Consider the following 1,153,433-nt stretch of genomic DNA (forward strand, 5'->3'; position numbering starts at 1 on the left):
CCGGAAGAAGTGAAGAAAGCCTTGGGAGATATGCAAAAGGGGAAGTCAGCTGGGGAGGATCAGATAACAGCAGATTTACTGAAGGATGGTGGGCAGATTGTCCTAGAGAAACTGGCCACGCTGTATACGCAATGCCTCATAACGTCGAGCGTACCGGAATCTTGGAAAAACGCTAACATAATCCTAATCCATAAGAAAGGGGACGCCAAAGACTTGAAAAATTATAGACCGATCAGCTTACTGTCCGTTGCCTACAAAATATTTACTAAGGTAATCGCAAACAGAATCAGGAACACCTTAGACTTCTGTCAAGCAAAGGACCAGGCAGGATTCCGTAAAGGCTACTCAACAATAGATCATATTCACACTATCAATCAGGTGATAGAGAAATGTGCGGAATACAACCAACCCTTATATATAGCCTTCATGATTACGAGAAAGCATTTGATTCTGTCGAAACCTCAGCAGTCATGGAGGCATTACGGAATCAGGGTGTAGACGAGCCATATGTAAAAATACTGAAAAATATCTATAGCGGTTCCACAGCCACCGTAGTCCTCCATAAAGAAAGCAACAAAATCCCTATAAAGAAAGGCGTCAGGCAGGGAGATACGATCTCTCCAATGCTATTCACAGCGTGTTTACAGGAGGTATTCAGAGACCTGGATTGGGAAGAAATGGGGATAAAAGTTAATGGAGAATACCTTAGTAACTTGCGATTCGCTGATGATATTGCCTTGCTTAGTAACTCAGGGGACCAACTGCAATGCATGCTCACTGACCTGGAGAGGCAAAGCAGAAGAGTGGGTCTAAAAATTAATCTGCAGAAAACTAAAGTAATGTTTAACAGTCTCGGAAGAGAACAGCAGTTTACAATAGGCAGCGAGGCACTGGAAGTCGTAAGGGAATACATCTACTTAGGGCAGGTAGTGACTGCGGATCCGGATCATGAGACAGAAATAACCAGAAGAATAAGAATGGGCTGGGGTGCGTTTGGCAGGCATTCTCAGATCATGAACAGCAGGAGTGGTATTCTGTAAGAGTCTACCTAGTGGACTGTCCATTTCGGCCGCTGCTGATTGGCTAGGGCCGCTCGTCTCCTCCTCTCTCGTACAGCTGCATCCAATCAGCAGCGGCCGAAATGGACAGTCCACTAGGTGGACCCTTACAGAATACCGCTCCAGGTTGCCATTATCCCTCAAAAGAAAAGTGTATAATAGCTGTGTCTTACCAGTACTCACCTACGTGGCAGAAACCTGGAGGCTTACGAAAAGGGTTTTACTCAAATTGAGGACGACGCAACGAGCTATGGAAAGAAGAATGATAGGTGTAACGTTAAGGGATAAGAAAAGAGCAGATTGGGTGAGGGAACAGACGCGAGTTAATGACATCTTAGTTGAAATCAAGAAAAAGAAATGGGCATGGGCAGGACATGTAATGAGGAAGGAAGATAACCGATGGTCATTAAGGGTTACGGACTGGATTCCAAGGGAAGGGAAGCGTAGCAGGGGACGGCAGAAAGTTAGGTGGGCGGATGAGATTAAGAAATTTGCAGGGACGGTATGGCCACAATTAGTACATGACCGGGGCTGTTGGAGAAATATGGGAGAGGCCTTTGCCCTGCAGTGGGCGTAACCAGGCTGATAATGATGATGATGACCTCAGCTTCTTCGACATTTTTTCAGAGCAGCTATCTCTGAAGAATGTGTTTTCATTGTAGCCAGCTCTGGATCGTACACATCCGAGAAATGCTGCACAGTTTGGTCTAATTTGCCTACTGTGTGCTTCAGCAGCATGAGTTCTTCAACTTTATTCATAATGGCCGGTAGTTGCATCAACTGCTTGTTAATTTCAGACAACATCCGTTCAACTCCTGAAGCTTGCTCGTGTTTCTCTTTTCGCACGTCAGCGGTGATTCGGGCTGCTAATACAACACACGTCTGACATTTCCAATTATTCTTCGTCACGTCATCTTGTGCCTTAAACGCGGACTTAGTCACGCCTGAGCATGCGCCGAGGTGGTAACCAAAGCCGCATTATGTGCACATAGGGTACGAGCCTCATTCTGGAAGGTTGTCATTGCAGAATAGACAAAGTACAGACAGAGCCATTTCTAATCAATAAAAGTGCATCAGAGTAACATTAGAAGCAGCAGTGGTGGTGGCAGGAACAAGCAAGACTTCTACTAAAAGGTACAGTTTGCACCAGCACCAACCTGCAAGTATCGAAGAACATGGTTACGCTTTCTGCGATGCCGCACGCCACCACCACAGCAGAGCAAATGCAACGATGCCAGGGGAGCCTTGTTCTTTTAAGTAGCTCGATGACGTCACTGCTGGATGTTCTCGTGGAAGGATTCCTCTGTCAGCGTCGGTGCCACATGGGCGATGTTTCCACGGAAAGATAGCCGCAACTGCAAGTATCGAAGAACTTGGTTACGCTCTCTGCGATGCCGTTCGCCACCACCACCACAGAGGAAATGCCTTCTGCCCTGCCACCATCAATGCGTTAGCTCATCAAGATCAGTCTGGAGAGAAATGGTGTCAACAATCATGCCGTCGTTTCTATGCAAAGAGGTTAGGTATTTCAACTTCTGGAGTGACAGTCCAATCCGCCACCTACGGGAGCGCGTGAAGCCGCCGGCGGCCATATTGTTAGAGGAAAAGGAGGACGGCTACAGTACGTGGCTGCGGTATACGCACGACGCAACTGTGCTTGCGGTTCTGCGATGAAAAATAAAATGAGACCCCTTTAGGAAGTATATCACTCCGGCATTGTGTGTCGGTGCTGTAAAAAAAAAGGAAAAATGTCATGGTGGTGGGTGCCTTGTGTTCCGTGTACAATATGTTGCGAGAACTGAAAAACAGTCGTTTCCTGTTTTCTTCATTCAGTAACCTGCCGCGTGCGTCCGCACTGTGATGCCCTTTCGTCGATACGTAGTGCCGGGCCGTATTGACAAAACATGACCTTGAAATATAGTATCCTTATGACATTTCTTAAAGAAATCACTATTTGTGTAAATGAGCGTTTTTGCTTTAAACCTAGAAAACAAGAAAAATATTCAACGGTAGGTCTCATTTTTGTCCGGCGTTTCAGTTCTAGCTGAAAAGAGTTGGTGAAAGCAACTCTACAATAAACTCAAGCAACTCTGGTACAATAAAGCTAAGGCGACCCACCATCTGCACGAAGCCGCAAGCCTACATGCGCTCCAATTAGGGTAACCTGCCGAAGTTAAGGTAATGCGTCACTGGCGGCTCTAGCAATCTTTACTTTTTTTTTCGTTTCTGCATCCGTTATTCCTGCGTCTGCGGCAAAAACGAGAAGTGGGAAGGCAGATAAAAGGAAATTGGTGGAGGCAGGTGGTAGCGTAATTGTTAGAGGGCCCATCTCCCAAATGCAAGATGCTGCATTTGCTGCGACAATGGTCGCCGTCAACGTAACAGAATAAGCGGGCATGCAAGGTCCCACTTAAAGCCGAAAGTACATTCAGAGGAAATACGCGATGCTCTTGTCGACAAAAAAAAAAGTGATGAGTAACGAGCGGCGTTGTTGAGCGAAGCTGTAGATCGATAATGTATCCATAGAGAGGACCACGCTCCAATCCCGGTGCTCAGAGGAAATATACGTCGACAGCATGTCAACTAGCGTGTTACTGATACTTTATGAAGGTCGTTGCGTGTTTGCGTTGTGTCTAGCAGGAGCGAGTAGTACAGGAGATAACATTGGAGAGAAGGCGGTGAGCGAAGTCCGCGAAAAGTAATTGAGGATAGCCATATTGAACGTCGACGCCGTGTTGAAGAAAGACTGCGACTTCAGTTACTCAGCCGACAGAAAGGCTTGAGTGGTAGCATACCGCTGGGCGTATTTGGTAACCACAGCGATAGACACACACTTTGCGGAAGTAAACAGAGGAAAGGGACGTAGTGAGTTGGCCGCCCTAGTCAAGCTCTGGTATAGCTTGAAAAATGAATGTGGCGAAGTATGACGCTCCAAATAGCATATGTCAACCCAAATGAATCAGCGTGGTCATACTTGCGCGACATGCCATGGTGGCCTACCACCAGGACATGATGAAGCTGTCGCGATGACAGTTTTCATTGGGCACATGAGAATGAAAACGAGCACATCAGAGGCGTCCGAGGGATGTTCTACGGTATAAGAGCACATCGCCCCCCCCCCCTCGCCCAAATAACTAAATCACGAATATAAGCTTACGAATAGGGGCTCATCAGATTGAGCACTAGGGCGCTTGTTGATCTTGTTCAGGATGACGTCAGTGTTTCATTCAGCGTTTATTTCTGAGAAAATGAGTTGGAGTTACGTTTATTTGCATCACAAAGGCGGGCGTACTCAGGCAAACATTGACAGCATTTAATTAGAGGGCGCCTGAATACTCTGTGGAGATTACGTTTAACAATGACAACAAACACAGAAAGCTTTGCTTACATCGATTCGCACATACGTGGGACCCGCATAAGTTTGTGACTATCAAGTTAGATGCTTCAGAATGGCGCTCATTGACGCAACATTTCCATCCATAGTGAGCAAAAGCGGCTGTCGTATCTGTATCATATCTGATGAGAGCGCATGTGCTATCTACATGCACGATTGCCACGTGCATATACCCGCCCCTCACTTTACTAACCCTTTCCACCTTCGTCTATAAATAACGATGCAGAATAAAGGCGTTGGTGATTTCGCTTCTTGACAACCCAGCTGTCCAGTCTTTTCGCAGCACACGAGAACGAAACATGGTGTCAGAAGTGGGGTGCAAGGCTACCAGCTCAAGCGAATGGTACCTGGGATAGGCGAACGTGAGAAGCAACGACATGGAGCACCTGAGGCAACCTGAACCGCTACGCTTGACAGCGGATGGCGGAAGGAACTGGAAGCGGTTTCGTCAGCAGTTCGAGTTTTTTCTACAAGCGACGGTATGCAAAGCCAATCCAAGGTCCGAAGCGGCGAAGACGGCCCTGCTCCTCAGCGTGGCGGGGGAGGAAGCCTTGGACGTTTTCAACAATTTTGTGTTTAGCGGAGAAGAGAACAAGGAAGACTACAATACCGTGATTGCCAAGTTCGAAGAATACTGCACGGAGCAACAGAATGAAATCCACGAGCGATACGTTTTCCGCTCTCGTAGTCAAGGTGAGGCGGAGCCTTTTGAGCAGTTTCTACGCGAGTTGAAAAAACAAGCGCAGTACTGCAACTTTGGGACTATGGCAGACGATATGGTACGAGACCAAATTGTCTTTGGAACAAACTCGCCAAGGCTTCGAGAAAAGATGCTCAGGGACAAAAACCTGACCTTGGAAAAGGTTGTCATCCTATGCAAGGCGGCTGAAACATCAACACGCCAAAACGAATTCTGGCAGAAAACAAAGGAAGAACTCGATATGAACGCTGTCACTGCCAGCAAGAGCACTCCTACAGGGTCCAGGCACGACCTAAAATGCAGCCGCTGCAACCGAAGGAATGCCGTTAGACGCTGTCCAGCTTACGGCAAAGTCTGTTACTCGTGTAATGGGCGAAATCACTTCGCATGTTGTTGCAGTGAGAAAGAGCGCGTATACGAAGTACAGCATCAAAACGACGACTTCGAAGTACTGAATGTCGCCAGCAGCAGCGCAAGCAGAGAACGAGACTGGCATGTGAACGCATGCATTGACGGCAAGTACGTCTCCTTTAAGGTGGACACAGGATCGCAGGCAAACGTATTGCCACTTTCAGTATTTCGCAAGTTCAAGATGACCAGTCTGATGCCCAGTTGCGCCGTTCTGAGATCCTATGGGGGCAACATGATCAAGCATGTTGGGAAGTTTTCAGCGCCAATCAAGATTGGCGACCGCGAGGCGTGCGCAAGTTTTTTTTGTGGTAAAGAAGGACCACAGCGCTATCTTAGGCTTAGAAACCAGCGAGAAGCTAGGAATCGTACAGCGCGCTGTTGACTGCGTGACGACGAGCAACACCGAAACAATTGTGAAGGAGTTCCCACGTCTTTTCCATGGAACAGGGCGCGCTCCGCGTGAATACAAGATTGCACTGCACAAGGATGCCGTGCCAGTCGTCCAGCCAGCTAGAAGAGTGCCCCTGTCCCTGCGAGAGCCTCTCCGTACTGAACTAGGCAGAATGGAAAAGGAAGGCATCATCCAGAAGGTCAGCAGCCCCACAGATTGGGTAAGCCCCCTTGTCATTGTACTAAAGAAAGACGGCAAATTGCGAGTCTGCATGGACCCAAGACGCATCAACGAAAACATCAAGAGGGAGCACTACCAAATGCCGCGCAGAGAGGATATTGAGGCAGACTTAGCAGGCGCGAAGTTTTTTTCGCGTCTCGACGCAAATGCGGGATTTCATCAAATCGCATTAGACGAACAGTCATCGAAGATATGCACATTCGCGACGCCCTTCGGCCGCTATCGCTTTCTTCGGCTACCGTTCGGTATAGCTTCGGCTAGCGAAGTGTTTCAAAAAGCCCTTAACGAGGTTTTTGATGGCCTGCCAGGTGTACGCGTGTACGTAGACGATGTGCTAATCTGGGGAGCGACCAAGGCTGAACACGATGAGAGGCTGCGCAGAGTATTAGAAGCAGCTGAAAAGGCAGGCCTTACCTTCAATGCATCCAAGTGTCGCTTTGGCCTGCAAGAAGTACTCTTCCTGGGTGACATCATTAGCGACAAGGGCATTAGGCCAAATCCAGATCTCGTTGACGGTCTTTTAAAAATGCCAAAACCTCAGGACAAATTCGCGGTACAAAGACTGCTGGGAGTCGTTAACTACTTCAGCAAGTACCTACCGTCACTCTCGCGGCGCACGTCTACTTTACGATCCCTCGTCAAACAAGGTGTCATCTTTGATTGGACACCAACCCACGAAAAGGAATGGCAGGCTATATGTCGGGACTTAAGCAATGCACCATTGCTTGCTATATTTGATCCGAGTCTGGAGACAAAAGTAACTGCAGATGCCTCTCAGAGTGGTGTTGGTGCGGCGCTTCTGCAACGTCATGGGGACTGCTGGCAGCCGGTCGCCTACGCGTCAAGAGCTTTGACAGAATCGGAGCAAAGATATTCGCAGATTGAAAAAGAGGCGTTGGCTTTAGCTTTCGGTTGCGAAAAGTTCAATCATTTCGTTTATGGCCGGCCCCTCATCCTCGAGAGTGACCACAGTCCACTGATAAACATATCAAAGAAAGGCATAAGTGATATGCCACCCAGAGTGCAACGATTTTTCTTGAGATTGATGAAATATGACTACACGCTAACATATATTCCTGGCAAACAAATGGCCCTTGCTGATATGCTGTCCCGATCACCTGTTCCAGGACTCAAGGCAGCTCCAGACACGAGTGACGTCGAGATCCATGCCGTCACGGTCGTTTCAGCACTCGTAAGTGAAACGACAGCTAGAAAACTTGCACAGGAAACGGCTCTCGATCCACATCTTGGCACTGTGTTAAGAAAGCTTGCGAAAGGACAGCCTGTCGACGGCCCCCTGAAACCAGTGGCCGCAGAGCTGTCAGTAGTAAATGGCATATTATTGAAAGGGACGAAAGTAGTCATACCGACAAGCATGCGCGGCGACATATTGAAACGGATCCACGAAGGCCACCTGGGCCAGGTTAAGTGCAAAGCTAGAGCAAGGCAAATGGTATATTGGCCGAACATAAACTCTGACATTCAGTCCCTGATTGAAAGATGTTCAACATGCAAGACATTTGCTTATAAGCAGCCATCGGAGCCTTTAATCATGCAACCTACGCCTACGCAGCCATGGTACCGTATCGGCGTCGATCTTTTTCACTACTCGGGAAGGGATTATTTGTGTGCATACGACTCGATGTCCAATTTCCCTGAGGTAGCGCTACTGTCCGAGACAACAGCCAGTGCCGTTATCGATAGACTGAGTGAAATATTTTCAAGGTACGGCATCCCAGTCCAGGTTTGTATAGACAACGGCCCACAGTTTAGCAGCCAAGAGTTTATTATTTTTGCAAAGCGTTACGACTTCAAACATGTGACATCAAGCCCGCAGTATCCTCAACCAAACGGGCTCGCTGAGAAGGGTGTACAGGTGGTGAAACGTATTCTAAAGAAAACAAAAGCTGCAGGAGAGTGTTTTTGGCTGGGCTTGTTAAATTACAGGGCGAGTCCTGTTGAAGATGGCCGGTCTCCTGGGGAACTGCTGCAAGGAAGGCGGCTGCGCACACCATTGCCGGACTTCAATCCAATGTCGGCGACTGTCGTCAAGAAACACCAGCAGAGAAGTTATCATAGGCGCACCTTACCAGACCTCAGCAACAATGACGCGGTACGCTTGAGTGGAACATGGTGGGCCAGGAAAGCCAAGGTGGTCGGATCGGCCGGCCCACGATCCTTCTATGTGCGCACAGAGAACAATACTGTGCTGAGACGCAACCGTCGGCATCTTCTGGCGACGAAGGAATCGTATGAGGTTGGCTCATCAGACGACGAAGATATGACCGACAACCAGACCCCATTTCAAGGTGTGGCGTCAACTACTACTGCAGCCTCACCCGTGGTAGCTCAACAGCCGTCGCCTCGGCCATTGCGACGCAGTCAACGACAGACGCGGCAGCCAGAGCGTCTGGGTTATGACCAGCGGTTCCAGCAGACGAGCCAGCGGCATTAATTTCGTCATGTAATTACTGTTTGGAAAGAGGATGTATCATATCTGATGAGAGCGCATGTGCTATCTACATGCACGATTGCCACGTGCATATACCCGCCCCTCACTTTACTAACCCTTTCCACCTTCGTCTATAAATAACGATGCAGAATAAAGGCGTTGGTGATTTCGCTTCTTGACAACCCAGCTGTCCAGTCTTTTCGCAGCACACGAGAACGAAACAGTATCCACAGTAGAATTGATAATGAATAGAATGGCTTTAATCCCATGGACATTACATCGTCGCCAACTTCCGTGGGATTGGAGCCGTCAAAATGGGATACAGGTGACTGGGGAATCAGGAGGCTGATAACAAGGCGGAAGCTTGCACAAGACCTCAGGGATATAAAATATAAAATGACTTTTTGAGCAGCTTGGTCAGGGGGCCGTGCAATGGTTTCCACGTCTATTAAAAAATGTTCCAAAATATATACAGAGGCCGACAAAAATGCGGGCATTTTGGGAAAGGTGAAACCGCTGGAAATTTCAAGACCGCATTAGCCTATATATAGATGACTTAAAATAAGAAACCATAACGTTGACAGGGTGGCCAAATTCTGGCACAAATAAACCGGCTGTTGAAGCAGTTCAGCTGAAACGCTATGGTGCGAAATAAGGCGAGAATGTCGGCAAGTGTTGAACAAAGGTCAAGTAGGTCCTGTGGCCGGCGCCAGTGTGTAGTGACTTTTGAAGAGAATGGAAGAGATAAGTGCAGTGCCGTAACTGTCTCTCAGAGGAGGAGACCTCAACAGCACTTCACAGGGAAAGGGGAGTGGGGAGAAAAAGATCAGGGAGAGAAGGAAAAGAAGGCGCAAAAAAAATAACAAGAAAGGTGAAGAAGCAATGCGGGGCTTACAGCCGGGCTCTCAGCTGCGTGTCACAGCAAAAGTCAAGTAGGGCAGGAAGCACTTTCTTGACCATGGAAAGGTGGGCTGCCGGAAAGAGAAGTGCTCCCTCCGAGTCGCAGGGCAGTCCCACACGACGGTATGATGCAATTAGCGCAGTGCGCTTAACATCGAAGGCCGGGCAGCGGAGCAGAAGGTGCTCAAGCGTCTCCTCCTCGCCGCAATCCAAGCACGCGGGGCTGCCTCTTCCGTTCAGTCTGTGCATTCTGGCGGCCGTGTTGTAGAAGCCGACGCACAGCGGAAGGAGAAACGAGTGATCCCAGCGGGAGAGACCCACGCGGGGGAGGAGGCGAGGGGGCGTACCTGCAGCAACGCGTGGATCCGAGTGCTGCGCGCGGAGGATGCGCAGTAGACAGTTTTAGTTACACGTACGTAGAGGCTTTGCGTACGTAGAGCTTCTACGTGTCAGCAGTGCGCATGCGCACAACGTAGAGGGATCGCGCGCGTCTCACGGACGTACGTGAGATTCAATTCTTTGCGTGCGTTTCTTGCGCCCGTAGAGAGCTTCACGCGGGAGTTTCGCGAGATCGCAAACAAGCGATAGCGGGCCGCGGGCGCGGACGGCTTGCATCGGAACACGGCGACAGGATGGCTGGAGCAGCTCCGCGCCTTCGCTTTTCGAAAAGCGATGATTTAGACCTGCTATGCGACGTGAGGGAATGTAACCCTTTCGAGGAGAACATGAGGCACACAGTGCGGTGGGCAGAGATCGCTGTCCGCTTGACGGAGTCTAAACAAAAAGTGTTCAGCTCCCGCACTGTTCGCGACCTGACGGACCTGCTGTTCGCGCAACATGCTGACCGAGACCGGAGAAACCTCCGCAGGTAAGTCACTTTGTGGTTTCCATTGAGCGCACAACACAAAGCGCAAGATAGTGTGGTCAGTACAAACATTTCTTTGGTGCCTACTCCTAGGTCCGGAACCGAGGAGGAGTACTCCGAACAAGACCAGTTACTCGAAGAAATTTTGACAATCGCGAAAGAGAACGGCTATAAAATAAGAATCTTTAAGAAGGCACCGCTGGGCTCTGGCAGCCGAAACACATCAACCGTCGGTAGAAGTTCAGCGGCCCATGCGAGAGACGCCGCAACGGACGCACACGCAGCGGGCCTCGGCGACACAGCAGAATGTAAGCATCTCGGATCTCGTCTTCCACTTTAAATAGGGAAGCATTATTTAGCGAGTACTCGGAAAACAAAAATTAGTCAAATCCTGCTCTTCACATAACGCGTTACTCACTTGAATGCGTAGGTCTCCATAAATAGGTATGGGAAACCAAAAGCTGTATATCGTGAATAACAATTCCAGCAACCACCACATAATGTGCCGGGACTCAAACTCCCAGCTTTCAGCGCCTTGAAGTGCTGGGCAATTTGATCAATTGGGGGCAATTTGACAGATGGGGCTTAGATTTGAAAAGTGTGGGTCACTTAAAATATTTCAGCGGGGCCAACTGGAAAGTCTGGGAGTGTCCCTTGACGTGGGAAAACAACCAAGAAGTTTGAAAGGTGCACGTACCAAAAATTGGCGGGTTGGTCCTTGAACTTCGCAGGAATGCCTGCGCATTGTCGGACAACGCCTGTGGAGGTTCTCAATTTCTTCCTCTAGTCCTCTATGCGGCCGATACAGCTGGGTCTAGTTTTATGGTATCTTTTGGTACAATTTCAGGCGCTGGCTCAAATACAGCGACGCAGCTCTTGTCACAGGTTGTGAGCGGATGCAATGACGATGAAGGCATCGAGGAATCATACTCTCCACCTGAACTCGACATGGACGATGCACCGACTGTGTTCAGCCCCAGTTGTAGCACAGAGTGCAGTCAAGTGCGTTCACCGGCAAGCATCAGCAGCCCACCAACAAATGCACGTCAGGGTGCCGAAGGAAACGAGGATCAGCCACAGCCTCCTAGGAGTGAGTCCACGCGTGGCCGCGGTAACAATACTTTCTCAATTTAGTTGCATTTATCAGCCGCTGAAAATTTTTGGCTTTTCAATTCCACCTGCGTGCATGTTGACAACAGCGAATGCTAGTAATGACATGAACTGACACAATGTGCCGTTGACAAGAGAACTGCTATCAAATATATTTTGAATTGGCAATCCAAGCAGGCATGTTAAAGTGTTTTGGCCTCAACCTCAATAATTATACCTTTGGCACATATAGGAGCATCTCATATATGTTTCTGCAAGAAACCCTCATGCTGCTGAATAAATTATTACGTTGATGCCTATTATAGCATGCCAATTCGATTCTGCACTCAAGACCACCCGTTATTTCTTTCTTATCATATTCGAGGACGTACAAAGCAGCTTGTGATGTTTGTGTGGGCACCTTAGTCTGTATGAATAAATGTGTCCCAAATTAGTGCAGTGCTCTCATCTGTGGTGCCGTGCCAGTAGGTACGGAAAAGGTACAGTAAAAAAAAATGGTATCTTGTGTGTGTATGACTTACCCCAAAAAATGTGTTTGCACAAAAGCCCTCTTAAAGATGTGTCGTCACACTGGTGTATTTTTACTAAGGGTGCATTTTCCTACACTGCCGTATCTTACAGGAAAAAGAAATCAGGCTGGAGGGCTTGACCAAGCTGACTACGACTTCATGGAAAAAAGGATGAAGCATGATCAGTTTGTGAAGCAGAAAGACTATGTCATCGAATCGAGGCGCATCGCACTGGAGGAACAGTGCCATGCCTGGGAAAAGGAGAAATCTCTTAGGGAAATGGAATTGAAAGAGCAAGAAATGAATCAAAACGCCTTTGACAAGGAGGAGGAAAGACGCATACGATCAGAAGAGCGTGCTGAGGAAAGGCGTCAGAGGGCAGAACGTGCTGAGGAAAGGCGCGAAAGGGCTGAAGAGCGCCGCATGTTTACAGCTCAGCAGCAAAGATTTACGAGCATCATGGAAAGCATTTTGAGCAAAATTGGCACACTGGAAGATGTTGTAATAAACAACAAATAAAACACTGTAGATTTTGGCATTGCAATTGCAATAGGATTGACAAACTCATCTCAGAATTGCTCACAGGTTGTAACTCAACTGCAGCAGCCACACAAAATAGTGTCGTTGACACTGAGACTCCACAGAACAGAAAAAGAAAGCTGGCACCAAAGCAACGTGGAAAGCATTGTGCTTCAGACATGTGTCCAGTTAGGCACTAAACATATAAAAACATGACAGCTATTACGAACAATCACTTCTACAATGGTAAAGGCAATCTGGAAAGCATAATGCCTTATGTTTGAGACAGTACTTCAGTGATGTGGCCTCAGGTACTCATTTAGACTAGGTGGATGTAGCTCAAAGTACTGAGACACCTGGCTGCCGTACAAACACGTGTGACAGTTAGTCAGAATAGTGGCTGCTTTTTACATGTGAGCGACTTCTTGTCGGAGCAATTTCTTACGAACAATCACTTCTACAAGGGTCAAGGCAATCTGGAAAGCACAATGCCTTATATTTCAGACAGTACTTCAGTGATGTGGCCTCAGGTACTCATTTAAACTGGGTGGATGTAGTTCAAAGTACTGAGACACCTGGCTGCCGTAAAAACACGTGTGATAGTTGGTCAGAATAGTCGCTGCTTTGTACATGTGAGCGACTTCTTGTCGCAGCAATTTCTGATTTTTTTTTAAATCCAGAAACGCAAATTCATTGATCACCTTCCCAAATCCCCATTCAACAGCCTGGCGAACATGACTCATGCTAGTGTTCAATGCCAACTGCGTTGTCGTCAGCGAAGAGCCGCCATAGGGCTTCATTAAAAGTGGCTTCAGTGGGTATGCAGGATCGCCGTATATGACGAACTGGTGGGGCCCCACCAACTTTTCCAGTTTCGCATAGAGGCCACTGCTCTGGAGTATCCCTGCAACAACAACAGAAAAGAAATTCAACTGACTAACAAAATGAGACAACATCGGTCATGTTAAAATTAGTACTTTAAGTAAACATTTGCCTCACCAACTAAACCTCAAGGCGTCAAGAAAGCTATGTAATAGCAAGTGTGAACATATGCGGAAAACTATTTCAAACATATTGACACGTGTACTTATCTTTATCGGGCAACCACGTTTCGCCGCTTAACAACTGTAATCGCACAGCGAGGGACGCGCCTGCATGTATCCGACGTTTCTGGAAAGTTATCGACGCTTCTATCCGCGTGTCTGTTGTCGCCGAACCTTGTGTTATCAGATTTCATCGCGTGACACGAATGGTGTAGAACTCTGTGGAAGACACGCGGGTCCCATCAGTTAATCTGGAACATTCGACGACTGATCTATAAAAGCCGACGCGCTTGACCCGCTGATCAGATTTTCGACGATCGCCGACTGTGTTCGCCGCTATCGTTGTGCTTTAAGTGTAGCCTGTTTTGTGGGCACAGGTTCGCCCAATAAAAGCTAGTTTTGTCTTTCACAGAACTGCTACTGTGTTCTCTCTTTACCGTCACTACCACATGACATCTGGTGGAGGTGCTTGTGCGTTCATGTACCGAACGCCCCCGCAAAGCCGCGATCCAAGTCCGAAGCCCGAGGACAAAACCAACGTCGCCCAAGACCAGCGAGCTAGCCGCCGGCTGCAAGGACTGCCCCCAGAGCACGGACTCCTACCTGAGACGAGCAGGAAGATTGCCACCAAGTCCTCCCCAATGGCCGCCCCAGCATCCCCCGTCGTGCTGCAGCAGCCCAGGGAGCCCCCCACGTTCCGCGGTTCAACATTCGAGGACCCGGAAACCTGGCTCGAGATGTACGAGAGGGTCGCTGCATTTAACAGCTGGAACAGCGACGACAAACTGCGACATGTCTTCTTCGCATTGGAAGACGCTGCCAGGACGTGGTTCGAGAACAGAGAAGCCACGTTAACGACCTGGGACCTTTTCCGAAGCGCCTTCCTGAAGACATTCACAAGCGTCGTTCGCCGAGAACGAGCCAAAGCACTACTGGAAACCCGAGTGCAGCTGCCCAACGAGACCACGGCGATTTTTACAGAAGAAATGAGCCGCCTATTCCGCCACGCCGACCCGGAAATGTCCGAGGAAAAGAAAGTCCGGCTACTAATGCGTGGTGTTAAGGAGGAACTTTTCGCCGGTATGGTACGAAACCCGCCGAAGACTGTCGACGAGTTTCTTCGCGAGGCCACTAGCATCGAGAAGACACTCGAGATGCGAAACCGGCAATTCGACCGCCGCACCGGAGTTCAATCACTGGCCTCCTAAGACCTGCGCGAGGCTATCAGGGCAGTCGTACGAGAGGAGCTTCAGAAGATCTTCCCGTCGTCGCAGCCTCAAGTGGCCTCGATCGCTGACATCGTCAAAGATGAGGTTCAGAGGTCGCTTGGAGTTCCCGAGGTGCAACCTCAATTACCGCAACCCCAGCCCGAAGCGATGACCTACGCCGCCGTCGTACGCCGTCAAGGCCCACCTCAGCGACCGTGCCAGGGCCCTGTAACGCCGCAATTCCGTCGAGCACCGCCGCCGCCGCCGACAGCGCGCCCACCCGTCGCCCAGCGGAGCTACCCGAGGAAGACCGACGTTTGGCGCGCTCCTGACCACCGCCCACTCTGCTACCACTGCGGGGAAGCGGGTCACGTCTACCGCCGATGCCCATACCGTGACATGGGACTGAGAGGGTTCGCCGTCAACGCGCCGCGTCCAAAGCTTGGAGAGCGCCCACGTGACATCGCCGACTACCTCGCCGCTACTCAATGGAGCCCTCGACGACCGTCCCGTTCGCCGTCACCAGGCCGCTACCTGTCGCCGCCGCGCCGACCATACACCGCCCCAGCGCGGGGCCGCTCTGCGAGCCCATATCCGGAAAACTAAAAGCAGCAACCGATGGAGGTGCGGTTGCTGTTCGTCGAACTGACGAAGATCCTCCGCCGTCGACGAACATGACGAAGAAATCATCTCGACGACCTAATGACGACACACCGCCGTCCCGAAGAAGTCGCGAAGCCAAGACTACACTGACGAACGACGACTTGAAGACGCGACGTTCCAACTTCAGTTCAACACGACACAGCCGTGATCCGACACCACGACCTAACTGCAACGCCAGACAAAGAACCACCGACCTCGACGTGCTTCTCGACGGCCACGCAGTCACTGCCTTAGTCGACACAGGGGCTGATTACTCCGTCATGAGTGGACACATCGCCGCCCAGTTGAAGAAAGTTAAGACTACGTGGGAAGGCCCTCAAATTCGAACCGCTGGAGGACACCTCATCACGCCGTCTGGAGTCTGCACGGCAAGAATTACCATCCATGACCGGACTTACCCTGCCACCTTCGTTATCCTCCAACAGTGTTCTGGAGACGTCATTCTCGGTATGGACTTCCTGAACCAACACGGCGCAGTCATCGACCTGAAGTCGAAGTCAATAACGCTGTCGGAAGATAAAGCGATACCGCCAGAGAGCCCTTGTAGTCACCACGCCTTGAGTGTGCTCGAAGACCAAGTGAGCATCCCGCCCCGCTCCAGCATTGTTATTTCGGTCGGCACCGAAATACCCGCTGACGTAGAAGGTGTCATCGAAGGTGACCAACGTCTCCTGCTAGACCGTGAAATTTGCGTCGCAAGAGGGATCGCTCGACTGCATGGAGGGAAAACTGAAGTGTTGCTGACAAACTTCAGCCCGGAGTTCAAGCACATCAACAAGGGCACGACGATCGCGTACATCGAGGAAATTCTGGAAACCGGTAATGCGTTTGTCCTCTCGGATTCCGCCGCATCTACCCCGACGACCATGGTTCCCGAACCAGACTACGACATTAATCCAAGTCTCCCACTGATTAAGCAACAGCAGCTCAGAAGTCTGCTTCGACGATACAAAGACTGCTTTTCGACGTCATCGAGGATTCGACAAACCCCAGTCGCAAAGCATCGCATAATAACCGAAGAGTGCGCTCGACCACTCCGCCAGAGCCCTTACCGAGTTTCGACGAGAGAACGCGAAGCTATAAGACACCAAGTCGACGAAATGCTGCGCGACGACATCATCCAGCCGTCGAAAAGCCCGTGGGCGTCTCCAGTTGTTTTAGTGAAGAAAAAGGACGGAACCCTACGTTTCTGCGTCGATTATCGTCGATTGAACAAAATCACGAAGAAAGACGTATACCCCCTCCCACGGATAGACGACGCATTGGATCGGCTCTGCAATGCTAAATACTTCTCATCGATGGACCTCAAGTCTGGCTACTGGCAAATAGAAGTCGACGAAAGGGATCGCGAAAAGACCGCCTTCATCACGCCAGACGGCCTCTACGAGTTCAAGGTTATGCCATTCGGACTGTGTTCGGCGCCTGCAACGTTCCAGCGCGTCATGGACACAGTATTAGCAGGACTGAAGTGGCAGACCTGTCTCGTTTACTTGGATGACGTCGTCGTCTTCGCCGGAAATTTCGACGATCACCTTAGGCGGCTTGCCACAGTACTAGAGGCGATCAAGTCATCAGGGCTCACTCTGAAGCCAGAAAAATGCCGCTTCGCTTACGACGAGCATTTTTTTTTTCTTTATTCAAGAATTACCCCGCATTGCCCGAAGGCGTTATAGCAGGGGGGTTACAGGAGGGAAAAAAACAAATCTTCATTCGTACAGCACACTTGCTCTTCACACAGCCGATTCCACTCCACAATAGTTTTCACAAAAAAGGAATCCGCAAACAAGTGCGTCCTGGCACGGTATTCGCGAATTTTAAGTGAATGGTCATTACGCCTAGAAATATAATGTGGTTCTTTCAAGTAGCTTTTACTGCTAATTCCAGTCTTATTATTAAATATGAGGTATAAAAACTTCAGTCTCAACTTTTTCCGCCGAGAGGAAAGCAGCTCCCAATTCAATTCAAGTTTCATTTCAGTACAACTTTCTCTCCGCCCATACCGCCCCAGGACGAACCTAGCAGCTCGGTTTTGAATTCTTTCCAGCTTATCAATCAAGTTTTTCTGCACGGGGTCCCAGACGGCACAGGCGTATTCCAAAATTGGTCTAACACATGTTAGGTAAGCAGTTTTCTTTAGGTTCGGCTGTGAACATTTCAAGTTCCTCTGAATAAAATTGAGTGCCCTACCAGCTTTTACAATGACGTCATCTACATGAGCAGACCATGAACAGTCGGATGAGAGCGTCACACCTAGATACTTGTATATAGGTTCGTTTTTTATCAGGGTATTATTTATCTGGTAAAGATTTACAATCCGCTTCTTCTTTCTTGTAAAACATACATGAACACACTTTTTTAAATTCAAATTCATCTTCCATGTGGAACACCAAGTATTAATACATTCTAAGTCAGATTGTAACATGGCAGCATCTTGTTCACTCTTAATCTTCCTATAAACAACACAATCGTCGGCAAACAACCGAATACATGAAGAAATACCAACAGAAATATCATTTATATAAAGTAGAAACAAAAGTGGCCCTAAGACTGAGCCCTGTGGGACTCCTGACGTCACATCAGCGTATGCCGAGCTTTTTCCATTCAAAACAACACATTGTCGGCGCTGAGACAGATAATTTTCAATCCAAGCGAGTACGCTTGAGTGAATGTTTAACATTTTAAGTTTAATAAGAAGAAGTGGATGTGACACTGTATCGAATGCCTTGCGAAAGTCTAAAAAGATACAATCTGTTTGTCCTCCCTCGTCAACATCGAATGCCAATTCGTGATAAAATTCAATTAATTGTGTTGTGCAAGATAGACCTTTCCGAAACCCGTGTTGTTCTTTGATTAGTATATTATTATTTGTTATGTGACGCATTATCTCGGAATATATAATATGCTCAATGATTTTGCACGAGATGGATGTTAGTGAGATCGGCCTGTAATTCGCGACATCTCTTTTCGAACCCCCTTTATGAATAGGTACAACTTGAGCGGTTTTCCAGTCATTAGGTAAGAGTCCTGTGGATAGCGATTTCTCATAGATTAAATAAAGGTACATCGAGATAGGTGTAGCACACCGCTTTAGTATACGTGGAGATATACCATCCGGACCGTTTGCTTTGGTTTCATCTATCACCTTTAGGAGTGCCTCGATGCCTCTAACACTTAATTCAACTTGTTCCATTAAAGGAAGTCTGCTTGCATGTGGTGTAGAGCTATGATTGGATTTAGGTAGGAAGACAGATTGAAAATATGTATTCAAACACGTTGCCTTTTCAAAATCGTCTGTAATTATTTGTTGATTACAAACAATTTCATTTATTCCTACAAAATCTGATCCGCATCCTTTTAAAAACCTCCAAAATTGTTTAGGATTAGTTTTCATTCTGTCGTTGAGTGTCTTAAAGTACTCTTCCTTCGTATTTTTTATAGCAAACTTATACTCCTGTGTTACTTCAGATAACTTTTTTATGTGATTCATACTTTTAGTTCTTTTGTATCTAATAAATGCTCTCTTTCTTTTTTTAATTATTCTGAGAATACGCGAATTCACCCAGGGTTTCTTACGTTTTTTGAGTCTGGTGGAGTCTACGCTTGGAACATACTTGTCCGTAAGCTCAAGCAGTTTATCTTTAAATACCCGCCATAAACCATGGATGTCGTAATCCTCAGCAAGACATTCAAAAACCGGCAAGTAATCGAGGAGCTCCTGGGAGATACTAGGATAATCACCTTTTTCGAAGAAAAAAACTCTCCTTGAAGTGCGTGACGTTGATCGGTTAATATCTGTTTTAATGTTTGCAATGACGGCGTGATGGTCACTTATTCCTGGTATTATATAAACCGAGCTAATAAGGGTAGGGGAACTGCAGAACAAAAGGTCCAGAATGTTACTATTCCGAGTTGGAGCACTGACATACTGTAATAGTCCGAAGGTGTTTACAAGATTTTTCATTTCTAAGTTAACACGGCTGTCAACTTTGCATACACATTCACCTTCAAGCCATTCCAAGTCAGGTAAGTTAAAGTCACCCGCAAGCAAAATAGGCTGCCGGGATGCCTCCGAAACGATGTCAAACAAAGATTGCAACAGTTTGAAGTTTGAGTTCGGTGGTCTGTAGAATGATCCAACAGCGTATGAGGAGTTATCAGGTAGGGTGACTGAGCACCAAATTGATTCGACATCGTGGGTATCAAGATCTAGCATAAATGATTTAAGAGAAGAGTGAATTAACAAAAACACCCCTCCACCGAGGCGGGGCCTGTCCTTCCGATAAGCAATGAATTCTTTAGGGAATACTTCGCTATCCGCGATAGATGGGTTCAGCCACGATTCTGTGCCAAAAACGATGTCAGCCTTGACAGACTCTATCAGACCGGCGAATTCATCGACTTTGTTTATTATACTCCTACAGTTTACTACAACAGCAACGAGGTTACGACATACTTGTTTCATTTTCTTTCTATTGCGTCACCGTTCCCTGAATGGAACAACTTCTTTTTTTTCTTTGTCCCACGTGAAGGTCTTTCCGTTAATAATAAGTTTGTCGAAGTTTAGCTTTACCTTGTTATTGCTATCCGCTTTTTTAACTTTTGCGTATTCCCACAGATGCTTCCGTATTTCTCGGGTCTCGGATGAATAATCCTGATCCACACTGTAGGGTGACCCCTTGAACTTATTAGCATTTGACAAGACGTCCTGTTTTTCCTTATATGAAGAAAAATTTACTATGACTGGCCTTTTGAACCTATCACTGTAACGACCTACTCGGTGTGCCCTTTGTATCGAATTCAGTTCGATCCCCAGGTTAGTTTTGCAAATATCTTTAACCAAGTTTTCGGATTGAATCCACGTTTCAGAATGGTTTCCGTCATTTATTCCATAGAAGACAAGATTAAGCCTGCGACTTCTGTTTTCAAGATCAACGTTTTTTTTTCGCATGGCAGATACTTGTTGTTCAAGTGATCGTATTGCATTTCCTTGGTCCGACACTAATTTATTTACCGTTCCAACCCGTTCCTCAGTTACACCAAGCCTACTGTTTACTTCCGCCAGCATAGCCTCGTGTTTGGCTAACTTGGTATCGATGGTATCTAGCTTGCTCATGATTGCTGCCTGACCAGTCTGTAAACTTTTAAGTACCTCCATTGCTGCTTCGGTGAGAGGTCCAGGATTAAGCTCGACATCGCCCGATAGCAACAAAAGAAGAATCAAGTACAACACTCTATTGACAAAGAGGCGGCAATTTCGGCAAGACACTCGCGCGCACATTCGTCTGCGATGGTGCGCAGTAGCAATTATCGTGGGAGCTTCTGTTCCTAGGCCACGTCATCAGTAAATCCGGAGTACGCCCCGACCCGCAGAAAACAGCTGCCATCGCAAAGTTCCCGCAGCCCACCGACAAGAAGGCAGTGCGTAGATTCCTTGGCATGTGTGCCTACTACAGGCGCTTTGTCAAGGACTTTTCACGCATCGCCGAGCCGTTGACACGTCTAACTAAATGTGATGTTGAGTTCAAGTGGGAAACGCCGCAGGCCGACGCATTTGAAGAACTCAAACGACGCATGCAGTCGCCGCCGGTACTTGCGCACTTCGACGAGTACGCCGATACAGAAATCCATACTGACGCCAGTAGCCTAGGCCTCGGTGCGGTTCTAGTACAGAGGAAAAACGGAGTCGAACAGGTGATATCTTACGCTAGCCGGTCGCTGTCAAAAGCGGAAGGCAACTATTCTACGACCGAAAAGGAATGCCTCGCCATCGTTTGGGCTACAGCTAAATTTCGCCCTTATCTTTATGGCAGGCCATTCAAAGTCGTCAGTGACCATCACGCTTTGTGTTGGCTAGCGAGTATAAAGGATCCTTCAGGACGACTGGCGCGGTGGAGCCTCAGACTACAAGAATACGACATCACTGTAACCTACAAGTCCGGACGAAAACACTCCGATGCCGATTGCCTATCGCGCGCCCCCATTGACCCGCCGCCGCAAGATGACGAAGGTGACGATGCCTTCCTTGGCATGATAAGCGCGGAAGACTTCGCTGAACAGCAACGGGCAGACCCGGAGCTAAAAGGCCTGGTGGAATATTTGGAAGGGCACACCGACGTTGTCCCCAGGGCATTTAAGCGCGGACTATCTTCCTTCACGCTTCAAAACAGTCTCCTCGTGAAGAAGAACTTTTCACCAGTCCGCGCCAACTACCTTCTTGTTGTCCCGTCAGGACTTCGTCCAGAAGTATTGCACGCCCTACATGACGATCCGACCGCTGGACACCTCGGTTTTTCCCGGACACTCTCGAGGATACAACAAAAGTATTATTGGCCGCGCCTGACCGCCGACGTCGCCCATTATGTCAGAACATGCCGAGACTGTCAGCGACGTAAGACACCGCCGACAAGGCCAGCCGGATTACTACAGACAATCGAGCCTCCTTGCCGACCATTCCAGCAGATCGGGATGGACTTGCTGGGACCCTTTCCGACGTCAACAACCGGAAATAAGTGGATCGTCGTGGCGACAGACTACCTCACCCGCTTCGCTGAAACTAAAGCACTGCCGAAAGGTAGCGCAGCCGAAGTGGCGAAATTTTTTGTCGAAAACATCCTGCTTCGACATGGCGCCCCAGAAGTCCTCATCACCGACAGAGGAACGGCCTTTACAGCGGAGCTCACCCAAGCCATTCTGAAATACAGTCAGACAAGGCACAGGAGGACCACGGCCTACCACCCGCAGACGAATGGTCTTACGGAACGGCTGAATAAGACCCTCGCCGACATGCTAGCGATGTACGTCGACGTCGAACACAAGACCTGGGATGCCGTCCTGCCGTACGTGACATTTGCTTACAACACGGCGGTGCAAGAAACAACACAGATCACGCCGTTTAAGCTGGTTTACGGCAGGAACCCGATGACGACGCTCGACGCCATGCTGCCCCACGTCACTGACGAAGAGAATGTTGACGTCGCTAGCTACCTCCAGCGCGCCGAAGAAGCCCGACAGCTCGCCCGCCTACGGATCAAGAACCAACAGAGGACCGACAGCCGACACTACAACCTCCGACGACGCTTTGTTGAGTACCAGCCCGGCGACCGTGTTTGGGTTTGGACACCGATACGCCGACGAGGACTCAGTGAGAAACTACTCCGACGCTATTTCGGACCCTACAAGGTCATCCGACGTATTGGCGCTCTGGACTATGAGGTCGTGCCAGACGGCATTTCGCACTCACAGCGGCGCCGCGCACGATCTGAAGTGGTCCACGTGGTGCGCCTTAAACCATTTTACGGACGCTGATGAACTTCCTTAGTTTGTTGTTTTCTTTGCTACGAGCGCTTTTTTCTTTGTTACCTTCGTTTGTTTGCAGCATCGGGTCGATGCTTTTTAAGAGGGGGGTAATGACACGTGTACTTATCTTTATCGGGCAACCACGTTTCGCCGCTTAACAACTGTAATCGCACAGCGAGGGACGCGCCTGCATGTATCCGACGTTTCTGGAAAGTTATCGACGCTTCTATCCGCGTGTCTGTTGTCGCCGAACCTTGTGTTATCAGATTTCATCGCGTGACACGAATGGTGTAGAACTCTGTGGAAGACACGCGGGTCCCATCAGTTAATCTGGAACATTCGACGACTGATCTATAAAAGCCGACGCGCTTGACCCGCTGATCAGATTTTCGACGATCGCCGACTGTGTTCGCCGCTATCGTTGTGCTTTAAGTGTAGCCTGTTTTGTGGGCACAGGTTCGCCCAATAAAAGCTAGTTTTGTCTTTCACAGTACTGCTACTGTGTTCTCTCTTTACCGTCGCTACCACGTGACAATATCAAAGTGAAAAGGGAGGACAACAAGGCTCAGGTTGGCACCAGAGCAATTTTGCCCGTACTTACCTTCCTGAACATATATTTATGAAAGAGACGAGCCATTCCAGGTACCTGACTGTCTCTTAAAAATATCAATGAAAAGTTCTTTCACACAAGAAACAGGGCAACCTACCTGCATCATGCCGCCTTCCAGTATAAGGGCCGTCAAGTTGGCACACAATGCCATTGGGACACATCACCGACTGGTACTTGAGCATGTGCATCCGCTTATGGCCAGAAAAATAATCGCATTGGTTCCTTTTGGGTCGGCATATGGGGCGTGCCGTGTCGTCGATAAATGCCCAGCAGTTTGTCAGCGCTGCACCACGGTTCCGGGTGGCCTGCAAGACAAAATTAAATGTGATCAAAGCTCAGGCTGTAGTTAAGCGTAAAATGGTATCTGTTCTTTTAATAACCTTTCTTACATAGAACCCTCTGTCGTAGAATATAGCGTCCATAATGTATACGTACTTAAGTGAAATCTTGCAGCTTGAAATACACAACCTGCACTGATCACGTGTAACGTAGTCTACATGGCTATATTATGCGAACCTTGCTGAGGTGATGTGCCGTTCGACCTAAACTGAAGACTAAGATTTCTGTGTCAAAATAATTTTTCGAACAATATCTTGATTACGTGTGACAGATATAACTGTTTTATAGATGTCTTATATGCGAATATGAGTAGTTTCAGTGATCGCAATGCTCCCGCTTGTTATGGCTATTGTCTTCTCTATTTTATAGCAGCACATGTCGACGGCTTGTGAATTTCTAACTTTCTTATTCCCATCTACCGCTGCAACTTTAGTCCTCAATAAACACAAAAGCTGAAATAACAGTGAAAACAAGGCACAGTACCATACAGGGACAAAAAAATGACGTTGTGTAAACAGACAGCAAAAACATCTCTTCTTGTTTCTGTTCAGTACCAGCACGAGGCTGGAAGAAAAAATAAGCAGTCAACTTACATTTGCAAACTCTCCAAGGGTGGCAGGACACAGCCAGTCATGGTTGTTGCAGTCTTCAAACAGATGATGAAACTCGCTTACGATGTAGAAAATAACTTCTGACGCCACACTCGACATCACTGATGAATGCCTGCCGAATATAGTTTCAACATCACACCACCTGTTTGGGTAGGCAAGGCGTCGAAGCCTAATACACAACGCCTCCCGACCGGGCACAGTCGCATTTTGAGCACTCTTCACGGTCTCCGGCAGTTTAAGAGCACGAAACAAGTTATTGAAATCTTCTTTCTCAAATCTAAATTGCTGCCTGAACAGTGAGGGCTCTATGCTGTCAATGTCAAGCAGCCCGCGCTGCGACCGATAGCAAAGCAACTCCGACGTTCTATCGTGCCTGAAGTGGTACTCCAAGTCGTCCAACGAACCATTCAGAAGCTCTCGCTGCGTTTTTGTCATCAACAGGTCAGCTATTTCATTCCAGGACAACGTTGACAGCAGGTAACGCTTGCACAACACACTTCCAGACATTGCTGAAACAATTATCGGCACGCATCAATACACAACACCATGAACACACTGGCTTGGCTGAAATACTCATCTTGGATTGAATTGGCTGCCGCAGTGTTCATACTTCCCGATAGATGGAGCTACATGGTCCTTCTTGTCGCGCGTCACGTACGTGTAGCTAAAAGCGTTTCAGAGAGCGTGCACGTAAAGTACGTAGGCTTTTCACGTTTGCGTACGTGAAGTCTCTACATACGTGTAACTAAAACTGTCTAGTATCGCCGTCTTGGCCACGTCGAAACGGCTGACGGAGCTGGCGAGGAGGAAGCGAGTCGAGAGAGCTTGCTTCGGCAGGGCGTCGGCCGCTTCGTTCCCGGGCAGGCCGATATGCGCGGGGACCCACTGCAATGCCAAGTCGCAGCCTTGATTTACGAGATGGCGCAGTTTTGATCCCACGCGCTGCACAAGCGGAAGAGCGGCATAGTCCGGTCTTCCGCTTGTGCAGCGCGTGGGATAAAAGTGCGCCATCTCGTAAATCAGGCGCCAGCGCTCGGCAGCTGTCAAGCGACTGCACGTCTTAGCGAGAAGCCTGGTCGTCAGTAGTTACAGTATGATTCGGGTCTGAAATATTGGACGCGGACTCCATCACATTGAATACAGTGCATTCTACGGTGTCATTCTTGAACAGATGGCACCCATTCTCGCGCAATGAGGATGGGAACAAATTGTCTCACGTGCCGGCTGTCACCTTCCTCCTACTGCCAACATTCCTTTCCCTCCGTAGTTGCTTAGCTTTTAATGGATTCCGCTGCTACTCACGAGGTCTCGGGATCGAATCCCAACCACGACAGCCGTATTTCGATGGGTGTGAAATGCGAAAACCCGCGTACTTAAGGTTAGGGGCACGTTAAAAATCCCAAGTGGTCTAAATTATTCCCGAATCCTCCACTACGGCGTGCCTCATAATGAAATCGTGGTTTTGGAAAGTAAAGCCTCATAATGCTTCCTTAAGGAAGCGTTATGAAGCTTTACATTCTTTAAGGATGTCCTGGGCAGTCGCACAACTCTTGAATACAATTAAGTGTAAGGAGTTGCGCGTGAGGTCTTTGAATGCGTCATCATCGTCATCAGCAGCAGCCTGGTTACGCCCACTGCAGGGCAAAGACCTCTCCCATACTTCTCCAACAACCCCGGTCATCTACTAATTGCGGCCATGTCGTCCCTGCAAACTTCTTAATCTCATCCGCCCACCTAACTTTCTGACGCCCCCTGCTACGCTTCCCTTCCCTTGGAATCCAGTTTGTCTATAATAGCTGTGTCTTACCAGTACTCACCTACGGGGCAGAAACTTGGAGGCTTACGAAAAGGATTCTACTTAAATTGCGGACGAGGCAACGAGCTATTGAAAGAATAATGATGGGTGTAACGTTAAGGGATAAAAAAAGAGCAGATTGGGTGAGGGAACAAACGTGAGGTAATGACATCTTAGATGAAATCAAGAAAAAGAAAGGGGGCATGGGCAGGACATGTAATGAGGAGGGAAGATAACCGATTGTCATTAAGGGTTGAATATGTGGATAGCCTTTATGGCGTTCGATAGCTGCTAGTCTACATTGCGGCTATATAATAAAGGCGGAACGGCAACATGGTAGAGAATGTGGAGAACATACAAATCCCACATATATTACTGCAGAATAATTTTATATAGCGTTCTTGCTTCACGCACGTGGATAACCGCCAGAGGAGACGACTATGGAAACTAACTGCAAGTACTGTATATGTCGTACCCAAGGGTGTACCTGGCCTGGTGGCCAGTAAATGTGACCTAATATTGCGAGCAGCTTCGGCCATAGCATGCTAACGGATGACGACCCAGACTCAAGTGACTAGCGCAAGAGTGGACAGGGGAATTAAGACGGCAAGCTGGGCGAGTTGGTGGTTGAACATATTCCTGTGGGTGGGCAGCGCAACCCGGACGAAGGACGAAAGGAAGAACACAACACGAGCGCAGACTAACAACTGGTTTATTATTTCAAGCAACGGACTATAATATACAGAAAATGTAAACACGTGTAAAATGACGTTTACAAGGGTGTTAGCCTATCTTGCCATTCAAAAAATCAGCTTCTTTATCCTGTAGAGTGATAGAAGGCTGGCTGACGCATGCGCCTGCGTTCACATGCATGAAGTAGGCCTCTACAATGTCGCGGTTAATTTGATGCATATTTTTATAAAGTATTTCTGTTTGTTCAAACATGGGTTTGCATGAGCAAACACTACAATTCGCGGCCAGATTCGAACCTGTTTCATTCCTGATCGCACCTTGGTGCTCCCTAAGGCGGATGTTAAGGCAGCGTCCCGTCTGCCCAAAGTACATTTTGCCGCACGAAAGAGGGATGACATAGACCACTCCCACCGAGCATGCCACAAGCTGCCCCGAGTGTTTGACGCGGCATGTAGCTTCGGACGGCTGTTTAGGTCTATTGACAAGATTGCAAATCTTTTTTAAGGAGTTCTTTGCTGAAAAGATTACTTGAACGCCATATTTCATGGCTGTCTTTTTTAACCCATGCCCCATCTGATGTACATAAGGGATGAGTGCGTACTTTTTAACTTTTCCGATCTGTCTTTGGGGTGCGTCCCCTTTCTTTATTTTCTTCACTAGCCCTTCACATATTGATACAATAATGCATTTTGGAAAACCGGCCTTCTCTAGACGATTGAGTTGTTGCGAAAAGCTCAGATTGGCGAGGTGGTGGCACGACATTCTAAGTGCGGAACCCAAACACGTCATAGCAATTCCTCTTTTCACAAGTTTTGAGTGTGCCGAGGCGTAGTTTAGAATTGGTTTGCTAGTCCTGGGGTTATAATGCCAACAAATGTGTTGCGCTGTTAGTCTTAACTGCAAATCCAAAAATTGAATTTCATTATTACTGGGTAGTTCATGAGTAAATCTGAGACCCATTCCTTCTTTATCAAAAGCGGCGAGAATATCTCCAATAATTTTGGAACTGTTTTGGGAGGGGATAACTACCAGGCAGTCGTCAACGAACCTGAAGCACTTGATCAAAGTTCCTGCCAAGGCGCTCTCGAGTGCCCGGTCAACTGTGCCGAGAAAGATCTCGCTAAGAATGGGTGCGACCTGAGAGCCGATGCAGACCCCCTGCTTCTGAATCATTATTTGATCATCCCAGATAACGAACGTGGAATTTAAATAGAAAACCAAGAGTTCGAGAAACGACTCAACCGGGACGCCACTATCATTTCTAAACTTTAACTCTTCGTTTTCCATAATGCAATCTTTGATTGTCTTGATCAGCTGATTTCTAGGAAGGGAATAGTATAAATCTGTGACGTCGACGCTGAACGCTGTGCATGCTGGGTGCACCTCTTCTCGTAAAAACCTAATGACATCTTCCGAGTTTTTTACTTTGAATGGGTCTTCTACCTGGAGCCCTGTTAAGTTCTTCTGAAGATAACCAGAAACTACGTGTTGCCATGTGTTTCTTTCAGACACAATGGTTCGTAAAGGTTGGTCGGGTTTATGCGTTTATATCGTAAAGAACACCTCAAGGTTCAACCCCTGACTTTTGTTCACGCACCAGATAGACGCTCGAGGTTCAATTCTAGCAACAATTTGTTTGCTTCATCTTTGACTTTCTTCGGTTGAATGTGCACCTTCTTGAAGTTCTTTGTTAAAGCGGCTGAGGCTTTCTCGGAAAACTGCCCCTCCGTTAGGAGGACGAAGTACCCTTCTTTATCAGCGGTCAGTACTTTCACTTCGTTTTCCCTTAAAAATTGCACAAGGGGTTGAATTTTCCGCGCTCTGCCATTCTGGTTTCCTTGATGTCTGACTAACACGTCAACGCACTCAGAAATGCACCTGAATTTTTCATCTTCTGCTACATTTTTAGACACTGATCTAACGGTGGCTATCTTATTCACAGAGTCTAGGCACGGCTCTAGGCAGAACTTTGGGCCTAATTCAAGAATGTTCATGTGCTTATCTGGAACGCCGATATCGGTTAGGTTCAGCACTTTGGTCGTGGGCTTGGGTTTCTTCTCCCTGGGGGGTAGGTTGCGCCGGACGTTGTTCCAGAGGAATTCCAGCGAAGATTGGCTTGACCTGGACCACTCGTAGTAACGACGGCACTCTCGTTGTCTTCGTTTCACAAAACCGCACACGGACTTGAAATAATAAACATGTTGTTAGTCTGCGCTCGTGTTGTGTTCTTCCTTTCGTCCTTCGTCCGGGTTGCGCTGCCCACCCACAGGAATATGGGCAGGGAACACTAAAGGCGCTACAAGGACAAGCGCCCAGTTGGAAGTTTGCGCTTATCCTTGTCGCCTCTGTAGTGTCCCGTGTCCACTCTTGCGCTAGTCAGTTTAGCATGGAATACCAACTAGCCCCCTCTCACACTCTGCGACGACACAGGGACAGTTTGCTCAACTCTTGTTTCGTGACTTTTGTGTCAAGGTGAAAAACCAATATATCCATGTATATGTTTAGTACTTAAGCACATCTAGATTTGCAGCTGCGGCGATAGCCCATGATTGCGCATTGAAAAGTCGCTAGTGAAATAATTGTGTGCACCTTAACGTATTCGATAGGGGAAAATCAAAATCCTTCCACGACGGCGTCTCTAGTAGGCGCTGTGCGATGTTCGGACGTTAACAATGTCTTCCGACTGAAGAAAGGCTGCCACGAAGTGCTTCTGACGGTTAGGCTAGCTTCTTTACTCCGCAGAATGAAAAAAAAAGAGGAAGAAAAGGAAAGGAAAAGAGAAGAAAAAAAAGAACCGCATCAAAACCCCAGAATCAACAATTGCTGGTCGCGAGTAAACGCTGGATGACGAATAATTTCCAGGCGACGAGCGAATACGCTTGATCAAGAACACTGATAACGCCGGGCGGAAAAGCATTGTGGCGATGTTCAATGTGCAGGGATAGCTTTTTTTTATTTTTATTTTGTTTGGTTGACGTCATCACGCGTCACCGCGGGAAGTTTGAAAAGTTTAAGGTTAGCACGCCACGTGGTGGCACTGACGCGAACTAAACCCTTATGTCCAGAAAAGCTGGATACGGTATCGGTGATCGATTCCTCTTTTACAGCAAAGCACTATTGAACGTGGTCAATTTCATCAAAGTACGCCACAGCGGTGCCTTTGCTGATGTGCTGGCGTTCATTGGTAAAATTTGTCAGAAGTACCTCTGTGCGACCACCGATTAGGCTGACGATTGCGCGATCGCAACACCTTGATGGAACAGAAGTGCAGTTAGTTGCTCGGCTACACCGTCCTTGTTAAATTGTTCTCCGCAGCTGACGGAAACAAGACTGCATGATAGTGGTGGTATGCAGACGTCGTCGTCGGCGACACGTAACGATGTACGTTGGCGCTCTTCGTCTTGGCTCGTGTCTGTACTAGTTGACAAGATTATCCCGCCGTCCCGTATGTTAACCACGGCGCCGTACTCCCGCAAGAAGTCCATTCCAAGGATGAGGGATCTGCAGCACTCTTTTAAAATAATAAAACTGGCGACAAAAGCTGTATTTCCTATCTGGAGTCATGTAGTACATTTTCCTATAGGTGTCATTACCTGGCCCCCGGCATTTCGAATATAAGGGCCCGTCCATTGCATTTTGGCTTTGTTAAGCCGATCTGCCAACTGCTCACTCATTATCGAAAAGTCTGCCCCAGTATCTACTAAAGCTGTCACGTCGTGCCCATCAATCGTTAAGAGTAGGTCGGCACTCACAAATTCGCCGTCGTTCCGTTTCTCCTGGATGCTCTGCTCGTTTCTCTGTAATGTTGGAGGCCCTTCGGCAGTTCGACGACTTGCAACCTTCCCCCCGGAGGTCGCCGATTTCAGTTTCCCCGCCGTGGGCTTGGAGAGCGGCCTCTTACCACGTCGGCGAAAGTGCGACGGTTCGGAGATGAATAACGCAACGGAGACGGCGAGCGGGACCGGAGATTAGCGGAGATGCCTTGTTCCCGAGTGACACTGTCGTCGAAGCGTCGATGTGTCTCTGGAAACTGTCGCGGTGTGGCAGGTGACATTTCCTGGGTGCCACCCTGGCGATGAGGGCAAAAGCGATAAATATGCCCTGGTTCGCCACATTGTGCAGTCAAGTGCGTTCACCGGCAAGCATCAGCAGCCCACCAACAAATGCACGTCAGGGTGCCGAAGGAAACGAGGATCAGCCACAGCCTCCTAGGAGTGAGTCCACGCGTGGCCGCGGTAACAATACTTTCTCAATTTAGTTGCATTTATCAGCCGCTGAAAATTTTTGGCTTTTCAATTCCACCTGCGTGCACGTTGACAACAGCGAATGCTAGTAATGACACGAACTGACACAATGTGCCGTTGACAAGAGAACTGCTATCAAATATATTTTGAATTGGCAATCCAAGCAGGCATGGTAAAGTGTTTTGGCCTCAACCTCAATAATTATACATTTGGCACATATAGGAGCATCTCATATATGTTTCCGCAAGAAACCCTCATGCTCCTGAATAAATTATTACGTTGATGCCTCTTATAGCATGCCAATTCGATTCTGCACTCAAGACCACCCGTTATTTGTTTCTTATCATATTCGAGGACGTACAAAGCAGCTTGTGATGTTTGTGTGGGCACCTTAGTCTGTATGAATAAATGTGTCCCAAATTAGTGCAGTGCTCTCATCTGTGGTGCCGTGCCAGTAGGTACGGAAAAGGTACAGTAAAAAAAAATGGTGTCTTGTGTGTGTATGACTTACCCCAAAAAATGTGTTTGCACAAAAGCCCTCTTAAAGATGTGTCGTCACACTGGTGTATTTTTACTAAGGGTGCATTTTCCTACACTGCCGTATCTTACAGGAAAAAGAAATCAGGCTGGAGGGCTTGACCAAGCTGACTACGACTTCATGGAAAAAAGGATGAAGCATGATCAGTTTGTGAAGCAGAAAGACTATGTCATCGAATCGAGGCGCATCGCACTGGAGGAACAGTGTCATGCCTGGGAAAAGGAGAAATCTCTTAGGGAAATGGAATTGAAAGAGCAAGAAATGAATCAAAACGCCTTTGACAAGGAGGAGGAAAGACGCATACGATCAGAAGAGCGTGCTGAGGAAAGGCGTCAGAGGGCAGAACGTGCTGAGGAAAGGCGCGAAAGGGCTGAAGAGCGCCGCATGTTTACAGCTCAGCAGCAAAGCTTTACGAGCATCATGGAAAGCATTTTGAGCAAAATTGGCACACTGGAAGATGTTGTAATAAACAACAAATAAAACACTGTAGATTTTGGCATTGCAATTGCAATAAGATTGACAAACTCATCTCAGAATTGCTCACATGTTGTAACTCAACTGCAGCAGCCACACAAAATAGTGTCGTTGACACTGAGACTCCACAGAACAGAAAAAGAAAGCTGGCACCAAAGCAACGTTGAAAGCATTGTGCTTCAGACATGTGTCCAGTTAGGCACTAAACATATAAAAACATGACAGCTATTACGAACAATCACTTCTACAATGGTAAAGGCAATCTGGAAAGCATAATGCCTTATGTTTGAGACAGTACTTCAGTGATGTGGCCTCAGGTACTCATTTAGACTAGGTGGATGTAGCTCAAAGTACTGAGACACCTGGCTGCCGTACAAACACGTGTGACAGTTAGTCAGAATAGTGGCTGCTTTTTACATGTGAGCGACTTCTTGTCGGAGCAATTTCTTACGAACAATCACTTCTACAAGGGTCAAGGCAATCTGGAAAGCACAATGCCTTATATTTCAGACAGTACTTCAGTGATGTGGCCTCAGGTACTCATTTAAACTGGGTGGATGTAGTTCAAAGTACTGAGACACCTGGCTGCCGTAAAAACACGTGTGATAGTTGGTCAGAATAGTCGCTGCTTTGTACATGTGAGCGACTTCTTGTCGCAGTAATTTCTGATTTTTTTTAAATCCAGAAACGCAAATTCATTGATCACCTTCCCAAATCCCCATTCAACAGCCTGGCGAACATGACTCATGCTAGTGTTCAATGCCAACTGCGTTGTCGTCAGCGAAGAGCCGCCATAGGGCTTCATTAAAAGTGGCTTCAGTGGGTATGCAGGATCGCCATATATGACGAACTGGTGGGGCCCCACCAACTTTTCCAGTTTCGCATAGAGGCCACTGCTCTGGAGTATCCCTGCAACAGCAACAGAAAAGAAATTCAACTGACTAACAAAATGAGACAACATCGGTCATGTTAAAATTAGTACTTTAAGTAAACATTTGCCTCACCAACTATTCCTCAAGGCGTCAAGAAAGCTATGTAATAGCAAGTGTGAACATATGCGGAAAACTATTTCAAACATATTGACACGTGTACTTATCTTTATCGGGCAACCACGTTTCGCCGCTTAACAACTGTAATCGCACAGCGAGGGACGCGCCTGCATGTATCCGACGTTTCTGGAAAGTTATCGACGCTTCTATCCGCGTGTCTGTTGTCGCCGAACCTTGTGTTATCAGATTTCATCGCGTGACACGAATGGTGTAGAACTCTGTGGAAGACACGCGGGTCCCATCAGTTAATCTGGAACATTCGACGACTGATCTATAAAAGCCGACGCGCTTGACCCGCTGATCAGATTTTCGACGATCGCCGACTGCGTTCGCCGCTATCGTTGTGCTTTAAGTGTAGCCTGTTTTGTGGGCACAGGTTCGCCCAATAAAAGCTAGTTTTGTCTTTCACAGTACTGCTACTGTGTTCTCTCTTTACCGTCACTACCACATGACATCTGGTGGAGGTGCTTGTGCGTTCATGTACCGAACGCCCCCGCAAAGCCGCGATCCAAGTCCGAAGCCCGAGGACAAAACCAACGTCGCCCAAGACCAGCGAGCTAGCCGCCGGCTGCAAGGACTGCCCCCAGAGCAGGGACTCCTACCTGAGACGAGCAGGAAGATTGCCACCAAGTCCTCCCCAATGGCCGCCCCAGCATCCCCCGTCGTGCTGCAGCAGCCCAGGGAGCCCCCCACGTTCCGCGGTTCAACATTCGAGGACCCGGAAACCTGGCTCGAGATGTACGAGAGGGTCGCTGCATTTAACAGCTGGAACAGCGACGACTAACTGCGACATGTCTTCTTCGCATTGGAAGACGCTGCCAGGACGTGGTTCGAGAACAGAGAAGCCACGTTAACGACCTGGGACCTTTTCCGAAGCGCCTTCCTGAAGACATTCACAAGCGTCGTTCGCCGAGAACGAGCCAAAGCACTACTGGAAACCCGAGTGCAGCTGCCCAACGAGACCACGGCGATTTTTACAGAAGAAATGAGCCGCCTATTCCGCCACGCCGACCCGGAAATGTCCGAGGAAAAGAAAGTCCGGCTACTAATGCGTGGTGTTAAGGAGGAACTTTTCGCCGGTATGGTACGAAACCCGCCGAAGACTGTCGACGAGTTTCTTCGCGAGGCCACTAGCATCGAGAAGACACTCGAGATGCGAAACCGGCAATTCGACCGCCGCACCGGAGTTCAATCACTGGCCTCCGAAGACCTGCGCGAGGCTATCAGGGCAGTCGTACGAGAGGAGCTTCAGAAGATCTTCCCGTCGTCGCAGCCTCAAGTGGCCTCGATCGCTGACATCGTCAAAGATGAGGTTCAGAGGTCGCTTGGAGTTCCCGAGGTGCAACCTCAATTACCGCGACCCCAACCCGAAGCGATGACCTAGCCGCCGTCGTACGCCGTCAAGGCCCACCTCAGCGACCGCGCCAGGGCCCTGTAACGCCGCAATTCCGTCGAGCACCGCCGCCGCCGCCGACAGCGCGCCCACCCGTCGCCCAGCGGAGCTACCCGAGGAAGACCGACGTTTGGCGCGCTCCTGACCACCGCCCACTCTGCTACCACTGCGGGGAAGCGGGTCACGTCTACCGCCGATGCCCATACCGTGACATGGGACTGAGAGGGTTCGCCGTCAACGCGCCGCGTCCAAAGCTTGGAGAGCGCCCACGTGACATCGCCGACTACCTCGCCGCTACTCAATGGAGCCCTCGACGACCGTCCCGTTCGCCGTCACCAGGCCGCTACCTGTCGCCGCCGCGCCGACCATACACCGGCCCAACGCGGGGCCGCTCTGCGAGCCCATATCCGGAAAACTAAAAGCAGCAACCGATGGAGGTGCGGTTGCTGTTCGTCGAACTGACGAAGATCCTCCGCCGTCGACGAACATGACGAAGAAATCATCTCGACGACCTAATGACGGCACACCGCCGTCCCGAAGAAGTCGCGAAGCCAAGACTACACCGACGAACGACGACTTGACGACGCGACGTTCCAACTTCAGTTCAACACGACACAGCCGTGATCCGACACCACGACCTAACTGCAACGCCAGACAAAGAACCACCGACCTCGACGTGCTTCTCGACGGCCACGCAGTCACTGCCTTAGTCGACACAGGGGCTGATTACTCCGTCATGAGTGGACACATCGCCGCCCAGTTGAAGAAAGTTAAGACTACGTGGGAAGGCCCTCAAATTCGAACCGCTGGAGGACACCTCATCACGCCGTCTGGAGTCTGCACGGCAAGAATTACCATCCATGACCGGACTTACCCTGCCACCTTCGTTATCCTCCAACAGTGTTCTCGAGACGTCATTCTCGGTATGGACTTCCTGAACCAACACGGCGCAGTCATCGACCTGAAGTCGAAGTCAATAACGCTGTCGGAAGATAAAGCGATACCGCCAGAGAGCCCTTGTAGTCACCACGCCTTGAGTGTGCTCGAAGACCAAGTGAGCATCCCGCCCCGCTCCAGCATTGTTATTTCGGTCGGCACCGAAATACCCGCTGATGTAGAAGGTGTCATCGAAGGTGACCAACGTCTCCTGCTAGACCGTGAAATTTGCGTCGCAAGAGGGATCGCTCGACTGCATGGAGGGAAAACTGAAGTGTTGCTGACAAACTTCAGCCCGGAGTTCAAGCACATCAACAAGGGCACGACGATCGCGTACATCGAGGAAATTCTGGAAACCGGTAATGCGTTTGTCCTCTCGGATTCCGCCGCATCTACCCCGACGACCATGGTTCCCGAACCAGACTACGACATTAATCCAAGTCTCCCACTGATTAAGCAACAGCAGCTCAGAAGTCTGCTTCGACGATACAAAGACTGCTTTTCGACGTCATCGAGGATTCGACAAACCCCAGTCGCAAAGCATCGCATAATAACCGAAGAGTGCGCTCGACCACTCCGCCAGAGCCCTTACCGAGTTTCGACGAGAGAACGCGAAGCTATAAGACACCAAGTCGACGAAATGCTGCGCGACGACATCATCCAGCCGTCGAAAAGCCCGTGGGCGTCTCCAGTTGTTTTAGTGAAGAAAAAGGACGGAACCCTACGTTTCTGCGTCGATTATCGTCGATTGAACAAAATCACGAAGAAAGACGTATACCCCCTCCCACGGATAGACGACGCATTGGATCGGCTCTGCAATGCTAAATACTTCTCATCGATGGACCTCAAGTCTGGCTACTGGCAAATAGAAGTCGACGAAAGGGATCGCGAAAAGACCGCCTTCATCACGCCAGACGGCCTCTACGAGTTCAAGGTTATGCCATTCGGACTGTGTTCGGCGCCTGCAACGTTCCAGCGCGTCATGGACACAGTATTAGCAGGACTGAAGTGGCAGACCTGTCTCGTTTACTTGGATGACGTCGTCGTCTTCGCCGGAAATTTCGACGATCACCTTAGGCGGCTTGCCACAGTACTAGAGGCGATCAAGTCATCAGGGCTCACTCTGAAGCCAGAAAAATGCCGCTTCGCTTACGACGAGCTTCTGTTCCTAGGCCACGTCATCAGTAAATCCGGAGTACGCCCCGACCCGCAGAAAACAGCTGCCATCGCAAAGTTCCCGCAGCCCACCGACAAGAAGGCAGTGCGTAGATTCCTTGGCATGTGTGCCTACTACAGGCCCTTTGTCAAGGACTTTTCACGCATCGCCGAGCCGTTGATACGTCTAACTAAATGTGATGTTGAGTTCAAGTGGGAAACGCCGCAGGCCGACGCATTTGAAGAACTCAAACGACGCATGCAGTCGCCGCCGGTACTTGCGCACTTCGACGAGTACGCCGATACAGAAATCCATACTGACGCCAGTAGCCTAGGCCTCGGTGCGGTTCTAGTCCAGAGGAAAAACGGAGTCGAACAGGTGATATCTTACGCTAGCCGGTCGCTGTCAAAAGCGGAAGGCAACTATTCTACGACCGAAAAGGAATGCCTCACCATCGTTTGGGCTACAGCTAAATTTCGCCCTTATCTTTATGGCAGGCCATTCAAAGTCGTCAGTGACCATCACGCTTTGTGTTGGCTAGCGAGTATAAAGGATCCTTCAGGACGACTGGCGCGGTGGAGCCTCAGACTACAAGAATACGACATCACTGTAACCTACAAGTCCGGACGAAAACACTCCGATGCCGATTGCCTATAGCGCGCCCCCATTGACCCGCCGCCGCAAGATGACGAAGGTGACGATGCCTTCCTTGGCATGATAAGCGCGGAAGACTTCGCTGAATAGCAACGGGCAGACCCGGAGCTAAAAGGCCTGGTGGAATATTTGGAAGGGCACACCGACGTTGTCCCCAGGGCATTTAAGCGCGGACTATCTTCCTTCACGCTTCAAAACAGTCTCCTCGTGAAGAAGAACTTTTCACCAGTCCGCGCCAACTACCTTCTTGTTGTCCCGTCAGGACTTCGTCCAGAAGTATTGCACGCCCTACATGACGATCCGACCGCTGGACACCTCGGTTTTTCCCGGACACTCTCGAGGATACAACAAAAGTATTATTGGCCGCGCCTGACCGCCGACGTCGCCCATTATGTCAGAACATGCCGAGACTGTCAGCGACGTAAGACACCGCCGACAAGGCCAGCCGGATTACTACAGACAATCGAGCCTCCTTGCCGACCATTCCAGCAGATCGGGATGGACTTGCTGGGACCCTTTCCGACGTCAACAACCGGAAATAAGTGGATCGTCGTGGCGACAGACTACCTCACCCGCTTCGCTGAAACTAAAGCACTGCCGAAAGGTAGCGCAGCCGAAGTGGCGAAATTTTTTGTCGAAAACATCCTGCTTCGACATGGCGCCCCAGAAGTCCTCATCACCGACAGAGGAACGGCCTTTACAGCTGAGCTCACCCAAGCCATTCTGAAATACAGTCAGACAAGGCACAGGAGGACCACGGCCTACCGCCCGCAGACGAATGGTCTTACGGAACGGCTGAATAAGACCCTCGCCGACATGCTAGCGATGTACGTCGACGTCGAACACAAGACCTGGGATGCCGTCCTGCCGTACGTGACATTTGCTTACAACACGGCGGTGCAAGAAACAACACAGATCACGCCGTTTAAGCTGGTTTACGGCAGGAACCCGATGACGACGCTCGACGCCATGCTGCCCCACGTCACTGACGAAGAGAATGTTGACGTCGCTAGCTACCTCCAGCGCGCCGAAGAAGCCCGACAGCTCGCCCGCCTACGGATCAAGAACCAACAGAGGACCGACAGCCGACACTACAACCTCCGACGACGCTTTGTTGAGTACCAGCCCGGCGACCGTGTTTGGGTTTGGACACCGATACGCCGACGAGGACTCAGTGAGAAACTACTCCGACGCTATTTCGGACCCTACAAGGTCATCCGACGTATTGGCGCTCTGGACTATGAGGTCGTGCCAGACGGCATTTCGCACTCACAGCGGCGCCGCGCACGATCTGAAGTGGTCCACGTGGTGCGCCTTAAACCATTTTACGGACGCTGATGAACTTCCTTAGTTTGTTGTTTTCTTTGCTACGAGCGCTTTTTTCTTTGTTACCTTCGTTTGTTTGCAGCATCGGGTCGATGCTTTTTAAGAGGGGGGTAATGACACGTGTACTTATCTTTATCGGGCAACCACGTTTCGCCGCTTAACAACTGTAATCGCACAGCGAGGGACGCGCCTGCATGTATCCGACGTTTCTGGAAAGTTATCGACGCTTCTATCCGCGTGTCTGTTGTCGCCGAACCTTGTGTTATCAGATTTCATCGCGTGACACGAATGGTGTAGAACTCTGTGGAAGACACGCGGGTCCCATCAGTTAATCTGGAACATTCGACGACTGATCTATAAAAGCCGACGCGCTTGACCCGCTGATCAGATTTTCGACGATCGCCGACTGTGTTCGCCGCTATCGTTGTGCTTTAAGTGTAGCCTGTTTTGTGGGCACAGGTTCGCCCAATAAAAGCTAGTTTTGTCTTTCACAGTACTGCTACTGTGTTCTCTCTTTACCGTCGCTACCACGTGACAATATCAAAGTGAAAAGGGAGGACAACAAGGCTCAGGTTGGCACCAGAGCAATTTTGCCCGTACTTACCTTCCTGAACATATATTTATGAAAGAGACGAGCCATTCCAGGTACCTGACTGTCTCTTAAAAATATCAATGAAAAGTTCTTTCACACAAGAAACAGGGCAACCTACCTGCATCGTGCCGCCTTCCAGTATAAGGGCCGTCAAGTTGGCACACAATGCCATTGGGACACATCACCGACTGGTACTTGAGCATGTGCATCCGCTTATGGCCAGAAAAATAATCGCATTGGTTCCTTTTGGGTCGGCATATGGGGCGTGCCGTGTCGTCGATAAATGCCCAGCAGTTTGTCAGCGCTGCACCACGGTTCCGGGTGGCCTGCAAGACAAAATTAAATGTGATCAAAGCTCAGGCTGTAGTTAAGCGTAAAATGGTATCTGTTCTTTTAATAACCTTTCTTACATAGAACCCTCTGTCGTAGAATATAGCGTCCATAATGTATACGTACTTAAGTGAAATCTTGCAGCTTGAAATACACAACCTGCACTGATCACGTGTAACGTAGTCTACATGGCTATATTATGCGAACCTTGCTGAGGTGATGTGCCGTTCGACCTAAACTGAAGAGTAAGATTTCTGTGTCAAAATAATTTTTCGAACAATATCTTGATTACGTGTGACAGATATAACTGTTTTATAGATGTCTTATATGCGAATATGAGTAGTTTCAGTGATCGCAATGCTCCCGCTTGTTATGGCTATTGTCTTCTCTATTTTATAGCAGCACATGTCGACGGCTTGTGAATTTCTAACTTTCTTATTCCCATCTACCGCTGCAACTTTAGTCCTCAATAAACACAAAAGCTGAAATAACAGTGAAAACAAGGCACAGTACCATACAGGGACAAAAAAATGACGTTGTGTAAACAGACAGCAAAAACATCTCTTCTTGTTTCTGTTCAGTACCAGCACGAGGCTGGAAGAAAAAATAAGCAGTCAACTTACATTTGCAAACTCTCCAAGGGTGGCAGGACACAGCCAGTCATGGTTGTTGCAGTCTTCAAACAGATGATGAAACTCGCTTACGATGTAGAAAATAACTTCTGACGCCACACTCGACATCACTGATGAATGCCTGCCGAATATAGTTTCAACATCACACCACCTGTTTGGGTAGGCAAGGCGTCGAAGCCTAATACACAACGCCTCCCGACCGGGCACAGTCGCATTTTGAGCACTCTTCACGGTCTCCGGCAGTTTAAGAGCACGAAACAAGTTATTGAAATCTTCTTTCTCAAATCTAAATTGCTGCCTGAACAGTGAGGGCTCTATGCTGTCAATGTCAAGCAGCCCGCGCTGCGACCGATAGCAAAGCAACTCCGACGTTCTCTCGTGCCTGAAGTGGTACTCCAAGTCGTCCAACGAACCATTCAGAAGCTCTCGCTGCGTTTTTGTCATCAACAGGTCAGCTATTTCATTCCAGGACAACGTTGACAGCAGGTAACGCTTGCACAACACACTTCCAGACATTGCTGAAACAATTATCGGCACGCATCAATACACAACACCATGACAACACTGGCTTGGCTGAAATACTCATCTTGGATTGAATTGGCTGCCGCAGTGTTCATACTTCCCGATAGATGGAGCTACATGGTCCTTCTTGTCGCGCGTCACGTACGTGTAGCTAAAAGCGTTTCAGAGAGCGTGCACGTAAAGTACGTAGGCTTTTCACGTTTGCGTACGTGAAGTCTCTACGTACGTGTAACTAAAACTGTCTAGTATCGCCGTCTTGGCCACGTCGAAACGGCTGACGGAGCTGGCGAGGAGGAAGCGAGTCGAGAGAGCTTGCTTCGGCAGGGCGTCGGCCGCTTCGTTCCCGGGCAGGCCGATATGCGCGGGGACCCACTGCAATGCCAAGTCGCAGCCTTGATTTACGAGATGGCGCAGTTTTGATCCCACGCGCTGCACAAGCGGAAGACCGGCATAGTCCGGTCTTCCGCTTGTGCAGCGCGTGGGATAAAAGTGCGCCATCTCGTAAATCAGGCGCCAGCGCTCGGCAGCTGCCAAGCGACTGCACGTCTTAGCGAGAAGCCTGGTCGTCAGTAGTTACAGTATGATTCGGGTCTGAAATATTGGACGCGGACTCCATCACATTGAATACAGTGCATTCTACGGTGTCATTCTTGGACAAATGGCACCCATTCTCGCGCAATGAGGATGGGAACAAATTGTCTCACGTGCCGGCTGTCACCTTCCTCCTACTGCCAACATTCCTTTCCCTCCGTAGTTGCTTAGCTTTTAATGGATTCCGCTGCTACTCACGAGGTCTCGGGATCGAATCCCAACCACGACAGCCGTATTTCGATGGGTGTGAAATGCGAAAACCCGCGTACTTAAGGTTAGGGGCACGTTAAAAATCCCAAGTGGTCTAAATTATTCCCGAATCCTCCACTACGGCGTGCCTCATAATGAAATCGTGGTTTTGGAAAGTAAAGCCTCATAATGCTTCCTTAAGGAAGCGTTATGAAGCTTTACATTCTTTAAGGATGTCCTGGGCAGTCGCACAACTCTAGAATACAATTAAGTGTAAGGAGTTGCGCGTGAGGTCTTTGAATGCGTCATCATCATCATCAGCAGCAGCCTGGTTACGCCCACTGCAGGGCAAAGACCTCTCCCATACTTCTCCAACAACCCTGGTCATCTACTAATTGCGGCCATGTCGTCCCTGCAAACTTCTTAATCTCATCCGCCCACCTAACTTTCTGACGCCCCCTGCTACACTTCCCTTCCCTTGGAATCCAGTTTGTCTATAATAGCTGTGTCTTACCAGTACTCACCTACGGGGCAGAAACTTGGAGGCTTACGAAAAGGATTCTACTTAAATTGCGGACGAGGCAACGAGCTATTGAAAGAATAATGATGGGTGTAACGTTAAGGGATAAAAAAAGAGCAGATTGGGTGAGGGAACAAACGTGAGGTAATGACATCTTAGATGAAATCAAGAAAAAGAAAGGGGGCATGGGCAGGACATGTAATGAGGAGGGAAGATAACCGATTGTCATTAAGGGTTGAATATGTGGATAGCCTTTATGGCGTTCGATAGCTGCTAGTCTACATTGCGGCTATATAATAAAGGCGGAACGGCAACATGGTAGAGAATGTGGAGAACATACAAATCCCACATATATTACTGCAGAATAATTTTATATAGCGTTCTTGCTTCACGCACGTGGATAACCGCCAGAGGAGACGACTATGGAAACTAACTGTAAGTACTGTATATGTCGTACCCAAGGGTGTACCTGGCCTGGTGGCCAGTAAATGTGACCTAATATTGCGAGCAGCTTCGGCCATAGCATGCTAACGGATGACGACCCAGACTCAAGTGACTAGCGCAAGAGTGGACAGGGGAATTAAGACGGCAAGCTGGGCGAGTTGGTGGTTGAACATATTCCTGTGGGTGGGCAGCGCAACCCGGACGAAGGACGAAAGGAAGAACACAACACGAGCGCAGACTAACAACTGGTTTATTATTTCAAGCAACGGACTATAATATACAGAAAATGTAAACACGTGTAAAATGACGTTTACAAGGGTGTTAGCCTATCTTGCCATTCAAAAAATCAGCTTCTTTATCCTGTAGAGTGATAGAAGGCTGGCTGGCGCATGCGCCTGCGTTCACATGCATGAAGTAGGCCTCTACAATGTCGCGGTTAATGTGATGCATATTTTTATAAAGTATTTCTGTTTGTTCAAACATGGGTTTGCATGAGCAAACACTACAATTCGCGGCCAGATTCGAACCTGTTTCATTCCTGATCGCACCTTGGTGCTCCCTAAGGCGGATGTTAAGGCAGCGTCCCGTCTGCCCAAAGTACATTTTGCCGCACGAAAGAGGGATGACATAGACCACTCCCACCGAGCATGCCACAAGCTGCCCCGAGTGTTTGACGCGGCATGTAGCTTCGGACGGCTGTTTAGGTCTATTGACAAGATCGCAAATCTTTTTTAAGGAGTTCTTTGCTGAAAAGATTACTTGAACGCCATATTTCATGGCTGTCTTTTTTAACCCATGCCCCATCTGATGTACATAAGGGATGAGTGCGTACTTTTTAACTTTTCCGATCTGTCTTTGGGGTGCGTCCCCTTTCTTTATTTTCTTCACTAGCCCTTCACATATTGATACAATAATGCATTTTGGAAAACCGGCCTTCTCTAGACGATTGAGTTGTTGCGAAAAGCTCAGATTGGCGAGGTGGTGGCACGACATTCTAAGTGCGGAACCCAAACACGTCATAGCAATTCCTCTTTTCACAAGTTTTGAGTGTGCCGAGGCGTAGTTTAGAATTGGTTTGCTAGTCCTGGGGTTATAATGCCAACAAATGTGTTGCGCTGTTAGTCTTGACTGCCAATCCAAAAATTGAATTTCATTATTACTGGGTAGTTCATGAGTAAATCTGAGACCCATTCCTTCTTTATCAAAAGCGGCGAGAATATCTCCAATAATTTTGGAACTGTTTTGGGAGGGGATAACTACCAGGCAGTCGTCAACGAACCTGAAGCACTTGATCAAAGTTCCTGCCAAGGCGCTCTCGAGTGCCCGGTCAACTGTGCCGAGAAAGATCTCGCTAAGAATGGGTGCGACCTGAGAGCCGATGCAGACCCCCTGCTTCTGAATCATTATTTGATCATCCCAGATAACGAACGTGGAATTTAAATAGAAAACCAAGAGTTCGAGAAACGACTCAACCGGGACGCCACTATCATTTCTAAACTTTAACTCTTCGTTTTCCATAATGCAATCTTTGATTGTCTTGATCAGCTGATTTCTAGGAAGGGAATAGTATAAATCTGTGACGTCGACGCTGAACGCTGTGCATGCTGGGTGCACCTCTTCTCGTAAAAACCTAATGACATCTTCCGAGTTTTTTACTTTGAATGGGTCTTCTACCTGGAGCCCTGTTAAGTTCTTCTGAAGATAACCAGAAACTACGTGTTGCCATGTGTTTCTTTCAGACACAATGGTTCGTAAAGGTTGGTCGGGTTTATGCGTTTATATCGTAAAGAACACCTCAAGGTTCAACCCCTGACTTTTGTTCACGCACCAGATAGACGCTCGAGGTTCAATTCTAGCAACAATTTCTTTGCTTCATCTTTGACTTTCTTCGGTTGAATGTGCACCTTCTTGAAGTTCTTTGTTAAAGCGGCTGAGGCTTTCTCGGAAAACTGCCCCTCCGTTAGGAGGACGAAGTACCCTTCTTTATCAGCGGTCAGTACTTTCACTTCGTTTTCCCTTAAAAATTGTACAAGGGGTTGAATTTTCCGCGCTCTGCCATTCTGGTTTCCTTGATGTCTGACTAACACGTCAACGCACTCAGAAATGCACCTGAATTTTTCATCTTCTGCTACATTTTTAGACACTGATCTAACGGTGGCTATCTTATTCACAGAGTCTAGGCACGGCTCTAGGCAGAACTTTGGGCCTAATTCAAGAATGTTCATGTGCTTATCTGGAACGCCGATATCGGTTAGGTTCAGCACTTTGGTCGTGGGCTTGGGTTTCTTCTCCCTGGGGGGTAGGTTGCGCCGGACGTTGTTCCAGAGGAATTCCAGCGAAGATTGGCTTGACCTGGACCACTCGTAGTATCGACGGCACTCTCGTTGTCTTCGTTTCACAAAACCGCACACAGACTTGAAATAATAAACATGTTGTTAGTCTGCGCTCGTGTTGTGTTCTTCCTTTCGTCCTTCGTCCGGGTTGCGCTGCCCACCCACAGGAATATGGGCAGGGAACACTAAAGGCGCTACAAGGACAAGCGCCCAGTTGGAAGTTTGCGCTTATCCTTGTCGCCTCTGTAGTGTCCCGTGTCCACTCTTGCGCTAGTCACTTTAGCATGGAATACCAACTAGCCCCCTCTCACACTCTGCGACGACACAGGGACAGTTTGCTCAACTCTTGTTTCGTGACTTTTGTGTCAAGGTGAAAAACCAATATATCCATGTATATGTTTAGTACTTAAGCACATCTAGATTTGCAGCTGCGGCGATAGCCCATGATTGCGCATTGAAAAGTCGCTAGTGAAATAATTGTGTGCACCTTAACGTATTCGATAGGGGAAAATCAAAATCCTTCCACGACGGCGTCTCTAGTAGGCGCTGTGCGATGTTCGGACGTTAACAATGTCTTCCGACTGAAGAAAGGCTGCCACGAAGTGCTTCTGACGGTTAGGCTAGCTTCTTTACTCCGCAGAATGAAAAGAAAGAGGAAGAAAAGGAAAGGAAAAGAGAAGAAAAAAAAGAACCGCATCAAAACCCCAGAATCAACAATTGCTGGTCGCGAGTAAACGCTGGATGACGAATAATTTCCAGGCGACGAGCGAATACGCTTGATCAAGAACACTGATAACGCCGGGCGGAAAAGCATTGTGGCGATGTTCAATGTGCAGGGATAGCTTTTTTTATTTTTATTTTGTTTGGTTGACGTCATCACGCGTCACCGCGGGAAGTTTGAAAAGTTTAAGGTTAGCACGCCACGTGGTGGCACTGACGCGAACTAAACCCTTATGTCCAGAAAAGCTGGATACGGTATCGGTGATCGATTCCTCTTTTACAGCAAAGCACTATTGAACGTGGTCAATTTCATCAAAGTACGCCACAGCGGTGCCTTTGCTGATGTGCTGGCGTTCATTGGTAAAATTTGTCAGAAGTACCTCTGTGCGACCACCGATTAGGCTGACGATTGCGCGATCGCAACACCTTGATGGAACAGAAGTGCAGTTAGTTGCTCGGCTACACCGTCCTTGTTAAATTGTTCTCCGCAGCTGACGGAAACAAGACTGCATGATAGTGGTGGTATGCAGACGTCGTCGTCGGCGACACGTAACGATGTACGTTGGCGCTCTTCGTCTTGGCTCGTGTCTGTACTTGTTGACAAGATTATCCCGCCGTCCCGTATGTTAACCACGGCGCCGTACTCCCGCAAGAAGTCCATTCCAAGGATGAGGGATCTGCAGCACTCTTTTAAAATAATAAAACTGGCGACAAAAGCTGTATTTCCTATCTGGAGTCATGTAGTACATTTTCCTATAGGTGTCATTATCTGGCCCCCGGCATTTCGAATATAAGGGCCCGTCCATTGCATTTTGGCTTTGTTAAGCCGATCTGCCAACTGCTCACTCATTATCGAAAAGTCTGCCCCAGTATCTACTAAAGCTGTCACGTCGTGCCCATCAATCGTTAAGAGTAGGTCGGCACTCACAAATTCGCCGTCGTTCCGTTTCTCCTGGATGCTCTGCTCGTTTCTCTGTAATGTTGGAGGCCCTTCGGCAGTTCGACGACTTGCAACCTTCCCCCCGGAGGTCGCCGATTTCAGTTTCCCCGCCGTGGGCTTGGAGAGCGGCCTCTTACCACGTCGGCGAAAGTGCGACGGTTCGGAGATGAATAACGCAACGGAGACGGCGAGCGGGACCGGAGATTAGCGGAGATGCCTTGTTCCCGAGTGACACTGTCGTCGAAGCGTCGATGTGTCTCTGGAAACTGTCGCGGTGTGGCAGGTGACATTTCCTGGGTGCCACCCTGGCGATGAGGGCAAAAGCGATAAATATGCCCTGGTTCGCCACATTGTGCAGTCAAGTGCGTTCACCGGCAAGCATCAGCAGCCCACCAACAAATGCACGTCAGGGTGCCGAAGGAAACGAGGATCAGCCACAGCCTCCTAGGAGTGAGTCCACGCGTGGCCGCGGTAACAATACTTTCTCAATTTAGTTGCATTTATCAGCCGCTGAAAATTTTTGGCTTTTCAATTCCACCTGCGTGCATGTTGACAACAGCGAATGCTAGTAATGACACGAACTGACACAATGTGCCGTTGACAAGAGAACTGCTATCAAATATATTTTGAATTGGCAATCCAAGCAGGCATGTTAAAGTGTTTTGGCCTCAACCTCAATAATTATACCTTTGGCACATATAGGAGCATCTCATATATGTTTCTGCAAGAAACCCTCATGCTCCTGAATAAATTATTACGTTGATGCCTATTATAACATGCCAATTCGATTCTGCACTCAAGACCACCCGTTATTTGTTTCTTATCATATTCGAGGACGTACAAAGCAGCTTGTGATGTTTGTGTGGGCACCTTAGTCTGTATGAATAAATGTGTCCCAAATTAGTGCAGTGCTCTCATCTGTGGTGCCGTGCCAGTAGGTACGGAAAAGGTACAGTAAAAAAAATGGTATCTTGTGTGTGTATGACTTACCCCAAAAAATGTGTTTGCACAAAATCCCTCTTAAAGATGTGTCGTCACACTGGTGTATTTTTACTAAGGGTGCATTTTCCTACACTGCCGTATCTTACAGGAAAAAGAAATCAGGCTGGAGGGCTTGACCAAGCTGACTACGACTTCATGGAAAAAAGGATGAAGCATGATCAGTTTGTGAAGCAGAAAGACTATGTCATCGAATCGAGGCGCATCGCACTGGAGGAACAGTGCCATGCCTGGGAAAAGGAGAAATCTCTTAGGGAAATGGAATTGAAAGAGCAAGAAATGAATCAAAACGCCTTTGACAAGGAGGAGGAAAGACGCATACGATCAGAAGAGCGTGCTGAGGAAAGGCGTCAGAGGGCAGAACGTGCTGAGGAAAGGCGCGAAAGGGCTGAAGAGCGCCGCATGTCTACAGCTCAGCAGCAAAGCTTTACGAGCATCATGGAAGGCATTTTGAGCAAAATTGGCACACTGGAAGATGTTGTAATAAACAACAAATAAAACACTGTAGATTTTGGCATTGCAATTGCAATAAGATTGACAAACTCATCTCAGAATTGCTCACATGTTGTAACTCAACTGCAGCAGCCACACAAAATAGTGTCGTTGACACTGAGACTCCACAGAACAGAAAAAGAAAGCTGGCACCAAAGCAACGTTGAAAGCATTGTGCTTCAGACATGTGTCCAGTTAGGCACTAAACATATAAAAACATGACAGCTATTACGAACAATCACTTCTACAATGGTAAAGGCAATCTGGAAAGCATAATGCCTTATGTTTGAGACAGTACTTCAGTGATGTGGCCTCAGGTACTCATTTAGACTAGGTGGATGTAGCTCAAAGTACTGAGACACCTGGCTGCCGTACAAACACGTGTGACAGTTAGTCAGAATAGTGGCTGCTTTTTACATGTGAGCGACTTCTTGTCGGAGCAATTTCTTACGAACAATCACTTCTACAAGGGTCAAGGCAATCTGGAAAGCACAATGCCTTATATTTCAGACAGTACTTCAGTGATGTGGCCTCAGGTACTCATTTAAACTGGGTGGATGTAGTTCAAAGTACTGAGACACCTGGCTGCCGTAAAAACACGTGTGATAGTTGGTCAGAATAGTCGCTGCTTTGTACATGTGAGCGACTTCTTGTCGCAGTAATTTCTGATTTTTTTTAAATCCAGAAACGCAAATTCATTGATCACCTTCCCAAATCCCCATTCAACAGCCTGGCGAACATGACTCATGCTAGTGTTCAATGCCAACTGCGTTGTCGTCAGCGAAGAGCCGCCATAGGGCTTCATTAAAAGTGGCTTCAGTGGGTATGCAGGATCGCCATATATGACGAACTGGTGGGGCCCCACCAACTTTTCCAGTTTCGCATAGAGGCCACTGCTCTGGAGTATCCCTGCAACAGCAACAGAAAAGAAATTCAACTGACTAACAAAATGAGACAACATCGGTCATGTTAAAATTAGTACTGTAAGTAAACATTTGCCTCACCAACTATTCCTCAAGGCGTCAAGAAAGCTATGTAATAGCAAGTGTGAACATATGCGGAAAACTATTTCAAACATATTGACACGTGTACTTATCTTTATCGGGCAACCACGTTTCGCCGCTGAACAACTGTAATCGCACAGCGAGGGACGCGCCTGCATGTATCCGACGTTTCTGGAAAGTTATCGACGCTTCTATCCGCGTGTCTGTTGTCGCCGAACCTTGTGTTATCAGATTTCATCGCGTGACACGAATGGTGTAGAACTCTGTGGAAGACACGCGGGTCCCATCAGTTAATCTGGAACATTCGACGACTGAGCTATAAAAGCCGACGCGCTTGACCCGCTGATCAGATTTTCGACGATCGCCGACTGTGTTCGCCGCTATCGTTGGCTTTAAGTGTAGCCTGTTTTGTGGGCACAGGTTCGCCCAATAAAAGCTAGTTTTGTCTTTCACAGTACTGCTACTGTGTTCTCTCTTTACCGTCACTACCACATGACATCTGGTGGAGGTGCTTGTGCGTTCATGTACCGAACGCCCCCGCAAAGCCGCGATCCAAGTCCGAAGCCCGAGGACAAAACCAACGTCGCCCAAGACCAGCGAGCTAGCCGCCGGCTGCAAGGACTGCCCCCAGAGCAGGGACTCCTACCTGAGACGAGCAGGAAGATTGCCACCAAGTCCTCCCCAATGGCCGCCCCAGCATCCCCCGTCGTGCTGCAGCAGCCCAGGGAGCCCCCCACGTTCCGCGGTTCAACATTCGAGGACCCGGAAACCTGGCTCGAGATGTACGAGAGGGTCGCTGCATTTAACAGCTGGAACAGCGACGACAAACTGCGACATGTCTTCTTCGCATTGGAAGACGCTGCCAGGACGTGGTTAGAGAACAGAGAAGCCACGTTAACGACCTGGGACCTTTTCCGAAGCGCCTTCCTGAAGACATTCACAAGCGTCGTTCGCCGAGAACGAGCCAAAGCACTACTGGAAACCCGAGTGCAGCTGCCCAACGAGACCACGGCGATTTTTACAGAAGAAATGAGCCGCCTATTCCGCCACGCCGACCCGGAAATGTCCGAGGAAAAGAAAGTCCGGCTACTAATGCGTGGTGTTAAGGAGGAACTTTTCGCCGGTATGGTACGAAACCCGCCGAAGACTGTCGACGAGTTTCTTCGCGAGGCCACTAGCATCGAGAAGACACTCGAGATGCGAAACCGGCAATTCGACCGCCGCACCGGAGTTCAATCACTGGCCTCCAAGACCTGCGCGAGGCTATCAGGGCAGTCGTACGAGAGGAGCTTCAGAAGATCTTCCCGTCGTCGCAGCCTCAAGTGGCCTCGATCGCTGACATCGTCAAAGATGAGGTTCAGAGGTCGATTGGAGTTCCCGAGGTGCAACCTCAATTACCGCAACCCCAACCCGAAGCGATGACCTACGCCGCCGTCGTACGCCGTCAAGGCCCACCTCAGCGACCGTGCCAGGGCCCTGTAACGCCGCAATTCCGTCGAGCACCGCCGCCGCCGCCGACAGCGCGCCCACCCGTCGCCCAGCGGAGCTACCCGAGGAAGACCGACGTTTGGCGCGCTCCTGACCACCGCCCACTCTGCTACCACTGCGGGGAAGCGGGTCACGTCTACCGCCGATGCCCATACCGTGACATGGGACTGAGAGGGTTCGCCGTCAACGCGCCGCGTCCAAAGCTTGGAGAGCGCCCACGTGACATCGCCGACTACCTCGCCGCTACTCAATGGAGCCCTCGACGACCGTCCCGTTCGCCGTCACCAGGCCGCTACCTGTCGCCGCCGCGCCGACCATACACCGGCCCATCGCGGGGCCACTCTGCGAGCCCATATCCGGAAAACTAAAAGCAGCAACCGATGGAGGTGCGGTTGCTGTTCGTCGAACTGACGAAGATCCTCCGCCGTCGACGAACATGACGAAGAAATCATCTCGACGACCTAATGACGACACACCGCCGTCCCGAAGAAGTCGCGAAGCCAAGACTACACCGACGAACGACGACTTGACGACGCGACGTTCCAACTTCAGTTCAACACGACACAGCCGTGATCCGACACCACGACCTAACTGCAACGCCAGACAAAGAACCACCGACCTCGACGTGCTTCTCGACGGCCACGCAGTCACTGCCTTAGTCGACACAGGGGCTGATTACTCCGTCATGAGTGGACACATCGCCGCCCAGTTGAAGAAAGTTAAGACTACGTGGGAAGGCCCTCAAATTCGAACCGCTGGAGGACACCTCATCACGCCGTCTGGAGTCTGCACGGCAAGAATTACCATCCATGACCGGACTTACCCTGCCACCTTCGTTATCCTCCAACAGTGTTCTCGAGACGTCATTCTCGGTATGGACTTCCTGAACCAACACGGCGCAGTCATCGACCTGAAGTCGAAGTCAATAACGCTGTCGGAAGATAAAGCGATACCGCCGGAGAGCCCTCGTAGTCACCACGCCTTGAGTGTGCTCGAAGACCAAGTGAGCATCCCGCCCCGCTCCAGCATTGTTATTTCGGTCGGCACCGAAATACCCGCTGACGTAGAAGGTGTCATCGAAGGCGACCAACGCCTCCTGCTAGACCGTGAAATTTGCGTCGCAAGAGGGATCGCTCGACTGCATGGAGGGAAAACTGAAGTGTTGCTGACAAACTTCAGCCCGGAGTTCAAGCACATCAACAAGGGCACGACGATCGCGCACATCGAGGAAATTGTGGAAACCAGTAATGCGTTTGTCCTCTCGGATTCCGCCACATCTACCCCGACGACCACGGTTCCCGAACCAGACTACGACATTAATCCAAGTCTCCCAGTGATTAAGCAACAGCAGCTCAGAAGTCTGCTCCGACGATACAAAGACTGCTTTTCGACGTCATCGAGGATTCGACAAACCCCAGTCGCAAAGCATCGCATAATAACCGAAGAGTGCGCTCGAGCACTCCGCCAGAGCCCTTACCGAGTTTCGACGAGAGAACGCGAAGCTATAAGACACCAAGTCGACGAAATGCTGCGCGACGACATCATCCAGCCGTCGAAAAGCCCGTGGGCGTCTCCACTTGTTTTAGTGAAGAAAAAGGACGGAACCCTACGTTTCTGCGTCGATTATCGTCGATTGAACAAAATCACGAAGAAAGACGTATACCCCCTCCCACGGATAGACGACGCATTGGATCGGCTCTGCAATGCTAAATACTTCTCATCGATGGACCTCAAGTCTGGCTACTGGCAAATAGAAGTCGACGAAAGGGATCGCGAAAAGACCGCCTTCATCACGCCAGACGGCCTCTACGAGTTCAAGGTTATGCCATTCGGACTGTGTTCGGCGCCTGCAACGTTCCAGCGCGTCATGGACACAGTATTAGCAGGACTGAAGTGGCAGACCTGTCTCGTTTACTTGGATGACGTCGTCGTCTTCGCCGGAAATTTCGACGATCACCTTAGGCGGCTTGCCACAGTACTAGAGGCCATCAAGTCATCAGGGCTCACTCTGAAGCCAGAAAAATGCCGCTTCGCTTACGACGAGCTTCTATTCCTAGGCCACGTCATCAGTAAATCCGGAGTACGCCCCGACCCGCAGAAAACAGCTGCCATCGCAAAGTTCCCGCAGCCCACCGACAAGAAGGCAGTGCGTAGATTCCTTGGCATGTGTGCCTACTACAGGCGCTTTGTCAACGACTTTTCACGCATCGCCGAGCCGTTGACACGTCTAACTAAATGTGATGTTGAGTTCAAGTGGGAAACGCCGCAGGCCGACGCATTTGAAGAACTCAAACGACGCATGCAGTCGCCGCCGGTACTTGCGCACTTCGACGAGTACGCCGATACAGAAATCCATACTGACGCCAGTAGCCTAGGCCTCGGTGCGGTTCTAGTCCAGAGGAAAAACGGAGTCGAACAGGTGATATCTTACGCTAGCCGGTCGCTGTCAAAAGCGGAAGGCAACTATTCTACGACCGAAAAGGAATGCCTCACCATCGTTTGGGCTACAGCTAAATTTCGCCCTTATCTTTATGGCAGGCCATTCAAAGTCGTCAGTGACCATCACGCTTTGTGTTGGCTAGCGAGTATAAAGGATCCTTCAGGACGACTGGCGCGGTGGAGCCTCAGACTACCAGAATACGACATCACTGTAACCTACAAGTCCGGACGAAAACACTCCGATGCCGATTGCCTATCGCGCGCCCCCATTGACCCGCCGCCGCAAGATGACGAAGATGACGATGCCTTCCTTGGCATGATAAGCGCGGAAGACTTCGCTGAACAGCAACGGGCAGACCCGGAGCTAAAAGGCCTGGTGGAATATTTGGAAGGGCACACCGACGTTGTCCCCAGGGCATTTAAGCGCGGACTATCTTCCTTCACGCTTCAAAACAGTCTCCTCGTGAAGAAGAACTTTTCACCAGTCCGCGCCAACTACCTTCTTGTTGTCCCGTCAGGACTTCGTCCAGAAGTATTGCACGCCCTACATGACGATCCGACCGCTGGACACCTCGGTTTTTCCCGGACACTCTCGAGGATACAACAAAAGTATTATTGGCCGCGCCTGACCGCCGACGTCGCCCATTATGTCAGAACATGCCGAGACTGTCAGCGACGTAAGACACCGCCGACAAGGCCAGCCGGATTACTACAGACAATCGAGCCTCCTTGCCGACCATTCCAGCAGATCGGGATGGACTTGCTGGGACCCTTTCCGACGTCAACAACCGGAAATAAGTGGATCGTCGTGGCGACAGACTACCTCACCCGCTTCGCTGAAACTAAAGCACTGCCGAAAGGTAGCGCAGCCGAAGTGGCGAAATTTTTTGTCGAAAACATCCTGCTTCGACATGGCGCCCCAGAAGTCCTCATCACCGACAGAGGAACGGCCTTTACAGCTGAGCTCACCCAAGCCATTCTGAAATACAGTCAGACAAGGCACAGGAGGACCACGGCCTACCGCCCGCAGACGAATGGTCTTACGGAACGGCTGAATAAGACCCTCGCCGACATGCTAGCGATGTACGTCGACGTCGAACACAAGACCTGGGATGCCGTCCTGCCGTACGTGACATTTGCTTACAACACGGCGGTGCAAGAAACAACACAGATCACGCCGTTTAAGCTGGTTTACGGCAGGAACCCGATGACGACGCTCGACGCCATGCTGCCCCACGTCACTGACGAAGAGAATGTTGACGTCGCTAGCTACCTCCAGCGCGCCGAAGAAGCCCGACAGCTCGCCCGCCTACGGATCAAGAACCAACAGAGGACCGACAGCCGACACTACAACCTCCGACGACGCTTTGTTGAGTACCAGCCCGGCGACCGTGTTTGGGTTTGGACACCGATACGCCGACGAGGACTCAGTGAGAAACTACTCCGACGCTATTTCGGACCCTACAAGGTCATCCGACGTATTGGCGCTCTGGACTATGAGGTCGTGCCAGACGGCATTTCGCACTCACAGCGGCGCCGCGCACGATCTGAAGTGGTCCACGTGGTGCGCCTTAAACCATTTTACGGACGCTGATGAACTTCCTTAGTTTGTTGTTTTCTTTGCTACGAGCGCTTTTTTCTTTGTTACCTTCGTTTGTTTGCAGCATCGGGTCGATGCTTTTTAAGAGGGGGGTAATGACACGTGTACTTATCTTTATCGGGCAACCACGTTTCGCCGCTTAACAACTGTAATCGCACAGCGAGGGACGCGCCTGCATGTATCCGACGTTTCTGGAAAGTTATCGACGCTTCTATCCGCGTGTCTGTTGTCGCCGAACCTTGTGTTATCAGATTTCATCGCGTGACACGAATGGTGTAGAACTCTGTGGAAGACACGCGGGTCCCATCAGTTAATCTGGAACATTCGACGACTGATCTATAAAAGCCGACGCGCTTGACCCGCTGATCAGATTTTCGACGATCGCCGACTGTGTTCGCCGCTATCGTTGTGCTTTAAGTGTAGCCTGTTTTGTGGGCACAGGTTCGCCCAATAAAAGCTAGTTTTGTCTTTCACAGTACTGCTACTGTGTTCTCTCTTTACCGTCGCTACCACGTGACAATATCAAAGTGAAAAGGGAGGACAACAAGGCTCAGGTTGGCACCAGAGCAATTTTGCCCGTACTTACCTTCCTGAACATATATTTATGAAAGAGACGAGCCATTCCAGGTACCTGACTGTCTCTTAAAAATATCAATGAAAAGTTCTTTCACACAAGAAACAGGGCAACCTACCTGCATCGTGCCGCCTTCCAGTATAAGGGCCGTCAAGTTGGCACACAATGCCATTGGGACACATCACCGACTGGTACTTGAGCATGTGCATCCGCTTATGGCCAGAAAAATAATCGCATTGGTTCCTTTTGGGTCGGCATATGGGGCGTGCCGTGTCGTCGATAAATGCCCAGCAGTTTGTCAGCGCTGCACCACGGTTCCGGGTGGCCTGCAAGACAAAATTAAATGTGATCAAAGCTCAGGCTGTAGTTAAGCGTAAAATGGTATCTGTTCTTTTAATAACCTTTCTTACATAGAACCCTCTGTCGTAGAATATAGCGTCCATAATGTATACGTACTTAAGTGAAATCTTGCAGCTTGAAATACACAACCTGCACTGATCACGTGTAACGTAGTCTACATGGCTATATTATGCGAACCTTGCTGAGGTGATGTGCCGTTCGACCTAAACTGAAGAGTAAGATTTCTGTGTCAAAATAATTTTTCGAACAATATCTTGATTACGTGTGACAGATATAACTGTTTTATAGATGTCTTATATGCGAATATGAGTAGTTTCAGTGATCGCAATGCTCCCGCTTGTTATGGCTATTGTCTTCTCTATTTTATAGCAGCACATGTCGACGGCTTGTGAATTTCTAACTTTCTTATTCCCATCTACCGCTGCAACTTTAGTCCTCAATAAACACAAAAGCTGAAATAACAGTGAAAACAAGGCACAGTACCATACAGGGACAAAAAAATGACGTTGTGTAAACAGACAGCAAAAACATCTCTTCTTGTTTCTGTTCAGTACCAGCACGAGGCTGGAAGAAAAAATAAGCAGTCAACTTACATTTGCAAACTCTCCAAGGGTGGCAGGACACAGCCAGTCATGGTTGTTGCAGTCTTCAAACAGATGATGAAACTCGCTTACGATGTAGAAAATAACTTCTGACGCCACACTCGACATCACTGATGAATGCCTGCCGAATATAGTTTCAACATCACACCACCTGTTTGGGTAGGCAAGGCGTCGAAGCCTAATACACAACGCCTCCCGACCGGGCACAGTCGCATTTTGAGCACTCTTCACGGTCTCCGGCAGTTTAAGAGCACGAAACAAGTTATTGAAATCTTCTTTCTCAAATCTAAATTGCTGCCTGAACAGTGAGGGCTCTATGCTGTCAATGTCAAGCAGCCCGCGCTGCGACCGATAGCAAAGCAACTCCGACGTTCTCTCGTGCCTGAAGTGGTACTCCAAGTCGTCCAACGAACCATTCAGAAGCTCTCGCTGCGTTTTTGTCATCAACAGGTCAGCTATTTCATTCCAGGACAACGTTGACAGCAGGTAACGCTTGCACAACACACTTCCAGACATTGCTGAAACAATTATCGGCACGCATCAATACACAACACCATGACAACACTGGCTTGGCTGAAATACTCATCTTGGATTGAATTGGCTGCCGCAGTGTTCATACTTCCCGATAGATGGAGCTACATGGTCCTTCTTGTCGCGCGTCACGTACGTGTAGCTAAAAGCGTTTCAGAGAGCGTGCACGTAAAGTACGTAGGCTTTTCACGTTTGCGTACGTGAAGTCTCTACGTACGTGTAACTAAAACTGTCTAGTATCGCCGTCTTGGCCACGTCGAAACGGCTGACGGAGCTGGCGAGGAGGAAGCGAGTCGAGAGAGCTTGCTTCGGCAGGGCGTCGGCCGCTTCGTTCCCGGGCAGGCCGATATGCGCGGGGACCCACTGCAATGCCAAGTCGCAGCCTTGATTTACGAGATGGCGCAGTTTTGATCCCACGCGCTGCACAAGCGGAAGACCGGCATAGTCCGGTCTTCCGCTTGTGCAGCGCGTGGGATAAAAGTGCGCCATCTCGTAAATCAGGCGCCAGCGCTCGGCAGCTGCCAAGCGACTGCACGTCTTAGCGAGAAGCCTGGTCGTCAGTAGTTACAGTATGATTCGGGTCTGAAATATTGGACGCGGACTCCATCACATTGAATACAGTGCATTCTACGGTGTCATTCTTGGACAAATGGCACCCATTCTCGCGCAATGAGGATGGGAACAAATTGTCTCACGTGCCGGCTGTCACCTTCCTCCTACTGCCAACATTCCTTTCCCTCCGTAGTTGCTTAGCTTTTAATGGATTCCGCTGCTACTCACGAGGTCTCGGGATCGAATCCCAACCACGACAGCCGTATTTCGATGGGTGTGAAATGCGAAAACCCGCGTACTTAAGGTTAGGGGCACGTTAAAAATCCCAAGTGGTCTAAATTATTCCCGAATCCTCCACTACGGCGTGCCTCATAATGAAATCGTGGTTTTGGAAAGTAAAGCCTCATAATGCTTCCTTAAGGAAGCGTTATGAAGCTTTACATTCTTTAAGGATGTCCTGGGCAGTCGCACAACTCTAGAATACAATTAAGTGTAAGGAGTTGCGCGTGAGGTCTTTGAATGCGTCATCATCATCATCAGCAGCAGCCTGGTTACGCCCACTGCAGGGCAAAGACCTCTCCCATACTTCTCCAACAACCCTGGTCATCTACTAATTGCGGCCATGTCGTCCCTGCAAACTTCTTAATCTCATCCGCCCACCTAACTTTCTGACGCCCCCTGCTACACTTCCCTTCCCTTGGAATCCAGTTTGTCTATAATAGCTGTGTCTTACCAGTACTCACCTACGGGGCAGAAACTTGGAGGCTTACGAAAAGGATTCTACTTAAATTGCGGACGAGGCAACGAGCTATTGAAAGAATAATGATGGGTGTAACGTTAAGGGATAAAAAAAGAGCAGATTGGGTGAGGGAACAAACGTGAGGTAATGACATCTTAGATGAAATCAAGAAAAAGAAAGGGGGCATGGGCAGGACATGTAATGAGGAGGGAAGATAACCGATTGTCATTAAGGGTTGAATATGTGGATAGCCTTTATGGCGTTCGATAGCTGCTAGTCTACATTGCGGCTATATAATAAAGGCGGAACGGCAACATGGTAGAGAATGTGGAGAACATACAAATCCCACATATATTACTGCAGAATAATTTTATATAGCGTTCTTGCTTCACGCACGTGGATAACCGCCAGAGGAGACGACTATGGAAACTAACTGTAAGTACTGTATATGTCGTACCCAAGGGTGTACCTGGCCTGGTGGCCAGTAAATGTGACCTAATATTGCGAGCAGCTTCGGCCATAGCATGCTAACGGATGACGACCCAGACTCAAGTGACTAGCGCAAGAGTGGACAGGGGAATTAAGACGGCAAGCTGGGCGAGTTGGTGGTTGAACATATTCCTGTGGGTGGGCAGCGCAACCCGGACGAAGGACGAAAGGAAGAACACAACACGAGCGCAGACTAACAACTGGTTTATTATTTCAAGCAACGGACTATAATATACAGAAAATGTAAACACGTGTAAAATGACGTTTACAAGGGTGTTAGCCTATCTTGCCATTCAAAAAATCAGCTTCTTTATCCTGTAGAGTGATAGAAGGCTGGCTGGCGCATGCGCCTGCGTTCACATGCATGAAGTAGGCCTCTACAATGTCGCGGTTAATGTGATGCATATTTTTATAAAGTATTTCTGTTTGTTCAAACATGGGTTTGCATGAGCAAACACTACAATTCGCGGCCAGATTCGAACCTGTTTCATTCCTGATCGCACCTTGGTGCTCCCTAAGGCGGATGTTAAGGCAGCGTCCCGTCTGCCCAAAGTACATTTTGCCGCACGAAAGAGGGATGACATAGACCACTCCCACCGAGCATGCCACAAGCTGCCCCGAGTGTTTGACGCGGCATGTAGCTTCGGACGGCTGTTTAGGTCTATTGACAAGATCGCAAATCTTTTTTAAGGAGTTCTTTGCTGAAAAGATTACTTGAACGCCATATTTCATGGCTGTCTTTTTTAACCCATGCCCCATCTGATGTACATAAGGGATGAGTGCGTACTTTTTAACTTTTCCGATCTGTCTTTGGGGTGCGTCCCCTTTCTTTATTTTCTTCACTAGCCCTTCACATATTGATACAATAATGCATTTTGGAAAACCGGCCTTCTCTAGACGATTGAGTTGTTGCGAAAAGCTCAGATTGGCGAGGTGGTGGCACGACATTCTAAGTGCGGAACCCAAACACGTCATAGCAATTCCTCTTTTCACAAGTTTTGAGTGTGCCGAGGCGTAGTTTAGAATTGGTTTGCTAGTCCTGGGGTTATAATGCCAACAAATGTGTTGCGCTGTTAGTCTTGACTGCCAATCCAAAAATTGAATTTCATTATTACTGGGTAGTTCATGAGTAAATCTGAGACCCATTCCTTCTTTATCAAAAGCGGCGAGAATATCTCCAATAATTTTGGAACTGTTTTGGGAGGGGATAACTACCAGGCAGTCGTCAACGAACCTGAAGCACTTGATCAAAGTTCCTGCCAAGGCGCTCTCGAGTGCCCGGTCAACTGTGCCGAGAAAGATCTCGCTAAGAATGGGTGCGACCTGAGAGCCGATGCAGACCCCCTGCTTCTGAATCATTATTTGATCATCCCAGATAACGAACGTGGAATTTAAATAGAAAACCAAGAGTTCGAGAAACGACTCAACCGGGACGCCACTATCATTTCTAAACTTTAACTCTTCGTTTTCCATAATGCAATCTTTGATTGTCTTGATCAGCTGATTTCTAGGAAGGGAATAGTATAAATCTGTGACGTCGACGCTGAACGCTGTGCATGCTGGGTGCACCTCTTCTCGTAAAAACCTAATGACATCTTCCGAGTTTTTTACTTTGAATGGGTCTTCTACCTGGAGCCCTGTTAAGTTCTTCTGAAGATAACCAGAAACTACGTGTTGCCATGTGTTTCTTTCAGACACAATGGTTCGTAAAGGTTGGTCGGGTTTATGCGTTTATATCGTAAAGAACACCTCAAGGTTCAACCCCTGACTTTTGTTCACGCACCAGATAGACGCTCGAGGTTCAATTCTAGCAACAATTTCTTTGCTTCATCTTTGACTTTCTTCGGTTGAATGTGCACCTTCTTGAAGTTCTTTGTTAAAGCGGCTGAGGCTTTCTCGGAAAACTGCCCCTCCGTTAGGAGGACGAAGTACCCTTCTTTATCAGCGGTCAGTACTTTCACTTCGTTTTCCCTTAAAAATTGTACAAGGGGTTGAATTTTCCGCGCTCTGCCATTCTGGTTTCCTTGATGTCTGACTAACACGTCAACGCACTCAGAAATGCACCTGAATTTTTCATCTTCTGCTACATTTTTAGACACTGATCTAACGGTGGCTATCTTATTCACAGAGTCTAGGCACGGCTCTAGGCAGAACTTTGGGCCTAATTCAAGAATGTTCATGTGCTTATCTGGAACGCCGATATCGGTTAGGTTCAGCACTTTGGTCGTGGGCTTGGGTTTCTTCTCCCTGGGGGGTAGGTTGCGCCGGACGTTGTTCCAGAGGAATTCCAGCGAAGATTGGCTTGACCTGGACCACTCGTAGTATCGACGGCACTCTCGTTGTCTTCGTTTCACAAAACCGCACACAGACTTGAAATAATAAACATGTTGTTAGTCTGCGCTCGTGTTGTGTTCTTCCTTTCGTCCTTCGTCCGGGTTGCGCTGCCCACCCACAGGAATATGGGCAGGGAACACTAAAGGCGCTACAAGGACAAGCGCCCAGTTGGAAGTTTGCGCTTATCCTTGTCGCCTCTGTAGTGTCCCGTGTCCACTCTTGCGCTAGTCACTTTAGCATGGAATACCAACTAGCCCCCTCTCACACTCTGCGACGACACAGGGACAGTTTGCTCAACTCTTGTTTCGTGACTTTTGTGTCAAGGTGAAAAACCAATATATCCATGTATATGTTTAGTACTTAAGCACATCTAGATTTGCAGCTGCGGCGATAGCCCATGATTGCGCATTGAAAAGTCGCTAGTGAAATAATTGTGTGCACCTTAACGTATTCGATAGGGGAAAATCAAAATCCTTCCACGACGGCGTCTCTAGTAGGCGCTGTGCGATGTTCGGACGTTAACAATGTCTTCCGACTGAAGAAAGGCTGCCACGAAGTGCTTCTGACGGTTAGGCTAGCTTCTTTACTCCGCAGAATGAAAAGAAAGAGGAAGAAAAGGAAAGGAAAAGAGAAGAAAAAAAAGAACCGCATCAAAACCCCAGAATCAACAATTGCTGGTCGCGAGTAAACGCTGGATGACGAATAATTTCCAGGCGACGAGCGAATACGCTTGATCAAGAACACTGATAACGCCGGGCGGAAAAGCATTGTGGCGATGTTCAATGTGCAGGGATAGCTTTTTTTATTTTTATTTTGTTTGGTTGACGTCATCACGCGTCACCGCGGGAAGTTTGAAAAGTTTAAGGTTAGCACGCCACGTGGTGGCACTGACGCGAACTAAACCCTTATGTCCAGAAAAGCTGGATACGGTATCGGTGATCGATTCCTCTTTTACAGCAAAGCACTATTGAACGTGGTCAATTTCATCAAAGTACGCCACAGCGGTGCCTTTGCTGATGTGCTGGCGTTCATTGGTAAAATTTGTCAGAAGTACCTCTGTGCGACCACCGATTAGGCTGACGATTGCGCGATCGCAACACCTTGATGGAACAGAAGTGCAGTTAGTTGCTCGGCTACACCGTCCTTGTTAAATTGTTCTCCGCAGCTGACGGAAACAAGACTGCATGATAGTGGTGGTATGCAGACGTCGTCGTCGGCGACACGTAACGATGTACGTTGGCGCTCTTCGTCTTGGCTCGTGTCTGTACTTGTTGACAAGATTATCCCGCCGTCCCGTATGTTAACCACGGCGCCGTACTCCCGCAAGAAGTCCATTCCAAGGATGAGGGATCTGCAGCACTCTTTTAAAATAATAAAACTGGCGACAAAAGCTGTATTTCCTATCTGGAGTCATGTAGTACATTTTCCTATAGGTGTCATTATCTGGCCCCCGGCATTTCGAATATAAGGGCCCGTCCATTGCATTTTGGCTTTGTTAAGCCGATCTGCCAACTGCTCACTCATTATCGAAAAGTCTGCCCCAGTATCTACTAAAGCTGTCACGTCGTGCCCATCAATCGTTAAGAGTAGGTCGGCACTCACAAATTCGCCGTCGTTCCGTTTCTCCTGGATGCTCTGCTCGTTTCTCTGTAATGTTGGAGGCCCTTCGGCAGTTCGACGACTTGCAACCTTCCCCCCGGAGGTCGCCGATTTCAGTTTCCCCGCCGTGGGCTTGGAGAGCGGCCTCTTACCACGTCGGCGAAAGTGCGACGGTTCGGAGATGAATAACGCAACGGAGACGGCGAGCGGGACCGGAGATTAGCGGAGATGCCTTGTTCCCGAGTGACACTGTCGTCGAAGCGTCGATGTGTCTCTGGAAACTGTCGCGGTGTGGCAGGTGACATTTCCTGGGTGCCACCCTGGCGATGAGGGCAAAAGCGATAAATATGCCCTGGTTCGCCACATTGTGCAGTCAAGTGCGTTCACCGGCAAGCATCAGCAGCCCACCAACAAATGCACGTCAGGGTGCCGAAGGAAACGAGGATCAGCCACAGCCTCCTAGGAGTGAGTCCACGCGTGGCCGCGGTAACAATACTTTCTCAATTTAGTTGCATTTATCAGCCGCTGAAAATTTTTGGCTTTTCAATTCCACCTGCGTGCATGTTGACAACAGCGAATGCTAGTAATGACACGAACTGACACAATGTGCCGTTGACAAGAGAACTGCTATCAAATATATTTTGAATTGGCAATCCAAGCAGGCATGTTAAAGTGTTTTGGCCTCAACCTCAATAATTATACCTTTGGCACATATAGGAGCATCTCATATATGTTTCTGCAAGAAACCCTCATGCTCCTGAATAAATTATTACGTTGATGCCTATTATAACATGCCAATTCGATTCTGCACTCAAGACCACCCGTTATTTGTTTCTTATCATATTCGAGGACGTACAAAGCAGCTTGTGATGTTTGTGTGGGCACCTTAGTCTGTATGAATAAATGTGTCCCAAATTAGTGCAGTGCTCTCATCTGTGGTGCCGTGCCAGTAGGTACGGAAAAGGTACAGTAAAAAAAATGGTATCTTGTGTGTGTATGACTTACCCCAAAAAATGTGTTTGCACAAAATCCCTCTTAAAGATGTGTCGTCACACTGGTGTATTTTTACTAAGGGTGCATTTTCCTACACTGCCGTATCTTACAGGAAAAAGAAATCAGGCTGGAGGGCTTGACCAAGCTGACTACGACTTCATGGAAAAAAGGATGAAGCATGATCAGTTTGTGAAGCAGAAAGACTATGTCATCGAATCGAGGCGCATCGCACTGGAGGAACAGTGCCATGCCTGGGAAAAGGAGAAATCTCTTAGGGAAATGGAATTGAAAGAGCAAGAAATGAATCAAAACGCCTTTGACAAGGAGGAGGAAAGACGCATACGATCAGAAGAGCGTGCTGAGGAAAGGCGTCAGAGGGCAGAACGTGCTGAGGAAAGGCGCGAAAGGGCTGAAGAGCGCCGCATGTCTACAGCTCAGCAGCAAAGCTTTACGAGCATCATGGAAGGCATTTTGAGCAAAATTGGCACACTGGAAGATGTTGTAATAAACAACAAATAAAACACTGTAGATTTTGGCATTGCAATTGCAATAAGATTGACAAACTCATCTCAGAATTGCTCACATGTTGTAACTCAACTGCAGCAGCCACACAAAATAGTGTCGTTGACACTGAGACTCCACAGAACAGAAAAAGAAAGCTGGCACCAAAGCAACGTTGAAAGCATTGTGCTTCAGACATGTGTCCAGTTAGGCACTAAACATATAAAAACATGACAGCTATTACGAACAATCACTTCTACAATGGTAAAGGCAATCTGGAAAGCATAATGCCTTATGTTTGAGACAGTACTTCAGTGATGTGGCCTCAGGTACTCATTTAGACTAGGTGGATGTAGCTCAAAGTACTGAGACACCTGGCTGCCGTACAAACACGTGTGACAGTTAGTCAGAATAGTGGCTGCTTTTTACATGTGAGCGACTTCTTGTCGGAGCAATTTCTTACGAACAATCACTTCTACAAGGGTCAAGGCAATCTGGAAAGCACAATGCCTTATATTTCAGACAGTACTTCAGTGATGTGGCCTCAGGTACTCATTTAAACTGGGTGGATGTAGTTCAAAGTACTGAGACACCTGGCTGCCGTAAAAACACGTGTGATAGTTGGTCAGAATAGTCGCTGCTTTGTACATGTGAGCGACTTCTTGTCGCAGTAATTTCTGATTTTTTTTAAATCCAGAAACGCAAATTCATTGATCACCTTCCCAAATCCCCATTCAACAGCCTGGCGAACATGACTCATGCTAGTGTTCAATGCCAACTGCGTTGTCGTCAGCGAAGAGCCGCCATAGGGCTTCATTAAAAGTGGCTTCAGTGGGTATGCAGGATCGCCATATATGACGAACTGGTGGGGCCCCACCAACTTTTCCAGTTTCGCATAGAGGCCACTGCTCTGGAGTATCCCTGCAACAGCAACAGAAAAGAAATTCAACTGACTAACAAAATGAGACAACATCGGTCATGTTAAAATTAGTACTGTAAGTAAACATTTGCCTCACCAACTATTCCTCAAGGCGTCAAGAAAGCTATGTAATAGCAAGTGTGAACATATGCGGAAAACTATTTCAAACATATTGACACGTGTACTTATCTTTATCGGGCAACCACGTTTCGCCGCTGAACAACTGTAATCGCACAGCGAGGGACGCGCCTGCATGTATCCGACGTTTCTGGAAAGTTATCGACGCTTCTATCCGCGTGTCTGTTGTCGCCGAACCTTGTGTTATCAGATTTCATCGCGTGACACGAATGGTGTAGAACTCTGTGGAAGACACGCGGGTCCCATCAGTTAATCTGGAACATTCGACGACTGAGCTATAAAAGCCGACGCGCTTGACCCGCTGATCAGATTTTCGACGATCGCCGACTGTGTTCGCCGCTATCGTTGGCTTTAAGTGTAGCCTGTTTTGTGGGCACAGGTTCGCCCAATAAAAGCTAGTTTTGTCTTTCACAGTACTGCTACTGTGTTCTCTCTTTACCGTCACTACCACATGACATCTGGTGGAGGTGCTTGTGCGTTCATGTACCGAACGCCCCCGCAAAGCCGCGATCCAAGTCCGAAGCCCGAGGACAAAACCAACGTCGCCCAAGACCAGCGAGCTAGCCGCCGGCTGCAAGGACTGCCCCCAGAGCAGGGACTCCTACCTGAGACGAGCAGGAAGATTGCCACCAAGTCCTCCCCAATGGCCGCCCCAGCATCCCCCGTCGTGCTGCAGCAGCCCAGGGAGCCCCCCACGTTCCGCGGTTCAACATTCGAGGACCCGGAAACCTGGCTCGAGATGTACGAGAGGGTCGCTGCATTTAACAGCTGGAACAGCGACGACAAACTGCGACATGTCTTCTTCGCATTGGAAGACGCTGCCAGGACGTGGTTAGAGAACAGAGAAGCCACGTTAACGACCTGGGACCTTTTCCGAAGCGCCTTCCTGAAGACATTCACAAGCGTCGTTCGCCGAGAACGAGCCAAAGCACTACTGGAAACCCGAGTGCAGCTGCCCAACGAGACCACGGCGATTTTTACAGAAGAAATGAGCCGCCTATTCCGCCACGCCGACCCGGAAATGTCCGAGGAAAAGAAAGTCCGGCTACTAATGCGTGGTGTTAAGGAGGAACTTTTCGCCGGTATGGTACGAAACCCGCCGAAGACTGTCGACGAGTTTCTTCGCGAGGCCACTAGCATCGAGAAGACACTCGAGATGCGAAACCGGCAATTCGACCGCCGCACCGGAGTTCAATCACTGGCCTCCAAGACCTGCGCGAGGCTATCAGGGCAGTCGTACGAGAGGAGCTTCAGAAGATCTTCCCGTCGTCGCAGCCTCAAGTGGCCTCGATCGCTGACATCGTCAAAGATGAGGTTCAGAGGTCGATTGGAGTTCCCGAGGTGCAACCTCAATTACCGCAACCCCAACCCGAAGCGATGACCTACGCCGCCGTCGTACGCCGTCAAGGCCCACCTCAGCGACCGTGCCAGGGCCCTGTAACGCCGCAATTCCGTCGAGCACCGCCGCCGCCGCCGACAGCGCGCCCACCCGTCGCCCAGCGGAGCTACCCGAGGAAGACCGACGTTTGGCGCGCTCCTGACCACCGCCCACTCTGCTACCACTGCGGGGAAGCGGGTCACGTCTACCGCCGATGCCCATACCGTGACATGGGACTGAGAGGGTTCGCCGTCAACGCGCCGCGTCCAAAGCTTGGAGAGCGCCCACGTGACATCGCCGACTACCTCGCCGCTACTCAATGGAGCCCTCGACGACCGTCCCGTTCGCCGTCACCAGGCCGCTACCTGTCGCCGCCGCGCCGACCATACACCGGCCCATCGCGGGGCCACTCTGCGAGCCCATATCCGGAAAACTAAAAGCAGCAACCGATGGAGGTGCGGTTGCTGTTCGTCGAACTGACGAAGATCCTCCGCCGTCGACGAACATGACGAAGAAATCATCTCGACGACCTAATGACGACACACCGCCGTCCCGAAGAAGTCGCGAAGCCAAGACTACACCGACGAACGACGACTTGACGACGCGACGTTCCAACTTCAGTTCAACACGACACAGCCGTGATCCGACACCACGACCTAACTGCAACGCCAGACAAAGAACCACCGACCTCGACGTGCTTCTCGACGGCCACGCAGTCACTGCCTTAGTCGACACAGGGGCTGATTACTCCGTCATGAGTGGACACATCGCCGCCCAGTTGAAGAAAGTTAAGACTACGTGGGAAGGCCCTCAAATTCGAACCGCTGGAGGACACCTCATCACGCCGTCTGGAGTCTGCACGGCAAGAATTACCATCCATGACCGGACTTACCCTGCCACCTTCGTTATCCTCCAACAGTGTTCTCGAGACGTCATTCTCGGTATGGACTTCCTGAACCAACACGGCGCAGTCATCGACCTGAAGTCGAAGTCAATAACGCTGTCGGAAGATAAAGCGATACCGCCGGAGAGCCCTCGTAGTCACCACGCCTTGAGTGTGCTCGAAGACCAAGTGAGCATCCCGCCCCGCTCCAGCATTGTTATTTCGGTCGGCACCGAAATACCCGCTGACGTAGAAGGTGTCATCGAAGGCGACCAACGCCTCCTGCTAGACCGTGAAATTTGCGTCGCAAGAGGGATCGCTCGACTGCATGGAGGGAAAACTGAAGTGTTGCTGACAAACTTCAGCCCGGAGTTCAAGCACATCAACAAGGGCACGACGATCGCGCACATCGAGGAAATTGTGGAAACCAGTAATGCGTTTGTCCTCTCGGATTCCGCCACATCTACCCCGACGACCACGGTTCCCGAACCAGACTACGACATTAATCCAAGTCTCCCAGTGATTAAGCAACAGCAGCTCAGAAGTCTGCTCCGACGATACAAAGACTGCTTTTCGACGTCATCGAGGATTCGACAAACCCCAGTCGCAAAGCATCGCATAATAACCGAAGAGTGCGCTCGAGCACTCCGCCAGAGCCCTTACCGAGTTTCGACGAGAGAACGCGAAGCTATAAGACACCAAGTCGACGAAATGCTGCGCGACGACATCATCCAGCCGTCGAAAAGCCCGTGGGCGTCTCCACTTGTTTTAGTGAAGAAAAAGGACGGAACCCTACGTTTCTGCGTCGATTATCGTCGATTGAACAAAATCACGAAGAAAGACGTATACCCCCTCCCACGGATAGACGACGCATTGGATCGGCTCTGCAATGCTAAATACTTCTCATCGATGGACCTCAAGTCTGGCTACTGGCAAATAGAAGTCGACGAAAGGGATCGCGAAAAGACCGCCTTCATCACGCCAGACGGCCTCTACGAGTTCAAGGTTATGCCATTCGGACTGTGTTCGGCGCCTGCAACGTTCCAGCGCGTCATGGACACAGTATTAGCAGGACTGAAGTGGCAGACCTGTCTCGTTTACTTGGATGACGTCGTCGTCTTCGCCGGAAATTTCGACGATCACCTTAGGCGGCTTGCCACAGTACTAGAGGCCATCAAGTCATCAGGGCTCACTCTGAAGCCAGAAAAATGCCGCTTCGCTTACGACGAGCTTCTATTCCTAGGCCACGTCATCAGTAAATCCGGAGTACGCCCCGACCCGCAGAAAACAGCTGCCATCGCAAAGTTCCCGCAGCCCACCGACAAGAAGGCAGTGCGTAGATTCCTTGGCATGTGTGCCTACTACAGGCGCTTTGTCAACGACTTTTCACGCATCGCCGAGCCGTTGACACGTCTAACTAAATGTGATGTTGAGTTCAAGTGGGAAACGCCGCAGGCCGACGCATTTGAAGAACTCAAACGACGCATGCAGTCGCCGCCGGTACTTGCGCACTTCGACGAGTACGCCGATACAGAAATCCATACTGACGCCAGTAGCCTAGGCCTCGGTGCGGTTCTAGTCCAGAGGAAAAACGGAGTCGAACAGGTGATATCTTACGCTAGCCGGTCGCTGTCAAAAGCGGAAGGCAACTATTCTACGACCGAAAAGGAATGCCTCACCATCGTTTGGGCTACAGCTAAATTTCGCCCTTATCTTTATGGCAGGCCATTCAAAGTCGTCAGTGACCATCACGCTTTGTGTTGGCTAGCGAGTATAAAGGATCCTTCAGGACGACTGGCGCGGTGGAGCCTCAGACTACCAGAATACGACATCACTGTAACCTACAAGTCCGGACGAAAACACTCCGATGCCGATTGCCTATCGCGCGCCCCCATTGACCCGCCGCCGCAAGATGACGAAGATGACGATGCCTTCCTTGGCATGATAAGCGCGGAAGACTTCGCTGAACAGCAACGGGCAGACCCGGAGCTAAAAGGCCTGGTGGAATATTTGGAAGGGCACACCGACGTTGTCCCCAGGGCATTTAAGCGCGGACTATCTTCCTTCACGCTTCAAAACAGTCTCCTCGTGAAGAAGAACTTTTCACCAGTCCGCGCCAACTACCTTCTTGTTGTCCCGTCAGGACTTCGTCCAGAAGTATTGCACGCCCTACATGACGATCCGACCGCTGGACACCTCGGTTTTTCCCGGACACTCTCGAGGATACAACAAAAGTATTATTGGCCGCGCCTGACCGCCGACGTCGCCCATTATGTCAGAACATGCCGAGACTGTCAGCGACGTAAGACACCGCCGACAAGGCCAGCCGGATTACTACAGACAATCGAGCCTCCTTGCCGACCATTCCAGCAGATCGGGATGGACTTGCTGGGACCCTTTCCGACGTCAACAACCGGAAATAAGTGGATCGTCGTGGCGACAGACTACCTCACCCGCTTCGCTGAAACTAAAGCACTGCCGAAAGGTAGCGCAGCCGAAGTGGCGAAATTTTTTGTCGAAAATATCCTGTTTCGACATGGCGCCCCAGAAGTCCTCATCACCGACAGAGGAACGGCCTTTACAGCGGAGCTCACCCAAGCCATTCTGAAATACAGTCAGACAAGGCACAGGAGGACCACGGCCTACCACCCGCAGACGAATGGTCTTACGGAACGGCTGAATAAGACCCTCGCCGACATGCTAGCGATGTACGTCGACGTCGAACACAAGACCTGGGATGCCGTCCTGCCGTACGTGACATTTGCTTACAACACGGCGGTGCAAGAAACAACACAGATCACGCCGTTTAAGCTGGTTTACGGCAGGAACCCGATGACGACGCTCGACGCCATGCTGCCCCACGTCACTGACGAAGAGAATGTTGACGTCGCTAGCTACCTCCAGCGCGCCGAAGAAGCCCGACAGCTCGCCCGCCTACGGATCAAGAACCAACAGAGGACCGACAGCCGACACTACAACCTCCGACGACGCTTTGTTGAGTACCAGCCCGGCGACCGTGTTTGGGTTTGGACACCGATACGCCGACGAGGACTCAGTGAGAAACTACTCCGACGCTATTTCGGACCCTACAAGGTCATCCGACGTATTGGCGCTCTGGACTATGAGGTCGTGCCAGACGGCATTTCGCACTCACAGCGGCGCCGCGCACGATCTGAAGTGGTCCACGTGGTGCGCCTTAAACCATTTTACGGACGCTGATGAACTTCCTTAGTTTGTTGTTTTCTTTGCTACGAGCGCTTTTTTCTTTGTTACCTTCGTTTGTTTGCAGCATCGGGTCGATGCTTTTTAAGAGGGGGGTAATGACACGTGTACTTATCTTTATCGGGCAACCACGTTTCGCCGCTTAACAACTGTAATCGCACAGCGAGGGACGCGCCTGCATGTATCCGACGTTTCTGGAAAGTTATCGACGCTTCTATCCGCGTGTCTGTTGTCGCCGAACCTTGTGTTATCAGATTTCATCGCGTGACACGAATGGTGTAGAACTCTGTGGAAGACACGCGGGTCCCATCAGTTAATCTGGAACATTCGACGACTGATCTATAAAAGCCGACGCGCTTGACCCGCTGATCAGATTTTCGACGATCGCCGACTGTGTTCGCCGCTATCGTTGTGCTTTAAGTGTAGCCTGTTTTGTGGGCACAGGTTCGCCCAATAAAAGCTAGTTTTGTCTTTCACAGTACTGCTACTGTGTTCTCTCTTTACCGTCGCTACCACGTGACAATATCAAAGTGAAAAGGGAGGACAACAAGGCTCAGGTTGGCACCAGAGCAATTTTGCCCGTACTTACCTTCCTGAACATATATTTATGAAAGAGACGAGCCATTCCAGGTACCTGACTGTCTCTTAAAAATATCAATGAAAAGTTCTTTCACACAAGAAACAGGGCAACCTACCTGCATCATGCCGCCTTCCAGTATAAGGGCCGTCAAGTTGGCACACAATGCCATTGGGACACATCACCGACTGGTACTTGAGCATGTGCATCCGCTTATAGCCAGAAAAATAATCGCATTGGTTCCTTTTGGGTCGGCATATGGGGGTGCCGTGTCGTCGATAAATGCCCAGCAGTTTGTCAGCGCTGCACCACGGTTCCGGGTGGCCTGCAAGACAAAATTAAATGTGATCAAAGCTCAGGCTGTAGTTAAGCGTAAAATGGTATCTGTTCTTTTAATAACCTTTCTTACATAGAACCCTCTGTCGTAGAATATAGCGTCCATAATGTATACGTACTTAAGTGAAATCTTGCAGCTTGAAATACACAACCTGCACTGATCACGTGTAACGTAGTCTACATGGCTATATTATGCGAACCTTGCTGAGGTGATGTGCCGTTCGACCTACACTGAAGAGTAAGATTTCTGTGTCAAAATAATTTTTCGAACAATATCTTGATTACGTGTGACAGATATAACTGTTTTATAGATGTCTTATATGCGAATATGAGTAGTTTCAGTGATCGCAATGCTCCCGCTTGTTATGGCTATTGTCTTCTCTATTTTATAGCTGCACATGTCGACGGCTTGTGAATTTCTAACTTTCTTATTCCCATCTACCGCTGCAACTTTAGTCCTCAATAAACACAAAAGCTGAAATAACAGTGAAAACAAGGCACAGTACCATACAGGGACAAAAAAATGACGTTGTGTAAACAGACAGCAAAAACATCTCTTCTTGTTTCTGTTCAGTACCACCACGAGGCTGGAAGAAAAAATAAGCAGTCAACTTACATTTGCAAACTCTCCAAGGGTGGCAGGACACAGCCAGTCATGGTTGTTGCAGTCTTCAAACAGATGATGAAACTCGCTTACGATGTAGAAAATAACTTCTGACGCCACACTCGACATCACTGATGAATGCCTGCCGAATATAGTTTCAACATCACACCACCTGTTTGGGTAGGCAAGGCGTCGAAGCCTAATACACAACGCCTCCCGACCGGGCACAGTCGCATTTTGAGCACTCTTCACGGTCTCCGGCAGTTTAAGAGCACGAAACAAGTTATTGAAATCTTCTTTCTCAAATCTAAATTGCTGCCTGAACAGTGAGGGCTCTATGCTGTCAATGTCAAGCAGCCCGCGCTGCGACCGATAACAAAGCAACTCCGACGTTCTCTCGTGCCTGAAGTGGTACTCCAAGTCGTCCAACGAACCATTCAGAAGCTCTCGCTGCGTTTTTGTCATCAACAGGTCAGCTATTTCATTCCAGGACAACGTTGACAGCAGGTAACGCTTGCACAACACACTTCCAGACATTGCTGAAACAATTATCGGCACGCATCAATACACAACACCATGACAACACTGGCTTGGCTGAAATACTCATCTTGGATTGAATTGGCTGCCGCAGTGTTCATACTTCCCGATAGATGGAGCTACATGGTCCTTCTTGTCGCGCGTCACGTACGTGTAGCTAAAAGCGTTTCAGAGAGCGTGCACGTAAAGTACGTAGGCTTTTCACGTTTGCGTACGTGAAGTCTCTACGTACGTGTAACTAAAACTGTCTAGTATCGCCGTCTTGGCCACGTCGAAACGGCTGACGGAGCTGGCGAGGAGGAAGCGAGTCGAGAGAGCTTGCTTCGGCAGGGCGTCGGCCGCTTCGTTCCCGGGCAGGCCGATATGCGCGGGGACCCACTGCAATGCCAAGTCGCAGCCTTGATTTACGAGATGGCGCAGTTTTGATCCCACGCGCTGCACAAGCGGAAGACCGGCATAGTCCGGTCTTCCGCTTGTGCAGCGCGTGGGATAAAAGTGCGCCATCTCGTAAATCAGGCGCCAGCGCTCGGCAGCTGTCAAGCGACTGCACGTCTTAGCGAGAAGCCTGGTCGTCAGTAGTTACAGTATGATTCGGGTCTGAAATATTGGACGCGGACTCCATCACATTGAATACAGTGCATTCTACGGTGTCATTCTTGGACAGATGGCACCCATTCTCGCGCAATGAGGATGGGAACAAATTGTCTCACGTGCCGGCTGTCACCTTCCTCCTACTGCCAACATTCCTTTCCCTCCGTAGTTGCTTAGCTTTTAATGGATTCCGCTGCTACTCACGAGGTCTCGGGATCGAATCCCAACCACGACAGCCGTATTTCGATGGGTGTGAAATGCGAAAACCCGCGTACTTAAGGTTAGGGGCACGTTAAAAATCCCAAGTGGTCTAAATTATTCCCGAATCCTCCACTACGGCGTGCCTCATAATGAAATCGTGGTTTTGGAAAGTAAAGCCTCATAATGCTTCCTTAAGGAAGCGTTATGAAGCTTTACATTCTTTAAGGATGTCCTGGGCAGTCGCACAACTCTTGAATACAATTAAGTGTAAGGAGTTGCGCGTGAGGTCTTTGAATGCGTCATCATCATCATCAGCAGCAGCCTGGTTACGCCCACTGCAGGGCAAAGACCTCTCCCATACTTCTCCAACAACCCCGGTCATCTACTAATTGCGGCCATGTCGTCCCTGCAAACTTCTTAATCTCATCCGCCCACCTAACTTTCTGACGCCCCCTGCTACGCTTCCCTTCCCTTGGAATCCAGTTTGTCTATAATAGCTGTGTCTTACCAGTACTCACCTACGGGGCAGAAACTTGGAGGCTTACGAAAAGGATTCTACTTAAATTGCGGACGAGGCAACGAGCTATTGAAAGAATAATGATGGGTGTAACGTTAAGGGATAAAAAAAGAGCAGATTGGGTGAGGGAACAAACGTGAGGTAATGACATCTTAGATGAAATCAAGAAAAAGAAAGGGGGCATGGGCAGGACATGTAATGAGGAGGGAAGATAACCGATTGTCATTAAGGGTTGAATATGTGGATAGCCTTTATGGCGTTCGATAGCTGCTAGTCTACATTGCGGCTATATAATAAAGGCGGAACGGCAACATGGTAGAGAATGTGGAGAACATACAAATCCCACATATATTACTGCAGAATAATTTTATATAGCGTTCTTGCTTCACGCACGTGGATAACCGCCAGAGGAGACGACTATGGAAACTAACTGCAAGTACTGTATATGTCGTACCCAAGGGTGTACCTGGCCTGGTGGCCAGTAAATGTGACCTAATATTGCGAGCAGCTTCGGCCATAGCATGCTAACGGATGACGACCCAGACTCAAGTGACTAGCGCAAGAGTGGACAGGGGAATTAAGACGGCAAGCTGGGCGAGTTGGTGGTTGAACATATTCCTGTGGGTGGGCAGCGCAACCCGGACGAAGGACGAAAGGAAGAACACAACACGAGCGCAGACTAACAACTGGTTTATTATTTCAAGCAACGGACTATAATATACAGAAAATGTAAACACGTGTAAAATGACGTTTACAAGGGTGTTAGCCTATCTTGCCATTCAAAAAATCAGCTTCTTTATCCTGTAGAGTGATAGAAGGCTGGCTGACGCATGCGCCTGCGTTCACATGCATGAAGTAGGCCTCTACGATCTCGCGGTTAATTTGATGCATATTTTTATAAAGTATTTCTGTTTGTTCAAACATGGGTTTGCATGAGCAAACACTACAATTCGCGGCCAGATTCGAACCTGTTTCATTCCTGATCGCACCTTGGTGCTCCCTAAGGCGGATGTTAAGGCAGCGTCCCGTCTGCCCAAAGTACATTTTGCCGCACGAAAGAGGGATGACATAGACCACTCCCACCGAGCATGCCACAAGCTGCCCCGAGTGTTTGACGCGGCATGTAGCTTCGGACGGCTGTTTAGGTCTATTGACAAGATCGCAAATCTTTTTTAAGGAGTTCTTTGCTGAAAAGATTACTTGAACGCCATATTTCATGGCTGTCTTTTTTAACCCATGCCCCATCTGATGTACATAAGGGATGAGTGCGTACTTTTTAACTTTTCCGATCTGTCTTTGGGGTGCGTCCCCTTTCTTTATTTTCTTCACTAGCCCTTCACATATTGATACAATAATGCATTTTGGAAAACCGGCCTTCTCTAGACGATTGAGTTGTTGCGAAAAGCTCAGATTGGCGAGGTGGTGGCACGACATTCTAAGTGCGGAACCCAAACACGTCATAGCAATTCCTCTTTTCACAAGTTTTGAGTGTGCCGAGGCGTAGTTTAGAATTGGTTTGCTAGTCCTGGGGTTATAATGCCAACAAATGTGTTGCGCTGTTAGTCTTAACTGCAAATCCAAAAATTGAATTTCATTATTACTGGGTAGTTCATGAGTAAATCTGAGACCCATTCCTTCTTTATCAAAAGCGGCGAGAATATCTCCAATAATTTTGGAACTGTTTTGGGAGGGGATAACTACCAGGCAGTCGTCAACGAACCTGAAGCACTTGATCAAAGTTCCTGCCAAGGCGCTCTCGAGTGCCCGGTCAACTGTGCCGAGAAAGATCTCGCTAAGAATGGGTGCGACCTGAGAGCCGATGCAGACCCCCTGCTTCTGAATCATTATTTGATCATCCCAGATAACGAACGTGGAATTTAAATAGAAAACCAAGAGTTCGAGAAACGACTCAACCGGGACGCCACTATCATTTCTAAACTTTAACTCTTCGTTTTCCATAATGCAATCTTTGATTGTCTTGATCAGCTGATTTCTAGGAAGGGAATAGTATAAATCTGTGACGTCGACGCTGAACGCTGTGCATGCTGGGTGCACCTCTTCTCGTAAAAACCTAATGACATCTTCCGAGTTTTTTACTTTGAATGGGTCTTCTACCTGGAGCCCTGTTAAGTTCTTCTGAAGATAACCAGAAACTACGTGTTGCCATGTGTTTCTTTCAGACACAATGGTTCGTAAAGGTTGGTCGGGTTTATGCGTTTATATCGTAAAGAACACCTCAAGGTTCAACCCCTGACTTTTGTTCACGCACCAGATAGACGCTCGAGGTTCAATTCTAGCAACAATTTCTTTGCTTCATCTTTGACTTTCTTCGGTTGAATGTGCACCTTCTTGAAGTTCTTTGTTAAAGCGGCTGAGGCTTTCTCGGAAAACTGCCCCTCCGTTAGGAGGACGAAGTACCCTTCTTTATCAGCGGTCAGTACTTTCACTTCGTTTTCCCTTAAAAATTGCACAAGGGGTTGAATTTTCCGCGCTCTGCCATTCTGGTTTCCTTGATGTCTGACTAACACGTCAACGCACTCAGAAATGCACCTGAATTTTTCATCTTCTGCTACATTTTTAGACACTGATCTAACGGTGGCTATCTTATTCACAGAGTCTAGGCACGGCTCTAGGCAGAACTTTGGGCCTAATTCAAGAATGTTCATGTGCTTATCTGGAACGCCGATATCGGTTAGGTTCAGCACTTTGGTCGTGGGCTTGGGTTTCTTCTCCCTGGGGGGTAGGTTGCGCCGGACGTTGTTCCAGAGGAATTCCAGCGAAGATTGGCTTGACCTGGACCACTCGTAGTATCGACGGCACTCTCGTTGTCTTCGTTTCACAAAACCGCACACGGACTTGAAATAATAAACATGTTGTTAGTCTGCGCTCGTGTTGTGTTCTTCCTTTCGTCCTTCGTCCGGGTTGCGCTGCCCACCCACAGGAATATGGGCAGGGAACACTAAAGGCGCTACAAGGACAAGCGCCCAGTTGGAAATTTGCGCTTATCCTTGTCGCCTCTGTAGTGTCCCGTGTCCACTCTTGCGCTAGTCAGTTTAGCATGGAATACCAACTAGCCCCCTCTCACACTCTGCGACGACACAGGGACAGTTTGCTCAACTCTTGTTTCGTGACTTTTGTGTCAAGGTGAAAAACCAATATATCCATGTATATGTTTAGTACTTAAGCACATCTAGATTTGCAGCTGCGGCGATAGCCCATGATTGCGCATTGAAAAGTCGCTAGTGAAATAATTGTGTGCACCTTAACGTATTCGATAGGGGAAAATCAAAATCCTTCCACGACGGCGTCTCTAGTAGGCGCTGTGCGATGTTCGGACGTTAACAATGTCTTCCGACTGAAGAAAGGCTGCCACGAAGTGCTTCTGACGGTTAGGCTAGCTTCTTTACTCCGCAGAATGAAAAGAAAGAGGAAGAAAAGGAAAGGAAAAGAGAAGAAAAAAAAGAACCGCATCAAAACCCCAGAATCAACAATTGCTGGTCGCGAGTAAACGCTGGATGACGAATAATTTCCAGGCGACGAGCGAATACGCTTGATCAAGAACACTGATAACGCCGGGCGGAAAAGCATTGTGGCGATGTTCAATGTGCAGGGATAGCTTTTTTTATTTTTATTTTGTTTGGTTGACGTCATCACGCGTCACCGCGGGAAGTTTGAAAAGTTTAAGGTTAGCACGCCACGTGGTGGCACTGACGCGAACTAAACCCTTATGTCCAGAAAAGCTGGATACGGTATCGGTGATCGATTCCTCTTTTACAGCAAAGCAGTATTGAACGTGGTCAATTTCATCAAAGTACGCCACAGCGGTGCCTTTGCTGATGTGCTGGCGTTCATTGGTAAAATTTGTCAGAAGTACCTCTGTGCGACCACCGATTAGGCTGACGATTGCGCGATCGCAACACCTTGATGGAACAGAAGTGCAGTTAGTTGCTCGGCTACACCGTCCTTGTTAAATTGTTCTCCGCAGCTCACGGAAACAAGACTGCATGATAGTGGTGGTATGCAGGCGTCGTCGTCGGCGACACGTAACGATGTACGTTGGCGCTCTTCGTCTTGGCTCGTGTCTGTACTAGTTGACAAGATTATCCCGCCGTCTCGTATGTTAACCACGGCGCCGTACTCCCGCAAGAAGTCCATTCCAAGGATGAGGGATCTGCAGCACTCTTTTAAAATAATAAAACTGGCGACAAAAGCTGTATTTCCTATCTGGAGTCATGTAGTACATTTTCCTATAGGTGTCATTATCAGGCCCCCGGCATTTCGAATATAAGGGCCCGTCCATTGCATTTTGGCTTTGTTAAGCCGATCTGCCAACTGCTCACTCATTATCGAAAAGTCTGCCCCAGTATCTACTAAAGCTGTCACGTCGTGCCCATCAATCGTTAAGAGTAGGTCGGCACTCACAAATTCGCCGGCGTTCCGTTTCTCCTGGATGCTCTGCTCGTTTCTCTGTAATGTTGGAGGCCCTTCGGCAGTTCGACGACTTGCAACCTTCCCCCCGGAGGTCGCCGATTTCAGTTTCCCCGCCGTGGGCTTGGAGAGCGGCCTCTTACCACGTCGGCGAAAGTGCGACGGTTCGGAGATGAATAACGCAACGGAGACGGCGAGCGGGACCGGAGATTAGCGGAGCTGCCTTGTTCCCGAGTGACACTGTCGTCGAAGCGTCGATGTGTCTCTGGAAACTGTCGCGGTGTGGCAGGTGACATTTCCTGGGTGCCACCCTGGCGATGAGGGCAAAAGCGATAAATATGCCCTGGTTCGCCACATTGAAAACACAATGGTCGGCGATCAGCGGTGCGCCATACGTCGGTCCTTCGAAGCTGAGGTCGCCTGAAATGCTCCCTCTGTACCTAGGCAGCAATGGGTGGCCGCTGCTGGTAATGCTGTACTGGCCCGGTAGAAAGCGGGCGACGAATAGCGTCTGCGTAGCTGTATGCGCGCGGCTCGAAGCGTGGCTCGGGACACGGTTCAGGGAGTGGCTCAGGTGATGCAAATGCTTGCCGGATTTCTTGGCGGACAACTTCAGCGACCGAAGCAACAGTGAACTCCTTCGGTGTTGCAGCTTGCTTCGCAGTCTTCTCGCGCACAATGCCTCTTATTAGTTCACGCAGCGAGGTCTCGTCTGTCACTGTCAGTACTGCGGCTCCTGCAGGCGCATCGTTAGTCAGGCGTTCGTATTGGCGGCAACGCTGCTGCAGCACCCGCTCGATTGCTGTGGCTTCCTTACTGAACTCTTCTACTGTTGGAGGCGGCTTACGCACAAGACCAGCGAATAGCTCTTCTTTGACGCCGCGCATGAGATGGCTCAGCTTCGAATCAGGCATGTTGGGATCCGCGTGGCGAAACAAACGAAACATGTCCTCGGCAAACATCGAAACACTTTCGTTGGGCTTCTGAATGCGCAACTCGAGAAGGCGTTGTGCATTATCGCGGCGATCAGTGCTTCCGAAGGTGTCAAGTAGCCGACGGCAAAATTCGTCCCACGTTGCCAATTGTGCCTCGCGGTTTTGGAACCACGTCCTTGCGCTACCTTCAAGAGCGAAGTACACAATGGAAAGCTTCTGGTCCGGACGCCACTGATTGACCTTAGCTACGCGTTCGTACTGGTCCAGCCAGTCTTCGCGTCTTGATACGTGTCAGCGTGGAAGCTAGTGGGGACTAGATTGTTTTGAATAGTCACCTGTGTTGGACTTGCAAGCGCCATTTCCTGAGTCGGTGAGGTCGCTGAAAAAGTTCCTTGGAAGAGGCCGAATTGCGTGCAGAGACCTTGCAGGCGGCGGCTTGCGCGGAGCACAGGTGTCTCGACACGTGGATGATGTCTTGAAGGGCTGGACGCAGGGCCACTCGCAGGAGTCGTCCCTATCATTAGGTGATGATGCGATAGCCAGCACGTCCACCAGTGTCACGGCTCACTGGAGACAAGAGCGGAGAGCGGTATTTATTCGAGAGAGTTAGGGCAAGCGCTCAGTCCACACTTCTTCTCTAACGCCTCGCTTGGACAGACGAGGTCGTCGACTTTATCGTCAGCGTGGTTGGGCACAGATGGTGTCGCGGCAGAAACAAAGTCTCAGGGAACTGCTTGATGATTTTAAGGACTGCTTCTCTACAACCTCCCGAGTACGTCAAACTCTACTGACGAAACACCGCATCATTACGGAGGAAGCAGCAATACCCATCCGACAGCATCCGTATCGCGTGGCTGAGAAAGAGCGGGAAGCAATACAGCAGCAAGTCAAGAAAATGCTGGAAGATGATGTCATCCAGCCGTCAAAAAGCCCTTGGGCATCGCCCGTGGTACTCGTTAAGAAGAAGGATGGTAGCCTGCGGTTTTGTATCGATTATCGCAAGCTCAATCGGGTTACAAAAAATACCGACGATTACGTTACTTCCTAATGCGAAATTTGAGCGCATCAAATAAGCTGTTTCACCTTTTCGATAGATTGAGGCAAAGAAATCGAGCAACACATGTATGCGCTATCACAGAATTTTTTTTTTATTTTTCACACGTATTCCTTTAACAAAGACTCCATTAACAGTTCTTGACAGTCATGAAGGAAGCTTTGTGGTCGGAGAAATAGACTGATATATGTTCGACTTGGTACACCAATGCTTGATTCTCAAAGACGAGATCTATACAAGTGCCTCGCGAGGTTGTCACAGCCGTGGGACGCGTTACGAGCGAGAGGAACGGGATGTTCTCCCGCATAAGTGTTAGGAAATTGCTGTTTGTCTTTATGTCAACATTAAAGTCCCCCACTACTAACATCGGTGTGGATCGATGGACGGTTAATGCGAGTTGCAGGAAGTGCACGACGTCTTTCGTGAGTGCGGTAGCGGACTCACGAAAGCGGTATCAGTCGGTCGCTGCTAGCGCTGGGGGGATGAAAGGGGGGCGGAGCTGGTTATGAGGCCGACGACAACGCGAAACCCAGGAACGGACGCCAAAGAGCCATTTGTGTAGCCAGCCCTCCTCCACAGTCTCTCCTCCTCCCTTCCATCATCCTCCCTCGCCCGGAGAGCCGACAGCACGCATGCGCGGCGGCGGAGCAGCGGCGCATGCGCGGCGGCGGAGCGCGGCGGCGGAGGCGAGCTGGTTACGAGGCCGACGCCGACGACGACGACGCCGACGACGACGCGAAACCCAGGAACGGACGCCAAAGAGCTGCGCTCTAAAAAAGATGTGTATCCCTTACCAAGCATCGACGATTCCCACGACAGGCTACGGCATGCACTGTACTTCTCATCAATGGACTTAAATAGTGGATACTGGCAAATAGAGGTCGATGAGCGGGATCGCGAAAAGACGGCTTTTGCAACGCCTGATGGGCTCTATGAATTCAAAGTTCTCCCTTTTGGTTTGTGTTCCGCCCCAGCCACGTTCCAAAGACTAATGGATACTGTTCTCTCAGACCTTAAGTGGAAGACTTGCTTACCGCCGTTTTCACAAACCAAACTTATACTTATGCTTATGACTTCAGTCAGTGAACATCCCTTAACGTGTTTCAAGAACCAACCTTGTACTTATCGCAGAACTTTTCTCGTACTTATGGTAGTGATAAGTAAGGCTCGGTTAAGGTAGCCTCTGACCTACCTTAACGTTCCCTTGTATACAAACAAAATGGCGGCGATGGACGACTTCGAGGAATTTGTTGGCTACCTGGATGGCCACGAAGAAATATCCACTGGAGCAGCCTTCGAATACGCATCGCCGCCGCGTCCAGTAGTCAGGGATCGCTTAAATCCCATGGAGCTTTACAACGACGACGAGTTTTTGTGCCCATTCCGCTTCAGCAAAAGTGCCGTGCAGGAGCTGCTCGCAATGCTGCCTCTGCGGGAACACACCGACAACGTGGGTTCCCTGTGCCGCCTCTCCTGCAGCTCCTTATAACACTGCGGTTCTATGGAGCAGGCGCATTTCAAATTGTGACCGGGGACCTCGTGAATGTTTCCCAGCAGACGGTCTCCCGGGTCATTGAGCGCGTATCTACCATGATCGCGAGAAGCCTGTTCACTGCGCTTGTGAAGTTGCCTGCCGCTTCAGAAATGAGCGGTGTGATGAGCGAATTTTATAAGTTAGGCAAGTTTCCCGGTGTCAGCGGGTGCATTGACTACGCCCATGTGCCGATTAAGAGCCCTGGTGGTGACCACGCCTAGGTTTATCGCAACCGGAAAAGGTACTTTTCGATAAATGTTCATGTGAGTGCCCATTTCAAATACCGAAACGCAAACAGAAGCGGTACAGAATGCCGCTGGTAGTACGACTCTGTAAATGTAACAGACGTAACACCAAGTAAACCACCAGAATCATTTACGACGCGGTTTCACACCGCCAGTATACATCCGTGCAACGACAGTAGTCACTGTTTCGAATTTGCTAACCCGAATCTGCACCAACGTTTTGCCCCTAATTAAAATGCAAGTGCCGTGACCAGCACTTTGAACCGGCAACGTTTTCCTCAGCGTCGTAATGTTGTAGTTCCGATGAAATCACAGCGCCGTCAGTATATAACCCTTTATGTTTTCACCCAGTATAATCTCGATTGTGTGTGTATTTTTAGGGACATAAAAAACATATCAGTAGGTTATTAACCACAATGTAACGGAGTGTAATGAGAACAAGCACGTGTGAAAATTCGGCTAGGGTACATATAATTGCTAAAGTCAACTTTGTCAGGATACAGTGCTGTTATTAGGCGAAGATTGCGCATGAAATTTGGGGAAGCATATGCACGCGTTCGTTAATTATTCACGCTCGCACGTACCGCAGATCACACGACGACTCGGCTCTTCGGATCACCCAGCGCGCTACAAGCGGTTCGCAAAATCTGAAATTTAGGACGTTGTTAAGCTAATGTACTTGGGCCGGGATGACTCAAAAATTCGTATCGATCATGATCATGTAATCGAGATTCCACTGCATAACTCTATCACAGAGCTACACTGTTACGAGAACAAGATTATTGGAGCACCCGCTTTTGTTTTACCACTCTGGTTTCAACAAGTGTATTCGCGCATTTTGCGCAATCAATATAACCGTTACTGTGGAGCTTTAAAGTAACGCTCATATTTACTTACGACAAAAAAAGTCAACCAGTCTGTCGGTTATGAATCTGATGCCACCATAAAATGCTTACCTGTACAGAATTTTCTCTATGTGCAAGTACATTTTGGATACCTACCGCCCTTATTAACGAAAGTTGCTGTTCTGCAGGGCAGCATGGGCCCTGACCTACAATTTTATGATGTAGTGGCCAGCTGGCCATGGTCTGCCCATGATAGCAGAATTTTCGGCAGCAGCCGTGCGAGAGTTCTCTACGAGACTGGTGTCGTCCCCGGGATTCTTCTCGGAGATATGGGCTATGCCTGCAGGCCATACCTCATGACTCCACTCAAGGATCCTAACCAAGGCAGCCCAGAGTACAGGCAAGCTAGCTAATTTCTATGAAGCAGTACTGCAGAATATCAGAATTATTTTCAAGAAGAAAGTGTCCTGCAAACATGGTCGAAAAGCTTCTTGCATGCAAAGCAACATATTTGAACATGCAAGAGTAGACAAAAGCCAACACAGAATTGAAACACTTTTTATTTGCTAATTTTCAAAAATGTTCTCGCAATTCATTTCAAGAGCTCGTCGCTGAAAGGCAAAATGCGTCAAAGAAAGAAAGGCAAAGCACTGTTCATATTACAGCAAGAGCAATTGATCGCCTCTCTTTCTGTTAATGTTTTCACGGCAAAGAAAAATATTGCAGCTATTTTTTTCAGGTACAACAAGTCACAAGCAAAAACAAGAAACCGTGTGGAACGTGTGTTTGGCATATGGAAGAGGAGGTTTCTGTGCCTTCAGATGAAGCTGCAAGTTCATACAAACACTACACTTGTAGTTATCACTGCATGTGCGGCGCTTCACAACCTCAGCAGAATTCTGTGTGACCCATGCCCTCCCAATGTACAGCCCCTCACTGCACCCAGTGTTGACCAGTGTTGCATCTGGGGGTGCAAGCCCCAAGGGTAGCGTTGGCCTGGCGGCCTGGGGCAAACCTGGAAGCATCCGAAGGTCCTGGCAAAGCATGAGTCGACTGCTAACAGAACAACTTGTTTACTATAGCATCGCAAAAGAGCGGCCGGTCAGGTCGACCGAAGTGGAGAGACGGGAGAGCACGTTACTCGACCGAAGAAATCGGAGCCTCTCTCTTGGCGTCCGGGGGCAGCTGCTTTTATACTCTCGTAGTCGAGGGCAAGAAGGAACGCCTCGTCAGAGGCGCACGTGACGGCGGGGCACGGACACGCTGAGAGACACGTTGAGACGAGTGTAGTGACGCATCCGCCGGGCCGGCGCCGGTCAGACCTCCTCGCTTCACACTTGGGGAGCGCCTCTCCCCGGCTGCCGCGCTTTGACAAGCGTGGGCACCAACATGCACACACACACACGCGCGCACACGAATACACGTGGCATTGAAACATGCCTGGACGCGCTTGGCGGAGAGGCGTTGCGGCAGCGCTGAACGAGCCAAAATGGGCACCGCTTTCAATGAAGCTTCGGCGTCCGTTGCATCCGCGCCGGCTATACCGCGCGTGGTAGGCGAAACGTAACAGACCGCCCCGCCGGGAGAAGGAGATCCCGATGGTCAGGGGACTGCATCCGCTGTCCGGAGGGATGTCGCTCGATGATGCTCATAACCGAAATCTGTCGTCCTTCGGCGTTTCTTGAGCGCAGCGCACAGAGAAGGCCTCGTTCTCACGTTCAGGTTTACACAGGACACTGCAAAGTGACTTCGGGAGAGTTGCCATTTTTCTTCTCGTTCCCAGCAAGCGTTAGAACTACGCCGAAACTCAACCGCTCAGTCAGCAAGCACGACACAACCCTCACTAAGCCCTGCCAGGCTCTTTCTCCTTTTGTACTACTGCCTAGTTCCTTACAGTCTAGCAGCACTCAGAACGCGTCCACAAATTGGAAAATTGCACTAGAAAGCACATCATGACTTTGAAACACTAAACAAAAGCAATATGTTAAAAATCCTGCCTCAGGAAGAAAAACATCAATAACAAACCATTTTGAGGCTGATTCCTACGTTAGGGGCCTCGACTTAAGGCATCGGCATTACCGTTGAGACTCCCCTTTTTGTAACGCACCTCAAAGGAATATTGTTGCAAAGCGAGGCTCCAGCGCAGGAGGCGGCCATTTGTGGAAGAGATGGTCTGCAGCCATTGGAGAGGCCAGTGATCCGTCTCGAAGCATGCGAAGCGGAGACCGCAGCGAGCGACCGTACACCAGCTCCGCTGGCGAAAACCCCGTAGCCGCATGCGGCGCGGTCATTAATGCAAACATCACCCCCGGCAGACACAGCTCCCCGTCAGTTTGTTGCTCAAAACACAATGCTCCCAACACGAGCTTCATGACGGAGTGCAGCTTCTCAACGGAATTCCGACTGTGGGTGGTACACTGAGCTGTGTAACAGCTTTACCCCGCACATTTCGAGAAAGGCTGTCGTCAAAGCGCTAATAAACACTGTGCCCTGATCTGATTGGATTTCCGCAGGAAAACCAACTCGCGCAAATATGGACAGTAGTGCATTGACTATCTCAACTGAGCTGAGTTCTTTAAGCGGCACTGCTTCAGGGAACTTTGTCGCTGGGCAGATCACAGTTAAAATGTGTCTGTACCCCATGGTTGTTACCGGCAGAGGTCCCACTGTATCAATAACGAGCCGCCTAAAAGGCTCCGTAATGATAGGTACCAACTTCAACGGTGCCCTCGATTTGTCGCCTGGTTTGCCCACCCGCTGACAGGTGTCGCATCTCCTCACAAAGTGGTCTGCGTCACGAAAATACCCTGGCTAATAGTACTCTTGGAAGAGACGGTCCTTAGTCTTCTTAACTCCTAGGTGTCAGGACCACGAACCCACATGCGACAAGTGCAACAGATCCTGACGGTAGCACTGAGGCACGATCAGCTGATCGAACTCCACTCCCCTGCGGTCTAGATACTTTCGGTACAGGATCCCACCTCTTTCCACAAAACGAGCATTTTTCTTGGTGATACCTTCCTTGACACTGCAGCGTATTGTAGGCTGCCATCCTTTTTTTGCTCGGCTATCAAAGCCGACCGGCTGACTTTTAGCAGCCTATTAAGTCCCTCTGACGTAGGCGCGATGAGCAAATCTGCAGATAGCTCTTCTAACTTCCCGTGTCGGGCATTTCCTCTCCAGTATCTGGTGCCTTCAACGCTGCAGGCTTAATTTTATTCAGTTCGGACGTGCTCAGAATATCAGCTTGCTGCGCCTTCGACCCCTTGTCATTGTTCGACAACGTCGGCCCCGCAACTACCGCCTTTGCAGCGAGCTCCCGAACTTTCGATCTGGTTAAGGCCTGAACGCTAGCCTCACCAAACAAAAGCCCCTTCTCGCGCAGGAGGTGATCGGACCTGTTCGAAAATAGGTATGGGTACTGGGGGAGAAGCGTAGATGACACTGCGGCCTCCATCTCAAGTGCTCCGAAAGGTCCTTCAATAAGCACTTTTGCTACGGGCAGACACACGCTATGAGCTTTCACGGCTTGCTTGATCCAGGCGCACTCGCCCGTGAACATATCTGGTTCTACGTAAGAAGGGTGAACTACATCCATTGTAGCTGCGGAATCGCGAAGCACTCGGCACTCTTTCCCGTTCACGAGGAGTCTCGCATGTAAGGCTCGAGAAGCTTCATGTTCTCGTCAGTGCTGCATAATGACAAAAACACGACTTTTGTTTTTGTTTCTGGACACTGCGCCGAAAAGTGACCCGGCTTCTGGCACGTATAACATACGCGCGCTTGCCTCCTCTCGAACCGTTTTCTGCGTTCGGCTTCTGCTGCCGCCGTCTCCTTACGTTCGGTCGGAGTGCTTTCACTAGCATCCGCACTACGTGTGTCCCCCCTTGCTCTCATTGGCGTGAACTTCGGCCTCTCAAACTTGAGCCAAATTCACCCTTTTGTCCATCCTTAGCTCAGCGGCTTTAGCAACCGTACTAACGTCCGGCCTATCCAAGACCCAGTACCGCACGTTCTCAGGTAACCAACTATAAAACTGTTCCAGCCCGAAACACTGCGGAACTTTCTCGTGGTCACCAAGCGCTTTCTCTTCTTTGAGCCACTCCTGCATGTTTGGCATAAGCCTGTAGGCAAACTCTGTATATGACTCACTTCGGCCTTTCTCATTTTCCCGAAACTTCCGATGGAACGCCTCCGCTGAGAGCCTGTACTTTTTTAGCAGACTCGATTTCACTTTGTCGAAATCCTCTGCCTCCTCTCTCTTCAAGCGAGCGACTACGTCGGCCGCCTCGCCGGGTAACAAAGTGAGCAAGCGCTGTGGCCACGTTTCCCGAGAGAACCCCTGCTTCTCGCACGTTCGCTCAAAGTTAACCAGGAACAAACCAATGTCCTCTCCAAGCTTAAACGGCCGCATCAGGTCAGCCATTTTGAACAATACTCGTTCTCCTGCACCGTGTGCCTGACTTCCATTACGAGCGCGTTCCATCTCTACCTCGAGACGCTTCATTTCCAAAGCGTGTTGACGGTCGGCGGTCGCGCTCTTTTTCTTGGTGCTCTCGCTCTTTCTGTTCTTTAAGTTCGCGCTCATCTTTCTCTTTTTGCTCTTTAAGTTCGCGCTCCTGTCTTTTTTGCCCTCACCTCAATGGTCTCAAGGCATTCCGACAGCTCGTCATCCTCAGCTTCTAACTAATCCGCCGGGCCGGCGCCGGTCAGACCTCCTCGCTTCACACTTGGGGAGCTCCTCTCCCCGGCTGCCGCACTTTGACAAGTGTGGGCACCAACATGCACACACACACACACGCACACACGAATACACGTGCCATTGAAACATGCCTGGACGAGCTTGGCGGGGAGGCGTTGCGGCAGCGCTGAACGGGCCAAAATGTCCGCCGCTTTGAATGAAGCTCCGGCCCCCGTTGCATCCGCGCCGGCTATACCGCGCATCGTAGGCGAAACGTAACACCAGCCTGCACCAACATTGCCGAATGGCCAGCCACAGATGGCAGTACAAGATTCCAGTAGATTTAGAACCCGCGCTCGTATTATTGCCGATTATTTCTCGTAAATCCATATAAACTCCGCATTCACTTTAGATTACTCTTTAATTGAAAAGAACAAAAATAGGCAGGTAGGTAGGTTGAACTGGTGGTGCATTCAGCGATTCAGTACGTTCACTTCCGGGCAAACAACTGTAGTGTTATGTTCTTGCATGCCTTCCCGTGGAATGTAAGCGGGGATGCGCTCTTTGTGTGCTGCCCCAAATCTGTCGGCAATCAACGCAGACAGTTTAAACGGGGGAAAAGTTTCCCTGCTCTTGTAGCATGTGTAGTGACCTTCATCAGCGCAGCATATGCACGCTACTCGTAACCGGACGGTCTGTTTCTCTCTGTTCGCGAGAGAAGGGGGAGTGCGTCGTCCTGGCGTGCGCCAGCTTTATAACACATGCATACTTTAAACTTGCACTGAGTTATGGTAGCTGCATGCAGGCTGTTTCACAACACATGTGCGAATAGAAAATTCGTGGTGCTTTGCGACGAAACTGGCATCAAGGGTGGGAGATAAACATGCACCTTCCAGTCAGCGTGCTAACACGAAGGAGCTAGCAGTAAATCAAAATCCAGGTTTGGGCGACTTCATGTATTCATAACGTCTTCCAAGACCAGTTACCATGTGTCTATCTGCACCCATGCCGTCTTTGTGTGTTCGTTGCCCCGACCTTCTCGCGCTGCGTTTAGAAAGCCTGCTAGCAGCAAGTCATCCTCTCACTCATTCTGTCGCCATATACAGTAACTACGTAGACCAAACTGCAGGGCTGGCTGTAGCGCACGTGCTGCACGCCTATAAAATGTATCAAGCTAACCTGCACTTGGTACAGTTGACGACAGGTTTTTAGGACGCTCAAGGTACCGCGAAAATGCCAGAAAAATCAGGCAGTCCGAAAAAACAAATGTGCCACCCCCCCAGAACTCAATTTATTGCTTACTATTGAGTCAGAGGCTGGAAAAAGTAATTAATGATCTTCTGAACCATGCTTCACTTGCATGCAAGCAGGTCCACCTGAATTTTGGCAAGAGCTGTCGTGTCGCCGTAAGCCGACGAAAGAGTTGCGACCGCTTGCATCAGCTCAGCTTGGGTAGACTGCGCTGCTGCATGCGAGTCGTGTTCGCTCTCGGACACTGCAAGCACATGGCGAATTATTTACTCATCCGTGAACCCGGCGCACAGTTCCAACTCGCTGTCCACGTCCGTGAACTCCGAAAACAAAACGGACGAGGGGATTTTGACGCCTGCAGTGCGAAGGTTGTCGATGAGGTGCTCACTGCCAGACAGCTGCTCGACGACACTATCCTGGTCCAAGAAAGCCGAGTCCCCATTCAACACACATCCCGCGTGGTGGAAGCAGTTGCGCAGCGTTGTGGGTGGCCACCGACTTCCACGCATCAGCGAGCATGCTGAGTGCTCCAAGCAAATCAACAGAGTAGGCTTTTCCACTGTCGAGGCACAACGCCACACACGAAAGCAAGCGTGCGCGATACTTCACCTTCAGGTTGCGTATCACGCCTTGGTTCATCGGCTGTAGGATACTTGTCGTGTTTGAGGGTAAGAACTCGACTCACACAGACTTCGAGAGAGATAAAAAAACGATTTTTTTTCTCGATATCTCCCACAGATTTTCGTTCCACTAAAACTACGCAAGCTGTTTATGTGCCCGTGTACAGCGCAGTTATCGACAAACAACAAAACTTTGCGGCCTTCTAGATCAAATTTATGATCTAGTTTTCTCACATAGCTTTAAAAAAACTGCTGTATTATGCATGCCTTCTTGTTCGCCTCGTACAAGACAGACAGGTACTTTACGCCTTTAAAGCACCTCGGAGCTTTCGACTTGCCGATGACGAGCATTGGCAGTTTTTCTGTCCCCGACATATTGCTGCCGACCAAAACAGTAACTCGTTCCTTACTGTGTTTTCCACCATGGAAAGGGTCTTCTCTGGCATAAGCTTTAAAAAAAAGTCCGGTCTCGCCGCAATTAAATATGTCGTCCGGCGAGTACTCCCGTAAGAACGACTGCAGCTTTTCACAGCGGTAGTCCGCAACAACGCTCAGGTCAACAGCTGCACTTTCGCCACACAGTTTCATAAAATTAAGATCAGCACGCTTTTTGAAGTTTTAGCCAGCGATCGCTGACCTTAAATCCCTCAATGCTCATCTGAAGCGCCATCGTCTCGGCTTTCTGTTTGAGGAGGGCACCGGAGACGCATTTGCTGGCCACTGTTGACTTCAGCCAAACAAGGAGGGCCTCCTCGAGCTTTCGATAGGTGCCTTGGCTTACATTTTTCTGCCGACACCCAGCAGACTTTCCCGCTGCCTCCAAAATCTTTTGCTTGTTTTTCATGCAGTCCGAAAGAGTATGTTTGGAAATGTTAAACTCTTTTGCGACATCTGCCTGTGATCGGCGACCTTCGACGAACTTGATGATTGCCACTTTCTTCGCCATCGGCATTTTGGCGTACTTGCCTCCGTTCATCGGAATTCTCGAGGCCGACAACATAGATTTCTTCTCCATTGTGAATTAGCATGCTTGGCTAAGCAGTACACACAGCGCAGTCGTCGGGAAGTTGTCACACCGACTTTGTTGAGTGCTGCCACGTTGCACAAAAAATTAAAAGTTCCGGAAACAGCGTCTTGAAGCACTGAAGCCGATTCAGTCAAATGCGAGCCACAGTAGCTTGCTACTGCTAAGCTTGTCAACGCCCGGCAAACACAAACAGGCAATCGAAGGAACAAATGAAAAAAAAAGCATTGCGTTACGGCAGTGACGCTGTTGCGGAAGCTGCTAGCATGTAGCCTCAACCCAGCGTCCGAGTAGCAGAGGAGCCGCCATGCAAGACCAGCACCCGTTTCGAGACTACAGGATAAAATATAAACAAACAAGATGGCGGCGACACAGCTCAAGATGCGCGGCAGTTGGCCCGGCTGACGCTTGGAAAGTCCGAAAAATCGAACAGCCCTCCCTAGAGTGTCTGAAATTTTAAGCCACACAATACATTGACTTTATCAGGTATGTCCTGCGGCCGGGAAAAAGTCAGAAAAATCAAGCATGTCCAAAAAATTAGGCGCCCGAAAAATCAGTCGTCGACTGTGATTTGTTACTATTTCTTTGCATGTGTTCATGAATGCAAAAGCTTTTTTGGCAGATCAGCGATGCCATTGTAAACACACTTCACTTTTAATAGGTGTTCCTGCCATCACTGTTTTCCAAGCACTGTTGTTCTCGAGCGCTTGAATTTATTTCGCTTCACAGCAGACAACATTGTCGTGGCCACTGGTGTTCGTGCAAGCGTAGGCTGCACAGACCGCCGGCATGATTGGCCCACCACTTCAATTGATGCTGCGCACGTTGACTACCGCTCTACATACGCACAAAGGAATGCAGGGTCGAGCGAAGCAGATTGTGACGCCACGCACGCAGAAACAAGCACGGTCAGGCATGGTCGTGGTGACTGCGAAGGAACGGAACACCAGTGTTGACGTCACTATGCCGCGGTTTCCCGTCTCCGCTGACATCGTCAGCGCGCGGTGATTGAAGGGGGGGGGGGGTGCAACAGTGCAATTTTAGCCGACAATTACGGCACGACTAAGTGAAAAGTCCCCCCCCCCTCCAAATTTTACCTGCATAGTTTATAAGGTTCCCGCATCCGTATATGATCGTCTTATTGAATTCGGCACACTCTTCAGCTTCCCGTTAATATGCAGTTGGCAGTTGTGCACTGATTATCATCAGCAACACAGCTTTGCTAGTTGTCGTATGCCTTTTCAACAATCTCCATCAACAGCACCTAATCGTTGCCAAATTCGAGACTGTTTACAACTTTTAAATATGCTGCTTCCCCACAAAGTGATCCTATGCACTTTGGCTGTTACGAATTCAAGGCCAGGAGCGGGAGCTACCTAACGTTGCTTTGTTTTTTACATGTGCAATGACATTCGAATTCCACTACAGAACATTTCAGCGATAAGTTGTCTTGTCCAATGGATTCAACGCAGTGAGACATGGTTATCGCATACAAAGCCTTTGAAATTGGTGGTACAAAACATCATGCCTGTGTTTCTCAGGAGACTAGCATTAAAAATGTGATTGTTGGCACATGCGTGCACATAGCACAACAGAAATGTTATCAGGATGCTCTGCACAGAATAAAATAAACAGTACTCATTCTTGTTTCACATATTTCTCGACATGGTGGCTTCTGTTGCATTGAGATTCATGTATACGTCAAGCTCTATCTCGCAGAAGATTTTGCCGTGACGTGTGACATGAACTACATCTAGATGCCGCTTTCATCCCTCGGCAGAATGCTTCTTGTTGAAGCCTCTTTCAAAAACATGCAACAAACAATGTGTCAAACAGATATGAATTAGATGAATTGTGTAAGGGCCTGTACTTGCTCAATCTGCCTTTTGCAGGAGGTCAGATAAGGGTGGATGGCCGGCCAAATGCCTTGAAAAATGTGTGGACTTTTTGAGAAGTCTGACAAGGCAAGGCACGTGGAACACTAGTCAAAACATACACACGTGCTTTTCAGGGCGTCTAGCCAGCTGTCTACCCTTGTCTGCCTGCGTACAGAGGATGGCGCGATGAGCAATTACAGGACCTAAAATCCATGAAGTTTACCCGTGATGACCATGAGCTTCACATGAAGTTTACCATTTCTGAATGGCTGTGAAAGGCACCAACGTCTACAACTGCCATTTTTCAATCTATTCATTTGTTGATGCTGCAAATACAGTGTCAGGATCACAAGAGAAAGAGAGAAAGAGTACAAAGCTACAATGTACGAAATCTGAAAACACCCATGTACTTAGGCGCACGTTAAAGAACCCCAGGTGGTCCACATTCGCAGAGTGGCCCACTACGGCGTGCCTCGTAATCAGATCGTGGTTTTGGCACGTAAAGCGCCAGAATTTAATTTAATTTTCAACTAAAGTGTAGGCAAACTGGCACTAATGCAGAGGCTATATGTTGGGCTGCTGAGCTCGAGGTTACGCGTTTGGTCCAAGCTGTGGTAGCTGATCCATTCTGATGGTGGCAGAATTGCACAATGCCCATGTACTTTGATATACACGAAACATATATTACAAGACATACCGTATTTACTCGCATAATGATTGCACTCGCATGATGATCGCACCCCTAAATTGATCGGTTTTTTTCTTTCCCGTGTAATGATCGCACCCTGAACATGTCACAGCGTATGTCGTGTGCCAAGTCTAGCTAATGATGATCGCACTTACCTCCTGTCAAATGCTACGCAAACGATTCTTGAAAACATAACAAGAAGTCTGCATGCACCCAACATTCTTAAGCAGATGCGATCACTTTCTGTACTTCCATGAAAAACAAAAACTACAACCAAGCTTGCCTCGGCTTTATTTGTAGGCATCATAATGGATTTGGTCAACAGCAACAGCATAAAGGGTGCCTTTCGATTCCTCTCGTCTGCACTCGTGGGCACGCAACAAATCGCGGACGGCAACGATAGTGGCCACGTTTACACTGATACGTTAGAAATGTACCCTATTCATACGCCGACGCTTGTAACGCAGCTAAGATATTCGCCCACCCTTAGTGGAAACGTGCCATATTAGGATAACAGTGAAGACATATGTCGCAGTTTCCACAGCATGCCCGCTATGGGTTTCTGTGTCACTGGCACCTAAGCGTGCCCATCTCTGTTTCTGTCCTATCAAAGTGGACATGGCTATGTCGCAAACATGCCGATATTAACATTATTCATTACTGATACGGAAGAAACTGTTTTAATGCGCGTAATGCACTCACGAGAAGAAAAATAATCGCGTTCAGCGCGTTCGGCTTGCTCCGCCGGCCGTCATTTTTGTTTTGGTGTCCCACACGGACAACGGCAGCCGCCTGCTTGTCACCGCGCTGCAAATGCGGGATCAAAAACAAGTTTCCTTTCGTGGGAATATAACCCGTACAATGATCGCACCCCTGGATTTGCATCAACTTTTTTGACAAGAAAGTGTGATTATGCGAGTAAATACGGCATATAATCATATGCGAAAACTTTTTCTTCTGCCTCACTCATTCTGTTTTTGCAGAACCTTCATTTTTAAGTCAATAAGGCCCTTTTTTGCTTTAACGTTTTCCATTATTTGTGCATGTTCTACCTGCCTTTTCTCAAGTCTATCCTAATGATCCTCACGAGCGAGTTCCATGTGAAGTGCATGGTCTTCGCGAGTTAGCTTCATCTTGAGCAAGTGCTCTTTCCTTTTTCTTTGAGCATCTTTTGTGATTGGAGCAAGCCGACCGCCAAGTTCACTCCTCCCAGCATCATTCCTTGTGCAGGATGACCGGCTTGCGTTTATCCGCCGGCGGGCTGTGGGCACAGGCGGCACAGGCGGCACAGCAGCTGGCGGGGCTGGAGCTGGTGGGCATCTAGCTAGGGGTGATGCTGGCTCTGGTACAAGCTGAGCAGGTTCAGCATTTGGTGGCGCTGCACGTTGCAAAGCCCCTGCTTCGTCCTGGTTTTCAATGTCCCACTGCCAGGAGTCATCATAGTTCATGTCGGCATCTGCAACGTTATTGCAATCGGAGTTGACATTAGTGTCGTTTCCACAGTGCTTGTACCTTTTACAATCCACTTTTACGAGTGCGCTGTGAGCTATACAGACATTTTTGCCTTGCTACATAATGCACCGATGTTGAACAAAATACTGCACTGTACTTACTATTAGGACATATTAAAGAACTTGACACAATGTAAGCCCGTGAGCACACAACAATACAGCATGTTCCTGCTGGTGCATCCAGCTGAAGCAGGTTGAATGAAACGGAGACAGTGATAACTATGTGGTTGCATTCAAACTTTTGCATACAAGCCGCTCATCCTCATATTAGGACTCATTCTCTGTTTCATGGGCCATGAAAATAACTAAACCAATGGTGTCTAGGCTGACACTCAATGCTGGCACTTATTTGCATCACAGGTAGGCTTTCTGTGTATATTGCTTGATGACGGTACGTAATAAACAGGAAATTATGGGCACTATTGCATGGGAAAAAGAGGCGCTTTAGAAACGCTGGAGAGATTTGCCCGATAGCAAGTCTACCTGCTATTCCACACGCATGTGGCAACAAATGAAACACACGTATGACCACAAACACACAGCATATGCACCCATGAACATACACAGCTGATCATATATCCAGTACACGACACAACATGGTCAATTTACAGTTATCTCCACAAGGCATAATCCCTCTCGTATGTTCAGTGCAGATAACATTATGACATCTCTTCTGGATGCAGACAGTGCAAGAGCATATGGATCCATGTGTACTGTACATTGCACACATACAAGTTTGGCGATGTAACCACTCCACTGTAAAAAATAAGGGATTTCCGTTTGCAACACTGACATGAAAACAATGAAATAATGCACAAATGCAACTGCAAGAATCAGTTTTGGAAGCCTTTGAGACAGAACCAATGACTGCATCATTCCTCGTTATAGTGTCCATTATACCAAAACAAAAATAAAACCCGTCCTGCTCTGCTCCAACCTCATCACCATGATGCCCAAAAGTAATGTGAGCATTCCGACATTAAAAGTAGCTTAGTTTCTTGCAATACTGCTGTGTCAAATGCGTAATACAGAATGGGTTGTTCATTAGCCACCTGCAATGCCTCATTTGGTGCCTTTCTGTATTAGCAAATCTAGTTTCCTAAATAATTAGTACAGATAAATTATTGCACATTAACTCATACTCACCATCTGCATCAGTGCTTCGTCCCGGCTGTGACGAAGCCAGCAGTGCTGCTACAGCTGGCGTCGGCTCTGTGCCAGGCCCAGTGCAGTACAATGCGTTGGCGGGCTAGTTGGTGCGAATCCATGAATACTTAGTTTAGCGCAAAAACTAAGTATTGCGCTAAACTAAGTATTCATGGATTCGCACCAACTAGCCCGCCAACGCATTGTGCTGAACTATCTTTCTTCTACTGTGGGCCCTGATATTTGTGTGTCTGTGTCATCTCCTGATCCTGCTGTTCTGGTCAGTCACATAGCTTTTGCTGTGTGCCGTGCAAGGATGCTTACGTTCTGCATGAAGAATGGACATGTTCCCCAAGACGTGGCGAGTCTCTTCGGGAACGTCAGGCCTTCCGTCGGTCACGTGCGGCGAATGTGTCGGATTCTTCGTTCTGAAATTTGGCGGCAGGTACGCCTTCTGTACGACTGGTTGAGAGCTGTGTGCCACTCGCGCGATGCACCTATTGTGGCCGAGAAGAAGTTTCGTTTCTACAGACGTCTATCAACTCAGACTACAGAATTCTGGTGGACACAGCTGCTGCTACTCCTCCGGTCCAGACTCCCGCGCAGAAAGGAAACAACGCAACCTGTCACCGCTGGTTTCCAGGTACTCGGTGACGTCAGGCTTCCTGACGAAGTTGCTGCATTGTTAAAGAATGGGCCGAAGTATAGCACGGAACCAAGAATTCCTGCACATGAGCTACTGGCTTTGAACAGGCGCATCGCAAGGAAAGCAGAACTAGAGGACCAGGAGCGGTGCCTCCTCGATGGGGTGGACTGCCTTCGTAGGATCGTCACCGGGAGCGCGCCACCTTCGACAGCTGTTATCAAAAGGACAGTATCTTTCTTTAGAGACAATGAACTTCGGCTGTTACTGAGTGACAAAGAGGGCGGTTTTGTGATAGCTCCGTCTGCGGTCTTCAACAAAAAAGCCATTGAGGCTGTCAACAAGAACTTCATTCTGGCAAATGAGAAAGCTCAGAAGGTAAAACGCAAAGCCATTTCTTTGTTGGAAAATATAGGCCTCACCAAGATTGTGAAAGATGTAAAACAATGTAAGGTGCTTGCTCTAGAGGTTTTTTTCACTGCAAAAACGCACAAACCGGATGTGCCTTTCCGTACAATAGTCAGTGAAAACAACTGTTGGCAGGTTTTGGTTAGCCGCTTTTTGCAAAAACAGTTGAAGCATTTAACTATTGACGATCCTTATGGCATAAAGGATTCTTTCGATGTTGTTTCCTTTCTGGAAGACAACCATTCAGTAGCCGACATTTTTTCTGTTGACGTAGAAGATCTTTACTATTCGATACCACATGATGAGCTATTTCGCAGTGTGATGACGTGCATCGAAGAAAGCGGCGAGGTAGATTTTCGCAATGCGACCGGGTTGTCTTCGGAAAGTTTCATGTCCCTTCTCGAATTTTACTTAAGTGCAACTTTTATCCAGTTCGAAAATAACCTTTTTATCCAGAAAAATGGTGTGTGTATTGGTTCATGTGTGGCGCCTGCTCTTTGTAATATTTTTTTATCGTTTGTAGACCGCGCTCTTAAGAGTGCCTTAAACAATGACTCGGTTCGAATTTTTAGATATGTTGACGATTTTCTTGTTGTGATAAAACAGACTAACAACGAATGCTCCGTGACGGTAGCTGATATTTTAACTCTGTTCAATGACAATGGCAAAGGTTTAACTTTCACACATGAGCTGTCTAGGGACGGTAAACTCCAGTTTTTAGATTTGCAGCTATCCTTACACACAGGCCACGCCTGTTGGATGTACTCGCCACGTGCACGTAAGGAACTTTTACCTTACGCGTCTGCGCACTCAAAGACTGTGAAACGCGCTATTGCTTTGATGTGTTTAGAATCTTCCTTAAAGAAATCTTGTCATCACTCTGCGAACATGAGTTTCAGTGCACAGTTAAATAGGCTGCAGGCTGCTGGTTACCCAAGTGTGGTGGTGACGTCAGTCTCGGAGGTTTTGCTTCAAAAACTGAAAGGGAAGCGGCACAGAAGTAACTGCATCACACAAAAGAAGAGGCCTGAAGTTGTGCCGTATTGCCACAGAGTGGCTCACAATCTAAAGAATGTCGCCAATAGATACCAAATTCCGGTAGTGTTTTCCGCTCCTCAGAAACTGTCAATGTTATGCAGCCGTATTTCTAAAACAAGTAAAAAACCTGATTGTGAAAAGAACCACGTGAAGTTTGTAAATTGCAGCGTCGGTGTGGTTTATAAGATTCCCTTATCATGTGGCAAAGTGTATGTAGGGCAGTCAGGCCGCTGTGTTAACGAGCGCCTTAGAGAACATGAGCGATCCATACCAACAGGCACAGGTTCCAATCTGGCTCTGCATTGTAAAACATGCAAGTGAAAACCCCTGTTTCATGATACCACGATTTTGAAGATGAGCCGTGACACCACCGCCCGAGAGTTATCGGAAGCATTTTTCATTCAGTCATTGGGGTCACAGTGCATTAGTGTGCCTTCCTTAACCTTGTACAGCGCTGAATTTGGTTTTTTGGATTCTGTCGCATGAGTGCGCTCTTGGGATTGGTTGTTGGTGGCTCCACCGCATGGTGCTCATGCTCACTGCGCATGTTCCTCTTGTTTGAGCGATCTATAAAGGAGTGACGCAATAAAATGATGTCAGTTGAGAGTAGCGCCTTGTCCTGTCGTCTTTCTTGTGTCTGTCGTTTTGCGCTAAACTAAGTATTCATGGATGCCCAGTGCAGTCACTGTCAAATGGGTTGACAAGGCGTGTGGCCATGTGAGTTGCCACCGCACCGACCCTGAGCAACTCATCATTCATGTGGCGTCCCGCCGGGGCCCCACCACCTTTGAAAAGCAAATATCAGCATTAGCAAAATTTGACGATCACTAAAAATTCTACCATACCTCTTCAGTTCCACTGCTTCGAAAATACTGGCAGAAACATATGCACACATCATGATGTAGCTGCCTTAAGTCATTTTGGAGGCCTGCTTGCTGAGCACAAAGGAAATACAGACACAGGTCGCCGTGCTCACACGCACATAGCACCAGGCATATACTAATGAACTGCAACTGTGCCCAAGTTTTCCTTGCCCCACGACAAGCATACGACAAGCCTACCCACAAAGCTAGTTGATGGCGTTCGCCCAAGGACTGCATTAGCACGCTTTGCAAACAAATAAGGTAGCGTTTCTTTCACAGCAAGATGTCCTTTGAGGTAGCAAACGACGCCTTCAAGAAACCAAAACATTAGCGAATTTGCCGTTCGTGCAAGCGTGTCGCGGAAAACAAACATGCGTAGGCACATCCTTTGTTTGCCTGCATGTTACGATCAACCAAGTTTACTGCAACGTTATTTTTGGCGATGAATTTATTATGTCCTCGCCACTGTTCCGTATGCACACGCACAAGCTGTTGCAGAGTGCGCTAGAAATCAGCTGTAGTGATGGCTTCCCGTGCTTTCATCAAATATATATAGAAGCAAGATGGAGAAATTTCGGCACATGAAGAATAATGCTCACCTGTTTTGAATATCTCACGCGTGTCTTCGGCTTTGGCACGGCGCCACTTTTCTTTCAGGTTGTCCCAACACTTCTTTAATTGCTTGGACGTTCGTGGCCGCACGTTGTGGCGACTGTTAAATTCTTCGGCCAACTTCTCCCCCGTCTTGTTCTTTGCGTTGATGGACACCGCATCAGTCCTTTTACACTCAAGCACATCGCGGTGCCTCTCCATCAGATCCATCAGGATGATGCGCTCTTCGTCCGTAAAGTTAATTTTGCGCCGCTCCATTCTCAACGCGGTTTACCAAAAAAAGATAATACTACGACTATTTAAACAACTAAACTGATAAAAAATGAGTAAAATAATACACAGCTAATTATAAATAAGCAAGAAAAAGTGAAGGAAGTAATAACAAGGCAAAACAAGACGGACGAAGGAAATACAAACAACATGGACAAAACCAATCTGGAGAAGACGGTACAAAAACGTGTGCTGCGTCGAGTGGTTTAGACCAACGTGGCCAGGCGTAAATGGCGGACTCACCAAAAACGGCGAGCATTTCATAACGTTTCATCAAGCATTTGTACATTATTTATGTACAGATGCTTGTGTGCATGCCATTATTGCTTCCTTATAATAAAAGCAGTTTAAACGTCGTCAAATTATATATTTCGTAGCAAAAAATTCTCTAGCCTCGCTCCCAGGTAAAACACTTAAGGAGTGAAGGGTGCCTTTCATAAGGCACACTTATGGCGCGTTAAGGTGCGTTTTCGCAACGCACCTTGTTCTTTCCTTATACTCATACTTTTCTCGTCCTTTCATAAGTGACCTTATCGCGATAAGTCAAGTTTGGTTTGTGAATACGGGGGTTAGTCTACCTAGACGATGTCATTGTTTATTCTGCCACATTTGATGAACATCTCAGACGGTTACGGTGGGTCCTTCATGCCATACGGTCCGCTGGGCTTACCCTAAAACCTGAAAAGTGCCACTTTGGCTATGAAGAACTACAGTTTTTGGGCCACGTAGTAAGTCAAACAGGAGTCAGACCTGATCCTGAGACAATCGCAGCCGTCGCAAAGTTTTCAAGGCCTAGGGACGAAAAGGCAGTCAGACGCTTCCAGGTCCTATGCGCATATTACCGGCGATTTATTGCGGGTTTCGCACGCATCGCCTCACCGCTCACCTGCTTAACCAGAGAAGATGTCACGTTTGTGTGGGGTGAGGAGCAGGAGGCGGCATTTAACGAGTTGCAGCACCGTCTACAAACTCCGCCTGTTCTTGTCCACTTTGACATGGATGCGCCGACAATGATCCACACGGATGCCGGCAACGTAGGTCTAGGCGCCGTCCTTGTTCAACGGCAAGACGGCGCTGAGCGAGTGATCGCTTACGCGAGTAGAACATCGTCACGTGCCGAGTCGAACTACTCCACCACACAGAAGGAATGCTTGGCTGTAGTATGGGCAGTTACCAAGTTCCGCCCGTACATATACGGCCACCCAATTCAAGTTATAAGTGACCACCATTCTCTCTGTTGGTTGACCAACATGAAAGATCCATCTGCACGTTTGGCACGCTGGAGCCTACAGCTTCATGAGTACAACATGACAGTGGTCTAGAAATCGGGAAGGTAACACTTAGACGCTGACTGCCTTTCCAGGTCGCTGATCGAGTCGTCAGGCGGAGACGATGATGAATCCGCAGGTTTTTTGGGAGTTGTTCATGCGGCCACCATCTCTCAACAACAGCAACAGGACGAGGAGCTCGCGTCACTTATTGATTTCTTAGAAGGCCGCACCACAAATAAGCCCAGATTGTTCTCAAGGCACGTGTCATCATTCTGCCTACGCAACAGTGTTCATTTTAGGAGGAACTTCTCTTCAACAGGGAAGAGATATCTGCTAGTCGTCCCTAAACTTCTCCGCAATCAAATTTTGCAGGCTTGTCATGACGAAGCTACCTCAGGTCACTTAGGCTACACAAGAACATTAGCATGGATCAAAGAGAAGTATTACTGGCCACGGCTCGCAGCACAGGTGAAGCACTACGTTCGAACGTGCCTTGACTGTCAGCGAAGAAAAGTGCCACCTACGAGACCTGCCGGATTATTACATACCGTTCCAGTACCGGAAACACCGTTTGCACAAATTGGGATGGACCTTATGGGCCCTTTCCCAATATCTGCTGCCGGAAATAAATGGATCATAGTTGCGACAGATTACCTCACACGATATGCTGAAACCAAGGCACTTCCTAGCAGCACAGCAGCCGAGGCAGCACAGTTCTTCATCGAAAACGTCGTCCTGAGGCACGGTGCTCCAGCGGTCATCGTAACCGACAGGGGAACCGCGTTCACGGCTGAACTTTTGCGAAATGTACTCACCCTCAGTGGCACGGCACCCCTATGAAAATGGCCATTGCCTTTATGTTTCCTTTATGTTTCCTTCTTGTGTCCTATGTGACCTTTATGTTTCCTTGTCCTTTGTGTGACCTCCAGGATGTGAACTTTGTGTGTACTACGTGTTTACTCATCCTAACGTATACCTCGAGGAAGTTACCTTTATTATGCCTCTAGGATGTGTCCTTTATGTTTACGGCAGGATGTTAACTGGATGTGCACTATGTGTTACCTGAGTGTACACTTGAGTGCACATGTAGGTAACATAGAGTGCACATAACAACTGTCTTTACATATAATATAGGCAGATCTATCTGTACTGTGTGACAGGCATTGATACACTCAGCAGTCATTGTAAGTACTAAATCTTGACTTATGCTTTCATTTGGTCCAAGAAAACAACCCTTATTATAATTCTTGTAGGATGTGTCCTTTGTGTTTACGGCAGGATGTTACCTAGGTGTGCACTTCAGTACACACGTAGGTAACATAGAGCATATAGTGGGCGAGTTGGTTACGATTCATCGTACCTTTAGCAACAGCGAAAAAGCAACGCGGAAACAAGGAACACTCCGAAGAAACAGCGCCGTCTTGTTGTGTTTCTTCCTTTTGTCCGTGTCGCTTTCGCGCTGACCACAAGTACGAGTAACTGCTGTGTCGATATTAGCACGCGTAGAAGCAGGGCAGCGCGGATCCCGTAAATGCTTGCTTGGGCGTACAACTGAACAATTTATAATTGTGAGTTGGCTAAGTATGAAAGTTGTGTGCGGAGTATGGCCGTATTTGATTACGCGAGCATGCAAGCAGTACGCCTGTTTCACTTTGGCCGAAGTTCCGCTGCCGCTGCAAGCCAGCTATCGCCACATTTTGTCGCCTTCATTCCTTACGCTACGAGCAAATATGGTGCCACCTATGCAAGATAAAGCCTGACATTCTCAAAAACACGCCACTGGGCACCATAAGAAGCGTGTATATGTGTTGCAATTCCGATTCTGATCGGTAGGCGTCACAGCTCTCGCGGCTGCCCTAGAGTTACTGTATATGCTACCGTAGGTAGCAGAGTTGCGCGTAGGTCCGCCATCTTGCCTGAGAAGCAACCAAGTCTATGCGGCGAAGCCGCACTCCGTTTTTGCAGGCGACATGCCTAGCGTATCGTCGATCGACCGTGGGCGCTTTTGCATCGCTTGTGCACCGCTTTTCCGCCTAATAGCAAACAAAGCGCATCGAAACAGCTGACTGGATTGGATTGCGAAGAAAAAGGCGCTGCCCTTTTTTAGCGCGCGGCGTAAGATGCAGCACGTATATCAGTTTTTTTTTTTTGGAGTTGCATTCACCTGCGCACTTTCTCCACCCTAATAACGTATCGGCACTCGCGTATCTAGAATAGATTGTGTATTCTATATACGCCGATCAGATGCAGCATTCGTGAACCGCGACGGTAACGATTAGATCGCACCGAATAAGCTTAAGGAATATGGTGATGTTATTTTATAGATTCCGGAAATCCCACAAAATTTTAGTGCGAGAAAGCCACTTCACAAGGTAGTATAAGGTTCGAAATAACATAGCGTATTAAAAACTGGACAAACTTTAGTAATTGAGATAAACAATCAGATACTTTAATAACTTTCCTTCGCTTGAATACTGCTTGGCACTCAGGTTTTGTTTCAACAGAGATAAATAAGCTACTAAGGGCAGTGCAGTGCTCTTTTAGCATGTAAACAGTAACAAAAAGTACCGAGCCGCAACTACCTCTTTTTTTGGCAATAACATCACAATGCGAATTCCAGAGAAAACAAACAAACACTAGTATATGCGCGTGCTAATTTTTTGATATAGCGAGCTTTATCAAGTGGTGCTCTTTTACAAAAAGAACTGTACTAAATATAATGAGGCTCATACTTGCTTATCTGCCATAGCTCTCAACATGTAGCCAGTCTAAAATATTACTGGTGAATCAATGACCAACCATTGCTATTTCGACTCTGGTACCCCATTAGATCTTGTGTAGGAACATATCCATCTACCGCAAGCAATGGATATCAGCTACACCTGCAAGTGTGATTTCATTATGTGCCTTTTCACTGCAGGGATTCCAAAAGTAGCCTTCTGTGGGAGTGTAGCGAAAGTTTTTCTCACAGGATTGACATAGCTACATTATAGGGAATAATTCAAAACACAGTTAGGCCCTTACCGTATGTTAAATGACGACATTCATTCCTCTTGCATCCTGGTTCACATAAGCTGTAGTAGATTAAATATCTTTACTTAGTAGTAACCTCTTTCATTTTCAGAAACAACCCAAGCAGTGCATAATCATGAAAATGTGAGCTGGCTTTTTTACGACACTTCTGTGAAAGCAGTGTGGTGCATCACATGCAGACAACTGGTAATTCCAGCTAAATATTCTATATAACTCTACGTGCTTCCATTATTTAAAGAACAATCCAGACTTGCAGCAGCTTTTAATATTCCAGCTGTGAATTTTTTAGCACAGCCCAAAAAGCACGTAGCTGTTAGTCAATCAATTTCATTTCATACACACTTGACGCAATAGGCAGTTGACTGAAAATTTGTTTGTTCAGGTGTCTTTACCTGAACACCCTTCACTAGTTTTACAAAGGAAGAAAAACAATTACTGCAGTAAGGTGTCACGAGGCAGGCCGCCGAAACAAGCGTGAGATGCGCTGCGCACGTTGCGTTGTTGCTACGCAGCTAGCACGCACGTGGACGGCGAACGGCAAGATCGGCCGGATTGGATTTGAATTTGACTGGCGATAACTTGTGTCAATCCAGTTCGCTGCAGCGGCGGCGTCGGGAAATACAAAAATTGGCCCGAACATCTGCTTCTCCGCAATGCACGGTTGCTTGGCTACCACGTGATGACGTTCCTCCAATAGAGGCGCTAGCGGCGTGATAAAACAGACGCGCAACTCTGCTACCTGCGGTAGCACATACAGTAACTCTAGGCTGCCCGCACACCGTGCGCCATCCCAAGCGACGGAACAGCACATGATGCGCGCTGATTGGCTCGTGTCCGCCGACAAACCACAGGACAAGCGTTCGCGCATAGTTCGTCTAAAATCTCTGCATATACTTTAAAAAAACAAGGCAGCGCACCAAGACACTTTAAAATCAATAATTTGTGTTTAAATACCAGCCTTCCTTCCAGCAACGACGTTTTTAAATCTCGAAGGCCGTGCTTTTCCAAAATGCACGCCCTAAAGAAAAATGTAGATCTCGGAGGCTAAATTCACGTTTTAACCGCAGTGCGGCGCTGCCGCAGTGTAACGCTTGACGGTGAGCTGGGTCACGTTGTTTTGCTGTGAGCGGTGAGAGTGTTCGTTACACAGTAATTTAATCATATTTTCGAAGTGCCTAAACAAACTGTGATCCGTACCGTGTGCATTAACCATCAGGAAACCTCTGGACTCGTGTAACGCCATTAGTTCGCCTTATGTTTCGTGTGATACGCCAGTGTCTTGCGTACTACAGCGCCCGTCCGAGCGGCCTTTGTTCTCGCCTGTCCGCGTTCGCTCGTGGAATACCTGATACTGTGGCTTCGAATTATGGTGCGTGAAAGAATTTGTTGACAGTTGTGCTTTCGTGCGCTGGTGTTCATCGGCGATTCAACAGTGTTCGCGCTGGAAAGAGTGTCGTCGCGTGGTGCCTGCGAGACGAAGAAGCCGTTTGCTGACCACATTGAAGGTAAGCAGATCTGACGCTTGCGCGCATTCTCGCAGCTTTTGGTTCATGTAGTAAGCTTTGTGGAACGACAACAGAACACTTTCTGAGCGTACGTTGACCATGTTGCTGTGCACATTTAGCAAAGCGTTTCACGAGGGGAGTTTCCGTGAAATGTATCATTTCTTACCGCTTACTTGCTTTATGGAGTGATGTGCTACCACCGCCGATTGTTGGGACTTAATGGGCAAATATTTACGTAAACGCTGAAAGTTACTGTTTTCTCGGTAGTTTCGCGGCAAGAAATTCTTCCGTAGATATGAATTTCCGCAAGTTACGTTTGTAATGCATGTCGATGTGTCACGGGCATCGCGAGTTGGCACGCGACTGCGATGTTTGACACTTGAACAGGTATTAGCTTGTGTGAAGATTACTTTATTGATAGTGTTCAGATTGAAGTGCAGCTTCGCGAGAACTTGTCTGCATTGTTTGTGTTCTTCGACGTGCTCGTGTATTTGTCTTCTATATTGTAGGGCAAATGTAGACCGACATTACAACAGCGAAATTTCTTTTTAATCGAGGCATCTCAATCAGACGCTCGTTTTCATTAATATTTTCATCCGAAGAACGGGATGTGAGTTCCTGCGATTGTTAAAGACAGTGGTTTGTAGCACTGCCTAATAAGGGATGCGATTTTCTTGCGATGCTTTGCGCTCGATGTTTGCCACTCTTATAACCCACCTTTCACGGCTGGCTGTTATAGTTAATAACGATAGCGGAATGTCGGTCAGATCAATGAGTAAAGGAGTAGCATCGGAAAAGGGATCGCTACAAAATCGCGGTCTAGGTTTTAGACCCTTCGTAATCGATTGTTCATTTGATTTACTAGATCTTTAAGTTTTGGTGATAATTTCCCATGTAGTCTGATGTTTGCGGCTGGTTTTATTCCCGCCTGAATTTTACCATATAACAGTGTAACCACTTGAGATATAACTACGAGACATCTGTACAAGCAGGCACACAAAGATTTGTTTGCCAGTTGCCTACTCCTATAGGTCATGTACTACTTAGCAGCTGCTGCAGAAATGTTTAAAAAAATTTGTGAGCAATTTAATACCTGAGTGGACTGGCAGCTCAGTCTCTTTCAAACAATTAGTTAAAAGCTTCTGTGTTGCCCTGATGTTTTTATGATCTGTTTTTGACTTCTCCACGTTTCTTCGCTATGTGCATACAGGCCAGGCTGTTCTTGCCTAAATGAATATTTTTGAATAAGTGAAAAAGATTGGCTTTTGTTTTGTTTTTCAGGTGCCTTGTGAGCTCTCACCCAAGCAACACATTCCAGAGGTCTGCTGTGAGCAGACGTGGCAAACTGAAGTAACATTCAGATAGTCCAATAAACTGTTCGTAGTTTCAGACAAACTTTTGCAAAGTATAGTCAAAACTTTCTTTTAAAAGTGCAAGCACTGATCCAACCTGATCTTTCCATCCAAACATTACATATTATATTAGTCACAAAGACATAACTAGAACAGCAGCACTGCAGTGAGGAACGTACAGTGGTTCTCCAAGTGTTATACTGAAATAATCTATGAAGGCTAATTAGTTTGCAATTTTAGAACAAATTGTCATGAATTTCTGTGCCATAGCAGAGTTTCAATCCATGCGCTGCATCATGTAGGGAACAGTAACCTTACAATGAAAACCAATGCAAAACTTTTTAACTCAGGAAAAATTTATCAATATAAAATGTGTACACGGAACTCTTCATCTATGCATGTCTACGTAAAATACAGGATTTAGTCACTGCGGCCACATAAAGGATGCATAAAGGTAGGACACACGAAGGAAACATAAAAGCAGTGGCCAAATTTCAACATGGAGGAAACATAAAGTACGTTAACATAAGGGATACATAAAGGGAGGACACACGAAGGAAACATAAAAGCAGTGGCCAAATTTCAACATGGAGGAAACATAAAGTACGGTAACATAAGGGATACATAAAGGGAGGACACACGAAGGAAACATAAAAGCAGTGGCCAAATTTCAACATGGAGGAAACATAAAGGATATTTCCTCATGTGAACTGCGGGAAACATACAGTAAACATAAAGGACATAACCATTTTCATAAGGGACAGGAGGTTACACGCCTTCTTGAAATGAAACATTCGGAATAACCCTTTTTTGGCGGTTGGACATATGTCGAGGGTATATCTTTATTAAAATTCCTTAACATGAGGTGAAAGCCGACTAATAAGCATTTAAATTTTCTGTGTTATTAAAACATCATCATCAGCCTGGTTACGCCCACTGCAGGGCAAAGGCCTCTCCCATACTTCTTCAACAACCCCGGTCATGTACTAATTGTGGCCATGCCGTGGCCGCAAACTTCTTAATCTCATCCGCCCACCTTACTTTCTGCCGCCCCCTGCTACGCTTCCCTTCCCTTGGGATCCAGTCCGTAACCCTTAATGACCATCGGTTATCTTCCCTCCTCATTATACATGTCCTGCCCATGCCCATTTCTTTTTCTTGATTTCAACTAAGATGTCATTAACTCACGTTTGTTCCCTCACCCAATCTGCTCTTTTCTTATCCCTTAACGTTACACCTATCATTCTTCTTTTCATAGCTCGTTGTGTCGTCCTCAATTTGAGTAGAACCCTTTTCCTAAGCCTCCAGGTTTCTGCCCCGTAGGTTAGTACAGGCAGCAACCTTTTATTAACATGATGTTATTAAAACATCATGTTAATATAAGGTTGCTGCGCTTTACAGCCCCCTAAATTAAAAAATAAGTTATAAAAAATAAATTGGTGCGGTAAATGTGTAAACGTAGACGCAAGAAAAGGCCTAGTCCGTTTCCCAGTATTCACTCAATGAAGATGGAGCACCTCTATACTCTCACGTTGTAGTAATGTCAAGAACAAAACACTTCCAAAAGAGTCACGAATGTTACTCATTATGAGATGAGCTTACGCTGGAAAAGAAAATAACACTCAAACATAACGATGGCTGCGCGCAAAGTGCTTCCTTTGATTCCGATCTACGGATCAAGGCGTCAGTTCGTCAGAATGAAATGCTCGTACATTGCAGCGCAATCTCGGGTCACGAAATGTGATGGAGAATGTACGCCAGTATTCGCTTCACGCGCGAAATCTGATAAGGTAACGCTCTTCCGCTACTGAATCCGTGACAACGTACTGGACATTAGAAATACTTGCAGGCGAATCTTGAGCTAACTGATAACTTCGGAACTGTGGTTAGGCGCTAAAAAAAGCCCCCCCCCCCCCCTCAGAAAACAGAATACAGTTGCTTTCAATATTAGCTGAAACATAGTGCTTGTGGTTTAAAAAGGGCCCGCAACACTGCACAGTGGCGCCGACATACAGGAAATTCAAGAGCGAACCACTTTCCAATTACTGGTATTTATCAAACAAGCATATCGTGATTAAATGTAGCCCTGTAGTCCAGGGGGCAGTTCCACCACAGGTACTGTTTCAGAGCTCATATTTCATGTCAGCAATAATTGTCACAAAATCACAGTATTTTTTCTTTAGGTCTTATGATCAGACAACTAAAATCGATCTTGCGAAACCCTCACCTTAATATTTCAGTACTTTTCGTTCTAACGTACATATCCATGCTGATCCATGTGTTACAAAGTACTGGAAATGTACCCAATGCTTTCCTCCAGGAAGCTGTTTTTATTCCTTATGATGCCAGGAAACCGAGCCTGATGCCACCAACGCTGAGAAACCTAATCGGGAGCGCGCACAATGTTCTCGCACACCTAGTCGGATGTACCGTAGCGCTGAGGTGCTTCTTGTATAATGTATGAGAATCGGTTGTAAGGACAGGCGTGCATGTTTGGGCCATGTGCTTAAGCTCATGAAGTTTATTTGTGCCAAGATAACCTGTCCAAGCTTTCACACTTACTTTATAAGTGTACAGCACCATCAATGTGCCAGCTGCTTTTAACTGCACGAAACAAAACTATTGAAACGATACAAACAATGTTAACATCATTTTATCATTCGAGTGTTCAGATTGGTAACCTCTAGATGCGGAGTAAGTTGAGAAGTTGTTTGAGTAATTAACAAAGCCACGTTAATTAAAGTTTCAGTAATGGTTCTTACGTCGCTAAAGAAAATGAGGAGTTTGGAGCCCGTCCTCGAGATTATGCAGCCAAGCGAACAAATTTCGACTAAGCATGCTTCTGTAAGTGCCATGCGAACAGAAATCTTCAAAGTAAACACTCTTGGAAGACGTAACTGACGCAGAAAAAGCACATCTGTTAAGTCACAGAAAGAACACCACTTCACGACAGGACATAAAGAAGGAACCACACACAAACTGCGCTAACTTTAATTGCTGTTCTTTATATGATAATGAAGCAACTAGCCCGTCAGTCATTCCTTCCAAACCTGTAAAGTAAACCTGACCAGATCTAGCCTTTTGTGATGCTGTAATCAATAGTATGACCCCGTGAACATGTTCCCCACGGCCACATAGTCAGGTTACGTTGTGAACGTTGTGAAGTCAAGTCGTTACGTTGTGAACAAGGGTTGTGGAAAAGCCGTATTTCCACATTACTAAATTTTTTTTTAGATTCATGCGTAATATATCAATTATGTCCGCTTAGATGTGCTCTTAGATGCAATGTACAGCATTGTGATATCAGTTTTCATTGCCGAAAGACAGTCTTAAACTGATGGTATCGTTTCTGAAAATTTGCGATTTTTGCCAATTTTGAATAAACAAATGTTGAAGTTGAAGTTGAGGTTTATTTTCCTTCAAAGATGAGAGAGGGAACTGCGACAAAAGGCGGTAAAGCCTGACGAGGTCACAGTTCCCCAAAACAGTCGATACAGCAGTGAGCAAGACAGAAATAAATATTAACAAAGTTTGATACTGAACAAAACACATTGCATCATAGTATGACAATGAACAAAATACATTTCTTCAAATGACAGTATTGCCGTGAAAAATATTACTTTTGATACGAAGACAGTGCACCATAAATCAAAAGGCAGTGTATAAACATGGCATGAGGTCGCTAAAGAAAACACACACATAAACAACTTGATACGAAGATCAAGAGATGCTTCGCTAAGTAAAAAAACTGAAATTATATTGAGTCAGTGCTGATTAGTAACTTTTTTATGTCTTTTTTAAATTTGTTCTCAGGGAGATCAAACATGACACTTAAAGATGGGTTACTGCGAACAACTGTAATCTGGTAATCGAGCTTTTGTTTGCCGTAATTTCTCCTCGTTTTAGGGACCAAGTTTTTGTGTTGCCGAAGGGGGTATTTAGAAGGAGGGCGGTTTGGAGCAATGGAATACAAACGATTACGATGGATGTACTTTAACAGGCGATATATGTAAACATGGTTTGCTTTAGGTAAATTATGCTTATAATAGAGTGGTAATGTTGGTAGGTTTTCGGGCCTACCATGGTAACCCTCAATAGCCCGCAATGCCCTCTTTTGCAAAAGCAATAACTTCTGAAAATTACTTATTGTTGTAGTGCCCCAGACCAGTGCACAACAGGACAATTTGGAAAAACGTAGTGCATAGTATATGGACAGTTTTAGGGAAACGGGAAAGAGATCGGCGATCCAATAAAGACAACCTACAGTTTTACTAAGGTCCGTAAGAAGTTTTGAAATATGGGTGTTCCATGATAAATGTTCATTAAACCAGACACCGAGAAATTTCTGAGTTGTTACCTGTTGCAGTTTTGTGTTAGCGTATAATAGGTTAAATGTGTAATGAACAGAGGCATTAATGGGTCTGAAAATTATGCACCTGGTTTTTGACAAACTTAAACTAAGCTTATTCGCCTGCATCCAAGCGTATAATTAATGATGACCTAAATAAATGATGGCCTGAATCAAAAATTCTAAACCAACAGTCACTAGATTTTAAGTTCTTCTTTATTGTGCAAGAAGTCTTGTAAAATTTCATGCAGTGGTTGTGGAGAAAAGCGAATTCTCCTTTTACATGCATTTAGATAGGACCACCAGAGCTTAAGGTTCCTCTTAAGGGCTACTTTCCCCACTATCGCGTTCGGGTGTAGAGCAAAATCCCGAAGATAGCGTAATACCGGCCTGACCCGCTGTGGAGGTGAAGCAGGCATTAAGCACTCCCCATACGTGGGCCGATCCCCAAGACAGTGCAATGCGGGGCCGACATACGGCGGAGGTGCAGTTCGCCATTAAGGGGCCCACATACACAGCTTTGCTGATCATCTTTCTTCACAGAGTGGGAGGGCACTGAGATTTTTTACTTATCAAACATCAGGTCATCGACGGCGAAATCAGGAACACCAAAGCCGTCCTCGGGCTCGACCTAGAAAGCGCCTTCGACAAAGTGACGCACTCTGCCATCCTCGTGCAAGTATGCCATATAAACCTAGGCGAGAGGTCGTACGAATGTTTCAAAGACTTCCTCACCGGTAGAACGGCGGAGCTCAGAGCCGGCGACCTGAAGACGGACTAGAAGACATAAGCGTGCCACGACACTCCCCAAGGCTCCGTCTTCTCACCCATGCTATTTAACCTTGTTATGATTCAAGTTGCCAAAAGGCTATGCCAGCTTGAAGGACTGAAGCACACGATATACGCGGACCACATTACGCTGTGGGGTGAAGGGGGCAGTGATGCCCGCATAAAATCCACACTACAGTCGTGCGTTGACACGATCGAAGAAAGCCTGGAAGGTACGGGACTGCGTTGCTCCCCAAGTTAGTCGGAGCTCCTGCTTTACCAAGCGATCAAAACGCACAGAATCGAGAAGCAAAGGAAACACGAAAAGATCAAGATCCACACCAGGAAGGGTAACACAGTACCGACGGTCAGCAAGATCCGAGTCCTAGGCATGATGATCGAAGCGATCGGCAGGAAAGGAGACACCATCACCCGCATCATGGGTAAGGCGGCGAACGCCCCCAGACTGCTCAAGCGCGTTACCACCAAGAAGGGAGTCATGAAGGAGGAAAACTTCGTCAGACTTATGCACTCCTTCGTATTCTGGCACATAGTATACGTGGCAGCCTTCCACAAGTTGGTGAAAAGAGAAAAGAACAAGCTAGACAACCTAATCCGGAGAGCTTACAATACACCCCTCGCTCTACCCGAAACTACCAACACGAAACGTCTCCTCCAGCTGAGCATACACAACACGCTCGACGAGATCGCCGAAGCACAATGAGCCGCTCAGTTGGAAAGACTGTCATCAACAAAGGCCGGCAGAAAGATCCTGTGCAGTATAGGCATCGGTTATCACGAACAGGAGGGACCAAAATGCCCCGTCCCCGACCACGGAGGATGGGACGTGTGGGTCGACCCCTTGCCGAGGAACATGCACCCGGAATTAACGAAGGTGGAATACGCGCTAGAGCCAACGCACTGACGGACCTGCACGCGTAAGACACTGGTGCCAGATACGTGGATGCAGCCGAATATGCCACTAGCAACGGCTTTGCGAACGCGGTGGTCGACTCCGGAGGCAACGTGTGGGCGACCGCCAGCACATCGAGCAAGCAAGCGCAGGAAGCAGAAGAAATAGCCATCGCCCTGGCCATCGTAGACCGAGAATGCCACATGATCCTCAGCGACTCCAAACAGACGGTGAGGAACGCCAAAAGAAGAATTGCCCCAACGGCGGAACGCATCCTGCTCCGACAGGCAGACCGCAACAAGAGGACTCGAATGAAGTGGTTCCCGGGGTGCACGCAGGACAAGCGTCGGAGAAGCATGCCAATCGCAACGAAACGGCACACGCCCGAGCGCGAGGACTAACCGACCGCGCCCAAGGCAACGGCTGCCCGCTATGGTTCAACACCAAATACCGGATGACCAGCTATACGAACTGACCAAGGCTTTCGGCTGTCCCACAGACTTCTCCCGCCACCCTGCAAAAAGCTGAGCAGGTCGCAGGCCCTGCTGTTCAGGCAACTACCTAAGAGAACGCTTCCAAGCCCAGCGCTATTGCATAGGATGTACCCAGAATCGCACCCTCATGACAAATGCAGAGCGTGCTGCAGGGAGGCGGCCACATTCGAGCACATGCTTTGGAATTGCTCCAAACATCCAAGCGAAGCTAACTCAGGACGTTTACCGCCGCAGATTGAGGAAGCAACGCGGAGCGAAGACCAAAAAAAAAACAACTCCAGGCCATCCAGTAGGTCATCGAGGCGCTGGCTAGGCAGGAGCCCAGCGAGCCGGCATTGGCGAGCGGGGATCCTCGCAGAGCCCCCGCCACGATGACGACATAGGCCACGTCCGATGCGCGCCTTCGCGCTTTACTGCAGGTTCAATAAACGTTTTCCCAATCCAATCCAATTAGTTATCCGCGTTTGTCCTGCCTGCGTCTGCGATGAAAACAAGAAGCAGATATGCATAGAAAATCTGAGGTGGCGGCGGCAGGCGGTAGCGCAGAAGTTAGCATGCCCAGCCCCTGCACGTACTTATATCTGCATTGACATGGGTTCGTGGTAGTGATAGCGACCGAAGCTCTACTTATTCTGCGCGCTCTAGCCATTGTGAAACTAAGAATGTAGCTAGCATGCCCAGCCACTGAATGCAAATCGCAGCAGTTCCGACTGGTGGAAACCCTCTGAGGCTGACTGTGATATATATATATATATATATATATATATATATATATATATATATATATATATATATATATATATATATATATATATATATATATATTGAAATGGGGTTTATGTAGCTCGTTCGAGGGATCGCAGGTAGCTCTAGATCACGAGTCCTAGCGCTTCGCATCAACAACCCGCGCTCGTGTCTCGCGCCGCAGCGGTGGCGGTCCGCACAGTGCCACATGCATATTACCCACTACAACTACAGTGCCACATGCATATTACCCGCTACAACTTCCCCCGGGGCGAAGAGGAGCCATCCTGGCGACCTAAGGCGATGATACTATAAGGGGGTCGTGGTACGGCCTCAGGCGGCTGACGTGAACAGGCTCGCGGCCACGGCGGCGTTTGTCCGAAGATGGCGTCACCGGTTCGACCACATAACTCACAGGCGAAGTACACGCGACGATCCGGTACGGACCTTGATATTTCGGGGCAAGCTTTGGGCTAAGGCCTGGAGCTTGGAAGGGCAGCCGAAGCCAGACGTGAGAGTCCACGGCGAAGGACTGTGTGGGCCGATCGTTGTCGTGGCGATCTTTGCGGATTCCTTGGGTATCCGACGAGAACGAGCGAGCCAGTTGGCGGCACTCTTCAGCATGGCGAGCAACTTCGGAAAGAGGGGTGAATTCAGAGGCATCCGGGTGATATGGTAGTACGGTGTCGAGGGTAGTGGATGGTTCACGCCCATAAAGAAGAAAAAATGGTGAGAAGCCTGTGGTAGCCTGAACGGCGGTATTGGATGCGTACGTCACAAAAGGGAGGACATCGTCCCAATTGGAATGATCCGACGCAACATACATGGTGAGCATGTCCCCAAGGGTGCGGTTGAATCGTTCCGTTAGACCGTTAGTTTGTGGGTGATACGCCGTAGTGGTGCGGTGAATAGTGCGGCATGCGGCGAGTAGCTCATTAATAACTTCGGACAAGAAGACACGGCCTCGGTCACTGAGCAGTTCTCGCGGTGCGCCGTGCCGTAAGACGAAATGCCGTAAGATGAATGTGGCGACGTCGCGAGCAGTAGCCGAAGCAAGTGCAGCAGTGTCAGCATATCTTGTCAGGTGGTCTACTGCGACAATTATCCAACGATTTCCGGTAGCACTGCATGGAAGAGGCCCATAAAGGTCGATGCCAACCCGATCAAAGGACGTGCAGGACACGGTAAAGGTTGCAGAGGGCCTGTCGTATGAGAAGATGTCTTGCGTCGCTGACAGGCTGCACATGACCGAATGTATTTGCGGACATAAGAATACATGCCGCGCCAGTAGTACCGCTGGCGGAGCCGCTCGGAGGTTTTCAGGACGCCAGCATGAGCTTGTTGTGGGTCTGCATGGAAATACGTGCATACGTCGGAACGCAAATGGCGAGGGATGACTAGTAGCCATTTGCGACCGTCGGGCTGAAAGTTTCGGCGGTACAAGATGGCGTCCCGTAGCACGAAGTGGGTGGCTTGGCGACGAATGGCTCGAGGGCATGTAGACGTTGAAGAACTGCTAAGAATGTCAATGAGAGACACAATCCACGGATCTTTTCTCTGTTCAGACGGCATGTCAGTAACAGCAAGCGTAGCAACCGGGCACTCTATGGACGAAGGTGGCCTGTCGTCGGATCGCATGGGCGCACGGGAGAGCGCATCTGCATCAGAATGTTGGCGCCCAGAGCGATAAATGACGCGAATGTCAAATTCTTGGATCCGAAGAGCCCAACGTCCAAGACGCCCCGACGGGTCTTTCAGTGACGCAAGCCAGCAGAGCGCGTGGTGGTCTGTCACAACGTCGAACGGACGGCCATACAAGTAAGGACGAAATTTGTTTAAGGCCCAAACTATAGCTAAACATTCGGAAGCCGGAGCTGGGTGGTCGCGCGGTGCCCACGAAGGCCGGCAAGCGCCGGCGGCAGAAGCGCGCTACATGTCCCGGTGTACCGCAGGCATAGCATATTGGGCGGTTGTCAGGAGTACGCCAAGGATTTGTGCCTTGCTGCTGTGCGCTGAAAAAGGGAGCGACCTGCTGGCGAGGCGAGGGCGGATGAGAGAACACCGGCTGGAGAGGCGCTGAAGGCGGAGGAGAGAATCCCGGCAGACGAGGCGCCCGTGCAGCGGCTTCAGCATACGTCAGAGGCGCGGCCACGGGAGCCGGCTGACACGGAGGTGGAAGAGCTTCGGTCACTTGCTCTTGAATTACCTGTCGGATCGCTGGAGCCAAATATTGAGAAGGCTTCTCCGTAGTCGGCGAAATCGAGAGCTGTCGCGCGACCTCCTCGCGCACAAATTCTTCTATTTGCGTCAGCAAAGTTGTGTGGTTGTCGCCAATAACCAATGCTGCTAACGAATCTTCCGTAGGCGGTGGGCGCCGAGCTAAGATGCGTTGTTTCCGTAGCTCGTCAAAACTTTGGCACAAGTTGATAACTTCGGCCACGGTACGCGGATCCTTCGCTAGCAACATTTGAAATGCGTCCTCATCAATGCCTTTCATAATGTGTTTTATCTTGTCCTGTTCCGCCATTGACGGATTCACGCGCTTACACAGGTCAATGACATCTTCGATGTAACTTGTGAACGTTTCTCCGTGATGTTGCGCGCGCCCCCGTAAGCGTTGTTCTGCGCGAAGCTTGCGCACAGCGGGGCGCCCGAACACTTCTGTGAAACTTGTCTTGAATCTGCTCCACGTTGTGAAATCGTGTTCGTGGTTTCGGAACCAGAGGTTCGCGACGCCGGTTAAGTAAAACAGCAAATTGTGCAACTTTGTGACGTCGTCCCACTTGTTGTGGTGGACCCGCCGTGGTTGCTCAGTGGCTATGGTGTTGGACTGCTGAGCACGAGGTCGCGGGATCGAATCCCGGCCACGGTGGCCGCATTTCGATGGGGGCGAAATGCGAAAACACCCGTGTGCTTAGATTTAGGTGCACGTTAAAGAAGCCCAGGTGGTCAAAATTTCCGGAGTCCTCCACTACGGCGTGCCTCATAATCAGAAAGTGGTTTTGGCACGTAAAACCCCAAATATTATTATTATTATTATTATTGTTGTGGTGGCTCACCCTTTCGTAAGATGACAACCAATCCTCCACGTCATGATCATCGGTGCCGCTAAAGATGGCAGGATCACGCTGGCGCAATGCACCGGAAACGATGACCGTCGGAGGCTGTGGTGCATCTTCGTGGGTGGTTTCGTCAGGCATGGTCGCAGCAGTCGGTAGCGTCCGGCTTCGGAGTTCCAGTTTTCGAGGTTACCCCGCACCTCCGCCAAATGAAATGGGGTTTATGTAGCTCGTCCGAGGGATCGCAGGTAGCTCTAGATCACGAGTCCTAGCGCTTCGTATCAACAACCCGCGCTCGTGTCTCGCGCCGCAGCGGTGGCGGTCCGCACTGTGCCACATGCATATTACCCGCTACAATATATATATATATATATATATATATATATATATATATATATATATATATATCAAGACGTTTATTTAAAAGAAAAACAAATGCAGAAAGCAAGTGGGTGGAGCCCGTAGTCCGGGGCCCCACGGGCTTGAGCGGTCTGCCGTGCTTGGTCGACGAGCGCCAGTTGCATCTCCCGATCCTCGCTGGCGAGCCTAGTCTCCCACTGCTCCCTTCCGGAAAGTTTGCCGGCTATTTTTGGTGTATTAATTTTGGGTAATCTGTTCTGGCAGTCCCACGTAATGTGGGCGAGAGTTGGCCTGCCTCCGCACCAAGTACGGCGAACGCTGTACAGCGTTCGGTGAATGGCATTTTTCAAATAAAGGTGTGGAAATGTGTGCGTCTGTATTCGGCAGCAGTCATAAGAGTCGCAAGTAATCGCAAATAGAATCAGGGACACCTTAGACTTCTGTCAAGCAAAGGACCAGCCAGGATTCCGTAAAGGCTACTCAACAACAGATCATATTCACACTATCAATCAGGTGATAGAGAAACGTGCGGAATATAACCAGCCCTGATATATAGCTTTCATTGATTACGAGAAAGCGTTTGATTCTGTCGAAACCTCAGCAGTCATGGAGGCATTACGGAATCAGGGTGTAGACGAGCCATATGTAAAAATACTGAAAGATATCGATAGCGGCTCCACAGCCACTGTAGTCCTCCATAAAGAAAGCAACAAAATCCCAATAAAGAAAGGCGTCAGGCAGGGAGATACAATCTCTCCAATGCTATTCACAGCGTGTTTACTCCTAGGAGGTATTCAGAGACTTGGATTGGGAAGAATTGGGGATAAAAGTTAATGGAGAATACCTTAGTAACTTGCGATTCGCTGATGATATTGCCTTGCTTAGTAACTCAGGGGACCAATTGCAATGCATGCTCACTGACCTGGAGAGGCAAAGCAGAAGAGTGGGTCTAAAAATTAATCTGCAGAAAACTAAAGTAATGTTTAACAGTCTCGGAAGAGAGCAGCAATTTACAATAGGTAGCGAGCCACTGGAAGTGGTAAGAGAATGCATCTACTTAGGGCAGGTAGTGACGGCGGATCCGGATCATGAGATGGAAATAATCAGAAGAATAAGAATGGGCTGGGGTGCGTTTGGCAGGCATTCTCAGATCATGAACAGCAGGTTGCGATTATCCCTCAAGAGAAAAGTCTATAATAGCTGTGTCTTACCAGTACTCACCTACGGGGCAGAAACCTGGAGGCTTACGAAAAGGGTTCTACTCAAATTGAGGACGACGCAACGAGCTATGGAAAGAAGAATGATAGGTGTAACGTTAAGGGATAACAAAAGAGCAGATTGGGTGAGGGAACAAACGCGAGTTAATGACATCTTAGTTGAAATCAAGAAAAAGAAATGGGCATGGGCAGGACATGTAATGAGGAGGGAAGATAACCGATGGTCATTAAGGGTTACGGACTGGATTCCAAGGGAAGGGAAGCGTAGCAGGGGGCGGCAGAAAGTTAGGTGGGCGGATGAAATTAAGAAGTTTGCAGGGACGGCATGGCCAAAATTAGTACATGACCGGGGTTGTTGGAGAAGTATGGGAGAGGCCTTTGCCCTGCAGTGGGCGTAACCAGGCTGATGATGATGATGATGATGATGATGATGATGATGATGATGATAAGAGTCCTGCGTGGATAAGTCAGGGTGTGGTGGACTGTACTTTCTTCGCTCGCGCCGCTAGTGCTCAAGGGTGTCTCGTGGTATAAAGGGGTTTTCATCAGAGTGGTCGGCCACTCGGTTGACAAAAGCACGAGCTGCGCCGTCCGCTCTCTCATTGCCCTCGAGTCCTGCGTAACCCGGGCACCAGATGATCATGTGTTTCTGCGTTAGGTTGAATCCTAATAGGTGAGTAGTGCTGTGTGGCAGCCTCCCGGTGAGGAATAGTCTACATGCGACTTGGGAATCTGTAAGAGTTATCGACGATTGTCATAGAGCATCCTTAGTTTTAATAGCTAGCGCGCTGGCTGAAGCTTCTGCGGTATTCGCAGATGCCACTCTAGCCGTGGCTCAAGTCACAAGCCCTTTATTTGCGGCCGCTCCTACCACTGCGAGGGCTTATTTGTAAGCACCACATCGAGCGACATCTGTGCAGACTGTATCCGGGTTTCCACCGAATTGCTGCATTAACTTTCGAACTCGAGCACTTCAACGTCCCCGGTGGTATTTCGGACTCATGTTCTTAGGGATTGGGGCTACTATGATCCTTTCACGAACGACTCTGGGCAAAGATTCGAGTTCTTCTCCCGCATACTGTGGACGAGTAGGGTAACCCACGCGGCAAAGTAATTTTCTGCCAGAGGAGGCTAAGCTAAGCCGCTCCCGTTGAGATATGAGCGTCGCTGCCCGCACCTCCTCGTAGTTATTGTGAATCCCGATTGTGAAGAAAGCTTCCTTTCTCTGTCCACTCTCGCGATGGTGAAGATAAAATGAGGAGGCCTGACGGACACAACGTTGATGGTCACCATAGCAGAATAGATGGACGACCTGCGGAATTTACGACGTTAGGATGGATAGTTGGGCGTGTTGGTTAAGCAAGATCTGAAGTGAAGGCGCTAAAATGACGGAGGACAAAGAAGAAACACACACACAGGGCGCCACTTCCATTCCAACATTAAACATTGTTGGAAGTGGCGCCCTGTGTGTGTGTGTGTTTCTTCTTTGTCCTCCGTCATTTTAGCGCCTTCACTTCAGACCTGCGGAAAGGACAAAGCACACCAAGTTTTTAGCACTTGTCCTAGAGTAAAGCGCTACAATGGCTAGTATGCCCTCATGGGGATGGTAGACTGAACTGCTTCTCACTTCTAACACTCGACGGATACTAAGAAAATACTCCGTTCGCAGACACCACGCTACACTGAAATTAGCAAAACAAGATCAATTTATAAACTGATAGTGTCAATTATCTTGTGTCCTTCTTGTGTGTGTGGAGGGCATAAAGGTCCTGGCAATGAAATGAAATGCTGCATTTGTACACAAACAAAATTCGTTGAAGTGATCAGACAGTGATCTACCAGCGGAGAAGACCAACCCGCAAATTAAAAATTATTGCTGGTTTCAGATCTTCTAATGTACTTTGCGCTTAGCTACTATCTCTAACATTTTTTTTCTTTTTGTGCTCTTATGAAGATGAAAACTCCACATTACTACAATATCAACAACACTACACGGTACTGGGGCAACAGTAGTAGTACTACCATACTGCCCAGTAGTATTGGGGCAACACGTTGGAGCAAAATGATCAGGTTTTCGTTCAAAGCACTGTGACAGGCGGGAAGAAATCGTTGTCATGCCCGGTCGAGACAATACCACCTGAAAATGTATTTACTTATACATATATTTTTTTGAAAAATCACTATAACCCTTTATACATTTGCTTCTTATGAGTTATATACTAGCTTGCCTCGTCAATCTAAAAAATGTATTCTCTTTGCGGGAGAAGGCGTTCGTGAAAAACGACGCAACATAACACTAAAACATCCAGCAAGGTTCCTATCCAGATGATTGACGAAATCGTGCACTGAGAACGTGTCGACTAGCGTGCGATTAAAAGTTGAATTATGATCGTTGTAAGCTTGTGTTGCGTCTAGCACGAGCAAGTAGTGTTAGCGATGACATTGGTGTGAAAATGGTCAGCTCGGTCTGCGATTTGTTCTTGTGGATTGAACGTCGCAGTCGTCACGATGAGTACACTCCTGTGACATTATTAGCTCAGTGGGCTGAGAAGGCTCGAGTGGTAGCTCACCTTGAGGGGTATTGGGTAACAATTATTAATATACATACTTTACGATGATGAAAAATATGCAGAAGCACCACTGGTCTTGTCTAATTATTCGTAAACAGGCCACTAAATTTCAATTGGCTTACCCCAAACATTAAGTAGGCCCACCGCCAAATTTCAAGTCCGCTCACCCTCAAATTTAAATTCGCCCAACCTCAAATTTAAAGTCGGCCACACCCAATTTTCTGTTCGCCCAGCCTTAAACTTCAAGTTGGCCCAATTCCAAATTTCAATTGGGCCACCCCTAACTTTCAAATTGGTCCACGCACGAATTTCCATAAATGGTCCTCCAAATTTCGAGTCAAAGCATCCCAAAATTTCGGTTGGCCCACCCCCATATCAGCCCCAAACTTAGCCTGGCCCACCCTTCTATTACCTCAAATTTAGGATGGCCCACCGCAAATCACTCCCACTTTAAAGTTAGCCCATCGCCATATCACCCCCGATTCAACTTCGCCCAGCCCCATATCATCCCCATGGTTAGGGTGGCCCACCCCCCATATCCCCCCAAAGGTAGGTTCTCCCACCCCCGTATCATCCCAAAATCCAGGCTGGCCCATCCCCCATAATCCCCCAAACTTAGACTTATCCACCTCTATATCACCTCAAATTTAGGTTGAGCCACCCCCATATCAGCCTAAAATTCAGCTTGGCTCATTACCATTTCACCCCAAATTTAGGATGCGCCACTCCCATATCGCTACCAAATTCAACTTGGCCCATCCCTGTATCACGCCCAAATTTATACTGATGCCAGTTCCAATTTCAAGTTGGCCACTCCAACCCTTTCTATAAAGACCTATGTATTCATGTGGGAAATTCGTTAAGTTTTTTGGCGTTACAGACACCATTTTGCACGACTTTGCTACCAGATTGCTGGGGTACTCGCCACAGGATGCTGCGCATTAAGAGCAACTGCACCGAATGAGCGACGCCATTTGTTGATCCTAAATTCTGACGGCTAGCCAAGCTAGCTTCTCTGTAGAGCGAGCGGGGTAGGCACAGCACGGGACATTTATTCAAATGGTTTTTTTTACGGCCACACCTACGGAGTCACACCACTTGGCTGTAGGGAACGCATCAACAGCAGCTATTAATCCACACGCTGCACGTCTTTTCCTAGTCGGTGCATTTCTTATTTGGATGAATCTTTAGAAATAATTAACGTTTGGGCAGCGACTCAGCTTAGCAGACCCTTTGTTCCACACGAACGTTGCATAGGAATGGCACTGGCCACCGAGTGGCATTGTGGCCCAGGTGGACCTGATTCGCTCGGAGTATGTGCCATTAAGGACAGGCGAAAGTCGAAGAAAACGGACCTTCCAAAAGAACGCAATAAGAATAGGCATTTTGTTCTCCCAGGTTCCACGCTACAAAGCACGAAAGTCCTTTTTTTTTTCATAACACAAAGCTATGCGCAAGCTTCTAGTTATGATGTCCAATGAATAATATCTTCATAAATGCGATGACTTATCAAATGAACATGACACTGCTATGTTTTAGGAAGGAAAAATTGAAAACATATTATTTCAAGAGAACCACTGAAAAACCAGAACCGAAAGCTGGGTTTTGTGTTTCTGCCATCTAGTGAAAGACTGCAAAACTAGGTCCTATGCGGCTTTGAAAAACCAGAACCGAAAGCAAATGTTGGGTTTTGTGTTTCTGACATCTAGTGAAAGTCTACAAAACTAGGTCCTATGCGGCTTAAAAAAGAAGTACGAAGCGGGAATCGAACCACGGCCACCGCGACGCGGGACAAAAGGTGCGCGTGATTCTACCACTCGCCCACGGCTTCCTTTCATTTTTTTCTTTATTGCCTGGCTATGGTACATAGTTTCACAAGAGGCAACGCTCACCAAAATGAATACAGCAGCAGAATATACATTTTCTCTATGCGCACATATTCAACCAGCATTGTGCTGGCTCAGTCTGATCAAAATTCGCGCAATGCTACCAACGGTTCTACTCTTGGCAGCCACTCGGGTGGTTCCCCTGCCGCTTTATGGATAGCGACAAACCAATGCACGTTTTCCCTGAAATACATACGTGCAGGCTGCGCATACTTATCAACATGGTATCCTGCCATTCTCGCGCGCCAAATACAATGGATGCCCAAGAGCATAATTAAATCAGAAGGCACCCCATCCTCATCATCTATGCTTAACTAACGGATGCCATACGGGTCCAGTGGAAATTCCTTCTTTAGTGTCCTCTGCAATACATCCCAGAAGAACACGCCTTCCCAACAGTTAAAAAAAACATGATCTATTGTCTCTGGCTGCTTGCAAATTAAACAGTGCGTTCCCCACGGTAAATATACTCCTTTTCTCTCTAAAAACTTCTTAACTGGTAACGTTGCCGGTGTGTAATTTCAAAAAGAAGGTGTTGGTTCCTGGCGGGACCTGCATTTTCTTTACTCTCATTAAAACATCGCTGCTTGGGCCTCCACCGTACAAGGACCTGTACAATGGCACTGGGAAAAGAACATCGCAAAAAGCACAATACAGTTTCTTTTTGTTCACACCGGACAGGTAATCATTCGAGAAGTGCACTGAAAGAAATCGGACACTCTATGCAGCTTCTTTGTAAAACCCTCGAATCCCTCCCGAAAACTCTTCGGTTGAAACCACATACTCTGGCAGCCACCTACTCGGCCTCATTTGACATACCGTGCGCAAAAAAGGTCAGTTGCGTCCCTAAAGAACAAGAACCGGTTAACCAACTGCCGTACAAAGAGATGGCCCAATCCCAGCCCCCCGTCTTTTACCCGCCGGAACAAGTTGGTCCGGCTGCAGCGCTCCCATTCCGACGCCCAGAGAAAGACGGCGAAAATCCTGTGTAGCTTCTGCACATTCGACCGTGAACAGTGCAATACTTGCATTACGTACCAAAGCTTGCTGATAAAGAAAAGGCCACAAACGGTGGCTCTGGCAACAATACAAAGGTTAGTGCCTTTCCACTTCTCAGCTCTCTCCCGTGGGTCATTGACCTGCCCTTTCCAGTACTGCTCGCTTTCACGATAGGCATCGAGCGGGACGCCCAAGTACTTGCCTGGGGTCGTCACCCAATGCACGTTGGCAAAATGTTCTGGCTTCGTTGGCCACGATCCATGCCAGAGCCCGAGGCACTTTGACCAGTTAACTCCACTACCAGTCACATGGCTAAATTTACGGACACATTTGACAGCCTCAATTATGCTCCCCTGATCCTCCACAAAAACAGCGACATCATCTGCATAAGCCAGCAGCTTCACTTCAACTGCTTGAAGCTTAAATCCCGTAATTCTATCGTTTTCAATCAATCTCATACACAGGGTTTAAATGTAGATACAAAACAGCAGAGGGCTGAGGGGGCAGCCCTGACGCACAGAACGTTGCAGCCTAATGGGAGCCCCCAAACTCTAATTCACGATCAATCTGGTCGTGCAGTTACGGTACGCCAGGGCGACTCCCTCGCAGATTACAGATCCGAGATTGGCATAGTCTAAAACGGCAAACAAGATTTCATGAGCCACGCAATCAAAAGCCTTCTCGAGGCCAATCTGTAAAATGGCAATGCGACTATTACAATCATCACAGCACTCAAGTACACTGCGCGCTTGGTGAATATTAGTAACAATAGTCTGGCCTTTAATCCCACATGTCCTGGTGAGGCCCGACGATGTCCTGTATCACTGACTTCAATCTTCGCGCCAATATCATCATAAAAATTTTTTACTCGATATTGGTGAGTGCTATGGGACGATATATACGCCGTAACATATCTTAATTTCGCTGTATCATCAGTTTTAGGAATGAGTACTGTGTGTGACGAGCCATAAGACGGAGGCAATGTGTTCCATTTGTAAGCTTCGTTAAAGATTACATTCAATACAGGGCTAATTTCGTGCTTAATTTCTTTATAAAAACCGGCGCTAAAGCCGTCTGGTCCAGGCGATTTTCCTGGGTTTAAGTTGTCTATAACCTGTTCAACTTCGGATTCTGTTATCTCTAGTTCCAATCTTTGTTTTCTTTCGTCGTCCAGTCGGGGTATAGCACGCAAAAAACTCGTTCCCAAAGGTGGTAGCGTCTACTTTGTGGTACGAGAATGGCGCCTGGTAATGGTCATGAAAAGCTGCTTTGATGTCGTCTGTGTCTGTTGATAAGGTCCCGCGCTATTCTATTCCGTCGATGTGGTTCCTTTCAGCCTGTGCTTTTTCTAACCCTAGCGCTCGTTTCGAAGGCGCTTCACCTGCAGCTGTGTCTTCAGCCCTTGCCCTCACCAGGGCTCCCCGATAGCGTTGCTGCTCGAGTTGCTCTAACTGTTATTTCACTTTTCTTATGTCTTCTATACATTTGCCCGGTGCCTGAGGTTCCTGCCTGAGCAGTTTATGAAGAAGCGTCTTTAACTCAGTCTCTTTTTGTTTCTCTGCGTAACGAATACAGGTAGCCCTCTCTATTGCCTTTATTTTTAGGGTTTCCTTACTCAGCTCCCACTGTTGCCATACGTGAAGGTTATTACTGGGGTCTATTTTCCTTATTTCTTCTCTTACTGCTCGGTTAAACGGTTCATCCTGAAGAAGCTTGTTATTTAATTTCCATGTTTCCCACTTGAAAGCGTTATCTCGCTTTGGAATTCCTATGCAGCACTGAACTAAACAATGGTCTGAAAACGACACTGGCACTAGTTCATAACTGTTACATTCCGAAGGGATGTCAACAGACGCATAAATGCGGTCGAGCCGTGCGTGACTAGAGCCTTCAAACCGTGCGTACTTCACAGCGCGCGCTTCTTCGAGGCACTCTGCCACATCCTCAACGTCCCAGTTCTCTACAATTCGCGACAACACTTCAGTGCTTTTGTCTCTAAACCCACCCGCGCACTGAGGACACAGTTGAAATCTCCCATTACTATCAGCTGTCTTCCCTTGCATAGGCCCTCTTCAATGTGGTGAAAAAACTGAGCCCTTTCATCCACCTTATTGGGCGCGTACAAGCACACAATACGCCACTCGTTGTTGTTTAACGAAAAATCGACGACAACACACCGGCCCGACACACACGAATAAATTGCATTCACCTCTAGCCCCGGCAACTTCTTAACAAAAAGGACACAGCCAGCGGATGTGCCCACCGCATGACTGACTACGGCAGAAAACCTAGACGTGAAACGCTGCACCATAACGCCGGTCTCTTCTTCACCATCGACTTTCGTCTCCTGCACGGCTAGCACGTCAATGTCGTGCTCCGTTACAAGCCGGTAAAGCTGGCCTTGCTTTCTTTTCCCTGCCAGTCCTCGAACATTTAGAGTAGCGACTTTCAACGGTAACGTTGGAGCCATTTTTAACAATAGAGGAACAGACCGGCACTATGATGCTTACCTACCCGCCGTGGTTGCTCAGTGGCTATGGTGTTAAGCTGCTGAGCACGAGGTCGCGGGATCGAATCCCGGCCACGGCGGCCGCATTTCCATGGGGGCGAAATGCGAAAACACCCGTGTACTCAGATGTAGGTGCACGTTAAAGAACCCCAGGTGGTCGAAATTTTCGGAGACCTCCACTACGGCGTGCCTCATAATCAGAAAGTGGTTTTGGCACGTAAAAACCTATATTGTTGTATGATGCTTACTTCTCGCGTCTTGCACGAGGCTAGACGCCGCCATCACCGCCAGTGCGGTCCGGCGGAAGAACATGAGCGTGTCCTAGGGACTCCGAATTTCCGGCACGCTGGCCTACCGGAACGTTAGGGCGCGGCTGAAACGATAAACGCCGGCCTTGAGGCGCCTTTGCCTCCTCGGCTCCAGGCGTCGCCGTCTGGTCACCGTCGGCGCTGGTTTGGGCGTGGGAACGCTTCGCCGCAGCGGAGACGCTGGTCGGCGTGCGGGCACCACTCTTGTCCGGTTGCAGCTCGTACAGACCCTTGGGCTCGACGACCTTGGGCTTCGGAGTTTTCTCGCCATCCTTTCCGGTTGTCTCGTTCGACCTATGCAAGTCACCTCACTGAACCATCCCCAGTGAGGGCGTCTCCGCCGGTAGGCGCTGACGAGCCGAGTGTCCCCGTCTGCTTGCCCGCCTCGTCCGTTCCCCTCGCTGCATCCTCGTCTTCAACGACGTCCATGAGTTCCGCGATCTCGTCCGTCTTCCCCAGCCCGGTAGCCGACGCGTAGGTACGGACGCAGTTGGCGTCTGCGTGTCCGTAGCGTCTGCACTTCGAGCACCTGGGCACCTTGCAGTCGCGGCGAACATGGCCCGTGCCATGGCAGCGCAGGCACTGCATAGGCCGCCCGGGTACCACCACAAGGGCCAACTCACCGGCGACTCGAACCTGGTGGGGCAGGTCGTTCCCCTTCATTCCCGGCTTGAGCTTGAGCAGCACGGTTCTCGTGGTTGATCCCTTCTCTCTCATGCCTTGGACGCACCAACGCTCCCACGTCACCTCGGTTACGTTCCCGAACGCCGCAAAAGCAGTCCGGATGTCTTCATCTTGCACTCCGTGGAGCATCCAATGCAGCCGCAGTTTAACCTGCTGGTCCTCAGGGTCAATAACAATGCAGCGGCGGCCTTTGACTTACAGCTCCTTGAAAGCAGCCAGTTTCCTTGTGGCTTCCGTGCTGTTGAACGTCACCGCCCACACATGGTTGATCTGGTATGCTCCCAATGCCACGACCTCGGGAAGCACACCAGCGTTGGAGAGAGCGTCTCGGAAATCTTCGACCCTGTAGGGCCTCAACCGCACGTCACCGTGCAAAAACAACGTGTTTAAAACAACACGACCGGTGGGCAGAGTAGGCAGCACGATCTCATAGTCCTTTTCGCCTTCGAAGCTGCTCCTGGTTCCGCGGCCGGCAAGGACCACAAACGCCACTCCAGCGGAGCTCATGATCCTGCGTCCGTTCGCTAGCACGTCAGGAAGTAGGATGAGGCCACGGCTTCCGAGGCTTCGCCCAGTGGTACGCTCATGCTTTTATACCAGGTAAATTTTCACGACAGTGTTACAAAAAACGCTTTTGGGAACAGTGTTACGCCATGTCTGGAGGGTCGGGATGGGCATCAATCGGAAGCTGAGTCTCCGGACTACATACGCTGCACTAGGTATTACGATAGACGCCGTAGTTTAATAACAGGCACAGTTCTCGCCTCAAAAATCTAGTACAAATTTTCGTCGTTTCCATAGGCTTCCATTGCTAAATCTTTAACCGCTGCGGGAAGTTTACGTGCCATAGAGTGATCATTGCATTTGGCTCGTGTGGATTGTCTTCCAGAACACGTCTGTCACCTGCCTTTTTTAATAATCGACCTGCAGCTTTTGTTATTCGCGAAAATCTCGCTCGTTCCACTGAAAACGCGCTAGCTGCGTGCCGCGGCCGCTTGGGGCGCTAGTTGGTACGTGTACACTAAAGCTGGATATGGGTGTAGTTTGTGAACAATGTAGTGAATAAACATTACATGACATTAAGGTTATGAGCTATGCGGTGCATAACCAAACGTTGCAAAAGGTGACATGTTGGATTGCTGAACATAAGACCAATTGTATATATCACAGTTACTTTAACATCATTTATTTGACCCCTTGACAAAAACTTCACTTCGCATAGATTCCAACACGTGCACTGAATCAGTAGCTTTTTTTTGCTTATTAATGTGGTCGCTACTGCATGGCCACATTGTAGATTTCAAAACATAGTTCAAAAAGTTCGTTGGCTGTAATATAAAATTATGGGAAGATCAGTTCAATTGCAACACCAGAACTTCATACAAGCATGCGTACTATAGGATGCAGACAAACGCTCAGGACAAACTCTGGAATGTTTGCATCCTTATACTTATGAAAGTGAACAGTTTCATCTCGCGGCTGTCAATGAGAGGGAGAAAGGAAACCTAATTGTGTTCGTGGAACAAAAGCGCTTAACTTAGAGATATCTCCATTGCTTCACACTTTTGAAATGAATATTTATAGCTTGCTATCGACATTGACGCAGCCTTTCGACAGCAAAAAAAAGGAATCACTTATCCCAGCTCTGAACATTGAATTGCAGGATATGCAAGCAGGCATAAAATTCAGCCAATATAATCTGTTTAGGAATACCAAATTGAAATAAACATTGATACTTTCATTTACACTTTATCTGGTTGAGCAGTCTAGTTTGAAATGACTCCCAGAAGCATGTCGTAACAATGTTGATATAGTACAGATTAAATGCATGACGAGCTTAAGAAATCTGTTTGATAGCTATAAAGTACAGTGAAGATATTATATTATCTAGCAACATTAATATTATAGTGATAATTATCTCCACAAGACAGGCTAACCGTGAGTGGCGTACGAGGCGGAACAGAAAGCTTAAACACCCTACACTCTAAAAACAAAGAGAGTTCCGGGCACTCTCTTTGAGGGAGTAGCTGCTTGTCCCATATTTCACTCTCTTTTCGAGCGTAGATCGACCCTCTTTGAGAGAGAGTAGGTCAAGTGCTCCTGACAGAGTTTTGTTACTCCACCACAAGGGATTGCTAGTACTCTTCCGCAGAATGCTAATACTGTTCCCACAGGCATTGCTAGTACTCTTCCGCGAAATGCTAATACTTTCCCCGCAGGGGTAATAGTACTCCCCCAGACCGAGTACTTCTACTCCCCCAAACAGACTGCTAGTACTCTTCCTAATATCCTCTTAGCCAAGTCCTGGCTAGAATACACGCATGCAGGAAGGAAATCAGATCAAATTACTGCCGCTGATATACCGTTCCCTAGGCGGCTCCCCAAAGACAGCGGCCCAATTCCAAGCGGCTTTCAGAAGAGGCGTGAGCAAAGCAATGCAGGATTTTAAAGTCATTTTTCCTGGCTATTTGCGGTGTGACTGCCCTGAAGGCAGCCTATGCCTATGCGGCCCGAACGCTACTGCAGAGAAAAAAAGCAAATTAACACTTAATCCACTGTTATCTTGACAAATTTCACAATCATGAGTCACATAAGCTAATTAGAACACAATTGTCAAGGGAATGACATACTTACGAAGAATCACAACACTATATGCATCACGTGGATTGGAACCCGCGTACACTCGCATCTATACAATTCAAAGCAGACCTCCTAACCATTACACCACAACGCCACCAAGCCCTGTCGTGCTCTTTTAGAGGTTATATATATAACAAATGTATTTGAGGAATCGGCTGCGGTGGGTAGAGTGTCTCTGCAGTGTGCTGTGCTGTTGAGCACTGGAATACGTTTGCGTTTGCGTCATTTCCATTACTTGCTACGACTAACGAAGGAAGGCAACGTAGACGACAACGTGAGAACTATTCACGGCTTGTCGTCACCACAGGAAAATAACAAATGTGCCGTTCAGCTCACGATCGAGTGCTTTTCCAGTCCATGCATATATGTTCGCCAAAAATACGCGGATACAAAGTATCGCGCCAGCCATCTATGTATGTGAAATTAATTCGCGCGTATGCTGGTGAGCATTTCTGTTTATTTTTCCCGCCAGTTGCATTCGTATATGGTCCACTGCGATGCCAGTACCAGGCATTTCGACGTGCCTCACGCTGTCGTGTAGGCGTTCTTTTCAGGTGCATTAGTTTAGAGTTTGGTTCAGCCCGCTGTAAGCTGTTGTCCTGCATTAGCAGCGGATCGTTAACGCTTTGAAGCGCATCCGTTCCAGCATTTGGAGACTGCTTATGCCGATAGCCGCGCCACATGCACGGCACGCATGTTTAAATTACTAATGTGTCCACTTGTTACGCGTGGACTGCTCGTATCCTGTGGCAGTGCTCATTCTAAAAGCTTCGAAGACCATCTACACTCATGCGTATGTTCAATATATATGCACAGGATGGACTTTCCGGATAGTTGGTTGAGCATTTTAGAAGAAGAAACAGCGCAACACAAAAGAACTTCACTTTGCCCTAGTTGGTATTTAGTGCATATCATATTGACCGTCTTATTTGCGGTCAATATGACATGCAGTAAATACCAACTAGGCCAAAGCGAAGTTCTTCTGAAGCATATATCTCGTACTGATGGCCCCTCTTTCTGTATTCCATCGTCCGTCGTGTCCCCAAACGAAGAATCCCTCATCAGTTACATCGCGGCGACTACCTGCCGAGCAAGATTCATCGACTTCTGTATCAAGCGCGGCCTGATCCCTTTGGAAGTGAGTGCACTGTTCGGGTGTGTCGTTCCGTCGTGGGGTCACATCAAGCGCCTATGCAAAATTCTCCGCGCAGAGTTGTGGCGGCAAGTTAGACTGCTCAACGATTGGCTTCGCATCATATGCTTTACTAAAGCTACAGAATGGCATGCGGAAAAGGATTTGAAGGCTGCTAGACGTGCCTCCCATCAGTTGACGGAGTATTACTGGAACAACATGGTTGGTCGTTTCCTTAGGGCATGGAAGGATACGAGGGCTAGTCAGGGACAAGGAAATAAGCCGCTTGTTCTGGGCGATGCAAGCATCCCAGTAGACGTGACCGCCCTGCTTGCTAAAGGACTGAAGTACAGCGTCGAGCATCAAGTTCCTGCCCATGAACTGGCTGCTCTGAACAGGCGGGTGGCGAAGAAGGCTCCGCAGGATCACCCTGACAGGTGCCTGTTGGAAGGTGTTGCCTGTCTTAGCAGGAGTGTCTCGCAACCGGCTTCTAATCGAACAGTATCCGCCATTCATAGGACTTTGACGTTTTGTAAAGACAACGAGCTTGTTCTTTTGGAAGCAGACAAAGAAGGGGGATTTGTTGTGCTCCCGAAGGGCATGTTTGGTGCTAAAGCCTCTGAGGCACTGAAGAAGAATTTTAAACCTATTAAGAACTCTGAAACTGGAGTAAAAAGCAGGGTTATAAGAATGTGCAAGTCTCTTAATCTCGATAAACTAGCTAGGGCCGTCAGTAGCGCTTCAGGTGCCACGCTAAGTGTTTTCTTTACTGCAAAGACTCATAAACCCGGCATCCCACTCAGGACGATAGTTAGCGAGCGTGGAACGTGGCAGGTTCAAGTTAGCCGCTTCATTTTAAGGAGTTTAAAGACGCTTGTTATATCTGACCCCTTTGTAGCAAAAAGCTCTGACGAGGTTGTTGAATTTCTAAGGGATAACCGGGACATAGGTCCGGCTTTTTCGGTTGATGTAGAAGATCTTTTCTACTCCGTTCCTCATAGAGATTTGTTTGTTGCTGTGAGGATGTGTATTGAAGAAAACGGCACCATTCCCTTCCAGAACGCAGTTGGTATTTCGGTGGAAGATTTTTTAGCCCTTTTAGAAACCTATCTTAATAGCACTTTTATCAGTTATGACGAACAGTTCTATTTGCAGAAACGTGGAATCTGCATCGGCTCGTGCATTGCACCGCTTTTGTGTAACATTTTTTTAGCTACCATTGACAAAGCGCTTGATCAGGCGTTTGGGGGGGGGGGGGCGTTTTTAAACATTTTAAAAGTTTTTAGGTATATGTATGACTTTTTAATTGTTTTTAACGGGCAAGGAAGTTTAACTTCTTGTGACAGCATTTGAGCCGTTTTTAAACAACTTGTCAAAGGGCTTTCTTTTACTCACGAACTTCCACTCGACAATTCCCTGCGCTTTTTAGACCTACGCATTTCCTTTGCTAAAGGCCACGCGTGCTGGCAGTACTTCCCTCGGGCGCACAAGGCCTTGGTGCCATATCATTCCTCCCAGTCAAAGATTGTTAAGCGAGGAGTAGCGATGCTCTACTTAGAATCGGCTCTCGGCAAATTGTGTGTGCGCAAGATGCAGCTTGCCTTTGACAATCAGATTTCCCGTCTTAAGACGGCAGGGTTCCCTGACTCGATGGTAACGCCAGTGGTGGAAACCCTCCTGCAGAAGGTAAAAGGATCTAGGGGCAAAGTAAGGGTGAGGACGACTTCTATGGCCATAAGACCTGAAGTAGTGCCGTATATTCACAGGGTCGCTCACAACCTAAGGAAGGTGGCAGGCAGGTTTGGAGTCCCCCTTGTCTTTTCAGCCCCTTTTAAGCTGGCGCGGCTCTGCCCCCGCACCTCCCGTGATCCTAAAGGAAGGCAAGGTTGTGGTAAGAACCACACCAAGCCGTATGCAAAATTCAATGTAGGAGTTGTGTACGAAATCCCCCTGGCGTGTGGTAAGTCCTACATAGGGCAGACTGCACGGTGCCTAAATGATCGAGCCAGGGAAAATGAACAAAAGTTAACGAAAGATGAAGTGGCGCACTTACCTGCGCACTGCAATGCCTGTCGCTGTGCACCTCTTTTTGAGGAGATAAAGATTCTGGGGAGAAGCCATGACCAGACTGCACGTGAACTGATGGAGCCTTATCACATAAAAAAGAAAGGCCAAGACTGTGTTAGCGATACCTCCATTAGGTTGTATCAATCGGAAATAGATTTTTTTGATAATTGTTTACCACGCTAAGCTGATGTGTATTCTTGTTTGCTGCGATCTGCGCATGTTCTTTTTGCCTATATATGCCCACGGGCTACTGTGAATAAAACAGTTGAAAGTTACCGCCCGTGCTGTTTATGTGTTCTCTCCCTCTGTCCCCGTCTTATTTGGGGTCAATATGATATGCAGCGCAACACAAGGACGACGGAAAAACATGGACCACACCTCGAAGCGCTGGTGTGGTTGATGCTTGTTTTCGTCCTTGTGTTTGCGCTGTTCTTCTTCCACGATACATGCACACCACAGGTACGCGAAAGTTTAGGAGCATGGGGGGTTAACTTTGTTTTCCTCGTTTCCTCTCAGTGTCAATGGCACATTACGTTGCCCCGAATCATATTCGAAAATGCATCGTAACTTGAAGCCCATGCTCGACTTGATCTAAATGACGCAAGTCGTGAACGCACCACCAAAAACGCAGTGAGCGTCTTGGGGGGCGTTGAAGGTTGAAGGTTTGAAGGTTTATTTCCGCAACGGGTGTTGCGAGGACAGCCAGGGAAAAAGCTGTATAGACAGCTTGAGAGGTCCTGGCTTCCTCTTACAGTGCAGCATTGACGGCGGCGGAGTACAACAACAAACAAAACATGAGGAGAAAAACAAATAAAACAAAAAAAACACGTACGTTCGGTACAGAGAATGAGACATGCACGTTCAGTACGCAGTACATTGTACTTGTACAGTACAAAACTACACGAACATTTGGGGCAATTCTTTCAGAGAAATATTGTATAAATCAATATTCTCGTAGCAGTACAAATGGTTCAGAAGGGTCGGTAAGGTATGCTGCAACATTTGTTTGCCATAGTTTGTGCGGCATTTCTTAACATTCCAAGGTTCTGTTGTGCGGGTATCATACACAGTTCTGCTCTGCTCTAACCCAGCAAGTCTAAGCAAGGAGTCATCATTTTTCATCATGGCGAGTTTATATTTATAGCACAGTCTGTAGTTATACGTGGACTTCATCTGTATAATGTTGTGTTGATGGAAAAGGCCTGCAGTGTGGAAGAAATACGGCACTTTACATGCAATGCGTATAATACGTTTTTGTAAGACAGTGAGTTTGTTAATGTTTCCAGCTGTTGTTGTTGCCCACACCATACATCCGTAGTTGGCTATGGAAGAGAACAAAGAGTGGTAAAGTAACAAGTTAACTGATGTCGGAAAATTAAAGCAATTGCGGCGCATGATACCAACTGTTCTGGAAAGTTTCTGAACTACGTAATTAATATGATCATTCCACGACATATCTGCTGCAAAGTAAACGCCCAGAGTTTTCACAGACTGCACAAATTCTATTCTGGTATTGTTTAATTCAATTAAAGGAGGTTCAAAGTGTTTGTGACGTGGGTGAAACATGACTGCTGCAGTTTTGCTAACGTTAATTCTTAAGTGATTATCAGCCGCCCAAGTATTTATTTCTTTTAAGGTTTTATTAGCTCGATTTGCGAGATCAGCAGTTGAAGTACCCGAAAAAAACAAGCTGGTGTCATCTGCGTAAATTATATACTTAGCAGTGCTGTCGATGTGGACAATATCATTGACATAAAGAACAAAAAGAAACGGACCCGAAATGGTGTTCGCACCAGGCGTCGTTTATATTGACACGTGTGCTTATCTTTATCAAGCAACCACGTTTCGCCGCCTAACAAATGTAATCGCACAGCGTGGGATGCGCCTGCATGTATCCGAAGTTTCTGGAAAGCCATCAATCCGCTGTCTGTTGTCGCCGAACCTTATGTCATCTGATTTCATTACCTGACGCGAATGGTGTAGAACTTTGTGGAAGGCACGCGGGTCCGAACAATTAGTCTGGAACATTCGACGACTGCTGTATATAAGATTTTCGACGACCGCCGACCGTGTTCGCCGCTGTCGTTGTGCTATAAGTGTAGCCACTTTTTGTGGGCACAGGTTCGCCCAATAAAAAGTTACTTTTGTCTTTCACAGTATTACTACTGTGTTCTTCAAAGTCACCACCACGTGACATCTGGTGGAGGTGCTTGTGCGTTCATGTACCGAACGCCCCCGCGAAGCCGCGATCCAAGCCCGAAGCCCGAGGACAAAACCAACGTCGCCCAAGACCAGCGTGCTAGCCGCCGACTGCAAGCACTGCCCTCAGAGCACGGACTTCTACCTGAGACGAGCAGGAAGATTGCCACCAAGTCCACCCCAATGGCAGCCCCAGCATCCCCCGTCGTGCCGCAGAAGCCCAGGGCACACCCCACGTTCCGCGGTTCAACATTCGAGGACCCGGAAACCTGGCTCGAGATGTACGAGAGGGTCGCTGCATTTAACAGCTGGAACAGCGACGACAAACTGCGACATGTCTTCTTCGCATTGGAAGACGCTGCCAGGACGTGGTTCGAGAACAGAGAAGCCACCTTAACGACCTGGGACCTTTTCAGAAGAGGCTTCCTGCAGACATTCACAAGCGTCGTACGCCGAGAACGAGCCCAAGCACAACTACAAACCCGAGTGCAGCTGCCTAACGAGACCACCGCGATTTTTACAGAAGAAATGAGCTACCTATTCCGCCACGCGGACCCGGAAATGTCCGAGGAAAAGAAAGTCCGGCTACTAATGCGTGGTGTAAAGGTGGAACTTTTCGCCGGTATGGTACAAAACCCACCGAAGGCCGTCGACGAGTTTCTTCGCGAGGCCACTAGCATCGAGAAGACAGTCGAGATGCAAAACCGGCAATTCGACCGCCGCACCAACCCTACAAACTATGCCGGAGTTCAATCACTGCCCCCCGACGACCTGCGCGAGGCTATCAGGGCAGTCGTACGAGAGGAGCTTCAGAAGATCTTCCCGTCATCGCAGCCTCAAGTGGCCTCGATCGCTGACATCGTCAAAGATGAGGTTCAGCAGTCGCTTGGAGTTCCGGAGGTGCAACCTCAATTACCGCAACCCCAGCACGAAGCGATGACCTACGCAGCCGTCGTACGCCGTCAAGGCCCTCCTCCGCGACCGCGCCAGGGCCCTGTAACGTCGCAATTTCGTCGACTACCGCCGCCGCCGCCGCCAGCACGCCCATCCATCGCCCACCGCAGCTACCCGAGGAAGGCCGACGTTTGGCGCGCTCCTGACCACCACTCGCTCTGCTACCACTGTGGGGAAGCGGGTCACGTCTACCGACGATGTCCATACCGGGAAATGGGACTGCGAGGTTTCGCCGTCAATGCTCCGCACCCGCAGCAAGGTGAACGCCCTCGCGATATCTACCTCGCGGCTACTCAGTGGAGCTCTGGGCGACCGTCGCGTTCGCCATCACCAGGCCGCTACCTGTCGCCGCAGCGCCGACCATACACTGGCCCAGCCCGGGGCCGGTCAGCGAGCCCATATCCGGAAAACTAAAAGCAACAACCGATGGAGGTGCGGTTGCTGTCCGTCGAACTGATGAAGATCCTCCGCCGCCGACGAAGACGCCGAAGAAACTACCTCGACGACATAACGACACACCGCGGTCCCGACGAAGTCTGGAAGGAAAGAATGCGACGACGAAAGACAACCTGATGACGTCACATACCAGCCACAGGTCGACGCGACGCACTCGTGATCCGACGCCAAGACCGAACTGTAATGCAAGACAAAGAACCACCGACCTCGACGTGCTTCTCGATGGCCACGACGGCCACATTGACGTGCTTCTCGACGGCCAAGCACATCAATAAGGGCACGACAATCGCATACTTCGAGGAAATTCTGGAAAACAGCAATGCGTTTGTCTTCTCGGATTCCGCCGCATCTACCCCGACGAGCATGGTTCCCGAACCAGACCACGACATTAATCCAAGTCTCCCCGTGATTAAGCAACAGCAGCTCAAAAGTCTGCTCCGACGATACAAAGGCTGCTTTTCGACGCCATTGAGGATTCGACAAACACCAGTCGCCAAGCATCGCATAATCACCGAGGAGTACGCTCGACCACTCCGCTAGACCCCTTACCGAGTTTCGCCGCGAGAACGCGATGCTATAAGAGAACAAGTCAACGAAATGCTGCGCGACGACATCATCCAGCCGTCGAAAAGCCCGTGGGCATCCCCTGTTGTCCTGCTAAAGAAAAAGGACGGAACCCTACGTTTCTGCGTCGATTATCGTCGTCTGAACAAGATCACGAAGAAGGACGTATACCCCCTCCCACGGATAGACGACGCATTGAATCGGCTCTGCAACGCTAAATACTTCTCGTCAATGGACCTCAAGTCTGGCTATTGGCAAATAGAAGTCGATGAAAGAGATCGCGAAAAGACAGCCTTCATCACCCCAGACGGCCTCTACGAGTTCAATAATAATAATAATAATATTTGGGGTTTTACGTGCCACAACCACTTTCTGATTATGAGGCACGCCGTAGTGGAGGACTCCGGAAATTTTGACCACCTGGGGTTCTTTAACGTGCACCTAAATATAATCTACGAGTTCAAGGTGATGCCATTCGGACTGTGCTCGGTGCCTGCAACGTTCCCGCGCTTGATGCACACGGTTTTAGCAGGATTGAAGTGGCAGACCTGTCTCGTTTTCATTTATGGCGTCGTCGTCTTCGCCGGAAATTTCGACGATCACCTGAGGCGGCTTGCCACGGTACTAGAGGCCATCAAGTCATCAGGGCTCATTCTGAAGTCGGAAAAGTGCCGCTTTGCTTACAATGAGCTTCTGTTCCTTGGCCACGTAATCAGCAAATCTGGTGTCCGCCCAGACCCGCAAAAGACAGCTGCCATCGCACAGTTCCCGCACCCATCGACAAGAAGGCAGTGCGTAGATTCCTTGGCATGTGTGCCTACTACAGGCGCTTTGTCAAGAACTTTTCACGCATCGCTGGGCCGTTGACACGTCTAACTAAAGGTGATGTTGAGTTCAAGTGGGAAACACCGCAGTCCGACGCATTTGAAGAACTCAAACGGCGCATGCAGTCGCCGCCGGTACTTGCGCACTTAGATCAGTACGCCAGTACACAAATCCATACTGACGCCAGTAGCCTAGGCCTCAGTGCCGTTCTAGTCCAGAGGAACAACGGAGTCGAACAGGTGATAGCTTGTGCTAGCCGGTCGCTGTCAAAAGCGGAAGGCAACTATTCTACGACCGACAAGGAATGCCTCGCCATCGTTTGGGCTACAGCTAAATTTCGCCCTTATCTTTATGGCAGGCCATTCAAAGTCGTCAGTGACCATCACGCGTTGTGTTGGCTAGCGAATATAAAGGACCCATCAGGACGCCTGGCGCGGTGGAGCCTCAGACTACAAGAATACGACATCACTGTAACCTACAAGTCCGGACGAAAACACTCCGATGCCGATTGCCTATCACGCGCCCCCATTGACCCGCCGCCGCAAGATGACGAGAATGACGACGCCTTTCTTGGAATGATAAGCGTGGAAGACTTCGCTGAACAGCAACGGGCAGACTCGCAGCTAAAAGGCCTCGTCGAATATTTGGGAGGGCACACCGACGTTGTCCCCAGGGCATTTAAGCGCGGAATATCTTCCTTCACGCTTGAAAACAGTCTACTCGTGAAGAAGAACTTCTCACCAGTCCAGCCGACTACCTTCTTGTTGTTCCGTCGGCGCTGCGTCCAGAAGTACTACGCGCCCTACATGACGATCCGACCGCTGGACACCTCGGATTTTCCCGGACACTATCGAGGATACAAGAAATGTATTATTGGGCGCGCCTGACCACTGACGTCGCCCGTTATGTCAGAACATGCCGAGACTATCAGCGACGCAAGACACCGCCTCCAAGCGCTCGTCCTGTGTTCTGCTTGTCCCTGTGTAATTTTTTGCGCTATGTATCCCAGTCTGAATGCATCCCACCAACACGCCCAAACTTCATCCTTGCTACAGTCGGATTACTACAGCCAATCGAGCCTCCTTGCCGACCATGCCAGCAGATCGGGATGGACTTGCTGGGACCCTTTCCGACGTCAACAACCGGAAATAAGTGGATCGTCGTAGCGACGGAGTACCTCACCCGCTTCGCTGAAACTAAAGCACTGCCGAAAGGTAGCGCAGCCGAAGTGGCGAAATTCTTTGTCGAAAACATCCTGCTGCGACATGGTGCCCCAGAAGTCCTCATCACCGACAGAGGAATGGTTATACAGCAGAGCTTATGCAAGCCATTCTGCAATACAGCCAGACAAGTCAAAGGAGGACAACTGCCTGCCATCCGCAGACGAATGATCTTACGGAGCGCCTGAATAAAACCCTCGCCGACATGCTAGCAATGTACGTCGACGTCGAACACAAGACCTGGGATGCGGTCCTGCCTTACGTAACATTCGCTTACAACACGGCGGTGCAAGAAACAACACAGATCACGCAATTTAAGCTGGTTTACGGCAGGAACCCGACGACGACGCTCGACGCCATGCTGCCGCACGTCTCTGACGAGGAGAATCTTGAAGTCGCTACCTATCTCAAGTGCGCCGAAGAAGCTCGACAGCTCGCCCGCCTGCGAATCAAGAACCAGCAGAGGAACGACAGCCGACACTACAACCTCCGACGACGCTTCGTCGAGTACCAGCCCGGCGACCATGTTTGGGTATGGACACCTATACGCCAACGAGGACTGAGCGAGAAGCTTTTGCGTCGCTATTTCGGACCGTACAAGATCATCCGACGTATTGGCGCGCTGGACTATGAGGTCGTGCCAGACGGCATTTCACTATCACAGCGGCGCCGCTCACGACCTGAAATAGTCCACGTTGTGCGACTCAAGCCGTACTACCAGCGTTAATGAACTCTGGGGCTTCGCGTAACTGACCTTTGGACTTTGTTTATTTTCGTTGTTTTGTTGCTTATGTTAAGTGTCTTTGTGTGTTTCGCTCTCTTATATTTGTAGCATCGGGACGATGCTTTTTTTCAAGAGGGGAGTATTGACACGTGTACTTATCTTTATCGGGCAACCACGTTTCGCCGCCTAACAAATGTAATCGCACAGCGTGGGACGCGCTTGCATGTATCCGAAGTTTCTGGAGAGTTATCGATGCTTCTATCCACTGTCTGTTGTCGCCGAACCTTATGTTATCTGATTTCATCACTTGACGCGCATGGTGTAGAACTTTGTAGAAGGCACGCGGGTCCGAACGATTAGTCTGGAACATTCGACGACTGCTGTATAAAAGCGGATGCGCTTGACCCGCTGATCAGATTTTCGACGATCGCCAACCGTGTTCGCCGCTATCGTTGTTCTATAAGTGTAGCCACTTTTTGTGGGCACAGGTGCGCCCAATAAAAGGTTACTTTTGTCTTTCACAGTATTACTACTGTGTTCTTCAAGGTCACCACCACGTGACAGTATCAAGTCCAGCATGAGCTTTGTATTAGGATGCATTTCTAAATACGGGGGTTACTCATCTGCTTCTAACAGAAAATGTCGAAAAAACGGCCACCAAAACCAGGCACATTAGTAATCTTAACTAGGCAATACGAAGCTTCATAGAAAAAAAAAAGAGTGGTACTAAAGACTTTCAGTATTTTTCTTTACTCCAATATGGTTGCGCTCTCGTGGCTTCAATGTACAGAGATAGTGCAGCGTTAGCTAAAGAGCATGAATTTCCGAACTCCACGCCGAAATAACTTGTAAAACTATTCAGGTGCTAGAATCCAGGGTTTGTAGCGAACCTTCAAAACCCTTTATTTCTAAAATGCCATTTTCAAAGCATTTAAAACCCTTGAATGTTTAGAAGTACTGGAAAGTCCTTAAATTAGTACACTTGGCTAGATTTAGCAGACATTGCCAAGCGTTCGTTTTTTCGTTCTGTGACACTCTCGCATGTCACAGAGAATTGTCTTTGGAGGTAATAGAAGGAAAGCGACATCCTTAAAGTTGAAATTACGAAGGAGCTGCAGGTACCAGTTTTAGGCACATGGAACCGGCGAGAAATGTACTTGGAGGAGCAGAAGCAGAAGCTCAACAGTTGAGGCATTCGAAGGGAAGCCGTGAAGAGTAAATCGAGAGCTACAGACACAATAAAAAGAAATTAGAAATGACTATTGCTCTTTTGATGGGAAAAAGCTGAGGCAACAGATGACATCACATACACTGTCAAACCAAACAGTTTTCGAAATCTGCAAATGTTGCACGTCCAAACACCTAACTGTGCTATTGCAGAAAAACCTTGAGCGCTTTCTTGAAATGCCTCCTTGTGTGTGCGTTTAGTGATGGGCTGTGAAAGGCAAATTAGCAGTCTTTCGAATGTTTGAAATCAGTGAAATGCGATTTGTTTTGTTGCTATATTGGCACGCACTAGTGCACTGTTGCTATATTGGCACGCACTAGAAGAAGTGTGCGTGGTAGCTGCTACAAAAACGAGCTGTAAACGGCCGTTCGCTTAGAAGTGTCTGACTGGCTTTTCCTCTCGTGACAAACTGGTGGAGGTGCTGGGTACGCATCCATCGTATGCCTAGCGGTCCTGAACCAGAAGCTACCGACGCCAGTACCTCGGGGACGGCAAAAATCTATCTAAGCAGCCGTCGCCTCCACGGTCTTCCACCGCAATACAGTCCCCTGGCAAAATCCGTGAGGAAGATGTCAACAACTACCGCAAGCCAAACCGAGGGGATCCCAAATGCTGCGGTGCTATGCATTCTCAACGTGCCTCGCACGCCTAACCCGTTCCATGGCGACGCCTTTGAGGACGTTGAAGACTGGTTGGACCATTTCGACCGGGTCGCCGCCTTTAACGACTGGGACGATCGCCGTAAGTTGAAGAACGTCTACTTTTCCCTTTTAGACGCGGCGAAAGTATGGTACGAGAACCACGAAGCCTCATTTACCAGCTGGCAGGCGTTTTACCGACTGCTTTGCGAAGCCTTCTGCACTCCTGAAAGGAATGAAAGAGCCGAACAGGCACTGTCTTCGAGGTTCCAAATACCAAACGAAACCGTCGCCATGTTCGTCGAAGACATGACGCGATTGTTCCGGTGGGCCGATCCACTAATGCCAGATGACAAGAAGGTGCGTCTGTTAATGCGAGTCGTAAAGAAACAGCTTCTCGTGGGCCTCGTGCGCAATCCTCCTACAACAGTCTCTCAGTTCGTTCGTGAGGCAACAGTCATGGAACGTATGCTTCGGCAGCGGCTCTCGCAGTATGAACGCCAGACCACCATAACTGCTGCATGCTCTCTCGTACCTGCAAATGATGACAGGGAGTCCCTTACCGAGCTAATACGACAAATTGTTCGAGAAGAACTGCAGAAGTCATATGCATCGGCTCCGGCACCTCCCAGTGCCGCGGTTTCTACGGATGTTATTTGGGAAGAAATCGGCAAAGTGGTTCATCCCTCGCCACCAACACGACCCGAACCTCCCACGTTCTCGTACGCGGATTCTCTTCGGGCTTGCGCGCCATCTACGGGCCGTTTTTCGCAGCCTCCTGCTGGGATTTCTCGACGCTTCCCAAGTCCGATCCACCGCACGAATCCGCAAGCACCCTTGCATCCTGGTCCGCGCAAATCTACAGTATGGCACGCCCCTCCACAACAGTTCGTTGTACTATCACTGCGGGGAGGCTGGTCACCTGTATCGCGACTGCCAGTGCCGACGGATTGGTCTGCGGGGATACCATCCGGACGCCCGTTGCCCGCGCTATGGCGAACGCCCGCACGAAATCGAGCAAGACTTAGAAAGTAACCGGCTTCCTGCTGCCCAACAGCGAAGACAGTCACGGTCGCCTTCACCTTGTCGGTATACGTCACCAAACCGTGCTCGACCCGCTTTTGATTCCGCTGGAGTCAACGGTGGAAGCCCGCGCCGGGGAAACTGAAAACGGCCACCTCCGGGGGTGATGCCGCTGTCATGCGAACCGTCAAATATCCTCCGCCGACGCCATCTCCTAGCGACGTACCGCTGACGCCTTCATTCAAAACTGCAAAAAGAACTTCTGCTGCTATTACTGCTTCAATCGACGGTTATCCGGTAACTGCACTTGTAGATACGGGAGCTGACTCGGTTATGAGTGCCTCACTGGTCACTCGGCTACGCAAGGTGCTGACAGGGTGGGACGGCCCACACCTGATTACGGCCGGAAGACACCTCGTGTCACCCATTGGACGATGCACCGCCAGACTTGCAATTTCTACTTCGACTTTCGTAGCGTCTTTCCTTGTGCTGCCCAAGTGTTCTCGGCTAGTTATACTGGGCATGGATTTTCTCCAGGAATATGGGGCGATCATTAACCTTCGTGACTTGTTCGTGACTTTTTCTAACTATGTATCTTCGGATTCGAGTGTGGAGGATGAACATCACCGCGCGGCTTTACGCGTGGTCGATGACTGCGTGACGTTACCGCCTCGAAGTAGCATCTTCGTCCTTGTTGAATGTCCCCAAGAACAACTAGGAATAGGCATCGCCGAAGGTAACCTCGCCATATTGCTGGATCGCGAAGTCGGCGTCGCACGAGGTATCGTAGAGCTCCACCATAGGCAAACCACGATTCTAGTTACCAACTTCAGTGGCGAATACAAACACTTTGCGAGGCATACCACCATGGCCTACTTTGAAACGGTGGCCGAGTCCAACGCCTGTGCTTCGGTAACGACAATGTCGATTCCGGAACCCAGCGACGTGGACTTGACCAGTCACATCAACGTCAACCCACAGCTAGACCAAAACGAAGAGAGGCTCCTCACTCTGCTATCATCATTTAGCGACTGTTTCGCCACCACGTCGAAGGTCAGACTCCTTTAATCAATGGATGGATGGATGGATGGATGGATGGATGGATGGATGGATGGATGGATGGATGGATGGATGGATGGATGGATGGATGGATGGATGGATGGGTGGGTGGGTGGATGGATGGATGGATGGGTGGGTGGGTGGGTGGGTGGGTGGGTGGGTGGGTGGATGGATGGATGGATGGATGGATGGATGGATGGATGGATGGATGGATGGATGGATGGACGGACGGACGGACGGATGGATGGATGGTGCTCAACCCTTTGAATCGGGCGGCGGCGGCGCGCGCCACCTAGCCTTTGATGGTTCTATATGCATGCATACCTATGTATTTACTCCTTTACTTTTGCGTTGATATTATCCACCAATCAGATAGTCTCCGTTTAGTTATTTCTACCTGTTCAAAGTCTATTCTACTTTCACTGTCTTTAAAACCCAAAGCTTTGAATAGTTCCCCGTTAGATTCAACTGCAGGGTGACGTTGTTTACAAGCAAGTATCAGGTGTTCAGCCGTTTCCTCCTCCTCTCCACACGCCTCACACACCAAATCTATCTCCTGGTATCTGGCTCGGTACGTTTTGGTCCGCAGTACACCTGTCCTGGCTTCAAACAACAATGAGCTTCCCTTAGAGTTATCGATTGGCTATTTCTTGCTTAAACGTCCTGTATGTCTCCAATGCCGATTTGGTTTGCATCTCTGTACTCCACATACCCCTCTCTGTCTCCTTAACCTTTTTCTTGACAAATGATTCCTTACTTGTCCCCCCGCTACTGCCCAAGTATTTGCTTGTCAATTTTCTAGTTCGCTTCCTCCACCTCGCGTCAACATTCCTTGTGTATAAGTAACTGAAAACCTTCCTAGCCCACCGAATTTCCCCCATTTCTCTCAATCGCTCCTCAAATGCTATCTTGCTACTAGCCTCTCTGCCCTCGAAAGAAGACCATCCCAGATCCCCCTGCACTCCAAGATTTGGTGTCTTGCCATGTGCTCCCAGAGCGAGCCTACCCACACCACGGTGCCTAATTTCCAACTGTTGCCGGGTCTCTGCTCTATTACATAGAACTGCATTGGCAAAAGTAAGACCTGGAACCATTACCCCCTTCCATATCCCTCGTACTACCTCGTACCTATTGTAGTTCCACAGTGCCTTACTCTTCATAATCGCTGCACTTCTGTTACCTTTAGTCGTTAGATATTTTTCGTACTCTGTCAGATACTCAATGCCATTATTTATCCACACCCCAAGGTACTTGTATTTGTCGACTATATCCAGCGTGGCCTCCTGTATCTTATGCTCGCCGCAAATGTTATCATTAAAAATCATGACTGCTGATTTTTCTTTGCTAAACTTCAAGTCTAGTCTGTCTCGTTCTGTACCACGTATGTCCCTTAATTCCTGCAGATCTTCTGTATTGTCAGCCATTACTACAATATCATCCGCGTACATCAGTCCTGGTAATGACTGTTCAATCAAGTTTCCTTGTTTGAAAAATGATAGGTTGAAGCCGAGTCCGCTTTGCTGTATTTTGGCCTCTAAACCTTGTAGGTACAGCATAAACATCAGAGGTGACAATGGGCACCCCTGCCTAAATCCCCGCCGAATCATTACAGGCTCCGAAACCTGCTTTTCCCATTGTATAATCACCCGGTTACCTTTAAAGATATCTTTTAAGAAATTGGTTACTCCATCTTGCACTCCTAAAGTTTGCAGAATGCCCCACAATCCCTCTTGAAGTACACTGTCATAGGCTCCCTTGATGTGCAAAAAAGCCAGCCATAGGGGTCTGTGTTTCTTTTCAGCTATTTCAATGCACTGTGTTAGCGAGAACAGATTGTCTTCTAGCCTCCTATGCTTCCGGAACCCATTTTGTAGCTCTCCAAGTACCCCCTCGTTCTCTACTCATGCCTGCAGTCTGTCCTTTATAATCTGCATAACCACCCTGTAAACCAACGACGTCACTGTTATAGGCCGGAAGTTATTTATGTCAGCTTTGTCCCCCTTTCCCTTATATATCATTCTCATCCTACTTAGCCTCCATTCGTCAGGTACTTTACCATCCACTAGCATTTTGCTCACCACCTCCCTCAATGCTTTCTTGGATTTCGGGCCCAATTTCTTTATTAACATAATTGGAATACCATCGGGGCCTGCCGATGTGCTACTTGGTACCCTCTTCTCAGCCCTTTCCCACTCTTCTTGTCCAATCGAAAGCAGTGGGTTGACCAGGCTATCCCTCTCCGACGTACTGCATGTACCATTTCTCTGTTTTGTGAATTTTTCCCTCATCATGGTTCCTATATGCTCCATTGCCTCCTCTCCTTTGTGGGGATGCGCGACTCTCGCGCGTCCCCTGATGTTTTTCCCGCATAGCACGTCTCCTGTAATGCGGCTTCGCCGCGTGGCCTGCGTGATGCCCGCGGTGGTCGATGTGGTTGGGGCGCAGTGCGAGAGATGGCGCGAGTGTTGCGCTGCTGACGCCGCCGACAGGCGGGGCTACTTGGGCGCCGGAAGACAAGGCGCACTGTCTCTTTGGGTTTGGGAAGCAAGCGGGACGGACGTGCCGTGCCGCGCGTGCGCCGACCCATGCTTCTGCGAGACCGTCTCGCGTGGCCGCCTTGGACGCCGGGATCCAGCATTGGGCGAACATATTCGCTCGCTATCAGGTCGCGGTAAGTCGGACTTCTAGATTTGTCGCGAGCCCATCGGCATGTTTTGTGGATAGCAACTAGGCTAGCAGGTATTGATCTATGAAAGGGGCAATAAATGCCCTTGTGATTGTTTGCACTACTGTGTTGTCGTTCCTTTGTCCCGAGGGTACGGGAGGAGAAACCCGACATCTGGCTGCCCAACGTGGACCTCTTGGGACATCGGATGATAGATTTAACAGTTTGGCTTCGTTCGAGACCTTTGTTTGAACCGAAGCGTAGGGCTAGCGCGGACTTTGATCGCTAGCGTTGGCGGCGTGCTTTCTTGAGTGAGGCGATGGTGGCTGTAGTGTGTTTGAACATGTCTACGTGCCATGCCTTTTTGCAAGTTTTTTTTATGACATTCGTCGGTACGAGAGCCACGTGGTCTGCATCCTGGGAAAGCGAGAATCAGCGCCGCGGAGTATTGGCAAGCCTGAAGCGAGTGAGTACGGAAGCCTCGGGAGTGGTCCGAATTTCTTATGTAAATAGCTTCTTCTATCTCTTTGACTCGGATGAAGTCACGGCTCTAGGAGCCGGGTGGCCGCGGGCCACGGGTGCCACTACGGGCTGACTGGTATTGCGGCCTGGCACCGGGCGCTCCGACACCGTCTGGGACGGTGGGCGCCGTCAACTCGGATGCTGTGTGCACCGAGCGGAGTAGGACCACCTCACAGAGCTGACGTCTCCTCGCGGCTGCCTGTTTTGCACTCATTTTGGGTGTTGTTTTTTGGATGCCGGTTGTTGTCAGGGTAGCGAAGCTTTAGGCCTAAGGCTTTACGAAGCTGCCTGTCGCACGTGGAGGGACACAACCTGGTGGACCGTGGCGTTGAGGTGTTGCAATTTGCTTCTTTCATTCTATAGCCTCGCACGAACTGAAATTACTCGTTCGACTCAAGGAAGCGAGCTTCGTTCACGTGAACTTAGCATCTGAGTAGCTGCCCGATCTTTTGCTAGCCGAGTTGAACATCGTACCACGTGGGCGATGCGCATGCAGAATTCCTCTCCCTTGCACTACTTTAGTGTTTGCCGAGTGTGTTGAGTGTACGCAGCGTGATTGAAGTCACCCTGGCTTGCTGTCACCTGCACATCGTCTGCGCTGCTGCTCCGGACTACGATCGAGCCACCCCGGGCGATGGTGATGCTGTGACCAGTTCGGCGCAGCGACTTCGGCGGCCTCCTGTATCCAGCTCACAACCTCGGCGGCGGACAAAAGTGCCGGCGGTCACCGACAGCTACGGCGGCTCTTGCCAGCAGGGCGCGTCGGCGCGAGCGACGCTTGCTCGTGCCTACTACTGCGTCGTCGTCTCCGGAGTCCTGACCTGGAATCGTGCCGCCGAGTCTGCAAGGCTGCTGCTGTGACCGGCGGACGCCAGCGGTGTACCCAGGGACAATGTCGCCTCGCATGCTATGGACAGCGTGTGGACATTTCGTCAGCGCGGCCACTGTTGCATGTACTATCTTGTTCGCGAAACACGGGTTAATATTAGACCAAGTGACATGTTTCGCCGGAATATGTAGTGATTTAGGGTTGGGGGATGTGGGGATGCGCGACTCTCGCGCGTTCCCTGATGTTTTTCCCGCATAGCCCGTCTCCTGTAATGCGGCTTCGCCGCGTGGCCTGCGTGATGCCCGCGGCGGTCGATGTGGTTGGGGCACAGTGCGAGAGATGGCGCGAGTGTTGCGCTGCTGACGCCGCCGACAGGCGGGGCTACTTGGGCGCCGGAAGACAATGCGCACTGTCTCTTTGGGTTCAGGAAGCAAGCGGGACGGACGTGCCGTGCCGCGCGTGCGCCGACCCATGCTTCTGCGAGATCGTCTCACGTGGCCGCCTTGGACGCCGTTCGCGTGACAGTACGCGCGAACGACCAGGCGTTGGGATCCAGCATGGGGCGAACATATTCGCTCGCTGTCCGGTCGCGGTAAGTCGGACTTCTAGATTTGTCGCGAGCCCATCGGCATGTTTTGTCGATAGCAACTCGGCTAGCAGGTATTGATCTATGAAAGGTGTAATAAATGCCCTTGTGATTGTTTGCACTACTGTGTTGTCGTTCCTTTGTCCCAAGAGTACGGAGGAGAACCCGACACCTTCTAACCGAGCACCTTGAGCTGTTACTATATACCTCTGCTCTAGGCTTGTCCTATTACCCAAGGAGTTCAGATGTTGCCAGAATTTTCTAGCTGCCTGTTTATCTTTTTTATTGCGTATTTTTGACAGCCATTGGGACCCCTTTGTCTTGATTTTCTCGTTGATCAAATAGGATGCCTCCCTTTGCATTTTATGTAGTTTACCCATTTCCTCTCTACTTCTGCTTCAGGTTCTCCCTTACTTTTGGAATACCTGTGTTCCCTGGAGGCTTCCTGACGTTTCTTTATGGCCTTCTTAACCTCTGCATCCCACCAGCTCTTGAGTTTTCGTATCCCTTGCCTTGTTTTCCTGACTCGCGCCCTACCTAGCTCACGCTCAAATAGTCTCATTAACTTTGGGTAAGTCCAATTAGTTTCAGTACCCTCTGATATTTCCTCTTCAATTTATTTGGCCGCTATTTCCACTTGGTCTTCTGAGTAAAAAAATCACATCTGGCATTTCCTCGCGCGTCGTTCGTGCTTTAGTTTCCCTCTTAAAACTCAACTTGATACGTTTGTGGTCGCTACCTATACTTCTGGAGCCTTGTTCATCTATAATCATGGCTCCTAATCTATCGTACATCCTATGTGACATTAACGCATAATCTATTGTCGAGTGTCGACCCCCTACCTCCCATGTTATGATCCCATCACACTTTTCAGTAGAGTTACAGACAACTAAATTAAGCCTCTCACACATATCCAGCAGCATGTTACCTGTGGAGTCGGTGTACCCATCCATATCTTCAACATGCGCATTCATGTCTCCTAATACAATTACTTCACACCGTTTTCCTAGCTCATTGATGTCCGCTTGTTTTCCTCTTTAGCATTTGATCCTGTCCAAAGGTATACAAAGCCTAGAAGTGTTTTCGCCCCTGCTACTTTTTCTTTTAGCCATAAATTCTCCTTGCATTCCTGTTTGACCCTTTGCCAATTTGTATTTTTATGAATGAGTGCTCCAATTCCCCCACCCTTTCTGATACCCTGCACTCTGTTGCAGTATTCCCATGCATAATCAGGGTTATAGGGCGGTTGTTCCATGTCCCTAAGATGTGTCTCTACAAACCCATAAACCATTAAGTTCTCCTGCCTTATTTGTTCTTCCATTTCCCCCCATTTTAGCCTATTTCTGCCCCCTTGCATGTTAATGAACCCTATGTCTGACTTAATTTGGCTCTTGCGCTTATTCCTGTCACCTCTCCTACAGTACCGATGTTTGCGTGTTTGTGGCTCCTGCCTCGAATCGTCCACGCCTACACTGCTTCTTTCAGGGCTCTGGGTCCCCCTAAAAAAGCTGTTGCCTGGCGACCCATCCTGCCCCCTATCCTTTTGCCAGTGGCACCACTGTAGTGAATGCCTTCCTGCACAAAAGGCCGGAAGGCGGTTCCTACACGTCCCTGTTGACCTCCATCATGCTGTACCCGAGTCGTCCGCTCAGACTCCTAATGACCCGATTGGCCTCAACCACCCTCCTTTCTACCTGGTAAGCCTGGCCCTGGACCTCTGGGATAGTGCATATGGTCACATGCACCCTCCCGGAGGCCTCTCTAAGCTTACTCAGCCCAGTCTCAATGTGCCTCTCAAGGTCCTGGCTTCTCCCCTTAAGCACGTCATTGAACCCAGAATGCATAATGACCAAGCTGTCGCTCTCCGTGCTGACCCCAACTACTTCCCGCGCCTTGGTCATTGCTTCCGCCATGCCCTTGCCCGCTTGCGCCTCCACCTGCACTCGCCCGTCCGCCTTCACTCTCACCATCATGCCCTGTTCGGCCCTCCCCACATTGGAGTCCCCTATCACCAGGACCCTTCTACGTGCAAACCATTCGACTGCAGCCTGTGTCCTCTGCCCCTCCCTTTGCGCCCGCTGGCGCCCCTGTGGCTGCAGCGTCGCCTCACTCGGTGCGCGTTGTGCAGCTTCACTATAACTGCGCCGTTTCACCGGCGGCGAGCTGACGACGGCTTGCTCTGGCTCCCTGCCTCCCACTTCGCCTGTAGGGTCTACCCTACTTTCTGAGCTTTACCAACACTTTGTTGTCCTGACCCGACCTTCTCCGCTGCCCGCTTCTCCAGCGCGTCGAGCCGCCTTTCCAGTTCGGCGCTCCTTTCTTTTTCTTCCTCAAGCTCGGCCACGGTCCTTACTAACTGCGCGGCCTGGGCCGCCTCCACCTTGACGAAATTGTCAACTTTCGCCTGCAGTGCTACCCGCTTCTCCTGTTCCTCCCTCAGGTCTGCCTTAAGCTCGTCGAACTTAGCCGCCCAATTCCCTTCCAGTTTTTGGACGGCTTCCCTGACGCCCTCGCACGACCTGCACGTGAAGCTAGACCCCTCCGCGTCTGCTAAATTCTAGAACTTAGTTTCATCGAGGAAGCACCATCGCAGGCACTTGTCGCACTGCACTTGCTCCCCGTCCCCCGCGGCCTTCACGTTCTTCGATTTCATCGCTAGGCCTACGTCCCTAGGCCCAACGAGGAAGTTCGCCAAATCACTCAAGCAAAGCCGACCTCGACCGCTATCCCAAACTAAAATAAAGAATTATCACTCCCTACCCCATGTAAGAATCCGAGGAGCTAGCTGAAAGAATTAACTAAGCCTATCAATAGGTCCCTCCTACCAACTAGGCCTAACGGGGGAGCCGCCAGACCTAGACAAAGCCGGTACGTTTGCTACTCTTACCAAGAATTCAAAATTTGCGCCCCTACTCCATGGAACAGAAAACACTTCAAAACACTAGCTAATGAAGGTAAAAAAGCACTTAGCTACGAACGAAGTCGCTGAAGCCTCGACCACAGGAGCGTCCGTGAGCCGCCGTAACGCCGGAATGGATGGATGGAAGGTAGGAGCGTCCCCTTTGAAACGGGGCGATGGCAGTTGTCACCATGCTCAGATGTTTATTTTGCCTTTCATTTTTATCTGTGTTGTGTGTTATTGAATTTCTCGATTTTCTTTAAGTACGTCTTCCTACCCTTTTAACCTTATGTCACCTCTCTGCTTTTGAGCCACCAAACCTCCAATCGCCTTCTGCTAATTTCGACCGCATATTTATTTACATGACTATTATTATCTCTGAACCCTAGGGCCTCAGGAAGGGTGACTGTGGCCGCATCGACATCAGGATTGATAACATCACATTTTAGTATGAGGTGTTCCATTGTTTCTACATATTTACCACACACAGTACATGTGTCTTCTTCTTCGTTAAATTTCTTTTTATAGCTCTGCGTTCTAAGACATTCTGATCTAGCTTCAAAGAGTAGGGCACTGCCTCTTGAGTCATCATAAAACGCTTCCTTCCTGATCTGCTGTTTCCAGTATCGATATAGTTCCACACTATGCTTATTTTCCATTGAATTTATCCAATTTTTACCTTCCGCATTTTCAACCTGTCGTTTAATGCTCTGTCTTTCTTCGTCCTCGTGTCTGGCATACTTACTGGTTATCTTCCTAGTTCTTTTCCGCCATTGTGAGTCAACGCTCTTTCCGTATACCTATTTAAACACCTTAGCCGCCCACCTGTTATCGTCCAATTTCCTCAGACGTTTTTCGTATAGGATTTTACTCTGAGCTTCCCGTGCTTCGAACGATGCCCAGCCCATATCTCCCTGTACTGCTTCGTTTGTGGTTTTCCCGTGGGCACCTAGTGCTAACCTTCCCACAGCTCTCTGATTTACTTCTAGTCTCGACTGAACCTCTGCCCTTAAACACAGGACCGCATTCCCGAAAGTAAGCCCCGGCACCATTACTCCCTTCCAAATGCCTCTCAGTACCTCATACCTGTTGTACCCCCACAAAGCCTTATGTTTCATTATCCCGGCATCTCTTCGCCCTTTTGCTATGAGAGACTGTTCGTGCTTTTCCGTGTACATCTGCCCTTTGTTTATCCATAATCCGAGATATTTGTATTCGGCCACTCGGTGTATTTCATGGCCTTGTATTGTAAGCGCCTGATCAGTTGTGTCGTTGAAAAACATCCCACCGTACTTAGCTGCACTAAAACTGAAACCTGAACTGTCTCCTTCGTCCCCACTGTAATTAACCAGAGTTTGCAAATCTTCCTGGCTATCTGCTAACAGTACAATGTCGTCCGCATACATTAAACCCGGTAGTCGTTGCTCAACAACCTTTTCGCCTAATCTGTACGACAGATTATACCCTAGATTGCTTCGTTGTAACCTTCTTTCCATGCTTATCATATAAAGCATGAACAGCAGCGGTGATAGAGGACAACCTTGCCTTAATCCTTTGTGAACCTCGACAGTTGTCGTACTCTTAATTCCTTCCCATGTTATTTCAACATTATTTTCTCGATATAGTTCCTGTAGAAAATCAATTACCTCATGCCGATACCGATATACCGGTACGATACCATACCGATACCAATTACCGATACCTTCAGCTTTTAATATGTTCCACAGGAGTTCCCTGTTCACATTGTCGTATGCACCACTTATGTCCAGGAATGCTAAATACAGAGGTCTATTTTCCGCCTTAGCTATTTCTATGTACTGGGTAAGTACGAACAGGCTATCATCTAAGCGCCTACCACTTCTGAACCCGTTCTGAAGTTCTCCGAGTATTCTTTTACTTTCTACCCATGACTGCATTTTTAATTTCACCGCCTGCATCGCCAGCCTATATATAACTGATGTTATCGTGATTGGTCGAAAGGATTTTATGTTCTTCTTATCACCTTTCCCTTTATAAATCAAATTCATTTTTTTGTGTTTCCAGCTGTGCGGAATTTGCTTATTTGCTATGACTGCCTCCAATGCTTTTATCAGCGTTTCCTTGCTTCTTGGGCCAAGTTCATTTATTAACTTGATTGGAATTTCGTCTATCCCCGCGGACGTGCATTTTGGAACATTTGCTTCCGCCTTTTTCTAGTTAAGATTGGTCAGTTCTAAGCTGTTTTCTATTATGCTGTTCTGTGTTGCTCCCTCACTTGGGGCGATTACCCTATCGTCTTTCCTAAATGGCTCTGCTATAACTGAACCAATGTAGTTGACAGCGTCATCTCCCTCTAAACAATTTCCTTCGGCATCGTGAATCTGTTCCTCTTTTCTGTGTTTAGCTTTACCCAGCCAGCTTATATGGTTCCAGAATTTTCTTCCCCCCCCCTTTAGTTGTATCGCGAACTTCAGCCAGCCAGCGATCAGAGGACTGCTTTATTTTAGCCTGGACGAGGACCTGTACTTTTTGTTTCTTTTGTCGATAATATTCCCATTTTTGGCCCATTTCCTCTTCAGATAACTGCGCCCTCTTTGCTTCTCTGTGTTCCCGAGATGCCCACCGTCGTTGTTCGATGGCCTCTCTAATTTCCTTATTCCACCAACTTCGTGGCTTCCCCTTTCCTCTCCAGCAGTTTACTCCTTTTACTTCTTTTATTTTTTTACTAATGAGTAGTTCTAACTGATTATAATCCCACCTTTCCATGGGAGGTTCCTTTATTGCTTCCTCTATGCCAGCCGCTATCTGCGTTATTTGTGCGTCATTTAATTTTGCGTACTCTTTTTGGCTTCCCTACATTTCTCTTTTGAGTAGGGCTCCACCGATGGATGGGTGGATGTTATGAGCGTCCTTTTTGGAACGGGGCGGTGGGTTGCGCCACCAAGCTCTTGCTACTATACTGCCTAATATTCTACCTAGGTTAAACAATGAAAAAAGACACAAAAAACACTATGGACTACCACGCCCAAATTTTCTGATCCCCTATTGCGAACTGTGCTTTTGTACGTCTCCGTCTTTTGTCGTTTCCCTACTTTTCTTCCACCAATCCTCCAGTCGCCTCTTACTAATATCTATTGCGGACATGTTTGCTTTACCACTGCTCCCTCTGAACCCAAGGGCTTCAAGGAGGCCAGTGGTTCCTAAATCGACCGCTGGGTAGACGTCTTCACATTCTAATAAAACATGCTCCGTAGTTTCCCTAGCTTTACCACAGCAAGCACATGCTTCTTCTTCCTTCTTATATCTCTCTTTATAGGTGCGTGTTCTAAGGCATCCTGATCTCGCTTCGAAAAGTAATGAGCTTCCCTTTGAGTTATCATAAATGGTTTCTTCCCTGATTTCGTTTTTTCCTCTTAAGTAGTTACTCATGGCAGGTTTCTTTTCCATTGCCGCCAACCGTGAGATTAATTCAGCTTCTCTGGCTTTCCGCTTGACCTTTGTTGTTGTGTTGTCCACCCTACAGGCCGCATACTTGCTGGTAAGCTTCCTAGTTCTTTTCCTCCACTGTGAATCAATGTTTTTCCTGTACAGATACCTGAACACTCTCCCAGCCCACCTACTTTCTTCCATATTCCTCAGCCGTTCTTCATACTCAATTTTACTGCGAGCTTCCCTCACTTCAAAACTAGTCCAGCCAATATCACCCTGCACAGCTTCATTTGTAGTCTTCCCGTGAGCGCCCAATGCGAGGCGACCCACTGACCTTTGGTTCCCGTCGAGTCCTGATTGTACCCCTGATTTATAGCAAACAACCGCATTTCCAAAAGTAAGTCCTGGAACCATTACACCTTTCCACATACCTCGGAGGACCTCGTACCTATTGTATCCCCATAGCGCTCTGTGCTTCATTATGGCTGCATTTCTCTTCCCCTTTACTGTTATGATTTTTCCTGTGTTTCCATATATCCATTGCCTTCGTTTATCCATATACCAAGGTATTTATATTCTGTTACCCGAGGTATTTCTTGGCCCTGTATCTCCACTGTCTGTTCACTGTTTTCATTGAATACCATAACCCTGATTTTCTAACACTAAACTTGAAACCTAAATCGTTGCCTTCCTGTCCACAGATATTAGCCAGACGTTGCAAATCACTTTGCTTGTTAGCTAGCAACACAATGGCGTCCGCATGAAATAAACCTGGGAGTTGCTGCTCTGTTACTGTACGCGCCTGTTTGTATGAGAGATTAAACCCGATATTACTTCCTTCTAGCGCCCTCTCCATCCTCACCATGTACATCATAAACAACAGCGGGGATAAAGGGCACCCCTGCCTCAGTTTCTTGTTGATATGAACTTTCTCGTCGCTCCTCATCCCTTCCCATTCAACACAAACGGTATTTTCTAGGTAAATCTCTCTCAAAAGCTGTATACAATCGTTACCTAAGCCTTCCCCTTCCAGGATATCCCACAATATGTTGCGGCCCACGTTGTCGTAGGCTTCTGTAATGTCTAAAAAAGGCCACATACAACGCTCTGCTTTCTGCTTTTGATATTTCAATACACTGAGTAAGAACAAACAAGTTGTCATCCAAACGCCTACCTATTCTGAAGCCATTCTGAAGCTCTCTCAAAATGCCATTATTCTCTGTCCATGCTTGAAGCTTTAATTTGATTGCCTGCATTGCTAGCCTGTATATTACCGACGTAATGGTCAACGGTCTATGCGTGTGAATTCTGTCTTTCTCCCCCTTACCTTTATAAATCAAATTCATTCTACTTTGTTGCCAACTGTCTGGTATTCGTCTATCTTTTAAAGTTCTTTCCTCTGCTTTCACCAGAGCTTCCTTACTTTTTGGTCCTAGTTCATTTGTCAGCCTAATGGGAACCTGGTCTAGCCCTGTGGCTGTACGCTTAGGAATTTTCTCTTCCGCTTTCTTCCAGTTTAAATTTGTTAGCACCAGCTGCTTTCCCCCTTGGGTCTCTTTCATGCTCTTTTTTTCAACATGTATAACCTCGTCATTGCCTTGGAAAGATTCGGCTGTTGCTTTTCGGATGTAATTTATTGCCGCTTCTCCTTCGAGTCTGTTTTCATCTTCGTCTAGGATATGTTGTTGTATTGTTATTGACTTCCTGCCTAATAATTTTATGTGGTTCCAAAATATTCTAGGTGCGGCCTTCTGTTTCTCACGTATTTCTGACAACCAACGTCCTCTTTCACCTTTTAATTTTGCTTGCACCAGTAATTTTTTTTTTCAATCAATCAATATTTATTTTTGACAAAAGAAATACAAGATGGGTATAAGTACACATTCGGAGGTCCCGAAGTAACAACTGTCGGGGGGACCTCCTAACAAAACATAAAAAGGGGATAGTAGGATCGTGGCAAACAGTGAGTCATGTCATATATTATACAGTTTCTACATCGGAAATAAACGATAAGATAGAAAAAAAATCTGTTAACAATATCACAGGTATATTCACAGAGTTAAAAAGAAAAAATAATTGAAGAAATCTTAAAAATAACATGCAACAATTAAAACGAGGATAAATGGCACGTAAAACTAACAACGAGGAGAAGTATCAATTAAGGCAAAATTTAGTAACTCGGTAATTGAAAAGTATATTGCGTAATGGTAAAGTGAACAACATACTAATTAATTCTATGTTTGTTAAATTATGCTACGCGTCAGATAAAGTGTTCATGAAATGCTCCTTCGTTCTACGTTTGAATGATAATAATGTAGATGTCTTCATGTCACATGGTATAGAATTCCAAACAGAAACGCCTGAAAACGCGACGGTAAATTTCCCATAGTTAGTTTTTGCTTTTGGAAGAAGAAGATTGAGTTGAGCTGAAAATCTTGTGTTGTTATAATTGATGAGGCTAGAGCGACTAAAACCTGGAATATTAAACTGGGTATTTATAAGACGAAACATAAGTAGCGACAGCTTATGATTGAATAACATGCGTAAAGGTAAAACATTTAGGGAACGGAATATTGGAGCAGAGGGAGACGTATGCGATTGGAATGCAATTAATCGTAATGCCTGCTTTTGCAAAACTTCTAACTGATGAAGATGTGTGGTATATGTATTACCCCAAGATGACAGGCAGTATGAGAGATGACTGTGTATATACGCGTAATATAAAGACATGAGAATGGTTTGCTGGAAAAAAGAGCGAGTTTTTATTATGATGTAAATACCAAATGAGATTTTTTGAATAAGTGATTGAATATGACACTGGAACTTTAGGTTTTCATCTAGTACTACACCAAGAAATTTAGTAGACGTGGATCTTGCAAATACATTATTATTTAGAGACACTACAATAGAATCAATGTGCAAAGATTTTGAAGAATGGAATACCATAAATGTTGTCTTAGATGGGTTAATGGTTAGCTTGTTTTTTACACACCATGAATGAACATTCGTTAGGTCAGCGTTAAGTTTATCCTGCAATGCAAATAAATTTTTATCAGATGCGAAAATGGTAGTGTCATCAGCGTAAAGAAGGCAGTGCGCATGTGTTAATATGTCTGGCAAGTCATTAATGAATATGAGAAATAAAAGTGGCCCAAGTATTGATCCCTGGGGGACACCTGTATTTACAGTTTTTGAAGAGGACAAGACACCATTAAATTCGACTATATATTGTCGGTTAATTAGGTAGTTCCGAATTATTTGTAAAGGCGGTCCAGAAATGCCATATGATTCAAGTTTACTTAAAAGAATACGATGGTTAATTGTATCAAACGCCTTCGTGAAATCAATAAAGAGAGCACCAACTAAGAGGCCTTGATCGATGGCTAATTTGACCCTCTCAGTAAATGTAATAAGCGCTAATTCAGTTGAAAAATTGTCACGAAAACCAAATTGATCAGGAGTTAAAAGATTAAATTTGGATAAGTATTTAGTTAAGCGATTATGTATAAGTTTTTCGATGACCTTACTAAAGAAAGACAAAATGCAGATAGGACGATAATTACTTGTGCATTTATGGTCACCTTTTTTAAATACTGGGATTATTTTACCTGTCTTGAGGCGGTTAGGAAAGATGCCATCTATAAACAGTCTATTTACTATATGTGCTAACGCAGGTGAGATTTCGTTAACGCAGGTGAGATTTCATTTGAACCATAGACTTTTTCTCCCGGTATATTTCCCATTTACTAGTTACTTCATCCTGTGGCAACTGCGCCTTCTTTGCCTGCCTGTGCTCTCGAGATGCTTTCTGTCCTTCGGCGATCGCTTATCGTATCTCCTTGTTCCACCAGCTTTTCGGTTTCTTTTCTCCTTTCCAACGAACATGTTGTTTCTCTTTCCGAATTTCTGTTGTTATTACACTTATAAGCTCACCATATTCCCACTCTTTACTTGGCCATTTGCCAAGTTCCTCCTCAACTCTAGTGACTGTATTTGCTATTTGTTCAGCGTTCAAATTTGGACTGGCCATTTTGCTCTCCTTGCTCTCTTTCCCAACTACATATCCCATTTTCAATATGATGCGTTTATGGTCACTCCCTATGCTGTTAAACCCTTCCTCATCGATGACCATTTCTCTCAACTTATCATGAATTCCTTCTGTCATCAGGCAGTAATCAATGGTCGATTGCCGGTTTCCCACTTCCCACGTGATCTGCCCTTCACACTTAGGCCCTGTATTCACGATCACGAGGTTATTTTGCTCACAAAGATCCAGCATTGACTTCCCGTTATTGTCGGTATAGCCATCTAAATCCTGTATGTGGGCATTCATGTCACCTAATAGGACAATTTGAGCACCACTCCCGAAACCCTTAATATCAGCGCTTATGCATTCCACTAACTCTTTATTCTTCTCTGTGCAATTGTTTTCGGTCCACAAATACATAACGCCCAGCCAAGTTTCTTTCCCACTCATTGTACCTGATAACCAAAGATGCTCTTGACATTGTGAATTTACTCTTTTCCATTTGGCTCCCTGATGGATGAGCGTTCCGACTCCCCCTCCCTTTCTTTCCTACTTAGTTCTGTTGCACCCTTCCCAAACATATTTGTCAATAACTGGTGGCTCTTCTGAGTCTCTAAGGTGCGTTTCTGTAACCGCATACACCCCTATTTGTTCTCTGTGTAACTGCTCCTCAATCTCTACCCACTTTTCCTTTCTTCTGCCGCCCTGCATGTTTATGTAACCTATTGCATGGCGAGCTCTCTTTCTTGTTTTCCTCCTTTTTCTATTATCGACGGCGATGCTCTTCTGATGTACCCCTAGGGGACCTTCTGCATTACTATATCTACTCTGACCTCCTGAGCGCCCGCGGGCCCCCTAAAAAAGCAACAGCGCGACCACCAAGTCGCCAGCCCACTTCACGTGCTAACCTGTAATTGAAGTGGATCCCGTCTCGTTTAAAACCACCGCAACTTCTCACTTCCCTGTTTACTTCGACAACCTCGAAGCCTTTCGGCTCATTTTCCATATTGCCTCATTAGAAGCCACTACGGCTCTATGTACATGACTGTCACGCACAGGCACCTCCGGCACTGTGCACACCACGATCTGCACCTGAGGGGATAGCTCACGCAAGTCGTCCACCCCCTTCGCCAAGCGCTGGGCTAGTCCTGGCCATTTCCTGTTTAGGACGTCATTTAGCCCACCTGCTACTATGACGAGGTTGCGCACGTTGGCATTTTCCGCGAGCTTTTCTATTGCTCGCTTCTAACAGAACCCAGCGTGCGCCCTGGAAATGTCCCTACCGCCACTCTTTTGTCGCCTTTCACCCTCTCCACAATTGCTTTTGAGCACCCAGCCAGGTTTGAATCGCCTGCAATAATCACCCTTTCACTCTCTCCTACCTCTCCCTGCTTCCCTTTGTCATTTTCCGCGTGATTCGGACTCGACAAGGGGCATTGTCCCCTCGGCTCCTGCTTTTTCCGCGTAACGGCCTCGAGGTAGGTGCTGCTCTTTCCAGCTAACCCATCATCACCCTGCCTGCGTTCCACGTATTTCTCTGACCCTCTGGTGCCTGTCGCGTCGGGGGTCTGCGTTCCATTGTCACGCACATTCTCGGTCACAAGGGCGTCCCTGTTCAGCTTTTCCTCGGCTGCTTCCAGTCTCTTTTCGACTATCTTCCGCACCTCACGCTCCGTGTTTAGCTCATTTTTGAGCTCTTGCACCTGTTTGAGAAGCTCTTCCTGGAAACTCTCAATTTTCTGCAGCCTAGTATCGACAAGGGGCATTGTATCCATTGCAGCCTAGTATAGACAAGGGGCATTGTCCCCTCGGCTCCTGCTTTTTCCGCGTAACGGCCTCAAGGTAGGTGCTGCTCTTTCCAGCTAACCCATCATCACCCTGCCTGCGTTCCACGTATTTCTCTGACCCTCTGGTGCCTGTCGCGTCGGGGGTCTGCGTTCCATTGTCACGCACATTCTCGGTCACAAGGGCGTCCCTGTTCAGCTTTTCCTCGGCTGCTTCCAGTCTCTTTTCAACTATCTTCCGCACCTCACGCTCCGTGTTTAGCTCATTTTTGAGCTCTTGCACCTGTTTGAGAAGCTCTTCCTGGAAACTCTCAATTTTCTGCAGCCTAGTATCGACATCACATTGTGTGCCGGTTGATTCGACGCCCTCTCCATTCTCACCCGTCTCCTCATCTGCCTTGAGGGTCGCCACCCGTACTGCCTGCTTTACCGGCTTTCTCGCCATGTATTGCACGGCTTTTTGCAAATACTATAATACTACATCAATGCAGAGCACGTGCCTTCTAGAAAAACCCGATAAGCACAGGATCCAAATCCTCAAGATGCCGCAAAACAACTCTCACCACTGTTTCAAAAACAATCAATGCCGCGGAAACCAAAGGCATGACGCGCTCAACCACGCGGTCACGCTCTCACTTTTCTACCAAACACGCACAGTAAAACCACTAATAGCTATTTGTCTTGCCACTTCCAAGCTACTACTTAAAGACTACAAACACTCAACGTCCCACTAGGCTGCACATGTTGGAACACGTGGCACGAAAGGACGCTCTAATCATCCTGCAAAACAAACGTACACGAAGCACACCCGCGCACCCGAAATACAAGAGACAAATAAAAAAAGGAAAGAAACGGAAAAACCTCCAATTACTATTTAAATGCAAAAACCAGCAAATAAAAACAGAGCAAGCTCAAAGCATGCACAAAAATTTCGTCGTCGCCATGGAGCCCCGAAAAGCACGTCCATTCGCCACAAAATCCAAATCCGCAGTAGCCGGATGGATGGATGGATGTTATGAGCGTCCCCTTTGGAACGGTGCGGTGGGTTGCGTCACCAAGCGCTTGCTACTATACTGCCTAATATTCTACCTAGGTTAAACAATGAAAAAAGAAAAAAAAAACACTATGAACTACCACGCCCAAATTTTCTAATCCCCTATTGCGAACTGTGCTTTTGTACGTCTCCGTCTTTTGTCGTTTCCCTACTTTTCTTCCACCAATCCTCCAGTCGCCTCTTACTAGCTCTTACTAATGTCTATTGCGGACATGTTTGCTTTACCACTGCTCCCGCTGAACCCAAGGGCTTCAAGGAGGCCAGTGGTGCCTAAATCGACCACTGGGTAGACGTCTTCACATTCTAATAAAACATGCTCCGTAGTTTCCCTAGCTTTACCACAGCAAGCACATGCTTCTTCTTCCTTCTTATATCTCGCTTTATAGGTGCGTGTTCTAAGACATCCTGATCTCGCTTCGAAAAGTAATGAGCTTCTCTTTGAGTTATCATAAATGGTTTCTTTCCCGATTTCGTTTTTCCCTCTAGCTGGATGGAAAGATGGATGGATGTTATGAGCGTCCCCATTGGAACGGGGGTGTGGGTTGCGCTACCAAGCTCTTGCTACTATCACTCTAAGAACAGTTTACACCCTTTGGCTTGCCCCTTCTGCCACACAAAAATAATCGTCATCTGCCTTGATGCGTTTCCTTTCTTTATCGCTGCGAGCCCGGAACGTTCCAGTAACGAACGGCACGCGCGTTATCAGCATAGAACAGTTTACACCCTTTGCAGTGCCTCTTCTGATAACGCGCGTGTCGTTCGTCACTGGAGGAGGAGGAGGAGGAAGTAAACTTTATTACTCTAGAAAGAGTAATTTAGCGGTCGTGCCGGATGTGTTGATCTTCTATTGGTTGATGAAGATCTCCGGCCTGCATGGTTGGCGCCCCTATTCCAGGGCACCACTGAGCGTGGCTGCTCGTCGGGCATGATCCACCAGCTTCCGTTGGATGCTAGGGTCGCCGCTGGAGAGCACGCTCTCCCACTGCTTCGCACTCGGATTTTCTATTTTGTGGAATTCCTTATTTGTATTGCACTCCCATGTGATATGTGATAAAGTGTGGGTATTGCACCACACCACGGGCATGTGTCCCTGTATTGACTTGGGAACATTTTGCATAGTATATGTAAATTTGGGAAAGTTCCTGTCTGCAGCTTTCGCCAGTAAACTGCCTGTTGTTGGGTGAGTGTATTGTGGGGCGGGGGATATAAGTTCCGGGCTTGCAGCGAAAAAGAAAGGAAACGCATCAAGGCAGATGACGATTATTTTTGTGTGGCAGAAGGGGCAAGCCAAAGGGTGTAAACTGTTCTTAGAATGTATGCTGCCTGATATCCTACCTAGGTTAACCAATAAAAAAAAAAACACTATGAACTAACACGTCCAAATTTTCTGATCCCCTATTGCGAGCCGTGCGCTTATTACGGCGCCTTTAGCGGGAAATGTTGAAACTAACGTAAGCCTTCCAAAGTGATTCTACTATGCTGGTTTTGTTAGCAGCGGCGCGCGGTCGATTTTTTCGCCCTCTGTGGCCATTTGTTGAACTTGAGAGTGTGCGGGTCCTGTCACTAAGAGCACCATGGAACACCTTAGCATGCCTTAGCGTCACCACGCGAGACTCTCGAACCGAAGCGTGCTCGCAAAATGGAGGACCCCTCGTCGTCAGCAGCGACGGGGTCTCCACGAGCGCGGCAAGGCGATCATGATGGCGCCGACACTAGCGAAGACGTTGACCGCGGAGTGCTGTGCGACGAAGTCTGCGACGAGGAAGAACTCTGCTCCAAGGCGGCTACGGACTTCCTCTCCCTGCGGTCCACGAGCGGCGATCCGTTCCAAGATGGCGAAGAGCCCTTGGACGATGCTGTATACGACCGGAACGGCGAGTTTTTGCTTTTCAAGAAGCCGGACGAGTGGACGCGCGGCGACGCGCTCGCGAACCTTGTGTTTGAGCTGCGGGCAGACGACGAATTGTTCGGGGGAACCGAGCGGCTGCTCTGCGTCCGCGATCTCTTCGAGTCGGGCAAGGAAGGCGCTGTCAAGGACCAAGAGGCCGCCGATGCAAGGAGCGTGGATGCCGAGCCCTCCGACGAGCCACACGTGACCGCGGTGACGCCGACGTTCATTTCAGGTGAAGCACCGCTTGACATTGGGGTGCCTCGGTAGCAGAGAAACGGCACCATCGCGCTTGACGGGGCCTTGCAGCGGCGCGTCACGGTTGCACGAAATGGCGCGGGGGAAAAAAAAAGCGCGCTAATGTTGGTACGCCGTCATTCGGCCGCATTTTGATGGAAAGTGGCAGTGATGCCGTTATCTCACGAAACTGTATTCGTTTACCTTGGGATGTAATGGGCGGCCTTTGGGAGGGCTTCGGTCCTCGACTATGTTGCTATCCACGGGTATTTGACCGCCGCGCGGTCAAATATCCGTGTGCTGAAGCGGCGATTTGTGGCTGACATTCGCAGGAAGGCCAGCACAGCTTACGGCAGCGCGTGCAGCTGAGATCGCTCTATGCGCACCCGCGCCACCAGTGTAGCTCAAGGTATAGCCATCTGCAGCAGTGCTGATTAATCTGTGCATTCCATAATTCGAAAAGAAGAAACTGACGTAGTACATGAACAAAATCTGGGCAGTAGCTCAATGCTTCCATATCTCATATGAAGCGAATATTGACACTATATATATATATATATATCTTTGTAATAAGTCTTTAATATGTAACAACTTCTGCAGAGGCAACCAGGTATGCAAGACTGGGATGAGACTGATTGTGTACACACAGTGTGTGTGCCGTGTCTGCCTCTGTCTACGCTGTACCCAGTTTATGATCATCAGTGTACAGAGGGGTCCACTGTTAAAGGGAATGCTTGAGCGCAGAGCTTGTCAGGATTTTGCTGTCTCGCAAGGGTACAATTGCCTAGATTTACTAGGCAATTCCAATGCATTCCAATGGCTCCGGACAGGCCGCCATTGGAATATGAACCTGGCAACGTTTAACGCTAGAACGTTATCTAGTGAGGCGAGTCTAGCAGTGCTATTGGAGGAATTAGAGGGCAGTAAATGGGATATAATAGGGCTCAGTGAAGTTAGGAGGCCAAAAGAAGCATATACAGTGCTAAAAAGCGGGCACGTCCTGTGCTACCGGGGCTTAGCGGAGAGAAGAGAACTAGGCGTTGGGTTCCTGATTCATAAGAATATAGCTGGTAACATACAGGAATTCTATAGCATTAACGAGAGGGTGGCAGGTCTTGTTGTGAAACTTAATAAAAGATACAAAATGAAGATTGTACAGGTCTACGCCCCTACATCCAGTCATGATGACCAGGAAGTCGAAAGCTTCTATGAAGACGTGGAATCGGCGATGGGTAGAGTGAAAACTAAATACACTATACTAATGGGCGACTTTAATGCCAAGGTAGGCAAGAAGCAGGCTGGAGACAAGGCAGTAGGGGAATATGGCATAGGCACTAGGAATATCAGAGGAGAATTATTAGTAGAGTTTGCAGAACAGAATAATATGAGGATAATGAATACCTTCTTCTGCAAGCGGGATAGCCGAAAGTGGACGTGGAGCAGCCCGAACGGCGAGACTAGAAATGAAATGGACTTCATACTCTGCGCTAACCCTGGCATCATACAAGATGTGGACGTGCTCGGCAAGGTATGCTGCAGTGACCACAGGATGGTAAGAACTCGAATTAGCCTAGACCTGAGAAGGGAACGGAAGAAACTGGTACATAAGAAGCCGATCAATGAGTTAGCGGTAAGAGAGAAAATAGAGGAATTCCAGATCAAGCTACAGAACAGGTATTCGGCTTTAACTCAGGAAGAGGACCTTAGTGTTGAAGCAATGAACGACAATCTTGTGGGCATCATTAAGGAGTGTGCAATGGAAGTCGGCGGTAACTCCGTTAGGCGAGGACCAGTAAACTATCGCAGGAGACGAAAGATCTGATCAAGAAACGCCAATGCATGAAAGCCTCTAACCCTACAGCTAGAATAGAACTGGCAGAACTTTCGAAGTTAATCAACAAGCGTAAGACAGCTGACATAAGGAAGTATAATATGGATAGAATTGAACATGCTCTTAGGAACGGAGGAAGCCTAAAAACAGTGAAGAAGAAACTAGGAATAGGCAAGAATCAGATGTATGCGTTAAGAGACAAAGCCGGCAATATCATTACTAATATGGATGAGATAGTTCAAGTGGCTGAGGAGTTCTATAGAGATCTATACAGTACCAGTGGCACCCACGACGATAATCTAATAGAAAATAGTCTAGAGGAATTCGAAATCCCACAGGTAACGCCGGAAGAAGTAAAGAAAGCCTTGGGAGATATGCAAAGGGGGAAGGCAGCTGGGGAGGATCAGGTAACAGCAGATTTGTTGAAGGATGGTGGGCAGATTGTTCTAGAGAAACTGGCCACCCTGTAAACGCAATGCCTCATGACGTCGAGCGTACCGGAATCTTGGAAAAACGCTAACATAATCCTAATCCATAAGAAAGGGGACGCCAAAGACTTGAAAAATTATAGACCGATCAGCTTACTGTCCGTTGCCTACAAACTATTTACTAAGGTAATCGCAAATAGAATCAGGAACACCTTAGACTTCTGTCAAGCAAAGGACCAGGCAGGATTCCGTAAAGGTTACTCAACAATAGATCATATTCACACTATCAATCAGGTGATACAGAAATGTGCGGAATATAACCAACCCCTATATATAGCTTTCATTGATTACGAGAAAGCGTTTGATTCTGTCGAAACCTTAGCAGTCATGGAGGCATTACGGAACCAGGGTGTAGATGAGCCGTATGTAAAAGTACTGAAAGATATCTATAGCTGCTCCACAGCCACCATAGTCCTCCATAAGAAAAGCAACAAAATCCCAATAAAGAAAGGCGTCAGGCAGGGAGATACGATCTCTCCAATGCTATTCACAGCGTGTTTACAGGAGGTATTCAGAGACTTGGATTGGGAAGAATTGGGGATAAAAGTTAATGGAGAATACCTTAGTAACTTGCGATTCGCTGATGATATTGCCTTGCTTAGTAACTCAGGGGACCAATTGCAATGCATGCTCACTGACCTGGAGAGGCAAAGCAGAAGAGTGGGTCTAAAAATTAATCTGCAGAAAACTAAAGTAATGTTTAACAGTCTCGGAAGAGAACAGCAATTTACAATAGGTAGCGAGCCACTGGAAGTGGTAAGAGAATGCATCTACTTAGGGCAGGTAGTGACGGTGGATCCGGATCATGAGATGGAAATAATCAGAAGAATAAGAATGGGCTGGGGTGCGTTTGGCAGGCATTCTCAGATCATGAACAGCAGGTTGCGATTATCCCTCAAGAGAAAAGTCTATAATAGCTGTGTCTTACCAGTACTCACCTACGGGGCAGAAACCTGGAGTCTTACGAAAAGGGTTCTACTCAAATTGAGGACGACGCAACGAGCTATGGAAAGAAGAATGATAGGTGTAACGTTAAGGGATAACAAAAGAGCAGATTGGGTGAGGGAACAAACGCGAGTTAATGACATCTTAGTTGAAATCAAGAAAAAGAAATGGGTATGGGCAGGACATGTAATGAGGAGGGAAGATAACCGATGGTCATTAAGGGTTACGGACTGGATTCCAAGGGAAGGGAAGCGTAGCAGGGGGCGGCAGAAAGTTAGGTGGGCGGATGAGATTAAGAAGTTTGCAGGGACAGCATGGCCACAATTAGTACATGACCGGGGTTTTTGGAGAAATATGGGAGAGGCCTTTGCCCTGCAGTGGGCGTAACCAGGCTGATGATGATGACTGGAGATAACGTCGTTGCTAGCTCTGACTCCTTTTGATGCACCTGAGATACACTGTCGTTGCTTCTGCAGCCACTTGCAGGTAGTGCGCCAGCAAAGAGAGTGTTCCCTTTAACAGTGAACCGCACCGCACAGCGTGTCCAAGTTTCCACTTTAGCTCACATGTTGGCACTCTCAATAACAGAAAAAAAAAGCTTTCATCATTGCTAGTTTTCACATGCTTTTCCAATCTCCTGTGAGTTTTCACTAATACCCTGGTCACACGGGCACTTTCGATCGCGATGGAGCCTGGTTGGGGTCAAATTTCTAAAATAACATTAGTTTCCTTTCACAGCTTGTGCAAAGCAGCCAGCCAAGATAGAGAATCTTGGTCCCAATCAAGCTTAGTAGCAATGGAAAGTGCTCATGTGACACCTTAAGGCTGTTTAGGGTAACATCTTAAAGAACTAGGGTGGTTGCTTGGGCTAGTTGGTAATTCATGATCAAAAATAACGTACAGTGCAAAGGACAAGGACAGCGATAGACGACATACACAGCGCTGACTTCCAACAATATTTTATTGCGTTGCCACATCGTGTGTATATATACAAGAAGAGGCATGCGCAGAAAATGTACGACAGTCACATGGGGTGTTCTAACTGCAAGTCATTGAACTAAGAACATGGTCACCTGAAAAAATATAAAAAATTAAGCATTACGATTTCTATCGGTTTAGAAATGCGACTTCACCAGGGGTCAGCGCGATTGAGGGCGCACTAACGTAAATACTGCCAAGTTTTCTGATGAAATCAGCTTCCACAATTTCTCGGGTGAGCTGTGAGCAGTGTCTCGCTAAAACTTGCGTATCTTCAAAGAATGGCACGCAGCCGCAGTCCTGGCAATGGATGCCCAAGTGGCCTTGTACAGTGCTGCAGACGTTGTTGCAATGCTCTCTTAGTCGATCGTTTAAGCACCTGCCCGTCTGTCCTACATATTTACTGCCACAAGACAGGGGGATTTGGTAGACTACATTAGTTGTGCACGTCACAAACCGTTTTCTGTGCCCGGCAGAACAACAACTCTGATGCGATTTAGGCGCGTTTACATGCTTACAGAGCCTTGCCAATTTTTCCGGGGCTGAGAAAACGACTGTGATTCCTGCACGCTACCCAATTTTCTTTAGCCTATGGGATACATCATGCATATATGGCAGCACTGCAAACCTGCGTCTTTCAGCCCGCTGGTTCCCTGATTGAGCGGGATCATCACGTTTTGTGTGCCTCAGAAGCTGTTCCGCTATGGCTTAAATGAAGGCCAAAGGGTAACCAGCCCAAGAAAGGCGATCAGGCAGGGAGATACGATCCATCAGACAACAAACTTCGTTTCTTAGACTTGGAGCTAACATTCTTAAGCAATCATGTATGTTGGGGTTACGCTCCTCGGTACCATAAGAACCTTCTTCCATTTTTGTCCGCGCACTCAAACATAGTCAAGCACGGTATAGCAAGATCCTGCATGAAGGCGGCCCTCATCCGGTCATGTGACCACCAAGTGGATGTAAGCTTCGAAAAGCAAGTAGCCAGACTGAAGCTCGCAGGTTTCTCGGTACCACTTTTGACCAGCATCGCTGAAAGCCTCGCAGCGAACCTTAAAAGAAAGCAGTCGGCAGCTGGTCTATCCGAGAATCGCTCTCGGCAAATGGTTGCGGCTATACCATATGTTCACCAGGTTGCGCACAATCTCAAAAAGGTTGTCAGCGGGGGCAGGCGTCAGGTTACTGTTTACTGCCAAAAATAAGTTAGGTAGCCTGTGCCACCAAGTCAATAGGGTAAGCAAGAACAACAAAAAAAGTTGTAAAAAACAGCACAGACAGAGGTTTGTTGGTGACTGTTGTGACTGTGTGGTGTATAAGATCCCCCTTTCATGCAAGTGTTTTTATATCGGCCAAACGGGGCGTTGCATCAATGACCGCATGCACGAGCACTTCAACGAATTTCAAAAACGGGCAAAAGATAGTCAGTTGTCACTGCATTGCATTGAATGCGGCTGCAAGCCATCTTTCGAAGGTGTAACCTATCTGTCAAAATATTGTGATGAACGTGCACGCCTTATATCCGAGGCATTCCACATTCACGTTAGTGGCGAAGCATGTGTGAGCCTTCCGTCCATTTCTCTCCTTCCGAAGGAGATTGCTTTCCTATCACATTAACTGCAATTCCCCCTGCGCATGCCCAATTTTGTAGATTCTGTGGTTTCAGATAGCGGCAGAGCATATATATGCTGACTGAAGGAATAAAGACACTTTGGTTGTTAGTCAGCGCTGTTGTCTGTGTCCCTTCGGTCGTCCCGTTGTTTAGGGCTGTTTTTATTGCTCGTAATCATGAACCAACCAGCCCAAATGCATACTCTTTTGCATTCAGTTGAAGTCCGGCGTTCGTGTTGTCTTTCTCTCCTTGTCCTTGTTCAATTGTGCGCTGGAACTATGTTTCTTAATGTTAGAAAGCGCTCGTCCTTGTGTTTCTTCTATTCTTTGTCCCTGTTTGTTTGCGCGCACAAGAACTTTTAAGATGAACCCAACAAAGCATTTAATACTCACTTTCAGCTCAACTACTCTACCCGAAACACTTGAAACCGGCTATGTAGAACTTCATGTTCGACCCTACATTCCGAAACCGGGACGTTGCTTCAAATGTCAGAGATTTGGTCACGCATCCCAGAGCTGCCGAGGACAACTTATGTGTGCAAAGTGCGCCACAACCGGTCACTCTGCTGACTGCAATAATGAGGTACATTGTGTGAACTGCGACGGCAGTCACCCTGCATACTCCAGAGCTTGTCCAGCCTGGAAGAAAGAAAAGGAAATAATTACTGTAAAATTTAAGGAGAACATAACATTCCGTGAAGCACGACAAAGGTTTCCTCGTTATTTTCAGTAAAAACAACTTTCGCTGAAGTGGTGCAACGGGGGGCGGCACCACAACAGCCTCTGGCGGCAGCCTGGACCACGCCTAGCGTGCCGAGGCTAGCGCCACCCGCCCCTACGGTGGGAGCAGCCAGCGCTGCCCTGCCATCTCTCAAACTCTCCACACCAGTGGCTTCTTCAAGCTCCGGCAGGAGCCAGGGCATCGCAGAGGCCACAGGGGTCTTGTCGACCTCTGCCCCGGTGGGGACGAAGACTTCATCGCTTGAGATGAAGTCTACGCGACACACACATCGCTCTCTGGAGCGGGTGTCCAGTGCCTCGCAAGAGGCTATGGACACCGGTCCAAGCCCAGCGGCGCAAGTAGCGTCGAAGGAGCGGCGAGGTTCTCTTGACCGCTCCAAAAAAGACAAAACACCAATTACAGGGCCTAACAAAGGCTCTGTAAAGTAATGTCACTTTTGAGACACACAGCACAATTTCTGTTTAAAGATGGATGACGTCATACAGTGGAATGTCAGAGGACTATTAAGAAACCTAGATGATGTCCACGAAATCCTGTGTAAGTTTAAACCTAAAGTGCTGTGTGTTCAAGAAACCCACCTAACTTCCAAGCACACTAACGTCCTCTGGCAATACATGACTTTCAGGAAAGACGGCGAGGATGCTTTCGTATCATTTGGCGGTGTAGCCATCATTGCTGATAGAAGTGTAGCGTGTCAGCATCTGAAGCTCCAAACGGCCCTTGAGGCCGTGGCCGTTCGAGCCGTACTTTTCAATAAACTCATTACCATCTGCTCTTTGTACATACCACCACATTATCAGCTTCACAGATGCGACTTAGAATCATTAATAGATGAGCTCCCAGAGCCCTATATGATTCTCGGTGATTTTAATGCACACAGTAGTTTGTGGGGTGATTCACGCTGTGATGCGCGAGGTCGCGTCATTGAACAGGTGCTTTTTTCCTCTGGAACATCTCTCTTGAACACGAAGGAGCCCACATATTTTAACCTGGCCAACAAGTCGTACTCTGCCGTAGATCTTAGCATTTTATCGCCGACGCTTTTACCCTATTTTAAATGGCATGTGCTTAACAACCCGTATGGGAGTGACCACTTCCCAATAATCCTAACTACGCCGAAACAAGATCAACTTCCCCCGCAGTTCCCTCAGTGGAAAGTTGACTCAGCTGATTGGGAACAGTACCGAACTCTTACACACATGACCTGGTCTGAGATGTCCGGTATAACCATAGATGACGCTGTTGCATATTTTACAGCTTTTATACTTGATGCCGCATGTAAATGGATTACTCAAGTGATTACTCAAGCGAGTGGCATGGGTTCCAAACGGTGTGTTCCCTGGTGGAACGATGCACGTCGGCAAGCACGGAGGGACCAGAACAAAGCGTGGGCGATGCTTCGCGATTCTCCAACAGCAGAAAACCTGGAAAACTTTAAACATGTCAAATCCCAGGCGAGGAGAACGCACCGACAAGCAAAATGAGAGAGTTGGGCGAAGTATATATCAAGCATCAACTCGTACACAGATGAGAGGAAAGTATGGAATAGAGTGAAAAAAGTCAATGGGCAACAAACATATTCCCTGCCTTTATTAAATAGCCTCGGAGAAAGCCTGGAAGATCAAGCCAACTTTCTTGGTACACACTTTGAACACATATCCAGCTCCTCACACTACTCCGAAACATTCCTAAATTACAAACCCGAATAGAGAAGCAAAAGTTGGAAAGAAAATGTGCAAGAAGTGCGGCGCACAACGAACCATCCTGCATAGCAGAACTGCAGGCAGCTCTGAACTGTTGTAATACATCCGTCCCAGGTTCAGACCGCGTAATATATGAGATGTTAAAACAACTACCATCCGAAACACAGAAAATCCTCCTTTCCCTTTACAACGTTATATGGTTTTCCGGCGAGATCCCCTCTGCTTGGAAGGAGGCTATAATAATTCCAATTCTGAAGCACGGAAAGGATCCTTCCTCTGTAACAAGTTACAGACCTATAGCACTAACAAGTTGTCTTTGCAAAGTATTCGAAAAAATGATTAACTGTCGCCTACTACACTTCCTAGAATCAAACAAATTGCTTGACCCATACCAGTGCGGGTTTCGGGAGGGTCGATCCACCACTGACCATCTCATACGTATTGAGGCACGTATCCAGGAAGCTTTTGTCCATAAGCAGTTTTTCTTATCAGTTTTCTTAGATATGGAGAAAACCTATGATAAAACGTGGAGGTTTGGGATATTGAGAGACCTTTCACAGTTAAGTATACACGGAATTATGTTCAATGTTATCGAAAGTTATCTGTCGAATCGGACATTCCGTGTTCGATTGGGCAATGTTCTGTCATGGAAATTTGTACAGGAAACTGGAGTGCCGCAGGGTGGGGTGCTTAGCTGCACGCTCTTTATTGTAAAAATAAATTCTCTTCGTCTACACATACCACATAACATCTATTCAACATATGTTGACGACGTGCAGATAGGATTTCAATCAAGTTCTCTTGCAATCTGTAAGCGACAGGTCCAGCTAGGTCTTAACAAGGTCTCCAAATGGGCTGATGAGAACAGGTTCAGATTGAACCCACAAAAAAGCACTTGTGTGATTTTCTCTAGAAAAAGAGGCCTGCACCCTGATCCTGAAATTGTGTTGCATGGTGAGCGTCTGCCTGGAAACGGAACATAAATTTTAGGCATAATTTTAGATGCAAAATTAATCTTTGTACAGCATTAAAGTATCTTAAAAACAAATGTATGAAAACAATGAATATCTTAAAGGTGCTCTCACGCACAACCTGGGGCAGTGATAGAAAATGTCTCATGAACTTGTATAAAAGCCTAATACGCACACGGCTAGACTATGGAGCCATAGTCTACCAGTCGGCTACTCCAACTGCTCTAAAGATGCTAGACTCTGTCCATCACTTAGGAATTCACCTGTCCACAGGTGCCTTTAGAACAAGCCCAGGGGAAAGTCTGTACGCTGAATCGGATGAATGGTCACTTCAACTGCAGGCAACATATTCATCTTTCATTTATTTTCTTAGAGTGAACGGAAACAGTCAGCACCCCGCGTATTTCACCATAAACGATTTGTCCAGTTGTCAACTTTTTCGCAACCGGCCCACAGTGGCAAAGCCTTTCTCACTGCGTGTTAGAGACATAGCTGAAGAAACAAGGGTTCCCCTGCTTGAATACCACCTTATGTCCCCTGCTATACGGCCCCCACCGTGGCAGTGGCAACCAATAGAGTGTGATACATCCTTCGTAGCTGTTACAAAGCACGCGTCTCTCGCGCATATACGAATGTACTTCCTGGAATTACAGCACAAATACTCCTGTCCTGAATTCTTTATAGACGCATCAAACTGTAATTCTGGCGTATCTTACGCAGCAGTCGGTCCATCCTTTTCGGATACCGGTGTTCTGCACACGAGCACAAGTATCTTTACAGCAGAGGCCTATGCCATATTTATTGGCTGCCGTTAAACACGTTAAAGAATTGAATATCTCAAAGGCATTTATATATACAGACTCTTTGAGTGTCGTAAACGCATTGAAAACTGTGAAGAAATATAAAAATCCTATAATTGTATCTCTCTATTCAGCATTATGCACCACCTATGTGTCCAAGCAGCATATCTTAGTATGCTGGGTGCCAGGGCACCACGATATTGAAGGAAACGTGTTGGCTGACCAGCTAGCCACATCCGTCCATGCGAACGCTGCAGACACTTCCACGACTGTCCCTGTAATGGACCTTAAGCCCTCCCTAAGGAAAACGCTCAAGGCTTACTGGCAGCGGTCGTGGGATAAAGAAACAGAAAATAAACTGCATGTTATCAAGCCATACCTTGGCAACTGGCCGCCGGTATCAAAGAACTGCCGCACGGAAGTAATACTTTGCAGACTTAGAATAGGACACACATACAGTACACAAGCATACCTCTTGTCAGGTGGTGATCCACTCACGTGTGATAAATGTGGTGAGCCACTTACCGTGCTTCACATCCTGATGCAATGCAGGGAATTAGACGCAAATAGGAAAAAGCATTTTCCATTACCTCACCGGCAACAAATTCCACTTCATCCTCAAATGATTATAGGTATGGAACCTCTCTTTAACTCTTTCGTTACCGCGAGAAAATGGCCGTTTTTCATAGGTCTCGGAAGAAATTTTTTTGCCAGTACAAATAATATTCCAGAACACGTTGCAGCATGCCAAATTGCACATAATGAAATGCTCTTTCCAAAAACATAAGTTACAAAGCAAACAATTTATTAGGGAACATACAAAAAATTCGGAAAAGTGCCATTTTTGTGGCGAGTTGATAAAAACAAGAAAGAAAAGGCACAATATCTACATACACATTATTAAGAAAGAAAATTTAGAATATACATTTTGAAGATCAATGACTCAGGAATACTGTCTATAAAAATTAATTCTCTGTACCGCGCCGTTCTTCAGCTACATAAAAAAAAGTAAAGACCGGGAACAGCTTCAGCGCTCGTGCCATGCGGTGAAGCAGATGCGCGTTTTCGTGAGGCACAGGTGCACTTCGCAGTTTTCGCAGAAAACGTTTGTCTTTTGTTCGATTTTGCGTTCCTGATAGCACATCCTTCAGTTTCGCCTTTTCGGCATCTTTTGCGGATGGTGCGGCACTTCTTTTGGGACAGGATGCACTCTGGGAACCTCTTCATCATCAAGCTCGAGCAGCTGTTGGGTGAGCTCCATCCGAAAAGAAAGTTGGTCGAAGTGGGCGCTCCTCTGCAATTCCGGTGTTGAGAGGTGTTGCTGGCGGTGCTCTTGAAAAAGAATGAAGCTATTCACAACAGCCATGTCAATACAATGAAAGAAGAGCGTCTTCCACCACCTCACGCACTTCATCAAAACGTTATAGGATGCAATCAGCTGATCCGACTTATCAACTCCAAGCATCCCGGAATTATAGTCGTCAATCAGCACCGGCTTTTCGATTGGGATGATAGTCCACACGCCGCCTCTTCTCTTCTTTCCTTCTCTTTCCTTTCCTATAAATGAGCAGTCCAATGAACTTCACTAATTCGTCGGGATTCACTTCCTTCCACGACCCATCTCTTTCAGCATAGCTTGGAAGCTCCAAAATATGCATCCAAGCATATTTATTCGTGTTCTTGCAGATAGTATTTATTACTTCTGCGGTGAAGAACAGGAGGAAAAAATCGCGCGCCGTTGTAAAGCGTCTTGCGCTGCTCCGAAGTGCTGGGCCGAGATGTGCTCCGGGCGGCCTTGTTGGCGTGAACTGAAGTTTCTTCACAGCCGGTGGCAGCACATCCTGGCCTAGCGACGTACGGACCCTGCAGATAGCAAGAATAGCTCTAAGCTTGTGCACAAAGGTCGGCAGATAAGCGCGCGCGACGCCGGTGACTGCTCAAGGCCGTAAAGGTAACTCACCGGTGAGCAGCTGCGGATGTCCCGAGCTGACTCGAAACATCGTCGCCGTCAGAGCTTGAAGCAGAAGTACTGTCATCTTCGGACTCGAAGCTCGAATCCTCGTCACTAAAATCAGGTGCGGGTGAAGAATACTTTCGAGCAGAACGCTTTCCGCGCGGCGCAGTTGCGTCCGACGACGACGCCATGGCAGAGACCGGAGCGACTGGCGTTGTTGCGATAGTAACACCGGATGCGGCCCTCTGGCGGATTTAACAAGAGAAGCGAAACCAAAACTGCTGCAAACTGGCTGTAAAGGCTAGGTATACATGTTGGACATGAGGCGGACCTTCAGGAATGCGTTTTCGTGGAATAAAACGACCCGAACTCCAAGTCAAAGCTCACTAGTGAATAGCTGGCGTCATTTTCGGGTAATTATCCCCACTCAACGCCGCCAGATAACAAAGCCGACAATATGATTCAATATTTGACTTGCTGGGAGCCTTTTGATCACAAAAATTTCACGCTAATGCTGAATTACCACGAGTGGCAGTATTTTTTCTCAAGCGCGGCCGCCACGCCCCCTTTTGCAACAACACGCGCACATTAGTTCTCAAAAAGGCGCATCAAAAATCAGAACGTCGCCAGAGCGGGAAAATTTAAACTGGTTCTACAAGTGCACTGCCTAGACTAACCACTGGATGGCACTAGCTGCACGAGAAACGATTCCAACATGTCGAAATCGGCCGTTTAAAGCATCGATCACCGGTGATCGATTTGAATAGGCGTGGTAACGAAAGAGTTAAACATCAATCACTGTTTCGATTTTTAAAAGCTGTACATAGTTTTCATATTATAGCCGCAGGAAATCCGTAGCACAGCCTTTTAACAGAGGTTTCTGCTGCGGTAGCTGCATTAAAAGAAAGCACCTGCCTCCCAGCCTTTGGGCTCAAAGGCTTTAAGGAGACATGTGCTATTTCCATATTCGTGCATTTTAGCCCCATGATCATTTGTCACTCGTGCTATACCCAGAGATCACTCCACGTATCACTGTCATAATTTTATACCTATATATGGTTTTATGCTTCTACGATAGTGATTAATTTTAGGCCACTTTACAGCCATGTTACACCCCATCATCGTAACTCACCAATCAGCGCTTAACACATCATTATCAGTCATGGCGCTCTTTGGCCACACCTGGCCCTTGCGCCACTAAACAACACACATCCATCCTTTCTTTGCTTTGTCCTATAAATATTTTAAGCATTTAGATCAACCTGTTTTGCAGATTGGTACGGATTCACCACACCTTGCGGGTTTCTGCAGAATTTATTGGTCACTTTTGCAGGACCTTGTCCACTGATGCTAAAGCACGATTGTGCTGAAGTTTATTAGTTTGTAGCTTTGCTACATTGCTGGGTTAATTCTAAATAGTTGCTCTAAAGTTTCACATCTTTTTGTTTGTAGTTAAAAAAATCAGCTTTCTTCTCTGTTAAACTGCTCTATATTTGGAATTTGTTGCTCCAAAATGGAGTTTTATGAACCGAAGCTTTCTTTGCCTTTTGCTTCAACTTTTCCACTGCTAAAACTTCATTTGGGCCTAGTTGGCACATAAGTCTGAACTTAAACTTACAGCGCAAACGCCTAAGACGAACCACAAAAGGAAGAGCGCTAGTGTGTGTTGTAACTTCGTTTTGTTGTTCGTCTTAGGTGTTTGTGCTGTAAGTTTAAGTTCAGAATTTTCCACTGCTGCTGTTGCTCCTTCTGCCGCCGCCATTTTCTTGCATGCCGCGTGGGGAAGTGGTTCAGAGCGTGCATGGCAGGAGCGTGGAAGAGAGGAAAGGCAATGCGAGAAATTCATTAGGACTTTCGGCTACGTTGCCACAATACCCTCTTGACGGCTGTAATTATCCGTGACCCCCCCTCAAAAGCATTGCAGTAGCTGCAGCAGTTACTTTTGTACTAACGTGCAACAGTCCAGAGGGAGGTAGATAGAATGGTAGTGATGAGGCAGAGAATGGGTAGAACCGGCGCAGTCGAGGAACGAGGGAATAATAGCCTTGCCACCCTTTGTTCGCAGCTCCCATACATGGGGGGAGGGCAGGAGAGTGAAAGGGCAATAATAAGGCAAGGAAACGCAACAGTGTTTATGGACAAACTAGATAAATCTTAGATCAAGCTACGGTATGTTTCTGCTTTTTCTGAAAAATAAACCGTGCAAATTTCTCAAGCGCACAACTGATGCAGGGTGGGCAGACGCAAAGCTGCCTTAAAGCACTGCAGCGTTATACAACACTAAACAGAAGTGGCCGTCCATCAAGTCAACATGCAGTAGCTTTGTGGCTCTGGCATTGCTCGAGGTCGTGGATTCGATCCCAAATGTGGAAGCCGTACTTTGACAGGGGCGAAATACAAAAACACTTGTGTACTTGGATTTAGGTGCACATTAAGGGGTCAAATTAATCTGGAGGCTGTCACTACGGCAGGCCTCATAATTAGACTGTGGTTTTGTCACTTACAGCCCCTTAATTCATTTAAAGTTTGACACTTCTGCCACCATGCAATGTGCTGTGTGAGGCAACCATAATGCTAACCTGCTCTGAGGTTATGAACAATGGCACACAACACCTCAAGCAAATGTGCCTTGCTGTATGTTCTGTGTACAAAACAGACAAACAGCAGTGGTCCAGGCAGTGTAACTCACCACCCTTGTATAGCACTAAATGCTGAAGAAATTAAGGATTCGCATGATTTTTCCTAGCAATCGGCTCCAAATTTGCATTTTCCTGTTCTAAACTTGGCTACAAATCCTATTTCACTTGTTGCACCACTGCAAATAGGACTTATTTTCAGTTCAGTTTTATTACCTTAAAGGCCCCTTTCTGGGGGGCATTAACATAAGGGGTGGGTTTTTTATTTATATAACGAACAAGCAAGGAAGATTAATTAACATTTAAGATGATCACTAACACAATCTTGAAAAGTAGATGATAGTGATGCTTGGGGGAAGGCCGTTCCAGTCTGTAGCTGCTCAATAAAAGAACGAGGCGGAAAAAGTAGTAGTATGCGATGATGGATGGGCAACCTGAAATGGATGACTGGTGCGGTGAGATATGAGTGTTGCAGCTGTTATATAAGGTGGCTGATTTAGTGAAGAATGAAATATTTTATAATAAAGGGCAAGACTGGCAATGCGGCGACGCAACGAAAGGGGCTGTAATTCGGATTTAGCTCTCAAAGATGAAACGCTAATGTCATACGAGTATGAAGAGTGAATGAACCTAGCAGTGCGATTTAGAATTACTTCTAATACATTTATTAAATACGCTTGGTGCAAGCACCAGACAGCAGATGAATATTCTAATTTTGGTCTGATGAGTGACTTATACGCAAGCAGTTTTACATTTGGAGGGCAAGGCGGAGATGGCACTTTAGAAAACTGAGCATTTTATTTGATGCTGAAATGATGTTACTAATATGAGTATGCCATGATAAATCATAAGACAAGGTTACTCCTAGATATTTATAACATGGTACCAATTCAATTGGGGTGTTAGCGATGGAATACTGGAAGCTATGCGGACTATGGCAATGAGAAAAGTACACAAGCTTGCATTTAGTAGGATTGAGGGACATTAGCCAGTTGTCACACAAATTAGTACGCTGTCGATATTTTCCTGAAGAATAAGTTCATCACAAACATTACTAATAGTGTGGTAAATGACACAGTCGTCGGCGAACATTTGAATACTGCAAGAAACATGCTCGGGTAAATCGTTACTGTATGTTAGGAATAAAAGAGGACTGAGGACAGTTCCTTGCAGCACGCCTGATGAGACAGGAAAGGTGTTAGACAGGTGGCTATTAACAAAGACTGATTGAGAAAGATGTTAGAAATTGTTCAATCTTTTGAAGAATGTTAGGATGTAGGTGGAGCTGTGATGTGATGACACTTCCAGAAGTCCTTGTTTTGGATGTCATGTAGGTTTGTAGTTGTCTGTGGGTGTGTTGGTGTTCTCTTTCTCATGCTAAATAAGCCTAAATAAAGTGAAATCTTGAGGGCTGGCTCTTCGACTGCTTTCTTTTGTCTTGATTTCTCTCGAGGCAGTGAAGGTCTGCTTGTTTTGGAATGAGCATGATTTCTCGTTTGTTCTTAAGTGGCAACTGTCAAAACACTGCTTTAGGCAAGCCCCCTGGACCTCAAAAGGAGCTGTGTGATTCAGTGTTTTGCGTGTTTCATAAGCCTGCATTTATGTCCACTGCAGGACAAAGGCCTTTCCCAGTAATCTCCAACTTAAACCTGCCTTGCATCACCTTACTCTCATCACACCACATTATCATCCTTCTAGCACGTTTTGTTACTCTCACATACACTCTACACATTGCACGACCTGCACAACTCGAGACACTTGGTCCTTTTGCTCTCAACCCCTGGTTACCAGTTTTTGCTCTCTAATTTATACTGCTATCATTGTCGCTTAATTAAGGAAAGATGTGGGCTGAAATCAAATTTTTCTTTAAAAGTTTATTTTTTAGACCTTGATTGCAAAATTATACATAAGAATTATATTTTCATGAGCAAAAAAAAAGTTATCCAATTAGAAGGCTGTGCAGGGTGTCTACCAACCGGGAAAACCGGGAAAACCGGGAATTCTCAGGGAATTTGAACAGTCTGGAAAAACTCAGGGAAAACTCAGGGAATTTGTGCTTCCATCAGGGAAAATTAGCTGTAACTTTATTGAAAGGGAACGAAAGTCGTGTTTATGCTGGCTCCAGTAACAGAGGAATCGCAACGAATCGTCATTGACGCCGTGTCATCGGCACGATGTATTGCCAGAGTAGTTAACGACCGATTTTCTAGACGCCCGATTTTTCGGACATGCCCGATAATTTGCACGGTTTTGCGGCACCACACGTACTCCATATAGTCAATGTATATTGCCCTGACTGCAGGTCTGAAATGGCATTAATCAAAGCCGCCACCGCCGCTATTTTGATTATCTCGCCACCTCGAACCGGCACACTCGCAGGCAGATCCGCTGGCAGCCGTAACCACCACCGCGGCAACGTTAGGCCTAGCTGCTTCTATGTTCGCTATTAAGATTCTTGCCGTGCGGTGCCGTGTTTTTCATTGAAAGAATTCGCCGCTATCACCAATGGCACCGACTCCGCCTTTGTAATCCTCGCGATTGGCTTTGAAACTCGCAGAGCACAGCGCGTTGCGTAATGCCAGTCTCCGAAAGTTAGCTTCGCCTCAGTGCAGTAGTGTTAGGCGGTGAAGCATAAGAAGCGTGGGAAGGGGGGAAGGGGGCAATTGTCACGGGACATAGTATGTATTCCTTAATTACACATGCGTGCACCGCGTCTCCTGTCACAGTACAAGCCCTGATATGCCTAATAAGCGTACTGGCAGGCCTTCAGAGCTTTTTCAGACTTGCCTGTGGTAATTTTAGCCCTTAAACGCAGTTAAAGACATGCATTAATTTTTTTCTGACTGCCCGTTTTTTTTTCGTTTCTTTTTTTTTTTGCGGCCCCTCGGAAATCCGAAAAATCAAATGTTGACTGTACAACTGACCAAGAGGATGCTTCAGATGATCCATGTGGTGAAAGCGTGGTAGAAGGAGGATGAGAACAGAAAGGACCGACGCACTGAGGAATTAACGGGAAAGGAATTGCCGGTGCCTTTTTGAAGGAGCTTGAGCTAAAAAAACAGTGTTGGCTGACGCTGAGACACAGGTGTCCCTCATCCAAACCAAAATAAATTGTTTAAGCAGTGAAATCCAACACTGAGATGTTGTGTACGGGCTGAGAGTATGTCAGGACAGTTGAGGTTGACTTCCCAGCTGCTGAGAGAGAACCTTAGTTGTGACAAAGTTCAGGACCTCATACAGATGAGCTTGCTATCAGTTGATAGAAATAGCTGATATTAAAAAAAATATTTACTTATGTATGCATCTCCTTTTCATTCGTATTTGAAAATGTTCGACTCAATTTGGAATGCGCTTTACCATTTCTTTCGCTGTGCATTTTACTAACACCTTCCTTCTGTTTTCTTTTTAAATAAAATATATATTACTCCTTACTATTCAAACTGGATTAAGTCATTTTTTTGTTTCAGCATGCTTACTAGAGAGTGACAGCATCGGGCAACATGGTGTCAGCCTGTCTTGACATAAAACAAAGATCTGACTCATTCAGGGAATTTCGCAAAGGTGCTCAGGGAAAACCTGGAAAACTCAGGGAATTTGGAAATGTCAACTTGGTAGACACCCTGCTGTGAAAAACTATTCTAATTGCGGCATGATAGCTGTAATGGCTTCATTTTTCGTTAATGCTCTCTTGGTGAGGCCCACAGCCACTAGTGTTGCTCAGATGCTGGGATTGTGTAAGCCAGTTCTCAGGTGAAGGCATACACAACTAGGCTGATGAGCAAAAAGCTGTTGTCTCGCTGTATTCAGGGCACAAGCCTAAATGCTACTCAGTCTCTAAACAAGACTTAAAACTTCACGCCTTCTCATGGAGATGGCCATTTCTAAAGCAATACTGTGGTTCAATAATGGCTTTGAGGACTGTTTACACAAATTTGCCATCCTTCCAACTCTAGTGTTGATGCAATGAGGTACTAGAGAAGAACAAAAAGACAGCTGAAGCTAAATCTCATCACAGCAGTGCAGCAAAGAAAGACTTTCTGGAGGAAGCGCCATAACCCCTGTGAGACATTGAATCAATTGGAAGAATCTTGGAACAGGCCAGTTGGTTCACCATGAACAAAGGTTTTTCAGTGCAGAGAGGAGGACAGAAGGAGTCGCACTCATGACCAGCACTGACTTGCGATGTAGATTATCATGGTTGCAACTAGGGTTTTCTCTGCATATGTGGAGCTGTAATCAAGTGCTTCATCTTTAATTAAAGGAAAATGAGACATCCACGCAATCGTAACAATTGCTACAAAGGAATGTCTACATTGTCTCATCTTCCCTTAATTACTTCTCACCACCTTGCGGGTTTCCGCAAAATTATTACGGCAAACTCTTGCTTCATCTTTGTTCTGAAAACATATGTTCACATCCAGTCAGACTACAAGGCCTCGGGATATCGCGTATGTCTGTGTGCGGTTTTAATGTTGCATGTGCAGAGAAAACTGGTTGTAAACAGAGGTGGCATAATATAAACTTTTCCGAATAAGAATAGTAAGTATTAAATATTCAAACGCAGATACCCATACTTCTAGCAGGAATATGTATTTTGATATAGTTAGGTACAATGCTTGTACTGGCTAGTGAAAAAAACACAGCCAACCATCCCAGAGAATTAGGGTAAGTTTTAAACACAGGATGATTAATTGTCATTAAAAACAATAGTAGTCCTCCGTCATTGTTTCCAACTAGTCCTCCAGCCTAGTTGGAAACAAGCTTTCCAATGCTGCCGTTCGGCCTTGTTGGTGTGACGGTAACTATGTAAAGTGCTGGATGAGACAAGGACAATAGAGAGCACCAGAGAACCAAGAATGAATACTTGTACATAGCGTAAGTACTTTTATGATGACTACAGGTCTTTTTTCCAAGATTTGGGGTGAAAAATTAGGGTTGCAGCCATTACATGGTGACAAAAACATTTTTTTTTTTCCATTAATAGTTTCAGTGGTACTTGCCTTTATTGAACTACAGTACTCGCTTGTACTGACTCTGGCTGTTCTTGGCTATTCCCGTAGCATGTTGCCTGCTGGTTGGAATAGATTGGGACGCCCCACAGACCAGCGACGGCAGCGTCTTGGAGGCAGCCACTAAATCTTTGAGGCTATGCTTTTGCTACCTGGAGGCTCCGAAACTTGGCACGGCTGCCTTGTTCTGCCACTGATTAAAAAAAGAAAAAGAAAAAAAAAAGCTTCGCAGTTCTCATACCACACATATATAACACTGCCAACCTTCGCAAAAATCAAGGGTGCGGCTTTTACACGGGTAATTTTTAAATATATGTTTTGGGAGATCTTTTTACAATGTTTTGGGTGCGGCCATTATACAAGTATGTATGGTATAGCTTGTGTGCATCAAATGTTTTATGTCAAAGAGCAACATTTAAAATAAATAAAGAATGAATGGCTCCTGTATGACATCATCCTCATGAGCCTGGTTACACCCACTGCAGGGCAAAGGCCTCTCCCATACTTCTCAAACTACCCTGGTCATGTACTAATTGTGGCCATGTTGTCCCTGCAAACTTCTTAAACTCATCCACACACCTAACTTTCTGCTGCCCCCTGCTACGCTTCCCTTCCCTTGGAAACCAGTCAGTAACCCTTAATCACCATCGGTTATCTTTCCTCCTCATTACATGTCCTGCCCATGCCCGTTTCTTTTTCTTGATTTCAAATAAGATGTCATTTACTCGCGTTTGTTCCCGCACCCAATCTGCTCTTTTCTTGTCCCTTAACATTACAGCTATCATTCTACTTTGCATAGCTCGTTGCGTCGTCCTCAATTTAAGTAGAACCCTTTTCGTAAGCCTCCAGGTTTCTGCCCCGTATGTGAGTACTGGTAAGACACAGCTGTTATACACTTTTCTCTTGAGGGATAATGGCAACCTGCTGTTCATGATCTGAGAATGTCTGCCAAATGCACCTCAGCCCATTCTTATTCTTCTAATTATTTCAGTCTCATGATCCGGATCCGCTGTCGCTACCTGTCCTAAGTAAATGTATTCCCTTACCGCTTCCAGTGCCTCACTACCGATCGTAAACTGTTGTTCTCTTCCGAGACTGTTAAACATTACTTTAGTCTTCTGTAGATTAATTTTTAGACCCACCCTTCTGCTTTGCCTCTCCAGGTCAGTGAGCATGCATTGCAGTTGGTCCCCTGAGTTACTTTGCAAGGCAATATAATGAGTGAATGGCAAGTTACTAAGGTATTCTCCATTAACTGTTATCCCCAATTCTTCCCAATCCAGGTCTCTGAATACCTCCCGTAAACACGCTGTGAATAGCATTGGAGAGATCGTATCTGCCTGCCTGACGCCTTTCTTTATTGGGATTTTGTTACTTTCTTTATGGAGGACTACGGTGGCTATGGAGCCGCTATAGATATCTTTCAGTATTTTTACATACGGCTCGTCTACACCCTGATTCCGTAATGCCTCCATGACTGCTGAGGTTTCGACAGAATCAAACGCTTTCTCGTAATCAATGAAAGCTATATATAAGGGTTGGTTATATTCCGCACATTTCTCTATTACCTGATTGATAGTGTGAATATGATCTATTGTTGAGTAGCCTTTACGGAATCCTGCCTGGTCCTTTGGTTGATGGAAGTCTAAGGTGTTCCTGATTCTATTTGCAATTACCTTAGTAAATACTTTGTAGGCAATACTTTGTATGACTAGCTTTCCAAAAATTCGGAATAAATGATTGTTGGAAAAAAAAATCGCAAATTTTGGAAGAAAAATCTGCTGTGAGACTAGTGTGCCGTAGAAACATGTAAAAGGGTCCATTGCAAGAAAAACATCACTGTTTGTAGCGTAAAAATAAAATAAATACAGGGCTAGACTGCAAGAAATACTAAATCACAAACAGCAAGCAAGAACCAGGTCATGTATGTAGGCTCTCGCCGCGAAACCAAAAACATAGCTTGTGTTGCTGGTTTTGTTTTTGCATTGCTTCGAATATTTGTCTAATTGTTGTGATAAGTCGTGATGCTTTGTTCAGGAGACGGAGAATAGTAACCCGAATTGACAGTCATCCTTGACATAGGTGGAGGGAAAGGAGGCACAGCGCAGGCCATATGATAAATATTTGGTTTTGATATTTGAAAATGCCAAATAGGCCTTTCTTGAATATGAATAGTTAGTCCATAATATTTGTATGCACGAACACTTCTGTAACTTGAAATTAATTCAAAGCTCTCTATTATAGTGCTTCACATTGGTCTGGTATGTTTCTGTCGGATAATGAATCCAGTCATTTTATCATGCAGTTGTGAGAAAGGCAGTTCACACAGGTGGCTTGCAGGATGTGCAGAACATGCACTATACAGCTGACATTGAACGGTAGTTCACAAGCTTATGTTTATATCAAAAAGGGAATTTCTGTTTTTTTTTTTCTGGACGCAAATAGTGTTTGTGCAGGTGTGTTGGTCACAAGCTTATGTTTATGTGAAGAAGGGAATTTGCATTTTTTTTTTTTCAGGAAAAAGTGTTTGAGCCGGTGTGTCGGCCTAGCATGGAGAATGCACCGAGCACAGAAGGTGGTGCGTGTGAACCAGTGGAAAATTAAACACATGTGGTTCTGCATTACTTTCCAACATTTGCCTGTCTCTCGCCTGAGGAAAATGACGCTTCACAAGTGAGGCAGTACCTTTCAGGTGAACTCAAGTTGCAGGGGACGTGAGATTTCATGAGAACGGGCTGATTCTGCATGCAAGCTTTTCAGCAAAGCCATAGGAAAGGTTGCATCCCTAGAAGGCAAGACTCCCATGGCATTGTGTGGTGCATGCAATGCTGTAATTGGTTTTGTGGATGTTTGGGTGGTGTACTAAACTTTTGTGTGTGACATGCTCTTTGAAGGTGCCCTTGTGTCAACGGTGCCAAGTCTTGAGAACCCGACCCCCAGTGCACCCCGGCGGCGCTTTCCTTGCACCCTCGAAGGGTGCGACCGGGTCTTTGAGCGGGGGCGTCAGCTGCGTGTCCACCTCCTCAGCCACGCTGCCTGCCGGCCCTTCAAGGTGAGACCCTGCCAGGGCTCATTCTTGTTAGCATCTTCCACATTCTCAGCTGATCACTTTCAGGGGTACTTTTATTTTTGTGATTTATCCGTGATATAGCTTCTGGCCTGCCACTAAACCACACACAGGAAATTTGAGCTCTGAAAAATGAGGCACACATTTAAGGGAGGATCATAACTAACTTTTAATGTGTTGGCGCTAAGGACACATCACACTTTTTGGGGGCTGTCTTTCTGTCTGTGTTTGTTCTGCTATATCGATTTAATGCTTAAGGCATTAACGTGGACAGTAATCGAGAGATGGGTTCTGCTACAATTTTTTCTTTCTTGGCACACAATGCTGAAACTTGACACGCACTGCGAATCGCAATAAAGAGACATATCTAAAATTTCATGAAGATACAATAATTAGCTTTAGTTTTATTAGTGTTTACAAGTTCCTTGCTTGTTGGAAGCCTGGCACAGTGATGAAACATACTAGGTGGCTGGAACTACTGTATGTTTGCTCAGATGCCTAATCTACATCAACAGAGTGTTCCAATTTCTTTTTTTTTTACTGCCTTAATAATATTGTGATCAACATTATATGCATAAGACTGTTTCACTGCCTAGTACAATGTAGTAATCGTGAAAATAATAAAAGAATGGCAGTCTAAAGAAAAATTTGAAGACTCAACGTAGAGCACAGTTTGTGGATTAAAGCAATAGAAACAGGATCACACTCAGTCCATCCATTGTTCTGTTATGCTTTCCACAAGTGAGGTGGCCGGAAAAAAAAAAAATGGCTGCAAAGTTATGCAAGTGGTGCACATTTAATAAAACACACCAGGACTGTAGCATTTGGCGTCATTGCCATCGGGCATCTTCTTGGCGTTCTTTGGCCTTTTCTTGAGTCCTTTAGAGTGCAAGAACACTGGGATATACACTAAAGGTGGCACACATTTCTTTGGCTCCCTGAATTGTATTTCAAGGTTGCCTCATTCATTGCTCCCTCTACCACAAAAAGCGAGGCATACTGATCCTATGAAAGTGTCGACCAAATAACAGAGTGCATTTTGGGTCCTTCCACGACTCGACCAAGTGGACGTCTGAAAGGTGTTGATTTTGACTCATACCCCTGTCACGCGGACGCGGCTAAAGTCCTTTCAACTTTCTTCAACCAAGGACATCATTCTCTCGAGGGAGATGTGCGCCGTGTCACACGGCAGTCCTTTAGCAAAGGAAGTTTAAGGAAGTTCCTAGCGAAAGGAGATGGAAGATCTCCCTTGCAGACTGAAAGGAGTACTCTTGTTAATTTTTATTAATTTCACTTTTACCAGCAATTATAACTGTTTTTATTGCATATAATATAATATTTGAGCACTGACAAAGATATTTGAGTTGAGCAGCTATATTCGACTCTCGAACCGGGCGTTCTCGGAATGGCTGCTGCGTTAGCCCTGACTGCGCCATATTTGTTCGTTTTGGTCAACGCGATTTTGTAAGAAAAGACAAGTAACCAAAACTTCTTAGCAATATATAACGTGTTTCTTTCATGACTGTGTACGAAGTGAGCAGCGCCTAATGGGCCCCCAGCGGCAGCTTTAAAAAGTTCGCTTATAGGCCGTGTGACACGGAGCTAACTCCTTTGAGGTGAAACTCCCTTGCGGTCCTTTAAAGGGACACTAAAGTTTGAAGTTTGAAGTTTGAAGTTTATTACAATTTTGACAATACAAGATTGTCATGGCGCCGGAGCAAAAGGCGAGACTATACACGCCTGACTAGGCCCCTGGCGCCACGAGCACAGCAGACAACAGTGCAAAAAAATATATACATATATACACATAATACACACATATACATACTTATATATACGAATGATACAATTATACATACAAGAAATCATTGCAACACAATAAGTATAAATAATGAAAATGAAGAAATAAAGTGTGTACAGAAAGATACAGGAAGGCCAAAAAGCCACATGGGAACAAAAAAGTCTTGCAACGCATGAAATTGCATATCAGTCGAAAAAACAGGAAATAAATTACAAAAAACAGGTGTCATTTGTTGGAAAAATACAGTTTTGATTTCTTTCTGAATATTGAAATGTTTGAGGAATCTTGCATGATATCAAATAAAGCGTGCTCATCATTAAGTAAATTAGGAATCTGCCATTGTAAAAGTTGATTGCCGTAGTTTGTTCGAGTTTTTACTTTAATAAAGTTCCTAGCTCTTAAGGTGTAGTTAGTTGTGTTATTAGTATATATAGAAAAAAAGTTCTCACGATTACTTATGTATTCTAAAAAAGCTTTTTCGGATAACTTTTGTTTATATAGGCTAGCGACACTCAAAATACTGTCCTGGTGAAAGTACTCAGAGGTATGTTCGTACATCGATAGGTTATTAATAATACGAACACACTTCTTCTGCATTCGGAATAGAGTTTCCAAGTTAGCCTTAGAAGTGACGCCCCAGATAAGTAGACAATAGTGGAGTCTAGAATGGATAGCAGAAAAGTATAACTGACGTTTAAGTTTTAAAGGTAACAGCGTGCAATGCTTGTTGAGCATACCAATTAATTGTGCTATGCTACGTTTAATATAACTTACGTGATGCGTCCACCGTAGATTTTCATGGAAGAGTACACCCAAGAACTTGTACTGGGAAACCCTTTCAAGTGGTTGCGATTGAAATATTAAAGAAGATGCGAACTTAACTGGTTTGTTAATAGGAGTAAAAACAATATACTTTGTTTTTTTAACATTTAGGCTCAACTGATTAGCGGATAGCCACACTGAAAGGGAATTTAACCAGTTGTTAATAAGAGGAATTAGAGTAGAGATGTTACCAGAGGAGAAAAAAACGTTTGTATCGTCGGCATATAATACAATGTCGGGTGTTCCTGGTATTGCCACGATATCATTGATATAAAGAAGGAAAATCGTAGGACCTATAATAGAACCCTGCGGGACGCCGTACCTAATGTCTGCTAAATCTGATTTTATGCTGTTGATTTCCACAAATTGGGAGCGGTGCGATAGATAGCTACGCAGTAAGTCTAAAGCAATGCCTCTAATTCCATAAAAGGGTAATTTAGAAAAAAGTATGTCATGTTTAATTGAATCAAATGCTTTATTGAAGTCTAAAAATAAGCCTATTGTGTATTGTTGGTTTTCTATATTGGTAACAATTTTATCACGTATTTCAAGTAACGCAGATTCAGTGGATTTACCCCTTTGAAAGCCATACTGATTCGGGGATATAAGGTTATGCTTTTGCATGTGTCCAGTTATTCTAGAATTTAAGGATTTTTCAATAATTTTTGAAAAAACTGGAAGTATTGATATCGGCCAGTAATTAGTGATGCAATCAGTTGCGCCACCTTTCTGCAAGACGACGATCCTAGCAATTTTCATGTTATCCGGAAATGTGCCTGTAGAAAACACAATATTTGTTATGTCACAAAGAACACTGCATAATAAATCCGCGACTGCTTTAATTGGTGCTATTTTAATACCGTCATAACCACAAGAAGAGCTGTTCTTTAAATTGCTAATAATGTGTGCTATTTCTGTAGGTGTAACAGGACGAAGATACATAGTATTTTGCAAACTGGTGTTAATATAGTCCTTAAAGTTGTTGCTAACTTCTGAGTCAAAGGAGCCAAAGCACAGGAACTGCTGATTGAATACTTCTGCGAGGGATTTACCACTTAGCACTCTATCGCCGTACGTAAGTTCCTGGGGAATGCTATTTTTTGTGTGCCGTAATAGGTCCTTTAGATTTCGCCAAGTTTTCTTAGGATCATAAAGAATGTCCGTAAATTTGTTAGCGTAGTAATCAACGCGTGACTTTTTTATGTCGGCATTTAGCCTGTTCCTGACCTTTTTATATTGCTTAAAAATTTCTGCGTCCTTATATTTCAGGAAGTTGCTGAAGAGCTTATCTCGTGCTTTCATTCTCTTGACTAAGTCGTAGGTAACCCAGGGTTTCCTCGCTTTCTTAAACTTTCTAACAGTTACCAAAGGAAAAGAATGTTCGTAAATGTCAATAATTTTCTCGAGAAAACTGTTGTATAAAAGGTTTGAATCAGATTTATTTTATTTTATCTAAAATTTAATTCCAGTTTACAGATGCAATATTTTGACGGAAGTTATCAATCGCGCGATTGGTTATCATCCGCGTAGTTTTTGTCGAGTTTTCTATGGTAACCTGTGAAAAGGTGCGCTTAGGAATGAAGCAGAACAAAGGTAAATGATCACTGATTGCACTTACAAGCACTCCCGCTTTCACGTCACTTTCATCATGATTAGTCAGACACAAATCGATCAAGGTTTCACTGGATGCAGAGATGCGAGTAGGCAGAGCAATATTGTTTGAAAAGCCATACATTGATAACAGGTCGACAAAATCATTCACTGATGTGTTAGCAGGTTGCAACAAATCAATGTTAACCCTTTCGCTGTCGGACCTTTCTGGCCGTGACGCACCCCCAGTGTCGGCTTGGTTTCAGGGAACGAGCATAACAGGGAATGAACATAGCAATTTATTTTTGATTATGATTGGTATACAAATAACATAGTCAATGAAATATGCACATTTCAGTGTTCTGCAGCTGTTGTTAGTAAACATCATCATCATCATCAGCCTGACCATAAAATCCGTTCAACATCCGAATCTGACGATGCGGAACCCTCTTCCTCGCATGCGACTATGTCTGAGTCCGAATCCGAGCTCGGCTCGTATTCTGAATTGGAATTGAGCCACCGCTCCCATGAGCAGACGAAGGGCCCTCGCGCTGAGCTATCCGAAAGTAACCGCGCGCAGGGAGGATGCGCTTTCAGTCGCCCGCACAACGCAAAGCGATGGGACATAACGTGATCAAGAAGACAGAGGGAGATGGAAAAAGGCTAAACAAAGTTCAAAGGTCTTTACGTTTACTGCTGCAAGCCGGAAGCGAGGGTGCGGCGAGAGAGCGAAAGCAGCAACGAGTCACTCTTTTCGGAGAGGCAACCGCACGTGCGCCTGAACTTGACGCACCGTAGCAGGCACACCAACAAAAGAAAAATAAAAACCTTCAAACCAGCGGAGATGGCAGAACAACCCTTGAACCCATAACCACACGCGCGAGAGGCATGATACAGCGAACACGGAGCCACCGCGCCACTCAGCAAAGAGAAAGTGGGGAGTGGCAGTCGCTCTCAATACATGGAGTTACACAGGTCGGGGCGAATGTACGAACTTGTAGAAAGAGTCAACAGATAGCGTGGCCAATCCAGGAGCGCCAGCTTTGCGCTGTGGCGCGAAATTTTGAACGCACGATAGAGAACGTACCGGTACGTCAGTGACACTGTGGGGGGGAAGCGCGATGACGTACCAGTACGTCCGTGACAGCGAAAGGGTTAAAGTCACCCAAAATTACAACAGGCATTTTCAGTGACGACAGAGAATCAAGCAACGTTTCAAACCAACGGAAAAATTCAACCAGAGACCCAGCGGGAGGCCTATAAACAACCCCAATTATGAAAGTTCTACATCTGACAAAAAGTTCGTAGTTGGACAACATAGCACAGTGTTCAGCCATTACTTCATAATGAATAGCGTTTTTTATTTATAAAGCAACCCCACCCCCTTTTTTACTACACCTGCTCAAGCATTCAGGTTTGTAACCATTGATTTCGATTGCATCTTCAGTGGTATTGTACCAAGTTTCCGTAAAGGCCAAAATATCGAACTAAGCCTAAGGACATTAAGAATGTGTTTAATTGGTCCTCTTTGTTCCGTAAACTCTGCGCGTTTAAATGATAAAAGGAAAAGAACTTCGAATGCTTACTCTCCTCAGAAGCAAAATCGCGAAAAGAAACGAAATCGAGATAAGACTTAGAACATGAAACCGCCATGGGAAAGAATAAAGTTTATCAAACAATGCCGGAAATGTTAACATTAAACCATGTTCGCGAGGTCACTTTCTTGGCAAATTCGAATGACACTGTCACCGCTATTCTTTCATGCAAAAACATGACCATTCTTTTGCCACACGAAGCAGTACTTCATTTCTTTTCCCTTCGTTTGCGCTAGCCACAAAAGCCTTTTGTTCATCGCAGTTAGATTATCAAAAATTCGCAAGTCTGGTGCTTTCTCCCGAAGACGTGAGCGACTTTGCATCCACCGTTCCTTCAACATGACAAATCGGAAGCGAGCTATCACTACAGGTTTTTTACCAGCACGTGGATGCAGCCGATGAAGGGAATCAAGGTCAGAGTCTGATAGCTCGGGAAGCTCGAGCGTACGTGCCAGACAGTTCATCTTATCAAGAAGGTTTTCATTCTCTTCTTTTTGCATACCGTGAATCTCGATGTTTTGTCGGCGACTGTACTGCTCCAATTCATTTAACTGAGCTTTCACTTCGAGGGCATTTGGAGAAGTTTCAGACTCCAAATGTTCAACACGCTTCCTCAAGGCCGCAATTTCAGTACCCTGACTGTCAGTCTTCTTAAGTATTTCGTAATACTTGTCAGAAAGCATTTGGATAGATGCCTCAATGCCACTGATGCCTTTGACAGCCTCGGACAAGGCGTCCACTTTGGCCACAAGTGGAAGAAGTGATAATACATTTGCATTGAGTTGGTTCAGCTTACATTCAAGTCTTTGGCTTTCAGACATATTGGATGAGGCACCGCCCCTTTTTTCATTTGTTTGACATGTTGTGCACTTCCAAGAATTTTTCAAGGAATCGCCTTTACTGCGAAAAGCAGAGCCAGTAATCCCAGAACATTTACCAACATGGTATGAATATTTACAAATTGTACACACAAGGGGTATTTCATCGGGCCTAATGTCTGCATTACATGCCAAACATTCAGTCATAATAACAGTGGAAAATGATTAACTATAGGCACAGCAGCAGCAGGGAACGCCAGGAGGTTAAGAACGAGTTCGAAGCAAAATAACACCAACCTGCAACAGTGGCAAAGCAAATGCGTGAGAAGCGATGCTGCGTGCCGTCCACTGCCACTGCTGTGCCCGAATAGCGAAGAATCGAGGATCCGCCTGTCCTTTTTACGTCCGTCGTCCTCAGGTCCGTCACGTGGTAGCAGCTGAAATCGGGGCGGGGGTCCAAATTATCGCCACGATGACGTAACAGCTGGATTGACGGCCGCACGTTGTATTTCTGCAACAGTGGCAAAGCAAATGCGTGAGAAGCGATGCTGCGTGCCGTCCACTGCCACTGCTGTGCCCGAAAAGTGAAAAGTGAAGTGAAAAATGATTTCTTCTGCATCAGTAAATTACCGTTCTACAACACCAAAAACACCACTCTTACACCAGGTATATACAACAATACGCCATACCACTTGGTATCAACTCGCAAAGTGTCCCCCCCGCAGGGGCGTCTGCGTTAGCAGCTGTTTGGTGTGTTGCGACACCACGTACCCGAGCACACGAGGGTTGGACCCTCCCACGTGTAGCCGTGCGTGGCTTAGCCGTGTCCAGGGAAAGGGGAATCCTGGGGGTTGAGCCGATGCCGGGTGTTCGGACCTTTAAGGCCCCCCGGCGGAGGCAACACACAGGGTGTCTACCAACCGGGAAAACCGGGAAAACCGGGAATTCTCAGGGAATTTGAACAGTCTGGAAAAACTCAGGGAAAACTCAGGGAATTTGTGCTTCTATCAGGGAAAATTAGCTGTAACATTATTGAAAGGGAACGAAAGTCGTGTTAATGCTGGCTCCAGTAACAGAGGAATCGCAACGAATCGTCATTGACGCCGTGTCATCAGCACGATGTATTGCCAGAGTAGTTAACGACCGATTTTCTAGACGCCCGATTTTTCGGACATGCCCGATAATTTGCACGGTTTTGCGGCACCACCACGTACTCTATTTAGTCAATGTATATTGCCCCGACTGCAGGTCTGAAATGGCATTAATCAAAGCCGCCACCGCCGCTATTTTGATTATCTCGCCGCCTCGAACCGGCACTCTCGCAGGCAAATCCGTAACCACCACCGCGGCAACGTCAGGCCTAGCTGCTTCTATGTTCGCTATTAAGCTTCTTGCCGTGCGGTGCCGTGTTTTTTATTGAAAGAATTCGCCGCTATCACCAATGGCACCGACTCCGCCTTTGTAATCCTAGCGATTGGCTTTGAAGCTCGCAGAGCACAGTGCGTTGCGTAATGCCAGTCTGCGAAAGTTAGCTTCGCCTCGGTACACTAGTGTTAGGCGGTGAAGCATAACAAGCGTGGGAAGGGGGCAATTGTCGCGGGACACAGTATACATTACTTAATTACACATGCGTGCACGTCGTCTTCTGTCACAGTACAAGCCCTGATATGCCTAAAAAGCGTACTGGCAGGCCTTCAGAGCTTTTTGAGACGTGCCTGTGGTAATTTTAGCCCTTAAAGGCAGTTAAAGACATGCATTAATTTTTTTCAGACTGCCCGTTTTTTTTTCAATTTTTTTTTGCGGCTCCTCGGAAGTCCAAGAAATCAAATGTTGACTGTACAACTGACCAAGAGGATGCTTCAGATGATCCATGTGGTGAAAGCGTGGTAGAAGGAGGATGAGAACAGAAAGGACCGACGCACTGAGGAATTAACGGGAAAGGAAGGGTGCCGCCACCTTTTTGAAGGAACTTGACCTAAAAAAACTAAGTGATGGCTGATGCTGAGACACAGGTGTCCCTCATCCAAACCAAAATAAATTGTTTACGCAGTGAAACCCAACACTGAGATGTTGTGTACGGGCTGAGAGTATGTCAGAACAGTTGAGGTTGACTTCCCAGCTGCTGAGAGAGAACCTTAGTTGTGACAAAGTTCAGGACCTCATACAGATGAGCTTGCTATCAGTTGATAGAAATAGCTGATATTAAAAAAAATATTTACTTATGTATGCATCTCCTTTTCATTCGTATTTGAAAATGTTCGACTCAATTTGGAATGGGCTTTACCATTTCTTTCGCTGTGCATTTTACTAACACCTTCCTTCTGTTTTCTTTTTAAATAAAATATATATTACTCCTTACTATTCAAACTGGATTAAGTCATTTTTTTGTTTCAGCATGCTTACTAGAGAGTGACAGCATCGGGCAACATGGTGTCAGCCTGTCTTGACATAAAACAAAGATCTGACTCATTCAGGGAATTTCGCAAAGGTGCTCAGGGAAAACCTGGAAAACTCAGGGAATTTGGAAATGTCAACTTGGTAGACACGCTGAACACACCTCTTTGGCCTCTGCTTCACGTAGACGGCACCCCCGGACTGACCCACCCGGGGAAATCGGTAGTTGCCTTTTCCTGTCTCACTCTTCCTCCAACCTTCGTCTTTCTCTCACTTTCCATCTTTCCTGTCTTCTCCTGGCTTCTCTTCCAATTTTTCCAGGCAGCAAGGGTTAACCTTGTGTGAATAACCAACCTAGGTTATTTGATATTTGGTTATAGTGGTAATGTACAGCTGGCGTTTGCAGGCCGTGTTTCACAGGCCCTGCAGTGTCCCCTTGTAGGACTCCACGGTGGGTGGCTGCTGTTACTGCCGAAATATCACATATCTTTATGGAAAGCTCCTTTCCTCCACTCCCTGGTCGCCCTCAGAAAGGAGGGCGCACTGATGAAGTTTTTTAGTTTTTCGGACGCCAAGTCCACAACTTCCCTCGTTTCCATGTAGTTGGCTCAGAGAAACCCGGCAAACCAGTGCGCACTATTTCACTGTTCCTTGTATCAAAGACTTTGACTGATGTTTTTGAAGCTGGTTATAAAGCGACCAGGATGGCAAGCGGTGATCTCCTCCTGGAGCTCCGCGATAAGAAGCATTACGAGAAACTGCCTAAGCTAGCGTCATTTGGGGATAACCAACTAACTGTAACCCCGCACCGTACTATGAACACCACCCGCGGCGTTGTGTCGGACGATGACTTGCTGGAGCTCACAGAGGCTGAACTCTTGGAGGGCTTCAGCGAACAGAATGTAATCAATGTCAAAAGAATTAAGATGAGGCGAGATGGAAAAGAAATCCAAACCAAGCAATTGATAATCACCTTCGGATCAAGTGTCTTGCCCGAGTCAATCGAGGCAGGGTACATCAAGCTCTGTGTTAGGCCATATGTGCCCAATCCGCTCAGATGTTTCAAATGCCAACGTTTCGGCCACAGTTCGCAGAGCTGCCGAGGCCATCAAACCTGTGCGAAGTGCAGTGCCCATGAACATACTTCTGAAGCTTGCGAGAACACTCTCCATTGCGTAAACTGTGACGGGGATCATGCCGTGTACTCGCGGTCGTGCCCCTCCTGGAAGAAGGAAAAAGAAATTGTAACGATCAAAGTAAGGGAAAATATTAGTTTCAAGGAGGCACGCAGGCGGGTATCCTACCTGCCCAAGAACACATTTGCCGTAGTGGCGCGTCAGGGCACTGCGCCACAACGGTCTCCGCCGACTGTCCGACTCACCCAGTGAGGTGGCAGTGACACCATCCACTCCCCTGGCGCCTGCAGCTAGCGCTGCTACGCCATCCCAGCGCAAGGGGCCATCTACCTCCGGGCAGGTGACCTCAATGGCCTCGTCCAACGTGCCGAGGCCTTCACGCTGTTATGTTCTGTTATGTTCATGTTGCTGTCCGAATAAATACTTGACTTCACGGCGTCTCTGGCCAACATGGTGACGAGGATGGGACTGTTCGGGCAGAGGCAATGACCAAGCCCGAAGAAACGGCAACGACGTCACGGCAAGTGAGGACATTAGTGATGACCACCACCCTGGGATCATTGGCCGAGTTCTGCCCAGACTCTGGCAATGTCGAAGTCTACCTGGAAAGGTTTGACCTGTATACAACCGCCAATGGAATAGACTCAAGTAAGAAGTTGCAAGTCTTCTTAACCATCCTGGGTGAAAAGGCTTACGTGACTCTGCGTAGCCTGCTGCTGCCGAAGAAACCAACGGAAGTCAAGTACGAATAAGCTACAGAAGCTCTCCGAAAGCGCTATGCTCCAAAACGGTCAGTGGTTACCGAACGGTATCACTTTTACCAGTGAAAGCAAGAGCCGTACGAAAGCCTAAAACAGTTCATCGTCGAGCTGAAAAGACTGGCTGCAACGTGCTCGTTTGGAAGCTTTTTGGAAGAAGCGCTCTGGGATCGACTGATTGCTGGACTCGGGACGGATTCGATTCGATGCTGTCTTCTTGCCTTGTCAGACGACGAAGTCACCTGGGAGTGAGTATGCAAAATTGCCACCGCCTTGGAAACAGCCCAGAAAGACACCCAAGAAATGCTACCGGAGGGGTCAACCGCCAGTCCTGCCGACGTTTACTGGCATCGGGAGCCCACCACGCAAGGCAGGCGACACGCGACGAAGACCGCTAGCAGCGAGCAGCGTGCCCCCCAAAACAGTCCAAGGAAGCAACGTGGTAAAGGCATTGTTTTCGCGCCTGTCATAGATGCGGCGGACTGCACGCACCAGTGAGTTGTCCTTTCCTCAAAAGTACCTGCTTCAAATGCTGGAAGCCAGGGCATGTAGTGAAAATGTGCAAAACAAAGGTCGTGCATAAAGTTGAGGAGACCTTGCCGTCAACAGACTTGCTGACTGTTAGTACGACTAACCAAGTTCATAGCTCTCCGCCTATTGTGCTTAAAGTAAAAATAAATGGCAAGGAGATTCCGATGGAACTAGACACGGGAGCAGCTGTGACCAAATGTCTGAAAGAGACTTTGATGAAAATTTTCCAAACTACCCATGTTCCAAAGACGACGTGCATCTAGGAGTGTATAATGGCACTGCGCTCAAAGTGAAAGGCGTGGCAAAGGTCAGTGTGTCTTATCAGAACCGAAGCTACGATCTGCCTCTGATAGTTGCAAAGCAAGAAAATGAAGCTCGCATGCCGACGCTTTTAGGTCACGATTGGATGACTACACTAAAAGTTGACCTGCAAAATGCTGTTCAGCAGTTGCAACGTGACGTGGATAACGTTCAGGAGGGCAGGCAGATGGTAGCAGCGGAAGCTGAAAAGAAGTTGAAACAGTTGTACGGTGATGTGTTTGAGCCAGGCTATGGTTCTATCAAAGGATTCACTGGTAGTATACGAATGAAAACCGATGTGCATCCAACTTTTTGTAAGGCGAGACCAGTACCATATGCCTTGCGCGAACAAGTGGAGAATGAATTGCGTGACCTTGAGAAAGCTGGTGTGGTGTACAGAGTCGGGCACAGTGATTGGGCTACACCGCTAGTTATCGTGCCAAAGAAAACAGGAAAAGAAATTAGGATATGTGGGGATTACAGAGTCACGGTCAATCGGGATATTGAACTTGACCACTATCCACTGCCTCTGCCAGAGGACATATTCGCGTCACTGGTTGGAGGGACCGTGTTCACCTTACTAGATCTGTCGAAGGCTTACCTACAGCTTGAGCTGGATGAGCAGGCACAGCAACTGCTCACGGTGAATACGCACATGGGACTTTTCAGGTTCCGGCGATTGCCGTACGGAGTGGCAAGCGCACCCGCAATGTTTCAGGCCGTGATGGACCAGGTTTTACAAAACATACCTGGGACAGCCTGTTATCTGGACGATGTGTTAATAGCAGGTAAAAGCCTGACGGAGTGCTATCACCATTCCCAGCAAGTGCTACAAGCGCTTAGTAAGTACGGCATTTGTGTAAACGCAGGGAAATGCACATTTTTTCAAGAAAATGTTTGTTACTTGGGGCACGAGCTAGACAAGCGTGGCGTACACCCAGCAGCGGAAAAAGTAAAGGCGATTCGAGAAGCGCCAAAACCAAGTAATGTGACTCAGCTAAAGGCATTTTTGGGCCTAGTAAACTACTACGCTAAATTTTTGCCTGACCTAGCAAATGTGCTAGAACCTCTCCACCAACTGTTACGCAAGGGCAGCACATGGAAATGGTCGAGCCAGTGTGACGCATGTTTCAGTCGCTGTAAAAATTTGATCAGTGAAGACACGGTCGTGGAACTGTATGATGTAACGAAGGAAATACGGCTGACATGTGACGCTTCTGCTTACGGCTTAGGCGCAGTGCTGTTGCATGTGGTTGAGGGCGTAGAGCGACCGATCACGTTTGCATCGCGGACGATGACGCCTGTTGAGCGTAACTACGCGCAAGTGGAAAAAGAAGCGCTTGCAGTTGTTTTTGGAGTGAAGAAATTTCATAAATATCTGTACAGGCGTACTTTTAGTGCAATCACTGATCACCAGTCGCTCGCAGTCATATTTGAGGCAAAGCACCACACAAATGCAGTAGCTGCTGCTCGTGTGCACCGCTGGGGAATTTTTCTTGCTGACTACAGCTTTCGTATTTCGCACAGACCATGAACAAAGATAGCCAATGCAGATGGTTTATCACGCCTTCCACTGCTGGAAGCCGGTGACGAGGCAGAAGAAATCTTTTATTTTTCACCTGTCAATAAACTCCCCATAACTGCGAAAGATATCGAGCGTGAAACTGTGAAAGATCCAGTGCTCAGTGCTGTTCGTGAAATGGTATGGCACGGATGGCCGTGGGCTGTGGACGCTCATTATCAGCCTTTCTTTGTGAGACTATTTGAACTTTCAGTGGGTTGCGGTTGTGTGGTGTGGAACAACAGAGTCGGGATACCACATTCGCTTCAAAGTGAAGTTATGTGTTTGTTGCATGAGCAACACATTGGCATTACAAAGATGAAAGCTCTTGCAAGGTCAATGGTTTGGTGGCCAAAGATAGACAACTGCTTGGAACAAACTGTAAAGCAGTGGGAAATTTGTCAAAGCACAAAATCTGTGGTGCCACTAGTGCCGCTTTCATCTTGGAAGTGGTGCACAAACAGTTGGGAGAGGATACATCTAGACTTTGCTGAAAAAGAAAAAAAGATGTTTCTTTCAGCTGTAGATTCCTATTCCAAATGGTTGGAAATAAGAGTCATGACGTCAACGACCGCGCAAAGCATGATCGAAACAGTGCGCTCGTTGTTCGCAAGTCATGGCCTACCTAAAGAGGTAGTCACTGATAACGGGCCGCAGTTTCGTGCAAAAGAGTTTGAGGACTTCCTATTGTCAAACGGGGTTAAGCACACGCTTACTCCACCATATCATCCTCAGTCCAACGGTTCGGCCGAACGTGCGGTTCAAACAGTAACGCAGTCGCTGTTGAAGCAATTGCTGGAAGACCAGAGCAATAAAAGTTCCGGGTCACTGCAGCACAGAATTGATAATTTTCTGTTCGCTTATAGAACAACGCCGCATACATTCACCGGCCAAACACCAGCTGAACTCTTTGTGAGGAGGAAGTTGCGCACAAGGTTGTCGTTATTGAAACCAGATCTGCAGGATGCAATAAATGCCAAATCTGAGAGTAATGTACGTAGTGCAAACAAGAGGAGGAGTTCACCCAGAGTATTTTCTGTTTGGGATAGAGTGTTTGTGCGTTCAGTATGTGGGGAGCAGGTGAAATGGCGTCCAGGCAAAATTGTTGATGTGAAATCGGCAATGACATACCTTGTGGTTGTGGATGGACAGACGCAGTTTGTGCACGCGGATCGTTTGCGACATTCTTGTGTAAAGCCTGGTAGTGTTGTGAAAGAAAATGATGTACCTTTGCCACATGCAAGTGAACTGCTTGAAAGTGAAAGTGTCCTTGCAACCGCCTCAAACCGGCCAGTGTTGCATCGAAGTGATGGTGGCCCACTCTCACGTGGAGCCCAAAGTGCATCAACGTCAGAACAGAACGATGCCGGTTCACCTGTGCTACCCAGGCGCAGCGCTCGTGATAAGTGGAAGCCGGATCACCTGACGTGTGACAGATTCTGATCTTGTTGGAGGGGAAGTGTTGTATCTGTGCAACGTTTATCAAGCGTATTCTCTTGTCACTGTGCGCCGTGTATCTGATGCACGCGGTCATTGTTCACATGTGCTATTGTATCGTTAGCCAATCGCATGCCTCGGCTGCACCCATGCTCACTTTATAAGGTGAAGCCACTGAATTGTTGCTGTCTGTTATGTTCATGTTGCTGTCCGAATACATACTTGACTTCACGGCGTCTCTGGTCAACAGTTAGCGTTCTTCCAAGATTCCGGTACGCTCGAGGCCATGAGGCATTGCGTATACAGGGTGGCCAGTTTTTCTAGAACAATCTGCGCACCATCCTTCAACAAATCTGCTGTTACCCGATCCTCCCCAGCTGCCTTCCCCCTTTGCATAGCTCCCAAGGCTTTCTTTACTTCTTCCGGCGTTACTTGTGGGATTTCAAATTCCTCTAGATTATTCTATCTTCCATTATCGTCGTGGGTGCCACTGGTACTGTATAAATCTCTGTAGAACTCCTTTGCCACTTGAACTACCTTATCCATATTAGTAATGATATTGCCGGCTTTGTCTCTTAACGCATACGTCTGATTCTTGCCAGTTCCTAGTTTCTTCTTCACTGCTTTTAGGCCTCCCCCGTTCCTGAGAGCATGTTCAATTCTATCCATATTATACTTCCTTATGTCAGCTGTCTTACGCTTGTTGATTAACTTCGAAAGTTCTGCCAGTTCTATTCTAGCTGTAGGGTTAGAGGCTTTCATACATTGGCGTTTCTTGATGAGATCTTTTGTCTCCTGCGATAGCTTACTGGTATCCTGTCTAATGGAGTTATCACCGACACTGGCGCCGGCACAGAGAGCGGAACGAGCTACCGAGACGCCGTGTGGCACGGCCGCCTTTCCATGCGCTCCGATCAGCGCAAAGCTTCAAATAGTAGAAGTAGCAGCAAGCAGCGCAGCCGGAGCAACAGCCAGTCTCGCAGCCACTCCAACTCCAAACAACGCAGTGACCAGGTGGTATTGTGGAAGGTTGCCTGGTCAGCCAATTCCGAACCCAACCCCACGCCAGCACGACCTTAACAGGATGCAAACCAGGTGAGGGAGCTTGCTGAAGAGATTAGAGCACTGAGACAACAGCTAGAGTCAGCCAATTCCAGAATCAGGGCCCTAGAAAGTAGGCAGCCAATTGGAGGCGCCTCTATGACGCTGGCTGCACGCGAAATAGTGGCCTGTGTTCAGAAAGCTGAACTTGAATCGATGGAGGCAGAACCATCAAACAAATGCAAAGTGTCAGTGCGGGACACACCCAAGGAGTCCGAAGCCTCAAACCCTATGGACAGAGTAGATAAGTTAGAAGGAGCAATTGCTCACCTAGCTGAGACAGTCTCCAATCACATAAAGTCTACCGCAGAATTTCAGCAGATGGTAGCCCACGAGCTTACCAGGATAGGCGCTGTGTATAGAGCCGAATGTACACTGGGCCTTACACAAAGCCCGGAACACGAACTTGTCACCACAGCCACCAAAGTGCTCAACACTAAGGGCTTCAAAATGACATCTGTATTGCTGGTAAGGGCAGAACCGTACACCAAAAAAGATGGCTAGATCCTTAACCCAGCGCCTATACGCGCAACTCGAACAGTGTTAGCATTAGACATCCGTTTGACAATGTCTCACATCGAGCCATTCTAGAAAACGTATCCAACATGAACGTAGGTAATAGAACATATACCTATATTACCACATTCCTCAAGGGACGTACTGCCACCGTAAACATACGCAATATTGAAAGCAAAACCATAGAGCTCGGCACTAGAGATAAACCACAGAGAGCAATACTTTCTCCTTCCCTCTTTAATACCACCATGAGTGGCTTATCCCGACAGCTCAAAGAGATTCCTCATATCAGGCACGCCATCTACGCCGATGACGTAATGATCTGGATGTGCACTGGGTCGCATGGAGAAATTTCAGAATCACTGCAGGTAGCGGCTGACGCAGTGCAGAAACACGCTTGCAACAATGGCCTCAGCTGTTCGCCAAAAAAATCAGAATTGCTTATAGTCCAGAACAAAAATCCTGCAAATCTGGCTGCCAATATGCCCGCACACATTCAGGTGCAGGTAGCTGGACAACCGGTCCCACCCGTTCCAAAAATCAGAGTGTTAGGATTGTGGATCCAGCAAAACACGCACAACCAAGAAGCCGTAGCATGACTCCAAACTACAGCTGGGCAATTACAGAACCTTCTCAGGAGGGTCTCCAATTGAGAGCACGGAGTTAAGGAGAAAGATGCCTGCAGGCTAATTCAGGCTTTTTTTCTGAGCCGAGTGGCGTGTGTCTGCCCTTACCTGCATCTCAGGAACAGGGATTTGGAACGGATTAACTGTCTAATCCGAACGTGATTCAAACAGGCTCTTGGGCTACCAAATAGACTAATACGAAGGCACTCTTGAGTCTAGGGGTGCATAATAACGTTGAGGAAATCATAGAGGCCCACAAATGGGCTCAAACAGTTCGATTATCTGGCACACACGCGGGACAGCAGATCCTCGACAACTTAGGGTATCGCCCAGCCTTAGACATCCCGCAACGACAGCGGATACTTAACACTATCCGGACCAAGATCGTTATCCCCCCGCTTCCGAAAAACATGAGCATTGAAAACAGCGGCGGCACTCTGGCAATGCTACAAAAACCAACCCGCCATATACGTGGATGCTACTCGCACCAGTGATGGTCGACACACCATAGCTGTCACTAATGGCGACGGACACACCATCAGCTGTGCGACGGTAAACACATCAGTGGGCGATGCAGCACCGAAATGGGCAACATGCTCAGGAACACTTTTTTCTACGTATTCCAGGTTACCGCTCTCCTGGCAAAGTGCGAGCTTTTGTTGGGCTGCCGCTCTGCAACTGCCTCGTGGAATCACGATATAGGACGACTTCGCATCCCGTTATCGGATCCTGGTGACATGTGCCACGACAACAAGATATCGAGCCCTGGCATCACAGCGTGCACACGGGATCAGCCATGGATGACGTCGACTCACGTGACCCTGCAGGAGGACTTAAAAGTGAAGCCCGCACCGTGCTTCTCCAGTGGGCGACGCAGCAGCGAAATGGGCAACATGCTCAGGAACACTTTTTTCTACGTATTCCAGGTTACCGCTCTCCTGGCAAAGTGCGAGCTTTTGTTGGGCTGCCGCTCTGCAACTGCCTCGTGGAATCACGATATAGGACGACTTCGCATCCCGTTATCGGATCCTGGTGACATGTGCCACGACAACAAGATATCGAGCCCTGGCATCACAGCGTGCACACGGGATCAGCCATGGATGACGTCGACTCACGTGACCCTGCAGGAGGACTTAAAAGTGAAGCCCGCACCGTGCTTCTCCAGTGGGCGACGCAGCAGCGAAATGGGCAACATGCTCAGGAACACTTTTTTCTACGTATTCCAGGTTACCGCTCTCCTGGCAAAGTGCGAGCTTTTGTTGGGCTGCCGCTCTGCAACTGCCTCGTGGAATCACGATATAGGACGACTTCGCATCCCGTTATCGGATCCTGGTGACATGTGCCACGACAACAAGATATCGAGCCCTGGCATCACAGCGTGCACACGGGATCAGCCATGGATGACGTAGACTCACGTGACCCTGCAGGAGGACTTAAAAGTGAAGCCCGCACCGTGCTTCTCCAGTGGGCGACGCAGCAGTGAAATGGGCAACATGCTCAGGAACACTTTTTTCTACGTATTCCAGGTCAGTAGATATTTGCCGACGGCCTGCTGTCGTAGCGATAATAGGTTTTTACTGCTGCTGCCTTGCCCACTGTGTCTTGAATGCCTTCTTGCTCGATTTAAAAATATTCCGGTAAATATTTTGCTTTGTGGCGACGTTGAGGCCAACCCTGGCCCTACCGAGAAGGAAATATTGATGGAACTTCTTGCCTGTCAAAATTCATTGAAAACAGCTATACATGATGTACAGGCGTCTCGGAAAGAGATTGGCAAGCAAGTCAGTTCATTAACTGATCGTGTTGATGGTTTAGAGCGCCAACTGAGGAACCTAAGTGTAGTTACTAAGCGGGTCGAGGATATGGAGACAGCGATGTCTACGGTGAGAACAGATCTAGCCTCCATTGTTGAAAAACTAGATGACCTAGAAAATCATAGTCGAAAGAACAACTTAGTCATTTACGGTCTTGACGAACCAAGCAAAGAATCTTCTCAGGATCTTGAAGAGAGAGTAAAAAATTTGTTTCACAGCAAATTGGTACAGTTGAACACGGATATATCGAACCCACATATATCGAATTATTGTCTGTATCGAACTCGTAAATTATCCCCTTGAAAATTCTGTGTAAAAGTATAGAAATTCGTACGTTTATATCGAACGATATTTTTACCCGCCATTGGATATATAGAACGACGCGCGATCTCGGCACTCGCTGCACCCGCGTGCACCGCGCCTCCCCCGAATGGCTCGGAAAATGTGAGAGCGAGAGGGAGGGAGGCTCAGACGGTACTCCCGCTGCGCACGCTCTCCGACTTGCGGCAACACCCTGCTTGCGGAACTGCTTTTATTTTTCTCTCTCCCAATGTCTCTCATCCTTCCCCCGCGTAACCATAGTGATCGGCTCGGAAAAGGTAGCCAGGAACGAAGGCGGCGGTGGCCACCTCCTTTTACCTTTTTTTTTTCTCGTTGCTTTTTCACGAGTTTTGCTCAGCCAACCACAGCTCGTGCCTTTCGTACGTCGCTGTCGCCCTCGGAGGTGGCCATCGTGAGCGCTTTGTTGGCGGTGGCTGCGCACGTGAATTCTCGTGTTTTGTGCGCGTTCTTGTGTTTCATGTTCATTATTGTTTTGCGTGCGTCTCACGACACGTGTGACTGAATCGTGGTGAGCTGATGCGGAAGCAATGGCCGCAGCAAGCACAAGCAGCGTCAAGAAGCGCAAGAACCTGGACTTTGCGATAAAGCTGAAAGCCATTCAGCGTGTTGAGGCGGGCGAGAAAAGTGCGACGGTGGCAGACGACTTTGGGATTCCTCGGAGCACTCTAAGCACCTTGTTAAAAAACAAGGCGGACATAAAGTCGAAAGCGGCAGAGTTACGAACGTTGGGAGCTTGTCGTGTGCGCGCTCCTGCCCAAGAGAAAGTTGAAAAGGCCCTCTATGCGTGGTTTTTAGAGGTGCGGGCTAAGAACATTCCGGTGGATGGCCCAATGCTAATGGCTAAAGCCAAATGGTTTGCCGCTGCACTCGGTGATGACAACTTCGCTGACAACACAGGGTGGCTGCAGAGGTTTAAGAACCGCCATAAGATACGTAGTTGGCAAAACCATTTCTGGGGAAAGCGGAGCCGTCATCAGCCAGGATATCCAGCAGTGGATTTCGAAGGAATGGCCGGAAATTTGCGCGAAGTTTTCATCCGCGGAAATCTTCAACGCCGACGAGACCGGGTTGTTTTGGCAGATGCTGCCCAGCAATACGCTCGACGTCTGGGGCAGCACTTGTCACGGGGGCAAGATGAGCAAAGTCCGCATGAGCGTTCTGCTCGCTGCTAACATGGATGGCTCTCAAAAGCTCCAGCCCTTTGTGATTGGCAAAGCAAGGGCACCGCGCTGCTTCAAAAACTGTAAGCAGCTCCCCGTTCGCTACGCCTTCAATAAGAAGGCGTGGATGACGCGTCAGCTGTTCACAGAATGGCTGCAAGCGTGGGACGCCGAACTGGGCAAATCGGGGCGTCACGCTTGCCTCCTCGTCGATAACTGCTCGGCCCATCACACCACCTGCAAGCTCGAAAACATCGCGCTCAAGTTTCTGCTGGGGAACACGACAGCAAAGTTGCAGCCGCTCGACCAGGGCATCATTAAGTCATTCAAAGTCGGCTACAGGAGGCGACTCATTGATAGGCTTTTGGTGAACCTCCGCATGGGCACCGTGCTTAAGGTTGACCTGCTGGGGGCCATTCAAATGATGACGGGCGCCTGGAGAGACGTGAAGCAGGATACTGTGGCCAACTGCTTACGGAAGGCAGGCCTCGTGACAGCCAAACTTCCTGAAACCTGCGAAGACGGCGACGGTGACAACGAGTGCATGGACGACGCGTTTCGCGAGTTATCGTCCCTTTTCCCAGCTGCCGTTCCAGCCGAAGTGTCTGCTGACGATTATGTGAACGTTGACAGCAATGTTCAGGCTGTTGCGAGCCTCGCCGACGAGGATATTGTAGCTGCAGTCGGAGGGACCCAGGCTGACAGCTCGAGTGGCGACGAAGATCGTCCGGACGAGGGCGCGGCTACACGCTCGTACTCCGCCGCTGAAGTGGCGGCAGCGTTCAGCTTGATTCGCCGTTGTTGCGGCGACATGGAAGGAACCGGGCTTTCGCACCTGAATAGCCTCGATAAGATCGAGGTTGGCGTCTTTAATTTCATTTGCAAGGCGAAGAAGCAGACCAACATAAGCGATTTTTTTTCACGCAAATAAAGCATTACGTTGCGTCGTGTGTGCGGAAATAGTTGTCATTCTTGAATGCGCCGATCGGTAGGTCATCGTCCGCCACAGGTAAAGTCTCTGGGCCTGTATTTTTTATATCGAATTTTTGATATATCAAAATAATTCGCGATCCCCTTCGAGTTCTATATATCCGTGTTCGACTGTATCTCTGGCGAATATAGAAAAATGCCATAGGATTGGAAACAGAAATGCTGGCCATATACGACCGGTCATGCTTAGGTTTCTCGACCATCGGGAAAAAATGTCAATTTTGAAGGCTGCTTACAAATTGAAGGGTACAGCGGTTTCAATATCGCAAGATTTCTCACGTAGAGTTCGAGAAATTAGAAAGAAACTCTGGAACAGTTCTACTCTAGAAAGAAATAATGGCTCGAAAGTCAAACTTGTACACAATAAACTGAGCATAGACGGCGTAATCTTTGGCTGGGACGAAAAGAAAGGTACACGTGTTCAACAAAAGAAAAATCAAAATTGACGTTTTGTACAAAAGCCTCAGGAGCTTAATATACTTAACGTAAACTGCCGGAGTGTGGTTAATAAAGTCACAGAACTTGAGGGAATCTTGGTGGCCCATAACCCTGAAATAATTATCCTCATGGAAACATGGGTAAATGATTCTGTCAAAGATAACGAATTTGTTCCTCGTGGGTACAGTGTGCACAGGAAAGATCGAGGGAGCAAAGGTGGGGGTGTGGCTTTGCTGTTCAAGGAGCGTTTTAATATTTTGAGAATGCCAGATATACCGAACATTGAGGGAATATTCTGTAAAGCCTATCAGGGCGCAATTAGATATGTATTGGGAGCACTTTACCGACCACCTAATTCCTCTCCTGATTTCTTTGCTCATCTGCAAAGTTACCTGATTGCTCATGTGAAGCCTGGTGATCGATTAATTCTGGGCGGAGACTTCAATATGCCAAACGTGGATTGGTCAACCTTCACTCAAAACGTTTCTAATGACAGGCTACGAGAAGGGTTGTTTGATATGATTTTTTATTTTGATCTACGGCAAGTAGTTTCACTAGAATACAAGGTAACTCCCGCTCCATCCTTGATCTGTTTTTCTTAAGTGGATCTATTACGGGGCAAACAAAGTGCGAAGTACTGCCTGGAATTTCCGATCACTCTGCTGTGTTGTTGACCCTTTCGGGCGTCTCTGTGATGAAATCTGTTGATGTCACTTCCGTGCTCAACTTCTCGCGTGCAGATGATATCGCCATATTGGATATGCTTTCGTTTAGTTATGACTCATTTAAAGGCAGCAGCGCAGACATTCATACACTGTGGAATCAATTTAAAGATCTTTTAAATGATTGCATCAAACGCTTTGTCCCTTGCATGCTAAAGAAAAGGAAAGGCATGTCTCCTTGGATTTCACGAGACACATTGCAATTAAGAAGACGATTAAAGCGCCTGAAGACAAAAAGACGTACCGCAAGAGACTTGGACGCTTTGCTTACTAAAATTTCCGAACTCTCCTCCGAGCTAAAAATGAAAGTTTCTTCAGATAAGCAACGCTACTTTGGGGAGAAACTTCCTAAATTTATTTCAACATCTCCTGAAAAGTTCTGGAGGCTAATTTCTCCCAGTAAGCAAATTAATGATGCTTTCGTCGTAAATGGTGTTTTGAGTAATGATAGTGCAGTAATAGCAGATGCATTTAACTTACATTTTAGATCTCTGTTTACGCAAGACAATGGTTCATTGCCATACTTTCATGCATCATACCCTCCTATGTCTGACGTTACTGTTAATGAGAATGGAATACTTAACATGCTCCTTAACCTTGATATTAGGAAATCACCTGGTCCTGATGGTTTGCCAAATGAATTCTTAAAGCGTTATGCGCCATGGGTCTCTAAATATCTGAGTGTGCTCTTTTCTAAATCACTTAATGAAGGCAAGATTCCAATTGACTGGAAAACGGCAGCAGTGAAACCTATCTTCAAAAATGGTAATAAGCAGCACGTCTTGAACTATCGTCCTATTTCTTTGATTTCAACATCATGCAAACTTCTGGAGCATATAATACACAAACATCTTACTGAGTTCCTTTCAAAGAATAAAATATTATCATGCCATCAGCATGGCTTCAGAAAGGGTTTCTCTACATGCACACAATTAGTAACTACTGTACACGATTTCGCTAAGGCAATAAATTCAGGTAAGCAAGTCGATGCACTCTTCATGGACTTTGCGAAAGCCTTTGACAAGGTTTCCCACAAAAAGCTACTCCACAAGCTTGATGTTACTCTGGGTAATGCCAAAATTGCTACTTGGCTTTCTGCATATCTTTCAAACCGATATCAATATGTTTCATTCAAAAACCATGCCTCTCGGAGGCTTCCCGTTGAGTCTGGTGTTCCACAGGGTTCGGTGCTCAGACCACTGTTGTTTCTAGTTTTCATTAATGATATCATTAATGACATTCCCATAAAAATTAGATTATATACGGATGATTGTGTAATGTATTCAGAAATAGATAGCGTCACTGACCAACTACGACTAAATGAAGCCTTTGAAAAAGTTGTAAAATGGTGTAGTGACTGGCAAATGGCTATCAATTTTGACAAAACTGTATTTATGGAAATTTCGCGCAAACTTAGAAATCTGCACTTCCAGTACTCGGCGTGTAATGTCTTACTATCTGAGGTTGAGCACATAAAATATCTTGGTATTTGGATTTCTAAAGATCTTAGAAGGAACAAACATATCAACACTGTATGCAATTCCGCCAATCGGAGGCTTTTCTTTCTCAGGAGGGCCTTGAGACTGACAACACCTGAAGTTTGCCTTCTTGCATTTAACGCAATTGTGCTGCCACTTTTAGATTACGGATCCATCATATGGTATCCTTTCACTAAAAAAGATATTAATAAAGTAGAAGGTATTCAAAAGCGGGCCGTTCGATATGTATATAACAGCTTTGGGCTTTTGTCGATGACAGCCTTGCTAAGCAGAGCCAATTTGTCAACTCTAACCCAAAGGAATCGTGTTCTCAGATTAAAATTTTTGTTTCAGCTCATTAAAGGATACTACAGCATAGATATTTCTGAGATTATTTCCTTTTCAACAGGTTATGCTACTAGGCAACGGCATGCACTTACAATTACCCCCTTCACTAGTCGCAAAAATTGCTTTAAATACTCATTTTTTCCTAGGGTCGTAACTGAATGGAATCAGCTGTCCAACGATGTGGTGTTGCAGCCATCTCTGAATTTGTTTATGTCCCATATTGTGTAATTTTCTTATTTTCGCTCTGTTACATTTGCACTTGCAGTAGATGCATTGATTCAGTTGTACTCGTAGCGTATCTTTTATTTCATGATATCTGTATTGTCTTTTTTCTAGTCCATGTAATTTTTCTTTTGTTTGCCCTGCTAATCATGTCATAATGATGTATCCCCATCCTGCAAAAATCCCATAACGGGATTGCAGTATTTGTAAATAAATAAAAAAAATAAAATCTATTGTGGAGGAGGAAGAGGCCGCCATTGCCATGGGCACTTCCATTCTGGGCACCAAGATTATTATATCCGACTCGAAAGCAGTGATTCGTAACTACACCTCAGGTTTCATTTCCCCTCGAGCATTCAGAATCAACAAAAACCTCAATTAATTGAAGATAGTGTGGGTATCCACTCATGCGGGCAACCCTGGCAATGAGGCCGCCCCCCTAGCCGCCCGAGCAGCTAGTAACCGGCAGGTGGGCTTGCCCGACGGGGTTGACCGACATGAAGGTATCCATACCTTTAACGAAGTGACCGTTTATTACCGCGAACCTAGGCGAATATATCCATCCCCGCACGAGACACTGACAAGAATACAGGCGACTAACCTCAGGAGAGTACAGGCTAGATCTGTACTTAGTCCAAAAAGGCTAGCTGCAATGACCGGTGATGAATATCCACCAAACTGGCGGACCAAGATCTCATCTTGTGGGGATGCCAAAAGAACCCTCCCCCGAGAGAACTCTTTAGGCGAGCTCCCTCACATGACGAGTGGGCGATAAAGACGAAAACTTCCAACCCACAAGACCAGATACGGTTGGCGAAATGGGCTGATAGCGTTGTGGCAAAGCAGACGCCACGCTAGCCCACACCGCTGGGAAAGAAAATTCCACTCAAACTTGACGATAAAAGTTCTCTCTCTCTCCCTCTACCACCGGCTTCTATTGCACCCTCCTTAATGATGCCCGTAAGATTTTCGTTCCTTGTTTCAACACTAAGGTCCTCTTCCTGAGTTAAAGCCGAATACCTGTTCTGTAGCTTGATCCGAAATTCCTCTATTTTCCCTCTTACCGCAAACTCATTGATCGGCTTTTTATGTACCAGTTTCTTCTGTTCCCTCTTCAAGTCTAGGCCAATTCGAGTTGTTACCATCCTATGGTCACTGCAGTGCACCTTGCCGAGCACGTCCACATCTTGTATGATGCCAGGGTTAGCGCAGAGTATAAAATCTATTTCATTTCTAGTCTCGTTATTCGGGCTCCTCCACATCCACTTTCGGCTATCCCGCTTGCGGAAGAAGGTATTCATTATCCGCATATTATTCTGTTCTGCAAAGTCTACTAATAAATAACTCTCCCCTGCTATTCTTAGTGCCTGTGCCATATTCCCCCACTGCCTTGTCTCCAGCCTGCTTCTTGCCTACCTTGGCATTGAAGTCACCCATCAGAATAGTGTATTTTGTTTTGACTTTACTCATCGCCGATTCCATGTCTTCATGGAAGCTTTCAACTTCCTCGTCATTATGACTGGATGTGGGGGCGTAGACCTGTACGACCCTCAATTTGTACCTCTTATTAAGTGTCACAACAAGACCTGCCACCCTCTCGTTAATGCTGTAGAATTCCTGTATGTTACCAGCTATATTCTTTTTAATCAGGAATCCGACTCCTAGTTCTCGTCTCTCTGCTGAGCCCCGGTAGCACAGGACGTGCCTGCTTTTTAGCACTGTATATGCTTAATTTGTCCTCCTAACTTCACTGAGCCCTATTATATCCCATTTGCTACCCTCTAATTCCTCCAATAGCACTGCTAGACTCGCCTCACTAGATAACGTTCTAGTGTTAAACGTTACCAGGTTCAGATTCCAATGGCGGCCTGTCCGGATCCAAACTCGTCCACCGTTGATTTGTCAAGAGCTTCTGGAAATTATGACAGCTTGCGCCAAACTTCGGTAACACTGGTAATGGCTGCGTCACATTCATCAGAATTTACGCTCATCACCGAGCACGCGGAAGCCGGCACGGCTGAAGCAATTTCGGATGAACCGCTCGTACATGGCTGTGCGTACACGTCGGGCGCCGCGGTCACCGGGTCGCAAGTTTGGCCACTTGAGCCCTAATCTCCCCTTTATTCTTCAAGATCGTGCTGAGAGTGCTTTTAGAAATTATTCACCCTGCGGGGTCATCCGACTTCTCACCGCATTCGAACTGATTTATGATTTAGAGCTTCACGACAAAAGGCAAATTCTCCTGCTTCATTACGGCAACACTGTGGGAGAAGGCCCACAAGGCGCACAGACAATGAACCGGAAAAACAGCCAGACAACTCGAACTTTTGCCATATGCACGAGGAGGGCACAAGAGCCTCTGATTGGCTGTCTGAGCAAGCGCTGCGGGCAGGCCAGGGTCATTTTTTGCTGAGGGGTGTCGACGGCTTGTCCGAGGCTGCGCGGTCACGGTAGGGAGAGCGGTTGGATGGAGCCGCCCCGCCAGGTTTCCCCGCCACCGCGAGGGAAAGCAAACTTCTGGGGGCACCTTTCCGCCGCTCGACGTTCGATATATCGGGAATAGCTGCTATTTTTGTTTAATGTAAGGGTAACTTTTGCTATATATACTCATTGTAACTAGACCATGTCCAGAAATTGTTCTATATATAGAATAATTCGATGTAAACGAGTTCTATATAGCAGAGTTCAACTGTATACGTATATAGGGGTTGTCATTAACCCTTTGAGGGTCGAATTATTTGGAAAAAAGCATTCCCAGGTGGTCAAATTACTTTATTGCGGATCTTGAATGTACAAAATGTATAAAGTTGGCAATAAATAATAAGAAAAAAAATTTGCGAACCGTATTTTGGTGTCGGCATCACTCAGAACTGCAAAATGTTCAATAATATTTCAGAATGTGGTACTCCTTGAAACACGGGTCTACACACAGCGCCTCATCGCACTCTGCAAACCTAAAATGCGTGTCTGTTCTCGTCTTGGAGTGACAATTATGTCGGCACACACATGGCATCTTCTCTGCGTGCGGCTGCCTTGGGCAGAGGTCTGAGGCACCCTCGCGTAAGCGCGTTGTGGCAGAGAGCGAGAATACCTCGTGAGTGGCAGTAATAAACAAGCTAAGGGCAGCGCCAATCAAAATAGAAATCAACTTCCGCCGCCCCTGCAAGAGAGTGTTGACAAAGACAAAAATCAAGTTTCGCGAGCGTCAGTTGTGATCACGCGGCGGAACCAAAACCGCGAAAGCGCATTGCTGCTGAGAGTGAGAATATCTCACGAGCGGCGGTGATAAACAAGCTAAGAGCAGCGCCAATCAAGATAGAAATCAACTTCCACAACCCCTGCAAGAGAGTGCTGACAAAGAGAAAGATCACGTTTTGTGCGCCTCCGTTGCAATCATGCGGCGAAACTGAAAACGCAAAAGGGGTGTTGCCGTAGTCTGCGCGATGCGCTGAAGCTAAAAATGAGTTCTGTTTTTCTCAGCAACAAGGTAGCGCAAATTTAAAACGCTTCTTGTAAGTTCTAAGAGGTGGCAGCAGCTCCTAGTGAGCACGCATTGTCATTATGGCGCGAAATTTCAAACGGAGGGTCGAAACCGTACGGCAGAGACCTTGTGGGACAGAAAACTGCTGCCGTACATATACGGGAAAAACCGTCAAAAGGTTAACAGCACACTGTTCTGGTATGCTCGTGTTCATAGGGTATCGACAAAAGCCAGTCGCGTGTCGTAATTTGAGGAAAGCTACACTTCATAAGTTATGTTCAAAGTGATCAATCGCACTCTGTAGGAATGAAGACAGGCAAGTGATGCTAACAACCTAAAAAAGGTTGGGCAACGTTCTGGTGTAAACATTGTGTTTACAGCACCTAACAAACTCTTGAGGTTGAGCGTGTTAAGCTGTCCCATGAGGAAACGAAAGCCTGGTTGACCACTGCGCACAAAGATCCTTTTGTTACATGCACTCGCGTTGTTCTGTATAAGATCCCACTTTCGTGTGGGAAGTACTACGTGGGCCAGACGAGCAGATGTTTAAACGTGCGTCTGGCAGAGCACAGTAACAAAGTGGAGAGCATCGCAATAGATGGGCATCTGGCTGCCCATTGTAGAAAATGTGACGCGAAGGCACCATGCTTCCCGCTCTTAAAACAAACTGTTGTTGTCTATCGCCACAGGGATAAGATTATGATAGAAATTGTGGAAGCAGCTGAGATAGCCAGAGCAGGTGACGAGTGTGTTAGCACGCCGTCTATACTTTTATCAAGGAAAGAGCTTGAATTTTTGGGCACAGTAGTCACATGACTGTTTTTCCTCCTTCCCTTCAGTGTGTCTATTGCAGTGGCGTCCCAGTGACTGTATATATACTCACCAGCTGCAATAAATCAATTGTTGAAAGTTAGCGCTCGTTTTGTGTTCCTGCTTATCCCTGTCATTTATTGCGCGATGTATCCCAGTCTGTATGTATCCCACCAACACGCCCAAACTTCTTCCCTGCACCAGTTAATGTTGGGGAAGTTAGTCTCCAAACAAGAAAAAAAATGGCTGTGGCTTAGCTAAGGTTAAGCCCAGGATGCGAAGCATACTAGCCTTTATTTTAACGCGACAGCGTTAAGGAGCTCGTGTCACAGAAAAGCCGGTGTCGTCGGCGTTGGTGTCGTCGGCGTTGGCCGTGAGTGATAAATCTCAGCAGGCACTTCATGAATAAAAAACAACTTGCAAGATGGGCTGGGTGGGAATCGAACCAGGGTCTCCGGAGTGTGAGACGGAGACGCTACCACTGAGCCACGAGTTCGATGCTTCAAAGCGGTGCAAAAGCGCCTCTAGTGAACGCGCTGTTGCCTTAGAAACGAGCTGTTTCTAAGGCTCAGGCGTGCGTCGCTTGCTCAGGTGCACATTTCCTTGTCGCGCCGAACGCTGTGTTGCTCGACGCTCACCGCGTCCGATGCGGGGCGCGTAGTCACTGCGCCATAGCCCATTGTCTTGCGCCCCTTGGCGGGTCGACGGGAACGCTAACGCATTCCACTCTTGAAGGCGAAGCTTACGCGTCCGCTTTGCAGCTGTTATGACGTCATATGGTAGCTACGCGGCCGCGCGCGGCACAGCAAGGAAGAGCGTGGTTGTGCGGCTAGTATGCTTCGCATAAAAGGAAATGTAGGAAACTGCACTATATAGTGCTGAGAACATCGTGCAGATTTGAAGAAAAAAATTGTTCGACTATGTAGGCGGTCCGTAGCAAGCACCAAAATAAGGTTCTTGGGACCAGCAGTTACACGCACACACGAACATTCACACATGACCATAGAAAAAGTAATTGTGTCACAGACAGCCCCTCTGGCACGATTACAACAGGTACATTGGTAGGCTATGTAACCGTATTCAAGGATTCAGAATGCAAACTTTCATCCTACATCTTCACTAAGCCAGCTTTTAGTTACAATAATAATATCTGCCAAAAAGTGTCAATTGTGGACGTCACGCTTATTGCGCACATTGCGAGTATTAGTATTATAAGATTGAGAATTGATGAGTAAATTACCCTTGTGGTTGTTGTGGAGATGTTCGCGCTGCGCTAGGTGAAATGGGACAGTTAGAGCAAGCATCCATACAGCTATCATGTGCTTCAACTTTTAACACACTATCTGTTATTGAGCAGTACACATAACATTTCCTATTGTTGTGCTGTTTGCTAAGGCGAAGTGAGAAGGGCTGATTAGTGTTTTCCCAAATTCAATAAGCTTTTTTCCTTGAGTGTCACTTTGCTTTGCTGAAGTCCTCGCCTACTGAGATTCTAGAGGCTCTAAACTTGGAACGCTGTGACAGAATTTACAGAATTTTTTCTTTTAGTTTTGAGGAAGAAAATTTAACAAGTATTGGGTGACATTTATGAGGGATGTATGTTCCCAGTCTGTGCACACACGAAATTTCATCGTTCATACCCAAGGTGTATAAAAGATCGCGCACATTTTTCTAAGATTGCACCCAATTTTCAGCTGGAGCATCAGTAACACTAAAAAATGAGGCTCTCATGGCAAGATCTGTCCTCAAGTTTATCTATTCGCAATGTTAATACCGCAGCTTCATTCCGAATACAGTAAAACCTTGTTATAACGAAGTTGAAGGAGGGGGGGGGTTGCAATTATTTCGTTATAGGCATTAGTTCTTTATAGCCACTATCCATTTCTATCCACAATTAGCTAGCAAGAGTACTCACCACCAAATCTCACAGCAGCCCTCCACGAGGGGGGGGGAAAGAGGCCGTCGCATGAAATAAGAAACAAGCGAAAGAAAGGCAGCAAGGAATTGTTACTTTATTCATGCGAAATGGCTCATCACTAATCGATCAACAGCTCACCAGCTGGCGGCTCACTTTGCAGAAAAAAAATCCTTGATAAATTTTTGCCGTGTCTTCTTCAGGTAAATGATGGCTTTTTCATCTGCAGCCACTGTTTCGAGTTTGTCGCCCCATCATCGTGAGCGCCAAAGAAGCGTGCGAAGTGCTTGTGCGGGCGTCGGTACATTGGCTTCGCCAATATTAGGACTCGGGCTGTCGTCGACACATTCGTCACTGTTGTCATTAGGCACCCCCATCACCGTGCGTACAATTCCCGCCTTGGTTAGCTCTTCCGTCGTCACCGCGTCAGCATTGGCACTGACGTATGTGCAGAAGGTGTCGCAGTCGGGCACAATGCCGATGTCAAGGAGAGTGTCCCACCACGCTAGGGCATGGTCGGCCCCGGCACCCTCACTGGTTGCATCACCGAGATCTTCGCTGTAACCGCCACTGCTGACGCCAAATGAGGCATGCCGGAAGCAATTGGCGATTGTGCTTGCTCGTACAGCCATCCAAGCAGCCTGTAGCATCTCGATCGCCATGTACAAAATGATCGTCTACTCCGCTTCATACTCATGATGAGCAGAATCCGGTCGATCACACACTTGCGGTAGCCCGACTTAAAGTACATGATAACTCCTTGGTCAAGGGGTTGCACAACTGCAGTGCAGTTTGGTGGCAAGAAGCATAGCTCTATGTTTTTGAGCAAAGCGGCAGTGTGGTGGGCCGCGCAGTTGTCCAGTACGAGGCATATCTTCTGGTTCAGCTTGCCCAGCCGCTCATCGCACTCCCCCAGCCATTGTGCGAAAATTTCTCTCGTCATCCAAGCATTACGGTTGGACACATAACTCACTTGAAGCTTTCGTTTACCTTTGAAGAATCGTGGTGATGCACCTTTGCTGACCACGAGGGCCGGCACCCTTTCCGACCCATCCATGTTGGCATAAAGCAACACAGTTACGTGGACCTTGCTCTGCTTACCGCCTTGGCAGTGTTCACCTTTGAGGGCCAAGGTTTATTGCGGTAGCATCTGGTAGAACAGGGCTGTCTCATCCGTGTTGGAACAAATCCTTGGCTCTGTATTTTTCTAGCAGCTGTCCAACATTTGTCTCCACCCACGCCACTGCAGCTTCACGATCGACAGACTGCACTTCCCCGCTTACAGCCCTGCCGACGATGTCGTGGCGCTGCTTGAAATGCTGCGGCCAGCCGACACTCACCACAAAATCGTCGTGCCCCATGATGCATGTGAAGTTCCTCGCTTTGCATTGCAACAGTGCCCCACTCACAGCAGGGTCACTTGCTATTGCGTACAAAAACCACTTGAAGACAGCCTTCTCTACAGATTCAAAAGCGGCGGCTTGCAGCTCCTTTCTGTCGCCTTTTACGCCACGAGCGACAGCACTGGTGACAGCTTCTTTGCTGCTCAAAATCGTCGGCAGCATGCTCAACACTATGCTGAAATCTTCGGCTACTTTTTTCTTCTTCACGCCGTACTCGACGGCTTTCAGCATAGCCACTTTTCACTCGATTGATATCGTTTTGTGCTTCCATTTGCCGTCGTCCATTTCCTTTCTGGCAGTGGGAACTCGCTCGAACGAACCTATAGAAACACTGATATCGCTGATGCGCACAGAGGCAATGACAGGCAGTAACAAAACCGCAGTCGGCTCTGCCCCACGCATGCAGCGGGAGAGCAGGCGGGTCCACCAGTTCCACGGGAAAGGGGAGGCCGGGAGACGCGCACAGGAGACGCGAACGTTGCGCGCTATAAGACATTGGCCTGACGGGTACCAAAATGGTCAGTAAATGCTTGTTGTGGAAAAAAAAAATTGTAATGATTATGTTACTTACTAATGCGAAATTTGAGCGCAGCTCTGCAGCTGTTTTGGCTTCTTATATACAGGCAAATAATTCGAGCAAGACATGTATGTACAGTTAAAACTTTTTATTCTTCACTTCTTCAAGAAACATTCCACTCCCAGTTCTTGATTGTCATGAAGGTAGCTTTGGGGTCAGTGAAATAGATGGATATATGCTAGACTTGCTTCACCAATGCCTGGTTCGGCGTAGCGCACCTCTGGATTCTGGCAGCGACGGCGCTGGGCAGCTCCTTTAGCAGCAGCAGGCAGATGAAGGATTTCCACCGGTTGCCTCGCTCATGGTTCAGAAAGAACTGGCTGAGTTCTATAGGCAGAGGGATTTTATTATAATATAATCCATCTGTGAGTCTCGGGCAGTCCGTCTGGTGCAGAACATTTCGCACCCGCTGCCGCAAACAGCGTAGTTTGGCGCAGCTGCTCCGCTTATCGGGATGTTGTGGGAGGCAGCGCGTAGGTGCATAGGAACATTGTGCGGCGAAGAGATGGCGACGACTGACTAACGCTGCTGACGCTGGTAGCGAGTCCAACTGAAGGTGGCTTTGCGTTTTGGCTTGAAAAGCGCGCACCGTGATCCGCTGATATCGAGCGGGCGCTTTGGCAACCAGAGAACACCGCGCGCTCTCGCGTGGTCGCTGCCACGGAGGAGGAGGGGGGGGGGAAGGGGTACGCGCAGTGGCGAACAGCGGCGGCTATGCATTTCGGCGTGGGTAGCTGCACATCATTGAGATCAGCCACCACCGATCTGGCGCTCTTGATTGCCGCTACACATGGGTGGCAGTGGAGGAGCGAAGAGAGCAAGGCTTGCGCTGTGCGCGAGTGATAGTGCCAGGAGCGCGCTGGCCCCGGCGTACGGAGCTGGTTATGGCAAAGCACCACGGTGCCGTTGAAATGCAGGAACGGGCACCAAAGAGCTGCACTCTGAAAAAAAAGTTCATTATACCCATTGTGAGGAAATTTTAGCTTCATTAAAACGGGGTTTTCAATACATGGGTATTTATTGGAATTTCAAGGGGAATCACGATTGCTTTGGTATATTCATTAGTTCGTTATATCCTGTTTCATTATGATGAGGTTTTACTGTAGTCTTTGCAATGACTTGTGGTAGATCGGGCCCCTGAATTGTATCCAAGGAATCAACTGTGGCCTCAACAGTGGCAATCCTTCCAGTCAAACCTGGCAATTCCCACTCCAGAATTTGCTGGCTATCTTTAGCTTTCTGACGTACGCTCAGCAATTCTGCATGATGGGAATTTTTTTTTGCTGTAAGGTCAGCAAATGCCACCAGGACAGTGTCATTTTGAGGGCCGGGATTAAGTTCAGTGTTGCCACATACGATCAACAATTCTACGACATAAAGACACTTGGTTAGGTTAGACACTTAAAAAGACACTTAAACAGTTTAAACAACAATCTGTGGGTAAGGGAAGAGCAGCAGAAAGTACTTACTGGTAAACTTTGCATGCAAATGTGATCTTGAATTGTAGCACGAAGTGACATAGACAGAGACTAGAAGCAGACAGGACAAGTGCTCTCTGTCTAGTCCCTGTCTGTGTCACTTTGCGCTACAATTCAAGATCTTGTTATCGTACCAACTCACCCAACTTTTTATCCTTTTGCATGCAAAGATGGATGGTTACCAACCTGCACAGTGAAACAGAAGGTATATTTAGGTGGCATGATTCCGCTCCTCCCTGCCTACTGATGGGGTGCACTGAAGACCATCCACTTAAATTTTCATGAATGGCTGTCCCTCTTGATGGCACTGTCTACACGGAAAAGAAAATGTCACATGGCCAGCTGAAGGAAAGCCGATTTTGTGGAGGGGCCAAGTAGGCCATTGTTTCGATGAAAGGACCGTCACTGGCGACACACCCGAGAGCATTGAGGCCATGCGCAAAACAATGAGATCTGCATGATGAAACAGAAGTGTAATTCAGGAAAATTCTGCAGTGGGCTAGTTGGTCGGACATACTTAACACTGTTGCGCAGCGCGACGAAGGGGCAGAACTTGAGCGAGAGGACACACATGACACATGAGCGCAAGCTATCAACCGGTTTATTTTTACGCAAACGAAGTGTACATATGGCCTACACACATGCGCAGGGGTGCTTTGCCGGGTCACATTTTTACAATTGCTAGTAGGTACAGCGGGGTGTGGCGTTTCTGACGGCGCTCGACGTTTCTGCGCAGGTGCGAGCAAAAGCGGGTGCGAGAGAGAAAATCTGGGGCCTTGGCTCCTTGAATATGTGACTCTGCCTGGGCACCACGGAGGAGGTTTCTTAGCGCCTGTTGCATGCGTTTGTCCCCTAGACATGGCGTCATTGCGGAATGTGGTCAAGTTTGTTTGCACTACACTGCTGGCTGCCTGCGCGGTGAGGCAGTGGGCACGGACGCCCCATTAGGTGATCGCTGTGTCTGAAGGGGCAAGGTTCTGACTGGTGTTGTATAAGTTGCGGGTCGCTTTTTTTCGAAGCGACGATAGATTGCGTTTTTTGCAAGCACTGCTCCAGGAGGGCACATGTAACTGGCTTCAGGAGAGCACCTGAGGTTATGATAAAGCAGGCGGCGCAGGATCTCCTAGGCACCCAAGGGTTAGCGAGGGGATCAAAGCTGAAAGTAGGGTGGCCTGTGGGTTGGGGCTGTGGTTGCCGAAGTGTGCTTTCTGTGGTCATTCCATTTACTTTTGTGCACAATCCCTTTAGCTTTTGTGGTGCTGTGAGGACCACTCATATGCCATGCCTAGCAGCTACTTTTTTCAGTCGGTATGATGCTGTGTGCATGTAGGGCATGGTCGTCAAAGTTTTGCCTCTCGCATCTCTCTTGGGACCTTGGTCACCAGGTCTTCTTTGAAGCAAAGCATGCATGATGGAAGCTATGAAATGGGGCAGGTATTTACTACTCTTTGAGCACTCAATCTGTATCTGAACACCGACTTTCACAGTGTGTTCACATGGTTTCCTTGTAGCCTCCAGGAGGCACGCAGTGGCAATGCATCTCTTCACTATTTTTTAGTGCCTCGAGTCATATAACAACATTATTTTTCACTTCTTGTCTTGTAAGTCCAGCATACGTGCTGGTTGTGAAAGGTTATATTCAAGTCTAGAAATTGAAGGGAAACCTCACTCGGCAGTTTGAACGTAAACTGCAGCCCACTGTGTTCATTGTGGAACAGCCTGAGCACCTCATCCTTACAGCTCACAGTAAATTTTGCTGCAGGTAGGCAGATAAGGAAGTCATCTACGTACCTGAAGCACCTGGTTAGCCCTAATTTTCTTAGTGGCTCTTGCGCTCAGGTGTTGTGTGTTGTTTTCCTGCTCAAGCCCTCTCCCTTCGTCGCTCTGCGCAGCAGTGTTAAGTAGGAAACAGAAAGGATATTTAGGCAGCATGGTTGCTGCCGCTCCTCCCTGCCCAGTGAAGTGGTGCGCTGACGACTGTCCACTTAAATTCTCATGAACGGCTGTCCCTGTCGATGGCACTGTCCACACGGATATCATGATGTCAGGTGGTCAGCAGAAGGAGCGCCAATCTTGTGGAGGGACCAAGTAGGCTTTTCTTTTGATAAAAGAGCGACACTGGCGACAGATTATTTTTAAATTTTTTTACAGATACTGCGATCTGAAATCAGATCATAGCAGGGTGGGTATACATAGAAATATACAAGCATTCAAACACACACAAAATTCATCACATATGCAAGCATTTTCAGACATTGGTGAAGAATACATAACATACAAGAAAAAAAAAACATACAAGCAGATAACGCACACGAATTCATAACATTTGCAAGTTTTTGTGGGCTTTCTTTGCAACCCTAAGGACTACGTGAGACGTATTATAAAGAAAACAACTCGATCGGTGGTTTCTGAAAGTGCTCTACAAATCTGCATTTCATACTTGGGGGTTCCTCAGCCAATAATTAAAAATTTGGGTAATTCAACCTAATTAATTAGTGAGTTATGGGGAAAACAACAATTGTCTGAGTTACTGTAGGCTATTGCGAATAGCATGCGTTCTGTTCAATTTGCTTCCAATGCGCCTTTCATTTTTAAATTCTTGGCTCAAGTTATGTGTGACACCCAGTATATCGCGATTGCTGCCGCTACAATGGGCAGCTATGCTAGTGTTCACCGTTCTTCTTTATTTTGTGTTACTGCCAATAAATCTTGTAGCACAAGTGTAGATATTCAGGGAAAACGCGGGGAAGATGAGAGGTGGAAATTCAAGGCCATGAGCAAAATGAGAACAAGGTGAAAGCAGGAGCCAACGTTTCGACATGTGGGTTTGTCTTCTTCAAGGCGACATATTCTTTCCTCACCTCAGTACTTATAGGTGGGGTTCTTCTAAAGGGGAGAAGGGCGTAAGGTGGGCGGGTGCAGCAATGAGCGAAGGTGTGTTAGTGGTGAGGGTGTAGAATTGAGAATAAAGGAGTGCTGTGCATAAGGCCAGTGACATGGCTGTCTGTCAATCATGCGTGAACGGCCGTGTCAGCCGGCATGTCAAAGGCGTGCATAGCATCCCTCTGATACCTGTTCCACTGGTGGTGATGGGCTATCGTGACTCTAAAAGAGATAATAGAAGGAGCGGCAGAAGCCGGTGCTTGTGAAATAAAAAAGAAAATACTTGACGTAGTAGTTCTGCGGAAACCCGCAAGGTGGAGAGAAGTAATGAATGAAGGGAAAATCAGACATCCACCCGTTTGTAGCAATTGCTACAAAGGAAACCGATACAGGTTCCTCGAAAGAAAAGCCTCATAGTTGAAGAAAAATTCGTCCTGGTCCGAGACTCTAACCCGGGACCACCGCATTTCCGGGGCAGCCGCTCTACCATCTGAGCTAACCAGGCGGCTAGCAGATGGCAGGGTGAAGTCGAATTTGTCGACAACACGAAGCAAAGGCAAGTGTTTGACGTAGTAGTTCTGCGGAAACCTGCAAGGTGAAGAGAAGTAATGAATAAAGGGAAAATCAAACATCCACCCGTAGTTGTAGCAATTGCTATAAACGGGTGGATGTCTGATTTTCCCTTTATTCAAAAGAAAATACTGAAATGGAATAAATAAATAAAGGAAGAAAGAACACTAAGCAACCAAACTAAGTGTTGTAGCCTATAGCTTGAAGTTTAGCATAGCGAATAGATTCTAAAGCTCTAGAATCTTTAGAAGCTTTAGAATCTATTCGCTATGCTAAACTTCAAGCTATAGGCAACAACACTTAGTTTGGTTGCTTTGTTCTTTTTTTCGCTTATTTATTTATTCCATTTCAGTATTTTCATTTCTTTTCCTTTTTCTTTCTTTTCTTTCACGAGCACTGGTTTCTGCTGCTCCTTCTGTTATCTCTTCTAAAGACACGATAGCACACGACCACCAGCGAAACAGGTAATAAAGGGCTGCTGTGCACGCCATTGACGCAGGATTGACCGACGGCTATGTCACTGGCATTGTGCACGGCACTTCTTAGTTTTCAATTCGACACCCTGGCCGCTAACGCCCTTTGCCACACCCACCCGCCTTACACCATCTCCGCCTTAGAAGAATTTCACCTATATGTACTGTGGCGAGGAAAGCATATGTCCAGGGTTCGTGCGAGTCCTAAAAACCCTGGAAAACCCCTGAATTTGAAAAAAAATTTTGAGGCCCTGGAAGCCCTGGAATTTTCGAAGATCATCGAAAATCCTTCAATTTCTTACATTAAAATTTTTAATAACCCTCCAGTGATTGTACTCGAGAAAATTTCAACCCTCCTGAATTCCCGCTGTGATTTTGTAAAAAATGTGCAAGTTTTGGACAAAGTAAGCACACGCCTAGGGTACGCTTGTGAACATCTGGCCACAATGACATTGACTTGTCCACCATTTCCTGTGCTGCTTTCCAGTTGTGTAGAGAAATGGCGGCTACTTTGTGTGCAGTTTGCATGGTCGAATTATGACATTTTGTGCTTGTTTAGCGCTTGCATGTGCGGTTGTATCGTCACATTTTGTGCACATGTAGCACTCGTGTGGTTGTATCGCGACATTTAGTACACGTGTAGTGTACGGCAGTATCGTGACATATTGTGCATGTGCAGCGTAGTGTGTGCCAGTAATGCCTGGAAAATGCAAATTTCAGTGGTCGTGGCTGAACGACAGCTACCAAGAATGGCTTGCGTTGGACATGCTAAATCTGCACAAGGCAAAATGCAAAGTTTGCTGTAAGTGCTTTGACATCACTGCCATGGGGGAGTCAGCACTAAAAAGCCACCTAAAAAGTGCAAAACATAGAGAGCACATTCAAGCCGCCCAGAGTAGCTGCATGATAAGGAGCTTCCTGACGATCTCGAAATGTCAACCAATGAATCACAGCCAGTGCTGTCGCAGTCATCAGACTTGATGGAAGCATGCAGAAAGCATGAGCTTGAGATAGACGCAGAAATTCTGTGGACATTGAACGTTGTAACATCGCACTATTCATATCATTCGTCGTCACATGTGAATGAATTGTTTAAGAGGATGTTTCCAGACAGAGAAGTGGCACGAGCTTTCCACTGCAGAGAGCAGAAGTGCTCGTATATGGCGTGCCATGGTTTGAGGCCATTTTTTCCGTCCTCTCTGCGGTGAGAAATAGAGAACAGCGACTACAGCATTGTCTTGTTCAACGAGTCTCTGAATGAGACTTGGCAGCAAAGCAAATGGACTTTCATCTAAGGTACTGGGATGAATCACGGTCGTTCACCCTATGCTACTTCACATCTGCGTTTATGGGTCATGCCAGTGCTGAAGACCTGCAAGAAAAACTACTTGATGTCTTAGAACCACTTCTGTTACATAAAATAGTGAAAATATCAATTGATGTGCCTAATGTGAATCTCAAGGCATTCAAAGGCCTGCAGAACCACCTACAGAATAACTGTCCGTTGAGGTGCTTAGACTTGGGCAGCTGTAACTTGCACACTGTGCATAATGCCTACAGGGCAGGTCTTACAGCAAGCAAATGGACGTTGGACATATTGCTCTCAAGTGTGAGCAGGTTGTTGCTTGATGCACCTGCCTGGACAGAAGACATTGTTGCTGTCACTGGACAAACTCATCGGTGCACATCAGTGGATTGAGAACGTCCCGGTGATAGAGTGGGTTCTGCTTCTCTGGCTTGACGTCAAAAAGTATGTGGAAGTGGCAAGAAGCAAGGAAGTGAACCTTCCCAAGGGTGCGTCTTTTCAGGATTTTTGTGACTTTTGCTGTGACCCACTAGTAGTAGGAAAGCTAAAGTTTGCACTTGCTATTGCGATGGCCCTTCAGCCATTTTCGACACACTTTCAGACGGATAAGTCTGATAAGACAGATAAGTCAGACAGATAAGACAGTCAGTTATGTTCTTTTTTGCAAAGGACCTTGAGAATATTGTCAGAAAACTGCTAACAAAGTTTCTCAAGTCTTCTGTTCTCTGTTCATCAGTGGGAGTCACTGGCCTCCTGAAGATTGACTTTGAAGATTTAAATAACCATGTGCCATTCGAGAAGATAAATGTTGGTTACACAGCCGGGCAGCTTCTTGAAAGCCACAAAGTAAGTGTTCAAACTTTATTCGCATTTTGCATGCAGTGCAAACAGTTTCTGCTGAGCGCCACAAAAAGATCCTGGAGAGAGCCCCCTGCGATATCCCGTTGTGAGAGGCCTCTCTTCACTAGACCCCAAGGAGATGTTATCAAAGCTGAATGAGTGTCTGGAAGGCTTAAAGTTCTGGATGCACTCATTGCAGCAGAAAGAATCCAAGAGCATTCAAGGTATATTGTGCTTGCACAGTTGAGCCGGTACAGGAGCGCAAACATGGGTTGCAGCTATTTGAAAGGAGATTGCATACACTTTACAAGTTTTTCTAGGAACTTCTAAAGGTTAGCTCAGCATATGCTGAGCTTTGGAGTGTTATAAAGCTGCTGTCACCAGGTTTCGGTAGAAAACATGAAAGAAGTGTGTCACATTTCACAGTGCATTATCTGTGATGCTGTACAGGTAGCAGGTGGCATTTCCAGTGTGCCCATCCCAAAAGAATTGAGAGCATCTGTGGCTTCTGTGAGGAACCAATACCGGGCCTTTTTGGAAGCGCAGAAAAAGCAGGAGCATGAAGATGCGAAATAAAGGAAGAAACGGTGCATTGATGAAGAGGTTGAAACTTTCGGAAGGAAGAAAAAGCAACTAGAAGCCGCTGTTGCAGAATTGATAGCTCCAGTAGGCTCATGTGCAGAAAAAGCTTAGGCAGCCAGTGACCTAACTTGCATTATTAAGTCAAACAGCCTAAGGAAGACTGTCAAGAGGAAGCAGCAGGAGATCTTGAACATTGACGTAAAAATTCAGGAAAAGCAACATGAGGCCACCTAAGGACTGAGTAAGTGTTTGTTGCTTGGTTGATCTTGTTTAGCGAATAAATCTTTCATCTTTGTCACGCTGAAAGTGGTCATTTCATTTCATTTTCATTTTATTATACTGCCAGCCTCATTTGGACTATAACAGGTGGACAGAAGCCTACATACTTAAAAATAAGCACTCCTTTTACAAACAACTATAAACATATAACAATGCTTGACAAAGGATAGCCAAAGCTCTTTACTCTGAAGCACAGCAAACAATGCTTCAAGGAGGCCAGTGGTGCCTAAATCGACCGCCGGGCAGGTACCTCCACATTCTAATAAAACATGCTCCATCGTTTCCCTAGCTTTACCGCAGCAAGCACATGCTTCTTCCCTCCTATATCTCGCTTTGTAAGTGTTCCAAGGCTTCGTGTTCTCGCTTCAAAAAGTAATGAGGTTCCCTTTGAGTTATCATAAATTGTTTCTTCCTGATTTTGTTTTTTCCTCTTCTGTAGTTGCTCATGGCAGGTTTCTTTTCCATTGCTGCCACCCGTGTGATTATCTCAGGCTCTCTGACTTTCCGCTTGACATTCTTTGTTGCTGTGTTGCCCACCCTACATGCCGCATACTTGCTGGTAAGCTTCCTAGTCCTTTTCCTCCATTGTGAATCAATGTTTTTCCTGTAAAGATACCTGAACGCTCTCCCAGCTCGTTTACTTTCTTTCATATTCCTCAGTTCTTCATAACTAATTTTACTGTGAGCTTCCTTCACTTCAAAACTTGTTCAGCCCCTGTCACCCAACACAGCTTCATTTGTAGTTTTCCTGTGAGTGCCCAATGCGAGGTGCCCCACTGACATTTGGTTGCCATTGGAGTCCTGATTGTACCCCTGATTTAAAGCAAACGACCGCATTTCCAAATGTAAGTCCTGGAACCATTACACCTTTCCATTGGTTGGGAATGACAAGTTCTCTCTATTGACAGTGAGCACGCTTGATGTATGGCTTTAAAAGCAAACGTTTTTTCCAGTAAACGCAGTTGCAAGTTCATTGCCATCCCCATCATTGTCCTGTGTCGTGTTTAATGGGTGCTGCAGCCTTTGTCAGGCAAGAATACTGCCTTTTGCTGCAGCACCTGAGACAGCTGTATGTCTCAAACAACAAATAAATGAAATGAAATAATATGGAAGACCACCAACTCTCCCAATCTGACGTTCTTCTGCCTGAGCTGCTCTACAACACTCAGCAGCACAACACTACACTCAAGGGTTCCTGTTCAGGCCAGAGAAAATTCGAACCTTGGTAAATTGCCGTCTTTTCATGAACGTTATCCTCTTCATATCTGTGGTCACCACAGTCGTCCAGTCTTGCACGAGACCTGTGTTCTGGTATACAGTGACCGACTTTTTTCGGACCTCACGGGGACTGCGGAAATGTCCAAATAAACAGTTGTCCAAAAAAGCAGATTAAGAAAAAAAAAAGAAGACCTTTATTTCCACGCACTTATTCGGGCTCGGCAGTAGGCTTGAAGAAATCGTGAAGCGCCATTGCACGCTGTTTCATTTACGCGCAATCAGATAAGCCTGAATCTCGGAGAGAGTCATACGGTCACTATAGGCGGCTGAAAGCACAGTCACTGCTTGTACTCGGAGTCTTGGAGCTGACTCAGAGTCGTCGTCCGGCGGTGTAGCAGAAACCTGACGAATGATCTCGCCGTCGCCGAGTTCTGCACATGTCAGTACAGCAGTGTCAACACCTGTGAAAATGTCAAATGAGACGGTGTCCGGAATCGCAATGCAACTATTGCACAGGTCTCAGCAGAACATTTTAACCGTCAGTAGGGAGCACATTGGAAGGTGACAAATCCTAGACCTCCTTGCATTCCCCAGCGCAGTCTGCACGGGCACTGTTGGCGCCATTAGACACTTGACACAATGTTTCCGTATGCTGCATTGGATCACCACAACCTCGACACAGCACATAAAGCAAACACCACAACACCGTCACGCGAACACCTGTTGCACAAACAAAAAACGGCCTATTCGCAGTGTCGTGCACGAAAAAACAAATCAGCTGCTGGATTGTCTTAAAGTGGCTTGCTAAGCTGAGAGAGGAATTGCTGTAGTCACTCTATCGAACCAGGCAGAAACGATGATGATGAACAGGGATTTGCAGTAGTAGCGCCACTTCGTGGGGCAGCAAGGAAGCTCTGTTCAAAACAAAAATGGTGTTCAGCAAGTCGAGCTATGCACCGGTCAGAGTCTGTGCATGGTGCTCTTGATCGAGTTGGCTCAAGGAGTGTCCGAAAAATCAGACGAGGGGTTGCAAGGGGTCCGAACTTTCGGCATTTGTTATACATTATGGTCTATGAGGAGAATGGCGGTGCCGCGAAGCTGACCGAATAATCGGGCATGTCCGAATTTTTGGAGTCCAAGAAATCAGTCGGCAACTGTATTCATATGTGATAATGGGCAACCATATTAGTGTGCCTGCGAACCCGTGTTAGTGCTTTGTTCAGACATCTGCATGCTTATCCAGTGAGAGGCCAACATGCATATGACAGTAAGTTTTAGCTAACGGGAATTTATTTTATGCAAAGCTACACGGCAACGTGTGAATTACTGCATCGCAACTGCGTTAAATGCAGTTGAAACATGCTAGTATAGGCATCACTGCAAATGTTTGGCTATGTATTTTTGTTGTTCTTTATTTGCATCCCGTCGCGGCAGCCTCACGTGCATTGCTTGTGCGAGCAAACAGTCGCAGCACTGGTTCAATAAGTAACTCTCCATGAAGCCGAAGCCACTTCCTTCACTCTTTCTCTCGAAAAGTCAGTCCAACGGGTGACCTCTGAGACTTGGAAGTATTGGCCTTTAATGCGAGGCAGTTTCATGTTTCGTAGGTATTTTGTCTTCATTATTATGAGGTTCAACTGTACAGGGCAAAGAGATGCATGTGTTGTTTCTTTATCCTTTCTTGTTCTGTGTGCAACACCCCAACTAGCTTAGAACAGCTATCATTTAAAGAAACATTGTCATCCATCTTACCTTTATGCTACCAATTCTTCATTATTTAACTTTCCCATACTATTAAAAAATCTCATACCTCTAGGAGGATAATCATCTTACCTCTAGATGGATAGTTAATGACAGTGTTCACTGATGTGTTGTCTAGTGGGCAGAGGAGGTGCATAGATGTTCATCTCTGCAGTGTTCCGTAGATGGCTGTGACTGGGCCTTTGCGACAGAGTACAAGCTCAAGCGCCACCTGGACACTCACGAAGGCAAAAAGGATTTCATGGTGAGCTTCATGCATGGTTGGAACTTTTTTAAGCTTTAGAATAGAGGGGAGTTGATACCAAGTAGCAGCTCTTAAACAGAGTATGAAATGTAAAAAAAAAAGTGATAATTTAGTGGTAAATGCAAGAGTTCACGTTGCACCTCTTTGAGGTCCCAGATCCATGGTTTAAACCATCTTCACAACATTACAAAGTGTTCTTCAGATGCTTACTCGACACACCCTGCATCTCTGAGGGGCGAAGTGCTCCGGCAATTGCGCACGCACACACACGCACGCGCGCACACACACACACACACACTCCTCCTTAGTGTGCCATAGATGGCTGCGAATGGGCCTTTGCCACGGAGTACAAGTGCCACCTGGAGACTCACGAAGGCAAAAAGGATTTCATGGTGAGCTTCATGCGCATGTGCATGGTGAGCTTCATGCATGGTTGCAACTTTTTTAAGCTTTAGAATAGAGGGGAGTTGATACAAAGCAGCAGCTCTTAACAGAGTATGAAATGTAAAAAAAAAAAGAGTTCACGTTTTGTGTGCAGGCCAGAGAAAATTCGAACCTTGGTAAATTGCCTTGTTTTCATGAACGTCATCCTCGTTATATGAGAGGTCACCACAGTCCAGTCTTGCACGAGACCTGTGCTATGGTATATTCATATGTGATAATGGATAGCGCAATTAGGGCTGCAGTGCCAGAAAGTTTTGTGCAAGGTAAGCAACAGCCCCAGGACTCTGGAGCCCACTTCTCTCTTGAGGTTGTGACAGTGCTGCTAGCCGCCATTAGAGTTAGTGCTCGCCATGTTAGAATAGCCATTCATAATGGGAACAGCGCGAACAAGACGACGACGGAGTAAAAGGACACAGGACGAGCGCTGACTCACACCTATGCTTACTGAAACACACATCACGTACATAAGTGACACAGGCGATCACATGGTCAATCGAGGAATGCACAACCGGGCCACCTGTATACAGGGCATCTGTTACCGTATCGAGCTATCTAGGTACGTTAATTCCTGCTGAGAAAGTGCTATCGAAGGCTGGCTAATGCACCACGTGCCCTTTTGCTCAATGTGGGCTGCTTCCACGACTAATCTGGTGGATGCATCAGTATGTTTAAACAACATTTTTGTCTCTTTGAGCAGAGGCTTACACTTACATTGCCTGCTATGGGCTGTTCCCATTATGAGTGTATACCCACTCGCCCGACTTTCCACTTTAATATAGAATAGCCTTGTAAAAAAGAAATTACTGAAACTTAGAAGGGTGGGCTACTTTTGGGCTAGCTGGTTTTCCCTGCTGATAAGTGTAAAACAAGATGGACGGATGCATGGAAAAGTGCTTGTCCTCGTCTTTTATTGTCCTTCCATCTTGTTTCGCACTACCTGCCATGGTTGCTCACCGGCTGTGGGGTTTGGCTGCTAAGCACGAGGTTGTGGGATCGAATCCTGGCCAAGGCGGCCGTATTTCGATCGGGGCGAAATGTGATTACACCTGTGTACTTAGATTTAGTTGCACATTAAAGAACCCCTGGTGGTCCAAATTTCCAGAGACCCCCACTACGGCGTGCCTTATAATCTTATCACGATTTTGGCACGTAAAACCCCATAATTTAATTAATTTTGTTTTGCACTGCATCACTTATCAGTACTAAGTAGGGGTGTGCGAATATTCAAAGCTTTCTAGCAATGAATCGACTAGTCTCCTATTCGATTTGGTCTTTGAATGGAATAGTCACTGTAATCTATCTGTAAATGCAAATATTTTTAATAATTTTCGAATATTTCAAAACGTCAACTGCACCCAAATAATCTTAAGTTGGAGCAAGAGCACAGTAAATTTTTTCCCCCACGGATGTAGTATAGACATTAAACAAGAACTGGCGCAGTGGAACAGGCTACATCACTTAAGTAGCCATACTTTAGAGGCTGTACAGTGATCATTCAGACCCTCTGAAGAGCCCTGTGCTTGCAAAAAAACTGCATGTTTGTTTCGAATGCTTCATTTATGCTTCAACATAACAATACTTCATAACATACTAAGTAATGACAGAAACTTGCTAACCTTAACAGTACTGGAACGTGAACATTGTTTTGTGTTAATTGTGATAACGGCTGTTCATTATTCGAAAACTATTTGAAAAGTGTTAAATATGCAATCGATTCTGGCACCTTTCGATTCATATTCCATTCAATCTCACAAACCATTATTCGCACACCCCTAGTACTAGGAGTTCAACTTGGAGGCATGGTAACTGCAGATTAATTTTGACCACGTCGGATCATTGGCATGGGGCATACATTGCACCCACATTGATTGCAGCTGCTACACCTAAGAATTGTACTGAGTAATTTATGGCCAACTTGCATTTATTTTTCTCACCTTGCTTAACATTTTGCTCTGTTCATGCTTTTCACATTTAATCGTCAGAAGAAAATTTTGGTCATGCTGTGGACAAAGCGTGTGAGAAAAAAAATTACTGGAATTTGTGAAAATATTAATTGTAAATACATTAAGCTGTAAGTTGTTTATGGCAGTGTTCTGAAGCAAAAAGTAATGGAGACGGCCAACTTGGATAGTGGGTAGAGCAATACTTTTGGGATGTTTAATTGCATTCATTCTCAATTTCTTAGTGAAAAGATGTTGGTACGCTGCTACATGCACAGCCCCGCTGTACTGCGTCTGCAGCACAGTGCAGTATGGAGCAGCTGCATCGACAGTTAATGCTTGTAAGTGTTGCGAACACTCTGCACTGTGTCACTGTTTTGTGTTGAAGAAGTTCTGCAAAAGAAGCCTTCTTTGTGAGTAGTTTGTGTTCATTGTTGAGCACTGAACATGTGCATGCAAGCTTCAGTGTAATTGTTTGCAGTAGTGCTGAGGTGCCTTGGCCAAGGAGTGAGCGATACAGTCGAACCCACTTATTATAATCCCACATATAACAAATAATTTGTTATGCCGACAATATTTCACTGCATCACAGTTTTCTGACCCTGCCTGTTGAAACTGTGTCCAGATACATTTTCAAAGGCACCATAATGTTACAACCAATGCTTTAAACCCGGTCTAGGTAAAAGGGCGGCAGACGCAATGTCTGTAAGTGCAGAACCGCGACTCAACTGCGCACACAGCAGCGTGGTCTCCCGCTCCAGTCCGACCACACCGATGAGCAAGTGCTGCACACGAATTTCGGAAGCTAAGAGGAAGGTCTCAACCATGCTAGGGTAACCATGCTTTCAAGGCATGCCTCCAGCAGCGTGCTTCGGGGCAAGGCAGTACAGTGGCGGTGGCCTCTGAGGTGGCACTGTCGAGTGCACTGATGTTGCCACGTGGCAGTAGTGCACATTTATCTGTGTGGCACCGCTACGTCTATTTGGACCAGTTTGAACCAACGTTTGCTCGAGCAGTGCTACCGTATCATTGCTTTTGATATTCGTGAGTGGGGTGTGAATGCGGCACAATGTGCCACGGCCATGCAAAGTTGCCAAGAGTTGGCAGTTAACAGTAAAAGCTCGTTAATTCACATTTCATTAATTTGAATTTTTTGGTAATTCATCTTAAATGGCTCAGTCCAGCCAAGCTTCATAAAAATGTTTTTAAAAAGCTTGCTTATTGATATGCAAAGTGGGTCCACCATGGATAATTTGCACAGCGCCACTGTGGCTGGCTCCTGGCTCGCACTAGTGGTCACTTTCCCAGCTAATCAACGGGTGGTGCAACATGCTTATCCCCATTGCCATCGATCAATGCCCTGGCAATAGCCTCGCTCCTATCTGTAAGGCTGTGCTTTTGGGAACTGCATGCGCCGGAGAAGATCGAAGGAGCTGGAAGCATGTGATGGCTGCCATGTTCCTACATTTTTGCAAATGAGTAGTTTCATTGACATCTACAGGCGAGTATGTGGGCGATGCTGCCTGATGTGGCACATTCGGCAACACTCCAGTTGCAAAGGTCGAGCAATTGAGATAAGCTGTGTCGTTTTTTATCCTCTTTGTTAACTGAGTGCCTCATTGTTCGTGACATTTGTGTGGTGGCGACCAGACCTACACTGTGCGCGTGCTGTCGTGTCTTTGTTGTGTGGCAAGTTGCAAAGCTTTTTTCAGTCATTCATAAAATTTTCAGTCCTGTAGGTGTCTTGAATTGTTCTCTTGTGGTGGATATGCAGTGGAACCTCGATGTTCTACTTGCAGCTTAAGACTCAAATCACGAATTTTGATGAGTTCAGGTTTTGAAGTTTGAGCAGTACAAGTAACTTCACTAATTCCCAGAACATTTTTGGTGGATAGTAGCATGTCAGTAAGCACTTATAAACAAATCACAAGTAGGTCGGGCCTTAATAGCAAGGGTATGAGTGCCAGCACATGCTGTACAGATCGCCCCATAAGCACTGCATCGGCGCATGGCATCCGAGAGTTCCGTGTGTTGCATTACGTGGCTCCATAAATTTAGTACGCCATGGCTGACAATGCTTAGTGCCCACAGCTGCCATAAGATGAAGCCGACAAATTAAAAACAAAAGTGTAAAAAGATACTGATACTTGTCCCAAGAAAATAAAATGTTGCGATTTCGGCAGAAAGGAGGATTATTGATGGCGATAGCAAAGAATCAACTGCACAAAGTAAGGGATGTAGTTTTTTCCTGCTAGTAACAGCGCAAATATAGACAAGGGACGAGACAGGAAGACACCACAAGCGCTGACTTTCAACAACGTTTATTCCGAAAGAAACAGGGCTTTTTATAAACATTGCCTCATGTGTCGCAGTCACGTGATTGCACATCATGTGAAACAAGCACTTTTTTCTTTTATGCACTCAAGATAGCGGTTGCACGTGCAAAAGCTCAAGTTCTTTTTTTGTCAGTAACAAGGACGGCGTGCTAACGCATTGATCACGAAGTCTGGTAATCTCGGCTGCCTCAATTATCTCCCGGACCAGCTGGTCATTGTGTTTCTTCAGCACTTTACAGCGTCTAAATTCTGCGGCGCAATCTTTTGAGGGGCAATCCCTGATATGTATGCCTAGATTCCTGTTAGCCTGCTCGACGCTAAGTTTATGTTCCTTCAGTCTCTCATTTGTGCATCTAGAAGTTTGCCCTATATACCTTTTTCCACATTTCAGAGGTATTGAATACACAACGGCTTCTGCGCACTCCACGAAACGATTCTGGTGATTAGTCGTGCACCCTTCCTGCTTTATCGGCTCTTCAGCATTGACGCGTCGGCAGAGGCTTTTTAGTTTTTTTGGGGCAGTAAGCACTACATTGACTCCAGCTTTTCGCCCAATCTTTTTCAGGCGGTGAGATAGGTTGTGTACGTATGGCAGGGCCACGGTCCGTCGTTTTTCTTTTGGCTTCTCGCTACCTGGCTCGCCATGGGCACGCTCGAGTTTTAGGTTCTTGCTCATTTTTTCCGCAACGGACACAAGAAGGTGCGACGGGTAACCAGCCCTAGTAAGCCGGTCAACCTGCCGACGAAAACTTTGTTCCATTGCGTGGATGCACGATTTTTTGAGCGCATTTGTTAGACAAAGGTTTGCAATTGCTCTCTTCACTAGTTTTGAATGCGCTGATTCGAATGGCAGTGGCGCCTTGTCGCCTCTGGGTTCATAGGCCCAGCAGACCTTCCCTTTGGAGAGCTCGAGCCGGAGATCAAGGAATCTCAAAGACCCTTGCGTGGGGACCTCGTGGGTAACAGCAAGCGGCTGAAGCGCATGACTAAAGCATGTTAGTGCCTCCGAAACTGCGTCATCTGAATTCGTGCCAGAGCCATCACATAGAACCAAGTAATCGTCAACATACCGAAAGACTCCCCGGACGTTTGTTCTGGTTAGGGCGTTCTGAAGTAATCTATCTTTCTGGGCAAGAAACAAATCGCTAAGTACTGGCGCAATACATGACCCTATACAGACGCCGCGTTTCTGGAGGTACACATTCCCTTCCCACGTAACATAAGTGGATTTCAAGTATACAGAAAGGAGTTCCAGGAACCCACCGGTTGAAACCCCGGAGGCGTTCTGAAAAGGGACAGCACCGTGTGCATCTATACATTCTTCCACGCACTCCAAAATTTCATGTTGGGGGATCGAATAATATAAATCTTTAACATCTACAGAGCATGCTGCAAAGTCAGTGCTAGAATTGTCTTTTAAAAACCTTATTACAGCGTCTGAGGATTTCACCTGGAAAGGATCGTCAACAGTTAGTAGCTTTAGTTTTTCTTGCAAAAACAGGGCAATCGTTTTCTGCCAAGTGCCCTTCTCAGATACTATGACCCGCAGGGGCCACTCAGGTTTATGCGTTTTAACAGTGAAAAACATGTCAAGGGATGATTTTTTGCTAGTTTCGATGCTACGCACAAGGCGGTCGAGTTTTAGATTTCCGCAAAGCTTCTTTGCAGCTGACTTTGCTTTTCGCAGAACAGACTTTTCATGACTGTTAAAAACAGAACTTATGGCCTCTAACGCCTTATATTGGTAGACGTCTTTCGGCATCACAGCGAAGCCCCCCTCCTTGTCAGAAGTAAGCAACGAGAGGGAATGTTCTTTCAAATACGTCACCACTTGTCGCACAGGTAGGCGGTTCGTGCCCATTTTGCAACGGGCAACCACGTCGACTCCGTCGGACAGGCACCTGGCACTTTCAGACTCTGGCCCTGCGCGCGCAACTCGTCGCACCATTGCCAGTAGTTCCGGTGTAGAAGTCCTCGGCTCGACGGCAAATTTCGGTCCATGACGTAGAACCTCCAGGATCGAGTGAGGCAGAGCCTCGACTCCGCTGGTATGGACACTGCTTCCAGGCGTCCGTGTTTCTGCTGCTCTTCGTTTCAGGGTAGTGTCGGTGCGCAGCTTCGCCAGGATCACGTTCCACAGAGCCTCGGTAGACCTGTCGATGACGCGCAACGTATCCCGCCATTGCCGGGTGCAGCTGGAGAGACGTAGGCGTAAACAGTCCCTGTACAGACGGGCCTGGCGGTACCATTCAGATTTTAGAATCTTCAAGCATCTTCGCCCGTGGCTATCAGAGGGTGCATGTCCTCCAAAGAGGGCAATTACTTCCGGCGGAAGAATCTTCATACGTGCGCAGAACGACATGGTTCTCGCTCGGCAGACAGCGTTGACAATGAGGGCAATGAGTGCTGGGAAGTCGAGAGTGAAACATTGAAAAGGGCCCGAGGTACTAGAAATGTATTTCGCTAGAATAGCAGCTTGGGCTTGTTGGTTTTCCATCCTGCTAGTAACAGCGCAAATATAGACAAGGGACGAGACAGGAAGACACCACAAGCGCTGACTTTCAACAACGTTTATTCCGAAAGAAACAGGGCTTTTTATAAACATTGCCTTATGTGTCGCAGTCACGTGATTGCACATCATGTGAAACCGCTATCTTGAGTGCATAAAAGAAAAAAGTGCTTGTTTCACATGATGTGCAATCACGTGACTGCGACACATGAGGCAATGTTTATAAAAAGCCCTGTTTCTTTCGGAATAAACGTTGTTGAAAGTCAGCGCTTGTGGTGTCTTCCTGTCTCGTCCCTTGTCTATATTTGCGCTGTTACTAGCAGGATGGAAAACCAACAAGCCCAAGCTGCTATTGTAGTTTTTTCGATGTCATGTGCGCTCAAGTAACATGAATAGATCTCACTTGATGAGTACGAACAATCGCTGTCACAACGCGAGCGTACGCTTCACACCGTGTTTTGAATACTTGAGATTGCACGGCCGTCAACGCTGGATGCGGGAACACAATGTGTGTCAAGGCGCCAACCATCTTGGCTCTGTCTTTTCATATGCCGAGGATTACATCCAAGATAGGGTGTGTGCCCCATGTATGGAGGGGAGGGGGCTTCCCTCCCAAAGGGCAGGCCTAATTACATTATCGCACGTTCGCCCCCTTCCACCCCCATTGGTCACACACAACTAAGCGTCTCTCTCTCTCTCTCTTTGTACAGTCATTCTGCCATATTGAGTTGTACCAATTTTGCATTTTGGATGCGTTAACTAAACTAATGGGAGCTAGTGATGTATCCCTACCGTAATTGCCAAATTTCACTGGAAGAAAGAAATGCACAGCTCGCCACTGTCAAATTGTGCACGAAACATGCACTGGCGATTCAAATCTGTGTCAGCCAACAAAGTGCTTCCTGTCTCCACGTGGCAGCAATAACAAATTGCGGCACTAGTTTCTTTCATTTTCATTTGCTTCTTTTGCTTTTATTTCTAAATGGTGAAATACAGCGTCATGGCTATGTGAAGCACAGATCTTTCCTCTTTAAGATTGTTTCAAAATGGCAGCATTCCAACCAGAGCGGTGGGCGGCAGACCGGAATGGTGTGCATAATTGCCAATGCTGCCCACCGTGGGAAGAACCTTGCTTCCAACGCTCCAAGACACGAGTCAACTGCGCTGACCGGGGTAGTTGACCGTCGCACTGTCGGCTCGTGTTTTGGAGTGATGAAAGAGGGATGGGAGAGCCCGCTAGACACCCAGTAGCCAGATTTAATTGTTATAACCAATAACGTGGCATGGAAACATTGTAGTAGTAAGCAGTTTACCATAGAATACACACAGTTGACGGTGCATTGTTACATGTGAGTATTGTTAAAACCGGTAATTTTATTAGTGGGTTTGACTGTAGTTATCCATCATTTGTGCACCCATGAAAAAGCACAAGCTGGCATGTATGTGTACGCAGTGCGATGTGGTAGGCTGCGGGCAACACTTCACGACGGTGTACAACCTGCGAGCGCACATGAAGCTGCATGGCCGGCCAACGTTTGGGTGCCTGTCACCCGGCTGCTCACAAGTGTTTGGCACCCGACGCAAAATGGAGCTGCACCTGCGAGAGCACCAGGAGTTGGATGCACCCTATAGGTGGGTGCATTTGGATCCCTAGTCTACTTGTGATGCACAACAAGATTATGTAAATCAAAACTACCGGTAGGCAGCGCTAAGCACATAGTTTTGCACGAGGCAAAGAATAACAATACAAAAAGTTTCCATATTTTACTGGCCTCATTATTATTATGATTTTTATTATCATGTACGGGGTGCATAAATATTTGAAATACCAAATATTGACACGTGTATTTATATTTATCGGGCGACCAGGTTTCACCGCCTAACAAATCTTATCGCGCAGCGCGGGACGCGCTTGCATGTATCCGAAGTTTCTGGAAAGTTATCGATGCTTCTATCCGCAGTCTGGTGTTGCCGAACCTTGTGATATCTGATTTATTCGCCTGACGCAAATGATGTAGAACTTTATGGAAGGCACGCGGGTCCCAACGATTAGTCTGGAACATTCGACGATTGCGTATAAAAGCCGACGCGCTTGAACCGCTGATCAGATTTTCGACGATCGCCGACTGTGTTCGCCGCTTTCGTTGTGCTATAAGTGTAGCCTGTTTTGTGGGCACAGGTTCGCCCAATAAAAGCTAGTTTTGTATTCCACCGTACTGCTTCTTTCTTCGCCGTCACTACCACGTGACATCTGGTGGAGGTGCTTTACGTCCATGTACCGGACGCCCCCGACAAGCCGTAATACAAGCCCGGACCGCAAAGACAACACCAGCGCCGTCCCGGAGCATCGAGCAAGCCGCCGTCTTCAACAGCTGCCCCCGGAGCACGGACTTCTACCTGAGAAGACCAAGAAGATTGTGGACAAGGCAACCCCAATGGCAGCCCCAGCATCCCCCATCGTGCTGCAGCAGCCCAGGGAACCTCCGACGTTCCGCGGATCAACATTCGAGGACCCGGAAACCTGGCTCGAAACGTATGAGAGGGTCGCCAAGTTTAACAGTTGGGACAGCGACGACAAGCTGCGGCATGTCTATTTCGCATTGGAAGACGCCGCCAGGACGTGGTTCGAGAATCGGGAAGCCACCTTAACGACGTGGGACCTTTTCCGAAGCGGCTTCTTGCACACGTTTACAAGCGTCGTGCGAAAAGAGCGAGCCCAAGCTCTACTAGAAACCAGAGTACAGCTGCCAAACGAGACGATCGCAATCTTCACGGAGGAGATGGCCCGTCTTTTCCGGCACGCCGACCCGGAAATGTCGGAGGAGAAAAAAGTTCGCTTCCTGATGCGCGGCGTCAAGCAAGACCTTTTCGCCGGACTTATTCGTAACCCACCAAAGACTGTGGCTGAGTTTTCTGCAGAGGCATCGACGATCGAGAAAACTCTGGAGATGCGAACCCGGCAATATAACCGCCAGGGGCACACGCCGCAGTATGCCATCCAAGGACTAGGTTCGGACGACCTTCAAGAGACCATCAGGGCCATTGTGCGCGAAGAACTGCGCAAGGTCCTCCCTTCGTCGCAGCCTCAAGCGGCCTCTATCGCCGACATCGTGAAGGAAGAGGTGCACCGATCCCTTGGAGTTCCTGAGGTGCAACCAGAACCACCGCAGCCGGAAGCAATGACCTACGCCGCCGCCGTCGCCCGCCGTCAAGGCCCCCCTGCGCGACCGCGCCAAGGTCCTGCAACACCGCAATTTCGTCGTCCGCCGCCGCCGCCGCCAGCACGACCACCCGTCGCCCAGCGCACCTACGCGAGGAAGACGGACATCTGGCGTGCTCCTGACCACCGCCCGCTCTGCTACCACTGCGGAGAAGCGGGTCACGTCTACAGACGATGTCCGTACCGGGAGATGGGACTGCGAGGTTTCGCCGTCAACGCGCCGCGTCCACAGCTTGGCGAGCGCCCACGTGACATCGCCGATTACCTCGCCGCTACTCAGTGGAGCCCTCGACGGCCGTCCCGTTCGCCGTCACCAGGCCGCTACCTGTCGCCGCAGCGCCGTCCATACACTGGCCCAGCCCGGGGCCGCTCTGCGAGCCCATACCCGGAAAACTAAAAGCAGCAACCGATGGAGGTGCGGTTGCTGTTCGTCGAACTGACGAAGATCCTCCGCCGCCGACGAAGACGACGAAGAGACCATCTCGACGACATAACTACACGCCGCCGTCCCGACGAAGTCTGGAAGCCAAAACTACACCGACGAAAGACGACTTGACGACGCGACGTTCCAACCTCAGTTCAACACGACGCAGCCGTGATCCAACGCCAAGACCTAACTGCAATGTCAGACAAAGAACAACCGACCTCGACGTGCTTCTCGACGGCCACGCAGTCACTGCCTTAGTCGACACAGGGGCCGATTACTCCGTAATGAGTGGACACATCGCCGCCCAGTTGAAGAAAGTTAAGACCGCGTGGGAAGGCCCTCAGATTCGCACCGCTGGAGGACACCTCATTACGCCGACTGGGATCTGCACGGCAAGAATAACCATTCATGACCGGACTTACCCTGCCACCTTCGTTATCCTCCAACAGTGTTCACGAGACGTCATTCTCGGTATGGACTTCCTGGACCAACACGGCGCAATCATCAACCTGAAGTCGAAGTCAGTAACGCTGTCGGAAGATAAAGCAATGCCGCCGGAGAGCCCTCGTAGCCACCACGCCTTGAGTGTGCTCGAAGATCAAGTGAGCGTCCCGCCTCGCTGCAGCATCGTTATTTCGGTCAGCACCGAAACACCCGCTGACGTAGAAGGCGTCATTGAAGGCGACCAACGTCTACTGCTAGACCATGAAATTTGCGTCGCAAGAGGGATCGCTCGACTGCATGGAGGGAAAACTGAAGTGTTGCTGACAAACTTCAGCCAGGAGTTCAAGCACATCAACAAGGGCACGACGATCGCGTACATCGAGGAAATTCTGGAAACAAGTAATGCGTTTGTCCTCTCGGATTCCGCCGCATCTACCCCGACGACCATGGTTCCCGAACCAGACTACGACATTAATCCAAATCTCCCTATGATTAAGCAACAGCAGCTCAGAAGTCTGCTCCGACGATACAAAGGCTGCTTTTTCGACGTCATCGAGGATTCGACAAACACCAGTCGCCAAGCATCGCATAATCACCGAGGAATGCGCTCGCCCACTCCGTCAGAGCCCTTACCGAGTTTCGGCGCGAGAACGTGAAGCTATAAGAGAACAAGTCGACGAAATGCTGCGCGACGACATCATCCAGCCGTCGAAAAGCCCGTGGGCATCCCCTGTTGTTCTGGTAAAGAAAAAGGACGGAACCCTACGTTTCTGCGTCGATTATCGTCGTCTGAACAAGATCACGAAGAAGGACGTATACCCCCTCCCACGGATAGACGACGCATTAGATCGGCTCTGCAACGCTAAATACTTCTCGTCCATGGACCTAAAGTCTGGCTATTGGCAAATAGAGGTCGACGAAAGAGATCGCGAAAAGACCGCCTTCATCACCCCAGACGGCCTCTACGAGTTCAAGGTTATGCCATTCGGACTGTGCTCGGCGCCTGCAACATTCCAGCGCGTGATGGACACGGTTTTAGCAGGATTGAAGTGGCAGACCTGTCTCGTATACTTGGATGACGTCGTCGTCTTCGCCGGAAATTTCGACGTTCACCTTAGGCGGCTGGCAACAGTACTAGAGGCCATCAGGTCATCAGGACTTACTCTGAAGCCGGAAAAGTGCCGCTTCGCTTACGAGGAGCTTCTATTTTTAGGCCACGTCATCAGCAAATCCGGAGTCCGCCCCGACCCACAGAAGACAGCTGCCATAGCAAAGTTCCCACAGCCCATCGACAAGAAGGCAGTGCGTAGATTTCTTGGCATGTGCGCCTACTACAGGCGATTTGTCAAGAACTTTTCACGCATCGCTGAGCCGCTGACGCAGCTAACTAAATGCGACGTCGAGTTCAAGTGGGAAACGCCGCAGGCCGAGGCATTTCAAGAACTCAAACGACGCATGCAGTCGCCGCCCGTACTTGCGCACTTCGACGATCACGCCGATACCGAAATCCACACTGACGCCAGTAGCCTAGGCCTCGGCGCCGTCCTGGTTCAGAGAAAAGATGGACATGAACACGTGATAGCTTACGCTAGCCGGTCGTTGTCAAAAGCGGAAGGCAATTATTCTACAACCGAAAAGGAATGCTTCGCCATCGTTTGGGCTACAGCGAAATTTCGCCCTTACCTATATGGCAGGCCATTCAAAGTCGTCAGCGACCATCACGCCTTGTGTTGGCTAGCGAATTTAAAGGATCCCTCAGGACGGCTGGCACGGTGGAGCCTCAGACTACAAGAATACGACATCACCGTAACATACAAGTCCGGACGAAAACACTCAGACGCCGATTGCCTATCCCGCGCCCCCATTGACCCTCCGCCGCAAGATGACGAGGATGACGACGCCTTCCTTGGAATAATAAGCGCGGAAGACTTCGCCGAACAACAACGAGCGGACCCGGAACTTAAAGGCCTCGTCTATTATTTGGAAGGGCACGCCGACGTTGTCCCCAGGGCATTTAAGCGCGGATTATCTTCCTTCACGCTTCAAGACAGTCTACTCGTGAAGAAGAACTTCTCGTCAGTCCGCGCCAATTACCTTCTTGTTGTCCCGTCAGGACTTCGTCCAGAAGTATTGTATGCCCTACATGACGATCCGACCGCTGGACACCTCGGATTTTCCCGGACACTATCGAGGATACAAGAAAAGTATTATTGGCCGCGCCTGACCGCCGACGTCGCCCGCTATGTCAGAACATGCCGAGACTGTCAGCGACGCAAGACACCGCCGACAAGGCCAGCCGGATTACTACAGCCAATCGAGCCTCCTTGCCGACCATTCCAGCAGATCGGGATGGACTTGCTGGGACCCTTTCCGACGTCAATAACCGGAAATAAGTGGATCGTCGTGGCGACGGACTACCTCACCCGCTTCGCTGAAACAAAAGCACTGCCGAAAGGTAGCGCCGCCGAAGTGGCGAAATTCTTTGTCGAAAACATCCTGCTGCGACATGGCGCCCCAGAAGTCCTCATCACCGACCGAGGAACGGCCTTTACAGCGGAGCTCACCCAAGCCATTCTGAAATACAGTCAGACAAGGCAGAGGAGGACAACGGCTTACCACCCGCAGACGAATGGTCTTACGGAGCGGCTGAATAAGACCCTCGCCGACATGCTAGCGATGTACGTCGACGTCGAACACAAGACCTGGGATGTCGTCCTGCCGTACGTAACATTCGCTTATAACACGGCGGTGCAAGAAACAACACAGATCACGCCGTTCAAGTTGGTTTACGGCAGGAACCCGACGACGACGCTCGACGCCATGCTGCCGCACGTAACGGACGAAGAAAATCTTGACGTCGCTACCTATCTCCAGCACGCCGAAGAAGCCCGACAGCTCGCCCGCCTGCGAATAAAGAACCAGCAGAGGACCGACAGCCGACACTACAATCTCCGACGACGCTTCGTCGAGTACCAGCCCGGCGACCGTGTTTGGGTATGGACCCCTATACGCCGACGAGGACTGAGCGAGAAGCTTTTGCGTCGCTATTTTGGACCGTACAAGGTCATCCGACGTATTGGTGCACTGGACTACGAGGTCGTGCCAGACGGCATTTCGCTGTCACAGCGGCGCCGCTCACGACCAGAAATTGTCCACGTTGTGCGGCTCAAGCCGTACCATCAGCGTTGACGAACTTTGGGACTTCGCGCAACTGACCTTTCGACTTTATTTCTTTTCGTTGTTTCGTTACTTATGTTTAATAAGTGTCCCTTTGTGTTTCGCTCTCTTTGTAGCATCGGGACGATGCTTTTTAAGAGGGGGGTATTGACACGTGTATTTATATTTATCGGGCGACCAGGTTTCACCGCCTAACAAATCTTATCGCGCAGCGCGGAACGCGCTTGCATGTATCCGAAGTTTCTGGAAAGTTATCGATGCTTCTATCCGCAGTCTGGTGTTGCCGAACCTTGTGATATCTGATTTATTCGCCTGACGTGATTGATGTAGAACTTTATGGAAGGCACGCGGGTCCCAACGATTAGTCTGGAACATTCGACGATTGCGTATAAAAGCCGACGCGCTTGAACCGCTGATCAGATTTTCGACGATCGCCGACTGTGTTCGCCGCTTTCGTTGTGCTATAAGTGTAGCCTGTTTTGTGGGCACAGGTTCGCCCAATAAAAGCTAGTTTTGTATTCCACCGTACTGCTTCTTTCTTCGCCGTCACTACCACGTGACAATATGAATAGAATGGCTTCTGCTATATGATTCCTATATGAGTAGAAAATTCATTAATAAAAGTTTTTGACTATTTCAATTTAAATACTGTGAGGGACAACAGCAGCCTACAGGGAGGAAGATTGATGTAAGTGGAGACTTCCCAATAATTATGCTGCCCAAGGAGGGCCCATACAAACCAGTCTCTACGTGAATGTGTCGAGCAAATCCCTCCTGCAGAATAGCTTTTAAATAAACATGCTGTAGCAAGTATGTGACACCCCCTCGGACATAATCTTGGTTCGCCTGCCAAGCTCGGTAGCCTGCTAAAGCTCGGCAGGCAACATTGGGCAGTCATCGTTCAGCACCACCACGCTGCCGAGCGTCCATCTAACGGAGGGTGCCACAAGCCCTCCCTTGTTCACGACCCGGGGTGGATCGTGACACTGGCGACGAGGCTGGCGACGAGTACCTACGGAGTGTCCCACGCTGCCGCGAGCGGCGAAACACCGCCCCCCGTTGCTGCGGCCATGCTGCTGTACAGTCAAGCGCGATTTGAAGCTTATCGTGCGAGCGTCGACCGGGAACATGAACAGCGCCATGGCCCAGAATTCTCTGCCAAGGCGAGGGAGGTATCAGGCCAGCTTCCCTCACTCTTTGCTGTTCCTTCAGCAGCCGTCACGCCCTGCTGGGCTATCAGTTTCTTCTTCTCTTTTTTGTTTTTTGGTTCTGCGAACAGGCAGTGATCGTAGTGCGCATGACGTATTCTTCGGTATTATCTGAAATTGGACGCTACGAAGCTGTATCTAGCCTATCTAACGTCATTGCAGCTGAGCCAGGAAGAATGGGTGACGAAGAACCTTAGCTTAAGCCCGCGATGCGTTCATTATGTGCGGCCTCCCTCCACTTTTTTTTAAATGTTATTTTCGAAGGCTCCAACCAAGGAAAACGACGAAGGACGCGGAAAGTAAAAATGCCAGTTTAGGCAAAATGATCGATATCTCTATTATTTTTCCTAGCTTTCGCGCCACCAATTGTGCTATGACGAAATATTGTAGCCAGGTATGTCTTAAACATTTTAAAAATGATTGTTTTATGTGCGGTCGAGAACTGTCTGATTGTCCCGGCGCATCACGATTTTCTTGTCTTTCTGACTGCAGCACGATCCATCTTATTATCACAGTTGCAAGGAGCGACCTGAGGATGAGAGCTCTCGTTGGTTAAAAACAACAAATGGCAATCATGGGAATGAACCTTGCGGTTGACATTCTCAGTTTCAACTTTTCCTGCAGTCGCTGTAACACATGTCTGCGGAAGTTTGGAATCAGCGACAGCGCAATGATTTTGCTTTTCACGAATGCCTCCTAATACATTAAAGAGTTCTATAAAGTTCTGAAATTCTTCATGTGCGTGCGTGCTTGCGTGCGCGCGCGCGGGTGTGTGTGTGTGTGTGTGTGTGTGTGTGATAGATGTGGAATTGAACTATTTAAGGCCCAAAGGATGACTATGTGAGGGCGTTCACTGTAATTACTGAAGAAGTCTTTCCGTTAGGTTAAAAAACAGTGAAGGACGCAATATAATAATTTGAATAACTGCACTAAATATGGATAGATTTTATGCATAAATAAGAGAAATAGACCCAATTATGATGTTCACTTCAAAGCTATGCAGTTAGGCACGTGCGAAGCAGAGTGAAATCGTCACCGATGAAAGGATCCACATGTGCAAGCTGATCCCCGAGGCCGAGATCAGACAATGTGGTCGGGGTTAGAATGTGTGCTGCCACCAAGCCGGAGCAGGGGGTCACAAATAAGAGACAGACGAGGAATGACACAGTCACAGGCATTTGAATTTCGATAAACGTTAACCGTTTCGATATCTGTTCAGGCTACTATGGTCAGATGGGGCTGCGAATTTCAGTGATGATTGTGTAAAGAATTATTTCATTTTCGACATCAGTGGCATCGTGTACGGAGAGGGCTAAGCAACGAGCTACCCCTGAAAATGGCCGTGTCATTGATGCTTACCCATTAATGTTCATTAGGCGCAAATTCATTTTAATCCTTCTTTATTGGCTTACAAAAGAGGCTAATGCTTCTTATGCATTATTTCATTTCATTTCATTTCATTTATTTACCTTAAAGACCCCACTAGGGGGTATTACATAAAAAATATAACACTCAAATTTGTGACAACAGGTACTCAGTCACATTGGTAGAAAAAGATGATGGACAGGTGAGAACGACGATATTGCGAGGAAGGCAGTTCCAGTCTTTGGCTGCACGAGGAAAAAAAGATGCTGAAAAATTAACAGTTCTTGTACGTGTACGGGAAACTTGCAGTTGGTGACCAGTGCGAGGAGATATGTATGCGGGTGGAGTTATGTAAGGGGCACTGTTAAGTGATGAATGGTAAATCTTATAAAATAGACAAAGTGTTGCTATGCGTTGGCGGAGGGATAAAGCTTCAATCAATCAATCAATCAATCAATCAATCAATCAATCAATCAATCAATCAATCAATCAATTTTATTTACCAGAAACAAAAGGAACTGGAGGGACACCTGGGCAAAAAGCTGTCGCAGCAGCTTGATGGAGGCCCAGGGTCCCTTACATGGCAGTAGCACTCACATGATATATACACTGAAATCTTTATACACAACAAACATTACAGTTTCGTACGTATGCATGAAGATGACATTTTACACTTGCATGCTGATGTACTAAAGTGCCACTATAAAGAAAGAAAGTAGTCACGCAAACCATTTTTATTTACCGTAGCTGTGTGCTTATATTTGTTTAGTACAGTCGGTATATTGTGTGTTAAGGACTGTAGGCTGTAATTGTTTCGGAACCATGGTACCTTCCACACCTCGGGGTTTCGTGTAGTATGTTTCGTGTGAGTGCAGAGTTCTAGCTGAGCAAGGGATGCAAAATAATTCTTAACATATTCGGATGAGAAGTAAATCGTTTCTAGTAATCTGTGTTCGTATAATTTATCGACGCGGTTTAGTCGGTATTTGATAAATATATTATCTGTTGGTGAAAGCCGATTAACGTTATCTATATACCGAACGATTTTCTTTTGAAGTATTACCAGCCTTTGCAAGTTAGATTTAGATGTTGTAGCCCAGACAAGGTAAGAGTAATTTATATACAATAAGAAGAGACCATAGTATATTTGAAGTTTTGCTCTCGTAGGTAGAAATGTGCGACAACGTGCCATAGCACCGGTAACCGCAGAGAGTTTTCCGCAGAGATGTTTAATATGGGCATCCCAACGTAAATTAGAAGAAAAGTATACTCCAAGAATTTTAAATTCTTCAACCAGTTCAATGCGTTGGCTCTGAAAATAAATAGCATGATTAATGTTAAGTGGTTTATTTTTCGCGCGAAATATTAGAACTTTTGTTTTCTTTGAATTTACTTTAAGCTTATTTGTCTGTGTCCAATCGGACAAATTTGCCATAATTTTATTACATTTTTGCACAAGTTCATTCGCATCAGGACCTGAGATACACAGTGTGCAGTCATCCGCGTACATAATGAATTGAACCTCACTGTTTATGGTTACGATATCATTTATAAAAACGTTAAACAAAAGTGGCCCAAGAATACTTCCTTGAGGCACACCACATACAATACTTAAGAGGGACGAGTTATGTTTATTAATGGAAACGTACTGACGTCGATGTTTCAGATATGATTTGAGTAATTCTAGCGGTTTCCCACGAATTCCATACAAACAAAGCTTCCGAATAAGAATCTCGTGATTGAGGCTGTCAAAAGCTTTACTGAAGTCTACAAAAATGCCGGCTGCGTAGTAGTTGTTTTCGAAGCTCTGCAAAACGTATTCTTTCAGCGTAAGAAGAGCCATTTCTGTGGATCTGTTTTTCCGAAATCCATATTGTGAATCAGTAAGCACACTCTGTTTATTGAAAAATTCCGTCATTCTAGCAAAAATAAGCTTTTCCATTCCTTTTGAAAAAATTGGGAGCACCGATATCGGTCGATAGTTAGACGCAGTATTTCGATCACCACCTTTATAAATAACCGAGACTTTCGCGTGTTTCATTGCACCTGGAAAAATTGCAGTCTCTAAAATTAGGTTGTAAATGTGCACAAGCGGAGGTACAATAAATTGCAAAACATGTTTTATAGGTTTAATCTGCAAATTATTTACATCTAAAGCTTTACTGTTTTTCAGCCCCATGTACACACTGTATACTTCATATTCATCAGTAGGTGCAAAGAATGCACTTTTGCGAACAGCATCGCTATGACAAACCACCCCTATGCTATCATTTCCTTCAGCCATATCGCTTTGTGCAGTTACGAAGTGGTGGTTAAAGTAATCGGAAAGCGCTGTGCCTGTTATCTCACGTGAGTTCAGCTTCATCGATGTCAAGTGCGTATCGTCCTTGCGGCGGCCTAGAACAAGATTAATCGTTTGCCACGCAATCTCTGGGCGTTGTCTAGAAACATTTGCAAATAAGTCCTCATAGTACGCCGCCTTTGCTTTTCTTAGTTCAGCATTTAGCCTGTTTCTAAATTTTTTGAATGTTTGTAATGCTAGTTCACACCGCGTGCGCAGGAAGGAATGATAGAGATTTTTTGTTTTGATCATTTTTGCAAGCTCATGAGTAACCCAAGGCTTTCTAACTTTTTTGGAATATTTAGCTGCCCTCATTGGAAAATTGCTGGCGTACATATCGGTAAAAGTTATAATAAATTCATTATATGCCTCATTTGCATCTGTTTTGTTCAAAACATGTAACCAATCCTGATTCATAACGTCATTCCTGAACTGCTCTAAACCTGCTTGTGTTATACGTTGATAAGTGAATTGTTGACAGGCGTCAGTTGCTTTCTTAGAGTCATCGGTGTAGATTAAAAATATAGGGCAGTGGTCGCTTATGTCAGACACCAATGTGCCTGTGTTGCATACAGTAGTAGATATATCAACAATGAATAAGTCAAGTAAAGAAGACGTATGACTTGTAATGCGTGTTGGTATGGTGATTGTGTTTACAAAACCTGCAGACTTGCAGCCCAGATTCCGCTTTGAGGGCGGTAACACTGATTTCGTGAGAATAAGATGAGTGAATGAATCTGGCGGCACGATTTTGTACTGCTTCAAGGTCATCTACGACGCATGCTTGATGTGGGGACCATATGGGTGACGCATACTCTAGTTTTGAACGGATAAGTGACTTATAGGCTAGTAATTTAACGTGTTGGGGAGCGTTGCGAAGGTGACGTTTCAGAAAACCGAGAGTTCTATTTGCCGATGATATGATGTTTGCAGTATCTGCATGCCATGAGAGATCATTGGACAAAGTAACGCCTAAGTATTTGAACGATGTTATTGCTTGTATAGGTTCGTTAGCAATTATGTACGGGAATGTAACGGGGTGCTTTTGGCGAGTAATGGAAAGAAGTTTACATTTAGTCGGATTAATGGTCATTAGCCAGCGGTCGCACCATTCCTGGACAAGGTCTAGATCATGCTGAAGTTTTGCTGCGTCGCAATGATTAGAAATTGATCGGTAAATTACACAGTCGTCAGCGAACGTTCGGATTTGGCAAGACAAGTGTTGAGGCAAGTCGTTAATATATATTAGAAATAGGAGAGGACCGAGAACAGAACCTTGGGGTACACCAGATGTTACAGGAACAGGGTCGGAGGTATGATTATTAACAAGTACGTGTTGGGACCGGTTAGACAAGAATTCTTTGATCCAAATCAGAATGTTGTGGTCCAGGTTTAACTGGTTTAGTTTTAAAAGTAATCGTTGATGCGGCACTTTATCAAATGCTTTTGCGTAATCTAAGAAAATGGCATCAGTTAGTATGTTGGTGTCGAGGTTAACATGCAAGTCATGAATGAAAATGGCCAGTTGGGTATCGCATGAAAAGCCCTTTCGAAAGCCATGCTGATGTGGATGAAAAAAGTTATTTTTATCGAGAAATGCCATGACATTAGAATAAATGACATGCTCCATGATTTTGCACGGGACGCTCGTTAATGATGTGGGGCGGTAATTTAGTGGCGAATCTTTTTTACCAGATTTGTAGACAGGAACAACCTTCCCCACTTTCCAATCATTTGGCAAGTGACCTACAGAGAGTGAATGAGAAAACAAAATGCACAGATACGCAGTAATGGTATGTCTGGTGTTCTTTAACAGCTTGGAATTGATTTCATCGACGCCTGTCGATGAAGAAAGCTTAATGTTATCTAACAAGGATAAAATTCCGTCACGAGTTATTGTGATAGCAGGCATAGCAGACAGAGTTTTAGCTGGTGTCGTAAGCAGAGGTATGCTGGGTTCTTTTGTGAAAACTGTGCTAAAAGCAATGTTGAAGGTGTTAGCGCATTCGAGGTCCCCGACGGTTTCACCCAATTCGTTGGTCAGAGTGATAGCGCGCGATTCGATAGGGTTGATGACCTTCCAAAATTTTCTCGGGTTATCATTTAACAATTTTGTCAAATCGTTGTTGAAAAATTTGAACTTAGCATTTCTCACAGCAATCAGGTAGGCATTCTCGGCAGTATAGTATCGCTGCCACGCATTAGACGATGCTCTTATCTTAGCAGCACGAAAGAAGCGCTTTTTTCTGCCTTCTAATGTTTTGAGTGTCTTGGTGTACCATGGCTTTTGGCGATTTTCACGGAAAGTAATTTTAGGAATGAATTTGTTGGCCAAGTCCTGCATTTTGTATTTGAGTACCTCCCAGCTCTCCTGGATAGGCATGCTGTAAAATTGGGCTTCAAATAAAGGGAAAAAATTTCTAAGCTCGTTGTTAACTGCGTTATAGTTACTTTTTTCATATAGAAGGATTGTTTTCTTACGTTTTTCGTGCTGTTCAAGGCAGAACGAAAACTCGGCGTGGATAACTTTGTGATCACTAATTTCTTACAGGTAAGTTATATGTGATAAGCTCTCTGGATTCGTAGTTAGTATAAGATCCAAGATATTAGCACTGATGCCAGCAACACGCGTTGGTTCCCTTACTGAGTGAGATTGGCATTCAAACATACTTCTATAAAATCCTTTAATTCTCTGTGGTTCGCACCTGAGGGAACTAGTTTCTCCCAGTCGATACCGGGATAATTGAAATCTCCGAACAGCAATATATAGAATTTGGATGTGCAGTACCGAGATCACTCAGAATATTGTTCAGCTCACTTGCAAAGTTAGGTGAAGTATGCGGAGCCCTGTAGCAAACACCAAGCAAAACGGATTGCGCCGATGAGCGAAAAATTAACCATAACATTTCTAGATCAGAGACGATGTCTAATGGTGTGCACAATAAATTAGGGCCCACAGCAATCAAGACATCGCCCCCTTGAGTGCATCTGCGGTCATTTCTGAAAACTTGGAAACCTGACAAGTCGGCAAGTACTTCTGTATCAGTGACATCAGGGGTAAGCCACGTTTCGGTTAGTATAAGTATGCTGCTGTTTGAAGAAATCATGATGTTGGACACGAGTTCACGCTTAGGTAGGAAATTGTGAATATTTGTGAATATGACAGACAATGAAAGGTTATTCCTTGGCATGGTTTGGGGGCGGGTAATCACATTTTTCCGGGCGGACGATTGCTATAGAAGCTCATATTCGAAAATATTTGCTTCTATGTGCATCTCCTGCCCCGACTTGGACGGACAGCGGCTTCTGCGGGTCCCCGATAGGGTCTCCGCTGAAGCTCCTCAGGATCAAATAAAGTTCATTGTCTGTCTGTCGGTCGGTCGGTCGGTCGGTCGGTCGGTCGGTCGGTCGGTCGGTCGGTCGGTCGGTCGGTCGGTCGGTCGGTCGGTCGGTCGGTCGGTCGGTCGGTCGGTCGGTCGGTCGGTCGGTCGGTCGGTCGGTCGGTCGGTCGGTCGGTCGGTCGGTCGGTCGGTCGGTCGGTCGGTCGGTCGGTCGGTCGGTCGGTCGGTCGGTCGGTCGGTCGGTCGGTCGGTCGGTCGGTCGGTCGGTCGGTCGGTCGGTCGGTCGGTCGGTCGGTCGGTCGGTCGGTCGGTCGGTCGGTCGGTCGGTCGGTCGGTCGGTCGGTCGGTCGGTCGGTCGGTCGGTCGGTCGGTCGGTCGGTCGGTCGGTCGGTCGGTCGGTCGGTCGGTCGGTCGGTCGGTCGGTCGGTCGGTCGGTCGGTCGGTCGGTCGGTCGGTCGGTCGGTCGGTCGGTCGGTCGGTCGGTCGGTCGGTCGGTCGGTCGGTCGGTCGGTCGGTCGGTCGGTCGGTCGGTCGGTCGGTCGGTCGGTCGGTCGGTCGGTCGGTCGGTCGGTCGGTCGGTCGGTCGGTCGGTCGGTCGGTCGGTCGGTCGGTCGGTCGGTCGGTCGGTCGGTCGGTCGGTCGGTCGGTCGGTCGGTCGGTCGGTCGGTCGGTCGGTCGGTCGGTCGGTCGGTCGGTCGGTCGGTCGGTCGGTCGGTCGGTCGGTCGGTCGGTCGGTCGGTCGGTCGGTCGGTCGGTCGGTCGGTCGGTCGGTCGGTCGGTCGGTCGGTCGGTCGGTCGGTCGGTCGGTCGGTCGGTCGGTCGGTCGGTCGGTCGGTCGGTCGGTCGGTCGGTCGGTCGGTCGGTCGGTCGGTCGGTCGGTCGGTCGGTCGGTCGGTCGGTCGGTCGGTCGGTCGGTCGGTCGGTCGGTCGGTCGGTCGGTCTTATTCGTATTTGAGAGTGTCCAACTCCATTTGCAATTTTTTTCGAAGACACTTTATTTGCTGTGCACTTAACTAACCGCTGCCTTCTATTCTCTTTTTGAATAACATATTTTGAATAACATAACGGATTTGCGGCGTTTGTGAAAAGCGCTAAACATCGTTCTTCTGCCTTTTATAGTGTTACCGTCGACGTCGCTGCTTGACCTGTTGGGATCTCGGGCCACGAGCTTCGTACTGCGGCTGTGATCAGCGCATCGTAAACCACGGTGCATCGACGCAGCTGTTTACTGTCACCGCTACGGACGGCGCTTGCGTCGACTTCTGGCTCACGTGATACCTGATTCGGTACCTGCTGGCGGCGATCAGCTATAAAAGGACCCTGTGGATTGTGCATCGTTGGGATTTGCGGCGTTTGTGAAAAGCGCTAAACATCGTTCTTCTGCCTTTTATAGTGTTACCGTCGACGTCGCTGCTTGACCTGTTGGGATCTCGGGCCACGAGCTTCGTACTGCGGCTGTGATCAGCGCATCGTAAACCACGGTGCATCGACGCAGCTGTTTACTGTCACCGCTACGGACGGCGCTTGCGTCGACTTCTGGCTCACGTGATACCTGATTCGGTACCTGCTGGCGGCGATCAGCTATAAAAGGACCCTGTGGATTGTGCATCGTTGGGATTTGCGGCGTTTGTGAAAAGCGCTAAACATCGTTCTTCTGCCTTTTATAGGTGAGTGCAGGTTCATAGCGTTGTAAACTGTACCTCAGTGCACGCCGCAAATCCCAAGCCCAGTGCCTATGATTATATGTGTACAGTATGGGTGTTGACATTGTCACATATCGAGCGCGGATAGGTAGCCATAGCCAACGACTACAGTGTAGCCGCAGTGAAGGGCCTCGTTTTCATGCCGCTGCCGGTTTGTTTGCTACATGGTGCCCGAGAGGGCGACTGATCGTTCTTATGTTTTCTGCGGCTCACCTCCTAATCTGCTGCGGTGACATTGAAGTCAATCCCGGCCCTGACAAGATAGACAAGGTTCTTGATGCGCTAAAGGATGCCGAGTCTGCGCGTGAAAAATTTCAAAAGGAAATTAGCAGTAAGATGAAGGACATTCTATCAAGTATAACTGACCTTAAGAAACGCCTTTCGAAAGTGGAAGCTTCGCTAGACGATTCTTTGGGAAATGCCACAGCGTTATCCGAAGTAAAAAAAGGTGTCGATGACATCAAAAGCGATCTTTCATCCTTTTCTGATAGGCGGAATTCTGAACCTAACATAGTTGAAATCGTTGATGACATCAACAATCGGATGCGCAGAAAAAACTTGATATTCAAAGGCTTGCCCGAGGCAGATAAAGAAGGCTACGAGGCTTCTCAAGTTGTCATTGAAAGCTTCTGCAGAGAACACCTTGGCCTCGAGATAACGGATATTGAACGTGCACATCGCATTGGATCTCGTAGGCAAGGGCAGCACCGGTCAATAATAGTGAAGTTTCTGCACTACAAGACAAAATGCAGCATTCTGGCTAATTCGTTCAAGCTAAAAAATTTGAAATTAAACGTTTGGATCGATGAGGACTTTTCACCTCGAATACAGTTCGTGCGCAAACAGCTTCGCGACTTTGCTCGAGCGAATTGTCAACCCGATGAAAGGTTCAAACTATCTTTCGATAAGCTAAAGATAGGCAGGAGATTATATCGGTACCAGCATTCCGAGGGCAGGGTCGTGGAATGTGTCCAGCGAAATGCAAACCCATGACGCAGTCGCTACGTGCAGAAAGACAGTGGGACACCTACATTCTCTATAATTTCCGCCAACTTTCGTAGCATCTTTAACAAACAAGATCAGCTTACTTCCCTGATTCACGCTTGTAATGCAGATGTTATAATCGGAACCGAAACGTGGTTAACTCCTGAAGTTAGCAATTCTGAGTTACAAATTTCAAATTCATTCACTGTTTTTCGTAAAGACCGTGTGGATAGAAAAGGAGGCGGTGTCGTAATAGCCATCAGAAAGCATATAAAGGTAAAACACATACCTACTGACAGCATTCTTGAAACTATTTGGGTTGCATGCTATTTACCAGCTGTAACTTTGGTTATTGGAGCATGCTATAGGCCACCTGACTTTTTACAACATTTTTCTGAGGAACTGCAATCTGTATTAGGCTCCATCCAATCCGAATACAATAACTCTCCCATAATTTTGGCCGGCGATTTTAACTTTCCAAGCATAGAGTGGTCTGCTTTAAAATTCCCTAGCACGCGCCAGACACGCGATTGTGCAGATTTTGTTGACCTTTTAGAATATTTTCAGTTGTCTCAACTTGTCGAAATCCCTACGCGGAACAATGCTATTCTTGATCTGCTTCTAACAACACACCCTGAACGTGCTACCGTGGATGTACTAGAGTATATCAGTGACCATCGTGTCATACATTGTACCTTTAAAACGCAGACCGTGAAGACACCGCGACAAAAAAAGAAGATTTATGACTATTCTAAAGCAGATCCGGAAAGCTTCAACTCTGAGCTTTTTCAATTTTACCTGTCATTCATGCAAACGTATGAAAACTGTTCGCTGCAAGATAACTGGATTCGCTTTCGTGACGATTTGTTAAGACTCCGGGAGAAATACATTCCAAAAAAATGGATCTATGAAGCAGCAGACAAGCCATGGTTTACTCGCGACATTAAGCGATATCTGAATAAAAAGAAACGTTTGTTTCGAAAGGCAAGAAGCGCAAAATCTGCTGAAGCTAGGTCAGAATATTTATCGTTTTCTAAAGAATGTGCATTCCATATTGAGGCTGCCAAATATAAGTTTTTCAACCAGGATATTTCGCAATTTCTAAAAACAGATCCCAAAAAATTTTGGAAAGTCATTTCTCCCGCACCTACAAAGGAGTTACCTGTTTTTGACACTGAGTCTGGTGCTGCGATTGATGTCATGGATGTTGCTGAACGGTTTAATTTATTCTTTTGTAGTGTATTTAGTGACGAAAAGCCCCTAGATACGTCAAGACATTTGTCTGATAGTTCTCCATTTATGGAATGTATAACTGTGACAAGTGACGGTATTGTGAAAGCTATTGAGCGTTTACCTTCGTTTTCTAGTCCAGGTCCTGATGGTATTTGTACTAAGCTACTAAAAATGACAAAACACTATTCTGCTCTAATACTTACACTATTGTTTCAACAGTCTCTCGACACCGCCGAAATTCCAGACGACTGGAAATTGGCACATGTCATACCAATATATAAAACTGGCGACAAAAACAAGCTAACAAACTATAGGCCTATATCCCTTACGTCTGTTGTATGCAAACTATTTGAACACGTATTATCTTCTCAAATCATGCAGTACATGGCTAGCAACCACATTCTTTTTGCAAACCAGCATGGTTTTCAACGAGGCCGATCATGTGAATCCCAGCTTCTTGAACTAACTACAGACATTCACCTTAACCTTCACGAACTTACACAAACTGACGCCATATTTATAGATTTTGCTAAAGCATTTGACCGTGTGGCTCATAACCGCCTCATATATAAAATGAAACTGATTAATGTTGACGAAAAAGTAACAAACTGGGTTCAAGAATATTTAAGTAACAGACGACAAGCTGTCGTAATCAATAATGTCCGTTCTTCATTTCAACCTGTTCAGTCCGGGGTGCCTCAAGGTTCCGTTTTGGGACCCACTCTATTTTTAATTTATATAAATGATATTCATCAGGGTATAGACTCAGAAATCCGGTTATATGCCGACGATTGCGTTCTGTATCGGCCATTAAAATGTAAGGGTGATTGTGATAAGTTACAAAATGACTTGAACAAGATTGAAAGATGGTGCTCAGACTGGCAAATGAGCGTAAATACCTCGAAAACTAAACTTATGAGATTTACTACTTGCAGTGAAATTACGAAACACACATACTTTCTTAATGGTGAGGCTCTAGAAACTACAGAATCATTTAAATATCTAGGTGTTCATCTTTCTCCGACTTTGTCTTGGCATAATCACGTGGGTTGTATTGTTTCCGCTGCATGCAAGTCTCTTGGCTTCATTCGTCGAACGCTTCGTCAGGCTAATAGTGATACTAAACTTCTTGCATATACCACCGTACTTCGTTCAAAGATTGAGTATGCCTCATTTATATGGAACCCGCACCAAACGCATCTTATTAACAAATTAGAATCGTTTCAGAACAAGGCAGCGCGATTTATTACGGGTAACTATTCACAACATTCAAGTATCACCAAAATAAAACATGACCTAGGACTCATCCCATTGCAGACTAGAAGAAAGATATCTCGGCTAACATTCTTCCACCAGCTTTTTCATAACCCAAATATATTCTCTCAGGCACACATCTTACCAGCCAAAAGAAAATTCTCACGAATTGATCACGAATTTAAGGTCGAACAACCATTTGCACGTACTAACCTATTGCAGTTTTCGTGTCTGCACTTAGCCATTTCGGAATGGAATCATCTCCCAAGTAATATAGCTGAAATAACTGACCATATTATATTCAAACAAGCACTTAATAAAACATTCGTGAATTAATAACATTAACATTTCTTCCTGCCTTTCTTCAGATATCATATTATTGTTTGTATAATTTAATAATTATTGGCGTATGATGTTGTCAAATTAGTAGTGACGTAAAGGTTGTATAGCATGTACTACTTCATATAAGGAAGGTCGACTTACAATGTATATTGTATATCATTTATATTTTATATCAATTGTTCTCCCCCCCCTATGTAATGCCCAAGCTGGGCCTTTAGGGTAAATAAATGAAAAAAAAAAAAAAAATAAAAAAATAAACAGTACTCCTTAGTATTCAAATTGGATTAAGTCGCTTTTTTATTTTTTTCATGCGCTTACTAATGAGTGACAGCATCAGGCAATATGGTTTCAGTCCGTCTTGACATAAAACATAGTTCTGCATCACTCAGGGAAATTTGCAAAGGCACTCAGGGAAAACCTGGAAAACTCAGGGAATTTGGAAATATCAACTTGGTAGACACCCTGGTCTGCTTCAGTGTTGGTCAAGGTGGAGCGAGCCAACTGTGCCTTCATTGAAACCCAAACATTTTCGATTATGTTCAGGTCAGGGCTCTTTGGCGGCCAGAGGAGCTGCGCAATTCCAGACTTGTTCAGATTTTCCTGCACTGAGGATGCAGTATGAACAGGGCAGCCGTCGTGTTGAGAATAAAAACACCTGTCAGGAAAAGGTCCATTCACGGCGAAAGGAAGGAGAACAGTGGCGACGATCTCGTTATAGACTTCGGCCATGAGCCTCCCTGGGATGCGGAAGAGCGGACCCAGACCGGCATAGGTGATTGCACCCCAGACATTCACCGAGACACGCCCGCTTGCTGCGACATCGTGGATGTTTTCATCGTCAGAGCTGCAATAAAATTCATGCATCGAATTTAATAATCAAAACACTCACAGGGCAGTTACCAATATATAATTGGAAATTGAGGGAAAGCTGCTAAGGTATTTGTAGCTCGTGATATACTGAGGGGCAGAATTTCAGAGTGACGTGCATATTTTCTACCTAGAGACCACAGATTTTAGGTTTGCACACATACTCGCACTTCGACTAAAACTCCTCTATGGTGTGCCGGTCCTAAAGCCACACTTGGTGCATGCTTGTGCGGTTACTCAACCTCTGTTTGCTTCAATAAACTTCATGTCCCTGTCTTTCACTCTGGTAAATTAAGAAACGACACCGTACCAACTTTCCAAAATCTCCCTTATTCTGCAACAAACGAGTTAAGGACATTTGAGTCGAAATCAAGAAGAAATGGGCATGAGCAATTCAGGTAATTAGAAGGCAAGACAACCAATCGTCATAAAGGGATGGGTAACGGGCTGGATCTTAAGAGAAGGAAAGCGTAGCTTGGGGCAGCAGAAAGTTAGGTGGAAAGTTAGGTGTGAAATGATATGCAAGAAAAGTAAATCTCACCGGCAGCCATCAACTCTCCAAACACGGAGTCGCTGGTTCCAGCAGGTAGTGAAATTCGATTCGTAAGTAAACATGACGTATTGCCAGTTCCCAGCGCTCCATGTTTCGTGCCGATGCGCAAATTCCAGACGCTTCTTGCGATGTTCGCTGGTCAAAAGTGGCTTTCTTGCAGCCACGCGGCTTTTAAGAACTGCAGTGTTAAGTCTCTTTCAAATGGACGAAATTCTTAGGCAAAGGTCAAGTTCTTTTTTGATTTTCTTCGCTGTCATGAATGGATCGATGACGGCGGCAGCTATTATCAGAGTGTCTTCCTCCTCAGTTGTTCCTCTAGGCCTCCTTTGATGCGGGGCATCTTCCAAGCGGTTCTCCCGGTGAAACGCTCGAAGAATGCGGTTTACTGTCTTCTGAGGACGGTTCAGCTGCCGGGATGTCTCTCGCTGGGACATAAACTTTCCCAATGAAACGATTTCTTGGCGCTACTCTGCTGTAAGTCGTCGTGGCATTTTTCTTGCAACAAGTGGTCTGGGATCGCATCGATCATTGCAGCAGTTATATACACTTATGAAAAAATGTTTTGCGGAAATTTATTGGTGAACAAAGGCGATATGACGAGGCGATGCTGCATTGATATATTTTTTCCAACTTCAAAGTCGTTAAAATCAAGAAGTGCCAAGCATTGGCTTTACCAGATCTTTCAGTGGCTTCCAGGACATTGTAACATCAGCGGGAATGACCATGCCGACGAAGCCGCCCGATCTGCACATGAAAGTGGTCAACGAATCTTCATTCCGCTTTCGCGAACAGAGGCTGCGGCTGAGCTGCGATTGATGTCCCGTGAGTGTACCTTGCCCCTGTGGGACTCGAATGTTTTCACTATGTGTCGGTTGCGTTCGTTGTCTCCGGACATACGGATGCACCTCCCGCCTGGATTACAATGACGTGAACAGACCATGCTCTACCGTCTGTGGCTAGGCGTTGCCTTTACAAACTCATATGCTTTCCTCATAGGAATGGCCAACAGTCCCACGTGCGACACATGTAACATCGACGAGACGCTAGCACACATTATCTGTGTCTGCCCGCGGTACAGTGCTGAGAGACAAATGATGTGCAGAGTACTGGACCAGTTGGACAATCGTCCACTTTCAGAACTGAAAGCTTTAGGCCAATGCTCCGAAAGAACGTCCGCGTTGAAGGCCTTACTCTGTGGGGTTCTCCTCCGATACTCTTGGGACAAAGGAACGACAACACAGTAGTGCAAACAATCACAAGGGCATTTATTGCACCTTTCTTAGATCAATGCCTGCTAGCCGAGTTGCTATCCACAAAACATGCCGATGGGCGCGCGACAAATCTAGAAGTCCGACTCACCGTGACTGGAAGCGAGCGAATATGTTCGCCCCATGCTGGATCCCAACGCCTGGTCGTTCGCGTGTATAGTCACGCGAATCGTGGCGCGTTCGAAGGCGGCCACGCGAGACGGTTTCGCCGAAGCATCGGTCGGCGCGCACGCGGGAGACGTCCACGTTGTGCGCCGACCCGCCGGGAAAGAGGGTCGCTGCACGCGCAGCACGGCACGTCCGTGCTGCTTGCTGTCTTGAACCCAAGAGGAAGTGCGCCTTCCGCTCCCGCACCCAAGTAACCTCGCAGCGGTGCGACACTCCCGCCATCTCTCGCACCGTGCCTGTACCACTCTGACCGCCAGGCCACGCAAGCCGTGCGGGAAAACAGCATATCGGGGGATGCGTGAGAGTCGCGCATCCCCACAACTCGCACTATTAAGGTTCTTGCGTTCCACGGGGCTTCACGACAGACTCTAAGAAGGCCGCCCCCTACCGCTGTGTAGTGTACGCGCTTTGTTTGTGCTTGTCTTCCTTTCTTTCTATCTCCCCCTTCCACTCTGTTTCTCTTTTTATCCCCCTTAACCCTTCCCCCTGCGCAGGGTAGCCAACCGGAACTACCTCTGGTTAACCTCCCTGCCTTTCTCTGCATTATTTTCTCTCTCTCTCTCTCCCACAAATTTTGTTATCACCCGTGAAGATACGGGCTAACCAAGTCCACACTTTATCGCAACAAATGGAAAGCTTAGAATAGAGAGAAAGGGCATTGAGTTTGTCGTGGGGGTGATGGTTGTTGTATGGAACAGCGAACGAGGGAGAGAAGAGTGTGAAATCATGATTTTTCCTGTTCTGAAACCGGCCGCCGGGGGCCTGGAGTGCTAGGCTGGTCGACGCTCATGCGATAACCTTCAAATCGTGCTCGACTGTGTGGAAGGCTCGAGCCGTTCGAGGGAGATGGGTCCGCCTGGCAAATTTACGAGGAGCAAGTCCACATGTTCTTCCGGGCAAACGACACACCCGAGGCCAAACAGCGGGACATTTTCCTGGCCAGCTGCGGGACCCGCATCTTCAGCCTCTTGCTCGACCTTCTCAAGCCAGCCACGCCGCACGTTACGACGCTGGGTGAGCTGCTTGCCATACTGCGCTCGCATTTTAACCCAGCGCCGTCCACTCTAATGGAGCGTTTCTGCTTCAACAACCGGAGCCGCCGGGAAGGAGAGACCCTCGGGCAGTTCATTGCTGCGCTACGAGGGTTAGCGAGTGCCTGCGTCTTTGGGGACCAACTGGACTCACTGCTCCGGGACCGTTTCGTCTGCGGTATCAACAACCCCGCCATGCAGATGCGATTCCTGGAGCTTCCCGACCCGTTGCTGGACGACGCCGTGAAGGCAGCGCTGGCAATGGAAGCTGCCGCCAAGGACGCCGGCGAGATTTCCCATGCGACTGGCTCACCGTCGGCGGAAGAGGCGGTCAACAAGTTCGCGACAAAGGGCACTACCTGCGGTCGCTGTGATGGTGCCCATTCCCCCTCAGTGCCAGTTTTCTCGAGCACAGTGCTTTACGTGCGGGAAAACTGGGCACCTGGCACGTGTATGCCGAAGGGGGAGGACGAACAGCAAACAGCAGCAGCAGCCTGGTTCAATCCCAGGTACAGCACAAGCCCGCGGCAAGGGTAGCTGTCGCAAGCGTACGCAGCGGAGGCGTGCGGAAGCAAGCTCAAGTTCTTCTTTACAAAAACTGCGCCGAATAAAACAACACACGAAGAAGGGAAACACGAGACAGCACGTAGGCGCCTACGTGCTGTCTCGTGTTTCCCTTCTTCGTGTGTTGTTTTATTCGGCGCCGTTTTTGTAATCATGCTTAACCAACTAGACCACCAACACATGCTCAAGTTCTTCCTCGGCCAGGCTCCACATCGTGGCTGAGGACCCGCCGATTTTCAACATGTGGCACACAGGCTTTGTACCGTCGTCTGTGCCGCCGTACATGCTGACCGTAGAAATCTGCGGGCACCCCATTTCCATGGAGCTGGACACAGGGGCCAGCGTGTCAGTAATGGCCAGGAAACTCTTCAAGCGTGCTTTCCCCGGCGTGTCCGTCGAGGCTTCGGGTGTGATGCTGCGCAGCTCCTCCGGGCAACTCTCCCAGGTCCAGGGTCAGGCACAGGTCAGCGTTCGTTTTGGTGACAGGGAGGCAACCCTTCCCCTTTACTTAACGAAGAGATCGTCGCTGACGCTGCTGGGCCGAAGCTGGATTCATGCACTGGGCATTCGTCTGCCAGAGTACCCGGAAGCCAGTCTCCATATGGTGCAGAGCTGTCAAATCTGCCAGGAGCATCAGCGAGCCTCGCGTAATTTGGAAAGCACCCCCTGGCCGTTCCCACAGAGACCCTGGTCCTACCTACATGTGGATTTTGGGGGACGTTTCAAGGGCCATTACTTCCTGGTGGTGGTGGACGCCTTTTCAAAGTGGGTAGAGGTTATACCTGTCACCACTCCATCAGCAGGCGCGACCATTGCAGCGCTACGACAGGTCTTCGCCGCCCAGGGGTTGCCGGATGTCATCGTGTTTGACAGTGGTCCTGCTTTCGCCAGTGCAGAGTGCCTGGCCTGGCTGACGAAAAACGGAATCCGCCGGATGATGGTTCCACCGTACCACCTTGCTTCAAATGGTGCAGCCGAGCGGGTGGTGCAAACCATCAAAGACAAGCTCAAGAAGAGCCAGACTGGGGATTTCCGGACGCAGATTGCCCGGATACTATTTCAGTACCGGACCACGCCTCACGATGTCACTGGCCGTGCCCCCTGTGAGCTCCTGCTGGGTCGGATGGTCAAGACACCCTTGGACGTCTTGCATCCGGACCACAGATCCACAGTGCTTTTGAAGCAGCTGAAGCAGAAGCTGGCTGCTGACCAAGGATGCCGTTCAGGGCCTTCGCCAGAGTCGGGAGCTCCAGTTTTTGCCAGGAACTTCCGTCCTGGCCCACCCTGGTCTGCGGGGCAGGTGGTGTCTCCTGCCAGCGCCTCATCGTTGCTCGTCTGCATGCCAGACGGGGCCATGTGGCACAGACACGCCAACCATGCGAGGCCTCGCCTTGGGACCTGGCCAGCACCTCCGACTGCCACTTCTGAGTTCCAGCGCGCAGGGGGACTAGTGGCAGCACCAGTCGCTCCCAGCAGAGCACCACCTACCTCGGAGGCGGCAACCGTAGCCAGTGGTGCGGCACCCGTTGGACCGGTGTCGAGCTCGGCACCACTCACGAGGCCGACCACTACGGACCCTCCGGATGGAGCGAGGCTGGCCCAGGCAACACCCGGCGTTGCCACACCCGACCCGTCAACACCGGTGCCCAGGCGGAGTACTCGACGGCGGAGGCCACCAGACCGTTACTCGCCTGGGTAGCAGGCACCGTCGACCCAGCTAGGGTGGAGGCAGAGCCTCATATTGTGAACATGGACGTTTGTTTTTCATTTAACAAACAAACTGGGGGTAAGGGGGTGTAGCAAGTATGTGACGCCCCCTCGGGCATAATCTTGGTTCGCCCGCCAAGCTCGGTGGCCTGCTAAAGCTCGGCAGGCAACATTGTTCAGTCATCGTTCAGCACCACCACGCTGCGGAGCGTCCATCTATCGGAGGGTGCCACAAGCCCTCCCTTGTTCACGAGCCTGGGTGGATCGTGACACATGCATTGCTCTAAGCTGGTTTTTTTAGCAGTGCGACAGTCTGCATGAGAAGTAAGAGAAGCTTCTTTGGCGACGGTGCTACATGTCACCTACATGGGAAGTTACTACTTCCCTTGTAGGTTATTGTGTTGCTAACCAAAAATGCAGCATTACCAACTTGCCCATTCCAGCCACTCTTGGTTAGGCAGAAGAGTTGACTGTTGGGCTAGTTGGTCGTCCATATTTGAAGTAGTAACTTAGCGTGAATAAAACCACGGAAATAAGAAAGATGGACAAGGACAAGCGCTATTCACAACTGTTTATTGGGAGGAAGGATAGTACACATGTATATCCTCTTGTCACGCATGCAGAAGAGAAGCCGGTACATGCACATCAAAGGCGGTTGCGCAGGAAGTTAAATTCAGCATCTAGTAATGTGACAGAAGGCTCACTTACACGTCTATCTCTATTCTTCTTGATAAAGAAGCCCTCAAGAGCAAGCCTGGAAGAGGTGTTGCTGCTCCTGCCCAGAATAGTAGTCGCAGAAAATCGAGCATCACAACCACACGCGCTAACATGAGCCAGCAAATGTGTGCCCTTATCCTTTTTTTCTTTAGTTTTTGCGCATGTTCCCTTAAACGGTCATTCACACAACGCTCGGTTTGACCAATGTAGAGCTGCCCACAAGGGTACAAGGGAATTGCATAAACGACCCCTGTGGGGCACTCAACAAAGGGCTTCTCATGCCTCGTGCAGCAGCCTCGCCTGCTCTCATAGCAAACTCGAGAACACAGCTTCGAAAGCTTGTTGGGCGCAGAGAGAGAGAGAGAGAGAGAAACTTTATTGATTCTATCAAGGGGTTTAGTGGTGAGCTGTCTTGCGCTTGCAGCCTGGCTCTTCAGCACGGGTGTGCCCCTATTCCAGGGCTCCACTGAGCCTGGCCACTTCGCACGTGTGCTGCACCATTGCCCTTTGGGTGGTGAGCTCGCTGCTGGTGAGCAGGCCCTCCCATTGCTCCGCACTCGGGTTTTTATGTTTATGGAATGTGTAGTTATGCTTACATTCCCATGTTATGTGGTAAAGAGTTGGTATTTCTCCGCACCATGGTCAAGAGTTTCTGTATTGTGTCGGGTACATTTTACTTAGTATGTGTAGATTATAGAACGTTCCGGTTTGTAGCCTTCTCCAGTCGGCTGCTTCCTGTTGTGTAAGTAGTGTGTGTGGCGGAGGATATTTGATTCTCTGCCCTCTATAGTAGTTTAATATTTCCGCACACGTCGGCTCCACCGTTGTAGGGTTCTCAAGAGGCTCCATCTGTCCAGCTCGGTATGTGATCTCGCGAACTAGACTGTCTGCTCTCACGTTCCCTTCTATCCCGGTATGGGCCGGTATCCAGAAAAGTTTGTGTTTCACGTTATTTCCGAGGGTTCCTGCTCCGAGGAGGATTCGCAGGGCCTCTTTACAGACTCTCCCCTGCATGACACCTTCTGCGCTAACTAAGACATCATTAATGGGGCAAGTCGGATGAATGTTTGGAAAAGGAGGAACAATACGATTATCGCAAGTAAAAACGGACTTAAAGTATGCGTTGAAGGCGTTCGAGATTAATAGTGAATCACTAGTCATTTCGTTCTTCACACATAAGGATGTACAAGAGCTGTCACGAGGAAGAATGGATCCCCAGAATTTACGCGGATTACTTTTCAACAGAAGCGGTAGCTGCACGCTGTTAAAAAAATCTTTGGCTGATTTGGTTTTTGTACAAAGATCTTCCTTCGCCTTAGCTAACCTAGCAGTGTGTACGGGGTTATGGGTGTCCTTCAAGCGTCTAAGCCTGCGAACACGACGTGAAAGATGTAGTATATCTCTGTTCATCCAAGGGATTTTAGTATTTTTCTTTTTTGTTTTGATGGGAATGAAGTGTTTAACACATGACGTGACAATATTTTCAATATATGTCACAAGAACATTCACGTCACTTAATATGCTGAGTGTTTCAAAGGTGTCGAAGGCATCAGCCAATGTATCTAAAATAGAGGTGTCGTCAGCGTGATTGAAATCGCGAAATGTAGTAAGAACGAAGGATGGTTTAGGAACAATGCACGGAAGGGAAACGATAACAGCCTTATGATCAGAAACGCCTTCTACCACTTCACAAGTGTGATCATTCGCGGTAAGTTTCGAGCTAAGAAAGACCAAGTCCAAAAGAGCATTCTGTCTGGTAGGCTCACAAACGATCTGAGTCAGCCCCAAATTCAGGCTAAAATTTAAAAGTTCTTTATCAAAAGAGCCATCATGACCGCATGTCGATAGAGAGGGCCAATGAATGCCCGGTGCATTGAAATCGCCCAGACAAATAAAGTTGGAAGGACCTAGGTTGTGCATGTGCATGAATGTTTCGATTGCTTGAAGCGAGTCCACCGTTGTTCCCAGGGGGCGATAGAAAGCGCCGATTACAAAATGCATTTTTTCCAAGTAAAGTTTGCACCAGGCCGACTCCGTATCTAGAGGAGCTGGAAGAACGGAAAACCTGAGATCAGACCGAAGCAAAAGGGCGATGCCGCCCCCCTTACTGTTCTGTCTGTCCGTCCGAATTGCGATATAGTCCGGAGGAGTGAATTCCGAGTCAAAAATCCCATTGTGTAGCCACGTTTCCGTGATAGCAACAACGTGAGGACAGTACGAGTGAATAAGAGATAAGAAGGCAGGAAATTTATTGGTGATACTTCGTGCATTAAGATTGAGTAAACTAAGGCAATCAAGCGATGTGGGAGCTGGTCAAAGATGCGATGACGGTGATGCCGCATGGCTGCTGGCATCGGCACCGTTGCTTACTAAAGGCACAGATGAGGAGCGAAAGGAATTACTGGAAGATTTCACCATTGAGTTAGACAAGTGATCTCAGTGATAGCGAATCTTGTTAATAAAGACATGATCATAGCGCATTTTTACAACAAAACCTTTGTCGCGAAATGAACCAGAGGCCTCCCAGAGCTTTTTGCGAACAGATCTCACATTTGAAGACAGGTCATCGGTGAAGCACAGATCGGAATTTACGAGTTTAGTGGCATATTTGTAGATCTGAAGCTTTTCCTGGAAACTCAAGATCTTCATTATTACGGGGCGCCGATGGCCTTCTCGTGGCCGACCAATCCTGTGACACCGTTCAATAAACAGACATTGCATCGTTAATGTCTCAGAAAATAGCCGTGAAACATTAGCTAACAATGTTTCACGAGTTTCGCCAGCCGGTTCATCAAGACCGTGTAGAATTATATTGTTGCGACGGGACCTCTTTTCTAGTTCATCATTCTTCGAAAGTAGCCGTGTCACAGTTGTCGAAAGCAAAGTCACTTCTGCCTGTAGTTTGGTGCACAGGTCATGACATGGATGTGATCCATTGTAGAGAATCCCTTCCTGAAGCTCGCCTGTTTCGTTGGTTCACTAAAGTCCAGTGTTGCCCTTATCCTATTGGAGATTATTTTGGTAAATATTTTATATCATACTGGGAGTAAGCTAATAGGCCTATAATTTTTCAGTTCCTTTTTGTGCATTAGTATAATGTGTGCATTCTTCCAGTTTTCTGAGACCCTTGCAGTTGATAGACATTTCGTAGAGAGAGCTGCCAGTTTTTCAAGCATTATGTCGCTTCCATCTTTGATTAAATCAAGTGTTGTTCCATCTTCTCCTGCTGCTTTTCCCCGTTTCATGTCTTGCAAGGCCAGTCTGATCTCATCTCTAGTTATAGGAGCAGCTTCTGTATCCTGTTCATTATCGTTTCGAATGGAGTTCTCCAGAGTCCTCTGGGTACTGTACAGGTCAGTATAGAATTCTTCCGCGGCATTTATTATACCTTCGAGATTGCTGATGATATTATCCTGCTTATCTTTCAGTGCATACATCTTGGTTTGTCCTGTGCCAAGTTTCTTTCTCACTGATTTCAGGCTGCTTCCATTCTTTACAGCTTCTTCAGTCTTTCTCACGTTATAGTTTCAAATATCGCCCATCAGTTTTGACAGTTCCGCGAATTCTATCTTATCTCTTGAGTTGGACACTTATATTCTTTGTTGTTTCTTTATTAGATCCTTTGTTATTTGGGAGAGCTTGCCTACTGGTTACTGGTTACCTTGGTGCCTTGCCTTCCACTTCAGTTGCTGCCTCTGAAGCCAGCCTCATTACGGTTCCATTTATTACCTCCATGTCATCATCATTATCTCTGCATATTTGTTTGCAAGTACCAGCCTAAATTTGTGTGCTTTTCTCCTTACTGCCTCTAAGTTGACCTGTTTCTTCTTGACCAATTTTACTCTTTCTCACATCAAATTGTGGTGAATCCTAGTCCTCACTAACCTATGATTACTGCACGTTACCCTACCTATCACTTCTACATCCTGCACTATGCTGGGATTGGCAGAAAGTATGAAATCAATTTCGTTTCTTGTTCACCATTAGGGCTTTTCCAGGGCTTTCCATTAGGGCTTTTCTTTCTGTTGCTACACTTCCTGAAAAAGGTGTTCATTATTCTCAGCTCATTCCTTTCTGTGAATTCTACCAGCACCTCTCCTCTAGCATTTACAGAATTGACGCTGTAGTTGCCAATTGCCTGTTCACCCACTTGCTTTTTCCCCACTTTTGTATTGAAATCACCCACTACTACTGTGTACCGAGTTTGTACTTTTCTCGTCGCTAATTCAACATATTCATACAACTGATCTACTTCCTCATCGTTATGACTAGATGTTGGAGCGTAGGCTTGTATTCCCTTTAATCTATAGCTCTTATTAAGTTTGATTACGACTACTGCTAACCTCTGTGTACAACAAACTATTATCACATTAGAAGATATACCACCAGCAATGAATGCACATTCAGAACATGCAATAAGTGCCATGTGTGAACGATTGAGACGTGTGATGCCGAAAACCTGTTTGCCTTTTGAATATTGACATAAAGAATTCCAGTCTGTACTTCTGTGTCGGAGGGTAGAATATCATTTGAGAGGTGCAAAACGGATTTTGTGTGTAGTAGTCCCTTATCAGTGATGATACCGCTGCGCCAGTTGCGCCGAACTGCGCCGAAACGTGAACACTGCTACATCTTGCTACATTTCCGCAAAACATGGTAAATCTGCGCCCACCCTGCGCCGAAGGGTGTGCTCCGGTCCAGAAACGAAACTAATTAATCGAGTGCCGCTTATGTCACCATCGACAGCGGCATCGCTTGAGCTACCGTACTCGCGGCGCGCGCGGCAATCCGAGCCAAGCCAAGCCTGATGGTGCTGCTGCTGTCAACTGCTGCTGTCATAGAGTTTCCTATATGGCTGCTGTTGGGCTGCTGCTGTGGTCTTTGCGGCATGCGTTCGTGTGGTCGCCCTGAGTTGGATGTGCTAGCCCTCACCGTCGGCCGTCGACTTCGCTATGGCGCTTGCAAAGCTGAAAGGTTGGTGCATCTATCATGCATTTTGTATTGCTTAAGTTTGTAGAGGCATAGCCAGCACGTTGTCTGCTGCTGTTCTATATGTGAAAAAAATGTGTGCCAACAGCGTAGGCAAGAAAGCGGCAAACATGGCGGTCTGCTGTTCAGGAGTGATTGGCGTTCACCGCACGTGCTTCTTCTGCCTCGGCTGAACCACGTTGGCACGATTTCAGGCGTGATGACGGCTGCGCGACGGGGACTAGCGATGAGTTTGGGTCGCGTGTGAGGAGGCGCGCGCTTGTTAAAAAAAAGCGACTTGTCTGCCGAAAGCTCCTCAGGTTCAATATTTCACGGACGGAGGGAAGGTTCAATCAAGCGACCAGTCGCATAGGCCAATAAAAAAAAATTTTCGTATCTTTAACGTTTCAATTCCGCCCCGTTCTTCTAGGTACATATTAAGGCATACAGAAAAAATGTTGCTTAACTTAGTGAAACTCTAGTCGCTGTTTTCTCTCGGCGACGTCACCCTGGGTGGTTTCAGCTGCGCTGCGATCACCAATGCTCGTCGCGTCGTTGCTCACATACATACCGCTACTGAAGATGCCACGTTAGCTTGCTGTAATGTCTAGTGCACGGAGTTGAGCGCTTTCTACCTTTTTATTTGACTGAAACATGCCTGCGTTATGCTTTAGAACTTATAATTTTAGCTGTTTGCGTGAGCTATTTCAGTCAGGACTATGGAGGGCATGCTTGCTATGCCCGAACTTGCATGACAGCTAACGTATCGTGGCTGCTCGCAGCAATGATAATGCAAGCTGTTCATGGGGGCAGAAACAGTTGAACAGAAAGGGAATCGAAAGGGCACTCAATAAAACATTGTGCCTTGTCTAGTGTCTCGGCGGGCCTCTGTTGTTCGTCTGCCAGGTTGAATTTGGACTTGTAGGCTCTGTTCTAATACAGGACAAAGGTTGAAGTGCTAAACTAAGAGATGAAGCGATCTTGATAAACATTTGTGCATGTGAAAGAATTAGTTTTATTTCTGGTATATCGTGTAATGCTAAAATGTCGGTATTGAGCAATTTAACCTTATTTTCTTTTAGCATAGCGTAAATTGCATTATTTAGTAGAAATGAGAAATTGCTTTTTTTTTGTGCAGGCTGCTCCACCAAGTTCAATCAGGACATTCTTCTCGAGACTGACCAAAATGGTGACAAAATATCACTGTGGTGCCGTCAAGCACACGAAGCAACTGGCTTTTGTGTTTTGTGCGACAGCAGCATTAACTGCAGGCAGCACGGCGTAACGGCTATAAGGCGGCATACCGCCACAAAGAGCCACATTGACTCTGCCAATCAGCACCGAGACACTTCAGGTGTCCTACAAAGACCGAAGACTACTCAGTCAACTCTGGAATTAACAAGCCAACGAAACATTCCACTGAATGACCAAGTGACACACGCAGCGACACTTTTTGTCCTTGGTATGACACTAAAGGGCATTCCGTATTCGTGGGCAGACACAGCAACTGACTTGTATCCAAAAATGTTCCCGGATTCAGAAATAGCCAAGAAATTTTCCTGCAAGAGGTCCAAAACCTCTTACATTACTTCTGACGGCCTGGGTTCATACTTCAAGAAGCTTGTGGTCGACGAGCTCAACAAGGCGGACATGTTTTATTCTATTGCCATAGATGAAACCCCTATTCCAGAGCAAAGGTGCCAACAGCTTGATGTGGTGGTTAGATATTTCTCTGACAAAGCGCAGCAGGTAGTAGTGGAGCACCTGCAGTCGTACCGGCTGGGTTCCGCAACAGCAGAAATTTTGGCAGGTGAGATCCAGAAAGCAATGATGGACCTTCCGCAGAAGAACTTCATTTGCTTTTTTACCAATGGTCCAAATGTAATGAAAAGCTTGAAGAAAATGCAAGAGGCTTACCCGAATATCATTGACTTGGGAGAGTGCTGCCTGCACAAAGTGCACAACTCGTTTGCTCGAGGATTGAATGCCTTTGGGTCGGACATCGAAGGGGTTGTGATAGATGTTTATTACTTTTTTAAGAATTCAGCTGTGCAGAGCGCAGCAATGAAAGCGGAACAAGTGACACTTGGTCTTCCTGAAACTGTATTTTTGCGCCATGTGAGCTCAAGGTGGCTTACTTTGGGGCCTGCTGTTGATCGCTTGATAGAGCGGTATCCTGCTGTGAAGAAAGTCCTGTTGTCAGACACATCCGGTCGCACAGGAGGCCAGTTGCGTGAACGACTGAGGAAGGTGTTCTCTGACAAGACCTTCTATGCCAAGCTCCTCTTCATTAGGAACGTTTCTGAAATTTCTGTTTCATTCCTATCACTCCTACAGGGAAGTGAACCACTGGTGCATCGACTCTATGAAGAGATGGTGTTTCTCGTTCAGAAGCTGCTTGGTCGCTTTATGAAAACCGAAGCTTACCGTACAGTTATCGGCAAGGACTTGCCACGTTTGGATGTTCACTGTTCTGCAATGTGGAAGGCTGTTGTGGAAGTTGGTGGAGACACAGAAGTAGCTATGTCCCAGTGGGAACCAGCCCAGAAAAAGGCTTTTCAATTGGGTGCCCGAAGTTTCTACTTAAAAGCCACAGAACATCTGCTATCACGACTGCCCTTTGGGAACATGGCACTGCGGAGCCTACGTTGCCTTTCTCCTAAGGCCAGGGAGGAGGAGTCATCAGAAGCTGAAATGAGGTGCTTAGCTGCAAAACTGCCTCTGGTGATACAGCCAAGCGAAATCTCAACCCTGATGGATGAGTATACAGTTTTTCAACTGGAGACAGTTGAAAGTGCTCCAAGGGTTGATAACTATTGGCAGGTCATCTTTGACTTAAGAAAGAGTGATGGCTCACACAAGTATCCACTACATAATAAAGTGGTAAAGGCTTTGCTGAGCATTCTCCATGAAAATGCAGATGTTGAAAGGGGTTTTAGTGAGAATCGTAGACTTCTTCATGACAGGGCGCAGCTAACGGTAGAGAGCATCAATGGGATACGTCATGTTGTGTCCTATGGCAAGCGTTTCCATAGTGACCCCAGCTGTTTCAGCATTACGCCTGAGGTTGTTAGAGTTGTGCGAAACGCAAAGAAACTGTACTCTGAACGCATTGCTTCTGAGGAATAGCAGTCAGCGAAGCGGCAACGCAAGGCAGATGAGGCAGGCTCGAGCAGCGGTGATCAAGCATACCATCAAAAGGAAGTAGAAACCGCAAGGAAGATGCTAACAAATGCTGAACTTTTAATTAGCCGTGGCCTCAAGTCAAAGGACTTTGCTGACATTGAAAGTGGCAGTTCTCTTCTGGCTGAGGGCAAATCTAGGCTTGCAGTGTCCCTTCAAAAGATGGCTGATAGTAAAAGGAGAAAAGTGGCTGCACGCACGTGAAGTACTTTTCTGGGGTTTCACGGTAGTTTTGTGGACACAAGCCTGACTGATGTTGAAACTTGTGCGAATTTTCTTCATTGGACTTTTTAGTGGGCCGTTTATTAGAGCACATAACCAGAATTTTCTTCATATTTATTGTTGTGCTTCTGTATATTCATAATGTCTGCTTAAACTTAGAAGATATGTTTTCATCAATGGGGTTCTCTGTCAAGGTACTATTGTTCCCGCCGTGGTATGTTTAGGTCCGCACAGTTAGTCATGCAGTTTCACTCAAGTGAGTGTATTCTGTGCATTTTTTTCTTTTTTTGTTAAAGGTTTTTTCGCTAGTCAAGCTGCTTCACTCATTACTATACACACAATTAACTAGTCCTGCTGTTTCACTGAAGTGAGTGTATTCTGTGGTATGCTTTGTAAAAGGCCTGTTCTCTAGTCATGCTGCTCCACTTGGCTGAGTGTATTGCTTAGTTTTGTAAAAAGGTTGTTCTCTAGTCATGCTGCCTCTCATTACTGAGTTCCTTGCTTTATTATCAACAAGGTTTGCTTGCTAGTAATGTTGCCTCACTAGGATAATTGTATTCCTTGGTTTGTCTTCTAAGAGGATTGTTCTTTAGTCATGTTGCCTCACTATTTTGAGTATTCCTTTCTGTAAAACGTTTGTTCACAAGTCGTGCTAGTCCCATGAGCATATATTCATTTCTTTGTTTCATGACAGCTTTATTAGTCACATTGCCTCACCCATGTGAGTGTATTCTATTTACTTTGTGAAAGGCCACTGTTGTGATATTTAATCATGAGGATCTGCTCTGTACAAGTACGTGCAAATATTTGCCCAAGCTGCTGTGATAGTCTTGTTGCCTTAAGACATTTTATAATAAAGTGCAATTATTGTATATTTACACATTTTCTGATAACTTTAGTTAAAGCTAGACTAACTGGCGGTATTAATAATTAAAATAAGTGGCATTTGTTATATTTTGGCTATGATAGAACACCACTCAGCATTTCTTGCTTTCCTATTGCTTGCTGTGGAAGCTGCACATATGTTTTGCAATTGTTTCAACAGACACCCGCTTCGAACACCCATTTTACTGCTCCGAAAAACAATTTTGCCTGCTCCGAAAGCCACATTTTACTGCTCCGAAAGGCATTTTTGCCTGCTCCAAAATGGCCAAGGCCAGTATCATCACTGCTTTATGAATGTGCTACTCAAGTTGTGCCAAACACAGCTATTTGTGTGCAAAGCATTGGACAAGGTACCATATGTATGTCTGACGGATTAAAAATCTTTTCCATTGAACACTGTGAGCTCTAAATGTGAAATGCATGCTGTTTTCAGCTATATATATATATATATATATATATATATATATATGTATATAGCTGAACAAAAAATATATATATATAGCAACGGTGTACAAAAAAATGTGTACACCGTTGTGTTTCGTTGCTTTTCATGGTGTCTCAGTTTACTTAATACAGTTTTTAATTACAGATTGCTTGACATGTTTATAGCTAAAAAGCACAGAAGACTACTTGCATTGTGACTGCAAGGTCACAACAGCATTTGTGTGGTATCCTTCCTGTCCATCGATGCGGCCTACCACTATAAATGTAAAATGCCAAACCTGCAAAGCTGAGCATCCACCCTTACATTTCAAATGCTTTTTTGAATGCTTGGCAGTTGAGCTTATAAGCACATTCTGACAGTAAATCTACACCACCTTAATTTAAGCGTGATGTAAAGGGATGTTTGTGCATAGCTAAGCTGTTCTAGCGTGCCTGCAGGAATACAGCATTGTCCAGTGGCACCGTATAGTCCAGGTGTAATAGTGAACAATTAGTAAACAAAACGGCTGATAATACTAAGCTGACCCATATGTAGGAGCATTATATTATGTAACCCACACGTAATGTTCCTTTCAGTGTACTGAATAACCACAGCTCTGATTTGCCAAATTATATTACTGCCCACACACAGCACTGAAACAAAGTCTGTACAATAATAGTGAGCAATGCGCCAAGCAATGAAAGATTACTTGTGATGTGTAGATTTGAATAGTAGATGTGAATGCATACCCAATTCACCAGTATGCTTCATGCGCTCGCTCGCTTCATACCAAGCCGTTGCCACCCGCTTCACTGAGCACTTCGTGCACCCGGCAAACGAGCTTTACGAATCGTCACGGTTCCACAGACGTGTTCAGCTACCCGACGAAAGCGTCGACACGTACTACGCAGAACTGCGCAGGATGGTTAAGCGTATCCGTCGGCTGCCGTAGAGGAAAGGCTCGTACGTGACCGGTTCGTCGTCGGCCTCCGCGACTCCCGTCTCTCGGACCAGCTGTGCCGGAACACGAAGCTGACAATCCAGAACGCTTGGATACAAGCCCGTCAATCCGAAGACGCCGACAGGGAAAAGGCGTTGCCCCAGAACCGCAACGAGCACTCCCGTGAGCTCAACCTCGACGCCACAAAAGTTAACAAGTTCCCCTCTTGCCACCGCTCCGCCGCTAAGCCTCGTTCGCCGCAGCGGCTAGCAGAGCGCTCATGCGAGCCGTCCACATGTGAATTCTGCGGCCGCGTGCCTCATCGACGTTCAGACTGCCCGGCCTGTCGCTCCACCTGCAACTTCTGCAAAAAGAAAGGCCACTTTGCCGAAGAATGCCGCTCGCGGAAGTTCAAGCAGTACAAGCTCAGCTCCGTTCACCTGCACGCCGTCGCGACGCCCGCCTCGCAAAGTTCGTCGACGTCACCGTTGACGACTACACAGCGCAGTTCAAAGTCGACTTCGGAGCCGAAGTATCTGCTGTTCCCAGCAACTTTCCTACCTTGCCTGCCAAACTCGACCAAGTCGACACTCCGCTCACTGGCCCGGGAGGACAGCCACTGCGCGTGCTGGGCTCGTGTATGTGGCATGACTTCAGTGGCAAGGGAAAGCAAGCTGTCAGCGCCTCTACGTGATCCAGTCTCTCACTGTGCCTCTTCTGGAACTGCCAGCGCTCCAAGCCCTCCATGTAGTTCGGTTTCTTGATCAACTCAAGACTTCAAAAGCGATGCTGCATGCCAAGCTCTTCAATGGATTAGGCACCCTCAAGGACGAATACAACATCCGGTTGAAACCCGATGCCGTACCTTTCTCGCTAAGCGTACCTCGCAGGATCCCCATCCCGCTGCTCGAGATCGTCCGGCACGAGCTGGACAAATTGGAAAGCGCAGGTGTGATCCGTAGGGTCGATAAGCCAACACCATGGTGCTCGGGTCTCGTCATTGTCCGGAAAGGCGATGGTTCCTGCCGCCTCTGCGTCGACTTAACACAACTCAACAAGGTCGTCCTTCGTGAAAGACATATTCTGCCAACTGTCGAGCACGTCCTTGGCCTCCTCGGCGATGCAACAGTTTTTTTGAAGCTGGACGCGACCGCAAGCTTCCACCAGGTGAAGCTCTCTGAAGACTCCCAAAAGCTTATGACATTCATCACCCCATATGGCCGATACTGCTTCTGCCAGCTCCCCTTTGGCATCACCTCCGCACCAGAGTACTTCCAAAAGCAGATGGCAAGAATCCTGGAGGGCCAAGAAGGAGTCGCCAATATGATAGACGATATTTCGGTTTTTGGACGCACCCGCCAGGAACATGACGCCAAACTGAGCCAGGTGCTCTCTTGCCTTGCAAAAGCAGGTATCACATTGAACTAGGACAAGTGTCGTTTTGGGGTACCCGAGGTCTCCTTCCTCGGAGTTGTCGTCTCAGCACAAGGCATCAGGCCAGATCCGGGCAAGGTTGAAGCAGTCAAAGCCATGGAAGCTCCAACGGACGTCGCTGGCGTTAGAATGCTCGGAATGGTTAACCATCTTGCCAGGTTCTTGCCACACATCAGAGCCTTACTGAACAAGTCTGTGAGTTGGGTGTGGCAGCACGAGCAAAAGGCAGTATTCGAGAAAATCAAGGAACTCTTGACGTCAGACAGGTGCATGGCCAAGTACCACCCGTCGTACGCCACTACGGTGTCTGCAGACGCAAGCTCATTCGGACTCGGCGCAGTTTTGCTACAGACGCAACCCTCAGGAGAGCGCCGCCCAGTCGCGTTTGCTTCAAGGTCAAAGACCGATACCGAGCAGCGTTACAGCCAGACTAAAAAAGCTTTGGCAACGACGTGGGCTATTCAAAGGTTCGAGTTCGTCCGTGGCATCCCCTTCGACGTCGAGATTGACCACCTGCCACTCGTTTCACTTCTGGGCAAGATGGAACTGGACATGTTGCCGCCTCGTATTCAGAGACTACGGCTGAAGACCATGCGATACCCGTTCCGTATGCTGCACGTGCCAGGAAAGCTGCTAGGCACAGCTGATACGTTGTCACGCATCACCTACAAGCCACCTACTCCTCTAGACACTATCGAACTTTTTGCAGCACAGGTAGTCGGCTGCACGGCGGAAGTCTTGCCACTCGGCCCTAAAGACGTGCGACAGGCACAAGAGTCCGATGGCGAGTGCAAAGCCCTCGCTTCCTACTGCCAGAATGGTTGGCCTAAAAAGACCACGATAGCACTGCACCTCTCAAAGTACGCCTCGGCGGCAGACGAGCTCTCTGTCTGCGACGGACTTCTGCTGAAAGGCGCCCGGATAGTCATCCCATCGTCCCTTCGGCCAGTGGTCTTGACGCTGTTGCATGAAGGTCATCAGGGCATCAACAGGAGCAAAGCCCTAGCTCGGTAGTCAGTTTGGTGGCCCGGTATCTCGACAGACATCGCCTCTCTCGTTGCCAACTGTGAACAGTGCGCTTCCACCCGCGTGAACTTTGCCGAGCCCCTGCTCTCCACGGCCCTACCTGGACATCCCTGGGAATTCCTTGGAATGGACTTGTTCCACCTCAACGGCTAGACGTTCATCCTGGTGTTGGACTATTACTCAAGGTTCCCTGAGGTGGTGACCCTGAGGAGCACGACAGCTCAGGCAGTCATTGACGCTCTCAAATCCATCTTTGCCCGCCATGGAATCCCGCAAGAAGTCAGGTCAGACAACGGCCCGCCGTTCTCGTCGCAAGAGTTCGCGGCATTTGCAGCGTCATACGGCTTTAACCACAGGACCACTACGCTCAATCGAACGGAAAGGCGGAGAAGATGGTGCGTACTATCAAGGACCTGTTTCGCAAGTCAAAGGATCCTTATCTGGCTCTGCTCAGCTATAGGGATACTCCAGGAGTCAACGGCTTTAGTCCAGCCCAGCTGTTGATGGGACGTCAACTCAGAACCAGAGTCCCAAAGCAAGGCTCCCAGCTAGGTCCGAACTGGCCCCCAATGAAAGAGGTCGTCGCCAAGGATGCGACTTACAAGCAGAAGCAGGCTGACAACTACAGCAGGCATCATGGAGCTCAAACAGGTCAGCGTGTCAGGATGCGACCTGGTCAAATGCAGGCTACGGTCCTCAGTCTGGGGCAAAGACCAAGAAGCTACGTGGTCAAAACGGAGCGAGGTGGCACCCTACAGCGCAACCGGCGTCACCTAGTGCCTTTTGGGACTACTGCCTCCGGAGAGGAACCACCACCACTGCAGCAAGTTCACTGTCAGGAGCCTCGGCCTGCCAACATTGTGGAATCAACGGTCCCCTCCCTCGGACAGTCTGTGCAACAGTCCCCTGCAGCCAGGGACCGCAGTGACGGTGTGACATGAACACGTTACGGCCGGCCTATTGTTCCGCCGCGCTGTTTGAACTTGTGAAACTTTTGACGTGTTTGGCTTCCTGAATCTCTCCTGTCTAACCTCCAATGCTTCAAGGGGGAGATGTAGAGGTCGCCACAGTTCAGCCCCGTTTGTTAGGCTGCCACCACAGTGTGGCGCCCCCTGTGACCTGTGTGTGTCTGTCTCTATATATGTTCAGGCCCAATAAAGGAGGGGCATTCCCTTTTCGTCCAAGCAAGTGGCCATACGTTTCGGTCCGTCCCTGCGTGCTCGTGCCCCGTGCGGCACCAACCACGCGACACTAAGGAACTATTTGCTGGTTTGGTATGCAAATAAAAAAAAATGGCAATGAATGTTTCGTCACCACTTATGCACAATCTTTTTGCACACAATAAGAACTCCATTCATCGCTGAGCAGATTAGTTAAGGTTATATTTTGTTTGGAAAGCTTACAAGCAGCAAGTATTAAATTTGTACTATGCATGTTTATGCCTCATCTTTGGTAGCTATATATACATAAAAAAAGGAAAAGGCATTTCATGCATCGAAGTGCATTAAGCACTCTCTTAAAATTGGCAGAGTGAAAAAAACCATAAGCAAGCAAATGCAAGCGTATCAGCAAACTGTACTCTGAGGTTCACATGCGTGCTCGGTGCAACCTTCACAGCTGTATTCCGCGACAGATGTACTTGTGTTCAATATTCTTGCGAGCTGTCACTAGCACTACAGAATTGCAAAAGGACTTCTTGGGCAAATTGGTGCTTAGATTTCCTAGGTATACTTTATGGCGCAAAATGCATTTTTTGAAAAGGGACAGAAGACAGGAAGACACTGAAGCGCCAAACTACCAACTGTTTAATGACACCCTGAACAAACATATAGAAGAAACGACAACTTCCGCTCATGTGCAGGGAGCCAAGGTGTGACAGAACATGGTCGTGATATGGTCATGACATTATCCAAAGTATGTTATGTTATCACATTATCAAGCATGTTATGTTATCTGTCACACCTTGGCTCCCTGCGCATGAGCGGAAGTTGTCTTTTCTTCTATACGTTTGTTCAGGCTGTCATTAAATAGTTGGTAGTTTGGCACTTCACTGTCTTTCTTTCTTCAGTCCCTTTTCAAGAAATGTATTTTGCGCCACAAAGTATACCTAGAAAAGCACTACAGAATCTGTGTCATTGCGCCGAACATGGGGATTTTGGACAAATCGCTTCAGGTGACGCTATCACTTTCGTGTGACGTAGAACGCAGCACGTTGGATAATTCGAGAGGTCGTGCTCAACCAGCCAAGGCAGGGCGTATTGAAAATAATCGTCCGAGAATATGTCGCATGTTGCGACATGATGCGATTGCAGTACAGCTTTAAAAGGAGGGGGAGATATGATGACTGCAGTGTTTCGAAGAAGGATCACGGTGCCAATGCAGCACATGCGGCTGCAGAAGAGAATGTCGCAGCCTAGAGTCGCATTTTCACCGCGACGCGGAAACTTGAAATCACATCTGCAAAAATGTGCCAGGATGGATGGATGGATGGATGTTGTGAGCGTCCCTTTAGAACTGGGCAGTGGGTTGCACCACCAAGCTCTTGCTATTGTACTGCCTAATGTCCTACCTAGATTAAAAAAAAAAAAAAAAAGATGAACTCTCACAATCAAATTTCCTGACTGCCTACTGTGAACTTTGCTTTGTACATCTCCGTTTTTGGTTGTTTCCCTACTTTTCCTCCAGCAATCTTCCAATCGCCTCTTACCAATTTATATTGCGGACATGCTTGCTTTTCCCCTGCTCTAGCTGTCTCCTGCTCTCGCAGTGTTGTCTGCTACAGCACCTCCTCTACGTAAAGCAGGCGATCTCCGGTGTTAAAGGTAGTTGCCAACCTTAAACACGTTTGCTTCGCCGAACGGTTGCCAGCTGTCAACAGTCCGCATCGGCCAATAGTAATGGATGTGCGATCCGCTTGTGCGGATTGAGCATGCACGGAATTTTGCGACACCATCCGCCTTTTGGGCATCTGCACGCGGGGCAGATGAGGATGGAATGGACGGGCAGATTGACCACGTTTGGGCCCTATGGCAAGGCATGATGGCGCTGCGCAATGCAGGAACGAGCGCCAAAGAGCTGCGTAAAAAAAAAAAAAAAGATTCGTAATACTCATTGCGAGGAAATTTTATCTTTGTTAAAACGAGCTTTTCAATACATGGGCATCTATTGGAATTTCAAGGGGAATCACAATTGCTTCGCTATATCCCATTTTGTTATAAAGAGGTTTTACTGTGTTATTAATATGACAGTCCAGATATTGCAATGATTGGTTATAACGATTGGGTTTTTCGGTCTTGTTGATATTGTCACGAGAGGAAAAGCCAGTCAGTCAGTTCTAAGCAAAAGGCCGTTTACAGTTCGTTTTTGCAGCAGCTACCACGCACACTTCTTCTTCCTCGACTTCTAGCGTAACTAGTGCCTGCCATTACCCGTCCCTCCAAAAATAAAAAAAATATATAAATAAATAAAGTTGGGGAGATGTTAAATGCCACAAGGAGAAAATAAAAGAAATGAGAAAGACAACGGACGTGACGACAGGGGCCGCATCATAAAGTTTGTGGAAGAGAGGCAGCGCGAATGGTAGGGCTTCATCCTGGTAACGTGAACAATGTCAGAGGAACGTGGTCTACGGTATTGGTGCGAAGTGTCAGCTGGAATAACTTCGTAGTGACAGCACGACGCAAAACTATGTAGGCTCCAAAGTATCGGTGCAATAATTTTTCTGACTGGCCTCGTTGACGTATAGGTGTCCAAACCCATACAAGATCTCCCGGGTTGTATGTGACGTCTCGATGGCATATGTTGTATCGATGAGCATCTTGGCTTTGTCGGGATAGAATTCGTTGCCGCGCAAGGTGCCGCGCTGCTTCGGCACGCTGAACAAAGGCATCTGTATCTGGTGCGGTAGGTTGAGACGAAGTTGGTAGGAGCATCACGTCGAGCATAGTGGTGACGTCGTGTCTGTAGACCAGACGAAAAGGGGTTTCTTGTAGGGCAGTGTTGTACACGAATGTCACATACGGGAGCAGTCCGTCCCAATTTTTATGATCCGTGACAACGTATATTGGAAAGCATATCCGCAATCGTTTTGTTGAGATGCTCAGTTAAACCGTTAGTCTGCATGTGATACGCAGCTGCCATACGGTGCGTTGTTCCGCTCAGCTGCAGAATATCTCGGACCAACTGGGCAGTGAAGGCCGTACCACGGTCTGTGATGATGACAGCGGGAGCACCATGTCGAAGAACGATATTTTTGATAAAGAAGTTAGCAACATCTGAAGCAGTAGCTCGCTGAACGGCTTGTGTTTCGCAGTATCGAGTGAGGTAATCGGTGGTGACAACAATCCAGCGGTTATCAGCGGAAGAGTTGGGAAATGGGCCGAGTAAATCCATCCCGACTTGTTTAAAAGGTGAACAAGGAGGTCGGACAGGCTGAAGCAGACCGGCTGGTTTCAGTGGTGAAGCTGTGTGACGCTGGCAATCTCGACAACTTCTGACGTACTGCTTCACCGTTTTTGTGAGTTTCCGTCAATAGTACTTCTGCTTGATCCTCGCGAGAGTACGCGTGAAACCAAGATGCCCGGACGTTGGTTCGTCATGGCATGCACGTGGAACGTCGTCGCGGAGAGTAGCGGGAACAACGAGCAGGAAAACGGTTGCCGTAGGGTGAAAGTTCCGCTTGTAGAGGACGTCGCCACGTAGGCAGAAAGAGGACAAGTGACGCGCGAACTGCCGTGGGGGTTATGGGCGGCTTCCTTCAAGGTATTCAATCAAGGGCTGGAGCTCGGAATCTTGTCGTTGCTGTAGAGCAAGGTTTAAAGATAGAAGAGTGCAAAGAAAACCAAAATCGTCGTCAGTATCTAGTGGTGCAGGTTCGACGGGGGCGCGGGAGAGACAGTCGGTGTCGGTGTATTTCTGGCCAGACTTACAGACGATGGTCACATCAAACTCCTGCAACCGAAGGCTGCATCTTGCGAGACGGCCTGAAGGATCTTTGAGATTCGCCAGCCAGCAGAGAGAGAGGTGGTCGCTGACGACACGGAAGTGGCGTTTGTACAGGTATGGGCGGAACTTCTGGATAGCCCATATGACTGCCAGACATTCTTTTTCAGTTGCTGAGTAGTTTTCTTCAGCAGCAGACAAGGTTCGGCTGGCATACGCAATAACGCGCTCAACACCAGCTTGAAACTGTACGAGTGTCGCTCCAAGACCAACGTTACTAGCATCAGTATGCACTTCTGTGTCAGCCTCGGTGTCAAAGTGACCGAGGATCGGTGGTGTCTGTAGATGTTGCTGAAGGTCGTGGAAGGCGTCAGATTGTGCCGGGCCCCAAACAAGTGTGACGTCGTTCTTGATGAGTTGTTGCAAAGGTTCGGCAATTTCGAAAAAATTGGGTACAAAACGGCGGTAATACGCACAAAGCCCTAAAAATCGGCGGACATCGTGTTTTGTCTTCGGTATCGGGAACAGAGCAACTGCCATGGCTTTGTCAGGGTCAGGGTGCACACCGGTGCTGCTGACAGTATGACCTAGAAATTTGAGCTCCTCGTAGCCAAGGTGACATTTTTCGGGCTTCAGGGAAAGGCCGGCGGTGCGGATAGCTTGAAGAACCGCCTCAAGCCGCTGGATGTGTTGTTCAAAACGTGGTGGAAAAAACAACTACATCGTCTAAGTAGACTAAACACGAGTTCCACTTGAGGTCAGATAAAACTGTGTCCATCATGCGTTGAAATGTGGCCGGAGCGGAACACAATCCAAAAGGGAGGACCTTAAACTGATTGAGACCGTCAGGTGTTATAAACGCTGTTTTTTCCTGGTCCCGTTCGTCAACTTCAATTTGCCAGCACCCACTACGCAGATCTATTGAAGAAAAGTAACGGGCATGTCGCAGGTGATCCAAGGAGTCGTCAATTCGAGAAAGTGGGTAAACATCTTTTTTCAAGATCTTTTCAGTTTGCGATAATCGACACAGAATCGTAGTGAACCGTCTTTCTTTTTAACTATTACAACAGGTGAAGCCCAAGGACTTGTCGATGGTTGAATGACATCATCATCATCGAGCATTTGTTTAACTTAATGACGAATAGCATCCTGTTCTCTCTGCGACACGCGATAAGCGTGTTGGCGAACAGGTTGGACGGTCGGTTCAGTGATGATTCTGTGTTTGATTAAAGGAGTCTGTTTGACCTTCGACGTGGTGGCGAAACAGTCGCTAAATGATGATAGCAGAGTGAGGAGCCTCTCCTTCTCGTTTTGGTCTAGCTGTGGGTTGACGTTGATGTGACTGGTCAGGTCCACATCGCTGGGTTCCGGAATCGAGATTGTCGTTACCGAAGCACAGGCGTTGGACTCAGCCATCGTTTCAAAGTAGGTCATGGTGGTATGCCTCGCAAAATGCTTGTATCCGCCACTGAAGTTGGTAACTAGAATCGTGGTTTGCCTATGGAGCTCTACGAGACCTCGTGCGACGCCGACTTCACGATCCAGCAATATGGTGAGGTTACCTTCGGCGATGCCTATTCCTAGTTGGTCTTGGGGGCATTCAACGAGGACGAAGATGCTACTTCGAGGCGGTAACGTCACGCAGTCATCGACCATGCGTAAAGCTGCGCGGTGATGTTCATCCTCCACACTCGAATCCGAAGAAGCATAGTTAGAAAAAGTCACGAACAAGTCACGAAGGTTAATGATCGCCCCATATTCCTGGAGAAAATCCATGCCCAGTATAACTAGCCGAGAACACTTGGGCACCACTAGGAAAGACGCTACGAAAGTCGAAGTAGAAATTGCAAGTCTGTGCATCGTCCAGTGGGTGACACGAGGTGTCCTCCGGCCGTAATCAGGTGTGGGCCGTCCCACGCTGTCAGCACCTTGCGTAGCCGAGTGGCCAGTGAGGCACTCATAACCGAGTAGTCAGCTCCCGTATCGACAAGTGCAGTTACCGGATAACCGTCGATGGCAGCAGTAATGGCAGCAAAAGTTCTTTTTGCAGTTTCGAATGAAGGCGTCAGTGGTACGTCGCGAGGGGATGGCATCGGCGGAGGATATTTGACGGTTCGCATGACAGCGGCCTCACCCCCGGAGGTCGCCGTTTTCATTTTCTCTGGCGCGGGCTTCCACCGTTGACTACAGCGGAATCAAAGGCGGGTCGAGCACGGTTTGGTGACACGTACCGACGAGGTGAAGGCGACCGTGACTGTCTTCGCTGTGGGGCAGGAGGAAGCCGGTTACATTCTAAGTATTGCTCGATTTCGTGCGGGCATTCGCCATAGCGTGGGCAACGGGCGTCCGGATAGTATCCCCGCAGACCAATCCGTCGGTACTCGCAGTCGCGATACATGTGACCAGCCTCTCCGCAGTGATAGTACAATGGACTGTTGTCGGGGGCGCGCCATACTGTAGATTTGCGCAGACCAGGATGAAAGGGTGCTTGCGGATTCGTGCGGTGGATCGGACTAGGGAAGCGTCGAGAAATGCCAGCAGGCGGCTGTGAAAAACGGCCCGTCGATGGCGCGCAAGCCCGGAGAGCATCCGCGTATGATAACGTGGGAGGTTCGAGTCGTGTTGGTGGCGAGGGATGAACCACTTTGCCGATTTCTTCCCAAATGACATCCGTAAGAACCGCGGCACTGGGAGGTGCCGGAGCTGATGCATAGGACTTCTGCAGTTCTTCTCGAACAGTTTGTCATATTAGCTCGGTAAGGGACTCCCTGTCATCATTTGCAGGTACGAGAGAGCATGCAGCAGTCATGGTGGTCTGGCGTTCATACTGCGAGAGCCGCTGCCAAAGCATACGTTCCATGACTGTTGCCTCACGAACGAACTGAGAGACTGTTGTAGGAGAATTGCGCACGAGGCCCGCGAAAAGCTGTTCCTTTACGGCTTGCATTAACAGACGCACCTTCTTGTCTTTTGGCATTAGTGGATCGGCCCGACGGAACAATCGCGTCATGTCTTCGACGAACATGGTGACGGCTTCGTTTGGCATTTGGAGCCTCGAAGACAGTGCCTGTTCAGCTCTTTCTTTCCTTTCGTGAATGCTGAAGGCTTCGCGAAGCAGTCGGTAAAACTCCTGCCAGCTGGTAAATGAGGCTTTGTGGTTCTCGTACCATACTCTCGCCGCGTCTAAAAGGGAAAAGTAGACGTTCTTCAAATTACGGCGATCGTCCCAGTCGTTAAAGGCAGCGACCCGGTTGAAATAGTCCAACCAGTCTTCAACGTCCTCAAAGGCGTCGCCATGGAACGGGTTAGGCGTGCGAGGCACGTTGAGAATGCATAGTACCGCAGCATTTGGGATCCCCTCGGTTTGGCTTGTGGTAGTTGTTGACATCTTCCTCATGGAGCTTGCCAGGGGACTGTATTGTAGTGGAAGACCTTGGAGGCGACAGCTGCTTCGATAGATTTCTGCCGTCCCTGAGGTGCTGGCGTCGGTAGCTTCTGGTTCAGGACCCGTAGGCATACGATGGATGCGTACCCAGCACCTCCACCAGTTTGTCACACGAGGAAAAGCCAGTCAGTCAGTTCTAAGCGAACGGCCGTTTACAGTTCGTTTTTGCAGCAGCTACCACGCACACTTCTTCTTCCTCGACTTTTATTTATTTATTTATTTATTTATTTATTTATTTATTTATTTATAGAATACTGTCAATCCCCCATGGGGATTTTTACAGGGGTGAGCAACAAGTGACATCGATTAACACTACTAAAACATTCAATAAGTGAGTACATAATGATTGGAGACTATTCAAGAATAGCGGTAGTACATTCATACATAATAAACACACAACGAAACCCATGTACATCAACCAGCAGGAAAAACGTAACGTAAACGAAAAACGTAGCGTAACTGGTGCGTGCCAATATCGTTGTGAGTGGACTGCACTTTATTCTGCGCCGAATGCAAACATTGTGTAAGCTGAGATGGCTGGTGGCTTCACCTGGTGCTGGAGGTCACACAATCGGGGGTTTTCGGAGGCTCATTGAAGTGAGAGACAAACGAAGTGTTTGCTCTCCTCTGCCTGCGTACTTCATCACGCCAGTGTTGAGGCAGCGAGCATTCGTGGTCCTCAAGTGAGATCTGTTCATGTTTGTCTGCGTGCACATGACACTATGCTTGTTAATTTAATTAGTAGGATGATATTTACAGGAATTCATACGGCGCATAAAACTGCAGTAAACCCCCGGTAACACGAAGCTGTGAAAACTAGAAAAATGTTTCCCATAAGTAAAGTCTTGAGATAAGTTAAGTCTTGAGATTAGTGCAATGATGAAAATCCAAGTCTGCTGACAACACACAGACCACGTGGCGCCCTTCCAAAATGCCACCAGTAATATTCCCCGTTACATTAGCATGCATCAGCGTGGGACATGTTGGTGCCTATGAGTAATGGCGTTACTGGCACATTGCCAGAACAGTACACCTGGTACTGAGTTAAGATGATTGATCCTAATGCAATGTTTGAAGCCAGTCATCCGAGCATAACTGATTCTAGACATACAAAAAGATGACGCTGCTACTTTCTGCATTGTAATGAGTTCCTAACAATGTCATTATTAAAACTGATGCTGAACTGCAGAATAACGCAATTATCACACCTTTAGCAGATGCAGGTGAGTGACACAGCATTTACACCTCTGTCGTGTGAGCATGAAGTGAGCGTCCTTACCCAGCCCAGATCTCACTGAAACGCTGTGGTCTCGCATTCTGGCTTCTTTTGAGTGCAGTGTGTGGGCCGATTGCATTTGCTTGAAAGTGCTGATCATCTTCCAGAAGGAGAGTATTATTGTGCTGTAACCATGTTGATATGTTACTGGCAACATTTTAATGAGAGGGGAAAAAAAAAAAAAGCTTAGACTACCACCTCATTGCTGCTGCGTAAGGCCGCAACAAAGTGGCAGCCATCAGCCGAGCAAGTGTGTGTGAGCAGTGGTACAGAAGGGGGTAGCACAGTCCGCTGTGGTGTCTAGCTCAGCTAGCAAGCTGCTGCTGGGCAAAAAACAAGCGTAAGCGACGCTGCCCCATTGCTTTATCCATGGTATTTTTCAAGTTGATATTTCAAGCTATTCAGAGTCCGGGAATTTCAAACGCCATGCTGGATATTGCTTGATTTCTCTCACATGACGTGCGTGCAGTGCCGCAAGTTTTCTACAGACATGGCTGGTGTGATGAGCAGGTCCGTCACCTTGCTTTCGTGTGATTTTTAAAGTCAAGCCTTCTTTGCGGCTTCCAATGGGTTTTGAGGCTGCATTGGTCGGACTGTGTGGGGAGTGGTCTGTTGATAGTGTTGTCCAACTATCAGCTGTGGCGGCGCACTGGAAGTGAGTGCTTCGCAAGCTTTGCTTCATACTGCCGATGTGAAGATTGCGACTTGTGCCTGTTTTAACAATATATTGTATATAGCAAGGAGCAGCCGATGCACCTTCAACGTCTGCGTGTGTTCTATGGTAAAGTAAACCACTTACTACAGCACCCCCATGCTGCGTTATTGGCTATAACAATTAAATCTGGCTATTGGGTGTGTTGGCCAAGAGGAAAATGACGGCAAAATTCTTGAGATAAAAAGAAAAATACACCAGCTGCCTTTGCCTTCTCCCTCTCCGGCGAGAGGAAGAGGGGGATTGGAGATGGTGTGCACAAAGGAATGGGTGGGACGAAGCATCTCACAATTTTCCCCCCTAAATTTCACATTTTTTCCCTTTTCATTTGAAGACGCCCAGTAGCCAGATTTAATTGTTATAGCCAATAATGCGGCATGGGAACATTGCAGTTAGTGGTTTATTTTCCAATAAGACACACACAAAGGTTCACAGTGGAGCAACTGCTCATTGTTATATGTGAGTATTGTTTAAAACCAGGCTGGACTGCGCTTATTTCTCTCTAACAAAAATGTCTGAATGTTTGTCTGCACTGCTTTTTTCTTGCAACCCAGTTATAACAGTGGGATTTTCTTTGCACTTGAATATTGTTGTCAGTGAGTTCATTTGTATTGTCGACACGGTGTGAAAATCTTTGGTCGCCGAGTCTCAAATTAGCAAAATTAAATTAATTTGTTTGTCATTGAATTTGGTTCTTGCGATATATGTTTTTTTACAATAATTCGAAAATATTTGGGGCCTCTTTTGTGTAAGAAAAATCAATTGGTGACTGTACTTATTCGCATGAGAGGTTGAATTTCTCGGTATAACCAAGTGTCAATATTTAATAAAGTAAAGTGTCGATTTTACTGATTTTGTTATACTGAGGTTTAACTTTATTTGAAACCGATCGTTTGAAAGTATGGCACACCCTTTTTGGCCACTTGTGGAATTAAGGCAGTTATTTTCCGGTGAATCCAATATGTCAGATTCCCTATTAGTATTTGGACTTTTGAGCGTCAAGTTTGAATGAGTGCTTGGTGAGTGTATTTGCGATACCCTTCGGTCTTCTTAGTGATCCATTTTAGAGGGAAGGGGCTGGAATAATGAAGTTGCAAAATGCAGGAATAGAACATAGAAGAACATCTCCATCAACAAAATTGGAAATTAGGCAGCTGCAATATTAAGAAAAGCAAATATTAAATAAGGTGATAACGCAAAAATGAACAATGAGAACAAATGTACAGCAAACATTGTTATGGAATCAAGAAATGAAGCAGGTAATGCATCAAGGTAAGTATAAATTAACTTGGTTGAGACACAAGGTACGTCTTGTAATGCGAACTAGTGCATTGCAGTAGTGTTCTACGTTAGTAATGTTTACTTATTTGACAGGCAGTTGATCCCATTGGCAGCATGTTTTTGGTATGAATGAGTGGCAACTGTTTTGTGACGTGTCAGGTTGATGTTGTGGCCATGATTCATGCATACAGGTGTCCAGAAGCAGGCTGTGGCAAGGCGTACTACTCGTCAAACACGCTGGCCTCGCACCTGCGTGTTCACCAGCACCGACCCGAGGAGCTGTGTTGCCCGTTCCCCGAGTGTGGACGTGCGTTTGGACGCGCCTGCAAGTTGCGGTTGCACTTGCGACAGCACACTGGCGAGCGGCCCTATGCATGCCCTGTGAGTGCTGCTGCTTTCGTTTCATGATGCCTTCAATGGGAATCGATAGAGTTGTGCAGATATCAACATTTTCAAATACCAATGCTTCGAATGTTGAATATGTGCATGCATTTAAAACAAGTTTGGTTATTTTAGCATGTTGGAATATCGCAATTACTTTGTAAATGGTAAAAAATTTGATTAGTAAGCCATTTTACTATATTTGGCTCGTGTTAACTTGGAAAGTTCAGTAATAGCCACTGGCTGTCGTTCTCGCCAACCTGTACCTTATTATGTGCTCGTAAACTAATGAGCTATGGAAAGAAGAATGATGGGTGTAACGTTAAGGGATAAGAAAAGAGTAGATTGGGTGAGGGAACAAACCCGAGTTAATGACATCTTAGTTGAAATCAAGAAAAAGAAATGGGCATGGGCAGGACATGTAATGCGGAGGGAAGATAACCGATGGTCATTAAGGGTTACGGACTGGATTCCAAGGGAAGGGAAGCATAGCAGAGGGCTGCAGAAAGTTAGGTGGGCAGTTGAGGTTAAGTTTGCAGGGACGACATGGCCACAATTAGTACTTGACCGGGGCAGTTGGAGAGGTATGGGAGAAGCCTTTGCCCTGCAGTGGACGTAAACAGGATGATGATGATGATGATGATTATGAAACTAAGAGGCCTGTGCCCGCTGTCACTCAGCGAATTAGCTGTAAAGCTCAGGATTGGGGCTGCACAAGAGTGCACCCTCGCTGTTGTCCTCGAACCCGAGCCCTGTGCAAGGCTGGCTTTTCTGCAAAGCTGAGCCATCCAGTGGCTAAGCATGCTATAGAGGCGAAATTTGCCTGTACCATGAGATTATCACAACATTCAGCACAAAATCAGACATATTGTTCGATTAGATAGAAACGAATGCGAAGAACCCTGTTTGTTGCCGCACAGCCAGCAATATATTCGATTTGTTTTGAATATTCGTACCCTATTGAATATTCGAAAATTTTTGAATACCTAGTTTTCAAGTTGAATACAAATATTAAAAATATAATCGTGGATAATATTCACAATTTGCGAATGTTCGCATGCCGTTACTTTTCAGAGCACAGACTTAAGGGGGGACCCTTTGCTTGAAAACTTTATTTAAAATTCTTGATCGATTTTGGTGAAACTTGCTGAGTTGATGTATTTCAATGTGCTAGTTTTAAATATGCATCCAGTTTTTTGTAGAATAAGTTAATTTCCAGAAATTGAAGAAGTTCAGCTTTATAGCGTAATTTGCTTGGAAGTGAGCTATTTACCAAACTATATATGGCTTAATGAGAGCAGCATTCCGGGCAAGTTGGAAATCCATTACTTAAATGATATTGCGCGACAAAAACAAAAAAAAAAAGGACACGGACGTGTTGGTGCGTCGTCTTCTCTCACGTCCGTGACGTTTTTTTGTCGTGCAATATGATTTAAGTAATATATGTGGCATAATAAAAATTGACATACGATATTGATGTGGAACTAACAAAAGAGTGCAAATTAGCAAGAATGGTGTTCTAACCCAATTTTATATCAAATGAGAACATTGCTAACTTCAGTGAGATAAATCCATCTTACTGCTAAAAGCAGAAAATTTTTTTTTTATATTCTAGTGAATGCAACAACGTTATTTCCTAAATTTGCACTCTGCGCAGCTTTGCCTTTCTGGGGAAAAAAAATTGCAGTGAGAGCACAAGTAGCAGCAGAGGTAATGCACCTCCAGTACAGCATACACATCAAAATTGTGGTTTTGAGAAAACAAAACACATTTTACAGCTGATATATTGAAAGAAAGTCTGAAAGAACTGTGCCAAAAGCCATCAGTAGGCACCAGGTATAGTTCAAGGCCATTTGGCCGTTGCCGGTTGACAACATAGCATGCGCTGCGAGTATGTTCACTTCAAAAGGATTACATGTATCCGGGCCCTAAATTCTCGCAGCCAGCTATATCCCAAGCAACTTCACTGCAGATCTTGCAAACTGCAGTCAGTTTTGTTGCGAGACCATAATCCCGATCGCTCTGCAGTAGTTTCGCAGAACCACCACAAGTATTTCATGAGAACACCAAGAAGATTGTTCACTGCTGCAACAACAACATATGGAGCAGCGGGCTCGTGACCGAGGCTGTTGCACTATTGGTGGTCGGATCTTACACAAAGTGCCGAATATTTTGCTCCGTGGCAGGCATAGATGCGGTCTTGTCAAACGTAGCTTGCTCATGCGCTCTTGTCTTATCTACTTCCTCTTCAGTTATGCCAGCCATGTCATTTCTTATGTGAGTGGAACAGGTGTGTGGAGATGTGTGATCCGGCAGAGCAGCTGAGGTGTCGACGTTCGTCAGTGGCACTTCAGTGGTGGGCTGCCGGGTATCCTGTGCTGACCACGACAATAGAATCACTTCCGAAAGTTTCTTGATCTTGCATGTTTCCGCCTGTAATGAGTCACGGAATGAAACTTAGTCGGACCTCCTGCATATCTAGCATCGCACTCGCGAGACTAACCCCTGTATTCAGAAATAGATCTTAACTTGGAGCCCATGCTTGACCTGATATAAATGACGCCTCGTGTGAATGTGCCCAAGACGCTCATTGATGCCTGTCGTGCATTCACGACTGGCGTCATTTAAATAAAGTCAAGCGTGCACTTCAAGTTAAGATGCATTTCTGAATACAGGGGTAAGACAAAATGGCGGCTGTTGTCGTTCGAGTGCTCGTGGTCCTTGGAGCCAATCACTACTTACTCTCTTGGTCACATGCTCAAACTGGCCAATAATAGCATGTGTGGCACATTTCTTTTGCTGTTCTTGTTTCGTGACCGCAGAGCCAGCAATGTTGCTGACCGACGAATAACGAAAGCCAGAAATGTGAGCTTTCGAATGATACCAAATGACACTAACAGAGCACATAGTTATCGAGCTACGTGCGGGATTTGTCCCCACTTTAAAGGGCAATTCTTGCAGACTCGCAACTTTAGGTCACGATAACAGAAGAAATACGTAGTATTTCGTAATGAAATTTCGAGGTAGGTGCAGACGTGTCAGGAATGTGGAAATTAAAAATTGGAATTCTGGGCCGATTTTTGGTACCAATGACCCGGGTGCCCACTTAAAGGAAAGAAAATTTTCTTGCATCTTCGCCACTAAACCTGGAATGCAGGGTGCTACTATACTTCATTTCACTAGTTGTTTGCAGTACTGTGGAAGCTGCAGGATTCTTTAGCCACTAGGAAAGCCAAATGCGCCTTGAGATGTGTTCATCTGCACTGCACCGTCTGCTCACCACCACAGTAATTCGTGGTATACGAAGTGCATGCGCAGAATCCTAACATGTCACGTATTGCTTTACAGCAATATCGTGTATCAAGCAAAAACAAAGCCCTCTAATCCCCCCAATCATAAGGCAGTTATGCTGTGCAATCAGTCAGGCTGTGTAAGAATATTAGCCATGGTACACCTCATACTTTTGGCAGTGCTGCAAACAACTTCTGAGATTGATTATAACTTCTGAGGGGGGGGCGTATAGTGAGAGAAACTACACGAAGAGGAGAAGAACATTTATTTTGACTAAAGCACTTTAGCCACGTGCTACACCAATTGCTAATAAGGCCAAGGTCATTTTAAATTTTTATGTCGTTATCAGTAATCACGAGGTAAATTATACAGTCGTCTGCAAAAATTCTCATGGGAGAAGGTGTTATTCGGTAAGCCATTAATATATATCAGAAAAAGTAGTCATTGACACAGTCATAGATGGTGTGGGAATGCGCGACTCTCACGTGTCCCCTGATGTTGTTTTCCCCGCATGGCTCCCGTCTCCTGTAATCAGGCTTCGCCGCATGGCTTTAGGCAGCGGTCGGTGTGGTTGCAGAGTAGTACAAGAGATAGCATGAGTGTTCACTGCTAACGCCAACGGCGGGGTTATTTGAGCGACAGGGAGTAGGCTCTTCCTCTTGGCTCGGGGTTGCTGAGTGGCGCGGACGTACTGCACATGTGCTGATCCATATTGCTGTGAGACTATCTCGAGAGGTATGATCGTTTGCGTGACCGTACATGCGAATGACCAGGCGTTGGTGTCCACCATGGGGCGAGCATATTCGCTGGCTGTCCAGTCACAGTGAGTTGGACTTCTTCGATTTGTCGCGCACCCATTGGCATGTTTTGTGGATAGGCAACTTGGCTAGTAGGCGTTAATCTGTGAAAGGTACATTAAATGCCCTTGTGATTGTTGCACTACTGTGTTGTTGTTCCTTTGTCTCAAGAGCATGGGTAGGACCCCGCATCTGGCTGCCTAACGTTTACCTCTTGGGGCATCGGACGATAGCTTTGACAGTTTTGCTTTGTTTGAGACAACCTTTTAACCAAAGTGTAGGGATTTTGATGGCTAGCACTATAGCGGCGTGCTTTCTTGAGCGAGGTGATGGTTGCTGCAGCATGTTTGAACTTTTGAACTTGCTAAGCCTTTTCGCGAGTGTTTTTTTTTTCTTTTTTGAAGGACTCGTTGGTATGAGAGCCATGTGGTCTGCATCCTTGGAGATGTCATTTTTCCGGTAAGGGGGTGGGGTGGGGGGGGCTATCTGAACCCCATAATATATGAGGGCGCATCAGAAAGTGTCCTAAGCAAAGTCCTTTTGAACGTGTGATTCAGTCGAAATCTCAGCAGTCATGGAGGCATTACGGAATCACGGTGTAGGCGAGCCGTATGTAAAAATACTGAAAGATATCTATAGCGCCTCCACAGCCACAGCAGTCCTCCATAAAGAAAGCAACTAAATCCTAGTAAAGAAAGGCATCAGGCATGAAGACACGATCTCTCCAATGCTATTCACAGCATGTTCACAGGAGGTATGCAGAGACCTGGATTGGGAAGAATTGGGGACAAGAGTTAACTTAGTAACTTGCGATTCCCTGATGATATTGCCTTGCTTAGTAACTCAGGGGACCAACTGCAATGCATGCTCACTGACCTGGAGATGCAAAGCAAAAGGGTGGGTCTAAAAATTAATCTGCAGAAAACTAAAGTAATGTTTAACAGTCTCGGAACAGAACAGCAGTTTACGATAGGTAGCGAGGCACTGGAAGTGGTAAGGGAATACATCTACTTAGGACAGGCAGTGACCACCGATCCAGATCATGAGACTGAAATAATCAGGAGAATAAGAATGGGCTGGGGTACATTTGGCAGGCATTCTCAGATGATGAACCATTATCCCTTAAGAGAAAAGTGTATAACAGCTGTGTCTTACCAGTACTCACGTACGGGGCAGAAACCTGGAGGCTTACAAAAAGGGTTCTACTTAAATTGAGGACAATGTAATGAGCTACGGAAAGAAGAATGATGGGAGTAACGTTAAGGGATAAGAAAAGAGCAGATTGGGTCAGGGAACAAACGTGAGTTAATGATATCCTAATTGAAATCAAGAAAAAGAAATGGGCATGGGCCGGACATGTAATGAGGAGGGAAGATAACCGATGGTCATTAAGGGTTACCGACCGCATTCCAAGGGAAGGGAAGCGTAGCAGGGGGTGGCAGAAAATTAGGTCGGCGGATGAGATTAAGGAGTTTGCAGGGACAACGTGGCCACAATTACTACAAGACCGGGGTAGTTGGAGAAGTATGGGAGAGGCCTTTGCGCTGCAGTGGGCATAACTAGGCTGATGATGATGATGATGAAGAAAAGTCCTTTACAGGACGGTGCACCTCATTCTTTCGTGCAGAAATACAAATTTCTCTCATTTGTAAAAACAAAAAATTACTCTCAATGCACTAAAGTTTTGATAATTAAAGAAAAGTTGCAGTTTCGCCCAAAAAGCAAAGCAGCGATTGTGATAGCAAATTAGTAGACAGCTATACGAAAAGAAAGGATAGTAGTTTTATCGGCCGTTTAAACTAATAAACATTCGCTTACTGGCTAAATTGACAAGCGTGGTGTCACGCGCACACAAGCAAACATGAACACGTTTCCGTGCTCACTCAGTGAGCACGGAAACTCTTTTGTCAAAACGCTGGAGTGACAAAGTGCTTTAGCATGAGCGAGTGAATTGACCTTTGTGCAGCCTCTCGTTTCAACGTGAACTAAACAACGAGTATACAACATGGTGCGCCTAGATGTGTAGACTTTTTCTCCGTTGTGTATCGCTTTCACGATGGGGGCCGTGCTGTATGCAGCAACTGCCTGAAGAACGCAGCTCCTCTTTGTGCTAGTCCGGCACGCAAGTTTTGGGAACTCTGAATGCCCGTGATGCGGCCTGATTTCCGACCATCTCTGCACGCATGATTGCTTTCCTTTTAATTGCAGTATCGTGTTGAACTCGGCATGGGTCTTCGCAGTCCGCAGTTCTATGCTGATAGAGGAAACGCAGAAAACTGGAAGGCGGACAGTGGACTAACCTAAGCACACGTACTATAGCACATGGAGGAACTACGGCAGCTAGGCTCGAAGCATGTACGAGGCGGCCATATTAAAATGCCAGTGGTGATATGGTAATGCAGACTTATGGTTGTACTCGATTGTAACGCAGATGCGATTTTAGGGCCGATTTTATCGGAAAAAAGAGTGTGTGTTAGATTCGAATATATATGGTATATATTGCTGCACTGCTGGCCGCTCCATGCAGCTTGCATGTATTCATGGACTTCTTTCACGCTTGGAAAAACCCTTTTACGTAGTATGTATGGAGCAACAGAAAGCTGTATCGAGAGTATTTCATGTTGCTCTACAATTTTTCCATTGACGCTTTCATCTAATTAAGTAATTGAGAAGATTATTAATAAATTAAGACTAATTGTGTTTTTAGGCAGAATGCAAGAAATAATCTCAGTACCTCCAAGCGACAGCAAACAACATTACCTTGGTTCTGTCCAGCTACGTGGCATATCCACATTTTTGAATCTTGGTGCATGATAGTTAGGACACCCTGTATATATTGTTTCGTTGCAGAAGTCACATATAAAGATGTATTTGCAATATTTACAAGAGAAACGATGTGTGTTGTAACTTATGCTCTGTTATTCTTACTTATGCTCTGTGATTTTAAAAATGATGTATAATAAATACATGTATGCCCACCCCTTATGTAATGCCCCTATGGGGCTTTTAAGGTAATAAAATGAAATGAAATGAAATGATGCATAAACAAGATGGTTGTTGAGACCGATTCCACCTCTACACATCAAATCGCCTTCTGACTGGCGCCACTCTTGGTTGCGCCGTAACATTACCCGCTCCTGTAAAGGAGCCGTCTCGGCGCCAGCTTTAAGGGAGGTGAATTTGCAGCAAAGTCAGGCTTCAGTCGGGACACATGCACAACATTCGTGGGAACACGCAAGTCCAGTGGACCGATCTTGTAGTTCACATTACCAAGCTGGCGCAATATCGGGCCTTGTGTAGCGCGGCAGCAGCTTCTTGGACAAGCCGACGCAGTGACGTGGTGTCCATAGGAGGACAACGGAGCCAGGAGGAAATTGAACATACCGATGTTGGCAGTCATACTGGATCTTCTGCGCGGCCTGAGACTCAGTGAGCTGGGAGCCGGCAATCTGGCGTGCTGCATGAGCCCGGGTGGAGACGTCTTGAGCATATTCAGTGGGAGCGTTCATCGGGGAAGGAAGCGGTGTGTTAAAGGGGAAAGAAGGGTGGCGGCTGAACCGAAGGTAAAAGGGTAAAAAGCCAGCGGCCTCGTGACAGGACGAATTATAGGCGAAGGTCACGAAGGGTAACATGCTGTCCCAATCACTGTGGTTATCAGTAACGTACATCGACAGCATTTCTGTCAACGTGCGATTGAGCTGCTCCATCAGTCCGTTTGTCTGCTCGTGGTAGGCGGTGGAAAGTTTGTGCTCGACAGAACAGGAGCGAAGTAGTTCATAACTACTCAGGACAAGAAGGTGCGGCTGCAATCTGTGAGGTCTTACTGGGGTGCGCCGTGATGGAGGATGACGTCATGTAGAAGGAAATCTGCCACCTCATTTGTACAGCTTGTGCACAAAGCTCACGTGATTGCGTACCGGGTCGTGCAATCAGTCGCGACAATGACCCACTTATTGTCAGATTTTGACGTAGGAAAAGGGCCGAGAAAATCGAGACCGATGCAAAAGAATGGTTCTGAGGGCATATTGATGGGGTGAAGGCATCCAGTGGGCAGCACGGCGGGTTTCTTGTAGGACTGACAGAGCGCACAGGCTGCAACGTAGTGGTGCACAAAGTGGTACAGGCCTGGCAGTATAAGTGGCACTGTATGCGGCCGTAAGTACGCGGAACGCCAAGGGGGCCTGCAATAGGGGCGTCATGTTCAAAAACTGATGTCTCAAGATGGCACGGTACAACGAGAAAAAATTCTGGTCCTTGAGGGCTTCAGCTGCGACTGTAGAGAACATCGTCGTGGAGCATGAACTCGTGCAGTGTGGGCCCTGAATGTCCAAAATTAAGACGATTGATGGGAACACATAAGCAGTCATTACGCCATTGTTCAGTGCGGATGTCGTGCCATGTGTTGTTCAGGATGATGGGAGAGGCAGTCCGCGTCCTTGTGCAAACGGCCTGACTTGTATAAAACAGCAAATGAATATTTTTGGAGCAGTAGTGCCCATCTACCCTATCATCCAGTGGGGTCTTTAAGTGAGGAGAGCCAGCGCAATGTGTGGGGATCGGTAACCACGGAAAATGTGTGGCTGTACAAGCAGGGGTGGAATTTTGCAACTGTTCAAACTAGCGCCAGGCACTACCGTTCCATAATTGAAGAATTCCTCTCGGCGGATGACCGGGGACAGCTGGCGTATGCAATTACGCACTCTGCGATATGCTGCCATTGAACAAGTACAGCCCCAATTCCATGGCCGCTGGCATCCGTGTGAAGTTCAGCGGCGGCAGATGGATCATAATGAGCCAACAATGGGGGAGCCGTGAGCAAGCGTACGAGGGTGGAGAAGGCTTCAGTTTGAACAAGGCCCCATGTGACAGCAATGTCCTTCTTAAGTAAATTAGTGAGTGGATGCGTGGTTTCAGAAAATTTCTTCATGAAACGACGCAAATACCAGCATAGCCCAACAAAGCTTCTTATGTCTGCGGTGGAAGACGGAACAGTAAAGTTCTGGAGAGCGCGAATGTTGTCCGGATCGGATTGAATGCCAGTGGCCCTGACAAGATGGCCAAGAATGGTAAATTCACTATGTCCGAAGTGGCACTTGGATCAGTTCAGTTGCAGGCTGGTGCATTGGAAAACAATACGAATAGCCGATAGACGCGTTATATAACTCGTGAAAGTTGGTGAAAAGACTATGACACCGTCTAGATAACACAGACATACTTAAAGACCTAAAGTAAGGAGGCCATCATTCTTTCGAAGATTGCCGGGGAATTTCATAGGCCAAATGGCAGAACCTTGAATTGGTAGAGGCTGTCAGGTGTTACGAAGGCAGTTTTCTCACGGTCCATGTCACCTACTGAAATTTGCCAATAGCCTGATCAGAGGTTTATCGATGAAAAGTGCTTGGCTTCATGCAAGCAGTCCAAGGTGTCATCAATATGCACAAGAGATAGCCATCCTTGCGTGTGGTTTTGTTAAGGTGTCTGCAATTCACACAAAAGCACCAACTGTTATCCTTCTTCTTGACTAGGACAACAGGCGATGCCCACGGACGGCAAGATGGCTCAATAACGCCTTTAATCAACATCTTGTTGGCTTTGCGTATCACTTGTCGTTCAGCATATGAAACATGGTACGGCCCGCAGTGTATCAGGTTAGCGTCTCTGGCGTAAATATGATAGGTGACCACCGACGTCTGGGCTAAAGGGCGGCCATCAAGGTAAAAAATGTTGCGTTAAGTTTCCAAGAGGCAGTGGAGGTCAGAGCGTCTGCCGGAAGAATATCAGGTGCAATCATCTTGCTAAGTTCGTCTGTGATAGTCGGCGAATTGAAGGTTCCTGTAGAGGGCGATGGAATTTCGGGGTCAAGAGCCAATATCTCGCAATCATTCACAAGCGAGGTGTCGCCCAAAGACATACCTCTGGGAAGAATTTGAGTCGAGCAGTTAAAATTAAGGAGAGGGAGCGAAGACTGATTGCCTGTAACTGTGAGCACGGTATGGGGAATGGCCAAATTTCTTTCAAGCAGTATGTCAGCGGTGGGACATAGTACATAGACGCCGTCAGGAACAGATGGGAACGACAGTAAAGTGACGTACGTAGTGGCTTGAGGCAACAGGGGGACGTCCTCTGGAGAGCATAACCTTGGTTGTGTGACTGGTGGGCTATAGCTGCCATGGGGTAGCCCAAGCTGAATGACACTAGACGCGCTATCAAAGAAGGCTGAATGTGACAATAAAAACTCTAAGCCGAGTATAACATCGTAAAGACATTGATACAAAATGGCAAACAAAACAGTCGTTAGACGACTCGCGATTCCAGTGCGAGCGGTGCACATACCAAGCACAGTAGGTGTTCCTCCGTCGGTGACTTGAAGGGTGCGTGATGCAATGGGTGTGAGAACTCTGTTCAGGCGTCTGCGCAATTGGAATATCATCACGGATATATGCGTGTCAGTGTGAATAAGTGCTGCTGACACCATCGGCTACAACGTGCATCAAGTTCGGTTTGGTCGGCATAGTGATGAGAGGGTTTTTCAGTCGAGTCGTCAATGCAGCGTCACCTCCAGGAGCTGCATCGCTTAGTTTGCCAGAGTAGGGCAACAGGGCTGCATTGGGTATGGTGGGTGACGAGCCTGTGGCAAAAGGGGCGATGGTCGACGAGCTGATGGCGAACGGGACTGGTGACGTTGGAATGACGATGAGGGACTGTTCCAAGGAGTACGAGCGTCATTGTTTGGCTATTGTGGTGCCAATGGAGGCTGGTAACGACGCTCCTTCTGTTCGGGGCTATAATAATTGGTGAATGGCAGTCGCAGAGTAGAGGAGACATTACAGTTGTTACAATAATGAAGGGTTCGACGAAAGTTCGTCTAGTCAGGCATGGAAATGAAGGGGATCACGGTCACTCACCAAGTCTGATGAATAATCCAATGTTTCGGAACTGCGTATGGGTTCCTTGTTCACTGAGTTGGACAGGAAATCGTCACTTATATAGCCAGCATGTGATGTAACGAACGTGCATAAATCGCAGGCATAGTCCCTGGTGTCTGGTTTATCGTAGCTGGCGTCAATTTAATGATTAGAGATACTCTTTGGCAACAACAAAGAAAACGAAATAACAAAGACAACGAAACGTCGGATTATTTATCAGACTTGGTCAGTGACCGTGATCCCCTTCAGTGGTTACAATGGCGAGCAATGTGACCAATGTTCCGGCAGGCAAAACAGATTGGTCGATCATCAGCACTTCACCCCTCAGCTGGATTTAGGTAGCGTCTGGGATACCGCGGACCAGTCAGTGGACCTGGGGCATGAGACAGCTGTGATGTGGCAATAGCACATACAGAATGAACTCCAAGATTAGCGAGTTCTTCGTGGACTATTGCCTGCAAAAATGGTGCTGTAGGCAAGTTGTTTGGCTTACTGAGGTGGGAAAAAAAGGGCTGCAGTAGACATGGCTTCAAGTTCTCGCCACACTATCAGCGTCAGGTCATCTGATGATGATGGTCGCTGCACTCCTTGCCCTTCACAAGAGGATGTCGCAGTTGTGTTTGGCAGATGTGGGAACGCCATTGCAATGTGGTGGCTCTTGGCCTTCTCAAAGCATTGATACTCTTTTATGATGTCCTGTACTGTTTCACAATTTTTGCACATGAGCAGGTTTAAAGCATCGTCAGCGATTCCCTTTAGTATATGCCCAACCTTGTCGGTCTCAGCCATATTGCTGTCGGCCTTATGGCACAGAGCCAGCAAGCCCTGGATGTAAGAGATGTATGATTCTGTGGACGGCTTGGCGCGGGTCGTTAGTTCTTTCTCAGCAGTGCTCTTCTGCCTGGCGGGTCGCCCGAACAAGTCCCTCAGCTTCTGTTTGCACATGTCCCAGTCGTTAAGCTTTTCCTCGTGGTTGTCATAGCACACCTTCGCTGTGCCTTGTAGGTAGAAGACCAAGTAAGCCAACATAATCATCGGATCCCATTTGTTGTGGGCCCTTACATGTTCATACGTTGCGATCCAGTCTTCCATGTCGAGCTGGTCGGTGCTGCAGAACGTTCGTGGATCCTGCAGCTGAGCCAGCAGAACCGTCGAGGTTGTAGGCGCTGATGTGGGCAGCTCCATGTTGGGTCCTGTTTCGTCTGTCAGGTTGTCCAGTCCGAGGTGTGACCACTGCGGAGCTTCGTTGTTGTTTCATGTGGGTACCCCACACCTCTCACAATTTGTTGCATTACTTCCTGGGGTGGTGGAAGCCTTTTCAAAGTGGGTGGAGGTTCTACGTAACCTCACTCCATCAGCAGGCGCGACCATTGCGGCGTTGCGAAAGGTCTTTGCCGTCATGGGTTGCCGGACGTCATCGTGTCTGGCAATGGTCCTGCTTTCGCCGGCACAGAGAACCTGGCCTGGCTGACGAAGAACGGAATCCGCCGGACCTTGCTTCAAATGGTGCAGCTGAGTGGGTGGTGCAAACCATCAAAGACAAGCTCAAGAAGAGCCATACTGGGGATTTCCGGATGCAGATTTCCAGGATACTGTTTCAGTACTGGACCACGCCCCACGATGTCACTGGCCGTGCGCCCTGTGAGCTCCTGCTGGGTCAGATGGTAAAGACACCCTTGGACGTCTTGCATTCGGACCTCCGATCCACAGTGCTCTTGAAGCAGCTGAAGCAGAAGCTGGCTGCTGACCAAGAGTGCCGTCCCGGGGCTTTGCCAGAGTTGGGAGCTCCAGTTTTCGCCAAGAACTTCCGTCCTGGCCACCCTGGTCTGCCTGACAGGTGGTGTCTCCTGCCAGCGCCTCATCGCTGCTCGTCTGCATGCCAGACGGGGCCATGTGGCACAGACACGCCAACCATGTTAGGCCTCGTCTCGGGACCTGGCCAGCACCCTTGACTGGCACTTCTGAGTTCCAGCCCGCAGGAGGACTAGCGGCAGCACCAGTCGCTTCCAGCAGAGCACCACCCCTTCAGAGGCGGCAACCATTGCCAGTGGTGCAGCACCCGTTGGACCGGTGTCGAGCCCGGCACCACTCACAAGGCCGACCACTACAGACCGTCCGGATGGAGCGGGGCTGGCTCAGGCAGCACCCGGCATTGCCACACCCGACCCATCAACACCGGTGCCCAGGCAGAGTACTCAAAGGCGGAGGCCACCGGACCGTTACTCGCCTGGGTAGCAGGCACTGTCGACTTGGCTGGGACGGTGGCAGAGCCTTCTGCTCTGAACATGGACGTTTGTTTCTTTTATTTAACAAACAAACTGGGGGTAAGGGTGTGTAGCAAGCATGTGATGCCCCCTCAGGCATAATGTTCATTCGCCGCCAGGCTCGGTGGCCTGCCAAGCTCGGCAGGCAGCATTGGTCACCGCACTGCAATAAACACCGACGAGCACAGCTGCTCGATGGTCAGTCATCGTTCAGCACCACCACGCAGCTAGACGTTTAAAAAAAAAAAAAAGAGAGAGGAAGAGAGAGTATTCGACTGTGGGCTTTGCGGCTGTGCCACCACACAGACCGCTAACCAGTTCATCCTGATCATGCAGGTTTTCGCCCGCATCATCGTCGACCTGCTCGTGTCTGCCTTCTTGGCAGCCTCTTCTGCCACTTCTGGGAACTTCGTGCCTGCTGCCAATGGAAGCGAACCCAGCGTCTGCCTCCTCCCTGTCGCTCATGCTTCAGGACGTTTGACAGCGCCTCCAGCCCCGCTGTGGATCATCGAATCTAATCCAGCTACCGTATTGCCGTCGACATCATCATATGCGCAACCTATAAAGCTGCAACCACCGTCCACCGCGCACTGTGGGCTTCGCGGCTGTGCCACCACACAGACCGCTAACCAGTTCATCCTGATCATGCAGGTTTTCGCCCGCATCATCGTCGACCTGCTCGTGTCTGCCTTCTTGGCAGCCTCTTCTGCCACTTCTGGACACTTCGTGCCTGCTGCCAACGGAAGCGAACCCAGCGTCTGCCTCCTCCCTGTCGCTCATGCTTCAGGACGTTTGACAGCGCCTCCAGCCCCGCTGTGGATCATCGAATCTAATCCAGCTACCGTATCGCCGTCGACATCATCATATGCGCAACCTATAAAGCTGCAACCACCGTCCACCGCGCACTGTGGGCTTCGCGGCTGTGCCACCACACAGACCGCTAACCAGTTCATCCTGATCATGCAGGTTAGTAGTTGGTATCAAGCTTCTTCTAAAAAATCAAGTGATTACTTTTTGGTGCAGCTGCCAAGCCCACAGTGCTGCATTTTACTTATTTCTGAATGTATTGAAGTCATACGCGCCTTGCTACTGCTATCAGGGGACATAGAGACAAACCCCGGTCCTGAAAAAGCCGTCCTCGACGAACTAAAAAAATTGGCTACTGGCCAGGCCACACTAATATCTGAGATGCAGAGCCTCAAAACCCAGCTAACGAGCACAAACTGCACTATTGCTAATCTAAGCACCCGCCTCACAGACTTAGAAAATCTCTGCAAAAATCTTTTAGCTCTCCGAACAGAAGTTGACGCCATTAGCACTAAGACCGGTCAACTAACCCATCGTATGTGCGATATTGAAGAGCGCCTTGACGACCTCGAGAACCGTTCCCGGCGCAACAATTTAATATTCTACGGTTTTCCTGACACTAAGCCGAAGGAAACATACGTTCAATCGGAGCAAATAATCGTAAGCCACTGTCTTGAACGCTTTGGTGTTATAGTCGACCCCAAAGATATAGAGCGAGCACATCGACTAGGGCATTACACCACTAACCGCAAACGACCCATCATAGTGAAGCTTTCATCCTTCAGAACTAAAGAATCTATCCTCTCAAACGGTCCAAAACTAAAAGGCAAAAATTTCAGCATTGGGGAAGACTTCACGCGTCCAGTTCGAACCGCCTGAAAACAGCTCATAGCCTTTGCTCGGAGCAAATCCGTACCATTTTCATTACGTTACAAAACATTGCATATTGGAGCCCAGCGATATATCTTTGACACTGCATCAGGAATTGTCAAAGCCGTATCGTAGGGATCATGTCGCCGTCAGCAACCACGCCATCAGCACCATAAATGCGCAAGAGCGAATCTTTCATTTTCTGTACTTTATACTAACATACGTAATTTTCTTCCGATCCTGTCTAATCTAGTACAATCAACCGGCAGTAGTATACTGATACTAACAGAAACATGGCTCAATGACGACATTTCAGGCACGGAGGCACTGGCTGACTTGCCGAACTTTAACATTTTTCGCCACGACCGCAAAAATGCACGTGGCGGGGGCGTACTCATCGCCACTAACAAAGAACTATCATGCTCTCTAATCGTTACATCTTCACAACTGGAATCGCTATGGGTAATGTGTCGTGCCCCTCCCGAAGCAATAATACTTGGGGTATGCTACAGGCCCCCTCGAACTGATCCAGATTTCGCCCTCGAACTTAATGGAATATTATCCCAGCTTACTAAAAAACATCCCAATGCACACATCCTCCTTTATGGAGATTTCAACTTCCCTAGCATTAATTGGCTCAATCAGGCTTCACCAACTTCAGGAAACACCGAAGCAAGCGAATTTATCAATGTTTGTCTCAACTTTGGCTTCATCCAACAAGTAACAGAACCGACGCGCGTCACTTGTGAATCCTCAAACATTCTAGACCTTGTACTAACGAATAACCCCGAAAGCTTAAAATCTATCGCATATTTACGAGAAATAAGCGATCACAAAGTCATTCATACTATGTTTAACTTCGTCCTCCAAACATGTCCCGTCTTCCGCAAAGCAATTCACTTGTACGATAAGGCTAACTATGAAGCAATCAATAATGAATTACGAGATTTTCTGCCTGTTTTCCAATCCAATTTCAGTTCCCGTTACCTCAATGACAATTGGCTAGTGATTAAAGAGAAAATTACTGACCTGACTAATAAATTCATCCCCACAGCGAGCTTTCTTGCCAATAAAAATAAACCATGGTTCTGTAAAAATTTAAAAAGACTCGAAAATAAGAAAAAGCGCCTTTTTCGTACTGCGAAATGTGATGGAAGTCCGAGCGCATGGGACAGGTACCATTCTGCGGAAGACGCTTATTACACTGCAATTCGGAAAGCGCGAGAAACATTTTATCATAACGACTAAGCTAAAATTCTAAAAACTAACCCTAGAAAATTTTGGGAAGTCATTAACCCGCAACAAACACATGACATCACACTTACAAGCGATAAAGACGAAATTATGAGCGACGCTGTTTGTGCTTTCACTTTTAACATCGCGTTTTCATCCGTGTTCACTGAAGAAGCCGACTTGCCTCTTCCTACGCCACCTACTGCGACACTGCCAATGATGGCCCCTGTTGAAATTTTTGTCGCCGGCATTTCATCCCTCATTGACAAACTAAAGCTTTCATCATCGGCTGGTGTCGACGACATTACCTCAAAACTGTTAAAAAATACTAAAGAAATTATTGCAGTGTATTTTTCGATGCTCTTTTCACTTTCACTTGAAACAGGAATCTTACCAGACGACTGGAAAGAGGGCAAGGTCATTCCAGTCCACAAGGCAGGTAACAAACAATCCCCGCTAAATTACCGCCCCATTTCTCTTACAAGCGTCCCATGCAAAATTATGGAACACATCATATACTCTCACATTATGCACTTCCTTGACACTAACAATTTTTTTCATCCTTCCCAGCACGGATTCCGTAAATCTTTATCTTGTGAAACCCAACTTGCCATATTTCTTCATGATCTACACTCCAATCTCAACCTCATCCTTCAGACCGATGCAATCTTTCTTGACTTCGCTAAAGCATTCGACACAGTATCACACAAACGCCTTATACTAAAACTCTCCCAGCTGAATTTGCACCCTAACGTTTTCGCATGGATCGTAGCATTTCTCAACAAACGCTCCCAGTTTGTTTCAATTAAAAGTAGCCGCTCCAGCTCCCTCCCTGTAATATCCGACGTCCCCCAAGGATCTGTACTCGCACCCCTCCTATTCCTCATATATATTAACGACCTGCCTGTACATGTATCCTCCCATATCCGTTTATTTGCCGATGACTGTGTCATCTATTGCACAATTACAAAGATTTCTGATCAAACTACACTCCAGCATGACCTTAACCTTGTACAACAGTGGTGTGATCTTTGGTTAATGAAGCTTAATCCTTCTAAATGCAAGCTTGTTTCCTTTCATCGCAAACTTAATCCCCTATCATTCTCATACCTAATCTCCCACTCCACTGTCGAACAAGTTCAAACATACAAATATCTAGGCGTCACGTTATCCTCTGACCTTTCATGGAACGCACACACCAGCAATATCATATCATCCGCGAACAGATCCCTCGGTTTTTTAAAGCGTCATTTGCGTCACGCACCATCAGGCATAAAACTTCTCGCGTACAAATCACTCATCAGATTGAAACTAGAATATGCAGCACCCATCTGGAGCCCGCATCAAGCATACTTAAGAAACGAACTAGAATCTGTACAAAATCGCGCCACTAGGTTCATCCATTCTTCATATTCATAGGTACGACATAAGCATATCATCCCTAAAACGTAAAACTGATCTTGCTAATCTTTCTGTGTGTCGCCGCATCGCCAGTCTTTGTTTGTTCCACAAATTATTTCACAGTCCGCTCAATCAAGCACCGTATATCATCCCACCGGCGCGCATATCCCCCCGTACGTCCCATCCTTACTCAATCACACGCGCACGTGCTCGCACCACTACTTTTGCTGCCTCATGTTTTCTTCGCACAGCAGTGGACTGGAATGGCCTTCCCGGAACATTGCAGCCATCACGTGTTCATCAACTTTTGCGGACAACTTAACTACATTTGTTTCTCATGAAGATCACTCTCTGTAACCTTGATTTGTAAACCCACCCCTTATGTAATACCCCCTAACCGGGGTCTTTAAGGTAATAAAGTGATGTGATGTGATGTGATGACTTTCGACTATTGCAACCGATCTTCCGACATAGCTCGGTTGGATAATCGCACTGGCAGCGAGGCTATTTTATCTCCTAAAAGTACAGCCGTGAGAGCCCTACATGCCTAAGAGATCCGTTGATTGCGGGTGTTGCTGATCGTCATTGTCTTGTCCGCTCATTGTCTTGTCTGCCTGCCTTGTGCCGTCTGAAACTTGCGCTCCCAGGTAAAAATTAAGAGTGGCTAAGCGAGCCGTGCAGAACAATGCAGCTATGAGCCTCGCCGCACAACAGACAACCTTGACGGTTCCTAGGCGACTTAGGGCTTTCTACAGCTTTGGACAGTGCTTATACTAGAGCTAATGAGAAGGGAGAAATGGGGGGATACTGGCCCCTCACAAGCAAACATGAACGCATCTCACTCAATGACTGCGAAAACTCGGTGTCCGAACGCTGGAGTGAGGAAGTGTAGCAGCAGGAGTGAGAGAATTGACCTTTGTGCTGCTTCTCGCTTCAGTGCAAACTAAGCGGCGAAAACACAGCACGCACGAAGCCAGGGTGTCTACCAACCGGGAAAACCGGGAAAACCGGGAATTCTCAGGGATTTTGAGTAGTCTGGAAAAACTCAGGGAAAACTCAGGGAATTTGTGCTTCTATCAGGTAAAATTAGCTGTAATTTTTTTAGAGGGTCAAAAGTCGCGGTAATGCTGGCTCGAGAAACAGACAGGACTCGTAACGAATCGTCGTCGGCTGGAGGAGTTGCCAGTGTACAGTCAACGACCGACTTTCCGGATTCCCGATAACTCGGACGGCTTCGCGGCACCACCACGTACCCCAAAGAGTGAATGTATCATAACGTCTGAAATTTCAGACGCAAGAACTCTTCGCCGTCCGATTTTCTAAACGTTTTGCGTGATCGCAGGTCCGCGACGGCATTAATGAAAACCACCACCGCTGCTATTTTGATTACCTCGCCGCCTTGAACCGGTGCTCTCGCACGCAGATCCGCTGGCAGCCGTAGCCACCACTGCGGCAACGCTAGGCCTAGCTGCTTCGACGTTCGCTGTTAAGCTTCTTGTCGTTCGGTGCCGTGTTTCTTCATTTCTCCGCTGACAGCAATAATTTTGTCTTCGAAGCTCGGAAAGCACGGCGCATTGCATAATGCTCTTTCCCGAAAGTCTGCTTCGCCTCATTATAGTCATGTAACGCGGTGAAGCGTAACAAGCGTAGGAAGGGGCAATTGTCGCGGGAGACTGTATGTATTCCTTAATTTTACACGTGTGCACCCGCCCTCACCTGTCACAGTAGGAGCACCGAATATGCCTAATAAGTGCACTGACAGGCATTCAGAGCTTTTTCAGACGTACATGTGTCGATTTTAGCCCTTAAGGGCAGTAAAAGACATGAATTTATTTTTTCGGACTGCCTGATTTTTCGGAAGTTTTCGCGGCCCCTAAGGGGTCCGAAAAATTGGACGTTGACTGTAAATTGACCAAGAGTATTCTTTAAATGGTCCGTGGGGCGAACGCGCGGCGAAAGGAGGACGAGAACAGAAAGGATCGACGCACTGAGGAATGAACGGGGAATTAAGTATGCTACCGCTTCTTTGAAGGAGCCTGCGCTCAAAAAACAAATTGTTGGCTGATGCTGAGATGCAGGTGTCCCTCATCCAAACCAAAATAAACTCTTTAAAGCAGTGAAACACAACACTGAGGCGTCTTGCGCGGGCTGAGAGTATGTCAGGACAGTTGCATGACACTGAGCATGCTATCAGTTGATAGAAATAGCTCATATTCGAAAATATTTGCTTCTGTATGCATCTCCTTTTTATTTGTACTAGAGAATGTCCAACTCGACTTGAAAATATTTTCGAAGACATTTTATTTGCTGTGCATTTTAATAACCCCTCCCTTATATTCTTTTTTTTGAATAACATAAACACTATTCCTTAGTATTCAAATTGGATTAAGTCGGTTTTCTTTGAAATTTTTTTCATATTCTTACTAGAGAGTGACAGCATAGGGCGATATGATTTCAGCGCGACTTGACATAAAACATAGTTCTGCATCACTCAGGGAATTTTGCAAAAGCACTCGGGGAAAACCTGGAAAACTCAGGGAATTTGGAAATGTCAACATGGTAGACACCCTGGAAGCTGTCAGCCCTCGTCGTACCCAGACTGTGTCTCCATCACAGATCACTTTCAAGATAGGGCCTGCGTGCACTATACACAGCAGCCTCCGGAGTAGAACCCCCCCTTTCCCTCCCTCCCTCTCCCCCGGTGCCTTGCAGGAGATAGAAGACAGCGCGCTTCCTCCCCGCTTTCCCCCCTTTGCACGTGCGAGATTTAGCCGCTACCGTCGGCTCACCCTCGCATGCTTTCACTTGCACATTTCATTTAGTTTCACCTTAAAGGCATTACATAAAGGAGGGTTTTAATCCTTGCGACAATGTCAGAACAAATGAACGTAACGGCAAAAGAAACAACAAACAAAAACAAGCCAGAAACAATAGTAAAAAAAGGAAACGTGTTGGAGTAAGGGTGGCTAGGATCATTAATTAAGCAATGTGGTTATACAGCACATACAATATACAACGCGTGGGGACGATGTTATCGCTCTTGGACTTGATAGAATATTTATTTATTTATTTATTTATTTACACATACTGCAGCACCTGCTGGGGCTATAGCAGGAGTGGCTAATACACTATAATACAAGAAAGAAATACAATAGGCAACAAAGAAAGTTTAGGCGCAGTGTTTAGGGGAGTACAGACAAGAATTCATTTAATGGGAGAGAATGGTTGGTTCCTGGTAGCGAATTCCATGTTTCAATTGTTTTAGGGAAAAAGCTATACTTAAAAGTATTAGTGCGTGCAAAGATGGTGTAATGTTAAGCGCTGGATGTCTCTCACTAGAAGAGATTTTTGCGAAGGCGATATTCATTGCTGTAGAGACGACAAGATGAGTGAATAATGCCATGAAAAAATTTTTAAAGAATTAACGTGTCGCTGTTCGGCGAGAGAGGTCAGGTTGAGTGAGGACATGACTGACGATGGTGAGAACTGGTGGTCATAACGTCGGTAGACAAATCTGATGGCTTTCCTTTGTATGGCCTCAACTCTGTCTATTTCGTACTGCTTGTAGGGATTCCAAACGATACTACCATACTCAAGTATAGGGTGAACAATAGTTTTATATAACAGTAATTTAGTGTTGCGCGGAGAATTAGACAGAGTACAACGTAAATAACCGAGCTTTTGTAGAGCTTTAGTCGTAATGGAATCAATGTGCTTTGACCAGGACAGGTTAGTGGTGAACGTGAGACCAAGATATTTATATTCAGAAACGCGTTGAATTAAATTATCAATAAATCCATAGCTGAAAAGGAACAGGTTAGCTTTATTAGAGAAGGACATAACGACAGTCTTACGGAAGTTAATATTCATTTGCCATGTTTCACACCATTTAGAAAATCTGATGAATGATTCACTAAGGCAAACATGCTCAGAGGGAGATGAAATGATGTCATACAATACGCAGTCATCTGCATACATTCGAATTTTAGATGGTATCTCGCGTGGCAAATCATTAATATATAGTAAGAAATGCAGGGGTCCGAGGACCGAGCCTTGTGGGACGCCTGATGACACATCGAGTTAAAGCTTACGAATTGAGTGCGGTGAGACAAAATACTTTCTATCCAGTTCACTAATTGAGGGTTGTTAAGAATGGCATTTAGTTTAGACAGTAGTTTTGAGTGAAGTACGGTATCGAAAGCTTTGGAGAAATCTATGAATATAGCGTCAATTTAAAATCCCTTATCCAGGTTAGAAGCTATGTCATGCATGAACTCGACAAGTTGTGTTATGGTGCTAAAACCGCGTCTGAATCCATGTTGTACATTAGAGAGAGTGTTATTTGATTCAAGAAATTCCATAATGTGTTTGTATGTTATATGCACTAGTATTTTGCATGAATATGGTGTTAAAGATATTGACCGGTAGTTAGAAAGATGCTGCTTACTACCTGACTTATGTAATGTTTATTTATTTATTTATTTACTCTCATACCCACAGCGCCATTTAGGCATTACAGTGGGGGGGGGGGGGGGTTACATACATCAATGTAAGCAGCTTATGGCATCGAATAAACAGTATTATGCTATACAATACAATGAAAGAGAAAAAGAGAAAAAAAAAACGCAAAAATGACATGACAAAAATGGTACATCAGGATATCAATGTACAGCACGCAGGAAACGGCTTCATAGAATTAAGTAATAAAGCACTATATAATGATAGCAAACTCTGCAATTACTGCATACCGAAAAATAAAGAAGAAAATTTCAAAGAGCATTTGCAAAATGTTCATTATTAAGTATACTAACTACGGCAGCAGGCAGTCGATTCCATTCTAAAATGGTTTTGGGGAAAAAGGTGCTTTTGAAAAGTTTAGTTCTACAAGTGTATTCCCTAACCTTGAGCTCGTGATCTGTTTGTCTGGATATATAATGTGGCTGAAGAATATACTTATTATGGTCTATTCCGATTTGGCCATAAAATATATTGTGAAAAAGTTTCAAGCGTAATGCCTGCCTTCTCTTTTCTAAGGTGTCCCATTTTAATGTTTGTTTTGTGCTAGTAATACTAAGGTTTCTGTCATAGTTGCCGATTACGTACCGTGCTGCTATATTCTGAACTCTCTCAAGTTTATCTCGGTCGGTACACGTAGGAGGGTCCCATACGGTACATCCATATTCTAAAATGGGTCTAACATAGCTTTTGTACAGAAGATCGCGAGCCTGCTGGGGAAAGAGTTTTGTATTGCGCCGTAGAAACCCTAACACTTTGCATGCCTTTGCTGTAATGAAATCAACATGCCTGTGCCAACATATGGACGGTGTGAGGAATACACCCAAGTACTTGTACTCGTGAACAATCTGCAATGGGGAACCGGAGAGATAATATACGGCTTTTTGCATACACTTTTTAGTAAAGCGCATGTGGACAGTTTTCTGTGTGTTTATTTGCATATGTGACTCTCTGCACCAGTTTTGTAGTTCAACTAAATCATTTTGCAAAATAACAGTATCGGCAATGCTTATAATTTCTCTATATATTATCAGATCATCAGCAAACAATCTTACGGAAGAAACAATAGTGTTGGGAAGGTCATTTATAAACAATAAGAAAAGCAATGGGCCCAATACCGAGCCCTGGGGGACGCCAGACGTTACGCGGGCCGCACTAGATTCTGCGCCATTTACCACTACATGCTGAAACCGCAAAGAAAGGTATTCCTGAATCCATGCAATTATTTGTTCATTGATATTAAACCAGCGTAGTTTACATACAAGCAATTTGTGATCTACCAGGTCAAAAGCTTTTCTAAAATCTACAAACACCGAGTCAACACAAGAACGAGCATCCAGTGCACCACAAACTTCATGAACGAATTCTGTTAATTGAGTTGTACAGGAAAGCCCTTGCCTGAAACCATGCTGTTTCTGATTCAGGAGGTTATGATTGGTAATGTGTGTCATTATGTTACTGCACAAGATGTGCTCTAATACTTTGCAGACAATACTTGTTAGAGATATCGGTCTGTAATTGCCGACCAGTTCGCGAGGCCCCGATTTATACACTGGCACAACGCACGCCATCTTCCATTCATTAGGTAGGACCCCGGTGTTCAACGACTTCGAGTACAGTATCTTAAGAAAGGGAGGGATGAAGGACGCACACAATTTGAGAAAAGTGCCCGTCAATCCATCAGGCCCCCCTGCTTTACTGGAGTCTATACGTTCAAGAAGAGACCGTATTCCAGTTTCATCAATAATTATATCATCCATGTTTTCGATGACCTCATTAGTAGACGGATGCGGAATTGCGCTCGAGGCACTGGGTGAGAAAATGGAAGCAAAAAACTTGTTGAAGCAGTTGGCTTTTTCTAAGCTATTTTCTATTTCCACTCCGTCATGCTGAAGTGATGGAATACATTGTCTTTTCTGTTATACTTGACAAGATTCCAGAATAGCTTTTTTGTAGTTTCAAATCGAGAAGGCAAAGCACCAAAGAATTCTTGTTTTGCCTGGTGGATTTTTGTTTGCAGCGTTCTGGTTATGGTCGCAAGTTGATCGCAAGTTTCCGAAATGGAGTTTCTTTTATATTTCCTGTATATCCTATTTCTTTTACTAGTGAGGCGTTGCAGCTCACCATTAAACCATGGCTTAGATTTTGCACGCTGTTTGGTCTGCACCCACGACGGCACATAGTTTTCCTGCATCTCAAGCATTTCAGAAAGTATTTCAATCTGCATCTCAGAAAGTATTTCGAATTCTGGGAGGAATTCCTGTAATGCAAGTCCTATTTCATTTATGTTGGCTTGGCTATAATTATACATCCTTCGGGCTCCCGAGCTTTGCGTCTTTTCGTACGTCAACTTCATTTCACAAACCACAGCTTTATGGTCGCTAATACCTGGAACCACCAAAACTTTCCTAATCCAATTTGGCTGATTAGTTAAAATTAAGTCTAAAACGTTATTTTGTCTCGTACCTTCTGTTACCACCTGGGTTAAGGAAAAACTGCTTAGTATCATCAACAATTCCTTTGCCACTGCAGATGTAGCCCTAGTATTAGAAGGGTGCTTATTCCAAGAAAGCTCTGGGATGTTAAAGTCCCCGCCAATGACAAGGTAATCTGTATTGACTGTCTCTATCGTCTTTGAAAAATCAGACAAGGAAGCAAGAGGGCTTGAAGGAGCCCTATAAAATGAACATACTGATAATGTTTTCCCGTTTGGTAACCGAATCTTACACCATATATCCTCGCAATTTGGGCTGCCGATATCAAGAGCATAACAAGAAAGCAATGTGTGAACAAGTATAAAGACCCCACCACCATGACGGTTTCTATCGTTCCTAAAGCATGTGTAGCCGCTTGGAAAGACTTCATTGCTCCTTATTTCTTCATCTAGCCATGATTCCGTTCCAAGCACTACAGTTGGTTTGGTCATGCACAGAAGGTTGTGGAAATCATCTATTTTGTTCTTGATACTACGGCAGTTGACAACAAGGAAAGTTACATCTGCTACGGAGCTGCGCATGCGTCATGTCGTTTGCACAACCTGGCCCCTACCTTCATCATATACATATGTTTGCCCGTTAATAAACAGCTTATCATATTTTAGGTTTGCGCGAGCACCGTCAAGGGCATTCCTTTTGCCGAATTCCCAAAGAAACTTTCGTTTTCTGCGCACTGCCTCTGAAAAATCTTCTGATATACTAATATTCGATCCTTTTAGTTTCTTGGCGTTGGCTAGAATCGCTTGTTTATCTTTAAACATTGAAAACATTGCAATGAGCGGCCGAGGTTTATTGGCCTGGAACCGGCCGAGTCTGTGTGCCCTTTCAATCTGCACTGGTGCTAGTCCTAAATGTGATACAATTTCTTGTACTTTTTTCTCGGAGACAGCGGGCAGTTCACGACTTTCACTGTCAGGGACACCATAAAATATCAGGTTACATCGCCTGCTGCGGTTTTCCAAGTCGTCTATTTTGCGGGATAAGGCCTTCACCGTGCTGTGGGTATCTTCAGTTTTCTTCCTACATTCAGTAACAGCTCCTCTTAGGTTTGCGAACTGTGTTATTGCAGTTTCCACAGAATCTAATCGTGACTTAAGCTCTTCTATAGCTATTTGGCCTTGATTCTGCGATGTTTCGATAGCCTGTAATTTGGCCTTTATTTCCCTTTGGCCATCCAAAATTAGATTCAGCGTTTCAGCAGTAGTTGGGCCAGGATTAAGCTCTACGTCACCGCACAGGAATAAAAGCAAGAAATGGAATGCATATCTTCGCAGTAAAAAGAAACGACGTTTGGCATGACAACGCACAGTACGGTACTCTGAATCCACACTTAAACCACGGGGTGTAACCGGCACCATGAATACGTAAAAGGTGAAACTCTCATTAGAATAATCACCAACCTGCGTTAGCAGAAGAAAATCCGTGAGTGGCACAATCATGTTGGTGCCGGCCTCACGCCCCGATGCTGCACTGATCCAGTCCGCCTTTTGTACACCGTAGACATGGCCGTCATCCGCCCAAGGTTCGTTGACCAAAAGTCGGCACTGTCCAAACAAGGTAGCTGGGCACACATCGAAGTCGCTGCCGCCGAAGCTTGCATGCTCCATCCTGAATGCCGTAGTCGTCGATACACGACCCTCTGCGTCTGCGCTGCCATTGCGATGAGGTGGCTGTGCGTCGGTGCAGCAGATAACCTGCGTTAGCAGAAGAAAATGCGTAAGTGGCACAATCATGTTGGTGCCGGCCTCACGCCCCCTGGAAGCACTTTAGCCATCTTCCATGGTGAAGGTACTATGCCGGAAGTTAGTGATTTATTAAAGATAAGAGTAAGGTATCGTGAAGTCCATAAGGCATACCGAACGAGAAACAAATTCGGGATTCCATCAAGCCCTTCACTTTTCTTTGTATCAAGATTTAGTATGAGGTTTAAGACACCTTCTGCGCTAACTAAGACATCATTAATGGGGCAAGTCGGATGAATGTTTGGAAAAGGAGGAAAATACGATTATCGCAAGTAAAAACGGACTTAAAGTATGCGTTGAAGGCGTTGGAGATTAATAGTGAATCACTAGTCATTTCGTTCTTCACACATAAGGATGCACAAGAGCTGTCACGAGGAAGAATGGATCCCCAGAATTTACGCGGGTTACTTTTCAACAGAAGCGGTAGCTGCACGCTGTAAAAAAAATCTTTGGCTGATTTGGTTTTTGTACAAAGATCCTCCTTCGCCTTAGCTAACCTAGCAGTGTGTACAGGGTTATGGGTGTCCTTCAAGCGTCTAAGCCTGCGAACACGACGTGAAAGATGTAGTATATCTCTGTTCATCCAAGGGATTTTAGTATTTTTCTTTTTTGTTTTGATGGGAATGAAGTGTTTAACACATGACGTGACAATATTGACACGTGTACTTATATTTAACAGGCGACCAAGTTTCGCCGCCTAACAAATGTTATCGCACAGCGCGGGACGCGTCTGCATGTATCCGAAGTTTCTGGACAGTTATCGATGCTTCTATCCGCTGTGTTGTCGCCGAACTTTGTGTTATCTGATTTCATCGCGTGACTCGAATGTTGTAGAACTTTGTGGAAGGCATGCGGGTCCGAACGATTAGTCTGGAACATTCGATGACTGCTGTATAAAAGCCGACGCACTTGACACGCTGATCAGATTTCCGACGATCGCCGACCGTGTTCGCCGCTATCGTTGTGCTATAAGTGTAGCCTGTTTTTGTGGGCACAGGTTCGCCCAATAAAAGCTAGTTTTGTATTCCACCGTATTCTTGCTTTCTTCACCGTCACTACCCCGTGACATCTGGTGGAGGTGCTTTTCGTTCATGTACCGGACGCCCCCGACAAGCCGTGATCCAAGCCCGGAACGCAAAGACAACACCAACGTAGTCCCGGACCATCGAGCAAGCCGGCGTCTTCAACAACTGCCTCCGGAGCACGGACTTTTGCCTGAGACGACCAGGAAGATCGCCACCAAGTCCACCCCAATGGCAGCCCCAGCGTCCCCCATCGTGCTGCAGCAGCCCAGGGAACCACCGACGTTCCGCGGATCAACATTCGAGGACCCGGAAACCTGGCTCGAAACGTATGAGGGGTCGCTAAGTTTAACAGTTGGGACAGCGACGACAAGCTGCGGCATGTCTATTTCGCATTGGAAGACGCCGCCAGGACGTGGTTCGAGAATCGGGAAGCCACCTTAACGACGTGGGACCTTTTCCGAAGCGGCTTCTTGCACACGTTTACAAGCGTCGTGCGAAAAGAGCGAGCCCAAGCTCTACTAGAAACCAGAGTGCAGCTGCCAAACGAGACGATCGCAATCTTCACGGAGGAGATGGCCCGTCTTTTCCGGCACGCCGACCCGGAAATGTCGGAGGAGAAAAAAGTTCGCTTCCTGATGCGCGGCGTCAAGCAAGACCTTTTCGCCGGACTTATTCATAACCCACCGAAGACTGTGGCTGAGTTTTCTGCAGAGGCATCGACGATCGAGAAAACTCTGGAGATGCGCACCCGGCAATATAACCGCCAGGGGCACACGCTGCAGTATGCCATCCCAGGACTAGGTTCGGACGACCTTCAAGAGACCATCAGGGCCATTGTGCGCGAAGAACTGCGCAAGGTCCTGCCTTCGTCGCAGCCTCAAGTAGCTTCGATCGCTGACATCGTGAAAGATGAGGTTCAGCGATCGCTTGGGGTTCCTGAGGTGCAACCTCAATTACTGCAGCCCCAGCCAGAAGCGATGACCTACGCCGCCATCGCACGCCGTCAAGGTCCCCCTCCGCGACCACGCCAGGGCCCTACAACGACGCAATTCCGTCGTCTGCCGCCGCCGCCGCCAGCACGCCCACCCGTCGCCCAGCGCACCTACGCGAGGAAGACGGACATTTGGCGAGCCCCCGACCACCGTCCGCTCTGCTATCACTGCGGAGAAGCCGGCCATGTGTATCGCCGATGCCCATACCGGGAGATGGGACTACGAGGTTTCGCCGTCAACGCGCCGCGTCCACAGCTTGGCGAGCGCCCACGTGACATCGCCGATTACCTCGCCGCTACTCAGTGGAGCCCTCGACGGCCGTCCCGTTCGCCATCACCAGGCCGCTACCTGTCGCCGCAGCGCCGACCATACACTGGCCCAGCCCGGGGCCGGTCAGCGAGCCCATATCCGGAAAACTAAAAGCAGCAACCGATGGAGGTGCGGTTGCTGTTCGTCGAACTGACGAAGATCCTCCGCCGCCGACGAAGACGATGAAGAAACCATCTCGACGACCTAATGATGTCACGCCGCCGTCCCGACGAAGTCAGGAAGCCAAGACTACACCGACGAAAGACGACTTTACGACGCGACGTTCCAGCTTCAGTTCAACACGACGCAGCCGTGATCCGACGCAGGGACCTAACTGTAACACAAGACAAAGAACCACCGACGTCGACGTGCTTCTCGACGGCCACGCAGTCACCGCCTTAGTAGACACAGGAGCCGATTACTCCGTCAGTCATGAGTGGATCCATCGCCGCCCAGTTGAGGAAAGTTAAGACTGCATGGAAAGGCCCTCAAATACGCACCGCTGGAGGACACCTGATTACGCCGACTGGGATCTGCACGGCAAGAATTACCGTTCATGACCGGACTTACCCTGCCACCTTCGTTGTCCTCCAACAGTGTTCACGAGACGTCATTCTCGGCATGGACTTCCTGAATCAACATGACGCAGTCATCGACCTGAAGTCGAAGTCGATAACGCTGTCACAAGATCAAGCGATACCGCCGGAGAGCTGTCGTAGTCACCACGCCTTGAGCGTGCTCGAAGATCAAGTGAGCGTCCCGCCGCGCGCCAGCATGATTATTTCCGTCGGCACTGAAACACCCGCTGACATAGAAGGCGTCATCGAGGGCGACCAACATCTACTGCTCGACCGTGAAATTTGCGTCGCAAGAGGGATCGCTCGACTCCACGGAGGGCAGGTGGAAGTTATGCTCACCAACTTCAGCCAAGAGTTCAAGCACATCAACAAGGGCACGACAATCGCATATATCGAGGAAATTGTGGAAACCAGCAATGCCTTTGTCCTCTCGGATTCAGCCGCATCTACCCCAATGAGCATTGTCCCCGAACCAGACTTCGACGTGAATCCAAGTCTTCCTATGAGTAAGCAGCAACAGATCAGAAGTCTTCTCCGACGATACAAAGACTGCTTTTCGACGTCATCGAGGATTCGACAAACACCAGTTGCAAAGCATCGCATAATAACCGAAGAGAGCGCTCGACCACTCCGCCAGAGCCCTTACCGAGTTTCAACGCGAGAACGTGAAGCTATCAGGCAACAAGTCGACGAAATGCTGCGCGACGACATCATCCAGCCGTCGAAAAGCCCGTGGGCCTCTCCTGTAGTCCTGGTAAAGAAAAAGGACGGAACCCTACTTTTCTGCGTCGACTATCGTCGACTGAACAAGATCACGAAGAAGGATGAGTACCCCCTTCCACGGATAGACGACGCATTGGATCGGCTCTGCAACGCTAAATACTTCTCATCGATGGACCTCAAGTCTGGCTACTGGCAAATAGAAGTCGACGAGAGAGATCGCGAAAAGACTGCCTTCATCACGCCAGACGGCCTCTACGAGTTCAAGGTCATGCCATTCGGACTGTGCTCGGCGCCTGCAACGTTTCAGCGCGTCATGGACACGGTGTTAGCCGGACTGAAGTGGCAGACGTGCCTTGTTTACCTGGATGACGTCGTTGTCTTCGCCGGAAATTTCGACGATCACCTTAGGCGGCTTGCGACAGTGTTAGAAGCCATCAAGTCATCAGGGCTCACTCTGAAGCCGGAAAAGTGCCGCTTCGCTTACGATGAGTTTTTGTTCCTAGGCCACGTGATCAGCAGATCAGGAGTACGCCCCGACCCACAGAAGACAGCTGCCATCGCAAAGTTCCCGCAGCCAACCGACAAGAAGGCAGTGCGCAGATTCCTTGGCATGTGTGCCTACTATAGGCGCTTTGTCAAGGACTTCTCACGCATCGCGGAGCCGCTAACACATCTAACCAAATGTGATGTCGCGTTCAAGTGGGAAACGACGCATGCAGTCGCCGCCGGTACTTGCACACTTCGACGAGGACGCCGATACCGAAATCCACACTGACGCCAGTAGCCTAGGCCTCGGTGCCGTCCTAGTCCAGAGGAAAGAAGGACTTGAAAGGGTGATATCGTATGCTAGCCGGTCGCTGTCAAAAGCGGAAAGCAACTATTCTACGACTGAAAAGGAATGCCTCGCCATCATTTGGGCTATAGCTAAATTCCGCCCTTACCTCTATGGCAGGCTATTCAAAGTCGTCAGTGACCATCATGCATTGTGTTGGCTAGCTAACTTAAAGGACCCTTCAGGACGGCTGGCGCGGTGGAGCCTCAGACTACAAGAATATGACGTCACAGTAATATACAAGTCCGGAAGAAAACACTCCGACGCCGACTGCTTATCGCGCGCCCCCATCGATCCCCCACCGCAAGACGACGAGGACGACGACGCCTTCCTTGGGATAATAAGCGCGGAAGACTTCACTAAACAGCAACGAGCAGACCCGGAGCTATAAGGTCTCATCGAGTATTTGGAAGGGAACACCGACGTTGTCCCTAGGGCATTTAAGCGCGGGTTGTTGTCATTCACGCTACAAAACAACCTGCTCGTGAAGAAGAACTTCTCACCAGTCCGCGCCAGCTACCTTCTTGTTGTACCGTCAGCGCTGCGTCCAGAAATACTGCACGACCTACACGACGATCCAACCGCTGGGCACCTCGGATTCTCCCGGACGCTGTCGAGAATACAGGAAAGGTATTACTGGCCGCGTCTGACCGCCGACGTCGCCCGTTACGTCAAGACATGCCGAGACTGTCAACGACGCAAGACACCACCGACAAGGCCAGCAGGATTACTACAGCCGATCGAACCTCCTCGCCGACCATTCCAGCAGATTGGGATGGATTTGTTGGGGCCGTTTCCGATATCAACATCCGGGAATAAGTGGATCGTCGTGGCGACGGACTATCTCACCCGCTTTGCTGAAACTAAAGCTCTACCAAAAGGCAGCGCAGCCGAAGTGGCGAAATTTTTCATCGAGAACATCCTGCTGCGACATGGTGCCCCAGAAGTCCTCATCACCGACAGAGGAACGGCTTTTACAGCAGAGCTCACCCAAGCCATTCTGCAGTACAGCCAGACAAGCCACAGGAGGACAACTGCCTACCATCCGCAGACGAATGGTCTCACGGAGCGCCTGAACAAGACCCTCGCCGACATGCTAGCAATGTACGTCGACGTCGAACACAAGACGTGGGACGCGGTCCTGCCGTACGTAACCTTTGCGTACAACACGGCGGTGCAAGAAACAACGCAGATCACGCCGTTTAAGCTGGTTTACGGCAGGAACCCGACGACGACGCTTGACGCCATGCTGCCGCACGTAACTGACGAAGAGAATGTTGACGTCGCTAGCTATCTCCAGCGCGCCGAAGAAGCCAGACAGCTCGCCCGCCTGCGAATGAAAAGCCAGCAGAGGACCGACAGCCGACACTACAACCTCCGACGACGCTTCGTCGAGTACCAGCCTGGCGACTGTGTTTGCGTCTGGACCCCGATACGCCGACGAGGACTCAGTGAGAAACTACTCCGACGATATTTCGGACCCTACAAGGTCATCCGACGTATTGGCGCACTGGACTATGAGGTCGTGCCAGACGGCATTTGTGCCGTCTGGTCGTGCCAGACGGCACAGCGGCGCCGCGCACGATCTGAAGTGGTCCACGTGGTGCGCCTTAAACCCTTTTACGGACGCTGACGAACTTCGTTATTTTTGTTCTCTTTGCTACGAGTGCTTTTGTTTATTAACTTCGTTTGTTTGCAGCATCGGGTCGATGCTTTTTAAGAGGGGGGTATTGACACGTGTACTTATATTTAACAGGCGACCAAGTTTCGCCGCCTAACAAATGTTATCGCACAGCGCGGGACGCGTCTGCATGTATCCGAAGTTTCTGGACAGTTATCGATGCTTCTATCCGCTGTGTTGTCGCCGAACCTTGTGTTATCTGATTTCATCGCGTGACTCGAATGTTGTAGAACTTTGTGGAAGGCATGCGGGTCCGAACGATTAGTCTGGAACATTCGATGACTGCTGTATAAAAGCCGACGCACTTGACCCGCTGATCAGATTTCCGACGATCGCCGACCGTGTTCGCAGCTATCGTTGTGCTATAAGTGTAGCCTGTTTTTGTGGGCACAGGTTCGCCCAATAAAAGCTAGTTTTGTATTCCACCGTATTCTTGCTTTCTTCACCGTCACTACCCCGTTACAATATTTTCAAAATATGTCACGAGAACATTCACGTCACTTGATATGCTGAGTGTTTCAAAGGTGTCGAAGGCATCAGCCAATGTATCTAAAATAGAGGTGTCGTCAGCGTGATTGAAATCGCGAAATGTAGTAAGAACGAAGGATGGTTTTGGAACAATGCACGGAAGGGAAACAATAACAGCCTTATGATCAGAAACGCCTTCTACCACTTCACAAGTGTGATCATTCGGGGTGAGCTTCGAGCTAAGAAAGACCAAGTCCAAAAGAGCATTCTGCCTGGTAGGCTCGCAAACGATCTGAGTAAGCCCCAAATTCAGGCTAAAATTCAAAAGTTCTTTATCGAAAGAGCCATCATGACCGCATGTCGACAGAGAGGGCCAATGAATGCCAGGTGCATTAAAATCGCCCAGACAAATAAAGTTGGAAGGACGTAGGTTGTGCATGTGCATGAACGTTTCGATTGCTTGAAGAGAGTCCACCGTTGTTCCCGGGGGGCGATAGAAAGCTCCGATTACAACATGCGTTTTTTCCAAGTAAAGTATGCATCAGACCGACTCCGTATCTAGAGGAGCTGGAAGAACGGAAAGCCTAAGATCAGACCGAAGCAAAAGAGTGACGCCGCCCCCCTTGCTGTTCTGTCTGTCCGTCCGAACTGCGATATAGTCCGGTGGAGTGAATTCCAAGTCAAAAATCCCATTGTGTAGCCACGTTTCCGTGATAGCAACAACGTGAGGACAGTACGAGTGAATAAGAGATAAGAAGGCAGGAAATTTATTGGTGATACTTCATGCATTAACATTGAGTAAACGAAGGCAATTGAGCAATGTGGGAGCTGGTCAAAGATGCGATGACGGTGATACAGTATGGCTGCTGGCATCGGCACAGTTGTTAACTAAAGGCACAGATGAGGAGCGAAAGGAATTACTGGAAGATTTCACCATTTAGTTAGACAAGTGATCCCAGTGATAGCGAATCTTGTTAATAAAGTGAGGATCATAGCGCATTTTTACAACAAAACCTTTGTCGCGAAATGAACCGGAGGCCTCCCAGAGCTTTTTGCAAACATATCTCACATTTGAAGACAGGTCATTGGTGAAGCGCAGATCGGAATTTACGAGGTTAGTGGCATTTTTGAAGATCTGAAGCTTTTCCTGGAAACTCAAGATCTTCATTATTACTGGGCGCTGGTGGCCTTCCCGAGGCCGACCAATCCTGTGACACCATTGAATGGACGGACATTGCATCATCAATGCCTCAGAAAATAGCCGTGATACATTTGCTAATAATGTTTCATGGCGGGGACGACGACGACAGACAGAAATGCGCCTGGAGTGGCCATATAAAGGTGCATACACACTACCGAAAAAACGGGCGCGTCGCACCGCCGCTGGCGAAACGGTTGCCGCGAAAGCTGCCTCGCAGCAGCGTTTGCATGCCATGGGAGGGGTCGGTTAGGCATCAATTTTTTGTGACTTTCCCCAGCAGCAAGTAAGCTGCGAATGCCAGAGACCAATGAGAGCAGCCCCCTCAGTGACGTGCATGGGGAAAACTGGTGTGATGTGGTCCCACCCGAGCACTCGTATGCGGCGTCAGCCAGACTGCTTGTTTCGTAGTATCGTCTGCTCGTGTCAGCCCACGCTTGTGCGTTTGCTTGGTTTGGTCTCTTTCGCACTTGTTTTGATTCTCATGTTTTGTGATAGTTTTTGCAATAATGAGTAAATTGAGACGCCCTGATGGAAAGGTTTTTGGAGACGGCGTGCCATATCTGATTCTGCACGACAAGGCGGACCCTGAATACAAGGACACGGAGGCGACACCCTGTGCCTCATTCTCCTTGTCTTTAGAACGCTGCAACCAGCATTATTATGATTACACCAACATGATTATGATTAATGGCAATGACGTCGTCTTTATAAGAAATAACTCGCGTTAAGAACTAAGAACATGGGAGACCTAAGGCCCCGTCATCGAAAGCTCTGCAGGACTCTAAATAAAGTTGTTACCAACCAAAAGAATGAAGAATGTATAATGTACTAAGCACAGCGCCGATCTGTGAGCAGACGGAGGAAAAAAGCACGCGATATCTCACGCCTGCACGTGGATTAAAAAAGAGGAGGCGAGATGTTCATGCTGCCACGTGACTGCCGCCTCGCTGCCAGTTGGTGTGGCCGCTCTGCTGCAGCGGCGCTTTGCTGGCGCTGGTGTGCCGCGCATGTTTTTCTACTAGTATGTATGCCCCTTAATTGCCATCACAATAAAATGAAAATAAATGCAGCAGGTGATCAGAAATGTTGGTGAATATTCTGCAAGGTTAGGCACTGCACCACATGGGCCAGTTGTGTGCCCAGCTTCCTCAAGCACTGTGAGGATAGAAAGAAAGTATTAATAATTAAAAAAGTATTGTCACTTTGAAAAGTGTGGGCCCAAGTGCATGATTGCCAGCTAATACAGTATCTTGACTGTGATGCTGTTATTTTTGTGTGCAGGGACTTTAGCAGAAGACATAGTGTACAGTTTACATGTGCCATGTGACCTTTTGTAGCAACAGCTGCATCAAGTTTTCAAATCTCTGTATACATTTTTTTGGCCACACGGCATACATTGTATTGGATAGTACAGTGAAACCTCGTTAAACCGCAGTTGACCAGAGCTCGGAAAAAGTGTGTACTAAACGGTAGTTTAGAACAACAGAAAGCTGAGCTAGTTGGTAAGGATTCATTATGCAAAATAGTAGTGAGGCGTGCAGACAGGACACAAGAGTAGAGAAGTGGACAACACGAACGCCGACTATCAACTGAAGGGAGCACTGAGGCGAAAAATGAAAGAAGACACAAAACTCATCTGCACATGCTCAGGAATGGTAACACCACGTGTCAATCGAGTACACGTGCTGGTCTACGTGAGAGATAACTGTTAAGGCACTTAATCTCTTCCTTATGTAAAGTAATCGAAGGCTGACTCACGCACGCACTTCCGCCATTATAGATATGCCATGCCTCTACCATAAGACGCGTATCTTCATTCTTATGCCTGTACAGTATCGCGCATTCATCTAACTTTGGCTTGCAGTTACAATCTCGGCAATGTAGCGAAAGATTAGAAGGCGATCCACCGGTTAACGACCTTTTATGCTCCATTAGCCTCTGATTGATACACCGTCCCGTTTGCCCTACGTAGAACTGGCCACAGCTAAGGGGAATTTGATATACCACACCCATACGACATTCTGTAAAACTGTTGTTCTTATTGTGCTTCACTGGACAAATATCTGTTCGTTTTTTGCCTTTAACCCGCTCCTTTTTATTCTGTACGGCAGCGCATATCTTACCTAGCTTATTGGGAGCAGTGAAAGCAACATTGACATCATATCTACTAGCAACTTTTTTAAGCCTGTGCGACACTGAATGAATATACGGAATAGCCACTACTCTTTTTTTGCGATTACTGCTTTCTGTAATTACGTCCGTCCCCCTCGAAACCGACTTCTTTAGGCGCTCAGCTACAGCGGCCACCGCTACATTAGGATAACCTGCTTCTAATAGGCGCCGGACCTGCGCATTAAAACTGGCGCTCATTTTGTGCATGCAAGATCTTGTGAGGGAAGACTTAGGCACGACATGGCAATTCCGTTTTTTACTAATTTAGAATGCTTGGATTGAAAGTTTAGCAACGGCTTCGAAGATCTTGGGGAGTACTGCCAACAAACATGATTTTGTTCGAAGATCAAGGAAATGTCAAGAAACTGAATTACGTGTCTCTGAGGTAATTCCTTGGTAAACTTTAATCCTCCCCCATAAAGTTTAAATTGCTCACTTACTGAGGTAGCAGCCGAGTCTAATTCTTCCCTATTGCAGAAAATAAGGTAATCATCAACGTAACGAAATATCTTGATAACGCTATCACCTAAGGCTTTTTCTAAGCAGTTGTCAACCTTACTCAGGTAAATGTTGCTAAGAATAGGGGCAACCTTTGAGCCAATGCAAATGCCTGATTTCTGCAGAAAAACGCCATCTCTCCACCCAATCAGCGTCGACTTCAAGTACATTGAAAGAATTTCTAGAAAAGCTCCCGTGGAGACACCGCATCTGTCAATAAAAGCCGACTCTTGCACTTGTTCTTTAATGCATTCATTTACGGAATTTAGCAACCCGTCATGCGGCAAGGAATAATACAAGTCTTCGATATCCATACTAAAAGCTGTACAATCACCCGGATTCTCCTCTCTTAAATAGTGAACTAGCGCCTGAGAATTACGTAGGCAAAAGGGATCTGAAAAAATTAGTGAAGCTAGGCAGTTCTGTAGGTAACTAGCGACACAGACCTGCCACGTCCCTTTCTCTGACACTATAGCACGAAAAGGAATTTCTTGTTTATGAGTCTTGGCCGAGAAAAACAGTTCTAACGTGAGGGATTTAGCTTTCTTGACATTACATACAAGCCTATCAAGATTATGTCTTGACAAGAGGTCAACCGCACGTTGCTTAACTACCGAAGGCTTGAGTTTGACTGGTTGCAAATTCTTTTCTATGGCTGAAATCGCTTTTTCTGAAAACACGTCATCTGGCATAATTACGAAATAACCTTCCATGTCAGATATTACAGGTCTAAGTTTATGCTCCACAAGGTAATCAACTAACGGTCGGACAGGGTCAGGCGTCTTAAAATGGGACGCCTTAAAAAAGACGCCTGACCCTGTCCGACCGTTAGTTGATTACCTTGTGGAGCATAAACTTAGACCTGTAATATCTGACATGGAAGGTTATTTCGTAATTATGCCAGATGACGTGTTTTCAGAAAAAGCGATTTCAGCCATAGAAAAGAATTTGCAACCAGTCAAACTCAAGCCTTCGGTAGTTAAGCAACGTGCGGTTGACCTCTTGTCAAGACATAATCTTGATAGGCTTGTATGTAATGTCAAGAAAGCTAAATCCCTCACGTTAGAACTGTTTTTCTCGGCCAAGACTCATAAACAAGAAATTCCTTTTCGTGCTATAGTGTCAGAGAAAGGGACGTGGCAGGTCTGTGTCGCTAGTTACCTACAGAACTGCCTAGCTTCACTAATTTTTTCAGATCCCTTTTGCCTACGTAATTCTCAGGCGCTAGTTCACTATTTAAGAGAGGAGAATCCGGGTGATTGTACAGCTTTTAGTATGGATATCGAAGACTTGTATTATTCCTTGCCGCATGACGGGTTGCTAAATTCCGTAAATGAATGCATTAAAGAACAAGTGCAAGAGTCGGCTTTTATTGACAGATGCGGTGTCTCCACGGGAGCTTTTCTAGAAATTCTTTCAATGTACTTGAAGTCGACGCTGATTGGGTGGAGAGATGGCGTTTTTCTGCAGAAATCAGGCATTTGCATTGGCTCAAAGGTTGCCCCTATTCTTAGCAACATTTACCTGAGTAAGGTTGACAACTGCTTAGAAAAAGCCTTAGGTGATAGCGTTATCAAGATATTTCGTTACGTTGATGATTACCTTATTTTCTGCAATAGGGAAGAATTAGACTCGGCTGCTACCTCAGTAAGTGAGCAATTTAAACTTTATGGGGGAGGGTTAAAGTTTACCAAGGAATTACCTCAGAGACACGTAATTCAGTTTCTTGACATTTCCTTGATCTTCGAACAAAATCATGTTTGTTGGCAGTACTCCCCAAGATCTTCGAAGCCGTTGCTAAACTTTCAATCCAAGCATTCTAAATTAGTAAAAAACGGAATTGCCATGTCGTGCCTAAGTCTTCCCTCACAAGATCTTGGATGCACAAAATGAGCGCCAGTTTTAATGCGCAGGTCCGGCGCCTATTAGAAGCAGGTTATCCTAATGTAGCGGTGGCCGCTGTAGCTGAGCGCCTAAAGAAGTCGGTTTCGAGGGGGACGGACGTAATTACAGAAAGCAGTAATCGCAAAAAAAGAGTAGTGGCTATTCCGTATATTCATTCAGTGTCGCACAGGCTTAAAAAAGTTGCTAGTAGATATGATGTCAATGTTGCTTTCACTGCTCCCAATAAGCTAGGTAAGATATGCGCTGCCGTACAGAATAAAAAGGAGCGGGTTAAAGGCAAAAAACGAACAGATATTTGTCCAGTGAAGCACAATAAGAACAACAGTTTTACAGAATGTCGTATGGGTGTGGTATATCAAATTCCCCTTAGCTGTGGCCAGTTCTACGTAGGGCAAACGGGACGGTGTATCAATCAGAGGCTAATGGAGCATAAAAGGTCGTTAACCGGTGGATCGCCTTCTAATCTTTCGCTACATTGCCGAGATTGTAACTGCAAGCCAAAGTTAGATGAATGCGCGATACTGTACAGGCATAAGAATGAAGATACGCGTCTTATGGTAGAGGCATGGCATATCTATAATGGCGGAAGTGCGTGCGTGAGTCAGCCTTCGATTACTTTACATAAGGAAGAGATTAAGTGCCTTAACAGTTATCTCTCACGTAGACCAGCACGTGTACTCGATTGACACGTGGTGTTACCATTCCTGAGCATGCGCAGATGAGTTTTGTGTCTTCTTTCATTTTTCGCCTCAGTGCTCCCTTCAGTTGATAGTCGGCATTCGTGTTGTCCACTTCTCTACTCTTGTGTCCTGTCTGCACGCCTCACTACTATTTTGCATAATAAACGGTAGTACTGCTTAACCGAAATAGCGTGAGATCGCCCACCTTCCTGTCAAAAATGGAACTACGAGAGAGTGTGATGAAAGGGCAGGAAACATTCAGTATTATTCACTTCACGTGACAACAGTCTATTACTTTCAGTTGATGCTGCAGTGGGCTAGCAGCGACAACGGTGGCATCGAATTCACTTAAGCTATGGGCCAGCTTTTCCGGCAACTCCCTCTTCTCAGCAAACACCTACATGAGGCTGATGTAATGCGCAACATCTGCCACTGTCAGGCTTGATTCACCAGTACTTTCGCTTTCTGTGTCGTTCTCATCACTCTTGTTAGGCGGCGCTTCGGCAATAACAGAGCCAACGATGACGAAAAGTCGGGCCTCGTAGCCGATGTATTTTCATGGTTGCAGCAGCACTGCTGATCAACTTCTCCTTCGCCTTCCAAATGTACACACACCGTAGTCAATGGTAGATCCCGCTCGTGTGCCAGCACAGGCTTCTTTGTGCCACGTTTGATGGCACGATTGCCAATTTTTCTTCTACACTGAGCGCCCGGTTTTGTCCTAGCTTTCATGACACCATAGCACGGGCCGCAACACTCTCAGACTCTGACAAGGCGTTGAAATGATGTTGATGTGGCTTCACCCTTCCAAGCGCCCTCTGCGCTTGTGCTTGGAGGCCGTTCCGATCTCTGAGGCTCGTTGTTCTGCCGTTGACAAACCGATGTGATTTTCTACCGAAAAGTCGAAACACTACGTGTTACCCGATACGTACGCAATAAGCTGGTAAGGTTTCATCATCATCATCATCATCAGCCTGGTTACGCCCACTGCAGGGCAAAGGCCTCTCCCATACTTCTCCAACAACCCTGGTCATGTACTAATTGTGGCCGTGCCGTGCCTGCAAACTTCTTAATATCATCCGCCCACCTAACTTTCTGCCGCCCTCTGCTACACTTCCCTTCCCTTGGAATCGATGAGGATAGCAATAGGGGCTTGTTGGTACGGCATATCTTATTTTGTTATAGCGCAAGCTTGACAAGGACAAAAGAAGACACATCAGACACACACAGCGCTTGTGTGTGTCTGATGTGTCTTCTTTTGTCCTTGTCAAGCTTGCGCTATAACAAAATAAGATTTCCCTTGGAATCCATTCCGTAACCCTTAATGACCATCGGTTATCTTCCCTCCTCATTACATGTCCTGCCCATGCCCATTTCTTTTTCTTTTTCTTGATTTCTTGATGAGTAAGGTTTATGCGGATACAAAATGCATTATGTTCAATGGCTGCTGAGTCGCTGATTTGGCTTTACTACCTTTAATACGAAACTATGGTTTAAGTGGGTATGGTTTAACGAGGTTTTACTGTACGTTGTTTCTCCTGCTTTGTCGGCTGCGTCGTACTGGGTCATTCTGCTTACCGTGAATGCTGTTGTGTACAGTGTCTGTTGCTCTGCGCAGGCATGCGCCTGGACCTTTGCCAGTGCCAGCAAGCTGACGCGACACATGCGTAAGCACACTGGGGACCGGCGTTACGTGTGCCCCGAGCCCGGCTGCGGCAAGGCCTTCATGCGGCCTGAGCACCTGCGTGGTCACTCGGTTGTCCACTCGGGAGGCCGCCCCTTTCCCTGCACACACCCAGGTGAGCATTGTCTCAGGAGAGGCACTCAACTAACAGTTTATTAGAGAAGCAATGCATTCTTCTGCACAATAGAGCCTGAAAATATGGGTCCTCAGCATTGTGTCATCACATTTGTGTCATTCATTGATGCATGATGTGTCGACTCTCCACTGTCCAGCTTACGGGCATTTCTGGCCACCTGTCCCAGAGAAAAACAGGATTGACATGCCTATGCTATGTGTGTGACCCTCTGTCATTTCATTCTGGCAAGCAGTGTAGTCTAACTTGACATCTAAGGAACCAACGAACAGACACCAAGGGCAGCATAGGGGTAATTACTTACTATATGAAATAAAGAAGTGATAAATTAACGACAATGAAAGTGGATGAAAAAACAACTTGCCACAGGTGAGGAACAATCCCATGTCCTCGCATTATGCATGCAATGCAACATTGATGCCTTCAGATAGTATGCGTGGGTTTGTTGACCAGTTGCGTTCACCCAAAAAGATCACGTACAGTCGAACCCACTTATAACAATATTCAAGTGCCGTGAAAATTCCATTGTCATAACTGATAATTGTTATAACTGGGTTGCATAAAAACAAAGTAAAATAGGGGGATGGCGGGGCTGCTGTGCACAATCTAAGTGCCATCCGCTCCACCTTCCTCCATGCGACTACTGTTTGTGTTGACTCGTTTTAAACTGTCTAACTCTGCTTCTTGCACACTCCAATCGCGTGTAACAAGCTACGACTCTCAGCTTTCAAGAATGGCACTGCTATAACAACTGCAAAGAGGGGTCACGGATGGCAACTGACACGCAAGTGCCGCCGAGGCATCATTTTGGTGGCCCCTAAAGGGGCCTTTTAAAAATTTCTGAGAAGGTTGCCACAGTGGCTTCTCAGCTTCAGAAATCTAGAAGGAACGTTGGTTTGAGATCGCCACAAGCGTCTCGCCACGTACTTCTCGCTAGCTTGCATGAAAAAACCCCATGTCCGTCAGCCTTGCTTGCTTTTTGCGAAGCTTGCCGACATCTTTCTCTGAGGCATCCAGGTGCTCCATGTAGTGCAGTGGAAGGTCCCTCGCGAGAACGAAGCTCCTGAGGGACTGAATCATCTGCAGGGCCTCCTGTGAGGACAACGTTAAGGCAGCCTGCCCTACCGCATCATTTCCGCCATTGTCATCATTGTCGTCATCGCTATCCGACACAAGCACGTTTACGACGATCGCCTCATCGGTTGGAAGTTCTGATGTTTCTAATGCGGTGTCCGCATGTAGAAGCTCTTGGAGTTCTGAAGCATCTTTGTCTACAGCGGACCAAAGTTCAGGCATCACTTCATTGGTGGGAACATTGTAGGTTTCGTACAGGTCATTGCTGCCTCGAATAAAGCACGCTTTCCTAAAGCAGTTCCACACCATAGAAGTGCTCACTTCGGACCATGCACCAAAGATAAACTGCACGGCCATCAGTTGATTGATTTTCAATTCTGGTTGCTCCTTGCCTGTCTGCGTGGCCATGTCCACCAACAAGACTAACTTTTTCAGGATGCGGCGACAATACATCTCCTTAAAATTGGTGAACACACCGGTGTCCATGGGCTGCAAGCCTGCTGTTGTGTTTGGTGGCAGGAAAAAAACTTCCACACTTGAGAGCTTAGGCTTTGAGTGGTGGGCACTACATGGATGGATGGATGAATGGATGTTATGAGCATCCCCTTTGGAACGGGGCGGTGGGTTGAGCCACCAAGCTCTTGCTATTATAAGGCCTAATGTCCTACGTAGGTCAAAAAAGAAAAAAAAGAAAAACCTACGAACTCCCACAACCAAATTTTCGGATCTCCTATTGCCAACTTTGCTTTTGTACGTCTCCATGTTTTGTCGTTTCCCTGCATTTCTTCCACCAATCTTCCAATTGCCATCTCTATTGCAGACATGTTTACTTTTCCACTGCTCTCGCTGAACCCAAGGGCTTCAAGGAGGCCAGTGGGGCCTAAATCGACCGCTGGGCTACATTCTACATTCCGCTGGGCTACACATTCTAATAAAACATGCTCCATCGTTCCCCTAGCTTTATCACGGGAAGCACATACTTCTTCCTTCTTATATCTCGCTTCGAAAAGTAATGAGCTTCCCTTTGAGTTATCATAAATTGTTTGTTTCCTGATTTCGTTTTTTCCTCTTAAGTAGTTATTCATGGCATGGTTCTTTTCCATTGCCGCCACCCATGAGATTATTTCAGCCTCTCTGATTTACCACTTGACATTCTTTTTTGCTGTGTTGCCCACCCTACAGGCTGCATACTTGCTGGTAAGCTTCCTAGTTCTTTTCCTCCACTGTGAAAAAATGTTTTTCCTGTAGAGATACCTCAACACTCTCCCAGCCCGTTTACTTTCTTCCATATTCCTCAGTTGTTCTTCATAATCAATTTTACTGTGAGCTTCCCTCACTTCAAAACTAGTCCAGCTCATATCACCCTGCACAGCTTCATTTGTAGCCTTTCCATGAGCGCCCAATGCGAGGCGTCCCACTGACCTTTGGTTCCCATCAAGTCCCGATTGTACCCCCGATTTAAAGCAAACAACCGCATTTCCAAAAGTAAGTCCTCGAACCATTACACCTTTCCACATACCTCGGAGCACCTCGTACCTATTGTACCCCCATAGCGCTCTGTGCTTCATTATGGCTGCATTTCTCTTCCCCTTTACTGTTATTGTTTTTTCCTGCGTTTCCATATATCCATTGCCTTCGTTTATCCATATACCAAGGTATTTATATTCCGTTACCCGAGGTATTTCCTGCCCCTGTATTGCCTCTGCCTATTCGCTGTTTTCATTGAATGCCATAACACCTCATTTTCTAACACTAAATTTCAGACCTAAATTGTTGCCTTCCTGTCCATAGGTACAGTCGACGGCTGATTTTTCGGACGCCTAATTTTTCGGGCATGCTTGATTTTTCTTACTTTTTCCCGGCCCCAGGACATACCTCATAAAGTCAATGTATTACGTGGCTCAAAATTTTGGACACTCTAGGGAGGGCTGTTCATTTTTCGGACTTTCCAAGCGTCAGCCGGGCCAACTGCCGTGATTTTGAGCTGTGTCGCCGCCACCTTGTTTGTTTACATTTTCCTCCTGTAGCCTTGAAACCGGTGCCGGTCTTGCATGGCGGTCCCTCAACTACTCAGATGCTGCATTGGGGCTACTATATGGTAGCAGCTTCCGCTTCCACAACAGCGTCACTGCCATAACGCACAGTTTTTTTTTTTCTTTCTTCGACTGCCTGTTTGTGTTTGCCATGCATTGACAAGCTTAGCGAGTAGGCCTAGTCGTGGTCGTGCTACGAAGACGCGAAAACCACGTTCTGTCGCTACTGTGGCTCGTATTTGATTGAATCGGCTTCATTGCTTCAAGACGCTGTTTTATTTTATTTTTGCGTGCAACGTGGCAGCGAGGAGGCACTCAACGAAGTTGGTGTGACAACTTCCCAACGACTGCGCTGTGTGTGCTGCTTAGCCAAAAGCCCTGATTCACAATGGAGAAGAAATCTATGTTGTCATCGGCCTCAAGAGTTCCGATGAACCGAGGCAAGTACGCCACTATGTCGATGGTGAAGATAGCGACAATCGTCAAGCTTGTCGATGGTCGATCACAGGCAGACGTCGCAAAAGTGTTTAAAATTTCCAAACAGACTCTTTCGGACTGCATGAAAAACAAGCAAAACATTTTGGAGGTGGTGGAAAAGTCTACTGGCTGTCTTCAGAAAGATGTAAGCCAAGGCACCTATCCAAAGCTCGAGGAGGCCCTCCTTATATGGCTGAAGTCAACCGGGGCCAGCAAGGTTCCCGTCTCCGGTGCCCTTCTCAAACAGAAAGCCGAGACGATGGCTTTTCAAATGAACATTGAAGGGTTTAAGGTCAGTGATGGCTGGCTAAGAAACTTCAAAAAGCCTGCTGATCTCAGTTTTAAGAAACTGTGTGGCGAAAGTGCAGCTGTTGACCTGAGCGTCGTTGCGGACTACCGCTGTGAAAAGCTGCAGTCGCTCTTACGGGAGTACTCGTCGGACATTTTCAATTGCGACGAGACCAGACTTTTTGTATGCTTATGCCAGGGAACGCTCTTGCCTTTGCTGGTGACCCTTGCCATGGTGGAAAACACAGTAAGGAACGAGTTACTGTTTTGGTTGGCAGCAATATGTGGGGGACAGAAAAACTGCCGATGCTCGTCATCGGCAAGTCGAAAGCTCCGAGGTGCTTTAAATACGTAAAGTCCCTGCTTGTCTCTTACGAGACAAACAAGAAGGCATGGGTAACAGTTTCTGATAAATGTTTTTTGAAAACTATGTGAGAAAACTGGATCGTAAATTTGATCTAGAAGGCCGCATTGTTTTGTTGTTTTTTGACAGCTGCGCTGCACATGGGCACATAAACAACTTGGAGTCTGTGCGAGTCGAGTTCTTGTCACCGAACCTACAGCCGATCCTACAGCCGATCCTACAGCCGATGGACCAAAGCGTGATACGCAACCTGAAGGTGAACTATCGGTCACGCTTGCTTTCGCGTGTGGTGTTGTACCTCGACAGTGGAAAAGCCTACTCTGTCGATTTGCTTGGAGCACTTAGCATACTCGCTGATGCATGGAGGTCGGTGGCACAGAACGCAGAATTTGTGTTGAATGGAGACTCGGCTGTCTTGGACGAGGATAGTGTCGTCGAGGAGCTGTCTGGCAGTGAGCACTTCATTGGCGACCTTCGCATTGCAGGCGTCGAAATTCCCTTAACCGTCTCGTTTCGGAGTTCACGGACGTGGACAGCGAGTGGAACTGTGCACCGGGCTCACAGACGAAATCATTCGCCAAGTGCTTCCAGAGTTCGAGAGCAACGACGACAACGACTCGCCGGCAGCAGCGCAGCTGACGCAAGCTGAGCTGATGCAAGTGGTTGCAACTCTTTCATCGGCTTACGGCGTCGCGACGACTCTCGCCGAAATTCACGCGGACCTGCTTGCACGCAAGCAGAGCATGGCTCAGAAGACCATTAATCACTTTTTCCAGCCTCAAACTCAATAGTAAGCAATAAATTGAGTTTTTTGGGGGCACATTTGTTTTTTCAGACTGCCTGATCTTTCGGACGTTTTCGCGGTCCCTTGAGGGTCCGAAATATCGGTCGTCAAGTGTATTAGCCAGACGTTGCAAATCACTTTGCTTGTTATCTAGCAACACAGTGTCGTCCGCATAAAATAAACCTGGAAGCTCCTGCTCTGCTACTTTACCCATCTGTTTGTATGAGAGATTAAACCTGATATTGCTTCCTTCTAGTGCCCTCTCCATCTTCACCATGTACATCGTAAACAGCGATGGGGATAAAGGACACCACTGTCTCAGTCCCTTGTTGATATCAACTTTCTCCTCGCCCCTCATCCCTTCCCATTCAATGCAAACGGTATTTTCCAGGTAAATCTATCTCAAACGCTGCAGACAATCGTCACCTAAGCCTTCCCCTTCCAGAATATCCCACGAAATGTTGCGGTCTACGTTGTCATAGGCTCCTGTAATGTCTAAAAAGGCCACTTATAACGGTCTGCGTTCTACTTTTGATATTTTGATGCATTGAATAAGAACAAATAAGTTACCACCCAAACGTCTACCTATTCTGAAGCCATTTTGAAGTTCTCCCAAAATGCCATTATTCTCTGCCCATGCTTGCAGCTTTAATTTGATTATGAGAACAAAGAAAAACTGCGCAAAAAAGAACAACACAGAGAAAGAATGTGTGGTTCTTTCTCTGTTGTTCTTTTTTGCGCAGTTATTCTTTGTTCTCATAATGTCGTACCAACTAGCCCCTCACCGCATGCTACTAGACTTAATTTGATTGCCTGCATTGCTAGCCTGCATATTTCCGATGTAATGGTCAACGGTCTATGCGAGTGAATTCTATCTCTCTCCCCCTTACCTTTCTAAATTAAATTCAATCTACGTACTTTATCGCCACCTGTCTGGTATTTGTCTATCTTTTAAAGTTTTTTTTCCTCTGCTTTCACCAGAGCTTCCTTACTTTTTAGTCCTAGTTCATTAATCAGCCTAACGGGGACCTCGTCTAGCCCTGTGGCTGTGCACTTAGGAATTTCCTCTTCGGCTTTCTTCCAGTTGAAATTTGTTAGCACCAGCTCCTTTTCCACCTGGGTCTCTTTTATGCTCTTTTTTTCTACAAATACAACCTCGTCATTGCCTTGGAAAGAGTCGGCTGTTAGTTTTCGGATGTAATTTATTGCCGCTTCCCCTACGAGTTTGTTTCCATCTTCGTCTAGAATATCGTATTTACAAGTCGACCCCTCCCCATATCGCGTCACAGGGAAGAAAAAAAAAAGAGCATACCCAAGGGCACATTCCATAACAAAAATTTATTAGTAGCTGGCATATTCACTGTACTCGCCTTCACTTTTGCCATCTTCCTCACTAGTGCTGCCATCGTCATCGTTGCTACAGTCCTACAGCGCGTCGTCATCCAGCGAAATTTCACATTTGGCAAACGATCGCATCACGACATCTTGTGGAACAGCAGCCCAAGTCAAATGCACCCAACCACACGCAGCCGTCAGGGAGGCTCTTTTGACAGGTCCGGTTGGTGTAAATTCGCGGTCTTCTGCCGTCAGCCACTCATTGTACTCACGACGGAGCAGGTCCTTAAAAGACGAAGATTCGCACTTGTTTCATGAGCATGTCGCACTTCACTGGCAGGGACCGATCACGCATTTCAGCGACACCCCGCAAGCTTGGCCTACAGCTCCGAAAAGCGTCCCAACTTCGGCCCATGAGAAATTCTTTGCTTGCCATCACAAGTGCAAATTTTTGCTTCGCTGCAGTCGCCACTCTCACACCACCTGTTCAGAAACATCGAACTTGTGGCCCGCTGTGTAGTGATTTGTTTCTTCGGCATAAAGGATGGCAGCCTTTTTGAACGCTGCTGTGAATGAAGGCTGAATGTTTAGTGGGTCTGGAGCACTCCTGAAGACTGAGGTAGCATGGAAGTAGCACATAGCTGGCAGTCGAGTCGAATGCATTAAACTAAGAGCTACAAGGAAATAGAAACATGTGAGCAGCGTCTGCTCTTCCATGAACTATCAATACTCCCTGCAAGCGCCGCCGTTCTAGGGGTGCCGCCGCAAATGGAACAGCGGCACTTCGATGGACTATTGATGCCCCCCCATGAGCACTGTAAAACTCTAAAAAATGTTGAAAAACCCTTCCGAAAATTGAACAAACACGCGGAATAGCGAAAACTACGGGTAGGGCCATAGAGCTAACATAAAATTGTAACTACATTGTAGCTCCCCTGACATCTCGTTGGTTTCGCTTTTTTTGGCGGTGCGATGTTTTGGTTTCGATTGTACCTAAGTCGACCCCCCCCCCCCCCCCCCCACTTCAGATTCTCAAATTAAAAAAAATAGGTTGACTTACAATCGTGTAAATACAGTATGTTGTTATATTGTTGTTGACTTCCTGCCTAATAATTTTACATGGTTCCAAAATATTCTAGGTGCAGCCTTCTTTTTCTCACGTATTTCTGACAACCAACGTTCACTTTCATCTGTGCTTGCACCATATTTGAACCACAGACTTTTTCTCCCGGTATATTTCCCATTTACTGGCTGACGATCACTTCTCGTATCTCCCTGTTCCACCAGCTTTTTGGTTTCTTTTTTCCTTTCCAACGAACATGTTGTTTCTCTTTCCGTATTTCTGTCGTTATTACACTTCGAAACTCACTATATTCCCACTCTTTACTTGGCCATTTGCCAAGTTCTTCCTCGACTCTAGTGACTACATTTGTTATTTTGTTCAGCGTTCAAATTTGGACAGGCCATTTTGCACTCCTTGCTCTCTTTCCCAACTACATATCCCATTTTCAAAATGATGCGTTTATGGTCACTCCCTATGCTGCTATACCCTTTCTCATCAATGACCATTTCTCTCAACTTATCATTATGCCTTCTGTAATCAACGGTGGATTGCCAGTTTCCCACTTCCCACGTGATCTGCCCTTCGCACTTAGCCGCTGTATTCATTATAGCATAGCTATGTTGCTCACAAAAGTCTAGCATTGACTTCCCGTTGTTGCCGGTATAGTCATCTAAATCCTGTATGTGGGCATTCATATCACCTAATAGGATAATTTCAGTATCATTCCCGAAACCCTTAATATCAGCACCTATGCATCCCACTAACCCTTTATTCTTCTCTATGCAATTATTTCCGGTCCACAAATACGTAACGCCCAGCCAAGTTTTTTTCCCACTCATTGTACCTGATAACCAAAGATGCTCTTGACATTTTGAATTTACTCTTTTCCATTTGGCTCCCTGATGGTTGAGCATTCCGACTCCCCCTCCCTTTATTTCCGATTTAGTTCTGTTGCACTTAGTTCTGTTAAACAATTATCAAGGATGAGAGCCACCTTCCTGTTAGATCGCTCGATACATTGATCAAACTCCAAGACCCACTCGCGAAAAATTTCCGATGTCCTCCATGCTTTGTGGTTGTGACGGTAGCGTACCAGTATCCTGGCAACACCGCGGAAACAGCGTGGATTTTTAAAATTTTCGAATGACAAATGCGGCACACTTGTCGCTCCCGTCCATGTTGGCACACAAAAACATTAGGTGCAGCTTGCTGGTTTTGCCGCCCTTACATGTGTCTCCATTGAGTACATGTGTCTTGGATGGCAACATCTGAAAGAATAGTCTCGTTTCGTTGCTGGAGAACATGCAGCACTGCTAAGCTTTTTAGAGTGTCCTGTCCGAACCTACATTTGGTTGAATATTTACTTAAAAAGTGTTTTCGTGTGCTTGGCATTGTTTAAAATTCATTCCGTTTCATCTGATGTGTATCTGTGTAGGTTGTTTACCTAAACCATCATTTGATTGTATCCTTAAACTCGTGTTCTGATGCGTACTGGCTGTCTACATTGCATTTTAGGTTCTCATGCATTTTTTCACGCTACCAAATATTGTATAAACTCCGTTTCTCTATCGTTCTTTTTTCTATTTTGTTTGTTTCTGCTCGACGTTTAGTTCAATTTTTTTTTTTCCTAAAGCTTTCCTATATTATTTGCATTGTACACATTGCACTTACGCTTGAACTTTTTTGTTTTCCCCTATGCAATGCCCGAACGGGCCGTTAAGGTACTGATATAAATAAATACATAAATAAAGTAAAATAACAATTATACTAGTCGGCGTCAACATAGTTGTTGAGGATGCGGGGCAGCATTTCCTCCACCCACTCCTGCTTTGCCTCGACGCCAAGCGAAGCTTCCTCGCTGGTTACGGCGTTGTACACAATGCTGTCCACATCATTGATCAGTAGGGCAAACTGCTTCGCCTTTGTGGCCAGAATTGGCCCAGTGATGGGCAAGTTCGTGGCATGGGCACCAAGAAAGCACTCGTAGAGGGCCTCTTCCACCTTATAGGCACCTTGGCGAATGTGTTGCGCTTATTGTCTAGCGTGCACTTTTCTTTGTCAAACTTCTGAGCGAAGTGGATGATAGTCGTGCGATAGTCCAACTGTCGCTTGCGATCGTCCATACTTCTTGACCAAGTCACACACCTTTTTACCTTGGGGGTTGACTCTTTGGGGTACTGCACAATATTGCACTTCGTTTCCAAATCTATAGCCGTGTGCTTTCTTTTCACCGGCAACGTTGTGCATTTCTGATAATCAGCAAGTGGACCAGCCATCTTCCGTTTCGGCGTCGTGAAATGAGGCGGAGAAACCACATGGAAGGGAAGGACTTCGGCGCAACCAGCATTGACAAGCACAAGTGACTCACTTCGTTGGCTGAACTGCGTAGAATGAAGGACTGGCTGGGTTGGCCAACGAGCATTCTTGGAGCTGCACAGTTGGTGTGTTCCATTCGTGCTTTGGAGGGTGGCACGGCTTAGAGCTGTGGGCGCAGCCCATTCGTGTTGGGAGGGGTGGAAGGGCGACAGAAGAGAGGCACGCGTGGCTGAAGAACAGGTTTTACTGTATGAGCGCACAGCGGCAGGGAGGGTGCAGCAGCTGGAATTTCTCGTTTTCTTCTTTTCTTTTGAAGGATTTTGCGTTCCATTACCTTTCAGCATGGACACCCAGCAGCCAGACTTCATCGTTGTAACCGATAATGCGGCATGGGGGCATTGTAGTAAGCGGTTTATTTCACCATAGAAAACATACAAAAGTTGACGGTGCAGCAGATTCCCATTGTTATAATCGATATTGTCACGTGGTGGTGACGTTGAAGAACACAGTAGCAAATACTGTTAAAGACAAAACTAACTTTTATTGGGCGAACCTGTGCCCACAAATACAGGCTACACTTATAGCACAACGATAGCGGCGAACACGGTCGGCGATCGTCGAAAATCTGATCTGCGGGTCAAGCACATCGGCTTTTATAGATCAGTCGTCGAAGGTTCCAGACTAATCGTCGGGACCCGCGTGCCTTCCACAAAGCTCTACACCATTCGCGTCACGCGATGAAATCAGATAACGCAAGGTTCGGCGACAACAGACAGCCGGGTAGAAGCATCAATAAGTTTCCAGAACCTTCGGAAACATACAGGCGCGTCCCGCGCTGTGCGATTACATTTGTTAAGCGGCGAAACATGGTCGCCCAATAAAGATAAGTACACGTGTCAATATATTGTTAAAACCGGTATCGTTATAAGTGGGTTCCACTATACTCGTGATGCCTGCGGCAAAAAGGTGAGCAAAGCGAGAACGACAAGAAAATCCTTTCTGCGGCAGAAAGGATGTTCCACATCCGCCACCAAGGTTTGTGAGTGGTGGCGCTGCTAACACTCCCAAGGGTACTTCTAGTTGTAAAACATGAATACCCAAGAAAGTGGATGGGAAACAACACCGCGGTAGCTCAATTGGTTAGAGCATAGCACGCGTAATGCCAAGACGTGGGATCGTTCCCAACCTGCGGCAAGCTTTTTCATCCACTTTCATTGCCATTAATCATTTCTTTATTTCAATTAGTAAGTATAAGTATTTTCCCCCATGTTGTCATTGATGTCTTTGTTTGTTGGCTTCTTATGATAGGATAAATAAAAATCAGGCCCCTCGGTTAACCCCTTTCTTCTCGTTCATGACATCTGAGATTCTTCTCTGCACCTGTCCTGGGGTATATTGGAACACACAAATTTGGACATGGTTCATTCCCGGATGTCTAAATTTTGATGTCAAAGTCAATCGAATAGTTTTTGTGAGTAATTCTAAAAATAAAAATAATATTTATAATAATAATAATAATAATAATAATAATAATAATAATAATAATAATAATAATAATAATAAAGAAAATAAATAAATAAGTAACTAAATAGACACTCTGTTTAAAGGGCTTTTAAAGCTTTAGTTCTGGCCACTTTGAATTGACAAGCACAGTGCATGCTATGTGCGCTGACGATAATGCTTGCAAGGTATTACACCGCTGCACACCGTAAAAAGAGCTGAAGTTTCAAACCAAATGGACTGCACCCTTCTCGCTGGTGTTGCACTCCCAGCCGAAGAGTTGATGTCAATCGTACAAGTGCGCCTACGGAGTTCACCGTGCTACACGCACTTTGGAAGCAACGTTGCATGTGGCTTGAAAGAGCACTGTGGTTGTTGCAACGATTTCAAACCAAGTCTGCCTTCTTGGATAAATTTAATAGTGCTTTGATGTAGTGTTAGATACGGGACCGTTTCCTGAGCCTACTTCGAGTTCACCAGACCACATCGAATCGCACTACAGCTAATTAAGGAGCGCAGAAGCACGGATACCACATTCCCGAGGCGCGGCACATGCAAACAAGTTGGCGTCCCCCTCCTCGTGTGTCGCAGGGGGAGCTATTCACTGCTTGACTCTTCCCGAAAGCCAAGCGAGAGCCTGGCACTTTTCCAGGTAACGTGGGTCCAGAGGCAAGGCTGTAAGGCACCGTGAAAACCCTGTCTGCCTTGGTCCTCCGTCGCCCCAATCTGCCTATTGTGACCGCGCATTGCAAGTCAGCAAGGCAAGACCGCAGGGAGAAGTAAACCCTCGGACAATGGGGGACCAAGCAGCGACCCTCTCCGCCGGGTGTGACACCATCACACGGGCGCCTACCATTGGCCGAAAATGACGACACCTGAGCGGGCTTGCCGATTGGCCGAAAATGGCGTCACCTGAGCGGGCTCTGCCATTGGCCGAACGTGACATGTCTTCAAGACACCGAAGGGCTTAAAAGACACAGACCGGGAGCAGCTAGAGAGCATTTCCTAGAGGATTCCTTGTTTCATCTCTTTCGAGCTTCTTGCCACGGGCCACAGCGTCCGAGTTGCTGCCGGCCCGTAATGACTCTATGACTGTTAATTTCTTGGTCGTCTCACTGTAAATAATGTATATAAACCTCCAAGTTTTTCATCCCGATGTCCTCCTCAACTCCTACAGTACGAAACCAAATGTTGTTTTTGCTAATCTCTCATGAGTCAAGTGAACTCGCTTAGTCAGAACTGAATTATGTGATATTTTTATCTATTCTTTGTTCTTATATTCGATGTTTACATATGTGATAATTAAATGGGTTTAAGATCCCTAACCTTCACAGTGATATGAGGTACACTGTATTGTAAAGCTTCAGATAATTTTATACCATAGCCACTGGGAAGCTACGGCGAATGATTTCTATTTGATATTTTTTCTTCGTGTGTATTACTTGTAGCCAGCCCCTTTGCTTGGGCGTGTGCTTGATGCTTGCATATGTGATATTTTTTTTTTACTTTCTCTGGTTTGTGCAAGTCTAGTCAAATGCGTGGGTTGGCCGTGTATTTGATGCTTTCAATTAGCACTTTTGCTTGCAAATAAAAAATGGTACTAGTTAGTTTCCATGACAGCTTCTTTATTATTATTATTTGTTTTTGTCATTGTACGCTAGCAGAAATGATGGCTACATTTTGGCAACAAGCTACCGAGGCGCGACTGCATGGTTGGTTACTTTTGGGCTACAGTCGAGCCTGCTGATAACGAATCTGAGCGTTCTGTGGCGTCTATTCGTTATACCCCGAAGTTCGTAGTAAGTGGATGTAAGTGGTAAGTAGTAAGTAATGGATGACAGCTTAAAAAAAAAAAAAGTGGCTAGTGCAAACACAAAATTTATTTCTTTGCTAAGAAGTTCTTGATGCTCATCGGTTTCTGCAGTGCAGATCTGATGAGGGCGGTCTCCAGTTTATTTAAAGCAGAAGTGTGCTCTTCGCCGAGGCCCTTGGTATAGACAAGTTGCCTGAGGCTCTCTATGTAGCCCATTGCTACAGGCACGCTTATGGGTGCTGGCTCGGAAGTTTCATTGTCATCCGATTCCTCCGTGTCGTTCTCCGCCTGCAATTCACAAGTGATGCCCTCATCTGTGCATGGTTCTGCCATATCAGCATCTTCAGAAGTAGAAATGAAGTCATCCATACCAGTGTCGTAGCCCCCCCATGTCAGAGTCGACGAGATGCTGCCACAAATCGCCGCTGGATCGATCATCTTCAGAAGCATCAGGCTCAGCATGAGGCACTACGTCGATGAAGCTGGCCTTGCAGAAACAGTTCCGCACGCAGTTGGCCATCGCCTGCGCCCAGGCCGCCTTCGCCATCTCAACGCCTGAATACAGTGAAACCCGAAGCGGCAAGTTGGCGGCTGTGTGGGCAACAGTGATGAGCAAGTGCTCCACAATGCAGCGCCTGTACGATGCCTTAAATGCGCATATTGTAGCCAAATCAAGCAGCTGCACTTTCGACGTGGTATTGGCCGGCAGGAAAAGTAGAGTAACTGCCGCCAGCGAAGTTTGTACATTGTACGCTGAGCAGTTGTCGAGCACGTGCAGCATGCGCCTTCCTTGCCTCTGCATGTCGCAGTCAAACCTGCCCAGCCACTCTGCGAATAAATTGCGCGTCATCCGCGCATTAATATTGTGCCTGTAGCGCACAGGTACACAGCTCCGAAAGCAACGCAGCTTCTTTGATTTTCCTATTACAAGACCACGCGCTGGTTGCTGCCATCCATATGAACGCACAGAAGTACTGTAATGCACACTTCACTGTGCTTGCCGCCAGCACGAGTCGTCTTTCATGGCGTGCGTCTTGTCAGGCAGCATCTGATAAAATAATGCAGGTTCGTATGTGTTATACATGTCCTGGAGGCGCATTTACATTCGCTCTCCTGTGCAGCCGGTCAACTGCAGCGCCGCCCCCGCGGCACCAACGGGAACTATATATCTAGGTAACTTTTCGCCCTAGGAGAGCGTAGGTCCCTAGGTGTCGTGTAAAAAACGCACCTAGCTCCTGAAACGCCCTAGTCCCCATGCGCGCGCGCGCGGGGCCCATACAAATATACCATAGCGCAGATCAGTGGTGAAATTGTGTGTGCCAACTCGCCGGAGTAGCAGGGTAGGCGTATATTGTGCGTGCACGCAAGCAGCACGACCACGAACGAAGCGATACAAGGTGGAACAGCGCGTTTTACGGCAATTGAAGTTGTGTGTGTGTGCGTGGCGCGTTTGTGGTGTGCTAAGAGCACGACGACGATCGTCTTCTAACTGCGCCAGAGCAAACCGATTGTTGGATTCTACATAGATATTGAACGGGCGTTAAACCTAGAGAAACACGGGATTGCGACGCAACTAGCCGCGATGTATAGCACTGTACATACGTAAGTTTACAGCACCGACTTTTAATTCGGAGTGAATAAGGGGCACGCCACGAGTGATTTGTATGTGGAGGTTAACTCATACGTGCATTAGTTGGCGGCGGTATAGAAAAAAAAAGGGGGGGGCGGAGGGCGGCGGGGATTGCTGAGACAGGTGCTCGAAAGCGTTTCCACGCATGTTTTGTCGGTGTACTCGATGAACTAAATGCCGCTTTGAAGAAATTGTGACGAAATGTTGGCATGTGCGTAGTGGCACAGTTTGAAATGTGTCGCAGAGTAAATCTGAAAAGAACCGAAGCGTACCATGTGTAAAAAATGTGTGAAAACTACAGCTGCATGCTTATGTTATGCAGCATTGACCGATGTCGAGATATTGTTCTCATGAATGTAGCATCCATCGCCTTTGTACGCATGTGCTGGCTTCGGCGCACTATCATCGAGGCATTGATCAAGGTTGATAAAATTGTACCTGCAACGAGCGCGTTGCCCTGGTTTCGGTTTCGGTTCTTGCTGCTATTCGTGATAATAAACAGTTTGTAAATTGTGCTTTTTGTTGGCGATTTTCTGGACAAGGGATGAAAACGAAAACTGGCAAGAAAAATAAGCATCACGTCGAATATTTTAAACGAAAAACTGTTTCAACATTCTTTAATGCTAAGCGCCACCTATTTCCGGTAGTCAAAATGTGCCATGGCGGCTTCCTGTCAATTGGATGTGTGCGTACCATGGAACCTTCAATGGTACATCTCAGCTTTTTTGGTTATCCCCAGCTGTTCCTTATATTTCCGCGTAATAACTCTTTCTTGTACCCAATACAATACCGAATAGGGATCGTATAGAAGCTCAGAGGCTGCACCTGTCATTCACATAGACAGGTAAGGTAGCTGTTCGCGACCACTTTCAACTCGTCTGGGACGTACATAATTTTTTTTGTGTAATTTATGCATGCTTAGGCATCATTTTTCACGCCGCCTGAAGTTCTCGCTGAAAGTACGCTTTAAATGCACTGCACGCCTTAAATTGACACCCATCTGTAACGTGTTTGAGCCGTTATATATAGCCCATATTTTGCGGACTATGATTTTAACCTCATGCGCACTACCGCCCGTTTGTTCTGTTGCGCTCGCGATATCAATGTTCTTAGATACAGAAGGCTGCTTCCGCATGAAAAAAGAGACTCGCCGTGTTAGATTGTACACATGGAAAGCGAACGCTGTGACACATTCTTTAAATTGGCCGACTGTTGCAAGCGGTGGCATCATTGCTGTCGTCGAAGTGTATATACAGGCACACTATAATAGAGACATACGCATTTACAGTGCCAAATGAACAATTTGGTGTTTCGTCCCTTGGCGCTCTCCTGCTCGGCCTGACAGGCAGGTGTCACGCAGTGCGTTGCACTGAAAGCGCATGAGCATACCGCGAAATATACGTGAGCGTTTTTATAGACAAATGCTCGAAGATTTCTATCACCAGCTGCCACTTGAAAGTGCGTTTAGCTAGCAAGCCAGCAGTAGTGTCTGCGCTTTCAAGCATACACTTGATCATACGAAGATAATGAGACAAAGTGTAAACACATGAATGACAGATTCAATATTTCTTGACACTCGTAAATCTTCAAACCTGCCAGTTGTTTGTTAGTGCGTGAAAAAGTGGAATTTTATGATGTTTAAAAGCAAACATTGGTTCATCCAAACGTGGCTTTGCCTAGGCCGTCGCATTGTATGAATGAATTATCAAATGCATGGGCATTGGAGCAATGAGGTGATGTAGCTGAAAAATGCACCTTTGTTCTCTTTTCACTTTGCCTCATGGTATTCTGTCTCAAGTTTAGCCATTGTCAAAGCAGCAATTTCGACTGGCACAGCAACGCTCATCTGAATGGCATCTGTCAATGTATTAAGTTGTCATTGCTCCTTTCAGCACATATGTTACATTGTCTTTGACATCTTCAGTACGACCTAAATGTGTTTCACAGCTGTGATTGCCTCAGTGCATATAGAAGCAACGAAGTGATCCCAAATACTTTTGCAGAATAACTGAAATGTGGGCAAGTTCATTCGGATTCATGATTATGGCAGATTTGAACCCAACACTGTGTAACACTACTACACAGACTGGCGTTTCGGGTGGTTGAGACAAGATTCTTATTAAAACCTCGTTGAGATTTGACAAACTGTTAGCTAGGTGGGATAAAGTAATTGATTCAGAATGGTAGCCTCAACATTGAGCACTAGGCAAGAGGTGAGTTTTTTATTGTGATCATTTTTTACAAGCATGCACATTAGCGTTACAGTAGTACGAGCATCTTTGTAGCACATCCTTCCCTGTATAAAAAGGGTCATGTTGCTTACTGCTTAGCTGGTGTTATGTATTGTCCACTTCTATGGTGTTGGCGCCCAGGATCTCTACAAAACGGAACCTCTTTGGTACAGTCGTGTAGCTGCTTGTGTTCTTCTCCCCTAGCCAGAGGCATGAAGGGGGGTTCACGGTCACTGACCAAGTCTGATGTATAACCCGACGTTTCGGAACTACACACGGGTTCCTTGTTCACTGAGTTGGACAGCAAATCGTCGTCACCTATGTAGCCAGCATGTGACGTAATGAACATGCGTAAATGGCAGGCATAGTCCCTGGTGTCCGGTTCATCGTAGCTGGCGTGAATTGAACGATTAGCGATTCTAGCAGCCGCCGGGATGACATGTTCTTTTCTTTGGCAACAACAGTGGCATTGTCCCAGTCAATCTTGTGACTATGTTCCTGCTCATGCTCGGCCAATAATAGTCGTGTGACTGTTATTTCTTAGGTCACGTTTTTTTTTTTTCGTTTCCATGCCTGACCAGCCGAACTTTCATCGAATCCTTGATTATGCAGCCAGAGGCAGTGGCACTCGTTGTGTCCTGTTTGAGATGAATGGTCTTTTTGTCCGTGTCTATCCACTATCACCTGGGCTTATCTCCTGGCTGCTGAAGTGTGCCTGCATTTTCCAGGTCAACTACTTGGACATTAATGTCTGGATACAAATTGGGTAGATCTTGTATGCCATGCCCAACATCAGAGTAAGTTTTCTGTTTCTGCCAGCACTTTTGCTCATGCACTTTCATTTTCCTCCGGTCTGGGAGTTGTGGAAAGAAGCTGTCTGCAGTAGCTGGAAGTGTAGTCCTAAGCCTTTGGCTCGTAAGCATTTGCACTAGCAAGGAGCTATTTTTCAGAAGGCTCAGTCTATAATCGTGTGTCTTGTAGGCATCACCTGACGTCTCAAGGGAGTTCTTGGATAAGTTTACGGTGGCTTCTGTGAGATCATTGCGCTGTTGGTAGCGTGGACGGCACGCCATTTGTTGGAATTCTTATGAATTCTGCAAACAGCGAGCTGCGCCCTTTTGCAAGTTACAGTTTGTTGCGGTTTACGACCACTGCACTATTGCACGCCTTGTGAAAATAAAGAGGCATTGAGTCACAACCATAGGTCCTGTCAAACTAGCCAGTACTAGCTCAGGATACCCTTACTAGTATTTTGTGACGATGAGCCACCACACCCCTCCAATAGAAAATATGTCCATAGTGAACTTCTATAACAGCTTTTCTCAGAATACCAATTGCAGGAGTGTCACCCTTCTCTTTGCCCTATGGTGCTAGCATGTACGACATGACTTGAAGACATTTGCTCTTTGTATGTATTTATGATGCAGTACTTTGTCGTCTTGCTAGGCATTTATTGATTCCAAAGTGGTCTTCAAGTGAGAAGTGCTGGGTGGGTAAGCTCCTGTAGCTTCTTGGGCGCGATGGTTTTATTGCCAATATATCAACATGTCTTGGACTACATTGTCCTTGTAAAGCCAGAATTCTCTCAGAGTTTGCAACACCTTGTCCAGCTCTTTCGAGTGAAAATGCAAAGTTGGCAGCAGCATTAATCTAGCACTTGTTCTTTCTTCAGTTCTTGTAAAGAAGGTGGGGAGAGGCAGCATTCATAGCCTTCAATCTTGGTAGGCCCTTGTGGTGCCTGTTATTCTTCACATGAGAACTTCACAGTGTATCAGCCACGGGAAAGTCTTTGCCTAAGATGTACATTATGCCTCATAATGCATCAATCATGTGCAGACTTTATAAATTGGGAAACAGATTGTTGCCCCATTTATAGAATTTATCTCGAGCTTGCAAGAAAGAAAGCACTTCTTTCTATATCTGGGCATAGCCAGGCATTCTGTCTCTGCAAAATATCTTGAGGCGTATCTAGTAACATGTTGCCCATCGTCTTGCTTTTGGCTGAGCACTGCAACTACACCACAGCACAAAGCATCAGCTGTGATTAGCAGCTGGTCTCTCATTTTGAGGAGCACCAGCCAAGCACTGGATCTGAAGAAAGTATTTCTTTCCATTTTGAGAATTCTGGAGCCTGTGTGGGTTCCAGACAAACCATGCTTTGAAAACAGCATGCTGGACAATGGGTGTAGTGTTTGTCATGTTAAGAGCGAATAAACCTAGATAGGTGGTCATGCCCATTAGTAGTAGTAGGTGTGGGGTACGTGCTACCACTCCCAGATCGAACACCGTCTACAAGCCCAGTACGAAGTCCGGTCAAGCTGACTCCTGTGCAGGTACGGAAAGCTGCCGACTTCAAGGACTGCTGCCTGAGCACGAGCCTCTACCCAATGAAGTCAGAAGGATGAATACATTGGTTCCACCTTCTTTCTCGACCGCCCCGACTGAGGTCATCCTGAACCAGCCGCGAATCCCCACGTCCTTCCATGGGGACACCTTTGAGGATGTAGAGGACTGGCTCGATCACTTTGAGTGTGTCGCAGAATTCAACGGCTGGACTACAGAGCACAAGCTACGCAACGCCTACTTTGCCCTCAAGGACTATGCACGGACCTGGTTTGAGAACCGTGAGGCAGGGCCCTATCGACATGGGACGAATTCCGACGGCAGCTAATCGGCACATACGCCAGCCTCGATTGCAAGGAGCGAGCTGAATCTGCAATTCAGGCGAGAGTACAGAGGCCGAACGAAAGCGTCGCAATGTTTCTCAAAGATATGTGCCGACTTTTCCGACGCGCGGATCCGTCCATGCCGGAAGAAAAGAAGCTAAGGAATTTGATGCGCAGTGTCGAGCTAGAGTTATTCGGTGCCCTAATACGCAACCCACCAAATATTGTTGCAGAGTTTCTCGCGGAAGCCGTATAGATGGAAAAGGCACTGCAGCAGCGAACAAGGCAGAACCGCGACGTGTCGACCCTATCGCGTGACTCTCTCGCTATATCCCTGGACAATATCAATGCCTTGTGGGAGCTCATTAGGCTTATCGTTCGGGAAGAGCTTCAAAAGCTTCATGTGGCTCCAGCATCGGTACAGCGACCTGCTCTGGCTGAGGTCGTCCGGGAGGAAATCAGGCAGGCAGTCCAAGTCCCAGAGCGAAGCGAGACATCACAGCACAAGGTACGGCAGCCACAACCTCGCATGTCGTATACGGAAGCTGCACGAAGTTCGTTGTCCCCGATTTTCTGCGATGTGAGCAACGTCCTGGACCTTCTTGCTGTGCGCGCCGTTGAACAAGCCACTCGCCCCGTTGCACGCCATTCATGGCTGAAACACACCCACCTCGCAAGAGCGACGTATGCCGCTCCGCAGACCGGAGGCCCTTGTGTTTTCATTGCGGTGAAGCCGATCACCTCTACAGGGCGTGTCCCTACCAACGAGCTGGGCTCCTTGAATTTTCACTGAATGCGCCGTGCCCGCGCAATGGTGAATGCGCCCTGGAGATTGAAGCATACCTCGCGGATGCCTGGACCTCGTTTGCCCCACGATTCTGTGAACCCCGGTCACCGTCACCCGCCCGAAACAGGTCTTCCAGTCCCTATTCAAGCTGAGAGCAATGAGACGTCGCTCACTCAGCCCAGCCTCCCGGGAAAACTGAGTCCAGCGACCTGTGGAGGTGAGGTCGCTGATGTTGCGAACGCTGAAGATCCTCCACTGCAACGACCGCTATATGACGTAATTTAGATGTAGAGAAAGCGGTGTAGTTCCGTGTCAGTATCCTGCGACGTACCAGTTACCACAGATGACCATGAGGTCATGGCGTTAATCGACACGGGTGCGGACACGTCTGTTATGAGCCAGAATCTCGCGCGTATACTGAACAAAGTTTAAACGCAATGGACCGAAACTCAGATTCGTACTGCAGGAGGGCATCTCATAACTCCAATGGGCCGGTGCACGGCACGAGTCAACCTTCGGGGCCTCACGTACATCGGCGACTTCGTCGATCTTCCTGAATGTTCAAAGGACCTTATATTCGGCATGGATTTCCTTCAGGCGAACGGTGCCATTACCGACCTGCAAGAGTCTAGAGTCAGCTTCACTACTACGCAAGCCATAGTGAAGAGTACTGACAACGACCGTGACGTCGCGCTTCGCGTAACTGACGATCACATCATGTTGCCACCCAAGAGCAGCGCGCTTACCCTTGTCCAATGCGATATGGAGGACGCCGCCGAAGGAATTGCTGAGGCAAACATGCCCCTGCTTCTTGAGCACCACATTTGTATAGCCAGACGGCTTCTTCAGGTGCAAAACAAATGTTCAGTTGTTTTGCTAACAAACTTTAGCAACGAGTATTGGCATGTACCACGAGGAACGACATAGCTGAACTGAGCTCATTTCTTCACGAAATCACTAACATTACTGACATTGCCACATTGGAAACCGCATCGTCTCAGCAGTCTGGGTTCCCCAGCCTAAAAGAACGGATTCACGTTAACGCCGCTCTGCCAGACCATCAGAAAGACCGTCTACTGAGTCTCGCGAATGAATTTGTGGACTGTTTTTCAACGTCATCCAAAGTGCGGCGCAAGTCCATCACAAAGCACTGCATTATTACAGACGAGTCTGCACGTCCTGTCCGTCAGCATCCTTACAGAGGGTCTCCAGTGAAAAGGGAAGCGATCAAGCATCAGGTGAAAGAGATGCTCTAAGACGACGTGATCCAGCCATCCACCAGCCCGTGGGCCTCCCCTGTAGTGTTAGAAAGAAAGACAACACACTATGCTTCTGTGGAGATTACAGAAAGTTGAACCGTGTCACCAAGCGTGATGTTTATTCATTGCCACGCATCGTTGACGCATTGGATCGTCTACAACATACCCAGTTTTTTTCTTCGTTGGATCTTAAATCAGGATATTGGCAAATCGAGGTTGATGAACAGGGTCGTGAAAAAACAGCATTTGTGACACCTGATGGGCTTTATGAGTTCAAAGTTCTCCCCTTCGGTCTCTGTTTCGCACCTGCCACCTTTCGGCGGACGATGGATACCGTGCTTGCTGAACTCTTATGGCAAACCTGCCTCGTATACTTGGACGATGTCCTTGTGTTCTCGAGCACGTTTGACGAACATTTCGCATGACTCGAGGGTGTCCTCACTGCGATCCATACTGCTGGCCTCACCATCAAGCCTGAAAAATGCTACTTCGGGTTCCAAGAGCTCAAGTTAGCTGCCGTCGCTGAGTTTTCACCACCCACAGACAAGAAGGCTGTCCAACGCTTTCTTAGTTTGTGTGCATAATATGAGCGCTTTATCAAGGGCTTCTCGAGAATTGCTGAGCCTCTGACAGGGCTTACATGCGATGATGTGCCTTTCATTTGGGCAGACGAGCAGCAGCAGTCGTTCAATGAATTGCGCAAGCGTTTGCAAGAGGCCCCGATACTTGCTCATTTCAACGAAGACGCTGACACTGAAATCTATACTGATGCCAGTGATGCGAGTCTCGGCGCTTGTGCAGTGGCAAGCTGGTGCGGAATGCCCCGTTGCTTATGCAAACCGCAGTCTCACCAAGGCTGAGAAAAACTACTCAACCACTGAAAGAGAATGCTTAGCGGTTGTGTGGGCAATTGGTAAATTCCTACCCTACTTGTACGGTAGACCCTCTAACGCCGTCAGCGATCAACCACACCCTGTGCCGGCTTGCCAACCTCAAGGATCCTTCAGGCAAACTAGCCCATTGGAGCCTTCGCTTACCAGAGTATGATATTACAGTTGTCTACCGATCTGGCAGGAAGCACAGTGAGGCTGACTGTTTGTCACGTGCACCACTCCCTATGACCTCGTTGGACCCTGACCATGACTTGCCATTTGTCGCCGCATTAGTTATTGACACCATAAAGATGGCTGAGCACCAGCGCACTGACGCTGAGCTGCTGCCGCGGATCGAACACTTCCAAGGAGTTGAAGGTGTTTTACCCTGCTTGCTCATGCGCGGCTTATCATCATACTACTCGCACAACAACGTCCTTTACAGGAAAAATGATGGAAGCGGCCCCAATACGTACCTCCTTGTCGTGTCATCGGCGCTACGCCACGACATTTTGCGAGCCTGCCATCATGAGCCATGCGCGGGACACCTGGGATTCGCCAAGACTTTAGGCAAGGATACAACAGAAGTATTACTGGCCCCGGCTTTATTCTTCTGTGCAACGGTACATGAAGACCTGCCATGATTGTTAGCGCCGCAAGAAAGCACCAGTTAAACCGACTGGCTTTCTCCATCCTGTGGACCTTCCTCAAGCACTGTTCCAACAAATAGGAATGGATCTACTTGGGCCATTCCCAGTGACCTCTTCGCGCAACAGATGGATAGTCGTCGCTACCGACTACTTAACTTGGTACACCGAAACCGAAGCTATTTCGCAAGTAAATTTATATGAAGTGGCCAAGTTCTTTGTACGCCACATCGTCCTACGACATAGTGCACCCTCTGTTCTCATCACTGACCGCGGTACAGAATTTACAGCGGAACTTATGCAGGATGTTCTGCAGCTGATGCATAGCTCTCACCGCAAGAACACTGTATATCACCCTCAAACCAATGGATTAATGGAACGTCTGAACAGAACACTGGCTGATATGCTCTCGACGTATGTTGACGTAGAGCACAAGACGTGGGACGCGATCTTACCCTATGTGACTTTCGGGTATAACGCTGCTGTACAGGAGACTACACAGTTTACGCTGTTCGAACTTGTATATGGGCGCCACTTCAGGTCAACACTTGACGCCATGCTACCTTTGGCTGATAATAGCCCGACCAGCGAACACGTAGAAGAGTTCGTACAAAGAGCCGAAGAGGCACACCAGCTTGCTCGGCATCGTATCCGGAGCCAACAGCATACCGCCACCCTTTGATACAACCAAGGTCGACGCGACATCCATTACAATACCGGCGGCTGCGTGTGGGTCTGGACGTCCGTCCGCCACCGTGGACTCTCAGAAAAGTTGATCCGCCGGTATTTTGGTCCCTACAAGGTTACACGCCGCCTCAGTGACGTGACCTATGAAGTGGTCCCCTGCAATTCTGACCCCAGTTCACTCCGTCGTCATCCTCCCGCTGAAGCTGTTCGTGTAGTGCGCATGAAACCATACTGTGTGCATACCTGAATGCTGAGATGCACCTGAGGAGCTCCATTTCTTATGTAGCTGAAAGAACTTTTTGACGCAACTGAGACGGTCGCTCTTCTCACGGGAGGCAATTGACACAAAGATGTGGGGCTCCCGCACCGCACGACGGTGCGTGCAAAGGTCGGTGCCACTAAAGACGGTGAAGTGCATAAGCTGCGCGCTCTTGTTCTGGCCCGCCATTAAAGAGAAGCGTATATTTTGCAAGACTCTGTCTGCAATCTACGTTACAATGTAGTCGTTGTCGGGTGTACAATTAAGCTTTATATTGCATGTTTTACACATTACTCATCTGATGCCTTAGCAGCGAAGGTTTTTCCTCTGCCTTTATTGTAAAAAAATGTTTGGGAAGTGCCCACGTGCATCTGCTGTTTTTTTTGTGGGCATGGCACATGTGCTGTTGGCCTGGAACTGATTCACAATAGTATTAACAGCCTAGCGTTCAGGGCCCCGTGTCGCTGAAAATCCAGCAGTGGTGTTGGTGACCTTTTCCATATGAGAAAATTAATTTCGAACCATGCATCCCGATTCATGCAGGCCCTCCACGTGACATATAGGCGTTACTGAACTAATTAAAATTCTTAAAGTAGGATGTGTCAAAAATTCATAAAATGTGACTTGCACACAACTTTGAGACATGATAGCATTGCATTGTAATTTGAATATGCGAGAAAACATAATTCTGTTGCGCGGAAACTCAAACACAAACCCCTTTTCCAGCTGCCATTTCAGGTCTGTCTTAGGAGTGCCACGCCCCAGAAAGCTCGCCTTCGTGCATAGCGTTTGCCACCAGCATTTCCAGGGAAACATTACAGAAGCATAAGCTGCAGCTGCCCGGAAGCGTGAGAAGCAGCCAGGGCTCTTTTAATGCTATCGTGTTCCACTCTTAAAGGCGCAGCTTAAGTGTCATCCAACCTTTTTTTTTTTTTTCACTGTTTGGGGACTGCCTTCTTGAAGGTGTTGCTTCCTTTCCTTTCTACTGTAGGGCGAATGCAATATCTGCTTTGAACAACAGCAAAGCAGCGTTTTGATTGCACTTGATGCTGGCCGCACTAGCGCGGCATCTCTCCTGAACACTATCCAGCAGTTCCCTATGATGTTATCACTGAAATAGAATACACAGGACACCTTCGTGTACCACTTCATCTACCTCGAAGTAATATGCCATAGCTCTATGATCATATCCTTAACATCCACTACTTTCTTGGATTCATTTCAGATAGCTGGAATGTACAGACTAAAAAAGCTCGGAAGTGCTTGCACTCTTTGGAGAATTTTGTATGAGCATTTTCAGGCTGTTCTCGTGACACTAAAAAATACTGGCCCTCCTGTAATCGAGAGTAGATGTAAGCATGAAATGGCTGCCGACAAAGCAGATTGATTGTAGATGATACTAGCCACAATCTTAAAATGGGTGTAGCGCACATTCGCAACGGTACACCCCACCCCACTGCATCACGCAACTGTACACTGGTCCATATGGAAGCAAGTTTCCTGTCCAAGACAGAACCCCATTGCAAGTCTCGTCTCGGTCCACCATATGTGCCGTGGACCTCACGGACTGCTGGCATTGAAAAGAGCACAAGCAACTGTGTCTCAGTGCCAAAAAATGACAATCAAGTGTACAGTGCCTTGTATCTGCCTCTGAACGTCGCTATTAGAAGTGACAAATAAAACTTCAGCGTACTAGAAGTTACAGCTTGAGTGATATTGTGAGCAAATATTTAGAACTCAGAAGCAATATTTTTTGTAACATGTTTGGGAAGTAACTAGCATATGTATTGCAGTCTTGACTGTTTGCCCGGACGAGCTGGTTTGAGTGCCAGGATAATGGCTCTGGCTTTTGGTTCATTGAAGGTGGCTGACAACAGGAGCTAAAAGCATTTCATGCTTAAAATGTCTGCAGCAGCGGCACTGTTCGGTTAGTCAAGGACCTGATTTCATGGCATTCATTCTGACACCTTCGAACACTGTTTCTGCGTTTGTAACGCTTCCTAGAATTTATCCTTCAAATTCTTATGTGAAAGAACCATGCATCAATTTTGGCGTATTTCTCAAACTGTACGAGCAGAATTGCTGCTGATTTCATAAATACAACCTGTAAATCAGTACAGCAGAATTGTTAGTTGAAATATGTAATCCAAATCAAGGAGCCATTCTCAAGACGATGTTCCCGCTGGCACTGATGCGTGTCATTCCTGGCGTTGGTGAAATCTTTATTCTACATTATAAAGCATGAAACATTCACACGTGCTCTTCTTTCCTTCTTTTTTGAGCTTTGCTGTTTCAAGGAGCTTTGCCCTTTGAGTGGCAGCAGCCTGATTGACATAACTTCTGACTCGCGTATTTAACATTTTCGCACAGATTGGTCAAGGAGTAGCCAGATTTTGCGAAGTACATCTTTAGCAGAGTCTATAGGTGCTGGCTTTTGGTTTGGAGAGACAAGCAGCTTCATAGCTTCCCTCCTGTCTCTTGTCAGTGTGTCAGCAAACTGAAATGAAAACTCTCGAAACAGTATATTTGTTAATGAGGAATCTTTGCAAGGTACATTGTGAAGCACATGCCGATGAATTGCTTCAACCTTTTACATTAAACAAATTATGCCATGTGCTGTCGAGAGGCAAATAAAGCTGTTCGCTTTAAAAATTAACAATAATCGCCACAGTTTGTGAAGTGATTGAGAAATTGTTACCCAGTACCTTCAACAAAGATGTTATGGGAAACAGTGCAAGGAACTAGCATACTTACACTAATTGCAGGTATTTGGCGGAGTTGTATGGGACACAAGATAGCCAACCAATTTTCCTTTAATGCATGTGAGCTTTGTCATCTTCATGGTGTAATGTAATCTTTTCAGGTAGGGGATAAAGAATGTGTGGCAACATGAAATGGCCTTTGACGACAGAGCCGAGTAGTGGATGCCACACTTCAGTTCTAATTAAAGTTACACCAGCACAGAGCATGTATGCTACAACCAAGTTGGGTCCATACTTTGGATTACCATGTACAGTGTCACTCTCTTCTGCATTCCAGAAGATGGAAGCCAGTGTTTCTTTGCTGTTGCCATTTCAATTTAGTATATTTTCATGTTTTCATGCTCTGCAAAATACAGCCAGAGGTTGCACGGTCTTGAAATGAAGACTACTTTTTGTGTTTTCAAGATAAAATTTTAGCTATAATAAACGGAATTACCAAAAAAACAAATTTTATGTTTGGCCTGCCTTCTTTTGGGTGATCAGACATGGGAGCCATTGAGGCATCATGGCTCATACGTGCTGCCTTTATGCTTGAGAGGTGTGTGCACAATGCTCCTTGCATGTTTAAAAAAAAAAAAATGGAGACCATCCATAATTGGTCTTGGTTTGCTTTCTTAGCCACAAGTGTTATCTGAAAATATAGCTGCTTTTTGTTACTCTTTCTGGCGGTGCGTTTTAGATATATAAAAATTATGATGGACGTGCATGTTCAGTGTGATTGCAGGAACGAGAAACTTTACTGGAAGATCCTTTGCAAGAGATGCAAGTGCTCTCCCATTTCATGAAAAAAAAAAGGCCTTGTTTTCATTGTATACAGTAATGTAAGGGTCAGGCAGACTTCATCACAAAAGCAAAGAGAGAAATTGGTTGACAGAGAAATCCAAAGCCTGCTGACCACATCGTAACTGTCTAGCGCATAGACGACACCTGCACGTTGGCCAACAGCATGGGAAAGGAGAAGGGATGGAAAGATGAAAGAGATTGCCATGAAGCACATGTGGTGAAAAGGAGAATGAAGCAAAAATTGGTAGCATTCAGAAAAAGCTAGATATTCTTGATGAGAAAACTGAAACATTGGACAAATAATTAATAGCAACCTTTATCAAGTCTTACCGCCGTATTCAGCAATACATCTTGAAGCTCATGCTTGACTTGATATAAATGACGCGTGGTGTGAACGCGCCCAAGATGCTCATTGCGTTTCTTTTGGTGTGTTCACGACAGACGTCATTTAAATCGAGTCAAGCATGGGCTTCATGTTAAGATGCATTTATGAATACGGGGGTTCGTGTTATGGCATGGTGAGGCTCTCTGGAATGAAGACTTCATGAACTAGAGAATAGATGGGCCCAACATGAACTAGAGAATAGATGGGCCCAAGAGAACCTACTTTTACGTTTTATCGCAGACATCTGAATCACAGGAGCAGTCTGAAGCATGTGGTAGGTTCGTGAAAACTTTCCGAGAAACCTGCATGGGTTTTCTCTGTAACAGTTTGCTACAGTCGGGTGTATGACTCATTTTACATTTACTGATCACCTTGCATATTTCCGCACAATGCTTTCGTTATTACTGTTCAGATTCATTACTGTTCAGTGGCCAGTATTGCCTTTTCACTGGCACTGAAAAGGCAATACAGGCATGAATGTCAAAAGAGGCACTTGTAGGCAGGATAAATGCAAGATTACCTTGTTTACATGTCCATAGTTAGTGCTTACAAAGAAGGCAGAAGAAGGATGCCAGGAAAAAAGCATTTCGTCTGAGGTTCCTCTCATTATGAAGCTGTTTACAATGATGAGAGCTAAATACAAAAAGTGTGGTCCTAATGAATGGACATGTTCTCCCAGTTGCAATTCATAGTTTAAGATATTGAGGGACTTCAATCGCACCTCAAAAAGAAGTCCATGATCAATAAACAGTGCAGGAAGCCAGTATAACAGTTTTCATTGACAGTGAGTTGGCCCTAGGATATGATCCATTTTGCATCTTCAATAAAATGGCTATTTATTGGCTACTATTGATCTGTACAATAAGCGCAGCACACATACAGAAGAGCACGCAGTCCCATTTATGCCATGGGCCTCACTTATACCATGTTAAAAGTGTGGAAATACAACAGATTCATAAAACCAGCTCTCTTTATCACGTTATCTTAGGAAGGGACTTGTCGATGTCACAGTGCAGACCATGAACATTTTCTTAGGAGAAGGCTCCCAGTTATTTATTAATTATATGGTAGAGGTTCATTACCTCTTGAAAACTGTTCTGCATAACACTCGTGCTTCTTCAAACATCTATCATGATTCTGTCAAATACGGGATAAGTTGGGTGCTGCAGATAAATGGTTCCTGCAGAGCCTAAAGCTACAGGATCAATAGGTAGCTAAATTTTCATTCTTGATGTTTGGTCCAGTTCTCTGAAACATACACATAGAACTGAAACTGTTCAATCTGAGTACCAATATTAAATGTGTTATTTTGGGGCTTCAATGATTTGCTGAACTTGATGGAAAGTGAAGGACTGTATAGAAAAAATGACTGTAAGGTCAACTATCATCTTCTGCGCATAAGCTTTCAGATACTGCACTGATTATAATCTAAAACACATGAAAAGTTTTTGTAGAACAAAGTACAGCCACACAAAATCACACTAGCATCATTATCATATGTCACTGGTGTGGCACTTCAACACAATGTGGGAACTACCATGGCTCGTACAATGCTCCGAAGGATACATTGCAATAGCGCAACTATGCTCAATGACATTTGAACTGTTTCTTGCAATTTACAACTTCTAGCCATGCACTTATTCATTTATGACTTGGATGGTCGTGAAGCCTAAGTGCTTTTCTACCTAGCGATACTGCAAGCTTGTCTGCTGACACTAGCTGCACAAAAGAGCAACAGTAGCTTGTGCTCCAGCACAACTTGAGGGCGGATTACAAGTTCTTGCCACACATTGGATCATATGTTCATATGAGAAATATGAACATACTATGAGTATATGAGTATGTTCATATGAGAAATATGAACATACTCCCAAGCTTCAACATCTTAGCTGGTGTAAAGCTGCAATACAGGTACTGCACTCCCTTAATTGCACTGCTTACAGCTGTCAAACTATACGTCTGGTGCTATGCACATTTTAGGGATGGCAAGAAGTTCCACTAGACAAGGTATCAACCACACAGGCATTTAAAACATTGAGTTAAGGCTGTTTAAGGCTGACTAAACACAATGTGACCCTTGGCTTGGATCTCGATTCCTTTCCCCTCTAGTGTCACTGACTGAAGAGCCACAACAGGAGTAGAGTAGCAATGCTTTGTTGTCTTGCCTGTTTACTAATAGCAAGAAACTACGCTCTAGCACTGTAGCATAATCAAAGAACAAAAGGTCACGTTTATTGAGCAAGCTTGATCAACCAGCTCTCCAGTAGTCTGGGCCCCACGTCAGAGGGTATCGTCGTATGGTGTCATGATTACAATGGTGCATGAAGACTACTAGAGGCTGCAGTTTCAGTAGAAGGTAGGGGATAACCCCTAATTAAGGGTAAGCCTTTGCTTTTGACAATGATCGGCCAAATTTAATCATGATTTCCCACTTCTCCGCCGGTACATTACAAAAACGTACGTACGTACGTACAGTCTATACACTGCGGCTGGTCGCGTCGCAATCCCGCGTTTCTCTAGTTTTACCGCCCGCGCAATACGTATGAAGTACTCGACAATCGGTTTGCTCTGGCGCAGTTTTAGAAGACGATCGTCGTCGTGCTGTTTGCGCATCACAAACGCGTCACGCACACACACAACTCGATTGTGCAACACGCGCTGTTCCACCTTGCATCGCTTCGTTCGTGGCCGTGCTGTTTGCTCGAACAAACGCGTCGCACGCGCTTCTCGATTGCTCTGCGCACACCAAACGCCAAAACGCGGTGTTCCACCTTCGTTCGTGGTCGTGCTATTTTGCGCATACACATTCGTCACACACGCAACTAAATTGCTCTTTGCACACACCAAGCGCGTCACACACACAACTTCAATTGACGTAAAACGCGCTGTTCCACCTTGTATCGCTTCGTTCGTGGTCGTGCTGCTTGCGTGCACTCACAATGAACCGCCTACCTTGCTACTCCGGCGAGTTGGCACACACAATTCTATGGGCCCCGCGCGCGCGCATGGGGACTAGGGCGTTTCAGGAGCTAGGTGCGTTTTTTACACGACACCTAGGGACCTACGCTCCCCTAGGGTGAAAAGTTACCTAGATATATAGTTCCCGTTGGTGCCGCGGGAGCGGCGCTGCAGTCGACCGGCTGCACAGGAGAGCGAATGTAAATGCGCGTCCTGGAGAGCACGTTGTTGGGCGAGTCGGTCGTACATACTTAAAGAAGGGAATTGTTATCAATGTAAAAAGCTTCTGCGAGTTCACGTGCTACCTGGTTACGACTGCGCCTTAAGATTTTGGTTCTAGCCAGCAAAGGCTGGCATGCTTTATCAGGCTTAGCCAAAGGGCATGCGCCGCAATGTAAGGGCAAATTTGACCCTTTTTCGTTAACCATAGAAAGCTTATGTTCCCTTAGTCGTTCATTTATACAACGGTCCGTCTGGCCAATGTAAACTTTTCCACATGTCAGGGGAATTTCATACACAGCCCCGACCGAACACCTGACAAACTGGGTGGCGTGACGTTTCGTGCAGTCTCGCACGCATTCCTCGCCGGAGACAATCCAGGGGCACAAAGAGGCCAACTTGCGCGGGGCAGAAAATACCACCGGCACACCGTAGTGATTGGCTACATTCTTTAGGTTGTGGGACACCCTTTCTGAATAAAATCAGTCGCGAGTTTGCGCCCGTCCATGTCCTTACTCGTCCGTGTCTTTTTTTAGCGCAATTCCCTTCTTTAAGTAAATACACGTCCTGCTCCGTGTAGCTTGCAGTAAATGCTCGGTTTCTTACAAGCCAAGTGGCAACGTCTTGGTCAATTACGGAAGCCGCCTCGCCGACAGACGATTTAAAAACAATCCCATGCCGCACTTTAAATTGATGTAGCCACCCATAGCCTAGGCAGCAGTCCGAAAAATCTAGCAGGAACACAAAGCTTTTGGCTTTGCCCAGCACCATTGGTCCACTTATCGGAATGTTTCAAGCCCGTGTGTCAGCGAACCACTTAAGCAGCAGGTCCTCTACATCCGTATAGATGGCCTTCCACAGGTGCTTTCTGTTCATTGAGTCGTCAGCAGAGCTGGCCATCTTTTCCTTGTTCTTTAGAATCGTCGAGATAGTTGATTTATACACGTTGTACTTCTTCACCAACTTGGAGTTTTTAGCACCTTGAGACACTTTCTTCAAAATTGCTTGCTTCATTGCTATGTTGAGCGATTTTCGTTTCGTGACTGCTGCTATCACGGCATTCCCATCCGCCATCCTGAATTACAACTCGGGCCTGACTACAACGAAGCGCGGAAGCGAGGAAGCTTGGAGACTAGTGTGGAGAGGCTTCACGGTAACGGCTGGAAAACAAAACTTCTGAACTTTAGCCCTAGTGTTGCCAAGTCGGACAAGGTGGCTTAGCCCAAAGTTTGAGAAATTGTAGCCCAAATGTAGCCAAAGTCAAAAAAGAAGGAAAAAATTTGGTAGCCAAATATATCCATTTTTACTTGGAGTTTTATTTGTATATACATTCCCACATCCGACTACGACAAGCCCTTTTTGCACAACCCATCGAAACAAGACGTCCAAGGTCGATCCAAATACGTTGCGAAGCTTCGGGCGAAAAGCGATTCACAACAAATTCTCACCGACATCAGCAAGGGTGGCTATGGGAGCAGCGATAGAAGCGCAACTATGTTTGGAGAGAACAAATATTGGGAAAGAAAAAAAAAATTAAATAAAGCGAGATGCATAAAGCGAGATGCAGAAAAGACAAATCTATTTTATTTTATCATTATCAATAAATACCTTTTTTTTTTCAGCGCCCATCATTGAATTGACGTCGCTATCGCTTGCAAAGCAGTGTAGCCCTTGAAGTGTTCAGAAAGGCGGGCCCACAAAGTTCACTTGTTACAATACGCCCCCCTAACACGCTGTGCTCTTTTGCTTGTTGACGTTTGTTTGAATTTGGTGACCCTGGTAGCTTCATCCTTTCTCAACCTGTTCAGTCAAAATTAGTGAGTTACGACCGCCAGATAATTACTTAGTTTAGTTCTCATGCAACTGCGCAGGCTGGCGTCCGATCATAGAACCAGCACTCTGCACCTAAAGCTTTCGTCGGCCTCCAAAGAAAGTATGTTCTGTTCAGGGGTGCGATTTCAACACCCGTACGACTGACCCCTTTTCGTGCATCGCTTTCCGTCCTGAAAGCTCGAAATGCCCATCAAATTGAATGGTGGGGCATTTAAATATACAGCTCTGATGGCAAACCACCAAAACAAATTTCGCGTATTTGAGAACAAAGTGGCTAAGCCCATGACCACTGAGGAACTGCCATGTTTGGAACGTGTGGGCTTCTATGGAAGCTTCGCTACCAGGTATATTTACCTTGAAACGTCCATGACACCGTGATGGTCGACCCCTGACATTAACAACCGCAACATCATCTTCACACAAAGAACACTTTTTGGTTGGCCCCAGAAACTCGTGGGCATAACCATGTTAGTATAGTGTACAGTGAAACTCAGAAGGGTTTAGGTGCGAGCTAGTTAGTACGGATCATTCATATTTAAAACGGCGCCAAAAAACACAGACGAGGGAGGACACAGGTCGACCGAAGGTATCAAGCATAATCGAATCGCTGCGGAGTAGTGACTTAAAGTTGCTAGTGTCAGATAGAGAAGGCGGCTTTGTTGTATGCCACTCTCTGCAATTTCACCTTTCCGCAGAATGCGCACTCAAAGAAAATTTCAAAGTTGCCGATGGGTTCAACCCATCCAAGACCAAGAAGTTCGCCGTAGGCAGATGTGAGGAAGCCGGTCTAGAAAAGTTGTCCAAGGTGATGAAGTGCTCCAAAGGAATGTGCCTTTCCGCCTTTTTTACTGTTAAAATTCACAAGATGGGCCACCCCTTCAGAGTCATTGTTTCGGAAGTGGGCACTTGGCAAAAGTGCCTAGAGTCCTACCTTCTGGACAGTCTCAGGCAGCTTCCAATAAATGACCCGTTTTTAGTACACAACTCGACAGAGGTAGACTAGTTCCTAAAGGAGTCAAGCATCAAAAGAGCACAGGCATTCTCGGTAGACATCAAGGACCTATATTATTCCCTACCTCAAAATGACCTCTTCGCCGTCGTGCAGAAAGGCATAGAAACGATAGGTGAAGTCCGGTTCCAGAATGCGGTTGGCACCAGCGTTGCCAATTTCCTGGACCTGCTGCAGGTTTACCCAAGATCTACTGTCATCCAGCATAATGAAGAGTTCTATGTGCAAAAGAACGGAATATGCATAGGCTCTCGTATTGCGCCCATAATGAGTGATCTATTGTTGGCGCACTATGATAGTCTCCTCCAGGAGCAACTCAGCACAATTCCTGTTAAGAAGGTGTTTCGCTACGTCGACGATTTTCTGGGGACCCTTTCTGCCCACCCTATTGAAGCCACAACCCTGGTCGACCAAGTGTTTGAAAAATTCAAGTGCATCTATCGAGGTTTGACGTTCACAAGAGAATTACCGGAAAAAGGCCAAATCCGCTTCCTAGACCTGGCACTACACCTCCAGGAAGGGCACATGTGTTGGATGTATGCCCCGCGTTCCAAAAAACGCCTTCTCCCCTACACATCCAACCATTTTAAAGTGATGAAGCGCTCCATCGCACTAGGGGCCCTTAGAAATGCGGTCGTTTGCTCTTGCCACCACTCGATGTCCAGCAGCCTCTCTAATCAAGTCCAGCAGCTTAAAACAAGTGGCTATCCTGAACAACTGCTGTCATCCTTGGCGGAAGTTTTATTGCAAGAGGCTCGTTCCCCCAAGAAACAACGTGAAGCGGGGGATGTCTTAACCAAGACTGTTGCGATCCTGTATATTTATTCATTTACCTCACAGGCTCCCGAAGGAGTATTGCGTGAGGGGAGGATACAGGGTTTTTGGCAAAAAAGAAAGGAGTAAAAAAAAATTATACATTGTTAGCGAGTAAACATGAAAGAACAAATATCTAACAATATAAATAATGCGATAAATGAAACAAACGACTGTGTGAAGTAACAAAAAGGAGTACCAAGAAATTATACAGATGGTAGCAGGTAAAGGTAAAAGAACAAGTCTGTAATAGTGTTAAAGCAATTCAAAACAAACATTCAAACAAAACAAAAAGAAAAGCCTATACAACTTCGCTACAAGTATTTACTTAGGTGCACAGTATGGTTTAGTTGTGACGAATTATGGAAATAATATGCATAAACGTGCTTTGAAGGATACTGGGTCAAGAATGTCAACTATGTCGTTTGGTAGGTTATTCCAATGTTGAATGGCGTGTGGTAACGCGGAAGAATTGAAAGAATTTGTTCGGCCAAAGATACGCTGGAAACTGAGATGATTATGCAAACGCCGAGACGTACGAGATGGACGAGTGAGCAGCAGAGCAGACGGGCGCGTGCTATGGATTATCTTGTGAAATAGACAAAGCAATCCTATGGTTCTTCATGATTCAAAAGATGAGAGAGATAAAGATGACTTAATGCTAGTCACGCTAGAGTCGCGGTGATAATCTCTGACAATGAAGCGGGCGGCGCGGTTTTGGACCGATTCGAGAGACGCGATTAAGTAAGCTTGGCGAGTTGACCAGATAGGGGCTGCGAATTCCAGTTGTGGCCTTACGAAAGTCTGATAAGCGATTTGTCTGGTGAGGACAGGAGCATCACGGAGGTTGCGTCTAAGATAGCCGTGCGGACGTGAAGCTTTAGCAGTTATTTTTTCCATGTGCGCAGACCATGACAGGTTAGGTGTAAGGAGAATGCCGAGGTACTTGTATGAGTTGGTGCGTGTGGCGGGGTTCTTATCAAGTGAGTAATCGAAAGCGGAAAATGTCTTTTTGCGGGTGAATGTTATTAGTTTGCATTTATCAGTGTTTAGAGTCATTTGCCAAGAAGAGCACCAGTTAGTAATACGGTCAAGATCTCGTTGGAGAGCGACATGATTGGAAGGTGAGCAGATTTCACGATAGATCACGCAATCGTCTGCGAACAAGCGAATGGATGACGTTATTTCGGATGGCAGGTCGTTAATGTAGATCAGAAAAAGTAATGGTCCGAGTACGCTTCCTTGTGGTACACCAGATGTTACATCGCTGATACTGGAAATAAAGTTAGCGCTGACGGTGAATTGCTTACGGAATGACAAGGAATTTCTTATCCAAGATACTGTTAGGGAATTGATGTTTAAGCATGAGAGTTTAGCTATGAGACGGCAATGAGCAACGCGATCGAAAGCCTTAGCGAAGTCAATAAAAATGGAATCTGTTTGTATGCCCTTATCCATGTTTAGGAAAATATCCGCAGTCAATTCGAATAGTTGCGTTTCACATGATAGTCGTTTTCTAAAACCATGCTGATGTTTAAAGAAGAACTTGTTAGTTTCCAAGTGATTTGCTACGTTTGAAAAGATTATGTGTTCTAGTAACTTACCAGGAACGCTTGTTAGTGATATTGGGCGGTAAGTGTTAACAGCGCTTTTATCGCCACATTTAAAGAAAGGTATAACTTTACCAACCTTCCAGTCATACGGAACTTCCCCTGTTGAGAGGGACTGTTGAAACAAGCAGGAAAGGACTGTGCTAGAGGAGACTACAGTATATTTTAAGATATTTGAGTTTATACCGTCCATGCCATAAGAAGGTGACATCTTGAGGTTGTTGATCAGCTCAGCAACACCAGTGGTTGTTATATTGATGGGGGCCATGTATGTACAATCGAGTTTGATGGGTGTTGGTATATTTGAATTGTTTTCCTTTGTAAATACGGACCTGAAGTAATTGTTAAAGATAAATGCTGAAAGCTCTCGTGCAATCGGAAAGCCATAGCTATCAAGTAGTTGGGAAATGTCGGAATCTTTAACGGGAGAGATCGTTTTCCAAAATTTTTTGGATTGTTTTGAAGCAGTGATTGCAGATCGCAAGAGAAATACTTTTGCTTGGCTTGACGCAGGGCATTACAGTAGGCTGCATCACAAGACTTATGTTTGCTCCAAGACACAGGTGTGTTAACACAGAAGGGCAGCGGATTGGGCGAGTTGGTGTTGCATGGTAACAATAAAAATTCAAACAGCGCATAAACGACGGGACCAGAATGAGGAGGAGACAAACACGGCGCTGAACTTACAACTGATTTATTTGAAGTAGGAAATCGAACATTTATACGTACAAAACTGGGCACGCATGTGCCCGGTCAATACATCAATGATCACATACAAACTCCGCACAGCAAACATTCGCACGCGTTGTACCTGCCGAGTAATCTACCCTTTATGCAGCAATGCCATTTCTTTCACCGACAAGATTAAAGATGTTTTGCTAACGCAACTATTAGATTTTCTGGTGATATGAAATGCTTCAGCGACTTCTCTGTTAGTCTTGTCACTATGAAAAAATAACAATTTTGTATCGCCAAAAAAAGGTACGCATTTACAAATGCTGCAATGCTTAGCCAGGTTAGTGTCTTTTTTGTCTAATGAATTGGCATGCTCCATTAGTCTAATATTGATGCAACGGCCTGTCTGGCCTATGTAGTGAAAAACCTCTTGTGAACTACGCGTCTTGTCACTCTAAGCTTGTTAAATTCGGAATTGTAACAGGATGTATTGGTATGGCTGTTAAGAAATCGTGTACTCATCAAATGTCCAGTAGCCTGGTGGTCCAAGCCCAGAGATGCAGAGAGGCCGGTTTTCCAGATTCTGTAATTGTGGCTGGTGCTAATAAGATTATAAAAACGCTGAAGTGTTCGGAACAGCCCAAAGAAAGTGTCGCGGGAAAAAAGGTTGTTGTCATGCCTTATGAGCACGCTTTGTCACATCGTTTTAAGAGAGTAGGGGCCAAATATGGTGTGAGGGTCGTTTTTTCTGCTCCGATGAAGCTGGGTAAGTTAGGGGCAGCAGTTCAGAGGAAGCAGGAAGGCGTTAAACGGAATACTGCTTGCAAGGTAAATCATGTTAACAAGTACATCAGTTGTAAGAAGGGTGCTGTATACCAAATTCCTTTATCTTGTGGCCAAACTTACATAGGCCAGACAGGCCGTTGCATCAATATTAGACTAATGGAGCATGCCAATTCATTAGACAAAAAAGACACTAACCTGGCTAAGCATTGCAGCATTTGTAAATGCGTACCTTTTTTTGACGATACAAAATTGTTATTTTTTCATAGTGACAAGACTACCAGAGAAGTCGCTGAAGCATTTCATATCACCAGAAAATCTAATAGTTGCGTTAGCAAAACATCTTTAATCTTGTCGGTGAAAGAAATGGCATTGCTGCATAAAGGGTAGATTACTCGGCAGGTACAACGCGTGCGAATGTTTGCTGTGCGGAGTTTGTATGTGATCATTGATGTATTGACCGGGCGCATGCGTGCCCAGTTTTGTACGTATAAATGTTCGATTTCCTACTTCAAATAAATCAGTTGTAAGTTCAGCGCCGTGTTTGTCTCCTCCTCATTCTGGTCCCGTCGTTTATGCGCTGTTTGAATTTTTATTGTGTTAACACGTTTGGCCGTCCTGTAAAGACGCTTCTTTTTATTCTTTAGAGTAAGAAGAGCTTTAGTGAACCATTGTTTCGATGAGTTAACGTGAAATGAAACCTTTGGTATATGCGCATGTGCTAATTCCATTAACTTTTCTTTGTACAGGCACCAATTCTCGTTCACTGTCTGCTCAGAAAAAGTTGCTAAGAATGAGGGCGTGAAGCTTTCCATACCATTGTTAATAGCGCTGACATTTGCTCTTTTGTAATCAAATACTTGTTTAGTTTTCAGGTGACGGGAGCATGAAGGTGTATGAACTGTGAATTGTAACAACCGGTGGTCACTGAACCCATCCCTAAAAGTGATAGTGTTGACCCTCTCGGGCGCGGATGATAGAACAAGATCTAAAATATTATTGATATGAGTAGGCTGGTTTGTTAATTGCACAAGTGAAAAATCAAGTGTTAGTTGAACGAACTCACAAGATGCACGTGATTGGCCTCGCAAGTTTTGCCAGTCAATGTCTGGAAAGTTTAAGTCACCAAGAAGAAAAATATCAGCTTTGTTATATTTGGATCGAATAGACGTAATGTTATTGTATAATTCAGAAAGGAAATTGTAGGAGCTATCGGGTGGTCTGTAGCATACACCATAAATTGTTTTCGATTGGGGAAATGTTACGCTGACCCACAGAATTTCGAGACTGGATGACAGTGGCACAAGAAATGACGGGATATCTTTTTTTATGGCGAGCAATACCCCAACACCTTTTCTGTCATCCCTATCTCTGCGATAGATAGTGTAAACATCAGAATCGGGTAGAACTTCGCCATCCGTAATTTCAGAGCTGAGCCAAGTTTCCGTAAGTGCCAATACATCACATTCGCAGTCGTCTAAGTATGACGAAACTTCATTGTGTTTAGGTAGAATGCTACGAATCTTTGTTAATGATATAGATAAGTGCGAGGGCACGATAGGCTCGTGTAGTGAATGGGGTTTTTCTTAAAGGCACGTGTTCCCAGCCTAGGTCTTTGCTATCGGGGTAGGGGGATTACAGTGGCGGACGCTGCATCGTATGTGTACACGTTGTTATCGATTCTTAGTTTATCGAGGGTTAGCTTAAATTGCACGTTTTTGGTTTCTGTGAAGTCAATCAGTTTGCACCGAGCGATACGGGTTTGCAAAGAAAAATCCTCACGAACAGCATAATTAGTGTTCTTGAACTTGTGGCCTTTTTCTATTACGGGCTGTTTATCCTTAAAAAAGGCAAACTTGACTATGATCAGTCCATTCTTCTCATCGTTGTATTGACCGAGGCGATGTGCGCGGTCTATTTGAGCTGGATCGATAGTGATACCAAGGTGTTGGTTACATATGTCAATGATTTTCGATTCTGATGATGACCATGATTCGCTTTTGTGATCTACGATTCCAAAGAATAGCAAGTTGCAGCGGCAAAGTTTATTTTCTGTGTCTTCACAGCGCGATTGTATTGTTTTTAGCTGTGTGGAATTGCCTTTAGCTATATTCAGTGATTCGGGCGATGTATCATTGACCGAACTTTTCATTGAAACAATATCGACTTCTACAGCCCGGAGCCTAGTTGACACCCGCTGTGGTTGCTCACTGGCTATGGTGTTGGGCTGCTGAGCACGAGGTCGCGGGATCGAATCCCGGCCACGGCGGCCGCATTTCGATGGGGGCGAAATGCGAAAACACCCGTGTGCTTAGATTTAGGTGCACGTTAAAGAACCCCAGGTGGTCAAAATTTTTGGAGTCCTCCACTACGGCGTGCCTCATAATCAGAAAGTGGTTTTGGCACGTAAAACCCCAAATATTATTAATTATTATTATTAGCCTAGTTGACAACTGCTTTAGCTCGACATCAACTGACGCCTGCCAATTTTTTTAGTGCTCGCAGGTCATTACGAATCTCGTCCTGGCCGGATTCAATACGTTGCAAGGTTGCGAGAGCATTATCCAGCACATCTGGCCCTGGGTTTGATTCTATATCACCGGATAGAAGTAGGCGCAACCGACATATGCATAAAGAAAACAAGTTTTTGCCACGCTTCAGTGATGACATTAGCTCACTGGGGCACGACACCGCAAAAAGACATCGGTTGCTACTTTTCAGACAAGAACAGCGGTTCAAGTAACCAACCTGAAATGTGAGCACGGGTGAGCACTCCATGTCCGAAACAGTGTTGTGCCCCAGCATGGCGGATGCGGATGGTCGTTTAAATACGGTGCAGCCTATGCTGTCTGTCGAAGCAGTTGGCTTTGAAGATCCCGGTTGCCAGCAGATGAAATGAGTACCATCCAAGGCTGGCAGTTGCGTGCGATTCATGAAGGGGTCCAGTCGCTGTTTCCAGATAAATGGGCCAGTTGCGCACAGGGCAGCAGGCAACGCCAGAAGAAGGGACACCTGAAACGTGAGCACGGGTGAGCACTCTATGTCCGAAACGGTGTTGTGCCCCCATGGTGTGTCCCATCTGTAGCGTATCAGCCGGACGCCAGGGTGGAACAGACAACGTTTATTGATGCCATGCCCTTTTTATAGGGTGATGAACATGTGATCTGCCGACTGCTGCTTGCGTGGCCGATAAGCGATTATCATGAAAATGTAGTGTGACACGCGATATCAGTATACAACATTCCTTTCCCCTAAGATTCGTTACACAATTGCAAAATGTCTGGTTAGTCATCAATGCCATAACGTGCGATAGGCCGTCTAACGCGTGTTGATCTTCGCGTCTCGACCGGGTCTTGGGTAGCTTGGCCCGGTCTTGCCCCTGCGGCTGCTTCCGTGCTGACCGGCAGCTGTTGTGGTCGTCTGGCTGTAGGAGGCAGCCTGACGTGGTAGTCTGCACTTGAGACTGGATTGGCTTCGAGCCTCGTCCAGGCGCTCCTCAACTGGTTCCGGTGCCTGTGATGGCGTTCGCCGTTGTCCAGCTGGACGATGTACGACACCGGGCCTCGCACTGCCACAACCCTGGCCGCCTTCCACCTTGGACCTGGACAAAAGCTTTTAGCATAGACCGCGTCACCGACGTGGAACCTCTTAATCTCCGGTCGTTGCGGTTCCGGCATGTATTGCCGGTCCGGATGAAGTCTGTCCAAGGCTGTCCTCAGCCTTCGTCCGAACATCAATTCTGCCGGAGATTTCCCCGTGACCGAATGCGGCGTCGTGTGCTGTTTAAACAGGAACCGCGAAATCTTGCACTGCGTTGAACCTTGCTGTTGCTTCTTTAACGCTTCTTTAACTTCTCTTACCATTCTCTCCACCCTACCATTACTGGCGGGATTGTAAGGAGCAGTGAAAATAGCACGCACACCATTGCACTTTAAAAACGTTTGCAACTCCGAGCTAGTGAATGCTGTGCCATTATCCGAAACGATAACGTCTGGCAAACCGTGTGTCGCAAACATCTTCCTTAAGCTGGTGACGACAGCTGTAGCTTTCATGGATGACATGACTTCGACCTCAGCCCAGTTGCTGTACGCGTCTACCACGATTAAAAATACTTCTCCATTAACTGGTCCAGCGAAATCAATGTGTAGGCAACTCCAAGGTTGATCTGGCTTTGTCCAAAAATGCACTGGAACCTTGGGATCGCTTTGCTGGTTACTCTGACATGGCTGACAGTGTCGTACAAACTTTTCAATTTCGTGGTCCATTTTCGGCCACCACATGAGCCCTCTAGCTGACACTTTCATAGCACTCATCCCAGGGTGATTTGCATGTAGGAGTTGAAGCGCACTTTCTCTTGCTGCGTTAGGAATTACAACGCGATTCCCCCACAGTATGCAATCACGATGCAACGACAACTCCGTCTTCCTCACCTCGTAAGGTGCGAACTTGCTGTCCAGTTGTGTTGACGGCCAGCCACTAAGGATCCATTCCTTTACGATGGATAATACTTTGTCCTTCTTGATCAGCGCAGCGATGTCTGCCGCCTGCAGCGGTGCGCACTCGACCGCTTCCAACAGGAGCACGTCCCCAGGTGGCTGTGGCTCGTCTACGTCTTCCGGAGCTGGCAGACGACTGAGTGCGTCGGCGTTGGAGTTTTCTTGGCCTCGCCTGTATTGAAGGCTGTAGTTATACGCAGACAAACATAAAATCCAACGGAGCATTCTGGGCGACACAACTTCAGGCACCCTCTTGTCCGTGTTAAACAGACCCAGTAACGGCTTGTGGTCCGTTATGACCGTAAATTCTCGCCCAGCAAGGTACTGGTGGAACCGTTTCACGCCAAAGACAACAGCTAAGCCCTCTTTGTCAATCTGAGCATAGTTACGTTCACTGGCTCCAAGCGTCCGGGAAGCATACGCTATGGGCTGTTCCTTCCCATCAGTCGTACGATGGGCTAGCACTGCCCCCACTCCCACAGGAGATGCGTCGCAGCACAAAAAGGACGCTTGGTGTCATAGGGCACAAGTACAGAGTCGGAGCTAAGCAATTTTTTTAGTCTCTCAAACGCACGTTGGTGCTCACCTGTCCACTTCCATTCGTGGTCATGGTCGAGCAGTCGATAGAGGGGTTCTGCCACTTCAGTCTTGCCCTTGAGAAAACTGCTGTAAAAATTTAGTAACCCCAAGAACGCTTGCAGCTCCTTTTTGCTTGTGGGTGCGGGCGCTTTATGGATGGCGTCAGTCTTGCTTCGGCTCGGATGTATTCCCGTGGCGTCAATCCTGTGACCCAAGAATTCAATGCTCGGCTTGTTGAATTCGCGTTTGTCTTTGTTTACTCTTAACTGCGCATTCTGCAGACGCGATAGCACGGTTTCTAATGTCTCGGCGTGCTCTTCCGCGTTACGGCCAGAAATCAAGATATCATCAAGATAGGCTTTCACGCCGGGAATGCCTGCTAACAGCGTATCAATGACTCGTTGAAATACCCATGGCGCCACCGAAATTCCAAACGGCAGCCGTTTGACTTTGTACAGTCCCTTTATCGTGTTAACTGTGAGCACTTCAGCCGATTCGTCGTCTAGCGTTAGCTGTTGATAAGCTTGAGCTAGATCTAGCTTTGTAAAAAATTTGCTTGAGCCCAGAGCTGCGAGCATTTCAGCGGTAGTGGGCAAAGGATACCCGCTGCATTTAATAGCTTTGTTTACGGTGCTACGGTAGTCACCGCACAGGCGTAAAGTTCCGTCTTTTTTTTTACCACTACCAGTGGCGTGGCCCAGTTGGAGTACGCGACGGGTTCCCATACCCCTTGTTGCACCAAGCGATCCACTTCCTTGCCCACGTCGTCCTTGAGGGCCAGTGGAACTGGTCGACTTTTGAGAAACACTGGTTGAGCGTCGTCTTTCAGTTCGATGTGAATCGGTGGTCCGTTGAAGCCAGGAAGGTCCCTGCGAAACACCTCGGAAAATCGTGAGGGCACGTCTTCCTCGTTTACTTGCTCGATTCCCCGCAAGCGAATGCCTAACGGCCTAAACCAGTTTCGCCCAATCAGGCTGTTGCCTCGATTCTTTACTACCAACAATGGCAGCTTTGCCTTCCGGCCCTTGAATTCTACCAAGACAGTTGCTCGACCCAGCAGTGGTAACGCCTCCTTTGACCAGGTTACGAGAGTTGTTCCAGAATCTTGGAGTGGTATTTCACCCCGATTTCTCTCGATTACTCTAAATGTATCTTCACTCACAATTGAGCACGATGCTCCGGAATCAACCTCCATCGGGACTTCTTGTCCTTGTATCTGTACTTTAACCATAAACTTCTGTTCTTGCTCATTCACTTCGCAAAGTGAAAACAATGCACTCATTTCGTACACGCCCTTGCTCTTTTCAACTTTCCTCTTTTGCTCAGGCGTCTTCCGGGCCGCTCTACTTTCGTCTTTTGAACGACAAGCCCTCGCAATATGTCCAACCCTTTTGCATTTGAAGCATGCCGCTTTTCTAAATCTGCATAAATGCGGAGCGTGCTTACCGTTGCAACGGTAGCAACTAGATCCCTCTGCCGTGGCGTCTTGCTTCGTGCGGGTTGCTTGTATCATGCCCTGGCAGTCCTTCGCCTCGTCTCGGCCGTGCATCCGTATGTCTCGTTGTTGCTTGGCTGTCGCTTCTGCGGTCGCGGCCATGTCGCACGCAACGTTGAACGTAAGGTCGTGTTCTGCGAGAAGTCGCTGTTGAACTGCTTCGTTCTGGAGGCCGCATACGAAACGATCTCGCATCATGATGTCCAACGGGAGCTGCTCGTCGCCAAAACCGCAGTCTTCGGCTAGCTTCCGAAGCGCCGTGACGTAGTCCGCAACTGATTCCTCGACAGCCTGGTTTCTCTTGTAGAACAAAAACCTTGCGTATAGCTCTGAAGGCCTTGGATGCAGGTGCTTGCGAACCGCCGTCTTAATTTCCTCGTAGGTTGCTGTTGTCGGTCTTGCTGGCTTCACCAGAGTCACGATGAGCCCGTACGCTTCTTCGCCGCAACAACTCAGCAGGACGGCTCTTTTCTGTTCTTCTTTCGCTATCTTGTTAGCTTCGCAGAACATCTCTAGCCTCTCGACGTATTCGTCCCATGACGCGTTTGTGCCGAGATGATACTCGCCGATCCTGCCGACGGCCATCGCCGCCGCTTCCTCGTCGCCAACTGTAGCGTATCAGCCGGACGCCAGGGTGGAACAGACAACGTTTATTGATGCCATGCCCTTTTTATAGGGTGATGAACATTTGATCTGCTGACTGCTGCTTGCGTGGCCGATAAGCGATTATCATGAAAATGTAGTGTGACACGCGATATCAGTATACAACACCATCGCATCAAGAAAGCCGCAGGCTGGGCTGGTATAAAGGTCGTGTTCACTGCGCCTAACAAGTTGTGAAGGATGTGCAAAAAGAATAAACGAAAGCAGGAGAACACCTGGACTGTGCAATAAGCAACATGTAGCCAAACCTGTAGATTGCAGTACCAATGTAGTGTATTCCATTCCCACCTCTTGTGGCTGCACTTACATTGGGCAAACAGGACGCTGTATCAATGAACGTTTGCGTGAGCATGCGCACTGTGTCAAGATTAAGACTGGCAGTAATCTGGCTGTTCATTGTGTCAAGTGTGGCTGTTCTCCACTCCTTGACGACACACGTGTGTTGAAAAGGTACACCAATCAGATGGATGGATGGATGAAAAACTTTATTAGGGTCCTTTAGGGCGTGCACTAGCGCGCAGCGGGCCGCTCCCACGTCGGGACAGAGAGGCCGAGTCTCTCCGCCGCGTCGCGGGCCCGTTGGACAGCCCATAACTGTTCTTCGAGGTTGGGGCTGTGTAGGACCGCATCCCAACGTGAAGAAGTGTTGTTTTTATCCCTGTGTAACGCGGGACATCGCCAGAGCATGTGAGGTAAATTCGCTAAATCATTGCATAGTGCACATGCATTTGTTGTCTGAATTTCGGGGTACAGCTTGTGAAGAAGTAGGGGGTTTGGGTAAGCCCCCGTCTGTAGAAGCCTTAGTGTCAAAGCTTGAGGTCTATTGAGTTTGCAATGTGGGAGGGGGTAGATCCTCCGAGCCAAATAAAAGTGCTTAGTAATTTCGGTGTAGGAGGAAGGAGAGTCCCGATTGTCAGTAGCCCCAGCGTCACGCTGCCCGGTAGCTACGCGGTTGATGATCCCTCGCGCAGCTCCGTGTGCCGACTCGTTGAGGTTGGGCGGGGCACCCTCGATCTGTCCCATGTGGGCTGGAAACCAGATCAATGTGTGTGGCTTGATCTCCTTGCTTCCTAGTATCCTTAGGGCCAGCTCGGATACGGTCCCTTTGGCAAACGCCCTAACAGCTGATATGGAGTCACTGTAGATTGATGTCCTCTTGTCGTCCAATAAGGCCATCGCTATTGCAGCCTGCTCTGCGATCTCAGGGGACGTCGTCCGAATCGAGATTGCGTTTGTTATTTGCCTTTCATGATCTACGCTAACTACAGCGAAGGCCTGTCCGTCGGCGTAGCGCGCTGCGTCTACGAAACTGTTCTCCGAAGCCCGTTCACGAGCCTTTTCCAGGAGAGCCTTCGCGCGCGCCCGACGTCTTCCCACGTTGTGCTCTGGATGGTCGTTTCGTGGGATCGGGGCGACAATGATGCGGTCCCGCTGCTCTCGAGGGATGCTACAGAATTTTGTTTTGATTACTGTGGGGGGAACGCCCAGCTCCTGTAAGATGTGTCTTCCAGCTTGTGTGGTAGATAGCCTGACGAACTGGGCCCTCTCCTGTGCTTCCGCTATTTCCTCTAGCGTGTTATGCATGCCAAGTTGAAGTAAGCGTTCCGTGTGAGTGTATATGGGGAGGCCGAGAGCTCTCTTGATTGCCTTCCTGATTAATGCGTTGAGCTTATCCCGCTCCGATCTTTGCCAGTTGTGCATAGCCGCGACGTAAGTGAAATTACACATTACGAACGCATGTACCAATCTCACGAGGTTATCTTCTCCGAGGCCTTGCTGCCGGTTGGCCACTCTTCTGATTAGTCTGATGGCATTGTCCGTCTTCTGTCGCAGCACTGTCTGGTTGTTTGAACCATTCGACTCTACCATCATGCCGAGAATCCGGATAGCATCCACCCTCGGAATATATCCTCTGTCGTTTGTGTGCAGTTTTATGTCGCAATCGGCGAGTGGTTTCCACCCCTTTGGTTTCAGGCCTCTTCGCTTGGGTCGATAAAGTAGCAGTTCCGACTTGTGCGGTGAGCACCGAAGGCCCCTGGACTCAAGGTATCTCTCGGTAGCATCAATCGCCTCTTGCAGGGCCGTCTCTACCTGTCATTCACTACCTCCCGTACACCAGATGGTAACGTCGTCTGCATATATGGTATGACTGATACCGTCGATAGCAGAGAGTGTCCTGGATAGTCCAATCATGACGAGGTTAAAGAGGGTTGGGGATATGACTGCCCCTTGTGGCGTCCCCTTAGACCCCAGCTTGATCATGTCTGAAGTCAGGTCCCCGATCTTAAGGGTGGCTTCTCTGTTTGACAGGAAAGATCTCGTGTAGGAATGAAAGTGCTTCCCCAGGTTAAGACTGGAGATTGTGTTCAAAACGAACGAGTGATGAACGTTATCGAAGGCCTTTTCCAGATCTAGACCTAGTATGGCTCTCGTGTCCCGCGTATTACAGTCAATAATGTGATGCTTGATGAGCTTCATCGCGTCCTGCGTCGACAGTCCGACCCTGAAGCCGATCATGTTGTGCGGGTAAATGTCGTGGTCCTCCAGGTAGCGTGAAAGCCTGTTTAGGATTGCGTGCTCAGCAACCTTCCCCACGCACGATGTGAGCGAAATTGGGCGGAGGTTATCGAGGCTGGGCGGCTTGCCTGGCTTGGGGATGAGAATGGTGTTGGCCGATTTCCACATTTCCGGGACTTTACCGCTGCTCCATGTTTGGTTAATGATGTCCGTTAGGTATTCGATGGACTTTTCGTCCAGGTTCCGTAGAGCTTTGTTTGTGATCTTGTCCGGACCCGGAGCCGATCTGCCGTTGAGGGCATGGAGCGCCTGCCTGATCTCCTCAATCCCGAATTCTGCGTCGAGCTCAGAGTTGTCGGAGCCTTCGTAGTCAGGGGAAGGTGGTGTAGGGCCCGATGCGACTGATAGGTACTTCTTCACTAGTTTGGATAAAATTTCATTGCTCGAATATTCTCGCTTTGCTGTGTGTAGGGTGGACGACAATGTGTTGCGTTGGTTGGTTTTAGTGTTTGTCTCGTCGAGGAGATGCTTTAGGAGGTTCCAGGTGCCCCCGTTGCGCAGCTGCCCGTCGATCGAGTTACACACCTCATCCCATTGTTGTTTAGAAAGGGCTCTGCAGTGTTCCTCTATAGTTCTGTTGATTTCCGATATCTTTTTTCTTAGCCTACGGTTGAGCCGTTGTCCTTTCCACCTGGCGAGGAGCGACTGCTTCGCCTCCAACAGGTGAGCCAGACGGCTGTCCATCTTTTCCACTGGAAGATCGGTACAAACCTCTTTGGTAGTAGCTTTCATGTCTTGTCTAACCTGTACAACCCATTGTTCAAGGCTAGGCTTCTCCACACACTCCGTTCGCTCTTCCCTAATTTTGCGAAATTTGTCCCAGTCTGTGTACTGGAACATACGCTGTCTCTTCTGCTCGACTTGGAGGTGCGTGGTCAAGATATAATGGCCGCTACCAAAGTCTACCCCAAGGTTCGTCCACTTGACGGCTGCATTGCTCCTGACAAAGGTGAGATCTGGTGTCGTGTCACGGCTCGACGATGTTCCACATCTGGTGGGGAATGCTGGGTCCGTGACTAGCATCAAGTTTAGGTTTGTAGCCTCACGCCAGAGTTCCTCCCCCTTGTTAGTGTTATATGGGTAGCCCCAGGTGTGGTACGGCGCGTTGAAATCACCAGCTATGATCAAAGGGGAGTCGCACGCTAGTTGCGTGGCCTTGGTGATTAGGGCTTTGAAGCGTTGTCGTTGAGCTTTGGGACTACTGTAGACATTCAGGATGAATATACTTTCGCGGTTAGTTGGGCTAGGAATTATCTCTATCATCATGTATTCGACTGTACTTGCGGTCATGTTAAGGTCGTGAGTGATGTGGGTCAGCTTGTTGCTAATCAGTACGGCGATCCCCCGTCCTTCTTCGTGTTTTGCTACGGGCTTGTAGCCAGACAGTGTGACGTTAGATGTTAATGTTTCTTGTAAAACGATAACATTTGGCTTCTCTGCGTGTGAGCGAATATATTGTTGCAGGGGAGCCCTCTTGGGAAGGAAACCCCTGCAATTCCATTGCCACATCCTGAATGAGCTAGTTTGAGTGGCCATCGTATTGCTCTTGAGGTGCTGTGCTAACCTTTGGAGGGCCGATCGCCCCCGAGCTGTTACTAGTCGATGCTGTTGCTGGGAGTGTAGGAGCTTTAGGTACCAGCACAGGTGGTACAACGTTTTCTAAGAACGATTCAATTTTGCTGATCCGCTGATTAGTGCGCTCCTCCATGGACGCCATGTTGCTGTGGAAGAGCAAGAACTTTTCATTTATCTGCTTTATGCTGTCACTTAGAGCGGAGAGCAACTCGCGAATCTCCGATTTGGCTCTGCCTGGTGCTCTTTCTTGCTCGTTAGCGATTGCCCTCTTCTTAGCGGGCCTCTCTGTATCGATCATCTCAACCATGGGGACTTCCATTGGCTGAGGAGCTGCCGGTTGCTTATCCGAATCGCTCTTCTCAACCATGGGGACTTCCATTGGCTGGGGAGTGGCTGGCTGCTTGTCAGCCATGATGGGTTGACTGCCCTTCTTAATTTCGGCAATTTCTGTCATCAATCGAGCTATGGTGTTCTTCATCATCTCGTTTTCGCGCTCAAGTTGTGCTAGTCTGTTGTTACCTCTATCATGCTCTGGCGGTGAGCCCCGCGTTACCTTTTCCGGCGTTCCTCGAACTCGGTCGGCCCAGGTTGGGTAGCAGTCGGGTCGGCGATCCCTGGAGCAGGACCTCGAGCAGGACCTGAACCGGACTTGACTGCCTCGGCGCCAGGATCCGGAGTGACCCCTGGAGCGTGATCTGGTCCTGGTTCTGGAACAAGAGCGCCCTCTGGATCGAGAGCGACTCCGTGGGCTCCCTCTGGAGCCAGAGCGTCCCCTGGATCGGGAGCGCCCTCTAGGCTCTTGCGGTGGAAGTTGCTCGAAGTGATTCTTGATGTCGCTGCTATGTGGTGTTGACGAAGCCCCACTTGTTGAAGCTTCCACTGTCGCACTCTCCCATCGCCTCCTTCTGACGATGTATGGGATCTGGAATCTCTCCTTGCACGTTTTGTCCGCCGTAGGGTGTGGGCCTCCGCACAGCCCACACTTTGGCGTGCACTGGTGTTGATCGTCCGGATTGACTGCCCCACATCCTCTGCAGGTGGACTCTTCGGGAGTCGGGCAAACGTCGGCACGATGGTCGAGTTTGCCGCACGCGTAGCAAATATCAACTTGTTTGCGATAAAGAAAGCATTTCACAAGGACTGGGCCATAGCGTACGAAGTTCGGAACCTTGAGTCCGTCGAAAGCAATGATGATTGTGCCTGTGTTCTTAATTCTCTTGACCGCCAAGGCCAGCGGGTTTCTCTCGTTGATGATGTTACGTTCCAGGTCCGATGGACTGTCGTTGAGGTCGATGTGTCTGATTACCCCTTTACATGTGGTTTGGGGGGCGGCCTCGTATGCACTGACTTCAAACATTCTTCCAGCCACATGAATTGCCCTGATTCTTGTGTATTTTGAAGCGTTGTCTCGGTTGGGCGTGCTGGCCACCAGAATGTTTTGTAGTATGTTAGGACAAATGATGTCCGAGCTTATCTGCGTAGGGGTAAGACCCGCCGCTTCCACGATCGCCTTGCCGATCACGGTCGGTCCTGTCTTGGCAATATTCAGCCCTCCACGGGGCCGTATAGTAATTTTGGCATGTTCCTTGGGCATGGGAGGCATCCGTGACGCCCTGATGATTTTGCTCTTGAGCTTATCTCCATTTTCCTGAGTTCTGAATGAGGCGCCGGCGTTACGCCTATTCCCCCATATGCCGCCGCTAGGCCGGTTGACAGAGTCCGCCTTGGCGGACATACGCTTCGAAACTGCCGACTACCATCCAAATTCTGCTGAAAATTCTTCAGGAGGAAGATCCTGCCCTTCAACCGTCATCTGCATAGTTACTGAGATCTCAGAATTCTTGCTCCAGCTACACTTGGCGATGCCAATGGGCGCTACGCCGGGCTAGGCTTGTCGTTAGGGCCAGAAAGGCGGCGACGTAGTCCGAGCACAAAAACGTTCATAAAATGGAAGAGGCCACCCACCGGAGAAAATCCGATATCGATGTGTTCCTCTTCCCCTTAGACGTGCGTTGGTCACAACATGATGGAGATTAGAGGCGAAAATCTTGCCAAAATCATTCAAGAGAGCAGGAGCCGAGATGGAACCCTGGCGCTTGCGACCGTCGTCTTCTTCTTCTCTCCACCAATCAGATGGCCAGAGAAATCTTTGAGGCATTTTTAATGTGTCAATTAGGAGCCACCTGTGTTAGTTCCCCTTCCATAGCACTTTGTGATAAAGAACTTAAGTTCCTTAGAAGTTAAGCAGTTTGGCCTGTGTTCACCATGTTATGGTTTCTTTTATATTTTTTATATTGTTTAAGGTTATTGACGCATGCGCAGCAGTAGTCGACCGACGATGACTTGCCTTCCCCTCCCCTTCTTCTTTCACTCTCTTTATGCCTGTTGCAAATTGTATATATTTGCGCAGGCTACAATAAAGGTGTTGTTGGCAGTCAGCGCTCGTCCTGTGTCCTCCCTTGTCCATGTTTCTTTGGTGCTGTTTTATATATGAATGTACTGTGAAAGACCCTCTACGCCCGATGCCCAGTGACCCGGTGTCTGATGACTTAAACTGATAAGACGAAAATGAAACGATGTTGCTGGCGCAGATGTTAGCATGGTGAAGTGCCGTCTAACTTTAAGTGTACTTGAGATGAAAACCATCAGCTCAGACAAAGGTGCACTGAAGGGAGTGGGGGCATTTCGTGCACGCACAGCCGCACTGCCGGCTCAGCCATCTAAAGCATAGCCTTTGACATTTGTTTCAACTCGACGAGAGCCACCTCTGAAGCATGAATTAGGGCGCCACGTACAGCCCAAACAAAGCCAAGTTGCAGATTTTCCGTAGCCCAAATATAGCCACATAGTCAACATGCCCCTGTCAATGCCAAAATTTTTTTCTGTAGCCCAGCTTAGCTATATATAGCCAAACCTGGCAACACTGCTTTACGCACACCGAGACAGCGAGGGAGTTGCAAGAAAGTGTGAGGAGAGGGGAGCAGAGTTGCGAGGACAGGCGGGATCTTGGAAGCCACATGCCGACACTTGTGGGCAACGCGTGATGGCAGGGAGAGGGGAGAGGGGCACGAAACACATGGTTCGCCTCCAAGAAAGCTTGGGAAAACAGACTGCGTGCTCAAAGGGGTCAGAGGTCGTCGTTACTTTGCATCGCAGCGGCGGTTTTACGCCGTCCGTTTGCTGTAACCGATCGGCAGGGCTCAAAGACGTTCATTGTATGTGCGATTTTATACTATTGAAATCATGTATATTTTGACGGTCGCATGGCTCGGGTTTGTTTTAAGCGAAAGTTCGTCTTGGGGGCACAGGGGTCTTAAAAAACAGAAAATAGCAAAAAAAAAATGTGGGAACTGCTTGTTTCGGCACCTGTAATGCCTAATCTACACAGTGTCAAAACAACTTACCCAAAAACGCGCCCTAAGTGTCCGAAAAAAATCATTTTGTCAGCGCAGACAGTGAGAAACGACTGCAAAATCGTGCAGAAACATGAGCTCATGTAGCTATTTCTCGTCTTTCCTGCCACTGAGCGCTGCCATCTTGGTATCGTTCGAAAGCTCAAAGTTCTGTCTTTCAGTTCCCCGCATCATGGCTGACTATGGCCGCATAGAAAAAGCGCAAATGTAGAACAATCGGGGGGCCGGTCTGATGTAGCTTGCAATGCATGCAGCCCTCCTATTGGCTCCGCGCGCTGAGAGGAGCCTTCTGATTGGCTGCTGCTAGGCCTGGCAGAGGGTCACTTACAAAACCACTGATATGCCGTTTCTTTGTTCATCGTATTGCGAACATAGGCGTCAAAGCGACCTTCTCTAAAAAAAAAAAAGTTTGAAACCCAACACGCATCCCCGAAAAGTGAAGCGCAAGCCATCTCTACTTCCTATGGCAAGAAACAGGAGGCGGTTATTTCAAGGTTCAGACAAGCCGACAAGATCGCAACGTAGATAAGTCACTGCGTCGAGCTATCTCATACCGCATCGGCAATAACGCAGGAAGCTAACCATTTCCCTCTGTCCCTGCGTGTAGGTTTACTTTGGAGACCGCAGACAATGTGCCGATGCCTACACCCGTGCCTCTCGCACATACATAGGTTCGTGTTAGTCAATTCCAAATTATGTTATGAGCCTTACGTGCGCCAAATGTCTGCATCAGCGGAATAATTTTGCATTTTAATTATATTGTAATTATTATTTTTTCAGTTTTGAAGCTTCAAATTTTATATTTTCCCAGTTTCTTCTAGTTGATTTTGTTTTGTTTTTCTCAAATATAGAGTTTCTAAAGCCTCAAATTTTGGGATCAGCACTGTGTTCCTTACACATTCAATCCTTGTCATTCTTTTTTTTCGCTGAATGCAGGCGAGTATCAGAGTGCATAGAAACTGCAACATAAGTGTCTTGGGACACTTAAATTTCTTGAAATTCTGTAGAAATCACCAACAGAAATTCTTATTCTTAAAGCTGCAACTTTAGAATTTCATAATTTTGGCTAAAGTACAGATACAAACATCCAAGTGACAATTTGCAGTACTTGAACATCCAGGAACATCCCTGCTTCATTTTCGCTGTGTTGTTGCAGTACATTTTTTGCAAATCACATCCCAAACTTTTAACACAAAAACAATTTTTAGTTTTCATAAAAAAGTGCTAAAGATGAAGACGAAGGAGCACATACGACAGGACTGGCACTACTTCTAACTGGCGTTTATTACAAATGGTCATCTATTTATGCTCTGCACATCAGGTACATCATGCACTCATTATCCTACACACAGATTGAAATGAATCAGATTATACACAGGATTGTATGGTCATTCAGTTCAAGTGCCTAAATATCTCGAAAGAAACGTCACTTCTTTTTCTTGCAAAACCAAAGGTGTACAGCTGACGCACTTGTTACCTCCTTTCCTTATGAAATATGCCTCAACTATTTTTCTCTCTGTATTTGCGTTTCCTTTCCTCAGGAAGGTTGTGTCACCAAACATGGGTGTGCATGCGCGCTTTTTGCAGTGCTCAGCCAAGTGACTGCCGTATCCTTTTCTAACATCATTGTTGTGCTCTCAAGCCCTGTCATTGAAGCAGTGGCCGGTTTGTCCAATATAAACGCGTCCACAATCTAAGGGTATTTTATACACAACATCTGAAGTGCATTCGGTGTAATTAGCCCGGTGATTAGTATGACATTGCATTCATTTCTGGTGCTTCTTGTTTTGAATGTTACACACTGCTGACAATTTGCAAGGCGCTGAAAAAACTAGATTGACACTGTGTCAGTTTGCCACCTTCAAATTATGTGAAACTTTATGCAAGCAGTTTTTGTTTTTTCACTTTGGAATATACATAATTATTTTACTACAATTTCTGCCACATTTTTGCCATATTTTGTGGTCATGTATTGAGTGGGCTGTAAAATATCTTTAAGGGCCAGATAAAAAATGTGCTTGCTATCTTTCATTCCTTAGTCTTTTTGCTACATAAACATTCCTTGCAAATAATTTTTTATTTTGCCATTTATTTTCCATTGTGGCCTTAAACAATGGAAGTGAAATGTTAATTACCATATAAACTAATTGGCCTACAACAAAACTAATTACTTGTTTGAAATCAGCACAACAATCTTAACAAGACTGGGAAGTTTCATCAATATTGATAAAAAAATATCTCAGTGCCCTTCCACTCTAACGAAGGATGACCAGCGAAGCTGTGTATACTGGCCCCTTAATAGTAAACTGTACCTCCGACGTGGGTCGGGCTGGTATTGCACTATTTTCAGGATCGGCCCACTTTTGGGGAGTGCCTAGGGGCCCCTCACCAGGTCTGGCCATTTTGAGCTGACAAGTGCAGAGCATACATTGCTCGATAAAGATCGTGTCTGCGAAGTATTACATCGCTAAGCTCCACGCAATCATCTGAAATTTCAAACCGAACGCTGTTTTTTCTTCTCCTCCTGGCCGCCACACTCCAAGCAGGACGGTGACGTAGTCGTGCCCCTGTGCATACATAGTTGTGGCCGCAGTGTGTCGTCGCTCATGGTGACACGTGACTTCGAGAATTATTCAAGACATCTATTATCTGTGCGATCTCTTGCTTGAACTGACGAATTGAAGTTTAGAGAAATAATAAAACACACAAACGGAATGTCTGCATATTTTTTGTTTTACTTCGCACTGAAGCAAGAGAGATGTACTTCCGCTTCGTCTGCTTGTTCTCACAGTCATGCAGTCAGGTGTGTAGGTACCGAAACGATGCCATTTTCAACTGTGTTCCAGCACGTGATCATGCTCTGCGGTCCGCTTGTTCTGCCTCAGTATTCGTGTAGCACTGAATTATACCGCTAGTCATGTTTCCTTGCGCACAGCGTGCAAAATCGTGTGCTGCGTGAACGAGACAACAGCTCACGCAGGACGCTGTTGGCAGAAGTGCGTAGGGCCGAAAAAAAAAAAAAAAAGAATGAGAGAGGGGGGGGGGGGGTGTCTGTGATGTATGCGTCACACGATCCTCGAGGTCCAGTATGGGAGAAGGCAGGTAAGGAATTTCGCTTGCATAGGCTACACGGGGCGAGTGGATAGACTGTCTTGCTTGGCAGTGGAGCCCACCTGCTGAAATGATGGGTTCGCGGCACTAAAATGTTTCTATCTCGGCTATTAAGAGGCGATTTGAAAACATTTTGGGGCAGTGCGCTCCCTAGAGGACACATAACAACTTCCAGCATATAACCAAAATTTGCTATGGGGCCTGGTGAGTGCTTGACGCCTGCTTTACCTTCACCGTGGGTCGGCGCTGCATTGCACTATCTTTGGGATCGGCCCATGTAAGGGGGTTCTTTGCTTACCACAATGACAAGAATTTATTTGGACGGTAGAGGTATACAGCTTCGCTGTAAATGAAGATGAACATTACTTCAATAGCAGTGTCCCTCCTTAAGTGGGGCTGTTATATGTGGGCTCGACTGTATAATATCCGTCTGTTTTGGCTATGTCACTTGGCACCATCTGGCAACACTGCTCCATGGTGGTTTGCCTAATGAAACAGAAACCATTGATAGTATGTGCATGCAGTTTTGATATTCGTTAACCTCGATTGCTTCGAAATTTCAGATGTTTTAAATTCATGTTGAAGCGAAATATATTTGAAGCCACTCATCCGAGCATAACTGTTTTCAGAATCTGAAAACTGATGCAGCTACTTTCTTGTAATGAATTCCAGGCAACTTTGTGGTCTCGGGTGTTCTCAAGCCACTTTGTGTGCAAGGCTTTGGCCAACTCCCTTTTGCTCGCCTTGTAAGGCAGGGCTTCGGCAGTACCAGGGCAAGCAGAAATCACGACAACACATTGTAATAACAAGTACAACAACGTTTATTGCTCTGGAGGATTCACGTGGAAGCAGGCTAGTTCTGATCCACGACGTTTGCTGCAGTCGATGGTGGGGCAAACAAAAGCAGGGCATGACAAAGCATGGGAACAAGATGTTTACCTGAGGTTCTTTCTTCGTCGTGGCTCGCAGTCTTATCTCTCCGGTGTTCACCGGATGCATGGATGAATGCAATGAGCGTCTCCTTTAGAACGGGGTGGTGGGTTGCGCCACCAAGCTTTGTTATTATATTGCCTAATGTCCTACCTTGTTATGAACAGAAAACGGTGCTAAACAGCAGGACGAAAAATAACACAGACCACAGCACTGACTAACAGCCAAGTCTCTTTATTCTATCAGTCAGCATATATATATATATATAAATATATATACACTCTGCCTCCATCTCAAAGCAAAAAAGCAACAGAAGATTCAGCATGTGCAGGGGCAATAAATTGCAATCAATGAGATAGAAAAACTATCTCTTTCGGAAGGAGAGAAATGGAGGGGAGGCTTACTCACGCTTTGCCGTCGTTATGAATGTGAAAGGCTTCAGAAATAATACGTGCGTGGTCATCGCGGTATATTGACAAACAGGTCACATCTTTAAAAGATGCTTGCAGCCACATTGATTGCAGTGCAGTGACAATTGACTATCTGTAGCTTGTTGTGACTATCTGTGGTTAGTGCAGCGGTGGCGTAGAGGTAGAACACCCGCCTCGCGTCCAAGAGGTCCATGGTTCGAATCCCGGTGCCGGAAATTTTCCACCGGATATATATATATAAAAAAAAAATCAGCGTGTTGATAAAATTGCATAAACAGGCCTGGAGTGTGGCCTGATCCCGGTGACCACAACCGGTAACGCACTCCCTCACCAGAGCAGGATTGGCCACCCTGGTGCAGTACTTGGCCACAACCTCCTATATGAACACAACAATCAAACCCCGGCCCTCAGTCCCCAGCAGCTGCGAAGCAACTGACCACGGCGGTGGTCCGACCTGCAACGCAGCAGAGGGTGCAAAGAATCACTGGCTCCGAACAGGCCGCCATTGTAATATGAACCAGGCAACGTTTAACGCTAGAACGGTATCTAGTGAGGCGAGTCTAGCAGTGCTATTGGAGGAATTAGAGGGGAGTAAATGGGATATAATAGGGCTCAGTGAATTTAGGAGGACAAAAGAAGCATATACAGTGCTAAAAAGCAGGCACGTCCTATGCTACTGGGGTTTAGCGGAGAGACGAGAACTAGGAGTCGGATTCCTGATTAATAAGAATATAGCTGGTAACATACAGGAATTCTGTAGCATTAACGAGAGGGTGGCAGGTCTTGTTGTAAACTTATTAAGAGGTACAAAATAAAGATTGTACGGGTCTACGCCCCTACATCCAGTCATGACGACCAGGAAGTAAGCTTCTATGAAGATGTGGAATCGGCGATGGGTAGAGTGAAAACTAAATACACTATACTAATGGGCGACTTTAATGCCAAGGTAGGCAAGAAGCAGGCTGGAGACAAGGCAGTGCGGGAATATGGCATAGGCGCTAGGAATAGCAGGGGAGAGTTATTAGTGGAGTTTGCGGAACAGAATAATATGAGGATAATGAATACCTTCTTCCGCAAGCGGGATAGCCGAAAGTGGATGTGGAGGAGCCCGAACGGCGCGACTAGAAATGAAATAGACTTCATACTGTGCGCTAACCCTGGCATCATACAAGATGTGGACGTGCTCGGCAAGGTGCGCTGCAGTGACCACAGGATGGTGAGAACTCGAATTAGCCTAGACCTGAGGAGAGAACGGAAGAAACTGGTACATAAGAAGCCGATCAATGAGTTAGCGGTAAGAGGGAAAATAGAGGAATTCCAGATCAAGCTACAGAACAGGTATTCGGCTTGAACTCAGGAAGAGGACCTTAGTGTTGAAGCAAACGACAATCTTATGGGCATCATTAAGGAGTGCGCTATAGAAGTCGGTGGTAACGCCATTAGTTAGGATACCAGTAAACTATCGGAGGAGACGAAAGATCTGATCAAGAAACGCCAACGTATGCAAACCTCTAACACTACAGCTAGAATAGAACTGGCAGAACTTTCGAAGTTAATCAACAAGTGTAAGACAGCTTACATAAGGAAGTATAATATGGATAGAATTGAACATGCTCTCAGGAACGGAGGAAGCCTAAAAACAGTAAAGAAGAAACTAAGAATTGGCAAGAATCAGATGTATGAAGAGACAAAGCCGACAATATCATTACTAATATGGATGAGATAGTTCAAGTGGCTGAAGAGTTCTATAGAGATTTATACAGTACCAGTGGCACCCACGACAATAATGGAAGAGAAAATAACCTAGAGGAATTCGAAATCCCACAGGTAACACTGGAAGAAGTAGAGAAAGCCTTGGGAGATATGCAAAGGGGGAAGGCAGCTGGGGAGGATCAGGTAACAGCAGATTTGTTGAAGGATGGTGGGCAGATTGTTCTAGAGAAACTGGCCACCCTCTATACGCAATGCCTCATGACCTCGAGCGTACTGGAACCTTGGAAGAACGCTAACAAAATCCTAATCCATAAGAAAGGGGACGCCTAAGACTTCAAAAATTATAGACCGATCAGCTTAATGTCCGTTGCCTACAAACTATTTACTAAGGTAATCGCAAATAGAATCGGGAACACCTTAGACTTCTGTCAAGCAAAGGACCAGGCAGGATTCCGTAAAGGCTATTCAACAATAGATCATATTCACATTATCAATCAGGTGATAGAGAAATGTGCGGAATATAACCAACCCTTATATATAGCTTTCATTGATTACGAGAAAGCGTTTGATTCTGTCGAAATCTCAGCAGTCGTGGAGGCATTACGGAATCGGGGTGTAGCCGAGCCGTATCTAAAAATACTGAAAGATATCTATACCGGTTCCACAGCCACCGTAGTCCTCCATAAAGAAAGCAACAAAATCCCAATAAAGAAAGGCGTCAGGCAGGGAGATACAATCTCTCCAATGCTATTCACAGCGTGTTTACGGGAGGTATTCAGAGACCTGGATTGGGACGAATTGAGGATAAGAGTTAATGGAGAATAACTTAGTAATTTGCGATTCGCTGATGATATTGCCTTGCTTAGTAACTCAGGGGACCAATTGCAGTGCATGCTCACGGACCTGGAGAGGCAAAGCAGAAGGGTGGGTCTAAAGGTTAATCTGCAGAAAACTAAAGTAATGTTTTACAGCCTCTGAAGAGAACAGCAATCTACAATAGGTAGCGAGGCACTGGAAGTGGTAAGGTAATACATCTACTTAGGGCACGTAGTGACGGCGGATCCGGATCATGAAACGGAAATAATCAGAAGAATGAGAATTGGCTGGGGTGTGTTTGGCAGGCATTCTCAGATCATGAACAGCAGGTTGCCATTATCCCTCAAGATAAAAGTGTATAATAACTGTGTCTTACCACTCGTCACTTACGGGGCAGAAACCTGGAGGCTTACGAAAAGGGTTCTACTTAAATTGAGGACGATGCAGCGAGCTATGGAAAGAAGAATGATAGGTGTAACGTTAAGGGATAAGAAAAGAGCAGATTGGGTGAGGGAACAAACGCGAGGTAATGACATCCTAGTTAAAATCAAGAAAAAGAAATGGGCATGGGTTGGACATTTAATGAAAAGGGAAGATAACCGATGGTTATTAAGGGTTACGGACTGGATCCCAAGGGAAGGGAAGCGTAGCAAGGAGCGGCAGAAAGTTAGGTGGGCGGATGAGATTAAGAAGTTTGCAGGGACGGCATGGCCACAATTAGTACATGACCGGGGTTGTTGGAGAAGTATGGGAGAGGCCTTTGCCCTGCAGTGGGCGTAACCAGGCTGATGATGATGATGAGCTTGTTTTTGAACCTTGTTTGAGTCAAAAGCATGGCAGTTTGGTCGAGTTGGTATGTCATGACTGTTTTAGGCTTGTATCCAGCTCAGAAAGAGGAAAAAAGGAAGGAGGTAGGGGTGATCAAAGCGAACGGAAAACAGAGTGAGCGCTAGCTTTTTTGAGTATTCGCACATGCAGTCATTGATGCACCCCCCTGTTTGACCGATATAGAAACGCTTGCATGAAAGAGGAATCTTAAAAACCACACAGTCACAACAGCCAACAACAAACCTCTACCTGTGCTGCTTTAGTAAATCTAACTTATTTCGGGCAGTGAACAGCAATCTAATGCCGGCCCTGCTGATAACCATTTTGAGATTATATGCAACCTGGTGTACATATGGGATAACCGCAACCCTTTGCCGTGAGCGATTCTCACATTGAGCGGCTGCCGGTTGCTTTCTTTTAAGGCTTTCTGTGAGGCTTTCAGCGATGCTAGTTAAAAGCGGTAACGGGAAACCTGCCAGTTTCAGCCTAGCTGCTTGCAATGCGAAGCTTGCATCTACTTGGTGATCACAAGATTTGATGAGGGCTGTCTTCATGCAAGATCTTGCCATAGCGTGCTTAACTATCTTTAAATGCGCCGAGGAAAAAGGAAGAAGGCTCTTATGAGACCGAGGAGCGTAACCCCAACATGCATGGTTGCTTTAGAACGAGAGCTCCAAATCTAAGAAATGCAGTTTATTGGCTGACGGATGCTCTGTGGAACCTAAAAGGAACATAAAATTGTGTGGAACAAGTCAGATATTATAGCAGCAGCAGGCTGCGCATCAGAAGTATTAGTATTATAATATATTGAAAAGTCGTTGACGTATCGCATCACTTCTACAGTGCTTGTCTGGCTGAGCTTAGTTTTAAGATTGCAGTCATAGCTGGCCAATAAAATGTTAGTTAGAACAGGGGCAATACATGAACCGATGTACGCACCTTTCCTTTGTATAAAAAGCTTATCTTCCATGCAGATAAAAGTGGAAAGCATGTAAAACTTTAAGAGCTCTAAAAACCTGTCGACATTGATACCACATGCATTCTGAAACTTAAGAACACCCTGTTTGTCAATGCAGTGGCCAACTTCGATGCATATATCTTCTTGAGGCAAAGAGTAATACAAGTCTAATGTCCATGGAAAAGGCTCGGGCAGCCTTTGGACATTCTTCACAGAGGAAGGTTGAGACAGTACCTGGCGTCTTAATGAGGAAGTGTTCGTCGATGTTGAGGAGGCATAAAGCTTTTGCAGGAACACTCGCACTTGCTGTTGCCAGGAATTGACTATGGAGCATCCATCAGACAATAAGCTGCATTTCTTAGACTTGGAGCTCTCGTTCTCAAGCAACCATGCATGTTGGGGTTATGCTCGTCGGTCTCATAAAACCCGTATTCCTTTTTCCGCCGTGCACTCAAAGGTAGTTTAGTGCGGTATTGCAAGATATTGCATGAAGGTGGCCCCCATCATTTTTTTTTCCCTCTATTAATTAAGATCTTGAGACCATCAAGTAGATGCAAGCTTCGAATTGCAAGTACCCAGGGTGAAGCTCGCAGGTTTCCCGTTACCGGTTTTAATTAGCATTCCTGAAAGCCTCGCAACAACCCTTAAAAGAAAGCAATTGGCAGCCGCTCAATCTGAGAACTGCTCACGGCAAATGGTTGCAGTTATCCCATATGTAGAACAGGAGTGCGATCGCGCAAACAGCTCACTTTTTCGTTCATTCGGTTTGGCTGCTACGTCACAAAGTGGGCCGTCCGCAAGATTTGTGGTAACGGGAGGGAAAGCACAGCCAATAAAGGAGTGAGCTCAGCCCCAGAAGTTTGCGTCACTAATTTGGGCTTCAATTGGGGGCGATATACAGTGGAACCCCAATTATACAACTTTCTTGGGACCATGAAAAAGCGTTGTAACATGCAGGCATTGTAAAATCTGAACATATATTATGCCTATAAAAATTCTACTTATTTTGCGCGACGGATTTACGACAAACTTCCATGTAAGCTACTAACATACTCTGCAGGGCTTGGAAACCCAAATTACCAAAGAAGTAAATGCGATAAGAATTAATGCTGCAGTACAGATACCAATCGTGCTTTATTCAAACGAACCTTTACTGCACATTGGTTATTGCCTCGCTTACGGAAGCCTGCCCATGGATATGAATTCTTCGCTGCCGATGGATCTTTGGAAATATCCCGCCACAAAGAAGCAGAGAGTACAAAGCACCTTGTCTTGCGTCGTGGTGCAACCGGTCCGAAAGCCACTGATGCCGTCCTCCAATTGTTTACAGAGCCACTGCACAATGTTCTTTGAGAGCCTGAAGTGCCCGTGGAACTCTTCCTCTGTCAACTTGCCAAATGCATATCGAAAGGTGCGCCGCCGAGGCTACTGAGAGACTCCAAAGGTACAATAGGAGCAGCCGTCGTGGCTCATGAGCGCCAAATATAGCCAAACACTGAACATGATTCCATGAACACAACGTGAAAAGGCGAGCGTTCTTGACAAGTGCGCTCATATCATTCAACAATGAAAAAACATTAACACCATTTATATTTATTACAGCGCAGGTACAAAATTTACTTTCACTTATTACAATTGTTTTCAATAATTAACATCGCTAACGTTCTGCGACGGCACGTCGCATTTTAATCTCGAAAAATGGGACCCTCGCCACAACCACCCTTGTTCAGCGAGCGACGACATTGCAAGCAGACAACAAGCGCATCGTCTGCTACTAGGGCTACTGTGGCAACTGCCATTCATTCTTCAAAGCGAATGACCTCAATGGCCGTTCCACGCTAGCAGACGATTCCACTCGATCTTCGAATGATTGACAGGTGCGGGACGTATGCAAATTTTGTAGTCCTGCCCCGGTGCAATAGTAGCCGTGACGAAATGTGCGGGCACCAGCGAATCATGAGAGGGCAACCAAACGAACGGAAAAGTGAGCAGTTTGCACGATCGCACCCCAGGTTGCGCGTGATCTCAAAAAGGTTGTCAGCAGGGCAGGCATTAGATTGTTGTTCACTGCCAGAAATAAGTTAGGTAGCCTGTTCCACCAAGTCAATCGGGTGACCGAGAATAAAAAAAGTTGTAAAAAGCAGCACAGGTAGAGGTTTGTTGTTGACTGTTGTGACTGTGTGGTTTATAAGGTTCTTCTTTCATGCAAGCGTTTCTATATCGGTCAAACGGGGCGGTGCATCAATGACTGCATGTGTGAACACTCAAACAAGGTTCGAAAACAAGCTACAGATAGTCAACTGACACTGCATTGCAATCAATGTGGCTGCAAGCATCTTTTAAAGATGCGACCTATTTGTCAAAATACCGCGATGACCACGCACATCTTATTTCTGAAGCCTTTCACATTCATAATAGCGGCAAAGCATGATTAAGCCTCCCCTCCATTTCTCTCCTTCCGAAAGACATAGCCTTCCTATCTCATTGATTGCAATTTATTGCCTTTGTGCATGCTCAATCTTCTCTTGCTTTTGTGCTTTGAGATAGCGGTAGAATATTGTTACGAATGATGTTTATTTACAAGGTGAAACGAGGTCCGAGATGGAAGCTACAGGTCAGGCCCAGCCGGCGCAGAGTACCACGAGATCACGCGCGCCCACTCTACTTCCTCTTTCTCTGCTTCAGTCGCGCAGTGCTGCGACATTTTCCTCGGGGGCAGACGAAGCTCGCTGAGCGAGATGGAGGACATGGAGCATTTTGGCAACAGAGGCAGCGCGAAGGAAGGACGTCTAACATTTCCCCGTTTGATTTCCCAGGTCTATCGAGAGCAAACCGTCATAGAAGAATACTAGACAAGCGCAGCGTGGCCACTGCTCAAGTGGGTGCGGCCAGACCGTCCGGTATCAGCTGATCCTGCTGAACCTGCTGGATCACGTGGAGCTTGTCGTCACCGGAGCCTGGGATAAAAGCACGCTCGCATCGAAGAAGCAACATTTGGCAACAGAGGCAGCGCGAAGGAAGGACGTCTAACATTTCCCCGTTTGATTTCCCAGGTCTATCGAGAGCAAACCGTCATAGAAGAATACTAGACAAGCGCAGCGTGGCCACTGCTCAAGTGGGTGCGGCCAGACCGTCCGGTATCAGCTGATCCTGCTGAACCTGCTGGATCACGTGGAGCTTGTCGTCACCGGAGCCTGGGATAAAAGCACGCTCGCATCGAAGAAGCAACATTTGGCAACAGAGGCAGTGCGAAGGAAGGACGTCTAACATTTCCCCGTTTGATTTCCCAGGTTTGAGACTTTTACCATATAGTGAAACTTATTTGTTTGTTAGCTTGCTGCCTCTGTTGCCAAACCACTGTTGTCTTTGACTGCTTTTCATGATGTCAACCGAAGTGTCAAATTTAGCGCGGGAACTGCGCAAGGACATAAGGGAGCTTAAAAATAGTCTTGAGTTTATCAACAAAGAGTTCGAAACACTCAAGCAGGACTGCTCAAAAGTGAAAGCGGAAAATGTAGCTCTCAAAACATCGCAACTAGCACTCAAGCAGGAAGTCGAGGGACTAAGAAAACAATTGCATGAAACATCGCTCAAGGTCACTGTTCAAGACCAGTACTCTCGGAACAAGAACATCGAAATCAAGGGAATTCCCTATGAGAAACCTGAAAATCTACTTAATGTGCTAGGCAAAGTAGGCGACGCAGTGGGGGAACCAATTAAGAAGGAAGACATTGACATTTGTCATCGAGTCGCGTCACGAAGGGCGGACATGGAGCAGAGCATTGTGGTTGTTTTCAACCGCCGAGCAAAGTGTGAAAAAGTGCTTGAGAAAGCACGGAAGGCTAGAATTAATTCCTGTGACCTAGGATTTGGCAAGCGGCAAGCAATATATGTAAACAAGCATCTTTGTCCGCAGCTAAAGAAGCTTCTGGGCATGGCCACCGCTAAGAAACGGGAACTGAACTGGCGATTTGTTTGGGTGAAGGGCGGTAAAATTTTAGCTCGGAAAACGGAAACATCTAATGTTATTCGAATTGGTAGCGAGGCAGACGTGCAAAAGATGTGCGAGTAGACGCGCCTACATAGATTTCATTGATCTGTTTCATATCTTATTTGCACCATGGGAACAGTTTTACCAAGAGACGTCATAAAGCCGAGTTCGCGCGATTGTCTTTCATTTCTTCACTGTAACGCACAATCAGCTAGGCACAAGCATGACGAGTTGATCGCGCTTCTCGGTGACTTCCCGTTTCAATTTGACAATGTAATGATAACGGAAACATGGTATAGATCAGAGGAAGAAGTGTTTCGAATGCCTGGTTTCCAAACCTTTTATTTGAACCGTTCTGATAGGTGTGGCGGGGGTGTATTACAGCTAGTATCTGATCAAATTTCATGTAGCGTGCTTCCAGCTTACTCTGCATCGACAACAGTTTATGAAGTGTTAAGTCTAGAATCACACAAGTGTGTTTTTACTGTTGTGTATCGTCCCCCTAGCGGCGACATTGACAATTTTTTTGAGTTTCTTGAAAGATTGTTGGGCTACATCAGCACAAATCACCTGCAACTTTTCATTGGTGGGGATTTTAATATTAATCGTTTAGTAAATGCGCCGAAGTCTCGAAGATTGCAAATTATTCTTGATTCTAACTGCTGCAGAAACGTAATTACGGCACCCACACGAATTTGTACCAATTCCGAAAGCTTGCTTGATTTGTTCATCACAAATAGCTCGGAAGGCTATGTACAGTCTGGTGTAATTGAAGGAAACATAGGAGATCACTCGCCCGTGTACATGATATATAAGGCTAATCGCGCATTTTGGAAGTATCATCGTTCTGAGCCACTTCAGATTCAAGCAATTAATAAGAAAACTCTAGAAACTTTTAGAACGGAAATAAAAAAAATTAATTTCAGCTCGGTACTTGACTGCACAGACGCAAATGAAGCGTATAATATATTTATCCACACACTTTTAAAAGTTTACGAGGTTTCTTTCCCGTACAAAAAACTTAAAAAATCAAGAAAGATTAGGAAACCGTGGCTTATTGATGAATGCCTCAGAATGAAAAAAATTCTTTGTATGCAAAGTTTTTTAAGACTCGGGATCCTGCGGACTTCACTTCCTTTAAAAAATACAGAAACAGTTTAAATAAATTCTTGAGAAATGCCAAGAACAGGCATTTTGAAAACGTTTTTAATAGAGCGGGAACTAGAAGTGATGTCGTTTGGCGTGAAGTAAATAAACTTCTACTGCCGGAATCACATAATAAGCAGGAATTAGAGCTGACAATTGATAACAAAGTAATTAGTGCTGAAGAATTAGCTAATAAATTTAACGAACACTTTGCGTCTTTAACCCCAAGTACGCATAACATAAATGCAACTTCCTTTCTGGGTAGTCGCAATGCTTACACAGCTTTTTTTGAACCTGCTACACCAGAAGAAGTATACGCGACCTTTATGTCCTTAAAGAACGGCACATCGCGCGATATAGATGGATTGCAGATTAAACCCATTAAATTTGTGCTCGATCTTTTGTTGCATGTGCTTACTCACATTATAACATTTCCTTATTAAACGGCGTCTTCCCTGAGAAAATGCAACGTGCCAAAGTGATTGTTATATTTAAGTTGTGGGGATGCGCGACCCTCGCGCCTCCCCTGATGTTTTTTCCCGCATAGCGCTTCTCCTGTAGTGCGGCTTCGCCGCACATGCGGCGGTCCGAGTGGTACAGGCGCAGTCCGAGAGATGGCGCTAGTGTTGCGCGGCTGCGCAACACTAGCGCCATCTCTCCCAGCCATCTCTCCCAGCCCACTAGTAAATGGGCTGGGAGAGTGTTCAGGTATCTGTACAGGCAAAACATTGATTCGCAGTGGAGGAAAAGAACTAGGAAGCTTACCAGCAAGTATGCGGCCTGTGGGGTGGGCAACACAGCAACAAAGAAGGTCAAGCGGAAAGTCAGAGAGGCTGAATTAATCTCATGGGTGGCGGCAATGGAAAAGAAACCTGCCATGAGTAACTACTTAAGGGGAAAAAACGAAATTAGGAAAGAAACCATTTATGATAACTCAAAGGGAAGCTCATTACTTTTCGAAGCGAGATCGGGATGCCTTAGAACACGCACGTATAAAGCGAGATATAAGAAGGAAGAAGAAGCATGTGCTTGCTGCGGTAAAGCTAGGGAAACGACGGAGCATATTTTATTAGAATGTGAAGACATCTATCCAGCGGTCGATTTAGGCACCACTGGCCTCCTTGAAGCCCTTGGGTTCAGCGGGAGCAGTGGTAAAGCAAACAGGTCCGCAATAGACATCAGTAAGAGGCGATTGGAGGATTGGTGGAAGAAAAGTAGGGAAACGACAAAGGACGGAGACGTACAAAAGCACAGTTCGCAATAGGGTATCAGAAAATTTGGACGTGGTAGTTCATAGTGTGTTTTTTTTTTCTCATTGGTTAACCTAGGTAGGATATTAGGCAGCATAGTAGCAAGAGCTTGGTGGCGCAAGCCACCGCCCCGTTCCAAAGGGGACGCTCATAACATCCATCCATCCATCCATCCATGCGGGGTTACCCTCGGCGGGAGAGACAAGGCTTGCTCTCTTGGGTTCGAGGCAGGGAGCTGGACGGGCGTGCCGCACGTGCAGCGCGGCTCTTTCCCGGCGGGTCGACGCACGGCGGGGACGTTTCCCGCGTGCGCGCCACCCATGCTTCTGCGAGACCGCCTCGCGTGGCCGCCTTCGAACGCGCCACGATTCGCGTGACTATACACGCGAACGACCAGGCGTTGGGATCCAGCATGGAGCGAACATATTCGCTCGCTTCCGGTCGCGGTAAGTCGGACTTCTAGATTTGTCGCGTGCCCATCGGCATGTTTTGTGGATAGCAACTCGGCTAGCAGGCATTGATGTATGAAAGGTGCAATAAATGCCCTTGTGATTGTTTGCACTACGGTGTTGTCGTTCCTTTGTCCCAAGAGTACGGTGTGAGATATCCCACATTAGACCCCACAAAGTCCGGAAACAAAAACGAGCTAACAAATTATAGACCAATATCTATACTTCCTGTAATTTCGAAGGGTCTCGAAAAGATCATTTGCGCAAGAATTAGATCATTTTGTGATAAACATAGCATTCTAACAGATATGCAGTTCGGTTTCCGGCAGGGAATGTCTACAGAGCTTGCCTTGCTGACGCAAAAAGAAATAATTTTAAACAACTTTGAGAACAAAATGTTAACTCTAGGTGTATTCGTTGACTTTTCCAAGGCTTTCGATTCGGTTAACTGTAATACTCTAGCTTCAAAATTAAACCATTATGGTTTTCGCGGGACTCCCCTAAAACTTTTGAAATCATATCTTGAGCACAGAAGGCAGTGCATCGCAATAGGATCAAAACTTTCTTCAGCAAGAGAATTAACACAAGGCGTTCTACAAGGAAGTGTACTTGGACCAATTTTATTTAACATTTATATTAATGACATAACGAATATCAGTCAACATGCACAGTTCATAGTTTATGCGGATGATACTAGCCTTTTTTTCAGGTCACTCAATATTGTGCAACTTACAAATATGGCAAATAAAACTTTAAATTTATTGCAAAAGTGGAGCAATCTAAACTCATTAGCAATTAATGCAAATAAAACTAAGGCTGTGCTGTTTACGCCACCACAAAAACAAGTAAACTGCAATACTGTTCTTTACCTCGGCACAGAAAGGATAGAAATAGTTGATACTGTCAAAACGTTAGGTGTAATTTTTCACAAACATTTAGTTTGGGATGCACACGTTGAGCGTATTATGTCCACTTTGGCGAGAGCATGTGAAATAATCTGTCGATTACGACACATACTGCCCTCTACGGTAAAACTAATGTTATGTAACAGTCTCTTCCTTTCACATGTTAGCTATTGCAATTTATTGTGGGGTACGACATCGCAAGCAAACATACGAAGCTTAAAAACATTACAAAAGAAAACTGTCCGACATGTTGTTAACGCACCGTTTGATGCACATACATTCGAGATATTTCGTGCTCTTAATGTGCTCCCTATTGAATATTTCTATGATTATAACCTAGTCTTAAAAATTTTAAAAATATCTTCGCTGTAACAACGTTTTCACAAACTTGTGCAACTTAATCAAATCAACGGAAGCGTTATATGATTTCCGAAAACAGAGCCAGTGGGTATTACCTTTCACGAGAACAAATTATGGTTTCAGGCGATTGCAGTACCAGGTGCCGAAAATATTAAATGTGATACAGGCTTCCCATACCGAACTAAATGCTATTACGAGAAAGGCACTGAAATTTAATTTAATTAATAATGGTCAAATTTTATGAATAACATTTGCCATTTTTATTATTTTTTTCTTTTTTATTCATTTTATTTTTTAGCATGTTCCAAACCTCGCTTTTCCATCGTTCCGCATTTTTTTTTTTGTTCCGCTGAACATTGCCGTTACAGTGAGTTGAATTTTTTGGTATTTTAAAACGTTTTTGTTCAGGTGTTCCTTGTCATTTGTGCATGATCTTTTTTTTTTCTCCACTTTTGCTGTATACAGATGTATGCCTACATGTACAGATGCAAATATGTATAGATGCTGGGTTGGTGTAGATGCGCATGTGAATATATGTATACAGATGTTATAATTGTTCTGCTGTGAATATCAATATCTGTATAATGTGAAATTGTTTTTGCACATATGTAACTGATTTTCTTTGTAATATTCTGCAACTGTTTGTCAAAGACGGGACAGGAACTTCGTCAAGCTGCGATTGTGCAGCTTTTTGTTCCTGTTTTCTTTTTCTGCACAAAGGAAAATGCGAAATAAAGTTTGAAAGTCAAAGGGACCGGTGATGGCACTGCTTGAGTCTGGCCACGTGAACAACTTACGTCGCACGTGAACGCCGATTACTTGCCGTCACTTTAGCGACGACATAGTTCACATCACTCAAGCGACTGAGTATAACGAATGGTCCGGTGTAAGTGGCGAGAAACTTGCGGTACAATCCCTTTTAGCTAACAGGTGTCCACAACCAAACATAATCACCGGGAGCAAAGCTGACGGGGATATGCCTCGCATCATAGCGAATCTTGCTGTGGCCTTGTGAGGAGAACGTCCTAAGATGCGCCAGTCGACGTGCTTCCTCAGCACGACACAGAGTTTGGGCGATGGAAGGATCTTCTTGGCACAATAAAGGTAGAATAGTGTCCAGAAAGCTCTGGGGAGCGCGTGCGTAGAGCAAAAAGAGCGGTGCATATCCAGTAACTTCGTGCTTGGCACTATTGTACGCGTATGTTACAAAAGGTAAGACGGCGTCCCAATTCTTGTGGTCAGCAGCGACATACATTGATAACATGTTGGTAAGGGTTCGATTCGTCCGCTCCGTGAGGCCATTGGTTTGCGGGTGGTAAGGAGTGGAATGACGATATGCAGAACCACAAAGCCGTAAAAGTTCTTCAACGACGTCGGCGGTGAATTGCCGTCCACGGTCACTGATGACAACCTGGGGAGCGCCGTGACGGAGTATGACGTGATGCAACAAAAATGAAGAGACATCTGCTGCAGTGGCAGATGGAAGTGCCGCCGTTTCCGTGTAGCTAGTAAGAGAAACTACGCATACTATAATCCAGCGCTAGCCAGCTGACGTCTTTGGGAGCGGGCCAAGCAAGTCGATGCCTACTTTTTCAAACGGTAACGTCGGTGGCCTAACTGGTTGTAAATAGCCTGCTGGGGCCGTCGTCGTTTGCTTGTGGCGCTGGCAAACAGTACAGCTGGCGACATACTGTTTCGTTGTTTTCCAGAGCTTGGGCCAGAAAAATCTCTGTCTAAGTCGGTGTAGTGTGCGTGCAAAGCCAAGGTGCCCGGACATGATATCGTCATGCATGGAACGAAGGACAGCAGGGCGCAGGTTTTCGGGCACAACTAGAAGCAATGGGGGACCATCAGCCGAGTAATTTTTTTTGTACAGCAAGCCATTACGAAAAGTAAACGGTGTTGTTCCTGCTGGCTCACGTGCAGCTGCCCGTAGGGATTTCAAGGTAGGGTCGCAACGTTGCTCGCTCTCGAAGGTACGCAGGTCTGGAAAGTCAGATGAGATGGAAACCAGGTAGTCATCGAAGTCATCATCCTCAGCTTTAGTGTGCGGCGAAGGGAGACGGGATAGACAATCAGCATCCGTGTGACAGTGTCCGCTCTTGTATTTAACGGAAAAGCTGTACTCTTGAAGGCGCAAAGCCCAGCGGGCCAACCGACCAGACGGGTCACGCAGCCCAACCAGCCAACAGAGTGAATGGTGGTCAGTCACTATCGTGAATGCGTGGCCATGTAGATACGGACGGAACTTCTGAATGGCGAATACGACTGCTAGGCACTCGAGTTCAGTAACGGTGTAGTTTGTCTCCGCTTTTGTAAGTGTCCGACTAGCATAGGCAATGACATGCTCACAGCCATCGCAGAGCTGAACAAGCACAGCGCCAACACCCGCACCGCTGGCGTCAGTGTGCAGCTCAGTTGACGCCTCCGGATCAAAATGCCGCAGTACCGGTCCAGAAGTCAACAAAAATTTCAGCTGTTGAAACGCCGACTCGCAGTCAGCAGTCCACAAGTATGGGGTGTCTTTGTGAAGGAGAGAAGTGAGGGGAGAGGCTAGCTGTGCGAAATTCTTGATAAAGCGCCGGAAATATGAGCAAAGGCCCAAAAAGCTTCGCAGATCTTTTACTGTTTGTGGCTGTTGGAAGTCGCGAACCGCTGCTATCCTTTCAGGGTCTGGTCGTATGCCATCTCTGTCGACCAGAAAGCGTAGTACGAGGGCTTGACGCTCACCGAAATGACATTTCTTTGAGTTTAAAATAAGGCCAGCTTGCTGGATGCAGTCAAGAACGATCGACAGGCGCTGATTGTGCTCGTGAAATGTCCGGCCGTAGATAATCACGTCGTCTAAATAGCACATGCAAATTTCCCATTTGAGTCCGCGGAGCACGGTATCCATAAATCGCTCGAATGTCGCAGGAGCGTTGCATAAGCCAAAGGGCATAACATTGAACTCAAAGAGACCGTCAGGTGTCACGAAGGCAGTCTTCTCCTTGTCTGAGGGGTGCATAGGAATTTGCCAATACCCTGACCGTAAATCAACAGAAGAGAAGTACGACGCCGAGTGGAGGCAGTCAGCGGCGTCATCTATTCGTGGTAGGGGGTACACGTCTTTCCTTGCGGCGGCGTTTAGGCGGCGATAGTCCACACAGAATCTCCATGAGTTGTCTTTTTTCTTCACTAGGATCACAGGAGCAGCCCAAGGGTTACATGATTCCTGGATCACTCCTTTCTGTAACATTTCTGCGACCTGCTCGGCGATGACTTTCCTCATGAAAGGTGAAATGCGGTAGGGCTTCTGACGAATTGGCGTTACTTGCCCTGTATGGATGCGGTGTTGCATACGAGACGCCGGTGGTGTATGGGACGCTCGTTGGCCTTGAGCAAAATCAAACACTGTGGCGTAGCGAGCGAGCACAGCTTCCAGCAGACACTGCTCACTAGAAGACAGCGACTTGTTAATCATGCGCTTAATGTCGGCAGAATGATCATGGTTGGAATCGTGGTTGGATTTTTTTTTTTCGGTTGACATTTCGACCGTTCCGACGCTGACAATGGCTTGTTCATCAAAACTTGCCAGTTTAAGTCCTAGCGGCAATGTTATGGGTTGGGTTGAAACGTTCACTGTCCACAAACGAGTACAACCATCAGTGGTGACAACGAGGGAGCGAGGGCCTATCGCATTTTTCTTGAGCGCATTGTTATAATCGGGCTCGGCTAAACCACAACAAGAACCTGTACGAGGGCGAGAGGTATTCACAGGTACAAACAGTGCAGTCTGAGGGGGCAAACACACATCTTGTGACACGGAGAGAACGTCGGCGGCATCACCGGTGCTATCTGTCATTGAAGTTCGCGCGTCGCGGCGATGAGAAATCGCGCCACTTCCACAATCCAAAGTTGCCCCCCACTCACGCAAGAAATCAATTCCTAAAATAATGTCATGTGTCACGAGTAAGTTAACGCCTGGTACGCTTGCTTGAGCGAGCGGAAGGAACACACGAACGCAAGGTGCAGCACACACAACATTCATTCAAAATGGACTCTTAAGAACAGGAAAACACGGTAACATTCGACTTATCGCACACGGCATGCGTCCTTCCTTACTAAGCTTACCGCGCACACTACCGCGTTTGCAAACGTCTGTGCGGCGATTGTCTATTCACTGTAGTAGGAGCGCTTACGGTACCGGTACTGTTCGACGCGAGTATCGGCGTCCCTCGGTCTGTGGTCCGTCGATGCGATCTGGTCGTCGTCAGTCGTTGTTAGTGTCCGGCGTCACCGATGCCCCAGCCGACGTGACGACGGCACGGTCGCTGAAGGGCTGTCGCGCTCCGGCAGAGCGGGGCTCGTGCCGGCTGGCGCTCCCGGTGCGCGCCGGCCCAGCTTGGTCCTCCGGACGGGATGGTGACTGGCTGTAGCCAGCCTCCGCGCGTCTACGTTCAGCGGCAGCAACGCTGACGTGTCCTAGCAGGTAGGTCCGGGCCAGCGGTGGTTCCAGGGACGTCGGACATCTGCTCGCCGAGCCTGGTACTCGGGCGGGACGTCGATGTGCCGCCTAAGATCTGGGGCAGGACCCAGACAGGCGATCTCCGGCCGTCTTCTCTTGAAACGCTCCGCCCGGTCACCACGTCCTTCTCTGCGCGTGCCCCTTCTCCAAGATGGCGGCTCCACGCGCTCGCTCCACTCCTTCTTCCTCGCCCTCTTTCTTCGTTTACACTTGTCACTCCTAACACATGCGTTGTACGTTCAAGCACAGTAAATTCACTTCGAAATGTCTGGTCCCCTATCGTAACTGAAACAGAACAAACCCCAAGTGGGCGTATATGTGAATGTGAATATATGTGAATTAGGAAGGAACAGCGCCAACTAAGACAATCACAAGTGGGGAGAACGACACAGGACAAGCGCCAACTTCATCTATATTTATTCACCGAACCAAACCGTTCCAGATAGGACATTTCGCTTTTGAAGAGGGTCACGGAAGTATCACTAACACAGTTTTTTCCTCTTTTCTTTATATGGAATGCTTCCAAAACCTCACGTGTCTTTGTTTCCCTGCTTCTGCCAAGAATCTTTATCTCTCCGAACCATGGTTCACACTTCTTGCAGTACTGGCATTGTTTCTGTGGCGAATGTTCTGCCGCTTGGTCACACGCAGTGCAAGTTGCGCAATGTTGCGAAAGATGCGCACCTCCTTCTTTCAGCGACCTCACATGTTCAGCTGCGCGGTCGTTCACGCATCTGCCCGTTTGGCACACATAGGTTTTCCCGCAGGTCAAAGGTATTTCATATACCACACCGGTGCAGCACTTTACAAACTGCTTTCCATGTTTTTTGGTGCAGTTGCTCCTCGTACCCTGGCTCGCGACGCCGGCGCAGAGCTGAGCTTGTTTTCCAGGGGCCAAAAACACAACTAGGACGCTGTGTCTGTTTGCCACCTTTTTCATATTCTGGGCTATCCTACGTACATACGGAGCCACTTCCGGCTTTGCAGCTAGTTCTTCTTGTGCGCAAGAAGTGTGAACCATGGTTCGGAGAGATAAAGATTCTTGGCAGAAGCAGGGAAACAAAGGCACATGAGGTTTTGGAAGCATTCCATATAAAGAAAAGAGGAAAAAACTGAGTTAGTGATACTTCCGTGACCCTCTTCAAAAGCGAAATGTCCTATCTGGAACGGTTTGGCAGATGACGCATGATGGTTATTGTGCGCATGTCTGTGTTTTTCTTTATATTTGCTGATTTTTCGGTGAATAAAGATAGATGAAGTTAGCGCTTGTCCTGTGTCGTTCTCCCCACTTGTGGTCGTCTTAGTTGGCGCTGTTCCTTCCTAAATCAAGTATGCACCATCTAGCCCAAATGAATGTTGTCCTGAATTTATATATGCTGACTGAAAGAATAAAGACACTTTTTGTTAGTAAGCGCTGTTTTCTGCTCGTATTTAAGAACCAACCAGCAAAAATGCGTACTCTTCTGCAGTCCTAGCTATGTTAAAAACAAAAAAGGAAAGGGGGAAAAAAAACGATGAATTCCCATGACAAAACTTTCTGAACCCCTATTATGAAATTGTTTTGGTACGCCTCCCCTGTACACCGCCGCTGTACACTTGGGGTCACGCCGGCGCCCCCAGCCGTGTTCTTTGCGCGGTCCGATGGGTGCGCGGCTCCGCGGTCAAGTGACCATTACGTTCGCAACCGGTTTGCAAGAGGGTTGTGAGAAAAGCCGTTTAGCTCTCTGCGCGGGAAGAGGAGAAGAAGGCATCTGCTCTCCTCGCTTCCATAGCGTGCGTAGGAGCGTGGGAAAATATGAACTTTCATAATTCCCACATCTTCGAAAACCGAAACTACGAAAGAATGGAATTGTCACGTCTTTATCAGACACCCATAAGCGAAGCAGCATTTATGCCTCACTGTCAGTTGCACGAGCCTGTAGTGAGTGTCCTTATCAAGCCGTATTCCCACTGAAACGCTTTGGGCTCACATGCTGGCTTCTTTTAGGTACAGCAAGTGAGCTGGTCATACCTGCTCAAAAGCGCTGATCATCTTGACTAAGGTCCCGATTATATAATGTTACCACATTAATGCATCACTGACAGTGTCCTAAATGAGAGGGGACAAAAAAAAAACAGCTCCCAGCTCACCGCTGCTACTTGAGGCCGCAACGAAGTAGCAATGAACACCCAAGCGACTGCGTGCTGCGAGCGGTGATAGAGAGAAAGAAAGGGCAATGATAATTAGGGAGCCCGGTGCGGTATTTGGCTTGGCTTGTGAGCTGCCGCCAGGTAAAAAGTGAGCGCAAGTAATGCAGCCGATGCCGACCTGTTGCCTTTTTCTTGGCATTTTCTAAGTCGGGATTTCGAGATATCTAGATATCTGGAGTCCGGCGGCAAGCCTTTTTGATATTGAAGGTGAAAAACACGAGTTGAAACAACATGCGGAAAAAATTTCTACCTAACTGATATTTCAAGATACAAAAGTTTGAATTAACAAAAGTTCACTGTATTTCCATTTTTTTATATTGTTGGCCATGTCACCAGTGCTTCCTTGAATCTGAAATAGTTATTAAGGTCTTGATGAGGGCTAGTTGGTTCATACTTAGAACTGAGGTGAAACAGCGTGAAAAGACGAGGACACAAGGAAACAAATACCACAGACTTGTTCTAAAATAGTTAAGCCTAGTCGATTCAGTACTATTCATATTCAGGACAAGACAAGTCCATAACTCGTAAGGGCCTGCATTGCTAGAAATTCTAGTGACATTGGTGAAAGTTGCATTTGCAATTTGCGCTATTTGATGTGCCAGTTCCTTTCTGCTCCCATCACATCCACCATTCATTGCTAGCTTGCCGGCCCGTTGATAATGTGGGCGGAGCGTCAGTCTGATCACTGACGAAGTATGAAAAGGAATACATACAATAAAAGGCGCTGCTGGAAAAATGTGTCCATGGCCAAAGGGAAGCGTATGTGCATGTAGCAGTGCATAGCAAACTTGGGCCGTATCTCGGACTTTTGCTATATTTCGTGTGACTAGCACTGAACTCGTGAACGGGTTGACGGCAGTGTTTCCGCAATGTAATAAGATGGCATGCATGTCACTGTGCCAAGATTGCTGTCGCTCTTAGACGCCATTGTGTCTTGCGCTAGGCTGTACACGCTTTATGAATGAATGCATTCATTGTAATGAATTAAATTCATTACAATATGTTAGAGGTGTTAGCGATCACATTTTGTTTTTTAATATAGCTATAAAACTTCCTACCCGCCAGCCGTCTACTAAATACATCCGAGATTACAATAAAGCAAAGTTTGCAGAAATTAACAGTCAGCTAGAATTGTTTTTTGTAGACTTCCATCAATCAGCCCCTTCCAGAACAGTTGAGCAAAACTGGTTACTATATAAACAAACTTTTGTCTCTTCTTGATGCTCACGTTCCTCTTGTACGAATTCGCGGGGATGCCGGCAGACCCTGGTATTCGAACAACCTTAAAGAACTATCTAGGAAAGAAAAGCGCATTTTCCGCGAACTCAAATGACTCAACAATCCGCAAAAATGGGGAAAATACTTTACGGTATTGCGGGAATACACACGTTTGCTGAGACAATCTAAACGCAATTACTTCCACCAGGGCCTGCTGAGCATTCTGCGTGTCAACCCTCGCATATTCTGGAACTCATTATCACTTAAACATACTTCATGTCATAGTATCGCATTAATCAACTCGGATGGGTCTCCCGTTTCAGTGAATCAGCGTCCCGATGTCATGAACTCTTATTTTTGCTCAGTTTTCACTAATGAACCTCCCACTGATATTCCTACGTTGCCATCTACTCACTTTTCGGAAATGCTGGCTGTTATTATAAATACTCAAGGAATCTCCAATTTAATCGATAACCTTAAACATTCCAGTGCGCCAGGCCCAGACGGCATAACGGCCAAAGCTTTAAAGGGCACCAAATCTCAATCTAGCCGCTTCTTGAAATTGATTTTCACTCAATCTATTGCCTCTTCTACTATTCCGAATGAGTGGAAAATTAGCAGTATTGTACCTGTGCACAAATCTGGTAGTCGTTCCAGTCCATGTAATTACCGCCCTATTTCCCTAACTTGCATACCTTGTAAAATACTAGAGCATATATTGTACTCCAGCATTGCCTCTCATATAGACAAGCACTCTTTTTTTCTTTCCCAATCAACATGGATTTAGACGAAGCCACTCATGCAAAACGCAGCTGTTCGAATTCACCACAGACCTTCACCTCCACCTTGACTTCCGTTTCCAAACCGATGTTATCTATCTTGACTTTGCACAGGCGTTTGATCGCGTTGCCCATCTACGTCTTAATGCGAAACTTGCTTGTCTTAATCTTGACCCACTTGTATTGTCCTGGATTGAATGTTTTCTCACAAATCGCTCACAATGTCATCGATAACCTCAAGTCATCAAGTAGTCCAGTCTTGTCAGGTGTACCACAGGGCTCTGTGCTCGGACCTCTTTTGTTTCTAATTTTTATAAGTGACCTCTCTAATAGCATTCTTTCATCAATTCGGTTATTCGCTGATGACTGCGTCTTGTATCGCCGCATATCCTGCCATAGGATAGGATAGGGATAACTTTAATAAAGTGCCGGCAAACGACGATTTAACGAGTCGTGACGCTGGCCAAGCGTCGACCTGGGGTTATACTCTACTCTGCACTAGCCCAGTTGGGCCCATTTTTAGTGGGTCATGAGGCTTGTGCTTTTCGAGCGCACCCCAGGCCTGCTGGACGGCCCATAGTTGTGAGTCCTTGTCTGCAGACTGCAGTGCACTTTGAAGTGCTGGCAGGTAAGTCCTGGAGGCAGCTGCCGTTGGGAACCTGGCACAGTCCCACATGATGTGCCATTGGTCCGTCGGACCCGCTGCACAAACACCGCACAGCCCACTCGGATAGAGCTCTGGGTGAAGCACGTGCAGCATAGCGGGGGCGAGGAGTGACGCGGTCTGTATTTGTCTTAGGATTACGGCCTCCTGCCGACTGAGTGCCGGGTGGGGAGGCGGCATTGTCCGTCGAGCTTAGCGGTAACACTTGGTTACTTCGGCATAACTAGTCAATCTGTCCTTGGTTTTGAACCACCACACGGAACGGTCACTCTCGGGGGCGCAGAAGGTAAGCGCTCGCGCCGCCGAATGGGCCGTCTCGTTGTGGTTCGGTGAGGAGGCACACTCTCCGGCGTGCGCCGGGAACCACTTGATACGGACGGTGCTGCCGCGGTCTTGAAGTTGGAGCTTGCCGATGATGGCGGCCGCCGGCGCGCATATTCGCCCCTTGGCAAAATTGCGCACGGCATTCCTCGAGTCGCTGAGCACGGTGCGGTGATCGGCTTCGGTGATCGCCAGAGCGATGGCAACCTCCTCAGCGTCTGTGGCGTTCGTGCACCGCACGCTCGCTGCCGTTGTCTTCGTGCCCTTAGCCGCCGCAACGACCACTGCCGCGAAGCCTTCCCGCTTGTATTCCGCGGCAGGCACGTACCCAGGATTTTTTTTCGGGGGGGGCCCACCACCTCGATCATCATCATCATCATCATCATCATCATCAGCCTGTTTTATGTCCACTGCAGGACGAAGGCCTCTCCCTGCGATCGCCAATTACCCCTGTCCTGCGCCAACCGATTCCAACTAGCGCCCACGAATTTCCTAATTTCATCACTTTACCTAGTGTTTTGTCGTCCTCGATTGCGTTTCCCTTCTCTTGGTACCCATTCTGTAACCCTAATGGTACAACTGTTATCTAACCAGTGCATTACATGACCTACCCAGCTACATTTTTCCTCTTGATGTCAATTAGAATATCGTCTATACCCGTTCGCTCTCTGATCCAAACCGCTTTCTTTCTCTCTCTTAACGTTATGCCTAGCAATCTTCGTTCGATCGCTCTTTGCGCGGTCCTTAACTTGCTCTCAAGTCTCTGCCCCATATGTCAGCACTGGCAAAATTCACTGATTGCACATCTTACTTCTCAATAATAATGGTAAGCTTCCAGTCAGGAACTGGCAATGTCTGCCGTATGCGATCCAACCTATTTTTCTTCTGTGAATTTCCTTCTCATGATCAGGGTTCCCTGTGATTAATTGACCTAGGTAAATGTATTCCTTCACAGTCTCTAGTGGCCGACTGGCGATCCTGATCTCTTGTTTCTTTGCCTGGTTATTTATCATTATTTTCATCTTCTGCATATTAATATTCAACCCCGCTCTTACAGTCTCTCTGTTAAGGTCTCCAATCATTTGTTGTAACTCGTCTGCATTGTTGTTGAATAGAACAATGTCATCGGCAAACCGAAGGTTGCTGAGATATCTGCCGTCGATCTTTACTCCTAAGCCTTTCCAGTTTAATAGCTAGAATTCTTCTAAGCACGCAGTGAATAGCTTTGGAGAAATTGTGTCTCCCTGTCTGACCCCTTTCTGTATAGGTATCTCCCTGCTTTTCCTGCGTAGAATTAAGGTAGTTGTAGAACGTCTGTAGGTATTCTTACGCGAAGGACGAGTCAGTAAGACGAGAAACTATTTACAGAATATATTTACAACAACGGTTGCAGCGCTGACCGGTTAGATTCACAGCGCGAGCCCAGTTCGTTCTTCCTCCTCTTTTCTGGAGTGATGGCGCCTACGCGCCTCGTTCAAACAAACAAATACCACACGCATGTAGCAATATTTTCCAAGCTTTTTAGGTAAGCGTTCTTTACTCCTTGATTACGTAGTGCCTCTATGCTTGCTGGTATCTCTACTGAATTAAATGCCTTTTCGTAAGCTATATAAGCCACATAGAGAGGCTTATTGTACTCTGCAGATTTCGCGATAACCTGATTGATGACATGGATGTGATCCATTGTGAAATATCTCTTCCTGAAGCCAGCCTGTTCCCTTGGTTGACCAAATCCAGTGTTGCCCTTATTCTATTGGAGATTATTTTGGTAAATATTTTATATAATACTGGGAGCAAGCTAATGGTCCCACAAATTTTCAATTCTTTATCGTCTCCTGTTTTGTGGATTAGTATAATGTCTGCATTCTTCCAGTTTTCTGGGACCCTTGCAGTCGATAGACACTTCGTATAAAGATCCGCCAGTTTTCCAAGCATTACGTCTTCCCCTTTTTTGATTAAATCAACTGTTATTCCACCTTCTCCTCCCGCTCTTCATCGTTTCATGTTTTGCAAGGCCCTTCTGACCACATCGCTAGTTATAGGAGAGTTTCTGTATCCTGTTCACTACTGTTTCTAAGTGAGGTATCGTGACTCCTCTAGGTACTGTATACAGGTCCGCTTAGAATTTTCCCCCTGCTTTTACTATATCTTCGATATTGCTGATGATATTATCCTTCTTATCGTTTAGTGCATACATCTTGGTTTGTCCTATGCCAGGTTTCTTTTTTTACTGATTTCAGTATTTCAGGCTGCGTTCATTTCTCACGGCTTCTTCAGTCTTTCTCATGTTATAGTTTCGAATATCAGTTATTTTCGCCTTGTTGATCAGTTTTGACAGTTCCGCGAATGGCGTAACGCTATGCGGCCGCCAGTCTCATACAACCATGTAGAGCGCAGGACTCTGCGATTCTAGACTTACTACGCTCACCGCGAAAGGTAGAAAAACACCCACATAAGCACAGCAGAGAAGTGGCTATGTGAGGAGGTTCGACCGATAACTGAAGAAGAGTCATTCAAAACAAGTAATTGTTCTCCACTTCCGGCGGCGTTTTCCCTACTTCCTTTTTAAATAAAATGATGTTGATCCATAAATATTCTCATAAACAATGGTCAACTTTTTTATTGTTCGCTTTTGCTTGCAGTTTGGTTGTTGCCTTGGCTCTCTCCCTTAGTAGATCGCTTAATTTCTCAACTCCTTGCGATTTTTGTTTCCAGTTTCCAATTTTGCACAAAAAGTGATATACAATTAGGGAAAAACAGATGAGGTAGCGGGCGACAGTCATCTTGCTTATGTGTTTAAGGGTTATTGCAGGGTTTCATGATGGACGCTCGTTCACATTATTTTATTTCCCACCTTATCTAATCCATATCACGTGTATATGGTTCCGGGCATCTGCCAGCGTCGCGGCGAGCCGTAACTCAAGGAAATAATGAAGCAAAGGGATAAGTTAAACGCAATTGGCGTTTTCTCCGGCCGCAACTCGTTCCATGAGAGTACAGACCAGCTGAGTAACAGCCGCATCCCTCTCCTGGTCCCAGGATCAGCCTAAACAAAGAAGGTTGAACTAACAAAAGCAAAAGCTATGCGCGTGACGGTTGAATAGATGGTGACAACTGAACGCATCTTGAGCATCGCGCGGGTGCGGAATCTATGAGAAAACTGTCCTTCACATTACAAGAGATGCCGATAACTACCGCCATCTAAAGGGAGTGAAAAAGGCAGCATAATGCTGACCGATGAACAGCTGCCAAGTCTCAACATTGATCTGGCGGCGCTTTAGGAATGTGTGAGGAGTGGTGGCGTGAGTGGGGAGGGGGGGGGGTATGCCACTTGATTTCGGGGGGGGGCCCGGGCCCCCCCGGCCCCCCCCCCCCCCCTGGGTACGTGCCTGTTCCGCGGCGTCCACGTACCGGGCGTGCGGGTCTTGGGCGTGTTGTTCGGCGAGGGCCTTGGCCCGCGCCTGCCGCCGTTCTTGGTTGTATTTTGGGTGCATGTTCTTCGGGATGGGGTCCACGTAAATGTGGGCCCGTGCCTCATCTGTGATCTCGCACGGTTGCCGGCTGGGAGCTTGGGGTTTGTAAACCAGGGACGTCAGTATACTGCGGCCCGTCTTGGTGGTAGAGAGGCGCTCAAATTGCGCGATGAGCTGCGGCTCAGCTATTTCTTCTAGGGTGTTATGGACGCCGAGCTGCAAGAGCCGAGCCGTACTCGTGGTCTCCATTAAACCCAGCGCCGTCTTGTAATCCCGTCTGATCAGCGTGTTGATCTTGGTCCTGTCAGTGACGTACCAATTAAGGTAGGCCGCAACGTAGGCGATGTGACTGATCACGAACGACTGGACAAGGCGCACGAGACTGTCTTCACGCATGCCCGCCTGTCGTGTAGAGACTCGATGTATGAGCCAAATGGCGTCCATTGCCTTGGTGGTAAGCTTGTTGATGGTCTCGTCGTTGCGGCCGCTCTTGTTGAGCAGCAGGCCCAGTACCCTGATCTTGGGAACTTCGGGGATGCGTTGCCCCGATGCAGTCACAATTTTGATGTGATCACACTCCCGAAGAGGAGCGCGCTTCCGTCCCGGTCGAAGCAGTGTGAGGACGAACAGCTCGGATTTGGCGGGCGAGCACATTAGGCCTGTGCCATCAAGGTGCTGCTCGATGGCGGTAACCGCCGCTTGCAGCTGTTGCTCGATGCTGGCGTCGGTGCCGCCGACCGCCCACAGGGTAATGTCGTCGGCGTAGATCGTATGCCGGACGCCGGTCCCCGCTACTGCCCTCGCTACCCCGATCATGACGAGGTTAAAGAGCAACAGCGATATGACCGAACCCTGTGGAGTACCCGTACTGCCGAGCTTGTGTTCGGGGAGCTTGAGCTCTCCGGCGTGCAGTTCTACCATGCGGTTGGTCAAGAAGTCTTGAATATAATTGTAGCTCGTTACCCCCATGTTGAGTCTTGATACTTGTCCTAATATGGCTGAGTGTTTGACTTTGTCGAATGCACTTTGTAAATCAAGACCCAGCATTACTTTGCTGTCTTGTGTCTTGTTGTCGACGATTTCTTGTTTGAGTTGTAACATGGCATCTTGTGTGCCGAGTCTGCGCCGGAAGCCGATCATCGTGTCAGGATAGAGGCCTTCCTTCTCTAGGTATTCTTGCCACCGGTTGGTGACAACGTGCTCCAGCACCTTGCCCACGCAGGACGTCAGCGAGATGGGACGCAGGTTGCCGATGTCCAGTGGTTTGCCCGGTTTCGGAATCAGGATCGTTTTTGCCATTTTCCACTGTCGGGGGAGCTTGCCTGAATGCCAGCATTCATTGAAGTAATCGGTTAGGGCTTCTATCAAAGCATCGTCCAGGTTGCGTAGCATCTTGTTTGTAACGAGATCTGGGCCGGCTGCTGAGCGGGTGTTGAGCTCGTGCAGCGCTACCCGTAGCTCTGATATGGTAATGTCTCGGTCGAGCCACGCGTTGGACAGCCCCCCGTACGGCGGGTGGGTTTCCGTTGGTGTGTCTGGCAGATACTTGGCTTCCAGGCTCCTGATAACAGCGTCTTTTCCTTGTTGTTGTGTGATAGTGTGCATGAGGCGGGTCAGGCGGTCGCGCTGGTTTGACTTGGTCTTTGTTTCGTCTAGGAGGTGCTGAAATAGATTCCATGTACAACTGCGATGTAATTCCCTGTCAGCTCGGTTGCAGATCTCGTTCCACTGTTGACGGCACAGGAGCTTGCAATGTTGTTCGATGGCCCTATTTAAGTCAGCCACCTTCTTCCTCAATTTGCGATTCAGCCGGTGCTGCTTCCAACGCGCCTGTATCGAACGTTTTGCCTCTATCAGATGGGCCAGGCGGCTGTCCATGATCATGACGTCCTCGTCTGTTTCTATGGTCTTTGTGGCTGAGCGCACTGCATCGCGGAGTTCCGCCGTCCAGGTTTTGATCTCTGTGATGTCTTGTGCTGTGGTGAGGTGCCCCTTACGGAATTCGTCCCAGTCCGTCCACTTATGTATAATGGTATTGCTCCGTAATTGGTTGGGTATCATAATTTCGAGGATGTAGTGGTCACTGCCCAGGTCGACGCCCGTGTTGTGCCATGTTACTTTGTCCGTGTGGTCATTTTTTATGAACGTAAGGTCTGGTGTGGTGTCTCGTGCTACGAAGTTGCCAATGCGGGTAGGATGCGTGGGGTCCGTGATTAGGACACATTTGTGCTCCAGGGTATCCTGTAATAAGCCCCGTCCCTTGGCCGTGTCCTTCACATAACCCCACGCTCAATGGGCGGCGTTGAAGTCCCCTCCGATCAGCAACGTGTTGTCTCTGGCTTGGGTGCTGGCTGTGTGTAGTAGGGTCTTGAATTGCTGTGTTTGGTGCTTAGGGTTACTGTAGACGTTGGCGATGAACAGGCTGCCTTTCCGTTGTTTGCTTGGGAAGATTTCGGTGAAGGTGTATTCCACCCTGCTGCGGCCATGTTTGAGTTGGTGCTCGATGAACATGAGCCCTTTGCGGACGAACGTGCAGACGCCCCGTCCCACCGCTTGGCTAACGTGAGCGCGATACCCAGGGAGGGTGGGGGTCACCGTCGCCATTTCTTGCAGCAGGATAATGTCGGGTTTCTTGTTTACTGTGGTAATATGTTGTTGCAGCACTGCTTTCTTGTTGTTGTAACTGTGGCAGTTCCACTGCCAGACCGTAAGGCCTGGTAGCGATGCTATTGTGGATTGGTGTTGGGACATAGTTGTGGCGAGGGTGGGGCTTGCGTCTGTTCTTGGAGGTATGGGTGTTTGGCAAATTCCACTGAAAAGATGGGGCTGCGGACTATGGGCTTGAGGGTGTGTTCAGTGAATTCTAAACGCTCTTGTATGGTGCGGAAGGACGTGGTGATCAGTTCCTCCAGCCGTGCTAGTCGTTGGTCAGTCACGGCAGCCGTGCTGGCGTAGGTGTTGGCGAGCGCTTCAATTTTGGCTTCGAGCTGAGTTTCCAATTGGGTCAGGTCCTTGTTATGTCGTGATGAAGTGCGTGTTCGTTTCTTGGTGGTTGGGTCAGTGATCTTCTCCTCCTGGGGCGCGTCTTGGGTTTTGTCCTTTGATTCTGTGACTTGGTGCGATAGCGTGTTGGAGTTCTGCTCGGGAACAACGGTGGGTGTTGGTTCGGTGCGTGCTCGTTTCTTGGGGGTTGGATCAGTGGTCTTCTCCTCCTGGGGCTCGTCTTGGGTTGTGTCCATTGATTGTATGCCTTGGTGTGATGGCGTGTAGGTGGCGGGTGTAGGTGTCTTGGGTGACTGAGCTGGCTCTGTCCTTGGATGGGCTTGCTGTGCTTGAAGTTCTTTCTTGACCTCGGCTAGCTCTTCGGCAAGCCGGCGCGTGGTTTCTGCCAAGGTCGCATTGGTTGCGCGGAGTTGTTCGAGTTCCTTGTAGTAGGGGCTGGTAGTCCACGCCTGCCAGCTGCTCGGAGTGCTTCGGCCACGTGTGGCGCTGTTGGAGCTGGCGCTGCTGCCTTTAACTTCGCCCTTGGCTACGTCGGCCCAGCTGACTTTGTCACGGGAGCGCGATCGCTTTGCGCCGCAGCTGTTCTTGTCTGACGAGTCACGGCCACGGGATGCACTGTGCGAGGCATGACGGGAAGCGTAACGTGATGCATGGCGTGAGGCATGGCGCGACGCGCTGCGGGATCTGCCACGGGAAGGGCTGCGCGAACGGGAGCGTCCTAGGCGTGGAATTGCACTTGGGGACACACTTGTGGCCCTCTCTGGGATTAGAAACACCCCATGAAGGACAAACACGTACGTTTGGTGTGGGGCACACGTCGCGCCTGTGGCCGACCTTGCCGCATACTTTGCACACTTCTATTTGCTTCCTGTAGAGACTGCAGGGATAGAGCGTGGATCCATAACGCACATACTTGGGAACCTTGATACCGTTGAACACAATGATTTTTGTCGTCGTGTTCCCGATACGCTTCGCTCCCACGGCTAGGGGTTTGTACTTTGTAACGATCTGCTGCATTATTTCGGCTTCGCTGTTCTCGAGCGCTATGCTCCTGATCACGCCCTTGACTGTGTCGTGGGCGGTCTTTCCGTAAGCGCTCACTTCGTATAGTTTGCCTTGGACGTTGATAGCTTGTATTCGAGCATACTTGTTCGCTCGCTCCTCACACGGAGTGCTGAGCACCATAATGTTCTGATGGATATTGGGACACGCCATATCCTCAGCTCTATCTGCCTTCTCAATTCCTGCTGCCGCCATGATGGCAGTAGCCATGCATGCAGCTCCCGCCTTGGAAATATCGAGCCCTCCGCGGGGCCACACGACGATCTTAATTTCTTCTGCAGGCATTGCGGGCATGCGAGCCGCCCGAATAACTGCGGTCCTGACGTTCTTGTTGAATTTAGTCTACTGCTGAGAGCTCGGAGTATCGGTACGAGAATTCGACTCACTCTGCGTTGCATGCAGGCGTGTTCGGCTCGTGTGCCCACCATTGTGCAGCCATCCGGACGTGCGATGAAATTCCTCGGGCATAATTTCTTCTCCCTTTACTTGCATGCACATTTGGGAAACCTGGGAACCGTGCGTCAAAGCGGTGGGGAAAACCTCCATGTTGTCGTGGCAGTAGCACGGCTGGCTAGGCCTAGCAAGCCTTGGCTTCACTTAGGCCTAGCAATGCCTGTTGGCGGTGAACCAGGTAAAGTCCGATAAATCGATGAAAAACGCACCTTTGGTGGAAAGTCGGGTGTCGGAGGATAGCGGATACCTTCACGATCACAGTGGTAATAAAATCTTCGGGATCCAAACTAGTTAGCACTGCGTATCCTCCCATAATGACCACCTAATACTCCAGGAAGACCTAAGCAAAATAGCAAATTGGTGCTCTGCTTGGCTCATGTCCCTCAACGTTTCCACTTGCAAGTACATTTGTGTAACTCGCAAGTGGGACATCATTAACCACCAGTACTATAATTCCAAAACCCTGACTAAAGTTGACTCTTACGGTTATCTAGGCGTTACTATCTCTAATCAGCTTACGTGGTCTGCACACATAACTCAATTTATTAACGACTGTTCTAAATCACTTGGCCTACTCAAACGATCAATTTTTCTGTCTCCTGTTCCCGTACGCAAGCTCGCCTATGAAACGTTCATTCGGACTAAACTTGAGTATGCCTCAGCAATTTGGAAACCTCACCAGTCTTATCTTATTAACTCGCTCGAAGCAATGCAGAATCGCGGAGCACGTTTTATCGCTTCAAACTACGACTGGCATACCAAGTATAAGCGGCATTAAATCATCCCTCAGCATTCCTAGCCTAACACTTCGTAGGAAGATTTCACAACTTTCCCTTTTCCACAAACTATATTATATTTTCCCACCCATATCAGGAACACTCTTTTACTACTGCCCAACCACTTTTCTAAGCGTCTCTTTAACAACCCGAATCTACAACGTCTCCATGGTTCCTCTAATGCCTTCAACAACTCTTTCTTACCTAGTGCTATTGAATTGTGGAACCCTCTACCCAACAGCATAGTGAATGAAAGTAATCCAGATAAATTTAGACACCTATTGTCATGTTTTTTTAAACACTTGACCTACCACTACTATGCTGTTACTCTAAAGTCAAACTTTTTTTTTTACTTTTCTGTTATATTGCCTGTTGTGTTGCCATTTCTACTGCCGGTTTGTACCTTACTTAGTCTTTTTCTTATTTTTTTTGCCCATCGTCTACCAGCATGTACACTAAGTTTTGTTTACCGTTGTACAAATGAGTTAACCATTGCATAATAATGACCATAGTGTTTCTTGATGCTTTTGCCCCACCCACCCCCTTATGTAATACCCTGAAAGGGGTCCTTAAGGGACAATAAATGATGGTAAATGATGATGCAGTGCTTAAATATGTCTGTTGATGATCACAGAGACCTACCCTAGTGACTCGTACGTTTGTATGCAATCGTCAAAATCATTTCAGGGTCCCTTTAAGGTTCGATGCCCAAGACACATGTACCGGCCTTCAACACAAAAATCTTGTAATTGTGCTCGTTTGACTTTGCTCCATCCTAAAGCTCCTTGTAGAATTAATCAATGTTGTCTGCTCACCAGACAGCAAAGTTGTCTGCATTGTTTCAGACTTTGATGCTCCGTCCGTGAGGCTGTCTTTGCAGTCAACTTCAGGATTGGAACAGGACTTTAAGAGGACAAAGTAAAGTAGCTGTCGATGCTGAGATGTGGCGGCCTCTGGGGGACACACCAGTCTCATGTACACTAATATCTACTGCAGGGACTCCATTGTTGTGGCGCTGAGTGTGAGGCCGTAGGTTCAATGCCCAGCCACATTCTGACTGGTATGGACTGCTACAGTGCTCGTGTAAGCACGTTTTGAGTGTATGTTAAAGAACCAAGAGTGGTCACGGTTAGCCTGGAGCATCCTTCATCACGGCCCTTGATGTTCATCTGGCTCTCGAGCCACATGCATCGTAGTACCCACGAGAGGGTTTACCCGAATGCACCTGTGGAACTTTCTGCTCACTCAGACTCACGGGTCGGCCCAAGTGAGTCTACATTAACCTCAATGTATATTCATTGTAGCATGATAGATGGCCTTTGCCTCGATTTTTGACATGTTTCAGTTTACTTTTGTTAATTTGACCCTGACGAGATTCACGATTATCCAGTGGCATGCTTTGAAGAGATTTTCCCTGCTGTCCACACTGAGACAAGAGGGGCTCGTGTGCAGGGTGTTCGTCACGATTTGCGGCCAAGTCGAGCCTCTATGTGCACCTGAAAAAGCATGCACAGGGCAGAGCTGCTGATCCACCACTGCAGCAGCCAAAGCAGCAGCGGTTGGTGTACGGCTGCCCCGTGGGGAGCTGCTCCCGCCGGTTCTCATCTCGCACAACTTTGCGGCAGCACATTGAGTGCTCCCACTCACTGCTTGTCCTTGGTGAGTAGTTTGCCATACTTGTTCACATTAGATGATAACTTGCATTACAAGCACGGTTAGTTTCTCTTATGCCTCTTTTTCACATGATAACCTTAAGTGCAACAACGACATTGACTGAGAGTTGACTATTTCTTACTGTTGGAAGTAGCGCACTGCCTGGCTGTTGTCTTCCTTGCACTGAAAGCTAACGTGTAAAACTTGGTCAGCAATGTTATTGTCAGCTGGCCTCACATGGCTCTTGTATAGAAAGCATCCTAGTTTATTCTGTAGTCTATCTTTACTACATCATTTCTACATACCTGCCAAGTCTCCCGTATTTTGAGCATTTCTTTTGGTTGCACAGTTGACAGGAAAATCTCGTGGAAATTGCAGTTGGGGCCTAATCTTATCCGTCTTTATCAGTGCTTTGTCTGGCCACATTGGCAAAAAACTAACAACATGTCGACTATACCTTCTTTTGAAATAAAAATCCTACCATTACTATGGTCCTCACATTCTAAATCTATTGCAGCACTCTCATCTCTTCGGCTGAATACAGAAAAAAAAAAACTTGAATTATTGGCCAATAATTTGGGGATTTTCGCACACGATATCATTTACAACTATTCCATTGATTGAAGGCTTTGACTAGGCAAGGTATCGCCAAGATTTTTGAGGTGATGTTTTAAGGTAAGTAGTGTTGAAGTGAAAAAACACGTTTTAGACCCAATTCAATCCAGTTGGAAGTTGCATTGCACATAGCGTTGTTTAGAAAGTAGTAGGGAAACTGTACATGGCGTTGTACATGGACATGGTCTCTCACCTTTATGAGACCGCAGTGCCGCTCTTGATGCTGATTGGGTTGATGGGTACCCAGTGGCCCTAGTCTCGCATAGCGACAGGAGCTCCTTGCCCCATGTCTGTGTTTAACAGTGGTGTAGAGGACTTATTCTACTGTTTGGAGCACGGCACCTTGATGAGGTTTTTGCAGGATGGCATACAGAATAATGTTGAACTGTGTCTCCAAGACAAGTGTGGTGTTTCTGTGGGAGCATTTCTGGAACTGCTGTCCGTGTATTTATCCTCGATGCTGGTCGCTTGGTCTGATGAAGTTTATATACCCAGAGATCGGGAGTTTTTATATGTTCCCGTGTTGCGCCAGTACTTAGTGAAATTTACGTGAGTAAGATAGATCATGACCTAGTGGGTGTTTTGGAAGGTGTGCTAAAAACGATGCATTATGTTGACGATTATCTTGTTTTTGTTGAAGCAAACGGCTGCATCAGTACCAGAGTAAATGTGCTCAAGATATTTAAGAAGTGTTGTGGTGTGAACTTCATTATTGAAGTGCCTAAGGAGCAGAGTACAGTGAAACCTCGTTAAACTATAGTTGGCCGGAGCTCAGAAAAAGTACGTGCTAAACAGTAGTACTGTTTAACCGAAATAACATGAGATCGCCCACTTACCTGTCGAAAATGGAACATGGAACTCGGAGAGAGTGCGATGAAAGGAGAAAAAAACATGCAGTATTTATTCACTTCGTACGACCAAAGTGTTATTTTCGTTTGATGCCGCAGCGGCCTAGCACGACAACAGCGGCTTCAAAATTACTGAACCTGCGTGCCAGCTTCTCAGCTGGCCCCGTCTTCTTGGGAAACACTTGCATGGCAGATTACTCTTTGGCGTTACGTATTCTTCATGCATGCGCGTGGTAGTGCTGCAGAATCCCGGGGCACCTTTTTCATGGCCGGATGCTGTTCTCGTCGCGACGATTGCATTCATGAGGCTGACGTAACACGCATCTTCTGGCGCTGTCGAGCCTGAATCTCCCTTGCTGTCGCTTTCCGTGTTGTCCTCATCACTGTCGCTAGTCGACACTTTGGCAGCAACACAGGCAACGATGGTGAAAAGTCGAACCTTGTAGCCGGCATCTCTTCACGGTCTCAGCAGCGCTGCCGAGCAACTGCTTTGCATTCCAAATGCCACACACCGTAGTCAACAGCAGATCCCTGTCGTGTTCCAGCGCCGACTTCTTCGTGTCACATTCGATAGCATGGACGATGTCTAATTTTTCTTCAATGCTGAGCACATGGCATCTTTTTTTATCCGAGCTTCGGCATAACGCGAATCCTCGCTTGCACGGCACCGCAACACTCTCTGGTGTGACGCCGAAATAATGTTGATGTTGATGTGGCTTCACCACAAATGCACAGGGCGCTTGGAGGCCGTTGTTCTGATCTCTGAGGCTTGTCGTTCTGTCGGGCTGCCTGATGGAGACGACACACCCCCGTGTTTGCACGAAGAAAAGTGGAAACGCTACGTTTTAACCGATGTGTATGCAATAAGCTGGTACGGTTTATGCGGTTACAAAACACGTTATGTTCAATGGCCGCTGAGTCGGTGATTTGACTTTACTTCTTTTAAAATGAAACTACTGTTTAAGAGGGTATGGTTCATTGAGGTTTTACTGTATTCGGTTTTTAGATCTAAATATCCTAATGGGTCATGAGCATGCCTGTTGGGTGTATTCGCCGAGGTCTGTGAAGCCCATTCTGGATTTCCGTTCTGGTCACTTGAAGCTAGCGAATGGTATTGCCTCATCCTGTTTAGAAGCAGCGTTGCACAAGTCTTGCCCGCATTGAATGATCAAGTTATCCAGTGTTTATACTGTAGTCTCTCTCGATGAAAGATTTACTGAGAAAGTTAAAATTGAAAGCAAAAGGGGTCGTGACAAGAGAGGTCAATGCCATTGATAAACCAGTTGCCAGTATTCCATATCTTCACACCTTGTCTCACCACAGGAAAAAGGTGTGTGTTCGGCGTAAATGTCATCTTTTCTGCAAGAAACAAGTTGGGCTGCATCTGTGCAATGGTAGGAAGAAAAATTGAAGGCAATACACAGAAGTGGAGTGATGTGATGGCTTTGGACCGTATGCCAGAAGAAAATGATGTAGATGAATTATGGAAGTATTTTACAGAGGTAGTGCCCAGTTCATTATCTATGTCTGTGCCAACAAGAGCTAAGTGTTTACATAAAAGCAACCCGTGAGTTTCTTGTCAGTTAATACATTCAAAACGTCAGCTACGTTGTGCGCGGAAACGAACACCGAAAAATCCTGAGAGAATAGCGGCCCTTAGCACTCAAGTTCGACAGAAATTAAGAACGTCTAAAACGTGTTTTTTCACTTCAACACTACTTACCGTAAAACATCACCTCAAAAATCTTGGTGATACCTTGCCTAGTCAAAGCCTTCAATCAATGGAATAGTTGTAAATGATATCGTGTGCAAAAATCCCCAAATTATTGGCCAATAATTCAACAGTTTTTTTTTTTTTTTTCTGTATTCAGCCGAAGAGATGAGAGTGCTGCAATAGATTTACAATGTGAGGACCATAGTAATAGTAGTATTTTTATTTCAAAATAAGGTATAGTCGACATGTTGCTAAAATTGGATGTAAAAAAGTCTCCTGGTCCTGATAAAATACCGAATGAATATTTAAAGTGATACTGTGGATGGGCAGCATGCTTGGTCAAAATCTTTTCTGTGTCATTAATAAATGCATCACCAAGTCAATGGTTATTAGCGAGGATTATGCCTGTTTATAGGGCTAGAGACAGGCTAGACATTGGGAACTACTGTCCGATATCAATAACTTGTACGGCTTGCAAAAACTTGGAACATATAATTTGTAAACAGTTAGTGGAATATATTGAAAACAGTAAAATTTTTTAGAGCAAACAACATGGTTTTCGAAGGCATCTGTCAACTGTCATGCAATTGTTTGAAGCCATACACAGTTTTGCAGAAGCCCTTAATTGTCACGAACAAGTTGATGTTATCGCTCTGGATTTATCAAAGGCATTTGATAGTGACACGTCTACTTGTTTATCAGGCAACCACGTTTCACTGCCCAAGAAATGTTATCGCACAGCACAGTATGTGCCTGCTTGTATAGAAAGCTTTTGGAATGTTATCGACGGTTCCTTCCGCTGTCTGTGACTGAACCTTGTGTAATCTGATTGCACTATGCGTGACGTGAATAATGTAGAACTTTGTGGAAGACACGCGGGTCCCAGTGATTAGTCTGGAACATTCAACGACTGATGTATAAAAGCCGACGTGCTTGACCCGCTGATCAGATTTCGATGATCACCGACTGTGTTCACCGCTGTTGCCGTTCTTTGAGCATAGCCTGTTTTTGCGGGCACAGGTTCGCCCAATAAAAGTTAGTTTCGTCTTTCACAGTATTGCTACTGTGTTCTTCATACGTCACTACCATACTACATCTGGTGGAGGTGCTTTTCCTTCATGTACTGGACGCCCCCGACAGGCCGTGATCCGAACCCGGACCGCGAATAGAACATCAACGCAGTCCCGGATCATCGAGCAAGCCGCCGTCTACAACAGCTGCCCCCAGAGCACGGACTTCTACCTGAGAAGACCAAGAAGATTATGGCCAAGACAACCACAATAGCAGCTCCAGTGTCACCCATTGTGTTTCAACAACCCACAGAGCCACCTGCCTTCCATGGAGCTACGTCGGAGGATCCGGAAACCTGGCTCGAAACCTTCGAAAGGATCTCGACCTTCAACAACTGGACCTCCGAGCATAAGCTACGACATGTGTACTTCTCCTTGGAAGATGCTGGGAGGACTTGTTTCGAGAACCGGGAGTCCATCCTTACAACATGGGACCTGTTCCGCAATAACTTCATGAGGACGTTCACGAGCGTTGTCCAAAAAGCAAGGGCCGAAGTTCTGTTGGAAACCTGAGGCCAACTACCCAATGAGACCATCACCATCTTCATGGAAGAGCTGACCCGTCTTTTCTGGCACACCGACTCAGAAATGTCCGAGAAGAAAAAAGTGCATTTCTTGATGCGAGGCATAAAGCCAGAACTTTTCTCCGGACTGATTCGCAACCCGCCGAAGACCGTAGCTGAGTTTTCTGCAGAGGCATCAACGATCAAAAAAACTGGAAATGCGCACCTGGGAATATAATCACGAGGTGCTCACGCCACAGTACACCATCCAAGGACTGGGTTCCGACGACCTTCAAGAGACCATCAGGGCCATTGTGCACGAAGAACTGCGCAAGGTCTTGCCTTCGTCACAGCCTCAAGTGGCCTCGATCGCCGACATCGTAAAAGATGAGGGTCAGCGATCACTTGGAGTTTCTGAGGTGCAACCTCAATTACCGCAACCCCAGCCAGAAGCGATGACCTATGCTGCCGTCGCATGCCGTCAAGGTACCTTCCGTGACCACGCCAGGGCCTTGTAATGCCGCAATTCCGTCGTCCGCTGCCAGCATGCCCACCCGTTGCCCAGCGCACCTACGCAAGGAAGACGGACATTTGGCGAGCCCCCGACTCTCCTGCTCTGCTAGCACTGCGGACAAGCCGGCCATGTGTACCGTCGATGCCCATACTGCGACTTGGGACTGAGAGGGTTCGCTGTCAACGCGACGCGCCAACAGCTTGGGGAGTGCCCACGTGACATCGCCAATTACCGAGCTGCCACTCAGTGGAACCATAGCCTCCTATATTTTTCATGCCCGCGCAGTGGTGCCGCGGAGACCGTCCGTTGCCCTCTCCTTTCCTCCTCGATTTACGCCTCGGCTCTCCGCGAGAGGCGCTCACACCCCATACTTCCTAAAATGCTGCCCTCACATGCCAGACCGAGCTACGCGTCGAGGCCCATCGAAGCACCCTAACCGATCCGTCAAGCAAGAGTTGTGCGATTTCCGTCGTGTTGGTTGCAGGTAAGCGTATGCGTTTTGCAACAGCAGCATGTTTATATACATATTTTCTTGAAATATCGGGGATGCATGACCGAACTTGTAAGCAGTGTACACAAATGAAGCGACCGTTTGTTTACTAGATTTTCCGCGACCACGTGTTAGTTGTTGGCGTTGTTGCAACGTGTATTGCTTTACTAGTGTAAGATCAGTGATTTACGATGCACAGACTATGGTGGGAGCTTTCCTAAGGAAACAACAAATGAGCCTGTGCTAGCCAACTCACTTCTGTGCTTCATCCTCAACGGCCTTTCAGTTTCGTTTAAAATACCCGTGGCATACTTTTTCACGAGAAATTGCACTGGCCGCGAGCTGCACACGCTCATGCGACACGTCCTGAATGAAGTTGAAAACATAAGATTTTTCATCGTGCGCATTGTCACCGACAACCACAAAATCAATGTCTTAGCGTTCCAACTTCTATGCAACGGAAGCCTCACGCATTGCATTGAGCACCCAGGAACACCGAATCGAAAGCTTTTCTTAGCATTCGATCAGTGCCACTTGGTCAAAAACGTGCGCTCGCAGTTTTTATCGCGTGACATTGGAAAAGGCGGCGAAATAACGGCGAACCACTTGAGAAGCCTCTACAAAATGCAGCAAGGCAGCCTTGTAAAGCCAGTTCGATTTCTAACGAGAAAACACGTGTTCCCCACAAACAGCGAAAAAATGAACGTAAAAAGAGCAATCCAAGTTTTGTCTCCTGCGGTGACAGCGGCACTGAAGCTCCTGCAAGAGCAAGCGGGCCACACATGCGACGCAAGTTTCGCGGGAGTCGGACCAACCGTTGAATTCATGGACACCGTGCACCGCTGGTTCATGCTCATGGACGTGAGCAATTGTACCCAGCACATACACCAGAACAATGCCGATTGCAAGCAGTTCGAATTAACAAGCGATGAACGGTTAATCTGGCTTGAAACAAGCTTCCTCGACTACCTGGCCGATCTCAAAAGCCAGTGCCTGGTGAAGAACTTCTTAACCAAGGAGACTTACGAAGGCCTGGTCATGACAACTCGTTCAAATGTTGAGTGCATTCGATATCTTCTTGAAGAGATGCGCTTTCACTTTGTTTTAACGAGAAAAATGTCGTCTGACCCAATCGAGTCGTTTTTTGGCTGGCTGAGGAAGTCAGCAGGTTCAAATGATCAAACGGATGCCCGAGCTGTTCTGTCAGGTATTGAGAAGACTCTGAAGACTGGCATCGCGTCGGCGGCTGGTACGAGCAACGTAATGGCAGCAGAAGGCAGCGATTACTTGTCAACGCTGCCGCAACAGAAAAACACAAGGGAAGGAACCAGCGAGGAATTCCCTGCAGATGCATGTAGAGAGCTCACAGAGCGACTCAAGTGAGGACAGCCTCTGCTTCCTACTCCAGATGTCGCAGCATTGGCTATGGTCGGCGGCTACTTGGCAAGAGTTGTACAAGAAAATATCAATTGCGAGGAGTGCGTCAGCCTGTTAAAAAAGCAAAACGCCTCGGCGCCCTCGGACTCGCTGATAAAGCACCAAGACCGCGGTGGACTCATCTACCCATCTGGACAACTTTTAGCGGTTCTCTACGCATTAGAGAAATTTATCGACGTTCTTCTCGCAAGAAGAAGGCACATGAATCAGCCTTTGAAGGAGGCTGTGAGTAATGCCGCTGCAATACTCCGCGAGCACAAAACCTTGATGTGCTCGACGCCAGGACACCAAGAGAACCTGCTGCAACTGTTGCTGACAATGTTTTTTCGCCCAATATTCACAAATTTTGCAATGAAGGCGACAGACAAACACGACATGGCTAAAGTGTTTGAAATAAAACCGCTGTCACGAAAGACCCTCAAACTGTGAGCTATGATCTCACAGTTCGGCGCTTTTTGGTGAAGGGCTGGCTCTCCACAACATGTTTTGTGTTGCTTACTTCCACTGTACATTGTGTACGAACATCAATTTAACGTGCGATTATATTTTATAATTCCATCTCAAATACGAACGCCAAACTTGTCTCCACGAGCGCGTGCGCAAGCGGCGCCGTCGCGGCGTCTGCTCTGGGACAGGGTATGGGAAGGCAGTGTGGTCTGGTGGCGGGCGCATGAACTAGGCGGTACGGACGGCGCGCTTTGTTCCCCCACTCAGTGAGCAGGCATGAAAAAATATAGGAGGCTATGGTGGAACTCAACGACCGTCCCGTTCGCCGTCACCACGCCGTTACCTGCCGCAGCAACGACGACCATACACTGGCCCGGCCCGGGGCCGGTCCGTCAGCCCATATCCGGAAAACTAAAAGCAGCAACCGATGGAGGTGCGGTTGCTGTTCGTCGAACTGGCGAAGATCCTCTGAAGACACAGAAGAGACTACCTTAACGTCATAACGACGACACGCCGCCGTCTCAACGAAGTCTGACAGCAAAGAATACGCCCATGAAAGACAACCTGATGATGCGACGTTCCAGCCACAGGTCAGTGCGATGCAGCCATGATCCGATGCCAAGACCTAACTGTAATGCAAGACAAAGAACCACCGACCTCAACATGCTTCTCGACGGCCACGCAGTCGCCGCCTTAGTAGACACAGGAGCCGATTACAGTCGCCGACCGTTTATTTGTACCTCACGGGGACTGCGAAAATGTCCGAATGAACAGGTGTCCGAAAAAGCAGATTAAGAAAAAAAATGAAATCCTTTATTTCCACGCACTTATTCGGGCTCGGCAGTAGGCTTGAAGAAATCGTGAATGCGCCATTGCACGCTGTTCCGCTTACGCGCAATCAGATATGCCTGGATCTCGGAGAGGGTCGTACGATCACTATAGGCGGCTGAAAGCACAGTCGCTGCTTGTACACGCTCCGCATGCGACGGCAGCGTAGCACATGGTGCATTATCTTCCGACTCAAGAGTCATCGTCCGGCGGTGCAGCAGAAACCTGACGAATGATCTCGCCGTCATCGAGTTCTGCGCATGTCAGTACAGCAGCGTGACCACCTGTGAAACTGTTAAATGAGACGGTGTCCGGAACCACTGTACAGGTCTCGGCAGAACATTTTCGGCGTCAGTAGCGTGCACATCGGAAGGCGACATATCCTAGCCTCCTGGCACCCGCTTGCCGGCATTTCCCAGCGCAGTCTGCACGGGCACTGCCGGCGCCATTAGAGACTTGACGCGATGTGTCCGTATGCCGCGTTGGATCACCGAAACCTCGACACAGCACACAAAGCAAACACCACCATGCCGACACCAGTCACACAAACGAAAAAAACGTGGCCTGCTCGCAGCGTCGTGCGCGAAGAAACAAATCAGCTGCTAGATTGTCTTGACATGGCTTACTAAGCTGAAACCGGAACTGCTGCAGAGCCACTCTATCGAACTAGGCAGAAACGATGATGATGAGCGGGGATTTCCAGTAGCGTCACTTCGTGGGGCAGCAAGGAAGCTCCGTTCAAAACAAAAATGGCGTTCAGCAAGTCGAACCATTCACTGGTCAGAGTCGGTGCATGGCGCTCTCGACCGGCTCAAGGAGTGTCCGAAAAATCAGACGAGAGGTTGCAAGGTGTGCGAACTTTTGGCAGTTGTTATACATTATGGTCTATAGGGAGAATGGCGGTGCCGCGAAGCTCACCGAATAATCGGGCATGTCCGAATTTTCGGAGTCCGGAAAATCGGTCGGCGACTGTATTCCGTTATGAGGGGACCCATCGCGGCCTAGTTGAAGAAAGTTAAGACTGCATGAAACGGCCCTCCAATTCGGACCGCTGGAGGACACTTCATTACGCCGACTGGAATCTGCACCGCAAGAATTACCGCTCATCACCAGACTTACCCTGCCACCTTCGTTATCCTTCAACAGTGTTCACGAGACATCATTCTCGGCATGGACTTCCTGAACCAACGCGGCACAATCATCGACCTGAAGTTGAAATCGATAACGCTGTCGGAAGATCAAGCGATACCGCTGGAGAGCTTTTGTAGTCACCACGCCTTTAGTGTGCTCGAAGGTCAAGTGAGCATACCGCCGCGCTCCAGCATTATCGGAACACGCGCTTACATAGAAGGCGTCATCGAGGGTGACCAACGTTTGCTACTCAACCATTAAATTTGTGTCGCAAGAAGGATCGCTCGACTGCACAGAGGAAAAACGAAGGTGTTGCTGACAAACTTGAGCCAGCATTTCAAGCACATGAACAAGGGCACGACGATCGCGTACATGAGGAAATTCTGGAAACCAGCAATGCGTTTGACCTCTAGCATTCTGCCGCATCTATCCCGGCGACTATAGTTCCCGAACCAGACATCGACATAAATCCGTCTCCCTCCCCATGATTAAGCAGCAACAGCTCAGAAGTCTGCTCCGACGATACAAAAACTCCTTTTCGACGGCATCGAGGATTCAACAAACGCCAGTCGCAAAGCATCGCATAATCACCAAAGAGTGCACTCGACCACTCCGCCAGAGCCCTTATCTAGTTTAAACACGAAAACGTGAAGCTATTAGGCAATAAGTCGACGAAATGCTGCGCAAAGACATCATCCAGCCGTTGAAAAGCCCATGGGCATCCCTGTTGTCTTGGTGAAGAAAAAGGGTGGAACCTTTCGTTTCTGTGTCGATTATCGTCAACTGATCAAGATCACAAAGAAGGATGTATACCCTCTTCCACGGATAAGCAACACATTAGATCGGCTCTGCAACGAAAAATACTTCTTGTTGATGGATCTGAAGTCTGGCTACTGCCAAATGGAAGTGGACGAGAGAGGTCACGAAAAGACTGCCTTCATCACGCCAGACGGCCTCTACAAGTTCAAGGTCATGCCATTCGGACTGTGCTCGGCACCTGCAACATTCCAGCGCGTCATGGACACAGTGTTAGCAGGATCGAAGTGGCAGACCTGTCTTGTTTACTTGGATGACATCGTCATCTTCGCCGGAAATTTCGACGATCACCTTGCAGCAGTACTAGAGGCCATCAAGTCATCAGGGCTCACTCTGAAGCCGGAAAAGTGCCGCTTCGCCTACAATGAGCTTCTGTTCTTGGGTCACCTCATCAGCAAATCTGGAGTCTGCCTCGACCTACAGAAGACAGCCGCCATCGCAAAGTTCCAGCATCCGATCGACAAAAAGGCAGTGTGTAGATTCCTTGGCATGTGTGCCTACTACAGGCGCTTTGTCAAGGACTTTTCACGCATCGCTGAGCCGCAGACACATCTAAATAAATGTGATGTCGAGTTCAAGTGGGAAACGCCGCAGGCCGATGAATTTTAAGAGCTCAAACGACGCATGCAGTCGCCACTGGTACTTACGCACTTCGACGAGCACGCCGATACAAAAATCCACACTGATGCCAGTAGCCTAGGCTTCGGTGCCGTCCTAGTCCAGACAAAAGGCGGACTTGAACGCGTGATACCTTACGCTAGCCGGTCGTTGTCAAAAGTGGAAGGCAATTATTCTACAACCGAAAAGGAATGCCTCGCCATCGTTTGGGCTACAGCGAAATTTCACCCTTACCTGTATGGCAGGCCATTCAAAGTCGTCTGCGACCATCACGCCTTGTGTTGGCTAGCGAATTTAAGGGACCCTTCAGGACGGCTGGTGCAGTGGAGCCTAAGACTGCAAGAATATGATATCACTGTAACCTACAAGTCCGGACGAAAACACTCCGATGCTGATTGCCTATCACGTGCCCCCATTGTCTCGCCGCCGCAAGATGACGAGGATGACGATGCCTTCCTTGGCATATTAAGCGCGGAAGACTTCGCTGAACAGCAACGAGCAGACCTAGAGCTGAAAAACCTCGTTGAGTATTTGGAAGGGCACACCGACGTTGTCCCTGGGGCATTTAGGCGAGGATTGTCTTCATTTTCGCTTCAAAACAACCTACTCATAAAGAAGAACTTCTCACCATTCCGCGCCAACTACCTTCTTGTTGTTCCCTCTGGGCTGCGTCCAGAAGTATTGCAAGCCCTACATGACGATCCAACTGCTAGACACCTCGTATTCTCCCGGACACTATCGAGGATACAGGAAAGGTATTATTATCCGCGCCTGACAGCCAACATCGCCCATTAAGTAAGAACATGCCGAGACTGTCAGCGATGCAAGACACCACTGACAAGGCTAGCGGGATTAGTACAGCCAATCGAGCCTCCTTGCCGACCATTTCAGCAGATCGGTATGGACTTGTTGGGACCCTTTCTGACGTCAACAACCGGAAATAAGTGGATCATCGTGACAACGGACTACCTCACCTGCTTCACTGAAACGGAAGCACTGCCGAAAGGTAGTGCAACCGAAGTGGCGAAATTGTTTGTCGAGGACATCCTGCTGCGACATGGCACCCCAGAAGTCCTCATCACCGACAAAGGAACGGCCTTTACAGCGGAGCTCACCAAAGTCATTCTGCAGTACGGTCAGACAATGCCCAGGAGGACAACTGCCTACCACCCACAGACGAATGGTCTTACGGAGTGGCTGAATAAGACTATCGCCGACATGGTAGCAGTGTACGTTGACGTCGAACACAAGACCTGGGTGGGATGCCGTCCCGCCGTATGTAACATTCGCTTACAACACGGCGGTGTAAGAAACAACACAGATCATGCCATTTAAGGCGGTTTATGGCACGAACCCGACGCTCGACGCCATGCTGCCGCACGTCACTGACGATGAGAATCTTGACGTTGCTACCTATCTCCAGCGCGCTGAAGAAGCCCGACAGCTCGCCCGCCTGCGGATCAAGAACCAGCAGCGTACCAACAGCCGCCACTACAACCTCCGACGACGCTTCGTTGAGTAGCAGCTCGGCGACCGTGTTTGGGTTTGAACCCCGATACGCCAGCGAGGACTGAGTGAGAAACTATTGCGATGCTATTTCAGACCCTACAAGGTCATCCGATGTATTGGCGCACTGGACTACGAGGTCGTGCCAGACGGCATTTCACATTCACATCGGTGCCATTCATGATCTGAAGTGGTCTACGTGGTGCGTCTTAAACCATTTTACAGACGCTGACAAACTTTCTTATTTTGTTGTTCTCTTTGCTACGGGTGTTTTTCTTTATTACTTTCATTTGCAGCATCAGGTCGATGCTTTTTTAAGAGGGGTATTGACACATGTACTTGTTTGTCTATATCAGGCGGCACGTTTCACCGCTTAGCAAATATCGCACAGCGCAGGACGCGCCTGCATGTATCGGAAGTTTCTAAAATGTTATCGATGCTTCCATCCGCTGTCTGTGACCGAACCTTGTGTAATCTGATTGCATGTGTGTGTGACGCGAATAATGTAGAACTTGGTAGAAGACACGCGGGTCCCAGCGATTACTCTGGAGCATTCGACGACTGATGTATAAAAGCCGATGCGCTTGACCCGCTGATCAGATTTTCGGCCATCACCGACTGTGTTCGCCGCTGTCGACGTTCTTTGAGTGTAGCCTGTTTTATGAGAGCACAAGTTCACCCAACAAAAGACTAGTTTCGTCTTTCCCAGTTTGGCTGCTTTCTTCACTGTCACTGCCACGTGACAATATTGTGACATACTTCCGGGAGGCATCCTGGAGCACCAGCTGCTGGTAAGCATCTTTTTGGTCAAGCTCGGTAAACGACAGAAAGCTGAGCTACTTGGTAAGGATTCATAATGCAATAGAAGGCTGAGCGCCTAAAGAAGTCGGTTTCGAGAGGGACGGACGTAATTACAGAGAGCAGTAATCGCAAAAAAAGAGTAGTGGCTATTCCGTATATTCATTCAGTGTCACACAGGCTTAAAAAAGTTGCTAGTAGATATGATGTTAATGTTGCTTTCACTGCTCCCAATAAGCTAGGTAAGAGATGCGCTGCCGTACAGAATAAAAAGGAGCGGGTTAAAGGCAAAAAACGAACAGATATTTGTCCAGTGAAGCACAATAAGAACAACAGTTTTACTGAATGTCGTATAGGTGTGGTTTATCAAATTCCCCTTAGCTGTGGCCAGTTCTACGTAGGGCAAACGGGACGGTGTATCAATCAGAGGCTAATGGAGCATAAAAGGTCGTTAACCGGTGGATCGCCTTCTAATCTTTCGCTACATTGCCGAGATTGTAACTGCAAGCCAGAGTTAGATGAATGCGCGATACTGTACAGGCATAAGAATGAAGATACGCGTCTTATGGTAGAGGCATGGCATATCTATAATGGTGGAAGTGCGTGCGTGAGTCAGCCTTCGATTACCTTACATAAGGAAGAGATTAAATGCCTCAACAGTTATCTCTCACGTAGACCAGCACGTGTACCCGATTGACACGTGGTGTTACCATTCCTGAGCATGCGCAGATGAGTTTTGTGTCTTCTTTCATTTTTCGCCTCAATGCTCCCTTCAGTTGATAGTCGGCGTTCGTGTTGTCCACTTCTCTACTCTTGTGTCCTGTTTGCACGCCTCACTTCTATTTTGCATTATGAAGCTCGGTAAACTTCTGTCCGCCGGACAACGTTGACCAGAAATCTATCCAACGCAGCTGGTGCTTCTACGGTAGCGACGAGGTTGATGGTAACCTTGAAATTTCGCAGACCCTGACAATGCCGTCTCGCTTGAAGACTGCTACGATGGGAGCAGCCCATTCAGATGTCTTGACAGGCACCAGGATGCCCGTTTGCTGTAACCGTTGCAGCTCCTGGGCGAACCCGTCCTTCAGGGCGAATGTCAGTGGCCGAGGCTTGAAAAAACGTGGCCGGGCTCCCTCGGGTACATAGGTGCCAGCCGTCGTGCCGGCGAATGTGCCACCCCTGGCTGGAACAGGGACTTGAACTCGGTCCGGAGGCTGGGGACGTTTTTCACCATATGTAGGCTGGCTTCCTGGTACTCTGGTAGATGAACGCCCAGTGCATGAATCCAGTTTCAGCCCAGCAGCGTCGGCGATGATCCCTTGGTTAAGTAGAGAAGAAGGGTTGCCTCCCTGTTGCCAAAGCGACAAGGCACTCAAATACACTTGAAAGAAGCTGTCACTACGCTATTAAAATTAACTTTGATGCACAGTTCCAACGTTTGGAAGCCGCAGGGTTCCCTCAGTCCCTTTTGAAAGCGGTGGCTGAATCGGTGCTTCAGAGGCTTAAGAAAGAATGTACGAAGCTGGCAGATGCTGGAGCAACTGAACATAGGAAACTTGAAGTCATGCCGTATGTCCATAAAATGAGCCACAAAATGAAAAGGTTGCCGCCAAAGCAGGGAGTACGTGTAATGTTTTCTGCCCCTTGCAAGCTTTCAGGTCTGTGCTCGCACATTTCTCGAGGCTCATGTTTGCACAATGCAGCATGAAAACCGTTTTACGGCATGTGTAGCAGGGGTTGTGTATAAGTTCCCTCTCGGTGCAAAAGAGTTTACATAGGCCAAACCGGTCGATGTAGTAATGACCGCCTGCGTGAGCCCCCACTCCTCCCTGGGGTCCAATAACAGTGCAAACCCGCCTCGCCATTGCAATGAATGTGGCTGTTACCCTTTGTTCAGCAATGTAATGATACTTGGTAGGGGCAAGGGCAAAGAAGAGCGAGAAATCCTAGAAGCGTACTACATCAGTTTATTAGGTGACGGCTGCATTAGTACAACCTCGGTGTGCTCACTTGAAAAAGAATTTGTCTTTTTAGATTGGTGACGATAGATGCAATAATTTGACTATTCATGCTCTGTGATTAGTGATGCTGTTGTTGCCCATGCTCTGCTGGCCTTGCTGGGACTACGCTGTTTCTAATAAAGCTCAGTTGATAGTCCAGTCATTGTGGTGTGAACCTCTCTTCTTGTCCTTTGTATTTTGTGACTGGTTTTTTCCTTCAACTATGTACCAACTGGTCCGGATTTCAACCCTTCTGGAAATCATAGAGGCTGTAAGAGTTGGAGGACGGGGTTGTAGGGAGGACCTGGCTCTTTGTCAGGAACTAGGGGTACGGGATTTAATTACATATTTACATTAAAACAGGTGATACATTTCAACATCCTGCATGACTGCAAAAAGGAGCACGAAGCTCCCATCACGAAGCACACAGCACACGAGCACGAAGCTCCAAGTACACTCTTAGCAGCCGACAAACTGCTGCTTAAAATGCCTGTCCTCCCTAGATCCCTAGGGGAGGGAAAACTACTGTCCAGCCTTTGTCCAATTGGACCGTCCACAGTCGTTGGGGCGTAGTGGACATGCCTTTAAGGGGGAGGGTTCACACACTCGCATTCGCACTTTGGATTCCCAGATCCCACCAAGTTGAGCAGGTCCTCGTACCCGGGTTGTCACACTTGACCCCAGCCGGTGCCTCTTAATTCCAGAGCCGACTTCTCCGGTAGCCGCCACGAGTGTCAGCAGGCTGTGACGAATCCTGGGGCCCGAGGAAACGCACCGCAAAACACCCTTTTCAGAGAAGCTTTCTTGCTGCAAATAAACCGTGACGGCGACGGTGAATCAAGCAACAATACATGGTCCGCCAAACGTGGCCAGCCCTGCTGCCGTCGCCGACTCTCTGAAGGAGGCGCACGGTGGATTAACGTTGCTGTAGTCTACAGTTCTCCGAAGGAAGTGCATAGTCGATTAACTTTCCTGCCGTCGCCGGTTCTCTGAAGGATGCCACTCCTGCAGAACGATCGAAACTACTGCAGCGGGCTGAGATGGGTTTGCAGAGCAGTACCCCTGCAGGCCGATCGTAACAAGGCTGACAAGATACAGCGGCTGGGCGACCTTTGCATCAACATGCCGTCTATTGCCCTCACAAAAAAACGAAATCAAGTATCTGGCTTTGATTCAATAGGCGTTCACGTGTGACTTAAAGCAAAAGTGTTTTTTTATTACTTTTGCTCATGTATATAGTTCTGGCGATTTCGCAAATAAAGATTAGTTGAAGTCAGCGCTTGTGTTGAGTTCTTCCTTCAGTCCTCGTCTTTTGCGCTGTGCAAGAAACATGCCGGTATTACACAAAGGCAAGGAAGCATCATTATACATTTGGAAATGTCATACAATCCTCTGGCTCTTGACTCTCTCCTTCTTGACGAACAAAAAGCAGGAAAATAAAGCACTCATTTCTTTTTCAATGAAAATATAAATTACAACAGCATTTAAACACATGACAAAAGATGGACATGTAACTCAATGGACTGCACAACAGCCAAATATCTGAACACCTGTCCAAGATTGGTACATAAAAATACAAGGAATGACATGAAATATGAACATCTAAGAACTAAGGAAATCATGGAAATAAACATCATGGAACAAAATTAGTTGGGTGGCATGGTTTGTAGCACTGCCTTTTTGGTCGCCGCGGCAATTGCGGTACAAGAAGCTGTGTATTGTCCATAGGTGCCAGTAATGGCTCTGCAGTTGGTTTTGAGCTATGCTGCTCAGCTAAGCACCCACCAGACAAAATGGGGCAGAGCTGAAGACTCGGCATCTGAGCTCTTTAGCTCTCTGAAGCGCCTGTCAGACGATTCTGAAGGCGAAGGAAAAAAAAATCAAAAGACTCTGAAGATTCACTGACGCGCTCCTCAGGTACAGCTTGGATCAAAGACTTACGAAGGACTGTATGTGAGCACTAAGGCTTGAAAACATGAGCGTTAGGTGTTCCTGAGAAAACATGGGGACTGGGCACATCAGTCATTCGTTGAGAAGGTGCCTGCATTGAACCGCTCAGTCCAGTTACACGCCTACCAGGCAAAAAAACATGTTGGCTGGGCACCACAGCTGGATGTAGAACTGGCGCCTGAATAGAATCCTCAGATACTGTGGAACGCTCAGCAGTCGGTGCTGCTAGCCGAGCAATTTGACTGGCACGTCAGCTAGCATAAGTAATCGTGCCCGACTTTCTTGCCTTGCGTAAGGCTGAACATGAAACACTCATTCGAGCTACTTTACGAGTTGTATAAGTATGCACTCGCGAATGAGAACTGCACTGAAATGCACAATTCACTGAGGGCATATATGAAGTATCTGCTGCATCTGACTGTTTTAGAAAACAATTTGCAACAGGGGTATGTGCCTTAGCATGCATGCAACTGTAGAAAAACTTGGTAGGGATGCACTCAACACGCAAATTGACCGGTGATGTACTTTCCACCTGGGTTTTCTGTAGAGCTTGTCGTCGTGACACTTCAATTGGGATAGTCTGTTCCAACACTACACTGGTTCACTCTTGCTGGTGGTGAAGTCGACCAGGTGTTGGCCTGCGGCACACTGTCGAAGTTCACTGTACCGTACAGGTTCAGTGAAGCCGGATGATATTCCGTCCAGCAAGAACCAATGTTGAAGTCCGGTGGTGAAGAGGAGGCTTGGAGACAAGACAAAGTCGCTCCATTGATCACTATCTTGAGTGCCTTAATAGTGTTGTCCGAGAAGTGGTGAACCGTGTTCGGTGACATAGTAGTTCACCGCAGTGGACTTATCTTGGAACTTGACGGCTGTGGAGAAAGAGCCCAAATTGTTCACCACTTGCTCCAAGTAGTTTTGTACGATTAAATGCGATTGCAGGAGGCAGATATGTGAAAAGTACTTGTAGTTATGAACATTCATGAGTGAGACAACTGCCCCCGTGTCAATCATCAAGAGAAGAGTTAGGTTGTTGATTTGGATGGGCAGGCGCATAAGTAAAAGGGCACTGCTACTGTCTTCGACATTGAGGACTGTTACTGTATTTGTAGTAGTACTTTCCTGGGTCGTTGACGGTTCCCACCATACCTTCTGACGAACAATACATTTGAAAAAAGTGTCCCTTCTTTCCACGTCTGGCAGAACTTGTGGCGGGCAGGACAACCCAGAAAATTTGCCCAATGCTTCAGCAAGCCGCAGCGGAAGTAGCCGCCAGGCCAAGCTGACGGCCCGGAGGCAGAGGGGGCACCCGGTTGCCTCCATCCCTGGCAGAAAAGCCCACCTTCTCGCTCTCTGCGATCGCCATCTCAACGCGGTCGGGAGGGAGCATCGGTCCATTGGCCGCCATCTTGACTGGGACCCGGGCGGGGAAGGTAACCACCATCTTGGACTTGAACGAGGTGGGGAAGACTGCCACCTTGAAAAGCAGTCTGGCGGTGATAGTAACCGATATCCTGAAGGTCCCCAGGAAGACGAGGCCGGTCGCGGCCGCCATGTTGTGGCTGACGACTCTGTGAAACGGCGTGTACTTGTAGAACACTGAGCTTCTCTATTATTTTGTCAGCACATTCCTCTTCTTCCGCAATTTCCAATGCTTTTTTGACGGTGAAGTACTCGCCTAATTGAATGAACCGGCAGCGTAGTTGTTGCGACTACAAGCTGCAAAGGATCTGATCTTGGACTGCAAGGTGGGTAGCGGTGCTAAACTTGCAGGATTTGGCAAACCGTTGCACATCCTGGATGAACTCCGTAGTCGGCTCCGCCGGAATTTGGAATCTGAGCTTGAAATGGACACGGCTGCAGAATTCATTTTCTGTAGAAAAGTGCCGCTTCATAAACATCAACTGCGCACGCATCCCCTGTCCCTTCATCGGCCTTGTAGTGCCGCGAAATGGCGCTTCCATGCACGATGCCAAGAGCATGTGTGCGAGGAACCATGTGCCTTTCTTCCTGAGCTTTGGAGTTAATAAAAGTTCAGTTGTTGTTTGGCACGCATGGTTGCTTATGCTCGCTTAGCTTAGCCTAGCTGCATGTTCCAGCATTGGTGACCTGGACGTGATCAGCAGCCACCAGGGTTGTGAATCAACGTCTTTGACGTCCACAACGGACGCTATGCCGACAGTCTCTTCAGTCGATGGTAAGTTGCCCCCCTTTTGGACCGCGGAACCCGCACTCTGGTTTATTCAAGTGGAAGCGCAGTTCGCAGCATGACGCATCACAGCAGACGTTACCAAATACCGCTAAGTCGTAAGCAGTCTGCCGCTACCCGTAGCCAGTGAACTACGAGATCTTTTACTCGACCCGCCTGCTGAAAAAGCATATGCAACGCTAGAAGAAACCCTCATCTGCCGTGTCATGCCCCCCGAGTCGCAGTGACTACAGCAATTGCTTCGCGACACAGACCTCGGCGACCCTACTCCCAGTCAGCTGTTGAGGCACATGCAACTATTGCATGGCGAAACAACAAACCCTGTAGACGGAGCATTATTCCGAGAATTTCTTTTGCAAAAGCTGCCATCAAGTGTCCGCTTGGTTGTCACTGCGTCACAGCAGAAAGACTTACCTGTGGTCACCGAGCTTGCCGATCAGTTCATGGCGATCACCATGCCCACATCACTGGCTGCCATGCAAGCACCACAGGCTCAAGACAAACTTCAGCAAATGCGTGAAGAAATTTCTCGACTCACCAAGATGGTATCAGCTTTGCGCACAAGCAGGAAAGCACAAAATTTAAGCGAGCGAAACATGTCGCTATCACAACCTTAGCGGGGCAATATATGCTGATATCATCGGTGGTAACTGATATCGTAACTGAGTTCCACTCTGAACGCACTCGTGAAACGACCGTGGCAAGCGCTGAGGGTGACCAGTACTTCTACATTGCCTTCAAGTCGTCCCTCGGTATTTTTGTTAACAACCGCAACAACGGGGCTCGTTTCTTAGTCCACACAGGTGCCAAGGTGAACGTGATACCCGTTTCACAAAGCGAAAGGAAGAACCCTAGTACATCGCCACTCCAAGCCGTCAATAACACGGTGATACAAACATACGGACATCGTTCGCTCACGCCGAACTTCGGTTTCAACAGAATTTTCAAATGGGTGTTCATAGCCGCTGATGTCAAGTTCGCCACATTGGGCGCTGACTTTCTGCAATACTTCGTTCTGTTGGTTGATGTTCGGAACAAACGGCTTCAGGATCCTGTATGTTGTGCAGTAGTACAAGGCAAGCCGTGTTTGCGTCCTCCTCTCAGCCCGACATTACTCCATCCGACGGGAGAATCGCACTTCACCACCATAGTGCGAGAGTTCCCAGAGCTGATGCAACAGCAACAGGCATTCGCCAAAGTGAAACACGATGTTCAGCATCACATAGAAATCATAGGACCACCGGTATGCGTGGCCACGGCATCTTTCATACGAAAAGCTACGGCTAGCCCGACAGGTGTTTTCGCATATGATGGAACTCGGCGTAGTACGCCCTTCATCCAGTCCATATGCATCGCCTCTGCACATGGTCCCCAAATCAACAGGCAGTGATTGGTATCCTTGTGGGGATTATAGGGCACTGAATCGGGTGACCGTACTGGACGGTTACCCAGTACCACATGTCCACGACCTCACCTCTTGCCTGCATGGCGCTAACATCTTCTCAAAAATAGATCTGGTGAAAGCATATCATCAGATACCTGTAGCACCAGAGGATGTTCCCAAGACTGCAATAACAACGCCATTTGGAATGTTCGAATTTCTATGGACGCCTTTCGGCTTAAGGAATGCAGGCCAAACTTTTCAACGGTTCATGGACAGCGTTGTCCGGGGCCTTGACTTCTGCAAGGTTTACCTGGATGACCTGCTGATTGCTAGCCGCATGCCCGAACAGCAAGAGAGTCATCTACGCTGCGTGCTACAGAAACTGGCAGAACACGGCATTATTATCAATACGGCCAAGTGCGTGTTCGGGGTACCGTCACTACCATTTTTGGGCCACAGCATTTCAAGCGCGGGAGTGCAACTACATCAAGACAAGGTCAAAGCAGAATGACGGTTTCCACAGCCAAAAACCATCCAGCAGCTCCGAGAGTTCCTGGGACTCGTAAACTTTTACCGTAGGTTCATTCCAAAGTGCGCCCACATCCTTCACCCACTGCACAGCCTACTAGCATCATCAGGAAGTAATGCAAGCGCCATTCAGTGGAACGACCAAGCCGTAGAAGCATTCCTGCATATTAAGGAGGCTCTCGTAAATGCTGCTCACATACCCGCAGCCCGGTGTTTCGCAATGCGTAATGGTAGACGCCTCCGACGCAGCTATTGGAGCCGTATTGCAGCAGAAGTCGAGCGGAAGGTGGCGACCGTTTTCCTTCTTCTCCAGAAAATTGAGTGCGTCCGAACGATGGTACAGCACCTTCGATAGGGAGCTACTGGCCATATATGCTGCTATACGACATTTCCGCCACTATGTAGAAGGGCGAGAATATTGTACTCACGCATCACAAGCCGCTGACCGATGCATTGCGCGCAATCAACTCAGAAATGGGTGCACATGTGGCACGAAAGCTCCGCCAGATGTCGTACATTGCAGAATTCCTGTCGGATATACGCCATCTCAGCAGGAAGGACAATGCAGCGGCAGATGCTCTTTTGCGCAGCCCAGTGAGCGCCATCAACCTACCTAGTAGCATCGACTTCACCGCACTAACGACGACTCAACGCAGTGACAGGGAGTTGAAACACCTACTGACGTCCACAACCAGCGCCTTGAAGCTGCAATGGGTGGATGGACCGACAGGATCTGTATGTTGTGACATGTCCACAGGTAGGGCCAGGCCGTTCTTGCCCCCCCCCCCCCCCCCCGATTTTCGCTGCAACATTTATAAATTGCTGCACAGCCTCTCGCATCCGGGGATTCAAGCCACTCAACGGCTGTGCACAGCTAGGTTCGTGTGGCCCGGAATAAACCGGGACGTCCGACGTTGGACACGGGGGTGCCTATCATGTCAGCGCTCCAAAGTGCAGCGTCATACTTTGACCCCCCTTAGAATCCTTCCCCGAGCCGGACACTCGATTTTCCCATGTGCATTTGGACCTTGTGAGACCATTGCCTTATTGCCAAGGGCAAAACTACTTACTAACTTGCGTCGACCGCTTCACGTGGTGGCCTGAGGCCGTCTCCATCCCAGATATGACTGCCGATACTGTGGCCCGCGAAACGGCGCTTCCATGCGCAATGCCAAGAGCGCAGCGCGAGGAACCACGTGACTTTTCTTCGTGAGCTTCGGAGTGAATAAAAGTTCAGTTGTTGTTTGGGATGCATGGTCGCTCATACTCGCTTAGCTCAGCCTAGCTGCATGTTCCAACAGCCTCTTTTTTCATCTCGCGGTGAATTTGTAGTAGACGCTGGTGCCTTCTACCCCCAGCGCTTTCAGGAGGGGTGCTTTTTTGTGTTCCAGCGTAGCTGTCCGGGCAGCGGCGTCGACGTATGCCTGCAACAAACGTCGCCATTTTAGCCAAAGGATGGCTGGTACGCCTGGGCATGACAAGAAGGGTGGGGGTGGGGGGGGCTGTGTGCATAGGGGGGTGATTGCCACATTCATGCCAAGCAGTAACAGGCAGGGCCGAAGGGTACGGACAGATGCAAAGACGATGCTGTAGCAGCGTCGGGGGTGGGTTAGATGACATTGAAGGCGCAGACGTCCAATGCAGACAGAGCAAAAATGCTGCTGTCAAGGAGGGCAGCAGAAGTGGATACTGGGGTTGCAGAAGCAGCAAGCAGGGATCGGGCAGTCGCAGCGAGCATGAAAATATGGCTTAAAATAAGAGCTGGAGAATGGAAAGATGCCGTAAGGAATGCGGTTGTCAAGCGCAACTTACTGGTAGGCACGATGTACTTCTATTATCCTCGTTACCAAATTGTTGTTGGAATGGCGACGAAACGCGCTGCTCAGCAGGTCATGGCGCAGGTGCCAACGCTAGTAGTGTCCAGGCAGAATTTGGCGTCCACGACAGCAAAACCATTTCTAAGGAATCTTGAAGGCATCGTAGTACGTACGGAAGAGCTTATTGCTGTCGCCAAAATGTTGCGTCTGCGTGGCCGCCATGAATGCCACGCCAGGCACGCCGGGACGGCGGCCTGAAGAAAGAGGGACGTAGACGCAGACGGGGACCAAGGCAGAGAGTGCGTTTATTGTCATTGCAGCGCCTTAAATAAGCTCTGCGTCGATACTTCAGTGCCCCCTGATGGCGAGCCAGTTACGGTTTGAAACCAGTTTTCACTTTTCGTAACACTTTTCGTAGCGGCCTGTCTCAGCTTGAGGCTGTGCTCTCACCGCGACATGCTACAGGTGCCCCTGTCTGTATGTTTGCCCCTGGTGCGGGAGCCCTTTGATTCCCACGCCGTACTAGTACCGGGCATTTGTGCAGTGTTGGGTGCCGCCGGAGACAGTAAATGGTTTCTGTCAACTTGGGGCAATACTGTGTCCTTGCATGCATCGCCTGGTAGCCCCTTGCGGGCTGAGTGCGCGCAGCGGCATGCTAGAGGTGACGGCCGACGTGGCCCTGTGGCTCACTAAGTTCGAACCCGCGGTGGTCAGTACTCCTGTGAGACCCTAAGACCCCATACAATATATCAGATATGCAATAAAATCTTATTACTTCAAAGTCCGAGGGGACTGGAAATTTATTAGAATAAAACAGAGTTCAAACTAAGTAGAGTCCCTTTGAATATAGTATCTGATAAGTGTGACTTCATACCCCAGTACGATGCACAGAACCAAAACCGCCACTGGGCTCACATTGAAAAAGTCTTTCTCCTCCATCAGTGCACGACGACATGTACCAGAAGAAGCCTAGGTTCCGTACAAAGTCCAAGTACTATAAAATTGTGCCCCGCATGCCATTAGTTGTGGGTGCAAGGGAAAGCATGCAAAGGTGGCTTGATGTGCGCTGTTCTCCAGCGTGCCCAATGTTGGAGGTCATGGGAAGAAACACGCTACAGGCTGGGAGGCATAGGTGGGCGCGCGGTAACATCACCAAGCGCACGGTGGGGGGCTCCTTCCTGCTCTCTTAAGCAGGATGAGAAAAAAGGGCCACTCTGCTTGCTGCAGTTTGGTTTCAGCTTCCCGTGCATTTTTTGCTGTTATTTTTATGGACACGCAACATTCTGGTAGATAGTGGTGTGTATCGCACCTTTGCCTTTGGCTCGGGGTTGTCCGAGAGATGTCAGTGGGAGTGAAAAATTTTGTTCAAATTATCCGTTGTGTGGTTTTTGGAGTTGGAATTCACTGGAGTTTTTTCCTATTCAGTTATGTAAAATTTGTCTGGGACCCTGCTGGTCTGTTACCAGTTAGAATTCTCCTTCAGTTCGAACTAAGAGATGTAGAATTATGGGGATTTCACTGTAACAATTACTTCCGTCGACTTTTGTCTGGTTCTGGAATAAAGTAAACCGCTTAATGCAATGCTTCCATGCTGTGTGATCAGTTATAGCAATTAAATCTGGTTACTGCGTGTGTGCACCAAAAGGAGAAAGAACCTAAAGAATAATAAAAATGCCTAGGGGCTTTGTTACACTCACTTTTGTGCCGCGTAACCCCGCATGGACACGCTTTTGTCACCTTGTTTAGGAAAAAAGAAGTCGCATTGTTACACTTTTCGGTGCCATGCACTGTCAGGATTGGGGGCTCAATCCCATCGCTCGTGATCCGTTGTCAAGATTGGAGTCCGGCATGAATTCGAAGGTAGCTGGCCCATGCCGTCGTCCAACTTATCCACGCTGAGGACGTTGATGAAGGGAAGAACTGCTCTTCATAGAGAACGAGGAATATGGGTTTATTTACAGTAGTTATATCAGTCTAACATGACTGCTTGAGAAAAGTGCATCAGTCTAACATGACTGCTTAAGAAAAAATGGCTGTGGCTTAGGTAAGGTTAAGCTCAGGATGCGAAGCATACTAGCCTTTATTTTAGTTGTTGAACCACTGTTTAGCTTGGTGAACTGCAGTTGCTTGGCTATATTTGGTTCGGCTAGACGAAGAAACAACTCATGCGTTACTCTGCTTCGCCTTGGACGCCCCCGCATTGGACGCGGTGAGCGTCGAGCAACGCAGCGTTCGGCACGGCAACGAAATGTGCGCCTGAGCAAGCGACGCATGCCTGAGCCTTCGAAACAGCTCGTTTCTAAGGCAACACCACATTCACTAGAGGCGCTCTTGTACCGCTTTGAAGCATCGTACTCGTGGCTCAGTGGTAGCGTCTCCGTCTGACACTCCAGAGACCCTGGTTCGATGCCCACCCAGCCCATCTTGCAAGAGTTGAGCCAAAGCCACTTCTCCTCTGTCGTGACGTCACGGTGTCACGTGGTATTCAAGGCGACACCGTCGCGCCTGAGGAGCTGGGTTGAGCCCTCGTAATATGCTTCGCATAAAAGAGCGTCAGTCCAACATGACTGCTTAAGAAAAGTCTCGAGACATTCGCACCACAGCAGTTTTTAAACACTCAGTCCTCCCGCGATACAAGGTGACGCGAACGTTCGTTTACTCATTGTAAACTCGCCCCTGCCCCACAGGACAGTTTACACACACAAAGGCACCCACGGGCGCATGTCCGGAACCGACGTCAGAGGGGAGCCATTCTGGGTAGCTCGTCCTGCGTCCCGATCGGCGCGTGGGAAGCAACAAAAAACGGCTTTCCCGCGGCAGCTCGCGCACGCGTAGCAGATCAGGTCCGCGCTGGGGAGTTTGGGCACAATAGTTCGCCCGCCAAACTCATTCCGTCACAAAGTCGATTTAGTCACGCTGTGGCTAGAAGTTCGCGGCGATGCTCCCGAGATGTTGTTTTCCCCAGTCGTAACTGGGTGGCTATCTTGCATTGCAGCTCGCCATTCTTAACAGCACCTATGCCTGTCTTCCTTTCACCCTCTCACCGATGTCTGAGCGGCGTGGGGGAGACAAAGGATGTGGTGAAGCGGCTTGCGTCTTTTCTCCTTTCCTGGATTTCAAGTTCCTTTTCTTCTCCGCAGAGCAAGCATGAGGGGCTCTGCAGTGCATGCAACATGTGGCACTGCACGGGTCTCCTGACCAAATTTGAAAATTTGAATAGTAGATTTTCAATTAACGAATAGAATTTTCAAACATTCTTAATGATGGTGTATAATAGCTGTGTCTTACCAGTACTCACCTACAGGGCAGAAACCTGGAGGCTTACGAAAAGGGTTCTGCTCAAATTGAGGACGACGCAACGAGCTATGGAAAGAAGAATGATAGGTGTAACATTAAGGGATAAGAAAAGAGCAGATTGGGTGCGGGAACAAACGCGAGTTAATGACATCTTAGTTGAAATCAAGAAAAAGAAATGGGCATGAGCAGGACATGTAATGAGGAGGGAAGATAACCGATGGTCATTAAGGGTTACGGACTGGATTCCGGGAAGGGAAGCATAGCAGAGGGCGGCAGAAAGTTAGGTGGGCGGATGAGATTAAGTTTGCAGGGACGACATGGCCACGATTAGTACTTGACCGGGGTAGTTGGAGAAGTATGGGAGAAGCCGTTGCCCTGCAGTGGACGTAAACAGGATGATGATGATGATGATGATGATGATGATGATGATGATGCTTGATTCAATTCAGTGATATTCGGGTATTCACACACCCATAATTGCTCGTGCGCATCTGCTCACTGCCACTTTGTTCTCATTCCTTGCCGTGGACACTGCAACTGTCTCACTCAAGGCAGGCACCTGAACTGTTTCAAAGCTCAAGCATGCATAAGCAACAACGTCCGGAAAGTGCAGAGTGTGACCGTGTGGCATCTCCCCGAGTACGGAGGTTACATTTCTCGGCGCTTGTAGCTAGTACGGCCGCAGAATGAAGCGTAAAAGAAAGGCATGCACAGAAAGAAGGAAGTGACATGCCTCTGTTGCTAGGCGACACTTGCTTGGGGGAGCATGCGCTCGCAAAACCACATGCGTGGTCGCCTCCGCAATAGCTTAAAAAAAAAAAAAAAAAAATCACCTCCGGTGTTTTTTTATTGAACACCGTCTCAGGTTTTCCGAACCCGTGTGTCACGGTGTCTGCTTTCTGCGCCTTGTCTGCTAGCCTACTGTTTGGCTGCAGTGAAGTATAGACAAAAACCTAAGAATCCCCAGATTTTGGAATATTAGTTCGTAATACTGAGGTGTTGTGAACATCGCAGGGAAACTGAATAACAATCATTATTCTGAGAAGTTCGGTATTCGGAAATTCATAGTACTGAAATATTTTTGCATTAAAACAAAAAGAAGGTAGCAAGGGATTTTTGAAAAGTTCATTAATCTGAAAAGCTTGTTAATGTGGTGTTTGTAGTAACGAGGTTGTTCTGTATTTCAGTAGAAGGCTATGAAAAACATACAAGGGAACCTTGGTGATACAATACTGTTTTGTAACGATGAGCAAAACGAGAACAAGGTGGAATCTGGAGCCAACGTTTCGACAAGTAGGCTTGTCTTCTTCAAGGCGACATATGCTTTCCTCGCCACACTATATGGCAGGGTTCTTCGAAAGGGGAGAGGGGTAAGGGGAGTGGGTGTGAAAACGAGTGAAGGTGTGTTAGCGGCGAGGGTGTAAATTGACAATTAAGGAGTGTGTGCACAAGGCTAGTGACACGGCCGTCTGTCAATCACGTGTCAATGGCCGTGTGTCAGCTGGCATGTCAACGGCGTGCACAACAGCCCTCTATTACCTGTTTGGCTCGTGGTTGTGGGCTATCATGTCTCTGAACGAGACAATAAAAGGAGCGGCAAAAACCGGTGCTCATGAAAATTTTTTTAAAAAAATACTGAAATGGAATAAATAAATAAAGAAAAGGAAAAAAATGGAAAAAAAAAACACCGAAGCTACCAAACTAATTGTTGTGGCCGATAGCTTGAAATTTAGCATAGCGAATAGATTCTAAAGCTCCCTTTGAAACGTTTATGCCTGTTGGTTGCATTGTCTTGAACTTATGGATGAGGTACAATTCTCTGTATATTCTCTCTCGTTCAGAATGGAAATTTGACTGTAAGATGTTGACTTTAAGTTCATCAAAGTTAGGACCTGGTTGGTTGAAATGCTCGGCAACGGCTTTGGGAAGCTTTTTAGCTATGTCTGCGCGATGTTCGTTTAATCTGACATTGATTGATTGTCCCGTTTCGCCAATATATTGTTTCTTACAGAGGGAACATTCAAGCATGTAAATCACAACTGAAATTGTAGAAGTAAAGCTAGATTTGACTTTGTGCATACTATTTGTGGTAGTTTTAATTTTAATGTCACTCTGAAGGTGCCTGCAGGTTTTGCGCCTGGGGCGACAACATGCTTTTATTATGGGGAAATGATGATGGCTGACTTTTGCGTCCGCTAACATGTCTTTAATGTAACTGTTGCGGCAGTAGGTAACCCTTGGTACATCCAGGAACGCTTTTCTCAGACGCTCATTACTTCATCATACTGTGTGGTATTTTTATAGGATGTTGTTTATGTTTGGGAGTGCATTAGAATATTTTGTTATAAAGGCTGGCGGTCTGTCAGACTCTGGTGTAGGCTATTTCTTTGCTAATTCCGACTGTTTCTCCACTCTTGACGCGACATCAGAAGCTCTATTGAGTGCAACTAGTGGATAGTTTCTTTCTGCTAGCGTTGTTTTAAGGTCATTTAGGTAATGGATATAATTGTGGTCTTCGCTGCAGATCCTTCTGATTCGTTTCACTTGTCCGACAAAAAATGGCTGTGGCTTAGGTAAGGTTAAGCCCAGGATGCGAAGCATACTAGCCTTTATTTTTGTTGTTGAACCACTGTTTAGCTTGGTGAACTGCTGTTGCTTGGCTATATATGGTTCGGCTAGACGAAGAAACAACTCATGCGTTACTCTGCTTCGCCTTGGACGCCCCGCATTGGACGCGGTGAGCGTCGAGCAACGCAGCGTTCGGCGCGGCAACGAAATGTGCGCCTGAGCAAGCGACGCACGCCTGAGCGTTTCTAAGGCAACACCGCATTCACTAGAGGCGCTTTTGTACCGCTTTGAAGCACCGTACTCGTGGCTCAGTGGTAGCGTCTCCGTCTCACACTCCGGAGACCCTGGTTCGATTCCCACCCAGCCCATCTTGCAAGAGTTGAGCCAAAGCCACTTCTCCTCTGTCGTGACGTCACGGTGTCACGTGGTATTCAAGGCGACACCGCCGCGCCTGAGGAGCTGGGTTGAGCCCTCGTAATATGCTTCGCATAAAATTCATAGCTTGCAGTGTCGTGGGTGATGACTGTTGTAGTCTAAATATTGCTGGCTATCCGTAGGCTTCCAGTAAAGTGTCGTTCTCAGTTTTCCGTTTTCTATGTAGACAGGCGTGTCAAGGAAGTTGATCTGGCTAGGAGAGTGGTGAGCAGTAATTTTAATACTTGGGTGAAAGCGATTGAAATGGCTGATTAAGTCGGTTAATGCACTTGTTCTGTGTTCCCATATTGTAAATATGTTGTAAGTGTAACGAAGATAGGTGTGGGAGTGAATGGTGTTCCCTTGCTAGTGCCAAAACATTGCTGGTAGTGAATAGAATCGAATTCGAAATAGTTAAGCGTGAGAACTAACCTAAAGAACAACAGGTAAACTTCAGGAGCATGCACTTGGGGATTGATTGTGTGGTATTTAGAAACGGCTTCAGTTCCTTCATTCATGGGTATGTTTGTGTAAAGGGCAGAAACATCCAAAGTGACTACAATAGTGCGGTCGGATAGGATTTTGTTGGCGTTGATGCTGTCGATAATTCGAAGTAAGTGTGGCATGTCTTGAACAAAAGATGGGAGGGTGGTGGGGATGTTTGATAGGTGGTGATTTTAGAATTTAGATAGTGACTGAGTAGGTGTGATGTTATTAGACACAATAGGCCGACCTGGGATTTCTGCTGTAAATATTTGTTTGATGGGAACTTTATATATTTTATGAAGAAGATAAAAGCGGCCTACTTTTTTGTTTTTGGGCATCATGAAGCGATATTCAGATTGCGGAATTAGTTCCCTGGACAGGAACTCCTCTATTGTGTTCTTCATAGTATTGCTGTAGTCTGAAGTTGGGTTAGAGTCGAATTCTCTGTAATGGGTGGGGTTGCTCAGTTGTTTGGAGGCCTCATTCTTGTACTTTTCTATGGACTAGGTACTGCCGCCTTTCACCCCTTTCCGCGAGTTCTTTACCGTGGCAAGGAAAGCATATATCGCCTTGAAGAAGACAAGTCCACTTGTCGAAACGTTGGCTCCAGCTTTCACCTTGTTCTCGTTTTGCTCATCGTTTTGAATTTCCATCTCCTGGCTTACCCCTGTTTTCCCTGGAATACTGTTTTGTACGATTTGTCATCATCAACATTCCCGATCGAGAACACAGAAAGTTAGGCAATACAGTTCTGCTTCTTTTTTACTGGTTGGTACGCTCTCAGAAAGCACTATCTCTTGGCACCAGCATTCAGTATATCACCAAATTGCAATTGTATGATACCGGCTGCTATAGCGCATGCGAACAAGAAAAAGGCACATGAGATGGAAAGTAGTAGGTGCCCGCGATGGCAGTTTTCCCTTACTGCTTGCCTGCCCGTGTCACAGCAAAATGCAAGCACAGCTCCTCTTTCCATACCAGCAAGTCTCCTCGCGGGTCGTCGCCATTCACAGTTATTGCCGCCAACCCTATTGCAATAAGCATCCGTTCCACAGCGCATGCATAAAGAAAGAAATTGAACAAGAGTGGACACTCCCATAGAGCCCAGCGGCTGAATCGACTGTAGCACACCAAGCCTCTGGCACTAATACCTGGACCACACTTTCGGTTCTGGGTGCGCGCGTTTTGAATGCTAGCTGGTACACATCATGCTGGCTGTGTTAATCTGCGCAGCATTTTTTTGTTGTGTTTCTACTGCACATCCGCATGTGGACTGTGGAGAATCGTTTTCTTATTTAGTAAAAATGATTGCGAACAATCTGTACAAGCCCCCATTGAATCTGTGCAACGTGCAATTTCATAAAGTAGGCATAAGATGCCTTGTGAAATGAGGAAATGTTTATTTTGCTGTATATAAATACTTGGCTATGGGCTTTTTGTGCTTTAGTACTGCCTCTTAGTACATACTAATAAAATGGCACTTTTCTAAGTCTTCACAACTGCACATGTGCATGCATACTGGGGGGTCTCGGACAAAGGAACTACCGCAGAGTACACGCAAATCAAAGCACATTTATGGCACCTTCTTTAAAGGGACACTAAAGGCAAATACTAAGTCAACGTGGACTGTTTAAATAATTTTTCAGAAACCTCGCAAAGCCCGTCTTGCACCAAGATAACTCAGTTTACGAAAAAATTGCATCTGAAGAGTCCAAATGCCATTTTCAAAATTCAAATCTCCCGGCACTCGACCGGGGAAGTGGTGACGTTGCATACACCATCACTACTCTTTGCTGCCGTCAGTGAGTAAAACGGCGGCCGAGAGATGGTGGCACCGAGACAAGACAGAGCAGTGGATTCGCCGCTGCAGCTGTTATTTGGTCAAGGGGCATAGGCCCGTCGGACATCCTGAGACAGCACATGGAAGTTGAATTCTCTGCTACGTGCAGTTTACATGAGTTTCGCGAGCCAGCAAAACCAGCGCAGCACTACGCGATAACGAAACTAGTGAAACGCAAAAGCGTGGGTGTTGCGGAGTCGAGCGAAAATGAAACCTTTCAACCACCCGCGTCGTTGTCCAGGACAACTTCATTGTGTTCTTTTTCCAAAAAATGAAATAGAACTGGACCAGTAGCATTTTATTTCGTCTTTTAATACAATGCAAGGATGTCTTTTGCAACGAATGGTTGAGTACTGGGGACGGGATTTAACAGGAGTGCTTTTGTCATTGGCAAGTACTTGAATGTCCCGGGGGAGACTCTAACCATTTCCTGCATGTACCCCAGTTTCTCGATTATTAAGGCTCTGTTCGTGATAATAGTGACGCCTTAAATATTCTCGAGCACTAATCTATCGCTTTAGCTTGACTTTGTATTTCCATTTAGTGTCCCTTTAAGTTGGGCAAGCTAGTTAGCACATGTGAGTGAAAGGGAAGGGATGGTCCCATAAAGCGCTCCGTTAAGAGTCTGTCTGGGCATGTCCAGACCATGCAGCCAAAGATCCCCTCACACCTGAGTATTCCTGTCATCAGGTGGCTTTGGCAGTGGAACACTGGCGCCATCTATCTTAGTATTGTGCAACTACCTTTGGCACACATGCTACATGGGGAAGCTGGATTCCAGGAGACACGACCACCATGAGGGGAAAACATCAGGGGTGCGACAGAGTTGAGCATCCCCACACTGCACATATGCAAGGTTGAATTATATGATGTGTGCTATGCTTTGCATTAAGATAACAAAATGCACAGCCTATAGAAATGCATTATCACTGGCTTGAACTTCCCGATATGCCCAAACAAAAGAGAAGATTGAATAAGCTGAAATCTACAGTAATTTATGGTAGTGATGTGCTTAAACACTCTACAACAATCAGCATTGATCAAATGAGGGAACCCTCATACTGGAGCCAACCTGACTGATGGTTGCAGGAGTGTGCAGTGGGGTCATGGCATTTAAGGTGAATGCTGTGCATTTGTGTGCACGGGTACAATGCGTGTCTTCAGTTGATATTTGAAGTGTGCCAGGTTCTGTGACCAGAGCTGTGTGGTTGTGTGCAGCAGATGGGTCCTCTCAGGAGGGCGAGGATGATGACGAGGAGACAGCCATGGCAGCAGTGTCCAGCCCGAGTCAGCCCTCGAGCCCTGACCTGGCCCCACGGCTGGTGCAGGAGAACCAGAGTGGCTCGGCACGCACTGACTTCGCCAGCCACCATCATCGCCGGTCATCCCACCGCAACAATCTCTTGCCTGGTAGGTTCTCTCTAGGGTAGACCCCATCGTGCTTGCAGAGGCCTTAAAAACTTCGAAGGCGTGGGGAGTGCCTCAGTGTCACCCATTATATCATAATAATAATAAAAAAGAACATTTTAATGCGTCGAGCATTCTTAGGGCACTTAACACACTTTCTGGGGTCTAGCTGTATGTGTGTGTGTTTTTCTACCTACCTGGGCCACTAGGCAGTCTGTGGTTGAATGGGTAGTGCTTCGTGCTGCTGTGTGAGTTAACAGGGTTCAAAACCAACCATCGGACCAACTTGGGTCACCGATTAAGAGACTTAGATGGGCTAGTTGGTTGCTGGCTTGATGGAACATGGTTATAACAGCGCATTTTGAGGACCTAACACAGAAACAGCGGAGGCAGCCATGGCAGCAGATTCGGCGACTGTCCTGTGTGCATCTTTTCGGTGTCCTGTCCTCAAAATGCACCATTATAACCATGTTTGGGTCACTGAGTATGGGGCAATGTGTGCATATGTACTGCTTATCAACAAACCTCTTTCACACCTACAGATGTCATTGTAGATGCAGAACTGGGTAGGTACCATTGTTGACGCCGACTTGGAGCATTGGGTATTTGCCACTTGGTCTGTGTTGGTGCTCATTGAATTTCTTTGCTGCCATGTCAGGTCACTGAGCCAGTTGGTGTGTGCCGCTTTTGAGTGAACGTCTTTGATGCCAACTTGGGTAACTAGATACTATGCGCCACTGGGAATGTGCCACTCTACAATGACAAAAAAGATTGCTTAAATTTCTCCCATGCTGAGGAGAATCGAACTAATGTCACGAGGGTTCCTCAAGGACAGCGACACCACGCAGGCTGCACCACACAAAGGCACTGGGTATGTGCCGCTCTTCAATTAACCTCTCAGCAACTTTGATCACTGAGTAAGCGCCACGGGGTGTGCGGGAAGTGAGAGAACGTTTCTCAACACTCGCTGGCGTGCCATATTCTCGGCAGCACCACTAAATTTCGCAGCGGGTCCAGTAAGAAGCATGACAGAAGGCCTGTTGCTGCATGATGCGTTTGTCAGTGTTAGCACACACTGTCGCCCCATGCATTTCGGAGGCCATGCGTAGGCTTCGTGGGGGTGGTGTTAGATGGTGCCGTGTGTTCTTAAGGAAGCACAAAGGAGGAATCGTTCCCGCTGCAGTACACACCCCATACATAACTTATTTCGATGGTGGCAATACATGTGTCGCTAGATTAATTCAGTGCTAAACGCATTACCGTCGGCAATCGTAGTGAGATGGGTACTGCCAAATTTTTTACTAGTCAATTCTCTGCGGATTGAAAGCGCTCAAGGCCTTGCTAGCATTACACTGATCTTGCCAAAAGCCAGCGATGCTGCCAAGGAAGGCTTTCATTTCGAAACCGAGTCTTATAAATTTATAAGATTGATCAAACTGGCCAAAAAGCAGCAGGCTGTGATGGCAATGAGAGTAAAAGTAGTGATGCGATTCCGTGTACCAAAGGCTGAAACTTGCTACATTTGCTCAAAAAATGCATAATTTGTGCAGAGACTTCACCAATACGTTATTTTTATGTTTATTGGGGGGAAAAAGTCTGCAAGCATCCACAATTCATTTACTCCCTCATGGTGCCCTTTTGATGGGTTGTGGATGCTAACGAACAGGTGTGACGATAATGTGGTGCAATATCTCTAAAGGCCAGTAGCAGTCGATTGCTGGAGCAGCAATTACTAGCAGACCGAACAATGCCTTCACTGCAACTGAAGGTTGCTGCACTGTGATGAGTAAGCAAATTGCAGTTTTTGCTGCTTGACAAATACAGAATCTAACTTGGCATGTGCGCAAAGAATTGCCATGGTTAACCACTTACACATTAGTTGAAAGATACATTGTTGTTGCCCATCACCACTGTCTAAGCTTTACTGATAGCTTGTCACGATGACTATTGTGTCCACCAATGGTATATACGTCCTGTATCAACATGCTTTCATTTCAGGAAGAAATGTGTATATTACTCGAGATCAGCTTGAAAATTAGGTTTATGACAAATGCTTGTGGCCATGCTGGAATAACTCGCACAAACCTGCACCAGAGGGGACAACGCTACGAGAGTGTGATGGCGGCACGTGTAGTGCCGCCAGGGGTGAATGATCGGGGGTGATTTTCTCAAGTGAGCGCAGCGCGTCTTCGTAGTCACTGACCGGCAACGTACCGTAGAAACCCGCGTATAATACGAACCCGCATATAGTTCGAGGTGAAATTTTTGGGACGCAAAATGGAAAAAAAAGTTTTATCCGTGTGTAATACGAGTTAGGGAAACTCGAGGAAAACATTTATTTAAATTGCACTCAGCACTTCAATTGCTGTCTTCCTCAGCTACGCTTTCTTCGGATAGTTCCTTGTCAAACATATCTTCCCAGAGGTACTCATCCTCTGTGCCATCGAGCGTGTTGGAGATGCCACATTTCCTGAATGCACGATGCACAAGGTCCTCTGGTATCCTGGCCCATGCATCCATAATGCACTTGCCTAGCGACCCAGTCTTAAACATTCTGCTTCCTTCCGTCCGCACAGGACACGCGCTAATGGAAATAAGAACGCTTCATCAGTGCAAATTATGCACTTACTGAAAACCTACGCGGTTAACCTTAGAAATTTCGAAAATGCTTCTAAAGATAAATAAGGTTAACTAATACACTCGTGCGTTACTACAGACCTCTCACCGATAACCTCGACGCTTCAGCTTACTCACAAGAAAGAAAAAAAAGCCAATCTACTCATTAACACCTCACGAAATTAAAGGTTTACATTTCTGAGCTGCTCAAACGAAAACATAAACAAAGCTCATACATTACATATTGAAAGAAACTAGTCTTAAATCGCGAAAATTTTCAAAGGCTCAAAAAAAGGAAAGAACACAACATGCTTCACTTCTACGGAAGCTGTCTTGGTCTCTCATTCCATACGTTTACGACGGATTCATACTTTTGAGCCATACTCAAGGTAGTCGCAGTTCGAAAGCTATTGTGGCTATCCAGGAACAACAAAAGGGTGGACACACTATCAGCTTCTTCAAGACGTTACAGTCTCCTGCCAATTTGCGTCCTGGCGCCACGCTTTCATCACGAACTCGACTGACCGCGTCACGACTCCCTATCACCTCATCTCGTCTTGCCACCTTGCGCTCCTTCGCCCTACATGCTGCACTCTGAAAAGGACGACGAAAAATCGAGGAACATAACTTCCCCGTGCCATTTGTCCGCGTCCGTGCAGAACATGTTTCTCGGTCTCTTTTCGACCGGTGGCTCGAACGTGCTTGATGTGCCAATGTCGTCAACGATGACCACACCCTTCTTTTGTTCGCGCCCTGCCTTTTTGCGCCCTGCCTTTTTGCGCCCTGCCTTTTTGCGCCTGTCGCCGACTTTGGCTGCGCTACATTATTCACCTCATTCTGATCTTTACGGCGCTTCTTTCTACGGCACTTTCTCTTTGAAGTCCCTTTCGTGCCGCTTTCTCGCGCCTCGTGCTGGCCGGTACACATCTCGTCGGCCCGGATCGGTATCCTACCCGCACAGTCTGAGTGATTTTTCTTTAAATCAACTTTCTCTTTGCCTCGACTGGCGGACAGCTCAACCAACTCTGGAACAACGCAGCAGTCTTTACTCGAGCTATACAACTTGTGCTTTTGCGAACCGCCCTCTACTGCATTGCCCAGCTCAAGCTGTGCATCGGCACACAACTCGTCGGTCTCGATCGCTGTCTCACGCGCACAGTCCGAATATTTCATAACTAAATCATACTTTTCTCGGCTACCTAGACTGGCGGACAGCTGCCCCGATCCCTGAACAATGCAGTTGTCTTCCCTTGAGCTACGCAGTTGCAATCCTGCGTACTGCCCTCAACTGTATCGTCCAGCTGGCACTTCCCTTCAGCACGCAGATCTGACTTGACATGGGTGCTCGCGTCTGTCGGGTCAGCAGTACTCTGTATTTTGTTAACGACTTCGTTAACATTACAAGCGACGCACAGGCGTGGTGACTGCCCATTCATTCACAGATGGCCTAGTTGTCTCTACAGTGCTCTGTTGGCACAGCACCCCGTCGTTCTCATTACAGCCTTTAACAGCCTCTGTTGCGACTAAGGCGTCGTTAGCAGCTAGCCCTTTCCATTCACCTAGGAATGTGCTGCTAATCTCCTTCTCGTGCTTTTGCTCACGCTCATGCTCACATTCTTGACGCTCACACTCCCTATCACGTTCTTGACGCGCATGCTCCCGTTCATTCTCACATTCTTGACGTTTAAGCTCACTCACACGTTCCTGACGCTCGCGCTCACTCTCACATTCTTGACGCTCACGCGTTTCTTGTGTCACCTCCCAAGCAATCTTAATGCTTTCATCATCATTGCCACTATCTTGAATTGCTGTTATGATAGCTGGCTTTTTCATCTGTTCATCCGCTTCACCTCCCAACTCGTCACACAACAACAAGTATGACCTCGGCAACCTTCTACGATTCATGGCAGCTGCCCCGACTGGTGGTTAGAACTGTTTTCCTAAATAATTTGTGCAAACGCACAATGTGAAACGAATTCCCAATTTCTAGAACTATCAAAATAAACACGCAACATTTGAAGTCTGGCGAATAAATGTAGCACCACGCCATCTGGTTCATCGGTTTGCTGTTCCCGGTTCCTCAGAACTCCCAGGGTTGAAGGCTCTTTCTTCTTCGCTGTTCTCAGTTCCTCACAACTTCTTTGGACGAAGGCTCTTTCACTGTTCCGGGTTCCTCAGGACTCCTTGGCTCGAAGGCTCTTTCTTTTTCGCTGTTCCCAGTTTCTCAGGACTTCTTTAGACGAAGGTTCATCCCACCGCTGCCACCAGTTATTGGATCTTGCCATTGAGTTCGGGAGTTGGCCGACGTTGAGGAGGAGTTTGAGATGAAAGCTGGAGGTTTTTTTACATTATTTACAGTAAGAATACAAAGAAATGACCAGTAATAAAGTCATTGATGGCCGGCAGCAAGTCTGACGCTGCGACCTGTGGCAAGAAGCCCGAAAGAGATGAAGGAATGAAAGAATACTTCTCTCTGCTCCCTGTCTCTGGCTTTTAACCCCTTCGTTGTCTCGTGGTCATGCCATTTTCAGCCAATCGTCGAGCCCGCTCAGGTGTCATCATTTTCAGCCAATGGTAGGCGCCCGTGCAAGTGCAGTCACATTTGCCTCAGGGGGTTGCTCCAAGTGCTCCACTGTTTGAGGGATGACTTGCCACTGGTATTGCCTCCAATCTTGCAAGCTCCATCACAATCTGTGGATGGGGGTTGTTTTCGAGCGACCTTTCAGAGCTGCAAAACAATTTCTCTCTGGAACCATGCCAGGCTCCCGTTGCACTTTCGGTAAGAGTCAAGCAAGAGCTCCACCTGTGGCGCATGAGGTGGGAGTCACCCACTTGTCTGACAGGTCCGGGAATGTGTTAGACGCGCTTGTGCGCACCTTAATTGGGTGCAACGGCAATTTGATGTGGTCTGGCGAACTCGAAGGATGCCAGGAAAAGGGTCCGTATCTAACAGTAGTCATGGTAAGGAAAGTGGGTGCTGCTGAACTGTAAGTGCATCAGATGTTCGTTTCATTGGTGATTTTATGTTGTAGTTTGTCACCCGCCTGGCCTTTGTGCAGTCACAGAAGAGTAGCTCTGTCCGCATGACGTTCAGACAGATGCTGCACTGCAGGTGTTAAAAGGAGCGATAGTGTTCGGTTCAAGATTGGTAGTGGGCTGCAAATGCAAAGGTGATTTTTAGACATGGCTCCGTAGTCATATGAGCTATTTGGCAAGAAGTGGAGAAGCACCCATTAGTCATGGTAATTAAAGTCAGTGCTGCCGAACTGTGTCAGATGTTCATTCGGTTGGTGGTTTTATGTTGTTTAGCACCTGCCTGGCCCTTGTGCATTCGCAGAATAGTAGCTCTGTCCACATGACGTCTGATCAGTGTCTTGGTCACTCAAGTCTGGTTGTTGACTGCAAAAGCAATGGCAATATTTAGACATGGCTCCGCAGTGCACTGCTGCCGAACTGTGTCAGTTCATCAGTTGTCACCAGATGCACTATCCATGAAAAGTTGCTGTTGGCTCTCAGCCCGCACTATTGCAGTTTTCTATAGGTGGCCACCACACACAACCGAAGCACCCTATAGGAAGAGTGGCACGGGCATCACACGCCAACTCTGTGAAAACCACTGTCAAAGAAGAAGCTCCATGTCGCTTACAAAACACAATGTTTCTTTTATATGCATGAGCATTTTTGTGCCTTTCTACTGGGGAAACTTGTCCGACCGTCACATAAGACGATCGCTTTCAACATACGGGTCCGCAACAGTGAGCGAATTGACATTCATGCTGCCTCTTGCTTCCATGTGAACTCATCATTATCATCATTAGCCCGTTTTATGTCCACCGGAGGACGAAGGCCTCTCCCTGCGATCTCCAATTACCCCTGTCCTCCGCCAACCGATTCCAACTAGCACCTGTGAATTTCCTAATTTCATCGCTCCACCTAGTCTTCTGCCGTCCTCGACTGCATTTTCCTTCTCTTGGTACCCATTCTGTGACCCTAATGGCCCAGCAGTTATCTAACCGGCGCATTACATGACCTGCCCAGAATCAGGTTATTCAAGACAAAAATGGGGATAATTACATGGTAAGTATACAGTCGCCGACTGATTTTCTGGACTCGAAAATTTGGGCATGCTTGATTCGGTCTGCTTCGCAGCACCTCCATTCTCCCCATAGACCATAATGTATCATCATCATCATCATCAGCCTGGTTACGCCCACTGCAGGGCAAAGGCCTCTCCCATATTTCTCCAACAACCCCGGTCATGTACTAATTGTGGCCACGCCGTCCCTGCAAACTTCTTAATCTCATCCGCCCACCTAACTTTCTGCCGCCCCCTGCTACGCTTCCCTTCCCTTGGGATCCAGTTCGTAACCCTTAATGACCATCGGTTATCTTCCCTCCTCATTACATGTCCTGCCCATGCCCATTTCTTTTTCTTAATGTCAACTAAGATGTCATTAACCCGCGTTTGTTCCCTGACCCAATCTGCTCTTTTCTTATCCCTTAACGTTACACCTATCATTCTTCTTTCCATAGCTCGTTGCGTCGTCCTGAATTTGAGTAGAACTCTTTTCGTAAGCCTCTAGGTTTCTGCCCCGTAGGTGAGTACTGGTAAGACACAGCTATTATACACTTTTCTCTTGAGGGATAATGGCAACCTGCTGTTCATGATCTGAGAATGCCTGCCAAACGCACCCCAGCCCATTCTTATTCTCCTAATTATTTCCGTCTCATGATCCGGATCCGCCGTCACTACCTGCCCCAAGTAGGTGTATTCCCTTACGACTTCCAGTGCCTCGCTGCCTATTGTAAATTGCTGTTCTCTTCCGAGACTGTTAAACATTACTTTAGTTTTCTTTATGCAAACTAGAAGTGAGGCGTGCAGACAGGACACAAGAGTAGAGAAGTGGACAACACGAACGTGTGGACACGAACGTGTGGAGAAGTGGACAACACGGCGTTCGTGTTGTCCACTTCTCTACTCTTGTGTCCTGTCTGCACGCCTCACTTCTAGTTTGCATAATGAATCCTTACCAACTAGCTCAGCTTTCTGTCGTTCTAAGCTTCTTTTTTAGTTTTCTGCAGATTAATTTTTAGACCCACTCTTCTGCTTTGCCTCTCCAGGTCAGTGAGCATGCATTGCAATTGATCCCCTGAGTTACTAAGCTAGGCAATATCATCAGCGAATCGCAAGTTACTAAGGTTCTCTCCATTAACTTTTATCCCCAATTCTTCCCAATCCAGGTCTCTGAAAAGCTCCTGTAACCAGAAGAGGGTTATAGCGCCGAAAAAACACAACACACAGCAAGCGAGACGTCTCGCTTGCTGTGTGTTCTGTTTTGTCGGCGCTATAACCCTCTTCTGGAAACATGCACCAACTAGCCCCCCAACAAGTATTACTCAGTTACCTTCTGTAAACATGCTGTGAATAGCATTGGAGAGATTGTATCTCCCTGCCTGACGCCTTTCTTTATTGGGATTTTGTTGCTTGCTTTATGGAGGGCTATGGTGGCTGTGGAGCCGCTATAGATATCTTTCAGTATTTTTACATACGGCTCCTCTACACCCTGATTCCGTAATGCCTCCATGACTGCTGAGGTTTCGACAGAATCAAACGCTTTCTCGTAATCAATGAAAGCTATATATAAGGGTTGGTTATATTCCGCACATTTCTCTATTACCTGATTGATAGTGCGAATATGATCTATTGTTGAGTAGCCTTTACGGAATCCTGCCTGGTCCTTTGCTTGACAGAAGTCTGAGGTGTTCCTGATTCTATTTGTGATTACCTTAGTAAATAGTTTGTAGGCAACGGACAGTAAGCTGATCAGTCTATAATTTTTGAAGTCTTTGGCGTCTCCTTTCTTATGAATTAGGAATATGTTAGCGTTTTTCCAAGATTCCGGTACGCTCGAGGTCATGAGGCATTGCGTATACAGGGTGGCCAGTTTCTCTAGAACAATCTGACCACCATCCTTCAACAAATCTGCTGTTACCTGATCCTCCCCAGCTGCCTTCCCCCTTTGCATATCTCCCAAGGCTTTCTTTACTTCTTCCGGCGTTACCTTTGGGACTTCGAATTCCTCTAGACTATTTTCCCTTCCATTATCGTCGTGGGTGCCACTGGTACTGTATAAATCTCTATAGAACTCCTCAGCCACTTGAACGATCTCATCCATATTAGTAATGATATTGCCGGCTTTGTCTCTTAACACATGCATCTGATTCTTGCCGATTCCTAGTTTCTTCTTCACTGTTTTTAGGCTTCCTCCGTTCCTGAGAGCATGTTCAATTCTATCCATATTATACTTCCTTATGTCAGCTGTCTTACACTTGTTGATTAACTTCGAAAGTTCTGCCAGTTCTATTCTAGCTGTAGGGTTAGAGGCTTTCATACATTGGCATTTCTTGATGAGATCTTTCGTCTCCTGCGATAGTTTGTTGGTATCCTGCCTAATGGAGTTACCACCGACTTCTATTGCACACTCCTTAATGATGCCCACGAGATTGTCGTTCATTGTTTCAACAATAAGGTCCTCTTCCTGAGTTAAAGCTGAATACCTGTTCTGTAGCTTGATCTGGAATTCTTCTATTTTCCCTCTTACCGCCAACTCATTAATCGGCTTCTTATGTACTAGTTTCTTCCGTTCCCTCCTCAGGTATAGGCTAATTCGAGTTCTTACCATCCTGTGGTCACAGCAGCGCACTTTGCCGAGCATGTCCACATCTTGTTTGATGCCAGGGTTAGCGCAGAGTATGAAGTCTATTTCATTTCTAGTCGCGCCGTTCGGGCTCCTCCACGTCCACTTTCGGCTATCCCGCTTGCGGAAGAAGGTATTCATTATCCTCATATTATTCTGTTCCGCAAACTCTACTAATAACTCTCCCCAGCTATTCCTAGTGCCTATGCCATATTCCCCCACTGCCTTGTCTCCAGCCTGCTTCTTGCCTACCTTGTCATTAAAGTCGCCCATTAGTATAGTGTATTCGGTTTTCACTCTACCCATTGCCGATTCCACGTCTTCATAGAAGCTTTCAACTTCCTGGTCACCATGATTGGATGTAGGGGCGTAGACCTGTACAATCTTCATTTTATACCTCTTATTAAGTTTCACAACAAGCCTTGCCACCCTCTCGTTAATGCTATAGAATTCCTGTATGTTACCAGCTATATTCTTATTAATCAGGAATCCGACTCCTAGTTCTCTTCTCTCCGCTAAGCCACTGTAGCACAGGACGTGCCCGCTTTTTAGCACTGTATATGCTTCTTTTGGCCTCCTAACTTCACTGAGCCCTATTATATCCCATTTAGTGCCCTCTAATTCCTCCAATAGCACTGCTAGACTCGCCTCACTAGATGACGTTCTAGCGTTAAACGTTGCCAGGTTCATATTCCATTGGCGGCCTGTCCGGAGGCTATATAACAACTGCCAAAAGTTCAGACACCTTGCAACCTCTCATCTGATTTTTCGTTCACTCCTTGAGCCATCTCGATCGAGAGCACCATGCACCAACTCAGACCGGTGCATGGTTCCACTAGCTGAGTGCCATTTTTGTTTTGAACGGTGCCTCCTTGCTGCCCCACGAATTGGCACTACTGGAAATCCCTGCTCATCATCATCGTTTCTGCCTGGTTCAATAGAGTTGCTACAGCAGTTTCGGTCTCAGCTTAGTAAGCCATGTTAAGACAATCCAGCAGCTGATTTGTTTGTTTCTTCGTGCACGACTACAACGAATGCCTCCTTTACTAGATGCCTGCCGCGTTGTCCGGTAGCTCGGTTCTGGGCCCTCTCCCTTTTCTCTCCTCCGCGAAACGGCAACAAGCGCCTCTCATGGTGAACGCCTGCAACTTGCGATCACGGGCTGCGGCCTCTGAGATTAACATGGCATCTGTCACCGTCTCGGAGGCCCGCGATAACGCTCGCTAACAGAATAACGCGCCGGCGGATGCATTCAGCCGTTGCTGTGACATCCGCCGGAAGTAAAAAAGGCAATGAGCACCGCCTCACGAAACTTATGCTGAACTAACTTCAACTAAGGGAAACGCCGCTACAATGGGAAAGCGAGCAACGCGGCGGGCATCTAGTAAAGGAGGCATTGCTACAGCACGACGCTGCGAGTAGGCTACGTTTTTCGTTTGTACGACTGGTGTCGGCATGACAGCATGGTGTTGTTTGCTTTGTGTGCTGTGTCGAGGTTGCGGTGATCCAACGCGGCATACGGAAACATTGTGTCAAGTGTCTAATGGCACCGACAGTGCCCGCGCAGACTGCGCTGGGGCATGCCGGCAAGCGGGTGCCGGGAGGCCTAGGATTTGTCGCCTTCTGATGTGCTCTCTACTGACGCACGTTCTGCGGGGACCTGCGCAGCGGTTGCATTGCGATTCCGGACACCGTCTCATTTGACACTTTCGCAGGTGCTGTATTGCTGTACTAACATGCGCAGAACTTGATGACGGCGAGATCATTCGTCAGGTTTCTGCTGCACCGCTGGACGATGACTCCGAGTGGGAAGATGACGCACCATGTGCTACACTGCCGTCGCATGCGGAGCTAGTACAAGCAGTGACTTTGCGTTCAGCTGCCTATAGTGATCATACGACCTTCTCCGAGATCCAGGCTTATCTGATTGCGTGTAAACAGAACAGCGTGCAATGGCGCATTGACGATTTCTTCAAGCCTACTGCCAACCCTAATTAAGTGCGTGGAAATAAAGCATTTCTTTCTTTTTTTTTCTTAAACTGCTTTTTCGGACACCTGTTTATTCGGACATTGCCGCAGTCCCCGTGAAGTCCGAATAAACGGTCGGCAACTGTATACAGAAGAGGTCCCGTAGTTAGAAACTGAAATGGGAGCTCTAGTGCATGATGACTAGAATAAATAAAACAACAATGGCAACAAGTGAAATTTCCGATAATAAAGGTTTTAAGAGACAAAGCATAAATGAACAGAAAAGCAGCAGATGAATGTATTAAGCAATAACAAGGCTTTGGATTAGACAACAAAAGGTGGAAGTACAAAAAATTGCTTAAGAGGAAAAAAAGTTTTTAAAAAATGCGAGAGACATATAGAGAAACAAAGTGAAAGTTAAAAATGTAACGCATAGTACACTCAAACGGGAAAGTCGGAGGAAGCTAAAAGAAAATGCTTAAGTTTTGTACGAAACCTGTGAGCTTTGAACAATTTTAAAGGGAATGGTAATGTGTTCCACAGAGATAAAGCTGAAAAATGTAATAACTGCTTACCATAGTTGATGCAAACGATGGGTAAAATGAAGTTCATATTTCCTGCAAATCTAGTATTATTTACATTAGTAAGGGATGTCTTTGGTATGATGGTTACTGGAATATTATTGTTTAATGCCGTAAAAATAAATATGGCCAGGTTATATTTAACAACATCAGTCACATTCAAAATATTATGTGCATGTAACAGCTGATTTGCGCTAATGCTACGAGGTGAAAAATGTTATCAGTCGACTACCTCGATTTTGAATGACTTGCAACGAAGTTAGGTGACTGTTATAAGTATTTCCCCATGATTCAATGTTATAGTTAATATGAGAATTAACAAAAGCATAATAAAGCGACTTGAGAGTTGAAAATGAGAAATATGGTCGTGATTTGATTAAAATGCGTATTCTGTATGCCATCTTCTTTTTCACATTAGCTATGTGAAGGTGAAATTTAAGATGCCGATCAAATTCCACACCTAAATAGGTGCAATGATCGGCTGCAGTGATTAGGTGATTGTTGATGAACATAGATTGAAGGAGCTCAGACGATCGCTGAGCTCCTTATTGGTCTTATTATGGTTAATCTGCAGCTTGTTAAGTTGACACCATGTGGAAATTTTCACGAGATCATCATTTAGCTTACGTGTTACAGTGGAATCTCGATGATACGATCACGGCTGATACGAATTTCTGGATGATACGAATTTTTCTGTGGTCCCGGCCGAGCCCCATTACTTTGCAACGTGTTAGAGAATGGTTGTTACGAATCAATTTTCGACCCGCGTCGGTTGATACGAAAATTACCAAAGACATTGGAAATTTGAAAGTGTGCTTGGCGAAAGCCAGACGCTGCTGCCGTCTGCGCCCCAATTCATTCGCTTTGGTGTTCGGCGATATCGCCTGTCGCTGCTGCCGCTTTCGTTCTGCTTCCCTGCCTTTGGTACCCGGCGATCTAATCAGTCGCTGTTGGCGTTTCTTTTCTGCCTCCCTTGCTTTCGCATCTGGTGATATGTTCATTCGTGGCATGCGCATTCGCTCCTTATTCTTCTGGCGTTTGGTGTTGGGGGAATCCGGCGTCCGTTGGCGCTTCCCCGAACCGCATGGCGCGCAACACGGGCCTCTCACTCGACTGCAACGAAACGGCTAGCGAAGGAGCGGCGGTGCCACCGCCGACGAGCGCGCGCCCGTTCTACCGCTACTGTGTGACGTCACGGTTGCTATGCGCAGCTGCGCCCCTGACCGGCGCGCCGGTTGCTAAGGAGGGGAGGAGGTTGCGCCGCTGCGCGGAGGAGAGACCACAGTTGGCACGATTCCAGCGCACGGATGGACGCGACCGCGAGCATGAGTCCCACCGATGGCAGTGAAAGAGAACAGCGCGCAGTTACGCGATTTCTCCCTCTCTCTTTTGGTGCGGAGGCGCGGACGCGGCGCCGGACAGCGCCGGGGCTGCGACTGGGCGCGAAGAGTTTGAAGCGGTGGCACTTGTGTTCTTTTGTGCTTTTCTTCATTTTCCGCGTGCCATTGGACGGAGTGGCTGCTGTGCTTCGGGCCGCGTTCTTTGTGTTAGACGTGGGCGACGGCGAAGGACCCATCACCGGCGGCTGAAACGCTGCGCATGCAGCGTTTCAGGCGTGCGCGAACGAAATCGGCAACGACACGTGCACGCGTTTTTATGGATTTGAACAAAGTCTGCTAATTGACCTGACAAAAAAAAAAGAGGCAGAGGACATTAGAGAATTTTCTACAACAAATAAATCCTGTTTACGTACTTGTGTCTGAGTGAGTTCACCTCTGACTCTGATTTAGCTAGTTTTAATTGTTTCGATGATACGAATTCGGCTAATACGAATATTTTTCGTGACCCCGTGAGATTCGTATCATCGAGATTCCACTGTAGTACAATTGTTAGAACTAAATATAGTAGTATCATCGGCGTAAAGAATACACTTCGATGAGGAGAGGCAACTAGGCAGATCAATAATATAAATTAGGAAAGTAGAGGACCTAATATGGACCCCTGTGGTATTCCAATGTTAGTAGTAGCTTTTTTAGAGTAGTACCCAGAAATGTTAACGACTTGCTTTCTATTTTGTAAGTAACTGCGGATTAGAAGTAGAGGCAGACCAATTATTCCTATGGCCTCAAGTTTAGCACAAAGAATTGTATGATTAAGTGTGTCGAAAGCCTTGGATAGATCAACGAATATCGACGCTGCAAAATTACCATCGTCAATCGCTTTTCTAAGATAATCAGTAAGAGAAATAAGTGCTAGATTTTTTTCTCTTGATGTGAATTAGAATATCGTCTATACCTGTTTGCTCTCTGATGCAAACAGCTATCTTTCTGTCTGTTAACATTATCCCTAGCAATCTTCATTCCATCGTCCTTTGCGCGGTCCTTAACTTGTTCTCAAGCTTCCTTGTCAGTCTCCAAGTCTCTGCCCCATATGGCAGCACTGGTAGATGCACTGATCTTCCTTTTCAATGATAATGGTAAGCATGCAGTCGGGCTCTGACCATGTCTACTGTATGCACTCCAACCCAGTTTTATTCTGTCAATTTCCATCTCATGATCAGCGTCCCCTGCGAGTAATTGACCTAGGTAAATATACTCCTTCGCAGACTCTAGAGGCTGACTGGTGATCCTGAACTCTTGTTCGTTTGCCCGGCTGTTGATCATTATCTTTGTCTTCTGCATGTTAATCTTCAACCCCACCCTTGCACTCTCTGTTAAGGTCCTCAATCATTTGTTGTAACTCATCCCTAGTGTTGCTGAACAGGACAATGTCATCTGCAAATCGAAAGTTGCTGAGATATTCGCTGTTGATCCTCACTCCTAAGCCTTCCCAGTTTAATAGCTTGAATACTTCTTCCAAGCAAGCAGTGAAACGCATGGGAGAGATTGTGTCTCCTTGTCTGACCCCTTTCTTAATAGCTATCTTTCTACTTTGGGAGAATTAAGGTAGATATTTTCCAAGATATCTGCGCAAGCGTCCTGTACTCATTGATTACGTAATGCCTCTATGACTGCTGGTATCTCTATGAATCAAATGCCTTTTTGTAATCTGTGAAAGCCATATATTGCCATACTAAGCGCCAAGAACACAGCACACACGAAGCTATCAGCACTCAGCATGCTGTATCCTGCAGATCGCTTTCAAGAGGGAGCCCGGGCTGCACAGCCACGCTGCCGATACCGGAGTACAGTTGATAACGGTTCGCATCAAGAGGAGGCAGCGTCATCGACCACATCTATGTACAATGTTTACCAAACGTGATACTGTTACTGTTCAATTACGTCACATACCGCACCACACATCGGCCAGTGCTCATCTTCCATGAAGCAGCATCATCATCCTAACGCACCATCAGAAAAAACGCAACAAAAAGAACCAAGCAAGAGACATTGTATGTAATAAATGTTGTATATATTTGCTTCACTTGCAAAACCTCTTGTCATTCTATCGCATGTCGACACCCTCTGGGAGTTACCTATAACATGAGTGAACAGTTCTACTACTCGCCTCTTCTTGATCAGGGTTGCAATGTGGGCTTGTTGGTACTGCATCTTCAAGGGGAGTATGGTAGCGCGATTCAAAGTCGGGACAAGAGAAGACACAAAGGGACACACACAGCGCTGTGTGTGTCCCTTTGTGTCTTCTCTTGTTCTGTCTTTGAATCGCGCTACCATACTCCTCTTCTTCATCGTCTCATGCTGGTCTCAGTTAACGTTTCGGTGTTGCAGCCACGCTTCTCTGTTTCACGATTATTTCGCCATGTTTCTCACAGTTGTACCAAACACAGCAGCATGTGACGACGAAACAGACAGTGATCAGTAGTAAATGCTTGTGCGTCATTTAGATAACTCTCACAGGAGATTCTGCATGTAACTTTGTTTGTTTACGTTCCTTGCTGTGGACACCTCAGTTGTCTCGCTGCAGGCGGACACCTGAACTATTTCAAAGTGCAAGCATGTGTAACAACACCGTACTGAGAGTATGACCATGTGACATCCCCATGAGCACGGAGGTTACAGCAGAACTGATAGTTAAGCGAGTTGGTACGAATTTATAGTGAAATATTTTGCACGCACAATCAACAAGGACCCAGTGAAGGGGGACACGAGCGCTTACGAGCGGGACATATGAGCGTACTGAAAGTGCTCATGTGTCTCCCTTCACTGTGTCCTTGTTGATTGTGCGCGCAAAATATTTCACTATTAACGGAGGTTACAATTCTCTGTGCACGTACTTAGTACTGCCACACAAAGAAGTGCGAAAGAAGTAAGAGATGCACCGCCATTGCTAGGCAGCACTTGTCTTGGCAGAGCGTGCGTTCGCGAAACCTGATGCTTAGTCACCTCTGCAATGAGGGGGGGGGGGGGAGAGGCCCCTTTCCGTATTTTTCTCCATCGGTGCGGTCTCTGGTTTTTTGAACCCATGCGGTGCGGCATCCATTTTCTGCAGCTTGTCCTCTGCTGGCCTACTGTGCTGGCTGCTGTGAACGGTAAATGGAAATCTAGAAATATAGATTTCTGAATATTTATTCATAATGAGGTCCTGGTAATATGACACGGAAACTAAATAATGATCATTATTCTGAAGTTTTTAGTACGGAAATATTTTTACATACAAGCTGTAAGCAGTCGATTTCCGAAAAGTTTATGTAGTGTTTGTCTTCAAGGGGAGTATGGTAGCGCGATTCAAAGAGGGGTTAAAAGAAGACACAAAGGGACACGCACAGCACTAACTTCCAACACTGTTTATTATCGAAAACCATGTCGTACTTATACACTCAGACAACATGAGTCACAGCCACGTGAACAGATTTACAATCGCAGCGATACATTTTGTGATATGTTAAGCCATGCACAAAAATTTCAGTTCTTTTTCAGAGAGAGCCAATGATGGTTTGCTGATACATGAATCCCCTAGGGCATCAATCTGTTCGGCTTCTATTATAAGTCTAGTGAGTTCGCACTTATTTCTACCGGTAATGATTGTTGATTCGAAGAGAGGGAAGCACTTATGTTGCTTACAATGAAGGGAGAGAGACCCATCTGATACAAGTTTGTCGACTTTATTTTTGTGTTCGCGCAGTCTATCATTAATGCATCTGCCCGACTGTCTGACGTAATACTTCCCACACCATAAGGGTATACGATATATTGAAGTCTTACATTCTCTAAACTTCTTCCTGTGTCTAACTTGGCAGCTAGGGGCACTTTCTTTTTTGGTCTTGTTTTCCTGCATAGGCTGATTAGTTTGTTGGGTGCTGAAAAAACCACATCAGTGTTACCTCGGCGGGCAATTTTCTTTAGGTTGTGTGACAAACCGTGGATGTAAGGTATCACTGTTGGTCTTTTTTTCTCTCGGTTACTACTTCCTTCCGCTCGTTCAGCAGTCCCTGATTGCTGCACTTGCCTAAGTATTCCCTCTGCAACTGATGCCAGTACATGATTGGGATAACCTGCTTCATGTAGCCGCATGGCCTGTTGTGTGAATGCTTCGTCAGTGCAATGATGGCATGAATCGCGCTACCATACTCCCCTTGAAGATGCATTACCAACAAGCCCACATTGCAACCCTCGTAGTGTTTGTAGTAACAAAATTTTATGGTTAGGCCTGCTTTTCGAAGTCATTTGAAATACCCATGTTTCAAGAACTTACCACTTGTGTTTAATGCTGCTCACCTTGTTCTCACCTGACACTCTCAGTTCGCATTTCTTTGGGCTGCTGTGGAGGTGGTATCGCAAGGCTTGCTGGTATTTAATATGTAGACTCCTAAATGACTTGTTACTTGCACAACTCGGGTGCTGCACTTGGCCACTTACGTTTTTTGAGTGCCTTGTCGCCTTCCAATTCCTTGAGACTGGTTTATTTATCTGCAGGTGCTGTTGATGTGGTCCTGACATCTTCGGCTGCCGTTCTTTTGCAGCAGGTGGGTTCAAGTACTGTCACCAGCAAGTAGAATGCATTTTTTCGTGTGAATTTGACTTGTACATGCAGTCAGTTGCCTGGTTACCTGCCAAAGTGGCTGCACTATAACTCTACCCCTGCACTCTACTGCTACCAACTCCTGCGTGCTGTTTTTTGAAAAGCTAAAATTTGAGATCTTCAGAAATTTTCAGTAAGGTGGATGGTTCTTAATGGCTTAAGTACAGTAAAACCCCGTTGATATGTTTTTCAAGAGACCGCGGGGAAAGAGAATGTAACAGCCGGGAAAATGTAACAGTGAGGAAAGTACCAAACCACCACAGCAATGTCAGAAACAGCTCTGAATGGCTGCCAGTACAGTTATTGGACATCTTGGCTAGACTGTGACTGGACACAGTGCATGACAGCAGCCCCTTTTAGGTCTTAATATGCTTCGCCGCATAACGCGACTGCATTGTGGCAAGCTGACTATGGGAAACTGATGACAATCAATTTCACCGAGACACCCTTATCAGGACTGACGATCGCATACTTCCCACATTTCAGGGCGGGGCCATGGGTGTCATGGAGTTTCTTACTAGATCACCTAGAGCGAAATCTGGCGCTGTTGCATGCGGGAATGCCGCAACATGGTGGCTTCCGATTCTCATCATTTTGAGAGCCCGGACACTTTGAAAATGCGCTTGGCTAGCACTGTTCTGTCTGTCATATTGGTTTTTAATTGCTTAGTAAGACAGCATGTAAAGAGCCATTTTAGCTTTATTAATACACAAAACCATGTTTCATTTACTTGAGGGCCTGCGCTTGGATGTAAAAAGTATCGGTGGGCCGCTAAAGTTGGAGGACAGACTACTAGTTCCGTGCTAGCTTTCCGGTTGGTTCTTGCTTTTCTTTGCTTGAAAGGTGTAATAAAGGTGAATGGAAACCTTTTATGTAAATTTTATTTCAAAAACATATTCTGTGCAGCCATATCCATCTTTTAGGCCAAGCCTCGCTAAACACCAGCCAACCCACACTTCACACACCCATATGCCACCAACCGCCATTCCCATGCTGGCACAGCGCCCATTAGAAAACTCCTATGGACTGTGGCACGAAATTTTCCTTTAGGTAATATTGTGAGAAACTCTATGAAGGTTAACCACAAGTATACATTTATCATCTTCGTGCAGCAAGTGACAGTAATTCTTCCTCTGTCCAGTTTACATGGCCGCTGCATTCACATGCAACATAAGATCAAATGGGAACATAATACATAGAAGTCAATGGGCTTCAGTATGGGACCGAGGAATGTATTCAGTCCAGGGCACCAGAAATTATCTTTGCAGCAAATAAAACACTACAGCATAAGAAAGCTTTGATGAAGTTGTGAAAAAGTTGCAGTTTCGCCTGAAAGTTGCAGTTTCGCATTGATTGGAGTAGCAAATTAGTAGGCAGCTATACCAAGTAAGGATAGTAGTTTTATGGTCTGTATTAGCTTGTGAACATTCGCTAAACAACAAGCATGGTGCCATGCGCGCACAAGCAAATATGAATGCATCACACTCGATGACTGCGAAAACTCGCTGTCAAAACGCTGGAGTGAGGAAGCATGGCAGCAGCAGCAAGTGAATTGACCTCCGTGCTGCCTCACGCTTCAATGCAAACTAAGCGACGAAAACGCAGCGCACACGAAGCTACCGGCACTCTGTCCTCATTGCAGATCACTTTCAAAATAGGGCTTGTTCGGCCGCGCCACACACAGCAGCCGCTGGAGCCCCTGTGTGCTTGATATCTGTGGTCAGTGAAGTGAAAATGGCGACAACACTGTTGCGCTTTCACTATAAGAGCTCATTAAAAAAAATTCCCGTCTGTCAATGCAACCTTAGAACGACAGAAAGCTGAGCTAGTTGGTAAGGATTCATTATACAAAATAGAAGTGAGGTGTGCAGACAGGACACAAGAGTAGAGAAGTGGCGTTCGTGTTGTCCACTTCTCTACTCTTGTGTCCTGTATGCACGCCTGACTTCTATTTTGCATAATGTCAATGCAAATTCTGCACCTTTAATTTTTTTCTATCAGGAGCGTGGGTGCATTTTATATATATTGTTGCGAGGTGGAGACAAGCACGAATGTTGTTCATGCAAGGCGAATGCTGAAGGCACCAGCTGACACTAGAACATGTTGGCCAAATCACCCCAGCAACAACACTTCTTCGTCATCGTCTCTTGTCTGCTCATACTGTTCTGCATTGCAACACTACACCGCCAGGGTTGGAGCGCCGACCTGGCGCAAGCGATTGATTATGGCCCAGCAAAGGCACGCACTTAGGGCTTTAAACGGGAGACATGAACAACATCAGTTCTTGGCTGTATGGACGATGGGCCTGGCTCTTTGGGAGCAATTTCATACGTCACATCCGAAAGCTGTCGCAGGATTCGGTGGGGACCTGAATATCGCCACAGAAGTTTTTCCGATAGGCCCACACGACGAGATGGGGACCACACGAGCACGAGGGAGCCAGGTAAATACTGCACGTCCCCATGGTGCGTGTCATAACGAGACTTCTGGGTAGCCTGGGTATCAGTGAGGTGAGCGCAGGCAATCTGATGGACCTGTGCTGCCATAGAAATCACATCGCAGGCATAAGCGGTGTGCGGCTGCGTGACTTGTGGAGGTACAGTGTCCAGGGGCAAAACGTGATCACGGCCAAACAGTAGATAAAACGGTGATAACCTGCTATGTCATGGCGGCACGAATTGTAAGCGAAGGTGACATATGGCAGAGCGATGTCTCAGTCCTGGTGGTCTGGAGAAACGTACATAGGTAGCATATCGGTTGCACTGTGAGACTGTTAGTCTGTGGATGGTACGCAGTGGCTATTTGACGTTCAGTAGAGCGTAGGCGGAGGATATCATCAATGACCTTTGACAAGAAGTAACACCTGCGATCTGTGAGGAGCTGACAGGGAGCACCGTGGTGCAGGGTGACGTTGTGTAGGAGGAAATCCGCAACGTCAGTGGCACAACTTGTAGGCAGAGCTCCTGTAATGGTGAAGTGCCTGGTGTAATCGGTTGCAACCAGAACCTATTTGTTGCCTTTAGGGGAGAAAGGTAAAGGGCCAAGTAGGTCGAGTCTCACGCAGAAGAAAGGCTCAGTAGGAATATCGATGGGCTGTGAAAGCCCAGCTGGAGTCATTGAAGTTGGCTTCTAGCGTTCGCACAGGTCACAAGCAGTCACATACTGGTTTTAGAGCAGTAGAGGTTGGGCCAGAAGAAACAGCGCCGTACTCGGTCAAAGGTGCGAGTAACACCGAAGATGCCCAGCGATGGGCGCGTCATGGAGTTGAAGCATGGTGCATTGAAGGTGCCTCATTACAGCCAGCAGTAGGTCAGCACCATCAGGGCGCAATTGCGTTTGTACAGAACTCCGTCAGAAATACAGAAGAGACGAAAGGAAGGATCAGGAGTTGGCGAGCTTAACTGATCTATGATGGTTCGCAGAAAGGGATCATGGTGCTGTTCGTCGCCAATGTTGAGGAAACATGCGATGGACATAACGCTGGTGTCGGATTCGAGGTCTGTTGCTTCCAGTGGGTCGACAGGGTGGTGGGAGAAGTAGTCGGCGTCCTGATGTAAACAGCCAGATTTGTACACTATAGAGAAAGTGTACTCTTGCAAGCGCAATGCCCAACGCACAAGACGCCCTGTAGGGTCCTTCAATGTGGAGAGCCAGCAGAGTGCATGGTGGTCAGTAATTACACGGAAATTGCGACCAAATAGGTATGGGTGAAACTTCGCTATTGCCCAAACCAGCGCTAGGTACTCTCGCTCCTTAATAGAATAGTTGCACTCAGCCGGGGACAGAAGATGGTTTGCGTAAGCGATAACGCACTCTTGACCATGCTGAATCTGGGCAAGAACAGCGCCAATGCTGTGACCACTAACATCTGTACGGATTTCAGTGGGTGCCGAAGGGTCAAAATGGGCTGAAATGGGGGAGCTCGTCAAGAGTCTGATGAGTGCTGTGAAGGCTTCGGCCTGCCGCTATCCCCACGTGAAAGTGCCCACTTTCTGGGCATGGCGGCACTGTGGGGATGCGGTTCGCTCAGAATCCGTTTTCTTTCATTGTGCAGTTCTTTATTGGCCTGTTGCTTCACGCCTTTGCTAGGAATGCAGACCTACGCAACTCATATGGCACAAATGATCATCGACACAGGTTTCCATGTGCCACATCATCAACTTCCACCAGAAGCAGAGGCATATCACCTGGCCCGCTCATCGGAGACAAGCTGTGCAGTAACAACTGCCCTTCAGGTGACGAGAACGGCACCACTAGATTGGAGAATATATTGCACTGGGCATGGCGACACTGCGGGGATGCAGTTCGCTCAGAATATATTTCTTTCATCACGCAGTTCTTCGTCGGCCTGTTGCTTCATGTCTCGGCTGGGAATGTAGGACAGACCAACGCAACCTGTACGGCATGAGGGATCATCGACGCAGGTTTTCATGTGCCGCATCATCGACTTCCACCAGAAGTAGAGACATATCACCTGGCCTGCTCATCAGAGACGAGCTGCGCGCGCAGTGACAGCCGTGCCTCAGGCGACGAGAATGCCACCACTAGATTGGATAATATATAGCACTAGGGAATGCTCAACTGGCACTGAGCGCGGCGGCACTGCGGGGATGCAGTTCGCTCAGAATTCGTTTTCTTTCATCATGGAGGTGAGGAAACAGTTTGCACAATGTTTCCGTTCAAGTGACCCATGCTTGATAGTGCTGCCGTGCCCATGGCTTGTGAGCTATACGTTTTGCGTGACTTCATGTTTGAGAAAGCTATTGCTGCTGGGAGGTGATATTGAAACGAACCCAGGACCTGATATAGCTCAAATAGCCAAGCAACTCAAGGAAATAGCCTCAGATATTAAGGATATCAAGGAGGACAAGTTTAACGGTATTGAAAACAAACTTGACCCGCTAAAGAGTCTGTTGCTTTTTTCCGTAAGCAGTTAGCTGACATTTACCGTGTAATTGATAAGCTAGAAGAAAAGGATAGATGATCTTGACGACCGCAGTCGAACCTGATCATATATAGCTTACCTGAACAGGACGGTGAAACAAGTGACTCCCCTGAAAGCACTGACAATAAAGAAATAATACAGGATACCCTAAAATTAGACGCGGTGTCTATTGAGCGAATTCGCCGTTTAGGTAGTCTAGAAGCAGATAAAACACGGCCGGTCATTTTCAAGCTTCAGGATATGAGACAGAAAACAATGATACTAAAAAACTGTTACAGTCCAAACCCGCAATAAAGAAATCGCCGGGGAAAGCAAAACATTTCGCTTTTGCGGGAATTTCGTTAGTGCGAGAATGAGGCAGAAAAGACAGGGAAGGAAATTGGCTTGCAAAAAAAAAAAAAAAAATTATTGCCAAAAGTCAGTCAGCTTACTTTGCCGAGCCTTGCCTTGCAGCAATTTTACTACTCTCGGCTCGCACTGCAAGAAGTGGTTCATTGCCACGTCGTCATCATGCTCACCGAAAAATGATCGAATTACATCGAAGGCATTCAACACATCCCGCGAGTTCGCAGTCCTTTCTTGATTTGGTGTCTGGTAGTCGTCAGCGTCGTTGGCACCTTGGCAAACGCTACTTATGATGACCTCATCAGTCATCTCTTCATGGACAACAACACCTTCATCCGCACGAACGAACTCATCGATGCTGAGGCCATCCGGAACACCATCTGTCACGGCAGAAAGTTCATCCCATGCTTGGGCCAGCGATGGCGGCACTGCGTCGTCAGCACTGTCAACTAGTGCACCTTCAGGCGAATTTTCTTGCGATGCCACTGGATCAGCACATGATGCTTGCCGAGTGGCAATGAAGCCGGCATGATTAAAACAATTAGCTATCACGGCTGGCGACGTCGCAACCCATGCGGCGGCCATCATCTGCAGCGCCATGAACATGTCCACTGCGGTGGGACGCTTCAACTGGAGGTTCAGCAGCAGACGCTGACTCAGCCTCTCCTTGTAGGTGCACTTGGCACTACGAATGACGCCTTGATCAAGCGGCTGCAGCACGGAAGTGCAGTTTGGTGGAAAAAAAACCAAGTGCACGTTTCCCAGTTCCACGTCATCGACATGATGGGCACTGCAATTGTCCAAAAAGAGGCAGACCGATCTGCCTGCCTTCCGCATGTCCGTATCAAAGGCCTCGAGCCAGCTGCCAAATATGGCCCGGGTCATCCATGCCTTCAGTTTCGCGGTGTACTGTACGGGCAGCCGACGATTTCCCTTGAAGCAGCGGGGCTTCTTACTTCTGCCGATTACAAGCAGTGGCCGTTTATCTGTGCCATCCATGTTGGTGCACAACAAAATTGTTACACGCCGCTTGCTGTGTTTCCCCCCGCGGCATTTCTGGCCTTTTAAGTCCAGGGTCTTCGATGGCAGCATCTCGTAGAATAAGGCCGTCTCATCTGCGTTGTAAATGTCCGAGGGCTTGTACTATTCCAATACTTCTTTGTTGGTCAGCAGCCATGACGACGTTGTCAAAGGGTCGACGGCTGCTGCCTCCCCGGAAATGACTTTGGCCACTATGTCGTGGCAGGCTTTGAAACGGCTCAACCAGCCAGCGCTAGCCTTAAAACCAGCGTGCCCGAGAATGCATGCGAAGTCCAGCGCTTTCTGCTGAAGAACTCTGCCAGACAGCGGCACTTTGTTGGCACGCTATTCACAAAACCATGCAAACACCGCCCTGTCAACGTCTGGAAAAGCCGCAGCGCTCACCGTTTTGTTTTTCGCACTCGCACCATTTCCGAGCACGCCGAGAATGGATGCCTTGTTTTTCAGAATCGTCGATATCGAACTGCACGTAATTCCAAATTCTTTGGTGATATCCATTTTCTTCCTGCCCTTTTTAGCTTGGGCAATAATTGCAGCGTTATCGTGCAGTGTCACAAATTTCCTCTTTTTGGCTGGAGGCGGCATCTTAGCAGCTGTCAAAGCAAATGGTCCGATTGGCACAGACACACAATTAACGCACTCTAGCACCAACGACACTGAGCACACGACCATGTGCGGCGGTACACAAAGCCCACTGATACTAAAGCGTCATCCGGGTTATCGGAGCCTGGATGGATGGATGGATGGATGGATGGATGGATGGATGGATGGATGGATGGATGGATGGCGGCTATACCCTTTGTAACAGGCGGCGGCTGGCGCCACCTAGCCTTTTGCTCCCCCTCCTATTTTATTATTCTTTTTTTCCTTTCTTTATATCCTCTTTTCCTTAACCTAGTTTTCACTCCCCTCCTCCCCCCAAAATAACTATCTAAAACAGTAGAGGAAACATTATCTCCCCGGTTTATGGTATTATCTATCCCTTGACCTCCTCCACCAATCCTCTAGCCTCCCCTTCGTTACTGCCACTCTTTTCTCGTCTATTTGCCCTCGTTCCCCGGGAAAACCTAATGCCCCTTCCATATCTGCCACTGTTCCCTCTGCCAGGGTCGGGCAAAGGTCTGTGCATCGCAGCACTATATGCTCGGTGGTCTCCATTTCGGCTCCGCAAGCTGTGCACCGAAGGTCCACGTCTTCAAATTTAGCCCTGTATGTTTTCGTTCTCAAAACCCCCGTCCTAGCTTCGAATAATAGTGAGCTGCCCCGCAAGTTATCAAATAAGAGCTCTCTCTTAATCTCCTGTTTTTGTGACCAATACATTGATAGCGCTGGCTTTCCGAGCATTCTTTCTTCCCACATTTTTCTTTCCGTCTCCTTCACCTCCTTTCCCACACTAGCACCACGTTGGACCCCCTCCCTCGGCTGTAGGTATCTATTCCTCAGCTTCCTCGTTCTGAGTGTAAACTTTGTGTTCAAACTTTTCATGTACAGATATTTGTACACTTTTCCTGCCCACCTTTTTTCCTCCAGTGCTGGGAGTCTCTGTTCAAATTTTAGTTTACTTATTGCCTTTCTACCTTCGAATGACGTCCATCCCATGTCCCCCTGCACTCCCTGATTAGGGGTGTTCCCGTGTGCTCCTAAGCCCAACCTGCCTACCCTTCTCTGTCTCGTTTCCATGCATGCCTGAACTTCCGATTTCATGCACAGTACTGAATTTCCGAATGTGAGGCCAGGTACCCTAACCCCTTTCCATACGCCCCTAACCACCTCGTACCTATTATAGTTCCTAAGTGCCTTGTGTTTCATTACAGCCGAGTTCCTTTTCAAATTTTCAATCAAAATTTTTTCCTGTTCTTCCAAGTACTTTTTGCCCTCGTTTAGCCATATGCCCAAATACTTGTATTTTTCAACATGATCAGTCTTAGTGCTTTGTATTTCCAATGGTTCCCCCCTTTCTTCATCGTATGCTATTATCCCAGACTTCTCTCTACTGAATTGCAGTCCCAATTTTTCTCCCTCCTGTCCACATATGCTCATTAGTTCCTGTAGCCCTACTCGGGTGTCAACAAGCAGTACAATATCATCTGCATACATCAGTCCGGGTAGTACTTGAGCTACCTTCTGCCCTTCCAGCATATAGCTTATGTCAGTTCCTATTGTGCTCTGTTCTAGTCTCTTTTCCATTTGGCTCATGTAGATCATAAACAGCAGAGGCGACAATAAACAGCCCTGCCTGAGACCTCTTCTTATTTTAGCTGGCTTTGTAGTTTCCCCCTCCCATGTTATCTCTACCTCATTATCTGTATAAACTTGTAGGAACTCAATCATCTTTCTATCTTGACCATGTTCCCTTAACTGGCTCCATAACTTTTCTCGGTTTACATTATCATAGGCTCCTCTAATGTCTAAAAAAGCTATCCATAGCGGTTTCTGCCTGGCTGTCGCCATCTCTGTGCACTGTGTTATAACAAATAAATTATCATCTAGCCTTCTGTTCCTTCTAAATCCATTCTGCAGTTCTCCCAAGATCTCTTCACGTTCTGCCCATTCCTCCATTCTCTTTTTCACCATCTGCATTGCTACTCTGTATATGACTGATGTGATAGTTATTGGCCTGTAGGATTTAATGTTGTCCTTGCTTCCCTTACCTTTGTAAACTAATATCATTCTGCTTGATTTCCAGTCCTGTGGAACATCTCCCCCTACTACTATTTGTTCAATAAGTTGTCGTAATTTTAATTTACTTTTCAGGCCTAATATGCTTATCAATTTCATAGGTATGCCATCAGGTCCTGTCGCTGTTCCCACGGGGACCTTGTGTTCAATTCTGTCCCATTCCTTACTTGTCATCCTTCTGTATTCCTCCTCTAATTCTGTCTTGCTGTTGTCATCGTTCTCCATTTTGATACCCACTCGCTCTGCAAATGCTGCCTCTATTGTTAACCTAATATATTCCTGAGCTTCCTCTCCCTCTACCTTTGTTCCTTCTGGTGTGGTCAGTGAGTGCTGAACCACCTCTGTCTTACTCTGTTGCCTTATGTGTTCCCAAAATTTCTTAGAGGCATTTCTGTCTTTTTTTCCTATCTCTAACATCCACTGTACCCCAACTTTTGCTATCTTGGTTTGAATTCATGCCAATGCTTCTCTTTTCATTGCAAGCTAATCCACCCATTTTGTCTCCACCTCTTCTGGTGTGGCTCCCCTTTTCTTCGCTGCTCTGTGTTTTCTGCACGCATCTTTGCGTTGCTCTATGGCCTCCTTAACTTCTCGGTCCCACCAGCTTTTCGGTTTATATTTTCCCTGCTTACTTCCTAGTTTCCTAATCTGTCCCTTCTCTAGCTCTCGTTGAAACATACCTATTAACTCGTCGTATGTCCATGCCCTTTGCGGTTGCTTGGATACCATGCTTTCAATGTTTTTCGCCGTTTCTTGTAGCTGCCTGTCATTCAATTTGCTCATACCTTTCCTTTCTTTAGTTTCTACCAGTGGTACTGTCCTTCCAAAACTGATTTTGATTCGTTTGTGATCACTCCCCAGGCTTTTTATACCTTCCTCATCAATTTCCATACATCCCAACCGTTCATACAGCTTGTGGGACATTAGGCAGTAGTCGATTGTCGAGTGGGTGTTATTTCTTTCCCATGTTATTTTCCCGTTGCATTTAATTTCAGTATTAACTATCACAAAATCATGAGCCTCACAAAAATCTACTAACATCTGCCCTGTTGCATCTGTCGCCCCGTCAAAGTATTCCAAATGTGCATTCATGTCCCCTAGGATGATTATCTCCCGTTTCATAGCTAACTCCCCGATGTCCTTGGCCATACATTTGAAATGTTTTGCATTCTCCTCCTTCGACTCATTCCCTGTTTTCAGTTACACAACTCCCAGGATTGTCTCAACATTCCCTACGGTGCCCTTGAGCCACATGGGCTCACTGCAGCTCTCCTTTACCCTTTCCCAGTCCTGTCCCTTCACTAGCGCCCCAAAGCCTCCTCCTCTGCGTTCTTTCCTTTTTCTGTTGCACCTAACCCAGGTGTATTCTGCAATGAATGGTGGCTCTTCCTCATCTCTTAAATGGGTTTCGGCAACTCCATATACCTGAAAAATTTTCCGTTTGTAACTGTTCTATTTCGTCCCACCTAATGCGATTTCTTCCCCCCTGCATGTTGATGAACCCCACATTTACTGCCTTCTTCTTCCTCTTCCTCCTCCGTGCTCCTGTCCTGACCCCCCCCCCCCCTTCCCTGTCCTTCATCTTTTACGTTTTGGCTTGCAGGGTTGCCCTGCGCGCCTGCAAAAAAAGCCTGAGCCCTACGACCCACCCTCGCTCCTACCTGCCATCCCGCTGGTGTAGTGTAGTGAATGCCATCCGGGCCGAAAGGGGGAAATTTTTCCCCCCAATCATTTTGTTCACCTCCACCACATCACACTTGAGGGCTCGCCCCAACTCCTTAATCACTACATTTGCCGCCACTACCTGTTCTTCAATGAAAGTGCCCTGTCCCCTCACCTCTGGGTCAGTACACAGGGCAATGTGCACTGCCTCAGAGGTCGCCCTTAATTTCGCCACTCCCTCTTGAATCTGTCTGCCCAGCATTCGCCCCCTATTCTGCAGGACGTCATTCACCCCAGCGTGCAAAATTACCAGGTTTCTTCCCTCTCTGTTTTCATTCAGTTTGCTTTTCAGTTTGCCTTCACGTGTAGTAGATGTCGATTTGGCTGCCACGCACGCAGGCGTTTCACTCCGCATTTAGCGCAAGCTTTAATGGCACACAGGATTAAATAAAATGTGCTCACTGCGAGATTGCCTACGGTTCTTGTCTTTTTTTATTTGTATCATTTAAATGCTAATTGCATTTTTGGTCCGGACACTGCGCAGTCACCCGTTGCGACGGGCGAACGACCACCATCATCATCATCGCTGTCGTCTGTCACGAGAGGTGGTGCGAGGCTTTTTTTATTGTAAACAATGATGGCGGCGGCCACGCAAGTGGGCTGTGGCGGTAGTTAATGCAATTTAAGCGCACAACGAATGCATTTGAGCAGTTTCCGGACACAACTAGTGTTACATGAGTAGATTATTTGCGGACTGTCGTTTCAAAAAATTTCGTTGATGAGGGATTGCTATAGAAAAAAGTTTCGTTGTCGCGGGATAGGAAATGCATCCTATGACTCCTATGGCTGTTCGCCGGGGATCCGAAAATATTTCGTTGCGGCGAGAATTTCGTTCCCTCGGGATTTCGTTACCGCGGGTTTCGACTGTACAGGCTAAAGGAAACAGTCTATTCGATTGGCAAAGATTTTCACCAAAAATGTGGGAATTGCGGAAGAAGTTGTGGGAAAAGTCAAAACCACGCTAAGATAGGCGTAAGAAGTTATCACTAGCATTTGATAAACTCTACATCAACAGATGCATATTTGTGTGGGACGGCGAAATAAATGATACAGTGCCATTAGAAAAAACGATGACCTAAGCAGGGCACCTGTCGCAGGGCACCTGCCGCAAGGCACTAACAAATATATAACCATATTAAAGATAAATGCCCGAAGTATCCTTAACAAAGTTGATCAGCTTGAGAAATTGCTACTAGAACAGGAACCCGATGTAATAGGCATCACCGAAACGTGGCTGTGGACAGACATCGCGAACGATAAAATCACTCCACCGAACTATTCGATAATACAGAAACATAGACACGTGGCGGTGGCGCAGCTTTGCTGATAAAACAGCACCTGTCTTTCTTCGTCGTTCCAAATATAGAAGGGGCTGAGGCCATATTTTGTAAACTAAGAACCATGGTACTCATATTTTTTTGGGGGGGGGGGGGGTTGTGTGTATCGGAGCCCTTCTACAGGACACAAGTACATAACTATTGTTCAAGAGTATATGCAGCGCCACATTCACAGCCGTAATTCTCAAGTGATACTTGTAGGTGATATTAATCTGCCTGAAATGAATTGGACTAACATGCACCTCTCTGCAACTTATCGAAACGTCGGTTTGATGTTGAACTTCAGCTTTCGTCGAACAGTATCATGTCCAACATGCATTCAGGATACATCACAAAACATACTTGATCTTATATTCCTTAGTGATAATTTTCCGTTGGACCGGGCACAGACTGAAATCGTCGAAGGGATCTCTGATCATGACATTCCCATTTGTGTACTACGCTTTAGAATTACCATTGTGCCTCAAGCTATTCTAACAACTGTACGTAAGTTTGACATAGCTGATGATGCAAGCATACTCACCTATCTTGAACATGACTTTCATTCCCGCCGTTTTGTCAAATGCAGATACAGACTTCAATCTTCTACCCGCTGTGGTTGTTCAGTGGCTATGGTGTTAGGCTGCTGAGCACAAGGTCGCGAGATCGAATCCCGGCCACGGGCGGCCGCATTTCGATGGGGGTGAAATGCGAAGACACCCGTGTACTTAGGTTTAGGTGCACGTTAAAGAACCCCAGGTGGTCGAAATTTCCGGAGTCCTCCACTACGGCGTGCCTCATAATCAGAAAGTGGTTTTGGCACGTAAAACCCCATAATTTAATTTTTTTTTAGACGTCAATCTTCTTTGGCTTACTTTCAAAGACATTGTTTGTCTCTGCATATCTCATTTTGTGAACTCCTTTTATCAATGCACCCTCCAACAAAAAATCCTTGGATTACCCGTGACGTCATTCAAGCAAAACATCGCCTTAAACGGCTTAGACAGAATATTAAATTCAGGCGTGTCACTGTTCTTAAAACAGCAAGACTAAGACAGGCCAAACAACACTGCCTTCAGGTTACACTTCCTAATTTCCTTAAGGGGGGAAGTGGGTATTCTGACCTTCATTAAGACCCCCCTTTTACCAAATTTAATGAAACTGCACATTCTTGTTCAGTTTCTTATGCTGATTCCAGATATGCAATTGTTTTTAAAATATGCCAATTAGTTCTAAAGTCAAGTAAACTTAATTAGCATTGTTTCTGGGAACAATGGAGCAAAAACTACTCATCAAAATCTTGCTTTAGGCACATAGCTGGATACTAGAAACGATAAGCTTCACAATGGTAGGAATAGTTGTTTTGGTATAACAATCATGAACGATTATACAGCACATCAAAGCTTTCTGTTCAAAATGGGTTCAAAGTGGCTGTTTATGTACGGACAATAAAAAAAATATTAAAACTGAGATACAAAAATCTTGTCGCACCATTGTGGGCATTATTCATGTAGCTGAGTACTGCAACAAAAAAATTACAATTTTAGGTGCCCCAATTGGTGCGAAATCGCTCTCGGAAGGATGTAAATATTCATAAATGAATGTTTTGAGAAAACGCAAAAAAAAAGCAACGGACAAGCTCATTTTTATTCAAATATAACAAAAAGTATTCATATATCCACATATCTAAATGGTCAGTAGTCACCAGGGATGTAATCTGTCTGCCTACAACTGCCCAAATGCCGTTTTTTGAAGGCTTGTCACAGATTTCCTGCAGATGCACGCTTGCAGGCTGATGCTGCTGCACGCCGGTTATCTTTCTCGGCCATTCTCATGCTGTTCGGTAGCTCTGGGTTCAAATGAAGCTCCTGGAGTATGGCAGATGAAGCTCTCTTGTTCCCCGAATTAAATTTCATTACTGCCTCAGCCACAGCAGATTCAACAGCAAAAAGCAAGGCGTGCTGTTCCTCAGGTGCCAATGCCCAAATCGTGGAATGCAAGCATTCATTATTGTTGTGGGTCATGCTGCACTGGCACCTTTGAAACAATTTTTCATCTGAGAGGTGCTCATACACTGGTAGAAGGGCTTGACAAACATGGACAGGCAAATTTTATCGATGCTTTGGGATGGGCTCATTTTTTACTTGCGCAGCATTCTGATGGCACCAAGAGTCTGGACCAGCAGGGCAAAGACTGTGGTTTGAAACCTTGTCGTTTGACATGATATGGTGATATGTTGCCATCACAGCCTTCTGCATAGCCTTCACATCCCCTTTGTTAAATGAGGCACTGAATTTGATGATCAGGACACCTGTCAATTTTTCTTTGCCACTAAGTGTTTCAGAAGCAGAGCACTTGTGTTTGGCAACGAGAGTGCGCAAAGCAGTCCCCACTCTTTTTTGAACGTGTTTCACGCAATCTTCCTTCTTGACTGGCGCAAAGTCATACGCTTTGGCTTGTCTGAGAGCAAGAAATGCGCGACTATCACCATCTGAGAGTTCTGTGGTGTACTTACCCCAGTTTGTGCAGCTGAAGTGACCTCTGGAACAGTGTACAGTAGAATGTCAGTGATACGAACCCGGCTGATATGAATTCATAAAATTCCCCTGCCCAAAAGCAAGCACTGTTTTCCGTTCCCTTTGTTTACCCCTACCTCCTCCCTTTTTTGCTCTTCCGAGCTGCGCTACAAGCCTAAAACAGTCATGACATACCAACTCGCCCAAACTGCCACGCTTTTGGCAATCTTAGAATATACTAGACTGTAATAAAGAGTTTTTTTTTTTTTTTAGCCGAGGAGGTATTAATGTAGAAATCTTTCTAATACATCCTATTGATCAAGCTATATCGACTACTAAGTGGTCGACGTGACATGACCATACCAAAGACTCTTGGAACCAAACGCCTAGGAATTTTTGCTCAGGTGTTTGCTGAATAATCTCGGTTCTATATGTAATATGCATGTCATGTTGGTCGCGTTTATTTGGAGGAGAAAAAATGATGTATTTAGTTTTAGAGGCATTTAATTGTAGATAATTATCATTTAGCCATTTGGATAAGTTTTGTAGATAATGATTAGTCTTTTCTTGAAGTTCACGTTTCGTCCGTGAAGTAAAAAATACGTTAGTATCGTCCGCAAACATTACTATATCAAGGGTGTTGTCAATCTGAGTTATGTCATTAATGTATAACAAAAACAGGGTAGGACCTAATACTGATCCTTTGGGTACTCCATTTGTTACATTTAATGACGTCGAGGAATAATGATTAACATCTGTAAATTGGAAGCGTTTCTCAAGGTAGCTGGTTATTAATTTTAATGACATGGCACGTATTCCATAACACTGCAGTTTTAGAAATAGAATATCATGATTCACCGAATCAAATGCTTTCCACAAATCTAGAAAGAGACCTAAAGTAAAATCCTTATTTTCAATACCTTGAATAATTTTCTCCTTTGCACGAAGTAGTGCCTGTTCAGTTGACTTGTGTTGTTGAAATCCAAATTGCGAACTAGATATGATATTATATTTCTCTAAGAACTTTGTTATGCGATCATTAATCGCCCACTCAGACTTTTGATAAAACAGGTAATACCAATATTGGCCGATAATTTGTAAGGGCGTTTTTGTCTCCGGATTTGTGTATCGGAACAACCCTTGCTATTTTCAGTTGGTCAGGGAAGATACCAGTATCGAACATTAAGTTAATAATATAGGTGAGAACGTTTTTTAGTAACTTGGAAACATACTTTACTGGCGCAGCCCTAAATTCGTCATAACCAGCGGCGACATTTTTTATTCTATTAAGTAACTCTTCAGTCTCTTGCGGGGAGACGTGATACAAAACAAACGAATTTGGTAAAGAACTAATGTGTCTTGATGGTTTTGACTGCCTACAATTGCGCTATCTGCCGTTCCTGACTGTATAAAGTACTCATTGAGTGTGTTAGCCAAACACTGCCCGGCTATCGCATTTCCATTTATCTCAATCTCTTGTACGCTGGTTATGGCATTGTTTCTGCTTGTCAATCTGTTTACTTTTTCCCATATCTTTTTTACATTAGTTTGATGGCGAAGAAACAAACTTTCATAATAATTTTATTTTGCTTTCTTTAGGTCTGAAGTTAGTTTATTTCGAAGCTTCTTGAACTCCTTAAATTGGTTTACATCGCGCATACTATTAAAAGTGTGATACATCTTGTTTTTTTTTTCTTATTCTTCTGTATAGTGCAGGGTTAATCCAAGGTTTTCTTATTGCTTTCTTATTCTTTCGGCCACATTGTAAAGGAAACGCATCATCAAAACTTACTTTTAACTTCTTGTAGAATTCCTCGTAAGCATCATTAGGATCACTGCAGTCATACACGCTAGTCCAATTTATGGCCTCCACTAAGAGAAACAAATTCTCAAGCGATTTGTCATTTAGGTAACTTGTTTGTCTGAAAAACCTGCATCAATTGCTGAAGAAAATCTAAGAACTCGTGTTCGGAACCAGCTGGTTGCCTATATGTGGCAGCAAGCTGAAATTTAGATGTTTTTATAACTAAGCATTCAACATTTACATTTGTAATTGTGTACTCCTCAATAATGGTGTAAGCATAGCTATGACGGATAAATACAGCCACACCCCATCCTCTTTTCCCTACCGGTCCAAGCGTATGCAGGTGTAATTATTAATGACAGGTGTATCATCGGTAATTGTCAGCCAAGTCTCCGTAAGAACAGTGACTTCAAATTTCAGAACGAGAGACTCCAAGAAAATTTGTAGGCTGTCAAGCTTGTTTTTTATGCCTCTAATGTTGAAATGAATCGGAGAGAAGTTACTTTGCTTGGTCTTAAATGTGGTGTTAAATACTTCTGCTGTGTAGACATCACACGTGCTCATCTACAGTAAAGAGAAAGCAAGCTTATAATTAGCTGATACAATCTTTAGTTCATTCTGGCAAGGTCATCGAAAGAAGTGATTCACAGGACAAGAATATCTTCGTCTTTCCTTGCTAGGATCTTGCCACCTGCTGTCCACACAAACTTCCATTTGAGCTCTTCCTTCTTTGCCACTGTTGCTCCAAGCAACTGCTTGTTGTGGCGTGTCAAATGTTCATTGACGAAAATTGCACTGTTAACACCAACCAGGCCAACGTTTCTTGCGCTAATTCTCATTTTCTTATCCTTGGCTAATATCGAGTCTCTCTTAGCACGCCTCACAAAACCAACAACAATGTTCTGGGTTGTTGAGTTCGCAGTTGGAACTCTATGGCATATATCAATGTCCCTCTCCTCAACTGCCTCTCTGACTATTTCACATATTTTTTGAACGGCTACTAAAGAGTCGCACTCGTCCTGAACACCCTTTATCTCAAGGTTGTTACTTGTTTTATATTGTTCCAACTCGTGTAATTTCAGAGTTAACTGCTTGTTTTCAGTTTTTAGTTTTTGATTCTCAGACGCCAAGCTTTTTAATTCATCTCTTAGTGCCTTTAGATCCCGGGTCACGTTTTTGACATCGTCACACGTGTCACTGCAGTGCTGAACAGACTTTCTCAGGTCCCCGAGTTCAGTACGCATTTCACGCTTAAATTCTGTAAACAAGGCTGCTACATCACTTTCCCCCTCTTTCCCTTTTGCCGGCGTCATTGTACAATAGCACAGGTATCAATCCAATCACTTTCATACAAAAAAAAAAAGACAACGAGAACAGGCGTGTTCGGCTTCAGCGCAGAGTTGCAAAGGCTATTTCAAAGCAAATCGACACTATTTCTCACCTGCAAAGGATGCAGAATTGTCTTTAGCGTGTGCACACTTCAATGCGCTGCCACCGAACTGGACGCCTGGGCTCAGGGGGACCGTATTTAAGCCGTCCGCTGTCGGGAAGGTACAGCGACGCCCCCAGCTATCTTCGTCACGTGGTAGAGCCTTGACGGTCGCAGATCTTGCCTGTATCGCTGATTATCTAGGCTGCTTCTTGAGATGTCTGCAAAGGATGCAGAATTGTCTTTAGCGTGTGCACACTTCAATGCGCTGCCACCGAACTGGACGCCTGGGCTCAGGGGGACCGTATTTAAGCCGTCCGCCGTCGGGAAGGTACAGCGACGCCCCCAGCTATCTTCGTCACGTGGTAGAGCCTTGACGGTCGCAGATCTTGCCTGTATCGCTGATTATCTCGGCCGCTTCTTGAGATGGCTGCAAAGGATGCAGAATTGTCTTTAGCGTGTGCACACTTCAATGCACTGCCACCGAACTGGACGCCTGGGCTCAGGGGGACCGTATTTAAGTCGTCAGCCGTCGGGAAGGTACAGCGACGCCCCCAGCTATCTTCGTCACGTGGTAGAGCCTTGACGGTCGCAGATCTTGGCTGTATCGCTGATTATCTCGGCCGCTTCTTGAGATGGCTGCAAAGGATGCAGAATTGTCTTTAGCATGTGCACACTTCAATGACTCTGTCCTCCCTAAATCCCTAGGTGAGGGAAAACGTTCGACCAGAGTCATCGTAGCCAAGCCGTCTTTGAGGGGGAGGGCTTACACACACACACTTTTGCACATGTTTCACTGCCCCCACCGAGGCGAGACGCTCTTCACAGAACTGGGTCTTGTCCTAAGGAGGCGCCTCTTAATCCCCGAGCTGACCCTTGCAGAGTGGCTGCTGTGGTTCTCCATTGTCTTGCGTCTTGAAAGGCTGGGGAGACGGTGCCGCCAAATACATTCCTTCTGGTGGATCCACACGACAGACGAAATCCGTCTTTTCCGTGACGGACGGCGCATCACGTGACTACGCGTCACGGATTTGTGCCGTCTGCGCGTCGTCCGCGACCCCCACGGACGGAAAATGCCGAGCTATTTTTCGCATCTGGATTTTGGGGGTCGAATGCTGCGGATTTAGCCTAGCATGCTCTACAGTCTGGCAACAAGCGCTGCTTTGGTATATTTCTGAAACAGCTTCATCGCTGCTGACACCATTCGTGTTCAATTCGGACAAAACAACAGCCATTGGGGCCAACCGTCGTTTCCTTTCGATCTCCATTTTCATTCAAAGTGAAAAACACCTATGACAAAGTGTTTGTTACACCGATGGCGCCACCTAGAGTGAGTAGAAACAAGCAATCATGTTAACTTGCGGCCACTGAGATCCGCCCGGGCCGCCGCAACATCTTCGAGGCCATGTTCAGCCAATACAGCCACTCTAAGCCTACACGCCGAGAATCTGAGTATCGCTTTCGGAAACGGTGCCCACTCATCACGAATATATTGCTGTCGAAGCTTCTGGACACAAATTTAAACCAAATACAATCCTCAGTTTGAAAGTTACGGGCCTCACAGTGGACGACGACGACTTGACAGGTTCGAGGCGGATGGCAGTCGCTTCGGGCGTAGCCGCCATCTTTATTTTTCCAGCGCGGTCGCCTACTCAGTCCGTCCGTTGTCTGGATGCGCTTCGCAGCCGGACGGGCGGCGGAATAAGCGTCCGCGGCACAGATTTGCGCGGAGCCGTCCGTCGTGTGGATACACCAGAATCAGGAGCTCCCCTGCTCCCGACAGACCAGGTCGGTGATAGCGAGTTCACTAACAAAGCCTGGTTCGCCGACCTCGTCTCGGCATTCTGGCGACGCAAGAGTTGCTGACTCGGCGTGTTGTCCTCCTCACAGTCAGTCACCGCAGCAGACATCGTGACGCCCAAAGGCTGCAGAATGACGCCTTGTCGTCCTTTCAAAGCAAGTCTCCTGGCGCCGTTCGGCTGGAGACTGACGGTCGCTTCCTAGAAAATGCCAACCCCGCTGCTGCAGCTGGCTGGGAAAACTTTGCATGTCGGCACCTCTGCAGGCCGTTCCTAACACCACGTACGCCGTAGAGTCAATATATAAGAACTTCTGTAATTTTGGACGCAAGAGCCCTTTGCCGTCCGATATTCCAGACTTTTTGCCGTGACCGCAAATCTGAAATGGCATTATTCAAAGGCACCACGGCCGCCATTCTGATTATTTCGATGCCTCAAACCATTGCTCTCACACGTAGGTTGGCTTCGAAGCTTGGAAAGCACGGCGTGTTGCGTGATGCCGGTTCCCAAAACTCGACTTTGCCTCAATACAGTAATGTTACGCGGTGAAGCATAGGGAAGTATTGCTGTGACGCTTAAGTGTGTGGAGGAGCAATTGTCACGGGGTGCAGTATGTATTCCTTAATCATGCATGCATGCACATGCCATCTGTCACAGTAGAGTACAAGCACCGATATGCTTAATAGGTGTACTGGAAGGCCTTCAGAGCTTTCTCGGACGTGCCTGTGGCGATTTGAGCCCTTAAGGGCAGTAAAAGACGCATTCATTTTTTTAGGACTGCCAGATTTTTCGGACATTGGCTCTACAACTGACCAAGAGGATGCTTCAAATGTTCCGTGGGGCGAACATGCGGCGAAAGGAACATGCGAACAGAAAGTACCTACGCGTAGAGGAATGAATGGGAAAGGAATTGTGCCACCGCTACTTTGAAGGAGCTTGAGTTAAAAAAAACAGTGTAGTGTTGACTGACGCCGAGATGCAGGTGTCCCTCATCCGAACCAAAATAAATTCTTTAAAGCAGTGAAACGCAAAACTGAGGTGTTGTGCCTGGGCTGTGAGTATGTCAGTACAGTTGAGGTATTCATCTCTTTTCGTATTTGAAAATGTTCGACTAGATTTGCAATGGGCTTTACAATTTTTTTCAAAGATATTTTATTCGCTGTGCATTTTTACTAAAGCGTCCCTTCTGTTTTCTTTTTGAATAAAATAAAAACTAGTCCTTACTATTCAAACTAGATTAAGGCGTTTTTTTTTAACACGCGTGTTATTTTTAACAAGGACATAAAACAAAGTTCTGTGTCACCCGCGAATTTTGCAGATGCACTCGGGGAAAACCTGGAAAACTCAGGGAATTTAGAAATGTTAACTTAGTAGACACCTTGTTGTTCCCGTAGCCTTTGATGTGCTCCTCTAGAAAGGGATCAAACTTGGCAATGGCCTCAAGCACTCCTATATAATTGCCATTTCTCAGTGAACCAAAAATCTCGTCACTGCCCCTAAACGCTAGGTTGCGCTCAGCTAGAAGCTTAACTACGACGACTACGCGCTTCAACGCCTCTGTCCAGTAAGCGGTCTCAGTGACAATATGCCTAACCAGCTCTTTGTGAATTGTATTGCTCGAGTTAGAGCGGGCAAGCCATGCTGCCACGTAGTTCCGGTGCTCGACGCTGTTTTCATGTGCGCAAACCTTTTCTTCTGCTCTTTTCCAATCAGAAAAGCCGTACGTGGTGAAAGCACTGGGGTTGCTGGAAATCGAAAATAGTTTACCTGTGAAACAGTAAACGGAACCTTCGGTCTCCGAGTGCATTAACTAGTGTCGCTCGTACGCCTCCCCATTTACAGCCTTTCGCACGAAAAGATGAAGTGACATATAGCGTTTCTGAGTTTTGTATTGCCTTTCGGAAAACGGAAAATTTTCTGCCCAATTTTGAAAATACAATGGCCCTTTCTCAAAGCATGCACTCCGAAAGCTGTCAGTAATAACGTCCGGCCACTTAGCAGCGTCACTTCGGAGAATCTCGCAACGTACCTCTTGCTGCGGGGGTGTCTGTACTTCTATATTGCCGCAACAAGAAGGCGTCTCATTAGTCCTCTCGAGGCACACTTTGTGGGTGGGAACTTATTTGAAGCCAAACTAACAGGAAACAAGAGAGTCGGTTCTTGGAGTGTTGTTTCCTAGCACTCGTCAGTAGAAGGAGGCTGCCTCCATCGGCGAGGTTTGGCACCTGTTGATCAGCAGTAGTAGAAATCGGGCGTGGCGGACCGGACGCTTGGAGCTCTGTGGCAGGGGCCCGGCCAAGTAGCATAGACGTTGCAGACTCAGGAACAGGACAGGGCTCAATTAGCGTCGGTTGCTCAGAAATATGGACGACCGAGGTTGGCACTATTTTCACAGGATCCAGACATCCAAGATGAGTCAAACCTTGCTTCTTGCCAGGAAACCGTGGTGATGGAGTTGGCAAGTCCTCCACAGAAGCACAGTCGGTACTATTGGGAGTTTGACATTGACTCTGGGTAGAGCAATCATACTGCTCCGCGGAAGCTGCATTCAGTAGGTACTTTGTCATCTTTGGTAGCTTCTTTTCACGCTCTTCTCTTTAACTTCGCCTTTCATTTAGACGCACCACTTTGATGCTTCCGACCGAGCATTTTCCCATGAATGGATGTTAATTGTTCACCGGGCACTTCATCAGTCCGACGCGACCGCAGGTGTCCCATGGTGGCCGTCCCGATGACTGGCTCATGCTGCCTGGATGGTCCGTGGCTGGCCGAGAGTGGTGCGTCCCCCGGGAGCTCCTCAGCGGGCGGGCTTATGCAAGTTTAACCGGCGGCTCGGGGCTGAATCGCAGCCTGCGACCAACTTCCTTTTATAGAGCGCGCCGCGTCTGTCTATTACTAGCGCCAAAGCAGACATACGCATAGAGTTCCTTGTACAAATTCCCTCCTCCGTACAAAGTCACTCCTTCTCCCGTTCTGGTCTCGTCTTCCTATTGGCTAGGAGCAATCGTCTGTTCTTGGAGGTTCTCGATTTTTCTTTCGCCCCGTCGACGCCGAGCGCGAAAATGAATGGCAGAGGACGACTGCTAGCGCGGGCGAAGTTACGCACCCTCCGTTGCCTCCGAGTCATCTTGTTCTACTTCTTTCTGGAAAGTTCAGCGGCCAGTCTGACCTACTTTTCACGTCGAGCGCACACGAGGGTGCGCAGCCACTAGGTAGGAATAAGCCCTGGAGTCAGGCCTTTGTGTCCAGCTCTCCAACTTCCCCCTTCACCCTTCCACAACCCTAGCCCGAACAGTGAACATTCTATGCCCCACGGCACGTGGACAAAAGCACATGTGACGTCTTCTTTCCTTTCCTGCCTAGACTCTGCCATCAGACTCATCATCATCTGCTATAGGACTCATCCTCCCCCACCCAAATTACCATCACGGTAAAGAAAAGTCGAATGGGAGACACTGTTGGGTACTGCAGCACATCCTTTCTATGAGAAGGAGAGCGGCGGAACTATATGAGAAGTGGAGGGTGGCGTCGTAGTGACAAGGGGCAAGGGAGATTTAGGTCCTCATCCCACATTACATATTTTAGCTGTTTCCTCCTTGCCCCACCTCTCCAGACAGCACTGGACAGACGGACTGACAGGAAACCACGAAGCCTCTACCAAGCAAACGCTTCATAAGAAAGAGGGCCCCGCCGGGGTGGCGGGCGATTCCTGTTTTTGCACCTCTACGAGCTAAATGCATGCTGTAACATCAGGCAGGGGGCCCCACCTGATTTTCCTGTTTTTCTCGCTTCATACATGTCGCAAGACGTTCCGTTGCCCATGGTTCCATATACTAAGCAGGTTAGAATAAATGGGCCCCCTTCTCCTACTGTCCGAGGTGAGGCCCTGGGCTGCAGCCCCCTTAGTCCCACCCCTTAATCCAGCGCTGCCCACTAAGCTTCAACATGGACACTCCTTCACCAGAACAGGAATTGGCCTGTCTCGTGCAGTATTTGGCACTACCTGCCGAATGATTCCTACAATTAACCCATGGCCCTCAGTCCGCAGCAGCTGCAGAGCACCTGACCAAGGCGGTGGTCAGACCTGTAATGGAGCAGAGGGTGCTAAGGATCTGGGTTCGGACAGGCCGCCAATGGAAACCGACCCTGTCACCATTTAATTGCCGAACTCTGTCAAGTGAGGCTAGCTAAGCAGGGCTCTGACGAACTATCAGGCATTGTTTGGTATATCATCGGCCTTAGTGAGATTCGAAGTACTGGTGATGCTTATACATTGCTGAATAACGGACATGTTCTCTGCTACAGAAGTCTCCCAGATAAGAAGCAATACGGGGTAGGATTCCTAATCCATAAGGGCATAGCGGGCAACTTTGATGAATTCTACAGCATTAATGAGAAGGAAGCTGTAGTCGAAATCAAACTTAATAAGAGGTATAGATTAAAGGTAGTGCAAGCCTATGCTCCAACATCCAGTCATGATGATGATGAAGTGGATCTGTTTTATGAATATGTTGAATTAGCGATGAGAAAAGTGCAAACTCAGTACACTGTAGTAATGGGCGACTTCAATGGAAAAGTGGGGAAAAGCAGGCTGATGAACAAGCAATTGGTATCTACGGCGTTGGTTCTAGGAAGATGCTGGGGAGAGGAGAGACGCTGGTAAAATTTGCAGAAAGGAATAAGCGTTGAATAACGAAGACCTTATTGAGGAAGCATAGCTACAGAAAGTGGACTTCGAAAAGCCCTAATGCATGGGGAGACAAGAAATGAGATTGATTTCATACTCTCTGCCGATCCCAGCATAGTGCAGGTTGGGTAAAGTGCAATGATCATAGGTTAGTGAGGGCTAGGATTCACCTCAATTTCAAGAGAAAAAGAGCAAAATTGGTCAAGAAAAAATAGGTCCACCTAGAGGTAGTAAGGGTAAAGCAGACAAATTCAGGTTGGTATTTGCAAACAAATATGCAGCCTTAGTACAGAGAGATGATGACAAAGAGCTAATGAATGAAACCGTTACTAGATTGGCTTCAGAGGCAGCAATAGAAGTGGGAGCTTAGAACGACAGAAAGCTGAGCTAATTAGTAAGAATGCATTATGCAATAAAGGCGTGCAGACAGGACAGAAGAGTAGAGAAGTGGACAACACGAACGCCGACTATCAACTCTTGCATAACGAAGTGGGAGGCAAGACACCAAGGCAACCAGTAGGCAAGCACTCCCACGTAACAAGAGACCTAATAAAAAAATGACAAAGAACTGAAAGTGTCCAACTCAAGAGATAAGATAGAATTCACGCCACTGTAAAAACTGATCAATAAGGATTAAATAAGTGATATTCGAAGCTATCACGTGAGAAAGACTGAAGAAGCCGTAAAAAATGGACGCAGCCTGAAATCAGTGAGAAACAAACTTGGCATAGGACCAAGATGTATGCACTGAAAGATAAGCAGGGTAATATCATCAGCACTCTCGAAGATATAGTAAAAGCAGCCAGCGGACGAATTCTATACGGACTTGTACAGTACCCAGAAAAGTCGGGATACCTCACTTAGGAACAGTAACGAACAGGATACAAAAACTCCTCCTATAACTAGCGATGAGGTCAAAAGGGCCTTGCAAGACATGAAGCGAGGAAGAGCGGCAGGAGAAGGTGGAATAACAGTCGATTGAATCAAATATGAAGGAGACGTAGCGTTTGGAAAACTGGCGGCTCTTTATACGAAGTGTCTATCGACTGCAAAGGTCCCAGAAAACGGGAAGAATGCAAACATTATACTAATCCACAAACCTACAATATATGCACCAGAGCTCGAAATTCGGATGCATTTCCATAAACTCTAATCAAAGTACTCTTGTTCTGAATTCTACACCGATCCATCAAAATCGCATGTTGCCATGTCTTACGCAGCTGTTGGCTCCTCTTTCTCTGATCAGGTGTATTGGACCCCCATACAAGTATCTTTACCGCAGAAGCCTATGCAGTACTGTCTGCAGTTGAGCACACAAAGAAATTAAGACTAGAAAAACCAATTATATTCACGAACTCGTTAAGTGTCGTAAAAGCACTGATGTCCTTAAGAAAACAAAAATCCTGTTTTATTCAGCTTTACTCGTACTTGTGCAATATTTATTCAACTCGTAGACGCGTAATAGTATGCTGGGTTCCTGGCCCTAGATGCATCTAGGGTAATGTGCTGGCAGACCGAATGGCCACATCAGTTACATCGCAAGCTATCAATCCTACCACTGCTATTCCTACCACCGATCTCAAGACTTTTGCAAACCAAACTGCGAAGCCACTGGCAACACTTGTGGGACAACGAAACAAATAATAAGCTCCACTTGATTAAGTCAAAGTTAGGTTTCTGACCCTCCGCGACAAAGTCACGAAGAACCTATGTCCTATTCTGTCGACTCGGAATAGGACACATATGATACTCACATTTTTCTATTGACTGCTATCAAGGCTCCAACCGTTGGTAGATGGGGTGAGAGGCTCACCGTCCTCCACATCCTCGTGGAGTGTCGGGAAGCCGAAAGAGAAAGAAGGAAACATTTTCCTCTAGCATATCGCTATTGTCTCCCTCTCCACCCTGCTATGTTTCTTGGTAAAGAACCCTTTTTTACCACCAAAGCTGTCCTAGGTTTCTTAAAAGATGTGGTCTTGCATGTTAATAGCCCAAAAGTTTCGTAGCGTATCCTGCTGTGATAGTAGTCCTTGTATAGCGCCTTCAGGTCTTTGCGCTTCGAGGGCAAAGATTCGGCAGTAGTGCTTTTAGGAATTTTTAGCCTGTGGCCAATTTTAGCACATTGCAATTCTTTGACAATGTATCTTTCGCGTCCTTGTCACGCTTCGTAGTCATTGTCGTAGTTTCATTGCATATATCTGTTACGCACTTTACAGCGACCCTCGTTTAGGCCCCTTTACAGCCATGTCATATCCATTGTGCATTATTTATAGCTTCACATTGACATTGGCCTGGTGCGCTTTGGTCATACTTGGACCTTGTTTCACAAAACACTATATTCATCATCATCATAATCCACAAAAAGGGAGACATTAAATTGAAAAATTATAGGCCCATTAGCTTACTCCCAGTATTATATAAAATATATACTAAAATAATCTCCAATAGAATAAGGGCAACACTGGGCTGTAGTCAACCAAGGGAACAGGCTGGCTTCAGGAATGGATACTCTACAGTAGATCACATCCGCATCATTAATCAGGTGATTGAGAAATGCGCAGAGTACAATAAGCCTTTCTATATAGCTTTCTTAGATTGCGAAAAGGCATTTGATTCTGTATAGATACCAGCAGTCATAGATGCATTACGTAATCAAGGAATACAGACTGCTTACGTATATACCTTGGAAAACATCTGCAGAGGTTCCACAGCTACCTTAATTCTACATAAGAAAAGCAGGAAGATACCTATAAAGAAAAGGGTCAGATAGGGAGACACCATCTCTCCAATGCTATTCACTGCGTGCTTGGAAGAAGCACTCAAGCTATAAACTGGGAAGGCTTAGGAGTAAGGATAGACCGCGAATATCTTGGCAACCTTCGGTTTGCCGATGACATTGTTCTATTCAGCAACAATGTTGGACCTTAACAGAAAGGGAGTGAGAGTGGGCTTGAAGATTAATATCAGGGTGTCTACCGACCGGGAAAACCGGGAATTCTCAGGGAATTTGAATAGTCTGGAAATACTCAGGGAAAACTCAGGGAATTTGTGCTTCTATCAGGGAAAATTACCTGTAACTTTAGTGAAAGGGAACGAAAGTCGTGTTAATGTTTGCTCCAGTAACACAGGAATCGCAAAGAATCGTCATTGACGCCGTGTCATCGGCACGATGTATTGCCAGAGTAGTTAACGACCGATTTTCCAGACGCCCGATAATTCGACACGACTTTGCGGCACCACCACGAACTCCATATAGTCAATGTATATTGTCCTGACTGCAGGTCTGAAATGGCATTAATCAAAGCCACCACCGCCGCCATTTTGATTATCTCGCCGCCTCGAACCGGTACTCTCGCACGCAGATCCGCTGGCAGCCGTAGCCACTACCGCGGCATAGTTAAGCCTAACTGCTTCTACGTTCCCTGTTAAGCTTCTTGCCGTGCGGTGCCGTGTTTTTCATTGAAAGAATTTGCCGCTGTCAGCAATGGCACCGACTCCGCCTTTGCAATCCTCGCGGTTGGCTTCGAAGCTCGCAGAGCATTCAGACTGGGATACATAGCGCAAAAAAAAATTACACAGGGACAAGCAGAACACAGGACGAGCGCTAACTTTCAACAAATGATTTATTGCAGCTGGTGAGTATATATATACTCACTGGGACGCCACTACAATAGAGCAGACTGAAGGGAAGGAGGAAAAGACAGTCATGTGACTACTATGCCCAAAAATTCAAGCTCTTTCCTTGATAAAAATATAGACGGCGTGCTAACGCACTCTTCACCTGCTCTGGCTATCTCAGCTGCTTCCACAATTTCCCTCGTAATCTTATTCCTGTGGCGATAGACAACAACGGTTCGTTCGAAAAGCGGGAAGCATGGAGCGTTCGCGTCACACTTTCTACAATGGGCAGCTAGATCAGAGCACAGCGCGTTGCGTAATGCCAGTCGCCGAAAGTTAGTTTCGCCTCAGTGCAGTATTGCTAGGCGGTGAAGCATAACAAGGGTGGGAAGGGGCAATTGTCACGAGACACAGTATGTATTCCTTAATTTATACACGCGTGCACCCCCGTCTCATGTCAAAGTGCGAGCACCGATATGCCTAATAAGTGTACTGACAGGCTTTAATAGTTTTTTCGGACGTGCTTGTGGCAGTTTTAGCCCAGGGCAATTAAAGACATGCATTCATTTTTTTTTTTTAACTGCCAGATTTTCGGATGTTTTTGCGGCCCCTAGTGAGTCTGAAAAATAGGACGTTGACTGTAGAAGTGACCAAGAGGATGCTTCAAATGATCCATGGGGCGAAAGGGTGGCAGAAGGAGGATGAGAAACGAAAGGACCGACACACTAAGGAATTAACGGGAAAGGAAGCGTGCTGCCGCCTCTTTGAAGGAGCTTGAGCTAAAAAAACAGTGTTAGCTGATGCCGAGATGCAAGTGTATCTCGTCCAAACCAGAATAAACTCTTTAAAGCAGTGAAACCCAACACTCAGATGTTGTGTACGGGCTGAGAGTATGTCAGGACAGTTGAGGTTGACTGCCCAGCTGCCGAGAGAGAATTTTAGCTGTGACAAAGTTCAGGCCTCATACCGATGAGCTTGCTATCAGTTGATAGAAATATCTCATACTCATGTATGCATCACCTTTTCATTCGTATTTGAAAATGTTCGACTCAATTTCGAATGGGTTTTACCATTTCCTTCGCTGTGCATTTTACTAACACCTTCCTTTTGTTTTGTTTTTAAACAAAAAAGATATTACTTCTTACTATTCAAATTCGATTGTCATTTTTTTGTTTGTTTCAACATGCTTAGTAGAGAGTGACAGCATCGGGCAACATGGTGTCAGCCTGCTTTGACATAAAACAAAGTTCTGGCTCATTCAGGGAATTTCGCAAAGGTGCTCAGGGAAAACCTGGAAAAATCAGGGAATTTGGAAATGTCAACTTGGTAGACACCCTGAATATGCAAAAGACAAAGATGATGAATAGCGGGTCAAGAGAAGAGTTCAAGATCGCCGGTCAGCCAGAAGGTAATTCATAGAAAAAAAAAAAGGTTTGATCGCATATGGCTGACATTGCCAGCTCCTGACTGGAAGCAATTACCATTATCATTGAAAAGAAAGGTGTACAATCAGTGCATTTTACCAGTGCTGACATATGGGGCAGAGACTTGGAGACTGTCAGAGAAGCTTGAGAACAAGTTAAGGACCGCGCAATCAGCGATGGAACGGAGATTGCTAGTCATAACGTTGAGAGACAGAAAGAGAGCGGTTTGGATCAGAGAGCAAACAAGTATAGCCGATATTCTAATTGATATTAAGATTAAAAAAAATGGAGCTGGCCAGGTCATGTAATGCGCCGGTTAGATAACCGTTGCACCATTAGGGTTACAGAATGGGTACCAAGAGAAGGAAACGTAGTCGAGGGCGGCAGAAGGTAAGGTGGAGCAATGAAATGGGGAAATTCGCGGGCGCTAGTTGGATTCGGTTGGCGCAGGACAGGGGTAATTGGAGATCGCAGGGAGAGGCCTTCATCCTGCAGTTTATATAAAACAGGCTGATGATTATGATAGTCGGCATATTGCAAACTTGGAAGAGAATAAAAAGAGCTACTCTTTCAGGCACCCTGAAAACTGGTTGGAGCCAACGGCAGGCATCAATATGTGGTTCATGAGAGTGACTTGTTGGGCTAGTTGGTACATTGTTATACTAGGAGATTACCAGCAAACTTGAGAGTAGAAAAAATCAGTGGCAGACATAGACAAAGAGACACCAGCCACCTTCCTGTCTCTTTGTCTGTGTCTGCCTCCTGATTTTTTCTACTCTCAAGTTTGCTGGTATTCTCCTAGTATAATCAATATTAGAGTTACTGTATATGCTACCAACAGTACGTTTAGTAGCATATAGTCTGATTGTACAGTAACTATAATCACTATGTGGAAAGAGCGCCTCCAACGTACACTTCCTTCCCTTTTCAATGCGTGCGAATCTGCTAACTACAAGTTGTTTACCTTTATGCAACGAAAAATTATCTCCATGCAGTGGTGGTCCAACTGCGCCATTTGCGCCATTCTGCTACAATTCGACTTGCCTGCTCCTGGCTGCGCCCGCTCAAGTGCCATTTGCGCCAACTGCGCAAAAGCGCGGTATTTTCTCATTTTTGCGGCAATGCAATGTTTTCACTGGGGTTTGCAACTACAGTCAACGAATGATTTTCCGGACGCCCGACTTTTCGGACGTGCCCAATGATCGGACGCCTTCGCGCCACTGCCATGGTACCGCATAGTCAATGTATAGGAATGTCTGAAATTTCTGATGCAAAAACTCTTCGCCGTCCCATTTTCCGGACCTTTTTCCATGATCGTAGATCCGAAACGGCATTAATCGAAGCCACCTCCGCCACCATTTTTATTATGTCGCCGTTTAGAACAGGCGCTCTCGCACGCAGATCCACTGGCCGCCGCCCACTGCCGCGGCAACGCTGCGCTAGGCCACCGCAGCTAGGCCTACAGCTACTTCGACGTCCGCAACCAAGCTTCTTGCTGTTCGGTGCCTTGTTTTTTATTAAAGCAATTCGTCGCAGTTAGCAATCGCGCTGACTCCGTCTTTGTAATCCTCCCCCATGGCTTCGAAGCTCGGAAAGCACGACGCGTTTTAAGTAATGCCGGCTTTTGAAAGTCAGCTTCTCCTTAATACAGCAGTGTTATGCGGCGAAGCATACGCGAATTGCAAAAGTAGAAGGGGCAATTATCACGGCACACAGTATGTACTGTATTCCTTAATTATTTATCCGTGCACTCGCTTCCCTGTCACAGTGTGAGCACTGATAAGCCTAGTAAGCATACTTGCAGGCCTTCAGAGCTATTTCGAACGTTTATGTGGTGATTTGAGCCTTTGGGGGCAGTAAAAGGCATATTCGTTTTTTCGGACGTTTTCGCGGCCTCTAGGGAGTGCGAAAATCGGACGTTACGATTCAACTATGCGAATAAATTTAACATTCAAATAATTCATTTCACGACTCAATTATTTGCTACTCTGTTTTTGCATATTAAATGAAATATTCGGCTGAGGCCAATGCATTGCACGTAGCCTAACCGGGGCACTCAGATGGTTTCGGGACAGGAACGTCCGGGACAGAAACAGTTACGTGGCTGAACCACAGTCTGATTATGAGGCACGCCTGTATTGGTACAAGGGTCGTCCCGGTCATCAACTCTAATCGAAACAATTCTTATACCCAACACCGACAAAGGGAACGGCGACGAAAGCAGCGCTCATGTGCGAAAGTATAGGGCCAATTAACAACTGGACGGCACGGAGATCGTATAATATACGTGTTCATGCACGTGGATTCATGCGTTTGCACATGCAGTTCGAAACCTTCTGCCAATCTGCAAGCTTCTATGCGCCATTGCGGTAGCTGCCGGCTTCGACAGTTGTCAAAAACATGTATACATGATCTCGGAACCGATCGCCGGTTAGCCACTCATACGAACATATAAGCGGCAAGCTTTCCGTGATGACTTGTGGAAAGCTTGCCGGTCAAATCGGCTAACAGCCAATTTTCGCCTTGGCACACTGCCTCGGCCTAGTTAGGCCTAATCGGTAGCGCTACGAATGGTCAGTCGGGTATAGGTGAGAAAAATTACGGTTTTGCGCCGAATCGACTGATACCTATTCGCAGATGCCACACGACACACGGGAAGGTGACAATATGCCTCGCAACGAAAGCGAGTGTACCATCTTTGCGACATAGCGCACAACGGTACTCATTTTGGCACTGTTCATAGACGCATAGTCTTGTCAAGCTTCTAGCATTGTTTCAGGCATACTAATACACATTTTGTCCGGTGTGGTAAAGTCAATCAAAGCACATCGGTCATTTGGAATGCACATAGGACATTGGCCATCACTTTTTGTCTTGTGCACGCATAACGGCGCAAATCGTTCTGGTGCATTCGCAATTTTGTGCTGCCGTTGGCTTTGTGTCTTGTGTCACTCTTCACTTACTGATTGCACAGTAATAACAAGCTTTGCCAAATGGCTACAGATTACTGCCGTACTACACCAAATGCTCCAAAAAGACAAATTTTTCTGCTCCATAACTGCTCCAGAATGACATTTTTCCTGCTCCAAAAAGTGCTCCAAATCCTAAACTGGCTGGACCACCACTGTCCATGTATATATCATGTATATATACCGCCTTCCCCCCTCCATCGCCTGCATCGAGGAGGCATCATCTTTCAAGACTGCAATAACTGATTATGTTTTGAATTTATCACCTTAATACTAATACTTTTTGAGCATGTATTTTTTATTATTATTGTACCCACCCCCTCTGTAACGCCCTTCTGGGCCCTGAGGGTACTGTAAATAAATAATAAATAAGAATCTAACCACTGAGTAATAGTATTAGATATGGTTAAGCTTCATACAGGATCTTTTCTTTGGCTCACTTATACTGTTTTCTTTATTTTTTCATTCGTGCTGTTATTAAGCACATGTTATTTAATGCTGGTCTTAAATATGTTTAATCATGCTTCTGATGTAACATGGGAGCAATCTGAAACGGCCGTGATTTTTTTCTGCTCAGGTAAGTTCCGCCAACATTGAAAGAGCGCATCGCTTAGGCCGCTTTGAGCAAGGGAAAGAACGGCCAATAATAGTCATATTCTTGCATGTTAAAGATAAATGCAAAATCCTTTCTGCTGGCCCTAAGCTCAAGAAAACTGGCTTTTCAGTGCGTGTGCGTACACAGGGTGTCTACCACCTGGAAAACCGGGAATTCTCAGGGAACTTGAATAGTCTGGAAAATTCAGAGAAAACTCAGGGAATTTGTGCTTCTATCAGGGAAAATTAGCTGTAGCTTTATTGAAAGGGAACGAAAGTCGTGTTAATGCTGGCTTCAGTAACAGAGGAATCGCAACGAATCGTCATTGACGCCGTGTCACCGGCACGGTGTATTGCCAGAGTAGTTAATGACCGATTTTCCAGACGCCCGATTTTTCGGACATGCATTGGATTTTTTCGGACGGCATTACAACACCACCATGTACTCCATATATTCAGTGTATATTGCCCTGACTGCGGGTCTCAAATGGCATTAATCAAAGCCGCCGCCGCCATTTTGATTATATCGTCACCTCGAACCGGTAGTCTCGCATGCAGATCCGCTGGCAGCCGTAGCCACCACCGCGGCAGCGTTAGGCCTAGCTGCATCTACGTTCGCTATTAAGCTTCTTGCCGTGCGGTGCCGTGTTTTTCATTGAAAGAATTCGCCGCTGTCAGCAATGGCACCAACTCCGCCTTTGGAATCCTCGCGATTGGCTTCGAAGCTCGCAGAGCATAGCGCGTTGCGTAATGCCAGTCTCCGAAAGTTAGCTTCGCCTCAGTAAGGAAATGTTAGGCGGCGAAGCATAACGAGCGTGGGAAGGGGCAAATGTCACGGGACACAGTATGTATTCCTTAATTATACACGCGTGCACCCCCGTCTCCCTTCACAGTACGAGCACCGATATGCCTAATAAGTGTATGGCAGGCCTTCAGAGCTTTTTCGGACGTGCCTGTGGCAATTTTAGCCCTTACGGGCAGTTAAAGACATGCATTCATTTTTTTCGGACTGCCCGATCTTTCGGATGTTTTTGCGGCCTCAAGGGAGTCCGAAAAATCGGACGTTGACTGTACAACAGGCCAAGAGGATGCTTCAAATGATCCATGGGGTGAAAGCGTGGCAGAAGGAGGATGAGAACAGAAAGGACCGACGCAGTGAGAAATTAACGGGAAAGAAAGCGTGCCGTCGCCTGTTTGAAGAAGCTTGAGCTCAAAAAACTGTTGGCTGACGCTGAGATGCAGGTGTCGCTCATCCAAACCAAAGTAAACTCTTTAAAGCAGTGAAACCCAGCACTGAGATGTTGTGTACGGGCTGAGAGTATGACGGGACAGTTGAGGTTGACTTCCCAGCTGCTGAGACAGAACCTTAGTTGTGACAAAGTTCAAGCTTCATACCGATGAGCTTGCTATCAGTTGATAGAAATAGCTCATATTCGGAAATATTTACTTATGTATGCATCTCCTTTTCATTCGTATTTGAAAATGTTCGACTCAATTTGGAATGGGTTTTACCATCTTTTAGCTGTGCATTTTACTAACACCTTCCTTCTGTTTTCTTTTCAAATAAAATAGATCTTACTCCTTATTATTCAAACTGGATTGAGTAATTTTTTTGTTTCAACATACTTACTAGAAAGTGACACCATCGGGCAACATGGTGTCAGCCTGTCTGGACATAAAACAAAGTTCTGGCTCATTCAGGAAATTTTGCAAAGGTGCTCGGGGAAAACCTGGAAAACTCGGGGAATTTGGAAATGTTAACTTGGTAGAAACCATGGTACAGCTCAAAAGAAACTTCGTGCGTTTGCCGAAGAAATTGATTTGAAATACAAAGAGAGCACGTTGTTGGGCGAGTCGGTCGTACATACTTAAAGAAGGGAATTGCGCTAAAAAAGACACGGACGAGTAAGGACATGGACGGGCGCAAACTCGCGACTGATTTTATTCAGAAAGAACACAAATATATATACCTAGATTTTTATTGCCCAATCATTGCCTAAGCGCACATGCCAAGAACGTTTTCTCTTTCTTATACAAATTGATACTGGAATCGCTTACGCAATCATCACCTGACATATCAATGTAAAAAGCTTCTGCGAGTTCACGTGCTACCTGGTTACGACTGCGCCTTAAGATTTTGGTTCTAGCCAGCAAAGGCTGGCATGCTTTATCAGGCGTAGCCAAAGGGCATGCGCCGCAATGTAAGGGCAAATTTGACCCTTTTTCGTTAACCATAGAAAGCTTGTGTTCCCTTAGTCGTTCATTTATACAACGGCCCGTCTGGCCAATGTAAACTTTTCCACATGTCAGGGGAATTTCATACACAACCCCGACCGAACACCTGACAAACTGGGTGGCGTGACGTTTGGTGCAGTCTCGCACGCATTCCTCGCCGGAGACAATCCGGGGGCACAAAGAGGCCAACTTGCGCGGGGCAGAAAATACCACCGGCACTCCGTAGCGATTGGCGACATTCTTTAGGTTGTGGGAGACCCTATGAATATAGGGGAGAACCGCCGGTCTGGTCTTCGGTTGACCGCCACCATCTTGAGGTGTTCTGGGTTTCAAGCTTTGCAGAAGCTTCTCTGCCACAGCAGCCACGACGGAAACGGGAAAACCAGCCTTCTGCAACCTGCCAATCTGATTGTTGAGGCTGTCATCTACCAGGTGAACACATGATTTCTGCAGGGCTTCCTTCAGGCACAGCATAACAATGGCGCGTTTTACCGTCTTAGAATGAGCGGACTCAAAAGGCAACAGGTCTTTCCGGGCTCGTGGTGAGTACATTCAACACGTGTGATCTGGTGTTAAAGTGATGTTAATATCTAAAAACTGCAATCTATCTTGTTCAGGTAATTCGTGGGTGAAGGTTAGACCCCTCCCGTGTCGTTTAAAGACAGATAAGGTCTCTTGCACGGTAACCGTGTGCGTCAAACCGGGTTGCTTCTTAAAAATCACCAAATAATCGTCCACATATCTAAAAACTCTCAGAACCATCTTGTCGTCCAAATAACACACCAGATCACGATCAATGCTGGCCAGGAAAATGTTAGCCAGTACCGGTGCCACACAAGACCCGATGCAAATGCCCTGACGTTGAACATGAAAATGGTTGTCAAAAGTTACAAAAGTGGACTCAAGATAAAATTCTAGTAGCTTCATGAAATTGTCCACGGTTAGGCCGCTAGTATTCTGAAAATCTACTACACCATTTTCGTCGATGCAAGACCTAACTGCACAAAATAGGTCATCATGCGGTATAGAAAAGAACAGGTTTTCTATGTCAAAAGAGACAGCGTAACCTAAAGATGAGGAACCCTGTAGGAAGGAAACCACATCACCTGAATTCTTCACAACAAAAGGGTCTTGTATAATTAAATTCCTTAAACACTTCTGGAGAAAAGAGCTAATCTCTCGTTGCCACGTATCCCTTTCACTCACAATACACTGGAACGGCTTGTCATCTTTGTTCGTCTTCACGGTGAAAAACAGTTCTAGGCTATTGCGCTTACAGTTGTTAACAGCTCTTGAAAGTCTATCTAAAGCCAAGTCCTTGCACAGTTCTATGGCTTGAGCCTTTACCTTTGAAGTCTTCACGTTTTTGGTGACAAAGTTCCTTCCGACGGCCTCAACGGCTTTGTCATGAAACACCCCCTTTGGTAGCACGGCAAATCCTCCCTCCTTGTCCGCCTGTAGAAGCATCAGCTGATGTTCTTTGAAGAAAGAGACGACTTCTTCGGCGTCCCTTTTCACAGTTGACTGTCTTAGGCACGCAGACACTCGAGGCTTGGTGGCCGTACGCAGCAGGCACTCGACCCCATCAAGAAGACACCTTTCACGGTCCTCTTCACCAGTTTTGCGCGCCACTTGTCGATTCAACGACAGCAACTCGTGCGCTGGCACATTAGGCTCCATGCTGAACTTAGGTCCTTTTTTTAGCACATCGGCTATCTTGGGTGGCAGTACCGTGTCGGCCAGCAGAGAAATCGCACAACCAAGACTTTTTTCTCTAGGCCTGCCTTTTGGAAGCCGCAGCAAAAGGCACCCCCACCAAAATTCGACCGCTTGAAAAGTCTGTCGCCGATAGGACTGTAACCTGGCTTCACCTATCCACTCGGAGTCTGTGCTATAGGCGAGCACACGCAGCCAGTCTGATTTGACGCCATAGCTCCGATCTCAAAATTTTGCAGAGGCGCTTTAAATGACCAACAGACGGTAACACGTGGCCAAAAAGAGCTGTGAATTCTATCGGTACTAAATTCTTTTTGAGGCAATAGCCGAAAAAACGGGCACGGCAGGTCGCAGACACAATGGAGCTTATCAAAGTAGGTATATTACAGTTGGACGGGGAAACACAAAAGAAAGGGCCCACTGCCGAAGAAACGTAATTCAGGAGAGCACGTTGTTGGGCGAGTCGATCGTACATACTTAAAGAAGGGAATTGCGCTAAAAAAGTTTACAGTTTAAAAAAGTTACAGTTTTAAAAGTTACATTTTTAAAAGTTTAAATTACATCCTCTGCGGTGACTTTAATTTCCCTGACATCGACTGGGGAAACTTGTGCGCATATTCTCGTCAACCGAAAGATTTCCTTGACGTTGTCATGACATTCAACCTCAGCCAAACAGTAAACATTCCTACACGTGACAGTAACACCCTTGATTTAGTCTTTACGTCCAGCCCTGAACTCATCCAATCCATACCGAGCACTGACGGTTTCAGTGACCACAACACAGTTATTTTCAACCTATCACTTCTGTTTCCCCAACGGCAGCGCTTTGTTACGTTCGTTCTCGATTATAAAAAGGGTGACTTCGCCCGTATCAACTCGGAGCTTGAGAACTTTTTTTTTTCATTCATGCAATCCGCATCTAATAGATTTGTCGATGAAAACTGGCTAGCTTTCAAAAATAAACTTTCAGAACTGGTCGAAACCTATGTTCGACTGATATGCATTTGCGGCGACTCCAACAAGCCCTGGTATTCTAACTCCTTACGGAGGCTTTCTCAAAAGAAAAAGCGTCGTGAAGCTAAAGGAACTGCGCTGGCTTATAAATGGAAGAAATATTTTGCGTGCCTATGGGATTACACGCGTCTCCTAAGGTGTACAAAAAGAGTTTTTCCGCAATGATCTATATGGCATTCTACAAACAAATCCAAAGAAATTCTGCGGATGTTATCACCCAATTTAAGCAACACTCATTGCATTACCCTTTCATATCCGGATGGTTCACAGGTGCCTCCAGAACTTCGATCTGACATCATGAACTCTTATTTTACATCAGTCTTCACACATGAGCCTGCCTGGAATACACCACAGAGAGAGAGAGAGAAGAAACTTTATTAATGAATGGCCGGCAATTTCGTTGTGGTGGCCTCAGGTGGCGGCTCCAAGTCCTTGGACTCGGGCGGCATCTTTGGCTTGCCGGACGGCCCAGAGTTGGTCTGCCAACTCTGAACTTTTGAGAGCCGCCTCCCAGCGGCGGCGGCGCCGATGGAGAAGGTCTCCGGCGGGACCCGCAGCTGGGGCGGCGTCGGGGAGAAGCGAGCTCGAGGCTTCCCGTACTGTGGTAACGGCCGCGATTACGGACGCGTCGCGAACGGATGTGGTCCCATTACCGTGGTTGCCGGCACATTCCCATAGCATATGTCGCAGCGTTGCTCGCTGTCCGCAAGCTTTACAGGCATCTGTGGGATATAAACCTGGGTAGAAGTGATGTAGGACCGCGGGGCTAGGGTAGCTGTGCGTCTGGAGCAAGCGTAAAGTTACGGCCTCATTCCTGTTTAACTTGTCGTGTGGTGGCGGGAATGTGCGTCTTTGGAGTCTGTAGTGTTGGGTGAGATCTCTGAACGTGGTCAGGCGATCACCCCACGCCCATTGTGATTCTTGTTGCTGTGTTTCTGTTGTAGTGTCCCGATCCGGCATATCCGATGCCCCGCTCTCGGGTGCGGAGGCGGCCACATAATCAGCGGCGGCTCGGCGTGTGAGTCCTCGAGCCGTGGCGTGGGCCGCCTCGTTGCCCGCGAGCGGGACATCGGTGTGTGCCGGGGTCCAGAGGAGGAAGACTGTAGAATTTTGGGGTTGCGAGGGCGATGACGAGCCGCCGTCGTCACAAATTTGGAGTATGCGGACCGCTTCCCGCGAGACGCGACCGCGCGCGAAGCCGCGGATTGCCGCCTGCGAGTCGCTGATCACGATCGCAGCGCTAGGCACCGTGGCCAGTGCTAGGGCTATTGCGGCTTCTTCGGCCGCCTCCGTGTGTCCTGTGGTCACTGTAGCGCTCGCGAGGCACTTACCCGTGCGGTCTACAACCGCGATCGCGTGTGCACTTTTCTCTCCTTCATATCGCGCAGCGTCTACGTACACCGCCTCGTTGTTGTTGCCAAACTTCTTCTGAAGGTCTCTGGCTCGTTTGTTGCGCCTCGCGGCGTGGTGCGTCGGGTGCATGTTTTTGGGAAGCGGCGGGATGATCAGGCGGTCGCGGACCGAGGCCTGAACCGCCATCTTTTCTCCATGCTGAGTGTGGTACGCGATGCCGAGTTTCTCGAGGATGCATCGACCTGTCTTTGAATTAGATAATCGTTCGTACTGCGCAAAGTCGTGCGCCTCGATTAACTCGTCAAGTGAGTTGTGAAGCCCGAGCTCCAGAAACTTCTCGGTGCTCGCGTTACACCACACACCACAGCAAAATTTTTTTAACTTTCCTGCGATGGCCCCTATCAACATCACTACTGCTGGTATTTGTCCTTTGATAGACAAACTAAACTTGTCCAGTGCCGCCGGGCCAGACAACATGACTGCGAAGATATTGCTACGGAACAATATGTGCGATCACGAAAAGGCGAGCAGTGTGAAGACGACGACGATTAGAAGCTAGCGTGGGCTGTTGCCTCTTGGCCAAGCGCAACGCATTTTCTTGTAAATATACTTGTACATAGCTTTTCGTCTGCGTCTTCCTACGTAACATATCTGGTGGAGGTGGACGTTCCCTGTACCTCGTCACGGAGCTTCGCAGTGGACGGTACGTCGAGCCTTCCTTCATGGCTCCTGGCGACGACAACCCGACTCCGCCGGCTCCGACACCTGCTGCCACTTCGACGACCTACATCACTCTCCCCGCTCCCCGTGATCCTGGCGTATTCTCGGGCAAAGATGAGGAAGGCGTCGATGACTGGATCAGCCTGTATGAACACGTCAGCCGCAATAACCTGTGGGACCCTACTATTATGCTCGCCAACGCAGTCTTTTACCTCGGTGGCACACCTCGAGTTTGGTATCGCACGCACGAAGATGAGCTCACCAGTTGGGATTCTCTTAAGACACAGCTTCGAGGCTTGTTCGGCGACCCCTACGGTCACCAACTTGCCGCGCAGAATGCGCTTTCCGGCCGTGTGCAGACGTAAACAGAGCCCTATGTCGCGTACATTCAGGACGCCTTGGCTCTGTGCCGCAAAGTTGACACCAACATGACTGAGTCAGACAAGGTTTCCCACATCCTCAAATGCATTTCCGATGACGTCTTCAACTTGCTCGTTTGCAACAACGTAGCGACGGTGGATGCTGTTATAAAAGAGTGCCGCCGCCTGGAACTCGCTAAAAGCCGACGTATTGACCAGCAGTTTGCCTGTCTGCCCAACACCCCAGCGACATCTTCCTGTGCCGACGCTCCTCGTCCCAACAACACTGCCGATGTTACCAGGATCGTCCGGCGTGAGATCGAGGCCGCCTATCCGGCTGCCTTCGACTCCAGTCCCACCAACACATCTGCGGTCACGGTCTCACTGATCCAGGCAGTAGTCCGCCAAGAGTTCGAAAACATGGGTCTTCACACCGTCTGCTCGGCCCATCGTCCTGATACCCGCCCGGCTCCTTCGATTCCGCCCCGTCCCGCATCTTCTTACTTCCACGTTTCCGCAACCCATCTGAATGGCGCACTGCTGACGACAAGCCCATTTGTTTCCACTGCCATCGAATCAGGCACATTTCTCGGCATTGTCGCAGTCGCTGGAGTTCCCCGACCCGGTCTACTTATACTGCCTACTCTCGCCCTCCAGGTGGCCCTTCCCGTCCCTATGCCGCACGCTCCGATAACGCCGCCGCTGATTCTCCTGCACCGAACCGCTCCTATTCTCGTTCGCCTTCGCCCCAACGACGACAATCTCGCTCTCCCCAGCCCTGTCGCTCCTATTCGCCGACTCCCTTCGGACGCCGCTCCCAAGCGGAAAACTAGACGATGCAGCGCCTCGAGGTGTAGCTGCATTGCTCCCTACGCCGCCAAATCCTCTACTGACGTTGCCCACTCATCTGAACCTTCTTGACGTGCAAGTCGACGGTGTTTCTGTGTCTGCACTCATAGACACTGGGGCACATTTGTCCGTAATGAGCGCTGACCTTCGTAACCGGCTCAGGAAAATTATCACGTCACCACGACACGCCTGTTGTCCGTGTCGCCGATGGCGGAACAGCCCCCGTAATTGGTATGTGTACCGCCCGCGTCTCTTTCGCCGATCGCTCAACAATCATGCTATTCACAGTCATCGCCCACTGTCCCCACAACATCATCCTCGGCTTAGACTTCCTCTCCGCACATTCTGCTCTCATCGATTGTTCGGCCAGTACTCTCCGCCTTGACCTGCCTGTTCTGGATCCTGCTGAACCACACCCCAGTCGCCTCAGTTCCGTCGACTTCGTTCGCTTGCCACCTTCGGCACTGACCTACGTTGACCTAGTGTCATCCCCACCAGTCCCTGACGGTCACTACATCGCGGCTCCTATGCAAGACGTCCTCCTTACACACGAGATCACAGTACCTCATACAGTATATCTATTACGGCGAATTGCGTCTGCCTGCCAGTGGTCAACTTTGGCTTGACGACACAAGTGCTGCCACGCGGGATGTCTCTGGCCCAGCTTTGCTCATTCGAGGATCACTCGGTAGCATCCATTGCAGTAGACGAAACTTCATCCGATACTCCTCTACCATCGCAGTCAGCAAATTGTACCACTGCTGACTTACAGGAAATGATTGCGCCCGACTTGCCGTCCGAGCGCGCTCGTGAACTCTACCGCGTTCTGTTTTCCTACCACGATATTTTTTACTTTAATGATCGTCCTTTGGCCCAAACTACAGCTGTCAAACATCGCATTAATACCGGCGATGCCCCTCCTATTCATCGCCGCCCGTATCGAGTGTCACCAGCTGAGCGTCAAGTTATTCATGCAGAAGTTCGCAAAATGCTTGCCAAGAACATCATAGAACCCTCATGTAGTCCATGGGCGTCACCTGTTCTACTGGTCAAAAAGAAGGATGGCTCATGGCGCTTTTGCGTGGACTATCGGCACCTTAACAGGGTTACCAAAAAGGACGTGTATCCCCTACCTCGGATTGATGACGCCCTTGACTGCCTCCACGATGCTCGCTATTTCTCCTCTATTGACCTTTGCTCCGGCTACTGGCAGATTGCCGTGGACGATCTCGACCGCGAGAAGACTGCTTTTGTAACACCCGACGGTCTTTATCAATTCAAAGTGATGCCGTTCGGTCTATGTAACGCCCCTGCCACTTTTGAAGGCATGATGGACTCCCTTCTTCACGGTTTTAAATGGTCCACGTGCCTGTGCTACTTGGACGACGTTATCGTATTCTCCCCAACGTTCGCTACGCACCTCGAGCGCCTCTCAGCAGTCCTGGACGTTTTTCGGCGAGCCGGTCTGCAACTCAACGCATCGAAGTGTCAGTTCGGCCGTCGCCAGATTACCGTCCTTGGACATCTCGTGGACGTGAACGGAGTGCAACCGGACCCAGGCAAGATCCATGCTGTTACGCACTTCCCTGTTCCGCAGTGTGTCAAGGATGTGCGCAGCTTCATCGGCCTTTGCTCGTACTTCCGCCGTTTCGTCAAAAATTTCGCGGCCATAGCACGACCACTAACCGAGCTTTTGAAAAAAGACGCCCCTTTCCAGTGGGGCGATAACGAGGCCTCTGCATTCTCGCTTCTCATCGATCTTCTCACAACGCCTCCCGTTCTGGCCCATTTCGATCCTTCTGCGCCTACCGAAGTCCGTACTGATCCCAGCGGTCACGGAATTGGCGCAGTACTGGCACAACGCCAGCGTGGCCACGACCGTGTTATCGCTTACGCCAGCAGGCTCCTCTCACCCGCGGAGCGCAACTATTCCCTCACTGAGCGTGAGTGTCTGGCCCTAGTTTGGGCGGTTGCGAAATTCCGCCCATACTTATATGGCCGACCCTTTTCCGTTGTCACAGACCACCGCGCGCTTTGCTTGTTATGCTCACCGAAAGATCCTACAGGAAGACTTGGTCGCTGGGCCTTACGCCTCTAAGAATATTCGTATACTGTCACCTATAAATCTGGCCGACTACACAAGGACGCTGACTGCCTGTCTCGCTACCCGGTCGACGAGCCTGACGCCGCCGACAGTAGTAGTGCCAACGGCATTTTCTCTGTGTGTGCCTTCGCTAACATCGCCGATGAGCAGTACCGAGACCTATCGCTGCGAGCACTTATCGAGCGTCTGCGCTCTACACCTACCGACGCATCCGTTCGCCGATATGTCCTCCAGGGCGGCATTCTGTATCGAAGGAACTTCCTCCCTGACGGCTCTGATCTTCTTGTGCCAAAACAGCTACAACATACTATGCTCTTTGAGATGCACGACGCACCCACTGCAGGACATCTTGGGGTAACCCGCACGTACGGCCGCGTCCGCCGCCGCTTCTATTGGCCTGGTCTCGCTCGCTCCGTTCGACGCTATGTTGCTGCCTGTGATCCCTGCCAGCGTCAGAAAACACCTCAGGTGCTACCTGCCGGTCATCTCCAGCCGATCACCGTCCCTGTAGAACCGTTCTTTCGTGTTGGATTAGACCTGCTCGGTCCCTTTCCCACGTCATCCTCTGGGAACAAATGGGTAGCCGTTGCGACTGATTACGTTACCCGATACGCTATCACTCGGGCTCTCCCTACCAGTTGCGTCACTGACGTCGCAGACTTTCTCTTGCGTGACATTATTTTGCTTCATGGTGCCCCGCGACAGCTGCTTACTGACCATGGTCGAAGCTTCCTCTCGAAAGTTATCGCTGACATTGTGCGTTCCTGCTCCATTCAACACAAACTGACTACCTCATACCATCCTCAAACCAATGGCCTGACAGAGCGGCTAAACCGTACTCTTACCGATATGCTGTCCAAGTACGTTTCCAAAGACCACCACGACTGGGACATTGCCCTTCCTTACGTAACATTTGCGTACAATTCTTCCTGGCACGACACCGTCGGATTTTCTCCATTTTATCTACTGTACGGTCGCGAACCTACCTTGCCCCTAGACATGGCACTTCCTCCTGCTGCGATCTCGACAGTCGAGTATGTGCGCGACGCCATCGTCCTCGCCGACCATGCACGCCAGCTTGCCCGTGCTCGACTGACGGCCTCACAAACCACTCAGCAGTGTCAGTACAACGCCCGCCATCGTGACGTACAGTTTTCGCCTGGTGCGCTCGTGCTCCTGTGGTCGCCCTCTCGTCACGTCGGACTTTCAGAGAAGCTCCTTTCGCGATACACAGGGCGCTGCCGCGGGCTGCGCCAGGTGATGCCTGTTACTTACGAAATTGCTGTGGATTCAACCTCGTCCTCTCCTCTGGCATCTAGTGATGTCGTGCATGTCACTAGGCTCAAGGCGTACTACACTGCTTCCCAGTCCGATCTTTAGTCGGTCCGGGACGGCGCTTTTGCAGCCGGGGCTAGTGCTATGGAACAATATGTGCGATCACGAAAAGGCGAGCAGTGTGAAGACGACGACGACGATTAGAAGCTAGCGCGGGCTGTTTCCTCTTGGCCAAGCGCAGCGTATTTTCTTGTAGATATACTTGTACATAGCTTTTCGTCTGCGTCTTCCTACGTAACAATATTAAAACCTACAAAAAATGTATCTTCTCATTTTCTAAAAATAATTTTTGATCAATCTTGCGAACAGTTCCATACCTAGTGAATGGAAAATTAACAAAGTTGTTCTTGTATTCAAGGCTGGCAGCCGGAGCGACCCGTCGAATTATCGTCCCATTTCATTAACTTGCATACCATGTAAATTTCTGGAGCATATTATATACTCACATACTGCATCCCACCTGAATTCCAACTCCTTCGAAAATCAGCATGGCTTTCGTCATGATTATTCATGCGAATCAAAGTTGAGTTTAACATGGACCTTCACTTAACCTTGATTCTTTGTTCCAGACCGATGTCATCTATCTTGATTTTTCCAAAGCATTCGATCGTGTCCCACATCAACGTCTTATGTCCAAGCTTTCAGGTCTTCACCTTCACCCACTTGTTTTAGACTGGATTCACAACTTTCTCATAGCTCGCTCTCAGTTGACCGTAATAGGCAGACTTCAAGTTCTACTTGCGTCACCTCCGGAGTACCACAGGGGTCCATGTTGGGTCCGCTTCTCATCTTAATTTTTATTAACGACCTCCCACTCAACATCTCATCCACCATCCGACTTTTCGCAAATGATTGCATTATCTCATCATCATCAGCAGCCTGGTTACGCCCACTGCAGGGCAAAGGCCTCTCCCATACTTCTCCAACAACCCCAGTCATGTACTAATTGTGGCCATGTCGTCCCTGCAAACTTCTTAATCTCATCAGCCCGCCTAACTTTCTGCCGCCCCCTGCTACGCTTCCGTTCCCTTGGAATCCAGTCCGTAACCCTTAATGACCATCGGTTATCTTCCCTCCTCATTACGTGTCCTGTCCATGCCCATTTCTTTTTCTTGATTTCAACTAAGATGTCATTAACTCGCGTTTGTTCCCTCACCCAATCTGCTCTTTTCTTATTCCTTAACGTTACACCCATCATTCTTCTTTCCATAGCTCGTTGCGTCGTCCTCAATTTAAGTAGAACACTAGATGCATTATCTACCGGCGTATAAATACTAAAGACGATGAATCTGCCCTCCAGAACGATCTGAAGCTCCTTGAAAATTGGTGCACATTGTGGATGATGGAACTAAATACTAGGAAGGGCAGTTTTATGCAAATTTCTCGGAAGCGCTCTAATTTAACTTATCCTTACTTTTTATTTTCTGAGGACCTATTGCAGGTAGAATCTTATCGTTACCTTTGCATCACAATCAATAGCAAATTAAGTTGGGTTGATCATATTACAAAAATCACAGCCGACGCTTCACGTACACTTGGCTTTATCAGAAGATCACTTCCCACTTCCCTGCTAACATACAAAAACTGGCATACGAAACTTTTGTCCGCAGTAGGCTAGAATACGCATCCGCGGTCGGGAGTTCTCATCAGTCCTACCTAATTTATATGCTTGAATCCGTCGAGAACCGTGCAGCATGCTTCGTATCCTCGACATACGACTTTCATTCCAGCGTAAGCTCCATTAAATCATCACTTGGCCTCGTTTCCTTAGCTCTCAGACGAAAAGTTGTGCGCCTGTGTTTATTCCATAAGTCTTATTTCAATTTCCCCTATCTGCGTGGTTCCCTTATATCTCCTCCCATTCGTACAGCGTGCCGCCTATTCAATTCAAATAGCGTCCAACAACATCATGGCTCCACTAATGCTTTTAACAAGTCCTATATACGCGCCGGCAAAATTCTCTGTTCTTCTAATAAAGAGCCCTCTCTCTCTCTTCCCGATCGCAATTGAAGAATGGAACCTGCTGCCCGATTCACTAACTAATGAGCACGACGCGACAAGGTTTAAGGCGATGTTGTTAAATCATCTCGGTGGACATGTTCTTTTTCCTTCGATTTGTGTCCATATGAAATTTTATCCTTTTTCCTGTATTGAGTTTTTTTTTCCCCTGTAACCATTGTTTACTCGCCCTGCTGCCTTAACCATTCGCCGACGTGTGTGGCGCTTGTGGCATAAAGGCAATATTGACAAGCACCGTTTTAACTATCGCGTTCTTTGCTTTTTGCGTCCCTATGTTGCATTGTTGTATTTTTATGACCTTTGTTTTTATTATCTACCTTGTATACGCTCCCCCCTTATGTATTACCCCGACAGGGGCCGTTAAGGGACAATGATGATGATGATGAAGTAACTTGATCTGTGCTCACGTAAGTGCAGATAAGATTTTGCTTAGTCATGTTTTTGCTATTGTGGTGTTTTTTATTATTTATTTAAACATGAAGCACTCGTGTGTGACGAATCGCTTTGTTGTTGCTGCTTTGTATTTAGGGGTTGCGGCTCAGTCAAGCTGTTTATGACAGCTTTTTCTGCAGCTCCCCTGTCTGTATTTCTTGAGGCAGAAATAAATTGTTATTATCATGTTATACCAGCCCAGTGTTGATTGCAGCTGTCTGGGTCTGCAGTGACACATGCTGACCCAGAAATTATTTTACCACGTTGATTGGACCGTATAATCCAAGATAATTTTCTGCTGTTGTCATGAGCATCAGCGCAGGAATGTATAGTTCGATCGTAGTGCCAACAGTATTTTCACTTTACATGAAAGCATGCGCCGTGCCGCTGCTCGACCCGCGCTTCTATTTTCTTGTACCCTATAGCTAAAAGCGTGCTTTTACTACGTGCACCGTGTTTATTTATTCTATGTTTAGTCATGGTTTTGAAGTGCACTGCCGTATTCCATTCCACCAAAATTCAGATTGGTCTGGTCTAATCTGCTTCAAATTAAATCTTATCAGCTACAAATTGCTCAGAAATGAAATTTAAAATGCTCCAATCTACTCCAAAATGCAATTTTACTTTCTCCAAAATTTGCTCCAAAGTTAATTTGGACACCCCCACCCCTGACAAAAGGGTATGTGCTTATGTGAGTGCTGACATGATACTTTCAAATGAATTTGCTAGACCCCTAAACGTTAGAAAATATACTGCCAAGCGTACGCACGCCTGGAATAATTTAATACAATAGCTTACCTAGAGGCAGTTTCAGTTCTGTATCCCAGGGATTCCAAGGGAAGGGAAGCGTAGCAGGGGGTGGCAGAAAGTTAGGTGGGCGGATGAGATTAAGAAGTTTGCAGGGACGGCATGGCCACAATTAGTACATGACCGGGGTTGTTGGAGAAATATGGGAGAGGCCTTTGCCCTGCAGTGGGCGTGACCAGGCTGATGATGATGATCCCAGGGCATTACAGTGTTCTGGCGGCTTTGTGCAGAAAATGGTCACTTATTATGAGGACATAGTGATGCTCTGACACTTGTAGCAGCTCACTCGGTCACCCTCTATGCTGCTACGTGTGAGGGCTAATGTATTGCCATAGGAGGTGACCGAACGATCCGGAGCCAGTGCCAGAACGTGCCACGTGATCTGCATTATGACATTGGAACACAGTAGAAACAACCAACACTGGATGTAGCAAAGCTAGTGCATTATCTCGGGCACTCTGAAGCATGCGAGTATTTCTTGTAGGGTTTAGAGGTCTCGGAACTTAATTAAGAGTTGAAAATGCTGTATCAGTGCAGCACTACTATTGTTGCTGACTTCACTCCTTTGTATACCTCGACCAGCATACCACTGTGAGGAGGTCTGTGTTAAAGAACAATACATGGAGTAGGTAGGCACTGTTCTATATGCCTAGACGCATTGGCTGCAGCACGCATTCGTTACCAAAAATTTTCGCTGAATGACCTGAGTTCGAAAATTTTTTCAGTAACTGTAGCATGAACATCTACGGAGATGTCTGCAGCGATGAGCCTGGCTAGTGATGAAAGTGGCATTCAGACAAGTATCATGTGCCTGCACTAAAATAATGTTTGTTTGGTCTGCAGGATGAGAACCCTGGCGATTTGTACTCTGAACTGTCCGTGCTAGCCGAACACACCGCCACTTCAGACATAGGAGCTACTATCCGGCTGCAGGACTTGGACTGAAACTTTGCTCAAGGCTGTCCCTTTCTTTGCAGATTTAATAAAGGCCTTGGCCTGACGACAAAGTGGCCTTTGTTGGTTCTCTTTCCCAGTGGCCTGCTTCATCAAGCTCAGAACTGAAATGCAGAAAATATTTCTCGGACTTGTGTGTTTGAAGTTGTCCACACATTTTTGTTAAATAATGATCATTGTGAGAAATAAACTTCGTTGCTGCTCCTGTCTCATTTTGCCTGTTCATCAACTGACATATAAAACAGTGCTTATTTTTTCGCAGGCTGTTTTGCTTCAGTCATTTTATATTGGCAGACGTGCGAGGTATTGAACACCTAGTGCACATATTTCATTTACTCACTTCACGATTCGACGAAATGTTTAACGCTCATCTTTGTAGGGTCTATCGCGTGTAGATCAAATGGAATTTAGAAGCTGCCTGCTGACAAGTGACGTGGCATTACTGTGTGTTACAAGCCTTGTGCTGAGCAAGTTTGAATTGCCCATGAGCTACATCCAGGATAAAAGGAAGTTCTGTGAAGGGCGTGGGAATGTGCTTCGCATTAACGTGAATGTTGATAACTTTTTCAAAATTTGTTTGCAACGAAGCAATAAAAAAATCCATAAGAAAGGGGACGCCAGACTTGAAAAATTATAGACCGTTGTCTACAAAGTATTTACTAAGGTAATCGCAAGTAGAATCAGTAACACCGTAGACTTCTGTCAACCAAAAGACCAGGCAGGATTTCGTAAAGGCTACTCAACAATAGAGTATATTCACACTATCAATCAGGTGGTAGAGAAATGTTTGGAGTATAACCAACCCTCATGGTATGGTATGGTATGATGAACTTTATTAATGTCCTGAAGATCAACCCTTAGGTTGACGCAGGCGGCTCCCACGTCGGGACAGTAAGGTTTAACCTTACCGCCGTATCATGGGCCTTATGGACGGCCTGTACTTGATCGGAAAGAACTCCACTGTGTAGGACTCGCTGCCACCAGTCTCTCTCCTTGTCACAGTCTGTGAAAGTCACAGGACACTGCCAAAGCATGTGATCCAGAGTAATGATGCCATTACACTTCTCGCAATTGATTGGTATCTCTCTTTCAGGATATATCTTGTTAATAAAGTTTGGACTTGGATAAGTTCTTGTTTGCAGCAATCTCAGAGTCACCGCTTGAGCTCTATTGAGCTTAGCGTGTGGCACTGGGAATTCCCTTCTGTTCATGTAGTAATGCCTTGTGATTTCATTATATGTAAGTAATTGGTCCCTGTTCTCCACCTGTATATTATTAAGGTCCTGGTCGCGTAGTGCACGGATAGTAAGCCCTCGTGCAGCTGCGTTAGCCATCTCGTTTAAATTCTTCCGAGATGGATCGACAGACCCCATGTGCGCAGGAAACCAGCGGATTTCGATCTCTTGGGTGTCCAACTCACCGATCAGCTGGGCAGCCCTTTTGGTTACAAAGCCATTGGTAAAGTGTCTAATAGCCATCTTAGAATCGCTGTAAATCTTCGTCCACTTATTATTCCTTAAAGCCAATGCTATCGCTACTTGTTCCGCGACTGTCGTGTCTTTAGTCATGATTGTAATAGCATCCCGAGTGAGACCATCTGCATCTACTACTACTGCCGTAAAGGCTTTCTTTCCTCTGACCCACGCAGCATCTACAAATGCCGCATGTTCTCTGTCGTGTTCTATCTCTTGCAGGAGAGCTTTGGCCCTTGCCTTTCGTCTTTCCAGGTTGTGGACTGGGTGCATATTTCTGGGGAAAGGAGTCGTCTTGATTATCTCTCTTATGCTATCTGTTAGTTCTACTGTGCCTTCACCTGAAATTTTGGATTCGGTTGGGCACCATCCTACCTCTTCTAGTATTGCTCTACCTGGCCTTGTTCCAGAGAGCCTCTCTCTGTGGGCAATTTGCTGAGCTTCAATTATCTCGTCTATTGTGTTGTGGAGCCCCAGTGTCATTAATTTGTTATCCGGGGTGTTAATCGGTAGCCCCACTGTTGTTTTGACAAGCCTTTTAATTAATCTGTTCAACTTGTTTAGCTCTGTCTGTGTCCAAATGAGCATCCCAGCTACATATGAGAAGTGGCACAAGGCGAAAGCGTGGACCAGTCTCATGGCGCTCTCCTCTCCCAGCCCTCTTTGTCTGTTAGTGATTCTCCTTAGCAGTCTTATTACCTCCACAGTCTTGCTTGTGATGTGTCGTATTGTTCTTCCATTTGCCCCATTTGCCTCCAGGAATAACCCTAAGACTCTTATGGATTCTACTTGCTTAATAGATTTGCCTGCCTTCGTGGTTAGTACTAACCGGGGTTCTTCTTCGGGAACGTATCCCCTCGGTTTTCTACCCCTTCTTCTGTTCTTGAGTACAAGGAGTTCAGACTTACTAGCAGAGCATTTGAGTCCCATGTCTTCTAAAATAGACTCTACCTCATAAATGCTCTTCTGAAGTCTGCTTTCCGCATGTCCCATACTTCCTTCAGCGGTCCATATCGTCACATCGTCTGCATAAATGGTAAAGTGAATGCCCTCTATCCTTTTTAGTCCCTTTGCCACTTTTGACATGGCCAGGTTGAAAAGCATAGGTGACAAGACCGACCCTTGTGGCGTCCCTCTGTCACCGAGATCCATCTTCTTTGATATAATATCCCCGAATCTAAGATGAGTTGAACGATTGCCAAGAAAGGCTTTAATCACTTCATAGAGTTTTCTCCCCAATCCCAGTTCGGAAATCACTTCAAGTATTGCTCTATGCTTAATTCTGTCAAAAGCTTTTTCGACATCCAACCCCAAGAGAGCTCGAGTGTTTGTTGGTTTAGCCAATAGCAGTTGATGTTTGATTAACAACATGGCATCTTGTGTGGACAAGCCTGATCTGAAACCAATCAGATTGTACGGTAGGATGTCATTGTCCTCCACATATTTCGTTAGCCTGTTCAATATGACATGCTCCATTGTCTTCCCTAGACATGATGTTAAAGAAATTGGCCTCAGATTATCCAAGTTGAGTTGCTTGCCCGGCTTTGGTATTAAGATAGTACTGGCCGTCCTCCATTCTTCTGGATATACCCCATCTTTCCATAGGTCATTAATGTATGTGGTCAGATATTTTATTGATTCGTCGTCCAAATTCTTAAGCAATCTGTTAGAGATTCCATCCGGGCCAGCTGCTGACCTACTATTCAGATCATACAGTGCCGTGCGTACCTCACTTTCGGTAAATTCCTGATCCATATATTTGCATTCTAACCCTAAGTAATCGGGATAACTCGCATCCTGATCTTTCCTGAGAGGCAAGTATTTAGTAGCCAGTCGCTCCATTATGCTCTCTGCGCTTGCAGTCTGACTTTCCTGGTGTACCAGTTTCGCCACTGCCGTGCGTCTATTCGATTTAGTGCCTTTTTCGTTGAGCAGATGCCTGAGCAGACTCCAATTGCCTCCACGTTTTATCCTTCCGTCTACACAATTACAAACCTCATCCCATTTTTGTTTCTGCAAGTATCGTGCGTGTTCCTCTATATTCTTATTGAGCTGAGCAATTCGCTTCCTAAGTCTCCTGTTTAAGCGTTGTGATTTCCATCTTTGTAAAATCGATTGCTTGGCTTCGATCAAATGCGCCAATCTACTATCAATTTGTTCGACCTCTTCCTCTGTCTCTATAGCCTTAGTTGCTGCATTCAAGTCGTCCCTAAGCTGAGCTACCCACTCTTGTAGTCTGATGCGCCCCTTTCTATCTGTGTCTGCTCTGTCTTTTCTGATTTTTCTAAAGTGATCCCAGTCTATGTAAGTGAAATGCTTTACATCCACCCCCGTCGTTTCTACCATTATGTGTAGTATGTAATGGTCGCTTCCTAGGTCAGTGCCAGAGTTTATCCAGTCTGCCCTGGGTAAGTTATAAGTAAAGGATAAGTCCGGGGTAGTGTCCCTACACGTGGAACTGCCACACCTGGTAGGAAAGGCTGGGTCCGTGATAAGAGAAAGGCCTAAATCTGTGGCGAGATGCCAGATTCCATCCCCTTTCTTACTACTCCAGCGGTAACCCCAAGATTGGTGTGGGGCGTTGAAATCCCCTCCTATTATGAGTGGCGCAGTTATGGCTACCCTCATGGTCTTATTAAAGATGGCTCTGAAGCTCTGTCTCATCTCTCTGGGACTGCTATATATGTTGAGGCAGAACAAGCTTTGCGCTTTACCTCTGTGCCGTTTTAGGACCAATTCTATAAATATGTATTCAATTTTACTCGCCCCTAATTTTAGATCGTGCTCTATGTAAGGAATTTTCTTGTCAATTAGGGTGGCAATTCCTCTGCCTGGTTCTTTGCCTTTGCAGACCGAGTTGAAGCCGGACAGCCCGATCTCCTCCGCTAGAGTTTCCTGCAACATTATTAATTTTGGCCTATTTTCAACCGTTTTGATTATCTGTGCTAGTGACGCTCTTTTTTGCTGAAATCCTCTGCAGTTCCACTGCCACACACTAAGTCTATTTCTGTTATCCATTATTATTGTCGTTGCCTCCTGACTTGCTACCCCCTGTCACTGTTCGCTTGACTGTACCACCTGCCGCTCCTGGGGGTGTTCTTGCGCTTTCGGCTTCCAAGGGCATATATTCTTCATCTTCTCCTTGGGCCTCTAGCTTTTTCAACCTTTTCTCGGCTATTAACTTCCACTTCCATGTTTTATCCACCTTAAGGTTAACGCTGTCTACCGTGTCCTTTAGGTCCCTAATCGCATTCCTAATCTCCTCCAGAACCGAGCACATCGATTCTGCCTCCGGAACTACAGCTCTCTTTTTGGGCGCCGGTGTGTCTTCTTCCTGGCTGTTCCTTATACACACCGGCTTAGCTATTGCCACACTGTCGCTTTCTGTCCTCAACCCTTTTTTCATTTCCTGAATCTGCTGCTTAAGTTCTTCATTTGCTTTCTTTAGTGATATAACCTCTCTGATCAGCTGTTCTACTCTGGCATCATTACTCTGTTCCTGCGAGGCTAGCGCATCTGTGACTTTCACAGTACCTTTGACTTTCTCGGCCCAGGTCGCTCCTGGCTCCTTTTTCTTGTTTATCTTCAGCTCCTGCTCCTCGAAGCGCACCTGCGCCTCCCGAGACCTGGAACGGTCTCGGGAGTCATGCAGGCATTACGGAACCAGGGTGTAAACGAGCCGTATGTAAAAATACTGAAAGATATCTATAGCGGCTCCACAGCCACCGTAGTCCTCCATAATGAAAGCAACAAAATCCCAATAAAGAAGGGCGTCAGACAGGGAGATATCTCTCCAATGCTTTCACAGCGTGTTTACAGGAGGTATTCAGAGACATGGATTGGAAAGAATTGGGGATAAGAGTTAACGGAGAATACCTTAGTAACTTGCGATTCGCTGATATTGCCTTGCTTAGTAATTTAGGCGACCAATTGCAATGCATAGTCACTGACCTGGACAGGCAAAGTAGAAGAGTGGGTCTAAAATTTAATCTGCAAAGAACCAATGTTTAACAGTATCGGAAGAGAACAGCAGTTTACGATAGGCAGCGAGACACTGGAAGTGGTAAGGGAATACATCTACTTAGGGCAGGTAGTGACCGCAGGTCCGGATCATGAGACTGAAATAATCAGAATAAAAATGAGTTGGGGTGCGTTTGGCAGGCATTCTCAGATCATGAACAGCAGGTTGCCATTATCCCTCAAGAGGAAAGTGTATAATAGCTGCGTCTTACCAGTACTCACCTACGGGGCAGAAACGTGGAGGCTTACGAAAAGGGTTCTACTCAAATTGAGGACGACGCAACGAGCTATGGAAAGAAGAATGATAGGTGTAACGTTAAGGGATAAGAAAAGAGCAGATTGGGTGAGGGAACAAACGCGAGTTGATGACATCTTAGTTGAAATCAAGAAAAGAAATGGGCATGGGCAGGGCATGTAATGAGGAGGGAGGATAACCGATGGTCATTAAGGGTTACGGACTAGATCCCAAGGGAAGGGAAGCGTAGCAGGGGGCGGCAGAAAGTTAGGTTGGCGGATGAGATTAAGAAGTTTGCAGGGACGGCATGGCCACAATTAGTACATGACCGGGGTTGTTGGAGAAGTATGGGATAGCCTTTGCCCTGCAGAGGGCGTAACCAGGCTGAAGATGATGATGATGATGAACCTGCTCATTATCACAAAGTAGAATGATGTGATCACTAGTGACTCACGTGGCATCACAACGGTTCTCAGCCAACCATGCACTCTCCTAACCTGGCGACATGCATATCAAACGAAATGACTTTTGAAGAGCAACAACCTGCTCATTATCACAAAGTAGAATGAGGTGATCACTAGTGACTCACGTGACGTCACCACGGCTCTCATTCAACCATGCACTCTCCTAACCTGCCGACAAGCATATCAAACGAAACGACTTCTAAAGAGCAACATCTTGCTCATTATCACAAAGTAGAATTAGGTGATCACTAGTGACTCACGTGACGTCACCACGGAACTCACTCAACCGTGCACTCTCCTAACCTGGCGACATGCATAACAAACGAAATGGCTTTTAAAGAGCAACAACCTGCCCATTATCCCAAAGTAGAATGAGGTGATCACTAGTGACCCACGTGACGTCACTACATTCGCACGCGAGCGTCAACTCCCCTTACCTGCCGGCACGTATATCAAAGGTAATGGTTTTCAAAGGGCAGGTAACTGTTTACTATCGCTCGTTAACATGACGTGATCACTAGTGACTTACAATGGGCTGTTCCGAGTAACTCGCTCAAGATATCGTGTTAGAGAAGAGACGCATTGACACGCTCAAACCGTGTTATGATGGTGACTCACATGACGTCCCCATGAAGGCTATTTAGCACGCACTCTTCATTAAGGGATGCAATAATATAAGAAATATTTTTAAAAGGCCAAAATATGCGAATTGAGTCACACCTTTTTCTTACAAAGGAATTGGTCATTATGGAACGGTGGTTCTCATATTGCCAGAAACCTTGTCATGCTACCGACCTCGAAAGGAAATATCCTTGTATAGGCTTACACTTTGATGGTTGCCTCGCGGTAATCAAATATAAGTGGACGATTGACGAATATCTGAATCTCGGATGCGTGGGATTGAGTGCGCCTTCTTTTTTCCTAAAGCTCGAGTGTGGACTGCAAGAAGTACAACCGAAAAAATGGCGTCGTGATGTATTTTATGAGACATCTCACTCGACACGAGATGTACAAAGATACGGTGAGATCTTTTGAACGAAAATATGTAATTTATTCGATGCGGTATTTAATTTCCCAAGATACCAGGGCACTTCCTGAATGGGATTATAGAAACAAACCGAGAACAACTACATGTCTTCCTCTCTAAGCGCAGCCTGAACGAAAGAAAAGTTGTGCCTATCAAATGCAGCGCAATCCACGCCTTGCACAAGTGCCATTGCGTGTTGTGCAGCATTTACAAGCAACGAGCGCCTGTGCTCCTTTTGTGTGACTCCTTGTGGAGTCACCAGCACTGCGTCGCGCCGCTCACTGAGGTACTGTTTAACTTGACATTTAAACTTGGAGAAAACTTCCTCTACGGGATTTAAAAAAGGGCTGTATGGCGGCAGGCGCTTGATGGAATGGTTCGAGCTGACCAGACTTGCCTGTTCTGCGCGATTGTGAGCGGGAGCGTTGTCGAAAATCAAGACAGCCTCTGCATCCGGCTCCTCAAAGTCAACATGGGCGGAAACATCGGCGAGAAAGTCATTGAATACGATCCAATGGACTCTTTCGACAATTCGCCAGTGCAGCACACCTTTTGCCGACATGCAGGCGATGATGTTGATGTTCGCGCCTTTCGTCGAAGTCGTCGTCTGGAGCGCTTCCGTGCCCTTTTTTTGCGCGGCCGAATTTTCTTGAGCACCATATGTTGTAATTCGTTTCGTCGACGTAAAAGCGGCAAACCCGGGGCCCATTGGTTTGTAACCTTTGCGCATACTCTTTTCGCTTCTTCTTCACGTCGCAGCGGTTGCGGTCCACCGGCCTCGCGGTCGCTAATTTGATGGAGTACGTGTGTGCGTCGAGGAGGCGGTCAACAGAACTGGTGCTGATTGTGAGGCCAGGTATTTCTTGTTCAACGGTTCGCTTTATCTGTTTCAGCGTGAACGCTGGGTTCTCGTCGACAGTTATTGTTACGACGGCGACAACATCGGCACCAAACTTTCTGACGGAGCCCCCGTTTTCAGAGACACTTCACGGTCTATCGCTGCAATCGACCTTACAGTTTTTAGATTTATGCCGAGCGTCTCGGCGAGTTGTCTCAAATCTCCGCCGCGCCTTGAGGCATCGACGATTCTTGATCGGTCGACGTCAGACACCTTGTTGTTTTTCCTTCGTGGCTTATTTTGATCCCTGAACGGAGGACCCCGCTTTCGCACGGCGCTCGCCTGTTCGTCTTCAGGAGTCCCACCTTCCATGGCGGTCAGCTCAGGTAAAAATCAAGCACAGCTGTAGCACCGGGAGCACATAACAAAAGGTCAGACCGCCACTATTACAGAAGCGCCGTGAACGCCGTCTGCTGAGTGCTCTGTTTTTGTTTCACCACCATCGCAGGAGAACGGCGTGTGCAGTTTCGCCTGCGGTGACGCAGACGATAACTTGTCTGCTTTAGCTTTTTTGTTCTACTGCTCTATATCATTCAGAAATACTTCCAGTAATGTAATTCTAAAGAGCACAAGCTCTCCTTAGTACTTCCACGATTTCCCTGTCGTCTGCAAGCGCGTTCGACTTTCCGCTTGAAAAGCAGACGATATCGTGTCGTAACCTAGCGGACTCAGCAGACGGCGTTCACGGCGCTTAGTGGCGGTCTGACCTTTTGTTATGTGCTCCCGGTGCTACAGCTGTGCTTGATTTTTACCTGAGCTGACCGCCATGGAAGGTCTCCCACGCATCCGGAGATTCAGATATTCGTCAATCGTCCACTTATATTTGATTACCGCGAGGCAACCATCAAAGTGTAAGCCTATACAAGGATATTTCCTTTCGAGGTCGGTAGCATGACAAGGTTTCTGGCAATATGAGAACCACCGTTCCATAATGACCAATTCCTTTGTAAGAAAAAGATGTGACTCAATTCGCATATTTTGGCCTTTTAAAAATATTTCTTATATTATTGCATCATTTAATGAAGAGTGCGTGCTAAATAGCCTTCATGGGGACGTCATGTGAGTCACCATCATAACACGGTTTGAGCGTGTCAATGCGTCTCTTCTCTAACACGATATCTTGAGCAAGTTACTCGGAACAGCCCATTGTAAGTCACTAGTGCTCACGTCATGTTAATGAGCGATAGTAAGCAGTTACCTGCTCTTTGAAAACCATTACCTTTGATATACGTGCCGGCAGGTAAGGGGAGTTGACGCTCGTGTGCGAATGTAGTCACGTCACGTGAGTCACTAGTGATCACCTCATTCTACTTTGGGATAATGGGCAGGTTGTTGCTCTTTAAAAGCCATTTCGTTTGTTATGCATGTCACCAGGTTAGGAGAGTGCACGGTTGGATGAGAGCCGTGGTGACGTCACGTGAGTCACTAGTGATCACCTAATTCTACTTTGTGATAATGAGCAGGATGTTGCTCTTTAAAAGTCATTTCGTTTGATATGCTTGTCGGCAGGTTAGGAGAGTGCATGGTTGGGTGGGAACCGTGGTGACGTCACGTGAGTCACTAGTGATCACCTCATTCTACTTTGTGATAATGAGCAGGTTGTTGCTCTTAAAGCGCCATTTCGTTTGATATGCATGTCGGCAGGTTAGGAGAGTGCATGGTTGGTTGAGAGCTGTAGTGACGTCAGGTGAGTCACTAGTGATCACCTCGTTCTACATTGTGATAATGAGCAGGTTGTTGCTCTTTAAAAGTCATTTCGTTTGATATGCATGTCGCCAGGTTAGGAGAGTGCATGGTTGGGTGAGAACCGTGGAGACGTCACGTGAGTCACTAGTGATCACCCCATTCGACGTTGTGATAATGAGCAGGTTGTTGCTCTTTAAACGTCATTTCCTTTGATATGCATGTCGGCAGGTTAGAAGAGTGCCCGGTTCGGTGAGAGCCGTAATGACGTCACGTTAGTCACTAGTGATCAGCTCATTTGACTTTGTGATAATGATCAGGGGCCGTATTCTGTAGCGGTTCCTTTGGGAACCGGTTCCTTTCGGCTGTTGCCATTGGTCGGCGCTTCGATGTCGTCATCCCTGGTGGGCGGGACGACAAATTTTGATGACGTCACACAGGTTGCCAATCTTCTGGAAAGGAACCGGTTCCCTGCTAGGAGCGGAACCGCGGAGAAGTGGTTCGTTTGAGAGTCGCGCGCGGGGGCGAGCATGATGTCGAGGGTTGCTAGGGCAACCGCGGCTGCCGGCTAATCTCGCGCCAGCTGACGAGCCGGCACCTAGACGAGACAGAGACGGCAATGGCGGCTCCCTTGGTTGTGCTGCTGGCGAGTGCCGAAAGACAACGACGCGACGAGAGGCAACGACGCGACGCGTTCGGCATGGCCGAAGAAGAGTTTCGAAGGCATTTTAGTCTCTCCAAAGACATAGTGCGACGTCTTTGCGATGAGCTGGAAGGACATCTCGGACCTCAAAGATTGCGTGGTGTCGACACTACGATGAAAGTGCTGTGCGCGCTGCGGTGTTTTGCCAGCGGGAGCTTTCAACAGTGCGTCGGAAATGAAGAAGCGATTGCACTGTCGTAGCCTTCGGTCAGCCGGATCATTACAGCCGTCGCCAAGGTAGAGTGTACAAGCGCGACTAGGACGAGGACGAAGAAAGAAACAGATACACAGACACTGCGCTTCACTTTCAACTATATATTTTATTTTCGCACGCATCGATAAATATATACCGTGCGAGCGGAAACAAACGTGACAGCAAAAAAGAACATTGAGTGGTACATTTCGTTGAACCGGACACGTGTGCAAGGCAAGGGAAAAAAAGGGGAAAAAAACATCTACTACAATTGTCCCGAAGACAAGCCAAGGAATCGTATCTCCTTTTCCGAAAGTAATACCGAAGGTTTGCTTACGCACTTTTGCTGTAATTTTGCTATCTCGTGTGCCTCTACAATCTCCCTCGTCATCCTGCTATGAGCCTTATACAGAACGGAAGTGCTTTCAAACATGGGCTTGCAGGAACAATCTCGGCAGTGAATGCCCAAGTGACCAGAGATTACCTTATTGACATTGTATTGATGCTCCCTTAATCTATCGTTGATGCATCTGCCGGTTTGACCAATATACGTATTTCCGCATGAAAGTGGGATGGCATAGACAACGTTATGAGTACAGGTTACAAATTGTTGGCGATGTTGGGTAGAACATGAGGGCCTTCTGTTATTTTCTGTGTTAACCTGTTTGCATAGCTTCTGTAGACGCTCAGGGGCAGAGAAAACTACGTCTACTCCCGATTTCGCCGCTATTCTTCTGAGATTATGAGAAATGCAATGAATGTATGGCACCACAGCAACTTTCTTTGCTCTAGCATTGGTACTACTTGCATTCGACGCGTTTTCGCATTTTTTGCTTAAGCCCTCCGCGACAGAAGTTAGCATGCGCATCGGGTGACCAGAATCTGCCAGGCGCTTGGCCTGCTCTTTGAGACTGGCTTCCATTTTGTGGTCACATGACTTCGTCAAAGAATTGTTGAAACACGATGTCACTACTGCGCGTTTTAAAAGTTTTGAATGAGCAGAATGGAATGGTAGGACAGGCTTATTGCCTCTCGGCTGATAACTCCAGTATGTCATTTGTGGATAAAAGTATAAACCCAAGTCTAAAAACCTTATGAAATTGCCTATGGGGACTTCATGTGTCAAAGACAAAGGGGACAACACTTTAGTGAATGAGGTTACGGTTTTTGAAACCAGCGAGTCAAAATTGTGTGATTTGTTATTTAGAATGATTAGAAAATCGTCAACGAATCTGAACACTTTCGCGACATCGGTGTCATTTTTTAGACGTTCATCAAGAACCTGGTCACGGTTAGCTAGAAACAAGTCACTTAAGCAGGGAGCAATACATGACCCAATGCATATGCCATCTTTTTGTTTGACAACATTTCCTTCCCAAGTCGCGTAAGTCGAGTTAACATAAAAACGAAGAAGTTCTAAAAATCTGTCGCTAGTTAAACCACAAGCGTTCTGAAAACGAACCGCCCCAAACTTGTCAATGCTATCAGATACACATTGCATCACGTCATTCTGTGGGAGGGAATAGTACAGATCGTTTAAGTCAATAGAAAAAGCGACCATATCTCTGTTTTGACAGTCTTTAAAGAAATCCACTACTTGTTCTGATTTAGTCACCAAAAATGGGTCGTCGATTGGCAGGAGCTTTAAGTGCTTTTGTAAGTAGGTCGCTACATGCTTCTGCCAAGTAGCATTCTCAGACACAATCACTCTGAGGGGACATTCCGGCTTATGCGTTTTTGCAGAAAAAAACAATTCGAGGTCCCCCTTTGTGCTTTTTTCAATAGACCGGGATAAGCCATCGAGTTTGAAGCTTCTGCATAGCTTCTTAGCTTCATTTTGGACTTTCTTAAGTGTTACGTCCTTGTGGACCCTGAAAGTTGACGAAATGGCTTCACGAGCCTTTGAATTATACAGCGTCCTGTTCATCACCACGAAACCACCCTCCTTATCCGCAGGGATGAGCGTGAGCGCATTGTCTTTCAAGAACTTAACAGTCGACTGTTCAAGGGGAACTTCTCGCTAAGGGGACGGGACCGCGTAAGCACATCCACAGCCTCTGATACACACCTTTCCGACTCGGCTTCAGGTACACGCTTTGACACTTGGCGTACCATTGCCAACAGATCGGGAGCAGACTTCTTTGGCTGAGTCGCGAACTTCGGCCCACATTTGAGAACTTGCTGTACCTTGTTTGGCAGTGTCACGTCACCGACGATGTGTACCTGGCTCGTCGATGCTGCAGGTTTCTTCTGTAGTCGCTGTCTCAGGCTTGGAAGAGCATGCAGCCATAGGAATTCCGTAGTGCGGTCGATGATCCGGGAGAATTGTCGCCACGAGTTCCCACTCGTTGTAGGCTCCAGAAGTAGCCGCAAGTTTTCTCTGTATATCCGCACTTGTCGCTGCCATTCCGAGCGCATCAGTTTGCAGATTCGAATCCCGTGGTTGATCGAAGGTTGGCAGCACCCGAATAATGCGAGAATTTCGGGTGGCAGAACCTTGTGTCGGATGCAGAAGCCGAGCATGCGAGCTCTGCAAGTTGCCGAAGCAATCAGTGGGACGATGCGGCACGGTTCAACGAGATGCCACGGAGGAATGCCCGATGTACTAGAAATGAACTTGGTTAAAACACGCTGGCGGGCTAGTTGGTTAGAATCCATGGTAGAGTGTACAAGCGCGACTAGGACGAGGACGAAGAAAGAAACAGATACACAGACACTGCGCTTCACTTTCAACTATATATTTTATTTTCGCACGCATCGATAAATATATACCGTGCGAGCGGAAACAAACGTGACAGCAAAAAAGAACATTGAGTGGTACATTTCGTTGAACCGGACACGTGTGCAAGGCAAGGGAAAAAAAAGGGGAAAAAAACATCTACTACAATTGTCCCGAAGACAAGCCAAGGAATCGTATCTCCTTTTCCGAAAGTGATACCGAAGGTTTGCTTACGCACTTTTGCTGTAATTTTGCTATCTCGTGTGCCTCTACAATCTCCCTCGTCATCCTGCTATGAGCCTTATACAGAACGGAAGTGCTTTCAAACATGGGCTTGCAGGAACAATCTCGGCAGTGAATGCCCAAGTGACTCGAGATTACCTTATTGACATTGTATTGATGCTCCCTTAATCTCTCGTTGATGCATCTGCCGGTTTGACCAATATACGTATTTCCGCATGAAAGTGGGATGGCATAGACAACGTTATGAGTACAGGTTACAAATTGTTGGCGATGTTGGGTAGAACATGAGGGCCTTCTGTTATTTTCTGTGTTAACCTGTTTGCATAGCTTCTGTAGACGCTCAGGGGCAGAGAAAACTACGTCTACTCCCGATTTCGCCGCTATTCTTCTGAGATTATGAGAAATGCAATGAATGTATGGCACCACAGCAACTTTCTTTGCTCTAGCATTGGTACTACTTGCATTCGACGCGTTTTTGCATTTTTTGCTTAAGCCCTCCGCGACAGAAGTTAGCATGCGCATCGGGTAACCAGAATCTGCCAGGCGCTTGGCCTGCTCTTTGAGACTGGCTTCCATTTTGTGGTCACATGACTTCGTCAAAGAATTGTTGAAACACGATGTCACTACTGCGCGTTTTACAAGTTTTGAATGAGCAGAATGGAATGGTAGGACAGGCTTATTGCCTCTCGGCTGAGCCTCTCAGGCTTATGCTGAGCCTCTCAGCTTATGCCTGAGCTGAGCCTCTCAGGCTTATGCCTCTCGGCATAATCTCAGAAGAATAGCGGCGAAATCGGGAGTAGACGTAGCTTTCTCTGCCCCTGAGCGTCTACAGAAGCTATGCAAACAGGTTAACACAGAAAATAACAGAAGGCCCTCATGTTCTACCCAACATCGCCAACAATTTGTAACCTGTACTCATAACGTTGTCTATGCCATCCCACTTTCATGCGGAAATACGTATATTGGTGAAACCGGCAGATGCATCAACGATAGATTAAGGGAGCATCAATACAATGTCAATAAGGTAATCTCGGGTCACTTGGGCATTCACTGCCGAGATTGTTCCTGCAAGCCCATGTTTGAAAGCACTTCCGTTCTGTATAAGGCTCATAGCAGGATGACGAGGGAGATTGTAGAGGCACACGAGATAGCAAAATTACAGCAAAAGTGCGTAAGCAAACCTTCGGTATCACTTTCGGAAAAGGAGATACGATTCCTTGGCTTGTCTTCGGGACAATTGTAGTAGATGTTTTTTTCCCCTTTTTTTCCCTTGCCTTGCACACGTGTCCGGTTCAACGAAATGTACCACTCAATGTTCTTTTTTGCTGTCACGTTTGTTTCCGCTCGCACGGTATATATTTATCGATGCGTGCGAAAATAAAATATATAGTTGAAAGTGAAGCGCAGTGTCTGTGTATCTGTTTCTTTCTTCGTCCTCGTCCTAGTCGCGCTTGTACACTCTACCATGGATTCTAACCAACTAGCCCGCCAGCGTGTTTTAACCAAGTTCGTCGCCAAGGCCATTGCGGTTGTGGGCAAGGAAAAAGGATGGGTTAGATTCCCATCCACGGCGCAACAGAAAGCCGCCGTCAAGGAAGGCTTTCTTAGCCGTGGAAAAATTCCAGGAGTTCTAGGATGTGTGGACGGGAGTCTGATAGCCATCGTTCGCCCTAAGAAGCTCGGCCCCGGCGAAACGGAATCGTACTGGAGCCGTAAAGGGTATTACACCCTCAACTGCATGGTCGTGAGTATTGTTCATTGACAAATATTTTCGATATGTGTTTGCGCGAGTGCACGTTGTAAAAAACTTCGTTTCGTTATTTTTCATCAATTGCCGGCAATACTTGCGTTCCTATTAGAGAAAGTAGCGTTTGTGTTGTATGTGTAATGACGACTTTGATCTTTGCATACAACACGGCCGCACTTTTTCAGTGCTCTCCAATCACAGTTGAATAGCCTTTTCGATGCTACAATGTAAACACATTACGCGCGACTTAAACCGGAATAGACGCCGTAGCAGTGAAGGGAGTCTTCGTCTGCGAGCGATCCTAACAGAAGACGAGCCCTTGTGATTCTTATTCGACGTAAAACTAAAGCATTGTGGCCAACAGACTGTAAACGCGAAAAGGAGCATCCCATCAATGAAAATGGTGTGAGGGAGAATGAGAATGTGTGGACACCCATTTGCTCTAGCTGTCTATACGGCACATGCTGTTTCCGCGTTCTTTCGCTTGTAATAGGCACTTTGTCTGAAAAAAAAAACATAGGTTCACTCTTTAGCAGAATCTTATACAATATGGACGGAAGAAACCAAAGGAATTATTTTGCGCATTGTGTTGTTACCGCACGCCATACATGAGCATGTGAACACATGCCAACATTGCATTTGTAGGTTATAATGACACTGTTATCATGCTGATCATTAGTTCAACTGCCTACTGCGTATGTTGATGTCTCCTTTTCTGTAATTGTGTTCACTGACTGAACAGTAACTGTTTGGCAAGTAGTGTTGTAAGCAAAAGGTTGTGCCACATATTTGTTGCAGTGGCACTGACACCTTCTCTTTGCTTTCCCTTATGAGGTGTGCGACGCGAAGCTGAATATCCTGGAAATTGACCCACGGTTTCCGGGATCGTGCCACGATTCATTCGTCTGGAGGCATTCTACATTTCGCCGCCGCCTCACTCGTGGCCTGTTACTTCATGGAGAAGTCTTGCTTGGTAAGTGCACCTGAAGTAGCAGTGCTTCTTCCACATGTAAAACATACACAGTCAAATAGTTTTGCATCCTAGCAAACTTTAAGAGAGCGTGATTTGCTAGAAATGTGTTGTGAATGCAGCGGTACCTAATGAACCTGCAGCGACTATCGAGAGAAACAAGTCTCTCTTAAAAGGCAGATATTTGTACCAGCATGTATACAACAGCTGACATGTTATGCTGTTTATTTATTGATTTCAATACACTGAATGCCAAGTGGAGCGCTACAGGCAGGGGTGGAATTCTACAGAACACGTCGAAATGGCAGTTTTCAAGTATGGTGGAAAAGGGTTGGTGACAATGGACTCGGGGACCTGGTCCCTGGTCACTGTCCTTGGAACAAAGGAATAAGCGTGTGCGTGAAACTTTCGGCATCGACGTTAGTGATCGGTGTAGTATATATTGTAGAATGGTGCAAGTTGCGCTATTTTGCTTTGTGTTGCAATGTGTGTGATTTTTTTTGTTGCAGCGACATGTGGTGCTGGAGTGATTAGAAAGGATCAAACGGGTAGCTCGATTTTGGGTACCTTCATGAGAAGAGGTACGAAAGGTAGAGCAAGGATCCCAGATACTGGCAGCATATTCGAGAGTAGACCTTAGAAGTGTTTTATAAAATAACACTTCTGAAGAGAGAAGAGCTAATAAGTTTTAGTGGAAGATGTACATTTAGGGAGGGGCAAATGGGATGAACGGAGCAGAAAACCACGAGTATGAAATAAATATTACATGTCCAACTTAACCTGAGATAGAGATTTGCAGCCAAGACAACAGGTGAAATAGGTCTTTTCTTTAAAATGAGTTGAACTTTCTTTACAACTTTCCGGGAAGGTCAATGTTTGATAGATATTGCAACAATAAATCCAAGACCCGCTCCTGTTGTAAAAGGGCCCTGGCGTAGACTGTGTTCTTGCATTGCGCCTTAATGTATCCATTTCGTTCACTAACATGCAACACTTTACAGGGGACTCTGGGTACCGGCTAGCGCCATGGATCATGACTCCTGTGCCTGGTCACCCAAATCGCCTCACGGCAGAGGGGCGCTATAATGAGGCACACGCATCAATGCGAAATGCCGTTGAGCGGTGCATAGGAGTCGTCAAGAGCCGCTTCCGATGCCTGCAGATGTATCGGGTGCTCCACTACTCGCCTCAGAAAGCAGCCACTATTGCTGCAGCTTGTGCAGCGCTGCATAACCTCTGCCTTGCAGCAGGCGTGCCTCTGCCAGACGACCCAGATGATGACGGTGCACATGACGACAGCGCACAGCGGCCAGCCCAGGCACAAGTGCCGCTTCAAGTACAGGTGCCACCGCAGGCGCACCCTGTACAGCCTTCTCGAGCTTTGTTTCAATGAGGCCGTGCGGTGCGCGAATCCATAGTTGGTGTGTTTCGGCTGCCCAGAAATTTGCGCATTGCCTACCTGCAAAGTGTGCGCCGGCGCATTCGCTGGCAAATGAGGCGGAGACATGTGCTGGTGGAACATGTTTTATTTTTCTTTTCATGAAGTAAATAGGCCGTGCACTTCAACATAACACATTGCGTGTGCTCACATGTGGCTAATCGTAGTATGCTGCATACTGCGGTAGTGAAAAGCACATGATTTGTCTATGTTGAGCATGACAGATACACATGCAGTGACAAATAGCCATGTGCCATTATGTTACTCCTTTGCTTTGTTCACTGTGCTTTTGAATACTGTCTTGCCAGGGAATTTTCTTTAAATAAAGGTTATTTCCAAGGTGAATGGCAACCAATCTTGCATAGTTGAATATTGCTTTGCGATGCCTATTTTACTGTGCAGTATGCATTGTTCCAAAGCTGAAGGTGTCTGTTCATGTGTGACACACAAGCACAGCACAAGTTGCACAGCAACTGAAATGTCGTTCAAAGAAATCTGTATAGCACATCTTGAAACGTATAGCAACAAACGAGACATGCCAAGCACTTTTTGGAGCAGGATTTCTTTACATAGCAGACACTCATGCTTACTACTGCTTTGTTTAAACTCGAGTTGCTTCAACATTGCATTTCTTGCACGCATGATTTCACATAATGCTCGTAATTGCTGCTTAACAAGGTGCAACTACGCTATAACACAATATAAACAAAATCATGACAATGAAACATTTCTTTATTTTATTCACTGGGTACCTGCTTCGCCATTCAGGCATTACAGCAGGGAGGGTACAACTCATATAAATGAACACTCAAAATTACATTCGTAAAGCATGGAAGAAATCATCATTTGAACAAATACAGACAGTGTCAGGTGGCAGAGTATTTCAATCTCTTATAGTACGAACATAGAAAGAGTAGCGGAAAGCGTCGCTTTTAACCTTCCATTGCATGACGTCCCATATTTGGCACATACCAGTTACCATTCTTTTTCGCGTGTGTGAGATTCCCAGTTGAGAATGTGATACCATCAGAGTAAATCTCATAGTTATGCGCACTTATTCTGGGCAAGTGCTGCCATCTCTTGAGCGATACGCAAAACAGAGGTGAAGTAGATTTTGGGATGCAACGTGAAACTTGGAGGGGGCAAACACGAGCAATTGGTTTTTTTTTCTCTGAAAATTTCGACCGCAGAAGCATAGAAAAATTATTTTGGCATATTTTTTGGTCTCGTCAATTCAAGGCAGTTACTAGTTTTCTCAATTTTGCCTGCAACTACAGCAGAGAAACCGAAATCGGTGTGTGCCATATTTGGCACAGTATGAAACTGAAATACAAAATATGGTAACGTGCTGCCATCTGTTCAATAGCCCGAAGTTGCAGGTCACTCTATCACAAGATGGAATTTTGACGATCGGTACGGTAAGGGCGAATTGTCTACCAAACAGCCGCCTGAAAAGCGAAAAGGAACTGAAATGTAAAGGACGTGGTGCTTCAGAGGCACTCACAAACGCGATACATGACGTGGAGTTATCGTGTGTGCGTTGATACGATAACTGCGCAGTGACATTTCTGCCGAGCTTTGTTGGGAGAGATCCAGTCCAAAAGACTAAGCGCTGGTTTACCTCCGCCAAGGTGTTTCGCGAAATTGATTGCCCCAGTGTAGTAAAGGTCCATAACAGGCACATGGGTGGTGTTGACCTGCTGCACTCACTGTTTGGACTTTACTGCATACATATCAGAGGTCGAAGAAATGGCACTTTCGAATTTTTACGCCTATGCTAGACTTATTGGTAGTAACAGCATGGGTCTTGTACAGGAGGGTGCAGGAGCAGCTTAGGAGGAGACAAGTACTACCGCTGGCTCATTTAAAAGCAGAAATTGCAGAATGCCTTACCTCGCATAACAAGTGCCTACCCAACTAGCGACCAGGAAGGACTTCTAGTCAGGACATCGAATTCCAGGTTCAAGTCAAAAAAGCACAGGGACCAGCAGCCGCAATGCCACCCAAAGACGACCGATCTGACGAAGTCGGCCACTGGCCAGAATTTGACGAGAAGAAACAGTGTAAGCGGCCACCTTGCACAAACAAGTCGTTGGTAAGATAGAGGAAGTGCAACATTCATCTGTGCCTGAACGCAGCAAACAACTGTTTCATTTCATTCCCCACATCGCACTAAAAAGACCACCGTCCGTGAAGGTTTGTTTTCCGCCCATGGCAGCAAGAGCGCTCAGCCATCTTCATGGTGTGCCATATTTGGCGCAAAGCTTTATCTTTATTATTACAGTCGTGTTTGCTCATTCAATCAATAATGAAAGCTGAAAAAATTACTTTTCATAATTCATGCAATAGAGCGTCAAAAGGAATTTCACATATTTTTAATTTGTGATCTCGCCTTTGAGAAACATGTGGGCGGCTGAAAATACAATTACCTGGCTATCCCCCCCATTAGAGTGGTATATGTTATGAAGAAATTTTAATCTGAGGTTTCGGCGACGGTGTTCGAGAAGATGCCAATTTAATGCCTTTTTGCTTTCTGTCATGCTAAGCATCCTGTCATAATTGCCAAGGACAAACCGAACTGCCCTGTTCTGCACTTTTTCTCGTTTATCTACAAGTTCTGTAGTATATGGATCCCAGCAAACACACGCATACTCTAGTGTACTGCGCACATGTGTGAAATACAGTTGCTCCCTAAGTTTCTGTGGCAAGCTACTAAAGATACGTTTCAAGAAACCTAATGCTCCGACAGCCTTGTTCCTAACATGAGTAACGTGTCTGTTCCACCTTAGATCAGCAGAAAAAAATAGACCTAAGTATTTATATTCTCACACTTGTTCAAGAGTAGCATTATTTATAGTGTTACGATTGCTGTCATATGAGCGCTTCCCGGTAAAGGTGACGTGGACACTCTTTTGCTCATTCAGTGACATTTTCCATTTTTCACACCATGTGGCAATCAAATCCAAATCATATTGTAGTGCTTGTTGGTCAGATTCGCTGTTGATGACCTTATATACTATACAGTCATCTGCAAACATTCTAAATATTTATTTATTTATTAACGTGTACCTTACAGGCCTTCGAGAAGGCATAGTGTAAGGGGGAAATACGGTAACATATTAGTATGGAATCGGGAAAGAAATAAACATCAGCATAATGAAAGGAGTGCACACAGAACATGGAAAATTAATACGTTAGCAAATACAATATGTAGAGCAATAACAATAAATGGTAAACAACAACATAATAGCATAATAACATTGTAAACGTTTTTACATGTTATACAGTAGTAAGTATTGTAAAAAAATTGGGAGCGCTGAAATTCTTTAACTTGTAGAAAAAAATGCAAGTAAATTACAGAAGACATGACGTGTTTAGACGGTTGAAACGGCATATTGATTGCTTAGCAGATTGCGAAATGCGGTGTGTTTAGATTGGCATGCAATGGTATCTGGTAGTGCGTTCCATAAACGGACCGCACAGGGCAAAGTTGAAAAATTAAAAGCGTTGTGTGTGGCCATAAATTCGGGTGTAGCTGAACTGATTGTTCAGTCGTTGTGACGTCGAGGATGCTTCTTTCAGGTTTGATAAGGTTAGGCCAACTGTGCGAACAAATCTGTGAAATAATAATCGTACAGAAGATGATATATTGTTCGGCAAGTCGTTAATGTAAATTAAAAAGAGAAGAGGCCCAAGTAAACTGCCTTGAGGTACACCAGAGGTGACGTCAAAGAGGCCAGAGGAAAAGTTAGCAACAACAGTGAACTGTTCGCGATTAGTAAGAAAATTACGAATCCATGATAGGGTTAGTGAGTTGAGTTTAATTGCTGAGAGCTTTGATATCGGGTGACTATGGGCTACACGATCGAATGCTTTCGAGAAATCCAAAAAGATGCAGTCAATTTGTTTATTACTGTTCATATGAAAGTGTAAGTCTGACGTGAATTCTAGTAGTTCGGTTTCGCAAGAAAATCCTTTTTGGAAACCATGCTGTAAATGATGATGTAATGCCTGAAGTGGTGCCATGAATGTGACTTCTGGGGAACCCCAGAAGTCACAGGTACGTATTCAGAGGAACATCCGTTGAGAGCCACAGACATCTGTCTTGAGCGAAGATACTCGGCAATACATGCGATAACCTTCTCATCCAATTTGTAAAGTAAAAGTTTAGCGATCAGTAGACTATGCGTAACGATGTCAAAAGCTTTTTTGAAATACAGAAATATACAATCAACAATTTGTTTCTTGTCGACTGCTGAGACTAGCTCATGAGTGAATGCAACCAATTGTGTCGTACACGAAAAACCCTGCCGAAACCCATGCTGACTAGGATGAAGAAGGTTATTGTTATCAAGATGAGACATGATGCAGGTATACACATGTGCCATAACCTTACATACATAAAATGCTAGTTAAGGATACTGGTACGTAATTCTCAACTCTGTTCCTCTGTCCACTCTTATGAATTGGCACCACTCGCGCTAGTTTCCAATCACCAGGAACAACGCTGTTATTTAAGAAATTTTGAAATAAGCGACAGAAGTACAAAGATGCTCGAGCAATTTATAAGGAATGATGTAGGGATATCATCCGGACCACACACTTTTGTTCGTTTCAAACTCTGTAATAATCACTCGATGCTCGTCACACTAAATACAACCTCAGACATTTCGCCGGCTCCGACCGGAAAATAAACTCTATTAACCCCCCTAATGTTTGAATGAGTAGACTGAAATACTGATGAAAGGTATTAAACAAAAATGTCGACCTTACTTGACGCAAGCGATAGTAAATAGCTTGACGATTTCCGCTCAAGCTCGGGCCATCTTCTGAGCGGCAACACTAGCGCGCGACCACACATCAGCCATAACGGCGGTGACTGAGCGAATCGCGACAGCACGTCGACTTGGCGTTGACCTATTGAAACCCATGCGCCTGATGTTCACCTCTTCGTCGGGCTCAAAGAACGGCGGGCAGACTCCGATGGCGCTCGCCCGCCCTCGCGGTCCGGGCAGGCTGCCTCCTCCGGTTCCTCTGTGACTTGTGACTGTGACCGGTTCCTCTGTTCCTCTGTGACTTGGCAGCAGCGAGGGCAGCGAAAGTTCGTTCCTCACACGCCTGTTTTCGGTTATTGCAGTTGACGGCGCGCTGGCAAAATCGACGCATCTACACGTGGTCTACTGACTGTATCGCCACGACTGCTGACTGCACCACACGCATCAAGAGGCAAATCGACGCATCGACACGTGCCGAGGCACGAACACTGCCTGACGAAGCAGGGACACTACCGACGGAAGGCACCGCCAGGGGCACCTTCTATAAAAGCTGCTGCATTGGAGCCCTGAACCTCACTTGGCAGCAGCGAGGGCAGCGAAAGTTCGTTCCTCACGCGCCTGTTTTCGGTTATTGCAGTTGACGGCGCGCTGGCAAAATCGACGCATCTACACGTGGTCTACTGACTGTATCGCCACGACTGCTGACTGCACCACACGCATCAAGAGGCAAATCGACGCATCGACACGTGCCGAGGCACGAACACTGCCTGACGAAGCAGGGACACTACCGACGGAAGGCACCGCCAGGGGCACCTTCTATAAAAGCTGCTGCATTGGAGCCCTGAACCTCACTTGGCAGCAGCGAGGGCAGCGAAAGTTCGTTCCTCACACGCCTGTTTTCGGTTATTGCAGTTGACGGCGCGCTGGCAAAATCGACGCATCTACACGTGGTCTACTGACTGTATCGCCACGACTGCTGACTGCACCACACGCATCAAGAGGCAAATCGACGCATCGACACGTGCCGAGGCACGAACACTGCCTGACGAAGCAGGGACACTACCGACGGAAGGCACCGCCAGGGGCACCTTCTATAAAAGCTGCTGCATTGGAGCCCTGAACCTCACTTGGCAGCAGCGAGGGCAGCGAAAGTTCGTTCCTCACACGCCTGTTTTCGGTTATTGCAGGTTAGCAATCATTTTCTTACTACACAAGTATAATTCAATTGCTGCCTCTCTGCTGCCAAAGTGATAATTTGGTGTTGTGAATATGAGCGAATTAGCAAAGTTTCGAGAAGAGATGAGAAAAGAAATGCTTGAATTCAAATCTGCGATTGAGAGAGAACTACGGAAGGAAATAAGAGACCTAAAAAACAGTGTGAGCTTTTTGAATGAGGATGTGGAAAAATTAAAGAGAGGAAACGTTGATCTTGAGAGGGACAACAAGTCTCTAAGGAGCATAAATGAAAAGCTAACAACTGAGTGCGAAGCTTTGAGGAAACAAATGTCTCAACAGGATCAGAGGATCACCGCCTCAGAACAATATTCTCGCAAATGTAACCTTGAAATTAAGGGAATACCCAAACTTGCTGATGAGGACCTTCCTAGTACCCTTCATGAGATTGGTGCACTGTTAAATGTTCCCATCTCGAAAGATGATGTCGAAAAGTGTCACCGTGTACCTGCAAAAAATTCCACTTCAAACCCGAACATAGTAGTCCAATTCAAGAGCCGCTCCAAACGCGATTCGGTGCTTCAAAAAGCAAAGAAAACGCGCATTTCGACAAAGGATCTTGGCCACTCCTCTAACACGCCTGTGTTCATCAATGAACACTTATGCCCAGTTTTAAAGCAACTTCTTGGCATGGCAATAGCTAAAAAGAAAACAGCAAACTGGAAGTTTGTGTGGACGAATGATGGGCGTATTCTTGCGCGGAAAGATGAAAACTCGCATGTTCTGCACATTCGTGAAGCATGTGACATTGAAAAGATTGCTTAGAATCGCTGCGCGCTGTTGTGGTGCATCTTTTCTTTCGACATGGCGATATCATCTCGTGACGTAAATAATCTTGTAGCGAGTCGCTTTCGCGACAAACTGTGCTGCTTTCACCTAAACATTCGCTCAGCACGACACAAGGAAGATGAACTATCTGCTTTTCTTAACACCTTTTCTTTTACTTTTGACATCATAATGATTACGGAAACTTGGTATACGGTAGAAGACCAGGTTTACAGGCACGATAACTATAACACTTACTTCCTCAACCGTACGAATAAAAAAGGGGGTGGACTTGCTGTTTTAGTAAAGAACGACACAGACTCTCGAATAGTATCAGAATTTTCTTTTATTAATTCCGACATTGAATGCTTAACTCTAACGTCACGAAATTACGTTTACTCTGTCATATACAGACCACCTGATTCATCTGTAAATAATTTCACCAGTGTTCTTGAACAATTATTCAATTACGTAAACGACAACAATTTAAGACTAATTCTTGGTGGCGACATCAACATCAACGTACTAGAGTCTTCTCCCCTAGTAACTGAGTTCGTGGCTATGGTTGTGTCAAATGGTTACGAGATAGTAACAGAGACCCCCACACGTATCACACCAAATTCAGCAACTTTAATTGATGTGTTTATTACCAACATAAACAAAGATAACGTGGAGTCAGGTGTATTGTACTGCGATATAAGCGACCACCTAGCACTTTATTTTATGACAGACAGTACTACCAAAAAGCCGACGGAGTTACCGACTAGAACAGTTCAAGACATCACGCCTCTTACCTTGGCTGCTTTTAGCACAAGTCTTTCCCAAACAGATTGGAGTACAGTCTACCTTTCGTTAACTGCAGATTCAGCCTACGCGACATTCATAGCTATCCTTAAACAAATTTATTTGAAGCATTTCAAAGAAAAGGTTGTAAAAGAATGCCGTAAAAATCGAAAACCATGGATAAATTATGAGTGTTTAAAAATGATCAAAAGGAAAACGAAACTCTTTAGTAGGTTTTTAAGAACTAGAGACATATCAGACCTTAAAACATTTAAAGAATTCCGAAATAAAGTAAATGCGTTTATTAGGAAAGAAAAAAGAAATTATTTAAGTCAACAATTCGATCCAGACTTCTGCAATGGGAGTGCAAACATCTGGAGGAAGCTTAACACGTTACTTCACAGGACCCCTATTTGCCCAGGAATTACGGAAATAGAAATAGATGGCCGCATTGTTAAAGATCTAGAGCTTGCTGAAAAATTTAACCACTTTCTCATAAACGTTGTACAGCCAACGCAACAATTACAGCCAACGGTAACTCGTGCACAGACTACAGAAACGAACAGCATCTTTTTCGCACCAACCGACGATCAAGAAATAGTCTTAACGTTCTCTACACTAAAGAACACCAGCGCACGTGACATAGACGGTTTTCAAATATCTCCGATCAAGCATGTAATCCATATTATAGCTCCTGTGCTCACTCACATTTATAACCTGTCTTTATCGACAGGCTGTTTTCCAAAACAAATGCAAACGTCTGTTGTCACTGTGCTACATAAAAAAGGAGACAAAAATGACCTTGGGAACTACCGACCCATCTCCATATTACCGATATTTTCAAAAGGCTTTGAAAAAATTATTTTTAAAAGAGTTATAAACTTTTGCACCAAATATCACATAATAACAAAATCGCAATACGGTTTCATGAAGGGCAGGTCGACTGAGACTGCTTTACTAGCCCAAAAAGAAATAATTCTAAAATCTTTTGAAGATAGGAAACTCTGCATTGGAATCTTTATAGATTTTTCCAGGGCCTTTGATCGTCTCTGTCACTACACTTTAATTGAAAAACTAGAAATGTATGGTATTCGTGGCATCCCACTTTCACTTTTGAAATCATATCTTAAGTACCGATCACAATGTGTAAAAATTAACAATTACTGCTCTTCTCTTCAGCCGATAATCACTGGGGTACCACAAGGTAGCATTTTAGGGCCGCTGCTTTTTAACTTATACATCAACGACATTGTAAAAATTAATGATAAACTTAAATATATAATCTATGCCGATGACACTAGCATTTTCTTCACCGGTAACGATATGAGTGCATTGACTACACTTATCAACACTACATTAGAGAACCTATATGCATGGAGTGAGCAAAATTCATTAGTCATTAACGCATCAAAAACAAAAGCTGTTATTTTTCACTCGCGGATGCAGCTTACTTCTCCACGCGATGCCTTACGCTTAGGTAGCGCGACGATTGAAATTGTAGAGACGGTTAAAACCTTAGGAGTGTTTTTTAATTGTATAATGTCATGGGAACCACAAATTAATAAACTAATAACTAATATTTCCAAATGTGTAGGTATACTTGCACGACTGCGTTCCTTGCTTCCAGTTTCGGTTAAGATAACACTTTATAACAGCTTGTTTTTATCGCATGTCAGTTATTGTTTTCTGGTATGGGGAAGTACAACAGCAACGAACATTAATAGACTATACAAACTACAGAAAAAAGCGATTAGGCACATTGCTAATGTTGACTACTATGCACATACGGGTGAATTATTTAAGCGGTTTAACATTATCCCAATTCATCAGCTTTACGAGTATTACCTGGCAATAAGATATAAAAAATCCGTGCTCCATAGCAATCGAGCTTTTTTGGATATTTTTCAACTTGAACCATACACTATCCCATACCCTACTCGTCACCAACAACACTGGATCATTCCATTGTGCAGAACACACTTTGGCCGACAAATGCTTCGCTTCACTGTTCCTGTTTTATTAAACAAATTAATTAAAAAAAAGATAATAATTGAAGAATGTGGCATACGTGTTATTAGGGAAGCCCTTTTATCATGAAATCAACGCAATATTGTTTATCACTAACTAAACTTTCAGTGTATATTGGAATTTGTGTTCATGTATTATACTGTATAATTTAACCGTAAAGGAATCTGTATATCTATATTTTCAGTTCATGATGAATCTATGTGTATTACGACTTGTAAATATTAACCCCTTCTTGCTATGAACGAATTTTGTTCGTTTGTCCTCAATGCATTCCATGTATCAGGGAGGCTCGGGTTCCCCTCAAGTGACTGATGTCACTTTTATCCCGAGCCTGCCCTCATCCTTGAGATGAAAAATAAACTGATTTGATTTGATTTGATTTGATTAACACGTTTGTTAGAATATGGTGCGCAAAAGCTCCGTCAACGAGTGTGCTTACCTGGCTGCATCACGGCGGGCGTTATACACGTCTTTCTTCCACACGCCGCGCCATTGGGCTGCAGTTTTCACTGCCGGGCCCTCAGCGTTCAGCAAGGCAATCACTTGCTGCGAGAGCTCCTCCTTGCGCGCCGCCGTCAGCTGTTGACCCAGCACACACGACGCCTTCGCAAGGTAGGGGTGCTCTTCAACAAATGACACGAGTATATCGTGTTGCCTCGCTGAAACATGAGGACCCAGCAGCCTAACCTTCTGCGAGGACATCGTTTTGGATCCGCGGCGCGCAAACTGGCAATTCCAAAACGTAAACAAAGCGAGGCAACTTGTTTGCATAGCGTATGGCACACCACCTAGCGACTAAATAAGAAAACAACACAAATAAACTTACAACTCCCAGTAGCGGTCTGCGCCGCAAGCTCACATTTATTACTGAAAATATATTTGCAAGTGTTCTGTAGAAACCAATGTTTTTTTATCAAACCAGCAACATCCTTTAATTGCTATACCGTCCCCCAAGTACAAACAAAAATGATGACGTGATCTTCCGGCAGACCGCCGCTCGTTGATTGGTTCCCCTCACGCCGCCCCGTTCCACTCTTTCTCCGAGTTACGTAATCCCGACGTAACAGCCAAAAGGAACCGGTTCCCAAAGGAACCGTTACAGAATACGGCCCCAGGTTGTTGCTCTTCAAAAGCCATTTCGTCTGATATGCATGTGGGCAGGTTAGGAGAGTGCATGGTTGGGTGAGAACCATGATGACGTCATGGGAGTCAGTAGTGATCACGTCATTGGCTGGGTGATAGTGAGCCGGTTATTATCCTTTATAAGCCCCTTCGTTTGATATGCATGCTGGCAGTTTAGGATAGTGCATGCGTGAGAAGCGTGGTGACGTCACGCCAGTCACTAGTGATCACGTCACTTCAGTTTCAGTTTCAGTTTATTATTCGTTCATAACAACTTGTTACAAAATATGGTATACAGACAAGGGTCCCAAAGTCAGAGACTGCACGGGGACCCTTGGTTTAGAAGTTATACAAAAAAAAAATAAAGCGGAATACAGAGCAGAGAAAGAAATCATGAAATAAGCAAAATATAACCAAGAAACTCAGTGACTAACACACATAAAAAACAAACAACAAAAGGAAAGATGCACAATCAATGGTAATTCCACAGCTTCTAAATAGCAAAATAACAATGTAGGAAATTAATCAGACAGCAAATAATTCTTGAGTTCACATTTGAAAGAGTACAAGGTACTTGACAACTTAATGGAATATGGAAGACTGTTCCAAAGTTTAAGCGCGCAAAAAGAGGAAGCCATCTTTCCGTAATTAGTGTGACATAAAGGCAACAAGAAATTTCCTTGTGCTGCAAACCTTGTGTTATTGGGATTAAAAAGGAGATCAGAACTAACAAAGTTGTAAGAAACTTGTTGATTTAGTAATTTGAAAAATAATATCGCTAAATGATAGTTAAACAAATCAGTAACTTGAAGAATGCGGTTTGTACGCAGTTGAGAAGAGGCGTTAGAGAAAAAATGGCTTCGCGTTATTATGCGGATAGCCTGATTTTGAATGTGCTGAATAGAGGAAAGATGACAGTGATAAGTATTACCCCAAGAAGCGATACCATAAATAATATGGCTATGAATGAAAGCGAAGTATAACGATAATAATGCTTCTTTGGAAAAAAATGCACGTGATTTGAGTAGTGCTCTAATGCCAAATGCTGTTTTTTGTTTGATGTGTGCAATGTGGTTAGTAAACTTAAGGTGGGGATCTAATTTGATGCCGAGGAAAGAAACACAAGTGGAGGCAGGAATGTCATGCCCATTCAGAGTTATGGACGGAGAGCAAGGTAAATGCCTCTGTGATGATTTAATACCATGAATTGCGTTTTCGTAGGGTTTATAACTAGAAAGTTGGCGTTACACCATTCAGTAATTTTTGACAGATCACTGTTTAATTTCAATGTTAGCGAAAGTAATGATTTATCCGAGAAGGCAACAGTCGTATCGTCGGCATATAATATAGGTAGGGTATAATTAAGGCAGTCAGGTAAATCATTTATATAAATGGTAAATAATAGTGGACCTAAAATCGAGCCCTGAGGCACTCCTTGGTTAATAATTTTGCTTTCAGCGAAAGCCCCGCCTGCGTGCACTGTTAATTCACGATTAAACAGATAACTTTTTAATAAATTAAGAGCTGGACCAGAAATGCCAACAGACTCCAGTTTAGTAAATAAAACTTTGTGGTTCATTGTATCAAAGGCTTTAGTAAAGTCTAGAAAGGCCGAGCCAACAAAGTATCCGAGATCAAGTGAATGTCGAATATAATCAGTTAATGCTAGCAAAGCCAAGTTAGTTGAGCCTCCTGAACGAAAACCGAACTGACAGGATTTCAGCAAGCTAAATTTGTTAAGGTAAATGTTAATACGACGATGTATTAATTTTTCTACAACTTTACTAATTGAAGGCAAAATACATATGGGACGATAGTTCGCGACTTGAGCTTTGTCCCCCTTTTTATGAACAGGAATGACTTTAGCTTTTTTTAGACTACTAGGGAATATACCTGTCTTGAACATAAGGTTAATTAAGTTACTGAGAGCATCTGAAATAGTCGGAGCAACAAGCTTTAAATGAAATATGAAATGCAGAAATTCCATCAAAACCAGGACTTGTGTTCTTTAAGTTGAAAATCTCAGTAAGGACTTCTTCATATGTTACAGGAAACAAAAAAAGATTTATCGCATCGGCTAGTATGATAAACAGAAGGAACATGGGTAGTATTATAAATTTCATAAAAGTGATTACTGAACGCACGAGCAATGCTAGGCGGGTCAGTGATAGTCACATTATTGTAGATTACTTTTTCAATGGAACTGCCGGAACGTGGTACATTCAGAAACTCGTTGATAAGTTGCCATTGTTTTTTTGGATGAAACCTATTTTTCATGAATTCATTTTCGTAATATTGTCTTTTAGATTTCTTCAATAAATTACTCAACATGTTGCAATATTTCTTATAGCGTAATGCTAAATTCACATTGAAAGGCTGTTTTTTAGTCTTCCTATACATGTTTTCTTTTTTCCTCATGCTCACAAGTAGCCCATTAGTGATCCAAGGATTATGCGGAAATTTAAATTTCTTTTTGCACTTAACAGTGACAGTGTTAGCATGAACCGCTTTTAAAAGTAAAGAGGAAAATAACTGAAGCGCTTCTTCTGGATTTAGTTTGGTAGCAATAACTGTCCAGTCAATTTTGTCAATTGCATCAACAAAATTTATGATATCAAGACGAGACGTAAGATAACAGGGATCTGACCTAGGAGGGTTAGATTTGAATGTGACGAATACAGGGTAATGATCTGATATGTCTATGTCAATTACACCAGACTCTGGTGAAGGCGAAATATTAGTGAGGGCATGGTCTAAGAGGGAGCTGCTTCCTTGAGTGGAAATCCTGGTGGCCGAAGTTATTAATTGCTCAAGCCCAAAGCCAGAAAAACAGTCCGAATAAGCGCATACAGTACTATTGTCGACATCGAGCAAGTTAATATTTATATCACCTACAATTAGGACAGGCTTGTTTTCACTAGTAATTGTTTGAAGAACTAAGCTGAGATGACGAAGGAAATCAGGTATGGAAGAAGATGGAGAACGGTAAATACAGCCAATAATAATTCCGCCACAATAATTTGGAAAAGACAAGGCATCGGTTTCGATCCAAACAGTTTCGCAGTGAAATAGATCTATGGAAAGGTCCAGTCTACGTTTATATTTAATGTGGGGTGCGACGAAAATCGCGCTACCACCATGTTGATATGCAACACGGTTACAATACTCAGCCTGATAGGCACGGAACCCATATAAATTGCTATCAGCCGGGCCAAGCCATGTCTCAGTTATGCAGATGAATGAAAAAGTGTGGGAAAGAGAGTCAATGAATGAAGATATGTTATCATGATTCTTACGCAAACTTCGTGCATTGAAGTGAAGCAATGAACAACCAACAGATTTAAGCAGTGACGTAGCTTCAGAAGGTGAAAACAAAGACATGTTTGAGGGAATGATTGGATGCCTAACACACAGACTAATCGCAAATCAGGTTAAGTGATGACGCTGAGGTCAGACTCAGAGCTTATGAAGAACACTTTGCTATTTTCAGTCTTCCGTGCTTTAATCTGACAGTTGTCTGTCCAAAGGAACTGCCACTTATGCTGCTTCTTTAGAGCAAGAGCTCGGCTGAACAGACGTTTGTTCTCAAATGTGAGATGCTCATTGACATATATAGGGCTATCATTATTACCAGAGAGCCCAATCATGGAGGTTCTCAGGCGCGCCTTACGAGCCTTACGAAGGAAGTCATTCTTCTTGACACGGGAGCAAAATCGAACGATTAAATTTTTATGGGGTGATTTGCTAGCCACCCGATGAACTGTGTCGATATCCGTCACATCAATTTGACAGTCAATTGCCTCAGTGACAGTGCTCAAAATAGCAGAGCAATCCTCTCCTTGCGTTGACGGGATACCTTTAATTTCAATATTGTTCAGCCTGCTGTACTGTTCCATTGATGCAATTCTTTTTGTCAGGGATTCATTTTGTGCTGTCAGAGCCTTGTTTGTAGCGGACAGTCCATCAAACGTAGTCCTCATTTCTTCATACTGCTGACTGATAAAGCGTACACTATCAGTAAGTTCAGAAATATTGCCATGGCCCTGCTCTTCAAGTTTTTGTACAATCCTTGCAGCAATCTCTTCAACAACGGAATCCAGTTTGCCCTCAAGCAAGGATTCGAGCCGCTCAATCTTTTTGCATAGCTCAGCATTAGTAGGCATCTCACAACCGAAGAAGTAGACACAGCCAAAAACCAAAAACCAGTGAGCAGCAGTCGCAAAAAGAACCGTGACGTAAGAAAATTTCCAGCAAAAAATGAAAACCAACCTGCAGTCAGTAGAAGTAGCAGGAATTAGTACTTGTTCTCGTTGTTGCGACTGCTGCTCAATGAAGCTGGAGCGGCAGTGGATCCGTTTATATACTCTCCGTGCCAAGGTAGCGCAAGCGCAGCGTGGTCCAGGGAGGTGAAGTACGTGCCAGATGTTTGCACAGATGACTCGATGATGAATGAACTGCGCAGGGCGCAGATGGCAGGAACCAAGCAGACATGAGGCAGCGGCTTAGAAGAATCTGCAGTCAGTAGAAGTAGCAGGAATTAGTACTTGTTCTCGTTGTTGCGACTGCTGCTCAATGAAGCTGGAGCGGCAGTGGATCCGTTTATATACTCTCCGTGCCAAGGTAGCGCAAGCGCAGCGTAGTCCAGGGAGGTGAAGTACGTGCCAGATGTTTGCACAGATGACTCGATGATGAATGAACTGCGCAGGGCGCAGATGGCAGGAACCAAGCAGACACGAGACAGCGGCTTAGAAGAATCTGCAGTCAGTAGAAGTAGCAGGAATTAGTACTTGTTCTCGTTGTTGCGACTGCTGCTCAATGAAGCTGGAGCGGCAGTGGATCCGTTTATATACTCTCCGTGCCAAGGTAGCGCAAGCGTCATTGATAGGGGGCATGTTTTTGAGCTTTGAAAGCGATTTCCTTTGATATGTTAGTAGGCAGGTTAGGAGAGGTGCGACGGCGGTGGCGTCGAGCGAGTCACAAGTGAGCTGATCATGTCGCTCAAGGATAAGCTGTTACATTCTCAGAACCATTTCATTTGGTATGCATGACGGAAGCATAAGAGTGCATAGAAAATACGAGATTAGTGAGCTATATTGAATCGCTTAGTGATTATGTCAAGTGCCTGAGTAATGGTGAGCAAGTTTTTACCCTTGCGAACAATGTCGATCGATATGCAAGGCGATAGGGAAGGAAATCGCATGTCATGATCGCGACCCAAGTCGCGTAATATCCGTCACGATTCTGCCTCATTTACCTCTATAAGGGGCTAAGATATCAATATCCCCTACCACATAAAGCATTAACAAAGGAGGAGGCCGCAGGTTGGCGGAGACTGCAAACGGGCTCCTTTCCAAACTCACACATACTAAGTAGGATGTTCCCCACGCAGTATAGCGCAACCTGTCCGTGGTGTGGAGCTAAACCAACACTATGCCACATTACATGGGAGTGTACAAGAAACCAGGCATTCCACAAACACAAAACACCAAGTGCGGAGCAATGGGAGAGCTGGCTCACCAGCCGCGAGCTAGAGGCTCAAAGAGCTCTAATAGCGCACGCGTGCGAGGCGGCCCGGCTCAGTGGAGCCCTGGACTCGGGGCCCATCCATGGCTGAAGAGGACCCAAGCTTCAAGAATTAAGACTTCGGCCTCGACCCACTAAAACCTTAAAAGAGTCAATAAAGTTTTCCATTCCATTCCATTCCATTCACTTATGTGAGTCTCTTGTCACTCGGGAATGCGACTCAAGAAAAAGGAAATGGGCGAGCGGTATAACACACGGAAGTGTTTCTGAAGCAACCATGACAAGACCGGTAGCGTGGAAACTGTGCTCCTGTAGTGCAGACGCCAATATAGTGATCACATCAATGAATACACGGCATTCATGACGCCTGTTACGAGCTCTTCTGCAAGAATTATTCGTTTCTCAATCAATTTCCAACAGGATTAAATTGACTGGCACTGGGATTAGAATGTGTGGCACTTGGATTAAAATGGGTGGCGCAGGGATTAAATGAGTTGGCACGCCGATTAATTCGGATGGCGCTGGGATTAAAAGTGATGGCGCCTGGATTAAATTATTGGCACTGGGATTAAAAATGCTGGCACTCAGATTAAATTGGCTGGCACCTGGATTATTTTCAATGGCGTTCGGATTAAAGAAGGGAATTGCGCTAAAAAAAGACACGGACGAGTAAGGACATGGACGGGCGCCCGTCCATGTCCTTACTCGTCCGTGTCTTTTTTTAGCGCAATTCCCTTCTTTAAGTATGTACGACCGACTCGCCCAACAACGTGCACTCCTGAATTACGTTGGGATTACACTGAGCCGGAAAACCTGTAGTCTCGACTGAACCTCTGCCCTTAAACACAGGAGCGCATTCCCGAAAGTAAGCCCCGACACCATTACTCCTTTCCAAATGCCTCTCAGTACCTCGTACCTGTTGTACCCCCACAATGCCCTATGCTTGATTATCCCGGCACCTCTTCGCCCTTTTGCTATGAGAGACTGTTCGTGCTTTTCCGTGTATATCTGCCCTTTGTTTATCCATACGCCGAGATGTTTGTATTCGGCCACTCGTGGTATTTCATGGCCTTGTAAGCTCCTGATCAGTTGTATCGTTGAAAAACAACCCACCGGACTTAGCTGCACTAAAACTGAAGCCTAAACTGTCTCCTTCGTCTCTACAGTAATTAACAAGAGTTGGCAAAGCTTCCTGGTTCTCTGCTAACAGTGCAATATCGTCCGCATACATTAAACGTGGTAGTAGTTGCTCAACCTTTCCGCCTAGTCTGCACGACAGATTATACCCTAGATTGCTTCGTTGTAACCTTCTCTCCATACTTGTCATATAAAGCATGAACAGCAGCGGTGATGGAGAACAACCTTGCCTTAATCTTTTGTGTCGATTGACAGTTGTCGTACTCTTAATTCCTTCCCATGTTATTTCAACATCATTTCCTCGATATATTTCCTGTGGAAAATCAATTACCTCATCACCGATACCTTGCCCCGCTGGGGCGTCTGCGTCAGCAGGCGTTTGGTGCGTTGCGACACCACGTACCCGAGCACGCGAGGGTTGGACCCTCCCGCGTTTAGCCGTGCGCGGCGTAGCCGTGTCCGGGGAGCGCATTTACATTCGCTCGCCTGTGCAGCCGGTGGACTGCAGCGCCGCCCCCGCGGCACCAACGGGAACTATATATCTAGGTAACTTTTCGCCCTAGGAGAGTCTAGGTCCCTAGTCGTCGTGTAAAAAACGCGCCTAGCTCCTGAAATGCCCCAGTCCCCATGCGCGCGCGCGCGCGCGCGGGGTCCATAGAAATATGCGCTAGCGCAGGGTTTGTGCCAACTCGCCGGAGCAGACAAGCAACAGGGTGGGAGGTTCACTGCGCGTGCACGCAAGCAGCACGACCACGAACGAAGCGATACAAGGTGGAACAGCGGGTTTTACGGCAATCGAAGCTGTGTGTGTGTGTGACGCGCTTGGTGTGTGCAAAGAGCAATTAAGTTGCGTGTGTGACGAATGTGTATGTGCAAAATAGCACGACCACGAACGAAGGTGGAACATCGCGTTTTGGCGTTTGGTGTGCACATACAGCAATCGAGTTGCGTGTGTGACGCGTTTGTTCGCGCAAACAACACGACCACGAACGAAGCGATGCAAGGTGGAACAGCGCGTGTTGCACAATCGAGTTGTGTGCGTGTGTGTGACGCGTTTGTGATGCGCAAACAGCACGACGACGATCGTCTTCTAAAACTGCGCCAGAGCAAACCGATTGTTGAGTACTACATACTTATTGCGCGGGCGTTAAAACTAAAGAAACACGGTATTGCGACGCGACCAGCCGCAGTGTATAGGACTGTGCGTACGTACGTACGTACGTTTTTGTAATGTGGTCTACCTTAAAAGGACGATGGCATTTCTGCACCGGCGGAGAAGTGGGAAATCGTGATTAAATTTGGCCGATCATTGTCAAAAGCAAAGCCTTACCCTTAATTAGGGGTTATTCCCTACCTTCTACTGAAACTGCAGCCTCTAGTAGTCTTCATGCACTATTGTAATCATGACACCATACTACGATACCCTCTGACATGGGGCCCAGACTACTGGAGAGCTGGTTGATCAAGCTTGCTCAATAAACTTGACCTTTTGTTCTTTGATTATGCTACAGTGCTAGAGCGTAGTTTCTTGCTATTAGTACACAGGCAAGACAACAAAGCATTGCTACTCTACTCCTGTTGTGGCTCTTCAGTCAGTGACACTAGAGGGGAAAGGAATCGAGATCCAAGCCAAGGGTCACATTGTGTTTAGTCAGCCTTAAACACCCTTAACTCAATGTTTTAAATGCCTGTGTGGTTGATACCTTGTCTAGTGGAACTTCTTGCCATCCCTAAAACGTGCATAGCACCAGACGTATAGTTTGACAGCTGTAAGCAGTGCAATTAAGGGAGTGCAGTACCTGTATTGCAGCTTTACACCAGCTAAGATGTTGAAGCTTGGGAGTATGTTCATATTTCTCATATGAACATACTCATATACTCATAGTATGTTCATATTTCTCATATGAACATATGATCCAATGTGTGGCAAGAACTTGTAATCCGCCCTCAAGTTGTGCTGGAGCACAAGCTACTGTTGCTCTTTTGTGCAGCTAGTGTCAGCAGACAAGCTTGCAGTATCGCTAGGTAGAAAAGCACTTAGGCTTCACGACCATCCAAGTCATAAATGAATAAGTGCATGGCTAGAAGTTGTAAATTGCAAGAAACAGTTCAAATGTCATTGAGCATAGTTGCGCTATTGCAATGTATCCTTCGGAGCATTGTACGAGCCATGGTAGTTCCCACATTGTGTTGAAGTGCCACACCAGTGACATATGATAATGATGCTAGTGTGATTTTGTGTGGCTGTACTTTGTTCTACAAAAACTTTTCATGTGTTTTAGATTATAATCAGTGCAGTATCTGAAAGCTTATGCGCAGAAGATGATAGTTGACCTTACAGCCATTTTTTCTATACAGTCCTTCACTTTCCATCAAGTTCAGCAAATCATTGAAGCCCCAAAATAACACATTTAATATTGGTACTCAGATTGAACAGTTTCAGTTCTATATGTATGTTTCAGAGAACTGGACCAAACATCAAGAATGAAAATTTAGCTACCTATTGATCCTGTAGCTTTAGGCTCTGCAGGAACCATTTATCTGCAGCACCCAACTTATCCCGTATTTGACAGAATCATGATAGATGTTTGAAGAAGCACGAGTGTTATGCAGAACAGTTTTCAAGAGGTAATGAACCTCTACCATATAATTAATAAATAACTGGGAGCCTTCTCCTAAGAAAATGTTCATGGTCTGCACTGTGACATCGACAAGTCCCTTCCTAAGATAAGGTGATAAAGAGAGCTGGTTTTATGAATCTGTTGTATTTCCACACTTTTAACATGGTATAAGTGAGGCCCATGGCATAAATGGGACTGCGTGCTCTTCTGTATGTGTGCTGCGCTTATTGTACAGATCAATAGTAGCCAATAAATAGCCATTTTATTGAAGATGCAAAATGGATCATATCCTAGGGCCAACTCACTGTCAATGAAAACTGTTATACTGGCTTCCTGCACTGTTTATTGATCATGGACTTCTTTTTGAGGTGCGATTGAAGTCCCTCAATATCTTAAACTATGAATTGCAACTGGGAGAACGTGTCCATTCTTTAGGACCACACTTTTTGTATTTAGCTCTCATCATTGTAAACAGCTTCATAATGAGAGGAACCTCAGACGAAATGCTTATTTTCTCCTGGCATCCTTCTTCTGCCTTCTTTGTAAGCACTAACTATGGACATGTAAACAAGGTAATCTTGCATTTATCCTGCCTACAAGTGCCTCTTTTGACATTCATGCCTGTATTGCCTTTTCAGTGCCACTGAAAAGGCAATACTGGCCACTGAACAGTAATGACGAAAGCATTGTGCGGAAATATGCAAAGTGATCAGGAAATGTAAAATGAGTCATACACCCGACTGTAGCAAACTGTTACAGAGAAAACCTATGCAGGTTTCTCGGAAAGTCTTCACAAACCTACCACATGCTTCAGGCTGCTCCTGTGATTCAGATGTCTGCGATAAGACATAAAAGTAGGTTCTCACGGGCCTATTCTCTAGTTCATGAAGTCTTCATTCCAGAGAGCCTCACCATGCCGTAACACGAACCCCCGTATTCATAAATGCATCTTAACTTGAAGCCCATGGTTGACTCGATTTAAATGACGCCTGTCGTGAACACACCAAAAGAAACGCAATGAGCATCTTGGGCGCGTTCACACCATGCGTCATTTATATAAAGCCAAGCATGAGCTTCAAGATGTATTGCTGAATACGGCGGTAAGACTTGATAAAGGTTGCTATTAATTATTTGTCCAATGTTTCAGTTTTCTCATCAAGAATATCTAGCTTTTTCTGAATGCTACCAATTTTTGCTTCATACTCCTTTTCACCACATGTGCTTCATGGCAATCTCTTTCATCTTTCCATCCCTTCTCCTTTCCCATGCTGTTGGCCAACGTGCAGGTGTCGTCTATGCGCTAGACAGTTACAATGTGGTCAGCAGGCTTTGGATTTCTCTGTCAACCAATTTCTCTCTTGTCTTTTGTGACCAAGTCTGCCTGACCCTTAGATTACTGTATACAATGAAAACAAAGCCCTTTTTTTCATGAAATGGGCAAGCACTTGCATCTCTTGCAAAGGATGTTCCAGTAAAGTTTCTCGTTCCCGCAATCACACTAAACATGCACGTCCAACATAATTTTTATGTATCTAAAACGCACCGCCAGAAAGAGAAACAAAAAGCAGCTATATTTTCAGATAAGACTTGTGGCTAAGAAAGCAAAGCAAGACCAATTATGGATGGTCTCCATTTTTTTTTCAACATGCAAGGAGCATTGTGCACACACCTCGCAAGCATAAAGGCAGCACGTATGAGCCATGATGCCTCAATGGCTCCCATGTCTGATCACCCAAAAGAAGGCAGGCCAAACATAAAATTTGTTTTTTGGAAATTCCGTTTATTAAAGCTAAAATTTTATCTTGAAAACACAAAAAAGTAGTCTTCATTTCAAGACCGTGAAACCTCTGGCTGTATTTTGCAGAGCATGAAAATATACTAAATTGAAATGGCAACAGCAAAGAAACACTGGCTTCCATCTTCTGCAATGCACAAGAGAGTGACACTGTACATGGTAATCCAAAGTATGGACCCAACTTGGTTGTAGCATACATGCTCTGTGCTGATGTAACTTTAATTAGAACTGAAGTGTGGCATCCACTACTCGCCTGTGTCGTCAAAGGCCATTTCATGTTGCCACACATTCTTTATCCGCTACCTGAAAAGATTACATTACGCCATGAAGATGACAAAGCTCACATGCATTAAAGGAAAATTGGTTGGCTATCTTGTCTCCCATACAACTCCGCTAAATACCTGCAATTAGTGTAAGTATGCTAGTTCCTTGCACTGTTTCTCATAACATCTTTGTTGAAGGTACTGGGTAACAATTTCTCAATCACTTCACAAACTGTGGCGATTATTGTTAATTTTTAAAGCGAACAGCTTTATTTGCCTCTCGACAGCACATGGAATAATTTGTTTAATGTAAAAGGTTGAAGCAATTCATCGGCATGTGCTTCACAATGTACCTTGCAAAGATTTCTCATTAACGAATATACTGTTTCGAGAGATTTCATTTCAGTTTGCTGACACAATGACAAGAGACAGGAGGGAAGCTATGAAGCTGCTTGTCTCTCCACACCAAAAGCCAGCACCTATAGACTCTGCTAAAGATGTCCTTCTCAAAATCTGGCTACTCCTTGACCAATCTGTGCAAAAATGTTAAATACGTGAGTCAGAAGTTATGTCAATCAGGCTGCTGCCACTCAAATGGCAAAGCTCCTTGAAACAGCAAAGCTCGAAAAAGAAGGAAAGAAGAGCACGTGTGAATGTTTCATGCTTTATAATGTAGAATAAAAATTTCACCAATGCCAGGAATGACACGCATCAGTGCCAGCGGGAACATCGTCTTGAGAATGGCTCCTTGATTTGGATTACATATTTCAACTAACAATTCTGCTGTATTGATTTACAGGTTGTATTTTGAAATCAGCAGCAATTCTGCTCGTACAGTTTGATAAATACGCCAAAATTGATGCATGGTTCTTTCACATAAGATTTTGAAGGATAAATTCTAGGAAGCGTTACAAAGGCAGAAACAGTGTTCGAAGGTGTCAGAATGAATGCCATGAAATCAGGTCCTTGACTAACCGAACAGTGCCGCTGCTGCAGACATTTTAAGCATGAAATACTTTTAGCTCCTGTTGTCAGCCACCTTCAATGAACCAAGAGCCAGAGCCATTATCCTGGCACTCAAACCAGCTCATCCGGGCAAACAGTCAAGACTGCAATACATATGCTAGTTACTTCCCAAAGATGTTACAAAAAATATTGCTCCTGAGTTCTAAATATTTGCTCACAATATCACTCAAGCTTTAACTTCTGGTACGCTGAAGTTTTATTTGTCACTTCTAATAGTGACGTTCAGAGGCAGATACAAGGCACTGTACATTTGATTGTCATTTTTTGGTACTGAGACACAGTTGCTTGTGCTCTATTCAATGCCAGCAGTCCGTGAGGTCCACGGCCCATATGGTGGACCGAGACGAGACTTGCAATGGGGTTCTGTCTTGGACAGGAAACTTGCTTCCATATGGACCAGTGTACAGTTGCGTGATGCAGTGGGGTGGGGTGTGCCGTTGCGAATGTGCGCTACACCCATTTTAAGATTGTGGCTAGTATCATCTACAATCAATCTGCTTTGTCGGCTGCCATTTCATGCTTACATCTACTCTCGATTACAGGAGAGCCAGTATTTTTTAGTGTCACCAGAACAGCCTGAAAATGCTCATACATAATTCTCCAAAGAGTGCAAGCGCTTCCGAGCTTTTTTAGTCTGTACATTCCAGCTATCTGAAATGAATCCAAGAAAGTAGTGGATGTTAAGGATATGATTATAGAGCTATGGCATATTGCTTCGAGGTAGATGAAGTGGTACACGAAGGTGTCCTGTGTATTATATTTAAGTGATAACATCATAGTGAACTGTTGGATAGTGTTAAGAGAGATGCCGCGCTAGTGCGGCCAGTATCAAGTGCAATCAAAACGTGGCTTTGCTGTTGTTCAAAGCAGATATTGCATTCGCCCTACAGTAGAAAGGAAACGAAGCAACACCTTCAAGAAGGCAGTCCCCAAACAGCGAAAAAAAAAGGTTGGATGACACTTAAGCTGCGCCTTTAAGAGTGGAACACGATAGCATTAAAAGAGCCCTGGTTGCTTCTGACGCTTCCGGGCAGCTGCAGCTTGTTTCTGCAATGTTTCCCTGGAAATGCTAGTGGCAAACGCTATGCACGAAGGCGAGCTTTCTGGGGCGTGCCACTCCTAAGACAGACCTGAAATGGCAGCTGGAAAAGGGGTTTGTGTTTGAGTTTCCGCGAAACAGAATTATGTTTTCTCGCATATTCAAATTACAATCCAACGCTATCATGTCTCAAAGTTGTGTGCAAGCCACACTTTATGAATTTTTGACACATCCTACTTTGAGAATTTTAATTAGTTCAGTAACGCCTATATGCCACGTGGAGGGCCTGCATGAATCAGGATGCATGGTTCGGGATTAATTTTCTCATATGGAAAAGGTCGCCAACACCACTGCTGGATTTTCAGCGACACGGGGCCCTGAACGCTATGGCTGTTAATACTATTGTGAATCAGTTCCAGGCCAACAGCACATGTGCCATGCATAAAAAAAAAAGCAGATGCACGTGGGCACTTCCCAAACATTTTTTTACAATAAACGCAGAGGAAAAACCTTCGCTGCTAAGGCATCAAATGAGTAATGTGTAAAACATGCAATATAAAGCTTAATTGTACAACCGACAACGACTACATTGTAACGTAGATTGGAGACAGATTGGATTGGATTGGAAGAACTTTAATAAAAGTCCTGCAGGACGCACGTCAGCGCGCAGTGGGCGTCTCCCACGCAGGGACCGACAGGGAATACCTGGCGGCCGCTGCGCGAGCCTGCTGGACGGCCCATTGCTGGTCTTGTAGGAGCGGGCTTCTTAGGGTCTTCTCCCACCTGTCGGAGGTAGAGTCGGGCGGAGCGTTTCTGCACTCCCAGAGCACGTGTGCGAGTGCCGCCGTGACCCCACCCGAGGGGCACGCATCGTCTGGGTAGACGTCCGGGTAGATTATGTGTAAGGTGGCCGGGTTTGGATAGGTATCCGTCTGTAATAAGCGTAGCGTGAGCGCCTGCGGCCTGTTTAGTTTGGGGTGCGGGGGCGGAAAGAGACGTCGTCCCAAGTAAAAGGGTTTGGTTATTTCATTGTAGGTTATTGGGGCATCCCTGTTCGCCTCCAACTCATCGAGACGTAGTTGCCCGGGGGTGACGGCGCGGTCGGTAAGCGCGCGCGCAGCGTCGTGGGCTGTCTCGTTGGGGTTGGGCGGGGCGCCCGGAATCCGACCCAGGTGGGCGGGAAACCAGATGACGGTGTGGTGTTTGAGGGTGCTTGGATCAGCGCCGCGGAGGATGCGTAACGCCTTGACGGAGACGACTCCTCTCTCGAACGCTTTGATGGCTGGTCTCGAGTCGCTGAATATTGTTGTTCGCTTATCGTCGAGCATTGCCAGGGCTATGGCCACTTGCTCCGCCACCTCGGGATCACGTGTGCGTACCGTAGCGGCGTTTAAAGTTCGTTGCGAGGACGAGACCGCTACCGCGGCGAAGGCTCGGTTGCAGCGGTAGGCGGCGGCGTCCACGAAAGCGACGTCGTCCGCTTTCTTGTTTACTCGTTTGAGGAACGCGGTGGCCCGGGCTTGGCGCCTGCCTCGATTGTGCTCCGGATGGACGATAGAGTCTTGCAAAATATACGCTTCTCTTTAATGGCGGGCCAGAACAAGAGCGTGCAGCTTACGCACTTCATCGCCTTTAGTGGCACCGACATTTGCGCGCGCCGTCCTGCGGTGCGGGAGCCCCACATCTTTGTGTCAATTGCCTCCTATGAGAAGAGCGAACGTCTCGGTTGCGTCAAAAAGTTCTTTCAGCTACATAAGAAATGGAGCTCCTCAGGTGCATCTCAGCATTCAGGTATGCGTATAGTAAAGTTTCATGCGCACTACACGAACAGCTTCAGCGGGAGGACGATGACGGAGTCAACTTGGGTCAGAACTGCAGGGGACCACTTCGTAGGTCACGTCACTGAGGTGGCGTGTAACCTTGTAGGGACCAAAATACCGGCGGATCAACTTTTCTGAGAGTCCACGGTGGCGGAAGGGCGTCCAGACCCACACACAGCCGCCGGTATTGTAATGGATGTCACGTCGACCCTGGTTGTATCGAAGGGTGGCGGTATGCTGTTGGCTCCGGATACGATGCCGAGCAAGCTGACGTGCCTTTTCGGCTCTTTGTACGAACTCTTCTACGTGTTCGCTGGTCGGGCTATTATCAGCCATAGGTAGCATGGCGTCAAGTGTTGACCTGACGTGGCGCCCATATACAAGTTCGAACAGCGTAAACTGTGTAGTCTCCTGTGCAGCGGCGTTATACCCGAAAGTCACATAGGGTAAGGTCGCGTCCCACGTCTTGTGCTCTACATCGACATACGTGGAGAGCATATCAGCCAGTGTTCTGTTCAGACGTTCCATTAATCCATTGGTTTGAGGGTGATATGCAGTGTTCTTGCGGTGAGAGCTATGCATCAGCTGCAGAACATCCTGCAAAAGTTCCGCTGTAAATGCTGTACCGCGGTCAGTGATGAGAACAGACGGTGCACGATGTCCTAGGACGATGTGGCATACAAAGAACTTGGCCACTTCATGTAAATTTACTTGCGAAATAGCTTCGGTTTCGGCGTACCAGGTTAAGTTGTCGGTAACGACGACTATCCATCTGTTGCGCGAAGAGGTCACTGGGAATGGCCCAAGTAGATCCATTCCTATTTGTTGGAACGGTGCTTGAGGAAGGTCCACAGGATGGAGAAAGCCAGTCGGTTTAACTGGTGCTTTCTTGCGGCGCTGACAGTCATGGCAGGTCTTCATGTACCGTTGCACAGAAGAATAAAGCCGGGGCCAGTAATACTTTTGTCGTATCCTTGCCTAAAGTCTTGGTGAATCCCATGTGTCCCGCGCATGGCTCATGATGGCAGGCTCGCAAAATGTCGTGGCGTAGCGCCGCTGGCACAACAAGGAGGTACATATTGGGGCCGCTTCCGCCATTTTTCCTGTAAAGGACGTTGTTGTGCAAGTAGTATGATGATAAGCCGCGCATGAGCAAGCAGGGTAAAACACCTTCAACTCCTTGGAGGTGTTCGATCCACGGCAGCAGCTCAGCGTCAGTGCGCGGGTGCTCAGCCATCTTTATGGCGTCGATAACCAATGCGGCGACAAATGGCAAGTCATGGTCAGGGTCCAATGAGGTCGTAGGGAGTGGTGCACGTGACAAACAGTCAGCGTCACTGTGCTTCCTGCCAGATCGGTAGACAACTGTAATATCATACTCTTGTAAGCGAAGGCTCCAATGGGCTAATTTGCCTGAAGGATTTTTGAGGTTGGCAAGCCAGCACAGGGCGTGGTTGATCGCTGACAGCGTTAAAGGGTCTACCATACAAGTAGGGTCGGAATTTACCAATTGCCCACACAACCGCTAAGCATTCTTTTTTAGTGGTTGAGTAGTTTTTCTCAGCCTTGATGAGATTGCGGCTTGCATAAGCAACGGGGCGTTCCGCACCAGCTTGCCACTGCACGAGCGCCGAGACTCGCATTGCTGGCATCAGTATAGATTTCAGTGTCGGCGTCTTCGTTGAAATGAACAAGTATCGGGGCCTCTCGCAAACGCTTGTGCAATTTACTGAACGACTGCTACTGCTCGTCCGCCCAAATGAAAGGCGCATCATTGCATGTAAGCCCTGTCAGAGCTCAGCAATTCTCGAGAAGCCCTTGAAGCGCCCATAATATACGCACAAACTAAGGAAGCGTTGGGCAGCTTTCTTGTCTGTGGGTGGTGAAAACTCAGCGACGGCAGCTAACTTGTCGGGGTCTGGTTGGACGCCTTGAGGACCAACGACAGGGCCAAAAAATTTGAGCTCTTGGAACCCGAAGTAGCATTTTTCAGGCTTGATGGTGAGGCTGGCAGTATGGATCGCAGTGAGGACACCCTCGAGTCATGCGAAATGTTCGTCAAACGTGCTCGAGAACACAATGACATCGTCCAAGTATACGAGGCAGGTTTGCCATTTGAGTTGAGCAAGCACGGTATCCATCGTCCGCTGAAAGGTGGCAGGTGCGGAACAGAGACCGAAGGGGAGAACTTTGAACTCATAAAGCCCATCAGGTGTCACAAATGCTGTTTTTTCACGACCCTGTTCATCAACTTCGATTTGCCAATATGCTGATTTAAGATCCAACGAAGAAAAAACTTGGCATGTTGTAGACGATCCAATGCGTCGTCGATGCGTGGCAATGAATAAACATCACGCTTGGTGACACGGTTCAACTTTCTGTAATCTCCACAGAAGCATAGTGTGTTGTCTTTCTTTCTAACACTACAGGGGAGGCCCACGGGCTGGTGGATGGCTGGATCACGTCGTCTTGGAGCATCTCTTTCACCTGATGCTTGATCGCTTCCCTTTTCACTGGAGACCCTCTGTAAGGATTCTGACGGACAGGTCGTGCAGACTCGTCTGTAATAATGCGGTGCTTTGTGATGGACTTGCGTCGCACTTTGGATGACGTTGAAAAACAGTCCACAAATTCATTCGCGAGACTCAGTAGACAGTCTTTCTGATGGTCTGGCAGAGCGGCGTTAACGTGAATCCGTTCCTTTAGGCTGGGGAACCCAGATTGCTGAGACGATGCGGTTTCCAATGTGGCAATGTCAGTAACGTTAGTGATTTCGTGAAGAAATGAGCTCAGTTCAGCCATGTCGTTGCTAAAGTTTGTTAGCAAAACAACTGAACCTTTGTTTTGCACCTGAAGAAGCCCTCTGGCTATACAAATGTGGTGCTCAAGAAGCAGGGGCATGTTTGCCTCAGCAATTCCTTCGGCGGCGTCCTCCATGTCGCATTGGACAAGGGTAAGCACGCTGCTCTTGGGTGGCAACATGATGTGATCGTCAGTTACGCGAAACGCGATGTCACGGTCGTTGCCATTACTGTTCACTATGGCTTGCGTAGTAGTGAAGCTGACTCTAGACTCTTGCAGGTCGATAATGGCACCGTTCGCCTGAAGGAAATCCATGCCGAGTATAAGGTCCTTTGAACATTCAGGAAGATTGACGAAGTCGCCGATGTACGTGAAGCCCCGAATGTTGACTCGTGCCATGCACCGGCCCATTGGTGTTATGAGATGCCCTCCTGCAGTACGAATCTGAGTTTCGGTCCATTGCGTTGAAACTTTGTTCAGTATACGTGCGAGATTCTGGCTCATAACAGACGCGTCCGCACCCGTGTCGATTAACGCCATGACCTCGTGGTCATCTGTGGTAACTGGTACGTCGCAGGATACTGACACGGAACTACACTGCTTTCTCTGCGTCTAAATTACGTCATATAGCGATCGTTGCAGTGGAGGATCTTCAGCCTTCGCAACATCAGCGAGCTCACCTCCGCAGGTCGCTGGACTCGGTTTTCCAGGAAAGCTGGGCTGAGTGAGCGACGTCTCGTTGCTCTCAGCTTGAATAGGGGCTGGAAGACGTGTTTCGGGCGGGTGACGGTGACCGGGGTTCACGGAATCGTGGGGTAAACGAGGTCCAGGCATTCGCGAGGTATGCTTCAATCTCCAGGGCGCATTCACCATTGTGCGGGCACGGCGCATTCAGTGAAAATTCACGGAGCCCAGTTCGTTGGTAGGGACACGCCCTGTAGAGGTGATCGCCTTCACCGCAATGAAAACACAAGGGCCTCCGGTCTGCGGAGCGCCATACGTCGCTCTTGCGAGGTGGGTGTGTTTCAGCCATGAATGGCGTGCAACGAGGCGAGTGGCTTGTTTAACGGCGCGCACACCAAGAAGGTCCAGGACGTCGCTCACATCGCAAAAAATCGGGGACAACGAACTTCGTGCAGCTTCCGTATACGACATGCGAGGTTGTGGCTGCCGTACCTTGTGCTGTGATGTCTCGCTTCGCTCTGGGAGTTGGACTGCGTGCCTGATTTCCTCCCGGACGACCTCAGCCAGAGCAGGTCGCTGTACTGATGCTGAAGCCACATGAAGCTTTTGAAGCTCTTCCCAAACGATAAGCCTAATGAGCCCCCACAAGGCATTGATATTGTCCAGGGATATAGCGAGAGAGTCACACGATAGGGTCGACACGTCGCGGTTCTGCCTTGTTCGCTGCTGCAGTACCTTTTTCATCTATAGGGCTTCCGTGAGAAACTCTGCAACACTATTTGGTGGGTTGCGTATTAGGGCACCGAATAACTCTTGCTCGACACTGCGCATCAAATTCCTTAGCTTCTTTTCTTCCGGCATGGACGGATCCGCGCGTCGAAAAAGTCGGCACATATCTTTGAGAAACATTGTGACGCTTTCGTTCGGCCTCTGTACTCTCGCCTGAATTGCAGATTCAGCTCGCTCCTTGCGATCGAGGCTGGCGTATGTGCCGATTAGCTGCCGTCGGAATTCGTCCCATGTCGATAGGGCCCTGCCTTACGGTTCTCAAACCAGGTCCGTGCATAGTCCTTGAGGGCAAAGTAGGCGTTGCGTAGCTTGCGCTCTGTAGTCCAGCCGTGGAATTCTGCGACACGCTCAAAATGATCGAGCCAGTCCTCTACATCCTCAATGGTGTCCCCATGGAAGGACGTGGGGATTCGCGGCTGGTGCAGGACGACCTCGGTCGGGGCGGTCGAGAAAGAAGGTGGAACCAATGTATTCATCTTTCTGACTTGATTGCGTAGGGGCTCGTGCTCAGGTGGCAGTCCTTGAAGTCGGCAGCTTTCCGTACCTGCACAGGAGTCAGCTCGACTGGACTTCGTACTGGGCTTGTAGACGGTGTTCGATCTGGGAGTGGTAGCACGTACCCCACACCTCCACCAGAAAAATGTAACGTAGATTGGAGACGGAGTCTTGCAAAATGTATGCTTCTCTTCAATGGCGGGGCAGAACAAGAGCGTGCAGCTTACGCACTTCATCTTCCTTCGTGGCGTCGACCATTGCACGTGCTCTTCTGCAGTGCAGGAGCCCCACATTTTTGTGTCAATATGCACAAATTGCACGCAGAATTGACGTGGACTTGGGGTGAAGGTCGCTTTCCGAGTTCTGCCTAGTGTTGTCTACAGGCAACAAATGCATTGGTGAAGAAGCTTACACAAACATTTTTCGTTGTCCTTCACTATCTTTAGTCTCTGTGTATTTTCTACATATCAACCACGCCTAAATGTTTTCCTTAGGGTTTTTCATGTTCCATCCCTAACAGTTAGTGCCCATTACAGTGTTGAAGATGTTTGCATGCTTTTTCTTCTACACAAAGCACTTAAAGAAGAGCCATCCTGTCAGCCACCTAGGTCTACTCCTTTTGCTCAACTACATTTTTTAGCCCAATAAAGAGAAAGACTTCTCTAGCATACCTGAAGGTCATGAAGAAGTAGAACAGGATTACCGGCTGCGTGAGGTATTTGAAGAAATACTAATGATTTTTTTTTCAGACAAGCTTCAAAACATGAGTTCCAAATTTATTAGCTTTCTTTTACCATTTTTTATAAGGCTATTGAGTAAAACCATCTTCATCCTCAATTACTGACTGAATTCATCTTTGATAGCAGCAACATTCTTGTACCATATAGCATGTGTTGATGTTGGGCAGTTCTTCCACAATAACAGCCTTTAAGGAGTTTTTATCTATGTGTAGCTGTTCGTTAGTCTCCTTCCCAGTAACCCCCACCATACATAGTGGCATGCAGATTGAAGTATTTGGAATTAAGGATGCTACATCGAGGTTGATGTGGCTTCAGAAATTTACCACCGGACACTCGTGAGCCATGCAGATGTTGTGGAAGCAAATAAATTATATAGGGTGGTGCCTAATGACATTGTGCCCAAAAAGCTTTAGTATGTCACCTGGGGCTGCTTGGCTAAGGCCATAATTGGTTTTTGAGGGTTCTCACTCGTATCACCCCCTACCTCCTGGAGGAACTCAACCACTTGAATGGCACCTTGCCACAGGCATCAGTTATTTCTTTTTGTCACAGATGATAATTAGACACGATTTCTTGTCTCACCCTGAAAACAATGTGGTTCGTGACATTTCGAGAAGGTGGTGACCTCCAAGTTAATGTGGTCAGTGTGTAAGGCGACCAGCACAACATAAACTTCCATCTCGTGCATCAGGCAGAATGCGGCTATTTCCAAATAAATTTTCTAAATATGTCACAGAGGTGATTGTGAAGCTGAAGTCGAGTGCTTAGACAGATTGAGAATGTTAATGGCTGTGGAGATTCAAAGCCGCATCCTCAAATACTTTGCGCAGCTTGCATGACAATGTTGAAACTGGAGCCTGTGTGCTGTGCACTAATATTTCACTGTTTTGTATGGCTACCTTTATAGAAGACGAAAGCCAAACTTCTCCAGGTTTAAGACTGGTTTTACGGCAGCTATGACAGAGCCAACTCCTTGGTGCACGCTTATGTTAGTGGTGACCAAGCCATCAGGAGCATTCCACACTTTTATGGATTACACAAAAACTGAACAAGCAAGCCCTATGAGCATCATATCCAATTCCTGCAGTAGAGCATACCCTTCAGATACTACGAGTCACAGCTTGGTGTATGAAAAATTGATGCCCAAATTCAGGGTTTTGGCAAATCCCTGAGAAATTACAGAAAGTTCTTGACCACCTTTACAGCACCGTTCCGTTGGTTTCGCTTTAACTGCTCATGCGATTTGGTATCTGGTGTGCCCCAGATCAAACACAATGGTATATGAATGATATTCATCCAGAACTTATATGTGTTGCTTGTCATATGGTCGAGGTTATCAGTTGGTGCTCAACTAAACAGCAACACAACGAACTCTGCAGTACATTTGAGGGCACCCACTGTGCAAGAGCTGCCATCCACAAAGAGAAATGTAAGTTTGGCATCACAATAATATCCTACTTGGGGCACATGAATGAAAACAAGCTCAAAGCTGTCACAGACATGCCAAGACCATCCTCCAGAACTATTGCTGCTAATAGGCATGACCACCTATCCAGGTTTATTCGCTCCTAACATGACAAACACTACACCCATTGTCCAGCATGCTGTTTTCAAAGCATGGTTTGTCTGGAACCCACACAGGTTCCAGAATTCTCAAAATGGAAAGAAATACTTTCTTCAGATCCAGTGTTTGGCTGGTGTTCCTCAAAATGAGAGACCAGCTGCTAATCACAGCTGATGCTTTGTGCTGTGGTCTAGTTGCAGTGCTCAGCCAAAAGCAAGACGATGGGCAGCATGTTAGTAGATACGCCTCAAGATATTTTGCAGAGACAGAATGCCTGGCTATGCCCAGATATATAAAGAAGTGCTTTCTTTCTTGCAAGCTCGAGATAAATTCTATAAATGGGGCAACAATCTGTTTCCCAATTTATAAAGTGTGCACATGATTGATGCATTATGAGGCATAATGTACATCTTAGGCAAAGACTTTCCCGCAGCTGATACACTGTGAAGTTCTCATGTGAAGGAGAATAACAGGCACCACAAGGGCCTACCAGGATTGAAGGCTATGCATGCTGCCTCTCCCCACCTTCTTTACAAGAACTGAAGAAAGAACAAGTGCTAGAATAATGCTGCTGCCAACTTTGCATTTTCACTTGAAAGAGCTGGACAAGGTGTTGCAAACTCTGAAAGAATTCGGGCTTTACAAGGACAATGTAGTCCAAGACATGTTGATATTTTGGCAATAAAACCATCGCGCCCAAGAAGCTACAGGAGCTTACCCACCCAGCGCTTCTCACTTGAAGGCAACTTTGGAATCAATAAATGCCTAGCAAGACGACAAAGTACTGCATCATAAATACATACAAACAGCAAATGTCTTCAAGTCATGTCGTACATGCTAGCACCACAGGGCTAAGAGAAGGGTGGCACTCCTGCAATTGCGATTCTGAGAAAAGCTGTTACAGAACTTCACTATGGACATATTTTCTATTGGAGGGGTATGGTGGCTCATCGTCACAAAATACTGGTAAGGGTATCCTGATCTAGTACTGGCTAGTTTGACAGGACCTGTGGTTGCAACTCAATGCTTCTTTGTTTTCACAAGGCGTGCAATAGTGTAGTGGTCGTGAACCGCAAAAAACTGTAGCTTGCAAAAGGGCGCAGCTCGCTGTTTGCAGAATTCATAAGAATTCCAACAAATGGCGTGCAGTCCACGCTACCAACAGCGCAATGATCTCACAGAAGCCACCGTAAACTTATCCAAGAACTCCCTTGAGATGTCAGGTGATGCCTACAAGACACACGATTATAGACTGAGCCTTCTGAAAAATAGCTCCTCGCTAGTGCAAATGCTTACGAGCCAAAGGCTTAGGACTACACTTCCAGCTACTGCAGACAGCTTCTTTCCACAACTCCCGGACTGGAGGAAAATGAAAGTGCATGAGCAAAAGTGCTGGCAGAAACAGAAAACTTACTCTGATGTTGGGCATGGCATACAAGATCTACCCAATTTGTATCCAGACAATAATGTCCGAGTAGTTGACCTGGAAAATGCAGGCACACTTCAGCAGCCAGGAGATAAGCCCAGGTGATAGTGGATAGACACGGACAAAAAGACCATTCATCTCAAACAGGACACAACCAGTGCCACTGCCTCTGGCTGCATAATCAAGGATTCGATGAAAGTTCGGCTGGTCAGGCATCGAAACGAAAATATAAAACGTGATCTAAGAAATAATAGTCACATGACTATTATTTGCCGAGCATACGCAGGAACATAGTCACAAGATTGACTGGGACAATGCCACTGTTGTTGCCGAAGAAAAGAGCATGTCATCCCAGCGGCTGCTAGAATCGCTAATCGTTCAATTGACGCCAGCTACGATGAAACGGACACCAGGGACTCTGCCTGCCATTTACGCATGTTCATTACGTCACATGCTGGCTACATAGGTGACGACGATTTCCTGTCCAACTCAGTGAACGAGGAACCCGTGTGTAGTTCCAAAACGTCGGGTTATACATCAGACTTGGTCAGTGACCGTGAACCACCCTTCATGCCTCTGGCTAGGGGAGAAGAACACAAGCAGCCACACGACTGTACCAAAGAGGTTCCGTTTTGTAGAGATCCTGGGCATCAACACCATAGAAGTGGACAATGCATAACACCAGCTAAGCAGTAAGCAACATGACCCTTTTTATACAGGGAAGGATGTGCTACAAAGATGCTCGTACTACTGTAACGCTAATGTGCATGCTTGTAGAAAATGATCACAATAAAAAACTCACCTCTTGCCTTGTGCTCAATGCGGAGGCTACCATTCTGAATCACAATTACTTTATTCCACCTAGCTAACAGTTTGTCAAATCTCAACGAGGTTTTAATAAGAATCTTGTCTCGACTACGCGAAACGCCAGTCTGTGTAATAGTGTTACACAGTGTTGGGTTCAAATCTGCCATAATCATGAATCCGAATGAACTTGCCCACATTTCAGTTATTCTGCAAAAGTATTTGGGATCACTTCGTTGCTTCTATATGCACTGAGGCAATCACAGCTGTGAAACACATTTAGGTCGTACTGAAGATGTCAAAGACCATGTAACATATGTGCTGAAAGAAGCAATGACAACTTACGACATTGACAGATGCCATTCAGATGAGTGTTGCTGTGCCAGTCGAAATTGCTGCTTTGACAATGGCTAAACTTCAGACAGAATACCATCACCTCATCACCTCATTGCTCCAATGCCCATACATTTGATAATTCAGTCATACAATGCGACGGCCTAGGCAAAGCCACGTTTGGATGAACGAATGTCTGCTTTTAAACATCACAAAATTCCACTTTTTCACGCACTAACGAACAACTGGCAGGTATGAAGATTTACGAGTGTCAAGAAATATTGAATCTGTCATTCATGTGTTTACACTTTGTCTCATTATCTTCGTATGATCAAGTGTATGCTTGAAAGCTCAGACACTACTGCTGGCTTGCTAGCTAAACGCACTTTCAAGTCGCAGCTGGTGATAGAAATCTTCGAGCATTTGTCTATAAAAACGCTCGCGTAGATTTCGCGGTATGCTCATGCGCTTTCAGTGCAACGCACTGCGTGACACCTGCCTGTCAGGCCGAGCAGGAGAGCGCCAAGGGACGAAACACCAAATTGTTCATTTGGCACTGTAAATAAGTATGTCTCTATTATAGTGTGCCTGTATATACACTTCGATGACGGCCATGATGCCACCGCTTGCAACAGTCGACCAATTTAAAGAACGTGTCACAGCGTTCGCTTTCCATGTGTACAATCTAACACGGCGAGTCTCTTCTTTCATGAGGAATCAGCCTTCTGGATCTAAAAACATTGATATCGCGAGCGCAACAGAACAAACGGGCGGTAGTGCGCATGAGGTTAAAAGCGTAGTCCGCAAAATATGGGCTATATATAACGGCTCAAACACGTTACAGATGGGTGTCAATTTAAGGCGTGCAGTGCATTTATTTTATTTTTTATTTATTTATGGTACCCTCAAGGCCCGAAGGCATTACAGAGGGGAGTGGGAAAACGGGAAGTATAACAATAAAGTACGGAAAATAAACAATGCAGTGTGTTAGTTAATTACTAATTATACAATACTATGTAATATCTTGCACAATATTTGTAAGTATGACAGAGAATGTAAACAAAGTAGCAACTTGGTAATTCCTGATAGTACAATATTAACCAGTGTCGTCCTTAGTCGCCTGTAAGTACGGCAAGTAAATGAAATAACATGTTAATAATTCCTAATTATACAATGTTAGCTAAAGCCTTACGAAACAGTTTGTTGTCGACAATAGATACAATTTCACAGGGAAGGTGGTTCCACTGTCGTGATGATCTGGGAAAGAAAGATTGACTGAAAGTGTTAGTGTTGCCTGTTTGAAGTCCGACTTTATGGCGATGATCGATGCGGCTCGATAGGTAATGAGGCTGAGAGATGAAGTTACTGTGAAGGGAGGAATGGTAATAAAATTTGTGAAACAGTGTCAAACGTGCTATTGTTCTGCGAGATGCAAGTGATGGAAGAGATAGATTGTCCTTCATTGATGTTATGCTAGCGGTACGGTTATAATTTGAAAATATGAATCGGACTGAGTTATTTTGGACAAGCTCTAGTGAGGAAATAAGGTTTTCATGGTATGGGTCCCACACAGCTGCAGCGTATTCTAATTTAGGGCGCACTAATGACTGGTAAAGTAGTAATTTTAAGGATGATGGTGCTTTGGAAAACTTGTGGCGTAAGTAACCGAGCATGCTATTAGCTTTGCTTATTATGTACTCAATGTGAATGTTCCGGGTTAGTTTTGCTGTTATATGAACTCCTAAGTATTTGTATGAGTTAGCGGGTTCTAAAGGAATTTTATTTAGATAGTAAGTAGGAAGAGTACTTGAGGTGTTCCTCTGCACGCGCATAACTTTACATTTATTAATATTAAGTTCCATAAGCCAAGTGTTACACCAATCAATCACGTAGTCCAAGTCAAACTGAAGAGCATTAGTGTCGTCGTTAGTAATTATTTCACGATATATCACGCAATCGTCAGCAAACAAGTGAATGTGAGATGTCAATGAAGAAGGTAGGTCATTAATATAAATCAGGAACAGTAGGGGCCCTAGTACTGATCCCTGAGGCACACCAGAACGAACCTCAGTCAATGATGAATCGTAATTATTCGCAGTAACAAATTGATGACGGTTAGTAAGAAAACACTCAATCCATTTAAAGCGCTCACTCAATCCATTTAAAGCGTACTTTCAGCGAGAACTTCAGGCGGCGTGAAAAATGATGCCTAAGCATGCATAAATCACACAAAAAATTATGTACGTCCCAGATCAGTTGAAAGTGGTCGCAAACAGCTACCTTACCTGTCTATGTGAATGACAGGTTCAGCCTCTGAGCTTCTATACGATCCCTATTCGGTATGGTATTGGGTACAAGAAAGAGTTATTACGCGAAAATATAAGGAACAGCTGGGGATAACCAAAAAAGCTGAGATGTACCATTGAAGCTCTCATGCTACGCACACATCCAATTAACAGAAAGCCGCCATGGCACATTTTGACTACCGGAAATAGGTGGCGCTTAGAGCCTTAGAATTAGAGTTGCATTAAAGAATGTTGAAACAGTTTTTCGTTTAAAATATTCTACGTGATGCTTATTTTCATTGCCAGATTTCGTTTTCATCCCTTGTCCAGAGAATTGCCAACAAAAAGCACAATTTACAAACTGTTTATTATCACGAATAGCAGCGAGAACCGAAACCGAAACCAGGGCGACGCGCTCGTTGCGGGTAAAATTTTATTAACCTTGATCAATGCCTCGATGATAGTGCGCCGAAGCCAGCGCATGCGTACAAAGGCGATGGATGCTACATTCATGAGAACAATATCTCGACCTCGGTCAATGCTACATAACATAAGCTTGCAGCAGTAGTTTTCACACATTTTTTACACATGGTACGCTTCGGTTCTTTTCGGATTTAGTCTGCGACACATTTCAAACTGTGCCACTACGCACATACGCCAACATTTCGTCACAATGTCTTCAAAGTGGCATTTAGTTCATCGAGTACACCGACAAAACATGCGTGGAAACGCTTTCGAGCACGTGTCTCAGCAATCCCCGCCTCTTGCAAGATGGGCTGGGTGGGAATCGAACCAGGGTCTCCGGAGTGTGAGACGGAGACGCTACCACTAAGCCACGAGTACGATCCTTCAAAGCGGTACAAAAGCGCCTCTAGTGAATGCGGCGTTGCCTTAGAAACGAGCTGTTTCTAAGGCTCAGGCGTGCGTCACTTGCTCAGGCGCACATTTTGTTGCCGCGCCAAACGCTGCGTTGCTCGACGCTCACCGCGTCCAATGCAGGGCGCGTAGTCGCTGCGCCGTAGCCCATTGTCTTACACCCCTTGGCGGGTCGACGGGAACGCTATCGCGTTACACTCTTGAAGGCGAAGCAGAGTAACGCGTGAGTTGTTTCTTCGTCTAGCCGAACCAAGTATAGCCAAGCAACAGCAGTTCACCAGGCTAAACAGTGGTTCAACAACTAAAACAAAGGCTAGTATGCTTCGCATCCTGGGCTTAACCTTAGCTAAGCCACAGCCATTTTTTTTCTATACCGCCGCTAATTAATGCACGTATGAGTTAACCTCCACATACAAATCACTCGTGGCGTGTCCCTTATTGACTCCGAATTAAAAGTTGGTGCTGTAAACTTACGTATGTACAGTGCTATACATCGCGGCTAGTCGCGTCGCAATCCCGTGTTTCTTTAGGTTTAACGCCCGTTCAATACCTATGTAGAATCCAACAATTGGTTGGCTCTGGCGCAGTTAGAAGACGATCGCCGTCGTGCTCTTTGCACACCACAAACGCGCCACGCACACACACACAAATAGATTGCGCAAAACGCGCTGTTCCACCTTGCATCGCTTCGTTCGTGATCGTGCTGTTTGCGCACGCCAAAACGCGATGTTCCACCTTCGTTCGTGGTCGTGCTATTTGTGCTGCACATTCGTCACACGCGCAACTAAATTGCTCTTTGCACACACCAAGCACGCCACACACACATCACTTCAATTGCCGTAAAACGCGCTGTTCCACCTTGTATCGCTTTGTTCGTGGTCGTGCTGCTTGCGTGTAGGCACAATGAACCGCCTACCCTGCTACTCCGGCGAGTTGGCACAAACAATACTACCGCGCACTATCTGCGCTATGGTATATTTCTGTGGGCACCGCGCGCGCCCACATGGGGACTAGGGCGTTTCAGGAGCTAGGTGCGTTTTTTACACGACACCTAGGGACCTACGCTCCCCTAGGGCGAAAAGTTACCTAGATGTATAGTTCCCGTTGGTGACGCGGGGGCGGCGCCGCAGTCGATCGGCTGCACAGGCGAGCGAATGTAAATGCGCGTCCGGGGAAAGGGCGATCCTGGGGGTTGAGCCGATGCCGGGTGTTCGGACCTTTAAGGCCCCCCGGCGGAGGCAACACGCCCCTTTGGCCTTTGCTTCACGTAGAGGGCACCCCCGGACTGACCCACCCGGGGGACATCGGCAGTCGCCTTTTCCTGTCCTCTCCAATCTCCGTCTTTCTCTCTTGCCTTTTTCATCTTTCCTGTCCTCTCATCACTTCTCCTCACTTCCTAGTTTCCCGGCGGCAAGGGTTAACCTTGTGTAGCTAGCCAGCCTTGGTTATGCGGTATTTGGTTATAGCAGCGATGTACGGCTGGCGTTGGCAGGGTTTCTCTAGCAGGAACTCCTGTCACGTCCCCCTGCTGGGCTCCATGGTGGGTGGTCGGCATCGTGGCCGAAAGCCCTAGTGTACTTATGGAAAACGCTTTTCCTAAACTTCCTGATCGCCCTCACAAACGAGGGCGCACCGAAGAGGTCTTTCAGTTTTTCGGACGCCAAGTCTACAATTTTCCTCGTTTTCATGTGATCCACGCAGAAAAACCAGCTAAACAAGTGCGAACAAGAGCTTGATTCGGTCACGATTAGTATATGGCGCCGTGATCTATCATTCTGCCGCCCCGAGTGCGCTAAAGATGCTAGACCCTGTTCACCATCTAGGTATCCGCTTAGCCACGGGCGCTTTCAGGACAAGTCCCGTTGAAAGTTTATATGCAGAATCGAATGAGTGGTCTCTTCATCTTCAGAGAACATACATCAGCCAAACATATTTTCTGAAAGTCCTCTCTAATCCTGAACATCCGTGGTATAATACCGTTAACGAGATGACATGTGCTACACTCTTTCATAATCGTCCCTCCGTAAGACAGCCTTTCTCGCTGCGTGTGACGGAGCTTAGTCATGAAATGCATGTTCCACTCCTTGAGCTTCGCCTAATGCATCCAGCCAAGCTGCTACCTCCTTGGGAGTGGCAGCTGATATAATGCGATATATCTTTCATGCAAGTTACAAAACACGCTCCAGAGATTGAAATCGACATGCATTTCCGGGAACTCCAGCACAAACACTCCTGCACGGAGTTCTACACAGACGCATCGAAGTCACATGACGGGGTGTCCTACGCAGCCGTCGGTCCATCCTTCTCGGCCACCGATGTACTGCATCCGGAAACTAGTATCTTTACGGCTGAGGCCTACGCACTATTGTCGGCTGCGAAGCATATCAGGAAATAAAAACTCTAGAAATCAGTCATATATACGGACTCCCTCAGTGTTGTGAAGGCCTTGATGTCATTCTCTAACCACAAAAATCCACTAATTAATGAACTCTATTCCGTTCTGTGTAAAGCGTATATAGGTAACCAGCATGTCATCATATGCTGGGTGCCAGGTCATAGGGGCATCGAAGGTAATGTTCTGGCGGACCAGATGGCCGCGTCAGTTGCATCGCATTCTGCTAATCCTACCGCTGCAGTTCCTGTCACAGATCGGAAGCCCTTCTTACGAGGGAAACTGCGGAACCACTGGCAACGCCTATGGGACGCGAAAACAAATCATAAGCTCGACGTGATAAAGCCACAGTTAGGATTCTGGCCCTCTGTAACAAAATCACGCCGAACAGATGTCCTATTCTGTCGTCTCAGAATAGGACACACATTTGGCACCCATAATTTTCTACTCACCGGAAGTGACCCTCCAGCCTGCGGTAGATGCGAGGCGGCTAGATGCGGAGGCGGCTTACCGTCCTCCACGTCCTCCTGGAGTGTCGGAAAGCCGAATCTGAAAGAAAGAAACATTTTCCCTTAGCATACCGGCAGCACATTCCCCTTCATTCAGTAATGTTACTCGGCCCAGAACCTTTAACTGACACCAACGCAGTCCTAAGTTTTCTTAAAGATGTCTTGCATGTTAGCCCCACATGTTCTTAGCGCCTCCTCTCTTCAGAGGATGCCGCTGTGATAGCTCTTTCGTATAGCACGTGCCTCTAGGCCCTTGTGTTTCAAGGGCTCTGGCGAGGCAGCTGTGCTCCAAGTAATTTTACCATCTTATATATTTTCTAATTTGCATCATTCTTCTACGATGGATTTTAATGTTCATGATATTCGTCATTAGTCATCGCCATAATTTTATAGCACGTATATTTTACGAACTTTACAGCGACTATTTTTAGGCCACTTTACAGCCAAGTCACATCTTCCATAATACATCAACATTACCACTTGTCGTGGCGCTCTTTGGCCAAACCTCGCCCTTGCGCCACAAAACACTACACATCATCATCACCGATACCTTCGTGTTTAATATGTTCCACAGGTGTTACCTGTTCACGTTGTCGTATGCACCGCTCATGTTCAGGAAGGCTAAATACAGAGATCTATTTTCCGCCTTAGCTATTTACATGCACTGGGTAAGCACGAACAGGCTATCATCTAAGCGCGCCTACCACTTCTGAACCCGTTCTGAAGTTCTCCGAATATTCTATTACTTTCTACTCATGACTGCATTTTTAATTTCACCGCCTGCATCGCCAGTCTATATATAACTGATGTTATCGTAATTGGTCGGAGGGATTTTATGTTCTTCTTATCACCTTTCCCTTTATAAATCAAATTCATTTTACTCTGTTTCAAGCTGTGCGGAATTGGCTTATTTGTTATGAGTGCCTCCAATGCTTTTATCAGTGTTTCCTTGCTTCTTGTGCCATGTTCATTAATTAACTTGATTGGAATTTCGTCTATCCCCGCGGACGTGCATTTTGGAACATTTGCTTTGGCCTTTTTCCAGTTAAGATTGGTCAGTTCTAAGCTGTTTTCTATTATGCTATCATGTGATTCTCCCTCATTTGGGGTGATTACCCTATCGTCTTTCCTAAATGAGTCTGCTATAACTGAACCGATGTAGTTCACCGCGTCATCTCCCTCTAAGCAATTTCCTTCGGCATCGTGAATCTGTTCCTGCTTTCTGTGATTTGCTTTACCCAGCAAGCTTATATGGCTCCAGAATTTTCTTTACCTCCCTTTATTAGTTGCATCGCGAACTTCAGCCAGCCAGCGATCAGAGGACGGCTTTATTGTAGCCTGGACGAGCACCTGCACTTGTTGGTTCTTTCGTTTATAATATTCCCATTTTTGGCCTATTTCCTCTTCAGATAATTGCGCCCTCTTTGCTTCTCTGTGTTCCCGAAATGCCAACCGCCGTTGTTCGATGGCCTCCCTAATTTCCTTATTCCACCAACTTCGTGGCTTCCTCTTTCCTCTCCAGCGGTTTACTCCTTTTACTTCTTTTATTTTGTACTAATGAGTAGTTATAACTGATTATATTCCCACCTTTCCATGGGATGTTTCTCTATTGCTTCCTCTATGCCGGCCGCTATTTGCGCTATTTGTTCGTCATTTAACTTTGCGTACTCTTTTTGACTTCCCTGCATTTCTCTTTTGAGCAGTGCTCCCAACTGTAGAGTCATACGCTTATGATCACTTCCGAGGCTGTACTTACCCTCTTCGTCTATTTCCATTAATGCGAGCTTGCTATACAGCCCCTGCGACATTAAGCAGTAATCAATGGTCGTTTGTCTGTTACGGGACTCCCCTGTGATTTGTCCCTCTCACTTACTTTCTCTATTTACTATAACTAGGTTGTGTCGCTCACAGAAGTCTAGCATCAGCCTCCCATTACAATCTGTGTATCCATCCATATCCTCGATGTGGCCATTCATGTCACCCAGCAGACAAATATCGGCACCTTCTCCAACCTGCTTTATATCGTCATCGAGACAATTCACTAGATCCTTGTTCTCTTGCCTGCATTCGGCCCCTGTCCCTGAATAAACTACTCCTAGCCATGTGTCTTTACCGGCAATTGTACCTGATACACAGACATGTTCTTTGCAAGTTAACTTTATTCTTTTCCAATTTGTTCCTTGATGTATCATCATACCTACTCCTCCTCCCTTCCTCTCGGTTGTTGTTCTGTTGCTCCCTTCCCAGACGTAGCCTTCAATAAGCGGTGGGTCTTCTAGATCCCTGAAATGTGTTTCGCATAGCGCGTATACACCTACTTCTTCGTCATTTAACTGCTGTTGTAGTTCTAACCACTTCACTCTCTTTCTACCGCCTTGCATGTTTATGTACCTGATCCTGGTGTTAAATTTATTTGTTGTAGTTTTCTTCCTGGACCTCCTAGTGGCCGTTTTATTGGCGTCAGCCTCTATTGTTGTACTTTCTACACTGTTTCTATCTACCCCTACGCCCTGAGGCGCAGTAGACCCCCTAAAGAAGCTATACTGCCCGACCTGCCAGGCGCCAGCCGATCTCGGCTCGTAGCCTTCCATTAAAGTGGATGCCATCGCGTGTAAAGCTTCCGCCAAAGCCTGCTCTGTGCACGTCTCTGTTTATGTCTGCCACTTCAAATCCTTTCTCCTGGCTTAGCTTTCTTATCTCATGATTAGCAGCCATAACGTCCTTGGCAATTTCTCCGTTCCGTCCTTGCCCCTCCGGTGCTGTGCATACCATGATCTAGACTTGCTGTGCTATCGCCCTTAAATCGTCTACTCCCTCCGCTAATCTTTCCACTACTTTTGCGGCTTCACCGTTCAAGACATCGTTTAGCCCCGCCACTACCACTACCGAATTGCGCTCTGCAACATTCTCCGAAAGCTCGCTTTTTGTTTCTCTCAGTATTGCGTCCATTGTCCTGCACGGGAACGCTCCATTATAGCTCTTTTGCAGCTCGTCATATTTGAATCCCCACCGATAAGTACTAGGGCATTCCCTCACTCCCTCCCAACTTCCAGTTCCTCCTAACCATCCTGGGCAGCAGCACGCGTGCGACATCAGAAAAAAATTACAATTAAATATGGGATTTTACGTGCCATAACCACTTTCTGATTATGAGGCACGCCGTAGTGGAGGACTCCGGAAATTTTGACCACCGGGGGTTCTATAACGTGCACCTAAATCTAAGTACACGGGAGTTTTCGCATTTCGCCCCCATCGAAATGCGGCCGCCGTGGCCGGGATTCGATCCCGCGACCTCGTGCTCAGCAGCCTAACACCATAGCCACTGAGCAACCACAGCGGGTCCGCAGCAGCAGAAAGGAAAACCTGCATGATGAATAGAAGTGGGTTACTGGTGCGTGTTGTGGCACAGCCACCGAGCCCACAGAGCGCGGATGATGGCAGTGGTTCCTTTATAGCTGGCTCTGCAATTGTCGTCGATGGCAGCAGGGCTCTCGGTAATTGCTCAAGCATCCAGTTTTGAGGTGGTGGCGCATTTGGAGAGGCGGAATGACTGTCGACACGTATGCGCCAACTTGTCACGTCAAAGCCGGTGCGCAGATCTGGCAGTTCCCTCACGACGCTCAATGACATCACCATCGCGGGCAGCAGCACGCGTGCGACAGCAGAAAGGAAAACCTGCATGATGAATAGAAGTGGGTTACTGGTGCGTGTGGTGGCACAGCCACCGAGCCCAGAGCAGTTTGCCTAGATCAGTTTTATTCCACGCTTCCAACTAAATTGAGGGAATTGGTGCTCGACATGTCAGACGTGAACACTGCACGACATGCAGCGGAGTGTGCCCATGACTACTGCGCTGAATACCGTTCTGCTAATACCGAAAAAAAAACGGACGGGTAGCAGGGGTCTTCATAGTACAGCCGAGATTATTTCGTAAGCCAAAGAAGAAATATGACAATGAACTAAAGGAATCCTTTAATTGACGGCACAATTCGTTTGAAGCGGAGAAGCAAATTGTCTACTTTAACTGCCAGAAATCGAAAACTGCCATATATAACCGCCAGTTCCGAAAATGTCCCCGATCCAGTGCGTTCTCAAGCCAAACGAAGACCTACCACCTTTTTCTGTTCGTAGCACAAGGCCCGTAATACGCGCTTCATTACTCAATGAACCCTCTCTACACTGTTGGTTTGTTGATGGTGAGCAGAGCTGTGGTGTATCTTGATGCCACACTTGTTAAAAAAACGTGGTGGTCAACGCGCTCGTAAAGACCCTGCGAAGATACGACTAGATTTCCCTCGGAAAACCAGCGCGGGAAAAAATGTACAGTGCATCTACTATTTCTGTATATGTCTGGGCACGCAATGACACCGGCTCAGGAAATTTAGTTGCGGGGCACACCATGATTGTCAGGATCCGTCCGGGTTCGTCAACAGTGGAGGGCTCGAGGCACTCTCCGTTAGATGGACACTCCGCAGCGTGGTGGTGATGAACGATGACTGACCACCGAGTCAGGCCGAGTAGCTGTGCTCGTCGGTGTTTATTGCGGTACGGTGACCAATGTTGCCTACCGAGTCTGGCAGGCCACTAAGCCTGGTGGGCCAACGAAGATTATGCCCGAGGGGGCATCACATGCTTGTTACAATGGTCAAGAGATATTTAAACTCCGACTTTGTTACAGGGAAAAGCCCAACCACGTCTACCACGACTCGGCGGAATGGCTCCGTAATAATGGGTACGGTGGCCATGGCGCCTTTTGTTTGTCGTTCGGTCTGCCTGTACGCTGACAAACGCCACAACTGCAAACAAACTGTTCCACATCTTTAAAGCAGCCGGGCCAGTAATATTCGCATACCAAAAATGCTTTTGTTTTGTTAATACCGAGATGACCGGACCAGCCTGCCCGATGGGAAAGCTGCAGAATCTTTTCGCGGTACTTCAGAGGAACGACAAGTTGGTCAACGGTTATACCTTTCTTTCCGTGAAACACACGTTACATTATGCCACTTCTTTCATAAAACAAGCCACTTCCTGTTACTTGCTTGAAGACGCTTTGAAGGCATTTTGCGAGTTCAATCATTCTTTTGTTCCTACATCAACGTACCCTTATCAAAGGAAGACAACGCCTGAAAATCGCGGCTCGTGGGTTGAAAACATTATGGGGTTTTACGTGCCCAGACCACTTTGTGATTATGAGGCACGCCGTAGTGGAGGACTCCGGAAATTTCGACCACCTGGGGTTCCTTAACGTGCACCTAAATCTAAGTACACGGGTGTTTTCGTATTTCGCCCCCATCGAAATGCGGCTGCCGTGGCCGGGATTCGATCCCGCGGCCTCGTGCTCAGCAGCCTAACACCATAGCCACTGAGCAACCACGGCGGGTCGTGGGTTGAATGCAACTGGTTTCACGTTCCCTTTCTTCGTCGACGGATCCCTGCAAGCCTAAACTTAGGCCGCCGTTGTTATCTGCTAGGCCGTGATGTTGGTCCGCAGCGCTGCGAGTGATAGCGCGTGGAAGAAGCTGCGGTTGAGTTTCAGCTTTTTTCGCCATCGACCTAGTAACAATCATTACAGGGTTCATGTCGAGCGTGACTCCCAACTTCAGCAGCTCTTTTGCCATTCTCTTTGATAACAAATATGAACACCTTGGCAATACTTTGTCCGAGACGGCTGCTTCGGTCTCAGTTTCACCGAACGAACGTTTGAAAGTTACTTTGGCTACTGGTAGGGTCAGCGTACTTTTTTCCAAGGCCTGCCGTAAGTACACGTAATCCCCTGTGAAATCTGCTGCCTTTACAAGAGACGAGTGCACCACGTCATAGGTCGTACCTGTGTCCCGCAATACTTTACATTCTCTTCCATTAACTTTCATGTCATGAAAGGCTTCGATTATTTCCCTGGTTAGCTGATCCTTATGGTGTGATAAAACTGTGGTACATGGGTGCTGGCCGCTTTACAATGATACCACAGTTTTATCACACCATAATGATAAGCTAACCAGCGAAATAATCGAAGCCTTTCATATTCACAAGAGGGGAGAGGGTTGTATCAGTCAGCCATCTGTACATCTAAGCAATGGTGAGGTTGCCTTTTTGGAAGTACACTAAAAAGAAAAAAATTGTTTAGTAAAAATTGTTGTTAGGCTTGCAACAAATTACGATAGGATTGCGCACCATGATAGATAGGTGCCATATCTTTGACGCCCGAGTATGCGCGGGCAAATGATTTTTAAAAAATGCCTTTAATCTTGCCTTGATTTTCTTTGACGCCTGAGGGTGCGCAGATATATAAATATGAAGTATGTGTTCTGAAATAAAATAGTTGCGAGTGCAGTGAGTGTCGTATTTCCCTGTTTGTCTTCGCTGTGTCTGTGTCAGTGCGCTGCTTCACCAGCAAGGTATGATGATACTGTTCCTGACAACTGTATCTTGGTCAGCGGTACAGAATTTAATTCGTACTGACAGGCTTCAGCGAAAGGGAGGCGGTGTTTTTATTGCCATAAAACATGATGTAGTGGCCGTTCCAGTTGCTGTTAATTCCTGTCTTGAATGCGTGTTAGTTTCCCTCAAATGTAGCCTGACGTCTTTTGTTATCGGTGTATTTTATCGCCCTCCTGATATGACGTGCACGTATGCGAGTGAATTTCGCAGAGTTTTGGATTATGTGATAATTCGATTTCCCAACTCGGTATGAATTATTTTCGGTGACTTCAACTTTCCTTCAATAGACTGGTCAACGCTCACAGTTGTGTGCAAAGATACCGAAGCGAACGAATTTCTTAACACTTGCCTAGACCACTCGCTAACACAAGTAATAGATCAACCTACGCGGCACTCGGTGACCTCTGCAAATATTCTCGACCTGATACTTACAAACAATCCTGACCTTTGCTCTGATATCACCCACTTAGATGGCCTTTCTGACCACGCCATTATCACCGGCAGCTTCACACGCCCGTTTAACACATGACAAGCCACCAACGAAAAAATCAGATGCTACAACAGAGCCAACTTTGCTAGTATGAATTCCGAATTATTGAGTTTTTCAGAACACTTTATTGACCGGCACTTATCATTCACTGTAGAATAAAATTGGCTTCTGTTTAAAAACTTCCTCAAAAAACTAATAGAAAAATTCAATCCTACCATTACAATAACAAGCAACCGTACTGCTCCCTGGTTCACGCAGCAGCTTCGGCGTTTAAACAATTTAAAAAAGCCACTCTACAGACGAGCCGATAAAAACGTTACGCTGGTTTCTTGGCTGCCTTACAAAGCCTGCGATAAAAAAATACCAAACATTGCTTAAAACCACATGCCGTCATTTCTTTTGCCATAGCCTAACATCTATGCCTAAAAAAAACCCTCGAAGACTCTGGCGCATCGTGAATCCCAAACAACATCCTGATATCACTCTTCATAATAGCAACAACACTTCACTTCCGGAATCGCAATGCGCAGAACTTCTAAATGAGACATTCATGGCTGTCTTTAACCTTTACCTGGGAGGATATTACTACCGTGCCTATGAAGGATTGTATATCTGCCATCGACATGCCAGAAATTGATGTAACCGAAGCGGGCATATTTTCCCTTTTGAGTAAACTGAAAATTTCTTCTACACTGGAATAGGGGCCCACCCTTGCTGGAAGAGGCTCCAAGTCGCCGGCGCCCAAGACGACCGAGACCTCGAGATGCTAAATTCTTGAAGGAACCAAAATAAAGTTTCTCTCTCTCTCTACATGTGATCATAATGGTATCAATAACACTATACTGAAGAATACACGCCATGGCATCTGTAGTATTCTGACGGCCTTTTTTTCACGATCCCTCGCGACAGTTAGGATGGATAGTTGGGCGTGTTGGTTAAGCATGATCTGAAGTGAAGGCGCTAAAATGACGGAGGGCATCGGGCTCTTATCTATGTGTCTCTTCTGACCCAAGCGCCACAGTTTCTTTGATCGCGTCGCGACTTGCAAAGCACGCGCGCTCTCCTACTGCATTCGGCGTAAGTTCCTACCTGAAGATGTGAGTCTTCTTTTCGGAGGCTTCAACCCCTCAGTCGGTCATGGAAACCGCATTTGTAAAATTCTCAAGTCCGAATGGTCAAGACAGGCTCGCCTCTACCGTGTTCACCTAGAAGCCCAACTGCACAGCTTGATGAGAGAAGATAGAGCGAAGCGGGCCTTCTGGGATTTTAATCGTCTCGCCAACCAGACGACCGAATTCCTCTGGCAGAGTACCCTGTCCCACCTACGTGGCCAGCCTCGTCCTAAGAAGGAAAAACAAGGCCCTGAGAGCTCACTTTTCACCGAGGGAAACGTCACGCTACCGGAGGACGTCAAAAAGTGTCTGGCTTTAGGGACGAAGTTTGCCGTGAAGCCCAGGACCAGCGCTCCGGAAAAGCTTTCCCTGGTGCGAAAAGTGTCCAGTTTGGCTCCCGTGAGTGAAATGGATCGGTGCGTTTCAAGTGGCGTGGACGTTCTTCTACGGGACCAGTGTGACCCCGGTTGTCCCGCATTTAATCGTCTGGCGTCTTATTTGAAGACGAACGCCTACTGCATACTCTCATCGGACAAAGAAGGCGGCTTTGCCATCTTTCCACGAGAGACTTACAAGGTGAAGGCGTTGGAAGCCTTAAATGCTGTTTTTCATTGTCACCACAACGTATCGCTCAATAAGTTGAAACGTCATGCGAAGAAGCTGTGCGAAAAAATGAACCTGTCAAAATTAGCTAGGGACATTAGAAATAGCAAAGTGAGCACTCTTGAGGTCTTCTTCAGCGCCAAGACCCATAAAGATAACTGCCCTCTAAGGGTAGTTGTGTCTGTGTCGGAGCGCAATAGACGAGGCAACCTAAACTTTGCCTGCGCGGCACCAGCGCCGAATGCTCCCCTAGCGGACCGATGGAAGTTTCGAGGGTCGTCGCTGCGCTAGCGCGCGCCCGCGTTCTGTACGGCAGGAGCGCTCGTGCGCGTGGTTTTTGCGATGCCGAGTGTGACCTCATCAGCCAGGAAAGGCGGCACGCAATACTGATGTGTTGTTGATTGCCACAGCAGCCTCGAAAACACTAAAGGTCGTACGCCGCCCGTGAAGTTCTACAGATTTCTTGGGAAGTGGTACGAGAAGGACAGATGACAAGCGTGGATAACTGCAGTGCGCCGAGTCAAGTAAGTCTCATACTTTCGCATTCGCGTGTAATATCTTGAAAGTGGAATAGTCATATGCCTGTTTTAGTGCTCGGCCATTTGTTTAGTCGTGTCGCGTTGTTCAATTGTGGTGGCATCCGCCGTTTGTTAGCGGTAAATTCATGCGTGTTGCGCCGCTAAGCTCTACGACGCGTGCTCGATTCCCAGCCACGGCGGCCGCATTTCGATAGGGGCAAAATGCAAGAACACCCTTGTTACCGTGTGCTTTGATTTTTGTGCACGTTAAAGAACCCCCAGAGGTTAAAATTATTCCTGAGACTCCCCATTACAGCGGGCTTCATAATGATTTCGTGGTTTTGGCATGGTTTTGGCACTTAGAACCGCCGAATTTATTTGATTGCACTGTGCCTTCCCTCGCGATCGGCATGGACGAGCTCAAGATAATTATTTCCCTTTTCCAAACGCTGCAACTTAAATTACTAGTTGTGCAGGTAACGAAAGGGGCCGCGCGCTACTTTTATGTGGTAGCAGACCGTATTTAATGCAAGCCGCGGTCGTCGCGTGCGTCGGGAAGCGGCAGATCGGAAAGCAGCCACTCGAGACGTGCGCGTTATGTTTGTTGTTTGCCCATGCTTTCTAAGTATCTAAGTGTGCAAGTATCATAACTTGTAGTGGTACCACTCTTGTAGAAAAAAATTGCAGGCTTATCAAGGTTAAGCCCAGTGGATGCGAAGCATCCACTGGGCTTAACCTTAGCGTATCCTTAGCGTTTGGAGGCATCTTGACCGCATATACGCCCGGCGCAAAGACGCTGGCGCGGTTGCGGGCACAGAGACTGACGCGACGGCGGGCGCGCGCCGCTTCATCTCTGGCGTGACGTCACATATCACGTGATGCAGCGATGGTGGCGCCGCCGCTGCGTCGCGGGCGACGGCGCAAACTGAAGCGTGGAGGCCTCCGCCGGGCGACGTCCGACGGCGCGATATGAGGCCCCATCTGCAGCCGGTGTGACGTCATCACGTGACGTCACATCATGTGATCTCACTTCAGGGTCAATGGTGGCCACCGCCGGGAGGGGACCGACGGCGCAATATGAGGCCCCATCTGCAGCCGGTGTGACGTCATCACGTGACGTCATGTCACGTGACCTACTTGAAGGTCACTTGAAGGTCAATGGTGGCCACCGCCGGCGCGATATGAGGCCCCATCTGCAGCCTGTGTGACGTCATCACGTGACGTCATGTCACGTGACCCCACTTCAGGGTCAATGGTGGCCACCGCCGGGCGTCGCGCGAAGGCCCGAAACCTACGTTAATATGCTTCGAATAATAATATATGCACACAATCACAGGAACGTTACCTTTGCAAATGTATTATTGGGAGTAATTTTATCGCCACAACGAATAGGCACACATACTGTTTCATTTATATGCGATGCAGATGGAAGCGGCACCAAACAGACCAATGGCAATCACAAGTCTTCTCAGCACTCAGCACCACCGGGACATGTGCTTTCGTACTGCAGCGACACAGCTCTTGAGCAGCAGCAAGACACGTGTGAAACAGACTCCAGAACATGCCTTTGTGAAGTGACGGAACCGTCAAGAAGCAGCCCAATGGATCTGCAGTCATCGAGTAGTATGACAACAGAAGTTCCTGCTGCCAGTGTGACTTATGTTGTAATTGAAATAGAAGTGGCTAAATTTCTGAACATGGTGCGTACCTCTAACTCGATGTCGTCTACGATCTTGTAGGACACCTGTGACATGCACTTGGCTTTCACTCTCACATCACCGTCCACAATTCGTTCAACGCCGTACACGTTCGGAAGCAGACGCTCCCCTATCATGAGGTTGCCGCCACGAAAAAAAGCTGTCGGCGTCGGCAACCTTCTTGAAACCGCACGGCAATCTTCGCATCGCTGTTGCGCAAGCAGGCGATCTGCCGCCGTCGAAAACGGAGCGCCGTGAGAACGAGCAACGAAGAAAAGCGCGGACGGCACAATGTAAACAAAGCGGAGACTACGCCGCGACGCGACCGCGCTGCTTGGCGTTTCCACATTGGGGCGCTGTCAGGAGGCGCAGCAGCGCCGCCTGGCCATGGTTTTCTCGTCTATACGTGGCAGAAATGTTTACCTGCGTTTCTGTTAGAAAGGCTGGAGCTTCTAACAGTAGACAACCCTTACCTAGTAAAGGACTCTGCACAAGTAGTCGAGTACTTGTCAAGACAGACAAAAACAGAATTAGAGGCCTTTTCTGTAGATCTGAAAGATCTATACTATAGCATGCCAAAAGAAGAATTGCTTCAGTGCGTCCAGAAAGGCATTGATAGTTTCGGCTCCCTGGCTTTTCAGAACGAAGCTGGTATTCCGGAAGACAAATTCTTGGCTATGCTAGAACATTACCTGGCTTCCACCTATATTGAATGGGACAGTCGTTTGTACCTGCAAAAGAGCGGCGTCTGCATAGGGTCGTGTTTAGCTCCGATCCAGAGTGACTTATTTTTAGCTCGTGCTGGCAGAACCATTTCTAGCAGTCTCGAGGGTAGTAGCGTAGTCAAAGTTTTTAGATTTGTTGACGACTTCCTAATTTTGGTAGATAAAAATTGCAGTGACGCCGACTTGGTCGTTAGTCAAACATTGACAACCTTCAGGCAGACTTTATCTCCCATTGAAGTGACCCACGAACTTTCGGTAGATTCCTCCATCAGGTTTTTAGATCTTAGATTGTTTTTAGCAAGTAACCACGTCTCTTGGCAGTATGAACCTCGGGCTACTAAACCTCTGCTACCTTTCAGTTCCTCTCACTCTAAGCTAGTTAAACGCAGCATTGCTAACGTGTGCCTACTGAATGTTTTTAAGAAGTCCTGTCCACATCGAGCTGCGGCGAGTTTTCTTAAGCAGATTGACCGCCTGGAAGAGGCAGGCTACCCGCAACCTGTTTTAGTGTCCGTAGCGGAAACAATCCTGAAGAAGTCACGAATCCGCCAACTGGACCCCGTGAAAAAGAAAAAGTTGCTGTCATACCCTATATACACCGCATCTCGCATAATTTGAAAAAGATTGCAAAGCGAGCTAACGTAAATGTCGTGTTTTCTGCCCCGTGCAAGCTCTCTAAGCTCTGTAGAATGACCAACCCTTATTCCCGCAAGGCACCGGCCTGTGCTACTAAACACGATAACAAATACGTAGATTGTCAGGCAGGAGTTGTTTATGAGATTCCTTTAGATTGTGGTAAAAAGTACGTGGACCAAACAGAGCAGTGCCTCTATGACAGGCTGAGGCAACACAATAACAAAGTGAACAATGGGAGGGAGGGCCACCTGGCAATTCATTGTAGAAATTGCAAATGTAAACCAGACTTCCACGCCTGCGCTGTGGTTGCCAGAAGCCATGACAAATGGGTTAGATTAATAATTGAGGCCAAAAGAATCATTGAAGCAGCTGATAACTGCGTAAGTGTTGCATCCATATCACTGTCCCGCAAAGAACTGCTTTACCTGAACGCGAATGCGCCCTGAGAAACTGATTGCGCTCCGAGTATAAATCAGTGGCATTTTTTCCTGATTAAACATTGTTGGAAGAGGCGCCCTGTGTGTGTGTGTGTGTGTGTGTGTGTTTCTTCTTTGCCCTCCGTCATTTTAGCGCCTTCACTTCAGATCTCGCGACAGGCACTATCCGCAATGATTGGCAAATAGCCAAGGTAGCACCCTTTTTCAAGTCAGGTGACCGTTCTTCACCATGCAACTACAGGCCTATTTCGCTAACAAGTATCATACGCAAGGTCGTGGAACACGTCATTCACTCCCAAATCGCCAAATACTTAGAAAGCCACAACATAATATGCCAGTATCAGCACGGTCTCCGCAAGGGCTACTCTTGTGAAACTCAACTTGCAGGGTTTGTTCATGACTTACGCTCATCCGTTGACACTGGTTTACAAGTAGATGCGGTTTTCCTTGATTTCTCCAACGCTTTTGATCGCGTTCCGCACCAAAGATTACTTCTCAGACTTGCATGCCTTAACATTCACCCTAACGTCCTCGCATGGGTTGAAGCTTTTCTTTCCTACAGGCTCCAGTTTACTTCCGCTAACAACTACAATTCTTCTTTTGCCCACGTTACTTCCGGTCTCCCGCAGGGCAGCGTGTTAGGTCCTTTACTTTTCTTCATATATATTAACGATCTTCCTCCTTGCGTAACGTCCCGGGTTCGTATCTTTGCCGATTATGTCGTAATTTACCGCACAATTTTGTCTGATATCGATCGCCAATGCTTGCTCTCTGACCTTGATGCAATTACCTTATGGTGCTCCAAATGGCTAATGTCGCTTAATATCTCTAAAACCAAGTTAATGACATTTAACGGCTGAAAGTCTCAAATTGAAAACACTTACTTCATTAATAACAGCACGATTGAGTCTTCCACTTCCTACAAATATATTGGCCTTCATTTCCAGTCTGACCTAACGTGGCATCACCATATCAATTTAACCCTGGCAGCTGCTAACCGTACTCTTGGAATACTTAAACGAACCCTCAAGCAAGCGCCATCACTCGTGCGAAAACAGGCATATATCACGATCATTGGTCCGAAAGTTGAATATGCTGCGGCAATTTGGGATCCCCATCAGGTATATCTAGCCTCTAACCTTGAAGCCCTGCAGAACCCTGCTGTTCGATTTATTTTTTCAGATTATTCAACATCCACCTGCGTTAGATCTTTAAGGAAACGTGCCGGTTTGCAAACCTTGAGCCTTCGTCGAAAACATTCTCGCTTATCACTATTTTATGAAATTTTCCATTACTTCTCACTTCGTGATGATTTTTTTCAGTCACCGCCGATTATCTTTCCTCGCCGCGATCACCCTAACAAAGCGAAACGCATTTTGTGTCGGTCACAACTTTCGCTCAATCCGTCGTACCACGCACTATCATCGATTGGAACGATTTACCCTCATACATAGCCATGGGAACTGACATTCATTTCATTTCATTTCATTTATTAATACTGTCAGCCTCATTCAGGGGCTGTAACAGGAGTGGAAAAAAACGAAACTGAACAGCAAAGTAAGTAGTACAGAACATATTGAACACCATAGTTATACATTGGTTAAGGAAAAAAAAAGATCATCTCGTGAAATGCATACATAAACAAAAACAAAAATGTGTCACTCAGAAATCAGAACAGCAATCTTATACAGCAGCAATCTGACCTCATCGCCCTATGCTAGTGCCATAGATGAAATTATCTAAGTGGCGTAGAAATTCAGCTAATGATGTCGACCGAACAGCAGAATCTGGAAGAGAGTTCCAGTCCCTACAAGTCCGGGGAAAATAACTAAACTTGAAACAATTATTTTTATAGTGGGTAATGGGATAAACTTACTATGGCGATGCCTTGATGCTTCATTAGTTTTGGTCTCAAAGTAATGTGATTTATTTATTTTAAGATAATTATTGATAATGAGGTAAAGAGTTTCTAGTCTTTCATATCTGGTTCTGGTTTCTTGCATAGGTAGTTGGGCTTGTTGACAGAGTTCTGTTGAAGAATGGTTCCGACGGTATTTATTAAAGATAAACCTTACAGTGAGTCGCTGAATCCTATAAAGCTTGTGACGATTAGTTGCTGTGTGAGGATCCCATATTACTTCAGCATATTCGATTATCGGTCTGACTAGCGTTTTGTAAGCGAGGCACTTTACATCCGGAGTAGCACTGTGCATAGTGCGTCGCAGGTACCATAGTGTTTTAAAAGCTTTGGAAATGTCAATTTCAATGTGGGTATTCCATCGTTGATCTCATGTAAATGTTATGCCTAGGTATTTATACTGATCGACTCTTTCAAGCATATAACCGTTGATTTGATAATTGTAAGCAAGAACATTTTTCTTTCTAGTTACTGACATGAACACAAACTTTTTAAAGTTTAACTCCATCTGCCAGTCGTTATACAATTTCACTATTCTTTGCAGGTTTAAGTTTAATTTAATCTGAACATCAACTGTATTTACGGTACTGTACATCACACAATCGTCTGCAGAAAGTCTTAATGGAACATCAATGTTACTTTGTAAATCATTAATAAAGATCAATAATAGGAGTGGGCCTAAGACGCTACCTTGCGGTACGCCAGAAGCAACGGGAAGTATGTTGGACTGACAACCTCTAACAGTTACACACTATTCACGGGAGGATATATAAGGAGAAAACCATTGTGTGAGTGTTTGATTCTTAAAGACCGCATTAATCTTATATAACAATTTTTGGGGCGAAACTTTATCAAATGCTTTTGCAAAGTCAAGGTAGATAATGTCTGTTTGACCACGTGAATTTATTCTTTCTGCGAGGTCATGAACTATTTCTATCAGTTGGGTAATCGTGGACAGTCCCTTTCGAAAGCCATGCTGACGATGATACAGGATATCATGCTGGTCGAGATAGCCGAGCAGGTGTTTGGATATGATGTGTTCAAGTAACTTCGGAACTGTACTAGTGAGCGAGATCGGGCGATAATTACTAACAGAATTATTTCCGCTTTTATGAACCGGTATAACTTTTGCTCGCTGCCAGTCAGTTGGAAAGCATCCGCTACTAAAAGAAGACTGAAAAATTTTGGACAAGTATTTAGATACCCTTTTTGGCTTCTAGCGCGAAGTGAAACACGGACACAGAAAGGAGCAGACAGGACGAGCGCTAACTCTCAACTAAATTTTTATCGTTTAACGTTCCAGGTTTATCGCTTAACGTTCCAGGATGAGCATGTCTGTTGGCATTATTCGCCTAGGGCCAAGAAGCCACTGCTAGAATTTTCTTCTTGCCATTCTAAACTTGTTAAACAGGGGATACTTATTCAACTCTTAGGTCTGCCATTACTAAATCATGTCCACACAATATGCAACAAAGTTTTTCACAACAGATAGAAAGGCTTGGAAAGGCTAGCTATCCCGTGCATTTATTATCACTAACCTGCGAAAAACTTGTAAAATGGGTTAAAAGCCCTGGTAAGAAACAAGAAAAACAGAAAAAAGAAACAAAGTTTGCTGTAGTACCCTAGATACATAGATTATCCCATGGTTTAAGGAATGTGGCCAATAGGTATGACGTCAGTACCGTTTTCTCGGCCCCACGAAAGTTGGCTAACATGTGCCCTTTGATAAATAGGAGACTTGAACAGGAAGGCAAAAAAAGAAAAGATGATTGCGGAGTTAAACATGTGTCCCCTTTAGTGCCTTGCAACACGGGCGTAGTTTATCAGATTCCACTCGAGTGTGGGAAAGCTTACATTGGACAGAGTGGTAGATGCATTAACATTAGGCTAAAAGAACACAAACATTCACTAAACAACCCTAACTCATCACATTTAGCTGCACATTGTTTCGATTGTGGATGCAAACCTTTCTTTGAAGACACAAAAATTCTTTCTAGACACAGATGCCAAACCACGAGGGAAATTATCGAGGCTTTCCACATAAAAAGATTAGGAGACGCTTGCGTCAGTCATGCTTCGTTGTCTCTGTTAGATTGCGAATTCCAGTACCTTCGCAATACGTGTAGTAATCTGAAATAATTTTTGTTCTTTGACTTCCATACCCACTGACATGTTTAACTGATGCTTTTACATTGTCATGTTCTGATGCTACGGTTTTTGCAATCATCTATATATATATATGTTCTTCGTTTCAATAAAAATTTAGTTGAGAGTTAGCGCTCGTCCTGTCTGCTCCTTTCTGTGTCCGTGTTTCACTTCGCGCTAGAAGCCAAAATCATGTTACCGTACCAACTCGCCCAACTGTCTATCCTTTTGTATTTAGATACCCATTCAGCGTATCTATATAAAAACTCATTAGGGATACGATCTGGACCTTGGCTTTTCTGAATGTCAATATGTAATAGCAGATTTAGAAAACCTTGCTCGTCGATCTGTAAATCAGTAATAGGAGGTCTTTCAGTGTCAACATTGAAAGGAGGCAGTATACCATTATAACGTATGTAAACAGATGAAAAATATAGATTAATATCTTCGGCACGCTTATGGGCGTTCTCCTCGGTCTGAGCAGGGTGCAGAACTTTATACGGATTTATATAGCGCCAGAATTTACCAGGTGACTCGCAAAGAAATTTTGTGAGCGTCACATTATAGAATCTCTCTTTTGATTCCTCAAGAAGTCTCTTTAAATCCTCACTCATGCGGCGAATACATAGTTTATTTTCGTGGTTTGGGTTGGGTGAGTAATCCTTACGTTTGCGTTTAAGTCTTCGTTTGAGATGAAGTATATCTCTGGTTATCCAGGGATTCTTTTTATTCGTGCGCTTAGTTTTCTTAGGAATAAAGTGATTAAGGCACCGTTCTGCTAATTCCGAAAAGAATTCCCATAGCTGGTCTGTACTAGCACCGAAGTCATACAGCTGCATAAAATCTGAATATGAATAATCAAGACAGTCTATCACAGCAGCGTCATCAGCGTCATAAAAATTAAAGAAACTTTTTTTGGACGAAGTACTTATCACATCTGGTGATGCCTTTAATGACAACAGAACCATCCTGTGATCTGACAAGCCCTCCAGTGTTTCACATTCGCAGACAGAACTTTGTATTCGTTCGGAAACAACAATTAAATCAAGTATGGATGATGTTGTAGAACATATTTTTGTGTAATCAGACACAACTTGAACTAAATTATGACAAAAAGCCAGTTCAAGTAACTGCTCACAACAAGGCACTCCTCGTGTTCCAGGTAATTGCGAACACCAGTCAATGCCGGGTAGGTTGAAATCTCCAAGTAACACTGTCCTACTATCCTGAGGCAGGTAAGTGTCCATAAATGTTCGTAGATTTACCGGGACGTCCAACGGAGCATTTGGAGCCCTGTAAACACCCCCAATGAACACTGTTTGTATTGTGACGAAGAAGATCGGCAGGCTGAAAAGCCCCGTTGCCATCGCGTGACACGTACCCGGTTCGTTCGCTGGCTGCGCCCTACCTGCTGGTGCTGAGCTTGTCGCTGCTGCTCTACGAGCCGAAGAAACCCCCTTTACAATTGGTGGAGCTGCTGGGTACAACCAGAATTCTGGAACTTCGTAATCGGACACTGCAGCCCGTCTTCATAATGCCGGAAGAAGGACCACCTCAACCACAACCCGCTGCCCCGGTGACTACCGTGGTCTGCCCCGGCCCGTTGCGGCAACGCGACCCACCCATCTTCAGTGGTACAGAAGACCATGATGTCGAAGACTGGCTCGCTGACTACGACCGGGTGAGCATCCACAACCACTGGGACGACACCACAAAACTTAATTAGGTGTCGTTTTACTTGAGCGGTGTCGCCAGCGTGTGGCACCGCAACCACGAACGTGATCTGCCGACTTGGACGGCCTTCAAGACTAACGTGACAGAGGTATTCGGGCGCCCCGCAGTTCGCAAGCTTCGCGCCGAGCAACGTTTGCGTGGCCGTGCGCAACAGTGCGGGGAGACATTTACGAGCTATATAGAAGATGTTGTCGACCTCTGCAATCGCGTTGACGTCGCAATGCCTGATGCCGAGCAGATCCGCCATATCTTAAAAGGCATTGAAGACGACGCCTTCCAGATGCTGTTGGCGAAAAATCCCTCGACGGTCTCTGAACTCGTCAGTCTGTGTCAAAGCTTTGACGAACTGCGCAAACAACGCGTAGCCACCCGCCAATCTACACCTCAGGCCACTTCAATGTCGAGCTTGGGTGCAGCCCCGGATAACACTTCGCTGCTGCTACAGATCAAGGAGTTCGTCCGTGAAGAGGTGGCTCGTCAGCTTTCCTTGATTACACTTACACACGGCCAGCCGAGTACTCCGTTGGCGCCCGGTCTCCAATCTATCATCAAGGAGCAGGTAGCAGACCACATTTCGCCTTCTCTTCAACAGGCTCCGACGGCCGCTCCCCTGACGTACGCCGACGTCGCGATGAGGCCTGCGCCACAGACCTACGGCCCCCTTCGCCCACCTTTGCGCCCACCCGTATCCCCTCCAGTTCGTCCACTGGTGAACTATGCACGACCACAAGACCATTGGCGCACGGAAGACAACCGTCCGATTTGTTTTTATTGTGGCCGTGCTGGACACGTGGCACGTCACTGTCGCCTGCTCACACCGCACGTCCCGAACAATGTGCGTCCGTATGCACCACGTTTCCAACAACGCCGCAACTATTCGGCCGCCTTTGAATCTCCTTCTGCCGTCGACACCGCATTCTCCGCCGCTCGCCGTTCACCTTCTCCTCGCCGCCGCTCGCTTTCCCCCATGCACCGGCGGCGGAGCCCTTTGCGCCAGGAAAACTAAATATCGCAGTTCAGGAGGCGAGAACTGCGGTGCCAGCGAAATGTATAAGGCCTCACACTTCTCCGAAGAATGTTATTGAAGTCGCAATCGACGGAACATTGACGCTAGCACTTGTCGACACCGGCGCTGCACTTTCAGCGATAGATGCCCGTATTTGCCGCAAGATCGGAAAAGTGACGACGCCGCGTTCTGGACTGTCTCTTCGAACTGCCAACGCGCAGCACGTCGAGCCATCCGGCGCCTGCACTGCTCGTGTCGTAATTCAGGAGGTCCTCTATATTATAGAATTCATCGTGTTGCCATCATGTTCACACGACGTCATATTAGGTTGGGGCTTTCTCTCCACACATCATGCGATCATTGACTGCGCCCGCGCTGAAATCGACCTTTTTCAGTTTTCGACCGATATTTTCACTGACCATGAGGACCATTGTCGCAAAATCGCTGTGTCAGATGACACCGTTATACCTGCCTGGTCATCCACTCTTGTCAGTATCTCTTGCGAATCTGTTGATGACGGCACAGTACTCTTCGCTCCGTCTGAACTCTTAGTTCGCCGCCGTTCACTACCACTGCCGTTCGCCGTCCTCGAGTTCAAAGCTGGTGCCTCTCTCATGTGCGTCTCCAACCCATCGGCTGAACCAATTACTTTACGCCGCCGTGAAAGCCTCGGCAGAGCTGAGCCACTGACCTCATCTTCAATATTTGACACGATGGACGACTCCACTTATCTTGCTGCTCTCGAGGCATCGCCTCCTCAGTCCCTGCCGCGTTCTTTTACGCCAGCTATTGCCAGTGACCTTACGACGACGCAGCGCGCCGAACTTCTTCGCTTGCTCCAAGGCTTCTCTTCGTCTTTTGACTGCCAAGCAACATCACTCGGCCGCACAACGACTGTTTCGCACACTATCGACACTGGGAGCCATGCACCAATTCGACAGCGTCCCTACCGAGTATCGGCGACTGAAAGGGGCGTTATCAATGACCAGGTGAACGATATGCTCAATCGCGGTGTCATCCAGCCTTCTAGTAGTCCTTGGGCATCACCAGTCGTCCTAGTTAAAAAGAAAGACGGCACCATACGATTTTGCGTCGATTATCGAAGGCTTAATAAGATTACCCGAAAGGATGTCTACCCGTTGCCACGTATTGACGACGCCCTTGACTGTTTGCAAGGAGCGGAGTTTTTTTCCTCCTTAGATCTCCGCTCTGGCTACTGGCAGGTGCCCATGGCTGACGCTGACTGTTCGAAAACCGCGTTTGTAACCCCAGACGGCTTGTATGAATTCACTGTCATGCCGTTCGGTCTGTGCAATGCGCCCGCCACCTTCGAACGCATGATGGACGGCATCCTACGCGGCCTGAAGTGGCATACTTACCTCTGCTACCTCGACGACCTTGCTACCTCTGCTACCTTGTCGTCTTTTCTCCTGATTTTCCGACCCATCTTCGGCGTTTACATCAAATTCTGACCTGTCTCCGGAATGCTGGTCTTCAGCTTAACTTAAAGAAGTGCCGATTTGCAGCTCGAAAACTGACCATATTAGGCCACGTTGTCTCCAAAGAAGGCATTCTTCCTGATCCTGCTAAACTTCGCGCCGTATCCGAATTTCCAAAGCCCACTACCTTGAAAGCACTACGCAGCTTCATTGGCTTATGCTCTTATTTTCGACGCTTCGTTCGCAATTTCGCTACTGTGATCGCACCACTAAACCAACTTCTCCAAGGCGACAATGAACTTTCTGCTTGGTCGGAAGGCTCCGATGATGCATTTACGACTCTTCGTCACCTACTCACGTCTCCGCCAATCTTGCGCCATTTTGATCCCCGCGCACCTACAGAACTTCACACTGACGCCAGTGGTGTGGGCCTTGGTGCCGTGCTCGCACAACGCAAGAACACTAATGCCGAATACGTAGTCGCCTATGCCAGTCGTGCCCTTACGAAACCTGAGGCCAATTACTCAGTCACAGAAAAAGAGTGCCTGGCTATCGTATGGGCTCTTCAAAAATTTCGTCCATATCTCTATGGTCGACGCTTTGACGTGGTGACCGATCATCACGCTCTTTGCTGGTTGTCCAACCTAAAAAACCCGTCGGGCCGCCTCGCTCGGTGGGCCCTCCGAATCCAGGAATATGATATCCGCGTCGTCTATCGCTCTGGACGCAAACACGCCGACGCCGATGCCCTCTCGCGCTCCCCAGTTCCTTCAGACAGCAGCACTTCTACCGACAGACATGACATCTCACCACTTGACATCCTGGACATGGCATCGGAGCAACAAAAAGACCCATGGATCGTCATGATGTTTGACTTTTTGTCAAGTCCTCCGGCAACTTCGGCACCTCGAGCGCTACGCCGACAGGCGCAGCATTTCACAATCCGGGACGGACTTTTATACCGCCGCAACTACCACAATGACGGCCGCAAATGGCTTTTAGTAGTGCCTCGCCACCTACGCAAAGAGTTCTGCTCCGCTTTTCATTCTGACCCGCAGTGTGGTCACGGCGGAGTGTCAAAAACTTACACACGGCTTCGCCTACAATATTATTGGCGAGGGATGTACACCTTCGTCCATAAATATGTACGCTCCTGCATTGCCTGCCAGCGACGCAAATGTGTCCCGCATCTCTCCACCGCACCTCTCCAACCACTTCCCTGCCCAGCTCAGCCATTTGACCGTGTCGGCATTGATATATATGGGCCTCTTCCATCTACTGGCGCTGGCAACCGATGGGTTGTTGTCGCCGTAGATCATTTGACACGCTATGCTGAAACCGCCGCCTTGCCTGCCGCATCAGCAAAAGACATCGCCTCGTTCATACTAAACAACTTCGTTCTCCGCCATGGCGCACCACGTGAACTGTTGAGCGATCGGGGCCGCGTATTCCTCTCAGATGTCCTGCAGTCACTCTTATCTGAATGCCAAATTATTCACCGCACTACTACTGCTTATCATCCACAAACCAATGGCTTAACAGAACGATTCAACAGAACTGTTGGTGACATGCTATCAATGTATGTTGCATCTGACCACTCCAACTGGGACCTTGTACTTCCATTCGTCACTTATGCATATAACACTGCCTCTCAAGCCACTACCGGATTCTCACCATTCTTTCTGCTTTACGGCCGCCATCCCTCCAGCACCATTGATACGGTTCTCCCGTACCGGCCGGACCCTGCTGAATGCTCACCTGTTGCTACGGTTGCTCAGCACGCCGAGAAATGCCGCCAACTGGCCCGTTCGTTGACGTCTGCTCAACAGTGCCGCCAAAAAGAACGCCATGACCTCAATCCTCCCCCTCACCCCTTCCCCGTCGACTCACTCGTGTGGCTTTGGGTCCCGCCTGTTGCTACTCCTGGCCTTTCGTCCAAGCTCCTCCCGAAGTACCACGGGCCCTACCGCGTGGTTGCACAAACATCACCAGTGAACTACGTGGTCGAACCCGTATCGCCATCTTCTGATCTGCGTCGTCGGGGGCGAGAGACTGTGCACATTGACCGGCTGAAGCAGTATTACGATCCGCCCACCTCTTCCTAGGTCGCCAGGATGGCTACTCTTCCATTCCGGGGGTGATTGTGACGAAGAAGATCGGCAGGCTGAAAAGCCCCGTTGCCATCGCGTGGCACGTACCCGGTTCATTCGCTGGCTGCGCCCTACCTGCTGGTGCTGAGCTTGTCGCTGCTGCTCTACGAGCCGAATAAACCCCCTCAACAGTATAATTTTATCTTGACCTATAGCGCTTCTACGCCATTCACATCTGGAAGTACAGAAAATGCTATGTTGTCTTTGATAATTAGCGCAAATCCCCCCCCCCCTCTGTCTTCTCGGTCCCTTCTTACTATTTTATAGTTAGGACGGGTGACTTCAGTGTCGAGTACATCCTTGTGCAGCCAAGTTCCGGTGACTACTATTAGCTGAGGTTCATGTTCTATGATTAGGCTTTCTAATTCTACAAGTTTATTTAATATGCTTCTGGCATTCACATTTATCACTTTGAACGGTTTTGACCCTTTGTTCCTGCGTCAATTACTACTCCCAGAAAGGGTATGGCATTTGTACCTTTGTTTCATAGTTTCGTCCCAGGCGTAAAGGATTTTGTTCACCTTCATGTTATCGAATACCATCTTTACCTTGGCCCCGTTTTTCCTTTCGTCAACAGTGGTATTCCAGAGTTTTTTCCGAATATCATGCACTCTTTTAGAATAATCCTCTGAAATGCTTATTTTCCCTCCTTTAAGCTTGAAGCAATTATTTATAATCTTAGTTTTTTCCCTAAAATCACCAATCCTAAGGATAACAAGACGATGCTTACCCGGATTCATCTTACCAAGACGGTGTATTCTCTCAATGGTACTTAGCCTCTCTCCGAGTTTTGCCTCAAAAACATCGTCGTTTACTTTTCTCAGCAATGTTTCTTCGTTTTCATTCTCTTCTTCCAGCATACCTCTTACAATCAGGTTGCTACGCCGGGATTGATTTTCCAAGCCATCGACTTGTTTAGCTAGTGCAGCGATTTCCGCCTGACAATCACTCATAGTAGCCTCAATATTTGATAGCCTTATTTGGGATTTCTCTAGGACCACGAGTTTTGCCTCGATGGAATCGAATCTTGTTTGCATTTTCACTATACCTGCCTCAGACGAAGTTTGTTTTTCTTGAATTTGAGTAACGTTGGCCAAAACATCTTTTTGGGTTTGTAGAATTTCATTTAGGGTGGCTTCAGAAACAGGCCCTGGGTTTTCCTCTACATGCCCTGAAAGTTTAAGCAGTATGCATGCCATTGACAAACAGTCGCAGACACAATCAAGCAGCACTTGTGGACACGGCAGCACAACTAGACAAAGGTAATCACCACGAAAACCGTATCTTTTTGCACTAACCTGCACATGCAAAGGCACTTCAGGTGACATCGTCACGGCAGGGCTGCCGTGTCCACTGATGATCGTAGGTCTCGGTAGCAGATTTATAGCTGGCAGGATCCGTGACGTATCACGATGGTATGACGTCACTGTGCTCATCGATGGTGCGCAGGGGTCGTTTTCCACGAGGCGATGATCAGTCATATTTGGTGCACGGCGATGGGTGTCGGCGATGAATCCAGGAAGCTGCCACAGCATTTCGTCGATCGGAGCAGGGGAATCGGAGCGCTGCCGTCCAATGTCCCCCATAACCGGCGATGTGGCGGAGGCTAGAATCAGGATCGATGCGCAAACCTGCACATACAAAGGCACTTTAGGTGACATCGTCACGGCAGGGCTGCCGTGTCCACTAGCCAAATTTAAGCCATAGCCAAATCACAGCCAAATTTAAGGAAACAATTTGCACTACTTTGACTTGCTGTTAAAAATGTTGAGTGTTCTTATTAAGTGTGTTTCCCTAATAATTTGGATGCTTTGTGAGTTGTTGCTTGCTCCTGGTGTTTTATGTACGTAGCTTTTCTTTTTTGTTTCTTGGTGCAAATGATAACTACACTGCCTTGTTGAGCGGAAAAAAATCTCTTGTAAATGTTTTTCTTTTTATGTATGTTGTACCTGAATGTACACTAGTGTTTTTTTCTTCTAGCCCCCCCCCCCCCCTATGTAATACCCTCCTTCGAGGGCTTTTAGGGCTATTGTAAATAAAAAAAGAAATAAATTTATTTTTTTTCCAACTGGCCGATCTTTTGGACGTTTTCGCGGCCCCTAGGGAGTCCGAAAAATCGGACGTTGGCCGTACAACTAAGAGGACGCTTCAAATGGTTCGTGGAGCGGACGCGCAGCTGAAGATTCATTATGCAAAAAAGAAGTGAGGCGTGCAGACAGGACACAAGAGTAGAGAAGTGGACAACACTTCTTTTTTGCATAATGAATCCTTACCAACTAGCTCAGCTTTCTGTCGTTCTACGCAGCTGAAGAACCACGGCAACAGAAAGGACCTACGCATTGAGGAATGAATGGGAAAGGAAGCGTGCTGCCGCCGTTTTGAAGGAGCTTGAGCTCAAAAAACAAAGTGTTGGCTAATGCCGAGATGCAGGCGTCTCTCATCCAAACCAAAATAAACTCTTTAAAGCAGTGAAACACAACACTGACCCGTCGTGCGTGGGCTGAGAGTGACAGGACAGTTGAGGTTGACTTACGAGCTGCTGAGAATCTCAATTGTAGCAAAGTTAAGGCTTCAAACCACGTTTGCTATCGGTTGGTAGAAATAGCTCATATTCGAAAATATTTGCTTCTGTATGCATTCCCCTTTATTCGTATTTGAGAATATCCGGCTTGATTTGCTATTTTTTTCGAAGACATTTTATTTGCTGTGCATTTTAATAACTCCTCCCTTCTATTCTCTTTTTGAATAACATGAGTGGGAATGTTTTGTGTGGGAATGGAAGCACTGCAGCCGCCAACATGCTTCAAACACATTTTCGTTTTTGGATGCAGATATTCATCGGATTCGCTGCGTGGGAGAACCTGATCGGCGTCGCCCATGCGCAGGTGTTGGCTATTCCGGCAGCAAATACCAGCTCGCCCGACCGGTCGACTGAGGACCCGTTCCACTGTGAGGCCACTGAAGCCTTCTTCCATGCCAGCGTGCCATGCCTCACCGAAGCGCTGTCATTTCCGGCTGCCAAATCGACAGACGCATCAACGCCGGCACGCCTTAAAAGTAGCTGGAATCGCTGGCGCCTCTTCAGTGGGAATGGAAGCACTGCAGCCGATAACATGCTTCAAACACATTTTCGTTTTTGGATGCAGGTGAGAACAGCACCTCAACTTTTCTGTAAAAAGTCAAACAATACTTGGCTGCTTGTGCTTCCAGGGCCACAAGTATTGTTCCAATGAGCATGTGAACGTGTTCTTGTTTCCAAGTTGTTATTTATGTCCGGCAACGTAGAGCTAAACCCTGGACCCCCTAAACAATATCCTAACCTGTTTAACAAGGAGTTGCTACAGCTTGTTAAATCGCTACACGACAAATTTGATTCTAAACACGAAGAAGTGATGACTGCCTTGAGTGAAGTCAAAGAGGCTCAATATTCAATGGAGCAACGAATAGCCGATATCGACAACAGGCTCTCGGCAGTTGAACAATGCGTTCGAACATCTGAAGGCCAACATGGTAAAAGCCTCGTGCCGCAAGTGGCCGTATTGAACCAACGGCTCAATGAATTTGAAGACCTTTCACGTCGCGAAAACTTAATATTTCACGGGGTAGCAGATAGCGCTGCGGAAACTTGGGCGCAGTCAGAAGAGAAAATTTGCTCGGTTTTAAATTCAGCATTAAGCATGAACCTAAATAAAAGCGATGACTGCATTTCCAGTGCACACAGACTTGGCCGTTTTATCCCCAACAAGTCCAGGCCAATTATTGTCAGATTTTTATCGTCTAAGCTAAGGGAAACGATTCTTTCTTCTAAAAATAAGCTAAAGACAACTGGTGTTTCCGTAAGTGAAAATTTTTGTAAGGCAACTAGAGCTGTCAGAACTAAACTGTACGACTTTGGCAAAGAAAGCGGTCGATTTTTCACTGTGAAATACAACAAGCTATATATCAACAAAAAATGTTATATTTACTACCCTGATAACGACAGTGTCTGTGAACTTCAATTGGGCAATGTTCCCTGCACTGCTGAATTATCGTCCACTGCTACTAACCACCATTCTGACGCGTCTTTTTCTTAACAGAAATTAGGCACCGGCCACGCAGCCAACCTTGTCGTGATTTCTCTTTTTTATTATCGAATGTGCGAAGTGCAGTTAATAAACGTGAAGCTCTAGCATCCATTTTCGATTCATGTGCCGCTGACGTGGTTGTATTGATCGAGACTTGGTTGACCGATAAAATTCTTAGCGAAGAGCTGTTCTACTGTGACAAGAATTACGTTCTGAGCAATAAAAACAGCGCTAAACGACAGGACGATTGAAGGGACACAGACAACGGCGCTGTCCCTTCACTCGTCCTGTCGTTTAGCGCTGTTTTTATTGCTCAGAATCATGAACCAACCAGCCCAAATGCGTACTCTTTTGAAGAATTACGTTGTTCACCGTCATGACCGCAACCTAAAATCAGGCGGTGGTGTTTTAATTGCCGTCGCCGACAATATAGTGTCTTATAGGATTCCACTTGCGTCGTCTTTAGAATTGGTTTGTGTGCGTATTGTCATAAACCACCAAAATATATTGCTTTGTGCGTGTTATCGGCCGCCAAGTGCACCATCTACTTTTTGCGATGAACTGCATGACACTCTGAATTTTCTTGTCTCAAAATTTCCACACTCACCGTTATTCCTTTTAGGCGATTTCAATTTCCCCAAAATAAGGTGGACTTCGGTATCACCCTTTGTTGTCGGTACGTCCACAGAAAGTCAATCTTTCCTTAACTTGCGTAAGATTAAAATTTAGGCACAACTTGTTTCCAGGCCAAGAAGAGCTGGCACTACTTCATCTAACACTCTAGACTTGATCCTTGTTACTGAACCAAACTTAGTGCATTCTTTAACTTGTTTCCCAGGACTAAGCGATCACTGTTTTTTGCATTTTTTTGTAACAGGCCCCGTTAGATGTGAGAAGAACAATGCAAAATTTACTAGAGAATATGCGAGCGGGGATTACACTGCAATTAATAATGAGCTTGCAGTATTCATTGATGGCTGTATTCCAGAATTTTTCAGCCGTACCGTGGAAGAAAAATGGAACTTGTTTAAAAACAAAGCGATGTCTCTTGTCGCTAAAAATGTGCCACTACGCAGACTTTACGGAAAGAAACGCTCTCCTTGGTTTTCCACGAAACTAACAAGACTGTCAAACAAGAAAAAACGCATTTTCCTTGTTGCAAAACGCAGTCGCACATCTACTCGTTGGAATTATTTTCTAGTGCGCTGCATGCTTATCGTACCGCATTAATAGAATCGAAGGATGTGTTTTTTAATACCTATCTACCTTCACTCCTTTCAACGAATCCGTCAAAACTTTGGAGCACTGTTCAAATAAAAAAGAAAAAATATCATCTCTTACAGATACGGATGGTAACACCAAGAGCAATGCAGAATGTTGCAATGTCCTAAATGACACTTTCGCGAAATCTTTTTCTATTTGCTGTGTTGATACAGTGCCGCACATGCGCAAAGAAGATTTTTTTCCCGTGGATCCACTTGTCAATTTTGCGGGGATTTTGAAGTTAATTGAAGATTTAAAACTATCGTCTTCCTGTGGTGCCGACGAAATTAATTCGAAATTTTAGAGGAATACTGCTGTCTACTCCTCTATATTTTTTATGTACCTTTTCACCCACTCTATTGAGTGCTCAACTTTGCCCGCAGACTGGAAGGTGGGGAAAGTGGTCCCTCTGTTGAAATCAGGTAACCCGCATTCTCCTCTCAATTACAGACCCATTTCACTTACCAGCGTGCCTTGCAAAATCCTTGAACACGTATTATTTTCCAATCTTGTCTCATTTCTTGAATCCAACTCTTTCGTCACTTCATCTCAGCATGGGTTTCGCAAAAACTACTCCTGCGAAACACAACTAATATCGTTTATACATAACATTTCTTCCACTTTAGACAAAGGCCAAGTCATTGACTGTATCTTTCTAGATTTTGCGAAAGCGTTTGACAAGGTGTCTCATCACTTACTGCTTCTTAAACTTAGTACTCTTAATATCGACCCTAATATTCTGAAATGGATAGAATGTTTTCTCAACAACCGTACCCAGTTTGTAACAGCTAACGATTCCGCATCCCCGCATTGCGCCGTGAAGTCAGGTGTTCCTCAAGGCTCCGTCTTGGGACCGTTATTATTCCTAATATATATAAACGACTTACCTGCCGTAGTTAATAGTTCTATTAAACTTTTTGCCGACGATTGCGTTCTATATCGTGAAATAACTAATCAGCAAGATAACTTTATGCTTCAGAAAGATCTAGATAACATTTCAAGGTGGTGCTCACAATGGCTAATGTTCTTAAATCTGACTAAATGCAAAATTACGCCTGTCTCACGTCGCTCGAACTCACCAACTCCTTTCGGCTATATTATCAATGAAACCAACCTTGAGCACGTGAATTCCTATAAGTATCTGGGAATCCAGCTAAACAGTAATCTTTCTTGGCATCCGCACATCGAATATATCACTAACAATGCAAACAGATCTCTTGGCTACATTCGCAGGAATTTTTCAAAAGCCCCACTCCATTTGAAGTTACTGCTCTACAAAACACTAATTAGACCGAAGCTAGAGTACGCGTCATCTGTCTGGGACCCTGGTCAAAAAACACTAGCAGATACCATGGAGTCAGTTCAGAACTGGTCAGCACGTTTCATCCTTTCTAATTATTCCCGCACATCTAGCGTTTCCTTAATGAAGTCAAACCTTGGCCTTATTAACTTGCACATTCGAAGAAAAATTTCCCGTCTCTGCCTTTTTCAAAAAAATCTTACCAAAACAGCTCGCTTAAACAAGACTTCATTTCAGAGCCTTCGTACATGTCGTCGCGTCTTGATCATCGGTTTAAAGTGTTCATTCCTTTCTGTCGCACAAATGTTTCCTCTGACTCATTTCTGCCGAAAACCAGTGCCGAGTGGAACCGCCTTCCCCCTCCATCGCCTCCATCGAGGAGGCATTATCTTTCAAGACTGCAATAACTGATTGTTTTGAGTTTATCACCTTAATACTAATAATTGTTTGAACATGTATTTTTTTATTATTATACCCACCCCCTCTGTAACGCCCTTCTGAGCCCTGAGGGTACTGCAAATGAGTAAATAAATAAACAAACATAAACATTACTCCTTATGGAAAAAGGTGAGGCGTGCAGACAGAACACAAGAGGAAAGAAGTGGACAACACGAACGCCGACTATCAAGGCGATAGTCGGCGTTCACGTTCTCCACATCTCGTGCCCTGCTGCACGCCTCACCTTTACGCATAATGAATCCTTACCAACTAGCTCAACTTTCTGTCGTTCTAAACTACTCCTTACTATTAAAATTGGATGAAGTCGCTTTTTTAAATTTTTTCATATTGTCACGTGGTGGTGACGTTGAAGAACACAGTAGCAATATTGTGAAAGACAAAACTATCTTTTATTGGGCGAACCTGTGCCCACAAACACAGTCTACACTTATCGCACAACAATAGCGGCGAACACGGTCGGCGATCGTCGAAAATCTGATCAGCGGGTCAAGGCCGTCGGCTTTTATAGATCAGTCGTCGAATGTTCCAGAGTAATCGCTGGCACCCGCGTGCCTTCCACAAAAAAACATGTCTTCCACAAAGTTCTACATCATTCGCGTCGCGCACACATGCGATCAGATTACATAAGGTTCGGTCACAGATAGCAAATGGAAGCATCAATAACATTCCAGAAACTTCCGATACATACAGGCGCGTCCTGCGCTGTGCGATAACATTTGTTAGGCGGTGAAACGTGTCGCCCGATAGAGACAAAGTACACGTGTCAATACCCCCCTCTTTAAAAGCATCGACCCGATGCTGCAAACAAACGAAAGAAATAAACAAAGAACACCCGTAGCAAAGAAACAACAAAGTAAAGAAGTTCGTCAGCGTGCGTAAAAGGGCTCAAGACGCACCACGTGGAACACTTTCGATCGTGCGCAGCGCCGCTGTGAATGCAGAATGCCGTCTGGCAGGACCTCATAGTCTAGTGCGCCAATGCGTCCGATGACCTTGTAGGGTCCGAAATATCGTCGCAATAGCTTCTCACTGAGTCCTCGTCGGCGTATCGGCGTCCAAACCCAAACCCAAACACGGTCACCGGGCTGGTACTCGACGTAGCGCCGTCGGTGGTTGTAGTGTCGGCTGTAGGTACGCTGCTGGTTCTTGGTCCGTAGGTGGGCGAGCTGCTGGGCTTCTTCGTTGCGCTAGAGGTAGGTAGCGACGTTAACATTCTCTTCGTCAGTTACGTGCAGCAGCATGGCGTCGAGCGTCGTCGTCGGGTTCCTGCCGTAAACCAACTTGAACGGCGTTATCTATGTTTCTTGCACCGCCGTGTTAAGCCTGTTTCACATGATGCGATTTTCGTCGCACCGGAAGTGCGATTTCCGTCGTTTGCGATGAAAATCGCAGTCGCAGTGCCGACCCCCCGATTTTCGGCTGCGACCAATCGGTTGGTCGCACAGTCGCACCGTCGCACCGATCGCTGCGATTTTCCGTCGAAATTGCGCGGAGAGCTGTCAACGGAGCTATTTCGCCGGTTTGTTTTGGAAAATGGCGCTTGGCACGACAAGTGCAATGCGCGGAGACGTGGATCGTCGAATTCGGTACGTACGCGAAGGGAGAATAATAAACTTGTACCGCAGATTGCATTCTCCGATTGCTATGCGTTTGTTGACACGCTACACAGCAAATGAAGTGCATTTTCACGTTTGCTTCGTACGCCTTTGCGAGTTGTCAGTGCTAGGAGGTGTTCGATCCCCAGCAGACGACGACGTCGTCACAATTTTCTTTTGTTGAGTAGCATGCAAAAATCGCGCTTACGGAGCAGCTTGAATTATTTCAACCTCGGCAAGGGCAAATGACAAGACAGCAAAGCACCCGAAGTTTCAACGTTGCGCTGAACGCGTTACCCTTCAGTTGCATTTTCTTGTCGGTTTTCAAGCACGAATTTTCCGATGCATCTTGAAAGCTTATCTTGCCTCTTATTAAATTTGACAGAGCAAACGTGTAGGCTATCGTAATGAATTTGCTACGATAGCATTAAATCCGTGGCTTTAAAATATTACATGCACGTTAAGTTGCACCTCTTCTATGGAGAATTTGTTTTTTCTTGCACAGAAACCAATAAACATTGACTATGTTGCGGACTTTGTATCCCTACTGCATTTGTATGAACACTTGCTCTGCAAGGTAATTAGCTGTACAGCTAGTAGATTAAGTAAATTGCTTGCTATAGTGGCACAGTGACAACGTACCCTCCTGAACAATTATGTAGAACTCTGCAACAATGCGAAAAGCAGGCAAACGGCCTGTTCTTGTGGGGATTAAACAGTATAAAACGACACGGTGAAGAAAAGTAAATCCAAACTGTGCAGTGAAGTCAGCCAGTACAAGCAGTTCTTGCACGTTCACAGCTGATCAAGTGTGCAGAAACATTCATGCCTTACATGTTTCTAGTAAGTTTCTAATGAGTTTGTGATCACATATATTAGTGTGTAAACCCATATAGCGATATCCGCTGCGATTACTATCTTTACAAGTAATGAAATACGATGCTACTAGCAAGAACATATATCATCTGAGGATTTTAGAACAAATTTCTGCATTTCAACTATACACAATATGTGGTTTATTCAATAAAAGACCACAAACGGGGCTTTTTTGCAATGACAAACTTATTCCAAACTTTACTTACATACAGGCAAGAAAAAAATTTGTAGACAGAAATATTGTTCAATTTGTTCACCTGCCGCTGTGGCTATTGCCAAACTGCCAAACACACAGAGGAGGTTGCTAATCATGAAGATGCAAGCAAACATAAGGCACATATAGTACACTGATCTGGCAATAGCAGTGTAACAGTAGTATGACACTACATAAAACTAAACCCCATATAAGTGAGTACCATTCCAGGTCATCCTACACCTAGAAAAGCTGAATTGAAAGCAATCAAAGCAGCACTTGTAGTGCAGATTACACACTGCACAACACCCTGCATGGATTCACCAGAAACTGTCTGGGCCTGCACTTCACACAATATTGTCAGGAAAATCAGGAGATTGACACGCGACTTGCAAGCACATGGTCAGAAATTGAATTACAGGATACATAGCCATGCAGATATTCCAGGACACAAGCGTGCTTATAAGCCTGACATAATAACTGAAAACTAGATGAGTTTGTATGTATTCATTATTAACTAAAGTGCAACAGATAGACAACAGACAAGAACGAAGCGCTCTGTGTGTTCACTTCGTTCCTGTCCATCGTATTTCTGTTGCACTATAGTTAATGAATTCATAAGGCTGCACAGGAGAAGAATGATACCTCTACCCAAGGGCCCGATCTCGCATCCAAATCCACGCGTGTGCACACACACACACGTTGCAAGAGTGCATAGCATAAAGCACTATCAACAGGATGACACTATATATAGATGAGGACTAACTTTCAACTGAGCTTCATTTGTAAAAATGTGGCGAGTTATATAAATTACTAGAAAAAAAAGGACGATGAGCAAAACGAGAACAAAGTGAAAGCAGGAGCCAACGTTTCGACAAATGGACTCACCTTCTTCAAGGTCCACGTGTGGAAACGTTGGCTCCTACTTTCACCTTGTTCTCATGTTGTTCATCGTCTTGAATTTCCATCTCCTGCCTTCCCCGAGTTTTCCCCAGAAAAAGAAAGACATCTTTAAAGGATAGATGAAAATTAGTGCTTGATGCAGCCAAACATAAATAAAAATGCTGCAGAAAGAAAATAGAGAAAAATTCCAAGTGCAGGAAAAAATAATTACAATTGCCAATCCTGCACGCCCGCACCTTTCAAGAAACACTGTTGTTATTCCAATGGACAGACTGACAGCTTGCTTATGCAAGCACATTCTTCCAGTTCCATGCCATTGGGAAAAAAATGAGTTTCCTGGAAGGTAGCCGCATGCACACTTGGTGATCACAATGTTTTTTCCCTGGACTTGTATATCTATATGTATTTTCTCCCTTTCCTGCTTTTATGTTTGGTTTCATCAAGCACTAGTCTTTTTCAGGTTTTATTGCTGTACTACTTTGTGGTAACCGTTATAGATAACTGCATTTTCACAATAAACCTTGTAATTAGAAGTTAGCATACCCTGTTCTTACTGATTCACACTGTACATTCTTGCTACATAGGCCAAAGAATAGATTTTATAAGGTATCATGAGGGCCATTAAGGTGACTTGTTGCAGTCTAAAAAAAAAAACAACGAATAGCCTGGCTGCAAATGGCACCAGAGAACACATAGGACAAACAAGAAAACCGAGATGATCTAACAATCAAAAGTTTAATGTACACACCGAGTAAATGCTCGCTGACAAGCAATAGACTGAACATACACAAAAAGGAGAAGCAAAAATTCATGTGCGTTTCCTGACAGGAAATGCATCCATTTCTAACGGAGGCCGTGATGACAAGATTAACCCAGCATGTTTAGATCTGCAGCTTCCGTAATTTCTCTAGGCAGCCGATCTGCACAGAATGCTAGCTTCTTCCTCTACAATGCACGCTCAGATGTGGAGAATGCATTGTAGAGGAAGAAGCTAGCATTCTATGGAGATCGGCTGCCTAGAGAAATTATGGATGCTGTAGATGCAAATACACTGGGAGAATCTTGTGTCAGCATGGACGCTGTTACACTTTCAGAGATGTATGCGTTTCCTGTTGGGATCTGTATGGACACACATCACATCTTGCTTCTGCTTTTTGTGTAAATTTGATTTATTGCTTGTCGAACAGCATTTACTCGGCATGTTCAATAAACTTTCATTTGTTAATACACCTCATGATTGTCTTGGTCTCTAGCAAAAAGGTGTTCATTCTTTTTACAGTGATGCTGTGTATGCCTAGGCGAAACACTCATACTCCGATCCCAAAAACCCTAGTGTAGGGGTATGAGCCATTGCATTCATCTTGCATGATGGACGGAGACATTTCTTGTTGGTTAGACATAGAAATGCTTATGCATTTCAAACATACATTTATCTGCATATTATTGCAGGGAAGGGACACAGAGGGGGATGGGGTTAAGACAAGATCATGATGTCATTATTATCTCACAGCAAAGGTGTGGTGGGCCATTGGCTGGACCGATAGTGACGTCGTTTCTCTTTAGCAGCAGAGCGCGCGTGCAGCAGTCTCTCTCCGACTTCCCAATTGGTTCAAAAATGTGTCCCTGTATTTAATTAAATGAAATGTGCAGCCCCGGTGTGTCACTTCGTAACTACAGTGAATAACTGAGTCATAAACATTATGATTAACGCATTACAAAACACAAGTGCGTAACATAATTCAGAAAGACTTTGATGGACCCGCTGGATTAACACAATGAACCACTCATTGCACTTTCCATGATGGCGATCTTGCAAAGTGCAAAGTGTGGCATTCCAAATAAACAATATGATAAACCCAAGCCAAACATGTGCATAACCTCATTAAGAAACACAGACGTAACCAATAATATAGAAAGACTTGAATAAACCATTGGAATTAAACCAATGATAAACACCGGGGCTGCACATTTCAGCTTCGCTGGTTTAGCATCTGTACAGGGTGCATGGGCAGTAACTTTTTCTGTTATTGTTTGTTAAGTATTGTATAATGCTGTGCCAGTAAAACACGTTGGGCTAGTTGATGCAATGTATTGGTACTGCTTTTTTTGCTGGTTTTTTTCTTAATGTTGTGCCCTTCATCCTTTTGTAACAACTTTTTTATTGCCCCTTGCATAATACTCCAACCTTGCAGCCTGTGAGGTATATAAATAAATAACTACATAAGCACGTCATTCATTCATCTGCATACACCTCGCACCATTCCTTGCTCAACAAACATCACTGCGTCGATGTCTCGCAGCGTGCATCTACATTAACTGCCGTTTGCGTTTCGGTATGGTTTGTGAACAGTGTAATGCATAAAGATTACATGACATTAAGGTTGTGACCTATGCGGTGCATAAGCAAACCTTGAAAAAGATGACATGTTGGATTGTTGAATATAAGACAAATTGTATATATCGCAGTTACTTTAACAGCATTTAATTGACCACTTGACAAAAACTTCACTTTGCAGAGATTCCAACACGTACACTGAATCTGCAGTTTTCTTTTTTGCTTATTAATGCAGTCGTTACTGCATGGCCACATTGTAGATTTGAAAACAAAGCGAAATAAATTTGTTTGCTGCAATATAACAATATGTGTAGATCACTGCGATTGTAACATGAGAACTTGATACAAACATGCACACTATAGGATGTAGACAAATGCTCAGGACAAACTCCAGAATGTTTGCATCCTGATACTTATGAAAGTGAACGGTTTCATTCCATGGCTGTCAATGAGAGGGAGAGAGAAAACTTAGTTGTGTTCGCGGAACAAAAACGCATTGATAAGCTCAGACATATAGTCATTGCTTAACACTTTCGAAATGAATTATTAAAGCTTGCTATCGACATTGAAGCAGCCTTTCGACAGCAAGAAAATGAATCAGTTTTTCCAGCTCTGAACATTGAATTGCAGGAAATGCAAGCAGGCATAAAATTCTGCCAATATAATCTGTTTAGGAATGCCAAATTCGAATAAACATTGAGGCTTGCATTTGCACTCTCTCTGGCTGAGCAATATAGTTTGATATGACTCCCATAAGCATGTCGTAACAATGTTGATCTAATACAGGTTAAATGCATGACTAGCTTAAGAAATCTGGATGATTGCTATAAATTACAGTGAAGAAACTATAATACCTAATAACATTAATAATGTAATAATAATATTTATTTCCACAAAACAGGCTAACCGTGAGAGGCGTGCGAGGCTGAGCAGAAAGCTGAAAAATTCTACGGCAAGTGCGCCTGCCGTGGGCCTACAATCCTGCATTATGAATAGCGCGTATTGATATGGTCTTGGTATTGATAAGCACGGCGATGGACGAACCAGGCTAGCGCTATAATTTCACAACACAATTTTCATTCCACGTCGTAATCACACAGATCGTTTGAGGCTTCGTTCAGGGGCACACGCGGGCTTTCGGGTTGGTGCTTCTTGTTGCGTTTGGCGTAAGAATATGGATAGGAGCAGGCACCACATATGCGCAATGACAGGCAATATACACGCATCCTTTCTGCAGAAGCTGGCGCCGAGCACGGGTAGCGCGAGGATCTTGTTGGGCTGACACGACAACTTCGTGGCAGCCGAATTCCGAATACTGCATATACGGTGAGGGTAGCTATATGAACTTGTCGATAGGTCATCTTGTAGATTGGTGTAGCGCAGGCAGAACGAAACGGCCGTAGAAGGTAGATAAGACAACACACAGCGCTGAACCACCTGCGAACAGCTGTTTAAGTGCGCGATGTCACACTGAACTAGAGAAATCGCCGTCGCGCACCCCAAGACAAATCTTAACTAACGTTTTTAAATTAGTAAACGTACATATTATTTGCTTCTAATCAAGATAAGTCAATAATATTATACTGTAAACGTTTTATTCACTACAATAAAAGAATTATGCAGCGTATGCATAATTCGTGTGCGTGTACGAAACCTGGCACTAAGCAACCCTGGGCGTCGCACCAGTCGCATTGTTGAAATCGCAATCATGTGAAATGAGCCCTCTAAAAATCGCATTGCGACGCGTGCGACAGCACCGATTTTCGTCGTTGCAGTCGCAGCATGTGAAACAGCCTTTATAAGCGAAGGTTACATACGGCAGGACCGCGTCCCACGTCTAGTGTTCGAATGTGCGAACACGGCGAAGCGTGGCCGCGCTCCGCGGAGCGTCAGCGCATCCGGCGCGGTCGCGCATCGAAACAATGTGGCGCAGGCGCACAGGAGACTGGAGGCGGTGCTTAGTGTCGTCTTCTACAGGCGCGGAAGCGCACCGTGCTTGCTTTGCTGGAAAGCGCACCTAACTGTGTGCTGGCAGCGCCCAGACGTGCCGAGATGGCATTGTCGCATTTTACTGACTGCAGCGCGTTGTTCAGTCCTATGGAAGGGTATCAACCGGCAGAGGGAGTTAGCTTGGGCACGGCAAACTCTCTCCGCTGGCGCGGCTGATAAGCTGCTGCAAGTAAGTGCCAAGCTAAGCGACCGCTCTGTACTAGCGCATGATTCTTGGATGATTTCTTGGTTGATTCTTGATGATCTTGGATGAAGCACGATCCACAGCACATTTTTTATGTGCATCGGCTGACAAATGTCAAGCTGTCAGTTTTAAAAGTAGTGATGTCACTTTTTTCATTTCTTGCTTATTTCTTATGCTGCCTCAGTAATAAAAGAGGTGTGACAGTCGAGGAGTATGTCATTTTTCGCCGAACCTTCGGAGAGCAAGTAATGTATCCTGTTCCGGAGAGCGAAAGATGGCGAATTGTAGCGCTATGCCTGCAAGCATGCTCTCGGACGAGGATATCAGTGCTAACGAATCGGCCGCTTTCGCCATTGAACCGGATCGTTCGGGCATACCGAAAGGAGCGAATAATCAAGGATCATCCACGGACAGGCCATACGAAAGTCACCAGTGAAGACGACGACATGAACATCGTTGCCGCCGCTGTGGACAAGGCCACTGCGAGTGCGACTGAAAGTAAGAACACAGTCGGGCTTCTGGATGTGTCGAACGCAACAGTGAAGCGTCGCCTGCGCGCGGCTGGTCTCAAGTCAAGAATAGCTGCACAGAAGCAACTTGTGAGCGAGAAGGACAAGGAGAAGCACCCAGCATTCGCCCGAGATCGTGAGCCATTGACATAGGAACACTGGGGAAAGGTCGTCTTTACTGACGAGTCTGCTTTCACGACCAGGTGGGACCAGCGTCAGCGAATCTGGCGGCCTGAGAACTGCCGGTAAGTGTAATCATTTAAGCAATCGTATCCTAAAAGGAAGGCACTTCATTTTAGGCACTAGTATTTACTGTTATTAAGCTTTAAACGTTAATATGCTTCTTCTAAGAAGTGTCGAGAATGATTTTCGCAGTGGCCTAACAATTGTAGTTTTGCAAAGCGCGTACATTAGGCAAAATATTATGTTAAACTTCGTCAAAAATAAAGAAATTATCTAAAATAACGGCATAGCTATAATCCGTGACGAACGTTGCAACGATAATAACTGGAGTTTCAGAGTTTATGTCAGTTACGGCAGAAATCTATAAACATCGAATGTTATAAGCTGGCGCGTACATTTAAATCGCGCAGAACATCTTGTTCATCAAGAAATATGGCAATGAGGAGAAAGTGACTGTAGCATCAATTAATATTAGGAATACGTTAGTGGTAGAGGAGGCTGCTATTGCCCTAGCGTGTGTCAGTACCAAAGTCAAGATCATCTTGTCTGACAGTAAGGCAAGCCGCCAGATTTACTGAGAAGATACCTCTCAAGCCGAGAGGTCTCTCTCATATGGGTTCCTGCTCATGAGGGCATTCCCGTGAGTGAGGCTGCTCACAGCCTCGCACGAGAATTATACATCCGAGCTGCTCTGGAAGTGCCTCTGAGTGGGAATAAAGACCCTCTCATGCCGTATGAAGAAATAACCGAAACACCTAGATTGCAGACGAGAACACTCTCACTTCCGGATAGGTCACTCACTCCAAAGGAGTGCAGGGCCTGGATGAGGCTTCACGTCCACAGATTCTTTCCATACTCTATACTCTACGATGAAGAGACTGGGGAGCCTTAGCTCTGCAGTAGCTGCCACAGAATGACTTCGCAATATCACTTAATTTGGGAGTGTCAGGTTTTTCCTGAGGCTAATTCATAAAGCATCCCAGACCTTGCCGCCTGGGAAGAGCTGATCCGGAGCCACGACCCGGATCAGCAAAGACTCATCATCCATCAGGCGGAGGCAGCTTACTACAAGACTGTCTCCGCGGTCTCCGGTTCTGAGAGCCGGCTGGGAGGCGCCCCCGACCGTGAGGACCCATTATGACGGAAATAAAATTCATTCATTCATTCATTCATCAAGAAATAGGTGCCGATAGAGAGCCATTTTTTATACTGTGGCATACGTAGGAATCATGCTTTGCCTGAGTCTCGGAATATTTGACAATCTCTCAAAACAATTAAATTCATAAAAGAATGCCCTCGTTCGCAATTTTTTGTATGATTGTGTTAGGTGACCCGGTAATGACGGCTAGACAATCCAGAAGATTGTAATTCATATTTTTGCTCCTTCTAGCTTGCCGGTTGCGCCTGCATTTTATACCAACGCTAACAATTTTTTTTCGTTTTCTGCAGGTGTATGCATGAGTACATGGAGCAAGCCGCTGCCAGTGGCCGGTCCACTGTGACCGCCGAAGGCCTGGGCCCCCTGGTTCGCCCAGAGAGCCGCTTCAATGGAGAGGCCTACTGCTCAATCCTGGACGATGTGCTCTTCCCGTACCTTCTAGGAGGACCATTTCCGGACAGCGACTTTATTCTGCATCATGATAACTCCCCATATAAAAAATCGAAAGGTGTTGCTGCATTTATTGAGCTCCGCGACACCGCACTGCTGGAATGGCCAGCTCAGTCCCCTGACCAAATGTTATTGAGAATGTTTGGGCATCATGAAGAGCGTTATGACCAGCCGACAGCTGCACGGCCTCTTAGCGGAGGCACTATGGATTGTTGCTGAAGGGGAGTGGGTGCGGTTGAGGTCCAATGCGAACCTTTGTAGGTTCCTATACAGGTCCGTCCAGCAGTACAGGATGAAAGCCGTCATAAACCGAGGAGGCGAACCGACCTGCTACTGTGCTTGGTCATGGAACTCTTTGAAGAGCAGCACATACGAGAAAATAAAACACCACGCCTGAGCAAACCCTCTACGGACTGGGTGGATAATGAATTTTATTTCCTACAATCAGTTTTGCGTTCTCAATTAGATGCGTTATCTTGATGTCAAACTTTTTTGTCTATGAAAGGATACCTGATGTGCGGGTTTGTAATTTTCCCGCCAGTTGTCGATTCTGGTAGATGGTTGCTTGTTTCGTCATGTTGGCGATTTTTAAACGCGTACTGTATTCCTACCATGTGTAAAATGTCCGTAGAAGAGCACCGGCACCTTCCGCGTCTATAGCCGGATACAATCTAAACTTTTGACGCGCTATGAACGCAACTGTGTACAAACTGAATGCGCACATTTTTCTGGGAGTGTGAGGCACGTAGGAGCGTTTTCTGTCTCGTGACGAAAGTTGTAAATAATATTTCGAGACACACTGCGTAGGGTTCAGGGTAAACTAAGTGAAAAAGAAAGATGGCAGCAGAAAGTCAAAGGAAACCGGTGCAATGCTTAAGCGGGGGCCCTAGTTCGCTATGCAGAGTGGGGTTGTGAGTAGGATTTTTCGTTGGTTACTTTTTTATGCAGCAATATTCTGCCAAGTAAGAGAGAGCATCGCTTTTGCAATACTATGCGTAATGAGCGTCATTAGAATTGCAATTCCTTTCAGTCTCTTACGATTGTTTACTTAATAATTCTTGGCATTTGGGAGTTCCAATTCTATGTGTTCCTGCATTTTGTACGTTTTCACATTCCCGCAGAATATTAGTAGCTGGTTTTTTGATCCGCAAAACTAAGCAATTTCGTTGTTGAGAAATAAAAAAGATAATTCTTTTCGACGCGATGAACGTGCCAGTGGAAGGGTGCAAAAAAAAACAGCTAACAGCATATCGCAGTGGGCCGCGTGCCATGAGCAATCACAACAGTAAATGAAATAAGCTTTTTATGTTTGACGACAACAATGACCGCAGTGGCATTCAAATTTAGAGCTAATTACTTCGTCTCAAATTTTTCTGTTGTGAATTAATTCTGTGTGCCGATATTGAATGTGATTCCAGCTAAAGCCTTCAATAAGCCTATGTGCAAACCCATGATTTTGTCGCTTTCATTCCTAGAGCCATTTATTGTGAGGTCTTCGGCCCCAAATATCCTGCTGCAAGGAGCGTTTAACTGGCATAGAGCCCAAGCACCGCGTTCTATTTATTGCCACCGTCACCACCTGAGACTTTTCGACTGGAAGCCTATAGCAAACGTTCTTCCTGCAACAAATATTTGTTCCTGATTAGGCCCTTTTCTCGCGGTTACATACGGCTGCCTCCTTGCTGTTACGCTACGGTGCACCACGTTCGAAGAAAGCGATGCCGGCAAAAAGCGTCAGCGGAGACAGGAAAAACACGTGAGTGGTGCGGTAACAGAGAAGAAACAATTCTAATAAGACATTTCAGTGGTACGATCAGGGTCATTTGACTTATGGCATGGACTTCCAACCATACACTTTGTTGTTCAGCCCTCTAAATTGCGCAAGTAAGGATATCTAGAGTAAAGAAAAGGTCACATGATTGTACAAATTCGCCTTGATACCATTTTAAAAACAGGGTGTCTACCAACCGGGAAAACCGGGAATTCTCAGGGAATTTGAACAGTCTGGAAAAACTCAGGGAAAACTCAGGGAATTTGTGCTTCTATCAGGGAAAATTAGCTGTAACTTTATTGAAAGGGAACGAAAGTCGTGTTAATGCTGGCTCCAGTAACAGAGGAATCGCAACGAATCGTCATTGACGCCGTGTCATCGGCACGATGTATTGCCAGAGTAGTTAGCGACCGATTTTCTAGACGCCCGATTTTTCGGACACGCCCAATAATTTGTACGGTTTTGCGGCACCACCACGTACTCCATATAGTCAACGTATATTGCCCTGACTGCAGGTCTGAAATGGCATTAATCAAGGCCGCCACCGCCGCTATTTTGATTTTCTCGCCGCCGCGAACCGGCACTCTCGCAGGCAGATCCGCTGGCAGCCGTAACCACCATCGTGGCAACGTTAGGCCTAGCTGTTTCTATGTTCGCTATTAAGCTTCTTGCCGTGCGGTGCCGTGTTTTTCATTGAAATAATTCGCCGCTATCACCAATGGCACCGACTCCGCCTTTGTAATCCTCGCGATTGGCCTTGAAGCTCGCAGAGCACAGCGCGTTGCGTAATGCCAGTCTCCGAAAGTTAGCTTCCCCTCAGTACTATATTGTTAGGCGGTGAAGCATAACAAGCGTGGGAAGGGGGCAATTGTCACGGGACACAGTATGTATTCCTTAATTACACATGCGTGCACCCCGTCTCCTGTCACAGTACAAGCCCTGATATGCCTAATAAGCGTACTGGCAGGCCTTCAGAGCTTTTTCAGACGTGCCTGTGGTAATTTTAGCCCTTAAAGGCAGTTAAAGACATGCATTAATTTTTTTCAGACTGCCCGTTTTTTTTTATTTTTTTGCGGCCCCTCGGAAGTCCGAAAAATGAAATGTTGACTATACAACTGACCAAGAGGATGCTTCAGATGATTCATGTGGTGAAAGCGTGGTAGAAGGAGGATGAGAACAGAAAGGACCGACGCACTGAGGAATTAACGGGAAAAGAAGGGTGCCGCCGCCTTTTTGAAGCAGCTTAAGCTAAAAAAACTAAGTGTTGGCTGACGCTGAGACACAAGTGTCCCTCATCCAAACTAAAAGAAATTGTTTAAGCAGTGAAACCCAATACTGAGATGTTGTGTACGGGCTGAGAGTATGTCAGGACAGTTGAGGTTGACTTCCCAGCTGCTGAGAGAGAACCTTAGTTGTGACAAAGTTCAGGACCTCATACAGATGAGCTTGCGATCAGTTGATAGAAATAGCTGATGTTAGAAAATATTTACTTATGTATGCATCTCCTTTTCATTCGTATTTGAAAATGTTCGACTCAATTTAGAATGGGCTTTACCATTTCTTTCGCTGTGCATTTTACTAAAACCTTCCTTCTGTTTTCTTTTTAAATAAAATAGATATTACTCCTTACTATTCAAACTGGATTAAGTAATTTTTTGTTTCAGCATGCTTACTAGAGAGTGATCGGGCAACGTGGTGTCAGCCTGTCTTGACATAAAACAAAGTTCTGGCTCATTCAGGGAATTTCGCAAAGGTGCTCAGGCAAAACCTGGAAAACTCAGGGAATTTGGAAATGTCAACTTGGTAGACACCCTGAAAAAGTCGTACAAGGTTCGATGATTTCTGCCCTTTCTATAGCCTATGGGGACCTGTGGACTCTGGTGAGGACTCTTCTTTGCCTTGTCCTACTGATCCTGCTCGTCCGATAGACTCAAAACAAGCACGGCTGGCGCTTAGGCTTAGTGCGGCCGAGCCGCCGCGCTCGCCCGACGAAGAAGAAGTGTTTGTACCAGATGTGAGCTCGTCATCTGTACCTTCCCCTGGACTGCTGCGCGTGACAACATCCATGCCAACTATGCAGCCGAAGTGTGCATCCGATAGCTCGAATACCCAAGATGCAACACCGAAGGACAGTCCTCTTCGTGATGTGAATGTGAACCTATCCGCAGTCGTGCCGACGGGCACTGGTGACCCTATGGACGTGCAGCCGTCTGGCGGTTCGACGAATGCAGCCAAGCGAGGTCCCCCTATCAACGTGCTTCAACAAGACGCCATCGCATCGGAGCAACCGGCAAAGAAGGTAAGGGCCACCCCAGACTATTCCTCCACGGCCTCCCCTACGCCCGCTCCCTCTCAGTCTTACCCAACGCCCACCCCTTCTCAATCATATCGAGTTCATATACGGCCCCTTTCATGCTACGACATAACTTCAGTAGCCACAGAATATGTCCAAAGGGTCATCGACCAATCTCTTGAAACCACCGGATACAAAGGGTTCGCAGCATATAAATCTACCAACTCGATCACTGTGCACTTGGCATCTCTCAGTGATGTGCAGAAAATGTGCACTTTAACATCTATCCCGCTGTCAGAAGATCAACACCTGCCTGTGCAGTGCTACTTTGCATCGGGCCCTAATATACAGAGGTGTGTTGTCTATGGCATTGACCCAGAAGACACCCCTGAGATAATATGTCATGAATTGACCTCCACGACACATAGGGTGCTCGCAGCTAGATTCATGGGCAAAAGCCGTACATGCTTAGTGACGGTGCAGGGCCCTCAATGTATCCCAGAACGGTTTTATTACTATGGTTGCATATTGCAACCTAAACCCTACCTCCCTCGAGCAATATTCTGCTACCGCTGCTTTCAACGTGGACACATGCAGGCATTTTGCCCACAGCGTACTATTGATCCAGAAAAGCTCACACCAGAAGGCCAACCACGATATCGATGTGGCTTATGTAAATCTGATGAGCACGATTTGACAAGCAAAAATTGTCCGACTAAACAGAAGGCCGCAATACAGATACGAAAGGCTATACCAAAAGCGACTATAGTAACAACACGCAATCGTTATGAGGTTCTTGCAGAAGAGCCAGAGATGATCCTGGCAGAAGAAGAAAAAGCCCCAGAAACACAACTGTATTCTTCTGTTCTTAAACGTGGCAAGCAGTCGCAGACAAAGAAACAGAAATTACTGGAACCTCTGCATCAGTCAGATCATGACCATGATGACATTGACGCTCGGATAGACGCACTGGCCAGAGAGACTGAGCGACTACGCAAACATAAAGAATTGGTAATTCTCCATCGTCAGAAAATAGGACCAACACATGACGCATCAACCACTGCTAATGCCACCGTTACGCCTGGATCCCGTCCGGCACCACAGGTCAACCAAGCTGTTTGGACAGCAGTTTTAGATCAACTTGCTCAACTAACGTTGCTTATTCAGAATTGCCTGCATCATGGCTAATTCTCTGCAGCAGCTGTCACAGGATGGAATTCTACAGTGGAATTGTCGGGGCCTAAACTCCAAGTTAGGAGAAATTTAAACCAAGCTTTAATACAATAAGCTACATGTGTGGGCACTGCTTATTCAAGAGCATAATAAGCTATGCTCCCTATCCAATTTTAATGGGTACCATAACCCATCTATTAGAGATAGACGTGCTACAACAATGGCTTCAGCTCCGGGAAAAGCTGCAGTTTATATATCATCGCATATTGCTCACACAGTGATTGACCTGGTGCCATGGTGTAGTGGTAATCAAGAAGTTGTCGGGGTCCTGACACGAGCAGTGAAGACTCCTGTCATTCTAGTATCATTCTACGCCAGACCGCAGCGCACACGTTTGAACTTGGGGTGGATAGCCCATCTCCGGTCTACGTACCCGGGAATTCCTATTCTCGTGGGTGGAGACTTCAATGCCCCACATACAGAATGGGGGTACAAGTACAACTCCCGAAGAGGATGCCAAGTTAAAAACATCATGAGCGATGCCACTTTTACACTGCTGAACCATCATGCTGTGGCTACCTGTGCTGTACCCGCAGTATCTAGAACAAACGCTCCGGACCTCACGTGGTGGTTGGATGCTGGAATGCCGCAGTGGCGGGTGGAACCAGATACATGGGACCGTGATCATATGCCAATAATGATTGGTTTGCACAGAACGTGCATAAAGAAAATTCGATGACGAGTAACCGTCACGCATTGGGATAAGTTTCGAGAATCATCGATTGATAAAGTACCCTCAGAGCCCTCAGAAATTCTTCCCGCTTTGAAAGAACTGCTACGGAGGAACACCACTGTAACCACAGTTGACGAGGAACAAGCTCAACCGGACCTCACCCTTTTGCAACTTTGGGCAAAGCGACGTCAGGCAGAATTGTATGCGTCGAGGAATCCCGATGCACCAGGTAGCCGTGCACGTGCTAACCATATTGTGGCGAAGGCGCGTCAGCACGAAAAACAACTTTCTCGACGACGATGGTATGAGTGGTGCGAGAATCTTGGATCGGGCATTGGAAACAGAGCACTTTGGCGTACGTTCCGGTCAATGGAACGCGGTCATAAGCACCCTGACCCTGCAGCGAGCGTTAGGTTAGCGATGCAGAGTTCGCCGCATCAATTTGCAGAACACGCTGCTAGAGCGTTTTTCCCGAAATACGACCAAGCGTCACCTATAAACTGCCCCGAAATTGATGAGTCTGACACAACCTCCAAATCCGATATCTCCAGCCCTTTCAGCATGGCCGAACTAATAGCGGCGATTGAAACTTCGAAGCAACGAACAACACCTGGTCCCGATGGTATTCCTTATGATGTTTTCAAAAACATGGAAGGAGCAGCTCTCGACGCACTTCTTCAGGCTATTAATAAAGTATGAGAGACTGGAAACGTTCCACCTGAGTGGAAGCATTCAATTGTTGTCACGATTCCGAAACCAGGAAAGTCTCCAAATAGCCTGCAGTTTTTACGCCCAACTTCACTAACCTCAACTGTCTGCAAACTCGCTGAAAAGATGCTGGCCACACGAGTTTCCTGGTGGCTTGAACGCCACGATAAATATCATCCTGCTCAAATTGGATTCCGTTCTTACTTGGGAACTGAAGACGGACTTTCTATGTTATCAGACGATGTTTTACAGGTTTCTCCACACAGTCACGCTGTGCGCACGGTAGTAGCAACAGACATAACGAAAGCTTATGACAATATAGACCATGAAATCATTATAGCCAACCTCATCGACCTGGGACTTCCACCGCGGGTGATAAGATTCATCTACTCATTCCTTCAGAATCGCACATTTGCGATTAGAGTAGATGGAAGGCAAGAAGGATACTTCACATCAAACAGAGGAGTCCCACAAGGTTCGGTTCTGGCTCCTCTTCTTCTCTTCAACGTTGCTCTAATACCTCTAGCCTGGCAACTACATCGGATTCCAGATGTGAGGTTCTTAATCTATGCGGATGACGTCACTTTGCGGTCCGTGCATAAAGATATATCTAGACAAACTCAACAGCTTCAAGAAGCCCTTGATGTGCTGAACAACTACGCTCGGAAAGCAGGATTGGACATTTCCGCCCAAAAATCAAGCTATGTTGTGGTGGCCAACAAGAAAGGACGCACAAGAATCACGCAGCACCCCTTTACATTTAGACTCGGCGCACTGACAATCCCTGAGGCTTCTGAGGTCCGCATACTGGGTCTCGATATTCACCAATCCGGCAGTGGTGCACACTGGCTCCGTAAAACCAGAGAGTTCGACAAAAACACTTCACCTTTTTCGTCGCATTGCAGCAAAAGCAGCTGGAGCTCCTACTGACGTAGCTCGACGGTTGGTGCGTGCAGTCTTGCAGCCACGAATTTTATATCAAGCCCAATTTCAACGGCTGACTTTGGCACAGCTGGCACAGTTGGAGACGATTAATCGCGATGCTATGCGCACAATCACAGCACTGCCCCGCATCACTCCGATACCAACCTTACAGGAACATGCCCAGCTCAACACAATTGCAGAGCTAATTTTGCAACGTGAAAAAGCACGTGAAATAAAAAAGCAACTTATTCCGGCTGTCGCTGCGTTGCATGCTCATTTTCACCGCGGCTCTCGGATTGACAATCAGCCCTACCCAATGCCTCCCTGGGAATTCACCAGCATCACAACTAATAAGCCAACGAAGTTACGACGCAGCGATACAACAGGTACTATTGACGAACACAACATCGTCGATGCATCATGCGTTAACACCTGCAAAGTCTATACGGATGCTGCCATTCTCCCAGACGGCGGAAGGACATCATTCCTGAGTACTACGCATAATTTCATCAGCAGTCACCAGCGCTATTTATCTACGGAAGCCAGCGCTCTAGTAATAGAACTTCAAGCCATCCACGACGCTGTGCAAGATGTGACATCTAAGCTGCCTACCATCAAGAACCTAGATATCTTCACGGATTCTTTAGCGGCTATCCAGGAACTCAAGAAGGTTGATAAGGCGATGGAAATCTGCGAGAGAATACACACTATGAATAGTAAGACAGCTACTTGCGTCAAGGTACACTGGATTCAAGGCCATTCAGCGAACCCTCACAACATTGCTGCTGACCAGCAGGCACACTGCCTTCCTAATCCTGATCCTCCACCTATTCCCCTCCCACCCCAACCCCGCAACTCGCTGCGAGCCCGTAAAAATGTTCTCCGGCAGGACACACGCGCTCTTATCCCACCGTGTGTCTGCTCCCTCCCCCTTCACCTTACTAGGGCGGAGGAAGTTGTGCTTAGGAGGCTTCGGGCCGGGGTGGCCCTTACACCGGCTGTTGTCTCAAGGTGGAACTGGTCGCATTTACCACTGGGTGCTACATGTCCATACTGCTCCGTTCCTGTGGTGGAATCAGATGCATACCACCTAATATGGACATGTACGGGTTTACAATCGGAACGCTCGCGTCTCCTACTGCAAGCCGGCCTCGGCTACAGTGTGACAACCAGCTATGACCGCTGGATACATGACAACAGATTTCACAAAACACTGCTTCAATTCATACACAACACAGGCGTCACAGCACACATATAATACACGTATATGCTCCAAGAATTATGCCTTAAGGGCAAGCCTTCATCGCAATAAAAAAAGAAAAAGCCAACTCCGTGCACGCGCTTAGCAGCTCTTTTTGTAAAACATCTCATTCGACTTAGGAAGAACGCACCTAAAACAAAGCTGTGCTCCGTTACCCCACGCCGCCTCCAGAGCGCGGTCAAGTGCTGAGAATGTCTCGCTGCGCCCGCTCTGTGAGGAGCGTCTGACTTCAGAGTCGGGGGAACCAAGTCCGATCTGGGCCACTGCGGCCTTGTTTTGATGGAGGCGGAAGGAAAGACGGTCATTTAATTGCGCCATATCCGTGCATGGTAAGAATCGCCGGCTGTCGGAATGATCTAGAGCTCTCTACTACGTCGACATCTACCATAGCGTGAGTCACTTTTGGGCATTTACCAGCATAAACCAATCCAGACTAGAGCTGAGAAATTTGAAACAACACCTGCATTTAACCGAGAATGCTCCACTGCGAACACATGCTGCTGAGTTGCCGTATGCGGAACCAACAACGCGCTGCAGTCAGTAAAATGCGACAATGCCATCTCGGCGCGTCTGGGCGCTGCCAGCACACAATTAGGTGCGCTTCCCAGCTAAGCAAGCACGGTGGGCTTCCGCGCTGTAGCAGACGACACGAAGCACCGCCTCCAGTGTCCTGTGCGCCTGCGCCACATTGTTTCGATGCGCGACCGCGCCGCATGCGCTGACGCTCCGCGGAGCGTGGCCACGCTTCGCCGTGTTCGCACATATTTTGAACGACCCTGTACATTGCTAGCATGTCGGCGAGGATCTTGTTCAGGCGCTCCGTGAGACCATTCGTCTGCGGGTGGTAGGCAGTTGTCCTCCTGTGGCTTGTCTGGCTGTATTGCAGAATGGCTTGGGTGAGCTCTGCTGTAAAAGCCGCTCCTCTGTCGGCGATGAGGACTTCTGGAGCACCATGTCGCAGCAGGATGTTCTCGACGAAACATTTCGCCACTTCGGCTGCGCTGCCTTTTTGGTAGAGCTTTAGTTTCAGCAAAGCGGGTGAGATAGTCCGTCGCCACGATGATCCCTTTATTCTCGGATGTTGACGTCGGAAACGGCGCCAACAAATCCATCCCGATCTGCTGGAATGGTCGGCGAGGAGGTTCGATCGGCTGTAGTAATCCTGCTGGCCTTGTCGGTGGTGTCTTGCGCCGCTGACAGTCTCGGCATCTCTTGACGTAACGGGCGACGTCGGCGGTCAGACGCGGCCAGTAATACCTTTCCTGTATCCTCGACTGCGTCCGGGAGAATCCGAGGTGCCCAGCGGTTGGGCCGTTGTGTAGGGCGTGCAGTACTTCTGGACGCAGCGCTGACGGTACAACAACAAGGTAGCTGGCGCGGACTGGGGAAAAGTTCTTCACGAGCAGGTTGTTTTGTAGCTTGAACGAAGACAACCCGTGCTTAAATGTTCTAGGGACAACGTCGGTGTTCCCTTCCACATACTCGACGAGGCCTTTTGGCTCCGGGTCTGCTCGTTGCTGTTTAGTGAAGTCTTCCGCGCTTATTATTCCAAGGAAGGCGTCGTCGTCCTCGTCGTCTTGCGGTGGGGGATCGATGGGGGCGCGTGATATGCAGTCGGCGTCAGTGTTTTCTTCCGGACTTGTATATTACCAGAAGGATTGAAATCTGGGCCAGTTGGTACATACTTGAACGAAAAAACCAGTCAAAAACACAAAGGACAAGAGGAGAGGTTCACACCACAACGACTGGTCTATCAACTCAGGTTTATTAGAATCGGTGTAGTCCCAGCAAGGCCAGCAGAGCATGCGCAACTGCATCATTGCTAATCACATAGCATGAAAAGACAAGAAACGCTTCTATCGTGACCGACTTAGAAATTCAAATTCTGTTTCAAGTAAGCGCACCGAGGTTGTACTAACGCAGTCATCACTTAATAAACTGATGCAGTACGCTTCCAAGATTTCTCGCTCTTTGCTCTACTGGCCTTGCTGGGACTACACCGATTCTTATAAACCTCAGTTGATACACCAGTCGTTGTGGTGTGAACCTCTCCTCCTTTGTGTTTTATGCGAAGCACATTACGAGAGCTCAACCCAGCTCCTCAGGCGCGGTAGTGTCGCCTTCAATATCACGTGACACCGTGACGTCGCGACAGAGGAGAAACGGGGCTCCAACTCGCGCCATCGCTCGCGGCGTCGCGCCGGTATATAAGCAGCTGCGCTTGCCTCTGCTAGACACTCACGAGGTGAGATGCCTCCTGGAGACAGGGCTGCTCGTTGGAATGAGAAGCGAAGCTTGCGGGGTGCTACAGAGACTGTTTCTAGGTGGCTTTGGCTCAACTCTTGCAAGATGGGCTGGGTGAGAATCGAACCAGGGTCTCCGGAGTGTGAGACGGAGACGCTACCACTGAGCCACGAGTACGATGCTTCAAAGCGGTACAAAAGCGCCTCTAGTGAATGCGGTGTTGCCTTAGAAACGAGCTGTTTCTAAGGCTCAGGCGTGCGTCGCTTGCTCAGGCGCACATTTCGTTGCCGCGCCGAACGCTGCGTTGCTCGACGCTCACCGCGTCCAATGCGGGGCACGTATAGTCGCTGCGCCGTAGCCCATTGTCTTACACCCCTTGGCGGGTCGACGGGAACGCTGTCGCGTTCCACTCTTGAAGGCGAAGCAGAGTAACGCATGAGTTGTTTCTTCGTCTAGCCGAACCAAATATAGCCAAGCAACAGCAGTTCACCAGGCTAAACAGTGGTTCAACAAATAAAATAAAGGCTAGTATGCTTCGCATCCTGGGCTTAACCTTAGCTAAGCCACAGCCATTTTTTGACTGGTTTTTTCGTTCATGTATATTACCGTGACGTCATATTCTTGCAGTTTGAGGCTCCACCGCGCCAGCCGTCCTGAAGGGTCCGTTAAGTTAGCTAGCCTACACAACGCGTGATGGTCGCTGACGACTTTGAATGGCCTGCCATAGAGGTAAGGTCGGAATTTTGCTGTAGGCCAAATGATGGCGAGGCATTCCTTTTCAGTCGTAGAATAATTGCCTTCCGCTTTTGACAGCGACCGGCTAGCATATCACCTGTTCAAATCCGTCTTTCCTATGGATTAGGACGGCACCAAGGCCTAGGCTACTGGCGTCAGTGCTGATTTTGGTATCTGCGTCCTCGTCGAAGTGCGCAAGTACCGGCGGTGACTGCATCCGTCGTTTGATTTCCTCAAATGCGTCGGCCTGCGGCGTTTCCCACTTGAACTCAACATCACATTTAGTTAGACGTGTCAAAGGCCCAGCGACGCATGAAAAGTCCTTCACAAAGCGCCTTTAGTAGGCACACATGCCAAGGAATCTACGCACTCCCTTCTTGTCGATGGGTCGCAAGAAATGTGCGATGGCAGCTGCCTTTTACGGGTCTGGACGGACACCAGATTTGCTGATTACGTGGCCTAGGAGCAGAAGGTCATCGTAAGCGAAGCGGCACTTTTCCGTCTTCAGAGTGAGCCCTGATGACTTGATGGCCTCTAATACTGTCGCAAGCCGCCTAAGGAGATCGTCGAAATTTCCAGCGGAGACAACGACGTCATCCAGATAAACAAGACACGTCTAGCTGCCACTTCAATTCTGCTAACACCGTGTCCATGACGCGCTGAAACGTTGCAGGCACCGAGCACAGTCCAAATGGCATGACCTTAAACTCGTAGAGGCCGTCTGGCGTGACGAAGGTGGTCTTTTCGCGATCTCTCTCCTCGACTTCTATTTGCCAGTAGCCAGACTTGAGGTCCATTGACGAGAAGTATTTAGCGTTGCAGAGCCGATCCAACGCATCGTCTATCCTTGGAAGGTGGTATACGTCCTTCTTCGTGATCTTGTTCAGTCGACGATAATTGACGCAGAAGCGTAGCGTTCCTCCTTCCCACTTGAAAAACACAACAGAGAATTTTCAGTCTGTTGTATTTTGTGAAGTTGTTTCTGTCGCCTGTAGTGTGACGTCGTGTGGTCGAAAGTTCTGTAGTTCATGTTCAATATTTAGTTAAAAAATGACAGAGACCTCTTTAAGGATATGTAAATTTATTAGTACAGAAAAAGAAAAATATAAAACTAACAAAAGAAAAGCCTTCCCGCCCAGGATTCGAACTTGGGACCTGAGGATCAAGAGCCTAGCATCTTACCACTGCACCATGCCGAACATGTCTCTCAGGGTGCATTTTGGCTAAAAGTCAAGATAAGCGTTCCCTCCACCGCGTCAACTGCCGCATCTCTAGATGAGCAAAAGTGTTGTTACCATCGCCAGGTACTTTGTGGAGTGCTAGAACATAGATTTTGCTGCACCATATCTATAATGAATAAGGAATTCAGAAATAGACAACGGTGACCGGGGACACTGTTTGCCAATTTCGACAGTTGTCTCTCGCTCTTTATACTTTTGAGCGCGCACATAATTCGTGTGTTTAATGAAAAAAAATTACCGACGATTACGTTACTTCCTAATGCGAAATTTGAGCGCAGCAAATAAGCTGTTTCACCTTTTCGATAGATTGAGGCAAAGAAATCGAGCAACACATGTATGCGCTATCACAGAATTTTTTTTTATTTTTCACACGTATTCCTTTAACAAAGACTCCACTAACAGTTCTTGACAGTCATGAAGGAAGCTTTGTGGTCGGAGAAATATGCCACCGCACAGGGCGAACGGCAGCGGCAATTTCGGCTCGGGCGGTGCACATATACAGATCCGCCGCCACCGATCTGGCTCTCTGATTGCCACCGCACAGGGGTTGCATTGGAGGAGGAGCGAAGAAAGGAATTAAGTTCGAGCCGGCGCTTTGACAACCGGAGACTCGCAGGAAGAGGGGGGAGGGGGGCGGCGTGTACACCCAGCGGCAAACGATGGGGGCAGAAGCGCGCGCAGCAAGCGGACAACACGATAAAGGGAGGAGGGAAGAGATAGCAGCGACTGACTGATGCCGCTGACGCCGATAGTGAGTCAACCCCAGCTGCGGAGTTGGTTTCAGGGACAACGCCGCCGATGCCGACACAAACAATATGATACCCTCGCTTCCGCAGCGCTAAGAACCAGGTCTAGCCGTGGGAAGGTGCTCACGTAGTCGTCGACGTGCCGGGGCCTACGTGAAATAACCGGCGCGTCGGCAACTGAAGAGCACCCTATCCGCCAAACAAGAACAGGGGGGGGGGGACCCTTTCCTCCTCTTTCTGCATGGCGGCGACGGTGTTCTATGCAGTCACGTTATCTTGACTCTCTAGCGGCGTCAGCGGCATCCAGCGGTATCAGTCGGTCGCTGCTAGCGCTGGGGGGATGAAAGGGGGGCGGAGCTGGTTACGAGGCCGATGACAACGCCGACGACGACGCGAAACCCAGGAACGGACGCCAAAGAGCTGCGCTCTAAAATATCTACATAAACACTCGTAGATGAGTCTTCATTCTGATTTCTCACGGCAGCGCTGTACCAGATTAATGAGACCCGAGCGAGACAGCTTTTCACGCAACTTTGAGGGACAACCTTAAAATTCTTTTCCGCTTCGCCTAAGCTTGTGCAATATTTCTGGGAAATTAACTAATGTGTCAGTGTAACCGCACATATAAGTCCACAGGCCTGTGTGCCACAGGTTGCCAAATAAAACAAAACGGATGCGCAGCCATTCCCGCAGATGGTATGAGTTTGATCAATTTATATTGAAACATTATCTTTTCGATTTTTTCCTTGTTAGGAGTCAAATATCACGACGCTTGGCATATGCATCTCTCTTCCGTTTGTAGAAACCTATAATTTGCATCCAAAAGTATTGTTCTTCATAGAATATGCCTACCTCAACTGCAGTGTCCTTGTAGCCTAGCAAATAAGGCGTTGGTAGCCAAAACAGGTGGTTGAGGGTTCCTGTGGCGCCGAGGGTACGTGTTTTATTTTGAAACATTACCTTTTCAATTTTTTCCTTGTTAGGAGTGAAATATCACGACGCTTGGCCTATGTATGTCTCCTCCATTTGTAGAAGCTCTTAGTTTGCAGCCAACACTAAAAACACGTACCCTCGGCGCCACCGGAACCCCCTGTCACCCGTTTTGGAGTCCAACGCCTCATTCGCTAGACTACGGGGGCAATACCGTTGTGGTAGGCATTTTCTATGAAGAACAATAGTGTTGGCTGCAAACTAAGAGCTTCTACAAACGGAGGAGAGATGCATATGCCAAGCGTCCCGATATTTCACTCCTAACAAGGAAAAGATTGAAAAGATAATGTTTCAATATAAAACACGTACCCTCGGCCCCACTGGAACCCTCAATCACCCGTTTTGGAGACCAATGTCTTATTTGCTAGGCTACGTTAAGGTAGGCACATTCCATGAAGAACTATACTGTTGGCTGCAAATTAAGAGTTTCTACAAACGGAAGGGAGATGCATATGCCAAGCGTCGTGATATTTCACTCCTAAAAAGGAAAAAAATTGAAAAGATAATGTTTCTATATAGAACACGTACCCTCGGCGCCACTGGAACACCCAGTCACCCGTTTGGGAGACCAAGACCCTATTTCTAGGCTACGAGGGCAATGCCGTTAAGGTAAGCATATTCTATGAAGAACAATAGTGTTGGCTGCAAACTAAGAGCTTCCACAAACGGAAAAGAGATGCATAGGCCAAGCGTCGTGATATTTCACTCCAAACAAGGAAAAAATTGAAAAGGTAATGTTTCAAAATAAAATACGTACCCTCCGCGCCACTGGAACCCTCAACCACTCGTTTTGGCTACCAACGACTTATTTGCTAGGCTACAAGAACAATGCAGTTGAGGTAGGCATATTCTATGGAGAACTATACTGTTGGATGTAAAGTATAGGTTTCTACAAACTGAAGAGAGATGCATATGCCAAGCGTCATGATATTTCACCCCTAACAAAGAAAAAATTGAAAAGATAATGTTTCAATATAAAACACGTACCATCGGCGCTGCTGGAACGATCAATCACCCGTTTTGGAGACCAACGCCTTATTTGCTAGGCTACAAGGGCAATGCCGTTGAGGTAGGAATATTCTATGAAGAACAATACTGTTGGCTGCAAATAAAGAGCTTCTACAAACGGAAGAGAGATGCATGTGCCAAGCGTCGTAATATTTCACTCATAACAAGGAAAACATTGAAAAGATCATGTTTCTTTATACAACACGTACCCTCGACGCCACTGGAACGCTCAATCACCCGTTTTGGAGACCAACGCCTTATTTGCTAGGCTACGAGGGCAATCCCGTTAAGGTAAGCATATTCTATGAGGAAGAATACTGTTGGCTGCAAATTATGAGTTACTACAAACGAAAGACAGATGCATATACACGCGTCTTGATATTTCACTCCTTACAAGGAAAAAAATTGAAAAGGTAATGTTTCAAAATAAAACACGTTCCCTCGGCGCCACAGGAACCCTCAACCACCTCTTTTGGCTACTAACGCCTCATTTGCTAGGCTACAAGGGCAATGCAGTTGAGGTAGGCATATTTTATGAAGAACAATACTGTTGGCTGCTAATAAAGAGCTTCTACAAACGGAAGAGAGATGCATGTGCCAAGCGTCGTGATATTTCACTCCTAACATGAAAAAAAATGAAAAGATAATGTTTCAATACAAAACACGTACCCTCGGCGCCACTGGAACCCCGAGTCACCCGTTTTGGAGACCAACGCCTTATTTGCTAGGCTACGAGGGCAATGCCGTTAAGGTAAGCATATTCTATGAAGAACTATACTGTTGGCTGCAATTTAAGAGCTTCTACAAACGGAAGAGAGATGCATAAGCGAAGCGTCGCGATATTTCACTCCTAGCAAGGAAAAAAATAAAGATTATGTTTCAATATAAAACACGTACCCTCGGCGCCAATGGAACACCCAGTCACCCGTTTCGGAGACCAACGCCTTATTTGCCAGGCTACGAGGGCAATGCCGTTAAGGTAAGCATATTCTATGAGGAGGAATACTGTTGGCTGCAAATTATGAGTTACCGCAAATGGAAGACAGATGCATATACAGGCGTCGTGATATTTCCCTCCTAACAAGGAAAGAAATTGAAAAGATAATGTTTCAATATAAAACACGTACCCTCGGCGCCACTGGAACCCCCAGTAACCCGTTTTGGAGACCAATGCCTGATTTGCTAGGCTACGTTAAGGTAGGCCTATTCCATGAAGGACTATACCGTTGGCTGCAAATTAAGAGCTTCCACAAACGGAAGGGAGATGCATATACCACGCGTCGTGATATTTCACTCCTAACAAAGAAAAAAATTGTAAAGAGCATGTTTCTATATAGAACACGTACCCTCGGTGCCATTGGAACACCCAGTCACCCGTTTTCAAGACCAAGGCCTTATTTGCTAGGCTACGAGGGCAATGCCGTGAAGGTAAGCATATTCTATGAAGAACTATACTGTTGGCTGCAAATAATGAGTTAACACAAAGGGAAGACAGATGCATATATCACGCGTCGTGATATTTCACTCCTAACAAAAAAAAATTGAAAAGATCATAACCAATTTTATGACGCACGAGCCAAGAAAGTTCTGGCGTTACCTGGCAAAACCGGGGGCGTCTATCGACCAAATGGAAATAGACGGAGCCATTACGGATAACGCAAATGGTATCGCGAACGCCTTTAATCACTATTTCCAGTCTGTGTTCACCCGTGCTTCTACGTCAGAGTTCAATCTATCGGAATACCACTCCCGCATGCCTGACCTTGTCATAACAGAATGCGGCATTCTTAACTTACTGCTACAGATTGATGAAAAGAAATCACCTGGGCCCGACGGATTACCCAATGCTTTTCTAAAGCGATACGCGCAACAACTGTCTCCCCTTCTTCAAAAAATTTTTTCCTTATCCACGGACGAGAACCGGCGTATTCCCGAAATTAAAGTTTCTTGTCTGTCTGTCTGCCTTATCCACGGCAACAGCATCCGTACCCGCCGACTGGCTTTGCGCGAAAGTGGTCCCGGTGTTCAAAAAAAAAAAAAATGGGAATAGGCTCTTGGTAAGCATGTACAGGCCTATATCACTAACTAGCTCTTGCTGCAAATTAATGGAGCATGTAATTAACAAAGCAGTCACAACTTACTTGGAAAGCAACAAGCTTTTAAATGAAACCAGCACGGCTTTAGGAAGGGACTATCAACAGTTACGCAATTACTTGAAATTACACACGACTTCGCGGCTGCTATTAACTCTGGTTTGCAAGTGGATGCAGTGTTCGTTGACTTTGCAAACGCTTTTGATTCTGATCGACATTGTAAATTAATTGAGAAGCTTAAAATGATTGGTATTAATTCAAACATCGTTTCCTGGATTGCAGCTTACCTCTCAGGCCGTACTCAATACGTCGAAATAAAAAATGCCAAATCCATTAGCCTAGACGTTTGCTCTGGTGTTCCAGAGGAATCAGTATTAGGACCTACACTTTTTTTAATCTATATAAATGACATTTTTTCCTGTGTCACTCCAGATGTTGTACTCAGATGATTTGCAGACGATTGTGTTGTGTACACTATGGTTCGTTCACAAGATGACCAAAATAATCTGCACTTAACCCTAACTAACATTGATTCTTGGTGTAAAACTTGGGATATGAAAATAAATGTAAGCAAAACGTCCTCTGTCACCATAACAAGGAAAAAAACTCCCATCTATTTTACTTACCTTTTATCAGGATCTGCTGTGACGCGTAATAATGAAGTAAAGTACTTGGGGGTAACGTTAACTGAAAAATTGAGTTGGGAATCCCACGTAGATAACATATGTACAAAAGCATACCGACAACTTGGATTCATCCGGCGAAAATTGTCAGCTGCACCTGCGCATGTAAAACTAAACGACTATATGACTCTAGTAAGACCCATCCTGGAGTACAGCGCCATAGTTTGGAACCCCCATCAGTCTTACCTGAAAACGAAACTTGAAAGAATTCAAAGCCTAGCACTCCGTTTTATTTACTCCCGAGACTCCCGCTACGATAGCGTGACACTTCTCCGTAAAAGGGCTAGCATCTCGACGTTAGAATGCCGACGACTAACTGCCTGTATGAAATTTCTTTTCCTGTTATATCATGATTGCATCAACATAACTAAAGACGTGTACCGAAAGCCACCTCACCACCGCTCCAAAAGAGTCAATCACGACTTGTGCATACGGCCATTTGCTGCTAGATGTAATTTATTCAAATTTTCTTTTTTTCCTCGATCCATAGAACTATGGAATAGCCTGCCCCGCCATATTGTGAATGATGTGTCAATTGATGTCTTTGTTGGGAACGTTGAATCTTTCTTTGAAAATGCTTTTGTAAATGTGTTGTAGTCACAGCCTTCTTGATTATGAGTCATGAATTGTATGATTCTACAGCTCTGCACACTTTGATTCTATTATTTATATAAGTTATGTATCTTTTCATTCATCTTCCGGAACACCAAACCTGCTGTACCACCTATTGTACATTCCACTCCTGTCAGAGCCTGAGAAAGGCTCACAGTATTATGAAATAAATAAATAAATAAAAATAATGTTTCAATGTAAAACACGTACCCTCGGCCCCACTGGAACCCTCAATCACCCGTTTTAGAGACCAACGCCTTATTTGCTAGGCTACGTGGGCAATGTCGTTGAGGTAGGCATATTCGATGAAGAACAATACTGTTGGCTGTAAATTAAGAGTTTCTACAAACGGAAGAGAGATGCATATGCCAAGCGTCGTGATATTTCACTCCTAACAAGGAAGAAATTGAAAACATAATGTTTCAATATAGAACACGTACCATCGGCGCTGCTGGAACGCTCAATCACCCGTTTTGGAGACCAACGCCTTCTTTGCTAGGCCACGTGGGCACTGCTGTTGAGGTAGGCATATTCTATGAAGAACAATACTGTTGGCTGCAAATTAAGAGCTTCTAGAAACGGAAAAAAGATGCATATGCCAAGCGTCGTGATTTTTCACTCCCAACAAGGAAGAAATTGAAAACATAATGTTTCAATAGAAAACACGTACCATCGGCCCTGCTGGAACGCTCAATCACCCGTTTTGGAGACCAACGCCTTCTTTGCTAGGCCACGTGGGCAATGCTGTTGACGTAGGCATATTCTATGAAGAACAATACTGTTGGCTGCAAATTAAGAGCTTCTAGAAACGGAAAAAAGATGCATATGCCAAGCGTCGTGATATTTCACTCCCAACAAGGACAAAATAAAAGACCATGTTTCAGTATAAAAAACGTAGCCTCGACGCCACTGGATCCCGCAGTCACGCGTTTTGGAGACCAAAGCCTTATTTGCTAGGCCATATGGGCAATCCCGTTGAGGTAGGCATATTCTATGAAGAACAATGCTGTTGTCTGCAAATTAAGAGCTTCTTGAAACGGAAGAGAGATGCATATGCGAAGCGTCGTGATATTTCATTCCTAACAAGGAAAAAATTAAAAGATAATGTTTCAATATAAAACACGTACCCTCGACGCCACTGGATCCCCAGTCACCCGCTTTGGAGACAAGGCCTTATTCGCTAGGCTACGAGGGCAATGCCGTTGAGGTAGGCATATTCTATGACGAACAATACTGTTGGCTGCAAATTAGGAGCTTCTACAAACGGAAGAGAGATGCATAGGCCAAGCGTCGTGATATTTCACTCCTGACAAGGAAAAAATTGAAAAGGTAACGTTTCAAAATAAAATACGTACCCTCCGCGCCACTGGAACCCTCAACCACTCGTTTTGGCTACCAACGCCTTATATGCTAGGCTCCAAGGGCAATGCAGATGAGGTAGGCATATTCTATGAAGAACTATACTGTTGGCTGCAAATAACAGCTTCTACAAACGGAAGAGAGATGCATATGCCAAGCGTCGTGATATTTGACTCCTAACAAGGAAAACGTTGTAAAAATAATGTTTCAATATAAGAAAAGTACCCTCGGCGCCACTGGAACCCCAAGTCACCCGTTTTGGAGACCAACGCCTTATTTGCCACGCTACGAGGGCAATGCCATTAAGGTATGCATGTTCAATGAAGAACAATGCTGTTGGCTGCAAATTAAGTGCTTCTAAAAACGGAAGCGAGATGCATATGCCAACCGTCGTGATACTTCACTCCTAACAAGAAAAAAAATGAAAAGATAATGTTTCAATACAGAACACGTACCCTCGGCGCTACTGGAACCCCCAGTCACCCGTTTTGGAGACCAACGCCTTATTTGCTAGGCTACTAGGGCAATGCTGTTAAGGTAAGCATAGTATATAAAGAACAATACTGTTGGTCGCAAATTATGAGTTAACACAAACGGAAGACAGATGCATATACCACGCGTCGTTATATTTCATTCCTAACAAGGCAAAAATTAAAAGATAATGTTTCAGTATAAAACACGTACCCTCGGCGCCACTAGAACCGCCAGTCACCCGTTTTGGAGACCAACGGCTTATTTGCTAGTCTACGTGGGCAATGCCGTTAAGGTAAGCATAGTATATAAAGAACAATACTGTTGGTTGCAAAATATGAGTTAACACAAACGGAAGACAGATGCATATACCACGCGTCGTTATATTTCACTCCTTACAAGGAAAAAATTGAAAAGGTAATGTTTCAATATAAAACACGTACCCTCGGCCCCACTGGAACCCTCAATCACCCGTTTTAGAGACCAACGCCTTATTTGCTAGGCTACATGGGCAATGCCGTTAGGGTATGTATATTCTATGAAGAACAATACTGTTGGATGGAAATTAAGAGCTTCTACAAACGGAAGAGAGATGCATATGCCAAGCGTCGTGACATTTGATTCCTAACAAGGAAAAAATTGTAAAAATAATGTTTCAATATAAGAAAAGTACCCTCGGCGCCACTGGAACCCCAAGTCACCCGTTTTGGAGACCAACGCCTTATTTTCTAGGCTACGAGGGCAATGCCGTTAAGGTAAGCATATTCTATGAAGAACAATGCTGTTGGCTGCAAATTATGAGTTACCACAAACGGAAGACACATGCATATACCACGCGTCGTGATACTGCACTCCTAACAAGGAAAAAATTGAAAAGATAATGTTTCAATATAAAACACGTACCCTCGGCCCCACTGGAACCCTCAATCACCCGTTTTAGAGATCAACGCCTTATTTGCTAGGCTACGTGGGCAATGCCGTTAAGGTAAGCATAATATATAAAGAACAATACTGTTGGTTGCAAATTATGAGTTAACACAAATGGAAGACACATGCATATACCACGCGTCGTGATACTTCACTCCTAACAAGAAAGAAATGAAAAGGTAATGTTTCAATACAAAACACGTACCCTCGGCGCATCTGGAACCCCCAGTCACCCGTCTTAGAGACCAACGCCTCATTTGCTAGGCTACGTGGGCAATGCCGTTAAGGTATGCATATTCTATGAAGAACAATACTGTTGGCTGCAAATTAGGTGCTTCTACAAACGGAAGAGAGATGCATATGCCAAGCGTCGTAATATTTCACCCCTAACAAGGAAAAAATTGAAAAGATAATGTTTCAATATAAAACACGTACCCTCGGCCCCACTGGAACCCTCAATCACCCGTTTTAGAGACCAACGCCTTATTTGGTAGGCTACGAGGGTAATGTCGTTGAGGTAGGCATATTCGATAAAGAACAATACTGTTGGCTGTAAATTAAGAGTTTCTACAAACGGAAGAGAGATGCATATGCCAACCGTCGTGATACTTCACTCCTAACAAGAAAAAAAATGAAAAGATAATGTTTCAATACAGAACACGTACCCTCGGCGCTACTGGAACCCCCAGTCACCCGTTTTGGAGACCAACGCCTTATTTGCTAGGCTACGAGGGCAATGCTGTTAAGGTAAGCATAGTATATAAAGAACAATACTGTTGGTCGCAAATTATGAGTTAACACAAACGGAAGACAGATGCATATACCACGCGTCGTTATATTTCATTCCTAACAAGGCAAAAATTAAAAGATAATGTTTCAGTATAAAACACGTACCCTCGGCGCCACTAGAACCGCCAGTCACCCGTTTTGGAGACCAACGGCTTATTTGCTAGTCTACGTGGGCAATGCCGTTAAGGTAAGCATAGTATATAAAGAACAATACTGTTGGTTGCAAAATATGAGTTAACACAAACGGAAGACAGATGCATATACCACGCGTCGTTATATTTCACTCCTTACAAGGAAAAAATTGAAAAGGTAATGTTTCAATATAAAACACGTACCCTCGGCCCCACTGGAACCCTCAATCACCCGTTTTAGAGACCAACGCCTTATTTGCTAGGCTACATGGGCAATGCCGTTAGGGTATGTATATTCTATGAAGAACAATACTGTTGGATTGTTGGATGGAAATTAAGAGCTTCTACAAACGGAAGAGAGATGCATATGCCAAGCGTCGTGACATTTGATTCCTAACAAGGAAAAAATTGTAAAAATAATGTTTCAATATAAGAAAAGTACCCTCGGCGCCACTGGAACCCCAAGTCACCCGTTTTGGAGACCAACGCCTTATTTTCTAGGCTACGAGGGCAATGCCGTTAAGGTAAGCATATTCTATGAAGAACAATGCTGTTGGCTGCAAATTATGAGTTACCACAAACGGAAGACACATGCATATACCACGCGTCGTGATACTGCACTCCTAACAAGGAAAAAATTGAAAAGATAATGTTTCAATATAAAACACGTACCCTCGGCCCCACTGGAACCCTCAATCACCCGTTTTAGAGATCAACGCCTTATTTGCTAGGCTACGTGGGCAATGCCGTTAAGGTAAGCATAATATATAAAGAACAATACTGTTGGTTGCAAATTATGAGTTAACACAAACGGAAGACACATGCATATACCACGCGTCGTGATACTTCACTCCTAACAAGAAAGAAATGAAAAGGTAATGTTTCAATACAAAACACGTACCCTCGGCGCATCTGGAACCCCCAGTCACCCGTCTTAGAGACCAACGCCTCATTTGCTAGGCTACGTGGGCAATGCCGTTAAGGTATGCATATTCTATGAAGAACAATACTGTTGGCTGCAAATTAGGTGCTTCTACAAACGGAAGAGAGATGCATATGCCAAGCGTCGTAATATTTCACCCCTAACAAGGAAAAAATTGAAAAGATAATGTTTCAATATAAAACACGTACCCTCGGCCCCACTGGAACCCTCAATCACCCGTTTTAGAGACCAACGCCTTATTTGGTAGGCTACGAGGGTAATGTCGTTGAGGTAGGCATATTCGATAAAGAACAATACTGTTGGCTGTAAATTAAGAGTTTCTACAAACGGAAGAGAGATGCATATGCCAAGCGTCGTGATATTTCACTCCTAACAAGGAAGAAATTGAAAACATAATGTTTCAATATAAAACACGTACCATCGGCGCTGCTGGAACGCTCAATCACCCGTTTTGGAGACCAACGCCTTCTTCGCTAGGCTACGAGGGCAATGCCCTTGAGGTAGGCATATTCTATGAAGAACAATGCTGTTGGCTGCAAATAACAGCTTCTACAAACGGAAGAGAGACGCATATGCCAAGCGTCGTAATATTTCACTCCTAACAAGGAAAAAATTAAAAAGATTATGTTTCAATATAAAACACGTACCCTCGGCGCCACTGGAACCGCCAGTAACCCGTTTTGGAGACCAACGCCTTATTTGCCACGCTACGAGGGCAATGCCATTAAGGTAAGCATATTTTATGAAGAACAATACTGTTGGCTGCAAATTATGAGTTACCACAAACGGAAGACAGATGCATATACCACGCGTCGTTATATTTCACTCCTAACAAGAAAGGAATGAAAAGATAATGTTTCAATACAAAACACGTACCCTCGGCGCCACTGGAACCCCCAGTGACCCGTTTCGGAGACCAACGCCTTATTTTCTAGGCCACGAGGGCAATGCCGTTAAGGTAAGCATATTCTATGAAGAACAATACTGTTGGCTGCAAATTAAGGGCTTCTACAAACGGAAGAGAAATGCATGTGCCAAGCGTCGTGATATTTCACCCCTAACAAGGAAAAAATTGAAAAGATAATGTTTCAATATAAAACACGTACCATCGGCGCTGCTGGAACGCTCAATCACCCGTTTTGAAGACCAACGCCTTCTTTGCTAGGCCATGTGCAAATCCCGTTGAGGTAGGCATATTCTATGAAGAACAATGCTGTTGTCTGGAAATTAAGAGCTTCTTGAAACGGAAGAGAGATGCATGTGCCAAGCGTCGTGATATTTCATTCCTAACAAGGAAAAAATTAAAAGATAATGTTTCAATATAAAACACGTACCCTCGACGCCACTGGATCCCCAGTCACCCGCTTTGGAGACAAGGCCTTATTCGCTAGGCTACGAGGGCAATGCCGTTGAGGTAGGCATATTCTATGACGAACAATACTGTTGGCTGCAAATTAAGAGCTTCTACAAGCGGCAGAGAGATGCATAGGCCAAGCGTCGTGATATTTCACTCCTGACAAGGAAAAAATTGAAAAGGTAATGTTTCAAAATAAAATACGTACCCTCCGCGCCACTGGAACCCTCAACCACTCGTTTTGGCTACCAACGCCTTATTTGCTAGGCTCCAAGGGCAATGCAGATGAGGTAGGCATATTCTATGAAGAACTATACTGTTGGCTGCAAATAACAGCTTCTACAAACGGAAGAGAGATGCATATGCCAAGCGTCGTGATATTTGACTCCTAACAAGGAAAAAATTGTAAAAATAATGTTTCAATATAAGAAAAGTACCCTCGGCGCCACTGGAACCCCAAGTCACCCGTTTTGGAGACCAACGCCTTATTTTCTAGGCTACGAGGGCAATGCCGTTAAGGTAAGCATATTCTATGAAGAACAATACTATTGGCTGCAAATAACAGCTTCTACAAACGGAAGAGAGATGCATATGCCAAGCGTCGTAATATTTCACTCCTAACAAGGAAAAAATTAAAAAGATTATGTTTCAATATAAAACACGTACCCTCGGCGCCACTGGAACCGCCAGTAACCCGTTTTGGAGACCAACGCCTTATTTGCCACGCTACGAGGGCAATGCCATTAAGGTATGCATATTCAATGAAGAACAATGATGTTGGCTGCAAATTAAGTGCTTCTACAAACGGAAGAGAGATGCATATCCCAACCGTCGTGATACTTCACTCCTAACAAGAAAAAAAATGAAAAGATAATGTTTCAACACAGAACACGTACCCTCGGCGCTACTGGAACCCCCAGTCACCCGTTTTGGAGACCAACGCCTTATTTGCTAGGCTACGAGGGCAATGCTGTTAAGGTAAGCATAGTATATAAAGAACAATACTGTTGGTTGCAAATTATGAGTTAACACAAACGGAAGACAGATGCATATACCACGCGTCGTTATATTTCATTCCTAACAAGGCAAAAATTTAAAGATAATGTTTCAGTATAAAACACGTACCCTCGGCGCCACTAGATCCGCCAGTCACCCGTTTTGGAGACAACGCCTTATTTGCTAGGCTACGTGGGCAATGCCGTTAAGGTAAGCATAGTATATAAAGAATAATACTGTTGGTTGCAGAATATGAGTTAACACAAACGGAAGACAGATGCATAAACCACGCGTCGTTATATTTCACTCCTAACAAGAAAAAAAATGAAAAGGTAATGTTTCAATATAAAACACGTACCCTCGGCGCCACTGGAACCCCCAGTGACCCGTTTTGGAGACCAACGCCTTATTTTCTATGCTACGAGGGCAATGCCGTTAAGGTAAGCATATTCTATGAAGAACAATACTGTTGGCTGCAAATTAAGAGCTTCTACAAACGGAAGAGAGATGTATATGCCAAGCGTCGTGATACTTCACTCCTAACAAGAAAAAAAATGAAAAGATAATGTTTCAATACAAAAATTGGAGGACGCTTAAGCTTCGCCTTCAAGAGTGGGACGCGACAGCGTTCCCGTCGACCCGCCAAGGGGTATAAGACAATGCGCTACGGCACAGCAATCACTTACGATGCGCCCCGCATCGGACTTAGCGCCCACCTATCACGCGGTGAGCGTCGAGCAACGCAGCGTTCGGCGCGTCAACGAAACGTGCGCCTGAGCGAACGAAACGAACCAAAGAACTCGGTGTCTCGGAGGGGAAACGATCTACGCCAGCCAAACGTCGTGATCGGCACGGGCAGAGAGATAGATAGTAATCTAAACCGGATGCACGGCGAAGCGTCGTCAGGGGAGAGGGAGTCCTGCGACGCGCCTGGCAGCGGTCCCAATGCGCGCGCGGCGCGCCTCCTGTCGGGGCAGCGCCGAACATTGAGAGGAGGGGGTCTTCTGTGTTTGCCGCAAGATGGCTCTGCGTGTGCGGAAAGCGCAGAAGAAATGCAGCGGAAACGCACTTCGCAACTCGTGTAATTGTGACTTCTGTACGTTACATGTTCATAATTACCGATATACACCGCAGTATAACTTTCCACGGCTCGTTTCGAAGGCAACACCGCATTCACTAGAGGCGCGTTTGCACCGCTTGGAAGCATCGAACTCGTGGCTGAGTGGTAGCGCCTCCGTCTCACACTCCGGAGACCTGGGTTCGATTCCCACCGGGCCAATCTTGGAAGTTGCTTTTTATTTATGAAGCGCCTGCCGTGATTTATCGCTCAAGGTCAACGCCGCTGACGCCGACACCCGACGCCGACGACACCGGCTTTTCTGCGACACGAGCTCCTTAACGCTATCGCGTTAAAACACGTACCCTCGGCGCCACTGGAACCCCCAGTCACCCGTTTTGGAGACCAACGCCTTATTTTCTATGCTACGAGGGCAATGTCGTTAAGGTAAGCATATTCTATAAGGAAGAATACTGTTGGCTGCAAACTAAGAGCTTCTACAAACGGAAGAGAGATGTATATGCGAAGCGTCGTGATATTTCACTCCTGACAAGGAAAAAATTGAAAAGGTAATCTTTCAATATAAAATGCGTACCCTCCGCGCCACTGGAACCCTCAACCACTCGTTTTGGCTACCAATGCCTTATTTGCTAGGCTACAAGGGCAATGCAGTTGTGGTAGGCATATTCTATGAAGAACAATACTGTTGGATGCAAATTATAGGTTTCTACAAACGGAAGAGAGATGCATATGCGAAGCGTCGTGATATTTGACTCCTAACAAGGAAAAAAGTTTAAAAATAATGTTTCAATAGAAGAAAAGTACCCTCGGTGCCACTGGAACCCCAAGTCACCCGTTTTGGAGACCAACGCCTTATTTTCTAGGCTACGAGGGCAATGCCGTTAAGGTAAGCATAGTATTTAAAGAACAGTACTGTTGGTTGCAAATTATGAGTTAACACAAACGGAAGACAGATGCATATACCACGCGTCGTTATATGTCACTCCTAACAAGGAAAAAATTGAAAAGGTAATGTTTCAACATAAAACAAGTACCTCGGCCCCACTTGAACCCTCAATCACCCGTTTTAAAGACAAACGCCTTATTTGCTAGGGTACGTGGGCAATGCCGTTAAGGTATGCATATTCTATGAGGAACAATACTGTTGGATGAAAATTAAGAGCTTCTACAAACGGAAGAGAGATGCATATGCCAAGCGTCGTAATATTTCACTCCTAACAAGGAAAAAATTGAAAAGATAATGTTTCAATATAAGACACGTACCCTCGGCGCCACTAGAACCGCCAGTGACCCGTTTTGGAGACCAACGCCTTATTTGCTAGGCTACAAGGGCAATGCAGTTGAGGTAGGCATATTCTTTGAAGAACTATACTGTTGGATGCAAATTATAGGTTTCTACAAACGGAAGAGAGATGCATATGCCAAGCGTCGTGATATTTGACTCCTAACAAGGAAAAAATTTAAAAAATAATGTTTCAATATAAGACAAGTACCCTCGGCGCCGCTAGAACCGCTAGTCACCCGTTTTGGAGACCAAGGCCCTATTTGCTAGGCTACGAGGGCAATGGCGTTAAGTTAAGCATTTTCTATGAAGAACAATTCTGTTGGCTGCAAATTATGAGTTACCACAAACGGAAGACACGTGCATATACCACTCGTCGTGATACTTCACTCCTAACAAGGAAAAAATTGAAAAGATAATGTTTCCATATAAAACACGTACACTCGGCCCCACTGGAACCCTCAATCACCCGTTTTAGAGACCAACGCCTTATTTGCTAGGCTACGAGGGCAATGCCGTTAAGGTAAGCATACTCAATAAAGAACAATACTGTTGGCTGCAAATTAAGAGCTTCTACAAACGGAAGAGAGATGCATATGCCAAGCGTCGTGATATTTCACTCCTAGCAAGGAAAAAATTAAAATATTATGTTTCGATATAAAACACGTACACTCGGCGCCACTGGAACCCCCAGTCACCCGTTTTGGAGACCAAGGCCCTATTTGCTAGGCTACGAGGGCAATGCCGTTAAGGTAAGCATATTATATAAAGAACAATTCTGTTGGTTGCAAATTTTGAGTTAACACAAACGGAAGACAGATGCATATACCACGCGTCGTTATATGTCACTCCTAACAAGGAAAAAATTGGAAAGGTAATGTTTCAATATAAAACAAGTACCCTCGGCCCCACTGGAACCCCCAGTCACCCGTTTTAGAGACCAGCGCCTCATTTGCTAGGGTACGTGGGCAATGCCGTTAAGGTAAGCATAGTATATAAAGAACAATTCTGTTGGTTGCAAATTTTTAGTTAACACAAACGGAAGACAGATGCATGTACCACGCGTCGTTATATGTCACTCCTAACAAGGAAAAAATTGGAAAGGTAATGTTTCAATATAAAACAAGTACCCTCGGCCCCACTGGAACCCCCAGTCACCCGTTTTAGAGACCAACGCGTTATTTGGTAGGGTACGTGGGCAATGCCGTTAAGGTATGTATATTCTATGAGGAACAATACTGTTGGATGCAAATTAAGAGCTTCTACAAACGGAAGAGAGATGCATATGCCAAGCGTCGTAATATTTCAATCCTAACAAGGAAAAAATTGAAAACATAATGTTTGAATATAAGACACGTACTCTCGGCGCCACTAGAACCGCCAGTCACCCGTTTCGGAGACCAACGCCTTATTTGCTAGGCTACAAGGGCAATGCAGTTGTGGTAGGCATATTCTTTGAAGAACTGTACTGTTGGCTGCAAATAAAATCTTGTACAAACGGAAGGGAGATGCATATGCCAAGCGTGCTGATATTTCACTCCTAACAAGGAAAAAATTGAAAAGATAATGTTTCAATATAAACTACCTACCCTCGGCGCCACTGGAACCCTCAATCACCCGTTTTGGAGACCAACGCCTTATTTTTGATGCAACGAGAGCAATGCCGTTTAGGTAGGCATATTTTATGAAGAACAATACTGTTGGCTGCAAATTATGAGTTACCACAAACGGAAGACAGATGCATATACCGCGCGTCGTAACATTTCGCTCCTAACAAGGAAAAAAATTGAAAGGAGAATGTTTGAAATAAAACACGTACCCTCGGCGCCACTGGAACCCCCAGTCACCCGTTTTGGAGACCAACGCCTTATTTTTTAGGTCATGAGGGCAATGCCGTTTAGGTAGGCATATTCTATGAAGAACAGTACTGTTGGCTGCAAATTATGAGTTACCACAAACGGAAGAGAGATGCGTAGGCCAAGCGTCATGATATTTCACTCCTAACAAGGAAAAAAATTGAGAAGATAATGTTTTAATATAAAACACGTACCCTCGGCGCCACTGGAACCCCCAGTCACCCGTTGTGGAGACCAATGCCTTATTTTTTAGGCTACGTGGGCAATGCCGTAAAGTAGGCATATTTTATGAAGAACAATACTGTTGGCTGTAAATTATGAGTTACCACAAACGGAAGACAGATGCATATGCCAAGCGTCGTGATATTTCACTCCTAACAAGCAAAAAAGTTGAAAAGATAGTGTTTCAAATTAAAACACGTACCCTCGGCACCACTTGAACCCCCAGTCACCCGTTTTAGAGACCAGCGCCTTATTTGATAGGCTACGAGGGCAATGCTGTTGAGGTAGGCATATTCTATGAAGAACAATGCAGTTGGCTGCAAATTATGAGCTTCTACAAACGGAAGACAGATGCATATGCCAAGCGTCGTGATATTTCACTCCTAACAAGGAAAAAATTGAAAAGTTAATGTTTCAATTTAGAACACGTACCCTCGGCGCCACTGGAACCCCCAGTCACCCGTTTTGGAGAAGAATGCCTTATTGGCTAGGCTACGTGGGCAATGCCGTAAAAGAAGGCATATCCTTTGAAGAACAATTCTGTTGGCTGCAAATTAAGGGTTTCTACAAACGGAAGAGAGATGCATATGCCAAGCGTCGTGATATTTCACTACTAACCAGCAAAAAAAATGAAAAGATAATGTTTCAATATAAAACACGTACCCTCGGCGCCACTGGAACCCCCAGTCACCCGTTTTGGAGACCAAGGCCCTATTTGCTAGGCTACGAGGGCAATGCCGTTAAGGTAAGCATATTCTATGAAGAACAATACTGTTGGCTGCAAATTAAGAGCTTCTACAAACGGAAGAGAGATGCATATGTCAAGCGTCGTGACATTTCACTCCTAACAGGGAGAAAATTGAAAAGATAATGTTTCAATATAAAACACGTACCCTCGGCGCCACTGGAACCCCTAGTCACCCGTTTTGGAGACCAATGGCTCATTTGCTAGGCTACGAGGGCAATTTTCGTTTTAATTTTATTACCTTAATGACCCTTTGTGGGCTATTATATAAGGGGTGGGAGGTACAAAAATACAGGATGTGGCCCACTATAATATTTTAGAGGCAGAATACTCTTTACTTCATCCACGAAGGCAGATGAAGTGGTGATGGCAGCGACGTGGTGGGGAAGGCCGTTCCAGTCTCTAGCTGTACGATGGAAAAATGATGACGAGCATGTGACAGTGCGCGCGCTAGGCCGAGCAACATTTTGTGGGTGGCCTGTGGGCAGCGATATGCGTGAAGGTGGTACAATGTAAGGTGCGTGGCGAAGCGAGCTGGGGAAGAATTTATGGAATAATCATAAGCTCGCGATACGGTGACGGTGCGCTAGTGTGTCCTAAGCAGACTCTACTTTTAATGGTGATACGCTGATATGATATGAGTATGTCGAGTGAATGTATCTTACGGCGCGGTTCTGTGTGGATTCTAATGCGTTGCTGAGGTAAATCTGGCGAGGATGCCATATGAGTGATGCGTATTCGAGTTTTGGCCTAAGCAGTGTTTTATATGCTAGTGTAATAAGGCGATTTATTAAGAGGCACTGGGCACAGTCTGGTAGCGCTGGCAGTCGACAAACGCTGATCACGCGCACAGCCGCAACAAGAGCGCCTTCTTCGTCTTCCTCTTCACCACAATTGCCCCCGGGAGAGAAGAGGAGCCATCCTGGCGACTTACGGCGTAGGTAGGATGAGGGGGTCATAGTACGGCTTAAGTCGGTTGACATGAACCGTGTCACGCCCGCGATGCCTATGGTCGGGTGAAGGTGTCACAGGTTCTACAACATAGGTGACAGCGGAGGTACGGTCTATGACGCGGTAGGGGCCATCATAGCGTGCAAGGAGTTTGGTCGAAAGGCCAGGGCTGTGAGGCGGGACCCACAACCAAACAAGGGAACCAGTCGGGAAAACTGGTGTAAGCGCGTCACTGTCATGCCGCAGCTTTTGACGACCTTGAGCAGCGGTCGTAAGGGCTCGCGCGAGCTGCCTACAGTCCTCGGCGTATTTGGCTGCTTCAGACACAGGCGTGCATTCGGAAGCGTCGGGTCGGTATGGGAGCATTGTGTCCATAGTACACGAGGGCTCTCGTCCATACAGCAGAAAAAAGGGCGAAAAGCCAGTGGTAGCTTGTGTGGCCGTATTATAGGCATACGTGACGAACGGCAAAACAGTGTCCCAGTTACTGTGATCCGAGGCGACGTACATAGTCAACATGTCACCGACTGTGCGGTTGAACCTCTCTGTCAAGCCGTTCGTTTGCGGGTGGTAGGCTGTAGACTTGCGGTGAACGATGCTGCATGCAGCGAGAAGGGCTTGGATGACTTCGGACAAGAAGACACGGCCCCTGTCGCTGAGCAGTTCGCGTGGTGCGCCATGTCGAAGAACGAAGTTCCGCAAGATGAAGAACGCAACTTCGCGCGCAGAGGCTGCCGGGAGTGCGGCAGTCTCGGCGTAGCGCGTCAAGTGGTCGACACCTACAATTATCCATCGGTTACCCGAGGAACTGCAGGGAAGTGGCCCGTACAGGTCTATGCCGACGCGATCGAAGGGCCGAGCCGGGCAGGGCAGCGGCTGTAGCTCACCAGGTGGGCGCTGTGGAATTTTCCGCCGTTGGCACGCCGTGCAAGCGCGTACGTACTGGCGCACGAAGTGATACATGCCGTGCCAGTAGAAACGCTGCCTTAGGCGAGTATACGTTTTCAGAACACCGGCGTGACCATTATGAGGAGCAGCATGAAAATAAGCGCATATGTCAGAACGCATGTGTCGTGGTATCACCAGGAGCCATTTGCGACCATCAGGCAAATAATTTCTGCGGTAAAGAACGTTGTCGCGGACAGTAAAGTGAGCGGCTTGGCGACGAAGTGTTCGAGAAGAGGGTGTGGCGGATGGGTCGTGGAGGAAATTCAGCATAGTTGAAAGCAGGGGATCCTTACGCTGCTCGTCCGGCATATCAGCGACGTTGAAGGCTGACATGGATGCGAAGAGCGGAGACAATGAAACCACATCACAAGGTAGCGGCGATCGAGAAAGCGCATCGGCGTCAGAGTGCTTTCTGCCCGATCGGTAGACAACGCGGATATCATATTCTTGTAAGCGGAGTGCCCATCGCCCTAGGCGACCTGACGGATCCTTCAACGAGGACAGCCAGCAAAGTGAATGGTGGTCGGTGACAATGTCAAAAGGGCGACCATATAGGTATGGATGAAATTTGACGAGCGCCCAAATAATGGCCAAGCACTCCTTTTCTGTTACTGAGTAGTTGGCTTCTGCGTTCTTTAAGGTGCGGCTCGCATACGCGACGACGTACTCGTCATAGCCGTCTTTCCGTTGTGCGAGGATTGCACCAAGTCCGATACCGCTGGCGTCCGTATGTACCTCTGTAGGCGCTGTGGGATCGTAGTGTCGAAGAATCGGTGGCGAAGTAAGTAGGCGACGTAGTTGCTGGAAGGCTTCGTCACAGGAAGTTGACCACGCGGAGATGCCGTTAGGAGCGGTAAGCAAATTGGTCAGTGGTGCGATGATAGTCGCGAAATTGCGCACAAAACGCCGAAAGTAAGAGCAGAGCCCTATAAAGCTGCGGAGTGCCTTAAGAGTAGTGGGCGTCGGAAACTCTGCGACCGCGCGAAGCTTGGCTGGGTCAGGAAGCACGCCGTCCTTCGATACAACGTGACCCAATATTGTCAACTTGCGAGCAGCAAAACGGCACTTTTTTATGTTAAGTTGGAGACCAGCAGAGGTGAGGCAGGTGAGTATCTCACGCAAGCGAACGAGGTGCGTCGGGAAATCTGGCGAAAACACCACGATGTCATCAAGGTAGCACAGACATGTTTTCCACTTGAAGTTGCGAAGGATGGTGTCCATCATGCGCTCGAAAGTAGCGGGCGCGTTGCAGAGCCCGAATGGCATTACGGTAAATTCGTACAAGCCATCGGGCGTGATGAAAGCTGTCTTCTCACAGTCATCATCTGCAATGGGCACTTGCCAATAGCCGGAGCGAAGATCCAAAGATGAGAAGTACTCCGCGCCTTGCAAGGAGTCGAGGGCGTCATCAATCCGAGGCAGCGGATAGACATCTTTACGAGTGATCTTATTGAGTCGACGGTAATCCACACAGAAGCGTATTGACCCGTCCTTCTTGCGTACTAATACTACAGGAGACGCCCAAGGACTGTGGGAAGGGCGAATGACGCCACGGTGCAGCATGTCGTCGACCTGCTCGTTAATGATCTTTCGCTCGGCTGCCGATACGCGGTATGGTCGTTGGCGTAAAGGAGGATGGGAACCAGTGTGTACGCTGTGAGTGACGGTTGCCGTACGTCCCAGAGATAGTTGGTCACAGTCAAACGACGAGCGAAAATTCTGAAGAAGCGCGAAGACTTGCTGGCGATATGGAGGCGGCAGATCGGCGTCTACGACAGATTCAAGAACGTCTGACGACGATGACGACAACGATGATGATGATGATGCGCATGGCACGGGAGAAGTGAGGGCGTCGAGTTCATAACAGGCCGTGTCGTCGGTAACATCGAGAATGTGAAGCGGGTCAAGGGGCTGAACACGACCGAGTGATTCGCCGCGCAGTAACGTCACATGGTAGTGAGACGGGTTACACACAAGCATGGAGGATAATCCAGACGCAGTGGTGAGGACGGCAAATGGGAGAGGTAGGGCCTTGCGACGGAGAAAAATCGGCGACGGTGTAAAAAGCACTGTAGCGTCTGGCGCGGTAGAGCAAGAGACGGGCACAAGCGCACACATGTCGGGTGGTATGTCCGTATCGGACACAATAGTGAGCTTGGAGGCTTTCTGTTCAGAAGGGTCAGGCAGTGGGGCATCGGCAAGCGGGAAAAGCGCTACTTCGGCCCGGGCACAGTCGATGATGGCACGATGATGAGACAAGAAGTCCCAGCCGAGGATAATGTCATGTGAACATGATGACAACACGAGAAATTCAACAACATAGACAATGCCGTCGATGACCACCCTGGCAGTACATTGAGCGAGCGGGGCTATATGCTGCGCAGTCGCGGTGCTTAGAAGCATACCAGACAACGGCGTTGTGACCTTATGGAGGCTGCGACAAAGCTTTGCGTCGATAACAGAAACTGCAGCCCCAGTATCAATAAGCGCAATTGCGGCGGTTCCTTCGACCAAAATGTCCAATAAATTGCGTGGCGACTGTGCAGGCCTTGTAGAAGTCGCGAAGCTTGCAGTTCGTGCCTGCGGAACTGCAGCAACTAGTTTCCCTCGCTAGGTGACTGGCGGCGACGCAAGGGGGAAAGTGAGCGACGACGTGGTGATGGCGAACGATGGGTGCCGACAGGGCGTCGAGGAGGCGGCGAAAACTCGTGGTCGGGAAGAGCCGCATGCCCGGTGGTGTCATGGGAATAGGCATATCCAGGCGGTGCGATAGTAGCGTTACCAGGTGGCATGCGACGATGGCAGAAGCGCGCAACGGGGCCGGCGACACCGCAAGCGAAGCATATGGGTCGGTTGTCGCGTGTGCGCCAAGGGGTCTGAACTGGGCGTCGAGATGGAACGGGAGGCGACGCGGGAGGAGGTGCAGCTTGAAGTCGCATTGGCGCCGGAAACGAGAACGTCGGCGGCGCAGGTCGCCCGGCGACTTCGGCATAGGTCAGAGGTGCAGCCACGGGAGGGCAAGGGTGGGCGAAAGGTAAAGACCCAGCAAGTTCCTCGCGAATGGCCCGCCTAATGGGAGCAGCCAGAGATGTCTCAGGCTGGGGAGGTCCATCATTGAGAGGCAGCATGGACAATTGGCGTGCCACCTCCTCACGAATGAAATCCTTAATCTCAAGAGAGAGCGATGCTGCTGGCGTGGTGTTCGAGCGAAGCGTGAGGCCCGAGAGAGAGTCGCCAGGTGCGAGAGCGCTGCGCGCAAGGACCCTTTGTCGACGCAGCTCATCGAAGCTCTGGCAAAGAGTGACGACAGCTGCCACAGAAGTAGGGTTCCGCGCCAGGAGCATTTGAAATGCGTCGTCCTCGATGCCCTTGAGGATGTGCTTCACCTTGTGCGCCTTCTTCGTCTTCCTCTTCACCACACTAGTAGTTTTACCTGTTGAGGAGCGTTGCGGAGATTGCGTTTCAGAAATCCCAAGGTTTCGTTGGCAGATGATATGGTGTTAGTTATATGCTAGCACCTCTTTAAATAATGCGTGATCGTAATGGTTAGGTACCTAATAGAGTTTACAGTGTCGATTGGGATGTCAATAATTGTGTAGAGAAAGTCATGCCGATTACGGCTGCGGGAAATTGACATAGATTTACATTTATTATTGTTTAGTACCATTAACCATTGATCAAGCCAGGCTGTAATATTGTTCAGGTCATATTGAAGATAAATGCAGTCATTACTATTAGTGATATTTCGATAGACAACGCAATCATCAGCAAACATACGAATCTGACAGGAAACATGCAATGGAAGATCGTTAATGTATACTAGGAACAGGAGGGGACCTAAGATTGAACCTTGGGGTACACCTGATGTTACGGTAAGAAATTCTGAGGTAGTTTTGTTAACACTGACGGACTGTGATCGGTTACTAAGAAATTCTTTTATCCATGCTAGGACATTGGGGTGGAAGTTCAAGCGAGAAAGTCTTAATAATAAGCGTTGATGAGCTACTTTATCAAACGCCTTTGCAAAGTCAAGAAAAATTATATCGGTCACAGTGTTAGTGTCGAGATTGGAGTGTAGGTCATGAAGAAATGTAGCTAATTGAGTGTCACATGACAGCCCTTTACGGAAGCCATGTTGCGACGGATGAAAAAAGTTATTACTGTCTAGGAAATTCATTACGTGTGAGTATATGACGTGTTCCATTATTTTGCAAGGGATACTAGTTATGAATATTGGACGATGATTTAAGGGTGAATTACGGTTACCTGATTTGTAGACTGGAACGACCTTGCTCTTTTTCCACTCGTTAGGAAGCGTGCCTGATGATAGTGATTGGGAATACAGCACGGCTAAATACATGGCAGAGATGCGCTTCGTGTTTTTTAAAAGCTTTGGCGTGACGTCGTCAACACCAGCCGATGAAGGTAATTCATGATTATCAATAAGTGCAGATATTCCATCTGGTGAAAAAATAATATCCTGCATTGGAGCCATGACAGCAACAGTGAAGACAGGAAGAGGCACATGTGGTTCGGTAGTGAACATGGATGAAAATGCATTGTTAAACAGTTTCGCACAGCCTATATCAGGTAAGATTTCACCATCTTTCGAAATTCGGACACCAGGGGATGACTGGGGATTGATAACCTGCCAAACGTTTTTGGGGTTACTGCTGAGCATGCGGGGTAGGTCAGAATGAAAAAATGAGTGCTTATCAGGTAGGCGCGTTCAGATACATAGTATTTTTCCCAGGAGCTAGGGCTTGGCCTCAGTTTAGCGAAGCGAATTAGACGTTTCTTTTTGTTTTCCAGTTCCTTTAGTGCGTTAGTGAACCATGGTTTATTGCTATTAGAGCGAAGTAAGATAGTTGGTATAAACTGCGCAACAAGGTTAGTCATCTTTTTTGAAAGAGTAACTAGTTTTCTTGTTTTGAGCGATTTTCAAAACCTAATTCAAATGATTGATAGAATGCGATTAGTTCGCTGTTTGTGGAGGTATAATTCCCTTTTCCATACAGGCGGATTGTTTTCTGATCTGAACGACGTACTATAGGTGAAAATGAGAAAACAGCGTGGATTACTTTGTGATCACTTATTTCGCGTAGGTCGCTAATGGAGGACATGCTTTCAGGATGAGTGGTTAGTATGAGGTCTAATATGTTAGCCGAGACATGAGTTGCACGTGTTGGCTCTGTTATCATCTGGGAGAGGTTGAAATTAAGGCAGATATCTTAGAATACTCTAGCTCCTGTCGTGCTAGTAACTGTGCTAGAATAATTTGACCAATTGATATGTGGGTAATTGAAATCCCCAAAGAGCAAGATGCAAGCGTTCGGGAATGTTTTGGTTAATTGGTTCAAGGTGTTATACAGATGGCGGGGGAAGTCAGGATTAGCGTTGGGGGGACAAGAACAGACGCCAAGAAGTAGCAGCTGCGGATTAGCACGAATGATAAGCCACACAACTTGTAGGTAAGTGGCCACATTACCTGTGGAGCACATGAGATGTGTTGTACTGCGATAAGAACGCCACCGCCCCGAGTACCCTGCCTATCTTTACGTAAAACATCGAAATTCGGTAGTTCGCTCAGAACTTCACCGTCAGTTATATCATTGGTGAGCCTTGTTTCAGTTAGTATAAGTAAGTCACATCCAGATGAAGATACTAGATCTGATACTTGTTGTCTTTTCGGAAGAAAGCTTCTTATGTTAGTAAAAATAACAGAGATTGAAAAAGGTTCTCGGGGGACAGGCAGAGCACGGCAGGACGAATGCTGGTGACAACGCGATAGCTATAGTTTATTGTATTGTATCTAAAATGTAGCGTTTTGAACCTATGAATAATGTTTTAAAGCGAAGAGAAAAAGGAACTGATTGGCTTCGTGCAAAAGCGACAAGATGTTTTCGCGCATTCTGTACCGGCTTAGAAAAATCCTCACCCATGCTGTATGAAGTGTTTTTAAGCTTGCGGCCATTCGACAGGGATGCGGCTTACGACCAGGGATGTATCGACCAAGGCGATGAGCTCGTTCGATTTCCCTTGGCTCTAGAGAAACATTTAACCAATCAGAACACAGCCGAATGACCAGTTCTTCTGACTGAGCAAATGATACAGATTTCTTAGTGTCGGTAATGCCACAAAAGGTCAAGTTATTGTGCCGAGAGCGATTACCGGCATCATCAACGCGAGCTTCAAGATTACAAACCCAATGAACCGTCTCAGCGGTGTCGGTTTGCATGGTTCCGAGCTGCTGCCTCAAGGGCTCAATTTGCTGGCAGTTTGCTTCAACGCTTGTTAAACGTCTACTGAGTTCGACCAAGGCGTCATTAGTTGCCAGCACCTGATGTTTAAGATCCTGGATTTCCGAGAGAAGTTTAGATTGCCCAGAAGATAGTTTCTTTAGCTCCTCTAAGACTAACGCTGTATGGGGTCCCGGATTGAGCTCAATATCGCCTGATAGCAGCAACAGGAAACGCACAACAGCAAAGAACTCACACGCCATAGAAAACAAACACTGGGGGCTCGGCAGCTGTACCAAGAAGTAATTGCTCGTCCTTTTAGCAAATAAACTGCGTGGTGAACGAACCTGCATGGCGAAGAGCAGCGGGTTAGTGGACATGCTAGAGGCACAGCCGCTTAGCCCACGAAACGAGTCGCACAGATGCGGAGGATTTATAGCTGCCGTGAAGGCGGCTGTCGATGACGATGGTGCTTGATTGGCTTGACCGAGATCCAGGAACAGCGAGGGCGATGCCGATTGTGTAGTTCCGTTGATAGTAGATGCACGAAGATGCGTCGTAATTGCCACCGGGTCATCGTTTGCGTGGGGCCATGATGCGCACGCAACTGGCATGCACGAAGGAAAGGGGACGGCCGGAAGAAGCGTCAGGATGATTGCCTCGGTAAACACCTGCATGGCGAAGAGCAGCGGGTTAGTGGACATGCAGAGGCACAGCCGCTGAGCCCACCCCCGATGCCGTTAAAGTAGGCAAATTCTATAAAGAACTATACTGTTGGCTGAAAATAAGAGTTTCTACAAACTGAAGAGAGATGCATATGCCAAGCGTCCTGATATTTCACTGCTAACAAGCAAAAAAATTTAAAAGATAATGTTTCAATTTAAAATACGTACCCTGGGCGCCACTGGAACCCTCAATCACCCGTTTTGGAGACCAACGCCTTATTTTTTAGGCCGCGAGGGCAATGGCGTTGAGGTAGGCATATTCTATGAAGAACTATACTGGTAGCTGCAAATTATGAGTTACCACAAATGGAAGACAGATGCATATACCACGCGTCGTGACACTTCACTCCTAACAAGGAAAAAAATTGAAAGGATAATGTTTCCAATTAAAACACGTACCCTCGGCGCCACTGGAACCCCCAGTCACCCGTTTTGGAGAACAACGCCTTATTCGTTAGGCTACGAGGGCAATGCCGTTGAGGTAGACATATTCTGTGAAGACCTATGCGGTTGGCTGCACACTATGCGTTTCTACAAACGGAACACAAATTCATATGCCAAGCGTCATGACATTTCACTCCTAACAAAAAAAAAATTGAAAGGATAATGTTTCAAAATAAAACACGTACCCTCAGCTCCACTATAACCCTCAATCACACGTTTAGGAGATAAACGCGTTATTCGTTAGGCCACGAGGGCAACGCACAGATTGCGCACACACATACAAGCAAATGCAGAAGGTGCAGTTGTCCCACGTATAAATTCCAGTGCCGCGTGAGATGTGCTTTTTCCTTGTCATGAAAGGCCTGGTAAACAGTGATCAGACATTTATCAGCTTCGTTTGTAATGTACAAAGTCTCAAATATTTTTTAGCTTGCTTTGCGAAGCTACGCATGACGCGGGTGCCCATAAAGTCAGGTTTGCAAGAGCACCGCATGTTATGATTTGCCAAATGTCTACCCCCTGCCAACGACTTAACAGCTTGCACTGGTCTCTCAATCTTTCATTGACGCATTGGCTGGTTTAGCTCACATATTTTCCATATGAAAGGGGCATCTTGTACACCACACCCGATCTGCACTTCTCGAAACATGTAGTGTTCTTTGTTGTGCAGTCTGCCTTGGCAGCACTATTCATGATATTATACCATAGCTACCAGGAGGCAAGAAAACTACCGGATACCGCATTTCCTAGCCACTTTCTTGAGGAGGTGGGTCAGATCATGAATGTATGGCACAAGCACAAGCCATGCCTTTTCGATTTCAAGCTCATTGTGGCATGTCTGGCTCCCTCAATTCATTCCTTTAATTAAACTTACTGCTATAGAAGCCAACGATTCTGCAGGAAAGCCAGCATTGTGCAGGCGTAGCAATCGGAGCTGAAGGCTGCATATAATCTGATAGTCACAAAGCTTTTTGGAAGTAGTGAGCGTGCAGTTTTTTGCAATGCCCCTTTTCACAATCTTGGAATGGGCTAAATTGTAGCTAGGAACTGGCTTTTGTACTGTGGATGGTATCATTAGCACACCTGACCATCATGAAAATGATACTGATATCAACTGAAGGCATGGAACTCTTCAGGGAACGCATACGTGCATTTGAACCTTTTGCCACAAGATTCAAAAGCACCAAGCACTTTGTTCACAAGCTCTTTAGAATGACCAGGCGACACATCCTTTAGCATAACTCAGTAATCGTCAACTTGTCTGAAAATATGCAAAATCTTAGCGGTGCATGCTGTGTCAAGGCATGCTGAAATATGTTTGTCACAAAATAATGAGAACCGATCACTTAATCAGAAGCAATACATGATTTCATACAAATTCCCTCCTTTCGAAGGACCGGGCTGTGATCTCAAGCGACAGCTGTAGAGCACAACGAAAATCGTTAAAATTCCGTAAAGTTGTTAATGTTAAAACCATTACAGTTTTGAAAGGCAAGTCCAGAGCCATTGATGATTTCACCGACAGCGCAGAAATGTTGGCTTTGCTGAATACAATGAAAAATATGTACTACATCAGTGCAAAAGATGTAACATCACAGCGAAACTGAATACCGATCGTTATACTGAAAAGCTCGGTATTCTTAAGTTCATAGAACTGAAATATTTTTTACATAGAGAATACAATTAGTCAGCAGACGATTTCTGAAATATCTGTTAATGTGGTGTTCGTAGTAACGAGCATTCACTGTGCATTGTTGACTCCGAATAGATACAGTTCGGCATCAAGAAAAGTCATCCTCATGTTTGTTACTTGAGGATGCTTAAAGCTCGATAATGCTTTAGTTTGAACTGTGATAATGAATTAGTTTGAAATGTGAAACTTGTCATCAGCACAAAAAGGAGCTTGTGAAAAGGCACAAATACTGCGGAGCAGAAGAACTGAACTTCAGACCTTTTAATGAATGAAGGTGTGGTTTTTCTCGGTGCAAGGGCCAGGTATGGCCAAAGAGCGCCATGCAAGTGTTAATGATTTTGCAGTGGAGTGATGGGTTCTATGGAGTTGATGTGACGTGGCTGTAAAGGGGCCTAAAATATAGTCGCTGTAAAAGGCGTAAAATGTAATTGTAATAAACTTATGGCGATGATAAATGACGCGTCCTATGAGCATTGAGGTGCGTTTCAAAATAATGATACTATATTAAACATTGCATGAGTTTCTAAAATTAACTAGAGCATCAAGGCCTCGTTAGAGCCCTTGCGGCACAAGGGCCTGGAGGCATGTGCTATATAAAACAACTATCACAGTGGCATCCTCTGGAAAGAGGATGCGCTACGAGTTTAATGGTCTTATTACATGTAGCACAACATCATTTAAAAAGTTGAGGACTGTCTTGGTGTCAAAAAGTGGTTCCTTACCGAGAAACATAGCCGGGTGTAGAGGGATGTTATAATGGTAAGCAAGCGGAAAATGTTTCTGTCTCTCCGTTGCGGCTTCCCGACACTCCAGGAGCACGTGGAGGACGGTAAGCCTCTCACCGCATCTACCACAGGTTGGAGGAGCGAACATATTGTTTAACTGCGCGAGCAAACGAACCACAAAGACAGCGAGGGACAAGGATGGGCGCAGACTTGCAACTGAAATTAATTCCACAAGGTACACATATAAGTACACACCCGACATACACCACTGCGCGTGCGCGAAAAAAGGCAAGGTAAAAGAAAAGTAAAACCTTGTATAAGCGAAACGCGACCTACCTACGCTCGTCAATAAACCTCATCTCACTGTTATGTAAATAAACTGAGGTCTCACTGACACATTGCTGTCCCTTCTTTTTGATATGGTGCGCCTCGAGTAGCTCTCTGGCTCGGCTATCTGGGCAGCGGCACAAAATCTTTGTTTCCTTCATGATCGGCCTGCACGTGCACGCCATGCAGTGGACAGGCAGGCGCCCATTCGTCTTATTTCTAATAGACAATTCGTGTTCACGCAAGCGCACATTCACACACCTTCCTGTTTGGCCTATGTAAACTTCGCCGCATGATAGCGGTATCTGATATACTACTCCAACACTGCAATCTACGTGGGAAATGGAGTGCTTAGTTCCGCACCCTTGGAAGTTATTTTTACTTCTTCCTATGCGCGAGCATAGCCCAGCGAGCTTGCACAGGTTGGAGGTTCACTTTCAGTAAGCAGATAACTATGGGTGCCAAACGTGTGTCCTCTTCTGAGGCGACAGAATAGGACATCTGTTCGCCGAGATTTTGTTGGGGAAGGCCAAAAAACCTATCTGGGGCTTTATAACGTGCAGTTTGCTACTTGTTTGCGCGTCCCACGTGCACTGCCAGTGATGTCGCAGTTTATTTCGTAAGAAAGGCCTCAGATCTGTGACAGGCACGTCAGCGGTAAGGTTAACAGCTTGCGATGTGATTGACGTGGCCATATCGTCCGCGAGAACGTCACCTTCGATTCCCCTATGGCCAGGGACCCAGCATATTATGATGTTCTGGTTAGATGAGTACGCTTTACACAATACCGAATACAGTTCATTAAATACGGGATTTTTATGTTTGTAGAGGGACATTAGGGCCTTCACGACGCTAAGAGAGTCTGTATAGATCGCTGCTTTTGGAAGTTTTGATCTTCTTATATGCTTCACAGCAGAGAGTAATGCGTAGGCCTCGGCCGTAAAGATGCTTGTTTCCGGATGCAGTACATCGGATTCCGAGAAGGATGGGCCGACGGCTGCATAGGATACCCCGGCATTTGACTTCGAAGCATCTGTGTAGAACTCTGCGCAGGAGTGTTTCTACTGCAGTTCTAGGAAATGCATTCTGATTTCGGCCTCAGGAGCGTGCTTTGAAACTTTTATAAAGGATATGTCACATTGTATCACCTGCCACTCCCAAGGAGGTAAGAGCTTGGTTAGGTGCATTAGGCGATGCTCGAGGAGTAGGACATGCATTTCATCGCTGAGCTCCTTCACACGCAGCGAGAAAGGCTGTCTTATGGAGGGATGATTGCTGAAAAGTGTAGCACACGTCATATCGGTAACGGTATGAAAACATGGATGTTCAGGATTAGAGTGTACTTTAAGGAAATATGTAAAGATAGTGTATGATCTCTGTAGATGGAGAGACCATTCATTCGATTCGACATATAAGCTTTCAATCGGGCTTGTTCTGAAAGCGCTCGTGGCTAAGCGGATACCTAGATGGTGAACAGGGTCTAGCATCTTCAGCGCGCTCGGGGCGGCAGAGTTATATACCACGGCACCATAATCTAATCGTGACCGGATGAGGCTCTTATAGAGATTCATTAGGCACTTCCTGTCACTTCCCCACGTAGTCTGGGATAGAAGTTTCATTAGGTTCATTGTTTTCAGACACTTTTCTTTAAGATGTTTAATGTGTGGGACGAAAGTAAGTTTATTGTCGAGTACAACACCTAGAAATTTGTGCTCTTTGTTTACAGGTATCTGATCTCCACACATTTCCAAGCAAGGATCCGGAACCAGGCCTCTCTTCCTTGTAAACAGCGCACAAGAACTCTTCTGAGGACTGATTTTGAAACCATTTTTCTCTGCCCACCCTGACACCTTGTTCAAACCATGCTGTACCTGTCTCTCGCATACTGCGAGGTTACAGGATTTGAAGCCTATTTGAATGTCGTCCATATAGACGGAATACAAAATGGCCGGTGGTAAGGAAGCACGAAGCGTTGTCATTTTAACAATAAAAAGTGTGCAACTGAGCACGCCTCCCTGGGGTACACCAGTTTCTTGAGTAAAAGGACGTGATAGCACATTGCCGACTTTCACCCGGAAGGTACGATTGGACAAGTAGCTTTTTATTACGTTGAGCATATTACCATGCATGCCCATTTCCGATAAGTCTCGCAAGATCCCGTATCGCCACGTTGTGTTATACGTCTTTTTCGTATCGAGAAATATCGAAAGGAAGGACTGTTTATGTATAAATGCGTCCCAGATATTTCCTTCAATACGTGCAAGATGGTCGGTTGTGGAGCGCCCTTCTCGGAAGCCACACTGATCGGGATCAAGCATTTTGTTCTGTTCAAGGAAACGGGTCAGTCACCGATTTATCATTTTTTCAAATACCTTACACATGCAACTTGTGAGGGCTATCGGGCGGTAGCTTGCCACTGAGGAAGGATCTTTGCCTTGTTTTAAAACAGGGACCAAAATGGCTTCTTTCCATGCGGTCGGAAGGTACCCTGCGTCCCAGATAGTGTTGAAAAGTGTGAGTATTGTCACTTGCGTGTTATTGTGTAAGTTTTTCAGCATTTCGTACATGATTCTATCAGATCCTGGTGCGGAGCTCTTGCATGCGCTCAAGGCAGCTCTCAATTCGGCAATACTGAAAGGACGGTTGTAAGGCTCATTCTCTCGACTTTTTCTTGTTAATGGCTGACGTTCTTCTATTTGTTTATATATGAGGAAAGATTGCGAATAATTGTTTGAACTTTACACGCTCTGAAAGTGCTCCGCAAGTGAGTCTGCCTGATCTTGCAGTGTATCGCGCTGTGCATTTACCAGAGGGAGTGAATATGTTTGTCGCCCTCTAATTCTATTTACCCTGTTCCAGACTTTGGCCTCGTCTGTAAACGAGTTAATTCTCGATAAATACTTCTGCCAGCTTTCTCTTCTGGCCAGTCGGCGGGTTCTGCTGCCTTGGGATTTTACTTGCTTAAAGTTGACTAGATTATCTGCAGTGGGAGAAGCGCGTAGCAACCCCCATGCTTTGTTTTGTTTCTTACGAGCGATCCTGCAATCTTCGTTCCACCACGGGACCCGCCGTTTACATGCCAAGCCATTTACTTCTGATATGCATTCAGATGCAATATCTATAATGAAGGCTGTGCGATACTGCACAGCAGCATCAATTCCTAAACAAGACATGTCATTCCATGAGATACTAGTTAAGTTTTGGAACTTCTCCCAGTCGGCTGTATCGATCTTCCACCTAGGAGCCTGTGGTAGGCATTCTTTTTCTTTATGTGTTTTTAGCAGTATGGGGAAGTGGTCGCTTCCGTAAGGATTGTTGGTAACTTTCCATTCGAGTTCAGACAGTATACAAGGGGAAACTAGGCTGAGGTCAATTGAAAAAAATCTTCTGTTTGCGAGAGAATAATATGTGGGTGTCGTCGTATTCAGCAGACACGCACCAGATGAAAAAAGGAACTGTTCAATGAGACGACCTCGCGCATCGATACGAGAGTCTCCCCACAGGCTGCTGTGCGCATTGAGATCGCCAAGAACAACATAGGGTTCTGGCAATTGATCTATCAAGGACTGAAATTCATGTTTGTTTAGTTGGTAATGCGGGGGGTATGTAAAGCGAGCAAATGGTGATGAGTTTGTTTAGTAGGACAGCTCGAACCGCCACTGCTTCAAGGGGCGTTTGTAGCTGTAAAGGTTGGCACGCTATACTTCTATGAGTGACTATGGCAACACCGCCCGATGATGCGACAGCATCATCGCGATCTTTGCGAAAAGTTAGATACTGTCGAAGAAAGTTTCTGTGTTTGTTTTTTAAATGTGTTTCCTGTGAACACAGCACTTTTGGATTGTGTTTTTGTATAGGATCCTGCACATCATCAAGGTTTCTGAGAAGACCTCTGACGTTCCATTGAATTATTTGTGTGTCCATATTGGGAGTTAATAGGTGCTGTGTGTGCAGAAACAGAAGTAGTGATTATGGAAATTACCGTGCTTAAATTACAGAGCCCTTTCGAGGCCCTATAACAGGAGTTTTGCCCTTTCTGGAGCGTTCGAGGGAGCCTCGCCGCTCCTTAGGCGCTTGGTGCGCCTTGAGGATAGGTGGTTTGTCCATTACCTCTTGTGGGGCGCCGCACACGTGCTCTTGCGAGCGAGAAGTTTTCAGAGAGAGTCCCGCCTTGGAGGGCAAGACCCCTGCGCCCACCAGCCCGGAGGTCGATGGGGCTCCCTGAGGAATTTGGCTGCGCCGGCTGTTGCCAGCGCTGGAAGGGGCCGGGGAGGGTGGGACGGGGCCTCGGCTGCGCTCACCTTCGGGGTCGGTGGCCCCGTCTGCTGGGTAGACGGAGCAGCGCTATCTGCAACTGCCGCGGGGGCAGATGGCGTAACTGCCGACTCACGGCTTGTGGGTCGGACAGCCGCCGGAGTCCGCTGTGACGCTGCCCCCTGACGCGCCACTTCGGCAAAGCTGGTCTTAGGGAGGTATGCAACCCGCCTGCGTGCCTCTTTGAATGATATGTTTTCTTTTACTTTGATTGTTACTATTTCTTTTTCTTTCTTCCAAGACGGGCATGACGGCGAGTATGCGGCATGCTCGCCACCACAATTTACACAGTGGAAAAAATTCTGACAAGCTTCAGAGGAGTGTTCGTGCGCGCTGCATTTCGCACAAGTTTGGCGGCCTCGGCAGCTCTGCGAACTGTGGCCAAAACGCTGGCATTTGAAACATCTGAGTGGATTTGGCACGTACGGCCTAACACGGAGCTTGATGTACCCAGCCTCGGTTGACTCGGGCAAGATACTTGATCCAAAAGTAATTATTAGGTGCTTCGTCTGAATCTCTTTACCATCCCGCCTCATCTTAATTCTTTTGACATTGAACACATTTTGTTCGCTGAAGCCCTCCAGGAGTTCTGTTTCAGTCAGCTCAAGCAAATCATCATCTGACACAACACCACGGGTGGGGTTCATTGTACGGTGTGGGGTTACTGTTATAGGGGTCTCCCCGAATGACACTAGTTGCGGTAGTTTCTGATATTCTTTTACGTTGCGGAGCTCCAAGAGGAGGTCGCCGCTTGCCATCCTCGACACCTTGTAAACTGGACCAAAAACATCAGTCAGGGATTTTGAAACAAGGAATGGTGAGATGTTTCCGACTACTTTGTTTGGCTTTTCAGAATGAATAACGTGAAAGCGGGGAAAATTCTGGGTTTGGCGTCCAAAAAACGTGAAGACATCTTCGGTGCACCCTCGTTTCTGAGGACGATCAGCAAGGGATGGGAAAGAAGTTTCCATGAAAGAATGTATATTTTCGGCAACAGCCCCGACCACCCACCACGGAGCCCAACGAGGGGACGCGGCAGAGCTTCCATACAAGTCTGCATGACGCCAGTCGTACGCCGTCACTATAACCGAATATGGTGTACCCAAGGTTGGATACCCACACAGGGTTAACCCTTGCCGCCAGGAGAAAAGAAGTAAAAAGAAGAGAGAAGGAGACAGGAAAGGTCAAAAAGTGAGAGATAAAGACGAAGATTGAAGGAGGGAGAGACAGGAAAAGGCGACTGCCGATTTCCCCCGGGTGGGTCAGTCCGGGGGTGCCGCCTATGTGAAGCAGAAGCCAAAGGGGCGTGTTGCCACAGCCGCGGGGCCTTAAAGGTCCAAACACCCAGCATCGGCTCAACCCCTAGGATCCCCTTTTCCCCAGACACGGCTAAGCCGCGCACGGCTACACGCGGGAGCGTCCAACCCTCATGTGCTCGGGTCCGTGGTGTCGCAACACACCAAATGCCTACTCACGCAGACGCCCCTGCGGGGCTTCAGACCTTTTATTCAAGCAGTAGTCAATTCAACATTAAGGCATGAGATCAGCATGCCGATCTTATCTCCTGTTTCTGAAATCCCGCTTTCCTTTTCGCAAGCTGAAGTTGTTGCTCTGTGACTATGCTCATCTGGGACTTCATTTCTTGCTTTGTCTATGTACCGGCCGCCTTGTTGCAATGTTCGCTTATTTTTATCAGAGCTTGACACAGCCCTATCATCCCTATCTCTTGACGAAAACGTGTGTGTGCTAGGCGATATAAACATCGACACCCTCCTCCCCACTCTGCGACCGGTCGCCGACTATCTCGATTTATTATCTAAATGTGGATTAGAAGGCATTATACATCAAGCAACTCGTGAAGAATTTCTGTGTGGAAAGTTGGTTAAATCCTGCATTGACCATATTAATGTTCGGTGCTCCAATCATGCGATGCAGGCCGCTGTTGTTGAAACAAAGGTCGCTGATCATTACTTCGTCTGTTGCCATCTTGTAGAAAATGCCACGCCTTTAAAAGTCAACAGTATGAAAAAGGAAATTTGCATTGTTGATCATAAGGTTTTTTGACGAATGCGTCACAAAGCATGACTGGCAGTCCATGTTATATACACTCTCTCCAGCTGATTTATACGACCGTTTCGTTCAGATTCTCCACAACTACAGAAACAAATGGACCCGGTTTGTAACAGTGAGATTAGGACGAGAACAGAACAAATGGCTATCGCCACAAATATTAGCGGCAATTAAGGAAAAAGATCTTATGTGGGCCCAAGCTAAACGGGCTCCAAATAGTCCGGAGCTACTACTGAAATTTAAGACATGTAGAAATCGAGTGAATTCCATGATTCGGCTAGCAAAGCGAAATCATATGCGCCAAAAATTCAAAGAAGCTCGTTCGGACGTGAAAAAGACGTGGTATCTTGCAAATGAATTAAGAGGTAAATTCAAACGTGATGGTCGCCTTTACCACTTGAGTCCCATTTTTCTGCAGATGTAGCAACTGTTTCAAATGAATTTAATACATACTTCTCGCAGGTTTCTGGTACTGCTAAACCACACCCTGATCACTGTACTTTAAGGAACAGCGTATACAAATCTGCACAACTTCCTCCTCTATCAGAACTTGATCTCAGATTAATTCTTTTTAATCTAAAAACTGGTAAATCACCGGGCATTGATGGCATTTGTGTGGACGAGCTACGCAGAAATTTCGACGCTGTTAAGTATGTGCTGTTATCACTGCTGAATCACATTTTAACCAATGGTATTATACCTACAGAAATGAAAAAGGCCATAGTCATATCGCTCTTCAAGAGTGGTACACGAAATAGATACCAAAATTATCGCCCAATTTCAATTTTGCCGTGTATCTCTCAAATATTAGAAAAACACCTTCTGCAAGTCATGTCGACGTACCTCGACGCCAGTAGCATTATTTCCAGTACGCAGTATGGTTTAGTTCCAGGCAGAGGCACACATGCTCTCCTTGAGGATATTTCAGACATCATAAATTCAGCTTTTAATGCTAACCAGGTCGTATGTGCTCTTTTTCTTGATGTTAGCAAAGCTTTCGACAGTGTTTGCCATAGTCTTCTGTTATATAAACTCTCCTTGATGGGATTTCGTGGGCCTTTCCTAAAGCTACTCTCTAACTTTTTGGAGGATAGAACGCAGTTGGTCTCCATTGGTCAGTACCGGAGTAATCCAACTTCAACAAAAGCCGGAGTACCTCAGGGATCTATATTAAGTCCACTTCTTTTTAATCTATATGTGAAAGACCTCGCCGCTGCTACCCCTATTTCTACATTTCAGTACGCAGATGACACAGTTATCTTGTCTCAAGCTCCCCGTTTTTCAGACGCAATCTCCCTTTTACAAGATGCAACGATCAGCGTTATGAACTGGTTCATTAACAATGTCATTAAAGTAAACGTCTCGAAAACACAGCTTATATGTTTTCATAATCCTTTGAAGAAAGTCAGTTTAAACCTTCCATTACTGGCACACTCTTCATCTTGCTCCCCCTGCACCTGCTCACCCGTTCCATATGTTTCAACAGTGAAATACCTCGGCGTTTTTCTCGACAGTGACTTAACATGGAACACGCATCTGGCCCATATATATGCTCAAGATTACGTGCAGTTTCAGGTACATTATACCATATCAGATATTACATGCCACTCTCCGTTCGTAAAATGGTTTTGCAAGCTTTGGGTTACGGTACGCTTCGCTATGGGATTACGGTGTACGGTCACTGCGCGATTCGATGGAAAAATAGAGTCAACTCCATCCTTCGATCTATTCTGAAAATTGTTGGTTATGATTTATGTTTAACCACCGGCATCGACCTTTTCAAAGCCTTAAGGTTGCCAGATTGTAACGCCCTTCTAGCGGAAACGGCCATCCTGAGGCATTTCTGGTCGCACAAATACAAGGTTGAACATTTTCCTGCTCGTTGTCTCCGGCCGAAAGACCGTTTTCGGGTGCCTCGCTGTTCTACCAAGTACGGTCAGCGCACTCGTAATTGCTTCATCCCTTCATCTCTCAAACTACCAGCATGCGCCTTTCGCGCGATATCAAAGTATAAATTAAAACAAATTCTTCGTCGCATTACCCTCTAATCCATTACACGGTTGGTTCTTGCATGTGTATTAAAACCCTACTTAACTTTAGGGTAGTGGATTAAATACATTAATTTATTTGTTTTATTTTACGCCTACTGATGTGTGTGAATAGAGCGTGCAACGAGTACTTTCGTTTTGTTTCAGTGCTCTGCTCCCTGCAGATCTCATATGTATATTCCTGTCTCTTTTTTTTATGGTTCCTATTTTCATTGTTTTTTGTTGGCTGTTGTCAATAGGATAATTGATGGTTTTTTAAGTGTCATACAAATGCCTGATGTATGTTTTCTTGCTCTCTATTAAGAATGGTGGGTTATGTTACTTTTCATCGCATGATACGTGGTTTCTTTTCATTTTTTGCCTCCTCATTGCTGTTTGTGTTTCTCTTGTGTGTCAGTGCCTGTTAACAATGGTGCTGCATATCTTGCCATATCCGCGATATTACATCGTTTTAAACGCTGTCTGTCGGCTCTGCCCTTCAAGCCCAATGCCGCTTTGGCAGGCCTATTATGTATTAGTGTTGGCGGAATTCCTGTGTCAATAAAGCATTATTATTATTATAAAAAAAAAGGCATGAGATCAGCATGCCGATCTTATCTCCTGTTTCTGCATCGGATTTTGCACCCTTGAACAGGCTTTTACATGGCCAAGAACGTTCTTGGATATCCTTTAATTTTTCTCTGAGACCTGTAAAAACCTTCGTTTAGACATTTCAAAGAATTTTGTGTTCCGACAATGGTGGAAGGCTCACACATTCTGCAACACTAAAACTGGCATTCGGCCAGCTTCATGGGGAGGGGGGTTAGGGGCTGAGAATAGAGGATGCTTTCTTCTGCCGTGCAACGCAACTCTTATCTTCAGCTGCACTTTCCAGTGCAGGACACCGGTGCGAGTAAGAAGTGTAGCGAAGGGAAAAACAGTGGTGGCTTATCAGTGGTTTATCAAATGCCTTTACTTTTGCTATTACTGGAGCACCATATGTAAAAAAATTCTCGCAGCTTGCATCATAGCACACTACAGTTCTCGCTTATAATATTCCCACATATAAGGAATTACTACTTAAAATCCTATTTCATTGCACTATTGTACCATTTACTCACGATGCTTGTTGTAACTTCGTCCACATATAATGAACATATTTCAGACCTGTTCTTGGTAAAAGGAGGGTGCACAGCAAGTTCTGAAGTTTGAAGTTGCGACAGGACTTGGCGCATTCTCCGCTGCAGATTAGTCATTATAAATATATAAATGCCGTGATGACTGAGTGCTGCGCGCGGTTTGCAGAAGCCACAGGGGAATTCACTCGTTTTCAACCATGCAAAGGCAATCATAATTTCTAGGCATGTCTCCAGTGTGTTTCAGAACAAGGCCATGCAGTGTATGATGGCGGTGGCCGTTGGAGACTGGCACGCGTAGCTCTCTAATTCATGTGTGCTGCGCTGTTCTCCTTGTGACACTGCTTGCATCTTGGAGGCTTTGACAGCACTCGTTCTTGCACTATTCTCTGCGTGGTGCTGCGACTATGTGAACGAACTCTTTCGCTTTCTCCGTCGATTACATTATTGCAAGGTTGGACTGTATGAAATATGATTGTTTGCTTCCCCTAAAGTAGGAAACTTTTATCACTTTAATCATTTACAAAATCATTAATTTCTTGGTGCGGTTGGGTTTAACCCCATTTGTCAACAAAACTTGTTCGAGGTACAAAATGTGAAATGATGGCGGTACATCAAAAATTGACGGACCTAAATAACCTATACAACACTGTCTTATACAAGTGCGTTTTAGTGTTAGTAGCGCTCAGAAAAAAAAACCTTCGTATCGCAGGTGCAGATTGGTACGGGATTTGTGAAGCCACTCAACAAGTGGCATCATATCTTAAACTCTGCTTGGACGCCAGTGCAAGCAGGGGAAAGAAACCTGATTGGACACGGCTGCCGCACAATGTCCCATGCATCCGAGGAGCTTCCAGCAACACCGGAGAAAGTGGCTACTGTGAAGAGTAAGTCAACAGTCATCCCATTTAAGAAACGTAACTGTATATCTACATATTTAAAAGTAGTAGCTTAGCGCAAATAAAACCACAGACACAAGGAAGACAGACTTGTGTCTGGTTTTATTTGCGCTAAGCTACTACTTCAAGTATGGACGACCAACTAGCCCAACAGTCAACTCTTCTGTATATCTACAATTTATCTGGATGAGTTAGCATTGCATGATGTATGCACAATGAAAACAAATACCAAAGCAAGAATGAGGAAAGTGCCTATATGTATATCATTTCTTTTTCTGCTGAAAAGCAGCACAAAATAATTTCGGGATATTGGTTTCTGGCAAAAATTGTCCACAAAGTCTCCCCCATAATCAGTTTCAATGAAAAACAATCAAGAAAGTCAGGTGGCTACATGTGCCGGAAATTGTACATAAGCCGTTAATTTAGACAGGACCATGGCAGCTTGAGTTGCATTCACCTGCTGCTTATTCATATTGACACGTGTACTTATATTTAACAGGCGACCACGTTTCGCCGCCTAACAAATGTTATCGCACAGCGCGGGACGCGTCTGCATGTATCCGAAGTTTCTGGAAAGTTATCGATGCTTCTATCCGCTGTGTTGTCGCCGAACCTTGTGTTATCTGATTTCATCGCGTGACTCGAATGTTGTAGAACTTTGTGGAAGGCATGCGGGTCCGAACGATTAGTCTGGAACATTCGATGACTGCTGTATAAAAGCCGACGCACTTGACCCGCTGATCAGATTTCCGACGATCGCCGACCGTGTTCGCCGCTATCGTTGTGCTATAAATGTAGCCTGTTTTTGTGGGTACAGGTTCGCCCAATAAAAGTTAGTTTTGTATTCCACCGTATTCTTGCTTTCTTCACCGTCACTACCCCGTGACATCTGGTGGAGGTGCTTTTCGTTCATGTACCGGACGCCCCCGACAAGCCGTGATCCAAGCCCGGAGCACAAAGAGAACACCAACGTAGTCCCGGAGCATCGAGCAAGCCGCCGTCTTCAACAGCTGCCCCCGGAGCACGGACTTCTACCTGAGAAGACCAAGAAGATTGCGGACAAGGCAACCCCAATGGCAGCCCCAGCGTCCCCCATCGTGCTGCAGCAGCCCAGGGAACCTCCGACGTTCCGCGGATCAACATTCGAGGACCCGGAAACCTGGCTCGAAACGTATGAGAGGGTCGCTAAGTTTAACAGTTGGGACAGCGACGACAAGCTGCGGCATGTCTATTTCGCATTGGAAGACGCCGCCAGGACGTGGTTTGAGAATCGGGAAGCCACCTTAACGACGTGGGACCTGTTCCGAAGCGGCTTCTTACAAACGTTTACAAGCGTCGTACGAAAAGAGCGAGCCCAAGCACTACTAGAAACCAGAGTGCAGCTGCCAAACGAGACGATCGCAATCTTCACGGAGGAGATGGCCCGTCTTTTCCGGCACGCGGACCCGGAAATGTCGGAGAAGAAAAAAGTTCGCTTCCTGATGCGCGGCGTCAAGCAAGACCTTTTCGCCGGACTTATTCGTAACCCACCGAAGACTGTGGCTGAGTTTTCTGCAGAGGCATCGACGATCGAGAAAACTCTGGAGATGCGCACCCGGCAATATAACCACCAGGAGCACACGCCAGAGTATGCCATCCAAGGACTAGGTTCGGATGACCTTCAAGAGACCATCAGGGCCATTGTGCGCGAAGAACTGCGCACGGTCCTGCCTTCATCGCAGCCTCAAGTAGCTACGATCGCTGACATCGTGAAAGATGAGGTTCAGCGATCGCTTGGGGTTCCTGAGGTGCAACCTCAATTACTGCAGCCCCAGCCAGAATCGATGACCTACGCCGCCGTCACACGCCGTCAAGGTCCCCCTCCGCGACCATGCCAGGGCCCTGCAACGACGCAATTCCGTCCTCCGCCGCCGCCGCCGCCAGCACGCCCACCCGTCGCCCAGCGCACCTACGCGAGGAAGACGGACATTTGGCGAGTCCCCGACCACCGTCCGCTCTGCTATCACTGCGGAGAAGCCGGCCATGTGTATCGCCGATGCCCATACCGGGAGATGGGACTGCGAGGTTTCGCCGTCAATGCTCCGCGCCCGCAGCGAGGTGAACGCCCTCGCGATATCGCCGACTACCTCGCCGCTACTCAGTGGAGCTCTCGACGACCGTCGCGTTCGCCATCACCAGGCTGCTACCTGTCGCCGCAGCGCCGACCATACACTGGCCCAGCCCGGGGCCGGTCAGCGAGCCCGTATCCGGAAAACTAAAAGCAGCAACCGATGGAGGTGCGGTTGCTGTTCGTCGAAGTGACGAAGATCCTCCGCCGCCGACGAAGACGACGAAGAAACCATCTCGACGACCTAATGATGACACGCCGCCGTCCCGACGAAGTCAGCAAGCCAAGACTACACCGACGAAAGACGACTTAACGACGCGACGTTCCAGCTTCAGTTCAACACGACGCAGCCGTGATCCGACGCCGAGACCTAACTGTAACGCAAGACAAAGAACCACCGACCTCGACGTGCTTCTCGACGGCCACGCAGTCACCGCCTTAGTAGACACAGGAGCCGATTACTCCGTCATGAGTGGATCCATCGCCGCCCAGTTGAGGAAAGTTAAGACTGCATGGGAAGGCCCTCAAATACGAACCGCTGGAGGACACCTGATTACGCCGACTGGGATCTGCACGGCAAGAATTACCGTTCATGACCGGACTTACCCTGCCACCTTCGTTGTCCTCCAATAGTGTTCCCGAGACGTCATTCTCGGCATGGACTTCCTGAATCAACATGACGCAGTCATCGACCTGAAGTCGAAGTCGATAACGCTGTCACAAGATCAAGCGATACCGCCGGAGAGCTGTCGTAGTCACCACGCCTTGAGTGTGCTCGAAGATCAAGTGAGCATCCCGCCGCGCGCCAGCATTATTATTTCCGTCGGCACTGAAACACCCGCTGACATAGAAGGCGTCATCGAGGGCGACCAACATCTACTGCTGGACCGTGAAATTTGCGTCGCAAGAGGGATCGCTCGACTCCACGGAGGGCAGGTGGAAGTTATGCTCACCAACTTCAGCCAAGAGTTCAAGCACATCAACAAGGGCACGACAATCGCATACATCGAGGAAATTGTGGAAACCAGCAATGCCTTTGTCCTCTCGGATTCAGCCGCATCTACCCCGATGAGCATTGTCCCCGAACCAGACTTCGACGTGAATCCAAGTCTTCCTATGAGTAAGCAGCAACAGATCAGAAGTCTTCTCCGACGATACAAAGACTGCTTTTCGACGTCATCGAGGATTCGACAAACACCAGTTGCAAAGCATCGCATAATAACCGAAGAGAGCGCTCGACCACTCCGCCAGAGCCCTTACCGAGTTTCGACGCGAGAACGTGAAGCTATTAGGCAACAAGTAGACGAAATGCTGCGCGACGACATCATCCAGCCATCGAAAAGCCCGTGGGCCTCTGCTATAGTCCTGGTAAAGAAAAAGGACGGAACCCTACGCTTCTGCGTCGACTATCGTCGACTGAACAAGATCACGAAGAAGGATGTGTACCCCCTTCCACGGATAGACGACGCATTGGATCGGCTCTGCAACGCTAAATACTTCACATCGATGGACCTCAAGTCTGGCTACTGGCAAATAGAAGTCGACGAGAGAGATCGTGAAAAGACTGCCTTCATCACGCCAGACGGCCTCTACGAGTTCAAGGTCATGCCATTCGGACTGTGCTCGGCGCCTGCAACGTTTCAGCGCGTCATGGACACGGTGTTAGCCGGACTGAAGAGGCAGACGTGCCTTGTTTACCTGGATGACGTCGTTGTCTTCGCCGGAAATTTCGACGATCACCTTAGGCGGCTTGCGACAGTGTTAGAAGCCATCAAGTCATCAGGGCTCACTCTGAAGCCGGAAAAGTGCCGCTTCGCTTACGATGAGCTTTTGTTCCTAGGCCACGTGATCAGAAAATCAGGAGTACGCCCCGACCCACAGAAGACAGCTGCCATCGCAAAATTCCCGCAGCCAACCGACAAGAAGGCAGTGCGCAGATTCCTTGGCATGTGTGCCTACTATAGGCGCTTTGTCATGGACTTCTCACGCATCGCGGAGCCGCTAACACATCTAACCAAATGTGATGTCGCGTTCAAGTGGGAAACGCCGCAGGCCAAGACATTTCAAGAACTCAAACGACGCATGCAGTCGCCGCCGGTACTTGCACACTTCGACGAGGACGCCGATACCGAAATCCACACTGACGCCAGTAGCCTAGGCCTCGGTGCCGTCCTAGTCCCGAGGAAAGAAGGACTTGAAAGGGTGATATCGTATGCTAGCCGGTCGCTGTCAAAAGCGGAAAGCAACTGTTCTACGACCGAAAAGGAATGCCTCGCCATCATTTGGGCTATAGCTAAATTCCGCCCTTACCTCTATGGCAGGCCATTCAAAGTCGTCAGTGACTATCATGCAATGTGTTGGCTAGCTAACTTAAAGGACCCTTCAGGACGGCTGGCGCGGTGGAGCCTCAGACTACAAGAATATGACGTCACGGTTATATACAAGTCCGCAAGAAAACACTCCGACGCCGACTGCTTATCGCGCGCCCCCATCGATCCCCCGCCGCAAGACGACGAGGACGACGACGCCTTCCTTGGGATAATAAGCGCGGAAGACTTCACTAAACCGCAACGAGCAGACCCGGAGCTAAAAGGTCTCGTCGAGTATTTGGAAGGCAACACCGACGTTGTCCCTAGGGCATTTAAGCGCGGGTTGTCGTCATTCACGCTACAAAACAACCTGCTCGTGAAGAAGAACTTCTCACCAGTCCGCGCCAGCTACCTTCTTGTTGTACCGTCAGCGCTGCGTCCAGAAATACTGCACGCCCTACACGGCGATCCAACCGCTGGGCACCTCGGATTCTCCCGGACGCTGTCGAGAATACAGGAAAGGTATTACTGGCCGCGTCTGACCGCCGACGTCGCCCGTTACGTCAAGACATGCCGAGACTGTCAACGACGCAAGACACCACCGACAAGGCCAGCAGGATTACTACAGCCGATCGAACCTCCTCGCCGACCATTCCAGCAGATTGGGATGGATTTGTTGGGGCCGTTTCCGATATCAACATCCGGGAATAAGTGGATCGTCGTGGCGATGGACTATCTCACCCGCTTTGCTGAAACTAAAGCTCTACCAAAAGGCAGCGCAGCCGAAGTGGCGAAATTTTTCGTCGAGAACATCCTGCTGCGACATGGTGCCCCAGAAGTCCTCATCACCGACAGAGGAACGGCTTTTACAGCAGAGCTCACCCAAGCCATTCTGCAGTACAGCCAGACAAACCACAGGAGGACAACTGCCTACCATCCGCAGACGAATGGTCTCACGGAGCGCCTGAACAAGACCCTCGCCGACATGCTAGCAATGTACGTCGACGTCGAACAGAAGACGTGGGACGCGGTCCTGCCGTACGTAACCTTTGCGTACAACAAGGCGGTGTAAGAAACAGCACAGATCACGCCGTTCAAGCTGGTCTACGGCAGGAACCCGACGACGACGCTTGACGCCATGGTGCCGCACGTAACTGACGAAGAGAATGTTGACGTCGCTAGCTATCTCCAGCGCGCCGAAGAAGCCCGACAGCTCGCCCGCCTGCGAATCAAAAGGCAGCAGAGGACCGACAGCCGACACTACAACCTCCGACGACGCTTCGTCGAGTACCAGCCTGGCGACCGTGTTTGGGTCTGGACCCCGATACGCCGACGAGGACTCAGTGAGAAACTACTCCGACGATATTTCGGACCCTGCAAGGTCATCCGACGTATTGGCGCACTGGACTATGAGGTCGTGCCAGACGGCATTTCGCATTCACAGCGGCGCCGCGCACGATCTGAAGTGGTCCACGTGGTGCGCCTTAAACCCTTTTACGGACGCTGACGAACTTCGTTATTTTTGTTTTCTTTGCTACGAGTGCTTTTGTTTATTAACTTCGTTTGTGTGCAGCATCGGGTCGATGATATTTAAGAGGGGGGTATTGACACGTGTACTTATATTTAACAGGCGACTGCGTTTCGCCGCCTAACAAATGTTATCGCACAGCGCGGGACGCGTCTGCATGTATCCGAAGTTTCTGGAAAGTTATCGATGCTTCTATCCGCTGTGTTGTCGCCGAACCTTGTGTTATCTGATTTCATCGCGTGACTCGAATGTTGTAGAACTTTGTGGAAGGCATGCGGGTCTGAACGATTAGTCTGGAACATTCGATGACTGCTGTATAAAAGCCGACGCACTTGACCCGCTGATCAGATTTCCGACGATCGCCGACCGTGTTCGCCGCTACCGTTGTGCTATAAGTGTAGCCTGTTCTTGTGGGCACAGGTTCGCCCAATAAAAGCTAGTTTTGTATTCCACCGTATTCTTGCTTTCTTCACCGTCACTACCCCGTGACAATATTTAAAACAGCGCCAAAAAACACGGACAAGGGAGGACACCGGACGAGCGCTGACTGCCAACAACAGGTTTATTGGAGCCTGCGCAAATATATACAACTTGCAACAGGCATAAAGAGAGTGAAAGAAGAAGGGGAAGGCGAGTCATCGTCGATCAACTCCTGTGCCGCTTCCATAATTTGTCGCTCGAGGGTAGAGACTCCCCGTCCTACAATGATGCCCTGATTGAATTTTGAGGTAGCAACCTTTGCATTCCCTGGTGTGACTGGGGAGACTGGCGCCGCTATCACCCTTCAAGGAGCGGGTACGCTGACGCAGTCGGTCAGTAATATATTGGCCAGTTTGGCCAACGTAAACACCGACGCATCGCAGCGGAAACTGGTACGCCACATTGGTGACACAGTGCACGTACTGGTACTCGTGCCTAGTAGTGCACGCGACCTTGCGCAGACCATCCGCCATGCATCTACATAGTTGGAATAACTTGCAGGGGGCTGAGAACACGAGTCGAAGGCCCTGTTTAGTCACCACCTTCCTCAAGTTGTGTGCGATTTTGTGCACACAGAGCACAACTTCTAGGAGGCCTCTGTTGAGGGGGTCGCCTGCTCCTGCCCATGCGCCTTGTGCCGCAGCTTCCACAAGAGCGATTCACCCACTGCTTCAAGAAGGACTGAAGGAAAGCCTGCCTGTTTCAGCTTATTTACTTGGATCTCAAACATTCAGCTGTCCTGTAGTGGCATAACTTCAAAAGGGCTGGCCTCAAACAGGTGATAGCTACGCCTCTCTTAATTAGTTTCGAGTGTGAAGCGGAGAACGGTAAAATGGCCTTCTTAGAACGCGGCATATAGGCCTAGCATGCATGATCAAACTTCTAAGCGGCAAGTAATACCCTCGCCTGTTTTATTGTTTCCTTAAGGTTGTGGTTTCATTTGAAGTTTCTCCTTTGTGTTGAAATTCTTTCAGTTTGTGCATAGAGTACAGGTACACAAAAAGTACTAATTAGCAGCATTATTAACAGCAACGGCGCACTTGCTCATCCTGAAGTGCTGACATTGTAACTGCAACTTCATATTGCATGAAACTGTCTTTCGGGACCGAGACATGAAATCGAGGGTTCGACGGAAGCCCGTCTGGTCGGGATGAAGCATTGAAGAAGTAAAACCAAGGACACCGACCAACATAGAAGTGCTAAAAAACGAAAAAATCTAAAAGACGTTTCGGCTTCGCTACGGAAGCCTTGTTCACAATGGGATGACGGAAGGTTCAAGGAAGCTTATGTATGCTTTAGAACGTGACGTAAGCAGCGCGTGTATGACGGTGGGAGGGTTCCCTCATTTCGATTAAGCGTGTGACGTGTCTTTTGTATCTCCAGTGACTCCAGATACAGACGCGATTTTTGGTTTCTTTCTTGGCCGATAATTCTTGAGCGATCCCAGTCGATATCATGGCCTGTTGCATCCACGTGCTCGGCAAGGGCATTCGACACTGTACGCTTCTTTTCGACATCTTTCTGATGCTGTCTCAGTCTCTGTTTGAAGTTGCCGGATTCAGCGGCAACTTCAAACAGAGACTGAGACTTCAGACATTTGTTGAATTTCTCAGACCCGCCTCCGATCTCTAACAAGTTAACGAAACCGCATATGGACTGTTTTATAGGCTATACCAGATGGCGAGAATATCGATGGGGAAGAGAGGAAAAACATTGCCAACATAATAAAATGTAATCGTTGCCTTGCTTGGTATTATATCTTCCACAAATATTAGCAAGTAATAAGTTGTGCTCACTGAGGTACGCTGCACTTTACAAGACAACGCTAATTATGGAAGTAGCACGCGTTCATAAACCAATTCTGTACTGTACTGTGGAACGTGTACACCATAAAGTGCTGTGTACATTTCGCGTAGAATTTTACGCTACAAAATTCGCTATTAACCAACAAGCCTGCCAAAAAAATTGCTTCTTGAGAGTAACTTACGCTCATAACTAACGCTACAAGAACGAAGGCTCGTGGGTTTTCTTGTTAAGGTACACATCATGTGATGGATACTTTTCTCGTAGAGAAGAATCAATTGGCTTACGTTCAGTTCTGAAATATTTTCTAATAATATCCCGAAGCAGTGTAGCCTAACTTCAGCGTGGATATTAGAAGCGTCCTGAGTCGTGTTCTGAATCAGAGCACTTCTCGTATGCGTGCACAGCCACGCATTCGCATTCATTCGAAGTATTTGGAAGTCAGTACAGGCGCGATACGCTCGCTTTTGGGAGCGTGCTTAGAGTGCACTCGTTCTGATGTGAAGTGAAAACGTGCAAAGCAGTAAGATTCAGACGAACTCTACCTCGTATTGTTATTTTCTTTATCTGAACACTTTGCATGCACTTTATGCCATGACCCTGATAAATCAGGTTTCTCCAATCGTGTTCTTACTGCAATATGTGTCATGACCTCGGGTACCAATTCTCGCCACGCATTACTGCTAAATGCACCTGTGACGGCTCAGCCAATTCCGTTGCAGGTTTGCTCAAAACTATCAGCCTACTGTAATTTATGCTGGACGACGCATCGCAAAAGCGCGGGATATTACACCACTGGGGCCAAGGATAGCACATCTGCACACGAGAGTGATTGCGTCGAGATTAAAACGCATGCGCCTGTTCTGGGCCGACACTAAAGTGGCTTTTCGCCTTCGATCTATTCTTTTAAATATTCATTCTTTGAAGTCGACTCGGCATTTAAAGGCATAGGGAGCTTTTATCACCTGTAAGATAACCTTGAAGTACCAGACGGCGTTGTTGCGGTAAGTAAAGATATTATAAAAAGAACACTACCCACAATATTACCCTGGAAAAGACACGGCTCTTGTACGGGCTAGAAAAAAATAAGCCCTCTTCGCTGGCAGCTTCGAAAGCAAGTTCGCTGGAGAGGACGATAACGAGGTGGGTAGGTGTGACCAGAGACGCCGTGAAGTCAAGTATTTATTCGAACAGCAACATGAACATAACAGACAGCAACGATTCAGTGGCTATGTGTGTTCACATGTGACCATAGCACATGTGAACAATGACCGCGTGCATCAGTTACGCGGCGCACAGTAACAAGAGAATGCGCTTGATAAACGTTGCACAGATACAACAGTAGGTATTTTTGTTCTATGAAGCAAGAGAGCCAGATTGTGTTACAATATGAGAAACCATTATGAAAGTGACGGAGATAGATGTGAATGAGTAGAATGAAGGCCGTGTTTTGTTGACGTAGTTTCCATCAATGCATGCACAGAAGAGGTATGGGTGGCTTAACGAGGCATTCAGTACCTATATCGCGTATAAAGTAGAACAAGATGATAATACTATAAGTTTTTTGCTATGCTTGTTGTACCATGCACGAGAAGGTATACCTGACTGCAGGTCTAACCTTACCATAGGCATATGCAGAACACTGCAAGCTTTGTTAGCAACATCAGTGTTTACTTTTTGAGGCGCTTTTAGCCTAATTTCAAGCGTTTCAACAACTGCCAGCACAACCACATCAGGGAAGGCAGCCTCTTTCAGCCAAGAAAACACAAAAGCACACAAATAGAACTGTCGCCCTATGATTCAGTTCCCTCTAAAGTCACCAAAAGGGCCATTGCTAAACAGATTATCGAGAAATATGTGTAAAAGTCATGTACACATGCCACGCAGACCAGCTTCGACATGCAAATACCTAGGCTGAAAGAGGCTGCCTTCCCTGATGTGGTTGTGCTGGCAGTTGTTGAAACGCTCGAAAATAGGCTAAAAGCGCCTCAAAAAGTAAACACTGATGTTGCTAACAAAGCTTCCAAGCCAGTCGTAATTCCATATGTTCATAGAACTGCACACAATCTGAACAAGATAGCAACGAAGCACGGTGTCCAAGTCGTTTTCTCGGCTCCCTGCAATTTGAGTCACCTTTGCGCCCGCATTGGGAGACTTCACGCCAGAAAGAAGCAAGTTGGCTGTGGCGTGAAACACAAGAACCCCCATGTAGATTGCCAAGTTGGCGTTCTTTATCAGATTCCCCAGACATGTGGCAAAACCTACATAGGCCAGATGGGCCGTTGTTTGAACGTGCGAATTTGTGAACATGAAAGGTCTATTAAAAACCGGGAGCAACGTCATTTACCCATGCATTGCCTAGATCATAAGTTCAGACCTCTGTTCAACCAGGCTAAGATCCTGCGAAAGTGCAGTAATGAAAAAGCACGGGAACTTCTAGAGGCATATTTAACAAAAAAAAAGAAGGGCGAAGCATGCATCAGTGATCATACTTTACAATAGGGAGGCACATTTTCTAGAAAATATAATTAGCTGAGCCACGTCATTGGGTTTTTTCTGATTTTGTGTTTTTTTCCTCTTATCTGCTTCTGATTTACTGATGTGCCTGCGCTGGCAGGAACTGATATTTAAGTGTTTCCCTCGCATAAACCTCAGTTGTTAGTTTGCGCCTGTCTCATCTTCTTCCTTGCGATCGTCTACAAAGCCCATGCAATCTTTCCAAATGCAATGAACCAACTTTTCCAGCAACGCATCCTGCTAAACAGCTGTCTTGGTGCTGCACGCGAAGTTGTCAAAGCAATAAGCACAGTATTGCGGCGGACGTCTTTGTTAGAGTCTATAACAAAAGAAAAAAGCTGTTGCAAAAGCTATGATTCGCATATCGCCTGTGATTGCACCTCTTAACAACCGTTGTCTGGCTACCCATCCCGCGTAGGCCTACGTACCTCGACTTACATGAGCAGATTGGTGCTTGAGCGCGCGCCAGCACTCCTTTGTGCACTTGCAATACGTCGATTCAAAAAGAGGCAATGCGTGAAAGTTATTCATTGCCCCTTTCAGATATCGCACACAGTTGTTCGCACTATGAAAAGTATTCGGCGCATGAAATATTACTGCCTGCGGAATGTAGAGATAGGGAGCGCGAGGTCGTTTCGTGTGCGAATCGAGCCCTGCCAAGACAGGGCGCACGGTCGTCTTCATGACTGCTTCAAAAGCTCTTGTTCATTTTTCCTCCTTCCCGAATTTTGTCTACACTCTTCCATTGTTTACATTACATTCCATTTGCTGCCCTTCGATTTTTTGGGTCATACATTTTGAGTCATACATTAACCTCGAGGAAGTCGAAATACTGCTAGCCCCATTTGTGATTTCGGCTATATTGGCGTTAGAGAAGGGCGACCTTGGTACGAGGTTTCAGTGAATGGCGGGACAGAGAAAAGGTTATGCATGACTCTTCAAGCGAAATCATGGCGTTTTACGCGCCAAAACCAAGATTTCATTATGAGGTACGCTGTAGTGGGCGACTCCGGAAAGTTGGACCACCTGGGGTTCTTCAATCTAAGTACACGGGCGTTTTTGCATTTCGGCCCCATCGAAATGCAGCCGCAGTGGCCGCGATTCGATCCCGCGGCCTTTCGCTTAGCAGCCCAGCAGTATAGTCACTACTACGCAACCACAGTGGGTTAACCTGCTAGTCTTCTTACTGCTCACGCTGGTCTGTCTTGGCAGCTTCGTGCAGCCGGTGCAGCATTACTTTTGCATGATACTATGAAAAACTACTTGGATTGAAAAAGGAATGCTCACAGGAGGCACATTTTCTCGAGGAACAACTGGTACACATACGTTGCCTACCTACAAAAGTAATCAACTGCCATAACTGGAGCATTAAGCTAACCGCTTTATTGGTATACACATGCCAGCTTACTGAAATATTGCCTAAAATGACGAACAGTGGGAGATAAAGATATAGGCAGTCATTTAAAAACACTGAAAATGTGGTAACCACTATCGCTTCCACAAAAATTTTCGCGCCGTGGACTGCGTCTTGCGTTGGTGTCTTTCACTCATACCTCTTTCTGCTTTATGATTTATGAATCATGAATTATGAATTTAACCTTTTATGAATTGAACAACGACTACAGAGCCTTCGAAGATGTGTACAAATCCAAAACACTCACACCTAAATTGTGGTGAAGCCGTATATCAGAGTTTTGAAACCCTTGAAAAGTCCTAGGTGCCTGAAATCTACGCGCTTTTGCCAACAGTTCGCCATACCCTGTGCACATTTTCGCAATAGCCGAGTACTCTCTAACTATATTTGAGCTTACTAATTTTTCGCACTAACTTATATCGGACAAAGGCATGCTACACTTCGTGCAATGCTCTCGTACCACAAATTGTGGAACTCCAGAGTACACCTTCGCCATGAAACGCTTCATCTTTTACGTTGGAACGGCGTTTTGAAAACCAATGAAACGGATCTTAGGGCACCAATGAAATGACCGTCGTATCGGCGTGCACTTGAACAGCACCCATATTTTCCGGAAACTCAGTTCACACTAACTGGGGCCTTATAAGTTGCCAAGCAGCATCATAATAAAGAATGTGAGTGCCATCATAGTTCTCCGACCCGAAAGGCAAAGCCTTTTCCGCATATCAATAGGCACCTCTGGATAAAAAAAAAAGCTCTTGGTTGTACTCAGTCTGTCGAATATGACGGAACTCGTATTCTTATAAGATGCATCGCGATATCAAATTTGGGTGGCCTGCCAACCATCTCACCGACCAATAATTTTGAATAGCCGCGTTCACCTCACCTATCGATCGCTAGTGCTGTCATCAACAACTGTTCATGGAAAGATTCCAAAGAGGAAGGCGCGCAAGCTGCATGCTTGCTCAACCACACATTGCTGAATGAAGAGAATCTACTTCTGCAATGCTCCTACGATCATACAAATTTCTTTCTCAGAATCAATTTCGAAACAAAAAAGGGGCTTGGTCAGCCCACAGCCGTAAATAATCTGCTAAGTATTCCTGAAGCAAGAAACCAAAAAACTGCTGTTCTGATTGATTGATTGATTGATTCTCATCGCTTTTTTTATATAAAAGGCTATTGAATTCGCCCGTAAGCGTAGTCCGTTTATTTATAAAGTTTTTTTTTTCAAACATTACCTGCAGCGCTTCTATTGGAATTATTACGGGGAGCCCAAAAATTCATAAAACTAATCCGCAGTCTTGCGACCAACCAAATCTGGTGATGAAAAATTCCATACGGAAATCGGTTTTGAGAAAAAGCAATTTAAAAAAGACCGGTCCTGGGGGTGTATGGCGGAACCTTAATGTTGTGATCCAAATGGGGAAGACTGATAATGCGCTGGTTGTAGATAATCTGAAGCCTTGATTTCGGTTTGCTTGATATGAATTGAACAAAACAATTTAAGTCTCAGATCACGTCTTCGCTACCCGCCGTGGTTGCTCAGTGGGTATAGTGTTGGGCAGCTGAGCACGAGGTCGCAGGATCGAATCCCGGCCAGGGCGGCCGCATTTCGATGGGGGCGAAATGCGCAAACACCCGCGTGCGTAAATTTAGGTGCACGTTCAATAACCCCAGGTGGTGAAAATTTCCGGAGTCGTCCACTACGGCGTGGCTCATAATGAGAAAGTGCTCTTGGCACGTAAAACTCCATAATTGAATTTTTTTACCTGTTGTGTTTCGGCCCTAGCCGGACGCCTAGCGCAGCCGGGCAGCGGAAACGAGGGAACGGAGCCTGGCCCCGATCCCGGCACGATAACAACAACAACCCTTATTTCACGCAAGCAGCATATCTATATAGCAAGCACTCATGTGACAACTTACGTCACGGACAGACAACGTTTCAGACATCAGGGCGAGAGCGCCCGATAACGCAGACACATAACAGGCGCTATCAGCACATTAACGTTTTCGGTTTTTTAAAGGCGGCTACTTGAGGTCTCTCTTCATGTCTCGAGAATTTTCGGATCGATCATACTACTCCAGAACAAATCTGGCTGCAATAGCATGAATACGCTCAATTGCACCTATGTGTACCTCGTGAAACACGTCCAAGACAAGACACAATATAGGTCTGACATAGGCATGGTATGCTGTTTAATTTCTTCAGCCCCGCGCTTAAGGCTTTGTTGTAGGAAGCTAAGGGCTCTTCCTGCCCTGCTTACAAGACTGTTGATATGTTCAAACAATGCCCCTTCTTCAGGAAACCTAATGCCCAAATACTTGTAGACGTCGTCTTTACTAATAGCTTCATTGTTTGCAACGTACTGATTCATGACCCTATTGACCCTTTCAGTAAAGTTGACGTGAGCATGCCTATTGCGTCTTTGTCACTATTTTCATGCCATACCTCTACGTTCATTATGAAATATGAAGACGCCAACTAAACGGACACATATATGAGAAGAGAACGGGACAGTGCGCCACTCGCAACTGTTTTATTTACAATGCGCAGGCACATATATACCGTCAGTCAACACATGCGCACAGAGCAGACATTCATTCACGCATCTAATCAAACATTCATGACGCACCACGCTCAAGAAACCTCATCTCGGCCTTATATAATGATATCGTAGTATCGCTAACACACAAGCTGCGTTTCTTGCCTATGTAATAGGCTTCAACCAATTCCCCTGCTCTAGTATCTTCGGGCAAGAATCCGCACATCTGAAAAACGTGGTTCACAAGAGCGTGAGGGATAGGTCCCGATGCGCTTAGGCAAATTTGGGCCCTCTTTCATTTGCTCAACATTTGTTTCATGCTCCCTGACCCGCTCATTAACACAGCGGCAGGTCTGACCTATATACGCCTCGTGCCCCGCCTATAGAGGCGCCACTGAAAGCCACCTAGCGGACGCTTCCAACAGTACACGCGGGAGCAGTAGCAGACGACAACCCTTTGCAGCAAGGATGGGTGAAGTTCGCGGCTGCGATTTCTCCTTTGTTCGGGTGCCAGGCTGCTTCTTCTACGGTGGCAGCTGTAGGGGAGATGCTGACCTCTGTGCGAGCGGGTATGAACACGATGTTACCGGTGTTTGGAACAACATGGTCCACATACGTGCAAGGTGTGTCCCGCAGACAAACGTCATGAACCCCATTTACATGACGTGGAGCTCATGTTCACTAGCCAATAAATTGTTGAGTGATGCGATCTCTCGAAGATTTTTTTTTATTCTACCCTTGCCGCAATGCTGCTTCTGTACCTGAATAATAAGCACCCGTCGTTAGTGCAGACTTATATCAAACAAATCCGCATGGTGCAATCTCTGCATATGCCGTTGTGACATTTCTGCCGATGAATACATGTGACATCGCCGAATAAGTGCAGTCGAAGTCGCCTCAATAAGAGTAATTGCCAATTTATTGATGAAAACGCGTACACTAGCCAACGAAGTCACAAAACACACTGGTTAATAAAAGCGCGTGTTAGTGCTGTACCACCGCTGCCGTTCTGCTGGATGCGCCGATGAACTACCGTTCCCGCTGCAGTTTATGCCATTTTAAATTCTCCAAGGGAGCTGCTTGGAAACGCACAAAGCTAAACACCGACTAACTTTTCAGTGCTTCTTTATATTACTAGACAGAGGTGCCCCATGATATATTTAAGAGCAGAGCAGCGCCAGTCAATGTAGATGAGCGCTGGCGGCAAGGCAAGGTTTAGTCGTCTGCAGCGTAAGTATCAGAAAGAATTTAGTTGAGTACAAAACTCACATGCAAGAAGGGACTACGTTGTGTAACAAAAAATCACTCGGCGTGTTAAGTTTGCTCAGGCAGCATCGAGGTGTGATGACTTCCCAAACGGGACGCGAACTTTTTAGCGAGAAACGAAACAAAAATACCATATGCAGCAGCTATTAGCAATTCTCGTCTTGACCTATCTATTTTCTAAACACATTTCCAAAACGCCAACAATATCTAAGATGCCCTCGGGCGAAAGGAATAAAGCTGTTAAAGAAGCACTTCCTTGGTATCATTCCGATAAGACACAGTGTGATTTATACCCTTTACAGACAAGGCAGGGTGAAAACTTCGCAGCGCAAAAGAATCAACAAGAGTTATGCATGGAGCAACTAGCAACAGTTAAACATGTGCAAAGACACGCATAAAACAGATGTAAAAACATGAAGTGCGCGACAGCTGGTGCGAAGATTTACCGCGCCACAGGAAACCAACAATTTCAGTTCTTGTAAACTTCAGTAGCTTTAACATACAACGTTATGCGCTCGTGCAGTTGTGCTGCCTAGCTAGCGCAAAGGGGTAAAGAAGTGGAAAACAATGTAAGCGGCAACCAGCGTTCCGAACTTCAGCGAAATGCCTTTAAACCTCATGCTGCACTGCAGACGAACTTCGTTGCTCCCGCGTCTATCAATGATCGAGTGGAAAAAAACACCGACGAGACAAAGGAAAGGATGAGAACAAGAAAGTTCCCTTTGAAGCGACGATGCATTTTTGCTACAGTTGCTCCCGCTGATGATGCTTTGCCGGAAATGATTAGAACCGCATCGCCGGCACGTTTTCACCGGTATTTGAGCCCCCCACCCTGCAAAAATTCTTCTTCGGCATTCCCTGAAGCTTTGGCTACCTCGCACGTGCGAATGATGTTCCCTATCTTGCTCTGAAAAGGTGAATAAGACAGAGAAGCACGATCAACGACACAACAAACTACGGCGCGTGCCAGGCTCCTTTCCCGCGTGTTCTGCGCAAGGCCGCCACCAGTGGCGCGTCCGTCGGCGTGCACGGCGCGTATGGGAACGACCGCACGAAAGGGGGATCTCGTAGACAACCCCTTCGGCACACTTCATGAAAGGTCGCCCATGTTTGGTTCCACAGCCTTTTTCAGTTCTTTTTTATTTTCTTTTGGCGATTTGGGAGCAAAGGCTTCCGAGCTTCCATGGGGCTCAAAACACTAGCGGGACGCCATGTCTGCTGGCTACCTTCTTCAGAAGATTTCTGAAGTGAAGGCGCTAAAATGACGGAGGACAAAGAAGAAACACACACACACACAGGGCGCCACTTCCAACAATGTTTAATCAGGAAAAAACGCCACCGATTTATACTACGAGCGCAATCACAGTTTCTCAGGGCGCATTCGCGTTCAAGTAAAGCAGTTCCTTGCGTGACAGTGATATGGATGCAACACTTACGCAGTTATCAGCTGCTTCAATGATTCTTTTGGCCTCAATTATTAATCTAACCCATTTGTCACGGCTTCTGGCAACCACAGCGCAGGCGTGGAAGTCTGGCTTACATCTGCAATTTCTACAATGAATTGCCAGGTGGCCCTCCCTCCCATTGTTCACTTTGTTATTGTGTTGCCTCAGCCTGTCATTCAGGCACTGCTCTGTTTGGCCCACGTACTTTTTTCCACAATCTAAAGGAATCTCATAAACAACTCCTGCCTGACAATGTACGTATTTGTTTTCGTGCTTTGTAGCACAGGCCGGTGCCTTGCGGGAATAAGGGTTGGTCATTCGACATAGCTTAGAGAGCTTGCACGGGGCAGAAAACACGACATTTACGTTAGCTCGCTTTGCAATCTTTTTCAAATTATGTGACATGCAGTGTATGTAAGGTATGACAGCAACTTTTTCTTTTTCGCGGGGTGACTCCTGGTCCGGTTGGCGGATTCGCGACTTCTTCAGGATTGTTTCCGCTACGGACACTAAAACAGGTTGCGGGTATCCTGCCTCTTCCAGGCGGTCAATCTGCTTAAGAAAACTCGCCTCAGCTCGATGTGGACAGGACTTCTTAAAAACATTCAGCAGGCACATGTTGGCAATGCTGCGCTTAACAAGCTTAGAATGAGAGGAACTAAAAGGCAGCAGAGGTTTAGTAGCGCGAGGTTCATACTGCCAACAGACGTGGTTACTTGCCAAAAACAATCTAAGATCTAAAAACCTGATGGAGGAATCTACCGAAAGTTCGTGGGTCACTTCAATGGGGGATAAAGTCTGCCTGAAGGTTGTCAATGTTTGACTAACGACCAAGTCGGCGTCACTGCAATTTTTATCTACCAAAATTAGGAAGTCGTCAACAAATCTAAAAACTTTGACTACGCTACTACCCTCGAGACTGCTAGAAATGGTTCTGCCAGCACGAGCTAAAAATAAGTTACTCAGGATCGGAGCTAAACACGACCCTATGCAGACGCCGCTCTTTTGCAGGTACAAACGACTGTCCCATTCAATATAGGTGGAAGCCAGGTAATGTTCTAGCATAGCCAAGAATTTGTCTTCCGGAATACCAGTTTCGTTCTGAAAAGCCAGGGAGCCGAAGCTGTCAATGCCTTCCTGGACGCACTGAAGCAATTCTGCTTTTGGCATGCTATAATATAGATCTTTCAGATCTACAGAAAAGGCCTCTAATTCTGCTTTTGTCTGTCTTGACAAGTACTCGACTACTTGTGCAGAGTCCTTTACCAGGTAAGGGTCGTCTACTGTTAGAAGCTTCAGCCTTTCTAACAGAAACGCAGCTAAACATTTCTGCCACGTATTGCGCTCCGACACTTTTATTGCGCTCCGCCATTTTAGCGCCTTCACTTCAGAAATCATGCTTAACCAACACGCCCAACTATCCATCCTAACTTCTTCAGAAGGTAGCGAGTGGTACCTTTTTCAGAAGGTAGTGCCGAAAGGGTTGTCTACGAGATCACCGCTTTCGTGCGGTCGTTCCTATATAGGTCAGACCGGCCGCTGTGTTAATAAGCGTGTCAGGGAGCATGAAAGAAATGTTGAGCAAATGAAAGAGGGCCCAAATTTGCCTAAGCACATCGGGACCTGTCCCTCACGCTCTTGCGAACCACGTTTTTCAGATGTGCGGATTCTTGCCCGAAGTTAAGATACTAGAGCAAGGGAATTGGTTGAAGCCTATCACATAGGCAAGAAAGGCAGTGTATGCGTTAGCGATACTTCGAAATCATTATATAAGGCCGAGATGAGGTTTCTTGAGCGCGGTGCGTCACGAATGTTGGATTCGATGCGTGAATGAATGTTTGCTCTCTGCGCATGTGTTGACTGATGGTATATATCTGCTTGCGTATTGTAAATAAAACAGTTGCGAGTGGCGCCCTGTCCCGTTCTATTCTCTTGTGTGTGTCTAAACGGACACACGTTGGCGTCTTCATATTTTATAATGAACAGCTACCAACTAGCCCAAGAAGTAGTGCTTTTATAATACGTGATTAAGATCTTCCTGAAGCTGTGTGGAATACGTTTCGTCAGCAAAATTAGTATACAAAATATAATCATCTGTAAATATTCTAATGTTATTCTTCAATAAACCCAAAATATAATTGATAAACACAAGAAAGAGAAGTGGTCCCAATACAGAACCATGGGGTACCCCTGAAGTGACAGCAACTAAACATGAACATGTTCCACCTAAAACCACCTTGTGTTTCAACGGTAACCTGTGTATGAGGGCAAAAAACCACTGCAAAGAAGTTGTTCAAAGCTGTGGCCTTATCTATATCCTCAGTGACTGCCAAAGCCGTATTGCATCTAGCTTTTCCTAGCTTCTCTAATTTTCATTACATAAAGTGCTGTTAAGTCCTTCAAGATGTCGAAGTTATAAGATTTATTTTGGCTGTATGAGGCCAAAGCGCTCTTTCGTTTATTTATGAGCTTAATAAGATGCGCATTAATCCAAGGCTTTTTCCTCTTGTTTAACTTATTGCATGAGAGGCAAGGAACGTGACATTGAATGAGACATGTAATGTAATAATAATAATATTTGGGGTTTTACGTGCCAAAACCACTTTCTGATTATGAGGCACGCCGTAGTGGAGGACTCCGGAAATTTTGACCACCTGGGGTTCTTTAACGTGCACCTAAATCTAAGCACACGGGTGTTTTCGCATTTCGCCCCCATCGAAATGCGGCCGCCGTGGCCGGGATTCGATCCCGCGACCTCGTGCTCAGCAGCCCAACACCATAGCCACTGAGCAACCACGGCGGGTGACATGTAATGTCCTCATTAAACATTACCTTTAGCGGATTGGCGCTTGCCTCATCTGCACTGCATTACAACGACGGAAATTGATTGCCTAGTTGCGCTGATCTTTCATGATAGGTGGTTTTACTGTAAAAGAAGCTTCTCCTGGATTTGCATGTCTCTGTTTTAACAGTAGCTTTAGTTAGGTTACCGAAGACAGCGTTGCGGTCGCTAATTCCAAGAATAACATCTGCTTCGGAGATAACACCAGCCGTGTTCCAGAACAACAAATCCAGAATGTTGTAACATCGCCTAGGCTTTCAAAGGTACTGCATGACGTGAAACACCCTAGTCTGTCTGAAAATCTCACTATGCAGCTGCAGTACATCTTGAAACACAGGTACCGTTAGTCCACTTAGCGTCCGGCAAAGTGTAGTCAGCCGCAAAACGACTCAATGTTTAGAAAAACATCAGGCAATGTTTCTCACTTGACGCATAAATATTGTCTCCAAAACACGAGGGCAATAAAAAGCACCAACCGCAAAACTAGAACGGTCACTCTGCACTATGTGATATTAAACAGATTCAGTTTCATTCTTATCAAAAATGGTTTCCTGGGAGACAAGGGAGTCCTTCCCAATAATGAAAACACCACCGCCATGCTCTTACCGGTCTTTCCGACAAGCGTGAAAATTACAGGGGAGCATTTCGGATTTCAAAACTGTTTTATCAAGTCAAGATTCTGACTGAATGACTATGTCAGCCTATACAGACTTGATAACACCATTCCGATCATCAACTTTGTTCGTCACACTACAGCAGTTATAATCAGCAAAACATCACCGGCTTAGCAACGCTTGTTTTTTTTTCTATGTTTGGGCGCGCTACGAGCCCCTTACTTTTGCGACCTCCTGCGCACCAGTATCCCAACTGTGCTTCACCATGAATGCTAAACTTAGAAAAAGAAATTTTCTGAACGTGGTTGTACCCCCCCCCCCCCTTTATTTGGGTGTTTTAGTAGTCTAGAGTTTTTATTTTGAGTAGTCTAGCAGTGCTATTGGAGGAATTAGAGGTAAGCAAATGGGATATAATAGGGCTCAGTGAAGGTAGGAGGACAAAAGAAGAAGATGCAGTGCTAAAAAGCAGGCACGTCCTGTGCTACCGGGGCTTAGCGGAAAGACGAGAACTAGGAGTCGGATTCCTGATTAATAAGGATATAACTGGTAACATACAGGAACTCTATTGCATCAACGAGAGGGCGGAAGGTCTTGTTTTGAAACTTAATAAGAGGTATAAATTGAAGGTCGTACAGGGCTACGCGCCTACATCAAGTCATGATAACCAGGAAGTCGAAAGCTTCTATGAAGACGCGGAATCGGTGATGAGTAAAGTCACAACAAAATACACTATACTAATGGGTTACTTCAGTGCCAGGGTAGGCAAGAAGCAGGCTGGAGACATGTCAGTGGGGGAATTTGGCATAGGCTCTACGAATAGCAGGGAAGAGCTATTAGTAGAGTTTCCATAATAGAGTAATATACGGCTAATGAATACCGTATTCCGCAAGCGGGTAAACGAAAGTGGACGTGGAGGAGCCCGAGTGGCGAGAATAGAAATGAAATAGACTTTATACTCTGCGCTAACCCTGGCATCCCACAAGATGTGGACGTGCTCGGGAAGGTGAGCTGCAGTGACCGCAGTATGGTAAGAACTCGAATTAGCCTAGACTTGAGGGGGGAACAGAAGAAACTGGTACATAAGAAGCCGATCAATGAGTAAGCGATAAGAGGAAAAATAGAGGAATTCCGGATCAAGCTAGAGAACAGGTATTTGGCTTTAACTCACGAAGAGGACCTTATTGTTGTAGGAATGAACGACAATCTTGTGGGCATCATTAAGGACGCTGCAGCTAGAATAGAACTGGCAGAACTTTCAAAGTAAATCAACAAGCGTAAGAAAGCTGACATAAGGAAGTATAATATTCATAGAATTGAACATGCTCTCAGGAATTGAGGAAGCCTAAAAACAGTGAAGAAGAAACTAGGAATGGGCAAGAATCAGATGTGTGCGTTAAGAGACAAAGCCGCCAATATCATTACTAACATGAATGAGATAGTTCAAGTGACTGAGGAGTTCTATAGAGATCTATACAGTACCAGTGGCACCCACGACGATAATGCAAGAGAGAATAGTCTAGAGGAATTTGAAATCCCACAAGTCACGCCGGAAGAAGTAAAGAAAACCTTGGGAGCTATGCAAAGGCGGAAGGCAGCTGGGGAGGATCAACAGTAGATCTCTTGAAGGATGGTGGGCAGATTGTTCTAGAAAATCTGGCCACCCTGTATACGCAATGCCTCATGACCTCGAGCATACCGGAATCTTGGAAGAACAGGAACATAAACCTAATGCATAAGAAAGGGGACGCCAATGCCTTGAAGAATTATAGACCAATCAGCTTACTGTCCGTTGCCTCAAAAGTATTTACTAAGGTAATCGCAAATAGAATCGGGAGCACCTTAGAGTTCTGTCAAGCAAAGGACCAGGCAGGATTCCGTAAAGGCTACCCAACAATAGATCATATTCACACTATCAATCAGGTGACAGAGAAATGTGCGGAATATTACCAACCCTTATATATAGCTTTCATTGATTACGAGAAAGCGTTTGATTCAGTGGAAACCTCAGCAGTCATGGAGGCATTACGGAATCAGGGTGTAGACGAGCCGTATGTAAAAATACTGGAAGATATCTATTGCGGCTCCACAGCCCTCCATAAAGAAAGCAACAAAATCCCAATAAAGAAAGGCGTAAGGCAGAGAGATACCATCTTTCCAATGCTATTCACAGAATTACAGGAGGTATTCCGAGAACTTGATTGGGAAGAATTGGGAATAAGGGGTAATGGAGAATACCTTAGTAACTTGCGATTCGCTGATGATATTACCTTGCTTAGTAACTCAGGAGACCAATTGCAATGCATGCTCACTGACCGGGAGAGGCAAAGCAGAAGGGTGGGACTAAAAATTACTCTGTAGAAAACTGACGTAATGTTTAACAGTCTCGTAAGACAACAGCAGTGTACGATAGGTTGCGAGGCACTGGAAGCGGTAAGGGAATACATTTACTTAGGACAGGTAGCGACAGCGGATCCGGATCATGAGACGGAAATTATCAGAAGAAAAAGAATGGGCTGGGGTGCGTTTGGCAGGCATTCTCAGATCATGAACAGCAGGTTGCCATTATCCCTCAAGAGAAAAGTGTATAATAGGTGTGTCTTACCAGTACTCACCTACGGGGCAGAAACCTGGAGGCTTACGAAAAGGGTTCTACTCAAATTGAGGACGACGCAACGAGCTATGGAAAGAAGAATGATAGGTGTAACGTTAAGGGATAAGAAAAGAGCAGATTGGGTGAGGCAACAAACGCGAGGTAATGACATCTTAGTTGCAATAAAGAAAAAGAAATGAGCATGGGCAGGACATGTAATGAGGAGGGAAGATAGCCGATGGTCAATAAGGGTTATGGACAGGATTCCAAGGGAAGGGAAGCATAGCAGAGGGCGGCAGAAAGTTAGGTGGGCGGTTGAGGTTAAGTTTGAGGATTCTCGCGCAGCAGTCAACAACTACATCAAAGGTCGCATTTCTCATCAATCACTCCGCATCTTACGACAAGCCCCGCATTCGTCTGAAAATCAGATCACCCTCGTCTGGATCCCAGCACACGCCGGCGTTGTCCACCCGCACGTCACCAACCTCAACGAGGTTACACACTCCGTACCACGAGGATTAGTCAACCGTGCCGGAGACGGTGCAGGTGCACCCGCAGGACGCGACCGCCTTACAAGATACAACGACCTTGTAAAGTCATTTTACCTCGCAAGAAGAACCTTCCCCACCCCTCACTGCAAGTTAAACAGGGCACAGGCAACCACCCTTCGCCTGTTACAGACGAATACATACCCCTCCCTCACACGCTATCACACTATATACCCCGACATCTACCCGAGCCAGACGTGCAAGGTCTGTAAAACTGAATCGGCAACACTCCCCCACATGCTATGGGAGTGCAAGCACCAATACCAAGACCTTAATCCCGTGACCCTCTCGTCGAGATGGCACGCCGCCCTGCGCAGCTCCCACCTCGACGACCAACTCTGGGCGACCCAGCAGGCCTACGAAGCGGCGAAGAAGCAAGACCTCGACGTCCCATCGTGGGAGGCCTAGGCCCAGCCGACAAAACTGCTGGTGCTTATTAAAGTTCACTCTCTCTCTCTGTCTTTCGTTTAGGCAGCCAGCACACCTCGAACAGCCACCTTGACTGCGGGTTTGTCACCCTATTCGCCAAGGAAACATTTGAGGGAAAGCAAAAGACAATGTGAACAGCCACTTCTCCATGTAAACGATACTCTTTCTCTCGCATGACTGCTACGCCTCACCGCGCCAGCACACTTGTGCACAAAGATGCTGCACAGGCACGTGCAGGTAAGAGGGAAGAAGCAGTGGCACTGGTGTCGACATTCACCCAATTTCTTTTTCTTACACTGAGGAAGCCAGCACACCTCCAACAGCCACCTTGACTGTGGGTGTGTCAGTAGATTCCTGTTGTACATATGCTCATAATAAACTTCAGTAAACTTGAACTTGATAATAAACTTGAAGGCAAATGGGACAGTGATGCATTGTTTTTTTTTCTAACATTTATTGTACACATACAATATATGTTATACTTTGCAGTGCTACAGAGCGGATTTTGAAGCTTCCCCCTATATTTTGCACCTTTAATTACTTGTGTGTTGTGTGACCCTCAATGCAGTTCATGTTGTAGCAGCTGCTTTGTCTGTGTATCGCACATTGGCTTAAGCTTGTGATATCCACATACTTCTCTCACATATACAAAATAAAATTCTATGTAGTCCTCAGTGTTACAACAAAAAATTAAAGTAAAAAATGCAATCGTGGAATTGTGTTTATTAGAGTGATTCCTATGACAGCTGCTGACAAGTTGACAACTTGAACTGGTCAATCCGTCCATAGCCTCCTCTATTTTCAAAAATAAAGAAGGCTATGATCCGTCATGGCAAGGAACTGTATGTATACATAAAAAAAGGGGGGGAGGGGGGTATGTGTGTGTGTTTGTAGTGGGGGGTACAGGATTAGGGCGGTACGAAAAAATGTACCAACACCGTCCTCTAGACCCATTCCGTTAAGGTACCGTAACAAAGCGTATTATGCATAAAGTTCATACAACCAACTTTGATATTACCACACACGCCAGGCGACGCGAGCTACATTAGTCATGACGCATTCGCGACTGCACCGGATGCCCTCCATATTATTCTCGTTAATCGTGCTCACTGCACCGAGGCAAAAGAAAGATCATGGGCGCAGGTGCCTTTAAAGTATCTCGACCTTGCGAGGCACTGCTGCGCGTGCCAGGGGAGCTGTCCGTGCGAACTCTCCCTGGCACACACCTGCCTCGGCGGCCCCAACCTACGTACCGTTTTGCTTCGAGCTTTGATACCCCCACTGTCCCTTGGGTGCCCTGGAGTCCCTGCGCCGCCTGCTTTATTATAATCTCAGGTGCTCTCCTGAGACTTCCGTTTGTCGGTTACATGTGCCCTACAGCTGGATCAGTAATTGTAATAATAAAAAAAACAATCTATCATCTCGGCGATAGATCGCGAAAGCGGCTTTTGCAACATACCGCGCCCGTGCGAAGAGAATTACGGAACGCCAACGAGGAATCTGACCACAGCTTCCAGCTCGTAATCTCGTCGAGTTACACTCCTGCAACAGGCGTGACCGCTGAAAACCGCATACCGCCAGAAACTTCAACAGGATCATCCCTCGGTTGCATAACTGCCACCTGTACGGCCAACATGGACCACACCCACACCGTCCCACAACATAAAATAAAGAACCAACTTGTAAAGCCCAAACACACGGCTGCACGCACACATCACGACACTACAAGCGAGACGCCATGCTGCAACGCTGCTACTGTTGCCGGATTAAAACTGACTATTATCACCAAGTCTAGCAAGCGTCTCAGGAGCTGGCAACCTCAGCGCGTAGCAACATGGCGGCGCTCTTGCAGTTCCCGATTTCAATGCATGGGCCCTATGAGTGGCTTGTCCTCTAGAGTCAGTATAGTAACTCTATGGCTTTTCCACAGCTGGCATGACGTCACGTAGAGCGAGCGCCTCCCCCACGGCAGCGGCGCGTGGAGGATTCGGTGGGACGGGTGCGACTGTTTGCACAACAAATCCGTGCAGGGGCGGAGCCTCGCATCGATGACGTGTCACCATTTTCTTTTTTTTTCCCTCTGTTTGGCGGCGCGGTCGGTGTGCGGCGCTTCAGTTTGGATTAGCTCACCGCACGTGAGGGAGAAGTTTCATATTTGCGGCGTGCATTGTTTTGTTTCGCACGGAATGCAACGATGAGCGAGCCTGACCGACAGAGGGTGATCGAAAAGTACCTCCAAGGGTTACATCATCATGAAGACGGCTACTCCCATGGCTGCCTGAAGTCAGACGATGAGCTTAGGCTTTTTGAGAGGTCCTTGGCTGCCGTCAACGAGAGGTATGCTGTGCGGACATCAAGAGACCTGAACAAGCCGTCTAAATGTAAGTAGTATCGACTGCTTCTTAATGTTTCGCTCTGCGCATAGATTTATCATTGTAAAACGAAGTAGTAATTTTAACCAGGGACTCAACGTGGCAGAACGACTTGTTTTCAGTTGCGGTTAGTGCGCAACACTAGACAATTGATTCATCTTGATTCGCCTTTTTGAAGATGGGGTTATTGGCCTCGAGCTCCACCACTGGAAAAGCCAGCGCCACCGTTGGCGTGACGTGCTATTAGGGATCACGTGGACATAGCGGTCGCGTCGGCTGCTTCGGGAGCGCCGAAGCGAGCTCAAAACGAGAGTTTAAATTCCCTCGTACGCTGCGTTCCTCATTTAGTGAAGATATTTTCCCGCTTCGAGTGTCTCCTTTACAACGCTTGAAAGCACTACAATAGGTAATGCCTGCCTTTGAAGGCGCGCAATATGGTAGACTACTGCTCGGTGCCGCCATGCCGGACGTACGCAACGGAGCCCGGTGTCAGCCTTATCCACACGTAGCCGCAGGACAAGAACCTGCGTGAAGCTTGGCTCGCGAAACATAAAACCGGCAAACAGTCATCGGCTACAACTCGGGTGTGCGGCAAGCACAAACGCGAGGAAGATTTCTGCTATGGTGCCGGGTCTGCGATGTTCGGAAAACGCGCACTGAGACGCTCGCCCGACTAATCTCATGACGGTTTGGTCTATGAACTTGTCGATGCTATAGATACTGGCAAGTTCACGGGAGTGGAAAGGGTGCGGTAAGAAGTGCATTAAAAAATGCATAATATATGGTCTTGCTTGTGTTATGAATTAATACACTGGATTACAAAAAAGAAGCAGCGGGAAATCGCACGCTGAGAACACCAATAAACATACAGTGCGATGCAACTCGAGAAATTATATTGAACCGTCCAAGAATCTGGAACAAGAAAAAAGATTGAATCGTCGCGATGGCACATCACAGTCCCCCGTTGGCGTCGAAGTCTCAACAATGAAATTATTTTTGAACAGCTCTGATAGCGCCCACTCAACAATGGATGCTTGTATACTGTCAAATGTTCATATTCTGCGGCCTAAAGCTCGTGGCACGGTGCGAAAACGCGCACGCGACGAAAGCGAAACAGTGCGCGGACGAGCATGCAGACGCGCAGTCGGTCACTGCCAGTCTGTGCGATCGCTGCATTGAGGCTTCATCCTCTTACGCTAAATGTAGTTATAGAAACACTATAAGAACATATTTCACATAGTTTGCTCTCAGCCTTTACCTATCTTTCACGCAAGAAACTGGTTCGGGAGACTCCATCTCGGCGACCGCGCGCACTGGCGTTCACTGTACGTATTCGGTAAAGAGATGGCGTCTGTAAACGATTCTGCGCTTTCAGTTTGCCGAAGATTATTATTTATACAGTAAAAAACTTCGTTCGTTTCATAAGTACTTACAGAAATGTCCGGGAGAGCTCGCGCGTGGTGTTTTCAGTGAGCGCTGACAGCAAAACCTATGAGAAGCGGGCCGCGTGATCCCTCATACTACGCCAGCGAGGCGCTTCCGATAGGTGGCGACTCCGTAACTCCTCGCCGCCAATATATTTTTCTAGTTACTGGTTCAGAGTTCCCCTAGCACGTATTTAATTCGGTTTGAGTGGAGTATTGTTCTGGTTACCGCGACATGACCCGATTTTCAGAAATTCCGATAAACGTAAAATTAACAACTGTTATTTTTCGGTTTTCAGTCATGATTACAACCGCGCACGCAAGGTAACCACGAAAACGAAAAATGACAGGTCTGCCCCTGTGCTCTTTACATATTTGATTTGAATTCAAGACAGAGCTGCGCTTGGGCGTTTGTTTTATATGCATCTGTGCTTTTTTTTAATACTGAGAAAGCAATCGTGCGCAACACGGGACACGAATTTCGGTGGGGCTGTACTATGTGGCTATAACGGCCACCATAGCTGTACTCCATGTCGTGACACGGCCGTCTTTGCCATCCGTAGTCCTGCTACAAGGCATAGGCCTGATATTTAACTCTGTATACGAGAAGCTGAATCGTCAGCGTCGAGTTTTTTTGTCGTGTTACATTAAAATCCCAAGGCCCAACCAAACTGTAAGATGTTGGTTTTTTGGTGCTACTTGCAAGTTGTTACTTAAGACCACACAAACACGTCTGGGTAATTCATAATATTAATTATTATTATGACTGAGGAGAGCCAGAATTTCTAGCCAGAGGCATGCAGAGCTTAAGGTTTATTTGCTGCCCATAAACAAAAACTAAAGCCAGATTCGATATTGCCTCTGCCATGCATAAAACTAGGCGCCGTCATTAAATCGTCTATATTTTTTCATTTCATTTCATTTTTATTTCCTTAAAGACCCCCTGCAGGGGGTTTTACATAAGGGGTGGGTTTAACGTGAGAAAGTAAAACATTCTTTTTTTTTCATGATGACAGGTGGGATGTAACTTTTTCTAGGAAGGTTGATGGACAGGTGATGGCTACAATTTCATGGGGAAGGTCGTTCCAGTCGCTTGCTGTTCGGAGGAAGAATGACTGGGAAAATGTAGTCGTACGGGCACGTTGGCGTGAGACTTTCAGCGGATGACCAATTCGGCGAGATGTGCGTGATGGCGGTGCGCTGATGTATGGATGCTGTCTGAGGTGGGAATAATAAAATTTGTGAAATAGGCACAGGCTAGAAATACGGCGACGGAGGGAAAGACTGCATAATTGGGACTGTAGCTTGAGAGATGAAACACTGATATAGGATGAGTATGAGCGGTGAATGAAACGGGCGGCTCTGTTTTGCACAGCTTCTAATGAGTCGATGAGGTAAGCTTGCTGTGGATTCCAGATGGCAGATGCATACTCAAGTTTTGGCCTGATTAATGATTTATAAGCAAGTAGCTTTACATTTTGAGGGGCGTCGTGAAGATGACGTTTAAGAAAGCCTAGTTTTTTATTCGCAGATGATATTAGCTTTGTTACGTGCTCGCGCCATGATAAGTCATTGCTGATAGTGATACCGAGGTAAGTATAGGACGAAACGAGTTCGACAGGGGAATCGGAAATCTTGTATGTAAATAAATGCGGGTTGTGACGACGATGAAAAGACATGAGTTTGCACTTATTAGGATTAAGCGTCATCAACCAGTGATTGCACCATGATTGAATGCGGTTAAGATTGTCCAGAAGGGATTCTTGATCAGCGGTATTAGTAATTGGGGCATAAATAACGCAATCGTCGGCGAACAGACGGACATGACATGATAAGTTTTGTGGTAGATCATTAATATAAATTAAGAATAGGAGGGGGCCAAGGACAGTTCCCTGAGGAACGCCCGATGTTACTGGTAGACGGTTAGAGGTGTAGTTGTTAATAGTAACGGACTGTGAACGATGTGTGAGGAATTCTTTTAACCATGCAATAATTTCTCGATGCAAGTTTAGTGTGGACAGTTTTAAGAGTAGACGTTGATGAGGTACCTTATCGAATGCTTTGGCAAAGTCTAAAAAGATGGCGTCAGTTTGTAAGTTAGCATCAAGGTTGGAATGAAGATCGTGAAGAAAGATGGCAAGCTGTGTCTCACATGATAAGCCTTTTCTAAATCCATGTTGGCATGGAGTGAAAAAATTTATAGAGTCTAGATGCTGCATTATCTGGGAGTAGATGACGTGTTCCATTAGTTTACAAGGGATGCTAGTTAGGGAAATGGGGCGATAGTTGAGTGGAGAGTCTCTGTTACCTGATTTGAAAACAGGAACGACCTTCCCCATCTTCCAGTCTTCTGGGATGATACCTGTGGCGAGTGACTGAGAGAACAATAGGCATAAAAACTTGGATGAAATGTCCTTAGTGTTTTTGAGAAACTTAGTGTTAATTTCGTCCGTTCCGGCTGACGATGAAATTTTCAATTTGTCGATTGCGCACGAAATGCCATTTGGATGAAAAATTATGGCTGGCATTGCTAGTTCAGTAATGGAGGGTGGTGCAAGGAATGTATCTTCAGGTTCTTTCGTGAATACGGATGAAAAGGCAGTATTAAATATATTGGCACACTGAGCATCACTAACAGAGTCGCCGTTATCATTAGTAAGGGTGATGTCGTGCGATTGCTGGGGATTTATCACGTTCCAAAATTTTCTCGGGTTAGTTGTTATCATTTTGGGTAAGTCGTTATGAAGAAAGAAACGTTTCGCGCTTTTCACTGCTGTCAAGTACGCATCTTCAGCGCTGTAGTATTTTTCCCATGCAGAAGAGCTGGGTCTAAGTTTAGCTGCACGGTACAGCCGCTGCTTTTTATTTTTTAGTCTTTTGAGCGTTGTATTGAACCAAGGATTTTGGGAATCAGAGTTGATAGTGCACTTTGGAATGTATCTGCTCGTTAGATCACTAATTTTGCGTTTGAAGATGGACCAATTTTCGTCGACAGTATGCTGATGGAAGTGAAGTTCAAAAGTGGGTAAGAGGGAGTTTAATTCATTATTTATTGCTACGTAGTCGGCCTTATCGTAAAGCTTTATTGTTTTTTTGGACACTTTCCTTCGAACGGGAGTAATGTTAAATGAGGCGTGAATAACTTTATGGTCACTGATTTCCCTCAGGTAAGTAATAGAAGCTAAGGTCTCGGGATGACTAGTTAGAATGAGATCAAGGGTGTTTTGTGAAGTCTCTGTGATGCGAGTTGGCTCAGTTATTAGCTGTGAAAGATTAAAATTGAGACATACGTCGACGAATTCTCGAGGCTCTTGAGAAACGGTTACATGAGGTTGGTGCCAGTTTATAGAAGGGTAGTTAAAGTCACCGAAAAGAATAATTCGTGCACTTGGATACCTAGTTGTTAATTGTAGCAAAACACTGTTAAACTCACGCGGGAAGTCAGGGCTATTATGTGGCGCTCGATAGCAGACACCAATTAGTGTTGTTATTGGCGCAGTGCGGCAAATGAGCCACATAGTTTAAGGTGAGATGTGATGTTGACAAGCGAGAATGGTAGTTCACGATTAACGGCGACTAAAACACCGCCCCCTCGAGAACCCTTGCGGTCGTTGCGAAAGAGGCGAAAATTTGGCAAATCATGCAGAACTTCAGAATCGCTGATGTTTTCGTTGAGCCACGTTTCTGTTAGTACCAGTATGTTGCTTCCGGACGACGATACAAGGTTAGATACAAGGTCTCGTTTGGGAAGGAAGCTGCGTATATTTGTGAAAATGACGGAAAGGCAAAGGGTGGGTCGGGAGTTGGTTCTAGGATGACAAGCTGATAGAGGGTATTGTGGGGACTGGCGCCGAAAAGTTATCTGCTATGCGAATTCCTTCACTGTGTTAGTCGTTTCGTCGAAGAAGTAGCGCTTGGGCCCGATATGAAGCGTTTTATAGCGGAGCGAGAATTTATTAGTTTTTTCTTTTGCAAATGAAACCAAGTGCTTTCGAATATTTTGGACGCGGCGGGTATAATCTTCACCTACACTGAATTTCGTTCCTTTAAATTTGGGCCCTTTAGATAGAATGGTTTCCTTTGCCTTGGATGATATGAATTTGACAATGATAGGGCGTAGATGGTTTGGGGTATGACGGCCGAGCCGGTGGGCACGCTCTATATCTTTGGGATCCAAGGCTATTTCCAGGTGTTCTAAACAATGATCAGTGATAATTTTTTCAGACTCGGCATATGTTTCACGGGGGGATGAGTCAGGCAGACCGTAGAAAATTAGGTTGTTCCTGCGGGAGCGGTTTTCGGAATCGTCAAGACGAAGCTGCAAGTCTTGAACCAAAAGAGCTGTCTGGCTAACTGTTGACTGAATGATTTCAACGTCTGATGTAAATGTAGACCGATTCTGGAAACGTTCTTCGAGATCAGTGAGGCGGGTATTGAAATCGCATATCGCTCTGTCGATTGAAAGCATACGTCCTTTTATATCTTGCAGGTCAGAGATTAGTGTTGCCTGGCCATCAGGCAGCTTTTTCAATTCAGCCAGAACGACATTCAATTTGTCTGGTCCAGGGTTAGTTTCAATATCACCAGCAAGGAGTAATAGGGACCGTACATTATGGCAACATTCGGCACAAATAGCGGTCAAACACTTCGGGCTCGGCAGCTGTATCAGGAAATAATTACTGGATTTTTTAGTAAATAGACTGACCGGTTCACCAACCTGCATGATGAAGAGAGCCAGATTCGATAACCGTGCCGTGGCACAGCTGCCGAGCCCACAGATTGCGTGAGGTGATTGCTGGTCCTTTATAGGTGGCTTGGCAAGTGATGTTGCTGCTGATTGTGTTTCCCAGTTGAAGTCGAGGGTCCAGTTTTGCACGTGCGGTAAATGGGCAGAGTCGGCGATGGCGCTGATGAAGCGGTGGCTGTCTTCGACGGCGCTCCAAGAAAACTCGGCTGGGGACCAGGAGGTGTCCAGGAGGGTCCGGGAGCCGTCGAAGAACACGGTAAGCAGAAGGCAAGCGGAGGCGTGAAAGGGCACCTGCATGATGAAGAGAGCCAGATTCGATAACCGTGCCGTGGCACAGCTGCCGAGCCCACCATTGTTTAGTTTCAGCCAATGTCGTCTTCTCTACAATCCACTGCGGATGTCAAATCTCCCTGGGGAATATGCCATTTCGAGTTGTGAAGGAAACAGCCAGTCTGCAAGTTCGGAATGGAATACTACAACAAGACTCAGGGAGAAAAAGTCTAGGTATGTTACATGGATGCGCTTGCAAACACTTCACTCTCATGCAGATATCCAGCAGCCTTCCAACTCAGATTGTGTGCAAGCAGTGTAAAGAGGATACTTCGCGATGGCTGTTTTTAACTTATTTTCCCTTATACAATGCCCCTTTCAGGGCCGTCAGGTTGTTCCTAGTAAATGAATAGATTTAGGAAAAGACCATTATGGCTGTGTACCAGGCACATAGCCAGTGGTTGGAGTGGCCCAGTCGCCCAAGAAATCTTCAGTTTTGCTGGGACGTCCTTTACCACCTCTCCCACCTGCGGCGTTTTCCCTTCCAACTCCCCCCCCCCCTCATTCAGTAGCTGCGAGCCAAACAAAATCTTGGCTACTTGCCTGGTGTGAACTATAGAAGCATGTCACTGTTGTTGTTTGTACTTACCAAAGCCGCATGATGTTACAGTTGACCTGTGTGTCTTTTAACATGCATGTAAAAACACCAGAAATAAATATACTTTATTTAATTTACAGCATTCAAGCACCACTGACCACTGAGTGGCCGAAGGAGGTGTACGAGAAAAAGTGAATGAACCTCCAAGGCGCAAAAAAGAGGGTTCATGAGACTTTTCCCCTTTGCGTAGAACGGCTATGTACTACGCACCATACTAACGACTGATGCACCATACATCACGTCGCATGTTTTCGTGACATGATGGGCCAAAACTAGACAGCTCAACATTGACAGTTTCGAGTTTCACGATACTAAAGTACATGTTGAGACTAATTGAAAAATACTAGCTGATAAATGCTAAGTTTAGACGATTGCCTATTTTCTTGTGCATTCCTGTTCCTTATGCAACCTCTTTTTATATCTCTATTCCCATAGGGTGCCATTGAAAAATGTTTTAAGTCTGGATAGTGAAACAGCTCCCTCAAGTCACTAGTATAAGTATGTATACCTAAAACATTTCGCTGAAAGGGTAGTTCTCATAATTGCCCTCGAAAATGGTCAGTTTACCCAGCCTTTAATTCCAGTCTCAACTGTTGAAGTACTCTTGGCGAAATTGCTCTACTGTGTAGGTAACCATGCTTCACATTTTCAAAATAAACTCTTGGTGCACATTAGGCATTCTCTCAAATGTGCTTTATGCACAGTCGATGCATATTACAAGCACACTGCTGAACTTTTCTTGAAGTAACCACCAGACAAAAATGTAATAACATGTTTTCATATACAATAGCTGCTATATTAAAATGTTAAAAGGAAAGTATAAAAGCAAGCACTTTCATGGAAGTACAGAAGGAATGCAACTTTACAAACAGTTTTATACACATACATTGAAAGCACAAGCCTAAAAATATAGTTTTATAGAGTCAATGAATTGAGTCACCGACGCGAAACATTAAGGCAGTATTTCTACACATACACAGCCGTTGCCAATGTTGCAATTACATGACTATAATGGAGTCTAGTATAAAACTTAGCATATTAATCTTAAAAGCTCCAAACATTCTAAAACATATTTACACAGATTTAAAACACTCTGCTTAAGCTCAAGTTATGCATGGTAAAAATTTAGTTTTGTAAAGTATGTAATTCCTTAAAAAAATGAAAAAAAAAACACTGAGTGGCAATCTTTAACGTTTTCGCCTGACCCTTTCCTAGCAGCCCGAGCCAAAGCTCCTGTGAAGAATCAACGAATCAATGGCAGAGTGACAGCACACTATAGGCGCCTTCTCTTTGGAAGAGGCTTCAGAGACGAGTATCGCTTTGTCGGTAAGCCCCGAATGTGAAGGCCAGAACTCTGTGGCACAGATTCAGCCAACTTACGGAATGTGACTTGCAATAAGCCCCTAGCCTCCAACAGTGTTTGAACGTGGGTACGGCGGCAACGTGTGGGCTATGTGCTCAAACAAGTTTCTGCCTTTTCAACAGGCGCTTCTCATCTGTGCTTCCTTCCATGGGAGTGCACGGAGCATGCGCCTGACCGATCCGGCTGCTGCCAATGATTCTGCCGAATTGGAACTTCGCCCGTGGATTACCAACAACCTCGACTCCAGGAACCAAGGTGCAACAGCGCCGTGGGAAGACAGTATAAAGCAAGCACCCTTGCCGGCAGCATCCAGTGGGCACGGCGGCAACGTGTGGGCTATGTGCTCAAACAAGTTTCTGCCTTTTCAACAGGCGCTTCTCATCTGTGCTTCCTTCCATGGGAGTGCACGGAGCATGCGCCTGACCGATCCGGCTGCTGCCAATGATTCTGCCGAATTGGAACTTCGCCCGTGGATTATCAACAACCTCGACTCCAGGAACCAAGGTGCAACAGCGCCGTGGGAAGACAGTATAAAGCAAGCACCCTTGCCGGCAGCATCCAGTGGGCACGGCGGCAACGTGTGGGCTATGTGCTCAAACAAGTTTCTGCCTTTTCAACAGGCGCTTCTCATCTGTGCTTCCTTCCATGGGAGTGCACGGAGCATGCGCCTGACCGATCCGGCTGCTGCCAATGATTCTGCCGAATCGGAACTTCGCCCGTGGATTATCAACAACCTCGACTCCAGCAGGAACCAAGGTGCAACAGCGCCGTGGGAAGACAGTATAAAGCAAGCACCCTTGCCGGCAGCATCCAGTGGGCACGGCGGCAACGTGTGGGCTATGTGCTCAAACAAGTTTCTGCCTTTTCAACAGGCGCTTCTCATCTGTGCTTCCTTCCATGGGAGTGCACGGAGCATGCGCCTGACCGATCCGGCTGCTGCCAATGATTCTGCCGAATTGGAACTTCGCCCGTGGATTACCAACAACCTCGACTCCAGCAGGAACCAAGGTGCAACAGCGCCGTGGGAAGACAGTATAAAGCAAGCACCCTTGCCGGCAGCATCCAGTGGGCACGGCGGCAACGTGTGGGCTATGTGCTCAAACAAGTTTCTGCCTTTTCAACAGGCGCTTCTCATCTGTGCTTCCTTCCATGGGAGTGCACGGAGCATGCGCCTGACCGATCCGGCTGCTGCCAATGATTCTGCCGAATCGGAACTTCGCCCGTGGATTATCAACAACCTCGACTCCAGCAGGAACCAAGGTGCAACAGCGCCGTGGGAAGACAGTGTAAAGCAAGCACCCTTGCCGGCAGCATCCAGTGGGCACGGCGGCAACGTGTGGGCTATGTGCTCAAACAAGTTTCTGCCTTTTCAACAGGCGCTTCTCATCTGTGCTTCCTTCCATGGGAGTGCACGGAGCATGCGCCTGACCGATCCGGCTGCTGCCAATGATTCTGCCGAATTGGAACTTCGCCCGTGGATTATCAACAACCTCGACTCCAGGAACCAAGGTGCAACAGCGCCGTGGGAAGACAGTATAAAGCAAGCACCCTTGCCGGCAGCATCCAGTGGGCACGGCGGCAACGTGTGGGCTATGTGCTCAAACAAGTTTCTGCCTTTTCAACAGGCGCTTCTCATCTGTGCTTCCTTCCATGGGAGTGCACGGAGCATGCGCCTGACCGATCCGGCTGCTGCCAATGATTCTGCCGAATCGGAACTTCGCCCGTGGATTATCAACAACCTCGACTCCAGCAGGAACCAAGTTGCAACAGCGCCGTGGGAAGACAGTATAAAGCAAGCACCCTTGCCGGCAGCATCCAGTGGGCACGGCGGCAACGTGTGGGCTATGTGCTCAAACAAGTTTCTGCCTTTTCAACAGGCGCTTCTCATCTGTGCTTCCTTCCATGGGAGTGCACGGAGCATGCGCCTGACCGATCCGGCTGCTGCCAATGATTCTGCCGAATTGGAACTTCGCCCGTGGATTATCAACAACCTCGACTCCAGGAACCAAGGTGCAACAGCGCCGTGGGAAGACAGTATAAAGCAAGCACCCTTGCCGGCAGCATCCAGTGGGCACGGCGGCAACGTGTGGGCTATGTGCTCAAACAAGTTTCTGCCTTTTCAACAGGCGCTTCTCATCTGTGCTTCCTTCCATGGGAGTGCACGGAGCATGCGCCTGACCGATCCGGCTGCTGCCAATGATTCTGCCGAATCGGAACTTCGCCCGTGGATTATCAACAACCTCGACTCCAGCAGGAACCAAGGTGCAACAGCGCCGTGGGAAGACAGTATAAAGCAAGCACCCTTGCCGGCAGCATCCAGAGGGCACGGCGGCAACGTGTGGGCTATGTGCTCAAACAAGTTTCTGCCTTTTCAACAGGCGCTTCTCATCTGTGCTTCCTTCCATGGGAGTGCACGGAGCATGCGCCTGACCGATCCGGCTGCTGCCAATGATTCTGCCGAATTGGAACTTCGCCCGTGGATTACCAACAACCTCGACTCCAGGAACCAAGGTGCAACAGCGCCGTGGGAAGACAGTATAAGGCAATCACCCTTGCCGGCAGCATCCAGTGGGCACGACGGCAACGTGTGGGCTATGTGCTCAAACTAGTTTCTGCTTTTTCAACAGGTCAGTTCATATTCGAGCTATAGGAGCGACAATCGCTTTCTCGTAGTGCTGCCGTGCCCACGGTTGTTGTCTTCTGCTTTTGCATCACTGTGTCTGCTGTTGTCGGGGGACGTTGAGACGAATCCTGGACCTGAAATAAAAATACTTGTACAAGAGTTGTGTGAAGGCCAAAAGGCCATTGAGGCCAACCTAAGCGGCCTAGGCGAGAGACTTAAGGCGCTGAAAGAGATTGTACAGCTTTTTAAGGACCAAGCGGCAAGTCTTGCTGAGCTAAAGGAGACAAACGATAGGCTGAATTCAGCTTTATAAAAACATGAAGAAAAACTGGCTGACTTAGAAGATAGAATGCGGCGAAACAATCTAATGGTGTTTGGGATATCGGAGAATGTCAATGAAACTTCAGAAGACTTTGAAAAAAAAAGTTGTTGTAGAATTATTCAAGAAAAAGCTCGGTCTTAACTTGAAAACTATAGAGCGGATGCACAGAATCGGAAAGCCGCATAAGAACGAATCCGCAGAAGAAACCTTGAAGCCTTGTCCAGTAATACTGAAGCTTTATGATTATAGGGAAAAAGAAAAGGTTTTTCAAAACTGCGCAAAACTGAAAGGAAGTGGTGTTTCTGTTGGCGACGACTATTCAAAAGAAACACCGAATAAGCGCAGGCTACTCTGGAAGTCTGCCTTGAAAAAAAAGAAGGAGGTTCGCGCGTGCGCCTGAACCGCGACAGGCTTACTGTAGATAACAATGTCTACGTATGGGATTATTCCAAGAACTGCCGTGCCAAGATACGGCGATTTCCGAAAGCTAAATTGACACACTCAAATACTACACCGACAGATAGTAACCATTGAACCAATACCATCTTCCAGGAAACTGTCTTTCGACTTATAAACCTAAATGCTTGAAGCCTCTCGAATAAAGTCGGCGATATAGAACATGTACTAGCCAGTTATGACCCCCATGTGGTCATTGTTAGCGAAACATTGCTGCGACCAGAAATACAAGATAGCGAGTTGTTACCTCCAGGTTATAAGATATTACGTAATGATAGAGAAACTACGGGAGGAGGAGTTGCAATAATAATACAGGAAAACATTGAATGTGTAAAGATGAACGGTATCCCAAATCACGAGAGCGCTTGGTGCCAAATCAAACTGGGAACTACTTCAGTCATAATAGGAGCAATCTATAGATCCCCTAACGCATCCATACAATATTTAGAGGCCATCCAACACTACTTAGAAAAACAAAAAGAGCGAAACCAAAGGATCATAATTGCCGGGGATTTTCACTTGCCAGGGGTTGACTGGAACTGGATTACTATACAGTCACGGGAAAGAGCTGACTGCGAAGTGTTGCTCGATATTGCTTTCGCTAACGATTTAACAGAGGTAGTGCAGGAAAGCTTTCGAAAAACGGGAACAGTACAGTCCATATTGGACTTAGTATTTCTTGATGGACGGTTTGACAGTTATCAGGTAGCAGTTGAAGCTGGCATATCAGACCATCATCTTGTATTTGTACAAATCAAAACGAAGGTTCCGGCAACAAATCCTAAAGAATGCACTACGCACATTCCCAATTTTGATAAAGCTGACGACACGAGCATCATTGATTATTTGTCGTTTCATCTAGGCAGCCTAAGCTCTGACGATGACGTCAATGTGTTGTGGGCAAGATTCAAAACCATTATCTTGCACTGCGTAAACTCATTCGTTCCAATAAGGAAAAAGAGAAGAAATAAAAGAAACCCCTGGATAACACGAGAGATCGTTCGCCTGAAGCGAAAAATAGGAAGACAAAGGAAAGTAAAAAATCGTGAAAAGATATCTAACCTATCAGCACAGCTTCGAATAAAGCTTTGGCAAGCAAAAAAGAAATACTACGAGGAAACCCTTCCTAACTTCATGGTATCTTCTCCGCAAAAGTTTTGGCGTCACTTGTCGCAAACCACTCAAAGCCAATACAGCATTGTTGCTAACAACGAAATCATAACTGACTGTTCAACTATTGCGTCTTACCATAACCAGTTATTCCAATGTGTCTTTTCAAATGTTTCTAATTCTACTGCTCCAACTACAGTAACATCATTCTCAGACGTGTCAGATATGCCAGATGTACGAATTAGCTATGAAGGATTACTATCGCTGCTGCTAAATATCATTGAACATAAATCTGTAGGCCCGGATGGAATTCCAAATGCCTTTTTGCGAAGATACGCTGAATGGGTTGCGAGATACCTAGAAGTTATCTTTAATGCATCTTTGCAACAAAAACAGGTCCCAGACGACTGGCTTGTTGCGAAAGTTATCCCGATACACAAAACCGGTGACAAGCAGCAAATTGAAAATTATCGGCCAATTTCTTTAACATGCGTCTGCTGCAAACTCCTCGAACATATAATATCGAAAGCAATATATAAGTACTTAGAAGGTAAGAAAGCACTACATTCGAACCAACATGGCTTCCGGCAAAAACTGTCAACTATCACACAGCTGGTTGAAACCATCCACGACTTTTCAAAAGCAATTGTTTCAAAAGCGCTATTGTTTCTTACATCACACAATGTTAACAAATGCACTAAGGCTGTTGTCAATTTTGTACGTATATTTTCTTACTGATCCCTACTGTATTTTTTGCCCTTGTACGTTCACAAATTTCGCAATGTATTCCAATGTTTCTAGTATTTCTCGGCGTTTGTCATGATTAAGCTGTTTCTCGTCATACTGTCATGTGGGGCGTGATGGGGTTTTTTCAAGCCGCTGCATGCGGCTTTTACCCTTACGTCCGCTCTCATTCTGTATTCTGTGGAAAGAGAGAAATAAAGATTATTATGCCTTCTAATAGATAACGGAAAACAGGTTGATGCAATATGCCTTGATTTCTCAAAAGCTTTTGATAGGGTCCCTCATAATGAATTAATTATCAAATTGAAACAGCTTGGAATAAATAACAATATAGTGGAATGATTAGGTCATATTTATCAGGTAGGACGCAGTACGTGGACGTAAACGGCTACCAGTCCGATCGTTTATCTGTCACTTCAGGCGTTCCTCAAGGGTCTGTCCTTGGACCGATATTATTTCTCGCTTATATTATTGATATTTGTTCAGATATTAATGAAAACGTAACTGTGCGACTGTTCGCCGACGACTCTTTAATTTATCGAGAGATATGTAACCACAAGGATAAAAAAATGCTCAGTGAGGCACTGGCGTCTGTTGAAGAATGGTGTGAAAGATGGAAAATGCAAGTAAATAAAGAAAAAGCTGTTGTTTTACGTGTTACAAACAAGGTTAAGCAGGTCCTAAATTTTGATTATCAACTAAGTTCCACTGTGCTAACTACCGTTAACAAATGTAAATACTTAGGAGTAACAATATCTGAAGACTTCTACTGGACTCAACATATCACTAATATTTGCTCTACCGCTGAAAAAAAGCTATGGTTCTTACGTCGCAAATTAAAACTCGCTCCAGCCCCCGTAAAGCTAACAGCGTATTTAACAATAGTAAGGCCTACACTGGAATATGCAAGCATTATATGGGACCCCTACCAAAAAGGATTAATTCATAAAATTGAGCGAGTGCAAAGAAGGGCGGCTAGATTTATTCTTTCAAGGTACTCCCGTACTGATTCTGTGACAGAGATGTTGAAAGAACTAAATTTACCCCCCCTCTTGGAGCACCGTCGCATAGCCAGACCTAAATTGTTGTTTTTGCTTTCTCGAAATTTATTTAACTTAAATTTGATGCAGCGCAGTACCTAATTCCGCGTCAAGTCCGGAGGCTACGAGGTGACCACCACAACAACTTTCTAGTATGTCAATCTCGTCTGAATACATACACATACTCGTTTTTTCCTAGAACCATAAGAGACCTGAACGATTTATCGAATGCCATATGTGATTCTGAAACTGTAGAACATTTTGAAACCGAAGTTACAAAATATTTTCTAAATGGAACCTCATGATCTAAAATTTCTCGTGTAAGTTGTAGAATCTAGTATTGTTATATGTATAATGTTTCGATGTATATGATGTAATATGTATCATGTAAGTTGTAGTATGTAGTTCGTGATGCATTTTTCGGCTACACATTGCTGCTTTGTTTCACATAACGGTTGTTAAGTCAGATTTTGTATTATATTTATATATAATGGCACGCTGTGATTAAGTATTAGCTATACAGTGCTGCTTTCTGTAAGCCGTGATGCGTTTTGTGCCACTATTGCACCCCACCCCTGTAACGGCCCAATCGGCAAACAGTACCTGCAAATAAAAAAAAAATAAGAAACGTCGTGGCAGCAGTAAAGGAGGGAACTGCACTTTTCAAGTACCTCGGTTATACATTTGCGCAACTCCGAGACTGAGGGGACTGCTGTCCCAGGAACCATAGCAACCACAGGCTGTAAAGGCACTTGACAAACGCTTGGCTCATTGGCAAAGGGAATGTCCGGCTCTGATACTGCTGTACCAAGAGCCTGTGAAGACACTTCAGAAGGGCTGGGCTCATTGACAAGGGGAATCTCAGAACCTGTTTCTGATTCTATACAGCTTCTAAGTGTAATTTGCGGTCGACTGAGGTAACTCTGCGGAAGAGAGGAAACGCGCCACCTGTCGCTGTACTTAAAAACAACACAAAAGTGTTTGCATGGGTACATGTGCTTTCTCAAGTCGGGGATGGTACACGAAGGCTTGGTGATGTCGACTGTGTACACATCATCATCACTTCTTTCAGAATAAACCGAGAACATGCCTTCAGTGGGCAGCTCTTTCATGTATGTGTGGCTGTATGTATGTGTGCTGCCTCATGGAATTTCACTTCTGTGTCGGGAAGGTAGCCATGGACGACAGCTGTGATTAGGGACGTTAACGACCGTTTCCCACTGGGACTTTTCACATACTGTGCCTTCAACACCCTGTTTTGGGCCTCAATGCCGTTATTTGTGATCAAGACAACACCAAACTCCAGCCTGTAAGACATGACCCACAGCTCCTTTACAGACAGCCACACTATTTCAAAGTAACTGTGGGATTTTTCGTTTTTCCAATACTCTGAGGCAACAAGGACTTCAAATGCCTTGTCAAATTCATCCTGATTTGAAGCACTGGCTAAGCGTTTCATGAGTCTCAGGGCATCATCCGGATCGGATATACTGTTTTTCTTTCTGCGCAGCCACCTTTGCCATGCTTGTAGTCTATGGAAGTCACAGATGGAGATTTGACTCTCTGGAAACACTTGCTTGATGGCACTTATTTCTGCCTTGCTGCAATCTACCATCCAGTACTGTGGGGACCCGTTATCACACCACTGCTTGAAAACGTCTAAAACATCAGCGATACAGTGGGTCGTCTCAAACTGTACGATAAACACACCAGCTGGTGTGCATCCCGACGGTGTTTTCACAACAAGCAAGAAAAGTGGTAAGGCATAATCACTAGTCTTGTATGTTGCATCCAGGCAAACTACTGAGCCTCCATACTTTTTAAGCATGTTTCTCATGAACTTTGTCTGGAAGCTGAACAGCAACGCGTCTTCGCACTCGCTGGCAATGCTCTCTTCCACGTTGTTGAAGTCGTTGCTACCCACGCAGCTGCGTGCTGCATATGGCCGATAGAAAATTGAGGATGCGGGTTGCTCAGCCCTGATCTTTTCAATAAGGATGCTAGCATTTTCTTGATCGACTGTACTGAAGCGGTCTTTCTTAAAAACAGCTTGGATCTGGGTGCTGATTTGACGATGTGTTGGGAAAAAGGCCATGCAGCTGCTATCAGGCTTTTCCTTGTTTGCAAAAAGTACGTCGTGCACTTAATAGTGCAGACACTTTCTCACATCTGATACAGATGTAATTCTTTCCCTTGCCAACATTTGAATTCGCTCAGCAATGTTCCTGTCCATGTTTTGGCTAAAAGCTTCCATGTCCTCGAAACCATGTTTACAATGGGAACCGCAGTTGGCGATTTTAATGTATATCCCCGTCTCTTTGGCCACAGTCTGATGCTCTGCGTCAAGCACCTCCTGCAGCTGCTTGGCCTTGTCTGCTTTTAGCCGACCCTCTTTCGTCTGGCCGCATGGCTGGGGAAGGTCCACCTAGAAAGCTGGCATTGCTACGTATATTGAGCGTACTTTATGGTTCAAAACAGTGCGACAAGATGAGAAGAAAGTGAAGACGAGACAGAAGACAGCGCTGAACTAACAACTGGAAATTTATCTCCACTTGCCCATTATATATACAAGTGGGAAATACCAAAATAAGCACAGTTCGAAAGATAAAAGGAGTACAACACATACAGCCTCGGCTTGGATGCCCAGACTGTATGTGCTGTACTCTTTATCTTTCGCACAGTTTTTTTAATATTTCCCAATTGTACTTGTATATATACTGGAAATAGTGGAAATAAACTTTCTGTTGTTTGTTCAGTGCTGTCTTCTGTCTCGTCTTCACTTTGTCCTCATATTGGCACGCTGTTTTTAACCATAATGATCATTGCTGCTTGAGCTAGTTAACCAACTAGCTCAAACAAACCTTTCATTGAGCATACGTCAACCAAATCTAACGTGCCCCATCTTATGCCACGACAAATTTGCCTGCACTGCGCACCAAGAAAAGCCGATATTAGGGAGTTTTACCAGACCGTTCTTTAGCCCCGATAACGATACCATAACGATGCACAACGCGTGTTCAGGGCTGTCAGAGGGGAGAGAAGGCATCCGTATCGCATCCCTCTACTAAAACACCCTACTATCACCAGAAGTAGAAGCAATGATAGTGGACGTCAGCTACAAATTTCTGACGAGCCACTGCAAGGACAATCTAGTAATGTTTTCAAACTGCTTGTTTCGTGTCTGCTTGCAGACACAAACGCCATGATAAAGGTGCCCAGGAAATAACCTGCAAACATTTTTTACTTGTGGTTGCACATTACGTACCTGGAAATCTGGGTACAATTGAATCCACTCCAAATTCATTGTTGCTGCACACCCTTTCTTCTTTGTGCCTTGGAGGTTCATTCGCTTCTTCTCGTACACCTCCTTCGGCCAGTCAGTGGTGCTTGAACCCTGTAAATGAAATCAAGAATTTTTATTTCTGGTGTAAACCTAAAGTAGCCTAACCTAAAGTAACATAATGTAAATCCTCTTTACACGGCCTGTACACAATCTTTAATTTCGGAACGCTGCTGGATATCTGCATGAGACTGAAACGTTCGCAAGTGCATCATCATGTAACATAGCTGGTCTTTGTTTTTCTCTCGAGTCTTTTTGTAGTATTCCGTTCCAAATATGCAGACTTTGACGGTTTCTTTGACAACACCAAACGGTACATCGTCTAGAGAGATTCTGCGCACGGAGTGGATAATGGAGAAGATTACATTGGCTGAAAATAAACAATCAAGACGATTTAACGAAGGTGCCTAGATATATGCATGGCACAGGGCAATATCAAATCTAGTTTTAGCTTGTGAAATGTAATGGCAGCAAAGAAACTAAGATGCACTGCCTCTAGCAAGAAAATCTGGCTCTCCTCAACGAGCATAATAATTATAACTATTATTATTAATTACCCATACTTTTTGTATGGTTTTAAAAAGTGAGAACTTAAAAGCAGCACAAACATGCTAGTTTAGTCGGGCCTTGGGATTTTAATATAATACGACAAAAAGCTCGACGCTGCAGCTTCAGCTCATGTACAGAGTTCAACATCAGGCCTATGCATTGCTCTAGACGTCCAATTCACACTTCTAGCAGGACCACGGATGGCACACACGGGCGTGTCACGGCTTGGAATACACCCCCACCGCAAGTAGTGTCTCGTGTTGTTTCAATGATCAAAAAAAAGTGCAGAAGCATACAAAACAAACACCCAAGCGCAGCTCTGTCTTGAATTCAAATCAAATATGTAAGGAGCACAGGGGCAGACCTTTCATTTTTCGTTTTCGTGGTTACCTTGCGTGCGCGGTTGTAATCATGACTGAAAACCGAAAAATAACAGTTGTTAATTTGACGTTTATCGGAATTTCTGAAAATCGGGTCATGTCGCGGTAACCAGAACAATACTCCACTCAAACCGAATTAAATAGCTGCTAGGGGAACTCTGAACCGGTAACCAGAACAATATATAACCCCCTCTTCAAAAAGGCGAATCAAGATGAATAAATTGTCTAGTGTTGCGCACGAACCGCAACTGAAAACAAGTCGTTCTGCCAGGTTGAGTCCCTGGTTGAAATTACTACTTCGTTTTACAATGATAAATCTATGCGCAGAGCGAAACATTAAGAAGCAGTCGATACTACTTACATTTAGACGGCTTGTTCAGGTCTCTTGATGTCCGCACAGCATACCTCTCGTTGACGGCAGCCAAGGACCTTTCAAAAAGCCTAAGCTCATCGTCTGACTTCAGGTAGCCATGGGAGTAGCCGTCTTCATGATGTAACCCTTGGAGGTACTTTTCAATCACCATCTCTCGGTCAGGCTCGCTCAGCGTTGCATTCCGTGTGAAACAAAATGCACGCCGCAAATGTGATACGCGCGCCAACTTCTCGCTCACGTGGGGTGAGCTGATCCGAACTGAAGCGCCGCACACCGGCCGCGCCGCCAAAAAGAGGAGAAAAAGAAACGAAAATGGTGATACGTCATCGATGCGAGGCTGCACCCCTGCAGGGATTTGTTGTGAAAACTAGTGTTCCTATATATGCTCCCTGCGGGAGCATATACAGGAACACTAGTGAAAACAGTCGCACCCCGCTGGGACGATCGCGACGAGACGAGTTCGGGGGGGGGGGGGATGCTTTTCCACAGCTGGCATGACGTCACGTACATTTAGTGCTTCCTCGCGGCACGCGCGCCCAGCTGCAGCATAGAGGATTTGCTGGGACGATCGCGACGAGCCAAGTTGGGGCCCCGCTTTTCCACAGCTGGTATGACGTCACACATAGGTCACGCTAAAGGTCAATCATAGAGAAAGAAATTTCAACAAGAGTGGACACTCCCATAGAGCCCAGCGGCCGAATTGACCGTAGCACACCAAACGGATGTTATTGACTCCTTCCGGTATCGGTTTTGGGCGCGCGCGTTTTGAACACCAGTTGGTACGCGCCACGCCGGCCCCGCTGCTCGGCGCGGCATTCATTTTTTTTTTTTCGCTTCTGCTGAACCTCGCGTGGCCTTGGCGTGGAATCGTTTCATTATTAAGTAGAAATGATGGCGATTGAGCTTTACAAGACTGCGCCAGATCTGTCAGGTGCAATTTCATAAAGAAAACGAAAGACGTCTTCTGAAATGATGAAATGTTTATTTTGCTCTATATAAATGCTCGTTTCGGGCTTCTTCTGCATTCATCCAAAGTTGTGGCACCAGGTGAGCAGCAGTCGTTGCCGTACGATGCTCCACCGGATGGCATCAGCTGAAAGAAAGTAAATTACAAGCATGTATTATTTTCGTATATTGACCTGACAGGAGTATTGACCTAATTGACCTAAGTATATTGATCTAACAGGTGAAACGTGCGTAAGCGGTGAATGAGCGGCATTACAGATAAATTCACTTTTACGTACATTTCGCAGCAAAGACTCCTCCGAAACAATGCCATAAAATCTGAACATACGATTTTCAAGCACCCGTCCTTTCCCGGGCATTATTTCCTGCACTTTAAGTGCACAAATACACGGGTGACTGCGCGTTTCCAAAACAACTTGGCTTCGGCCGACACGATGGTACGCCAAGTACACAAAGGTGGCTACAACACAGGCTCAGCCAGACCATGTTACACGCTCGCAGAATGCCTTGTAATCGCACTCAAGTCAGACTGGTGGGTGCAAAGCCTGTTTTCAGGCGCTCAGAATACATAAATGTCATGTTCTTGAGCTCCTCCGTGTTATCTTTTACGCGTCCTGCCGGCGCATGCAACACTCCCGTGTTAGCACTCTCGGCAATCGCTCGTCGCGTTTTCGAGAAGCGTGAGTACCGAAATAAGGTACATGTTGTTGAAGGGCTATAAAATGCGTCACAAACTTGTCCCACTAAAACTCAGTACACGCAAAACTAACTCACTATGGCCGGCTTGTTTTTTGCTAACAGCTTCACAACCCCAGGCGTGGTGAGCAAGCCTCAAGATATCCCAAAAAGTTACCAAATAGATTACAATACTTTTTCGGGTCAGAGAACGCGTCACGAACTTCTACCAGTAAGATTCAGTACACGCGAAACTAACTGCGGCACACAGCCGAGCTGCTTTTCGCTAACTACGCCACTACGCCGAGCGTGGCCACTGTGCTTGAAAAGTACCCCAAAAAGTAGTGAAATTAGTTACAATGATGTCTTGGGTCAGTGAAAGCGCCAAAACTTGTCCCGGTAAGATTCAGTACACGCGAAACTGCGTCACACGGCCAAGGTGCTTTTCGTCAGAAAGCCAGGTGAGGTGAGCGTGCCCAAAAACTACCGAAATAGGTTATAATTATGCTTGGACTCATAGCAAGCGTCGCAAACATCTCCCAGTAACTCATATTAACTATGCTTGGACTGCGGAGCTGTTTTTCGATAACTGCGTCGCTATAATATTTGGGGTTTTACGTGCCAAAACCACATTCTGATTATGAGGCACGCCGTAGTGGAGGACTCCGGAAATTTTGACCACCTGGGGTTCTTTAACGTGCACCTAAATCTAAGCACACGGGTGTTTTCGCATTTCGCCCCCATCGAAATGCGGCCGCCATGGCCGGGATTCGATCCCGCGACCTCGTGCTCAGCAGCCCAACACCATAGCCACTGAGCAACCACGGCGGGTATAACTGCGTCGCTATATAGGTTCAGTTTTGTGCAGTAAGCCTAAATGTGCTTCAAGTGCTTCGCAGACTCACAGAAAATTCCTCACCTTCCTTTAGTCCAGTAGTGCAGCGGGGCCTTGTCGAAATGCAGACGGAACACAAGAGAACGCCGGGAGCTCCAAAAACGGGCTACATCCAAAAGAGATGGGTCTTCGAGCACGCGAGCTTCACATGCGCAGCCGGCCTCCCTCACTGCTGCGGCTTGTCTGGAGCATGACATATGCACGCGCGTCTTGCGTGCCGCTAGCCTGTTACTAGGCAATGCAACAAAAAGTTGCAAAGTACAAGTTTCATCATCATCATCAGCCTGGTTACGCCCACTGCAGTGCAAAGGCCTCTCCCATACTTCTCCAACAACCCCGGTCATGTACTAATTGTGGCCATGCCGTCCCTGCAAACTTCTTAATCTCATCCGCCCACCTAACTTTCTGCCGCCCCCTGCTACGCTTCCCTTCCCTCGGGATCCAGTCCGTAACCCTTAATGACCATCGGTTATCTTCCCTCCTCATTACATGTCCTGCCAATGCCCATTTCTTTTTCTTGATTTCAACTAAGATGTCATTAACTCGAGTTTGTTCCCTGACCCAATCTGCTCTTTTCTTATCCCTTAACGTTACACCTATCATTCTTCTTTCCATAGCTCGCTGCGTCGTCCTCAATTTGAGTAGAACCCTTTTCGTAAGCCTCCAGGTTTCTGCCCCGTAGGTGAATACTGGTAAGACACAGCTATTATATACTTTTCTCTTGAGGGATAATGGCAACCTGCTGTTCATGATCTGAGAATGCCTGCCAAACGCACCCCAGCCCATTCTTATTCTTCTGATGATTTCCGTCTCGTGATCCGGATCCGCCGTCACTTCCTGCCCTAAGTAGATGTATTCCCTTACGACTTCCAGTGCCTCGCTGCCTATTATAAATTGCTGCTCTCTTCCTTGACTGTTAAACATTACTTTAGTTTGCTGCAGATTAATTTTTAGACCCACTCTTCTGCTTTGCCTCTCCAGGTCAGTTACTAAGCAAGGCGATATCATCAGCGAATCGCAAGTTACTAAGGTATTCTTCATTAACTTTTATCCCCAATTCTTCCCAATCCAGGTCTCTGAATACCTCCTGTAAACACGCTGTGAATAGCATTGGAGAAATCGTATCTCCCTACCTGACGCGTTTCTTTATTGGGATTTTGTTGCTTGCTTTATGGAGGACTACGGTGGCTGTCAGAAGAACTTCAGTTTGGCCTAGTTGGTATATACTGCAAATCATATTGACCGCAAAAAAGACGGGGACTGTTTATGTGTAAACACATGAACAGCCCGTGCTGTTTATGTGTTTTCTTCCTCTGTCCCCGTCTTTTTTGCGGTCAATATGATTTGCAGATTTACGGTGGCTGTGGAGGCGCTATAGATATCTTTCAGTATTTTTACATACGGCTCGTCTACACCCTGATTCTGTAATTCCTCCATGACTGCTGAGGTTTCGACAGAACCAAACGCTTTCTCGTAATCAATGCCTGCATTGATTACGAGAAAGTATAAATTTATTTGCACGCAAAGCTTTTTCACTTTTAGTGGGAAGTAATAAAAAAATAAAACGTTGTCTGAAAGTTTATTTCACATTCTTTTTTTCTGATGCTCGCGTCAACTAACGGATGGTGTTGAAACTAGGCGTGACGTGTTTCCTGTTGCCAGTTTTTGAAGAGTGTCCCCTCTTGTTGAATTTCTTTCTCTATGGGTCAATGGTGGATTCTCCTGGACGACGGCCAACAGCGGAAACCTTGAGCAGTATTGCTCTAAAGAATACATTGTTGCGCCAAAAAAGGAAAATAAAGACTTGGGAAGGAAGAGTACGAAACGACAGATTGAGCGCTGATTGAGCAGATTGAGCGTCGTGATTGAGCGCTGATTGAGCGTCATTTCGTACTTTTCCTTCCCAAGTCTTTATTTTCCTTTTTTGGCGCAACAATGTATTCTTTAGAGGCCAACCAACTCGCCCAGCAACAAGTTCTACTCAGCAGTATTGCTTTCGCAATAAAAACATTTGGCGACGAGGTAACACTTTCTGCTGCGAATTCATTTTGCTCCTACTTCTACGGCTATTTTAGCTCAAGCATGGAAGATACTCCACCAACCACTACTATTGCTGCTTCACCGGCCATTAACACTGCAGCATCATCGGCCTTCCCACGAGCGGCTTCCGCCATGACGTTCGCACCACCGCTGCCGCCATTCCTTCATTCGACGGGTTCTCCTGTAGTACCCTGGCAAACGTGGAAGCTTTCGTTTCAGGTGTTTCTACTTGCTGCGGGAGGCGAGGCTTTAGCAGAGAAGAGGAAGTGGATGGGGAAACGGCGCAGCGATAGCTCAACTTGTTAGAGCATCGTACGCGTAATGCGAAGACGTGGGATTGATCCCCGTATGCGAAGTAGTTTTTCATCCTCTTTCAATTTCATTAATAATGATTTCTTTATTTTAATTAGTAAGTACAAGTAATTTTCCAAGTGTTGTCCTTGGTGTGTTTGTTGGCTTCTTATAATATATATGAAGTCTTGGGTTTGACGAAAACTCGTCTGGCGAAGAAAGAACATGGCTCAATAAACGTACACTCGCAAACTGAAAAAATCGAAACCACAGGTTTTTATTTTGGAATTCAGTCGTGTTATGTCTGTATGTATATAAAAGGGCTGCGAGCTGTTGCGATGCTAAGGACCATTTGGAACAGTCTAAGGGGTTTGCAGAGACGCCCTCTTGTTATGGTTCATGAAATGCGCGTAGGGCGAGTTTTGAAATACGTATATGTTCTATGTTCGGGTCCGCCGATATACAAATTACGCGCACTTGTACTTTCGGAACCGGAAGCTTTCCGCCTACACCATTGTGCATTAAAATTTGCTACCAACTATGTAATATACCTAGAAGCACGCTTACCATCTGTTTTCTGTAAATTTCGACTATTAATGGTATAGAAGATGGTATTAATGGTATATATAAGAAGATGTATGATTCGCCTATAAAATTACAGGCTTAGAAATAAAAAAAGATTAGTAACTTTTTTTTACACTTCCTGGCCTGGGTCTTCAGGTCGTCCGGTAATCTTCGTGCAGGTGCTTGTTGGTCCCTGAGATGTAATGCCCTATGAGATCGCTCCTATTGGTAGTGAGAGTTCCTGACTATATTTAACAATATTTGTCCAAACAACGTGACACATCTTCCTTAAAGTGTAATAAATGGCGGTGAGGATGAGTCCATACAACATTTCTTCTTGTCGTGACGCTGTTTTCGACCATTAAGAAGACAAATTTTAAGAGTGCATTTTAGGGTGTTGGACTGAATGTTGCCACTCTCGATATTATGTTTCAGAGCCTCTTTTCCAGGGTAATAACATGGGAATGTTGGTGCAGCTGTTGTGATGTTTTTAGTTGAGTCAGGATGATTTCATTCGTCACAATAAGATGTCTGGTCAGGGCATTTCAGGTTCATTAGCATGCGACCTCCATTGAAGCACGGACTACTGGGGGTAGGAGCTGTTTCCTCACCAGGTTAGGTGGACATGCGGCCACTCTGCCTTCTCTCTGATTAAGATTTCGCAGTGTTTTCTCGTTGTTACGCTTCGAAACACATGTGTCAAGCTTATCATCATCAACATCATCGTCGTCATCATCAGCAGCAGCAGCTGCAGCAGCCTATTTATGTCCACCGCAGGACGAAGGCGGTGGACATAAATATGCGATCTCTAATTACCCCTGTCCTGCGCTAACCCGTTCCAGCTTGTGCCTGCCAATTTCTAATTTCATCCCCACTCTAGTTTTCTGCGCCTTCCACTGCACTTCTCTTCTCTTGGCATTCATTGGCTTGCGCAAGTTGATACGGTAACAGTGTCGGCGTCCTAGACACAAGATGAACCACTTTTTCTACGTTATGCAGCTTCAGCCGGCAGTTGAATATACTGCAGATCATCAAACGCGTGCCCTTGTCAACGACCTCCCGAAAAGAAGCAAGCACAATCTACGAAAACACCTGGAGACACTGATTCTGCAACCAAGTGATTCCGGGACCATGTTGCCATTTGTACATTTAAAGCCTGCCACCTTACCGGGGATCGCATGCGGCAGCAGTGGTGGCGTCGTAGGCACAAGATAATCCATTTCTTATATGTGTTGCAGGTTAGCGGTGCACACGTCACAGTGCAAAAGACTAACTGTAATTTTGGATAGCTTCCAGAGCTGCCCGATGTTTAGTGTATGTGACTCAGCGTGGTTGCTCAGTGGCTATGGTGTTAGGCTGCTGAGCACGAGGTAGCGGGATCGAATCCCAGCCACGGCAGCCGTATTTCGATGCGGCCGAAATGCGAAAACACCCGTATACTTAGATTTAGGTGCACATTAAAGAACCCCAGGTGGTCGAAATTTCCGGAGTCCTCCACTACGCCGTGCCTTTTATTCAGAAATTGGTTTTGGCACGTAAAACCACATAATTAAATTATTTATTCTATTTGGTCTTTGTGATAACACTGGTGTGTAGCATGATGAACGAAGTTCCTAGGGTGCTTCATGATTTCAAAAATGAAATAAGGAAAGAGTGGAAACAGATGAAAGAAGCGTTTGAGTGAAGCATCCGAACTGAAAAGAGAAATTCGCGCACTGAAATTTATTAAATGAAAAAGAGCACGCCTTTCTTCAGCAAGAGCTTTGATGACACAAACGAAAAATTGGTGGCGTTCGTAGGTGAAAATTATAAGCTGAAGGAAGGAAATCAAGTGCTACACCACAAAATTCTACTTTGGAGGAGGAGTTGGCGGAATGACTGTCAGGCCTTTTGCAGTCCGAGCAGTACTCGCATAATCAAAATCTTGAAATTAAAGGAGTAGTCGAGAAACCAAACGAAAATCTTGTTGAAGTGCTTAAAAAGACTAATGGCGAGCCAATAGCACGCGGGGACTTTGATTTATGTCATAGAGTTCGAACAAAGCAGGAAAATTAGACAAAAATAAATGTTCAGTTCCAACGCTGTGTCAAGGAGACAATCTGCTTCAGAAGTGACGTAAGAAAAGGCTCACAAACGCTTCCCTCGGCTTACCGAGGGATACACCTTGGCAGTCAGCGGCAAAACCGGCCGGTGTCACTAAAGGCCCGTTTATAGTCCGACGTTCTCGGCGCGCGGGCGAGCGTCGTTCGCGGTCAGTCACGCTACGTCGGTTGCGCTGCGCCAGCCGAGATGCCATCCCCTCTATACTTCAACGCGCGCGCCGTCGGCTGCTATCTTCGGAGCATGCGCAGAAGGTTCACCAAGTCGCGCGCCGTCCGCAAAAGCCGTCTGCGGAGTTGTGTTGGCGCCTTTTTCTTCACGCGCAGTGCATTGTGGTGCGAGAGTTCCGCCGACTTCGACGCGCGAATGGCTCCGGAGCCAAATCGGCGCCGGGCCCGCCGGGGCGCGTTGGAAGCCGCCGGTTACGTTAGCTGCGCCGGTGCGCCCGACTATAGAGGTGTCGCCGGCAAAGAGTGACCATTGTTGCAGCGGCTGCTGCAAAGCCGACCTTCACCATTGGAGAAATTAAGAACAGCTTCAGGCTGAGTGACGTCCCTGACACGACTATCAAGCGTCGCCTCTAGGCCCCAGCCTAATTAGGAACGCGAAGAAAATGACTGTATTTTTACCCTCATCACTTATAAAAAACATGCTAAGTGATTTAAGTGGTGAGATTCTTGTTTCTGCTTATGTATATTGATCAAGCAGGCTGTTCACAAGCTGTAGACGGAACCAGCTGGGAAATGCTCCAGTTAGTGAAGTACGCCTTCCCGCAATGCCGCCTCGGTCACTCAGTCACTAGCGAAGTGTACAGCAAAGCAAGAGGCGGTGCGCTCCAGCGCTGTAGCAGATGACGCGAAGCACCTCCCCTGGGTCCGTATGCGCCTGCGCTGCTTCGCTTCGATGCGCCGCCGCACCGGACGCACTGGCGCCCCGCGGAGCGCGGCCACGGTGAGCCGTGTTCACCGTAAGAGTGGACGAGCCTGTACATAAGGCCCGCCTCCCCGGTGCTTCCCTGCAGTCAGCGGCACAACCGGCCGGTGTCACTAAGACGTTACTTCGTTTCTTGGCAGATTTCACAGGCTGGACGCGGCGGCAGCTCCCGGATCTTATCATCCCTGTCGTCGGTCGCTGGCATCACGGACGCTCTGCGGCGCATGCGGCCTCTGCATTTCACGGTCCTATCCGTGTACGGCTCCGCAGCATCCCCTGGTGCAAGACAGCTCAACCCGGTCCGCCTGGTGTCTGTTGCAGCGTACATAAGGCCTGCCTCCCCGGTGCCTCCCTGCAGTCAGCGGCAAAACAGGCCGGTGTCACTAAGACGTTACTTCGTTTCTTGGCAGATTTCACAGGCTGGACGCGGCGGCAGCTCCCGGATCTTATCATCCCTGTCGTCGGTCGCTGGCATCACGGACGCTCTGCGGCGCATGCGGCCTCTGCATTTCACGGTCCTATCCGTGTACGGCTCCGCAGCATCCCCTGGTGCAAGACAGCTCAACCCGGTCCGCCTGGTGTCTGTTGCAGCGTACATAAGGCCTGCCTCCCCGGTGCCTCCCTGCAGTCAGCGGCAAAAGCGGCCGGTGTCACTAAGACGTTACTTCGTTTCTTGGCAGATTTCACAGGCTGGACGCGGCGGCAGCTCCCGGATCTTATCATCCCTGTCGTCGGTCGCTGGCATCACGGACGCTCTGCGGCGCATGCGGCCTCTGCATTTCACGGTCCTATCCGTGTACGGCTCCGCAGCATCCCCTGGTGCAAGACAGCTCAACCCGGTCCGCCTGGTGTCTGTTGCAGCGTACATAAGGCCTGCCTCCCCGGTGCCTCCCTGCAGTCAGCGGCAAAACCGGCCGGTGTCACTAAGACGTTACTTCGTTTCTTGGCAGATTTCACAGGCTGGACGCGGCGGCAGCTCCCGGATCTTATCATCCCTGTCGTCGGTCGCTGGCATCACGGACGCTCTGCGGCGCATGCGGCCTCTGCATTTCACGGTCCTATCCGTGTACGGCTCCGCAGCATCCCCTGGTGCAAGACAGCTCAACCCGGTCCGCCTGGTGTCTGTTGCAGCGTACATAAGGCCTGCCTCCCCGGTGCCTCCCTGCAGTCAGCGGCAAAAGCGGCCGGTGTCACTAAGACGTTACTTCGTTTCTTGGCAGATTTCACAGGCTGGACGCGGCGGCAGCTCCCGGATCTTATCATCCCTGTCGTCGGTCGCTGGCATCACGGACGCTCTGCGGCGCATGCGGCCTCTGCATTTCACGGTCCTATCCGTGTACGGCTCCGCAGCATCCCCTGGTGCAAGACAGCTCAACCCGGTCCGCCTGGTGTCTGTTGCAGCGTACATAAGGCCTGCCTCCCCGGTGCCTCCCTGCAGTCAGCGGCAAAACCGGCCGGTGTCACTAAGACGTTACTTCGTTTCTTGGCAGATTTCACAGGCTGGACGTGGCGGCAGCTCCCGGATCTTATCATCCCTGTCGTCGGTCGCTGGCATCACGGACGCTCTGCGGCGCATGCGGCCTCTGCATTTCACGGTCCTATCCGTGTACGGCTCCGCAGCATCCCCTGGTGCAAGACAGCTCAACCCGGTCCGCCTGGTGTCTGTTGCAGCGTACATAAGGCCTGCCTCCCCGGTGCTTCCCTGCAGTCAGCGGCAAAACCGGCCGGTGTCACTAAGACGTTACTTCGTTTCTTGGCAGGTAGGTTTCTTAAACTGCCTTTAGTACGTGCATATTTGGCTGTTATGCCGCTGACTGCACCGCACTGCCTTCTCTGTGTTCTGCAATGTCTTCTGTGTGTTCGGTATGCGACAAGCCGGTAGAGGGCAAGTTTCTTGCATGTTCCGGTTGCAAAGCAAGTTTTCATTTGGGGAAACACTGTTCCAGGGTAACAGACAGTGTTTACACCGAAATGTCCACTGTTAAACGTGAAACATGGACGTGTGAGACATGTAGCTCTGGTGCTGGTTCCAGTAATAGCGATGGCTCACTCGGCCCTCACTTTTAGTCTATTAATACCAAACTTGACCAATTAACCAGCACTGCTCAGACGCGCATGGTAAAGGTTCAGGAACTGCTCTCTTTCAAGGCAACTTGTGAAAAGATGGCTGATACGGTGACCGGCATTCAAGCCTCTATCGCTTTCCTTTCTGAAAAGTATGATTCTATGCTCTCCACTGTGACTACTTATCAAACCGAAGTGTCTCAGCTACGGGCTCAAGTGGAATCACTTTCCGGTACAGTCGCCCGTCAGGCTGAAATCCTAGACCAAACAACGATGCAATTAAACGAACTTGATCAATATGGCAGACGTTGCAATTTCGAAATCCATGGCCTCCCTTTGAAGCCTGGTGAAGACTTGAAGTCCTTCATGTGCGACTTAGCTGGACAACGGCGCCTAAGTAACTTCCAGGAAGATGAAATTTGCAGGATACACCGTTTACCGACCGGGAATAAATCTAGCTCTAGCCCTCCTATCCTTGTGCAAGTACAGAATGCTTCAGTGAAAGAAAAATGATTTCGTGCTCGGAAGTGTCTCTCGGATCTTGCTCGGCCGAAGAAGTTTCCTCATCTGTTCAACGAAAACTTGACGCGGTTGAACCGGGAGCTTTCCCGGTTGGCCTGCTCCAAAGGAAATGAAAATGGATATAAGTTCGTGTGGACGAGGAACGGAAAGGTTCTAGCAAGAAAATCTGAGGGAGCACCTTTCATTCGACTTGAGAAATTCTCGGATTTGGATAGGATTGCCTAGACATGGCTGGCATAGAGAGTATGAAATGCACTGCTTTTGCGGATGTAAATAGTTTTTTTTCTGATGCCTCCACCAGCAGCTTCAAAGTTGCGCATGTGAACATTCGCAGCCTTCGGAAACACTGGAATCAGTTTTATGCCATCATTTCATCATCTCGCCTAACGTTCGGTGCTTTTGTACTTACTGAAATTAATATTCCTGCCGAGAGCATTCCACAGTATTCATTGCCGGGTTTCCAAGGCTTCTCGTACACGCGTCCAAGCAGAAAAGGAGGCATTGCAGTTTTTATAAGTAACAGATGGGCAGCTTCACAGTTAACGTTTTCCTTTTCCCAAGCTGAAGTGATGTCGCTGCGCTTGAGCACACCTGTTTTTTCGGTGATTCTGTTATCGGTGTAGCGACCTCCTAGTTTTAATGTGCGGCTTTTCTTATCTGAACTCGATTCCACATTGTCAACCTTATCGCTCGAGGAACACGTGTGTCTCACAGGCGATATCAATATTGACCTTTTGCGTCCTACTGTAGGCATAGTCGCAGATTACCTCGATAGCCTTTCCAAATGGGGCTTGGAATGCGTCATTTATGAAGCGACTCGTGAGGAATTTCTAGCTGGTAAGCTCACTGTGTCGTGCATTTATCACGTTATCGTTCGTGCTCAAAATCTAGCCATAAAATCTGCTATTGTAGAAATTAAGCTTGCAGACCACTATTTCGTTTGCGCCTCAATGAGTTATCCAGATACTGCGACAGCGCCCACAGATTGTAAAAAACTAATTTCAGTGCTTGATCCGAAAATATTTGATAATCTGGTGGCTCAATATGACTGGCAATCTTTTTTAGCAATAGTCTCCTGCTGCCATATATGATAAACTCGTGGAAGTGTTCAAAAACTTAAAAGATAGTGCTACCCGGACAATACGTATCAAACAACGTAACGTGGATAACAAGTGGATGTCGTCTGTCATACTCGCAGCAATAAAAGAAAAAGACTTACTGTGGGCCCAATGCAAGCGTGCCCCGAATTGTGCAGACTTACGGGCCCAATTTAAGCTGCTCAGAAACAAAGTTACTGCCATGATCCGCTCCGCAAAGCGAATACATTTTCGAGAAAAATTTCAAGCCGCTAGTTACAGTAGTAAGAAAACATGGTCGTTAATTACCAGCTTTAGAGGCACTAATACGCAAGCTGATATAATGAATTATTTTCCTTCCAATTTATCCAGCGGCAGACAGAATATTTCTGTTGAGTTTAATAATCACTTCTCTCGTGTAATAAGAAACGCAAACCTGCAGGTAGATTCTTGCACTTTGCGTCACAGCATTAGTGAATCGGCATATCTACCTTCAATTTCTCAGGAAGAGCTAAGATCGATTATATTCAATTTAAAATGTAATAAATCTCCTGGAATTGACGGCATTTCCATTAATGAGTTGCGCAGAACATATGAATACATCCAAGAAGTTTTGCTAACACTACTTAATCGCATAATTTCAAGTGGTGAAGTTCCTGTAAAACTGAAAACAGCGAATGTTATACCTCTTTAAAAAAGCGGTGCACGTAATAAAATTGAAAACTATCGCCCCATTTCAATTCTGCCTTCTATCGCTCAAATACTTGAAAAACACTTATTGTTAACAATGACAAGCTTTCTGGACGCCCACAGCATTTTGTCGCCTAGTCAGTATGGTTTCCGACGCGGCAAAAGCATTCAAACCCTTCTGGAAGATTTATCCGATCAGTTGAATATAGCTTGTAAAGCTATATAAAGTTGCTTGTGCGCTCCTTCTTGATTGTAGCAAGGCTTTTGACAGTGTTCATCATGGTCTGCTGTTAAATAAGCTTTTCTTGTTAGGATTTCGGGGTGCTTTCTGGTCGTTGTTAGCAAATTTCCTTCGGGGTAGGCGTCAGGTCGTCTCAGTTGGGGAAGTTCATAGTGCATTCTCCATTATTCATGCTGGAGTTCCGCAGGGATCTATACTCAGCCCATTATTATTTAATATTTTTGTAAATGACCTCTGTAGCGTGATACCCGTTTCTCTTTATCAATACGCCGATGATACGATGATCGTAACTACCGCCCACAACTACTATGATGCGATTGCTTCTCTACAGTCTGCTGCCACAAAAGCTATGGATTGGTTTCAAAACAACCTAATTACTATAAATGTATCTAAGACGCAATTAATCTGCTTCCATAATCCTTTGAGGAGGGTAACCCTTGACTATCCTCTTGTTTTGCATTCTTCAGGTTGTTCAGCTTGTTCTTGTAGACCTTTAAAGTACTCACCTGTTGTAAAATATCTTGGTTTATATCTTGATAGCGACCTTTCTTGGAACAGTCACCTTGCTTACGTTTGTAAAAAGCTTCGCGCCGTATCCTGTCTACTGTACAATATAAGATACTACTTGCCCTTATCAGTAAGGAAAACTATAACACATGCTTTAGGCTACAGTCTACTCCGGTATGGAATAACAATTTACGGGCACTGTGCTGTCCGCTGGCACAGTAGAATAAATGCGATACTGCACTCCCTCTTAAAAAACATATCTTATGTTCTGAACCTGAATGCTGACACAGACCGTTTCAAAGTACTTTCGATGCCGAATTTTAATGATCTTTTAATGCAAACGGTTGTTTTGAAACACTTCTGGTGCAGTCAATTCCTAGTTCCATACACAGCTTCCCGATACTTAAGGCCCAGGGACCCCTTTTGGAGGCCACGTTGTTCCACAAGGTACGGCACTAGAGCTCGGGCCCATTATGTGCCCACCTACTTCAATAAATTACCGCACAGCACATTTTGTGCAAAAACGAAATATAAGTTAAAGAGACTGCTAAGGCGTGTCTGTTCGTAAAGGCGTACTTGTTCCATTTATTTACCGTTACTGCTTGTGTTTTGTGCATGTGGTTGTGCCATTCCTTTGCACCATGACGGTCAGTCTGGTATATGGTTATGCATCATCTCACGGTAATTTTTGTTCACATGCATTGCTGTATTTCTGTGTTTCATTATGCTCAATGAAATTTCTTTTCATAGACACTGTATAAATTCTAATAACCTTTTTTGGTGTTCTATACTTGAGTTCGCTGCTTATGACTGGTATATCAATGTACCGTGTGTGGTTTTGCTACCTGCCAGGCACTGCCGCTCAAGCCTTCAAAGGCTTTGGCAGGCCTGTATGAATGTACTGATTTGATTATTGGCAATAAAGGTATTATTATTATTATTATTATTACTGAACCTTCTTTGTTTGTAAATGAACACTTTAAAATGAAGTGAAGAAAATGTTAGACGTGGCTTGAGCACGCAAACGTGAACACAGCTGGGAATTTGTGTACCCTAAGAACGCCATTATTCATGCACGCCGCACATAGACTTCACCTGTTGTTCGAATTAGGCGTGAAAGCGACCTGAACAAAATCCCAAGCGTTTAATGAACAGCAAATTTGATACATTCATGCCTGGAATAGAGATGGCGCCTGCCGGCTGTGCTGTCCCTGGAGACACCAGGCACAAAATTAGCAACGAAGCAAAGCGGATCAAATTCATGCATCTAAATGCCATATCACTGTCAAATCTAAATATATATCCAAATGCCATGTCATTGAAGTCCCTATGCTAATCGAATCATGTAACCTGAAATTTCCTGTTGATGTTTTCCGAAGTTTGGTACAATGATGACTCAGAGCCTTATGTACTTGAAGGATACGAACATTTCTTCGTGAACCGCAGGGGAAGCAGATTTGGTAGCGTTGCAATTCTAACTTCTCTATCAGGGTATCGCACTCTTAGAGAGTACAGCGTAGCTACAGAAAATCACTAAGTTTTGTGCATAAAGAAAGAAAATACAGTATTTGCGGTTTTGTATCAGCCCTACTTTGCTTTTTTTAGTCTATTTATTTATTTATTTCCAAATACTGCAGGCAGCAATGCTGCCCTAGCAGGAGAGGGTTACATCAAGTGCAATGACAAAGATTTCACAAAGGAATCTACATTTGCACAATCAACAACAGACGCTGGCAGACAATTCCACTCTCCAATTGTGAGCGGAAAAAAAGACTTCTGAAACCTTTTCGTCCTCGCAAAGTACGGGCGGATAACATTCGTGTGATTATTTCTAGAAGACCTGTGCTGTGACCGGGAAAGGGAAGTTTTGCGCGGGAGACCGATTTTGTTCTGATATATCAAATAAAGCATTTTTAGTCTCGCAATCTTTCGGCAGACACGGAGCGGTTCCAGATTCAGTCGCTGCAACATGTCAGTAGCAAATGAAGACCGATAGTCATATACAATAAATCGGGCAGCGAAGCGCTGAATTCGTTCTACTTGTGCGATATCTTTAACGTAGTATGGGCCTCATACTGCGGAAGCGTACTCAAGGACTGGTCGAACCAAAGGGCGGTATGCCTAAAGTTTAACACTTGACGGCGACTCTTTCAGTTTCCTGCGCAAAAAGCAAAGTTTATTGAACGCTGTTGCACAAACGTTCTTCAAATGTTTGTCCAATATTAAGTTGCTTGTGATAGTTAGTCCTAGATATTTAACAGACGTTACCGATTGAATAGCTTTATTAGCAATGTGGTACGTATGAGACAGTGGCTTTTACTTTGTGGTTATTGTCATGGCAACTGTTTTATCAAAAAAAATGGCTGTGGCTTAGGTAAGGTTAAGCCCAGGATGCGAAGCATACTAGCCTTTATTTTAGTTGTTGAACCACTGTTTAGCCTGGTGAACTGCTGTTGCTTGGCTATATTTGGTTCGGCTAGACGAAGAAACAACTCATGCATTACTGCTTCGCCTTCAAGAGTGGAACGCGACAGCGTTCCCGTCGACCCGCCAAGGGGTGTAAGACAATGGGCTACAGGGCAGCGACTACGCGCCCCGCATTGGACGCGGTGAGCGTCGAGCAAAGCAGCGTTCGGCGCGGCAACGAAATGTGCGCCTGAGCAAGAGACGCACGCCTTAGAAACAGCTCGTTTCTAAGGCAACACCGCATTCACTAGAGGCGCTTTTGTACCGCTTTGAAGCATCGTACTCGTGGCTCAGTGGTAGCGTCTCCGTCCCACACTCCGGAGACCCTGGTTCGATTCCCACCCAGCCCGTCTTGCAAGAGTTGAGCCAAAGCCACTTCTCCTCTGTCATGACGTCACGGTGTCACGTGGTTTCATGGCGACACCGCCGCGCCTGAGGAGCTGGGTTGAGCTCTCGTAATATGCTTCGCATAAAATTTATTTGCATACCGTTTCGTTCGCACCAGTCCGCGAGTGTTCAGAGGCGATTGTTCAGTATTGTTTGGCAAGAGGAGCTATTGACAACACTATACATCACGCAGTCATCAGCGAACAATTTCATTGTAACAGAATTATCGATTTTAGAAGCAATGCCGTTTATATAAATTAAAAACAACAGAGGACCAAGCACTGAACCTTGTGGAACTCGAGACAATGTCGGCAGATGAGTAGACCTAACTCCCGCAAACTCCACAAACTCTGAGCGATTAATCAGATAAGCCTGCAACCACAATATCAATCTCTCAGGAAGCCCGGTATCCCTTAATCTGTCGATGAGTAAAGTGTGTGGCACACGCTGAAAAGCTTTTGACACGACAAGAAAAACCACATCTATCTGCCTACAATTATCGAGAGCTGAAGCAAAATCATGTGTAACCTAAATAAATTGTGTAGTTGTTGAGACAGTCCTACGGAAACCATGCTGATACTCAACGAAGAATTTTTTTGATTCAAGGTGCTGAGATATGTGGTGAGCAATTACATGATCCAGCAATTCACAGCAAGTGCTTATTAGAGAAATTGGTCTGTAGTTACGAGCTTCTAGCCTGTTTGCCGATTTAAATATGGGAACTACTCTTGCCGTGAGCCAATCTGCGGGTAAAGAGCATTGGTTGAGCGATGCGTTAAACAGAACATAAAGGTAATGGGACACAATCTCTGAGTACCGTACAAGGAAGGCATTCGGTAAGCCGTCAGCGCCACTTGACTTTTTCATTTTTATATTTAAAAGAAGAGAAAGTATTCCTTCGCGACCAAGAACTAGGTCAGACATTGAATTTACAACGGGCGGTGGGTCAGAGTATTGCGTTCGTAAATATTGAACTTTTGGCTTTGTAAGCGCTTGGTGAAAAGTAGTGTTAAATTCATTTGCAACAAAAGTAAGGTTTGTACACGTGTTACCATTAATGTTTAGATAATTCTCGCATGGTTGGGAGCCTGACAAGTAGTGCCAGAATTTCTCAGGAGATTCCTTCAAGAAAGCTGTAAGAGTTTGGCCATAAAATTTACTACGCGCAAGCTTCAATTTAGTAACCAGCTGTTCTTGAAGGGCGGTTAATGCTGGCGTAGTTTTAACCCTTCCTTTTTCGTTTAATACACCGCTTTGGATGGATTATGTCCCGACTAATCCATGGGTTTCGACGCTTTGTAATCTTTCTACGCAAAGGAACAAACCTTCCAATGCATGATGACACTATTTTCTTGAACTCGTTCCAAAAATGAGAAACATTGCCCCCATGCTCAAAATCAAAAAGTGAGAGATGCATTGCATCTAGGACAGATTCATCATCTGCAGCAGAAAAGTCATGAAAAGTTGCTACCGAGGGAGGCACTTTTGTGCTATTGATTTTTGGAGTAACTTGAACAATCTTATGGTCCGAGTTACCATCGGAAGTAATAACTGAGTAATCTTCAGGAAAATTTTTCAGAAAAACAAGGTCAAGAGTCGATTGCGCAGTTGCAGTGGTGGAGTCGGAATAGTGACTATTTGTTTCAAGTCATGAAAGAATGAAGAATCGAGAAGTAGGCATGCATTGTCACCATCATCGGGCCCCGAGATAGCGAGTACATTCCAGTCTATGCCTGGCAAGTTGAAATCGCCAGTGAGCACCAGCTTGTGATTTGGTTTGAGCATGCACTCTAGGTAAGTGGCCAGTGCTTCCAGGTATGACACATTGCTTTTTGGTGGCTGGCAAACCACGCCAAACAAGGCAGAAATAGTTTTGTAATTGATTTTACACCAGACACTTTCATGGTTCCGAATGCCTTCAAGCTCGACACATTGTACTTCATTTTTTGTTATTATAGCCACGCCCCCTCCTCGTCCTTCACGATCGCGTCTTATTATTTTGTTGGAAGGCGGAATAATTTCGTAATCATTAATATTAGGTCACATTAGCCACATTCCAGTTACGGCAAGTATATGAGCGTTGTGAAGAAAAAAAATGTCTTCAAGCTGATTAGACTTATTGGCAAGACTTCTTGCATTAAGCAAGACCATTCGGAGTTCTTTCGTTTCGGGTCAGTTAGATGTCCGTGTAGATCGGGATTTATGAAGCGCGACAACCTGCGAGCTTACTTCGTCCCATTCGTATATCTTGTCGTCTACGCGTAGCCGGTCATAGTCCAGTGAAATTTTTCGTGCGTCATCTTTAAACTGCTTACCATACTGCCAAAGATGAGAACGCTTAGTCAGCGTAGCCTTACAGTAATCGTGACAGATCGATATACCTGTTTTCGTGAGCTTAAAGCAATTCTTCAATACAGACACTTTTTGTATTGTAGTCAAAGAAATTGAGCAAGACAGGCCTAGGTTTATCGCTGATTCTACCTATTCTGTGTATCCGTTCGACTGTGTTGGTGGTGACACCTAGTTTTGCACAAAATGTGTCATCAAGAACCCGCTTTCTCAAGTCACCAGGGCTCTCATTTGTTGGTTCTTAAAGGACAAAAATTATAAGGTTCCTCCGTCGACTTCGATCTTCAAAGTCATTTAACTCTTCTGTTGATTGTTTATAGTTTCTTTCAAAGAGCTGACCTCTGACCGTAACTGAGCCAGTAGTTCTATGTGTCTTGCAATAACAGTGAGTACGTCATTTAGCTTATCGAACCTTTCGTTTATTGTTATTTCAATAGATGATTCTGAAACAGAAACGCTGTTTATCGAGGCCTGCAAGGTTTCTTGCATGTTTTTTAACATTAGCTCAATACCAGAAGGTCCGGGATTCACTTCTACATCCCCAGCCAGCAGTAGCAAAAGTACATTTTACACTTCATCAATCAGTGACGAACCTACAGCCGGGCACGGCAGGACAATAATGAACCTATTATTGCTACGAAGACATATAGATGAGCGTTGCACACCAACCTGTACAAAAAGGAGCAACGGATTCATTGTTGTGCTCACGAAGGTCCCGCCGTGCCCTCTGATGTGGTCCCCGTTGGTGTGGCTTATATATTCCAGTGGCGGCGCTGATGTCATGTCTGGCTGGTCTGGCCTCATCATGAAAGCCCGTCTTGCGTAGGTGAGAGCGTCGGCGATCGTTGTCATGTCTTGTCGTTGTCATGTCTTGTCGTTGTCATGTCTTGTCGTTGTCATGTCTTGTCGTTGTCATGTCTTGTCTTGTCTTGTCTTGTCTTGGCATGTCTTGAGCGTCGGCGATCGTTGTCATGACATCCGATGAATCGCGAACTGCTATGGACGCAGTCCACAGCGTGACCTGTACGAAAAGGAGCAACGGATTCATCGTTGTGCTCACGAAGGTCCCGCCGTGCCCTCTCCAAGATAACCTACTGTTATAAGTAAATGAAAACGGCTATCCGCTTACACTAGGCGGGGATTTCAACATCGACATAAATTTAGTACCTACTGCACAGTGTCTACCTATACTAGACTGCAATGACTTCTGCAGCATCATCAAATCACGACACGTGTAACAGTCACTACGTTACCATAACTCGACGCTTTCATAACTCGACTATCGATAGCACGACATCGATAGCACGACATCCGAGCGTCGTGTTGCACCGAGGATCCCGTTGCTGTCTCTGACTTTGGAACACTGGTCTCCTCCATTAATTGCACTCAAAGAATAATAAACTCAAACTGAAACTGGGAGCTTTATGGGGTGATATTAGGGATCATATGTCTATATATCTTTTTCTGGAAACAAAAACCACCGTCAAAGATGTGTGCGCTGGAACGAAAACGTACCCCGAAATACTGGCTGACACACTATATAAACTTAGAGACGGCGTGCGCAAAATAGACTGGAGCGATATTTTTGACATTGAAGATGCCAATCAATCATACGATAAGCTTATGAGCAAATTCGAAACACTTTACTTCAAATTGTTTCTGACTGAACACTGTCGGAGTCAAAAAAAGACGCGAGAGCCATGTATTTTGAAAGAAATCACAAGACAAATGAGCAAAAAAAAGCTCTATTAATCTCTCATCGAGTCCAAGGACTTAACAAAGGGGAAAGAATTATTTATTTATTTAGTTATTTATTTATTCAGATTACTGCAGGCCAACAGTTACGGCCCATGCAGGAGGGGCTATACAAGGCTTGGAAATACACTGCGACATAAAAAGAAAGAGAAAAAAAGAAGGGCAGTTTAACAGATTGCCGCTACTAAACAAGCAGAAAAATATGTATGCACATGTACATATTTATACATATATACACGCAGACGCACTTATACAGCACTCATTCGCTCAAACAAATGCTCTTCTAGAGCTTTAACAAAATTAGGGGACTAGAAAATGGCCCCCGGAGGACAGTTCCAGTCGGAAACAGTCCTTGGGAAAAAACTGTGTTTGAATGCTTCAGTTCTTGCAAAAAGTGGTTCCAGTAAATGACTTCCTGTGTGGTGTGTTCGTCTAGACGATAGCTGTTTAAGTACTGCGAGATGCGAAATGTTTAGTTTATGTGCTAAAAGGTTTTGCATGAACAACAAACGCGACATTTTCCTACGTACTCGAAGTAGTTGGATGTTATTTGTTTTCATTAGTGTCGTAGGTGAATCAAGCCTTCTGTATTTGTAATAAATAAGCCTAATCGCTTTTCTTTGCACCATCTCAAGCTGATAAATGTCCTTCTTTGTGAACGGGTCCCATAAGACCGACGCGTACTCTAATTTTGATCTAATAAATGTTATGTATGCACACGTTTAAGCTTACTTGGAGCGCCTCTAAGCTTCCGCTTCAGAAAGCACAGCTTGGAAAATGATGAGGAACAAATGTCTGCAATATGCGCAGACCTGGATATATCGTTTGTTAGTGTAACCCCTAAGTATTTATGATGTGTCACCTCCATAATAGAATGAGTTAGAAGGCTCTAAGAGAAAGGAGAAACCTGCTTTTTGCGCGAATTTCGCAAAAGGACAGTTTATCTAGGTTAAGCTGCATATTCCATTTAACGCACCATTGATGATTAGCTATCAGTGAGTTTTGTAAGAGGTAATGATCATTACGCACGTTTATGCTCTTGAAAAGAATGCAGTCATCTGCAAAAAGCCTGACAGACATTTTCGGAAATAGCAGCCGGCAAATCATTAATATAAATTAAAAGGAGCAGCGGGCCTAAAACGCTTCCTTGGGGTACACCTGACATTGGAAATAATAAGCACTTCAGATTTGCAACCATTAACCTCTACGTACTGTGTCCTGTGTTTTAAATAAGCAACTCCCGGCTTATTGTAGCACAAACTACTACAATAAGCCGGGAGTTGCTTATTGTAGTAGTTTTCTTTATCTTTCAGAATGCACTGTTTTAATTTCTTTGAAACTTCATGAATTTTTGCCTCTAAAAAGGCTGAGCTTGATTTTTTTATTCTTTTCTTTAATCGCTTTAGCTTACGCTGCAATTGCAATGTTTCTCGCGTAATCCAGGGATTGTTATTGTATGACTTCTTGCATATCACTGGTACAAAACGCTGAATGCAGTCACGAACAATGTTTTTGAAAACAAGCCACAGGTCATCCACGCTACAAGTGCTGTGCAGAAAACTATAATAATGAAAATCTGAAATATCAATAATCGATTCTTTGTCAGCACGGGCAAAATTCGGAAAGTGTCGAATATCACCCCTTCGGTCCAATAATATGTCTTCTATTACCAAGATTACAGCTTGATGATCAGAAATACCGGCCACTACATTACATGAAAGTTTTTCTTTGATATTGCCTCGTACCAAGAATAAATCCAGTATTGATGAAGAATCTTGTTGGATTCTAGTAGGGTTCTTCACAATTTGTAAGAGATCAAATGAAACATGATATCAAGCAGAGCATCTCCTACAGCGTGCGGAGATTGAACAGAAAAAGTAGCCCAGTTTATGTTTGGTAAGTTAAAATCTCCAGCTAAAATTAACTTATCGTCTGGTTTCGTGTAGCAATAAAGATATTTCTTAACTTCATCTAAGACAGCGACAGAGGAACCGGGAGGCCTATAGATAGCACCAAGGATATATCGGAAATTGTTAGCATATACTTTACAAAAGACAGCTTCAATTGTGGCAACATCAGGCAGTTTTAAAATCTGAAATGTGCTGTTGAACAGTATAGCCACTCCGCCACCTCTTCTGTCGCGGTCTTTCCGAAATGCTTTATAGTTTCTTGGTACAAATTTGGAATCAGATATTTCTTCATCTAACCATGTCTCTGTTAGCACAGCTATGTCCGGATTATGCGTTAACAGCACACCTTCCAGATGGGAGACTTTGTTTACAACGCTAGGACAATTAATACTAATTATTGTTAATGTCTTCCTATCTTCCGTTTGTGGTCATTTCTTTCTTTCAGAAATTTTGTAGCGAGCATTGTTCGCCGAGTCCCAAGCAAACATCATACCATCTACACACAGCTTGTTAAAAAAAAGCGTGACCCTATCTCCGTTCGATCTCTCTTCCGCAGAGCTTTCCCATAACTTCTTTCTAATATTTCGAACGGCGAAAGAAACGTCTTCCGTGATTGAAAATTCCATTCCCTTGAGCTTATAGCAAGCATTTAGGATGGAACTAACAATTCATGAATCTAAACAGTTTAGCAATAAATTGGACAAGGAAATGAAAGGGCGAAAAATAAATACTACAGTCGTATATTTACCAGTGACTGCGTGCGCAGAAGCGACGAAGTATTAGAAAAATAACCAACACACTGAAATCCCAAGCCACTCGATACGCGAACATTGATGGCACTTGTGTGGGTGGTACAGAACTTGCGGACCACTTAACAATTTAGTAGTCAAAGTAGGATACATAGCTCACAACATTCAAGGTCGAATGTTTGCTGCTTCAATAAAAGAGTCTTTATTCCTAAAACCAAGTAGCATCTCTGAGGTGATTGCAACACATTCATCCCAGAAAAATGACCTCAGCCAAGATGTCACTGATATATAAATTAGACCAATTAAGTACGTCACAGACCTACTGGTAGCTGCAGTAACGCACATATTTATTATTTCCCTGTCAACTGGAGTGTTCCTGTGCAAAGTGCAGTTACCGAGAGTAATACTAATTCGTAAAGGAGGTAACAAAAATAATACTGGCAATTATCGACCAATTTCTATACTCCCTTTGCTGTCGAAGGGCCACAAAAAATTCATATTGTTCGTATTGCTAACTTCTTGCGGAAACATGGCGTACTCCATGAGTGTCAGCACGGGTTCGAGAAAAAGTGGTCTATGGAAACCGCTTTAGGCATAAAAAGCGACTAGAGAACGTTGAGAAAAAGCTTCACTTCACTTATTTTCGCTTTATTACCTTAAAGGTCCCCAGGATAGGGGGTAATACATAAAGGGTGGGTAGCTAATAAAAGAAATTAAATACACAAGGAAAAGATGTTTAGGTACAAGTTTGCTCGCTCGTAAATATGTTAATTATACAGTTGAAAAACGTGGATAGGCAGGTGATTGCGGTGATGTCGTGTGGAAGGCCGTTCCAGTCCGAGGCTGAACGTGGGAAGAATGATGTTGCAAAAGTGGTAGTGTGCGCACGTGGACGGACGACTTGAAGGGGATGACCAATGCAGAGTGAAATGCGTGCAGGACGACTGATGTAGGGTGGATAGTGAAGTGAGCTGTGAAAAAAACCAATGAAATAAGTACATAGATGCGATACGATGCCGACAAGTCAGGGTTGTTAAGCCGGATTCTGCTTTTAACGATGATATACTGACATTATATGAACAGCATGAATGGATGAATCTTGTGGCACGGTTCTGTACTGATTCTAGACAGTTTGTTAGATATTTTCGGTCAGGGCTCCAGATGGCAGAGGCATATTCGAGAACGAAAAAACCAGTCAAAAACACAAAGGACAAGAGGGGAGGTTCACACCACAACGACTGGACTATCAACTGAGGTTTATTAGAATCGGTGTAGTCCCAGCAAGGCCAGCAGAGCATGCGCAACTGCATCATCACTAATCACATAGTATGAAAAGAGAAGGAACGTTTCCATCAGGACCGACTTAGAAATTCAAATTCTTTTTCAAGTAAGCGCACCGAGGTTGTACTAACGCAGTCATCACCTAATAAACTGATGTAGTACGCTTCCAAGATTTCTCGCTCTTCATTGCCCTTGCCCCTTGCGTTAGTACAAACTCTGTGCGCTTACTTGAAAAAGAATTTGAATTTTTAAGTCGGTCCCGATAGAAACGTTTCTTGTCTTTTCATGCTATGTGATTAGCGATGACGCAGTTGCGCATGCTCTGCTGGCCTTGCTGGGACTACACCGATTCTAATAAACCTCAGGAAGCAGTAAAAATAACTTCCAAGGGTGCGGACCTAAGCACTCCATTTCCCACGTAGATTGCTGTGTTGGAGTAGTATATCAGATACCTCTATCATGCGGCAAAGTTTACATAGGCCAAACAGGAAGGTGTGTGAATGTGCGCTTGCGTGAGCATGAATTGTCTATTAGAAATAAAACGAATGGGCACCTGCCTGTCCACTGCCTGGCGTGCACGTGCAAGCCGATAATGAATGAAGTGAAGATTTTGTGCCGATGCCGAGATAGCCGAGCCAGAGAGCTACTCGAGGCGTACCACATCAGAAAGAAGGGGCAACAATGTGTCAGTGACACCTCAGTTTATTTACATCACAGTGAGATGAGGTTTATTGACGAGCGTAGGTAGGTCGCGTTTCGCTTATACAAGGTTTTACTTTTCTTTTACCTTTGTTTATCTTTTTTTTTCGCGCACGCGCAGTGGTGCATGTCGGCTGTGTACTTATATGTGTACATTGTGGAATAAACTTTAGTTGCAAGTCTGCGCCCGTCCTTGTCCCTCTCTGTCTTTGTGGTTCGTTTGTTCGCGCAGTTAAACAATGTTCGCCAAACCTCATTTCATTGTTCAGTCGTTGTGGTGTGAACCTCTCCTCTTGTCCTTTGTGTTTTTGACTGGTTTTTTCGTTCAAGTATGTACCAACTAGCCCAGATTTCAGCCCTTCTGCAAAGCATATTCGAGCTTAGAGCGTACGAGTGACTTGTATGCAAGCAATCTTAGGTTTCGTGGTGCTAGACGTAGATGACGTTTAAAGGGATACGGACACAAAAATTGGTGGGTGGTTTTTTGCGTCAGAACAAAAGTTGAACTGTTAGAAATGACGAATACAACAAGCTGCTTAGAAAAAAAGAACGAGAAACACCTTTCTTTTGCGATTTTCTGTTGCTCCTTTCCTCCAAGCGGCCGCCGGGAGAAGCTGAAATTTGACGTCATGACACCCCTGCGCGCCCGCGCGCGCCGCCAAGGTCAGCCACAGCCGGCGCAGTCTTTCCGGAGTGTAGGTCCCTTGCAGCGTTTGTTTATCGCCGTCGGCTATGTGCGCACCGTGGTCCGTCTGAAACATTATCCCTGTCAGCGCTCCATGCAGGTGGTGCGTCTTACACGCGTGTTCGCACGGTCGTCGATCGGTACTGACGCATTCGTCACGGCGGAAGAAAATGCCCAGACATTACTGCGCCCACGGCTGTTATAACAGCATTATCGGTCGTGACACGCCGTCGCGCACGTTTCCCAGAGACGAGAAGGTGCGTAAACTTTGCATACCTGCCTGTCAGCCACCACATCCAGCATGGAGACTTCTAAAAAATGGCTTTATTTGCGTGGACCACTTCGTCGACGATGATTATGCGGCCAGCCCGGCTGTGCTCAAAAGCCTTGGCATGCCGCTCAAAGGCAATACAATTCAAAGAGCGGGTGCTTAGTGATGCATTTGTAACTGTTAGCTGCGCTCGCCACCTTTTGTTGTTCTGGCAACAGACCCTCTCTCTTTCTGTATGCATGTAGCCGCAGCGGTGACCGCAGGAGTACCTGCTGAAAGAAGGGAAATTACCCTTTCACTGGCTGTGCAAGAACAGATATTCTTGGCTTGTGACAGAAATTGTTTACGATGCGGATGCATGTTTTTTCACAAAACAAAATAGTCATGTTGCGTACATTTTCGCTGCGTCTAATATTGAACGACAGCATACGAGCACTCTTTTATTTTATCGAACATACAAAACACAGCCAGTGAATGAACGCCAGACAACAGCATACATGTGAAGTAATCTAAAATCCGCAGCACATTTATCTACATTGCCTTTTCACACGTTGCTTTTCAACCTCAAGCAAGAAATTACGGATTTTCATAGGCCTCTGCATGATCATGCGTCGGGTTTCATGACTTGGTTGTTCGCGCAGCATTTCCCTAGTAAATGTCACAGCCAAAGACTTTCCTTTCTCTATGGCCACAGAATCGATGCAGCTAAGTGATCTGGTCGACGGGCCCCTAGCACAGCCGCCGATCTCAACGAGTTCAACCAGTAAATGGCTTCTAATGGCGTGAATGTGATAGTAGCCGTAAACACAGGGCTATGAGACGGCTGGAAAATTCTACACATGCCGTGCCTCGTCGCGTAAAAACGAAGTGTGCAGCGTTCGGAAGCCGACAGCGTAGGTAAGCACAAAGCGACGAGCTACGCTACCTACGATTCCGCCGTAATAGCTGCCTTTCCGCCTCAACGCGGGTCACGAAACTAGGCATTTTGCATTCTACGTAGCACAACGTTACGCACAGCTGCCGCTGCACTTCAAGTTTACTAGCAAAAGAAATTAGCATGTTGCTGGCCCGGACTGCCTGACCTGCCTGCTTGTGTTCAAGGCCGCCTCCTCTTCTTCGCCGGCCTCTTGATGCGGAAGGCTCGTAACCGTAAGCGGTTATATTTCTTGCTAAATTGGAACGGTCCTCGTCTACAGACGTGTACTCATCGCTGGTAGAGGCACCAGAACCCGAATCCATGCTCGCGATGGCGGCGGCGGCGCGCCTCGAATGACCGCGGCCGGCCGGCTGGCTATCCGGCGGGGGTGTCGTGACGTCACGCCTTCCAACTCGCTTGGGCCGGGCGGCGCTGCGCGCGCTCACAAAAACGCCAAAAATAAAGCCATCCGCTGAAAAATGAGCAAAGTGACTACTTGTTTTCGGTGTACTCGCGCACTGAGGACTCATTTTCTGTATTATCGTAAAATGTTCAGATTTTGTGTCCGTATCCTTCCAAAGCTTCTGTTAGCAGATGATATCAGTCTAGTGACATGCCCGTTCCAGGTTAGATCTTCAGACAACGTTACGCCTAGGTATTTGTAAGACTGTGTTAATGCTATCATGACGTGCGAGATTGTATAAGAGAACAGGAGAGGATTACGTTTTCGGTAAAATGACATGAGTTTGCATTTATCGGGGTTTTGTTCCATGAGCCATTGGTTACTCCAGTCCTGGACGCAAGTTAAATCACTTTGGAGAGATAGTTGAGGAGAGGGGTTACTGATTGTGCGATAGATAACACAGTCATCGGCAAAGATACGAACGTTACAGGAGACCTGTGTTGGTAGGTCGTTAATGTATATTAAAAATAGAAGAGAATCAAGGACTGACCCTTGCGGGACGCCTGATGTTACTGCTAGAGACCTAGAGGCTTGCTTATTAACGTGAACAAATTGGGTACGGTTTGCCAGAAATTCTTTTATCCACTGCAGTACGTTATGATGCAAGTTTAACCAAGAAAGTTTTAGTAGCAAGCACTTGTGAGGAACCTTGTCGATGGCTTTCGCGAAATCTAGGAAGATTGAGTCAGTTTGAAGGTTAGAATGAAGGGTCATGTGCAGGTCACGGACAAAAATAGCTAATTGTGTTTCAAAAGATAGGTTCTTACGGAAGCCGTGTTGAGAAGGATGAAAGAAATTAATAGAGTCAAGAAAGTTCATTATGCAAGAATAGATTACATGTTCCATGATTTTGCATGGCACACTTGTTAAAGAGATGGGACGATAATTAAGGGGCGATTCTTCGTTACCTGATTCCAAGACCGGAAGGACCTTCCCCACCTTCCAATCGCTGGGTATGCTACCTGTGGAGAGTGATTGTGTGAAGAGTAATGATAAGTACACTGAAGAAGCATGACTAATGTTTTTAAGAGTTTGCTGGTGATTTCATCAGTACCTGCAGAAGATGACATCTTAATATTTTCAATGATACCGGTGATGCCGTGTGCAGCCAATGTGACTGGTGGCATGAGCGATCTAGGTTGGACAGTTGGGATATCAGTTTCAGTAGGCATTTCAGTAGGCATATCAGTTTCGTTTGTGAAGACGGATGAAAATGCAGTGTTAAATATATTTGCACACTCAACGTCGCTCACTTCCTCGCCAAGTGTGTCGGTAAGTGTGAGGATAGGCGTATGATCATGATTTAGAACTTGCCAGAACTTTCTGGGGTTATTGGTTAGGATCTTCGGCAGGTCAATATGAAAAAAATGCGTGTTTGGCATTAAAAATGGACCTGCAAATATGTTGACTCGGCCTCGTAGTATTTATTCCATGCGCATTCGCTTGGGTTTAGTTTTGCTGCACGGAAAAGTCGTTTTTTCTTGTTCTCAAGTGTTTTCAAGGACATTGTGAACCATGATTTGTTATGATTGGCACGAAATGTAAGGTGGGAATGAATTTGGATGTTAGTTCGGCAAGTTTGGTTTTAAACGTAAGCCAGTTGTCCTCAATTGATCGGTTGTGAAAACCTCTTTCAAATTTTGGAAAACAGCGAGCAATTGGTTGTTCATTTTATTGGAATTGCCTTTGTCGCAAAGGCGAATTGTTTAGTGGAAAGTTCGGCGCGATTCCACGATGAAGGTGAAAGTAGCATGTATAATTTTGTGGTCGCTAACTTCGGGGAGATAAGTAAGATTTGCTAAATTTTCACGGTGATTAGTTAGTATAAGGTCCAAGATGTTTGACGAATCACGTACGACGCGTGTAGGTTCTTTTACTAATTGGGTGAGATTAAAATTTAGACAGACGTCAAGGAAGTTAGTTATTTCGTTATTGCTTGTTGGTGTGAAGTTCGGCCAGTCAATAGACGGGAAGTTAAAATCACCAAAAAGAAGAATGCTCGCGTTCGGATGTGTAGTAGTAAGTTTATTTAGGCTATCATTTGGGTAATAAGAAAATTTTGTATAGCTGTAGGGTAGTCTGTAGCAGACACCTAGTATGATGGTTTGAGGTGCGGAACGGCAGATTACCCATGGTATTTCAAGTTCTCATTGGATGTTATTAACAGAACAAGGCAATAGTTGATTAGTGGCAATTAGAACATCTCGTCCTCTGGAGCCCTTGCGGTCCTTGCGGAAAACTTTAAAGTTAGGTAGATCGGCAAGAACTTCAGTATCAGCGGCGTCATCTGTTAGCCACGTTTCAGTTAGTAAAAGTATGTTGCTGGAAGATGATGAAATAAGATTACAGATGTGCTCGCGTATGCGGAGGAAACTGCGTGTGTTTGTGAAAATAGGACATTCTGGCTTTAGGGTTATACTTACATTTAAGCAAAGCATTAGACGAAGTCAACCATAAATTCCTGCTTCTAAAACTGGAAAAATATGGCTTCCGAGTAATAACACTTGAACTTTTCCGAACTTACTTAGAAAGCCGACACCAATTTGTTGAAATTAATGAGAACAAGTCACAGAAAAAAAAAAAATATGTGACAGCGGGCGTGTGACTGAGTAGCATCCTTGGCCCGATACCTTTCCTGTATTACAATAATGACATTTTGCAAGTTAGTGATGTGTGCAAATTGTCGCGTATGCAGATTACTGCTGCGTTTTCTTTACAGGTGAAGATTTAAAAGAAATAACATCTATAGCAAGTTCAGTTTGACATAAACTTCGAGCATGGCCTAAGGCAAATGGCCTCGTTCTCGATGAAACCAAAACAAAATGCATTTTTTCCATGCTCCAGGAAGTTCTACTACATTGCCAGATAATATTCCTTTGAGTCCATTCAGGGACGTACCCAGGATTTGTTTTCCGGGGGGGGGGGGGGGGGCAACCCAAGGTAACTTTTCTATGCAAATGAGGGTGGTACCTTTACTAGTATAAATGTGAATAACGCCCACCATTCGCCGTAAAGACGCGGAAATTCGCAAAAGAGAAATGAAATAAGGCGTATCTCACAGGTACACTTGCGTGATACACCTCTTCTTTACTTAGCAAGCAAGGAACCACATTGAATGGACTCGCGCAGGAAAGAAGCGCTGGAAGAACACTGCCAAGAACAAGTAAACAAGCGAAAGTGCCAAATAAAGATTTCTATAATCATCATCAGCCTATTTTATGTTCACTGCGGGACGAACGCCTGTCCCTATAGTAGATAGCATACAAAAAAAAAACAGCAGTTGGCAACCAAGGCACACGGACCGCGCGGGTTTGTGTAACTCCGCCTGCTAATCACAGAAGCAAACAAAATCGTCGTCATGCGGCCTTTTCAAGATGGCGTCGTACTTGATACCTCCGGAGCATCTGCTGTTCCTGAAGAATCATTTCATCGACGGAAGCAGTGAGGGGCGCAACAGAAATTGACAAAGCGTAGGGACTCTGAGCATTTCACTCTTCAAATGTCTACCCGCCGTGGTTGCTTAGTGACTATGGTGTTGGGCTGCTAAGCACGAGGTCGCGGGTTCAAATCGGGGCCACGGCAGCCGCATATCTATGTGGACGAAATGCGAAAACACCCATCTACTTAGATTTCGGTGCACGTTAAAGAACCCCAGGTGGTTCAAAGTTCCGGAGTCCCCCACTACGGCATGCCTCATTATCAGATCGTGGTTTTGGCACATAAAACTCCATAATTAGAACTTCAAAAGTCTGCGGTTCATTTCACTGGTGAGCCCGTTTTACTCATGAAATTTCACTGCTAACTGAAGTGAAACTTGACAAATAGTTGCAGCGAAGCAAGCATGCTATTTCACTTCATTAAAGAATTAGGCTTTCGCCATTCCACTATGATAGGCGAGGGAAAACGTATAAAATTACGCAATTATAATTTTATTTTTGTGGTTCCTGCCTTATTTTGGGTAACAGGAAAAGTTTGAAGCACGAATTATTTGCACCCTCGCCGAGGAACAGTGGCTGGCGGTTATGAGGGCGCGCGCGGGGCTTCACTGCAGACTTAAGCTGTATCCAACTATAGTGGCTTTTTTTTCATAGCTCTCGATGAATTATAGAGAAATATGTATTTTTGGAACAATCACAGTTCTTTGGGATCCCTCGTTACTGCTCTACCAAGTGAAGTACCAAAACCGACTCGCATTGTTATTTGGGAAGTTGCGTAATGACGCGTAACTCAGGAGGAGGGCCTTAGTGTTGAAGCAATGAACGACAATCTTGTGGGCATCATTAAGGAGTGTGCAATGGAAGTCGGTGGTAACTCCGTTAGGCAGGATACCTGCAAACTATCGCAGGAGATGAAAGATCTGATCAAGAAACGCCAATGTATGAAAGCATCTAACCCTACAGCTAGAATAGAACTGGCAGAACTTTCGAAGTTAATCAACAAGCGTAAGACAGCTGACATAAGGAAGTATAATATGGATAGAATTGAACATGCTCTCAGGAACGGAGGAAGCCTAAAAACAGTGAAGAGGAAACTAGGAATAGGCAAGAATCAGATGTGTGCGTTGAGAGACAAAGCCGGCAATATCATTACTAATATGGATGAGATAGTTCAAGTGGCTGAGTAGTTCTATAGAGATTTATACAGTACCAGTGACACCCACGACGATAATGGAAGAGAAAATAGTCTAGACAAATTCGAAATCCCAAAGGTAACGCCGGAAGAAGTAAAGAAAGCCTTGGGAGATATGCAAAGGGGGAAGGCAGCTGGGGAGGTTCAGGTAACAGCAGATTTGTTGAAGGATAGAGGACAAATTGTTCTAGAGAAACTGGCCACCCTGTATACGCAATGCCTCATGACCTCGAGCGTACCGGAATCTTGGAAGAACGCTAACATAATCCTAATCTATAAGAAAGGGGACGCCAAAGACTTGAAAAATTATAGACCGATCAGCTTACTGTCCGTTGCGTACAAACTATTTACTAAGGTAATCGCAAATAGAATCAGGAGCACCTTAGACTTCTGTCAAGCAAAGGACCAGGCAGGATTCCGTAAAGGCTACTCAACAATAGATCATATTCACACTATCAATCAGGTGATAGAGAAATGTGCGGAATATAACCAACCCTTATATATAGCTTTCATTGATTACGAGAAAGCGTTTGATTCTGTCGAAACCTCAGCAGTCATGGAGGCATTACGGAAGCAGGGTGTAGACGAGCCATATGTAAAAATACTGAAAGATATCTATAGCGGCTCCACAGCCACCGTAGTCCTCCATAAAGCAAGCAACAAATCCCAATAAAGAAAGGCGTCAGGCAGGGGGATACGATATCTCCAATGCTATTCACAGCGTGTTTACAGGAGGTATTCAGAGACCTGGATTGGGAAGAATTGGGGATAAAAGTTAATGGAGAATACCTTAGTAACTTGCGATTCGCTGATGATATTGCCTTGCTTAGTAACTCAGGGGACCAATTACAATGCATGCTCACTGACCTGGAGAGGCAAAGCAGAAGAGTGGGTCTAAAAATTAATCTGCAGAAAACTAAAGTAATGCTTAACAGTCTGGGAAGGGAACAGCAATTTACAATAGGCAGCGAGGCACTGGAAGTCGTAACGGAATACATCTACTTAGGGCAGGTAGTGACGGCGGATCCGGATCATGAGACGGAAATTATCAGAAGAATAAGAATGGGCTGGGGTACATTTGGCAGGCATTCTCAGATCATGAACAGCAGGTTGCCATTATCCCTCAAGAGAAAAGTCTATAATAGCTGTGTCTTACCAGTACTCACCTACGGGGCAGAAACCTGGAGGCTTACGAAAAGGGTTCTACTCAAATTGAGGACGACGCAACGAGCTATGGAAAGAAGAATGATAGGTGTAACGTTAAGGGATAAGAAAAGAGCAGATTGGGTGAGGGAACAAATGCGAGTTAATGACATCTTAGTTGAAATCAAGAAAAAGAAATGGGCATGGGCAGGACATGTAATGAGGCGGGAAGATAACCGATGGTCATTAAGGGTTACGGACTGGATCCCAAGGGAAGGGAAGCGTAGCAGGGGGCGGCAGAAAGTTAGGTGGGCGGATGAGATTAAGAAGTTTGCAGGCACGGCATGGCCACAATTAGTACATGACCGGGGTTGTTGGAGAAGTATGGGAGAGGCCTTTGCCCTGCTGTGGGCGTAACTAGGCTGATGATCATGATGATGATAATGTAATGACGCGTGGCCGCCAGCCCCGTACAACTGCGTAGAACGCAGGACACTGCGGTTCTAGACGTACTGCACCCACGGCGGAAGGCTAGAAAAACACCTACATAAGCGCAGCAGAGAAGTGGCTATGTCAGACCGCTCGACTGATAACTGTAGAAGTGTCTTTCAACATACACAGAATTGTTCTCCACTTCTGGCGGCGTTTCCCCAATTTCCTTTTTAAAGGGGCCCTGAACCACCCCTCGGGCTTGGTGAAATAAAATAGTCCGCGGGTAGCATACGCTGTTGTGAATATCTCAGCGGTTCTGCAGTCGTACGCGGTCCGTGGAGCTCGAAAGCGGAACGCGAAATCACCCTTTTCTCAAACGCTCTCGTTTCAAAAACGCCATGATCCTCACTCTTTTCTGTGTGCTTTATTTCGTCATAAAGCAGACTCCAATACGTGGCTGCTATTGGTCGCTGCGCTCGGCTACACCGCGGCCGCCGCGAGGTGTCGCCCCGAGTCCAGGGGTTAACTGCACTGCGGCTCTCTGAGGACAGCCGCGTTTGGCTTACGTTAAGCGCGGCATAGGCACAAAATCGGAAATTCGAACTGCGCGCCACGGTGACGTCTCCGCCGTGGCCTTCGCAGTGCAAGGCATTGGAGGAGGAAGGGGAGCACAGCTGAGGCCATGTTTGATTGCCGATAACTCCGCTTCTGCTGAACGCATTGAAGTACTTTTTGCGACAAAGTGGTTCTGAAATAGCCTATCTTCACTTCAAATGTCTTTCTCCACTTCGATAAAAAGTGGTTCAGGGCCACTTCAAATAAAAAGATGTAGATCCGTAGATATTTTCATAAACAATGGCTATATTTGTTCATCTTCGCTTTTCTTTCCTGTTTGGCTGTTGCCTTGGCTTAATTTCTCAATTCCTTGCGACTCTTGTTTCCAGTTGCCATTTTGCACGAAAAATGCGGTACAATTGGGAAAAACTAGACGGTGTAACGGGGGCAAGTCATATTGCTTACGGGTTTCGCCATAATGACGCGTAACTCTGCAAAAGAGAATTGAAATAAGGTGTACCTCCTCACAGGTACACCTGTGAGATACACATGTCCTGTACTTGGCAAACAATTGGAACCACATCAAATGGACTCGCGCATGACAGAAGCGCAGACAGAACACTGCCAAGAACAAGGAAGCAAGCGAAAGTGTAAAATAAAGATTACTAGTAGCGTTTTTTAATTAGCTCTGGAAGAACTATATATATATATATATATATATATATATATATATATATATATATATATATATACAGTAAAAGCTCGTTAATTCGAACCGCAAGGGGAAGCCGCTTCAGTTCGAATTAACGAAAGTTCGAACTAACGAAAGTGAAGGAGAGCAACAGTACACTGCGATTTGGAAGCAGTAAGGCATGTCTGTCAGTAAGCAGGGGTCAGGTCATTCGCATGTCAGAAATTTGGCGTGTCAGAAAGTGATGGCGTGTGCCGCGGGCACACGCCATCTTCAAGTCGAAGCTCTGGGTCCGACTGTGCCACACCACCGATGTCCACCAAAACGAACGTTAGCCGAGGCTTAACACTATCACAATGATTCGCGATGGCCGATACCTCCTAAGCTGAAAACAGAGGTGCACAACCGATGAAGACTGCCGAGACAAAGACGCTGAACATGTGAAGGTGGCGAAGGCCCTGATTCGTTGGTTCTTGATTGCAAGCGCAGCTGCGACGTACTTGATTCGCTGTGTTTTGGCGCTTGCCGTGCCATCTCCGCACAACATTAGCAGCTGTACAAGATTTGCAAAGCCTCCGAGATTCGCAACGGGCAAGAAGTCTTGGAGGTTACGTAGAACGGAGAGGCGGCAGCCGCCACTGCCTTCTGGCTGACTCCGCGTCGGTTAGATTTTTTTCCGATTTTGCCTTCTCTCGCCGTTCTCTCCGTTTCGGAGGCAATGCAGCCTTGTGTGTAGGCAGTAGGCGCTTTTCGCTGGCCGTGTGCCAGGTGAGCGTAGTTCGAATTATCCGTGAGGGAACCTTCTCGCGTTCGAATTAACGGACTTTTTTATACATAGACTTCTGTGGAGCTAGGCCGGACCAAATCGTACAGTTCGAATTATCCATAAATTCGAATTATTGAAGTTCGAATTAACGAGCTTTCACTGTATATATATATATATATATATATATATATATATATATATATATATATATATATATATATATATATATATATATACACAGGGTGTTTCTTCAAAGTTCAGCACGCAGGACGCGACGTAACATACGCAGGAAAGAGACGACAAACTTTAAGGCAGACTAATTGACTGAACGTTGTTGGCTGGTGGACCAGCCTTCGTCAGAGTACATACAGTACTCGGACGGTACAGTACTCTGTACTCTGACGAATGCTGGTCCGCCAGCCGAAAACGTTCAGAAAATAACTCTTCCTAAAATTTCGTCGTCTCGTTCCTGCGTGTGTATCTATCTATCTATCTATCTATCTATCTATCTATCTATCTATCTATCTATCTATCTATCTATCTATCTATCTATCTATCTATCTATCTATCTATCTATCTATCTATCTATATATATATATATATATATATATATATATATATATATATATATATATATATATATATATATATATATATATATATCGTTTTAGAAACGAAGGTGCACACTTACGAAAATTGCATCTTTAATGTTTTTAACGTTTCGGCCATGGCACGGCCTTCGTCAGAATAAACACACATACAAGCGCGCAGCCTGTGTGTTTATTCTGACGAAGGCTGTGCCATGGCCGAAACGTGAAAAACATTAAAGATGAAATTGTCGTAAGTGTGGACCTTCGTTTCTAAAACTACCTATGCACCGGACCTACAGAACTTCTCATTGAATAATATATATATATATATATATATATATATATATATATATATATATATATATATGTTTGAGAAACAATCAGAGTTCTTTTCGATCCCTCGTTTTCTGCTCTGCCAATTTAATTGCCAAAACCGACTCGTGTTGTTATTCGGGATGTTGTGTCACAATGCGCGGTCACTAGTCCCGTACAACCGCGTAGAGCGCAGGACGCTGCGGTTTTAGACGTACTGCTCCCACCGTGGAAGGTTACAAAACACCCACATAGCACAGCAGGGAAGTGGCTACGTCAGATGACTCGACTGAAAACCGTAGAAGCGTCATTCAAAACACACGGAATTCTCTACTTCCAACCACATTCTTTCTACTTGTTTTGTAAATAAAAAGATGCTGATGCATAGATATTCTCACAAACAAAGCATAAATTTGTTAATTTTCGCTTTTCCTTCCTGTTTGGCTTCTCTTGGTAGGTCGCGTAATTTCTCAACTCCTTGCGACTATTCAAATGCTGGAAATACTTCAAAAGGAAGCAATTCGGGCCATAGCAAATATTTCTTTTTCCGAACACACGCAAAGGCTTTCCAACAATACAGAATAATCACAACTGGGGACATATACAAGTTGAAAATGCTACTAAGCTGTAGAAATGATATGTCGTGAAACTCGATCCATTTCTAAACCTCGTCACTTTACACCAACGTAGAAGTATATATTCATATCGTCGCCAGGCACCATGGTAGATGCCTTTCTCGCGTACTAATTATGGCTGTCAGCACCTCAATCATGCACTACTTTCCCTACTTCATTATCAAAACGAACAAAATGTTGATGCATTATCACTAAAAATAACCAAAATGTTGGATTTCTTCTTATAGAAGTTTAGTGCTAAATGATATAACAGTTTCGCAGAACTTCTCATATAATCCGTTGTATTTCCATGTTTGCACTCGTAAATATGATCTCTGGAATCTAGGTTTCTGCTGCAGGAATTCTGTCTGCGCCGCGGGACAGGGTGTGCGTTGTGGATTCGATGCTGCAAGGGGCGCCTTCAAGCTCCTGAACTTCGAGGATGTGATGGCGCCCTGGGCAGCATTGCCAGCATTTTTATCGCGAAAGCAGCATCGCATATGCGGATCTTCTTTTCTCTAATCTTTTTTTTTTCTTTTTACATATGGACGTACATAAATAATTGAAACTTTGTAAAACATTTTAAAAATTAAAAACATTCCTTGATTGTAAACGCTTCCTGTGCTTGTTTTGAAAGTTATGTTCTTTTTTTTGCTGCATTCTTATGCTATGTGCAATTGAAGTTGTGTCAAAATAATAACGTACGAGAAAATACATTGTAATTGTATGCTTAGCGTTATTTTACACAACCGCATTACAACCACTTTCCAAATTACAACCGGAAAGTATGTACATCTACCCCTGTAAATGTGCTTTTTTGTGAACATGTAATACGTTCTTGTATTGATACACCAGCCTCTCCACTGCCTTCCTTGGAGACTGGAGCTTTGTTAAGTAGAAGAAATTTGGTTTTTTTTCGGTGCTTCCTTTTTACTTTCTGTTCATCCGTCGTGAAAATAAAACGTGATTATTATAATGAACTCTGATGGTCCACGCGCTATTCCATCCTGCGAATTACATGGCCTGTCCAGTTACATTCTTTAATGTCAATTAGGGTATCGCCTATCGCCATTCGCTCTCTGATCCACAACGCTCTCTTCCTGTCTCTTAACGTTGCGCCTAATATTTATCGTTCAATAGCTCGTTGCGCAGTCCTTAACTTGTACTCGAGCGTTTTTGTCAACCTTCACCTTTCTGCCCCATATGTAAGGAGCGTTAGAATTCAGCGATTGTACACCTTCCTTTCAGTGATAGTGGTAAGTTCCCAGTGAGTCAGCCAAGCTCATTCGGTCTCAAGATCTTCGGGGTTGCCTGTTTGTAGTCAACTTAAGAAAAGCGGGTGCCTGTGAGATGCAACTCATCTCGTTGGCAGATTTCAGAGCGCAGTTCTTAGGTGCTCGTAACTGCGGGGAGCGTCGGCGTCGGTGTCGGCGTAACCAAGCGAGTGAGCACAAAAGCGACAGATGAAAGAGCAAACGTCGAGCGGCAGATAAAAAGAGATGCGAACCGCGAACGGCGGACAACATGTAGGAAAAAAATAAAAAGGGAGAGTTCTTGATGAAATGAGCGCTACGAAGACGCGGACGAAAGAACACATGTACGACAGACAAGGCGCTACTTCCAACTAAATGTTTTTTGAAGAAACAGAACTTTAAATAGATGCAACCAAGATAGGCCCAACGTGACATCACGACCTCTCTATCTCTTCAGAAAAGCTATCTCTTTTTCAGTAAGCGTCACTGAAGGGCAACTAATGCACGTGCCCTCGGCCTTAGCAATGTAAAAGGCTTCCAATATCTCCCGTTCGTATCCATCCATCCATCCATCCATCGTATCCAGTAGCCATCCGTATCTTCGCGACACCAGGTTTCTGGCATGGTCTAGAGATAGACTAGAACGGGAGATATGTGTGCCTTAAGTACCGCATCGGCATACGACTAAATGTGGGCCATCTCACTTGCGCCGTAGAAGAAGCGGTACGCCTTCTTGAGCCCAATCTACGAGAAGAAGCGCGCTCGCGTCCAGTTGAGGTCATCTCGAAGGTTGCGGGGGGCAAATGCTACGATGCTGCCGGCAGCAGAAAGAAGCGTGTTGGAAACGGCCAAAAGAAAACGAGCACATAGTCATACTCCCCACGGAGACGGGAAAATGCTACTGTGGTTTTTTGACTGTGTGGACTACGTCAACAAGATAAATGGGCTGCTCCAGGACACGTTGACCTATGGGAAGCTGAATGGGATCCAACAAAGAAGGTGGAATCGGATCTTCAGAAGCTGCTCACTGAAGTTTTCAAGTTTGTCCCTCTGAAAAGAAAGAACCTGTACTACAGGCTGCTCTACCAGAAAGGGTCGGCGCCCGCTGTCTACGGACTGCCGAAAATTCATAAGCCCGACGTTCCGGTACGACCGATTGGGGACAACACACGCTCGCCGCTCTACGAGCTCTCCGCCTACCAGCACCATATTCTCACGCCGCTTCCAGGACTCACGCCTACTTTCGTCAGACTCCTCTCATTTCATTGATCAAGTAAGAAGCGCCTGCATTGAGGACGCTTGACATCGACGCTCGCCTGGACGACGCTCGCCTGTATTGAGGACGCTCGCCTTCATCGAGGCTCGACAGCGCTGTCGAGGCATCGATACATTTAGGGTGGGAAAACTGGTGGTTAAGTAACGGCATCCAGAATAAGCTGGGAAGTAGGACGGTCTTTGATTCCCAGCAGTGGGGGGCCCGCCAAGAAGCCACACCCTGCGATGGCACCGAAGCGTTAGCCGTTGTTAGTTACCCGGCGGCGAGCCAGAAAGATGGACTAGAAACAACTTGGTCAGGGCGGTGCGGATGCCAGCGATACAACGTTGCAGATTGGTGCGTGCTGAGGGAAGGAGAAGCCGCAAGACAAACACGGAAACGACCACTGTTCGCCCATTCTAGCGGCGCTATCAGATGTACGTGATCCAGGTGAGCTACGTTCCGGACCTGGCATGACGTCACCGGGAAGCGAAAGTTCCGGATAGCGCAGGTATGGGAGCTTTTCTAAAGTGACTATCTGACGCATAGCCTCAGGCGTTTCTTATCCTGATACATCTTGAAGGGGCAGCGCAATAAGACGATGACAGAAGGCAGGAAACACACAGGACAGCGCTGACCTGTGTGTTTCCAGCCTTCTGTCATCGTCTTATTGCGCTGCCCCTTCAAGATGTTCAACCAGTACAACTCGCCCAAATGTCGATCCTTCTACAGTATTTATCCTGATACGTTGACATAGGTCACCGAAAACATAGACTGCGCTTGTGCGCTGAAAAAAACGCACAGCCTCTTGCGTATTTGAACCGCGATGCTCCCGTGAAGAAGTGAGAAAGTGATTGCTGGCAAAAAAAAAAAGAGCACTAATCAGTTTGCCTGTTACAACGGAGGCTCGATGCCTCTGCACTAATGCAGCTGCAATTGAACCATTATCCCGACATAAAAATGAAAAGCCAATTTCTGGTGACAGATATAGACCTCATGAATGACGGCAAATATACCACACTCTTACACTCTTAAGTAAAATTACACCCTTTTACCACGCAACAGTAATTGTCATCTGTCTTGTCAGCATTTCCTTTTTTTAACACTGCGATCTCGGTACTTCCCAGTAACGAACGGCATGCGCGTTACCAGCATGACATACCATTCTCGACAGGAATGCAGCGGGCGTGGCATTTTATAATATAATAATAATATTTGGGGTTTTACGTGCCAAAACCACTTTCTGATTATGAGGCACGCCGTAGTGGAGGACTCCGGAAATTTTGACCACCTGGGGTTCTTTAACGTGCACCTAAATCTAAGCACACGGGTGTTTTCGCATTTCGCCCCCATCGAAATGCGGCCGCCGTGGCCGGGATTCGATCCCGCGACCTCGTGCTCAGCCCAACACCATAGCCACTGAGCAACCACGGCGGGTGGCGTGGCATTTTCAAGAAAGGAAGCGCAAGCAAGGCAGATGACGATTATTATTGCGTGGCAGAGATACACCCCAAAGGGTGTAACTTTGCCTAAGAGTGTAGACGAAGGTACGCCCTTTGGGGTGTCTACCTGCCACACAACGATAATCGTCATCTGCCTTGCTTGCGTTTCCTTTCTTGAAAACGCCGTGCCCGCTACTTTCCTGTCGGTAATGCTATGTGATGCTGATAACGCGCATGCCGTTCATTACTGGGAAGCACCGGGCTCGCAGCGTTAAAGAAAGGAAATGCGGACATGAGAGATGATGTTTGTCGTTGTGTGGCAAGATACAACCCAAAGGGTGTAATTTTGAATAACAGTACAAATGTTGCTACGAAGACTTTACGCATCATTTAAATATACCCATTTTCATATAAGCGACCGGTTCTTTCGGAGACATTCCATGAGTGTTGACGATAATGGGGTGACGGGTGATACTATAGGTAACTTGCTTGTAGAGAGAGAAAATAATGCAGAGAAAGGCAGGGAGGTTAACCAGAAGTAGTTCCGGTTGGCTACCCTGCGCAGGGGGAAGGGTTAAGAGGGTTAAAAAGAGAAACATAGTAGAAGGGGGAGATAGAAAGGGAGACAAGCATGAACAAAGCGCGTACACTGCAGAGCGGTAAGGGACGGCATTCTTAGAGTCTGTCGTGAAGCCCCGTGGACCGCAAGAACCTTACCAGCGCGAGTAAGGCCTTCAACGCGGATGTTCTTTCGGAGCATTGGCCTAAAGCTTTTAGTTCTGAAAGTGGACGATTGTCCGACTGGTCCAGTACACTGCACATCACTTGTCTCTCAGCACTGTATCGCGGGCAGACACAGATTATGTGTGCGAGCGTCTCGTCGATGTTACATGTGTCGCACGTGGGGTTGTTGGCCATTCCTATGCGGAAAGCATAGGCGTTTGTAAAGGCAACGCCTAGCCACAGACGGTAGAGCATGGTCTGTTCACGTCGTGGTAATCCAGGCGGGAGGTGCATCCGTATGTCCGGAGACAATGAACGCAACCGACACATGGTGAAAACATTTGAGTCCCACAGGGGCAAAGTACACTCACGGGACATCAATCGCAGCTCAGCCGCAGCGTCTGTACGCGAAAGCGGAATGACGACTCGTTGACCACTTTCATGTGCAGATCGGGCGGCTTCGTCGGCGTGGTCATTCCCGCTGATGTTACTATGTCCTGGAAGCCACTGAAAGATTATGTCGTGTCCCTTGTCATAGCTTTGATGATATATGTGCCGAATTTCTGAGGCCAGTTGCTCATTAGGTCCGTGGCGCATTGGGCTTCGTATGCACTGAAGGGCTGCCTTGGAGTCACTAAAACTTGCTTGTTGCTTGTAAACTTGCTTGTAAATTTTTACTTTGCTTGTGATACCTGGCAACTTGCTTGAAACTGTTTTACCTGCGAAACTGCGGCAAGGGGAATTTCCGCTATCACAGCATGCGAAACCGTAAGTGGGAGGCTGCCTCGGCCGCGTAGCCGCAACCCCCGAGGTGACGTTGTGCCAATGTCGCCGAGCGGCGGGCGGCCAGCGTGCGTGGCACGGCTCCAGCGTACGATGTCGCACCGCTATATGCATGTTCACTAAGCAAGACTTATCTAAAACGTCCACTATCTTGAATCACTCCGATTAAAAAAGGATAAAAGCATCAGCTAGTCAGCCGTCGTGATAAGCAAGAGACATTAGGTATTCATAGAAAGAAAACAGGAAAGAGAAAGAGGGGACTATTAGTTAAGTATGGACAGCTGGGCTAGTTGGTTATGATTAGCATTGTGAAACATAGTTCCAGCGCACATTTGAACAAGGACGAGGCGAGAAAGACAACACGAACGCCGGACTTCAACTGAGTTTTATTCATTGGAAACAGGGCTTTAAGTACACAGGGGGAGGGGGTGGGGGACTGCTACTGCGCAGGACCACTCAAAAATATATCCTTGGTCTAGGCAAAGGTCATCACAGGTGTCAAAACAAAAATAAAAAGAGAAACTTTTCCCTCTTTTTTTTCTTCTTCTCTTCTAATCACGTCACTCAATACAATCTTGTTCATATCCCGCCCTGCCTAGCTGATTCGACACACCCGTTTGCCCTGAGATAATCAATTTCTTTTGTCCCGAGTGCAACAGAAGGGGCACTGACACAGTTCTCGTTTGCATTGGAGATACAACACGCTTCATATATTTCCCGGTGTTTCTGATCGCTATATTTGCGCAACACGCGTGTTCGTTCGAAAAAAGCCTCGCATGCTGGCTTGTGCGAGCAACGGCGTATGTGGTCGGCTAAATGACCAGCGCCACTTAGTGATGTAGCATTCCTGCGATGCTCTAGCAAGCGTTCATTCAGACAGCGCCCGGTTTGGCCAATGTAGCATTTCACTAAAACAACATTTCAAAACACAACACGCACCCCGCACCTGTCGCCAACCTTCTTGAGCCGGTGAGACACCTGGTGCCAATAGGGCACTACGACAGGGCGCTTTTGCGGGCGTGCGTCTTTTTTCTGCCTGCGCGTCCCACCAGCTTTTGCCTCGCGAATCTGGCTCTCTACCACCGAGGCCACGATTTCTCTGTGGAACCCAGCCTTCTCCAGACGCCTTAGCTGGGCGTCGACGCTGTCACGAACTTGATGTTCGCATGACTTGTCTAGAGCAGAGCGGATGCAGTTTTTTGCTATAGCTCTTTTTACGAGCTTGGAGTGGGCCGATTGATAATTCAGAATTTGTTTTTTCGACCGTGGCTTGTACTGCCAGCACACGCGCGCTTCATGAAAAATCAGACACAAGTCGAGCTACTGGATGCGACCATCTTGCGGCAGTTCGTGCGTGAACTTCATTCCGAAGGCGCTACTAGCAAAAATATCGAGAATGTTGTTTATACTATTGCCTTTATCCTGAGCATCAGTCGTGTTCATTACTACGAGGTAATCGTCGACATATCTAAAAACTTTCTGCACGCCTGCGTTGTAAAGGGACGCTTGAATGCGCTTGTCAATACTTGCTAAAAAAATATCGCTTAAAAGTGGAGCTAGGCAAGAGCCGATGTACACTCATTCTTTTTGGATAAAACAGCTGTCATTAAAAGTGATAATGGTGGATGAGAGATAAAAGGAAATCAGTTCTAAAAAATTGTCAGTTGATAACCCAGTCATGTTTTGGAAGGCCACTGGTGCCATGTCTTCAACGTGGCTTCTAACCGCGCTGAAAAGCTCAGGATGAGGCAATGAGTAAAACAAATCTTCTACATCGATAGAAAATGCAAACCTCTTTTGACACGAGGTTTCACAGCCAGAAAAATATTCGATAACCTCTGTAGAATTTTTTACCAGGAAAGGGTCTTCTAACGGAAGGGTACTAAGGTGCTTCTGCAGATACCTTGACAAGATGCCCTGCCAAGAGCCCTTCTCAATGACAATAGCCCTGAATGGAACAGATTCCTTGTGGGTCTTCACAGTGAAGAAAACACTCGAAGACAAAATGTCAGCAGCGTTGATGCTCTTTCTTAATTTTTCTAGGTTGAGCTCTTCACATAAAGCAATAGCCTTTTTCTTCACTTTTGCTACCGACACATTCACTGGGACAAAGTTTTTTGCGATAGCCTCATTTGCCTTCTGTAGAAACAGGCCTTTTGGCATCACAACAAAGCCGCCCTCTTTGTCTCCAACTAAGAGGTTAAGATCTTTGCTCTTCAAGTAGTTAACAGTGAATGCGACAGGCAATTTTGGAGCAAAAGGCGCACCTCTATGTTGCAGTGACTCTACGCCTTCAGCAATATATCGCTCCTGTTCATCTGAACTGGCTGCATCGGTGAGTGTGACCTGCCTGAAAGGGTTGCAGGAATGCTAAGCCATGATCCCAAGTTTTGTACCGAGCCTAAAGAAGAACCCGTACGAATGCTGCCTATAGTCAGAAATGTGGCCGCGGAAGCTAGTTCAGATGAACAGGAGCGATGTATTGCTGAAGGCGTAGAGTCACTGCAACATAGAGGTGCGCCTTTTGCTCCAAAATTGCCTGTCACATTCACTGTTAACTACTTGAAGAGCAAAGATCTTAACCTCTTAGTTGGAGACAAAGAGGGCGGCTTTGTTGTGATGCCAAAAGGCCTGTTTCTACAGAAGGCAAATGAGGCTATCGCAAAAAACTTTGTCCCAGTGAATGTGTCGGTAGCAAAAGTGAAGAAAAAGGCTATTGCTTTATGTGAAGAGCTCAACCTAGAAAAATTAAGAAAGAGCATCAACGCTGCTGACATTTTGTCTTCGAGTGTTTTCTTCACTGTGAAGACCCACAAGGAATCTGTTCCATTCAGGGCTATTGTCATTGAGAAGGGCTCTTGGCAGGGCATCTTGTCAAGGTATCTGCAGAAGCACCTTAGTACCCTTCCGTTAGAAGACCCTTTCCTGGTAAAAAATTCTACAGAGGTTATCGAATATTTTTCTGGCTGTGAAACCTCGTGTCAAAAGAGGTTTGCATTTTCTATCGATGTAGAAGATTTGTTTTACTCATTGCCTCATCCTGAGCTTTTCAGCGCGGTTAGAAGCCACGTTGAAGACATGGCACCAGTGGCCTTCCAAAACATGACTGGGTTATCAACCGACAATTTTTTAGAACTAATTTCCTTTTATCTCTCATCCACCATTATCACTTTTAATGACAGCTGTTTTATCCAAAAAGAAGGAGTGTGCATCGGCTCTTGCCTAGCTCCACTTTTAAGCGATATTTTTTTTTAGCAAGTATTGACAAGCGCATTCAAGCGTCCCTTTACAACGCAGGCGTGCAGAAAGTTTTTAGATATGTCGACGATTACCTCGTAGTAATGAACACGACTGATGCTCAGGATAAAGGCAATAGTATAAACAACATTCTCGATATTTTTGCTAGTAACGCCTTCGGAATGAAGTTCACGCACGAACTGCCGCAAGATGGTCGCATCCAGTACCTCGACTTGTGTCTGATTTTTCATGAAGCGCGCGTGTGCTGGCAGTACAAGCCACGGTCGAAAAAACAAAATCTGAATTATCAATCGGCCCACTTCAAGCTCGTAAAAAGAGCTATAGCAAAAAACTGCATCCGCTCTGCTCTAGACAAGTCATGCGAACATCAAGTTCGTGACAGCGTCGACGCCCAGCTAAGGCGTCTGGAGAAGGCTGGGTTCCACAGAGAAATCGTGGCCTCGGTGGTAGAGAGCCAGATTCGCGAGGCAAAAGCTGGTGGGAGGCGCAGGCAGAAAAAAGACGCACGCCCGCAAAAGCGCCCTGTCGTAGTGCCCTATTGGCACCAGGTGTCTCACCGCCTCAAGAAGGTTGGCGACAGGTGCGGGGTGCGTGTTGTGTTTTCAGCACCGGAAAAGCTGGGACGAATGTGTCGCCTTGTAAACCAATCCCAGAAGAAACCAGCCTGCAAAATTAAGCACACCAAAGCCCTCGTTGAATGTGACGTCGGCGTTGTGTACAGTATTCCCCTCGCCTGTGGGAAATGCTACATTGGCCAAACCGGGCGCTGTCTGAATGAACGCTTGCTAGAGCATCGCAGGAATGCTACATCACTAAGTGGCGCTGGTCATTTAGCCGACCACATACGCCGTTGCTCGCACAAGCCAGCATGCGAGGCTTTTTTCGAACGAACACGCGTGTTGCGCAAATATAGCGATCAGAAACACCGGGAAATATATGAAGCGTGTTGTATCTCCAATGCAAACGAGAACTGTGTCAGTGCCCCTTCTGTTGCACTCGGGACAAAAGAAATTGATTATCTCAGGGCAAACGGGTGTGTCGAATCAGCTAGGCAGGGCGGGATATGAACAAGATTGTATTGAGTGACGTGATTAGAAGAGAAGAAGAAAAAAAAAGAGGGAAAAGTTTCTCCTTTTATTTTTGTTTTGACACCTGTGATGACCTTTGCCTAGACCAAGGATATATTTTTGAGTGGTCCTGCGCAGTAGCAGTCCCCCACCCCCTCCCCCTGTGTACATAAAGCCCTGTTTCCAATGAATAAAACTCAGTTGAAGTCCGGCGTTCGTGTTGTCTTTCTCGCCTCGTCCTTGTTCAAATGTGCGCTGGTACTATGTTTCATGGGACTATTAGTGTCGTAGGTAGCTGTACAGCGTACAAATACATGTTTTACTAAAAGAAATGACCAAGTGTCATCACCAGCAGACTATTTGATGTCCACTTCCACACGAAGGCCTCACCCTGCGGTCTCCAATAAGCCCTGTCTTGCACCAAGCGATTTCAACAAGCGCCCGCGAATTTCATAATTTCATCGCTCCACCTAGTCTTCTGCCATCCTCGGCTGCGTTTCCCTTCTCTTGGTATCCATTCTGTAACCCTAGTGGTCCAATGGTTGCCTAACCTGCCCATTACATTACCGGTCCAACTTCATTTTTTTCTCTTCATGTGAATCAGAATTTCGGCTATACCCGTTTGCTCACTGATCCAAACCTCTCTCTTTTTGCCTCTTAAAGCTATGCCTAGCATTCTTTCTTCCATCGCTCTTTGTTCAGTCCTGAACTTGTGCTCGAGCTTCTTTGTCAGTGTCCTAGTCTCTTCCCCATATGTCAGAGCTGGTAAAATGCACTGATTGTACACATTCCTTTTCGATGACAATAGCAAGCTTCCAGTCAAGAATTGACAATGTCTGCCGTATGCAATCCAACCCATTTTATTCTTCTATGAATTTCGTTCTCATGATGATGGTTTCCTGTGATTAATTGACCTAGGTAAATGTGCTGCTTCACCGAATCCTAGAGGCTGACTGGCGATCCTGGATTCTTGTTCGCTTGCCCACCTATTCATCATTATCTTTGCCTTCTGCATAATAATCTGCAACCCCACTCTTACGCTATCTCTGTTAAGGTCCTCTATCATTTGTTCCAACTCGTCTGCAGTGTTGCTGAATAGAACAATGTCATCGGCAAATCGAAGATTGCCGAGATATTCACCGTAGATTCTTAGTCCTAAGCCTTCCAAATCTAATAGGCTGAATACTTCTTCCAAGCCCGCAGTGAATAGAACTGGAGGGATTGTGTCTCCTTGTCTGCCTCCTTTCTTTATAGGTATCGTCCTACTTTTCTCGAGTAGAATTAAGGTAGCTGTGGAATCTCTGTAGATATTGCAACATGCGTGTGGTATTTGATTGTTTGAAGGAGGCGCATAAGCGCCATCACTCGAGAAAAGAGGAGGAAGAACTAACTGGGCTCGAACATTCGCATGGATGATCGACTTTTTGCTTCAAGGTTTCAAATGGTCAACTTGCCTTTGTTACCTCGACGACGTCCATCTGTTTTCTCCTGCTTTTGAGACGCACCTTGAGGGCGTCGCAGCTATCTTTGACGTCTTCCCCAAGGCTGGGCTCCAATTAAACTCATCGAAGTGCCACTTCAGGCTCCAACAGCATACAGTGCTAGGCCATCTCGTCGATGCTTCCGGAGTACTACCCGGCCTGGAGAAGATTGGAGCAGTTACGACTTTTCCTGTACCTCAGTCTGTCAAAGACGTCCGGGGTTTCGTGGGGCTCTGTTCTTATTTCCGACGGTTCATGAAAGATTTCGCAGCAATTGCTCGACCACTTCTTTACTCTTGTGTCCTGTCTGCACGCCTCACTTCTAGTTTGCATAATGAATCCTTACCAACTAGCTCAGCTTTCTGTCGTTCTACGCTTACTGAACTTCTGAAGAAAGACGTGCCTTTAAGGTGGGGTTCCCCTCATGCTGCAGCATTTTCACGCCTTATCACGATTCTCACCAATCCACCGGTCTTGGCCCACTTTGAACCATCCGCACCTACAGTCTGAACCGATGCCAGTGGTTATGGAATCAGCGCCGCCTTATCGCAATGCCGACACGGACATGACCGCGTTATAGCCTTGGCTAGCCGGCTCGTGACAACTTCATAGCGCAACTATTCGATTACCGAGCGCGAATGTCTTGCTCTCGTCTGGGCTGTTTCAAATTTCGGTCCATATTTATATGGCAAGCCTTTATCAGTAATCACAGACCATCATGCGCTCTGTTGGCTTTTGTCGCTCAAGGATCCTACTGGCCGGCTCAGTCATTGGGCCCTCTGACTACAATGATATCCCTACACAGTGACTGACAAGTCGGCACGCCAACACCAGGACGCATGTTGCCTATCGCGCTACCGAATCGAAGAAGCGACCTCTATGTCTGATACTGACAACGACGCATGTGTTCTCTCTGTTTTACCGCTGCTCCACGTCACCGACGAGCAGCGCCGTGAGCCGTCCTTGCGCATTATCATTGACTACTTGGAATTGCCACTTGCTGACAGTTCCCTTCGTTTATTCGCACTTCAATATGGCGAGTTCTACCGCCACAACGTTTTTTTTTATTTATGAATACTGCGATCTTGTACACAAGATCATAGCAGGTGGGAAACATTGTGTGATGATACAGAATTACAGACACAAAGAAAACAAAATTGCATATAGAGATTCAACAAGAGAATACAGCGACAAGGTCAATTAACAGCAATCAATTCAAATGCTCTTGAAATGAATGTAATGATGTCTGTCTGACAACATCATCCGTGAGGTTATTCCAATCAGTGATGGTCCTTGGAAAAAATGAATATTTAAAACAATTAACTAGTGGATTTAATGGTGTTACAGAAAGAGAATGGCGATTTCTAGTTTGGTACCCCGAGGAATAGGTAAGGATATTGGAGGAGTCAACTTTGAGATTATTATTAATTAATTGATAGAAAAACTTTAAGCGACATATGCGATTTCTGTTAGGAATAGAGGGTAAACCGCTTTTCTTGAGGAGGTCACTGACTGATGCTCGCTCGTAAGTGTTATATATAAACCTTACTGCTTTCTTTTGGATTCTTTCAAGTTTACGTATGTTTACCTTTGTAAAAGGGTCCCAGATAATTACTGCATATTCTAAGATTGGTCTAATAATAGTGTTGTAGGCAAGGAGGCGTGTTCCAGCGGTTGCTAGCTTGAGCGAGCGTCGTAAGAAAAAAAGCTTTCGGAGAGCGTTTGCTGAAACATAGTCGACATGCCTGGTCCAAGAAAGGTTATCAGAGATCCATAGACCTAGATACTTATATTCTGTGACTTCGTGAAGAAAATTATTATTAGCAGTGTAGTAATATAGAAGAGGGAGCTTTTTAAGTGTTATTCTCATAAATACGGTTTTTTCAAAGTTAATTGACATTTGCCACTTCTCACACCAAGAAACTATTTTTGCAAAATCATTATTCAGCCTAATTTGATCATCAGTCGAACTTATTTTCTCATACAGCACGCAGTCGTCCGCATATAACTTAACACGTACTGACAGGTTTTTAACAATATCATTAATAAGTATTAAAAACAGTAGGGGGCCGAGGACGGATCCCTGGGGAACACCAGAATCGACAGGAACACAATTGGAGCAAGTTTTATGCAGTTCGACAAACTGACGGCAATCAGATAGGCACGATTGTATCCATGTTAATATCTGTTTATTATTTATAATAAAACTGAGTTTATGAAGTAGTTTCTTGTGCGAAACCTTATCGAAAGTTTTTCGAAAGTCCATAAAGATAACATCAGTTTGTTTTCCTTCGTTGATTCCTGTCGCAAAATCATGGATTGTTTCGACCAGTTGAGTGCATGTGGAATACCTTCTTCTGAACCCGTGTTGAACAGCTACCGGTACATTATGCTCGTCGAGGAAATTAGGTAGATGCTTATGAATGATGTGCTCCAATAATTTGCACGTTGTCGAAGTTAATGAAATAGGGCGATAATTTTCAATACACGTCTTCTGTCCACTTTTATGCAAAGGCTTAATTCTAGCAGTTTTCCAATCACACGGTAGAACACCTTCTTTCAATGATCAAGTGAATAGGACGCACAAATACTTTGAGCACCACTCTGCATACTGTTTAAGGAAGGCATTCGGAATATCATGGAATAGCATTCGGAATGGTACATTCCTTTCTCACGTACTAATTACGGCTGCCAACGCCTTAAACACACACTACCTTCCCTACTTAACTATTTCAACCAACAAAATGTTGATGTCCTATCTCTAAACAAAACTAAAATATTGGATTTGTTCTTATAGATGTGTATTGTTAACAGCTCTAAGTTCCGCAAAACTTACCATGTACTTTCGTTGCGTTTATACGTTCACACTTGTAACTATTATTCCTACAATCCAGGTTTTCCGCGGTAGTGATTGCGCCCGGACCTCGTGGCAGGGTTTGGGTTGTAAACTGGATGCTGTAAAGAATGTCTTCGCGGAAAAGAAAAAAATCGAGGATGTGACGACGCCCTGGGCTACATTGCCGTGGTGTCTGTCACGAAAGCAGCAGTCTATATGCAGATTATCTTTTTTTTCTGTTTTTTAACCTGGACGCACATATGTATTTGCAAGTATGTAAACTAATTTCGAAAAAAGAAAGAACATTTCCTGATGGTAACTTGTGTTTATTGTACACTGCTGTGAAATTTGTTATATTTATTTATGTATGTGTATGTAATTATGTATATATATATGTATACATTGCTTTTGCCTTCTTATGATATATGCGATGGAGTCTGTGTTAAGTAATAAAACGCAAGATAACAGATTGTAATTGCATACTAGGAGTTATCTGACACTACTGTATTATAACTAGTTTCTATGTAATAACACGAAGATGTCTATGTATTTCTGTGTAAAAATAGTCTTGTATCTACACTTCATGAGTGATTGTATTGCTACACGAGCCGCTACCATGCCTATCTGGGAGACCGGAGCTTTGTCAAGCCGAAGAATTTTCGGCTTTTATTCCGGCTCTCCCTTTTTTCACCTTGTATCGAGTGGTGAAAATAAACATGATGATGATGATGATGATCATCTGGTCCAGGTGATTTCTTAATATCCAGTTTTAATAATAGATTAAAAACACCCTCTTCAGAAATTATAATATCAGTCATGGAAGGAAGGGACATGCTAAAGGGTGGGAGACGCCCGTCATCTTTCGTGAAAACTTTCTTAAAGGTGTTATTAAATGCTGCTGATACCTGGACATTGTAACTTACATGTTGTCCATTTATAATAAATGCATCGGTAGAACGAGAAACTGGTGCAATTGACCGCCAAAACTTTTCAGGTGCAGTTTTTATAAAATCCGGAAGTTCTTTATTGTAGTATTTTTCTTTATCTTTCAGAATGCACTGTTTAATTTCTCTGAAACTTCATGAATTTTTGCCTCTAAAAGGGCTGAACTTGATTTTTTTATTCTTTTATTTAATCGCTTTAGCTTGCGCTGCAATTGCAAAGTTTCTCGCGTAATCCAAGGATTGTGATTGTCTGACTTCTTGCATATCACTGGTACAAAACGCTGAATGCTGTCACGAACAATGTTTTTGACAACAAGCCACAGGTCATCCACGCTACAAGTGCTGTGCAGAAAACTATAATAATGAAGATCTGAAATATCAATAATCGATTCATTGTCAGCACGGGCAAAATTCGGAAAGTGTCGAATATCACCCCTTCGGTCCAATAATATGTCTTCTATTACCAAGATTACGGCTTGATTATCAGAAATACCGGCCACTACATTACATGAAAGGTTTTCTTTGATATTGCCTCGTACCAATAATAAATCCAATATTGATGAAGATTCTTGTTGGATTCTAGTAGGGTTCTTCACAATTTGTAAGAGATCGAAATGAAACATGATATCAAGCAGAGCATCTCCTACAGCGTGCGGAGATTGAACAGAAAAAGTAGCCCAGTTTATGTTTGGTAAGTTAAAATCTCCCGCTAAAATTAGCTTATCGTCTGGTTTCGTGTAGCAATAAAGATATTTCTTAACTTCATCTAAGACAGCGACAGAGGAACCGGGAGGCCTATAAATAGCACCAAGGATATATCGGAAATTGTTAGCATATACTTTACAAAAGACAGCTTCAATTGTGGCAACATCAGGCAGTTTTAAAATCTGAAATGTGCTTTTCAACAGTATAGACACTCCGTGACCTCTTCTGTCGCGGTCTTTCCGAAAGACTTTATAGTTTCTTGGCACAAACTCAGAATCAAATATTTCTTCATCTAACCATGTCTCTGTTAGCACAGCTATGTCCGGATCATGCGTTAACAGCATACCTTCCAGATGGGAGACCTTGTTCACAACGCTACGACAATTAATACTAATTATTGGTAATGTCCTCCTATTTTCCTTTTGTGGTCATTTCTTTCTTTCAGAAATTTTGTAGCGAGCATTGTTCGCCGAGTCCCAAGCAAACATCATACCGTCTACACAGAGCTTGTTAAAAAAAAGCTTCACCTTAGCTCCGTTCGATCACTCTTCCGCTGAGCTTTGCCATAACTTCTTTCTAATATTTCGAACGGCGAAAGAAAAGTCTTCCGTGATCTAAAATTCTGTTCCCTTGAGCTTATAGCAAGCTTTCAGGACGGAACCCTTTTCGCGGTAGTCTAAAAATTTAATGATTACTGGGTGACCATTTTTGCTCTTTTTTCCAAGCCTGTGGCATCTCTCTACGCCTTTAACAGTAACATCCAGTTTTTCTTGGAACACCGTCTCGTTCACCTGTGTGATAAGTGATTCAGCAGTTGCATCGCTCTCTTCTTTTATTCCGAAAATAATCAAGTTATTCCTCCGGCTCCTGTTTTCTAGTTCATCAACCTTGTCTTGCAGGTATGTCGCTTTATCTTCCAACTCAGTCGTTGTTGATTTTAACTCGCAAATTCGCTCATTTAGTTGATTCAAGGACGCCATCTGAACCTCTAACAACTTCATCTTTTCCTTCAGCCCTGCGATATCTGCTTCAATCTTTCCTTGATTTGTCAAAATGTTGTTGATGGAAGCTGTCATATTACTCTGGCCCGAAAGAATCATCTCCAACATTTCCTTATCAGTAGGACCTGGATTTGACTCAATGTCACCACAGCTCAAAAGGCTCTCCCTAAATGAACACACATCCGAAAGTAAATTTCTTATACTAAGTGGGCAAGGCAGCAGCAGTCGGAAACGGTCATCATTGCGATAACATTTGGCATGTAAGTATGCACTAACCTGCACGAAAAAGCAGAATGGGTTGACCATTGTGTCCGATGTGCTGCTGCCGAGCCCACTGATTCCGAACGCCAGGCTGCTGCTTCTTATACCCGCTGGTGGAAGCCTATGATGCGACGTCACCGATGCCGGCGCAGGTGTAGTAGCCACAATGAGTGGCTGGAAGATGTCTACGGGGCAATCAATGTCTCGTGCAGATACGTCGATGACCAGGCGCTGCATGGCAATTCCTTCTTCTGCGCAGGTACACGGTGCTTGCATTTGTAGCAAGGAAGCTAGAGCCTGCACGACAAAGCAGAATGGGTTGACCATTGTGTCCGATGTGCTGCTGCCGAGCCCACTGATTCCGAACGCCAGGCTGCTGCTTCTTATACCCGCTGGTGGAAGCCTATGATGCGACGTCACCGATGCCGGCGCAGGCGTAGTAGCCACAATGAGTGGCTGGAAGATGTTGTCTACGGGGCAATCAATGTCTCGTGCAGATACGTCGATGACTGATTGATTGATTGATTCTTTATTGCTTTATCACATATACATGCGATGGGAGGCGAAGGGAAAAGCCATTCAAGGATGGCTTGAGGGAGTCCTTCGCCCCCACGCTGGCAAAAACAACAGCAGAGGCACACACGTCCTGTTCACATGGTCGTACACTTTTACAAAACATATTAAGCACAGCATTGCCATAAACCTTGACGAAACCACAAAATTAAACACATTAGTTACTGTCCTACGTAGGGCACCATGCGTTAACATACTTTACTTCACCTCAGCATCGAATGACAGCACATTTCATAACAATGTACGCTTAGTAATAGTGACATTGAAACAATATAATTAAATAGCAATCGTAAAACAGCTCTAGTGGTCAATGTTAGGCTAGAAAGAATGTGTACAAGTCAGATAATGTTGCTTCGCGAATATCTATTTCTTTTTTATTAAACTCATTTAGTAGACGTGGAAGTTTATTTTGGAGCATTTGCCGACCATAGCCAGTGTGACAATATGGAACATTCCATATTTCTGTTGTTCTAGTGGCATATGATGCTTCCTTCAAATGGAGATTCACCAAACCCATGAAGATAGAATTATGACAGTCATAGTTAAGGCGATATTCACGCAACAATTTATGCTCATATGTGTCTATGTTATATGTCATATGTTATGACCATATGTTATGGCGCCTGGTCATATGTTATGACCAGGCGCTGCATGGCAATTCCTTCTTCTGCGCAGGTACACGGTGCTTGCATTTGTAGCAAGGAAGCTAGAGCCTGCACGACAAAGCAGAATGGGTTGACCATGGTGTCCGATGTGCTGCTGCCGAGCCCACTGATTCCGAACGCCAGGCTGCTGCTTCTTATACCCGCTGGTGGAAGCCTATGATGCGACGTCACCGATGCTGGCGCAGGCGTAGTAGCCACAATGAATGGCTGGAAGATGTTGTCTACGGGGCAATCAATGTCTCGTGCAGATACGTCGATGACCAGGCGCTGCATGGCAATTCCTTCTTCTGCGCAGGTACACGGTGCTTGCATTTGTAGCAAGGAAGCTAGAACCTGCACGACAAAGCAGAATGGGTTGACCATTGTGTCCGATGTGCTGCTGCCGAGTTCACCCCGACCGCCCTGCATTACTCCTTGTGATCCCTAAAGAACTTTGCTCGGCTGTCCTCCACGACCTTCCCGACCTTCCCACTGCCGGTCCTTGGTGTGTCACCTTGGTGTGTCACGTATCTACACCCGCCGTGGTTGTTCAGTGGCTAAGGTGTTGGGCGGCTGAGCACGAGGTCGCGGGATCGAATCCCGGCCACGGCGGCCGCATTTCGATGGGGCCGAAATGCGAAAACACCCGTGTACTTAGATTCAGGTGCACGTTACAGAACCTCTGGAGGTTAAAATTTCCGGAGTCTTCCACTATGGCATGCCTCATAATCAGAAAGTGGTTTTAGCACGTAAAACCCGTTAACACAATTTTTCATTAAGTACCCATGACCGGATCCGCCTACTCTTCTTTTGGCCGGGGCTTGCTCGCTCCGTTCGAAGATACGCAGCTGCGTGTGAGAAATGCCAGCGATGCGAGACACCAACGACGCTCCCGGCTGGGTACCTACCACCACACGACATTCCTGTGGAACCATTCTTTCGGGCTGGTTTGAACTTACTTGGCCCTTTCACCTTTCTACCTCTGGAAACAGGTGGATCGCTGTGGCTAGGGATTACGCCACGTGCTACGCCATCACCCGAGCGCTTCCTACAAGCTGCGCCACAGATGTCGCCGATTTTCTTCTACGAGACGTGATTTTATTACATGGAGCTCCACGACAACTTCTCACAGACCATGGCCGGACTTTCCTATCAAAAGTTATCGCGGACATCCTGCAGTCCTGAGACGCAAGCTATCCTCGTCATACCATCCGCAAACAAATGGCCTTACGTCTTAAGTCTTAAGCCCTAAGTCTCAATCGCACTCTCACAGACATGCTCGCGATATGTCTCTTCAGACTGCACTGACTTGGGCCTGGATCTACCGTTTATCACATTTGCCTATAATTACAGCTGGTTGTTCCCCATTTTTCCTTCTGTTCGACCAAGAACCAGCACTGCCCCTCGACACAACCCTCCCTCTTCACGCGGCACCTACCAGTGACTATGCATTGACGCCATCGTCCACTGTGTCGCAAGGAAAATTGCCCGTGACCACCTTCTGAAATCCCAAGAGAAACAGAAGCGTTTGTACGACCGGTGACACTGAGACGTGCACTTCGCGCCTGGTTGTTTGGTGCTTCTATGGTCTCCGTCGCGTCAGTTCGACCTGTCAGAAAAAACTTCTGTCTCGTTATAAAGGCCCATACCGAGTGCTTTGTGCCGTGACTCCCGTCACCTACGAGATCGCCCCTGACGCCCCATATGCTTCCCAGTCCAGTGATATCGTGCACGTTACACGACTGAACTGGTATCACCCTCCCAGTCTTGACATTTAGACGCTCTGGGATGTCGCTTCTGCCACGCGGGGATTATGCTACACGCGTGTGGCATTAGAGTGTTTGAACGAGGCGCGTGGGCACCATCACTCGAGAAAAGAAGAGGAAGAACAAACTGGGCTCGCGCTGCGAATCTTACCGGTCAGTGCGTAGGTTCATCGAGCATAGAAAACGACTTCTAGAAGGTCCCTTCCGCCAACTTGGATTAGCCGTTACGCTACGTATCATTCTGTCTCTGGGGCCGTCGGCACTAGGACACTGTAATAGGAACGTATGTGATGCCATATATACTTTTATAATGGAAACAATGAGATTTCCATGCTAATTTTACTGTGTTATTTTCCACAAGAAGAAACCAAAAATATTAACTTCTACTTTTAAGAAACTATAGCACTAAAATTATTATTAACGATTAGAATTCATTTAATATCTCATTTTCAGTAAACGAAAAAATCCTATTTAGGTATTTATTATTTTTCTACCCACTGCCGCCCGATTCATGGCCAATGCCCCATAGCGGGTTGTGCTATAACTACAGGCACCAAACCAAACCAAACTAAACCAAGCTGCAACCGCTGTTGTATATATCACCTGTCAATACTTATAGGGTGCTGGAGAAGAGGGAATATCCCGAAGGTGCTTCTGTCGCTGCTGATCTTCCGAAGTAAATGTGCGGGCGAGCTTCCGGCACTCTTCCGCGTGTGTAGCAGCCTCGGACAGGGTAGTAGCCTCCGCTGTGTCAGGGCGATACGGAAAGACGGTATCCATTGTGCAGGAAGGCTCGCGTCCATAAAGAAGAAAGAACGGGGAAAATCCTGTAGTGCCCTGTGTGGCGGTATTATAAGCGTACGTCACGAAGGGTAGGATTCGCTCCTACCCTTCCTACATGGCTAACATACCGCCAAGAGTGCGGTTAAAGCGCTCACGCTCAGTCATGCCATTGGTTTGCGGGTGGTATGCAGTAGAGGTACGGTGAATTACGTTGCATTCCTTGAGCAGGGTTTCTATAACATCAGACAGAAAGACGCGGTTCGAGGCTCTGTCGCTCAGCAACTCACTGGGGGCTCCATGGCGAAGTATGATGTTACGCAGAAGGAACCAGGCAACATCCCGCGCAGATGCGTTGGGCAGAGGCGAAGTTTCAGCGTAGCGTGTGAGATGGTCAATCGCCACTTACACCCAGCGGTTGCCACCTGAGGTACACGGAAGGGGCCCATAAAAATCAACTCCGAACCTGTCAAATGCCCGTCCTGGACCAGGCAATGGTTGCAGTGGAGCAGCTAAGGCATGAGGGGTATTCTTGCGGCGTGGGCAAGCGAGGCAGGAGCGGACATATTGGTGGACGAATCGGTACATCCCCGCGCCAGTACTAATGAATGCGCAGGCGCGCGTATGTTTTGAGCACTCCTGCATGTGCGCATTGCGGGGCATTGTGAAACGCTGCACATATATCTGAACGCAGATGCCGAGGAACCACGAGTAACCATTTGCGCCCATCCGAGAGGTAGTTACGGTGGTATAGGAGCCCTCACGAACAGCAAAGTGGTGTGCTTGGCGACGCAATGCACGGCCAGTAGAAGGCCATGATGGGTCTCACAGAAAAGCGAGCATACCAACAACCCATGGGTCCTTCTGCTGCTCCGAAAGCATATTCGTAGCGGTGCGGAAGGACTCGCATATTTGTACTTTCTGATGATAGGGCTGGCGTGACACTGGGGAGCGAGACATGGCATCTGCGTCCGAATGTTTACTGCCAGAGCGTCGCAGCACTCGAATATCATACTTCTGGAGGCGAAGCGCACATCGAGCGAGGCGGCCTGAGGGATCTTTCAAGGACGACAGCCAGCAGAGTGCATGGTGGTCCGTGATGACGTCGAACGGGCGGCCGTAGATGTCAGGACGAAACTTAGTTATGGCCCAAATGATAGCCAGGCATTCTTTCTCTGTAACGGAATAGTCTGCTTCCGCTTTCGTGACTGCGCGGCTAGCGAAGGCAACAACGTATTCATTGAAGCCAGTCTTTCGTTGCGCAAGAACAGCGCCAATGCCGACGCCACTGGCTTCCGTGTGTATTCCTGTCGATGCGCTTGGGTCAAAATGTCGGAGTATGGGGGGTGAGGTTTTTTATTTATACATTTATTTATACAAGTACCTGCAGCGCCACAAGGGCATTATTGCAGGGGGGGGGGGGGACAAATTGAAGAAAAATGAACATGTGACAAAAACTTGATACAGCAGAGCACAGGTGGAAAAGTAACAAAATACGTAACATTGATGAGTCATCTCGACGGCAAAACGGTCTTCAGTGAAATGCGGTGCAAATTAGCAAGACAGAAATGGAAAGGGTACACTATCGCATGAAGTGCAATGCTAGCCAAATGATATAGAGAAAACGGGATAATATACTACGACAGACTGCGTGACAATGAAGACAGAAACTCTGAACACGTTTTAAATTCACCAATGCTCCTGAGAAGCCTATTCCAGTGTGCGGAAACATGCGGAAAAAATGAATTACGGTAGACATCAGTACGACAGCGCATTTCAAGGAGTTTCAGCTCGTGATCACATCGTTTAGAGATGAAGTGGGGAGGGAAAATGTACAAGTTCTTGTTTATTCCTGTGAGATCAAAGTAGACTCGGAAAAAAAGTTCTAATTTTGCAGTTAATCGGTGGTGTGCTAGTGTTTTCCAACCAAGGTTCTCTTTAAGTAATGTAATACTGCTACGGAAGTTATAATTACCAGAAACAAATCTTGCAGCGTGGTTTTGGACGCATTCGAGCTTTTCTATAAGTTTAGAGCTGTGAGGGTCCCACACCTGGCAAGCGTATTCGAGTACCGGACGAACATTTGCTATGTAAAGCACTTCTTTTACTTTCTGGGGGGCGTTATGAAAATTACGTCTAACAAGGTTTAGTATACGAGATGATTTTAAGGTTAAGTATTCAATATGTCTGTTCCATGTAAAATTTTCTGAAAAATAGACCCCGAGGTATTTGTAGTGTTGGACCTTTTCAAGAAGTAGTCCGTCCAATTTATACACTGATCTCACAGGAAAGCGTTTACGGGTCAATGACACAAGTTGGCATTTAGCATTGTTCAGAGACATGCCCCACTTAATGCACCAAGCATGAATTTTGTTTAGATCATTCTGCAAACTACTAACATCACAATCATTTTCTACATTCTTGTATATGGCACGATCATCAGTATATAACCTCACTTTGCATTCTAGATTGTGGACAATGTCATTTATAAAGACTAAAAATAACAAAGGCCCCAAAACAGACCCTTGGGGCACGCCAGAGGTTACGGTGACAGGTGTTGATTTAGTGCCGTTTATTAAAACCTGTTGTGTTCGTCCAGACAGGTAATTTCCAATCCAATGTACTATTGCAGGGTGTATACCGAGACAAGCTAATTTATGTAAACGCAATGCATGAGAAGCGGTGTCAAAAGCTTTCCGGAAATCCAAAAAATATGCAGTCTATCTGAAATCCAAGGTCAAAAGAGTAAAAGAGATCATGAGAGAACTCTACCAGTTGAGTCATACATGACAAGCCGGGCCTGACTCCATGTTGAAAATCCGAAAAGAAATTATTGTTAGAAGATGACGCAGCGTCGTGAATGCGGCATCGCAAACCGGTGGCCAGGCCAGGAGGTCGTTATGCAAACTAGAAGTGAGGCGTGCAGACAGGACACAAGAGTAGAGAAGTGGACAAACAAGCAGGTTATCCTAATGTAGCGGTGGCCACTGTAGCTGAGCGCCTAAAGAAGTCTGTTTCCAGGGGGACGGACGTAATTACAGAAAGCAGTAATCGCAAAAAAAGAGTAGTGGCTATTCCGTATATTCATTCAGTGTCGCACAGGCTTAAAAAAGTTGCTAGTAGATATGATGTTAATGTTGCTTTCACTGCTCCCAATAAGCTAGGTAAGATATGCGCTGCCGTACAGAATAAAAAGGAGCGGGTTAAAGGCAAAAAACGAACAGATATTTGTCCAGTGAAGCACAATAAGAACAACAGTTTTACAGAATGTCGTATGGGTGTGGTATATCAAATTCCCCTTAGCTGTGGCCAGTTCTACGTAGGGCAAACGGGACGGTGTATCAATCAGAGGCTAATGGAGCATAAAAGGTCGTTAACCGGTGGATCGCCTTCTAATCTTTCGCTACATTGCCGAGATTGTAACTGCAAGCCAAAGTTAGATGAATGCGCGATACTGTACAGGCATAAGAATCAAGATACGCGTCTTATGGTAGAGGCTTGGCATATCTATAATGGTGGAAGTGCGTGCGTGAGTCAGCCTTCGATTACTTTACATAAGGAAGAGATTAAGTGCCTTAACAGTTATCTCTCACGTAGACCAGCACGTGTACCCGATTGACACGTGGTGTTACCATTCCTGAGCATGCGCAGATGAGTTTTGTGTCTTCTTTCATTTTTCGCCTCAGTGCCCCCTTCAGTTGATAGTCGGCGTTCGTGTTGTCCACTTCTCTACTCTTGTGTCCTGTGTGCACGCCTCACTTCTAGTTTGCATAATGAATCCTTACCAACTAGCTCAGCTTTCTGTCGTTCAGGAGGTCGTGGTTACCCGCGAGAAGCTGCGTCAAAGGCGCTATTATTGTGGCGAATTTGCGGATGAAACAAAGAAAATAGGAGCATAGTCCGAGGAAGCTGCGGAGTTCTTTTGCGGTCTTTGGTCGTGGAAATTCGGCAACGGCTTGGAGTTTGGTTGGATCTGGGAGCACACCATCTTTCGAAACAACGTGGCCAAGGATTACCAGCTGCCGGGCGGCGAAGCGACACTTCTTTATATTGAGCTGGAGTCCAGCATCGGCTAGGCAATGAACACGCGTTTAAGTCGGAACAGGTGAGAAGAAAAGTCAGGGGAAAAGATGACAATGTCATCGAGATAACAAAGGCATGTCTGCCATTTGAGGCCCCGGAGAATGTCATCCATCATTCTTTCAAATGTTGCAGGCGCATTACAGAGGCCAAAGAGCATTACGGTAATTTCATGTAAGCCACCAGGCGTAACAAGTGCTGTTTTCGGGCGGTCTGCGTCAGCCACGGGGAAGTGCCAATAACCGGATCGTTAGTCTAAGGACGAAAAGAATTCAGCGCCTTGGAGGCAGTCCAGTGCGTCGTCGATACGGGGAAGAGGATAGACATCTTTCCGGGTTATCTTATTTAGACGTCTATAGTCCACACAAAAACGAATATTCCCATCTTTCTTTTTGACCAGCACTACCGGAGAAGCCCAGGGACTGTGTGATGGCTGTATCACGCCGCGTCGAAGCATGTCTCCTACGTGCTCATCGACGACACGGCACTCCGTCGCGGACACACGGTATGGAGGTTGGCGTAGAGGCGCGTGGCTGCCGGCGTCGATGAGATGAACGACTGTGGAGGTACGTCCTAAACATGGTTTTTGCAGGTCGAAAGAAGTTGGAAATTGGTTAAGCAGGTCGAAGATCTGCGTGCGCTGACTCGGGGTGAGGTTAGGATCAATAAATGGAGCAAACGTTCGGTCACATGCAGCCGCAGGCGCAGAGACCGGGAGAGCTATGGTGTCAACGTGAAGAGGAGTCGAGTCATCAGGCAGATCGTACAGAGAGTTCGTGTTGAATTCATCAGCAAAACCGAGGCACTCCCCATGATGTAAGCTTTATGGACACGAAAACAGATTCGAAACGTAAAGTGCGCTGGAGCCCTGGTGAAAGGGAAGGAGGGCAAAGGCAAGCAAGAAGGCATGACGGCGTGCAGCAAGTTGAGATGGCGTGAAAAGAACTGCGGAATCGCAGAAAGCAGCACAGCAAACGGGTACAAGGGCGGAAGAGAAAGGGGGGATGTCAGCGTCGGTGGCGACGAACACCCGAGCAGAAGGTGGAGGCAAATCTTCAGAAGGACTGCCGCAAAATGGAGTCAGCGCAAGTTCTGCATGGGCACAATCAATACCAGCGTGTTGATATGAGAGGAAGTCCAATCCTAGAATGATGACATGAGAGCAGCGGGGAAGAACAACAAACTCAATGTGGTTTAAACTGTTTTGTATGGCGACACGGAGAGTACATGTTCCTAAGGGCTCAATTGGCTCAGTGCTTGCAGTACGTAGCGAAATGACAGAAAACGGCGCCGCGACTTTGCGGAGCGTGCAGCGAAGCTGGTCGGCAATCACGCACACTGTAGCACCCGTGTCGACAAGCACGTGAACGGCGACACCTTCGGCAAAAACTTCAATGATGTTCGTAGGCAATAAACGAAGGCATGAGCAGTTATAAGAGATCGCAGTTCTTGCCACCGGAACTACGCCTTTTAGTTTTCCTCCACAGCTGGAGGGCGGCGGACGATTGGGGAGAGAGAACGTCGACGGGGAGATGGAGACCGACGTGTGTTGAAGCTTCGGGGAACATGAGATGAAGGAGCGAAGTGCGGAACTGGTGGCGAATAGCGGGACTGGGAGTCAGGAGCATTCCCTTGACATTTCGCAGTATCGGGAGGCTACCAACCCCACCGGTGGCAGAACCGTGCCGCGTGGCCAGCAAAGTCACACATGAAGCAGATCGGCTGGTTGTCTCGGGTACGCCAAGGATAATCGACAGGGGGCCTAGATAGCGGTGCACTGTTTTGAGCTGGGCGTAGGGGCAGCGCAGCCGTGCAGACGCCGCTTGTGGGCAAGTAGTTTGCAGCTGGAGAAGGCGAGGCGTAGAAGCCGCTTGTGAGGGTGTAGTGCGCAGCTTCAGGCGGTGGTCTTGGCCTGGCGACGACGGCAGCGTACGTGAGCGGAACCGGCGCTGAGCGTGGCTGATGAGCGGCGCTGACTTGTTCGTGTATGACGCGTCGGAGTTCCGGGGACAAAGAGGACTCAGACGACTGGGTAGCAGGCAGCAGTGACAGTTGGCGCGCGACTTCTTCGCGAATGAATTGCTTGATTTGGTCGAGGAACGAAGAGAGGGCGGGAGCAGCACAGGAAGTGTCAGTTAAAGTCGAAATTGTGTCGTCGGGCACGGCAGCTCGGCGCGTAGTGAGGCGTTGTTTGCGGAGCTCATCGTAGCTGTGGCACAGTATAATGACTTCGTCAGTCGTTTGAGGATTTTTCGCCCAGAGCATTTGGAAGGCGTCATCCTCTATGCCCTTCATGACATTCTTGATCTTTTCAGAGTCGGGCATGACGGGATTAATGCGCCGGCAAAGGTCAACTGCGTCCTTAATGTAGCTTGTGAAGTTTTCACCCTTTTGCTGAGCGCTACTACGCAAGCGTTGTTCTGCGCGAAGCTTACGCACAGCAGGGCGACCGAAGTCTTCTTTGAAAGAATGGGTAAGTGCTGTCCAGGTGGAAAGGTTGGATTCGTGATTCCGGAAACAGAGATTAGCGACTCCAGAAAGATAGAAGATGACGTTAGTCAGTTTAGCTTTGTCATCCCATTATGCGCACTCACGCGATCGTATGACGAGAGCCAATCCTCCACGTCATGATCGTCGTTGCCGCTGAAGATCGGAGGATCTCGTTGGCGTAGAGCACCGGAGCAGGCGACAGGCAATGCCAGAGGAGGATCGGGCTGCGCGGCCCCTGAGGCATGACAGAAACTGTAGGGAGCGTCCGGCTGCGGAGTTCCAGGTTTGGGAAGGACCGAGCACGTCCAGAAAATGTGAAAAAGCGTTATAGTTCGATTGCTAAAGCGCTCAGATAGCAGAGCGCCGCAGCGAGAGGACACAGAGCTTCGGCAACACAGGCACAAGGCTTCCGACCACTCGTTGTCGTCGTCTTTCTCTAAGCAGTGTCTACTGCTCGTTCTTCTTCAGTACTATATATTAAAGAAATATCATAATAAAATGTCAGTCTCCCCCGAAAATCTACAGGCGCCGTGGTCGGCCGCGCTGTTCAGCTCAGAACTCTAAGACCAACTTGGGCCGTCCAGCCAGCCATGTAGGCCACACGGGAGCATCAGCTCCTAGTGGCCACTAGGCGCCCCCAGGCCCGGGCCTCCCAATCGCCAGATTCCAAATAAAGTTATTTCGTTCGCTCGCTCGCTCGCTCGACTCTGTAAATTCATCATCGCATGTCAACCGCCAGAGGCCCCTTTATAACTCTTGCAGACTTCTGTGCAGCACAAGACAACAGTAGACCAGTAGGGTCCGCACGATCTGACTGTTTCAGGGTTGGCGTTTCATGATGGGCGTCAGTTGACGGCACAGCTAGCACGTCCTTGTTTGCGCCCAGGTTAGCGTTGCGGGCTATAAGGCTGGAAGTGAAGTCAACCTGGTGTATTTCATCAGGAACTTCCCTCAGAATGTCACGTTTCATCCTGAGAAGATGCGCTGTGTTTCAATGAAGTTCGCTACCCTCATCCGTAAGGAACCTGGATGAGCGAGAAGCTATATTCTTCAAAAGAATTCCTGTTTTGCTCCATCTATTGCGTTTCCGAATCAGCAGTAAATCACCTTTTTGACGTAGACGTAGCTATGTTCCAAAGTTTCCTTTCCCCTTATTACTTTCTAGATGCCACTGAATCATGTGCTGCGAATTCTGGAGGGCGCCATTCGATTATTTATCCCATGAACACTTCGCTGGCAGGCCTGCAATCGTCCAGTGATGTAGACCCGTAGTTAACCAGGCGAAAAGTCCTTTGAACAATGGCCTGAATCAAAGCTACTTGGTACGGCATCACTTTCCTTAAGACAGGTCAAGCGCACAAAGACAGGGACGGTGAAAAGAAGAAAAACAAGGCGCCTTGTTAGTCTTCGTTTGGCTGTCCTTGTCTTCGTGCGCTTGACCTGCCTTAAGGTAAATGAAAGGTCCTCATTAGCTTCTGAAGCATTGTTGAGGATGCGCTTGTCGGGCTGTCCACCTTGTTCAGCCAGCCTGTTTGAACGGCGAAACTGCATTCTGAAAAGCACTTCTTGTTGGGCTAGTTGGTAGCTGTTCGTTATAAAATACGAAGTCACCAAAAAAACGGATACACACAAGAGAGGAGAACGGGACAGGGCACCCTGTCCCGTTCTCTTCTCTTGTGTGTGTCCGTTTATTTGGCGTCTTCATATTTTATAATGCATGCTGAAAGTTGCGTGATTGAAATCGTACTTGTCCGCAAACTTTTGGAGTTTCTTAAGAATAACTGCCACCCATTATCACTGCACAATGCGTGGGGCAGCAGCTTGCGCTTACAGCACAGCGCAAAAATGAGACCCTCTGAAGTTGTTAGTTCAGAATACGCGGAAATAACAGCTTACAATGTTTCCTTTGTCAAAATTGAATCGCATGCCACTATGTATGAGTGGCCAGCATAATCGAACAAATAAACATTACTGGTTCACGGCAGTGGTCAGACCTGATACACAGCTGAGGGTGCTAAGAATCCCTGTATCCGGATAGGCCGCCATTGGAATCTGAACCTGGCAACGTTTAACGCTAGAACGTTATCTAGTGAGGCGAGTCTAGCAGTGCTATTGGAGGAATAAGAGGGCAGAAATTGGGATATAATAGGGTTCAGTGAAGTGAGGAGGACAAATGAAGCATATACAGTACTAAAAAGTGGGCACGTCCTGTGCTACCGGAGCTTAGCGGAGAGATGCGAACTAGGAGTCGGATTCCTGATTAACAAGAATATAGCTGGTAACATACAAGAACTCTATAGCATTAACTGATCCCGAAGAAGCACTAACAAATTCTGCACTTTATTTTTATTGGGCGTTTCAACCAACACACGCACTGTAATATGTGGGAAAAAGTATAAATATCCGCGCAACCCATGCATGACGGATCGTCTTCTAGAAAGTTTAAGAAAGAAGGAAAACATGTGCAAGAAAACTAAACGTCAGCCCTTTAATACTGGACTAGCTAGACGCTATAGTAGGTACTGTAAAATCTTAATGTTTTACGTAAACAGGCGAAAAAAAAGTACTACGAAAATAAATTTGATCAGAATAAGGATACCCCCAAAAGCAATGGCAGTTATTGAACTCTTTTCTTAAAAAGTCGTCTTTTGATGCCTCTATAACCAAAATAAGTTACAGTGGTCTCACTCTTTCTGAGCACAACAAAATTGCTAATGCGTTTTCGGACTTTTTTTCTGTTCACACTAATAACAGCATACATGCGCAGTTGCATAATACTTTGAGCCGTACCACACAATCATTCTTCTTGTTACCAACTACACCAAATGAAGTGGGCTCCATGATTACTAGCCTTAAAAATACAGGGCCTGGCTTAGAGAATATTTGTGTCAGGCATTTAAAACTGGTAGCGCATTTAGTTTGCGACACGCTCTGTAATATTATCAACCTTATGTTTAAAGGTGAATTCCCTTCATTCTTTAAAAATGCCAAGGTTATTCCTGTTTTTAGAAAAGGCGACAAGCACACAGTTAATAATTACCGACCAATTGCAATTCTTTCCTACCTTAGTAAACTCACTCAGAAATTATTTGTTAAACGTCTTAATATCTACTTAACAAAGTTTAAATTGCTAAAGAACAATAAATTAGGTTTCCGCCCTAGAAGTTCCACGAATCTAGCTGTTCTATCTTTAACTGACTACATAAAAAATGTATTGATTTGGGAAACTTAGTCGGATATGTATTTTTATGAGAACAAAGAAAAACTGCGCAAAAAAAGGACAAGACAGAGAAAGAACCACACGACACTGCGCCTGTGTCGTGTGGTTCTTTCTCTGTCTTGTCCTTTTTTTGCGCAGTCTTTCTTTGTTCTCATAATGTCATACCAACTAGCCCCTCACCGTACGCTTCTAGACCATGTATTTTTAGACTTCTGTAAAGCTTATGACATGGTTAACCATCAAGTCCTGTTTAATAAGCTTGACTCTTATGGTATAACTGGTCCTGCGCTAACATTCTTAGAAAATTATTTACTTGACCGGCCATACACAGTAGATGCAGCAAATACTTTCTGAGTAACAAAATGTATTAACCAAGGTGTACCACAGGGATCAGATCTGGGCCCTTTGCTTTTCCTTTTATATATAACTGATCTTCCGGATTCTCTTAACTCCACCAACTACGTTCATTGCATTTTATACGCAAGTGACACAACCATATCTTTATGTGACAAATCTGTTGCTGCTCTTACTTCCAAGTTAAATATTGCATTAAGTAACATTCTAAAATGGTGTAGCAACAATTACTTAGTTCTTAATCCTTTAAAAACTAAATTTATGTTATTCAAAAGTGCTCAAAGGGCCTTAACTTCTATTCCTGAAGTAAAGCTTGGAATTCATTCAAATCCCGTTAGCACCGATGTCACATTTCTTGGCATACATCTTTACCCTAAACTTACATTTCGCTCTCACTTCCAACACCTCAAGCACAAGTCCGCGTTTGGTATACGTACACTAATCAAAGCTTGCCCTTTTTTTTCTCGTGAGGCTCTGCTAGCGTTGCATTATGCGTTCATTCATAGTCACATTATTACGGCATTGTTTCATGGGGCAACACGCACGCTTGTTACTTATCATCAATTCGACATATCCAAAATCAGTCAATACTCATTATCATTTCTAGCTCCATGCAATCCAATGCCTCTTCGCGACTTCATTATTCTAAATACTAGCGCAAAATAGCAGGGACAAAGACAGAGAAGACAACAGGACGAGCGCTAAACATCAACTGGTTTTTTACTGCGAGCGAAGATACATATATACATTTCGTTGGTGCATGCGCACACAGTGTTAACACAGTACAATCTCATTTTAATCAAAATGTGGCAGACTGTTCTGTAAGTACGTTTTTTTCTTTTTTGGACAAGGCAAGTGAAGCTGTGCTGACACAGTTATCACCTTCCCTGTCAATGTGATATGATTCACAAATCTCGCGCCCCCACCTTGTGCCTCCCCTACCAAGCACACACGTGGTGTCAAACGCAGGCACGCACCCGCATCGCGTACAGTGCATGGCCAAATGGCCACCCCCCGCTAATGAATCTACCAGCGTTCGGTGCCCTCGTAGCCCTTCATTTAGGCAGCGGCCAGTCTGCCCCACGTAGCACCTACCGCATGAGAGAGGTATGCGGTATACGACCCCAACAATGCAGGGTACAAACTTGCATGCATGTTGTATGGCGCAGACCGGTTTTTTCTCCTCGTTTACGGCTTTGCACATGTGCACCAGCTTTTCGGGGGCAGTGAACATCACGTCCACGCCACACTTCTCTCCAACTTTTCTCAGCCGGTGCGACAGCGGATGCACGTACGGTATAGCTGTACGTTTCAGCTTCTTGCAGCTTTTTTTAGCTGCTACGCCAGGGCGTCCACCTGCTCTGATTTCTTTCAGGAGGCATTCCGCCACAGCCGTCACGATCTCTTTCGGAAAACCGGCGTTCTGCAACCGGAGCACTTGCATCTGCAAGCTAACCTCAATTTTATGGTGGCAGGACTTTTCGAGAGCACCACGCAGGCAATTTTTTCGCAATGCCCCTCTTAACCAATTTTGAGTGAGCCGAATTATATGCTAGAATTTCCTTTTTTGTGCGAGGTTGATACGACCAGCAGATGTGCCCTGTGCCAAAGTACAAACACAGCTCTCGAGGAATTGGAGACAACCGTTAATCGGCACTTCATGCGTAAACCTTAGTTTGCCAGACCAATCACCAAAAATTTTTAAAACACTTTTTACAGCCTGTGGTTTGTCGCTCTCGTTTTTAACATTCACAAGCACAATAAAATCATCGACATATCTAAAACACCTCAAAACACGTTTTTCCTGTTTTATGTACGCTGCCACGCGCTTGTCAAATTGGCCTAAAAAATTTCACTAAGTATTGGAGCTCTGCAGGAGCCTATGCAAATAGCATCTTTCTGCACGAGCAACTTGTCGTTAAAACAAATGTAGGTGGAAGTGAGGTAACACTAAACTAATTCTACAAAGTCGTTTACGGAAACCCCGCTACTATTTTGGAACCGGACAGCCCCCCAGTTTTCAATCCGCTTTTTTACTGCGTCTAACAACTCTGTTTGGGGAATGGAATAAAAGAGCTCCTCAATATCAACTGAAAAGGCAAAATTGGCTTGTGAAGCACTATCTTGCTCACCCGAAAATTCAATCACATCCTTTGAGTTGCTCACACGAAAAGGATCTTCTAGGTCTCTTTGGCTAAGATGCTTTTGTAGGTATTTTGATACGAGACCTTGCCAGGCTTCTTTCTCTGATACAATTGCTCTGAGAGGCATGCCTTCCTTGTGGGTTTTTGCAGAAAAAAATACGTTCAGCCCCGGCATATTCACAGATTTTATAGACTTGTGTAGTCCTGTCAAATTGATCTGTTCACACAGTTTTAGTGCCTCTGCCTTTACTTTCCTGCCAAATCTTTCCAAGGGAACAAAATTCTTTTCAATAGCCTGCTTAGCCTTTTTATGATACATCGTTTTGGGCAACACGACGAAACCACCCTCCTTATCAGCAGTCAGCAAAGAGAGATTATTCTTCCTGAGGTAATCAATAGTTTTGCTCACCGCTAGCGTTGCTTTAAGTGAGCATGGTTTCCTACTTGTCAGGCAGTCGACACCTTCAGAAATACATCTAGCTTTCTGTTCTGCACCTGCCCATTGCCCAACTTTCCGAACCATAGTAAGGAGCCCAAGTGGTGTCTCGTTAACCTCATTACAAAATTTAGGCCCACAGCTCAAAACCCTTTGAACATTGTCTGGGAGACCACATTCCGCTAAACACAACACTTTTTTCTTATGAACATCTTGGGAATCCTCTTTTGCTTTTTTTCTAAGCACACAAAGATGGCAGGCCAGAAGACCACAGAAACTCGGTAACATTGCAGAAGAGAAAGTGCAGCTGCAGAAGAGAAAGCTAGATGTATTTCTGAAGGTGTCGACTGCCTGACAAGTAGGAAACCATGCTCACTTGGGGCAACGCTAGCGGTGAGCAAAATTATTCATTACCTCAGGAAGAATAATCTCTCTTTGCTGACTGCTGATAAGGAGGGTGGTTTCGTCGTGTTCCCCAAAACGATGTATCATGAAAAGGCTAAGCAGGCTATTGAAAAGAATTTCGTTCCCTTGGAAAGATCTGGCAGGAAAGTAAAGGCAGATGCACTAAAACTGTGTGAACAGATCAATTTGACAGGACTACACAAGTCTGTAAAAGCTGCGAATATGCCGGGGCTGAACGTATTTTTTTCTTCAAAAACCCACAAGGAAGGCATGCCTCTCAGAGCAATTGTATCAGAGAAAGAAGCCTGGCAAGGTCTCGTATCACAATACCTACAAAAGCATCTTAGCCAAATAGATGTAGAAGATTCTTATTGTGTGAGCAACTCAAAGGATGTGATTGAATTTTTGGGCGAGCAAGATAGTGCTTCACAAGCCGATTTTGCCTTTTCAGTTGATATTGAGGAGTTCTTTTATTCCATTCCCCAAACAGAGTTGTTAGACGCAGTAAAAGAGCGGATTGAAAATTGGGGGGTTGTCCAGTTCCAAAATAATAGCGGGGTTTCCGTAAACGACTTTGTAGCATTAGTTGAGTGTTACCTCTCTTGCACTTACATTTGTTTTACCGACAAGTTGCTCATGCAGAAAGATGGTATTTGCATAGGCCCCTGCATAGCTCCAATACTTAGTGAAATTTTTTAGGCCAATTTGACAAGCGCGTGGCAGCGTGCATAAAACAGGAAAAACGTGTTTTGAGGTGTTTTAGATATGTCGATGATTTTATTGTGCTTGTGAATGTTAAAAACGAGAGCGACAAACCACAGGCTGTAAAAAGTGTTTTAAAAACTTTTGGTGATTGTTCTGGCAAATTAAGGATTACGCATGAAGTGCCGATTAACGGTTGTCTCCAATTCCTCGAGCTGTGTTTGTACTTTGGCACAGGGCACATCTGCTGGTCGTATCAACCTCGCACAAAAAAGGAAATTCTAGCATATAATTCGGCTCACTCAAAATTGGTTAAGAGGGGCATTGCGAAAAAATTGCCTGCGTGGTGCTCTCGAAAAGTCCTGCCACCATAAAATTGAGGTTAGCTTGCAGATGCAAGTGCTCCGGTTGCAGAACGCCGGTTTTCCGAAAGAGATCGTGACGGCTGTGGCGGAATGCCTCCTGAAAAAAATCAGAGCAGGTGGACGCCCTGGCGTAGCAGCCAAAAAAAGCTGCAAGAAGCTGAAACGTACAGCTATACCGTACGTGCACCAGCTATCGCACCGGCTGAGAAAAGTTGGAGAGAAATGCGGCGTGGGCGTGATGTTCACTGCCCCAAACGCTGGTGCGCATGTGCAAAGCCGTAAACGAGAAGAAAAAAGCGGTCTGCGCCATAAAACATGCATGCAAGTTTGTACCCTGCATTCTTGGGGTCGTATACCGCATACCTCTCTCATGCGGTAGATGCTACGTGGGGCAGACTGGCCGCTGCCTAAATGAACGGCTACGAGAGCACCGAACGCTGGTAGATTCATTAGCGGGGGGCGGCCATTTGGCCATGCACTGTAAGCGATGCGGGTGCGTGCCTGCGTTTGACACCACGTGTGTGCTTGGTAGGGGAGGCACAAGGTGGGGGCGCGAGATTTGTGAGGCATATCACATTGACAGGGAAGGTGATAACTGTGCCAGCACGGCTTCACTTGCCTTGTCCAAAAAAGAAAAAAAATACTTACAGAAAAGTCTGCCACATTTTGATTAGAATGAGATTGTACTGTTTTAACACTGTGTGCGCATGCACCAACGAAATGTATATATGTACCTTCGCTCGCAGTAAAAAACCAGTTGATGTTTAGCGCTCGTCCTGTCGTCTTCTCTGTCTTTATCCCTGCTACTTCGCGCTAGTATTTATATTAATGATGACACACCAACTTACCCAGCTTGCTGCCTTGATCGCTTTTTTACTTCGCGCGCAGAATATCCTGTTTATTAACAATTTGTTCCAGTTAAACACACTCGTCTTACTCCACAAGTTGCTTGATAATAACCTTACGTTTGCGTTCATAGCAGTTGACCTTTTGCAGAATAAAAATATGACGAGATTTGCGGCTAACAACAATTTCTTGTTAACCATGGTTCATACCAATTACGGCAAAAAAACATCTTCCTTCGCTGCAATTTCTCTTTGGAATGAATTACCATCGACCATAAAATCCTGTACCTCTCTTGGAATATTTAAAAATCACGTTAAGCATCATTTCCCTGCGATAACTTAACTACGATCTGGTGGTGTACCTTTCACTTTGATCTCACATCTCATTTCTGGTATTTCATCCATGCTTTGTTCCGACTTTCTTTTACAACGTGCTTTTTCGTGTTTAATTGTGAATGACATGCCTAATGATGTATTTTATCTGTAGATGTTGTTTATAATAACGCTAATTTGCTGACTATTGATATCACCATCAATGTTGTTATTATTAACCGAGGGTCCCACTACAGTTCTTTCACTTTGGGACACTCGTCTGTATATTTGTCATGTAATTACTTTTTTTTTGGAACCAATAAATCTGAATCTGAATCCGAACAGGGGGGTGGCGGGTCTTGTTGTGAAACTTAATAAGAGTTACAAACTGAAGTTCGTACAGGTCTACGCCTCTACATCTAGTCATGATGACCAGGAAGTCGAAAGCTTTTATTAAGACGTGGAATCGGCGATAGGTAAAGTCAAAACAAAATACACTATATGGGTGACTTCAACGCCAAGGTGGGCAAGAAGCAGGCTGGAGGCAAGTCAGTGGGGGAATACGGCATATGCACTAGGAATAGCCGGGAAGAGTTATTAGTAGTCTTTGCAGAACAGAGTATTATGCGAATAATGAATACCTTCTTCCGCAAACGGGATAGCCGAAAGTGGACGTGGAGGAGCCCAAATGGCGAGACTAGAAATGAAATAGGCCTTAGACTCTACGCTAACCCTGGCATCATACAAGATGTGGACGTGCTCGGCAAGGTTTGCTGCAGTGACCATAGGATGGTAAGAACTCGAATGCCTCAGACTAGAGGAAGGAACGGAAGCAACTGGTACATAAGAAGCCGATCAATGAGTTAGTGGTAAGAGGGAAAATAGAGGAATTCCAGATCAAGCTACAGAACCAATATTCGGCTTTAACTCAGGAAGAGGACCTTAGTGTTGAAACAATGAACGACAATCTTGTGGCCATTATTAAGGAGTGTGCAATAGAAGTCGGTGGTAACTCCGTTAGACAGGATGCGAATAATCTATCGCGGGAGCCGAAAGATCTGATCAAGAAACGCCAATGAATGAAAGCCTCTAACCCTACAGCTAGAATAGAACTGGGAGAACTTTTCAAGTTAATCAACAAGCTGACATAAGGAAGTATAATATGCATAGAATTGAACATGCTCTCAGCAACGGAGGAAGCCTAAAAGCAGTGAAGAAGAAACTAGGAATTGGCAAGAATCATATGCATGCGCTAAGAGACAAAGCCGGCAATATCATTACTAATATGGATGGGATATCTCATGTGGCTGAGGAGTTCTATAGATATTTATGCAGTACCAGTGACACCCACGACAATGATGGAAGAGAGAATAGTCTAGAGGAACTTGAAATCCAACAAGTAACGCCGGAAGAAGTAAAGAAAGCCTTGGGAGCTATGCAAAGCGGGAAGGCAGTTGGGGAGGATCAGGTAACAGCTGATTTGTTGAAGGATGCTGGGCAGATTGTTCTAGAAAAACTGGCCACCATGTATACGCAATGCCTCATGACCTCGAGCGTACCGGAATCTTGGAAGAACGCTAACATAATCCTAATCCATAAGAAAGGGAACGTCAAAGACTTGAAAAATTATAGACCGATCAGCTTACGGTCCATTGCAACCAATGTATTTACTAAGGTAATCGCAAATAGAGTCAGGCACACCTTAGAGTTCTGTCAACCAAAGGACCAGGCAGGATTCCGTAAAGGCTACCCAACAATAGGCCATATTCACACTATCAATCAGGTGATAGAGAAATGTGCGGAATATAACCAACCCTTATATATATATAAGGGTTGGTTAAGGCTTTCATTGATTACGAGACCGCGTTTGATTCATTCGAAACCTCAGCCGTCATGGAGGCATTACGGAATCAGGGTGTAGATGAGCAATATGTAAAAATACTGAAAGGTATATATAGCAGCTGCACAGCCACCGCTGTCCTCCATAAGGATAGCAACAAAATCCCAATAAAGAAAGGCGCCAGGCAGGGAGATACGATCTCTCCAGTGCTATTCACAGCGTGTTTACAGGAGCTATTCAGAGAACTAAATTTGGAAGAATTGGGAATAAGAGAGAATATCATAGTAATTTGCGATTCGCTGATGATATTGCCTTGCTTAGTAATTCAGGAGACCAATTGCAATGCATGATCACTGACCTGGAGAGGCAAAGCAGAAAGGTGGGACTAAAAATTTTTCTGCAGAAAACCGAAGTAATGTTTAACAATCTCGGAAGAGAACAGCAGTTTACGATAGGTAGCGAGGCACTGGAAGTGGTAAGGGATCTACATAGGGCAGTAAGTGACCGCGGATCCAGATCATGAGACTGAAATAATCAGAAGAATAAGAATAGGCTGGGGTGCGTTTGGCAGGCATCCTCAGATCATGAACAGCAGGTTGCCATTATCCCTCAAGAGAAAAGTCTATAACCGCTGTGTCTTACCAGTGCTCACGCACGGGGCAGAAACCTGCAGGCTTAGGAAGAGGGTTCTACTTAAATTGAAGACGACGCAACGAGCTATAGAAAGAAGAATGATATGATAAGAAAAGAGCAGATTGGGTGAGAGAACCAACGCGAGTTAATGACATCTTAGTTGAAATCAAGAAAAAGAAATGGGCATGGGCAGGACATGTAATGAGGAGGTAAGATAACCGATGGTCATTAAGGATTACGGACTGGATTCCAAAAGAAGGGAAGCGTAGCAGGGGCGGCAGAAAATTAGGTGGCGGATGAGAGTAAGAAGTTTGCAAGGACGACATGGCCACAATACAAGACCGGGCAGTTGGAGAAGTATGGGAGAGGCCTTTGCCCTCCAGTGGGCGTAACCAGGCTGCTGCTGCTGCTGATGATGATGATAATCTTTTATGCGCAGAAGAGCTTTCTTTTGCATGCTGCACAGGATCACTACTTTGGGGTCTTTAAACCACACACCGTCCATGTGTGGTTTAAAGGGCTTTATGGCCGGTCCTGTAGGCGGCCTTCTCCTGGGCAGCTTATCACTCCATCGCAGTTAGGCTCCTGTGCATTTTCATGAACAAGTTCTGTCTGTGGTCTCACTGATCAAGTTTTGTTGTAGCTCTATGGCAGGAACGTCACACGTTTCTGTGTGGCCGGGCTAGATTGCGGATAAGGTCCTTGACAGCAAATATGAGTCCCCCAGCGTCTTTCCAGAAAAATACTGCAGGCGAAAATCGTACTTCATTATCCTTATGAAGAATTCAAAATCTAGGGCGCAATCACCAAGACATCTTGAGGCATCGTAGTAATGGGCTTGTGACCAGTCTCTGCAACCTGCAACCATAATAGAAATGGAAAAATTTCTCCGAGCTATAGGTAGCCCCAAGAGCCTCTATTTCAAATTTCTCCAATCTGTAAGTACCTTCATTGAATGCCCTGGATACAAACCCAGCCGGGTGCTATCGAGTAGCAGGTTTTTGTAAAAGGGCTGCCGCAACACTCGACTGCAAGGCGTCTGAGGCCTCTCATCACATCTACTGCAGCGCCAATTAAAAGCGAAGAATGGGTAGCATTGAACGACAGAAAGCTTAGCTAGTTGGTATGGATTCATTATGCAAATAAAAGACGTGAGGCGTGCAGACAGGACACAAGAGTAGAGAAGTCGATGACATGAACGCCGAATATCAACTGAAGGGAGCTCTGAGGCGAAAAAACAAAGAAGACACAAAACTCATCTGCGCAAGCTGAGGAATGGTATCACCACGGTATGGAATGGTATCACCAATGCGCTAGGTAAGATATCCGCTGCCGTGCAGAGGAAAAAGGAGCAGGTAAAAGGCAAAAAAAGAACAGATATTTGTCCAGTGAAGCACAATAAGAACAACAAGTTTACTGATTGTCGTATGGGTGTGGTTCATAAAATCCCCCTTAGTTGTGGCCAGTTCTACGTAGGGCAAACGGGGCGGTGTATCAATCAGAGGCTAATGGAACATAAAAGGTCGTTAACCGGTGGATCGCCTTCTTATCTTTCCCTACATTGCCAAGATTGTAACTGCACGCCTAAGTTAGATGAATGGGCAATATTGTACAGGCATAAGAATGAAGATACGCGTCTTATGGTAGAGGCATGGCATATCTATAATGGTGGAAGTGCGTGCGTGAGTCAGCCTTCGATTACTTTACACTAGGAAGAGATTAAGTGCCTTAACAGTTATCTCTCAAGTAGACCGGCACGTGCACCCGACTGATACGTGGTGATACCATTCCTGAGCATGCGCAGATGAGTTTTGTGTCTTCTTTCTTTTTTCGCCTCAGTGCTGCCTTCAGTTGATAGTCGGCGTTCGTGTTGTCCACTTCCCTACTCTTGTGCCCTGTCTGCACGCCTCACGTCTTTTTTGCGTAAGGGTAGCATTGGTGTGCCCGATTTCCAGTCGACGAAGAGGACATAACATCATGGTGACTTTCATAGTGATGACCAATTTCCTAAGTGCGGTTTAAATATGTGGAACGAAGTTACGAAGATTCGAAGTTACGGTATACCACAGGTGTTGTCAATAGCTCCTCCGTTTTTCACATAGGAATGGTTCGAAGTTGATGGCAGGAATTTCCATGAAGGGATTGCTAGCACTCGCTGCTATGGATTTTGCCATTTTATCAACAAGCACATTTTCCTTATGCCTATGCACCCAGGCACCTAGCATATTACGACGCGTTGGTTACATATACAGGTTGTGCATAACTCCGAGTAAGGGTCGTTCATTACACAATGTTTACGTCTGTTACTGATTTTAAAGCTTTCACCACACTCAAGGCTACAATGGCCTTTTGTAGCTTTCACATATGTTTACATATGTTCACATATAATATGTTTCACAGACACCATAACTGCGTAGACTTCTGCATTCAACACGCTAGTTTCCCCGTGCAGGACATCGGATTTGAAAAAAAGATGGACCAGAAACTGCATATCAGATGACGGAATGTGACTTCAATGCGTTTGTAAAAATTGCCAGCCCGAGCGCTTTCAATGCTGTTCAATGAAGCGCATACGAATGTGTATCTCTGGAGCATGTTTAGTTACTTCAACAAATGACACGTTGAACTCTATCTCCTCCCACAGCCACGGCAAAAACGACTTGATCGGAGGTATTATCTGATGTGTAAGTAGCAGAACCCCCACATATTCGCTCAACTTAGGTTGTGAAAATGTGCAGTGCACAGTTGTATTGTTCATCGTAGAATAACACGAATGCTCGCAGTTTGTACTTGCTTTCAGGAAATACAAGAAACTGGTATATGTCACCTGGAGGTGAGGAGACCAGTCACCTATTTCTACGTATAGAGGCTCTTTATTGGGCTTGTTCTGACTTGTTCTGGTCTCCAGACCGATACCTAGATGGTGTATAAGACCTAGCGTATTGAGAGCGCTGGATGTAGCAGATTGATGAAGTGCCGAATCTATCATATTGATAAGTGCTGAACACAGACGTCGTAGTCTAACAGGAGCCTATAGGACTCTTGTGCAGGATTTTGAGGCACTTCTTTTCACTACCCTGTGTTGTGTACGGCAAGACGTTCAAGATATTATTTTTTTGGAGGCCTTTACTTTTATCACACGTTATGTCGGGAATAAAGCTAAGTTTTGAATCTTGTGCGATGCCTAGGAATTTGTGTTCTGCCTTGACGCACTGTTCATGGAGTCGAATAATAGGCTCGAGGAACAGGTACCATATTCTTGGACACAGTACTCAGAAGCTCTTTTCGGGATTTCCCCTAAATCTATCCTTATTAGGCCATTTTGACAGTTTGTTGACACCTATCTCAACGTGTCGCTCTCAGATAGAGAGGTTACACGATGAATTATATCCGCACGTCATCAACACCTGCAGAATAAAATAAACTCCGCATAATATCAGAACGTAAATAATTCAGTTTAATCATAAAGATGGAGCCGCTAATTAGGTCACACTGTGGTATTTCAGTTGCTGTAAAAATTGTCAGGACGATGCGTTTCCAATTGTAACACCGAATTCACTGCATGAAAAGAAGTTTTATATCAAGCTAATCATGCTTCCAACGTTTTGTGTCTCGGAGAGATCTAACAATATTGCATAATGCCAAGTAGTAGTGTATGCCTTTTTCATATCGAGGAATGCCGACAGAGAGAATAGTTTGGGAATGAAGGCACCACGAATATTTCCCTGAATGCGTTCGAAATGCTCGGTCGTCGGCCGGCCTTCCCTAAGTCTACACTGTCATGGATCAAGCATGAATTAGGAAGGAACAGTGCCAGCTAAGACGACCTCGAAAGGGAGAACGACACAGGACAAGCGCCAACTTGATCTATCTTTATTCACCGAAAAATAACGAAACGAAAATAAACGAAAATCACAGACATGCGCGCAAGGACCATAATGCGTCATCTGCCAAGCCATTCAAGATATGATATTTTGCTTTTAAAGTGGGTCAGGCAAGTATTACACAGTTTTTTTCTCTCTTCTTTATATGGAATGCTTCCAAAACCTCACGTGCCTTTGTTTCCCTGCTTCTGCCAAGAATCTTTATCTCTCCGAAGCATGGTTCACACTTCTTGCAGTAGAGGCAAAGTTTCCGTGCTGAATGTTCTGCCGCCCGGTCACACGCCGGGCAAGTTGCGCAATGTTGATAATGTCGTATCTTGAACAGTATGGGAGATGATGCATAATGGTGCTTGCGTGCATGTCTGTGATTTCCTTATGTTTGTTGATTTTTTGGTGAATAAAGATAGATGAACTTAGCGCTTGTCCTGTGTTGTTCTCCCTCTCGTGGTCATCTTAGTTGGCACTGTTCCTTCCTAATTCAAGTATGCGCCATCTAGCCCGAATGAATGTTGTTCTGAACCGTGGATCACGCAGTTAGGTTCCATAAAATCTAGAAGACGGGGATTAACCACTTTTTGAAAGACTTACAGAAGCATTTCGTAAAGGCCGATCCACACGACGGACCAAGTCCGCGGGCCGCTCGGTCATGTGATGCGACGTCACGGCCCGCCGCGGTCCGGTCCGGCGCAGAACACATCCACACGGCGGACCGCCATAGCAGACGGCAGAGCAGACCAACCAGCTACACTCTCGGCCAGCGTGTTATCATTGTTATCATTCCGGCTCGAGTCCCACAAAGCCGGGAACTGCTCAACGAGGTATACAAAATGAAAAACAAAAAATCTCCTCGTCACTCCAAGAGGAGACGGCGTTTAAAAAATATATCTGCTGCCGGCACGTGTAGGCGGAATGGTGGACATCACGTGGTGGACATGAAACGACTGGCTTGACTGGCTTTTGCTGAGCCGAAAACTAGGTTGGATTTGGCTGAAGACACTCTGTTGCCGGACAACATTCGTTGGCTACGCCAAAATCGCTGCGGTTTGCATGCGGTCCGCCGCCAAAACGGAAGCGGGAAAAGCCTCGGCGATTTGTTGGACCGCGAGGGCCGCGGTCTTGCGCGGGCCAACGGCGGTACGCACGAACTGGTGACGTCCTATCACGTGATACGCGGACCGCGGTCCAAAAGAGCAATTTGGTCCGTCGTGTGGATCGGCCTTAAGTGGTATTTTGTTTCAGAGGAGGGATCTTTAGCGTGTTTTATAATTGTAACAACTACAGCGTCTTTCCATGAAACTGGAACGCCCCCGTCACTCAAAATTTTTTTTTAAATCTACAAGAAGCATCTTTCTTGTGTCTCTGTGGATTTGTTTGATCGTGTGCTACATGCTTTTATCGGCTCCAGGCGCAGAGCTCTTACATACATTCAAGGAACTTTTTACGTCGGCGATACTAAAATGATGCTTATAAAGGTGATTCTGGGTGCATTTATTTATTTATTTATTTATTTTACCCTCAGGGCAAAGCAAGGCGAGTGCCTCGCGTTCGGCAATTTTCTGCGGCTCAAGAAATTATTCAGATTACCGGGTCGAGCCAGACACAGACTCGAGTTTTTCACCAAGAGCGTTGGCGCGGCATTACAAATGGTTTCTTGCTCACTGACCCGAGGTAATGAATGATTTTCCTGCCCCTGTGCCTCCTTAGGCCATTCCATGCGTGTGTAAAAAGTCACGCCAGAGAAACACCTCTCCCAGCTTGACCTCCTCGCCTGTCGTCGCGTTCGCGTTCCGCATTATTTTATTAGCTTAAATTCGAATAGCTTTTCTGCAGTCGGCGAGTTGCGCAGTATGACCCACGCTTTGTTTTGTTTCAGCATTGCCATTTGTTGGGCGTGTTGGTAAACTGAGAGCATATTTAGCGCCAGCAAAGAAGGACGGAAGGGAGACGACACCACAATGCGCTATGGTGTCATAGCGCATTGTGGTGTCGTCTCCCTTCCGCAGGAAGGCAGCATATTGTCTCATGAAGTTTCTTTAGCCCTGGTTTAGATGTGTTACCTGAATACACTGCATCTTTCGATTATATTTATGGAGGAGTTGTCTGATATTGTCCCGGTTATCGAGAAGTCATCTGAATATTTTGCTGTAAGGTTTGTCTATTCATTTTGAATGTATTATAGGTGCGTTGTTCAAGGATGCAAAATTTGCCCATGAAGGCCTCTCTGGGGGCCATGATGGGGGGTTCGTCTTACTTTCAGCGGTCGATAAGGTCCCGTGGCTCTTAGGTGATGGCTGTGCCATCACGTTCGGTGTTGCGTTCATCAACTCTTGCTAGACGCTGGACACGTGCTATTGCGAGTGATGTGCATGCCTTGAAAGCATCGCTTTGGAGCCTACAAGCCTGGAGGTTGGCGTGTGTCGCGGAACAGCACTCGCTGCATCACCCGTCGGCTACGGCTATCTACGGACGAGCCAGATAGCCGACGGGAGCCGTTGTGCTGTAGCCCCTGACACACCACTTCGGCGAAGCTGGTTTTGGGCACGTAGGACACCGCCATATGCCTCGTGAAACCAAACGTTCTCTTTCACTTCCGTTGTGATTATTTTCTTTTCTTCCATGATCGGTTGGACCGCGAGTATTTGGCGTGAGCTCACACAGTGGAGAGAGCTGTCAAACGATTCAGAGTCTCGCGACTCGACAGTTCTGTCTACTGTGGAAGCTTTCGCGGTTCAAAAATCGCAGCGGGTATGGCCTCGACGGCGTTACACAAATTAAGACGTGCCCAGCCTCACTGGTCTTGGATAGAGTAATTGAACCAAAATTAAGAATTAAGTGTCTGGTATGGATTCATTTGCCAGCGCGAGTCATCTTGATTGGTTTTACATTGATAAAATTTCATTCCAACCTTTCAGAAATTCATCCGCACTCAGCTCCATCAGGTTATCATCCGAAGTAACACCGTGGGTGGTGTTCATGGTGAGAGACTCGGTAGTAATCGCAGGAGCGCGTTCAGGCGACGCTAGATTCTCTTGCTTGAAATGCTGCTTCTTATTACATTGTTGTAAAACGTGACCGCTAGCCGACTTCGCCGTCTTGTACCTGGCGCTATGGCCTTTGCCAAGGGCTTCACCTCAACGAAGGGTGAGATAACGCTCGTGGTCATTTCGGATCTCTCGCTATGTATTACGTGGTAGTGTGGAAAGTTCTGTCTGTTGGCAAAAATGTTAAATACTTATTCAGTGCGCCCCTCTCTTTTCGGGCCCATCAGGAAACGCGGTAAAAGAAGAATCCACGATAAGGTCCGCGCAAGCTCTTTGGCCAGTTGGTGCATGATGAACTTGAAAAACGGGGCACCAGTGAAACACAAAGGACGCGCACACAAGGAAAAGGTGTTAGACACGGACGGACGCTGGACTTTCAACTGTACTTTATTGAAATTTACATTGCCGCACGTAACCTCCAGCGCATGCGCATCTTCAATTCCTCTCAAGACATGTGCACAGATAACACCTCGAAGATGCATTACCATGTGAGAAACAGCCGACGCATCCGCAACTTCTACTCCTCCCAAGACCTGTGCATGAATGTCAGTTTTTTATTAATCATATTTTACCTACTCGATAGGTAAGCATGTTCCTTGTTTGTTAAACACAAATACATATCACTGAAACAATTTTTGACAAACAAAAGCACACCTTTTTCTTGTGTGCACGTCCTTTGTGTTTCGCTGGTACCCTTTTTTTCAATTTCATTCAGGATAATAATGTTATTTTCGGTAAGAGTGCCAGCCACCCGCCGTGGAGCCCTACAAGGGAATGCTGTAGCACCTGCTAACCGAGACCTTACAAAATCCAGGAGCACGTTTCGGCTCTAACCAAATGGTTAACCAAGGGCGGTTGTGAAACTCAAGGTTAACTGTTGCTGCTTGGAAAATCGGAAGGGAAGAGTAGAGAGGAAATGTGGAGTCAGGGAGGGAGAAAAAGATTGTAGAGGAGGACAGGAATAGGCAACTACCAATTCCCCCCAGATGGGTCAGTCCGGGAATGCTGTCTGCGTGAAGCCGAGGCCAAACGTGTGTGATGCCTCAACAGAGGGACCATAGTCATAACACCCACCATCGGCTAAACCTCTAATATCGCCTTTCGCTGGACCCTGCTACGACACGCATGGCTACATGCGGGAGGGTCCAGTTCCCATGAGCGAGGGTTCGTGGCGTCGCAACACACCAAACTCCTCCTAACGCAAACACCCCTGCGGATTGTAAGCCGAGAATTCGTGTGCGGCATTTCTTCAGGATTAAAAAGTCGGCCTTGGTTTTTTATTGTTACAGGCCATTTTCAAAATGTACCTTGCCAAGGTGTGTTACCGCACTTCCATTATAGGTACGCCAAATGGTCAAGCTTTTCAGCCGGCACGCTTGCACCACGAGAGTGCCAGCAGATTTGCTCGCCCTAGGGCTTCAATCTTCAAAATAATTTTCTTTCTTCCGACCTTCGTTCGCGCGAGCCGTCCTTCCAGAGTCTTTGTGCTGTACTACTAACTTTGAGGATATCAAAGTCACGCACAATGTCCGAACCGTGTTTCTCGCTTATTTAGTTTAGCTAGGGTCACCGACAACATGCTGAGAAATGGCCGCGTCGTTGGCGCTTTCTTGTTCTCTGTTCCTGTCACTTGCCAGCGTCTATAGGCTCTTTCACATGCTAAAATTAAAGAAATAAATTATGGGGTTTTACGTGCCAAAACCACTTACTGATTATGAGGCACGCCGTAGTGGAGGACTCCGGAAATTTCGACTGCCTGGTGTTCTTTAACGTGCACCTAAATCTAAGTACACGGGTATTTTCGCATTTCGCCCCCATCGAAATGCGGCCGCCGTGGCCGGGATTCGATCCCGCGACCTCGTGCTCAGCAGCCTAACACCATAGCCACTGAGCAACCATGGCGGGTTTCACATGCTGCGACTGGAACGACGAAAATCGGTGCAGTCGCACGCTTCGCAATGTGAAACTTAGAGGGCCCATTTCACATGATTGAGATTTCAATAATGCGACTGGTGCGACGCCCAGGGTTGCTTAATGCCAGGTTTCGGGACACATGCTGCATAATTATTTAATTGTGATGAATAAAACATTTACATTGTAATATTATTGACTTTCCTTGATTAGGAGCAAATGATATGCACGTTAGTAATTTAAAAACGTGTTAGCTAAGATTTCTTTTGGAGTGCGCAACGGCGGTTTCTGAAGTGCAGTGCGACATGGCGCACGTAAACAGCTGTTCCCAGGTGGTTCAGCGCTGTGTCTTGTCCCACCTGCCTTCTATGACAGTTTCGTTCTGCCTGCGCTACAATAATCTACAAGATGACCTATCGACAAGTTCATATAGCTACCTCGAAGTCGTCGTGTCAGCCCAACAAGATCCTCATGCTACCCGTGCCCGACGTCAGCTCCTGCAGAAATTATGTGTGTACTTCGCTCGTGATTGCGCATATTCGGTGCCTGTGCCTGCTCCTAGCCATATTCTTGCACCAAACGCAACAACAAGCACCAACCCGAAAGCCCGCGTGTGCCCCTGAACGAAGCCGCAAATGATCTGTGGGATTACTGGACGTGGAATGCAAATTGCGTTGCGAAATTCAACCTTAGCGCTTGCCTGGTTCGTCCATCGCCGTGCGTGCGCTGTGAAGATATATATATATATATATATATATATATATATATATATATATATATATATGGGGTTCCTCTCGAAATATTTCTAAAGGCGCAAAAGCCGACGCATCAATTGTGTTGAGCGGTTACTCTGACTTTTGTAGAAACGTGTACGTTGTAGCCAAGCATTCTAAAAGACATGCTTCTTGTCCACTTTGTTTTCCTGTGTCTCGCGCTGGTAGTATACTCGGAACGTCTAACAAGATCTAACAAGAAGACCATATCAATACGCGCTATCCATAATGCAGGATCGTAGGCCCACGGCAGGCGCACTTGCCGTAGTGTTTTTCAGCTTTCTGCTCAGCCTCGCACGCCGCTCACAGTTAGCCTGTCTTGTGGAAATAAATATTACTATTAAATTTTTATAGCCCTTAGATATTGTAATTTCTTCACTCTAATTTATAGCCATCAACCAGATTTCTCAAAGTAGTCATACATTTAACCTGTATTAGATCAACATTGTTACGACACGCTTATGGGAGTCATTTCAAACTAGATTGCTCAGCCAGATAAAGTTCAAATGAAAGTCTCAATGTTTATTACAATTTGGTATTCCTAAACAGATTATATTGGCAGAATTTTATGCCTGCTTGTATTTCCTGCAATTCAATTTTCAGAGCTGGAAAAACTAATTACTTTTCTTGCTGTCCGAAGGTAGGGGACCGCTTTTTCCGAATTTAGAGGACTTTTGTGTGCCGAAAGGAGCGTCCGCCACTGGGCTTAACGTAGACTTTGACCTTGGCCGGGGGAGCGGTAGGCCCAGCCCGAGCCTCGGTGAAGCCGCCAGCGGAACATCGAACCATCGGTGATTACGCAAGTGAGCCTAAGATGATTACCGCAATGCGTGTAGAGGTGGACGGCTTCGAAATTTCGCCGGACCAGTGCACAAGATCGCAAGGCTGGAAAACTGCCGGTGAAAGAGTCAGGCACAAAGGCATGGGCAAGATAGGCCTAAATCCCGTACTTCAAACGAGCCAAGATGGCGCCAAGGCCACGGCTGATGTCTACAGCCGGAGCAACAACCTCGGAGGTGGCGCCACTGGCAGCGATACACGTAACTCAAGGGCGAAACGCATAAACAAGGGCAAATTGTTGAAAGGCGCGCGCATGCCAAACTTGCCGCGCGGTGACATAAAAATCGTGTTACGACCGCGAGGCGGGCTCCACGTGAGTGACGTGACTCGTGTTGAACTAAGTCGTGCAATTGCGGCGGCGGCACAGATCCCCGCCAATGAAGCAAGTGAAGACGTCGTGTTCCCCAACCTACAGCAAAATATCCTTGTGGTGAGCACCTCCAAGAGAGAGCACACCGACCGATACGCTGCAGTAGGAAGGATCGACATACGCGGCACGGCGCACGAAATAAGTACCTACGAAACGGCCCCCCACGGCATTGTGAAGGGCGTCATAAGGGGCATGCCGCTCGAGGATACGGCCCAGGAGATTCAGGACAATGTTGTGCACAAGCATAACCCAACAGCCCTACAGGCAAACCGAATCGGTAAGACCCGATCAGTCGTCATTGCTTTCGAAGGGCACAAAGTCCCCAATGACGTGAGATACGGTAACCTGCTCACGGAGTGCACGGTGCACAGAAAACAAATTGACGTATGCTATGCGTGCGGAAGAGTGGACCACAGAATGGACGTGTGCCCGGATCCTTCGAACACGATCTGCCGAGGGTGCGGAATCTCCAACCCCGCCGAAGACCACAGATGTGTCCCGAAGTGTGGCCTGTGCGGAGGCAAACACCTGACCGCGGACAAGGCCTGCAAAGCCCGCTTCAAGACGCTCTACGTCGTCCGCCGGCGACGCTGTTAACGGCACCGAGCAGAGGGAGACGACGCCGGGAGAAGAAACCGAGACAACAGAGGTCCTGCTGGCGGACCCCACCGTAGCGCCTCCAAACAACGGGGCCGGTCACACATGCCAGACCGCAGCAGCAATAACAGTGGCGGCGGAAACGGCCACCGGAGTCACTCCCGCTCTAAAACACCTTCCGGTGGCAGCAACGCCGCTCGCGCTGCCGGACCAGTTCGAGCTCCAGGGCCAGTTCAAGGTCCCGGAGCGAGTCAACCGGACGCCGAGGGATCGCCGAGAAAAAGATGGGCTGGACCAGCAGGTCTCCCGTCGCTCGAACCAGTGACACCAAGTTCCCACCACTCAGCCCCTCTCAACACCTTAACTCGCAAGCGAATCCGCAAAAGGACAGTAGCGAAGTGTTAGAACTTAAGAATATCATAGAGCGCCAAAACGCTCAGATTCAGGAGCAGAACGCCCAAATTCGGGCGCTTATGAATAGGGAACATTGTTTAACTGCGCGAACAAACGAACCACAAAGACAGCAAGGGACAAGGACGGGCGCAGACTTGCAACTAAAGTTTATTCCACAACGTCCACATATAAGTACACCCCCGACATACACCACTGCACGTGCGCGAAAAAAGGTAAGATAAAAGAAAAGTAAAATCTTGTATAAGCAAAACGCGACCTACCTACGCTCGTCAATAAACCTCATCTCACTGCTATGTAAATAAACTGAGGTGTCACTGACACATTCTTGTCCCTTCTTACTAATATGGTACGCCTCGACTAGCTCTCTGGCTCGGCTATATCGGCAGCGGCACAAAATCTTTACTTCCTTCATGATCGGCTTGCACGTGCACGCCAGGCAGTGGACAGGCAGGTGCCCATTCGTTTTATTTCTAATAGACAATTCATGCTCACGCAAGCGCACATTCACACACCTTCCTGTTTGGCCTATGTAAAATTTGCCGCATGATAGAGGTATCTGATATACTACTCCGACACTGCAGTCTACGTGGGAAATGGAGTGCTTTGTTCCGCACCATTGGAAGTTATTTTTACTTCTTCCTATGCGCGAGCATAGCCCAGCGAGTTTGCCGGGAGCCGAGAATGCCATCTCAACTCCATACCGTTTCACAACCTTCTTTAAGTTGTGGGAAGTCTTGTGAACATAAGGCGCAACTACGTTTCTTATTTTTGCGCTCCCTTGCGTCTTCAGCAACATTGCCTTCCGTCTTTATCTTCTTAAGCACTGCCTCCACTACTGCTGAAATGACTGATTGCGGGTAACCGGCTTCTTCCAGCCTTACAATCTGCCTGTAATCTGCCAAGGTAATGGTATGGTATGGTAATCTGCCAATCTGCCAAGAAAAGTCGTCCGAGGAAGAATCGGGACAAGCTGAAACACAAAGGACCTACACCGAATGGGCGAGGGACCAGAATAAGGCCCTCGATAGATTTACCCAAGAAATCGCAACGACGTCGCAGACACCGTACGCGGACGCCAGACTGCCCACATGTGGGTGGCCCGACACTCGTTAACGCGGCGGTGGAAACGTCAGAGACACAACAGAAAGCTGGCCAAGCGCATAGCAGTGTTGAACAAACAGATCGCCGAGCACGCGGCCAAACTATGTAAGGAAAATTGGCTGAAGACCTGCGACGGCCTGCAGGGCAAGCTCTCGACGTGGAAGACGTGGTGTCTCTTGATGCATCTGATCGACCCGCTGAGTAGCAAAACTGCGACCAATCGCAACCTCACCAAAGTATTGAACACGTACAAGGGAGACGGCCGCAGGCTCCTGGAAGACCTGAAGGCCAAGTACTTAAAGACAGAGAAGGGCCAGTACCTGGTGCCCGAGAGGTACGAAGGATCCGACAACTAAGAAGTGGACCGGCCGTATACGATGACGGAACTGTGGACAGCGATAGATGACAGTAACAAGAGAAGTGCACCCGGCAGGGACGCCATAACTTACAAATTACTTGGTAACATGAGCGGTACAGCGGCCAGCGGCCTCCTAGAGCACATTAACGAAGCCTGGAAGAGCTCGCAGTTGCCGAAGGAATGGAAGGACGCCGAGGTCCGCTTCATTCCAAAGCCCGGCAAGGTCCTCACGATAGACAACATGCGGTCCATCTCTCTCACATCCTGTGTGGGGAAGGTGGTGGAGCGCATGGTCCTTCGCCGGCTGCAGAAGCACCTCGAAGAAACGGATCAGATGCCAGAGACGATGTACGGCTTCAGGCAACATCTCAGCACTCAAGACGTGATGATCCAACTCCACGAACTGGTTGTCAAGCCGGCAACGAAGCACGCACCGCGCGGGATACTCGCTTTCGACCTGAAGGGAGCGTTTGACAACGTGTCCCACGCGAGCGTGTTGCAGAATCTAAAAACCCGGTGTGGCCGAAAGACATTCGGCTGCATAAAAGATATTCTGTCAAACCGAACGGCGACCATCAGGATAGGAGAGGAGAAGTCGTACCCTGTCGAACTCGGCTATAGGGGCACACCTCAGGGATCGGTCTTGTCACCCCTGCTCTTCAATCTGGCCCTTCTGCCCCTGCTCGATCTACTCAAGCAAATTGAAGGCGTGGACCACGCGTTCTACGCCGACGATATTACGGCGTGGACGGCCCGAGCCGGATCCGATGCCTGGATGGAGGAAGTCTTGCAGCGGGTGGTAACGACCGTGCACGAGAACGCAAAGTCGTGCAAACTGAGCTGCGCTCCCCAGAAATCAGAGCTGCTCACGATTCAACCGGGAAAACCCAAGAAGGAGCTGCCGCCGAACGTGATTATCACCATCGCCGGAACTACCATCAAACCAACACAGCAGATTAGGATTCTCGGCCTACTACTTCAGAGCGACGGGAAGGCACAGGCCACCATAACAAAGATCAAAACTTCAACCGAAGAGATACTTGGCATGATACAGAGGGTATCTAATAGAAACCGAGGCCTTAAAGAGGACGATGCCATGCGCCTGGTATGCGCGTTCGTCGTGTCGCGGGTTACCTACTCCGCACCGTATCTCCAGCTGACGAAGGCGAATAGGGACACCCTAAACACGATGCTTCGTAAGGCAACGAAATAAGTACTGGGCATGCCCATTTACTCGTCCACTCAAAAACTGCTACGCATAGACGCCCACAACACGGTGGAGGAGCTCATCGAAGCTCACCTCTCTAATCAGAGCATCCAGCTCAGTCACGCGGAACACAGACGATCCCTCCTACGCAAAATAGGATGGCAGATTGAGGCAGTACTCATAAAGACGGCCCTTACGGAAGACTGGAAAACGATCATTCAGACAAAACCCCTTCCCCAGAACATCACGCCGGGCAAGGATGACGAGAGGTGCACCGCACGAGCTAAAGCCCTAGCCCGGAAGCTGGAAGAGAACCCCAGGGTCCTCTACGCGGAAGCCTCGCTCCGAAAGCACAATGACCGTGCAGCGATGGTGGTTACATCAAAAGACAGGCTGATCGTCAGCGCGTCCCTGACGACAACAGACCCCGCAGTTACCGAAGAAGCGGCCGTGGCCCTCGCACTCGCACAGCCGAGCGTGGACACCGTAGTCACCGACTCAAAGACAGCCTACAGAAGCTTCCGCAGGGGGGTAATTTCCTCCGCGGCCCGAGCCATTCTAGCCAAGCACAAGCGTCCGGGAAGAGCCATAGAGCTCGTGTGGGTCCCGGCTCACTTGCAGGTAGCAGGCAACACCATCGCCGACTACCATGCCCAAGAAATGTCAATCCGGGCCGAGCACGAGCCGGAAGAGCTACCGCACCCGGTTACCAGCTTTCGGGACATTACCCGGATGTACCGAGAGGAGAGGTGCTGACTGCCAGAACTACACCCCAAACTCACCAGGCAGCAACAGACGATCCTACGTCGAGCGCATGCGGGATCGCTTGCGCATCCCGTACTCATCAACCGCATGTATCCTGCGGAATACGATATGTTCTATCGTTTTTGCAGAAGAGAAAAGGGCACCCTGCCGCACGTCTTGGCAGAGTGCACAGAACTCAATACCCCCCCTCATCCCCTTCCCACCAACACCCCCAATGCCCAACCCCTTGAGCGATGGGAGACCTTGTTATCCAGCCCCGCCCTACCGATTCAGCTCGCACTGAAGGACAGGGGCCAGGAGCTGCTGGAAACATATGGGTCCCGTAACTAGGGAACCACCCCGCCTGGTGCCTGCGTGCACCACCGATTTATTTCGGGCCCAGCAAATGTTTCTTCGTCATCATCATCATTTTCTTGCTGTCGAAAGGCTGTTTCAATGTTGATAGCAAGCTATAATTATCCATTTTGAAAGTGTTAAGCAATGACTATATCTCTAAGCTTACGAATGCGTTTTTGTTCCACGAACAAAATTAGGCTTTATTTCTCCCTCTCGTTGACAGCCATGGAATGAAACTGTTCACTTTCATAAGTATCAGGATGCAAACATTATAGAGTTTGTCCTGAGCATATGTCTGCATCCTATAGTGTACATGTTTGTATCAAGTTCTGGTGTTGCAATGCAAGTGATCTACGCATATGTTTATCTTGGAACAAACAAATTTATCGAACTTTGTTTCCAAATCTACAATGTGGCCATGTAGTAACGGCCACATTATTAACCAAAAAAAAGCTGCAGATTCAGTGCACGTGTTCGAACCTATGCGAAGTGAAGTTTTTGTCAAGGGACCAATTAAATGCTGTTAAAGTAACTGTGATATATACAATTGGTCTTACTTTCAACAATCCAGCATGTCACATTTTGCAACGTTTGCTTATGCTCCACTAGGTCATAACCTTAATGTCATGTAATGTTTATGCACTACACTGTTCATTTCATTTTTTCATTTCATTTTTATTCCTTAAAGACCCCGTAACGGTGTATTACATAAGGGGAGGGTTACACAGAAATAAGCAGAAACCATGTGTTAATCTACGGTGAAAGGTGATTGGTGACGCTTTCTATGAAGGTGGATGGACAAGGGATGGCAGTGGTGTCACCCGGAAGGCCATTCCAGTCAGCAGCTGTACGAGGAAAAAATGACGTAGAAAAGGTAACGGTGCGTGCACGTGGGCGCGCGACTTGAAGAAAATGACCAGTGCGACTAGATATGCGTGTTGGGGGAACAATGTATGGCGGGATACCCATCGAGCTATGAAAAAGCTTATAGAATAAAGAAAGACTGGTGATACGGCGGCGACATGAGAGGAGGGATAAATTAGATTCAAATTTTAGTGAGGACACACTTACATCATAAGAATACGAACGATGAATGAATCTAGTGGCACGGTTTTGAAGGGACTCAAGGGCGTCTTGAATATAAGCTTGTCGCGGGTTCCAAATTGGTGAAGCACATTCCAATTTTGTTCGCACGAGAGTTTTATAAGCTAACAATTTTACGTTCTTCAAATTCCAAATTCAAAATCAGTTTATTCAAAGGACTAATAAGAAGTACATGTGAATCATCTGGGCCCTTAGCCTTCTCGGCTAGACTTGGGCCCATGCAGGAAGTGTGAAAAAATTATAGCGAGACAACTCAATATTTTACACAGGATTCATGTAACCGCAGTTATGTGACAGTTATACACAAAGGAAGGCGAAATGCTCAAGAAATTATACAATAGTTTGGAGGACAAAATAAAAGAAAGAATGCATCAAAGAAAAACACAGACTTATAGTGGAGTCGAATATTGCTGGCTCCGGAATTTTTTTTTTATATCGGCGATTGAGAATTGACCTACTTTTAAGTTAGTAAGCATTTGGTTCCATATTTTAGCAGCGGCATAGGCGATAGTTCTTTTACCGTACACATTATTAACAGCTGAAAGGTTAAAACGACAAATGAAAAAATTTCTAGTTGGATGAGATGGATATACAAAATCAGATGATGATAGTGGGATGTTATGGTGTAGTATATGTATAACCACACAAGCTAGTTTCAAATCCCGCATAGCAAAGAAAGGTGTAATGTCTAAGTGACGAAAGAGCGGTGTGGATCTACCTGTCTGTTTACTATGTGTTATTATTCGAAGTGCTCTTTTTTGTAAAATTACTCTTTGATTTAAGTACGTGTTATACGTAAGTCCCCAGGACTCCACACAATAATTAATATTGTTTTGAAAAAGGCAATAATACAAACTTTTTACGGTGCGAAGCGAGAAGAACTTCCTAGCTTTTATTAGGACAAAGCAAGCCCGTCTCAATTTGCTGCTTACTCGAATTATGTGAGGATTAAAATTGAAAGCTGAGCCTAGAGTTATACCAAGATATACCTGTTTATCGACACGTTCGAGGGGGTTTGCGCCTATTCGTAACTCATTTAAGCTATATGAATTTTTATATGGACTAGAGAACACAATGTATTTAGTCTTTGAGGTATGTATTGTTAATTTATTTTGTAAAAACCACTGGCACATCTGAGAAAGATCACTATTAGCGTGCCTTTCGAGCATATTAGGGTCATGACTAGAGTTGGGCTGTGTCGTCAGCATACATAATAGTTTGGGCATAATTCCAAGCATCTGGCCGATCATTTGTGTACAAGGAAGAGTAATGGTTCCAATACCGAGCCTTGAGGCACGCCACAATGGATGGAATGAACGCTTGATACGGATTTGTCGATTTTAACGCATTGCTTGCGACCAGAAAGATAGCTTTCGAAGCACTGCTTCACTTGACCTCTGAATCCATACCGATGTAGTTTTAATAGTAGTATATCATGGTTCACAGTGTCAAACGCTTTTTTAATATCAATAAAAATGCCAACTACATACTCTTTGTTATTTAATGCTTTGTTAATAAATTCACTTAAACACTGTACAGCCGTGGAAGTAGATCTGTTTTTCCTAAAACCATGCTGGTTGTCTACTAGTACGTTATATTTATCTAGAAAATGAATAAAACGTTTCGTCAATAACTTCTCAAATACTGTGTTAAGGGCACTAAGTATTGATATTGGTCGGTAGTTCTGGATGTAATCCTTACTACAGGACGTGTATATCGGTGTGACTTGCGCTATTTTAAATGCGTCTGGACATGTGGTCATGTAGAAGGATGCATTAAATAATTTTTCTAAATGCCCACTCAGTTCCTCTATGTGCTGCTTAATGACGAGTAATGGGATCTTATCTTTACCTGGTGTTCTTCCTCCAGTCATTGTTTTAACGGTAGAAATGATTTCATCATGAGTAATGTCATCAAAAACAAAAGAATTAAGTACACGAGCTGGGAGCTCGGGGGCTTCGTGCATACTTAGTTGTTTCGCAAGAGTTGGACCTATATTACAAAAGTATTGATTGAAGTCTTCCGCAAGGCTTTCTGTGGTTCTAGTAGGTGGCATCATTTCTGGCAATATATGATGCTTCTCTCGAAGTGTAATGATCAAGTTAACTATTTTCCACATTTTACGCGGAGCATGTTGGTTGCTTTCTATAAGAGTTGTACGATACTTCTTTTTGGATTTTCTAAGTAAGGCCAGAGCTTTATTTCTATGTATTTTATATTGTATACGATAGTATTCATTAGCTTTGAACTGCTTGTGCTTTCTATACCATTTATATTTAGTTTGTATAGCAGCTAAGACCTCAGTCGTTACCCAAGGACATATTGTGTCAGAATAATAAGATTTTGCATTAATAATTGTTTCTTTAAAGGAAGATCAGATAACATTTATAAGGTGGTCGAATTCTTTGTTAATATTCTTACTGCTCTCAACATTGATTTCTAGAGCGCGTATACGGGAACTTAACAGGCTGTGATGAATAGTTGTTTTCACGCGTTTCTTAATTTCTTTTTTGAGAGGAGCATACGATGCTAGAAAAAACACTGGAAAATGGTCAGAAATATCAGCATCAATAACTCCAGAGAAAGACGGTGAGGTTTCGAAATTGCATAGGATATGGTGTATGAGCGTCGCTGTGGAGAGGGTGACTCGAGTTGGTTGTGTTATTTGATTAAGGAACCCGTAAGACTCAATCGGGTTCACGTGCTTTGCTGCATTGTCTTTAAGAGTCTCAATATTAATATCTCCACATATTATTGCAGGATTATTCATAGAAGCGAGATGTTCTAGAGCAGGTTCAAAGCCGTCTAGAAAAATACTAATGTGCGAACTTGGGGAATGGTATAAAACACCTACACCATTGGAACTTGGAACTTGGAAATAACTTGGAACTAATACTTGGAATCAGGGTGTAGACGAGCCATATGTTTCCAAGTATTAGTTCCAAGTTATTTCCAAGTTCCAAGTTCCAATGGTGTAGGTGTTTTATACCATTCCCCAAGTTCGCACATTAGTATTTTTCTAGACGGCTTTGAACCTGCTCACTGATTCCGCATTGCGGAATCAGGGTGTAGACGAGCCATATGTAAAAATACTGAAAAATATCTATAGTGGCTCCACAGCCACCGTAGTCCTCCATAAAGAAAGCAACAAAATCCCAATAAAGAAAGGCGTCAGGCAGGGAGATACGATCTCTCCAATGGTATTCACAGCGTGTTTACAGGAGGTATTCAGAGACCTGGATTGGGAAGCAATGGGGATAAAAGTTAATGGAGAATACCTTAGTAACTTGCGATTCGCTGATGATATTGCCTTGCTTAGTAACTCAGGGGACCAACTGCAATGCATGCTCACTGACCTGGAGAGGCAAAGCAGAAGAGTGGGTCTAAAAATTAATCTGCAGAAAACTAAAGTAATGTTTAACAGTCTCGGAAGAGAACAGCAGTTTACAATAGGCAGCGAGGCACTGGAAGTCGTAAGGGAATACATCTACTTAGGGCAGGTAGTGACTGCGGATCCGGATCATGAGACAGAAATAATCAGAAGAATAAGAATGGGCTGGGGTGCGTTTGGCAGGCATTCTCAGATCATGAACAGCAGGTTGCCATTATCCCTCAAAAGAAAAGTGCATAATAGCTGTGTCTTACCAGTACTCACCTACGGGGCAGAAACCTGGAGGCTTACGAAAAGGGTTCTACTGAAATTGAGGACGACGCAACGAGCTATGGAAAGAAGAATGATAGGTGTAACGTTAAGGGATAAGAAAAGAGCAGAATGGGTGAGGGAACAAACGCGAGTTAATGACATCTTAGTGGAAATCAAGAAAAAGAAATGGGCATGGGCAGGACATGTAATGAGGAGGGAAGATAACCGATGGTCATTAAGGGTTACGGACTGGATTCCAAGGGAAGGGAAGCGTAGCAGGGGACGGCAGAAAGTTAGGTGGGCGGATGAGATTAAGAAATTTGCAGGGACGGCATGGCCACAATTAGTACATGACCGGGGTTGTTGGAGAAATATGAGAGAGGCCTTTTCTCTGCAGTGGGCGTAACCAGGCTGATGATGATGATGATGAATACTTGGAACTAATAACTTGGAACTTGGAACACCATTGGAACTTGGAACTCAGTTCAAGGAATGAGAAATCATATGCTTCGGGAACCTGACATGTCTGTTTGGGACAATGCTTGAAAGGAATATTCTTGTGTACATGCAAAGCAACTCCTCCGCCACGCGTCTTTGTTGGTCGCGAGAGATAAACTGAATTAAATTGTGGAATATTAAAGAATTCATCAGATTTCAACCACGTTTCTAACAACGCGATTAGTTGCGTTATGTAGATGACGTCGCAAAAATCCAAGTGTTTTATTTGCAGATGATATGACGTTAGTGACGTGCAAAGCCCAAGAAAGGTCATGGCAGAAAAAGACTCCCAGATACTTAAACGATTGAACTGCTTCGACAGGAACGCTGCTAACCGCATATGAAAAAACAAGTGGAAAGCGGCGGTGGTTGAAAGATAAGGTTTTGCATTTGTGGCGTTTAAGTTCCATTAGCCAATCATCACACCATTGCTTTACATGGTTAAGATCCCTTTGAAGGGTTAATTGATCAGAGGCGTTGGCAACAGTGTGATAAATAACACAGTCATCGGCAAACATTCGGAAATTACAATATACATGCGTTGGTAGGTCGTTAATGTATATAAGGAATGAAAGCGGGCCAAGTACGGACCCTTGCGAAACGCCTGATGTTACTGGAAGGGAAGCAGAGGTAGTACTGTTCACAAAAACAGCCTGACCGACACAGCCTGACCGACAAACTATACCGAAATGCAAACGGCACTTAATGTAGATGCACACTGCGAGACATCAACACAGTGACGTTTGTTGAGCAAGGAATGGTGCGAGGTGTCTGCAGATGAACGAATGACATGTACTTATGTACTTATTTATACACCTCGCAGGCTGCAGGTTTGGAGTATTAGGTGAGGGGGAATAAAAAAGTAGTTACCAAAGGAAGAAGCGCACAACATTAAGAAAAAGCAGCGAAAAAGCAGCACCACTAGAATGCACAAACTAGCCCAACGTGTTTTACTGGCACAACATTATGCAATACTTAACAAACAATACCAGAAAAAAAATTACTGCCCATGCATCCTGTACATATTGTAAACCAGCGAAGCTTAAATGTGCGGCCCCGGTGTTTATCACAGGGTTGATTCCGATGGTTTATTCAAGTATTTCTATGTGATTGGGTATGTCTGTGTTTCTTAACAAGGTTACGCATACGTTTGGCTTGGGTTTGTCACATTGTTTATTCGGAATGCCACACATCGCGCTTCACAAGAACACCATCTTGGAAAGGGCAATGAGTGGCGAATTGCGTTAATCCAGCGGGTCCATCAAAGTCTTTCTGAATTATGTTTTGCATTTGTGCTTTGTAATGCGTTAATCATAGTATTTACCACTCAGCTATTCAGTGTAGTTACCAAGTGACACACTGGGGCTGCACATTTCACTGAATTAAATTCAGGGACACATTTTTATACCTATTGGGATGTTGGAGATAGACTGCTGCACACGCTCTCTGCTGTGAGAGAGAAACGATGTCACTATCGGTGTGGCCAATCGCCACCACACCTTTGTTGCGAGATAATTATGACATCATGATCTTGTCTTAACCCCGTCCCCCTCTGTGTCCCTTCCCTGCAATAATGCGTTGATAAATGAACACGTTTTAAATGCATAAGCATTTCGATGTCTAGCCAACAAGAAATTTCTCCGTCCATCATGTAACACAAATGCAATGACTCACACACCTCTAAGCAATGGCTCATACTCGCGTAGAAGGGTTTCTGTGATCAGACCACGAGTGTTTCGCCTAGGCATATACAGCTTCGCTGTAAAAAGAATGAACACCATTCTGCTGGAGACCAAGACGATCCTGAGGTGTAGTAAGAAATGAAAATTTATTGCACATGCCGAGCAAATGCTGGTTGACAAGCAATAAATCGAAGTTACACAAAAAACAGAAGCAAAATCTGATGTGTGTGCATACAGATCCCAAAAAGAAACGCATCCATCTTTGAAATTGTAACAGAGGTCATGCTGACACAAGATTCTCCCAATGTCTGCATCTACAGCTTCCAGAATTTCTCTAGGCAGTCGATCTCCACAGAATGCTAGCTTCTTCCTCTATAATTCACTCTCGACATGTGAGCGTGCATTGTAGAGAAAGAAGCTAGCATTCTGTGCAGGCTACCTAGAGAAATTATAGGAGCTGTATAAAAAATGCTCGGAGAACCTTGTCAGCCTGGCCTCCGTTAGAAATGGATGCATTTCCTGTCAGGAAACACACAATAATTTTTGCTTCTCCTTTTTGTGTATTTTCGGTATATTGCTTGTCAGCCAGCATTTACTCGGTGTCTACACTAAACTTTTGATTGTTAGATCATCTGGGTTTTCTTGTTCGTGCTATGTGTTCTCTGGTGCCGTTTACAGCCAGGCTATTCTTTATTTTTTAGACTGCAACAATTCACTTTATTGGCCCTAATGATGCTTGTGTGTACCTTATAAAATCTTTTATTTGGCCAATGTAGCAAGAATGTATAGTGTGAAGCAGTAAGAACAGGGTAGACTTCTAATTAAAAGGTTTATTGCGAAAATGCAGTGATTTATAAAGGTTACCAGGAAGTAGTAGAGCAATGAAACCTGACAAAAACTAATGCTTGGTGCAACCAAACGTAAAAACGTAGAGAGGGAGAAAATGCATACAGATATACAAGTCCAGGGAAAAACAAACACTGTGATCACCAAGTGCGCATGTGGCTACCTACCAAGAAACGCAATTTCTTTCCAATGGCATGGAAATGGAAGGGTGTGCTTGCATAAGCAAGCTGTCAGTCTATTGCAATAAGAGCAGTGTTTCTTGAAAAGTGCAGGCATACAGGATTGGCAATTGTAATGATGTTTTTCCTGCACTTGGAATTTCTCTGCATTTTCTTTCTGTAGCATGTTTATTCATGTTTGGCCGCATCAAGCACCAATTTTTATCTAGTCTTGAAAGATTTTTTTGTGTTCTGGTAATTTGTATAAATCGCCACATTTTTACAATGAACCTTTTTTGAAAGTTAGTGCTCATCCATCTCTAGTGTAATCCTGTTGATAGTGCTTCATGCTATGCACGCTTGCAACATTTGTGTGTGTGTGTGTGTGCGTGCATGGATTTGGATGTGAAATCGCGACCTTAGGCGAAGGTATCATTCTTCTCCTGTGCAGCCTCATGAATTCATTAACTATAGTGCAACAGAAATACGATGGACAAGAATGAAGTGAACGCACAGAGCGCTTCGTTCTTGTCCAATGTCTATCTGTTGCGCTTTAGTTAGTAATGAATACACACCAACTCATCGAGTTTTCAGTTCTTATGCCGGGCTTATAAGCCCGCTTGTGTCCTGGAATATCTGCAAGACTATGTATCCTGTAATTTAATTTTTGGCCATGTGCTTGCAAGTCGCATGTGAACCTCCTGATTTTCCCGACAATCTCGTGTGGTGTGCAGGCCCAGACAGTTTCTGGCGAATTCGTGCAGGTGTACGGGGTGTAGCGCAGGGATGGCGTTGTGCAGCGTGTAATTTGCGCTACAAGTGCTGCTTTGATTGCTTTCAGTTCAGCATTTCTAGGTGTAGGATTACCTGGAATGGTGCTCACTTATATGGGGTTTAATTTTACGTAATTTCATACTACTGTTACACTGCTATTGCCAATCAGTGTACTATATGTGCCTGATGTTTGCTTGCATCTTCATGATTAGCAACCCCCTCTGTGTTTGGCAGTTGTATATAGTCTCGTGGCCTAATTCTTTGCCCCCATATTGCACGGTATGGGCCTCTTGTGTTTCAAGTTCAGGTGCTCCCGAGGTTGTTCCTGAAGGGAGGGGTAGTCGTCTTTGCATCGCATATGGTAGCTGGCATAGTATCTTGGGACCAGGTTCTGAGCTCTTGAGGCAAAGAATTTGTGCTGCAGGCTGCAACTCTACTCTATCTACATATGAACATGAACAAAAGTTAACGAAAGATGAACTGGCGCACTTGCCTGCGCACTGCCATGCCTGTCGCTATGCACCTCTTTTTAAGGAGATAAAGATTCTGGGGAGAAGCCACGACCAGACCGCACGCGAACTGATGGAGGCTTATCACATAAAAAAGAAAGGTCAAGACTGTATTAGTGACATCCCATTAGGTTGTTTCAATCGGAAATAGATTTCGGTTGCCATGCTAGGCTGATCAGTGTTCTTGTTTGCTGCGACCTGCGCATGTTCTATATGCCTATATATGCCCCACGGGTAGCTGCCATGAATAAAACAGTTGAAAGGTACCGCCCGTGCTGTTTATGTGTTCTCTCCCTCTGTCCCCGTCTTTATTTGCGGTCAATATGATATGCAATAAACACCAACTAGGCCAAAGTGAAGTTCTGTTCTACTCTGTCTAGGTGCTTGTTCGTTTGCTCTTTCTCATAGAGGTTTTCAATCGTGGTAAAGTTGGAAAGTCCTGCTATTACCCGATGCCTGTATTCAATGAGTAGTCTTTTTGTGCGCTGTTGGTAATACATACTGTAGAGTACCTTGGACACCAGCAAAGCATCTGCGATTTTCCATAGTATCCACTCGTTCACCTCCCATGATTTCAAGATTTCAAGATGCACAAAATGAGCGCCAGTTTTAATGCGCAGGTCCGGCACCTATTAGAAGCAGGTTATCCTAGTGTAGCGGTGGCCACTGTGGCTGAGTGCCTAAAGAAGTCGGTTTCGAGAGGGACGGACATGATTACAGAAGGCAGTAATAAGAAAAAAAGAGTAGTGGCTATTCCGCATATTCATTCAGTGTCGCACAGGCTTAAAAAAGTTGCTAGTAGATATGATGTTAATGTTGCTTTCACTGCTCCCAATAAGCTAAGTAAGATATGCGCTGCCATACAGAATAAAAAGGAGTGGGTAAAAGGCAAAAAGCGAACAGATATTTGTCCAGTGAAGCACAATAAAAACAAAACTTTTACTGACTGTCGTACGGGTGTGGTTTATAAACTTCCGCTTAGCTGTGGCCAGTTCTGCGTAGGGCAAATGGGACGGTGTATCAATCAGAGGCTAATGGAACATAAAGAGTCGTTACCCGGTGAATCGCCTTCTAATCTTTCGCTACATTGCCGAGATTGTAACTGCACGCCAGACTTAGATGAATGCGCGAAACTGTACAGGCACAAGAATGAAGATACGCGTCTTATGGTAGAGGCATGGCATATCTATAATGGTGGAAGTGCGTGCGTGAGTCAGCCTTTGATTACTTTACATAAGGAAGATATTAGGTGCCTTGACAGTTATCTCTCACGTAGACCGGCACGTGTACCCGATTGACACCTGGTGTTACCATTCCTGAGCATGCGCAGATGAGTTTTGTGTCTTCTTTCTTTTTCGTCTCAGTGCTCCCTTCAGTTGATAGTTGGCGTTCGTTTTGTCTACTTCTCTACTCTTGTGTCCTGTCTGTACGCCTCACTTCTATTTTGCACAAGAAAGTCTGCAGTGTTGTCGAGAGCTTGTTGCATCATTCTTGATTTCTGTATAACATAGCTTTCCCATAGACTGTAGTACACCATAGGCAATAATACATCTTCTAGTATTCCCGTGTTGTTGGTGTGGGTGGGCCAACTGTACAGTACTCACGCAATGAAATAGGACACAGAGCATTTAGTAGAACCCTACATAGGTACAAAGTACACGAAAGCACGATGTCATGTAGCTAGGAATTTGGTCACCAAAGGTGACGAGGACTCCAATGCAGGTGTACGCGTCAAAATTACGTCTATGGGACACGAACTTCAGCCGGCGGAAACGAAAGTATGCGAATTACTTAGCCCTAAATTGACGCGTTTCATTCCGTGAGCACTGTACCTCCAATTCTCACCTAGAATTTTGTGTCTTTCAAAAAGTTACTGTTTAATTTATGTGCTCTAACAGAAATTTGTTTGCTCATTGTTCCTCTTATAAGATTAGTATGAGGAACTCTAACAAAAGAAAAGCCTTTTCACTCTCTTCATTCTATCATAAGCGGTATTACACCATGCCCTGGAATAAAGTTTCTGCTGCTTATTGCCCACTCATATCTGCCAGAAGAGACAACTCTTAAAAAAGGTTGTCCTTGTGCTGTGTGTGTGATGTAGTATGAGTATTCATGTCTTGGCATTTGTACATCTGTAAAACCATCTTCTTGACAGCGTACTTGCTATACATGATTATGCTTATTTGTGCAGTGCTGTTGAACAATACATATTGATGCAATGAATGTTTACACACTCGAATTGTCATGAAAGACGGTTGTTTTACAATCGTGCCCCCTGCGTTGGATTGGTGTTGGATTATGCATAAGCATGACCCCTATGCAATGTATTTGGAAGTTTAAGGGTTCAATAAGAGATGATGAACTAAATCTAAGTGCAAGAGCTTTCTTTCACCTGACTCCCATCGAAGTGTGACTTGCATAGCTGGCAATTCAACCCCTCGCCTTGTGCTAGCAGCAGAATGCTATAGCCAAAGTGGCAGGCGAATAAACTGAACAATTTGTCTACAGATGTTTTTTTTTCTTGCCTGTATGTAGGTAAAACTTGCAATAAGTGTGTCATTGCAAAAATGCAGTTTGTTGTCCTTTATTGAATAAACCACATATTGTGTAGAGTTGAAATGTAGAAATTTGTTATAAAGTGTCAAGGGGAGATGTTCTTGTAAGTAGCATGGTATTTCTTTACTTATAAAGATAGTAATCACAGCGGACATTATTATATGGTTCAAAGTGTTGTTTTCACTGGCTTTACTCAACAACAAAGTATAACAAAAACATAGACGTTTCGCCCCCTATGCGGGTGGCATCGTCAGTACACAATGGCAACAAATGAGAAATACATCCTATTTATCTATGAAACTGCCGTAAACATCCGGCAGGGGGCCACGGTTAGAGTTAAATGAAGATTGATTACGACGGATGAACCATGATTCTACGAAATTTTTGGGCCCCATCGGTGTTCCCGTGCTAGTGTGGTTACATTGTTAAAATCGAACATGTGTCCCTTTGATAAACAATGATCAACCAATTCTGTCTTGGCACGTGTAGCATGGGTGGCTTGCGTAGCATCTCTTAGATGTTCCTTGATACGGGTGCGACGTCGCCGCCCTGTCTCGCCAACGTAGCTGGCATCACAGTCCGAGCAGTTGACCTTGTAGACGACACCACTTTGTTCGTCCGGAGGTGTGCGGTCCTTTGGCTTCGGGAACACGTTTCCCAACGTGTACGAGGGTTTAAACACAGTTGGAACACCTAAAGGCCGTAAAGCCCTGCGCACTGCTTCTGATACACCGCGGACATACGGAACGCACCCAAAGGAAGCTGGCCTTTCGGCCTTGCTCTCACGAGGTTTTTGCATGCGGCGCTGCGTATCATTGACAAAGTGCTCAGGGTAACTCCGTTTATGCAAAAGAGTGGCCACATTCGTTAATTCTTGCTCCCTCAAAGTTTGCGTTGACGATTATATGGGTTTATACACTAGTATATGTTATCACAAACTTATTAGAAACATGTAAGGCATGAATGTTTCTGCACACTTGATCAGTTGTTAACGTGCAAGAATTGCTTGAACTTAAGAGATTCAAAGTTTCACAGGAAGGGGATGCAAGTGGCCGACTTCACTGCACAGTTTTGATTTACTTTTCTTTACCGTGTCGTTTTCCACTGTTTTATCCCCACAAGAACAGGCTGTCTGCCTGATTTTATTATTGTCGCACAAGTTTTACATGGCGGTGCAAGTGGGTACGTTGTCAGTGTACCACTGTAGCAAGCGAATAGTTTACTTAATTTACTAGCTGTAGAGTAATTAGCTTTCAAAGCAAATGTTAATACAGGTGCAGTAAGGATACAAAGTCAAGCAAGCCATTCAATGTTAATTGGTTTCTGTTAAAGAAAAAAATTATCCAGAGAAGAGGTGCAACTTGACGTGCATGTAATATTCGAAAACAAATTAATGATGGTGTTTAGTCAAGCCACGGATTTAATGATATCGTAGAAAATTCATTACGATAGTCTACACTTTTGCTCTGTGAAATTTTGATAAATCAGATAAGATAACCTTTCAAGGTGCGTCGGAGAATTCACACTTGAAAACCGACAAGAAAATGCAACTGAACGATACCGCGTTCAGCACAACGTGGAAACTTCCGGTACTTTGTTGTCTTGTCATTTGCCCTTGCCGTGGTTGAAATTATTTAAACTGCTCCAATCGCGCGATTTTTGTATGCTATTCAACAAAAGAAAATTGTGAAGACACCAAAAGGCCATGTCGTCTCGTGGCAACTCGCGAAGGTGTAGGAAGCAAACGTTAAAATGCACTTCATTTGCTGCGTAGCGTGTCAACGAATGCATAGAAATGGGAGAATGGAATCTGCAGTACAAATTTTTTATTCTCCCTTCGCGTACGTACTGAATTCGGTAATCCACATCTGCGCGCATTGCACTTGTGCGAGGCGTCATTTTCCATAACAAATCGATGAAATAGCTCTGTGACGGCTTTCGACGACAATTTCGACGGAAAATCGCAGCGATTGCTGCGATTTTGCACCGTCGCTGCAATCGCTGCGACGGTGCAACTGTGCGACCAACCGGTTGGTCGCTGCCGAAAATTGGGGGGTCGGCGCTGCAACTGCGATTTTTTTCGCAAAAGACAGGAATGGCACCTCCGGGGTGACGAAAATCGCATCATGTGAAACAGGCTCATCTTTGTGTACGTATGCACACTTGTTGCAACGGAAGGTCTTCGACGCTTGCGCCTGCTCTATTCCACGAAACCTTGTAAATGTTTTAGTCACATAGTGAACGACTTGCTATGGATAATGCCGCATCTTGCTCCGCTTAGCCGCCAACTCGCCAGCTTTGCACATATCGGCTACCTGTTGCTAACGTCAAATCTTCCCTCGAAAAGCGTTGCCACAGTTTCTTGTTGCTCAACTTAAGCCTTTACTCCCAGAGGAAAGATGTGCCTTTCATCGATTCCATTCTTCTTCCGATATACGTCCAACTTTCCCCAATAAGACCGCTCTTTCGCTGGTGTATACATCGACGGCTTGCTTCCAGGCGACGTGAAGCAGAACGGCGTCTGCTTCGGCGGCGGCTCAGTCACTGTCATATATCTCTCCAAACGCTCTTTGAAACACCTTCACTTTTTGGCAGCGTTGCCAGCAAATTAGAGCGCCTTGATAGCCTTCAGTTTTTCTATGACTGTCGATGACGCGCCGCTGAGCCTGAACCTGCAGAGCTAGGACTAATAGCGACATCACATCTGAAACCACGTATCAACTACATCACATGTGAAACGCCTATTGCGACCTAAACAAACCTGAGTTTTACTTCAAAAGTGTTTTTTGGGACATAGAGATGGCGGCGCTGACATCACCATCAGGTTTACATTTCCGTAAAGGATATCCGATCAAGACACAAAGAAGGAAAAACATGGCTCCGGTATACAGAGAAGCCAGGCAACGCGAATACTGGTGGTACCATGCTGTTTTGCCGCTACATTCGCGGTGATATATCAACATGGACGTTGAGCTTCCATGTGACACAGCGTTAAAGTATCATGCCAAAACTAATGCGCTCATTGGACAGAATGCAATGGATAAAGGTGGCAGAAATAAAAGAACGACTGGATCGTTTTCTGTCTTCCCCGTGAGCCCGTCGTTAGCGCCTCTGGTATAAAAAAATAGTCTTATCCAACTTGTAGAAATTTCGCTTTCATCCTGGACGAAAATCTCGCTATTTTCTATTGCTCCCGTCACGCGGCATTCCGTGCCGAACGGAGTGACTCTTCTCAAAAGGTAACAGAAGGAGAGAATGAGAACTGGCCTCTAGAGTTCCTCGTCACGTCCGTTGTAGTTCTTTGTATTCTTCTAGTTTTCCTACCCAAGACAAGGCACGTGCGATGTCGAACATTGCCGGAGAGCATCAGGGAGCCCGCGTGAACCGGTTTTAATGGGAAGACGACTTGGCGCTCGCTACGCTATACATAGGCGTGGCTCGCGCGAGATTCGCCGTCTCAAAGCCTGATGGTCGTATCAGAGGCTACAAAAAGGCGCCTGATGGTCAAGACGGAAATGAGTGGTTAAGGCGAATGAATTTCACGTGTGCTGGAGACACTATGATGCAGCGCGCTGGGTCGCCCGATTCATTTCCGATCACAACATCTTTCGCTGCACATTTACGACAATGTCTGTTGTCAATAAGAGCCTTCGTCTGATGAACCATGACAGCTTTTCTTACCCTGGTGTTAACAGCGCAAAACGTAGACGGGACACTAGACGAGAAGACGACACCACAAGCGCTGACTTTCAACAACATTTATTTCAAAGAAATACGGCATCTTATACCTTTGCCCACACGTGTCACAGACACGTCATTGCGCATCATGTGAAACACGCACTGTTTTGCACTGTTTTGCACTCAAGATAATAATTGTACGTGGAAAAGCTCAAGTTCTTCTTCTGTTAGTAACAAGGACGGCATGCCAACATATTGGCTACAAAGTCCGGGAATCATGGCTGCCTCAATTATCTCCCGAACCAGCTGGTTATTGCGTTTTTTCAGCACTTCACAGCGTCTGAATTCTGCGGCATAAGCTTTAGAGGGGCAATTGTTGACGTGGCTATCTAGATTTCCGTTTGCCTGCTCGAGGCTAAGTTTATGTTCCTTTAGTCTTTAGTTCGTGTATCTTCCAGTTTACCTTATATACTTTTTCCCACATTTGAAAGGTATAAAATGCACCATGGTTCGGTGCAATCCACAAAACGGCTGTAGTGATTTATCGCGCACCCTTGCTGCTTTAACGCTCTTCGGCACTGACGCGTCGCCAGACGCTTTTCAGTTGTTTCGGGGCAATAAGCACAACATTACCTCCAGCTTTTCACCCTATCTTTTTCAAGCGGTGAGATATGTTGTGCACGAAAGAGAGGGCCATGGTGCTTTGATTTTCTTTCATTTTTGTGTTCTCACCACCTTGCCACGACACTATTGACACGTTTGATTTTTAGGTTCTTTCTTATTTACTCTGCTACAGAGACAATAAGGTGCGACCGTTAACCAGCCGCACTAAGGCGGTTAACCTGTCGACGAAAACGTTGTTCCAGCACGTGGTTTAATGTGGCGCAATAGCTGGACAAAGGTTTGCAACGGCTCTGCTCACCAGTTTTGAATGTGCTGATTGGAATGGCAGTGGCGCCTTGTCGCCTCTGGGTTCATAGGTCCAGCAGACCTTGCTCCGAGAGAGCTCCAGTCTTAGTTCAAGGAATCTCAAAGACCCTTGCGAGGGGACCTAATGGGTAACAGAAAATGCCTGAAGCGCATGAATAAAGCACGTCACTGCCTCCAAAACTGCGTCATCTGAATTCGTGCCACGGCCATCACAGAGAACTAAGTAATTATCAACATAACGAAACACTTTTTTGGACGCTTGTTCTGGTTAGGGCATTCTGAAGTAGCCTATCTTTCTGGACAAGATGCAAATCACTAAGTTCTGGCGCAATACATGACCCTATTCACACGCCGCGTTCTTGCAGGTACACGTTCCCCTCTCACATGAGTAGAGTTCAAACATACAAAAGGAGTTCCGCGAACCCACTAGTCGAAACCCCGCAGGCATTTTGAAATATGACAGCACCGTGTGCATCTGTACATTTTTCCGCGCACTCTAGGATCTCTTCTTGGGGGATCGAATACTATAAATCTTTAACGTCTGCAGAGAATGTTGCAGTCAGTGTTAGATTGTCTCTTAAAAACCTTATCACATCGTCCAAGGATTTAACCTGGAAAGGATCGTCAACACTTAGATTTAGTTTTTCCTGCAAGAACTGCCCCGGAAAAACTCAAAGGCCTCTCCCGACGCGTCACTGCAGAAGAGCCGATAAAGCAGCAGGGATGCACGATCAATCACCAGAGCCGTATTGTGAATTCTACAGAAGCCGTGCTGTATTCTATCCCCTTGAGATGGGGGGAAAAGTATATAAGGCAAACTGGAAGATGCGGGAAGGAAAGAGTAAAGCAACATAATCTTGGCGTCAAGCAGGCGAAAAGAAATCTAGGTATCCACGTGAGGTATTACCCCTCTAAAGCTTGTGCCGCAGAATTCAGACGCTGTGAAGTGCTGAAAAAACACAATGACCAGCTGGTTCGGGAGATAATTGAGGCAGACGAGATTGCCAGACTTTGTAACCAATGGGTTAGCATACTGTGCTTGTTAGGAACAGAAAGATAACTTGAGCTTTTCCACGTACAAACATTATCTTGAGTGCAAAACAGTAAGTGTTTCGCATGATGTGCACTGAAGTGTATGTGAGACGTGTGGGCAAAGGTATAGGAAGCCGTATTTCTTTCTAATAAGCGTTGTCAGCGCTTGTGGTGTCGTCTTCTCGCCTCGTGTCCCGTCTACGTTTTGCACTGCTAACACCAGGATGAAAAACGAACAAGCCCAAACGGTTATTCTAGCGTAATACGTTTCTTGTACTTCGCGCAACTTTCTATGTTTCACTCTCGAACTCCCAGCCCACAATGTCCTCATTGTTAAGGCTGTCTGCCGAACGAGAAGCATGTCATTCTGCGTGCGCATGATGATTCTTCCGCCGGAATTGATTGCTCCTCTTTGGAAGGCATGCACCCTCTGATAGCCATGGGCGAAGATGTTTGAAGATTTTAGAATCTAAATGGTACCATCAGGCCCCTCTGCAGAGGGATTGCTTACGCCTCCGTCTCTTCAGCAGTACCCAGCAGTGGCGAGATACGTCGCGCTTCATCGACTGGTCTACCGAGGCTCTGTGGAACATCACCTTGGCGAAGCTGCGCGCCGACACTACCTTGAAAAGAAGTTCAGCAGAAACACGGACGCCTGGAAGCAGTGTCCATACCAGTGGAATTGAGGCTGTGCCTCACACGATCCAGGAGATTTTGCATCATGGACCAACATTCGCCGTCGAACCGAGGACAGAACCGGAACTACTGGCAATGGTGCGACAATTTGCGCGCGCTGGGTCAGAGTCTGAAACTGCCAGGTGCGTGCCCGATGGAGCCGACGTGGTCGCCCGCTGCAAAATGCCCACACACGAAGAGCCTGCCTCTGGGACAAGTGGTGACGTATTCGAAAGAACATTCGCTCTCGTTGCTTGCTTCTTATAAGCAGGGGGCCTTCGGTGTGATGCCAAAAGATGTTTGCCAATATAAGGCGTTAGATACCATCAGTTCTGCTTTTAACAGTTATGAAAAGTTGGTTCGGCGAAAAGCAAAGTCAAATGCAAAGAAGTTATGCGGGAGCCTCAAGCTCGACTGCCTAGTGCGTAGCATCAAAACTAGCCAAAAATAATCCCTTTGCATCTTTTTCACTGTTAAAACGCATAAATCTGAGTGACCCCTGCGGGTTTTAATATCCGAGAAGGGCACATAGCAGAAAACTATTGCGTCAGTCGTTTGGTCACAGTGTCAGTGATTTGGTCGCAACCACCGACACTTGGGTTTCCTTTAAAGTCGAGATTTGCCTTCTAAAAGTGTCTCATTTAAATCACACGCCGACGTGGATAGCAGCAATCTTGGCTAACGGCTCTCAGTTTGTCTTCGTTAATTATTCTAACAGGCTCCTCGTAACATCCGCCTTCCTTCGGCACCGCTTCCTTAATTTATATATTTTATATTAGTGACCTACCGTTGCATGAATCGTGTAACACTCATATGTTTGGAGATAATTATCTAGTTTTCTAACAGTTACCAACAGATATGATGAAACATTCATGCAGCACGGCAACAACAATGTACAAGAAAGGTCTAACCGCTCGCTAATGAACCTAAATCCTAACAAATGCAAGCTTGTGACGCTGTCTCGTTGCCTTTGCAACCTCAGATTTTCCTCTTCAATCGCTAATGTTTCAATAGAATAAATCCACTCATTCAAAAAGCTCGGTGTCACTCTGTCTTGTGAGCTATCTTGGCGCTTGAGCACTAAAATTATTTCAGCTGCTAATAAAGCACTGACATTTCTTAGGCAACATCTACGTCATAGCCCGCAGCATGTAAGAGCTTTAGCCTACAAGTGTTTTTGTAAGCTCGAAACTTTCATCTGGAATCCGCGTCAAACTGATATCATAAATGATGCGCAGCCAGTACAACATTGTCCTACTAGCTTTATTCATTCGCCGTATTCATACCATATCAGCATTTCATCATTGAAAGTGTTATGTGCTTCGTCAGCGCTCGCATTCTGTCGACAGGTCTTCTGTATAAGGATCGACATTTGGGCGAGTTGGTACTCCATACTACTCTACTTGATATAAAGGTTGTTTTTTCCGCCCCTAACAAGTTGATCAAAATTTGTGGTAAGATCGATAGGAAATTGGCCCAGGCTGCCTCCACTCATGCTGGGAAAGGCTGCACTATTAAGCATTCTTCCCCGTTTGTGCACTGTAGAATGGGAGTCGTTTACCAACTACCATTTTCCTGCGGTCACGTATACATAGGTCAAACAGGTCGCTGCCTCAATATTAGATTATCTGAACATAGGCGCTCACTAACGGGTAATGCCTACTCGCATGTCGCGCGGCATTGTTCTGAGCATGGGTGCACTCCAATATATAAAAACACCACAGTACTTTCCACGCACAAAAATCAGACTACGAGGGAGATTATTGAGGCCTTCTATATCAGAAAAAAAGGGTCGAGTTGTATAAGCATGCCATCGATAAACTTGCATGATAGTGAATTTGAATTTTTAGGCCGCTTCATAACCTAGCATTAGATTAAATGGTGTTTCGTGTTTTTTGCCTACGCACTGATAATGACGCCATGGACGGGAGAGCACGTGGCGATGGGTTGTGTACATAAGTGTGTGTATGCCTTCGAATAAAGTTAGTTGTGAGTTCAGCGATGTCCTGTGTGTTCCCTGCCTTCTGTTATCGTCTTATTGCGCTGCCCCTTCAAGAGGTCTTCTGTATCTTACGTTTATTTTTCTAAAGTTCCTTTATCATTCATCGCACAGCCCGCGTCCTTCATACATATCGCATCGGTCATCAGCTGCACGCTCACGTGCCCGAAGCACCACTTTTCAAGCATCCTTCTTTATTCGGGCAGCAAGACCTTCCATACGCCGTCAGAAGCCATTGCCGCAGCTGTTGTCACCCATATTTCAAAACGAAGCCTTTTTTCTGATATCTATTTTATTATCCACCCGTATGTAATACAGGCCCTCTAATGGGGTTTATAAGAAAATAAAGTAAAGCTGTCGAGTTATGAACAGTTAGCGGATAAAACAAGCACAGCCCAGTCATCTGTAGCTGTTAGCCATCTGCGTCAACAGGCCTATGAAAATGTATGATTCTTGTTGAATGATGAATGTTGATGAGAGGTGTAAGCCCAAAACAGCGCGAAACATATCTAAATACATTTAAGGCTACATACTCCTCGTGTAATAGTGGCACATCCGTTCACATTGGCACATCCGATGGACGGCCCATAAAGCGTTGAGTAACAGCAATGGACGCCACATTGGCAATGATTACAGATTATTAGAAATTTCCCGACGAATTACTATTCTCACATGGGTTTCCGACTGTCGATGTTCCGTATACTGCATAAACGTGTTTCAGAGAGGGTGGTTGTAGTTCCCGACACCACTGGTCAGATTTTTGGCTCAGTCATGTGCTGTATATATAGACTATACTTACTCGTGTAATACCCGCCGTGGTTGCTCAGTGGCTATGGTGTTGGGCTGCTGAGCACGAGGTCGCGGGATCAAATCCCGGCCACGGCGGCCGCATTTCGATGGGGGCGAAATGCGAACACACCCGTTTGCTTAGATTTAGGTGCACGTTAAAGAACCCCAGGTGGTCAAAATTTCCGGAGTCCTCCACTACGGCGTGCCTCATAATCAGAAAGTGGTTTTGACACGTAAAACCCCAAATATTATTATTGTTACTCGTGTAAGGCCAGCGCTTGCACTTTAGAGTACGAAATCTGAAAAAAAAAGAAAGTTTCAATGGGCGTCAGGGGCATACTCGCATGTTATTTTCCTCAAGCGGCTGCAAGCTACGACTATTGCGTGCCAAAAAAATCGACCGATGACTAAATGTGTTCATAGTCGGCAGCCCGTGGTCACATTGCTTTTCTTAGCAGACTGAGCGCAATTGGAGGGTTCAATGAGTAGCCATAAGCCTTCCTCGCGAAACGCTCACACATGATAAAAATTAGGAAAGAAATGCAGGCCTCACACAAGTAAATGCGCTGTATAGTATTTCTTCTGGAATTAAATTATTGCAAGTGTGGGTACTCATGTCCTTATTCTTCTGCTGGCCACAGTTACGATAAAACATCATGCACGAAATAGCCCGGCAACGTATTTCGTTGATCCATTGAAGTATCTTATTTTTGCGCCCATGGGCGGCGAACTGATGTCAGCCTTGTTTCATTTATATAATACTGCCTTTTAATCGTGCTTAAATTATACGTAGTCACTTGGGTCACAGTTGTCAGATGTTTAGAAGACGCATTTTTGTTAGCTTTCAAATACCGTATCCTTATTAGCCGACGGCATCCAGTGCTATGCGCTGTAACTACTAGGATTAGGTTCTTTTTTTATTTTCGTAGCTGCGCTGAGGCGGAACTGTGGAGTCTCCCTTTACGCCGTAACAGACGACATGTCTGCTTCCCAGAAGTTAGCTGGGATGATGCCAAAAGCAAGGCGTGGTGGCCACGCTAAGGAGCAGTCATCTCCAAGCTCTCCTGTAGTTTCATGGCTTGACCGGATACCTGGTGAAATGACTTTTTTTTTCTTTCGTTTTCGCTCAAATAGCAGCCACGGTTCACCTCGTGGGTGTACGGGAATGTGGCAAAACTCCAGGTGTGGTGGCGATACCCCAGGGGTGATACCCCACATCTCCGCAGACTTTGGTGACACTCTTTGTATGCTCGGCAGCGAAGCCGTCGTGGCGCGAGAATATTTCACAACCCGGAGACCGGCTGCCCGATTTAGCGTCTGGTCTGCGGCTCTGAATAACAATTCGACGCGGCGCTTCGTTCGTTCATGCGACCGAACTATGGTTGCGACACTTCCCCAAGATGGATTTTAATGTGGAGGGCAAGAAGTGCCGCTGTGCTAGAATGACACGCCAGCCAATTTTTTTTCCTCATCTCTCGCCTTTGTTGAGCGCATTGTTCTTACCGCAGCAGTCAATGGAAAGTTTTCCAGGGCCCCCTTTCGAAGTGGCAACTCTTTAATGTGCATAGGCTCCTCTTTGTACATTATGTAGCAAATACGTAACTTAATCATCTCGGATACAACGTCATATATTTACCACATGTACGAAAGTGCTCAGTATATTCTTGCCGCTAGCTTTATTAAAATTTACACCAAAGAGACGTAGTACGTTGTGTCATCACAGATGACAAAAAGCAAGTATGAATGGATTCTGCTTTACCGCTAAGTGACGTTCCGCATGCAGTGTCACCATGGACACCGATCCCACGATCTTGTATCCCTGTAATATGCAAAGGAAAGTCGTTTTAACTAAATCAGACTTGAGGAGATGGTTACTTTTTTAATGTATCTTGGGTAGATGACCCTGGCACCCCACAGTGGCTTTTAAACATAGATGTTTTTTTTTTCATTCGTAACATGCTAGCCAATAATGACTCGAAAAGCCACAACGTTCCTCAGCTGCGTTCACGTTGCGGGAGGATAGGACAGAACCTTTTCGACGGTCCTCCCAAAAAGATGTAAAGGAAAATTGAGATTCTTAGCCAGTCTTACGGCAGCCTTCGTGTGCACCTGTTTTTCTGCGACTGGAAATTGCGTGTTTTTGATTCGCAAATGCAGTGGCCACGCCTGTTCAACGGGATGAAAGAAGGAAAGTTGATGGATGGCGGAGTTTGCCGTCAAGATGACGAATGTCCCCGAACTGCACTTGACCAAGCATAACCTTTGGCCTCTAAGCCGCAGAGGGAAGGTTCGACAATCAGCATTCAAGGTTCTTCGACGTTCCAGGAAGAACTACCGTTAAAGTGCCGCCTGAAACGGTACGAAAAGGAATACGTACGCAAGAAGAGGAACGAAAAGTATAGCACAAACAGATTGCAGTGCAAAAAATCAAGCTAAATAATTAACTTCCACGAAATTGAGAGATTTACTTTGTGTGAGCAACAGAAACACACCTCAGCCAGTTTGAAAGACCTAACTCAATGGATCAAATTTCAAGTCCCTCCTCGCTTCCTTAGCTTATCCAACGATGCGGCAAGCACTTCATTATGCAAAAAAATCATTTAGCATCATGAATCTATACCAACTAGCTCAGCTTTCTGTCATTCTGGGCAAGCACTGGTTCACAGGCAATTTACTGTGCACCTGAACAAAGCGCAAAAACATCTATAAAATGACGTAATTATTTATGGTGCCTATATATTGATTGGGGAGGAATAGGCTCCTTATTCAGCTGCCACCGAAGATCGTCACTGCTATGTCGCCGCTGAAAAGTTCCATGTTCACCTCTAACTGCGTGCGTGACGCAGACTGTTGATGGCAAACAGGGCGTCGCAGCTATGGAACGTGGAGTGTACTGTACGTCTGCTTGAATCGGAGATTACTGAAAAGTTATTGCTGACTGGAGAAGTAAAAATTAGTAATTGGCAAAGCAATGATGGAGAACATAGAGCAAATGATATGACGTGAAATCTGCTTCCAAGAAAGCACTTATAGTAGCCCCACTGACTAAGTCCTGCCTCAGGTATCAAGACAACTGTATCAAAAAAAAATTTGATTGAACAGCCTAGCCAAATACTGCCCTCAAGGTCGCCCTTCTCTATCGCACAGACGGGGAACTCGTTATAGGCGCTCCGCTTTATGGTCGCATTCCTGGATGCAAGTTGTGGCTTATGCTGCTCCGCTTTTGTTGGTGTGTCCATAATGCGGTACAATGGCAAACGCCTTTTATTCCACAGCGTAATGCAGTGCGGTCGACAGGTGAAGTATTTCAGGCAAGCCGAGAGTGGCACACTAAGCTCACAAAAATAGAAAAAGAAGGAGAGTAGCTGTTGGCCATTTCAATACGACCGGCATATTATTGGCTGGAGAAAGGAATCCGTGGATCGTCACATGCTGGTGTTCCATGATCCGCATAGCAGTGGAAAGCGTTCTGCAATTTGACGATATTTGCGATCTCCATACTTTTCTAGACGCTCATTTTGTAGTAGACTGCATATATTTAGATTTTGCAAAAACATTCGACATGGTGCTCACTGCGCATGTTCCTCTAGTTTCTGCTGTCTTTAAAGGAGTGACGCAATAAAATGATGTCAGTTGAGAGTAGCGCCTTGTTCTGGGGGGGGGGGGGGGGGGTCGTCTTTCGTGTGTCCGTTGTGTTACGCTAAGCAAAGTAATTATCCCTTCGACAGAGTTATCCATCACTTACTCTTACTAAAACTTGGCCATTGTTAACATTCAACGATCACGCAGCCCACGCACGCCAAAATTTGAAAAGACAAGAACGATCCCGCTGCAGTTCGTACATAACCGTCCTGATGGCTTCGTTCTCGTGAAGTGCCATTTAAGCAAAACTTCTCCCTCAATATTTTGGGCTTTATTCCACGCTTTTCCCGCTTAGGGAGCTAGATAAGAAGTGTGCCTATGTCAACACACACTGAAACAGTGGACGTTTATCTTCTTGACAGTTTCCAGTACGCAGCCGTAGCTGCGCTATTGCTCTGATGAGCACGCGGTCGCGGGTTCAATCGCGGCGCCCACATTGAAATGGCGGCGGGGAGGGGGGGGGGGTAGGATGCAAAACATTCGTATACCGGGCACTGCCTGCACGCCAAATAAGGCGATGGGGTCAAAGTTAATCCAAAGTCCACCATTACAGCTCGCTTTCTTACCAGATCATAATTTGGTTGCCTAAACGCTCCCGCCCTTCAAAAATAAAAAAAAAACCTGAAACTATCTCAAGAGAACAATTGCCTGATGTGTCTGTGCTGAATTACTCTAGAAAGTGATTTGGTGCTTTCATCTGCGCCTTAAAGCAGCTAAGGTTCCCTAGAAACACAGTGGCTAAATGTGTGCCACATTAACCTGTCATTAACAAACTTATCAAGTTTGTTAGGCCATTTTGTAATGATGTTGCTCCTGAAGCCAATAGTACGTTCTTCAGCTCTTTATATAACTAATCGTTCGACAGATGCTATTTCCAAAATTAGAGCCTCCCCTAATTAAGCAAAATAAGTGTAACATGCTATATGCAGTGAAACGCATTTTGATTAATATAATTCAGTAATGAGGATCTTCTAATAATGTGATATGCTCTGCACGCACGTCCTTTAAAGGGGCACTAAAGGCAAATATTATGTCAAGGTAAAGTGATAGAATAGTGCTCAAGAATCGTTAAGTTACCAGTACTATGACGAATAGAGCCTTAGTAATTGAGAAATTGAGGCAAATACAGGACACGATTAGAGACTCACTCTGACCAACCCGATGAAGGCAGTCCTCATTTAAATTCTGTCCCTAGTACTCAATCGCTCATCACAAAAACATCATTATATTGCTTTATAGGCAAAAGCAAATACTACTTATTCAGTTGTAATAATTTTTTTAGGAAAAATAACCCATTGACAACGACGCTGGTGGCCTAAAGGTTTCGTTTTCGCTCAGTTCTGCGCCACCAGCTTTTCGCACTTCAGTACTTTCATTATCACGTAGTGCTGCGCTGGTTTTGCTGGCGCACGAAACTCGCACAAACTGCAATAGCAGAGAATTTCACTTTCATGGGATGTCGCACGATGCCCGAGTGGTTCACTGCACTTGACCAAACGCAGTTGCAGTGGCGAATCCACTGCTCTGTCTTGGCTTCTTCTCTGGGTGGCCGCGTGTTTGGGATTTGTGCAAAAAAGCGTAGCGCAATCTCTCAGTTAATTACCGTTTTACGGTTATGCAGCGTTTTAGGGCGGTGATGGCGTGTGCAGTGGCACCATTCTCCGGTTGGGTGACGGGAGATTGGAATTGCAATAAAGGCATTCGGACCCAACAGATGCAAATTTCTTGTAAACTAAATATTTTCTGGCATGAAACAAGCTTTGCGAGGTATGTTGAATGGTACTTAACCTGTCCACGTCGACTTGGTATTTGACTTTACTGTCCCTTCTAGGTATGTGCCAGAATGACTGTGCAGATACTAAGAAAGAGAAATGCGACCATGTCTGACGCCACCTATGTCAGTTTGTGTGCTATAAGTTCAGAAATTCGAGGTTTTCACTTTTCTTTTGCGTCCTTTTGGCAGCCTTCCGTCTCTGCGATGCGCATAAAAATAATGATGTCATTTGGAAACGACCAATGTGTGGCAATTTCTTCCACTGGTTACGCCAACCGCTCTTGTGACAATCAGAGACAATTGCCCTGAGCTTAATTCCGCATTCTTTGTCAGCACTGTCCGCATATGTACAGTCAACAGCAAAAGCTTTCGGGATGCGGTTTCCCCTTCAAATGTGAATTCCTTCACTGTTAAGGCATGACACTTCATATTTAATGAATCACTGTGTAGGTGGCGAAGGCCACTACATTCTGGAATATTTCATTCCTGACTGTGTGACCACGCTTCGCCAGAATTCAGCTTCCTGGCCGATGCTGCGTCCCGTAAACTTTTGCGCTTGACTGTACGTCATTCAACATGCGAAAATGTATTTAAGGGGTTCGCACATACACATAAAGGACATTTTACAATGAATTTGATCAATACATTGTTATTGTGCCAGTAATGACGGCTCTGGCTTTCTAAAAAATTACGTTATGGGGTGTTATGTGCCAAAACCACTATGTGATTATGCGGCACTCCGTAATGCGGCACTCCGTAATGCGGGACTCGGGAAATTTAGAATTTTAACGTGCCCCTAAATATAAGCACACGGGTGTTTTGGCATTTCGTCCCCATTGAAATGCGGCCGCCGTAGTCGGGATTCGATCCCGCGGCCTCGTGCTTAGCAGGTAAACATCATAGCGGCTAAGCAACCACGCCGGGTATCTGTTTTTTTATATCTTGGCTTGTGCGGATCTCAATACCAATACTGTATGGAAGTTTCGCAAACAGAAAAACAATCTTATAAAATCCAGCTTTAACTTACCTGTCATATCGTGGATCCTTTAAAAACTAGATTGTGGAATATTTTTTGGCTCATTTTTGTGATGTCTAGGCATGGTATTAGAGAGCAAGGGAAACAGTGGCGTCCTAGCGGTCAAAATTTCGAATGCGAATCAAACATACTCTGCTGTACAATTCGTATTTCATTGAGAATTGACCATTCGAAATTGTCTAAGATCAATATGCTAGAGACGAGGCAGAGAGAAAGATGGAGGGTCAAATAATCCCCGCTGCAGTGCGGCAGCTACGCAGAGTTCCTGAACAGATGACTTCAGGACATCCAGACCTCTTTGAGGTAGCCTAGCCAAATGTTTTCTCGCCCGTCTCACATTCTGCAGATCTTTCTAAAACAGCGCCCAATGTGCCCAATATTTGCTCTTTTGAGAGCACCGTCCTGTTCATTATTCTGATTATAAGCTATTCCCTCGTTTCGCTACCACTGCCATTATTTGCTGCCCCCGATAACTGAAACTGATGTAAAAAGTTATCACCTGCGCAGATGTTGAACTGCAAACAGTATTACAGATTATACTGGGTGTCCCACGTAAATTTAGCCAAATATTTAAAATATACATATGCCACGTAGCTAGGCAGAACCAAGGTAATGTTGTCTGCTGTCGCTTAGAGAAAATTAGACATCTTTTTTCATTCCGCCTAAGGCGGCACTGCGCACGAAATGCCACGCCACTGGCCGTTGATGCTGGTTCAGGTGCTGCTGCTGACTGCATTGTGCTATCAGCTGCAAATGTTTCCGACCTGCCTGCCCATTCCGCAAGCTGGCGCAACTGACACGTTCCGGGTCAACTGCGACCATTTTTTCAACCATTTGTGCTCACCACTTCCGAATTTGGAGACGTCCGACTTTCTGACGTGGCAACACGCAACAATACCAGCTGACCTACATACACCGCGCGGATCCCACCGCCCCCTTGCGCTTCGGCACTGCGCACGAAATGCCACGCCACTCACCGTTGATGCTAGTTCAGGTCAGCTATTACGAATATTCCTGTTACCGGGGTTACGCTCCCTTTTAGCGGTGTCCTGCCCCCCCCCCCCCCCCCCCCCCGCTCCCCCACATCCTGAAGGATTTTCGCGCAGCGGTTGTGTACCGTTGGCGTATTTTGGTTTTAGGTAGGGACACTGAATCAAACCGCGGTCTTATGACCAAAGCTCAGGAGGAGAAATTAGAACTTGTATACGATGCTATGCAAAGGCACGAGATGCACCACATGAACATGCTATAAAATGTTAGTAACATCCTCAGAATTCGTATAAGCTTGCAAAATGAATTACAGTCTGCGGCAAAGCGTGTGGAGGGACTTGACTTCATAAACCAGACAAGTGCAGGCTTGAAAATGAAATACAGGCTCTAGTTGCAAGTGTGGATGAACTGGAATAACCAGTCAACGCGTACATCGCAGGCCTCCACGAGACATCTTCACTATGTATCAAACATTAAAAAAATTGATGATCTGGAAAACCGTACCCACAGGTCCAATGTTCCCTTTTTTTGGCGTTCCTGACTCTGATAAGGCCGAAACTTGGGAGGTCTCCGAGCGCCTTGTTAGCGAGTTTTGATCGGACAAAGGTGGGCTTATTGTGTCTTCTCTAGCCTGGGCGCACCGCATAGGCCGTTGTTCTATAAACAGAAAGCGACCTAGAATTACCAAGCTTTTCAACGAAAAGAAGTCGAATCAGTGATGAGCAAAGGCCTGGTTAAAAGGGTAAACAAAAACCCGGGGCACTTCACCGACCAAATAAAGATTTAAAAGAAAGAAGACGCCTTTAAGCTATAGAATACGGACTCCACTATTTCCCGTGATTACTCACAAATTGTTCACGAGAAACGAAGTCAACTTGGCTGACAACATGGCACCAACAACATCAACATGGCACTTGGCTGACAAGCATGATGCCTAAAACGCCGTTGCTGCTATAGCAGATGCTGCCGTGGGTTCTCGTCGGAATGTCGGAGAGGGACGACGGATGCCTCGTTTTCGTCGTCGATGCGCAACTTCAGAAATGGAAGCTTGGAGTGCGCATTTCCCGGACTTGCTGCCACGGGTGTGACGTCACCAGCGACCAGTCTACAAAAGGAAAAACGCGAGAACATCGACTTCAGAGGGCATGGCACTTGGCTGATAAGCATGATGCCTAAAACGCCGTTGCTGCTATTGCAGGCTAGTTACTGCTCTACGTATCATAGTGATAATAGATGCTTATTATTCCTGCCATGCCCTCGTAGATGTGCTATTTTGGTGGATTGCTGGTCAATACTGCTGCTGCTAATGGCCGGGAATATTAAGGAAAATCCAGGCCCAAGAAATGCTGAAATCTTGCAGGAAATTCTTGGAAATCAAAATGCATTGGATCACAAGATAGATGATATTAGGAAAGAAATTGCAGAAGTGAATGCTAAAACTAATAAGATGCAAAGTGTACTAGCCATGTTCGATGAAATGAAAAATAGAATAGATAAATTGGAGACCACCGTACGAAAACAATCAGAAAAATTAATCGATTATGAAAATAGAAGCAGACGAAATAATCTTATGGTGTTTGGTCTTACTGAAAGCACCAACGAGTCTGCACAAGTGTTAAAAGAATGCGTTGTAAATGAGTTTTTTTGAAGTTCTTGGCATAGAAGTCTCTACAGTGGAAAGAATTCACCGGATTGGCAAAGTAAATCCTGATAGACCAAGGCCTGTGATCTTGAAATTTTATGACTACAAGGAAAAAGATACCGTCCTTAAAAGCGGCGCAAAGCTAAAGGGAACTTCAATCAGGAGAAGCAATGACTATGCGAAGGAGAAAAGAGAAAAGTATATAATAGCTGTGTCTTACCAGTACTCACCTACGGGGCAGAAACCTGGAGGCTTACGAAAAGGGTTCTACTCAAATTGAGGACGACACAACGAGCTATGGAAAAAAGAATGATAGGTGTAACGTTAAGGGATAAGAAAAGAGCAGATTGGGTGAGGGAACAAACGCGAGTTAATGACATCTTAGTTGAAATCAAGAAAAAGAAATGGGCATGGGCAGGACATGTAATGAGGAGGGAAGATAACCGATGGTCGTTAAGGGTTACGGACTGGATCCCAAGGGGAGGGAAGCGTAGCAGGGGGCGGCAGAAAGTTAGGTGGGCGGATGAGATTAAGAAGTTTGCAGGCACAGCATGGCCAGAATTAGTACATGACCGGGGTTGTTGGAGAAGCACGGGAGAGGCCTTTGCCCTCCAGTGGGCGCAACCAGGCTGATGATGATGATGATGATGATGATGATGATGCGAAGGAAACAGTGCAGATACGAAAGAAATTATGGGAAAGTGCTGCCTTGGACAGGGACGCAGGCGCAAAAGTAGTTCTTGTGCACGATAAACTTCGGATAAACGATCAGTTATACACATGGGATGACGTCAGAGACAAGCGTTACTTGCACTCGGGCAAACGTGATACTGATCAAATGAAGCGAAGTGAGCGCGTTGTGTCAACTAAGTCAAATGGATCTGATAGCTCATGCAACTAATTTGAGACACCAAAAAAATAGCTAAGATTGCTCTCGTTTAATGCGAGCAGTATAGTAAATAAGACTACGCATCTTGAGTATTTATTGCTTTCGTATGATCCTCGCATAACCACTATAACTAAAACATGGTTGCATGAAAATGTATCGAATGATTGAACTGTTCCTCCCGGTTACAACATATTCAGAAAAGACAGAGACTCACGTGGAGGTGGGGTGTGTATATTAGATAAAAATTATCTGAATGCTTCGTTGATTGATTGTGAAGTACCAGAAACTCTCTGGTGTAAAATAACTTGTAAAAATACTGTTTTCCTTATCGGAGTTGTATATCGGCCACCTTCAAGCTCCCCTGAGTTTCTCGAAAACCTGAACAAGTTTTTATATTCTCATGTAAATGGGGTCACTAGGTTGGTAATGACTGGAGATTTTAACTTACCACATATATTATGAGAACAAAAAAAAACTGCGCAAGAAACAACAAGACAGAGAAAGAACCACACGACACAGGCGCAGACTAACAACTGGTTTAATGCTCCAACGCCTCTTCAACCACAAAGACCAAGACCGCTATCATGTAGTCAAGCCTAGAATCGCCACCTTCTTGCGGTACAAATGTATGGAAGCCTCGCTAACACATTTATCAGGCCCTAATCTCGGGATTTCTAAAGCTTCGATTACTTCATGCTCTTTCTTATCCCTTGCGCGTCCAACAATGTTAGTCCTGCCGAAAAGTTGGGTACAGACTTTGCCGTCATGCCTGCAGGTCTTGCAATGCTTAGGAAGATGCTGTCCTCTAGAATCATCTAGGGAATTGGCATGTTCTAATAATCTAATATTAATGCAGCAGCCTGTTTGTCCAACGTACACGTTGCCACAACTCAGCGGAATCCCATAGATGACATTCGCTCTACAGGGCACAAACTTGTCCCTGTGGTTAGTGCAGCACTCGATTTTCTTTTTCCTATCAGGTCTAACTAAATTGCACAGCCTGGACAGCTTACAAGGTGCCGAAAACAGAACCTGTATGCTGAATTTACCCGCGACCCTCTTCAGGCCGCGCGAGACCCTGTGGACATAGGGCATACCTTCATACTTCCTCCTCTCCTGTGGATCCACCCCACGAGGCTTTGAACTTAGTCGGAAGGACTTCATCAGGGACTCGGCAACAGCCCGAAGAAGGGCCAGCGGAAAACCGGCCGACCGAAGGCGATCAGCCTCGGCATCAAAACTAGACTGAACCTTATGAGGACAGGACTTCACTAACGAAGCCCTGAGGCACGTTGACGCAATCCCTCTCTTGACCAGCTTCGAATGGCTCGAGTTGAAAGGTAGAAGTGCTTTTTTCGACCTAGGCATGTACGCCCAGCAGAGGTGGTCAGGATCATTAAAAAATTATTCTAAGTCTAAGAATTGCAGGGCTTTGGGGCTTTGTCTAAGAATAAGGTCTAAGAATTGCAGGGCTTCAGGGCTTCGTTAGTGAAGTCCTGAGGCCCTACCTTAATAAGTGTGCCTTATTCTTGGGATAATGCGGCCAGTTGCACAGTACGGGCGTCTGACCAGTGACGCATTCCTTCCAGTCCTTCGAAATTGGCTATCAAATCACCCTCGCTGTCACACACTCAGCTCTGCGATGCTTTGGTTACTTGTTTCCTTTACACTAACATAACAAGTGTTCTTCCCGAAAATGTGGCTCTTTTTTACGTCGTCTTCGTTTACGTCGTCTTCGTTTACGTCTTCGTCTATCGTCAGACTTACAAAAACTTTGTTAAATAACACGATCCCATACAATGTCGTTTTGGTATGTGACTCCATTTTTAGCTTATTTCGTTGTGACGGCGGGGATCGTGGGGGTGGCGGTGTACTTCTGGTCATCAAGAAAGACATAACAGCTGTGTTTATCGAGGGCACGCCATGCATAGAGTCAGTGTGGGTTCGTTTGAAATACGGCCTTATGGATGTCATTATTGCGGTTATTTACCGTCCTCCTGACATGAACACATCTTTATCAAGAGAATTCTGTGGTGTGTTAAGCGAGCGTACACTTCGGTTTCCGACTTCTAGCTTACTATTACTAGGTGATTTTAACTTTCTTGTCATAATTGGTCCTCATTAACAGCTCCAAGTAATGATCTCGAGGCTCAGGCTTTCCTTGAGTGCTGCATTGAATTTTCATTGCAGCAACTTATCTCCGAACACACGCGTCGGTCTGGCCATCAACAAAGAAATAGCTGTTGCGCTTATCGAGGTCACGTCATGCATAGAGTCAGTGTGGCTTCGTATAAAATCATCATCATCAGCCTGGTTACGCCCACTGCAGGGCAAAAGCCTCTCCCATACTTCTCCAACTACCCCGGTCATGTACTAATTGTGGCCATGTTGTCCCTGCAATCTTCTTAATCTCATGCGCCCACCTAACTTTCTGCCGCCCCCTGGTACGCTTCCCTTCCCTTGGAATCCAGTGCGTAACCCTTAATGACCATCGGTTATATTCCCTCCTCATTACATGTCCTGCCTATACCCAGTTCTTTTTCTTGATTTCAACTAAGATATCATAATCTCGCGTTTGTTCCCTCACCCAATCTGCTCTTTTCTTATCCCTTAAGTTACACCATCATTACCATCATAATTCTTTTCATAGCTCGTTGCGTCATCCTCAATTTAAGTAGAACCCTTTTCGTAAGCCTCCAGGTTTCTGCCCCGTACGTGAGTACTGGTGAGACACAGCGCTTATACACTTTTCCCTTGAGGGATAATGGCAACCTGCTGTTCATGATCTGAGAATGCCTGCCAAACGCACCCCAGCTCATTCTTATTCTTCTGATTATTTCAGTCTCATGATCCGGGTCCGCGGTCACTACCTGCCCTAAGTAGATGTATTCCCCTACCACTTCAAGTGCCTGGCTACCTATCGTAAACTGCTGTTCTCTTCCGAGACTGTTAAACATCACTTTAGTTTGCTGCAGATTAATTTTTAAGCCCACCTTTCTGCTTTGCCTCTCCAGATAAGTGAGCATGCATTGCAGTTGTTCCCCTGACATACTAAGCAAGGCAATATGATCAGCGAATCACAAGTTACTAAGGTATTCTCAATTAACTTTTATCCCCAATACTTTCCAATCCAGGTATCTGAATACCTCCTGTAAACACGCTGTGGATATCATTGAATAGATCGTATCTTCCTGCCCGACGTCTTTCTTTATTGGGATTTTGTTGCTTTCTTTATGGAGGACTACGGTGGCTGTGGAGCCAATCCTTACCTTTGCTCTAACACAGCGCACTTAGAAAGCCTTTCAGATCGCTCCATTATCACCGGAAATGTGAACTTTGTGTCTCAAAGAAAATCAAACTAAACAAAGCAGGTGCTACAACCGAGCAAACTTCGGTGAAATAAACGCTGAGTCGGCAGGTTTTACTGAACACTCTCTACTCGATTTTCGAAAATGTTCAGTGGAGGCCAACTGGAACCTGTTCAGCAGAAAACTTGCTGGTCTTGTCGACAACTACATACCTGTCATTAGGATACCATGCCGGAACACCGCGCTTTGGTTTATTAGCCATTTACGTCGCCTTAACAATAAGAAGAAATGCCTCTACAGACAGGCCAACCTAAACAGGCAATCCGATTCGTGGCATCGCTACAAAGCCTGCGATAAGGAATATCAGTGGGCGCTGATATCTACTCTTCGCCATTTCTTCACACACGATCTACCGTAAATGTTAACATTCAATTAACACGGCAAGCTGGGCGAGTTCATGATTGAACATGTTCATATGGGTGGGCAGCGCAACCCAGACGAAGGACGAGAGGAAGTACACGATACGAGCGCAGACTAACAACTGGTTTATTATTACAAGCATCTTCTTAGCGAGATCTTAGCGAGATCTTTCTCGGCACAGTTGACCGAGCACTCGAGAGCGTCTTGGCAGGCACTTTGATCAAGTGCTTCAGGTTTGTTGACGACTAACTGGTAGTTATCCGCTCTCAAAACAGTTCCAAAGATATTGGAGATATTCTCGCAGACTTTGATAAAGAAGGAATGGGTCTCAGATTTACTCATGAACCGCCCAGTAATAATGAAAGTTCAATTTTTTGGATTTACAGTTAAGATTAACAGCACAACATATTTGTTGCCAATATAACCCCACGACAAGCAAACCAATTCTAAAATACGCCTCGGCACACTCAAAACTAGTGAAAAAAGGAATTGCTATGACGTGTTTGGGTTCCGCACTTAGAAAGTCATGCCACCACCTCACCAATCTCAGCTTTTTGCAACAAGTCAATTGTCTAGAGATGGCTGGGTTTCCTAAATCTAATATCGTGTCAATATGTGAAGGGCTAGTGAAGAAAATTAAAAAAGGGGAAGCACCACAAACACAGATCGAAAAAGTGAAGAAATACGAAGTCATCCCTTATGTACATCAGATGGGGCATGGGTTAAAAAATACAGCCATGAAATATGGTGTTCAAGTAGTTTTTTCAGCAAAGAACTCCTTAAACAAGATTTGCAATCTTGTCAATAGACCTAAACAGGCGTCCAAAGCTACGTGCCGCGTCAAGCACTCGGGGCAGCATGTGGCATGCTCGGTGGGTGTGGTCTACGTCATTCCACTTTCGTGCGGCAAAATTTACTTTGGGCAGACGGGACGCTGCCTTAACATCCGCCTTAGCGCCTTAGGGAGCACCAAGGTGCGATCAGGAATGAAACAGGATCCAATCTGGCCGCGCATTGAAGAGTTTGCTCATGCAAACCCGTTTGAACAAACGGAAATATTGTATAAAAATATGCATCAAATTAACCGCGAGATTGTAGAAGCCTATTTCATGCATGTGAACTCAGGCGCATGCGTCAGCCAGACTTCAATCACTCTGCACGATAAAGAAACTGATTTTTTGAATGGCAAGATGGGCTAACACATTGACATTGTAGACGTCACTCTACACGTGTTCACATTTTCTGTATATTATGGTCCGATGCTTGAAGTAATAAACCAGTTGTTAGTCTGTGCTCGTAATGTGTACTTCCTCTCGTCCTTCGTCCGGGTTGCGCTGCCCACCCATAGGAACATTAACAATCAACCCTCGAAAGTTTTGTCAGACAAACAATCCGTCTAATAATCCGGATTTAATTCTCACAGATCCTGTAGGAAGCAGCGTTCCTGCGGCTGAATGCGCTGAAGTTTTTAATAAAGCATTCACATCAGTTTTTACCCGAGAAGAGGCCTTTTTAGCCCCCATTGCAATGAATACTTCCAACACCTCATTGACCGAAATAGTTATTAGTCAGACCGGTATCTTTTCTTTACTAGCGAGACTTAAAACTTCGTCAGCCTCTGATCACCTAGGTTTCAACAACAAAATACAGGTGAATTCATCACAAGATATTACTCACATTTTGTCCGCCATTTTTTCAGTCTCGTTCATCTGGTTTCGTTCCAAGCGACTGGCAGTTAGCTAAGGCCATGCCGATTTTCAAGTCTGGCGATCACCATTGCCTCTCAACTATCGACCTATTTCATTAACTAGCACAGTTTGGAAACTCCTTGAACGTGTGATTCACTCACAGGTTATTAAGTATTTAGAAGAACATAACATCATCTTTAATACCAACATGGTGTCTGTAAAGGCTACTCGCGCGAAACGTCACTAGCTGGATTCATCCAAGACCTACATTCATCTGTGGATGATGGTATTCTAGTCGACTGAATATTTCTATATTTTTTGAAAGCTTTCGGTAGGGTACCACACAATCAGTTATTAACCAAATTAGCACTGTTTAGTATTCACCCTGTCCTTTTAGCATGGGTTAACAATTTTTTTGCTACAAGGTTTCAGTTTACCCCCGTCAATAACCATAATTCTTCTTTCGGCTAACTGCATTAGGGTCCCACAAGGAAGTGTACTTGGTCCTTTCTTTTCCTGATATTTATTAACAATTTAACTATGTTTCGTCCCAAGTCAGACTTTTCGCTGACGATTCTGCAATTTACCGTAAAATTTATTCTAATGATGATCGCCTTGCCCTACAGTATGACCTTGACTCAGTAACAGCATGGTGCTTTACCTGGCTCATTTAACTTAATCCTTCTAAAACAAAATCGCTCTTTCACTAACCGTAAGTCTCGAATTCTAACTACATATATCTTAAATAATAATCCAGTTGAGTTGGTTACCTTGGTGCTCAAATCCACTCCGACTTAACATGGTACCATCACATTAACCTTGCTGTTGCATCCATTAATAGGTCATTAGGTCTTTTATATCATAAAGAATCACCCTTCCCACCTCCGATCACGTGCTTATACCACTCCAATCCGACCTAAAATAGGATAGGCTTCGACAATTTGGGACCCCATCAAGCATATTTATTAAATAGCATTGAATCACCGCAGAACCTAGCAGTTCGTTTCATCTACTATGATTATTCACGTCATACCAGCAACACAGCAATGAAGAAACGTGCTGGCTTTTAAGAACTATCTCTCCGCCGTCAAAGTGCATGCTTATCCCCTTTTCACAAATTGTATTATCACTCAAGTCTTCATAACAACGTTTTTGTTTGCCATCTGCTGCTTTTGATAGACGCGACCATTCTTTCAAAGACAAGCGCTTGACATGTCATTCATTTAACTACGCCCATAATTCATTCCACGCACTATAACTGACTGGAACGCTTTGCCTCGACGTGTTGCAACCAACACAGATTGCGATAAATTTCAAAATCTACTGTCTGCCAGTACTACAGTGTAATCCATGTGTAAACTGTTATTTATGTGTGCATTGGGTTGTTTTTTTATTCCTTGTACTTCTATGATGATTCTCGTTGTTTACTTCAATTCATTTGTTTGTAGGTTGTATAGCTGGTATTAATTTGTGTACTATTACATGGTGTTATGACTGCATAACGAAATTTTAACTTGTTAGTGCAGTGTCACATGTGTGTGTGTGTGTGTGTGTTTTGTTGTATTTGTGCCCTCCCCCTATGTAATACCCTCGGTTGCAAATGCCTTTAGGGGTATTTTACACACATAAATAAATAAATAAATAAATAAATAAATAAATAAATAAATAAATAACACAATTAGTCTTAAACAATGAATCATCTTCTGAAATATATCATTACATGAAAAATTTAGAGGACACTTAACCTTCGCCTTGACGTGTGGCACATGATAGCGTTAAAATATCCCTGATTGCTTCTAAAGCTTCCCGGCAACTGCACCTCATCTAACCGTAATGTTTACAGGGAAACACTGGTGGCAAATGCTGTGCACGAATGCGAGCTTTCTGGTAGAAACGCTGCTTCTTGCCTGTATGGATGAATGGATGTTATGAGCGTCCCCTTTCGAACGGGGCGGTGGGTTGTGCCACCAAGCTCTTGCTATTAAACTACCTAATGTCCTACCTAAGTTAAACAATGAAAACAGAAAAAAAACACTATGAACTACCACGGCCAAATTTTCTGATCCCCTGTTGCGAGCTGTGCTTTTGTACTTTTTTCTTTTCTTTCTTCTCCGTCTTTTCTCGTTTCCCTGCTTTTCTTCCATCAATCCTCCAATCACCTCTTACAAATGCCTACTGCGGACATGTTTGCTTTACCACTCCTCCCGCTGAACCACGCGGACGTGGGCAGCGGAGGTTGATCGCCATCTGGAAGTATTGCAAGGAACCGGGTGTGCCGCTTTATGGCCTTTCAGAATTGCGCCTGCAAATCTGGGAGGCCGTGGCCGCAATATGAAAGTTAGAAACGCTGGGAAAGGGATTTGTGGTTTTTTTTTTAATTGTCGCTTAAGAGAATTAGGTTTTCTCGTATATTCAAATTACAATCCGACACTATCATGTCTGTAGGTTGTGTGTAAGTCGTACTTTACGATTCATGTGCATATTTTACCTTGCTAAAATAAATTATTCGAGCAAATTGCTTGCGAATTCCTTTTAGTACATTTTTTTTAGCGTGAACGAAGTGCGCGTGAAACAAATACGCGAAATTGCCTTGCGATTGGCTGCTCGAGGCATTTTTTGTTTGTTTGCGGGCTTCCTTCATCTTGGCAAAAGTATTTTACGTGGCACATATTGAGCAACAGAAAACTCTATCGGGACTTCTTCATGTTCTTATGCAATTTTGCCATTGATAATTTTAATCCATTTATAATATCTGAGAAGTTGATTGATTGAATAATACAGATTGTGTAATTAGGCGGAATGCAAAAAAATAACCCGAGTACCTTCAAGTGATTGCAAACAACATTATCTTTGTTCTGTCCAGCTACATGGCATTTGCATATTTCTAAAGTTTGTCTAAAGTTATGTGGGACACTCTGTATATAGGTCAAATATTCTAAGCCACATCTTTGCAACCAAATGAGCTCTCCAAGAACTGTTTCGCTTTGTTCGAAATTAGAAAATATCCATATTTGACTCTATATTCGCATGATGCCTTTCTCGTGTTCAATTCCATTGGTATATTTTATTCAATTACAAATTCTGAATATTCGTACATTCTTCTTTCAGAGTTTTTGCTGTGTAAGCCCTCCTTGGATCTCTATTCTTAGGGCTCTGTGAACGCTCTCTATATCTGCGATGCCGGTGTCAATATTTCAGGCATCATTCTGCTTGCTGCCCGTTTATACGAAGGACAAAAAGAGACATACACACATGAGCGCAAACTTTCAACTGTTCAACTGTTTCAACAAAAGAACCCAATCTGCGCACGATTTGACAATGACAAGTATGGCTTGATCTAACATCTGTCTATAAATTTAAAAGCTGCTTCTTCAAAGCATACTTGTTATTGTCAAATCGGATGTGCGTAGATTGGCTTCTATTGGTCTTTCATCCCGTTTCCTTTTTATTTGCAGTCACCCTTCATGTATATATTTGACGTGCGCTATATATTTGACAGTTGAAAGATGGCACACGTGTGTGCCTGTCTTGTTTTTGTCCTTCGAACAAAAAGTATAGCACCGTATGCAGAGCGATGCCATATCAACTAGCTCCAGTCAAAGCTTTATTGAATATTTCAGGCTACTACGGTAACTTGACAGTCGTTGCGCGCAATTCACACATAATTTTTCCACCACGAATCAGCGTAAATGTTTTCTAACCTGTTAGCGGCGTCTTGGTGCTAGGGCGACAGGCAGCTGAACAGATAATTGGGGGCATATTTTCTTCGAGAAACGCCATGAATTCCAAACGCTGCTATCCCGCGGTGCGGGCGCGAATGCGACGGCGCGGCAGCCCAGCTGGTGGCCCGCCGCTCTGACTCACGCGGGCCGCCTCGACAACAGGTTCATTGAAATGCGTGGATCGCCGCCAGCGAAGCGCGCAAAGCAAGACACAATGGTCGGCCAGACTGCGGCGATTGCCAAAGGCTGATCCTTGACCTAGATCGCGCCCAGGCTCTTGCTGCGTGCGCTGCAGTCAGCCGCCCTTCTTCCGCCTGGGGATTCGTCATAGCGACTCGGTGGGCTACTGCAAGCATGGCGGCCGTCTTACTATGTGTGACGCGAGAAATTTCAAGCAGTAGACGACCATATTTATGAGTCCAGATAGGGCACAGTGTTGTCTTCCGTCTGTTGGAATTAGACGTAGTTGGATGAGTTCACACGAACAGCAGAAATCGGGACTCGGGCGCATAATTCTAGTCTTCCCGACCGCAAATACATTACGTCCTCCGAGGTGCCACTCAGGAGCAGTAGTAGTTGTGTGTCACACTCGCCGTTACGCAAGCAGCTTTGTCCGTTGCTGTACAAAACTTTATTCTTACAAGAAAGAACAATAAACATATAGTTTTCAAATATACCACATGTTCTGCGTGTTGTATTTGTAGGCATAATCATAGTTTGCTCAAATAAATCTTGAAAAATCGACACAAGGAACACTTTACGCCTTGTGAAGAGTAGAGCAAACCAAATGTCAAGCCAAATGACTACGATCAAAGACGGAACACAGAAACGACAAGCACAGGAGCCACATTATGCCAACATATAACGATGTGCAAACTAACCGAACGCAGGTGCATATTGTAGAAGAAATAGATTGATAAGAAGGAATTGTGACGCTAAATATTCGACGCATGTCCATGTGTTTTCAATTCAGCGTTCTATGGAGAACGCCCCAATTTGCAGACTATCACGTTTTCACAGTTCTAGCCACGGACAATGCAATCATCGTATAGGTGATCAGTCTAGTTATCGTTGGCGTATTCATGTTACTTAAAAGATGAGCCTGCTTCTGTACCCTTGGCAACAGTGGCACTAACAGTTTCATATAGTATTACAATGAACTAATCACATATAATGCTAGAGAATCACAAAACCAGCAACTTCATCTTTCTTTAGACTCCAGATAATAAATTGTGCTATAGTGATAGGTGATGTATTATGCATTCAGGAGTCACTATATATTTACGCAAACCAATCCCGCACTTCTGAGTAACAGCCCCACGCTTTCAACACGAACTTATGACAACAAACAAGTTATTCATTTGTATTGTGCAAAGAGCAAGCAGCATTATTTTTTAGTTTAGGCTGGCAGTCACTAAATATCCCCCTTAAAACACCACAAGTTCTCCAAAGAGCAGCTCGCTGAAGTTGTGAACTCCTGCGTGAGTCTTCATGGAAAATGTTCCTGACCGGCACGCAACGCCTTCAAAACTTGACAGCAATGGAAAAATACCAGGCTCTTTGGATTTTGAGAAAGAACGGAATGAAGTGGCGATACCCATGGGACATACAGGCTTTTGTGAAAGATTCAACTTGGAGTTGACAAAGCGTTTATGTCATTGACCATGTGTTGACAGTATATTACCGGTGATGCTGCTCATGCGGTGGCATTTCCTCTGACAAGCGTTGTAGATTTCTTATGTGTGACATGATCAATGTTGTAGCAGTCACAACGAAATGTTTTTTCTTCTTTTTTTTCACTGCCGCAGATATATTTTCAGTGCCTGCACTGCGAAGTGGTGCATGTTGCGCCACTTGCTTAAGTAAATGATTAGAGCAGCTGGCTTGTAGCCGAGTAAAGACGGCTTCGAACAGCACCGTAGACAGTGTTTTTTTCTCCCAAACGAAGTTTCCTGTTCCTGATATTTCTCATGGCACACCGAGGCGCTGGAGCACAAACGCGAGTTACATCTATATTGGCCATTCAAACTGATGGTCACGGAGTGATTCATATGATTGGCGCGTGAAGAATTAGCATGTCTAGCTTCCCCTTACCATTTGTAATAAAGGCATCGTAATAATATACCTATTTCAGGTATATTACAGGTGCTCCGGAAAGAAAGTGTCACTTGTGGTCGTGCGCTGAGAGGATCAAAAATGAACATATGCTGAGATATAGGATACTACCGGGATATAGGATAATACGACGATATAATCAATATTTGTTTTTTACATCGTCTGTCACAGACAGCATTCCTCTAATCACTGATGTCAATTGCTCAAAGAAATGTACATTATTTCCATGTTAAATTCATATGCCTAACTAAATATTTTAGAAAAATCACTAATTCAGTTTTTTTTAACTTACGGCAGCGTACTAACTGTAGCCAGAGTGTTCACAAGGCGTGTAGACTTGTGACGGCTTCTCAAGATTACATCCGGAGCGGAATTCACTAAGGTGCGTTGTTCGTGCGCAATTTCTTTGCCGAAAAGTTCTTTAATGGTACAACTGATGTGGTAGCGCATTTAACTTATGCCGTCATAGGAGAGCAAGCAAAGCTTAGATTAAGGGACAAGAAATGAAGCAAGCGCGGTCAACTGATAGCGTGATCCCACATGATGCATCTGCAGTTGCCCAAGTCACAATGCCTTTTCGACAGCTTCCTTTCTGGACGTCTGCTGCAGCGCCAACAAGCGCAGCCACGCTCGGTCGTTCACCGCACCACCATTCAAAGAATGCTAGTGGAAATGTCACGCATTCTTGCCGCATTTCTCTACACGCAGGTCTGACGGCACTTATGGCACAGGAAAAAGTGGCTCAGGCGGAGCCGTTGCCACTTAGGCCTGCCAGGCTAACCCCACCTCAAGCAGCATCACCACCACGATCACCGCCACCACCATATTACAGTCACTAAATGTCTTTATTTCGATGCTAATTAAGAAAAAAATAATCCTGCGTAGTATACAGGTCATATGGCCTCTAGGGAAGGCCAGCAGCAGCCGCATGTTCATTGGCTGTGATCGCGCTGCGCACGGCTGCAGGTGTGGTTCTAATGCGGCGCATAGGCTCCTCAACATCAGCGCCTTCGGCAGACGTTGATAGCGCTGGTCGACGTCGAGCGCCAACGGACAACGACACGCACGCTCTTTTAGCATAGTATCGCTGTCAAGTGCAGGGGGAGATATGAAAGTGCCCATAAAAGAGAAATGCAAAAATAGGCCGTGGCTGCAGACACCCTCAAATTGCGGCAAAACACTTCACTACGTCACACCCACGCGTACAAGTTGCTCTCCCTGTAGTCACGCTTTGACGTCATGTAAGCGTTTATCGTTTATTCTTGGCTTCTCCTTAGCTGATAAGCCAACATGATGCAGCTGACCAGGTCACGATTTTGTTTTGCAGGGGCAAGTGGTAGCATTACGACAGAGGTGAATTGCGCAAAGGCGCACGTACTACAATTTTGGATACCGGCAATAAATAATAGGTTGGTGGCGGCAGGTCCTGGTGTCCCTAACTACACTCTTAGTCATAATTATTCAAGGCTAATCAAGGCCAATCAAGGCTATAAATATAATCAAAATCACCACAATGATCAGCGCCAAGGTTTCAGTAAATTTACCAGCCCCATAAGAGCTCACGTACAAGCGCACGTCAGAATACCGCACAGGACCGTATACGCAGAGCACATAGTGGTTCAGCAATTTAGCTGGTTTCTGAGCAAATCGGTTCAAGTCGTCGATCGTGCGACACTGACGCAATGTGTTCGGAGCAGTCGCTGCACATATGGTACGCGGCCAAGGTCGGGGCTGTGTTATCCAAGAGGTGAAAGAAAGCGTTCTCTAAATATGCGAATGCAGCCTCGCAGTAGGAAGCCAACTGCGGCTCAAGAGCAATAGTGCGTTAGAATTCCGGACCAAGTCTGAGTGTTGTAAAACGTCATCAGCCAATATTTGTGTTCACTGCAAGACGAAGCCCGGCACCAGCGATCCCTATTGACCCCTAACCGGCGCTAACTGATTCCAAGTTATGCCTGCAAATTTTCTTATGTCATTACCCCAACAAATTTTCGGCCCTCCTCGACAGCGCTTGCATACCCCTAACTCCCGCTCTGTATTTCTAATGGCCCACCGAATATGTACCCTCCAAATTATGTAGCTTGCCCCGCTCCAATTTCTTCTCTTAATTTCAGCTACCATTGCCCCGTTTGCTCCCTGATCCACACCACTTTTTCTGTCTCCTAACGTGAGGCCTAACATTGTTTGTTCCATCACTTCTCCAAGTTTGTCAGTTTGTCAAAGACGTCATTTCACCCATGGTCTATTGCCTGTTGGTGGCTTTGCGCACGCAAAATAAAAAAAAAATGTGGTGGCGTCTTCCTTCCCAAAAGGCTGCGTACTTTTTCAGTAAAAACGAAGTGTATAACAAAGGTTAATGCAGAAATGCGTGAGCGTGCGTGTGTGCACTTGCGCGTGGCAGAAATGTGTGTTCATGTTGAAAAGAATTCCGCGGTTTTACGCGCCAACGCCCTAATTGGATTATGAGCCATGCCGTAGTAGGGGCCTCCGGATTAATCTTGACCACGTGGGGATCTCTAACGTGCCCTGATGAACGGGACACGGGCGTTTCGCATTTAGCTGCCATTCGATCCCGCGACCTCGTGCATAGCAGCGCAACACAACAACCACTGAGCCTCCATGGCGGTGTGTGTGTGTGTGTGTGTGCGTGCGTGCGTGTGTGTGTGTGCGTGTGTGTGTGTGTGTGTTTAAGGGAAAAATATGTGCTGCGTTCATGACGTGTATTTTATTTCACAGCATCACTCTTGTTCGAGCAGTCTACATGAGTCTACGACGTGAATCTTGTACTGACGTCCCGCTCGACAGCGCTTGCATACCCCTAACTCCCGCTCTGTATTTCTAATGGCCCACCGAATATGTACCCTCCAAATTATGTAGCTTGCCCCGCTCCAATTTCTTCTCTTAATTTCAGCTACCATTGCCCCGTTTGCTCCCTGATCCACACCACTTTTTCTGTCTCCTAACGTGAGGCCTAACATTGTTTGTTCCATCACTTCTCCAAGTTTGTCAGTTTGTCAAAGACGTCATTTCGCCCATGGTCTATTGCCTGTTGGTGGCTTTGCGCACGCAAAATAAAAACGAAAATGTGGTGGCGTCTTCCTTCCCAATAGGCTGCGTACTTTTTCAGTAAAAACGAAGTGTATAACAAAGGTTAATGCAGAAATGCGTGAGCGTGCGTGTGTGCACTTGCGCGTGGCAGAAATGTGTGTTCATGTTGAAAAGAATTCCGCGGTTTTACGCGCCAACGCCCCAATTGGATTATGAGCCATGCCGTAGTAGGGGCCTCCGGATTAATCTTGACCACGTGGGGATCTCTAACGTGCCCTGATGAACGGGACACGGGCGTTTCGCATTTAGCTGCCATTCGATCCCGCGACCTCGTGCATAGCAGCGCAACACAACAACCACTGAGCCTCCATGGCGGTGTGTGTGTGTGTGTGTGCGTGCGTGCGTGCGTGCGTGTGTGTGTGTGTGTGTGTGTGTGTGTGTGTGTTTAAGGGAAAAATATGTGCTGCGTTCATGACGTGTATTTTATTTCACAGCATCACTCTTGTTCGAGCAGTCTACATGAGTCCACGACGTGAATCTTGTACTGACGTCCCGCTTCACATCATCGACAGGATTGCCGTCAGGTAGGCGTACGGTCGCTCACACCGTAGGCCGGAGGATAAGCCAGACCGAGGGCGCAGACGTTACCTCGCTTGCACTTTTTGCTGAATTGAACCTACGAGTAATATTGTCCCGTAGTAGTGACGGTAAAGACCACAGTAGCTACGCTGTGAATGACTAAACTAACTTTTGTTGGGCGAACCTGTGCCCACAAGAACTGGCTACACTTAAAGCACAACGATAGCGGTGAACACAGTCGGCGGTCGTCGAAATAATGGCAAGTCTACCTGTTTATCTTTATCGGGTGACTACGTTTCACTGCCTAACAAATGTTATCGCACAGCGCAGGACGCCCCTGCATGTATGGGAAGTTTCTTGAAAGTTATCGGCTAACCCGAAGGGTGATAGAGTAAGGTTATACAGGCATATCAATGTGATGAGTGCAGACATGTGTGCTGCGATCCTCCACTACTGTGGGTTGAAAGCGCATGCGGCCCAGGTTGAAGCATTAGTAAGTAAATAGCTACGGGTCATCACGAAAGCGATGGTTCGACATCATTAGGGCGGCTCATAGACTTTCTCTTTTTTCTCGCCAACATGAAGTAATGGGTCGTCTAAGGCCTGATAGATTAAGGGGCTGCTGGCATGACGAAACCGCGTTCGTATCCAAGCGGCGGAATAGGTTGCGTCCCAGGTATGTGGCATTGAATCTGCTCCTCCCATCAGTTGACCACTTGATGGGCATGTGTTTTACTGTGTATTTGTCATTGGTTATACCTAAATCTTTAATAAAATCAGTGTAACCCGATTGCCTAAACTGCGTAACCGAAATTAGGTATGTGCCACTATTCCAAGACCAAGCCTTGTGTAGTCTGATTTCATCACGGGACGCGAATGGTGTAGAACTTTCTGGAAGACACGCGGGCACCAGAGATTAATGTGAAACATTCGACGACTGTTGTTTAAAAGCCGGCGCGCTTGACTCGCTGATCAGCTTTTCGACGATCGCCGACTGTATTCGCTGCTGTCGTCGTTCTTTGGGTGTAGCCTGTTTTTGAGGGCACAAGGGGCCCTATAATGTAAAACTCTTCCAATATGGTTTTATTACAATCTCCTGACGTCAAATTTGCGTAACCGCCGACGCAAGCATCGGGCGATCACCCGCAGGGTTGTCTGAACAGACCAATCAAACGCCTTCTTAGTTTATAGGAGGTCACTTTTCTTTGCTTTGAAAACGAATAACATTGCCACCCTTGAGCGGTTTTTTGTTTGTAATTGGCTTCCAAGAGATGAGGAGCGTGCTTAAATGGAGAGGGTGTCGATGGGGCCGAGCCAGCACACTGAAAATAGATAACCGGATGAATCGGACGGCGCCGGCGTCTGCGATTTGTCCGCTATCCCTTACTTAGCCTGCGTTGGCTGGTGAAAATGGCAGCGGCGTGCAACGGAAGCTTAGGAATAACGCTAAAACGGATCCTCAGCAAAGAAGAGTTGGCAGAAAGAAATCGTAAACGTGCAGAAAGCGTTCAAAAATGTTACACGGCTACACAAGAAGTTTTATTATACGCAAATAAAGCCATGCTCTCCGGCAGGTGCAAGTAGCCAGTGCCTGAGCGATCGGCGACCGCCATATTTTGTTCCTTTAGAAATGGGGCTGCCTGCGGCAATTCATAAGAAAATTCTGTTTTGTTCAGCATATTAATGTACCTTTAACGCGTACACGCCACTTTGACGTGGTGGGGTCTTGCGGTTTTGTGAGGACGCGTGACAGGCAGATGAAGTGGGTGCAGCCCGAAAACTCTTGACCAATCATCATCATCAGCTTCTTCATCATAAGCCTGGCTACGCCCACTGCAAGCTGAAGGCCTCTCCCATACTTCTCCAACTATCCCGGACCTGCGCTAATTGTGGCCATGTTTTCCCCGCGAACTTCTTAATCTCATCCGCCCACCTAACTTTCTGCCGCCCCCTTGCTACGCTTCCCTTCTCTTGGAATCCAGTCCGTAATCTTTAATGACCATCGGTTATCTTCCCTCATTACATGTCCTGTCTATGCCCATTTCTTTTTCTTGATTTCAACTAAGATGTCATTAACTCGCGTTTCTTCCCTCACCCAATCTGCTCTTTTCTTATCCGTTAACGTTACACCTATCATTCTTCTTTCCATAGCTCGTTGCGTCGTCTCAACTTAAGTAGAACCCTTTTCGTAAGCCTCCAGCTTTCTGCCCCGTAGGTGCGTACTCGTAAGACACAGCTGTTATACACTTTTCTTTTGAGGGATAATGGAAACCTGGTGTTCATGATCTGAGAATGCCTGCCAAATGCACCCCAGCCCATTCTTATTCTTCTGATTATTTCATTCTCATGAACTGGATCCGCGGTCACTACCTGCCCTAAGTATACGTATTCCCTTTGCACTTCCAGTGCCACACTACTTATCGTAAACTGCTGTTAAACATTAGTTTAGTTTTCCGCAGAATAATTTTTAGACCCACCCTTCTGCTTTGCCTCTGCAGGTCAGTGAGCATGCATTGCAATGCATTTAAATTGCAAAGCAAGGCAATATCTATCCGCGAACCGCAAGTTACTCAGGTATTCTCCATTAACTCTTATCCCTAATTCTTCCCAATCCAGGCCTCTGAATACCTCCTGTAAACACGCTGTGAATAGCATTGGAGAGATCGTATCCCTGCCTGACGCCCTTCCTGCCTGCCTCACCAATACCCGAGTGCTAATGGCGAAAAGGCGTCGAGTCAGAAATAACTCTTTTTCCATTGTTCGGTGAAATCGTGCATAATCAGTGTGTACACGTAATATCAGGTGGTGAGCTATCCCGGTTTTCGTGATGTCGCGTGATAGACAGGTGAAGTGGGGGGTCGAAATGTTTTTCACCAATTGCGGAGGGCTGATTGCAGAATTGGAATAGAAAAGTTTGGAATAGTTTTACGTTATAACACCCAAGCTCGCCCAATAAAAGGCTAGTATCGCCATTTCCAGTTTTGCTGGAAATGCATATCACGATACTAGCCGATACTGTTGACTGTATCGATACCGTTTTACTGGGACATCTGGTGGAGGTGCTTTCGCATTCTAGTACAGAACGCCCCCGCGAAGCCGCAATCCGAGCCCGAAGCCCGAGGACAAGACCCACATCGCCCAAGACCAGAGCGCTAGCCGCAGACTGCAAGCACTGACCCCGGAGCACGGACTTCTGCCAAATACGACCACGAACACCGTGGCCAGCTCAACAACCACATTGGCAGCCATCGTGCTTCAACAACCCAGAGAGCCCCCTACCTTCCGTGGAGCTGCGTCGAAGGATCCGTGAACCTGGCTCGAAACCTTCGAGAGGATCTGGACCCTCAACAACTGGGCCTCTGAACTACGACATGTGTACTTCTCCTTGGAAGATGCCGCGGTAACTTGGTTCGAGAACCGGGATTCCACCCTCACAAAGTGGGACCTGTTCTGCAGTAACTTCCTCAGGCCGTTCACGAGCGTTGTTCGAAAACAAAGGGCCGAAGTACTGCTGGGAACTTCAGGCCAACTACCCAATGAAACCATCGCCATCTACACGGAAGAGGTGACCCGTCTTTTCCGGCACGCCGACCCGGAAATGTCCGAAGAGAATAAAGTGCGTTATTTGACGCGAGACGTAAAGGAAGAATTTTTGCCGGACTTATCGACAAGCCACCAAAGACAGTAGCTGATCCTTAGAGCTTAGATCGTGGCAGAGGCAACGACCATTGAGAAAAGTCTAGAAATGCACACTAGGAAACATAACCGCCAAGTGGTCACACCGCCGTGCGCCATCCAAGCACTGGGCTCCGGTGGGCTTCATTTCATTTTATTACCTCAAAGACCCATGAGGGGTATTACATAAGGGGTGGGTACATATATTTTGGTGAGCGAGTGTTAACAGAACGAAACATGACTGGTAACATTATTGGCAAAGTTGGATGAGCACGTGATGGCTTCGATGTGGTTGGGTAGGTCGTTCCAGTCTGCTGCAGTACGGCAGAAAAATGATCACCCGCAGTGGTAGTTCGGGCACGAGGTCGGGAAACTTGAAGTGGATGACGAGTGCGATGAGATATGCGGGCTGGAGGGACGATGTAGGTTGCGCGACCTAGTGAACTATGGAAAAATTTATGAAACAAGCAAAGGGTGGCAATGCGGCGACGAAGTGATAAGGGCAATAAGTCGGATTCCGCTTTCAAAGCTGACACACTGATGTCGAAAGAATATGATGAAAGGATGAATCTGGCTGCTGTGTTTTGGACTGATTCGAGTGCATTTATAAGGTAAGCTTGGTGCGGGTTCCAAATGGGTGAGGCATATTCTAATTTTGGGCTGACAAGGGATTTGTACGCTAATAATTTCACATGTTTAGGGGCTTGGCGGAGATGACCTCTTAAAAATCCGTGTTTTATTAGCGGATGAAATGATGTTCGTAACGTGTGTACTCCAGGACAAGTCGCCACACAAGGTAATGCCTAAGTACTTGTAGGATAGAAGCGGTTGTACAGAGACGTTAGCTATGACGTATGGGAAATGAAGTGGGTTACGGCGACGCGTTAAGGACAAGATATTGCATTCTTGAGGGTTAAGTTCCATTAACCAATTGGCACACCATTCCTGAATGCGGTTAAGGTCGTCTTGAAGAGATGCTTGGTCAGAAGCGTTATTAACCTTGCGATAAATTACACAATCATCGGCGAACATGCGAATATTACTAGAGACATGCGTTGGTAAATCGTTAATATAAATTAGAAACAGAAGCGGACCGAGGACAGACCCTTGCGGGACACCTGACGTTACTGAGATAGGACTGGAGTTGTGGTTGTTAACGGTAACGTACTGTGAGCGGTTAGTCAAAAATTCTTCTATCCATTTAAAGATATTGGAGGGAAGGCTCAAATATGAAAGTTTAAGTAGTAGGCGTTTGTGAGGAACCTTGTCAAACGCTTTTGCATAGTCTAGAAAAATAGCATTCGTCTGTACGTTAGAGTCAAGATTAGCCTGCAAATCATGAATAAAAATGGCCAGCTGTGTTTCGCATGAGAAGCCTTTTCGAAAACCATGTTGCGCAGAATGAAAAAAGTTGTGACAATCGAGAAAGCTCATGACATTGGAGTAGATGACGTGTTCCATGAGTTTGCAGGTTACGCTGGTAAGGGAAATGGGATGGTAGTTAAGGGGTGAATTTTTTTTACCTGATTTGGAGACTGGAACGACCTTACCGCTTTTCCACTCGCGTGGTAGTTGACCTGTTAACAGTGACTGTGAAAAAAGTAAGCATAAAAATTGCGCACAAATATCCTTGTTATTCTTCAAAAACTTTGGGTTAATATTGTCGATACCGGATGAAGATGAAATTTTCATGGTTTCAAGTAGGGACGAAATGTCAGATGACGTGAAGATAACTGGTGGCATAGCAAAATTTATTACTGAGGGTGGTGCTGAAAATGATGGCGGTATTTCAGTTTCTTTCGTAAATACGGATGAGAAGGCAGAGTTAAACATAGTAGCGCACTCAGCATCAGTGAAGACTGTGCCTGACTCATCTGTGAGGGTTATTTCTGGTGCGTGATGCGGATTGATAACTTGCCAGAACTTTCTGGGGTTACTAGTTAGCATATTCGGCAAGTCCGAGTGAAAAAAGGTATGCTTGGCATCAGAAATAGCGGCGAGATATGATCGTTCAGCTTCATGATATTTCACCCATGCACTATGCGTCCCCTGAGACCTGGCTGAACAGCAAAGACGCTTCTTTTTGTTCTCCAAACGTTTGAGTGCTTTAGTAAACCATGGATTTTGTGAATTAGAGTGAAAACTAATTTGGGGGATAAATCTATTAGTTAGACTTTCGAGTTTGTCTTTCAAGAGTAACCAATTTTCTTGAACACTGCGGGAATAAAAATGTGAAGAGAAGACTTGAAAAGACGCGTTAAGTTCATTATTTATGGCGTTATAATTTCCTTTGTTATAAAGACGGATGGTTTTATGGTACTTGCGGCGCCGGTTTGGCGTAAGGAGAAGGTTAGCGTGAATTAATTTGTGGTCGCTTATTTCAGGTAGATATGTAATGGGCTGAACGCTCTCTGGGTGATTGCTTAATAAGAGATCTAAAATATTTGCACAGTGCTGTGTTACGCGGGTAGGTTCAAGTATTACCTGAGTAAGGTTGAGGTTATTGGAAAAATCTAGGAATTCCCGTGTTTCTCCATTGTTAGCTATAGGTGCGGGCTGGGTATGCCAGTCAATATTCGGAAAATTAAAATCGTCGAAGAGGAAGATGTGTGAATTCGGATGCTTTGCGGACAGTTGACTTAGTACGTTATTAATCTGACGGGAAAAATCCTGGCTACTATGTGGCGGCCTATAACAAACGCCTAGTAAAGCTGTGTTAGGTGCTGCGTGAAAGATTAGCCACAACATTTCGAGGTCAGATGAATCTTGTATTGGGGAACATGATAAATCTTGGCTGACGGCAATGAGTACGCCCACTCCTCGTGAATATTTATGGTCTTTCCAAAAAACTTGAAAGTTTGGTAGATCAGTCAGTATTTCGTTGTCTGTCATGTCACCATTCAGCCAAGTCTCAGTTAGTATAAGGTTGCTGCTTGATGACGAAACAAGGCTAGAAATAATTTCATGCTTAGGAATAAAACTACGAATGTTAGTGTATATAACGGAGAGCGAGAGGTTAGATAAAGAAGCGTTCTTGGCGCGGTTCCCAGAGCGTTCACGACGAGGTGATGGCTAATCTGATTGTGAGGGCCGAGTTGCTATTTCCTTGACTGTTTGCGTGGTTTCGTCGAACATGTAGCGCTTGAGAACAATATGCAGTGTCTTAAAACTCAAAGCAAACTTTGTTCTCTTCTCTTTAGCGAACGCGACTAGATGCTTTCGCGCATTTCGTATTTTGAGGGAAAAGTCCTCGCCGACGCTGAAGTTAGTTTCCTTAAACTTATGACCATTCTATAATGTGGTGTCTTTAATCTTAGATGAAGTAAACTTGACGATGATTGGACGAGTGTGGTTAGGTTTGTAACGCCCAAGGCGATGGGCGCGTTCAATGTTCTCAGGGTTAATTGTTATACTCAAGTTCTGACAGCAATGGTTGATGACTGTTTCCTCAGAGCCTGCAAAATTTTCGGATGGGTTAGTATCGGGAATGCCACAGAATATAAGATTATTGCGGCGCGAGCGATTTTCTGCATCCTCAATTCGCGCATCTAGAATGTGTAAATGTCGAGCAAACCCAGAACTCTCAGATTTCATTGCTTCGAAATTGGTTTGAAGATCTGAAAAAGCTTGGAAATGGGCCTCCAGATTGGTCATTCGCTTAGTCAAGCCGGCTATCGCAATTTCAGTGGAATTGATCTTTGTTTTGAGGTCTTGTATTTTGAAAATGAGCTTGGTTTGACCGGCGGAAACATTTAGTTCAGCGAGCACATGGTCGATAGTGTTAGGGCCGGGGTTAGATTCGATATCACCTGCCAAGAGCAGCAAGGCACGCAAAACACTGCCGCAATCAGCTACAAGAAAAACGCAGCACTGCGGGCTCGGCAGTTGCACTAAGAAATAGTTGCTAGTTTTCTTTGCAAACAGGGAATACTTGTTACCAACCTGCATGATGAATACAAGAGGATTAGTGACTTGTGCGGGAGCACAGCCACCGAGCCCACAGAGCGGCGAAGGTGGTTGCAGCACTTTTATATCGGCGGGTGATGGCAGCAGTGATGCGGCTTTCCATTGGGCATCCAGGAATAGAAAACCGGGTTGTGGCGTTGTCGGACAGGGTGAGGCGTTGATGTTGGGCGAAAGCAGGAATAAGATGCCGTTATCACAGCAGCTGGGTGCTGTAGTCGAGACAGTGGCGGGGGAAAGGGCGAGATGAGCAGCGAAGAGTGCGTTGGCAGCGACGGCAAACCCCTGCATGATGAATACAAGAGGATTAGTGACTTGTGCGGGAGCACAGCCACCGAGCCCACCATCAGTGCCATTGTGTGCGAAGAACTGCGCTACGATATTTCCATCGTCGCAACCTCAGGTGTCCTCAGTCACTGAGGTCATCAAGAACGAACTTCGACGATCGCTCAGTGTTTCCGAAGAGCAGCCTGAATCGCCGCTTCCCGTTACAGAAGCGATTACCTACGCCACCGTGGCCCGTCATCAAGGTCTCCCTCCGCGACCGCGTCAGGGCCCTGTAACGCTGCAATTCCGTCATCCACCTCCGCCGCCGCCAGCACGCCCGCCCATCACCCAGCGCAGCCACACGAGTAAGACGGGCATTTGGCGCGCCCCCGACAACTGACCGCTATGCCATCACTGCCGGGAAGCCGGACATGTCTACCGAAGATGCCCATACCGCCAAATGGGACTACGAGGGTTCGCCGTCAACGCTCAGCACCCTCAGCAAGGTGAACACCATCGCAATATCGCTGACTACCTCGCCGCTACTCAGTGGAGCTCTAGACGACCATCCCGTTCGCCGTCACCAGGCCGCTACCTGTCACCGCGGCGCCGTCCATACACTGACCCGTCCCGGGGCCGGTCCGTCAGCGTATATCAGGAAAACTAAAAGCAGCAACCGATGGAGGTGCGGTTGCTCTTCGTCGAGCCGACGAAGATCCTCCGCCGCCGACGAAGACGCCGAAGAGGCTATCTGGACGACATAACAACGACACGCCGCCGTCCTGACGAAGTCTGGAAGCAAAAAATAAGCCGACGAAAGAGGACCTGATGACGCCACGTACAAGCCACAGATCAACGCGACGCAGCAGTGATCCGAAGCCAAGACTTAACTGTAACGCAAGACAAAGAACCACCGACCTCGACGGGCTTCTCCACAGCCGCGCAGTAACCGCCCTAGTAGAGACAGCAGCCGATTACTCCGCCATGAGTAGACCCATCGCCGCCCTGTTGAAGACAACCTAATACTTCGTGGGAAGGCCCTCAAATTCCAACCGCTGGAGGACACCTGATTACGCCGGCGGGACTCTACGCGGCAAGAAATACCGTTCATAACCAGACTTACTCTACCACCTTCGTTATCCTCCAAGAGTGTTCACGAGACGTCATTCTCGGCATGGAATTCCTGAACCAACACTTCCCAATCATCGACCTGAAGTCGAAGTAGATAACGCTGTCGGAAGGTCAAGCGATACCGCCGGAGAGCTCTCGTAGTCACCACGCCTTGAGCGTGCTGGAAGATCAAGTGGGCATCTCGCCACGCTCCACTACAGTAATTTCTATCGGTACTGAAACGCCCGCTGACGTAGAAGGCGTTATCGAGGGCAGCCAATGTCTACTGCTCGACCATGAAATTTGCGTTGGAAGAGGGGCCGCTCGACACCCCGGAGGGAAAGTGAATGTGATGCTAACCAACTTCAGCCTAGTTCATTTCAAGCACATCAACTAGGGCACGACAATCGCGTACATCGAGGGAATTGTGGAAAGCAGCAATGCGTTGGTCCTCTCGGGTTCTTGCGCACCTACTTCGCCGAAGACACTTCCCAAACCAGACTTCGACATAGGTCCGAGTCTCCCCATGAGTATGCGGCAACAGCTCAGAACTCTTCTCCGAGGATACAAAGACTGCTTTTCGACGTCATCGAGGATTCGACAAACACCTGTCGCAAAGCATCGCACAATAACCGAAGAGCGCACACGACAACCACAATTCAACCAGATCTGTTACCGAGTTTCGACGCGAGAACGTGAAGCTATTAGGCAACGAAATGCTAGGCGACCACATCATCCAGCCGTCGAAACGACCACGATCTTGGTGGTCTTCACGAAGACTATGGTCTTGGTGAAGAAACAGCACGGAACCCTACGTTGCTACGTCGATTATCGTCGACTGAACAAGGTCACGAAGAAGGACGTGTACCCCCTCCCACGGATAGACGACGCATTGGATGGGATGTGCAGCTCTAAATACTTCTCGCCAGTGCACTTCAAGTCCGGCTACTGGCAAATAGAAGCAAACGAAGGAGATCGCGAAAAGACCGCTTTCATCACACCAGACGGCCTCTACGAGTTCGAACTCATGTCATACGGACTGCGCTCGGCGCCTGCAATGTTCCAGCGCGTCATGGACATGGATATAGCAGGTTTGAAGTGGCGGCGGACCTGTCTTGTTCACTTGGATGACGTCGTCGTCTTCAAAAGAAATGTTGACGATCACTTTAAGCAGCTTGCGTAAGTACTAGAGGTCATCAAGTCATCAGGGCTCAGTGTGAAGGCGGAAAAGTGCCGCTTAGCTTATAATGACCTTCTGTTCCTAGCAACGTCATCAGCAAATCTGGAGTCCTCTCGGGCACGCTGAAGACAGCTGCAATCGCAAAGTTCCCGCAGCCAATCGACAAGAAGGCAGTATGTAGATTCCTTGGCAGCTGTGCCTACTACAAGCGCTTAGTCAAGGACATTTAACGCATCACTGAGCCACTGACACATCTAACCAAATGTGATGCCGAGTTTAACTGGAAAACGGCGGAGGCCTACGCATTTGAAGAACTCAAAAGACGCATGCAGTCGCCGCTGGTACTTGCGGACATGGACAAGGACGCCGATACCGAAATCTACACTGACGCAAGCAGCCTGGGCCTCGGCGCCGTCCTAGTCCCGAGGAAAGGCGGGCTTGAACGCGTGACAGCTTACGCTAGCCGGTCTCTGTAAAAAGCGGAACGCAATTATTCCAAGACTGAAAAGGAATGTCACGCCATCCTGAGGGCTTGAGTAATATTCCGCCCTTACCTATATGGCAGGCCATTCAGAGTCGTCAGCGACCATCACGCGTTGTGTTGGCTAGCTAATTTGAAAGACCCATAAGGACGGATAGCACGGTGGAGCCTCAGACTCTAGGGATATGACATCACTGTTACAAGTCCGGAAGAAAACACTCAGATGCCGATTGCCTATCAAGCGCCCCCATCGACCCGCCGCCGCAAAACAACGAGGATGACGACGCCTTTTTTGTAATACTAAAAATGGAAGCCTGGATGACGATGCGATCGCTGGGCACCTCGGATTCTCCTGCACGCTATCGAGGATACAGGTAGGGTATTACTGGCCGCCGACGTTGCCGGTTTCGACAAAAAGAGCCGAGATTGTCAGTGACGCAAGACGCCAGCGCCAAGGCCTGCGGGATTACTACAGTCGATCAAGCCTGCTTGCCGACATTTTCAGCAGACCGGGATGGATTTGTTGGGGCCGTTTCCGATGGCCAGATCCGGAAATAAGTGGATCTTCATGGTGACTGGTTACCTCCCCCTCTTCGCTGAAAAGAAAGCTCTGCCGAAAGGTAGCGCAGCAGAAGTGGCGAAATTTTTTGTCGAGAACATCCTGCTGCAACATGATTCCGCAGAAGTCCTCATCACCGACCGAGGAACAGCCTTTAGTGCAGAGCTAACTCAAGCCAATCGCCAATACAGCCAGACAAGTCACAAGAGGACACCTGACTGCCACCCGCAGACGAATGGTCTAATGGAGCGCCTGAACAAGACCCTCGCCGACATGCTAGCAATGTACGTCGACGTCGAGCTCAAGACCTGCGATGCCGTCCCGCCGTACGTAACGTTCGCTTACAACACGGCGGTACCAGAAACAACACAGATCGCACCGTTCACGCTGTTTAACGGCAGGAACCCGACGACGGCTCTAGACACCATGCTGTCGCACGTCTGCTACGAAGAGAATGTTGACGTCGCCACCTATCTCCAGCGCGTCGAAGAAGCCCGACAGCTCGCTAGTCTGCGGGTAAAGAACGAGCAGAGGACCGACACCCGACACGACAACCTTTGACGACGCTACGGCGAGTAGAGTCCCAAACCCAAACACGGCCCAGCGACCGTGTTTGGGTTTGGACTCCGACACGCCGACGAGGACTCAATGGGAAACTATTGCGACGCTGCTTCGTACCCTAGACCGTCCAACATATTGGCGCACTGGACCATGAGATCGTGCCAGACGGCATTTCGCATTCGCAGCGGCACCGCGCACGATCCGAAGTGGTCCACGTAGTGCGTCTTAGGCCATTTTACGCACGCTTACGAACTTCCTTATTTTGCTGTTTTCTTTGCTACGGGTGTTTTTGTTGATTACTTTGTTTGTTTGCAGCATCGGATCGATGCTTTTTAAGAGCGGGTATTGACACGTGTGCCCGTTCTTTTTTTATTCGGTCACCACATTTCACCACCTAACAAATGTCATCGCACAGCGCAGGACGCACCTGCATGTATCGGAAGTTTCTCGACAGTTAAGGCCCGTTTATAGTCCGACGTTATCGGCGCGCGGGCGAGCGTCGTTCGTGGTCAGTCACGCTGCGTCGGTTGCGCTGCGCCAGCCGAGATGCCATCCCCTCTATACTTCAACGCGCGCGCCGTAGGCTGCTATCTTCAGAGCATGCGCAGAAGGTTCCCCAAGTCGCGCGCCGTCCGCAAAAGCCGTCTGTGGAGTTGTGTTGGCGCCTTTTTCTTCGCGCGCAATGCATTGTGGTGCGAGAGTTCCGCCGACTTCGACGCGCGAATGGCTCCGGAGCCAAATCGGCGCCGGGCTCGTCGGGGCGCGTTGGACACCGCCGGTTACGTTAGCTGCGCCGGTGCGCCCGACTATTGAGGTGTCGTTTTCGCCGACGTGACGTAGCGTGAGCGCGCGCGCGCGCGCGCGTGCGTTACGTCGGACTATAAACGGCCCTTTAACGATGGTTCTATCCGCTGTCTGTTGTGACCGAACCTTGTGTAATCTGATTTCGCTGTGTGACTCGCATGGTGTAGAACTTTGTGGAAGACACGCGGGCACCAGCGATTGCACTGCAATATTCGACTACTGATGTATAAAAGCCGGCGCGCTTCACCCGCTGATAAGATTTTCGACGATCGCCGACTGTGTTCGCTGCTGTAGCTATTCTTTTAGCGTAACCTGTTTTCTAGGCCACAGGTTCACCCAATAGAAGGCTACTTTCGTCATTCCCAGTGCTGCTGCTTTCTTCACCGTCCCTACTACGTGACAATTTGTTCTGTCGGTCAACCTCGTTGGCTCTTATACACGAGCCATCGGATGTTCCAGAGCAATCGCTGGTGCCCGGGTGTCTTCCAGAAATTTCTGCACCTTTCGAGTCACACAGCCAAATCAGACTATCCATTCGCTTTGCGCATTCAACCAATCATATTACAGAAGGCTCGGTGATAATAGACAGGGGATGGAACCATCGATAACATTCCAGAAGCTTCCGATATAGGTAGGCGCACACCGCGCTGAGCGATAACATTTGTTAGACGGCGAAAAGCGCTCACCCGAAAAAGATAAACAAGTCCACGTGTCTATATAATAGAAGATTGGGGCCAACAGCACAGAAGAGGACAACGACTTGTACCACAATAACACATGTTGAGAATTAGAAACGCTTAAGAGTTTTTTCGTTGCCTCATCTCGCATAGAGAATGATAGCCGCCAAAGCATCGGGACAAATAATCGTCCGCTGTCATATGAGTAAGAGAAAGCTTAAACTAGAAGAAAATTATGGAAGTGTTCATAACATATCAATGACAAATTGGTTGTCAGGAGCGGACATTGCGCGTCGATTTGCTACCACCCAATTGAGCGTCATGACGAGTCAGAAAAGTAAGGCTACCGCACGTATAATGTAACACAGCCTATCAGACATTACGTTGTTCGCAGCCGAAAATTAATGCTACTGCCTCTCGTACCTGCAACGGCCAGTGAAAACACCAACACGCTTTCCCAATAAAACTAAGCACTAAAACTGCTTAATGCATTTAGAGGTGTCAAATTACACATAGCACAAATAGGCACTGTTAAGAACGGCCCGATAACGTGCAAGTTTTGCCTGCCAGTTGTGTGCCTGCGTGCGTGCGTGCGTGCGTGTGTGTGTGCGTGTGCGTGTGTGTGCGCGCGCGCGTGTGTGTGTGTGTGTGCGTGCGTGCGTGCGTGCGTGCGTGTGTGTGTGTGTGTGTGTGTGTGTGTGTGTGTGTGTGTGTGTGTGTCTGTGTGTGTAACATTGTAAACACGCCGGGAAGAGGCGGCGTGTTTACAATGACTGGACGAACGTTTCGTCCCCTTGAAATCAAGGGGGGGCGATTGTTTATAAACCACTGTTGTGCGGATGCTCGACACACTTTTCTTAAGCAGTCATGTTGAACTGAGACACTCTCTCAAGCAGTCGTGTTAGACTGACGTACTTTCTCTCGAAGTCATGCTAGACTGATGAACTGCATGTAAATACTGTAAATAAACCCCTATTCCTCGCTCTCGATGAGAAGCAGTCCTTCCCTTCATCAACGTCCTCAGCGTGGATAAGTTGGACGACGGCATGGACCAGCTACCTTCTAATTCATACCGCACTCCAATTTCGACAACGGATCACGAGCGATGGGATCGAGCCCCCAATCCTGACAGCAAGCGCCATCCTCGGCAATCAATTGTGGCCTCTGGCCAATCGGCTGCTACAACCTTTACAATGCTTACCCGCGTAAGCGATGCAGATAGACGTAATTGTGTTCGTAAGACTGATACCTTCCCATCGTATAAATTTCTTGTCTCAGCTGCGAAGGCTGCTTAAGTTTTGTGAATAGACGTTACGCTTAATGTTGGAGCAAGTTTTTAAGCTCACATTTGTGCTACCATTACATGCGCCTTTTTTCAACTACAACCCTCGTCTTTGCAGCGGCTGGTGTCCGTAGCTTGCCAATTACACTAAGAGTTTTAGCTTCGTGAATATAATTTTTGTAAGACTTTTCTTACGTCAAAATTAGTTAGTAGGTTGGCTTAGTGAATTGCGTCCCAGTTTCCAGATACGATTTCCCCAACTTTTCAAAGGATTACGTTGCCGGTGAAGTTACGTTGTTGTCCAATGCGTAAAGCCGCGGTTTGTTAAAAAATAGCGGTTGAAACAAGAGCTCATTTTTTCCCGCTAAGGAATAGCTGTTGAAACAAGAGTTCATTTTTACCGCAAGCTTGATGGCGCATATCTCATAAATAGTGTCACTCCCAAAATTCTTTTCAAATGGATATACCTCCCTGCGTTACCGGCTACACTTACTCAATTGCAATGCCTGCCTAAGGTAATTACCTAAATACGTAATAAGCGAATTCTGCTGAGTAGTGGATTACGTATATATGTTTATTGTGCAAGTAATTTGCGCACTCTACCGCTGGACCAGTTCAGGAATTAAGATTGGCCTATCCAGCACAGGTGATTTACAAAAATTGCCTACAGTCTTCGCAGAAACAGCTTGTATAAAATAGAGCAATGCGCGGACCATTCTTTCTGGCCCGGGCTTGCTCCTCGTCTCAGAGTGTCATGCGTTGACCCGCCCGAGCCCTGCCCGGTAATTTCAAACTTGACCCGTGCAAAGCCCGGGTCAGAAAGATCCACGCCTATATCCCTGCCCGACCTGGCCGGGCGTGGTTTGGTTCGACCCATAATCCGTTGAGCCTGTACAAAGAATGATCAAGTTCTTGGTTAGAGTGAAAATGCTTTCAGGTAATCAGTGGGTGCTGCGTCTTCTTCAAACTGTATCAAGCAGCTTCTTTCTTTTGTCTCCTCTTCTTGGCTACTCTGTAACTGTGAGCGAAATAAAAATTTCATTACTAGCCGAACACACACATATTCATCATCATCATCAGCCTAGTTACGCCCACTGCAGTGCAAAGGCCTCTCCCATACTTCTCCAACTACCCCGGTCATGTACTAATTGTGGCCATGTTGTCCCTGCAATTGTCCTAATGTCATCTGCCCACCTAACTTTCTGCCGCCCCCTGCTACGCTTCCCTTCCCTTGGAATCCAGTCCGTAACCCTTAGTGACCGTCGGTTATCTTCCCTCCTCATTACATGTCCAGCCCATGCCAATTTCTTTTTCTTGATTTCAACTAAGATGTCGTTTACCCGCGTTTGTTGCCTCACCCAATCTGCTCTTTTCTTATCCCTTAACGTTACACCCATCATTCTTCTTTCCATAGCTCGTTGCGTCGTCCTCAATTTCAGCAGAACCCTTTCGTAAGCCTCCAGGTTTCTGCCCGTTATGTTAGTACTGGTAACACACAGCTGCTATACACTTTCCTTTCGAGGGATAGTGGCAACCTGCTGTTCATGATTTGAGCATGCCTGCCAAGCGCACCCTAGCCCATTCTTATTCTTCTGGTTATTTCAGTCTCATGATCCGGATCCGTGGTCACTACCTGTCCTAAGTAGATGTATTCCCTTACCACTTCCAGTGTTTCGCTACCTATCGTAAACTGCTGTTCTCTTCCGAGACTGTTAAACAATACTTTGGTTTTCTGCAGATTAATTTTCAGACCCACCCTTCTGCTTTGCCTCTCGAGGTCAGTGAGCATGCATTGCAATTGGTCTCCTGAGTAACTAAGCAAGGCAATATCATCGGCGAATCGCAAGTTGCTAAGGTATTCTCCATCAACTTTTATCCACAATTCTTCCCACTCCAGGCCTCTGAATACCTCCTGTAAACATGCTGTGAATAGCATTGGAGATATCGTATCTCCCTGTCTGATGCCTTCCTTTATAGGGATTTTGTTGCTTTCTTTGTAGAGGACTACGGTGGCTGTGGAGTCGCTATAGATATCTTCCAGTATTTTTACATATGGCTCATCTACACCCTGATTCCGTAATGCCTCCATGACTGCTGAGGTTTCGACTGAATCAAACGCTTTCTCGTAATCAATGAAAGCTATATATAAGGGCACTTGATTGATAGTGTGAATATGGTCAATTGTTGAGTAGTTTCAGCAACACTTCATTTGGGCCTAGTTGGTACATACTTCTGAACTAAACGTAACAGCGCAAACATATAAGACGAGCCACAAAAAGAAAGACACGACACACACTGGCGCCAGTGTGTGTCGTGTCTTTCTTTTTGTGGCTCGTCTTATATATTTGCGCTGTCACGTTTAGTTCAGATGTTGAGTGGTATTTACGGAATCCTGCCTGGTCCTTTGGTTGACAGAAGTCTAAGGTGTTCCTGATTCTTTTTGTGATTACCTTAGTAAATACTTTGTAGGCAATGGACAGTAAGCTGATCGGTCTATAATTTTTCAAGTCTTTGGCGTCCCCTTTCTTATGGATTAGGATTATTTTAGCGTTTTTCCAAGATTCCGGTACGCTCGAGGTTATGAGGCATTGCGTCTACAGGGTGGCCAGTATCTCTAGAACAATCTGACCACCATCCTTCAACAAATCTGCTGTTACCTGATCCTCCCCAGCTGCCTTCCCCCTTTGCATAGCTCCTAAGGCTTTCTTTACTTCTGGCGTTACTTGTGCGATTTCGAATTCCTCTAGGCTATTCTCTCTTCCACTATCGTCGTGGGTGCCACTGGTACTGTATAAATCTCTATAGAACTCCTCAGCCACTTGAACTATCTCATCCATATTAGTAACGATATTGCCGGCTTTGTCTCTTAACGCACATATCTGATTCTTGCCTATTCCTAGTTTCTCCTTCACTGTTTTTAGGCTTCCTCCGTTCCTGAGAGCCTGTTCAATTCTATCGATATTATAGTTCCTGATGTCCGCTGTCTTACGCTTGCTGATTAACTTAGAAAGTTCTGCGAGTTCTATTCTAGCTGTAGGGTTAGAGGCTTTCATACATTGGCGTTTCTTGATCAGATCTTTCGTGTCCTGCGATAGCTTACTGCTTTCCTGTCTAACGGCGTTACCACCGACTTCTATTGCGCACTCCTTAATGATGTCCATAAGATTGTCGTTCATTGCTTCAACACTAAGGTCCTCTTCCTGAGTTAAAGCCGAATACCTGATCTGTAGCTTGATCCGGAATTCCTCTAGTTTCCCTCTTACCGCTAACTCATTGATTGGCTTCTTGTGTGCCAGTTTCTTCCGTTCCCTCCTCAAGTCTCGGCTAATTCGAGTTCTTACCATCCTATGGTCACTGCAGCGTACCTTGCCGAGCACGTCTACATCTTGTATGATGCCAGGGTTCGCGCAGAGTATGAAGTCGATTTCATTTCTAGTCTCACCATTCGGGCTCCTCCACGTCCACTTTCGACTAACCCGCTTGCGGAAAAAGGTATACATTATCCGCATATTATTCTGTTCTGCAAACTCTACTAATATTTCTCCTCTGCTATTCCTAGAGCCTATGCCATATTCCCCCACTGACTTGTCTCCAGCCTGCTTCTTGCCTACCCTGGCATTGAAGTCGCCCATCAGTATAGTGTATTTTGTTTTGACTTTACCCATCGCCGATTCTACGTCTTCATAAAAGCTTTCGACTTCCTGGTCATCATGACTGCATGTAGGGGCATAGACTTGTAGCGCCTTCAATTTGTACCTCTTATTTAGTTTCACAAGACCTGCCACCCTCTCGTTAATGCTATAGAATTCCTGTATGTTACCAGCTATTTCCTTATTAATCAGGAATCCGACTCCTAGTTCTCGTCTATCCGCTAAGCCCCGGTAACACAGTACATGCCCGCTTTTTAGCACTGTATATGCTTATTTTGTCCTCCTAACCTCACTGAGCCCTATTATATCCCATTTACTACCCTCTAATTCCTCCAATAACACTGCTAGACTCGCCTCACTAGATAGCGTTCTAACGTTAAACGTTGCCAGGTTCAGATTCCAATGGCGGCCTGTCCGGAGCCAGGTATTCTTAGCACCCTCTGTAGCGTCACAGATCTGACCGCCGCCGTGGTCAGTTGCTTCGCGGCTGCTGGGGACTGAGGGCCGGGGTTTATTGTTGTATTCATATAGGAGGTTGTGGCCAAGTACTGCACCAGGGTGGCCAATCCTGCTCTGGTGAGAGAGTGCGGTACCGGTTCTGGTCTCCGGGATCAGGCCGCACTAAAGGCCTGTTTGTGCAATTTTCTCAACAAACGGTTTTTTTTTGCATTTCCGGTGGATAATTGCGTTGCACCGGGATTTGAATCACGGTCCTCTTGCACTGGAGACGGATACTCTACCGTCCCCGCAGGTGTTAAATTAAAAATTAAATTATGGGGTTTTACGTGACAAAACCACTTTCTGATTATGCATGCCGTAGTGGCGTGAATAATCATAATAATCATAATAATAATCTGTGCACACACAGATTATTATTTGATTACTCTGCATGAAAACACACAAATACTATAAACAGAGTGGAAAATAGAGAAACGCAGGCTGCGACGGCCGCCGAGAGAGGCCCAGCGCCTGCTTACTGTTTAGGAAGTCGGACATAAGAAAAAAAGTTTGAAGAATATTTGATAGTGGCAAATGCCTCAGGCTTTCCGCCGAAGTTACTTCTTAGTAGATCCTTTGCTCACCGCGCTTTCGTAAACTGTGATACTGAAATGTCTACTAATTCATCCTGTTTTTGGGGTCTGCATTTCACCTGCTAACAGCTTGAAGTTATCGCTCGGAGCTAGACGAACCTACGTGATTTCGATATTAATCGAATATCACCTTTGATTCTATCTGTAGTGTATGTTTTATTCGAACCTTTCAATATGACATTGTTTGCGCGACACGAATTGTGTAGTAGCTGCTGAAAAGTACGCGGGCACCAGCCATTGCACTGGAACTTTCCACGAGTCATATGTAAAGGCCGACGCGCTTGACCGGCCGATCAGATTTTCGACGATCACCGTCTCGGCTCGCCGATATCGTTGCGCTCGAATGTTAGTTTTGTCAGGTAAAAGTTCGTCGAATAAAGACCTAACTTGGTAGCTCGCAGTATTGGTACTGCGTCGCTCGTCGAGCACACAACGTGACACCATAGAGAAAGAAATTTCAACAAGAGCGGACACTCCCATAGAGCCCAGCGGCCGAATTGACTATAGCGCACCAAGCGGATGTTGTTGACTTCTTCCGGTTTCGGTTTTGGGCGCGCGCGTTTTGAACACCAGTTGGTACACGCCGCGCCGGCTCCGCTGCTCGGCACGGCATTTTTTTTTCCCCACTACTGCTGAACCTCGCATTGCCTTGGCGTGGAATCGTTTCATTATTAAGTATAAATGATTGCGATTGACCTTTACAAGACTGCGCCGAATCTGTCAGCTGCAATTTCATAATGAAAATGAAAGAAGTCTTCTAAAATGATGAAATGTTTATTTTGCTCTATATAAATGCAGGTTCCGGGCTTCTTCTGCATTCATCCAAAGTTGTGGCACCAGGTAAGCAGCAGTCGTTGCCGTACGATGCTCCACCGGATTCCATCAGCTGAAAGAAAGTAAATTACAAGCATGTATCATTTCGGTATTGACCTAACAGGAGTATTGCGTGTACAGGCGAAACGTTCGTAAGTGGTGAATGAGCGGCATTACAGATAAATTCACTTTTAGGTACATTTCGCAGCAAACACTCCTCCCAAACAATGCCATAAAACCAGAACATCCGATTTTCAGGCACCCCTCCTTTCCCGGGCGTTATTTCCTGCACTTTAAGTGCACAAATACACGGGTGACTGCGCGTTTCCAAAACAACTTGGCCTCAGTCGACACGATGGTACGCCAAGTACACAAAGGTGGCTACAACACAGGCTCAGCCAGACCATGTTACACGCTCGCAGAATGCCTTGTAATCGCACTCAAGTCAGACTGGTGGGTGCAAAGCCTGTTCTCAGGCGCTCAGAATACATAAATGTCATGTTCTTGAGCTCCTCCGTGTTATCTTTTACGCGTCCTGCCGGCGCATGCAACACTCCCGTGTTATCACTCTCGGCAATCGCTCGTCGCGTTTTCGAGAAGCGTGAGTACCGAAATAAGGTATATGTTGTTGCAGGGCTATAAAATGCGTCACAAACTTGTCCCACTAAAATTCAGTACACGCAAAACTAACTCGCTATGGCCAGCTTGCTTTTTTGCTAACAGCTTCAGAACCCCAAGCGCGGCGAGCAAGCCTCAAGATATCCCAAAAAGTTACCAAATAAATTACAATACTTCTTCGGGTCAGAGAATGCTTCACGAACTTCTACTAGTAAGATTCAGTACACGCGAAACTAACTGCGGCACACAGCCGAGGTGCTTTACGCTAACTGCGTCAATAAGCCGGGCGCGGCAACCGTGCTTCTAAACTACCCCAAATATAACGACGTTAGTTACAATAAGGTTGGGGGCCACAGAATGCGCGAAAACTTGTCTTAGGCGCTACGACGTAGTACACCCATGCACACGCGCAAATGCGTCACACGGCCGAGCCGGTTTTCGCTTACTGCGTCAATAAGCCGGGCGCGGCAAGCGTGCCCAAAAACTAGCGAAATAAGTTACAGTAATGTTGGGGCTCATAAAAAGCGTCGCAAACATCTCCCAGGACGAGGCATTAACTCAAGTTAACTGCGCCAGGACGGCGGTGCTGTTTTTCGCTAACTGCGCCACTCGAACTAAGCCTAATTGTGATTAAAATGAGCCGCACATTGTCAAACACAATTTCTCAGATTGCCGTAGTCCAGTAGTGCAGTGGTGCCATGTCGAAATGCAGACGACACGCAAGAGAAGCATAGAGAAGGCCGAGAGCCCAATAAAATGGGCTATATCCAAAACAGACGGGTCACCGAGCACGCGAGCTTCGCACGTACATACGACCGTCCACGTTCACTCCTGCGGCTTGTCTGGCGAATGACGTATGCACACGCGTCTGGCGTGCCGCTAGCTTGTTGCTAGGCAATGCAACAAAAAGTTGCAAAGTATAAGTTCATTCACACGCAAAACTTTTTCACTTTTAGTGGGAAGGAATAAAAAAAATTAAACGTTGTCCGGAAGTTTATTTCACATTCTTTTTTTCTGATGCTCGCGTCAACTAACGGTTGTTGTTGAAACTAGGCGTGACGTGTTTCCTGTTGCCAGTTTTTGAAGAGTGTCCCCTCTTGTTGAATTTCTTTCTCTATGGTGACACTATGAACGAGTTTCCGAGTAGTTGTGCGGCATTATAAGTGGTGTTTCCTTCAAGAGCAGCAGCTTGTATTGCCTCACTCGTGTCGGCGTCAGTGTTCGTCTTTCCGTACGAAAGAAGTCAAGAAGAGTTGACTGTTGGGCTAGTTGGTCGACCATATTTGAAGTAGTAGCTTTGAAGTATTCTTTGTCCTTGAACGCGTTCCTTGTTTCCGCTTTTTTATCACGCTAAGTTACTACTTCGAAAAAAGTTAAGCCACGTTAAAATAAGAGTTGTTCTTTGGTGCGTGCATTCGAACTACAGACCTGGGGCTTTCGAGACCACCACGCCAACTGATTCAGCCACTGTGGATTCATCATACGCGCCCTTTGCAAGGGGGTTTTATATGCATGAAGCCGTAGGCCCAGCGCAAGGCGTGAGCGAGTCACAGGTGCCCCCTCCCTCCGGAGGAGGAGGGAAAGGGTGTGATCGCGTGTTCACTCACCCCGGCACCCGCCGTTTCTCTCCAATTCAGGCCCGGCAGTCATATGGAGAGATCACGTTTGGTTCATTCTGCCGAAGTGCAAGCTGCGTTGAAGAAACGGCAGCGGGAGCGGGACAAATGTGCTGCGTTCGGCCGAAGAGCCGGCGGCGTTTCATGAACGCCGCCGGGAACTCGCCTTAGAAAGGGCTCGCCGTCGACGTGCCGAGCTCGCCGTGATAGAGTGGGAAGCCCAAGCGTTAGGACAAGGAAGTGCCGCGGATCACGAGCTTCGCTTGCACCCGTATACACTGTATTGGAAGGGCGGTCAATTTCGTTAGCTACGCGAAATATTTAATAACTGCCCATGGCAGATTGCGCAATTCTAACCCTTGAGCAAAATTCCTCAACGATGCGGCGAATTGCTACTACGAGAAATCACAATCGTTAATCGAATAACTAACGCAATGGCACTAATTACCTTTTCAATATTTTGTTTATCGAAAATATTTCTTTCTACTAATTGTTGCTGGTGAGGTAGCAAGGCATATCGACTTGGAACAACTTCTGGAGATGTCTCTGGTTTTTAGATATGCGCCTTCCAACTTGCGGTAGATTCATTGTTGTTCCACTTACTTTTTCACGAAAACGCTTTTGTACGCTTTGAAGCACAAAAGAAAGTAACGCAAATGCATTTTGTCCGATACTTTGTGAAATAATACACCGAATCAAAACGGCAAGTTGGGCCAGTTGGCTGGGATTCATAGTAAGGTTCGTTACAGTGCAACAGGAGACAAGGACAAAAGAAGGTATACAACGACGCCACGGCTTGTGTCGTCGTTTTATACCTTCTTTTGTCCTTTTCTTGTGTTGCGCTGTAACAAACTTACTAATATATTGAAACTGGTGCTGTCCTGACAATTCGTTCCAAGCGTATACGACTTGCGAACTCTTCGCCAGCAACTGTTAATCTATATGTGCCGTAAACTAAATAATTTAAAAGGTAATTAGCGTAATTGTGTTAATATCCATCAGGTATTTTGCTTCTTTGTCGAAGTAATCCGCCGCCTCATTGAGTAACTGAGCTCAAGATGTACAATTGCGCTGTATGTTACAGGCAATGTTTATCAATTTTGTACAGCGAAAAAAAAAGTCGCGAAGACAAGCGAACATTGCCGTACAATTGGCTAAGACATTTCACCTCAATTTCGATACATCTACAATCCTTGCGATGCGCAGTGATGAAACCAGAGTCCATAAATTTGGCACGAATGTAGATAGGCTGGTCGAGTGGCGTTCAGGAGTACATGGTACACAGACGTTTTTGCACTTCGGCCCCGTCGAAACTCGGTCACCGAGTTTCGACGGGGCAACGTCAAAGCCACTCGGCCAGCACGACGGTTCAGTGCCATTGTACAACCTATTGTAACATGTAACAAGACATTATTTTGGCTCGGCTTCGCTGGGATGGTGTAAAGCTTTCAGTAAAAAATTTAGGTATACGTGATCACAAGTGAAAAAATAGGCGAGTTGGTATGAAAGCATGGTTAAATTCAGAGCGCGAACTACTGGGGCATAAGGTAAGGCACAAGAAAAGACGGCATGGCATTATGTACGTGTTTCTCGATATAGGCAACTTTCACCTGTGTCTACATTTGTCGCAACACCGAGGGAGTTAAGGACAGTGCATGACAGGCGTAAGCAACATGGTTCCCCCCCCCCCCCCCCGCACTGGTCTAACTGGGATGCGATGTATCTTTTAGTTCACATAACTTCACACAAAACCCGCTCAGCGCTACAGGAACATATACAAGGCATTCAATAGGAGGGCTCCACCACTTAACGTATGAAAATATAATTAACTCAAAAATGCCTTGCGAGAACATAATTTTTTGTATTCTGGTTTCTTTTTTACGATCCATTCCCGAATGTTGTAAAAGTTTCAGCACCCACGTATGCTTAAATTATTTATCAAAAAAAATGGAGACTTGAAGGTTTAAATTGAATTATTTTCTCTATTTGTGCGACAAACTACGGCAGAATATTTGATTCGCGTGAACAAATACCTAAGTAAGATACTTTAAGCCAGTAGTGAGTTTCCACGTGCCTTAACACACAAATTCTATTTGTGGTTGAAATATTTCACTTTAGTTCGCTTTATTTTAACGTAAGAAATCGTTCAAAATTTGTTTAATTTGTGTTTTTTATTCAAATGATAATTGCGAGGCAAAGCAAAGCGGCGTATTATTTTATTTATTTATTTATTTATTTCTACTGTCAACCCTTTGCTGACGGTTCTTACAGGGTTTAAATACAGGTAGACCATATATGCAGGTGCATCAAGCGGCAGCGCAATCACAAAAATACATGTTTAACAATTTTTCAAATTCACAAACATCGCTGGCATTTGCCACAAAGCTTGGTATCGCGTTCCAGGATTCAATCAAGGCAGGGAAAAAGAAAAGCGGAACACATCACTGTGAGCAACGTGTGGGCGTAAAACATATTGACACGTGTACTTGTCTTTATCGGGCGACAAGTTTTGTCGCCTAACAAATGTTATCGCACAGCGCGGGACGCGCCTGCATGTATCCGAAGTTTCTGGAAAGTTATCGATGCATCTATCCCCTGTCTGTTGTCGCCGAACGTTGTGTTATCTGATTTCATCGCTTGACACGAATGGTGCAGAACATTTTAGAAGGCATGCGGGCCCCAACGTTTAATCTGGAACATTCGATGATTGCTGTATAAAAGCCGACGCGCTTGACCCGCTGATCAGATTTTCGACGATCGCCGACTGTGTTCGCCGCTATCGTTGTGCTATAAGTGTAGCCTGTTTTGTGGGCACAGGTTCGCCCAATAAAATTTAGTTTTGTCGTTCACAGTGTTGCTACTGTGTCCTTCAACGTCACCACCACGTGACATCTGGTGGAGGTGCTTTTCGTTCATGTACCGGACGCCCCCGACAAGCCGTGATCCAAGCCCGGAACGCAAAGAGAACACCAACGTAGTCCCTGAGCATCGAGCAAGCCGCCGTCTTCAACAGCTGCCCCCGGAGCACGGACTTCTACCTGAGAAGAACAAAAAGATTGTGGACAAGGCAACCCCAATGGCAGCCCCAGCGTCCCCCATCGTGCTGCAGCAGCCCAGGGACCCTCCGACGTTCCGCGGATCAACATTCGAGGACCCGGAAACCTGGCTCGAGACGTATGAGAGGGTCGCTACGTTTAACAGTTGGGACAGCGACGATAAGCTTCGGCATGTCTATTTCGCACTGGAAGACGCCGCCAGGACCTGGTTCGAAAATCGAGAAGCCACTTTAACGACATGGGACCTGTTCCGAAGCGGCTTCTTACAAACGTTTACAAGCGTCGTACGAAAAGAGCGAGCCCAAGCACTACTAGAAACCAGCGTGCAGCTGCCAAACGAGATGATCGCGATCTTCACGGAGGAGATGGCCCGTCTTTTCCGGCACGCCGACCCGGAAATGTCAGAGGAGAAAAAAGTCCGCTTCCTGATGCGGGGCGTCAAGCAAGAACTTTTCGCAGGACTTATTCGTCACCCGCCGAAGACCGTAGCAGAGTTTTCTGCAGAGGCATCGACGATCGAGAAAACTCTGGAGATGCGCACCCGGCAATATAACCGCCAGGGGCTCACGCCGCAGTACGCCATCCAAGGACTGGATTCCGGCGACCTTCAGGAGACCATCAGGGCCATTGTGCGCGAAGAGCTGCGCAAGGTCCTGCCTTCGTCGCAGCCCCAAGTGGCTTCGATCGCCGACATCGTGAAAGAAGAAGTTCAGCGATCGCTTGGAGTTCCCGAGTTACAACCACAATCATCGCAGCCCCAGCCAGAAGCGATGACCTACGCCGCCGTCGCCCGCCGTTCAGGTCCCCCTCCACGACCACGCCAGGGCCCTGCAACGCCGCAATTCCGTCGACCACCGCCGCCGCCGCCAGCACCGCCACTCGTCGCCCAGCGCAGCTACCAGAGAAAGACAGACATTTGGCGAGCCCCCGACCACCGCCCGCTCTGCTATCACTGCGGAGAAGCCGGCCATGTGTATCGCCGATGCCCATACCGCGACTTGGGACTCGGAGGGTTCGCCGTCAACGCACCGCGTCCACAGCTTGGAGAGCGCCCACGTGACATCGCCGACTACCTCGCCGCCACTCAGTGGAGCGCTCGACGACCATCCCGTTCGCCGTCACCAGGCCGCTACCTGTCACCGCAGCGCCGACCTTACACCGGCCCCGCCCGGGGCCGCTCTGCGAGCCCATATCCGGAAAACTAAAAGCAGCAACCGATGGAGGTACGGTTGCTGTTCGTCGAACTGACGAAGATCCTCCGCCGCCGACGAAGACGACGAAGAGACCATCTCGACGACGTAATAACGACACCCCGCCGTCCCGACGAAGTCAGGAAGCCAAGACTACACCGACGAAAGACGACTTGACGACGCACCATTCCAGCTTTAGTTCAACACGACGCAGCCGTGATACGACGCCAAGACGTAACTGCAACGCCAGACAAAGAACCACCGACCTCGACGTGCTTCTCGACGGCCACGCACTTACCGCCTTAGCGGACACAGGTGCTGATTACTCCGTCATGAGTGGACACATCGCCGCCCATTTGAAGAAAGTTAAAACTGCATGGGAAGGCCCTCAAATTCGAACCGCTTGAGGACACCTCATTACGCCGACTGGAGTCTGCACGGCAAGAATTACCGTTCATGACCCGACTTACCCTGCCACCTTCGTTATCCTCCAACAGTGTTCACGAGACATCATTCTCGGCATGGACTTCTTGAACCAACACGGCGCAATCATCGACCTGAAGTTGAAGTCAATAACTCTGTCGGAACATCAAGCGATACCACCGGCGAGCCCTCGTAGCCACCACGCCTTGAGGGTGCTCGAAGATCAAGTGAGCATCCCGCCTCGCTCCAGCATTGTCATTTCGGTCGGCACCGAAACACCCGCTGACGTAGAAGGGGTCATCGAAGGCGAACAACGTCTACTGCTCGACTGTGAAATTTGCGTCGCAAGAGGGATCGCTAGACTGCACGGAGGAAACACGAAGGTGTTGCTGACAAACTTCAGCCAGGAGTTCAAGCACATCAACAAGGGCACGACGATCGCATACATCGAGGAAATTCAGGAAACCAGCGATGCGTTTGTCCTCTCGGATTCTGTCGCATCTACACCGACGACCGTAGTTCCCGAGCCAGACTTCAACATAAATCCAAGTCTCCCCATGATTAAGCAGCAACAGCTTAGAAATCTGCTTCGACGATACAAAGACTGCTTTTCGACGTCACCAAGGATTCGACAAACACCAGTCGTAAAGCATCGCATAATAACCGAAGGTTGCGCTCGACCATTACGCCAGAGCCCTTACAGAGTTTCGACGCGAGAACGCGAAGCTATAAGACACCAAGTCGACGAAATGTTGCGCGACGACATCATCCAGCCGTCAAAACGCCCGTGGGCCTCTCCAGTAGTTTTAGTTAAGAAAAAGGATGGAACCCTACGTTTCTGCGTCGATTATCGTCAATTGAACAAAATCACGAAGAACGACGTATACCCACTCCCACGGATAGACGACGCATTGGATCGCCTCTGCAAATTTCGCCTACGCAACCAGAAACACCGATATTTGGCACAAACATTCATTCAGAACAGGTTACGGACAACATATGCTCAGAAACACTCTTCCACATCTTTTAAACCTGTGCCAACATTACAATTTAAATCTCCAACGCACCCGGTCAAACGATTTGCGTCATTTTGTTTCACTTATAAATGAAAGGGCGGCACTTTCTGTCTGAAATGTACGACATATTATGCACATCACTTTGTTTTTTGGAATTGTAGATTTTTGTAAAAATTGCCATTTGTAATATTCCTTTTTGACTGTACTGATATGCTTGTACTGTTTGCCTTTTTTTTTCTAAACATCATGTATTGTATCGGGGAGGCGAGAGCCCGTCAAGCTGGATATGTAGCTTTTTCTCTCCCCCTCCCACATCCTTGAGATGGAAAATGAAGGCATTATTATTATTATTATTATTATTATTATTATTATTATTATTATTATTATTATTATTATTATTAAATACTTCTCATCGATGGACCTCAAGTCTGGCTACTGGCAAGTAGAAGTCGACGAAAGGGATCGCGAAAAGACCGCCTTTATCACACCAGACGGCCTCTACGAGTTCAAGGTTATGCCATTCGGACTGTGCTCGGTGCCTGCAACGTTCCAGCGCGTCATGGACACGGTATTAGCAGGATTGAAGTGGCAGACCTGTCTCGTTTACTTGGATGACGTCGTCGTCTTCGCCGGAAATTTCGACGATCACCTCAAGCGGCTTGCGACAGTACTAGAAGCCATCAAGTCGTCAGGGCTTACTCTGAAGCCGGAAAAATGCCGCTTTGCTTACGATGAGCTTCTGTTCCTAGGCCACGTTATCAGCAAATCTGGTGTCCGTCCAGACCCGCAAACGACAGCTGCAATCACACAATTCCCGCAACCCATCAACAAGAAGGCAGTGCGTAGATTCCTTGGCATGTTTGCCTACTACAGGCGCTTTGTCAAAGACTTTTCACGCACCGCTGAGCCGTTGACACGTCTAACTAAATGTGATGTTGAGTTCAATTGGGAAACGCCGCAGGCCGACGCATTTTAAGAACTCAAACGACGCATGCAGTCGCCGCTGGTACTTGCGCACTTCGACGAGTACGCCGATACAGAAATCCATACTGACGCCAGTAGCCTAGGCCTCGGTGCCGTTCTTGTCCAGAGGAGAAACGGAGTCGAACAAGTGATAGCTTACGCTATCCGGTCGCTGTCAAAAGCGGAAGGCAACTATTCTACGACCGAAAAGAATGCCTCGCCATCGTTTGGGCTACAGCTAAATTTCGCCCTTATCTTTATGGCAGGCCATTCAAAGTCGTCAGTGACCATCACGCGTTGTGTTGGCTATCGAATATAAAGGATCCTTCAGGACAACTAGCGCGGTGGAGCCTCAGACTACAAGAATACGACATCACTGTCACCTACAAGTCCGGACGAAAACACTCCGATGCCGATTGCCTATCACGCGCCCTTAATGATCCGCCGCCGCAAGACGACGAGAATGACGACGCCTTCCTTGGAATGATAAGCGCAGAAGACTTCGCTGCACAGCAACGGGCAGACGCGGAGCTAAAAGGCCTCGTCGAATATTTGGAAGGGCACACCGACGTTGTCCCCAGGGCATTTAAGCGCGGATTATCTTCCTTCACGCTTCAAAACAATCTACTCGTGAAGAACTTTTCACCAGTCCGCGCCAACTACTTCTTGTTGTCCCGTCAGGATTTCGTCCAGAAGTATTGCACGCCCTACATGTCGATCCGACCGCTGGACACCTAGGAGTTTCCCGGACACTATCGAGGATACAAGAAAAGTATTATTGGCCGCACCTGACCGCCGACGTCGCCCGTTATGTCAGAACATGCCGAGACTGTCAGCGACGCAAGACACCGCCGACAAGGCCAGCCGGATTACTACAGCCAATCGAGCCTCCTTGCCGACCATTCCAGTAGATCGGGATGGACTTGCTGGGACCCTTTCCGACGTCAACAACCGGAAATAAGTGGATCGTCGTGGCGACGGACTACCTCACCCGCTTCGCTGAAACTAAAGCATCGCCGAAAGGTAGCGCAGCCGAAGTGGCGAAATTCTTTGTTGAAATTCTTTGTTGCTGCAACATGGCGCCCCAGAAGTCCTCATCACCGACAGAGGAACGGCGTTTACAGCGGAGCTCACTCAAGCCATTCTGAACTACAGTCAGACAAGGCACAGGAGGACAACGGCCTACCACCCGCAGTCGAATGGTCTTACGGAGCGGCTGAATAAGACCCTCCCCGACATGCTAGCAATGTACGTCGACGTCGAACACAAGACGTGGGAATGCCGTCCTGCCGTACGTAACATTCGCTTACAACACGGCGGTGCAAGAAACAACACATATCACGCCGTTCAAGTGTGTTTACGGCAGGAACCCGACGCTCGACGCCACGTTGCCGCACGTCACTGACGAAGAAAATCTTGACGTCGCTACCTATCTCCAGCGCGCCGAAGAAGCCCGACAACTCACCCGCCTACGGATCAAAAACCAGCAGCGTACCGACAGCCGACACTACAACCTCCGACGACGCTTCGTCGAGTACCAGCCCGGCGACCGTGTTTGGGTATGGACCCCAATACGACGAGGAGGACTGAGTGAGAAACTACTGCGACGCTATTTCGGACCCTACAAGGTCATCCGATTTATTGGCGCACTGGACTATGACGTCGTGCCAGACGGCATTTCGCATTCACAGCGGCGCCGCGCACGACCTGAAGTGGTCCACGTGGTGCGTCTTAAACCGTTTTACGGACGCTAACGAACTTTCCTTATATTGTTGTTTCCTTTGCGACGAGTGCTTATTTATTACTTTCGTTTGTTTGCAGCATCGGGTCGATGCTTTTTAAGAGGGGGGTAATGACACGTGTACTTATCTTTATCGGGCGACCACGTTTGGCCGCCTAACAAATGTTATCGTGCAGCGCAGGACGCGCCTGCATGTAAAAGACGTTTCTGGAATGTTATCGATGGTTCCCTCCACTGTCTTTCACCGCAACTTGTGTAATCTGATTGCATGTATGCGCGACGCGAATAGTGCAGAACTTTGTGGTAGGCACGTGGGTCCCATCGGTTAATCTGGAACATTCCACGACTGATCTATAAAAGCCAACGCGCTTGACCCGCTGACCAGATTTACGACGATCGCCGACTGTGTTGGCCGCTCTCGTTGTGCTTTAAGTGTAGCATGTTTTGTGGGCACAGGTTCGCCCAATAAAAGCTAGTTTTGCTTTTCACAGTACTGCTACTGTGTTCTTTGACGTCACGACCACGTGACAATATGCACTTGAAGCCATCACCAGGGCAGCCCAAGCACGCGAAATTTCCCGCGCTCGCCTCCTGACCTCTCAAGACAAGCAACGGCGCTTGTACGATCGCCAACGCAGAGACGTTCATTTTTCGCCTGGATCTCTGGTAGTCCTGTGGTCCCCGACTCGTCATGTTGGCCTGTCAGAAAAACTCCTGTCTCGGTACACAGGCCTGAATCGCGTGCTGCGGGCCGTTACTTCAGTTACATAGGAAATTACCCCAGTCAGTACCAGTGCCTCATCTGCCCCAAATTCTACTGACGTTGTGCTTGTCGCACACCTCAAGCCATATTACTCTCGCGTTCTCATCGATATTTACGTTGTGCTTCTGCAGCCGTGGTAATGATACATGCATTTTGCTTATTGCTTTTGGCCGATGCACGTGGGCGCCCCGACGAAGACGACGAACGCTCTCTGGCTCTCGAGCTGTCGGCTGAACTGGCCATCGCTGCAGTTACCGTTCCTAAAGGTAGTGTGTTAATAGTCTCCAATCTTAATCGTTTGTTCGCGTAACAATATTGTCAAATGTTCGACCAGTTACTAGGCCAAGGATGGCACTGGACGAGACACATTTCTAATGTGGCCTACTGCATGCTCCCTAGCAGATGAGATACTTATGAAACAATGAAATGAAGCCGGTCGCTATCGTGATGGATGACCTGGATTTAGTAGTAAACCTACACAGGAGGCTTTCAACTGCATGGTACACTCCACCGACAGGGAAATGGCGTTTCTGATGCTGATTGCCTTGTCAGAAGTACATGAACCACTTATCCTAAATAATGAATAAGAGGAAGGAAAGCTCACGAGTAAGAAAATTAAAGGTCCCTGGTAGAAGAAAAGCTCCATGTCACACGTGAATAACAAAAAAAACTGAATAACAGTGATGAAAACATGGCCCTCTTGACGAAAAACGAGCCCGCCAGTAGAGATGTCATCTAAATAGGTATAATGGGCAGGAATATTCTTCAAGAATATTAAAGAATGGTGGGCATGGCGGGACAAAAGGAATGAAGCCTGAAATGCACACCATGTGTTTACAGATTTTCCTTCGCAGTGCGACTGCCTTGCCGCTGGATCCGGGCCCATGCTTCCTTGTCTCAAGCATAGAAGTCCACCGGCTACGCCAACGTGCGTGGCCCTCCACTGCTTGGGGTGGCTCAACGCATGCGCATGGACGACGAACCGCAGGAGTGACAACGGAGTGCGCAGCCCTTATGAGCCCAGTCGGCGACAAACTCATCCGTGGGCACGGCGGGACAAAAGTAATCAAGCGTGAAATGCACACCCCGTTTTTACAGGTTAGTAAGCACAAAAAATGCTTCTGAAGTGACAATCGATTCATTATTGTTCTGCCGTGCCCAACGGCCTGCGTTGAAAATGCTCTGATATACATTCAAATGCTGTTAATGCTGTGCAGCGACGTGGAGTGTAACCCTGGGCCGGATCATGTCGAGGAAATGCTTAAAGAAATATGGAACGGCCAGAAAATTCTCATAAAAGATGTGAGCCAAATTAAGGCAAACCAATCCACGTTTCAGGAGGAACTAGGTACTGTCAAGCTAGAAATCAAGGAGCTGCGCAATACCCTAATGAACGTGCGGGAAAGTAGAACAGAACTTCAAAAAATGGCGCAGGAGATGAAACTAACAATTCAGCAGCAGCCACAAAAAATTATTGACTTACAGGACCGACAACGCCGAAACAATTTAGTCGTATTTGGAATCACGGAAAACGCGAGCGAGACTTCAGATAAACTTAAACAGAAAGTTTTGTGTGATGTTTTCGAAGGGCGACTTGATGTGAAGGTTAGCTCTGTAGAAAGAGTCCACACACTCGGCAAGAAAAGCAGGAACAGAACACGATCAGTGACAATAAAACTTTTTGACTATAACGAAAAGATGGCAGTACTAAAGAATTGCAAGAAGCTAAAGGGAATAAAAATTACTGTATCGAATGATTACTCACAAGCAACGTCGCAAAAACGCAGGAACCTGTGGGCGAGCACAAAAATGGAAAGGAAAGAGGGGTAAAGGTACGGCGCGTGCACGATAGGGCTTTTATTGATCACGAGGCGTTTGCATGGGGCAATGAGAGAGGGTGGAGAGTTAAACTTGACCGGCAGCATGCAAGTGAAGACGAGTCGGCTTGACGTTACAAAGCGGATACAGATAATTTTATCCTGATCAATGTTAATGCGCGAAGCCTAGCAAATAAAACAGTTGAGCTTGAGCGCCTTCTGATGCAGCCCAATCCTCATGTTGTCGTTGTCACGGAGACTTAGTTGCGCGCCGAAATCACTGATACTGAAATGGTCCCCCTGGTTATGGGATTATCCGCAAAGATCGTGACACGCGGCACTGTCATTTTAAAGAAAGAATTGACGTCGTGCGATTGAAAGGTGTCCTGAAACAGAAAGTATTGGGTGCAAGCTTAAACTCAACGGCATTTGCTGCGTAGTTGGAGCCGTATATAGACCCCCAAATGCCCCTCTAACATTTCTGAAATCAATCAAAGACTATCTGTGCTGTAATGTACCTGCCAGCGCGCTTGATAATTGCGGGAGACTTTAATCTTCTGGGTATACAATAGCACAGGCTCGAAAGTGGTTCTTCCGACGTTACAAACCGTGACACGCTGCTGAACATCGCATTTAATCAAAACTTAACGCAAGTTGTGAAGGAGATAACTAGACGAGGACCCACGAGAGAAACATTGCTAGACTTGGTGTCCATAAATGAAAAAAATACATGCATATGAGGCGAATATTGAAGAAGGACTTTCAGACCACAATCTTGTTATACTTTGCGTAAAAAATGGTCAACCATGTAAAAATGAGAGAAGGAAACAAATCTTCATTAGCGATTTCAACAAGGCTGACGTCGTCAGCATTTTAGACTACATAGAAAAGCAGCTTCACTCTTTCGGCGGATCGGATGCCGTTGATATGTTGTGGACGGATTTTAAAAGAATAATCAAGTGTTGCGTCAAAAAATTTCTGCCTCAACGGAAAAAAACAGTCAGAAAGCGCAACCCATGGGTTAATCGGGAAATAATTCAGTTAAAACGCAAATTGAAACGCATGAAAAGAAACAACCTAAGAAAACAAGATGACATTTCACAAGTATCATCTCTGTTTAAGCGCAAATTGTATTTCAGCAAAAGATAAATATTTTTCTGAGACCTTACTTTCTTTTATGAAATGTTCACCACAACGTTTCTGGCGTCACATCACTCCGACGAAAGACGGCATTCAGTACATAGATTTCGGAGGCCACATCATAACCGATCGCACAGAAATTGCTGAAAAATGTAAGGAGTTCTTTTATTCTGTATTCGTGCCTTCTGAAGTTCAAAGCGCAGACCTCTGCACAGAAAGTATCCACGAACACAAAGGCATGCCGGATATCACTGTATCTGAGCAAGGAATAATATCGCTTTTGCTAGATATTGACACAAAGAAGTCTGTTGGCCCTGACGACATCCCAAATGAGTTTTTAAAACGTTATGGAGAATGGGTGTCTAAATATTTAAACATTACTTTCAGCTTGTCCCTGGATAAGCGAAAATTGCACTCCGACTGGTTAAGAGCGAAAGTTATACCTGTCCACGAAATCGGAAGCAAGCATTGTGTTGAAAACAACAGGCCAATTTCAATAACGTCCACATGCTGCAAAATACCAGAACATATTATATCAGCAAGCTTATTTGATTATCTTGAGGTTCAAATCTTCTTAATCCTAATCAACATGGCTTTAGACGAAAATTGTTAACGATCACCCAGCTAGTAGAAACAGTCCACGAGTTGGCAAAAGCAATCAACGATAAAAATCAGGTAGATGCAATTTGTCTTCATATGTCGAAAGCATTCGATCGGGTTCCGCACATAGAACTTATAAGGAAACTAAAGAACTTTGGAACTAATAGTACTGTTGTCACTTGGATTAAATCATATCTTAAAAATACAACGCAGTATGTAGAAATCAACAGCGCGAAATCCCGCATTCTGAGTGTTTCATTAGGTGTTCGCCAGGGCTCCGTGCTCGGTCCCGTCTTGTTTCTGTGTTATATCAACGATATTGCAGTGACAGTTTCCTCAGGTGTTAAGGTTCGGTTATTCGCAGACGATTGCCTGCTTTACTCACATATAACACCCAAAGAAGATCAAATTACCTTAAGCACAGCATTAAGTATTCTCCATGACTGGTGCACAAAATGGAAAATGAAAATAAATCATAGCAAAACGTCGTTTATAAGAATAACAAACAAAATTAAAAATATTCTTCCACTTGAATACGAAATTGAAGGACACAAATTACACAAAGTAAGCTACTTGAAGTATCTAGGCTTAACGATAAGTGAAAAATTAAATTGGGATAGGCACATTCATAGCTTATGTAGTGCAGCCTAGAGAAAAATGCGGACTTTACGCCGGAAACTAGGGCAGGCAACCACAACAGCGAAACTAACCGCCGATTTGACAGGTGTAAGACCAACTTTGGAATATGGCTGTAGCGTGTGGGACCCCTACACGAAAAACAAGATAGCAAAGATAAAGATGTACAAAGAAGGGCGGCTAGATTTATTCTGTCTAGATATATAAGTACACGGATTCAGCCTCGGGGATGTTGTCAGAACTTAAATTACCCCAACTGCTAGAGCGGAGAAGAGTTGCTAGACTTAAGTTCCTCTATCTTTTGCGGGGTAACTTGTTTAACACAAACACTGGACTGTACATAACGAAGTGCTCGGCCCGGACATTAAGGAACAGTCACAACCAACAACTTGCGACCCGCCAAGCTCGGATGAGCACATTCAGATATTCATTCTTCCCACGAACAATTTAAGAATGCAACTCGTTGCTACAGCACATAACGCAAACAGACTCTGTCAGCTTGTTTGAAAAATCAATACACCTTTACCTTAACCTACCAAATTAGCCACGACAGCTCGTTTGTAAGGAATTTCACCTACTTTGAATTATGAATGTTGCTGTGTGTGCTTCTACTGCCGCATTTGCATTTTGCTGTGAACCGCAGGTTGTGCACACTAATTTTATTTTATATCTACATGTCTGCAAAGCTGTGATTGTCAATGCATTTACTGCATTGTAACAAATATTTTCCACCCTGTAACGGCCCCAAAAATGGGCTAACAGTATTATTAAATAAAAAAAATGGAATGAAAAAGAAACTGGCTCTGGTACGAGGTTTTCTGAAGTGAAACGAATAGCTCGCTGTTATTCGCTGGCAAAGTTGGTGCTCATCTCGTAAGAATGCAAGGACGGTCCGGAGGGCTAAGGATGCAGCTCACAGAGCAGAAGCCGTTCCAGTGGACCAAAAAAGGCGCTCTGTGCCGGAGTGGGGAGTTCCTCAAGGCCAGACATCTGGTACTTTGACAGTGGAGCAACTGAACACATGATGTCAAATCGAGCTACATTCCCCAAATTCCAGCCCAATGTCTGTTGACGCAGCAAACAAGGAAGTCATGGTGGTTGTCTGGAGAAGACAAGTGGAGATTAAACCTTAAAAAGACTGCGCTGGCACTCTTAATTGTCTTAGAGATGTTTTCTAGGTACAAATCTTGGACGGTAAGTTCTGTTCAATTGGTAAGATTGAGGATACTTGTACTGAACGTGACTTTCACTAACGGAATGCCGAAAGTGAGTGAAGCAAATGGTGACCAAATTCTAATAGCAAAACGAGATGGCAAATTGCAGGCTGTAAGAGAGTTTTTCCCAAAGGAGAAGTTATCAAAGGCAAGATACGTGCCTTTGTCGCATCGAAGACTGCATTATATCCATCAGGAAGCTGTCCACAAATTTTACCAAGGTGGGAAGAGACAAGACAAGTTACCAAGACCTGTCAACATGTAAAGTGAAAAATGTGTGCACTCAGTAAATAGAAGAAAACAGCTCCCAAGAAGATGGTTGGAACGAGGCATAAGGCTCCAATGGATCTTGGGGTCGGGAGGAGTATTCTACAAGTCTCCACCTCGTGGACATGTCCATTTCTTCTGCTGAAATGCTGCTTAGCTAGGGTCGCCTGCCTCCTTTTGACGTGTAGTCCAGCCCAGCCAATCAGTAGTTCAGCACCAGACGAAACGGAAATTTCCACTAGGGGGAGACATGGAATATCCCCCTTGGCGCACTTAGATGTTGTCACTGTTGGTCACGTTCGCTGATCATTACTTCAGATTCACTCTTGGATACCCGATGAATAAGCAGAATGAAATGCTAGGTAGACTCAGGAGGGAATAGGCTTGGGCGCGTTGATTATTCATCGTAATACAGAAAATATAGTGCAGTAAGGACCAAGGACAAGTGCTGCTTGAACTTAAGTTATATTCCGGATCCTGAGCATATATATACACACAAATCTTGGTCTACAAAAGAAAAGGGCAGAGAGGAAAATGTAGACTAGCCCGTGGCGTCTATGCCAAGGATTCACGTCTTTCTTTGATAAAGCCACTGGCGGCAAACGGACGCATTCACCTCCTGTCGGTACTATCTCGGTCACCTCTACCATTTCCGTGGTCAAACTGTTGCGGTGTCGATGCATGATGAAGGCCTCATCTAAAAGAGGATGGCAAGGTGGTTATTTGCCGCATTCTAATGCGATAGAAATTATACGGAGACTCCAGGCGCATTTCTGCCGTCCGCGTCACCGTGAAGTGTCGGATAAAGTCCAAGAGCGATAAAATTGTCGCCGCACAGCCGTATGCTGATTGTGCGAGTGAAAGGGTCAGAGCGTGACCCGGCGACTGCTGCTCAATCTCGCATACGCAAGAGAGGAAAGCTGGGAGGCAGTGCTCCGTCTTCAGTTGTGGGAAAGCCACTTGGGGAAGGGTAAGGGGGTGGCGCTGTATCTTGAAAGCCAAGTACGATGGGGACAGAGTCCGCCGCACACTCTCTTTTCACGGCTTAGTTCACGTTCATGCCAGACACCGCAGGAAGGTCAGTTCGCTCGCTGCTGCTTCCGCGCTTCCTCACTCCAGCGCTTCGAGAGCGAGTTTCTGCGGTCATCGAGTGAGTTGTTTTCATCTTTGGTTGAGCGCGCGTCACACCATGCTTGTTAATTTAGTTAGCATGCCTATCTTTACAAGTTTATGCGGGCGATAAAACTACTATTCTTGTACCGTATAGCTGTCCACTAATTTGCTATCGCAATCAATGCTTCGCCTTTCGGGCAAAACTGCGACTTTTTTCGCAATGGGCAGGCAGTTGGCCGTCTGTAGCAATGTTGCCGACTTTGTTCTTATTCCCTTACAGATCCACATTCAAGTCTCTGCCGGTTTCTATACAGCGCATTTTTTGCAGGGAGCGTAGGCATGTTTGAGCTTCATATTAATGTCTTGTTTGCACATTCTCATCGAACAGCTCAACTTGGACAGACTCAAAAACTTATGTGGCGCCGTGAACAACACTTTGAGGCCGGAACATTGCCCTACTTTCTAAGATTATCAGACACTTTAAGCAGGTAGGGAATCATGGCTACCTTATCTTTGTATCTTTCTGCTTTTTCCTGTCTCTTGTCTTGAGCTCTCTGTTCGTCGCTCATGCGCCTCCCTTTTGCGATACAGGCCTTCTGCAAGTGAGACTCTCACATGCCTCGGATAAACCGAGGCATGTGAGAGTGGCCGCTTAGTGGCCTCGAATAAACGCAACCATCAAGCGTGTCATTTGTATTTGAAGGCGTTTTACCATAGAATGATCGCAAGACTTAGAGAGACCTACAGCAGCTCTCTGGACGACTTTGGTCTCTCGGTGTCTTCGAAGCAGTGTAAAGTGGTTCTCAGACATAAAAACCAATGCGAGTGATCACGTTCCTACCCATCTGAAGATCAAGGGAGTGGCCAAGTATCTATGTACTGCCCTTCGTAGAACAGACTGGACGAAGTTAAGGTCGCTTATGGAAGACAAATTTCAACATAGCCACCCGTCCTTGCGAATCAGATTCGAAATGCACTACAAGGGACAATGTTCACTTTTAGGCCAAAGGATACGGAATACGAAGGGGAATTGGAAAGGCTTCGAGCGATTCGCCGACGAATAGAAAGCAGACAGATACAGGAGCCCCAAATTCATTCATGATCTGAGGGAGGCGCGGTGGATCCAAAAGGAAATCCAGCGCCGCATCAATACATTGCAATGTCAAAAGTAGAAATCCCCTATATGGAGAACTCCGCGTGGCCTACAAGCATCTCCACAACAGCGCCACCCTTTTAAGTCTCTTTCCCTGCATCAGCGACGAAGTAAGATCGACGTGGCTGTGGGCTTCTACCCAAGAATTGCTGGCTTACCGTCACTATTTCAGGACTGCCACATGGGTCTCATATTCTCTATGGAGGTGCTAGAAGCTGCGATGGCAAACTGTCGGGTTTACATACAAGGCATTTGAAACCATGGCCGAAAATCTCACAGTGTACTCTTGATGAGATATAACCACTTTTGGCGCCCACAATTGATTCCTTGTCAGTGAAAGGTCATCCGCCAATACCTTTACCTAAGAGTTCTAAATGTCCGTTATACTGGCATCATACCGTCCCATTGCTCTTGCCCGTTGGGTTGGGAAACTAATGGAAAGGATGGTGTTGGCGTGCCCTGAATCGTACTTAAAGCATAATGAGTTAAATTCCAACGCAATGGCGAGCTTCCGGCGCGGTCTATCATTCATTGATAACGTGCTTGATTTGGGAACATCCATTTAACATCAAAAAAGCATTCAAACAATTACCGATGGCTATGTTTCTTGATATCAAAGGCGCATATGATGATGTAGCACACCAAGCCATCCTCGATGCTTTGATTGATGTGGGCGTTGGTGGCCGTGCAGTGCACTGGATTCACAGCTATTTGGAGAACATATGCTTCTTTGTGCTTAAAGAGGAGGGCATAGCATCCCGCCGCCTAACCTGCAAGGGTGTGCCGCAAGGCGGAGTGTTAAGCCCCACGCTCTTCAACGTAGCACTGTTGAGCCTTGTTGAATAATTGCCGAGGATAATCCAGATATCCATCTATGCAGATTGTATCTGCATCTGGGCGTCCGGTGTGAGATGTGCGCAAATACGAGTGAGGGTGCAGAAGGCGGTCACACAAACGTCTTCTTACACAAATACGAAAGACCTAGAACTCTCCTGAAAGAAGTGTCGATTAGTCGCCTTTACACGCCAAAGAATGACTCCATATGTAATACGCGTAAATGGACAAGTAATTGCTTACAAAACAAAGCTCCGTTTTCTTGGAGTCATCATGGACCGTGATTTGTCTTGGAGGCCACATGTTTCACATATGATAAAGAGGTCCACTGCAATAGGCCTTGTATCAAAACTTGTCGCAAGAAAGCCGTTGGGTGCTTCTGTGCAATTGATGCTGCAGCTATATCTTGCATTATTTATGGGCTGCGTAATACAGCCTGGCCGCGCTGGAAAGCACCAGTAAAAGCTACCTTAGTGCGCTCCAATGTATAGAAACCGAAGTTATACGGACGTGCGTCGGCCTCCCTAAGTGTGCCTCTACAGCAGCCACAATCACCATAGCACGTGACCACCCTATAACAACCTGCATTGCAATCGACACTCTAAGAGTGCGCATTCGACATGTGGCAAGGGCACCATTTCAGCATCTTGCTTGCCTGCCAACAACTAGGCCAGATACGAGTCTCAGTCGTCTCTTTATTATTTACAGAGCATCACTGTCATCGAGTTACCTCCCAATAGCATGGCCTTCGCTGCCACAGCAGTCTCGTCATTCACCTAGAGCATGCCTTACTATCCCAGGCATCAACAAGACGGTTGAAATTCAATCAGCAACATTGAAACAGGATGAATTATTGCTATTACATGATGTCCACGGTGACCGCTTACATGTTTACATCGATGGGTCGGTCATGCACTCAAGTTCAGCAGCTGCAGTATTTGTCACAGCAAAATATACAGTGATACCATTCAGAACATCGCACTTGCCATCAACGACGGCTGTCGAACTTGTAGCACTGCGTGCAGCAATTCAGTTGATCGGTCAAGGAACGCCCAAGAAATGACCCATCTTCTGTTATTCCAAGGCAGCCCTCCAGACTTTGCTCTCTGCATTACGCCGTGGACCCCACGAGCAACTTGTCGCGGACATATGGGAAATTTACTATCGGGCAGTTGAGACAGGACATGACATTCTATTTCAATGGTTGCCAAGTCGTTGTGGCATCCTTGGAAACCAGCAAGCAGACACAGCCGCTCGATCTTTACATAACAGCGCCGATTGCGTTCCTATTTCGCCGTGAAGAAAAGACGCAGTGGGAGACCTCTGTGGGCTTGCTTGCGAGCTTGCCTTGGCACAGTGGAATTCGGCATACTTTAGAAACCAGCGCCTTTGTTCCCTGGATCCTGACCTGAAGCTCCGCTTATAACAAGGCTTACCACGACGGGTGGGAACTCTCATCTGTCGCCTATGGCTTGGAATAACATTTACCAATGTAACCTTACCTTAGGCGATAGGCGTAGGGTATATATGCCTTACCTCCTCGGAATGGCCACAAGTCCAGATTGAGAAGCTTGCGGGTGCAAAAACACGATAGCACACCATCTATCTCATTCTTGACGTTTCACTGTAGAAAGACAAGACCTCAGCATCTCGCTCGATAGGATTGACAACCGTCCCCATACGGAAGGCAGAGTGTTGCACCCTGGTCCCAGCCGACATCGGCACGAACTTCTCTAAAAGGGCTAGTGTGCTTTTTAAAGAAAACATGGCTATTTGAAAAACTGTAGAATGTGCAAACTGAAGCTTGTTTTCTTATCTCTAACCTTACCCCATCTCCCTGTGCAGAGTAGCCATAAGGACACGTAACCTGGTTAACTTGAAAGAGCGTAGGTTTGGACTTGTTGGTATTCCATAACATCTAGGTTTTAGCGCACAAAAAGGGACGAGAGACAGCGGTACGACGTGGACACAGTGTTAACTTCTCCGCATTCTACCTCTTCTTTGCTTCCTTCCTTCCTACAGAGAGCGCTCGACAAGAAAGAAAGCACTATATTTCTTCTAACAAGCTTAGAATGCACTCAGCAATATGGTAAAGGTTGCTTCTTGGCTTTTGACTGATAGATCCAACAGGCGCGATCATCTTTCAAAGAAGCCGCATAGCTAAAGGACCTAAAGCTGTCCTACTCGAGTGATTTAAAAGTTAAAGTGAGTGGCCTACCACTTGCATTAAAAGATGATAAAATACGCCAGACTCATAAGTGTGTCAAATTTTATTCACTTCCTGGGCGCATTGGATACGGTGGTACCCCACCGACCCAAGACTGCAGGCGTACAATCCGCAGCCTTCCTGCAGCTTCCTGCCAGCGTACTCGTCATCGGTATGATCTAAAGTGAAGGCGCTAAAACGATGGTGGACGAAGAAAGAACACACACAAATACATAGACAGGGCACCCTGAGTGCGTGTGTGCGTGTGTGTGCGTGTGTGTGTGTGTTGTTCGGCCACCATCGTTTTAGCGCCTTCACTTCAGGTCATGCTTAACCAACACGCCCAACTATCCATCCTAATGTCATTGGTAGCGATGCGCGCACCGGGCTGCTGACGGAGGTTTACGGATATCAACAACGCAGATTTTCACCCACTGGATGATTCCTACGATCTCTGCTGGGACAACAGGCCACGTGCTATGGCGACCAACCCGCCATGCTGGACTCATGCCGGCGTCGAATGCACTTATAATGCACTTACTCTACCAGCTTTTACGGTGTTCCTTTGCTTGCCGGGCCCATTGGGCATTACGGAATCACGAGACTGCAGACGTCTAATCCGCCGTCATTCAGGCAGCTTGCTGTCAACGTACTTCTTAACTTCGCGGAAGAGGTACTACGTATCGGTTGGGGTGCGCACACAGGACCGCTGCTGTATATGATCAGTGTTGCGCTTATCACGAACACCAATTTCCATGTACTCAAAGTTTCCTACTATCTATGCAGGGAAAACTGGCCACGTGGTTTGGCGACTAACGGGCCCTGCTCGACATATGATCGGCCTTGAGCACCACCGATTTTATCAGCTGTATATAGTGCTCCTTTACTACCCAGAGCCTTTGAGCACAGCGGTACCACGAGAGTGCAAACGTCTAAACCACTGTCCTTCTTTATGCAGCTTGCTCCCAGCGCACTCTTTATCAGTGGGATGAGCAGGACGGGCTGGTGCCGGAGATGATCAGGGTTCGCTGATCACCTGGATGGTTCCTAATAGATGGCTCTGGAAATCTGCGTTGTTGATATGCGTAAACCTCCGTCAGCAGCCCGGTGCGCGCATCGCTACCAAAGACATTAGGATGGATAGTTGGGCGTGTTGGATAAGCATGACCTGAAGTGAAGGCGCTAAAACGACGGTGGACAAAGAACACACACACACACACAGATAATGGGATGGCTCTGGGACAACTCGCCATGTGTATCGGTGATTTACGTGCCCTGCTAGCACAGGACCTGCACGGGGCTCCACATACTCTATCGGCCATATACTAGGTTGCTTAATTTCCCCGGACCATGGTGCACAACGTTACTACAAGGGTGCAGACGTCTAATACGCTGTCATTCTTTATGCAGCTTCCTGCCAGGGCACTTCATATCATGGCGCATGAGCGCACTGGGCTGCTGCCGCTGATGATCAGCTTAACGAATATCAACAACGATTTACATGTGCTGGATGATTCCGACTATCTCTGCTGGGACAACTGGCCGCGAAATTCCGCGACCTACGCGCCCTGCTGCACACATTACCAGTTTCCAGCGCCACCAATTAAGGCTGTGTTATATGGTGTTCCTTCAAATCCTGGGGCCATTCGGCACAGCAGTACAACAAAAATAAAGAACTCGAATGTGCTGTGGTTCTTTATGCAGCTTCCGTCAGGGCATCATTTATCGGCGGAAATTCGGGCAACGGTCTACCTGCCGGAGATAATAAGCGTTGGGCGCATCACCAATACCAACTTCCACGCACCGTAGGATTACTACTATCTCTGCTGGGACAACTGGCCACAACGTTAGGCGACCGACGCACCCAGCTGGACACATGACCAGCCTCGAGCACATTGGTCATTGGGAGCAGCGGTGCCACATAAATACAGACGTCTAATGCGCTGTCATTTTCATGCGTCATGCTGCCAGGGCACTCATTATCTGTGGGGATACACGCACCTGAACGTTGCTGGATAATGACACGTATACTTGTTTATCTTTTTCGGGTGACTGCGTTCTAAGAAATGTTATCGTTGAGCCCGGGACGCGCCCGCATATATTGGGAGTCTCTGGGATGTTAATGATGGTTCAGCCTGCTGTCTCTTGTCACCGAAGCTTGTGTAATCTTACTGCATGTGATCTTCTCAATGAAATGGCGCTCAGTCCCCAGTGGCTGCGGAGCACCTGACAATGGCGGTGGTCAGACTTGCAACACAGCAAAGAGTGCTTACAATATCTGGGCCCGGACAGGCCCCCAATCGAAACTGACCCTTGCACCGCTTAACACCCAAACCCCCTGGAGTGAGGCAAGCTTAGAAGGACTCTTCGAAGAACTATCAGACATTGTTTTGGATATTATCGGCCTTAGTGAGATTAGAAGACCTGGTGAGGCTTACACATGGCTGAATAACGGCCATGTCCTCTGCTATAGAGGTTTCCCGGATAAGAAGCAATACGGGGTAGGATTCCTAATCCATAAAGACTTAGCGGGCAACATTGATGAATTCGACAGCATCAACGAGTGGGTAGCAGTAGTCGTAATGAAACTCAATAAAAGGTATAGGTTAAAGATAGTACAAACCTATGCTCCAACGTCCAGTAACGACAATGAGAAAATAGATCACTTTTATGAAGATGTTGAATTAGCGATGAGAAAAGTGCAAACGCGGTACACAGTAGTAAAGGGGGACTTCAATGCAAAAGGAGGTAAAAAACAGGCGGGTGAACAGGCAATAGGCAACTACGGTGTCGATTCTATAAACACTAGATGTGAGATGCTGGTAGAACGCGCAGAAAAAAAAATAAGCGGAGAATAAGGAACACTTTTTTCAGGAAACATAGCAACAGAAAATGTACCAGGAAAAGCCCTAATGGTTAAATAAAAAATGAAATTGATTTCGTACTTTCTGCAGATCCCAGCATAGTGCAGTATGCTTAAGTAATAGGTAGGGTAAAATGTAATGATCATAGGTTAGTGAGGGCCAGGATCGACCTCAATTTATACAGAGAAAGAGCAAAATTTGTCAAGAAAAAACAGGTAAACTTAGAGGCAATAAGGGTAAAAGCAAACAAATTTAGGCTGGTACTTGCAAACAAATCTGCAGCCTTAGAACAGAGAAATGATGATGATGACATAGAGATAATGAATGAAACCGTAACGAGGCTGGCTTCAGAGGCAGCAATTCAAGTGGGAGGCAAGACACCAAGGCGACCAGTAGGGAAGCTCTCCCAAGTAACAAAGGACCTAATAAAGAAACGACAAAAAATGAAAGTGTCCAACTCAAGAGATAAGATAGAATTCGCGGAACTGTAAAAACTGATCAACAAGGCGAAAATAAGTAATATTCGAAACTATAACGCGAGAAAGACTGAAGAAGCCGTAAAAAATGGACCCAGCCTGAAATCAGTGAGAAGGAAACTAGGCATAGAACAAACCAAGATGTATACACTAAAAGATAAGCAGGGTAATATCATCAGCAATCTCGAAGATATAGTAAAAGCAGCGGAAGCATTCTATACTGACCTTTAGAGTACCCAGACGACTCAAGAGCGCTCTATTCAAAACAGTAATGAACACTATACAGAAACTACTCCTATAACTCGAGATGAGGTCAGAAAGGCCTTGCAAGTCATGAAAGGGGGAAAAGCGACAGGAGACGATGGAATAACAGTCGATTTAATCAAAGATGGAGGAGACCTAATGCTAGCAAATATTGTGGCTCTCTATACGAAGGAAAGGTTACTCTGCGATGGATCACGTCCATGTCATTAACCAGGTTATCGAGCAATCCTGCAGAGTACAATAAACCTATCTATATGGCTTTCATAGATTACGAAAAAGCATTTGATTCAGTAGAGATACCAGCAGTCATAGAGGCATTGCGTAATCAAGGAGTACAGGCCACTTACGTAAATACCCTAAAAATATCTACAGAGATTCCACAGCCACCTGAATTCTTCACAAGAAATTTAGGAAGATACCTATAAAGAAAAGGGTAAGATAAGGAGACACAATCTCTCCAGGGCTATTCACTGCGAGCTTAGAAGAAGTCTTCAAGCTATTAAACTGGAAAAGCTTAGAAGTAAAGATCGACGGCGAATACCTCAGCAACCTTCGGTTGGCCGATGACATTGTTCTACTCAGCAACAGTGCAGAGAAGTTACAACAAATGATTGAGAACCTTAACAGGGAGAGAGTAAAGTTGGGACTGAAGATTAGTATGCAGAAGACAAATATAATGATAAATAACCTGGCAAGGGAACGAGAGTTCAACATTGCAAGTCAGCCTCCAGAGTCTGTGGATAATGAACACTTTTACGTTTACCCAGTTCAACTAATCACAGGGAACCCGGACCATGAGATGGAAATTCACAGAAGAATAAAAATAGGTTGGATCGCATACAGCAGACATCGTGAGCTCCTGAATGGGAGCTTACCGCTATCGTTGAAAAGGAAAGTATTCAATCAGTGCATTTCACTGGTGCTGACATAAGGCGTAGAGACTTGGCGGCTGAGAAAGAAGCTTGAGCACAAGTTAAGGACCGCGCAAAGAGCGATGGAACGAAGAATGCTAGGCATAACTTTAAGAGACAGAAAGAGAGCAGTTTGGATGAGAGAGCAAACTGGCATAGACGATATTCTAACAGAAATTAAGAGAAAAAAATTGCGCTGGGCAGGTTATGTAATGCGCAGACTAGATAAGCGTTGGACCATTAGGATAACAGAATGGGTACCAAGAGAAGAGAAGCGCAGTAGAGCACGGCATAAGACTAGATGGAGTGATGAAATCAGGAAATTTTCGGGCGCCATTTGGAATCGGTTGCCGCAGGACAGGGGTAAGTGGGGATCGCAGGGAGAGGCCTTCACCCTGCAGTGGGCATGAATAGGCCCATGATGATGATGATGATGATAACGACTGCATGTGCGATGTGGATTGTGTAGAACTTTCCAGAATACACATGGGCAGACGCGATTCCTCTCATATCTTCATCATCAGCAGCAGGCTGGTTACGCCCACTGCAGGGCAAAGCCTCACCCATACTTTTCCAACTAACGCGGTCATGTACTAATTGTGGCCATGTTGTCCCTGCAAACTTCTTAATCTCATCCCTGCACCTAACTTTCTGCCGCCCCGTGCTACGCTTCCCTTCCCTTGGAATCCAGTCCGTAACCCTTAATGACCATTGGTTATTTTCCCTCTTCATTACATATCCTGCCCACGCCCATTTCTTTTTCTTGATTTCAACTAAGATGTCATTAACTCGCGTTGGTTCTCTCACCCAATCTGCTCTTTTCCTATCATATCATTCTTCTTTCTATAGATCGTTGCGACGTCCTCAATTTAAGTAGAACCCTCTTCCTAAGCCTCCAGGTTTCTGCCCCGTACGTGAGTACTGGTAAGACACAGCTGTTATACACTTTTCTCTTGAGGGATAATGGCAACCTGCTGTTCATGATCTGAGGATGCCTGCCAAGCGCAACCCAGCCTATTCTTATTCTTTTGATTATTTCAGTCTCATGATCCGGATCCGCGGTCACTACCTGTCCTAAGTAGATGTATTCCCTTACCACCTCCGGTGCCTTGCTGCTTATCGTAAACTGCTGTTCTCTTCCGGGACTGTTAACCATTACTTTAGTTTTCTACATATTAATTTATAACCCACCCTTCTGCTTTGCCTCTTCAGGTCAGTGAGCATGCATTGCAATTGGTCCCCTTAGTTGCTAGGCAAGGCAATATCATCAGCGAATCACAAGTTACTAAGGTATTCTCCATTAACTCCTATCCCCAATTCATCCCAAGCCATGTCTCTGAATACCTCTTGTAAACACGCTGTGAATAGCATTGGAGAGATCGTGTCTCCCTGGCTGACGCTATCTTTATTGGGATTTTGTTGCTTTCTTTATGGAGGATTATGGTGGCTGTAGAGCCGCTATAGATGTCTTTCAGTATTTTTACATACGGCTCGTCTACACCCTGATTCCATAATGCCTCCATGACTGCTGAGGTTTCGACAGAATCAAACGCTTTCTCGTAATCGATGAAAGCTATATATAAGGGTTGGTTATACTCCGCACATTTCTCTGTCACCTGATTGATAGTGTGAATATGGTCTAGAGTTGAGTAGCCTTTAAGGAATCCTGCCTGGTCCTTTGCTTGACAGAAGTCTAAGGTGCTCCTGATTCTATTTGCCATTACATTAGTAAATAGTTTGTGGGCAACTGACAGTAAGCTGATCGGTCTATAATTTTTCAAGTCTTTGGCGTCCCCTTCCTTATGGATTAGGACATGTTAGCGTTCTTCGAAGATTCCGGTACGCTCGATGTCATGAGGCATTCTTACGTGATCCTCCCCAGCTGCCTTCCCCCTTTGCATAGCTCCCAATGCTTTCTTTACTTCTTCCGGCGTTACTTGGGGGATTTCAAGTTCCTCTAGACTAGTCTCTCTTCCATTATCGTCGTGGGTGTCACTGGTACTGTATAAATCTCTATCGAACTCCTCAGCCACTTGAACTATCTCACCCATATTAATAATGATATTGCCGGCTTTGTCTCTTAACGCTTGCATCTGATCCTTGCTTATTCCCAGTTTCTTCTTCACTGCTTTTTAAGCTTACTCCGTTCCTTAGAGCATGTTCAATTCTATCCATATTATACTTCCTTATGTCACCTGTCTTACGCTCGTTAATTAACTTGGAGAGTTCTGTTAGTTCTATTGTAGCTGTAGGGTTAGAGGCTTTCATACATTGGCGTATTTTGATGAGATATTTCGTCTCCTGCGATAGCTAACTAATATCCTGTCTAACGGAGTTACCACTGACTTTTAATGCACACTTCTTAATGATGCCCATTAGATTATCGTTCACATCTTCAACACTAAGGCCCTCTTCCTGAGGTAAAGCCGAATACCTGTTCTGTAGCTTGATCTGGAATTCCTCTATTTTCCCTCTTACCACTAACTCAATGATCGGCTTCTTATGTACCAGTTTCTTCCATTCTCTGCTCAAGTCTAGGCTAATTCGAGTTCTTACAATCCTATGGTCACTGCAGCGCACCTTGCCGAGCACGTCCACATCCTGTATAATGAGAGGGTTAGAGCAGAGTATAAGGTCTATTTCATTTCTAGTCTCGCCATTCAGGCTCCTCCACGTCCACTTTCGGCTATCCCGCTTGCGGAAGAAGGTATTAATTATCCGCATATTATTCTGTTCTACAAACTCTACTAATAACTCTCCCCAGCTATTCCTAGAGCCTATGCCGTCTTTCCCCACTGACTTGTCTCCAGTCTGCTTCTTGCCTACCGACGCATTGAATTCGCCCATCAGTACAGTGGGTTTTGTTTTTACTTTACACATCGCCGATTCCACGTCTTCACAGAAGCTTTCGTCTTCCTGGTCATCATGTCTGGATGCAGGGGCGTAGACCTGTATGACCTTCAATTCGTACATCCTATTAAGTTCCACAACAAGACATGCCACCCTCTCGTTTACGCTATAGAATTCCTGTGTGTTGCAAGCTATATCCTTATTAAACAGGAATCCGACTCCTAGTTCTGGTCTGTCCGCTAAACTCCGGTAGCAAAGGACGTGCCTGCTTATTAGCACTGTACATGCCTCTTTTAGAACTGAGGACACAAGGAAACAAATACGACAGACAAGCGCTCAGTGCCAACTGGAAGTTTATTTGAAATTCACCGGACATTTATACCATTTTCAGCATAGGCATGCGCAGACCAGTCGCAAAACATCTGCAAATCAGCAACATTATAATCTTTCATCCAAAAATATTATCTCTTTTACCGACAAGGCAAGAGAGGGGGTGCTTACACGTTTATCTCCTTCCTTTCTAATGTGAAAAGCCTCTACTATTTCCCTTTCCCTCATACCTTTTCCTTTCCCTATGAATTTTGTCTTTTCAAATGTGGTGGTGCAGTGACACTTGTTACAGTGTGCAGCTAAATACTCCCATAACCATTCTTTAGGTTACCGCTTTGCTGACCCTGTAACAAGTGTCATTGCACCCCCATATTTGAAAAGACAAAATTCATAGGGAAAGGAAAAGGTAAGAGGGAAAGGGAAATAGCAGAGGCTTTTCACATTAGAAAGGAATGAGATAAATGTGCAATCACCCCCTGTCTTGCCTGGTTGGGAAAAGAAATAACATTTTTGGATGAAAGCTTATAATGTTGCTGATTTGCAGATGTTCTTGCGACTGGTCTGCGCATACCTATGGTGAAAACGGTATAAATGTTCGGTGAATTTCAAATAAACTTCCAGTTGGCAGTCAGCGCTTGTCTGTGGTATTTGTTTTGTTGTGTCCTCGTCTTTTTCGCGCTGTTTACACTCCGTTCTAAGTATGAACCAACTAGCCCGCATCAAGATTTTACTTAAGCTTCTTTTGTCCTTCTACCTTCCCTGAGCTCTATTATATTCCACTTACTGCCCTCTGATTCCTCCACTAGCACTGCTAGACTCGTCAAACTAGATAACGCTCTAGCGTTAAAGGTTGCATGGTTAAGATTCCAATGGCGGCCTGTCCGGAATCAGGGATTCTTAGCACCGTCTGACCGCTGCCGTGGTCAGTTGCTTCGCGGCTGCTGGGGACTGAGGGCCGGGGTTTGATTGTTGTATTCATACGCGGTGCAGTGGCCGAGTAGAGGTAGAGCATCCGCCTCGCGTGCAAGAAAACCGTGGTTCGAATCCCGGTGCCGCGCAATTTTCTACCGGATTAAAAAAAATCTGCTTGTTCATAAAATTTCACATAAAGCCTGGAGTGCGGCCTGATCCCGGGGACCAGAACCGGTAACGCACTCTCTCACCAGAGCAGGATTGGCCACCCTGGAGCAGTATTGGCCACCACCTCCTATATGCTCTGAAGTACTCATGTATAAAAGCCGACGCTCCTGACCAGCAGATCAGATTTCGACGATCGCCGATCGTCTTCGCTGCTATCGCTGCGCTTTGAGTGTAACCTGCTTTTATGGGCACAAGTTCACCGAATAAAAGTTAGTTTCATCATTCACAGATTTACTGCTGTATTATGCACCGTCACTACTACGTGAAATCTGGTGGAGATGCTAGTGCATTCATGTACCGAACGCCCCTGGAAAGCCGTGAGCAAAACACGAGCCACGAATGCCACAGGAACGTCGCCAAGGACCCACGAGCTAGCCACTGTCTGCAAGATTTGCCGCTGCAGAATGGACTCTTGCCTGAGAAGGCAAGGAAGTGCACGGCTACGACAGCAGCTACCTTGACAGCCCCAGTATCGCCTACTCCGATCGTGCTGCAGCAGCCCAGGGAGCCATCGACGTTCCGCGGCACAAAATTCGAGGAACCGCAAAGCTGACTGGAGACGTATGAGAGGGTCACTACAGTTAACAGCTGGAACTGCGACAAGAAGCTGCGAGATATCTTTTTCGCATTGAAAGACGCCACCAGGACGCTTCGAGAATCGAGAAGCCACCTTAACAACGTGGGACCTATTCCGAAGCGGCCTCCTACAGACGTTCACAAACATCGTAGACAAAAAGGGAGCCGAAAATCTACTATGAACTCCGGTACAGCTGCCCAGTGAGGCCATCACGATCTTCCCGGAGGGGATGAACTGTATTTTAGGGCACGCCACCCAGAAATGTCAGAAATATATTCACTTCTTGATGAAGCAAGAACTCTTCGTCGGATTGTTACGCAACCCGCCCAAGAATGTTGCGGAATTCGTTTCCGAAGCCACAACCATTCAGAAGACGCTCTGCATGCGGAGAAGGCAATAGAACCGCCGAAACAACACCGATGTTCAAGCACATTGCAGCCACGACATGCGGGAGACCATCATAGCCATCGTTCGCGAGGAACTGCAGGAGCTCTTTCCATGTTCGCAGCCTCAAGTAGCCTCAATTGCCGACACCGTTAAAGAAGGAGTTCAGAAATCGCTTGGGGTTACTGAAGTGCGACCGTCATCGCTACATCCGCAGACGGAAGCGATGAGAAACGCCACCGTCACCCGCCGCCAGATTCCCCCTCCTCACCCGCTCCAGAGCCCCATGACGCCGCCATTCGGTCGGAAGATGCCGCCACCGCCGCCGACACCAGCCCGCTCACCTGTCGGCCTGCGAAACGCCCCGTTTGCTGGCGACAGCTTCTTCTGCAGGCCTCCGGCATCGTGTGTTTCGGATGCAAATAAAGTTATTATTATTATTATTATTATTATTATTATTATTATTATTATTATTATTAATACGATACGATCTCTCCAATGCTATTCACAGCGTGTTTACAGGAGGTATTCAGAGACCTGGATTGGGAAGAAATGGGGATAAAAGTTAATGGAGAATACCTTAGTAACTTGCGATTCGCTGATGATATTGCCTTGCTTAGTAACTCAGGGGACCAACTGCAATTAATGCTCACTGACCTCGAGAGGCAAAGCAGAAGAGTGGGTCTAAAAATTAATCTGCAGAAAACTAAAGTAATGTTTAACAGTCTCGGAAGAGAACAACAATTTACAATAGGCAGCGAGGCACTGGAAGTCGTAAGGGAATACATCTACTTAGGGCAGGTAGTGACTGCGGATCCGGATCATGAGACGGAAATAATGAGAAGAATAAGAATGGGCTGGGGTGCGTTTGGCAGGCATTCTCAGACCATGAACAGCAGGTTGCCATTATCCCTCAAGAGAAAAGTGTATAATAGCTTTGTCTTACCAGTACTCACCTACGGGGCAGAAACCTGGAGGCTTACGAAAAGGGTTCTACTCAAATTGAGGACGACGCAACGAGCTATGGAAAGAAGAATGATAGGTGTAACGTTAAGGGATAAGAAAAGAGCAGTTTGGGTGAGGAAACAAACGCGAGTTAATGACATCTTAGTTGAAATCAAGAAAAAGAAATGGGCATGGGCCGGACATGTAATGAGGAGGGAAGATAACCGATGGTCATTAAGGGTTACGGACTGGATTCCAAGGGAAGGGAAGCGTAGCAGGGGGCGGCAGAAAGTTAGGTGGGCGGATGAGATTAAGAAGTTTGCAGGGATGGCATGGCGACAATTAGTACATGACCGGGGTTGTTGGAGAAATATGGGAGAGGCCTTTGCCCTGCAGTGGGCGTGACCAGGCTGATGATGATGATGATGATATTATTATTATTATTATTATTATTATTATTATTATTATTATTATTATTATTATTATTATTATTATTATTATTATTATTATTAAAGACAGACATTTGGCGCACCCTCAATTAACGCCCGCTCTGCTACCATTGCGGAGAAGCCGGCCATGTATACCACCGATGTCCCATACCACGCTTTGGGACTGCGAGGGTTCGCCGTCAATGCTCCGCGTCCACATCTTGGGGAGTGCACCTCGTGACATCGCTGACTACGTTTCCGCCACACAGTGGAGGTCTCAACGACCGTTTGCTGGCCCCAGACCGCTACCTGGTCTACCGCTCCCACTACCAGGTCGCGGAAGAGCCCGGTGCTGGCCCTCAAGTCCAAATTCGGAAAAATAAAAGCAGCAACCGATGGAGGTGCGTTACTGTACCTTGAAATGAAAAAGATCCTCCGCCGACCACAACACTTCGTGATCTAGCTTGACGACGTCACAATAACACGCAGCCATCCCGACAAAGCCTGGAAGGCAAGAATAAGCCCAAGAAAGACTACGATCAAGACGCCACGAACCAGCCACAGGTCAACGCGACGCAACCGTGTTCTGACGCCAAAACGTAACTATAACGGAAGACAGAAGCACCGATCTGCACATCCTTCTAGATGGCCACGAAGTCAATGCACTTGTAGACACTGGAGCCGACTACTCCGTCATCAGTGGATTATTCGCCGCCGAGTTGAAGAACGCTGAGACTGCTTGGGATGGCCGTCAAATTCGGACAGGTGGAGGACACCTCATAAAGCTCATAGAAATATGCATGTCAAGAATTGCAGTTCATGACTTAACCTACCCTGCCATGTTACTTGTCCTGCAACAGGGCTGGCGAGACGCAATTCTCACCAGAACTGAGAGCTGGGCGAGTTGGTGAGGTTGGCATGAGTGGATTTCGTTTCTCTCTTTCTAGTCTACGTCTTTTTTGCGCACTTTTTCATCAAGACGTAATTATCGGCATGGACTTCCTGAATCAACACGGCGCAATAACGGACGTGAGGTTGAAGTTGATAGAGCCATCCACAGACCAAGCGACAGCGAGGAGGAGGCCTTACAGTCAGCGTACCTTGAGTGTATTTGAGGACCAAGTCAGCATGCCGCCACGCTGCAGCATTGTGATATCCGTTGGCATAGAAACACCCGCTGGCCTAGAAGGCGTCATCGAAGGCGACCGACGTCTACGGCTCTACCATGAAATTTGCGTCACAAGAGGGATCGCTCGACTGCACGAAGGAAAAACGCAAGTGATGTTGACAAATTTCAGCCAGGAATGCAAGCCCATCAACAAGGGCGCGACGATCGCATGCATCGAGGAAATTGTGGAAATGAGCAATGCCTTTGTCCTCTAGGAGTCTGGCGCATCTACACCAACGGCCATAGTTCTCGAACCAGATAACGACCTAAATATCATCTCCCGGAGTAAACAGCAACATCTCAGAAGTCTTCGACGATAGAAAGACTTCTCTTCGACGTCACTGAGGGTTCCACAAGCAGCAGTTGCAAGGTATCAAATAATAACCGAAGAGAACGCTCGACCACTCCGTCAGAGCCCTTACCAAGTTTCGACACAAGAATGTGAAACAATAAGGCAACAATTCGACGAAATGCTACGCGACGACGTCCTACAGCCATAGAAAAGCCCATGGGCGTCTCCTGTAGTCTTGGCGAAGAAAAAAGGACGGTACCCTGCGTTTCTGCGTCGATTATTGCCGATTGAACACGATCACGAAGAAGGACCTATATCGCCTCCCACGGATAGACGACGCATTCGAACGGCTATGCAGCGCTAAATATTTCTAGTCGATGAACCTCAAGTCTGGCTAGTGGCAAGTAGAAGTCGACGAAAGAGGTGGCAAAATGACCGCCTTCATCATGCCCGACGGCTTCTATGAGTTAAAGGTCATGAAACTCGGACTGTGCTCGGTGCCTGCAACGTTCCAGCGCGTAATCGACACGGTGTTAGCTGGATTTCAGTGGCAGACCTCTCTTGTGTATCAGGATGACATTTTCGTTTTCGCCAGAAATTTCGATGATCACCTTAGGCGGCTTGGGACAGTACCAGAGGCCAACAAGAGATCAGGGCTTACTCTGCAGTCGGGAAAGTCATGCTTCGCTTACGATTAGCTTCTCTTTCTTGATCAGGTCATCAGCAAATCTGGAGTCTGCCCCGACCCATAGAAGACAGTTGCCATAAAAAGTTCCATCAGCTCACCGACAAGAAGGTAGTAGTTAGATTACTTGGCACGTGTATCTAATCGAAGGTCTTTTACAAGAATATTTCACGCATCGCTGAGCCGCTGGCACATTTAAAGAAATGTGATGTCGAGTTCAAATGGGAAGCGTCGCAGTACGTGGCATTTCAAGAGCTCAAACGATGCATGCTGTCACCCCCGGTTTTGGGGCACTTCGACAAGGACGCCGATGAAAGAAATCTACTGAGCCAGTCGTATAGGCCTCGGTGCCGTCTTAGTCCAGAGGAAAGACGGATTTGAGCAGGTGATAACTTACACAAGCCGGTCGCTGTCAAAAGCTGAACGTAGTTATTCTACAGCCGAAAAGGAGTGCCTAAACTTTATTTGGGCTACCGCTAAATTCCACCTTTACCTATATGGCAGGCCATTCAAACTCATCCGCGACCATCACGCGTTGTGTCGGCTAGCGAAATTAAAGGAGCCTTCAGGACGCCTGACGCAGTGGAGCCTCAGATTGGAAAAATATGACAACACTGTAGTTCACCAGTCAGGCCGAAAACAATCTGATGCCGACTGCTTATCACGCTCCTCTATTGACCCGCCGTAGCAGGATGACAAAAATGATGACGCTTTCCTTGGAGTAATAAGTGCCGAAGACTTCGCTGAGCAGCAACAAGGAGAACCGGAGCTAAAAAGCTTCGTAGTGTATTTGGAAGAGAACACCGACGTTGTGCCAAGGGCATTTAGGCGAGGATTTTGTTCGGTTTCGTTTCAAAATAACCTGCTCGTACAGAAGAACTTCTCACCAGTTCGCGTCAACTGTATCCTTCTTGCTCCCTCAGCACTGCATCCAGATGTGCTGTAAGCCAAACATGACGATCCGACCGCTGGACACCTCAGATTCTCCCGGACGCTATTGAGGACGCAGGAAAGGTTTTCCTGAGCGTATGCTTGTTTATGCTTTTCTAATTGTTCACTGTGTTATGGAATATGATCACTTTATTGTGTTTTTAACCCCCTATGTAATGCCTGTAAAGGGCCCTTAGGGTATGTGAATAAAAAAAATGTTAGTTTCGTCATGCACACATTTTCCGCTGTCATCATCGCTACTACCTAATGATAAGATCAGCGCGGCGCTTATCACCAACACCAAATTCCGCGCACCCGATCTTTACCATCATTTGTAGTGGGACAGCTCGCGTCGTGGTTTGACGATCGACGCACTCTGCCGATGCATGACCGGCAAGGAGGACCACCTGTCTTACGAGCCATATGTGGTGTTGCTTGACTTCCCGGATCCCTTGAGCACAGTAGTACTACAAGAACGGGGATGTCTAATTCAATGTCCTTCTTTATGCAGTTTCCTACCAGGGTCCTGATTCTGGCTGGGAATGCGAATATGGCTGGGAATGGCTGCGAATCAGCGTTATGCTAACCAGCAACACAGATTTAAACGCACCCGACGCTTCCTACTACCTGCTCTGGGAAAGGTGACCACCTGGTTCGGCTCCAACGCACCTCGCTAGACTCATGACCAACATCGATCCCGAATTTTTCTACCTGCCATATATTGTGTTCGTCCACATCACAAGGTCAATGGGAAGAGCGGTACCAAAACACTGCAGACGTCTAATCCATGTCCTTCATGCCGCTTCCTGACAGGGTACACCCAATTGGTGATGTTTGCACGGGGAGGCTGCCGGAGATGGCCAGCGTTATGCATATCAGCAACACAGATTTCTACGCCCCGATGGGTAATACTGTCTGTTCTGGGACAACTGACCACCTGTTTCGGCGACAGAGGCGCCCTTCTGGACATATGAACGGACTCTAGTGCCACCTATTCTGTATTAAAGCAGAAAGTTGGGCGAGTTGGTATACATTCATAATGGGAACAGCGCGAACAAGACGACGACGGAGTGAAAGGACACAAACGAGCGCTGACTCACAACTACGTTTACTGAAACACACATCAGATATATAAGTGACACAGGTGATCACATGGTCAATCGAGGAACGCACAACCAGGCTACGTGTATACAGGGCATCTGTTACCGTATTGAGCTATCTTGGTACATTAATTGCTGCTGAGAAAGCGCGATTGGAGGCTGGCTAAGGCACCACGACCCGCCGTGGTTGCTCAGTGGATATGGTGTTGGGATGCTGAGCACGAGGTCGCGGGATCGAATCCCGGCCATGGCGGCCAAATTTCGATGGGGGCGAAATCCGAAAACACCCGTGTACTTAGATTTAGGCGCACGTTAAAGAACCCCAGGTGGTCGAAATTTCCGGAGTGCCCCACTACGGCGTGCCTCATAATCAGAAAGTGGTTTTGGCACGTAAAACCCCATAATTTAATTTTTTAATGCACCACGTGCCCTTTCGCTCAATGTGGGCTGCATCCACGACTAATCTGCTGGATAGATCAGTATGTTTAAACACCATCAAATATCAGTTGAGTGCTGCTTCGAGTGCAAACATCATGAGTGCTGCCAAGCCACATCAAACATCAGTGTGTTTGAGTGGGCACGGCAGTGCTCACAGAATGCGGTCAGCTATCAATTCGCTTACCTTCATCCTACAGCTTGTTCTCGGACTGTTGCTCCATGCCGGCTCGAGTTTCGTGTCAGCAGGACAAGCCGGAAGAACATGCGTCGTCAATGCCACCAGTATCAGCCTACGACGAGATCCCGTGCCGCTCAAGTCATGGGACCCTGTGCTGCATCGCTCATCATCCGCACCGCGCGGACGCTTGGAGCATGGACTGCGCACAAGGCCTGTGCCCCTCGCCACCATTCAACCACGCTATAAAAGACAATCTGAAACAAGGGCGGGCCATTTTGCACGGCAGCACTCACGGAATGCGGTCAGCTAACACTCCGCTTATCTTCATCCTACAGGTGAGCAGGCGATACGAAAACTCTATCCGCTCAAACGACCCCTTTTTGCTTGTGCTTCCGTGCCTACGGCTACGTGCTGTTGTGATTGAGCATGCGATGCATGTACATAAACTCTTATTGCTTGGCAAAGACATTGAGACGAATCTAGGCCCAGAAATCAGCCAACGATTTTATATCCGCAGCCAAGCTGCGGATATAAAAGAGATTAAGGAATGTCGCCTGGCTAAAGCAGACAAGAAATTATACCTAATAACAAGAGTAGAAGAAAAGGTCGACTGTTGCCGAGGACACATAGCAAATATCAATATTCTTATCAAAGATATGCAAGAAAAAGTCGACGATCTAGACAATCGTAGCAGGCGAACTAACCTGATAACATATGGCTTACCGGGGCAGAGGGAGAGCCACCCTTGACACTTGAAAGTGCGGTGAACAAAAACCTAATTGTAGATACTCTAGAAATAAAACCGGTAGCAATCGAACGTATACACCCGATATGTAGAGGAGCGCCGAACAAGGTTAGGCCTGTGAATTTTAAGCTACTAGACTCAAGACACAAATCTTCAATACTAAAACCGAGATAGAAACTTAAAGATACAGGCCTATCCATTGGAGAATACTTTTAGAAAAGCGTACGCGATATTCGGAGAAAACTTTGGAACGCGTAGAAGTAGCAACTGCAAGTGCAGCAAAAGTGGTGTGCGCACCGAGCGACCGAACAAAAAAAGGGAGCTACTACTCGTCGCACTGCAAAATCAACGAACTTACACTCCTCACGGTGAATGCAAGAAGCGTCATCGACAAGACTAAGTCACTTGAAAATGTGATTATTGATCATGAACCTGACCTAGTAGGTATAACAGAAACACGGCTCACACCCGATGTTTCTGATCACGAGTTCGCACCGCCAAACTATTCTGTGGTCCGGAAGGACCGCTCCACATGTGGTGGTGCAGTGGCGTTATTGATAAAAAAGGGCCTTTCCTTTGTGGCCCTTCCAGAGGTTCAAAGCGCAGAGGCCATTTTTTCCAAACTACTTTGTGATGCCACGAGCGTATTCATAGGTTCTGTTTATCGGAGCCGAAACTCTGGTGATGCGTCTATCAGTGTCATTCATGATTACATACAACGTCACGTGTTTGCTTCCAGCATTGTCCTCATGGGTGACTTTAATCTGCCAGACATTAACTGGAATAGTATGTGCTACTCGTCATCAGCTTCGGATGCATTCGTTGAACTCATGCTAACTTTCAATCTTCATCTGATCGTTTCATGCCCCACCCGCTCACAAGCAAATGCTCAGAACATATTAGATGTAAACTTTTTCTGTAATAACTTCGACATAAATCGCATAAAAACTGATGTAATTCACTGTATATCAGACCATGACGAACCAGTGTGCATCGTACCTCTTGGTGACAGCATAATCATTCATTATACTGTATCTGTAGTAACAGACTTCGAAAACGCTGATGACAATAGCATACAAACGCACCTCGCTCATGAATTCCAGCATTTTTCAGAAATTGGCTCCGATGCTTCAGCAGATGTAAATTCCCTTTGGTTTCACTTCAAATCGGTTGTACTTTACTGCATCACTCACTATGTACCCACAAAAACAAAGCGCCTTCCAAAAAATTAAGCATGGATCACGCGAGAAGTTATTCAAGCAAAGTGATGTTTGAAAAGGATACGGAGGGCAATAAAAGCAAAAGGCGGGGGAGAATCCAGAATTCAGAAATTTACGGACGCCATTGGAGAATTCAAACTTAAAGCTAAACGTGATAAACAGCACTACTTTGATGTAACACTACCTGATTTTCTTGTTAATAACCCTCAGAGGTTCTGGAATTACTTTCGTACTAATAAAAACGAAACATCACATTCTCTTCCCGAGGAAAAAACTGCTAAGGCTGACGCATATAACAATTTTTTTCGGTCAGTGTTTACTATAGATGATAATATTGTCACGTGGTGGGGACGCTTAAGAACACAGTAGCAATACTGTGAAGGACAAAACTAACTTTTATTGGGCGAACCTGTGCCCACAAGACAGAGTACACTTATAGCACAACGACAGCAGCGAACACTGTCGGCGATCGTTGAAAATCTGATCAACGGGTCAAGCGCGTCGGCTTTTATACATCAATCGTCGAATGTTCCAGACTAATCATTGGGGCCCGCGTGCCTTCCACGAAGTTCTACACCATTCGCGTCAGGCGATGAAATCGGATAACATAACGTTCGGCGACAACAGACGGCAGATAGAAGCATCGATAACTTTCCAGAAACTTCGCATACATGCAGGTGCGTCCCGCGATGTGCGATAACATTTGCTAGGCGGCGAAACGTGGTCGCGCAATATAGATAAGTACACGTGTCAATATTATTCTCGCATTAACAACGCAACATCACGGGAAAATTGCTAAACTAGACATTACGCATGCCGGTATTTTCAATCTTCTGCTTAAACCTTACGCCAAGAAAACTTGTGCCCCCTACGACATACCCAATACTTTCCTCAAAACGTAGGCATAGTGGTGTAGTAAATATCTAGGCCTAGTTTTCCGGAAATCGCTTAGGACTTCACAACTACCTAATGATAGGAAAATTGCAAAGGTAATCCCGATCCACAAGGGAGGTGACACAACATTACCTTCAAATTTTACACATTTCACTAACCAGCGTGTCATGTAAACTTCCAGAGCTCATAATCTTAAAAATCAAATCTGGAGTCTGGAGTACCCCAAGGAAGTGTATTGGGCCCCCTGTTATTTCTATTATTTATCAATGACATGCCGCATGACATTACAGTTCCAATCAGACTCTTCGCAGATGATTGCGTATTATATAACCGTATCGAATCACCTGCCGATCAGACGGATTTAAATTCAAATTTGCAAAAGGTAAAAAACTGGTGTGATAGCTGGCAAATGGTTCTAAATTCTGACAAAACGGTTTACATGTCTATCACTAGAAAACGAAGTATTATTGACTACAATTATTCCATTGAAGGTGTCGCGTTAAAAAGAGTGTCAACATTTAAATACTTGGGTTTAAAGCTTACCTCGGATTTGCGTTGGAATGAACACGTTGATTACGTATTTACCAAGGCACAGAAAGCCTTGTGGTCGCTTAGAAGAAATCTGTATAATGCTACCCCTGAAGTAAAATGCCTGGCATATAAAACTTTGATTCGACCGGTTATGGAGTATGCAAAAATTGTGTGGGACCCATACACTTCATCTAATCAGTCTAAGCTGGATAAGATTCAGCGGCTTGCTGCACGGTTTATTTTTAACAAATATCGTCGTTCTCACTCTCCTACCCAGTTATGTGAACTTGCTGAACTTCCTTCTCTAGAGTCTAGAACTGAGTATGATCGTTTGAAGTTTTTTTTTCTTATTATTCATGGCCATGTTAGAATCGATAAAGATGACTATTTTTACTTCTCTCCTAGTAACTATTTTCGTCATCGCCACAGTATGTATATCCCTCCTCCAATTACTCGCAATGATTGTTTTAAATACAGCTTCTTTCCGAGAGCAATAAAACAATGGAATCTATTAACAGACTCAATAGTAAGGACGTCATCTTTACGCGATTTTCTCGAAAATATCAAAAGGACATGTGTACGCATACCATAGCTTGGCCTAATGGTTATACTGTACACCTGGGTATTGTATTACATGCTGTATTTGCCATGCCCCAAAATGTACTTTTTCTTTGTATTTTTTCTTTATCGTGTAAATATATTTTTGGTTGTATTGTGACCTACCACTCCTGTAATAGCCCAAAGTTGGGCTGACAGTATCAATAAATGAAATAAATGAAAAATATCAAAATCACTTTAGTTCAGGACATTTCCTGCGGAGACAGAGACTAAAGGCTGAAATAGCCTGACTCGGCCCCTGCCCCGTTCACTTCATACAGCATTTACGCGTACAATAATATATACAGTAAGGCGCACATTATATTAAAATTACAGTTGCACTCAATGTACAGCCGATGAAGGAAGAAAAGTGACTTCGAATACATCAGATAAGAAGTATGCGATGCATACATGTGCACACAGATTACGCAGATAGATATACATATAGAAAATGTCATACAGGATTCATGTGTTAGATAGCTAGTAGACCCTTTATCATGTTACAGATATGTAGAGAACGATTATGCACCAGTACATTGTGCTTAAAAAACAGAAATAAACAAAATCGGGAATGTTATGGAAATAGTAGAAAGTAATGTAAAACAGTCTACAATACACATGCTGTTCTGACAAGGAACGTTTTGTACATTCTTTTAAGTTTACCACGGCTGTCTGCCCAATTTATTATGTCTTTCTGTTTATTTAGAATCTGTAAAGCTTTATGCGTTACCGATTGTTTCCCGTAATTTGTCCGAAACTTCGGAAGCCTCCTCCTGTGCTGCCTAAACCCGTACTTATGTTCAACTACCATATCACTGTCTTTGTATATGTTTGTGGTGTGTATATGTTGCACTAATTTACAGAGAGAAATTTGATTGGCCATAAGCATGTTGTATTTCAGAAATAACTCCCTGGTACGTAAGTCGCGGATATCTGCTGCATAATTTTCAAATATACGTAGCATGCATTTTTGTAGTACCGTTAACCTATTATAGTTGCGCTGAGTGGTGGTGCCTCATACTAGCGAACAGTAGGCAATCTTGCAATATACTAAAGTGCAAGAAAGAGTTTTTTTTTTAGCCGAAGAGGTATTAATGTAGAAATCTTTCTAATACGTCCTATTGATCGAGCTATATCGACTACCAAATGGTCGACGTGACATGACCATACCAAAGACTCTTGGAACCAAACGCCTAGGAATTTTTGCTCAGGTGTTTGCTGAATAATCTCGGTTCCATACGTAATATGCATGTCATGTTGGTCGCATTTATTTGGAGGAGAAAAATGATGTATTTAGTTTTAGAGGCATTTAATTGTAGACAATTATCATTTAGCCATTTGGATAGGTTTTGTAGATAATGATTAGTCTTTTCTTGAAGTGCACAGTTTGTCCATGAAGTAAAAAATACGTTAGTATCGACCGCAAACATTACTATACCAAGGGTGTTGTAAATCTGAGTTATGCCATTAATGTATAATAAATGCAGGGCAGGACCTCAGACTGATCCTTGGGGTAACCCATTTGGTACATTTAACGATGTCGAGGAATAATTATTAACATCTGTAAATTCGAAGCGTTTATCAAGATAGCTGGCTATTAATTTCAATGACATGGCACGTATTCCATAACATTGCAGTTTTAGAAGTAGAATATCATGATTCACCGAATCAAATGCTTTCCGCAAATGTAGAAAGCGACCTAAAGTAAAATCCTTATTTGCAATACCTTGAATAATTTTCTCCTTTGCACGAAGTAGTGCCTGTTCAGTTGACTTGTGTTTTTGAAATCCAAATTGCGCACTAGATAAGATATTATATTTCTCTAAGAACTTTGTTATGCGATCATTAATTGCCCACTCAGACTTTTGACAAAACAGGTAATACCGATATTGGCCGATAATTTATAAGGGCGTTTTTGTCTCCGGATTTGTGTATCGGAACAACCCTTGCTATTTTCGGTTGGTCAGGGAAGATACCAGTATCGAACATTAAATTAATAATATAGGTGAGAACGCTTTTTAGTAACTTGGAAACATACTTTACTGGCTCAGCTCTAAATTCGTCATAACCAACGGCGACATTTTTTATTCTATTAAGTAACTCTTCAGCCTCTTGCGGTGAGACGTGATACGAAAGAAACGAATTTGGTAAAGAGCTGATGTGTGTTGTTGGTTGTTGACTGCCTATAATTGCACTTTCTGACTTCCCTGATTGTATAAAGTACTCATTGAAGGTGTTAGCCAAACACTGCCCTGCTATCGCATTTCCATTTATCTCAATCTATTGTACGCTGGTTATTGCATTGTTTCTGCTTGTCAATCTATTTCCCATATCTTTTTTTACATTAGTTTGATGGCGAAGAACCAAATTTTCATAATAATTTTCTTCTGAATCTGAAGTTAGTTTATTTCGAAGCTTCTTGAACTCCTTAAATTTGTTTACATCGCGCGTACTAATAAAAGTGTGATACATCTTGTTTCTTTCTCTTATTCTTCTGTATAGTGCAGGAATACTCCAAGGTTTTCTTATTGCTTTCTTATTCTTTCGGCCACATTGTAAAGGAAACGCATCATCATAACTTACTTTTAACTTCTTGTAGAATTCCTTGTAAGCATCATTAGGAGGACTGCAGTCATACACGCTAGTCCAATTTATGGCCTCCACTAACGAAAAAATTTTTTCAAACGATTTGTCATTTATACAAGTGTTCTTGTATAGTAAGGCTGATTACTGTTCTATAAATCAGTCGTTAGATTCGTACTTCCCAATGTTTGACACATTAGCGGATGATTTGAGCGTTGAACAGTTGTGGGAAAGCTTTAAAGAAAAGCTCTTCTATCTTCGAGATAAATTCGTTCCAACTCGGATGCTTTCATCTGAACGTGATAAAGGTAAACCGTAATTTCGGCAGGAACAGCGCATCTTGCTGCGCAGGGTGGGGAGGGTATACTTAAAGTATAAAAAACACAGATCCCTGGAAAACTTATCCAAACTAAAGAGGCTAAAGTTTGATTTTGAGAATTCAGCCAAATCGGCTAAGGAATCTTAGTTTGCTCGTCTTGGGGAACGGTTGTTAGAAGATCCCAAAGAATTTTGGAAGTATATTCAGTGTAGCGGACAGAGCGACAATTATGTCCCTCCTCTTGAATACTTAGGCACGGTACTTGATGAAGACAAGCGCAAAGTTGAAGCATTTGGTAGTTATTTTTCTTCTGTGTTTAGTAATCGCCAGTTTCGGGTTGTAAGTCTCGATTTTTCGCTATGCAATGAAGAAATGCCCGAAGTTGAGTTTGCTTTGAAAGGTGTACGCAAGCTATTAGAAAATGTTTCGCCCAGAAAGGCGAATGGACCAGACGATATAGCAACAGCAATGCTTAGTAGTTGTTGTGAATCGTTATGCATGTATTTATGGCGTCTTTTCCAAAAATTTTTAGACATAGGTGCCGTACCTACCGACTGGAAATAGGAAAATGTTGTGCCTGCACACAAAAGTGGGCCTAAAAACTGCATTGAGAACTACAGACCGGTGTCTTTGACTGGTACTACATGTAAAATAATGGAACACGTTATATACACTTGTATTATGTCACATCTAGTTAAAAATAATCTATTAAATGCAAACCAACATGGATTTCGGCAGGGTTTTTTTGTGCTACGCAGCTTGTAGAATTCCCTCACGATTTTACTCAAGCAACAGACAAAAGGCAGATAATTGATTGCATCTTTCGAGATTTTCGTAAAGCATTTCGCGTTGTGGCTCACGACCTACTTATTAGCAAATTACACGCCTACAAGTTGCACAAAAAGGTAAGTGCATGAATATCTGAACATCTTTCATATAGACAACATTCTGTGGTTCTCAATGGCATCTCCTCTGATCTTGCTGCAGTGACCTCTGAAGTACCCCAAGGCTCTGTGTTGGGGCCCCTCTTGTTTTTATTATATATAAATGATATCACTAGTGGTATTACGTCATCTTTCAGGATGTTGCAGACGACTGCGTAGTATATAGGGTTATTGATAGTGATACCGATTTTTATGCACTTCAGAGTGATTTAGACAAACTTTCAACTTGGTGTGCGAAATGGGAAATGTCACTTAACGTTTCAAAATGGGAAAAATCACTTAAGAGGAAGTTTTAGCTCGGGCCCATCTGCGACGCGGCCTATTCAAATACATGTAAAACGCAAAAACGTTTGTATGAGATAACCTCTGCGCCGATATTGATGACATTTGTTGCATTTGAAAGAGAAAGTTAAATTCTAGTGACTGTTGGAAGCGGAATTTCGATTTAGGGCTTGAATTTTCCTAAATCGATTTTCAAATATTTGACCGTTTGAAAAAAATAGAAGCACAAAGTTTACAAACTCATAGCTCTGCATCAAGAGCTGATATCGCGGTTCTGTAAACGGCATGCATTAGATCATTTAAAGCGGACAAATTCAATATGTCATTTTACATCTTACGTGAATTTGTTACGTTGCTTACAACGGTTTTGCAAAAGTTGTATTTCCCTATGATTACATTTTTTTTATATTCATGCGTAACATATCAATTTTGTCCGATTTAGATGTACTATTAGATGCAATTCACAGAATTGTATTATCATTTTTAGTGGTTGAGTAGCAGAGTTGTAAACTTGCTAGTTTCGTTTTCTGAAAATTTTTGATTTTTGCCAATTTTTCATAAACAATTGACAACTTAACTCAAAAATTCGAAACGAACAGTCACTAGATTTTAAGTTTATCTTTTAAATGCAACAAACCTCGTCAAATTTGGTGCAGTGTTTGCCGAGAAAAACGAATTCTCCTTTTACATGTATTTAGATAGGAGCACTCGAGCTAAAGCTTCCACTTAAAGTTTTATTAATGTTTCCTTTAGAAGGAAACATTCATACAAGACATACGAGTAGAAATGAAATAGCGTTACTCTAAGCAGGGTTACGGAATATGAATACTTGGGAGTTTGGTTTACCTCGGAATTAAGGTGGAACAGGCATGTACAGGCGGTAAGAAAGAAGGCGGCACGAAAGTTGGGCTTCCTCCGTCGAAATTTTGGCCAATTACCTAGTAAATTGAAAGAACAGCTGTATTTTACTCACGTACGTTTGTAACTTGAGTACGCTTGTATCTGCTGGGATCGTTATACGTGTCAGTTAATCGATTTACTTAAAAAAATTCAGAATAGGGCGGTTCGATTCGTTCTTGGCAATTACGACAAGAACCTCAGTATTACCGAAGGCAAGCCCAGACTTCCCATCTAAAGGATAGAAGAAAGTGCCTCAGACTCGAATTTCTTCACACTGTTTACTATTCTAAAATAGGCATTGACAGCAACAAATATATTAAATTACCATCGTACATTTCCCGTAGAAGAGACCATGCCTTGAAACTCCATGAATTTCCTTTTAAGGGTGACACCTTGCGTTATGAATTTTTTTACAGGACAACGAGGGAGTGGAATGATCTCCCGTCAAATATTGTTGGTATACAATGTAATGTAACGTTTTACCGCGCTTTGTGTGTTGAAATGAGTGTCAAATGATGTAGATATGTATGTACCCCCCTGCTGTAATGCCTTCTGAAGCGATGCAGGTACTCAATACATAAAAAATAGCATAAATAGAAAATGGTGCAACACCTTATCCTCAACACAATATGCAATTTGAATCGGAAGGCAACTGCACTAAAATGCTGTTCTCAGAACGAAATCTATTTGGGGGCCTGGAACCGGCGACATGGCATCAACCCTTATGTATTCTTTACTGCTTTCGCAGATTGGCCTCATGGACGTTTTTGTGTCGCGCTGCACTTCGACATCACCGTACGTAGGCGGCGACGCCCAACTGGAAGTGAACTGCGATGGACTACCGTTTGCGTGGCTCTGGGACCAACAGACGTGCCCGGCGCTCGCTGAATCTGACTTCTTCCCACTTCACGAATGGCAACTGTGTGCCCCGGGAAACGCTGGCGGTATCCTTCAGCTACAAAAGCCTCGAAGCGGCACTACGACGACGGGGCCTGGAACCGGCGACATGGCATCAACCCTTATGTATTCTTTACTGCTTTCGCAGATTGGCCTCATGGACGTTTTTGTGTCGCGCTGCACTTCGACATCACCGTACGTAGGCGGCGACGCCCAACTGGAAGTGAACTGCGATGGACTACCGTTTGCGTGGCTCTGGGACCAACAGACGTGCCCGGCGCTCGCTGAATCTGACTTCTTCCCACTTCACGAATGGCAACTGTGTGCCCCGGGAAACGCTGGCGGTATCCTTCAGCTACAAAAGCCTCGAAGCGGCACTACGACGACGGGGCCTGGAACCGGCGACATGGCATCAACCCTTATGTATTCTTTACTGCTTTCGCAGATTGGCCTCATGGACGTTTTTGTGTCGCGCTGCACTTCGACATCACCGTACGTAGGCGGCGACGCCCAACTGGAAGTGAACTGCGATGGACTACCGTTTGCGTGGCTCTGGGACCAACAGACGTGCCCGGCGCTCGCTGAATCTGACTTCTTCCCACTTCACGAATGGCAACTGTGTGCCCCGGGAAACGCTGGCGGTATCCTTCAGCTACAAAAGCCTCGAAGCGGCACTACGACGACGGGGCCTGGAACCGGCGACATGGCATCAACCCTTATGTATTGTTTACTGCTTTCGCAGATTGGCCTCATGGACGTTTTTGTGTCGCGCTGCACTTCGACATCACCGTACGTAGGCGGCGACGCCCAACTGGAAGTGAACTGCGATGGACTACCGTTTGCGTGGCTCTGGGACCAACAGACGTGCCCGGCGCTCGCTGAATCTGACTTCTTCCCACTTCACGAATGGCAACTGTGTGCCCCGGGAAACGCTGGCGGTATCCTTCAGCTACAAAAGCCTCGAAGCGGCACTACGACGACGGGGCCTGGAACCGGCGACATGGCATCAACCCTTATGTATTCTTTACTGCTTTCGCAGATTGGCCTCATGGACGTTTTTGTGTCGCGCTGCACTTCGACATCACCGTACGTAGGCGGCGACGCCCAACTGGAAGTGAACTGCGATGGACTACCGTTTGCGTGGCTCTGGGACCAACAGACGTGCCCGGCGCTCGCTGAATCTGACTTCTTCCCACTTCACGAATGGCAACTGTGTGCCCCGGGAAACGCTGGCGGTATCCTTCAGCTACAAAAGCCTCGAAGCGGCACTACGACGACGGGGCCTGGAACCGGCGACATGGCATCAACCCTTATGTATTCTTTACTGCTTTCGCAGATTGGCCTCATGGACGTTTTTGTGTCGCGCTGCACTTCGACATCACCGTACGTAGGCGGCGACGCCCAACTGGAAGTGAACTGCGATGGACTACCGTTTGCGTGGCTCTGGGACCAACAGACGTGCCCGGCGCTCGCTGAATCTGACTTCTTCCCACTTCACGAATGGCAACTGTGTGCCCCGGGAAACGCTGGCGGTATCCTTCAGCTACAAAAGCCTCGAAGCGGCACTACGACGACGGGGCCTGGAACCGGCGACATGGCATCAACCCTTATGTATTGTTTACTGCTTTCGCAGGTTAGTCACAAGCACTATTCTTCGATTAATGTATGCATTGCTTTGCCGGTTCCACCCCAAACTCTGTTTTTCTTGTGTTCAAAGCAGTGTGTTTCTTCGAAGTCGCGCAGGGTGCTCGTACGACGTCAGTTTGTTGTTTGGAGGCGTTCCGCTTTCTATTTACTGATTTTGCTGCTGTGGGGAGGCGATATAGAGCTGAACCCAGGGCCCAATACTGCACAGTTTGAACGAATACTTGAAGGCCAAAACACAATATTGAAAAAGCTGTCAGCAATGGAGAACAAGTTCTCTGCTGAAATAGAAGAACTAAAGGCACGTATTGTGTCATTAGAAGAAACAATCACAGGAGTGGATGATATTCGTTCTTCACTGGCTAACGTTGAGGCACAGCAGCGTCAGAATCAGGCAACATTGTCGACTTTTTGTTCAAAAATTGACGATATCGAGAATCGTCAAAGGCGGGATAATCTACTTTTTTATGGTTTTCAAGATAGTGATACTGGCGAAAACGCAACTAAATCAAGCGAACTTGTCTCAAACCTGTGCCGCACTAAGCTGGAACTTCATGATGTTGGAATTGAGCGCGCTCACAGGATAGGAACCTATCGAGCAGATAAAGCCCGCCCAATTATAGTGAAGTTTTCCTCTTTCAAAGAACGCCAACAAGTGTTAAAAAATGCACGCAAGTTAAAGGGCACGAACTACAGCATTTCCGAAGATTTTTCACGCGTGGTGAGGGATAAAAGAAGCCTTTTATGGAATTTTGCGAAACAGAATCGGCAAGACGGTATAAAAGCAGTACTGAAGTTTGATACCTTGTACATGGGCAACAACCGCTATCAGATTGATAGCGTGACCAACAAAGTGAAGCAGATGTGACCATCACCAGTGACTAACATAAAGGAAATGCTCAGCGTTTTGGTGATAAACTGCAGGAGCATAAGAAATAAAGTCGATTCTTTCCATATCCTTCTTAGATCACTTGAGCCATCAATAGTTATTGGCACTGAGTCATGGTTGGACTCGAGTGTCTTAAATTCTGAAGTTTTTCCAGATGGCTATCATTGTTTCAGACGCGATCGAGGAGCAAGAGGGGGAGGGGTATTTATTCTAGTTCGCTCAAGCTTATCGTGTGTTCCACTGGAAAGTTCTACAGCCGATCTTGAGTCTGTTTTTTGCAAAGTGAGGCTATCTAATGGGAAAAGTCTAGTTATTGGATCATATTACCGTCCTCCCGGAGCATCATACGACCAGTTTCGTCAGCTATCTGCTTTCCTTGATACGCTTGAGAACGATATCATAATACTAGGGGGAGATTTTAATCTTCCGGGTATAGACTGGTCGTGCGATGACCCGGTAGCGTCGGTCACTGGCCATGTGTACTCTGCTTTTTTTGATCTCGTCTGTGATTTTTCGTTTCAACAGTACATTCGTGATGCGTCACGGAGCGACAGCACAGGTCACGTACTTGATTTGCTCTTATGTAATGTCCCGAACATTTTAACAAATGTGAATGTACTTCCCGGCTTAAGTGACCATTGTGTTTTTACTGCTGATATAAACGTTCAATATGTGTCCGTGCCGAAGAAGGAACCCAGAAAGATTTACGTGTATAAGAGGGCTGATTTCGCGGCTATAATTTCGGCGTTTGAGTCATATTTTCCTACCTTTGATGCATTAGTTGATGAATTGAGCATTGAAGAGTTATGGAAGCTGTTTAAAGACAAGCTGTTTGAATTGCGCAATACATTTGTTCCTACTCATGTTATCTCATCTAAACGGTCAAAGGATAAGCCTTGGTTTAATCACCAGCTGCGCACACTAATACAAAAAATTAGGAGAGCTTATCTCAAGTTTCGGAGAGCGAAGTCCCCGAATACTTGGTTAGAACTGAAATGTTTGAAAAAAAGCTTTCAGAATCTCGCGGAACAGGCCAAGCATACGTATTTCAAAAACCTTGGTGTGAAGTTGCTCAAAGATTCCAGAGAGTTCTGGAGATTTGTTAGGTGCAACGGTAAAGAAAACAATTCTATCCCCCCTTTAAAGAGCTCTGAAACCATAATTGACGCTGATGAAGACAAAGTGAAACTTTTTAGTGATTTTTTCTTGTCAGTGTTTATTCCAAGGCGTTCTCGTAGTGTTAATGTGATCTGCCCAATGGACATTAAACAAATGCCTGAGGTTATATTTGGTGTAGAAGGTTTGCGTAAATTACTGCAGGAGATGAAGCCGACGACCGCTTGTGGCCCTGATGATATTCCGGCAGCGATTCTTAAAAACTGTTCTGGAATATTGTGTTTTTACTTTTCTCGGCTATTTACAAAGTGTTTATCTGAGTCTTGTTTACCGTGTGATTGGAAGCTGGCACGGGTTGTACCCATTCACAAAGGCGGATCGAGAAGTGCCGTTGAAAACTACAGACCGATATCTTTAACAAGTATCCCATGCAAGTTAATGGAACACATAATTTATACTTCGGTCATGTCGCACTTAGTTAAGCACAATATTCTAAGCTCTAGTCAACATGGTTTTCGACAAGGTTTTTCATGCTCTACACAGTTAGTAGAATTCTTTCATGATCTGGCCTCGGCAATAGACAAAACCAAAATAATAGACTGCATATTTCTAGATTTCAAAAAAGCCTTTGATGTCGTTGCACATGATCTTCTCATCTCAAAACTTAAGGCCTACAAATTGGACAATAGTGTCATAGCTTGGATTGCCGAATATCTTCGTGCAAGAGAGCAGTCTGTGGTGCTCAACGGTTTTTCTTCTGCATATATTCCAGTTACCTCAGGTGTTCCTCAGGGATCAGTTTTAGGTCCCCTTTTATTTCTACTCTTTATTAATGATATTGAAAGTGATCTTACGTCTTCATTTAGAATGTTTGCGGATGACTGTGTCATTTATAGAGTCAGAGATAACGCAAATGACATTTCATTATTACAGACTGACTTAGACCTTATAGGAACGTGGTGCAATACGTGGGAAATGTCACTAAATGTAGAAAAATGTGTTCACGTCACCTTTTCAAGGAAGCGCGCATTTGAGCCATGCACTTATACCTTGAGTAATATGGCATTAAAGAAACTTGACGAATACAAATATTTAGGAATTTTAATGACGTCTGACTTAAGATGGAACAGGCACATTACGCATATTAAAAATAAGGCAATACGTGCATTGGGTTTCCTCCGCCGTAACTTCAGTCAAATACCGAATAAATTAAAAGAGCAATTGTATTTCACTTATGTCCGTAGTTTACTTGATTACGGTTGTATTTGTTGGGATCCGTACACGGCCGATCTCACAGAACAGCTTGAAAGAGTGCAGAACAGAGCAGCTAGGTTTGTTCTTAATGACTATAGTAGAAAATTAAGTATGACAGAAAGTAAAATTAAATTATCGTGGCAGGCATTAAAAGACCGGCGAAAAAACTTGAGGTTGAAATTTTTCCACGCTGTTTATTATTCAAAAACAGGGATTCAGAGAGAAAGATATATTAAGTCGCCTACTTATACGTCGTTGAGACGCGACCATGCGCTGAAAGTCTGCGAGTATCCTTTCAAGGGTGACGTCTTTAGGTATTCTTTTTTTGTTCGGACTATCAGAGAATGGAATGCTCTTTCGCCTGACATTGTTAATATTGAAAACAATGATGCGTTTTATCAGGCTTTATGTATGTGATTACTTGTTTCTTCCTTTATTATGTAATCCCCCCTGCTGTAATGCCCGCATGGGCGATGCAGGTATCTAATAAATAAATAAATAAATAAATAAATAAACTTGTTAACTGACCCATCTTTGCATTTCTTTTATAAAAGAAAGACAGAATGCACCATTGTCTGCATAAGCACATCCCTCTATTGAATTGTGACTTATTCAACATCTGAAATGCTCTGTTATTGCATAATAGGCCATAGTACGAAAGATAATCCTTGTCGCTGTGACAGACAAGTGCAGCCAAGCTGGGTCTGGAAGAGAATCCAATTTCTGAATTAGGCTTTGGGAAAAGGTAATATAAATTCAGAAGTAAGGCTCTAATTACAGAACAATGGCCAGCACCTCATTTGAACACCCCCCACACTTGATGCAGAAATCTATTTTGCGAATGAGCTTTTGGCGGTGAAAGTTTTTGTTGTGCAGGAAAGCCAAGTCGCCAGTTTTGCAAAGTTTTAATGGTGTATATGCACATTCCGCGAACTGGTCTTTCAAATGGATTTCCACTGTATGTCCCATACTTGTAATGAAATGCAACAGTGAATGCAATGGAAAGACATGTCGGGTTTGCAAAGGACGAAAATCACCTGTGTGGAAGCGTGACTGTCCCGAAGAAGAAATTGGTGTGCAAAAGAAATTACGGGGTTTTACGTGCCAAAACCACTTTCTGAATATGACACACGCCGTAGTGGAGGACTCCGGAAATTTCGACCACCTGGGATTCTTTAACGTGCACCTAAATCTAAGTACACGGGTGTTTTCGCATTTCGCCCCCCATCAAAATGCGGCCGCCATGGCCGGGATTCGATCCTGCGACCTCGTGCTCAGCAGCCCAACACCCTAGCCACTGAGCAACCACCGCGGGTTGGTGTGCAAGTTAGGTGCAGAACTATTCCTACTGATGTAAGCCACCTTATAAACTTGCCGCGAAGCAGGTTGACACTGCTGGAAATTATCTCACAATTTCTGCCTAAGGATACTGGCAAGACATCAGCACCTCGTCTAGCGTGCCAGTGTTCGCATACAATGGCTGCGAGTATAAGGAGCCATTCTACGCCTAGTCTCCTTGTCGAATACGGGGCACGCTACAATATTGATAACTTTTTTTGCAGTGAATCTGTTTTAGAGGCTTTGCTAAAGGGTCCATTTTATTCCACAAGCCATCCGCAATTTTCAAGCCCCATTTGATTAATATGATCGATCAACGGCATAATTCTGGACGTTTCTGTACAAACATGCGAAATCGGCCATATTATTAGGCGCGTATCCTTTTGCACGACGTACATTCTCGTCTCCCATGAAGAATAAATCTAGCCGGAGCTGGTGAACATGTTTGCTCAAATTTATGAACATCAGATGGCTGAAACATGTGTCTGAAGCGAAACGGTATAGTCTGACCTCATTTTGTGGCACTAAATCCTACCACTCATACGGGACGAACAGGGATCACTAAAGAAGTCTTTTAGATTATTTTTCAGGTGCATTACTGTTCGCATAGAATTCACGCGGCTTCGTTTACCACCACCGCAGGAGCAGCGTCGGAATTCCTCACGATACGACTCACTTATTTCCTGGCCGGCACAGTTGCGTGTGGACTCTGCTGCCCTAAAAGATGCCTGAGATGACATATGGCCGGGTGACACTCGCCAATCCCTGACAGACCTCATTGAAGATCTGGTGTAGCTATTTTGCGCAAGTTGTGCATGAAGTATACGCTTAGTGTCTTTCTGCGCTTCAAAAGAGCGCTCTATTCAATGTCATTCCAGAGTATAGCAGATGTGCGCATGATCCGAGCTCATCTCGATATCACGTAGTACGCGACCGATCACCTGGCCACATGTGCGCTCGCTGTATATTGGGCACGTGCCGTTAACTACGCAAATACTCGCACACGACGTTGACCCGTAGATGAGAATTCATATACGGTACAATCCCTACAAGAAAAACCTCGTATGAAAATACAAAAAAATAAATGCGTACTCACGTGCAAGTTGGGAACAAGGCAAGACTTCGCAAGGCTGTCGATGGCGATGTCCGGGACTACAGTGTACTACAACGTGTCCGGGACGATAGACGATGGGAGAGAGAAAACTCAGGAACCTACGTTCTTTTGTAGTTCCGAAATTTCTTCGCTTCACTATGCGCCGCCTCTAGAATCGCCAGTACAAACTTAGATTACTATATCATGAATAACTGCTCATCATACGCAATGAAAACAAGCGCACCGGGAAGTGGGTTCGAGTCGCGCGGGACGCACCAGAATCGGAGAATGACAGAAACAAAAAGAAGTATAATAATCGTTGTATTAATCCGATCCACAATCCAGCTTTCCGTCGCGGCTTCGCTACGGTTCGTAGCTAGTGTAGGTGAATAGAACGCACCTAAGGAACGTTCGATTCACCTGCACCAGTTCACGAAGTGCTGCACCTCGCCATTCGTTACAAAAGGTGCAGAAAAAGCGCAGAGCTGATTTGCGATTATGTTGTGCCCTGTCTACGCTCTCGGTTGTCGGCGCCGGCTTCGTGCACGCTTGTACAGGTGCGGAGCAGCGGCGCAGCAGACGACATAGCACATATGCGCAAGCGCCGTTAAAAGCCCGCTTACGGGCATCTGCCGTGTCTACACAAGCTCGGATGTATGAACGCCTCAGCAGCTGCTCATACCAGACGTTCAGGACCTTTCAAACTTACGCACTCAGTGCACAGTAGTCGGACAGAACGCCTGCGCCGCGTCTGCACCTTGTCATTCGTTTCAGTGTCACGCTGTGCCTGCACCGCAGAAATGGAGCTCCGAACTTCTCGTGAATCGATGCGAACTGGTTCACAGTGGTGCGGGCGAATCAAATGGACCTTTAGCACGAACGGACGAAGGACCGTTCGATTCTATTCAGCTCATGTGGTAGCTGCTCGGGTGCTCCTTGCTGTGACTGACTGACTGCCCCACTGCGCTGCTGCTGTCCACGCCTTTGCCTCCCTGTCATTTTGCGTTTCTTGGTACGGGTTGCAGCGATGCGGCTTGGGCTTCTGACTCATCCCTTTCGCACACCATGTCTTCCAAGTGGTGAAAATATAGAGTCGTAAGAAAGGAATACGGCAATACATTGAATGAACTAGGACTCGCGCGGCTTGTTGCTGGGCCTTCATCGGGCTCCCTGTCCAACAGCAGAGCTGCAAGCACCACCTTTACGGCCAGTGCTCGCGTAGCGCCACTTTCGCCTCCGAAGCTGGGTAGCAGCAGGCAATCGGGAAATTCCATTTCGATGGACGACGGGGGTGAGCCTCCACTCAAACTGTTGAACGAGCAGTCGGAAAGCGAAGCCCTAGTCAACAGCGTCTGCGGACAAGGTGCACCTTTCGTTGAATAATTTCAATCAGAAATTGTGCGTATGTCTTCACGTGAGCACAGCGACTCTGATAGTAGCTCAAGTGACAAAAGTAGTCTCCAATGTAGCAAATCTTGGGATGAGTCTGATGACTGTGTTGCTTCAGACAAGTGCACGGGGTCATATGAGGGAATAGCGCTCACTTGTAGCGCAGCGCTGTCTCATGTATCTCCTGAACAAATGTCAGCAAGTGAAGAGTTTACTGTCATTGCTTCCAATCATAATATGACTCATGTATGCAATAATGACGTCCTCGATTTCTGCCGTTGAAGAGGCATCTCTCACCTTCCAAAGGATGCTACGACAGCTTTGAGAACTGAGCGCAAAGCTCAGGTGGAGCGAAATGGGTATTTTGTGCACTTTGACCTTGGAGCAGGAGTTCGTCAAGTGTTGCCGCCGGGGCAAGGAGTTCCAAGTGAACTGAAGCTAGAGTGCAACATCGATGGAGTCCCTCTTTACAGAGGTAGCCAGCTTGCCTTTTGGCCCATTTTGTGCGGCATTATAAATGTGGAGGCCTCACTACCATTTGTTGTAAGTGTGTATTGTGGTGCAAGGAAGCCACCATGTCTGCAGGATTATCTGGAGCCATTTGTGCGAGAGGTCTCAGAGCTTGCGTCTCAGGGGTAAAGCATAGGAGATGTTGAAATGCAGGTGAGCATTGAAGCCATGGTGTGCAATGCTCCAGCAAGGAGCTACGTGAAATGTATTGTTGGCCACACTGGCTATTATGGGTGTGAGCGATGCAACCAAAAAGGGCAGCACATTGAAAACAGGGTGAAATTGCCCAAACTGCACGCACAAACAAGAACGAATGCAACATTTCAATTTCAAGAGAGCAAGTGCCACCATTCTGGTTTTTCTGTATTCCTATCACTTGATGTTGACATGATTGCATTTTCCCCATCTGAATACATGCACCTCGTTTGCCTGGGAGTCATGCGACGACTCTTAAAGAATTGGATATGCCAAGGCCACGGTAACAGATTGAGCAGACTGTATCGTTGCCAACTAAATGAAAGCCTGCGAGAGGTTTCCAAAGCATTTCCAACACATTTCCAGCGAAAGCCAAAGGGTACAGAAGAACTTGATAGTTGTAAGGCAACAGAGTTTCGAACATTCCTCCTTTATGTGGGGCCTGTTGTCCTAACGCCTCTTCTGCGTCCCTCCCACTACAAGCATTTTCTAATGTTTCATGTAGCTATCAGAATTTTCGCATCACCTCAGCACTACTGTGAGTACAGTGATTTTGCCAAAGATGTACTGAGGTACTTTGTTCAAGAGATTAGTGAGCTATGCGGACAAAACCAGCTTGTGCACAATGTGCACTCACTTATTGACCTTGCTCACCAGTGCCGGGACCATGGCCCATTAGATCAGTTTAGTGGATTCCCTTTTGAAAGCTACCTTGGACGATTGAAGAAGTTGCTGCGATCCTCCAACAAGCCACTTTCACAGCTAAGTAGGAGAATTTCCGAACTGAGGCACTCGCCCAAGAACCAAGTCGAGCAGAAAATGCAACGTTTGAAGCCTGGAGACTGCTTCCTGATTGACAGTGCTGTTGTGGTTGTTCTGGAAATAATGGGAGACCACTTCAAGGGTGGGATTTTACCAAGTGCCAGGGACTTTTTGAACCTTACACTCAAGTAGTCTAGGTTGAATATTTGGCGCAGCGACACCTTAAGTAATAGAAATAAGGTCTGGCTTTTTGATTACCTCCGGAATACTGCTCACTGACTGAGGCTTAACTACAAGCAAGGAAATGTTCTTCCTCTTTTGCACTTTCACTGAAGCTATCAGTGGCCGATGGAATTATATTAACCCAAACTGCCGTAGCCAGTCAACTGACTGGAATATTGCTAGGCCTACAATGGCCACAATGCCTGTTCTATATGAGGCCGATAGTTGGGCTAGTTGGAATTCAAAGACAGACATTTTCAAAGAAAAGTTGCCCTTTTGTCTCTGCACCTCTTTTCACTTTTCTTATGTGCTGGAACATGTCCTTGTCTGTTCTATTTATTTGTCGCGAATCACCTATTGAAACCATGTTCAAGCTATCTTCTTCAAGCATCTTGTCACTAATACAGTCATTAGCACTTTTGTCCAGAGTGCTTAAATGGCATCCTTTGGCCTGCACAGGTGGCATTTGGTGGTAACACTGGATTTGGGGTAGCTTACAACTGTGTATGGACTGTTGCACTGATGGTACTTCCCTAATCTTTCTCCTCACAGGCCTTCGTGTATTCCGCAACTGCAACTTCCTGAAGGCACTGCACTGTCACTGAGCAAAAGCAGAGATAACACATTGCAAAAATTTCATGAGCACACGCCAGGACGTGTTATCTTGAGTTTTGTTCCATGGCGCCTTCACACGCTACAGTTACCGAAGCCAGAGTGACCAGTAAAGTGAAAAAGATTAAGGCAGCAGTGATCAGTACAGCGGTGCAAGTCCCTATCCAAAGATAAAGCTGCAAGCTCCCGCTTTGACGGCTGCACTTGCAGAGCACCACTTTCGCCTCTGAAGCCGGGAAGCAGCAGACGATCACAAAGTCCATCATATCAGTGCAGCAGCGTGTTCTGAGATGTAAGGTATCTAGATCCAGGTGTTATCGGTAAATGTCACCCAAGCAGGATTAAGCATGCCGTTCAAGCACTTAAGCATGCTGATAACTGCACAACCCGGACAAATTGCATTTCAAGCCACCAAGGTTGGAACAAACCCAGCTTTCATTTTTGCTCCTGATGCGTTTTCACCATATCAGGCTCGTACTGCCGTGTCTCTTGAGAAGTCACCGCTCTCACTGGGGCACATCACAACCTCCACGACTTGGGTTTTGATTGACACAGCAGAGCATCTGAGCCATCCAGTTCTGCAACACAGAATCCAGCTGAGCCTGCACCTAACTTGCTGAAACTGTACTTGTGCCTTTGATACCTGCAGTTTCTACGTGTTGATGTGCACTTCACCTGGAACAAGCTGCAGCACGGAACACTAAACGGCCCTTTTCGGGACCACCCAAACTATGACTGGTGGGGACGTGGCAGCTCCTACTCTGCTCTCCCTGACCCTCTAGAAAATTAGTATGTAGTTACGTATGTGTGTGTGCAAATAGAATATCATTTGGAACCTTGGGAAGTCTTTCTGGAAAAAATATATACAAAGAACAGTCTTTCTTTTCTAGAATAAACAGAAGGAAAGAGCGAGAGAATAAACAAAACATCTATTTAGTAGTCATAGGAAATGCTGCTATGGAATGAAACGAAATAAAGAAAACATAACTAGGCAACGTGAAATGAGCTAAAAACCAAATGTTTCCAGATTTGTGCGACAATGACAGTAACAGAGCAACATGACAATGTAATGCCACTTGAGACTTCATCTGGGCAAGTGTTGAGTCTCTTTTAAATGTTGTTGCAGTCAGGTTAAGCTTTCTAGTGCTATGCGGTAGCAGAAGCTTGATGTGGGTGAGTTGGTTATGCATACTTGATGAAATGCGCGCTACGAAGACGCGGACGAAAGAACACATGTACGACAGACAAGGCGCTACTTCCAACTAAATGTTTTTTGAAGAAACACAACTTTAAATAGATGCAACCAAGAATGGCCCAACGTGACATCACGACCTCCCTATCTCTTCAGAAAAGCTATCTTTTTTTCAGTAGGCGTCACTGAAGGGCAACTTATGCACGTGCCCTCGGCCTTTGCAATGTAAAATCTTCCAATATTTCACGTTCTAGACCATCTCTAGACCATGCCAGAAACCTGGTGTCGCGAAGATACGGACGGCAATTGTGACGTTTACAGTGTTCCGCCAGATGGCCCCCCGCATTGTTATTTACGGCCCAATTGTGCTCACGCACCCTTTCATTCAAACACCGTCCGGTTTGCCCGATATAAACCTGTTGGCAACTTAGGGATATCTCGTATACGACATTACTTTTGCAAGCAGTGTACGGCGCTGCACGTTTCTTAGAGCATGGTTCGGGTTTTGCTTTTCTCATCATAGGGCATATGTTGGCCAGCTTACATGGTGCACTGAAGAGAAGATTGATGCTGTGCCTTTGTGCCACCTTCTTGAGGTTGTGGGATACCCTGTGCCAATAGGGAATCACGTGTAATCTCTTCTTATCAAATGGCTTTTTTGTGTTAGTACCCTCTCTTGCCTGTTTGATCTTTTGAAGAAGCTTGTCGCAAACGCTAGAGATCAGTAGTGAAGGGAAACCGGCTAGGCGTAGCCTTGAAACTTGGTTATTGAAACTGATTTCTATTTTGTGGTTGCAAGATTTGTTTAGCGCTTCTTTCAGACAAGTCATTGCAACCCCTCGTTTTACTAGCTTGGAATGCGCAGTGTCGTATGACATTAGCTGCTTGTTCAACCTGGGCTGGTATTCGAAACAGACATGCGTGTTCAGCAGAGTGAGATTGAGGTCCAGAAAGCGAATGCTGTTGTCATAAGGCCCTTCGCACGTGAAGTTTAGAGCATCCGATGCAGTCCTAAATGTGTTAATTATCGATTCTACAGTGTCATCTAGCCTAGACCCTGGAACGTCGTTAACAACCACGAGGTAGTCATCGACATACCTCATTATAGAGGGAGCACATGATTGATTCAGAATGCTGTTTACACACTTGTCAAAGCTGCTGAGAAAGATGTCTGAAAGAATTGGAGCGAGCGACGAACCAATGCAAATGCCCTTGCGTTGTACATAGTGTTGGTTTTTGAAACTAATGACAGTGGAATGAAGGTAAAAGCTTAACAGTTCTAAAAACTGGCCACTAATCACTCCGGTTGCACAACTGAACCTAACTTCACCAAAGTCTTCGATTTTGTTCCTAACGGCACTGAGCACTCCGTCATGAGGAATCGCATAATACAGGTCTTCAACGTCCAGTGAAAACGCGTACACGTTGCTCCAAGTTCCTTGTTCTAAAGTCAGCATGACTTCTCTAGAGCTCCGCACTAGGAAAGGGTCATCTAGGGGTAACTGGCATAAATGGCGCTTCAGGTAGTGCCCTACTTCCATCTGCCATGTCTTCTTCTCAGAAACAATAGCCCTAAAGGGGCAATCAGGTTTGTGGGTCTTGCCGGAGAAAAATACTTCCAAGACGCCTACCTCAGCCCGGTTCGTCGCCATCCGAAGAGCTTCCAGGTTGAAGTTCTCAAGCAACTTGATCGCTTTGGCTTTTTGCTTTTTGTGGTTGAAATCCACGGCCTTGAAATTCTTCTCAATCGCGCTGATGGCCCTCTCTCCGTAGGCGCCTTTAGGAAAGGATGACGAAGCCATCCTCCTTGTCCGCCTGTACTGCGACGAGGTCATTTTGCTGTAGGAAGCCCGTTAACTTCTTGAAGGGTGGTTTAGGGGTGGTTTTTGAATGCACGGTCCGAAGAAGGGTATCCACTGCGTCACTGGTGGCTCGATCCCGCTCCGCCTCGCCAGCGCAGTTTCCTATTCGCCGGGCCGTAGCGAGCAGCTGGTGCTTCTTGGACGGTGGCTCAAAGCTGTATTTCGTTCGTTTTTGAAGTAGACCCCTAACGTCGTCTGGGAGCACAACATCACCGAGTGTGTCGCTTTAGTTGGCTGATTGTTTCGCCGACTTCGCTTTGTAAGGCCTATTTATGACCTTTGCCAAAGGAATTCAGTCACTTGTTTGGCAGTCCTCTTGGACTGGGCGAATTCCCGGCCGCCTACAACCTGATCCTTGCTTTCGTTGCACAGGACCCAAAGCCAGTCGTTGTACCTACGTACCTGCCGCCCTTTCTCAGACTTCATTATCCTGTACATCCTTTTGACTTGTCCCCAAGAAGGTTCCAGGCCACCCAGGAAGACTTGAACTTCGGGAGCAACTATTCCCTGTTTGAGGTAGTATGTCACTATCCGTGACTGACAGGAGTTGATTGCGATGAGGTTGATGCACGTGGCGATGGGACATGGTTGAACTTGTGAAGACAGGAAAGAACCCAATGTAGAAGAAATCTGAATAAGCAGAAGCTTGATGTGGGTGAGAAACCGCCTAGCCGGTTTCCCTTCACTACTGATCTCTAGCGTTTGCGACAAGCTTCTTCAAAAGATCAAACAGGCAAGAGAGGGTACTAACACAAAAAAGCCATTTGATAAGAAGAGATTACACGCGATTCCCTATTGGCACAGGGTATCCCACAACCTCAAGAAGGTGGCACAAAGGCACAGCATCAATCTTCTCTTCAGTGCACCATGTAAGCTGGCCAAGATATGCCCTATGATGACAAAAGCAAAACCCGAACCATGCTCTAAGAAACATGCAGCGCCGTACACTGCTTGCAAAAGTAATGTCGTATACGAGATACCCCTAAGTTGCCAACAGGTTTATATCGGGCAAACCGGACGGTGTTTGGGCCGCAAATAACAATGCGGGGGGCCATCTGGCGGAACACTGTAAACGTCACAATTGCCGTCCGTATCTTCGCGACACCAGGTTTCTGGCATGGTCTAGAGATAGACTAGAACGGGAGATATTGGAAGCCTTTTACATTGCTAAGGCCCAGGGCACGTGCATTAGTTGCCCTTCAGTGACGCTTACTGAAAAAGAGATAGCTTTTCTGAAGAGATAGGGAGGTCGTGATGTCACGTTGGGCCATTCTTGGTTGCATCTATTTAAAGTTGTGTTTCTTCAAAAAACATTTAGTTGGAAGTAGCGCCTTGTCTGTCGTACATGTGTTCTTTCGTCCGCGTCTTCGTAGCGCTCATTTCATCAAGTAGTGCTATGCGCCCTGTTCTTGCAAGCTTAAACTCTCAAAACTATGGGTTAAACTCCTGCAACCAGCAGGTTTTGAATACAGCTGCCTTTTTTTAGAAAACAAAGCACCATGAAATTCAGGAAGACGCAAGCAAAGCAAGTGACAGAACAGAAGCTGGACTTCCAAATGTTAGTTTACCTTCATAATACCCAGCATAAAATTTTTAATATGCCGAGTTTGGTTCCTCAAAATGCCAATTTAAGTGTGGGAAAGTTTATGTGAAATTCACTCTAGCTTCTTAGAGACCGCGAACCTAAGATTTGATTGTGGATAGCTCAGATAACCTATAATAGTTACGAAGTTGTAAATAGGGTGCGTCTGCACTCACCTACACAAGATTCAAACGTTATTCTAAATGTCTGCATTATTTCTCAGTGAGCATACCTGATGGAATGCTTGCACATCTAGAATAGTGTTTCTTAAGTATGTTTCCAAAAGCTCAATTTCAAGAGTTGTGCATGCTTTTCCTATCTGATACACACAATTGAAACTGGAAGTAACAAATAAAGAGCGCAGGTAAGTGGTCACCTGTGTGTCCATGGGCAGTTCACGCATTCTAGCATTGACGCGCTTACCAATCTGGAGGATGTGGACTCTGCCATATGTCAAAGGGTCCTGCAAAGGATTTTTGTGGCATGTGAACTCTGTGGCATATTTTGACATGCAGACATCCTTGAATTGGTTGCCAAATGGTTACAGAAGCCATTAAGCATGCTGTGTGCAGAAAACAGCAGATTCACATTATGCCCCTTCTCTGCTTTCTTATGTAAAATGCACAAACATGAGATAATCTTCTGTTTAGTCGCCGCTCTGTCATGATCACCTTGTTAAGTATATATTGCTGCCTATCTCACTTTTTTGCGTTCACTGTGACACCACAGCAGTTGCACTAGTGACGCTCATCAGCTTCAGGCCAACAAATTTCTTGCTGACCGCTTAACTCGTTTGAGTGAATGCAGCACTCTTCCCAAGCGTTAATAACAACATGCCTAGTAGAAAAATGAACTGCTACAAGGCACAGCAACTGAGTTTACTAAAGCATGCCTAGATTCCAACACGTGCAATCCCCATCAGGCTTAGCCCAAGCAATAGAGCAGGTTAGTGATTTTCAGCCCCTCACCTATCTATTCTTCACACCTTAACTGCAGCAGTTCTAGCTGCTTCTATACATGCGAAAAGATAGCACCAACACATTATATAGATCTGCATCTGCATCCATGCATGCAGCATGAACATCGTCACTGGAGCAGCCTTTTGGTGCGGTGCTAGCATAATGGCAGCAAGATTTTATTACACACTCAATTTTACATTATCTTCAGCTGTGCCGGGGAAGCCGAGACATGGCCCCATTACTGAATCCGTGATTCCTCGCGGCGCGTTCTTATATCTGTCATGCACGTGTTGTTTTCCACATGACGCCAATTACGAATAAAGCTTATAAGTTTAACCACTGCCTCCCACCACATCAAAGGTGCACTAAAAAGCAAAAATAAATCATCTTGCACTCGTAAAGTATTCTATCATACTTTTTTCATTCCTTTGGCAGGAACAGATTCACTTTTACATCAGAATATACAGGCCAAATGTTTTTATTTCTTTTCTTGTCGTCACATCGATATGTATGAACGATATCAGTCTTCTCTCATCTTCGGGATTAGGCGTGCCAGCTTAAAAGGGGCTGAAAGACAAGGGGGACTCCAAACCTGCCTGCCACCTTCCTTAGGTTGTGAGCGACCCTGTGAATATATGGCACCACTTCAGGTCTTACGGCCATAGTAGTCGTCCTCACCTTTGCTTTTCCCCTAGATCCTTTTACCTTCTGCAGAAGGGTTTCCACCACTGGCGTTACCATCGAGTCAGGGACCCCTGCCGTCTTAAGACGGGAAATCTGATTGTCAAAGGCAAGCTGCATCTTGTGCACACACGATTTGCGGAGAGCCGATTCTAAGCAGAATTGGCTCTCCGCAAATCGTGTGTGCACAAGATGCAGCTTGCCTTTGACGGCAGGGTTCCCTGACTCGATGGTAACGCCAGTGATGGAAACCCGCCTGCAGAACGTAAAAGGATCTAGGGGCAAAGGAAGGGTGAGGATGACTACTACGGCCGTAAGACCTGAAGTGGTGCCGTATATTCACAAGGTCGCTCGCAACCTAAGCAAGGTGGCAGTCAGGTTTGGAGTCCCCCTTGTCTTTTCAGCCCCTTTTAAGCTGGCATGGCTCTGCCCCCGCACCTCCCGTGATCCTAAAGGAAGGCAAGGTTGTGGCAAGAACCACACCAAGCCGTATGCGAAATGCAATGTAGGAGTTGTGTACGAAACCCCCCTGGCGTGTGGCAAGTCCTACAAAGGGCAGACTGGATGGTGCCTGAATGATCGAGCCACGGAACATGAACAAAAGTTAAGGAGAGATGAATTGGCGAGCTCACCTGCGCACTGCAATGCCTGTCGCTGTATACCTCTTTTTGAGGAGATAAAGATTATGGGGAGAAGCCATGATCAGACTACACGTGAACTGATGGAGGCTTATGACAGAAGGCAGGAAACACACAGGACAGCGCTGAACTCACAACTAACTTTATTCGAAGGCATACACACACTTATGTACACAACTCATCGCCACGTGCTCTCCCGTCCATGGCGTCATTATCAGTGCGTAGGCAAAAAACACGAAACACCATTTAATCTAATGCTAGTTTATGAAGTATGATAGTAAGTTGGTTATGATGGAGGCTTATCACATAAAAAAGAAAGGCCAAGACTGTGTTAGCGATACCTCCTATAGGTTGTATCAATCGGAAATAGATTTTTTTTGATAATTGGTTGCCACGCTAAGCTGATGTGTATTCTTGTTTGCTGCGATCTGCGCATGTTATATTTGCCTATATATGCCCACGGGCTGCTGTGAATAAAACAGTTGAAAGTTACCCCCCGTGCTGTTTCTGTGTTCTCTCCCTCTGTCCCCGTCTTTATTTGCAGTCAATATGATATCTAGTACACTTCCTTGGGGCACGCCCGATGTCACTGGAAGTAACGTGGGAGAGATGCCACCAATATCCACAAACTGTGTTCGATTTTGTAGGTAGGAAGCAATCCAGTTTACTAAGGTCAAGGGCACGCCTAATAATTTCAGTTTTTCAAGAAGTTTATTATGGGGAACTTTATCAAACGCTTTGCTGAAGTCTAAAAAAAGTATGTCCAGTTGTCCAGATTTATCTAATACGGAACTCAAGTTATGGATAGCAGTAACCAACTGCGTGACAGTTGAAAAACCTTTCCTGAAGCCGTGTTGAAATGGAGACAAGCATCCTTTAGAGTTTAATATTTCAAGTATGTGGTTAGCGATAACGTGTTCGATTAGTTTGCAGCAGCTACTCGTAAAAGAAATCGGACGGTAATTGCTTAAGCACGCACGGTCCCCTTTTTTATGCACAGGCACAACTTTGGCTGTTAGCCAGTCGGGGGGCAATGGAGAAGACGATAAGGATAAACAGAAAATGTTTGTTAAGAAATGAGCTAATGATTCAGCATAACGGCGTAAGAAGGCGTTTGGTATGTCATCTGGACCATGCGAACTTTTGGTATCTAACCGGAGTAGGGATTCAATAATGCCTTCGTAGGATACAGTGATTGATCCTTCAGGTGGAAGGTCAAACACATGTTCATTGGCACTTTCTTCCGAAAATACAGAATGAAAGTAGGCATTGAAATGCGTAGCAATTGATTGAGGACACGTAATCACGTTGTTATGCACAGTGATTTGATTTATTTGCTTGTGGGAAGCTCGAAGGTGATCCCAAAAGTTATGGGGACTATTTCATATAAATTGTGGAAGACTCTCTGTAAATTATTGTTTTTTTGCTGATTTATTGCTAGAAGAAAGCTCTTCTGCTAAAATAGCTAACTGACTAGAACTGGCGTTCTTAGCTTTTTTTAGCTGTTTAAGCCTTCGTTTTAGGGGACGGCAGCACGGCAGCGGCAATGGCGCATAACCACACATGGCTTGTCTTGCAGATTCTGTCGCTTATCGTCAGCAGTGCGGAGCCCAGTTCAGCAACGGCAGACGCCACCTGGATGAGCCAGTTGGATCAAGCAGCAATGACATCGGCAACGGACAGCGGGCATATAAAGCCAACACTTCACTCGGCTACCTTCAGTGGGGGCGGCAGCACGGCAGCGGCAATGGCGCATAACCACGCATGGCTTGTCTTGCAGATTCTGCCGCTCATCGTCAGCAGTGTGGAGCCCAGTTCAGCAACGGTGGACGTCACCTGGATGAGCCAGTTGGATCAAGCAGCAGTGACATCGGCAACGGACAGCGGGCATATAAAGCCAACACTTCACTCGGCTACCTTCAGTGGGGGCGGCAGCACGTCAGCGGCAATGGCGCATAACCACGCATGGCTTGTCTTGCAGGTTGGTTATTACTCTCATGTATCAAGACTACTGTCAAATTGCCTATGTCTATTGGTGCTGCCGCTCCCTGTGAAGTGTTTTGAAGTTTTGAGCATGTGGTGGTTGGGTCTAAAGGTCTTGCTTTCCGGGGACGTTGAAACAAACCCTGGCCCAACTGTGGAAGAAATGCTGAAACAAATTTTGGATAAGCAAATTCAAATGGACAACAGGCTCACCAATTTGGAAGAGAGCCTAGTAAAAAATTACGAGTCAATGTGCTCGGGTGGAAATTCTAGAAAGAACGATTGAAGACGTTAAGCGTACAGTTCACTATCAGCAACAGTGACTAACTGAATTAGAAGACCGGGCACGACGGAATAATCTTATTGTATTTGGTGTTCCCGAGACTGAAAACGAAACCCGTGAAGATATCGAGCAGCAAGTTGTAAAAAAATATTTTTTCGAACAAACTTGGCTTTACGATTTCTTCAGTTGAAAGAATACATAGGCTTGGTCAAAAGAAAGAATCGCGCAATAGACCTGTTATCCTAAAATTGTACGATTACAATGAAAAGGTGGCAATCTTTAAAAAATTGCAAAAAACTCAAAGGAACCAAAATTAGTGTTTCTGACGACTATTCGCCGGAAACAGTCGCAAAAAGAAGACTACTTTGGAAATCGGCTCAGAATGATAAACGCGATGGCGCAAAGGTCAGTCTTGTTCACGATAAGCTTTTTCATCAATAGCATTGCTTACACATGGGGACTTTGAGCAGACTGTGCGCATGAGACTGCGCAATGAACGACCCCTTGCCACCGAAAACGTTGACTGACAGGCAAGGCACCCCGAAATAAGGTTACTGAACATTAATGCACGGAGCATAGCGAATAAGGCAGAACAGCTTGAATACTTGTCATTGCTTTATGACGCAGAGCTCATTTCCATAACCGAAACGTGGTTGCACAGTGACGTCAAGGACGATGAGGTATTTCCAAGCACTTACAATGTAATCCGCAAAGATAGAGCAACACAAGGCGGTGGCGTGGCGCTTCTAGTGAAGAAACCACTCAGATATGAAACTGTGCCATCCTTAAACGGGCATGAAAGTGTGTGGTGCAAACCATTTCTTGGCAATACCATTTCGCTAGTTGGCGTTATCTATAGAGCCCCCGGAAACCCTGTTGAATTTTTGTATGCGCTTGACCAGCATTTAAATAACATAAGGAATTACAGAAGTAGAATTATTTTAACAGCGGATTTTAATTTACCAGGTGTCGATTGGGATGCGAGAATTACGGGGCCAGTGGGAAAGCCTAGCACTGATATAATGTTAGAGATTATGCTTAAGCATAACTTTGTTCAGGTAGTTGATGAGCCGACCAGGACACAGGGGCAAAACCAATCTACGCTGGATTTGTTATTTTTGACTAACGGAACATTTATTTATAATTTCGACATTGAGGAAGGCATATCAGATCATAAAACAGTAGTAGCAACTTTAATTATAGGAAACACGCAATTAGAAAAGAATCCCTCTGTATATGTGTATAATTTTAACCGGGCTGACGACACGTCGGTTATCGACTACTTAGAACGAGCTCTTGATAATATGCCGGTTGATAATTACATAAATAGGGTTTGGAGATACTTTGTATCAGCTGGTCGCGCCTGTTTAGAAAAATATGTGCCCAAGAAAAGCAAGCGCATAGGAAAACCCAGTCCATGGGTAACTAGAAACATTATTCATTTGAAGCGGCGACTGAATCGTGCACGTAGAAGGATGCCAAGGCAATGTGCAGAAATAGCCAGTCTCAGTAGACAAGTTAGAAAGGAATTAAAAGACGCAAAGGCGGCATTTTTTTCAACAACACTGATCGATTACCTGCAAAACTCACCTCACAAATTCTGGAATTACTTATCTGGTTCTACGTGCAACATTATTGAAATTAAGGTAGACGGAAATGTCTGCACTAAACCAGCTTTGATCGCACAGGCTTTTAAAAATATGTTTAACTCTGTGTTTACACCTGGCAGTAATAGGCACCCCATAAATGCGAGCGATGGTTTGTTGTTGTGTGAAGATAGAAATGAAATTGTACTCTCTCGAGAAGGCATTCTAGCATTGTTGCTAAAACTGGATACCAAAAAATCTTGTGGCCCCGATGAGATACCCAATGAGTTTTTAAGGCGTTATTGTGAATGGATATCGCATTTTTTGTTTAGAATTTTTGCAATATCATTCCGTATCGGAGGCGTGCCAAAAGATTGGCTCCTTGCACGCATCGTACCTATATTTAAAGCGGGCAATAAATTATTGACGGAAAACTACCGGCCTATTTCCATTACATGCTCCGCGAGTAAAATGTTGGAACACATAATATCGAAACATCTGGTTGAATATATAGAAAAGAACAACTTATTCTACAGTAAGCAGCATGGCTTTCGCCAACGTCTGTCAACGGTGACGCAGCTTTTTGAGGTGTCTCATGCTTTCGGTGTCGCAATTAACAACAACGCACAAATTGATGTTATAGCAATTGATTTTTCGAAGGCTTTTGACCGGGTCTTTCACATAAAGCTTACTGAGAAATTGTATAAACTTGGAGTCAATACACAAATTGTGAAATGGATACATGCGTACCTTACAAATAGAAAGCAATATGTTCAAATAGCAGGCGAACGATCATCCTCATTACCTGTTTTGTCCGGTGTGCCACAGGGTTCGGTTTTAGGACCAATTCTGTTTCTATTATATGTCAATGACATTGCTAATGACTTGCATCTTAACATTGAACTGCGTCTATTTGCGGATGATTGCCTTATTTACTGTCGCGTTAAGAATATCCAGGATCAAATGTTGTTGAACGAAAGCTTGCAAAGAATTTATGACTGGTGTGTTACGTGGGACATGAAAATTAATTTCGATAAATCAGCTTACATGACTGTATCTAACAAGAAAACCCCGTTGCTTTTTTCTTACAAAATAAATAATAGCCCACTTCAACATGTTAGTAAGCTTAAGTATCTCGGGGTTACAATCACGCACAATATGAATTGGAACGCACACATCGAAAAGGTATGTGGTTCTGCTCAACGCAAACTCGGTTTGTTAAGCCGAAAGTTGAAAGATGCTACACCCGAGGTAAAGCTCAAGGCGTACAAAACAGTAGTACGGCCTACACTGGAATACGCATGTATAGTCTGGTATCCGCACCAAGTGGGCTTGATAAATAAACTGGAACGAATTCAAAGACTAGCTGTGAGGTTTATCTTCAATGCTTACCAAAGGACGCAGTCTGTAACTGCGTTATTATCTCGTGCCGGTTTGCCCGAACTGGCAACGCGCAGAAAAATAGCCAGGTTGAAATTCTTGTACCAAATGTATAACAATAAATTCAATTTGGACTCCAGACTATACTTGCGTCCCCCTGGACGAGTGTCCCCACGTACAGGTCACCCTCATGTTGTAATGCCCTATGTGCCGCGTGTTGATGCCTTCAAATTTTCCTTTCTTGTGAAAACTATAGTTGATTGGAACAAACTTGACGCAGATGTATTTATTGAAACGCCCACAACTGAATTATTTGAGCGTAAACTGTCATGTGTTTGCTGAATGCATTGTTTGTTTATTGCGGAACTGGTGTTACGTGTTTGTGGAGAATTTTTTCCCCCACCCCTGTAACAGCCCGCAAGGGCTAACAGTATTGGAAATAAATAAATAAATAAATAAATAAATAAATAAATAAATAAATAAATAATGTGCCGATTAATCCACGGATTTGCTTTCTTTAAGCGCTTCTTCTTATCGGGTATAAGCTATTGATACAATATTTGCAGTGTTCCTTGAACGTGTTCCATAACTGTGTGACACGCGTTCCCTCTAAGCTTTCATAAGCCAATTCCCAGTAATCAAGGGTGGATTCATCCAGTGCTTTTGAATAATCTTTTACGTTCTTATGCTTTGCTTTTTCTATACGTCCGTGGACTACAGGTAAAGATACGACTACCAACTTGTGATCAGATATGCCGTCATGAACAGATACTGTGTAATCACAAAAAGAGCATTTTACGAACACCTAATCTAAGATTGGCTCAGTAGAACCATGTATTCTAGTTGGTTCGGTGACTATTTGCTGAAGGTTGTGGGACAACATTATATCATAGATAGCGTCAGCATTTTCAGAACATGCAAGGTTTTCGTTAGACCAGTTTATGGTTGGCAGATTGAAATCCCCTGCTAGTATCATTTTTTTTTATTTCTGTAGTTGAACAAAAAATCCTGCAGTTTATGCACATAGTCCCGATTTGAATTAGGGGGCCTATACAGTGCACATAAGATGAAAGTGTAGCCAAGATACGTGATTTTCAGAGCAAGGCTTTCATGGTTTTCTGGTGAATTTAGAACTATAGAGGAAACATTCGGTTTTAGCAAAATGGCTACGCCGCCTCCTCGTGACCCCCTATCACGCCTAAATACAGCGTATGGTAGAGGAAAGATGCAATCATTAGAGATATCACAGTGAAGCCAAGTCTCGATTATAACAACTATATCAGGGCTGTGAGTAAACAGAGCGATCTCCAGGGCAGTTGCCTCTTTCACTATGCTTTGGGCATTTATGTTTAAGATAACAAGCTCACGAAGAGCTGGGTTATCTAAGGTGGTCTGTCAATCAGAGTTACTAGAAGAGAGAGGAGAAAGGCTAATTCGTTGTTCAGCGTACATGCTGTTGCCGATTTTGAGCTTGTCATGAACGAGATAAGCCTTCCTTCCATCCTTCCTTTCGATTTTGCAAGATTCCCAGAGCACTTTTCGCTTTCTTAGTGTCTCCTTAGAATAAGCATTTTGTATGGAAAAAGCCGAACCTTTAAGTTTACTAAAATTTGCATACCGTGCGTTTTTTTCCATTAAAATCTTGGAAGAATGCGATTACAGGTCGGTTTGAGTTATTTGCTTTTCCTATTCTATGCATACGGGCAATGGATGACGTTGAGACACCAAGGTGTTTTTAAAGACATGTTTCACACGGAGTTTTTCAAGTTGTTTTTCAGTTGCCAGCAATCCGAAAGTGGTCATGCCTGTACGAAGGCGCTGAACCCATTGGCCCACTGGTAGTCGGTGCGGTAATTTTAGTCTCAGATTCTTTGCCTAAATATATCACTTGCGCCTTCGTCTTCATGTTCTTCCACAGCTGCCTCCATTGCCGCTCATTATGCTAGCAGTCCCGTGCAGCCCCTCCCTCTGAGTAAATGCTGATACCGCTGGCCCACTTCCATTCGGGGCGGTGACTTCACCTTCAAATTATTTGCCTCGATATATCACTTGCACCTTCATCATCGTGTTCTTCCACAGCTGTCTCCATGTACACTCATCATGCAAGCATTCCCATACTGCCCCCCACCACCCTCTGGGCAGGCGGTGACGTCACTGGACCAATGTCAGTCGGTGCGGTGATTTCAGTCCCAAATTCTTTGCCTCAGTATATCATTCGTGCATTCGCCGTTGTGTTGTTCCACAGCTCCCTCCGTGGCCGCTCATCATGCTACCAGTCCTGTACGGCCGCTACCTCCGCGAAGGCGCTGACCACACTGGCCCATTGCCAGTCAGTGCGGTGATTTCAGTCTCGAGTTCTTGGCCTCAATTTATCACTTGCGCCTTCGTCGTCGTCTTCTTCCGCAGATGGCTCCGCTGCCGCTCATCATGTCAGCATTCCCATACTGCCCACCTCCCACCCTCTGCGAAGGCGCTGACGCCTCTGGTCCGATGCCAGTTGGTGCGGTGATTTCAGTGTCGAATTCTTAGCCTTAATGAATCAAATGCGGCTGCGTCGCCGTGCTCTTCCACAGCTGCTTCGGTTATCATTCATCATGCTAGCAATCCCATGAGGCCCCTCCCCCTGAGTAGATGCTAATACCGCTGGCCCACTACCCGTTGGGGGGGGGGCGATTTTACTCTCAAATTCTTTGCCTCAATATATCACTTGCGCCTTCGTCATTGTGTTCTTCAACACATGGCTCCGTTGTTGCTCGTCATGCCAACTTCCCATACAGCCCCACCCTTAGCGAAGGTGCTGACGGCTACGCCACTGCCAGGGGCCGCGGTGATTTCAGTCTCCATTTCTTTGTCTCACTATATCGTGGCAGCTCATTATACCAGCACTCTCATGCGGCCCCACCCTCCGCTAAGGCGCTGACGCCACTGGCCCTCTCCCAGTCGTTGCGGTGATTTCCGTTTCAAAGTATTGGCCTCTCAATATATCACTCGCGCCTTGGTCGTCGTGCTGGCTCAGCTGGCTAAGGCCGGTCATCATGCTATGAGTCCCATTCGGCCCCTCCCTCTGCGAAGACGCCTCAATATATCACTAGCGCCTTCGTCGTCGCGTTCTCCCACAACTGGCTCCGCTGCCGCTCATCATGCAGCAGTCAGAGGCGGTCCCTCCCTCTGCAAAGGCGCTGACGCCACTTGCCCACTTCCAGTCGGTGCGGTGATTTCAGTCTTGAATTCATTCCCTCAGTGTATCACTCGCGCCTTCGTCGCCGTGTTTTTCCGCAGCTGGATTCATTGCCGCTCATCATGCCAGCATTCCCATACTGCCCCTCCATCTGAGAAGGCGCTGACACCACTGGCCCACTGCCAGTCAGTGCGTTGATTCTGGACTCAAATTTTTCGCCTCAATATATTGTCACGTGGTTGGGACGTCAAAGAACACAGTAGCAATACTGTGAAAGGTAAAAAACTAGCTTTCATTGGACGAACCTGTGCCCACAAAACAGGCTACACTTGCAGCGCAACGAGAGCGGCGAACACAGTCGGCGATCGTCGTAAATCTGGGTCGGTATAACGTAAAACTATTCCGTTTTGTTTCTATTGGCCGACACCGCTCGCTCATTGGTCGAATTTTTTGAGGCCGCGCCCATTTTTCCTGCCTGTCAAGCGACGTCAGGAATGCACAAAAACTGCCACGTCAAAGTGACGTTTACACACTCATTATGCTAAATTATGCCGAACAAACCCGGCAAATTCGTGGAATAACCGGTGAGTGTCCCGTTCCGTTTGGAACAGAAAAAAATGGCGGCCTTCGTGATTTGTTTGGCGGCGGCGGCGGCGGCTCGTCACTGCAGGCGCGGGAGGAGAGAGCCCGAGGATGCGTTTGACATGCCAGACGATCAGTTTCGGTGGCACTTTCGCCTGAAGAAAGAAACTGTGCGGTGGCTGTGCGACGAAGTGGCGGAGGAACTCGGAGGCGTGAGAACTTCAGCGCTGTCGGTGGAGCGGCAAGTGTTGTGCGCGTTGCGATTCTTCGCAACGGGCAGCTTTCAAGCCTCGGTAGGGAGCGAGGAGACGATCGGCGCGACCCAGCCTGCGGTCAGCAAGTGTGTGCGACGCGTGGCGGAGGCAATCGTCCACGCCGGGGCCCGCAACAAGTGGGTCCATTTCCCGAGGACGTCGGAGGAGAAGGCGGCCGTGAAGGAAGGGTTCCTTCGACGCGGCTCCATTCCCGGCGTCATCGGATGCGTGGACGGCAGCCTGATAGCCATCATCGCACCGAAGGCGAGCAGAAGCGGCATTCATGTGCCGCAAAGGCTACTACGCCCTCAACAAAATGTTCGTAAGTATCGTAATTTTTGTCTAATTGGCCCGTGATCGCAACGCGTGGCTTATGGCGCGCTCTCGTCAGATCTGCGACGCAGGCATGCGGATCCTCGCCATCGACCCTCTGCGACCGGGGTCAGACCACGACGCCCACGTCTGGAGAACTACGTGGTTGCGTCGTCGGTTCCTGGAGGCCGGCGAACACCTCCTCGGTGAGCAGCGGGAAAATTTTGTACAGTTGCAATTCTGGCAGCAAAGCGTGCTCGCGCCGTAAGAGAATATTGAAGCCCGAACCCCTTATGTTATAGTCAGGTTATTAAGTATAGGCGAGATGTAGAAATTTTCCAATGGTATCCGCACGAAACAAAGTGACAACACACCTTACTTTAAACTAATTTTTAATGTGAGTGTACAGTGCACACGTTGTCACATTCTTTTTTTACACTGACAGTCATTTGTGAATGAAGACTACACAAAGAGCTGCCTTGCTGCAAATAGGGATGCTATGTCCCAGCTATTGTTATCTGTGATCACAGCTGGGTCAGGTGCTCAGCCTGTATATTTCTTTATTGCAGCCTTTCTGTAGTAGGTGCATTTTACATGACCCATGCTTCGCCTACTAAACTTTGTGCAGATTTCATACCATTTTTATGATCCTGCAGGTGACAGCGGCTACCCCCTGGAACCATGGCTCCTGACCCCAGTCACAGGCCACCCTCCCATACACACTGCAGAAGGCAGGTACAACACTGCACATGCTGCCATGCGGTCCGTAGTGGAGCGGTGCATTGGGCTTCTGAAGAGCCGCTTTCGCTGCCTTCAGTGGTTACGCGCCCTCCACTACGAACCAGAGCGCGCTGCCAACATCGTTGCAGCATGTGCAGCGTTGCACAACTTGTGTCTTGATGAAGGTGACGCGTTGTTGGATGATGTTAGTGATGATAGCAGCAACAGCAGCAGTGACGATGAAAGTGGCAACCCCTCCCCACAGAGAGTTCCCCAAGTGAGGGCAGCACGCATGATGTACCTGAGAGGCTGTGCTGCCCGGGATAATGTTATTAGCTCATTTGGCACGACACGGCAGCAGCACCAGCGATACCTGCAAAGGGTGCGAAGGCGGCTGCGTCGACAGCAGCACCGACAGCAGCAATAAACATGTGCCTGACACTGCAGGCAGATGTTTATTACTGCTGTCTACACATCTAATAGAGAGCAGGAACCAATGTGAAGAAATGTGTGCAATTAGTGGATAGCGTGCTGCTTCTTTTATAGAATCTGCTCAATCATAACCAGCGTTTTCACGTGTCCTCTGCCTGTGAGCTGTCACTACCGGAGACGATTGCATCATTCCACTGTGACACTACATGAGAGCCTTTCATTTAGTACCTGTGGATAGAACACTTTGTGTTCATCAGCAGAATGTTGTAGCTACTTCTCTGGGAAGCTGGGGTTCGCCAAATGATTTGCTGCTGCTGCTGTTGCTTCTGTCATCACCGACACTGTCACCGCCATCTGCACTGTGCATTGGAGGATGTTGGTCTTCGCCTCCTCGCTTCCTATTTGGGCTGCTGCCAAGCACAACACTTCTAACACCACCATGTGTACTGTTCTCACGCACCTTGTAGGCCCTGAGCTGTTTTGCCACACAGCCACCGCACAGTTCCTTGATATAAGGCCAAGTTATGCCGTAAATGATCGCCTGGCATGTCGAGCGCGTTATTCTCCCTTGGGAGAGTGTACATATGTAAATAGTTCTGAAATTGAAGGAACACAAATTGTAAATATTCATTTCAAGTGCAACTTGCATTGTTTAGAATCGTTTATCTATATCTGCATTGTAAATAAAACCATGTGATCCATCTTCAATGCCGTCTTTCATCAAAGCAAATGACAGACAAGTACACAGAGCATGGTTTCATGGCGCCAAAATAGCCGTGTGATGTTCACTACATAGGACCCAGTACACTACCACTGGGCCGTTGGCAGATGTTAAATTCCATAAATATGACACGAGCATAATGATATTTTTTTGAACTCGCAGACAACCATTTTCTTCATCCAGCAACTTAACAGCAAGAAAGATCTCTTGTCTAATATGTAGTTGGCATGTTTGTAGCACAAAACAGTTTCTTTTCTATGACTAGTGCCGTAATAAGATCACAATATAAAGCAGCCATGACATGCTTCTAAGGAACGACAAGTGAGAAAATGCTTGGCACTAAAACGGTATTTCACGGCTGCAAGACCAGCCTGGCAGCGAATGTCAAAATAGCGGCCACATCGATGGCTCCGTTACGTATGTCGCAAACTGTGCTCAACTACGATGGGGACTAGACTGTATTGCTATCATAGGTAAGGACACCTAAAATATCACAGCGACCACCACAAGTAACAGGTGCTTGGTGTGACCAGTGGCTACGTCATCAAGAATATTGTGATACGCATGCGCAAGCCTGGTCTGCCTGTGTATAAACACACTCCGCCACTTCGTCACACAGCCACCGCACAGTTTCTTTCTTCAGCTCAAGCCAGGAGCACGAGGCAGCGTCAAGCCAGCCCGAAGGGTGGCGGTTGTTCTTCAAGAACGCGTGAAACAGGAACTCGATAAAATGGAGCGCGACCTCGTCATTGCAAAGGTAACTGAAACTACTGTCTGGTCAAGTCACATGGTCGTAGTGGTTAGAAATGACAAAGTACGCATTTGTTTAGATCCTTCGGATTTGAACAAGGCCTTGCTGAGAGAGCACTATCATATGCCAACATTAGAAAATGTTGTTCCGCGCCTGCATGGGGTAAAATACTTTTCAACTGTAGATGCGTCATCAGGGTTTTGGCAAATTAGGCTTGACGAAGAAAGTTCATTAATATGCACTATGAGTACTCCGTACGACCGCTACAAATTTCTGCGCATGCCCTTTGGGATTGCCTCTGCCCCGGAAGTTTTTCAACGGGCAATGCACCAAGTAGTAGAAGGCTTAAGTGACGTCGCCGTTGTAATGGATGACATTCTAGTCTGGGGAACGTCTCAAGAAGAGCATGACAATAACCCAGCAGCTTTACTTGTGCGCTGCAGGGAACACAATGTAAAGCTAAATAAAAAAGTGCCATTTTTTGCAGCCGCAAATTCGTTACATGGTACATATCCTCACACAAGAAGGACTTTTCCTGGATCCCGGGAGAGTGGAAGACATTTTGTAAGTACCGCCACCGAAAAATTGTAAGGAGCTGCAAGTTTTTCGTCATTCGTGGCATCCCAGCAAAAATATGCAGTGGTAATGGCCCCCCCTTCAATAGTGTGTGCTTCCGCGTTTTTTCCACGCAGTTGGGCATCGTTCACGAGACTTCCAGTCCGCATTACCCTCGCGGCAACGGCATGGCTGAAAGGGCCGTCCGAGAAGCAAAGAAACTGCTCAAGAAGTGCCGGTATGGAACGCTGGAGTTCTACAGTGCCTTGCTAGAATGGAGGAACATGCCAAGGGACGACCGCCTGAAGTCGCCCGCACAACGACTCGTGGGACGCAAGACGAGGACTAAACTGCCAGTACTTGACTACCACCTCGAACTGCAAACCGCGCCAACCGAAATTGTCCGAAAGCGACTCGACGAAATAAGGCGCAAACAACGTGTATTCTACAACAGAACAAGGCGAAGTCTACCGGATATTCACAGGGCCTCCACGGTGACTGTTTATGATACGACACACAGGACATGGGCACCAGCAGTTGTCATAGGCCCGGCAAGTACACCGCGCTTATATGTTGTTGCAACAGAGAATGGGCAGCATCTACGAAGCACGAGGGAGCACCTGAGATCAACAGAAGGACAAGCTTTCCCCCCCGCAGAACGAGTGTACAACAAGGACCCCTCAGTCCTCCCCTCAGCCGAGCAACACCGAGCAGCAAGCACCTCAAGAGGCGCTCCGTAGAAGCACACGACAGCGTAGAGAGCCCCAACGGTATCCTCTCCCACAACGCCACACATAGACAGTTCAGTGGAAGCTGTGCAAATTGACCTATTAGCTAATTGTGCAATCTTTCGTACAATCTTGTTTTTCTTTTAGAGCGCAGCTCTTTGGCGTCCGTTCCTGGGTTTCGCGTCGTCGTAGGCGTCGTCGTCGACGGCGTCGGCCTCGTAACCAGCTCGCCTCCGCCGCCGCGCATGCGCGCTGTCGGCTCTCCGGGCGAGGGAGGATGATGGAAGGGAGGAGGAGAGACTGTGGAGGAGGGCTGGCTACACAAATGGCTCTTTGGCGTCCGTTCCTGGGTTTCGCGTTGTCGTCGGCCTCATAACCAGCTCCGCCCCCCTTTCATCCCCCCAGCGCTAGCAGCGACCGACTGATACCGCTTTCGTGAGTCCGCTACCGCACTCACGAAAGACGTCGTGCACTTCCTGCAACTCGCATTAACCGTCCATCGATCCACACCGATGTTAGTAGTGGGGGACTTTAATGTTGACATAAAGACAAACAGCAATTTCCTAACACTTATGCGGGAGAACATCCCGTTCCTCTCGCTCGTAACGCGTCCCACGGCTGTGACAACCTCGCGAGGCACTTGTATAGATCTCGTCTTTGAGAATCAAGCATTGGTGTACCAAGTCGAACATATATCAGTCTATTTCTCCGACCACAAAGCTTCCTTCATGACTGTCAAGAACTGTTAATGGAGTCTTTGTTAAAGGAATACGTGTGAAAAATAAAAAAAAAATTCTGTGATAGCGCATACATGTGTTTCTCGATTTCTTTGCCTCAATCTATCGAAAAGGTGAAACAGCTTATTTGCTGCGCTCAAATTTCGCATTAGGAAGTAACGTAATCGTCGGTAATTTTTTTTTTCTCAAAGGAAGGAAGGAAGGACCAGTGGATACGGCATCAAGAATATCTTGATACGCATGTGCAAGCCTGGCCTGCCTGTGTATAAACACACATGCTTCTCGCAATAAAGCGCTCTTTCGATTCCTGCTGCTCGGGTGTGTACACTTGGTGTTAACAAAAATATCAATTCGGCTACTTTGCGTAGGCACGAATGGTTATACATTGCAAACATGACATACATATGGCATGAAAATTGATTTCCAGTTATCACAGTATTGTAATTATTAAGTGCACCTGTATGTGTGCGAGACAATGCCATAGTTGGCGTAAAAGTGATTGCACAGTGTATCTTCCGTGGAAGAACGGCGCACATTGAAACATATCAGCAACAGCAAAACAAAAGTGAACAACACCTAACGAAAATATGGCAAAAAATGTACATATAAGTTATACCGTCTCACTTGGACAATTAAAAGTACACACGAAAGGAAATGAACTTGGGGGAAAAATACGGTTAGGAACAGAAATGCGAAAATATGGCAAAAATTGTAAATATAAGTTACACCGTCTCGCTTGGTCAAATAATAATACACACGAAAAGGAATGAACTTGGGGAAAAAATACGGTAAGCAACAGAAACGCGAAAGTTCTACATATAAGTTATATAATGCCTCACTTGGGCAAACTTGCACTACATATGAAAATAAACATAACAGAAATTACCTTGCAAAAAAAATGATTAGGGACAGAAATTACGGAAAACAGCCATATCATCCTTTAGTGCTACATAAAAAAAAACCATGCATTCGTGTTTCAAGTTACATCGCAGCACTGTCAGTCTTCGCTGCCATGGTCACGCATGACCTGCGCATCAGTTCACAAGACTGCCTACAACTTGGCAGCACAACTGCTTGTGAGAATGTATGGGCACCACCACCAAATGCTGCAGCGGTGATTTGAACGGAAAGATAGGCAACACTTGTACCTACAAAGCACTAAAGGATGATATGGCAAAAAAAAAAAAGCTGCCCCTTATGGCTGAGGCGGCTCGCGCAGGTGGGCGAGGGCAGCCAGCAGCTGGCGCAGCGTGGTCGCAATGAGAGTAGTCGCCTCTCGCGAACCACGCATCTCGGCTACCAGCTGCTCCAGGACCTGCCGCGTCGCCCTCTGTTCTTCCACCAGCTGCGAAACAAATTCACTTGTTTAGCTACAGGTTATGCAATGTAAATGCTCGATTTGCACTGTTTGCAAGTGTTGCAGTTTCAGCAAGGTTACTCTTGAGGGCAGCGAGATCATTTACATATGACATGACAAATGGACGTGCAAACGTACATGGTCTGTTATGTTAAAAACGTGTGAAACGTAGCAAATCCTACCAAGCTGCCTCTGCCTGTCAGAAGGCAGTATTGGTTACTAGTTGAATTGTTAAACAAATTATGATCATGCTGTGGCGATACATGCAACCATGGAAATGTTTTGTAAGTTGCTATGTGTTAAAGAACACCTCAAAGGAGATGTATAAACGTGCATGAGCCAATGAGCCAAATGACTACACATGCCTCTCATGTGTAACATGGTTGTAATGTACATTATTACCATGTGCACTAATCACCTCTTCAAAAAATGACCCGGCCAAGTTGTACGCACCTGCCTATGTTGCTGCAGCAACAGCTGGTGGAAGCTTGCGGCCTCCGCGTTTGCCGCCTCAGCTTGCCGGCTCTGCCGGGCATAGTCAGCGGCCGTCCTAGACGCTGCGTCCTCAAGGACCTGTAGTCGGGGTGGCCTGCGGGGCTGCTGCCGAGCTGATGGTCCGTAAAAATAAAATCAGTAAACAGCGGTTAAAAAAACTAATTTCGCTCCATCCTGTGTAGACATTTTACTGGTTCATTATCAGGTGGAAGCCCAGAAAAATAATTCCAGCAACACACCGTTCACAAAATGAACAGTCAATTTGCATAAACGAAAAGGCACTACACCATCATAAAATACTACACTGATAGTACTTTCAGCTTGTACGCTGCACAAACTGCATTACAAATGGTGTTAACAGTCAGATTATTGTTCCATTTTGCAGCGTCCTTTAGGCAGGCACTTTTTCTTTGCCATGTAAATAATATAAATACACAATTTCTGTTTCAAAGGTCTTAATAGATAATGCTTGGAGTGATGTGTTCGTATTGCAATAGCTGCTGAAGTGCCTTACGTGCAGTGCCACTAGTCCCCGGCTCCGTGCCTACTGAGACGCGCGCAGCTGCTGGTGGGGCAGGGGGCACTCCAACATCCGACTCCTCCATCCGACTCACTGGTTGCGTCCTCCTGGAACAATAAAGTACAGGACATAATGTGATTAAGTTCCATCAACTGGTTGCAATGTCTATTTCACTTATCACGCAATTCTTAATCCATCATGCGACATACTAGTGCCTTGGAGCTTTGACAACTCGTTGCTAATGCTCTTCGGATTAACGAGTCATGAAATCCACCACAAGGTGTTTCTAACAGCAGTGGGACAGCATTTCCGTTCTTGCAAAGTACGGATATCATGTGCTGGCATGTGTGTTGAATTGTAAGAAAACACACACAAGCACACAACGGCAAAATATTCACCACGGTGTACCTGCCCGACATCGGTACACATAGCAACGAACATTGCCACTCACCTCAGCATCGCCAGGAAAAAAATCCGCAGGGGCGGAAGCTGGGCCGGTACGGGCGAGTACGGCGAGCACTCGACCCTCCAGGCCGCCCAACTTTCCGCCTCCCGTCTTCCTGCAAATGCATGAACACCGTCAGCTTATACGCTGCGAAGACGTTGCTAGTCGCGGGCTCACCTCTTCTCGGCGCCAACTTGCGCCGCGACCTTTTTGCAATCGTACGTAAGCCGCGCCCAATAGAGGCGCCAGCGCCGGGCTGCCTTTGCTGCCGGCCCGACGGCGTTTAGGGCGGCGGCAATTTCCTCCCACAATTTTCTTTTTTGAGTAGCACTCATACTTGGCGTGAGGCTTGTGGAGCCTCTCGCCAAGTACGGATGCTGCTCCATAAACTGCACTAACATAGCGGCCTGCGCGGCCGAAACGCGCGCGCTTTTGCTTGCCTCCGCCATTTCTTTTTCGCGCTCAATTTTCGCCGGACCGCAGCGAATTAATACCAACAAATCGTACCCTTTCAGATATCACTACGTCGTTAAAACATAACGGTTACATTCATTTAATGTGTCATTTTATCACGCCATAAATGCCACGTTAAATTTAACACAAGTGAATAACAACAACAAAAAACTTTTCTCGTGCAAATATCCAGCAGAAGTATCTGTAGCGCCCGCACGGGGGAATGGACCACTGCGCAGCAGTGTGTGGCAAAGAAACAAAAATGAGCCTCTGTTACAGACCACCCTCGATTTAAATCATGACCTACATTCGGAGACAGTTGCGATCGTTTATAGAAAACGTTTACTTACCAGCTATCTGTTGAGATGCCTTCCAACCTTCATCGATTCTTCCGTATCCTATGCGAATAAAAGCAAAAGTGAACACCATGCGATCACCCAGATGTTCAGATGCTACTGCTCAGTCACTAAGCACAATAATATAATATATGGAGTTTTACGTACCAAAACCACTTTCTGATTATGAGGCACGCCGTAGTGGGGGACTCCAGAAATTTTGACCACCTGGGGTTCTTTAACGTGCACCTAAATCTAAGTACACGGGTATTTGCGCATTTTGCCCCCATCGAAATGCGGCCGCCGTGGCCGGGATGCGATCCCGCGACCTCGTGCTCTGCAGCCTAACACCATAGCCACTGAGCAACCACGGCGGGTAGTCACTAAGCACAAGAAAGAATGATGTGTTTACTCACCGAGCACTACGTTTTCACAGTCTTCATGATGTTCACAGCTTCCAGAATTCTTCTCGGGCGAAAGTACCTCGTACGGCGAGATTTAATCTAATCACGTTACGGACAAAAATACACAACGTGCGGCCCACAGAGCCGATCAGCTGTTTTCACGTAGCCGCCATCTTAAGTGTGCGTAGCGAAATGGATTGGATGCGGAATTGGCACGTGTGTGGCTATGACTCAAAAAATTAAAATATTTGTGTTTACTTTCAAGTGTGCTTCAACTTCTCTTGCGTTAAAAGATTACAAAACACTTTTACTCTTAGCGACACACAATTGTTCTTTTATCAGACGTTTATATCTTTATGTCACTTGCTATACGGTCCCTTTGCAAATAAAAAAACAAGCAAAACATACTTCCGGCAACGATGGAGGCTGCTGATTCGACAGATTGAAAAACGTCGCTGGTTCCCGCCCCCATACGCAGAAACTCTCGCATCATTTTGACGTCCGGAGTTTGGAACACTTTTTGTTTGGAATAGAGTTACGTTATCGCGCCCCTGATCAGCGGGTCAAGCGCGTCGGCTTTCATAGAGCAGTCGTCGAATGTTCCAGACAAATCGCACTAATCGTTCGGACCCACGTGCCTTCCACAAAGTTCTACACCATTCGCGTTACGCGATGAAATAAGATAACACAAGGTTCGGCGACAACAGACAGCCGCGTAGAATCATCGATAACTTTCCAGAAACATCGAATACATGCAGGCGCGTCCCTCGCTGTGCGATTGCAGCTGTTAAGCGGCAAAACGTGGTCGCCCGATAAAGATAAGTACACGTGTCAATACCCCCCTCTTAAAAAGCATCGACCCGATGCTGCAAACAAACGAAGGTAATAAACAAAAGCACTCGTAGCAAAGAAAAGAACAAAAATAGCGAAGTTCGTCAGCGTCCATAAAAGGGTTTAAGGTGCACCACGTGCGCGGCGCCGCTGTGAATGCGAAATGCCGTCTGGCACAACCTCATAGTCCAGAGCGCCAATACGTCGGATGACCTTGTAGGGTCCGCAATAGCGTCGGAGTAGTTTCTCACTGAGTCCTCGTCGGCGTATCGGGGTCCAAACCCAAACACGGTCGCCAAATTGGTACACGATGAAGCGTCGTCGGAGGTTGTAGCATAGTGAAAGAAATTTCAACAAGAGCGGACACTCCCATAGAGCCCAGCGGCCGAATTGACTGTAGCACACCAAGTGGATGTTGTTGACTTCTTCCGGTTTCGGTTTTGGGCGCGCGCGTTTTAAAGTTGGTACACGCCGCGCAGGCTCCGCTGCTCGGCGCGGCATTCATTTTTTTTTTCGCTTCTGCTGAACCTCGCGTGGCCTTGGCGTGGAATCGTTTCATTATTAAGTAGAAATGATTGCTATTGACCTTTACAAGACTGCACCGAATCTGTCAGGTGCAATTTCATAAAGAAAACGAAAGACGTCTTCTGAAATGATGAAATGTTTATTTTGCTCTATATAAATGCTCGTTCCGGACTTCTGCATTCATCCAAAGTTGTGGCACCAGGTAAGCAGCAGTTGTTGCCGTACGATGCTCCACCGGATGCCATCAGCTGAAAGAAAGTAAATTACAAGCATGTATTATTTTCGTATATTGACCTAACAGGAGTATTTCGTGTAGAGGCGAAACGTGCGTAAGTGGTGAATGAGCGGCATTACAGATAAATTCACTTTTACGTACATTTCGCAGCAAAGACTCCACCCAAGCAATGCCATAAAATCTGAACATCCAATTTTCAAGCACTCCTCCTTTCCCGGGCATTATTTCCTGCACTTCAAGCACACAAATACACGGGTGACTGCGCGTTTCCAAAACAACTTGTCCTCAGTCGACACGATGGTACGCCAAGTACACAAAGGTGGCTACAACACAGGCTCAGCCAGACCATGTTACACGCTCGCAGAATGCCTTCTAATCGCACTCAAGTCAGTCTCGTGGGTACAAAGCCTGTTTTCAGTCGCTCAGAATACGTAAATGTCATGTTCTTGAGCTCCTCCGTGTTATCCTTTACGCGTCCTGCCGGCGCATGCAACACTGCCGTGTTATCACTCTCGGCAATCGCTCGTCACGTTTTCGAGGAGCGTGAGTACCGAAATAGGATATATGTTGTTGCAGGGCTATAAAATGCGTCACAAACTTGTCCCACTAAAATTCAGTACACGCAAAACTAACTCACTGTGGCCGGCATGCTTCTTTTGCTAACAGCTTCACAACCCCAGGCGCGGCGAGCAAGCCTCAAGGTATCCCAAAAAGTTACCAAATAATTTACAATACTTTTTTCGGGTCAGAGAATGCGTCACGAACTTCTACCAGTAAGATTCAGTACACGCGAAACTGCGGCACACAGCCGAGCTGCTTTTCGCTAACTGCGTCAATAAGCCGGGCGCGGCAACCGTGCTTCTAAACTACCCCAAATATAACGACGTTAGTTACAATAATGTTGGGGGCCACAGAATGCGCGAAAACTTGTCTGTCTCAGGCGCTACGACGTAGTACACGCATGCACACGCGCAAATGCGTCACACGGCCGAGCCGGTTTTCGCTTACAGCGTCAATAAGCCGGGCGCGGCAAGCGTGCCCAAATACTACCGAAATAAGTTACAGTAATGTTGGGGCTAATGGAAAGCGTCGCAAACATCTCCCAGGACGGCGGTGCTGTTTTTCGCTAACTGCGCCACTCGAACTAAGCCTAAATGTGATTAAAATGCGCCGCACACTGTCAAACACAATTTCTCACCTTGCCGTAGTCCAGTAGTGCAGTGGTGCCGTGTGGAAATGCAGACGACACGCAAGAGAAGCATAGAGAAGGCCGGGAGCCCAATAAAATGGGCTATATCCAAAACAGACGGGTCGCCGAGCACGCGAGCTTCGCACGTACGACCGTCCTCGCTCACTCCTGCGGCTTGTCTGGCGCATGACGTATGCACGCGCGTCTGGCGTGCCGCTAGCTTGTTGCTAGGCAACGCAACAAAAAGTTGCAAAGTATAAGTTCATTTACACGCAAAACTTTTTCACTTTAAGTGGGAAGGAATAAAAAAAATAAAACGTTGTCTGGAAGTTTATTTCACATTCTTTTTTTCTGATGCTCGCGTCAACTAACGGATGTTGTTGAAACTAGGCGTGACGTGTTTCCTGTTGCCAGTTTTTGAAGAGTGTCCCCTCTTGTTGAATTTCTTTCTCTATGGTTGTAGTGTCGGCTGTCGGTCTTCTGCTGGTTCTTGATTCGCAGGCGGGCGAGCTGTCGGGCTTCTTCGGCGCGCTGGAGATAGCTAGCGACGTCAACATTCTCTTCGTCAGCTACGTGCGGCAGCATGGCGTCAAGCGTCGTCGTCGGGTTCCTGCCGTAAACCAGCTTAAACGGGCTGATCTGTGTTGTTTCTTGCACCGTCGTGTTGTACGCAATGGTCACGTATGGCAGGACCGCGTCCCACGTCTTGCGTTGGACGTCAACGTACATTGCTAGCATGTCGGCGAGGGTCTTGTTCAGGCGGTCCGTGAGACCATTCGTCTGCGGATGGTAGGCAGTTGTCCTCCTGTGGCTTGTCTGGCTGTACTGCAGAATGGCTTGGGTGAGCTCTGCTGTAAAAGCCGTTACTCTGTCGGTGATGAGGACTTCTGGGGCAGAATGTCGCAGCAGGATGTTCACCACGAAAAATTTCGCCACTTCGGCTGCGCTGCCTTTTGGTAGAGCTTTAGTTTAAGCAAAACGGGTCTGTCGCCACGACGATCCACTTATTCCCGTATGTTTATATCGGAAACGGCCCCAACAAATCCATCCCAATCTGCTGTAATGGTCGGCGAGGAGGTTCAATCGGCTGTAGCAATCCTGCTGGCCTTGTCGGTGGTGTCTTGCGTCGTTGACAGTCTCGGCATGTCTTGACGTAACGGGCGGCGTCAGCGGTCAGACGCGGCCAGTATTACCTTTCCTGTATTCTCGACAGCATCCGGGAGAATCGGAGGCGCCCAGCGGTTGGATCGTCGTGTAGGGCGTGGAGTATTTCTGGACGCAGCGCTGACGGTACAACAAGAAGGTAGCTGGCGCGGACTGCTGAGAAGTTCTTCTTCACGAGCAGGTTGTTTTGTAGCGTGAACGAAGACAACGCGCGCTTAAATGCCCTAGGGACAACGTCAGTGCTCCCTTCCAAATACTCGACGAGGCCTTTTAGCTCCGGGTCGGCTCGTTGCTGTTTCTTGAAGTCTTCCGCGCTTATTATCCCAAGGAAGGCGTCGTCGTCCTCGTCGTCTTGCGGCGGGGGATTGATGGGGGCGCGCGATAAGCAGTCGGCGTCGGAGTGTTTTCTTCCGGACTTGTATATTACCGTGACGTCATATTCTTGTAGTATGAGGCTCCGCCGCGCCAGCCGTCCTGAAGGCTCCTTTAAGTTAGCTAGCCAACACAATGCGTGATGGTCACTGACGACTTTGAATGGCCTGCCATAGAGGTAAGGGCGGAATTTAGCTGTAGCCCAAATGATGGCGAGGCATTCCTTTTCAGTCGTAGAATAGTTTCTTTCCGCTTTTGAGAGCGACCGGCTAGCATACGATATCACTCTTTCAAGTCCTTCATTCCTCTGGACTAGGACGATGACTGTGCCATGTTGATTCAGGTGCCATGTTGACGAGGACGACTAGGTCGATGACTGCGCCATGTTGATTCAGGAAGTCCATGCCGAGAATGACGTCTCGTGAACACTGTTGGAGGACAACGAAGGTAGCAGGGTAAGTCCGGTCATGAACGGTAATTCTTGCCGTGCAGATTCCAGTCGGCGTAATGAGGTGTCCTCCAGCTGGCCGAATTTGGGGGCCCTCCCATGCAGTCTTAACCTTCTTCAACTGGGTGGCGATGTGTCCACTCATTACGGAGTAATCGGCCCCTGTGTCGACTAAGGCAGTGACTGCGTGGCCGTCGAGAAGTACGTCGAGGTCGGTGGTTCTTTGTCTGGCGTTGCAGTTCGGTCTTGGCGTCGGATCATGGCTGCGTCACGTCGATCTGAAGCTGTAACGTCGCGTCGTTAAGTCGTCTTTCATCGGTGTAGTCTTGGCTTTCTGATTTCGTCGGCATGGCGGCGTGTCGTTATGTCGTCGAGGTAGTTTCTTCGGTGTCTTCGTCGGCGGCGGAGGATCTTCGTCAGTTCGACGAACAGCAACCGCACCTCCATCGGTTGCTGCTTTTAGTTTTCCGGATATGGGCTCGCTGACCGGCCCCGGGCTGGGCCAGTGTATGGTCGGCGCTGCGGCGACAGGTAGCGGCCTGGTGATGGCGAACGTGACGGTCGTCGAGAGCTCCACTGAGTAGCGGCGAGGTAATCGGCGATATCGCGGGGGCGTTCACCTTGCTCCGGGCGTGGAGCGTTCACGGCGAAACCTCGCAGTCCCATCTCCCGGTATGGGCATCGTCGGTAAACGTGACCCGCTTCTCCGCAATGGTAGCAGAGCGGGCGGTGGTCAGGAGCGCACCAAATGTCCGTCTTCCTCGCGTAGGTGCGTTGGGCGACGGGTGGTCGTGCTGGCGGTGGCGGCGGCGGACGGCGGAACTACGGCGTGACAGGGCCCTGGCGCGGTCGCGGAGGGGGACCTTGACGGCGTGCGACGGCGGCGTAGGTCATCGCTTGCGGCTCAGGCTGAGGGGATTCAGGGGCTACTCCAAGTTGTTGTTGGAGCTCCTCACGCATGGCGTCGGCAATCGAAGCCACTAGAGGCTCTGATGGTGGGAACAGCTTTTGTAGCTCCTCCCGCACGACCGCTCAGATAGTCTCGCGCAGTTCGTCGGTGGCCAGTGATTGAACTCCGGCGTAGTTTGTCGAGTTCGTGCGGCGGTCTAATTGCCGGTTTCGCATCTCGAGTGTCTTCTCGATGCTGGTGGCCTCGCGAAGAAACTCGTCGACGGTCTTCGGTGGGCTTCGTACCATTCCTGCAAAAAGTTCCTCCTTCACACCACGCATCAGCAGGCGGACTTTCTTCTCCTCGGGCACTTCAGGGTCGGGGTGGCGGAAGAGACGGCTCATTTCTTCCGTGTAGATTGCGGTCGTCTCATTAGGTACCTGCACCCGGGTTTCTAATAGCGCTTGGGCTCGTTCTCGGCGTACGACGCTTGCGAATGTCTGCAGGAAGCCGCTTCGGAAAAGTTCCCAGGTCGTTAAGGTGGCTTCTCGGTTCTCGAACCACGTCCTGGCCGTGTCTTCCAAAGCGGTGAAGACATATCGCAGTTTGTCGCCATTGTTCCACTTGGTAAAGGTTGCGACTCTCTCGTACGTCTCAAGCCAGCTTTCCAGGTCCTCGAAAGTTGAACCGCGGAACGTCGGAGGCTCCCTGGGATGCTGCAGCACGACGGGTGACGCTGGGGCTGCCATTGGGGTGGACTTGGTTGCCATCTTCCGGGGTCAGTCCTTGCCGCCTGCGGCTACCTCGCTGGTTCTTGGCGGCGTTGGTGTCTTCCGAGACAGGGCTTGGGTCCCGGCTCTGTGGAAGCGTCCGGTACGTGAACGCAAAGCACCTCCACCAGATGTCACGTGGTCGGGACGTCAAAGAACACAATAGCAATACTGTGAAAGGTAAAAAACTAGATTTTATTGGGCGAACCTGTGCCCACAAAACAGGCTACACTTGAAGCACAACGAGAGCGGCGAACACAGTCGGCGATCGTCGTAAATCTTATCAGCGGGGCAAGCGCGTCGGCTTTTCTAAAGCAGTCGTCGAATGTTCCAGACTAATCGTTCGGACCCGCGTGCCTTCCACAAAGTTCTACACCATTCGCGTTACGCGATAAAATCAGATAATACAAGGTTCGGCGACAACAGACAGCCGGGTAGCTTTGATAACTTTCCAGAAACGTCGGATACATGCAGGCGCGTCCCTCGCTGTGCGATTGCAGTTGTTAAGCGGCGAAACGTGGTCGCCCGATAAAGATAAGTACACTTGTCAATATCACTCGCGCCTTAGTGATCGTGTTTTTCCAAACCTCGCTCCGTTGCCCCTCACCGTGGCAGCATTCCCATACTATCCCTCTCTCAGCGAAGCCGCTGACGCCACTGACCCTCTACCGGTCGGTGTGGTTGTTTCAGTCTCGAATTCTTTGCCTCAGCATAGGGAAAGGGATTGAACAAGAGCGGACACTCGGCGAAAATTGGAAACAGGAAACACGTCACGCTATACTTTTAACATCGACGAATTGGGGCCGCGAGCATCGAGAAAAAGAAGAATGTGAAATGAGATTAGCAGAAATTGTTTTATTTGTTTTATTATTTCCCCCAAAAATTAAAAATATCTGCGTATAAATCAAGTTAAACTTTGCGGCTTTTTTTCGTTGCCTAGCGACAGGCGAACTGGCGAATGACGAGCCAAATGTTTACGTCATTCGTCAGACTCACCGCCGAAGCGAGAGCGGCCGGCCGCGCATCTGAGCATTGGCCTGTTTGGTCACCCGTCTGACTGTTTTTCTCTTTTGGGATTTAGCCTGGTTTGGTGGCCTCCCGGCGAATGATTGCGTTCATTCGGAACTTCGACAAGGCAGCACTGCACTATTGGACTACGGCAAGGTGAGAAACTTTGTTCGACAGTCTGCGACGCACTTCACGCAATTAGGCTTACTGCCCGGCAACTAGGCTAGACTTGTGATGCAGTTAACGAAAAACAGCGTGGCCGTCGTGGAGCAGTTAATTTGAATTAAAGAATCGCACTGGGAGATGTTTGCGACGCTTCCTGTAAGCCCCAATATTTTTTTAACTAATTTCGGTAGTTTTTGGGCACGCTAGTCGCACAGGGTGCTGTGACACAGTTTCGCGTGTACTGAATTTTACTGCGACAAGTTTTGGCGCTTTCTCTGACTGCCAACATTATTGAAACTAATTTCATTACTTTTTGGGCCACCTTTCGAGCACAGTGGGTGCGCCTGGCGCTGTGACTCGGTTAGCGAAAATCAGCTCGGCCGTGGTGCGCGGTTTCGCGCTTTAATGCACTGACAAGTTCATGGCGCTTTTCTTTCTCTGACGCTCAACATTGTTGAAAATTATTTTCGATACTTATATGTTATGAGGCCCGCTCGCCGCGCCTGTTGTGACGCAGCGAAAAGCAGCTCGGTCGTGGTGACAGTTAGTTTGGCGCGTACTGAATCTTACTCCGACAAATTTGTCGCAATTTTTATGTCCCCGCAACAATTTAAGCCTTCTTTCGGTACCCACGCTTGTCGAAAACGCGACGAGCAATCGTAAAGAGTGATAACACGGGAGCGCATGGCTTGCGCCTGCAGAACGCAGAAGTGATAAGCCAAGGAGCTCAAACGCCAGGACCTACACTGTAAACGAAAATAAACCCACCTGGGAGTTTTTAACAGGTGATGTGCCCTAAAACCTCCCCTCCTCAAATATTTACTCCGATGTATGGGAGCAAAACAGCGCCATTCCCTCGTTTCACTCCGCTGGCTAGCTGCGGGAGTATTAGGGCGACATGACGCGATTTTACTCCGCTTAAAAATCTTGTTCTCCCGTGAAACTCCGACAGGGAGTTTTAAAAACTCCCCTCCGCCGAAAGAGTTTGGTCACGTGGCGCTTCCCATGAGGCTGTGCGCCGCCTCGCCAGCGACCGGGCGCACTCGGCGGAGTCGGCAGTGCTCATGGCTGACGGTTTGTTTACATTTGTGAAGTGTCGTTCCGTGACAGCGTTTCGTCAATTTGTTTCCCGTATTTGCTTCCAGGAAGTGTTATAGGCATGCCTGCAGCTCGCTGTTTCTCAGCTTCAAGTACGTTAGCGTGGATCACTTTGCTGACAACGATGAATGCAAGAGCAACGTTTTCAAGTGCAGAAAAAGGCTTAGGTATACCTCGAAGCTGCTCACTGGCTCGCGATGTCGGCTCAGGTTCTGACTGTGTTTTCGTGCTGCGTGACCCTGGCTTGTGTTGTTCACTACGTGAAATACGACTTTTATGTCCTTTTGAGTACATGCTGACAACGTCCGGTGCAATGTTTGAAAGGACCGCGTAGCAATGGTAACAGCAGCCACTGTTCGAGCGACGACGTCCGTGCTAGTCGCACATGAATGGCGTACCCCAAGTTCGTTGCCGCGCTGTGTTGCCAGTGAGAAAGATCGGAGTGCAAGCAACTGTTTTTATGTATCTGCGAACGGATATTCTCACCCGAAGAAAAACGGTAGGACATAAGTTTGCGTACTGTAAATAAAGCTTCTTATTGAGCGATGTGCATCGAATTGTTATCGCGCATATAGGTTTTGGTCACGTCGTTGCTTCCGATATTGCATTAACATTACGCTCTATCCTAGACACTGATTTAGACGCATGCCTGCTGGCTCCGAGTTGAAGGATTCACTCGCGATGTAGCTCCTTTTCACAACCGAGAGATATTGCTCGGACGCGGAGCAAGTAGTGCGGTGTATAAAATGTATGACTGCGCTTTTTTCGGTGTTACGTCGGCTGCTGCGGGTCATGCTCACACGTAATAATTTGTTGCTACGCTACCACAATATCGCAAAAATTAAATTTTGCTATGAAGCAGACGCACTTACATTTTTCTTGCTTACTGTAACTAACGCACTACTTTTTGGCCGCGAACGCCGGCAGTGTGTGAAGTCGCTCCAGCACTTATAGAATGACATGCTAATTGTGAAAATTTACGCCATTAACTTTTTTCTCTCCCTATTCTGAATTAACAGTTTTGTGTTGATTAAGGTATTCTGTTAATATCACAGAGGCACATCTCGTATGAACGAGCATGTGAGTCGTAATTCTGAAAACAGCACAGCTGCTCCCTAGGCGGTTACGAGGCACACAGTTTCGTGGCTATATATACTGGCACCGTTGCTTCTTGAGTATCGCGTGTACGTGGGATGTCTTTCAAATTTCTGCATTGGGCGTGTCTGAAATGTTTATGTATGTCATGATATATGTGCTTTCATTGACTTGCTTCGTCGAATTTGACGCGGTGTCGTGTGCATATTTCGAAATTTGACCAGCAGCCTCTGTATGTAAAGATGTTCGCGCAAAGTCACGTGATGCCTCTTTTTATACTCCCGTTGCACCTCGAGAAAACTCCGTCCATTGCAAAGCAAAAAAGAAAGAAAAGATAGAAAAAATAATTCCCATAATTCCACGTAAAAATTCCGCTCGCACGGAGTAAAAATTCTACTCCGATCATACGGAGCAAAATAAACTCCGAACCGGGGGGTCGCTAGAGGACAAGCGTTATACTCCCACCTCGGAGTTATTCCCGTTTACAGTGTAGTAACTCGAAAATTCTGTCTTATGAACGGCCCCCCCGCATTTTGTCTTGAGTGCGAGTAGAAGGAATTCTGCGAGCGTCCTGCATGCTCTGGTTGAGAGCCTGTGTTGTGGCCACCTCTGTGTATTCGTAGCGTACTAACGCGTCGGTTGTAGCCAAGTTCGCGAAACGCGCCGTTGCCCGCGCATTCGTGCCATTAAAGTGCAGGAAATAAGTATTGGGAAGAGGGGAATGTTTGGAATTAGAATGTGTTTGTGGTACGTACGGTGTTGCTTGGGATGAGTCGGGTATTTTCTACGCCGTGTGTGTAAATACGAACTGCTTTTGTTTGTAATGCCGCCCACTCGCCACTTTCGCACGCTTCGCCTCTACAGGCATTATTCTTAGATGTTAATACCAAAATAACGCTTGTAATTTTTTTCAGCTCACGTCGTCTGGTGGAGCTTCCTGCGGAAACTACTGCTGCTTACCTGGTGCCACAACGCTGGATGAATGCACAAAAAGCCCGCGACGAGCATTTACAAAGAATAAAATAAACGTTAATTTTTCCACATTTCACAAGGTGTCTTGCGTCTTTATGAAATTGCACGTGGCACATATTCAATGGAGGCTTGTGAAGATCGTTCGCAATTAATTTTACTTTATAAAATAATTTGCACATAAATATTTAATAAATAAAAAATATGTAAATAATTATTCGCTGCAAAAGCAAAAAAAAGGATGGAGCCGGCGTGACGCGCACAAGCTAGAATTCAAAACGCGCGCACAAAACCGAAACTGGATGTGTGCTTCAGGTTTTAACATCGACGGCTTGGTGCGCTGCAGTCAATTCGGCCGCTGGGCTCTATGGGAGTGTCCGCTCTTACTGTATTCCTTTCTCTATGGCCTCAGTTTATCACTCGCACCTTCGTCGTCGTGTTCTTCCACAGCTGCCTCCGTTGCCGCTCATCTTGCAGCAGTCCTACATGGCCCCTCCCTCGGCAATGACGCTGACGCCACTGGCTCACTGCCAGTCGATGCTGTGATTCCAGTCTCAAATTATTTGCCTCAACCTAACTTTGGGACAAATTGAATTGACTACTACGTCGTGATAGGGGTCGCAGCCGGATATCGAAACTTACCATTAAGGGCAATGATTTGCATTGGGTGGATCTGGCTGATGCTTTCAATGCTTTCTTTACAAACATGAGTGCATTGGGTAGTTCCCCAGAAGCACGTCAATATGTGAACATGAAGAATGATAAATCTTTATTTTTGCAGCCAGTCATACTACGCGAAGTGATTTCAAGAATCACAAATTTAAACAACAGTAGCAGTACAGATATAGACGAAATTCAAATAAAACCTGTGAAATACGTCGTAGACGTAAATACCCTAGTTCTTGGGAGTATATTTAATATCTGTCTGACTACATCAAGGTAAAGAAAAAAGTGTCCAGGGCTCACTGGTGCTCTAGGCTCCTCGCTGTTGTGCATTTTTTTTACGTTCTTTCCATTTTCGTGACAATCATTTCATCAAGGATGAGCAAAAAGATGTTTTCACGACCACCTGAACAAGGTCAGTCGTCTACTTCATCGCTCATTTTTGTACGGCGTGCCTTTGGAAGCTCGTACCAGCTCGATTCCTGGGAATTCTCAACGCCAGAAGCCATGGACTCTGACAGCGAGTACACCGTAGTCATGGGCTGCCGTATGAAGAAGATGCACCGTACGTCGACTGAGGCGACTTCATCGAATCAGAGTGAGCAGGAATCCTTCATGGTTTCTTACGTGCCACTCTCGACGTCACATAGCATGAACTCCCTCAGCAGGCAGTTTCTAACCGAATATTTTGAAAGTGTGGCCCCTGGGCAAATCACCGAGATCAGGATCAACACTCGGAAGAATATCCTGACAATAGAGGTGAAAAATTCCACAATACTTGAGAAGTTAAAGAATATTGCATAGTTAAGCGCAATCCCCATCCGCTCCTTTATTACTTACGGCATGGAGACAACAAGTGGAGTGATTTCCGACGTGGAGCTTGAAATAAAGCATGCGGACCTCAAGTGTCTTTTGAGGTCATCGGTGCGCATTCTTGAGATTCACCGCTTGGGGTATACCCGATGTATCAAGTTATTACTTGCTTCATCGACATTACCAGCGTCTGTCAAAGTGGGCTACGTGATACACCGAGTACGACCATTCGTTCCGAGGCCTATTCAGTGCCGGAAATGTCACAAGATAGGACACGTGAGCGCTGTTTGTAGAAGCAAAGCCGCCTGCTCGCGTTGCGGTGGAGAGCATGGTACCACCGACTGTGAAGCGTCCTCATTTATATGTGTCAACTGCTCTGGCTCTCACGAAGCGACTTCGAAAGAATGCTCGAAGATGAAACGAGAGGCTCGTATTCTTCGAAAAACGGCAAGAGACCAATGTTCACTTACAGAGGCTGCTCAATCTATTCGCCAAAGTGACCAACGCTCGCGACAGAAGCATCACAAAACCATTTCAGGAGAACTACCTAGCGTGGCACAAGTGCCCCGACCATCTCTGTCTGTGCGTGCATCGAGGACGGTAACGGCTTCTACTGATAATTCAAGGTCGATGAGAGCACGCGGCAAACATTCACCTCCACCGGCTGATACAGACAAGGAATGGCCTTTCCTGCCCTCTAGGCCCATGGCCATGCCAGCGAGCCCTAGTAGTCCTGTGCGCCATGAAGCCAAGAATTATAGGGCCAATAAAACCGGTGACAGCACGGGCAAGCAAGGAGATGAACACAATGAGAATGTACAAAATATGCTGATGCACCTGGTAGAGTCAATGCGCGTGATTCTCGGTGGTCTCGAGAATCCGGCCGCTAAAAGTGCCCTACAAGTGCTCGCCGTGCTTGAGCCACTTGTCGCAGCTCTTTATATGCTATAAAGCTTTTGTTTGGCACTTGTTCTGTTCATGAAGAGGAGGCCTACACACCAGCTTCGTCCTAGCCCCTTTATTTTTAAGTTCACTTGAATTGATGACTACAGACTTGATACGAAACCTAATAGTGGCTTCCAAGATGACATTTGTGAATGTTTATCATAAGAGTGTTGAACTTGCTTTCACCTTTGCGCATCCCTCTTGCTATGTCAGCATCATTCCCCGTTCCCCCTCCTCCTGTGCAGAGTGCAGAGGCTAGAGCGCCTTAGCTCAGGCCGACCTCTCTGCCTTCTTTCAATTAAACTATCTCTCTATCTCTCTAATAAAAATGCAAATTGCCAAAGTAGTAGTGCTCCTTAAAAAGGGAAATCAAAATGACTTCTGTAATTACGGACCGGTATCTGTCTAGCCAATTTTTTGAAGGGCTCTAGAGAAAATAATTCACTGTAGGGTCTTGCACTTCGTTGAAAGCTCTAATGTATTAACAACTCACCAATTTGGGTCCCACAAGAACATGTCAACAGAATTAGCCTTACTTCACCAAAAGGAATATATTTTAGTACAATTTGAAAGCAAGAAAATAGTGATTGGCTTATTTGTCGACTTCTCCAATGCTTTTCACTTAGTGAATCATCAAGTTTTGCTGGATAAGTCGTATATGTCAGATTACGTGGGTGTGGGTTATACTTATTGCGGTCATATTTATCCCATCGGCGACAAGTTGTCGAAATCAATAACTCATGATCACAAGTTCTTCCACTGCATTGTGTTGTCCCACAGCGCAGCATATTGGGGCCCTTGCTATTTAACCTATATATAAATGATATGGTTAATATTAATCAGAAAGCAAAATTTATTATATATGCAGATCACACCACCATATTTTTTTCTGGTGGTAACATCGATCACCTTATCTCCAACGGTAATGATACTGTAGTTCAACTACAATATTGGTCCTTATATAACTCTACGAAGAATAATGAAAATAAAACAAAAGCAGTGGGCTCTCCGGCCAAAAACAAACCAGTACGTCCTCATGCCAATATTATTTTAAACTCTCATCCTGTAGATATTGTTGGCCTCGGTGTGACATTTACTGTTCACATGTCCTGCGAATCCCATGTGAGCTTAATAGTAACAAATCTTGTTCGAATATCTGGAATAATCGGTCGTCTCAAATACATTCTGAACTAAACGTAACAGCGCAAACACCTAAGACGACCCACAAAAAGAAAGACATGACACACACCAAACGGACCACATCTACATCACATCCACGAGCACATCTTTTTGTGGCTCGTCTTAGGTGTTCGCGCTGTTACGTTTAGTTCAGAATTATGTACCAACTAGGCCCAAATGAAGTGTTACTGAAATACATTCTTTCTGCAAAGCTTCAAATACTTACTTATAATTCTCTTTTCTATTCACATGTTAACTACTGCCAACTTGTCTGGGGTACAACTACATTTTCGAACCTACAAAAAGTTTACGTTATGCAGAAACGATACCTACGCCATGTGTACAATGCTGATTTTAATGCAACTGCAGGTTTTTTCCATAGAGCGCATATTATCACGGCTCATAAATTATACCCCTACCATTTGAGTACTAAATTTAAATGTGAAGTGAGATATAACATACCTAACCTAGGTAAACTGGCACAATTAGAAAAAAAATGAGCACGAATATGCTACCAGGCATTTATTTTATTTTATTTATTTTATTTAAAGATACTGCAGGCCCTTCTCGGGCCCATGCAGGAGTGGATACTTAGAATACAAACAAGAGAATAAATTTAAACTAATTACTTGATATAATTGCAACGAGATAATACTTGCAAAAGTGAAAAAAAAACCATGGCAATACACTGGATGTAGATGAAATAAATGAATACTCGAACTAGGCAATATTATCAACTCAGAGTGTACACCACTTTGACTCGAATTTCAACAAAAGTTGATATTACTAATACATTGAACAAATGATTCCAACGAGGCGTAGTTCACTGCCTCCTCAGATAACATATTCCAATAATAAATTGTGCGAGGAAATAAAGAGAACTTGTGAACATTGATGTGGCTGACTGGCTGCCCTAATAGTTTTACTGTGGTGCGTTTTCTCTGATCGTTTGAAAGGTTCCTGAAGATGTCGTTCCCGTGATAGCTTAAAGTTCTCGTGATAAAGTTGGTAAATAAATGCTAATCTATATATCATCCTGCGCTGCTCAAGTTTTTGCAGGTTGGCCCTATTACGTAAGTTGCTGACACTAGAGTGACGGGAGTAAACGGAATAAATAAAACGCAAAGCTAAATTCTGTACTCTTTCGATTGTGTTAATCAAGTATTGTTGGCAAGGGCTCCAAATATTTGTTGCATACACCAATTTTCGTCGTATTAGCGCTTTGTATGCATTTAGTTTTACTGCAGGAGGGGTATTACACAGTTTCCTTTTCAAAAACGACAATTTCTGTAGTGCACCCCTATTGACATTTTTAACATATGGTTCCCAATTGAAATTACTGGTAAGTGTGATGCCTAAATATTTACCTTGTCAGTTCTTGTGATGGTAACGTTACCTAAAGGGTAAGTAAAGTCAAGGGGCTCCTTTTTGTTGCTAAACGTAATGAATGCTGCTTTTGAAGTGTTTATTCTTAAGCCCCACCTTGCGCACCATGCATCAATGGAGAGTAAAGAATTGTTCAATTTGGTCATCTCGGTTATTTATGGCTCTGTATACAATACAGTCGTCTGCAAGTAGTTTAATCTGGATTGCTGGTTCGACGCAAAGATGAATACCATTAAAATATACTAAGAAAAGGAGAGGCCCGAGTTTGGAGCCCTGCGGAACACCCGAGTACACATCGAAATCTTTGAAGACCATCCAATTTATAGCAGCACGCTGCTTTCGATCTCTTAAGTAGGATTCATTCCATGCCACTACTTTCTGTTCAATGCCAATTGCCTTTAGTTTTGTTAATAAATCTTCATGAGGAACAACATCAATGGCCTTTGAAAAATAAAAAATAGCGTCTGTTTGGCCTTTTATATTGAGTGTACCAATTATTTCAGCAGTTATTTCAGCAAGATGGGTTACATTAGGTTTCAAGTTTCAAGTTTCTTGCTTCATTCATTAGTGGTACATATATCCAGTTGAAGTTATACAGAAAGAGGTCCCACAGATATAAACTGTGGCGGGCCCTCTTGTTCTTAGTTACATAAGAATTTATAAATAAAAAGGCGCCAGTTGCGGTTGTAAACAAAGAATGGATTACACAATTTCTACAGTGTTAAAGTAATAAAACATATGGCAACACATCAAACCATAAAAGAAAAAAACATAATAAGCAACATAAACATACTTCAAAGAATAGATGCAGTTTACAGGGTATTAATATAAGCTCTCAGTGAACGTTGGTATGATGATAATGTAGGTGAGGATTTCACGTGAGTAGGTAAATTATTGCACATTTTCACACTAGCGAAACCAACAGTTATTTTGCCATAGTTGCTGCGTGATTTTGGAAGTAAAAGGTTATTTTGTAAAGAGAACCTGGTAGTGTTAGGATTAGCAAGACTATTCCTGTCGATGACATAATGCAATTGTGGGTTTTTAAGAAGGCGGTAAATAACGATGCTGTGGTTTCACCAAATAATTTTATTTATTGTGAGGATATTTAACTCAGTGAAGATGGGGGTAACATGAGCGTTATAAGGAGCTGAAGCGATGATATGGACAGCGTTATTTTGGATGTGCTGCAAGAGAGCTATATGACAGTGATATGTAAGACCCCAATAACTGAATGAGTGTGTGGTTTTTCTTGGCGCAAGGGCCAGGTATGGCCAAAGAGCGCCATGCAAGTGTTAATGATTTCGCAGTGGAGTGATGGGTTCTATGGAGTTGATGTGACGTGGCTGTAAAGGGGCCTAAAATATAGTCGCTGTAAAGTGCGCAAAATGTGCGTGTAATAAAATTATGGCGATGACAAATGACGCGTACTATGAGCATTGAGGTGCATTTCAAAGTAATGATACGATATTAAAAATTGCATGAGTTTCTAAAATTAACTAGGGCACCATGGCCTCGTAAGAGCCCTTGCGACACAAGGGCCTGGAGGCATGTGCTATATAAAACAACTATCACAGCGGCATCCTCTGGAAAGAGGATGCGCTACGAGCTTAATGGTCTTATTACACGTAGCACAACATCATTTAAAAAGTTGAGGACTCTCTTGGTGTCAAAAAGCGGTTCCTTACCGAGAAACATAGCCGAGAGTAGAGAGATGTTATAATGGTAAGCAAGCGGAATATGTTTCTTTCTCTCTGTTTCGGCTTCCCGGCACTCGAGGAGCACGTGGAGGACGGTAAGCCTCTCACCGCATCTACCACGAGTTGAAGGTTCACTTTCAGTAAGCAGATAACTATGGGTGCCAAACGTGTGTCCTATTCTGAGGCGACAAAATAGGACATCTGTTCGTCGTGATTTTGTTGGGGAGGGCCAAAAAACTATCTGGGGCTTTATAACGTGAAGTTTGTTATTTCTTTGCGCGTCCCACCTGCACTGCCAGTGATGACGCTGTTTATTTCGTAAGAAAGGCCTCAGACCTGTGACAGGCACATCAGCGGTAAGGTTAACAGCTTGCGATGTGAGTGACGTGGCCATCTCGTCCGCGAGAACGTTATCTTCGATTCCCCTATGGCCAGGGACCCAGCATATTGTGATGTTCTGGTTAGATGAGTACGCTTTACACAATACCGAATACAGTTCATTGAATACGGGATTTTTATGTTTGTAGAGTGACATTAGGGCCTTCACGGCGCTTAGAGAGTCTGTATAGGTCGCTGCTTTTGGAAGTTTTGATCTTCTTATATGCTTCACAGCAGAGAGTAATGCGTAGGCCTCGGCCGTAAAGATGCTTGTTTCCGGATGCAGTACATCGGATTCCGAGAAGGATGGGCCGACGGCTGCATAGGATACCCCGGCATTTGACTTCGAAGCGTCTGTGTAGAACTCTGCGCAGGGTGCTTGTACTGCAGTTCTAGGAAATGCATTCTGATTTCGGCCTCAGGAGCGTGCTTTGTAACTTTTATAAAGGATATGTTACATTGTATCACCTGCCACTCCCAAGGAGGTAAGAGCTTGGTTAGGTGCATTAAGTGATGCTCGAGGAGTGGGACATGAATTTCATCGCTAAGCTCCCTCACACACAGCGAGAAAGGCTGTCTTATGGAGGGGCGATTGCTGAAAAGTGTAGCGCAGGTCATATCGGTAACGGTATGAAAACATGGATGTTCAGGATTGGAGCGTACTTTAAGGAAATATGTAAAGCTAATGTATGATCTCTGTAGGTGGAGAGACCATTCATTCGATTCGGCATATAAGCTTTCAATCGGGCTTGTTCTGAAAGCGCCCGTGGCTAAGCGGATACCTTGATGGTGAACAGGGTCTAGCATCTTTAGCGCGCTCGGGGTGGCAGAGTTATATACCAAGGCACCATAATCTAATCGTGACCGGATCAGGCTCTTATAGAGATACATTAGGCACTTCCTGTCACTACCCCACGTAGTCTGGGATAAAAGTTTCCTTAGGTTCATTGTTTTGAGACACTTTTCTTTAAGATGTTGAATGCTTGGGACGAAAGTAAGTTTATTGTCGAGTATAACACCTAGAAATTTGTGCTCTTTGTTTACAGGTATCTGATGTCCACACATTTCCAAGCAAGGATCCGGAACCAGGCCTCTCTTCCTTGTAAACAGCACAAAAGAACTCTTTTGAGGATTGATTTTAAAACCATTTTTCTCTGCCCACCCTGACACCTTGTTCAAACCATGCTGTAGCTATCTCTCGCATACTGCGAGGTTACAGGATTTGAAGCCTATTTGAATGTCGTCCACATAGACGGAATACAAAGTGGCCGGTGGTAAGAAAGCACGAAGCGTTGTCATCTTAACAATAAAAAGTGTGCAACTGAGCACGCCTCCCTGGGGTACACCAGATTCTTGTGTAAAAGGACGTGACAGCACATTGCCGACTTTCACCCGGAAGGTACGATTGGACAAGTAGCTTTTTATTACGTTGAGCATATTACCATAAATGCCCATTTCCGATAAGTCTCGCAAGATCCCGTATCACCATGTTGTGTCATACGCCTTTTCCATATCGAGAAATATCGAGAGGAAGAACTGTTTAAGTATAAATGCGTCCCGGATATTTCCTTCAATACGTACAAGATGGTCAGTTGTGGAGCGCCCTTCTCGGAAGCCACACTGATAGGGATCAAGCATTTTGTTCGGTTCAAGGAAATGGGTCAGTCGCCGATTTATCATTTTTACAAGTACCTTACACATGCAACTTGTGAGGGCTATCGGGCGGTAGCTTGCCACTGAGGAAGGATCTTTGCCTTGTTTTAAAACAGGGACCACAATGGGTTCTTTCCATGCGGTTGGAAGGTACCCTGCGTCCCAGATAGTGTTGAAAAGTGTAAGTAGTGTCACGTGCGTGTCATTGTGTAAATTTTTCAGCATTTCGTACATGATTCTATCAGATCCTGGTGTGGAGCTCTTCCATGCGCTCAAGACAGCTCTCAATTCGGCAATACTGAAAGGGCGGTTGTCAGGCTCATTCTCTCGACTTTTTCTTGTTAATGGCTTACGTTCTTCTATTTGTTTATATATGAGAAAAGATTGCGAATAATTGTTTGAACCTAACACGCTCTGAAAGTGCTCCGCAAGTGAGTCTGCCTGATGTTGCAGTGTATCGCCCTGTGTATTTACCAGAGGGAGTGAATGTGTTTGTCACCCTCTAATTCTGTTTACCCTGTTCCAGACTTTGGCCTCGTCTGTAAACGAGTTAATGCTCGATAAATACTTCTGCCAGCTTTCTCTTCTGGCCAGTCGGCGGGTTCTCCTGCATGGGATTTTACTTGCTGAAAGTTGACCAGATTCTCTGCAGTGGGAGAAGCGCGTAGAAACGCCCACGCTTTGTTTTGTTTCTTACGAGCGATCCTGCAATCTTCGTTCCACCACGGGACCCGCCGTTTACATGCCAAGCCATTTACTTCTGATATGCATTTAGATGCAATATATATTGAAGCCTGTGAGATACTGCATAGCAGCATCAATTCCTAAACAAGACATGTCATTCCACGAGATACTAGTTAAGTTTCGGAACTTCTCCCAGTCGGCTGTATCGATCTTCCACCTAGGAGCCTGTGGTAGACATTCTTTTTCTTTATGTGTTTTTAGCAGTATGGGGAAGTGGTCGCTTCCGTAAGGATTGTTGGTAACTTCCCATTCGAGTTCAGACAGTATACAAGGGGAAGCTAGGCTGAGGTCAATTGAAGAAAATGTTCTGTTTGCGAGAGAATAATATGTGGGTGTCTTCTTATTCAGCAGACACGCACCGGACGAAAACACGAGCTGTTAAACGAGACGACCTCGCGCATTGATACGAGAGTCCTCCCACAGGCTGCTGTACGCATTGAGATCGCCAAGAACAACATAGGGTTCTGGCAATTGATTTATCAAGGACTGAAATTCATGTTTGTTTAGTTGTTAATGCGGGGGTATGTAAAGCGAGCAAATGGTGATGAGTTTGCTTAGTAGGACAGCTCGAACCGCCACTGCTTCATGGGGTGTTTGTAGCTGTAAAGGTTGGCACGCTATACTTCTATGAGTGACTATGACAACACCGCCCGATGATGCGGTGGCATCATCGCGATCTTTGCGAAAAGTTAAATACTGTCGAAGAAAAATTGTGTGTTTGTTTTTTAAATGTGTTTCCTGTAAACACAGCACTTTTGGATTGTGTTTTTGTATAAGTTCCTGCACATCATCAAGGTTTCTGAGAAGACCTCTGACGTTCCACTGAATAATTTGTGTATCCATATTGGGAGTTAATAGGTGATGTGTGTACAGAAACAGAAGTAGTGATTATGGAAATTACAGTGCTTAAATTACAGAGGCCTTTGAGGCCCTGTAACTGCAGTTTTGCCCTTTCTGGAGCGTACGAGGGAGCCTCGTCGCTCCTTAGGCGCTTTGTGCGCCTTGAGGATAGGTGTTCTGTCCATTGCTTCTTGTGAGGCGCCGGACACGTGCTCTTGCGAGCGAGAAGTTTTCAGAGAAAGTCCCGCCTTGGAGGGCAAGACCCCTGTGCCCACCAGCCCGGAGGTCGATGGGGCTCCCTGAGGAATTTGGCTGCGCCGGCTGTTGCCAGTGCTGGAAGGGGCCGGGTAGGGTGGGTCAGCCTCGGCTGCGCTCACCTTCGGGGTCGGTGGCACCGTCTGCTGGGTAGACGGAGCAGCGCTAGCAGCAACCGCCGCGGAGGCAGATGGCGTAACTGCCGACTCACGGCTTGTGGGTCGGACAGCCGCCGGAGGCCGTTGTGACGCTGCCACTTCGGCAAAGCTGGTCTTAGGAAGGTATGCAACCCGCCTGCGTGCCTGTTTGAATGATATGTTTTCTTTTACTTTGATTGTTACTACTTCTTTTTTCTTTCTTCCAAGACGGGCATGACCGTGAGTATGCGGCATGCTCGCCATCACAATTTACACAGTGGAAAGAATTCTCACAAGCTTCATAGGAGTGTTCATGCGCGCTGTATTTCGCACAAGTTTGGCGGCCTCGGCAGCTCTGCGAACTGTGGCCAAAATGCTGGCATTTGAAACATCTGAGTGGATTTGGCACGTACGGCCTAAGACGGAGCTTGATGTACCCGGCCTCGATTGACTCGGGCAGGGTACTTGATCCAAAAGTAATTATTAGGTGCTTCGTCTGAATCTCTTTACCATCCCGCCTCTTCTTAATTTTTTTTTACATTGATCACATTTTGTTCGCTGAAACCCTCCAAGAGTTCTGCTTCAGTCAGCTCAAGCAAATCATCATCTGACACAACACCAAGGGTGGTGTTCATTGTACGGTGTGGGGTTACTGTTATAGGGGTCTCCCCGAATGACACTAGTTGCGGTAGTTTCTCATATTGTTTTACGTCGCGGAGCTCCAAGAGGAGGTCGCCGCTTGCCATCCTCGACACCTTGTAACCTGTACCAAAAGCATCAGTCATAGATTTTGAAACAAGGAATGGTGAGATATTTCGGACTACTTTGTTTGGCTTTTCAGAATGAATAACGTGAAAGCGGGGAAAATTCTGGGTTTGGCGGCCAAAAAACTTAAAGACATCTTCGGTGCGTCCTCATTTCTGAGGACGATCAGCAAGGGAGGGGAAAGAAGTTTCCATGAAAAAATGTATATTTTCGGCAGCAGTGCCGACCGCCCACCACGGAGCCCAACGAGGGGACGCGGCAGAGCTTGCATACAAGTCTGCACGGCGCCAGTCGTACGCCGTCGCTATAACCGAATATGGTGTACCCAAGGTTGGATAGCCACACAGGGTTAACCCTTGCGGCCAGGAAAAAAGAAGAAAAAAAAGAGAGAAGGAGACAGGAAGGGTCAAAAAGTGAAAGAGAAAGACGAAGATTGAAGGAGGGAGAGACAGGAAAAGGCGACTGCCGATTCCCCCGGGTGGGTCAGTCCGGGGGTGCCGTCTATGTGAAGCAGAGGCCAAAGGGCTGTGTTGCCTCCGCCGGGGGGCCTTAAAGGTCCAAACACCCAGCATCAGCTCAACCCCCAGGATCCCCTTTTCTCCAGACACGGCTAAGCCGCGCACGGCTACACGCGGGAGGTTCCAACCCTCATGTGATCGGGTCCGTGGTGTCGCACCACACCAAACGCCTACTCACGCAGACGCCCCTGTGGGGGAGCCCAAGAGCTGATATAGTAATTTAAATGGCTATACTTGAAGCCATAATACAACGTCAGGAGAGTGTGCTTTTGAAAGTACTGTCTGGTCTTTAAAAGCACCCTGATACCATAGGCAGCTTTCGTTTTTATGAAGCTGACATGCAAATGGAACGTTAGAAAGGAGTCTAATTGAACACCTAAATATGAACACTCATTAGATGGTAATACTGGGTGAGAAGCTATGTACAGTGGTAGAAGGTTAGGTCGAGGTTTACTGTGTGAACTAAAAACCACACGTTTTGTTTTCTGAGGGTTAATTAGCAATTTATTTTTTTTTGCACCAACTACTGACATTATTTAGTTCATCATTTAAAAGCTCAGTTAGCGCAAAGATGTTATGTCAGGCGTAAATAGTGGTGTTGTCCGCGTACAAAAGACATCCTGAAGAAGTGAGGCAGTTTGGGAAATCATTAATGAAGATTAGAAATAAGAGGGGACCAAGTATGGATCCCTGTGGAACGCCAGTGTTAATTATTTTTGTGTCAGACAGCACTCCTGAAATGCAAACCTGTTGCTGTCTGTCGTATAAATAGCTTCGGGGTAGCTCCAAAGATGTACCTGTTATGCCATATGCGCTGAGTTTAGTAAAGAGAATGTTGTGAATAATGGAATCGAATGCTTTCGCGTAATCGATAAATACAGATCCTATGAATCTGCCCCCATCCAATTCAGCTTTGATCTTGTCAGTGAGCGTGATTAAAGCTAGGTTATTAGAATATCCAGCACGAAAACCAAACTGTCTTGGTGTTATTAATTGGAACTTGTCCAAGTAATTAGATAGGCGCTGTGCTAATAGTTTTTCTATTACTTTACTGAAACACGGCAAGATGTATATGGGCCTGTAGTTTGCTAGTAAGGTGACGTCTCCTTTTTTGTGCACAGGAATTATTTTTTACCTTTTCAAGTCACTAGAAAAAACGGCAGTTTTGAAGATTAAATTGACAACGTGACTGCAAGCTTCACATATGCTGTCAACAATTTCTTTGATACGATACGAGCATATGGAATCTAAACCAGGACTGCAATTTTTAAGATTCATAATTGTTGCGCGAACTTCACTGGGTGTAGTTGGGAAGAGATAAAATGATTCTTGTGTCAAGCGTGGCATGTGAGTGTCATTACCCCCAGGGATATCAGGCCCAGTACCAAAAAAGTTCCTGAATGCGCATGCAATATCTTCAGGGTTTGTAAGTGTGCGGTCTTTTTCTTGAATTTTCGTTATTCTATTCCTAGTAGGATTCTTATTCAGAAACGCATTAAGTATCTGCCATTGTTTCCGGGAATCGTTCCCGGTTTCATTTATTACATTTTCATAGTAAGTTTTCTTTGTATGTTTAAGTAGATATGTCAGTAAGGTGCAAAACTTCTTGTACCGAAGCTTAAGAGATTGGTTAAATGTTCTATTTTTTCACGTGTTCCTGTGGGTGGGCAGCGCAACCCGGACGAAGAACGAAAGGAAGTACACAACACCTCCTTCGTCCTTCGTCCCGGTTGCGCTGCCCACGCACAGGAACATGTTCAATCACCAACTTGCCCAGCTTGCCGCCTTAATTCTATTTTTGCATTTACGATACAGATTTTCTTTCTTGCGCATGCTCTTCAACAATCCGGGTGTAAGCCAAGGGTTTGATGGGGAGGCAAAATGTTTACGGCACTTAACTATTGCTGTTGCTGAGGATATACAAGCTTTAATTGTGCCAGATAACTCAGTATAAGAGACTTCAGCGTCATTTGGAAGAAGAAGAAGAAGAAGAAGTTTATTTTTACCACATAAGTACACTCATATATACAAAGTGGTAGGGATGGCCGGATAAAAGCTGCATAACGGCAGCTTGACTAGTCCCACCTCCCCATGAACAACTGGCGCATAACAATGATGTTACGCGCGACCAATCTGAACTGTTAACTAGCTTTATGAAATGTTCTTTGTCAAACCTGGGTTTAGTGTACAGAGTTTCCATGGCGTGATTAGACGTGGAAAACAGAACACAATTGGAAAGTGGTCGGTTATGTTGCTTCGCACGATAAAAGCCTTAGGGGGATAAAGCAGGTTTGTTAGTGCATGATCGATGAGAGTAGCCGAGTTAGAGAGCACCTAGTCGGTAGTTGTAACAATGACTCGATACCGTATCCATGACAGATGCTAATGTATTCTCTGCTGTAAGCGCAGTCCTCATCCAGAAGATTGATGTTTAAGTCTCCCATGATAACCATGTTCTTGTTTTCATTCAAAACAGTGTGCGAAATTTCATCTAGAGCGCAGCAGAACGTGCTTATACTAGAGCTCGGTGATCGGTAGATGCAGCCAAATACAGTGCTTTTTTCACCGGTATTCAAACATGAATTATTGATTTCAATCCATACTGCTTCGCAATCGGGCATACTATGATTTAAATCTAGCAGGCGTTTATACTCTATATCTTGTGAAATAAAGATTGCGGATCCGCCGTGATTGGAGGACACGCGATGGCAATATTCCGGAGTGTATGATGGAAATGAAAACAAATTCTTATCGCTATCGCTTAACCATGCCTCTGTTACACAAACCAGTGAAAACGAAATATTGATCGATGATAACGGCAGGTGAAACTCATCATAATGTTTTTTCAGACTCCTTGCATTGAAATGGATAGCTGAGCAGCTGGGATTTGACAACAACGATGCCAGTTCGTTTGATTCAACGTAAGCCATGTTGGAAGAGGCGAAGTGCTATTACGCATGGTTAGTGAAAATCGCGAGATCTGCCTCGTTTCGAATTCGAAAAACCTTGCTGTCAGTGTTCTTCCTTGCCTTGATTAGGCAGTCGTCGGTCCATGGGAACTGCTAGTGATTTTCTTTTTTCAAGGATAGAGCTTTCGCAAATATCTTTTTGTTTTCCTGTGTCAGATGGTCGTTGACGTAAATCGGCTTAGAGTCAGTTCTATGAAAGCCTATGTCGCGAGTCTATAGACGCGCCTTACGCGCCTTGCTTACGAATTCTGCTTTCTTTGTCCTCGAGGTGAACCTTGCGATTAAATTTTTCGTGCTTGAGACAGATGGCACTCGATGGGCAATTTCGATGTCGTCCCTCGATACCGGGCAGTCAATTTTACTTCCAACAGCCTGAAGAATCGCCACACAGTCTTCGCCTTGAGTGCAGGGTACACCCTTTAGTTCAACATTATTTTTGCGTGAGTATTGCTCTAGCTCACTTACTTTCTGTTCCAAGGCTGCGTTTCTAGTTGTAAGTGCCAAGTTCGTAATCTTCAGTTTCTCGTTCTCAGACTTCAGTTCTTCAACAGTTTCATTTAAGTAAGCCAGGCTCCCCTGCAATTCCTCCAAGTCTTTCTTGAAGTTACCAACAAACGTTTCTGGTTCAGTGGCCATCTTCGATTTAACGGTCGCCAGAACTTGTTGAGCCACGTAGCCAGTTTTCCCTGCAGAACACTTTCTAGCGCATCACGACGCTTCGCGAGTTTAGCATTTGAGGGCATAATGGATACAAAGCACCGAGACAAAAACTGTAATAGTGGCAGCAGTTGCGATACGCAAAAGTTAGGAAAAAATTAAAACCAAAGCCCACCTGTGTAGGGAATTGCAGATGCTTATTAGCAGGAATGCCAGAGGCTCCCTCGTGCACGCTCGCGACTGCTGCCACTAGTGTCGATGATCTGGGCGTGTTGCGTATATATAGGCTCAGAAGTAGACGGTTCTGCCGCTGACGGAAGTGACGGTGCCTCACTGCGCAGAGGCTGGCGATCAGGCCTGAGTCCGCTGGGCCATGCGTAGAAGCAAACTTCAGGTCGGTGATCAGGCCCGAGTTCTCTGGACCATGCGCAGAAGCAAACCGCAGGACGCAGTGTCGCCGGATCCGCGCTCCTTGTGATATCTGTGTAGGGAATAGCAGATGCTTATTAGCAGGAATGCCAGAGGCTCCCTCATGCACGCTCGCAACTGCTGCCACTAGTTTCGATGATCTGGGTGTGTTGCGTTTATATAGGCTCAGAAACAGACGGTGCTGCCGCTGACAGAAGTGACGGCACCTCACTGGGCAGACGTTGGCGATCAGGCCTGAGTCCGCTGGGCCATGCGTAGAAGCAAACTTCAGGTCGGTGATCAGGCCCGAGTTCTCTGGACCATGCGCAGAAGCAAAGCGCAGGACGCAGTGTCGCCGGATCAGCGCTCCTTGTGATATCTGTGTAGGGAATAGCAGATGCTTATTAGCAGGAATGCCAGAGGCTCCCTCCTGCACGCTCGCAACCACTGCCACTAGCCTAGAAGAACCAGGTCTAGAGTTGGGTCTAGAAGAACCACTAGAAGAACCAGGTCTAAAGCCACGCTGTTGCGGATAAATCAAATTATTATTTTCTAAGTAAGTAATAGTGGCCCTAAAGGTAATGTGTTCGAACATTTCACAACAGGTGTTAGTTAAAGACACGGGCCTGTAGTTGGTAATTTCAAGAGGAGAGCCAGATTTATGCACCGGAATGATTTTTGACGAGCGCCAACCATCAGGAATTACTGTAGTGCTTAAAGATATAACAAAAATATGGTGCACATATTTGGCCACCCGTACACCATATCGAGGGCTCTATAACGTAAAACAATTCCAATATGTTTCTATTCCAATCTCCTGACGTTAAATTTGCGTAACCACCAACGCAAGCACCGGGCGGTCACCCGCAGGATTGTCTGAACAGACCAATCAAACGCTCTGCTCGTTCATAGGAGGTCACTTTTGTTTGCTTGAAAAACGAATAACATTGCCTACACTGAGCGGCTTGTCGTATCTAATTGGCTGACAAGGGGCGAGGAGAACGCTCAAGTGGAGAGGGACTCGATGGGGCCGAGCCACTCCACTGAAAGTCAATAACCGCATGAAGAGGGTGGTGCAAGCGTCTACGATTGGTCGGCTTTCTCTTACTTAGCTTGCGGTGGCTGGTCGAAAATAGCGGCGGCTTGCAATGGAAGCTCAAGAATGACGCTAAAACGGACCCTCAGCAAAGAAGACTTGGAAGAATGAGGGGGTAAACGTGGCGAAAGTGCTCGAAAACGTTACATGGCCACGCAAGAAGTTTTATTATACGCAAATACACCCATGCTCTCCGGCAGGTGCGAATAGCCAGCGTCTGAGTGATCGGCGGCAGCCATCTTTAATTCCTTTCGGAACAGGGCAGCCTGCGGCTATTCCGAAGAAAATTCAGTTGTGTTCAGCATATTAATGCATCTTTATTGAGTAGACGTCACTTTGACGCGGTGAGTTCTTGCGGTTTTGTGACGTCGCGTGACAGGCAGGTGAAGTGGCTGCAGCCCGAAAACTTTTTACCAATAGCCGAGGGCTAATGTCGAAAAGGGGTCGAATCAGAAATAACTGTTTTTCTTTTTTCTGTCAAATCATGCATAATCAGTATGTACACATTATATCAGATGGGGAGGTATCGCGGTTTCGGTGACGTCGCTTGACAGACAGGGGAAGTGGGGGTGATCGAAAAGAGTTTTTGACCAATCGTGGAGGGCTGATAGCAGAACTGGAATAGAAAAGTTTGGAATAGGGGTGCTATGCAGGATGCGCCGAGTTTCTCGTTCACCCGAGTTTTCTCGACGGCAGTCAGTGAACGGAGATAGCACGGAACGCACCGAAGGTGCAGGCAAAAATTATGTAGACAAAAAGCCGCGTATGACAACATGAGCGCACCCTGCGCGGCACGCTGCTTTCACGTTTCAAGCGCGGAAGGCTGCACAACGAAACGCGCCAGCGCCGCGTATTGTTATCAACGGATTATCGCAACTTGGCGATGCCGTGACTGTCCCGCTGTCTGTCTGCACACTTGCCGTGAGCCGCTTGCCACGCCTTTCCCGCGCGCGTCAAGGGCGTGCCTCACCTTTCGGGCACTGTCTTTCCATCCGCCATCGAATGCGAACAGGGTTCATGCGGCGCATTCTTGCACCTACACTTTCACTCAAACGAATACGTTAAAATACAACAAATAAAATAACGAACATTTTTATTTCTTTAGGTATCTGTTTTTCGTTTTCAACGCTAGAAATTTGTGATGACAAACGGAGATCGAACAAATTATTAAATTTTGCACTTCTTGCCGCGAGTGGCGAAAGGGAGGCGAAAGCTTAGAAGCGGTACATTGAAGCTGGTCGCACGCACAAGGGCGTTCATACGGTGATAAGTCGCCTAGGGGCGCTGCAGTGCTATTCTCAATAAAGTCGGTCATGATCCATGGAGGGTCATGGCCACTCTTTCTCTATTAGGGGAACAAAAACGCAGCGCCGCGGTACGGCTGTTCATCGCAGGCGCTTCACTAGGCGATTAAGGCCACCGCTTTACCAACTAAAAACGACACAACAGCTGTCGCTGCAAAATGGCGGTATGTTATTTTAGAGTGCGTAGTGACGCAGTTCAGTGAAAATGTACCAGCTTATCTTTGTGCGCGAAGCCTCTGCGATACATTGCGAAAAGTGCGTGCTTCCCCAGCGACACAATTCATCGCTTGTCGTCGCTTGCCCAGTGAAGGCGCCTCTGAGCGCATGTACGCAGTATATGAGTGTGTTGTGCAGTCGAAGGTGCCTCTGCTGGAGCCAGCAGCGATCGCAGATGGATATCGTAACGACACCGCAGCACTCGCATTTTGGCAGGTGAGGGCTCTTGTGTGCAGTTATGAAATCAGATTTCGAACGGAGGGAGGTGTTGGAACTGTTGAGTGCGCAGTGCTTGTGATGAAGATATGCCATGGCACTGGGTCTAGAAGAGCGAGTGATTCTCGGACGCTGATCGTGTTTACGACGATGTGGCTCCGTTTCATCACCGATGACAGAGCAGCCATCTCAAACGACTGCTGCAATACGCACGCCTCAGCGTCGTCGTCCCCCTCGACGCATCGACGCCTTGCAAGCAGCTACAGTGACGTGCCAATAATTATTTACTGTCCACTACGCGCCACAATGCAGGCAATGAAACCGTGTTGTGCGGCCATCCCAGCCCGAGAACATGTATGCATAATAAGCCAGCGACAGTCAACGCTTTGTTTTTGATAGTGGTGCTCAGTACATCACCGATGACAGTGCGTTGTGCGTGTTTTATGTCGGCGGTCAAGATTGTTGATGCCTCTCAGCTCGACACCGCGTCGCTGTTGCCGGAAGATAAGTTGGGCGTGGCCCAACTGTAGTGGGTGCGCGCGCAATAGTTACATGCCTCGCGCGGGCCGTGACCTCTGGTTTTGATTGACAGGCGAACTAGTGATAAACTCGTACATCGCGAAACCCCCTCCGAGTTCAACTCGGGAACATGGCGGTGGCAGCAGCAGCCTGTTTCGTAGTATCCAGCGGCAGCAAGCGTTAGTATGACCGTCCGGACCCGTTCACCTGCATGACCGACGGGGAGTTTCAGCGTCATTTTCGCCTGTCGAAGACATCAGTGTGCTGGCTGTGTGACGACCTAGGCGAAGACTCTCGTCTGCGGAGACAGCGTGGCGGGCTTCATTCGCTCACCGTCGTAGAGCAAGTCATCTGAGCCCTCCGTTTCTACGGGACTGGGAGTTTTCAGGGAAGCGTCGGCGCCGAGCGTTACATTGGACGCCATCAAACTACTGTTAGCAACTGTGTCAGACATGTGTCTGACGCGCTTATCGATGCGGCAGTGCGTAAGCGGTGGCTAGCTTTCCAGAATAGTGCGGCGCGGCGGGCATATATAAAAGAATGCTTCCTACTTCGTGGGAACATTACGAACGTAGTCGGGTGTGTCGACGGAACGTACGTAGGAATTGAGGCGCCTTCAATGTCAGCGTTACTGTGATTAACAGACTTTTTCGCCGGTTGATCACTTTTTGCCGATTGTTCTACTTGTCTGACAGGGTGCCTTCCAAATGGCTCACTTTCTTGGGAAAGAGGTTAATTAAGTATAAATAGATAAATGGATATCACAAATTGTGTGAAGTAACCTATGAATCCTAATCTCATAAAGAACTTGGGGTTCTTCATTGGTGAAGTTACTAAGTATGCACAATGCTGAATTTTGCTCATGCGTAATCTATCGGCCGCACTATGAAAGAGCGAGGCATTGCACAATTTGTTGCAGCGTGAGATGTGGATGTTGCGCCAAGCCGGTTGTGCCTATGCATTTGTGGCGAAATGAAAATGCATTGAGGATCTTAGTCTGTTGGCTTGCATGAAGAAAATACTTCAGATTGTTTGCTCTGTTCACTGTCGATGCATGTGCCAGAGGTTCAGTGCATCTTCTTTTTTCGGGGGGGCGCGGCGTTATTCTGGATGGATAAATTGTATATTTTCGTCTCATAATAGGGCTCTAATTCTTAAGCAGTAGAACAATGCACACCCGATGCTCTGCAGAACTCTCTGTACGTGAAGATGTCATGAACCACCAAGGCAAAATTACATATCGGGAGAAATGTGGTGCAGATGCCAAGGAAAAGTGGGTCTTTATTCCACCACGATAAAAATAAGAATTGCAGAGCAAATAGACCATTTGTACAGCTTTAGAGCAATGATTAACAAAACGTGATATGCCCAAACGAGTAAACGCTTGCCGCAATGCCAAAGTAGGCTGAGCGACATGCAGCATATATTGGCATTGAACATGTCTCGTAACCGTTATTTTTATTGTAAGCCCTCGCTGTCACACCTTTCCCTCCAGCACTCCTTTTACTGAAACGTGGCACTGTCTTTCCATTGGTGTCATGATGATAGTGGTAACGGCAGCAGCAAGGCTGGTTAATGCTTGCCTCTTTGATTGCTGTGAGTTTAGTGGTAAAGAATATGGCACGTGCATACATACAGCTGTGCTGCAAAATTTAACATTTGTGATTTTTTTGGAGAGCTAATTTGTGTTGGGAAATTTCAATGACGTGCACCATTGTGGCCTAATAACTAGAGCATTGGTGAGGTTGAAGACGGTGTATTGGTATAGAAGCTTGAAGTTTAATTGCACAACAATTCGACGGGACACAAAGAGAAATACACACAGCAGAATGCTTTGCTGTGTGTGTTACACTTCTTTGTGTGCCGTTGAATTGTTGTGCGGTCCAACATCAAATAGAGCATTGGGCTTCTTTGGTGCAGGACCGAGGAAGTGTGAGTTATTCGACAACATGCCAGTGCCTTGCCACACAATTATGGAAGTCGGAAGGTTTGCAAAGCTTTGCTTTTAAATCCACCTGCTCATGTAATACAAGCACTGATTGAAAGAACCATCATACAATAATAATGGTGAAATCAATGGCTTGTGAAAAGTGTAATTTGTATATAGGCACTGTTGACATAATAGGTGCCATACCGGCCTCGAAATTGTACTGGACAGAGCAGTTTGTTTCCTATGTGAACCACAACCTCCCATTACATGCTGTGCAAATAACCAAGCTCAGTTTGTTTTGACGTGCTACATAACATTCAGTGTAATCTGTTTTTTATTCTAAAGAAGTGCCAAACACCACCTCTTTTTCAAGGACGTCATGGGAATATTTGGCGAGACCTTTTTCAGCCCCTCATAATGGAAGTGTGGCCAGCCAGCTTTGCTTGGATGCCTTTATAGATTTCTGCTCCTGATCATTGTGTGCTACCAAGTTGCAGAAGTCTATGCAACTGGTGCAAGGCATTACGTGTTTCTATAGTCGGATGCAACTTTAGGAGGGTGCGGAATCTGCACTTTAAGGCAGGTGAACACAAGCCCGCACGAATGGGCACGCACTCTAGACTGACATCGTGCCACCGGACAGACTAATACCTGCTCGTTGGGGAGGGACGATTTCTTTAGTCGTGTAGGCAATCGGCTGCTGTGCTTTGGTCATCTGGGTGGGGCCTCTCTTGTCTTCTGAAGTTTTATCCGACTGTAAAGGATGCTGCTTTTCATACAACACAAAAGGACAAAGTGTACAATTATTTGGCCTATGAAATAGATACGTCAGAAGTGTGCTATGCAAGGGCTTAAGATGTGTGAAATATGGTACATGCAATTATAAGACAATGTTAAAGAATATGTGGTATCGAACATGCATGTAATGGCACATTTGAATCGGGGAGTGTTGCAGTCATATGCACAGTCTATAGGTGATAGCATTATTAAGCTCCTGCTGTTTCCTGTCTTCATTGTGAATTACACACACCGTTCATCTTGTGGCTAATCAACACGCACTGTATTCTTGCACATAGAAAGAACAAACAGCACGATGACATGTGCGCTGCATTAGTGTATTTTTTATTTACATGGTCCAAGAGTGGCACAGGTTCTCTTACATTTTTGCCTATTTTGAAGGGACACCAAGTGCATGTTACAAGTCTCCTAATATGCACAGCACAATGTTTACTGCAATAATTTTATTTATGTTCTTGAATTAAAAGCAAAATATTAAACTGAAAGCTCCTTTATAAGGTGCCTTCTGTGGGCTGGACAGGAGAGCAGTGAGGGCACCGATACTACTGTTGCAGAGCAGCCCTCTGGACCTCTGCCACACTCTCAAGAGCACGTGCCTGGCGCTCGCCTACTGCCACCAGGCGGTTGAGTGCCTTCAGCAGCAGAATGTTTTGCTGCAAAAAAGTGTATTGGAATGAATCAGCCGCATACAAACCATTATTTACAAATAAAAATGCTCGTTGCACTATTAGTACTAAGTGCTCTTCACTGTGGAAGCCTCTAGTGTAGTATGCATAATAAAACAATGCGTTTGGACAACGTTGCTTTATTTTTCATAACGGGTTTTCTTTTTCAGAGCCAATTGTCATGTTGATTAGTGTGCCAGCAGCTGAGGTGGCCCCGCACCTTCACGAGTCTCTATTGTCAGCACCACAAACCTATTCTTGTTCGCTGCAAAACAAATGTCTCACCCTACAATCCCGTCTTATACGAGCTGATTGCATCCTATGCCTACAAACATCATATTTTTGTCCCATTACGCAATTTTCTACCATCCTCGGCTGTAGTTTTCTCTCCTTGACATCCATTCTGTCATGCTTATGTAATCACCTGATATGAATTGGCAACAAGTGATCGAATACGTGCATAGCCTGCCTGCCGATTCCTTTCTTTTTTCTTAATCTCAACTAGCATATCAGTTGTCATGGTTTACTACGCCACTGTCTTCCTGCCTTAATGCTATCTCCAACAATTTTTGTTACTTCGCTTTCTGCACAGTCCTTGACATCTCAAGTTTATTGTTAACCTCCAGGTTTACGTCCCATATTGCATAACCGGTGGAATGCAATGATTCTAGACTTTTTTCAAGGATATCGGTAACGTGGCGATCACCATTCGGTAATGCTTTCCATGTGCTGTTCAACCCATGAAATTTTTGTTTTTTGTATAAGTTTTTCCTGCTTTATATCAGTACTTGCTATTGATATATCACTTGGATAAAGATACTCTTCCATAAATTTTGCTGGCTTCATGTCACTCATGAATTTCTGTTATCTCACCAAGTTAGTGAAAGTTACCTTCATCTTTTCCATATTTTCGCGGGCCCACTTGCATGTAAAAGCATGAACACTCATTGGTTCTCACTGCCTTCTTTAAACTGCTGGACATTCAGTTCGTTACTACGAAAGTGACTTAATCCGTGCACTCTTATTATGCTAAATATGAAACAGTAGAAATATACTTATCTGCAGTTTGTCGATGTCTCCTTCACTGAGTTGGTAGCGTGATCCATCGTCAGTACCACCTCCTTGTCGCATCGTAGCTATAAAGAATGTCTACCTTTTGCCCACAACATGTAATGTTCGTGACGCTCGCAGCCACGCAGAGTGGAGGAACTCGGCGCACTCGCAGAAGCAGCACCGGACAAGTTGTTTCTTCAGCACTTCGCCGTCAACAGTAGGTGCTCGTTGTGATCTGTAAAATCGCCGAAGCTATTGGCACTCTTACGCGGTGCACGGGAAGATGGCCCACGGAGGAACAGAACTATCCATGAAATAGTGGCCGTCGTCGAGCCTGATCACTACGTCACGCACTGCAAGCTCGTTGTACGGGTTTGTTTACACTGGGCCTCTCTGATGCTTAGCCGCCATGCTTGCCCGGTGAATGGATGTGATGACGCCACTACAGCGTTCCCTCGTGGTATAATGCGAAGCGTACTAAATTACAAATTAGTCTTAAGACGCATTCCGTGCACATCTCGTAAGCTTCAAAATGCTTCTAAACCACGTTAAAGTAACTAATAATATTGTACTAAATGCATTTGTTTTACAACTTGCTTCTGCATGTAATGCGCACGGTGGAACAACAAACAAGTGAAAGAAGGCACGACCATGCACCGACGGCATGATCACGTGAGCTCCAGTTTGTCGACCGCCCAGAAGGCAACGCCCAAGGAATGATAACCAGCCAGAGTGAATCTAGATAAACCAATGAAACTGGAGGCTTGTCGAAAGATAAACTGTGTCTCGGTACCATTCGTGCTTTCATCTTGGGATGTCGCCAGAGCTCGTGAAGATCCCCAGTTTCGCCAAACTCGGCGCATCCTGCATAGCACCCTAGTTTTACGTTACAGCGCCCCTACTCAAAAAGGTATTGGATAGTCGGTCCAGACCAGGTGACTTCTTCACATCTAGCCTATGCAAGAGGCCAAGAACACCGTCCTCTGTTATATCTACCTCGGACATAGGACTATCATAGCCATGTGGTGGTAACTGTGCATGCGAAGCTGTAAGCGTGAAGACGGATTGGAAAAATGCAATAAATTTGTTAGAAATGACAGTCGAGCCAACAACACTTTTACCCGGAACTTTTATCTTTGATATACACCGTTTATCCTTTGGCCAAGTGCGCGCGCTGCCAAAAGCAGCATTTGCGTGCTTCGCACTTGGGCTTGGTAGAAAACCACGTGAGCAGCCAAAAGCAGCAAGGCTTTTCACTTGGTGAATCATGAAGTTTTTTTTGTTTTTTAGAAAGTTCTGGCGCTATTTCATTTGGCAGTCATTTATGAACAAAGAGCCCCAGAAGTTCTGGCGCTATCTAGCTATAACGTAAAACTATTCCAAACGTTTCTATTCCAATTCTGCTGTCAGCCCTCGACGATTGGTCAAAAACTTTTTTCGACCACCCCCACTTCACCTGTCTGTCACGCGACGTCACCAAAACCGCGATATCTCGCCATCTCATATGATGCGTACATACTGATTATGCCTGATTTGACAGAAACCTTTGCTCCATTGGCCATTTCCACAGCTGCAAACGTTCTTTCGGCGATCTTGTTTGCTCTTGTTTGTGATCTTGTGAAAAATAAGGATTGAAAGGCCATATGTATTGCCTCGTTTACGTCGTCACTTAATCTTACGTTTTAAATGAATCCTTTCTCGCGTGAACCACGGGTATTCCCTATTGGTGTGTTTCTTTTTTAGCGGGACACATTCTTGCTCGCAAAAGAGAGGAGTTTCTCTAAAGTATGACCATATTTTATTAACATCACTGATTTTCTTCAAGTTAGCAAAGCGTGATTCCAGATAGTTTAAAACAGCGATATCATCGGCGTGTGTGTAATCTCTAACGAAAGTATCTGAAGGCATAGTAAAAGAACGTTTCCCTGCAACCGGACATGACAGGGCAAGCAACTTATGGTCAGATATGCCATCTCCAACACTAACCGTACAGCCTTGAAGTGAGCTGCTAAGAAGTTCTAACTCAAGGAGTGAAGATGATGAATTATTGACCTTGGTATCGTCGGAAACTAGTTGGTGTAAATATAAGTTGACTGTAGCCGTGAGCAATGCACGACTACATTCACTTTAGAACGTAGCCTACAGCACTTCTAGAATCTTTGCCATCGTGAGAAAAATTAGACCATTCTATCCCCGGCAGATTAAAGTCTCCCGTTATTATAATGTTCGACCGGGAATTCGTTTATCTGCAAGGCAGTCGTGCATGGCTTCCAAATATTCCGGTGAAGCATTTGGGGGTCGGTACACACCCCCTAAACTGTACTTTTGCCCGAAATTTAAGTTTGCATCATATGCTTTCATGGTTATTATTGCCATCCGTTAGTGTGAATACAATATTATTTTTAATCGCGCTAGCTACTCCACCACCTCGTGACTCTGTCTTTACGGATAAGCTTATAGGTAGAAGGTACGACTCCCGAATCCTCTACATGAGCTCAATGCGCTGCGCGCCTTGAGCGAAACAACTCGGAGAACTTAGCTTGAAAATTGTCATTTTTTATCGCGACTTCGTGTGGTCACACGGGCAGAAGCAGGTTGATCGGAATCACGCTGCATCTGCGCATCAGATCGTGTGATTTCCACTCGGCGGTTTAGAGGCTGGTCGCAGATATAAACTTTATCATCTCTTTTCAATTTATCAAAAACAAGTGCATCCTTTGCTCCATTGGCCGTTTCCACAGTTGCGAAACGCCACTATCTACCGCGCAAATCACGAATCTTTTTGGAAAAGTCCTCCGATACTGAAATCTGCGTTCCCTTTAGCTTATAGCATGATGACATTATCCTAGCTTTCTCAGAAAAATCAAAGAGCCTTAGCCTAACTCGTCGGCATTTCCCAGCATTTTTATAACCAACCCTGTGAATGCGCTCATTTGAATTCACTTCGATGTCAAGCAACTCCTTAAATATATCTTGTTTGACTCTGTCTTGCAAGGACTTATTATCCTCTTTTCTTTCTTCACATCATCCACAAATGATCGCAGTATTTATTCGACTGCGGTATTCAAGATCGTCAACCTTATTCGATAACTCATTCACTAGCTCCCTCGTGTCTTTGTAGTTTACTTCGTACTCAGCCAGCTTCTTCTGACATTTTTTTAATCGTCGAAGCTCTTTCACCATTGAACATAGCCTTGCCATTTGTTTGGCGCGTTGGTAAATTGAAAGCATATTTAGCGCCAGCAAACAAGGACGTAAGGGAGACGACAACACAATGCGCTAACTTCAACAACTTGATTTTCAGGAAGTACACCTATATAAACCATGCACAGTGGCACCACCTTATCCAAATCTTATCCATCCAAAAAAGCCGTCTCCTTATCTAACAGGTCGATTGAAGGGGCACTAACACACGTGTCTCTATTCCGCCAGATAGCCCGCGCTTCAATGATCTCTCGCACGTCCTTATCTTTGTGCTTTGCAAGAACCCGACAGGATTCATAGAACGGCGCACAGTCGCATTCTTGACAGTGGGTTGACAGATGACCGTTTTGCTTATTTTTCACAGTTTGGCAATGTTCCCGTAATCGGTCATTAAGACATCTCCCTGTCTGTCCGATGTATTTCTTCCCACAGGACAGCGGCAGCTCATATACAACACTTTCTGCGCATCCCACTGGCGCTTTCCGATGATTCGTAGAGCACCCGGCAGCTGGCTTACGGTACGGGTGTGTCAATCGACATATTTTTGCCAGCTTTTCTGGTGCGGAAAAGACAACTTTTGTGTCCACCCGGCTAGGCATTTTCTTAAGACTATGTGCCGTTCTATGCACGTAGGGCACTACCGCTACCTTCCTTCTACGTTCCGTCCCTTGATTTGCCGTGTCCTGAATTCTGCTATCCAACCTGCACCTTTTTAGCAGCCCCTCGAATACCGAAACTTGCACTGATTCCGGAAGCCTTGCTGCTGATAGCCTTCCCGATTGATCCATAAGGCTCGTATAGATCTTGTGGTGGCAAGACTTCTTTAGAGCATTTCCAAAGCATAAGTTGGCAATGCTCCTCTTGACGAGCTTCGAGTGGGCTGACCTATATGATAACAGGGGCTTATTAGCTCTAGGTTTATGCTCCCAACACGTGTGCCGTTCCATGAACTCGAGCTGAATGTCTAGGAACCGCAGCACGTTATTGGAGGGCTCTTCAATCGTGAGAGTAAGTGGGCTAAGGCCTGCAGAAAATACTTCGTAAAGCTTGCCTACCGTAAAACGTGCGACAGGTTCAAAAAGAACGAGATAGTCGTCAACGTATCTGACAACTTTAACCACCCTGTGCTCCGACAAGGTACGGGACAGGATTCTGTTATGGTGAGCTAGAAAGATGTCACTTAGTATGGGCGCCAAACATGAACCGATGCAAACCCCTTGCTTTTGAATGAATATGTCATCGTTCCATGTTGCATATGAAGAGTGAAGGCAGCAACTAAGCATGTCTAAAAAGCCTTGAACGGACAAACCGGCTGAATTTTGAAACGGTACCACGCCATACTCGTCTATGCACTCTTCTACACAAGTTTTATTAGTTTCTTTTGAGGCAAGGCGTAGTACAAGTCCTTTATGTCAAAGGAGCAAGCTGATAAGCTTTTGTCAGAATTTTCTTTCAGGAAATCTACGATTTCTGCAGAGCCCCTAACCAAAAATGGGTCGTCAATATTAAGGATTGGCAGCTTATCTTGCAAGAAAAGAGCGAACTTTTTCTGCCAAGACCCTGTTTCTGAAACTATTACCCTTAATGGGTATTCGGGTTTGTGCGTCTTCGCAGTAAACATAATTTGAAGGCAACCAGACTTAGCGTTGTCAATTTTACGAACCAACTGACTAAGGTCTGCCTTCTTACAAAGACGCTTCGCTTCTAGCTTGATTTTTCGGAGAGACACATTACTACACTGGTCGAACACAGAGGCAATCGCAGAGCAGGCTTTCGTATTCAAATCACCTTCCTTGAGGACAACAAAGCCACCTTCCTTGTCCGCTGGCAAAACACACAGACCATTCTGCCTCAAAAACGAAGTTGCGTGCTTAACCGGTACACGTGAGACCATCGGTTTGTTGCGCGAAACCACATCGACCCCTTCGGAGATACATCGATTCACTTCACCTTGTGGGGCGCACTTTGAAACACTTCGCACAATGCTCAGAAGTTGCGGTGCGCTCAACCTTGGTTCTACGGCGAACTTGGGGCCAAGTTCAAGAACACCTTCAACGTAGTCTGGAAGACTCACCTCGCCGAAGGTCCTGACGCCACAAGGTCCGGCAGGTTTTTTTCTTAGGGATGCTGTCACGCAGGCCGGGTAAGGTCCTCTGCCACAGAAATTCCGTGCCGCTACTGATGATCGCCAGAAAGTCGGTCCACTTCCTGCAGGCACCCTGTTGTTTCCCTGGAGCGTCCAGCGTCGGTCTCAGCAAACCTTTCAGCACCTTCGCTTGCCTTTGCCACTCACTTCTCATTATCTTTAGGACTCTGATGCCATGGCCAACGGAAGGAGCAAGGCCACCAAACAACCGCAGGACTTCGTTGGGCAACTGTTTGCAGCGAATGTAGAAGGAAAGTGACCGAGCTTGGCAATTGGCGTAGATTAGGAGGGAAGCCACTGAACATGGATTTAACGATGAACACAGAAAAGAGCCTGATGTACTAGAAATAAATTGTAGCATTGCCATTTGTTGGGCGTGTTGGTAAATTGAAAGCATATTTAGCGCCAGCAAACAAGGACGTAAGGGAGACGACAACACAATGCGCTAACTTCAACAACTTGATTTTCAGGAAGTACACCTAAATAAACCATGCACAGTGGCGCCACCTTATCCAAATCTTATCCATCCAAAAAAGCTCTGCAGAGGGGCTCTGCAGAAATCGTAGATTTCCTGAAAGAAAATTCTGACAAAAGCTTATCAGCTTGCTCCTGTGACATAAACGACTTGTACTACTCCTTGCCTCAAAAGAAACTAATAAAACTTGTGTAGAAGAGTGCATAGACGAGTATGGCATGGTACCGTTCCAAAATTCAGCCGGTTTCTCCGTTCAAGGCTTTTTAGACATGCTTAGTTGCTACCTTCACTCTACATATGCAACATGGAACGACGACATATTCATTCAAAAGCAAGGCGTTTGCATCGGTTCATGTTTGGCGCCCATACTAAGTGACATCTTTCTAGCTCACCATAACAGAATCCTGTCCCGTACCTTGTCGGAGCACGGGGTGGTTAAAGTTGTCAGATACGTTAACGACTATCTCGTTCTCTTTGAACCTGACGCACGTTTTACGGTAGGCAAGCTTTACGAAGTATTTTCTGCAGGCCTTAGCCTACTTACTCTCACGATTGAAGCGCCCTCCAATAACGTGCTGCGCTTCCTAGACATTCAGCTCGAGTTCATGGAACGGCACACGTGTTGTGAGTATAAACCTAGAGCTAATAAGCCCCTGTTATCCTATAGGTCAGCCCACTCGAAGCTCGTCAAGAGGAGCATTGCCAACTTATGCTTTGGAAATGCTCTAAAGAAGTCTTGCCACCACAAGATCTATACGAGCCTTATGGGTCAATCGGGAAGGCTATCAGCAGCAGGGTTTCCGGAATCAGTGCAAGTTTCGGTCGTCGAGGGGTGCTAAAAAGGTGCAGGTTGGATAGCACAATTCAGGACATGGCAAATCAAGGGACGGAACGTAGAAGGAAGGTAGCGGTAGTGCCCTACCTGCATAGAACGGCACATAAACTTAAGAAAATGGCTAGCCGGGTGGACACAAAACAGGTCTTTTCCGCACCAGGAAAGCTGGCAGAAATATGTCGATTGACAGACCCGTACCGTAAGCCAGCTGCCGGGTGCTCTACGAATCATCGGAAAGCGCCAGTGGGATGCGCAGGAAGTGTTGTTTATTTATTTATTTCAAAATACTGCAGGCAGCAATGCTGCCCTAGCAGGAGAGGGTTACATCAAGTGCAATGACAAAGATTTCACAAAGGAATCTACATTTGCACAATCAACAACAGACGCTGGCAGACAATTCCACTCTTCAATTGTGAGCGGAAAAAAAGACTTCTGAAACATTTTCGTCCTCGCAAAGTACGGGCGGATAACATTCGAGTGATTAATTCTAGAAGATCTGTGTTGTGAGCGGGAAAGATAAGTTTCGCGCGGGAGACCGATTTTGTTTTGATATATTAAATAAAGCATCTTTAGTCTCGCAATCTTTCGGCGTACACAGAGGGGTTCCAGATTCAGTCGCTGCAACATGTCAGTAACAGATGATGTAGACTGATAGTCAGACACAATAAATCGAGCAGCCAGGCGCTGAATTCGTTCTAGTTGTGCGATATCTTTAACGTAGTATGGGTCCCATACTGCGGAAGCGTACTCAAGGACTGGTCGAACCAAAGTTCGGTATGCCTCGAGTTTAACACTTGACGGCGAGTCTTTTAGCTTCCTGCGCAAAAAGCAAAGTTTATTGAACGCTGTTGTACAAACGTTCTTCAAATGTTTGTCCCATTTTAAGTTGCTTGTGATGGTTAGTCCTAAATATTTGGCAGATGTTACCGATTGAATAGCTTTATTAGCAATGTGGTACGTATGAGACAGTGGCTTTTTCTTTGTGGTTATTGTCATGGCAACGGTTTTATCAAAATTTATTTGCATACCGTTTCGTTCGCACCAGTCCGCGAGTGTACAGAGGCTATTGTTCAGTAGTATTTGGCAAGAGGAGCTCTTGACAGCACTATACATCACGCAGTCATCAGCGAACAATTTTATTGTAACAGAGTTATCGATGTTAGAAGCAATGCCGTTTATATAAATTAAAAACAACAGAGGACCAAGCACTGAACCTTGTGGAACTCCAGACAATACCGGCAGATCAGCAGACCTAACACCCGCACACTCCACAAACTGTGATCGATTACTCACATAAGCCTGCAACCATAATATCAATCTCTCAGGAAGCCCGGCATCCCTTAATCTGTCAATGAGTAAAGTGTGTGGCACACGATCAAAGGCTTTTGACATGTCAAGAAAAACCGCATCTATCTGCCAACAATTATCTAGAGCTGAAGCAAAATCATGTATAACCGAAATTAATTGTGTAGTTGTTGAGACAGTCCTCCGGAAACCATGCTGATACTCAACGAAGAATTTTTTTGATTCAAGGTACTGAGATATATGGTGAGCTATTACATGCTCCAGCAATTTACAGCATGTGCTTATTAGAGAAATTGGCCTGTAGTTACGAGCTTCTAGCCTGTCTCCCGATTTAAATATGGGAACTACTCTTGCCGTGAGCCAATCTGCGGGTAAGGAGCATTGGTTGAGTGATGCGTTAAACAGAATATAAAGGTAATGGGACACAATCTCCGAGTACCGTACAAGGAAGGCATTCGGTATGCCGTCAGCACCACTTGACTTTTTCACTTTTATATTTCAAAGAAGAGAAAGTATTCCTTCGCGACCAAGAACTAGGTAGGGCATTGAGTTTGCAACGGGCGGTGGGTCAGAGTATTGCGTTCGTAAATGTTGAGCATTTGGTCTTGTAAACGCTTGATGAAAAGTAGTGTTAAATTCATTTACAACAAGAGTAAGATCTGTACACATGTTACCATTAATCTTTAGATAATTTACGCGCGGTTGGGAACCTGACAAGTAGCGCCAGAATTTCTTAGGAGATTCCTTCAAGAAAGCTGTAAGAGTTTGGCCATAAAATTTACTACGCGCAAGCTTCAATTTAGTAACCAGCTGTTCTTGAAGGGCGGTTAATGCTGACGTAGTTTTACCCTTCCTTTTTCGCTTAATACGCCGCTTTAGATGGATTATGTCCCGACTAATCCATGGGTTCCGACGCTTTGTAATCTTTCTACGCAAAGGAACAAACCTGTCAATGCATGATGACACTAATTTCTTGAACTCGTTCCAAAGATGAGAAACATCGCCACCATGCTCAAAATCAAAAAGTGAGAAGTGCATTGCATCTAGGACAGATTCATCATCTGCAGCAGAAAAGTCATGAAAAGTTGCTACCGAGGGAGGTGCTTTTGTGCTATTGATCTTTAGGGTAACTTGAACAATCTTGTGGTCCGAGATGCCATCAGAAGTAATAACTGAGTAATCTTCAGAAAAATTTTTCAGAAAAACACGGTCGAGAACCGATTGCACAGTTGCAGTGGTGCGAGTGGGAATCGTGACTATTTGTTTCATGTCATGAAAAAATGAAGAATCGAGAAGTAGGCGTGCGTTGTCTGCATCATCGGGCCCCGAGATAGCGAGTACATTCCAGTCTATGCCTGGCAAGTTGAAATCGCCAGTGAGCACCAGCTTGTGATTTCGTTTGAGCATGCGCTCTAGGTAAGCGGCCAGTGCTTCCAGGTATGACACATTGCTTTTTGGTGGCCGGTAAACCACGCCAAACAAGGTACAAATATTTTTGTAATTGATTTTACACCAGACACTTTCATGGTTTCGGATGCCCTCAAGCTCGACACATTGTACTTCATTTTTTGTTATTATAGCCACGCCCCCTCCACGTCCTTCGCGATCGCGTCTTATTATTTTGTGGGAAGGCGGAATAATTTCATAATTATTAATATTAGGTGTAAGCCACGTTTCAGTTACGGCAAGTATATGTGGGTTGTGAAGAAAAAGAATATCTTCAAGCTGATTAGACTTATTGGCAAGACTTTTTGCATTAAGCAAGATAATTCGGAGTTCTTTCGTTTCGGGTCAGTTAGATGTCCGTGTAGATCGAGATTCATGAAGCGCGACAACTTGCGAGCTTACTTCGTCCCATTCGTATATCTTGTCGTCTACACGTAGCCGGTCATAGTCCAGTGAAATTTTTCGCGCCTCATCTTTAAATTGCTTACCATACCGCCAAAGATGAGAACGCTTAGTCAGCGTAGCCTTACAGTAATCGTGACAGATCGATATACCTGTTTTCTTGAGCTTAAAGCAATTCTTCAATACAGACACTTTTTCATTGTAGTCAAAAAATTAAGCAACACAGGTCTAGGTTTATCGCTGATTCTACCTATTCTGTGTATCCGTTCGACTGTATTGGTGGTGACACCTAGTTGTGCACAAAATATGTCATCAAGAACCCGCTTTCTCAAGTCACCAGCGCTCTCATTTCTTGATTCTTCAAGGCCAAAAATCATAAGGTTCCTTCGTCGACTTCGGTCTTCCAAGTCATTTAGCTTCTTCTGTTGATTGTGTAAAGTTTCTTTCAAAGAGTTGACCTCTGACCGTAACTGAGCCAGTTGTTCTGTGTGTTTTGCAATAACACTTAGTACGTCGTTTAGTTTATCGAACCTATCATTCATAGTTTTTTCAAGAGATGTTTGTGAAACAGAAACGCTGGTTATCGAGGCCTGCAAGGTTTCTTGCATGTTTTTTAACATTAGCTCAATACCAGAAGGTCCGGGATTCACTTCTACATCCCCAGCCAGCAGTAGCAAAAGCACATTCCACGCTTCATCAATCAGTGACAAACATACAGCCGGGCACGGCAGGACAATAATGAACCTATTAACGCTACGAAGACATATAGATGAGCGTTGCACACCAACCTGTACAAAAAGGAGCAACGGATTCATCGTTGTGCTCACGAAGGTCCCGCCGTGCCCTCTGATGTGGTCCCCGTCGGCGTGGCTTATATATCCCAGTGGCGGCGCTGATGTCATGTCCGGATGGTCTGGCCTCGTCATGAAAGCCCGTCTTCCGTAGGTGAGCACGTGGTCTTGAGCGTCGGCGATCGTTCTCGTGTTATCCGATGAATTGCAAACTGGTATGGACGCAGTCCACAGCGTGACCTGTACAAAAAGGAGCAACGGGTTCATCGTTGTGCTCACGAAGGTCCCGCCGTGCCCTCTGGTATATATGAGCTTCCGCTGTCCTGTGGGAGAAATACATCGGACAGACAGGGAGATGTCTTAATGACTGATTACGGGAACATTGCCAAACTGTGAAAAATAAGCAAAACGGTCATCTGTCAACCCACTGTCAAGAATGCGGCTGTGCGCCGTTCTATGAATCCTGTCCGGTTCTTGCAAAGCACAAAGATAAAGACGTGCGAGAGATCATTGAAGCGCCGGCTATCTGGCGGAATAGAGACACGTGTGTTAGTGCCCCTTCAATCGATCTGTTAGATAAGGAGACGGCTTTTTTGGATGGATAAGATTTGGATAAGGTGGCGCCACTGTGCATGGTTTATATAGGTGTACTTCCTGAAAATGAAGTTGTTGAAGTTAGCGCATTGTGTTGTCGTCTCCCTTACGTCCTTGTTTCTGGCGCTAAATATGCTTTCAATTTACCAACACGCCCAACAAATGGCAATGCTACAATTTATTTCTAGTACATCAGGCTCTTTTCTGTGTTCATCGTTAAATCCATGTTCAGTGGCTTCCCTCCTCATCTACGCCAATTGCCAAGCTCGGTCACTTTCCTTCTACATTCGCTGCAAACAGTTGCCCAACGAAGTCCTGCGGTTGTGTGGTGGCCTTGCTCCTTCCGTTGGCCATGGCATCAGAGTCCTAAAGATAATGAGAAGTGAGTGGCAAAGGCAAGCGAAGGTGGTGAAAGGTTTGCTGAGACCGACGCTGGACGCTCCAGGGAAACAACAGGGTGCCTGCAGGAAGTGGACCGACTTTCTGGCGATCATCAGGAGCGGCACGGAATTTCTGTGGCAGAGGACCTTACCCGGCCTGCGTGACAGCATCCCTAAGAAGAAACCTGCCGGACCTTGTGGCGTCAGGACCTTCGGCGAGGTTAGTCTTCCAGACTACGTTGAAGGTGTTCTTGAACTTGCCCCAAGTTCGCCGTAGAACCAAGGTTGAGCGCACCGGAACTTCTGAGCATTGTGCGAAGGATTTCAAAGTGCGCCCCACAAGGTGAAGTGAATCGATGTATCTCCGAAGGGGTCGATGTGGTTTCGCGCAACAAAGCGATGGTCTCACCTGTACCGGTTAAGCGCGCAACTTCGTTTTTGAGGCAGAATGGTCTGTGTGTTTTGCCAGCGGACAAGGAAGGTGGCTTTGTTGTCCTCAAGGAAGGTGATTTTAATACGAAAGCCTGCTCTGCAATTGCCTCTGTGTTCGACCAGTGTAGTAATGTGTCTCTCCGAAAAATCAAGCTAGAAGCGAAGCGTCTTTGTAAGAAGGCAGACCTTAGTCAGTTGGTTCGTAAAATTGACAACGCAAAGTCTGGCTGCCTTGAAATTATGTTTAGTGCGAAGACGCACAAACCCGAATACCCATTAAGGGTAATAGTTTCAGAAACAGGGTCTTGGCAGAAAAAGTTCGCTCTTTTCTTCCAAGATAAGCTGCCAATCCTTAATATTGATGACCCATTTTTGGTTAGGGGCTCTGCAGAAATCGTAGATTTCCTGAAAGAAAATTCTGACAAAAGCTTATCAGCTTGCTCCTTTGACATAAAGGACTTGTACTACGCCTTGCCTCAAAAGAAACTAATAAAACTTGTGTAGAAGAGTGCATAGACGAATATGGCATGGTACCGTTCCAAAATTCAGCCGGTTTCTCCGTTCAAGGCTTTTTAGACATGCTTAGTTGCTACCTTCACTCTACATATGCAACATGGAACGACGACATATTCATTCAAAAGCAAGGCGTTTGCATCGGTTCATGTTTGGCGCCCATACTAAGTGACATCTTTCTAGCTCACCATAACAGAATCCTGTCCCGTACCTTGTCGGAGCACGGGGTGGTTAAAGTTGTCAGATACGTTAACGACTATCTCGTTCTCTTTGAACCTGACGCACGCTTTACGGTAGGCAAGCTTTACGAAGTATTTTCTGCAGGCCTTAGCCCACTTACTCCCACGACTGAAGAGCCCTCCAATAACGTGCTGCGCTTCCTAGACATTCAGCTCGAGTTCATGGAACGGCACACGTCTTGGGAGTATAAACCTAGAGCTAATAAGCCCCTGTTATCATATAGGTCAGCCCACTCGAAACTCGTCAAGAGGAGCATTGCCAACTTATGCTCTGGAAATGCTCTAAAGAAGTCTTGCTACCAGAAGATCTATACGAGCCTTATGGATCAATCGGGAAGGCTATCAGCGGCAGCGTTTCCGGAATCAGTGCAAGTTTCGGCCGTCGAGGGGCTGCTAAAAAGGTGCAGGTCGGATAGCACAATTCAGGACACGGCAAATCAAGGGACGGAACGTAACAGGAAGGTAGCGGCAGTGCCCTACCTGCATAGAACAGCACATTAACTTAAGAAAATGGCTAGCCGGGTGGACACAAAAGTGGTCTTTTCCGCACCAGAAAAGCTGGCAAAAATATGTCGATTGACAGACCCGTACCGTAAGCCAACTGCCGGGTGCTCTACGAATCATCGGAAAGCGCCAGTGGGATGCGCAGAAAGTGTTGTATATGAGCTTCCGCTTTCCTGTGGGAAGAAATACATTGGACAGACAGGGAGATGTCTTAATGACCGATTACGGGAACATTGCCAAACTGTAAAAAATAAGCAAAACGGTCATCTGTCAACCCACTGTCAAGAATGCGGCTGTGCGCTGTTCTATGAATCCTGTCGGGTTCTTGCAAAGCACAAAGATAAAGACGTGCGAGAGATCATTGAAGCGCAGGCTATCTGGCGGAATAGAGACACCTGTGTTAGTGCCCCTTCAATCGACCTGTTAGATAAGGAGACGGCTTTTTTGTATGGATAGGATTTGGATAAGGTGGCGCCACTGTGCATGGTTTATATAGGTGTACTTCCTGAAAATCAAGTTGTTGAACTAAGCGCATTGTGTTGTCGTCTCCATTACGTCCTTGTTTGCTGGCGCTAAATATACTTTGAACATTGCCTTTCGTGAACGTTGCCTACCGTTAATTGCAGTTGCTTCATGTTGGCGGAGAGTATGATGAGCGTCCTATTTGTCTTTGTTTGCTCTTTTAGGATTTGAGTGACATGCTGGCTATTTAGAGTCGCCTCGGATTCTGACTCTGAGGATGGTCCAGGGTTAAGCTCTACATCCCCTGATGTTAACAAGAGCAGTCTAAAACATGCATACAATCGCACAGAGAAACAAGCAGGCACACTGGGCTTGGCAACACTGTCAAAGTAAGTTAATCCTCCTGAATAGAGTAGACAAAATATTTGTCACTAACCTGGACGAAAAAAGCAGAAATGCATGGGCATCCGTCCGAGCACGGTGCTGCCAAGCCCACTGAAAGGCTGCTGGAGATGGCTGCGTGTTTTATGCTCGAGCTGGGAAGTGTCCGTTACCGTCACACTGCTGACGAGATCGTGTCGGAACAGCGCTTGAGGCGCGGCTTTCCATGACGGTGCTCCATCGAGGGGACATTCCGGCGCAGGCGCGACAAATCTGTCTTGCAGTGAAAGAATCTCCGTCAGCGCCGCAATGGCATCCGCCCGCAAAAAGACAATCTGGACGAAAACGCAGGAATGCATGAGCGTCCGTCCGAGCACGGTGCTGCCAAGCCCACTGAAGAATATTCGAACGTTGTTGCACACCGCTTGATCTCTGGCATGGAACGCCTATGTTATTCTTTGCCACCACTGTTAAACTGTTATCAATCTACTAACTTTTGCTTATTTATATGTTCCACTGCTAAACTTAGATCAATGTTAGAACACCTGCCGCCGTAGCCGCTCGTCCTGCTGGCAAACCTATACGGCCCCTCCCTCTGTGAATGCGCTGACGCCACTTTCCCGGTCCCAGTCGGGGCGGTGATTTCACTGTCAAATTCCTTGCCTTAATATATAACTCACGTCTTCGTTAAAACACGTTGGCGGGCTAGTTGTTCAGAATCCATGATAAAGTGCATAAGCGCGACTGAACGACGACGTAGAGAACGTCAAAGAAGCGCGACTGAACGTAGGATGTATTGTCAGAAAACGCAGCCTGGCAGAAACGTTTTTACAAAAGCGCTTAAAGCTCTTGCCAATCGACGACCCATTTTTGGTAATTAAGTCCGAACAAGTGGTGCTATTTTTTAAAGACTGGCAAGACAGGAACCTTGTTGCTTTTTCTATAGACATAAAGGATCTGTACTATTGTCTCCCGCAGAATGGCCTGATGAAATGTGTAACTGACTGCATTGACAAAACGCTTCTCCTTTGACTAGCGACAAATTTTTAGAAGGTCTTTGATATTATGTTAACTCGACATGCGCGACTTGGGAGGGAAATGTTGTCAAGCAAAAAGATTTCATATGCATTGGGTCATGTTTAAGTGACCGAATGCTCCTTTAAGTGACTCCCTGCTTAAGTGACCTATATCTATATTAGCTAACCGTGACCAGGTTCTTGATGAACGCCTGAAAAATAACACCGATGTCGTGAAAGTGTTCAGGTTTGTTGACGATTTTCTAATCATTTTGAATAACGGATCAGAAAATCTTGACTCACTGGTTTCAAAAAACGTAACCTTATTCACTGAAGTGTTGTCCACTTTATCTTTGACACATGAAGTCCACATGTGTCAAAGGTGGGCATGGTGAAAGTGCTGTCATGAAGACTGAACCGGCCATTCTGTCATTGCAGGTTTTCCTGTGCAATGCACCCATTTCGGCGTACACTTCAAGGAAGGAAATAGCCATCGCCAGCTGCGAGGTACATCGCATCCAAGGAACATCGTGGCAGCTTGCTACTTCCGGACTGGAGCATGCGCACGGAACGGCACCGATAACGACAGTGACATCCCAGCGCAGCAGCTATATAAGTGCAGTCGGCACGCAGCAATCCCGTGGGCATGGCGAAAGTGCTGTCATGAAGACTGAACCGGCCATTCTGTTGTTACAGGTTTTCCTGTGCAATGCACCCATTTCGGCATACACTTCAAGCAAGGAAACAGCCATCGCCAGCTGCGAGGTACGTCGCATCCAAGGAACATCGTGGCAGCTTGCTACTTCCGGACTGGAGCATGCGCACGGAACGGCACCGATAACGACAGTGACATCCCAGCGCAGCAGCTATATAAGTGCAGTCGGCACGCAGCAATCCCGTGGGCATGGCGAAAGTGCTGTCATGAAGGCTGAACCGGCCATTCTGTTGTTACAGGTTAGTAAATTTGAGAAGTGCTTCAGAAGTAACAACTAATTCATTATTGTTCTGCCATGCCCCGAACTCCGTGCTTCTTGTGCCCTGGAATGTATTTCCATGTTGTCTGGTGATGTTGAGCTTAATCCTGCTCCCAAAACAATTGAAGAAATGCTTGCCGAAATTTTGATAGGGCAACAACTAATGAGTGAGGATATGAAACAAGTAAGAACAACACAGGCTACCTTTTCTAACCAGTTAGAAGCCCTAAACAAGAAGATATCCGAGATGGAATTGACCATGAGGGCTGTAAAGGAAAATGAAGGAAAAATAGAGCGCCTTGAAACAGAAATTTACAACATAAGTAGTGCTCTGCAGTAAAGCCAAAAAAGTATGGTTGATTTAGAAGATAGAAGCCATAGAAACAACTTAATTGTCTTCGGAATAACAGAGAGTACTAGTGAAATGAATGATGAATTAAAAACGCGAGTTCTGCGAGATGTATTTGAGGTGAAACGTGGAGTGAAAGTCAGCCCAGTTGAAAGAATTCACAGAATTTGGAGACAACAGACGAATAAATGTCACCAGTTATTGTAAGATTTTTTTACTGCAATGAAAAGACGAAAATATTCCCGAACTGCAAAAAGCTAAAGGGCAGCAGTACCTCAGTTGTAGATTATTTTTCCGAGGTGACGCTGCGAAAGCGTAAAAACCTTTGGTAAAGTGCAAAAGCTGAAGAAGAGAGTGGAATGAAGGTTCGCCTCGTGCGTGATAAGATTTTGATCGACAACGACACGTTTATCTGGGACGAAGAACAAAAGTGCCGAAGGAAGGTGGGTAAGGGAGGGTCAAGCTCGCGTAGAACAAAGTGACAAAGAGAAAGCAAACCCAGAGAGTTCATCTTAATATCAGCGTTCGTAGCCTGGCAAAAAAGACCGTCGAATTTGAACACCTTCTTTTGTAGTACAAGCCAGATGTCGTTGTTGGGACAGAAACTTGGCTACGCCTCGAAATAAAAGACTGTGAAATAATCCCCCCGGGTTATATCATGATCCGCAAGGACCGCGGAATGCGTTGTGGAGGCGCAGCAGTTGTTTGTAAAGAAAACATTGAGCTTATTGTTTGGATAACTGCCCTAATACTGAAAGTGTTGGGTGCAGAACAGTGTTTTTAGGCGTTCCTTTTATTATTGCAGCTGCCTATCAGCCTCCGGATGCTCCTCTCTCATTTTTACAATGCCTTCAATATTATATGCGCAACAATGTTCCTCTTACCACCAGTGTCTTTGTTGCAGAAGATTTCAATTTGCCAGGAATAGATTGGGCTAATCTTGCAGTGGGTACTACAGATACTGGACATTGTGAAGCTTTGTTTGACCTCACTTTCAGTTACGACCTCACGCAAATAGTTCCTGAAAGTACTAGAGTTACACAGACATCAGAATCCTTACTTGATCTTGTGCTCATTTCAAGCAATGTACCGGATTGTGGTGTTTCCGTCAAAGACGGAATTTGTGATGGTAAATTGGTTTTTCTTTGTGTAAAGGAAGCCCTCCCGACGAAGAATTGAAAGAGACCAACTATCTGTATAAGAGATTATAGGAACGCCGACGATGTTAGCATCTTGGACTTTCTTGAAATGTCACTGTGCTCGTTGGATGGGTCGACTCACGTCAACATATTGTGGAATAGGCTTAGGAATACGGTGATCTACTGTCTGGAAAAGCTCGTGCCAAAACGAATCAAGGCAGTAAAAAAGTGCAATCCTTGGATTAACCGCAATAAAATACAGCTTAAACGAAGAATAAGACGCAGAAGTAGGAATAAAGAGACGAACAAAATGGAGATTTCGCAGCGTTCCCAAACCCTTAATCACATGCTCGTAACGGCAAAGGAACACTTTTACTCGCAAACGTTACCCAATTTCATGAGAGATTCACCACAGCGTTTTTGGCGTCATCTTGCCCCGTCGCACGAACAAATACAGTATGTCTGTATTGATAGCAACCTAATTAACGACTGTGCACAAATTGATGAAAAATATAATGAATATTTTCATTCTGTGTTTGCTTCACCGGAGCCATCTTCCACTGACCTTGATGAGAATCGCACCGAGGGTATGTTACCTATGCCATACATCGTTTTCTCTGAAGAGGGGATATTAGCACTACACCTTACCATAGACACAAAAAAAATCAGCCGGTCCCGATGGCATCACAAGTGAATTTTTAAAACGATATGCGGAATGGATAGCTACGTATATCTGTATCACTTTTAAGGCTTCCCTAGGGTAGCACAAATTGCCATCTGACTGGCTGACAGCTAGAGTTGTCCCCATCTATAAATCTGGCAACAGACACAACATCGAAAATAATAGGCCCATTTCAATTACCTCTACATGCTGCAAGTCCATGGAGCATGTATTATCAAAAAGCTTGTTCAATTACTTGCAAAATGATAATATCCTTCTTCCTAACCAACATGATTTTAGGCAAAAATTGTCAAAGGTTACCCGACTCACCGAAACCATACATGATTTTTCAAGCGTGCTTAACGAGAAAGGTCAGTTGGATTCTAAATTAAATTATAGGGTTTTACGTGCCAAAACCACTTCCTGATTATGAGGCACGCCGTAGTGGAGGACTCCGGAAATTTCGATCACCTGGAGTTCTTAAACCTGCACCTAAATCTAAGTACACGGTTTTTTTGCCGTCATCGATATGCGGCCGCCGTGGCTGGGATTCCATCCCGCGACCTCGTGCTCAGCAGCCCAACACCATAGCCACTGAGCAACCTCGGTGGGTCAGTTAGATGCTGTTTGCCTCGATTTCTCGAAAGCGTTCGACCGCGCTCCACACTCAGAACTTCTTTATAAAGTACTCGGTCTCGGCGTTAACATTGTCAAATGGATTCAATCATATTTAGTAAGAACACAGTTTGTGGAAGTGAATGGTGCGACATTCGGAGTGTTGCCTGTAATGCCAGGAGTTGCTCAGGAATCGCTGCTGGGCCCTGTCTTTTTTTCTCAGTTATATAAATGACATTGCAGACCCGATTAACCCCGTTATCATATTTGGACTTTTTGCGGACGACTGCTTAATGTATACCGCAGTATCCAGCCGCAATGACCGGATCATCCTAAATTTCGCATTAAAAAGAATTAGTGACTGTGTAGTAAGTGGAAAATGAAAATAAACTACGTCAAGACTAAGCATATAAGGGTAACGAAGAAGATAAAAAATATACACTCCTTCGATTATGAGATACATGGCAAGGTCATAAACCGCGAAAATGACATTAAGTACCTCGGAATTTCCACCTCGAGTGACCTCAACTGGAAAGCACACATAAACAACATATGCTCATCAGCTAAAAAAAGCTCTGGTACTTGAGGCGAAAGTTAAAACTTGCTCCTCAACAAACTAAATTAGCTGCATAATTAACGCTTGTTCGTCCCACATTAGAGCACGCGAGCGTCGGGTGGGATCCGTTTAAAAAAAATGGTAGATAGAATTGAAAAACTTCAAAGAAGAGCGGCAAGATTCATCTTGTCAAAATATCGCTCAACCGACTCCGTAACTGAAATGCTCAGGAAGCTCAACCTACCTCCACTTTCAGAACGCACAAGATTAGCTAGACTAAAATTTATTTATCTGATTCGCCATAACTGGTTTATCCTTAATGCACAGCAGTACATGAAACGGCGTCTGTCTCGAACAGTACGAAGCAGCAACCTAGAGCAAATTCAACCCATTTCAGCACGAATAGATGCACATAAGTGCTCGTGTTCCCGCAGAACAATAGAGGAATGGAACGCGCTACCACCTGAATTACTAACAGTAGACCGTCTAAATAACTTTGAAACCACACTAACGAAATTCTTTACTTCGGCTAGAAGTAAATAGCTGCTACTTTAATAATGGTACTTTGTCTTAATTATGTTCCTGGTTGTAACACACATTATTAATCCAGCGGCTGTGGTACATTTAATACCACACTATTGTAATTTGTTTTTGCTGCTTCTTGCTTTGCATTGTGCGTTTCCCTGTGTATATGCCTTATTTGGTCTGTTCTAGGCCTGCGGCAGTACTGCTATCTTGCTTCGTTTGTCTTGCAACCACCCTTTAACGGCCTTCGGCCAACAGTGTTGTTAACTAAATGAAAGAGTAAATAAATAGGTAATTTCATAAGGTTTCCAGACTTAGGATTGTACTTTCCCCCACAAAAGACCTACTGGAGTTACCAGCAGAGAGGTAATAAGCCAGTATTATTATATCATTTCTGTTTGTTCAAAAATAATACAACGCGCCATAGCAATATCGTGCTTCAATAATTTTCTGACAAAGTCATGTGACCACAAGGTGGAAGCCAGTTTTAGACATCAGGTCAAGCGGCTGGCAGATGCCAGTTTCCCTTTGTGTATGATCACCTCTGTCGGGAAGGGCTCATGTAGGAAGTGTAAAAAGGCATCGAATGGAAGCAGTGCCACTACTAGAACAAAGAACGTTGCTGTGGTACTACACATTCATTGCATTTCACATACTCTCAGAAGAATAGCTGCAAAAGCTGGGATGGACATGCTTTTCTCTGCCCCTGAAAGTCTACAGAAGCTATGCAAACAGGTTAATACAGAAAATAACAAAAAGCACGCATGTTATACTCAGCATCGCAAACAATTTATAACCTGCATTCAGAACGTTGTCTGTGCCATTCCACTTTCGTGCGGAAGAACGCATGTTGGCCAAACCAACTGATGCATCAATGAGAGATTAAGAGAGCATCGATATAACGTCACTAGGGTAATCTTGGGTCATTTCGGTATTCATTGCCGAGATTGTTCCTAAAAACCCATGTTTGAAATTACTTACATTCTCTTTAGGGCTCAAAGCAGGATGACAAGGGAAATACTGGAAGCCTACGAAATTGCAAAATTACAGGAAAGGGGCATGAACAAGCGTTAAGTGTCGCTATCTGAAAAGGAGATACGGTTCCTCAATTTATTTTTATTTTTTTCACAATACTGCGGACATCTGTCCAAGCAGGAGGGGGGCTACGTGAGCAAATACAAAAGAAAGCAAACATACAAATACATAAAAGGGTTACAGTCAATAAGATTCATCAAGTGGGTGGCTGTAAGCAGTGGGAATTTCGAGGTAGGGCATTCCAATCGTTGATTGTTTTCGGAAAAAATGAGGTTTTGAAAAGGTTTGTTCGTGCAAAGATCGGTGTTAAATACTGGCTGTGTTTGTGGCGGGAAATTCGAGATGTGTCCTTAATTATACAGTCACGCGGTTGTATTCCTAGTTTCCCGTAATAAAGCTGGCGAAAGAAATGTAATGTGGCAGTTTTTCTTCGATCAGTTAGTGGTTCCAAGTTTGCGGCTTCCAGCATACTCGTTGGGAAATCATGTCGTATCAAGCGCTTATAAATGAAGCGCGCGGCTAACCTTTGAATTCTTTCTAGTTTTTAAATACCTACCACTGTGTGAGGATCGCAAACGGTACTCGAATATTCTGAGGCTAAACGTACGTTTTATAGGCTTTTAATCTTAATGAGGATGTGTAGTCACTTAATTTAAACTTGACAAATCCTAATTTTTTTCGAGCTGCACAGGTTATATTGTCACGTGGTAGTGACGGTGAAGAAAGAAGCAGTACAGTGGAATGCAAAACTAGCTTTTATTGGGTGAACCTGTGCCCACAAAACAGGCTACACTTATAGCACAACGAAAGCGGCGAACACAGTCGGCGATCGTCGAAAATCTGATCAGCGGGTCAAGCGTGTCGGCTTTTATAGAGCAGTCATCGAATGTTCCAGACTAATCGTTCGGGCCCGGGTGCCTTCCACAAAGTTCTACACCATTCGCGTCACGCGATGAAATCTGATAACACAAGGTTCGGCGACAACAGACTGCGGATAGAGGCGTCGATAACTTTCCAGAAACGTCTGATACATGCAGGCGCGTCCCTCGCGCTGCGATTATAGTTGTTAAGCGGCGAAACGTGGTTGCCCGATAAAGATAAGTACACGTGTCAATCCCCCTCTTAAAAAGCATCGACCCGATGCTGCAAACAAACGAAAGTAACAAAGAAAAGCACTCGTAGCAAAGAAAACAACAAACTAAGGAAGTTCATCAGCGTCCGTAAAATGGTTTAAGGCGCACCACGTGGACCACTTCAGATCGGGCGCGGCGCCGCTGTGAGTGCGAAATGCCGTCTGGCACGACCTCATAGTCTAGTGCGCCAATACGTCGCATGACCTTGTAGGGTCCGAAATACCGTCGCAGCAGCTTCTCACTGAGTCCTCGCCGGCGTATCGGGGTCCATACCCAAACACGGTCGCCGGGCTGGTACTCGACGAAGCGTCGTCGGAGGCTGTAGTGTCGGCTCTCGGTACGCTGCTGGGTCTCGATCCGTAGGCGGGCGAGCTGTCGGGCTTCTTCGGCGCGCTGGAGGTAGGTACGGACGTCAAGGTTCTCCTCGTCAGTGACGTGAGGCAGCATGGCGTCGAGCGTCGTCGTCGGATTCCTGCCGTAGACCAGCTAGAACGGCGTGATCTGTGTTGTTTCTTGTACCGCCGTGTTATAAGCGAATGTTACGTACGGCAGGACGGCATCCCAGGTCTTGTGATCGACGTCGACGTACATCGCTAGCATCTCGGCGAGGGTCTTATTCAGCCGCTCCGTAAGACCATTCGTCTGCGGGTGGTAAGCCATTGTCCTCCTGTGCCTTGTCTGACTGTATTTCAGAATGGCTTGGGTGAGCTCCGCTGTAAAGGCCGTTCCTCGGTCGGTGATGAGGACTTCTGGGGCGCCATGTCGCAGCAGGATGTTTTCGACAAAGAATTTCGCCACTTCGGCTGCGCTACCTTTCGGCATCTTCAAGGGGAGTATGGTAGCGCGATTCAAAGACGGGACAAGAGAAGACACAAAGGGACACACACAGCGCTGTGTGTCCCTTTGTGTCTTCTCTTGTCCCGTCTTTGAATCGCGCTACCATACTCCCCTTGAAGATGCATTACCAACAAGCCCACATTGCAACCCTCGCTACCTTTCGGCAGTGCTTTTGTTTCAGCGAAGCGGGTGAGGTAGTCCGTCGCCACGACGATCCACTTATTTCCGGTTATTGACGTCGGAAAGGGTCCCTGCAAGTCCATCCCGATCTGCTGGAATGGTCGGCAAGGAGGCTCGATTGGCTGTAGTAATCCGGCTGGCCTTGTCGTCGGTGTCTTGCGTCGATGACAGTCTCGGCATGTTCTGACATAACGGGTGACTTCGGCGGTCAGGCGCGGCCAATAATACTTTTCTTGTATCCTCGATAGTGTCCGGGAAAATGTGAGGTGTCCAGTGGTCGGATCGTCATGCAGGGCGTGGAATACTTCTGGACGAAGTCCTGACGGGACAACAAGAAGGTAATTGGCGCGGACTGGTGAGAAGTTCTTCTTCACGAGTAGACTGTCTTGAAGCATGAAGGAAGATAATCCGCGCTTAAATGCCCTGGGGACAACGTCGGTGTGCCCTTCCAAATAATCGATGAGGCCTTTAAGTTCCGGGTCCGCTCGTTGTTGTTCGGCGAAGTCTTCCGCGCTTATTATTCCAAGGAAGGCGTCGTCATCCTCGTCATCTTGCGGCGGTGGGTCAATGGGGGCGCGTGATAGGCAATCGGCGTCTAAGTGTTTTCGTCCGGACTTGTATGTTACAGTGATGTCGTATTCTTGTAGTCTGAGGCTCCACCATGCCAGCCGTCCTGAGGGATCCTTTAAATTCGCTAGCCAACATAAGGCGTGATGGTCGCTGACGACTTTGAATGGCCTGCCATATAGGTAAGGGCGAAATTTCGCTGTAGCCCAAACGATGGCGAGGCATTCCTTTTCGGTTGTAGAATAATTGCCTTCCGCTTTTGACAACGACCGGCTAGCGTAAGCTATCACGTGTTCATGTCCATCTTTTCTCTGGACCAGGACGGCGCCGAGGCCTAGGCTACTGGCGTCAGTGTGGATTTCGGTATCGGCGTGCTCGTCGAAGTGCGCAAGTACGGGCGGTGACTGCATGCGTCGTTTGAGTTCTTGAAATGCCTCGGCCTGCGGCGTTTCCCACTTGAACTCGACGTCATATTTAGTTAGCTCCGTCAGCGGCTCAGCGATGCGTGAAAAGTTCTTGACAAATCGCCTGTAGTAGGCACACATGCCAAGAAATCTACGCACTGCCTTCTTGTCGATGGGCTGTGGGAACTTTGCTATGGCAGCTGTCTTCTGCGGGTCGGGGCGGACTCCAGATTTGCTGATGACGTGGCCTAAAAATAGAAGCTCCTCGTAAGCGAAGCGGCACTTTTCCGGCTTCAGAGTAAGTCCTGATGACCTGATGGCCTCTAGTACTGTTGCCAGCCGCCTAAGGTTAACGTCGAAATTTCCGGCGAAGACGACGACGTCATCCAAGTATACGAGACAGGTCTGCCACTTCAATCCTGCTAAAACCGTGTCCATCACGCGCTGGAACGTTGCAGGCGCCGAGCACAGTCCGAATGGCATAACCTTGAACTCGTAGAGGCCGTCTGGGGTGATGAAGGCGGTCTTTTCGCGATCTCTTTCGTCGACTTCTATTTGCCAATAGCCAGACTTGAGGTGCATGGACGAGAAGTATTTAGCGTTGCAGAGCCGATCCAATGCGTCGTCTATCCGTGGGAGGGGGTATACGTCCTTCTTCGTGATCTTGTTCAGACGACGATAATCGACGCAGAAACGTAGGGTTCCGTCCTTTTTCTTTACCAGAACAACAGGGGATGCCCACGGGCTTTTCGACGGCTGGATGATGTCGTCGCGCAGCATTTCGTCGACTTGTTCTCTTATAGCTTCACGTTCTCGCGCCGAAACTCGGTAAGGGCTCTGACGGAGTGGTCGAGTGCATTCCTCGGTGATTATGCGATGCTTGGCGACTGGTGTTTGTAGAATCGTCGATGATGTCGAAAAGCAGGCTCTGTATCGTCGGAGCAGACTTCTGAGCTGCTGTTGCTTAATCATAGGGAGATTTGGATTAATGTCGTAGCCTGGTTCGGGAACCAAGGTCGTCGGGGTAGATGCGGCGGAATCCGAGAGGACAAACGCATTACTTGTTTCCAGAATTTCCTCGATGTACGCGATCGTCGTGCCCTTGTTGATGTGCTTGAACTCCTGGCTGAAGTTTGTCAGCAACACTTCAGTTTTCCCTCCATGCAGTCGAGCGATCCCTCTTGCGACGCAAATTTCACGGTCTAGCAGTAGACGTTGGTCGCCTTCGATGACGCCTTCTACGTCAGCGGGTGTTTCGGTGCTGACCGAAATAACAATGCTGCAGCGAGGCGGGATGCTCACTTGATCTTCGAGCACACTCAAGGCGTGGTGACTACGAGGGCTCTCCGGCGGCATTGCTTTATCTTCCGACAGCGTTACTGACTTCGACTTCAGGTTGATGATTGCGCCATGTTGGTCCAGGAAGTCCATACCGAGAATGACGTCTCGTGAACATTGTTGGAGGATAACGAAGGTGGCAGGGTAAGTGCGGTCATGAATGGTTATTCTTGCCGTGCAGATCCCAGTCGGCGTGATGAGGTGTCCTCCAGCGGTGCGAATCTGAGGGCCTTCCCATGCGGTCTTAACTTTCAACTGGGCGGCGATGTGTCCACTTATTACGGAGTAATCAGCCCCTGTGTCGACTAAGGCAGTGACTGCGTGGCCGTCGAGAAGCACGTCGAGGTCGGTTGTTCTTTGTCTGGCATTGCAGTTAGGTCTTGGCGTGGGATCACGGCTGCGTCGTGTTGAACTGAAGTTGGAACGTCGCGTCGCCAAGTCGTCTTTCGTCGGCGTAGTTTTGGCTTCCAGACTTCGTCGGGACGGCGGCGTGTCGTTATGTCGTCCAGATGGTCTCTTCGTCGTCTACGTCGGAGGCGGAGGATCTTCGTCAGTTCGACGAACAGCAACTGCACCTCCATCGGTTGCTGCTTTTAGTTTTCCGGGTATGGGCTCGCAGAGCGGCCCCGGGCTGTGCCAGTGTATGGACGGCGCTGCGGCGACAGGTAGTGGCCTGGTGATGGCGAACGGGACGGTCGTCGAGAGTTCCACTGAGTGGCGGCTAGGTAATCGGCAATGTCACGTGGGCGCTCCCCAAGCTGTGGACGCGGCGCGTTGACGGCGAACCCTCTCAGTCCCATGTCGCGGTATGGGCATCGGCGGTACACATGGCCGGCTTCTCCGCAGTGATAGCAGAGCGGGCGGTGGTCGGGGGCTCGCCAAATGTCCGTCTTCCTCGCATAGGTGCGCTGGGCGACGGGTGGGCGGGCTGGCGGCGGCGGCGGCGGACGACGGAATTGCGGTGTTGCAGGACCTTGGCGCAGTCGCGCAGGGGGGCCTTGACGGCGGGCGACGGCGGCGGCGTAGGTCATTGCTTCCGGCTGCGGTAGTTGTGGTTGCACCTCAGGAACTCCAAGGGATCGGTGCACCTCTTCTTTCACGATGTCGGCGATAGAGGCCTCTTGAGGCGGCGATGAAGGCAAGACCTTGCGGAGTTCTTCGCGCACAATGACCTTGGTGGTCTCGCGCAGATCGTCCGCGGCCAGTGATTGAATTCCTGCATAGTGGGTAGAGCTTGTGCGGCGGTTGAATTGCCGGTTCCGCATTTCGAGTGTATTCTCAATGCCGGTGGCCTCGCGAAGGAACTCTGCTACGGTCGTCGGTGGGCTTCGTACCATTGCGCCGAAAAGTTCTTCCTTCACACCACGCATGAGTAGGCGTACTTTCTTTTCCTCGGCCATATCCGGGTCGGCGTGGCGGAACAGACGGCTCATTTCTTCCGTAAAGATGGCAACGTTCTCATTTGGTAGCTGCACTCGGGCGTCCAGCATAGCTTCGGCCCTTTCCTTGCGCACGACACTTGTAAAGGTGCGCAGGAAGCCGCTACGGAACAGGTCCCACGTTGTCAACGTCGACTCCCTGTTCTCAAACCAAGTTCTGGCGGCGTCTTCTAAGGCGAAGTAGACATGCCGCAGCTTGTCGTCGGAGTCCCAGTTGTTGAATGTCGCGATCCGTTCGTAGGTTTCCAGCCATGATTCCGGGTCTTCGAATGCTGAACTGCGGAACGTTGGAGGCTCCCTGGGCTGCTGCAGAACGATGGGGGACGCTGAGGCTGCCATTGGGGTTTCCTTGGCGACAATCTTCTTGGTCTTCTCAGGTAGAAGTCCGTGCTCCGGGGGCAGCGGTTGAAGACGGCGGCTTGCTCGATGTTCCGGGACGGCGCTGGTGTTGTCTTTGCGGTCCGGGCTTGGATTACGGCTTGTCGGGAGCGTCCGGTACATGGACGTAAAGCACCTCCACCAGATGCCACGTGGTAGTGACGGTGAAGAAAGAAGCAGTACGGTGGAATGCAGTAATTATTCCAGTAAATCAGTTTTAAAATAAATCTAAATAAATAAAATCCAGTAATTATTTCCTGATACAGCTGCCGAGCCCTAAGTGTTTGACCGCTATTTGTGCCGAATGTTGTCATAATGTACGGTCCCTATTACTCCTTGCTGGTGATATTGAAACTAACCCTGGACCAGACAAATTGAATATCGTTCTGGCTGAATTGAAAAAGCTGTCTGATGGCCAGGCAACACTAATCTCTGACCTGCAAGATATAAAAGGACGTATGCTTTCAATCGACAGAGCGATATCCGATTTCAATACCCGCCTCACTGATCTCGAAGAACGTTTCCAGAATCTGTCTACTGTTACATCAGACGTTGAAATCATTCAGTCAACAGTTAGCCAGACAGCTCTTTTGGTTCAAGACTTGCAGCTTCGTCTTGACGATTCCGAAAACCGCTCCCGCAGGAACAACCTAATTTTCTACGGTCTGCCTGACTCATCCCCCCGTGAAACATATGCCGAATCTGAAAAAATTATCACTGATCATTGTTTAGAACACCTGGAAATAGCCTTGAATCCCAAAGATATAGAGCGTGCCCACCGGCTCGGCCGTCATACCCCAAACCATCTACGCCCTATCATTGTCAAATTCATATCATCCAAGGTAAAAGAAACCATTCTATCTAAAGGGCCCAAATTTAAAGGAACAAAATTCAGTGTAGGCGAAGATTATACCCGCCGCGTCCAAAATATTCGAAAGCACTTGGTTTCATTTGCAAAAGAAACAACTAATAAATTCTCGCTCCGCTATAAAACGCTTCATATCGGGCCCAAGCGCTACTTCTTCGACGAAACGACTAACACAGTGAAGGAATTCGCATAGCAGATAACTTTTCGGCGCCAGTCCCCACAATACCCTCTATCAGCTTGTCATCCTAGAACCAACTCCCGAACCACCCTTTGCCTTTCCGTCATTTTCACAAATATACGCAGCTTCCTTCCCAAACGAGACCTTGTATCTAACCTTGTATCGTCGTCCGGAAGCAACATAGTTGTACTAACAGAAACGTGGCTCAACGAAAACATCAGTGATTCTGAAGTTCTGCATGATTTGCCAAATTTTCGCCTCTTTCGCAACGACCGCGAGGGTTCTCGAGGGGGCGGTGTTTTAGTCGCCGTTAATCGTGAACTACCATTCTCGCTTGTCAACATCACATCTCACCTTGAAATTATGTGGCTCATTTGCCGCACTGCGCCAATAACAACACTAATTGGTGTCTGCTATCGACCGCCACATAATAGCCCTGACTTCCCGCGTGAGTTCAACAGTGTTTTGCTACAATTAACAACTAGGTATCCAAGTGCACGAATTATTCTTTTCGGTGACTTTAACTACCCGTCTATAAACTGGCACCAACCTCACGTAACCGTTTCTCAAGAGCCTCGAGAATTCGTCGACGTATGTCTCAATTTTAATCTTTCACAGTTAATAACTGAGCCAACTCGCATCACAGAGACTTCACAAAACACTCTTGATCTCATTCTAACTAGTCATCCTGAGACCTTAGCTTCTATTACTTACCTGAGGGAAATCAGTGACCATAAAGTTATTCACGCCTCATTTAACATTACTCCCGTTCAAAGGAAAGTGTCCAAAAAAACAATAAAGCTTTACGATAAGGCCGACTATGTAGCAATAAATAATGAATTAAACTCCCTCTTACCCACTTTTGAACTTCACTTCCATCAGCATACTGTCGACGAAAATTGGTCCATCTTCAAACGCAAAATTAGTGATCTAACGAGCAGATACATTCCAAAGTGCACTATCAACTCTGATTCCCAAAATCCTTGGTTCAATAAAACGCTCAAAAGACTAAAAAATAAAAAGCAGCGGCTGTACCGTGCAGCTAAACTTAGACCCAGCTCTTCTGCATGGGAAAAATACTACAGCGCTGAAGATGCGTACTTGACAGCAGTGAAAAGCGCGAAACGTTTCTTTCTTCATAACGACTTACCCAAAATGATAACAACTAACCCGAGAAAATTTTGGAACGTGATAAATCCCCAGCAATCGCACGACATCACCCTTACTAATGATAACGGCGACTCTGTTAGTGATGCTCAGTGTGCCAATATATTTAATACTGCATTTTCATCAGTATTCACGAAAGAACCTGAAGATACATTCCTTTCACCACCCTCCATTACTGAACTAGCAATGCCAGCCATAATTTTTCATCCAAATGGCATTTCGTGCGCAATCGACAAATTGAAAATTTCATCGTCAGCCGGAACGGACGAAATTAACACTAAGTTTCTCAAAAACACTAAGGACATTTCATCCAAGTTTTTATGCCTATTGTTCTCTCAGTCACTCGCCACAGGTATCATCCCAGAAGACTGGAAGATGGGGAAGGTCGTTCCTGTTTTCAAATCAGGTAACAGAGACTCTCCACTCAACTATCGCCCCATTTCCCTAACTAGCATCCCTTGTAAACTAATGGAACACGTCATCTACTCCCAGATAATGCAGCATCTAGACTCTATAAATTATTTCACTCCATCCCAACATGGATTTAGAAAAGGCCTTTCATGTGAGACACAGCTTGCCATCTTTCTTCACGATCTTCATTCCAACCTTGATGCTAACTTACAAACTGACGCCATCTTTTTAGACTTTGCCAAAGCATTCGATAAGGTACCTCATCAACGTCTGCTCTTAAAACTGTCCACACTAAACTTGCATCGAGAAATTATTGCATGGTTAAAAGAATTCCTCACACATCGTTCACAGTCCGTTACTATTAACAACTACACCTCTAACCGTCTACCAGTAACATCGGGCGTTCCTCAGGGAACTGTCCTTGGCCCCCTCCTATTCTTAATTTATATTAATGATCTACCACAAAACTTATCATGTCATGTCCGTCTGTTCGCCGACGATTGCGTTATTTATGCCCCAATTACTAATACCGCTGATCAAGAATCCCTTCTGGACAATCTTAACCGCATTCAATCATGGTGCAATCACTGGTTGATGACGCTTAATCCTAATAAGTGCAAACTCATGTCTTTTCATCGTCGTCACAACCCGCATTTATTTACCTACAAGATCTCCGTTTCCCCTGTCGAACTCGTTTCGTCCTATACTTACCTCGGTATCACTATCAGCAATGACTTATCATGGCGCGAGCACGTAACAAAGCTAATATCATCTGCGAATAAAAAACTAGGCTTTCTTAAACGTCATCTTCACGACGCCCCTCAAAATGTAAAGCTACTTGCTTATAAATCATTAATCAGGCCAAAACTTGAGTATGCATCTGCCATCTGGAATCCACAGCAAGCTTACCTCATCGACTCATTAGAAGCTGTGCAAAACAGAGCCGCCCGTTTCATTCACCGCTCATACTCACCCTATATCAGTGTCTCATCTCTCAAGCTACAGTCCCAATTATGCAGTCTTTCCCTCCGTCGCCGTATTTCTAGCCTGTGCCTATTTCACAAATTTTATTACTCCCAGCTCAAACAGCAGCCATACATCAGCGCACCGCCATCACGCACGTCTCGCCGAATTGGTCATCCGCTGAAAGTCTCACGCCAACGTGCCCGTACGACTACATTTTCCCAGTCATTCTTCCTCCGAACAGCAAGCGACTGGAACGACCTTCCCCATGAAATTGTAGCCATCACCTGTCCATCAACCTTCCTAGAAAAAGTAACATCCCACCTGTCATCATGAAAAGAAAAAGAATGTTTTACTTTCTCACGTTAAACCCACCCCTTATGTAAAACCCCCTGCAGGGGGTCTTTAAGGAAATAAAAATGAAATGAAATGAATGAAATGAATGAAAAAACTAGCTTTTATTGGGCGAACCTGTGCCCACAAAACAGGCTACACTTATAGCACAACGAAAGCGGCGAACACAGTCGGCGATTGTCGAAAATCTGATCAGCGGGTCAAGCGTGTCGGCTTTTATAGAGCAGTCATCGAATGTTCCAGACTAATCGTTCGGACCCGCGTGCCTTCCACAAAGTTCTACACCATTCGCGTCACGCGATGAAATCTGATAACACAAGGTTCGACGACAACAGACACGTGGATAGAAGCGTCGATAACTTTCCAGAAACGTCGGATACATGCAGGCGCGTCCCTCGCGCTGCGATTACAGTTGTTAAGCGGCGAAACGTGGTTGCCCGATAAAGATAAGTACACGTGTCAATATTGTATATGTGAGGCACCCAGGAGAGACGTGAAGTTAAAGTTATCCCCAAGTATTTGTAGCTTTCTACTTTCCTAATCTTGTTATCCTTTATTTTGTACAAGTATTCTAGCTTTCTTAACTTATTTGTTATACAGATATGCACTGTTTTGTCATAATTAATAACCATATCCCATTCATTGCACCATTCTGCCAACCTATCCAAGGTTTCTTCGAGAAAAAGCTGATGAGAAACCGTCCGAATGTTGCTAAATATAATACAATCATCTGCAAATAATTTGGCACGAGCAGGTGATTCCACAGTTTTAACTAGGTCATTAATATATATATTAGGCAGTACGGGACCCAGCACCGATCCCTGAGGTACACCTGAAGTTACCCCCAAAAACCGGGAGCATGATCCATTTATTTCCACATACTGCTTACGACCAGTCTGGTATGAATATACCCAGTTTTTGATTTGTAGGGCTATTCCGAGAAGTTTCATTTTATATATTAGTTTCCAATGAGGGACTCTGTCGAAAGCCTTAGAATAATCTAAGAAAGTAGCGTCAACTTGACCGCCCCACCAAGCACGGAAGCGAGCTCATGGACAGCGACTACTAACTGTGTGGTTGTGGAGTAATCTTGTCGAAAACCATACTGATTAGCCGTGAGTTTATTATTTCTCTCCAAAAAATTATTCAGGTAAGTGGCTATAATGTGTTCTAAAAGAGAGAGAGAAAATGATAAATGAAAGTTAGGGAGGTTAACCAGGACTGAGCCCGGTTGGCTACCGTACACTGGGGAAAGGGGGACGAAAGATCAAAAGAAGAGAAAGTCCACTGGAGATATCAGTCGGTCACTCAGTCCGGATCCCAGACGCTGACTCAATCCGGTTGCTTTCACATATCGCAGCAGCGCTTTTGTGGCCTTTTGTAGCTGTGATATGCGAGGCCATGGTCCCAAGATCTTGTTCCAGGTGATCGGCTTTCCATCTAGCTGATTGAGAGCTGTGCAGAGGTCTTGCTTTTCATTTTCAAAAGATGGGCAGTAGCACAGTAGGTGTTCTATGGTTTCCTCGACACCGCAGGCACAGCACTCGGCGCTATCAGCCATTCCAATCATGTGTTCTAAAGTTTTGCAGCAGCAACAGGTGAGTGATATTGGTCTGTAATTACTTACAGAAGATCGGAGACCTTTCTTGAAAACTGGTATTACTCGTGCCAAGCGCCAATCGTCGGGAACAGCACCACAGGCTAAAGATGTAGTAAATAAAATGACCAAAAATCGAGCTCATACTTCCGAATATCTTTTAGGAAAAGCAGGAGGAATGGTATGTGGTCCTACAGCTTTCTTTACGTCTAACCATAGAAGAAGCTCAGCCACACCCTCAATAGTCACACTGATCGCGTCTGGGCTGTCAATTATTTGCCTCTCGGCTCAAAGTGGAATAAACACCTTGGAAAAACGCATTAGACGCTTCAGCTATTTTCTTTGCATCTGTAATTGTTACTTCACCATAGCATATTTCCCACGAAAGTTGAGAAGCTTTGTTAGATAGGAAGTGCCAAAGTTTGGGGGAGTTCTGAGAGGCAAATTGACCAAGTGTTTCCGTAAAATAATGTTCCCTTGCCTCTCGCAGCTTTAAAGCCAAGCCATTTGCCATCATGCCAACAATTATCCTGTCTTAATCTTTAGATTTTCGGTATCGTTTTATTTTACGTTTGAGATGAATGACGTCTCTGTTTATGCAAGGATTTTGTCTGCCGATCTTTTTTGTTTTATCTGGAATGAATATTCTGATACAAAACAGGCACGAGGACTTAAACTTGTTCCACAAAGAATTTACGTCATCGTCAGTATCAAGCTGTACAAGTGGTTCTTCCAAACAATGCACAATTTGAAGATCGTCAGCAGAATAATAATTTTTAACAGTGATATACTTGGGAAGGGCAGCGGATTGGGCGAGTTGGTGTTGCATGGTAACAATAAAAATTCAAACAGCGCATAAACGACGGGACCAGAATGAGGAGGAGACAAACACGTTTGTCACCGTTTGTCACACGTTTGTCACCAGACAAACGTGTTTGTCTCCTCCTCATTCTGGTCCCGTCGTTTATGCGCTGTTTGAATTTTTATTGTTAATATACTTGGGAGTACGTAACTCTGATCGAGTAGGAAGCGCGCATGTGAAGTACACTATTTTGTGGTCAGAGATCCCATCGTTCACTTCAGCTTTATAGTCAGAGATGCTAGCAGAGCATAATACAAGATCGAGAATTGAAGTCGCTGGATCTGTAATCCTTGTAGGCAGGTAAACAGTTTGGGTAAGGTTGTGCGCTAGTAATATATCTAGCAAGGTTTTAGAACTTTTAGTGTCCGTTGAACCACCTGATATTGAATACCAGTCAATATCAGGTAAAACCGCCGTGGTTGCTTAGTGGCTATGGTGTTGGGCTGCTGAGCACGAGGTCGCGGGATCGAATCTCGGCCACGGCGGCCGCATTTCGATGGGGGCGAAGTGCGAAAACACCTGTGTACTTAGATTTAGGTGCACGTGAAAGAACCCCAGGTGGTCGAAATTTTCGGAGTCCTCCACGACGGCATGCCTCATAATCAGAGAGTGGTTTTGGCACGTAAAGCCCCATAATTAAAAAATACAAGGTAAGTTATTCGTTGCAACCATTGCAGTATATGTTTTCACCATGCCTTGCCCACGGGTACGGTTCATCGATATTGACACGTGTACTTGTTTATCTTATGTAATACCTTATGTAATATGTTAATACACTTATGTTAATACCCTGATGTATTACCCTGAGGAGGGTCCTTAAGGGTCAATAAATGATGATGATCTTAATCAGGCGACATGTTTCACTGCCTAACAAATGTTATCGCACAGAGCAGGACGCGCCTGCATGTATCCGAAGTTTCTGGAATGTTATCGATGGTTGCATCCGCTGTCTGTGACCGAACCTTGTGTTAATATGATTGCATGTGTGCGCGGCGCGAATGCCGTAGAACTTTATGAAAGGCACGCGCGTCCAAGCGATTACTTTGGAACGTTCGACTATTGTATAAAATGAATACACTATTGCGCCAAAAAGAGGAAAATAGAGACTTGGGATGGAAGAGTACGAAACAACAGATTGAGCGCTGAATTTCAACTGATTTTATTCTTAGAGCAGGGCAGGGAGAATGAACAAATGCGCATGCGTACATCAGTGTTGCCTAGAGCGATTAAAGTGACATTTTCAACATTTGCAGCTTGTTTTGAAACAGAAAAATAGACGTGTCACTACTACAACTCGTGCTTCTTACTTTTATGTGATATGTGGTGATACGTTAACAAGTTCTCTTGTTAACGTATCACCACTCCTGCCAAGTATCTTTATCTCACGCAGTAGTGGTTGGCATGTCCCTTCCAGGCAAACCGTACAACGCGCAGGTAAATGCGATTACCTTGGTTACTTACCTTGGCCACTCTTTGCCTCGAATCTGCTCTCATGAAGTCGTGCCCCCACGCGATGCAGACTAGCTTAGATAACCAATTGGCGAGGCTACACAAAGCCGGCTACCCGAGCTCGGTCGTTGGGGCGGTGTCAAAAACATTGGTCTAGAAGGTGAAGGAAAAACGGCATACGACTAGGCCCGACCAAAAACGAGGCAAACCCGCAGTGGTGCCATACGTTCACAAGCTTTCCTACAACTTGAAGAAAGTCGCCGCAAGGTTACGTGTGTCAGTTTTCTCGGCACCACGTAAGTTGCCTGGACTGTGTCCGCGCATAAGCCGCGTTGAGAAAAAGCACACTAGACAGTACGTTAGGGCACGCCACCGCACCGAGCATGGTCATGATGCCGACTTTGTATGCGCAGGCGCTGCTGCTATCGTCAATCACCTCGGCTGCCTTTCTTGGTGGAACCTGCCCTTCATCTTTTACTCGCAAATGCAATGCCATCGCCTGCCAACTTCCCCTGCCTTCGGACCAAAAAACCATTTTAGCCTCAAGCCCGCCACTTCTAACCCAAACCACGCTTTCCGCCTGGCCACAGCGAGCAACTTCCGGCATGAGAGACTCGCTACTTCTACTTAAGCAGCCTCCGTCTTGGGACCACTTAGGGCACGCCACCGCACCGAACATGGTCATGATGCCGACTTTGTATGCGCAGGTTAGTTACCTACCTTGTGCAAGATATGTTCGTTCTAGCGACCGAATGTTTATTGCGGTGTCGTGCCCCTTTGACACATTTGATGCCAATCGAAAGTTTTGTGCAACTTGCTATGTTCATTATGTCTGAATGCTCACCTCACTTTCCTTTTACTAGCCCTTTCTGGGGACATTGAGCTTAACCCCGGTCCTGTTAATGACATCCCCACTCCGGTATCCCTTGAATCCATTGCTAGCGCCCTATTCCGTTTAGAAACCTCTCAGAACACCATTCTGTCTGAGCTCGCTCTAATTCGTGCTACACAGGCCACCATTGAAAACCAGGTCGGCCGTCTATCCACTCGTGTCGACGCCCTTAAGAAAAGTGTAGACGCTGATAAATCAAATCACTCGATACCTGCATCTAGTGACAATACTGAAATAATTAAATTCACTTCCTAAATAAACGACCTCGTACAGAATTGCGATGACTCTGAAAACCGCCTTCGCCGGGACAACCTACTTTTTTCGGTGTTGAGGATGCGCATGATGAAACTTGGGAGCAATCAGAGTCTCGCGTTATTTCACTGTGGGCAGATAAACTTCTAATTTCCATAACCAAAAATGACATAGAACGCGCGCACAGGCTTGGCCGTTTCCAGGCCGGTAAACACCGACCAATTATAGTAAAACTTGCGCGGTACAAAGATAACTGTAGCATTCTGTCTGCCGGGCCAAAGCTTAAAGGTACGGCAATTTCTATCCGGGAAGATTTTTCAATCTGCGTCCGGCTTGCAAGGAAAAAGTTCTACGCCTATGCGAAACAAAACAACGCCTTCACTTTCAAGATACGCTTCGGTAAACTTCAGATGAATGATAGACAGTTTTTATATGATGTGCAATCAGACTCAGTTTTAGAAGTTAAATCCTAGCCATCACTTCAGGCTTGCCCAGCACTCTCCTTTCCCTCCCAGCCGCTACTAAACCCTCTTGAAACATCACACAATCGCATACTTTCTGTTATACTGGCTAATGTTCGCAGTTACATGTAAAGAAAAGATACCATTGAAGCCCTTCTCGAGGATAATAACACAGACATGGCCATTTTCACTGAGTCTTGGTTAACCCCTGACATAGATAGCACTGAGCTATTACATGCAGATTCCCCCTACACTGTTTACAGACGCGATAGGAGGGAATGAAGGGGTGGTGGCGTTCTTGTCTTCACGAAAAACAGCATTCCTTGTTACCAGCTCCCTAACAGTTGTACTCACGAAATTCTTTGTATGCACATATCCATGCCTACATGCACGTGCATTCTCATATCATGTTATCGCCCACCCGATTGTGACCCTTCCTTTATCGACGAACTTAACACTGTCATTTTAGATGCATCCTCTCAATTCCCGCGTGCTAACTCTATTATTTGTGGTGATTTTAACTTTCCGGATACAAACTGGGACAATCTAACAGCATCATCCTGCCAGTCAAAAGATTTCCTTGATTTAGCCTTAAACTTCAACCTTACACAAACAGTAAATTTACCTACACGTGGCTCAAACACCCTTGACCTGGTCCTCACTTCCCAACCCGAATGCATTCAGTCTATAGCCTGTGTCAATGGTCTGAGTGACCACAGTATTGTCCTTTCCAATTTGGAAATCCCAGTTCCAGTCAAACAGCGTTCAATAAAACTCATTCGGGACTACAAAAAAGCTGACTTTTCCATAATTAACAGTGAACTGAATATTTTTTTGAATACCTCAAAGAAACTGCCTTCAGAAGGTCTGCTGATGCAAACTGTCTGTTGTACAAGCATAAGCTACTCAGCTTAATCAATAAGCACGTACCCCTTGTGTGTATTCGTGGTGTCATGGGAAAGCCTTGGTACACAAACCAACTAAAAAACTAGCACAGAAGAAAAAGCGCCTTTTCAGAGTGGCAAAAAAATGTGGTTCCGCCCCTAAATGAAAGAAGTATTTCACCTGCCTGCGCAAGTACAACAGCCTTCTGAAGCTTTCTAAGAAAAAATTTTATCACCAGGATACGCCGCGCCGCGCAACAGAACTCCCTGGCGGCAGCTGCTTCGTTGACGCGGCCCAGTATGACAACAGCAACAGTTTCACGCTAGTGTCAATCAACCACAGGGGTTCAACCGTTAACGCCGCTTCGGTACGAAGCACGTCGTCACGTGCGGCGGAGCAAGTGACCATTGCCTTGGCCCTCCTGGACGACGGACATGCCAATATCTTTAGCGACTCCAGGGCAGCCATCTGCGCCTTCAGCGTTGGCGCTGTGTGTAAAGAAGCCTGTCGCATCCTCGACGGCAAAAGCATCGCCACCCACACTCTCACGTGGTACCCCGCACACATGGGATCCATCATGGGAGGCCCCACAAACCTCAACGAGCTGGCCCACTCCAAGGCGCGAGGTCTCACTTTCCGCGACCATGGAGAACTCCAACGCCGGTCCGCAGTGGTGGAGAACAGAGATCAACCGACCACATACAACGAAATTGCGCAGCACTTTTATCTCGGCAGGAGAGACTTTCCCCATCCACACAAGAAGTTAAATAGAGCGCAGGCATTGACCCTCAGATTGTTGCAAACAGGCTCATATCTCAACCCGGCTTTACTCCACAAAATTTATCCCGACACCTATGCCACTAGTTCTTGCAGGCACTGCAATGACATCGCTAGCCTAGAACATATGCTCTGGCGTTGCCCCTCATTACGAGGCACAGAACAAATCAACGAGGACAAGTGGCTCTCCGCTATGAAGAGCCCCGATGCCGGGGCGCAACCATGGGCTGTCCAGAGGGCCCACGATGCGGCGGTCGGGCAAAGCCTGACTGTCCCAACGTGGGAGCGGCCCGCAGCGCGCTGAGTCGCGTACCTCAGGACCTTATTGAAGTTTTGCATCCATCCATCCATGCATCGCCAGGATCTCAATATTATCCGTGTAAACCCGAAAAATTTTGGAAAATACTCGTACCAAGTAGAAATCAGTCGCATAAAATTACCATAACTAATCCTAATCGGTCCCATGTTCCAGTTGAAAAGCGTTCTGACGTTTTCAATTCATACTTCTCTTCCGTCTTCACTTGTGAATCTTCCACCAACATTCCTGTTTTACAAAGATTTTGCGGGACTGAAATGCCTACCATTGATGTAACTGCTGAAGGAATCGCAAGCTTAATCAATAAACTTAACATATCTAGCTCTCCCGGACCTGACAACATACCGGTGAAGATACTAAAAGCATTAACGTCATTACTAGTCAGATATTACAGATCATTTTTACCCAGTCTATAAGCAAAGGTACTATTCCTAAAGACTGGAAACTAAGCAAAGTAACCCCCGCTTTTAAATCTGGTAAGAACTTCGACCCATCCAACTATCGCCCGATCTCGCTTACATATATTGCCAGTAAACTTTTAGAACACGTCATTTATTCCCAAATAGCTTCCCAACTCGACAGACGTTCTTTTTTCTTTAGCAAACAACGTGGCTTTCGTCCAGGCTTATCATGCGAAACACAACTTTTTGAATTCACCACAGATCTCCACCTAAACTTAGAGTCTTCATTTCAGACTGACGTAATTTACTTAGATTTTTCAAAGGCTTTCGATCGTGTCCCTCATCACCGACTAGTGTCCAAACTTTCATGCCTTCACCTCGACTCACTAATCCTATAATGGATCATTTGCTTCCTGAAAGATCGCCTCCAGTTCACCTGTGTTGGCGGTCGCTGTTCAGATACTACCAAAGTAATATCCGGTATACCACAGGGATCCGTCCTCAGCCCACTCCTTTTTCTAATATACATTAACGACCTCCCAACAGACATATCATCCACAATACGTCTATTCGCCGATGACTGTGTTATTTACCGTCGTGTCACTACTAACACTGACCAATCCATTCTGCAAAATGACCTAAATTCTATTGACAAGTGGTACTCACGCTGGATGATGGAACTAAACGTCTCCAAATGCAAGTTAATGCATGTATCACGTAAACGCTCTACATCCAAATTTCTATACTCTTTGGGCTCTTTGGGATCCGAGGTCGACAGTTACCGCTACCTTGGCGTTATCATCACTAACAAACTAAATTGGTCGAACCACATCCAACAAATAACAGCCGATGCTTCAAGATCCCTTAACTATATTAAAAGATCCCTATCCTTGTCTCCTCCGTCGATTCGTAAACTAGCATATGAAATTTTCATCCGTACCAAATTAGAATATGCGTCTACAGTTTGGAATCTACATCAAAAGTACTTGACTGACACTTTAGAAGCTACTCAAAATCGTGCCTCCCGCTTTATCTTATCGAATTATGACAATACTATCAGCGTTACTAACTTAAAGTTATCCATTCGTCTACCCCTTTTAGCATCAAGACGCATAATTTCGCAACTCTGCCTATTCCACAAATTGTACTATAACTTTCCTGACCTTCGTTCCTCATTTTTATTTCCACCCATTCGCTCATCACATCGTCTATTCAATTCTTTATGTATCCAACGCCTTCATGGTTCTACAAACGCTTTTAACAAATCCTTCCTTCCCTTTGCAATAGAACAATGGAACTCGCTCCCGGAATCCATTGTTGTAGAGCGAAACCCTTAGAGAGCGAAACCCGTAGAGCTACTAACCACCCATATTTGAAGCTAATTATGCAAAAACCTGTTCTTTTTAGTGTCTTTTCAGTTGTTGCCTTCTTTTGCTTTGTACTTGACTATTCATTCGATGTTTGTATTATTGTTTTGCCTCCCCCTTATGTAATACCCCACATGGGGCCCTAAGGGAATAATAAATGATGATGATGATGATTAAATGTGTGACGGGCGTTATATACGAAATACCGCTAAAATGTGGGAAATCCTACGTTGGACAAACGCGGAGATGTGTTAATGACCGGGCCCGGGAGCATGAACTCTCTGTAATCAACAAAGGTAACGTGCATTTACCTGCGCATTACACGGTTTGCCTGGAAGGAACATACCAACCACTACTGCATGAGATAAAGGTGCTTGGCAGGAGTGGTGATACGTTAGAAAGAGAACTTTTGGAGGCATATCACATAAAAGTAAGAGGCACGAGTTGTATTAGTGACACGTCTGTTTTTCTGTTTGAAAACGAGTTGCAAATGTTGAAAACGTCCCTGTAATCGCTCTAGGCAACACTGATGTACGCATGCGCATTTGTTCATTCTCCCTGCCCTGCTCTAAGAATAAAATCAGTTGAAGTTCGGCGCTCAATCTGTCGTTTCGTACTCTTCCTTCCCAAGTCCTTATTTTCGTTTTTTTTGCGCAACAATGTATTCATTAGATCTCAACCAACTCGCCCAGCAACAAGTTCTACTACACTATTGTATAAAAGCCGACGCGTTTGACCCGCTGATTAGATTCTCGACCATCGCCGAGTGTGTTCGCCGCGATCGTTGTTGTTTGAGTGTAGCCTGCTTTTGAGGGCACAACTTAGCCTGATAAAACGCTAGTTTCGTTAATCACAGTTTTACTGCCTTCTTCCTCGCCACTACTACGTGACATCTGGTGGAGGTGCTAGCGGTTTCATGTGTCGAATGCCACCGCAAAGCCGCTATCGAAGCCCGAAACCCGAAGACAACACCATCGTCGCCAAGGACCAGCGAGCAAGCCGTAGGCATCAAGGATTGGAATTGCGACCGGAATACGGACCTCTTCCAGAAAAGACCAGAGGGATTAAGCCCAAGCCAGATACCCCAATGGCTGGCCCAGCGTCCCCGATTCTGCTGCAACAACCTCGGTACCCACCAAACTTTCATGGATCATCATCTGAAGATCCGGAAACCTGGCTCGAGATATATGAAAGAATCGCAACTTTCAACAACTGGGACTCCGACGACAAGCTGCGGCATGTATACTTCGCCTTAGCAGACGCCGCCAGGACGTGGTTTGAGAACCGGGAGTAGACCCTAATGATGTGGGACCTGTTCCGTAGCGCCTTTCTGCGGACCTTTACGAGCGTCGTGCGTAAGGAAAGGGCCGAAGCTATGCTAGAAACCCGAGTACAACTACCCAACGAATACATAGCGATAAAACTTGGTGCTGGGCTAGTTGGTGATGCATTCTTGAAAACTGATGGTAGCGCTAAAAAGGACGGACACATGATGAAAAGACGACACGACAACGAGGAAGCGCGTTTCCTCGTCGTCGTGTCGTCTTTTCATCGTGTGTCCGTCCTTTTTAGCGCTACCATCAGTTTTAAGGAAAACATAGCGATCTTCACCGAGGAGATGACGCGCCTGTTACGCCAAGCGGACCCCGAAATGTCCGAGGAGAAAAAACTTCGACTACTCATGCGTGGCGTCAAGCAAGAACTTTTCGCAGGAATGACACGAAATCCACCGAAAACCGTCGAAGAGTTTCTTCACGAGGCCACAAGCACCAAGAAAACTGGAAATGCGGAACCGGCAATTCAACCGCAGCGCAAACCTAGCAAACTACGCCGAAGTTCAATTCTTGGCACCGACGACCTACGCGAGACCATCAGGGTGGTCGCGCGAGAGTAACTTCAGAGGATGCTCGCAAGATCCCAGCCTCAAGTTGCCTAAATCACTGGCCTCGTGAGAAAATAAATCCAGCGGTCACTAGAACTTTCCGAAAGCAAGCCGAAATTGCCATAGGCCCAGCCTGAAGCGATGACCTACGCCACTGTTGCCCGCCGTCAAAGTAACACTCCGCGTCCGACCCAGAGCGCTGTAACGACGGAGTAACGCCATTCGCCGCCGCTGCCAGCCCACCCACCCGTCGAAGCTACCCAAGGAAGACAGACGTCTGGCACTCCCCTGACCACCGCCTGCTCTGTTACCACTGCGGAGAAGCGGATCACGTCTACCGCCGATGCCGATGCCGGCAGGTGGGACTGCGAGGATTCGCCGTTAACGAACCGCGACCACAGATTGGCGAACGACCTCGCGATATCGCCGACAACCTCGCCGCCACTCAGTGGAGCCCTCGACGACCATTCTGCTTGGCGTCACCAGGCCGCTACCTGTCGCCGCAGCGCCGACCATACACTGGCCCATCCCGGGCCGGTCTGCGAGCCCATATCCGGAAAACTAAAAGCAGGAACCGATGGAGGTGCGCTTGCTGTTCGTCGAACTTGCGAAGATCCTCCGCCGCCGACGAAGACACCGAAGAGGCCATCTAGACGACATAACAATGACACGCCACCGTCCCGACGAAGTCTGGAAGCAAAGAACACGCCAACGAAAGACCACCTGACGACGCCACATACCAGCCACACGTCAACGCGACGCAGCCGTAATCCGACACCAAGACCTAACTGTAACGAGAGACAAAGAACCACCGAGCTCGACGTGTTTCTCGACGGCCACGCAATCACCGCCGTAGTGGACACAGGGGCGATTACTCCGTAATGAGTGGACACGTCGCCGCCCAGTTGAAGAAAGTTAAAACTGCATGGGAATGCCCTCAAATTCAGACCACTGGAGGACACCTCATTACGCCGACTGGAATCTGCACGGCAAGAATTACCGTGCATAACCGGACTTACCCAGCCACGTTCGTTATTCTCCAACAGTGTTCACGAGATTGTCAGTGACGCAAGACAACACCGACAAGGCCAGCAGGATTACTACAACCGATCGAACCTCCTTGCCGACCATTTCAGCAGATTGGGATGGATTTGTTTGGACGGTTTACGACGTCAATATCCGGAAATAATGAATCGTTGTAGTGATGGACTATCTCACCGGCTTCACTGAAACTAAAGCTCTAATGAAAGGCAGTGCCGCCGAAGGGCCGAAAGTTTTCGTTGAGAACATCCTGCTGCGACATGGTGCCCCAGAAGTCCGCATCACCGACAGAGGAACGGTCTTTGCAGCAGAGCTCACCCAAGCCATTCTGCAATACAGCCAGAGAAGCCAGACAACTGCCTAGCGCCCGCAGATGAATGGTCTTACGGAGCGCCTGAACAAGACCCTTGCCGATATGCCAGCAATGTACGTCGACGTCGAGCACAAGGCGTGGGAAGCGGTGCTGCCGTACGTAACTGTTGTGACGCGAAGCGCCAACTGATGCATTGACGGGGAACCACAGAACTGCCTTCATTCTGATGGCAATCGCTTATATACACTTGATATAAATGACAGCGCCCCCTATACACAACACATTCCCCTTCATTAACAAAAAAAAAGGAAATAAAATCAATCCACTTTCGCGCACTCACTTCACATCACATGACACGAACGACGTTCTTACTGTCAGGTAAGCTCGTAGTCTTGATATCGCGCTGGCACTCTTCTTGTTCGTTCCGGCCTGGTGCGAGATGGTGCTGTGGTTGTGGTCAATTGCGATCGAGAATTGTCTTGCTGATCGGGAACCTCTAGAATAGACTCCGTTACTGTGGGCTGTGCACCGTTATAATGGCTGGCGCTTCTCTGGATGTCTCCTGATGGCGCCATTTCAGATTGATTCTCGACGGTAGTAGGGGTATTTTGCTCCGCCAACTTCCCTATGTGAAGATCCAGGTCGCAGGAAAACCCCGAGGCCACACTGCGTTGCGCTGTAACCGCGTCAGCTAGTTCCTGTCCTGTCCCAACTTTACCAATTACTCTTAATTTTGATGCGTTCCATTTCGTACCGTTTGCCAGCAAAAACGAATTCGTGCCCACTCGTCTCTTCACCTGGATCGGCAAGGAAAACTTGTGTTTCGTCTTTGGTCCGCCTTGCTTTATTTTTACGAAATCTCCTGGCTCAATGGTAGACGCTCTGGCACCTCGTTTTTGATCGGTGTACTTTTTTGTTCGTTGTTGCTGCTCCTTAACGCGCTGTTTCAACTTTTCCATGGCGGCACGCGGCTCCTCGAAAAATTCCCTTTCTGGGAGGCCAACAACATCCAATCTTGTTCTGGGTCTTCTTCCATGCAGTAGGTAAGCCGGTGATGCTCCTGTAATTGCATGTGGGGTGGCCCTGTAAACACCCAGGTAGTCCCAGATTGCCTCCTTCAGTGGTCTTCGTTCCAATGCCGCAATACCTGAATATATTCCTTTAGAACGCGGTTGAACCTCTCAATCTGACCATTGCATTGCGGGTAATACAATGTTGCAACACAATGCTGGATTCTCCGATCTCGTAAAAACTGCTCAAAACATTTCGACATAAACTGACGCCCAATGTCAGTCACAATGCTTTTCGGGTACCCTTCTCTCGCAAAAAGTTCCAAAAGCACTTTCACTACTGCCTGTGCAGTGATTGTGGACACAAATGCCACCTCGGGCCACTTGCTGTGGTAATCAATAATAGTGATTGCAAACCTGCACTCCGGAGGGGCTCGCTCCATCGGCCCAACGATGTCGATTCCCAGCATTTCCCACGGCTTCTCAGGCCACTTTACTGACTCCAATGGGGCCATTACGGTTTTTGCCGATTTATCTTATGCTTTGCAGATAGCAGAATTGCTAACCAGCGATTCAACATCCCTGTCCATTCCGGGCCACCAGTACTGTTCCCTTAACCATTGTTTGGTCCTTACAATGCCCGGATCTGATTCATGTGCCATCATGACCAGCCTGGAAGTGAGTGTCGATGGGGGAACGACCCGTTCCGCGCGAAACAGTAGCCCGTCTATCACCGACAGCTCTTCTTTTATACGAAAAAACAACCTTAAATTTCCAGCTAAACAGCCCTTTTCCGGCCATCTGGACGTAACATGCTGCGCCACCTCATTTAGTAATGAATCCTCAGCTGTTTCTGCTTGCAACTCACTCTTAGTGATCATGCTGGAAACCACAGCAACTACTTCCTCCACCGGTTCGTCCTCTGCAGAGGTCAACGGTAACCTAGAAAGTGCATCCGCAACGACATTCGTGCTCCCCTTTGTGTACTGCACAGTGAAGTTGTATATCAAAAGTCTAGCACACCAGCGTTCAATACGCAGTGGGCGTCTTCCAACCCCATTTGTGGACAGCAGTGTCACCAAAGCCTGATGATCAGTCCGTAAGACAAACCTGCGGCCCCACACATAAACGTGCCAATGTTCGCAAGCCCATAAACATGCCAGCGCATCTAGTTCCCCGGTAGAGTGCTTGCGTTCTGTTGGAGTTAGTGTCCTCGAAGCGAATGTCACTGTACGTACTTCTCCGTCGACTACCTGCTGGAGCACAGCTCCCAGTCCATATGCCGAGGCGTCAGTGGTCACTTGTACAGGCAAAAACTCGTTGAACATAGCCACCACCCCGCATGATGACAGCATCTCCTTGATCCTGCAAAAGCTCTCCTCGGTGCTCTGATCCCACACGAACTTCTGTCCTTTACGAAGAAGTCGTCGCAGCGGCTCCACCACCTCTGCATAATTGCGAAGAAGAAGAAGAAGTATTTTAATGAATGGAAAATGTAGAGAGGTCGGCCGGATAATGGAGCATCTGGCCTGCTACTCTACGTAAGGGAAGGGTAAGAGGGGAAGAAAAAGGGTCACAATGGGGGATGATAATGGGAGGAACGAGGTGAGTGACACATTACACAACTGGTATCACAGGCGTGAGTCCAGGCCCGTGTCACCTAGGAAACGTGAAAGTGCACGCAATGTCACTGTCGTCTGCCAACTCTGTGGCCACACGCCTAGCAAGAGGTTCTCCGACAGTGGTCCATTGTGTAAATGTCTCAATGTATCTGCCAATGTCAGTCTTTCTCGCGCATACTCAGGGCACACCACAAGCACATGCTCTATAGTCTCTACAGCGCCACACACTGAACAGTCCGGGGAGCCTGTCCGTCCAATAATGTGCAAATATTTGCGCGTGAAGGCGACGCCTAATCGCAGTCTGTGTATCAGGCATGTATGATGGCGTGCAATGCCACGCAGAATAGGAAATTTCATATCGGGATCCAGGCTTTTAAGGCGGACGTGACGAGCGTCTGGCTGGGCCCAGTATCTCCTCGTCGCACTCCTCATTAATTCCGACAGGAGGCATGTGATGTCCGGTCTGGAGAATGGCACTACAGTTCGCAGGCCATTGCTGAGGGCGCACCTTGCTGCAGCATCGGCCATCTCATTACCGTTGAGCCCACAGTGTCCCGGGATCCATTGGAACACTATGCGGTGGTGTTTTTCTTGAGCGTATGAAAGTAGCTCGGTGATCTGCAGGGCCAGAACCTGATATGCGGTGTGGCGCAGGAAGCATCCCAAAATTTGCAGCGCGGGTTTTGAGTCCGTGAAAATGCACCACTCTTGAGAATGTGAGTAATAGCCTACGAGGCCAAGGAAAGACCGCAGCGAGACTACATCGGCAGGCGTTTGTGCTTTAATCACAGCATCCACCTTTGACTTGAGTGGGGCAAGACCACTTGCACTCACACGATGACCCAAAAAGGAGAGTTCCTTGACAGCGAACAAGCATTTCTGATTTAGCTGCAGCCCCCCCTCAGCGATCCGATGCAATACCTCGCGAAGGTTACGGTTGAGCTCGTTCTTAGTCTTTCCAAAGACTATGATGTCGTCGATATAAAACAACACGCCCTTGCAGCCTTTCAAGATTGCTTGCATCATTCGCTGAAACGCGGCTGGTGCCGATGCGAGGCTAAAACACACTCTGCGGAACCTAAATAAGCCTTCGTGCGTAATAAACGTTGTTAATTCGTGGCTCTCTTCGGCTAATTCCACTTGATGGTAGGCTGCAGCAAGATCCAGTTTCGAGAACCATGCTGCTCCGCTCAGCGCATGCAACAGCTCCTCAGTGTGCGGCAAAGGGAATCCATCAATGACTACTGCTTTGTTCGGCTCGCGTAAATCGACGCATAGACGAATAGTTCCATCCGTCTTCTGCACAACTACTATAGGAGGCACCCATTCCGCCGCACTGACCTTTTCTATAATGCCTGCATCCAATAATCTTGCCAGTTCAGCCGCTACCTTCTCTCGCAGCGTCAGGGGCAAACGTCGAACCTTCGCTGCTACTGGTTTTACATCTGTACGCCATCACAGAATGTACGAAGTTTTTCGCTAATCGCAAGTTATCAGCGAAAAGAAAGGAAAACTCACATAATTCAGGAGGAAGCGACTGGGGGCTGACCGTGATTTGCAAGCACTCCAGTGTAGAACCGATGATGTGCAATTGTAGCTGGTGGACCCCATCCAGTCCTAGTAATGCCATGCCTTGGGGAACAACGTAAAATCGAAGGAAAGCCGAGTTGTTCCGGCGTACAACTCTGGCTGTGAACCATCCCAAGACCGGAATTTTCTTCTGTGAAAAATCCCACGGCGTCGCTGAAGCCGCCATCAAAGGAAAGCTGTTTGCGAACTTGGCTCGATAAACGTGGTCTGGCAAAATAGACACCGACGACCCAGTATCTACCAGCAACTGAAGTGGCTCGTTCTCAATAACGACGTCAATGACCAAAGTCCTTCGTTCCACTTGTCTGACCGCCAGTACAGTGAGCACGTCCTCGTCGCTAGCGCCGTCGTTTCGGACCGTCCGCACGTCCCGCTCTGCGGACCTGCCACAGACCGCTCGAAAATGTCCCATTCTGTGGCACTGGGAACAACGTTTCCCCCGTGCTTTGCATTCCTGTGAAATAGCTAGGTGCCTTGTAGAGCCGCGCCGGTAACACTTGCGCACCGGCGTCATTGCCGCGTCGCTGTCTGGGCTTTTGCCTTGAGATACATGCTGCACTATGTCCGTTTGTGACGACCCTTGGTCATAGATCGCAGCCCCCTCCGCTGCCTGCTCGTACGTCTGTAGCATTTCCACTGCCTCTGCGAGTGTGTACACCGGGTGGTGTACAACCTTCCGCTTTCATGTGGGAAGAAATATATAGGACAAACTGGGCGTTGCCTGAATGACGGCTCCGTGAGCACAGAAACAATGTTAAGAGGAAGCTTTAGGTCGGGTCCATCTCCGACGCGGCCTATTCAAATACATGTAAAACGCAAAAACGTTTTTATGAGATAACCTCTGCGCCGATATTGATGAAATTTGTTGCATTTGAAAGAGAAAGTTAAATTCTAGTGACTGTTGGAAGCGGAATTTCGATTTAGGGCTTGAATTTTCTTTAATCGATTTTCAAATATTTGACCGTTTGAAAAAAATAGAAGCACAAAGTTTATAAATTCATAGCTCTGCATCAAGAGCTGATATCGTGGTTCTGTAAACGGCATGCATTAGATCATTTAAAGCGGACAAATTCAATATGTCATTTTACATCCTACGTAAATTTGTTACGTTGTTTACAACGGTTTTGCAAAAGTTGTATTTCCCTATGATTACATTTTTTTATATTCATGTATAACATATCAATTTTGTCCGCTTTAGATGTACTATTAGATGCAATTCACAGAATTGTATTATCATTTTTAGTGGTTGAGTAACAGAGTTGTAAACTTGATAGTTTCGTTTTCTGAAAATTTTTGATTTTTGCCAACTTTTCATAAAAATTGACAACGTAAACTCAAAAATACGAAACAAACAGTCACTAGATTTTAAGTTTATCTTTTAAATGCAACAAACCTCGTCAAATTTGGTGCAGTGGTTGCCGAGAAAAACGAATTCTCCTTTTACATGTATTTAGATAGGAGCACTCGAGCTAAAGCTTCCTCTTAAGAACGGCTCTGGGGGTTTCTTGGCGATCCACTGTCGCGATCATGGGTGCAAGCCTCTTGAGGCTCGATGTCCGAATGTTTCCCGTGGCAGTACGCAGTTCATCCGTGAGATATCTGAAGCGCAGATGATCGCGAAATTGGGTGATGCGTGTGTCAGCTTCCCGTCTCTGGCTCTCACAGAAAAAGAATTACGTTACTTGGACGCAGCATCACACGACACGTAACCATGTTACATGAATTCGCACTTCATTTCCTTGTAAGCGCATGCGCGATCTACGTTGCCTGCCAAGTATAAAATGACGCAGTGGCACAATAAACTTAGTTGAAAGTTTGCGCTTGGTGTGTCGTCTTCTTTCACGTCCGTGTTGTTTTTATGTCGCGCAATATCATTTAACCTTTTACGCACGCTGATGAACTTCCCTATTTTGTTGTTTTCTTTCCTACGGGTGTTTATGACTTTCGTTTGTTTGCAGCATCGCGTCGATGCTTTTTAAGAGGGGGGTATTGACGCGTGCACTTGCTTGTCGTTATCGGGTGACACGTTTGGCCACCTAATAAATGTTATCGAAAAGCTCAGGTCGCGCCTGCACGTATCCAAAGTTTCTGGAATGTTATCGATGGTTCCATCCGCGGTCTGTGAGCGAACATTGTTGTAATCTGATTGCATGTGTGCGCGACGCCAATGGTGTAGAGCTTTGTGGATCGCACGCCGGTCTTAGCGATTACTCTAGAATGTTCGACGACTGATGTATAAAAGCGGACGCGCATAGAGAAAGAAATTCAACAAGAGGGGACACTCTTCAAAAACTTGCAACAGGAAACACGTCACGCCTAGTTTCAACAACATCCGTTAGTTGACGCGAGCATCAGAAAAAAAGAATGTGAAATAAACTTCCAGACAACGTTTTATTTTTTTTATTCCTTCCCTCTAAATGTGAAAAAGTTTTGCGTGTAAATGAACTTATATTTTGCAACTTTTTGTTGCGTTGCCTAGCAACAAGCTAGCGGCACGCCAGACGCGCGTGCACACGTGGTGCGCCAGACAAGCCGCAGGAATAAGCGAGGCCGGTCGTACGTGCGAAGCTCGCGTGCTCGGCGACCCGTCTGTTTTGGATATAGCCCATATTATTGGGCTCCCGGACTTCTCTATGCTTCTCTTGCGTGTCGTCTGCATTTCTGCACGGCCCTACTGGACTACGGCAAGGTGAGAAATTGTGTTTGACAGTGTGCGGCTCACTTTATTCACATTTAGGCTTAGTTCGAGTGGCGCAGTTAGCGAAAAACAGCACCGCCGTCCTGGCGCAGTTAATTTGAGTTAATGCCTCGTCCTGGGAGATGCTTGCGACGCTTTCTATGAGCCCCAACATTACTGCAACTTATTTCGGTAGTTTTTGGGCACGCTTGCCGCGCCCGGCTTATTGACGCAGTAAGCGAATACCGGCTCGGCCGTGTGACGCATTTGCGCGTGTACATGCGTGTACTACATCGTAGCGCCTAAGACAGACAAGTTTTCGCACATTCTGTGGCCCCCAACATTATTGTAACTAACGTCGTTACATTTGGGGTAGTTTAGAAACACGGTTGCCGCGCCCGGCTTATTGACGCAGTTAGCGAAAAGCAGCTCGGCTGTGTGCCGCAGTTAGTTTCGCGTGTACTAAATCTTACTGGTAAAAGTTCGTGACGCATTCTCTGACCCGAAAAAAGTATTGTAATTTATTTGGTAACTTTTTGGCATATCTTGAGGCTTGCTCGCCGCGCCTAGGGTTGTGAAGCTGTTATAAAAAAAGCAAGCCGGCCATAGTGAGTTACTTTTGCGTGTACTGAATTTTAGTGGGACAAGTTTGTGACGCATTTTATAGCTCTGCAACAACATATACGTTATTTCGGTACTCACGCTTCTCGAAAACGCGACGAGCGATTGCCGAGAGTGAGAACACGGGAGTGTTGCATGCGCCGGCAGGACGCGTAAAAGATAACACGGAGGAGCTCAAGAACGACATTTATGTATTCTGAGCGACTGAAAACAGGCTTTGCACCCACGAGTCTGACTTGAGTGCGATAAGAAGGCATTCTGCAAGCGTGTAACATGGTCTGGCTGAGCCTGTGTTGTAGCCACCTTTGTGTACTTGGCGTACCATCGTGTCGACTGAGGCCAAGTTGTTTTGGAAACGCGCAGTCACCCGTGTATTTGTTCCCTTAAAGTGCAGGAAATAATGCACGCGAAAGGAGGGTTGCTTGAAAGTCAGGTGTTCAGATTGTAATAATATAATATTTGGGGTTTTACGTGCCAAAACCACTTTCTGATTATGAGGCACGTCGTAGTGGAGGACTCCGGAAATTTTGACCACCTGGGGTTCTTTAACGTGCACCTAAATCTAAGTACACGGGTGTTTTCGCATTTCGCCCCCATCGAAATGCGGCCGCCGTGGCCGGGATTCGATCCCGCGACCTCGTGCTCAGCAGCCCAACACCATAGCCACCGAGCAACCACGGCGGGTAGGGGTTCAGATTTTATGGCATTGTTTGGGAGGAGTCTTTGCTGCGAAATGTACCTAAAAGTGAATTTATCGGTAATGCCGCTCATTCATCACTTACGCACGTTTCGCATCTACACGCAATACTCCTGTTAGGTCAATATACCGAAATTATACATGCTTGTAATTTACTTTCTTTCAGCTGATGGAATCCGGTGGAGCATCGTACGGCAACGACTGCTGCTTACCTGGTGCCACAACTTTGGATGAATGCAGAAGAAGCCCGGAACCAGCATTTATATAGAGCAAAATAAACATTTCATCATTTCAGAAGACGTCTTTTGTTTTCTTTATGAAATTGCAGCCGACAGATTCGGCGCAGTCTTCTAAAGGTCAATCGCAATCATTTCTACTTAATATTGAAACGATTCCACGCCAAGGCCACGCGAGGTTCAGTAGAAGCGAAACAAAAAAAAATGAATGCCGCGCCGAGCAGCGGAGCCGGCGCGGCGTGTACGAACTGGTGTTCAAAACGCGCGCGCCCAAAACCGAAACCGTAAAGAGTCAACAACATTCGCTTGGTGCGCTACAGTCAATTCGGCCGCTGGGCTCTATGGGAGTGTCTGCTATTGTTGAAATTTCTTTCTCTATGGGACGCGCTTGACCCGCTGACTGATCAGCGGGTGAAGCGACGTCGATTTCACAACAATCGCCGAGTGTGTTAGCCGCTATCGTTGTTCTTCGAGCGTAGCTTGGTTTTGAGGGCACAAGTACGCCCAAAAATACGCTAGTTTCTTTAATCACAAATTTTTGGCCTTGATCACCGTCACTACTACGTGACAATATGCACCATTGAATGTTTCTTTTTCCTGTCGCGTTTGTTTCGGCTCGTACGGTATGTACATATAGGTGTTAGACACGTCCGTGTCTAACACCTTTTTTTTGTGGGCGAGTCCTTTGTGTTTCGCTGGTACCCCCTTTTTCAAGTTCATATACATCGATGCGTGCGAAACTAAAATCTGTAGTTGAAAGTGGAGCGCTGTGCCTGCGTATCTATATCTTTCTACGTATTCGTTCAGTCGCGCTTATACACTCTATCGTGGACTGGCAAGTACGTCGTCGTCGTCAAGTCTTCGTCGTCGTGTTTTTCCATAGCTGCCTCCGTTGCCGCTCATCATGCCAGCATTCCCATACTGCCCCTCCCTCTGAGAAGGTGCTGACACACCTGGCCCAATGCCAATCAGTCAGGTCGGTTCCTAATCAAATTTTTAGCCTCAATATATCACTCGCGCGTCGTCATGTTTGTTCAGAGCTGGCTATGCTGACGCTCACCATGATAGCAGTTCCATATGGCCCCTCCCTTTCCGCAGGCGCTGATGCAGCTGGCACCACTGCCAGCCGGTGCGGTGATTTCAATCTCAAATTATTTACCTGAATATATCATTCGCGCCTTCGTCGTCGTGTTCTTCCACTACTGGCTCCGTTGCCGCTCATCATGCCAGCATCCCCATAAGGCCCCACCTTCCGCGAAGTTGCTGACGCAACTGGCCCTCTGCGAGTCGGTGCGGTGATTTCAATCTCAAATTATTTGCCTTGGTGGTGTTTGCCAGCCTTTGAATGGCAGTATTAGCAACTACAGAAACCACTGAACACTTATCTTGGCTGCAGTGGCAGCAAGCCCTGAACAACGTCTAAAACAAAGAAAACAGCTCTTTTTGCAGGTTAGGGGCACTGTATTTCCATAATATTTATTTTATTAATATTTTCGCCACTGCCGCTGCCATTTCTTTGACAGATTCGCACATGAAGGAAACTACTGGCTAAATTAAAGTCTTGTGGCACTTTTTCTGTTATAATTATCTTTTACAACTTTGTATTTCACAAAGCTCTCATCGAAAAATGGCTAGTAGCTTGCATCGATCTCGGCAACAGTATTTGCAAGTTCCGTAGTGTCCATCTCTTCTACTCCACCTGGCACTGGTTTTCAACCTAGTTCTGGTTCAATCCTCTATGATGGTGATGGAATGCATGCTGGATCACTGGGACTTGATTTAGCTGGATCCGTTAGTTGTCACAAATTTCAGTCTGCGTACTTACATCCCTACAAGGAGAGATGTTGAGATTTACCTCCATGGCTTCAAAATTTCCCACATTACTGTGCTGAGAAACTGCAGAACATGTATCTCATTCCACATCATTGCCACGTTGAACAGAATATTGAGCAGCGAATTTAATTACCAGTCGATTCATCAGCTAGTGGTTGTGTTCAGCTGGTTACATGATTACGTGGATCTGTTTTTTTAGTAACTTCTTTGGGGACTAAGGAGGTATAGACACCGTGTGGTAAAAGTGCATCAGCCCCATTGTATTTCTGCAACGAAAACTGATGCAAGCTTATGCCTGCACAATTTCAACCACAACCAAATTTCAGCTTTGCTTTGCTATAATGTCTCGGGCGAGAGTTGCAGCTTGCTCAAGAGATGTTCAAGCATGGTAAATATTGCTTGTCTTTGAATTATGCATATGATAATTACTGTGCAACAATCACTTCCCAGTGGGTGGTGATGCCCTGCATCAGAAGTGCTCATGTGTAGTAAATGGTGTAAGCGTACCAGCATCTTTTCTTTAACACCCCCTTGTGTCCCTGTAGCAACAATCCTGGCAGCAACAGCGCACTGAGTTGCTACGGTGCATACTGGAAAGTGATATAGACATTTGCCACCGGGTTCAAACGAAGAACAAGAGAAATACAAATGTAATTGTGCAATTCAAAACTCGAGCAAAGCGTGACACTGTGCTAGCGAAAGCGAAGAAGACCAATCTCGCAGCAGAAAGCCTTGGCTATAGCGGTTCAGATTATGTGTACGTTAACGAACACTTGTGTCCACTGCTGAAAAAATTGCTGGGAATGGCAGTGGCATGAAAAAGGGAGCAGAAGTGGAAATTTGTGTGGACGCAAAATGGGCACATTCTGGCCAGGAAAAATGAGTCGTCGGCGATTCTGCGCATCACTTGCGTACAAGACCTAGATAAGATAGCGTAGATGCAAAGTGTTTTTTTTTTCTAACAACTAACTGACAAACTGCACTTTAACATGTGCTCAACCGTGTCGCCTTCTGACCTTTGTGCTACGTTTACTCAGAAAAACAAAGCTCTGTCCTTTTTTCATGTTAATGCGCAATCCTTGTGCAATAAAGGTGATGAGCTAGAAGCATTTTTCTGTACACTGAGCTTCCGTTTCAACGTAATAATGATTACTGAAACCTGGTATCAAAGGAGTAGCGATATTATGCACCTACCCGGCTACAATACATATGTGCAGAATCGTACTGATAAACGAGGTGATGGCGTCATGATAGCAACCGAAAAGACGCTCAAATGCAATATTCTTGTCGACTTCACTGTAACCCACGAGGACTACGAAATTCTGTCATTACAAAGCGGAAGAAACGTGTTTTCCGTTATATACAGACCACCCAGAGGTAGCCTTTCGAATTTTGGTCGCTTTCTTGATGAATATCTGCAGTGGATCACAGAAAACAACCTTAATCTAGTTCTGGGTGGTGATTTTAATATTGATTTCTTATCTTCTTCTGCGCGTAAATATGAAGTCGACTGCATATTACACAGCAATGGATTTGCTAATCTCATAAATAAACCGACACGGCTAGAGACAGCGACGGCAATTGATGTCTTCATTACTAACTGTCGAGTTGACTGTCTTCACTCAGGAGTCATTAATGTCCAAATAAGTGATCATCTGCCCATATTCTTGTTTGTAGATTCTTTAACTCCTCAAAAACAACGCATGTTTCCTGCGGTACTATAGCGGCGCATAAACCAAAACACAATGAATTCTTTTCGGTCAGCACTTGCAGGTGTGAACTGGAGTACTGTGCTCCGTGAAAGCTATCCAGAGGACTCTTATAATGCCTTCATTACCACATTTAAGTCTGTTTATGCGCAAAGTTTTCCACTTGAGACGCTTAAGAAACCTCGTAAAGCTCGTAAACCCTGGATAAGCGCCGAATGTCTTCATATGATAAAACAAAAAAACGGTCTTTATAACCGCTTCACCAAAAGCAGATCACAGGATGACCTGGCGCGTTTTAAGACGTATAGAAACAAAGTGACGTCTTTTCTACGCCGAACAAAACAAGAGTATATGGAAAAGTTATTCAACCCAGACGTGTTAAAAGGGAGTGACCTTGTATGGAAAACAATAAATGAAATTTGGAATCGAGGTGCACATGCCAGCGGCATGCTTGAAGTCTTAGTAGACAACATACCACTAGGTGGAAAATTATTAGCCGAAAAATTTAATGATTTTTTCATGTCTTTGGCAGATAGCAATAGTGCCCCCCCCCGAATGTCAAATGCCTTGACTCGCGAGTTCCTTCCACTGCATTCTTGATGCCAACAGACACCAGCGAAATCGAAGCTTGCCTCTTGACCCTCCGCAACAGTAGCTCACGGGACATAGATGACCTTGAGACTCAGCCAGTAAAATATGTAGCCGATATAGTAAGCCCAGTCCTAGAACATATTTTTAATTGTTGCCTCGAACATGCAGTGTTCCCTAAACGAATGCAGATTGCTAAAGTAACCGTTGTTCATAAAGGTGGAGACAAAAACGACCTATCAAACTATCGCCCAATTTATATTCTTCCAATTTTCTCAAAGTGTTTTGAAAAGGTACTGTATACCCGAATGTCTAGTTTCTGTGGGAAATTTATTATACTAACGCCAAGCCAGCACGGTTTTAGGAAGACCTTTTCGACAGAGACTGCACTTCTAACCCAAAAAGAACTAATCTTGGAATCCTTTGAGCAAAAACTTTTCACTCTTGGTATTTTCATCGATTTCTCGAAAGCGTTTGACCGCATCAATCACCAAACAATGTTAGCCAAACTCGAACACTATGGTTTTCGCGGAAAATCTCTTGACATAATTAGATCCTACCTCAGTTCTCGCGTCCAACAAGTAACAGTAAACAACGCACTATCAGATGTTAAACATATTTCTTCTGGCGTTCCCCAGGGAAGTGTTCTGGGACCTCTGCTTTTCCTCCTTTATGTCAACGACATAGTCTGCTTAAGTAAGATCCCAACATTTGTGATCTACGCAGATGATACCACTCTGTTCTTTCGAGCAGCACATGCACGAGATCTTGAACAGCAAGCTACAGAGTGTCTGTGCCGACTTCATGAATGGTCTGAATCAAACTCGCTAATCATAAACACAGAAAAAAGTAAAGCTGTATTATTTAGGCCTCGTAACAAGATTGCTTATACTCCACATATCTGCTTAGAAATGGGTTCGTCGTCCATTCAAATAGTTCCCGTGGTCAAAAGTCTGGGTGTTTTCTTTAACGAAAATTTATCGTGGGACGATCACGTTGAAGTGGTCAGGGGCAAGTTGTCAAAGGTTGTTGGTATCGTGTCACGACTGCGATATTTCCTACCGAAGCGTGTTAAGCAAATGCTGTACAATGCACTGTTTTCTTCAGTCGTTAATTACTGTATCTTGGTCTGGGGCACCACGTCATTTACCAATATCAGACGGCTGCACATGCTTCAGAAGAGAATTGTTCGAAATATTGTTAATGCTTCGAGATTTGAACATAGCGCACCGATCATTGCGTCACTTGGCATCACCCCCCTTCCCCAACTGCATGAAAATTTACTGTTAAGGTGGTATAAAACAAGTATAAGACAGAATAATACATTCATGTTAGACCTGGCAATCTTGAAATGCAAGGAACTTAAGTATGCTACCCGCACTGGCTTCACGTGGCTTGTGCCTAAAACGCGAACGAATTATGGTCGCCAAATACTTAGATACGTTCTTCCACAGACGTTAAATAACGCGCTGTGAATTCATGTTAATTTATGTACTGCTGACACTTATGTCATAGTGCTTTGTGCTTGCTTTTGTTTTTGCCTGTAATGTTCAAATACCGTTTCATTTGTGTCAACGTTGTTATTGCGAATGCTTTACACATGCTGTATGATACACTGCGATACTGTTGCCAAGTCATTGTAGGGTGCGTCGACCTCTGTCAAGCCTTTCTTCTGGCTTTTTGTCGATGCACCCAACATCCTCATGACGATGTTGAATAAAGAATTGAATAGCACAGGAGTGGAGCTGCGCCTGCTAATTTGAACCCATAAAATGGTATTTGCTTCAAGCACAGCGCAGAACAATTTATTACAGGAGCTCAGTAAAGGGGGAGGCAATAATCTTACTTGACTGGAAACTTGAAGACCAGTTCCGGGTGGGTGCAATTCACTGGCCCCAACGCCCTGCTGAGCCTGTGGATGAAGTAATCAGTTCCAGCTGTGCGAAAGTTATTTCTTGAAGTAGGTAAAGGCAAGGCGCAGAAGACCAGGACTTAGGAAGAACACAAACGACAAGACTTGTCGTTTGTGTTCTTCTTCCTAAGTCTTGGTCTTCTGCGCCTTGCCTTTACCTACTTCAAGCATGAACCAACTAGCCCAAGCAAGAGTTTTACTTGAAAGTTATTTCACACCTCTACCTCACTTCCTGTGAACTTTCCGCCTGTCAATCGCAAGATGCAGCTGCACTGGGAATATGGCGATGAGGTCCTCCGTCTAGCGGATCGTTGCGCTGTGAAAATGTGTTACTGCAACATGGAAGACCACTGCTAGTACTAATCAATAATGACTTTATGTAGCCATAAAATAATTTATGAATACTGAACACCCTTTATGCAAATAGGCTACAACTCTCAGTTGTACTCCTCTCGCAAATACTGAGTGCGTATTAATGGCACCAGACTCTTTAAATCACCTGTGATGAATAGAATTCCACCTGTATAGTTGTTACGCTTTAAAGAATACTTTTACTATATGACACATCACACTTGAAGTGGCAGATTGGTGCAAATACAGTTTTCTAATTAGCATACAATTTATTGCATTATGCCGCATGTTGAAACAGTTCAAAAGCACACGTACTTTGTAGAAAAACCAACAATAACCTGTTTGCATAGCCACTTGTTTCCAAACTATCACACAACATAAAGTAATATTGTACAGACTTCCTCCTCATAGCACAAAGAATGCGTTTCAGAAAAATACAACCTGAAATTCCAATTTACCATTGGGGAGGGGCAAGGTGCTCGTGTGAGGGGAGGAGGGGAGGGCAACCTGTGTCAACTGGCGTCCGTGTTGCAGCATTTGCCACAGCTTAATTAGTTTAATATTATTTATTGGCACATTGAACACGGGAACTGTCATGCAAGTAGTACTGGATCTAGGAATGTTTGAACTAAGACACAATTTTGATGTCTGGCCCATTAAAGCTTTGTGAAGCTAAAGAAATACTCAGAATGGTCCTAATCGAAGTGGGCAGAAACTAATTCATTTTATTGGGATCATGGATACGGTTACACAGCATCTCTGAAACACCCGAATGTTTGCTGCAGTGTCCATACATCAATGCTTGTGACGAACGAATTATATCTGGAAAACTATAGCGTATTTTTCACTGCCATCGTATTGCTACAAGTTTATAGACGTAAGGAGTGGGAAATGTGAATATTACGTTTACCGGTTTGTCGGGAAGGAACAATGTCGGCAGTGCATTTACCTTCAAATGCAAACGTGTCCAACTGGCGTCCGTGCCTTGTAGAAGTTCGGGATCGTAACGGATCGTAACGGAAAAACGCGTACGTTTTCCCGCGTATCCGTGGAAGGAACACCAATGCGCTGTAGCCAAGCAGAGCGCAAGGAGTCATCTTGAGGCAGCAAATACCGCGACTTCACGGAATTTCTGTGACTGGCTTTGCACCCGCAGACATTGCAAGGCGCATCTCGGTTACTCATTGACCCCAAAAATAGCTGCAGGCGCTTAACGCGCTCGGTCGGCGACGTAATCTCCGGGGTAAAATTCACCTCTGTCGGACTGAGCCGAGCGGAAGCAACCGAAGATACAGTCAGCTCCGAAACTGCCTCACGAGCACTGAAACAGACTAGTAGGTCGCACAAAACTAATTGGAGAGCCTGCAGTTACTGCGCTGCAACGTCCGGAGGTAGGTCTCTCATTGCGGAGCCTCGCCAGGCTGTGCATTTGGTACTCTATGGCTGCTGGAGCTCCCAATGGCAACCCCACCTCAAGGTTAATAAGAGGGCGAAGATAACTCGCCTTAACTTTGGCAGGTCCCTGCAACTGGTCCTGGGAGGTCGCGTTTAGCACTTTTGCCGCTGCGTGAGAATGACAGCGATCGAAGCGGCGACAGCAGAGCCGTAGTGTAAACGACCTTAACTCCGTCGACATGGAAGGACGTGCGCGTCTGTGTGTGCTCGTGATATACAGACGTTTTCATGTAGTTAGGCGCACTTTTGTTTCCAGTAGTGTTCTAACGAGTTGAGAGTCGACTTCGGGTTGAAGTTCCGACCTTACCCTTGGATCCGCGAATTCCTAAGCGCGACGCTGAAGTGTGTTATTGTAGCTTTGTACAGTTTGCCAAAAGATGTATTTTGGTCTAATTATCAGGTTTATTCTTATCTTCAGGTTTCACGAGGCGCCGTTCACCGGCCTTGGTCACCAAAAGACTCGATTGCATTTATATATTAAACATATGTGCACTGACCAGCGCGGGATCCGCCACGTTGTAATTAAGAGGCAGTGCCGCATCATAAGCTTCGTAACGTTTGAGACCACTTCTGCCGTTGAAAACCACTCGAAAAAAACGAGGTGTGAAGGCGGCGATGCCGAAAAGGCAGTGCGGTCAAAAATTGTTCGAACGCACGCGGGCGCGCTGGCTCTGGGCGCTACTGAGCCATGGCTGAGCGTCAGCAGAGGACAGTTGGTTTCGCCCGGAAGCGCGCCATCCATATGAAAATTTAAAGCAAAGTTTTTGCTTACTTCAGCTATACTTCAGCCCGTTTAGTTACCTGTGTCAATTACTATCCACGGTAACAGTAGGAAGAAGTGCACTGATCCAAACATCCTTCTTGATGTGATCGACCAGCCAATAGCAGCCGTCTAAAGGAATGTGCTTTACCACGCCATAAACAACACAAAAGAGAGTATGAATTTGCCCTCTTTTGAAACGAGAGTGTTTGACAAAAAGGTGACTTCGCACTTCGCTTGTGAGCCGCACGCGTCGCGCACGAGTGCAAAAATCCTCACAGCAGCATGTACCATCCGCGGTATGTGTTTTTTTCGCAAAGCTCAAGGGGTGGTTCGGGGCCCCTATAATATTGCAAGGCCATTATACTCCTATTTGTCATAATGAGCTTTCTTGCCATTCAGTTGGACCCGCACCTTAGGTATTGTTATCATATTGCACACTGCCAAGCTCTACGCTTCCGTCTCCTAACCATCTGAAGTCTCTGTACAATACTGATCTTGTCCGAATGCCGTCAGAAATGGAAGCGGGGCGTACTGATTTGTGTGAGCGAGCGAAACCAGTCTACTATGATATGAATTTGTGCAGTCATTTTTGTCTAATTATGGACTTGATGCATTCTAAATTTCAAAGTATCACCTTGCCATTGATTGTTATTACCCTTGGCAAATTAATGTATCGCTACAGCTTTGAACGTTCAATCAAGAAAGATGTCTAGTGAAACTATAGAACCTGCTGCGTTGACACCCTTTCAAGAAGGCTCTCTTAAAAAATTGAGAAATGTGCATTTTGTGAGAATGCGAAGCGTTTAAACAGCACTGTGCTCTTGAAGCACAAGCATCATGTCGACATCAATACTGTCATGACAACCCTTATTTCATATTTGCACAGGCCTACGCGCAGTACAGGTAAGTTGGACCGCTTACTTGTATTTTTGTAATAGTATTTTGCTTCCTAAAAATTCATTATCTATGCAACTTCCCGAACTGTAAGGCCGCTAAATGGCCTTTAATTTTTCTGTCATTTCGGTAAAAATTGTCGCCTGTCACTAAATAAAAAAAATTTGTCGCTTAAGAGACAAGTCTAAATATAGCGACAAAACTGTTAAAATGGCAACAATGATGTCATCATGCTTTATTTGGCATTCCTACGTTGTCATATTGCTTATTTTATATGGTATTACTGCATAGGCAAATGCCTAAAGCAAATACTTAATGCGAGCTTGTACATAGAGTCACCTCTCATCCCTACAACATATCGAGAATGAACCTGTTCATATTATTCTTGGTCAATTCTACATTTCTAATGCCATTTCTACTAATAAAATTTACACAACCTTGTAATTATATTATCGAATTTCCTGAAAAAATTCACGTTGTGAGTTTATTATTGTTGGTCTGCGAAAGAACAATAACTGCACCAGATTTCAGTATAAACTTATTTTTTCGTTCCAACGTAAGTAACAACTATGGAAATACTACGTTATTAAGTAATTAGGTTTTGCAATGATATTACAGAGTCTATGAAATTAGTGCCATCATCATACTGGACCAAAAGTGATCGAATACTATTTTCCACAGAGTGAAATGTTTGTTATGGCCTTATCATCATGTTCTACTTTTTTCGTCTTTATTAGCACGTCCAAGAGATTGTCGGTTTTAAATTATTTGCCTTATTATTGTAAAAAAATTTCCCTATTTCTATATTTCATTTATGCGCATGCATGTAAATTTTTTTATACTGCTTACAGAGTTACACTGTCTGGATGGCTCTAATACCTGTATGTACATTTATGTTATATTGTATACCTGCTTGAATATTTTTTTCAGTTTTACTACATAACCACGGATACCATTACAGTTGTTCAATATAGGACCCTTGTCTCTAGGCTATCCCGCTAACTTGTAACTTTCAATGGACTTAATCAAGATTCTGATTCTTACTTGGGGCTTCTGTGCCTTGAAGCACTTGTTTAGTCATTCTGATAAGTGCGCGCATAGCCGTCTGCTTCAGCAGGCGTTTGGTGTGTCGTAACGCCACGTACCTGAGCACATGGGGGTCTCACCCTCTCGCATCTAACCATGCACGGCTTGGCTGTTTCCAGAGAAAAGGGGGTCCTGGGAGATGAGCCCATGCTGAGTGTCTGAACCTTTGAGCCTTTGAGGGCCTACGGCGGAGGCCACTTTGGTTTCGGCTTCACGTACATGGCACTCCCAGACTGACGCACCCTGCGGAAATCGGTAGTTGCCTTTTGCTGTAGCTCTTTCTCCAATCTTCGTCCTTCTCTCACACTTTCAATCTTTGCTGCCTTCACTTCTTTTTACTTCCGATCTTCCCGGCAGTGAGGGTTACCCTGGTGTAGTTATTCAAGCTAGGCTATATTATATTAGGTAACAGTATACCTATGTGAAGTTGGCACTTTTGCTGCTTTCATGTTTCGTAGCGTCCCTTTGTTCCGCTCGAAGCTTGGCGGCTGGCATAGCTACTAAATGTTTAGTCGCTTTTGTGGCATTTTCGTCGTTCCCCGGGCTCTCCAAAAGCCTTCTTTCCAAGAGAGGACACACTGATCACTCGCTTAAACTTTTCGGCCAAAGTAAAGATATACACCAGAAATACCACGTCTTGTATTGTAAGAACCATGATAAAACGCAAGAACACTATCGCCAATTGTTGTGGCGAAATGTCTGAATGAGAAACTCGATCCCGGCTACAAGGTTACGAAAAAGACAGCGGCGATATGTTGCTCGAAGTCAGTGACAAGAAACAATTCCAGAAAATGTCCAGACTAGATGAAATCGGAAAAAAAATCCGTCTAGATTAACCGCACCGCTCTGTGCACAGTACACGCGGAGTCATATCTGAGCAAGACCTCCAGACTTGAGTGAAATCGTGCTCCTTAGGTGCTGGTAAGAACATGACCATCATAGTTACCATCATCACCATCATCAGCCTCGCTAACCCCACTGCAAGGCAAAGGCCTCTCCCATAGGTCTCTAACTACCCCGGTCATGTGCTAATTGTGACCATGTTGTACCTGCAAACAAATTTCATCCGCGCGCCTTTCTCCCGCCCGCTGCTACTCTTCTATTTTCTTGGAATCCAGCCCGTAATCTTTAATGACGACCGATTACCTTCCCTCCTCATTACATGCCCTGCCCACGCCCATTTCTTTTTCTTGATTTCAACTAAGATGTCATTAACTCGCGTTTGTTCCCTCACCCAATCTGCTCTTTTCTTGTCCCTTAACGTTACACGCATCATTCTTTTTTCCATAGCTCGTTGTGTCGTCCTCAATATAAGTAGAAGCCATTTCATAAGCCTCCAGGTTTCTGCCCCGTATGTGAGTACTGGTAAGACACAGCTGCTATCCACTTTTCTTTTCAGGGATAATGGGAACCTGCTGTTCATGATCTGAGAATGCCTGCCAAACGCACCCCATCCCATTCTTATTCTTCTAGTTATTTCAGTCTCATGTTCCGGATCCGCGGTCACTACCTGCCCTAAGTAGATGTATTCCCCTACACTTCCACTGCTTCGCTACCTGTTGTAAACTGATGTTCTCTTCCGAAACTGTTAACCATTACTTTACTTTTCTGTAGATTAATTTTTAGACCCCCCCCCCCCGCTTCTGCTTTGCGTGTCCAGGTCGGTGAGCATGCATTGCAATTGGTTCCCTGAGTTAGTAAGCAAGGCAATATCATCAGCGAATCGCAAGTTACCGAGGTATTCTCCATTAACTTTTATCCCCAATTCTTCCCAATCCAGGTCTCTGAATACCTCCTGTAAACACGCTGTGAATAGCATTGGAGAAATCGTATATCCCTGCCTGACGGCCTTCTTTATTGGGATTTTATTGCTTTCTTTATGGAGGACTACGGTGGCTGTGGAGCCGCTGTAGATATGTTTCAGTATTTTTACATAGGGCTCGTCTACACCCTGATTGCGTAATGCCTGCATGAATGCTGAGCTTTCGAATGATTCAAACGCGTTCTCGTAATCAATGAAAGCTATATATGAGGGCTGGTTATATTCCGCACATTTCTCTATCACCTGATTGATAGTGTGAATATGGTCTATTGTTGAGTAGCCTTTACGAAAACCTGCCTGGTCTTTTGGTTGACAGAAGTCTAAGTTGTTCCTGATTCGATTTGTGATTGCCTTAGTAAATACTTCGCAGACAACGGACAGTAAGCTAATCAGTGTATAATTTTTCAATTGTTTGGCGTCCCCTTTCTCATGGATTAGGATTATGTTGGCGTTCTCCCCAGATTCCGGTACGTTCGAGGTCATGAGGCATTGCGTATACAGGGTGGCCAGTTTTTTCTAGAAAACTATGCCCGCCATCCTTTCAACAAATCTCGTGCAACCTGATCTTCCCCAGCTGCCTCCGCCCTTCGCATAGCTCCCAAGGCTTTCTTTACTTCTTCCTTCGTTACATGCGGAATATCAAATTCCTTTTTACCTTCTGGACCTTCCGGACCTCTCAAATTCCTTCTCCTATTATCGTCGTGTGTGCTACTGGTACTGATAGAACCATTGGAAGAACCTTTGGTAAGAAAAGCACGTGACAAATCTTCAGAGAATAAAGATCAGGCAGGATGACAAAGATGTCCCCACTAAACACCTAATTTTGACATTCTGCTCCAACACTTTACCCGAACATATTGTTACGGGAAGGAAGAAGCGTGCGTGTATTCACAGATGGCTTTTAATGGCTGAGCCAACAAGCATAGAGCAGCGAGAATACTAAACTCTTCTTCCACGTCTCTTCTAAACTCTTCTTCGACGCCCGTAGGAAAAAGCACCTGATTGGTGCGGCTCATCGGTCTGAGAAAGGTAAGGTTTGAGACGGCTGACGTGGGTGATGTCAGAGAGAGGTGAAGGCACGTTGGCATCCAGCGGCGACACTTCATATGTGACAGGATATGTGGCGAAGGATGTGGTAAGGGACATAGTATCACGAGAGGGATTTCTCCGAAAGATCAACACGCTGAGTTGGATACCAAACTAGCACAAGGTCACCTTGTTCGTAGTACACGTCATGATGGCGCTGGTCGTAACGGCACTTCTGGCGTGTCTCTGAAGCAGTAAGACGAATTCGGCAATCTGGCGTGCTTCGGTCGTTGTCGCTACGACATCCCGAGTGTACTCTGCCGGTGAGTCGAGTGTGCTCGAAAGGAGGGTCTCGAAAGGCAAAGTCGGCTCACGGACGAAGAGGAGATAGAAGGGTGAATATCCAGCTGTGTCGTGGCGCGAGGAATTGTGGGCGAACGTGGCAAACGGTACAGCAATGTCCGAGTCGCGATAACCGGAAGAAACATACATTGAGTAGAACTTGTTCTGGGCGAGTTGGGTGGGATCTAATGAATACATTGTTGCGCGAAAAAAAGGAAAATAAAGGCTTGGGAGGGAGAGCATTGTCAATCTGTCGTTTCGTACTCTCCCTCCCAAGTCTTTATTTTCGTTTTTTTGGTGCAGCAATGTATTCATTAAGCATACGTTGCGAGCGTGTCAGTTAATGTGCGCTTCAGGCATTCGGTAAGACCGTCAGTTTGAGGATGGTAAGCAGTAGTAAGTTTGTGTTTAATAGCGCATGATCGAAGTAGGTCGTCTATGACTTTGGCAAGAACGTATCTTCCGCGATGGGTGAGAAGTTGACGAGGTGCACTATGACGTAAGATAACGTCGTGAAGCAAGAAATAAGCGACGTCTGTAGCGCAGCTGGTCGGTAGGGCTCTAGTAACGGCATAACGAGTTGTATAGTCCGTAGCCACGACAATCCCCCTATTTCGGTCATTTGATATAGAGAATGGTCGGAGAAGATCAACGCCAACGCGAAAAAAAAAACAGTCGGTCGGTACATCCAAAGAATGCAGCAGACCCGCACGAGGCACAGCTGGTCTTTTCCGGCGTTGACACGACTCACGCGCGGCAACTTAGCGTCAGACAGAGCGGAGCCAGAAAAACCGTCGCCGAATTCGGTCATAGGTCCATGTGACGCCAAGGTGCCCAGAAGTGGGAACGTCATGCAGTTGCTGCAGTAGAATCTGTCGAAGATGAGACGGGATGGCGGTTAGGAGCTCGGGCCCGCCGGGGTGCATGTTGCGGTGATACAGGATGCCATTTTGTAGCACGAGCGTGTGAAGGGATGGGTCAGACGGATCAGACAGCAGGCCTTCTATAACGGACCGTAACAATTCATCGATTTGTTGCTCAGCGCCAAGGTCTTGCAAGACAGAAAGCGAAAGAACGCAGATCGGTGCGATATCCACTAAACCATCCTGTGCATCGGCGGGATGACGAGACAGGCAGTCGGCATCGAGATGTAGACGACCCGACTTGTAGACAACAGTGTGTGTGTACTCCTGCAGCCGTAGGGCCCAGCGACCTAGGCGTCCGGTGGGATGCTTGAGGGCGGAAAGCCATCAAAGGGGGTGGTGATCGGTTGTAACTGTAAATGGTCGTCCATATATGAAAGGTCGGAACTTGTCCACCGACCAAATGGGGGCGAGACACTCGCGCTCAATAATCGAGTAATTGTGCTCGGCGGGAGAGAGGAGGTGGCTGGCGTAGGCGATAACGCGGTTGTGCCCACATTGGCGTTGAGCTAAATCTGCGCCGATGCCGTAGCCACTGGCGTCAGTGCGGATTTCTGTCGGAGCGCAGGCGTCAAAATGGGTGAGAACAGGAGGTGTGGTGAGCAACTTGATGAGCTACGAGAAAGCAGACGCTTTTTCAGAGCCCCAACAGAAAGGAACGTCTTTCTTGAGGATGTCAGTCATGGGAAGGGCAACATGGGCGAAATTTTCCACAAACCTGCGGAAATACGAGCAAAGGCCAATAAAGCTGCGAACATCTTTGGCAAAAGTTGGTACTGGAAAATTCTACACAGCATAAACTTTAGCGGGGTCGGGGCGAATGCCTGATGAATCGACGAGATGTGTGAGCAGGGTTATTTGGCGGTGACCGAAGTGGCACTTGGACGAGTTGAGCTGCGAACCAGCGGTGCGAAAAACAGAACGAACAGATGAAAGTCTTTGAAGATGAGTCGCAAAAGTTGAAGAGAATACGATGACGTCATCTAAGTAGCACAAACAGATGGACCATTTCCAACCACGCAATGGCATTTCCATCACCCGTTGAAAGGTAGCCGGGGCAATGCACAAGCCAAAAATGCATTAGCCGGAAATGATATACGCCGTCTGGTGTGACGAATGCGGTCTTTTCAGGATCCATTTCATCCACGGCAATTTGCCAATATCCAGAGCGAAGGTATATTGATCAAAAATAAGTGGCACCGTTGAGACAATCTAGAGCATCATCAATGCGGGAAAGTGAATATACATATTTCTTGGTGATTATGTTTAGATGACGGTAATCAACGCAGAATCACCAGCTGCTAGCCTTCGTTTTGGCGATAACAAAAGCGGAAGCCCGCAGGCTGAAGAGTGTTCAATAATCCCTTTGTCAACCTCGCTCTGGATAATTTGTCGCTCAGAGTGCGAAACCCAGTGTGGGCGTCGGCAAACAGGTGCTGCATTGCCGGTATTTATACGATGCTTCACGACCATAGTTTAACAAAAAGGGTGACCGTTCAGGTCGAAAATCTCGGAGTAGGACTCGAGGAGGCCACGGAGCTCTGCTGCTTGTTGGGTTGAGAGGTCCGGTGCGATCATTTTTTTAATGTCGTCGGTCGGGGCAGATGCAGAAGGCGCAGAATCAGCATTGGTCGAAGACAGCGCAACATATAGAGCGGAAATGAGGCACTCGTGCGACGATGACAACGTGGCAAGAGACATCGTTCGAGGAAGTACTTGTGGGCACTGTCCGAAATTTAGGACGGGAAGACATGTCTGGTTGTCCGCAACAGAAACGATGGTGTGTGGGAAGGAGACATTATGAGAAAACAGGACTGAAGTCGCGGGAATAAGGACATAGTATCCGTCAGGTGCAGGTGGACTGGCTAAACCTGGCGATAGCTCGGATATAGACCGTATTGGCTCCGGTGAACAGGAGCAGAGGCAGCCGACGAAGCAAAGTCAGGATGGCTGGCGGAGCAGATGAACGGGAGACCCACATTGGCAAGTGCTTGGCGAATGACCGACTGAATGACAGACACAACCTGCCGGGAATCGTCAAAGCACTGCGTCATTGACGTGGCAGGAGACGCTGCTTCGATTTCTTGCCCAACGATACGTACGACGTTCTCGTAGGAGGTGAGCTCACGCGGTGGAAAAATGTCTTCGGATGTCGATGAAGCTGCGGTATTTGGTACTCGCGTAAACTGTTGAACAATGCAGCGACTCTTCGCGTCTTCAAAGCGGCGACATTCGTTCATAATCTCATTGACCGTAATGTTCTTGTAAACAAGCAGGTTAAACGCTTTGTCCGCGATGCCTTTTAAAACGTGGCTTACCTTGTCCGACACTGCCATATTGCTATACACTTTGCGGCATAGAGCGAGGACATCATGGATATACGCCACGTAAGATTCTGGATACGCCACGTAAGATTCAGTGGACGTCTGTGCACGGGTCCGAAGGTCCTTCTTCGCAGCACGTTGGCGGCCGACGGGCTTGCCGAATGAATCTTTAGGCTTCTGTTTGCTCGGGTCCCAACTTCGTGTGTTTCGAACCAGATCCGTGCTGTTTTCTTGAGGTAGAATATTATATTATCCAGCATAAGCGTGTTATCGCACATGTTGTGTGCGCTGAGCCATTCGTAATTTTGCAACCAGTCATCGACGTCAACGTTGTCAATCCCGCAAAACATGCCGAGTCACGAGGCTGGGATAGGATGACCATCGGTGGCAACAACGGGGCCATGGTTGAACTCACTCCTTCGGATGACATGGCAGCCAGGTTTCGTCCGCTGCGGAGCTCCGTCTTGCGCAAATGATTACCGAGCAATTCCACAAAAGATGTTACGGAAAGAAGTGTGCGTCTATTCAGAGATGGCTTTTATTGGCCGAGCCAACAAGCGTAGAGCAGTGATAGTATGGTAGGTATTTATTTATTTATTTACAATACTGCCAGTCTCATATCGAGACTATAGCAGGTGGGCATATGATTATACATAGATTTCATGGTTTATATACCGAATGGTAAGAACATGAAAACATGTAAATGGAAATACATAAAACAGGTTCAATGCACAATTTTACAACACTAATAATATGAATAATAAGAGAAACTCACAGAAATAGTACACTTCAGGTTACATGTACGTAAGGATTATTACAGTGTTATAAAAACAAAGAAAGAAACAAAGGGGGCAAATGTTTAGCTACAGTTAAAAAATGGGGGTTCTTACAATTATATATGCATAAGATCTATTCTTTCCTAATTAGTTATTTCGTTTTCTAATAACTTAACGAAATCAGATTGCGATACTGTGTTAGTTACAGATGCATCTAGGTTATTCCACTCGCGAACAACACGGGGGAAAAAGGAAGACTGAAAAGTATCGTTATTACAAGGAACTCGTTTAGTGTATATGCATGATTATGACGAAGTACGCGGGATTTAGAGAAGGTAATGTATGCAGAGGCATTTATTTTTAGTCGGCTGTGTAATATTTGATACAGAAATTTGAGACGAGTTGCTCGTACAGCCAAAGTTGCAAGCCCTGACTGTGCTAGAAGAGTGGGGGAATCACTGCGCCGGTATTTTCGGTGGATAAACCTAATTGCCTTTCTCTGGATCCTTTCCAGTTTAGATATGCTTGTTTTAGTGTGCGGGAACCATACATTAGCACACTCAAGGACAGGTCTCACAAATGTAATGTAAGTTAGAATTTTGACGTTAGTTGGTGCCAACCGCAGGCACCTTTTGAGAAAGAAGAGTTTCCCTAATGCGCAAGAAGTAATGTTGTTAATATGTGCTATCCAGTTAAGGTCGGACGTCATTGTTAAACCAAGATACTTATGCTGTTGAACTCTAGTTACGAGGCTGCCGTTAAGTGTGTAGTGGAAAAACGATGGGTGCTTTTTTCTCGTTACTGTCATGCAAACCGTTTTGCTTGTATTAATGGTCATTTGCCAGTTATCACACCATTCGGTTATTTTTGCTAGTGCGTTATTGAGCTGAACTTGATCTTGCTGATTACGTATTTCTCTGTGTATTATGCAGTCATCTGCAAACAGTTTGATTTTGCAACCAATGTTATTTGTAATGTAATCGATAGAAAGTAAAAATAACAGCGGACATATTACTGAGCCCTGTGAGACCCCTGATGTGACAGGCACCGGAGCAGGTGGGGTGTTTTCGATGGCGACAAATTGGGATCGGTGGGATAAAAAGCTTTTTATCCATGCAGTAATAGGTCCATTGCCAATCGCAGCTGTAATTTCGGCAGTTAGTTTAGTATGGCACACACAATCAAACGCTTTACTGAAATCTAGTAAAAGTAGGTCAGTTTGATTATGATTATTAATACTTAAAGCAAGATCGTGTACGACCTCTGTTAGCTGAATGACTGTCGATAAGCCTCGTCTAAAACCATGTTGAACATCTACTAGAATATGTTCTTCGAAATATGCGGTTACGTGTTTGAGAATAATGTGTTCCAAAATTTTACATGATGTGCTGGTTAGCGAAATCGCTCTGTAGTTAGATGGCAGGTTTGTATCGCCTGACTTATGAATCGGTACAATTTTGGCAATTTTCCAATTTTCAGGTAGTTCTGGGGTGCGATCTTGTACGCGTTCCAAAATAGAACGGAGGCGGTCCGTTCCACCGAGCCGCACATGGTTGGTCAGTTTGAATGGTGACGAACGCCATGACGTCAATTGTTAAGTTATATCTGCTGTCAATCACTCCGTGTCATCTGCTATCGGACGAACGCAACGGAACCGACTGCCGATTTCGCGACGGAAAGAACGGACCGCCTCCGTTCGATTTTGGAACGCGTACAAGATCGCACCTCTGATGTCGAAAGCGACTTGCGGTAAATAAGGCCAAGATATTTACTGTTATATTCAGCATATCTTTTCAAGAACTCGTTGGGGTTGTTATCTGGGCCGTTTGATTTCTTCATGTCTAACTCAAGTAACTGCTTAAATATTCCGGAGTCGTTTATTGTTAATGTGTCAATAGTGTGAACTGATGATGGTGGCAAATATGGAATTGTGTCGTTATCTTTAGTAAAGACTGATTGAAAGTGTTGGTTAAATTCATCAGCGAGTGCCAGTTTTTCCTCCCGTGGATGATCTGGTGTCGTTGCGGGGCGTGCGCGAAAAAAGTTCCAGAAGCAATTAGGGTTGTGACTGATAAGGGTAGGCAATGTTTCATTGAAGTATATATGCTTCGCAAGCTTCGTCTTTAGCTTGAGCTCGTCGGCAGCGCGGGAGAGTTGCGATTTTGTTTGTGTACTTGCACCGGTATTTTTCATCTTACGCCGCAAACGTTTTATTCTGCGCTTGACATGAATTATATCGCGTGTTATCCAAGGATTTTTTTTGTTCAATTTTTTACTTTCTTTCGGGATGTAATGACGGATGCAGTGCGATACTATACGCTTGAAATGAGGCCAGAGATCAATAACGTGGACAGAACTTTCGTTGGCAGTTTCGTAAAATTCTTGGTATTCATGCGTTAAACAGGTTAGGTTTAGCGCATGAGGAATCACCTGCTTTTTCAAAATTAGGGACAATAATTTCACTTGTTTTGGCTGTTGTAGTGCATCCGAGGGGCAGCTGGAATTTTGCTATGTTGTGGTCTGAGATACCATTTATGATCTCCGAGTTCAGTAGATCAAGGGGGAAGTTGTCACTAATCAGTATTAAGTCTAGGATGTTAGCGCTTGTTTCTTGTGTTCGCGTAGGAGAGGTTACTACTTGATGAAGCCCGAAATTTAACTTCGAATCAATGAGCGAATTTGATGAGAGTGAAGTGTGGTGCATGGTATTCCAGTCAATATCAGGTAAATTGAGGTCTCCCATAAGAATAACTCGGTTGCTGGCATGCTTCTGCATAAACTCTTTTACAGCAATAACACTTTCGTGACCAGAAAGAGGACTTCTGTAGAAGCAACCAGTGAGTATAGCAAAATCATCGCACATAATCCTGCAGAACACAGCCTCGACATCTGGAACGTCGGGCATCAATACAAAGGGTAAGTGCTTCTTAATAAGCAGAGCTACGCCACCGCCTCGAGTTGGTTGATCTTTGCGGATAACTGAGTAATTTGGGGGTGCTATTTCGTGGCTGTATATTTCTGATGAAAGCCATGTTTCAGTAATAGCAACAATGTCAGGGCTGTGCTCGAGTAGCAGGTTTTCTAATGCTTCAGTTTTATTTACAATACTTCTCGCGTTCACATTTAGCAGTGTTATTTCTGTGAATGTTTGTGGTTTCGAATTACTGGTCAACTTCTTTCGGCGTTTTTTTGAACTGTAACTCTCACATTTCTTTCATCATCCCAGACAAACATGCTATCGTTTCTGTACAGTTTATCAAAGAATAAGGATACCTTTTCACCTTTCTCACGGTTTGATTTAGCGCTTTCCCAGATGTTTCTTCTCTTTTCTCGTACTCTACGACTGAAGTCTTCACCTATAGAGTACTTAGTGTTCTTGAATTTATAGCCTTTCTTCAGTATCACTGGTTTGTTACTTGAGTCAAGTAGCTATAAGATTACTGGTCTGTTTTTGTCTTTATTCGGCCTGCCTAAGCGAGGTATTCTTTCGATGGCAACTGGCTCCAGGCCAGGGATTTCCTTGATGATTGTTTGATTAACACTGTGTTCCAATGTAGAGCTGTTTTCGCCCTCATCCTCGCGAAGTCCGTAAACAGTAAGATTTGATCTTCTGCTGTGGTTTTCTAAATCATCAACCCTGCATTCTAATCTTTTAAAAGCTTTTTCCAACTGCAATATGTTCTTTTCGTATGAGATTACTTTTTCTTCAAGTTTGGAGAGGGCGTCTATCTTCTTTTCAATTTCGGTTAGCCGATGTTCTTTGATATCTTTTATATCGGTTGCGATATCCTTTATTTGTTTAGCAATCTGGCTTAACTCGGGGCCTAGATTCTCTTCTACATCCCCAGCTACTAAAAGAAGTTTCCATAGAAACAATACAACATCGGCAACTGCAACAAGCCGTGGGCACGGCAGCACCAAAACGAAGGGGTTACTAGATCTAAAACACTTATCGTGACGCCTCCTCACCTGCATGAAGGACAGCGGGTTAGACGTCTGCATTCTTGTGGTACTGCCGTGCCAATGGCTCCCGGCAGCGAAGAAAAACCATATATAGACGGTTGTATAGATGGCACTCGATGCCGGTCATGTGTCCAGCAGGGCGCGTCGGTCGTTGAACCACGTCGCCAGTTGTTCCAGCACGGATGGTAGGAGCAATCTGGCACGTGGAAAGCAGTGTTGTTGATATTATGCGAAGCATATTAGTAGAGCTCAACCCAGCTCCTCAGGCGCGGCGGTGTCACCTTCAATACCACGTGACACCGTGACGTCACGACAGAGGAGAAACGGGGCTCCAACTCGCGCCGTCGCTCGCGGCGTCGCCTTCAAGGCTGACCACGTGACACCATGACGTCACGACAGAGGAGAAACGGGGCTCCAACTCGCGCCGTCGCGGTGATATATAAGCAGCTGCGCTTGCCTCTGCTAGACACTCACGAGGTGAGATGCCTCCTGGAGACAGAGCTGCTCGTTGGAATGAGAAGCGAAGGTTGCGGCATGCTACAGAGACTGTTTCTAGGTGGCTTTACTACGGCGCAGCGACTACGCGCCCCGCATCGGACGCAGTGAGCGTCGAGCAACGCAGCGTTCGGCGCGACAACGAAATGTGCGCCTGAGCAAGCGCCGCACGCCTGAGCCGACGACACCGGTTTTTCTGCGACACGAGCTCCTTAACGCTGTCGCGTTAAAATAAAGGCTAGTATGCTTCGCGTCCTGGGCTTAACCTTAGCTAAGCCACAGCCATTTTAACGCGATAGCGTTAAGGAGCTCGTGTCGCAGAAAAGCCGGTGTCGTCGGCGTCGGGTGTCGGCGTCGGCGGCGTTGACCGTGAGCGATAAATCACGGCAGGCGCTTCATAAATAAAAAGCAAATTCCAAGATTGGCCCGGTGGGAATCGAACCCGGGTCTCCGGAGTGTGAGACGGAGACGCTACCACTCAGCCACGAGTTCGATGCTTCCAAGCGGTGCAAACGCGCCTCTAGTGAATGCGGTGTTGCCTTCGAAACGAGCCGTGGAAAGTTATACTGCGGTGTATATCGGTAATTACGAACATGTAACGTACAGAAGTCACAATTACACGAGTTGCGAAGTGCGTTTCCGCTGCATTTCTTCTGCGCTTTCCGCACACGCAGAGCCATCTTGCGGCAAACACAGAAGACCCCCTCCTCTCAATGTCCGGCGCTGCCCCGACAGGAGGCGCGCCGCGCGCGCATTGGGACCGCTGCCAGGCGCGTCGCGGGACTCCCTCTCCCCTGACGACGCTTCGCCGTGCTCCCGCTTTAGATTACTATCTATCTCTCTGCCCGTGCCGATCACGACGTTTGGCTGGCGTAGATCGTTTCCCCTCCGAGACACCGAGTTCTTTGGTTCGTTTCGTTCGCTCAGGCGCACGTTTCGTTGGCGCGCCGAACGCTGCGTTGCTCGACGCTCACCGCGTGATAGGTGGGCGCTAAGTCCGATGCGGGGCGCATCGTAAGTGATTGCTGTGCCGTAGCGCATTGTCTTATACCCCTTGGCGGGTCGACGGCAACGCTGTCGCGTCGCACTCTTGAAGGCGAAGCTTAAGCGTCCTCCAATTTTTTTGTTGGACCTTCTGGTTATTAGGACCAGTCAAGTTGCTTCTGGAGCAACTTTTTTCCTAATGCCTTGGCACTTTGTACCACTCGTTTTTATGCATAAAGGTGTGTGTATATATATATATATAAATATATATATATATATATATATATATATATATATATATATATATATATATATATTGTAAGCATTTATGCGGACTTCATCTTCATCTGTACAAAGTCATCATCAATCATCGGCTCGTGTTCGTTTTTGCGTCGGCGCCATTTTTCCTGCTTGGAATAAAGCATCGTCTCAACCGTGGTATTTCAAGTGGTGGAGGCGCTTTAAGATCCCTTCGACCTCAATCCACTTCAAGATCTCTCCTGGAGCTACGTTCGGGACGCCGCTTACGCCAAGAGGCCGCCATGTCGCAAGACCAGACCGCAGCATCCACCATCTCGGTTCAAGTGCCAGCCACCCCCAATCCCAGCCCTGCCAACAACCGGTATCGCGACCCTGAAATCTTCTCTGGCTTGCCTGGAGAGGACGTTGAAGACTGGCTCGACAACTACGATCGTGTCAGCGAATACAACTGGAACGAGACATCGCGGTTAAACAACGTGCCATTTTACGTCTCTCAAGTAGCCAAGACATGGTTCCTGAATCATGAGAGAGACTTCCGTGATTGGTCGTCTTTCAGGGAGCAGCTACGGCGGATTTTCGGCACGCCCACGGTTCGTTCGGAAGTTGCGAAAAAGAGGCTGTCTGAGCGCGTCCAGCATTATGGCGAATCGTATACCTCGTACATTGAGGACATCCTCGCGCTCTGCCGCCGTGTCGACAGTGCCATGCCAGAACCTGATCGCGTGCGACACCTTCTTAAGGGTATCGGATCTACTGCCTTCAACGCACTCGCCGCGCAAAACCCTTCGACGGTGTCGGACGTCGTCTCCGTCTGTCAGCGCCTCGACGCCCTGCAGTCAATCCGCTTGCAACCGGACTTTTCCGACAACCCCCTGGCAAACAGTATTGAGCTCCGGTCTTTCATTCGAGCCATAATTCGGGAGGAATTGCAAGCGCATGGCTCACCCCCTTGCAGCAGCACTCCCGTCCAACCTGCTTCTACTGACCTGCGCAGTATTATTAAGGAGGAATTGGCCTCCCTGCAGAACGCCCAGCATACCAACGCTCCTCCTTGCCCACAACCGGCTTCTTACGACCAGATTGCTGCAATGCCAGCCACGCCGCCTCCAATTACACCATCTGCGCCTGTTCACGATCACCTGGCACCTTTAGTCACCCGAGCTCCGAACCCGCCTTACTACTCTGCCTGGCGTTCGTCGAGGCCTATCTGCTACTACTGTGGCTTTCGAGGACATATCTCCCGGTTTTGCCGACGCCGCCAGCAAGACGAACGTCGTGGTTACGGGGCCTTTGAACGCGATGAGCCACCTCCTCGCGTTTACCGCACTTATGAAGATAATCCTCCCGTTCGCCGATCTCCATCTCCGGCTGACTTCAACACCGCACTCAACACACGTGCCTCGAGACGCCGCTCCGCATCGCCGCTCCGACGTTCTGTTTCCCCACTTCGACCTGTCTCCCAACTCCATGTCCAGCGACCGGAAAACTAACCAGTGCAGTTTTTGGAGGGGAACCTGCATCACCGCGAAGTGATCCAAGTCCACCTGAACGTCCTTCGAACATGTTATTGGTGTCTGTGGAGGGTGTGCCTTTGTTAGCTCTGATTGACACGGGAGCTACTATATCTGTTATGCGTGCCGACCTGTGCTCTCGTCTGCGGAAAGTGAAGACGCCTTATACTGGATCATCTCTGATTGGGCCTAATGGAGCAATCATTCGACCATCAGCCCAATGTACAGCACGCGTCTTCATTGATGGTATCTGTCATCACATTAAGTTCGCGATATTATTCCCGTGCGCTCATGCACTAATTTTAGGTTGGGACTTTCTCTCGTCAGCGTCCGCTTTAATCACTTGCCGTCAACGTGTAGTCCATATGAGCGAGACAGTTCATTGCAGCGGGAGTACCGATGAGCCACGACTGCGTTTTCTCACTGCTGCCGATTCTGTACTGCCTCCCGGCCACGAGCAAGTCATAAGTCTCTCTTCTACAGACATCACCAATGGCGACGTGTTCATCACTCCTTACGGTCGCTGTCTTGCCCGTGGGATTGTCTTCGCTTCCTGCATGGTGCGGTTCAAAGAAAGCTCTGCGTTAATCATCGCTTTAAATGCGACCACTGAGACACTCCTCCTACCTCAAGGCTCCGCAGTGACCTGTTATGTGGATACCCAACCAGTCTCCTTGCTTCCTCTTGCCGCCTCGCCAGCTCTTCCTCAACAGGACAAATCTGCTTCATCTGCCCTTACTTCCGTGATAAGCCCTGACCTTACTGCAGCTCAACATGAAGCGTTGCTAAAATTGCTTACGAAGCACCAGGCCTCCTTCGATATGGATACTTCGTCCCTCGGACAGAGTTCCGTTGCCTTCCATCGTATCGACACCGATGGCCAGACTATTGTACGCCGTCGTCCCTACCGAGTCTCTTCGGCCGAACGCAAAATCATCGAGGAGAACGTCGCCGATATGCTGAAAAGAAACGTCATACGTCCCTCCGCCAGTGCTTGGTCATCAGCCGTCGTTTTGGTGCAGAAGAAGGATGGATCGGTACGATTTTGTGTTGACTACCGTGCGCTAAACAAGATCACCCGTAAGGATGTATATCCGATGCCCCGTATCGATGACGCCCTTGATTCGTTGCAAGGCGTGCAATATTTCTCCAGCCTTGATCTTCGCTCCGGATATTGGCAAATCCCAATGCATGAAGCGGACAAAGAAAAGACCGCCTTTTCTACTCCGGATGGTCTTTATGAGTTTAATGTAATGCCTTTCGGTCTATGCAATGCTCCCGCCACATTTGAAAGAATGATCGACACGGTTCTTCGCGGCCTCAAGTGGAAAACTTGTCTATGTTACCTCGACGACATCGTCATGTTTTCCTCGACTTTCACTGACCATCTGCAACGCTTAGATGAAGTGCTCACATGCCTTTCTAATGCCGGACTTCAACTAAACACGAGGAAGTGCCGTTTCCCTAGCACAACGATTAAAGTCCGTGGTCATCTCGTTAGCAAAGACGGCATCCAGCCCGATCCGGATAAAATTTCCGCGGTGCTCAACTTTCCACGTCCACTTCGTGCAAAAGAACTGCGCAGCTTCATTGGACTCGCCTCGTACTTTCGACGTTTTATCCGGAACTTTGCCAGCATTGCCTCGCCCCTCCACAAGCTCCTTGCTAGTTCCAGTTCCTTCGATTGGAACGATCAGTGTGAAGCCGCGTTCCAAGAACTCAAGCGCGCACTAACATCCCCACCTGTTCTTTGTCATTTTGATGACAAGGCGCCCACATTAGTGCATACTGACGCCAGCGGTCACGGAATTGGTGCCGTACTGCTGCAGCGCGACCACGAATTTTGCGAAAAGGTTGTTGCATATGCAAGCCGCACTCTCACTTCCGCGGAAAAGAAGTACTCGATAACCGAACAAGAGTGTTTGGCTGTTGCCTGGTCCATCCAGAAATTTCGTCCATACCTCCACGGTCGACATTTCACGGTTGTGACCGACCACCATGCCCTATGTTGGTTGTCTACGATCAAAAACTTGTCCGGGCGCCTTGGCCGCTGGATACTCCGATTGCAAGCATATGATTTCAATGTCATATATAAGTCCGGACGGAAGCACCAAGATGCCGATGCTCTTTCACGATGCCCATTACCAACATCATCGGAGCACATCACATCACCTTGTCAAATTGGCCGCACAGAGGACGCTTCGTCTCTTACACCGATTTCTTCCTTGACTTCACCAAACCGCCTTTCAGTGCTTTCCACTCACCAGCGCACCGATTCCTATTGCCATAGTATCATCAATCGCCTTAGCGGTGTTTCATCTCCACCCAATGCCAGGCTACGGAAACAACTCAAACTGTTCAAGTTTGAAGACGATGTGCTCTACCGGTACATTTTTCACCCAGAAGGCCATCGATGGGTTCCCGTTCTACCGCGCTCTCTTCGCGCTGCAGTTCTGCAGGCCTCACACGATGACCCGACGTCAGGCCACTTGGGTTACAACAAAACACACGAGCGCATACGCAGCCCATTCTATTGGCCAGGCCTTTCCACGAGCATAGCTAGATATGTTGCCTCGTGCACGCTTTGCCAACACCGTAAGCGACCTACTACTGCTCCGGTCGGGACCCTACAGCCACTTCCTTGCCCAGCACAGCCCTTCTCTGTCGTCGGCATTGACCTTTTCGGGCCACTCCCACCTACTCCAGACGGCAACCGATGGATCGTCACTGCTGTTGACCATTTGAACCGGTACGCTGAAACAGCCTCAATACGCTCAGGAGCTGCCTCAGAAGTAGCGGCCTTCTTCTTGCAGGCTGTCTACTTACGTCATGGGGCGCCTCACGTTCTTTTGAGCGACCGAGGCAAGACATTTCTTTCAAGCACTCTTAATCAAGTTCTGCAAGCGTCCAACACCGTGCACAAGACAACGTCTAGCTACCACCCTCAAACCAACGGCCTAAGAGAGCGATTTCATCGCACGCTGTGTGACATGCTATCCATGTATATTCAACCTGATCATCGTAACTGGGATGCGATTCTCCCATTTGTAACATTTGCGTACAACACGTCTGTTCAACGGACCACCGGATACTCTCCGTTTTTCTTAGTATACGGCCGCCACCCAACCTCATCACTCGACGTTTCTTTCTTCTCTGGCCCCGTCAACGCTTCACCATTCATTTGTGACTAGTTTGTGTCTCGTCTTGCCCAATGTCGTCGTCGCGCCCGTATGAACACTGCAGCCAGCGAAGAGGATCGCAAACATCGGTACGATGCCTCTCATCGCGCCGTTTCCTACCGCCCTGGTGACGATGTGCTCCTATGGACCCCTGCACGAACACCCGGTTTATGTGAGAAGCTTGAGTCTCGATATCTTGGCCCCTACAAAGTCATCGAGCAGACCTCGCCGGTGAACTATCGCGTTACACCTGTTGAGGCCCCAACCGACCGACGCTGCCGCGGAACAGAGATCGTGCACGTTTCTCGCCTGAATCCCTTTCATATCCGTTCCACTGTCTAATGTGCGGCCAGGCTGGCTGCTTCCGTCCACGGGGGAAATTAGTGTAAGCATTTATGCGGACTTCATCTTCATCTGTACAAAGTCATCATCAATCATCGGCTCGTGTTCGTTTTTGCGTCGGCGCCATTTTTCCTGCTTGGAATAAAGCGTCGTCTCAACCGTGGTATTTCAATATATATATATATATATATATATATATATATATATATATATATATATATATATATATATATATATATATATATATATATATATATATAGAAAAAGCAGTTCTGGGTCCGGGTAAATATTCACAGTGAAGTAGACGCGCGTATGAAGCGGTTTATTGACGTTTCGGCCGGGGTCCGGCCTTCATCAGAATGCATTGCATGGTGTCAGTACAGTTAATATACATGTGCTTATCAACCAAGTGAAGATACGTTAACATGAAAAACGAATAAAATGGGCGAACAAAATACATCCGAATCGTTCAAAGGATAGCTGACACGTGTATAGACCGATGGCGATTGCAAACATATAATCTAAGATACAAAGTATAAAAACGTACCGAAATGAATTGTAAAAAACAATCGCCACGTGACAACAAAACGTCGATATGCGCTCAATATGTGCTATGTTATCAAGCAAACACAGACACAGAAAAAGGGGAATAGCGACGTACTAGTAGAAGAAGGGACAAGTGACGGGCTACAAAGACAGGCAACTCAATTTTCCTACACATTCATTCATACCACACGCGACAGTATCGAACTTATAGATAAGGAAGGATTCGCGGGCTTCTCTATCATAATTTGAGCGAAATCCAGATTCAAGCAACGTGACTTTCAGTTTATCAAATGAGTGGTCAGGAAGATGTACGTGTTTTGAGATGGGCAGGTTGGGCAACGTGTTAGCGTGGGATTTATGATTGTTAAAGCGGAATCTGAAAGGCCCTTCTGTTTGTCCGATGTACCGTTTTTTGCACAGCGTACATTCAAGCATATATATTACGTTTTTTGTGTCACAGTCGAAATCGCCTTTGATTTTTAAACAAAAGTTTGAAGACGTACTAGTAACCTGTTGCGATGTGGCCATGTAGGGACATACTTTACATCGCGGTTTATATATATATATATATATATATATATATATATATATATATATATATATATATATATATATATATATATATATATATATACATATATATATGCGTTCCGCTGATCACCTCCGGCAGCAGCCCGGTGTGCGCATCCCCACCGATAAGGAGTATGCTGACCGCAAACTGCATGAAGGACAGCGGGTTAGACGTCTGCATTCTTGTGGTACTGCCGTGCCCAATGGTATTCCTTATGCGATGGCGCACACCCACTGTGGGGGATTGACCAAAGTTTGGGTGACATCAGGCAATCTTTATTAGATACTAAAATTGGTCAAACTAACTGGAGGAAACGAACAAAAATAATATGTAGCATTGCCATTTGTTGGGCGTGTTGGTAAATTGAAAGCACATTTAGCGCCAGCAAACAAGGACGGAAGGGAGACGACAACACAATGCGCTAACTTCAACAACTTGATTTTCAGGAAGTACACCTATATAAACCATGCACAGTGGCGCCACCTTATCCAAATCTTATCCATCCAAAAAAGCCGTCTCCTTATCTAACAGGTCGATTGAAGGGGCACTAACACACGTGTCTCTATTCCGCCAGATAGCCTGCGCTTCAATGATCTCTCGCACCTCTTTATCTTTGTGCTTTGCAAGAACCCGACAGGATTCCTAGACCGGCGCACAGCCGCATTCTTGACAGTGGGTTGACAGGTGACCGTATTGCTTATTTTTTATAGTTTGGCAATGTTCCTGTAATCGGTCATTAAGACATCGCCCTGTCTGTCCGATGTATTTCTTCCCACAGGACAGCGCAAACTCATATACAACACTCTATGCGCATCCCACTGGCGCACTTCCGATGATTCGTAGAGCATCCGGCAGCTTGCTTACGGTACCGGTCTGTCAATCGACATATTTTCGCCAGCTTTTCTGGTGCGGAAAAGACCACATTTGTGTCCACCCGGCTAGCCATTTTCTTAAGTTTATGTGCCGTTCTATGCAGGTAGGGCACTACCGCTACCTTCCTTCTACGTTCCGTCCCTTGATTTGCCGTGTCCTGAATTGTGCTATCCGACCTGCACCTTTTTAGCAGCCCCTCGACGACCGAAACTTGCACTGATTCTGGAAACCCTGCTGCTGATAGCCTTCCCGATCGATCCATAAGGCTCGTATAGATCTTGTGGTGGCAAGACTTCTTTAGAGCATTTCCAAAGCATAAGTTGGCAATGCTCCCCTTGACGAGCTTCGAGTGGGCTGACCTATACGATAACAGGGGCTTATTAGCTCTAGTTTTATGCTCCCAACACGTGTGCCGTTCCATGAACTCGAGCTGAATGTCTAGGAAGCGCAGCACGTTATTGGAGGGCTCTTCAATCGTGAGAGTAAGTGGGCTAAGACCTGCAGAAAATACTTCGTAAAGCTTGCCTACCGTAAAACGTGCGTCAGGTTCAAAAAGAACGAGACTGTCGTCAACGTATCTGACAACTTTACCCACCCTACTACCCGTCAAGAGGAGCATTGCCAACTTAGGCTTTGGAAATGCTCTAAAGAAGTCTTGCCACCTCAAGATCTATACGAGCCTTATGGATCAATCGGGAAGGCTATCAGGAGCAGGGTTTCTGGAATCAGTGCAAGTTTCGGTCGTCGAGGGGCTGCTAAAAAGGTGCAGGTCAGATAGCACAATTCAGGACACGGCAAATCAAGGGACGGAACGTAGAAGGAAGGTAGTGGTAGTGCCCTACCTGCATAGAACGGCACATAAACTTAAGAAAATGGCTAGCCGGGTGGACACAAAAGTGGTCTTTTCCGCACCAGAAAAGCTGGCAAAAATATGTCGATTGACAGACCCGTACCGTAAGCCAGCTGCCGGGTGCTCTACGAATCATCGGAAAGCGCCAGTGGGATGCGCTGAGAGGGTTGTATATGAGCTTCCGCTGTCCTGTGGGAAGAAATACATCGGACAGACAGGGCGATGTCTTAATGACCGACTACGGGAACATTGCCAAACTGTGAAAAATAAGCAATACGGTCATCTGTCAACCCACTGTCAAGAATGCGGCTGTGCGCCGGTCTATGAATCCTATCGGGTTCTTGCGAAGCACAAAGATAAAGGCGTGCGAGAGATCATTGAAGCGCCGGCTATCTGGCGGAATAGAGACATGTGTGTTAGTGCCCCTTCAATCGACCTGTTAGATAAGGAGACGGCTTTTTTGGATGGAAAAGATTTGTATAAGGTGGCACCACTGTGCATGGTTTATATAGGTGTACTTCCTGAAAATCAAGTTGTTGAAGTTAGCGCATTGTGTTGTCGTCTCCCTTCCGTCCTTGTTTGCTGGCGCTAAATATGCTTTCAAAAATAATATGTTTAAGAATTCAAGACAATCTCTTAGTAACAATTATAAATTCCTCCACGCTTGAGCAAATATCCCTGTGGCACTTTCCAAGAGAGGAGGCTCCTAGAGAAATGATATTTATAATTGAAAAGCTTAAACCAAGATGTGTAAATCTTGATTCAACAATATTTTTCCTAAAGAAGTAAAACGGCGGCAGAATATGAAAAAATGATTTATTGTGATAATACTAAAGTCTTCTTCGTCGTCTCCGAGGCCACCATCAGCGCCCTTTTCTTCCCACATGACCGACTGTGACAATATTGAAACAGGTTATCTGAAGCTCAAACTTAGACCCTACATTCCGAACCCGCGCCGCTGATATAAATGCGAGCGATATGCTCGCAGAGCTTGCCAGGGCTTGCATTATGTACAAAGTGCGCGTCGTATGACTATCCTGACGACAATTGCACACTGAGACACACGACTGCGCAAACTGCGACCATGACCACCCTGCATTCTCCAAGGCATATCCTTCCTCGAAGAGGGAAAAATAAATAATAAAAGTAAAGTCAGCGAAAAGCTTCTTTTCATCAAGAGGGAAAGCGCATTTCCGCCCTAAATACCGCAGGGTATGCTGGTAAGGCGCTAAAGGGGGCAACCCCGCTGCAGACTCTGGCATGGGCCCGGCCTACGAAGAGGTTGACCACAGCTGTGCCTCCAGCCCCGAAGGCGACAGCAGCCAGCGCTGCTGCGTCCTCTCTGAATGAGTAAAGGCAAGGCGCAAAAGACCAGGACTGACGAAGGACACTAAGGACAGGACCAGGGCCCTTGTCACCGATCCTGTCATTTGTGTCCTTCTTCAGTCCTGGTCTTTTGCGCCTTGCTTTTACTCATTAAAGCAAGAACCAACTAGCCCAAGCAAGAGTTACCTGGTCATCTCTGAAGGAGGGCCTATTGACATCAGGGTTAGTGCCATCCTACGCCCTGCTTTTCGAGGCAAGGCTTATCCCGAAATCTACCCGCTCCAGTGAGCGAAATTCCAGCAGTTGCCAGGAGATTATGAACACAACCCAAGACAGCCGGCGCACCCAGCGCCTCTGTAGTGGCGTGAGTCTCGCAACCGCTCTAAGAAAGACAAAGCCCGGCTTACAGGGCCTGGAAAGTCTCCGTAAGCCAATACTGCTCTTGACACACAGCACAAGAACACACACAATATGCATACACAAAAATTACGCTGGAACGTGAGAGGTCTTATCCACAACCCCAACTACATTAAGGAACTTCTAAACAAATATAATCCGAAGGTGCTATGTGTTCAGGAGACACACCTGAGACCAACACAATGTAACTTCTCCAGGCAATGCGCCATTTTCCGTAAAGATCGCCATGATGCACTGGCCTCGTCACGCGGCGTCGCAATCACAGTGTACGGAGACGTTAATTGTCAGCAGGCTTTTCTCTGAACTGCCCTTGAAGAAGTCGCAGTCTGAGCGGAACTCTTTCTGAAGTTGGTCACTATAAGTTCCTTATGCATCTCTCCAAATTATCAACTTTGCAGAGCAGAGCTTTTAAGCATCATCGCTGAACTTCCTCAACCATACATCTTTGTTGGACATCTAAATGCATATAGCAGCCAGCGAGGCGACTCATTGTGACGCAAGAGATCACTTACTTGAAAACTGTCTTTACTCCACAGGTGAGTGCTTCATAAATTAAAAAAAAGAACAGCCCAGGTTTGATAGCCTGGCCCAGAAAACAACTCATCTATAGATTTAAGCATCGCATCAAGTACATTCGTGCCATATCTGGAGTGGAACGTCATCAAAAATCCTTTGAGGATTTACCACATCCCGAGCGTTTTACCATTAAGAAAAAATGATGAAAACTCCGCATATTCACTTGTCGAAAATTGACTCTGCCGATTGGAAGCATCGCCAAGCGGTCACCTACCTAACATGTGTGACGAGTGGACGACGAAAAGAATTGGTGCGCGATGGTGCGTGGTGGGGTGGCAAGCAAGAACAAATTGTGCCGGGATTCGATATTGGACGGCTCTGCAAAAGGAGCTCGGACCCCGGCGAGGACCCGGTGGGTCGTGCTCCAGCGGGGGTGGAGATGGCTAACGGTACGCCTTGGTGCCTGCCTGTTCATGAAACACAGGCGGTCCAGGCCACACACGAGCGGCTCACGGTCAGTTCTGCCAGCCGTTCGGGAATCACAGGTACCAGAGAAAGGTTCCGGCGGCTGACGGGTCGCCCTGTTGGCCGAGCCTGCGGTCCCGCTTGAGGCCCGCCGCCGCAACCAGACAGCTATGCAGCTCACATGGCCGCCAGCAGTGCTTACTGCGCCTGGGTGATTCGCCTGTTGAGCGAGAAAGGACGCTTCAAGACAGCGAGCTCTATCGCAAAGCCACGGACAATTCGAGTCACACCACGAAGCCGGCTTTAGATTTGTCTCTTTGTGCATGTAGTCCAGTGTTTTGTGTGATTCCGAATGTCATACACGCTAGCAGAAAAAGGTAATTTCTAATCGCCCCGTCTTCCTCACTGTGTGTTGAGCCCCAAGGTCCACGAACCTCTATCACACATATGATCACATTCGTATACTTAACATCGACAACACAGTTACATATTTGACAGCATTTATTATCAATATAGCGTCCATATGCATTCCAAATACACAAAGAAAGCTATCCAAACGGCGTGTACCCGGGTGAACGATGACTGTGAGGAGCGCGAAGGAAGCACAATAATGCTTGGGGCTGCCTTCGTGGCTTTCAACCGCAGAGAATCTCATAAACATTAAGAAAACAAGGAGTGAAGGGAGCATGCAAAAGTTATAAAAAATAATGAAGGTGAGTGACTTGTGGAACACTGCAGGACTTGCACCGATTGTTTTCTACGGTTCCGCGACGCGAAGATTCTGGGTAGAGGCAGGCATCAGAGATCGCGCGAAACATTGGAAGCCTTCTAGATCAAGAAGACGCGTCCGAACTGTGTTACTGACACATCGGTTTTCCTTTACGAGGCTGAGGTGAAGTTTCTATCAGGCCTACCCTAATAAGACTTTTTGCTCCATGTTACTTTGTACGCGTGCGCGTGCGCGGTGTTTTGGAGGGCTATATATGTCGAATGCTTTCACCCTCATTAAACAGTTGAAGTAGCGCCCATAGTGTAGTCGTCTTGTGTGTGCTGTTCTGGCGCAAAATATTTTTAGTATGCAACATCACCAACTAGCCCAGCAGTTAACTCTTCTAAAGGTAGAAGAATTTGGAGTCGTGCCAAAAGCAAAAGCTGGCAAAAATGTACATCAGTAAAACTCTTACACAGACGAAAGAAAAGCCTGGACTCATGGTAAATAATTGAACGGCTGGCAAATCCATCCTCTGCCATTTGCAAACAGCTGAGGGAGCACTCGTGAAAACCACCATGATCTTCTAGGTGCCCACTACGTGTGCATTTGCAGTTCGGCCCATTACACACATATATTTATATGGTACCAGCGGCAAGCAGAGTGATTGCAACTGTATAGTAAATTGAAAAAGAATGAATTTTACAACTGCCCGTTCAACATGGCGGATTTTTAGGTCTCACTGATTTGTAATAAGTCAGCTCAAGAAAGACAGAATAGTATACGACATGATCAAACACTTACACCCTGCAAACTACAGAAGAATTGTGTCACTTTTTAACTCCATATTCTGTAGCCTGTAGCCTGCAAAGAGGCAATTATTATTCACATTCCGAAAAAGGGAAATGACCCGACATCGACCAGCAGTTATAGCCTCTAGCCCTAACAAATTGCTAATGCGAACTCCTCGAGAAAATTACAAACTGGTGCCTGGTCCATTTTCTTGAAAGTAACAAAACATTAGGTCACTTAAACTGCGGCTTCAGCGGAGGTAGAGCCGCAACAGATCACATTGTCCGCATCGAGACAAGTATCCGTGATGTGTTCGTGCATAAACAGTTTTTCTTGTCGGTATCCTTAGACATGGGCAAAGCATACGACACCACTTAGTGTTCTGGATCCTTCGTAATCAGGTATCTGGCTAGAATGGGTGTCCGAGGCAACTTGCTGAACATGATTCAAAGTTATATTTTGAACCGGACATTCTGTGTCAGAGTTGACATCGTCCTATCCCGTCCATTTACCCAATAGACTGGTGTACCACAGGCAGGTGTGCTAGGTAGCAGTCAATTTTTTGTAAAAATGATCTCTCGCCATAGTGCCATACCACGCACACTGTTTTATTCTGTGTACGTGGATGTGCAAATCGCTTACAAATCTTCTAATCTTGCTATCTGCGAGCGCCGGCTGCAGCGTGGCCTCAACAAGATTTCTAAGTTGGCGGACCAGCATGGATTCAGACTAAAGAAACAAAGAAAGTACGTGCGTCCTCTTGTCGAACAAACGGGGTGCACTGTCGCAGCCCGTAATAGATCTCAATGAAGAACGACTATCTGTAAGCCGTGAACATAAATTTTTAGGTTTGATTTTATACTGCAAGTCAAATTTTCGCCCGCATCTGAACTATATGAAAACAAAGGGCCTGAAGGCTATGAATTTGTTGAAGCTTTTGTCACGCACATCATGGGGAGGCAACAGCAGATGCCTCTTTAGCTTGTACAAAAGCTTTATAGAGCCGCGCTTTGACTCAGGAGACTTACTTTATAGCTCTGCAGCACTTAGTGCTTTAAAGGTGTTAGACCTCGTTTACTATCTGGTGCCTTCAGGACTAGCCCAGTAGAAAGCCTGTATGTAGACTCGGATGAATCGTCCCTGTTTCTCCAAAGAACGTATTTAAGCTTATCTTACCTCCTGTGGATAAAGGTAGATGTCGAATACCGATGCCTTTCCACTATAAACGACATATCTACTGCTAGGCTTTATTGAAACGATCCATTTTTTTTTAATTATGGGGTTTTGCGTGCCAAAACCTCTTTCTGATTATGAGGCACGCCGTAGTGGAGGACTCCGGAAATTTCGACCACCTGGGGTTCTTTAACGTGCGCTTAAATCTAAGTACACGGGTGTTTTCGCCCCCATCGGAATGCGGCCGCCGCGGCCGGGATTCGATCCCGCGACCTCGTGCTCAGCAGCCTAACACCATAGCCACTGAGCAACCACGGCGGGTATCGAAACGAACTGTCTGTCAGGACTCCTTTGTCAATACGTTTAGCGCCGTCAGCTGAAGAAGCAAGCGTACTAATTGAAGCGAATGTGCTAAGTGATCCGATTCGGTTTCACCGACAGGGGAGTGCCAGACTGTTGAAAGCGATCTCTCTTTTATAAAGATTTCCAAACGCGCATGTGAGCTTCATACAATTCCTCGAACTCCAGGCGAAGTGCTCATGTGCACAATTTTACATCGACACTTTCAAATATCTCACTGGTGTTGCTTATGCAGCTATGGAACAGTTTCTTTTTTTTGGGCCCGATACCCTAAATGCGCATGGAAGTATCTGCACAGTGGAAGCATACGCAATCCCGTCTGCAGTTGATCACATAGAACTAATCAATCTCTCACAGCGCGGCATTATTCAATTCGGCGAAGCACCGATCAAGGAGTGCCAAAGCGGTCGTGCCAATAGGGACTGGCAACCAAGAGGCCAGCCACTCGGGCAAGCAGCGGCCGAAAAGGATCAAAGGCAGGTTTAGAGATTATTGTATTTGTGTCGTCTGTGTGACCGTGATGCCCCGACGGCTTTTTGTAGGAAGCCCTGTGTATTCTCTGCCCCGCTCACGCATTAAGAAGCTTATAAGAAGGCAGGGGTACGCATACTCCTAAATATTTAGTGTGTCTATGCAATCTTGTGTCCACGAATTGCTGACAGTGTTTGAGTTCCGACAGCGCCGTATGGCCGGCCGCCGTCGTTTCTCCTGCGTTTATGCACGGACAAAAGAGGCCCGCCACGGACTCAAGGGTGTGCGTGTGTGGTGCAATAGAAGTGTGCGACCTCTGTGGACTTGCTCTTGCAGGTCCCTCGCATCTAATTAAAATGGCGCGCATCCGAAACCTTCGGAGGAGCCGAGATAGTCGGGTATATTGGATCGTCACCAATATCTGCCGTCCCCCAACACAGGGGACTAGGGAAAGCAGAAGCTATTTGAACGCAGGTTTTAGACCAAGCTAAGCAGTCTAGATGCTGAGCCTACAATCTGCTGAGAAGCGTCAGGAAGCTAGTGCTGTCCAATATGACCTGGGTCACCTAGCCGCGTCTGAACTGCGAGTTACTAATTGACGTAATAGAGAACATACCAACGTCTGCAAAGAAGCTCACGGTACTTCCCCTCAAGTTAGCTCAACCGGCTCGAGTGATTGGATTGGCGCCAACTTTATGCCTGCAGTTGGGCGCTCGCGCGCCCCGACGAGGGCCTACGTCATCCTCGAAGTCGCCGTTACTCGGCGCGGGTCTCCGCTCGCCGGTGCCGGCTCGCTGGGTCCGTGCCTTTCGAACGCCTCGAGGACCTGCTGGACGGCCCAGAGCTGATCGTGTCGGTCGTAGCTCTTCGTGGCTGCCTCGAGCCGCGGCGGTAGCGTTCTTGATTTTGCTTCTTCTGGATATTTAACGCAGTCCCACAAGATGTGCGTGTAGCCTGCGGTCTCCATCCGGCATATTCTGCACATATCTGTCGGATAAGTCTCGGGATACCTGCGATTTATCAGTCTCGGGCTCGGTAGCGATCCGGTCTGGAGCTGTCTCAGTACTACCGCCTCCGCTCGACTCAGTCTCGGGTGCGGGGGTGGGAGAGTCCTGCGAGCCAGGCGGTAGGCCTTCGTGATTTCATTGTAATCCATCATGCGGTCCTTGGTTTCCAACCACGTCGGACGCTCTGTTGCCGGGGCGCGGCTGGTTAGCGCTCGCGCCGCTGCGTGTGCCGTCTCATTATGGTTCCCATTGCGTCACGACGCGTCGCCCGCGTGCGCCGGGAACCACTTGAGTCGTACTTTTCGTTATTCTAGTTTGACCGTTCGCAGTACACGCTCAGCCTCCCCCAGATTTGGCCTTTGGGGAAGTTTCGCACCGCCTGTCTTGAGTCACTCAGCACCGTGTGGCAGTCTCCATCGGCGATGGCCAGGGCGATGGCTACCTCCTCCGCTTGTTCCACTCCGGCACTTCTCATGCTCGCTGCCGTCCTCGTGGCGCCGGTAGACGCCTCTATGACGACCGCTGCGAAGGCGTTCCGTTGGTATTCGGCCGCGTCCACGTACCGCACGTGTTCGTCGTTGGCATGCTGGTCGATGAGAGCCTTGGCCCTCGCCACTCTTCTTCCCTTGTTGAACTCGGGATTCATGTTCTTTGGTATGGAGTCGATTCTGGTCTGGCATCGGACCTCTTCGGGGACGGGGAGCTTCATCTCCACATCGTTCGAGCGTCTAATTCCCAGATCATCCAGTATCTTCCTCCCGGATTTGGTCATGGACAGCCGCTCCAGTTGAGAGGCCCGTTGCGCTTCGGCTATTTCTTCGAGCGTATTGTGTATCCTGAGTAGTAAGAAGCGGGTCGTGCAAGTGGACTCAAACAGGCCCAGCGCCATCTTGTACGCTCTTTTGATGAGCACGTTAATTTTGTTTTGTTCTTGTTGCAGCCATCTGCGGTAGGCTGCATCGTACGCGGCGTGGCTGATGACGAAGGATTGGACGAGCCTAATGAGGCTCTCCTCTCTCATGCCAGCCTTTCGGGAAGTGACTCGTTTAAGGAGTCGAATCGCGTTAGCTGCTTTTGCCTTGAGACGGGTGATGGTTTCGCCGTTTCTTCCGTGCTTTTCGATGACCATGCCTAGGATCCTAATTTTGCCGACCTCGGGGATCACATTGCCGGATTTGGTGACGATTCTATTTTTTTCGTTTTCGCGTTGTCTGGTCTTTCCTCTGCTGCTTTTGGTAGGTGGGAGTATGAGAAGCTCCGATTTGCTCGGCGAACATCTCAGTCCGGTGCCTTCCAGCTGGTCTTCTGTTGCGTCGACGGCGGCTTGCAGCGCGCCCTCAATGTGGGCGTCGCTGCCACCGGTCACCCATAGCGTGATATCATCCGCGTAGATGGTGTGCCTGACATCTTCGATGTGCCCGAGCTTTTCGGCCACTCCGATCATTATCAGGTTGAACAGCATCGGCGAAATGACCGATCCCTGCGGTGTGCCGGTGCTCCCGAGCTTCTTCTCTTGCGTCTGTAGGTCGCCTGCTCGTAGCTAGACGGTCCTGTCCGTGAGGATGTCCTTGATGTAGTTGTAGGATCTTTCGCCCATGTTGAGCTTCGAGACTTGGGACAGAATCGCCGAGTGTTTCACCTTGTCGAAGGTGCTCTGCAGGTCGAGCCCTAGGATTGCTTTCTTGTCGTGGGCGCTGCCGCAATCATCGATGATTTGGTATTTGAGCTGCAGCATCGCGTCCTGCGTGCTGAGGTGCTGTCTGAAGCCGATCAAAGTGGCTTCATCAAAGCTTCGCGTTAGGCAGGCCGCTGTACCACGCGTGTTGTTCGGTGGGTGTAGTCGGCAGGTATTCGTCGTTACTGCGCCTGGTGACTTTGTCAACGCCGTGTACTGAGATCGCCCGATGTATGAGCCTGGCGAGTCTGTACCTTCGGTGCGACTTGGTCTTGGTTTCGTCGAGCAGGTGCCGCAGCAGGTTCCACGTCTTCCCGCTGTGCATCTGCCCGTCTGCCGCGTTGCAGATCTCGTTCCAGTGTTGCGTGCAGAGAGCGCGGCAGTGATCCTCAATCACTCGGTTCAGCTCCGCGTTTTTTCTCAGTCTGCGTTAAGCCTTTGTTTCTTCCAGCGATTGAGTATTGACTGTTTGGCTTTGATGAGATGCGCAAGCCGGCTGTCTACTTTGTCGATCTCCGCGCCCGTTTCAATGTCTTTGGTCGCGTCGCGTACGCGCTTGGTGATTTCGGCCGTCCACGAGTCGATGTCTTCGATCTCGTCGTCACTGTCGCTATTCTGGGTTCTGGCGTCTCGAAGGGCATCACAGCCTATCCATCTGTGTTTTGATGCTGCTGTCGTTGTGTTCCGGTATGCCGATTTCCACGATGGTGTGGTCGCTGCCTAGGTCGGTCCCCGTGTTTCTCCAGGTGATCGCAACCCATATGTAGTTCTTGACGAACGTGAGGTCCGGAGTGGTGTCCCGGGACATGGAGTTACCAATTCTCGTCGGATGTGTCGGGTCCGTGATGAGGGTGAAGTCGAGTTAAGTGGCGTCTTGGTACAAGCCGCAGCCCTTTGCTTTCTACTTGTTATAGCCCCAGGCAGGGTTCATCGCGTTGATGTCTCCGCACCCGATCAGCGTGTTGCGGTCCGCTGCGGTGCTGGCTCTGTGCAGTAATGTCTTGAATCTCTGTTTTCTCTGCAATGGGTTGCTGTGGACGTTGAGCAGAAATATGCTTCCTTTTCTCTTCTTGCCCAGGATGATTTCGGTGAGTGTGTGCTCGATTTTGATATTGCTTTGCAGCTCGTTTTCGACGAACGTGAGTCCCTTCCTGACCAGGGTGCACAGGCCTCTGCCGTCGGGCGGTCCCTTGTGCACTCTGTAGCCGGGGAGGGACGGTGCCTCGGTTAGTGTTTCTTGTAGTAGTATAACGTCTGGCTTGCGCGCGGCATGTACGATGTGCTCTTGGATGACTGCCTTCTTCCTTCCAAATCCACGACAGTTCCACTGCCACGCGGTTACACCTGCTGCTGCTGGTGTTGCGTTGGCGGCCATGATTGCGTTGGCGTATATGGGGCTCCCTGGTTGGGTGGATGTTGCGCAAAGAGGGGCGCAAACGTCGGGTGGCTTACCATTGGCTGTAGGGTCCTTTCGATGTAGGCGAATCTGTTCATGTTCTCGGCTTGGTAGGTCTCCATTGTTTGTTTCAATGCTGTCACTGCTGCGATGTTCGTCGTGATTAGCTGTTCGAGTCTGCTAAATGTCGCTTCGAATTTAGTTTCGAGGCTGTCGATGCAATCGTTTTCTGTTTGCGTGCGCGTGGCCTCGATGGCTCGCTTCTTCGGTGCCGGTTACTCTATGGCTTTCTCCTGGATGTTCGTTGTCGTTTCCTCGGTCTTGCTTGTGCTTGGCGTGGGTCTCTGTAGAGGCTCGTTGTTGCATAGCAGCAACTGACGGATCTCAGCGATCTCTTTCGCGAGATTGTTGATGGCCGCTCGCAGCGCCGCGTTTTCTTGTCTTAGGATCTCATTTGCCTCCTGCACCTTGTTCATATCTTCTTCTTTCGGGTTTTGGTGATTTTCTGCGCGTTCCTTATATTGTTTCCTTTCGCTGCGTCGACCCAGCTCACTGGATCACGTGATGGTGACGTTTTCCTGCCGAGGCTTCTTTTGCAGCAGCTGCTGTCTCTGGATTTGGGCACACGGTTTTCCGAAAGGGTCCTCAACTTTCGCACATCTGATGGCTTGTAGAGTGGCGGGAAATCGCTCTACGACAGCAGCTGGCCTTAGGCTTGTCGGCGCTCCCATTGTCGCTAGCGCACTACGTAGGGGATCTTGTATTTCGCCTTGCACGTTCGGTCTCCGGTCGGGTGTTCGTCTCCACGCAACTTACATTTTGGGGTACAGCGATGGTCTTCTGTAGGGTTCGCGAGTCCGCAGGCCAGGCACGTCTTGATTGTGAGGGTCAGACACACGTCCTTGCGGTGTGTCACTCGGCCGCACTGCTGGCAGACGTCGATCTGTTTCTTGTAGAGGTGGCACGGTATCAGGGTGACTCCGTATCGGACGAAGTTCGGTACCTTGGGTCCCTGGAACACCACAATCGCAGTGGTCGCGCTTCCAATCCTTTTTGCGGCCACTGCTAGTGGGTTCCTCTCGTTGACGATGTTTCTATCTAGCTTGTCGGCGCTCACGTCAATGGGGATGCCTCTGATGACGCCCTTTACGGTGTCGTGAGGTGCGGTGCGATATGCGCTGACCTGGTAGGGTTTGCCTTGGATAGATATTTCATGGATTTTAGTGCACCTTGCCGCATTGTCTTCATTCGGTGTACCGACGACCATGATGTTCTGTTGCGTGTTGGGGCAGATTGTGTCCGCAGCGCTTTCCTCGCTCGTGATCTTGGCCGCAGCGAGTATGGCCGCAGCGACGGTGGTGGTGCCGGTCTTGACGATGTCCAGTTCCGCTTTGGGTCTGACAACTATCTTGCTTTCTTCTAGTTGCGTGGCTGGCATGCGTGCTGCCTTGATGTCGGAGGCTCTGACCTTCTTGTAGAATTTCGACCTCGTGCTCATTTGACTCGCGCCAGGTCCGTTGGGCTTGCCGCTGGCGGTGGTCCGCTGGCGCAGCCTCGGCATGCGTTCCCCCGCGAGTGTCCATCCGGCGTCACTGTGGTGTTCCGCGGGTGACATCTCTTTTCCTTGAACTTGAACGCACATGTTGCCCATGATCATTGTTGTTTGAGAGGACGCCTCCATCTCGGAGCTGACGAGCGGCAGCCACCTGGATGTGCGGCAGGCCGCTGTCGGGGCTACGGTGTTGGGCCTAGTGTCCGCCGAACACGCCTAAGCCTAGCAATCCTTCGCGCGGCGGCAGTAGAAGTAGTCACGAAATGTGGCAAAGAAAAACGCACCTCTGGGGTCAGCTGGTATTGGTCGATGCCGCTCGCCTTCACGGACACATTGGTGCAAGCAAAACTTTGGTTCGAAGTAATTAGCACTGCGTAATTGGATAGCAATCACCCAGCCCAGCAATCGCATGCACCGCAACGAGATCGGCTTGCCAACGTTCTTTGGGAAAGCTCTGTCGCCGACTTCTCGCTTTATGGACTTGCTATCGCTGCCCGGCCATGCGTATCGCATCAACTTTTTTATTTTGAACTCTTAATTGACCAACGCTAAGTGTACTTTCTGCAATGTTAATTTGTATATACTTTAGAGCTCTATTGAGATCTAAAACACAATAATTCAGTTTTAACGTAATGTATGACTTGTTACGTTCATTATATGGGCAAGCAAGTGATCTCTAGTACCTTGTGGTCCCCGAGCCGTCATCTTGGCTTGTCAGAAAAACTCCCGTCTTGGCACACAGGCCCGTACCGAGTGCTGCGTGCCGTGACTCCAGTTACGTATGAAATCACCACAGTCAGTACCAGTGCCTCATCTTCCCCGAATTCCACTGACGTTGTGCATGTCGCACGCCTCAAACCATATTACTCTCCTGTTATCGCCAATATTTAGACGCACCGGGATGATCCTGCTGCCACCGGAGATAGTGATGCCAGCGCTGCAGTTATCCTTTGCAAATATACTTTATAAATAGTGTCCAGTTCTTAATCCTCCCTTCGCGTAACAAAATGAACAAACGAAAAGGGAAATGGATATGCGAGAAAACAACAAGGCAAAAGGAAGTGCTTCTATGCAAGCAAAAGATAGGATTTACCTATGGAACACACTCTTACCTCCTTACTGGCTGTGATTGACCGACCTGTGATAGGTATGGCGACATTTTTACAGTCCTACATATTCTTCTCCAGTGTCGTGAGATAAAGCTCAAGCTAAAGAGCACTTTTGTCCCGCATATCATGACCAAAACGCTCTCCACCCAACATTCTTTCTGAACCATGTGCCGCTTTATGATTTTAATCATATCATAAGAACCCTTATGATACGACTAATAAAAATCGAGCCCCTCGGTTAACGCCCTTTCTTCGCGTTTGTGATTTTAAAACACTCAAAAGCTTTTTATCAGACGTAAACACATTGCAAATCATCTGGCCAGGTTTTCTGTAGCGCCGCCTCGCCTTACAGGCTGCAGCTGACGTGCAAAATGTTTTTCACAGCACGTGTCTCTCTGCCCTTGATTTCGAGGACCCTCTTGATGCTCTGGTGGTATTGCATACGTTTTATTATGTCTTCGTTTCGTAAGGAAACTTTTATGCTCATAGCTTACATCATTAGTTATTGTTATTATTCTATTACTCATATAGTTTGGGCAACTGATAGCGACTTGTTTTGAGCCTTTTTACAGCCATTTTTATCTACCATATGCAACTCGCGGTCCACTCAATTCATAAGGTATTGAGGACCCTACGCCAATCAAACCCACACATTGTTATTATTATTATGATTCAGTTAAATCTTCTTCCTCTCACGCATGTACTGCTGTTCTGGCCCTCAAGTTAAGAGGAAGAGTTCACCCACTTATTTAAAAAGACACAAGTGAGAGCCGCCATAGGCATCTACATTCGAGAGCTAACTCGACTGCATCAACGTCTCATGAAACAATGGTTGATGTGCCCCTGTGCAAACGTGCTGGAGACAGCACCGATGTCGGGATAAGCAGCGTTGATGGCAACGGTAGGAGGCGCCTTGCTCATTCTTCTTAATGCGTTCGAATTTTTAAGGTTTGCACACTCCGCACTTTCCAGATGCCAAGTGCCTATCTACCAATCTATGTGTGTATCTAACCTTTGTCCCGCCTACCTTGGTCACTGGATAGTTCGTAGCCGAATGGGTAGCGCGTCGCGCTGTGTGGCGAACAGGTTTCGAAACAAGCCATAAAGCTTGTTTAGAAACTTGGGTCTATGTATATTTGCGCTCTTCAGCGCAGCTCTTTCAAGCCCACATTAGTAACCGTACACCTGGCACTCTGCAGGTATCGCGGTTCAAAAAAACTCTCCGACGCCGACTTGTTACGTACCTGGTTACATACCACTCGGTCTGTGCTTGTGTTCAATGAATCTCTTTTTTGATATCAACTTGGGTCGGTGGGCCTGCAGCAGCCGGTGTATGCCACTATTCAATGAACGTCTTTGACGTCAACTTGGGTAATTAGGTATGTGCCACAGGGAACGCGCCGCTCTACAATGGTGATGAGGGCTTCATAAATTTCTCCGATGCTGAGTCGAATCAAACTCATGTCACAAGGGTTGCTCAAGGACAGCAATCCCAAGCATTGACAGGCTGAGCCACAAAAGCACTGGGTACGCGCCACTTTTTAATGAACGTCTTTCACACCAACCCTTTAGCGAACTGCGCCATGCATGCACGGGGCACCTTGAGTGACTCAGGATGTACCACTGAGTCAGCGGCAAGCGAGGAAACAATTCGTAGCGTTCGCAGGTACCGACACTTTCTCATCTCGGTGGCAACGCACGTACTTTTCGGCAGATGGCGCTGTGCGCAGGAAAGCTCAGTTGGTTTGTATTTTGCGGCGAATGGACGTACTTTTCGGGGCTGCATGGCAGCGACGAAATCATAAGTTTCTCGGCATGCTTTGAGCTTGCTTCTGTTTTTTATTTGCTGATTTTTCGCCTTTCAATAATAATTGAGTGGTTTTTCTTTTTCTTTCTTTTTTTTGTCTCTCGTATTTCGGGTGCGCGGGTGTGTTTCGTGCACATTTGGTTTTGTAGGATTGTTAGACCGTCCTTTCGCGCCACGTGCTTCAACACGTACAGCCGGTTGGGACGTTGAGTGTTTATAGTCTTTAAATGGTAGCTTGAAGGTGGCAAGATTAATAACTATTAGGTGGTTTTACTGTGCGTGTTTCTGGTAGGAAAGTGAGAGCGTGTCCGCGTGGTTGAGCGCGTGCGAGAGCGTGTCATACCTTCGGTCTCCGTGGTATTGATTGCTTTTGAAACAGTACTGAGAGTTGCTTTGCGACATTTTGACGATTGGGTCCTGTGCGTATCGGCTCTTGCTAAAAGGCACGTGCTCTGCATTGATATAGTGGCATAGTATTGTAGTATTTGCATCAGTAGTAGCATTATTGTAGTATTTCCAAAAAGCCGTGCAATAAATGGCGAGAAAGCTGGGAAAGCAGGCAATGCGCGGGGGGTCCCTCAAGGCAGATGAGGATACGGATGAGAATGGAGAGGGCATCGAAACAACCGGCACACAATGTGATGTCGATACTAGACTGCTGAAAACGGAGGCTTTTCAGGAAGAGCTTGTCAAACAGGTGCAAAAGCTCAAAAATGAGCCGGACAGGGAGCGTGATGCACAGAAGGTAGTTGAAAAGAGACTCGGAGCAGCCGAGGAATAGCTGAATAGGGCCGCCATTGTGAACGAGAATGTGCTAGACAATGGAACGCAGACTTCCGACGCGAAAGGCGAGGGAGTGTCACCAGGGTACGTAGAATTCGGGCAGCGTGATGAAGGGTTAGCTGGAAAGAGCGGCAGCTACCTCGACGCCGCCACGCGGAAAAAGCAGGAACCCAGGGACAATGCCCCTTGTCGAGTTCGAATCACGCGGAAAAGGACAACGGGAAGCAGGGAGAGGTAGGATAGGGTGGAAGGGTGATTATCGCCAGCGACTCAAACATGGCTAATTGCTCAAAAGCAATTGTGAAGAGGGTGAAAGGCGATAAAAATGTGGCGGTAGGGAGATTTCCAGGGTGGACACTGGGTTCTGTCATGGAGCGAGCAAAATAAAAGTTCGCGGAAAATGTCCACGTGCGCAACCTTGTCAGGTGGGCTAAATGACGTCCTGAAGAGGAAAGGGACAAGACTAGCTCAGCGCTTGGCGAAGGGGGTGGACGACTTGCGGGAGCTATCCCATCAGGTGCATCGTGGTGTGCACGGTGCCGGAGGTGCCTGTATGTGACAGTCACGTACAAAGAACCGTGATGGCTGCTAATCAGGAAATATGGAAAATGAGCCGAGAGAGAGGCTTCGAGGTGGTAGAAGTAAACAGGTAAGTGAGAAGGTGTGGTGGTTTTAAACGAGGCGGGATCCACTTCAATTAGAGGCTGGCACAAGAAGTGGGCTGGCGAATTGGTGGTCGCGCTGTTGCTTCTTTAGGGGGCACGCGGGCGCTCAGGAGGCCAGAGTAAATAGTAATGAAGAAGGTCCCCTAGGGGAACCTCAGAAGAGCATCGCCGCCGATAGCAAGCAAAGGAGGAAAGCAAGAAAGAAAGCTCGCCATGCAATAGGCTATACATAAACACGCAGGGCGGCTGGTGGCTTGTAACTCATCTTTTTGTTATTTTGACTTGCAGTGCCGACTTTGTACTCACTCACTCCTGCCTGGACTGCCAAGAGGCAATTGGCAGTATCTAATAAATAAATAAATAAATAAATAAATAAATAAATAAATTAATAAATAAATAAAGTGGGCAGAGATTGAAGAGTATTAAATAGAGAACAAATAGGAGTGTATGCGATTACAGAAACGCACCTTACAGACTCAGAAGAGCCGCCAGTTATTAAGAATTATGCTTGGGAAGGTTGCAACAGAACTAAGTGGGAAAGAAAGGGAGGGCGAGTCGGAATGCTCATCCATCAGGGTGCCAAATGGAAAAGAGTAAATTCAAAATGTCAAGAGCAACTTTGGTTATCAGGTACAATGAGCGGGAAAAAAACATGGCTGGGGGTTACCTATTTGTGGACCGGAAATAATTGCACAGAGAAAGATAAAGAGTTAGTGGAATGCATAGGCGCTGATACTAAGGGTGTCGGGAATGGTGCTGAAATTGTCCTATTAGGTGACATGAATGCACACATACAGGATTTAGATGGCTATACCGACAACAAAGGGAAGTCTATGCTAGACCTTTGTGAGCAACATAACTTTGTTATCGTGAATACAGGGCCTAATGTGAAGGGCAGATCACGTGGGAAGTGGGAAATAGCCAATCGACCATTGATTACTGTCTGACTACAAAACGAATTCATGATAAGTTGAGAGAAATGGTCATTGATGAGGAAGGATATAGCAGCATAGGGAGTGACCATGAACGCACCATTTTAAAATGGGATATGTAGCTAAGGACGAGAGCAAGGAGCGAAAAATGGCCAGTCCAAATCGGAAGGCTGAACAAACAGCCAATATGGTAACTAGAGTCGAGCAAGAAATTCGCAAAGGGCCAAGTAAAGAGTGGGAATATGGTTAGCTTCTAAGTGTAATAACGACAGAAATACGGAAAGAGAAACATGTTCGTTGGAAAGGAACGAAGGAACCAAAAAGCTGGTGGAACAGGGAAATACGAGCAGCGATCGCAGAGCGATAGAAAGCATCTCGAGAGCACACGCAGGCAAATAAGGCACAGTTGCCGCAGGATGAAGAGACCAGTAAATGGGAAATATACCGGGAGAGAATGTCTATGGTTCATATAGTGGTGCAAGCAAAATTAAAAGGTGAAAGTGAACGTTGGTTATTAGAAATATGGGACAAAAAGGCCGCACCTAGAATATTTTGGAACCACATAAAATTATTAGGCAGCAAGTCAACAAAAATACAACAACCTAGCCCGAGGCATTTGGACGAAGATGAAAACAGACTGGTAGAAGAAGCGGAAATAAATTACATCCGAAAAATAACAGCCGAATCTTTCCAAGGTAATGACGAGGTTGTATTCGAAGAAAAAAAAAGAGCATGAAAGAGATTTCAACTAGAAGAAAGCGGAAGAGAAAATTCCTAAGCGCACAGCCACAGGGCTAGACGAGGTTCCCGTTAGGCTGATTACTGAACTAGGAACAGAAAGTAAGGAAGCTCCGGTGAAAGCAGCGGAACAAACTTCAAAAGATAGACAAATACCAGACAGTTGGCGACAAAGTAGAATGAATTTAACTTATAAAGGCAAGGGGGAGAAAGATGGAATTCACTCGTATAGACCGTTGACCATTACAGCGGTAATATACAGTCTAGCAATGCAGGCAATCCAATTAAAACTTCAAGCTTGGGCACAGAATAATGGCATTTCGGGAGAACTTCAGAATGGCTTCAGAATAGGTAGGCGTTTAGATGATAACTTGTTTGTTCTTACTCAGTGTATTGAAATATCAAACGTAGAAGGCAGACCGTTATATGCGGCCTTTTTAGACATTTCGCCTATGACAACGTAGACCACAACATTTTGTGGGATATCCTGAAAGAGGAAGGCTTAGGTGACAACTGTCTACAGCTTTTGAGAGAGATTTACCTAGAAAATACCGTTCGCATTGAATGGGAAGGGATGAGAATCGAGGAGTAAGTTCACATCAACAAGGGACTGAGACAGGGGTGCCCTTTATCCCCGCTGCTGTTTATAATGTACATGGTGAGGATAGAGAGGGCGCTAGAAGGAATTATTATCGGGTTTAATCTCTCATACAAAACAGGTGGGTAGAGAAGTTGAGCAGCAGCTCCCAGGTTTATTTTGTGCGGATGACATTGTGTTGCTACCTAACAAGCAGAGTGATTTGCAACGTCTGGATAATATCTGTGGACAGGAAGGCAACAATTTAGGTCTTCAATTTGGTGTTAGAAAATCAGGTGTTATGGTATTCAATGAAAATAGTGAACAGACAGTGGAGATACAAGGCCGGGAAATACCTCGGGTAACAGAATATAAATACCTTGGTATATGGATAAACGAGGGAATATATATATGGAAACACAGGAAGGGGAAGAGAAATGCAGCCATAATGAAGTACAGAGCGCTATGGGGATACAATAGGTACGAGGTCCTCCGAAGTATTTGAAAAGGTGTAATGGTTCCTAGAGTTACTTTTGGAAACGCGATTGTTTGCTTTCAATCAGAGGTACAATCAGGACTCGATGGGAACCAAAGATCAGTGGGTAGCCTCGCATTGGGCGCTCACGGGAATACTACAAATGAAGCTGTGCAGGGTAATATGGGCTGGACTAGTTTTGAAGTGCGGGAAGCTCGCAGTAAAATTGATTATGAAGAACGGCTGAGGAATATGGAAGAAAGTAAATGGGCTGGGAGAGTGTTCAAGTATCTGTACAGAAAAAACATTGATTCACAGTGGAAGAAAAGAACTAGGAAGCTTACCAGCAAGTATGCGGCCTGTAGGGTGGGCAACACAGCAACAAAGACGGTCAAGAGGAAAGTCAGGTAGGCTAAAATCATCTCATGGGTGGCGGCAATGGAAAGGAAAGCTGCCATGAGTAACTACTTAAGAGGAAAAAACGAAATCAGGAAAGAAACAATTTATGATAACTCAAAGGGAAGCTCATTACTTTTCGAAGCGAGATCGGGATGCCTTAGAACACGCACCTATAAAGCGAGATATAAGAAGGAACAAGAAGCATGTGCTTACTGCGGTAAAGCTAGGGAATCTATGGAGCATGATTTATTAGAATGCGAAGACGTCTACCCAGCGGGCGATTCAGGCACCACTGGCCTCCTTGAAGCCCTTGGGTTTAGCGGGAGCAGTGGAAAAGTAAATATGTCCGCAATGGGCATTAGTAAGAGACGATTGGAAGATTGGTGGACGAAAAGTAGGGAAACGACAAAAAACGGAGGCGTACAAAAGCACAGTTAGCAATAGGGGAACAGAAAATTTGGGTGTGGGAGTTCATAGTGTGTATATTTTTATTTTTTATTGTTTAACATTGGTAGTACATTAGGCAGTATAATAGCAAGAGCTTGGTGGTGCAACCCACCACCAAGCTCCACCAAGGGGACGCTCATAACATCCATCCATCAATCTATCCAAGCGAGCGTGCATTAAAATATCAAAAGCAGAAAGCAGACCGTTATATGTGGCCTTTTGGGACATTACAGAACCCTACGACAACGTAGACCGCAAGATTTCGTGGGATATTCTGGAAGGGGAAGGCTTAGGTGACGCTATCCTATTGAAATATTTGTATGAGAAATTGAATGAGATGTATGCATGTCGAACAGATTTGACGAGAAATGAACAAAATGCTATGCATATTGAACGAGCTTTCATAGAAAGCGAACATCGTTTAACTGCGCGAAAAAACGACCACAAAGACAGCATGGTACATGGACGGACGCAACCATGTACCTGCGCCCGTCCATGTCCCATGATTTCTTTGTGGTCCGTTTGTTCGCGCAGTTAAACAATGTTCGCTAATATCGACCAACTCGCCCAACAACAAGTTCTAAACTCTCATAGAAAATGGGCGAGATCTGTATGATGTGCTACGCAGACTTTTAGGAAGTGTACGAGATTTTGGCGATGGGCTTTAAGAATGCACAGAGGTTGTATGACATGTGTGCGCTGTATTGTGTAGACCTGACGAGATTATGTATGAGGTGCGCGAGGTGGCGTGTGATGTGTACGCGCTGTAGATGTATGAGCAACACGATCTTTGAGGATGACTACGAATTGCATACAAAGTATGTGCACTTGAGTCGTAGTGCATACAAAAGCTCATTATAGAACAGTAACATTTTTGATGAGTTGTAGGTAGCACATGCAAGAGCATGATCAATGTGCTGTATGACGACATTGAACCATTGTGACACATATATACCAGCATAAACTACAGAGCAAATAAGGTATTCAGAGTTCAACTTCTAGAATTTCATACAACGAACGCATACATCCCCATCAAAGCTGGTGTAGGTACTTTTGATGCAATGATTTTCACTTGGGGACATATTCTCGGATGAACACTTATGGCGATACTACTGCCTTTGCATGACGCATTCCTCGACCAGCCAATAAGCACTGGATAGCACTTCACTTCACTTCACTTCACTTTATTTCCTTAAAGACCCCACAAGGGGGTGTTACATAAGGGGTGGGTTGTACAGAGATGTTACAAATGCCACAGGTATTTAACAAGACAGGTATATGGATACACTTTGAATAAAACGTGATGGACAGGTGATTGAAACAATGTCGTGGGGAAGGCCATTCCATTCTGAAGCTGCGCGGCAAAAAAATGATGCAGAAAAAGTAGTGGTGCCAGAACGGGGTCGGGTGACTTGAAGTGGATGGCCCGTGCGGGGGGATGTGCGAGCGGCGGGAGCGATGTAAGGTGGATGGCTGAAAGAACTGTGATAAAACTTGTGGTAAAGTGATAGTGTGGCGATCCTGCGGCGAGACGAAAGAGTGGGCAGACCAGAGTCATTCTTAAGGGATGACACGCTGATATCATATGAATAAGAAGAATGAATGAAGCGAGCAGCACGATTTTGCACTGCTTCGATAGCGTTAATCAAATAAACTTGGTGAGGGCTCCAGATTGGTGATGCGTATTCAAGTTTGGGTCGAATTAACGATTGGTAAGCCAAAAGTCTTACGTGGTAGGGTGAGTGACGTAGATGACGTTTTAGAAATCCTAATGATCGGTTAGCCGATGAAATGATATTCGTGACATGGGTGCGCCAGGAAAGATCAGGGGTTAATGTTACACCAAGGTATTTATAGGATTCACTTGTTCCAACTGGTATGTTAGCGATTTTGTAAGGAAATTGGAGTGGGTTTTTGCGGCGGTGGAAGGAAACTAATTTACATTTGTTAGGATTAAGGGTCATTAGCCAGCGGTTACACCAGTCTAACACTTTATTAAGATCATTTTGTAGGGCAGTTTGGTCAGATATGTTAGTTATTTTGCGGTAGATAACACAGTCGTCAGCGAACATGCGGATGTTACATGATAAATTATTAGGCAAGTCGTTGATATATATTAGAAATAAAAGTGGGCCGAGGACAGATCCCTGCGGCACGCCGGACGTTACAGGGAGCGAGTCAGACTTGACATTGTTAAGGGAAACAAACTGAGAGCGGTTAGTCAGAAATTGGGTGATCCAGTTTAGAACGTCGTGTGGCAGATTTAGTTGAGAGAGCTTCATTAGTAGACGCTTGTGTGGTACTTTATCAAAAGCCTTGGTGAAGTCAAGAAAAATGGCATCTGTTTGTAGGTTAGTGTCGAGGTTAGCATTCAGGTCGTGAAGAAAAAGGGCTAGTTGGGATTCGCATGAGAGGCCTTTTCGAAATCCGTGTTGAGAGGGATTAAAAAAGCTGTTAGAATCAAGGAAATGCATGACCTGAGAGTATATGATATGTTCCATGAGTTTGCAGCACACACTGGTTAGAGATATTGGGCGGTAATTTAACGGACAGTCTCTGTTGCCTGCTTTGTGAACTGGAATGACCTTCCCACACTTCCAGTCGTAAGGGAGAATTCCTGAGGAAAGTGACTGGGAAAACAGTAACAGTAAAAATTCGGCAGATATGTGCTTAGTGTTTTTCAAGAGCTTTGAATTTATTTCGTCCGTACCAGTAGAAGATGACAATTTCATTTTTTCAATTAAAGACAGGATACCAGCGAAACTAATGCTTATGGGTGGCATTTCTGGTAAACTAGCGGAAAACGGTTCTGTTTCAGTAGGGTTAGGTTCATTTGTAAAGACAGACGAAAAGGCTGTATTAAATATATTGGCACTTTCTGAACAACTTGCTTCTTGACCAGATTGATTAGTAAGGATAACGGGAGGGGTGTCATGTGGGTTTAGAATTTGCCAGAAACGTTTGGGTGAATCAGCAAGGATTTTTGATAGCTCAGTGTGAAAGAATGAGTATTTAGCGTTGCGCACTTCTGTTAAGTATGCTTTTTCTGCAATGTTGTATTTGTCCCATGCGCAAACACTGTTTCTAGTCTTGGCGATACGAAAAAGACGTTTCTTCTTGTTTTCAAGCGATTTTAATGACTTAGTAAACCAAGGTTTTTGGCGGGTAGGACGGAAAGTTACCTTAGGGATGAAGTCATCAGCTAATCGGTTCATTTTGTTCTTGAAGAGTGACCAGTTTTCGTTAATAGGTTGTTCCCAAAAACCATCTTGAAACGAGGGAAAAAAGGCATTAAGTTCACTAATGATGGCCCCATAGTTCCCCTTGTCATATAGTCGAATTGTTTTCCTGCAAGCGTGGCGTATTTCGGGGACAAAGGCAAAATTAGCATGAATTACTTTGTGGTCACTTATTTCTTTTAGAAATGTTATAGAAGACAGGCTCCCTGGATCTGTTGTTAAGATTATGTCAAGAATATTGGCGGTATCGGAAGTGACTCGTGTAGGTTGTGATACTAGCTGAGTAAGATTAAAGTTTAGGCAAACGTCAAGAAATTCGTTAGCTTCTTTCGCATTGGGTGCTGACGAGGTTAGGGTCATCCAATCGATATTCGGAAAGTTAAAGTCTCCAAAGAGAACGACGCGAGCATTAGGGTATTTAGTCGAAAGTTTGGTTAAAATATTATTAAGTTTGCGTGAAAAATCTGGAGTGTGTCTAGGAGGCCTGTAGCAAACTCCCAAGAGCACCGACTGTGGTGCGGAACGACAGATTAACCATAATATTTCAAGGTCTGAGGATATTTTGATAACAGAACACGAAAGCTGTTTGTTTGCAGCAATGAGGACGCCACCGCCGCGTGTGCCGAGACGATCCTTTCTAAAAAGATTAAAGTTGGGCAAGTCGGATAAAACTTCGCCATCGGTGACGTCAGAGGTCAACCACGTTTCAGTTAGAATAAGTAAGTTGCTACTGGATGAAGATACAAGGCTTGACACGTGGTGGCGTTTAGAAAGAAAGCTGCGAATGTTTGTGAAAATAATCGAAATAGAGAGATTAGCTTTGTGACCAGAAACGGAACCATTTAATGATTTGGGGCGGGGAGGGGGTTGCTATGATTTTTCTTCGATAGTTTCGGTTGCATTGTCGAATACGTAGCGTTTGGAGCCCATAAATAATGTTTTATATCGTAAAAGAAAAGGACCAGATTTTTCTTTAGCAAAAGCGAGAAGGTGCTTCCGTGCGTTCCGAACGAGAGGCGAGAAATCTTCCCCAATGCTAAAATGTGTATTTTTGAGTTTAGAGCCATTAGCGAGAACAGTTTCCTTGGTTTTAAATGAGGTAAATTTTACTATTATGGGGCGGCACCGGTCTTGCAAGTGGCGACCAAGACGGTGGGCACGCTCGATTTCCTTAGATTCGATGGCTACATTGAAATGGTCCCTGCAAAACGCCGTGATTAGCTCCTCAGACTGAGCGTTGGTCTCGGATGGCGTATCGTCCGCTATGCCGTAAAACAACAAGTTGTTTCGTCGGGAGCGGTTTTCCATGTCGTCAAGCCGAGTCTCCAATATCGAGACCTGTCGAGTAGTCTGAGAGGTGGTGGTTGCAACGGTGTCTAATTCCCCTCGGAGCGTTTGAAGCTGGTGGTAGTGAGATTCTAAGCTGTCGATTCTTTTGCCTAGTTCGCAAATGGTTTTATCGGTGCTTGAGAGCTGGCTCTTTAGGCTCTGCACGTCTCCAATGAGCTGGGCTTGACCAGAAGACAAGCCTTTTAGTTCATTTAGTATTTCATTTAGGGTGGGGGGTCCTGGGTTAGTTTCAATATCTCCGGATAACATAAGTAGCAAAGAACAAACGCTGTTAATACAATCAGACATGATACAAATACAGCACTGAGGGCTCGGTAGCTGAATAAGGCATCTATTGCTAGATTTTTTAGCGAAAAGGCGACACTGGTTACTGACCTGCATGGTGAACAGAAGTGGGTTAAGCCGTGTCGTGGCACAGCTACCGAGCCCACAGAGCGCGCCCGGCTGGCGGGGATGATTTATACGCAGTGTGCCTGATGAAGTCGATGACGGTGTGACCATGAATTCCTCTTCGAGCGTCCAGTTTCCAGGTTCCAGCGCCGCAGAAACTACAGTGGCCAACGCTGGAAGTAGGCGCCAGTTGTCCACGGTGACGAAGCAAGCCGGGAAAGGGTAGTTCACGTGGATGGCTGATACCGGGCCCAGAAGAACGGGGAACAGCACGCAGGAGATAGCGCAAACGAAATCCTGCATGGTGAACAGAAGTGGGTTAAGCCGTGTCGTGGCACAGCTACCGAGCCCACAGAGCGCGCCCGGCTGGCGGCGATGATTTATACGCAGTGTGCCTGATGAAGTCGATGACGGTGTGACCATGAATTCCTCTTCGAGCGTCCAGTTTCCAGGTTCCAGCGCCGCAGAAACTACAGTGGCCAACGCTGGAAGTATGCGCCAGTTGTCCACGGTGACGAAGCAAGCCGGGAAAGGGTAGTTCACGTGGATGGCTGATACCGGGCCCAGAAGAACGGGGAACAGCACGCAGGAGATAGCGCAAACGAAATCCTGCATGGTGAACAGAAGTGGGTTAAGCCGTGTCGTGGCACAGCTACCGAGCCTACCGAGCCCACAATGCTATTGTCCAAACCTATCATGAGTGGATGAATCCCTTGTTCATAGTAGACCTGCCTAAGATTGTAATGCAATATACGAGTCGGGTGCCATTAAAGTTTTATAATAAAATGCTATATGTTCGCTTGTGCACACAATAAAAGAATCTGGCAATGTGATTCTAGCGCATTGGAAATACTTCAAACAAGGACGAGTTGGCAAAGGAGTTTATTGCAGGCAGTTTGATCAGTATCAGAAGATGCATGCACTTTGTCACATCCTAATAATATTGCTTGCATCAGAGATTTTAAAAAATTAAATAATGGGGTTTAACGTGCCGAAACGCCTTTCTGATTATGTGGCACGCCGTAGTGGAGGACTCCGGAAATTTCGACCACCTGGGGATCTTTAACGTGCACCTTAATCTAAGTGCACGGGCGTTTTCGTATTTCGCCCCCATCGAAATGCGGCCGCCATGGCCGAGATTCTGCATCAGAGATGTCAGTCAAAGATAGTAATGGGTGAACTTGAACCAGCATATTTTCCAAATAGTGCGTCAACCACAATACTCTCAAATACAAATCTGCTCTCTCGTCATTAGCCACGCTAAGACCATGTTAGTGCCCGTATGCGTCAAACTGTAGAAGGTAGGCATGAAATTGGCCATGCATGCGCACACATAAAGAAAAAATAAAAAGCAGAACCACAAAACACAGTGTAAATAAGTGTGTGAACAGATAGACAAAATAGCAGTCAAAATACATCGCAGTTTGTCTCATATAAATAAAAAATAGTGAAATTAAATAACCAACAATCCTTTAAAATGTCGTGTGACCAATGCACAATTACTGCTATGAAACATTATTTGCACTAAGTCTTTCACAACTTGCTGAGAGAACTTGACCTAGTGAAATATCCTCATATCTGCACAACATTGGCAAAAAACGAGATTAGCGTCGTAACTTGGTGACCATTATCCGCGTACATACTACACAAAACTGCATTTTAAAGTAAAAGAGAAATGACAAAGCAGTTTGTGTGCCAATGATGGTTCAGCGCACTGCAATGCCTTGCGATGCGTTGAAAGCTAACCTCGAAGCAACCAAAATGTAAGTGTCCCTACACTGAAGCAGGGTCTTTAACGCAGTCACCAAATGAAAAACACCTTTGCAAAGCGCATTAACGACTAATGTCAGACGCGCGCGCGCGCACGCAGACATAATGCGAGCAGTTTCCAAAAGCACTCGCGAAAGGCTGTACGGACGTTCTTACTCGTTCGACGCATATCAGAAGCGCGCGCGCACACACACACGGACAAAAGGCGAGAAGTTTCCGAAAGCACTAGCGAAAGATGGTACGTATATTTTAACAAGAAAGCAAAGCCAGCCGACGTGGCACCATTGCCCGATGCACAAAAAGCACCACTCATGAACAGTACACATCCGTAGAACGGCGCACAACAAGTCAGAACAAAGTGTACAACCCTCGACGCCATATTCATCAGCGATTACACCGCTGAGAAACGCGAACTCCTTGTAACATTCACAAACCAAACGACGACGTGCGGCGAACATCAAACAGATTTTACGGCCCTCACCGGTTGATACGGCTGCTCCGCAGGCTGTCCTCGCTGTTGAAAGCAATGTCAGCAAAGTTGTTGAAACAGAATTAGGAAGGAATAGCGCCAACTAAGAAGATCAAAAGTGGGGAGCTTTGACAAGCAAGTTGATAGGTTGGTTTCGGCGGGGTTCCCACGCACGGTTGTCACAGCAGTGGCTGAAGCGATCTTGCAAAAAATCAAAGGTGCCATGGTTAAGAAGCCGTGCGCACAAGAAAAAATTGGAGGACGCTTAAGCTTCGCCTTCAAGAGTGGAACGCGACAGCGTTCCCGTCGACCCGCCAAGGTGTATAAGATAATGCGCTACGGCACAGCAACCACTTAGGAGGCGCCCCGCATTGGACTTAGCGCCCACCTATCACGCGGTGAGCGTCGAGCAACGCAGCGTTCGGCGCGGCAACGAAACGTGCGCCTGAGCGAACGGAACGAACCAAAGAACTCGGTGTCTCGGAGGGGAAACGATCTACGCCAGCCAAAGGTCGTGATCGGCACGGGCAGAGAGATAGAAAGACAGTAATCTAAAGAAAGGAACGGCGCTTGATTCTGCGGGAGCACGGCGAAGCGTCGTCAGGGTAGAGGGAGTCGGGACCACGACGCGCCTGGCAGCGGTCCCAATGCGCGCGCGGCGCGCCTGCTGTCGGGGCAGCACCGTACATTGAGAGGAGGGGGTCTTCTGTGTTTGCCGCAAGATGGCTCTGCGTGTGCGGAAAGCGCAGAAGAAATGCAGCGGAAACGCACTTCGCAACTCGTGTAATTGCGACTTCTGTACGTTACATGTTCATAATTACCGATATACACCGCAGTATAACTTTCCACGGCTCCTTTCGAAGGCAACACCGCATTCACTAGAGGCGCGTTTGTACCGCTTGGAAGCATCGAACTCGTGGCTGAGTGGTAGCGGCTCCGTCTCACACTCCGGAGACCCTGGTTCGATTCCCGCCCTGCCCACCTTGGAAGTTGCTTTTTATTTGTGAAGTGCCTGCCGTGATTTATCGCTCACGGTCAACGCCGCGGACGCCGACGACACCGGCTTTTCTGCGACACGAGCTAATTAACGCTATCGCGTTAAAAAGTAGCTGCGAAGCCGGAAGTGGTTCCGTATGCACAGGCGCTCCCAGAATAATTCGGAACGCAACACACGCGGCCGCTCGCCGGCGGAGCGCGCCCGTGGAAGAATAGTGCCATAGTCTGAGCGTGCGCGGTCTCCCTAGCGAGCAACGTTGCCTCCCTGGTGCACCTAGTTTGTGTTGCGTGTCTGTAAAACGGTAGCCCTAGGTGCCCCTTAACGTTTTGTCAAGGGGGGCTGGGCCAGTGGTGTCTGCGACAAGCTGTGTCTGCGCATGCACTCGCGTTGGAGCATAAGCGCTCGTGTCTGCATGTTCAGGTGCTTGGGCGCTTTTTTTTTATTTTTCGTGCGGGCCGTATTTATCATTTGCTCAAAATATTTACGGTAGGTGACCATGACTAGCGCTGAAAAAGGGTGGCGTTTTCGTCTGATGCAACCATGATGACATCGGCGGCTCGATTGATAAAGAGATACGAACACATAGAAACAATGACAGTTACGAGAATTTCGCCCTATTCCTATCGAGGCAACATGCCGAAAAGAGTGCCGATGAATGTGCGGAGAAATATAATTAAGCTCAGTTCCCAAGGTATACCTCAAAGATATGCCGCCTCACAGGAAAGTCTATAAGTGCGGTCAACCGAGTAATACAAGCATACAGGGATGAAGATGGCCGGCTCAAAGATGCAGCACGATCGGGACGACACCGATGCACGTCGGAAGGGTCCGACTTCTCATTGTTGCTGCAGCCGTTGCTAATCCTTTTCAGAGAAGCCGCTAGATCAAGGCAGCCCTCAACGTGCAAGTCAGTGAGGAAACAATTAGAAGGCGCGTGCGAGCGGCTGGTCTTCGTGGATTTGTCGCGGCACAAAAGCCACACCTCACGGAGCGCCAAATACGCCGGCGCCTTGAGTTTGGCAGGGCATATGAGCGCTGGACGACTGAAGAATGGAAGGAAGTCATATTCTCAGATGAACCGACATTTTCATCTAGATGGGGTCAAGAGCGCCGCGTATGGAGACCGCATAACTGCAGGTATTTTCATTGTCCTTCTGATCCTTTAGGCACAAATTCTTCGGACGCGCAAAAGGTATTTCATCTGAAAAGATCATTATCTATTGCCTTCTTTTCGTGCAGATACGAGCCTGGGTATGTTTACGAAATCTACAGCAGCGGCCGCTGTACTATCAACGTTTGGGGAGCAATTAGCAAAGTGGGCTTCGGTCCGCTAATCCGGCTGTCCCCATCGTTCACAGCTAAAGCTTACTGCGAAATTCTGGACTACCACCTATTGCCATACGCTCTGGAAGGGCCATTTAAATATGGCTGTTACTTGTTCCAACAAGATCTGGGCCCGGTGCACACCGCCAGAGCTGTGGAAAAACTTCTTCAAGAACGTATTGTTCGCGTTCTTGACTGGCCTCCGAAAGGTGCAGACTTCAATGTTATGTAGAACGTGTGGGGCATGATGAAGGAAAGTTTATGCAAGCTGAATCTGGAAGGGGCCAGTGCCGACGAGCTCTGGCTCGCCATAACGCGCGAGTGAAAGCGCCTTGGTGAGAGGAGGGACTTCGTGGATGCGCTGTACGAGCCAATTCCACGCCGCGTACAAGCTGCGCTTCACGTGGACGGCGCATTCGCGAGATATTGATAGCGGAACATGCCAACAGCTTTAGACGAAACAGTTACGTTTCGATTCTTTTTGTTTACTGTGGAAAAAATAAACCCAGTGTTCTTCCTGTCATTTAGATTTATTATGTTCACCTTACTATTTTTTTTTTGCATTCAGCTCACACAGCCTACCCATGATTATAATTGTATATTTTCTCTGAGCAAAATAAAATGAGCATGAAAATGAGTAGCTTCGCCAACAAACGCCGACACGCGATCAATACGTAAGGATACTCGCTACGAATGGTCCAGATTCCGTGATTGATTGGCGCACAATATATGCGAACCATGTAACGGGGTGCGCCAATAAATGACTAGAGTCGTGAAGAGTTCATTAGAGTGCCCTTTGCATGAAGTGAGTTCTTCTGCGTGAAATTGGCGTTGATGAACCTGCCGCGTTATTTCATATTGCAAACTTTTTTATTGCCACTATCGCAGACACGCCCGTTAAGAGGGGTCATGTAATAGTGGTAATTGTCCTCGTATTACGAAGCTAGTAGTAACACGGATAGGGAGCTATTTTACTAAGAGCTAATACTTCGCAGGACAGGGTAACATGGTGGAAAAATGAGGCAGCGATGCCATTGTAGCCAAGCCGCCTCACTAGCATGTAATCACGCAAAGCATTGCTATCTCCCAGACGGGATGTAGACCATGGCAAGAATACGCTGCAAGGAATCCACAAGCCTTTATTTATCGATTACGGTGCATACATGCTGTGTTAGACATTCATTCGCCCAGGACACCTAGCGCTACCTTCTTGGAGCAAGGCAACGCAAATCTAGATGCACTAGGGAGTGAAACTTGCTTGCTAGGGAGACCGCGCATGCGCAAATCTTCCTGTATTTATCCGCCGGCGTGCTCCACCGACGAGCAGCTGCGTGTCCGGCGTTCCGAATTATTCTGGGAGCACCTGTACATAGGATAGCCCACAATATGAAAAATGTGGCAAACAGGCACGGCGTCCCAGTCGTGTTTTCGGCTCCTCGAAAGCAAGCCAAGCTCTGCGCCCGCGTCGCGAGCCTGGGTACGAGGAGCAACTGCACGAAAAAACATGGAAATCAGTTTGTAAAGTAGTGCACCGGTGTGGTATATGAAATACCTTTGACCTGCGGGAAAACCTATGTGGGCCAAACGGGCAGATGCCTGAATGACCGTGCAGCTGAACATGTGCAGTCGCTGAAAGAAGGAGGTGCGCATCTTTCGCAACATTGCGCATATTACACTGCGTGTGACCGAGCGGCAGAACATTCGCCACGAAACCAATGCCAGTACTGCAAGAAGTGTGAACCACGGTTCGGAGATATAAAGATTCTTGGCAGAAGCAGAGAAACAAAGGCACGTGAGGTTTTGGAAGCCTTCCATATAAAGAAAAGAGGAAAAAACTGTGTTTGTGATACTTCCGTGACCCGGTTCAAAAGCGAAATGTCCTATCTAGAACGGTTTGGCAGATGATGCATTATGGTCATTCTGCGCATGTCTGTTATTGTCCTTATATTTGCTGATTTTTCAGTGAATAAAGATAGATGAAGTTGGCGCTTGGCCTGTGTCGTTCTTCCCACTTGTGATCGTCTTAGTTGGCGCTGTTCCTTCCTAATTCAAGTATGAACCATCTAGCCCAGATGAATGTTGTCCTGAACTTTGTTGAAACAGGCCGCCTAAAACACACAAGAACATGGAAATAATACGCCTCTACTACCCACGCTACCCATCCGATCACGGTTACCGGAACCACAGACGGCGAAGTGAACATCCTCTACCGGAAGGAAAAAACGTCATTTCCCCTCATTTCGAACCAAGGTTTATAGACAAGACGTTAATTTGAGGGATCGCCGATCGTTTGTGCGCAGGCGCATGTAAGAGCGGGCGCGAGAGAAAAAATCTGGGGGCTTTTGCTCCTTGAATATATGACTCTGTCTAGGTACTATGGAGGAGGTTTTTTAGCGCGTGTTGTAGGCATTTGTCTCTAGGCATGCCGGCATTGGGGGAGTGGGGTCGAGAAATGGGGTCGATGTAAATAACGTCACAGATGTTTCTGTGGGAGCAGTAGCGACCGTAGTGAGCCCGGTCCACATATATTGAACATCTAGAAGCCAGAGCGCCTTAGCAGCCGCGGTTGAACGCAAGTGGATGAAAGGCCGCCGGTGACGATGACTGACCCAGCATGAGCGCCGCAGGCCCGAGAAAGTCTGCCCGACGTACCTTCAAATGCAAAGTTCTGACTGGTGTTGCAGAAGTCGCGGCGCGCGGTAGTGCTGAACTTAGCGTCACAAGTTGGCGGCTAGACCAAATTATATTTATTCAATCGTGTTTTTTTTACTAATTGTAACAGCGCGTCATTATTCCGCATTATTGGCCGCGCCTCCAGGACACCAAAGCGGCAACAGGGACACCAAAGCTAGAACCCAGACTGGTCCGTGGGTTGAGGCTCGCCGAGGCCTGCGCGTGCCATGGATGTAAAAGATCGACTGTACGCTATTGCGGATAGCCAATTTCTTATGCGAACACCCCCTGGCACGCTTCGGCCTCCGCGGCCTCACGGGCCCACGGGCCACCCTGCTTCCATCTTTGATCACCCCGCTACCCCTTGGGTGCCCTGACAACCTGCACCGCCTGCTTTACTATAACCTCAGGTGCTCTCCTAAGGCCTCTGTTTGCCGGTTACATGTGCCCTCCGTGTGTGTAAAATATCCAATCTATCGTCGCAACAAAAAAGCGTCCCGCGACTTATATCATCAGTAAGAACCTTGCCCCTTCACACACAGTGATCGCCAAATGGGGCGCTCGTGCCCCCTGGCTCACCGCGTGGGCAGCCAGCGGCGGAACGTAAACTCGACCGCACCATAGAATAAAGAAACAACCTTAGAGAAGGGAAACTGTACCTTCCACAGTGGTTCGAAAATACGAAGCGGCAGCGCATGGAACTTAGCGCGGGCCCCGACAGATGGCGCTGCTTAAACAGGAAGCGGAAAAGCCTTTTTTTTAGTGCCATATCCTATACGGCCGCTTTATTCCGGTGGCGTATATGCGCCATGCGCGCCTTGCTGGTGTTGCGGCACGCCTCAGCTGCCGCGTTTTAATTCCCAGGAGACTAAAGAGCCTCTACTGACGCCCATACAAACAAGCCACAAGTGAGTGAACAGGACGTGCCACTTTATTGGCAGAAGAAAAGCAGTGCACCTTCTCGTACGAGAGCAGAAATAAAATTTGCATTTCGAGATACGCTGAAGCTGTTAACGCGAGCTCGTAAACTGCTCACTTTTCGTCGTCGCACATGGCGATATGGTAACAAGAGACAATAAGTAGCGCAAGCTAACTGGGCAGTGCACCACCTGTTTGCATCGACAGTCGCCGTAACTTGCATTGCGAAGCAATCGGGTGACGCAAAGCATCTGCTGCCGCAAACAACAACGCGACATGGACTAGTCGGCATTTTAGCGTTACCAGAACATGCACGACGGACAACATATGTCTGCCATACAAGTTCTTCTTTTGGTCCGCACTTTCGACCTTATACTTACTGACCATCCAGAGACATTATCATCGCTTACCTACCTTCTGATTGTTGTGTTCATATAGGAGGTTGTGGCCAAGTACTGCACCAGGGTGGCCAATCCTGCTCTGGTGAGGGAGTGCGTTACCGGTTCTGGTCACCGGGATCAGGCCACACTCCAGACCTGTTTGTGCAATTTTATCAACACGCAGATTCTCTTTCTTTTTTTTAAGTCCGGTGGAAAATTGCCGGCACCGGGATTCGAACCACGGACCTCTTGCACGCGAGGCGGGTATTCTACCTCCACGCCACCGCTGCACCCGCAGCTGCACCTGCACAAGCGTAAGACAGCTGACATAAGGAAGTATAATATGGATAGAATTGAACATGCTCTCAGGAACGGAGGAAGCCTAAAAGCAGTGAAGAAAAAACTAGGAATTGGCAAGAATGAGATGTATGCGTTAAGAGACAAAGCCGGCAATATTATTACTAATATGGATGAAATAGTTCAAGTGGCTGAGGAGTTCTATAGAGATCTGTACAGTACCAGTGGCACCCACAACGATAATGGAAGAGAGAATAGTCTAGAGGTATTCGAAATCCCAAAGGTTACGCCGGAAGAAGTAAAGAAAGCCTTGGGAGATATGCAAAGGGGGAAGGCAGCTGGGGAGGATCAGGTAACAGCAGATTTGTTGAAGGATGGTCGACAGATTGTTCTAGAGAAACTGGCCACCCTGTATACGCAATGCCTCATGACCTCGAGCGTACCGGAATCTTGAAAGAACGCTAACATAATCCTAATCCATAAGAAAGGGGACGCCAAAGACTTCAAAAATTATAGACCGATCAGCTTACTTTCAGTTGCCTACAAACTATTTACTAAGGTAATCGCAAATAGAATCAGGAACACCTTAGACTTCTGTCAAGCAAAGCACCAGGCAGGATTCCGTAAAGGCTACTCAACAATAGATCATATTCACACTATCAATCAGGTGATAGAGAAATGTGCGGAATATAACCAACCCTTATATATAGCTTTCATTGATTACGAGAAAGCGTTTGATTCTGTCGAAACCTCAGCAGTCATGGAGGCATTACGGAATCAGGGTGTAGACGAGCCGTATGTAAAAATACTGAAAGATATCTATAGCGGCTCCACAGCCACCGTAGTCCTCCATAAAGCAAGCAACAAAATTCCAATAAAGAAAGGCGTCAGGCAGGGAGATACGATATCTCCAATGTTATTCACAGCGTGTTTACAGGAGGTATTCAGAGACCTGGATTGGGGAGAATTGGGAATAAAAGTTAATGGAGAATACCTTAGTAACTTGCGATTCACTGATGATATTGTCTTGCTTAGTAACTCAGGGGAACAATTGCAATGCATGGTCACTGACCTGGAGAGGCAAAGCAGAAGAGTGGGTCTAAAAATTAATCTGCAGAAAACTAAAGTAATGATTAACAGTCTCGGAAGAGAACAGGAATTTACAATAGGCAGCGAGGCACTGGAAGTCGTAAGGGAATACGTCTACTTAGGGCAGGTAGTGACGGCGGATCCAGATCATGAGACGGAAATAATCAGACGAATAAGAATGGGCTGGGGTGCGTTTGGCAGGCATTCTCAGATCATGAACAGCAGGTTGCCATTATCCCTCAAGAGAAAAGTATATAATAGCTGTGTCTTACCAGTACTCATCTACGGGGCAGAAACCTGGAGGCTCACGAAAAGGGTTCTACTCAAATTGAGGACGACGCAACGAGCTATGGAAAGAAGAATGATAGGTGTAACGTTAAGGGATAAGAAAAGAGCAGATTGGGTGAGGGAACAAACGCGAGTTATTGACATCATCATCATCATCATCATCATCAGCCTGGTTACGCCCACTGCAGGGCAAAGGCCTCTCCCATGTTTCTCCAACAACCCCGGTCATGTACTAATTGGGGCCACGCCGTCCCTGCAAACTTCTTAATCTCATCCGCCCACCTAACTTTCTGCCGCCCCCTGCTACGCTTCCCTTCCCTTGGGATCCAGTCCGTAACCCTTAATGACCATCGGTTATCTTCCCTCGTACGAAGACATGTCCTGCCCATGCCCATTTCATTTCTTCATCATTTTTGTGTGTTATATTCTCACAGTCGCTTTCTCCAGGTTCCATGCCTCACGACTGGAAGGTGGGGAAGATCATTCCCATCTACAAGTCTGGTAATAAGAAAACACCGCTAAATTTCGACCCATCTCTCTAACTAGCCTCCCGTGCAAAATCATGGAACACGTCATCTACTCCCTGATCATGAATCATTTGGACGCGAATCAATTTTTTCATTCGGCACAGCATGGGTTCCGTAAGGGTTTCTCTACCGAAACGCAACTAGCTCTGTTTCTGCACGACTTACATGTAAACCGTGACTCTAACCAACAAGCTGACGCTATTTTTAGGGACTATGAAAAGACTTTTGACAAAGTTTCTCACCGCCACTTACTACTAAAGCTTTCTTTTTTGAACTTACACAGTGACGTACTCAAATGGCTCGAAGCATTCCTTACTGATCGCTACGAATTCGTTTCTGTAAATGACAAATCATCCACGGTTCTCCCTGTAACGTCTGGAGTCCCTCAGGGATCAGTTCTCTGTCCTCTTCTCTTTTAAATTTATATTATTGATTTACCCCAACACGTATCTTGTAAGATACCAATTTTCGCCCATGACTACGTGATTTACCATCAAGTTTCTAATGCTACTGACGAAAACACCTTACAAGAAAGTCTTAACAACGTGCAGTCTTGGAGTGAAGATTGGCTGATGTCTCTTAATCCCAACAAATTTAAACATATATCTTTTACCTGTCGCCGTAACCCTTTCCTGTCCTGTTATACAATAGTAAACGTTCCCTTAGAATCAGCAGAATCGTTTAAGTACTTGGGCGTCACACTTTCTCGTGATCTCAGTTGGGGTACGCATATTTCCAACATACTTTCATCAGCTAACCGAACTTTTGACTTCATGAGACGACACTTGCGTGATGCCCCGCAGAACGTAAAACTCCTAGCTTTCAAATCCCTTATCAGACCGACAGATGAATACGCATCACCCATCTGGAATCCATATCAAGTCTATCTAGTTAACGAGCTCGAGTCTTTTCAAAACCGCGTCGTCAGATACATTCATTCATCCTACTCATACGACGTAAACGTATCATCCTTAAGAGCAAAATCCGATCTACAGCCCCTTGCACGTCGCCGTGCTACTGCTAGCCTTTGCCTCTTTCATAGGTTCTTTTACAGTTCCTTATTTCACGAGCCCCCCGCAGGGGCGTCTGCGTCAGCAGGCGTTTGGTGTGTTGCGACACCACGTACCCGAGCACATGAGAGCTGGACCCTTCCGCGTGTAGCCGTCCGCGGCTTAGCCGTGTCTGGGGAAAGTGGGATCCTGGGGGTTGAGCTGATGCTGGGTGTTTGGACCTTTAAGGCCCCCCGGCGGAGGCAACACAACCCTTTGGCCTCTGCTTCACATAGACGGCACCCCCGGACTGACCCACCCGGGGGAAATCGGTATAGTTGCCTTTTCCTGTCTCTCTCTCCCTCTAGCCTTCGTCTTTCTCTCACTTTTCATCTTTCCTGTCTTCTCCTAGCTTCTCTTTACTTCCAATTTTTCCAGGCAACAAGGGTTAACCTTCTGTGAATAGCCAACCTATGTTATTTCATGTTTGGTTATAGTGGTAACGTACAGCTGGCGTTTGCAGGCCCTGTTTTTCAGGCCCTGCAGCGTCCCCTTGTAGGACTCCACGGTGGGTGGCTGGCGTTACTGCCGAAATTTCACATATATTTATGGATAGCTCCTTTCCTCCACTCCCTGATCGCCCTCAGAAAAGAGGGCGCACCGATGAAGTTTTTCAATTTTTCAGACGCCAAGTCCACAACTTTCCACGTTTCCATGTAGTCCACTTGGAAAACCCGGCAAACCAGTGCGCACTATTTCACCGTTCCTTGTATCAAAGACTTTGACTGATGTTTTTGGAGCCGGTTATAAGGCGACCAGGATGGCAAGCGGTGATCTCCTTCTAGAGCTCCGCGATAAGAAACAATACGAGAAACTGCCTAAGCTTGTGTCATTTGGGGATAACCAACTAACAGTAACCCCGCACCGTACTATGAACACCACCCGTGGCGTTGTGTCGGACGATGACTTGCTCGAGCACACGGAGGCTGAGCTCTTGGATGGCTTCAGTGAACAGAATGTAATCAATGTGAAAAGAATTAATATTAGGCGAGATGGCAAAGAAATCCAAACCAAGCACTTGATAATCACCTTCGGATCAAGTGTCCTGCCCGAGTCAATCGAGGCAGGGTGCATCAAGCTCCGTGTTAGGCCATATGTGCCTAATCCGCTCAGATGTTTCAAATGCCAACGTTTCGGCCACAGTTCGCGGAGCTGCCGAGGCCGTCAAACCTGTGCGAGGTACAGTGCCCACGAACATACCTCTGAAGCTTGTGAGAACATTCTCCATTGTGTAAACTGTGAAGGGGAGCACGCCGCGGTCGTGCCGATCCTGGAAAAAAGAAAAAGAAATTGTGATGATAAAAGTCAAGGAAAATATCAGTGTCAAGGAGGCACGCAGGCGAGTATCCTACCTGATCAAAAACACATTTGCCGAAGTGGCGCGTCAGGGGGCAGCGCCACGACGGTCTCCGGCGGCTGTCCGACTCACACCCAGTGAGGCGGCAGTAACGGCATCCCCCCCCCCCCCCCGGTGGCTGCAGCTAGCGCTGCTGCACCAACCGAGCAGACGGGGCCATCTACCTCCGTGCATGTGCCTCCAAAGGCCTCGTCCAACGTTCCGAGGCCTTCACGCCAAACAAAGCGCTCGGAAGAGCGCGTGTTCAGAACCTCGCAAGAGGCGATGGACACAACCACCAGCAAGACGGTGCCACCAGCGCCTAAGGAGCGGCGAGGCGCTCTCGACCACTCCAAAAGAGACAAAACTCCCGTCACGGCGCCTGAAAAAGGCCCGTGAGCTAACCTCAGTATCTTAAACACACAGTACCCAACACATATAGCATAATGGATACACAAATACTACAATGGAATGTGAGAGGACTTCTCCATAACCTCTACGACATTAGAGAAATAATACACAAACACAATCCGAAGCTGCTGTGTGTTCAAGAGACACATCTCAAACCTACCAATACAAATTTGCTTAGAAACTACACCATCTTCCGCAAACACCGTGAGGGGGCTAATGCCTCCGGCGGTAATATTTAGTAAAGCAATGAAGGGGGCTAGTTGGTGAACGTTCATGGTTATATTGCGCTCAGTTTTACACCGACGATATTAAGAAAGGACAGGACGTGGACGGATGTAGCGCAAACTACCAACTGTTTAATAATGTTAAATAACGCGCTTATATACAAGGAGATATGGCGCGAGGAGGGGGGGGGGTACAAAAGATATGACAAGTTCACGGAATGTGATAATAGTTCGGGTCAGGCATACATGGTTCACTGGCACCCGTTCGCCCTGGCAAACTCAACCTCAGCTTTGATAAGCGCGATGGACGGAGTGCTTACGCACATTTCTTTTTCTTTTGCTATCGCAAACGCCTCCCATATTTCTCGCTCCGTTTTTGTTTTTGACGTGCCAATGACTGTGGCGCTTTCTAGAAGCGGAGAGCATTTGCATTGTTTGCAATGTGCCGCCAGGTTGCTGGGTGCTGTCAGAAGCTGGCACGTGTATTTGTGCTCCCTTAACCTATCATTTAGACAGCGTCCAGTTTGCCCGATGTATACTTTCCCGCAATCTAGTGGGATTTGGTAAACAACTGAAGTTGCACATTCCACATACTTTGTCACGTGCTTAGTTTGACAGATCGTAGCACTAGTGTTGGCCTCTGTGGATCCTGCATTCACCCTCTTGCACATGCCTTTTAGTTTTTGTGGAGCGGAGAACAGAACTTGAACGTCATGGCGTTGGGCTGTCTTTTTTATCCTATGTGACAAGCCATGAATGTAAGGCAACACCACGCGTTTTTTCAATTTTTCTTTTTCCTGTGTTTTCTGCCTTTTCCTGCTGGTTCTGATTTCGGGCAACAAGTTTTCACAGATTTGCACCACCATGCTGTTTGGGTACCCGCTGTTTCGTAAGCGGCTTACTTGCAAATCGATGCTCTCCCTCACCGCATGGCGGCATGATTTTTCAATTGTATGCCTGACCCGAACTATTATCACATTCCGTGAACTTGTCATATCTTTTGTACCCCCTCCCCCCCCTCCTCGCGCCATATCGCCTTGTATATAAGCGCATTATTTAACATTATTAAACAGTTGGTAGTTTGCGCTACATCCGTCCACGTCCTGTCCTTTCTTAATATCGTCTGTGTAAAACTGAGCGCAATATAACCATGAGCCTCCGGCGGTGTAGCAATAGTAGCCCACAGATCTGTCGCTTGCCGACCCGTCGCCCTTAACATGCCCCTAGAGGCAGTGGCAGTTCGGGCCATTCTCTTTAATAGATTAATCACTGTCTGTTCTATTTATATACCCCCGAACCATCATCTAAAAAAAAACAGACTTTTACAACCTTATTACCCAACTTCCCGAACCTCACATACTTGGGCATTTTAATGCTCACCACACGATGTGGGGAGACACACGATGCGACGCGAGAGGCCGATTATTTATTTATTTTTTATTTATTTATTTATTTATCATACCCTCAGGGCCATTACGGCAGTATAGAGGGGAGTGGTTACAAGCAAAAATAGGTAAATTCAACAAACAGGAGTTACTGGTGCAGAAAATTATGTGTATAAATATGTATAAACAGAACTATTTAACAAATGGCACCTAGATATACAATGTTAGCTAAGGCGTTTGTGAGTACAGGTTGAACAATGTGAAAAAACGGTTCCTAGTTATACAGTGCTAGTTATGACATTCTTGAATAATTGGTGATCTGCGATATCGGCTATCGAGGCGGGGAGGTGATTCCACTCATTGGAAGTGCGTGGTACAAATGACTGCAAAAAAGCGTTGGATCTGCAAAATGAAATGTCAGCCTTATGAATGTGGTCTAGTCTGGGTGATACATACGGAGGCGGAGAAATAAGTTTGTTGCGTAGCAGCGGGTGATGAAATAATTTATGAAAAAGGCACAAACGCAACAATTTTCGACGTGATAACAAGGACGGTAGGTTAAGGCTAGATTTCATGGCACTGATACTCGCAGTTCTATTATAGTTAGAAAGAATGAAACGAGTAGAGTTATTCTGAACCATTTCCAGTGAGTGTATTAGGTTTACTTGACCTGGATCCCAGATTGAAGCAGCGTACTCAAGTTTAGGTCGTATTAGAGTTTTATAGAGGATTAATTTTAAGGAAGAAGGTGCTTTGGAAAAGTTGCGTCGTAAGTAACCAAGCATTCTGTTAGCGTTACTTATTATATGGGTGATGTGGGTATTCCAAGTAAGATCAGAGGTGATGTGAAGGCCAAGGTACTTGTAAGTTGTTACCAATTCTAATGGAGTGTTATTAAGGGAGTACACAGGTGGATCACTGCTAGTTCGAGATACACGCATGAATTTACACTTGTTAACATTTATTTCCATTAACCATGAATTGCACCATGCAGAAATGGCGTTAAGGTCAGCTTGAAGCCTGGTAACATGCTCGTCGCGAGTTATTTCGGTTTAAATTACGCAGTCGTCAGCAAATAGGTGAATTTGAGATGAAACACAGGAAGGTAAGTCGTTAATATATATGAGAAATAGGAGGGGTCCAAGTACGGAGCCTTGTGGTAGTTGTGAATAAACAGGACTCAGATTAGATGTTACTTCGTTAGCTGAAACGAACTGTGAACGGTTAGTGAGGAAAACTTCAAGCCAGTGCAGAATTTTAGGCTCAAGGTTTAGTTGTTGCAGTTTGTAGATTAATAAGCTATGGCACACTTTATCGAACGCTTTTGCGAAGTCCAAACAAAAATTAGATCTGCAACTGAAGAGTGGTCAAGCAATAGGTTTAGTTTATGCGTGAATGATACTAGTTGGGTGTCACATGAATATGTTTTGCGGAAGCCATGTTGAAACTCAGAAAAAAAAGGAGTTTTCTTCTAAGAAGTTGGCAATATGAGAAGACAGAACATGTTCGATAATTTTGCAGTAGACAACTTTTTAGTAAACACGAGAACATGCATCTTCAATAAAAACGAACCGACCTATTATAATATGTATCACCACTCACATTCTTCCATACAGTTATCTATCGGTTCCGCAGATCTTTTCCTTACCTAGAGTGGAGTGTTATAAAAATCCATACGGAAGTGACCGTTTTCCGATACTTTTAAACTTAATTGAAGAACATCAATGCCCTGCATATACGCCTCGGTGGAAGCTAGCTTCTGCTGACTGGGAGCATTTTAAGCAATCGACGTACCTATCACGAGATTTTATCATAGATTTTAGTATTGACGACGCGGTAGCGTATTTTACCGCTTTTACCATCGAGGCAGCAAATAACTTCATCCCACAATCAAGGGGTACCTCATCCAAAAGACGAGTTCCGTGGTGGAATGAGGAATGCAATGAGGCGCGGAAATAAACAAAATAAAGCGTGGGGCATACTGCGCCGATGCCCCACTGCAGAAAATCTGATAGAATTGAAAAGAACATTAAATCGCAGGGAAGGCGGACGCGAAGGCAAGCAAAGAAAACAAGCTGGGAGTGATTCTTGTCCGGCATAAACTCCTACACACAGGAGGCAAAAGTATGGAACGAGCTGAGGAGACTAAAGGGAACACAATTTCAGCCATTGCCCCTTGTTGACAAAGAAGGAAACAAGTTGGAAGACCAGGCTGATGCTCTTGGTGAACACTTCGAGCGCGTGTCTAGCTCCACTCAGTATTCGGAGAACTTTCTTAAACATAAAGCAATAGAAGAACTTAAGCCACTGAATCGGAAATCCATCCCAAACGATCCTTATAATCGTCCTTTTACGATTGCGGAACTTAAAGCTTCTTTGTCACTATGTCGGACCTCTGCACCGGGCCCCGATTGAATCATGTATGATATGCTTAAGCACCTACACTCCGACACACAAATAACGCTACTTACACTTCTCAATACTATCTGGGCTGCTGGTTACCTTCCATCAAAGTGGAAGGAAGCTATTGTACTCCCTGTTTTGAAGTATGGTAAAGACACTTCATTGCTCACTAGCTGCGGTCCCATAGCGCTTACAAGCTGCCTCTGTAAGCTTTTTGAAAAAATGATCAATCACCGTCTCATACATCTCCTAGAGACCAGTAAAATGCTTGAGCCATTTCAATGTGGTTTTAGGGAAGGGCGATTTACAACCGACCATCTTGTGCGCATCGAAGCGAGCATTCGCGATGCCTTCGTGCACAAGCAATCTTTTCTATCTGTATTTCTGGATATGGAAAAAGCGTACGACACAACCTGGCGGTACGGTATCCTGCGCGACCTTTCGGCGCTGGGCATCCGTGGTAATATGTTAACTATCATAGAGAGCTACCTAGAGAACCGTACATTTCGGGTTAAAATATGTCCTGCACTGTCGCGTACATTCATACAGGAAACTGGGGTACCCGAGGGTGGAGTACTCAGCTGCACGCTCTTTCTCGTAAAGATGAACACGCTTCGGGCATCATTACCACCAGCTATTTTTTATTCCGTCTATGTAGACAATATACAAATAGGTTTCAAATCCTGCAATCTCACAGTATGCGAGAGACAGGTACAGCAGGCCCTAAACAAGGTGTCCATGTGGGCAGACCAAAATGGATTTAAAATCAACCCCCACAAAAGTTCCTGTGTTCTCTTCACAAGAAAGAGAGGCCTGGTCCCAGATCCCCATCCTAGAACTGGGCGGGCAACAAATTCCTTTTAACAAAGAGCACAAATTTCTAGGTGTTATACTTGACTCCAAGCTTACATTCATTTCACACATAAAATGTCCAAAAACAAAATGTCTAAAAACAATGAGCATACTTAAAATCGTATCCCACACTACATGGGGTAGCGACAGGAGGTGCCTGTTGAATCTTTACAAGAGCCTAGTTAGATCATGGTTAGATTACGGTGCCGTAGTATATCACTCTGCTGCACCTAGTGCGCTAAACATGTTAGACCCCGTTCATCATCTGGATATGCGGCTGGCCACTGGCGCATTTAGCACGAGCCCGGTGGAAAGTCTATATGCAGAGTCAGACGAATGGTCACTACGTTTTCAGAGAACTTACATCAGCTTTACCTATTTTCTCAATGTGCGCTCGTATAAAGAACATCCGTGTTTGAAAACTGTTAATGACTTAACGTGTCAAACACTTTTTAATAATAAACCCTTCATGAGACTTCCTTTCTCACTGCGTGCTAGAGAACTTAGCACGGAAATGGATGTCCCTGTTCTCGAACATCGCCTAATGCCTCCGACTAAGCTATTACCGCCCTGGGAGTGGCAGGTGATAGACTGTGACGTATCCTTTGTAGAGGTCACAAAACACGCACCTGACATCGAAATCGTTATGCATTTCCGCGAATTTCAATCGAAGTACAGCTGCTATGAATTCTACACAGACGCGTCTAAATCACATGCTGGTGTATCTTATGCAGCTGTTGGTCCCTCTCTTTCTATATCTGACTTACTGAACCCGCAAACTAGTATCTTCACTGCAGAAGCTTATGCAGTACTGTCTGCAGTAAGACATATACAGAAATTAAAACTCGACAGAGCAATTGTATACACATACTCGCTAAGTCTCGTAAAAGCGTTATTTTCATTACAAAAGCTTAAAAATCCTGTATTCATTGAACTTTACTCCCTCTTATGCAGTATTTATATATCCTATATACATGTAGTAATATGCTGGGTACGTGGCCATAGAGGTATCGAGGGTAATGTATTGGCTGATAAAATGGCCTCATCACTCACATCACTAAACACTTCTTCTGCAGCTGCTGTCCTGGTCACAGATCTGAAGCTTTTCTTGCGTAAGAAACTGCGACAACACTGGCAACGCATGTGGAACGCAGAAATAAACAATAAACTGTACGTTATAAAGCCACAGCTAGGTTTTAGGTCCTCCCCATCAAAATCACGGCGAACAGATGTCCGATTCTGCCGCCTCAGAATAGGGCACACATTTGGTACACACAATTTTCTTCCTACTGGAAATGAACCGTCAACCTGTGGTCGATGTGGTGAGAGACTGACCGTCCTCCACGTCCTCTTGGAGTGTCGCGAAGCCGAACCTGAAAGAAAGGAGCATTTTTCTCTTGCATATCGTTATTACATACCTCTTCACCCAGCTATGCTTCTTCGTAAAGAACCATTTTTCAACACCAAATCAGTCTTCAATTTTTTGAATGAGGTTGTCCTACATGTTATGAGCCCAATAAATTCGTAGCGCATCCTCTCTGCAGAGGATGCCGCTGTGATAGTTGTATTATATAGCACATGCCTCCAGGCCCTTGTGTCTCAAGGGCTCTAACGAGGCCATGGTGCTCCATTGCTTGCGATTAACGAGGTCATTCCATTGCTTGCGATTATACCTGTTTTTTTTATGTGACTTGTCCGCTATGCCTTGTAACGGCTTCCTGCGCCTTTTGTCAAGCTGCTCTAGCAGCTTTTAGCCAGGAAGCCGTCCAGATGTTTCTGGGAAATAACATTGAATTGGAAAAGTTAATTTTAGAAACCTATGCATTTCTTTATACCATATCATTATTTTGCAATGCACCTTAATGCACATAGTACACGTCATTTGTCATCGCCATAATTTTATTACATGTACATTTTACGCACCTTACAGTGACTATATTTTAGGCCCCTTTACAGCCACGTCACCTCAACTTCACAGAATTCATAACTCCACTGCGAAATCACTAACACTTGCATGGCGCTCTTTGGCCATACCTGGCCCTTGCGCCAATAAAAACCACACATTCATTCATTATTTCACGAGCCATATATCACACCACCCGCACGCATATCGCTACGAAATGGGCACCCATTACAGTCTTACGCCCACGCTCCCACACAACTACGTTTTCCTCGTCTTTTTTTCCCGCACAGCATCAGATTGGAACGCCCTTCCCCACCACATCGCTGCAAACACTCACCCGACATCGTTCACCCGACATTCTTTCTGTTTTTATGCACTTGCGAAAATGTAGCTTTCTTGTACAATCTTTTGTACAATACCTGTGTTTATGTTTGCATTATCAACTGTACCCACCCCTTATGTAATATCCCTAACAAAGGGATCTTTAAGGAAATAAAACTGAACTGAACTGAACTTAGTGTCAAGCTTGAAGCTGGGGCAGTGTAACGTATAACTATTCCAAACTTTTCTATTCCAATTCTACAATCAGCGCTCCATGATTGGTCAACAACTTTCTTGGACCACCCCCACTGCACCTCTCAGTAACGCGACGTCACGAAAACCGCGATAGTTTCCCATCTGATATAACGTGTACACACTATTATGCATGAGTTAACAGAACAAAAGAAAAAAGTTATTTCTGATTCGACACCTTTTCGCCTTAGCCCTCGGCTATGGGGCTCTTGCACTGCCCAGGGGGCGCTGCGAAAAAGGTACTAAAAAGCGCCCTCTGCGCTAAAATGGGTCGTACCAAGCTCGGTCGTCTGCTTCGGAAAGCACGTTTACACTATGGACCCGCCACTTTCGGTTGTGTTGTTTCACGGCCTGCAGCGCATATCGGGTGCCGAAGATTTTTTCAGGGGTGGCACGCTGCGTAAAGGCAAGAAATTATGCAGTGCCGAATACGTGTACGCCGTTCAAGAATTTGGCGGCGAAGTTTTAGCACCGTTTCAATCGCAAGTGAAGCGAGTCGCGTACGAAGTGGAACTTCAGGTAAGGTTTGCACGCTAGCTGCTAGATTCAGGCGCACAAACGCGAGGAAATGCTTGCTATAAATGAATCCACAGCGGCGATAAGCAGACATCATGTGTACGGAACTGCTCGAGCACACGACGGTACGCGCCGCGATGTACGAACTGCTCGAGCGCACGATCGTACGCGCCGCGACGGCAGTGGTCTTTCGACATGCCGCGAAACGGCGGGCCTCCTGCAATCTTTTTTGACTGCATGCCGCTAAACAAGTAGTTATGCCTGCGTTGTAGTAGCGGCCATCTGTCCTTTTTAGTAACTGGTAATAACTGATGCAATGCATATGAGCTCGCAGGTACGTGCGAATTGCGCTGCAGCGCGAGCTCGTATGCCGCTCGCTTGATGTAGGTTTTAATGACAGCGCTCGAACATCGATGTGCTGCAATCAATACTGCCTTGCTGCGTTGCCTCAACGTGCTGGCTTGAGATCAAGGATGAGCGCATTTAACTCTCTTAACCTGTGCTGCTCGTAGTGGAGTAGTGAATTGTCATCGAATGAGCCCGACCATTTGTGCTCATTTGCACACACCTGGTCACTTCACCACTTCGCATCGGTCGAATTGTTAATTGTCGCTGTGGCCGGGTCTCGAATCGTGAATTACCAGCCATGCCTGCTGCTATGTCGGTCTGCTGTCGGGACTGTAGGTGCAAAAGACCGAACATTAGAACGCAGATAATCAAGCAAGCTTCATGACAGGCGAAGTAGTCAGCATGGCGCGAAGTTTCGCTTACTCAGCACGACGAACTGCAGCTATGCAGCGCGCCCGACGCTCCACTTCGTGAGGCCTTGAAGGAAAACGGCAGAATATGATGTTGGGATTCAGGCCTTCTTGTTCATGGCAGCCCACGACGCAGAAGTAATGAGGGTGACGCGTTCTCGAGGCTGGGCTAGGTCTCTCCGGATCGGCGCCACCGATTCCATCTGCTCCCAGCATTGCGTCCCACAGCACACGGAGAGCCCGTTTTCGTTAAACTATAGGCTGCGGCGAGCTCGCAGCGTGGTCGGCATGGTCTGCGACAAGTGACGAGCCTTTTCGCACTCGCAACAGGGCAGAAAAAAGTGCGAATCGACGCAAAACTCGGCCTAGAAACGTGCTTCGCCACAGCCAGGGCTCAATACGACCAAAGCTGGTACGATCCAGATGTCGTTTCCCGCGCCGCCACCAGGCGCCGCTACTATACCTCAAACTCCAGCGCAAGACGCCCATTAGTGAAAACTTTTCGGGCTGCACCCTCTTCACCTGCTTGTAACGCGACGTCACAAAACCGCAAAAACTCACTCCATCAAAGTGACGTGTATGCGTTAAAGATGCATTATTATGCCGAACAAAACTGAATTTTCTTCTGACTAGCCAGTGGCTGCCCCGTTCCGAAATGAATACAAGATGGCTGCCGCCAATCGCTCCGGCACTAGCAACTCGCACCTGCCGGAGAGTATGGGTTTATTTGCGTATGACGAAACGTTTTGCGTAGCTGTGTAACGTATTCGAGCACTTTTGGCACGTTCACGAGCTGGTTCTGCCAACTCTTCTTTGCTTAGGATCCGTTTTAACGTCATTCTTAGGCTTCTGTTGCATGCCGCCGCGATTTTCCACTAGCCACCGCAAGCTAAGTAAGGGAAAACGGACCAATCGCAAACACCGGCACCACCCTCTTCATCCGGTTATCAATTTGCAGTGCAGTGGCTAGGCCCCATCGAATCCCTCTCTAATAGAGCGTGCTCCTCGCCTCTTCTTAGCCAATTATATAAGACGAGCTGCTCAGTGTAGGCAATGTTATTCGTTCTTCAAGGAAACAAATGTGACCTCCTATGAACGAGGAGACCGTTTGATTGGTCTATTCGGATAACCCTGAGGGTGACCGTTAGATGCTTGCGTAGGTGGTGACGCAAATTTGGCATCAGGAGATTGGAATAAAACATTTTGGAATAGTTTTACGTTGTATGGCCCCTGATCTCTGATGTCACATCAGTTGCAGGTCGTAATAATGTGTTATCACAAACTGCTTGTTATGCATGCCAGTCAACCTGGTGCAGTGGCCACAGGTGAGAGTATAAACGAAAGCTGGGTATTCTTTGCACTTCTGCACATGATGTGGGATAGAGCTTGAACTATGCTATAGTGGCACCATCTCCCTTACTTTCTCCTCATCATTATTCTGTCAACTTGCTCCTATGCACAACTTCTAGAGGCTTGATTTTGGTGTTGACTGCTGAATTTGGCTGATGTGAATTTCAGTAGTATGTGGTACCCTCGAAGCCATGTTGTACTTTGCATGCATTTTACAATGATCAATTTGAAATAGGTAATTGGCTGACGGAAGCAAAAAAAGGGACCTTCAAATAATCTTTTTGCACAGATGGATCATACGTTGCACTTTTGTTATCTTTCACGTGTTGTTACTCATTGCTTTCTATGGGCAAATATCAGCATTATATCCTATTTATACCTAATGAGAATTGCTTTCTTCACAGTGTCCTTTTTATATTATATTCTTGTGATACTAAGCTCACTTGTTTTAATGCAGGTGTGGTTGGGCCTGCAGAAACAGTGTAAGCAGACTACTGTGTTGCTGATCAATGCTGATCTCTACGTTTAAGTTGGTCCCACAACATACAGGCACAACTGTGCTTTGCTTCATTGACGAGGTAATATGATATGGACACCTTGCACCTCAGTATCAGCTTTGAGAAATATGTTAAGAAGACATGAGGGTTGGCCTTGGTGATAAATACACTCGTGTGCTTTTTTTTAAGTGCTCTTCTTGCAATGTTCCTCATGTACATGTTCTCAGAGGATGCTTACACTCCTTAAATGCATGTACATGTTTTCAGAGGATGCTTACACTCCTTAAAGGCGAACTGCCATGCAACTTGTTTATGCCTTAAAGTAGCACTTTTTCACCAAGAAAAGAGCCTTAGTTAACGCACAATTCATAAGAAAGGTAAATAGATGACAGGACATAACACTGTCTAACACCCATCCAAATTTACTGCTTGCACAGGAATATAAAGCGAGAGGCCAAAGGGCGAGAGCAGATAAATCAACAATGCATGTCGCTCGCACAACTGGGAATGCGACACACGACATGGCTGCTATGCCCCTTGTTTTACATTGATAAATAAGCAAACTTGCTATCTTGATAATCCTCTAGAGGGGACACCAATTTGCAGATTCCTTGTCACAAATACAAGCAAAGGCTCACAAATCTTGCCAGTCCTATGCTCCTTATACATTGCCACAGTTGCACAGTTTTCAAATAAAATAATGCAAGTCAGCTTTGCACTACCAAGGGACCGCCAAATGACCTCAGCATCAAGCTACCATGATTGCAAATCCAGTCATTTATACATTGACCTGTTTCACTGACGTAGTGTCTACTGCACGAAAGTGGTATTTCATACCCATCAACACTCCTGTGCTCTACGTGCTCTTTTTTGCATGCTTTGTTTTCACAGGTAGTGGAGCATTACTTGATACAGAACTATGTGGTTTGTTCTACACATGATACTGAACTTGCCAGTCTTATATTAAACGTGGAATTGGGTAGGAAGATAATGTGGTGTTTTTTATGGTGCCCTGGTGCATTCAGCTTGTGCAGGTGCTTCAAGCTTGTATTCTCTTGAGAAAAATTGGGTTCAAGCAATAGAAGGAGAGTTATAACAGTGTAACGAAAGCCTCATGATAGATATACTGAGTTGTGCTGCTGTGGACACTTCTTGGTTATCCCTACTGGGTCACGCTGTTAGGGTTATGGGTACTTTGACACTGAAAGGCCTACAGGATGGCTAGCATTACAGAACACATAAATATGACTGTAGGAATGCATGTCGTGCTATGCTATCATAATTGGCCCACGAAGTGACCACCTTTGCTTACACTATGGGGCCATCTGGTCCAGTTTACTTAACCTGACAGCCATCTCTGCACGACGAGGAGGAGGGAGTGAAACAGTGAAGGGGCCTTCGATTATTGTTCTTGTACAGATGGCCCATTCATTGCATTTTTTTACCTTGCAGGCTTTGTTACTTAAAGCTTTCTGTGGGCCAATATTAGCATTTCATTCCTACGTATACCTAATAAGTATTGCTTTGTTCACAGTGCCACTTTTTATGCTATACTCTTGTGACACTAAGCTCACTTGTTTTAATGCAGGTGTGGCTGGACCTGCAGAACAAGAGTAAGCACGCTGCTGTGTTGCTGATCAGGGCTGATCTCCACGTCCGATTTGGTCCCACAACATCGAGGCACCACTGTGCTTTCACAAGGCAATATGATATGGACGCCTTGCACCTCAGTATCCGTTTTGAGTTTTATTTTGATAAATATTTGAGAAGACACAAGGGTTGGCCTTGGTGATAAATAAACTCGTGTTCTTTTTTTAAAGTGCTCTTTTTGCAGTGTTCCTCATGTACATGTTTTCAGAAGATGCTTACACTCCTTAAATGCAAACTGCCATGGAGCTTGTTTACACCTTAAAGTAGCAGTCTGTCTCCAAGAAAAAAGCCTCATTTAATGCACAATTCATAAGAAAGGTAAGGAGGTGACAGCACATAACGCAGTCTAACAACTATCCAATTTTACTGCTTGCACACCAATGTCAAGTGAGAGGGGAAAGGGCAAGAACAGATAAATCGGCAATACACGTTGCTGGCACAACTGCAAATGCGACACGTGGCATGGCTACTATGACACTTCTTTTACAATGATAAATAAGGAATCTTGCAATCTTTATAATCCTCTGGAGGGAACGCCAACTTGCACATTCCCTGTCACACATATAAGAAGAGCCTCACAAATTTGGCCAGCCCTATGGTCCTTATACATTGCCACAGTTGCACAGTTTTAGAACAAAATAATACAAGGGAGCTGTGCGCTACCAAGTGGCTGCCAAATGACCTGAGCACCAAGTAACATGGTTGCAAATCCAGTCGTTTATACATTGGCTTGTTTTTCCGACGTAGTGTCTACTCCACGATAGTGGCATTTAATATCCATTAACACCTCCGTGCGCTACAAACCCTTTATTGCATGCTTTCTCCATAGGTAGTGAGGCATGCCTCTTAATTATTGATGTGCCTGCACAGCAAAGCAAGCTTCTGCCATGGCGAGAAAGAATTGTCAGAAAAGCTGACGTGAGCCTACTTTTCTCGGCACTGAACAAGCTAGGTGTGTTGGTTTGGGTTTGCGTAGGTTGGATCGATGGATTTTGGAGCATCATACGTGTTTTCGCTCACACTAAAGCAGACAAGCTTGTGGGATATGCTTGTGCACTTTGTACAGCGCACTAAATGTCCAGGTGTGGGCCTCATCTTTGGAAGGAAGTGCACTAATGTCACCATTCACGGCGCAAATGATTCTCATTGAGTCAGGCAAGACACCAGTGTTAATAATTGTTCCCTTACCCAAAAGAGCAGGTTTAGGTTCACTGTAGTTGAGGAAGGCATTTTAAACATAATTTCAGGCTTGGAGTGGGTGCATTTGTCTGAGGGCATAAAGTTTGTTTTTTCTTGCAACTATCTGGGGTAGGGGCCACTGTGCTTGCTTAGCATCGGCATCAAGTTGCCATGAAGTTTTGCATCGCGCAAATAGTGAACTATGACCCTTTAGTTGGAACATTGCGAAGAAGGGATCAGCTTTGATGCCCTTCATTTTCTGTTTACATACTTGTGCTGTCAATAATTTCTTTTCAGCTTCCTGAATTATTTTGAGGCCCCAAGCTGACGCTACTGATGTTTTCAAATGCAGGCTTTTCAAGATTAGGCTCCTGGCTTTGCAAGTGTGGTTGAAGAAAAGGTGGCACTCACCGGTGACTTTTGTAGATGTGTGAAACGAACTTGCAAATGTTGGTTGCATCTTGTGTTTAGTTGTGTAGCAGGTAAAGGTTTGATGAAAATTCGTCTCGTCTCTAACGTGATAATAATCACTTACTTGGTCAGTGACGGCAGCTTCACAAATCATGTTACGCAAGTAAATGAATTTTCGTGGAGCCCTTGACAACGCTTTCTACCGAACCTATTGACTGAACATTCTAACCGAGACTTACTGGTTCATCTCACTTGCATCCAGAATAGAAATCTATAAGTGCCACCTTTCCTTCAAAAAGACTTGCAAAGCAAAGAATTTTAATCCAAATAGTCTGCATTTCAAGTCATCGGTAGTGTCAGCATGCTGACTCAAGATAATTTGGCTAGCTGGGAAGAAATTACTGCCAGCAAAAGCTCAGTGTTGACAGAAAATCAAGGGCTTGGAAACTAAAGCGTTCTTTGCAAGGAGCGAATTATAGCAGATCTGTATTTGGGTCTTCTGGGACATACAGTGTTGTGACTTCGGGATGGACTACGAAATTACAAAAAAAATTCGGCAAAAATGAAGGAAAACGAATTTCAAGATGAATTTAGCAGGGACGCTCATATCGAATGCATTAACTTTGCAAATGCATTAACACACATGATATATCAGTGTACCACATATAAACAACACAAATACCAGGAACCTTTCTGCCCATGGATGAAGAACACCATATTTACAGCAATAAAAGAAAAGGACTGGTGGTACCAAAAATGGAAAAAAACAGAGAGATAACACTTATTATTTGTAAAATGTGCGAATATCTTGTAACCACGTAGTAGCTTTTAACCGGAGGCGGAAAAAAAGGCATACAACACTTTCTTAATAAAACAAGCACAAAGGAATACAAAAGAAATGTGTGGAAATTATAAAAGGAGTAATTGATAACCCAAAGAAAAAAACCGATCACTCGTGAACATATCGATGCCAAGTGCACCGACACTTTTAATGCGTACTTTACTAGCATTGGCCCAAAGCTAGCTGAGCGTATTCCAGTTAGTGAAAGCAATGTCGATTGCCTCATCATCCGTGCAAGTTTTTTCTTGGATCAAGTGGACGAGCATACCATAACCTCAATTATATCAGGCATGCCTTACTACAAATCTACTGGCCATGATGACATTACCGTAAAAGCATTGAAAGACAATATGGATATTCTTGTGCCAGTACTCATTAAAATAATTATTAACTGTAAAAGCCGAGGCACATACCTTGACATCTTAAAGAACGCAAGAGTTTCTCCTATATATAAATGTGGCGACGTCAATGACCCTGGAAGCTATCGGCTTATCTCTGCGCTTAGCATAATAAATACTGTATCTGAAAAGGTCATCGCGGCTCAACTGAAGCACTACCTAAACGAAAACAAGCTTCTAACAGATTCTCAACATGGATTTAGAGCCAATTGATCAACGTCATCAGCAGTGTTAGAACTAACCCAGAGCATATACACAGCTCTACACAAAAACGAGTTTGCCACACGGTTATTCTTAGAGTTAGAGAAAGCATTTGACACGGTCTGTCATTCCATACTTCTGAAAAAAATTACGAACTTATGGTTTTAGCGAAATTTCAATGGACCTTTTTTGAAGCTACCTAAATGGCAGAAAACAATATGCAAAATTCGGCTCCTTTGCTTCTCAGTATATTACTATGGTTACAGGAGTTCCGCAAGGATCACTTTTGGGGCCCATACTGTTCTCGCTATATGTCAATGACCGCCCATCAATACTAAAACCATCAACATGTGCAGCGTACGCTGACGATACCACGCTATTATTTTCAGGTAAATCCCTTGGCGTATTGCAGAACACTATAAACAGCGAGTTATCAAACGGTATTCCTTCTGCTCTGTTAAGAGTAACAAGTGTTCGTGTGCCTTCAGATGTTGCTTTCTATTCCTTGTGCCTTTAATATTGTGTAACACGGTAATCTTTTTATAGCCCTGTTCCTGTTGGAAATTTCAACTTTTGATACCTTTACTCCTTAATATGCCCCCCTTACTTTATGCCCTGCCATAGGGCCTGTAAGGTTCTTTTGAACAAGTAAATAAATTTGAACAAGCTTGGTTTGCATGTAATAAATTAACACTAAACAGAAATAAGACAAAATACGTAGTATTCGACTCCCGTTATTCCAGGGGTGACACAATAGTCATGCAAATTCACCTTCTAGGTGAACAGCTCGACCACATAAAATATTTAGAGGTATTATTGGACTGCAACTTGAACTGGAGATCACACATATCTAGTATATGCGCGAAATGAGCTTCGACTTGCTATTTATTAATAAAATGCAGAGAATATTTTGACCTTAGTACCTAAAGTTCTTTTGCATATTTCACTGTCACGTCATATACTGTTCTGAATCATTCTCTAGCACATATAAAACATACGTAGATCCCGTCTTTCGGGTACAGAAAAGGGCCTTGCGCATTATGACATACACAAGCCCACATGATAACAGTGACATGCTGTTCGGTCATCTCGGTATATTACCATTACCTCTGCGATGCGAAATGAAAGTTGCCATTTTTATTAACAGTATTTTGCGTGGGAATCGCTCATTATCACCAAGCCTGTTTATTACACCTTATCGCAATACAAGGGGTGCAACAAATATAAATTTCAACCTACCCTTGACTCGTAACACGCATGGCCAACGACTACTTCAGTTTCATGGTGCCAAAATTTTGAACACAGTACCTGTTGAAGTAAAAATGGCCAACCATTCCAGGTCTGCTGTAAAAAAAATATACTTATCAAAAAGTACGTGATTTTCTGTCAGTCTGGTTCTCCCCTTCTTTCATACTGTGCAAGATTATTCCTTCTTGGGTCTATTCAGAACGCCTAAACACTTGAGCACATACCTTTGCAAATATGTTACTTCTACGTATATTATGCTATTTCTTTTTTCTGTGTGTGTGTGCATTTTACTAACATCATCATCATCATCAGCCTGGTTACGCCCACTGCAGGGCAAAGGCCTATCCCATACTTCTCCAACAACCCCGGTCATGTACTAATTGTGGCCATGCCGTGCCTGCAAACTTCTTAATCTCATCCGCCCACCTAACTTTCTGCAGCCCTTTGCTACGCTTCCCTTCCCTTGGAATCCATTCTGTAACTCTTAATGACCATCGGTTATCTTCCTTCCTCATTACATGTCCTGCCCATGCCCATTTCTTTCTCTTGATTTCAACTAAGATGTCATTAACTTGCGTTTGTTCCCTCACCCAATCTGCTCTTTTCTTATCCCTTAACGTTACACCTATCATTCTTCTTTCCATAGCTCGTTGCGTCGTCCTCAATTTGAGTAGAACCCTTTTCGCAAGCCTCCAGGTTTCTGCCCCGTAGGTGAGTACTGGTAAGACACAGCTATTATATACTTTTCTCTTGAGGGATAACGGCAACCTGCTGTTCATGATCTGAGAATGCCTGCCAAACGCACCCCAGCCCATTCTTATTCTTCTGATTATTTCCGTCTCATGATCCGGATCCGCCGTCACTACCTGCCCTAAGTAGATGTATTCCCTTACGACTTCCAGTGCCTCGCTGCCTATTGTAAATTGCTGTTCTCTTCCGAGACTGTTAAGCATTACTTTAGTTTTCTGCAGATTAATTTTTAGACCCACTCTTCTGCTTTGCCTCTCCAGGCCAGTAAGCATGCATTGCAATTGGTCCCCTGAGTTCCTAAGCAAGGCAATATCATCAGCGAATCGCAAGTTACTAAGGTATTCTCCATTAACTTTTATCCCCAATTCTTCCCAATCCAGGTCTCTGAATACCTCCTGTAAACACGCTGTGAATAGCATTGGAGGTATCGTATCTCCCTGCCTGACGCCTTTTTTTATTTGGATTTATTCCCAATAACAGTTCTGTTTTATTACTAGTGATTGTTGAGCACTGTTTTGTTCTTTAATGGTTCTAATTGTATGTATCCACCTAACTGTATTAGGTTGCATTACTAATAACTAGATATGTGTATGACATTGTAGCTGTTGCTACATATATGACTATGGGCCTACACTAGCCTTTAGCTACTGGCCCATTAGTTCCTTTGTACAAATTATTATTAATGAAAAATAAACTGAATTGAATTGAATTGAAAGAAAAAGGAAACGTTCACTGAGATACTCGCTATTTGGCTATGTCGTGCTGTGTATGTTAATGCGACGTTGGCGTAGGCACTACGACAATGAAGCTTTAAAAACCTGCCAGGCGTAGGTCGATCATAAAAGCCGTACAGCGCCACACACTTTCCACGCAACAATCAGCTGCTGTTAACAGAGAACTCGGGAATGCGGGCCGACCCCGGAGAACATGAGGCAGCAGTCTAACACGCTGTCTCAAGCGCAAGCTGTCACGTGATACATGTGCCAAACAACTCCAAGAGCTAGACGGCTTTAGAATGAAAAGATTGTGTGTGTGACCATTGCCAAGTGGTTAGGGCATTAAACAATGATGCTCCAAGTTCGGCTCCATTCCCGGTCTCCCACTGCTTTTTTAATAGAGGACCGAAGTGTTGCGTGAAGGGCAATAGCCATCTACAATAAAGGGTCAGGAATGTGGCAAACAATACTTCGCAGTAAGATATAGATTCAATGTTTGTTATTATTCCCACTTTAATAACTATCCCACCGCTTTCATCATGCCAGCCTTGCCCATGGAAATTTCGGGCAGTTAGCATGACGTCATGCATCGGAGTAAGCCAGTATTGTGCTATCATAGGGGTATTGGTATATCGTGCAGCTCTCTCTTTTTCTTTAGAATGAAAAGAGTATGCGTGTGACCACTGCTAACTGGTTAGAGCATCGAACAATGATGCTCCAAGTTGGATTCCATTGTCGGTCTCCCACTGTTCGCGGTGTTGAGGCATATCCTGCACGGACAAGAAGAGCCCAAGGGAAATGTCTGTGGCATAATACCGCCTCACTTCCGTCGCAAACTAACGCCATCGCACATCACATTTACCAGACACCCCATCGATTCGTGTATCACCGATTACGTACACGAAACAGGATGTAGTGGCGTAACGATGTTGGCTGAGGGCACGCGCATTCAGGCAATGTCTCGTGTCCTTGGGGTCCTCGATGGCGGTGCGTTGAAGGCCAATGCCTTCGGCGACCAGAGGAGCTTACTTAATCATGCTCCACCGATGAAACATACATGATTGAAAACAGTATAGGGGCGGAGCAATCGTTCAAAGACGCGGAAGGAAATATAACGCACCAGAAGGATCGTGCAAGTTCACATGATTACATCTGATGACCTCAAGGTCAAGGATAAGAAGACATTTCATTCAAGGACTGTTTAACGCGGGGCCTCGCTGGCGGCAATACGTTGAATTTCATGGACACCTCTTTGAAAAGCACATGACAAAGTTCGAACAATTTTTTTCGATTCCTGTTGATTATAACAAAATGTGTCATCGTAAGATTTGATCCGGCATTCATGCCCTACTTGTAAATGATACGGCAGTGAAGAGTCAATTTACCAGTTGGAAACTAACTTTCGGGTACACCGGCACCAGTCAGTGATTGAAGATATAAGGTGAGGTGCCAAAGATCCGATAGATACGCGAGGAAACGCAGCTAGCGTAATCTGCAATCTGCAAGTCTAGACACGATGCCTCAACTGTACCTAAGCGCTTTGGTTTAATGTACGAGCTTTCGGGAATTAAATGGCTGGTTGCTGTCCGCGCGTCTTCTTGCCCACGGATCTTCCAGAAAACTGCAAAAGCGTACAGGCATTTAAGCTGCTTGAGGAGAAACGGTGCCAAAGAGCATCACCGTTGTCTGCCTCACCGGACTGTTGTCAATCGTTGTCAATCCTCCGGACTCCCGCCGCACGCGGTGACTCAGCGTCTGTGGTATTGCGCTGCTAAGCACAACTCGCGCGATCAAATCCCGGCGAAATGCAAAAACGCCCTCGACCCGCACTTTGCGGGCACGTTAAAGATCCCCTAGTGGTCAGAATTATTCCGGATTCCCCCACTAGCAATTTGACGGTTCAGTGCCATCAAATTGGTAGTGCCGGATGGGGGACATGAGATGCTGGCCCTGAACCGTTAAACTGCTGGAAAGGCGTCAAGAGAAACCAAATAAAGATGCTTGCTTAACGGTGTGGATGCGCTGATGAAAACTACAAGGATCGCCGCTCTAAGGATGTGTTAAAGGAGGCTGTGTCCTTCTTCCAAAACAGTAATTTACGACTGCTTGTATCAGACAAAGGAGGCTTCTTGGTGCTGACAGAGGAAGAATTCCACAAGAGGGAGCAGCAGGCTATCGCCAAGAATTTCACGGAAATAAAATCCAGCGCCACTAGAGTGAAGTGCGAGGCGGTTGCTATGAGCGATGACTTGCAGCTAGACAGATTAGCAAATGTAATTCTGGATACTAGGTGCAGTGCCCTGTATGCGTTTCTTACGGCCAAAACACATAAGCCAAAAGTTCCTTTTAGCTGTGTTGTTAGTGAAAACGGTACTTGGCAGCATGCTTTGAGCAAGTACCTTCAGAAACACTTAAATTTCCTGCAGATTCAGGACCCCTTCAGAACTAAGAACTCAAATCAAGTATTGAGTTTTCTCTAGAACAATGATCCAATTGGCTATATGTTCTCGTCGAACCGACATATATAAGCGGCGAACCGACATGGCATGCCTGTGGCGTTCTCTGATCCGAAGAAGTTCGCCCAGCAGTGCTCACACATTTCGCGTGATGGAAATCCGAGCGTTAGCAGGAAAATGCATGCCGATCAGTTTGTTAACTGCTGTACGGGGGCCGTGCACGAGATACAGTGGACCTGTGGGATGGCTTACATTGGCCAGACTTGGCACTGCATTAATGTCCGGGCAGGGGATCATTTGAGGGCTAGTAGGGTAGGTGGGACAAATTTGGCTGATAATTGCGCCAACTGCACAGCGTGTGAACAGCGACTGAGTAATATAAGAATCCAAGCAAAGGTCGCGATAAGACTGCGCGTGAATTATTGGAAGCATTTTATATCAGGAAAAGGGGAGATAAATGTGTCAGCGATACGTCTGTGAAACCCGTCGGGGCAGAAATAAAGTTTCTTGAACGTGTATTGTAGTGTTAATGATTTGGGTTCCCTTGTCAATACGGTTTTTTTCCATTGTTATGCGCTGCGCATGCCATAGGTTCAGCGTTATATTTGCTGGCATGGCTGCAGTAGATGTGAGATGTGTCCTGTGTCTTTCGCGGCTCTTGTGTGTGTCTTCCAGCGCGCTTATTTTACGTCGATCTGCAATGCACCATCTAGCCAGTATGCAGGTGTTAAACTTTCGCTCTCATGATCAGGGTTTCTTGTGATTAATTGACCTTGGTAAACGTACTCCTTCACAGACTTAGAGGCTGACTGGTGATCCTGAACTCTTGTTCCCTTGCTCAATGATCATTATCTTTGTCCGCTGCATATTAATCTTCCACCCCACTCCTACACTCTCTCTGTTAAGGCCCTCAATCATTTGTTGCAACTCATCTGCAGTGTTGCTGAATAAAACAATGTCATCTGCAAACCGAAGGTTGCTGAGATATTCGCCGGTGATCATTACTCCTAAGCCTTCCCAGTTTAATGGCTTGAGAACTTCTTCCAGGCACGCAGTGAATAGCACTAGAAAGATTCTGTGTCTTTGTCTGACCTCTTTCTTTATAGATGTCTTCCTACTTTTTTGTGTAGAATTAAGGTATCTGTGATCTCTGTAGGTAGTTTCCAAAATATTTACGTAAGCACTCTAAACTCATTGATTACGTAATGCCCCTATGGCTGCTGGTATCTCTACTGAATCCTATGAAACCTAAGACCTACGAAAGCCATATACAGAAGCTGCTTGTATTTTGCGGATTTCTCAACTACATGATTAATGACGTCGTTGTGATCCGTTGTACAGTATCCCAACCTGAAGCTAGGGTGTTCCCTTGCTTGACTAAGGGAACAACCTAAGGGCTACCCTTGACTAAAGTCCGGAGTAATCCTTATTTAATTGCAAATAATCTTGGTCTATATTTTGTACAATACTGGGCCTATAATTTTTCAATTCTTTAACGTCTCCCTTTGTGTTCGATTGGTATAATTTTTGCATTCTTCTTGTTTTCTGGGACCCTTGCAGCCGATAGACACCTCGTATAGAGAGTCGCCACTTTTCCAAGCATTATCTCTCCTCCGCCTTTGCCTAAATCGACTGTTATTGCATCTTTTCCTGCCACTTTTCCCCGTTTCATGTCTAGCAAGACCCTTCTGAGCTCGTCGCAAGTTATAGGAGGAGTATCTGCAACCAGTTGACTACTGCTTCTAATAGAGGTGTCGTGGTTCTTCTGGGTACTGTAGATGTAGGTATGGAATTCTTTCATTGCTTTTACTATACCTTCGAGATTGCCGATGATATTACCCTTCTTGTCTTTCAGTGAATACAGCTTCGTTTGTCATATGCCAACTATCCTTCTCATTGATTTAAGGCTTCTTCAGTCTTTCTCACATACAATTTCAAATAACTCCTTTTTTCGCCTTGTTGACGAGTTTTTACTGTTCCCCGAATTCTAGCTTATCTCTTCAGTTGGACACTTTCATTTTTGTCGTTTCTTTATAACGTCCTTTGTTACTTGGAAGAGCTTGTCCACTGGTTGCCTCGGTGCCTTGCCTCCCACTTCAATTGGTTGATTCAGTTGAGGTTATATCAATATGAACTTTTGGTTCTTTGTGCAATCTGCGATGCCATGAAGTCAGGACGTCTAATACCTTTCAGCAAGATGCCTTTTGTTCGCGGCCCAAATGATACCTAGCGCCACTTCAGAAAACGAAACACAAGTCTGATTCACGTGCATCATCCTGTTTGGGTCTCCTTTGGAGACAATTGTCTTTAGGTTTTTAAAAACTATTTTATATGGTAAACCACAAGCTGCTAATGCATAAATATTGTTATATATTCATTGACAGCAAGCTATTTGCATGCATTCCTAATTAACCCTTTCCATTCAAACGCTCGGCGGGGTAGCTCCAGGATCCGTAATCACTCCTCTTCCCCGTTTTAGGTGCCTTACCGACCTGCTATAAAGTTTGGTGACGTTTGCGATGTATTTTGTGAAATAACATCTCTATATGGCATACCTAGTCCTCATAATGATCCTAACGCTGTTTCCAACTGGTGTAACATATCGTCTATGGATTTAAACATTGAGAGCTGTAAATTCAATTGTGTGCCATAAAATGCACTGTTCAGCTATGGCACGTTCACACTGGGGAATCCGGCGTCTACAGCGAACGGAATTCTTTTGCCACCAAAATTCGCGTCGTGCACACTGCTTGCCCACCACGCCGCCGGAACGTGATACAGAGCCATCTGCCCTGTAGGACGCTCACCTCCAAGAAAGCGGAGCATATCCCGGATGTTCCCACAACACGGAACTAGAGGGTAGTGGAATGGGAGAGTGGGCCCAGCGGACGGTTTGGCAAGCGCCATAGATTTAGTAGAACAACTCTAGAGGAAAAGCTGGGCCGGAAAAGTGGGAACCTCTACGGCGCCGCCCTGTTGCTACTGGTCAATGTGGCCAGCGCAATTACTACTGAAAGAGCTGAAAACAAGTACAGGTCACCTTATGCTTTGTCATCTAAAAACGCATACCTGATGGCTTTATGAAGGTGGTGCGTTAATATTAAGTTTACAGAACACGATCGCTAAGTCCGTGACTTATGTAAATGACGATGTACGCATTCATGCAATAAAGGATGACGCCAATTCCGGTTTCGAATCAGTTTTTTGGATGCGTAGTAGTTTCGTACAGTTTGGGTTTGACATGCAGTCGCGCGTCGACATCGGACGCGATGGCACACTCGTGCCTTATGTGCCACCGAAGTCCCGAAGTGCTCTGGCATATACTTTGACATGTAAGTAAACGAATGTATCTCCTTGTTGAGAATATCACGCAAGTAGGCAGCTCTTGTGGTGCATCACAATCGTTTGAGAAGCGTCACAGTAGAGCATTTTTCTACATGCGGAGTGGTGTTTTTATTTGCAGGTTTCCCTTCAGTAGGAAATTGCTGGACAGGCGGATTAGCGCACCGGAATTGTGCTGGCGAAGCCACAAGCAACTCAAAGAATCTGTTTAATTGTTGCGATTGTTGCCACAGCAGAAAAACAGCCTTTGCCGAGTATTTCTGTGCCACGAAGTGATCAAGAGGCGAGTGGCTAATGGGGACGGAATCGAGTGCATCGAGACTTAGAACGACAGAAAGCTGAGCTAGTTGGTAAGGATTCATTATGCAAAACAGAGGTGAGGCGTGCAGGCAGGACACAAGAGTAGAGAAGTGGGCGGCGCTCGTGTTGTTTGGTTGTAAATACTCTACCCTTGTGTCCTGTCTGCACACCTCACCTCCGTTATGCATAACGAGTGCATCAACCCACATATCAATAGCGTACGTGTTTTATTAACTGCGCAATATTTTCAACAATTCCTTGCATGCCATTTCATGTGGAATATCTTTTCTAGTCACAAATTTGTGCAGCGAATCTGTTTGCATGATCGACTCCGGGCCTGTGGCACCGTTCACTTGCACTTGATGCTGAGTCTTTTACATGTATCCATAAACTGCAGATATGCACACCAAATCCCTGCGAGCATTTTCAAAATTCAATTATTTTAGACAACAGGCACATATGCAATACTGACATAATCTCGACTATCACTAAGCAGCTGGGGCACATTTTTGTTGACCATACTCGCACGTAAAATAAGTAGATCATGAGGACAGCTCGAGCTCATTTTCCTTAAATCAGTGTGTACAAGGGGTATGCAAAAATAATTTTTTTCTCGCGCACCGATTATTTTGCTGTATAAGCAAGAGAACCCACCACGTTAGTGTAACGTATCTTGCACATCACACTAATATGTGCTTTAATTTACCAAGTGAGATGAGTTACTTTTATGGCTCATTCAGTCATATCACACTGCATTCATCAATCTTCAATTGGATTTTGCAAATGTATAATAAAACATGTTTCCCTTTTATGCAGATATGCAATGGCAAGCCCTTCCGTGTGTTCCAAAGGTAAAATTTAAGCTCTAAATTAAAGAAGACATTTCTAGTCAGAAACAAGCGAAACTGGTGAATGCAGAGTATCAGAAGCCCAAGGTACAGCAATTATGAGAAGTGTTGAATGATTTTAAGGAAAGAGTCGTATTTGAAAATGCAAGACTCTTTAGTGGAGGTCAAGCAAGTCAATACAGGTAGACTACTCTGCAAAATAATGCGAGTGAGGGGATGTCAAACAATGGGTCAGGAAATGCGATGTTTTTCTGCAAAACAAAAGCTGACTGCCATTACATAAGTCACTTTAGCATCATGAGACTGCTGCTTGATAAATTTAGAAATAAACCAAAAAACAAGACACGCAAAAATAAAAAAAAAACAATTTAATGATGCTCTCTCCACACTGGGATAAATAAAAACAAACACATGATGCCTAATGTGGACATATCAGACGCCTTGTGCAACACTAAAGGAAAAATTCAGTTTCGAGCTATGGCACTTGCCGCATAAATGTGGGGGGGGGGGGGGCTTGCACTAATAGTGATAGTTACTACTGCATTTAGAAATTGAAAGCATTCATGCAGACAAGGATATTTTTGGCTACCACTTCAAATGCCTCCACCAACTGCTACAATGCTGCACGCAGCCATACTAAGGATCTCGCAGCAACACCTGCAGGTAAAAAGCAGAAGCAGTCAAAGTGCTGGTGTGTACTGGACAGTATGTTTGAAAACTTTTGGACACGAAGAGTGCAAGAAGCAGACATAACAACTGCATTTATTTCCATAATTCCCTATTTGAATGGCCTTTTATTTTTGCTTAGACAATGCCTACGCCTAGCCACCGCAGCTCCGTCATACAGACTCCGCCAGCCAAGAGGCTGTGGGGGCAAATGCAGGTAAGAGGCAAGAATCAATAGCACTGGTATCGACATTATTCTAATTTTTTTTTCTTTCGTTTAGGTAGCCAGCACACCTCGAAAAGCCACCTTGACTGCGGGTGTGTCCCCCGAGTCGCCGAGGAAACATTTGAGGGAAAGCGACAGGCAAGAGAGAGAGAGAGAAACAACTTTACTGGTCCATTATGAAATGAAACGCGTTAAGCGTCTGATGGGGTGGCTCCCTCTTCGCGAGCTCCATATACTTCCAGGGCCGCCTGGCCGCTGTGGATCAGTTGGAGCTGGTCTTCCAGGGCGGGGCTGGACAGCATGATCGCCCATCGCAAGGAGAGGGTGGGGATAGCAGGGGGGTTAGTTATGGGTATAGGTGGGGGGTCATCTATGGAAAAATTGCACTCTCCTATGACGTGCCGAAGGGTGCCTAATGCATTGTAGTGAGGACATGTGTTCTTGTATCTCCCTGTGTATAGATTGTTCTGGAGGCAGGGGTGGGGAAAGGATCCTGCCTGGATTTGCCTGTATATTGTTTGTTCGGCTCTGGTCAAGGAGTGGCGGGGGTGCGGGAATGTCTTCCTGCCGTCTGTGTAATATTTGACCATACGTTCCATGACCTTCCCCATGAAGGACGTGAGGGATACCGGTCGCATGATGTCGATGTGAGGTGTCTTCCCAGGCTTGGGTTGGAAGCGGACTTCTGCCTCTTTCCATTCGTGTGGAAGTTTGCCAGACTCCCAGACCCGGTTCTTATACTCGAGCAGCTGTCTGCGGGCCTTGTGCTCGAGGTTGTTAAGTAACTTGTAGGTAATGGTATCAGGTCCCGGCGCGCTGCCCCTGTTGCTTTCGGAGATTGCCGAGATCAACTCGGTGTCAGTGAATGGCTTGTCTAACGCTTCATCTGTAAGTCTTGCGTAGTCGGGAGGTGCGATATCACCCTTCTCCGTTTTCAGGGACTTGACCTTCAGGTCGTTGATGACTTTGTCGGCACCCCCAGTATAGTTGTTGGGGTGCGCGTGAGGCTTCGGTTTGTGGCGCTCTTGCTGCCGAGAGGATCGATCAGGTGACGAAGAAGGCACCACGTCTTCCTGATAGAAAGGGTGCCCTGCAGTCCATCACACACGCTCAGCCAGCTCTCTCAGCACAGCTTGGACGCGTATTCAGCAGCTTGTTTGTTGAGATCATGGATGTGTTTGCTAAGTTTCTTGTTGTGTCGTTGTTTCTTCCAGCATCTGGTGAGGCTGTGTCGTGCTTCCCAAAGGTGGGCAAGCTTTGCGTCCTCACAGGGTGTCTGCAGTGTGGTCGCAAGTTTCTGGGTGCATTTTTCTACCAGCTCGAGTTGTTCCTTAGCCCATTCCCCATATGGTTTGGTGCTGTTCGTGTCCTCGTCTTCATCGGCTGCTTGCCGTTTTCGCAGTTTGTCTCAGTCAGTTATCTTTGTTGTTCTAATTCGGGCCTTGAAAGCGGACCCCCTGATCCTAATATTGAGGATATCATGGTCAGACCCCAGGTTCACGCCTGTGTTCTGCAACGACACGCCTAAAGTTCCAGTGAGCAGGGTAAGGTCTGGAGTGGTGTCCCGGGTCGTACTTGTGCCCATGCGGGTGGGAGTGTCTGGTTCGTTGAGTAAGGCTAATGTGTGCTGATCCATGAGATTCGCCAGCACCCTGCCTCTCTTGGAGCAAAATTTGTAGCCCCATATTCTGTGAGGCGCATTGAAATTTCCTAATATCAATAGGGGTCGGCTGCCCGCCTCTCCTTTGCTGTCGAGTAACGCGCCCTCCATGTCGAGGTTCTTCTTGGAGGGCCGCCCCTATGCGTTGAGTATAAAGATGTTGACTTTGCTTCCTATGCCTCTGCTGTGAATTTCCCAGAGAACGTGTTCACACCCACTCTGGCTGGTAATGTGCTGCGTTGCAGCTATGTTACTTCGGACTAGGATCGCTGTGCTTTTCTCACTGTGATCGGTGTATGTGACGTACCCAGCCAGTATTGGTCGCAAGTTGGTTTCTTGTATTGCAAGGATATCCGGTTTGTGTTCCGCATTATCTATGTATCGTTGTAATTCGCCTATTTTGTCCTTAATTCCTCGACAGTTCCATTGGGCCAAGGTCGTTGTATCTTCCTTCCTATTTCTACGCCTGGCCGCCATCTTGGCTCAGGTTGGTAATCGTGAGACTACTCCCCATGCACGGTTTCCCATACGGGGCTCCCTTTTTAGCTTTTTGAATGGTTAGTATGAGCTGGTTGACATTAGCTTCTAGCGCGTCGAACTTGGCCATCTTGGACATTACCTAGCCGATCTGGCTGGCAAGCTGTGTGACCATCTCGGTGAGGGCTTGAATGCGCTTGGCCCACGCCGTTTCCTCAGATTGACTCGATTCAATTTTCTCTGCCTCCATTGCTGTTACCGGGAGCTCCGGTTGAGCGTCCCTCTTGTCAATTTTGCGTTTTGTGACATCCTTGCTGCTTTTCAATTTTTCTAGTACCTCCATGCGTACAAGAAGTGCGCTGATTTGCTCATTTTGCTAAACTACAAGCGCTTTCAGTTGCATGCATTCCTCACAATCTTTCTTGGGAGTCTGGGGAAGGGGAGGGAAATCTTTGTTGCTAAGAGCGATAGAAGATCTAACTGCCCAGCCCACCTGTTTAGCGGCGTTCCTCGACGGTGTCTGGCTGCGGGTCTTCGACCTTGAGTGCGACTCCCGGCGGCGCCCGCTGCAGCTGCTGCCAGCCACGTCACCAGTGCAGTCCCGGTGCAGTGCTTTTGCATGTGTTCAAGGCAGCTCTCAGCTCAGCAATACTGAAAGGCCGGTTATAAGGTTCATTCTGTCTGGATTTTCGTATTATTGGCTTACATTCTTCTATTTGTTTGTATTTCAAAAAGGATTGCGAATAATGGTTTGAACTCGACACGCTCCGAATGTGTTCCCCAAGTGAGTCTGCCTGATCTTTCAGTGTTTCACCTTATGTGTTTACCAAAGGAAGTGAATATGTTTGTCGCCCTTTTATACTATTAACCCTGTTCCAGACTTTGGCCTCATCTGTATACGAGTTGATACCGGATAAAAACTTCTGCCAACTCTCTCTTCTAGCCTGTCGGCGTGTTCGCCTACCTTGCAATTTCACTTTGTTAAAGTGAAACAGATTCTCCGCAGTGGGAGAGGCGCGTAGCAACCCCAATGCTTTGTTCTGCTGGTTACAAGCGATCCTACAGTCGTCGTTCCACCACGGGACGCGCCGTTTGCATGCCAAGCCATTTACTTGTGATATACATTTAGTAGCGACATCTATTATAAGGGCTGTAAAATATTCCACAGCAGCATCGATTCCTAACGAGGACATGTCATCCCATGAAATACTACTGAGAGTTCGGAATTTCGCCCAGTCAGCTGTATCAATCTTCCACTTAGTAGCCTGTTGTGGATATTCGCTTTCCTTATGTGTTCGTAGCAGTATGGAGAAGTGGTCGCTTCCGTAAGGATTGTTTGTAACTTCCCATTCGAGTTCAGGCAGAATAGAAGGAGAAACTATGCTGCGATCTATTGAAGAAAAGGTTTTGTTGGCAAGACAGTAATATGTGGGTTCTTTCTTATTCAGAATGCACGCACCAGAAGAGAAAAGGTGTTGTTCAACAAGCCGTCCTCGCGCATCTATACGAGGGTCGCCCCACAGGTAGTTGTGTGCATTGAAATCGCCAAGAACAATATAAGGTTCTGGCAATGCATCTATGAAGGACTGAAATTCATGTTTAGCTAACTTGTAATGTCGGGGTATGTAGAGCGAGCACACAGTGATAAGTTTGTTTGGGAGAAGAGCACGAACCGCCACTGATTCAAGGGGCATTTGTAGCTGTAAACGCTGACAGGAAATACTTTTATGAATCAAAAAGGCAACACCGCCTGATGATACGACAGCATCATCGCGATCTTTGCGGAACTTGACATACGATCGTAGAAAGTTTGTGTGTTGTGGTTTTAAGTGTGTTTCCTGTAGACACGGCACTCTTGGATTGTGTTTTTGGATAACCTCTTGCACGTCATCAAGGTTCCTAAGAAGACCTCTGACATTCCATTGAATAATTTGTGTATCTATATTGAAAATAAATAAGTGTCGTGTGTATGGAAACGGAGGTGATGCCTTAGGTTATAGAGCTCTTTCGAGGTCCTGTAACGGGGGTTCTGCCCTTTCTGGAGCGTTCGAGGGAGCCTCGCCGCTCCTTAGGCGTTTGGTGCGCCTTGAGGACAGGTGTAGTGTCCATTGCCTCTTGTGAGGCGCCGGACACGTGCTCTTGCGAGCGAGAAGTTACAAGAGAGAGTCTCGCCTTGGAGGGCAAGACCCCTGCGCCCACCAGCCCTGAGGTCGATGGGGCTCCCTGAGGGATTTGGCTGCGCCGGCTGTTGCCAGCGCTGGAAGGGGCCGGGGAGGTGGGGCAGCCTCGGCTGCGCCCACCTTCGGGGTCGATGGCCCCATCTGCTGTGTTGGCATAGCAGCGTTAGCTGCAGCCGCCGCGGGGGCCGATGGCGTCACTGCCGCCTCACTGGGTGTGGGACGGACAGCCGCCGGAGACCGTTGTGGCGCTGCCCCCTGACGCGTTACATCGGCAAAACTTTTCTTGGGCAGGTATGAAACCCGCCTGCGTGCCTCCTTGAATGAGATATTCTCTTTTACTTTGAAAGTTACGATTTATTTTTCTTTCTTCCAGGGTGGACACGACCGCGAGTACGCGGCGTGCTCCCCATCACTTTACACAGTGAAAAGAATTCTCACAAGCTTCAGAGGAGTGTTCATGAGCGCTGCATTTCGCACAAGTTTGGCGGCCTCGGCAGCTTTGCGAACTGTGGCCAAAACGCTGGCACTTGAAACATCGGAGGGGATTTGGCACGTACGGTCTTACACGGAGCTTGATGTACCCGGCCTCGATTGACTCGGGCAGGACACTTGAATTGAAGATAAGTATTAGGTGTTTGGTCGCAATTTCTTTACCATCTTGCCTCATATAAATTCTTTTGACATTTATAACATTCTGTTCGCTGAAGCCCTACAAGAGCTCAGCCTCAGTGAGCTACAGCAAACCATCGTCCGAGACAACGCCGCGGGAGGTATTCATCGTGCGGTGCGGGGTTACTACTACATCGGTCTCCCCAAATGATACTAGCTGAGGAAGTTTCTCAAATCGCTTCTGATCGCGGAGCTCCAAGAGGAGGTCACTGCTAGCCATCCTCGACACCTTGTATCCTGGACCAAAAACTTCGGTAAGAGACTTAGATACAAGCAACGGGGAGATTGTTCCCACTTGTTTAGCTGGTTTTTCTGCGTGGATCATATGAAAACGAGGAAAATTGTGGACTTGGCGTCCGAAAATCTGGAAGACCTCTTCGTTGCGCCCTTGTTTCTGAGGGCGATCAGGGAGTTTAGGAAAAGCGTTTTCCATAAGTACAGTTCGGTTTTTGGCAGCGATGCCGACCACCCACCGTGGAGCCCAACAGGGGGACGTGATTGAAGTTCCTGCTAGAGAAACACTGCCAACGCCAGCCGTACATCGCTGCTATAACCCAATACAGCATAACGAAGGCTGGCTAGCAACACAAGGTTAACCCTTGCCGCCGGGAAACTGGGAAGTGAGGAGAAGTGATGAGAAGACAGGAAAGATGAAAAAGGCGAGAGAGAAAGACGAAACTTGGAGAGGAGGACAGGAAGAGGCGACTGCCGATTTCCCCCGGGTGGGTCAGTCCAAGGGTGCAGTCTACGTGAAGCAGAGGCCAAAGTGGTGTGTTGCCTCCGCCGGGGGGCCTTAAAAGTCCGAACACCCGCCATCGGCTCAACCTCCAGGATCCGCCTTTCCCCGGACACGGCTAAGTCGCGCACGGCTACACGCGGGAGGGTCCAACCCAACGTTACTAGACTAGCTTCAGTTGTAAAACTCCCCGCCCGCGCGCTTACAGCCGCTGTCGCCACTTCTGTGACAGCCGCCAGAGGGCAACGCTGTTCCATCAGGCTCCACTGCAGACGCCTCGTCACAGCCTTGAGCTCGTGCGGACGGGCAGTTTGCGCGTGTTTCATACTCGCTAGCGTTCTCCCTTGTCCGAATTAGTGATACCACGAGAAAGCGCTATCCTCTTACAGCAATAAGATTTATCGCGCCAGTTCGTTAATACTGAAAGAAGGGTAAACTGCGTGAAAGGAAGAAACGCATAGAGCGAAACGCAGAAGCTGGCTTTCTAAATGTCGTTTCTTGCTGTCGTCTCAACGTTTCGCGCAGTTTAGGCTCACGAGCCTGAATATCTGGCCAAAGTGCGTGATTGTAGGATGATCTTCAACTCCAGCGAAGCTCCTCACCACGCCAAAGAAGCGCTACAAAAATAAAGATGAGGTTGGTCTTTGTACACAGAAGCCACGCGCACACAAAAAAAGTCGGATTTTCATTCCGTGAAGATGCTTAATCAGCGAAGCTGAAATGTGCGGCCTTGTGTTTATCACTGGGTTAATCCCGAGGGTTCTTTAAAGTATTTCTCAGTTATGAGGTTACACACACAATCGGCTGCGAGAGAGAACGACGTCACTGACGGTATGTCCGCAGTTGCCGCTTGCGTTCGGTGTCTCGAGTTTGCTCGGCGGCGTGGTTAGCACCCTTCGCCTGCGATTTGCCGCTTGTGATTCTTCGAAATTAAATTTCTTCAAAATTATATCTTTCCGTTACGAATGACCATGAGTGGCTCATACTCCCTTGAGCAATGGCTCATACCCCCGTAAACGCGGCCGCCCCATTACGACGACAGAAGTAATGTGAAATTCTACGCTGGAAAGATGAACGGCCACATACCCAGCTGTGGAATACGACGACGAACGCGGGAGCAGTGGCATGAGCATGTGCCGTGGATTTCGCAGTGAGTTCCCGGTCGGCACGAGGAATCGCTCTGTTTCGCGCCGAACGAAGCGCCGCATTGCTGGGAGCACAGAAAAAGTGGTACGCCGAACTGTCGACATCGTTCCGATAGGGGCCTATGCAGCCAGGTACGCAGCACGTCGGCATCGTCTGCTAATATTCTTAAGAAACTCGGCGAAGGATAACACGGATGACATGCTTGCTGAAATTCGCTGTCAACAACGAACCACAGACTACACCAACGCTGCACCCCGTGCTTAGTCCGGCACGCCTGCGCGGACGGCTAGTAAGGAAGTGAAGCCGGGCGCGACTGCAGCGCCACGAAGGCGCGAGCGGGTGGCGGTTCCGCGCAACGGCGCCAAGTTTTAAAACTGAAGCTAGTCTAGTAACGTTGGGCCCAACCCTCGTGTGCTCGGGTACGTGGTGTCGCAACACACCAAACGCCTGCTGACGCAGACGCCCCTGCGGGGGACAAGTTGCCAACTTGAACTGGTCAATCCATCCATAGCCTCCTCTATTTTTCAAAAATAAAGGAGGCTATGATCCGTCATGGCAAGGAATTGTATGTATACATAAAAAAGGGGGTATGTGTGTGTGTTTGTAGGGGTGGGGGTGGTATAAGATTAGGGCGGTACGAAAAAATGTACCAACACCGTTTTCTAGACCCATTTCATTAAGGTACCGTCACAAAGCGTATTATGCATAAAGTTCATACAACCAACTCTGATATTACTACACACGCCAGGCGACGCGAGCTACATTTGCCATGACGCATTTGCGAC

General features: G+C 46.7%; 8 protein-coding genes, 4 long non-coding RNA genes and 10 pseudogenes across 18 annotated transcripts; 11 read left to right on the plus strand and 11 right to left on the minus strand.

The window, feature by feature from the left end:
- Positions 1–4,745: 4,745 nt before the first annotated feature.
- Positions 4,746–8,828, plus strand: LOC135909915 (uncharacterized). 2 transcript variants are annotated; one of them, XM_065441926.1, is made up of 3 exons: positions 4,746–6,174; positions 7,322–7,386; positions 8,142–8,828. In XM_065441926.1, the coding sequence occupies exons 1-3, from the start codon at positions 5,806–5,808 to the stop codon at positions 8,647–8,649; spliced, it is 942 nt and encodes a 313-aa protein (XP_065297998.1). In that variant the 5' UTR covers positions 4,746–5,805; the 3' UTR covers positions 8,650–8,828. The 2 variants fall into 2 exon arrangements, 1 of the variants encoding a protein (XP_065297998.1); XR_010566842.1 differs by having other exon boundaries at positions 7,322–8,828.
- Positions 8,829–10,271: 1,443 nt separating this feature from the next.
- Positions 10,272–12,549, plus strand: LOC139052740 (chromatin assembly factor 1 subunit A-like). Its single transcript, XM_070529797.1, has 4 exons — positions 10,272–10,414; positions 10,505–10,719; positions 11,259–11,501; positions 12,143–12,549. Exons 1-4 carry the CDS (start codon positions 10,272–10,274, stop codon positions 12,547–12,549), a joined length of 1,008 nt encoding a protein of 335 aa, XP_070385898.1.
- Positions 12,550–12,977: 428 nt separating this feature from the next.
- LOC135909876 (uncharacterized) lies at positions 12,978–24,502 on the minus strand. Its single transcript, XM_065441911.1, has 3 exons — positions 24,302–24,502; positions 23,467–23,674; positions 12,978–13,453 (listed from the first exon to the last, which is right to left on the minus strand). The coding sequence occupies exons 1-3, from the start codon at positions 24,416–24,418 to the stop codon at positions 13,062–13,064; spliced, it is 717 nt and encodes a 238-aa protein (XP_065297983.1). The 5' UTR covers positions 24,419–24,502; the 3' UTR covers positions 12,978–13,061.
- Positions 16,602–20,743, minus strand: LOC139052745 (uncharacterized). Its single transcript, XM_070529801.1, has one exon. The coding sequence runs from the start codon at positions 20,739–20,741 to the stop codon at positions 19,941–19,943; it is 801 nt and encodes a 266-aa protein (XP_070385902.1). The 5' UTR covers positions 20,742–20,743; the 3' UTR covers positions 16,602–19,940.
- Positions 24,503–32,444: 7,942 nt separating the features above from the next.
- Positions 32,445–40,622, minus strand: LOC135909877 (uncharacterized; annotated as a pseudogene).
- A 7,640-nt stretch (positions 40,623–48,262) lies between these two features.
- LOC139052747 (uncharacterized) lies at positions 48,263–56,140 on the minus strand (annotated as a pseudogene).
- A 7,939-nt stretch (positions 56,141–64,079) lies between these two features.
- Positions 64,080–72,227, minus strand: LOC135909878 (uncharacterized; annotated as a pseudogene).
- Positions 72,228–98,180: 25,953 nt separating this feature from the next.
- LOC135909905 (myb/SANT-like DNA-binding domain-containing protein 3) lies at positions 98,181–99,250 on the minus strand. The gene is made up of 2 exons (XM_065441920.1): positions 98,980–99,250; positions 98,181–98,302 (listed from the first exon to the last, which is right to left on the minus strand). The coding sequence occupies exons 1-2, from the start codon at positions 99,248–99,250 to the stop codon at positions 98,181–98,183; spliced, it is 393 nt and encodes a 130-aa protein (XP_065297992.1).
- A 5,413-nt stretch (positions 99,251–104,663) lies between these two features.
- LOC135909879 (uncharacterized) lies at positions 104,664–106,466 on the plus strand. The gene is made up of 2 exons (XR_010566827.1): positions 104,664–105,071; positions 106,353–106,466. It is a non-coding gene; the product is annotated as an uncharacterized lncRNA (long non-coding RNA).
- Positions 106,467–150,080: 43,614 nt separating this feature from the next.
- Positions 150,081–160,713, minus strand: LOC135909906 (tropomyosin, muscle-like; annotated as a pseudogene).
- A 2,631-nt stretch (positions 160,714–163,344) lies between these two features.
- On the plus strand, positions 163,345–522,219 carry LOC135909917 (zinc finger protein ZXDC-like). Of its 4 annotated transcripts, none has more exons than XM_065441928.1 (10): positions 163,345–163,908; positions 186,470–186,627; positions 230,873–230,962; positions 239,645–239,823; positions 291,034–291,223; positions 332,247–332,427; positions 421,945–422,151; positions 455,192–455,383; positions 473,117–473,166; positions 521,897–522,219. In XM_065441928.1, exons 1-10 carry the CDS (start codon positions 163,425–163,427, stop codon positions 521,996–521,998), a joined length of 1,833 nt encoding a protein of 610 aa, XP_065298000.1. In that variant the 5' UTR covers positions 163,345–163,424; the 3' UTR covers positions 521,999–522,219. The 4 variants fall into 4 exon arrangements, with proteins under 4 accessions (XP_065298000.1, XP_065298001.1, XP_065298003.1 ...); XM_065441929.1 differs by having other exon boundaries at positions 455,195–455,383; XM_065441931.1 differs by lacking the exon at positions 473,117–473,166.
- Positions 174,761–176,662, minus strand: LOC135909880 (uncharacterized). Its single transcript, XR_010566828.2, has 2 exons — positions 175,937–176,662; positions 174,761–175,839 (listed from the first exon to the last, which is right to left on the minus strand). It is a non-coding gene; the product is annotated as an uncharacterized lncRNA (long non-coding RNA).
- On the plus strand, positions 197,338–198,054 carry LOC135909872 (uncharacterized; annotated as a pseudogene).
- LOC135909916 (uncharacterized) lies at positions 374,603–377,606 on the minus strand. Of its 2 annotated transcripts, none has more exons than XM_070529803.1 (2): positions 376,115–377,606; positions 374,603–375,639 (listed from the first exon to the last, which is right to left on the minus strand). In XM_070529803.1, exons 1-2 carry the CDS (start codon positions 377,513–377,515, stop codon positions 375,634–375,636), a joined length of 1,407 nt encoding a protein of 468 aa, XP_070385904.1. In that variant the 5' UTR covers positions 377,516–377,606; the 3' UTR covers positions 374,603–375,633. The 2 variants fall into 2 exon arrangements, with proteins under 2 accessions (XP_070385904.1, XP_065297999.1); XM_065441927.2 differs by lacking the exon at positions 374,603–375,639 and having other exon boundaries at positions 376,132–376,304; positions 376,882–377,605.
- On the plus strand, positions 428,524–429,937 carry LOC135909882 (uncharacterized; annotated as a pseudogene).
- On the minus strand, positions 487,753–722,493 carry LOC135909884 (uncharacterized). Of its 2 annotated transcripts, XM_070529808.1 has the most exons (7): positions 722,043–722,493; positions 720,678–720,806; positions 708,797–709,117; positions 661,833–662,156; positions 605,795–606,127; positions 581,392–581,488; positions 487,753–487,811 (listed from the first exon to the last, which is right to left on the minus strand). In XM_070529808.1, the coding sequence occupies exons 2-6, from the start codon at positions 720,756–720,758 to the stop codon at positions 581,447–581,449; spliced, it is 1,101 nt and encodes a 366-aa protein (XP_070385909.1). In that variant the 5' UTR covers positions 720,759–720,806; positions 722,043–722,493; the 3' UTR covers positions 487,753–487,811; positions 581,392–581,446. The 2 variants fall into 2 exon arrangements, with proteins under 2 accessions (XP_070385909.1, XP_065297986.1); XM_065441914.2 differs by lacking the exons at positions 487,753–487,811; positions 581,392–581,488; positions 605,795–606,127; positions 661,833–662,156 and having other exon boundaries at positions 707,117–709,117.
- On the plus strand, positions 537,199–541,314 carry LOC135909918 (uncharacterized). The gene is made up of 3 exons (XR_010566843.2): positions 537,199–537,408; positions 538,246–538,384; positions 539,383–541,314. It is a non-coding gene; the product is annotated as an uncharacterized lncRNA (long non-coding RNA).
- A 120,763-nt stretch (positions 722,494–843,256) lies between the features above and the next one.
- LOC135909907 (uncharacterized) lies at positions 843,257–856,414 on the plus strand (annotated as a pseudogene).
- Positions 856,415–936,291: 79,877 nt separating this feature from the next.
- Positions 936,292–938,076, plus strand: LOC135909885 (uncharacterized; annotated as a pseudogene).
- A 16,442-nt stretch (positions 938,077–954,518) lies between these two features.
- On the plus strand, positions 954,519–956,196 carry LOC135909908 (putative nuclease HARBI1; annotated as a pseudogene).
- Positions 956,197–971,141: 14,945 nt separating this feature from the next.
- On the plus strand, positions 971,142–974,534 carry LOC135909887 (uncharacterized). The gene is made up of 2 exons (XR_010566831.2): positions 971,142–971,289; positions 974,406–974,534. It is a non-coding gene; the product is annotated as an uncharacterized lncRNA (long non-coding RNA).
- Positions 974,535–1,088,699: 114,165 nt separating this feature from the next.
- LOC135909888 (uncharacterized) lies at positions 1,088,700–1,090,761 on the minus strand (annotated as a pseudogene).
- Positions 1,090,762–1,153,433: the final 62,672 nt, after the last annotated feature.

Source organism: Dermacentor albipictus, unplaced genomic scaffold (assembly GCF_038994185.2).
Source record: "Dermacentor albipictus isolate Rhodes 1998 colony unplaced genomic scaffold, USDA_Dalb.pri_finalv2 scaffold_31, whole genome shotgun sequence".
In the NCBI taxonomy this organism is placed as follows: Eukaryota; Metazoa; Arthropoda; class Arachnida; order Ixodida; family Ixodidae; genus Dermacentor; species Dermacentor albipictus.

Coding starts and splice junctions, on each gene's coding strand:
- LOC135909916 (XM_070529803.1), bottom strand. CDS start 377,515: ATGGCCGTCGGCAGGATCGGCGAGTATCATCTCGGCACAAACGCGTCA.
- LOC135909884 (XM_065441914.2), bottom strand. CDS start 720,758: ATGAACCTCCAAGGCACAAAGAAGAAAGGGTGTGCAGCAACAATGAAT. Junction 709,118..720,677: donor AATTGTACCCAGATTTCCAG/GTACGTAATGTG, acceptor TTCATCATGCAG/GTGCCCTTTCACGCCTCCGC.
- LOC139052745 (XM_070529801.1), bottom strand. CDS start 20,741: ATGTGCGCGCGAGTGTCTTGCCGAAATTGCCGCCTCTTTGTCAATAGA.
- LOC135909917 (XM_065441928.1), top strand. CDS start 163,425: ATGGAGGACCCCTCGTCGTCAGCAGCGACGGGGTCTCCACGAGCGCGG. Junction 163,909..186,469: donor GACGCCGACGTTCATTTCAG/GTGAAGCACCGC, acceptor TGCTCTTTGAAG/GTGCCCTTGTGTCAACGGTG. Junction 291,224..332,246: donor AGCGGCCCTATGCATGCCCT/GTGAGTGCTGCT, acceptor TGCTCTGCGCAG/GCATGCGCCTGGACCTTTGC.
- LOC135909905 (XM_065441920.1), bottom strand. CDS start 99,250: ATGGAGCGGCGCAAAATTAACTTTACGGACGAAGAGCGCATCATCCTG. Junction 98,303..98,979: donor GCGTGAGATATTCAAAACAG/GTGAGCATTATT, acceptor TGCTTTTCAAAG/GTGGTGGGGCCCCGGCGGGA.
- LOC135909876 (XM_065441911.1), bottom strand. CDS start 24,418: ATGTCGAGTGTGGCGTCAGAAGTTATTTTCTACATCGTAAGCGAGTTT. Junction 23,675..24,301: donor CCCTTGGAGAGTTTGCAAAT/GTAAGTTGACTG, acceptor TTTGTCTTGCAG/GCCACCCGGAACCGTGGTGC. Junction 13,454..23,466: donor TGGAAGGCGGCATGATGCAG/GTAGGTTGCCCT, acceptor TTGTTGTTGCAG/GGATACTCCAGAGCAGTGGC.
- LOC139052740 (XM_070529797.1), top strand. CDS start 10,272: ATGAGGCACACAGTGCGGTGGGCAGAGATCGCTGTCCGCTTGACGGAG. Junction 10,415..10,504: donor GACCGGAGAAACCTCCGCAG/GTAAGTCACTTT, acceptor GCCTACTCCTAG/GTCCGGAACCGAGGAGGAGT. Junction 11,502..12,142: donor TCAGCCACAGCCTCCTAGGA/GTGAGTCCACGC, acceptor CGTATCTTACAG/GAAAAAGAAATCAGGCTGGA.
- LOC135909915 (XM_065441926.1), top strand. CDS start 5,806: ATGTTGGGAAGTTTTCAGCGCCAATCAAGATTGGCGACCGCGAGGCGT. Junction 6,175..7,321: donor TCAGCAGCCCCACAGATTGG/GTAAGCCCCCTT, acceptor CACCTGTTCCAG/GACTCAAGGCAGCTCCAGAC. Junction 7,387..8,141: donor TCACGGTCGTTTCAGCACTC/GTAAGTGAAACG, acceptor GTTAAATTACAG/GGCGAGTCCTGTTGAAGATG.